The sequence below is a fragment of the Scyliorhinus canicula genome, chromosome 6 (genome assembly GCF_902713615.1).
Source record: "Scyliorhinus canicula chromosome 6, sScyCan1.1, whole genome shotgun sequence".
NCBI lineage: Eukaryota > Metazoa > Chordata > Chondrichthyes > Carcharhiniformes > Scyliorhinidae > Scyliorhinus > Scyliorhinus canicula.
This window is the reverse complement of record NC_052151.1, coordinates 104,435,114-105,481,352: the sequence shown is the minus strand read 5'-3', so window position 1 is coordinate 105,481,352 and position 1,046,239 is coordinate 104,435,114. Positions and strand designations below refer to the sequence as shown.

The window sequence follows — 1,046,239 nt, the reverse complement described above, 5'->3', positions numbered from 1 at the left end:
GGTATTGCTGAAAATCTTAGCAATTTTAGCATATTAAGCTGAGGATTTTCTTAAATACTGAAAATCTGCAGTCATAAAGTGGGACCTATAGGACAATTCTTCAGCCCAAGCTGTATTTTCATACTGAAACATATGCTTCATCACAATAAAGTGCAAATAAAACACTTTAAAAATTTCCTTTTGATAAATAAGACATATTTTCCAATGGAACCTTTTTCATTTGTTAATGGGCAATGAATGTTGCTGGCAAGGTTTATGTAGTAGATGCGTTGATGTTAAGAGAATTGGCAATTAATTCAGATAGCCTTTTGTGTTCTTATTTAAATCAGGTCATAGTGGCTAAGGTGGTTTACCATTGCTTCACTCATGGTTTTCGTCCTCAGAGTTACTTCTATAATGTGGGCTGCAATAAAAACTAGAGAGAACCAACTCTCTTGATGGAGGGTTCACCCGCACCTGTCAGAGTCAAGTATCCCTTGCTGGATATCCATCAAGAATTCAACGCTGATGCTCCAGGTACCATCTTGTCCAGACTTGGGCTTGAACCCAACTCTTCTAACTCCAAGATGGGAAGATTATCACTAAGCTACTCCATCTGGACATAAATACCATGCTGGAGGTCAACCAAATGTTTAAAGGCATTTCAGGACAATCCTAAGAAAATCGGCAGAACCAGTACAGAAAAGCGAGGGAATTTTGTATGTAAGTAAGTTACACCTAACAACAGCAACCACTTGTAGTTATCCAACACTTTAATATAACAAAACACCCCAAGGTGCTTCACAAAAGCAAAATTTTGACACTTCAGTCACAATGGGAAATATGAGGGTAGATGATCAATAACTTGGTTAAAAATGTGAGCTTCATGCAGTGCCTGAAAAGAAGGAAAGCAAAGTAGCAAGATGGACAGGTTAAAGGAGGAAAGTACAGAGATTAGGCCTAGGAGACAGTAGACACAACCACCTATGATAAAGTGATTGATGATGCACAAGGAGCCACAATTCAAGGAGTGCTGATATCTTGGAGGGTTGTGAGTCTGGAGGAGATTAGAGACACGGAAAAAACAAAGCCATGGAATAATTTGAAAACATGAAGAAAAGTTTAGGATATGAATTTTAAAATTGAGGCATGCTTAACCAGGATCTGACCTAGGCGAACAAGTATGGGGCAATGGACGAATGGGATTTAGTGCAAGTTAGTTTATGGGTAGCAGGGGTTTAAATGGCCTTCATTTTATGGAGGATAGAATGTTGGTCAGGAATACATTTGAATAGTCAAATCAAAAGATAAGAAAGGCATGGATGAGGGCTTCAGTAACAGATGAGCTGATCTTGGTGATGTGGTGTTGGAAGCTAATTTCAGGGTCAGATGATACAATAAAATTGTAAACAATTTGGTTCTTCCTCTGACAATTGCCAAGGAGAAGGATGGAATAGGTGGTTAGGGAGCGGACTTTTAGAGTGGATTACGACAATGGCTTTAGTCTTCATAATAGTTAACTGAAGGAAATTTCAGCTCTTCCAGTATTGAATTTTGAATATGTGGTCTGAAAATTTTGAGAGCTGGTGGTTAGGTGTTGTCTACCGACATGTGAAAACTAATGTTGTGTTTTCAGATTATGTCATTGAGGGGTAAAGTGTCAATGAGAAATAGATGTGGTACAAGGATAGATCCTTGCTGGACACCAGAGCTAACAGTGTGGGACTGAGAAGAGAAGCCATTGCAGATAATTATTTGGTAAAATTCAATAAGTAAAATCTGAGCCAGGCAGGTGCATTTACACCCAACTGGATGAAGGTCAAGAATCACTGGAGGAGGGTGGTATGGCCAAAGTTGTCAAAGGGTTGCAGACAAATTGAGAAGGAGGAATAATTTATCTTTGTCACAGAAACATAAGGTGTAATTTGTGACTGATAGAAATTGTTCTGGCATTGTAGCAAGGGCAGAAACCTGATTGGAGGGATTTAAACACAGAGTTCCGGGAAAAATGGGCATGGATTTGGGAGGCAACAACTTGTTGAAAGACCTGCAGAGGATTGGAAGGATTCAAATGGGATAATAGTTTCTAAGGATGGTGGAAACACAGCTTGACTTTTTGAGGAAGGAGGTGATGATGGTAGATTTAAAGGAAAGAGAAATATTATCTGAAAAAAGAGAACCATGAACAATATCAGCTAACATGCAGATCCGGAAGGGAAGTTGGGTGCGCAGGAGTTTAGTGGGAATAGGATCAAGGGGCCAGGACATGGGTCACATATGAACAAGATGAGAGAACATGAGAGGAAATAGGAAAGAAATTGGAGAATGATGCAAGTTTGAGGATAGGGCAGCGAGTTTTTCTGCAAAGTTGCCTTGGAAGACTTGGGGGATGGAGGAAAATGGCATTGGCTGCCAATTAGATGGTCTTAACCTTAGAGATAAAGAAGTCCATGGGCTCCACACCTGTTGTTCGATGTGAAGGTGGAGGAAAAAGAGGTTTAAAAAGACAGTTTGCAATAGAGAAAAGAACCTATGATTATCTTCGCATTCCAGGATGATTTATAATATGAATGGTTTTGGCAGACCCAGTAGTATTTTATGTGGTCCAACCAGACCTGGCAGTAAATGGCTAAACTGTTGTTTGTCATATCCATTCAAATTTGCATCTGTTGGAGCTAATGGAATGGAAGTGAGAACCATACCAGGGGAATGACCAGGATGAGAAAGAGTATGGACTTGTAAAGTCGGCAAGTTCCAGATCAAGTTTCCAATAAAATTCATTTACCTCATTAAACTGTAAAATAGGGCAGTGTAATAGTATGTAAACATGCCTTTCTTTTCTTTCCATTGGATACTGTTGCATTAATGGTGGAGGTGAGGGTACAATGGAGCGGGTCAGTAGCTGCAGAAGTGTCATGGTGAATGGAGGGCCAAAGGCTAGATGGTTGAGATGTGAAAGTGAGCCACTGCCATTTGTGTTTTAATTTTAAGTTTACACCAATTGCACTACTTAAGGAATACTCTTCAAATTGCATGAATTTTTGGACATGCAAATACCAGCTGACATGTTGTAACACTGTCAAAGAAATCGTTTTTCTTAAGAAACTGAGTAGTGTACAAAATGAAGCTGGTAATTGTTTTTGATACGTTTTTTTAAAGACGTTTTTGTGATTTCAAATCAGGTTACTCAGATATGGTGAACTGGATGCTCTTAGTAAAACTATTTAATTTGGTGATAAACCCATTTTCAGCTGAATTAATAAAATTGTACCGAGTTACCACTCATAAACACATCAAGGAATATCTTTCAATGGAAAGAAAAGAAAGGCATGATTTACACTGCCCTATTTTACAGTTTAATGAGGAAAATGAATTTTATTGGAAACTTGATCTGGAACATGCCTAGTGCAATTTCTGGTGCACTTTAGGTGCAACTTTACAATTGCGATCAGAGTGGAAGGTCTCCACCATATGCTAGCCTGAAGCTATAGTGGAGTTCCAACTTTCTATCCTCTGACTCAAAGGTGGAAATGCAGCACTGTGCCAAAGACTCAATCGCAATTCCAGAAGTTCAACTGCTCAATTTTGGGAAGCGTTATTGATATCTAGCAGATGTCTACCATAAATCATCGACCAAGCATACATGACAACTCAACTTTTCTGGCCTCAAAAATCATGGGTGGGATTCTCTATCCCACCAGCAGTGGGATTCTCCATCCCGCCACCCAGCCAATGGAATTTCCCATTGTGGGCAGCCCCACGGCGTCGGGAAATCCCCAGGCAAGGGTGCGCTGTTGGAGCAATGGTGATTCACGACAGTGGAGAATCCAGCCCAATGTTTTTACATACTTATGAGCATACAAATAAGGAGCAGGAGTAGGCTTTCCGGCCCCTCAAGCCTGCTCCGAAATTCAATAAGATCATAGCTGACCTGACCGTAACCTCAACTCCACATTCCTGCCTTCTCCCAAGAATCATTCAACCTTTGCTTATCAAGAATTTACCTACCTCTGCTTCAAAATATTCAAAGACACTTCTTCCACTGCCTTTTGAGGAAGTGAGTTCCAAAGAGGCATGATCCTCTGAGAGAAACGTTTGCCTTATCTCTGTCTTAAATGGGCCACCACCTATTTTTAAACAGTGACCCCTAGTTCTAGATTCTCCCACAAGAGGAAGTATCCTCTTCACGTCCATCTTGTCAAGCCCCATTATGATCTCATATGTTTCAATCAAGTTGCCTCTCACTCTTCTAAACTCCAGCAGATACCAGCCTAGCCTGTCCAACCTTTCTTCATCAGACAACTCACCCATTCCAGGTATTAGCATGATAAATCTTCTCTAAACTGGTTCCAACTCATTTACATCCTTCCTTAAATCAGGAGACCAATACTATTCGGTGTGGCCTCACCAATGCCCCGTGTAACTGTTTTTAAAAAAAATTTAAATATAAATTTAGAGTACCCAATTCTTTTTTTCCAATTAAGGGGCAATTTATCTTGGCCAATTCACCTACTCTGCACATCTTTTTTGGTTGTGGGGGTGAGACCCACGCAGACATGGGGAAATGTGCAAACTCCACACAGACAGTGACCTGGGGCCGGTATCGAATCCAGGTCCTCGGCATCGTGCAGCCCACATGCCCTGCAGCATAATCGCCCTACTTTTGTATTCAATTCCCTTCACAATAAATGATAAACATTCTTTTTTTTTTTTAATGTTTTTATTCAAGATTTTTCATATTGTACAGAACCATGGTAAGCGTAAACACACATCAAAAACAAAAATATATATATATCGGTCGTCGTCCGTTATTTACATCAGTTGTCTTTTGTTATTTACAACAGATACAGCTTCTTGTTATTTTTTCTCCAGTAGGTGTTTATTTCTAGCTAGATCCTCTGCCTCCCTCTCCCTCTTTTCTTCCTGACCCCCTTCTGGTTGTCTGGTGTGACCTCTTCCCTCATCAGCTCTCACGTCCTGTTCCTGTTAGGTTGGCGTGATGCCGTGTATTATGTCATTTGCTGGGCATGGTTGGGCTCCATGCTTCTTTATTCCCCCCATTCCATCCCCTCCTCCCCCTTTTGTTTGTGTTCATTGGAGTACCGTGGATTCCCACTCCCTTCTTCTGGCTTATTGGCTGTTGGCTACAAACAGGTCTTGGAGCAACTGAGTGAATGGCTCCCATGTTTTCTGAAAGCCCTCTTCTGACCCCCAGATGGCAAGTTTAATTTTCTCCATCTGGAGAAATTCCGATAGGTCGGACAGCCAGACTGCAGCTTTGGATGGTGCTTCTGATTACCAGCCGAGCAGGATTCTATGGCGGACGATTCGGGAGGCAAGGACACGGCTCTCCTCCCCATGAAGAGATTTGGCTGTTCTGATACCCCAAAGACTGCCACTCTCAACATGGCTCCACCTATCCTATCATCCTTATCACCTTGGACGTTGCCTCAAAGAAAGCTGTCCAGAACCCGACAAGTCTTGGGCAAGAACAGAACATGTGAGCGTGGTTGGCCAGGCCTCCTTGGCACTGTTCGCATTTGTCCTCCAACTATGGGAACAACCTGCTCATTTGGATTCTATTTAAGCGGGCTCGGTTTACCGTTTTCAACTGCATTAGGCTTAGCCTTGCACATGTGGAGATGGAGTTGACACTATGCAGTGCTTCGCTCCAGAGACCCCACCCTATTTCGAACCTTAGGCCTTCCTCCCGTGTATCCCTTGTTTCGTCCAGAGGTATACCTGCCTTTCCTATTAGTCACCCATACAGGTCGCCACAGGTCCCCCTCCCTAAGATGACCGCATCGAGTAAGTTATATAACAGTGATTGTTGTGGCAGTCGTGGGTACGTTTTTGTTTCCCGATGTAAGAAGTTTTTGACCTGCATGTATCTTAGCTCATTTCATCCCGTCAGCTGGAACTTCTCTGTCAGTTTCTCAAGTGCTGTCAATCTGTTGTCTTTGTAGAAGTCCCTAAGTCCCTAACTGTCAACGTCCCTCCATCTTGTCTCCACCTTTTCTAGGTGACGTCCATTATAGCTGGCGCAAACCTGCAGTTGTTGCAGATGGGGGCTTTAACGGACATTTCAGTTAATCCAAAGTGCTGTCGCAGTTGGTTCCACAAACAGAGTGTTGGAATCACCACTGGGCTCCTTGAGTGTTGTTCGGTGAGGATAGGAGCGCAGCCGTGGCCGTGGCCTGGAGGGAGGTCCCCGTGCAGGAGCCCTTTTCCATTTGCACCCACTTGGCTTCCGGCTCCTTTATCCACCCCTTTACCCTTTCCATAGTTGCAGCCCAGTGGTAATACTGCAAGTTTGGGAGGGCTGAGCCCCCGTGGTTCACATTCTCTGCAGTATCTTTCTGGGGATCCCAGGGTTTCCCCCCCACAACATAAATGCCATGATCAGTTTTTCTAATGATTTGAAGAAGGCATTGGGGATGTAGATCGTAATGGATCTGAACAGGAAGAGGAACCTGATGGGAGGGGTGGATCCTTGGAGGTTCGCGAGGCCGAGGGCCAGGGAGCATTCATTTTTTTCCCATGTGCATAAAACCTATTCCCGGATCGATTTTTTTGTCCTGAGCAGGGGGCTGATTTCGAGGGTGAAGGATGCCGAGTATTCGGCCATAGTCATTTCGGACCATGCCCCGCACTGGGTAGACATTGAGTTGCGGGAGGAGAGGGACCAGCGCCCGCTCTGGCGCTTGGAGGTGGGACTGCTGGCGGATGAGAAGGTGGGCGGGCGGGTTCGGGGGTATATCAAGAGGTACTTCGATGCCAATGATAATGGGGATGTCTGGGTGGGGACGGTTTGGGAAGCATTGAAGGCGGTGATTAGAGGGGAGTTGATTTCCATCTGAGCCTATAGGGAGAGGGGAAAGCAAAGAGAGAGGGAGAGGTTGGTGGGGGAGATGGTGAGGGTGGACAGGAGATACGTGGAGGCTCCGGAGGAGGGACTGTTGGGGGAGCGGCGTAACCTTCAGGCCAAGTTCGACTTACTGACCACCAGAAAGGCGGAAGCTCAGTGGAGGAAGGCACAGGGAGCGGTGTACGAATATGGGGAGAAGGCGAGTAGGATGCTGGCGCATCAGCTACGTAAGCGTGACGCGGCCAGGGAGATTGGTGGAGTGACGGATAGGGGAGGCAATGTGGTGCAAAGGGGGGTGGACATTAATGGGGTCTTCAGGGACTTTTATGGGGAATTGTACTGGTCCGAGCCCCCGGTGGACGGGGGTGGGGGGGGGGGGGGGTGGAGTGGGGGGGGGGGGGGGGGGAGAATGGGGCGCTTTTTGGATAGGCTGAGATTTCCGAAGGTGGAGGAGGGACAGGTGGAGGGGCTGGGGTGCTGATTGAGCTGGTGGAGCTGGTCAAAGGGATAGGCAGCATGCAGTCGGGGAAGGCGCCGGGGCCGGATGGATTTCCGGTCGAATTTTACAAAATGTATGCGGACCTGCTGGGCCCCCTGTTGGTTAGGACCTTTAACGAGGCAAGGGAGGAGGGGGCTTTGCCCCCGACTATGTCACGGGCGCTGATTTCCTTGATCCTTAAATGGGACAAGGACCCCCTACAGTGTGGATCATATAGGCCGATCTCGTTGTTAAATGTAGATGCCAAGCTGTTGGCGAAAATCTTGGCCACAAGGATAGAGGACTGTGTGCGTGGGGGTCATTCATGAGGACCAGACAGGGTTTATGAAGGGAAGGCAGCTGAACACCAATATACATAGGCTTCTGAATGTTATAATGATGCCGGCGTTAGAAAGGGAGGGGGAGATAGTGGTAGCGTTAGACACGGAGAAGGCCTTTGATAGGGTTGAGTGGGGGTACTTGTGGGAGGTGCTGGAAAGGTTTGGGTTCGGGGAGGGGTTTGTCAGTTGGGTGAGGCTGCTATATGAGGCCCCGATGGCGAGCGTAGCCACGAATAGGAGGAGATCGGAGTACTTTCGGTTGTACCGGGGAACGGGGCAGGGGTGTCCCCTGTCCCCGTTGCTCTTTGCGTTGGCAATTGAGCCACTGGCCATGGCGTTGAGGGAGTCGAGGAATTGGAGGGGTCTGGTGCGGGATGGGGAGGAGCACCGAGTGGCACTTTACGCAGATGACTTGTTGCTTTATGTGGCGGACCCAGTGGGGGGAATACCGGAGGTGATGACGATCCTTAGGGAATTTGGGGGCTTTCTGGGTACAAGCTCAACCTGGGTAAGAGTGAGCTGTTCATCGTGCACCCGGGGGATCGGGAGGAGGGGATTGGTAGGCACCCACTGAAAAGGGCAGGGAGGAGCTTTCGGTACCTGGGAGTCCAGGTGGCTAGGAGCTGGGGGGCCCTTCACAAGCTTAACCTCACTAAGCTGGTGGAGCAAATGGAGGAGGAGTTCAAAAGGTGGGACATGTTGCTGCTGTCGCTGGCGGGCAGGGTGCAGTCCGTCAAGATGAGGGTGCTCCCAAAGTTTTTGTTCCTGTTCCAGTGCCTCCCCATCCTTATCCCGAAGGCCTTTTTTTAGGAGGGTCAACAGAAGTATTACGGGATTTGTATGGGACTCCGAGGGTGAGAATGGTGTTTTTGGAGCTGGGTAGGGATAGGGGGTGCTGGCGTTGCCCAACCTCTAAGGGTACTACTGGGCTGCCAACGCAGCGATGGTGCGTAAGTGGGTAATGGACGGGGCAGGGGCAGCATGGAAGAAGATGGAGATGGCGTCCTGCGTGGACACGAGCCTGGAGGCGCTGGTAATGGCGCCGTTGCCGCTCTCTCCAACGAGGTATACCACGAGCCCAGTGGTGGCGGCAACCCACAAAATTTGGGGGCAATGGAGATGGCATATGGGGGAGGTGGGGGGCTCGATGGAGTCCCCGATACGGGGGAACCACCGGTTTGTTCCAGGGAGCATCGGTGGTGGTTTCTGGGCTGGCACAGGGTAGGTATTAGGAGGTTGAGGGACCTGTTGGTGGATGGGTGGTTTGCGAGCCTGGGTGAGTTAGAGGGGAAGTTTGGGCTCCCCCCGGGGAACATGTTTAGGTACATGCAGGTTAGGGCGTTTGCCAGGCGGCAGGTGGAGGTGTTCCCTCTGCTGCCCCCACGTGGGGTACGGGACAGGGTGCTCTCGGGGGTGTGGGTTGGAGGGGGAGGATTTTGGACGTGTACCACGTCATGCAGGAGGTGGATGAGGCCTCGGTGGAGGAGCTGAAGGGTAAATGGGAGGAGGAGCTGGGTGAGGAGATTGAGGAGGGGACATGGGCGGATGCCCTGGAAAGAGTGAATTCCTCCTCTTCCTGTGCGAGGCTCAGCCTCATACAGTTCAAGGTGCTGCGCAGGGCCCACATGACTGGGACGAGGATGAGTAGGTTTTTTGGTGGCGAAGACAGGTGTGCTAGGTGCTCGGGGAGCCCAGCGAACCACGGCCATATGTTCTGGGCATGCCCAGCGCTGGGGGAGTTTTGGAAGGGAGTCGCAAGGACGGTGTCGAGGGTGGCGGGATCCAGGGTCAAGCCAGGCTGGGGACTCGCAATATTTGGGGTTGCAGTGGAACCGGGAGTGCAGGAGGCGAAAGAGGCCGGTGTTCTGGCCTTTGCGTCCCTAGTAGCCCAGCGGAGGATCTTGCTTCAGTGGAAGGATGCGAGGCCCCCAAGCGTGGAGGCCTGGATCAATGATATGGCGGGGTTCATCAAATTGGAGAAGGTTAAATTTGCCCTGTGGGGATCAGTACATGGGTTCTTTAGGCGGTGGCAGCCTTTCCTGGACTTCCTGGCAGAACGGTAGGAAAATAGGCCGGCAGCAGCAGCAACTTGGGGGGGGGGGGGGGGGAGAGGGGGGGGGGAGGGGGGTGTTTGTTTTGGGGGAAGGGAGAAATATGTATATGTGTTTATTGAATATGCCGGGTGTTTCTTCTTCTTTTTCTATTTCTTCTTTTTGTAGTTACTGGGGGGGAGGTTTGGTTTTGGGGGTTAGTGTGTTTTTCTTTTTGTTGTTGGTAATATTGTTTTCTTGTTGTTATTTTCTGTTTTTGATATGTTTTTGAAACTCTCAATAAAAATTATTTTTTTAAAAAAGGAAGAGGAACCTGGGCAGTACATTCATCTTAATCATCTGCACTCTACCTGCCAGGGACATTGGGAGTGTGTCCCACTTCCTCCACCAAACAGGTTCCATTTGTCCATGTCCAGTCATGAGCGATTTGGATTCTCAGGTAGCGAAATTTGTCTTGGACTTATTTAAACTGCAGCCCTTCCTGCTCTGCCACTCCCTTTATGGTTTCACTGGGAAGATCTCACTTTTGCTAGCCCTGGAAGCACTGATTTCCCCACTACAAAGAAGTTTATTCTTGTATACACATTGTGTACGTGGGAGAAGAAGGAGAACTCCTTCTCCCCTGGGTGGGTGAACTGCCATGGGTCCACTGCCCCCATCTGCCTCATGTTCGAAGTCTTCTCCATTTTGGGGTTCGACCTGTCTGTCTGTGTGTCCTGTACACAGTTAAAGTATCCCTGTGTTAAATTGGTGCGTGTCGACGTCGGGGATTTCCGCCATTGTGTTTTTTATAAATTCCATGCCAACCCAGCTGGGCGCTTACACATTCACCACAACTACCGATGCCCCATCCAGGACACTGCTGACCATGACGTACCGTTCCCCTGGGTCCATAACAGTCCTCGTTGAGGTAAACATCGTCCTGTTATTTAACAGTATGGCTGATGGGTACTTCTAGTTTCCACCCCCCCTCCTGCGGGATCCACCTTACCTGGTGGATGCTCCTGCACTTCAGGGATTCCCTTTGTTAGGGGATGTCCAAAATGGCCACGGTCCCCTTTATACCTATCAGGTCAGGCCCTTGTGCTCAGGGGTTTCCCTTTGTCCAGTGGTCACTCAACATGGCCACCAACTGTGTGTACGCCATGGGGTGCGCCCCTGCACTTTGAGGCTTCCCTTTGTTCAGGACCCTCCAAAGTGGTAGCTTGCGGTGCTTTTATGTTCCAAGTCGCCACGTATGGTTTGTTGTCGCCAGTCTTTGCTCCTGTGTTTCCCCTATGGTACTTTCTCCCCCCCCCCCCCCGTTCCTCTCCCCCCCCCCCAGTGTTCCCTTCCCCCTGTTTCTTCCCCTTGTAGTTCCTCTTTTACTGATGAATGCCCCCCCCCCCCCTTTGTCAGGCACTCTCTCCCTTGCGGGAGTTGCGCCATAGCCGCTCTCTCGCTCATGCTTCCTAGTGCTAACTTTCGCGCTAGTAGAGAGGATTAAGCCAAAATGGGAGGAAGAGTTGGGGGAGGATATTGAGGAGGGGTCATGGTGTGAGGTGCTCCAGAGGGTGAATGCGCCAACTTCGTGCGCGAGGTTGGGGCTGATACAGTTGAAGGTGGTGTATAGGGCACACCTCACAAGGGTGAGGATGAGCTGACTTTTTTAGGGGTGGAGGGTGTTTGTGAACGGTGTGGGGGGTGGGGGGCATTGATCACGTTGATATGTTTTGGTCCTATCCAAAGCTGGAGGGTTATTGGAGAGAGGTCTTTAAGATTATCTCAAAGGTGGTGCACGTGAGACTCAAACCCGATCCCCTATAAGCCATATTCAGGGTATCAGATCGGCCGGGGTTGGAAGCGGGTGAGGAGGCAGATGGCTTGGCCTTTGCCTCGCTAATCGCCTGAAGGCGGATTCTGTTGAGGTGGAGGTCGACTTCTCCACCCTGTGCCTCGGCGTGGTGGGGGATCTGCTGGAGTTCTTAATGCTCAAGATAGTAAAGTGTGAGTTGAGGGGGAGGATGGAAGGGTTCTACAACTCATGGGCCTTGTTCAACATGCATTTTCATGAATTGGATGACATCGAACATTAGGGGGGGTTCGGGGTTTTTTTTTTAATATATAAGTTATTGATGATTCTTTTTGTTTATAGGGGCAGCACGGTAACATGGTGGTTAGCATAAATGCTTCACAGCTCCAGGGTCCCAGGTTCGATTCCCGGCTGGGTCACTGTCTGTGTGGAGTCTGCACGTCCTCCCCGTGTGTGCGTGGGTTTCCTCCGGGTGCTCCGGTTTCCTCCCACAGTCCAAAGATGTGCGGGTTAGGTGGATTTGCCAGGCTAAATTGCCCTTAGTGTCCTAAAAAATAAGGTTAATGGGGGTTGTTGGGTTACTGGTCTTGGGTGGATATGTGGGCTTGAGTAGGGTGATCCGTGCTCGGCACAACATCGAGGGCCGAAGGACCTGTTCTGTGCTGTACTGTTCTATGTTTCTATGGTGTTGTGTGTTCAAAATGTTGGGAGCTGTTTGAGGATGGGTGGGATAGGGATTGTTGGCTGGGGGATTGCCATTGTATTCGTTGTTATTGTTGATTATCTGATGTTGTAAGGGGGAGAATAAAGGTATTTATTTTAAAAATACTTTCCCGCTAGTGTGGTGGGCCCCTCCCAAGGTCGGTTATGTATCCACCCATCGCCCACCATCTGTTTTCCTTGCCTGCTGATCTCCTCACACTTTCCTTCATTCTGCTGCCCTTGCTCTTTCCTTCCTCTGTTGCAACTCCCATTCTCAGAAAGCGGCAATGCAGTCCCGCACAAAGTGTCCTTCGAGATAGTTAATTAAATGAATAAATAAAATCTCTTTGGGTGCTCTTTTCATTGCTGTCCCTGTTGCCGTTTCTCCAACCCATTCTCCTGGACCAATTTGTCCACTTGAGCAAGAAGTGCTCCCTGCCCTGAAATGTGACCCAGAGTTTGGCCAGATACAGCATCCCAAATTTTACGCCGCTCTTGTACAGGGCTGCTTTCGCCTTGTTGAACTCTGCCCAGTGCTTGGCCAGGCCAGCCCCAATGTCCTAGTAGATCCTGATCCAGTGACCTTCCTAATTAAAGTTTCTTATCTGTCTTGCGCAGCGCAGGATTCTTTCCCAGTCTTGATACTGGTGCATTTTAGCAATTGTTGCCCTCGGCTGCTCCCCAGCCTTGAGTTTTGGACCAGGCGACCGATGTGCTCTGTCTATTTCTGGTGGATTTGGGAAGCTACCACTTCCCACCAGATTGCTCAGCATTTGGGCCACATAGTCTGTGGGGTCCCTGCCTTCGATCCCCTCCAGCAGGCCCACTATCCGCAGGTTTTGGCGCCTTGATCGGTTTTCCTGATTTTCGATCTTTCCCTTCGGTCTCCACTGTGTCGCGACCAACCTTGTTATCTCCTTCTCCAGGGCGGTGATCCAGTCACTCTGGTCTGTTGAGGCCTTCCCTAGCTCCTTTATGGTGCTCTCCTGGGATTCGAATCACCTCTCCGCCTTGTCCATGTCAACCTGCATGGTCGCCAGGGCTCCACGACCACCACCCTGACCGCCACATGAAAATCGTTTTTTGTCTCCTCTCTGTGTTCTCTCAGTTCCCTTGAGCGAAACATCCTCCAACCACCCGTTGGTGAGGGGGGCTCCTTGTGTGGCAGGTTGGTCCTTCTCGCTCTGGTGTGGCCCGAGATTCGACACCTCATTAACCTCCGGGCCAAGCCACTTGCTCCTCATGGCTTTCCATTTCTTGGGCTGGATTCGCCGATTTTGCAGCAAAGTGCCAACACTGGAGTGGGAACTGTGGAGTTTTGTGATGCCAAAATTGGTGTTGAATCCTCACCGATCCTGTGAGGGGCTAGCAGCCACGCTGGGTAAAACACCCGGCTCCCACAGCAAAAGCAGCTGGAGAATGGCCGGGCCCGTGGCCGCTCAGGTGCACGGCAATGACCTGCAGCGGTCGCGCCTTACAACATTGTGACGACCGTGTGCAGACCGGCCCGGCCAGATAGTGTCCCTCTGGCCACCCCCTGGTCCCTCCAGACCTCACGGACGCCCCCCCCCCTCCGAACAGCAGCACGGCTCCCGGCTGGCTGTGGCAGCGGTGGACACAGTCCGTGGCCACTATGGCGGGTTCCTGATTGTTCAGACCATACGTCCCCCACGCAGTTGGGAACTCGACCCATCGGGGACGGAGCAACGGGGGAGGGCCTTCCGAAGACAATGGCATGCGGCGCGCGTTGCGATGGTGCCATTTCAGAGGGGGCAGTGAATATAAAACTGGTGTCATAACTGCGTCGCCCCCGATTTGGGCATCGGAAGGGATTCTCCGCCCGATCACCGATTACGATATTGGCGTCAGGCAACAGAAAATCCCGGCCCTTGTCTCTTTTCGGCCTCTTGAATTGCTGTTGCTCAGCATCTCTGTTCACATTGGAGTTGGTTGAGGTGTGGGGATACTTTTTTCTCTGTATTAGCGGGCAATTTCGGGTAAAAGAGCCTATTTTTGGGTTCGTAGGAGGAGAGCCACCTGATGTGCGACTACTCAGCACATCCTCATCACTGAAAGATAAACATTCTATTGGCTTTCCTAATTACTTGCTGCACCTGCATTCAAACCTTTCGTGATTTATGTACGAGGATACCCAGATCCCTTTGCATTTCAAAACTCTGCAATCTCTCACCATTTAGGTTAAATGCTTTATTTTTATTCTTCCTGCTAAAATGGACAGTTTCACAATTTCCCACGTTGTACTCCAATTGCCAGATCTTTTCCCACTTACTTATCTTTCTATATCCCTTTGCAGCCACTTATACTCAACACATAAGTCCACCCCCATTTTTAGCCATTACGTGCAATACTTGCAACCTCAATTTTGCTCCCCATAAATGCTGGTTTTAGGAATCAAGCAGCTGTGGTGTGAAGGTGTGCAGGAATTTAAGACACACCCACTCTTTGTGTTGGAACAGGTGACATTTCAAAATGGCCACCACTCACATCGATGCCAGAGTTTCACTTTTATACGCAGCATATAATTCAACCCCTGTTTTTGGAGGGACTTTTCGAGGCTTCAAATGTTTACTTGTAACTGCAATTTGTATCTGATTGTTAGAAAATGCTGCCATTACATCCTCGTTAAGTGACTATGTATTTTGATTTGTCCTATTTTCTCCCTGTAACTCTCAGCTTAACTGTCAAAATTTGGATTGCCCCATTTCTTACATATTTCACAATGATTAGAAGTTGATTTTGGAAGAACAGCTGTTGCTTTTATAATACAAATGGGGAATGCAGTGAAAAAGCAATTACTACAGAGATCTACTTGTGCACAATAAAATATGGGCTCTTCAGAGGGCCTCAATCTGATATTGCTTATAGATGAGGAACAGCAGGAGAGGACAAGCCAAGGTCCAAAAGGAATAATAGAGGAAGGTATATTATCCATCTGTACTTTTTCAGTGTGAATTTCAACCAGCTGCAGCTACTTGCATGGGCCTGGGACATAAACGGCCAAACAAACCTTTCTCTTCTCGCCAACACTAAAGTGATAGTGAAGTAATATGGCTGTTTTAATAGTGCCAATTAACAGGAAAATTATATTGACAGTTTATGTTCTAGTTCTTTCCAAGCACTTATAAGGTTGCAGTAGATCTGAGCCAGTATACCGTTCTCAAAACATGTAGAGGTTACAAAAGTACTCTGAGACCACCTCCTTTACCAAATTCAGCAGGATTATCAGTAGACGAGGTCTAATTAATAGTTCAAGTAACTTTGGGAACAAGGACTGCCAACTCCGGAAAGGAACCACCAGAAAGGGGGGAGTTGGAAATAGCAACTCCAAGGGGGTTCTCCTGCTCGCCAAATGCACATAACACTAGGTTGTTATCACTGTTCTGCCAAAATGACAAGTTCAAAACTTCCTGGAGACATCCACAATCAAAGCACTGACAGATGCTCGATTTTGTCACTGCCCGATCCTGAGACCAAAAGGATGCTCTCATCATCAAAGCAATGACTTCTGAACAGACCACTGGCTCATCCGCTCCTGTTTTCCATCAAACTTCACCAGAAGCAGCGAACGCCGAAGAAACAGCTAAAACAAAAGGGTCACCGTTGAGCGGCTTCAAGAGCCAAGCTTGGTAGTGAACTCACAACAATGTCTACTCCAAAATCTCCAAACTATCCAATGGAATGGGGTGGAAGAAAACTGGAAAGAGCTGAGGACAACCATCATCTCAGGCTGTGAAGAAACCGTTGGCTACAAGACCAAGAAACACCAAGACTGGTTAGATGAGAACAACCGCACTATCATCATCAAAAAGAGGAAAGCTCCCCACACCTGGCAAAATAACATAATTAGCAAGACAAGGAGAAGAGTCCATGAACTATCAAAGAAGAACTAGGGAAATCAAGAACTACTGGTGTACTGAGAAAGCTAAGGTGCTGCAACTCCTCGCTGACAAGCCGGGGCTTCTTCAGCATTATCAAGGCAATATATGGACCCAGTACCCCAGGCCTCAAACTGATGCAAAGTAAGATGGAATCCTCTTGAGAGAGAGAGATAGAGAAAATATTGGCTTTCGATGGCGAGAACACTTCAAAGAATTCCTAAATCATGATACAATCATAGATAAGAACATGTTTGAGCAAATCTCCCAAATCTCCGCCAACGATGATCTTGGGCTCCCACCAAGCGTGGACGAAGTTGAAGCCACCATCAAACACATGAAGAATGGAAAAGCCGCAGGTGTGATGGGATCTCGGGGAAATTTTTGAACTTGGAGGGGGAGCTCACCTATCATCTCCATCAGAAGTTGCTCAAAATCTGGAACAGAGAAGAAATTCCTGCTGGCCTTTGGGATGCCATTACAACCACCATCTTCAAGAAAGGTGACAAAGTAGACAGTGGGAACTACCAAAGAACCTCTTTGCTCTCTATCGCCGGGAATGTCATCACCAGAATCCTCTCCATCTTCCTTCTCCCAGTCTCTGAAGAAATTCTTCTAGAAAACTAGTGTGGCTTCCAACCAAATTGTGGAATAGCAGAAAAGATTTTCACCACTCGACAACTTCAAGAGAACTGCCAGGAGCAACATTAACCACTATACATGGCCTTCATAGATTCGACCAAGGCTTTTAACTCAGTCAATCAGGAAGAGCTTTGGAAGATCCTGTCAAAGGCCGGCTGTCCAGAGAAATTCATCAAGATCCTCGAACTCCTCCATGACAAGGTGTCGGCAACAGTCCTCACCAACAGAAATAAGACAGAAACCTTTGAGGTAAAGACAGATGTCAAGCAGGGATGTATTGTCACCACCACCCTTTCCTCCATCTTCATCGCCACCATCCTTCACCTTGTCAAGAACAAGCTTCCCAGTGGAGTGGGCATCGGATGGATGGAAAACTTGAAACTTCACTGCATGGATGATGACATCACCATCTCCACTCTCTCAGAAGAAAATCTCCAAACCATGCCTGACATCTTCGTGGAAACATGCCGAAGAATCGGTCTCAGCCTCAACCTCTGGAAGACTCAAATCCTTTACCAACCTGCCCAGGGCAACATCCGTTCTCTCCATCAAGATAAACAGAGAAACCTACCAAATGTGGAATATTTCTGATGCCTGGGGAGCCAACTCCTCCAAAGCTGACATTGATAGCAGATCCAACATCGTATCCAATTTGTAAGTGCCTCCTTCAGACGTCTCAGAGCAAGAACCTTTGATGACTGCAACATCCGTTCTGACACCATGATCCTTGTGTACAAGTTGGTCATCCTCTCAACTCTTCTATTCAGCTCAGAAACTTGGACTTCGTACAGACGCCACCCCAAAGGCCCGGAGAGGTACCATCAACATTGTCTGAGACAGATTCTCCACATAAGCTGGGAGGACAGGCGTGCTAACATTTGTGTCCTTGAAGGAGCCAAGAGCACCAGCATCGAGGCTATGGTCATCCAAACCCAATTTCGCTGGGCCGGACATGAGCTAAGGATGTCAAAGCCCTGACTGCCTAAGCAGATCTTCTTGGCCCAGCTCAAGGAAGGCTTCAGAACAAGAGGAGGTTAAAGGAAGTGCTTCAAAGACACCCTGAAGGCTTACCTCAAGAAATGCAACATAGACGTCAACACCTAGGAGACCTACTTAGAGGAGCCTCCTGATTCAAGGGACACAATTCTTCGAGGGCACCCGATGGCAAGAGACCCAGAAAAGGAAGGTCAAAAAAGTCCAGGATCAGGGTCATCTACTACCCAAGGACCCACAAAACCCATGACCAGTAACACGGGTTCCTTAGGTGGACAATCGTACTCGTTAGCAAGGGCTCCAAAGAAAATGGGCGGTATTTTTCACGATATTGGGAAAGGTGGTGTTGAAGCCGCTGACGGCTCTGATGTGCTCACCTCAGTGCTTGATGATCTGGGGAGCCATTTTGAAAGGCTGCCTCAGCACAAAGCAAGCAAACTAGTTCACCCAGGTGCACCCCCTTCAATCCCTTGGCACCTCTCTGGCATGCCTGCCCCCCCCCCCCCAGCACTATCCTGACATCCCTCAGCACTACCCTGGCATCAAGCTAACACTACCCTGACGTTACCCAGGCATCAAGCTGGTGCTACCCAGTCACTATCCGCACACGTACCTGGACACCACCCAAGCATTACCCTTTCCCCCTGAGCTCTACACACACCTGAGCTCCATGGGAGGTCTGCTCGCCAGGTGCATGTCTTCGGAGACCAGTCATGCTTCACGCCATTCTACCATCATGCCACTGTGGATGGATTTTCTTACACGGAGGATGATTCCAGTTTATGGACCTGATAGTGATGTGTTAATTTATTATAATGGTGTTCCCGACATTCAACTGATGGGGGAGGGGACAACCACGTCATGCTTTCACGCCGACATAAAGCGCAACTTTGCACTTCTCACAATACTTTCCACTCCCGTCGCTGAAACCGCCCAACGTGAACGGGACCTAAAAGTTCCAACCTGTGTTTAGCCTGGTTCATGGCAGCTGTGCATTACCTTGAATAAATGATAGGTCATTAAAAGAAATTTTAAGAACTTGAAGTTAACGTTCTTCTGCTACGACTGCTCAGGAGGGCCTTACAATACACCCTCGGGCATGTTTACAGAATACTAAGAGTATGCTGCTCAATGCACAGCCTGCAATCAAAACGTATATGGTCACAAAACTGGAAAAAAAACACAGCAGACAGCAGCATGCTGAAAATGTGCAGGTGGCACCTCCAGCACCAGACCTGGAGGGCAATTTTATTTTGTCAAGTTTTAATTATGAGTACTACAATTAATGCATAGACATGGGGTGGGATTCTCCATCCGGAGCAATGGAGAATCCCGCCAGCAGAAAATCCAGCACATGGACTTTTCAACTGATCATAGAGTCATGAAAGAGGCCCTTCACCCCATCATGCCTATGCCGGCCATCGAGCACATATCCTAATGGTCCGTCTTCTATGCCATGACGCTTCAATTCATAGAATCCCTACAATGCAGAAGGAAGGCCATTCAGCCCATCGAGTCTGCACCAACCCTCTGACAGAAAACCATGTCTAGGCAATTCCCCAGTTCTATCCCCTAAACCCCAACTAACATGTGCATCTTTGGACTGTGGGAGGAAACCGCAGCACCCAGGGGAATCCCAAGTAGACATGGGAAAACCCACAAACATCACACAGACAGTCACCCAAGGTTAGATTTTAACCTGGCTCCCTGGTGATGTGATGCAGCAGTGCTAACCACTGTGCCACCATCCCATCTTTGATGGGGAATTGGGGATTTCCTCAAATACATCCTCATAGATGGGAGTATCACAGTTTAGGAGTTCTTTGAAGTGTTCTCTCCATCGAAGACCAATGTTTTCTCTGTCCTTCAAGAGGGTTCTATCCTTACTCTCCACCAGTTTGAGGCCTAGGGTATTGGGTCCTTATGCTGCCTATCTCAGGATGGATCTTCTGATTTTGCTGAGTTAACCAGTCTGCTAAGTATATCCAATGTGATCATCAGGTTACCTGAATTGTACCTAATCTCGCCTTCATAACCTTGAATCTTTATCAAAATACATTGCAATCTTGGCAATGCACTGGTCAAGGGTTTTCACCAAATCATCTCCAGTGGCTTGCGGTTCGTCTCCACCACAAATCTTTTGCCAAATAGATAAATATGAAAATGATTCCAAACATTGAAGCTAATATTTCCTGCTCGATGTTGGATAGTGTAATGGACAGACATTTTGATGGAAATGCAATTGATTGGCTCTTTTGTACTTTGCATACTCTTAGACCTTTCTGTGACGTCAGAATAACTGTCTCCCTTGGATCATAAAATTGCAATACCAATGCTTTTCATAATGACTGTTTCAGTACTTTGAAGAGATATTGATGGTCCTTTCTCAAATATTCCCTTGGCGATTTTTGAACAAAATTGAGAATGTATGGAGCCGAGAAATTAAAGAGACCTAGACATCTTTAAGGATTGTCCTTATCTTGAGGAGTTTGCATTACTTTAATATCATCTATGGAATAAATAGAACCTAAGAAATTGATCTGCTGTACATTTATGTGGCATTTCAGCCACCAATCCTTCATTATGTGCCACTTGTAATAAATGCAGATTGTAGTTATGTTCTTGCTTTCCTCTTTCAACAATAGCCATCTCATCTGTGATGCAGATGCATCCTGGTATAGTGCATGTAATGCGGCCCATGTGAGCTTGAAAGAGAAAGAGCTTGAAAAAGATGTGAGCTTGAAGGATGGGTAACAGCCCAACATGAAGTTGTTGAAAGCAGTATTGTTCATATGGGGTAGGGAATTCAGTGAGCTTTTGGGACTTCTCTGTGAGATGTACTTACCAGTAACTAGGTTTGGTATCAAGCTTTGAGAAGAAAATTGCATCTGAAAATCTTGAATTTAACTCTTCTAATGCGGGGATGTTGTAAGGGAAACTTTTCAAAGCTTCATTTAAATGCCATGGATCAAGGCAAACTTCCAATAATTCAACCTTCTTTATGACACATGCAGTTCAGCGGCACCAATCTCTGTCCTCTTGTCTCTTCTAATTATCTTGTCTTTCTGTATTGGTGCTGTCTCATGCTCACATCTGGATCTGGAAACATTTATTAATTTTGCTTCAAATTTCCACACCTCTCTCACCTTCACATGGTCCATCTCTGACATTTATCTTCCCTTCCTTGACTTCTCTGTCTCCATTTCTGGTGATAGACTGACCGCCAAAATTCATTACAAGCCCACCGACTCACAAAGCTACCTTGAGTACATTTCCTCACACACCGCTTCCTGTAAGGACTCCATCCCATTCTCATAGTTTCTCCACTTCCTTAATATCTGTTCTGATGCTGGCACATTTGAAAACAGCTCTTCTGACATGTCTGCCTTTTTCCTTAACCGAGGACACCCTCATTGTGGTTGACTGAGGACTCGATTGACTCCAATCCAACTCCTGCACATCCTCCATCACCCCATACCTTGCATCCCCTTCCCACAGCACCTTCCCATGCAATCAAGGAAGGTGCAACATCTGCCATTTTACCTCCTCCCTTCTTACTGTCTGAGGCCCTAACATTCCTTTCAGGTGAAGCAATATTTCAACTTGGTCTACTGTATTTGTTACTCCCAATGTGGTCTCTTCTACATTGAGGAGCCTGTACACATACTGGATGACTTTGCTGAACACCTTTGCTCAGTCCACAGCATAACCCCAACCTTCCTGTCACTTGCCATTTTAGCTCACCATCATGCTCTCATACACATATGTCCAACCTTGGCCAGCTGCAATGTTCCAGTGAAGCCCAAACCAAGCTGGCGGAACAACTCCTCATCTTCTGATTAGGCATTTTACAGCCTTCTGGATGCAACATTGAGTTCAACAACTTCGGACTGTGATCTCTCTCCTCCATCTTGAAGCTTTGTTTGAATCCAAAAAAAACAATTTTTTTTCCCACCCCCTCAGAGCTATTTGCCACTTGTGATTTAGTTTTATTTCATTACGCTTTCACTGACTTTAACAGATTCTGCTATGTTACATTTATGCCACTATTATCACCTTCTATAGTGCTCAACGCTGCCATTAAGACTTCCTTTGTGTTGTGCCCTGAACGTCTTTGTGCAATCTTCCATGGCTCATCCCTTTCACTGACCTTTCACTATTTAGCTCCACCATTCCACCCCCTCTTAAACAGTTTAGAATCTATCACATTTTTCATTTGAGTCAGACAGACTCAAAACATTAACTCTGTTTCTCTCTCCACAGATGCTGCCAGACCTGCTGAGTCCAGCATGTTCTATTTTTATGTCAGATTTACAGCATCCACAGGAGACCCCGTAGACGCAGGGAGAACGTGCAGACTCCGCACAGACAATGACCCAAGCGGGAAGCGAACCTCGGATCCTGACGCTGTGAAGCAACAGTGGTAACCACTGTGCTACCGTGCTGCCCACCATCGCACCTTGATATTCCATGGTATTACTTTCACTGAATCCCTCACCATCAATATCCTGAGGTTGCCATTGATCAGAAACTGAACTGGACTAGCTATATAAATACTGAGGCTATCAGGGCAGGTCAAAGACAAGGGGCGAGATTCTTTGCAAATGCGGAGAATCGTAAAGGCTGCCGTGGGACAGGCCGTGACCCACGGCAGCCTTCACGCCCACTTCCGGGGCCGATTCTCCCCCCCGGGCGGGGCTAGGAGCGCGGCCCAGTGCGACAGGCGGCGCGGCCTAGACGACGGTCGTCAAGGCCGCACGTCAAGCATCACGTCGGCTGACGCAGCCGATGACGTCGGCCGCGCATGTGCAGGTTGGACAACGCCAACCCGCGCATGCGCAGTTGCCGTCTTTTCCCTCAGCCGCCCTGCAAGATGTGGCGGCTTGATCTTGCGGGGCGGCGGAGGGAAAAGAGTGTGTCTATTACGGACGCACGGCCCGCGATCGGTGCGGGTACGGCCGTGCCAATCAGGCCCCCAGATGCCCCAAACGGGCATCTGGCACCCGTTTCACGACGGCAGCGAGCAGGTGTGTTTGCTGCCGTGTTGAAACGGGCGTGAAGGCCCGGCCACTCGGCCCATCGGCCTCGGAGAATCGCCGCTCGCCGTACAAAACGGCGAGCGGCGATTCGTGCCGTGGGTCGGGCGTGGGGGGGAGAATAGCGGGACGGCATCAAAAATGTCGGGAGATCCTCCCGCTATTCTCCCACCCGGCGTGGGGGGCGGAGTATCGCGCCCAAGGAATCCAGCAGCAAGTAACTCAACTCCTGACTCCCCAGAGCCTGTCCATCATTTATAAAACATTAGTCAGGAGTGTAATGGAATACTCTCAACTTACCTGAATGTGTATAGCTCCAACAACACTCAAGAAGCTCGACACCATCCAGGACAAACATTCAAACCCTCCACCACTGATGAACAGTGAGAGCCGTACGTACCATCCACAAGATGCATGCAGGAACATACAAAGGTTCCTTAGACAGCAGCTTCCAAACCCACAGCCACCACCATCTAGAAGGACAGAAGATATCTGGGAGCACCACTGCCTTGAAGCTCCCCCTTAAGTCACTCACCATCCTGACTTGGAAATAGAACATAGAACAGTACAGCACAGAACAGGCCCTTCGGCCCTCAATGTTGTGCCGAGCCATGATCACCCTACTCAAACCCACGTATCCACCCTATACCCGTAACCCAACAACCCCCCCCTTAACCTTACTTTTATTAGGACACTACGGGCAATTTAGCATGGCCAATCCACCTAACCCGCACATCTTTGGACTGTGGGAGGAAACCGGAGCACCCGGAGGAAACCCACGCACACAGGGGGAGGACGTGCAGACTCCACACAGACAGTGACCCAGCCGGGAATCGAACCTGGGACCCTGGAGCTGTGAAGCATTTATGCTAACCACCATGCTACCCTGCTGCCCCGAATATATTGTAATTCCTTCACTGTGGCTTGGCCAAAATCCTGGAACTCCATCCCTAACAGCACAGTGGGTGCACCTAGATCCCAGGGATTGCAGCGATTCAAGAAGGCATTTCACTGCCACCTTCTCAAGGGCAACTAGAGATGGGCAATAATGCTGCCCATCCAGTGATGCCTACATCCTAAAAAAACTCCAAATTCATTCATTATAACCGCAACATTCTCTGGCCTGATTTTTTTTTTTTTTGTTTTCGATTGACTCTCCCTCACTTACTATTGATCCAGACCACACCCTCATCAATCTCAACTAAGCTAACTCTATGCTGGTCCTCTCGATGGACTGTCCCACTCACTGACCTGCGGTATCACCACAAGGTATCCATCTGCTTCCGGGCTTTTTATTTGAGCACTAACTTCACTGTGTCTTCAAATCTTTTTGTCACAGTCAACACGCTGTGTGCTCAACACTCTCCATTGCTGACCAATACATCAAGGTTCTTCTCATGCCGTATAGCATGAGCTCAGGTTGTTCACCATGTTATACATGTACTTAATCTTGCTGCCACTGGTCTGACCACTACTGATCACCATCATGATATTATAATGATATAACACCTTGGGTTTATTCACTGTTCAAGATAAAAGTACCAATTGCTCAGAAGGGATTCGGGAAACATGTTATGCATTCATTTATTAATGCAAGGTACATGAGAACAGTTATTCATAGGTTTAAAGCTTGAAGACAGAGATTTGTGTGCCTGTGTGCTCTGCTCAAAGCAAAAGTGAAACTAAGACACACTTTCCTTCTAGCGATGACGTGATGATATCTGTTAAAGGAATGTTACAATTTTTATATCCTCCCAGATGAGTGCAACTGGGGTGGTCCTTGCATTGTGGGAGTGCGACACGGTGGCCCCATGCATGGCTTCAACTCTTATAAGGATATTACAAAACGAATGGCAGTTTCAAGAGTTCAGATGCTACTTATCCATTCAATTGTAAGTTGTCTATATGGTAATAAGACTCAAAGCATGCGCTGTGGAGTTCGCTATTACTGGATTATGCTAATTATTAGGTCAGATAACAATCTATGTTCAAAAGGACATTAAACAGTAGGTGGGACTTTTGCACCTGTGCTGATATCATTTGCACTCTCAAATGTTTCATGATGCATCCCTACACATTACTCAATGAGTGATAATGACGTTGAAGATGATCAATGCTTTCAAAAGGAAATCGCATGGGCACTTCAGGGAAATAAACCTTCAGGTCTGCGGGGCTAGAACAGTGAAATTGAGCTGACTGGCTTTCTCTACAACATTGTCTTTAAGGACTGACAGGCCTCCCTCTGCACAATCATGATGTTGTGGCTCTATAACCAGATGTTAGCGGCAACCATAAAGTCCCGATGTCAGGATGGCATGACCACAAGGGCGGGTGCAGAAGTCAGAGCACAACCTTCTCAGGGCCGACCAATTAACCATAAGACCATAAGACATAGGAGCAGAATTAGGCCTCCTGCAGCAAAGAGTTCCACAGATTCACCACCCTCTGGCTGAAGAAATTCCTCCTCATCTCTGTTTTAAAGGATCGTCCCTTTAGCCTGAGATGGTGTCCTCTGGTTCTAGTTTTTCCTACAAGTGGAACCATCCTCTCCACGTCCACTCTATCCAGGCCTCGCAGTATCTTGTAAGTTTCAATAAGATCCCCTCTCATTCTTCTAAACGCCAACAAGTACAAACCCAGAGCCCTCAAACGTTCCTCATACGACAAGTTCTTCATTCCAGGGATAATTCTTGTGAAACTCCTCTGGACCCTTTCCAAGGCCAGTACATCCTTCCTTAGATATGGGGCCCAAAACTGCTCACAATAGTTCAAATGGGTTCTGCCTAGAGCCTTATACAGCCTCAGAAGTACCTCCCTGGCCTTGTATTCCAGCCCTCTTGTCATGAATGCTAATATTGCATTGGCCTTCTTAACTGCCGACTGAATCTGTACATTAACCTTAAGAGAATCGTGAACAAGGACTCCCAATTTGCTTTGTGCTTCTGATTTCCTAAGCATTTCCCCATTTCGAAATTAGTCTATGCCTAAATTCCTCCTTCCAAAGTGCATAACTTCACACTTTTCCACATTGTATTTCATTTGCCACTTCAATGCCCACTCTCCTAGCTTGTCCAAGTCATTCTGCAGCCCCCTTGCTTCCTCAATACTACCTGTCCCTCTACAGATCTTTGTATCATCTGCAAACTTAGCACAATGCCTTCAGTACCTTCTTCCAGATCATTAATGTATATTGTGAAAAGTTGTGGTCCCAGCACAGACCCCTGAGGCACACCACTAGTTACCAGCTGCCATCCTGAAAAAGACCCCTTTATCCCCACTGTCTGCTTTCTGCCAGTCAGCCAACTCTCTATTCATGCCAGGATCTTACCCTTAAAGCCATGGGCTTTTAACTTATTTAACAGTCTCCTATGTGGCACCTTGTCAAAGGCCTTCTGGAAATCTAAATAAATCACGTCCACTGGTTCTCCTTTGTCTAACTTCCTTGTTACCTCCTCAAAGAACTCTACAGATTTGTCAGACATTTAAAAAAAAAATTTACAGTACCCAATTATTTTTTTTAAATTAAGGGCAATTTTAGTGTGGCCAATCCACCTAGCTTGCATATTTTTGGGTTGTCGGGGAGAATGTGCAAACCCCACACGGACAGTGACCCAGGGCCGGGATTCAAACCCGGGTCCTCAGCGCCGTAAGCAGCAATGCTAACCACTGTGCCACCGTGCTGCCCAGATTTGTCAGACGTGACCTCCCTTTGACAAAGCCGTGCTGACTCAGTTCTATTTTACCATGCACTTCCAAGTACTTCGCGGTCTCATCTTTAATAACAGACTTTAAAATCTTACCAATGTCCGAAGTCAGGCTAACCAGCCTATAATTTCCCCTCTTCTACAGTGGTATTATATCATCCACTTTCCAGTCCTCTAGGACCCTTCCTGCCTCCAATGATTCCTGAAAGATCATCACTAATGCCTCCACAATTTCCTCACCTATCTCTTTTATGACCCTGGGGTGTAGTCCATCCAGTCCAGGTGACTTATCCACCTTCTGACCTTTCAGTTTCCCCAGAATCCTCTCCTTAGTAATGCTCACTGCACTGACCTCTGCCCCCTGGTTCTCCTGGAGCTCTGGCATCCCACTGGTGTCTTCCACCGTGAAGACCGATGCAAAGTAACTATTCAGTTCTCTGAATAACTGCTGGCAGGTAGAGGAATTGACCAGCTCTGAGGCATGGGAAGCAGGAAGGATGGGCGAGGTCATGGCTTTCACCATATTGAAAGTATTGTCAGTATTACTGTCAAAGGCAAAGGGAATAATGAGGAAGCCCTGGCAATGGCAGAGACAGTGATATTAGCAAAATGGCAGAAGACAGGGGAAGGATCAAGCCTCAGGTTCATTCGTCCTCCACGCTATAAGGGCTCAGAAAGATGTCCTCTTCACTTGGGGTGGCAGGAGGAGACCAGTTTGCCAAACCAAGCAAACATGGATGGAGGTAGCAGAGCAGGTGAACAGCCGGTAGGTGGTCACACATATCTGGCTTTTGGGTTGAAAGAGAACCTGCTGTGTTCAGGCAAGGTGAGTATAGCACACAATAGTAAGCCTGCATCCTTAAATGCGACGAATGATGAATATGAGATTCAAGATTCGAGAAAGCCCGCACATTAGTGGAGATTCCCAGACATCAGCATTGACTGTCAGATGTATGTTAGCCTCTCTGTACAGAACACTCATCAGGTAGAGGAGACACCTGCAAAGACAGTATTCACTGGCCTTATGCAGGAAGAAATCTTGTGGCAACATTATTAACAGGCTGCCGCCAATAAGGAGATGTGGATGTATTTGATGGGCAGGTAACAATTAATATTTATGTGCTTCAGGAAGAGGCTTCTGATCCCGGAGATGGATATTGTTAGCGTGGAGGGATTCGAAGCCCCCAAATTCAGAGATCTGGCTTAGTGACGTGGCTGGGTTTCTCAGACTTGAGAAAATAAAGTTTGCCCTGAGAGGGTTAATGCGAGGGTTCGTCCGGATGTGGCAACCGTTTGTTGACTTCTTTAGACAAAACTAACTGTCAGCAGCGGGGAGTTAGATTATCGTTTAGAGGAGGTGGGTCTTGTGAGGGAGTGAGGCGGTCTTTGCACTATGTTTAGATTTGTATTTGTACTGTTTACTATTATTATTCTAAAATTATAAATGCCTTAATAAAATGTTTTTTAAAAAAGGAAGAGGCTTCAGAGCGTGGAGCCATGGAGACACTGCAGGCAATTACTGATGATCGCAGATGCAACTGGAGGAGTCCAATGCATTCAGGCACAGGAGTCGGTACCCTGGCCAACATTGAACAGATGGCATCTGTGGTGGGAGCCTTGGGTCAAAAGTCACAGCCATGGGTCAATACATCCAAGGCTTCGGGAGCATGGTACGGCCGTAGGCTGAGGCTCAGGACAGGGCAGCCCAGTCACAGGCAGGCATATGCTGGGCTCACATGGACATTATTATGGCGCTCCAGTGTTTGGCCCAGTCACAAAGGGTCATGGCTGAGGGAGTCGAGAACATTAACCGGTCGGTGACTGATGTGGGCCAGTCACAGAGTGACATGACCTAGCCGCAGAGGGACATGACTCATTCACTGAGGGATAAGGTCCAGTCTCTCAACTCCATGGTTGAGGGCATTGAGATCATGTTTGAGACAGGGGCAGGCCTCCTGGACTGGCAGCACCATGCAATGGTGGAACATCTCGGAGTTCACTCCAGCCTCATCTCCGTCCCATGGAGTAGCACGGGGCCATTAAGCATCCCAAGGGAGGAGGAAGTGACGGGGCCTGTGCCAGTGTCACCTGCTGGGGAGGTGCTGGAACACCTTAGCACTTCTGAATCCCCCCACCTGACACCGACACATCTCATGGGACGTAGGCAGAACAGGGTGGCAACCCATCACCTGTGAAACATTGTCCTTCCCAAACATTGAGTGGAAACTCTTTAGATCAAATAGTTTGGATGGGGTAGTGTTTGTGCAGTGTGTCCAGGAAGCTTTTCTAACACAGTATGTAGATTGTCCGACCAGAGGGGAGGCCATATTGGATTTAGTACTTGGTAATGAACCAGGGCAGGTGATAGATTTGTTAGTGGGGGAGCATTTTGGAGGTAGTGACCACAATTTCTGTGACTTTCACTTTAGTAATGGAGAGGGATAGGTGCGAGCAACAGGGCAAGGTTTATAATTGGGGGAAGGGTAAATACAATGCTGTCAGACAAGAATTGAAGTGCAGAAGTTGGGAACATAGGCTGTCAGGGAAGGAAACAAGTGAAATGTGCAATTTATTCAAGCAACAGGTACTGCGTGTCTTTGATATGTATGTCCCTGTCAGGCAGGGAAGAGATGGTCGAGTGAGGGAACCATGGTTGACAAGAGAGGTTGAATGTCTTGTTAAGAGGAAGAAGGAGACTTATGTAAGGCTGAAGAAACAAGGTTCAGACAGGGCGCTGGAGGGATACAAGGTAGCCAGGAGGGAACTGAAGAAAGGGATTTGGAGAGCTAAGAGAGGGCATGAAAAATCTTTGGCGGGTAGGATCAAGGAAAACCCCAAGGCCTTTTACACATATGTGAGAAATATGAGAATGACTAGAGCGAGGGTAGGTCCGATTAAGGACAGTAGCGGGAGATTGTGTATTGAGTCTGAAGAGATAGGAGAGGTCTTGAACAAGTATTTTTCTTCAGTATTTACAAACGAGAGGGGCCATATTGTTGGAGAGGACAGCGTGAAGCAGACTGATAAGCTTGAGGAGATACTTGTCAGGAAGGAAGATGTGTTGCGCGTTTTGAAAAACTTGAGGATAGACAAGTCCCCCGGGCCTGACGGGATATATCCAAGGATTCTATGGGAAGCAAGAAATGAAATTGCAGAGCAGTTGGCAATGATCTTTTCGTCCTCGCTGTCAACAGGGGTTGTACCAGAGGATTGGAGAGTGGCGAATGTCGTGCCCCTGTTCAAAAAAGGGAATAGGGATAACCCTGGGAATTACAGGGCAGTTAGTCTTACTTCGGTGGTAGGTAAAGTAATGGAAAGGGTACTGAGGGATAGGATTTCTGAGCATCTGGAAAGGCATTGCTTGATTAGGGATAGTCAGAACGGATTTGTGAGGGGTAGGTCTTGCCTTACAAGTCTTATTGACTTCTTTGAGGAGGTGACCAAGCATGTGGATGAAGGTAAAGCAGTGGATGTAGTGTACATGGATTTTAGTAAGGCATTTGATAAGGTTCCCCATGGTAGGCTTATGCAGAAAGTAAGGGAGGCATGGGATAGTGGGAAATTTGGCCAGTTGGATAACAAACTGGCTAACCGATAGAAGACAGAGAGTGGTGGTGGATGGCAAATATTCAGCCTGGAGCCCAGTTATCAGTGGCGTACCGCAGGGATCAGTTCTGGGTCCTCTGCTGTTTGTGATTTTCATTAACGACTTGGATGAGGGAGTTGAAGGGTAGGTCAGTAAATTTGCAGATGATACGAAGATTGGTGGAGTTGTGGATAGTGAGGAGGGCTGTTGTCGGCTTCAAAGAGACATAGATAGAATGCAGAGCTGGGCTGAGAAGTGGCAGATGCAGTTCAACCCTGACAAGTGTGAGGTTGTCCATTTTGGAAGGACAAATATGAATGGTAGGGTTCTTGGCAATGTGGAGGAGCAGAGAGATCTTGGGGTCTATGTTCATAGATCTTTGAAAGTTGCCACTCAAGTGGATAGAGCTGTGAAGAAGGCCTATGGTGTGATAGCGTTCATTAGCAGAGGGATTGAATTTAAGAGCCGTGAGGTGATGATGCAGCTGTACAAAACCTTGGTCATGCCACATTTGGAGTACTGTGTGCAGTTCTGGTCACCTCATTTTAGGAAGGATGTGGAAGCTTTGGAAAAGGTGCAAAGGAGATTTACCAGGATGTTGCCTGGAATGGAGAGTAGGTCATACGAGGAAAGGTTGAGGGTGCTAGGCCTTTTCTCATTAGAACGGAGAAGGATGAGGGGTGACTTGATAGAGGTTTATAAGATGATCAGGGGAATAGATAGAGTAGACAGTCAGAGACTTTTTCCCCGGGTGGAACACACCATTACAAGGGGACATAAATTTAAGATAAATGGCGGAAGATATAGCGGGGATGTCAGAGGTAGGTTCTTTACCCAGAGAGTAATGGGGGCATGGAATGCACTGCCTGTGGAAGTAGTTGAGTCGGAAAAGTTAGGGACCTTCAAGCGGCTATTGGATAGGTACTTGGATTAGGGTAGAATAATAGAGTGTAGGTTAACTTCTTAAGGGCAGCACGGTAGCATTGTGGATAGCACAATTGCTTCACAGCTCCAGGGTCCCAAGTTCGATTTCGACTTGGGTCACTGTCTGTGTGGAGTCTGCACATCCTCCCCGTGACTGCGTGGGTTTCCTCCGGGTACTCCGGTTTCCTCCCACAGTCCAAAGATGTGCAGGTTGGGTGGATTGGCCATGAAAAATTGTCCAAAATTCTATGATTAACCTAGGACAAAAGTTCGGCGCAACATCGTGGGCCGAAGGGCCTGTTCTGTGCTGTATTTCTCTATCTATCTATCTAAACCCGAAAGTCAACCAGGCCCACCCAGATCCAGTCCCTCCAGAGGACGGCCACCACTAGGTCAGAGGACGAGATAGGCAGCATGTTGCCTCCACGTTGTATGTTCTGTCTGGGGTCACACCTAGAAGAAGTGGTAGGCCACATAAGATAAGAAAGTTAGACACTGGTTATGTTGGCATGGGTAAAACACATAGGTTAGAGGTAGGAGTCAGGGCAGAATAATGTATATATTCACTATTAAACAGCTTTTCACCAACATTCCAACCTGTTTCAATCCTCTATCTGAAGGGTGTGAGGGGTGGGCTGGAGGTAGATGGTGTGCCAGGTGGTGGGGGTGTGGGAGATGGCTGGTGCTGGAGGGTGGCATGGGGCAAGGCCCCCATGGCAATTGTATGTTCCACCTGGGGTCACCTCAGATGCAGCTGGGAACGGGGTCAGAAATGTGAGGCAAACTTATAGAACAGCTACCCAGTGAGTGACCGACCACCACTCACCATCTCCATAACCCCCCGCCCCAAATGAGGTATGGCCCATGAGATGGAATGGCCATCACACATCCTGGGTCACCCAGGCAGACAGTGGAACGTGATCCTGAATTCAGGAGTCAGACCCTATCAAACGATGAGAAGCACCAGAGCTCATCTCACAGCGAGTCATAATCATCCTCCAAATTGTGGACAGGACCCACTGATGCTGCCTGCCCAGGGCCAGCACCCTGTAGTGATTCTGGTAGGACCCTCAGAGGGGGGAGGTGGAGCTGGGGTGGTGGGCTGGAGGGAAGGGATGAGGGTCAGGGGAGGACATGAGAGTCTATGGGGAAGGGGGTTGGGGGAGAATATTGAGAGTTGGGACAAGATGACAGAGCTGACAGTAGCCAGGCTTCCTCGTATGAAAATCTGGAGGTGATGAGGTTGTCATGTGTGCGGCGGCCCACGTTGGGCAGTGTGTCATACAGCTCGGGTTTCAAACCCTGTTCTTTGCGGCACCCATCCTCTTCCACCATGTCTCCCCCTCTGCTGCACGATGTTGTGCAGGACTCAGTGGGCTACCATGATGTTAGGGACTCTCCTGGGGGTACATTGGAGAGTCCCACTGGAGTGGTCCAGGCATCGGAAGTGCATCTTCAGTGAGCCGATGCACCACTCACTGACGGTTCTGGGTGCTGCATGGGTGTCATTATAGTGGTTCTCCGTGTCAGTCTGCGGCCCCTATACAGGCATCATTGGCCAAGACCTCTTGTTGCCCAAGAGCCAACCGCTCACCTGAGAGGTCACCTTAAAGGTTCCGAGAACCAATAAGTGCGCCAGGATATAGGCATCAGGTGCGTTGCCCGGGTATCGGCACAGATGTGCATGATGTGCAGCTGATGACCGCACTCCAACTGCACATTCAGGGAGTGGAAGCCCTTCCAATTGATGAAGGGCAATCCCGATGAGCTGCTGCTCGGAGTGGGGTATGTGTCCCATCCATGACCCCCTGGACCTGGGGCATGTCAGGCATTTCAGCGATGGCCGAAAATCCTGCTGCCCAGGCAAGCAACCACTTGGAAGCGATGACTGTAAGAAACTCAATTATTTATTATACCTACTATATTACACCTCCTACTCCCTAAAAGGTCTCCCACACATGGCCCACACTTGGGTCAGGGTATTTATGTCCCAGAGGCCTCTGGTTTAAGGGATGGCTCTGCCTCCCTCATCTATGATGTGGAGATGCCGGCGTTGGACTGGGGTAAGCACAGTAAGAAGTCTTACAACACCAGGTTAAAGTCCAACAGGTTTGTTTCAAACACGAGCTTTCGGAGCGCTGCTCCTTCCTCAGGTGAATCAGGCAGCGCTCCGAAAGCTCGTGTTTGAAACAAACCTGTTGGATTTTAACTTGGTGTTGTAAGACTTCTTACTGTCCCTCATCTAGGTAGTTCGTACTCAGGTGAGGCCCAAGGGCCTCTGAGGTTGCAGGACCATTGGCCTTCTGTAGGGTTATAACAGTGATATACTCTGCTGACTGGGTAAATAGAGCATCGAAGACAGCGCAGATGCACCTATGTGCAGACATCTGAGAGAACCCAGACAGGTCCCCACGCTGCACCTGGAATGAACAGAGACATAAAAATTCAGGGAGACTGTCATCTTGATGGCCACTGAGAGCAGCTGTCCTCCTCCATACCCCCATGGCGCCAGGTGCACGGTCTCCCTGGATAATCGGAGTATTTGGCGTCACATACGGTCCGAAGTGTCCTCGAATAGCAGGCGGTGACAGTATAAACGTGGCCTGATGCAGCATCACCTTTGCACCTGCTCCTCGTCCTGTTGCATGGCCAGTTCTCCAGCCTCACCCGCTGGCCCCTGCTCTTCTGAGGCAAGCTCATCTTGTGCAGGGAGCTCCCTGAGCAGGCCCTGTGCCTCCAGCCTCCCTGCATCTACAATGGCAGCTGCGACCAGATAGATAGCGAGAATTCCCTTGCCCGTCCAGATACAACAGGCCACATGGTGACCCTGAGTTGCACTTCAGCTCCACCTTCCACATATCCCCCCTAATCCCATCCCCATTGTCATAATATACACCAGTATATCACGGTGCAGACACACACGGATGGGCACACACAGGGACCAATCAACATGTACAAACATCGCAGCCAATCACCAGTTAGAATACACACACTATAAAGGCAGAGGGCACCATGGTTCCCGCTCATTCTGGGTGCTGCCTCTGAGTGTAACAGGAACTCATTCAGCCCAGCACAGACTCACAACAAGTGCTGAGAGAATCAACTGCTTCGGACAAGGCTTAGGTCTCTAGTTCAAGTTAGCTTTATTTAGACCCACAGTCATTGTGTGTTAGTTAGTTAGAAGTAGTTAATAAAATTGAGTTGAACCTTCATCTGTGTTGGAAGTGTCTGTTCATCTCACAAGCTGACACATCATGATACCTGGAGTTGAGGAATGCTCACACTTCTGAGACCTACCTTTCAGTGATCTGCCTTCCACCAGTCTCGCGCCATCCTACAGAATGGACTCCCTTTGCCCACCGCCGCCTCTCCGCATTGCAGGGAATCTGGGCTCCAACTGGAAACTTTTCAAACAGCGTTTCCAGCTGTACCTCGAAGCCAGGGACCTGGAAGCTGCCTCGGACGCAGGTAAGATTGCTCTCTTCCTCTTCCCAGCCGGTGACCATGCTCTGCACATTTACAACTCGCTCACCTTTGAGGAGGGGGAGGACAAATCGAAATTCAAGACTATAATTCTGAAGTTCGACAGCCACTTTGCGGTCGAGGTCAACGAGAGCTTCGAGAGATACATGTTTCAGCAGCGAACTCAGGGCAAGGACGAGCCTTTCCAGTCCTTTATCACCCACCTCTGCGTCCTTGCGCAGTCCTGCAACTACGGGTCCACCTCTGACTCCATGCTCCGTGACCAGATTGTTTTTGGTGTTGAATCTGAGCCCCGTCACGATGCTCCAGCGTGCGGCAACTGCGGCTCCGCCCACTTAAAGCGGCAATGTCCTGTGAAGTCCCGACGCTGCCTGCAGTCTGGTAAACGAGGCCACTATGCTGCAATGTGCAGATCCTCCATGCCTGCTGTTTTTAGGAGGTCCACCCAGCCCCACAGACGTCAGGGCTATCCAGCCTGCCATCAATGAACCTACTCTACACCTGGATTCCGACTATGCCTGCAATGATCCACAGGTCCCATTCCAAATCGGCGTCATTACTACTAACAGGATATCCCCCAAGCGTGGCATTGAACCCGTCCACATCCACAGCGTCGGCCAGGATGATGAGTGGTGTGCCACCCTTACGGTCAACCGGTCCCCTGTCAGGTTCCGCCTGGACACTGGCGCTTCTGCCAATCTCATCGTGGCATCTGATTTCCGCAAGCTCTGCGTACAGCCTGCTGTCCTGCCATCTGCGTGTAAATTGCTGGACTACAATGGCAATGCCATCACCGCCAGCGGCTCCTGCCGCCTTGAGGTGACACATGGAGCTCACACAGTCATTCTCCCTTTCGAGATTGTTGCTGCCTCAAAAGCCTCCTTGCTTGGTGCGCAGGCATGCAAGCTGCTCCACTTAGTGCAGAGAGTACACTCTCTCTCTTCAAGCGATATGTCTGCATCCCCTGACACAGACTTCAGGGCGCAACTCGACTCCATCATCCAGCAATACCATGATGTTTTCGAAGGCATGGGCACGCTCCCGTACACGTACAAAATCTTACTCAAGCCCAATGCCACGCCTGTCGTTCACGCACCTCGCAGAGTCCCAGCGCCCCTCAGGGACCACCTCAAGCAACAGCTCCAGGACCTCCAGGACCAAGGAGTCATCTCTAGGGTCACAGAACCCACAGACTGGGTAAGCTCCATGGTCTGTGTCAAGAAGAAGGCCGGCGAGCTGCGGATCTGTATTGATCCTAAAGATCTGAATCAGAATATCATGCGGGAGCACTACCCGATTCCGAAACGTGAGGAGTTCACGTCCGAGATGGCCCACGCCAAACTATTCTCTAAACTGGATGCCTCGAAGGGCTTCTGGCAGATCCAACTAGATGAGTCAAGCAGGAAGCTGTGTATGTTTAACACACCCTTTGGCGGGTTCTGCTACAACCGGATGCCATTCGGCATCATCTCTGCGTCCGAAGTTTTCCACCAGATCATGGAGCAGATGATGGAGGGGATCGACGGCGTCCGGGTATACGTCGACGATATTATCGTCTGGTCAACCACCCCGCAGGAACACATCACCCGCCTTCAGCGTGTTTTCAAACGCATCCACGAACACGGCCTCCTCCTCAATCGGGCCAAATGCTCCTTCGGCCAATCAAGTATCAAGTTTCTGGGGGATCCCATCTCCCACCAGGGGGTGCGTCCGGACGAGGACAAGATTGCAGCAATCACGTCCATGAAGACGCCCGAGGACAAGAAAGCGGTCCTCCGGTCCCTGGGTATGGTGAATTTCCTCGGGAAGTTCATCCCGAATCTCGCCTCACACACCACGGCCCTCAGAGACCTGATTCGCAAAACCACAGATTTCCAATGGCTCCCTGCTCACGAGCGTGAATGGCAGGAGCTGAAGGCCAAGCTTTCCATGGCCCCAGTGTTGGCTTTCTTCGACCCGACAAGAGACCAAAATCTCTACTGATGCCAGTCAGTCGGGGATTGGTGCCGTGCTCCTGCAACGAGACGTGGCCTTGTCATGGGCCCTCGTTGCATATGCGTCGTGGGCGATGACTCCAACAGAGCAGCGCTATGCGCAAATCGAGAAAGAGTGTCTTGGCCTTCTCACTGGAGTTGTGAAGTTCCACGACTACGTCTATGGGATTCCGCAGTTCACGGTTGAAACAGACCACCGCCCCTTTGTAAACATTATCAAGAAGGACTACTTCGGACAAGGCTTAGGTCTGTAGTTCAAGTTAGCATTATTTAGACCCACAGTCATTGTGTGTTAGTTAGTTAGAAGTAGTTAATAAAATTGAGTTGAACCTTCATCTGTGTTGGAAGTGCCTGTTCATCCCACAAGCCAACACATCACCCATCCCTCAGCCCCCCCCCCCCCCCAGATATGTTGCCTTCCACACTGCACCGCTGCCCCCATCAGTGAGTGGCACTGAGGAGCTTCTATCCTCACCACCATTCCCTATCAACAGGGGTACCTGTGGCTGCCACAATCCATGATAGTGATAGGCTCTGCGGCCCCTGTCCTGTCTCTGCAATGGGGTCTACTGTGGGCGTCCTGATTGGGTGGGCCCTGTTATCCTTCCATCAGGGTGGCACCTGGTTGTGCGGTGGAGAGGGTCACGGAGTATCACCAATCGGCTCCATGCTTAGAGGCTTGTGTCTGGGTGGGTCCTACAGGTGGGGGTGAGTGAAGGAAGTGAGCATCTGCTGGGAGAGTGATGTGGGTGCTGCGTGTGACACATACATTGTGACTAACTGACCAGGAGCAGGATGGATGGGAGCAGGGGCAGAGTGGGCAGACAGTGCTTGGAGACATATGGTGGTCCTGCGGAGTGGGCTAACCCATAATGACACTGGTAAGGCCTCTGCCCTGAGATGGGTGCCAAAGGCTACGGTGCATGTGTCCTTTGTTTGGGCTGAGCTCTGCTATTCCTGTGCTTTCCCTACAGTGGGGCTGCACTTCTGATGAGTGCACTGAGGAGCGGCAGCACCTAGTGTGCCACTGATTGAGTTTGGCCACACCCATCCCGTTGATGGATCAGCTGGGTTTCCAGAGGGGCAGCCTGGACGGGCTCCCAAATGACATGAGGCTCTGAGAAACGTTAAAGGACACAGTGAGCAATCAGCAGAGTGAGCAGTGAGGGGCCTATAACTTGTCCCAAGTGGATGCATTTACAACAAATACTGCAGCAATGGCAGTCTGAGCCAGGCCACCCCAATCTCAAGGGGGATACCCCGAATCCACGGAACTGCCAGCAAGTCGCTTCTCGCTACTGCCCCCAGCAAGTAGTACATTTTAAAACTTATTTTCAAACTTTACCTACCTTCTCTCTTGTCCTTGTTATGTTCTGGCATTGGTAATATTGTACGCAGAGCATCTAGTTCTTTAACTAGTAAAGTGATTTATTAACAAACATGTGGAAAGATAACTAACGATCTATAATACAGACAGTAATGAATGAATTCAGTGAATCCTCCTGGAGCTATTTCTAGTGCGACTATCCTCTTGTACGACTTACAGCCAACTGGCGGGTGTCTCGAGTCACATCTTTATTGCCACCAGCTGGTTGGCGGCCACATTGCTAACTATATACAAAACTGTGCACAGGCATATCACCACAGCCCTCAGCAGCTATGACACCCAGTCCCTGTTTGTAAATACCTGCAGTAAATCGCACCCTCGTGACTTCTGCCCGAGAGGGGTAGAGGATTGTGAAGGCTGGAAGCATACTAGGTCAAATGTGCTAAAAACATTTAAATCAATATAAATGTCGGCTTTGTAAGCCTCTGCTGGCACCTTGTTACTGCCACCAGTGAGGGTGCTGTTCGAATCAACGCCGGGCACGGTCCTTGACTTTGGCTGGATGCCCGATTCACAACCCGATCAGGGTTTGCTGCGTCGCGAGGCGGGGAATCCTGCCCGCTATCTTTCCCATGGATCCCAGGACTTCCGCAGTTTTCTTCTTAGTTCCTTGAACCCTGGCCTCTTGACTCACAACTTTCTTCAAGATTTTAACTTTGCCAACTTAACTCTAACATACATAAAAAAAGCCCTTTGCAGCTTTAAGACTTCAATTCTAATTATCCAATTTGCCTTATCTGCTGTAGTTGCATGTTCAACAGTTACTTGCTGGATGCTTTTCTCTCTCTGCCTCTGATGCTGAAAGCAGTATTCTGCGAAAGACCGTTCATTTTTTTCTTAAAGCCATTACTTTGACTCAAGTATTGGATTCTAATATGAATCTGGATTTTATTTTTATGGCAAGCCCCAACCCTGGTGGCAATTACTTTGGGCACTTCTGGATTCTTAAAGCAATCCATAGCCTACGACAATTTAGGCAATTCTGGATTGTTACAGCATTTGCCTGTCGACTGGCAATGTCTTATGTCAATTCTAACTTCCTAGCTGGTGTCTTACTACTAACTCCTAACTTTCTCTCCTGGCAAGAGGCCCCTTAGCAGGCGTCCCGAGATGAGTGCTATCCCCGGAAAGTGCAAAGATCCCTCGCAAGTGTCTCATTTTATACCCCTTTTTCTGACAGCTTTTGCAAAGTTCAGCCCCAGTTGTACATCGGTGGCAACACAACTAATAACCTTCTCAAATATTTGCGATTCTTGACCAATGGGAAAAGTGCTTCTGGCTTCCCTCCCATAACCTAAACTTAGTATTTATCCTTTACCTACAATTTTAGCCCTCAGGCTATCTTTCTGGCCAATCAGCATCCAAGTTTGACTTTTATTTACTGGTAATGCTAGACTCACTGGAGCCCAAATGTGCAAACATATCACAGCTATAAGTCCACATGTTCTTTCTTAAATCTATATTACAGTGTTTTGGCATTTAAAGAGATGCCAACTTAAAGATTTCTTAACAACATTCCAGTAATACATATAATTTAAGACTTCATCATCATGCTTATGTATCATACAATTTGATAACTTAAGTCTTATTAATTGTGAAAATGTGCAATGAGATGAAATCTAACAGCTCTCGCAAAAGGTGAGATGGGAAGGAGCACCAGTGGATTACATCAATGCATATTCCATGCTGTAGCATAATGGTCAGTGCACTCAAGAAATGTTTAATAAGGCTTTGGAAGAGCTACTTAATTGAATGGATCTATAATGAAGGCTTATGAAAAATATATCTGTGTTCGGAGTTGTAAATGTCTTTGCATATATCTCATCATGCCTTTCCTGCGGTCCCCCTTATCTTCATTATATTGTGCCTGGTTATTATCCTCCTCCATATCATGACCCTTGGGTGAGTCGTCATGTTCCAGTCCGTCCTCATTGTTCCAAGGTTCCCCCCTCTTGTGTAGTGCGCAATACACAAGTGCAATATTCCACGGGCAGACCGAAGGGATTGATCAGATCTATAAAGACAAATAGCACAGTGGGCGGCACGGTAGCACAGTGGTTAGCACGGTTGCTTTACAGCTCTCGGGTCCCAGACTTGGGTCACTGTCTGTGCGGAGTCTGCACGTTCTCCCCGTGTCTGCGTGGGTTTTCTCCGGGTGCTCCGGTTTCCTCCCACAGTCCAAATATGTGCAGGTTAGGTGGATTGGCCATGCTAAATTGCCCTTAGTGTCCAAAAAGGTTAGGTGGAGGTACTGGGTTACAGGTGGAGGTGTGGACTTAGTGCTCTACCGGCCAGTGCACACTCGATGGGCTGAAAGACCTCCTTCTGCACTGTAGATTCTATGATATTATGTTTCATTATGTTTAGAAACCCCATAGCTTGCTTGATAGCCACTCAGGTTGTCTATGACAGATGTTGTATTTCTCCATTTCAGTTATAGAAACATGAAAATAGTAGGAGGAGGAGGCCATTCGGCCCTTCAAGCCCGCTGCACCAGTCATTATGTTCACGGCCATCATCCAACTCAACAGCCTAATCCCGCATTCCCCCCATATTCTTTGATCCCCTTCAACCTAAGTGCTATAGAACATAGAATTCACAGTGCAGAAGGAGGCCATTCAGCCCATCGAGTCTGCACCGTTTCTTGGAAAGAGCACATTACCCAAGCCCAAACCTCCACCCTATCCCCATAACCCAGTAACCCCTCCCAACACTAAGGACAATTTTGGACACGAAGGACAATTTATCATGGCCAATTCACCTAACCTGCACATCTTTGGACTGTGGGAGGAAACAGGAGTACCCGGAGGAAACCCACGCACACACGGGGAGAACTTGCCGACTCCACACAGACAGTGACCCAAGCCGGAATCGAACCTGGGACCCTGGAGCTGTGAAGCAATTGTGCTAACTGTTTCTTGAAAGTATAGTGTTTTGGCCTTAACTACTTTCTGTGGTAATGAATTCCACTGGCCAGCCACTCCCTGGGTGAAGAAACTCAAACATAATATAACAATTTTTATTATTGTCACGTTAACACTGTAATGATGTTACTGTGAAAAATACCTTAGTCTCTACACTCAGGCACCTGTTCGGGTACACGGAGGGAGAATTCAGAATGCCCAATTCACCTGACAAGCATGTCTTTTGGGACTTAGGAAAAGAAACTGGAGCACCCGGAGGAAACACACGCAGACACGGGGAGAATGTGCAGACTCTGCACAGACAGCGACCCAAGCTGGGAATTGAACCCGGGTCCCTGGCGCTGTGATGAGCAGCCATCTCTTCACTGGGCATAGCTTGTCACCCAATATCCCTTCTCGAAGATGTGTGTGTGGGGTGGGTGGGGGGGTTTCTGAAACTGTTGGGCATCTGGGACTGCCTTAATATATGGTTGTTATGACAGATTTGTGGAACCTTGCTCAAAACTGAAGGATCTGTTACACGTTGAAAAAGTTGGAGTCCCTACCATTTGATGAAAGCCTACTCTTACGAAGCCTTAAAATGGCCACACTCATGGAGTTGATTACAGCCCGCACCTTCATCTTTCTTCATGGTTGAGTAACTTTGACGTGCTCTAACTACAATGTTTATAAACAGCACTGCTTCAAGGAGAGGTAAGCGCTTTCCAATCATGTCGCTTCACACTTGAGTGATGTTGAAGTGCCGAGCTGGGACCTGCTGCAGAGGCAGAGGCAGGAAGGGGGATTGGCGCTACCGAACGTACTGCAACGATTGTGGAGAAGGTGAGGCGGTGATGGGAAGGAAAGGGGTTAGAATGGGTTAGGATAGAGGAAGCGTCATGTCGGGGGTCCAGCCTGAGAGACATGGTGACGGCGACATTACCGCTGGCACCAAGGGGATATACAGAGAGCCTGGTTGTACAGTCCACGATTCAGATGCAGAACAAGCTGAGGAGACATTTTAGGATAGATGGGATGTTGTTGCCAGTGCCGTTATGTGAGAACCACGGGCTTAAGCCGCGTGGGGCGGTGGGGGGGGGGGGGGGGGGGGGGGGGGTAGACGGAATGTACAGGAAGTGGAGAGAGGTGGCGCTGGTGAGGGTGAGGAATTTGTATCTGTGAGAAAAGTCTCAAGAATAGAGGATTTCAGGGAGAGGTTAGAGCTCCCGAAGAGAAGCAAATTTAGGTGAGGGCGCTAGCAGGCAGAACCGATGCCAGTGGGCCGGTGGCAACTTACCTGTGCCACCCAGTGGAGGTCATTTGTCTTTTTTCTGCACTGGACTGAGGTCCTGCTGCTCACATGGCCCAAACTTATAGCCTCCCAGGCAGCATAGGCGGCCTCGTGGCTGATCCTCTGACCCCCTCGGGGGAACAGAGTGTCTGATCTCTCCTCCACAGTGCCCAGAAACCTGGCCAGGTCAGCACCCCCAAAGCACAGAGTAGGTCTACATGGTTGCACGGCTGTTTGCTGACTGAAGGTCAAAAGTCAAAGAGAAAATGCTGCAAAATAACAGCAGATCTGGCAGCATCTGTAGAGAGAGAAAAGAGCAGACCTGCTGGGATTTTTCAGCATTTTCTCTTTGGTTTCAGATTCCAGTATCCACAGTAATTTGTTTTTTTATTGAAAACATTTTATTAAGGCATTTACAATGTTACAATAATAACAGTAAACAGTACAAATACAAATATAAACAGTTCAAAGACTGCCTCCCTCCCTCACAAGTCCCACCTCCTCTAAACGATAATCTAACTCGCCCCACCCCCCTGCTGACGGTTAGTTTTCTCCAAAGAAGTCGACAAATGGCTGCCACCTCTGGATGAACCCTAGCATTGACCCTCTTAGGGCAAACTTTATTTCCTCAAGTCTGAGAAACCCAGCCATGTCACTAAGCCAGATCTCTGAATTCGGGAGCTTTGAGTCCCTCCACGCTAACAATATCCGCCTCCGGGCTACCAAGGAAGCAAAGACCAAGACATCAATCTCTCTCACCCCCTGGACTCCTGGATCTTCCGACACTCCAAAAATCATCACATCGAGTCTGCACCAGCTCTTGGAAAGAGCACCCTACCCAAGGTCAACACTCCACCCTATCCCCATAACCCAGTAACCCCACCCAACACTAAGGGCAATTTTGGACACTAAGGGCAATTTATCATGGACAATCCACCTAACCTGCACATCTTTGGACTGTGGGAGGAAACCGGAGCACCCGGAGGAAACCCACGCATCAACGGGGAGAATGTGCAGACTCCGCACAGACAGTGACCCAAGCCGGAATCGAACCTGGGACCCTGGAGCTGTGAAGCAATTGTGCTATCCACAATGCTACCGTGCTGCCCCAAAATAAAATAAACGGTAACAGATACAAAGTCAATACCCTTAACATCAACAACGATCCCTTCCTCCCACCTTCTCACCATTCTGCTGGCCTTCTCTCCATACTCATATATCACCCCCTCGCCTTCCTCAGCTGAACCACCACCTTCCCCATAGACAACAGACCAAATTCCATCTGCAGCTTCTGCGCTCCTTCAATAACCTTGCCTCTGGGGTCTCCGTGTATCTCCTGTCTACCTGGAGTATTTCCCCAACCAACCGATCTTTCTCTGCTCTCTCCAGCTTCCTCCTGTGGGCCTGCATCGATATTAGCTCCCCTCTAACCACTGCCTTCAGACTTCCCCCTTGTCGTTTATTTCCAGATAGTTCTGGATGGGCACCCTCACATGCCCTCACACCCCTTCGTCTGCTAACAGTCCTATGTCCAATCTCCATTGCGGTCGCTGGCCCCCCTCCTTGCACACTTGTAAATCCACCCAATGTGGGGCATGGACTGTCACAGCAATCGCCGAATGCTTGGTATCTACCACCCCTGCCAGTAGATCCCTGTTCAGAATTTAAAAATCGATCCAGGAGTATACTTTATGTACATGCGAAAAGAAAGAAAACTCTGTCGCTCTTGGCCGACCAAACCTCCATGGGTCTATCCCACCCATCTGCTCCATGAATCCCTTTAGTTCCTTTGCCATTGCTGGCACCCTAGCTTGGGTCAATATCGTATTAAAGTCTGCCCCCCTCATGATCAGCTTGTGTGAATCCAAGTCCGGGATCTTCCCTAACACCCGTCTTATAAACTTTGCATCATCCAAGTTTGGTGCGTAGACATTCACAAGCACCACCGGTGTCCCCTCCAGCTTCTGGCAGACCATGATATACCTGCCCCCCCCATATCGACAACTATTTTCCCACCTCAAATGACACCCGTTTATTAATCTGGATCGTGACCCCCTAGTCTTCGAGTCCAACCCCGAGTGAAATATCTACCTGACCCACCCTTTCCTCAATCTGGTCTGATCTGTTACCCTCAGGTGTATCTCCTGTACCATATCCACGCCCGCCTTCAATCCCCTCAAATGCGAGAATACGCAAGCCCTCTAACGTTCCACGTGATCAGCTTGACCGGGAAGCATCTTGCGCCCCCTACACCCACTCCCCCCCGCCTTGCCGATCAACCATCGCCCTTCTTAGGCCAGCCTCCAGCTCGTGGTCCACATCCTCGCAGGCCTGCCCTTCGGCACTCTCCATCCTCGACCTCCCATTTGTCTCCCAGCAAAAATCCCTCCCCTGTCAGCAGAGCAATTTCCCCCCGCCCTCCCCCCTCATTAATAACAAAACAATTCCAAACCCCTTTAGAAAACTTATTATCTGCTCACCCCCCACTGCGCTTCTGTGAGCTATCCTGCCCAGCTAGCTTGGTAGCTGCCCCCCTTGGCGCCAAACAGCCTCCCCAGTATTGTTCCCCCCTCTCCCGCTCAGACATACATATTCAAAAAACACAGTTCCAACCAAACACAAAGAAAAGACAAAGAGGATCCATCCACCCTTCCCCCACCAGCACCAGGTTAACTTACAAACCTGAGCAACAGCCCAAGAATCAATATAAAAAACATTACACATACAGTTGAAAAGTGTGAATAATTTTAACAAAATCGATACAACATTACCCGTCCCAAGAGTTCAGTGTCCTCAGTCACCTGCCAGCGTTTTTTTTTTAATGAAGTCCATCGTCTCATCCGGCGACTCAAAATAGAGTTCCTGATCTTCAAAAGTGACCCATAAGCGAGCTGAATATAACAGCCCAAACTGCACATTCTTCTTCAAAAGGGCCGGTTTTACTCGGTTGAATCCCGCTCTTCATTTGGCCAGATCTGCAGCCAGGTCCTGGTAGATGCGCAGCTTGCTGTTCTCCCACTAGCAGCTCAGTATCTGCTTGGCCCAAAACTGTTCCTTATCCAGCAACTGGTGCATTCGCACTACCATCGCCCTCGGCGGCTCGTTCACATGCGGTCTCCTTACAAGCATTCTGTGCGCTCTATTCACTTCCAAGGGTCAAGCAAACACCCCAACACCCGTTAATTTCTCAAGCATGCATCTGTTCCCTCGTAGCCCTCAGGGAGGCCAATGATCCTCAAGTTCAGTCAACGGGACCTGTTCTACAGGTCCTCCACCTTCTCCTGTAGCCTTTTCTGCTGATCCCTCACCGGCCCCACCTGTAACTCCAGCTCAGTTATGTGTTCCTCATGTGCGACCACCTTCTCCTCAACCGTCAGGATCGCCCGACCTTGGGCTTCCAGTCCCTGCTCCAGCCGGTCGATAGATGCCTTAATCGGGTCCAGACCTTTCTCCTTTTGCTTGGCGAAACCCTCCTGGATAAATTTCACCAGCTGCTCCATTGACCACTGGGCTGCTGAGCCAGTACCCTGCACCTCCACCATGCTTTTCTGTGCTATGAGTATTACACGTGCAGAGCAGAGCTTCTGATTGGCTGTTCCGGGGAGATTTGCATACGTGCAGTGCGGTCAGCGTAAGTTGAAGGTGCACCTGCATCAGTGACCCGAGGAGTTCGACGGAAGGTGAGCATCCAGCAGAGGGCAGCAGAGCAGAGCTTCTGATTGGCTGTTCCGGGGAGATTTGCATACGTGCAGTGCGGTCAGCGTAAGTTGAAGGTGCACCTGCATCAGTGACCCGAGGAGTTCGACGGAAGGTGAGCATCCAGCAGAGGGCAGCAGAGCAGAGCTTCTGATTGGCTGTTCCGGGGAGATTTGCATACGTGCAGTGCGGTCAGCGTAAGTTGAAGGTGGTTTGTGAAGGGGCTGTTCTCGAGTGACAGAAGAGGAACAGAGCACTTGTCATTGGGGACTCCATAGTTAGAGGAACAGACAGGAGGTTCTGTGGGAACGAAAGAGACTCACGGTTGGTGTGTTGCCTCCCAGGTGCCAGGGTTCGTGATGTCTCTGATCGTGTTTTTGGGATCCTTAAGGGGGAGGGGGAGCAGCCCCAAGTCGTGGTCCACATAGGTACCAATGACATAGGTAGGAAGAGAGATGGGGATTTGAGACAGAAATTCAGGGAGCTAGGGTGGAAGCTGAGAGCTAGAACAAACAGAGTTGTTATCTCTGGGTTGTTACCCGTGCCACGTGCTAGCGAAGTAAGAAATAAGGAGAGAGAGGAGTTGAACACGTGGCTACAGGGATGGTGCAGGAGGGAGGGTTTTGGTTTCCTGGATAATTGGGGCTCATTCTGGGGTAGGTGGGACCTCTACAAACAGGATGGTCTTCACCTGAACCAGAGGGGTACCAATATCCTGGGAGGGAGATTTGCTAGTGCTCTTCGGGGGGGTTTAAACTAATTCAGCAGGGGGATGGGAACCTAAATTGTAGACCCAGTGTACAGGATGTTGAGAGTAGTGAGGTCAGGGATAGGGTTAAAAGTTCGAAAGAGGGCACCGGCAAGCAGGACGCTGGTTTGAAGTGTGTCTACTTCAACGCCAGGAGCATCCGGAATAAGGTGGGTGAGCTTGCAGCATGGGTTGGTACCTGGGATCTCGATGTTGTGGCGATTTCGGAGACATGGGTAGAGCAGGGACAGGAATGGTTGTTGCAGGTTCCAGGATTTAGATGTTTCTGTAAGAACAGAGAAGATGGTAAAAGAGGGGGGGGGGTGTGGCATTGTTAATCAAGGAAAGTATTACGGCGGTAGAAAGGACGCTTGAGGACTCGTCTACTGAGGCAGTATGGGCCGAGGTTAGGAACAGTAGGGGAGAGGTCACCCTGTTGGGAGTTGTCTATAGACCTCCGAATAGTCCCAGAGATGTAGAGGAAAGGATTGCAAAGATGATTCTTGACAGGAGCGAGAGTAACAGGGTAGTTGTTATGGGGGACTTTAACTTTCCAAATATTGACTGGAAATACTATAGTTCGAGTACTATAGATGGGTCAGTTTTTGTGCAGTGTGTGCAGGAGGGTTTTCTGACACAGTATGTAGACAGGCCAACAAGGGGCGAGGCCACATTGGATTTGGTACTGGGTAATGAACCTGGCCAGGTGTTAGATTTAGATGTAGGTGAGCACTTTGGTGATAGTGATCACAACTCGGTTATGTTTACTTTAGCAATGGGCAGGGATAGGTATATACCGCAAGGCAAGAATTATAGCTGGGGGAAAGGCAATTATGATGCTATTCGGCAAGATTTAGGAGGTATAGGATGGGGAAGGAAACTGCAGGGGATGGGTACAATCGAAATGTGGAGCTTTTTCAAGGAACAGCTACTGCGTGTCCTTGATAAGTATGTACCTGTCAGGCAGGGAGGAAGTTGTCGAGCAAGGGAGCCGTGGTTTACTAAGGAAGTTGAAGCACTTGTCAAGAGGAAGAAGAAGGCTTATGTTAGGATGAGACATGAAGGCTCAGTTAGGGCGCTTGAGAGTTACAAGTTAGCCAGGAAGGACCTAAAGGGAGAGTTAAGAAGAGCGAGGAGAGGACACGAAAAGTCGTTGGCGGATAGGATCAAGGAAAACCCTAAGGCTTTCTATAGGTATATCAGGAACAAAAGAATGACTCGAGTAAGATTAGGGCCAATCAAGGATAGTAGTGGAAAGTTGTGTGTGGAATCAGAGGAGATAGGGGAAGCATTAAATGGATATTTTTCGTCAGTGTTTACACTGGAGAAAGACAATGTTGTCGAGGAGAACACTCAGGTTCAGTCGACCAGGCTAGATGGAATTGAGGTTCAAAAGGAGGAGGTGTTAGCAATTTTAGAAAATGTCAAAATAGACAAGTCCCCTGGGCCAGATGGGATTTATCCTAGGATTCTCTGGGAAGCCAGGGAGGAGATTGCTGAGCCTTTGTCCTTGATCTTTATGTCGTCTTTGTCGACAGGAATAGTGCCAGAAGACTGGAGGATAGCAAATGTTGTCCCCTTGTTCAAGAAGGGGAGTAGAGACAACCCTGGTAATTATAGACCTGTGAGCCTTACTTCGGTTGTGGGTAAAATGTTGGAAAAGGTTATAAGAGATAGGGTTTATAATCATCTTGAAAAGAACAAGTTGATTAGCGATACTCAACACGGTTTTGTGAAGGGTAGGTCATGTCTCACAAACCTTATTGAGTTTTTGAGAAGGTGACCAAACAGGTGGATCAGGGTAAAGCTGTTGATGTGGTGTATATGGATTTCAGTAAGGCGTTTGATAAGGTTCCCCACGGTAGGCTATTGCAGAAAATAAGGAAGTATGGAATTGAAGGTGATTTAGCGGTTTGGATCAGTAATTGGCTAGCTGAAAGAAGACAGAGGGTGGTGGTTGATGGCAAATGTTCATCCTGGAGTTCAGTTACTAGTGGTGTACCGCAAGGATCTGTTTGGGGCCACTGCTGTTTGTCATTTTTATAAATGACCTGGAAGAGGGTGTAGAAGGATGGGTTAGTAAATTTGCAGATGACACGAAGGTCGGTGGAGTTGTGGATAGTGCTGAAGGATGTTATAGGATACAGAGGGACATAGATAAGCTGCAGAGCTGGGCTGAGAGGTGGCAGATGGAGTTTAATGCGGAAAAGTGTGAGGTGGTTCACTTTGGAAGGAGTAACAGGAATGCAGAGTACTGGGCTAATGGCAAGATTCTTGGTAGTGTAGATGAACAGAGAGATCTCGGCATCCAGGTACATAAATCCCTGAAAGTTGCCACCCAGGTTAATAGGGCTGTTAAGAAGGCATATGGTGTGCTAGCCTTTATAAGCAGGGGGATTGAGTTTTGGAACCACAAGGTCATGCTGCAGCTGTACATAACTCTGGTGCGGCCACACCTGGAGTACTGCGTGCAGTTCTGGTCACCACATTATAGGAAGGATGTGGAAGCTTTGGAAAGGGTTCAGAGGAGATTTACTAGGATGTTGCCTGGTATGGAGGGAAGGTCTTACAAGGAAAGGCTCAGGGAATTGAGGTTGTTTTCGTTAGAGAGGAGAAGGCTGAGAGGTGACTTAATAGAGACATATAAGATAGTCAGAGGGTTAGATAGGGTGGACAGTGAGAGTCTTTTTCCTCGGATGGTGATGACCAACACGAGGGGACATAGCTTTAAATTGAGGGGTGAGAGATATAGGACAGATGTCAGAGGCAGTTTCTTTACTCAGAGAGTAGTAGGGGTGTGGAACGCCCTGCCTGCAATAGTAGTAGACTCGCCAACTTTAAGGGTATTTAAGTGGTCACTGGATAGACATATGGATGAAAATGGAATAGTGTAGGTCAGATAGGCTTCAGATGGTTTCACAGGTCGGCGCAACATCGAGGGCCGAAGGGCCCGTACTGCGCTGTAGTGTTCTATGTTCTATGTTCTATGTTCTATCTTATCTGCTCGATTTTTCTTTCTTATACCACCACTTCTGGTCCACGTCTCCATATGCTAATGTGGGATTCTTCCTCACTGTCCCACCCACTCCCGATTTTTCAAATAAAATTCAGAAAAAGTCAGGGAAAAAGGTCCAAATGGTCCGTCACGAGTGGGAGCTACCAAATGTGCGACCTCCTACTCCATGGCCGCCACCGGAAGTCCAGTAAAATTTGCTTTTATCCAAAGTTCAAAAGTCCATTGATTTTGGCAGGAAAGGCTGTGAAATTCCACCCATTCATAGAATCATAGAATCATAGAATCATAGAACTTATAGTGCAGAAGGAGGCCATTCAGCCCATCGAGTCTGCACCGGCCCTGAGAATGAGCACCCTACTTAAGCCCATGCCTCCACCCTATCCCCGTACCCAGTAACCCCACCTAACCTTTTTGGACACTAATGGCAATTTATCATGGCCAATCCACCTAACGTGCACAACTTTGGACTGTGGGAGGAAACCGGAGCACCCGGACGAAACCCACGCAGACACGGGGAGAATGTGCAGACTCCACACAGACAGTGACCCAAGCCAGGAATCGAACCAACTGTGAAGCAACTGTGCTAACCACTGTGCTACTGTGGTGCCCGTCCATATGTTCCATCTGATGCTGAGGACAGCAACCAAAACAATTGTCTGCTTTCCCTGTCTATATACATATTTTCATTTCTTTATGCTGTTCTGAGTGCCTCTTTGCAGTGCCTACATACCACAAACTTACTTCGCAGACCGCAGGTGCTCTTTCAGCCTTTTTGTGTACTGGACCCAGGTACTTGGATGGGCCCTGTGGTGAATGTAACTTAGTAATTCACACTGTATTTACCAATACCATTGTAAGCGAGGTAGCGTTATCTGACCATTAGGGGGAGTAGCTCTGGGAATGCTCAGGAGTTTGTACAGGGCTCCACCCTTGGCTCCACCCACAACTCCTCCCCCTAGACTGCTGTATAAATAACCGTGTCCAGAGCCAGCCTGCAGTTCATCGAGAGTTCAACGGGTAACAGGCTGGCTCTGTAGTAAGTAGATTAAAACCACTGTTCATATCTTAAAGCACGTGTCTCGTGAATTGATGGTTCCATCAGGCCCCATGACTGTTAATCTCTACTGGACCTCCATCCAGGCCGTCAAGGTGAGGCACGAGGGCCTCCTGCTGCTCTCCCTTAGAAACAGGACTTCCTACAGTCCCAGATGACCTGGAGGAGAACCTGGAGGGCAGCAATGCTGAACCGTGGACCACTTTTGCCCACAATCACGTAGTTCTCTCTCTGGCATGAGGTGGCAGTAGCTCCAGGGATCCGGGTGGCAGGCGGGGAGCGGGTGGCAGAAGTTTCAGTTCCTATTTCTGTCACAGCCGTCTTGTGCTGCATTTGTGAGAGTTATGTCTTGCCTTGTTTGCAAAAGATCTGATTGGGTTTCATCTCAGACCTAGCCACTATATGATTGCATATTAATTAATCTCTGAGGACCCCACAGTTGCATTTCTCCCAGTCTGTATCGGTTACCTATAAATGAATCTGTGAATTCACCCAATTTTGTCCTCCTCTTACTAAATTTCTGGAGGGCATCCTCATATGAGCTCGAAGCCTCATTGATGACATGTCTTCCAATATCATCTGCTATGGTTCCTACTGCATGAAGTAAAATGTTTACCCAATCCTTCTGATTCTTCTAATGCAAACCTGAAGCTGTTCTGTTTCTGGAGAATCTCCAAATGTCTCAGTGCTGATCCTGCTGTGAGTCTTCAGAGCTTTGGAACGCTTCTGGGTGTGGCAATGTAGGCTCCATGCTTATCCTAAGCTTGGTATCAGTTTGCTGCTGTTGTTTTGCAGATTGTAATTTTAACTCATTGCTGTCACGAATTGCAGGGATTCGTGACTCAATTAACTATTGAGTCACAAATATGCAGGGACTACGCAAACCACGAAAACAATCCCTGAATCCTCCAGCAGAGTGACTTTGCCAGTGCTGTAGTGCATTGCAAAGCACCCTCACAAGAAAGCTCAGTGGCCTGTCAGTACTGACCAATGCTTCCATTGCAACAGACAGGGATACTTTGATATACTGTGCACAGTGGCGGACTGGGTCTAAAAATATTGGTTGCCAGGAGAAAAAGAGGGCCCCACCCACAACTACAATGCTATCATTTAATTTTCATAACGAATAAATAAAATTTTCAAAAAATACATATGGAAAAAAGGGTACAATTAAAATTTTTGTGGAAAAAAGATGTATTTCTTAGTAATTACAGTGTACATGGACTGTACATATTACTGGCAGTAGATACCAAATGTAAATACAGAATGTTATAATTGAATTTTTAATTTATTTTTTTAATTTTTAAGTAATTGGTTGATATTTTTAAATAGTTTACTGCACAATTTACACATTAACAGATAGTTCAAAAGCGCAATAGAGCATTGCATGCAGTCCACTATATTAAGAGCAATCATTTGTGTTCGCTAGATGATTGTGCGAATCTGCCAATAATTGCTTCTGCATCCAATTCATCTAACAATTCCTTTTCAATGGATAGCAACATGTATGATTCCAAATTCTCCTCAGACAGCAAATTTCTTAACCTTGTCTTTATGATCTTTAGCTTTGAAAATGTCCTCTCACATTGGACTTGAGTAACTGATAGTGTGCAGATGACTTTATAAAGTTCATAAAGGTTATCATATGCCTTGTCATGGTGTCTGTTGGATGCCAGAATTTTTAGTACACACGATGGGCAAGTGCTGCAAATTTTACAATTGTTGCAACTGGAATCCATATTCTCACCATCATTAAGCAATAGCTTTAATACATCAAAGTTTGAAACAAAAGAAAACAATTCCAATATTACTTGATCTTTGCTGATTTGTGGAAACAGCTTAATAATACCTTCCAATGCTTCATCTTCAAGGCCCTTCTCTGCAATAGTTTTAAACTTTGCTGGGTCCAAGCAGGACAAATCTTTATACAATTGTTTGTGTTGTACAAAGCGTGATTCTAGTGACTGGACAATGCGATCCATTATTAGGTTAAACACATTTACTCGAAAATCAGCTAGAGAATCTGAGGAATTTCTTTCATCATCAATAAGCTCATCTGCCATTCTTTTCTTCTTCCTCTGCCTCTTAACTGGCAATGCTGTTTCCAACGCATCAATTTCCAATGTTTGATTTTCATCCATATTCATAGATCATAGAATTTACAGTGCAGAAGGAGGCCATTCGGCCCATCGAGTCTGCACCAGCTCTTGGAAAGAGCACCCTACCCAAAATAAAAATGCAATAAAGAAACAAACACAGACAACTGTTTTAGTAATAAAAAGGAATAAGAAAAAAAAGAGAACAGGACACAAATAAGCAGTGCATGAAAAGGAACGAAGCAGGGGAGGTAGTGGAAGGATGTGGAATAGGGGGGCCCGGGTCGGGCATAATTAAGGAAATTCCACGTTTTCAGCAAGAGTGTGTGAATTTAAAGATAAAGTTACAATTCGTGATTTGAGATGGTCGGCAACTTCAAAGGACATCAAGCAGTAGTCTTGGTTCAGCCGGTATCCCCATAACCCAATAACCCCACCCAACACTAAGGGCAATTTTGGACACTAAGGGCAATTTATCATGGCCAATCCACCTAACCTGCACATCTTTGGACTGTGGGAGGAAACCAGAGCACCCGGAGGAAACCCACGCACCCACGGGGAGAATGTGCAGACTCCGCACAGATAGTGACCCAAGCCGGTATTGAACCTGGAACCCTGGAGCTGTGAAGCGATTGTGCTGTCCACAATGCTACCGTGCTGTGAAATCCTGTCATTACATTTATTTACCAATTCCAAAGCCTTGCTGTGAACGTTATCAAATGTTCTTGTCTGTTCCTTCAACTTTGTTGTAGCTGAATCTACCAAACTCCATGCAGTAAACATATCTAAACCACTTGTCTGTAGATAACTTGATAACGGGGTTGTAGTTTCAAATATATACAAGTAAGTAAATGCTGTCAATATGGTTTCAAACTTTAGAAGACTTTGAAGTAAAACATTTGCTTCATGTTTTGTTTTTGCATCAAACTTTTCTGAATCTTGTACCATTGATAAGCATGTCAATAGATTTACGAAAGTACTGGCAGCAGCATCATCAAAACGTCCAAATATAGTTGTTGCTGCATTTGATTTTCCTGACCATCTGGTCTCACCAATTAGCTTTAATTGTTTAATTTTTTCTTGTCCTAGATGTTCTCCAACAACTTCTATCCATACAGCCATTTCTTGTATGATGCTTTCACAAAAGTTGCTATATTCTGGAGCAAATTGAAAAAAGAAACTGCAGGCACACATTTTGTTGTTTCAGTTATCACCAAATTCAAGACATGGGCATAGCACCATATATGAACCATATAGCCACATCAGCAATTTTACTTTGTAAACCATTATACTGGCCATGGTAGCTTGCAGCGCCATCTGTGCTATCAGATAAACATTTTTGGGGGTCAATTTTAAGATGCTGTAATGTTTCAATCAATAGATCAAAAAGTCCCTGTCCTGTACCATCATTACTTGGCACAACTGAAAGTAGTCGCTCACAGATAATACCTTTAAGCACATACCGAATAATAATGCTAAACTGATCGATGGATGAATTATCTTGTGTTTCATCAACCTGAATAGAATAATATTTTGCTTGAAAAACTTCATGACTAATTCTTTCTTGTATCATATTCTTCATAATTTTGATTAACATGTTTATAGTTGTTTTACTCAGGTATGTAACAAGTCCACCACGGCCTTTACTTTGAGCCTTTCCTTGTTGCTCTAATCGTTTGATTCTTTATTTAGACTTGTTTTGCACTGCAGAAACGTGAGCTGCCATAATGGGGTCATATTTTGCCATCAACCGCACTGTAGCTAAAAAATTGCCATGATTCAGAACCTCATTATCTAGAGTGTAGGCCGATTCATTTCTGTGACCTCGAAAAGGAAGTGCTTGCTTGCCTAACATCTTTATGATGTCTATAATCCTCATGACAATACTTCTCTGCTTCAATACTTCTTCTTTCCTTTTAATTAGTGATGCGGCAAAAAAATTATCTAAGGTGCCATCATTAACCACACTGATATATTGCTGAGCATTTCTGACATGTGTTGTTGTCGATTCATGTAAAGTCAAGCTCTGGCTAATACGCCTGTAGTCACTAAAGCCACGTACAAAGGGTGATAGATTACAAGTGTTGGGAAACTCAAAGGCTAAGCAGTATGAACAATATAAGCATCTATTTTCTTTGTTATATGTTAGCCATTTTCTTGGGACTGAGTCATTCATAATTTTCCTCTCATACAAACGAGCATCAACTGGCAGATCATCAAGTGGCTGAAGTGGATGTTCAGCAAAAAACTGTTTTAGCTTTGCTCATGATGGATATTGGAAGATTCCAGTAATTGATCTTTCATTTTCTTGCGTAGGTTCATTTACAGGATGTGCTTCAGAAACCAAGTCATTTATGCTTGAAGGAATATCTGATTCCCTGTCACTAGTTGAAGCTATGTGTTCAGATGTTGCAGCTACAGGCAGTACAGATACCGGAACAAGGAAGCCAGAAAAATATTGGGCCTGGGTTGATTAGTAATGGATGCACTTGTATTTGTCTTTACATTCAAAGTAGCTCTTCACTGTTCTTGTAACTCGCATGTCATTGCATCATCACCATGAGCATTGTTTCTTGCTTCTTGATTATTTGTTGCAGAACTGGATATTGATGTGGATTGTGCTTGTGGTATTATAAACTCTGTAGTAGGCCTGCATCGCTTGGCTGATTCCTTCCTTTCTGCTTCTTTTTGTTCTTTGTGTTTTAGTGACCCAGATTTATGCTTTTTCTTTTCCATGCTGGCAGGGGTAATATTCCTGAAATAAAAACTTAATTAAAAATAGCCCACATTGGGAAAAATGAATATTGATGATTGCAAGAATAACTTGAAGGAACGCCAGATGAACCCCTACTTGATAAAAAATATAAAATAACTTACTTACACTTCAATAGGCTATGTTCATTAGTCAATACTACTGTGGCCTATGCAGCTTCAGAAGAGGAGACAATCCACTGTCCAGTGTTCACACCAGCAAGCAACTGAGACAACTGTTGAAACTTAGAAGTTTGGTCCGACTATAGTAAGACATTAAGAATGGTCCCACGACCAAAGTTAACATGTCCAGTTTGATACCAGTGTAGTGTTACAAGTCGCAACCCTTTGAGTTTACTGATCATGGCTTATCACTTCAATATATTTGACCTCATGATTCACGGTCAAAGGTACCGCTTCTCCTTTTCGGTGACCTCACGACCCTATGTACTGCTTGATATCCTTTCAAGTTGGCAACCATCTCAAATCACGAACTGTAACTTTATCTTTAAATTCACACACTCTTGCTGAAAACGTGGATTTCCAACTATGTCCGACCCGGGTGAACCAGCCCCCCCCCCCCCCCCCCCCCCCACTCCTTTTCACATCCATTTAACACTGCTTCGTTCCTTCATACACTGAGTGATTATTTGTTTGTTTCTTTATTGCATTTTTATTTGGTATTGCTCTTTTTAAAAACAATTATATTTTGTTAAGTTAGAATACAAATCTCAGGAAAGAAGTTGGAGATTTATTTATCTAATTAATTATAATTTTTAAGGGCCCTTCAGAGATTCACGGGCCCCTTCTTGGCTCTCCGGGCCCCGGACCGATGTACCGGCTGAACCAAGACTACTGCTTGATGTCCTTTGAAGTTGCCGACCATCTCAAATCACGAATTGTAACTTTATCTTTAAATTCACACACTCTTGCTGAAAACGTGGAATTTCCTTAATTATGCCCGACCCGGGCCCCCCTATTCCACATCCTTCCACTACCTCCCCTGCTTCGTTCCTTTTCATGCACTGCTTATTTGTGTCCTGTTCTCTTTTTTTTTCTTATTCCTTTTTATTACTAAAACAGTTGTCTGTGTTTGTTTCTTTATTGCATTTTTATTTGATATAGGGGGCCCACTTCATCAGGGGCCCACTTGCCATCGGGCAAGCTGACACCCTGGCCAGTCTGCCACTGAGTCTGTGCAAGTCAAAGCTCAGCACCGTACAAAAGCCCCAATGGTCATCTCCAAGGTCAAGACTAAAGATCTAGATGACACACAGACGTTCTTCTTGATGTACATCAAACAATGCTGTTCTTTGTTTTGGAATGCTGATGTCCTGGTAAATGGTCAACTAACAAATTGTAGATAAGATTCAGGTAGCGGTGTGACAGTCCTGTCAGACAAGGAAACATGGTTCCAAGGCCTTTGGATTCAAATGACAAACACTCTACTGTATGGAACAGGGGAAGTCTGACTCCCAAACCTCTGCATGATCCTTGCACCGCTGAGGTAATGTGTTGAACAAAACTTTGAGCTGGGGTGTGCTGTCCGCAATTAGCATTTCTCTCTCCTGAGAAGAGATGCCTGCATAGCTCTCAAGCTTGTCCAGCTGGCAGAAGGTGTCAAGACTACACAGTCATTAGTCAGTCAGAACAGCTCAGTCTTGAGTCCTCAAGCACTAAAGAATGCTCACAATCTGATTTCACCTGTGTTCTCTTTTTTGTGGAGCAGGTTTGTTCATGATCATTTCAGGTCCTAGAAAGTCCTCGATGGTCAGACGAGCCTGCTGAATATGAAATTTCCTTTGCACCACTGGTGGAAGTGGTGCCAGAGAAGAATCAACAGTCTGAGGAGCCTCTCCCTCTAACTAAGATGATAGTACAATTGGTGAACCCACCGACCACTGTGCACTCACAGTAACTTCGAGGCAGCATACCAAAACCATAAGGGATGCTGGTAGCAGTTATATATCATCAATATGAAGCAGAGCTAAACATGGTATTTAATCTTCTAGCAGCCGCAGGAATCCCCTCAGAACTTCCATGTGGCCTAAATAGAAAAGAAAGAAGAAACAATTCCAGGTAGACTACCATTTTCATCCTTGCTGTAAGAAACAGACAAGAGTAACAAAACCCATACACTGCCAAGCCAGCCAGACCAGCCAAGCATGACTTAACATCAAGCAATGGAGGAAATAGATAAACTGGACCAAAAATGCCAGTATTCAATCTGACAACAAGAACAAGCAACACCACAGCCTACCACTCTCCCAATAGAAAAACAAACCAGATGTGGCAGGATTATACGGCCACCAAACCTCCTGAACTTCGAGCTTCAAGGACTTGAAGCAGAGAGATGGGGTTAATGCTAATTCTGCAATAACAAAATGTTAGAAAGGAATTAATATTGCAGCAGTAAGGTCAATGCACAAGCACTGAAGGCAGTGGTCTGGGGGGAAATTATTTTGTTATAGGTTCTTGCAGATAGGGAAAGGAGGGAGGAACATGACTGTCTAGTGAGCGGGATAGTGGAGGTGGACAGGGAGTATTTGACGGTGCCCACCATGGAGGAATAGGCGAGGAGGAAAAAGTTGCAGGGGCAGCTTGACAGGCTGACAATGGGGAGGGCGGTAGGACCCAACTGCGTAGGTCAAGAGGGGTGCAATATGAGCATGGGGTGAAGGCGAGTCGCATGCTGGCGCACCAGCTGTGGAGGCAGGCCATGTCGAGGGAAATATTGAAGATACGGATTGGGGCTGGGGATGTGATGTTGGAGACTGGGGAAATAAACAAGGAATTTAGGGAGTACTACCAGGGATTGTACGAGGCGGGAAAGGAGGGTGACATGGACAAGCTTGAATTTCCCCAGGTCGAGGAAGCGAAGAGGCAAGTGTTGGAGGAGCCCCTGGGGTTGAGGGAGGTGCTGGATAGTAACAAGGGTATGAAGTCGGGGAAGGCTTGGGGGCCAGATGGGCACCCGACAGAACTTTATAAGGAATTTGCACCACCTCTGTTGGGGGCATTTAATGAAGTGCTGGGGAAGGGGGACCTGCCGGAGATGACGCCACAGGAAATAATCACGCTGATCCCGAAAAAGGGAAAGGACCCAGTGGAATGTGGGTCGGATAGACACATGTCACCATTGAACATGGATGTGAAAGTATTGGCTACGTTGTTGGTGGGAATGGTGGAAGATTGTGTCCCGGGGGTGGTTGCAGAAGATCAAACAGGCTTCGTGAAGGGCAGCAGGCAGCTCATGAGTAATATAAGACGGTTGTTGAATATTGAAATATGGAGAAGGCATTTGATCGGGAGGGGTGGCGGTACTTTTTCATGGTTTTGGGAAGCTTTGGTTTGGGCCAGGATTTGTGGCATAGGTGCGGTTGCTATATATGGCACCTAGGGTGAGTGTGAGGACAAATAACATTAGTTCGCAAAGGTTTGACTGACACAGGGGTACAATGCAGGGGTGCCCGCTGTCACCTTTTGATGGCGATATTTGGGGTTTCAGAGAAGCCGGAGCTCATGGAGAGGAGGAAGGCCGATGTTATGGCCTTCGCCTCTCTGACTACACGGCGGTGAATTTTACTGGAGTGGCGGTCTACATCACCACCGGGGGTAGCGGCTTGGTTGGGTGACTTGAACTACTTCCTGCAGTTCAAGAAGATAAAGTATGAGTTAAAGGGCTCTGCAGAGGGGTTTGAGAAAAGGTGGGGGTGTTTGTGACCGTGTTTGAGGAGCTATGCACCGGGGGTTTGGGTGGGGGGGGGGGGGGGGGGGGGTGTGGAGGGAGTGTGTGAAAAAGGTGAAACAGTTGTACAGACTGTATAGTTGTTGTTTGCACTGGCCATGGAGCCATTGGTGAAGGCTCTCAGGGGGTCGGCAGAGTGACAGGGGATCATGAGGGTACAGCGGGAACACCAGGTGTCATTCTATGCCGATGACTTGTCGCTGTATGTTTTGGATCTGCTGGAGAGTATGGGAAGTATTGTGGGCGTGCTGGGGAGGTTTGGAGGGTTCTCAGGGTACAAACTGAATGTCGGGAAAAACAAGGTTTTCCCGGTGAATGAGCTGGGACTGCGAGCTAATTTCAGGGGGATGCCATTTACGGTAACGAAGGATAGGTTCAGGTATTTGGGGATTCAGGTAGCAAGGGAATGGACAGGGCTCCATAGGTCGAACTTAACAAAGCTGGTGGGGGAGGCCAGGGGGGATTTTAGGAGGTGGACTCACTGCAGTTGAAGTTGGCGGGGAGGGTCCAAGTGGTGAAAATGAATATTCTGTTGAGGTTCTTGCTTATTTTTCAGGCTCTCCCGATCTTTAGACCAAAGACCTTTTTTTCAGAAATTGGGCAGGGTTATTTCAGACTTTGTATGGGCGGGTAAGGGGTCGAGGATGGGGAGGACCCTGTTACAGAAGAAGAGGCAGCAGTTTGCGTTGCTGAATCTACTTCATTAATACTGGGTGGCGAATATGGATAAGGTGTGGCGGTGGTGGGAAGGAGAAGTGGTAGAGTGGGTTAGGATGGAGGAGGAATCTCATAAGGGGTCCAGTTTGAGGGCTATGGTAACAGCAGCGTTGCCAATGGCGCCGAGTAGGTATTCAGAGAGCCCGGTGGTGCAGTCCACGGTGAAGGTTTGGAATCAGTTGAGGAGGCAATTTAGGGTGGAAGGGATGTCGGTGTTAATGTCGCTTTGCGACACTCATGGGTTTGAGCTGGGGGGATGGATAGTGTATACAGGAGGTGGAGGGAAGTGGGGCTGGTCTGTATTTGGAGGAAGGGTTCATAAGTTTGAAGGAGTTAAGGGAAAGGGTAGAGTTACTGAGGGGGAGTGAGTTCAGGTATTTGCAGGTTAGGGACTTTGAATGAAAAGTCTGGAGGGGGTTCCTTAGGTTGTTGGGATACACCCTGCTGGAGCTATTGTTACTTCTGGATGTGGAAGGGGAGGGAATAATTGGGGATATATATGTGGCTGGAGGAACAGGGAGGTGAGTGGGTGGTGAAGATCAAGGAGAAATGGGAAGTGGAATTGGAAGAGGAGATCAATTGGGGAGTATGGAGTAAGACACTGCATAGGGTAAACGGGACCTCCTCCTGTGCAAGGATGAGCCTGATACAGTTTAAGGTGGTGCACAGAATGCATATGACTCGGGCAAGAATGAGTGGGTTCTTTCAGCAGGTAGCAGATGAGTGTGAGAGGTGTGGGCGGGGTCCAGCGAATCACGCGCCCATGTTTTGGGGTTGTGAAAAATTGGGAAGACTCTGAGGGTGAGTGCTCACAATCTTAGCCAGGATAGTGGAGGAGGAGGTGGCGATATTTGGGGTTTCAGAGAAGCCGGAGCTCATGGAGAGGAGGAAGGCCGATGTTATGGCCTTCGCCTCTCTGATTACACGGCAGTGAATTTTACTGGAGTGGCGGTCTACATCACCACCGGGGGTAGCGGCTTGGTTGGGTGACTTGAACTACTTCCTGCAGTTCAAGAAGATAAAGTATGCCGGGTGTGCATTATGGAGTGAGTGTGCACACAGAGGCAGCTCCTGCCTAAGAATGCAGAAAAGAGCTCTTTTTTGGGCAGCATGGGTTGGAATTTCGATGAAAAGGCGTGGGTGAATGTTCAAGGAGTATTTTCCCCCAGGAATAGGATGTTTCTTGGTTATCAGACCCTTAGAAACAGTGCAGGATTTGTCTGAACAGCAACAAACAAAAGCAAGCATGCTAGCGGGGGAAGGGCCAGCTTATACGTCTCAAGCTGACCTGAGGGCCTTTATGAAAGCTGAATTCCAGCAGCAGAGGGAAGAACTGTGAAAAGATCTTACCAAGGCCATTAAAGAAGCGGAGACGGACTTCCGGTAGCGGTGATGCGGAGCTAAGCCGCACGTTCAGTGGCTCCCACTATTTTCGGACTTTGGGGCTCTTTTAAGGGCTCGCAGTGGTGCTGTTTGGGCTTTTCCCTGTGGGGGAACACTCCTTCTCAGATTCTCCACCGGTGGATGGCCTGGACTAGGAGTGGAGCGGTCAGAAAATCGGCTTTGTAGGTGCGGCACCGCAGCTCCCGCTACTTAAGGACTTTTGGGTCGATTTGAGGGCCTCAAGCAGTGCTGTCTCAACGAATCCCGGTGGGGGAAGGTGTCTAGAGGCGCATTCCCCATAATTTATGGTGCGCACCCGGAGTGGGGCAAAGGAAAAAGCTGCAGCAGCTCCCCAAGAAAAGCGGAGGAAGCAGGACAAAATGGCGGCCGGCGGAACACCCAAGGACTGGTGGAAGTGGGCGCAGGAGCAGCAGGCCCCTCTTCTGCGCTGTTTTGCGGAGCTGAAGGCTGAGTTGCTGGACTCCCTGAATGCGACTACCAACAAGCTGCTTGGGACCCAGGCGGCCCAGGAGGCGTCTATTCGGGAATTGCAGCAGCAGGCCGCTGAGAGGGAGGAGGAGGCCGTGGTCCTCGTGGGGAAAGTGGAGTTGCACGAGGCACTTCACAAAAAGTGGCAAGACCGCTTGGAGGAGCTGGACGTTCGCATGAGGCGAAAGAATTTGAGGATCCTGGGCCTGGCGGAGGGGCTGGAGGGGTCGGATCTCCCGTCGTACGTGACCACGATGTTGAGCTCGTTGATGGGAGCGGGGTCCTTCCATTTGCCCCTGGAGCTTGAGGGAGCTCATAGAGTGCTGGCCAGGAGGCCTAAGGCAAATGAACCCCCGCGGGCGGTGCTGGTGCGGTTCCATCGATTTAGTGACCGGGAGTGTGTGCTGCGCTGGGCCAAGAAAGAGAGGAGCAGCAAGTGGGAGAATTCGATAGTGCGAATCTACCAGGACTGGAGTGCGGAGGTGGCAAAGCGGCGGGCCGGGTTCAACCGGACGAAGGCGGTGCTGCATGCCAAGCAGGTCAGATTTGGAATGCTGCAGCCTGCGCGTCTGTGGGTGACATATAAGGACCGGCACCACTACTTCGAGTCCCCGGAGGAGGCGTGGGCCTTTATACAGGCGGAGAAGCTGGACTCGAACTAGGGTCTGGGGACACGCTATGGCCGTTGCTGTTTTTGCTGTTGCTGTTCTTCAATTTTGACACGTGTTTTTTTTATGCTGGTTTTCTTTTTGCTCTGTTTCCGGGTGGGTTTGTCTGTTGGGTATGGGTGTGGGGTAAGTGGGGAACGTTGGGGGCATGTGCTTTATATGTTCTCTTCGGTACGGGGCTGGGGGTTGGGGTGAAACTGGATTTTGAGGAGCTGCGTCAGAAGGGTGGGGTGTGGCAGTGTGAAAGCGCGGGCTTTCCTCTGGTTGTCCGCGCTGCGGGGCAGGGGGGGCGGAGCTGGAGGTGGGGGCGTGGCCTCTACTGGTTTTCTTTCCCGCGCTGAAGCGGTGCCAAGGAGGTGTGGCAAGAGGGGGATGACCCCATGCCGGGAGGAGATGGGTTTTGGCAGGAGCAGCCGGGTCAGCAGAAGTCAGCTGACTCACGGAAGTACCATGGAGGGTGCGTCGCGGCTAGGAGGGGTCCTAGCCTGGGGGGGTGGGGGGGGGATACCGGGTTGCTGCTGGAATGGCCAGGAAGGAGCTGGCATGGGCCGGGGGGGTAGAGGAGAGGTGTTATCGCCATGGGGAACGGGTCAGGCGGGGCGAGCTGGCCTGGGGCGAGCAGTCGATAAGCTATGGCTAGCCGGCGGGGGAGAGGGGCAGGTTGCCCTCTGATCCATCTGATTACCTGGAACGTGAGGGGGCTGAATGGGCCGGTTAAGAGAACTAGGGTAATTTCTCATCTGAAGGGGCTGAAGGCGGACGTGGCTATGCTCCAGGAGACCCATCTGAAGGTGGCGGACCAGGTTCGTCTGAGGAAGGGGTGGGTGGGGCAGGTTTTTCACTCAGGATTGGACGCGAAGAACCGGGGGGTGGCGATTCTGGTGGGGAAGAGGGTGGCGTTCGGGGCGGCTGAGGTGCTGTCGGACAAGGAGGGCAGATATATTATGGTGAAGGGTAGGCTGCAGGGAGAGAAGGTGGTGCTGGTTAATGTATATGCCCCGAATTGGGATGATGCCGGCTTCATGAGGCGCTTGTTGGGCCGCATTCCGGACCTAGAGGCAGGGGGCCTGATCATGGGGGGAGACTTTAACACAGTGCTGGATCCCCCACTGGACCGGTCCAGTTCAAGGACGGGTAGGAGACCGGCGGCGGCCAAAGTACTGAGGGGGTTTATGGACCAGATGGGAGGGGTGGATCCCTGGAGGTTTGGGAGGCCGAGAGCGCGGGAGTATTCCTTTTTCTCCCATGTCCATAGGGTCTATTCCCGAATAGATTTTTTCATCCTGAGCAGGGGATTGATCCCGAAGGTGCAGGATGCAGAGTATTCGGCCATAGCAATTTCAGACCATGCTCCGCACTGGGTTGATCTGGAGATGGGGGAGGCGCGGGACCAGCGCCCGCTCTGGCGCCTGGATGTGGGGCTGCTGGCTGATGAGGAGGTGTGTAGGAGGGTCCGGGGAAGTATTGAGGGGTATCTTGATACCAACGACACGGGGGAGGTCCGGGTGGGGATGGTCTGGGAGGCTCTGAAAGCAGTGATCCGGGGGGAGCTGATCTCCATCTGGGCCCATAGGGAAAGGAGGGAGAGGAAGGAGAGGGAGAGACTGGTGGGGGAGCTCCTGGATGTGGACAGGAGATACGCGGAGGCACCGGAGGAGGGGTTGCTGGGGGAACGGCGTAGTTTGCAGGCCAAATTTGACTTGTTGACCACCAGAAAGGCAGAGACACAGTGGAGGAGGTCGCAGGGCGCGGTATATGAGTATGGGGAGAAGGCGAGCAGGATGTTGGCGCATCAGCTCCGCAGGCGGGATGCGGCTAGGGAAATTGGTGGAGTGACGGATAGGGGTGGGAATGTAATTCAGAAGGGGACAGAAGTAAATGGGGTCTTTAGGGACTTCTACGAGGAACTGTATCGGTCAGAACCTCCGATGGGGAGAGGGGGGATGGAGAGCTTCATGAACAGGCTATGCTTCCCAAGGGTTCAAGAGGAGCTGGTAGACGGGCTGGGGGCGCCGATAGAGTTGGAGGAGCTAGTCAGGGGGATCAGGCAAATGCAGTCAGGTAAGGCGCCGGGACCGGACGGGTTCCCGGTGGAATTTTATAAAAAGTATGCGGATCTGGTGGGCCCCCTGTTGGTGCGAGCCTTCAATGAGGCATGGGAGGGGGGGGCTTTGCCCCTGACGATGTCGCGGGCACTGATCTCTCTGATCCTGAAGCGGGATAAGGACCCCTTGCAGTGTGGATCATACAGGCCTATCTCGCTCCTCAATGTTGACGCTAAGTTGCTGGCGAAGATCCTGGCCACCAGGATAGAGGACTGTGTGCCAGGGGTGATACATGAGGATCAGACAGGATTTGTCAAGGGACGGCAGCTCAACACGAATGTGCGGAGACTGCTAAATGTTATTATGATGCCGGCAGTGGAGGGGGAGGCTGAGATAGTGGTGGCGCTGGATGCGGAGAAAGCATTTGATAGAGTTGAGTGGGGGTACCTGTGGGAGGTGCTGGAGCGGTTCGGATTCGGGGAGGGATTCATCAAATGGGTGAGGCTGCTCTACACGGCTCCGATGGCGAGTGTAGTTACCAATGGAAGGAGATCGGAGTACTTTAGGCTCTACCGTGGGACCAGGCAGGGGTGCCCCCTGTCCCCCTTGCTCTTTGCACTGGCGATTGAACCTTTGGCTATGGCGTTGAGGGAGTCAGGGAGATGGAGGGGTCTGGTGCGGGGTGGGGAGGAACATCGTGTATCGCTGTATGCGGACGACCTGCTGTTGTATGTGGCGGATCCAGAAGGGGGAATGCCGGGGGTGATGGAGCTGTTAGCGGAATTTGGGGGCTTCTCGGGCTATAAGTTAAATTTAGGCAAGAGTGAGGTATTTGTAGTACACCCGGGTGATCAGGAGGAGGGAATCGGGAGACTCCCATTTAAGAGGGCAGTGAAGAGTTTCAGATACCTGGGGGTGCAGGTGGCCAGGAGTTGGGGGACTCTCCATAAGCTTAATTTTACCAGGCTGGTGGAGCAGATGGAAGAGGAATTTAAAAGGTGGGACATGGTGCCGCTATCGTTGGCGGGTAGAGTGCAGTCCGTCAAAATGACGGTTCTCCCGAGGTTCTTGTTCCTTTTTCAGTGTTTGCCCATCTTTATCCCTAGGGCCTTTTTTAGAAGGGTGACTAGCAGCATCGTGAGCTTTGTTTGGGCGCATGGGACCCCGAGGGTGAAGAGGGTCTTCTTGGAGCGGGGTAGAGATGGTGGGGGGCTGGCGTTACCCAATCTCTCGGGGTATTATTGGGTGGCCAATGTGTCGATGGTGCGCAAGTGGGTAATGGAGGGGGAGGGGGCAGCATGGAAACGGATGGAGAGGGCGTCCTGTGGCGATACAAGCCTGGGGGCCCTGGTAACGGCGCCGTGGCCATTCCCTCCTACGAGGTATACCACGAGTCCGGTGGTGGCGGCTACCCTCAAGATTTGGGGGCAGTGGAGGCGACATAGGGGAGAAGTGGGGGGCTCGATGGAGGCTCCGTTAAGGGGGAACCATAGGTTCGTCCCGGGGAACATTGATGGGGGATTTCAGGGTTGGCACAGAGCGGGCATCAGACAGCTGAGGGACCTGTTTATTGATGGGAGGTTTGCGAGCCTGGGGGAGTGGGAGGAGAAATTTGGGCTCCCCCCGGGGAACATGTTCAGGTATCTGCAGGTAAAGGCATTTGCTAGGCGGCAGGTGGAGGGATTCCCTTCGCTTCCCGCGAGGGGGGTGAGCGACAGGGTGCTTTCGGGGGTCTGGGTCGGAGAGGGGAAGATATCTGATATCTACAAGGTTATGCAGGAGGCGGAGGAGGCGTCAGTAGAGGAGCTGAAAACGAAGTGGGAGGGGGAACTGGGGGAACAGATCGAAGACGGGACATGGGCTGATGCCCTGGAGAGGGTTAATTCTTCCTCCTCGTGTGCGCGGCTTAGCCTCATCCAATTCAAGGTGCTGCACCGGGCCCACATGACTGGGACGAGGATGAGTAGGTTCTTTGGGGGTGAGGACAGGTGTGTCAGGTGCTCGGGGAGTCCAGCGAACCACGCCCATATGTTCTGGGCATGCCCGGCACTGGAGGAGTTCTGGAAGGGGGGTGGCGAGGACGGTGTCGAGGGTGGTGGGATCCAGGGTCAAGCCAGGATGGGGACTCGCGATTTTTGGGGTTGGGGTGGAGCCGGGAGTGCAGGAGGCGAAAGAGGCCGGTGTGCTGGCCTTTGCGTCCCTAGTAGCCCGGCGAAGGATCTTGCTACAATGGAAGGATGCGAGGCCCCCAAGCGTGGAGACCTGGATCAATGACATGGCGGGTTTCATTAAGCTAGAGAAGGTCAAATTCGCCCTGAGAGGGTCGGTACAAGGGTTCTTTAGGCGGTGGCAGCCTTTTCTCGACTTTCTGGCTCAACGATAGGGTACGGGGACAGCAGCAGCAGCAACCCGGGGAGGGAAAAGGGGAGGGAAAAGGGGGGGGGGGCCGACAATGACTATGTTTGTTTATTTAATTTTAATATTTTTTAAGTTCTTTTGTTGTTCATTAGGGTTGGGGGGGTGGGGGGATGTGATACATGCGCCGATACGGTCTGGGGGTGTCACAGTTATTATGGGTTATTTTGTTGCATTTCATTGTTTGTCATTATGTTTTATATTTTCTGTAAAAAATTCCAATAAAAATTATATATAAAAAAAAAGAAGATAAAGTATGAGTTAAGGGGCTCTGCAGAGGGATTTGAGAAAAGGTGGGGGGTGTTTGTGACCGTGTTTGAGGAGCTATGCACCGGGGGCTGGGGTGAGGGGGGGGTGGGGGGGTGGAGGGAGTGTGTGAAAAAGGTGAAACAGTTGTACAGACTGTATAGTTGATCACTAGGAAGTATGTTTCTCGGGGCGTTTATTTGCTGTAACCTGTTTTGATACATGTTTGTAATAAAATGCATTAAAAAAACAAGGTTAATGCACAAAAATTTATAATAATGCAAGACTTGGAAGTAAACTTGATGGAGTTTAGGAAGATGAGAGGGGATCTGATTGAGGTGTATAAAATACTAAATGGGATTGTTAAAGTAAGCATAGACCAAGTATTCCCCCTTGTGGGACAATCTAGAATGAGTGTTCTCAGATATAGGTTGAGAAGTGGTAGATTTAGAACTGCGATAAGGAGGAACGACTTCTCGCAGAGGGTGGTGAATGTGTGGAACTCGCTGCTCCATAGTGCGGTGGAATCTGAGTCATTAGAGGGTTTCAAGAAGGAGATAGATATATTTGTTTTTAAAAATGGGTTAAAGTGATATGGACAACAGGTGGATTTGAGACCAGGAAGAGATCAGCCATGATCTGATTGAATGATGGAGCAGGCTCGAAGGGCTGAATTGCCTCCTTCTGCTCCTAATTCCTATGTTCCGATAAACTAAAGTAACTCTATATTAATGGAATAAAGGCTTGGGGGATGGGTAGTAGTGGTGTCCAGTAAATTAATGGTTAACCAAAAGAGAAAATGATGGAAAATCTCAGCAGGTCTGGCAGCATCTGTCGGGAGAGTTTTTTTCTCTCCTTACAGGTGCTGCCAGACTTGTTGAAATTTTACAGCATTTTCTCTTTTGATTTCAGATTCCAGCATCCAATGTAATTTGCTTTCATTTTAAATTCATGGTTAAGTTGGGACTGACTACAGTACCTCCCAAACAGTGTGGTGAGGTGGCATATGACCCAGAGCCAGGGTCAGTTTGGAGGTGGATAGAGATGGGTAAAGAGCTGGACTGGAGTCAGTTTTACACCTGTACCCACCACTGTAAATATGTACATAGTAATGAGTTGTTAATAATGACTTGCTGCTCACATACTCTAGACTATGAAGCTACTTCATGGTGTCTGCAGCAGGATTCTTTAAGCTCAGGATCTTGTTGGGGTTCTTTATGGTTTGCTTGTTACCTGAAGAATATTAAGATAAACTTATTCGTGAAAACCATTCTTGTTTATTTACAGATCTATATACATCTCAGTTCTCCACACAAGGTTGTACTTCTCTTCCCAGCAGATCTGTCTCTTGGTAATGTGACATTGCATCATAGTACATCAATAGTTACATCAGTATCAGGTGCTTTTGATGTTAACCCTTTACTCTTAACAAATATATTTCCTCTGCATGCTGAGTTTCACTTAGATTGTGAACCAGGAGGAATTACTTTGCTTCCAGGTTATTTCAATTACAGGAGTTACTTGGATAAATAAGACTTTTGGAAGAAAGGTTGAGTAATGCACTTACATGTGAACTATGATATGTCTTACTTTTGGCGATAGTTTCATAGAACATAGAACATAGAACAGTACAGCACAGAACAGGCCCTTCGGCCCTCGATGTTGTGCCGAGCAATGATCACCCTACTGAAGCCAACGTATCCACCCTATACCAGTAACCCCCCCAATTAACCTTATTTTTTAGGACACTAAGGGCAATTTATTACGGCCAGTGACCCAGCCGGGAACTGAACCTGGGACCCTGGAGCTGTGAAGCATTTATGCTAACCACCATGCTACCGTGCTGCCCAGAGCATGAATATCTAAGCACTAAGCTCACATCTCTCCCATGTGATTGCCTTATTGAATTTGACAGACGGCTCACACTGCTTTTCTTGATAACATAATCCTGTCACTCTGAAATGATTACCTGTAAAAACGCACTGAAAGGAAAAAGGATGCTATTGACCATGTCTACCACTTTTGGAGGGACCTTTCCTTGACTTAGGCCTAAATGTTTACATGGCAGTGAAATTCAAGGTCACAGATACAAAGGTATCAAACACACACAATTCTTTGTATGTATTGAATAATCTGGGCTTCGGTATTAGGATAAAGATCGTACAAAGCCTGTTTCAGTTTTACTGTTATTAGCCTGAGTGATGAAGCCAAAATATTCAGTTAGTTTGCTCTGCATTGCAAATTTTTTGTATTTGATTTTGAATTTGTGTCAAAATTAATTAAACAGTTCTAAAAATTTTTATTGAATCTAACAATTCTCATCTTGTGATTTTTTTTGGCAGACAGTCCTCCTACAATTACTGATATGTTTGATGACCTTCTATGCTGTATATTACATTACCGGCAGCATGCTCTTTGGAGCATTCAGGTGAGAATTCCTGATGTTATGGGAAAATCAGCACATTAATGTTAAAACTCAGATGTCTTGAAGAATCTGCTTGTCCCTATTTATCATCAAAGATAGCCCAGTTTCCCAATGCTTCACCCACACAGCCATTGTAGGTGTATGAATGTGACATAGAGAGTCAGATGATCTATTTTATCACAAGTGGTATCATACGCAAACTTGACTTCTCCTTCACTGGGCATGCATAAAGATGAACCAGCACCTCTGCAAAAAATGTGAATTAATGGCTTTCCCCTAGCTTTTTTCATCTCTAATATTTATGTACAAATAAGGGGCGGCATTCTCCCCTACCCGGCGTGACAGAGGGTCCCGGCGTAGGGGAGTGGCGCCAACCACTCAGGGGTCACGCCTCCCCAAAGGTGGGGAATTCTCCCCACCTTTGGGGGCCAGCCCCGCGCTGGAGCGGTTAGCACCAGAAGACCGGCGCAAAAAACCGGCGCCCCCGGCAGCGGGGCTGGCCGAAAGGCTTTCGCCGGTATGCGCATGCTCCGGCAGTGACGTTAGCGGCAGCTGGCCGCTGACGTCACTGCCGGCGCATGCGCGATGTGGGGTTCTCTTCCACTTCCGCCATAGCGGAGGCCGTGGCGGCCGCGGAAGAAAATAGTGCACCCAGGGCACTGGCCCGGAGTCTGAGCGGGGGGCCCCGATCGCGGGCCAGGCCACCGTGGGGGCACCCCCCAGGGTTTGATTGCCCCCCCGCCCCCCCCAGGACCCCGGGGGCCTGCTCGCGCCGCTGAGCCCGCCGTTCCAGAGGTGGTTTAAACCTCGGCGGTGGGAGAGGCCTCCCAGCGGCGTGACTTCGGCCCATCCGGGCCAGGGAATCACCGCAGGGACCTCTCCGATCGGAGTGGCGAGATTCCCCCGCCGCCACTTCCCGGGTGGCGGAGAATCTCTGCCACGGCGGGGGCGGGATTTTAGGCGCCCCCAGGCGATTCTCCGACCCTGCTGGGGGTCGGAGAATTTCGCCCTATATACGTAGTTACAGTTCAAGCTAGGAGCTATTTCTATGCTTGTTTCTACACTGGGCTCAGTCCAATGCCAAATTGGCCTCTAGATGTGGGGCATGTGTTCTCTCATATCACTGTGAATGGTATAGTATTCGTATCACATTAATCTTTTATATTCGGTCCTTCGGAGGCGGAGAATCACGGAGACACCGGAGAATACCAGGCTAATGACATGCAAACGGTGTTTATTTTACGTGCGATCCGGAATGCATTGACGCTGTTGTTGAGGCAACTGAGAATTGTGATTTAGTGTCAAATCGGCTCTCGCCGCAATTTCGGCGTCGGAACTGATTCTCTGCCCAATTGCGTTTTCCGATTTCGGTGTTGGCCGTTGGGAATCCTGGCAAGTTTTTGAATTTGTTTTTTTATCAAGAATATGTGGTGGTGTATTTTGGCAATCCCTTAATTTTTGTATGAATTAATTTTACAAATAATCCCACAGCAAGCTCGAGTTAGGATTAACTAAGCAGATCAGTTCATTTTATACATTCAAAACCCATGAAAAGGAGTGTTAGAAATGTCCAACTCCACATTCAACAATAAAGGGAGGGACAGAGCAAAGGTGATTTTACAGCACAAGGAACACAGAGAAAGTTAATTTTTGTTTGTGCAAGTTTCATTGTCCCAAACTCCGTCCAAGGAATGAATCTTTCATATATGTATTCAATGACTGGAGACTGGTGATGTCAAGTATCGTTGATATTGCAAGTTGAAGTAGACACACAATAATGGTGTCAGTTCTGTAGGTGAGAGTACAACATCTTCCAGCAGTCAGGTTAGATGGAGCAGTGGTCCAACCTGGACAAAGTTTGCCTCTGTATGGTTTGCCAGTTGGACATTAAACAGTGGACTGACTACATAGCTCAGAAAGGTAATATTCAACTGCTCAAGAGACCAGAGTCTTGGGCCATGTGACCTTCCTTCTTTATAGTGACTTCCACAAAGGACGTTTATCCACCATCTGGGATTTGGCTTTGTTTTCAGGACTGATAATGTCTCAGTCATTATGCATGAAAGGGGTAGCTGAAGTCTCCAACCATTACTGCCCAATTGTTTTTGCATTCAGAAATGTGCTTACATGTTTGCTCTTAAAATCCCCGCCACTATTTGGGAGTCTGTGGGACACTCCTAGAAATGGGACTGCCCCTTTTTGGGTTGTAGGTGTGAGACCCACGCAGACAGAGGAGAATGTGCAAACTCCACACGGACAGTGACCCGGGCCAGGATTGAACCTGGGATCTCGGTGCCATGAGGCAGCAGTGCAAAGCTGGACACTTTTTAACCTGTCCTTCTTTTGTCGTTCAGAATCACTTGCTAATCTTCCACCTTCTGCCCCCGCCAAAAGCACTAGCAAATCTCCCTGCAAGGATATTCATCCCAGTCTTGTTCAGGTGTCGACCATCCAGCTTATTCTGGTCCCATATTCCCCAGAACTGCTCTCCATGCCTCAGAAATCTGATATCCTCCCTCCTCTACCAGCTTTCCAGCCACAGGTGTTTAATTCCTCAATTCTCCTATTTCTCATTTCTCCTATTTCTATACTCACTAGCACATCGGACTGGGAGTAATCCTGAGGTTACTTCTTTAGAAGTTCTGCTTTCCAATCTCCTTCCTAGCTGCCTAATTTCGGCTTTCCTATCCAAGTCATTGGTACCGACACGGACCACAACTTCGAAATGATCACCCTACACACAAATAAAGACCTGCAGCCGTTCCATGGCATCCTTGACCCTGGCACCAGGGAAGCAACATACCATCCTGGAGTGGCCGCAGAATGTCTCTGTTCCGCTAACTAATGAACCCCTGTCACTACTGCTCTTCCTTTCTTCTTCTTCCCTTCCTTTATAGCAGAGCTGCCTGTGGCGCCACATACCTGGCTCTGAGGAACCAACACCCTCACCAATATACAAAACAGAAAACCAATTGTGAAGTGGACTTGATCCCCAGGGAACTCCTGCACTATCTAACTGGTTGTCTTGGACTATCTGGTGGTCGCCCAATTCCTTTCTTTTGCCACGTCCCTAAGCTGCAGTGAGACCACCTCCCTGGCCATGCTATCCACATAGCTCGCAGACTTGTGAATGCACCACAGTGACTCCAGCCACTGCTCGATCTCTGAAATCCAAAGCTCAACTTTTTGCAACTGAAGATATTTCTTGCACATGGGGGTGCCCATGACACTGGTAGCATTCACAACTTCCCACATATTATAGGACACGCATTCCACATGACTGTGCTGTCCTGTCATGGCTTCAATTTGTTTACCTCATGTTAACTTTATTTCACTTTCATTTACTATTACTATTTTATTTTACCTGACCTCGACTTAACTTAACTATTGTTTGCGTCTCTTACTTAAATTTAAGTATCTACTTCTTTTTGAAAGAATGGCCGGGATTCTCCAATCCCGTGCTCAGACTGAAGTTATGCAAGCTCAGAGTATTTCCATGGCTGCAAGTAGCATTCTGAAAGGTGATTTCAGGTTTTACAGCAGTCCAGTAATCTGTTATCTAACATGTTGCCAGGATTCCTGCAGCATGCCCCGGAAAGCGGCAGTAGCACCTTGGAATATGGCTGCACAACAGGTGATAAATGAGGAATGAAACCCAACATCAGTGGTTTTCAAACTGCGGGTCACAGCCCGTGGGTGGGTGGTGGACGGGTGTCGGGAGGGTCGCTGAGTGATCAGTCACGGTGTTCCCAATTGCAGGAGAATGCCCAACGGCCGTAACCAACTTTTAAATTGAAAATGACAGCCGCGACCGGCTTTTAAATAGAGAATGCTGGCCATAACCGGCTTTTAAATAGAACATGCAATTTTTTGGACAGAAGCAACGGCAGAGAGCACGCGCCGGCACGCACCCTGATGTCACGTGCCTTATATGTCTGTGTTCTTGGCGGAAATCACGGAGGAGAGATTCCTCCATTTTTTTAGCTACAGGACTGCGCAGATCTGAAGATGGATTATTTTAGGCAAAAAAAAACTGAAGTAGGAAACAAAGCATTGTAAATATGATTTCACCTGAGGAAGGAGCAGTGCTCCAAAAGCTAGTGATTCGAAACAAACCTGTTAGGCTTTAACCTGGTGTTGTAAGACTTGTGAGACTGCCCACCCCAGTCCAGTGCCGGCATCTTCACATCATGATTTCTTGAAGTATGGCTTTGTTAATTGTGCCAATGCAAATCAGGATGTAAAGTACATGTTATGTGCAGGGAAGTTCTGGCAAATGAAAGTTTCAAATCCTCAAAATGTCAAAGACATTTGAAGATCTAGCATGGGGAGTTTGACGACAACCTCCTGATTTGTTTCAAAGGATATAGTGAGAAACTGGAAGGGTTACACCAGGGCGGGACAGGGACTGATGTATAGGAAGGTTACTTGGTGGAGCGGTTGGGGAGGGTTTAAGCTAATATGGCAGGGGGATGGGAAACTATGTCAGGATTCAGGGGCAGCATGGTGGCGCAGTGGGTAGCACTGGTGCCTCACGGCGCCAAGGTCCCAGTTTCGATCCCGGTTCTGGGTCACTGTCCGTGTGGCGTTTGCACATTCTCCCCGTGTTTGCGTGAGTTTCGCCCACACAACCCAAAAATGTGCAGGCCAGGTTGATTGGCCATGCTAAATTGCTCCTCAATTGGAAAAAATTAATTGGGTACACTAAAATTTTTAAAAAAGAAAAAAAACACTATGTCAGGATTCAGAGCAAGGGGAATGAAGAACAAAAGAAAAACACAGCAAGAAGAATTTAAAAAAGTGATAAGCAGAGAAATCAAATGCCAGTATCAGAAAATGGCATTGTAAACAAATAGTAAGGACTGGTCAAGGAATTTTAAAAGGGCTCGGAGCATTCGAGATAAAATGGATGAATTAGTTGCACAGATAGATATAAAGCGGTATGATATAATGGGAATTCAGAGACAAGGCAACAAGGTGACGAAGGATGGGAACTAAATATTGATGGCTATTCAGTTGTTAAGATGGACAGAAATAAAGGAAAAGGTGGTGGAGTTGCATTATTGATTAAATAAAATAGTGATACAATATTGAGGCAAGATATTAGCACAGACAATGTGGAATCTGGGTTGAGTCAAGAAACACCTCGCGGCAAAAACATTCAAAGGGATGATGCACAGACCACCAAACTGCAGTGATAATATTCGGGAGAAAATCCGAAAATCAGAGAGGCATGTGTTAAAGGAACATCTGTGATTATGGGTGATGTTAACAGCATCTAGATTGGATGAGTCAAAGTAGTCACAGTACAATAGAGGAGGAATTTCTGGAGTGTGAACGGGATGTTTCTCTGGACTAATACGTTGAGGAACTAACAGGACAACAGGCCATCTTGCATTGGATATTGTGCAATCATAAAGGATTAGTTGGCAATCTAGTTGTGAGAGAACCTTTGGGGATGAGGGACCATAATATGATGGAACTCTTTATCATGGTTGATAGTGTGGAAGTTGAGTCTAACACCAGGGTCCTGAATCACAATAAATGTAACTATGATGGGCTGAGGCATGAGTTGGCTATGATGGACTGGGAAACAATACCGAAAGAAAGGACAGTGGACAGGCAATGGCAGGCATTCAAGGAATGAATGGGTGAACTCCAAAAGTTGTTTATTCCTATTTGATGCAAGAGCACAAAGGGAACCGTGCCCAAACCATGGATAACAAGGGAAATTAGAGATATTATTAGATTCAAAGAATAGTCTTACAAGTTAGCAAGAAAAAGCAGTAGGCCTGAGGATTGGGAACAGTTTAAAATTCAGCAAAGGAAGACCAAGGGATTGAGTAAGAAGGGGAAAATACAATATGAAAGTAAGCTAGCAAAGAACGTATAAAGTGACTGTAAAATTTTCTACAGGTATGTAAAGGGGAAAAGATTAATAAAAACAAATGTCAGAAACGGAGCAATTCATAATGGGGAACAATGAAATTCGTACTTTGCTTCTGTCTTCACATATGAAGACATGAATAATGTACTGGAAGTTCTGAAAAATCAAGATTCTGTTCGGAGCTGAAGGAAATTAGTATTAGTAGGGAAATGGTTTTCAGGAAATTACTGGGTTTGAAGGCGGGTAAATCTCCAGGGCCTGATCATCTTTGTCCCAGACTACTTAAGGAAGTAGCCCTAGAAATAGTAGATCCATTTACAGAGAATTTCCAAAATTGCTTGGATTCTGGAATGGTTCCTACCGATTGGAGGATGGCTAATATAATTCCGCTATTCAAAAAGGGAGATAGAGAGGCTGATTTAGCACAGTGGGCTAAACAGTTGGCTTGTAATGCAGAACAAGTCAGCAGCGTGGATGCAATTCCCGTACCGGCCTCCACGAACAAGCGGTGGAATGTGGCAACTAGGGGCTTTTCTCAGTAATTTCATTGAAGCCTACTTGTGACAAGAAGCGATTATTATTATTATTATTATTATAGAGAGAATTGGAAGTATCAAACAGTGAGCCTAATAACAAAGAACAAAGAACAAAGAAATGTACAGCACAGGAACAGGCCCTTCGGCCCGCCAAGCCTGTGTCGACCATGCTGCCCGTCTAAACTAATATCTTCTACACGTCCTGGGTCCGTATCCCTCTATTCCCATCCTATTCATGTATTTGTCAAGATGCCCCTTAAATGTCACTATTGTTCCTGCTTCCACCACCACCTCCGGCAGCAAGTTCCATGCACCCACTATCCTCTGTGTAAAAAACTTGCCTCGTACATCTCCTCTAAACATTGCCACTTGCACCTTAAACCTATGCCCCCTAGTAATTGACCCCTCTACCCTGGGAAAAAAGCCTCTGACTATCCACTCTGTCTATGTCCCCCATTCCAGTGAGAACAAACCGAGTTTATTCAACCACTCCTCATAGCTAATGCCCTCCATACCAGGTAACATCCTGGTAAATCTCTTCTGCACCCTCTCACATCCTTCTGGTAGTGTAGCAACCAGAATTGAACATTATACTCCTAGTGTGGCCTAACTAAGGCCTAACTAAGGTTCTATACAGCTGCAACATGACTTGCCAATTCTTATACTCAATGCCTCGGCCAATGAAGGCAAACATGCCATATGCCTTCTTGACTACTTTCTCCACCGTGTTGCCCCTTTCAGTGACCTGTGACCTGTGGACCTGTACACCTAGATCTCTCTGACTGTCAATACTCTTGAGGGTTCTGCCGTTCACTGTATATTCCCTATCTGCATTAGACCTTCCGAAATGCATTACCTCACATTTGCCCGGATTAAACTCCATCAGCCAGGGCTCCACCCAAGTCTCGAAATAATTTAAATCCTGCTGTATCCTCTGACAGTCCTCATCGCTATCCGCAATTCCACCAACCTTTGTGTCGTCTGCAAACTTACTAATCAGACCAGTTACATTTTCCTCCAAATCATTTATATACACTACGAACAGCAAAGGTCCCACCTGATACCAGTCTGCCATGAGGGACATTGTCAAAGGCCTTACTGCTGAAGTCCATATAGACAACGTCCACTGCCCTACCTGCATCAATCATTTTAGTGACATCTTCGAAAATCTCTATCAAGTTAGTGAGACACGACCTCCCCTTTACAAAACCGTGCTGCCTCTCGCTAATATGTCCATTTGCTTCCAAATGGGAGTAGATCCTGTCTTGAAGAATTATCTCCAGTAATTTACCTACCACTGATGTAAGGCTCACCGGCCTGTAGTTCCCTGGATATCCTTGCCACCCTTCTTAAACAAAGGAACAACATTGGCTATTCTCCAGTCCTCAGGTACATCACCTGAAGACAGTGAGGACCCAAAGATTTCTGTCAAGGCCTCAGCAATTACCTCTCCAGCCTCCTTCAGTATTCTGGGGTAGATCCCATCAGGCCCTGGGGACTTATCTACCTTAATATTTTTAAAGACGCCCAACACCTCGTCTTTTTGGATCTCAATGTGACCCAGGCTATCTACACACCCTTCTCCAGACTCAACATCCACCAATTCCTTCTCTTTGGTGAATACTGATGCAAAGTCTTTATTTAGTACCTCGCCCATTTCCTCTGGCTCCACACATAGATTCTCTCCCCTGTCCTTCAGTGGGCCAACCCTTTCCCTGGCTACCTCTTGCTTTTTATGTATGTGTAAAAAGCCTTGGGATTTCCCTTAACCCTATTTGCCAATGCATTTTCGTGACCCCTTTTAGCCCTACTGCCTCCTTGCTTAAGTTCCTCCTACTTTCCTTACATTCCACACAGGCTTTGTCTGTTCCCAGCCTTCTAGCCCTGACAAGTGCGTCCTTTTTCCTTTTGACAAGGCCTACAATATCTCTCGTTATCCAAGGTTCCCGAAATTTGCCGTATTTATCCTTCTTCCGCACAGGAACATGCCGGTCCTGAATTCCTTTCAACTGATATTTGAAAGCCTCCCACATGTCAGATGTTGATTTACCCTCAAACATCCCCCCAATCTAGGTTCTTCAGTTCCCGCCTAATATTGTTATAATTAGCCTTCCCCCCAATTTAGCACATTCACCCTAGGACCACTCTTACCCTTGTCCACCAGCACTTTAAAACTTACTGAATTGTGGTCACTGTTCCCGAAATGCTCCCCTACTGAAACTTCTACCACCTGGCTGGGCTCATTCCCCAATACCAATGTCGGTAGTAGGGAAGTTGCTGGAGTCCATTATCAAGAATTTCATAGCACAGCATTTGGAAAGCAGTGGTATGATCAGGCAAAGTTAGCATGGATTTCTGAAAGGGAAATCATGCTTCACATATCTACTCAAATTCTTTGAAGATGTAACTAGTAGAGTTGACAAGGCAGAACCAGTGGATGTGGTTTATTTACACTTTCTGAACGCTTTCAACGAGGTCTCACATTGAAGATTACTATGTAAAGTTAAAGTGCATGGGATTGCGGATAGTGTCATGAGAGGGATAGAAAGTTGGTTCGCAGACAAGAAGCAAAAAGTCGGAATAAATGGGTCTTTTTCCAATTGGCAGTGACTAGTGGGGTACCGCAGGGATCTGTGCTCGGACCCCAATGTTCACATTATATATTAATGATTTTGATGAGGGAACTAAATGTAGTATCTCCAAATTTGCAGATAATACAAATGTTGGTAGGAGGGTGAGCTGTGAGGAGGATGCAGAGATACTTAAGCAGGATTTGGACAGGGCACAAGCATGGCAGACGAAGTATGATGCTGATAAATGTGAGGTTATACACTTTGGTAGCAAAAATAGGAAGGCAGATTATTAATTGATTGGGTGAAAATTGAGAGAGGTGGATACTGAGCAAGACTTCAGTGTCCTTGTGCATCAATCGCTGGAAGTAAGCGTGCAGGTACAGCAGGCAGTAAAGAAGGCAAATGGTATTTTTGCTTTCATAGCGAAAGGATTTGTGTAGAGGAATAGAGATGTTTTACTACAATTGTACAGACATTGGTGAGGCCACATTTGGAGTATTGTGTGCAGTTTTGGTGTCCTCGTCTGGTGAAGGATGTTTTTGCTATGGAGGGAGCGCAGCGAAGGTTTACCAGGATGATTCCTGGGATGGTGTGACTGTCAGATGAATCTAAGTATTTTTCCTTAGATAATTACAGAATTTACAGTGCAGAAGGAGGCCATTCGGGTCTGCCCTGGCCCTTGGAAAGCACTTGATCCAAGCCCACACCTCTGCCCCAACCCCGTAACCCAGCAACCCCACCTAACCTTTTTAGGACACTAAGGGCAATTTAGCATGGACAATCCAACTAACCTACACATCTTTGGACTGTGGGAGGAAACCGGAACACCCGGAGGAAACCCACGCGGACACGGTGAGAACATGCAGACTCTGCACAGACAGTGACCCAAGCCAAGAATCGAACTTGGGACCCTGGAGCTGTGAAGCAACCATACTAACCATGCCGCCATGCCGCCATGAAGAGAGACTGAATTGGTTTGGATTACATTCATTGGAATTTAGAAGAGTGAGGGGGGGACCTTATAGAAACATATAAAATTATAACGAGATTAGACAGGGTAGATTCAGAAGAATGTTCCCGATGGTGGGGAGAGTCCAGATCTCGGCGTCATAGTTTGAAGATAAGGGACGAAGGTGAGGAGACATTTCTTCATCCAGAGAGTGGTGTATCTGTGGAATTCACTACCAGAAAAAGTAGTTGAGGTGAAAACACTGTAATTTCAAGTTGGAACTAGATATAGCTCTTGGGGATAAAGGGATCAAGGGATATGAGGGGAAGGCAGGATCAGGGTATTGAACTCGATGATCAGCCATGATCATAATGAATGCCAGAGCAGGCTCGAAGGGCCGAATGGCCTTCTCTTGCTTCTATTTTCTATGTATGTTTCTAAGTTTGAGAACTTAAATCATCAGCTGAAGTCCTTAGCAGAAATGTAAAACTGAATGACAAAGCAAGTAAGATTGTGAGGAACAAGTCGACTCACCTGTCGCATTAAAGGTTAGTGAAAATGGTGTGTCGAGAAAGTCAGCCGCCGTGGTTCCCAAAGGTTTGTAAAAGTGGGTCCCGGGAGAAAAGTTTGTAAAACACTTCCCGACATGGTTGCCTAGATCCTGGTCTGCCACAGTCAGGAGTCAAATGAAAGTAAAACTGCAGGAAAATGTTAGATCAGCACTTGAAATTTTATTTCCATTATCTTAGTGTCAGCTGGCCATTTAATTCTGACTGCAAAGGATGCAGCACCAGTGTCAGTATGCTCGTCAAGGATTTTAAATCTATTGACTGTCGGTAGGTGTCTCGTAGGTTTACATTTGAGTATCCACCTACTGCTGGAGGGTCATGGTTCAAGAACCGGAGGGGCAGATATCTCACTGACATTAACATAGAAGTAGTTGACATGCTGGCATTATACAAATGAAGAAGTATTAAAGGTTTCTGAATCATCTTTCAGGGTAATCAGATTGACTTTATGATCTTTATGTTTATAAAACAAAAAAAACCTCTGAATTCATATTGAATGTTTACTGTGCTAACCTGTTTAGACTGTGGTGGATGCTTCATTTTTTTTCTTTTAAAAACAATTTACACACAGTTAAAACTATTTAGAAAGATCCAGAGATCGCCGCATTCAAAGCCTATCTCAGCGCTCATTGTGTTGGCTGCCAAGAAGTATTTATGCTGCATTAGATATTTGCTTACTCTGGAGTGAAATTTTGTGATATGATTATCACATTTTTACTTGTTTCAGAAACCAGAACAAAGGTAATTTGTGGTGGCAGATGCAGTTATGTTATTGTATCAGTCAGCCATTGCATTATTGCACACTCTTCTGTATAACATCACAATAAACTCCAATGCATTTCACCATGGCAACCGTAATCCCGGAAAGGAGAGAAAGGTGTCTAGACATATTGTGATGAGGTACAACAAAATGAGTAATCAGTTCAAATCTAAGACTGCTTCACTGGCACTTCCTGCAGCAGGTTTATTATTTTGGCGGTTTCTACAATCATTCGATAAAACACCAACAGGATAATCCAGTTATGCAGCACATGGGTTCACCCATTTGTGATCCGAATGTTCGGAAATGGATTCTATATAGACTTCACTCGCTTACTTTAGTTGGAGACGACAAACAAACTCATAAGTCAGCCTCTGCAACATTCTCATAGCTCTCGTCAAATGATTTAGGCGTGACCCGCTCAAAACCCACGAATAAATCCAACCTGATCTCAGCTTGAGAGCGATATGTGACAATGTGCGAGAAGGAGGTACGAAATGAAAAGTGCTTCGTCTTGAACCACGCTGCGGTGCATACTCCCACAACGCTGTTAGGCAGGAAATTCCAGGATTTTGACTAAATGATGTATGTTCAAGTCAGACTGTGTGAATGGGGGGAATTTAGAGTTGCTGGTATGTTACATTTTGTCCTTTTTGGTGGTGCAGTCTGTGGGTTTGGGAAGTGCTGCTGAAAAACTTTAATAAATTGCTACAGTGAAAGTGCACACTGTCATGTTCTGTAGACTGGCCTGTATGAATGATACACTACAGAACACTTAGTTCTCAACTAGTTAAAATCATTTATTATAAAACAAATGTGTGGTAAAGATAACTGGAGCAAATACATTACAAACTAACTAGTCTAGAGCTACTGCAAAATATGTTGATCCACCAACACGACTTACTCCCAACTACCCGAGGCACAGAGTCACATGGTAGGTTTACACTGCCACCTGCTGGTCAGAGGTCATGTACATTATTACATACAAGATTGCTTATGCATATCATCACATCCTCTTTCCTTTGGAAATGTAGTTATGCTATTTACATTCATGACTTAAATTTTTTGGAGTACAATATGACATACATAAATCATTATAACATTCAACTATTTACAGTCCAACACAAATTCAGTCTCTCAGGATGCCTTGTAGATCTTCTCAGTGGCTGCTAAACTTCTGACGTTACTTAGCTGTGGATGCTGCTCGTTGTTCCTCTTGTATTGTTGTGTCTTATCCTGTTGTTGTGGCTCCGTATGCTGAACTGTATCTTCTTCAGCTGTCTTAGGACTGCTACTCACTTCTTCTGCCGTTTTCTTTACAAAAGATTGTTGAACTTTCAGCAGTGCTCTTATGTTTCTTCTTAAGATTATGCCGTCATCAATAATGATTAGATACAAATTTGGGTCTGCTTTTCACAGTACCTTCGCATATATTGACCATCCATTCCCTTTAGAATCTTCCAGTCTGACTGTGTCATCTGGCTGCAGTGATTGGTGTCTCGCAGATTCAAATCTTTGTGGATTTGCTCTCAAAACTCCTTTGCCTCCGTTCTTGAAAGATCATTTTCCTCTCTAAACTTGGAGTAATGGACTCTTTCAGCTGACCGAACTTAAGCTTCCTCCACCATGTGCAGTTTTTTTAGCTTCCTGCACCGTGCGATGCTGCTCACTCCCCTGTAGTGTGTGCAGTTTTTTACCATTGCTTCAATATCTCGGCCAATAGACTGTGTCTTCGGCTCTTTTCTTGCATTTTTTGCTTCCTGTGTGCCCTTTATGGATTTTGCTTGGAATCACTGAGCTTAATGAGTGCGGAATTACAGTTCTTTGTTTTCAAAGCAAAAGTCCATTTGCATCACTTAACTCTGCTCTTATATTATAGAAGCATGAGTACGAATCTTTAGGCCATCCCTCATGGAGATATGTTCTCACCTTTTGCAAGACTGCGTCTTTGACGATCTCTTCCTTTATTCTGACGGAACCCCTAGAGTTTACCCAGTCTATAAGTTCTTCTATGTGCTTAATTACACCTTAAGCGGTTATCCTTTCTAGCTCAGCCTTTAATTTGTCTTTCAATGGAGCTGGTGCATGTCTTGGCGTGTGTATTACATGCTTTGCATTCTCCTTTAATTGGATTTTATACGTGTAAGGTAAAATGCCAAAGCCTTCATATATCTCAGGAAATTCCTTCAGTATGGAGGTTACTGAGGCATGTGGGCTGGCCGCAGAACTGCCTGCACTATAAAACTGCTTAACTAGCTGAAGTTCCTCACAGGCTTCGACTCCTAGCAGAGATTCATGTTCCGCTGCTACAATGGAAAATATTATAGTGTGAACTCAATTTTTCACATTTACATTGAGTTTGCACGTTCCTAACGTTGTTATTTCATTTGTGTTGTAGTCTCTTAACAATGCTGCTTTGTTCACTACTTGTGGCTTAATTCTCAGCTCTTTTAAATCTGACAAATTGATACCTGTGTCGAAGTTTATTAGAGTGCCATTAATTACTAATGGAACTGATCATTTGTCTTTTGGAGTAGTTGCATCTAATTCACTATTACTGCAAATTGTCAAGAAAGCATTATCATTTGGCATGACTTGACTATTTTTGTCTTCACTAGTAATCATGTCAATAAAGAACAAGTCTTTGAGGCACACTTCATCAACTGTGTTGATAACTATTGTTCGTTCCGCTTTTTTCCTGAAAAGCATTGTGTCACAAAATTATATTTGCTGTTAGAGTTGGGGACATATCTTTCCAAACTCTAGACATTGGTGTGGCAAATGTCGTCTGCCACATCGCGGGCATGAAATGGAGGATCGGGCCGGCTGCTCAAAATGGCTGCCTGCGCTGGGACCACATTTTTTACTCAAGTGTGTCACTACACTAATGTCACTTCTACCTTTACGCCAAAGTGCCGGAGATTATTTTTAAAAAAATATATTTTTATTCTCTTCTTTTTTCACATTTTCTCCCAAATTTACACCCACCAACAATAAACAATAATCGACAACAGATATGTCAATTCCCATAACAATAACAACGATCCCATCCTCCCACCAACCCCCAGACATCAGCCTGCATGTTTACATAAACAAATGACAAAAAGGAATCAGGGATTACCCATAGTCATCCTCAATATACACAGCGCCCCTCCCCCCCCAACCCTCCCACCCATCCCCCCCAAAACTAATGTTCGATGTTATCTAGTTCTTGAAAGTGCAGAATAAATAATGGCCATGACTTGTAGAACCCCTCCGAGCTTCCCCTCAGTTCGAACTTAACCTTCTCAAGGGTCAAGTATTCCAACAGGTCCCCCCGAGACGCCAGGGCACAGGGTGGAGAGGCTGCTCTCCATCCCAGCAGGATCCGCCTTCGGGCGATCAACGAGGCGAAGGCTACGATATCTGCCTCCGCACCCGTTTCCAACCCTGGCTGGTCCGACACCCCGAATATGGCCTCCCGGGGACCCGGGTCCAGCTTCACATGCACCACCTTGGAAATTACCCTAAAAACCTCCTTCCATTATTCCATTACTCCCCTAGCTTTGGACAGGACCAAAACATATGAACGTGATTAGTCCCCCCACCCTCCCCCCACCCCCCTCCGCCCCCCGCCGCAACGCTCACGCACATCTTCTACTCCTTCAAAGAATCGGCTCGTTCTCGCCCTCGTGAGGTGCGTTCTACATACCACCTTGAGCTGTATCAGCCGCAACCTCGCACATGAGGTGGAGGCATTTACTCTCCGGAGAACCTCACACCAGACCCCCTCCTCTATAACCTCTACCAACTCTTCCTCCCACTTTGCTTTGATCCCTTCCAATGGTGCTTTATCCTCTTCCAAATTAGCTCCGTACACCGCTGACATTACCCTCTTCTCCAGTCCCCTTGTCGTCAGCACCTCCTCCAGCAATGGTGTAGGCCAGTTCCTCCGGGAAGCTCTGTATCTCCTCCCTGGCAAAATCCCAAACCTGCATGTATCTAAACATTTCTCCCTGCTCCAGCCCCTACTTTGCTTCCAGCTCCCTCATTCCTGCAAGCCGACCCCAAAGAAACAAATCTTTTAGTGTCTTAATCCCCTTCTCTTCCCATTTCCGAAAATATTCATCCCACCTCCCTGGCTCAAATCTGTGGTTTCCCCGAATAGGCATTTCCCTTGACCCTGCCCCCAACCCGAGATGTTGGCAAAACTGCCTCCAGATTTTCAATGAAGCTATTATTACCGGACTCCCTGAGTATTTCCCTGGAGCTATCGGTAGCGGCGTTGTTGCTAGTGCTTTCAATCCCGACCCCCTGCACAAACTCTCCTCCATTCTGACCCACTGGGAATCAACCCAGCTCCCCACTGGGAATCTGACCCAGCTCCGCACCTTCTCCACATTCGCCGCCCAGTAGTAGTACATCAGGTTTGGGAGACCCAGACCCCTTGCCTGCCTTCCCCTCTGTAGGAGCACCTTTCTTGCTCTGGCCACCTTCCCTCCCCATATGAACGAGGCAATCTCCCTGAAAAAAGACTTTGGCAGGACAGTCGGTAGGCATTGAAAAATAAACAGAAATCGCGGCAACACATTCATTTTAACCGCCTGTACCCAACCCGCCAGTGACAGAGGGAGACCGTCCCACCTTGCCAGGTCGGCTTTCACTCTCCCCACCAAACTAGTGATGTTGTACATGTGGAGCGCCGCCCCCCAACCCCCCCCCCACCCACCCACTCCCGGGAATCCTGCACCCCCAGATACCTAAAGTGAGTCCCTGCCCTACGGAATGGCAGCCCCCCCACCCCTGCCCCCACCCCCTGCCGAGACACCAAAAAATGCTCACTCTTGTCCAGGTTCAGCTTGTACCCCGAGAAAGACCCAAATACCGGCAGTAACTCCAATATTCCTCCTATCGACGCACTTGGTTCCGACACATACAGCAGCAACTCGTTGGCATATACGGACACCCTATGCTCTATCACCCCCCCCCCCCCCCCCCCCACCCCCGCACTATTCCTTTCCTTGGTCCCGAATTTCTTAATGCGATGGCCAATGGCTCAATCGCAAGTGCAAACAGCAGGATGGAAATAGGAAATCCCTGCCTCGTCCCACGGTGGAGAGAAAAGTATCTCGAGCTGATGTTGTTTGTGCGGACACTCGCCTTCGGCTCCTTATATAATAACTTTACCCAGTTCACAAATCTTGGTCCAATCCCAAATGCCGGTCAAATGCCTTCTCGGCATCCAATGCCACAACCACCTCTGTTTCCTTCCCTTCCGCTGGTGCCATCACAACATTCAGAACTCTCCTAGTCCTAATGTTCGAAAACAGCTGCCTCCCTTTCACGAACCCTGTCTGATCCTCATCTATCACCTTCGGGAGGCACCTCTCCAGCCTACCCACCAGTACCTTCGCCAATACTTTTGCATCCACATTCAGAAGTGATATGGGCCTATGCGACCCACACTCCATCGGATCCTTATCTTTTTTTAGCAACAGTGAAATCGATGCCTGCCCCAAAGTTTGCGGCAGCACTTCCTTCCCTATTGCCTCTTCAAACATCCCCACCATCAGGGGTGCCAACTTATCCTTAAATTTTTATAATATTCCACCAAAAACCCATCCGGCCCTGCCTCCTTCCCCAACTGCATCCTCCCAATCGCATCTTTTATCTCCTGCTCAACTATCGCCCCCTCTAATGTAGCCCTGTCCACACCCCCCCCCCCCCCCCCAAGCCTCGGGTACTCCAACCCATCTAGAAATTCCTGCATCTCACGGTCACCCCCAGATGGCTCTGACCTGTACAACCACTCATAAAACTCCTCAAAAACCTTGTTAATCCGCTCCGGAGCCACCACCAACTTTCTTACCCTATCCCTCACCTGAAGAATTTCCCTTGCCGCTGCCTCCCTCCGGAGCTGACCTGCTAACATACTCTCCATGTTCATAAACTGCACCCCTTGCTCTTCTCAGTTGGCGCACCGCCTTCGTGGTGGATAGTCGGTCGAAGCTCGCCTGTAGTTCCTTCCTCTTTTCCAGCTTCGCTGGGTCCCCATTCTCTGCATAACCCCTATCTACCTCCAACATCTAATCTATTACCCTCTGCCGCTCTAACCCCTCCTCTTTGTTCACCCTGGCCTTAAGCGATATTACCTCACCCCTCACCACCACCTTTAGAGCCTCCCAGACGACTGCCTTCAAAATCTTCGTACAGTTGAAACTGACATATTCCTTAATTACATTTTCAATTTTCTCACAGAACACTTGGTTCCCCAAAAGCCCCACATCCAGTTTCCACCCCGGCCTCTGCGCTACACCCTTCGCCAGCACCATATCCACCCAATGTGGAGCGTGACCTGACACAGCAATTGCAGAGTATTCCGACCCCTTGACTCCAGCCAGCAAAGCCTTTCCCACCACAAAAAAGTCAATCCACGAGTATACCTTATGGACTGCTGAAAAAAACGAGTACCCCCATTCCCTCGGGTGCAGAAACCTCCAAGGGTCCACCCCTCCCATTTCAACCATTAGCCCAGCCAATGCCTTCGCCCCACCTGATGGGACCAGCGGCCGCGGCCGTGATCTGTCCAAAAGTGCCGGAGATTCTATGGGCGAGATTCTCCCATATGGGGAGAAATCGTAAGGCTGGCGTCAAATCCGGGCGGCTTTGACGCCAGCCCCCCCCTTCCCGACCGGGAACCGATAGCATCCCGACGCCGTAAACTCCGGCATTGCGGGCTTAACGAATTTCGTTAAGCCCGCTTGCCAGAGTTAGCGCCGGCTGACGCGTCATATGACGTCAGCCGCGCATGCGCGGATTGGAAGACTCCAACCCGCGCATACGCGGATGACGTCATCGCGCATTTGCGCGAAACCCGCGCATGCGCGGGCCGGGATGCCCCTCAGCCGCCCCGCGAATGGATACTGCGGGGCGGCGGAAGGACAAAGAGTGCGCGGGCATCAGGCCCGCTGCCCGCGATCAGTGCCCACCGATCGCGGGCCCATGGCACCCTTGGCACGGCCGTGGTACTGCCGTGCCAATCGGTGCCATGGTTTTAAAAATCGAGAGTTTACGGCCGTTTTTACGAACGGCCAGACCAGGTGTGTTTGCCGTTCGTAAAAACAGCCGTAAAGGGCTGGGAACTCGGCCCATCGATCAGCTGAGAATCGCTGCCGGCCGTAAAAAAACGGCGGCAGCGATTCGTATCGGGAGTCGGGCGTGGGGGGGGGGGGGGGAGAATAGCGGGAGGGCGTCGGAACAGCGTGGCCGTAAAATTTTACGAGCCACGCTATTCTCCGCACCGTCGGGAGTGCGGAGAATCTCGCCCAATGTGTTAATCTGCTTTGCTGCAAGCTCACTCGCGTGATATATTTTGATAGCATCATCAAGTTGAAGCTCATTTTCTCTTAGACGTCTCTTGCGTGTCTTATTGTTAGAGATCCCAAACAGACAATCTGATCGTGTATCATTGACGATTGAAGGGTACTAAAGTTACATGACTGCGCCTTCAACCGCAAGTCAGTAAGAAAACTATCAAATGCCTCGCCCGATTTCTGGTGTGCATGCAAAATACATAGCGCTCAAAGGTTTCAATTTTGTTAGGAGAATTGCTTGAGAACTTCATCGAAGTTCATACAATCATAGAATTTACAGTGCAGAAGGAGGCCATTCGACCCATCAAGTCTGCACCACCCCTTGGAAGGAGCACCCTACCTAATCCCACACCTCCACCTTAACCCCGTAATCCAGTAACACCACCTAACCTTTTTGGACAGTGAGGGGCAATTTAACAAGGCAAATCCACCTAACCTGCACATCTCTGGACTATGGGAGGAAACCGGAGCAGCCAGAGGAAACCCAGGCAGACACGGGGAGAACGTGCAGACTCCGCACAGTGACCCAAGCCGGGAATCAAAACTGGGACCCTGGAGCTATGAAGCAACTGTGTTAACCACTGTGCTGCCGTGCTTGCTATCCATCTCGCTATCGAAAACAAGCATGTCAAAATTTTAATTGCTTGGGGACCTGCTACAGTGAGCAGCAACGCAATACACCTCTCGTCAGACTGTAACTGCAGACCAAGGGCTGCAACATAGAGTATGAACTGCTGCTTGAACACCCACCAATTCTCGTCCACGTCAGTGTCTTTCAAATTTTTTTCCGGGGACCCAATTTTACCAACCGGCCAACCTTCGCGACCCACGCTGGCTGACCGTCGCGGCCCACACCGGCTGACCTTCACAACCCATGCCGGCCAACCTTCATGGCCCACGCCGGCTGACCTTCGCAACCCAGGCTGGCCGACCTTCGCAACCCACGCCGGCCGACCTTCGTGTCCCACCATTTTCTCTTACCTTGTTTGCTGCTGACAAAATGAAGGAATCGCAATGGCGCCCAAAGCATGTGATGGCGATGTTCGGGGGGCGTGACCTGCCCTCTGCTTCCCGTCAGGCTGGAAGATTACATAGAATTTTTTAAAAAATCTTCTGCGTCTCCCATTGCGCAAATTTGCGGGCAACAGTCACAGCAGCCAGCTTTTATATTCAATTTTTATTTATTTTTTGTAAATTGTAACAATGTTGTTGCACGGCACATTTAATCAAAGAGACCAAAGCCCATGTCATCGTCAGATTCTTCCTGTTTCTTCTCTTTCTTTTTCTCTTCAGCAGCAACAGGGGCAGCGGTGGAAACAACTGCTGCAGCAGCTGGAGCACTGCTACCAGCACCAAGGTGCAGATCAGGCTATTGACGCCAATATTAGCCAATGCCTTGGCACACAGACTAGGCCGTAAATGCTCAATGGTCACACCAGCTGTTTTAATCAGGGCATTGAGTTTGTCTTCGGTGACGGTGACCTCGTCGTCGTGCAGGATGAGCGCGGTATAGATACAGGCGAGTTGTGAGATGGAGGCCATGGCGCTGGATCTCTGCGAGTGGGTCCGATGATGCTAGTTTCGGGGTGGGGGGGAGGGTGGGGAGGTGGGGGTGGGGGGGGGGGTGGGGAGGTGGGGGGGAGGGGGCCTTCAAAAAGGCTGTGACCATATCAACAAAATGCGGCCACACTGCGCATGCGTGCCCGCTCATCGGTGCACATGCACAAAACTCTGCACATGCGCACTGATCAGCGAGCACGCACGCGCAGTGCGACCTCATTTTTTTATATGGTCGCGGCCTTTTAGAAGGCTGCGTGCAGCTGGCATTGTTAAAAGCGGGCTGCTGCAGCTGTTGCGCGCGAATGTGCGCAATTGGGAGCACCTCAACGGACGGCTCCACGACCCTCCCAACACACGCCCACAAACCACCCGCGGGGTCGCGACCCCGACATTGAAGATGCCTGGTCTACGTTACCGGTAACCCAAAGCTGTTAAGCTGCCTTGAGACCTTCCATCCTGGGCTTCGCATTTTGACCGTGCGTTGCGTACTAGTTGCGAGCAGCTTACCAGGTTAGTAGAAAAATACTGTTTTCTTATTGTACTTTATTTCTTATTCGTAGTTATCTTTAATTGTTCGGATTGTTGCAGGAGCTCCTTGTTCTTAGTTAACCTTCAATCCTGGTACAATGTCATGCTCTGTAGACTGGCCGGTCTGAATGAAGCATCTAGTTCTTGACTGGTTAAAATAGTTTATTATAAAACAAATGTGTGGTAAAGATAACTGGAATAAATATAATACAAATCACTAACACTAACTAATTATTCTAGAGCTACTGCAAAATACGCCTATCCATCAACACAACTTACTCCCAACTCCATAGGCACAGAGTCACATGGTAGGTTTACACTGCTACCTGCTTGTTGGAGGTTGTGTACATTATTATATGCACGATTGCTTGTGCATATCATCATACACATTGCAACCATGTTATGCTAATAGGGTAGGTAATAGATGCTTAGGTGGTGGATAGGATGCCAAGAATACTGCTGTGTCTTGGATGGTATTGAGCTTCTTGAATGTTGTTGGAGCTGCACTCATCCAGGCCTTGGATTTCGGGAGTCAGACAATACGCCATCTTTCCATAGAAAACCCAGCCTCCGACTTATTTTAAGCAATGCCATTTATGTGGCTGGTCCAGGTTTCTGCTCCTGGTGATTTCTGCATGCTTTTGGTGGTTAAATGCCATGAAATATGAAATGAAAAATGAAATGAAAATCGCTTATTGTCACAAGTAGGCTTTAAATGAAGTTACTGTGAAAAACCTATTCACCACATTCCGGCGCCTGTTCGGAGAGGCTGGTACGGGAATCTAATTATTTAGGGAATTGTAAATGGAACTGAACACTGGAATCACCAGCAAACAGCCTAAGGCTTGAAGTTAAGATGGGGGACAAAGATCATTGCTGAAACATCTAAAGATGGTTGGGCCTAGAATGTCCCGTTGAGGAAATCCTGCACGAATGTCCTGGGGCTGAGATCATTTGCCGTCAACGGCCACAGGCATTTTCCTTTGTGTTAGATATGACTCCAAACACTTTACTAGGGCTCCTTAGTGTCGCATTTGGTGGAATGCTGCTTTGAAATGAAAGGCAATCACACTTGCCTCACATCTAGAGTTCAACTCTTGTGTCCATATTTGGAGTTAGGTTTCTAAGGAGGTCCAAATCCAAATGGGGTACCATCAGAATCCAAACAGAGCATTGGTTAGCAGGTTGTTGCTGACTAAATCTGCACATCTGGCTGAAGATGGTGTCAAACACTTTGGGGTGAATTTTCCACCGGCTGGATTCCCCGTTCCGCCAGCAGCGCACCCAAGCCCGCGACTTTCCTGGCAGCCCATTTGCAAAATGGTAAATCCGATTGGCCGGTGGTGGGAACGGAGAATCTCGCTGCCGGCGAGAGCGCGCTTCCGAGGCACACACGGCTGGGAAGGCCGGAGAATCCACCTCTTTCTGTTTTGCAGTCATGTGCTGGGCTCTGTCACCACTAAGGATGGGGATGTTCATTGAAGTTCCTCCACCTGTTAGTTATTTAATTCTTTAACCTTCATTCGTGCCTGGATGTGGCAGGGCTATTGAGGTTTGAGCTGTTGGTTGTGGGATAATTTAGCTCTGCCAGTATGTTGCCTCCACTGCATGCACTGTATATAGTCCTGGGTTGTAGTTTCATCAGGTTAATATTTTACTTTCAGGTATGTCTGCTGCAACTCCGGCTTGCCCTACTACACTCCTATTTAAACCAGCTCTGGTAATCTAGTTTGATAGTGATGGCAGAGTGAATGGTATGCTGGGTTCTCAGGATGTGATGTGGTGATTGACAGTTCTGTTGCTATGCATGGCTCATGGAGCTTCATGGTCACTTAGTTTTGAGTTGCTACATCCGTTCTTAGTCTATCACACTTAGCATGATGGTAGTACCACATGATGGAATCTTCATTGTAAAGGTGGGACTCTGTCCGCAAGGACTGTGCAGTGATCATTCCTAGAATTCCATTGGGGGCAGATGAATCTGTAACAGGCATAGCGTTAAGGATTAAGTCTCATAGGTTTTCCCTTGTGTTAGTTACCTCTCGACACCTGACAGAAGTGCAGTCTGACAACTTTGTGATTCAAGATCTAATCAGCTCAGTCAGCGATGGTACTACCAATTCACTGTCGGTGACAGAAATTGAAGTCTGTCAGATGAATCACCAACTGGTGCCCTGAATTGCCTATCTCAAGGCAAAATTAGTGTCCAGCCATGGACTGTCAATTGATTGTAAATTATGAGCAGATTTTGTGATCAGCTGCCCAGTTGCTGTTATTTTACAAGCAGAACTGTTCAATTAGACCTGATATATGGTGCAGGGTTTGCAGTGTTTTACCCTGCTTCCATTCAGGCAAGCAGACTTTCTGCAGCCTCGTCATTAATATGATTGTCACATGTTGCCTAGTGTGTAAAGAGTTGTTGAGTTTCTGCAAACGCAGCAGTTAATCCAGCAGTCTACGGGCTGAGCACAACATACTGCGAGGCTGCAGTTATCAAAGGCAACCTGTCCCTCTTGAGGGAAGATGCATTCAACTTACAGCAGCTGTTACATAAGTGTCAGGAAGGCTTTAATGGAAGGAAAAGAACTGGTAATGAAGCAGCAGAAGAGAGAACAGGCTCCGAGGTTCTCAGGTGCTGAAGGCCTCGGTGTTGGAGATGGAAAGGAAGAAAGATCCTGGGCTGGATTCTCTGATCCCCGACTCCAAAATCACGTTCAGCGACAGGGCAGAGAATCCACTATGGAGACAGTGGGGACGGCGCCGCTGTGGCGATGCTCTGCCCTCTGAAAAGCGGAGTACTCTAGGAGTACGTTGCACGCTGTATCCATGGCCTCAGGCCATTGCATGAGGCCCGCCCACGATGCTCCGCCTCCAACTGGCTGAGTTCCCGATGGTGTGGGACACATGTGGTCTCGCTCATTGGGAACTCAGTGTGGCGGCTATGGACTCAGCCCAGCGGTGCAACATGCCGGGGGAGGGTTGATCCGTGGGCAAGGGATTATTCGGGGTTGGGGGCACTGTTGGGGGACAGTCCGGGCGCATGCAGGGTCGTATCGGCAGCTAGAGCTGGGAGCTCTACGCTGCCTGGCTGCTAGCCAACCCCCCTTGCCCGGTGGCCATGTTGGGCCAGTTTTCCTGCCATTTTCACGCCACTGTGGGGACTTAGTCTCCCCAACGGAGAGTCCAACCCCATATTTCCACAGGAGCCAGGAGGCAGTCAATGTGAAAGGAAAGGGAAATGTTTGATGATCTCACACAAGTGATCACGTTCAGCGAATGCACCTTCAAAGAACACCCTCCACTCTTCAACCCACTACACTGCTCACACTGCACAATGTATCACAAGACATCACTCACCATTAGTTTTATTAAATGTTTTTATTCAGGTTTTTTTATACAATACAAAGTAAATAAGTCTGTGTAGACCAGATACAATTTACAAAAGCCAAACATTGGAGATAACCACTGAGATCCTGCCCCCAATATTGGTTCTTTAGAGGATGAGAAGGGAGTTTTAATAATGGGAGATGAGGAAATGGCTGAGGAACTGAACAGGTTTTTTGGGTCGGTCTTCACAGTGGAAGACACAAATAACATGCCAGCGACTGATAGAAATAAGGCTATGACAGGTGAGGACCTTGAGAGGATTGTTATCACTAAGGAGGTAGTGATGGGCAAGCTAATGGGGCTAAAGGTAGACAAGTCTCCTGGCCCTGATGGAATGCATCCCAGAGTGCTAAAAGAGATGGCTAAGGAAATTGCAGATGCACTAATGGTGATTTACCAAAATTCAGTAGACTCTGGGGTGGTCCCGGTGGATTGGAAATTAGCAAACGTGACACCACTGTTTAAAAAAGGAGGTAGGCAGAGAGCAGGAAATTATAGGCCAGTGAGCTTAACTTCGGTAGTAGGGAAGATGCTGGAATCTATCATCAAGGAAGAAATAGTGAGGCATCTGGATAGAAATTGTCCCATTGGGCAGACGCAGCATGGGTTCATAAAGGGCAGGTCGTGCCTAACTAATTTAGTGAAATTTTTTGAGGACATTACCAGTGCAGTAGATAACGGGGAGCCAATGGATGTGGTATATCTGGATTTCTAGAAAGCCTTTGACAAGGTGCCACACAAAAGGTTGCTGCATAAGATAAAGATGCATGGCATTAAGGGTAAAGTAGTAGCATGGATAGAGGATTGGTTAATTAATAGAAAGCAAAGAGTTGGGATTAATGGGTGTTTCTCTGGTTGGCAATCAGTAGCTAGTGGTGTCCCTCAGGGATCCGTGTTGGGCCCACAATTGTTCACAATTTACATAGATGATTTGGAGTTGGGGACCACGGGCAATGTGTCCAAGTTTGCAGATGACACTAAGATGAGTGGTAAAGCGAAAAGTGCAGTGGCTACTGGAAGTCTGCAGAGGGATTTGGATAGGTTAAGTGAATGGGCTAGGGTCTGGCAGATGGAATACAATGTTGACAAATGTGAGGTTATCCATTTTGGTAGGAATAACAGCAAACGGGATTATTATTTAAACGATAAAATATTAAAGCATGCTGCTGTGCAGAGAGACCAGGGTGTGCTAGTGCATGAGTCACAGAAAGTTGGTTTACAGGTGCAACAGGTGATTAAGAAGGCAAATGGAATTTTGTCCTTCATTGCTAGAGGGATGGAGTTTAAGACTAGGGAGGTTATGTTGCAATTGTATAAGTTGTTAGTGAGGCCACACCTGGAGTATTGTGTTCAGTTTTGGTCTCCTTACTTGAGAAAGGACATACTGGCACTGGAGGGTGTGCAGAGGAGATTCACTAGGTTAATCCCAGAGCTGAAGGGGTTGAATTACGAGGAGAGGTTGAGTAGACTGGGACTGTACTAGTTGGAATTTAGAAGGATGAGGGGGATCTTATAGAAACATTTAAAATTATGAAGGGAATAGATAGGATAGATGCGGGCAGGTTGTTTCCACTGGCGGGTGAAAGCAGAACTGGGGGACATAGCCTCAAAATAAGGGGAAATAGATTTAGGACTGAGTTTAGGAGGAACTTCTTCACCCAAAGGGTTGTGAATCTATGGAATTCCTTGCCCAGTGAAGCAGTTGAGGCTCCTTCATTAAATGTTTTTAAGGTAAAGATGGATAGTTTTTTGAAGAAAAAAGGGATTAAGGGTTATGGTGTTCAGGCCGGAAAGTGGAGCTGAGTCCACAAAAGATCAGCCATGATCTCATTGAATGGCGGAGCAGGCTCGAGGGGCCAGATGGCCTACTCCTGCTCCTAGTTCTTATGTTCTTATTAACTACCCCTGTCCTTTTTTATTTACTTTAAAATATTTTGTTGAATTTTTACATGTGTCCACTACATTAGGTGAGCCAGACAGTTCCATATGTACAAATTTGTTACTGTTGCCCCTATTGCTTTGTTAGAGCCCCTCCTCCGTCTCTTCCCTTGTCCCCTGCTGACATTTCCCTGGATTCCTCCCTTGCTGCCCTCGTCCGTCCCTTGTTACTATTTGCCCTGTAAGGTACTATCTTCCCTCACCTTTGGGCATGGCTCCATCCTCACCACAACCTTGGACATCACCTTGAAGCATTGGAGCTCCTGTCCATTCGGTAGCTTCAGTCTTTCTGTCAGCTCGTCCAGGGTTACATTCCTTGCTCGGTCCCCTTACCTTTTCGGCTGTGAATACCCAGTGGTAGTATTGCAATTTCAGGAGTGCCAGGCCACCCTTATTTCTTTGCAGTGTATTTTGGGTGATTCTTTTCCCCTCCCACACAGAAACGCCATAATCATTTGGTCTATCCTTGGAAAAAAGCCTTGGGGATGAAGATCAGTATGGATCGAAACAGAAAGAGGAACCTTGGCAGTACGTTCAACTTGATCATCTGCACTCTCCCTGCTAGGGAAAGCGGGTGTACATCCTATCTCTGTAGGTCCTTTTTAACTGTGTCTGCTGGACTGGTCATATGCCCAGTCATGGGCTATCTGAATCCCCAGGTAGCGGAACTTGCTTCGGGCTGCTTTGAATGGTAGACCCTCAGCTCCATCCCTTACCCCCATTCAGGTTCACCTGGGGTACCTTGCTGCCCAAGGTGAGTTTGTAGCAAGAGAAAGCTCCAAACTCTTCCAGGAGCCTCATGATTTCCTTCAAGCCGTTCCACTGGTCCGAGATGTAGAAGAACAGGTCATTCGTATAGAGTGAGACTCTGTGCTCTCTGCCTCCTCTTCGGATACCGTTCCAACCTTTTGCATCTCATAGCATGATCATCAGGCGTTTGCCAAGGCGAACAGGAGCGGAGACAGCAGGCATCCCTGCCTGGTGCCTCTGTGCAACTGGAAGTATTCAGAGCTGGTGGTGTTGGTCCGAACGCTCACCTTGGGGGCATTGTTTCACCCAAGAGGTGAATCCCATCCCTCGCCCAAACCGCTCCAGTATCTCTATGAGGTACATCCATTCCACTCTGTCGAAGGCCTTTTCTGCATCCAGGGAGACGATCACCTCTGGTGTTCTCTCCCCGGATGAGTTAGCATCACATTTGGCAGCCGTCTGATGTTCGCAGATCGCTATCTACCCTTGACAAAGCCTGTCTAGTCCTCTGCAACCACTTCGGTGCACAGTCTTCCAGTCTCTTGGCCAGGGTGTTCGCGAGTATTTTTGTATCTACGTTAAACAGCTCAATGGGTCTATATTCCACATTCGGTCGGGTCTTTGTCTTTCTTGGGTATCAGCGAAATGGTGGCCTGTGTTAGCGTAGGAGGCAAAGTGCCCCTTGCTAGTGAATCTGCGAAAATACTCGCACATGTGCGGGGCGAGATGTGGTGCAAATTTTTTATAGAAGTCCGCACGGAAACCATTGGTCCCGGCACCTTTCTCAACAGCATGGAATTGTTGCTCCCCATGATCCTTCCCTGTCCTATTGGTGCTTCCAGCTCTCTCCACCTATTGTCCCCCACAACTGACATGTCCAGTCCATCGAGCAACCGCTTCATCCCCAAATCTCCGTCGGGGGGCTCAGAGATATAGGGCGCGATTCTCTGCTCCCCACGCCGGGTGGGAGAATAGCGGGAGGGCCCCCCGACAAATTTCACACACCCCTGGCAACCCCCGCGATTCTCCCCCCCCCCCCCCCCCCCCCCCCCGGCTCGGAAGAATCGGCGCACGCCGTTTTTCACGGCGACCAGCGATTCTCCGACCTGGATGGGCTGAGCGGCCTGCCGTTAACGGCTGTTTCACGACGGTGGCAAACACACCTGGTCGCTGCCGTCGTGAAACGGGAGTGAGAAGCCCGTTTGGGGCTTGTAGGTGGCCTAGCAAGGAAAGAGCACCACGACTGTGCTCGGGAGGGGACAGGCCCGCGATCGGTGCCCACCGATCGTCGGGGCGGCGTCCAAATCGGACGCACTATTTCCCCCCCTCCGCCCTGCAAGATCAAGCCGCCACGCCTTGCGGCCACCCTGCGCATGCATGGCTGACGTCATTAGGCGTGCCGGCCGCGTCATTCTTGGCGCGATGCCCCCGCGGCCGAGAGTTACGGAGCGCCGCTCCTAGCCCCACCGGGAGGGCAGAATAGGGGGCGAGGACTGGCCTCCGAGGCCGTTGTGAACTCGGCTGAGTTCACGACGGCCCTCCCGATTTTTCCCGGGAGCGGAGAATTCCGCCCATATAGTTCCCGATGGAAGGCCTCAAATGCCTGGTTGACCTTTTTTGGTTCAGCTAGCAGTCCGCCTCAGCTCTCCTATACCTGGGCTATTTCCCTCGTGGTTGCCTGCTTTCTCCGCTGCTGTAACAACAGGCGGCTGGCCCTTGCCCTCGTCCAGTAACATGAATGGTACAGGCTTGGAGGGCCGAAGGGCCTGTTCCTCTGTTGTATTGTCCTTTGTCCTTTATCCATCTATCCCACTCAGCCCTTCCTTACTCACAGTCGGGCTTTCTTGGGCAGCATGGTAGCATAGTGGTTAGCACTGTGGCTTCACAGCACCAGGGTCCCAGGTTCAATTCCCTGCTGGGTCACTGTCCGTGCGGAGTCTGTACATTCTTCGTGTCTGCAAAGGTTTCCTCTGGGTGCTTTGGTTTCCCCCCACAGTCCAAAGACATGCAGGTTAGGTAGATTGGCCATGATAAATTAACCTGAGTATCCAAAAAGGTTAGGAAAGGTTATTGGGTTCGGGGGTAGGGTGGAAGTGAGGGCTTAAATGGGTGGGTGCAGACTCGATGGGCCGAATGGCCTCCTTCTGCACTGTATGTTCTGTACATTCTATGTTCTCCCTTGGTGCGTCTCTTGAAGGAAAACTATGTCGGCATTCAAACTTTTTAAATGGACAAAGACTCTGGATCTTTTCACTGGGCCATTAAGTCCCCAACATTCCAGGTGATACTCCTGGTTGGGGGGTTTTTGTTCCCTGTTCCTGTGGGATCAACCATACTTACCTGGTGGGCACGCCCCTGCACTCCGGGACTTCCCTTTGACCTGAGGCCACCCAACATGGCCACCAACTGTGTGCACACAACATGGGTGCGCCCCTGAAATCTGGGGTCTCTCTTTGTATTGGGACCCTCCAAAGTGACTTCTTGCAGCGCCATCTTGTTCCTTCAGCCTTCACCATGATTAGCAGGATTTTCTTCCCCTGCGCCTCCTACTCCCTCCCCAGTCCATTGATTGCCATCTGCATTGCAACCAACGCCTCCGTTACTGCCACCTTGACCGTCACCTGTACTTCCACATTTAGTGCCTCCCTCATCGCTGTCAGTTCCTTCATCAGGAACATCTTCCATCCATCTCCAGGTGGCAGGGGGTGGGGGAGGGGGGCATTGTCGGTCTCCTGCTCTCCGGGGTGGCCAGGGACCCTTTCGCCTCGTTGGTCCGCCCATTCATCCGCACGCTAATCCTGGCCTTTCCCTCCGCTTCAGCCGTTTCTGGACATGGATTGGACAGATTTTGTAAGGAGCGCCCAGGTTTCTTGAAACAATATATAAATAGTCCAATTTAAGAAGGGGCCATATCTGGTGCTGGGAAATGAGCCCGGCCAGGTGATCAAAGTTTCAGTCGGAGATCATTTTGGGAACAGTGATCATAATTCTGTAAATTTTAAATTGCTTATGTACAAGGACAAGAGTGGTCCTCAGGTGAAGGTGTTAGACTGGGGGAAGGCTGATTAAACAGCATTAGGCAGGATCTGGAGCGTGTTGACTGGGCGAGGCTGTTTGAGGGAAAATCAACATCCGGAAAGTGGGAGGCTTTCAAATGTCAGTTGATTAGAATTCAGGACCGGCATGTACCTGAGAGGATGAAGGATAAGGATGGCAAGTACAGGGAACCCTGGATAAAGAGGGATATTATGAACCTTGCCAAAAAGATAAAGGAAGCATTCGTCTAAAAAACTTAGGACAGGTGAAACCCTTGAAGAATATAAGGAAAGTAGGAAGGAACTTAAGGTAAGAGTTAGGTAGGCTAAAAGGGGTCATGAAATGTCATTGGCAAATAGGGTTAAGGAAAATCCTAAGGTGCTTTATACATATATAAAGAGCAAGAGAGTAACCAGAGAAAGGTCTGGTCCATTCAAAGATATTGGAGGGAATCTATGTATGGAACCAGAGGGTGAGATACTAAATGAATACTTTGCCTCAGTATTCACCAAAGAGAAGGAATTAGTGGATGAGGAGTATAGGATAGAGTGTGTAGATATTCTGAGTCATGTTGATATTAATAAAGAGGAGGTGTTGGGCATCTTAAAAATCATTAAAGTAGATAAATCCCCAGAGCCTGATGGGATTTACCCCAGAATACTGAGGGAGGCAAGGGAGGAAATTGCTGGGGCCTTGACCGTAACCTTTGTATCCTCATTGGTTCCAGAGGACTGGAGAGTAGCCAGTGTTGTTCCATTGTTTAAAATGGGCAGCAGGGATAATCCAGGAAATTATAGGCCGGTGAGCTTTACGTCAGTTGGAGGGAAATTATTGGAAAAGGTTCTTAGAGACAGGATTCACTCACATTTGGAAACAAAAGGACTTATTAGTGATGGACAACATGGTTTGTGAAGGGGAGGTCGTGCCTCACTAATTTGATCGAGTTTTTCGGGGAAGTGACAAGGAAAGGCAGTAGATGTTGTATACATGGACTTCAGTAAAGCCTTTGACAAGGTACCTCATGGTAGACTGGCACAAAAAGTGAAGTCACATGGGATCAGAGGAGAGCTGGCAAGTTGGATACAGAACTGGTTTGGGCACAGAAGACAGAGGGCAGCCGTAGAAGGATGCTTTTCTGGATGGAAGGCTGTGACTAGCGGCGTTCCATAGGAATCAGTTCTGGGACCTTTGTTGTTCATAGTGTATATAAATGATTTGGAAGAAAATGTAGCTGGTCTGATTAGTAAGTTTGTAGACGACACAAAAATTGGTGGAGTTGCGGATAGTGAGGAGGATTGTCAGACGATACAGCAGGATATAAACTGGTTGGAGTCTTGGGCGGAGAAATTGCAGATGGAGTTTAATCCGGACAAGTGTGAGATAATGCATTTTGGAAGGTCCAATGCATGTAGGAATTACACAGTAAATAGGAGAACACTGGTGAGTATTGGCAGGAAGAGAGATCTGGGCGTGTATGTCCACTGATCACTGAAAGTGGCAATGCATGTGGATAAGGTGGCCAAGAAGGCATACAGCATACTGGTCTTCATCCTGTCAGTTGTGGACTAACTTCTCCTGTAAGGCATAGAGGGAGCATCGTTAGCCTCATGCATGGTTACTTGTGGGGGAGGGGCTTGGGGGACAAATATACAATAACAGGACTCTCAAACAGAACAATTAAGTATATGAATCACTAAATACATACACAGTTTATGTCGAATTGGGTTGAAGGGACGTGTATATTTGTTCATTGCTAATGACGGGCGTTAATCTATTTCTTCTTTTTTGTATACACGGTGGGGGGGGGAGGGGTTTGTTCTTTCTTTTCTTAGTATTTTTTGTTATTGATATTTTGTGAAAATTTGAATAAAAATTATTTTAAAAAAACAAAAACAAAAAAACAAATTCAGTCTCTCAGGTTTCCAACTGTGTCTTGTTGACCTTCTGAGCATTGGATGAACTTGGACCGTGTTTCATTTTCATTTGTTGTTGATGTTTCTTGTTCTTCTTGAATTTGTGCATTTTGACTTTGTTCTGGCTCTGTATGCTGAAATGTTTCCTTTTCAACTGTCTTAGGAATGCTTACAAAAGGTTGCAGAATCTTCAGCAAAACTCTCCTGTTTCTCCTTAAGACTCTTCCATCATCGGTGATGATTAGATACGAATGAAGACCTGCTTGTTGCAGCACCTTAGCATACTTCACCCATCCGTTCCCATCAGGATCTTCCAGCCTGACTGTGTCATCTTTTTGCAATGGTTGGAATATTCTTGCAGATCTATCATAGTCTCTCTTCTGCCTCTTTTTTGGAAGAATAAGTTTCCTCGCTAATCTTTGATTAACTGATTCTTTCGGTTGTTGGTACTGAAGCTTCCGACACTGTGTACAGTTTACCACCATTACTTGAATATAGCGGTTGATTCCTGGCCAGTAAACTGTATCCTTGGCTCTTTGATCTGCATGAAGATTTTGAAGAATCGTTGACCATAACGATTGTGGAATTACAATCCTTTGTTGTTGAAGCAAAAACCCATTGGCATCACTAATTCTGCCTTTACATTATAATAACTGGAGCAGGAACCTTTAGGTCATCCCTCGTGGAGATATTTTGTCACCTTTTGTAAGACTGTGTCTTTGGTCAGTTCTTCTTTTATCAATCTCGATTTGTCATCAGATATAGAAGGGACTCAGTGACAAAATTCACGTGAACTTAATCATCATCATCCATCTGTTGTATCTCTCCCGTGCCTGTGACTCCAATAGTGCATTGGCTACGACAAGATGCTTGTCTGGTGTGTAGATTGGATCAAAATCATGGGCTGGATTCTCCGCACCCTGAAGCCAAAATTGTGGCCGGCACCGGGGGGGGGGGGGGGGGGGGGGGGATCCGTTTTCCCGCAAGGAATCGGGACCGGCACCGGTTCCAGGATTCTGATGGCCCCGCCGCCTAGGACCTACCGGGGGCCATTGCCAGAGGCCCACTCTGCCACTCTCCACCCCCAACCGGCCGAAGTCCCGACGGCGTAGAACTAATGTGGTCCAGCCGGTCGGGACACTCATGTGGCAGCTGGGGACTCAGTCCACGGAAGTCCTGGTCGGGGAGGGCCGATTGGCGGGCAGGGGGCCCTTATAGTCGACTGGGAAATGTTAATGCGGGCATTGAGGTCCTGGCGCGCGGCCGATTGGGGGGGGGTTTCTTTTTTTGGTCCAGTTTCATGGTCCAAGTCCGCCATGGAGCACGGTACGACCGCTAGTGGCCGCTGCTGTGCACATGTGCGGCCTCCGACCCGGAAGTGCAGGGGCCCGTATCTGCAGCAAAAGCTGCTAGATCCATGCCAGGTTCTTGCTGGCCCCCTGCAGGGCTAGGAATTAGTGTCCTTTCATGCCAGTTTTTCTGGCGTGAAACTCCACCGTTTTGACGCCGGCGTGGGGACATAGTCCCAATAATGGAGAATCCAGCCCCATATCTTTGTAGCTTCACCATCATGCGCTGGTTCCTAGTGGACATCTCGTTCAGATTTCTTCTAACTATCGCTACCAGTGGTCTGTGGTCAGTTGCCACAATAAAAGTTGGTAGGCCATATACATAGTCATGGAACTTAGTAAGACTATTAATTAAACCTAAGCATTCTTTTTCAATTTGAGCATACTTGTGTTCTATTTCAGACATTGACCTGGAAGCATAGGCAACTGGAAACCAATTTTGATCATTGTCTTGTTGCAATAACCCTTAACCCATCTTTAGAAGCATCTGTCGATATTTTCGTCTTCCTGGTAGGGTCAAAAAATGACAGCACTGGCGCTGTAGTCAATACTTCTTATTATGCTTGCCATTCCTGTTCATGTCCAGTAGACCATTGGAATATTGTGACTTACTTGACTGTTTGTCTGAGGTGCGAAGATTTTGCTGTAAGATTAGGAATAACTTTGCCAACAAAATTTATAATTCCTAACATTCTAAGTATACCTTTTTTGTTATTGGGATGTGGCATATTTAAGACTGCCTTTTTTGTTTCTTGATCAGGTTGTATACCTTTTACAGAAAGCTTAGCTCCCAAGAACGTGATATTGCTCATACCAAATTGGCATGTGGCTTTATTCAGCTTTAAACCATTCTTTTGAATGCCCTTCAATTTGAGAAGCCTTTTGTCGTGCTCTTCTCATGCTGATCCCCAGACAATTATGTCATCAACATGCACTCTAACTTCCAGAATTCCTTTTACAATGTGTTCCATTGCCCGATGGAAAATTTCTGATGCATAAATTATACCAAATGGCACCCTGAAGAAACAATATCACCCGAATGGAGTGCTGGAAGTGCACAGCTTTGTGCTCTTCTTATTCAACCTGAGCTGCCAAAAATCTTGTGAAGGGTCTGACTTGATAAAACAGGATGCTCCTGACATCTCACATATGATTTCTTCCCTCTTCGGAATCGAATGGTATTCTCTTTTAATGCTGAGGTTCAGATCTTTGGGGTCCATACAGATTCTTACATCGTTATTTCTCTTCTTAATGCAGACCATAGAATTTACCCAATCTGAGGTTCTTCTATGCGTTTGATTACACCTAAAGCCATCATCCTTTCCAGCTCATTCTTCAGTCTGTCTTTCAATGGAGCTGGTACATGTCTTGGTGCGTGTATTACTGGTCGCACATTCTCTTTTAACTCGATGTGATATGTGTAAGCCGAAGTCATGAAATATCCTAGGAAATTCTTTCAATATGGAATCTACTGATGCATTTTGTCTGTTCACAGCAGAGTCTGCATTGTAAACTGGCTCAACTCGCTCAAGTGCTTCACATGCTTCCACTCCCAGTAGAGATTCATGTGTGAATTTTGTTTTTCACATTTACATCGAACTTGCATGCTCCTAACCTAGCAATTCCATTTCCTTTGTAGTCTTTGAGTAGTACTGCTTTATTTAACACTTGCAGTTTAATTCTCAGCTCATTTAAATCTGACAAACTGATAAGGTTGGTCTTTACTCCCGTGTCATGTTTGAAGTTAATTAATGTATCATTAATTATTAATGTCCATTTGTTTTTTTTAGAGTATTTGCATTTACTGCACTGTTGCTTAAAATCGCCATTAAAATGTTGTCATTTTGTGTGTCTTGACTATCCTTGTCCTCACTAGAAATCATGTTGACGAAGAATGTGTCTCCGAGACTTACTTCATCAGCCATGTTGATTGATTTTGTTTGTTCCGCATTTTTACTGGTAAAGCATTGCTTAGCAAAATGATTTTTACCTCTATATTTGGAGCAGATCTTTCCAAATGCTGGACATTGCCATGGAAAATGTCTATTGCTGCATCACTTGCACAAAATGGAGCTTTTGGCTGGTCGTTTAAAATGGCTGCTGGTGCTGGGACCATGTTTTGAACTCGAGTGCATCACTACACTTAGAATCATAGAATTTACAGTGCAAAAGGAGGCTATTCAGCCCATCGAGTCTACACTGGCCCTTGGAAAGAGGACCGCACTTAAGCCCCACACCACTCGTGAGGACAAAGATAGTCAAGGCATACAAAATGACAACATTTTAATGATGAATTTCCCCTTTATTCCCGTAACCCAGTCTAACCTTTCATTGGTCATGAAGGGCAATTTTTCATGGCAATCCACCTAATCTGCACATCATTGGAGTGTGGGAGGAAAACGGAACACTCAGAGGAAACCCACACAAATACGGGGAGAACGTGCAGACTCCACACAGACAGTGACCCAAGCTGGAATTCGAACCTGGGACCCTGGGGCTGTGATGCAACTGTGCTAACCAATGTGTTACCGTGCTGCTCCTTATGGCGTCAGCTGCCTCTCCTATCTTCGTGCCAAAATGTTTGAGATTCAAACTGCTAATCTGCTGTGCAGCTAGCTCGCTGGCATGACAAATTTTAATAGCATCATCAAGCTGAAGCTCATTTTCTCTTAACAGCCTCTCGCGTACCTTGCCGTCACAAATCCCGAACACGATCTGGTCGCGGATCATCGATGCTTGTAGTGTAGCAAAATTATACAACTGTGCCGATATTCACAAATCGGTCAGAAAATTATCAAATGATTTGCCTGCCTTCAGGGTGCGAGTTCAAAATATGTAGCACTCGAACATCTGGAGTACAATGCTGATCAAGCTGCTTTACAACTTCCTCAAAGTCCTTGCTATCTGCCTCGTTATCGAAAATGAGCGGATTAAATATTTCTATCACTTTTGGACCTGCTACAGTGAGCAACAACGCTATGCAGCTCTCATCATGCTGTGGCTGCAGACTAAGAGCTGTGATGTAGAGAGTGAATTGCTGTCTAAAATAAAGGCCATTTCTCATCGACATTACCAGTGACTCAAAGCTGGTGTTGTGTTTTGAGACCTTCATCTTGGACTTCGAAGTCTAGCAGTGCATTGAGTACAAGTTGCCAGTAGTTCACGAGGCTAGTATAGGATTTTTTTCTTTTTTCATCTTCTTCTTCGGAGTTATCTTTAGTTGTTCAAATCTTCAAAGAATCTCATCTTCTTAGTAGATCTTCAGCCTTGGTACCATGTTATGTTGCACAGACGAATGTCCAGTTCTTGACCAGTTGAAGTGTTTTATTAAAAAATGAATGCATGGTAAAGATAACTATGAGAAATATATTACAGACTACTAATACTGATAAATTATCCTAGAGTTACTGCAAGTATGACTGTCCACTAACACGACTATCTCCCAACTTCGAGATATAGAGTCACGTGGTAGATTTACACTGCCACCTGCTGGTCGGATGTCATTTACATCATTATATACATGACTGCTTATGCATATCATCACATGCACGATCTTGGCTCTAAGACTTAAATGCTAGCCTCGGCTCCTGGCTTTTAGATTTGGGACTAGCCTCACAGGCTGTTAGATCTAAATTGGTTGTTGGGTGTAAACTGTGTCTCTGCTTCTGAGGATGCCTACAATTATATATCATTTGTCTAGACACCTGCATCTCACTACTTTTAAAGTTGCAAATCATTATGCCTTTTGAATGCTGGCTGCTGCTGCCATTAGGCAGATTTCTACCTGTTGCCTGAGAGACCCATGACACCTGTTGCTGGGCAGATCACATCCCAAGATGCCTTGTTACATTTATGTTTACTGCTGTTACTAGGCAGATTTACTGGGAAGACCTGTTGCTGGGCAGATCCAAGTACTGTGTGCAGTTTTGGTCTCCACACTGAAGAAAGGATAAACTTGCGCAGGACTTGGTACAACAAAGATTCGTGAAGTTGGTCCCTGGGATGAAGGGGTTATCTGACGCTGAACGGTTGATTAAATTTGGCTTATATTTTCTGGAGTTAAGAATGAGAGATGATTTCATTGAAGCACATGAAATTTTGAAGGAGTTGATCGGGCTGATGCTGAGAAATTGTTTCTGCTGGTCAGGGGGTCTGATACACAAGCTCAGTCTCAAAGTAAGGGCCAGATCTTTTTGGGCTTAGATGAAGAGACATTACATCACCTCAAATGTTTGTGAATCTTTGGATACTCCATTGTTGAATAAATTTAAGACTGGGAGAAACAGATGATGAACATGGATATGGGGAGTGAGCAGGAAAATGTGTTGAAGCTATGATCATGTTGAATGGTAGAACAGTCTCGATAGGCTGGATGGTCTCCTCCTGATCATATTTCTTGTGTTCTTATTTAGCTATGGCAGATGCGTCATCCAAACACAATGCAACACACTTATTGACATTCTTCCCTCTTGAAGGTCCCGGTTGTATATAACAGCAGGAAGCAGCAGAGAACTGGCAGGGCGCCCCCCACTCACGTATCTCCTGACTCTATTTCGAGAGGCTGTGCTCTGCAGCATGGGGCCAACTGTGATTGAACCTGTTATATTTGCTTTTGCTGGAAGCATTCAGGATGCTTGTGTGTTCCTTTCTTATTCATTGCCTCAAATCCCACTGCTATGGCTTGAAATGAAAGTGGGAGGTAGCGTGGTCATGGACCTTCAGTTTCTAACACATCTCTTTTCCTCATCCTAACCCTTCACTTCTGCGTTTTTGCTTTCAGTTACTCAAGTCCTACCTTTTGATCAATCAGTGCAGTCTCACAGTGAAGGATGAGAGAAACACCAGGCCTCCAGTAGAAAGCATTGTTCTCAAACTTGCAGCCACCAGCTCAGAAACCGGTACGATGTGGCTGAGAAATGGGATTTGCACAATTCAAGGGCAAGCTCTCAGATGTGTTTTGTTGTTGAGTACTTGGGTGAGGTCTTTGATGGGGTAATGTGCAACATAATACTATTGAGAATGATAATCACATCAAGGTGATTGGCACAATGGCACCTCTGCCATAGAACCTAGAGAATCTAACTGCAGGGTATCCTGCAGACCTAGAGCTCATCATTTTGAGGGGGGGGGGGGGAACATGTTAGCACAGTGGTTAGCACTGTTGCTTCACAGCTCCAGGATCCCAGGTTCGATTCCTGGCTTGGGTCACTGTCTGTGTGGAGTCTGCACTTTCTCTCTGTGTCTGCGTGGGTTTCTTCTGGGTGCTCCGGTTTCCTCCAAACATGTGCAGGTTAGGGGGATTAGTCACACTAAATTGCTCCATAGTGTCCAAAAGTTAGGTGGTATTGCTGGGTTACGGGGATAGGGTGGATGTTTGGGCTTAGGTAGAATGATCCTTCAGGGCCCGGTGTAGACTCGATGGGCCGAATGGCTTCCTTCTGCACTGTAAATTCTATGACTAATGACTAAGTGGTGACCAACTCCATGACGGCACTTGTGATGACACCAAAGATGTAGTATTTGCTATCTCAGTTTTCACTGCAGCTCAGGCAGAAGCCAGTCAACATCTCAGTGGAAACTCAGACTGAGTTCATAATATCTATGTTTATTGCTATGCAAGTCCAGGCTTGCTAGTATGAAGACATTATAGTTGTGGATATCAGTGTTCCAAGGTGTTTGCAGGCTCTTACAGCAGTCCAGCAATCTGTGATCCAGTAAATTACTAGGACTTCTGAGCCTTGTCCCTGGAGCAATGATTGTGGTTCCATGGTGCAGGAACCATTGGTGCTTCTCAGCCAGAAACCTTTGTCTGCTGCTGCCTGTTCTGGGAAGGTACAATCTGAAGCCTGGTTCTCCAGAATCAGAGCTGCTCTCAGATGTCTTGAAGTGGACCAAAAATCACGTGTGCAGCCAATGGGTAACTGGGAATTCTGCTAGCCTGGCAGTCACTTAACTGTGAAGTTCCTTCTTATGGCCTTTTCAACCTCCTTGATGCAGTGATATATGACAATCTGTGAAATGTCAAAAATATCAGTTTCTTCTATCTAGAAGAATGTGGTGGCATAGAAATTGAGGGCCTTGATTATCTTCACAGCTGCTGACAGTGCCACTTTCACTCTGCTGTGAGGCTGCAGGTCTGGTTGTCAGAGGATGCACAGTTTGATGGAACACTGACATCTCATACACTGCTCCTGACTGAGGTGGAAATAGGAGAAGTGTGCTATGAAGATCCTTGATGGGTAAGGCATTTGACTGAGGACTCCCTCCGTCCCCTCATTGTGCAGCATCCCCTCCCTATTGCCCTTGATCCATCTCCCTGTAAGAAAGGTATCTGAAACTATAATCCCATTACTGCAGTCAGTATTTCTCCTTACAGGCCTTCCAACTCCTGTGACCTAATTGTCAGAGAGCAGCACTCTTGTGAATCCATAAACTTGTGTCAACTTTTAGGTGGCACGGTGGCACAGTGGTTAGCACTGCTGCCAACAGCACCAAGGACCCGAGTTCAATTCCAGCCTTGTGTGACAATGTGTGGAGTTTGCACTTTCTCCCCATGACTGTGTGCGTTTCCGCCAGGTGCTTCGGTTTCCTCCCACAGTCCAAAGATGTAAAGCTTAGGTCAGTTGGTCATGCTAAAATTGTCCCTTAGTGTCCAAAGTTGTGCAGGTTAGGTGGGGTTATGGGGATAGGGCAGGGGAGTGGGCCTAGTTGGGTGCCCTTTCAGAGGTTCGGTACAGAATGGCCTCCTTCTGCACTGTAGGGATTCTCTGATTCTGCAATAACATAGGGCACAGTAATTCCATACGCTCTGCACTTCACTTAACAGTGTACGGTGATCCCATTAAAAAGTGACAATGGGGTTACTTCATGCACTTAAATGTTAGCTGGGATCAATGAAGTAAGAGGTGCAAAAATGGTATATTAGGTGTCATGATCCATCCCTCTGCATGCTTTGGTGCGTATGTGGTATGATCACACATTGATACCTCTACAGTAACAGTGCACTGTGTGGGCCACACTGCAAGTGGTTGGAAGCGCTCCAGCTGACATTCTTAGAGTTCTGGGCTTCTGTAGCACTAGCACCAGCGAACTCTTGGAGATAAATTTCATGGTTCAGGGTTTTTTGTTTATGCCTCCAATTTTTTTTCTTGGTTCAAAAGGTAAGTAACCTAGAGCAGCAGGGAGGCGCAGTGGCTTAGCCGTGTTGCCTCATGGCACCGAGGTCCCGGGTTCAATCCCGGCTCTGAGTCACTGTCCGTGTGGAGTTTTCACATTCTCCCCATTCGCCCCCACAACCCAAAAGATGTGCAGTGTAGGTGAATTGACCATGCTAAATTGCCCCTTAATTGGAAAAAAATGAATTGGGACTATAAAATTATTATTAAAAAAGGAAGTAACCATTAAGATGGCTTGCATATTGTACACAAGCACTTCTCCCAAAATAGTTTATGAGAATTGCAGCACAGTGATAGATATAATTAAAACAGAAAGGCTCTGATGAAAAATTAACATCTGCATGGGCAGCACGGTGGCGCCGAGGTCCCAGGTTCGATCCCGGCTCTGGGTTACTGTCCATGTGGAGTTTGGGCATTCCCTAGTGTTGGCATGGGTTTCACCCCCAGAACCCAAAGATGTGCAGGGTAGGTGGATTGGCCACGCTAAATTGCCCCTTAATTGGAAAAAATGAATTGAGTACTCTAAATTAGTTTTTAAAAAATTAACATCTGCATGGACATGGGCACTGGATTTTGTGCTTTGTCTCAGCGACATGCACGAAGAAAGGAAAGTCAGACAGAGCTGCAAAGTTTGAATTTTAATGTAATTGTAGTCAGAAAATTCTGAAATTATATCTGCCAGAATTATAATTGTCTCCTTGTTTCAATTCACTTAACACTTACCAAATTTCAGCCCTGAAGGAGGGATATGACACCTGTCACAAGCCTCAAAACCAGACATAATTACACACACAAGTGCACCCGCAGGCAGTGGGGGCACAGCAGCAATGAGGTCTTTCTGATTATAATATATAATAATACTACTTGAGATACGGAAAAGTCAGTGGAAAACAAGGAGCAAAAAGAAAAAATCAGCTCCAGGATCTGCATAAATCTGATGATAACTCTCAATGTACTCAATTGGGCATTTAGAACAAAGAACAATTAATTCTAGACTTCATTCCCATTTGATATCATTGTTGTGCAGAGCTGTTTTGTAAAAATACAACTCCTCACTGTAAGCTATTATTATCATAGAAGCAATGAATTAAAGATGTGTATTAGTCCTAAACATACTACAAGGTGTGAATCACACATTATTCAAATAGTGCTAATTGAAATAATTGTCTGCACAAGACATATGCCAACTACTTTTGTTTGTTGAACACATGCTCCATATACACAATAAAGTTAAAGGTTTGACAAGATTACTGTATCTGGGACAGACTTTCATTTTCCATATTTGTCTGCATTACCCGTGGTTAATGAGGATGAATGCATATTTAGCAAACTGACTCTGTCTCGATATTTTGCATATAATGGGACAACATAAGTCATGAGGGTTTCTATGTTTGTTGTAGTGTATCCTAAGTGAATTCCCCACAGTTTTCCATCCATCAATTTTCATCCGACATACTCCTAGTTGACAAGCCACCTTGAGGGAGAGAGTAATACATTTTATTAAATTTAGAGTGCCCAATTATTTTTTCCAATTAAGGGGCCAATCCACCTACCCTGCACATCTTTGGGTTGTGGGGGCGAAACGGGGAGAATGCGCAAACTCCACACAGACAGTGACCCGGGGCTGAGATCGAATCCGGGTCCTCAACGCTGTAGGCAGCAGTGCTAACCATTACACCACCGTGCCGCCACTGAGAGTAATTTTTATTTAAATTGGCCGTTAGTATTGATTACTAACAATCAAACTGGTAAACTGGCAGCTGGCAATTTGACTAGATAGACAACCACCGGACATTTAAACCAACTGCTTGTTTTGTAATTTTTCTGTTTTCTGATTTTTCAAAGGTTCTGAATAAAAACAGCATTAAATACGGACACCATTTAATAAAAAATTTCATACCACTAAATTTAACTATAATGGACTGAATCTTGCTGGGCTTTAGATATCAATCGCTCAGCACTCTTACACCTCCTCATCCATGCACCACTTCAGGAAGAGTACAGAATGAATTAATGAAGAAATGTTGAAGTTACGGTCTGTAATTCACTGCTCCACCACAGGCTGCACTGTGGACACTCTCCCAGAGTCAGCAGCAACTCAAACAAGGACACTTTTTCCATTCTCAGGTCACGACAAAACACGGCAATAAAAAATTGTCCTGTTCAATCAGATGTAACTGGATTTTTAACTATGGGAAAGTTTAGAAATGTCATTTGATCTGTCGGTGAATTCCCCACAACTATCTAACAACACTTTGCGCTACACAAGTGCTAGGCAATGACCATCTCCTACAAGAGAGGATCTAACCATTGCCCCTTGACAATCAATACCATTACCATCGTTGAAACCCCCACAATCAACATCCTGGGGGTTACCATTGATCAAAAACTGAACTGGGCTTGCCATGTTAATACTGTGGCTATCAGGGCAAATCAAAGGCTAGGAATCATACAGCGAGTAACTCACCTCCTGACCCCCTCAAAGCCTGTTCATCGTCCACAAGGCACAACTCTGGAGTGTAATGGAATACTGTCCACTTGCCAGGATGAGTGCAGCTCCAACAACACTCAAGAAGCTGAACACCATCCAGGACAAAGCAGCCCATTTGATTGCCCCCCTTCTACAAACATTCAAACCCTCCACCGCCGACGACAGTGGCAGCCGTGTGTACAATTTACAAGATGCACCGCAGTAACTCACCAAGGTTCCTTCGACAGCACCTTCCAAACCTACGACCAGTACCATCTGGAAGGACAAGAGCAGCAGATACCAGGGAACCCCACCACCTGGAGGTTCCCCTCCAAGTCACTCACCACCCTGACTTGCAAATATATAGCCATTCCTTCACTCTCGTTGGGGCAACATCATGGAACTCCCTCTCTAACAACACAGTGGATGTACCTACACCTCAAGGACTACTGCGTTCCATGAGTAAGAAGTCTTACAATACCAGGTTAAAGTCCAACAGGTTTGTTTCAAACACAAGCTTTCTTGCAAGCTCCATTCACCTGAGGAAGGAGCTGCGCTCCGAAAGCTCGTGTTTGAAACAAACCTGTTGGACTTTAACCTGGTGTTGTAAGACTTCTTACTGTGCTCACCCCAGTCCAACGCCGGCATCTCCACCTCATGGCGTTCCATGAAGGCAACTCACCACCACCTTCTGAAGGGCAACTAGGGATGGGCAATAAATGCTGGCCTAACCAGCGTCACCCACAGCCCGTAAATTAATTTAAACAACCTGGGGCATGATTAAATGGAAAGGTTTAATGGAAAGTGTGGTAGCGAGCAGCAAGTGCCATGAGCTTCCCGACGCTCGGCCCAGTGTGGCCGTCACCACTATAAAACATTAATTGGACCACTTAAAGAGGCCCCACGGGCTTCACATCACAAATGACTGTCCCGCCAGCTGAGATTCGCTGAGATTCGCTGAGTCCGCGCTCGCCAGCCCCCCACTAACAAGGGAGTGCACCACTTAACAGTTCCTGCACAGTCAACTCCACACAACCCGCAGCCATGCCACCGAGGAGGCAAGCCCCACGATTCAGGGATGCCGACCTGACCAGACTGTTGGACATGGGAGAGGTCAAGTGGATTGCCCTTTTGCCCCCGAGGGTCTTGGAGGGTCAGCCACGCGGCAGCCAGTGCCACCTGGAAAGAAGTGGCAGTGTCCGTCAGCTCGGGGAGCATCACCAGGAGGTGCCGGAAGAAGATGAATAACCTCCACCGGGCCACAGGGGTGGGTTGGCACCGGCGTCCGCCACCTTCCCCCACATGCGTGCGGCAAGCACTGCCCCCATCTGGCACGTTCCATGCCCCGGCCACCAATGTCCAGCAGTGCCGTCCCATACTCTCCATTACCTAAAAGCAGGTGGGGGGGGGGGGGGGGGGTCAACTCAGGCCAATTTAAAAGAGCTACTTGTAACTCACTCCCAGTGAGTTCTCCCAGTGAACCAGAGAACACACAGCCAGAGTGAGACACAGCAAAGAGTGAGTTTGGGTATTTGAAGCTAGGTGGAATGCGAAGCTTGTGGGGGAGGAGGTGCTTTTTAACCCTGGTAAGTGACTGGTAAGTAGTTTTTCTTTTCATTGTCTAGTTTATTTATTTTTTTGTTTCGTTTTTTGGAATTGTAGTTGTATAAGTTAACCAAAGGTTTAAGGCATGGCAGGAGATCCCAGACCTGTGTCATGCTCCTCATGTGCAATGTGGGAGCTCCGGGGCACGACCACTGTTCCTGGCTCCTTCACATGTAAGAAGTGTGTCCAGTTGCAGCTCCTGTTAGACCGCTTGATGGCTCTGGAGCTGCGGATGGACTCACTTTGGAGCATCCGCGATGCTGAGGACATCGTGGATAGCGCGTTTAGAGAGTTGGTCACACCACAGGTGAAAGTTACTGAGGTAGATAGAAAATGGGTGACCAAAAGACAGAGCAAGAGTAGGAAGGCAGTGCAGGTGTCCCCTGCGGTCATCTCCCTGCAATACAGATATACCGCTTTGGATACTGTTGAGGGAGATGGCTCACCAGGGGAAGGCAGCAGCAGCCAGGTTCATGGCACCGTGCCTGGCTCTGCTGCGCAGCAGGACAGGAAGAAAAATGGCAGGGCTATAGTGATAGGGGACTCAATCGTGAGGGGAATAGACAGGCGGTTCTGCGGACACAATCGAGACTCTAGGATGGTATGTTGCCTCCCTGGTGCAAGGGTCAAGGATGTCTCGGAGCGGCTGCAGGACATTCTTGGGGGGGGGGGGGAGAAGGTGAACAGCTAGCTGTTGTGGTGCACATAGGCACCAACGATATAGGTAAAAAACGAGACGTGGTCCTCCAAGCTGAATTCAGGGAGTTAGGAGTTAAAATAAAAAGTAGGACCTCAAAGGTAGTAATCTCAGGATTGCTACCAGTGCCACGAGCTAGTCAGAGTAGGAATGTCAGGATAGATAGGATGAATGCATGGTTCAAGGGATGGTGCAAGAGGGAGGGATTTAAATTCCTGGGGCATTGGAACCGGTTCTGGGGGAGGTGGGACCAGTACAAACCGGACGGTCTGCACCTGGGCAGGACTGGAACCTATGTCCTAGAGGGGGTGTTTGCTAGACCTGTTGGGGAGGGTTTAAACTAATGTGGCAGGGGGATTGGAACCCCTGCAGGAAGTCGGAAGGTAGTAAAACAGGGACAGAAACAAAAGGCAGTAAGGGGGAAAGTGTAAGGCAGAGAAGACATAGTCAAAAATCAAAAAGGAGCACCTCACAGTTGTTTATGCACTGCAGGTGGAGGCAGGAACACCCTGGTGAGACAGCAATTGGAGGTCTGCTGGATCCTAAGCCCCAGCTGGCTCTCAGTCCATCCAGAGCCTCTGGACAGGTTTACTCAGGACGTATGTAGTCAATAGGGTGCAGTTGTGATATTCACAGGGGGAAATCACGACAGTCCATCAGGCCCATAGCTGACTAGTGGAGTCCCAGAGGCTACGGGCGCAGGAGTTGGCACCGGCAATGCATGGCACCGAGGCCAGCACTGCTAGGATAGTGACCGCAGTGGAGAGCCTGGTGCACGACGCAAGCAGCATGAGTGGTGGTGTCCAAGGAGCCGCACAGTCAGTGACGCCCATGGCTAAGGGCCTCGGCAGGATGAACCAGTCATTGGTGGATGAGACCCAGCACCAGGTGGATCTTGCTGAGGTGCTGAGGAGCATATTCCAGACTCAGGTGGGCATTGTGAGACCCTCCAGAGCATTTCCTGGTTGCAGTTACCTACTCCTAGTGGCCATTAAGGTCACTGCAGCCCTGAACCACTAAACCTCAGAATCATTCAAGGGCTCGAGCGGGGATTTCTCTGGCATCTCACAAGCTGCAGCCCACAAGTTCATCCATGAGGTGACGGATGCCCTGACATGGACCAAGCCCAACAAGATGCCCGGGCAGCAAGATTCTTTTCCAATAACAGGATGCCCCAGATCCAAATCGATGACACACATGTCGACTTGCATTCACCGGGCCATCTGGGAGTGCCCAACATCAACAATGAGGGTTGCCATTCCCTGAACTACCAGCTCATGTGCGACCACCACGTGAAGATCATGAATGTGTGCGCACGCTTCCCAGCAAGTGTGTAAGACACCTGCATCCTCTCGGAGGGTTGCCCGCTTTGTGGTGGTCTGCTGTGGTCTCCAAAGCCTGACACAGCAGCGGGGTGACATGCTGGAAGTGGTGGGGGAGTAATATGTCGCCACCTCAAAGGAGGGGAAAGACGAGGATGAGGAGGCGGCAGATCACGAGGGGTTGGAGGACGAGCCACAGAAGCCCCCACAGGACCATCTGGAGGATGAAGTACAGGTGGCAGGGGCGAGCTCCGGCAAGCTCGTAGGGTGAGGGAGGCCTTTATCCTCAACTGCTTCACATAAGACGTGGCCCCGTCCATCTTCCCTTCTTCCCATTCCAACCTTCATGCGTCCCCCCCAACCCTCGGCCTCCCCCCCCCTCCCCCCCAACCCTCGCCCCCCCCCCCCCCCCCACCACCACCAACTCCCACCCTCCCAGGGCAATGGGACTGTGTCGGCACTGTCAGCGGGCAGGGGGCTGATGATAACCCGCTGAGAGCTGAGTGCTGGTGCTCTTCATTCAATCCTATAGTCTGACCCGTGTCCATCTGTTGAGTGCTCACTCACACCCATCACCTGGGGTGAGGGGCTGGAAAGATCCCAGGACTCCCATTACCAGGGATTGGTGCTCGGCTTGCATTGCAAAAGAAAGTGCCAGAGGCGTCATGCTGATCGAGGCCTACAGACTTTAATGGTGTACAGAAGTGTATCCAACTGCCCCATTCTCCTGATTGTACCACCCTGTACCACCCCATTCACCCCACCCGTCTCAGATCCCTCCACCCTTTCCCCTTCACCCCCTACCCCCCATTTCCTTCCCTTACTTCTAACCCTCAGTATCCATCAGTGATCCTCCACATGCTCGGCCTTCCGTGCTCTACTGCTGCATCTGGCTTTGTCCACAGGACGCACATCAGAGAGGTGGAGGCAGCCTCCTGCTTACTATGTCCCGTGGCCTTTGATGCCCCAGGCAAGTGTCCTCTGGGTACTCTGGGGCCAGAGGACTCCAGTGCACCGCACTACCGGGTGCTGACTGTGGAACACGCCGTTGTCAGGGGGTGGAACTCGGAGGTGCTGGTGGCTGCATTCTCCCCTCCTCCCGGTCGGTGCCTATAGGGCTCTAGGGTTCACCTCGGGATGGGATGGAGTCCCGGCTGCCCCTGCATCACCTGGCTCTGTCAACCCTGGCGACTCCTCAATGTCTGCAGCATGGTGTAGACACCCTCGGCCATGCTCCTCAGTGACTGGGACATGCTCTGGAGTGCCCTGGCAACGCCCACTTTGCAATGCCCACCTGTGACTGGGACACGTTCCCCAGTGACCAGGACATGCTCTGCAATGCCTTGGGAATTCCCACCTGGAACTATGACATGCTTCGCAGCGCCTCATCAAGGTCCACAAGTGGTTGATGTCCCCCAGCGAGCGGGACATGCTGCTGAGGCTCTCAGCCATGGCCATCACTGACTGAGCCATGCCTTGTACTCCTCCACTCATGCTGCCGACATTGTACACCAACCTCTCCTCTGCGGTTGCCACCCTGGCAGTGCCATGCATTGCCGGCACCATCTCTTGCACCTATAATGTCTGGGACTCCTTCAATCAGCTATGGACCTGCTGAAGGGTCACTAACATCCCCCTCTGAATTTCTCACTCTATCATCTGCATTAGCTCCAGGCAAGCCTGTGCCAGAGGCTCAACATCTGCCTGGGACCCAGCTGGGCCCTGGGATTCAGCAGACCCCATCTGCTGGTTTGCCTGGGCATTCCTGCTTCCATATGTGTAACTGTGTGGTGCTCACCAGCTTCTGCCCCAGAAGCCTAACCGCAACATTTCCCACTGAGGTACGTGATTCTGCGCTGGTGGAGGGTGGGGTGAGAGCTGCTCCGCGACTATTATGGTTGCATCATCGGAGCTCTCCTCCGAGGTGTTCTCTTGGTAGGCGGGAGCGGGCAACCCGGATTGGCCGCGCCATCGCCTGCAGGTCCTGTGGGAGAATGGACATGTGGTCAGTGGGAGGGATGGGTATGGCATTAACAACTAATGTTTGGCAGGTCATCTGGGTGGGGGCCAGTGCATCCTCATCTCTGCGCTGTACTGGGCAGCGCGGTGATCCAGTGGTTAGCACAGCTGCCTCATGGCGCCGATGTACCAAGTTCAATCCGGACTCTGGGTCTCTGTACCTGAGGAGTTTGCACATTCTCCCTGTGTTTGAGTTGGTTTCACCCCCACAACCCAAAATATGTACAGGGTAGGTGGATTGGCCATGTTAAAATTGCCCCCTTAATTGGAAAAAATTAATTGGCTGCTCTAAATTTTTAAATAAAATTTAAAAAAGAAATCTCTGCGCTGTACACCAACCTCCACGCTGGTCACTGATCAGTCCTCGTCCACCCTCGCAACCTCCAGGGCCTGTTCCTTATAGGGGATAAGGTTCGGATGTCCGGCACCCCTTCACCTATCTGGGCCCTCTCCCGTCTGTTATGGGCTAACTTCTCCTGCGGAGACATGTTGATTACTCTTGTGGGGGGAAGGGGTGTGGGGAGACATGCCATAATGGGGGGGATGGGGGGGGGGAGTGTATGTGGTGTGAGTGGGGGGGAAAGGGGGTCCAGTTCAAACTCACCCGAGCGGCCCGGTGGAGGTCGTTGACCTTCTTACGGCACTGGGTGCCTGCCCTCCTGATCACGCTCCTCGAACTGGCGGCCGCTGCCACTTCCTCCCAGGCGGTGGTGGCTGCCCTGTGTGGCTGACCCTCCTGGACCCGAGGGGGAACAGGGCATCCCGTCTGGCCTCCACTTTGTCCAGCAGCCATCCCAGGTCGGTATCACCAAAAACATGCAGCTGGTCTCCATGGCGGCATGGCTGCAAGCGGAGTGGGGTTGGCTGTGCAGGAGCAGTTTAAGTGCTGCCGTCACTTGTTAGCAGGGGGCTGGCGAGCACGATCCTGGGCGAATCTGCAGGCGAGCCATGATTTGAGGCGGGAATCCCGTGGGGCCTCGTTACGTGGGCCAATTAATATTTTGTAGCGGTGACGCCATCGCCAGGTTGAGTTTAGGGGAATTTGCGGCATTTCCTGCTTGGTACCACACTTGGAAATATTCCCATTAAATCGTGGCCATAAAATGTGACCGCAAATTCTGATGAGATGCCAAATTTTATCACAAGAATATATATAAAAGTGAAGAAACATGAGTGCAATTATACAGAGCACTGCACAGACACCATTTGGTGTATTCGGTTTGAATCAAACCGATTAGAATGGATTGCCATTAAAGCTTTAAAGACTTTTCAGTAGTGACGGTGAAGCCAAAATTTGTTTCATGTGTAATTAAATCTGAAAAACAGAAGGTAGGAAACATGTCTTAATATTTTCTTCTTTACTGTTAAAAATATAATAGAGGGGGCATGTTACTGTATGTCTGTTGTTATGCGGGATTATATCCCTAATCTGTAGTCGGACCACGCTGTTTCTGTTACATATCCGTATATGTTTATGCTCCGGCAACTGTTTTTTAAAATTCTGCAATAAAAATGCTGATTATATTTTATAGGCTTGAAACTTACGATGCTCTGATACCATTCGATTTCAAAACAGGCGCGTCATTCGCAAGCTCAAAGTACATTGGTAAGCAAATATAGAATTAATGAAGTACTGTTGATTATGTATCATAATGCTGTTACAAATGGCTGCTGTGAGGTTTCCTTCGATTGTGAGTGAAGAAGACATTATTAATGGTGGTCATATTAGCACAATATTCTGGTAATGAATGGTAGGACATTTACATATGAATTTCTCACATAATGCATTAACTTTAACTTTGGCTGATAGTATCAAATTGGCTGGGGTACCCCTAACATTGCTCTGACTTCAATTGAAATGAAAAGATTGTTCAGAGGCAGCTAAGTGTTAAAATGATCCCCAGTGAGTTTCTACTTATATCATTGAGAAAAGGCCTTTTGCAGTTGGAGAAAAATAAATCACATTTTTCTTTTGCCTGAGGATATTTCAAAACCCTCTCAGCCAGTTAATTACTTTTAATGTTTAGTCATTGTTAGTTTGTCAGCAAACATGGCAGCAACTGGTGAAACATCAATGGACAGTCACCCAGGCTGTTCTAAAGCCACTCATTAATATCCTTTAGGGAAGGAAATCTGCCATCTTTACCTGGTCTGGCCCATATGTGACTCCAGACCCACAGCAATGTGGTTGACTCTTAACTGCCCCCTGAAATGGCGTTGCGAGTGACTCTGTTCAAGGGGAATTAGGGATGGGCAACAATGCTGGCTTTGTCAGCGACACCCACATCCCATGAAAGAATAAATTTGATACAATCCAATGCCTATATTTTTCATTGTAACTTTCATATCATCTGTTCCTTTGTGAAAGCAGATGCAAAGCACTCATTTAATAATTCAACCATGTCCTCTGCCTTTACATGAAGATGTAAAGACCCCTCTGGGTCAAAAAGTAGATACAACGTTTTCCCTAGCCAGTTTATAGGGGAGAAATTTATTGTGCAATGCAGACCATATCGAATCCCAGGGCTAGACAGTGGGTTTCTTCAAATTATATTAATAAAGTACGGCACTTGGGTGTAACGATGCACTTTCACAGACTTCATTAATGAACACAAAACATATTTAATAATATGAATTATACAGCAGCCTCATGGCTGCAACTTGCTCCCAAAATGTCTCTGGGAAATAGTGCTGCCCACACTGTGATGTAAAGAGACATATGACCTGAGGCAAGAGTCAATTGTGGACTACAGAGAACAGAGTGTAAGTAAGCATAGGGTTAACTCACAGCTTGGGCCACACCCTGTCTCTCTGGACATAGTTATGTAGTTCTAATAAACGTTTAAATATTCAACCATACAAGACTCAATCTCTGTGAGATTAACTGAAGATAGAACATGGTGACAGCTAATGGAAAAAAACAGAATCTCCGAAGCTGCAGCAGAAAACGTAACATTGGAAAACTAAAGAAACAGCATTCTGACCTGTTGAAAGCACCTGAAGTGAAGACATAGAAGAAGATTACCTGAAAGAAGCTACTTTACTGAATTATTATAAGTAGAAAAGCAGAAGAAAATATTCCACTGTGTAGCTGAAGATTGCACAAGATCTCATCGAGGCAACAAAGTTTAGAGTCAAATGACCTAACGGACGTGAGAACAAATCCACTTCTAAGCCACGACTAGTTTAAAAAGATTCAGTGCTGTAAAAAGTAGTTCAAGCAACCGGGTCGGGATTCTCCCCTACCTGGCGGGGCAGGGGACCCGGCGGGATGGAGTGGCGTGAACCACTCCGGCGTCGGGCTGCCCCAAAGGTGGTCGCGCTGGAGTGGTTGCCGCCCCGCCGGCTGGCAGGAAAGGCCTTTGGCGCCACGCCAGCCGGGGCCGAAGGGACTTCGCCGGCTGGCGGACATCCGCGCATGCGCCGGAGCGTCAGCGGCTGCTGACATCATCCCCGCACATGCGCAGGGGAGGGGGGTCACTTCCGCGTCCACCATCGTGAAAGCTATGGCCAATGTGGAAGGAAAAGAGTGCCCCCACGGCACAGGCCCGCCCGCCGATCGGTGGGACCTGATCGCGGGCCAGGCCACCGTGGGGGCACCCCGTGGGGCCAGACCGCCCTGCGACCCCCTCCCCCCAGGACCCCAGAGCCCGCCCGCGCCGCCAGTCCTGCCGGTAAGAGAGGTGTTTTCATTCACGCTGGTGGGAGAGGCATTACAGCAGCACGATTCCCATCCCCGCCGAATCTCTGGTGCCACAGACTTCGGGAGATGGCGGGAGCTGGATTCACGCCGCCCCCCCCAGCGATTCTCCGACCCGGAGAATCCAGCCCCCGGTTTCTGAAAGCAGCGTGGCCATCGTGGGTTCAGAATCGGTGCCATACCACATGGCGGCCGAGCTCGTTGTAAAGGAAAGTAGAAGTAGAAGGTTTAAAAACCTCAACCAAAGCCTGGAATCAACTGCAAAACACCATCCTTCGGTAATGTGGTAGTCGGTATTAGGGGTATTACGGTACCCAGGTTGAGGCTGTAAGACCATTGGTGTGAGAAGTACCTGAGACAGCAAGATCATTGGTGAAGCCTGCCTGCTGGTTCCGCCCTGTAAGGCGGAGTATAAGAGTCTGTGTCTCCCCAGCTGCTGCAATCTGTACCTGCGCTGCTGGGGGAAACATCTAGTCCAATAAAGCCTTCAATTGTAATCCAATCTTGCTTCTGGAGTCATTGATCGAGCATCAATTTATTGGACTAGATTTTAAAGAATGGAGCTCCGAATCAAGCCGGAGAGTCTGCAACTCAGCCCCCACGTGGAAACTCAGGGCAAATTTCAAACACTGGCTGCCGTGCTTCAACGGGTACCTCAGGACGGCCATGACTACACCCACGGAGGACCAGAAGATGCAAGTTCTCCACTCAGGGTGAGCCCAGAGATCTACACCCTCATCAAGGATGCGGACGATTTTGAGGCCGCGATGGCCCTGTTGAAAGGACACTACATTTTCCCACAAGGCGACAAATCCCGGAGGAATTGTTGGATGAATTCTACCGTGCGCTTCTGGTACTAGGTAGGAACTGTGACTGCCCGCATGTTTCAGCCAGCGACCACACAGAACTTTTAATCTGGGACGCATTCGTTGCAGGTATGCTGTCTTCCCAAATCCGTCAGCGGCTGCTGGTGAAAGAGACGCTAGGCTTCAAGGAGGCTCGGGTCCTTGCTAGCTCCCTAGATGTGGCCTCCCGAAACGCCTGCGCATACGTCCCCGACTGCACAGCAGCCCCTTGGGCAATGTGAAACCCACCTGCGGCTGACCCCAATGCATCCCCCATCCCTCCACAAGCTTGTGCTGCGCTGCTACCCCGGGCCCCGCTATTATTCTTGGGGGTAAGCCAAGCACCTCTGGCAGCGCTGCCCGGCCCACTCCTCCATCTGCAAAGGGGTCGGCAAAAAAGGGCCACTTCGTGGCGGTATGCCAGGCCTGGGCGGTCGCCGCCATCTCCGGGGGCAAACCGGGGCCACCACCACAACTCTCTCCACGGGCACTGCCAACTTCGTTTTCCCGAGCCACGTGCGGGCCCCGGGCGCCGCCATCTTGTTCCCCAGGGACCACGTGCGACGCGTGGGTGCCGCCACCTTGCACACCCCCAGCCATGTGCGACCTGTGGGCGCCGCTATCTTGGCTGGAGTCTCAGGACCCCGATTCGGATTACCACACACCGCCTGAGGAAAATCTTCAGCTTTTACCATGACTCGCCTCGGTGACCTTGGACCAGCCTCAGCCCCGAACGCTCTCAACTGCGACGACGACCGTGCTCATCAACGGACACAAAACATCCTGGCTGATCAACTCCGGGAGCACAGAGAGCTTCATGCACCCCAACACGGTAAGGCTCTGTTCTCTTCCCATACACCCAGTTGACCAAAGAATCTCCCTGGCCTCCGGTCTCAATCTGTAGAGATCAAGGGGTTCTGCGTCCTCACGGTCCAGGGAAGGGAATTTAAAAATTTCCGACTCTATGTCCTCCCTCACCTCTGCACTGCCACGCTCCTAGGATTAGACTTCCAATGCACCCTCCAGAGCTTAACCTTTAAATTCGGCGGCCCCATACCCCCCTCACTGTCTGCAGCCTCGCGACCCTCAAGGTCGACCCACCTTCCCTTTTGTGAACCTCACCCCCGATTGCAAACCCATCACCACCAGGAGCAGATGGTACAGTGCCCAGGATCGGACCTTCATTAGGTCGGAAGTCCAGTGGTTACTGAAGGGAGGTATTATTGAGGCTAGCAACAGCCCCGGGTGAGCTCAAGTAGTGGTTGTAAAGACCGGGGAGAAGCACAGGATGGTCATCGATTATAGTCAGACCATCAACAGGTATACGCAGCTCGACGCATACCCTCTCCCCCGCATATCTGATTTGGTCAATCAGATTGCACAATACTAGGTCTTTTCCACGGTGGACCTCAAATCCGCCTACCACCAGCTCCTCATCCGCCCGGACGACCCCAAATACTCTGCATTCGAAGTAGATGGGCAGCTCTACCACTTCCTAAGGGTTCCCTTCGGTGTCACAAATGGAGTCTCGGTCTTCCAACGGGAGATGGACCAAATGGTTGACCGGTACGGTTCGTGGGCGACGTTTCCGTACCTCGACAATGTCACCATCTGCGGCCACGACCCGCAGGACCATGACACCAACCTCCGAAAATTCCTCTATACCGCAAAAATCCTTAATCTCACCTACAACAAGGACAAATGCGTGATTAGCACCGACCGTCTAGCCATCCTCGGCTATGTAGTGCATGATGGAGTTATAGGCCCAGATCCCGAATGCATGCGCCCCCTCATGGAGTTTCCCCCTCCCCCACTGCTCCAAGGCCCTGAAACGCTGCCTGGGATTTGTTTCATATTACGCCCAGTGGGTCCCCAATTATGCGGACAAGGCCCAATCCACTAATCCAATCCACGGTTTTTCCCCTGTCGGCAGAGGCCCGCCTGGCCTTCAGCCGCATAAAAGCGAACATCGCAAAGGCCACGATGCACGCAATCGACGAATCCCTTCCATTCCAAGTCGAGAGCGACACGTCCAGCGTAGTTCTGGCGGCCACCCTCAACCAAGCGGGCAGGCCCGTGGCCTTCTTCTCATGTATCCTCCATGCTTCAGAAATCCGTTATTCCTCCGTTGAAAAGGAGGCCCAGGCCACAGTAGAAGCTGTGTGGCACTGGAGGCATTACCTAGCCGGCAGGAGATTCACGCTCCTCACTGACCAACGATCGGTTGCTTTCATCCACCGACTGCAAAACGTACTTCCTGAACGTGATTGACGAGTACTCCCGGTTCCCATTTGCCATCCCCTGCCACGACATGACCGTAGCCACTGTCATAAAAGCCGTCATACACAGATATAGGGGGTCCTCCTTCATGAAGGATGAACTGCTTCAATTCCTGCTCAGCAAGGGCATTGCCTCGAGCAGGACGACCAGTCATAACCCCCAGGGAAACGGGCAGGGTAGAGAGGGAGAACGGAACGGTCTGGAAGACCGTCCTACTGGCCCTGCGGTCCAGAAATCTCCCAGTCTCCCGCTGGCAGGAGGTCCTCCCCGATGCACTCCACTCCATCCGATCACTGCTGTGTACCACAACAAACGAAACACCTCATGAATGTCTCCTTGTCTTCCCTGGGAAGTCCTCCTCCGGGACCTCGCTCCCAACCTGGCTGGCAGCTCCTGGACCCATCCTGCTCCGCAAACATGTTCGGGCGCACAAGTCAGACCCATTGGCCAAGAGGGTCCACCTACTTCACGCTAACCTTCAATACGCCTACGTGGCGTACCCAGACGGCTAACAGGATACAGTCTCCCTACGGGACCTGGCGTCTGCTGGATCCCCCCCACACCACCTCCCCACCTACCCCACCCTTCCTCCCACCGGCGCACCCCACGGCCGCCCCTTCCCAGGTGGATCAGTTCTCCCACTGGTCTCATCTAGGGGTGATGAAGCTACCGAAGAAACCAAAGTCATGCTCCCGGAGTCACGGATGCCTGAGCCGGCGCCTGCATCACCGCCAAAACTGCGACGTTCACAAAGGACAACCAGGGCCCCCGATTGACTAATTGCTTCATTTTGATATGTACATATAAATAAATACTGTAAATAGTTGTGACATGTAACAAAGCAAAACATTGTACCACCGACGGGTACCACCATAATCTCAACCTCTACCACTGTATAACGCAAACTGCCACCCCAGCCGGACTCTTTTTTTAACAGGGGGTGAATGCGGTAGTCGGTATTAGGGGTATTACGGTACCCAGGTTGAGGCTGTAACACCATTATTGTGGGAGGTACCTGAGGCAGCAATATCATTGGTGAAGCCTGCCTGCTGGTTCCGCCCAGTAAAGCGGAGTATAAGAGTCTGTGTCTCCCCAGCTGCTGCATTCTGTACCTGCGCTGCTGGGGGAAACATCTAATCCAATAAAGCCTTCAATTGTCATCCAATCTCACTTCTGGAGTCATTGATCGAGCATCAGGTATCACAGGGGATGCCCAGAATAGTTGATTGGGTAAATCTCAAGGCTCAGACATGTAACTTTACAACTTTGCAAACGTAGATGATCTGCAATCAAATTGTGTTCAGGATTAGCAATGACAAACTTTGGGAGAGATTTTTGGGGCGAATGACCTCCAGCTCGATGATGCCATTAAATTTGCTATTCCAGCAAGCTACCTGCGCTGCAGATTAGCATTCTAAACCTAAACAATTTTGGCGCGAAGATCGGAGAGGCAACCGCCATTAGTGCAGTGATGCACCTTAAGCAAAATGTGGTTGCAGCAGTGGTGGCCATTTTATACAAGCGATGTGGCAACAAGGAGAAAAAGGAGAGCTTTGCTGAAGGTTCAGCAACCCTTTGTTTTAAAATTGCAGCGTCATATTGAAGGCAATCTAAGAACAACTGTACAAATGCTATCTCAGCATACAGAAACAGAACAAGCTGAAAATGCACAGAATGCAGAAACACAGCAGGAACCACCTTCAACAACAGTTGAAAATCAAGCAAACTCACAAGTTCAACCAATGCTTGACAAGACATAGAAGAAAGCCAGGCAGATTGACTTTGTGATGGACTGTAAACATGTGAATACTCAAAGCATTATGCATATCATGTGTATTGTATAGTATACTGAAATAATATATGTAAATATTTTACATTTCCAAAGGAAAGGGAGATGTGATAATATGCATAAGCAACCATGTAAATAGTAATGTATACAACCTCCAACCAGCAGGTGGCAGTAGAGAACAACCACCTGACTCTGTTATCTCGAGGAGTCTGGAGATTGTCGTCGTAGTGGATAGTCATATTTGTAGCAGCTCTTGGATATTTATTATAGTTAGTAGTTCTTTGATATTTTTCTCATCTTTATCTAACCCACGCAATTATTTAATAATAAACATTTAACTAGTCAAGAACTAGATGTTCTCTTATGCATGATTCCTACCCACCAAGCACCAGAACGTAATTCCAGAGACACAAATAGGCAGTGTACATACTGGGCAGGATCTCACAACTGATTCTGCTGGAGAGAGCTGCATAGGAGAGTCCATGTCAGGACAGAACAGTGCCAATGCATGTTGATCATCAATAATGATGAAAAGCCAATGTGTGTTATATACAGGAATGTACTGGCAAATGAGAGGAGGTTTCAGATTTTGAAAGAGGAGTTTGAGGTTCAGACCACAGAGTCACTTATTAACTTATAGCTGACTCCAAATGAAAATACAATGCTTGTGCACCTGAACTGTGATACCACATTAAAAACATGCCAAAAGCCCATGATTAGCATACCCCAGGAGTATCTATTGCTGAGTTAGTAACAAGCATTTTGTTGCTATTGCCCTTCACAACCGACAAATGGATATTCCATTTTTACAAAAATGAAGACGAAACAAAGGAACTGGCCGAAGTCTGCACCTGATATGTGCATTGCCCTCCCCTGCTGTGAACCTGATTGGAGTGAGATTGTGAGGACCAAGCAGACTCCGCTTTCATATTAGAGCTAAACGAACGTGATGCGTGTTGTGAATGTCGGTCTGCTTGGGTCGCAAACGTCAGCTGGTTGGCAAAAGTGATCTGGAAAATAAGTTTGAAAATACACTGCTACAGCCCCCACCCATCCCACCCCTCATACCCACTGCCCCCTCACCCAGCCACCCATTCTCCATGGCCATTCTGCCAACTCATCCCCTCACCAATTATAATGCTGTCTGTCCATGTTAATTCCAATAATTGTATATAGTGGAAAAATAAGTTTAAAGTTAGCTTTTTATGTCAACCAGATTTGTTTCTAAGACAGTTCAGCAAAAGTGACAAACCCTCCTTGTGCCTTGCCCTCAACCCCGCGCCTTCTCCCACCTGCGCCTTCTCCCACCTGCGCCTTCTCCCACCTGCGCCTTCTCCCACCTGCGCCTTCTCCCACCTGCGCCTTCTCCCACCTGCGCCTTCTCCCACCTGCGCCCCTTACTGCTGTGTCCATTTATACTATTTTGGAGGAAAACAAATTAGATATGTCCATTATTGGTGAGCCAGGGCTTGTTACCTGTCTTTAACAATGTAATTGCTGACACATTGACAGATCTCTGTGGCATAATCAGTTAGCGCGTTTAGCTGTTAACCGGAAGGCTGATGGTTTAACCCACCCATGGACAAACCTTTCCATCTTTTGGGCCAGTTTAGTTCAGTTGGCTGGACAGCTGGTTTGTGATGCAGAGCAAGGCTAACAGCATGGGTTTCCACCCTGACTGAGGTTATTCATGATGGCCTCCTTCCTCAATATTGCCCCTCGCTTGAGGTGTGGTGATCCTCAGGTTAAATCACCACCAGTCAGCTCTCCCCCTCAAAGGGAAAAGCAGCCTATGGTCATCTGGGACTATGGCAACTTACCAGCAAGAAGTCTGGGTCTCTCCAGCCTTTCTAATTAAGATAACCTTTCATATGTTTAATTATTGAAATTGTGAAAAACTCTTGGTTTCTCTTCCTTAAATTTTCTGCTGTGTCGCCATCATGTAAATTTCCTGATTGGTTATCATTGCCCTGTTTTCTGACCTATATTGACTGCTGGTCAGGCACTGTTTCAATTTTTTAATTCTCAACTTTGTTTTCAAATCTCTCCATGTCCTCGCACCTCCCTGTCTCTGTAAACCCCTTCAAGCTCACAACATTCGGAGAATAGCAAATGTGGTACCGCTGTTTAGGAAAGGTAGCAGGGATATTGAGGAAACTGTAGGCTGTTGAGCCTCGTGTCGGTCGTAGGTAAATTATTGGAGAGAATTCTCAGGGACAGGATTCAGACCCATTTGGGAACAAATGGACTCATTAGCGATAAACAGCATAGTTTTGTGAAGGGGAGGTTATGCCTCATTAACTTGATCCAGATTTTTCAGGAGGTGACAAAAATGATTAATATGGGGAGAGCAGTGGATGTTGTTTACATGGACTTCAGTAAAGCCTTTGACAAGAAGCCTCATTGCAGACTGGTACAAAAGATGAAGTCACACAGGGTTAGAGGTGAGGTGGCACGTTGGATACAGAACTGGCTCGGTCACAGAAGTCAGAGGCAGCAGTAGAAGGATGTTTTTCTGAATGGAAAACTGTAACTAGTGGTGGGGCCTCCGTTGTTTGTAGTAAACATAAATGACTTTGAGGAAAATGGAAAATGTAGCTGGTCTGATTAGTATGTTTGCAGATGACACCAGATGAGTGACAGATAGTGTTGAGGGTTGTCAGAGGACACAGAAAGACATAGATAGCTTGGAGAATTGGGCAGAGAAATGGCAAATGGAGTTTAATCCAGACAAATTGAAGTAATGCATTTTGGTAGTCTAACATAGAGGGGAAATATACTGTAAATGGCAAAACTCTTAGGAATATAGAACGTCAGAGAGATCTGGGCGTGCAGGTCCACAGATCTTTTAAAATGGCAACACAAGTGGACAAGGTAATCAAGAAAGCATACAGAATGTTTGTCTTCATTGGACAGGGCATAGAGTATAAAAACTGGCAAATCATGCTACAGTTGTATGGAACCTTGGTGAGACCACACTTAGAATATTGCGCTCAATTCTGGTTGCCACACTACCAGAAGGATGTGGATGTTTTGGAGAAGGACAGAGGATGTTTACCAGGATGTTGCCTACCTTGGAGGGTGTTAGCTATGCACAGAGGCTAAATAGACTCAGACTATTTTCATTAACACGGCGAAGGTTGAGGGGTGACCTGATAGAGGTCTACAAGATTATGAGGGACATGGATTGAATGGATGTGCAGACACCCTTTCCCAGGGTTGAGGGTTCAGTCAGCAGGGTGCATAGTTTTAAGGTCGTGGGGTAAAGTTTAGAGGAGATATGCAAGGCAGAGATTTTACACAGAGGGTGGTGAGTGCCTGGAATGCGCTGCCAGGGGAGGTTGTAGAAGCAGATACATTAACGGCGTGAAAAAGGTATTTTGATAAATACATGGACAGGGTGGGTATAGAGGGATACGGCACAAGGAAATGCTGAGGGTTTTGGCCAAAGGTGGTATCAAGACCGGTACAGTCTTGGAGGGCTGAAGGGCTTGTTCCTGTGCTGTATTGTTCTTTGTTCTTTGCTCCATAATTCTGGATTCTTGTGCATCCCCAATTTAACTACTCCACCATTGATAGCTGTGCCTTCCGTTGTCTAGGACTTCTGGAAATCCCTCCCTGCACCGCTCCACCTTGTTTTCCTCCTTTAAAAGACTCATGAACATCTACTTCATTGATCAAGCTCTTGGCTATCTGAGGGGTCCTTGGGGAGATTGGCTTTCACCCCCCCTCCCCCCCAACTCCCCCTCCCCCTCCTCACCCCCTCCCCCCCTCCCCCCTCCTCCCCCCTCCCCCTCCTCCCCCCTCCCCCTTCCCCCCCTTCCCCTCCCCCCTTCCCCTCCCCCTCCTCCCCCCTTCCCCTTCCTCCCCCCCCTCCCTGCCCTCCCTCCCCCCCTTCCCCCCTCCCCCCTCCTCCCCCTCCCCCCCTCCTCCCCCTCCCCCCTCTCCCCCCCTCCCCTCCCTCCCCTTCCCCCCCTCCCCCCCCCCCCTCTCTCCCCCTCTCCCTCCCTCCCTCCCACACAAACACGGGGAGAATGTGCAAACTCCACAAGGACAGTGACCCAGAGCCGGGATCCGAACCTGGGACCTCGTGCCATGAGGCCGCAGTGCTAACCACTGCGCCACTGTGTGCCCTGGTTTGGCCTCCGACTTAACTGGGAGAGGTTTTGCTGCCACTGGGAAACTGACACAGGGCCTCTCCCACAATTAAGTAAACCTAGCCACCCACCTCTCCCATATCAACAGGTCTCATTAAATCCAGCCCCATATTTCTTCATGCAGCTTGGTGTCATGGGCTCAGTGTCATATTTTATTTTATAATCCTCCTGTGATGTGCCAAGGGATTATGTTAAAGGTGCTATATAATTTAAGTTGTTATTGATTAAGTAACACTGAGAAACTGGGCTGCTTTTTTGCAAGTCTGTAAAATATTCTCAAGAATGTCTTGTTCAACTGAGTACTCTAATAGAATTGAAAGAAAGAAAATGTGTCTGTTTCCAGAAAGTCACATTTTAAAATTAATATAATAACCGATTTTGAGCCTGTTAGAATGTAAATAGGGTGAAAGTGCTGTTAATAATGATTTGGCCAATAGATGTTTGTACCCAATGTGATTTGTGAACTGATTGGGTATGCATGCATTTAACAGACACTCTTTTAACCACATTAAAAGCAGTGCAGTTGCCATGCACCAGAATATTAGTGGAGTTCTTTATCTCTGATTTGCCTGATTTATTTAGACACTGATGAAACCTGTGAAAGAGTCTTCAAAATGCTATCCTAATTTCCTGTTGTCTTAAAAGTACTCTTAACATGCAACAATCTCCTGTTGAATGTATGATAATGCATTATAATATAGGTTGGGGGTCCCTGATTACAAATCCATTTGAAAAGGACTCTTGTCAACCAAAATGCTTTGAGAATCACAACATTAACATGTCAATGAGAAAAACAAGGCTGATTTCCCTCGACTGTACCTGTTCATGGGTACATAACAATGACGTAAAAATAAGTATAAATCTGTAATAGTGGGACTCCAGCTGTATACAACTAACATGAACCTAGGATGAATATTAGGGACAAAAGCTCAATGCTTTTGAATACTCCTTTGTGTACTTTCTGTCATCATTTTATATTTAGACTGATCATAGGTTGTAAAAGCTGAGAAATAATAGTGCACAACATATGACAGTTTTGACAGATGGGTAAACAAACACCTTTAAAACATATACTTCTCAGTATCCTTGGTAATTCTTTGCATCACATGACCTCATCTGAGAAATAGTCAAAAACAAGATAAAATGCAAATCATACAAATAAAAATACTGCACAAATAGCAGTTGCCTGGTAGTACAGAATTTGAGTATTGATGAAAGAAAAGGAAGCTGTTAAAACGTTTCACCAGATCAGGACAGAGACCAGAATGCCAAATTTCAAAGGGAGCAACAGTTTGTTCTGCACAAGAAAAGGGTGCTGATTGTTTAGCAAATCAACTCTGGTTGAGATGTTACCATGGAGAATTCATCAGGAAACTTTAGAGCCCCATGCTCTTGTTTAATTCAAAAACAGCCACAAACCCTGCGCATGCTGTTTCTGCTTGTAAAGAACAGGTCCCTATGTATGAATATATGTAGCTTCTAACAAGTCAAAGGGTGGCATGGTGGCAAGTGGTTAGCATGGCCTTGCAGAGCCAGGGACCTAGGTTCATTCTGGCCTTGGGTCACTGTCTGTGTGACGTTTGCACGTTCTCCCCGTGTTTGCGTGGGTTTCTTCTGGGTGCTCCGGTTTCCTCCCACAGTCCAAACACGTGCAGATTAGGTGGATTGGCCATGATAATTTGCCCTTATCGTCCAGGGATGTGAAGGTTAGGTTACAGGGTGGATTGGGGACAGGGCATGAGTGGGGTGTTCTTTCAAAGGTTCGGATCAGACTCGATGGCCTCCTTCTGCACTGCGGGGTGTCTGTGATTTCCAAGTGTGCCACATTGTCAGCTGACTGATCATTTAAAATTGGTTGTTAGTATAATTCTTAGCATAATTGAGGTTGTTCAGCAAGTGGTGTCCAGTTGCGGAATCACAACGAATGTTAGATAATAGGCACGATTTAATCATCGCGTTGTGCCCAGCAAGGATCTGGGTGCGCAGGTTAAATAGCGGGAAAGGCCAAAACCAAGATTCACGCCAGGCTAATCGGTCTCCTCCTGATGGCAAGTTCCAGATCTCATCCAAGTATGGCGAGCGTATCATTAACCCAAATCAGCATTAATTTCCATCTCATTCGCGAGATTGAAGTTGAATGTGATGACCTCCGAGGAATTAACCACCTCCCCAGCAAGAAATCACACGGGTGTCGTTTAGGATTCCTTTTTGAAAACGTGAAGCTGGTGCAATGGCTGCTGAGGGGAATTGAGGTGGCGAGTAACCATTTCCATATTTTGGCATGCAGTTCAAGGGCACCAGAGCTGCTGCTCCAGTACTCGGGAGGGGTGGGTCATCCCTCAGGGGGGTTGGACTTGGTTGGAGGATGAGGTATTTCAGGCCAGGGGTTTCTCCCGTTGGTTGCTGCAGATGCCTGGCGGCTGCTTCCTTCCTTTTCTGCATCCGGAAAGAAGGACAATTTTTTTCTGAGATGCCTGGGTCCTCGAACACTGGGCTCAGGGGGACGTACAAGTCCAAAGGCAATCCAGTGTGAAGCAAGAAGATGCTGCGGGATCTGGTAGGTGACACTGTCCCAAATGGGCCACCTGATGATGCTCTTGAAGAAATGCTGTTCACAGAGCGCTGAGGCTTTTGTTGCTGGTGTGGTGAATGCTGTATGCAACTGGCAAGTCACCGCGGGTTAAACAAGCTGGAAGTCCAGGATGTTCAGCTGCACCTTGAGAGCCAGTGGAATATGTGGATGCTGGGATTTGGCTCCGGTGAGATTGGGTCGTGTGGGAGGGCCGGCACAGCTGTGGCCCCTGGATGGAGAATGGCACTGATATGTGGAACAAATAATGCATTGGTGGACATATCATTTCTGCACAAAGATCTGGACATGATAACACATTCTCAGGTTAATCCTCTGTTTCTGTTGAGAAGCCTGTGAGGAGTAATACTGTGGGCGGGATTCTCCGTTGCCCGACGGCAACATCGTAATCAGCGATCGAGCGGAGAATCAACTCTGATGGCCAAATCGGGACCGGCGCCAGTTTGACGGCCGGCAGTCATGCTCTGCCCCCTCGGAATTGGCGTGATCACATTGCACGCCATTGCAACGCTGTTGGTGCATCATTGGCTGGCCCTCCCTGATGCTCCGCCCCAGGTAGGCCGCGTTCCCGACCACGTGGGACACGTGGTCTCAGTGGTCGGGAATCCGGAGTGGCGGTTGCGAACTGTGTCCAGCGGGGCCACACTCGGCTGGAATCGGTGCTGCTGGCCAGGGGGTCTTCCGTGAGGGCTGTGGGGACTGGTGGGGAGTGGCCAGGAGGTGGCCTGTGGCGTCGCGGATGGCGGGTTGGGGCTGCGCACAGCCGGCGCGACAGATGCAGGTTGTCAGCTGTGTGCATGCACGGCCCTGGAGCTGCCTATTCTCCAGCCGTTTTCAGCATGGGAGCCGGGTGTTTCACCAGGATCGGCGCCGATGTTTTCATCGTAAACCTCCTGCGAATTCACCGTTCGAGCCGCCACTTAGCCGCTGAAACAGAGAATCTAGCCCTGTGTGTTTGTTTTCTTTTGTGAAAATGAGCTGAAATAGCTTTGTATTGGTACCAATATGGAATGGGGACATTTCCTTGTTGTTTAATGATTAGTGTGATATGTGGAATGTTATGTAGTTGATATTCAAATCTTTGTTTCTGTTGACCGTTTAATAAATAAAATATTCTCAAGTGGTGTTGCAGGTTGTGTTTGCTGTTTTCTGCTGCTTGTGGCTGCAAACCCCTGGAGGCTGATGCTTTCTTCTTTTTCTGTAGCCTGAAAGAAGGACATTTTCTTACCTAAGGTACCTGGAACACTGGGCTCAGTGGGACGTAAGAGTCCAGAAGGCTATCAGGTTTGAAGCAAGAAGATGGGACCTGGGACACGGCATTGATACAAATGAGAAACCTGATGAAGATGTTGAAAAAATGCTTTCGCCAGAGACTTCCGGTGGCGGCCATGGAGTGAGTGGTTGCACAATTGGTGGCATCTGCTCAAGGTGGATTTTTTTGGGTCTTTCCTGCCCGAAGCGCATGGCATTTGTGGGCCAAAGGTAAGGGAATGCCTGGGGAAGGTAATACTCCCCTGGTGTGGCTGGTGGATGGATCTGCAGACAAGGAGTAGAACAACAAAGTTAGAATAAGAAGTTTACACCGCAATAGTCTGTATCGAGGTATCCAATACTGCTGCATGCTATAGAGAATGACTGGGCTTGCAGCGATCCTGCCAAAATTCACTGGCATTCAAAATATTGAAGGTTGTTAGCACTACAGAACTGGAGGTGAACTGAGTGCACAGGGTGCTGAGGAGGAGGCTGCATGCAGGCGAGCCTCCATGGGTGATGGTGCTGCGGTTGCATCACTTTCTGGACAAGGAGAAGATCCTTCAATGGGCGAGGCAGACCAAGAAGTGTACCTGAGATGGGAGTGAGCTGCGGGTGTACCAGAACCTGCATGCAGAGTTGATGAAGAGGAGGGCCCAGTTCCATCGGATTAAGGCCGTCCTCTTTGAAAAGGGGGTGAAGTTTAGGGTATCATACCCGATCCGCCTGTGGATGACTTTCCAGAAAGAAGAGCTTTATTTCGACACACCGGAGAAGGCAACAGAATTTATGAGGGGCAATGGACTGGGAAGAATGTCAGGACATTTGGAGGAGTTTTGTGTGCTTTTTAAAGTGTTTGGTGATCGGTTTTCTGGGGCAGGTCTTTGCGGGGGAGCAGTGAATGTGAGTGTTCCTTTTGTTACTCTTTAGGGGTCAACAGTTGGGATAAGTTGGGGACTTGTGTGGCATTTCATTCCCTACAGCCCACAAGTGCACCCATGAGTTCACAATGCCCTGTATGCCCAGACAGCAGACTGGCTGGGAAGACCAGGCCAGCCATCAGGCTGAGAAACCCAAAGGGGGACACCAGCCACGGCCCGAGGTGTACAGGCACTGTTGGGGTTCGAGGAGATGGCAGACAATATGTGCTGCAGGAGACTCTGTCTCAACAAAGAGACAATGCAACACCTGTGCCATGTCCTCGGGGACTTGTCACTCTGTGGAGGAGGAGGAGGACAACCGCTCCCGTTGGCCGTGAAGGTCACTGGTTCATTCCAGGGCGCAAGCGGGGACTTGTTGGCATTTCACATGCTGCAGTCCACAAGTGCACCCATGAGGTCACAATGCCCTGTACGCCCAGGCAGCAGACTGAATCAAATTAGAGCTGGACCAAGGACACCAAGATGTCCGCCCTTTAAGATTCTCCGTCATCACCGGGATGCTTCAAGTCCTGGAGGTAGTTGATGGCATGCACGGGCATCAGGGAGTGCCCTTCATTAACAGGAAGGTGTTTCACTTACTGAATGTTCAACTCGTGTGTGACCATCGCCTCTGGATCATCCACATGTGTGTACGCTTCCGAGGGGGAGTGCATGAGGACTACATTTTGGGATAATAGGAGATCCCTGGCATCTTCGAGGAGCAACCCAGGATGACTGCTGGCTCTTGGGGGATAAGGGATAACTGCTAAGGTCCTGGCTGATGACACCAATGCGAAGGCCATGGACAGAAGTGGAGACCCAATATAACAAGACCCATGTTACCAGCCGTGTTGACATTGAGCGGTGCTTTGGACTGCTCAAAATGCAATTCCAATGTCTGGTGGTGCACTGCAGTACACTCCGTAGAGGGTTTGCTGCTTTGTGATGGTCTGCTATGCCCTCCACAACCTGGAACACCAGCAGAGCAACATGCTGGAGGATGAGGAGGAGGAGGGACATGCGGGCTTATCTGAGGAGGAGGAGACGGACCAGGAGGAGATGAAGGATGAACTTGGGGAGGGTACTACAGGAGGAGCCAGAGGATGGAGGACAGACTGCGGCGAGGGCCCGGCTTGCCCATTGGACCAGGAACAGCCTCATGCTTACTAGACTCTAATAGGACGGGGCCTTGTCCCTCAGTTCAGGCCCTTCCCCTCCCCCACACATCCCCCTCCTTCCCTCCCATTCCCCTGCCTGACCACCCCCTCTCCTCCCCTTTCCATCCCGACTAACCTGTTCCACCCTCCCAGGACCCTAGGGAGTCGGCACTGACAGCGGATCATTATATAAGGCAGGATCACTCAGCTCTGGTGCGCCTCAGTTTATGTCCAAGTCTGACTCCTACCTTTCTGCTGACAGCGTGCTCATACTCATCCTCTGAACAGGGTCTGCATTGGGGGCGTTTGATCTGGCTCCGCCAGTTCTGACGCCTCCTTTATTGTCTGCAATATGATGTCGACGCCCTCAGCGATAGTCCTCAGTGTCTGGGCCACGCTCTGCAGTGCCCTGGCAATGTCCACCTGTGTATGGGACAAGTCGCTCAGTGACTGGGGCATGATTTCGGGGCCATCAGCCATGGTCATCACAGACTGAGCCATGCCTTGGACACCACTCAAGATGCCGATGTGTCCAGTGGGTGATGGTGGGGGGAGCGGAGAGCAACATGGGGTGCAGGTGCCGCAGGCCCGCTGTAAAGATTAACATGACAGAGGCTTCACATGTATCAGGTGTAACATTTTTAAAATCAGGAACATTTGACATTTCAATTCCCCCTAGCTATAGATCATGCCTCACCCAACTCCCCCCCCCCCCCCCCCACCCCACCCCTCCCCGTGCCCAATCAGTGATCCTCAATTTTTTTGATCTCACATTGTCTACTGGTTTGTCTAGGTGTGTCTCCAGGATGTATATCAAAGGTGGACGCAGCCTGCAGCTTTTCACACCCTGTGGCCTTTGATGCCCTTGGCTGACGTCCTCTAGAGGCCCTGAAGACAGAGTGCCCCGGTCAACTTACTGATTTCACTGACATCACCATGCCTCCCTATTCTGCCCACTGCCAATGAGATTTGTCGCTTCAGGAGGGGGGGCTTCGGAAGAACTGGAGACTGCCATCATCTCCTTTGTGGCAAGCCCTGGGTTGGCCTCCAGTGCTTCCTCCTTCCTGACTTTTCCCATAGGTCGGAGGGGAGCTCCAGAGGCCTCTGCCTCATCAGGCTCTGTCAGTCCTGATGCCTCCTTTTTGTCTGCAATATGGTGTCAACGCCCTCAGCGATGGTCCTCAGTGTCTGGGTCACGCTCTGCAGTGCCCTAGCAATGTCTAACTGAGTATGAGACATGTTGCTCAGTGATTGGGACATGATTTCAGGGCCATCAGCTACGGTCACAGACTGAGCCATGCCTTGGACACCACTCAAGATGCTGACGTCGCATGCCAGGCTTTCCACTGCGTTGGCATTCGTGCCACGCATTGTCGTCATCATCCCCTGTGCCCACAGCATTTGGAACTCCTCTGATCCGCAATTCACTTGCTGGAAAGTCACTGACCTCTCCTGATCTCACAACAATGTCCTGCCATCTACATCAGCTCTGGGATAACCTTGTCCAGAGTCTCGGCATCTGGCTGGGACCCATCTGAGTCCTGGGATAAGCAGACATCTGACTGCTGACTCACTTGGATGAATCAGCAACTGTGTGGTGCTCTTCAGATTGTGCCCCAGAAGCCTGTCCACTAATGTCACCCACTGAGGTGTGTGTCTCTGTGCTGGTAGAATGTGGTGGGTATAGCTGTGGCGCCTCGATGGAGTTTTCCTCGGAGCTCTCCTCCGAGATGGTCTCTTGGTGGCACTAGGGGGGATGATTCCAGACAGCCCAGCCCCATCAGATGGAAATCCTGCGAGAGAATGGACATGTGGTGAGTGAGAGGGAAGGATCATTCTGTCTGACATGAACTACTCACTTGAGACAAATCAACTGGGTTAAGGGGCAGTGGATGCTCACCTCTGTGGCACAAGTCAATCTTGCTGTCGGTGACTGATCTCTTAGAACAAAGAACAATACAGCACAGGAACAGCCCTTCGGCCCTCCAAGCCTGTACCGGTAATGATACCACCCTTGGCCAAAACCCTCAGCACTTCCTACTGCCGAATTCCTCTATACCCATCCTATCCATGTATTTGTCGAGATGCCTTTTGAACGCCGTTAACTTCCACAACCTCCCCTGGCAATGCGATTCAGGCACTCACCACCCTCTGTGTCTTCTCCCTTCACCCTTGAGTGACTTGGAAGTACCCAGCTGTGAAACTAACAGAAAGGAGTATTGCACAGGTGAGTTTTAAAGCAGTGTTTTTTTTAACTGCCGCTGTCTAGACTGTCCTCTACTTCCAGACAAGCGTCTCTCTTCTTGGGGGTTTTCAGGCATGGGTTTCTCTTCAGGGAGGGTCTCTTTAATTATGGGGTCTCTGGGGGTCTCTTCAATTAAGGGGTCTCTTAAATAATGGTGTCTTGCTTCCAGACACGGGTCTCTCTCCTGGGGAATTCTTTAATTAGGGGTCTCTGGGGAGGCCTCTTTAATTAGGAGATCTCTGGTGGAGGGAGGGGGGGCTGAAGTGGGCAGGATTCGCATTGTGGAGAGGTGGGTTGTCCTCCGATGGACTTTGGGGGAAACTCCCTTAAAGGGTTACCCCCCCTTAGCCCACCGCGAGATTCACCGTGTCGGTGAAGACACGCTTGTCAAGACCTGCACCAATTCTCGTCCACGTGATTCCAGGCCCAGAGGATCGGAGAAACATGAGGGGCTGAAGATGGTGTTTGGCCCAGTGATAGGCTGCAAATGGGTCTTAATGACCTCGATCCCGATGCCAGCGGGGGACCGGAGCATCGGGGGTGTCGATCCATTTTATTCTCTGTTACATTGGGAACACTGCTCCCAGCGGCAGAGAATCCAGCCCTTTCTCGCTCTTAATTTTACAACCTACCAATATGTGTCTCTTTATACTCTTGAGCAAACTAAAACAAATGACCAAATTAACTAATGAACAATCCCTTAGTAGGGGACTGCAACAAAAACAGAAAAGAAACTTATCAAAATAAAATAAAATTTTAGGAAGCATCCAGAGTTCAGCAGAAGACCCTGTCAAGGGGCACTGTAACCAAAAAAAACTAAACTTAAAAAAAACTTTAAATAAATTAAAATAATGTTTCCAGGGCTGATGATGCAGCACTTCAGCCCCAACAGCACTCATCAGCCACAGAAGTTCTCAAACATAGAACATAGAACAGTACAGCACAGAACAGGCCCTTCGGCCCTCAATGTTGTGCCGAGCCATGATCACCCTACTCAAACCCACATATCCACCCTATACCCGTAACCCAACAACCCCCCCTTAACCTTACTTTTTGTAGGACACTACGGGCAATTTAGCATGGCCAATCCACCTAACCCGCACATCTTTGGACTGTGGGAGGAAACCGGAGCACCCGGAGGAAACCCACGCACACAGGGGGAGGACGTGCAGACTCCACACAGACAGTGACCCAGCCGGGAATCGAACCTGGGACCCTGGAGCTGTGAAGCATTTATGCTAACCACCATGCTACCCTGCTGCATATTGACGGAAAGTGTCTCTTTATATTTGCATAATTCATTATCAAAGGAGTGGCCAGCCAACCTGTTGACAATTTACCTAAATTTATATAATTAACATGGGTTTCAAACTTTCCTTAGTTTTACTTTATTACACTCGGGGAAGAAAATACATTTTCGCTGCTGCACGCCTGATTAGAAGCTTGTAGTTAAGTTTGCTTTTATTGGTACTTAAATTATTGCGTCATTTTTTCCTGTCTTTCAGTTAACCTGGTCTCAATGGAGATGACTTACTTTGTCAGTGGATTGCTGTTTGCTGGAGTGGTTAAAGATTGGGTATGGGATTATGCCATTACAGTCACTCTTATTCACATTGCAGTCACCTCAACAGGTAAGTAAAATTTACACTCAAATATGTCTCAGTCAGAGGTATTCTGTATCATTTAAATGCTCAAATTATAATTAGGCTTTCTGAAAAGATATCTAATATTGATATAAACAAAACGTCATGGCTCGTACACCATAGGTCTAAACAGAAAAAACATATTGTACCACCACCACTTAAAGAGTGCAAGACGATCTATTTTCAGCAGAATATGCACATTAGAGATGGGAAATGTGATGTATTGAAAATTGAACTGTGCAATACACATGTACCAGCAGAGGGACTCAAAAAGGAGATAAAATAATCCGTGCTTTAACTGCATGTACAATTCTGATTATAAATGCATTTTTCAGAGTCCTATTGTTTCTTTCCAAGAATCTCACAGGAAGTGATCTGACAATGCCAAATTGTCTGACCAAAAGGTCTACGGTTTCTTTATATAAACAATTTTATTGAGGTATTTTTGGCATATAAAACAAAGACATTGTATAGTACCGTACAAAAGGAAAAGCAAATAACACATAGTGCAAACCACGACTCCGTTCGCGCAAGGACCTGCCTAAACCACCCCCTACTCTACACTACCCTAGCCCCCACCTGCTGACGATTAATTCTCCGCGAAGAAGTCAGTAAATGGCTGCCACCTCCGGGCGAACCCCGATAGTGAACCTCTCATGGCAAACTTAACCTTTTCTAGACCGAGAAAGCTCACCATGTCCGATAGCCATGCTTCGGTCTTTGGGGGCTTTGAGTCCCTCCATGCCAACAGTATTCGTCAAAACCCGGGACATGATGTCCATGAATCCTGCCAGTACCCCCTGAGTCTAGGGCACAACCAGAACATGCGCACGTGATTAGCCGGCCACCAGCACATCTGGCACACTTGTCCTCCAGCCCGAAAAATTTACTCATCCGGGCCATCGTCATGTGGGCCCGGTGCATGACCTTAAACTGGATCAGACTGAGCCTGGCACATGATGCAGTCGTATTTACTCTGCCCAGAGCTTCGGCCCAAATACCGTCCTCCCTCCTCTCCCCCCCCCCCCCCCCCCCCCCCTCCGAGCTCCTCTTCCCACTTAAGCTTCAGGTCCTCAGTCTGTGTATCCTCTGCTCCCATTTGTTCTTTGTAAATATCTGAGACTCTACCCTCACCTACCTCTCCCCTAGCAACTACCCTGTCCTTCCTCCGCTTTGGCGGGAGGCGTTGGAAGGACGCCACCAGTCTGCGCACAAAATCCCACACCTGTAAGTATCTAAAGTCATTCCCTCCCGCCAGCCCGAACTTCTCCTCCAACGCCCTCATGCTCAGAAAGCTCCCTTCCAGGAACAGATCACCCACCCTCACCATCCCCGCCCTCTGCCACAGTCGATACCCACCGCCCATGTTCCCCGGGGCAAATCGGTGACTGCCACAGATTGGAGTCTGCACCGATGCTCTCACTTCCCCTATATACCTTCTCCACTGGCCCCAGATCCGCAAAGCCGCCACCACTATAGGGCTGGTGGAGTACTGTGCCGGTGGGAGGGGCAGAGGCACCATAACCAGGGCCACCAAACTGGTGCCCCCGCATGAAGCAGCCTCCATCCCTCCCAGACCGACCCCGTGCTCACCATCCATTTCCTTATCATCGCTATGTTGGCTGCCCAGTAGTAGTTGCTAAAGTTTGGCAATGCCAGCCCCCCCCCCCCCTCCCCTCTGCTCCTTTCGAGCATCACCTTCCTCACCCACAGGGACTTCCCCGCCCAGACAAATCCCAGGATAATTTTATTCAGCCTCTTAAAGATGTATCTCGCGATGAAAATGGGGAGACACTGAAATATGAACAAGAATCTCGGGAGAATTGTCATCTTGACAGTCTGCAACCTCCCCGCTAGTGACAGCGGGAGCGCATCCCAACTCCGAACCTCATCCCTCACTCGTTCCACCAATCGGGACAGGTTGAGCTTATGCAACTTGCCCCAGTCCCGTGCTACCTGGATCCCCAAGTATCTAAAGCTTTCTCCTACCAGCCTGAACGCCAACCCCTTCAGCCTACTCTCCTGCCCCTCGCCTGAATTATGAACAACTCGCTCTTAGCCATGTTCAATTTATATCCTGAAAACCGGCCAAATTACCTCAGGATTTCCATGATGCTGTCCATCCCCGCCATTGGGTCCGATATGTATAACAACAGGTCATCCGCGTACAACGAGACTTTGTGTTCCCCCGGACCAGCCGTTTCCAGTCCTTTGAAGCTCTAGAGCAATTGCCGGCGGCTCTATGGCCAGCGCGAACAGCAGTAGGGAGAGAGGGCGACCCTATCTTGTCCAGCGGTGCAGTCTGAAGTAATCTGATGTTGTCCTGTTCGTCCTTACACTAGCCTCTGGGACCTGGTATAACAGCCTAACCCAGTCAATGAACGCCCCCCTCAAATCCAAACCTTCCCAGCACCTCCCACAGATAGTCCCACTCAACCCGGTCGAAAGCCTTTTCCGCATCCATAGCTATCACTATCTCTGCCTCCTCGCTCTCTGGGGGCATCATGATCACATTAAGCAGCCTTCTTAGATTGGCTGCCAGTTGCCTACCCTTTACGAACCCAGTTTGGTCCTCCGCAATTATGTCCGGTACACAGTCCTCAATTCTAATCGCCAAGATCTTGGCCAGTAACTTAGCGTCTGCGTTGATCAAAGAGATCGGCCTACAAGACCCACAGGCCTCAGGGTCTTTATCCCGTTTCAGAATAAGCAAAATAGTGGCCTGCGACATCGTCGGGGGTAGGACCCCTCTGTCTCTTGCCTCGTTAAAAACCCTGACCAGCACCGGCCCCACTATCTCGGCAAACTTTTTGTTAAACTCCACCGGATACCCATCCGGCCCCTCCCTCCTGAGGAAGGACCAGTGCTCCGAAAGCTAGTGTTTGAAACAAACATGTTGGAATTTACCCTGGTGTTGTAAGACTTCTTACTGTGCTCACCCCAGTCAAACGCTGGCATCTCCACTTCATATTTAGAGGCATAGAATACAAAAACGTGGTAGTCATATCAAATTATTTTAAAACACACGTTAGACCTCAGTATTGCATCAATTTCAAGGCAACACATGTTATGAAGAAAGACAACAGAGACAAGGAAAGATATGGGAAGATAATGGATAACTTGAAATTGTTCTGCTTGAAGTGGAAAGATTGAGGGAAGATTTAATTATAAGGGGTTTGATGGAATAAATAAAAAAGCGTTTCCACTGGCAGGAGAGTCAGTGGATGCAGATTGAAGATAATCGGCAAAAGAATTAGAGGAGTGATGAGAATTTTTTGAGGCAGCACATTGTTCTAATCTGGAATGCATTGTCTGAAAGTCTGGTGGAAGCAGATTCAACAGTAAATTTCAAATGGAATTAAATAAAAATTTCAAAAGGAGACAAATTGCAGAGGTGTGGGGAAAGATCAGGGAGTGAGGCTAATTTGATAACTCTTTGAATGAGCTGGCACAGAGATAGTGGGCCAACTAATTTTAATGATTGAACAATACTAATGAAGCTTACTCTTGTTGTAATGAAGCCTCATTTCATGCCTGAAATTACAGATTGCAAAATGCTGCCACAGTAAAATGACCTCATATCCACCACTGCAAAGGGGCATTGTAACCTCAGGGCTTGCATCTTGACTTCTTTATCTGCTATATCTAATATTAAATTCAAAGGATTAATTCCATGATATGACATTCTAAGCAGAACCTAAAATGCACTCCTTTGGAATGCTGCTCCATATTGCTAGATCAAGCAATCAGCCTGTTCTTTGCTGCTAAACCTGCTGAGTTTTTCCAGCATTTTCTTTTTTTTCCAGAAATATTTTTATTAAGGCATTTGGGAAAACACTAAATACAAACAAACACAAGAGCAAGAACAAAAAGGAGGATCATAATAAATAACTAACCAACACCCCAAACCCCCTCATTCCCTTCGTCCTGTTCTGCCTTCCCCATTTTAACCCCTTTATCCCCTCCCCCAACCCCTGCCTCCTGCAGACACCTCAATTCTCCTTGAAGAAGTTTAGCAAACCCATCCACTGACTCTCTCAAGACAAACTTGATTTTCTCCAACCTTAGGAACTCCACCAGGTCACTCACCCACACCCCTGGTTTCGGTGGCTCTGAGCCCCTCCACTCCAGCAAAATCCATCTCCGGGCTACCAGGGAGGCAAAACCCAGAACTTTGGCCTCTCTCGCCGCCAGACTCCCGGGTCTTCCGACACTCCAAAAATCACCACTTCTGGACTCAGGACCACCTTCACCCTCAGCCCCTGCCAGAACTCCTTCAGTTTTGGACATGCCCAGAACATGTGAACATGGCTCAGGAGCCTCTCTGTGCAGCTCCCAGGCCCGTCCTCCACCCCCTCAAAGAACCTGCTCATCCTCGTTGCCGTCATGTATGCTCCATGAACTACCTTAAACTGGATGAGGCTGTGATGTGGGGATGCTGGCGTTGGACTGGGGTGAGCACAGTAAGAAGTCTTACAACACCAGGTTAAAGTCCAACAGGTTTCTTTCAATTCACTAGCTTTCGAATCACAGCTCCTTCATCAGGTGAGTGGATAAGGCCGAGCCTCGAACGCGATAAGGATGCATTCACTCTCCTCAGAGAATCCTCGCACGACCTGGCCTCCATCCCCCCCCCCCCCCCCCCCCCCAGTTCCTCCTCCCAGTTCCATTTGAATTCCCCTATCCGGGCTCCCTCCCAGTCCAATCTAGGACACCTTACCCTCACTCACTCTTTCCCTCGATAGCACTCTTTCCTGTAATCCCAAGGTGGGAAAAGTGGGAAGGGAAGGCACCAGCTTCCTCACAAAGTCTCGAACCTGTAAGGATCTAAACCCGTTCCCGCTGGGCAGCTCATATACCTCCTCCAAGTCCTCTAAACTCGCAAAGCTGCCTCCCACAAACAGGTCCCCAAATCGCTCGATCCCTGCCTGCCACTAGTCCAGAATCTCGTGTCCAACTCCCCCAGGTGTGAATGTGATTGTCACAAATTGGTGCCCACACCGAGGCACCTTCCAACCTCTGATCTCCGAAACTGTCCCCACACCCCAGAGCCTCCACCACCACTGAGCTCGTGGCGAACTTGACTGGTGAGAACGGCAGAGGCGCCATCAGCAATGCCCCAAACTCACATCCCTACAAGAGGCAGCCTCCATCCGCCACACGCTGACCCCTTCCCCACTACCCACCTCCTTACCGTAGCAATGTTTGCTACCAATAGTAATTCATTATGTTTCGCAAGGCCAATCTCAGCCCCTTCACCCCTGTTCCAACAGCTCCTTCTTAACCGGTGTGTCCCCCCCCTAACCCCACCCCCCCACCCCCCCCCCCCCCCCCACCCCCACCAAAAAAACCCCGATATCAAAGTTTTGGGTTGACGATTAGGAGCTTCTGAAAGACAAATAAGAGCCACGGCAACACTGTCATTTTCACTGTCTGCATCCGCCCCACCAGTGACAGTTGCAGCACATCCCACCTCTTAAAATCACCCCTCATCTGTTCAACTGACCACACCAAATTCAACTTAGCAGCTGCTCCCATCCCTGGGCCACCTGGATACCCAAATATCTGAAGCTCGCCCCCACCACCTTGAACAACAGCTCTCCCAATCTCCTCTGCTGCCCCCTGGCCTCGATCGGGAACACCTGTTTTGCTTATATCCGGAAAACTGGCCAAACTCTTCTAGGATACTCATAATTCTCCCAATACCTCCGAGTCGGTCTGAAATGTAAACCAGCAGGTCATCCACATACAACGAATCCCTGTGCTCAATCCCACCCCCGCACAATCCCTCTCCAGCTCCTCGATGCTCTAAGCACCATTGCCAGTGGCTCTATTGCCAAGATAAAATGCAATGGGGAGAACGGGCACACCTGCCTTGTCCTATGGTGTAGCCTGAAGTACCCCGAGCTCACCCCGATTTGTCTGCACGCTCGCTACAGGCGCCCTATACAACAATCGGACCCAGTCCACAAACCCCTGCGCAAACCCAAATCGTCCTAATACTTCCCACAGATACTCCTACTCCACCCGAACAAAAGCCTTCTCTGCGTCCAACATCGACACCTTGATCCTCCGGAGGCATCGTTATCACATTTAATAATCTCCTAACATTCGCCGGCAATTGCCTCCCCTTTACAAACCCCGTCTAATCTTCCCCTATCACCCCCCGGCACACAGTCCTCAATTCGCGAGGCAAGGATCTTTGGCAGCAACTTAGCATTCACATTTAATAGCGATATCGGCCGATGGGCCCCACACTGCTCTGGATCTTTATCCTTTTTCAGTTTTAGGGATATAGATGCCTGCGATAATATGGGGGGGAGCTCCTCCTTATCCTTCGCCTCATTATATGCCCTCACTTATATGCCCTCACCAGTAAGGGCCCCAGGTGCCCCCCAAACTTCTTAATAAATTCCACAGGGGACCCATATGGGCCTGGGACCTTCCTTGCCTGCATCCTACCCATGCCCTCCATCACCTCTACCAGTTCAATGGGGGCCCTCAACCCCTCCACCAGGTCGTCCTCCACCTTGGGGAACTCCAACCCATCCAGGAACCGCTGCATTCCCTCCCCTACAGCCCGGGCTGTAAAACCTCCTGTAAAACTCCTCGAATGCCCCATTCACCCCACCAGGTCCAGCACCACTTTCCCCACCCTTCACCCTTCCAATCTCCTTCGCCGCTTCCTGCTTCCCGAGCTGGTGGGTCAGCATCCCACTAACCTTCTTCCCGTACTCATACACTGCCCCTCTGGCCCTCCGCAACTTCCCTTTAATCGCCAGCCTGAACTGCATTTGGAGCCTCTGCCTATCCTTCAACAATCCCTCATCCAGGGCCACCGAATACCTCCTGTCCACCAGCCTTGCCATCTCCACTCATTCCTCCTTCTCCCTGTGCGCCTGGATCAATATGAACTCCTCCGAACTACTGCCTTGAGCATTGCAGCCGAGCATGGCAGCCGAGATCTCACACGCTCACACACCTCCTCATCTGCTAACAACCCTGTGTCCAGCATCCACTCCGGGCACTGGGCCCCTGCCCCAGGTCCACTTACAAGTCCATCTAGTGCGGCGCATGGTCCAGCTCTAGTCGACAACCCCTGCTAGCAGTATCTTGCCCACCACAAGAAAATCAATCTGCAAGTACACACTGTGCATGTGGGAGAAGTACAAGAACTCCTTCGCCCTCTGCCTCCCAAACCTCCAGGGGCCCAACCCCCCATGCGCATCATGAACCCTTCATCTCCCTCCACCGCCGACACCCTCCCCGACCTCGGGTTTGATCAGTCCAAACTTGGTTCAATGACCGTGGTAAAGCCCCCCCCATAATTGATTGGTGCGAGTCCAGGTGCGGGATCTTCCCCAGCACCCGCCTCATGAACTCCACAGCATCTCAGTTTAGGGCATAAACATTAACGAAGACCACTAGCATCCCCTCTAGCTCCCCACTCACCGTCACAAACTTACCTCCCGAATCTGCCACAACGTTACCCACCTCCAATGCCACCCGTTTCTTTATCAACACCGCCACCCCCCGCGTCTTCATGTCTAACCCCGAATGAAAGGTTTGCCCTACCCACCTTTTCCTTGGCCTTGTCTGGTCCCTGATCTTCAAGTGTGTTTCTTGCAAAAAGGCCACGTCCGCATTCAAGCTCTTCAAGTACGTGAACACACATGATCAATTGACTGGCCCATTCAGCCCTCTCACATTCCATGTGACCAACCTGAGCCCATGTCACATGACTTTCCAGGCCCATCCTCAGATGCCCACCGTGACGGTGTCCAATCCTTTTCTTGCTGCATCACAGCAACCACACCTTTACCAGCAAACCCACTCTCCCCGTTTCTCCCCTACCCCCTCTCTCCTGAACAAAACAACAATCCCATCCCCCCCATTACACTAACCACCTGGCCACCCCCCACTGCACTGCCATTAACTAGCCTGCCCAGCTAGCCGGGCAGCCCCTGCTCAAGGCGCCTGAGCCTCCTACCCACCCCCACTGATTGCCTTCCGCCCTCTCGCATACCTCCATAACACAAGCAACAATGGAACAAGAAAAAAGGTGCACTCACCCTTGATGCTCCCAAGCATCTGCCACCAAACGCAACAAAATCTCTCCAAGGAGACAAATTCTCCAACAACCAGCAAACGCCAAAAAGACAGAAAAAGCACCCATCTCCTCACACCTCCTCCACACTTCCAAGTCCTCATTCTCGGCCAGTCCATTGTCTCTTAAAAACTCCATCGACTTCTCTGGTGTCCCGAAATAACATTCTCGGCTGTTGAAAGTCATCCAGAGACAGGCCGGGTACAGCTTCCGGAACTTCACCCGCTTTTCGAAGAGGACAGCCTTCACCCAAATGAACCGGCTCTCCTCTTCATCAGGTCGCGCCCAGGTCCTGGTGCACCTGAATTTCGTTCCCTTCCCAAGTGCACCTCCTCGCCTGCCTCGCCATCTCAGCATCTTCTCCTTATTCAGGAATCGGTGGAGATGCACCACCATCACCTTCGCCGGCTTGTGCACCTGCGGCTTCCTCAACAGCACCCTGTGTGCCCGGTCGACCTCCAGAGGCTGGTCAAAGGCCCCCTCCCCTATCAGCTTCTCCAGCATCTTGGCTGCATATGAGCCAGTGTCCGCTCCCTCAATGCCTTTAGGCATCTCCACGATTCTTAGATTTTGTCTCCAGGAGCGTTTCTCCAGGTCCTCCAACTTCTCCTTTAATAATAATAATCTTTATTCAAGTCACAAGTAGGCTTTTATTAACACTGCAATGAAGTTACTGTCAAAATACCCATAGTCGCTACACTGCTGCGCCTGTTCGGGTACACTGAGGGAGAATTCCGAATGTCCAATTCACCTTACAAGCACGTCATTCGGGACTTGTGGGAGGAAACAGAGCACCCAGAGGAAACCCACGCAGACACAGGGAGAACATGCAGACTCCAAACAGACAGTTATCCAAGCCGGGAATCGAACTTGGGTCCTGGTGTTGTGATGTAACTGTGTTAACCACTATGCTATCATGCTACCCAACCGCTTCAGGGTCTCCCGCATCATTCCGAGTTCAGCCACCAACAAGGCAAGCTGCTCCTTGTGCTCCCCATGGTCTCCTATTCCTTCCGAATGGCCTGGCCCTGGGACTCCTGTCTCTGTTCCACAGGATCAATTCCCGCTTTTAATGGTCCCACTACCTTGGCTAGGTTTTCCTGGGCTTCCCTCCTCTGCCAGCTGAACTTCCCATTAACCCCCTTACACACTCACCTTCTTTCCTTTGCTTTTAAAGCAGATTTTTGGACTTTTAAACTCTTTACTTTGCAGAATACTTCAGCTAGTGCTGCAACAACGGGATGTAGTTTCTGCACGGATTCTCTGCACTGCTCCCTGTGAGCTTTCCTGCGCTGAGTTGCATGTGAAAGATCTAAGATGGGTGGGGTGGAGAGTGGGGTTGGGGGGGGGGCTACTGGTTGGAGGGGTGATGATGTGCAATCGCATGGAGGGAGTCCCTCTGGAATCCTGCCCACCTGGTAGCCATGTTATAGTGGGTTGGGCAAGGCATCTGGGGGAACTCATCTTGCCCCAATTAAGGCCCTAAAGCACCAAGGTTTAATTTTTAGGCCGATGGGCAAGAGGGATTTCGGCAGGAAGGGAAGGAGAAGCCTCCATCCTATTCCCCCTTCCAACTGGGGTGCTCTCCCCTTAAGGCCCAGTGACCACTGGACCTTCCTCCCATTTTCCCAGCCTATCCTCTGAGACACCCAATCCTTCCCTACCCTTCCCACCCTAGGGCACCTATCACTGACTTGTACTGGCACTTATTTCCAGGCATCTTCCTGCAGTGCCTCTTCCTGTCACTGCACCGTTGTGCCTGGAGGGAATGGAGAGCCGTCAGCCAATCTGACTGGGACTTCCTCCTGAGTGAGGGTGAAAGTCCTGCCTTACTTGTTAGAATGTGAAATGGCATTGGGGCTGCTGGAGTCGGTGGGAATGTGCCCCTTACTGACGTTTCAGAGCCTCTACCATCCTGAAAATTGATGCCCGAGGGCTGGATTCTTCCGCCCCGCCAGCCGCAAGAATGGTACAAGCGAGACAGCGACAATGGAAAAATCCATTGACCTCAGGCGGGATTCTCCGGTCTCCAGACAAACGAGGCCAGAGATCCCTCCCAGAGTATCTGATCCTGGCCCTTTTATTAAAGTAACCAATTAAAAATGGATGTTCAAAGTAATGGTGCAAATATATTAAGGTTTTATTTAAATTTATTTAGAGTTAATATTGATGAGCCTTTTTGCATGTGGGCAGTTCATAAAAACCTTATGTAAAGACTTTACAAATTGATATATGTCAATTATTTTTTTCAGTTATGGCTGAGTTTCCACTTGTATGGCATTGGTGGTTGGCTCTAGGTAAGATTTTCAATTTTATGTACAAATATTGTTCCAATTATTATATGAAATTAGTAAATGTTTCAATTTGCTTTGTCAACCCTATCTGAAACTGATAATTCTGCATGAATTGGGGGCTGCACTTGGGACTGTCTTTGTCTATTTAATTCAAAAGTACATATTTGCACACATACACTCACACACATTAAGATATTTTCCAATCTGTTATGTTCTTTGTTGTAGCCGTAAGGAGCAAGGATCAGAGGTAGCACACGTCAAGTTTGTATAACATAGTGCAAGGGGTTTATTCACAAGATGCTGCTCAAACAGGGTACCATGGTGAATGCCACAAAAGTCCACGAAATGCTTTCGTTTATGCCTTTGTGAAACATGTGGCATTACACCAGCCAATGGTGTTACTCTGGTACATAACACGTCTCCCTCTTTCCTATTTTTGTGTCCCCAGCACTTTTACTTAACCAAACACTTTAATACAGATCCAACATATTGTGCCATAACTAACATTGTTATATTACAGTTACATATGTACATGAGTAAGAAGATCTCTTGGGTAGACATCTATCTTGTTTTGTCAGAAGACGTTGCTCAGGAACTTTCTTCTTATGTGTACTTGGAGTGCTTTCCTGTACACTCTGTGTTACACCTGGCAAAACCAACTCAGGAACTGCCTCTTGTTGTGTGGATGATGCTGTTGTAAGAGATTCCGTAATTTCGGCAGTTATAGTCCTCAAGTCAGGCATGTCATTGTCTATTCTGTCAGTGGTGAAAACATTTGGTACAGATTCTGTACTCTCACTACATGCAGACAATAATTGGTCAGCGTGCCAACGCCAAATTTGTTCATCGTCAGATTGCACAGTGTATGAAATCGGACCCCTTTTGACTAATACAATTTCTGGGGACCATTTTCTGCCCGAGATGTAATTTTTTTTTCAAAGGACACATTCCCCACGATCAAAGACTCTGCTTTTGGAATGTTGAAACCTTTCTAGCCACTTGTGTCTGATGGTTGTTGCCTGACTATTTCTGACGTTGAAGGAGGAGTCGAAAGGTCAAACTGTGTGCGTGGTTTCCTTTTGAACATCAGTATCTTTGTGTTGTGGAATGTGCAGTTTTTCTGTATGCCATAAGAAAGCTATTGACATGTTTAGGTAGAGAGAATTTATCCCTCAAAACCTTCACTGCATGCAAGATCAATTATACGAAATGTTCAGCTAAGCCGTTGGTAGCTGGATGGTAGGGAACAGATTTGTAACAGCAGTTGCCACAACCCTTCAGGTAGTCTTCGACTTCAACAGATGATCTGTGTACTGTTATCACACACACCTTGTTCAGGTTGCCAGAATCATGCAAATACCTCATCAAGCCTTTCTGTGGGCTGTTCAGTGGCAGTCCAGACTATAAGCAGCAGGTTTCATAGACATTGCAATTTCTACAGCAGATTTTAGAGTTAATGCACCTTCAGTCAGCTCTGACAGTTCGGTTTAAGTGCTGCCCATCCTCATTAGCGGGGCGTTGGTGAGGGCAGTCCCGGAGAATCAGCAGGTGTGCCAGTCATTGTGGTGTGAAGCCCTTGGGGCCTCATTAAGTGGAGCAATTAACATTAGATACCAGTGATGGTTTCGCCGGGTCGGTTGTTGGGAAACTTCTGGTGATTCCTACTTGCCACCATCCTTAAAACAAATTTGGTTAGATTGCACCCTAAGTGTGGGCTAGCCCGGTGAGTAACTCCTGAGAAATGTGACTACGTGCGGATAGATAGCGGTCGGGAACTCGCTGACAGAACCGAGGAGAAACTCCCAGCCAAAACCACCTGAAATGACACTTACAAACCTTTCCGTTAGATCGCGCCCAAGATTTCCATGTCTCCTCCACCTCATCAAATGCGCCCATGGCTCCTATACTTGCCGCCACTTTTGGATTACAGCTCCCTGATGCATGCTACTCAGCCTTCAGCCCGTTGTCCCTGCCGGGGTTTTCTTTCCCTCTGTTTAAAACAAACAAACTCGCGGTAGACTAGCTGTCTCTCCCTGCCCCGCTATCGATTCCTGGGCAATAGGTTGCAGTATTACAGCCCCATCGATTAACGTTCCCATGGCCCGTTTCAGTGCCTCATGTACAGTGTCCGCAGTTCTACCCTCTACACTGGTAAATGTACTGAAAACTTCAATCCCCTGTTTGAAGTGAACCCCCAGAAACTCAATAATGCAGCTGTCCAATAGCTTTCTTTTCTTTGCAAATCCTTTTACTTGCACTGGCGGCTGTTGCAATCGATCATATGATTCGCCAATGACCCGCTAGATACTGCATTTACTTGAGAGTTGAGAATTGCTACAATGATGATTTTGCCTTGGAATTCGATGATATTTCTCCTGACCTCACTCCAGGTGGTGTATGATCCTGGATCTCCGTCGATGATTCCTTCTGGCTCACAAAATAATCGTCAAAAGTTGTTTTCTCCCATTTTTGTTTCATGCCCAGGTCTCGTCGCTAGTTTCTCTTTTGTTATGTTCTTTGTTGTAACCGTAAAGAGAAAGCATCAGAGGTGTCTCATGTCAAGGTCGTATAACATAGTGCAAAGGGTTTATTTACAAGATGCTGCTCAAACAGGTTAAATGGTGAACTCCACAAAAAACCCTCGAAAGACTCCGATGATGACATTGCGTAACACGTGACATTACATCAACCAATGGCGTTAATCTGATACATAACACAACCCCATCACGAAAGTGGTGATTTCTCATTGGACTGAACTCCTGGGACTTTTTGGGTTGACAATAGAGAAATAAATAAATATCTTGTTACCCTGTAGTTCCTCAGCCTATATTCAACCAGTAAGAAGTCTTACAACACCAGGTTAAAGTCCAACAGGTTTGTTTCAAACACGAGCTTTCGGAGCACGGCTCCTTCTTCAGGTGATTCACCTGAAGAAGGAGCCGTGCTCCGAAAGCTCGTGTTTGAAACAAACCTGTTGGACTTTAACCTGGTGTTGTAAGACTTCTTACTGTGCTCACCCCAGTCCAACGCCGGCATCTCCACATCATATATTCAACCAGGTGTTGGAACCTCACAAAAGGGAATATTAACCACTAAAATCTAAAATGACATAACCACCTGTAGACTAATACAGAGGGGAAAGCTTTTATAAAGGCTGCCAATATTTCAAAAGTATATTTTAATTTTTCCAAGAGACAAATAAAAAAATGGATCCTAGTAACGGAGAAGCCCTTACCCTGGATTACAAAGGCAGGTTCGGCTGCATCTGTTGGATGTGAAGAAAGTTGCTCCATTTGAAAATCCTGGCGTTCCTTCTCAGGTATCAACATGCCTGACAGCATGTGACAGCGAGTTCCAATACTGCAGACACTTCCTCCAAAACCGGAGAACAAATGCAGAAGGTAACACTTCTTCAGGAAGCTGCCAAGATATGAATACCAGATAGATACCACAGTGTTGCCAGTTAATCTGTTTCACATTAGTAAATGTGAATGCCAAGCCTGCAAAGAACTTTACAGCTCTGTCATTACTTATCTGGCACACTCATACTCCAGCAGTGCACACATGAAGCCACATCTTACCACTGAAATGCTTGAAACAGTCACATCTTCAAATTAACTGTTCCAATAGAAGCTAACAAAATGATGGTAACACATTTTGGGTTGCAAGAGGCCTTGGGCGCGATTCTCCGCACTCACGCCGGTTCGGAGAATAGCGGGCCGCGCAAATTTTTACGGCGACGCTGGTCCGACGCCCTCCCGCTATTCTCCGAACCCCGCACAAACTACACGTCGGGATTCCCGGCAAAGGCCTCGAACACGCCCCCGACACGACCAGAATCGCTACTTATTGGCCCCCGGCTATTCTCCGGCCCGGACGGGCCGAAGTCCCGACGTCATCACGCAATGTTTTCACGCCGGCCAACACACCTGCTTTTCAAGTTCGTCAACTAGTCGTGCTGGCTGACGAGAGCTTCGAGGAGGTGAGCGCACCGCTCAGTGCACCGCTCAGCGCACCGCTGGAGTCTGGCCACAACGGGGAAGGCATCCCCGAGAACGGGAAGGGGGTCCAGAGCGGGGGGGAGTGGGGGAGACGGAGGGGGGAGTGGGGGAGACGGAGGGTGGAGTGGGGGAGACGGAGGGGGGAGTGGGGGAGACGGAGGGGGACTGGGGGAGACGGGGTGGGGAGTGGGGGAGATGGGGGGGAGTGGGAGTGGGAGTGGGGGGGGGGGTTAGGTAGAGAGTGAGTGAGTGAGCCGTCCAACCCCGGTTACAAAATGTCTGCCAGCATGCCATGGCGTGCCGGTCACAAGGACAAGGCCGCTGTTTGCCCTGTGGCTTACGGCCACAGGCCACTGACGCACCGGTGAAGAGGACGTAGTTAACTGCCCGTTGGATGCAGAAAGTGACCAGGGGTTAGGCTGCCCGCGTGTCAGCAGCGCGACCAGGCCACCGGGACACACAGGTATCCCGTGGCAGGCGGCTGCCGAGGTGTCGACTAACCTCCGTCTAACATGTCCCGTTTCTCTGCCCCCCACCACCCTTCTGTAGGTTAGCACAATGTCTGTGAACAGAACGGCGATGTTCTGCGCAGTGGTTGGGGCCGCTGCACTGCATTTGGAGATGCAGCAGCATCCACAGCCACAACCCGCAGTGGATGCAGGGCCAGCTGCAGCAGCAGAGGGAAGGGCCGAGGAGTTGCCAGTCGTCGAGCAGCATGGGGGGGGGAGGAGGAGGAGGAGGAAGAGGAGACAGTGAGGGTGCAGCCACGGCGCCAGAGGCGACGACCAAGGCCGAGGGTGTACCGTGCCCGGATCTCTTTCCTAACAATGACGGACATCACCTGCAGGAGGAGACTCCGGCTGCGTAGGCAGACAGTGATACATATCTGTCACCTCGTGGCGCACCTCGCCCCACGTGGAGCGGGGGGAGGACACGCGATCCCGGTTGCCATCAAGGTGACGGTCGCTCTTAACTTCTATGCGACCGGCTCCTTCCAGTCTCCGAGCGGGGACCTCTCCGGAATCTCCCAGTCATCGGTCCACAGGTGTATCTGGGATATGACCGACGGCCTCTATGCCATCGCGGACCGCTACATCACCTTTCCCGAGGACCGAGCAAGTCAAGACTCACGAGCTTGTGGATTTGCCAGTGTGGCCGGGATACCGATGGTGCAGGGGGCAATCGATTGTGTTCACGTCCCCATGCGCCCGCCTGCAGGGGACAGGGAGGTGTTCACAAACAGAAGGGGGACATACTCCATGAATATCCAGGTGGTATGCGACCCCCACATGACGTTCATGAACGTCTGCGCAAGGTTCCCAGGGAGTGTGCATGACTCCTACATACTGGCGCAGTCGTACATCCCTGCGATGTTTGAGGGGCGTCCCTCCCGGCTGAGGGGCTGGTTGCTAGGCGACAGGGGTTATCCGTTGAGGTCTTGGCTGATGACGCCTATACAGAGGCCTCAGACCAATGCGGAAACACGATACAACGAGGCCCATGCAGCAACCAGGGGTGTGGTGGAGCGCTGCCTTGGCCTCCTGAAGATGAGATTCAGGTGCCTGGACCGCTCCGGAGGGGCCCTGCAGTACCATCCCGACAGGGTCGCTCGCATTGTTGTGGTCTGCTGTGCGTTGCACAACATCGCGATGCAGAGGGGAGATGACCTGCTGCAGGAGGCGGGGGGAGAAGCCAGTGGCAGTGGTGCCAGCACAGAGGAGGAGGAGGAGGAGGAGGAGGAGGTGGAGAGGGAGGAGGAGGAGGAGGAGGCTGGCGGAGTGGCGGGCGCAGCACGCAGACACGACCCAGGTGCTGGTGATGTCCAGGAGGCGGCACGACGGACCCGGCGAGGACGGCGGGCACGCGACGCCTTGGTGGCAGCACGGTTCACGCGTCGCATGTGACGTCCCCGCTGAACACCAAACCACCACCTGCATCGCTAGTCGTGCAGAGGGTCAACACACAACTGCCACCACCACAGCCCCCCCACCCCCTCTCAGTGTACACTGCTCCACTTAGACATCACCCTTACCACTGGGTCCAGACGTTATGGTACAACGTCGATGGCTGTGTCAGCGGGTGTGATCAGTGCCATGTGGAATGATGACAGCCCGCTCTGCGAAGAGCTGTGAGCTCAGAATCGTTAGAGAGAGTCTGACCCATGGCAATAGCTGAACCATCCACCTTGGTGACCGCTGAGATCGTCACGGACACTCTATCACGTGCCCGCGTGGGCTAGCTGTGGGAGGGGGTGGGGGGGAAGGGACTGCACAACCGGCACCGAAGTTTCACCGCTCGTCAACCCCAGCGACACTCGGTCACCATCACGAATCCTGTGGCTGTGGAACAATCACACGGTATTCCAAGTAAGGTGGAACAGTGCGTTTAATGTGAACAAACATTTACAGGTGCCCTAGCCCCTACAACTAAACTGTGCCCTTCACCCGTGCCAACTTACTCAGTGTCTATCTTTGTTGCCTTACAGGCCCTACCACTACGTCTAAGTGATTCCCCAGATGATACAGCAGGAGTGGAGGAGGACTGCTGCGAATCGCCCCCTTCGACTAGTTTCTCCTTCGGCAAGCATTTCCTGCGGCGACCCATCCTTGATGGGCCAGGCTGCTCTGCGGGCGTCTCGGGTGATGTTGTGCCACCCTGCTCTGCCTGCTGCCCACCCGATGCACCAGGGATGGGACGGGGGGAGGCCGAGAATTCCGGGACGTCCCGTGATGGAGTTAATGGGACGGGCCCCGAAACCTCCTCCTCCCTCGGGGAGCCCGGTGGCCCCCGGGCCTCACATTGGGACAGAGGTGCGAGCGGGGAGGTGCCCCGTCGCGCCACCGACACCTGGCGCTGCCAGTCCTGGAGGCCTGCAACGGTATCCACCAGGATCCAAAGGTTTGCAGAGACGGAGTCCAGGGAGTTAGACATTCCCGCCAGGGACTGTGCGACCTCAACATGTGAGTGCACGACGCCATCCAGCACGTGTGTCAGGCGGTTGATGCTCTCCGCGACTGACTGCTGCGATTGGGCCACGACCTGCTGAGACTCGGCCAAGGCCCACAGCGCGCCGGCAATGTCGTTTTGGCTCTGGCACATTGCTACCTGTGAGAGGGCAACCCTGTCCAGGGCCGAGGATGACGCCTGCACGTGAAGCCCAACGTCTTGCATAACCTGACCCATGGCCGAAACCGTTTCACCCATTGCCTCCACCGCGGATGCCACCCGTGCGGTGTCGGCCTGGGTTGCTGCCATGAGCGGCACCACTCCCTGCTCGTGGACGCGGTTCGACTCCTCTAACAGTGTCTGCAGAGTCTGGAAGACAGCCCTCATCCCATCATTGTGTCCCTGGGTTTCTTGATGCATCGGCTGTGCGGGTGGGTTGAGAAAGTCCAGGAACTCTGAAAACGTCTGGGAGCCAGCTGGATGCTGGGCCTGGCCTGGCCTCCGCCAGTCCGCGCCCTCGGCTGCTCCGACCTCCACCTGCTGTACCTGCTCAGCTGTGATGTGCGACCCAGACTGTGACCCAGGAGCCTCACCACTAATAGGTGAGTGTCTCTGGGATGGTGGATGGAGTGGGAGAAAGCTGTGCCGCAATCTCGAGGTCGTCTTGGGTGGACGCCTCCTCGATGTCATCGGCCCGCTGAGAGGCCGCAGGGCGTTCGCAGGCCATTTCTTTATCTAGCGGTGTCGCCGCCCTCTGGGCGTCCTGCTGTTGGGGAGGATGGGACTCCCCGCTGATCGGGCACCCTCTGTCGTGCGGCCCCGGGTGAGGTGGCGGCAGATGCCTGTGTCCATCTGGAGCCAGACGGCCCTGGTCGTTCGGCATCACGTCCTAGGGAAGAGAATGAAACGAGTTATTTAGAGACGTTCGGCCGGGCGCTGGACGGTCCCAGTGGGCAGAATGTGAAGGGACAGAGGATGGGGGAGGTGTTCCAGTGGGCAGGGTGTGTGAAGGGACAGAGGATGGGGGAGGTGTTCCAGTGGGCAGGGTGTGTGAAGGGACAGAGGATGGGGAGGTATCCCAGTGGGCAGGGTGTGTGAAGGGACAGAGGATGGGGGAGGTATCCCAGTGGGCAGGGTGTGTGAAGGGACAGAGGATGGGGGAGGTATCCCAGTGGGCAGGGTGTGTGAAGGGACAGAGGATGGGGGAGGGGGGTGTTTGTCATGCAGGGTTGTCTCACTTGTTGCAGCTCCGCCAACCTCGCATTGCGCGATCTCCCGAGTAGCAGATCCCCCAACAAGGTCCAGGGCCCTCTGCTCAAAAGTGGTTAGGGGCCGCAGGATGGGCGAACCCCCTCCCGTCTTGTTCCGCTCACAGGTGTTGTGAGCAGTCTTGTCCTGTTGGGGGAGGGTACATAGGTAGATCATTACAATACGGCAGGTATCAGCAGTCCGTTCAGATACTGGTACAGTTTGGGGGTCAAGTTGTCAAAAGACGATTGCATCTCTCCACGGGGGCCAGAGCGCTGGGTCTGTGACAGCTTTGTGAACCACCCTCAACTCACTGTGCCACAATCCCCCTCCACCCCCCGTGCCAGGGGGGGAGGTGGGTGATTAAGTAAAGGGGGGGGAGGGATGGTTGTGACCCGGGGGCACCCTCTTGGCACTTACCCTGGCAGCCCTGGTGAGGTCGTGCATCTTCTTCCGACACTGGTCAGCTGAACGAGGGGTCTGCCCCACAGCACTGACGGCAGCAGCAACCTCACGCCAGGCCTGGCGCACCACGCTGGCAGGGTGGCGATGCCCTCTACGCGGGCAGATGATGCCCCTCCTCTGCTCGATGGAATCGAGCAGCGTCTCCACGTCAGCCTCCACAAATCGCGGGGCTGCTCTCCTCAGCTCCGACATCTTGGCCTACAGTTTCTGTGCTCGCCCACGCCTTTATACGGCATCGAGCGGCGTCACGTGGGCGTGCTCATAGCGTCACCACGTTCCGGCGTCATCGCGCACATGATTGACGTGGCCCCGTTCCTAGCCCATTTACCGGACGTGAATACCTCGGGAAATGGGCCGTGTCGGGCCGTCGCAAAACTCAGCCGTTTTCACGGCCAACTTCGCGATTTTCCGCGGGTGCGGAGAATCGTGCCCCTTGTGCCTGCTGTCAATGACCACTCTACTTTAGAAATGAAACAATTATGTTGAAGTTGGGCAGCCATGTCATGCTGTGATTCATCGTAAATGCAAAAGGAGATGCAAGCCATGTTCCTGCTGATCAATGCACCCACGGACAGCGTATTGATCAGAAAGTCTCTCCTGTTGGATCAGACGGGGGAAGCAAGGATAGCATCTTACATTGATGTTGATTTTCTTGCAGTAACAAAATTCGAAACTGAAAAATAAAAATCACAACAAAACTTGGAAAATAGGGGGAAAAAATCCTGTAGAGTTAAACAACTCATTTGGTAATCTGATTGAACAGAGAAGACCATAAGACACAGGAGCAGAAGCAGGTCATTCAGCCCATTGAATCTGCTCTGTCATTCAATGAAATTATGATATAATCAGATAATCCTCAATTCCACTTTCCTGCCTTATTCCCATATATTCTGCAGTTATTGATTCACAAAAATTAAAAGTCAGATAGTTAATTTTAGTACAATGGCGAAAGCACTTATTTTGGAAATGCCACAACATGGAGCTAACAATTGAAACTTTCTAAATATATAAAGTTGGCCTATATTTAAAAAGGAACAAAATAATGAAGACTCCACTGAGCACCTCCGATGATCATTTAAACAAAATATAATAATTTACAAACATACAAGATAAAGTGTGGTACGAAAGGAGATTTAAGAAAAAAAACTAAAGCATTGAACTGTCAAACTGAAGCAATAAAGATGGTAAAATGCAGCTTACAAGAAATGAAGAAAATAGCTTTGCAGCAAAACCAGTCAAACATACGTACAGGCGTACACATCAAACATGAACTATTGGACTCTACCTGCTATTGCTTGGGTAATGTTGATAATTCTTTTGTGGTGTGTTGGGGGTGGGGAGAGTGGGATCAGAAAGGAGCCTTCACTTGTGCAGCTGATATTAAAAAAGATTGGTAAATTTGGTGAAGTCTATGATTTGATAACTGGATAGAAAAAGCAATAATTATTACTAAAGATCCCTTGCAACATCAAAATCAGTTAGAAGAGCGTGACAGGGAGAGTGTGATTGGGAGAGTGCTCAAGAAGCAAGTAAGGCACAAAGTGTACGTGGTACATACAAGGGTTTTAGTGTTCTTGTACAGACACCACAAAGCCTCACATAGTGGTGGGATTTACAGACCAACCTCCCACATGTTTGCCGGTGGCGGAGGCAGCCGGCTAGCGGATCTGAATGGTCCCGCCGTTGTCAATGGGATTTCCTGTTGACTTCACCCCTCATCACCTGGAAACCTGTGAGCCGGCATGGGACCAGAATTTCCCGCTGGCGTCAACAGCCGGTAAATCCCGCCCTATAAGTTAGAAAAGACAACCCAGGAGTTGAATCAGAAAAAGTAGGGATGGGGCAGGGACTCCTTAAATTTAAAATTTCAATTTTAAAATTTAAATTTTTTCCTTGTCCTTTTCTTAAAATGATTTCCTGTCCCAAAATTTGCATCCAGTGGATGACACTTGGTTTAAGAGCAGCCAAGGAGATTGCAGCAGCTCTATCAATGGGCCCAAGTCTACAACTACAATGTACGGCATGCTGGCATGCAACTTTCCATTTTAAATGTGACTTTAAAAAATGTGACATAAAATGATGCCATATCCAAAAGGATTTGCCTTGGTTTCTTCCCACTGGAGACACTGGGCATGTGGAGTATGCTTGAAGGGGGCCATGCCTGTCCATGCCTCTTTAGCTATTATTTACTGCTAGTCTATCAGACAACTCCCCAGATCTTCCTAAACCCGAGCAACGAAAACATCAAAATCAGCCCTTTGAAATAATATATGTAAGTAGTGAATGAAGCGCAAACAATAAAAGTCAGTATATGTTCTGTTAAAATGATAAATGTTAAAATGATAAATGTTCAATCAGAAGTTTAGTTATAATTTTTTATTTATTTTTACATTGACAGCATAGTGGCACAGTGGTTAGCACTGCTGTCTCACAGCACCAGGGATCCGGGTTCAATTTCGGCGTTGAGTGACTGTCTATGTGGAGTTTGCACTTTCTCTCGTGTCTGCGTGGGTTTCCCCCGGGTGCTCAGGTTTCCTCCCACAGTCCAAGAAAGATGTGCAGGTTAGGTGGATAGGCCATGGTAAATTGTCCCTTGGTGCTCAAAGGTTAGATGGGTTTATGGATTTACATGGGAGTGGGCCTAGGGAGGGTGCTCTTTCAGAAGGTTGGTGCAGACCTGATGGGCCGAGTGACCTCCTTCTGCTCTGTAGGGGTTCTATGATTCTCGAGTGTGTGTGTCACTAGCAAGGCCAGCATTTGTTCCTCATCCCTAATTATCCTTGGATTAAGTGCCTTATAAAGCCTTTCAGCGGGTGATTAAGAATCAACCTGTGGATCTGGAGTCACATATAGGCCATACTGAGTAAGGATAACAACCTCCTTCCCTAAATGGCTTTAATAATAGCTGTTATGGTCATCATTACTGATTTATTACTTGAATTTAGCCTGCACCCGCAGATTACTAGTCCAATGATATTACCATTTAACCACCATCGTCCCTATCTCATAAAAGGAATGGATAAGAGTTGAATAGTACCATCTTGTGGTGTAGATATGCAATGGTTACTGTGAAGCTGTAGTTGTTTTCAATGCATGAATCGCAGACAGATTTTAAAATTGAAATATTTATTTTTGCAAACCATTTTATTTCTGTTCCTTTAAGTTTATTTTAAAATGCTACCATGTTTGCATCAAGTTTTTTTAAAAGAAGTTTTACAATTGAGATGTTCATTGTGTTCGTTAATGAGTGGCTGGAATTCTCCGCTCGTTGTGATTAAATTTTCCCGCACAACAGCACAACACTGTTAGTGGGTTTCATACCGGTGTGGGTGGCTACAATAGGTTATCCCATTGACAGTTAGAGGAAGTGAGAAACACGTGGCTGGCGGGCCTGAAAATACCGCCCAAATCTCTGCCAATGAAGGAGATTTACAATCACATCATAGATGAATCACTAACAAGAACTGCTTGGTTCATTATGTTGATAAAACACAAAGGACAGAATTCTACCATATTGCACAAAGTCCTGTTGTAGGGCAGGTACGTGGAGTTTTTTCCTTTCCGGAGACCAGCAGGAAAACATGGTAAATCTTCTGATCCCATCAATTATGCAACTGCATGTTTTGTGCCATACCATAAGGCAGTGCAGGCCTGATGGCACATAGCCTGCATCTTCTCTAGACACCATATTGAAAAGGTGCCCAACATCACTGACCCACTATTGAAGAAAGAAGATGGACGTGCTGAGAAAGAAGATGGATCTCTAGAAATGATCTGAGGCTGAAAGTTGGAACCCCTCCAGGATACTGAATCTGGATGGTCCACCTGCTCCCCCCCCCCCCCCCCCCCCCCCCCCCCCGCCCCACCCACTTTTGTGGTGTTTCTTATTCCAGGGTTGTCTGCAGCTGCACTCAAAAGGCAGCCCCAGGCATTGTTCAGGCGTGGGTGGTCCGGCCTTCATCTGCACCACACAGGCCTCAAAAGGGTTTCCTGATCCTCCATGGCGGGCATCAGTAGAAGATCCTGCGAGAAATTCAAGCTGACGTAAAATCGTCTTTAAGGTCTCCTGACAAATTCTGCCCCACCCTCCCACGACCATCTGCCATTGAATGGAGGGAGCATGGGAGAATTCCGTCCATAGCCCTAATAACCTAGATGTTGCTTGACTGGGAGCCACTGAAGGTCAGAGAGCACTGAGGTTTGGAGACAGAACTTTGTTGAAGTTAAGATGTAGGCAACAGAATTTTGGTTGACCTCCAGTTTACTGAGGGTACAATGTGGGAGAGCTTCCAGGAGCGTGTTGCAGTAGTTGAGTCAAGAGGCAACAAAAGCATGAATGAATGTTTCATACACAGAGGCAAAGTTGGGTGATTTTACAGAGGTGGAAATAGCAGTCTTAGTGATAGTATAAATATGAGATTGGAAGCTCATGTCGAGGTCACATGTTGCAAACAGTCTGGCTCAATTCCAAACCATTGCCACAGAGACGGATGAATCAGTAGCTATGAAAAAGTGTTGAAGTAGAGGCTGAAATCAATGGTTTTATTCTTCACTATATACAATTGAAAGTAATTTCTAGTCATCCAATACTGGGTGTGGATAATCAATGTCTTAAAGGAGCCAAGTGAGGTACAGCTGTGGAGAGGAATATTCCAGAGCTTAGGGACTTGGCAACTGAAGGCATGGCCACAAATGGATCTGATCATTTAGCAGCAGCGGAGGAGTCAAGAGAAGTGGTGGTGAAGTAGAGATAGGTGTTTGGGTGTTGTCAGGGTACATGTGAAAGCTAACACTGTGTTTTCGGATGATGCCACCGAGGGTCAGCATGTAGATAGAGTCAGGGTGCTTGTGGCTTGGAAAGAGGCCCTTCGGCCCAGCACCTCTGTGTCGGCCATCACACACCTATCTATTCTAATCCCATTTACCAGTATTTGGCCCATAGCCTTGTATGCCATGGCACTACAAGTGCTCATCTAAATGTGAGGGTTTTGATTGATTTGATTTGATTTATTATTGTCACATGTATTAGTATGCAGTGAAAAGTATTGTTTCTTGCATGCTGTACAAACAATGCATTCCATACATAGGGAAGGAAGGAGAGAATGCAGAATATAATGTTACAGTTATAGCAAGATGTAGAGAAAAGATCAACTTAATACGAGGTAGGTCCATTCAAAAGTCTGATGGCAGTAGGGAAGAATCTGTTTTTGAGTGGTTGGTACGTGACCTTAAACTTTGGTATCTTTTTCCTGATGGAAGAAGGTGGAAGAGAGTATGTCCGGGGTGCGTGGGGTCCTTAATTATGCTGGCTGCCTTTCTGAGGCAGCGGGAATTATAGATAGAGTCAATGGATGGGAGGCTGTTTTGCGTGATGGACTGGGCTACATTCACGACCTTTTGTAGTTTCCTGCGGTCTTGGGCAGAGCAGGAACCATACCAAGCTGTGATACAACCAGAAAGAAAACTTTCAACGGTGCATCTGTAAAAGTTGGTGAGAGTCGTAGCTGTCACGCCAAATTTCCTTAGTCTTCTGAGAAAGTAGAGTCGCTGGTATGCTTTTTTAACTGTAGTGTCGGCATGAGGGGACCAGGACAGGTTGTTGGTGATCTGGACACCTAGGTTCCTGGTTCCCGCCTCTATCACCATTTGAGGCACTGAGTTCTAGATTTTCACCACCTTCTGGGTGAGTCAAGGATGACTGGCTTTCCAGCGGGCGGAGTCCTCGCCCCCCCTCCACTCCCTCCCAGAAGAAGGATAGAGTCCCCCTCGTTCTCACATTTCATCTCACCAGCCTCCGTATGCAAAGCATAATCCTCCGCCATTTTCGCCAACTCCAACGTGATGCCACCACCAAACACATCTTCCCTTCACTCCCTCTGTCAGCATTCCGCAGAGACCGTTCCCTCCGAGACAAAATAGTCCACTCCTCCACCATACCCAGTACCTCTCCCATCACCCATGGAACCTTCCCATGTAATCGCAGAAGGTGCAATACCTGCCCCTTTACCTCTTCCATGCTTAACATTCCAGACCCAAAACACTCATTCCAGGTTAAGCAGCGTTTCACTTGCACCTCTTCCAATTTGGTCTCCTGCATTCGCTGCTCCCAATGCGGTCTCCTCTATATCAGAGAGACCAAACGCAGACTGGGTGATCACTTTACTGAGCATCTTCGATCTGTGCCCAGATCTTCCTGTTGCTTGCCATTTTAACAGAAGACCCTGCTCCATATGCCAGTTCTTGGCCTGCTGCAATGTTCCAGTGAAGCGCAATGCAAACTGGAGGAACAACATCTCATCTTCCGGTTAGGCATGCTACAGCCTTCCGGCCTGAACATTGAATTCAACAACTTCAGATGATCAGCCCCACCTCGACCCATTTGTTTTCATTTCATTTTAACTGTCTTTTACCATTTCTTTCTTTCTTAATAGATATTTAATTTCCCCCACACCCCACCCCAATTTTGGGCAGGATTCTCCCCTATCCTGGCGGGGCGGAGGGTCCCGGCGGGATGGAGTGGTGTGAACCACTCCAGCATCGGGCCAACCCAAAGGTGCGGAAGTCTCCGCACCTTTAGAGGCCAAGCCCTAACCTTGAGGTGCTAGGCCCACGCCGGAGTGGTTGGTGCCCCGCCGGCCAGCGGGAACGGCCTTTGGCGCCACGCCAGCCGGGGCCGAAGGGACTTCGCCGGCTGGCAGAAGTCCGCGCATGCGCCGGAGCATCAGCGGCTGCTGATGTCATCCCCGCGCATGCGCAGGGGAGGGGGTCACTTCCGCGTCCGCCATCGTGAAGACTATGGCGAACGCGTAAGGAAAAGAGTGTCCCAACGGCACAGGCCCGCCCGCCGATCGGTGGGCCACGATCGCGGGCCAAGCCACAGTGGGGACACCCCCCCCGGGGCCAGATCGCCCCGTGCCCCCACCAGGACCCCGGAGCCCGCCCCCACCGCCTGGTCCCGCTGGTAAGGTAGGTGATTAGATTCACGCCGGCGGGACCGGCATGGCAGCGGCGGGACTTCGGCCAATTGCGGGCCGGAGAATCGACGGGGGGGGGGGGGCCGCCAACAGGCATGGCATGATTCCCACCCCCGCTGAATCTCTGGTGCTGGAGACTTCGGGAGACGGTGGGGGTGGGATTCACGCCGGCCCCCGGCGATTCTCCGATCCGGCGGGTGGTCGGAGAATCCCACCCCTTATCTACCTTTCCTTCACCTTTCTCGTCTTTGCTTCCCCCTTCTCCTCCCCCCACATCTACAGTTTATCCTCTGATGTTAGTTTCTCTGCTGTTTGGCCTTTCACATCTTTTGTCCTCTCTGGGGGCTGCCATTAGCACTCTTTCCCCTTGGTTTCTGTGGCTATGACTCATCTTTCATTCTCACTCCACAGTATAAATATTTCCCACTCTCTCTGTCTGTTAGCTTTGACAAAGAGTCATCGGACTCGAAACGTTAGCTCTTTTCTCTCCCTACAGATGCTGCCAGACTTGCTGAGATTTTCCAGCATTTTCTCTTTCCTTCCAGTTTAGAATTTATAATCTAAAGACTACAAAGTATTACTGCTATCCTGTTTGGATTAGGAGGGAATACAGTTCATTTTTGGGTGTGCAATCTTAGGAAGTATACACTAGCCTTGGAGACTGATCTATATTCAAAAACTGGATAACTTGGATAATATTTCCTGGAGATGAGGACTTTAAGAGGTGAGCAGTTTAAGGTTATCAATAAAATGAAAGCGACTGCAAAGGGATATAGGGAACAACTGGGGGGAAAAATAGAAACTGCTGAAAACCCTCAGCGGAGGAGAGAGAAGAGATAATGGACAAGTTTTGACTCACTCAACATTCATCCATATGTATCGAGTTTGAGTAAAAATTGGATTCATTGGGCAGGATTTTCCACGACACTCACGCCCCCCCCCCGTCGATTCTCCGGCCCGCAATTGGCCGAAGTCCCGCCGCTGTCATGCCGGTCCCGCCGGCGTGAATCAAACCACCTACCTTACCAGCGGGACCAGGCGGTGGGGGCGGGCTCCGGGGTCCTGGTGGGGGCACGGGGCGATCTGGCCCCGGGGGGGGGGGTGTCCCCACTGTGGCTTTAAAGCGGCAGAGGCGGCCACAATTTGCCAGCAGCGGGATTCTCTGATCCCGCCACTGGCAATGAAGTTTCCCATTCTACCTGCAGCTGGAGTTCACCATCGGCAGGACTGGATGCTGCTGCTAGTGAGAATGGCCGGAAAATTCTGGCCATTGTTTTAGCCTGATGACCTTGTGCCTGTTCCAACAACATAGTAACAATCAATTGGCATGAGTTTATATTGCAATATTAACAAAGAACAAGGAAAAGTAGAGCACAAGAACAGGTCCTTCAAGCCTGTGCCGATCATACCTAAAAACAAAACCTTATGCCCTTACTTGGTCTGTATCCCTCTATTTCCTCCCTATTCACAGACTAACATGTTCTGTTTCTGTTTTCCACTGGCAAAGAAATGTTCCCGTGCCAATTGGAATGTTAGATTCGTCGAGGCAATTTTTTACTTTTGCTGAAGGAAATGATACTGCTATAGTGTTGCTCTTGTAATTGATAACCTATCGCATTTCCAGACAGGCAGAGTCAAGGCAAAAGAGCACTGACTATCTCTCACACAGACAAACTGGGGAGATTTCAGTCAGGGGAAGTTGGGATGTCGCGCAGCCTTGCAACTAGTTGCCAGTCTCTGATAGAGAAGGAATGCCTTAATGGATTAAAGCTATCCAGGCAGGTGGTCATGGCAGTGTGTCACCTCCTTGAGGATGAGCAGAAAAGGTTTCACTGAAGACTGACCTCCTACAGCTCTTGTTATGAGCGCAAGGTTTTACAAGATGGTTATGTTTTTGACTGTATTTTAAATTCAAGGTATAATGGAGTATGGAGCAGGGTTTCATGAGGTCTGCTAATAGTTCTGCCCAACAAGAAATCTCTGGGGCTTGGTTACCATGCAGACCCGGGGCCCAGGTTGAGAATCAAGGTGCAAAATGTTCACTCCTGTAAACAAAGGCACAGATTTTCTGTCTCAAGAACTTTTAGTCAGGAAAAGAAACAGAGTGAGAGAGACAGCGAGAGGTCTCAGATACAAAAGACTGCAGACGGTGTGGTCAGCTTGGGGTGGGGCGGGGGGGGGAGAAGGCTGCTGGTCCTCTGTGAGCTAGAATGTGAAAGGGAGGATAGTCTCAGGTCAAAAAGATGTCTCCCATGGAAACTTAAAGACATTGAATGATTTGTCCTGGTATGGCCAGGAGGAGTAATCGCTGGAGTGGGCCTTACTTCTTATAGTTGATTTGGAAAATTTTCAAAAACTAAGGGAAGCCACCTTACAATGGTCCTGGGACATTAGGACTCATTGAAATGGGGAGAGGTTAACCCATTGTAAATTGGGATTGACTGTGGACTGTTTTTGATGAAGACTGTGATCCTATGAAGGGAGTGCTGTAAAATGTATCTATACAGAGTGGGGTTATAGATTATGTTAAGCCATTAATAAAGGTTATTGTTTCTGGATTGGCTCAACAGCTAAACTTAAGGAAGACAGTAGAAATCCAGATAGCACACAGGTGGGGTTAGCTAGATTTAAATACAATGGAAAAAACTTGAAATGGATGGAGAGGAAAAAGAGCAAATGAAAGAGAAATGTGAACATTTGAATTGGAATTCCAAAGAAAACGTGAATAAGAAAACCTAGTATTTCAAGGAGAACAGAATTAGAGACTGGAACAAGATAAATTAGAAAGGAGTTTTGAACTTGACAAAGAAAGCTAGAAAGGGGCAGCATGGTGGTGCAGTGGTTAGCACTGCTGCCTCACAGTGCGAGGGATTTTGGTTCAATTCCAGCCTCGGGTGACTGTCTGTGTGGTGTTTGAATGTTCTCCCCGTGTCTGCGTGGGTTTCCTCCGGGTGGCTTCAGTTTCTTCCCACTGTTCAAAGATGTACAGGTTAGGTGGTTTGGCCATGCTAAATTGCTGCTTGGTGTTCAAAGATGTACTGGATAGAAGGGGTTAGAGGGATAGGGCAAGTGTATGGGTTGAAGTAGGGTGCTGTTTCAGAGGGTCGGTGTAGCCTCGATAGGCCAAATAGTCTCCTTTTGCACTGAGGGCTTTTATGGATTCTATGGAATTACGCAAACAGGGAGAGGTCTTGTGGCACAATGGATAGCGCCCTGCCTCTGAGTCCCACCCCAGGACTTTATGGCCATGGAAGATGCCTTCATACTGTGGGCAACAGGTTGAGCATCAACCTGCATCAACCTTCTAAGATGTCAATGGTAGGTGGTAAGGGTGGGAAAGACTCCTGTTCAGTTATGCGTGATGCGGAGTGGCCCCCTCAAGCTACAAGTCTCTGGTGATAGGCTAGCGACCTATTCCAGGAAAATCCTCGCTATGCAAATAGATAAAAATCTGCCTTATGCACCATTGGGTGCGAGAAGAGATACAACAACAAGAATAGGGAGTAGCAAGTAAATTGTTGATGTGTCAGATTTAACTCCTGGTTGCGATTTAGCAAGGAATATTCACCTAAATTCAGTGAGAAAGGAGTTGAAAAGTATTCTGTGACATTTAAGAAGATTTTAACAAAGTTACAATGGCCACTGGACTGTTAGATAGTCTTAGTGCAAAGCACATTCATGAGGAAGTGCGCAGTATACATAGACAATCTGGCGATTTGTAGTCAGACATGGAAAGAACATTTGAAGCATCTGATGGAGTTATTAGATCAACTTCAGGAGGCGGATTTGGAGGTAAACCTAGCCAAAAGTGAGTTTTTAAAAGCCCAAGTCACGTTCCTTGGCCATATAATTGGACATGGCCAAATGGTCCCATGGGATGTTAAAACAAAAGTTATTGGGGATTTTCTAATACTCTCAACACGAAGGGAAATAATGAGTTTTCTTAGCATGAGTGGTTTTTTCTGTAAATTTGTGCCGAATTTTAGCAGCATGGTTGCTCCACTGACTGACTTGCTGAAGAAGTGTAGCAAATTTCAGTGGATGGCGGAGTCTCAACAGGCGTTTGACGGCCTGAAGGTTGTGTTAACCACTGCTCCTGTGTTGGCCACTCCAAATTACACAAAGCCATTTAAGGTGGTTATCGATGCGAGTGATGTGGGGGTAGGTGCTGTGCTCTTGCAAGAAGACAATGAAGGACTAGAGCGGCCCATTGGGTATTTTTCAAAAAAATTAAACTATCACCAGAGGAACTATTCAACAATTGAAAAGGAGACTTTGAGCTTGGTGCTGGCTTTGCAACATTTTTACATTTATGTTACCAGGAATTTGTCTGAAACAATTATATACTCTGATCATAATCCATTGATGTTTTCGGAGAAATTCAGAAATAAAAATGCCAGACTGTTTCAATGAAGTTTATTATTTCAGCCATTTCATTTAAAACTTATACATGTGGCAGGACAAGAAAACATGATAGCTGATACATTGTCACAAATGTGATGAAGAGAAGCAGGTTCAATGGTGCAAAACAAAGAGCTAAAATGTGTATTATTGTAAATGTTTGCCAGTTTTGATGTTTTAAAATGCATGTATGTTTATTGTCAAGTGTGAGGAATGTATAAGTGAAAAGGTGAAAAATGAAACCACCTTTGAAGTTGAGGTTTATATTTTTGTTCTTGGGAGAAGGTGGGCTTGGGAGTGTCCCTCTAAGAAAAGGTTTTTGTCTTATTGCATGGTTTCAGTGATGCCATTTTGTGGGTTGTGCTGAGCTGTGGTTGTGAGTTTTGCTTTCGCTTTCAGTTCTGACTGCTAGGAGACAGGGGAAAGAAGTGTTTCAGTATTTTCTCTGATTATTTTAAAAAGCTGTTCCAGTCAAAGCACCTTAGTTATGGGCAACTGAGAATACAGTGTGCCTTTGAAAAAGGGTTTTTTGGTGTAGTGGATTTTGTTTTGAATTGGAACAGTTAAGGTGGGAATTCATTCAGTATTATACATAGATCAGTGTAGCTGTGTGAAATCCTTATGTTTCTAATTGATAAAATATTCTTGCTGTACGTTTATATAAATTTAGATGTTAACCACCTTCTTTGAATAAACCTTGTTTTTGATTAAAGTGTCCAAAAGATCTGTTAAATCAGACCTCAAGTGACGGCTCTTGTGCTCATCCTAGCCAAATTCAACAAAACGTTATCGGTCAGGTGAACTTCATAATGTACTGTGGAGTTTCTAAACCTTAGCGCATAAAATATGTGCTGACTACATCATTGTCTGAGCGAGGGGCCACAAGGACGTGCATATCACCCCCACACCATAACAGGAGCTGGATGAACTACCATCTAATCTGCTCTTTGAGCAACATCAATATAGCCCCAAAGCAGCAACAGCAACAGAAATAATGGAGCTGGAAAATAAAGACTGATACACTCAAAGACCCTGATAAGAGAATCCTATTCAGCAGGCGCCTCACTGCTGACCTAATGACTCCCGGTGACCCAGAGACACTTTTCACAGCAACTGCTCTACCCACAAGACCCACGAGATGTTTGGTCACTTGACCAGGAAACACCATGGCGGGATTCTCCGACCCCCCGCAGAGTCGGAGAATCACCGGTGGGCAGCGTGAAACCCGCCCTGCCGCTCCAACGCCGGCTGCTGAATTCTCTGGCGCCAGTTTTCAGGCATAGACATGGTGCATCCCAGTGGGACCTGGCTTGGAGGGCGACTAGTGGAGTCCTCGGGGGGTGCCGGGAGATCCGGCCCCGGGGGGGCCCCCCACGGTGGCCTGGCCCGCAATAGTGGCCCACCGATCAGCGGGCAGGCCTGTGCCGTGGGGGCACAATTTCCCTCCGCGCCGGCCTCTGTAAGGCTCTGCCATGGCCGGCACAGAGAAGAAACCCCCTGCGCATGCGCAGGAAACACGCTAGCAGTTCTACGCATGCGCCAACTCGTGCCAGCCTATTGTGGCCCTTTGGCGCCAGTTGGCGTGGCGCCAACTCCTCTGGCGACGGCCTAGCCTCCAGAAATGCGGAGGATGCCGCAACTTCCGGGTGGCCCGACGCCGGAGTGGTTCGCGCCGCTCTTGGAGCTGGCATTGGGCCAACCGCTAATTGCGTCAGAATCCCGGCCAAGACTAGTTTGATGAGAACAACCAGGATGTCCATGAGCTGATACAAGCTGATACAGGTGCAAGGCTTTTCTGAACCTGAAACAGCAATCCAATTCAAGCGCAAAGAGCAGCTCAACAGACGGAAGAAAGCTGAGGTTAAGCAAAAAGCCTGTGACCCAAAGAACAGGTGGTTGGTGGAGAAAGCGCAGGAGGTCCAGCAGTTGGTTGACAACATTGGCGCATGAAGTTTATTTAGCGCACTCAAGACCACCTATGCCCTGAGCACCAAATGCTATCCATCAATGCCTGTTCTTGTCCCTATTGTAGGAACCATGAATTCAATTTGAAGTGGTATTGAATTTTGGAGCAAGCAAGGAGATGGATTAAGGGCTTGCTCTGTCCACTCTGCATGTTGGCTTAGTAGCTCTGAGAAATGAAAAACATTTTTTAAAAAAGGGCAGGAAGGCAGTCAGCACCTGCTGGAAGAAGCACTTCGAAGACCTCCTTAACAAAGACTCTGGGCGAAATCTACCGACAGCATCACACTCAAACAAGAGCTGGTAGATGCCAGGTGAAGCCTCCCATCGGCTTCCCAGCAGCCAGTATGCCTCACGAGATCTACTCAGATCTTGCGAGGTGTCGAGATCAGGATCCCACCCAGAATGGGCATGACCAAACCACGCTTGCTGAAATAGGTCCTAAACCTACTAAGGCCTAGTCACCCGGGATCTACCAGCCTCCCAGCATCTAATGGCTTTCCCAGGAGGTCCCCAACCAGGCGTTGTTCAGTACTGGTCCTCACAAACCTGGACCAGACAGAAGAGCACCCAGGGGGTCTCCCCAGCCATCAGAGGCCCCTGGGTTGTCAGGGATAGGGCCTTACTCCTGGAACGTGGGCACCTTGGCACTGCCACGCTGGCACCTTAGCACTGCCACCCTGGCCCTGCCAAGGTGCCCAATGGCACTGCCAACTGGCAGGAGCACTGACAGGGTGCCAGAGTGGCAGTGCAAGGATGCCTACTTGGTACTGGCAAGGATCAGGGCCTGAGGGGGATCATGCCCAAGAAAGGAGAGTGGAGGGGAGGTATGAAGGATCCGAGTTGGGTAAGAAGGGGCCTCTGGGAGTTTTGGGGTAGGTGATAGTGGGGATCCTGCAAGACTGGTATGTGGGGTCCTGAAGAGGGAGGGCCCTCAGGAACCAAATAGCAGAGTGTCCTCACTTAGGTGGGGGTTGTGGGGTAATGCCCATATGTGAGGGGGCAACATTGCCCATGGGCAGTTGGGGGACTTAGCTCACTTGGAGAGATTGTTGCACCCTTTCAAAATGGTGACCTGATCTCTGAGGAGCCGGTCTGGCCAGCAAGTTCAGCTCCCCAGTGATGAAAATAATTCTGTGTGAGCAGGAGATCAGCGATAGCCCTTACAGGCTCTGTGGAAACTTCCCAGGGCCCAAAAAAGTGACTAAGTGTGGTTAGATAGTGGTGAGGAACTCACCGACAGAGCAGGCCGGAAACTCCCAGAAAAACCCACCTCAAATGACAGAGAAACATTTCCATAAAATTGTTCCCTCTGTCTTCAACACAAGTGCCCATAACTCCATCTTATAAGATGTTACCCACCACCATCTCAGCACAACCCCAACCTGACATGAAGTAGAAAACGCCATCTGACAACTAAAGAGCAAGGCATCAGGAGCACATGGAATCCCAGCCGAAGTGCTGAAACATGGTGTAGAAGCACTATTGGTGCAAATACATGCTCTAATTTACCTTACCTGGAAGGAGGAGAACATGCAAGGAGATCTCAGAAGTGTCATAATTATGATTGTGATAACATTGCCAAGGCCAGTCGTCTATCAATGACTCCCTTTATCCACATGGACGTGATGCTAACAGTGGGTGGCCCCAGCTTGGAGCTCTGCTCTGGTGCTCGGCCTTTGCGCGCTGCTTGGCTCGTCTCCCGCCACCGTTCAGCTGTATGCAACCTGCGGCAACTTGGTCAATCCGTTCAACGGCAGCACAACATCTGTTTACACTCCCACAATGGTAAGTACTGGTCGGGAAGTGGTCTGTGACTGGGGTGGATACAGTGAGAGGAAGCCAGGCCAGGTTTGTTGGAATACTGATTAAACAAGGCCAGTCAATAGGGTTGACATGTAAACACTGGAAGGAACCTGCAGTCACCACTCTCTGGAAACCAGGAAGTAAGTGCTTCCGGTGAGAATGGAGCAGGAGGTGACATGGATGTTTGGAGAGTGCAATGCAGTGGAACTAGTAAGAAATAGAGTGACAATTACTTCATCTCCTATAAAGTCGTATTTTGGAAAGTAAAAACAAGATTGTACTTTTTCTATAATAGGTGACATTTCTAAAGAAATGGGAAAATATTTAAACAAAGTTTGTGTGTAAATGTAAGGATGCACATGTTTAACTGAAGTTGTTTTAATTTTTAGCACTAAAAAGTCATAAATTTGGAAAAATTATGGATTTGAAATGAAGTTTCAAAGTAAAAAAAAGAATGCCGGCCGTGACCGGCCTTTAAATGTGAATGATGAGTCTTTCCGCCAGAGGCAGCGGCAGAGAGAAGGTCACACGCCCGGCAGATCAATACTTTGGGTGCACAATCATAGAAGTGAGATTCCTCCTTTTTGTAGCAACCAGCAAGCAACAGGACTGTGTGAAAACTGAAGATGGGTCATTTTGTAATAAGGTAGAGAGGGCCAAAGGTACAAACAGGACAGGATCTCACAACTAAATCTGCTGGGGAGAGCTTCACAGGAGAGTCCACGGTAGGACAAGGCAGTGCTGGTGTCAGCTGTATCCCGAGCTCCAGAGCTGCTGGTGAACAAGCAATTAAGAAGAAACTGAAATTGGGAACAAAGTAGTATAAAGATGATTTCTTTAGGTATGGCTTTAAATGTGCTAGTGCAAATCAGGAAGTACTGAAAAATGAAGTTTAAAATATGCAAATCTTCAAAGGCATTTGAAGACTCAGCATGGTAAGTTCGAGGCCAAACCTCTTGATTTTTTTCGTCAGCTGAAGTCCTGAGCAAAAAAAACAAAAATATAGTATTGAATGATGAAGCAAGAGAGATCCTGAGGACCAAGCACCTGCCGTATTAAAGGTAAGCAATAATGGTGTGTCGCGAAGGTCGGCCGACATGGGTCGTTAATGTCAGCCGACATGGGTCCCAAAGGTCCGCCAGTTGGTAAAAGAGGGTCCCGGGACAATAAAGTTTCAAAAACACTGGTCCACAGAGCAGTAATCCTTGCCTTCCTATTTGGCTCAGACATGCATTATTTACAGTAAGCACCTCAAAAACCTGGAGAAATATCACCAGGGCTGCCTCAACAAGCATATCCACTGGCAGGATAGATGCACGAATGTCAGTGTTCTTGCTCAGGCCGACATCCCCAGCATCAAACATTGACCACACTCGATCAGCCCCGCTGGGTGGGACATAGCATCCGCATGCCTGACATGAGACTCCCAAAACAAGTGCTCTACTCATAGCTTCTGCACAGCAAGCAAGCCCCAGTCGGGCAGAGGAAACCCTTCAAGAATACCCTCAAAGCCTCCTTGAAAAAGTGCAACATCCCTACCGACATCGGGGAATTCCTGCCCTAAGACTGCACAAAGTGGAGGAAAAGTATCCGGAAAGTTTCATCACTGGGAGCTTGCTGAAACCAAGCAGCAACAGCAAAAGGAGTGTGTGGCAACCAGAATACCCCACCCACCCATTCCTCCAACCATCATCTGCCTCACCTGTAACAGAGGCTGTAGGGCACACACTGGATTCCTCAGTCACCTGATTTTTGTGTGAAAGCCAGTCATCCTTGACTCCAAGGGACTGCCTCAGAAGAAGACTGGGCAGAATTTGAGAGGGAAGGTGGCCCCTCATCGAAGAGACACAACCTATGGTAATCTAAAGACTCAAGATTCGTCCAGGTGTGGCGAGGGAAAGGAATAACTGCCCTTAGGAATAAGGCCCTTTAACTGGTACTCATTTTAGGAATTTTCAGTAAATTGAGGGAATAACCTTTAAATGGTCATGGTCATTATGACTCAGCAAAATGAGGAGAAATGAACCCATTGGAACTGGAACCCACAGTGACTGTGGACTCTTTCCTATAACACTTTCTGTGGAGATTGTGCTGTAAAGTATATAAATGCAGCATGAGATTATTGGTTATGTTAAGACGTTAATAATAATAATTGTTTCTGTTGTTTGGGGTTTTAGTTGCCTTCTTAGTAACATATAATCGATGTTAATTTTAGTTTGTTATGATAGGATTCCATTAAATTGGTTCAATGTTATTGATATGTATGGAGATCGATAAACCCTGAATGCCACATCTGCACTCAATTGCACTGGTATCTACTAGGCCTCAGACGTAGTTGGAGGGAGTTGCTGTTTGGTTCAGAGAATCTCACAATACGTGACAAAGATACTGTTTAGGCTTACCTATTTGCATGCTTCTAAATGCAGCATGTCCTCCTCCAACTTGCACAATTTCCTCACAGTTGAGTGAATTATTGATAGTAACCACGTGGCCACTTGATTGCTGTTTGGCAATGCGTGGGGTGCTCCAATCAAAGGTTCTTTTACTGTCTTGTGGTAACATGCAACATAGCATGTTCACTGTTCTATGTTTACACACAAGTCACAAATCCTCTGCTACTCCAATGTTATTGAACTGTTCAGAGGGAGGAGTGCTTTAATTGTTGGACGTTGGATGATATGGGCCACATATTACAACAACGCCTTATGACACCTCAGCACAACACAAACATTTGTATTGAAGAATGATAAAATGAAGCACTTATCATGCAAGCCTAATAGACACTCTTCAGAAAATGAACAGAATTCTGGTGGAAAAGTGTGAGGTACTGCTAATTCTGAAAAATAGGATTATCAATTATAATAATATAACAGTAGAGAGTAATTTCACATTCATGTGTTAAACATTAGCATCAGTAACTATTTGCAAGGTCGCAATGTTGTTACTTTAAAATGTGCGCAGGGTATAATCAGGAAGCTGGTGTAACTATGTACTGGTGAGACAAAGAAAACATGAAATTATATTTTAATGTGACACAAACTGATGATTTTCATTTCAATATCAATAACACAAAACACATTTTACTCACCAGGAAGGGGTGGGGGCACATGCACATGGGGTTATGCCTCAGTAAGACATAGGTCAAGCGAATAGTTGGGAATCTGGTTCAGGTGGGATTCGAGATAGAGGGACAGAGACTCTCCATTTTTCAGCCACCATTGTTTCCTTCCTTGTCTCAAAGCCTTGAAAGTGCAACTTTCTATTACTTCATCTGTATAAACTATCAACAAATTGACTAAATAAATATGGTTGGACAGGGCTTGTGGTTTGCTGTGGCTGCAGCACGTACAATGCACTGCATTCCTGGACAACAATATCTACAGAAAGTGTCTGCAGTTAGGCAACTTTGGCTCAGAGTTACTGAGCTGGAGTCTGAGTTGTGGGCTTTGCAGGGCATCAGGGAGGGGCAGTGTTACCTGGACACTGTTCAGGGGGCAGTCACACCCCTTAGGTTCGACAGAACTTTAGAGTTGATCAATGGTCAGGGAAAGGATAGTCAAGCACGTAAAGAGATCCAGCATGTAGTGACAGGGGAGCCTTGGCCTCTGACATTGTCCAACAGGTTCGATAAGGTGTTTGCTGCCTCTGTCTGTGTGGACTAGAAGGTCGATGAATGGACTAACCATGGCACCATGGTGAAGGAAGCCATTTGAGTGGAGGGAGTGAAGAGGAATGTGGTAGTGATCGGAGACAGTACAGTTAGGGGGTTGGAGGGGGTAGATACTGTTCTCTACAGCCCTGACCAGGAGCTCCAAAAGTTGCGTTGCCTGCCCAGTGCCAGGGTTAAGGACATCTCTCGGCAGCTGAAGGGGAAATTGAAATGGGAAAGGGAGGGCCAATTTATCATGGTCCACATGGAAACCAAAGACATAGGTAGAACTAGGAATGATATGCTAAGAGAATTTGAGGAGTTCGACACACATTAAAACATAGAACATCAAAGGTAATTGTGTTGGACAGGAAGGGACAGAGAGTTTGTACATCAGCAAATAAGGATATTGCAGGGACTAGAAGTAAAATATTGAAATGAAAGGTTCTTTATGTGAATGCATGGCGCATCTCCAATGAGGTAGGTGAACTAACCGCATAATTTGAGGGAAATGATTGAGGTTTAATCATCGTTACAAGTTTATAGTTACAAGGTGATAAACATAAACATAAGAACATAAGAACATAAGAACTAGGAGCAGGAGTAGGCCATCTGGCCCCTCGAGCCTGCTCCGCCATTCAATTAGATCATGGCTGATCTTTTGTGGACTCAGCTCCACTTTCCGGCCCAAACACCATAACCCTTAATCCCTTTATTCTTCAAAAAACTATCTATCTTTGAAGGAAGGAGCCTCAACTGCTTCACTGGGCAAGGAATTCCATAGATTCACAACCCTTTGGGTGAAGAAGTTCCTCCTAAACTCAGTCCTAAATCTACTTCTCCTTATTTTGAGGCTATGCCCCCTAGTTCTGCTGTCACCCGCCAGTGGAAACAACCTGCCCGCATCTATCCTATCTATTCCCTTCATAATTTTAAATGTTTCTATAAGATCCCCCCTCATCCTTCTAAATTCCAACGAGTACAGTCCCAGTCTACTCAACCTCTCCTCATAATCCAACCCCTTCAGCTCTGGGATTAACCTAGTGAATCTCCTCTGCACACCCTCCAGTGCCAGTACGTCCTTTCTCAAGTAAGGAGACCAAAACTGAACACAATACTCCAGGTGTGGCCGCACTAACACCTTATACAATTGCAACATAACCTCCCTAGTCTTAAACTCCATCCCTCTAGCAATGAAGGACAAAATTCCATTTGCCTTCTTAATCACCTGTTGCACTTGTAAACCAACCTTCTGTGACTCATGCACTAGCACACCCAAGTCTCTCTGAACAGCGGCATGCTTTAATATTTTATCGTTTAAATAATAATCCCGTTTGCTGTTATTCCTACCAAAATGGATAACCTCACATTTGTCAAAGGATGGGAAATAAATATTCCAGGGTACACAATGTTTCAGAAGGACAGGCAGAATGACAAGGAGGAGGGGGTAGCCCGATAGTAAAAGTTGAGAATCACAATCGTGAGAAAGGATCTGGTCTCAGAAGACCATGAAGTAGAAATTTGGAATAACCAAAATCAAAAAACACTTGTGGAAATAGTTAAAAGCCCTCGAACAGTAGTTATACCACTGGGCAGAATACTAAACAGGAAATCACTGGAATTTATAGCAAAGGCAATGTACTAATTATGGGAGACTTTAATCTTCATAGACTGGGAGAATCAAATTGGCATGAGCAGTCTCTCGAAGATGCGTTTGGAGAATGTTTCCATGACAGTTTCTTGGAGCAGTGCATTGTGGAACTGACTAGGGATTAAGCTATCTTTGATCTAGTATTGTAATGGAGCAGGGTTAATCACTAATCTTGTGGTAAAAGATCCTCTGAGAAAGACTGATCTTTGAAGTACACATTAAGTTTGAAAATGACATTATTTCAATCTCAAACATGAATCTTGAACAAAACCAGTTAGACAGTTGTGAGGAGAGAACTAACTTAATTGGGCAAATATACTAAAATGCATGGAGGTAAATGAACAATGGGAAACATTTAAAGAAACAATTCAAAACGTTCAACAAAAATACATTCTATTTAAAAACCACCTGAGTGAGAAAGACCCATCCGTGGCTCATTCAGGAAGTTAAGGAAAGTATTATCCCAACTTGGCAGAGGGCTGGTATCCTGAGAGAGGGTACAGTCAGCAGGGGCAGATGCACAGCCAAATTTGGAAGATACAGCAAGTGGGTCAGGAAACCATAGAAGTCATAGGCTAGTTAAGTCACAAGGGAGCTTGGCCAGATTGGACAGTAATTCAAGGAGTCTTATGAACAAGGTAGATGAATCGACGGCACAATTTAAAATGTGGGGGTATGATGTCATTGCTGTCACTGAGACAGAGCTGAGAGAGGGGCAGGATTGACAGTTCAATGTGCCAGGATATAGGAAACAGGCGAGACAGGAAAGGAGGTAAAAGAGGAGGGAGATGTCAGAATTTTGATCAGGGAATCAATTACAACAATAAGGAGGGACAACATCTTAGAAGGCTCTTTAAATGACACCCTTGGTGATGCTGTTCTGTGATCCAGCCATGCTCTCAGTGCTTCAGCAATGTCCACCTGTGTCCTGTCCAGGACACATCCCTCAATGACAGGGACACGCCCTTGAATGCCTCGGCAATGTCTACCTGTGTCTGGGACATGTCCCTCAGCGACTGGGACATGATGTCAAGACCCTTCGCCATGGTCATCACAGACCGAACCACGTCTTGGACACCAGCACTCACTGACGTGGCATGATTGCGCAGTGGTTAGCACTGTGGCTTCACAGCACCCAGGTCCCAGGTTTGATTCCCGGCTTGGGTCACTGCCTATGTGGAGTCTGCACGTTCTCCCCGTGTCTGCGTGTGTTTCTTCTGTGTGCTTCGGTTCCCTCCCACAAGTCCTGAAAGGCATGCATGTTAGGTGAATTGGACATTCTGAATTCTCCCTGTGTACCTGAACAGCCGCCGGAATGTGGCGATGAGGGGCTTTTCACAGTAACCTTATTGCAGTGTTAATGTAAGCCTACTTTTGACAATAAAGATCACTATTATTATAAGACGCTGACCTCATTCTCCAGGCTTTCCACTGCGGTCACCACACAGTATAGGCCTCAGTGCCACGCATTGCCGACATCATTTCCTGTGTCTGTAGCGTCTGAGACTCAATGTACGAATGTCGCTGACACTCCCCTCCTGTATCTCACGGCCATGTCCTATCATCTGCGTCAGCTCTGGGAGAACCTTGTCCAGAGGCCCGCCATCTGACTGGGACCCAGCTGGGTCCCGGTATCCAGCAGCCCTCTGACTGCTGACTCCCTTGGATGTTTCTTCCTCCACCTGATGTGCATCGGCAACATCTGCAACAGTATGGTGCTCATCAGATTGTGCCCAGAAATCTGACCACTAATTAGGTCCATCAAGGTGTTGCATCTCAGCGCTGGTGGAAGGGATGGGTGACAGCTATAATGCCTCAATGGTGGTCTCTGCGGAGCTCTCCTCCGAGGTGTTTTTGGGTGGCAGTAGGGGAGGGGAATGACTCTGGATGGTCCGGTGCCAGCAGATGGAGATCCTGCAGGAGAATGGACATGTGGTCAGTGAGAGGGAAGGATCATTTTGTCTGACATGAACAATTCATTTGAGAAAGGTGATTTGGGTGAAGGAGCAATGTATCCTCACCTCTGCAGTGCAGGCAAACCTCACTGTCGGTGACTGCTCTCTCCTCGGCCAAGCCTGCATTCTCCAGGGTCCGTTCTTCACAGGGGGTGAGAACTCAGATCTCTGGTACTCCGCAAACCATCTTGGCCCTTTCTTGTCTACTGTGGGCCAACTTATCCTGCGGGGACAAAGAGAGTGTACTGTGAGCTACACGCTTGATGGATCAGGTGGGGTCCTAAGCCACACGCTTGATGGATCAGGGAGGGTCATAGCAGGTGACGCATGGGCTCCACAAATGGACATGGAAGAGTTGTGTGGTGGGTGCCAGTGGATGCTGAAGAATAAGCACAAAGAGTGGGTGTGGGGAGGGTGTGAGCTATCAGACAGTGATTTGTTTGAGGGGTGGGGTGGTGTTGGGAATGGTGAGAAGTCTGTGGGGGCTCATTTCTGGAACTGAGTGTTGTTAAGTACGGGCCATGATCTCGCCAGCATAACTGTTGGGAAACATCCCGTCAATCTCGCGCAAAATGGTACTTAGAACTTTTCCTGTTAAATTGTTTCCTATGACTCTGAAAGAAGACTTTCAAAATTGCAAATAAACAATATAAGTCTGAGGATTGGAAGTGCTTTAGCAACCAGCAGAGGGCTACCAAAAGTTGATAAAGGGGGAAAATTTAGAATATGAGAGTAAACTAGCTAGGAGTATAAAAAACAATTGTTAAAGTGTCTACAAGTATATAAAGAGGAAGAGATTGGCTGATGTAAATGTTGGCCCCTTAGAAGCAGGGACAGGAAAGATTTTCAGACGGAATGAGGAAATAAGGAAATAGCAGAGGCATTGAACACATATTTTGGGCAGAATTCTCCAATGATTTTTCTAAGTCTGGTTTAGCACAGTGGACTAAACAGCTGGCTCGTAATGCAGAACAAGGCCAGCAGCACGGGTTCAATTCCTGTACCGGCCTCCCCGAACAGGCACTGGAGTGTGGCGACTAGGGGCTTTTCACAGTAACTGCATTGATGACTACTTGTGACAATAAGCGATGATTATTATTATAATAATCCTGTTCCTGCTGGCTAGAATGACGTGAATTCGCATCTACAATTTCATGCTTTTAGCCTTATTAGTTATGCATATATGAGTATCCCTCCAAATCACCTAGCAGGTCGGGAACTGATTCATCCATCGTTAGCTCGTGGGCTTAAAAGTTCTGGGCGGCTCATATAAACGCAAGTACTATACACTCATATCACTCTCTCCTGTCCACCTGCCTTCATGAGACTGTGCAGGATGTCTGGAACCCAGAGACAAAAGGCTAGCAACCTCAAGAAGAAGTCCGCAGCCCGAATCAATCATCATGATTTGACAATTCTGGTCATGGAGGCATGGCCTCTATCCAGGGGATGGTTCCAGGAACCGCACCAGCTTCAACCGCTTCCCCCGCCCTCACCCCTCTCCCCAGATCTGGAGGCCATTTCCCAGGTGGTCAGCATGACTGACAACCATGCCAGAAACACCACACAGTGCAGGAAGTGGATGGATAATCTCATCCTCTGTGCCAGGGTAAGTTTTCGCTCAATTCCCTCCACCATCAAACTCCCATGATGGCATCGTGTACTCAAATGGTGACTCTCCTCACAGATCTCACACATCCATTTGTGTGGGACACATATCAACACTCATTCTCTCACAGACCCTTTTACATCACCACTATCCCATCAGTCATGTTGCTCAGATTCCAGCCTCTGCTCCTTCTGTGGAGGGCTTACTTCTTTGCATAGACAGATTGTGAAAGGCACTTGTGATCATGCAGGAAATCCTCTCCAGTGCCTATTGCAGAGAACTACCTGAGCAATCCAGCCATCTGAATCGCCTCTTCAGAAGTCCTACAGTCTGCTCTACGATGGAGTAAATGGAGCTGTGAGCAGCGCTCCACGTTTCCTTGACACGAGCCTGAAGGTGAGGCACCAGATTCAGCAGCAAATGTTTAAGCGGATAGCTCACCCCTACAGACATTCGGGTTCCAGCTGTTGTTGGAATACACATTCCTACCCTCCTTCCCAATCCTATCACCCATGCCCCATGTGGACCCCTATCCATGCCATCTGGGATCTGTGTGCAACCCATTCCAATAAACCAGCCTTGGCCCATGAAGCCCCTCTCTGTGGACCCAGGGCTGGTTTTGGAAATGCCAGCCACACAGATAAGTTGCAGTACAAGATTTATTAAGAGAAACCTCAGGTTGGTTCACCCCTGTGTTTGCTACTGATAGACTCAATAGAGCCCATGTGAGGCCAATGTGTGAGACTTTGTGGAGCCCCAGCTCAGGGGAGTGGTGGCTGGAGATGTTTACGGCCACATGTGGGAGATTGAGAGTGTGTATATGGGGTGAGAGATTTTTAGTGTGACTGTTCGTGTGAGCGTGCTAGTGTGTGAGTAAGAGTGTGTGAGTGAGTGTGACTGTGAGAGTGGAAAGGTGAGATTTTCCAGCTGCCCACACCGTCGGGAACATCCAGTCTAGTTGACGGCGCACCCCGCCATGGGTTTTCCAATGGCGTTGGTGGAATAAATGGGAAATCCCATTGGCAGGGGCGGGATCTTCTGGTCCTGCTCATGACCAACGGGAGGCTGCTTCGCACAGCTGAGAGGCAGGCGGAAGGAAGGCCAGAGAATCTCTCCCCGGCAAGTATAGAGAGAGAGTGTGAGTGAGTGCGAGTGATTGAGAGAGTATAACTGAGAGAGTGTGTGACTGAAAGGTAGAGAGTGCGAGTGAGAGAGGGCGAGAGGGAGAGGATGAATGAGAGAAGGCAATTGCAATAGGGAGAGATTGTGAGTGAGAGTGAGTGGGTGTGTGTGAGTGACTAAATTATTTGAGAGATAGTGAGTAAGTGTGAGCCTGCCTTATGCCTGATTTAAGGTTCCCTCACTCACCACACACCAACACTTACACACGCACCCACTCGCATTCTCCCAGCCACACTCACTGACCCTCTCACACGCTGGTCATTTCTTTATTGATGACTCTTTTTTTAAACTTAATCATTTATTGCTCTTGCCTTGCTTTTGCTCAGAAATCATGGGCGGGATTCTCCGTTGGTCGACACCGATATCATAATCGCTGATCGGGCGGAGAATCCCTGTTTACAATCAAATCGGCGGGGGCACCAGTTTTCAGATGCTCCAAAACGGCATCATCGAGGAGTACGCCGCACTCCCGTTGGGACAGCCTCAGGACGTTACCTGAGGGCCCTTCCCCGTTGCTCCGCCCTCGATGGGCCGAGTTCACGACAGCCGGGACACGTGTGATCTCAGTTTTCGTGAACTTAGCGTGGCGGCTGCAGAATGTGTCCAGCACTGCCACAGTCGGGTGGGGGGAGCTGTGCTGCTGGCCGGCGGGGCTTCGGTGAGGGCTGGGGGGACTGGTGGGGGTTGGCCCTGGGGGTGTCCAGGGGGGGGGCACTATCTGGCAGGTTGGGTCTGTGCACAGCCAGCTCCATGTTTTACAGCGCAACCGCTGCAGATCATCGCCGTGCGTATACGCGGCCACAGACCCAGCAATTCTCCAGGCGTTTATATCGGGAATGCCGTCTGTTTTACATGGTCGGAGGACCGGTGCTGGGCCTCGCCAATTTTTTAGTCGTAAAACTCAACACTTCCTCCGAACATAGCCACAAAATCAGAGAATCCAGCCCCATTTCTTTCCTTAAAATCCCAAAATATTTTTTAATTCATTTTTTGATCTGTCAAACCTTGGGATGGATTCTCCACCCTGTGATGCCAGAAATGCAGATCACTGACAATTAATGTTGGTGTCAGTTGCCAAACTGATCAACATGTTTTGGGCCCCGTTGGTGGCGGCAACATGCTCCACATCTCAGGGCAGAGGCTCACAGGTCACACTGTTAGCTAGCCCACTCCGCAGGATCAGCAGCTGTCCCCAAGCTCTGCCCACATACTGTGACCCTACTCCCATGCATCCTGCCCCCAGAATGGTTTCCATGTGGCACTCCCAGAACACAGAGAACACTAGAGCTATGATCCCAACAAGTGCCCATCCCCCTCACCCAGCTCCATCAGTGGGCCCTGCCTGCATGCATGCGACCAAGCATGGGGGCGGTCAGCGGTACACGGTGACCCCCTCCACCCCACAACTTGGTACCACCCTGTCGACAGGTATCACACTGCCAACCCAAGGAGGGCAACCACAATAGACCCCACCGGAGGGGGCAGGACAGGGGCTGCAGAGTGCATCATTGACATGCACTGCGGCAGCCACCGGTACCCGTGCCGACAGTGACGCGTGGTGGGGTTAGGGGTCTCCCCGGGGTCAGTCATCGGAAGGCAAGGAGTTGAGGGAACAGCTGAGGGGTGGGGGGAACATGCGAGGCTGGAGCTGCAGTGCAACCCAGGGCCAGTGTATAGCCTGTTGGACCTGAATGGACACTGGAGTACTCACCTTGCTAACGAATCTGCCCTCTTCCCTCACAGAGAATGGACTTTGGTGTTCAGCCAGGAATGGTTGCCTTCTGCCTGGCCACAGCAGCCCTTGTGGATGCACTGAGGCAGCTTGGAGCAGACTCTGCACAACAGGAGCCTGCCCCAAAGGAGCAGGGGCCAGCCAGTAAGGCCGGAGAGCCGGCCGTCCAACAGGCGGAGAAGGAGGTGTGAGAAAGGGCGTCGGATCAAGCCACGTGTATACCATCGGCACCCATCCTTTGGGACATGCCAGAATGGGCGTGTCGACAAAGACTTTGGCTAACCAGAGAGATCACGTGACACCTGTGCCAGATGCTGGTGCACCTGGAACTGCGGGGCGATGTAGGAGGACACCTACTCCCAGTGACCATCAAGGTGATCGTCACCCTGAACCTTTTTGCCACGGTGTCCTTTCAGGCGCCGAGTGGGGACCTGTATGGGATATCGCAAACATCCGTACACAGGTACATCCGTGCTGCCACAGGTGCCCTATATTACCATGCAGCGGACTATACAATAATAATAATAATCGCTTATTGTCACAAGTAGGTCTCAATGAAGTTTCTGTGAAAAGCCCGTAGTCGCAACATTCCGGCGCCTGTTCGGGGAGGCCGGTACGGGAATTGAACCCGCGCTGCCGGCTTTGTTCTGCATTGCACGCCAGCTGTTTAGCCCACTGTGCTAAACCAGCCCCTGTGGTCTATATACATTTCAAGCCCAGCAGGATGCCCAAGCTGCAGAATTCACTGACATCACTGGAATTCCCGAGGTCCAGGGGTGGTAAATGGGACATATGTCCCCCTCTGGGCACCGGCACATGAGGGGGTGCCCTCCATCAATTGGAAGGGCTCCCACTCCATTAATGTGCAGGTGGTGTGTGACCACCAGCTGTTCATCATGTATGTCTGCAGCCGGTATCCAGGCAGTGTGCACAAAGCATGCATCCTGGAATGCTCGACGGCGCCCGACACTGTCGAGGCGACCCCACGGGTGAGGGGTTGGCTCTTGGACGCACAAGGCTTATCTGCTGCGTTTGTGGTCAATGACGGCTGTCTGGAGGCCCTAGACGAATGTGGAGACCCGCTGTAACGATGTCCATGCAGCAACCAGGTGCGTCATCAAGTGTGCAACAGTGTCCTAAAGGTGCAGTTCAGATGCCTGGATTGCTCCAATATAGCCGTGGTGCCCCATTGCATCCTGCACAACATTGTGCTGCAGAGGGGGGACATGCTGGAGAAGTAACATCAGGCTCAGCTGATGAGGAGGATGTGGAGGGTGGCCAGGATGGATAGGGCATGAGGCTCGGGCAGGCACAGGAGGCCACACATTGTGTGCACCAGGACCGCCGCACATGGTAGTACCTCATCACCTCCCATCGAGGCAGTTCGCATTGTCAGTGAACAGGTGTTTAATTTTAATAGGGCTATATACAATAATTGTGCCCTGGACCCTAACTCTAACTTGTATGCTGCACCCGTGTCAACTTAACTGGTGTCTAACTTTCTGTAATGCTCCTTCTAGGTGGTCACACAGGCAGTACATCAGATGTGGAGGCAGCCTGCTGTGTATCTCGGTCTGCGACCTGGGTTTACTTTGGCAGCCTTCGGGTATTACAAGTGAAGAAGTACCACCCTGTTCTGCCTGCTGCCCATGAGACGTGTCAGTTGGGGTGATTCAGAGCAGCTGCCATGTTCCAGCATCTCCCCTGCGGGCACGGGCCCCATCACCACTCCTCCCCAGGACACTCCTTGGGACAGAGGTGCGGCCAGAGTGAGCTCCGGGGGCTCCACCGTCACCTGACACTGCCAGTCCTGGAGGCCTGCTCTCGACTCAATCAAGGCCTCAATGCATTCAGCCATGGTGCACAGGGGCTGGGCCGCGTCCCTCTGGGATTGTGCCATGTCACTCTGTGACTGGCTCAGGTCAGTCAGTGTGAATGCTCTCAACACCCTCAGCCAAGACACGTTGTGAATTAGACAAGTTCTGGAGCAATGTCCATGTGGGCCTGTTCTGCGCCTCAGCTATCGTCAGCACAGTGTGCCCCAAGCTTCGGACATCATGACCCATGGCCTAGACCCTCGCACCCAAGGCTTCCACTGCAGACACCACCCATTGAGTGTTGGCCTGGGTAGCACGCATTGTTGGCACCACCTCCTGCTCCTGCAGTTGTTTGAACTCCTCCAAATGCACCTGCGGACACTGGAAGGTTGTTGACACCCCCTCCTTTAAACCCTGGCTCTGCATCTGTATCCCCAACATTGATGGGATCGTCCTCTCCAGAAGCGCAAGACCCATCTGACCTGCAGCTAGTCCCTGGGGTTGGGCTGCACTCCAATTATCCTCCCCTCCATCTGATATACCGCTGCACAGGAATTAGGAGCAGAAGTAGGCAATTCAGCCTTTCGAGCCTGCTCTGCTACTCTATCATTTCACGGCTGATCTCTTCCTGGTCTCAAAGTCACCTCCATACCTGTTCCCCATAATCCTTTAACCTGCTTTTTTATCAGAAACTATCTCCCGCTTGAAACCGTTTAATGATTCAGAACTCATCACACAATGCGGAAAGTAGTTCCTAAATTCACCACCCTCTGCAAGAGGAGGTGCCTCATTATCTCAATTTTAAATCTACCACATCTCAACCGATATCTGTGACTTCTTGTTCTAGATTTCCCCACAAGGGGGAACTTTTGGTCTACATTTACTTCATCAATCCTTTCAGTATTTTATATTGCTTGATCAGATCCCCGCTCATCCTTCTAAACTCCAGCGAGTATAAGCCCAAACTATTTAATCTCTCCTCATAAATCAACCTTTTCATTCCCGGAATCAATTTGGTGAACCTCCTCTGTCTCCAATGCCAGTACATCCGTCCTCAAATAAGGAGACCAAAATTGGATACGGTATTCCAAATGTGGTCTCACCAACGCCCGATACAATTGCAACAACACTTCTCTACTTTTATACTCCAGTCCTTTTGCAATAAACACTGACATTCCATTTGCTTTTGTTATTACATTTTTTACCTCCATACAAACTTTCTGCGATTCATGAACAAAGGCACCCAGATCCTTCTGCCCAGATGCATTTTGAATCTGCTTCCATTTAAATAATAATTTGCCTGACTATTTTTTCGGCCAAAATGGATAACCTCCACACTTATCCACATTAAACTCCATCTGCCAAATTTTGGCCCAATCTCCTACTCTATCTATGTCCGTCTGTAAAATCTTTATCTCCTCTTCACTGCCTGCTTTCCCACCTATTTTAGCATCATCCACAAATTTTGCTGTGTTGCACTCTGTCTCTGCTTGCAGATCATTTATATTGACTGTGAACAGTTGCGGTCTGAGGACTGCACCCTGCGGCACCCCATTAATTACAGTTTGCCACCCATTTATCCTGACCCTCTGCTTTCTGTCAGTCAGCCAATCCTCAATCCAATCTAGTATTCTACCCCCAACCCCCTGTGATCGCACCTTCTGGATCAATCTGTTATGTGACACTTTATCAAACGTCTTCTGGAAGTCTAGATATACCAAATCCACAGGTCCCCCATTATCCACCTTGCTTGTTACGTCCTCAAAGAACTCACGCAAATTTATCAATCATGACTTATCTTTGATAAAACCTTGCTGACAATGGTGGATTGTCCAAATGTTCAATTATCTCCTCCTTAATGATTGCTTCCAGAAACTTCCCCACAACAGAGGTCAAGCTAAACAGTCTATATTTTCCTCCTTTTTGCCTCCTTTTTGAATAGGGAATTACATTAGTGTGTTTCCAATCCACAGGGACCGTTCCAGAATCCAGGGAATTTTGAAATATAACCAATGCATCCACTATCTCTGCTGCAACATCCTTTAATCCCTAGGGTGCCTCTGTGTTCCCCATTATTACCTCACCTATATCATCCTCTAAACGGCCAACATTTTCTTTTGCTATTCTCTTTCTCTTTATATACTTATAGAAGCTTTAATCCCTAGGGTGCAGGTCATCAGGTCCCGGAGAATTATCTGCCTTTAGTCCCATTAATTTATTCAATACCTTCTCTCCAGTGATGGTTATTGCACTAAGTTCCTCTGCATTAACTGCAGTTCTCGGAAATTTTTTATTATCCTCTACCGTGAAGACAGAGGCAAAATATTGGTTCAGTGCTTCCGCCATTGCCTCTGTGTTCCCCATTATTACCTCACCTATATCATCCTCTAAAGGGCCAACATTTTCTTTTGCTATTCTCTTTCTCTTTATATACTTATAGAAGCTTTCGGTCAGTGTTTACATTTTCTGCTAGATTCCTTTCATAGTTCATCTTTGCTTTTTTGATTCTATTTTAGTTGCTTTTTACTGACCCCTAAAGTTCTCCCAATCCTCCAGTTTACCACTAGCTTTTGCAGTATGGTGTGCCCTAGTTTTGCCTTTATGTCATCCTTGACTTCCTTGTTTAGCCATGGAATGTTTTTTCTCCCTTTTATAATTCCTCTGCCTCTCAGGAATGTACTTCAATTGAGAGGTATTTAATATCTCCCTGAACATCCGCCATTTCCTTAACTGTCCTATCCTCAATTATTTGTGTTCAGTCTACTTGGGCCAACTCTTCCCTTAGGCCTATATAATTACTTTTGCCCAACACTGAAACTCGAGTGTATCACTCTGTCCTTTCTTACTCAATCTGAATTTGAAACTCCAGCAGGCTGTAATCACGCCTTCCAAGAAGATCCTTAACGACAAGACTATTTATCAACCCTTCTTCGTTACATAATACAAAATCTAAAATAGTCTGCTCCTGGTTGGCTCCATAACATTTGGCTCTAAAAAGCAATCCCTCATGCACTCTATGAAATCTCCCTCGAGGCTACCCTTGCCAATTTGATTAATCCAGTCAATATGCATGGTAAAATCACCCATGACTACCATTGTGCCCTTCTCACAAGCCCTCATTATTTCTTGGTTTATACTATGCACCACTTTGGAAGTATTGCTTGTCGGCCTGTAAATTACTCCTACCAAGGAGATTATTCCCTTTGTTTTTTACTTCCACCCATATTGGGCAGCACGGTAGCACAAGTGGATAGCACTGTGGCTTCACAGCGCCAGGGTCCCAGGTTCGATTCCCCGCTGGGTCATTGTCTGTGCGGAGTCTGCACGTTCTCCCCATGTCTGCATGGGTTTCCTCTGGGTGCTCCGGTTTCCTCCCACAATCCAAAGATGTGCAGGTTTGGTGGATTGGCCATGATATTGCCCTTAGTGACCAAAAAGGTTAGGAGGGGTTATTGGGTTACGGGGATAGGGTGGAAGTGAGGCCTTAAGTGGGTCGGTGCAGACTCCATGGGCCGTATGGCCTCCTTCTGCACTGTATGTTCTATATCGATTTAACATCTTGGTCTTTAGTGCCAATATCATTTCTTAATACAGCCTTGATGTCATCTTTAGCCAATACAGGAACTCCACCTCCTGTTCCAGCCTGTCTATCCTTTCAGAACACTACCTTGGCCCGGTTCTCCTGCAACCATGTGAACTCCACAAAATCATACCTATTTGTCTCTATTTATGCCATCAGCTCGTTGACCTTATTCCGAATACTGCGTGTATTTAAGTACAAGATTTTTAAATATTTCCCACTGATTTGTCTTTCCCTTGCAGGATATTTTTGTGCACTATGCTTTTCACACATTCTGACCTCCTTCATATCTCTGACAATACTCATAACGTCATCCCCAATTTTCATTCTCCCAGTCACCTTACAGTTTAACTTGTTATATTTTCCTACCCCTCCGGAGTTGTTAGACTGGTCCTGCTTGACTGTTCTATTAACCTCTACTTTCTGCTCACATGCTGCTCTGGTACCCATTACCATTATACTTCTTGTAGTTTTACCTCACGAGGGGACATAATTTTAAGGTGATTGGAGGAAGGTATAGGGGAGATATCAGAGGTAGGTTCTTTACACAGAGACTGGTGGGTGTGTGGAATGTACTGCCAGCAGAGGTGGTGGAGTCAGAGTCATTAGGGACATTTAAGCGACTTTTTGACAGGCACATGGACAGCAGTAAATTGAAGGGGTGTAGGTTCGGTTGATTTTAGAGTAGGATAAATGGTCGGCACAATGTTGTGGGCTGAAGGGTCTGTACTGTGCTGTACTGTTCTATGTTCTATGTAACACTGGTCCCAGATTGGTTCAGATGAAGAACGTCCCAACAGTACAGATCCTCCTGTTCCAATACTGATGCCAATACCCCATGAAATGGAACTACTCTTTCCTGCACCACTCCTTTAGCCACGTATTTATTTCCCTAATTTTCTCATCCCTGTGCCAATTCGCATGTTGCTCGGGTAGCAATCCAGAAATTATAACGCTTGAGGACCTGTTCTTTAATTTTGTTCCTCGTTCCTGATAATCCCCAAACACGCCCTCTTTCCTAGTCTTGCCTATGTGTTTGTCCCAATGTGGATCACAACAATTGTATCCTCCCCCTCCCACTCCAATATCCTTTTGAGTCGGTCAGAGATGTCCCTCACCCTAGCACTGGGCAGGTAATATACCATGTGGAACTCTCGTTCCTGCTTACAAAGGATGCTATCTGTACCCTAATTATAGAATCCCCTACAACTACTACTTGTCTTTTTGCTCCACCCGCTTGAATGGCCTCCTGTACCACAGTGCAGTGATCAGCTAGCTCATCCTCCCGACAGTCCTTTTCCTCATCCACAGAGTCAGCAAGTACCTCGTACCTGTTCGACAAGGTAAAGAGCAGAGGCTCTTCCATGCCTGAACTTAGGATCCTTCTATCAGCCCCACCTGCTGTCACACACTCCTGTCCCTGATCACAGGCTAAATTCAAGGTAATTAGCTGAAGGGGCATGACTGCCTCCAGGGACACAGTGTCCAGGCACCACTCCCCCTCACTGATGTGTCACAGCGTATGAAGCTCATAATCCAGTTCATCAACTCTGAGCCACAGTTCCTTGAGCAACCAACACTTACCACAGACGTGGTCAATAGGTACCATAATGGGGTCCACCAGCTCCAACATCATGCAGGAACAACACATCATGTGACCCTCCATCTCTATTTTATTTAATTACTTTTCAATTTTTATTTTTTTAACCTTTTTAAACTTTTTTAATATCCCTCCCTATTACTTAAATCTGAACATAATTTAAACCAGTAATTTAAAATGGATTTTCAAATGTGTACAGATTCCTTATTAGCCAATCAAATCACAGCCTTCCTGTGATGCCACATTTGATGTTTTTTTCCATGTGTGGCATGCATCTCAGATAGTGTCCCAGGAGCCTCTTCACTAAAATGACCGACCGAGGTCGGAGGCTCTGGGTTCAGGTGACAGCAGAGACGAGACGTCGGTGCATCCCTGGACTAGTACTCCGACGTGTTGCGGGGTTGCAGTTGGGGGCGAGGTACACCGGATGGTCTGGCTTCGTCCGCTGGTGATCCTGGAAGATAAAAGACAAGCCACATGGTGAGATACTGGGTAGGCGTGTGTGTGTGTGTGTGTGTGTGTGTGTGTGTGTGGGGGGGGGGGGGGGGGGGGGGGGGGGGGGTTTGACTCATTTGCCATAGGGACATCACAATTCATTGGGGCTCACTTGGTTGTCCCATTCCAATATTTGTCTGAGCGCCTGCATGCTTTCCCATCTCCCCAGCCAGCTGCATCGCCCTCTGCTCTGTGGCAGTGCGGACTCATAGATCCAGCAGGCCCCCTCGGGCCATTTCCTGCTCTTGGCACTTGAGAGACATCTTCTCTTGGGGGGGATAGATAATGCTCATTTAAGAAACTCGGATGCGGGCTGCACAGGGAGTTTGCAACTAATGGCCTGTGTGTGCAGGGAACCCGACCATGGTAGGCGGTATAGGTGTTGATGTGTGGTGCAGAGGTGCGGGGCTGCCGAACACTGGGTTCCCCTGTTTGTATGTGGGAGGAGGGGGCAATCAGATGTGGTGGGGGCAATAAGGGGTGGGGGGGGGGGGGGGGTGGGTGAGGGACTGGGTTGATGCCATGGGGACAGAGTTGGCGACCTAAGGAAGTCATTCAGCTTCTTCTGGCATTGCAAGCTGGTCCTCACAGCAGGGCCCACAGCACTCACCGACTCTTCCACCTCCGCCCAGACCCGGTTGACCTCTGGGGGTGATAGCCTCCTGCCCACCCTGGGAAAAAGGTGCTTTGCCTCTCCTCCACAACATCCAGCAATATGTCCAGCTCCGCATCCGTGAGCCTCGAAGCCACTCTCATCGGTGCCACCTTCCTGGCCTGGCTGGATAGAGAGTGTGTGTGGGGAGTGGAGTGCTTATATGTAGCTCCAGTACCAATCCCAGTCCCAGCAAATCCGATGCCTGCATCAGTTGCAATTGCACTATTTTCATAAAGGCAGTGCTGGCCCATTATCATGTCCTGAATGGCTCCAGGACTGACACCCTAACAGATCCGATTCAGTCCTGGCGTCAACACTTAGTCTCTCAAACGGTGAATCCGGCCCTTTATCTTTCCAAAATGTTCTTATTGGCCCCTTTAGTGAGGATAATATGCAAATGTGCCCTCCCAAGTGAAAACTTTGGACAAGCCTGCAGTAAAGAATGTGGTATCCCTTTTACCCCTTTGCTTCTTAACCTTTCATGCAGCCTAGTCAGCATTCATCTTCCCTCCCCTCAGTCGTCTCTCTGCCTTCCATTATTTGTCATTCTCATCTACCTCCTTGCCCCTCTCCATGCCATCATGCCCCCCCCCCCCCCAACCTGACAGCCCTCTTTGCACAATTCCCCTTGTCTTCATCAGCCTTCCTTCACTTCACACCTCGTCCCAGTTGAACTTCAGTCTGTTAGAGTGGAGGGACCATGAGTTCCTCAGCACAGGACTGTCTATAAAGACCAGCTCGGGATGAAGCTGGAGGACATGAACCGGTCTGCCCCAGCAGAGTGGTGCTCAGTGCAACAGCAGTGGTTCAGAATTATGGCAGATAGGCTATGGATGTTACACACCCCGAAGTCTCGAGTGAACTGAGGTCCAACCTGAGCTCGCCACTCTTTTTCAATCGGGTTTCAGACTGACATATTTCCCGCTGCTTGACGTGAGAAGGCATGAAGGCATGATGAGATTTTAGCAAACAGCTGTTTTAATGAGCATTCAAGAGTTGCAGATGAATGAGAATGGAATTCACGCCATTTGGCAGCGGGACAACCGACACACCATTAACCTACCATTGGGAAAATTTCAAACTGCTCTTACGTCGGCTGATTTCCAACATTTTAGTTTCCGCTGGATTATTCTGTCCCTCCCACCACCATGGGATAGGGAAGTATTCCATCTTTCGTGCCTGTCTTTACAGTAGAACACAAAGGTTTCTTACCAGAAATAGATGGTAAACTAGGGGCTAAAATAAGTGAGTAAATTAATGTCTACAGAGAAAAAGTATTGACGAAACTTGGGGGACTAAAATCTGACAACCTGATGGCCTACACCCTTGGGTTCATAGATAATGGATGTGATACCTATGATTTTCCAAAATTCCTTGATTTCGGAAACGGTCCCATTTCAATGCAAATGCATTGAAAGTTGACAATAGTGTGAGAGAAAATACTGAACTATAGGTCTTGTAGACTAACGTCAATTGTCCGGACAAAAGCAGAAAATACTGGACAATCTCAGCAGGTCTGACAGCATCTGTGGAGAGAGAAGGGAGTTAACGTTTTGAGTCTGGATGACTCTTCATTTCAGATTCCAGCATCCGCAGTAATTTTCTTTTATCAATTGTTGGAAAATTGCTGGAATCTATTATTATGAAGTTTTAACAATGCACTTGAAGTCAACATGGTTTTACTGAGGGGAAATACTGTTTGACAAGTTGATTACATTTTTTTGAGGGTGAAAATAGTAGGGTAGGTAAAGGAGAACCAGTTTATGTAGTATACCTGGATTTCCAAATGGTTTTTGATAAGGTGCCACACACAAGATTAATAGGCAAGATGAGTGGAGTTAGGGGTAGCACTTTATCATGAGCTTTTTCAAGTTAGGAGGCAGTGACTAGTGAAGTGCCACAAGGATCGGTGCTGGGGCCTCAGCTATTTACAATCTAGATTAATGACTTAGATGAAGAGACAGAAAGTAATGAATCAACTTTTGCTGATGATACCAAGCTCGGTGGGTAAATATGCAATAGGAGGACACAAAGGTGCCGCAAATAAATATAGACAATTAAGTATGTGGGGAACAAGATTGCAAATGGAGTATTATGTTTTATGTGGGCAGCGCGTTAGCTCAGTGGTTAGCATGGTGGTTTCACAGTTCCAGGGCCCCAGATTTGATTCCCGGCTTGGGTGATTGTCTGTGAAGAGTCTGCACGTTCTCCCCGTGCCTACGTGGGTTTCCTCCGGGTGCTCCGGTTTCCTCCCATCATCCAAAGATGTGCAGGTTAGGTGGATTGGCCATGATAAATTGCCCTTGGTGTCCGAAAAGGTTAGGTGGGGTTACTGGATTACAGGGATAGGGTGAAGGTGTGGGCTTAGGTAGAGTGATTTTCCAAGGACCAGTGCAGACTCGATGGGCCAAATGTCCTCCTTCTGCACTGTAAATTCTATGATTCTATTCATTGAAGGAATGTGGGCACTGCTTGCTAGACGAGCATTTACTGCCCATACCTAACTACCCTCAAGAATCACAGAATCACAAGGTGATGGTGAGATATCTTCTTTCATCCCTGCCGCCAATGAGCTGTGGGTACACTCAAAGTGCTTTTAGGGAGTGAATTCCAGGATTTTGTCCCAGCGACAGTGAAGGAACAGCAATACATTTCCAAGTCAGGGTGACGAATGGCTTGGAGGGGAACATCCAGGTGGTGGGGTTCCCAAGTATCTGTTGCCCTTGTCCTTCTAAATGGGTTTGGAAGGTACTGTCCAAGGAACCTTGGTGAGTTCCTGCAGTGCATCTTGTAAGAGAGTACACACTGCTGCTATTGTGTGCCGGTGCTGGAAGGAGTGACTTTATGTGCATGGGGTGCCAATCAAGCAGGCTGCTTTGTTTCAAGCATCTTGAGTGTTTTTGGAACTGCACTCATCCAGGCAAGTGAAGGGTTTTTATATCACACTCCTGAATTATTCCTTCTTGACTGTGGACAGGCTTTGGGGAGTCATGAGGTGGGTTACTCGTTGCAGGATTCCTAGTACATTACGTACTCCTGTAGCCAAAGTATTTATATGGCTAGTCGAGTTGAGTTTCTGGTCAATAGTAACACCAAGAATGTTGATAATGGCGGATTCAGTGATGATAATGCCATTGAATGTCAAGGGAAGATGGTTAAGTTCTCTCTTATTGGAGATGGTCATTGCCTGGCACTTGTGTGACATGAATTTCACTTGCCTCTTGTCAGCCAAAGCTTGGATATTGTCCAGGTCTTGCTTCATTTTGACATGGACTGCTTCAGTTTCTGAAGAGTCACAAATGGTTTTGAACATTGTGCATTCATCTGTGCAATCATCTCAGAACATCCTCACCTTTGACCTTATGATGGCATGAAAGTCATTGATGAAGATGGTTGGGCCTAGGACACTATATCCTGAAGATCTCCCACAGCGATGTCCAGGAACTGGATCCCATTGACTCCAACTTTGCTCTGGCTCCTTGATGCCACACTTGGTCAAATGTGACATTGATGTCACATCTAATTCTAATCTAATTCTAATCGGTTCTCTGGAGTTCATATCTTCTGTGGGCAGCACGGTGGCATAGTGGTTAGCATTATGTCTTCACAGTGCCAGGGTCCGAGGTTCGATTCCCCGCTTTGGTCACTGTCCATGCGGAGTCTGCAAGTTCTCCCCGTGTCTGCGAGGGTTTCCTCCGGGCGCTCCGGTTTCCTCCCAAAGTCCAAAGATGTGCAGAGTTAGGTGGATTGGCTATGCTAAATTGCCCCTAGTGTCCAAAAACGGTTAGGTGGCATTACGGGGATAGGTGGAGGCGTGGGCTTAGGTAGGGTGCTCTTTCCAAGGGCTGATGCAGACTCGATAGGCCGAATGTCCTCCTTCTGTACTGTAAATTCTATGATTCTATCCATGTTTGAACGTAGGCTGCAAAGAGATTGAGTGGCCCTGGCGAAATCCAAATTGAACAGGTTATTGGCCGGTTAGCTTCACTTCTGTAGTGGGGATAATGCTTGAATCTATCATCAAGGAAGAAATACCGAAACATCTGGATATAAATTATCTCATTGGGCAGACGCAGCATGGGTTCATGAAAGGCAGGTCATGTTTAACTAATTTACAGGAATTCTTTGAGGACATTACGAGCGCTATGGACAACAGGGAACCGGTGGATGAAATGAAATGAAATGAAAATCGCTTATTGTCACAAGTAGGCTTCAAATGAAGTTACTGTGAAAAGCCCCTAGTCACCACATTCCGGCGCCTGTTCGGGGAGGCTGTTACAGGAATCGAACCGTGCTGCTGGCCTGCCTTGGTCTGCTTTCAAAGCCAGAGATTTAGCCCTGTGCTAAACAGCCCCTGTTGCTAAATAGCCCCTGTGATGTGGTGTATTTGAATTTCCAGAAGGCATTCGAGAATATGCCGCACAAAAGCCTGCATTAGATAAAGGTGCACGGCATTACGGGTAATGCATCAGCATGGTTAGAGGTTTGGTTAACTAACAAAAAGGAAAGAGTGCCTGTTTTTCTGGTTGATGATCAGTGGCTAGTGGTGTTCCTCAGGGATCAGTGTCGGGACAGCAATTGTTTACAATTTACATCGATAATTTGGAGATCGGGACCAAATTTTATGTGTCAAAGTTCCCAGATGACACGAAGATGAGTGGAAGAGCAAAGTGCACAGAGGACACTGAAAGTCTGCAGACAGATGTCGATAGTTTAAGTGAGTGGGCAAGGGTCTGGCAGATGGAGTACAATGTTGGTCAATCCATTTTGGTAGGAATAACAACACAATGGACTATTATTTAAATGGTAAAAATTTGCAGCATGCTGCTGTGCAGAGGGACCTGGGTGTCCTTGTGCATGAATCGCAAAAAGTTGATTTGCAGGTGCAGCAGGTAATTAAGGAGGTTTCCTCTTGCAGGTCCCAAAAGGCTTTCTTGTTGGGTGAATTGGACATTTTGAATTCTCCCTCAGTGTACCCGAACAGGCGCTGGAATGTGGCGGCTGGGAACTTTTCACAGTAACTTCATTGCAGTGTTAATGTAAGCCTATTTGTGACACTAATAAAGATGATAATTATTTTTATTAGGTCTTTCTGAAAAATAGATCAGAAAATACAGCCCGGCAACCTGCGTAATAAAACTAGGCACAGAAGAGCACTTAAAATGCTCTTCTCTGATTTTTCCTGCACCCTAATGGAAACTTCTTTGGCCTCTGGTGCATTCCCATAACAACATGAGAGGTTTGTAATTCACAGGGTGAACGGCTGAGGGCACAAAATCTGCTGTATGATATTCACAGAGGCTCAAACAACATTGTGCTGTAGAATCCTGTTCTGTTTTATTTGGGGTGTTTCTCTGTACATGTACATACTCGTATCTGCAGTTTGTCTTCCTTATGCGATTATATCAGAATGGATTTCCTCTAACCCCCACCTCTTTAGCAGAGCTGAAATCAGTAAATGACAGCTCTCATTATATCTTAAATTTATTACGAAAACCCAGAGTTTTACACTCCACCACTGGCGGGGCTTTAGACAAAGGGGTGCCTGAAATTGAATGGATCTGATTTCCTCCAGGTTCTCGCCTGACCCAGACACACAGACAATGGACAATGGAATGGACAAGGCCTCAGCCGGGAAGCCTGCACTTACCCTAATTGCGGCTCTTAAGTGGCCTGTAATTGGCAATTTAAGGGCCGTTTCTCGCTCAGCTATAATTTTTACACTCGTGGAAGGAATGGACGTCTCTGGAGACAGCCCGAAAGAAAACATAGTTAGATCCTGGGCAGAGAGTGGAGGAGCAGCACCTCCATCAGAAAACCCATCCTGAAGCCAGGTGTGAAATGGCTGTGGGGCATTTGTTAAGTTGCCTTAACATCTGGTGGCCTCTGGATCTCCCTCCACCTCACACCCTGTGCCACATGGCCTCTCCCCTAAGATTCCAATCACCCCTCCCTTGTGCATCCAGGCATTCCCGAGCCTCCCTGCCCTGTTGAACTTACCTGAGTTTCCAGTGCCTGGACTCAGGCTCCATTGTCCTCTTGAACTTCGACTTTTGTCTGCTGCAGGGGCTGGAGAGCCAATGGCCAAACAGATTGCCGCAGCTCTTTAAGGCTGGACTAACACCTGAGTGAAGGTTTGGACGTCCCGTCTGCAGCCAATCGTACAAGCGTGAACTGGCTGAAAGCACTTGGAGCTTTCTTTGGCTGGGATCTATTCTTTGGATGGCTGGAGGTGAGACCCCACCATCCGAAAATTCAGGTGTATGTTTATGCACACTTTCTACTTACACCACTTGACTTCCTCTTGTCATGCTTTATCATACTTTTTGACTCAACATTTTCCTATTAGAGATTCATTTATCAACCCTTAGAAAGCGCAAATTACTTCTGCAACGTGCCAGACTTTTAATTATACTTCCCAATGGTGATGATGATGTAGTACCTGTCTCCTGTTGCCCAACACTCACAGCAGTGGTGACGACTTTCCATTGCTGAAGCTCTCTTCTTGTTGACACATGCATATTCGCATTTCTACTGGAGCAAAAGAAAGCTGGATGTTCCAAACCCCACTTCAAGAAGAACTAGCCCTTCGTCCTTAGAGTTGGCATGCCACAGCATGGAGGAAGGTTAGTGGGGATCGAAGGTGTTAAGTTTAAAAATATTGATCAGTCAAAATTGACTTAATGCTTTACCAGCTGTAGCGGTTTTAAATATTCATTACAGAATATAAAATAGTTCACTCTTAACTATCAAAATCCAGAGTGAAATTAAACAAAATTTCTTAATCTCACAAGTTGTTATGATTTGGAATGCACTGCCCAAAAGGGTGATAGAAGCAGTTTCAACAGTAATTTACAAAAGGAATGGAGAAATCTACAGGACTATTGGAAAAGAGCAGGAAAGCGGAACTAATTGGATAGATCTGTCAAACACAAGCATCGACACAATGGGCCAAATTGTCACCTGTGAGGGCAATTTTATGATTCCTTGAAATCTGGAATTTGGCTAAAATAAAAGGCAGCTTTAAAATTGTATTGTTTTTAAAGTCAAAATATTTTTCTTCGAACTTATTGCTCAAACTATTGCTTCGAACTTATTGCTTGTTATTGCTGTGAAAAAAAATCATTTTTCTACTGAATATGCCAGGAATTCATAGATTTCATACTTACTAAACTTGGTGGTCACCCATCCTTAAATTATTACATTTGCTATGAGGATCAATGGGAGCGCCTTCAACTTTCCACAAAGAAATACAGAGCAAACCTTGTGTGCAAGTCATTCAAGCTAAATCCATTCAAGACTCGGTAAGTTATAACAATGCTTCTATTCAAAAAAGTAGAGCCATTTGACCCTAATTTGGAAGATTGGGCTTAATACATCGAAGACTTGCAGTATTCTTTCAATGCAAACAAAATAGTGGGGGAGGGAGAAGAAGAGGCTAGTGCAGCTAACAGCCTGTGGTGCCCAAACCTACAATTTAATAAGGAGCTTGACTTTTCCAGATGCCCCTTACTCTACAACTTTCAAAGGGCCAGTTGAAATAGCATTATCACCCGACACCCTCAATAATCATGTAGAGCTGTAAGTTCAACTCAACAGCATGAGCCCATGGGGAAGCGATAGCAGTTTTGTGGCAAGATTGAAGGAAACAGCTGAACATTGTAAATTTGGGCCTGCCCTTAATGATATGTTGAGAGACCGTCTAGTGTGTGTGGGGTAAATAATACCGCCATACAGAAAAAACTGCTGGCAGAGGCAGAAATAACCCTAAAGAAGGAGCTAGAAATTGCCCTTCCTATGAAAAGTGCAGCAAAGGGCACGGTGGAGCTTCAAGGTGTGCAAGGCAGCAAGATCCACCAGGTTTGAAGGGAAGCTGCCAGTGGCAGCAGTGTCAAAGATGAGGGTGCAGAATTTGGGAGAAAATCTGAAAAAGGAGGAGAATAAAGATATTTTTTTTAAAAGATGAGGGTGAAGGATTTAACGAGCTAAGAATTGCAGAATCTAAGAAAGTGCTGAGGTATAAGAGATTCAGCCACCAAGCCACGATGTGGGGAAACAACCCCCAGGAAGCTGTGTGTTATGCCTGTGGCAGAAAGGGCCAGCCTGCTGCTAGCAGGGTCATGATTCTGGTTCCAGTGCACAGCAGAGAAAGTAATTCTGAAGGGGGACCAAATTATATGGTTGAATAACATTAAGGTGGGAGAAGTAGCCCCAGTCTCAATCATACTGATGGTCAACAGTCATCCACTCAAACTGAAGATAGACACAGGTGTATCCACCACAGTAGTGGGAGAACAAACCTATCGATAAACACAGGGAGGAGCCAATCCCTAAAATTAGAAAACATTACCGTCAAGCTGGCGATGTACATGGCAGAAGCTATCCAGATCTTGGAACAACAAGCGTCCATGTGTTTTACAGACTGCAATCTGCCCAACTTGCTTAATTGTAGTTATGGGCCAAAGGCCAAGGTTGTTGGGCCGAGATTGGCTTCTGGAAATTAACCTGAATTGGTAAGAAAGTTTTAAGATTAATGAGGGGCGGGGGGCTACATGAAGTCTTCAGAAGGTACCAAGAGGTATTTAGCAAAGGAGTAGGCAAAATCCGAGGCTTGAAAGCCAAACTTCACATGGATCTGGGGCTACACCAAAATTCAGTAGAGTCATTACATGAGGTGGAGACCATACGTAGGAGATTAGAGGATTTGTGTATCATAAAGCACGTGCAATTTGTGGAGTGGGCCACTCCCATTGTATCAGTGGTCAAACTAGATAACAAGTAAGAATATGCAAGGCTCCAAAGTAACAATAAACTGGGCAGTGATATTAGACAGGTACCTTGTGCAGGATTCTCCGATCCCCCCGCCGGGGGCCGGCGTGAATCCCACCCCCGCCGTCTTCCGAAGTCTCCGACCGGTAAAAACCGGCTGGGGGGGAGGGGGCTGGAGGGGGGACTGTGGGGGAGGGGGGGGGGGGTGAGAGCGAGTGCCGGGAGGGGGGGAGAGCGAGTGCCGGGGAGGGGGGGGGAGAGAGTGAGTGCCGGGGAGGGGGGGAGAGTGCCTGGGAGGGAGATGAGAGCGAGTGCCAGGGAGGGGGGAACAGTGCCGGGGATGAGGGGGGGAAGGGAGGTCGTCCGCCTGGCCTGGTGCTATCCTCCACAGTCACGCCCATGCAGCCCATGGCATCTAGCTGCCCGGGGGAGGAAGGGGTGGGTACGGGCAATGATGACATGTCGTCCCCCCCACCCGCAGGCCGTCATGTTTTCTGATCAGCCAGCAATGTTGGCTACCGTGCCGGCAGCCGCTATTCTACATGTTGCCCTGGAGGAGGAAGAGCGTGGCAGAGAGGCAGCGCAGGCTGCCGCAGAGGAGCATGCCGCAGAGGGGCAGGCGGAAGGTGCCCAGGCTGGAGGGCAACCTGCCCGACAAGATGAGGAGGAGGAGGAGGAGGGGGCGCACGAAGAGGCGGAGCAGCACGTGGAGAGGGTGGAGGACGTTGTGGCGCCACGGCGACGGAGAGGCCTGAGGAGGCCCCGTGTGTACCGGCCCTGTTCGTCGTACCAGGACCTCACGGGAATGCAGGAGGAGACTCCGGATGAGCCGGGGAACCATGGCACACATCTGCAACCTGCTGGCACACCTGGCGCCGCGTGGCACTGGGGGAGGTCACCCTCTCCCCGTGTCTGTCAAGGTTACGGTGGCCCTGAACTTTTATGCCACGGGGTCATTCCAGGCACCGAGTGGGGATCTGACCGGCATCTCGCAGACATCGGTGCACCGGTGCATCCGGGCAATGACAGATGCCCTTTATGCCATTGCGGACCGCTACACCCGGTTCCCTGTGGAGCGGGCGAGCCAGGATGCCTGGGCCGTGGGCTTCTCTGCCGTGGCCGGTTTTCCCATGGTCCAGGGTGCGATCGATGGGATGCACGTCGCCGTGCGGCCACCTGCAGATAATAGGGCCATGCTCATGTATAGGAGGGGGACCTATTTCATGAACATCCAGGTGGTCTGAGACCACCGCATGATTATCCTGCACGTCTGCGCCAGGTACCCGGGATGTGTTCATGACTGATACGTGTTGTCGCGGTCTTACATCCCCGGCATGTTCGAGGGACGCCACCCCCGGCTGAGATGCTGGTTGCTGGGCGACAGGGGTTACCCTTTGCAGTTGTGGCTGATGACGCCTTTTCGGAGGCCACAGAGTGACGCGGAGAAACAGCTACAACGATGCCCATGCAGCGGCAAGGTGTGTGATGGAGAGATGCTTTGGGCTGCTGAAGATGCGTTTCAGGTGCCTGGACCTCTGTGGGGGGGCCCTCCAGCACCCGCCAGATAGGGTCGGCCGCATCATTGTGGTCTGCTGTGTCCTGCACAACATAGCCCAGCAGAGGGGCAATGTGCCGCAGGCAGAGGAGGGGGGGAGTGGAGCAGCAGCAGGAAGAGGCGCAGACCTCCCCAGATGAGGGAGAATGGTCAGGGCAGACGGGCTGGACAGACATGGGCGGGTGGCTGCCCACAGTTACCGGCTGGGCCATCGGGCACCGAACAGGCTGATAGCCGCCCGGTTCACTGACTAGGGAGCGTGCGAATCGGCGACTATGGCCACATTCCGCACACCATGGCAACATCCGACCACCCTCACCCTCCTCACCCACCCAGCACCAACACCCTCACCCCTCACCCACCCAGCACCAACACCCTCACCCCCCATCACCCACCCAGCACCAACACCCTCAACCCCCCCCCCTCACCACCCAGCACCACACCTTCACCCCCCCTCACCACCCAGCACCAACACCCTCACCCCCCTCACCCACCCAGCACCAACACCCTCACCCCCCCTCACCCACCCAGCACCAACACCCTCAACCCCCCTCACCCACCCAGCACCAACACCCTCACCCCCTCACCCACCCAGCACCACACCCTCACCCCCCTCACCCACCCAGCACCAACACCCTCACCCCCCCTCACCCACCCAGCACCAACCCCCCTCACCCCCCCCTCACCCACCCAGCACAACACCCTCACCCCCCTCACCCACCCAGCACCAACACCCTAACCCCCCCCACCCACCCAGCACCAACACCCTAACCCCCCCCACCCACCCAGCACCAACACCCTCACCCCCCTCACCCACCCAGCACCAACACCCTCACCCCCCCTCACCCACCCAGCACCAACACCCTCACCCACCCACCCACCCAGCACCAACACCCTAACCCCCCCACCCACCCAGCACCAACACCCTAACCCCCCCCCACCCACCCAGCACCAACACCCTCACCCCCCTCACCCACCCCAGCACCAACACCCTAACCCCCCCCACCCACCCAGCACCAACACCCTCACCCCCCTCACCCACCCAGCACCAACACCCTCACCCCCCTCACCCACCCAGCACCAACACCCTCACCCCCTCACCCACCCAACACTAACACCCTCAACCCCCCCTCACCCACCCAGCACCAACACCCTCACCCCCCTCACCCACCCAGCACCAACACCCTCACCCCCCTCACCCACCCAGCACCAACACCCTAACCCCCCCCCCACCCACCACCAACCACCCCCTCCCCACCCACCACCAACCACCCCCACCCGCATGCTCACCACCCCTCCATTGCACATCCACCTGCGGTACAACGGGCCGGGCTCACACGGTCGCCGGTGGAAGCATGTCTATTGCAGGCCATGGAGGATGATGACAACCCGCCCTGCGATGAGCTCTTGACTCCACATCGTTGGACAATGTCTGACCCATGACCACAGTACAACCATCCACCCGGACCATCCCTGCATGCGGCCGTGACAGTACAGCGCACGGTCCCCTCCTCTGCCTGGGGGGATGGCGAGGGCGACCCGGGTGGAGGGGGGGGCACACTTACCTGGGGCCGATGTAAGACCACCCCTCACACACACACACTGCCCCTCAACGTATATGGCACCCCCGCATACTTCGGACAGAGCACAAAGGCAGCTTCTATAGGTGTGAAAGTGATTTTAATTACAAACTGTCCACACACGTGCCCTAGCCCCTATAACTCGTCTGTGCCTTGCACCCGTACCAACTTATTCAGTGCCTAATTGTTTGGCCTTACGGGCCCTTTGACTACGCCTAGGTGGTTCCCCAGACGGTACAGCAGGACTGGAGCTGGACTCCTGCGATTCCTGCCCTCTGACTCAGGATCCCTATGGCGGCCGTTTCCTGGGGCGGCCCGGCCTAGATGGGCCAGGCTGCGGCTCGGGCGACTGGGATGGCGAGCTGCCAGCCTGTCCTGCCCCCTGCCCGCCAGATGCACCTGGGACGGAAGGGGGGGGGGTCTCAGGTGCCGAGGTGTTCCGGGATCTCCCCTCCAGGGGGACCTGGGACGGGCCCCAGCACCTCCTCCTCCCTCGGGGTGCCCGATGGCCCCCGGGCCTCTACATGGGTCGGGGGTGCGAACGGACCGGCCATCCGATGCCCCCCTACACCTGGCCCTGCCAGTCCTGGAGGCCCGTGCTGGTATCGACAAGGGTCTGCAGCTTTGCAGACATGGAGCTCAGGGAGTTGCCCATCCCTTCCTGTGACCGTGCGATGCCGGCTAGCACATGGGCAATGACGCCGATGCCCTCAGCGATGACCTGCTGAGACTGGGCCATGGCCTGCAGAGACTGAGCCATGGCCTGCTGAGACTGGGCCACGGCATTGAGCGCCTCTGTCATCTGCTGCTGGCTCTAGCTGTTGGCTTCCTGTGAGAAGGAAGCCATGTCCTGGGCCACACACACCGACCTCACGGAACGCCCCAGGCCTCTCATCCTGCTCCCATGTCTGATACCGTCGCACCCATTGCCTCCACCGCGGACGCCACCCGTGCGGTTTCGGCCTGGGTGGCACGTATGACCAGCACCACTCCCAGCCCTCCACCTCCACCTGCGTCTGCAGCCGTTGCAAGCCAGCCATCATCCTCTTCCTTCGTCCCAGGTTTGGTGGCTGCATCGGGTCTGTGGGTGGGTGTGGTAACTCCAGGAATCCGGGACCCGTCTGGGCGGCAGATGTTCGCTTGCGCCAGGATGCCCTCCGACCTCCCGGCCCCTCAGCTGCTCCTACGTCCACCTGCTGTACCGGTTTGGCTGTATTGTGCGCACCAGTGAATGTACCAGGTGAGTGTCTCTGCAATGGTGGAGGGTGTTGGAGAAAGCAGTGGTGTTGTGGCATGCGCCTCGTCCAACTCCGAGTCCATGGTCCCCTGGAGTGGCGCCTCGTCTCCACCCGTCTGCAGTGTGTCACTGTCCTGTCGTCCAGTCTCATGTGTGGCAGTGTCCTGGGTAGGATTGTCCTGGGGAGGGCTATCCTGGGTAGGGGTGTCCTGGGTAGGGCTATCCTGGATACGGGCGTCCTGGGTAGGGCTGTCCTGGGTAGGGCTGTCCTGGGTAGGGGTGTCCTGGGTAGGAGTGTCCTGGGTAGGAGTGTCCTGGGTAGGGGTGTCCTGGGTAGGGGTGTCCTGGGTAGGAGTGTCCTGGGTAGGAGTGTCCTGGGTAGGGCTGTCCTGGGTAGGGGTGTCCTGGGTAGGGGTGTCCTGGGTAGGAGTGTCCTGGGTAGGAGTGTCCTGGGTAGGGGTGTCCTGGGTAGGAGTGTCCTGGGTAGGGGTGTCCTGGGTAGGGGTGTCCTGGGTAGGAGTGTCCTGGGTAGGGGTGTCCTGGGTAGGGGTGTCCTGGGTAGGAGTGTCCTGGGTAGGGGAGTCCTGGGTAGGGGTGTCCTGGGTAGGAGTGTCCTGGGTAGGGGTGTCCTGGATAGGGGTGTCCTGGGTAGGAGTGTCCTGGGTAGGGGAGTCCTGGGTAGGGGTGTCCTGGGTAGGAGTGTCCTGGGTAGATCTGTCCTGGCTCGGCTGCGACGGGGGCCTGTGGCTGCTCCCCTCGTCGCTGGGTGTCACACGCCTGCGTCGCTACACCTGCACGAGACGAGGGCGTCGTCTCCGTGATGCTCTATGTCTCTCCATCTCTCGTGGCCGCCCTGGGTGGGACTGCGGGCGTCGCAGGCCAGAGGTGCCGGGTCTCTCCATCTCTCGTGGCCGACCTGGGGCATCCTACGGGCGGGCGGCATCCGCGGGGACGGGTGTCTCGACGTTTGGTCCTGCAACACACAATACAGCAGCATGGTTAGACACACGGGCGGTGATCGGGGAAAATGGGGGAGTGGGGAGGGGGGATATGGGGGAGAGGGGATATGGGGAATATGGGGGAGGGGGGATATGGGGGATATGGGGGAGGGGGGTATGGGGGTATGGGGGATATGGGGGAGGGGGGATATGGGGAGGGGGGATATGGGGGATATGGGGAGGGGGATATGGGAATATGGGGAATATGGGGGAGGGGGATATGGGGGATATGGGGGAGGGGGGTATGGGGGTATGGGGGATATGGGGGAGGGGGGATATGGGGAGGGGGATATGGGGGATATGGGGGAGGGGGATATGGGAATATGGGGGATATGGGGGAGGGGGATATGGGGAATATGGGGGAGGGGGGATATGGGGGAGGGGGATATGGGGAGGGGGGATATAGGAATATGGGGGATATGGGGGAGGGGGATATGTGGGAGATGGGGAGGGGGTTATGGGGGTGGGGGATATGGGTTGAGGGGATATGGGAGATATGGGGGAGAGGGGATATGGGGGTGGGGGATATGGGGGAGGGGGATACGTAGAGGGGGATATGGGGAAGGGGGATATGGGGGAGGGGGGATATGGGGAGGGGGATATGGGGGAGAGGGGATATGGGGAGAGGGGATATGAGGATGGGGGATATGGGGTAGGGGAGATATGGGGGAGGGGGACATGGGGAGGGGAATATGGGGAGGGGAGATATGGGGAGGGGGATATGGGGGAGGGGGATATGGGGAGGGGGAGATGGGGAGAGGGTTATGGGGGAGGGGGATATGGGTTGAGGGGATATGGGGAGGGGGATATGGGGAGGGGGATATGGGATGGGGATATGGGGGATATGGGGAGGGGGGTTATGGGAGATATGGGGAGAGGGGATATGGGGGATATGGGAAGGGGGATATGGGGAGGGGAATATGGGGATATGGGGGATATGGGGAGGGGGATATGTGGGAGATGGGGAGGGGGTTATGGGGGTGGGGGATATGGGTTGAGGGGATATGGGAGATATGGGGGAGAGGGGATATGGGGGTGGGGGATATGGGGGAGGGGGATACGTAGAGGGGGATATGGGGAAGGGGGATATGGGGGAGGGGGGATATGGGGAGGAGGATATGGGGGAGAGGGGATATGGGGGAGAGGGGATATGAGGATGGGGGATATGGGGTAGCGGAGATATGGGGGAGGGGGACATGGGGAGGGGGATATGGGGGAGGGGAGATATGGGGAGGGCGATATGGGGGAGGGGGATATGGGGAGGGGGGAGATGGGGAGAGGGTTATGGGGGAGGGGATATGGGTTGAGGGGATATGGGGGAGAGGGGATATGGGGAGGGGGATATGGGATGGGGAATATGGGGGATATGGGGAGGGGGGTTATGGGAGATATGGGGAGAGGGGATATGGGGAGGGGAATATGGGGAGGGGGATATGGGGAGGGGGATATGGGAGATATGGGGAGAGGGGATATGGGGGAGGGCGGATATGGGGGAGGGGGAAGGGCTGTGGGTGGCGCACTTGCTGGCGGGCCCCCGACCTCTGCATCGGCAACCTCAGGTCCGCCTGCCAGTTCCAGGGCCCTTTCCTCATGGACGGTGAGTGGTCTCTCATCAGCTGGGCCCCCTCCAATCCTCTGACGCTCCCTGTTGTTGTGTGCATGCTTCTCCTGTGGGGGGCGGGCAGGTGGGTGGCAGGGGTAAAGGGCAACAGTGTTAGACAGGTATATGACTGCACGACAGCGGTTGCATGTATATTGGCAGAGGTGCACAGCACATTAGGGTCAGGTTTGGGTTAGTGTTAGGGTTGGTTGCACCTGGGGGTGTGCCGCACATCTGGGGGGGGGGAGGGGGGGGAACTCACCCTGGCTGCCCTGACGAGGTCGTTCACCTTCTTGTGGCACTGGGTGCCTGCCCTCAGTGTCACAGCCACAGCGCTGACGGCCTCTGCCACCTCCCTCCACAGGCGCTGGCTGAAGCGTGGGGCGACCCTGCGGCCATGTCCGGAGTACAGGGCCTCCCTCCTCTCCTGTACTGCGTCCAGGAACACCTCGATGTCGCGCTTCTGAAACCTCTGGGCTGCGCGGCAGTCGGCCATCTTAGTGGGTCTTCCGGGGGGTGGGGGGGACCGTCTTTTGTGCTGTGATGCCACGCGGCGTAATCAACACCGCGCGGCATCAAGTGACGCGCGTGTCCACGGCTGGTGACGCCGTCATGAATGGCATCACGGCGCTGCTAGCCCATTCGGGCCCGGAGGACTTTGCGACATTTGAGGGGGCCCGATGCCGGAGTGATCCGCGCTGTTTTTGCCGGCGGTTCCTTGCCATCGCGATGGTTTTGGGAGAATCCCGGCCCTTATATCTAAATTAGAGGACTTGTACACAAAGTTGACTGGGGATCTAACATGCACCAAGTTGGAAATGAATCATTCACACCAGCAGCTAGAGCTGGATGACGTTTCCAAGGAGTTTGTCACTAATAATAGACATAAAGCCATGTACCAGTGCACCAGAGTGCCATTTGCAGTCTTTTTCTGTTTGTGCAATTGTTCAATGCATAATGGAGAGCTTATTGCAGTATTTCCCTAAAGAAATTGTCTATTTGAATGATGTGCTAATCATGGGAGCCACAGAAGAAAAACACCTAACTAACCTGAAGGAGGTTTTAAAAGGGTTTCAGAAAGCTAGAGTGAGACTAAAAAGATAGAAGTGTGCTTTTCAGATGAGTGAGATGACGTATTTGGGTTTTAGAGTGGATGCACAAGAATTGTATCTGATGGAAGAGTAGATTAGGGCCATTAAGGAATGATGCATCCGAGCTAAAATCTTTCTTTGGAATGGTAAATTATTATGGGGGATTCATTCCAAACTTGTCTACGATGCTATTACATTTACATGCATATTTTTAAAAACACTAAAGATGGTACTGGAAGGCACAGCAAAAAGAAGCCTTTTGACAAGTGAATCAAACCCAACAATCAACCTGCCTTTAAGTCCACTTGGAACCTTGTAAAAATCATACTCCCTTGTTCAGCACCTCCTTATGGAATTAGAGTTGTTCTTTCACATGAAATGAGTGGCAGGTCAGAAAGATTCATTAGGTATGCTTCAAGAACCTTAACTAATGCAGAGAAGGCATACTCACAGATTGAGAAAGGGTTTGGCCATCATTTTTGGGATTAACAAATTCCACCAATATGTTAATGCATTTTACCGTAATCACTAATCTTAAACTTTTACTAGGGGAACAATTTAATCGGCACGTTGCACCTGGTGCGGATCTGGGTACACCAGTTAAATGGCGAGAGAGGCCAAAAACGAGATTTGTGTCGGGCGCGAATTGATTTGCCATCTAACCTGCCCGCTCCCGATAGAGAGTTCCGGATGGCGCCCACATATGCCAAGCATATAATTGACCCCAATTAGCACCAATTTCTATCTCATTAGTGAAATTGAATGTCACAGCCTCCCGGGAACTAACCGGCTCCCCAGCGAGAAATTACACAGGCATCGTTTAGTAGTCCCTTTTAAAAATGGGAAGTTGGCACAATGGCTGCTGCAGGGAACTGAGGAGATAAGTGGCCATTTCCATTTTCCAGCATGCAGCTCAAGGGCACTGGAGCTGCTACCCGAGTGCTCGGGGGTCAGGGGATACCCAATAGGTTGAACTTGGTCTGGGGGCAGAGGCGTTCCAGGTCGGATGTTGCCCCTGGGGCTGGGGGGAGGGGCTTTTAATCTGTGAGGCCTTAAATCATCTTTAAATATTATGGATACCCAAAACAGGGGCAACTACAGCTGCTGCCTGTCTGTCCTACCAAACATTTCCAGGACAGAGTCAAGCTCTTGGTTATCTGCTGAAGTTCACTTTAACTCCGTTTGACTGTGAGCAGCCTCTAACTGCACAGCTGAAAGCTAATGCTAATAAGGAATTTGCCTTGTAAAGTGTGAGAGTACTTCACAGCTGCAGATTGTGTTTGCTGCTTGCTCCTTTGCTGCTGTCTTTTCTGCTTGTCTGCTGCCTCTTCCCATGGGGCTTGCTTGCAGCTTTCAGGATGAAGGGAAGGAAGAAATGGAATGAAATGAAAATCGCTTATTGTCACGAGTAGGCTTCAATGAAGTTACTGTGAAAAGCCCCTAGTCGCCACATTCCGGCGCCTGTTCGGGGAGGCTGGTACGGGAATTCAACCGTGCTGCTGGCCTGCCTTGGTCTGCTTTAAATGCCAGCGATTTAGCCCAGTGTGCTAAACCAGCCCCAAGAAAGAACTTAGTTGCCTTTCAGTCTCTTATACCTGGAGTGAGGTGAGGGGGAGGATTTTGGCAGGCCTATTACGGGTTAAGGATGCAGGAGGACTTGCTCGAGCAGTCTGGGGATGTTTTTGAAAAGCCTGTTTTGTGTATTGACTGTGTATTTTGTTCTAGACGTGAGTTGCCTGTTAATGCCCCCTGCGTTCCTGTGGCCCGGTCCTCAAGACAGGGTGATGATGGACAATCAGATGCCGATACTGCAGGAGAGGAGGGGCGGTGGCCTGGCTGGACTGTGTTGTGTAGGCCACTTTAATTAACTACCGGTGACATTTTATGTTCAATAGCAATCTGCTCTCGTTATGGGAGCCGTACAGGTCCCTGGTGTTCCTTGGTTTCCTTTTGCACTGTATTTGGTCTATGTTTGTTGGGGGGGCTGTGGAATTGTATGATGGTGCCATGTCACTGCAGATTATCTTGTTGCCAGTTGCAGCGCCTCCTGCCTCTGTGGCCTGGGAGTCGCTGGAAGGCGCTGCCAGTGCTGGAGAGGGGGAGTTGTTGTTGCTCCCTCTCTCTCCTCCACTATGCTCCAGGTCGGTGAGACCTTCCGGTGTTTGCCTTGCAGAGAGGATCTCAATGGTCTTTTTCACCGTTGACAGTGTATTGTTCTTTTGTCTGGCGGTAGTGTGTTTGTGCTGCTGCAACCCTTCTCGCTTCTACGCCTAGACCCTGAAAATTACCAGTGCTGGAGAAGGGGTGAGGTGTTCTCTCTCCTTCCTCCACTGTGCTCCGTATAGGTGTCCTTTTTCCATGGTTAGCGTTGCTTCTTAGCACCTTTCCACCGATGTGGGTCTGCCACTGAGGTCGCAGATTGTGAGTGGAGGTGGGAGGTTATGCGCTGAATCGGCAGCTGCCGGTATTATATTCGTTTGTCTTTTTGTCTCCAATTTGTCATTGGTATGCAGCTGGTCTCCTCGTTATATTCCTGCCTGTTCTGTGTTTTCTTTCAGTGTAAAATGTTCTGTATTTGGTTTGGTTTATAATGTGTCGGACTTGTTCTAGGCTAAACTGTGCTCCTCTTGGGAGGAATAAAATGTTTTTCTCTCTCTCCTCTACCATGCACCATGTTGGAGTGGCCTTTGCCGATGAGCTGGGCTGGTGAACCTTTCCGCTGATGTGGGTTGGGGTGGGGAGGGGTGGGGTGAGTGTGTTCTGGGTGCAAAGTGATTGTGTCCTCATTGCCTTGTCTTCTGTATTTTGATACTGTTAATAAACTAAAACATTTACAGGTTGTATTTGCTGCTTGCTCCCGATGGTGGCTGTAGATACCTGGAGGCTGCTGTTGCTGTTTTCTTCCTTTTCTGTAGCCGGAATGAATGGCAATGTTTTGTCTTCAGTACTATTGGCAGAATATTGTCAAGGCTCAAAGCCTTTGCAGTATCCAGTGCCTTTAGCGTTTCTTGATATCACGTGGAGTGAATCGTATTGGCTAAAGACTGACATCTGTGATGCCGGGGACCTCTGGAGGAGACCAAGATGGTTGCTTCAACCATGTCTTTTGCACAGATGTGCTGGGCTCCTCCATCATTGAGGATGGGGATATTTGTGGGGCCTCCTCCTCCACTGAATTGTTAGTCCACCACTATTCACGGCTGGATGTGGAGATCTGCAGAGCTTAGAACCTATGCGTTTGTTGTGGAATCACTTGGCTCTATCTATTACTTGTTGCTTATACTGTTTGGCACACAAGTAGTCCTGTGTTGTGGCTTCACCAGGTTGACACCTCACTTGACAATTTGCCTTATGTTGCGCCTGGCATTCTCTCCTTCACTCTTCATTAAACCAGGGTTGCCCCCTGTCTTGGTGGTAATGGTAGAGTGGGGGATATGCTGGGCCATGAGGTAGAGATTTGAATGCAGTTCTTCTTTTTTAAATTTAGGGGCAATCTAGCCTGGCCAATCCACCTAACCTGCACATCTTTGGCTTGTGGGGGTGAAAACCCATGCTGACATGGGGAGAATGTGCAAACTCCACACGGACAGTGACCCAGGGCCAGGATTGAAACTGGGTCCTCAGCGCCGTAGGCAGCAGTGCTAACCACTTTTCCACCATGTTGCCCCTGGTTGAATGCAGTTCTGCTGCTACTGATGCCCCATAGCACCTCTTGGATGCCCAGTCTGAGTTGCTAGATCTGTTCAAAGTCTATTCCATATAACACGGTTGTAGTGCCACACAAGATGAAGGGTATCTTTCATGTGAAGACAGGACTTTGCCTCTACAAGGCCTGTGTGGTGGTCACTTCTACTGCTCCTACCATGGACAGATGCATCTGCAGCAGGAAGCTTGGTGAGGATGAGGTCAAGTATGTTCTTCCCTCTTGTTGGTTCCCACACCACCTACTGCAGTGCCAGTCTAACAGCTATGTCCTTTGGGACCCGGCCAGCTCGGTCTTTGGTGGTATTACCAAACCACTCTTGGTGGATATTGAAGTCCCCCACCCAGAGCACATTCTGTGCCCTTACCACCCTCAGTGCTTCCTCCAAGTGGTGTTTAACATGAAGGAGTACTGATTCATCAACCAATGGTGGCTGATACGTGATAATCAGCAGGAGGATTCCTTGTTCATGAGAAGCCATGAGACTTCATGGAATCTAGAATCGATGTTGAGATCTCCCAGCGAAACTCCTTCCCATCTGTATACCACTGTGCCACCACCCCAGGAATAGTGATAGCGGTGCTTGGGACATTGTCTGTAAGGTATGATTCTGCAAGTATGACTATGTTAAGCTGTTATTTGACTCATTTGTGAGCTTCCCAACTTTAGCACAAGCCTCCAGATGTTAGTAAGGAGGACTTTGCAGGGTCGGCATGTCACCCAGACCAGGTAAGGATGGAAAATCTCCATCCCTAAAGGTTATTAGTGAAACAGATGGGTTTTTACAACAATCGACAATGGGTTCATGGTCATCATTCGACTTTTAATTCCAGATTTTTTATTGAGCTTTCAATTCCAACACCTGCCATGGTGGGCTTCAAACCTGGGTCCTCAGATCATCTTGGGCCTCTGGATTACCAATGGTTAATTTTCAAATCTTAATACTGTTGACCATTTAATAAGCAACAAAACCACTCTGCTACTGCCTCCCCATGTAACTGACACATCACCATGGGTTAAACAGACTGGTCGTCAAGGATGTTCAACTGTAACTTGAGCGCCAGTGGAGTATGTGGCTGGCAGGATTTGGTTCCGGTGATATTGGGACATGTGGAAGGGCCTGCACAGCTCCGGTGCCTGGATGGAGAATGGCACTGATACATGGAGCAAGTCACACATTGATGGACAGATTATTTATTCAACTAAGTTCTGGACATGATAACACATCCTCAGGCCTATCCTACGTTTCTGTTGAGGAAACTGTGAGGGGTGATACCGTGTATTGGTTTATTTTTGTGAAAGTGAGCTTACATATTTTTATATTGATACCAATATAGAATGGCAACATTTCCTTGTTGTTTAATGGTTAGTGTGATATGTGGAATGTTATGTCGCGATTTTCAAATCTTAATACTGTTGACCATTTAATAAGCAAAATATTCTCAAGTAGCTGCAGGTTGTGTTTGCTGCTTGCTCCTGCTTGTTTGCTGCAAATGCCTGGAGACTGCTGTTGCTGCTAACCTTCCTTTTCTGTAGCCGAAAAGAAGGACAATTTTTAAAAAAGATATCTGGGTCCTGGAACACCAGGCTCTGGAGGACGTCTGAGTGCAAAAGACAATCTGATTTGAAGCAAGAAGACGCTGCAAGACTTGGTGCGCAACATTGCTCCGATTGGGCCACCTGATGATGTTGTTGAATAAATGCTTTCTCTGATTGCTGATGTTCTTGTTGCTATGTGGTGAGTGTTGCATGTAACTGGCACATCATCATGGGTTAAACACGTTGGAAGTCAAGGATGTTCAATTGCACCTTGAACACCAGTGGAATATGTGGATGCCAGGATTTGGTTCAGTGAGATTGGGTCATATGGGAGGGGCTGCACAGCTAAGGCTTCTGGGAGAATGGCACTGAAACATGGAGCAAGTAACACATTGTTGGACAAATTATTTCTACAACAAGGTTCTGGACATGATAACACATTCTCAGGCTTGTCCTCTGTTTTTATTGTGGCTCCTGCGAGGGTGATACTGTGTGTTTGTTTCTTGTGTGAAAATCAGTTGATATTGCTTTATATGGTACCAGCATGGAATGGTGACGTTTCCTTGTCGTTTAATGGTTAATGTGATATGTGGAATGTTATGTCATTGATTTTCAAATCATTGTTTCTGTTGACCAATTACTAAACAAAAGTATTCTCAAGTGGCTTCCCGTGGGAACACATGCCATGTTTCAGATGATGATTATTTAATCGCATTTTAAACAAACTTTGAAGCCTGAACATATTACCTGAAAGCTACCAGCATCAGCAGCATTGAAGCAGCAGTCATCATGAAGCACCCAAGAGTTGGGCTTCAGCACTATATCCTCACAACCAAAGGGTGAGTGTATGGATAACAGGAGGGCACCTGAGCGCGGTCTCCCTATGTTCCCGGCAGCGGTCTGGGGTGTGGGTGTAAAGGCTCCCGATGTGGCCTGGGATGAGTGTGTAGAGCAAGGTTCTCTAGCACAACTGGCTTAATGGATGCCACTTTGAGAGAAGGCGGGACATGTAAGGGTGGTAGAGGCTTGTGGAATTTGAGGATTTTGGGGTGGAAGCCCTAACTGATTGTCAGTCTCTCTCTTTTTCCAATTGCTCACAGAGACGAAAATGGCTGATGCTGTCGATACAGCAGAGGATGCCCTCACGGTGCTGGAGGCAGCCCAGGTGGCCAGACGCTGGAGAAGGCAGCAGTGTTGCTGCAGGCTGAAGGTGACACTCCTGTGCACAGGGCTGCCACACATCAGGCCAAGGAGGAATCCAGAGGGGGACAGCCCAAAGTGTACAGGTGTCGTTGGTCATTCAAGGAGCTGATGGACATCATGTGCTGCAGGAGAGTCCGTCTCAACAAAGAGATAATGCGGTACCTGTGCCATGTCCTCTTGGATGTGGCATCCGATCGATGAGGAAGACCCACTTCCGGTGGCTGTAAAGGTCACCGCAGCCTTGAACCTTTATGCCACTGGTTGCTTCCATAGCTCGAGCGGGAACTTGTGCAGCATATCATATCAGCAGTCGTGGATGCATCATAGATACGGTGGACATGTTGGAATCCAACCAAAAAACTCGTAAAATTTCTCCCAGAATTAGAACACTACTGTTGGGGCTTAGTTGTAAGCAAAATCCTCTGCTCTCCTCAAAATGTCCACATTTTAAAAATAATTTATTTAATTATTTCTCACAGTGCATCTCGGTTGTCTAACATAATTAATAAGTAGTGCAGCATAAAGAGCAGGGTATTTGCACAGGCACAAAATACAAGCACCTGGAGCTTTATTTCATTGATAGATATATGTTCAGAACTGCCAATGATTTCTACTTCTGGAAGAATGGGGGAATTATTTTCAGTGGTATCTGTGTGTGTAAAAGTTACAAACTGCATCTGCAGGGTAAATGTGTTCAAGCGATATGTGGTTTAGTTCTTAGATTCAAATTGAATAATTTGTTTTGCCCTTCATATTTGACCTTCAATCCAGAGGAATGATAGTAAATCACACCTATCGTATCATGACACAATAACATTTTAATCCTGCTACTTGTCTTCTTTGTAGTTGCTTCCAAGTTGTACTCTTGCCGTTTGGATTTTCATTTGTTGTCTTTCTCCTAATTTCTTTTTCTTAAATTGCACTCCTAATTTTTCGGCTGTTTTAACAATTCTCAGTCGCTTTGTTTTAAATTCTACCCTTAGCTGGTTCCTTTTAACTTCTGATGTTTACTTTCAGCCCCACTCTGTGTTTGTGGATTTCTTTAACTTTTAATCTAACTATTGCTTTGCTATCTATTCTCAATACAGTTTGATTTTGATTTTTATTGACTCTGGTGAATGTCTCTGTTTTCAACCATCTCTCTGCCATTTCCTCTTAGGTTTCGATACCTCTCCTTTTTGTTTTCGATTTCTCCAGTCTGGCATTCTCATTTTCAGTGTATGTAATTTCCCAATTCCACTTCTTTCCCAATTCTTTCCAGGTTCTCTGTCACTCTGTGCACAGAAAATTTGGGGCGTGGTTTCTGCCACCACACTGGCTGGGCGAGACCTGACGGAGCCTTACCGAGGGGGAATCATATGGCAAGGAAGTCCTTAATCTACATTAGCTACATTTAATTAATTTAAATGAAGTTCCCGCCCTTTCGAAGGGTGTGATGAATGGTATCGGTAACTGCTGTAACTGTACCTTGCCTTTAATACATTGGCCCTTTAAGACCGGGCTTGGAACCCTGGGGGACTCCGCCTCTGGCTCCGCCCCCAGGAAACGGTATATAAGGTGATGCTCACTGGGCAGCATGCTGTGACCACACTTATCGGCAGCTGTCCGGTTCTCTGGTAATTAAAGCCTTTGAATTACCAATCTTCTCTCCTGTGTCGTAATTGAGGGTATCTCAAAGGGAGAATCTCATTTTTCAAATATCGCAATATTTCAGGCCTTTGTTGCCATTTTTGCTCACGGCTAATGTGGACTCAAAATCAACCTCCTAAATTTTTATTATTTTCCACTACATTTTCACTCACCATTCTCTTCATCATAATCACCCCAGCTCCCTTTTTCTTGCTTGAACCTCACCATGGAATAGAAGTCATCGAATCCCTACAGTGCGGAAGGAGGCCTTTCAGCCAATCAAGTCTGTACCCACATTCCAAAGGAGCACTCTACCTAGGCCCACACCCCCACACTATCCCCATAATCCAACTAACCTTTTGGACACTAGGAGGCGATTTAACATGGCCGATCCACGTAACCTGCACACCTTTGGACTGTGGGAGGAAACCAGAGCACCCGGAGGAAACCCACACAGACACAGGGAGAATGTGCAGCCTCCACACAGACAGTTACCCAATGTCGGAATTGAACTTTGGTCCCTGGCGCTGTGAAGCAGCAGTGCTAACCACTGTTCCACCGTGCCGCCACTGTGCAAATGATTTGCATTTACTAACTTTAAATTCTTTGAAACCCCTTCAGTTTGTTTCTGAGAATTTTCAACACTTCCTGTCATTCAGGCTTTACCAACCATTTAGCACCATAATCAGCACCATAAAGCAGTGGCTCCCATTTACCAGTATTACATCTGTTTCCTCTCCAAATGTTTCTCACCTATCGATCACATGAGCACTACTCCAAACCCTGCCCTTGAAAACAATGACATATCTGAATCAACGTTTGTACTCTGCCTAATGGAGAAGTTAACGTAAAAATCTTAAATTCTATTAATACATTTAATACATTAGTTTTGTATAAAATATGATGTGCAAATTACTTTCAGTACCTTACATTCAATATAAATAATTCTACAAGATTTTCAATAAGTATATGCCATATTTCAACTTGTCATAACTGGTGTTGCAGTTTTCTGGCCCTTTGTGGTTTTAATTTCCATTCCAATTCTATTCCTACATCTATACATACATTTACATGACAGTTTATATATTTTACATTTTTTCTTGCTTCTAATCCAAGTCTCCACCACTGTACGAAATCTTATTTGCTGTGATATTCAAAATTGAAATTGCTTCCATTGATATCATAGTTCTTTTCAGCGTTTCTTTATTGACTTACACATTTCCATTGAAACACTCTCATCTACTGTCCTTGTCAGATGTTTATCATTTGACTTCCCATATGCAATACTACAACTGATCAACAAGAAATATATGAAAAGTCTCACATCTGCAAGCACACCCTGTCATTTTTTTCCCATTGTCCACATTCATATTCGAAATAATTTAAGTAAACATGTGGCATTAAAATAACACCATTCCACCAGTGAAAATGTTGTAGTGCCGTCGCTGCCAGTCGTGTATATATACAGCACAGTAGGTTTGCATAGGCTCTTACCATTGTAAATAGGCACCTAAGGATTGCAGTGGAAATATATAGAATGAATTAACTTAAAGTGGTAACGTGTGCTGATGGATTTTATTGATGGATGTTAATATAAATGTAAACATGCACAAGGCAGGAATTACAGTTCTTTCTGTTGAGCAAATGTAATGAGAGATTTGGAAAATCTTTTTGCCGTGTCTCTTATACAGATGTACAAACTGCATTATTATTTCACATATAACAGTAGATTTCATTAATACTGACCACACAATTATGAAAATCAAAGCAGAAAGACGACTGACAGGCTAACTAAGCAAACTAATGCGACTGGACATGGAAAACGAGGAAAGGGGAGAAGGGGAAAGGGTGGGAAACGATGGGAAACGATCTGCAGAATGAAAACAAAGACCCAAAGCTGCACAAGCTGGAAGGAGCATGTCTACACTACCTGCAACCATATACTGATGACTAATGGTTCACGTGCAATGAGTATTCACAATATAAGATTTGAGCTTTGTATATCGTGAGATGCCATAACTTAATGCTATTGTGGTGGTATGATTAACATAGCTGCCTGCCATTGGTGCAGAACACCGGCTTACCATTGGCCCTGGTCAGTCATGTGCCTCTCGACCGATTGGTTGAGGCCTGTCATGTGACGGCTCCCCGATTGGTCGAGAGGCTGAGTTAACCCCGCCTCCAGGGCGGGGCATAAATACCCAGTACGCCCGGCAGTCGTCCATTTACTGTAGTCGACCACGGGGCTAACATCTAGCTGATTAAAGCCATACTTTTGTACAGCAACTCATCTCGCGTTCAATTGATGGTACATCAGCTATTTAGGGAAGGAAATCTGCCATTCTTATTTGGTCTGGCCTATATGTGACTCCAGATCTCCAGCAACCTAGTTGGCTCTTAACTGTTCTCTAAAAAGACCTAGCAAATCACTCAGTTCAATAGCAATCAGTTGTGGGCAACAAACACTGATTTTGCCAATGACATCTACAACCTATGAAAGAATAAATAAAACAAATGGTTGCAACAAATAATTAAAACCCCACTGAACCTCAAGCAGATTGGGCAGGATTCTCCGGATTTTGGCGGGTGGGCCGTACCGGCACCAAAGAGTGGCGTGAACCACTCCGGCGTTGGGCCACCTGGAAGGTATGGAATCCTCCGCACCTTCAGGGGCTAGGCCGGCACTGGCGGGGTTGGTGCCTCGCCAACCGGTGCCGAAGGGCCTCCGCCGGCTGGCGCAAGTTGGCACATGCGCGGGAGTGCCAGCATGTTCTGGCGTGATCCCAGCACATGCGCAGGGGGGTTCTTCTCCGTGCCGACCATGGCGGACCGTTACAGTGGCCGGCGCGGAGGGAAAGCGTGCCCCCATGGCACAGGCCCACCCGCAGATCGGTGGGCCCCGACCGTGGGCCAGGCCACCGTGGTGCTCCCCCCCTCCCCCCCGGGGCCAGAACCCCCGCACCCCTCCCCCCCAAGGACTCCACAGGCCACCCGCAGAGCCAGGTCCCGCTGGTAAGTACCTTGTTTGATTTACGCCGGCAGGACTGGTTGAAAACGGGCGGCCACTCAGCCCATCGCGGAGCGATGAATCGCTGGGGGGGGGGAGGGGGGGGGAGCACTGCCAATGGCCCCCGACCGGTGCAACGCGATTCCCACCCCCCGCAGAAAAAACGGCGCCAGAGAAAACGGCAGCCAGCGGCGGGGCGGGATTCACACCGCCCCCCGGCGATTCTCCGGCCTGGCCGGGGTTCGGAGAATCCTGCCCATTGTGTCTAATTATAATGTGAAGAATTTTAATTTGAAGATATGTTTTAAAGTACTGTAGGAAATGTAATCAAATTAATTTTAATTGACGCCAGTTTAAAATACCCATGGGTTTCCTGAGTTTTTGGGTAATTAGAATTTTGTTCCTGCTTATATCATGTTATGGTATAGCTTTGTGAAAGTCTGATCATTTGACAGGGGATCTTAGATTTCTTCATCCAATCAAGGAAATAGATTACCCTGTGTGATTTTCCGGTAAACAAGCTGACAAAAAAATCACTTCATAATTATCGCACATGGGGATAATCTCCTCTCCGTCCAGACTGTTAAATAAAAAGGTTGTTTTGAATGTAGAAATGAGGATGTCTGTCTGCTGGAATAAAAACCTGATTATGTTTCCATGTTTGTCTTGATGCACATGTTCTAAGTCTTCTATTATTTCCATCTAGGCGGTGCTTTGTTAATAATGATCTGTAGTGGACATCTTCTTGTGCATTTTGCATTCCAAGATAACCTCATTTATCCTCTTCTGGATGACTTTTAAACAGAGAAGACACTTTTCACAAGAGCTGCACTGCTGAATCGTTGCTGTGTTTTCCATCTGCAGTTGGACTGGATTGAAACTTCTCACTGAATCACATTTGATTTTTTTGGGACCCTCTCTCTCACATAAAAATGTAGGAGTGAGTTTCTGTTTGAGAGCCAGATCAAAGCATTCAAAATACTTCCTATTCAGAGCCATTGAGATAGATGTACAACTTATCAGCTCAGTATAAACTGGCAACAGGGCCTCCCATCTGTAATAGAAACCAATGCCAATTCTCATTTGAGTTGAAATAAAATGCAATTAATATTGGGCAACTCCTAAAGCAATTGATTGATCCACAATGGCAGTCTTTTGCAGGGTGGTAAGTTGTACAATCTCTTTACTCATTGCTTGATCAGGAATTATTTCTGTGGAGTGTATTGCTGCACTAGATGGCAGTTTATTCCACTCTATTCTAAAAATAAAGTTCTTATTTATCGATTGATCAAAATAGAATTTCTCAGTTTATTACACCATTCTCTGATTTTGTGTGCTAAACATCTTTCTACATCATATCAGCTGCCTTTAATGTTTATCAAAAAAACTGGATTACATTCCTTAACCTTGTGTTTTTTCTTGGACATATACAACAGGCAAGGGTATGCTTAGGCTGTGTCTTGCACTACAGCTGTATGACAATAACTGTTTCCTGACAGGGAATCAAAATCCAACCTGACTAGCAGTTTGTGTTATATTATAAACCCAGAGGAATAGATTAGTTCATGCGTAACAACCACAGTTAACCTATTTATGTTGTCTTGCTTTACAAAAATCACCAGGAGCCATTGAACAAAAGTGAATGGTGTTCAATTTAAAAATATTTGCGTTTTGCTCCAGGTTTATAAGATAATTGAAATGTTGTAAACACTGTAAAGCAATTGTTTGAAAGCTAGTATGTATAACCAAATCACAATACTCTCAAGTTCAAAAGAAAAATCAAGATTTAAAAATAATATCAAATTGTACAGTTATTTACATGTTTACAGAGTGGAATATTGTAATAAAATAACAGTGTGAGAAATAAATCTGACTGTTCAATTCTAGAGTGTGTTATAAATATTAAATTTATCAGATTGTTATGTTGTGGGCTGTCTCGTTAATTTTAGATAAAATGGGGGAATGGTGAAACCATGTGACCAGCTCTGAACTCTGTACAACAGAAATCCAGGGTGGCTTGGTTGCTATGGGGACAGGTTGAGGAAGATGCGAAATTCTCACATCTGTGACATGATAACAGCAATCGTTCTGACTGTGGCCAGACTGGTAGTCTCTGAGTCTCACTATGAGGTGTTAGGAATATTTGGTTTTGTAAATGGTTAAACTTGAATGGAATTCAAGATAGAATGAAGTTGGACATTTCGAGAATAGCTAATTAGCATTGATAACTGAAGAAGAGGCTTTATGGTGATATGCATCACTGTAAATACACAAGGAGTTAATGCAAATACACTACAACTAAATAAACACCAGAGGGAGCACCAGAGACGTCATGACATGCAGACAGACAGCTAATGAACACATAGAACAAGACACGACCAATGGGCAGTCAAGACACCCAGAGCTGACACTACCACAAGGGGGCAACCCATATATAAGGACAGGGCACACATGCTCTGTCTCTTTCCCCAGGTGACACTTAGAGAGAAGGACAGGGACAGATCAAAAGCATCACACCCACCACGTGGCTTAGAGCAGACTGGTTAGTTAGACTGAGTTACTATAGCAAGATTAGCAGGAGAGTCGAACTCATAGATAACTGTGCTGATGGTTCAATAAATGACATTGAACTTACTTCAAAGTCTGGAGTATCTTTTTGTCAAAGCTGCATCGAGTTAGAACATAGAACATACAGTGCAGAAGGAGGCAATTCGGCCCATCGAGTCTGCACCGACCCACTGAAGCCCTCACTTCCACCCTATCGCCTTAACCCAATAACCCCTCCTAACCTTTTTGGTCACTAAGGGCAATTTATCATGGCCAATCCACCTAACCTGCACATCTTTGGACTGTGGGAGGAAACCGGAGCACCCTGATGAAACCCATGCAGACATGGGGAGAACGTGCAGACTCCGCACAGACAGTGACCCAGCGGGGAATCGAACCTGGGACCTTGGCGCTGTGAAGCCACAGTGCTATCCACTTGTGCTATCAGGCAGCCTGTGTTATCCCAGAGTATATAACACATCAAGGCTCATGGGATTCGCATTGCCATGAAGATGGGTTATGTGAAAGAAGAGTCCAAAGCAAGCCAGTGCTGTATTAATTTACAGAATTTATAAGATACCTTTGAAACTTACAGACACAAGTCAGTTTGCAAGAATCTGGGAGACATGGAGCAGGAGATAGAGGCAGTTCGTCCTGTACCTTAGAGAGAAAATGCTGACCCTTTTGTTTGCCACACAGAAGACGTATAGGAGCTCATGCTCAGATTCCAGGGACCAAGTTCATGAGGATTTAAAGAAGACTGGAAGATTTGCATAGCTTTGGCTAGAGGGAATTCATCTTCAGTGTAACTCTCAAAATAGAAGTCAGTTCTGGGATTAGACGTTCTCTGTCTGGGAAAAGCAAAAGGAAGCAAGCCATCAGGAGCAGACAATAGCTTTGGACATGTTTTGGGAGAATGAATAAACAGTGTAACGTTTAACCATAGTGGGAGAGTCATGCCTATAAATTGTCAAAAAAATTGTGTTTAGTCAATGTTACTTCCAGTTTCTTTTCAGTAAAGGCTTAAAACTTGAAACATTTTTGTGTGATCCGCTCAGTCATTTTGAAAGTTATCAGCCTTTACAGAGGTTGTAACAACTGCCTGGTATTAAACTTAAGCAATCCAACTATTTGAGATTTGTATTGCTTGTGTTTCTTCCTTAAAACTGATGGATAACAACTTGATAAATACTGGATGAATATGCTCTTTTGTCATTGGGCATTTTGGGATATAAATATACTTTTCTGTACTCAACCTTTGAGACTAAAAGATCAGGAAAGTTTGTTCTCTGGCTGCAATCCCAAACAACAGCCAATAACACACAATGCACATCACTAACATACATTGCAACATCTTAATTTCATTTGAAGTAAATCCCACTTCAATTGACAAACATACATATGTACCACAGCAAAAGCCTGCCACAACCAAATAATTCAAATCTATGCCTTAAAATTGCATGTTAACTGTCTGATCCATATTTAAGTGTTTTTTAACAGGATCTTTCTTGATTCTCCCTGTCTCCACTGCTCAGAGTTCAGTCCTGAGCATTGGTCGCAGTAACAATTTAATCAACAGGACTTGTGGACTGAAATGCGAGAGTCATAAAACTTGCGTATGTGAGAGGGTTGTTGACTTTGACACACTTCAACATCCTAAGGTTGTGAAAAATGTTGTATAAATAATTAACTGTTATGTATTAAGCATACATTCCTGCTGGTGGAATGTCACATGATCTGTAGTGATGTCAGCAGAGTGTTTGTGCCGGCTTTCCATTCCCCATCTTCAATTATATGAGTAACATCTTCTAAGAAACCTCGCATTGTATTTTTAAGAAATCTAGGCAAGTAGCACCTCTCTTTGTGGCACTTAGAGAATATAACAAAAGAAAAAACTGGAGGTGAGTATTGAGACAAGAAAAAAATTGCTGAAGCACAAAATCTTCGAGGAAAATGGAGATGCACCGTGAGCAGAGGAAACGGTTCTCGGGACCGGATTCGCATATTGATCAAAGGAAAAAAACGCTGATGCAGAAGGTTTAAAGAAATAAAAAAATGAAGCACAACTGTGAGTAAGCAGAACAGCAGTTTCAAAAAGCTGTTTGCTATTTGAAGTGGGTAGATCGGAGGCAGCAGGGGTTGTTCACATGGCAAAGTGAAACAGGCTGCAGGAACGGGGATTCAGAAGTCTTCCGATTCTGTACCAGCTACGACCCAAATTAGACAAACCATCATTCAGGCAAAAGATCATTTTTTATTTTGTATTGTTGGATCAGACGACCTCTTGTTTCATACATTCAGAACAAATGGGCCCTGGGAGTCAGTAACCAAAATGGTGGGAAAAACGGGCGCAATAGATGCCTGGATGAAGACTGTGAATGTTGGAACTCGTAGGAAGAGAGATTTCAACTTTATCTCATAGAAAGTCAACCACCGGAAGACGTAAAGCTTGCAACATTTCTCATTTCGTTAGGGTGTAAAACTTTTATGCTGGTCCAAAACTTAGTTCATCCAGCAAAGCTGGGAGATAAGACTATAATGAATACATGGAGATTTAGAAGAGCATTTCTCACGGCGACTAATTTTAATTGTGAAAAGGTTTCAGTTCCACCGCTGTAGTCAGGAAGATGGTGAAAACATCTTACAATTTATAGTGATCTTATGAAGGTTAGAAAAGTACTACGACTTTGGTACAGCACTAGACGACATCATTCCTGATAGCCTGGTATGGGGGGCTATTGGTATGTGAAACTACTCAGAGGAAGCTGCTTACTGTACAATCTCAAATCTGCTGTGGAAGTTGCCACATCGATGGAGCTAGCAACTAAGGGGGCTGCATAGATAGGAGCTGGAGTGAAGATCCACAAGATGGAGACAACCATAAGCAAGTCCACAAGGGTAAAGCCACAACTGTGGCAAGAAGGGCCATATTGCCAAAGCATGCTGGGCATGGCAAACTTCACCAACACCAAAGGTGTGTAAGAATTCAAGTACATTAGTTGACTCTGCAAGTTAATAGATTAAGTTTAGGACCTCTCAGGAGGCGATGTACCCAAACAACTGCAAGAGCTGAAACTGGGGGACTATTTTGAGCCCCTTCTCTCCATCTCCATGAAAAAGTTCTTGGCAAGGGCTTAAAAGGTAGCACAGTGGTTAGCACTGTTGCTTCACAGCATCAGGGTCCCAGATTCAATTCCCGGCTTGGGTCAAAATGTGATTCTCTCTAGCATGATTGGCTTTTCAAATCTTACCGATGGAGAGAAAGGAGGGTGGGGGGTGTAAATTGGGGTGAGTGGTCGGGTAACTGGACTTTAAGGTGAAGGGATATGCCAGCCATGACTGATGTGGTGGGGGTGGGGGGGGGGGGGGGAGAGGGGTGGAAGGCAATGACTGTTGGGGGGGAGAGAGCCCTGAGATCTTGGAGATGTGGCCTGAGTGCCGCTTGGCTGCAATGCTGGTCGGGGCGACCTTAGAAGATCGTGCCCTGATCTGTTTGAAGCCATTTACCAGCTCTAAGAGGCCCCACTTTGCCAGAATGGTGGCTACACCCACATATGTTTCTTTCTAAGAGCCTCAAGATTCCATGAGAATTCCAAAACCGTTTTTCTTGTCATTTTTTGATAATATTCCAAAGTAGACGACTTGTTGGTGCGGTGCACTCAATAACGTTTCAGGGTATTCCCCAAACTTGATGGTAACTGCGATGATATGGATAAGCAATCATGTAAATAGTAATGTATCTGTCCTCCAACCAGCAGGTGGCAGTGGAGAACTACCACATGACTCTGTACTTCCAGGAGTCGAGAGATAGTTGTGAAAGTAGATATTCATACTTGCAGTAGCTCTAGGATAATTTATTATAGTTAGTAGTTTTTTGATATATTTCTCATAGTTATCTGAACCACCCATTTATTTTTTAATAAACATTTCACTCGTCAAGAACTAGACATTCTATTGTGCATGATTCCTGCCGGCCAAGCACCAGAATGTAACAGTAAACAAGTAAAAATGAAAATGGATATGGACGCAGCTGCATTACTGATACCCAAGACAATTTATAGTCAGAAATGAAAGCATCTGTCATTAATACCATCAAATGTTATCCTAAGGAAGTACACATTAAAAGGATACATTATAGTAAAAGTAGAAGTAAATGGAGAAACAGCAGAGTTGCCTTTTCATGTTGTCTGTGGAAAGTTCCCTGCTTTATTTGGTAGGGCAACATTGGAAAAATCAAACTCAACTGGGGAGTGGTGAATCAACTGGTTTATTCAAAGAATGGCCTGCAACAACTTCTGGAAAAGTATAAAAAGGTGTTTGAAGACTGACTGGGTTCAATGACAGGAGTTGAAATCCAACTCAAAGTTAAACCAAATAGTATACCAAAATGTCTCAAAGCTAGAACTGTACAATACTCCATAAGGCCAAAAGTCAAAGAAGAACTGGAAAGGCTAGTCCAAACAGGAATAATTGAATGATTAGGCAACATCAATAGTTCCATTATTAAAATGCGATGACTGAGTGAGGATATGTGGAGATTTTAAAACAACTATACATCCGGTATTGTATTGTACGCAGATCACTATCCACTGCCGCTGATTGAAGACTCATTTGCTGGACTTTGTGGAGGGCAGTAAGATAGATTCAGTAAGATAGATCAATCATGCACTGTAATTGATAATATGGAAAGATATCTCATTTGAAACATGGAAGTCTGGCAATATCTGGTCTGAGAGAAACATGAGAGAATGTAAGGAAAGATCCCACGAAGGGTTAACAGCAGCTGCAAAGAGCAGGATTGTAAAATGCAGATAGCCTTAGTCAAGCATGCTTAGCAAACACACAGGATTGAAATTAACTATCTTAGTAAGCATCTGGAAAAGCATGGATGAGGGTTTCAGTTGAGCTAGGTGAGAAATGTAAACCTTTCAAGTTATAACCAAGTGGATTTTTAGCATTACGCTAAAAGCAATGATTCACACCTTTATTGAAGTAAAATCAGGAGATAGAAAAGAATAACTAGGGAGGCAAATATATAGGTGTGAAATTCTGCTAACACCAGGTAAATTAAAGAAAATTGGAGACTATCAGTCTACGAGAAACATAATTTAAAGCCAAAATCAAAGTCAAAATTATGAGCTGGGGACACAATTGGAAAATAAAACTATAGAAATGACAGGAACCAAAATTCACATCCCTATTGAAACCAAAGCATTTTTGAATATCACAAAGGAACTTTGAACATCACAAAGGAAATAATGTAATCAGAGACCTGAGAGGTGAGGTCATGTCAAAATGAATACTTAGTCATGTTAGAAAAATTTAGATTAAAGTTACCTAATTCAATCCAAGTGAAATAAAAGTTACTTTACAATAAAGTCATAAAAACTTAATAACTGTTAGAAAGAGAATATAAACCCAGAGACTAGAGCAGGAACTACCAGAATGAGAGGGAGAGAGAGAGATAGAGAGAGAGAGGCAGAGAAGGAACAAGAGAAGAAAGAAGAGTGAGCTTACAGTCAGCTCGGTCATGGGAAAGGTCAAGTAGCCGAGCTAAAACAGCGAATACATCTAAGGAAGACCAGAATTTAAAGAGGAGGCAGAGTCAGCTCAGAGACAGTCAGCAGAGCCAGCTCTCACAGCTCGGTACATGGAAAAGATATGACATAGCAACTGAGCTAACCAGCGAATACATCTAAAGAAGACCAGACTTTAAAGATTGATTGCCAAGGTGGGCCTGAAGGTCCCTTCAACCAACCAGAAGGATCCAGAAGCAAGATCTTTTTACCTTTCTGTAATGACAGTGATTGCAGCTTTTAAAATAAAAAATATAATAATAAAATAACTTAAAAGTTTTAACCTGAAACAGTGGTTCTTCCAAAGTCTACTTTACTTACTTAGCAATGTGGGACCCAGATTCGATGCTACTAAGTGGTAAGTAGATGAAATCTTCTGTGAAGGTATGGGTTATACCGGGGGAGAGCTTGAAAACATAGTTTGATCTGAATAGCACCGACCGAAGCCTGCATAGGAGTCGGGGAGTGAGAATCCCTATTCATCATTTAGAATGTCGGCTCTTTTTGGTATAGGGGGACTGCTAAGAATAGTGGTGAGTTTTCAACAACAGCACATATTTACAAATGAATGTGGCTGCAACATCACAGCCGCTACTCACTATTGTGATGCACAAGGGTCTGTTTCATTGCAGGAGACTTCCATTTGGAACATCTGCTCCTGCTCTTTTTCAGAGGGCCATGAGTCAAATTCTAAGTGGCTAAATGGGGTGCAACGTTCGCTAGATGACATTCTCATCACCAGTTCAAGTGAACAAGAGCACTTGAAGAACTACACTGAAATAGCTACAAAACCATAATATATGTGTTTAAAAGGAAAAGTGTGACTTTTTCAAGAAATCCATAAACTACCTGAGTCACACCATCAATAAAGAAGGCTGGCATAAGGCAGCAAAATAAACAACAGCGATCTTAGAAGCACCATGAGCTCAAAATGTGACACAACTGAGATAGTTTCTGGGATTACTCAATTATTACACTAAATTAGTTCCAAATTTAGCAAAGTGATTGAAATCTTTAAACACATTGGTACATGCCAAACAGGTCTGTCACTGGACAGAAGAATGGCAAAATGTGGATAAAGAGGTGAACTCAAAACAATAACTCACAAAAAATTCTCCCCAAACATTTCTAAGTTAATCTGTGTCGCGTTTTTCGAGGGGTTTCTCGTAGGGTCTGTCGGCGAGTTCCCCACTGCTCGCCAACGACACTTAGTCACTTTTTTGGGCCCTGCCGAGTTTCTCACATAGTGTGATCAGATAGCATATTTACCACATAGAGGCTGCTTCAGCACACTGGGCTAAATAGCTGGCTTTTAAAGCAGACCAAGGCAGGTCAGCAGCACGGTTCAATTCCCGTACCAGCCTCCCCGAACAGGCGCCGGAATGTGGCGACTAGGGGCTTTTCACAGTAACTTCACTGAAGCCTACTTGTGACAATAAGCAATTATTATTGTTATTATTATTATTATTTAACCGAATGTGGTATCAAGGAGTCCTAGAAAAATTGGCATCAATGGGAATCAAAGAAAAGCTCTCCTCTGGTAAGTGTCATACCTGACACAAAGAAAGAGGGTTACTATTGTCAGAGACCAATCATCTCAGCCCCAGGGTATTGCTACAGGACATCCTGGGGGTAGTGTCCCAGGCCAAACATTTTTAGCTGCTTCATCCATAAACTTCCTTCCATCATTAGGTCAGAAGTGGGATGTTCGCTTTGAATAATGATTGCACAATGTTCAGTATCATTCGCAACTCCTCAGATACTGAGGCAGTCCATGTCCATATGCAGATAGACCTGGACAACACTGAGGCTTGGGCTGACTAGTGGCAAGTAACATTTGTGCCACACAAGTGCCAGGTAATAAGCATTTCCGACAAGCAATATCGGTAGGATTACCAGCAACATAATCAGGATTACCAGAAATTTAACTGAACCAGCCGTGCTGGCTACAAAAGCAGGTCAGAGACTGGGAATTCTGCAGTGAGAAACCCACCTCCTGACTCCAAAAAGCCTGTCCACCATCTCTACAAGGCACAAGTCAGTAATGTGATAGAATGCCCTTTACTAGTAACTCCAGCAATCAAGATGCTCATTACCATTGACGGTGAAGCAGCCTGCCTGATTGGAACCCCATCCACTACCTTAGTCATTCACATCTTCCACACCACCACACTGTGCTTCCAGTGTCCACCATTTACAGGATGCACTTTAGGAACTCACCAAAGTTTCTTCAACACACTTTCAAAACCAACGACCGCCAGCCCAGCAGGAGAAAGGCAACAGGCTCATAGGAACGCCATCAGCTGCAATTTCCCCTCCAAGTCATTGGAGCATCCAGACTTGGAATTATATCATTGTTCCTGCACTGTTGCTGTGTCAAAACACCCAGAGCCCTCCACCTTGTAACACTTTGTACACCACACAGACTGCAACCATTCAAGAAGATGCTCACCACCACCAAGGGCAAATCGGTATGTGCAAATAATGCTTTGTCCACAGACAATTTTTTTAAATAAGCCTTCGGTTACAAAATCATCCTTACCTCTTTGCTCTTGCCACTGAGCCAATTCTGGATCCAACTTGGCAGTTGCTTTTAAATCCTATGAGTTTTTAATTTTCTGGCCCGTCTGCACCTACCACCAAGGTGGTACCTTGTCAAAAGCCTTGTTGAAATCCATGTGGGCTGCAGCAGATATGGCAACCTTCCTTGTTATGTCCTCAAAATGAAACAATCAAGTTAGTCAGACATGACCTTCCTTTCAAAATCTTATGTTGACGGTCCTTGAATCATCCATGTCCATTTTCTTCAGAACTTACACCCACCAACAAACAGTAAACGGTAGCGAATACAATGTCAATCCCCTTCTCAACAACAAAGATCCCAACTTCCCACCAACCCCCAAACAACAGCCCGCATGACAACATAAACATCAAATAAAAAAACAAAATGGAATCAGGAATCGCCCATGATCACCATTAATATATATAGTCCACCCCCCCAACCCTCCCCCCACTAATATTCAAGGCCATCCAATCCCCGAAAGTGTACAATAAATGACAACCATGAATTGTAGAACCCCACCCCCCTTCCAGATTCCTCCCCTCTACTTCCTCTGGAAAACACATCACCCAGTATCGGACCCCTCCCCCAAATTTTCACCCCTCCTCGACTCAGCGAAACCTGTTCTACCTGGCTCTGATGGCCGCAGCCCCTCCCCCCACCATACTCCCATTCACTGGCCAGCTTAAATCAGCCAGTGTGGAGGCCCCTGCCCCAGCTTCACTCCCCTCTAATCCCCTCCACCCTACCCGGTCCTAGAAAAACAAAGAAATCCCCTTTAACACATTACTCCAGTGTAAACATGATGCGACCATCAATTCACACGAGACGATGAGTAGAAGTGAACAGTGATTTTAATAAGCTAGATCTGTGACTGCTCTGTACTGAGTTCCGCCTGCAGGCTGCAGATTTATATACCTCCCTCGAGGGGGCGGAGCCCACAAGGACATCAACATAATACAATACAATATAATGCAATACAGTGGTGAATTGTAGCAGCAATACGTTCACCACATTCACCCCCTGTTAAAAAATTGAAGTCCAGTGGGGGTGAAGTGGGCTCACAGATCAAGTCTGTCCGGTGCCTTGATTGTTCGCTGCGATCGCCTGAGGGCACAGGTGTTGAACTCGTCGCTGCGGGCACGGGTGTTCAGCTCGTTGACTCCGGGAGCATGTCATCTGGAGCTTCATTATGGTGGGTCGGCGATGGGGGGGGAGGGGGGTGTGTAGGCGATGTAGTGACGGGGCAGGGGTGGTGTTCGGTGTAGAGGGGGGGGGGGCGTAGGTGATGGTCGCTGGGGAAACAGCGGGTGCCGGATCCCGGAGGGAGACTGTATCTTGTCGGCCGTCGCGGTGCGCCACGTAGGCAACTGAGGGTTGGCATGCAGGAGCTGGACCCTATTGACCAGATGGAAGCGAGACCTCTGAGATGGATTTTCTGGGGAAGACAAATAGACGGTCATGAGGGGTCTCGTTCGTGGCTGTGCAGAGGAGCGACTGAATGGAGTGGAGCGCGTCAGGGAGGACCTCCTGCCAGCGGGAAACCGGGAGATTTCTAGACCTTAGGGCCAGAAGGACGGCCTTCCATACCGTCGTGTTCTCCCTCTCCACCTGTCCGTTCCCCCTGGGGTTGTAGCTGGTAGTCCTGCTCGAGGCAATGCCCTTACCGAGCAGGTACTGATGCAGCTTGTCGCTCATAAACGAGGAGCCCAGGTCACTGTGGACGTAAGTGGGGAAACCGAACAGGGTGAAGATGCTGTGCAGGGCCTTAATGACTGTGGCCGCGGTCATGTCGTGGCATGGGATGGCAAAGGGGAAATGGGAGTACTCGTCAACGTCGTTGAGAAAATACACGTTGCGGTCAGTGGAGGGGACGGGCCCTTTGAAATCGACGCTGAGGCGGTCAAAGGAGCGGGATGCCTTCACCAGGTGGGTCTTGACTGGCCGATCAAAGTGCGGCTTGCACTCCGTGCAGACTCTACTGATCATGGCCCTGACCTCCTCAGTGGAGTAGGGCAGGTTGCGGGCCTTGATGAAGTGGAGAAGCCGGGTGACAGAGGTCATTGTGGATGGCCCGAAGTCAGTCAGCTTGCGCGCTGGCGCATGTGCCGCGGGACAGGGCATTTGGGGGCTCATTGAGCTTCCCAGGACGATACACGATATCGTAATTATAAGTGGAGAATTTGATTCTCCATCTCATGATTTTATCATTCTTGATCTTGCCCCGCTGTATGTTGTTGAACATAAAGGCAACCGACTGTTGGTCGGTGACGAGGGTGAACCTCCCACCAGCCAGGTAGTGCCTCCAATGCCGCACAGTTTCCACAATGGCTTGAGCTTCCTTTTCGACAGAGCAGTGTCGAAACTCGGAGGCGTTGAGGGTACGGGAAAAAAAGGTCACGGGCCTGCCTGCCTGGTTAAGGGTTGCGGCCAGGGCGACCTCTGACTCATCGCTCTCCACCTGGAAGGGGATAGACTCGTCCACCGTGTGAATGGCGGCCTTAGTAATGTTGCCTTGATGCGGCTGAAGGCCAGGCGGGCCTCAGTCGACAGGGGAAAGATGGTGGCTTTGATAAGTGGGCGGACTTTGTCCGCATAGTTGGGGACACACTGGGCATAATATGAAAAGAACCCCAGGCATCCCTTCAGGGCCTTGGGGCAGTGGGGAAGGGGGAGTTGCAGGAGGGGGCGCATACGGTCGGGGTCGGGCCCTAGGACTCCGTTTTCCACGACATAGCCGAGGATGGCTAGTCGGATTGTGTGGAAAACGCATTTCTCCTTGTTGTAGGTGAGATTGAGGGCTTGGGCAGTTTGGAGGGACTTCTGAAGGTTAGCCTCGTGGTCCTGCTGATCATGGCCGCAGATGGTGATGTCATCCAAGTACGAGAATGTGGCCTGCAGCCCGTACTAGTTAACCATTCGGTCCATCGTTCTTTGGAATACCGAGACCCCATTGACGCCGAAGGGGACCCTGAGGAAGTGGAAGAGGCAGCCATCTGCCTCAAAGGCAGTGTAGTGGAAGTCTTCCAGGCGGATCGGGAGCTGGTGGTATGCGGACTTCAGGTCTACCGTGGAGAAAACCCACTAGTGTGCAATCTGATTAACCATGTCCGTTATGAGGAGAAGCGGGTATGCATCGAGTTGCGCATACCGATTTATGGTCTGTCTGTAGTCCACGACCATCCGGTTCTTTTCCCCGGTCCTGACGACCACCACTTGGGCTCTCCAGAGGCTATTACTGGCCTCGATGATCCCCTCCCTCAAGAATCCCTGGTTCTCCAACTTGATAAAAGTTCTGTCCTGGGCACTGTACTGTCTGCTCCTGGTGGAGATGGGTTTACAGTCGGGGGTGAGGTTACCGAAGAGCGAGGGAAGGGTGACCTTAAGGGTCGTGAGCTACATATGGTGACAGGGAGTAGGGGTCCACCGAACTTCAGGATCAGGCTTCTGTGGTTGCACTGGAAATCCAGTCCTAACAAGAGAGGAGCAGAGATGGGGGAGGACATAGAGCTTAAAATCGGCGTACTTGGCGCCCTGTATCGCGAGGTTCATGACACAGTTCCCTCCGGATCTGCACCGAATATGATCCGGATACGAGGGAGATTGTTTGGGATGCGGGAGAAATCTGGAGGGAACAGCGCCTTATCATGTCCGGATGAAGCTCTCCATGCTCCCAGACTCAAACAGACAGGGCGTTTTGTGCCCATTGACCCGGGCGATCACCATGGAGTTCTTGAGGTGCTTGGGCTGTGACTGGTCGAAGGTGACAGCGCCAAGCTGCGGGTAGCCGGCTTGTTCGGTGGTAGCGAGGTGGTCTCAAGGTGGCTGCCCCGTCGGTCGCACGTGTCGGGTAGGGTAAACATGGCGGCCCCCACGGGTAGCACAAGGCGGACGACGCATCAGAAGGGGGCAGTACCGGCAGGCACGCAGCCACGCTGCGGGGTCTGCGGGCCTGAGTCTGAGTTGGGCCTGCGGTTTCGCAACTTTGGGTCGGGCCAAGCAGACTTTGGCCAAATGTCCTTTCTTTCTGCAGTCGCTGTAAGTCGCGTTCCGAGCTGGGCAACGCTGCTTGGGGTGCTGGTTCTGACCGCATAAATAGCAAGGTGGCCCCCGGGTTGGGTGGCCAGCCGCGCGCCACAGGCCTGGGACACCCTCGGGTCGGGTGATGGTCGCGCCTTCAGCGCCCATGAGAAACTCGCGTGGTCGGAGGGGATAGCACTTAGGCTCTGGAAGGCTACCTCTAATGAGGTGGATAGTTTTACCGTTTCTTCTAGATTGTGGGCGCCCTATTCGAGCAGGCGCTGTCTGACGTAGTTGGACCGGACTCCAGCCACCTAGGTGTCCCGGATGGCGAGTTCCATGTGCTGCGAGGCCATGACATCCTTGTAATTGCAGTTTCGAGCGAGTACCCTCAGGTCGCGCAGATATTCCTCCAGCGATTCCCCGGGGTGTTGACGACGTGTGGAGAACACTTCGTTCACCGGCCTCACGTATCGTCTTTTCAGGATCGCGACCGCGTCTGCGTACGTGGTCGCGTCTTCGATTAGTACCGAGTTTCTGTGGCTCACCCGGGCGTGCAGGAGGCTCAGCATCTGTGCCTCGGTGACGGCGGGCGAGGAGGAGGCGGCGAGGTAGGCCTCAAAGCAACGGAGCCAGTGTGAAAAGATCCCTTTGGCTTCAGCTGCCTGTGAATCGAGTTCCAGTCGATCAGGTTTGAGGGCGGCTTCCATTGCGATATCGTAGCTTATTAAATTGATGCGACCATCAATTCACATGAGAGGATGAGGAGAAATGAACAGTGGTTTTAATAAGCTAGATCTGTGCTGCCTGCAACTGCTGTGTACTGAGTGCCGCCTACAGGCTGCAGATCTATATACCTCCCCCGAGGGAGCAGAGCCATAGGCGGAGTCCACAAGGGCATCAACATAATACAATACAATATAATGCAATACAGTGGTGAAAGGTAGCAGCTATACGTTCATCACAAAACACACAAACCCCAAAGAACCATCATTGCAAAAGAAAGTCCCAACTCTTACCTTGTCCAAATAGACAACGTCGACTGATTTAGCACATATACCAACATGCAGTGAAAAAATAAAGCTATATACACTCCTACAAAAGCTCTACCCTCAGTACAAGACCAATCCTCAGTCCCATTTCTCAATTCTGCCCCAGTCCTTCTGTCTTCACAAACACCTCTGCCGCTTCCACCATCTCAAAATAAAAGTCTTTGGGCTTGTAGGTCACCCTCAACTTTGCTGGGTACACTATGCCGCACCGCACCCTGCTGTTATACAGTGTCGTCTTCACTCAGCCGAAGGCCACCTGCCTCCTCGCCAACTCTACAGTAAAGTCCTGGTATATGTGTATACCAGCTCCAGCCCACTGCACCTCCTACTTCTGCTTCGCCCAACGCAGGACTTTCTCCTACACACAGTACCTAGAGAAACAAATAGTCACTGCTCTTATCGGCTCATTTGCCTTTGGTATAGGCCTCCACGTCCTATGAGCCCGATCCAGTTCATACCGAGAGGGATTGTCCCCCTCCACCAACAGCTCCGCCAACAACTTGGCAAAATACTCCGTCGGCCTCGGGCCCTCCACCCCTTCGGGCAGACTCACGATCCTCAGATTTTGCCACCTAGATCTGTTTTCCAAGTCCTCCATTTTGGCTCGCACCCTCCGCAGCTCCTTACCCATCGAGGTGAGTTGATCACTGTGTTGCGACAATGCCTCTCCCACTTCCTTCAATGTCTTACCCTGCAACTGCACTTCGGCCGATCTCTCGATACAGCTGCCCTCACCGGGGCAATCACCTCCTCCACCAGCACCTTCAATGCTGCCACCATATCTCCTTCCTCATTGCTTCCATGTGCTTTGTGAACAGTTTTTCAAGTTCCACGGCCATCGCCTCGGTCATCCTTTCTGCCGTGAGCAGTGCGGCCTCACCCGGCGACCCAGCCTCTGCCTCCCTTCCAGTTCCTGAACCGACCGTTCCACTCGACGGCGAACCTTCATTAGCACCCTTCTTCACGGGCGTTTTCCTTTAGGTTTTGGACATCTTTCTTCCTTATGTCTTCCTGCACTTATTTAACCAAAAATTGCCCCGGGACCGGGCATTAAATTCTAAAAAAATCAAGCCTCAAGCAGGAGCCATCCAATGTGCGACCTCCTCCTACATGCCGCCACCAGAAGTTATCCATGCCCATTTAAAGTGTCTCTTGACACTTTTTCGAATAATTTTTCCCAACACTGAAGTTAGGCTGCTAATCAGTAATTACTCAAGCTATCCCTTCATCCCTTTTTGAAAAATAGGTACACTCTGACCAGTTCTTCAGTCACAACTTAGAGAGTTATAGCTTTGGGCAAAAATCTTCACTCAGGTTTTGCAGGAGTGTACTGTTAATTGCATTCATTTGTGCACAAGCAGTTTTTTAAAAATTGCTGGTCAGTGCTGACGATGATGTAAATGAGGACAATCGGGCATTCAGGACCTTGTAACAATGGGGCAAACAGTGTGGGTGAAAATTTCTACAAAAGCACCTTTTTTTCTGGGAAGCCCTGTGTTGCTAATCTCCTCTGGTACAGCTCGCATGGCATGGCCTCTTCAGAACGACATCCGCTGTGTGTGCCAGTAGTCTATTGTCATGTGAGAGTACCTTTAAGAAATGGGTGTTTATTACCGCAGTGATGTCAGAGAGTGGGTGGAACTGGGCTGTCTGTCAGCTTTTTGCTTTTGTTTTAGGCTGTTTGCTGCAGGGTGTGTTTTAGTTTCGTCTTCAGAACTGGACAGCTGCAGTCACAGCCAGAAGGTGTATTAGAATCTCTCTCTGCAATCTAAAGACTGTAAATCGATCCTGGTGATTTAAAATTAATAACAGTAGTGACTTTAACCTGATGTGCTTCTGGTAAAAGGTGTTTTAAGTCCTATGGATGTTATAAGGAACGCTTTAAGGATTACTTAGTGTTGTATTCTTTGGGGGTTGTATTTGAATTAATGGTTGCTAAGATGTTCACTGTATGTTTTAAAAAGGTTAACTTGAGTTCATAGAATAAACATTGTTTTGCTTTTAAAAAATACTTTTCCATTTCTGCTGTACCATACCTGTCGAGTGGGCTGTGTGCTCCCCATACCACAATCTATTAAAAGTTGTGGGTCAGGTGAACTCCATGATACACTTTGGGGTTCTCTAATACCTGGCCCATAACACTATGAAGGAGCACCTACCCTAATGTTACATAGCCCAACTGGTTGATGAGGCACCAGAATACCTAGTTTAGACCAGAACGTTATGGATCATTTTGAAAATAAGTGCTAAATTACAAAATGGGCTCCACACTAGTGCTATTTAAAGGAACAGGCACCCACACCATAAGTATGGCAATTTATAAGCCCCTCTGCTATTACAAAGTATGGAAACATTCTGGAGGATTAGAGGTGTTCTTGGAATTGCCAGAGAATATTGCTGCAACCTCACAGGGAGGGCTGAGGATTGGATAACCTGCCCAAATAAATGCTGTAATAGGTATGGTGGCCACAGTGATTGTGCCTTTGTGACTTTGTGACAACACAACAGGGAGATAGAGCAAGAGGTTTAAGCTAACATCATCAGCAGCTTGCTTATCAGATTGGATTGTGGGATGAGGGTGTACTGAGTGTTGAGAAGAATTCATAAGGTAAGAACATACCACGGTCCTCAATGTTTTCAGCTATGATGGATGCCACTTGCTCCTTCACAACTGGGCGAATGATCCTAAGAGTCATCTCCATCATAAGTGTCTTTGCCTCCCACTGGTTCTGCCTTGCCACCTTTTTCTGTGAGAGGGTAGAATATCAGTGATTGCATTGCCCTGTCGTTGTGTGATGTGCCTTTCACAGCTGAATAGCTGGAGCCATGTGGAGGCATTGAGGGCTGGGTATGACACTGGCAGTATTTGTAGTCATGTGAAGGCAAGGTGGAGTATCCAGGTTTTAGTCTGAGTGTCAGGGTGTGCTGCCGCGTGAGTGATGAGAATGTGGTGCATTGAACAACGTGAGACGCTGGTGTTGCAGTGTGTAGGAGATGTGATGACACAGCAATCACTTGAATTATATTATTAGACTTCTTGCGGCACTATTTTCAATCCTCCAGCCGAGACTCCTCCCTGGCCACCTGCTTGCATTCCCTACAGAGGTTTCTCAACCTTAAAGGTCCTCTTGCAACCCACCTCCCCCCACCCGGTCTCTCTGCTCTTGCACACTTCCACTACTAATGTCTCCAATGTCATATCCATCCCCCAGAACCTTCCGTCGGCTCTGGTATTCCATTTCCAGATTTAAAGTTCCAGCAACAATGTTAAAAGTACAATGACTGTTCCACTACTCTGTTGAGAGCAAAGTGGAAACCAGCAATGAGGAACCCACTGAGCCCCACATTACAATCACGGTAAAGTAAAGTTGCATAGTCAGCTCTCCCCTTTTTGAGAGACAGAGCTACTGCTGCTGATTTGACGTGTGGATCACCACACCTCAGGCAAGGGATAAGGTTGAAAAGGCAGGGCCTTCATGAATAACCTCAGCCAGTAGGGGAATTAAACCCACACCGTTGGTCTCGCTCTGCATCACAAACCAGCTGTCCACCCAACTGAGGTAAACAATTGACCTGGAAGAAGAACCAAAATAACATGCTGCCCACCACCAGCGGAACTGACATAGTGAGCCCTCCATCCAGAAACAGAGAAGACAAATTTTTGGCCTTATATCTCCATAATCAATTAGAGTTAATGATTGAGAGATAACAGAGAAAGTACAGAGAAGAAGTCTAAATTCAAGTGGGTGAATTTAATGTCAAATTAGACACAGAAAGATAAATTATGGAAAAGATTGGATTGAAAGGGGATAGTGACAGAAAGTAAGTGTAAAAATAAAAATTACAAACTTGGCTCTTTAAATTCTCCTAAAATAATTCACAATGTGAAGAAATTGGACTTTTAATCATTTACTTTCTGGGTAAAGAGAGGTTGCTTGACAATGATCAGCAATTCTCATGTCATTAAGTTTCTGTTAATTACTAGGTCTTGCTCTGGCAAATTTAATGTGCAAATGCAGCACCTCCACGAATCTGATGGAAAAGCATGAGATGTTGTTTTCCCAAAGCTAACGTGGAGGAGTGCGTTTAGTTAGCAACTGGTGCTGATTCACAATTCTTCCTTGCCACCAAGTTGTTAGTTGTCTTTCTCATTAATAACAGTGGGCATCCTTCATTCCTTCAACTAGATATGCGATATTAGGCCCAAGTCTTGACTTTTGGCAGAGGCAGAGAGCTTTTCAAGTCAAAACTTTAACAGAGGCATTAAGGACACAAGTAGCAATTTTAAAAAACATATTTAATTATGTTTATGTAATTTTTAAAAAATGTGTAAATTGTATTGTGGACATTAGTCACCCAACTGATATCTTGAAATCCCAGCAGACTAGAGATGAAAACTAAAACGTTGATTTAAAAATGCACGTCGTTAAAAAAAAACTTTATTAAAGGGGATGTTTTCCAGGAAGTGTTTGATTTGCTTGCAACGCAATGAGGGATTTAATTTTCCCTGGTCAAAACGCTTTGTAAACTTTTCCAGGGGACCACCCTTGGCGGGGGCTCTTGGCGGCCATCCCTGCGAGACTTTTTGCATCTCCGTGTGCAGGAAGCGGCGCCGGGAAGCGCTGGGCCTCTTCCCCCTCATGGGCCTTATCAGATTCGCCTGGTCTGGGGCAAGTCACTGCTCCCCTTTCTGCGTCGCCCAGTTGGTGCTGGCGCTCCGTTGTCGTCCTTCCCGTGCAGAGAGGTTGCTCTCTAACTTGAACTGGGTGTGTTGACAGATGGAAAGAAAATTAAGCTGGGCGTCAGCGGCTGTCATTGCAGGCCATGTAATTCGGAATATTCAACGGGAAAGAGGGAGCACGCCCTGGCTCTGATCAGGAGCACCATGTACAGTTACTGCCATTCTTTAAATTGTGTTTGTGGGTTTAGTATGCACTATTGTATTTTTAGAAAGGATTTCCAGAGGGATTACACTTTGTTATGTTCAGCTCCCTTAGGAAGATAAATATTGTTGCAGGAAAGTGACGAATGTATTGAGCTACCAAGGAGGTTGGAAGAAGGATTCCAAACATGGTCACGATGTGTGCTAAACTGGTACATTGTCTTCACCTCAGGTGAGATTTATTGCTTTCAGAATGTTCGCATAGCCACATTCTCTTTGTTGCATCGCTACTTATTCCCTGCCTTGTTGTCATGATGTTGTTTGGACACTGACAGCACGCGTGTGGTTTGGAAATTTGGATCTGTAACCCAAAGGAACAGGGGACATTCGGCGCTTTGTGAAATGTGAATGATCGACTGCCGATGTTTAGGGACACGGTCCATTTTGCAGCTTCACTGTTTCCTCTACCATCGTTTACCCAGTGTTGCTCTGATTGTTTTCCTGTAAGCTAAGTTGACGTATCAAAACTACATGGGAGAAAGTTACTGGAGGGTATATGTTTATAAAAGGGGGGTTGATAAAATGGGGCACAATGTAGGGTTTGAAACTAATATACCATTGCAAACACATCATTGTGATAGGATTTAACTTGACTGCACGCATTTTGCACCGATCCTTCTATAAGCCATAGTGCCCTTGTATATGGGAATTTCTGAACTGATATGGGATACTTGCCTTTATTAGCTGAGGCATAGTATAAACGGGAAGGGAGATTATGACAGAGCTGTATAAAACAATCGTTAGGCCACAGCTAGAGTATTGTGTGCAGTTCTGGTCACCACACTATAGGAAGGATGTGACTACACTAGAAAGGGCGCAGAGGAGATCCACCGGGTTGGTGCCTGGGCTGAAGGGTTTCGGCTATTAAGAGAGGCTGGTCAGGCTGGGGTTGTTCTCCTTAGAGCAGAGAAGGCTGGGGGACGGGGGTCTGAATGAGGTGTGCAAAGTTATGAAGGACATAGATAGGATGGATAGGGAGGAACTTTTTCCCTTAGTAGAGGGTTAATAATCCTGGGGAGGTGGGGCACAAATTTAAGGTGAGGGGCAGGAGATTTAGAGGGGATTTGAGGCAAAACTTTTCACCCAGAGAGTGGTGGGAATCTGGAACTCACTGCCCATAATGATGGTAGAGGCGGTAACCCTCACAACATTTAAGAAGGATTTAGAGCATATACAGCTATGGACCAAGTGCTGGAGAATGGGATCAGAATAGATAGCTTGATGGCCGGCACAGGCTCGGTGGGATGAAGGGCTTCTTTCTGTGCTGGTGTCTCTTTGACTTTATGATTGTATGTGATATTAAAAGGTTGGAAATCTAAAACGAAAACAGTTAGGCATGCTCAATAGATTGATCAGTAAATAGAAGACAAAAATGAAACAGAGTAGAAATTCCATCTCTTATGCAGCACTTGTACAAAACTCAGAGAGCGGACTGTAGCAGAGGATTGCACACCCTTGACCAACTCCCGGTCAGTGGAACAGCAATAGCACTTGCTTCTGCCATCAGATCAGTCTACACATGAAGTGACTGCAAACTCCATGGTTGGAAAGTTGGTATCAGTCCCCCCCGGGGTTGGCTGTAGTGAGGCCCAGCGCTGCAGTTAAGGATAATAATAATCTTTATTGTCACAAGTAAACTTACATTAACACTGCAATGACGTTACTGTGAAAAGCCCCTGGTTGCCACATTCTGGCGCCTAGGGCAGCACGGTAGCACAAGTGGATAGCACTGTGGCTTCACAGCGCCAGGGTCCCAGGTTCGATTCCCCACTGGGCCACTGTGCGGAGTTTGCACGTTCTCCCCGTGTCTGCGTGAGTTTCCTCCGGGTGCTCCGGTTTCCTCCCACAGCCCAAAGATGTGCAGGTTAGGTGGATTGGCCATGATAAATTGACCTTAGTGACCACAAAAGGTGAGGAGGGATTATTGGGTTTTGGGGATAGGGTGGAATTGAAGGCTTAAATGGGTCGGTGCAGACTCGATGGGCTGAATGGCCTCCTTCTGCACTGTATGTTCTATGTCTATGTTCGGGTACACTGACGGAGAATTCAGAATGTTCAATTCACCTAACAGCACGTCTTTTGGGACTTGTGGGAGGAAACCGGAGCACCCAGAGGATACCCACACAGACACGGGGAGAACGTGCAGAATCCGCACAGACAGTCACCCAAGCCGGGAATCGAACCTGGAACCCTGGCGCTGTGAAGCAACAGTGCTAATCACTGTGTTACCGTGCCATCCACATAGGTGATAACATCAGGCAGGTGTATTACGGCTTCCAGTCAATGCATCGGAAAAGCTGTGGAAACCAGCCTGCTGAACTACAAACGGAAATCAGATTGAAAAATTACATATTTGGAAATGTAAACCCATTTTTCGAAGGCACAATAATTTTGATCAGGACCATTTTCACACATGCATTTTATTCGTTAATGGAATGGTGGTGTCACTGCCTAAGCCAACATTTTTATTGCCCATCTAGAATTGAGACGGTGGTGGCGAGCCAGCTCTTTGCAGTCCATGTGTAGGTTCAGCTGTAGTGCTGTCAGGAATGGAGTTCCAGGATTTTGACCCAGTCAGTTTTGAGGAAGTCAGAAAAAAGAATTGCCGAGCAAAAACTTATAGCTAAGTCCGCACGCATGAGTGCGGCCTCAACCCGGATCTTGGATTCATGTTGCATTACATTCACCCCCCACCATCTGGCCTGGACTTGCAAAATCCTACCAACTGTCCTGCCTTGAGACAATTCACACCTCTGTAACCTGGGATTACGCCTCTCTCTGTATCTGTAAAGATTTGATTACCTGCTAATGCTCGCATTCCAAGCATTGTCCGGCATCTCTGACTTTGTCTATATAAATGTTTCTGGAACATACCTCCATTCACCTGAGGAAGGAGCAGTGCTCCGAAAGCTCATGTTTGAAACAAACCTATTGGACTTTAACCTGGTGTTGTAAGACTTCTTACGATACTTATAAGGTGTATCTTTATTGTGTCGACTATTTAAAGCAAAGTTGACCTTTTTATTTGAGATATCCTCCAACTGCTAATTAGCGTTGATTTCAGTTTGTTACAACAAAAGTTCTAAAAGTGAAATCCTGTCCAATGGTTTCCTTTCTTTTCAAAAAGTTATCAATATCTTCAGGGATTGTAACAATCTATGAATGGCAAGTGCTGAATGTTTTATCATTATTAGCACCACAAAATCGAGTCATTGCCATGAGAATGTAGGTGATTGCCTGTTGCTGTGTTTCGGCTGTGAATCCAAGCCGCGTGCAAAACAGCTCAAAGAATGGCAGTGCCACAACTGTTCTTCACCAGTGGAAGAAAGCTGGTAAATTAAGAGTTATTGAGGAAGAAGTGAATATTTTATCTCCAAAATCAAAAGCAGTGGAATCTTACCAAATAATTTTATAGCGTCAAGTCTCAGACTGAAAACCGGCATGTTGCATTTTACTCCAGAGCTAGAGTGGTGTTTACACTGTAACTCTGGCGGGGTCTGATAGAGCCGGCACACAATACCACAGACGCTCCCCCACACAACCGCGGAAGTATCTCTGGTGTTCCCCGCATTGCTGCCCATTCCTCTGTGCCTACAAGTTCCTCCCTCACTACCCATTGTTCCCCCCCACCAAAAAAAACACAAATGACTGGAACCCCCCCCCAATAAGTATTGCACATGGACCCATCCTGGCAGTGCTCCCTAGCAGAGGTTGGTATTGTGAGGTTGGCACTGCTGGGTTAGCATTTCTAGGTTGCTACTGCCAACTGGCAGTGCCAACATGTGCCAGGGCAGTGTCAGAAGGCAGAACCAAGCGGCAGTGTTCCCAGCCATGTCCTTCTCTCCTTGCCCAGCACTATCCCTTCAACCTAATCCCCTTATTAAAAAGCTGCTGTCAGCTTCACCGACTTGACCTCACATTGACAAGTTATGAATATTTAATGAGGAGTTGAACCAAGTGGCAGGGGGCCCGCTAATCATGGTGAAATTTATTATAATTAATTGAAATGAGTTTCCAGCCCTTTGAGGGCGGAAACCTCATAGCTTTGGGAAAGGCAGGGCTGGATACCGTTTCTGAGGCTAAGTGCGGAGAATCTATGGCATTTTACGTTTAAAAAATCGGCAGCGGCCCCATACCAATCCTGCGACTGGTAAGGGACTAGTAGCCTCACCACGTAAAACACCCAGCTCTCACGATATAAACGGCCAGAGAATGGCTGGGTCCGTAGCCGCGCCTGCACAAGGCGACAACCTGCAGCCGTCATACCATAAAACATGGCGCCAGCTGTGCGTGGGCTCGACCAGCCAAATAGTACCCCCCTGGCCACCCACTAGCCACTTCCTGGCCACCTCCCACCAGTCCCATCAGTGCTCGCGGATGCCCCCACCCCCCCGCCCAGCAGCACAGCTGCCGCCCGACTATAGAACATAGAACAGTACAGCACAGAACAGGCCCTTCGGCCCTCGATGTTGTACCGAACAATGATCACCCCACTTAAACCCACGTAACCTGTATACCCGTAACCCAACAATCCCCCCATTATCCTTACACTACGGGCAATTTAGCATGGCCAATCCACCTAACCCGCACATCTTTGGACTGTGGGAGGAAACCGGAGCACCCGGAGGAAACCCACGCGCACACGGGGAGGACGTGCAGACTCCACACAGACAGTGACCCAGCCGGGAATCGAACCTGGGACCCTGGAGCTGTGAAGCATTGATGCTAACCACCATGCTACCGTGAGGCCCCTATGACTATGGCGGCGCTGGACACAGTCTGCAGCTGCCATGCAGGGTTCCCGACCGCTGAGACCACACGTCAACCGTATGTCGGGAACTTAGCCCATCGGGGGCGGGCCTTCAGATGACGCGGTAAGGCTGTCCCAACAGCATGCGACGCATGACGCGACAATGCATTTTCTTTTTTTTAATAAATTTAGTGTACCCAATTCATTTTTTCCAATTAAGGGGTAATTTAGCGTGGCCAATCGCCCCCACATCTTTGGGTTGTGGGGGCGAAACCCACGCAAACACAGGGAGAATGTGCAAACTCCACACGGACAGTGACCCAGAGCCAGGATCGAACCTGGGACCTCGGCGCCGTGAGGCAGCAGTGCTAACCACTGCACCACCGTGCTGCCCAGACAATGCATTTTCGGTGGTGTCGGAGCATACAAAATCTGCGTCAAACAGGCGCCACCCCCAATTTCGGAGTCAGAAGTGATTCTCCGCCCGATCCCGATTACGAAATTGGCGTCGGGGAAAGTTGAATCTCGTCCAGTCTCTGCAGAGAGAATCACATTTCCTGATTCTCTCCGGATTCTCAGCCTGCGATCACCGTTCTCTCTGACAGCCATCACTGGCTGAAAATCGCTTCATATATATATTTGCTCTTGAGGACTATAATAATGATTTCTAATTTATTTTCAAAAATGTGTTGACTCAAGTGCCATGTGCAGTAATGCACAATTTGTGAAACAACATCTCTATGAATTTGTAAGCTGATGAAAGAATTGCAAAAATAGGTTTGTGAATTGTTGCTCTGTTTTGCCTTACTTCAGTGTACGATTCTCCCATGGCCCAGTTTATCCATTTGGTTACTTTGTGCTGCTCTGTTATGTTTACTGTCTTGTGATCTTCTAAGTTTATAAAGTGGATGGTTTCTGGAAGTGATAAAATCTAATCAGTAATAGTCTCTACCGAATGACAACTCAGTAAGTTACCATAATGTTTTCTCCACAGTTATACTTAGTAAAACAAGGTAATGAGCTTCCTGTCTTCCTAACCCACACCCATTTACAGAGTTGCTTTGTTTAGCACTATTTTCCAAAACTCCAAACAACATGGGAATGCAGGCCTTATTTGTTTATTTGCAAATTGTACTTTTCATAAATTATGTTACATCCAATTCACACATGATCCTAATGTGGACATGATTTTCCATTGCCACTGGATCAAAATTATGAGACCTCGGGCGGGATTCTCCCAGCTCTGGGCCGGGCCGGAGAATCCCGGCAACCGGGCCACGCTGCCCCGACGGCGGCACGTGACGGCACCATTGGCGCCGGTGCGGTTTGCACGGTGCCGGTCGCGGACCTCTCTATGCAGCACCCCCGCCATTCACCGGCACGGATGGGAAGAGCGGCTGTGAAAAAAAAACTGAGTCCTGCTGGCGCCGTTCTAACCTGCTCTGAGCCGGCCAGACCTCAGTGTTGAAGGGTCGGGTGGCGGCCTGTGGGGGGGTCCGACCCCGGGGGGGCCTCCGATGTGGCCTGGCCCATGATCGGGGCCCACCAATCGGTGGGCCGGCCTCTCTAGCTGGGTGCCTCCTTTCCTATGCGTCGGCCCCTGTAGCCCTGCGCTATGTTGCGTCGGGGCCGGCGCGTTGAAGTAGGTCACTGCGCGTTGCCACTGGCGCACAGTTCGCGCCGGGATCGGCAGCTGGAGAATACCGCCCATCATATTTTAGGAGTACCTTCACCATAGAGACTGCAATGGTTCAAAAATATGCCTCACCATCACCTCCTAAAGGAAATAGGGATAGTCAATAAATGCTGGCCTCACCAGCATTTTCCACATCCCAAGAATTTACCATCTTTTGGGAAACAAGGTCAAAGTGTACTTCATTAACAATTAATTACTTTTTAAGTTAATGAGGGGAAAGTTAATCTTGGATGACAGCATAAAATGTACACTAGCAAATTGGCAGCCAGGTTTGAACCTAGCCAATTTTCTTTTCCTTTGACTTCAGTAATAATAGTCAGGAAGAATTTAGAATTGCCGATTATCTACTGATTTATTATCTACTGCTTCATGCCATCACTCAGGACTAACTTCATCCCTAGTGTCTTTTTTAAACTTGTATGATTGCACTTTGCTCTGAACCACAGCTTATTATTGTAACCTTTCAGAACTATCCATGGGGAATATGGTCAAAGGAAGACAAAACATTACATCAGAATTATCCTTCTCTGCCTTTCTGAAGAGAGATGTTACATTGGCTTCTCTTGAATTTAGGGCAGCACGGTAGCACAGTGATTAGCACAGTTGCTTCACAGCTCCAGGGTTTCAGGTTCGATTCTTGGCTTGAGTCACTGTCTGTGTGGAGCCTGCACGTACTCTCCGTGTCTGCGTGGGAATCCTCCGGGTGCTCCAGTTTTCTCCCACAGTCCAAAGATGCGCAGGTTAGGTGGATTGGCCATGATAAATTGCCCTTGGTGTCCAAAACATGTTAACTGGGGTTACGGGGATAGGGTGGAGGTGTGGGGATAGGATGGAGGTGTGGGCTTGGGTAGGGTGCTCTCTCTGGGGCGTATGTAGACTCGATGGACCGAATGGCCTCCTGCACTGTAAATTCTATGATTCTTCTATGATTCTATGAATTGTACTTCATTTTCTTACTCAGAGAGTTGAGAAGTTGAACCAGAACCTTTGCTATCCTCTCTGACTTCTTTCAACAAGCTAAGGTACAAGGCATCAGGGCTGGTGACTTACTCACCTTCAGTTCAACTAAATATTTTAGAGCGCAGAATTTAATAAATGTTTTTTATTGAGTTTTCATATTTTATATCCAACAAATTACAAATTATTAGAGAGAGAGAAAAAAAAACACGCAAAAATTAACATGTATATTTACAGGTAAGCATCTTCGTAATAACAACTGTGGCCGCCCCCTTTAGCCGGCATACATATTTTACATTCCCCAATATGGCCATGGCACATGTTTATAGGCATTTATTTACAGTTTGGTTTTGGGCCTTAACTAGCCATCAAACCCCCATAACAAACCCTTAGGCCCCCCCCCCCCCCCCCCCCCCCCCCCCCCCCCCCCCCCCCGTGAAAGTAAGTTTTGATGGATACCTGATCAAATACAAAAAGGGAAATAGAAAGTATTGAGTGCAGAGAAGGTGAAAAAAATTCCTGATGTGCTGCAGAACATATATCAACTAATATCCTTGAAAAATAGACTTATTTCATTTACAGTGCGAGATTGGGAGAACCGAAGTGGAAATTCCACCAGTATGACTGTATGCACCAACAGTATGACTGTATGCATCAACAGTATGACTGTATGCATCAACAGTATGACTGTATGCACCAACAGTATGACTGTATGCACCAACAGTATGACTGTATGCATCAACAGTATGACTGTATGCACCAACAGTATGACTGTATGCATCAACAGTATGACTGTATGCATCAACAGTATGACTGTATGCATCAACAGTATGACTGTATGCATCAACAGTATGACTGTATGCACCAACAGTATGACTGTATGCAGCAGGTCATTGACTTCAGGAAGCAAAGTACTGTACACATCCCTGTCAGCATCAATGGGGCTGAAGTAGAGATAGTTAGAGATGTCCTAGGGGTACACTTCTCCAAAAATCTGTCCTGGTCCACCCATGTCGACGCTACCACCAAGAAAGCACAACAGTGCCTATACTTCCTCAGGAAACTAAGGAAATTCGGCAAGTCCACATTAACTCTTACCAACTTTCACAGATGCACCATAAAAAGCATCCTATCTGGCTGCATCACCGCCTGGCATGGCAACTGCTCGGCCCAAGATCGCAAGAAACGTCAGAGAGTCGTGAACACAGCCCAGTCCATCACACAAACCTGCCTCCCACCCATTGACTCCATCTACACCTCCCGCTGTCTGGGGAAAGCGGGCAGCATAATCAAAGGCCCTTCCCACCCGGCTTACTCACTCTTCCAACTCCTTCCATCGGGCAGGAGATACAAGTCTGAGAACATGCACAAACAGACTCAAAAACATTTTCTTCCCCGCTGTTACCAGACTCTTAAACGACCCCCTTATGGAGTGACCTGATTGCTTCACCCGATGCCAGTGTTTATCTAGTTACATTGTGTACCTTGTGTGGCCCTATTATATGTTTTCTTTTCTTTTCATGTACTTAATGATCTGTTGAGCTGCTCGCAGAAAAAATACTTTTCACTGTGCCTTGGTACACGTGACAACAAACAAACAAACCAAAAATTAGGTTGTCGACATAGGTAGGATTTAGCATGTGTAGATTTATTTAATCAGGGACTTCCGATGGATACCATGGAGGGACTGGTCGCACATTTGGTGGCTCCCGCTCGTGGTGGACTGTTTGGACCTTTTCCCCGGCTAACGACGGAGCTGAGTGATTGTACAAGGTGCAGGATGGGTGGAAGAAGAGAGTATCCCACCGGTGTATGGATTCATGGAGGTAACAAGGGTCGAAAGGTGGTGTGGAGCCTGCAACACAGGGGAAGATGGTGGAGCATCAGGATCTGAGCTTGCCTGCCCAGTGGTCGACGGATCAGCTAGTGTGGGAGCGGACGGCGGTGCATATGTGGCATGGATGTTTGAGAAGCTGCTGGGTGAAGGAGCGTTTTCTCAGCCCTTGGAGGTGGACCGGGCGCACAGGACACTTATGAGGAAGCCGCAAAGTAATGAGCTGTTGAGGGCGATGGTGTAGCGACTGCACCAATTATTGGATAAGGAACAGATTTTGTGGTGGGCCAGGCAGACGAAGCACTGTACATGGGAAGGCAGCGAGCTGTGTGTCTATCAGGACCTGGGTGTGGAGCTGGCCAAAAAGAGGGCGAGCTTCAACAAGGTGAAGTCAGCCCTCTTTAAGAAGGGGGTGAAGTTTGGCATGTTGTACCCAGTGCATCTGTTGGTAACATACGCAAGCCGGGAACTCTACTTTGTGTCGCCAGAGGAGGCGATGGAATTTATTAGAGACAATGGACTGGCAGGAGAATGAGGACATTGAACTCTGGAGGGGATGTTCCTATCTTGTATTTTGGTTTTCTCTGGGATTGTATGAACCACCTTTGCACTGTACTTGGGGCTGTTGCTCTGTTTTGGGGTTTGGGGTTTGTCCTATAATCTCGTCCTGGGCGATGACAACGATGTGAATTGGGTGATTTTCAAATATGACAGAAACCTTATTGTTCCTCATTCACAAGGCAAAGATTGCGAGGACTTTAAACTTCAATGCACAGCCCCTCCCTTGTCAGCAGACTTCTACCCCCCACCCTCTACCCCCCACTCTATAACTAAATAACAATCCCAACCCCCTTCAACACAGTTACCACCTGCTCATCTCCCACTGCGCTTCTGTGAGCTAACCCGCCCAGCTAGTTGGTAGCCCACGTCCATGGTGCCTAGTGTCCTAACCCCCACTGATTCCCCTCCCCCCCCCCCCCGCTCACCATCATCACAAAGAAAAAGCAATCCATCATCCCCCATCAAAAACAAACAAACCCCAAACCCCACAACAGAGCAACGGCCCCCAAGTACAGTGCAAAGGTGGTTCATACAATGCAGAAGAAAACCAAAATACAAGATAGGAACATCCCCTCTAGAGTTCAATGTCCTCATTCTCCTGCCACTCCATTGTCTCTAATAAATTCGCACTGGAGGTTACATGTAGGACTATTAGCGGAGGAGGTGTGTGTGGGGGTGAGAGAGGCCATTCGGAGATATGTGGAGATAAATGATACGGGGGAAGTCTCGGCAGCTATGGGAGGCATTGAAGGCAGTGGTGAGAGGGGAGTGAATCTCGATATAGGCACACAGGGAAAAGGCGGGGCGGTCAGAGCTGGATAGATTAGTGAAGGAGATTCTCCAAATGGACAGTAGGTACTCGGAGGCCCAGGAGGCAGGGTTTTTGAAGCAGCGGCAGAAGCTGCAGATGGAGTTTGGGTTGCTATCCACAGGGAAGGCAGTTGGGCAGTTGAGAATGGCGAGAGCGGTGGTGTATGAACATGGAGAGAAGGCTAGCAAGATGCTAGCGCACCAGCTAAGGAAATGGGAGGCAGCAAGGGAGATTTGGAAAGTGAAGGATAGAGGGGGGAATACAATCTTGGACAAGATGGGGGTGAACGAGGTGTTTATGGACTTTTAAAGCAGGCTTTACGAGTCGGAACCCTCAACCGGAGAGAGTGCGGACGGTAAAGATGATGGTTCTCCCAAGGTTTTTGTTTGTATTTCAGTGCCTGCCTATTTTTATCCCGAAGGCTTTTTTTAAGAGGGCGAACAAAGTGATCTGTGGGTTTGTATGGGCCGGTAAAATCCCGTGGGTAAAGAAGGTGCCAGTGGAGCGGGTTGAAGGGAGGGGGTGCTGGTCCTTCCGAATTTCAGGAATTACTGCTAGGCGGCGAACATAGCAGTGGTCAGGAAGTGGTTAGTGGGGGAGGGGTCCAGAGGTGGCGATGTTTGGTGTTTGGGAAGAACCGGGTGTCCAGGGGGCGAGAGAGGCTGATGTGTTGGCCTTTGCCTCCCTGGCAGCCCGGATGCGAATCTTATTGGCGTGGAGGGACCAAAATCGGGGGTATAGGTCAGTGGCATGGCTGGGTTTTTCAGGCTTGAGAACATCAAGTTCGCCCTGAGAGGATCGATGCTACAGTTTGCCCGGAGATGGCAGCCGTTTATTGACTTCCTTGAGGAAAATTAAGCTGCCAGCAGATACAAAGGGGTGGGGGGGGGGGGGGGGGGGGGGGGGGGGGGGGTGGTGGAGTTAAGGGAAGGAGCGAGGCGGAGGGGGTTGGTTGAGGTGGGAAATAGTTGGCGGGAAAGGGGAATGGGGGAACTGTGTATGTAAGCCACGTTGGCTGGGTTTGGTTGTTGGGTGTTATTTACTTTTTTGTTTCTCCTCTTGAAAATTGTTGTTAAAATATATGCCTTAATAAGATATATTTTTTTAAAAAGTCTTATTTAATCAATATTGATATATGAAAAATGTATTACATCCATGAAAGCTCTTTCACATACCTATGTCCAAAACTGTTCTACTGTGGAGCCTTCCCCACTGATCTATTCCCCTTTCACCGCACATTTATATTCTAGTCTACCAGGGGTCTGACCACCAATATTTATATAATATTAATCTTTATTTTCACAATTAGGCTTACATTAACACTGCAATGAAGTTACTGTGAAAAGCTCCTAGTCGCCACATTCTGGCGACTGTTTGTGTACACCGAGGGAGAATTCAGTATGTCCAAATTATCTAACAACACGTGCATCTACTTCTATGGAATATTTTTAATTTACCCAATCACAAACTCTGCCTATCCTATTTAATCTAGAGGAAAGAATTTTAAAATAAAACTACATAAAGCTCCAGAATATCTCACTCATTTTATGGCCTGGCAATTGATGTTTATTTATTGTTCTGAAATATTTTCTTAAAAACTTTATATATCTTACAACCTTAGCTAAGGAAATGATGGAAGCAGTTAAAGCAGGTTGCTCAGGTAGGAATCATGACAAACAAGGAAGCAGCACCCCTTGAATAACATGACATCCATGTGCTGTACCTATATATCTGGGAATAACTCATGGGAAAGCCAGTGCTGGCTGCACATTTTTCACTTTCAAACAATCAGCAGTTGAAGGACTGACGGGAATTGAGTGTACCTTTATTTTATTATTTCATGGGATGCGAACATCAATTATAAGACCAGCATTTGTTGTTCATCTCTTTTTCTTTTTTTAAAATAAAATTAGAGTACCCAATTCATTTTTTCGAATTAAGGGGCAACTTAGCGTGGCCAATCAACCTAGCCTGTACATCTTTTGGGTTGTGGAGATGAAACCCAAGAAAACACGGGGAGAATGTGCAAACTCCACACGGACAGTGACCCAGAGCTGGGATTGAACCTGGGACCTTGGCACTGTGAGGCAGCAGGACTAGCCCACTGCGCCACCATGCTGCCCTTATTGTTCATCGCTAATTGCCCTTGAGAAGGTGGTGGTGAGCTGCCTTCTTGAACCCCTGCAGTCCATATAGTGTAGATTCACCCATAGTGCTGTTAGGGAGGGAGTTCCTTCCAAGTGAGGATGGCAAATGTCTTGGAGGAAAACTTGCAAATCATGCAACAGCTGCCCTTGTCCTTCTAATTAATAGAGGTCACGTGTTCAAAAGATGCTATTGAAGAAACCTAGGCGAGTTGCTGAAGTGCATCTTGTACATGGTACTCACTGCTGCCACTGTGCGTAGTGGGAGTGAATGTTTGTGGATGGTGAATAACCACTACTTTGTCAAGAATGGTCTTGAGCTTCTTGAGTATTGTTGAAGCTACACTCAGCTAGGCAAGTGGAGTATATTCCATCACACCCCCGATTTGTGCCTTGTCGATGGTGGAGAGGATTTGGGGAGTCAGGAGGTGAGTTAGTTGCCTCAGAATTCCCAGCCTCTAACTTGCTCTGTTAGCCTCAATGATGTAGTTCAGTTTCTGCTCAATGACAACCCTCAAGATTTTGAAGGTGGGAGATTCAGCAATAGTAATGCCATTGAATGTCATGGGGTGAAGCTTCGATTCTCTCTTGATGAAGATGTTCATTGCCTGGCATTGTGTCGCAAAAATGTTATTTGCCACTTATAAGCCCAAGACTGATTATTGTCTAGGTCTTGCTGCATATGGACATGGATTGCTTCAGTATTTGAGGAATTGCAAATGGTGTTAAACATTGTGCAGCCATAGCAAACATGCCCAACTCTGACCTTATGATGAGGGAAGGTAATTGTTAAAGCAGTGAGGATAATTGAGCCGAGGGCACTACCCTGAGGAACTCCTGCAGTCCTATCCTGGGGCTGAGATGACTGACCTCCAACAACCATAACCACCTTCCTTTGTGTTAGTTATGACTCCAAACCTGAATCAAATTTCTGGCTGGATTGTGTATGTCACCCAGCACACCCACCCGAACTGGCCAGAAGGCTGTTTAGGTATGAAATTCAGCCTCGAAAGGTAACTGGCAACAAAGCGTGCATATTGCATGTCAAATTTATTTCTCGAGGCATTTCAAAGCCTAACCAGTCATCCTTTTAGAGGCTGCTGGAGGTCTATTCCAAAATGTATGTTTTATGATTTTTGTGGGTTCAGCAAGAACAGCAGTGCTCATCCAAGCGGGCAAAATTCTCTAACTTATGCTCCCTATTTTGTATCTCACCCCAACCCATCCACCCATGCTCCAAATCCTAACAGACTTAGCTACCAACCAGCTGTGCATTTTATCCCACTTCTCTCCTTGGGAAACTAGCAAGCTACAGAAGAGTGCCTATGTGGTACCCATAGCCCAAAGTGTCAATTAGCCCAAACCTAAAGATGGTTCAGGGCTCCTAACTGAAATATGGGGCTGGTTCCACAATTGCATTACCAGTATAGTCTGAGATATGGGCAGCACGGTAGCACAGTAGTTAGCGCTGTGACTTCACAGCGCCAGGGTCCCAGGTTCGATTCTCTGCTGTATCACTGTCTGTGCGGAGTCTGCACGTTCTCCCTGTGTCTGCGTGTGTTTCCTCTGGGTGCTCCGGTTTCCTCCCACAAGTCTTGAAAGAAGTGCTGTTAGGTAATTTGGACATTCTGAATTCTCCCTCTGTGTACCCGAACAGACGCCGGAATGTGGCGACTGGGGGATTTTCACAGTAATTTCATTGCAATGTTAATGTCAGCCTACTTATGGCAATAAACATTATAAAGATTATTATATTGTGCAGGATTATGGTTCTCTTTGACACCGTATGGCACAATGTCGGTAGTTCTGCATCACAGAGAGAGGCAAAGTTTGAGGCTGTACTACCCTGTTCTGTCATCTGCACCATTTCTAGATGTAGTGGGTGCACAGAGGGTAGTGGGTGCCTGGAACTCGCTGCCGGAGGAGGTAGTGGAAGCAGGGACAAAAGCGATGTTTAAGAATAGGATGGGAATAGAGGGATATGGACCCCGGAAGTGTGGAAAATTTTAGTTTAGTCGGGCAGCATGGTTGGCGCAGGCTTGGAGGGCTGAAGGGCCTGTTCCTGTGCTGTACTTTTCCTTGTTCTTTGTTCTTTGTACATCTGGCTTTCTGACAACCTGGACCTGGTGTCAAAGATTCCCAAGGGTATTGCTGAGTAAGTGTATCAGGGCCCCAAGAAATGCTTGGTTTCTTTGCAGAAGCAACTTCAAAGACTATTTATGTCAGTTGTTGATCACCCCACATCACTATTTCATGTAAAATTGTGTAAAACCTGACAGGTTTTGGGGTCCTGCTGAGATGTAATGTTAGTCAGACATTTATACTTGCAAATCTATTGTCAGTATTTCCTTCGGGACAAGGACCCAATTTGTCCCCTGTGGTAGTCACCACTGATGTATTATACTGTATATATGGGTTTTACGGTAAGGCCCCTGCACTACAGGTACGGGGGTAGATCCCTGCCTGCTGGCTCTGGCAAATACTTGAATAGGCGGAGTATAAATATGTGTGCTCTCCGTACAGCAGCCATTTTGTCAGCTGCTGTAGGAGGCCACACATCTCTGTGTAATAAAGCCTCGATTACATTCTACTCTTGTCTTGTTGTAATTGATAATGCATCATCCCCTATCAAAACCTGGTCTGCTCACCCCTGATTGTGGTTATAAATATGCAAGTATTGTCAGATACTGCCTGGTGAGCCCAATATCCCTCTGTTGCTCCTTCTCTGTTTATCCAAATGATATCACTCCGGAGCTTTTCCGAATGGGAAACATATTGGACCAGATTTTCACCTTGGAGGCGGGAGATAGGAGTTGGGACATTTCCTAATGTTGTAATCCCACCTCCTGACCTGCAGAGCCTGCCAATGGCAGGGGGTTGAGCTGGGCCTGCCAGCTCTCTCAGCAGGTGAAGATGGAGGCGGACTGATGCTTAGGCAGTCAAGTTGAAGGGCCTGTCTTTGTTCACTGAGGCAATGACCCAGTTCTGGAGATGGGTGTGAGGTCCCCTAATCATCACCCTTCCTTACCCACTTACCCACTCACCCACTATTCAATTTACACCCCAAAAACCAACCAAATTCCCCCAGAATACACTTAATTCCCCCAACGCAGCCCAACAGGTCCGAAATATATAATAGCCGACAATCTGCGTACAACAAAATCGTATGTTCAACTCCCCGCCCCCACCCACTCAATCCCTCGACGCCCTAAGCACCATTGCCAGTGGCTCTATCGCCAAGGCAAAGAGCAGCAGAGAGAGCAGGCACCCCTGACTCGTCCCCATGGTGTAACCAAAAGTATCCAAACTCACTCGGTTCATCCACACACTAGCCACCAACACTTTTTACTGTAACCGGGCACATTCCACAAACACCTGCCCGAACCCGAACCGCCCCAACACCTCAAACAAATGCGGCCACTCAACCAGGTCGAAAGCCTCCCACAATGTGGCAGCTGTGACCTCTCCTGTATCATTCACCTCCACATAGCTCTGAATTGCAGTCCTCAGCCGCCCCTCATCCGCCAACAGCCCCTCATCCAACCCCCATAATGACCTTTGGGTGTCCCCCTGAACCAAATGCAAATCCACTCAGTGTGGCGTGTCGTCAGAGACCACCATTGCCGAATACCCCAAATCAGCCACCCCAGCCTGCAGTGCCTTATCCATGACGAAAAATTCGATCCAGAAATACACCCGGTGCACATGGGAGAAGTATGAAAACTCCTTTGCACTCGGCCTCCTCAAATCTCTATGGGTCCGCCCCCACTCCCATGCATTCCATGAACCCCCTAGGCACTGCTGACCACCTCAACGACTTTGGGTTCGACCGATCCAGGACCATATTAAAATCCCCCCCCCTCCCATAATCAGCTGATGCATATCTAAATCCAGAACCTTCCACAACATATGCCTCATGAAATGCACATCATCCCAATTCGGGGCATACACATTAATCAGGACTACCGGCATCCCCTCCAGCTTCCCACTAACCACCATCTACCTACCCCCCCACCTCAAAGGCCACCCTCTTGTTGGTCAACACAGCCACTCCCCTCGTCTTCATATTCCGCCTCGAGTGAAACACCTGGCCCACCCATCCCTTCCTCAGCCTCTTCTGATCCCTTAACTTCAGAGCACCTCCTGCAGAAACACCACATCATCCTTCAGACTCCTCAGATGCGTGAACACACGCGGCCGTTTAACTGGCCCATTCAACCCTCGCATGTTCCACATGGCCAGCCGGGTCTCCCTACCCCTGCTAATCAGCCATACCCCTTGGGCCAGTCCCCGGCCCATGTAATGCACCCCTCCAGGCCTACCCTCGGATATCCACCGCCATCTCTCCCTTCCCAACTGTGCCACATCAGCCACATCCATGTCAGCAACCCACCTCTTCCAAACAAAAAACCAACCTCATTATTCCCCCCCCCATGCCTTCCTCGTGCCATCTCCCCACTTCACCTCCGTTAGCTAGCCACCCAGCTAGCATGGCGGCCCTCGCCCAAGGCCTGTAACCTCCCTATTCCCCTCCAATCCACAATCCTCCTCCCCTCCCCCAGCCATCAACAAACAAAAAAGAACAAGGAAGACACGATCACCATTGCTGCTCCTCCCATCGAAACCCGCCCAAAATACCCAACCCAAACATTTCACCACAAACTCAAAGCTCTTCTCCAAAGCTCAGTGTCCTCACTCTCCTCCCAGCCCATGGCCTCTCATAAAGTCCATCTCCTCGTCCGGCCAATCAAAATAAAACTATTTTTTCTGATGAGTCACCCACAAGGGCGAGGTACAAAGCGCCAAACGTCACTTTGCAGAGGGCAGCCTTTACCGGGTTGAATCCAGCTGTCCTCTTCGACAGTTCCACACCCAGGTCCTGGCTGACCCGCAGCTCACTCCCTTCCCAGGTTCACATCTTGGTCTGCCTCGTCCACTGCAAAATCTTTTCCTTGTCCAAGAAAGGGTGTAGCCTCACCATCATCCCCCTCGTCGGCTCCCCCATCTGCAGCCTCCTCCTCAGCGTCCTGTGTGCCCGATCCACCTCGAGGGGCCGATCAAACCCTCCCCCATCAACTGCTCCGACATCCTGGCCACATACTTGGTGGCGTCCCCTCCCTCGATACTCTTGGACATCCCGACTACCCTCAAATTCTGTCACCTTGGGCGATTTTCTAGGTCCTCCTACTTCTCTCTCAGCCTCTTCTGGCTGTCCACCACCATCTCCAACTCCACCATTACCGTGGCCATCCGCTCGTCATGCTTCCCCACTGCTTCCTCCACTTTCTGTATTGCCAAGCTCTGAGCCTCCAGCCTCTGCCTGACTTTCTGAATCGCCACCCTGAGCGGCTCCACCACCTTAGGCAGATCCTCCGAGGCCCCCATCCTCTGCTGCTGGAACTTATTATTTAAAAACTCCACCAGCTGCTCCATTGACCACTTGGCTAGCAGCGCTCCACCTTTGCCCTCTGCCATCTTGACCTGCGGTGCACCATCAGAACTGCCGTGCTCCAGCTGCTCTCTCTTTCTCGTAGCACATCTCATCCTCTGGTCCATGCACCAAACTGGCCAGCCGAGTATTACCTTCCCTGGGCACTCAAACACCTTTCGCCCTCAGAAGGACCCCCATACAGGGTGGAGAAGGACCAACAATATCCACCTTCAGCGAGAGCCACCTAATATGCGACCTCTCACTCCATGGCTGCTACTGGATGTCCCACCGGTGAGAGCTATTGGACAATGAGATTGGCTAACAGCTCTCCAACACAGTCAGGCACAGCGCACCAGTTACCAGAAGTGGTACTGCAGCCCTCTGCCTGGAACTACGTCTGAGGACCATTGGAAAGGTACCCGGGGAATCCCAAGGCCTCGGGAGTGGGAGGGTAGGGGGCACCCTGGGGATAGGGAGTGGGATGATCGCAGTGTTGGGTATAGACCGGGGGACACCAAACTCTGAGGGGGCCTTCATATTGAGGTCCCACCACACTCTTGCCACCCAAGGTGAAGACTTTTTTTTCTCTTGTTTCTCACCCTACCCGTACACACCAGCCTAAAATTTTAGGCAGGGCAGGAAAAGGCTCTTAATGGCCATTCAGCGGCCACTTAAGGGCCTCAATATATACATTTCGTTTTCTTTTTTCTATTAAATTTAGAGTACCCAATTATTTTTTTCCAATTAAGGTGCAAGTTAGTGTGCCAATCCACCTACCCTTGGGTTGTGGGGTGAGACCCACCCAGACACAGGGAGAATGTACAAACTCCACACGGACAGTGACCTGGGGCCGGGATCAAACCTGGTCCTTGGCGCCGTGAGGCGGCAGTGCTAACCACTGCGCCACCGTGCCTTAATAAGCAAAAGGGCTATTTTCCAGTCGAGGTCCTGCCTGCCCAATGATGAAATTACATCTGGGTTTGCGCAGGGGGGTTCCTGAGGAGAATCATGTCCAGACCCATCCCCCCGGCACTCTCCCCCGCCCCCCCACCTCAGAACCCACCTTCGGGAGACATGTCACATTCCACCCAATGATTACTCTGCATTAATTGCTGCAGCAAGTAAGCTGGGCCTGAGTGACACTGTACTAAAGAATGGATTGAACTACTTAAATCGCTCAAGCTAGATAATCTGGATCTGTAATCTATTTTAACAGATACACTGCCAGCTATGCGAGACAAAACAAGATACACTTCAGTCATTTTGTTGTCGAGAAGATTGTAGTTGATCTGAAGTCTAAAATCAAAACTTCTTTTAATTGTGCCTTATGTATAAAAAATGTTATTTAATGAGGAATTATTTTATATATGAGGCTCAGATGGCTGATTATTTAATAGGCATGTGTGAATCAGACAGGAGTATGTAGATAGGAACAGGAGTAGGCCATTTAGTACCTTGAGCTTGATCCATCTTTCAATGAGATAATGGCTAACCTGTGATCGAACTCTATATACCCGCCTTTTGCCCATATCTGTTAATACCTCTAGATATCAAAAATCTATGAATCACATTTACCACCGCCCCCCCCTCCCCCCCCGGGAGATTGCATCTCCTTACCTAAGGAAGAACTTGCCATAGAGTATGTGCAGATGGGAGAGAGCACATCCTGAGTGAGACAGTGGGCGGGATTCTCCGTTTCCTGACGCCGATTTTGTAATCACTGATCGGGCAGAGAATCCCTTTTGACGCCGAAATTGGGGGCGGCACCTGTTTGACGCAGGTTGTGTATGCTCCGCCCCCTCCAAAACAGCATCATCGCGTCGCGCGCCCGCACGCCTTTGGGACGGCCTCAGTACGTCACCTGAACACCCTCCCCAATGCTTCGCATCGGGTCTGCGCATGGCAGGCGCCATGTTTTACAGCATGGACATTGCAGACATTGCAGATCATCACTGTGGGGATGCATGGCCTTGGACCGGGCCATTCTCTGGCCGTTTGTATCGTGGGAGGTGGGACTTTTACGCGTCGCGGCTGCTAGCCCCTCAGCGGTTGCAGGATCAGTGAAGGGGCACTACTGATTTTTTTCAATTAAAACGCCACAGATTCTCTGCACTTAGCCTCAGAAATTGAGAATCCAGCCCACTGATTCTCACATTGAGAATTTGGAGTAAAGAGGGAATTTGGTGCAGAGGAGAAGAGCTGCTCTTTTGCTTTTGAATTTAGTCATCAGAAAGTGGCCTTGCCCTTTTACAGGAGTAGAAGTATTTATTTAGTGATTATTTCAGCTGCTGGGCAGAAGGAGCACTCACAAGCTGACCTGTGAGGGAGCAGCAGGGCTTCCCTGAGCATTCCAGACTCCAGACACTGGGCAGCAGGGCTTCCCTGAGCATTCCAGACTCCAGACACTGGGCAGCAGGATGGCCCTGAGCATTCCAGACTCCAGACACTGGGCAGCAGGATGGCCCTGAGCATTCCAGACTCCAGACACTGGGCAGCTGGGTGGCCCTGAGCATTTCAGACTCCAGACACTGGGCAGCTGGGTGGCCCTGAGCATTCCAGACTCCAGACACTGGGCAGCAGGGTGGCCCTGAGCATTCCAGACTCCGGACACTGGGCAGCAGGGTGGACTGGGGCATTCCAGACTCCAGACACTGGGCAGCAGGGTGGACTGGGGCATTCCAGACTCCAGACACTGGGCAGCAGGGTGGCCCTGAGCATTCCAGACTCCAGACACTGGGCAGCAGGGTGGCCCTGAGCATTCCAGACTCCAGACTCCAGACACTGGGCAGCAGGGTGGCCCTGAGCATTCCAGACTCCAGACACTGGGCAGCAGGGTGGCCCTGAGCGTTCCAGACTCCAGAATCCAGACACTCGGCAGCAGGGTGGCCCTGAGCATTCCAGACTCCAGACACTGGGCAGCAGGGTGGCCCTGAGCGTTCCAGACTCCAGAATCCAGACACTCGAAAGTGCCACAACTCAAAGTCCTGACATATTTGAAAAAGTCTCTCCGCACAAGTGTTAGAGCTGATTGGTGGGTAGTGGGTAAGTTGTTTTCTCTACTTTAAAGCTACATCAAGGAAAGGTGAGAATTTTAACCTTTTAAAAAAAGTAATTGAAATAATTTTCTACCTGGCATGAATTTAAGAGGGGACAGACTAATGACCTGTTCCAGGAATAACTAGCTACGGAAACAGACACAAGTTTGCCTTAGTGCCCGACTAGGTTTGGGAAGAGAATTGGAATGGAATCAATTTAACGTAAGAGTTATTTACGGTAAAAGATGACTGGGGAGCTCAATCCCGTGTTTTACACGGTCTGCAGCATGTGGGAATTCTTAGTCACTCCTTGCAGTCTGGATGACCACATGTGCAGGAAGTGCCATTGGTTAGATCGCTTGACAGCCAGATTTCGGAACTTGAATGTCAGCTGAGAACACAGCAGAGCATCCGTGAGGCTGATTGCAGGTTTTTAGATATCGTTACTCTGCAGCTTAAGGGAGTGCCGTCAGAGAGGGACTGGGTGACCATCAATCAGAAGAAGGTGGGGAGACTTGTCGTCAGAAAAACCCCAGAATGCATTTCACTCAGGAGATGGTGCAGGAGGGAAGGCTTTAGTTTCCTGGAAGCAGTTCTGGGGAAGGGTGGACCTGTGTGAGTCGGACAGGTTGCATCTGAACTGGAATGGGCTAGTTCTGTTGCTGGGGAGAAAGGGTGTGGGGTTAAACTAATTTGGCAGGACAATGGGTCACAGTGGGGAAGTACAGTGGGGGTGGGGGGTTGATGCACAGCCAAATATAGAAGAAAAACCAAGTCAGTCTGGAAGGCAGAATGAAGATAGACATGTTAAAGCTCAAGGGAATATGGTGAGAGCTGGATGGCATTTATTTTAATGCAAGGAGTCTTACTGGTAAGGCAGATGAATTGGTTAGTGCATGAGAGTATGATATTATTGCTGTCATAGAGAAATGGTTGACGGAGGGGCAGGACTGGCAGCAGCGCCGGCCCTAGGGTTGCTGGCGTCCCGGGCAAGCTGAACTTCGGCGCCCTTCGGGGGGTGGGGTCGGGTCGGGTCGGGGGGGGGTCGGGTCGGGGGGGGGGGGGTCGGGTCGGGTCGGGGGGGGTCGTCGGGTCCGGGGGGGTCGGGTCGGGGGGGGTCGGGACGGGGGGGGGGCGGGTCGGGGGGGGGTTGGGGTCGGGGGGGGGTTGGGTCGGGTGGGGGGGGGGTCGGGTCGGGGGGACGGGTCGGGTCGGGGGGGGTCGGGTCGGGGGGGGGTTGGGGGCGGGGGGGGGGGGGCGGAGTGACCTGGTATATGATCGGGACTCACCGATCGGCGGGCCGGTCTCTCTGTCGGCTGGTCTCTGACGCCGGTCACGCACTCGTTGATGGCGCCCCCTAGCACATGGCGCCCCGAGCGACTGCCCGAGTTGCCGGTACCTTGAGCCGGCCCTGACTGGCAGCTCAATATTTCAGGGCATCGAATCTTCAGTTGAGACACCGTGGTAGGGGTGGTGGCTGGGGGCAGGATTGGTGTGTAAAAGAGGAGGATTGTTGCATTTTTGATCACAAAGTCAATTACTGCAGTGAGCAGGGATGGTACTTTAGCAGACTCCTCAATTAAAGACATTTCGGTAGAACGTAAGAATAAAAATGGGGGAATCACTTTCCTGGGCGTGTACTACAGGCCCCCAAACATTCAGGAAGAGATAGAAGAACAGACATATGGGCAAATCTCAGAGAAGTGTAAAAAATGATAGGGGAGAGCGAAGAGGGGGCATGAAAAAACAGTGGCGGGAAAAATAAAGGAAAATCCCAATGCGTTTTAAGAGTATATTAAGTGCAAGAGGGTAACCAGGGAAAGAGTTTAATAATAATCTTGGTTGTTCCAAGTCGGCTTACATTAACACAGCAATGAAGTTACTGTGCAAAACCCCTAGTTGCCACATTCCAGCGCCTGTTCGAGTACACAGAGAAGAATTCAGGATGTCCAATTCACCTAACAGCAGGGGCGGGATGCTCCATTTGCCGGCAGCCCAGGGGTTTCCCGACAGCATGGGGCTGCCCCACAATGGGAAAACCCATTGACCAGCCGGCGTAACGGAGCATCCCGCCGGCGTGCTGAACCAGGACATTTGGGAGGAAACCGGAGCACCCGGATGAAATCCACACAGACAAGGGGAGAATGTGCAGACTCTGCATAGACAGTGCCCCCAGCCGGGAATGAACCTGAGACCCTTGCGCTGTGAAGCAACAGTGCTAACCACTGTGCTCCCATACTGCCCACTGCAGGGCCCATTGGGGACCAATGTGGCAATCTGTGTGTGGACTCGGCAGACGTAGGTGAGGTTTCAAATGCATCTGTGTTCAGTATGGAGGAGGCTGATGTAGGAGGTATGGGGCGGGATTCTCCGACCCCCGCCGGGCCGGAGAATCACCGGGGGGGCAGGAATCGCGCCGTGCCGGTCGGGGTTCGTTGGCCGTGGCCCCCCCCCCCCCCCCCCAGCGATTCTCCGCTCCGCGATGGGCCAAGTGGCCACCCGTTTTCGGTCAGTCCCGCCAGCGTAAATCAAACAAGGTCCTTGCGGGACCTGCCTCTGTGGGTGGCCTGCGGAGTCCTCGGGGGGGCGCGGGGGGGGGATCTGCCCCAAGGGGGGCCCCCCACGGTAGCCTGGCCTTCGATCGGGTCCCACCGATCTGCAGGCAGGTCTGTGCCATGGGGGCAATCTTTCCCTCCGCGCTGGCCGCTGTAATGGTCTACCATGGCTGGCGCAGAGAATAAACCCCCTGCGCATGCGCTGGGATCACGCCAGAAGACGGTGGTGCACCCACACATGCGCCAACCCCGCCGGCACCGGCCTAGCCCCACCTTTCGGGCAGCCCGGCGCCGGAGTAGTTCACGCCACTCCTCGGCGCCTGCATGCCCCCCCCCCCCCCCCCCCCCCCCCCCCCCCCCGCCGGATAGCAGAGAATCCCGGTCATGATCTGTAAGTTTGCAGATTACACAAAAATTGGTGGTGCTGTAAATAGTGAGGAAGAATGCCTTGGATACAGGATGATATAGCCGTGCTGGTCAGATGGGCAGAACAGTGGCAAATGGAATTTAACCCTGAAAAGTGTGAGGTGATGTATTTTGGGAAGACTGACAAGGCAAGGGAATACACAATGAATGGTAGAGCTCTAAGAAATACAGAGGACCAGAGGGACCTGGGGTGCGTGTCCATAGGTCCCTGAAGGCAGTAGATAGTTAAGTTGGTTTCAGAAGGCATATGGGATACTTTCCTTTATATTAGCTAAGGCATAGAATATAAGAGGAGGGAGATTATAATGAAGCTGTTATTATAATGAAGGCCACAGCTAGTGTGTTGTGTGTAGTTATGGTTGCCACATTATAGGAATGATATGATTGCACTAGAAAGGGTGCAGAGGAGATTCACCAGGATATTGCCTGGGCTGGAGCGTTGCAGCTATGAAGAAGCTAGGCTGGGGTGAAGCTGACCGAGGTGTATAAAATTATGAAGGATATAGATTTCATAGAATTTATAGTGCAGAAGGAGGCCATTCGGCCCATCGAGTCTGCACCGGCTCTTGGAAAGAGCACCCTACCCAAGGTCAACACCTCCACCCTATCCCAGTAACCCCACCCAACACTAAGGGCAATTTTGGACACTAAGGGCAATTTATCATGGCCAATCCACCTAACCTGCACATCTTTGGACTGTGGGAGGAAACCGGAGCACCCGGACGAAACCCACACACACACTGGGAGGATGTACAGACTCCGCACAGACAGTGACCCAAGCTGGAATCGAACCTGGGACCCTGGAGCTGTGAAGCGATTGTGCGATCCACAATGCTACTGTGCTGCCCCTAAGATAGGGTAGATATGAAGGAGCCTTTCCCATTAGTAGAGGGATCCATAAGCAGGGGGTATAGATTTAAGGTAAGGGGAAGGAGATTTAGAGGGGATTTGAGGAACAACCTTTTCACCCAGAGGGTGGTATTTCAAGAGATGGTTGGCAGCGTTGGTGGGTCAAAATTCCACTGGACCCATTCTCCTGGCACCTTGGTCAAAGGAGGGAACCTCTTCTGTCTCTTTCTTGTGCCTGGTTTCACTTCCTATGTCTCACCTATTTGGAGAGGAAAAAGAATGGCCCCATGAAGTGCTACAGTGCTGAACAATGGCTGTATCATGCTGGGGCACTCTCGCTATTCTGCTGGGACATACATCCCAATGTCCACTGATCAGTGGGCCAAATAGCAAATATCAGATCTTGAAAACCCTCAGGGACATTAACCAATTTGAGCAATCAGTGGCCAGTGGGTAGTTTCCTGGTCCCAAAGCTAAACAAAAGATGTTGTATATTCTGCTTCCTACTACCAATAGGGACAGCATTCTGAGCTTCAGTGAAGACAAAGGCAATGAGCAATTCACAGCCATTTATGAAGTAGAGAGCTGCCTTATATTCAAATTAAACTGCCATTTGCTCCATTCACAGCTTCAGCTGTGGACAATATCACATAATGCTACAACAAATGAGCTTATACATCAGTTGGAAACTGATTTCTGATCCTGTACATAGATCCTTTTTTCATGTGGATAGTCATGAGTTCCAACCCGACAACTCCAAGCCTTCTCAGCTTCTGCTGCAAAGTGGCAAGGTGGCAAAGCCCACACCTATTCTGCACTGTCTGGTTCTTCCCTGCTCTGTGCATCACCCAAAGCCACCTTCTCATCATCTAATTCCCCGATGAGTCACGGGTTGGCAGATGAGAGTGAGAGGGAAAGTAATGCAGGGCATAACATCTGGGAGGTTTCTCTGCAGGAGCATGAAGCAAGCTCCCTCTCCACAGACACCTCTGCAGCCTGCTCACCATACTTACTATTATCATTATAGTTGACAAAGAATAAATGTCTTTCTTGTTGCTCCTCTTCATTATTGTCTTCTTCCTCACTGTCTCCCACTCCACCCCCCATAATAAATCAGTTTTAGACAGTTTAATTGTTTTTTAATGCAATCCAAATTGTTTATAATGAGGATACTCATTAAGAAGTAAGAGACAGCAGCAGACATAGACTGCTATTTTAATGAAGCAGCCAATATTAATTTCTAAGCATTAATGCCACTTAATAATTGATTATGGAAGAAATATAAATGTTGTGATCTTTTCCATTACATTCTATTAATTGTACTTCTTTTGCTTAGCTTGTACTATTCTGTGCTCATTAAACATGATTGATGTTTATAAATAATTTTGATTCACCTTACCTGACATATTTTGATATAGGAACAGATACTTTTCCTAATTTAATCCAATGTCTCATAGTTGAAGGTATGTTATGCTTTCGCTTCACTAACCTTGATATGAAACAGTTATTTCTGTGAAAATAAAATTTTTCCATTCAATTGGATTGAATCTGGAATGCATGGGATTGGTTCTGAATATTTCCAGTGTGGACAATGAACCACTGTTATTAATACAATAATTCAGCTTTTCTTATATAATTGTCAATATCATTAAATCAAACATAAATTCTGCATATTTCATTTCTGTAATGTGAGAAATCTAATGTGACCAATGGATAATGTTAAATGTATCTTTACCAATTAAGGGACAGGAAAGGGTATGAATGCCGTTCCTGGAAAACCTCCCATCATCAGCCCAGCCCAGAAGTGAAAGACAGAACTATCAGCTGTCATGTCTCAGCTGAGTACTGCTGGGAATGCCTTTTTTCTTTAAGTACTGCAATAAAAATGCGTTATAGATAGACTGAAGAGCTGGTTGGTAGTTGGCCTCCTGCTGTTTCTTTGATAGTGAAATGTAAATGTTTTGCCAACTGAAAAAAAGGAAAATGTAAGGTTTTATGTTTGTTTTCACTTAGTCAAATTGGAGTCAAACTATGGGACAAGAAATCTTCAGAGGTTCCTTCACTCCATTGTGTCTACATAGGTGAGGAGAAAAATATGCAAATTGATTCATGTTCTTTAAACTGTTTTAAATTGTGATTGATAAGGATTGTAAGCTCTTAGAGTTTGTGTGCCATAAATAATGGCCAAATCCATAGTGCTCTTCATAATTCTTAATATTTACTAATCACTAACATTTACTCGCACTTGCATAATGTTTGCAATCTGCTGCTGAACTCCTGTATTATTTCGCTCTGTGGCATTGCCATCTTCATGTAAAAGTGCATGGTAAGAGTCTTCTTGTTATTTCTTGATAATCTAGATCACATTGAGGCTAACTATTGTACTCCTAGTGCTATCAAAGATGTACTTAATTAGGGAGACACAGTTTAATACATTAAATACTGACTAAATTCATATTATAAACTGATTGAAACAGAAGTTGTCTCCCAACTGTGAAACCTCAGGTGCATGTGAGTCAGCAGACGTTTTTTTTCACTTTTGGCTAAGCTGGCGATAATGGATTTTGTTACATATAAAATACCTTTGTGTGCAGCATTTAACAATTTCCAAAAATGAAAGATAAATCCAGGTAAGTTTTAGAGAACCGATAAAAAGGAACATAAATTAAAGTGAGATAAAAAAATAACATTGCATGCTGGAAAAAGTCAGTAGCAGGTCTGGCAGCATTTGTGAAGAAAGAAACAGGTAATAGGCTGGATTTCCATTCTCAAAATGTGCAGCAGGAGACTGGAAAATTCCCAGCCTCGGGAGAAACTGTCCAGCTGACTTCCGGTTTCGAGTCCGCACATGCGTACAACGGCGGCCTCCAGCGGCCGCGCCGAGTGCCATGGCGCACTCGGACCGCGGAAGCAGCTGAAAGATGTAGGGCCCCCCGATCGGCAGCGTGCCCGAAGATATGCCCGGCCCAATCTGTCACCCAGCCACCCAGAAGGACCTCCCGGTGTCTGATCCACCAGCCCCCCACCAGGGTGGCCGTGGACTGAGTCTGCAGCCGCCATGCGAGCATCCCGATCGGCAATAGCAGGTTAGTTTCACACTGTCGGTAACTCGGCTGGTCGGGAGCGGAGGATCGATGGTCGGGCCTCTGGCAATGGCCCCCCAGCCGCATGGAGTACTTCATGAAAACGCCAATTCTCGGGTCACAGAGATTCGCCGGACCGACGGCAGGCCCGATTACGGCATGAAATTCGATTCTCCGACCCCACGCCAAACGCGATTTTGATGTGGGGCTGCGGAAAATCCAGCCCCCTATGTCTCATCCATGCCACTTCATGGCTCCCAACCACCTCCAATGGCCCCTTATCCGTACCATCCCAGGTATGCCACCCAAACAACCCCTTTCCTACCTATGTCGTGTCATGCCACATTCATGCCCATTCACCCACTGCAAAGTGCATAGAATGAATGAATGCTGTAATGTTGGTGGGATGTATTAAAAAAAGCTTTTAAGAAGGTCATTCAATGTTAACTTTCCACTTGCTTAAAAAGATCCTTTTTACTACAGCCCCATAAAAATATCAATAACACAACTCTGAAAAGCTGGTCCAACTCCATGAAAATTGTAGAGGACTAGGATATGTTTATCCTTGCAATGGAGCTGGCCAGGTTGGGAGTACAAGACGCAGACTTGCGACCTGGACCCTGCACCCTTAATAGGCACTCCAAAAAAATCAGGAATGGGGTCGGGAACCTGGGATCGGGGCTTACCTGCCATGTTTAAAGGGCTCCTATTCATTCCAACTTGGCAAAAATCCAGTCCAACATTTCAGTTCTGATGAAAAATCTCAGACTTGAAATATTGGACAAGATCTACAGGCCACACTGCGCCCCCATTCTGGTTCTACCTGGCTCACCATGCCTTGTGAGACCTAATGGGATTTCGCGAGACGTTGTGACCTGAATCCCTCCCATTGTAGGTGGAATCTGTATTTGGCAAACCTGCATATTAGAGTGAGACAGCTAATATCAATAAAAGTGACCACCACTCAGTCCTTGTGGAGTCAAAGACCCGCCTTCACATTGAGGTTACCTTCCATCGAGTTGTGTGGGACTGCTAAATGATGGGATAGACTTTGAACAGATCTAGCAACTCAAGACTGGGCGTCCATGAGGTGCTGTGGGCCGTTAGCAGCAGCAGAATTGTATTCAACCACAATCTGCAAACTCATGGTGTGGCATATCCCCCACTTTACCATTATCACAAAGTCAGGGGACCAACCCTGGTTCAATGAAGAGTGCAGGAGAGCATGTCAAGAGCAACATCAGACATATCAAAAAATGAGGTGAAGCTGCACACAGGACTACTTGTGTGCCAAACAGCATAAACAGCAAGTATTAGAAAGAGCTAAGCGTTTCCACAACCAAACGCATTAGATCTAGTCTCTGTAGTCCTGCCACATCCAGCCATGAATGGTGATGGAAAATTCACTGGAGGAGGAGGCTCCACAAATATCCCATCCTCAATAATAGAGGAGCACAGCACATATGCGCAAAAGACAAGGCTGAGGCGTTTGCAACAATCTTCAGCCAGAAGTGCCGAGTGGATGATCCATCTCTGTCTCCTCCGGAGGTCCCCAGAATTACAGATGTCTGTCAACAGCCAATACGATTCACTCCATGTGATATCAATAAATGGTTGAAGGCACTGGATACTGCAAAGGCTATGTGTCTTGACAATATCCCGGCAATAGTACTGAAGACTTATGCTCCAGAACTTGTCGCACCCCTAGCCAAGCTGTTTCAGTACAGCTACAATGCTGGCATCTACCCGGCAATTAGGAAAGTTACCCAGGTGTGTCCTATACACGAGAAACAGGACAAATCCAACCCAACCATTTACTGCCCTATCAGTCTACTCTCCGTCATCAGCAAAGTTACAGAAGGAATCATCAGCAGTGCTATCAAGCGGCACTTACTCAGCAATAACCTGCTTATGGATGCTCAGTTTGGGTTCCGCCAGGGTCACTCAGCTTCTGACCTCATTACAGCCTTGATTCAAACATGGACAAACAAACTGAAAGCCAGAGGCGAGGTGAGAGTCACTGCACTTGACATCAAGGCAGCATTTGACTGAATAAGGCATCAAGGAGCCCGAGCTAAACTGGAGTCAATGGGAATTATGGGGAAAACTCTCTGCTGGTTGGAGTCATACCTGGCACAAAGGAAGATGGTTGTTAAAGTTGGAGTCCAATCATCTTGACACCAGGACATCACTACAGGGATTCCTCAGGCTACTGTCCTCTGCTCAGCTGCTTGATGAATGATCTCACTTCCATCATAAGGTCAGAAGTGGGGAAGTCTGCAGATGACTGCGCAATATTCAGCACCATTTGTGACTCATCAGATAATGTAGCAGTCCATGTCCAAATGGAGCAAGGCCTGGATAATATCCAGACTTGGGCTGTCAAGTGGCAAGTTACATTTGCGCCACACAAATGCCAGGCAATGACCTTCTGCAACAAGAGAGGATCTAACCACCGCCCCTTGATATTCAATGACATCACCATCACTGAATCCCCCCCAATCAAGATCCTAGGGGTTACCATTGATCAGAAACTGAACTGGACCAGCCATATTAATACAGTGACTACCAGGGCAGGTCAAAGGGTAGGAATCCTATGGTGGGTAACTCACTTCCTGACCACCCCCCCCCCCCCCCCCAAAGGCCTGTCCACCATCTACAAGGCACAAGTTGGATTTGTTTGTTTATTGTCACGTGTACCGAGATACAGTGAAAAGTATTTTTCTGCAAGCAGCTCAACAGATCATTAAGTACATGAAAAGTAAAGGAAATAAAAGATAATACATAATAGGGCAACACAAGGTATACAATGTAACTACATAATACCGGCACCGGGTGAAGCATACAGGGTGTAGTGTTAATGAGGTCAGTCCATAAAAGGGTCGTTTAGGAGTCTGGTGACAGTGGGGAAGAAGCTGTTTTTGTGTCTGTTCGTGCATGTTCTCAGACTTTTGTATCTCCTGCCCGATGGAAGAAGTTGGCAGAGTGAGTAAGCCGGGTGGGAGGGATCTTTGATTAGGCTGCCTGCTTTCCCCAGGCAGCAGGAGGTGTAGATGGAGTCAATGGGAGGCAGGTTCGCGTGATGGACTGGGCTGTGTTCACGACTCTCTGAAGTTTCTTGCTGTCTCAGGCCGAGCAGTTGCCATACCAGGCTGTGATGCAGCCCGATAGAAAGCCCATGCTTTCTATGGTGCATCAGTAAAAGTTGGTAAGAGTTAATTTGGACATGCCGAATTTCCTTAGTTTCCTTAGGAAGTCTTGGCGCTGTTGTGCTTTCTTGGTGATAGCATCGACGTGGGGGGACCAGTACAGATTTTTAGAGATGTGTACCCCTAGGAATTTGAAACTGCTAACCATCGCCACCTCGGCTCTGTTGATGCTGACAGGGGTGTGTACTGTACTTTGCTTCCTGAAGTCAATGACCAGCTCTTTAGTTTTGCTGGCATTGAGGGAGAGATTGATGTCGCTGCACTACTCCACTAGCTTCTCAATCTCCCTCCTGTATTCTGACTCGTCGTTATTCGAGATCCGGCCCACTGTGGTCGTATTGTCAGCAAACTTGTAGATGGAGTTGGAACCAAATTTTGCCACGCAATCATGTGTGTACAGGAAGTAGAGTAGGGGGCTAAGTACGCTACCTTGCGGGGCCCCGGTGTTGAGTACTATTGTGGAGGAGGTGTTGTTGTTCGTTCTTACTGATTGTGGTCTGTGGGTTAGAAAGTCAAGGATCCAGTTGCAGAGTGGGGAGCCAAGTCCTAGGTTTTGGAGCTTTGATATGAGCTTGGCTGGGATTATGGTGTTGAAGGCGGAGCTGTAGTCAATAAATAGGAGTCTGATGTAGGAGGCCTCATTGTCGAGATGTTCTAGGGATGACTATAGGGCCAGGGAGATGGTATCTGCTGTGGACCGGTTGTGGCGGTATGCGAATTGCAGTGGATCAAGGCATTCTGGGAGTATGTAGGTGATGTGCTTCATGGCCAACGTCTCAAAGCACTTTATTACAACTGACGTCAGGGCCACCGGACGGTAGTCATTGAGGCACGTTGCCTGATTTTTCTTTGACACCGGTATGATGGTGGTCTTCTTGAAGCAGGTGGGGACATCGGAGCGGAGTAGGACAGGTTAAAGATGTCCGGCAGCTGGTCTGCGCAGGCTCTTAGTGCATGATCAGGGATCCTTCTGGACCTGTCGTCTTCCGAGGGTTCATTTTCAGGAAAACCGATCTGTCTTTGGAAGCTGTGATGGTGGGTATGGGTGAGTTATGGGCTGCTGGGGTACTCAACAGCGGATTGTTGGATTCCTGCTCGAACCCGAGCATAGAATGCATTGAGTTCGGGTAGGGGTGTGCTGCTGCCAGAGATACTGCTCGGCTTCGCTTTGTAGCCCGTTATGTTGTTTAGGCCTTGAAACAACTAGCAACTAACAACGCTAGTCTGTGACTCTAGCTCGGACTGATATTCTCTCTTGCCATCTCGGACAGCTTTCTTGTATAGGTCAGGTTCACCTGACCTGAATGCCTCAGACCTGTCCTTCACTCAGAAGTCATTTTCACGATTGAGCCATGGCTTCCGGTTGGGGAACGTACGTACTGCTTTCTTTGACATACAGTCGTCCACACATTTGCTTATGAAGTCTGTGACAATGGTGGCATACACATTTAAGTTGGCCACTGAGTTCTTAAATAATATGGACCAGTCCACTGTCTCCAAGCTGTCACGTAGGAGCTCTTCTGCCTCCTACGACCAGCATTGCACAACCTTCTTAGCTGGATTCTCCCACTTGAGTTTCTGCTTGTGTGACGGGAGAAGGAGCACAGTCTTATGGTCTGATTTCCCAACGTGCGGTCGGAGGATGGAACGATAGGCACCCTTGATTTTTGAGTAGCAGTGGTCAAGAGTGTTGTCACCCCTGGTGGGACAGGAGATGAAATTTTGCCAGTACACTCTTGAGATTGGCCTTGTTGAAGTCCCCGGCCACGATGAACAAGGCCTCCAGGTGTTCTGTTTTGTAGTTGTTTATAACTGTGTACTGTTCGTCCAGCGCCTTCCTCACTTCTGCCTGGGGTGGGATGTAGATCACTGTGATAATGGCTGAAGTGAACTCACGTGGAAGATAGTATGGGTGGCACTTCACGGTCAGGTATTCCAGGTCCGGAGAGCAGTAGGTCACCAGGGTCGCCACATCCAAGCACTAGGAGGAGTTGATGAGGAGGCACACCCCTCCACTCTTTGCTTTGCTTGATGATGCGGTGAGTCCGCCCGATGAATTGAGAAGCCTTCAGATTGTATGGCACAGTCCAGTGAGGCGGGGTGAGCCATGTCTCTGTGAAACAGAGCACACAGCAGTCTCTTACTTCCCTCTGAGAGGTAAGTCTAGCGTTAAGTTCATCCAGCCTGTTTTCGATTGCTTGTACGTTTGCCAGGAATATGCTGGGGAGAGGAGTCTTGAAACCGCATTGCTTTAGTCTCGCCTTGATGCACTATCAATTATGCAAAGACGATAGTAGGATGTAATCGAGGCTTTATTACACTGAGATGTGTGGCCTCCAACAGCAGCTGACAAAATGGCTGCTGTATGGGGTGCACACATATTTATACTCCGCGTACTGGGCGGAGCCAGCAGGCAGGGATCTACCCCCGTACCTGTAGTACAGGGGCCTTACCGTAAAGCACCTATATCGACATCCTATATATATAGTATATACATGTGGTGACGACCACATTCACCCCCTGTTACAAAATGAGTCCAGTGGGGGTGATGGAGAACTATATACAGAAAATTATGTTTTAAAAGTACAGATAATATTACAAATTCAGGCGGTCATGTGCCTTGATCTGTCGTCGAGAGCGCCGCAGTGCTGGTGGCAACTCCAGCGGCGGCTTAGTCTTCGGTGACTCCGGGAGCATGTCGAAATCCTCTTCATCAGCGGGTGTGGGCAAGGAGAGGATGGATTATCCAGGATCGGGGGCTGCGGTGGGGTATGCCGGGGGAAGGGAGGGTGGCGCCGGGTCGGGTGGAGGGTGTGTGTGGGGAACCAGCTGGTGCCAGGTCCCTGAGGGATACTGTGTCTTGGCGGCCGTCGGGGTACGCTACGTAAGCGTACTGTGGGTTGGCGTAAAGTAGCTGTACCCTCTCAACCAATGGGTCCGCCTTGTGGAGTCGAATGTGTCTACGGAGGAGAATGGGTTCTGGAGCTGCCAGCCATGTTGGGAGCGAAACCCCGGAGGTGGACTTCCGAGGGAAGGCAAAGAGAGGTTCATGGAGGTTTCATTAGTCACAGTGCACAGGAGCGACCGAACGGAGTGAAGTGCGTCGGGAGGACCTCCTGCCAAGCGGGAGGCCGGGACGTTCCTGGACCGTAGGGCCAGCTGGACGGCCCTCCAGACCGTCCCATTCTTCCTCTCCACCTGCCCATTTCCCCTGGGGTTGTAGCTGGTCGTCCTGCTCGAGGCAATGCCCCTATTGAGCAGGTACTGGCACAGCTCATCGCTCATGAATGAGGATCCCCGGTCGCTGTGGACGTAGGCGGGAAAACCGAACAGAGCGAAGATGGTGTTGAGTACTTTGGCAGACGTCATGTCGGGGCATGGGACGGCAAAGGGGAATCGGGAGTATTCATCGACCACACTGAGAAAGTACGTGTTGCAGTTGGTGGAGGGGAGTGGCCTTTTGAAGTTCACGCTGAGGTGTTCAAAGGGGCGGGAGGCCTTCACCAGGCACGTACGGTCTGGCCGGTAGAAGTGCGGTTTACACTTCGTGCAGACCTGGCAGTCTCTGGTGATCGCTCTAACTTCCTCGATGGAGTAGGGCAGGTTGCAAGCCTTGATGAAATGGTAAAACTGGGTGACCCCTGGGTGACAGAGGTTGTCGTGCAGGGTCCGGAGTCGGTCCACTTGTGCGCTGGCACATGTACCTCGGGATAGGGCATCGGGGGGCTCGTTGAACTTACCGGGGTGATACAAAATCTTGTAGTTGTAGGTGGAGAGCTCGATCCTCCACCTCAAGATTTTATCGTTTTTGATCTTGCCCCGCTGTGTGCTATCAAACATGAAGGCAACCGACCGTTGGTCAGTGAGGAGAGTGAATCTCCTGCCGGCCAGGTAATGCCTCCAATGCCACACAGCTTCAACAATGGCTTGGGCCTCTTTTTTGTCAGCTGCTGTAGAAGGCCACACATCTTAGTGTAATAAATTGATGCACTATCAATTACGCAAAGGCGAGAGTAGGATGTAATCGAGGCTTTATTACACTGAGATGTGTGGCCTCCTACAGCATCTGATGAAACGGCTGCTGTACGGGGAGCACACATATTTATACTCCTCCTACTGGGCGGAGCCAGCAGGCAGGGATCTACCCCCGTACCTGTAGTACAGGGGCCTTACCGTAAAGCACCTATATTGACATCCTATATATACAATATATACATCAGTGGTGACTACCACACACCTGCAGACCACTGCGTTTCCCTCGCTTCCTCGGTCGACGGCTGGATGGCTCCAATTTTCCGACAGAGGAAGTCTGAGCTTGTGGAACGTAGGTGTTGACGTCTGGAGGGGGCCAGGGTGCTGGCCCGGACCAGGGCGTTGGTTACGTTTCCGGGGTCACATCTGGCAGGGTCCCAGGTGCAGTTTGTGGTCGTGTGGTTGCTTGGTGGGGAGCATGTTTGCGATCCAGACGGGACCCGGCGTTCTGCGAGCACGGGAATACCTTGCGCCGCGTTCGGGTCCTCGCATGGTGTCTCCGCCATTTTGGGGGTTATGGGTCACGGGCAGGGGCTTCCTGAGGCAGGTTGGGCTGGGTCCCGTGTTCTGTTCCCTTCTTGGGCACTCCTGGGGTCTGGTCTTGGAATAGGCCCGGTCGGGCTTCCACGCGGACTTTTCTTTCCTCCATTTCCAGGTCGGTCGGGTTGCTGCGTGGGCCTCTCCGAGTCGGGTCGCTGGACAGGCCTCTCGGGGTCGAGTTGGGCCGGGTCTCATGGTCGGCGATCGGGTCGTGAGCTCCGGGGACTGGACCGGGCGGTTCAGGGGCTGGCGTCGGTTGTTAGGCCGGGTTGGGTGCTCTGACATCCGGTTCGGGTCCGAATCGAGGTCGGGGCTGCACTTGCAGGTTGGGCCCGATCCACTTCCAGGTTGTGGAGGTCAGGTCGGTCCAGGTCAAAAGGTCTCCACGGTCCTCGGAGGATGTTCAAGCTTATAAGAAAAGTCAGGAGTGTAATGAAATACTCTCAACTTGCCTGGATGAGTGCAGCTCCAACAACACTTAAGAAGCTCAACATCATCCAGGACAAAGCAGCCCACTTGATTGCTACCCTTTCCACAAACATTCAAATCCCACCATCTGGAGATTCCCCTCCATGTCACTCACCACCCTGACTTGGAAATTAATGTACCGTCAATTACCACGAGACAAGAATGGTGGAACAATCGAGGCTTTATTGAACAAGATGTTGTGCCTCCTGTAGCTGGAACTAGAATGGCTGCAGCGCAGGAGAGCATACAGTTTTATACGCTGCCTGCTGGACGGAGCCAGCAGGCAGGGATTTACCATCATACCAGTAATATACGGGCAGCGCCATAATACACAAAGACCAAGACCCCATTAGTGACGCCGAAGGGAACTTGAAGGAAGCGTTAGAGGCGACCATCTGCTTTAAACGCAGTGTATTGGCGGTCCTCCGGGCGGGATGGGGAAGTCTACTGTGGAAAAGACTCGATACTGCGCAATCTGACTGACCATGTCAGATATGCGTGGGAGGGGTTACACGTCGAGTTGCTTGTACCGATTGATGGTCTGACTGTAGTCAATGACCATCCTGTGCTTCTCCCCAGTCTTCACTTCCACTACTTGAGCTCTCCAGGGGCTGTTGCTGGGCTCAATGATCCCCTCCCGCAGAAGCCGTTGGACTCCGACCTGATGAAGGTCCTGTCCTGGGCACTGTACCGTCTGCTCCTAGTGGCGATTGGTTTGCAGTCCAGGGTGAGGTTCGCAAACTGGGGGTGGATCGACCTTGAGAGTCGTGAGGCCACAGACGGCGATGGGGGGGGCGCGGGCAGGGGTCCGCCAAATTTTAAAGTCAGGCTTTGGAGATGGCACTGAAAGTCCAGGCCGAGTAACAGGGCAGCGCAGAGATGGGGGAGGACATAGAGCCAGATGTTGCTGAACTCTACACCTGGATGGTGAGGGTCGCGGTACAGTACCCCCATATTTCAACAGAATGGGATCTGGAGGCCAGCGAGATTTTCTGGGTGACGGGATGTACCGGGAAGGAGCAGTGCCTTACCGTAATGGGGTGGATGAGACTCTCTGTGCTTCCAGAGTCAAAAGAGGCAGGTTGTCTTGTACCCATTGATCTTCACTGTCGTCGTAGTGGTCGCGAGGCTGCGGGGCTGAGACTGATCCAGGGTGATGGAGGCGAGCTGTGGAAGATGCTGGGAGGTCCCGGGCTGATCAGCGGTGGCGGAGGTAGCAGTAGACGGCAAACAGCCAGACGAGCAGGGGTCCCGAGATACGATCCAAAATGGCGCTGAAGATGGTGACGCCCACAGGGCGCACATGGCGGGCGTCATCAAAGATGGCGGCGCCCACAGGCCGCACGAGGCTTGCAGAGGGGAAGATGGCGGCGCCTCTGGGTCGCACGTGGGGGTAGAAATGCCGGGCCTGGAAATAGCGGCGACGGACTGGGCCTGGCAAACGGAAACAAAGTGCCCTTTCTTTCCACACCCATTACAGGTCGCGCTCCGTGCCGGGTAGCGTTGCCTGGGGTGTTTGTTGTGTCCACAAAAATAGCACTTGGGGGCCCCCCCAGAGTTGGCTGGCTGCTGCGTGGTGCAGGCTTGCGGTGAGCTGGAGTCGGCAGCTGGTGGGGCCCACGATGCCCACGAGGGTGCCGTGCGGTCGGGGGCGTAGGACTGCACGTTACGGGAGGCCACGTCTAATGAATTAGCGAGCTGCCTAGTCCCAGCAAGATCGAGCGTACCCCCTTCCAGTAGCCGCTGGCGGACGTACGTAGACTTCATGCCCGTGACATAAGCGTCTCTAATTAAAGGTTCGGTGTGTTGGACTGCCAACACTGCCTGGCAGTCACAGTTCCTACCGAGGATCTGTAGGGCTCGCAAGAAATCATCCAGAGTCTCCCGGGGAGTTGCTGTTTCGTGGCCAGGAGGTGCCTGGCGTACATTTGATTCACTGGTTTAACATAATGACCCTTCAGGAGAGTCATCGCTTCGGAGTAGGTGGGCGCATCCCGGATGAGGGGAAAAATGTCAGGGCTCACTCGTGAGTAGAGGACGCCCATATCCCCTAAATGAATAAATAAAATACGTCTCATTCTAATATGCTCTCGCCTGATCTCTCGAGGCCCTGGGATCTAATCTTTTTGCTTTAGATATCTCAGGCGACACATATGGGGACCAGACAGAACAGCACTTGGGGTGTCTCCTAGGTGATCGGAGGCACCCAGGTGGTCTCTGGGCAGGATAGCACTGCTGATGAACCTTGGCACTACCAGCCTGCCACCCAGGCACTATCAAAGTGCCTAGCTGGCACTGCCAGGGTGCCAGGCTGGCAATTCCAAGGTGCTAGGCCGGGATTTGTCCTACACCGGGGATAGGGCCCTGCTGTGTGTGGTGAGGTGCGGAGGGGCCTGTGCAACCCCTTTTCGGTGAGTTGGGTTTTGGGGGCGGGGTATATAATGGTCGGTCAATCTATCACAGCCTGTTCAGAAATATATCTGCAGAAAATTATTAATTTTATGCCAATTATTTGCTAAATAAGCTGGTTTCATCTGGGATGCACAGCTGCAACAAACTGATTTGGAATTGGCCAAACACACGGTATGACCAGCAGAGGGAGGAAAGGTTCTGACCACCAACCTGAGTTTGAGTTAAAGCTGAAGACTAAACAACAGTAAGCTCTGCATGACTGTTGCTGATCCCAGCAACAGGATATTTTCCCAGCCTGTGTCCTCTTCCAGAGGGACTACCTTTGCATTGGGATTATTTATCCATTGGCCACCTTCTCGATCACTGGAACTTTGCAATGCAACTGCGGCAGCAGCAGCATCTGTTTATTCCCCTGTTTCCATGCCATTATCCGCATGCACTCTTTCCATGTCAGGCAGAAACCTATGTGTATTTCTTCCATTTCCTAGCCCAATTTTCCGATCCTGGCCCTTGCGGAACTTGACATAATGATTTATTTCCCTATTTCTTTGGAACTGGTAACCTAGTGAGTTTTCAGCATTTCCTGTTTGCATTTGAATTTGCATCTTGCTTTTATTTTTTTTCAATTTCCTTGTATGAAAATGTTTTTATTTTCTGGGCTCCTTTCACATTGACTTAATCCCTGGCCTCCCTGAGAGGATCTCAGCGGTAGCACGGTAGAACAAGTGGATAGCACTGTGGCTTCACAGTGCCAGGATCCCAGGTTCGATTCCCGGCTTGAGTCACTTTCTGTGCGAAGTCTGCACTTCTCCCCGTGTCTGCGTGGGTTTCCTTTGGGAGCTCCGGTTTCCTCCCACAGTCCAAAGACGTGCAGGTTAGGTAGATTGGCCAATGCTAAATTGCCCTTCGCGTCCAAAAAATGTTAGGAGGTGTTATTGGGTTGCGGGGATAGGGTGAAAATGAGGGCTGAAGTGTGTCAGTGCAGACTCGATGGGCCGAATGCCCTCCTTCTGCACTGTATGTTCTATGATCTGCAATGGTGCATAACAATTTTATGCTCTTCTGCTAAACAGTTTGCAGATTTTTCAACCCATTGACATCTTCCCTCGGTTAGCGATCACTTCTTTAAACCACCTCACGCTAAAACCTTGATGTTCAATGTTTAATTTTATTAAATTTACAGGCTTCGATATATTTCCAATACTTTGTTTTCTGTCGTTTTACATCGCTCTTTCCCGCCCATGCTTCATTAATCAAATGTAGCTCCACACATTATTTATTTTAAAAATATGGCTGCCATTTCATTATGCTAAAATTGTGATAAGAATTATGCTGTCAAATACTGCACGTGACTAACAGTTTCTGGTGTTTCCAATAACTTTCAAAATGATGTTGAAAACTCACTGTTAAAAATGTTGACACACAATGAGAAGGTACCTCTGATAATCACTCTGAGGAGTACTTTCTTCGCAGTGTTCCTTTTTATTTGAGATTATATTCCGTTTTGAAATGTGCCATTGTGGAACTTTTGAGATGATTTACATGATGGATAAACAAGGCAGACTCAGTGATGTCAGCCAAATGACCCAGAATCTGACCACAGGTTAAATTAACATAATTTGTTGCCCTTGGTGTAACTTGAGCATTTGGGCAGAAGAAATATCCAATTAAAGATCTTAATTTTTGTCCTACCAGTGCCAAGAAACATTTCTTCATCCTAAACATTCAATGTTCTTATAACAGCAATTCTCAACTCTTCACTGGGACATAGAAGGTTAAAGAGGTCACCGTGCCCTGCTTTCAAACAACAATAAGACCTCCTTGGTGTTAGCATTGAGTGAGGCTAAAAATACTTTTGTTCCAGGTGCTGGTACATATTGAGCACTTGGTTGAGTCCCCTGGGTCAAATATATTTGCATTCAGCAGTATATTACAATGTTGAATAGTATTTTCTTCATCAGTGATTAAGCATGTGACACCAGAAAGAGGCTGTTCCAAGTTGGTTAAGTGTATCACACTCGGGTAGGTTTTAGCTTTTGGGCGACCAACTGGCAATATCTGCTAGCCGCCCATCTACCAGCACAGACAGTGAGGAAGAGCAGCTATTTTAAGCCCTTATGCTTATTTAAATAGAAACAATGGGCTGTAGGTCGATCATTAGTTTTGACCGGCAGACATGAGGCAGCTATCTGTACAAGTGGCAGGGTATGGACCAGGGACTTTGAGTCATGGGATGTGACGATACCCAGGACTGCAGCAGCTCAGGTCAATTCTTTGGTGCTCAGATGAGAACGCCTGATCTCCCAATGATATTTTCAAGTTTACCTTTTTGAGATCTTTTGACAGGAGTAGTCCGAATATATATGGTGAATATCAAATGACTCCAAATTGCATATTAAATGCGATCAGCTAAAATCAGGTTGTTTTAGCTACCCAGCAGTGGCCCTTGTTAAAATGGTATTAATCGGCCAATAAGTCTACCAAATGCATTTTGCGGCCTTTCCTGCCATGTGATTGTGTTGCTATATTTATCTGGTTATAAATACAGCGGTCAATATGGTTGCCTTCCTTAATCCTGATTATGTTTGTTCTAGAGTCACCAGGTATCTTTCTATACCGCCACAAGGTTAAACCCGAATGCTGATCAAAGAACCAATGCACCAGTTAGTTAGTTCAAAGTAAATACTATTTATTTACACACACAATAATATCTACTCATGCACAAAATACCATAAACTAAACTATTTCTAACGCTAACGCCTATACTTAACTTAGGGTGCCCACTCAGTCAGAGGAACAATGGACGTTGTTCGGATCTGAGGCTATTGGGTATGAAGAGGTAACAGGAGAACAGCTAAGGTCATCCGTCTGATGGCGAGCGTTGGCCTTGGACTTACTTGCTTCTGGTGTAGCTGGTGGACGGGTCTCTCCACTTCGAGAGCCGAGTCCAAGACAGCGATTCTCTCTCGGGGGCTTCTTCTTATACCCGAAGGTGCTTCGTGCACTTTTGGCGGGCCTTGAACTTGGCCCCAATTAATTGGACCGCATCTTGATCACTGGTATTGATCTCGACCAATAAAGGGGTGGGTGCCCTGATGGCTGGGCATGTCTTTGGTGGCCGTTGGCCTTGCTTTGTTTATGTCTTTCTTTGTTCCTTTGTTCCCGGAGATGGGCCATCAATATGCTAATTGCCTTACAGTTTCAGTCTCGTCTGAGGGCTGTGGTTCCAATACACATCCAGGCTCTGTGCCTGCCTGCTTTCTTACCATTGTCCATAGTTACCTATAGTCTTTGCAAACATCCATTTTGTATTCTGGAAGTGGCCATCCCAGATGGCTACAATTGCCAATTTTGGTGAGTTGAAAACCAACCCCCAAAGTATTTCCCATGGATTTGATTTGTCTCGCAATGACAGAGGAAAAAGAGCAATATAGATTGTAAACAGTGCTGGTCTATCCTAAATATATTATAACACCACCTTTGCATAGCTTGAGCACTCGAATACCAAGGGTTCATATTAGGCTGAAAAAATGGAAACAATTACATTTCTGTCTTCATGTGCGTGTAACAATATGAGCCTCTGGCAGTATGGTTTACAGAGTAAAGCTAAGTTATTCCAACATTCAAAGATAGGAAGAGCCAGGAATACCAATAACACATCGACATCACATTGGGTCTTCAAACCATGAATGTCCCTCACCTAGGTAGAGGGCAGCAAATGTTGTCCCTTTGTTTAAGAAGGGCCGCAGGGAAAAACAGACTGTTGGGCCTAACGTCTGTGGTGGGTAAGTTGTTAGAAGGTATTCTGAGAGATAGGATCTACAAGCATTTAGGGAGGCAAGGACTGATTAAGGACAGTCAGTATGGCTTTGAGTGTGGAAAATCATGGGCGGGATTCTCCGACCCCCCGCCGGGTCGGAGAATCGCCGGGGGGGGGGGGCAGTGTGAATCCCGCTCCCGCTGTCCGCCGAATTCTCCAGCACTGAAGATTCAGCAGGGGCAGGAATCGCGCAGCGCCGGTAGGCGGCCGCTCGCAGCGGCCCCCAGGCGATTCTCCGGCCCGCGATGCGCTGAAGTTCTGCTGGTTCTTTGCCAGTCCCGCCAGTTTAGATTAGACTGGGTCCCTTACCGGCCGGACCTGGCGGCGTGGGCGGGCTGCGGGGTCCTGGGGGGGGGGGGGGGGGGGGGGCGATCTGGCCCTGGGGGTGCCCCCACGGTGTCCTGGCCCGCGATCAGAGCCCACCGATCTGCAGTCGGGCCTGTGCCGTGGGGGCACTCTTTTCCTATGCGTCGGCCGTGTCAGCCTCCGCGACGGCCGACGCGTAAGTGGACCCCCCCCCTGCGCATGCACGGGGATGACATCAGCAGCCGCTGACGCTCCTGCGCATGCACGGACTTGCCCGGCTGGCGGAGTCCTTCGGCCACGGCTGGCGTGGCGCCAAAGGCCTGCCACGCCAGCCGGTGGGGCACAAACCACTCCGGCGCCGGTCTAGCCCCTGAAGGTTTGGAGGGTTCCGCACCTTTGGGGCGGGCTGACGCCGGAGTGGTTCATGCCTCTTCGTCCCGCCGGGACTCCCCCCCCTGCCAGGTACGGGAAAATCCCGCCCCATGTCTCATGAATTTGATTGAGTTTTTTGAAGGGTTACCAAGAAGGGAGATGAGATCTACCTGGACTTTAGTAAGGCCTTTGGCAAGGTACCTCATGGTAGGTTGTTGCATAAGGTCAAATCTCATGGGGTCCAGGATGAGGTAGCCAATCGGATATAAAATTGGCTCGATGACAGAAGACAAAGGGTGGTTGTAGAGGGTTGTTTTTCAAACTGGAGGCCTGTGACTAGTGGTGTCTCGGGGATCAGTGCTGGCTCCACTGTTATTTGTTATTAATATTAATGATTTGGATGAGAATTTAGGAGGCATGGTTCTTAAGTTTGCAGATGACACCAAGATTGGTGGTATAGTGGATAGTGAAGAAGGTTGTCCAGGATTGCAACGGGATTTTGATCAATTGGGCCAGTGGGCCGATGAATGGAAGATGGGGTTTGATTTAGATAAATGTGAGACGATGCATTTTGGTACATCGAATCAGGGCAGGACCTACTCAGTTAATGGTAGGGTGTTGGGGAGAGTTGCAGAGCAAAGAGATCTAGGAGTACAGGTTCACAGTTCCTTGAAAGTGGAGTCACAAGTGGACAAGGTGGTGAAGAAGGCATTCAGCATGGTAGGTTTCATTGATCAGAACATTGAATACAGAAGTTGGGAAGTTTTGCTGAAGTTGTACAAGACATTAGTAAGGCTCACTTGGAATACTGTGTACAGTTTTGCTCACCCTATTCTAGAAAGGATATTATTAAACTAGAAAGAGTGTAGAAAAGATTTACCAGGATGCTGGGGACTTGATGGTTTGAATTATAAGGAGAGGCTGGATAGACTGGGACTTTTTCCCTGGTGCACAGGGGGCTTAGGGGTGACCTTATAGAGGTCTATAAAATAATGAGGGGCATAGATAAGTCAACATCTTTTCCCAAAGATGGCGAGTCTAAAACAAGAGGGCATAGGTTTAAGGCGAGAGGGGGAGAGATACAAAAGGGTCCCGAGGAGGAATTTTTTTACACAGAGGGTGGTGAGGTGAAGATCTGGAACTGGCTGCCAGAGGCAGTGGTAGAGGCAGGTACAATATTGTCTTTTAAAAAGCATTTAGACAGTGAAATGGAAAGATAGGTACAGAGGGGTATGGGCCAAATGGAAGCAATTAGGACTAGCTTAGTGGTTAAAAACTGGGCGGCATGGGCAAGTTGGGCCAAAGAGCCTGTTTTCATGCTGTAAACCTCTATGACTAGGTGCATAAATTATTGCCGACCCAAACATATTATAGCAATCCCACCTCCCGCTCATGGGAACAGATAGGGCAGATACTCTGACACTCTGACACTCTGTTTTATGTTTTGTGTTTAAACAAAGGAGATTACAAGGGGATGAGAGAAGAACTAGCTAAGGTAGACTGGGAGCTAAGACTTTATGGTGGAACAGTTGAGGAACAGTGGAGAACCTTCCAAGCGATTTTTCACAGTGCTCAGCAAAGGTTTATACCAACAAAAAGGAAGGACGGAAGAAAGAGGGAAAATCGACCGTGGATATCTAAGGAAATAAGGGAGAGTATCAAATTGAAGGAAAAAGCATATAAAGTGGCAAAGATTGCTGGGAGATTAGAGGACTGGGAAATCTTTAGGGGGCAACAGAAAGCTACTAAAAAAGCTATAAAGAAGAGTAAGATAGAGTATGAGAGTAAACTTGCTCAGAATATAAATACAGACAGTAAAAGTTTTTACAAATATATAAGACAAAAAAGAGTGGCTAAGGTAAATATTGGTCCTTTAGAGGATGAGAATGGAGTTTTAATAATGGGAAATGAGGAAATGGCTGAGGAACTGAACAGGTTTTTTGGGTCGGTCTTCACAGTGGAAGACACAAATAACATGCCAGCGACTGATAGAAATGAGGCTATGACAGGTGAGGACCTTGAGAGGATTGTTATCACTAAGGAGGGAGTGATGGGCAAGCTAATGGGGCTAAAGGTAGACAAGTCTCCTGGCCCTGATGGAATGCATCCCAGAATGCTAAAAGAGATGGCTAGGGAAATTGCAGATGCACTAGTGATAATTTACCGAAATTCACTAGACTCTGGGGTGGTCCCGGTGGATTGGAAATTAGCAAACGTAACGCCACTGTTTAAAAAAGGAGGTAGGCAGAAAGCAGGAAATTATAGGCCAGTGAGCTTAACTTCGGTAATAGGGAAGATGCTGGAATCTATCATCAAGGAAGAAATAGTGAGGCATCTGGATAGAAATTGTCCCATTGGGCAGACGCAACATGGGTTCGTAAAAGGCAGGTCATGCCTAACTAATTTAGTGGAATTTTTTGAGGACATTACCAGTGCAGTAGATAACGGGGAGCTGATGGATGTGGTATATCTGGATTTCCAGAAAGCCTTTGACAAGATGCCACACAAAAGGTTGCTGCATAAGATAAAGATGCATGGCATTAAGGGTAAAGTAGTAGCATGGATAGAGGATTGGTTAATTAATAGAAAGCAAAGAGTTGGGATAAATGGGTGTTTCTCTGGTTGGCAATCAGTAGCTAGTGGTGTCCCTCAGGAATCTGTGGTGGGCCCACAATTGTTCACAATTTACATAGATGATTTGGAGTTGGGGACCAAGGGCAATGTGTCCAAGTTTGCAGATGACATTAAGATGAGTGGTAAAGCGAAAAGTGCAGAGGACACTGGAAGTCTGCAGAGGGATTTGGATAGGTTAAGTGAATGGGCTCGGGTCTGGCAGATGGAATACAATGTTGACAAATGTGAGGTTATCCATTTGGTAGGAATAACAGCAAACGGGATTATTATTTAAACAATAAAATATTAAAGCATGCCGCTGTTCAGAGAGACTTGGGTGTGCTAGTGCATTTGTCACAGAAGGTTGGTTTACAAGTGCAACAGGTGATTAAGAAGGCAAATGGAATTTTGTCCTTCATTGCTAGAGGGATGGAGTTTAAGACTAGGGAGGTTATGTTGCAATTGTATAAGGTGTTAGTGCGGCCACACCTGGAGTATTGTGTTCAGTTTTGGTCTCCTTACTTGAGAAAGGACGTACTGGCGCTGGAGGGTGTGCAGAGGAGATTCACTAGGTTAATCCCAGAGCTGAAGGGGTTGGATTATGAGGAGAGGTTGAGTAGACTGGGACTGTACTCGTTGGAATTTAGAAGGATGAGGGGGGATCTTATAGAAACATTTAAAATTATGAAGGGAATAGATAGGATAGATGCGGGCAGGTTGTTTCCACTGGCGGGTGACAGCAGAACTAGGGGACATAGCCTCAAAATAAGGGGAAGTAGATTTAGGACTGAGTTTAGGAGGAACTTCTTCACCAAAGGGTTGTGAATCTATGGAATTCCTTGCCCAGTGAAGCAGTTGAGGCTCCTTAATTAAATGTTTTTAAGGTAAAGACAGATAGTTTTTTGAAGAATAAAGGGATTAAGGGTTATGGTGTTCAGGCCGGAAAGTGGAGCTGAGTCCACAAAAGATCAGCCATGATCTAATTGAATGGCGGAGCAGGCTCGAGGGGCCAGATGGCCTACTCCTGCTCCTAGTTCTTATGTTCTTATATCCTTGCATAGAATCATCATGGAGGAGAAGAAGATAAAGTACAGGATGGAGAAAATGAGATTCCAGCACCTTTCACTGCAATGGTTTATCTCATCACTGAATTATTTTCTTTAATCTTTCATGTGATGTGGATGTGGCTGCAAGGCCAGCATTTATTGTCCATCCCTACGTCAAATGTGTTGGGTGCAACACATTTTCAGAAGAGCTCACTAAACGATCTTAGCAGTATAAGATAAAGATTCATTTTAAGATCCTTTGTGATGCAGTCTAACTCGGGCAATCAATAAGATTTTCAGCTTCTGCATTAAAACTTTTGAAATTTGGACTTTTGCGGTCAAAGATCATACCGCAATGACAAAAATGTTGCTTGCTGAATTCTGCCCCACTGTGGATGGTAATGATAGAAAGACAACTGTGATGAATATGTAAACAAATCATTACTTTTTTCTGTTGAATTCCTTTGCTAAACTTTATTAATACATTTTCGTCATGTGGTATGATCTTTGGAAAACTTACAATGTCATCAAAATTAAAAAGTAGTTGCTTCAGCTTTTAAATAAATACTGTTAATTCAAATCAAAATCTATCTTTGCAAAGTAATTTGTGCCAGTTTGGTTCGATTAGGGCAAGTAGCAAACAAAATAGTGTACTCTTTACAGTAAAGGAAGTGTTTATTACGTCAGCTATTTGTCTCATTGTTTGTTAATATGTATACTGTAAATATTGCTTTCTAGTCTAATTTATTACCTTTTATCAAACAGTAAAAGCTGGTGAATGTAAAATGTTTCTGACATGGCATCGGGGCCAAATGTGCAAAATCTGGTAAAGTAAACATTTGTTAAATCAATGTTCAAAGGTGGACTTACATTTTTCAGGGGCTCAACACTCTCCCTATTTGTGGGAGCCACACGTCACGCCTCACCCCCTGGTGACATTGCAGCCCTCCCCCAATGACATGAGCCCCACCTCAATGACATTGAGCCCCGCCTCAATCAGAGAGAGAAATGACTGACACCAAAGATGGCAGTACATTTGACGGAAAAACAACAAGGAAGAAGATGTTGGTTGCTGCCTCTCACTCTCAGCCCTGCATGGCTGGCCTCTGGCTCTGGATGAGTCGCCCCGCTCCGGCTGCTTCCTGATTCACAATGCCGGTGCTTTACTGGGGCTTCTTCGCATCTCCCAACTGCTGCTCTGCTACCCTCTCGTTTCTCACTCAGAGCCTTGACCAATTAGTGTGCTCCTGGCTGGCTGGCTGTTGCAGCTGCTGGCTATCGGGCCTATTGGTCTCTATTTGTTTTGGTTGGTTGCCAACCTGCTATCCTGAGCCCTGGAGGTCAAAGGTCGCACCACTGCTCCCCTTGACATCTGCTGACCGCCATCTCCTTACCTCGCCGAACGTTTTGCAGGCTCGCACCCCAATGTTTGTTTGGCAACCTCACTTTTGCCTCAGGCTGCCCGCCAGACTCAATGCCAGAAACCTGGCTGCTGCCTTGCTCCTTTACTGAATGAAAGTTCAGAAACTTCACTCCAATTCAGGAGATCCATGTCTGAACTGTTCTACATCCCCTTCACCTCTCAACAACTGGGAGACTATTTTCCTACCCTAAAGGGGAGTCCACCAATCAGAGACTGATGTTGTTCTGTATTTCCTGCTGATAGGCTCAAGAAATTCAAATGAGCCTTTCAGCAAATTTAGAGGTACCAAAAATCACCCCTCCATATGGGACTCCCCCATTGGGCTGGGGCCGCGTGCTACAGTGCTGTGTGTTTCATCGTAAGTGCGTCTCTAGAAATGGTCATTTGTTTGTACAGTAGGCAACACGATGCTTATGTATAATCGGAAAACCTCAGGCTGCCTGCTCATCAACATTATTTAGATTGCAGCCCAATGCAAAACATGCTGCTGATGACTGCATGCTCAGAAGGGAGCCCAGGTGTGTGCTTGGCTAGCAAAACAGAGCTGTAGGTGTTAACGGCAATGTGTGGTAGTGCATTCGGGCTAAGCAGCTGCTGGAACAGTGTCATAGAGGGTTGCTTGAAGGAAAAAGATAAAAAATTGACCACCAAGCCAGCGAGAGTTTCTCTGATGTGAAGCTGGTGACATTAACAATAGAGGTGGAAAGGAGAAGCGAGCTGATATTTCAACAGGAGGCCTGGAAGTTCTCAAGACAAACCCTCCTCTGGTTGCTGTGGACATACTGCAGACTTTCAGTAGCAAATAAAGGATATATTAATGAAAGGACTCTCTCAACCGCACTGCCTAAAAGGCCCTGCTCCCAGGGCACCACACAAACTCCCCTCTGGATGGGGTTCATGTAGTTTCGCACAACTGGCCCCAATCTGCTCACATGGCCCATGGAAGGGGCCATGCTACCACGTCCCTTCCCCTTAGGTCCCTTAACACACTACCCCAAACTATGTATAAGAGTTACAATGGTTAACAGGTACCATGAAAATGACTAGGCTACAACCCATCCTTCTAACCAAGGCAAACCTCCAGTGGAATTTCGACCTGTCCTCTCGCTGCTCTGATCGCTGACTCTTCTGGGAGGCCTGACATGCCTCCATTCTCCCTGCCAAATTTGGAAATGCAAGATCCAATCCGGTTCTCAACCGACGGCCCATGAGCAGCTCAACTGGTGTGACCCCTACAGCTGAATGAGGATTGGAGTTGTACAACAACTAAAATTGAAGAGGTTTATCATTGCTTCTTCTAAAGTTTGAGCAACCCTCTCAGCCAGACCGTTCAACACGGGGTTGTAGGGGTCTGACCTTCTGTTTCATATGCCATTTTCTCTCATCCCAAGTGATGGGGTTGCCATTGGCCGAAACAATTGATTTGGGAAGCTCAGCTCAAGGCATCTACAGTGGCCGCCAAGGTAGAGGCCCCATCTCTTGAACTGATAGCCACTTCGAGTGGGCATCTACCAGCACTATGATTAGCTTGCACAGGAACAGACCCGCATAATCGAAATCGACTCTGGTCCATGGGTGAGCAGGCCATTCCCAGGGGTGTACGGTGGCAGAAGCCGGGAAAGATTGCTGCATTTAGCAAAGGTGACACCGTTGTACTAGTTTTTTAATTGGCCACCAGACATAACTGCGGGCCAATATCAACACCTTGTCTGCCCTGGGTGGGCGCTGTGTAACTCTTGAAGGATGGGCCCCCTGGCCTGACGACCACCCGTGATCCCAGCAGAATCGAGCCACCTTCACAGGTCAATTCATCTTGTCGAGTGAAGTAGGGCTTCAGCTGTTCAGAACTCTGGTAACACGAGACTGCATAATTCATTTGTCCTTTAAAAGAAAGATGGCACGGTAGCACAGTGGTTAGCACAGTTGTTTACTCACAGCACCAGGGTCTCAAGTTCGATTTCCGGCTTGGGTCACTGTCTGTGCAGAGTTTGCACGTTCTCCCCGTGTCTGCGTGGGTTTCCTCCGGGTACTCCGGTTTCCTCCCACAGTCCAAAGATGTGCAGGTTAGGTGGATTGGCCATGATAAATTGCCCTGTAATGTCCAAAAGTTAGGTGGGGGTGCTGGGTTACGGGGATAGAGCGGAGGTATGGGCTTAGGTAGGGTGCTCTTTCAGGGGTCGGTGTAGACTTGATGGGCCGAATGGCCTCCTTCTGCATTGGAAAATCTATGATTCTATGAATAGGGGGCAGGATTCTCTATCGGCGATATGGCTTTCAAAACCATCTATGATTTTGTGGGATAAACCGGCCCCTATACCGAAAGGGGACACATCACATATCAGCATGATTAGTTTCCCAGGGTCAAAATGCATCAAGAAGTTTGAGGACTGTTGTGCTTGCTTCACAACTGAGAAAGATTCCTCTTGTGGCTCTTTCCACTGCCACCGCTGATTCTTCCTTAATAACTGGTGTAGTGGTGCCAATGTTGTAGCTAAATTCAAAATAAAGCTTCCATAGTAATGGACCATACCAAGGAATCTTAATGACATATTTGGGTGGAGGGATGTCTCCTCATTTCTTCCAATGGGTGCAACTTTGTCACATCAATGCAAAGTCCTAAGTACGTCACTTCTGAGGCTTTTAAGGTGCATTTTTCACATTTTAGGCAGACCCCTGCGTCACAAAACCTCTTTAATACTTCTTCTCGGCATGTAGGACTGAGTACGGCTGGACTGCAGCCAGGCAAAGCGAACATGTACCGTTTGTTCCAGCTCAGCAGCGGCACGATCATAGACAAGCTCTGCTATGGAGGACTGAGGTAAAAACATCTGTGGGGTGGCACATAGGAGAACACTGATGGGCATGCACATCAAAATATTGTCTGTAGAAATTCAGCCACTAACCATGAGTCACCTTGATTTCCTGCCCCAACAATGTTGTGTTCTTCCAAAAGTACCAAGCAATAAACATTTATAGTCTTTCACACAAAGATTCATATCATTTTCTGAATGGAAATGAGAAATATATTTTCGCCCAAAGTGTGTTTCACTTTTGTGAATACGTACTATGGATGAATATTCAACTGTCAGCTCTGAGCTAAGAAGTTTCATTGCTACAGAACTTTCGAGAGATAACAAAACATAGATTAAACCTTCACTGAAGAAATACTGCACAATCCAGTAAAAACCTCACAGGTAATAAACAGCTGAATCTTTTGTAGTTCAACTTGTAAGCTTCCATTTCAATATCTGCGGGGGAGGAATAGAGTAGCCACTCATTTATTGGCTGATACCCGGCATTAACATAAAACACAAGAGTGGGATTCTCTGTCCCGCTGCACCAGGGGCTGGATTCGCCATTTTGGGGATTATGTCCACACGCCATCATGAAAACTGTGGTCATTTACGCCAGGAAGACTGGCGCCAAAAGGCCATCGATTCACAGCCTTGCAGGAGGCTAGCAGGCAGCTGTCGTGGAGCTCGCAGCTCCAGCTGCCTATACGGCCCTCCGCAGTTTTGGGTTAGAGGCCGCACATGCACATGGTGGCGCCCTTCAGCGGCCTCACCATGCTCGATGGCGGACTCTGCCCGCAGACCTGAACCGCCGAAATAGAGCCCCACATTGGCCGCTCACCAAACCTGGACCGCCCGCACACATAGCCCCCAGTCCCGAATGAGGCCCCCCCCTGCCCTCCGATCGACCCTCCCCCAACTGTGGCGGCCCCGGATTATGTCCGCACCCGCCATGCTGGTATCACGGATGGTGGGACCATGAGTGGTCCATACCGTTGGGAATTTGGCTGGTCGGGAACGGAGAATAGTTGATCGGGCCTCAGGCAATGGCCTGAGGCGGTGGATAATTGGCGCAGTGTATTCCCCGAGTATGCTGTTTGTTGGGGACTGGAGAATCTTGGAACCGGCTCCGGTTCCGGTCCCGGTCCCGATTTCATGCAGGTAACCGGATTCTCCGTTCATTCGCTGAACACGATTTTGGCATTGGGGTGTGGAGAATCCAGCCACTGGTTTCTGGTGCGGCCGCTGTCAGGATTCTCCATTTTGCCAGCTGGTCAATGGGGTTTCCCATTGTGGGGTAGCCCCACACCGTCGGGAAACCCTCGAGCTGCCGTCAAAATGGACAATCCCGACGGCGGAGAATTCAGCCTGAGGTTTTGAGGTAATTTTTTCATGAAACACGCTTTGCAGCTTGAAACTATTAAGAGCTTTTCACCAGCAAAATCTCGAGAGTTTATCAGTTGGTCTTCTGCAATAATGTAAGACCAGCTGCCAATTCACCATCAGCCATTTTACACGACTGCATAAATCACAATTGCCCTCACTGAGTCAAAAATTTACAGGACAGTGATTCTGGCACTGACACTGCTGACCTTAGCAGATTTCGCGAGGTCAACAGAGGTTCTCTTATTGGCGTTCAGTCGGGACACATCTTACATCGCTGTAATGCTGGGAGGCCAAAGTAACAGCCCAGAAGTTCAGACTGGGGAATGGTAGGAATGGAGTTCTGTCTCCAGAAAGATTGGAGCTGTCCAGTGCACCCATTTGTAAAGATTGCTTAACAATAGCCATGCCAAACATGACCCGCCTCTTTGGGAATTCAGCCACAGGATGTTAGGCCCCATATCTTGTGCTCAGTGGTCCAGTGTGCCAAAAATGCTCCACAAGGCTCCTGAGAGTCCAGGAGCTTGTGAATTCCTTGCATTGGAAATCACTGTCCCCATCTGGATTTGCTGAATTGTGGAGCAATTGGAGGACCTGGCAGAGAGGGGGCCATATTTTTACCACTTGCTCCATTCGTGCTGGACCTCAGGTGAGTGCATTCCAAAAGGACCACGCATTATCAGCCTTTGCTTCCTAATGAAATAAACTTTCTCACGTTGGTAGCAGACTGTACCAGAGATATAAGTCACAAGAGGAGTGTCTGGAAGGCTAAGTTCTGCTGAGCCCTATTACCTCCACAGGAGGATAATGGAGTGCTCGAAACAATGGACCCAAAAACAAAAAGGCTGGTTTATGATGAAAGGATCTGATTTGTAGTTTGCCATTTTGCTCTTTCTGCAAATTTGTTATTAGAGTAAGTATGCTGTTTCACAAGAAATGTAATTGCATAGCTTATGCAGCACTCAAGTAGAGTCTAAAATGGAATGATTACCAGATCAGTAACTGCAAAATGGGATTTTAAATTGGATGCAACATTACTGTAATATAGTACTGGTATATGGTTGGGCCACAAAAGAAAAATTGGCCATGAAGGTGCTTTCCAGCCATACTAAGGTCTCCTGCTGAGTTACATCCGGCACTGGGTGCAGTGCTATTGTTCTTGTTGGTAATATTATAGCATTGCTGTTCAACTGAGCGTAACATGAGCGATGTCTGTGACAAGTTTGAGAAAGTATTTACATGGTCGCACTGTTTGTCTTTGCTTCAAGCAGCTGGAAAGGACCCAAGTGAAATCTATTAGAGCAATAGGTGGGAGATGATTAGTGATGGAGTATCAACCCAGTGCCTTAAGACCACCATCACGGTAATGTGCCATGATTCTGAGCTGGAGGCAATAGTAAACAGTGACTTACAATAAATTGTGAATTTTGAGAATGATGAATGAAATTGGCCAATACATACTTAATCAACAGAACAGTACGTACTTGACCTCCACTACCCTTTTGCTTCATGATTGTTTTTGTCCATCTAATGACTTGACATAACTGTTTTGCAGTTTAGTGTTAGTAAGATGAAAGGCATCCTCTGCTGTCCGCAGCAGAAAATTGACTCCTTAGTCCTTGATCCAATTGTCCATCCAGAATATTCTTTCAACCTTAACCTTAACCCAATCAGAATCTTATGTTTACCCTCACATCCATTCCATCGCAAAGGTTGTATACTTGCATTCTGAAATATTAACCATCGCCGTCTCTACTTCATGCCACCATTCTTGTTCAGAAATTGTCACCTCTGGCCTCAACTTTTCCAAGCCCTTTTTTCACCGTCATCCTGGGCTTCACTGTACAGAAATTCTAACTCATTCAGAAGGCTGCCATCCGTAACATTATCCTATTCCTCTTGGGCCTGCCACTTTTCCCTCAGGAAGTGGATTTCCAGCAATTAATAGAAGCCTTTGAGTTTTCGTTCCAATAAATTCAACTGGTAATGACCCAGGAAGTGAAGGTGAAAATCTTCCCCATTGTATCTGCTCTCTGCGTTTGTTCCTCTTCCTCAGCCACTTTCCACAGATAGTAGCAAAGGTGTGTCCTCATGATGAAGAGATTGTGCAGTACAGAGTGGACCATCACAAAACTTGAGATGCATTATGTAAATTATTGCAACTGAACTATAATTAAAGTATCCTAAAGGTCTGCTCAAGCGGTGCTTTATGTATGCTTGCTGCCCATGTGTGCATGGATTGTGCACCAGTTGGCCAGCAGATAGCCTTGTTTTCCTTTTTTTTTGTTATGATTCAAAATGCAGTCAGTACAGTGGGCTGTCCCAGGGTGAAGGCACCAGGATATTGGGCATTGCCCTGCATGATGCACTGAGTATGGTTATACACCAACTGGAAGTTGAGAGAATTGACTTGCTGTTGTGATAAATCACAAAATTGACATACAGTGCCACAAAGCGATAAGCATGCAATCAATGGCATCCTTTACCATGTGGGATGTCCATTATCCTGGTAAAGCCACTTACTTGTTCTGTGTGCTTCTCTCTGGAAAGACAGAATGAAGTGGAGTTCAGAACCCCAGTGATATCCCTTACACAATAGTGAATGGTGCGCTACATGATGTTTTGCATATATATTGCCTGCTCCAGGAAGGAGCCTGACACATACAAATTCCAGGCCACGGTGACCTTCACAGCCATTGGCAATGCCATCCTCGCTCTTCTGAGTTCTGCATGTAACAACTGAAAGTTTTCAGTGAGTACCTCCTTAATGAGGTGGAAATGTTCCACATATGGGGCGCGATTCTCCCAACGGGAGACTAAGTGCGGACGCTGGAGTGAAAATCGGTGTGTTTCACTCCAGCGTCGGAGGCTGTTCCTCGCCCCCTATTCTCCCACCCCCAGGGGGCTAGGAGCGGTGCCGCGTCAATTTCGCGCGCCGGGTCTTGGCACCCGCGTTAAAGCGGCGCCGCCTAAATGACGCGGCCGGAGGCGCTTAAATGACGTCACCCGCGCATGCGCAGGTTGGCCGGCATCAACCCGCGCATGCGCGGTTGCCGTCCTCCGCGTGGGCGCCCCGCAAGACATGGAGGATTGATCTTGTGGGGCGGTGGAGGAAAAAGAGTGCGTCCTTTAGAGACGCCGGCCTGCCGATCGGTGGGCACCGATCGCGGGCCAGACCCCTCCTGAGCAACCCCCTGGTGCTCGATCCTCCCTCCCCCCTCACAGGCCGCACACGCAGCGTTTGTGCGCTGTTCACACCAGCAGCGACCAGGTGTGGTTGGCGCCGGCATGTACCGGTCGGATTGGGCAGGCCGCTCGGCCCATCCGGGCCAGAGAATCGCCGCTCGACTGTTAGAAACGGCGAGCAGCGATTCTCCGAGCGACCTGTCGTAATATCCGGCACGCCGTTTTGGGGGGGGGGGGGGGGGGGGGGGGGGGGAAGAATCGCGTGCGGGTGCCAGGACGGCGTGGTGGGAATCACCCGGCACTCCCGCGATTCTCCCACCCGACGTAAGGTTCAGAGAATCGCGCCCATGGTTCCTCATGGAGATTGAGGCAGCAGAATATCTCCCTGAAACTCCTGAGTGCATATGGCCTTTTTTGGAAAACCTGTCTTCCCTTCCTTCTCTACTATTTGCAACAGCTTGTTCACCCAATGCCCCAATGTATTTTGAACCCTGCTCAAGATGGCACCACTGGCACCAAAGCACCATCACTTGCTGATTGACATCACAGTCAGCCTATTCTCATACTTCGAGTACCATTCCTAGCCCCTGTGCCAATGGCCTACCAAAATGTTATATAGCACAACACACACTAGAAACAGCTGCAGCATAGAAAATATGGGCACTATGCATCCAAATGTTTTGCTCACTTTTTCTACTGTCGGGCTGATTAATATAATAATAATCTTTATTGTCACAAGTAGGCATATATTAACACTTCAATAAGACCATAAGACATAGGAGCAGAATTAGGCCACTTGGCCCATCGAGACTGCTCCGCCATTCAATCATGGCTGACATTTTTCTCATCCCCATTCTCCGGCCTTCTCACCATAACCCCTGATCCCCTTATTAATCAAGAACCTATTTAACTCTGTCTTAAAGATACTCAGTGTGGTGAATTCATACTGTATTGTAACTGCAAACCCATAGCCACTCGCAGCAGGCGGTATAGCCTGCAGGACAGGGTATTTATTAGAGCCGAAGTCCAGCGGCTCCTACACGAGGGGATCATGGAGGTCAGTAACAGCCCCTGGACAGCTCAGGTGGTGGTCGTCAAGACCGGGGAAAAGTTCCGAATGGTGGTTGATCATAACCAAACGATTAACCGGTTCACGCACCTCGATGCGTGCCCCCTCCCCAGGATTGCAGACATGGTCAATCAGATCGCACAGTACCGCATATTCTTCACGGTGGATCTGAAGTCTGCTTACCACCAGCTCCCAATCTGCCCGGAGGACCGCCACTGCACGGCGTTCGAGGCAGACGGCCGCCTCTTCCACTTCCTCCGGGTCCCCTTTGGTGTCACGAATGGGGTCTCAGTGTTCCAACGAACAATGGTGGACCAGTATGGGCTGCAGGCCACGTTTCCGTACTGCGGACATGATCAGCAGGGCCACGACGCCAACCTCCACCGATTTCTCCAAACCGTCCAGAAACTCAATCTCACTTACAATACGGAAAAATGCATTTTCCGCACTACCAGACTAGCCATCCTCGGCTATGTCGTGGAAAACGGAGTCCTGGGCCCTGACCCGGACCGTATTCTTCCCCTCTTACAACTCCCTCCCCCTCATTGTCCCAGAGCCCTCAAGAGGTGCCTGGGATTCGTCTCATATTACGCCCAGTGGGTCCCCCAGTATGCGGACAAAGCCCGCCCACTATTTAACACCACACTCTTCCCACTGTCAGCTGAGGCCCGCCAGGCCTTCAACTGCATTATGGAGGACATCGCCAAAGCCGCCATGCGGGCGGTGGATGAATCCGTCCCCTTTCAGGTGGAGGGCGACGCCTTAGAGGTCGCTGTCGCAGCCACTCTGAATCAGACAGGGAGACAGGTCGCCTTCTTCTCCCGAACCCTCTCCGCTTCGGAACTTCGACACTCCTCAGTCGAAAAGGAAGCTCAAGCCATCGTGGAAGCTATACGACACTGGAGGAACTACCTCGCTGGTAGGAGGTTTACCCTCCACCGACCAAAGACCGGTTGCCTTCATGTTCGACAACTTGCAAAGGGGCAAAATTTAAAATGATAAAATCTTGCGGTGGAGGATCGAACTCTCCACCTATAATTACAATATCATATATCGACCGGGGAAGCCCAACGAGCCCCCAGATGCCCTGTCCCTGCGGCACGTGTGCCAGCGCGCAAGACGACCGCCCGAAAGCTATCCACAATGACCTCTGCCACCCGGGGGTCACCCGGCTCACCCACTACGTCAAAGCCCGAAATCTGCCTTTCTCCGCCGAGGAGGTAAAAGCCATCACCAGGAATTGCCCGATCTGTGCGGAGTGCAAACCGCACTTCTGTAGACTAGCCAAGGCCCACCTGGTAAAGGCTTCCCGGCCCTTTGAATGCTTGAGCATCGATTTCAAAGGGCCACTCCCCTCGACCAATCGAAATGTGTACTTTCTTAACGTCATCGATGAATTCTCCCGCTTCCCCTTTGCCATCCTGTGCCCTGATATGATCTCCCATACAGTCATCAGAGCCCTGCACAGTGTCTTCACCCTGTTCGGTTTTCCCAGCTACGTACACAGTGACAGGGGTTCGTCCTTCATGAGCGACGAGCTGCGTCAGTACTTGCTCGACAAGGGCATCGCCTCGAGCAGGACTACCAGCTACAACCCCAGGGGGAACGGGCAGGTGGAGAGGGAGAACGCGACGGTCTGGAAGACCGTCCTACTGACCCTCTGGTCCAGGAATCCCCCGACCTCCCACTGGCAGGAGGTCCTCCCCGACGCGCTCCATGCTATTAGGTCCCTCTTATGCACCACCACCAACCAGACCCTCACAAACGATTATTTGCTTTCTCTAGGGGCACTACCACGGAGGCTTCACTCCCATCCTGGTTGAGGACACGGGGCCCGGTTCTCCTCCTGAAGCACGTCCGGACACACAAAACAGACCCGCTAGTAGAGAGAATGCTACTGCTTCATTCAAACTCCCAATACGCTTTTATTGAATAACTCGATGGCCGTCAGGACACTGTTTCCCTCCGGGACCTGGCGCCTGCAGGATCCACCACCACCACCATCACCGCCGAGGTACCCCTCACGCTACACCCCGCCCAACCCCCCACGCCCTGCGCCCTTGTGCCGATAGGTTCCCTGCCCACGCTCGGCGCCCCCGCGCCTATAGGTTTCCTGCGCACCGGTCAAGAATGAAGCTCGAGTCCACCCTCATACCCACACCAATTGTCACCACCCAGCCACCTGAAGAGGCTGCAACCCCGGTGCTCCGCCAATCCCAAAGGACGACTCGGCCACCGAACCAGAATTGATTTTTTTACAGGGGGTGAATGTGGTGAATTCATACTGTATTATAATTCACACTGTATTGCATTGCATTGTATTATGTCCTTGTGGGCTCTGTATGTGAGCCGTTGTGCGGCTCTGCCCATAGGGGGAGATGAGGAGCTTGTACTGGGCTCCACCCTTGGCTCTGCCCAAAGCTCCACCCATGGCCCCTCCCACTACTAGAAGTATAAAGTGCTGCAGCCGTGAGCCTGCCCTCAGTTCTTCTGGTCGCCGGCAGGTTCAGTTGTAAGACTATTAAAACCACAGTTTACTTCCAATCGTGTCTCTAGTGAATTGATGGTCACATCACTCAGTGATTTGGCTTCCACAGCAGAGTTCCACAGATTCACCACCCTCTGATTGAAGAAATTCCTCCTCATCTCTGTTTTAAAGGATCGTCCCTTTAGTCTCAGATGGTGTCCTCTGGTTCTAGTTTTTCCGACAAGTGGAAACACCCTCTCCACGTCACTCTATCCAGGCCGCGCAGTATCCTGTAACTTTCAATAAGATCCCCCTCACCCTTCTAAACTCCAACGAGTCCAGACCCAGAGTCCTCAACCGTTCCTCATATGACAAGCTCTTTATTCAAGGGATAATTTTTGTGAACCTCTTCTGGATCCTTTCCAATGCCAGCACATCCTTCCTTAAATACAGTGCCCAGAACTGCTCACAATACTCCAAATAGGATCTGACCAGAGCCTTCTATAGCCTCAGAAGTACATCCCTGGTCTTGTATTCCAGCAGTCGCGACATGAAGGCATTTGCCTTCCTAACTGCTGACTAAACCTGCACGTTAACCTTAAGAGAATCGTGAACAATGACTCCCAAGTCCCTTTGTGCTTCTGATTTCCCCATACAGAAAATAGTCTATGCCTCCATTCCACCTTCCAAAGTGCATAACCTCACACTTTTTCACATTGCATTACATCTGCCACATCATTGTCCACTCTCCCAACCTGTCCAAGTAATTCTGCAGCCCACCTGCTTCCTCAATACTACCAATCCATCTGTTACTGTTACTGTGAAAAGCCCCCAGCACCAAATTCCAGCACCCGTTCGGGTACACAGAGGGAGAATTCAGAATGTCCAAATCACCTAACAGCACGGCTTTTTGGGGCCTGTGGGAGGAAACTGGAGCACCCGGATGAAACCTATGCAGTCACAGGGACAATGTGCAGACTCAGCAGTGACAGTGACCCAAGCCAGGAATCAGACCTGGGACCCTGGTGCTGGAAAGCAACAGGGCTAACCACTGAACTCTCTTGCCCTGTGCATTCTGTGTCTTTCCCAATTATAGTGCCTCCTTTCCATTGGTAAACAAGTGAATGCGTTTCCCTTGGGATTCTGCGAGAAGGGGAGACAAGAGGGAATTAAAAGGAAGTGTAGGGAAACAAAATGGATGTGAGCAGAAACCCATATTTTATAGTTGATATGGATGTGGAAGCACAACCATTTTTTAATGGTTCCCTAAACGCATTAACTAATATATTAAAATAAAAATTTCATCGATTCAGTCACTGTAAAGTTGATCCTTTTATTCAGGACTGATTTTCAGATCACGTTTGATTTTTCTGCATTATTATTTTCAGAATCCTTGCCAGCTTTTAGTTTAATAAATGCTATTCAGATGTTTTTGCTTGTTTTTACAATGGCCATTGAAAACATTTTCCTCAATCATGATTCTCTTTTTTAAAATCCGTGACCAATTATATAGGAGAAGTCCTGAGGAGGACAACTACATAAAGGGAAAACATAGCACATGTACACACAAAAGGGATATCACTTAACAAACATGAAAATAAATTTGGATAAGGTTATTGAGTAGTAGGCATAAAAATTAGGTTGCTAATTATATACTGGAACACACTTAATAATATTTTGGCCTCGTATATCAATGATAAGTCTATAATTGGAATGTTATAGAATGGGGGAGAATTTCTGGCCACTCTTGTCAGTGAGATCTTTCATTCACCCGACGGCGAAATTCCACAGCAGGTTTTCCGGCGGTGAGGGGTGCATTCAATGAGAAATCCTATTGATAGCGGTGGAACGACAAGGTCTGTCGCCAGCAAAGAGTGAGCCACCCTCCGCCACCAAGGGCGCGGAAAATCCCACCCACTGTTTACCATTTCACTTCCAAAATTCTGAGAGAGACAGAAAATTCCTAAAGACAGGCTTGCACTTATATAGTGCTTTGTTTTTATGACCACCAGAGTCTCAAAACACTTTACAAACAATGAAATACTTTTTGGCGCGTGGTTAATGTTGCAATTTAGGAAACCTGGCAGCCAATTTGCGCTCTGTAAACTCCCGTGGGCAGCAACATGATCTGATTTTGTGGTGCTGATTGAGGAATAATTATTAGCAAGAACACTGGGGATAATTATTCTGCTCTTCTTAAAAAAAATAGTGACATGGGAGTGGGATTCTCCGTTGGCCAATGCCAGAATCGGGAAATGTGATGGGACGGAAAATTGATTCTGACACCGAAATCGTGGTGGGCGCCGGTTCCATGACAAATCGCAATGCTCTGGTGCCTCGATAGCAGCGTCAATGTGATCCAGAACGCAGGTACAGTAAACGACATAGGCATAGGTTATTCTCCGGGGCCTCCACCATTCTCCGCATCCACTGGTGGGATTTCCTGACGGTGAGGTTCATTTGTGCTTTTCAAAATTGAGAAACAGGTGCCGTGGCTGATGAGGGAGAGAGAGGAGATAGGACAAGGAGATGCTTTGCCATGGCTGCCAGGCCTGACACTGGCCGGACTGGCTGGGGGTGGGGGATGTTTGCAGCCAGGACGACCCCCCACAGGACTGGGGCAGTGTCCAGGCACGGACCGCCAATGCCGTGGCCTGCAAGGCAGCCATTTTGCCCTGCACCCCACTGAACACTCACCCTGGCGCTTGGTTCTGCAGAGTGACATCAGCTGTATGGGTGCCCCCATCACACCAGCCCTGCACCCCAACCTCCAGCCACCACCCCACCCTCTGCCATTTAACCCCCTTCCCTAGCCGGCCACAAGTCGCCGGCAGCACATCACGCGGCCTGCACAAGTGCAATGCCTACAGTAGCCCCTACAGGAGGGCACTGGATGGGATCCGAGGAGCATACCACTGGAATGGGCAGTGTCACCGACGGTACCCTGGCAGCAGTGGCAGGTGGCAGGACCAGAGGCACCCATGGTGCAGGGATGGGAGGGGAGGACATGCGGGGGCAGAGTCCGCAGTGCCAACCGGGGCCATCGTGTGGCCTGGTGGACATGGTTGGGCACGCGGATACGCACCATGCTAACATGTCGACTTTTCACCCCTGAAGTCAATGGATATTGGAATTCAATCAGCAATTGTGGCCTTCCTCCAGGTCACCGCAGCCCTGGGGGATTCACTGCGGCTGTACAAGCTGGAGCTGCTTGTGGAGGAGGAAGCTGCAGCAGCGGAGTGTGCCCGAGAGGATGCATTATGCTGACTGGGCATATCGAATCTCCATGATTGCACAGATGCACCTGTGCACTGAGCTCTGTGAGATCCCGGACAGGTCCTCACTCTGTGCCTGGAAAAGCCCCGTTGTGTAAAGGTTCAGGGTAACCGTCACCGTGACGCCATCGGGAGCAGGTGTCCTCCTCCATTCCCCCACGATGCCAGGTACGCCATGATCTGGCAGATGTTGCACTGTCCCCTGCTGAGCCGGAGACTTCAATGCCCAGTCCAGCAGGTCCTCGAATGGCGGACGCTGCCGGTACACGCGAGGCCACATGCGGCACCACCTCCTATTCCTCCTCGGCCTTTTGGGGGGCCAGTGAGGCTGCATTGCTGGCCGCCCAAAAGACTGAGGAGGAGGAGGACACCTGCTCCCGATGGCGTCAAGGTGACGGTTACCCTGAACCTTTACACAACGGGGCTTTTCCAGGCATTGAAATGGATCCATTGTGCCAACTGGGCATATCGAATCTCTGTGATTGCACCGTCCACCTAGGTGATCCCTGGATGCGAGCTGGCCATTCCATCACACGGTGCCATCGGATCCCTGGGGTGGCAGTGGTGGGGACGGCGGGGGAACACCGGGGTGGTGAGCACTGGCTGAACTGTGGTCCCTGAGCCAAACCCACCCCCAACGTCCATTTATTCCCCCACCCCCCTGCGCCACCGTGGGGCTAGCCCAGACCAGCCCAGCCCTCACACACATCTGACAGAGCACCGAGGCAGATAGCAACATTATGCACAGGTGTTTAATATAAAAACATGTACACAGATACGTGCCCTAGCCCAGTGTTTTTCAAGTTTTGTTGCCCAGAACCCATTTTTGGTAACCGGCCATCCTTCGAGCCCACACCAACTGACTTTCTTGACCCATGAGCCAACCTTCGCAACACACGTGGCCCGATATTCTCAACCCACCATTTTGACTTACCTTTAATATGACAGGTGAGCCTGCTTGGTCCTCACAATCTCACTTGCTTTGCTATTCAATGTTACATTTCTGATAATGACTTCAGCTATTCAGTTAATATCTCACTACATCCGTTGAAAAAAATCAAGAGGTTTGTCCTTGAACTCGCTGTGCTTACTCTTATAATGTCTTTGAAGATTTTAAACATTCGTTTGCCAGTGCTTCCCTGCATATAACACACATGAACTTTGAATCCTGATTTGCTGTGGCACAATTAATATGCCCATACCTCAAGTAATCATCTTTATGCTGCTTTGTTCCTGTTTTCAGCTCCTGCTTCATGGGTCGTTCACCAGAGGCCCTGAAGTTCACACTGCTGCTGGCAGCTACAAAATGGAGGAGTGTCTCTCACGCCCAGAACACATGACGTCAGTGTACAAGGTGCATTCCCTGCTCTCTGCCACGCTTCAGGCAAGAAGATCCAGCGATTTAAAAAAAAAACAACTGTTCCTGGATCTGCGCGCTGCTGAGGGGTACACATGCGCAGAATGACCGATATTCTGAAAGCCAGTCACCGGCGGCATTTTTAACAGCCGGACATGGCGTCAGGCACTGCTTCCCATAATGGAGAAAGCTGCAGTGCATTGCCGCACTATCGGGAACACCGCGACGCATGGCCCTGCGACCCTCTCAACGCCCGCCCGTGACCCACCCACGTGTCGCGACCCTTGTTTGAAAATGACTGACGTAGCCTCTATCACTAAACTGTGCCCTGCACCCGTGCCAACGTAACTGGTGTCTACTTTTCTGGCCTTTCGCGCCCTAACGCTACTAGGCGGATACCCAGATGGTTCATCAGGAGTAGAAACGGCCTGCTGTGATTCCCACCCTGCGACCTGGGTCCCTTTGGTGGGTGTCTTCTGAGACGACCGGGCCTGGATAAGCTGAACTACTGCTCGGGTCACCACCTTCTGGGTCTGTGCCACATTAATGAGTGACTGCGCCACCTCCCTCTGGTACTGGGCCACCTCCCTTTGTGTCTGCGCCACAGCGGCCAGTGACTGGGCAATGTCGCCGACGCTCTCAGCCATGGCCTACAGTGACTGGGCCACGCTCAGGAGCACCCTGCAATGTCCAGGTGGCTCTGGCACATGGCTGTCTGTGAGGCGGCAGCCGTGTTCTGGGCTCGGCCAGCGCCTGCACTGAATGCCCCAGACCTTGGATGCCACCCATGCGGTGTTGGCCTGGGTAGCACACATGACCCGCACCACCTCCTGCTCCTGCACATGGTTGGTCTCCTCCAACTGCAGCTGCAGGTGCTGGATGTTCGTCGACAATCACTCATGTAGCCCTGGCGCTGCGACTGAATCTCCAAAATTGATGGGACTGTCCGTCCCAGAACTACAAAACCCGCCTGGACGCAGCTAGTCCCTGGGGTTGGCCTGCCCTCCAACCGTCTGGCCCCTCGGGTGTTCCTACCTCCACTTTCTGTCCCATAGCATGTATATGGTGCGCACCAGATAGTGTCTTCACGAAAGTGTCAATTGAGGTGAGTGTCTCTGGGGTGGTGGAGAGTGTTAGAGAGAGCTGTGATTGGAAATCGGTGTCTTCCTCAGACTTGTCCTGAGTCTCGGGTCTGTGGCTTGCATCTGTGTCGGTGCCCTCGCCTCTGCTTGGCTCCAGGGGGTCTGGCTGTGCCTGTGGCTTGGAGAAGGGGACACCAGAAGGGCTGCCACATCACCTGCAGGTTCTGCAAGACACATGACAAGACGCATGATTATACCGTGGGTGGTGGTGGGGAGCAGTGTGGGGGTGGTGTGCGAGTGGAGTGGGGGTGTGTTGTCATGGGGACTACAACTCAATGGGGTCTCATTTCCTCTCCCGATGCTGATCGCTACCCGGCGACTTTCCTTTCTTCCGGCCCACTGATCACGTCCAAGTCTGCTGTGGTGAGGCGCCGAACATCCGGCAGTCCCCCTCCAGTCTTCTCCCACTCCCGGCGGTTATGGGCAGGAACAGAAAACACACAGTGCTAGCCACTCCGACGCATGCAGCCCAGGGGCTGGGTAGCTGATGGTTTCAGTGGCCAGGGCACCTGGCCATGGCAGATGGTATGGGCACTGGCATGTGGTGCAGTGTTGGGTTTCAGATACCCTTCGGGTGGGGGAGTGGGATACGATTAGTGCTGCCTACTCACCCTGGCCTACATGAGGAGGTCCTGCAGTTGCTTACGGTACTGCTGGCCAGTCCGGATTCTGTAGCTCATGGTGCTTACTGCCTCTGCCACCTGCACCCAGGCATGACGAATTGCTGCGGCTGGCAGCCTCCTTCCTAGGCCGAGGTACTGGGTCGCCCGCCTCTCCTCCATGGTGCACAGGAGGGTCTTGAGCTTGCCGTCCGTAAAATGGGGTGTCTCTCCTCGCTGCCATCTTTTTGGCTGGGATGGTGTGTGGGGGGAGTGGTGTGTATATGTGGCTGCAGCTTCTCAGTCTCCTGAGTACCAATCACGAAACCAGTGAATCCCGCACCGTTTCTCATTGGAATCAATTGCATTCCACATGGCGGTAGTGCTAGCCCTTCAATGGTCGCTGAATCAGTTCAGGTGAGGCGCCAGTTTTGCTGTCATAGAACTCTGAGAATCCTGCCCCGGCATCAACACTTAATCGCAGCTAGTCCCTGGGGTTGGCCCGCCTTCCAACCGTCTGGCCCCTCGGGTGTTCCTATCTCCACTTTCTGTCCCATAGCATGTGTGTGGTGCACACCAGATAGTGTCTTCACGAAAGTATCCAATTGAGGTGAGTGTCTCTGGGGTGGTGGAGAGTGTTAGAGAGAGCTGTGATTGGAAATCAGTGTCTTCCTCAGACTTGTCCTGAGTCTCGGGTCTGTGGCTCGCATCTGTGTCGGTGCCCTCACCTCTGCTTGGCTCCAGGGGGTCTGGCTGTGCCTGTGGCTTGGGGAAGGGGACATCAGAAGGGCTGCCACATCACCTGCAGGTTCTGCAAGACACATGACAAGACGCATGATTATACCGTGGGTGGTGGTGTGGGAGCGGTGTGGGGGTGGTGTGGGGGCGATGTGGGGGTGGTGTAGGGCTGGTATGGGAGCGGTGGAATGGAGAGATCCACCGAGGATCTTTTACATCCACCTGAGAAGTTAAATGCGGCCTCTGTTTAATGGCTCATTTGAAAATTGGCACCTTCAATAATGTGACATTGCCTCAGTGCTGCACTGGAGTGTCAGCATTGGTATTTGCACAATGCTGATGTAGATATTCTGATGGACTTATTGATGAAAGGTTACAGAGCTGAAATGTTAACCATGAAACATTAAATTCATCACAAATGCTACATGACCTGCTAGGTTTTTCCAATATTTTCTGTTTTTATTCATAATAAAATAATGTGCAAAACAGGAGGAGCTGTTGCATGATGCCCAGGAAAGAAACGAGTGTAATATGTTTGACATAGACTGAAAGATTAGATTGGACTTTAACTTGACTTGATTTTTTTTCTGCAGATTGAGGGGAGCGTGCAATAAAATAAAACATGGCAGAGTTTCTCCTGCACAGGTTAGGTTGGTGAAGTGGAGATCATCAATCTTTTATACTGGGTTAACAATTTTGATAGATTTTTGTGCAATGTAAAAGAACATTTTTCATGCTATACTTTGTAGAATAGAATCATGGAACAGTTGCAGTTTAGGAAGAAGCTGGCATGCCTGTTAATGTCATATTATGAACTTTCAGTCAATATTTTTTTTAAATTGCACACAAACAAGTTGTTAAAATAGATGTTGCAAATCATGTGATTTTGGCATTTTGTCCACAGACAGTGTCACGTCTTCAGCAAATACCTAATTAAGTACGGGCACAGGTGAGAGTACCTCACAGCGATTTGTGTAATTCACACCTTTCATTATGTAAGGATGGGCCAACATCTAAAGACGATGGAGGTACACTGCCTTGCCCACCCGGCTCTATGCCCATAATCCCATAACCTAACCTACACATCCCTAGACAATAAGGGCCAATTTAGCAAGGACAATCCACTTAACCTGCACATCTTTGGACTATGGGAGGAAACTGGAGCACCCAGAGGAAACCCACATAGATACGAGGAGAACGTGTAAACTCCACACAGACATTCACCCAAGGCCTGAATTGAATCCGGGTCAATGGCACTGTGAGGCAACAGTGCTAACCACTGTGCCATTGTGCCACCCTAAACAGGCCTGCCACATGGGATACTGGAAATCATAAGGCAGAGACTAAATTAACTTCAAGCTGTAAAAATGCATAATCTTTATGTGCATCCAATATTTGTGTGCGTCCCTGAGAGAGACTGAGGCTGTGATCTATCAGCGTCGGCGCACCTGACTTGGGACGGAACAAGGCCGTTAAATCCCATGAGAAGCCTCTTGCGAGACTTAATGACCTTGTTACACCTTGCTTGATCCAAGAAGATCTTGTGAGGCATTGTAATTTGGTGCTGCCAGAGTACCAGGCTGACAGTGCCAAGGTGCAGGTGGCACCTTGCCCACGCTGGGGATTGGATCCAGGCGTGTCCTACCCTTACTAAATGGGGTGTGAGGGCTTAAGGACCTCCTCATTGCTAATTTGGCAAATTGGGGGGTCTGGCCCCCATGATGGGTGGTTCAGTGGGGTCATAATTGTGGGGTCGTTCTCGGCGCTATCAGCATTGGGAAGCACTTGGCTAAACATGCCCAACATGGGACTCTGTTAAATTTCTGTTAAATCATGCCCTCAATGTGTGATGTAGTTCTTTTAAATTGCGCCGGGTGTGTGACGTTCTGTTAAAGCCGGCCTTCATTGTCTTAATTCAGGGTAAGTGTATGAGAATAAATAACCTTATTTATTTTAAACTCGCAAACATTTGTTACTGAATTATTTAATTAGAATACACACTCCAAGTGTAAGTAAAGACACATCTCTTCCGATACAAAATGTACAGATTACCAGAAGAGTGCAGATACATTCTGTCTTGATAGTGGCCATTTGACAACCGTGTCCATGCTCTGTATGAACAATTTATGTAGTCACACTTCGCTGTTCTTACCCCGAAGCCCTGCAGCCTCGTTTCCTCCAGGTGCTCTTCCAGTTCCCTTTTAAAATCCATGATTGAACTTGCTTCCACCACCTTTCAAACAGTGCATTCCACATTGTAACCACTTGTGCAGTCTTTGGTTCTTTTGCACATCACTTTCAACTCTGTGTCCTCTGGTTCTCTGACCATTTTACCATTGGGAACTGCAATCTGACCTCGGAACACTTGATTCTGACAAGAGTGTCCAAAGTGTTCCATTCCAAAGTGCTAAATTACATCACATCTACAGTAACATTCACAAAAAGACAATCCACAAAGACACATCATTAACCCAGAGGTTTTTTTTTCAGTAATTGGGAGATTTCAACTGTGCATGTCAATACATCCCAGTCATATTGTTCAATTAGAGGTTCCTCCAAGCCAGTTCACTATTAGGTAATTTGGACATTCTGAATTCTCCCTCAGTGTACCCGAACAGGCGCTGGAGTGTGGCAACTAAGGGGTTTTCACAGTAACATCATTGCAGTGTTAATGTTAGCTTACTTGTGACAATAATAAAAGATTAGATTAATGAAAACACAGCATATTTTTTTAACACAAGCACACAAAATATGAAACACATAAAAAAGCATAATAATCTTAATGTTTATTGCTGATAGCTTATTTTTAAATGTTTATTTGTGGTTGGGATAACCTTTTTGATATTAGTTTCCTTCACAATTATAAATGTCTTTATTTATAAAAGAGGAAGAAAATGTGCGCCGGTGTTGGAAAGTATCAGGAGATTCAGTAATGACAGAACTAGCCGCGCGCTCGAAGTTCAGTGTCCTTGTTCCATGTTTGGAAGAACAAAGGTTTTTTTCAGACACCAGCCCTACCCTTGTTCAGAACTGCAGGGGCGGAGTTTCAATATGGAAATGATCCACGTTGCCAGGCAAGGAAGGAGTTTTATTACTCTCCTCTACTTTAGGTCGTGTCCAGTTGATCAATAACTAGCAGAAATTATGCCTCACACACTATGGATCCCCTGCCTACCTCTCAGAGTGTAGTTTTGACGGGATATCATTTAAATGATGAGTCCACTGATGTTGCGAACAGCGCCAAGGAGGAAACAGAACTCCCTTCGCCGGGGTAGGAATTTTATTCTTCAGCAATAAGAATTACATTATCTGTTAGTGGCTTCTAAAGAATCTCAGCACTTTGAAACATGCCTGCGCGTTAGTCATATTTCAAATATGTCAGGACGGGGCAAAGGTTTCGGCTGCTGTGGTTAATTACTGTTGATCAATGATGCAAAGCTTTTTTAATACGTTTTCTAGCATTTCAGCATTTGCCCATAAACTGTGAAATTGCATGTTGATACAAACCTGAATACTACTCAGATCGTAGTCCATGTGACGCGTAGTGAACTTCTGTCAAACAGGTCCGTGCTTGTCTTACTGGGCTAGATTGCTGAATTACACTCTGAAGTCTTTGAAGTGAACTACAACTGTGCCAGCTCAAAATTAGTTGGAGTTTCCTTTTGCAGAAAAGATTGCTTAGAAATGAGGAATTTTGTTCGCAAAGCAGAAACTCGTTGACTATTTTTATAAAAAGGCAATTGCAGACAAATTATATATTGTATTCGAAACAGAAATTATGTACTATACGTTACATATTTCTGTACGTTTGCGAGGTATGGGTGTTCAAGTGTGTTTAATATTACTACAGTCACGTGATTACAGATCCCATCCACTTCAGATCTCAGCAGGCTTTATTTTGAGATGCCTCAGCCGATCATGTCAGTCTTTATTTGTTGCCAGTTGTGTGGCTCTTCCAAAAACAAAAAGTCATACTCTGAGTTTACAGCACTCCGGTTGTTGTCGCATTAGGTGCTGGTTTAGCTCACTCAGCTAAATCGCTGGCTTTTAAAGCAGACCAAGCAAGCCAGCAGCACGGTTCGATTCCCGTACCAGCCTCCCCGGACAGGTGCCGTAATGTGGCGACTAGGGGCTTTTCGCAGTAACTTCATTGAAGCCTACTCGTGACAATAAGCGATTTTCATTTCATTTTCATTTTCATTTCTTACCTGTAATGTTCGACTGAATTCTTAAATACCTCCAGTTAAATCTTCGTAATCATTTGTATTGCAAGAAACAAATGCTTGAATTATTGGATCTGTCCCCTGGACAAGTCTTATTGTAAAATGCCCTGGCCGAAACATTCATCTTACAGGAACAAAAGTGCTCCTCCCAGCTCCACAGCATTACTGAAGACTGTTACCTGTGAAATTTCGATGAGGCTTGAGGGCTAATCTTGCTCATGGATTGCAGGCTGATGCCAGTCAATTGCTCTGCCCTTCGGTTGGTTGATAATCCAAAATGAAATTATATTTTTTTCATATACTTATTTGAAATCCAGGTCCTTGAATTCTTAATTGAAAGAGTCAGACAAATTCATTGCTGATCATAATGAGTTGATAAAGGAGAGGAAATAACTGGCTTGCAGACAAAAGGTGACGCCATAGACGGCACAGTGGAGCAGCTGGAGGACTGCATTCCATTGGCAAGGCCCTTTAACCATCTCTGGATCGAGCAATACAAGTAGCAAGACTAGTCAAAAACATTAGTGACATTGGTGTTAGTGTTTTGCAACAGGTCCTTCACCACCTCCAGCAGATAATTACTGCATCGAGCAGGTATACACCTCATGCATTGCGGGGGGTATAATAGCAATCACTTTGGATTCACCTTTCTGAGGTTGCTGTATAGAATTGAGTTAATTGCTGCCAGTTAATCCACCATTCAAAGTGCTTCATTAGCTGTGGAGCACATTGGACACCACGTTATGAAAAGAGATATAGATGCATTCTTTCTAACAAAAAAGCATGATAATGCAGCTGTTGGAAATCCATAATAAAGAAGAAAAGGGGCCGGTTTAGTACAGTGGGCTAAACAGCTGACTTGTAATGCAAAACAAGACCAGCAGCGCGGGTTCAATTCCTGTACCGGCCTCCCTGAGCAGGCGCCGGAATGTGGTGACTAGGGGCTTTTCACAGTAACTTCATTGAAACCTACCTGTGACAATAAGCAATTATTATTAAAATGGTGGAACTATGCAACATGTCTGGCAGCACTTGTAGAGAGAGAAATAGTGGAACATTTCAGCTTGATAATCTTTCTTTCGAAATAGGCTGAGATTTGTATTTGATTTGTATACCCCAGTCCAGGTGACCCATAAAGGCCAAATCAGGACATAGTGCTGATGAAACCTCCTAATTGCTACAGACACCAATGAATGAATCAAACACATAAGTATAACAAATGCTTCTTTATTTAGCGATATCAATAATAATGCAATGAGCACCATCCAAGGTTAAGCATTGAGGATTGTATAAATGGAAATTCAATATCAATTGAACTATTTTAGACATTATGGTAATTTAGGAGCATTACAAGGGGGATACATTTCAATGGGCCTCTCTTGTTTTGCTGCCATAACTTTGGCTGAATCCCATATATGTGCATGAATAGGATTTATGGCAAACCTCTGCCAAAGTTTTGTTCGTGAAACTGGAGAGCCATAAGGAAGTTCTCCTCCAATATTTCGGTTTCAATTGGGTTTTGTTTAACAAAGAGCATGGCATGCATTGTTGAAGTTTAACAATATTAAATTTACAGCAATATTAAATTTACAGCAATATTAAATACATCATTGGTAAGTTTGCAACAGTATTTATTCCTTAGGTAATAATAATAATCTTTATTAATGTCACAAGTCGGCTTACGTTAACACTGCAATGAAGTTACTGTGAAAATCCCCTAGTCACCACACTCCGGCACCTGTTCACGTACACTGAGGGAGAATGCCCAATTCACCTAACAGCACGCCTTTCGGGTCTTGTGGGAAGAAATCCATGCATACACGGGGAGAACGTAAAGACTCCACACAGACAGTGACGCAAGCCAGCAATCGAACCCGAGTCCCTGGCACTGTGAAGTAACAGTGCGAACCACTGTGCTACCATGTATCCCTTTCTCTTTTGTAGTAGTTGGCTATGGTTGGTGGGCAGTATTGTGTGGCAGGAGGGAGCTGGTAGAGAACCTTTGTTTTCCGGATGTTTAGTCTGAGGCCCATTCTCTCATATGCCTCAGTGAATGCGTCAATGAAAATGAAATGAAAATCTCTTATTGTCACAAGTAGGCTTCAATGAAGTTACTGTGAAAAGCCCCTAGTCGCCTCATTCCGGCGCCTGTTCGGGGAGGCTGGTTCGGGAATTGAACCATGCTGCTGGCCTGCCTTCGTCTGCTTTAAAAGCCAGCTATTTAGCACAGTGTGCTAAACCAGCCCTTGTAGCTCGGCCTCTGAATGTGCACACACAGTCTGCGTACTGCAGCTCAATAAGCGAGGTTGGGGTGGTCTTGGTTCTGGCCTGGAGGCGCCGGAGTTTGAACAGGTTCCCGCTTGTAGCTCCACTCCGGCTGCGAGTTTCAGGGTGACGGGGTGGAGTGTTGTTGCAAGGAAGATGGAGAAGAGCTTTGTTGCGACGACGCAGCCCTGTTTTACCTCAGTTTGGATCAGTGGTGGTTCCATTGGTGAGGATCTCGGCTTGCATGTCATTGTGGACCAGGCAGAGAATAGTGATGAATTTCTGCGGGCAGAAATTGAGGAGGATGCTCCACAGTTCCTCACTGTTGACAGAGTCAAAGGCCTTTGCACAATGAAAGAAGGCCATGTACAGAGGTTGATGTTGCTCCCTGAACTTTTCCTGAAGAAATAGATCAAGTCCATTAAGCCTCTTGATGGATGGAGATGTACGGAGATTCAGGGAGGAGCTCTTCAGCCACTGGGAGGAGGCATTGAGGAGTATTCACGCGATGACCTTTCCCGTGGCGGAGAGTAGGGAAATCCCTCTGTAATTTCCATAATTTCCATCAAGATCCACGGTGAGTCCTTGGACAATGTGGACCATTTCCCTTACTTCAGGAGCCTCCTCTCGAAGCGAACAGACATTGACGATGAAATCCAACATCGACTCCAATGCTCCAGTGCAGGCTTCAGACACATGAGGAACAGAGTGTTTGAAGGCCAAGATCTCAAATCCAGCACCAAGCTCATGGTTTACAGAGCAGCCGTGGTCCCCGCCCTCCTGTATGCATCAGAAATATGGACAATGTATAGCAGACACCACAAATCCCCGAAGAGATATCACCAATGCTGCTTCTGCAAAATCCTGAAAATCCACTGGCAGGATAGGCGTACCAATGTGAGCGTCCTCTCCCAGACCAATATCCACAGTATAAAGGCACTGGTCACGTTCCACCAGCTTCGATGGGAGGGCTGCATTGCCCACATGCCCGACACAAGACTCCCAAGGCAAGCGCTCTACTCCGAGCTCCATAATGGCAAGCGATCACTATGAGGCAGAGAAAACGCAATGAGGACACTCTGAAAGCCTCCCTAAATAAATGCAACATCCCCACTGACATGTAGGAGTCACGTGCCTGAGAAAGCACAAGCTGGAGAAAAAGCATCCGCGACGGTTCCAATCACCTCGGGCGGCGTACAGTGGAGCACGCAGAGGCTAATCATAAACAGCGGAAAGAGAGCACAGAATCCACAGCATCCCACCCACCTCAGCAAACACCACCTGACAAACCTTTGGCAGAGTCTGCGGATCCAGGATTGGACTATTCAGCCACCGCAGAACCTACCTCCCCAGAGTGGAAGCAAGTCATCCTCGAGGCTGAGGGACTGCCCAAGTAGAAGAAGAGAAGTTGGCTGATGCAGCATTTGACATTTCATTTGCCCTGGGTTTCATCACTGCCGTGAGTCATCATCCATGACCATTCGCGTACTATAATTGTCTGTACTTTCCCTCTTCCTAAAAGAAAAGCTATTCAATTAATTGTTTGATACAATTTAGGATTTTCTATTTTGCTACATACTTACGCATTTGTATGTTTCAACTTACCCTATAGTCGATGCCATGGAATGAATGATGCCTAAAAATTCTGATTGTAATAGGATTTCCACTGCTAATTTATCAGGATTTGTACAGCACTGGGGGAATCCTTTCCTGCCAATTATCAGAGGTCAGACAACAAAACAAAAATAAAGTAACAATTATTTAATCAACCATAGAATCACAGCAGAACTTTAACATTATACATAGAAATAATTATTTGAGAAGTTTAATTCATAAAATAAATAATGGTTTCTAAGGAAGCTCCGCAATTATATTGGATATATGGCACAGAAACAGCCTATTGGAACAACCAAACCAGAACAGTTTATCACAGTAACTCAGCATTAACCACTTGGTTATTATAAGGTGTAAAAACAGAAAATGCTGGATAAGCTCAGCAGGTCTGGCAGCATCTGTAGAGAGAGAAACAGAGGGCCCGATCTAGCCCCCAAAAAAGCAAAGTCCGTTCTAGGCACATTCTGGGATTAGAGGAGTCGTTCCCAGCACTTTTGGCGGCGAGAATTACCCCACTATCTAAAGGCACTTTGTGCTTTTTTTGGTTGTCCGGAAGGAAGCACCCCTCCCAAAAGACAAACCCTACATCCCAGGAAAAGGTTCTGTGAACCTTCTCGGAACTGCTTCAAATGCAATTGTATCCTTTCTTAAGTAAGGAGGCCAAAACTGTGCACAGTATTCCAGTATTCCAGATGAGATCTAACTAAGACTCTGCACACTTTCCTACTTTTGCACTCGATTCCCCTCGCAATAAACACCAACATTTCAGATACCTTCCTAATCACTTACTGTACCCGCAGACTAACTTTATGTGATTCATGTACCAGACCACTTAGACCTTTCTGTACCTCAATAGTTCCGCAATTTCTCCCCATTCAAATAATACATTAGGTGAGAATCACTGAGGGATATAGATAATTGGTGACCAAAAGACCGGGCTAGAATAGGAAGGCAGTGCAAGTGTCCCCTGCAGTCATCTCCCTGCAAAACAGATACCGCTTTGGATTTCCTCCCTGCAAAACAGTACCGCTTTGGATTTTGGGGAAGGCAGCAGCAGCCAGGTTCATGGCACCGTGGCTGGCTCTGCTGCACAGGAGGGCAGGAAGAAGAATGGCAGGGCTATAGTGATATAGGTGATTCAATTGTAAGGGGAATAGACAGGCGGTTCTGCGGACGCAATTGAGATTCCAGGATGGTATGTTGCCTCCCTGGTGCAAATGTCAAGGATGCCTCGGAGCGGGGGGGGGGGGGGGGGGGGGGGGGGGGGAGGTTGAACAGCCAACTGTTGTGGTGCTTATGGGCACCAACAGTATAGGTAAAGAAATGGGATGAGGTCCTACAAGTTGAATTCAGGGAGCTAGGAGTTAAACTAAAAAGTAGGACATCAAAGGCAGTAATCTCAGGATTGCTACTAGGCAGAGTAGGAATGTCAGGATAGATAGGATGAATGCGTGGCTCGAGAGATGGTGCAAGAGGGAGGGATTCAAATTCCTGGTTAATTGGAACCAGTTCTGGAGGAGGTGGGACCAGTACAAACCAGACAGTCTGCACCTAGACAGGACTGGAACCGATGTCCTAGGGGAGGTGTTTGCTAGTGCTGTTGGGGTGGGTTTAAACTAATGTGGCAGGGGGATGGGAGTAATGCAAGCAGTCGGAGGGGAGTAAAACGGGGACAGAAACAAAAGACAGTAAGGAGGAAAGTGTAAGGCAGAGAAGTCATAGTCAAAAATCAAAAAGGGCCACAGTACAGGGTATAGTGACTGAGGACAGCTCAGTGAATAGGCCCAGTATTACTAAAAGGAATACAACGGGAAGTGGAAACATAAATGGAAAGCGACACAGCAGGTTGTTACATGAGGATGTGGGTTCAACGATAATGAAAATTAGGAGAAAAGTTCAAAGGAAAAATAACTTAAGAGAGGTTACTGATTGAGGTGTTAAGATTCAAACAGAGGTATAAAAGCCAACATAAGGGCACTTTATCTGAATGCTTCGGTAGTAGGGAAGATGCTGGAATCTATCATCAAGCAAGAAATAGCTAGGTATCTAGATGGAAATTATCCCATTGGACAGGGCTAAGTCGCTGGCTTTGAAAGCAGACCAAGCAGGCCAGCAGCACGGTTCGATTCCCGTAACAGCCTCCCTGAACAGGTGCCGGAATGTGGCGACTAGGGGCTTTTCATAGTAACTTCATTTGAAGCCTACTCGTGACATAAGAGATTTTAATTTCATGAGTTCATAAAGGGCAGGTTGTGCCTAACTAATTTAGTGGAATTCTTTGAGGATATTACCAGCGCGGTAGACAACGGGGAGCCAATGGATGTGGTCTATCTAGATTTTCAGAAAGGTTTTGACAAGGTGCCACATAAAAGATAGCTGCATAAGATAAAGATGCATGGTGTGAAGGGTAAAGTAGTAGCATGGATAGAGGATTGGTTAATTCATAGAAAACAAGGAGTGGGCATTAATGGGTGTTTCTCTGGTTGGCAATCAGGAGCTAGTGGTGTCCCTCAGGAATCTGTGGTGGGCCCACAATTGTTCACAATTTACATACATGATTTGAAGTCGGGGATCAAGTACAATGTGTCCAAGTTTGCAGACGACATTAAGATCAGTGGTAAAGCAAAAAGTGCAGAGGATACTGGAAGTCTGCAGAGGGATTTGGATAGTTTAAGTAAATGGGCTAGAGTCTGGCAGATGGAATACAATGTTGACAAATATGAGGTTATCCATTTTGGTTGGAATAACAGCAAAAGGGATTATTATTTAAATGATAAAATATTAAAACATGCTGCTGTGCAGAGGGACCTGGGTGTTCTAGTGCATGAGTTGCAAAAAGTTGGTTCAAAGGTGCAACAGGTGATTAAGAAGGCGAATTGAGTTTTGTCCTTCATTGCTAGAGGGATGGCGTTTAAGACTAGGGAGGTTATGTTGCAACTGTGTAAGGTGTTAGTGATGGTCCACCTGGAGTATTGTGTTCAGTTTTGGCCTCCTTGCCTGAGAAAGGATTTACTGGCACTGGAGGGTGTGCAGAGGAGATTCACTCGGTTAATCCCAGAGTTGAGGGGGTTGGATTACGAGGAGAGGTTGAGTAGACTGGGACTGTACTTGTTGGAATATAGAAGGATGCGGGGGGATCTGAGAGAAACATAAAATTATGAAGGGATTAGATAGGATAGAAATAAAATTGCATCATGCTGGTCAAATGATCAATTCTTTGGATTTGTTTTCTTTCACTTTTTGACTCTAAAATGAAAATTTATACCATAGATTGCTTCATTCAAACAACAAGATAACACCTTTGTGCACAATTTTTATGGAACCTTTACTGCTGTATATACAGAAATAGCAGCACCCACTGAATGTTTAAACTGCACCAGCTGTTTTCTTTAATCTGCATAACACAAAAAAATCCCTTGAAATCAGTGTTACCATAGCAACCACACTGCAAATTCAATGTACAGGTGGAAGCATTTCAAGAAGGCGGCTCACCACCACCTTCTCAAGGGCAATTAAGGATGGGCATTAAATGTTGCTCTTGCCTGTGACTATCAAATTCCATGAACGAATAATAATAAAAAGGCAAACAGGAAGCCACTGGAGGTTAGCCTAATGCAAAAGCTTGGCTTAACATCACTACTTGACATTGCCTGGCCATGTCTGTTTTTGAATAAAATGAATCAATAGTGCATTGCAGATAAAATGCAAGATTAAGTGCTATATTCAGGGCAAACAGGTCTAGAGGGCAGGTGATAACTGGATTAAGGAAGTGGAATGGGGAGGAAAGGAGTGCATATGCGATGGCTGGGAATGTGGAGGTGTGACGAGTAAGACAATGAGGGAACGGGAGGGACGAAGGGTGGGATGATGCAAAACAGAGAGATAGAATAAGGAAAAGATGTAGAGGGGTGGAGAGGAGGGGAAGGTAGAAAGAAATCGGGTGGAGATGAGGAAAAAGATGCGAGTGGCTGCTGAAGAGAAGGTGAATAAAGAGGGGGAGAGATGGGGGAATGCGGAGATAATGATAAGGGAGGGGAGACGGTGAGGGACAGTGGAGATTGGGTGGAGAGGGAAAGAGGAATAGGGACAATATGGTGGGGAGTGGAGACGGAGGGGACAAAGTATGAGTTTGAACTAACTTCAGACTATAGTTACACCCTCAATTCTTTTCAGAGCTTGTGATAGAGACCGGTGGGATGTGTGTGGGGGGGGGGGGGGGGGTGCGGGTGCAGGGGATTTTCCGGTTGATCTCACCAGCAGGATCTTCCGGTTCTGCTGACGGCAATCCCACACCGTGGGTTTCCCGGTGGCAGGGGTGGATTCAATGGGAAATCCCATTGACAGCGGTGGAATCAGAAGATCCCACCACTGGCAGGCCATTTTCCACCAATGAGAAACATGCCACAGTGGCGGACATGAAAATCATCCGGCCGACTCCCAATGGCAAAATCTAGATCTCACCTTAGCTAGGCGAGAAACCAATGATCACTACTTGAGCGCCATTTCCATACTATTAATGGGAGCCACCCCATGTCCAATGGCCTCCCGTTATTCAGCGGCCTCCCCAACAAGTGGTCATGCTGTTCCAATCAGTACTCCTTTTGAAAAACGTGAACCTGACGGAAGGGCTTCTGTGGGGAGCCGAGGAGGTGAGCAACCATTTTGCTCACGGGCAAAGAGCCCAGGGGAGCTGGGCCTCCCACCTCAGTTGGGGGTTGGGGACCCTCGGCTGGTTGGGGCGGGGCACCTTCCGGAGAGGTGGGCCACCATGGGAAGGGGGGTGAGGGGGCCGGCAAGTGATGCGGGGCAAACACTGGCTGCACCACCATGCCAACCCCTGGCTGGTTTAGCTCACTGAGCGAAATCGCTGGCTGTTAAAGTAGACCAAGGCAGGCCAGCAGCACGGTTGAATTCCCGTACCAGCCTCCCCAAACAGGCGCCGGAATGTGGCGACTAGGGGCTTTTCACAGTAACTTCATTGAAGCCTACTCGTGACAATAAGCGATTTTCATTTTCATTTCATTTTTCATAAAGTGTTTCTGTTCTGGCGGCAACCCTAGCCTGTCTGTCCACGGCCCAGCCATAACCCCACCAATTGCCAAGGCCTCTGGCTGTGCAGCTGAAGGCTATTGCAAATAGGGAATTGGCAATCGTGATTTATTGAGCCTTCATTTGCGGCGAGAAGCGCGTGGGACCTTGTTAAGTGGACCAATTAACATTGAATCGTGTTGCCGGCCTCGCTGGGCTGATCGCCAGGAAGCTTGCGGCATTTCCCGCTTGCTACCACACGTAGAAATCATTCCGGAGAATCGTGCCCATCATTAAGCACAATGTTTATGGAGATCTTTATGGACATGACTTCAACGGCATTTTCTGCTTACATTTCATTTCTGCTGGATATGCAGTCTTTTCCCTCTTTTTCTCAGTTGTTCATGCTTCATTATTTTTAGCCAAGCCAACACTTTTTATTGTGATGATCACCCCCTCCCTCCTATTTGCACATTTCTTTGTCCTTTCCATGACTCCATTATCTCACTGATCTATGATATCACCTGTTTTGACTTTGTGTGTTTGCAGGTCGCTTAAAATCTTATTTCCCTCTCCAGTCCCTTGTTTTCCAGAATGACTAAAATGCCTGTTTATTTCTTACCCTTCAATCAGATGAAGGTCGTATGTCCTAAAGATACATTGTTGTTTTCTCCCTCCACATGGTTGAGATCTGCTCTGTATTTTCAGCACATTTTCTTTATTTTTGTTTAACAATGACATCAGGTTATTCATGCTTTCTTCTAACTCAAATAACTCTTAACACTGTTATATTTTCTTGTGTGTCCTTCAGTGAACGAATAGTAACATTTTAGATTATGACGTGGTTTAATGTTTAAGAATTAAATATACATAGCACAACTTATCTTCAAATCACATTTGTTGTATATGCCTGATAACACACCGTAGGCTCTACCTTCAAATTTTCAATAGTGTTATCAGTGGCTTAATGTCAACTGGAAAATAAGAAAGAACTTAAACTTATCATGTTGTCAGGACACCCTAAAGCTCCTTACATCGAATGAATGATTTTGAACAGAATATTACTGTCATAAATGATTTTGAACAGAATATCACTGTTATACAGCAAATGTAGGGTGTGATCTACTGGCCTCGTCGAGCCAGACACAAAAACAAGCAGGCCGGTTGGGTAGTGGGAGAGGACAAAATCAGGAAACACGCTAAGTGGCAATTGGTTTCCGTTCTAACCAGCCTGCTCCCGTTGGCGAGATCAGGATCCTGCCATGGCGGGGCAAGAAACATTAATCACCAATTAAGACCAATCTCCATCTCATAATAGGAAGGACCCCTTATCGAATGGCCTGCCATGATCAAACCGGCTCCCCTGCGAGCAGTCAGAGGGGCATCGTTCAATAAACCTATTTAAAAATGTGAAACTAGCAAACTGGCTGCTGTGGGGGTCATCGGAGGTGAGAAGCCATCTTGGAAATAGGGCAATCGGCCCAGGGGCTGGGGCCACGGCCCCAGTTCTCAAGGGGGCTAGGGTGGTAGAGCCCTCGGGGAGGAGGGGGTGGACCGCCATCGCTGGGGTGGGGGAAGCATCCCTGGGCTGGTAGGGTGAAGGGGCACAGCACTTACAGGTCTGCAATGCTGTCCCCTGGATCATGCATATCCATAACGATGGCAACTCCAGCTGCTACCTGTCCGCCTCAGCAAACACCCTCTTTAAAGAGCCCCGTCCGTGGTAATATCGTGATAGCCACTTTAATCCCCGCTGACTTTGGCGGCCATTGACCCCATAGCCAAAGGCTATTGTTTTGGCAATTCTAGTAATGCAAGCACTTCACAGCTCCCAAGTGGATTCCCGTAGGTAGGCATGCCATGAAACAGGCAAGTGTTATTGCCCAGCATCCCAATCAGGCTATGAGATCTGGACACTTTTGACTGAACACCGGAGGCATCAACACCACAGAGACAGCGGCTAGGCTAGCATCCCAACACCCAGGAGCTGGCCCTCAGCACTGGGGACATCCCCGCAACCAGAGGGGGTGGATGGGTCTGTGGACCAGGGATGGAACCAGTGCCTTGCCAAGGTATCGCTTCCAGCGAGTGTCTGGTGTACTAGGTCTGGGATCCGGTGCCCAGGGGGCCACCGCTGTGGCCGCAAGTGTGTGTGTGTGTGTGTGTGTGTGTGCAGGGCATGTTGAATGGCACCCTGAAGGATGGCAGGGGATATGAGGGTGGGGAAGGCTTGGGGGACCAAGGGTACCGGGGTGGAAACCATAGCTGATTGTCCGTCTCTCACACTCACCAATCCCAGATGTTACAGTATGGATGATATTTTGGAGCTGCGGAAACTGCCCTCGTGGTGGCTTTGGCAGGCCAGGTAGCCGGATGCCGGAGAAGGAGGCAGTAGCAGCGTTAACAGAGACTCGAGGCAGTGGCCCATGAGCAGGGTCCCGCTGCATCGCCTGAGGACATGGCCGCCCATTAGGCCAGTGAGGGACCCAGAGGAGAGGCCAGCGACGGCTTAAGGTGTACAGGCGTCGTTGGTCCTTCGAGCAGATGACAGACAGCGTGTGCCGCAGGAATCTTGACCTCAACAAGGAGATGGTACGGCACCTGTACCATGTCCTTGCTGACATGTAGGAGGAGGATACCCACTCACAATGGCCATCAAGACCACCGCAGTCCTGAGCTTCTACGCCTCAGGATAATTCCAGGGCTCGAGCAGTGACTTGTGCAGCATATCCCAATGAACAGCCCACAAGTACATCCGTGAAGTCACGGATGCCCAGTTTGCCTGGGAGGCTAACTACATAATCTTTGACTTGGACCAAGCCCACCAGGATGCCTGAGCAGCAGGATTCTCTGCCAGTGCTGGGATGCCCCAGGCCCAAAGGGTAATAATAGCACGTATATAGCCTTGCGCGCAACTGGCGGTCCGGCAGCGCCTATCATCAACAGGAAGGGATTCCTGAACATCCAACTTGTGCGCGATCACCACCTCAAGATCATGTATGTGTATGCACGCTTCCCAGGAGTGTGTATGACAGCTAAATCCTGGGGCAGTCAGAAGTCCCCAGCATCTTCGAGGGACACCCCAGGGTGACCAGGTGTTTTTGGGCGATAAGCAGTACCCTCTTGGAACCAGGCTAATGACGCCATTATGGAGACCTGATATAGCAAGGCCTAAGTGGACACCGAGGCTGTCATCGAGGCCCCCCCCTCCCCTCCCGGAGGGTCACCCGCTGGAAGTGTATGAGGAGGAGCCAGAGGGGCTGAAGGATGAGCTTGAGGAGGACCTGTGGGACCAGCCAGAGGCTGGAGGACAGGTGACGGTGGCGAGGGTCCGGCATGCGAGGGACAGGGAGGCCCTCATCCTCGCTTGCTTATCACAGGTGTGGCTTCCTCCATAATCTCTCCATTTCCACCCCTTCCCATCCACCATTTCCCTACCCGTTGCCCCCCCCATGCCTCACACTACCCCCTCCCTCCCCCCACCCCAATTATCCCCCACCCACCCACTCACCCATTAGTTGCCTTCTCCTGCCTCAATCGCCCTGTTCCACCCTCCCAGTGTTGGCACAGTCAGTGGGTCAACATACAAGGCAGGAGGGTGATGATAACTTGCTGTGAGCAGAGCTCTGGTTCTCCTCAATCTGTGCCATAACCGGACTACTGTCTGTCTGCTGAATGCGTGCCCACACCAATGCTGCACCTGATATGTCTTCGGGGTACAGGGGCAGGCCTGGTATGTGGGGGCTGGTGCCAACAGAGGGCGAAGGGCTACCGAGGGAGGGGGTGCATGCTGGCCCATAGTGCGGAATACTGTGACAGAGACTTCACATGTTTTGGGTGTTTATTAACGATGTACAGTCGTGACCCCAGCCCTCCCTAGCCCACAATGATGCTGCCCTCCCTCCCACCCAGTACTCTCTCAGTAATTGTCTATCTGCTTAGCCCTCCGTGCTCTACCGCTACAGGTGTGGCTTCAGGCGCCCTCTGGAGGGCTTGGGGCTGGAGTGCCTCATCCGATTTGGCGGTGGAACATGGCTCGCCATGCCATCCTGTTCTTCATGCTGACCCTGGGACACGCCATTGTTGAGCATGGGGTAGGCAATGGATTGTTGGGGATACTGGTGCCAGATGGCTGATGCCAACTCACACTTGCAGCTCGATGGAGGCCATTGAACATCTTGCAGCAGTGGGTGGTGGTCTTCCTGGTGACATTTCCAGGCTGACACCTGCTGCATGAAAATGTATTTTCTCATGTCTCCATTGCTTCTTTTACCTATTGCCTTAAATCTGTTCCTGTTCTTGATTCTTCCACAAATGGGAATAGTTTTTCCCACCTACTTCCAGAAAATGGAATCTTGACCTTCTCTTCCCCAAGGAAAACAAACCCAACTTCTCCAATCCATCTCCGTAACTCAGGTTCCTCATCCTTGGTGTAATCCTCGTGAATCTTTTCTCACTCTCTCAAAAATATTTTCACATCTTTCCTCAAGTGTGTCACTCAGAATTGAATGGAATACTCCAGTTGAGGCTGAACCAACGCTTTACAAGTTTAACATTACTTCATTTCTTTATGCTTTATATCCCTAGTAATAAAACCAAAGGTACTGTATGCTTTAGTAATCACGCTCTCAATCTGTCCTGTCACCTTCAATGACTTATGCACAAATACACATAGCATTCCCTTTTGAATTGTAACATTTATCTTATATTGGATCTTCGTGGTCTTCCCACCAAAATGAACCACTTCGTCTTTCTCTACATTGAATTTCATCTGCCACTTTTCTGCCCATTCTACCAACCTGTCAATGTCCTGGAAGTTTCACATTATTCTCTTCACAGTGCTTCCAAGTTTTGTATTATCTGCAAGTTTTTGAGCCCTGTACTCCTGAGTGTGGGTCATTAATTGCTAGTCTAGATAATTTTCTGTTCCTTTTCCAATACTGCTATGGGAAAATTTATGCCCACTCAAGCAGGCAGGGTGGACTGTTTTACATTTAATAGGGGTTATTATTTAAATGGCAAAATATTAAAACATGCTGCTGTGCAGAGAGACCTGGGTGTGCTAGTGCATGAGAAACAAAAAGTTGGTTTACAGGTGCAACAGGTGATTAAGAAGGCAAATGGAATGTTGTCCTTCATTGCTAGAGGGATGGAGTTTAAGACTAGGGAGGTTATGCTGCAATTGTATAAGGTGTTAGTGAGGCCACACCTGGAGTATTGTGTTCAGTTATGGTCTCCTTACCTGAGAAAGGACGTACTGACGCTAAAGGGTGTGCAGAGGAGATTCACGAGGTTAATCCCAGAGCTGAAGGGGTTGGATTACGAGGAGAGGTTGAGTAGACTGGGACTGTACTTGTTGGAATTTATAAGGATGAGGGGGGATCTTATAGAAACATATAAAATTATGAAGGTAATAGATAGGATAGATGTGGGCAGGTTGTTTCCACTGGCGGGTGAAAGCAGAACTAGGGGGCATAGCCTCAAAATAAGGGGAAGTAGATTTAGGACTGAGTTTCGGAGGACCCTCTTCACCCAAAGGATTGTGAATCTATGGAATTCCTTGCCCAGTGAAGCAGTTGAGGCTCCTTCATTAAATGTTTTTAAGGTAAAGACAGATAGTTTTTTGAAGAATAAAGGGATTAAGGGTTATGGTGTTGGGCCGGAAAGTGGAGCTGAGTCCACAAAAGATCAGCCATGATTTCATTGAATGGCGGAGCAGGCTTGAGGGGCCAGATGGCCTACTCCTGCTCCTAGTTCTTATGTTCTTATGTTATCAAGAAACAATCGGTCCAACAATGCAGCACTCCCTCATTGTTGCACTGAACCAGCACCTAAGCCAGGGGTGGGCAAACTATGGCCAAAGGTCTTTATGCGGCCCACCAAGATCAAGTCATTAAAAAAAAAATTTTTTTTTTAAAGAAAGTTTTAAAAAATTTTATTTTTATTTTTTATTTTTTTTATTTTAAGGTTAATGGGGGGGGGGGGGCTGTTGGGTTACTGGTATAGGGTGGATACGTTGACTTGAGTAGGGTGATCATTGCTCGGCACAACATGTGTTTCATGTGAAGTTTCTACTTTAAAATATTAATTAATAAAAATTAATTGCTTTTTTTTCTTTAAACTGAGTTACTTTGTTTTTCAAATAAATGTGTTTCATGTAAAGTTTCTACTTTAAAATATTAATTAATAAAAATTAATTGCTTTTTTTTTTCTTTAATAACCTTTATTTTGGCTATTTTAAATATTAATTATTTTACTTAATATACTATGCGGCCCTTTAAAATTGTGAATTTCTGAATGTGGCCCTTGCATGGAAAAGTTTGCCCACCCCTGACCTAAGCTGCATGCCTTTTAAATAGAGCTTGAACTCACAACTGTCTGATTCAGAGGCATGAGTAATACCAATGGAGTTAAACTAATACATAATGTTATCTTAAACTTAAATTAAGTGTTAACAATTAACAGTTAACACCAATTTGTCTGGGATTAACTGAGCAATAACTACTTAAGGTTAGTGGGGCTAAAGACAACAACTGAGTCCATTTAGAGGAGGCAAGTTATCTTAATACCAGTAGCGCTTTTCAATCCTCCAGACCACTGGAGCCATAAATGATGGGGGAACGAGGTTAAAACCGCTGATAGCCGTAAAATAACAGTGAATCATTCCAATGGAGAAAGACTTAACATCACTGACATGATGAGAACTAACAGCGAAGATCATTTTTAAACAACATTGTGGATTTATGCAATGGGGGTAGCATGGGAGCGTAGTGGCTAGCACAGTTGCTTCACAGCTCCAGTGTCCCACATTCAATTTCTGGCTTGGGTCACTGTCTGTGTGGAGTCTGCACGTTCTCCCCGTTTGTGCATGGGTTTCCACTGGGTGCTCCGGTTTCCTCACACAGTCCAAAGATGTGCGGGTTAGGTGGACTGGCTATGCTAAATTGCCTGTAGTGTCCAAAAAGGTTAATTGGGGTTACTGGGTTAAGGGGGATGGGATGGAGGAGGTATGTGCATGAGTGGGGTGCTCTTTCCAAGGGCCGGTGCAGACTCGATGGGCTGAATGGCCTCCTTCTGCACTGTACATTCTATGATTCTATGAGTCGATGAATGCATTTGAAATGATGTTGTAGGGATTTAAGACTGAGACATTTCTATCGTAAAGGTAAGTGCAAAGATGTGCAGATTAGGTGGATTGGCCAAGCTAAATTGCTCCGTAGTCTCCAAAAGCTAGGTGGGGGTACAGGGTTACGGGGATAGGGTGGGGACCTGGCCCCAGGTGGGGTTCTCATTCAGAGGGTCGGTGCAGACTCAATGGGCCAAATGGCCTCCTTCTGCACTGTAGGGATTCTACGATTCTAAGTTGAATAATTTCATATAAATTCTTTAATTTTTATATCTTTATTCTATTATTTACCTCTTTCTACTAATATATCCTCAACTTAGAGGACTAACTAAAGTCTTTTGTTTTAAAGGAGAAACCTGCAGTAATTGTATTGTTCTCTCTTATATCAGTAACTTTTGATGGCTATATATTGGCTGTTCATCATAGAATCATAGAATTTACAATGCAGAAGGAGGCCCATTGAGTCTGCACCAGCCCTTTGAAAGAGCACCCTACCTCCACGCCTATGCCTCCACCTTATCCCCATAACCCAGTAACCCCACCTAACCTTTTTGGACACTAAGGGGCAATTTAGCATGGCTAATCCACCCAAACCTACACATCTTTGGGCTGTGGGGGGAAACCGGAGCACCCGCAGAAAACTCACGGAGACACGAGGAGAAAGTGCAAACTCCATACAGTCACCTGAATTGAACCCTGGACCCTGGAGCTGTGAGGCAACAGTGCTAACCACTGACATCTTCTAATTTTTCATTTCTACCTGTTTGATTGCTATGCTTCCTGTCTGCTTGGATGTGATTATGAATGCACAAGAGCCAACATATGTTTCCCCAGCTGTGCTCAACTAAATTGCATGATATTGTATAACGTTATTTTTCACCATTCCCCCCAGGGTAACTAGATTGCATAGTAACCATGAAATGTTGTATTATCACATAAAAAAGCTGGTAAATTTCTCCAACATAATTGACTATGGGGTGCGGACATCACTGGCAAGGCCAGTATATATTGCCCAACCCTCTTGTCCTTGAGAAGATGTTGGGACTTGCCATCTTGAACTGAGTCTGTGTGGTGAAGGTACACAAACAGTGTTGTTTGGAAGCGAGTTGCAGCATTTTGACTCAATGGCAGTGAAGGAACAGTTATATATTTCCGAGTCAGGATGGTGTGCGACTCGGGGAGGACTTTATTGGTGGCGGTGTTCTAATGCATCCACTGCCCTTGTCCTTCTAGGTGTTAGAGGTTGCGAGTTTGGAAGGTGCTGAAAGAGGCTTGGTGAGTTGCTGCATTGCATCTTTTATATAGTACACATTGCTGACACTGTGTGCCCGTGGTGGAGGGGTAAATGGGAATGAACTGATCCAAACAAGTCAGGAGTATTCCATCACACGCCTAACTTGTGCCTTGTAGGTAGTGGGGAGGAGTGGAAGAGAAAGGGCAAGGCAGTAATGCAGGGCAGCATTATGGGTAATGATAACCAGAGTGTGACAGGAAAGGACAGAATGTACAAACCTGAATACACCAGCAAACAGGGTCAGCGAAGGGAAAAAAAAAAAAATCACAATCAAGGGCTCTTTATCTGAGTGTACTCAGCATTTGGAACAAGATGGATAAATTAATAGCACAAATAGAAGTAAATTAGTTTGATATGATAACTACTACAGAGCCTTGGTTGCAAGGTGACCACAGCTGGGACCTGAATATTCAAATGTATTTGACATTTTGTAAGGACAGGAAGAAAGGAAAAGGAGGTGGGGTAACTCTGTTAATAAAGGATGAGATTAGTATGATCGTGAGAAATTATCTAGAATTCTTTTGGATAGAGATGAGGGGCTGGATTTTCCGCCGTCAGGATGCCCCGTTTTGCCGGCACTCCAGGGGTTTCCCGGCAGTGTGGGGCTGCCCCACAATGGGAAAACCCATTGACCAGCCGGCAAAATGAAGCATCCCGCCGGCGTGCTGAACCAGAAATCTGGGGCGGGATTCTCCGTTTGCGGAAGTGGTGAGACCCGGCGTTTTTTGGAGGATAAGGAGGAGAGAGACAGACCCGGCATTTGGGGGGGGTTCCGGCATTTGGGGGGGGGGGGTTCCGGCATTTGGGGGGGGGGGGTTCCGGCATTTGGGGGTGGGGGGGGGTTCCGGCATTTGGGGGGGGGGGTTCCGGCATTTGGGGGTGGGGGGGGGGGTTCCGGCATTTGGGGGTGGGGGGGGTTCCGGCATTTGGGGGGGGGGACCCGGCGTTGAGGGGGGGGGGGGACCCGGCGTTGGGGGGGGGGGGACCCGGCGTTGAGGGGGGGGGACCCGGCGTTAAGGGGGGGGGGGTTGCGGCGTTGCGAGAGATGGGGGGCGGCGTTGGAGAAGGTAGGGGTGGTGGGGAGGGGGGTAGGGGCGTTGGAGGGAGGTAGGGGTGGTGAGGGGGGGGTGGTTGGGGTAGGGGGCAGCGGCGTACAGAGGGGGGGGGCGACGGTGCGTTGGCCCAGGGCATCCGTAGCCCCCCCTCTCTGCACGCCGCTGCCCCCAAACCCCCCTCCCCCCCCCCGATGCCGCATGCCCCCCCCGATGCCCCCCCGATGCCGCAACCCCCCCGATGGCCCCCCCGATGCCGCAACCCCCCCCCGATGCCCCCCCATGTCCCCCCGATGCCGCAACCCACCCCCGATGCCCCCCCATGTCCCCCCGATGCCGCAACCCACCCCCCGATGCCCCCCCATGCCCCCCCCGATGCCGCAACCCACCCCCCGATGCCGCAACCCACCCCCCGATGCCGCAACCCACCCCCCCCGATGCCGCAACCCCCCGATGGCCGCAACCCAACCCCCCGATGGCCGCAACCCACCCCCCCGATGCCCCCCCCGATGCCACAACCCCCCGATGGCCGCAACCCCCCCCCCCGATGCCGCAACACCCCCCCCCCGATGCCGCAACCCACCCTCCGACACTGAACGGCGTCAACCATCATCAATGGTTGACGCCGTTTTAAAGCAACTGTGATTTTCGCCGACGTGACCCATGGCCACGTCGGCGGGACTTCGGCCCAACCGGGCCGGAGATTTGGGGAATCTAAAAATATAATGAAATCCCGCCGGCGCCAGCTGTTTTCAGAGGCTGCTGGCGGGATTCGCACAACGCCGGTTTTTGGCCGGTGGGAGATTTAAAAACCCTGTGGGAGCGGGAATAACGCCGCTGCCGGCCGATTCTCCGACCCTGCGTGGGGTCGGAGAATCCCGCCCCTGGCGCGGTGGTAGGAGTCATTTACAGGCCCTCTGGCAGAATTAAAACCAAGAAATAATGGTGGCTTGTAAGAAAGGGTTGGCTGTTATTGTGGGTGACTTTCATCTTCATATAGATTGGACAAATTGGCAAAGGTACCCTTTTATGAGTTCTTGAGTGAGTTTCTTAGAACAATAACTTGTGGAAGCAACCAGGGAACATGCTATTTTAGACCTGTTAATGTGTAATGAATTAATGACCTCTGAGTAAAGGATCTTCTCATTAACAATGATCAAAACATGATGGCCGGGATTTTCCTTTCACCACCACTAAGATCAGGAATACCGATCGGGTAACGAATCACGTGGCGGGACAAAATTAGGATTCGCACCGGGGAACAAACAGGTTACGATTTTCTGTGCCCACCCCTGCTGGACATTGCGGGTTTCCTGACAGAGCTATTTTGCATGTCACTAGCGGGCAGGACATACCATTCACAAGCCAGCTGGGATTCAACCCCCCCACTACCCCCATCCGAGAGTCCCACTGCGTGAATTGGTGCAAGTTTTGAGGAGATGGACTTGGCGGCTTGCAGTCCGAGGGGCGGAAAGGTGGCAAGTAACCTCCGAACAATTACCGCCTGGGTGCCAAGGGATCTCTGACCTGGGAGGTGGGAGCCGGGAGGCTCATGCTCGGTTGGCTAGGGGTCTTCCTTGGGATGGGTCTCGTTGGACTGCTCTCCCCATCTTCAGCCATTAAACCCATTAAAAGTTAGTCAGTATATAAAAGTTAACGTTCTCCCATAATAATATCCATGCACCATTTAGACAATCTCTCATTATCTCATAAATACACATCCTAATAATAAAATGCGAGAATCGCCAGGCAGGAATGTTCCCTTCCAGTCGGGGAACAGTTCAGCAGTAAAGGGCATTCAGCCTCTGATCTCCGGGTAAGCGTTCTCCAAGACGGCCTTCAGGACGCCAAGTTCCGCACACATGAGTACGGCCTCAACCAGGACCTTGGACTCATGTCGCATTACATTCACCCCCCACCATCTGGTCTAGGCTTGCAAAATCCTACCAACTGTCCTGGCTTGAGAAAATTCACACCACTTTAACCTTTGATTATCCCTCACTCCAGTCGCTCTGTCTGGTCCTGTAAATACTTAATTACCGACAAAGACTCGCATTCAAAGTATTGTCTTGTATCACTGACTTTGCCTTTATGTATGTTTCTGGAACCCACCTCTTCATTCATCTGAGGAAGGAGCTGCGCTCCGAAAGCTAGTGATTCAAAACAAACCTGTTGGACTTTAACCTGGTGTTGTAAGACATCTTACTGTAATAATAAAGTGAAAGTGTTCCTATTTACAACCATAAACCCTTTAAATAGTAAAGTCAGTATGTAAAAAATAGTTTTCTCATTATAAAGTGAAAGTGATTCCATCTCAACCCCTTTAAAAAGTTTGTCAATAGGCTAAGTGATTGCCGGTTGATAGGATTTCACATTCAGTTTGAGGGTGACAAATATGGGCCAGGTATCTAAAAATGCGACTAAGTGTTGACACCGGCGTAAACACCAGAGCCGCACAATATGGCGGAGCCACACAACGGGCTGGCGCAGATCGTGCGCGCCTGCTGATCGGTGGCCTCCGATCGCGAACCTGCCCGTCATGGAGGTGCCCCCAGAGACTGATCTTCCCGCTCCCCCCACCAGGACAGCCACTGCAGCCACGATGCCAGGTGATACCATACGTGAACCACGCCGGTGGGAACTCGGCTGGTCGACAGCGGAGAATCGCTGCAGAGGCCTCTTTCAATGCCCCACGACCGGCGCCGCGTCGACCGCGCACGCGCAACTGCCGATGATTCTCCAGTCAAGAGAATCGCTTCCCGGTATTGGACCCAATCGCGGGTCTGAGGCCCTATTCTCAGCCCCCACGCCGAGCACCTTTTCGACGCGGAGGCTCGGCCAAACCGGCCATGGTTATGAATCTAGCCTTAAACCTAAAAATTAAGGGGCGGCATGTTGGGCAGTGGTTCGCAGTGGGACTGCAGCGCTGATGACCCTGGTTCGAATCCCGGCCCTGGGTCACTGTCTGTGTGGAGTTTGCACATTCTCCCCATGTCTGCGTAGGTTTCTCCCCCACAACCCAAGATGTGCAAGTTCGGTGGATTGGCCACACTAAATTGTCCCTTAATTGGAAAAAAAATACTTGGGTATTCTAAATTTATTTTTAAAAATCTTAAAAATAAAGGCAAATACAAAAGTATGAAGACAATCTTGGCTGAAGTGGACTGGGAAAATAGGTTAAAAGGTAAGATTGTAGAGAAATGGTGGCAGATGTTTAAGCAGATATTTCATAATTCTCAACAAGAATATATTCCACTGAGAAAGGATCACTCTATGAGTAGGATGCACCATTCATGGCTAAGTAAAGAAGATAAGGACAGCACATTTATGCAAACAATCGTGGTAAATTAGAAACCTTCTAAGGATAATTTTTTAAAAGGGGACAGAAATTGGAATACAAATTAGTATAGAAAACTAACAAGAAACATAAAAGTAAACAGTAAAAACCTCTACACTCACCATCACCTTCTCAATAGCAATTAAGGATGGCCAATAAATATTGGCTCAGCCAGTAGCACCCATATCCCATAAAATATTTTTTTTAAAGTATATAAGAAGGTAAAAGAGTAGCTAAAAAATGTGTTGGCCTCGGGCAGCAGTGTAGTGCTGTGGTTAGCACTGCTGCCTCACGGCGCTGAGGACCTGGGTTCGATCCTGGTCCCGGGTCACTGTCTATGTGGAGTTTGCACATTCCCCCCCTGTCTGAATTCTTCCTCAGTGTACCCGAACAGGCACCAGAATGTAGCGACTAGGGGATTTTCACAGTAACTTCATTACAGGGCTAATGTAAGTTTACTTGTGACACTAATAAAGATTATTATGGTAGAGAAGCACTATTGGTGTAAATACCTCATTTACCTTACCTGAAAGGAGGAAAACATGCCAGGAGGTCTCAAAGACACCGTGATGTGATCATCCTCAAGAAAGGTGAGAGGTCCGACTACAGTAACTCCAGAGGACGTCTGGGTGGCACAGTGGCACCGAGGACCCAGAATCGATCCCGGCACCGGGCCAGTGTCCATGTGGAGTTTACACATTCTACCCATGTCTGCTTGGGTCTCACCCCCACAATCCAAAGATGTGCAGGTTAGGTGGATTGGCCACACTAAATTGCCCCTTAATTGGAAAACATTTTAAAAAAGGAATGTCTTGGATACTGAGGAACTAATAATGGAAAATAAGGGAAAGTTTGAGTTTTTGAACAAATATTTTCCATCAGTCGTCACAGTAAAAACACAAAAAGCACCACAAGACTAGTAGAAATCAAGAGGCAAAAGGAAGGGTTGAGTTTAAAACAACTCTGATCATTGGAGAAAAAGTACTGAGAAAACTAATGAGACTAAAAACTGACAGGTCCCTTGAACGTGATAGCCTGCATTGGTTGTAATCTTCCAACATTCCCTAGCATCTGGAAAGGTCACAGCAACCTAGAAAAGTGCAAGAAAGGAGAGACAGAAAACAGGAAACTATAGACCAGCTTGCCTTACATTTGTCATTGGAAACCATTATCAAGGAAAAAGTAGGAGGACATTTAGAAAATCAGAATACAAGCAACTGGATTCAGCATGGTTTCATGAAAGGGAAATTGCACTTCACAAATTTATTGGAGCTCTTTGAGGATGTAACAAGTAGAGTTGATAAACGAAAATCAGTAGATGTCGTGTATTTAGATTTCCAAAAGGCATTTGATAAGGTGCACCATAAAAGGTTATAATACAATCACCTTCGTATAAGACTGACGTTTAGGAATGCCACCCCCGGGGGAATTCACTGATGCTCCAATGTGGATTAAAGAAGATGATTAGGGGAATAGATAGAGTAGACAGTCAGAGATTTTTTCCCCGGGTGGAACACACCATTACAAGGGGACATAAATTTAAGATAAATGGTAGAAGATATAGAGGGGATGTCAGAGGTAGGTTCTTTACCCAGAGAGTAGTGGGGGCATGGAATGCACTGCCTGTGGTAGTAGTTGAGTCGGAAAAGTTAGGGACCTTCAAGCGGCTATTGGATAGGTACATGGATTAGGGTAGAATAATGGAGTGTAGGTTAACTTCTTAAGGACAGCACGGTAGCATTGTGAATAGCACAATTGCTTCACAGCTCCAGGGTCCCAAGTTCGGTTTCGACTTGGGTCACTGTCTGTGTGGAGTCTGCACATCCTCCACGTGTGTGCGTGGGTTTCCTCCGGGTACTCCGGTTTCCTCCCACAGTCCAAAGATGTGCAGGTTGGGTGGATTGGCCGTGAAAAATTGTCCAAAATTCTATGATTAACCTAGGACAAAAGTTCGGCGCAACATCGTGGGCCGAAGGGCCTGTTCTGTGCTGTATTTCTCTATAAAAAAATAAGAACTCATGGTGTTGGAGGTGATATATTAGAATGGATAGAGAGTTGGCCAACTAGATTTGTCTAAAAATGACTTGCTGACTTGGCAAAGCTACAACACAGAACTAACAATGGAAGTAGCTTAGTGACCCAAGAACCAGCTGATCAGATCAAAGCTTTGCAGGGGTTTTGTGGGACCTCTTCCTCCCAATAGTTCCATTGTCTACCACCATTCACAACTGGGTATGGCAGAACTGTAGAGCTTTGATCTGGGGCGGGATCCTCTGGCCTCATTTGCCCGGCGACCGGAGAATCCCTCCCGAGATCAATGGAGTTCTCCATTTTACGTGGCTTGGCTGTGGCTTTCGTGCGGCAGGTGGGGCAGGAGAATCCAGCCACTGATCTGTTGCTTGTTGAATGGTTCTGTTCATTTAATGATGTATCTGCTGTTTAACAAATATGTGGTCCTATCTTGTAGATTCGCCAGGCTGGCATTTCGTTTTTAGGTATGCCCGGTAAAGCTTCTGTAATGCTGTCTTACATTCTTCATTAACCTGATATGATAGTACTGGTTGAGTGAGGGACATATTGAGGTTTCAGATTATAGTAGATTGCAATTTTTCTACTGCTACTGGATCATTGCTCCTCAAAAGTTCCCAGTTTTAAGCTGTTAAATTAGCATAGAAATAATACCACATAACAAGATGGAGAACATCCTCAGGGAAATACAGATCTTCATCACAAGGACTGTGAGGTGGTCACTCATACCAATACTTTCATTGACATTTGCATCTGCAACAGGACTTTTCTTGTCACGTTGGTCCCTCAACAACTGCCACAGGCACAATCAGACAGATGTGTCCTTTAGGGTCCAATCAGTATTGATGTTATCAAGCAAACCTTGATAATTTACATTGAGGTTTTCCAACCAGAATACATACTGTGCTCTTGATACCCTCAGTGCTTCTTCTAAATGGTACTCAACATGAAGGAGTACTGGTTCATCAGCTGAAGGGGGATGGTAAATGGTAACAGGATGGCAGGAGGTTTGTTTAACCTGATGCTCGGAAGCAAGTGGCCTGTCTTGTTTTTCTTTTCATTTTACATCTTTGTAGCAGGTTAATCCAATTGGTTTGTTCACCATTCCAGAGCGGAGTTTGGATTCAAACATATTGCTGTGGGGTTGGTATCACCCAGTGAAGATGTCAGGTTTTATTCCCTAATGGGTGCTGTTTTTATGACAATTTGATATCTTCATGGTCAGCATTATTGATACTAGATTTTAAACTCAGATTTATTGGGCTGGATTCTCCGATTTGGAGACTATATCCTGACACCAGCATGGGGACTGTGGCGTTTACGACCAATAAAACGACACAGAATGGCCACCAATCCCCCATCTGGTGGGGGGCTAGCAGGCACGCAACTGTGAGGTGGCCGGGGAATTGCCTACAATGGCCTCGCCATGCAGCATGGCGCCGGACTCCCGCGGACCAGGCCTGCCAAATAGGGCACCTCTTTGGCCAAGCTCGCCACCCCTGGACCACTCCCAACCAGTGCCCAAGCCCCTGCCAAAGCCCCCCCTGACCGCGGAATGGCTCTCCCCCAACTGTGCTGGACTCAATCCGCAGCTGCCACGCCGATATCCCGAAAAAAGATAGCATGAGTGACCCACGCCGTTGAGAACGCGGCCCGTCGGGGGCAGAGCATCGGGGGGGGGGGGGGGGGGGGGGGGGGGGTGGAGGGGGGGGGGTGGAGGGGGCGGGCCTCAGGTACGTCCTGAGGCCGTCCATACGTTGTGCAGGCGTACTCCTAGCGTATGCTGTTTTGGAGGGGGCGGAGCATCGCAAAAGAAGCCCCGCCCCCAATTTTGGCGCCAAAATAGATTCTCCGGCCGATCTGAATGCGATTTCGGTGTCAGAGACCGGAGAATCCCACCCATTATTTTTTTTAAATTGACTTCAAATTCCCAAACTGTCACATTAGGATTTAAACTAATGTATAGATTCTAGACCCTTGGGTTATTAGCCCATTAACACAATCACCATTGCACTGTACCTGATAGCATTTTGTACATGGGAGGGGTTTGCTGACGGGCCAACTGTGCAAGTCTTGAGGTCCAATCATTCTTCTCCCAGGGGCCAAGTTGGTCTTGAGTGGTGGTGCAAAATGGACGGCCCACCTTGCCTTTTTCCACTGAAAACCAATTTCACCCCCTATAATTCCGAAGTGGTTGTTACCATGCACCTGCAATGGACTTGTGCAGGTGCCTGGAACACAAGGTATCAGCAAACAAGGCTCCAGGTGGCACAAAGCAGTTCAATATTTAGCTGCCTGGCTGACTGATTCTGCAACATTAGCTGATAACATCTATTTTTCCCTGTAAAAATATGTTAGATTAAAACAAGATGCCAACAGCTGGCATTTTTTCCCCTTTCTGAAAGAAATTAAAAGTCACAGATGATTTTACTTTATTTCTGAACTGCAGTGATGATTATTTGTACTGCATAAACAAACCTTTTATTTTGGCAGTTGAAATTAGAGACGCTGTTATGTGTTCCCAGGTGACCTTGGTAACAATCTGAAAAAGTGTAGGCTCTTTTTCTCAGTAGGTTGTGTGTTGGAGTGTAACCATTAATTATCCCTTGGAAAAGAAATAGCTGAAAAATGAAAGCAATTGGAATGCAACATGAAAACACCTAACCATTGTTTGAACTGGTTAAGTTCCGTTTTTCTGCTTTTGCTTTTCCTGGCCTGCAATTTTCCATCATTGAAGTGAATTGGTTGACAGTCCAGGATTGACATGGATAGAGGTGAAAACCTTTGACCTTATGTCACAGCATTTGTAACACGTATTGCGTGGTGGCAGAAGCGGTCCGCCATTGGTAGGTGACGGGTTCTTCTGGTCAACGGGGTTTCCTGTTTGCACTCTCCGCTGATTTTTGCGGGGGGGGGGGGGGAGGGGCTGGTCATTGTAGACGGGACCAGAAGATCCTGCTGGCAGAAATGGCTGGAAAATCCCGCCCTTGGAGAAAGAAAGAACTTGCAGATATGTCTTTCATGTTTTTAAGATATCCCACAGTACTTTACAATCAATGAACTACTTTGGAAGTACAGTCTCTGCTGTAATTTAGACATGATGTGGAGATGCCGGCGCTGGACTGGGGTGAGCACAGTAAGAAGTCTTACAACTTCTTACAAGGAAAGGATGTCCCGAAGCATGGTACATTGGTGACACCATGCAGACACTGCGACAACGAATGAACAGGCATCGTGCGACAATCACCAGGCAGGAATGTTCCCTTCCAGTCGGGGAACACTTCAGCAGTCAAGGGCATTCAGCCTCTGATCTCCGGGTAAGCGTTCTTCAAGGTGGTCTTCAGGACACGCGACAATGCAGAATCGCTGAGCAGAAACTTATAGCTAAGTTCCGCACGTATGAGTGCGGCCTCAACCGGGATCTTGGATTCATGTCGCATTACATCCACCCCCCACCATCTGTCCTGGACTTGCAAAATCCTACCAACTGTTCGGGCTTGAGACAATTTACACCTCTTTAACCTGTGATTATCCCGCTCTCTGGATCTGTAATGATTTGATTACCTGCAAATGCTCGCATTCCAAACATTGTCTGGCATCTCTGACTTTGTCTATGTAAATGTTTCTGGAACATACCTCTTCATTCACCTGAGGAAGGAGCAGTGCTCCGAAAGCTCGTGTTTGAAACAAACGTGTTGGACTTTAACCTGGTGTTGCAAGACTTCTTACTGTAATTTAGACGTGAGGGATAGACCAGTAGCAGGAAAATCTAATAGTTAGAAAATTACTTTCAACATGGACCGAATTTCTACTTGTATTCCCACCAACATCCAAACTGACAGGGCAAAGTTGGAAAATGAGCTTTGAGATCACGCTGAGAAATGGCGATGAGCTGCTTCCTTCCTTTCGATAAAGACACTACCGCATGAATTGTATTTATTCCACTGCAACATTTAATATCTCTGAACAGAATGCGGGGTGAATTATTTCCATTCAGCCCTCTACCAAAATTGTGTAACTATCTCCCTGAAGTGGGTGCCTACATTTATTTTTTTGTTATAACCCAATGAGACCATGGGGACGACCCGATTAATCTCACCGTGAAACTCGTGGAGTATGAGCTTCTCCGTTGAGGAATGGAGGCCCATCAGCAGGTAGTTAACTCAGGACCTTAAAAGCTGGCCCACGGAGGAGCCAAGCTGCAGAGGCGCTCTGACTGAGACTGGGACCGTACTTGTAATACTTTACTTTTGGTAATAAATCATTCGCCTGACTTTCCTTTTCGGACTACTAAATGGGCGATGAGGATAAGATGGAACTACAGTTGACGCTGCTAACCATTTGGAGCACAAAGGAATAAGGTTTGCACCATTTTGAAAATGCCGCTCTGTGGCAGTCTCGCTGTATTTGATGCGGGTGTCGAGGACTAGACTCAGTATGCGGAGGGGAAGCGCTATATTTTTAAGGCAAACTTTTTCATTGTGGACGATCGCCAGATTGTAATTCTTTTGACCACCTGTGTGGCCCCCACTTTCAGCGTCATAAACAGCCTGACGTACCCAGTGTTCCCAAACTCCCAAGACATTCAAAGAGCTTTTGGCACTACGAACCCAATACATCAGGCTATCGCACCGAGGTACTGATTTAATAGGGCCCAAAGGACCGCAGCGGAGTCTGGTACTGGGTTTTTGCCACCTTTTCGCAAATTGGCAATGTTTTGAAACTGTGGGCACGCCTACCCGAGATGCTACGGAACCACCTTGCATGTGGAGTAAATAATATGATGACCTAGCGGAAATTGCTGGTTGAGCCATTGCTGACCTTAAAAAGACCGATGAGATCTCTCTTTTACGGGACAGCCAGAGTACGGAGTCCAGGAAATTTAGAAGATGACAGGGATGGAGGTGAACAGCATGACCCCCCCCCCCCCCCCCCCCCCCTCTCTCCCTATCCGGTGCATGGCAGCCCCTAGAAGGCAGACCCCTGGAATGTAGCCCTGGACCAAACCAGGATCAGGCCCATTGGTCAAGGGCCACTACAGCCAGGTGGGACCTCGATGGTGGATAATCCAAGACCGTACAGCATTTGGAGCCGGCTAAACCATGGAGATAGGGAGATGCCAGCCCAATCACCCACCTAGAACAACCTGATAATGAGGGATGTATGCAGTTGAATTGCATTGCCGAGCCACGAGTTGCCCCCATTAAGATTATCATCCAGGTGAACGGCCACCCGTTAGATATGGAGGCCATAGGTTCGTAATTAGGAGGCAGACCTTCAAGAGAATCAGGTCTGGCTTTCAATAGTTGAGTTTGTATGACACCGTGACAAGTCTAGCGACCTATAGGGGGGACCCATAGCCAAAGGAGACATAAAGGTGACTCCCTTAACTTATGGGCAGCAGTCCGTTAGGCTGCCATTAATAATAGTAAAGGCCCTGGAATGAGTCTGCTGGCCCATGACTGGCTAGAACACAAGCAGCCGGACTGGCAATTTATCTCTGGATAGTCCACCGAAGGACTTTACAAAGTATTGGGGAAGTACATTGATGTCTCCCAGGAAGGCCTGGGCAAAATTAAGGAAGCTATTGCCTAAATATATGTGGACCCTAAGTACTTCCAGATCCGCCTGGTCCCCTATGCGCTGCTGGCGAAAGTCGAGGACGAACTCAGCCGACTGGAAGGCGCCGGGATCATCTGGCTGGCTTGTTTACTGATTGGACAGTGCTGGTAGCCCCCGGTACTAAAACCTGACAAAAACCAAGCCTGTGTGATGATTATGTGTTGACCATCAACAAGGCCTCCCCCTCTGAACACAAACCCAATGCGGCTGATAGAAGACCTATACATGTTAGCTAGGGGTCATTCCTTTATTAAGCTTGACATAAGCTACGCCTGTCTCCAGCTGGAGCTGGACGCCGATTCCAGGCATTAAGGAACCATTAATACCAACAGGGGCCTCGACAAATACACAAGAATACGGTTTGGAGCATCATTGGTTTGTGCAATTTTTCAGCATGTTTTGGAGAATATCCCAAGAGGGCTACGGTGTGTGGCAGCCTACTTGGACAATGTTCTGGTCACCGGAGCCACAGAAAGTGAGCAACTGGAGGAAATCCTCCGCTAATTTTCTGAGATGAATGCCCGCCTCAAGAGAGGAAAGTGCGTTTCCCACGCAAGGAAGTTACACACTTGGGGTACCCTGTGGATGGGGACAGACTACATCTGGCAGAGTAGAAGGTGCGGGCGATTAGGTAAACCCCTCTCAGGAAATACGACAGAGTTACAGTCTTGTCAATTATTATGGGAAATTTATGCCCAGTGACCATCCTCGCCCCATTGCACACATTGCTGTAGAAGCACCAAGAATGGGTGTGGTGATTGCAGCTGTGCGTAAAGAGGAGCAGACGTCCTCCAGTTCGACCTTCTTCGGAGGGACTTTGGTGGGGAGGTATGTTATAACCCCACAAGACCCACAGGGAAAACCCAATTAATCTCTCTGTGAGCCTTGTGGAGTATGAGCTTCCCCGCTGAGGGGCGGATGCTCATCAGTGGGATAGTTACCCTGGGACCTTAAAAGCCGGCCCAGGAAGGAGCCAAACTACAGAGTACGCCCAACTGGGCCTGTACTTGCAGATACTTTACTTTTGGCCATAATCATTTGTTTGACTTTGCTTTCCGACTCCTCAGTGACTACTAACCTTTTATGATGCTTTTCTTCCCTAGTGTTTGCAATTCAGCCCTTTCCTTGCAACCTACATTCATTGTTTAGCATGGTCTTTCCATTGGGCTTACCAATAATGTCACGTAATTCGAGCAGGAAGTAGCCTTGGCTGAGAAGAAAGGAAAGTACACACTCTTGCATTTCAGTTGTCAGGTACACACTTGGGATTAGCTCAAAAAACCGTGGGTGGGATTCTCCGACCCCTCGCCGGGTTGGAGAATCGCCGGGGCGGGGGGGACGCGGAGTGAATCCCGCTCCTGGCGTCCGCCAAATTCCCCGGCACCAGAGATTCGGCGGGGGTGGGAATCGCGCTGGTCGGTGGCCGCTCGCAGCGCCCCCCGACGATTCTCCGGCCCGCGATGGGCCAAAGTCCCGCTGGATCTTTGCCAGACCCGCCAGCGTAGATTAGGCTAGGTCCCTTACCGGTGGGACCTGGCGGCGTGGGCGGGCTCCGGGGTCCTGGGGGTGGGGGGGGGGGGTTGGGCGGCTGCGATCTTGCGCCGGGGGTGCCCCCACTGTGGCCTGGCCCGCGACCGGGGCCCACCGATCCACAGGCGGGCCTGTGTCGTAGGGGCACTCTTTTCCTAGACGTCGGCCGTGTCAGCCTCTGCGATGGCCGATGCATGCTCCTGTGCATGCGCGGACTCGCACTGGCTGGTGGAGTCCCTTCGGCCCTGGCTGGTATGGCGCCAAAGGCCTTCCACGCCAGTCGGCGGGGCGCAAACCACTCCAGCGCCGGCCTAGCCCCTGAAGGTGCGGAGGATTCCACACCTTTGTGGCGGGCCGCGCTGCTGTGCTTCACGCCACTCCGTCCCGCTGGGACCCCCTGCCCCGACGGGTAGGGGAGAATCCCGGCCCATGTTATCATCATTGCTGTCTGTGCTCCACAATGGAGACCGTAGATATGCCATTTATCGGTGCCTTATCCCTGAAAGTTGCCACCCAGGTTGAGAGGGTTGTTAAGAAGGCGTACGGTGTGTTAGCTTTTATTGGTAGAGGAATTGAGTTTCGGAGCCATGAGGTAATGTTGCAGTTGTACAAAACTCTGGTGCGGCCGCATTTGGAGTATTGTGTGCAGTCCTGCTCGCCACATTATAGGAAGGACGTGGAAGCATTGGAAAGGGTACAGAGGAGATTTACAAGAATGTTGCCTGGTATGGAGGGAAGATCATATGAGGAAAGGCTGAGGGACTTGAGGCTGTTTTCGTTAGAGAGAAGAAGGTTAAGAGGTGACTTAATTGAGGCATACAAGACGATCAGAGGATTAGATAGGGTGGACAGTGAGAGCCTTTTTCCTCGGAAGTGATGTCCAGCACGAGAGGACATAGCTTTAAATTGAGGGGCGATAGATATAGGACAGATGTCAGAGGTAGGTTCTTTACTCAGAGAGTAGTAAGGGCGTGGAATGCCCTGCCTGCAACAGTAGTGGACTCGCCAACACTAAACGCATTCAAATGGTCATTGGATAGGCATATGGACGATAAGGGAATAGTGTAGAGGGACTTTAGAGGGGTTTCACAGGACGGCGCAACATCGTGGGCCGAAGGGCCTGTACTGCGCTGTTATGTTCTATGTTCTATGTTCTGTGTTTAGCTGCAGACAAGCTCTAGCATAAGGTCAGCCCCTGCCTGTAACTGTGAAAGTCACTGCAACATGATTAGCAGCAATAATGATATGACATTCAGCAACATGGACAGTGCCTGTCAAAAAGAGAAAGCTATCTGAATCTATTGTTTTTCCACATGTAAGCACTATATTATATCGTAGGTTACATGTAATAAAGTCAAAATGTTTCAGATCCTGGAAATCTGAAATAAAAGCAGCAAATGCTGGAAATACATCAGAAGATCAGGCGGCATCTATGAGAAGAAACAGACCTCAGGTCAGGGCGACCCTCGATAAGAATGGAGAATATATTCCTTGACACGTTTGTTTCTGGTGTTGAAACAGTACTATGCAGGAAATTTACTGTCACTCTGATTTTAGTTGTTTAAACTTATTTACAACTTGCTCAGTAAGGGCTCCTTGTTGAGGACATTGTCCATAGGTTGTGTGAGATTAACTTAGTTGCTTGTGATGTTGCAAAACTGTAAAATGTGTACTTTACTCAGTTTATCTAAATGAGACCTGGTATACTGCTGCGAGTGGAGTGGAGCCACTGTGTTGTGCAACTTTACCTGTTGCCTCGATTTAATAAACACCTCAAGCTAGCGGCAGACCTGTTGTGGCAGATCTTCTTTCGCCACCCTTACCTGAAATCCTGTGGTTAGGGGCCTTAGCATATGCGCAGGGGGTTATGTCAATTGGGAATCTAGCAGAGGGAGATATGTTGCTGTCTCACATTGCAATATTCAGGATCTTTTTTCCAAGAAATAATTACCGAGCGCTTTAAATAGTTTTAATTTTTCTTTCGAAATTATGTCAGCAAAAATATGCTGTTTGGCAGAATTTGAGTGCTTTTAATTTTTCACCTTTCATTATCTTCCACATTCACCTGCAGTCTTGGTAATATCACTGCTCCACTATTTATTTATCCTGTTACATATTGAGTGGAAAATATCATCCCTCTGAAGTCTTTCACAAGGGGAGTTAAATAATAACATCACATGCCGAACAATGTTTACTATTTCATGAACCCGTAACTCAGTTAGATGAAGGGTGCGATTCTCCCGACTAAGTGCCATTTTGGGAAGGAATCGCAGGGTGAGATGCGCCGGGTGGATGGGCATGATCCAGATCGCTATTCACCCACACTTAGTGCAAAATATGAGCCTCCACATGAAACATGCCATGCCTGAGACAAGTTTAGACAAAGGATCTGGATTGGCGCAGGCTGGGAGGGCCGAAGGGCCTGTTCCTGTGCTGTAATTTTCTTTGTTCTTTGTTCTTTGAATCCCCAGGTGCCTGATGCACCTGACTCAGGGCTCGGCTTCTCACTGATAACAATAGGGGAGAAGCATTTAAATGAACGTCAGCACTCGTTCCCTGTCAAGCCAGGAGGATGGCAGCGCAAGGTCCTGCTCGTTGCTTTCTGGATGCAGACCTGGCTGGGCTTCTGGACACCAGAGAGGAGCTGTGGGGCATCCTATACCTCCAAGGGGATAGGAGACCCAACAGCATGGTGACAAATGCCACCTTGGAGTCAGTAGCAGCTGCAGCTGCAGTTAGTGCAGGCAGCATGACCAGGAGGACTGGCCGTACAATGTAGGAAGAAGACCAATGACCTACAGGCTGCAGGGGTGAGGTTCTTTTATAAATTTAGTGTACCCAATTTATTTTTTCCAATTACGGGGCAATTTAGCGTGGCCAATTCACCTACATTGCACATCTTTGGGTTGTGGGGGCGAAACCCACGCAAACACTGGGAGAATGTGCAAACTCCACACAGACAATGACCCAGAGCCAGGATCGAACCTGGGACCTCGGCGCCGCGAGGCAACAGAACTAACCCACTGCGACACCGTGCTGCCCAAGCAAGGGTGAGTTACCACCTTTCTCCTCCTTGCATCAGTACCACCAGCCACCCTTCACTTCCCAACCCCTCTCTCCTATACGGCACACCCTTCCAGCATCCGACCTCGAAGCTTGTTCCTCAGAGCCCCCCGGCACCCACCATCACAATCCCTTCATGCCTAGGAGCGGCACCCACACATGCCACCTGCTATAGACCCCCAGCGCCATCATGCGGCTCACAATCTCCTCTTCCTGTCCATGCAGGAAAAGATAGCCCATAATAAAAGGAAAAGGGAAAAGAATGGGAATCACAAAATTCCAGAGGTGCAAGTCTTCACCCCCTATGAGGAAATCATGGGGTTGCCCAAGGAGTGAACAGTGACCGCCAGTGAGGTTGACTTGCACCAGAGAAGTGAGAGTCCACTGCATCTTCATCCGTGATGGCTTGATTCAAGTGAATTGTTGATGTGTCAGACAATCATCCTTCCCTTTCACTGAACCCATGTCTATTGCTTTGCGGGATCACTATTGATGAGGCCAGGCCCGGGCCATCTGGGGTCGTACCTCCACTGCCACCCAAAAGAACACCTCAGAGGAGAGTTCCGAGCAGAATACTGACAATGCGCCACAGCTATCATCTGCACATGTACATTTCACCATCACAGAGACAGACAACTCGGTGGGCAAGATTAGCAGACAGGCTTCTGGGTCACTATCTGGTGAGCACGACACAGTTGCTGATGTACATCAGGTGGAGGCAGGAATATCCAAGGCACACAGCAGTCGGAGGTCTGCTGGACCCCAGGACTCAGCTGTGCCCCATCGAGGTGATGTGCCTCTGGACAAGCTTCTCCCTGAGATGCTACAGATGAAATGAAAATGAAAATCGCTTATTGTCACAAGTAGGCTTCAATGAAGTTACTGTGAAAAGCCCCTAGTCGCCACATTCCAGTGCCTGTCCAGGAAGGCTGGTACGGGAATTGAACCGTGCTGCTGGCCTGCTTGGTCTGCTTTAAAAGCCAGCAATTTAGCCGAGTGAGCTAAACCAGCCCCTAATAAGCGGAGCTGTGATATTCAGGAGGGGGTGTCTGCGACATTCCTGCAAATGTATGGCCGTTTGGAAGAGTCCCAAAGGCTTCAGACACAGGAGATAATTCCGGCGTTGCATGATGCCCAGGCCAACGGGACGGGACCTGTGTCGCATATCCCAATCTTCTGCCCACAGTTGCAATCAGGAGGTATTGGATGCTCTGCATGCCCGGGCATGGTCTGGAGAAGGTGGCATGTGTGTGTGCATCGCTTCTGGACATGAAGAGATTATGCTGGTGGGTGCCAGGGGGTTCTGAGGAACAATACGAAGATGATATATGGGGCAGGGTGTGAGATGTCAGCCAGTCTGGGAGGTGGGTAGGGGTGTTTTTTTGGGGGGGGGGGGAATTTGAGGGGTGGCAGATGGAACTGATGCCAGGTGGGAGCTGGTAACTTACCGTTGCAGGTCATGGGAGGTCATTGGTCTTCTTCTGACATTGGACAGCGGACCTCTTGGTCATGCTGCTCACACTGACAGGCGCTGCTACTGCCTCCCAGGCGGCATTGCTAACCCTACTGCTGGTCCTCTGACCCCCCCCCCCCCCCCCGGGGAACAGGATGCCCCACCTCTCGCCCACAGCCTTGTGAGGTAAGAATCCCCAAAGCGAAGAGCAGGTCTGCGCGCTGCCATGCGTGTGGGACTGGGAGTGAGTGGTGAGGGACCGTTTGAAAGCAACTCCCACTTGTTAGCAGTGAGCAGTTAGGCAGTTTAGACACGTCAGGTGTATCAGATGGCGAGGGAGCCAGTAATGTCTTGAATGTCGTGGGGGTTCATTTTTGGCACTAGGTGCTGTTGACATTGAGCTGCAGTCTCGCCAATGCAGCCATCACGGAACTCCTTGCCAAACCCAAAACTGGACTTTAACATTGGTCTGCTAAATCATGCCCTTAATCAGAACCTGAGGAGCTACCAAGCGTTCCTCACATTGAGTAGTCATCACTCTCCTGCCTTGAATATATTTAGATTTAGATTTGGATTTATTGTCACGTGTATCGAGGTACAGTGAAAAATATTGTTCTGCATACAGTCCAGACAGATCATTCCATATATGAAAAACCTGGGACATACGATAGTAGAATGTATTTACTAAAGTAATTACATAGACATAGACATCGGGTGAAGCATACGGAGTGTAGTGCTACAACAGTAGAGAAGATGCGTAGAGAGAACAGTTCAGTCCGTAAGAGGGTCATTCAGGTGTCTGGTAACAGTGGGGAATAAGTCATTTTTGAATTTGTTCGTGCATGTTTGCAGACTTTGTATCTTCTGCTTGATGGAAGAGGTTGGAAGAGAGAATAACTCAGGTGGGAGGAGTCTTTGGTTATGCTGCCCACTTCCCCAAGGCAGCGGGAGATGTAGACAGAATCAATGGATGGGGGGCGGATGCACATGATGGGCTGTGTTCACAACTCTCTGCAGTTTCTTGGGCCGAGCAGTTGCCATACCAGGCTGTGATGCAGCCAGATAGGATGCTTACTATGGTGCATTTGTAAAAATTGGTAAGAGTTAATGTGGATACACCAAATTTCCTTAGTTTCCCGAGGACGTTTAGGGGATGTGGGCTTTCTTGGTCATAGCATCAATGTGGGTGGACCAGGACAGATTGTTGGTGCACACCTAGGAATTTGAAGCTGTCAACCATCTCCACCTCGGAGATGCAGACAGGGGTGTGTACGATACTTTGCTTCTCGCAGTCGATGACCAGCTCCTTAGTTTTGCTGACATTGAGGGAGAGATTATTGTTGTTGCACCATGCCACTAGGTTCTCTATCTCTCTCCTGTACTCTGACTCTGACAGTCGCATATGTATAGGGAGTATAGCACAGGGCTAAGTAAGCAGCCTTGCGGGGCCCCGGTATTGAGGACTATCCTGGAAGAAGTGCCGTTGTTTATCCTTACTGATTGTGGTCTATGGGTCAGGAAGTCGAGGATCCAGTTGCACAGGAAGGAGCCAAGCCCTAGGTTTTGGAATTTGGATGTGAAATTAGCTAGGATTATGGTGCTGTAGGTGGAACTGTAGTCAATGAATAGGAGTCTGACTTAGGAGTCATTGTTGTCGAGGTGCTCCAGGGATGAGTATAGGGCCAAGGTGATAGCATCTGCTATGGACCAGTTGTGACGGTATGCGAATTGCAGTGGATCAAGGCATTCTGGGAGTATGGAGTTGATGTGCCTCATGATAGTGACCCATAAACAGTGCCAACAAGGCCCATTACTCTGGTGGGTGTACCATTGGCACTTGGAGGGGTGACAGTGGGGTATGGGAAGGTGGATCAGGGAGATTGGGGAAGGGACAGTGTGATGGGGTGGAAGTGAGTGTGCAGAGCTGACGGACACACAGCCTCATCTGATGTGAATCTGGAGGTTGTGAGGGCTTTTCTGGTACTCCTAGCCAGTTGGACCCTTCCCACCACCTATCCTCCATCCTTGAGGTCCTCCCCGGGTTTGTACTCCAGCCCCCTCTGGTTCTCCTCCTCAGACAAGACCGCATATTCCTACTCCTCATCCAGCATGTTGCCCCACTGCTGTGCCGACTTGTGGACAGCTTGGCCCTATACTGTGGAGGGCACAGCAGACTACCACTAAGCGGGAGACCCTCTGGGGGTTGTATTGTAAAGCACTGCCAAAACAGTCCAGGCAGCGGAACCCCATTTTCAACAGCCTGATGCACCACACAGTAACAGAATAGTTTGCAGCTTGGGTCTCATTGTGATGGATCTCTGCCCCGGTCTCAGGCCTCCGCACTGGCATCATCAACCATGATCTCAGCAGGTTTTCCTTGTCCCTCATGAGCTACCATGTCATCCTGGGGTGGTCCTCAAAGGCACCAGCGGTGTACGAATGCTCCAGAATGTAGCTGTCATGCACGCTGCCAGCTTAGCCTGCACACATTGCATGATCTTGAGGTGGTGGTCGCATTGGATCTGCACATTCAGGGAGTGGAACCCCTTCCAGTTAATAGAAATATAGAAAAATAGGAGCAGGAGGAGGCCATTTGTCCCAATTCAAGCCTATTTCGCCATTCATTATAATCATGGCTAATCATCCAACTCAATCGCCTAATCCCGCTTTCTCCCATATCCTTTGATCTGCTTCGCCCTAAGTGCTATATCTATCTGCTTTTTAAAACCATACAATGTTTTGGACACAACTACTTCCTGTAGTAACGAATTCCACAGGCTCACCACTCTCTGGGTGAATCTCTGTCCTAAATGGCCTACCCCGTATCCTCTGACTGTGGCCCCTGGTTCTGGACACAGCCACCATGAGGTACATCCTTCCTGCATCAACCGTGGGCAGCACAGTAGCATAGTGGTTAGCACAATTGCTTCACAGCTCCAGGGTCCCAGGTTCAATTCCCGGCTTGGGTCACTGTCTGTACAGAGTCTGCACGTTCTCCCCGTGTGTGCGTGGGTTTCCTCCGGGTGCTCCGGTTTCCTCCCACAATCCAAAGATGTTCAGGTTAGGTGGATTGGACATGCTAAATTGCCCTTAGTGTCCAAAATTGCCCTTAGTGTTGGTGGGGATACTGGGTTATGGGGATAGGGTGAAGGTGTAGACTTGGGTAGGATGCTCTTTCAAAGAGCCGTTGCAGACTCGATGGGCCGAATGGCCTCCTTCTGCACTGTAAATTCTATGAACCCTGTCCAGTCCTGTTAGAACTTTATATGTTCCTATGAGATCCCCCCCATTCTTCTGAACTCGAGCGAGACCAATCCTAACCTAGTCAATCTCTCCTCGTGCGTCAGTCCTGCCATCCCAGGAAACAGTCTCATAAACCTTTGCTGCACTGACTCTATGGCTGGAACATCCTTCCTCAGGTAAGGAGACCATAACTGTGCACAATATTCCAGCTGTGGCCTCACCAAGGCCCTGTATAATTGCAGCAAGCCATCCCTGCTCCTGTACTCGAATCCTCTTGCAATGAAGGCCAGCATACCATTTGCCTTCTTTACTGTCTGCTGCACCTGCCATACTTACCTTCAGCGACTGCTGCATAAGGACACCCAGGTCTCGTTCTACATTCCCCTCTCTTTATGACCATTCAGATAATAGTCTGCCTTCTTGTTTTTCCTACCAAAGTGGATAACCATGCATTTGTCCACATTATCCTGCATCTGCCATTCATTTGCCCACTCACTTAACTTGTCCAAATCACACTGAAGGATTTCTGCATCTTCCTCACAGCTCACCCTCCCACTCATTTTGGTGTTACTTGCAAATTTGTAGATTTAACATTTTGTTCCCTCATCTAAATCATTAATATATATTGTGAATAGCTGGGGTCCTAGCACCGATCCCCGCCGTACCCCACTAGTCACTGCCTGCCAATGTGAAAACGACCCGTTAAACCTGCTTTGTTTCATGTCTGCCAAACAGTTTTCTATCCATCTCAATACACTACCCCAATCCCATGCACTTTAATTTTGCACACTAATCTTTTATGTAGGACATCTACTGGCTCCCCTTCATCAATTCTACTAGTTACATCCTCAAAGAATTCCAGTAGATTTGTCAAGCATGGTTTCCCCTTCATAAATCCATGCTGACTCTTTCAGATCCTGCCACTGTTTTCTAAGTTCTCTGCTATAAAATCTTTGATAATGGATTCTAGAATTTTCCCACTACTGACGTTAGGCTTACTGGTCTACAAAGGGAACTCCTTGATGCCCATGTGCTTGCGGGGCAACCTTCATGCCACAGATGGCCCCCCCAGCGTAGGGCATCCCCAGCATTGGTGATGAATCCTGCAGTCTGAGCATCTTGGGCTTGGTCCAGCTCAAAGATATTGTAGTCGGACGCCCAGGCATACAGAGCATCCATAACCTCTCGGATTCACCTGTCGGCTGACAACTGGGAGATGCCGCCGAAGGTGCCAACGAGGGACAAAGAACAGTTCCTGGTTGAGACCCAGGCTTGGGACCCCGAGATCTTATTGCTGTCATGCCATCACACTCAAAGCACCTGGGCAGCCTGAACTTGCACTGTGACTTTAAGCTTGACGGAGAGTCAGTGTTGCAACCTTCTCCCACCCTTACTCCGACCGCCCCGCATCCTCTCAGAATGCCATCCAGTGAGCCAGTTGTGCTGGGAAGCCTCGCTCTACACATTCGCACCCAGGAACCCCTAGATCCAGACCCCTGCCAGCAAAATTGCCAAAAAGTCATTCTTAAAGGCCCCGCCTGCTCAACCGTGCCCCTTGCCTGAGATGTGGTGATCCTCAGGTGAAATTACCACCAGTTAGCTCTCCCCCTCAAATGCCTATGGTCATCTGGGACTATGGCGACTTTACCTTTAGTTTCCCCTACTTTTTATTGTTTGAGTGTTGGCAGCTGCCTCTTTGGTGCTGATGCTCCTCGAGTTCAGGTACGCTATTCAGGCATCAAAGGTTGCATGACATCCAGTCCACTAATGACCCTTTCAGACAGGCCACCTGATTTTTCAAAGAGGCATTTGAGAGTTCAGGGACCGTCAAGTGTTATCACAACTAATAAGATTAAGGCCTCCTTTGAGATAGCCTTCAGCTGTCAAGCTAGAGGATAGTCCTAGTCAAACGGGAGTGAAACTGAAATGTGAACACCCAAGTACAAAGCTAGACAGAAGGCAGACTGCAACATTGGAACCACAGAACCTGTTGGAACCTCAAGGGGGGTGAATTGGACTTTTGTAAGACAAGCTATACCATGGCTCTGTCCTGTGAGAGTTTGGTAGGACAGGAAGGCTGCAACTATGTTTGGCCCTGTTGTGGGTCTCCACAATATTTAAAGATGGCATGAATGCCTCACATACGAACCCTCCCCTCCCCCCCACAATCCCCCCTGGTCTAGGGACAATCCCCGACCTGGCCCCTCCAGCCCACCAAACAAACCCAGCACCCTTGAAGGGCCTACCCACCCCCCTCCTTCACAACACTGGTGATGTGTTGGGTAGGCTGGGTCTATGTGGACTGCGTTTGATGCAGTGTAGCAAGGGACAGACTTCCAACACTTGATGAGATGCAACACGATTTTATTTAACATCTAACTATTTTACATGTTCAACTGTGGGTTGACACTATGCTGACTTAACTGGAGACCTGAGGCTAGCCTGACCAGACTAACTGACTACCACATGGTGTTTGCACTGGCTATGCTCACGAGCTCTGACTGTCTCAGAGGCTGGATCCCAAGAGAGCGGGAAAACTGGTGCCCTCTGGCTTTATAGTGGTCGTGTCCTGCCTGGTGATTGGCTGCTGTGTTCTGTGTGCTCACTGGTCATCCTGTGTGTCAATCACTGCCTGTCTGCACTCCATTATGTACATGAATGTATATTATGACAAAGTGTAATGACTGAATGCCATAACTTGCATTTTTACCATTCTCTTTAAAAATGGGAAAATACATGAAGGAACGTTTGTGGTGGGGATCTTTGTTATTCCCAGTGTTTAGCTGGAGAAAGTTATAGCTTATGCAAGGCTAGATTTTGCATAAACAGCCTGGCTGCATAGAGGCAGCGAAAACCTGAGAGAGCTTGTGAGAGGTACAAGGTATTATCAGCATAATACATGTGGAAACTGATCTCTCGTGGCTTAATGCCAACTACATAGTCTTATAAACACTACAGTCTGGGATGGGGTGGTGAAAAGTAGTGTTTCCTTATAACAGGCTATGAGACACAGAATGTTACTGTGAGGGAAGGTCTTGGAACCTAAGTGGGCACAATAGTTGGATAAAAGGGCATACATAGGATCAGCAGAGGAAAGCCCTGACAAAGAGCTTCGTCACTCACAGTAAAGAGTACATTTTGTGGAGAAGGCAGCATTCTCAAAACAATAAAGTGACACCAAAAAGAAAGTAATAATAAATAAATCAGAAATAATGTAATATTTTAAACGATAAGTTAACTGTAAGAGATAAATCAGAAGATAATATGGTATTCAACTGACAGCAATCTTTGGCTGCTCCCAGGCACCACTCAGTGGCCTGAGCCTGCAGCTGCAAAGCAGTTCTTTTTCTCCATGCTCTCAAAGTGTTGCAATTAACGTGACAACCCAATGGTTATGTGCCAAAATATATGACAACTGCAATATTGCAAGTCCTACCACAGCATTCTTTATTAGTGTAACATAATTTTTAGGTAAATGTTTGTACTATTATAATAAAATTTCCCATTATGGGGGTTTTCACTGGAATGTGTGGCTAAATTGGTTAACAGCTGGTCTGTGAGGTAGCGTGAGGCCAGAAGTGCGGGTTCAATCCCTGTATCGGCTGAGCTTATTCATGAAGGCCCCACCTTTTTAACAAACAATTTTTAATGAGGTATTTTTGGCATAACAAACAACCACAGTACAAGAGTACAAAGAACAGTAATCAAAAAACGGCCGCCGACATCCGTCCCTCCAAGGCCCACCAATGTAACCCCCCACTCTATACTACCCTAGCCCCCCCCCCCCTGCTGACGATTAATTCCCTGCGAAGAAGTCAATGAATGGTTGCCACCTCCGGGTGATCCCTGACACCGACCCTCTCAAGACGAACTTGATCTTTTCCAGGCCGAGAAAGCTCGTCATGTCGGTTAACCAGGCCTCTGACTTCGGAGGTCTGGTGTCCCTCCAAGCCAGTAATATCCGTTGCCGGGCTACCAATGAGGAAAAGGTCAGATCATCTGCCTCTCCCTCCTCCTGGAGTGGGAAGGATGGTACCTCCCTGCCCAGAAAGTTCCGCACCTGTAGATATCTGAAATCATTCCCTGCTGTCAGCCCAAACTTCTCCTCCAGCACCCTTAAGCTAGGAAAGCTCCCCTCCAGAAACAGGTCCCGCATCTTCTCAATCCCCGCCCTTTGCCATACACGAAATCCCCCAACTAAGCTCCCCGGAGTGAACCGATGTTTGTTGCATATTGGGGACCAAACCGACGCCCTCACTGCACCAACCGATCTCCTCCATTGACCCCAGATCCTCAGGGCCACCACCAACATGGGGCTGGTGGAATATCTCGCCAGGGGGAACGGCAAAGGTGCCGTTATCAGCGCCCCGAAGCTAGTGCCCCTGCATGAGGCCGCTTCCATCCGCTCCCAAGCCACCCCCGTCCCCACCACCCACTTCCTTATCATCGCAATATTGGTTGCCCAGTAATAATTACTAAAATTTGGCAGGGCAAGCCCCCCCCCCCCCCTCCCCCCCATCACCTTTTTTATCCGTGGGGACTTATCCGCCCAAACAAAGCCCAAAATGATTTTGTTGGTCCTCTTAAAAAAAAGATCACGGTATGAAAATCGTGAGGCATTGGAACACAAATAAAAATCTCGGCAGTATCGTCATCTTAACCGTCTGCACCCTCCCCGCCAGTGATAGCGAGAGAGCATCCCATCTCCGAAACTCGCCCCTCATCTGCTCAACCAGCCGGGACAAGTTCAACTTGTGTAACCGGCCCTACTCACGCGCCACTTGTATCCCCAGGTATCTAAAGTTGTCCCTCACTAACCTGAAAGGTAGCTCCCCTAGCTGACCCTCCTGGCCTCTTGCCTGCACTACATACATCTTACTCTTCGTCATATTCAGTTTGTATCCCAAAATCCGACCGAATTCCCCCAGAATCGTCATAATCTCCCTCATCCCTGCCCCTGGATCCGCCACATGTAGGAGTAAATCATCCGCTTACAGCGATACCCTGTGCTCCACCCCCCTCCTCACCAAATCAGTCCTTTCCACCCCTAGAAGCTCTCAGAGCAATTGCCAGTGGCTCTATGACTAGCGCAAACAGCAGCGGGAGAGGGGACATCGAAAGGGAAAATGCTGGAAAATCTCAGCAAGTCTGGCAGCATCTGTAGGGAGAAAAAAGAGCTAACGTTTCGAGTCCGATGACTCTTTGTTTCAGATTCCAGCATCCACAGTAATTTGCTTTTATGGAGAGAGGCCATCCATGTCTTGTCCCCCGGTACAGCCTAAAGTCGACTGAGGTCATCTTGTTTGTCCTTACACTAGCTTCCGGAGCCTGGTACAGCAGCCTGACCCAGTCGATAATGCCCCTGCCAAACCCAAAGGATCCCAACATTTCCCATAAATAGACCCACTCTACCTGGTCAAATGCCTTCTCTGCATCCATGGTTACAACTACCTCCACTTTCCTACCCTCCGGGGACATCATAATTACGTTAAGCAACCTTCTAATATTGGCCACCAACTGCCTACCCTTGACAAATCCTGTTTGGTCCTCCATAATCACCTCCTGCACACAATCTTCAATCCTGGAGGCCAGCAGCTTAGCGTCCACATTGACCAACAAGATCAGCCTGTAGGACCCACACAGCTCCGGGTTTTTGTCCCGCTTCAATATTAGCGAAATAGTGGTCTGTGACATCGTCGGGGGCAGCACCCTTCTATCTATTGGGGCAGCACGGTAGCATTGTGGATAGCACAATTGCTTCACAGCTCCAGGGCCTCAGGGTCGATTCCGGCTTGGGTCACTGTCTGTGCGGAGTCTGCACATCCTCCCCGTCTGTGCGTGGGTTTCCTCCGGGTGCTCCGGTTTCCTCCCACAGTCCAAAGATGTGCAGGTTAGGTGGATTGGGTATGATAAATTGCCCTTAGTGTCCAAAATTGCCCTTAGTGTTGGGTGGGGTTACTGGGTTATGGGGATAGGGAGGAGGTGTTGACCTTGGGTAGGGTGCTCTTTCTGTGAGCCGGTGCAGACTCGATGGGCCGAATGGCCTCCTTCTGCACTGTAAATTCTATGTAAATATCCCTCTCCTCATTAAAAACCTTAACCAGCAACGGCCCTAATATCCCCGAAACTTTCTTGTAAAATTCTGCCGGGAACCCATCCGGCTCCGGAGCTTTGCCCGATTGTATTGCCTTCAAGCCCTCAGAAATTTCTTTGGCCCTAATCGGAGCCCCCAACTCCCCCACCTGCTCCCTGCCCATCCTTGGGAAAGTCAGCGCGTCCAGAAAGCGTTTCATCCCCGAGGGGGGCTCCGAGCGGTAAAGTCCGCTATAAAAATCCCTGAATGCCCTATTTAGCCCAGCCGAATCCCCTACCAGGCTCCCATCCCCGTCGACCACCTTATCGATTCCCCTGGCCACCTCCCTCTTATTCAACTTCTGAACCAGCATTCTGCTGGCCTTCTCCCCATATTCACACAGCGTCCCCCTCGCCTTTCTAAGCTGCTCCACTGCCTTGCCCGTGGACAGTACCCCAAACTCTGCCTGCAGCCTCCGACGCTCCCTTAACAGTTCCACCCCTGGGGTCACCGCATACCTCCTATCCGTAGGATCTCCTTGATCAGTCAGTCCATCTCTGCCCTATCCGTCCTGTCTCTATGAGCTCGGATTGAAATCAACTCCCCTCTCACCACTGCCTTCCGCGCCTCCCAGACCACCGCTACTGAGACTTCCCCTGTGTCATTGACCTGAAGGTAGTCCAGCACACACTTCCTTACTCTCTCACACACCGCCTCATCTGCCAACAGGCCCACGTCCAATCGCCACTGCGGGCGCTGGAAGCTCTCCTCATTGACGTGCAGTTCCACCCAATGTGGGGCATGGTCCGAGATAGTGATGGCCGAGTACCCCATGTCCACCACCCCCGCCAGCAGATCCCTACTCAAAATGAAAAAGTCGATCCGGGAATACACTCTGTGTACATGCGAGTAGAAAGGAAACTCCTTAGCCGTCGGCTGTCTAAGCCTCCATGGGTCGATCCCCCCATCTGCTCCATGAACCCTATCAACTCCTTTGCCATCGCTGGCACCTTCCCCATTCTCGAGCACGACCGATCTAAGCCGCTCCCATCACCAGCTTGTGCGATTCCAAATCCGGTATCTTCCCCAGTACCCTGCTAATGAAATCAACATCGTCCCAGTTTGGCGCATAGACGTTAACCAATACCACCTTCCTCCCCTTCAGCTTACTGCTCACCATGACATAACGCCCCCCCCCCCGTCCGAAACAATACGGCCCGCCTGGAATTGCACCCGCTTATTAATTAAAATCGCCACACCTCTCGTCTTAGTATCCAGCACCGAATGGAAGACCTGACTGACCCAACCGTTTCTCAGCCTAACTCAATCCGCCACTTTCAGGTGTGTCTCTTGCAGCATCACCACGTCTGCCTTCTGAGCCCTCAGAGGTGCGCGAACACATGGACCCTCTTGACAGGCCCATTCAGCGCTCTAACATTCCAGGTGATCAGCCTGGTTGGGGGGCACCATGCCACCCCCCCCCCCCCCCTCCTGCCGATCAGCAATCCCCCTTTCCGGGCCAGCCCCCTGGCCATGTGTCGCGCCACCAATGCCCGCCTCCAGGCAGCCCCCACCCCCGACCTCCTCTCCATCCCCAGACCCAAGTCACTCCCTTGTCAGCAGAATAGCCCCCCCCGGCAGCATCACTCTATAGGGGCCCCACCTTCTTAACCTAGCCCCTAGCCTGAGGTGCAGTGATCCTCAGGTTAAATCACCACCAGTCAGCTCTCCCCGTTTTGGGGAGATTGCAGGGAAAGAGACAGAGGAGAGGAGGCAGAGGAGAGAAGGATTGAGGGGAGGAAAAAGAAAGTAGCGGACAGGAGACTGAGAGGTTGAGGAAAATGGGGATTTTGCATTATCAGGTTCTCACACGTGCAATGAGATAAATGGTCATTTTCTTTCTTGTGGTGTGTCTCAGTCTTATAGGTTTCATTAGCATCATGTGAGTGACTTGCTTCAATTATTGTCTGTGTTAGGAAAACACAAGTAGTTTAAAATAATTCATATGTGTATTGGTAAACATTAGAAATAATGTATAGTTTTAAATGGGCTTAATTTAATGTTTCTGTACCTGAAAGTTAGATTCATACTGGACAAAGATGTTTGTATGTGTTGGGGTTGGTTGAATTCCAGCTGTGTTTCTATTGTGCTCAGAAGGGGCCATGACGTGAAGAATTAATAAAAGGCATAAGGATGCGGGTGTTGTTTAGCAAATGTTTAGTTTAGCTAATTTGATTGTGTTTGAAGATATGTACTGATCAAGGAAGCAGTTCTTACCACTCTGCAAGAAGCGGTTGGTTGAGAAGGCTAGAAAGAGAAGATGCCTCTCAGCTTTTCTAGAAGAAAAGCCATACCATGGAGTAATGGTTAAGAAAACAAGTGCAGAGATCTGAAGAGCAGCTAGCTAAGGAAACCAGAGAACTGAAAATAAGTTTCCAAGAGGTCTAAGATTAAAGGTACTAGAATAGAGCACTGTTCAGTAAAGACAGACAGGGCTGAGAAGAAAGTTGTGTGTCAGAAAGATATCTGAAGTGATTTACAGTTTGTGAGATTTTCCTACAGCCTGTGGAATGTGAGTTGAAGTAACTATGGAAATTGATGGTTGGATCCTGGAGTGTGTGTAATTGCGGTTAAGACAAACAAAGGAAACCTAAAAGGGGGTTTTGTAAACTCCTGGAGTGGATTCAATGTTAGAAGTGGAGCACAATCTTGGATTAAAAGGAGTCATTTGTAAAACCAGGGCTGGATATTTCGGAAGGCAAACCACTAAGGGAAAGCATTATTATGAGAAGATTTCAAAGCGTGTTTTTGGGAGTAATATTGCTTTGGCTGTTGCAGCCATCAGAGGCAGTAAATTAGTTGAAGTGTCACTGAACCATGTGGACCAGGAGGGTCATGGGTTTTTCCATGTCCCATAATGAATGAGCAGAGGGATGATGTGAAGTGTCCTCAGTGTTCTTGGAATAGGGAGGGAAAAATCAGCAAGGATCGACAATCTAGTGGTTCCTGCGGTAAAGTATACTTCTGAATGTTAGGTAAATAAATAATCGGCTCAACTGTAGTGCTCTTGGCTCACTCTGGAAGAATAGAACTTGAGTGAGGTTCTCTGCGACTCCTGGAGGGCATGGAATCAATATAAGTTGCAGGAGCATGATTTCCTCTGGAGCCATGCTGGCATACTGCCAGTGAACTAGACCAAAACAATGGACAGGCATACTCCAAAGTAATTCCAGATGAAAAGTTATACCTTATGATGTATTGCCTGACATTTGTGTCATAGCAATACTGGCCACTAGGAACATTCAAGCAGTTCTGTTGCTCATGGTTGCTATGGCATTGGGGAGGAAGGATTGTATATTAACAGCTTCAAGGTTTGTAATCGGTTGCAAGATGATCAATTCAACTGCCTAAGGCTTGTTATGTTAAATCTCTTATTTTAAAAATCAAAAGATCATTGCCCAAGCTGTTCTGTTCAAATCCCTCCTCAAATCATGACTTGTATGCAGACTGTTAAGGGCTTAAAGAATCTAGTATTTTACTTTGACTTATTTTCTTTTTACATTTTCGCCATTTACTTTTTTTCCTGTTTATTTTTTCTGTTATTCTGTTTCTCCACTTGTACTTGTTGCCCCAAATCAAATGTAATAAGACTCGGCTTTAGTTTATTATAAAAGGACAATATCATATACTTATCATTGCAGTAGACGTCTTCTGCCATAATGAATAACCAGCAGAGAATGGTTTTGGCATGAATCCGGCAATATAGCGTACCACACACTATTTTACCTCAGTTTACTTTACTGTTGTGTTTAATGTTATAGGTAGAAGAGGCCACTCATCAATATTTGTGACTGTATTCATAAAAATGCACAATGAAAATTTGAAATAAAAACAGATAATACTGATTTGTCAGTGTCAGAAAAGAAAAAAGTAATTTGCACTTTACTCCATTTAACAGTAACATCATATGCACAGGCAAAATCTTACCATGTGAATTTGTTTAGATCAAAGCAAAAAACTTTCCTTTATAAGAATGGTTGTATAATAAAATTCCAAACTCAGTTTCTGATTAGATTTGGAAACGGATAACTATATTATCAAACTATTTATTTACATGCGCAGAAAACAGTTTTATAAGACCTTTGGTAAAATTAACCTGAAAATTTTCAGCTAAGCTTTCCTAAAGGTAAATCCAAGGAACAAAAGATATTCTAATAGTGGTGTAATGTGAAGCAGCTCTTTTAAAGACATGTGCTCTTTGCTTTGCAGTCGGAAATGTGGACAGTATAATATGAACCAAGTGCACTCCAGAAACACTATGGGGAAGCCCCAGTATGAACGGTCCTATTCCCAGGATTCCCTGGACGAACTGTCTATGGATGACTACTGGAGTGAAGTGAAACACATCCAAACGACCCAGGAAAATGACCAGGAAGAGCAGGAGGAGGTGGCTGTGAAAGTGCCCGATGGTAGGTGAAATCTATTAAGCTAATTCCTCCAATGTTACTAAACTGAATTAATGGTGAGAAATTACAAAGCTCCGAGGTTCAGAGGAATTGGGGTGCCCAAGTGCATAAATTGCAAAAGGCAAGTATGCAGATACAACAAGTAATTAGGAAAGTACATAGACTGTTACTGTTTATTGCAAAGGGAATTGAATGCAAAAGGAGGCAGTTAATGCTTCAGTTATACAGGGTGTTGGTAAGACTGCATCTGGAATATTGCGTAGAGTATTGGTATCATTATTTCAGGAAGGATGTAAATGCATTGGAAGCAGTTCAGGTTCATTCAGCTGAAACAGAAATGGGCAAATCTTATGAGGAAAGACTGGACAGGCTAGTAGGAGTTTAGAAGAGTGAGAGGCAACTTGATTGAAACATATAAGATCATGAGGGGACCTGACAGCATCCATGTATGGTTTCTCTTGTTGGTGAATCTAGAACTAGGGGTCACTGTTATAAAACGGTTGCCCATTTAAGACAGGGATGTGAAGAATTTTTTTTCTCTTACAGGGTAGCGATTCTTTGGAACTCTCTTCCTCATCAGACAGAGGGCGGGATTCTGCGTTTCAAAGACTATGGGCTGGATTCTCTGTCGGCGGAATCTTCCATTTCGCCAGCAGCGCGCTCACACCCGTGGATATCTTGACAGCATGGGGGTGCCCACAATGGGAAAATGGGAAACCCCATTGGCTGGCTGCCCGGACGGAGAATCCCGCTGCTGGCGGGGGTGCGCCGCACCAGAAAATGGGTGCGGCGGGACAGAGAATCCGCCCTCTGTGCTCCCACCAACGGAGGATTGACACACTGGCACTAGCAGCGTTGCAGAAGTGATATTCTCATACCTTTATTGTGCAAAATTATGCATAATAGTGAGCACGCTGGTCTCCCTGCGTTTACCGGGCTTGGGCCGCCATTTTGAATGGGCACCCTGATCCCAGCGTCCAGAGGCAGACATCCCTCCCGTCCACAATGCAAATGTTGGCCCCCCCCTCGCTGACAAGGGGTGCATCCTCCCACCCCTCATCAAGGAGGGGCATCGTCCCAGCCACTAAGAGGAATAATGGGTCACCCATCCCCACACTACGCACACATTTAAAAAAAATAAATTTAGAGAACCCAATTCATTTTTTCCAATCAAGGGGCAATTTAGCGTGGCCAATCCACCTACCTTGCACCTCTTTGGATTGTTAGGGCGAAACTCACGCAAACACGGGGAGAATGTGCAAATTCCACATAGACAGTGACCCAGAGCCGGGTTCGAACCTGGGACCTCAGCGCCGTGAGGCAGCAGGACTAACCCATTGCGCCACCGTGCTGCCCTACAAATTATGCACACATGAGGGTGACCCAAGACCCCCATCCCTCAAGTTGACCATTATGATTGACAGCTGCTGGTCACTTCAACAATGCTGGGTTAATAGACTTCCACTTTTCTAACCGCAGAGAGGACTTAGTATTGTCGAAGTGACCAGCAGCTGTCAATGAGAAAAAGATTGTTTATAAGCATTGCAGTCAGGATCAATGGAGTGTTCTTTGGATTAATTCAAGCGTGAAGGGAAAGATAAACAAACAAACCCCTGTCTGCTGTATTGGAACCATTAAGCTGCCAATCAAAGGCTAGTTAAAGGTACTGCACTGTGAAATTGATTTAATGCAAAGCATTTCAAAGGTTCTCCGGAGGTTTGTATGACTTTTCAAAGTTGTAGGGCTTTCGAGGAAGGCTCAGGCACTTCAAAAAGAAACAATTTTGAAAGCAAAGGGCTGAGGGAGCAGATGTGAGGAAAGGGAAAGACTCTTGCATCTTCAATTAACTATTTGATCTGCTCATTAGCTGGAAAGCAGAGCATTTCAGAGTGAGAAGGCCACTTGAAAGTTTAAACAGATCAGACAAGGATGCTGATTTTGTACAGAGGGTTGTCTGAGGTCACCATGCAAACAGAGCAGGAAGGGGCAGTCCAGACAAGGGACCCGGGGTCCCTTACCCAAAGCCCAAGTTCACACAACCCCCAGGGTCCTTACGAGACTCTCCCTTTGTGGTCTGGGAGCAGCAGAAGAGCATAGGAGCTAAGGGCTAACCTCCTGGACCCCCTCGGGGTCCATCGCTCCATGACAGCACTTGCCTATACTGCACCAAAGCCCACCTGGTGGCATTCCCGCTGGGGAGGGGGGAGGGGGGGGGGGGCAGGTGGAGGCGGAGATTCCAGCCCATTAATAGCTTTCAAATGAATACTTACGAGCTGTTTGCAATATTGTGCCAGTGCGGCGTGGGAAACCCACTATGGCTGGCGTGGCGGTACTGGACGTCTGCCACCCTGCTCTGATCCTGGCTTTGGGCAACACAGGATTCTCCACCAAATCTGGATTCCCGATCTTAGAGGCAGGTAGCGGAGAATGTGAACGTTTTAAAGATAGGGAGAAATAGGGCTGGATTCTCCGATTTCTACGCCAAAATCTAATTCGGCGATTGGCCGGAGAATCCATTTTTTTCGATGGAATCGGAAGTGGCGCCGAGTTTCAGATGCCCTCAAAAATGGCGGAATCTCTGAGTATGCCGCACACCGTTGGGACAGCCTCAGCATGTTACCTGAGGCCCTCCCCCGATGCTTTGCACCCGATGGACTGACTTCCCAACGGCATGGGGCGTGTGTGCTCACAGTTTCGGTGACCTCGCGTGACGGCTGCAGACTGTGTCCAATGCCGCCACAGTTGGGGGGTGGGAGCCGTTCCGCTGGTCGCCGAGGCTTCGGCGCGGGCTGGGGGGATTGGTAGAGGTGGTCCCGGGGTGGCGAGGGGGGTTACAGGGAAGTACTCTTTGGCAGGACGGGTCCGCGCGCTGCCGGCGCCATGTTGTACAGCACGATCGCTGCAGGTCGCCGCTGTGTACATGCACGGCTACGGACCCAGCAGTTCTTCGTCCATATCTGTAGCTAAACCTGGGGGCTTTACGTTGCGCCGCTCCTAGAACCCCACTAGGTGGAACATCGGTGTGAGTCACCGCCATGTTTCTGGCTGTAAGAGTAGACACATGCTCCAGACATAGCCTCAGAATCGGAGAATCCAGCCCATAGATTCTTGAAATGAAAATCGCTTATTGTCACGAGTAGGCTTCAATGAAGTTACTGTGAAAAGCCCCTAGTCGCCACATTCTGGCGCCTGTCCGGGGAGGCTGGTACGGGAATTGAACCGTGCTGCTGGCCTGCTTGGTCTGCTTTAAAAGCCAGCGATTTAGCCCAGTGAGCTAAACCAGCCCCCTGAGCTAAACCAGCCCCCTTGATTCTTGATAAACAAGGGAGTTAAAGGTTACCAGGGGTAGGGAGGAGTTTACAGTAAGATTAGCCATGATCTTATTGAATGGCGGAGCAGGCTCAAAGAGCCAAGTGGCCTACTCCTGATTTGTATGTATATGGTGCACCATCAATTCACTACAAGGTGATGGGAGCGAGTGAACGTAGGCTTTATTATCCAAGAACATGCCTGCCTGAGACTGCTGTAACAACTGAGCGCCGCCCCCAAGCGGCCGGTCTATATACCGTCTGGGGGGGGGGCGGAGCCGGAGGCGGAGCCCACCAGGTTTCCAGTACAATACATGGAAGGAGATCATATTGCCATTCCCTGGCCATAGGCCACAGTACTATACAGCCAACTTATATTATGGTGAATACATTCACCACATTAACCCCCTATTAAAAAATGAAGTCCAGCTGGGTGAAGTGGGGTCATCATATGTTCAGTCTGTCTGGAGGCCGGATTGTTCTTTTGGACCTCCTCAGCTCTGGCGGTGCAGCGGGTGCAGGCGATGTAGTTGTTGACTCCGAAAGCATCTTGTCTGGAGCTTCGGTCCGGCATGTCAGCGACGGTTGAGGAGTGGTGGTAGGCAGGGGGGTGGTGAGTGGCGGAAGGGGGGGGTGCATGGCGACACAGTAGGCTCGGGACAGGAGCCCGGGGGGGGGGGGGCGCGTAAGGGGTTGGGGGTCGGGGGGGGGCGCGTTGACATGGGAACCAGTAGGGGTCAGATCCTGGAGGGAAACCTTATCTTGCCGTCCGTCGTGGTGCACGACGTAGGCATATTGGGGGTTGGCGTGCAGCAGCTGGACCCTCTCGACCAGGGGGTCGGTCTTGTGGCTCCTCGTATGCTTCCGGAGAAGGACAGGTCCTGGTGTTCTCAGCCAGGATGGAAGCGAGACCCAGGAGATGGACTTCCTGGGGAAGACAAACAAACGGTCGTGAGGTGTTTCGTTCGTGGTTCGTGGCTGTGCAGAGACGATCTAATGGAGTGGAGCACGTCGGGGAGGACCTCCTGCCAGCGGGAACCTGGAGACTTCTAGTCCGAAGGGCAAGAAGGACAGCCTTCCATACCATCACGTTCTCCATCTCCACCTGTCCGTTTCCCTGCGGGTTGTAGCTCATAGTCCTGCTCGAGGCGATGTCCTTACTGAACAGGTACTGACGCAGCTCATCGCTCATGAAAGAGGTGTCCCGGTCACTGTGGACATATGTAGGGAAAGCGGACAGGGTGTAAATGTTGTGCAGTGCCTTTATAACAGCGGCCGAGGTCATGTCGGGACATGTGATAGCGAAGGAGAAGCGGGAGTACTCGTCAATGACAGTCAGGAAGTATATGTTACGGTTAGTGGAAGGGAGGGGCCCTTTGAAGTCGATGCTGAGGCTCTCAAAGGACCGGGAGGCCTTTACCAGGTGGACCTTGTCTGGCCAGTAGAAGTGCGGTTTGCACTCCGCGCAGACTTACCAATTCCTGGTCGTGCCCCTGACCTTCTCGGTGGAGTAGGGCAGGTTGCGGGCCTTAATAAAGTGGGTAAGCCGGGTGACCCCGGGTGGCAGAGGTCATTGTGGATAGCCCAAAGTCGGTCATCTTACGCGCTGGCTCATGTGCCGTGGGACAGGGCATCTGAGGGCTCTTTGAGCTTCCCAGGATGATACTTGATATCGTAAGTATAGGTCGAGAATTCGATTTTCCACCTCAAGATTTTGTCGTTTTTAATTTTGCACCGTTGTGCTTTGTCGAACATGAAGGCTACCGACCATTGCTCGGTGACGAGGGTGAACCTCCTACCGGCTAGGTAGTGCCTCCAGTGCCGCACAGCTTCCACAATTGCTTGCGCTTCCTTCTCGACAGTGGAGTGAAGGATCTCGGAGGCGTGGTGTGTTCTAGAAAAGAAGGCTACTGGCCTGCTCACCTGGTTGAGGGTGGCGGCCAGGGCGACGTCTGATGCATCGCTCTCTACCTGAAAGGGGATGGACTCGTCCACCATGTGCATCGTGGCTTTGGCAATATCTGCTTTGATGCGACTGAAGGCCGCGCGGGCCTCAGCTGTCGAGGGGGGAGTATAGTAGCTTTGATAAGTGGGTGGGCTTTCTCCGCATAGTTGGGGACCCACTGGGCGTAATAGGAGAATAGCCCCAGGCAGCGTTTGAGGGCATTGAGGCTGTGGGGAAGGGGAATTTCTATGAGGGGGCGCATGCAGTCGAGGTCAGGTCCTAGAAGCCCGTTTTCCACGACATAGCTGAAGATGGATAGCCGGGTTGTGCGGAAAACACACTTCTCTTTGCTATATGTGAGGTTGAGGGATTGGGTGGCCTGGAGGAACCTCTGGAGGTTGGGGTTGTGGTCCTGTTAATCATGGCCGCAGATGGAAACATGGTCCAAGTATGGGTATGTAGCTTCAAAATCAGTGTCGTGGCGCTCTTCCGGGTGGATCGGGAGCTGGTGGTAGACAGACTTCAGATCTACCGTGGAGAACACACGGTATTGTGCGATCTGATTGACCATCTCCGCTCTGCGGGGGAGGGGGTACGCATCAAGTTGCGTGAACCGGTTAATGATCTGCCTGTAGTCCACAACCATCCAATTCTTTTCCCCGGACCTGACAACCACCATTTGTGCTCTCCAGGGGCTGTTGCTAGCCTCGATGACCCCCTCCCTTAAGAGTCGCTGGACATCCGACTTGATAAAAGCCATGTATTGTGCACTGGACCGCCTGCTCCTGATGGCGACGGGTTTACAGTCAGGGGTGAGATTTGCAAAGAGGGAAGGTGGGGTGATCTTAAGGGTCAGGAGACTACATACAGTGAGGTGGGGTAGGGGTCCGCCGAATTTTAGGGTCAGGCTTCGGTGGCTGCATTGGAAGTCGAGACAAGCAGTAGAGGGGCGCAGAGGTGAGGGAGGACATACAGTTTAAAATGGGCGTACTCAGCGCCCTGTATCGCGAGGTTCGCAACACAGTACCCCCGGATCTTTGCCAAATGGGATCTGGAGGCAAGCGAGATAGTCTGGGACGCGGGGTAGATGTGGAGGGAGCAGCGCCTCACCGTGTCGGGGTGGACGAAGCTCTCTGTGCTCCCGGAGTCGAAAAGACTGGGGGTCTCGTGACCATTGACCCGGAAGGCCATCATCGAATTCTTCAGATGTTTTGGCCGCGACCGATCGAGGATGACTGCGCCGAGCTGCGGGTAGTCTGCGTGGTCGGAGGTACCAGGGAAGTTTCATCACATGACTTGTAAGACACTGGCGGATTTCCTGAGAAATTGAGTCACAGTGGTTGGCTCTGTTGCCTCACAGCCCCAGGGTCCCGGGTTCAATTCCGGCCAAAGGTGACTGACTGTGTGGAGTTTGCACATTCTCTCCATGTCTGCGTGAGTTTCCTCCAGGTGATCTGGTTTCCTCCCACAGTCCAGAGATGTGCAAATTAGGTGGATTGGCCATGCTAAATTTCCCCTTAGTGTCCAAAAGGATAGGTGGGGATACTGGGTTATGGAGTGGAGGTGCTCTTTCCAAGGGCCAATCCAGATTCGATGGGCCAAATGGCCTCCTTCTGCACTGTAAAGTCTATGAATCTACGAAATGGCTGTAAATGGCAATAAACAATGATCAGCTCAGGCTGAGTGAGCATTGATATGTCCGCCAGTGTCCTACAAGTCATGTGATGAAACTTCCAGGAATATATTTAATTACAGCTGGCACCTCTGGGTGGGACTTTCTGCACAGTACACCACGTGTTTCACAGTGGCGGAGACGAACTGCCATTGCAGGCGGCTGGATCTCCTGTCACTGCGATTTCCTGCTGAATGCAACCCTCGCCACTGCAAAGTCTGGTGTGCCAGTGCCGGTCCCACCAGCGTGAAGTGCTGGAAAATTCCAGCCATGGTTTCAGAATCTAGCCCCAAATTGTAGGGGTGGACTATTTTTTAAAACCGCTTAATTCATAAAAGGTCTTCATTGTCACAGTCTTGCACTCATTTTTTTCCTTTTGCTTCCTGTGTAGAGGGGGAAGTGGAGGCAGAATGGCTGAAGGATGCTGGCCTTTCAGGCCTAGTTAGTGGAGACACGCAGGAGAGCATAACATTACTGTCAACCCTAACCCGTACCCAAGCGGAAGCTGTTCAGAGAAGAGTGGAAACATTTACAATGACAATGAGGAAAAAGAACAAACAACAGTTCCCTGATGTCAGGGACATCTTTAGTCCACAGGTAAGAGGGCACCTTTAGTCGAAAAGAGATCCGTAAATCAGGCTTCTCATTCTCTTGAAGCTTGGATCTCATAAGAACATAAGAACTACGTCCTTTCTCAAGTGAGGAGACCAAAACTGAACACAATACTCCAGGTGTAGCCTCACTAACACCTTATACAATTGCAGCATAACCTCCGTAATCTTAAACTCCATCCCTCTAGCAATGAAGGACAAAATTTCATTTGCCTTCTTAATCACCTGTTGCACCTGTAAACCAACTTTTTGCGACTCATGCACTAGCACACCCAGGACTCTCTGCCCAGCAGCATGTTTTAATATTTTATCATTTAAATAATAATCCCGTTTGCTGTTATTACTACCAAAATGGATAACCTCACATTTGTCAACATTGTATTCCATCTGCCAGACCCTAGCCCATTCACTTAACCTATCCAAATCCCTCTGCAGACTTCCAGTATGCTCTGCACTTTTCACTTTACCACTCATCTTAGTGTCGTCTGCAAACTTGGACACATTGCCCTTGGTCCCCAACTCCAAATCATCTATGTAAATTGTGAACAATTGTGGGCCAAACACTGATCCCTGAAGGACACCACTAGCTACTGATTGAAAACCAGAAAAACGCCCATTAATCCCCACTCTTTGCTTTCTATTAATTAACCAATCCTCTATCCATTCTACTACTTTACCCTTAATGCCATGCATCTTTATCTTATGCAGCAAATTTTTGTGTGGCACCTTGTCAAAGGCTTTCTGGAAATCCAGATATACCACATCCATTGGCTCCCCGTTATCTACTGCACTGGTAATGTCCTCAAAGAATTCCACTAAATTAGTTAGGCACATCCTGCCCTTAATGAACCCATACTACATCTGCCCAACGGGACAATTTCTATCCAGATGCCTCGCTATTTCTTCCTTGATGATAGATTCCAGCATCTTCCCTACTACCGAAGTTAAGCTCACTGGCCTATAATTACCCGCTTTCTGCCTACCTCCTTTTTTAAACATTGGTGTCACATTTGCTAATTTCCAATCAGCCGGGAGCACCCCAGAATCTAGTGAATTTTGGTAAATTATCACTTGTGCATTTGCAATTTCCTTAGCCATCTCTTTTGGCACTCTGGGATGCATTCCATCAGGGCCAGGAGACTTGTCTACCTTTAGCCCCATTAGCTTGCCCATCACTACCTCCTCAGTGATCCTTTCACGGTCCTCACCTGTCATAGCCTCATTTCTATCAGTCACTGGCATGTTATTTTGTGTCTTCCACTGTGAAGACCGACCCAAAAAACCTGTTCAGTTCCTCAGCCATTTCCTCATCTCCCATTATTAAAACTCCCTTCTCATCCTCTAAAGGACCAATATTTACCTTAGCCGCTCTTTATTGTTTTATATATTTGTAGAAACATTTACTATCTATTTTTATATTCTGAACAAGTTTACTCTCATAATCTATCTTACTCTTCTTTATAGCTTTTTTGTAGCTTTCTGTTGCCCTCTAAAGATTTTCCAGTCCTCTAGTCTCCCATTAATCTTTGCCATTTTGTATGCATTTTCCTTCAATTTGATACTCTCCCTTATTTCCTTAGATATCCACGGTCGATTTTCCCTCTTTCTACCGTCTTTCCTTTTTGTTGGTATAAACCTTTGCTGAGCACTGTGAAAAATTGCTTGGAAGGTTCTCCACTGTTCCTCAACTGTTTCACTATAAAGTCTTTGCTCCCAGTCTACCTTAGCTAGTTCTTCTCTCAAGCCATTGTAATCTCCTTTGTTTAAGCACAAAACATGAGTATTTGATTTTACCTTCTCACCTCCATCTGTATTTTAAATTCCACCATATTGTGATCGCTCCTTTCCGAGGGGATCCCTAACTATGAGATCATGAATCAATCCTGTCTCATTACACAGGACACGATGTAGGACCGCTTTTTCCTCATAGGTTCCATTACATACTGTTTAGCTGGTTTAGCTCACCAGGCTAAATCGCTGGCTTTTAAAGCAGACCAAGCAGGCCAGCAGCACGGTCAGATTCCCGTACCAGCCTCCCCGGACAGGCGCTGGAATGTGGCGACTAGGGGCTTTTCACAGTAACTTCATTGAAGCCTACTCGTGACAATAAGCGATTTTCATTTCATTTCATTTCATTTTAGGAAACTATCACGATACATTCTATAAACTCCTTCTCAAGGCTGCCTTGACCGACCTGGTTAAAACAATCGACATGTAGATTAAAATCCCCCATGATAACTGCTGTACCATTTCTGCATGCATCAGTTATTTCTTTGTTTATTGCCTGCCCACCATAATGTTACTATTTGGTGGCCGATAGACTACTCCTATCAGTGACTTTTTCGTCTTACTATTCCTGATTTCCACCCAAATGGATTCAACCTTATCCTCCATAGCACCGATGTCATCCCTTACTATTGCCCAGATGTTATCCTTAGATAACAGAGCTACACCACCTCCCTTACCATCCACTCTGTCCTTCCAAATAGTTTGATACCCTCGGATATTCAACTCCCAGTCGTGACCATCCTTTAGCCATGTTTCAGTAATGGTCAGTAAATCATAGTAATTTACGATGATTTGTGCCATCAACTCCTTTACCTTTTATCCGAATACTACGAGCATTCAGGTAAAGTACACTTATGTTGGCTTTTTTTTACCTCTGTTTTGAATCTTAACACCTCGATCAGTAACCTCTCGGAAGTTATATTTGCTCTTAACTTTTCTCCTAATTTTCCTTGTCGTTGAACCCACATCTTCATGTAACAACCTGCCACGTCACTTACCATTAATGTTTTTACTTCCCGTTTTTATTCCTTTTAGCATTACTGGGCCTATTCACTGAGCTCCCCTCAGTCACTGTATCTTGTACTGTCGCCCTTTTTGATTTTTGACTATGGCTTCTCTGCCTTACACTTTCCTCCTTACTTCCTTTTGCTTCTGTCCCTGTTTTACTCCTTCCAACATCCTGCAGCGGTTCCCATCCCCCTGCCACATTAGTTTAAACCCTCCCCAACAGCTCTAACAAACACCCCCCCCCCCCCCCCCCCCCCCCCATGGACATCGGTTCCAGTCCTGCCCAGGTGCAGACCGTCTGGTTTGTACTAGTCCCACCTCCCCCAGAACCGGTTCCAGTGCCCCAGGAATTTGAATCCCTCCCTCTTGCACCATCTCTCGAGCCACGCATTCATCCTATCTATCCTGACATTCCTACTCTGACTAGCTTGTGGCACTGGCAGCAATCCTGAGATTACTACCTTTGAGGTCCTACTTTTTAGTTTAACTCCTATCCTAAAAAGGGCTTATGGGGTGGAGACTTGCCAATGTTAAGATGGTTCTCCCCATATAATAAGGCTGTGTTCTTCAAACTTTTTTTCTGGGGACCCATTTTTACCAACCGGCCAACCTTCGGGACCCAATTCAGCCGACCTTCAGGACCCAACCGGCTGTCCTTCGCGACCCACGCCGGCTGACCTTTGTGACCCACGCCGGCCGACCTGTGTGACCCACGCCAGCCGACCTGAGCCACCTACCATTTTCTCTTACCTTGTTTGCTGCTGATAAAATGGAGGAAATGGTTTTCGGTCCTTTTGCCCTCGTATACGCTCCTCCATTAGAACCTGTTGGATGAAAGTGAAGCCTTCCGCTGTCTGAAAGTATGGAGTCTCCATCTGTCCAAAGTTCTGCATTTCTTCCGTAAAATTTTATTAAATAAACCACCCCCCCCGCCCGAACTTGTAAAAAAAAAATGAATAAAATAAATGAAAAAAGTAAAGAATAAATTAATAAAATAAATGAATAAAATGAATAACCCCCCCAAAAACTTGTAAAAAAACTAAAGTGATAAAAAATAAATGAATAAAATGAATGAATAAAAAATGGTTACAGAGAAACAGTACACAGGTGAGCATGGAAATACCATTGTGAAAAAGGTAATGCAAGAATGAATATGACTAATCATGATTTGCATTCCTTTTATTCTAATATAGATGGAGACAGGAACATAACACACATAAACTACTTACTTCATTACACCTTTTAAAATTACTCCAGGTAATCAAGGAACAATGAAGTGAAATGATAAATTGTGCATGCCAAATTTTTTCTACATGTTCGCGCCCATTTTAAAGGCCGCTTGCAGCCGACGTTATGAAAAGGCAAAGAATAACCATTGCAGTTAAAGGCACCAGGACTTAAAATATATGCTTGGAATATTAGTTTGTCCTGGGCCCTGAAACTCTATGGGGTTCTCCTGATTTCCTGCTCCAACTTGGAGTAAGCAAGTGGGAGCCTCGCAGATCTCCCAGAGATGCAATGTTATCAATAATTTGCACCATTCCTCTGGGACTTCTGCCAGAATCTCTCCAAAGAGAAATGGGAAGAACACCACCTACGAATTTAAGCAGCGTTATTCCTCTCTAGAGTTCAGAAGAATGAGGAGAGATGAAATTGAGGTATACAAGATGATAAAAGGTGTGGATAAAGTAGACGTGGAGCGGATGCCTCCTCTTGTAGGCCATTCTAGAAGACGAGGTCGTAGTATTAGGATAAGAGCAACAAATTTAAACGGATTTGAGAAGAAACTACTTGTGAATCTGTGGAATTCGCTACCCGAGAGCACGGTGGATGCTGGGACAGTGAGTAAATTTAAGGAGGAGTTAGACAGATTTTTAATTGGTAACGGGTTGAAAGGTTATGGAGAACAGACAGGATGGTGGAGTTAAGGCCAGGATGAGATCAACCATGATCAAATGGTGGAGCAGACTTGATGGGCCAAATGGCCTAATTCTGCCTCTAAATCTTATAGTGACAACAAGAACTTGCATTTGTATGATGCCTTTAATGTGGAAACTTGTCCAAAACATTCAGAAAAAGAAGGGAAATGGAAAATTAAACAGAAGTGAAATAGAATACTAAACAGTGAACATTACAAGCTGCAGGATTTCTTGCAGCAGGGAAATTCAGAGGAGAGAGTCATGGATGGCGTAATCTACATCCTTCTGTTTATTGCCTGGAGTGGACATTCTTTATGGTCTAGTAACCTGCAAAGATGCCAAGGGTAGGTAAACGGAATACGAGCAACAACCTGTACAATGATAAAATTGAACCCTCCTGAATAGAGTTCAACAGAGACGGGTTGTGCACTGGCACAGTGTATTGGGACTGGAATGTACCAAGAGATAAGAATGGATTTTGAGTTTCAGTTTCTCCATACGGCAAGTTCCATTTTTTTTACTATGTCATTCATGGAATCCACAGAGGACATCTGTACCAATATAAAACAATGTAACGGAATCGAAAAACACTTTAAATACATTTGTGCACTCAAAAGTCACACTTTACTGACAGGCAACCATTGCTTCAACATTGCTATTGGTGATGTAAGCAGATGAAAGCTAAATTATTAATCTTGACATTCCTCAGTCAATTATTATAAGTAGAGGATTCAACACATTTCCCGTAAAATGGGTTAACATACTTAAAGTGCTGAATAAGAAATGCCATAAAGAATTTGTTGGCTGATATCACCAAAATTAATTTTTAGACTTAAGATTTTAGTTCAAATAAACCGGGAGGAAAACACACCACTGATGTATATTGTACTTGATGCCACAACACAACACAATGACTGTGACCGAGATCCCCGCCCTTGCGCGGTGTTTCCCACAGGCGGCTCGCCAGTGGCTGCCGTTGGAATTTTCTGTTCCCGCAGAGGTCTGTGCCGTTTTGTATGGCTTGCTCGTCCTGCCACCGGGGAACCCGCTTCAGGGGGAGGTCACCTTCAGTGGAACCAGAAAATCTTGCCAGCAGGAAGGGCCGGAAAATCCCACTCTCCATTTCCTCCTCATTGCCTTTGAGGGTTCTCCATGATTCAGGACACTTGTCTGTTTCTTTATAATCAATCTTAATTCCTTAATACTCCACACACAATTCTAGGTCTAAAGGTCCAACTCAATTTACAAAGTCTAGAATTCTCCGTTCGCCGTGATTTTCTGTTCCTGCCAGCAGTGCATACCCACTGGGGCTTTCCCAGCAGCAGGGTGTGGCTTCATTGGGAAAACTCACTAGCAAGCGGCGGGGAAGAAAGAATCCCTCCGCCAATGAACACCGTGCCGCCGAGAATCACGTATTTTGGGGACCGGAGAATCCAGCCCATAGTCTCAGAACTGCATTTCAAGTGAATCTTGTCAACCTTGATGTAACCTTTGACCCTGAGATGAGCTTCCAAATGAGCATTAAGGCGGCCTATTTCCACCTGTGTAAAACTGCCCAATTCCGCCCTGCCCCAGCTTATCTATTGCTGCAGCCCTCATCTATGCCTCTCACATGTCCAGACTTGACTATTTCCTCGCACCCCTGGCTGGCCTTCCACACTCTCATCTTGGTGCACGTGGCCATCCAAAACTCTGGTGCCTGCGCCCTAACTTGCACCATTTCCCGTTCTCCCATGACCACTGGTTCACTGCCTTACATTGCCCCCTGGTCAAGCAACATCTTGATTATAAATTCCCATCCTTGTTTTCAAATCCCTCCTATCGATCTCTATAATCTCCTCCAACCCCACAACCCTCCTATACAACTGCACTCCTCTAATAGTGGCCTCTTCTGCCTCTCCGATTTTAACTTCCTGCATTGGTGGTCACGCCTTCAACTACTGAGGGTCCGAGCTCTGTAACTCTCTCAACAAATCTCTCCTCCCCCCTACTATTTTTTTTCCTGAAGACACTCCTTAAAGTTTACTTTATTGACCCAACTTTTGGCCATCTAATTCCACCTTATGTGGCCTAGTGCTAAACTTTGCTCTGTGAAGCAACATGGGCTGTTTCATTGTGTTCACAGTGCTAGATAAATACTAGCTGTTGTGGTGAAATGACATCCTGCCTCCAGTGTCCCTTTTAAAACTGTCTCTTGTGCTGTCATTTAAAGTAAACCAGAAAGAGGCCACAAATGGCCACAAATCCCGTAACAGCCTCCCCGAACAGGCGCCGGAATGTGGCGACTAGGGGTGTTTCACAGTAACTTCATTTCAAGCCTACTTGTGGCAATAAGCGATTTTCATTTCATTTTTCATTTCAATATAAAATCAGGCTCCCATTATAGTATCAACCGACAACACAAGATCATCTCTTTTGATTTTTTGCCTTGGGGAAAGGAAAACATGCCTGTCCTTTTTTTATGAATTCAATAAATGTAAAACACAATCTGAACACTGAATATTTAAAGCAACTATCTTTTTCCAACAATAGTTTTTTAAATGCTACATTGGTCCAGAATTTGAAGAATATAAGCATGTGAACAGCACATGCCATTGTGAATGGGCAAGTCGACCAAAAACTTGAACAAAATGCTCCTCTTGTTAGTTTTGTAAAAAATGCATCTCACACATAACCTTACCATTGGAAACATTCTGCCCCAGATTGTCAGTCAGTATTGGTGAAATATCTATTCTGTTAGCCATTGTTCTGGCTTTCGTTTCTATATTCTCAGACTCTTCCCTTGCACATTAGAGGTTGGAGGATTTACAGGCTCATTAACAATCTGCCCAGCTATGATGTGAACATGTAGAGAAGTGTGAGGTGATTCACTTTGGAAAGAATAACAGGAATGCGGACTATTTGGCTAATGGTAAAATTCTTGGTAGTGTGGATGAGCAGAGGGATCTCGGTGTCCATGTACATAGATCCCTGAAAGTTGCCACCCAGGTTGATAGGGTTGTGAAGAAGGCCTATGGTGTGTTGGCCTTTATTGGTAGAGGGATTGAGTTCCGGAGCCATGAGGTCATGTTGCAGCTGTACAAAACTCTGGTACGGCCGCATTTGGAGTATTGCGTACAGTTCTGGTCGCCTCATTATAGGAAGGACGAGGAAGAATAGTCGGGGGAAGGTAGCGGGAGGGGCTACAGGTTCGGTACGGGGGTTCGATGGCTAGCTAAGGCCCAAAACCAAACTAAATAAACATGTTGGGGGGGGGGGGGGGGGGGGGCGCAGTTACTACTACGAAGATGCTTACCTGTAAATATGTATGTTAATTTTTGCGTGTTTGTTTGTTGTTTTTTTTCTTTTTTTTTTTTTTTTTTTTTTTGTTCTTTTTCTCTCCTAACAATTTGTAATTTGTTCAATATAAAATATGAAAACTGAATAAAAACATTTATAAAAAAAAAAAAATTATAGGAAGGACGTGGAAGCTTTGGAATGGATGCAGAGGAGATTTACCAGGATGTTGCCTGGTATGGAGGGAAAATCTTATGAGGAAAGGCTGATGGACTTGAGGTTGTTTTCGTTAGAGAGAAGAAGGTTAAGAGGTGACTTAATAGAGGCATACAAAATGATCAGAGGGTTAGATAGGGTGGATAGTGAGAGCCTTCTCCCGCGGATGGAGGTGGCTAGCATGAGGGGACATAGCCTTAAATTGAGGGGTAATAGATATAGGACAGAGGTCAGAGATAGGTTTTTTACGCAAAGAGTGGTGAGGCCGTGGAATGCCCTACCTGCAACAGTAGTGCACTCGCCAACATTGAGGGCATTTAAAAGTTTATTGGATAAGCATATGGATGATAATGGCATAGTGTAGGTTAGATGGCCTTTAGTTTTTGACTTCCCATGTCGGTGCAACATCGTGGGCCGAAGGGCCTGTACTGCGCTCTATCGTTCTATGTTCTATGTTCTATCTGCTCAACCTTTATGTCAGTAGTTGGTCCTATTTGTTGGGAGAGTTTTCTGAACTCCCACAACCCACATATTGTGGGGCATAATCTATACCCACTAGGCACAAGTTACAAACTGAAGACCAAGCCAGAATTCAGTGCTGCTGCTTACGTCCTCATTAAGCAGGACTTTGGATCCAGCGATATGAATGCTATCACAAAGTCAAAGGTTCCTTTTTTTTGCTCTGGTACTACAATGTTCATATACGTCATTCTTGGGACAAGTTGCAGAGTAGAAACAGGTTACCTTATCATAATCTCTTTTCCTGTGCTGTCCGGCCTAATGGTAGTCAGGTTTCACAGTAAAAGTCACAATACAGCAGCAACTCCTGCTCTTTGCCTCTGAGTTATTGGAAATCATGTAGCCAAACTGAAGTGCAAAAAGCAAATACCACAAGGAGAAATTATAGAACAGATTTTCAAAAAATATTCTTATTTCTGTACTGTAAAAATATGAATGCCTCCAAAATAAATGTAAGTGGAAAGGTTATTTTATGAAAGCAAGGTTATTTACCCTCAGCTGTGTATCCTCCACAAGTGCACACCATTTATTTCTGTCGCAAGAGGGAAGTTTGTAACACTTCATTTTGCATTCTGTTCCTTTCATTATTCTTTATAGCCCAGCTGTTTGAGTTGTCACCTTTCCTCCATTAGTCTTTCAGCTAATGAGGGAATAATATCAGCCATCACTATCACTCTGTGATCACTTGATTGTCGCTGAATTACACAGTTATAGACGGGGACTTTATATTGACTTTCAGGCCTCAAGTTCAAATGAAGCTGAATCTTCAGCTGCTACACGTGATGAAAATGAAAGAGAAGATTCCACTGACAAAATGGAAGGTATGGCATATATTTTAAAGACTATTCTGCTCATATTTACCATTTTGGCTTTTATGCCACTTGTTTTCCATTTACCATCGCTCAACTAGATGAAACAATTCTTGGCTCACATATTCAGTTTTGAGCGACAAGAGTTGACTTTGTACATTATGGGCCATGTTCAGCTCTTGCTATCAGTGGGTACATTTCATTCAATGCCTTGTTTAATTTTTTAATTGCTTATTGAGGCCAAACATTTGTCATGCTTTTAAAAATAAGTTCTGCAATTCCTACAGAAGCATTTTTTTTTCTTTTAACTTTCACCATTCCGAAGTTGAGTTCATGATTTCTAGGTGTGCTGTGACAGATCATGATTTATGCATACCATGCTACCAACATGTACAATTCCTATAAAACGTTGTGATGTGTTCGCTTTTTAAAATATATAATACAGATCAAGTATCCTTTATCTGAAACCCTTGCATTTTGGTATTTAGATATTTCCGGTTTTCGGATCTACAGCATATATGGCAGGCTTATAGGCTAAGCCTGGGCTAGCTATAATCACAATGTTCATATACTTTATTCTTGGGACAAGTTGTAGGGTAGAAACAGGTTACCTTATCATAATTTCTTTCATAGTTTCTCCATTTGCCAAAAATCACTACTTCTTACCTGTTAATACTTATTACACCTGTAATATAACATCACATTGTTTTATTAACATACAAATTAATTGCATAGCTGTTCAGAATAAGTTTAGTTTTTGAATGTGTTCAGTTTTCGGGTGTACGGATAAAGGATATTTAACCTGTAGATTGTTCTTTGATTCCAATGCTGTTTATGTCCCACATTCATAAAGTAGAATTTTGCTGCAGGAGATGTGAAGGAACAGTAAGTAATGAAGTCTATTTCTCAGTTCGGCGAACACTCAGGACAATAACCAGCACCTCTTTTCCTTCCAGTCCAGCTGATTAACCTGCATACCAAGGATGAAGGTGTTCAACAAACAGCTGATATCAATTTAGAAATATCTTACTCTGAGCAAGCTGCAAATATGAAAGAAAAATCAAGCAACATAAATCCCAAAGGAGAGGATGATGCATCTTTGCCTGTAAGTAGGAGGACATTTAGTCCTTTGTGAGTGTGCTAGCTCTTTGAGAGAGATTTCTAATTAGCTCCACAGCACTGCAAAGTTTTCCCCTTCAAATACATATCCAATTCCCATTTGAAAGATTCTGTTAAATTTGCTTCCTCCACCCTTTAAATTAATCATTAGAACTCATTGCACAAGTTTTTTTTCCCTCATATTGCTTCTGATCTTTTGCTAATTCCTTTAAATCTGTGTTCAGTGGTTTCCAACTCTTCTGCCACTGAAACCAGTTTCTCATTATTTACTCTATCAAAATCCTTTATGATTTTAAACACATTTATCAAACCTCCCCTTAAACTTTGCTGCTTCAATGAGAACAACTCCCTACTTCTCCAGTCTGTAGTTAACAGTACCTACAATGTAGGACAAAATGCACAAGATGAAATATTGGGCGCTTGTGATAAAGGGACGGCAACAATTCTGGGTGATTTTAATTGACACATAAATCAGAATGACAATAATAGCTTGGAGGAGGACTTCATAGTATGCTTTTAGAGAATGCATTTAGATATTTTCTTAGAGCATCACATTCTAGAACCAAGCAGAGAGCAGGTAATATTAGACTTGGTATTGTGTAATGCGACCGGATTAATGAATGAACTCAGAGTAAAGCCACCCCTGGGTAGCAGTGACCACAATGTAAATCAGGAGTTGGAAGGGAGAGAAGAGCTTGGTGAATTACAATCACTAGGGAAGCAATACTGAGCAAACCACAGGCTGTCAAGTCTCCGCTTCCTGATCGACTTCATCCTCGGGTCTTAAAAGTGATGGATATTGGAGTTCTTTGAAGGAGTAACATACTCTGTGGATAAAAGGGAGCCTGTAGACATGGCTTTCCAGAAGGTATTTGGTAAGGTGCCGCATCAAATGTTATTGTGGGAAAATAAAAGCTCATGACGTACAAGGTAACATATTAGCAGGGATAGAAGTTTGACTGCCATAAGACAGAGAGTATGCAGAAATGGGTCCCTTTCTGATTTGCAGGATATGCCGAGTGGAGTCCTGCAGGGGTCTGTGCTGAGACCTCAATTGGATGAGGGGAACAAAGTCACGGGAGCTAAATTTGCAAATGAAACAAATATAGATATGACACAGATGGATATAAAAGGGTTGAGTGAGTGGGCAAAAATCAGGCCGATGGAGTATAATGTGGGAAAATGTGAAGTTGTTCACTTTGGCAAGAGAATAAAATGGAGAGAGGCTGTAGAATTCCGAGGTGCAGAGTGATCTAGGTGTTCTGGTGCATGAGTCACGAAATGTTATCACGCAGGTACAGGAGGTCATTAAGAAAGCTAACAGAATGTTATCCTTTACATCAAGAGGAATTGAACATAAACATAAAGACGATACGCTTCAGTTATGCAGGGAATTGGTGAGATCAGGGGCTAGATTCTCCGCCGGCGGGATGCTCTGTTTTGGTTTCCCAATGGCATGGGGCTGCCCCACAATGGGAAACCCCATTGATCAACCGGTGAAATGGAGCATCCACCGGCGGGGTGAAACAGAAATGTTGCACAGCGGGGCGGAGAATCCAGCCCCACATCTCAAACTCTGTGTGCTGTTTTGGTCTCCTTATTCAAGGAAGGATGTAAATGCATTGGAGGCAGTTGAGAAGTTTACAAAACTGATACCTGGAATGAGGGGGTTGTCTTGTGAGGAAAGGTTGGACAGACTGGTCTTGTTTTCACTGGAGTTTAAAAGAGTGAGGGATGGCATGATTGAAGAATATAAGATCCTGAATGGTCTTGACTTGAAGGATGTAGAAAGGAAGTTTCCCTCTGTGGGTAAGTCTAGAATTAGGGGCACTATTTTAAAATTAGGGGTCAACTTCTTTGAGGAGAAAATATTTCCCTCAGAGGGTTGTGCAACTTTGGATTGCTCTGCCTCAGAAGGTGGGGGTCACTGAATATTTTTTAGACGGAGATAGATAGATTCTTGATCGGCAAGGGAATCAAATGTTACCAGGGCCAGATGGGAATCTGGAACTGGAAACACAAACAAATCAGCCGTGATCTTATTGAATGGTGGAGCAGGCTTGAGGGGCTGAATGGCCTACTTCTGTTCCTATTTCATCGATTTGTATTTGCAGTTTCCCACCGCCAAACCTCATTTTGGAGAGCACATCCATCATGTGAGTTTGCAATACTTTGCCAAAGGCTTTCTCCTGGTTCATTTGGTGAGGCAGTTGTTCACCTCCCTATTGCATGCACAGGCAATCATATCTCACGGTAGCGCAAGGCTGTTAAAGATCTTCTTGGTAAGTACAGTGAAAGTCTGATCAGTTTTGTAGTCACATGCAGCTTTGAAATGGGCCCTCAATCTCCGATTTCCTCCCTCTCCCACTCCTGCGTGTAGATGAGGGTAAGGATGCCTTTCCTCATTGATTCTGGCATTATGCCAGCTACAAACATACACTTGCACACTTCCAGCAGGCCTGGAATGATCCAGTCACAGATTTAAAAATAACTCAGTTTTACTAAAGTTCAAAGACCAAATGGCCTTTGTCACTCGTTCGGAGTTGCCAGTTTGTCCTAACTTTCCCATGCGCTGTCATCTTATAAGTCTGTTATAGGGGGCAGGAAAGACAGGGAAGCCATGTTGTCAATGGGCTTGATGTTGCATAGCCGGGCAGAAAAGGATTTGATGATGCTTAGTGTTTCTGGCTACAACAATGTTACCAAGACATCTTCCTTCAGTTTGCTGATCACAAAATGCTCTCCCTCTGTATCCTTTGAAAGAAGAAATGTGAATACGTCTCATTTTGCTCCATGGCTCAGACTCTGGACTCTCACCGTTTGATTGCTGCTCCTACCGTATTTTTCTGAAACACAAAGCAGCTTTGAAATTCTGGCTGGGTCCTCCCAGCCTGGCTTCTCCAGAAATGCAGAGCGTATCTATAGTCCATTGGTGGACTTGCAGCAGAGTAGCTTTGGGGAAAGAATGGAGATATACTCTTTTTATAGTATTAGCTGCCATGTGGTAAGTTTAAATGTTCAGTATGAATGGTAGTGAATGGCCCGAGTGGATGAATGGTTGAGTGAACAGGATGGTGGGGAAGATAATTGGCTAGGTGGGCAGGGTTCCAGATGAGTGAAGTGGTAAGTGGTAGGGTGGAAGGTGGGTTGAGTGGTAGGTGGACAGGGTGGCAGGTGGGTAGGGTGGAAGGTGATTTGGGTGGCAAGTGGGCAGGCTGGTAATGGGGTAGGGTGGCTGATGGGTAGCTGGGTAAGATAGATGAGGTGGGTAACTGAGCAAGTAGGTAGGTGGGTGTTAGGTGGGACGGGGCGAGTCAGGGATTTAGTTGGGAGGGGGGGTATGGAGATTAGTCAGGGGAACGGGGACGGTGGTCGGGAGGGGTAGTCAGGTACAGTTGAGGGAATAGTTAGGAGATCGTGGTAGTCAAGGGGATTTGGGGATAGTTAGGCATCAGGAGGTAGTCAGGGTATTGAGGGGGTGTCAGAGGGACTCACTGTCATTGATTGGAGGTTATATCTGTTGTTACCCAAGAGTTCCGATGAGGATTTTTCTATCTAACATTTCTTGGATAACTCTCCAGGTTACTACATCAGAACTGTCCAAAATCTCTAACTCAGGATTGGAGAATTTTGCGGAGGGTCCAGAGGAGTTTGGGATCGATTCTGGGCAATTCCCTCAGACGATCAGCACATCAGGACATCCATGATTGAGTTGATCCCTCATTTCTTTGAAGCTAGCCCTTTGTTGCGAATCCATTCTTAATATCCAGGCCCCTATATGACAATTAAGCAGATCTCCATATATCATTGCTATATCTCCATAATGAAATAATGACCAAAGTGTTACATTTCCTTATAGATGCTTAAAAAGTGATCTTGGTAAAATTCAAAAGTCCACCCAACATTTATCCTTTAAGGAATACCACCAGAAAACAGATGGTCCAATCATTTATTTTGTTGCTTTTTTTTGTGTGGGATCTTGCTGTGCATTAATTAAATGCTGAAATTTGCTGTATCACAATAATGATCATGCTTGAAAATTATTTCATTGTTGGGGTGGCACGTGGCGCAGTGGTTAGCACTGGGACTACGGCGCTGAGGACCCGGGTTTGAATCCCAGCCCTGGGTCACTGTCCATGTGGAGTTTGCACATTCTCCCTGTGTCTGTGTGGGCTTCACCCCCACAACCCAAAGATGTGCAGGTTAGGTGGATTGGCCATGCTAAATTGCCCCTTAATTGGAAAAAAAAATAATTAGGTATTCTAAATTTATTTTTAGGAAAGTATTTCATTGTTTATGATGCATTTTGGGATGGACTAAGGCTGGGAAAAGTTTCTTTTATTCTTAAGAACTACCGGCTGCCAAAAGAAAAGACAGGAACCACTAAAGCAGGAAATCTCGCACCTCAGGATATGAAGAAAGTCCGGTCATTGGCCCTGATAGAAATGACAGCTCTGTACGATACACTCGGTGTGGACTTCAAACATCATAAAGCAACAAAAGTCAAAATGAGAGGTAAATATTGGTCCTTTAGAGGATGAGAAGGGAGTTTTAATAATGGGAAATGAGGAAATGGCTGAGGAACTGAACAGGTTTTTTGGGTCGGTCTTCACAGTGGAAGACACAAATAACATGCCAGCGACTGATAGAAATGAGGCTATGACAGGTGAGGACCTTGAGAGGATTGTTATCACTAAGAAGGGAGTGATGGGCAAGCTAATGGGGCTAAAGGTAGACAAGTCTCCTGGCCCTGATGGAATGCATCCCAGAGTGCTAAAAGAGATGGCTAGGGAAATTGCAGATGCACTAGTGATAATTTACCGAAATTCACTAGACTCTGGGGTGGTCCCGGTGGATTGGAAATTAGCAAACGTGACGCCACTGTTTAAAAAAGGAGGTAGGCAGAAAGCAGGAAATTATAGGCCAGTGAGTTTAACTTCGGTAATAGGGAAGATGCTGGAATCTATCATCAAGGAAGAAATTGCGAGGCATCTGGATAGAAATTGTCCCATTGGGCAGACGCAGCATGGGTTCGTTAAAGGCAGGTCATGCCTAACTAATTTAGTGGAATTTTTTGAGGACATTACCAGTGCAGTAGATAACGGGGAGCCGATGGATGTGGTATATCTGGATTTCCAGAAAGCCTTTGACAAGGTGCCACACAAAAGGTTGCTGCATAAGATAAAGATGCATGGCATTAAGGGTAAAGTAGTAGCATGGATAGAGGATTGGTTAATTAATAGAAAGCAAAGAGTTGGGATAAATGGGTGTTTCTCTGGTTGGCAATCAGTAGCTAGTGGTGTCCCTCAGGGATCCGTGTTGGGCCCACAATTGTTCACAATTTACATTGATGATTTGGTGTTTGGGACCAAGGGCAATGTGTCCAATTTTGCAGATGACACTAAGATGAGTGGTAAAGCGAAAAGTGCAGAGGATACTGGAAGTCTGCAGAGGGATTTGGATAGGTTAAGTGAATGGGCTCGGGTCTGGCAGATGGAATACAATGTTGACAAATGTGAGGTTATCCATTTTGGTAGGAATAACAGCAAACGGGATTATTATTTAAACGATAAAATATTAAAGCATGCCGCTGTTCAGAGAGACTTGGGTGTGCTAGTGCATGAGTCACAGAAGGTTGGTTTACAAGTGCAACAGGTGATTAAGAAGGCAAATGGAATTTTGTCCTTCATTGCTAGAGGGATGGAGTTTAAGACTAGGGAGGTTATGTTGCAACTGTATAAGGTGTTAGTGCGGCCACACCTGGAGTATTGTGTTCAGTTTTGGTCTCCTTACTTGAGAAAGGACGTACTGGCACTGGAGGGTGTGCAGAGGAGATTCACTAGGTTAATCCCAGAGCTGAAGGGGTTGGATTATGAGGAGAGGTTGAGTAGACTGGGACTGTACTCGTTGGAATTTAGAAGGATGAGGGGGGATCTTGTAGAAACATTTAAAATTATGAAGGGAATAGATAGGATAGATGCGGGCAGGTTGTTTCCACTGGCGGGTGACAGCAGAACTAGGGGGCATAGCCTCAAAATAAGGGGAAGTAGATTTAGGACTGAGTTTAGGAGGAACTTCTTCACCCAAAGGGTTGTGAATCTATGGAATTCCTTGCCCAGTGAAGCAGTTGAGGCTCCTTCATTACATGTTTTTAAGGTAAAGATAGATAGTTTTTTGAAGAATAAAGGGATTAAGGGTTATGGTGTTCGGGCCGGAAAGTGGAGCTGAGTCCACAAAAGATCAGCCATGATCTAATTGAATGGCGGAGCAGGCTCGAGGGGCCAGATGGCCTACTCCTGCTCCTAGTTCTTAATGAGAATACATTATTTTCGAATGTTTAAACATTACTTCCATGTGAGGTTGATATATTTAACTCCTTGTGTATAAACTTTTCATTTATTTTAATTATTCATGAAATTTTAGATTTTCTTCCTCCATGGGGATGGACTTAATTGCATTATTTCCTCTCAGGTTGAACTAACACTGGATTGCATCATGTGTGCTGTGTGTGGGGTTAAGTCAGTCAGGAAAAAGTGCTCTCTGTCGTATACTTTTTCACATTCCACAACCATGTCAAGGATTTACGAGAAATAGCAACAGATGGGATGGCTGATTTACAGTAAAGGCCAAAGTAATAAAATGAATGAACTCTTGTCGCCACAATAAGAAAGGTGTGATCTTCAATCTGGGATCAATTTCAGGGTAACAATTAGAGCCATAGAGTCTTACAGCACAGAAACAGGTGCTTCGACCCACCATGTCTATGCAGACCATCAAATACCAATCTATACTAATCCCATTTACCAGCACTTGGTCCACAGCCGACTATGCTTTGGCGATTTAAGTGCTTGTCCGGATGCTTCTTAAATGTTGCAAGAGTTCCTGCCTCCACCACCTTCTCAGGCAGCATGTTCCATATTTCCCAGTTGAGGCCGTACTTGTGTGTGAAACTTGGCTACAAGTTTCTGCTCGGCGATTCTGCGTTGTCGCGTGTCCTGAAGGCTGCCTTGGAGAACGATTCCCGAAGATTAGAGGCTGAATGCCCTTAACTGCTGAAGTGTTCCCTGACTGGAAGGGAACATTCCTGTCTGGCGATTGTCGTGCATAATTTTGTATATCTTTATCAGTTCCCTTCTCAGCCTCCTCTGCTTCAGGGAAAACAAACCCAACCTATCCAGTCTCTCCTCATAGCTGCAATTTTCCATCCCAGGCAACATCCTGGTGAATCTCCTGCGCACCCCCTCCTGTGCAATCACATTCCGCACGAGGTTATTTTTAAAATCCTAATTCTAGCATAATCTTCAAATATTCTGGCTGCTGAGGTTATGTGACAAGGGCTGGAATTTTCCATTTACGCGGGTGGGGTTTTCTGGTCTGGTACTCTGAAATTAGATCATCTTTAAAGGGCGCCCCAATCAGCAGAGAAGGAAACCCCCCCCCCCCCCCCCACGGATAGGGAGGGCTCCCCAACCACAGCACAAGCAACGGTGCTCTCCCCTCCCCCAAACACCCCCACTATCACAACACAAGTAACAGGGCCTCTCTTCCCCCCCCCCCCCCCCCCCCCCCCCGGCTTCACAGGCATCGTCGGGTTGCCACGTACCACCACAGTCCATAGTCTCAAGGACACTCTTCCCCCCTCCCCCACCATCACAGTCTCAGTGGCACACTCCCCTCCTCATGAGCATCAATCCTTCACAACACACGTAAGGGGAATCCCTCCCATGGGGCTCGAGAGCGCCCACTCCTGGCAGTGCAAACCTGTGCCAGGGTACTACACAGGCATGTCCTTTTCCCCCGGGGACTGTACTTACCTTGGAGCACCCGGCAGGATCCACTTGGCTGTTTGCCATCCGTACATACCTGTTGTAAACTTCCCCGACATGATGTCACATCAAAGAACGATGAGTATTAAATGAAGGGGGTTCATGTGGCAGGGGCTCATTAATTACATTAAAATTCATGCAAATATATTGCAATGAGGTTCTCGCCCTTTGTGGACAAGAACCTAGTTACATCATAGGTGAGGGTTGTGGAAAATTGAGAAACATGATCTTGCCAGCAAGAATCATGTTTCCCGACTCCTGTGAAATGTGCGCCCAGGTCGTCGTTCTTGCTCTTGGCGAACGGGGGTGCAAAACCGCCTCCAAGGCACGTAGTTGTAGGCCCAGAATGAGTCTGAATTTGTATAAGCAATATGGATCATTAGTTTAATGATCAGTCAGGTGCTCATATGCTCGTTTGGAAGCCACATCATGAAATCAATCGCACAGATTCAGTACCTGTTAATAGCTAACCCTTCTCCCTCCCTTTCTTTTCAGTTTAGGACCATTCTGTAATGTGAACAAGTTATTTCTGATCTTAAGTTTTGAACTCACTACATGTTTAAAAAGATAAAATTATTTTTTAATATATAAATTACCATATAAAACATTGCAACGGGATCAGATGTATGGAATTGAGAGAGCAAACGTTGTCCTTCAAAGTTCAGTGAACTCAGGATTTTCAATATGTGCTTTCAGAAATGGGATTGTTCGGAGTTCCACTATCATTGCTATTGGAACAAGATCAGAAAAAAGTACCAGGAACCAAAGTCCCACTCATCATTCAGAAAGTAAGTAGAGAATGCAATATATATTCACCTGACTATTGATAGTAGGATGTTAGGCGCGGCAAAGTAGACAAGGATCAGACGGGGTAAATTCTGCTAATGGACTTTATTAGAGGTCTTGAAATGGCCAGGAGAGCAGGTCTGCCTTAAACTCCGTGTCGGGAGTTAGACAAACCTCATCTCGGCTTACAGACGCGACAGCATAGGTTATATACATTTTAGACGGTCTTATCATTCCTCTTTGCTCCTCCCATTATTCTGTAGCCTGGCCTCTTCCTAACAAGTAATGTTTATTCTAGACCCTCAAGATCTCCATAGTGACACTATGAACCTTAATATCCGAGGAGTCTCCCATGACCTTTAGAATTGGTGATAGGTCACATACCTAGATATTTGCTCGCTGGAGACTCCTTCATCTTATATGGGGGGAATTCATGGCTTCCAATTCCTTCCCTCCCAGAATGGCTAATGGCAGCAGCTTGGATTCTTATGAAAACAAAGAATCAGTCTCTCTCTTATCACCTATCTGGCCATGAGGCCCCAACTAGCTTCTTACTGCAACCCTAAAAAGTTACACTGGATCATTTAACTTTTAATAAAAAGGCTCCTAATTCACAGAATATTTTATGATGACTGTTGTAAAAGATTATAATCCGAATTAAATTTAAAGTTATACAAAGTGTGTCCTTAATATAAGTGTGTATCCATGATTACCATTTATAAAGGTTATACAAAGTGAATTCATAACATAAGTGTGTGGCATTAATCACAGTTTATAATATGACCGTCTACATCACTTCCTACATATGTTTTAGTTAATACATAGTAACATAATAACAATAGCGAAAACTTGTGTCATTACAGGCTAACCATATACTTTTTTAAAAATAAATTTAGAGTACCCAGTTATTGTTTCCAATTAAGGGGCAATTTAACGTGGCCAATCCACCTAACCTGCACATCTTTGGGTTGTTGGGGTGAAACCCATGCAGACCCGGGGAGAATGTGCAAACTCCACACGGACAGTGACCCAGGGCTGGGATTCTAACCCGGGTCCACAGTGCCGTAGTCCCAGTGCTAACACTGCACCATCGTGCTGCTCTCTGCTCAGATTTTTAATGTTACATCAAAGAAAGTCATTTTTGCAACCAAGAAATCAGATCAAGAGCACTACAGTGGCGGCAAAAGGCAGGATAATAGTGTAGTATCTGAAACACTAGGGGCTTAATACTATAAATCATTGGAGGGTGCGGTGTTCATAATACCTCAGTCATTAACTTCGTATTTGAGCTTGGATGTATGACATCAATGCTCAGTGGGACCCTGTGGAAGTTAACACACAGACCTTGCTGGGGAAGTTTCATCTTCCGACAGGCAATTCCCCTGCACCCCAAGACCCTCTGCAAAAGTATCTTGACTCTTAGGGAGAGTTGCAGACATGGGACAGTTCTGATGTACTTTCTGGATAGTTATCCAGGCAATGAGCACAAGAACATCTAGTCTAATCCTTGGATATTTGCACAACTGAACCACCTCCCTGACCTCAATCTAACTTCTGACCATCCCCTCCTACCCCCAACTACACCCTCAACAACCCAACTATTCTCCTGACCCCACCATGCCTCCCTCAACCATACCCTCGACCACCTGATTACCCCCAGACCACCTAGCTAACAGCTAACACCCTGACCATCAGATCACCCTCACCAACCAGATGCGACCGTCTCTAACCACCAAACTTCTCCTGGACCTGACCACTCAACTATCCCCTGACCACCATGATGACCATCAGTAAATTTGCAGATGATATGAAAATTTGTGGGGTGGTAAATAGTGAGGAGGATATAGATAGGCTGGTCAGATGGGCTGATCAGCGGCAAATAGAATTCAAATCAGATAGGTGTGAGATGATGCACTTGGACAGGAAAAACAGGGAATACATACTGAACGGAAGGACCATAGGAAGCACGAAAGATCAGAGGACCTTGGTTTCCAGTACGCCATCCCTTAATGTAACAGGGCAAGTGGTTACAAATACATATGTATACTTTATTAGCCGAGGCATATTGTTTAAGGGCAGGGAGATTATGCTGGAGCTGCATTAAACATTGAATGAGCCACACCTAGAGTATTTTTCTGGAATCCACATCATAAGAGGGATGTGGACTGCATAGCACTGGAAAGGGTGCAGAGGAGATTTACCAAGATGTTGCCTGGGCTGGAGATCAATTACCCAACTATCCCATACCACATTACCCACTTCACCGACCTTATTGGGGAACCGATTTAGCTCAGTGGGCTAGACAGCTGATTCATGATGCAGCGTGGGTTCAAATCCCATACTGGCTGTGGTAATCCATGAAAGTCCTGCCTTCTCAACCTTGCCCCCTGCCTGAGGTGTGGTGATCCTCAGGTTAAATCACCATCGATCAGCTCTCCCCCTCAAAGTAGAAAGCAGTCTATGGTCATCTGGGACTGTGGCAACTTTACCTTTACCCTACTTTACCTTTACCTCCCACTTACCCACTGACGTCACCCATGTACCCACCCTAACAATCATTCATGCACTCATCCATTCACCCATTCACTAACAGTTAAACATACCAAACGGCAGGTGGTACCACAAAAAGAGGGTTGTGCTCTCTCCACCCCTCCATCACCCCTACTCTGCTTTGATGGAGCTCTCTGAGGGATGCTGCACTCCATATTATTGGAAAGGCTGGGCCTGGTAGGTCCCAGAGGAAATGAAGAGCAGCATTGAATCAGGAATTTTTAGATGAAGCGGCAATCTAACAATGTTTGCTGATCCTCGGGAGATCTAGGTCTTTATATATATATGCTTTGTGTATGGGTTATCTAGATAACCCAATTATTCAAAATAGTTGGAACTTCTCTGCAGTTGCCGAGTTGGCTCATCTCTGATTTAGATACTTTAGTTGGTGTGACACCGATTTTCTAACATGAAATTACCAATATTTCTGCAGCTTATTATTCACATAGAGGAGGAAGGGTTGAATACGGAAGGAATTCTACGAATACCTGGACTTGCATCTAGAATTAAGGTATTTTGAGAAGAACTTATATTCATTGGAAGGAAACTACCTGCACATGTACAAACTGAAAATATGTAAATCTGCAGTAGTTTTATTGGAGTGATTGTCTAAATAAGTTATTTAAATTACATCTGCAATGTCAATATATAGCCATCTATGCTGCGTGTGCACAGATCTAAAAAACACTTGAAGGTGATTTTGACACTATTTTCCCAGTGAGAACAGAGCAGGCAGTTGAAATTGCCGTAGAGTATTTTAAATCACAGTTTTTTTGTAAGAAGAGGCATGTAGGGGAGCTCATGGCAAGAGGATATTAAAATGAGAGCCAGAACATTCAGATGTGAAACACGAACGTCGGTGAAAAATCTGGAACAACCTTCTTCAAAAGGCTTTCGGTTCGAGATAAATTGAAATTTGATAGATACTTGTTAAGTGGTGACAAAGACTTCCAGCTGGATTCTCCGTCGGCAGGATTCCCTGTTTCGCCGGCAGTGCCCTCACGCCCATGGAATTCCCGATGGGAAACCCCAATAGCCGGCTGCCAGGACGGACCCATCAGATGGAGTGGCGACAGTGACCACCAGCTCCCCCAATTTTCATGCCTCTGATGAGGCTGCATCTCACAGCCAGCACACAGGACATGGCGGCATGGCTGTCCATGTGCTGCCGACAAGTGAGCCGGGGCCCTCCGGCCTCAGAGCCCCCAGAGGACACTTGGCAGGAGCAGCGAAGGCCACGGGACAGGGTAAGCAGCTGGCTGCCTCCACCTCAGATATGCATCCTGGGGACACACCTAGACATAGTGGTAGAGCTAGGAAGGCAAAGCACATCAGGGATCACTGAGAGCACCGGGTGAGTGTGGGAGGGAATAGGTAGAAGCTGAGGGGGCTGGGGGTGTGCGATTGGGCAGCACCATCGGGAGAGTGGGGAATTGTAGAACACAATAAACACCTTTGTGCACAACTAGTATGTTACTTTCTTCGAACGCTTGGCCCATCACTCCACGCAAACACCCTCTGGCCGTGGACATGTCACTGGAGCTATGTCCCATCCCGAGTGTCCGGGTGTTGGCTGTTGCGTGTATGGTGTTGCCTCCCGCAGTGTTCAAACACAATGTCCAGGCATCAAGGTGTGATTGGGATGCTAGGCAATGACTCCCACATGTTACATGGCCCATCCACCCTTGGGAATTCGCTAAATAATAATAATCTTTATTGTCACAAGTAGGCTTACATTAACACTGCAATGAAGTTACTGTGAAAAGTCCCAAGTCGCCACATTCCGGCGCCTGTTCGGGCCACAGAGGGAGAATTCAGAATGTCCAATTCACCTAACAGCTGGGTTGTGTGAAATGCTCACTTAACCATTATTGCCAATTGCCTGTTAGCAATAGCCTTCAGCCACATAGCCAGAAAGCCTCGGCAGTTGATGGGGTTTATAGGTGGTCGATGGTGCAGATGGGCAGGGACAGGATGGGTACATATGATCCAGGTATTGACATGGTGGTGCCCCAGGCTCTTTGCTACTCACCTCCCCTTCTGCCGCATTCACGTTTTTCAAAAGGAGTACGAGTCGGTGCTAGTGTGACCACTTGCTGGGCAGTGCGCTGAATCAGGCGAGGCCATTGGATATGGGGTGACACTTGTAAATTGTATAGAAATATGGCTTAAGTGGTGATAATTGGTTTCTCGCCACGCGATGGCGAGATCTCGATTTCATTTACGGGAGCAGGCTTGTTGCATCTTAAACTGTTTGGCGGCAGGCGCGGTTCCCGTTTCCTGTCTCTCCCGCTATTCACCAGCCTTGTTTCGCTTGAGCGAGAGCATTTCGAGGGCGGAGAATTGCGCCCCAAATTTCCACGTCAGGATGCTGAGTGACTTGGAGGGGATCACCCGGGTGGTCGTGTTTCCATGCATCTACTTAACTGCCCTTGTCCTTCTAGATGTTGCCGTCATGGATTTGGATGGTGCTGTCTAAGGAGCTGTGATGGGTTTCTGCAGTGCTCCTTGTAGATGGTATACAGTGCCACTACTGTGCATCAGTGGTGGAGGGAGTAAATGGATGGCGTGCCAATCAAGTTGGCTGCATTTTCCTGGATGATGTTGAGCTTCATAAGTGTTGTTTATGCTGCACTCATCCAGCAAGTGGAGATTATTGCATCACACTCTGATATTGGGGGATTCAACAATTGTAATGTCATTGAATGTCAAGGGGAAATGGTTGGATTCTGTCTTGTTGGCAACGATCATTTCATGGAACTTGTGTGGCATGAATGTTACTTGCCACTTGTCAGCCCAAGTCTGGATATTGTCCAGAACCTGAGCATGGACAACTTCAGTATTTCAGGAGTGCGTATGGTACTGAGTATTGTGCAATCATCAGCGAGCATCCTCACTTCTGAACTCATGTTGGAAGGAAGGATATTGATGAAGCAGCTGAAGATGGTTGGTCCTAGAACCCTTCCCTGAGGAGCTCCTGCATTGATGTCCTGTAACTAAGAGAATTGATTTTGAACAATCGCAACCATCTTCCTTTGTGCTTGGCTTGAGTCCAACCAGTGAAGATTTCCATTGACTCCAGTTTTGCCAGGGAGTTTTGTTGAGAGAGATGGAGTGATGAAGATTTTATGCACCTTGGCTTGTGTTGGAAGATTATTGACATGTTTTGTACATTGAACCCAGTCCTGAGGTGATGTTGCTCTCAGCCACCACTGTCCAGCTATAGATTATTTCTGTTCCTGCAGGTACTTGGGGACAGCACCTTCCTGAATGCCTTAACCTCCTCCACAGTGACCTCCATTGAAGCTTGAGAAAGCTGAGGGGAACTCTGCTACTCATTGCTGTGATGATAAATGTGTCCATACTGTTTCAACATAGTCTTTCATAGTCTTTGTTCAAGAGCTCGATGTGCAGATAAGTTTGGCAGGCCCCTTTTCAGATGTGATTAATTGGTCAATCATATTAAAATTAGGGCTGTAATTTCAGTGCTGCTGAAATTCAGAGTGGGACATGTGAGGGTAATCGAGTGAATCAGTCAGGTATACAACAGATCTAACTTGTAAAAACAAACAGATTACCCATATGAAGATAAATCCATAGGGGATGTAAACAACATTACGCATATTAAGTGATATGCAGGACTTTGCTCTCAAATACGGGCAGCATGGTAGCACAGTTGGTAGCACTGTGGCTTCACAGCTCCAGAGTCCCAGGTTCGATTCTCAGCTTGGGTCACTGTCTGTGCGGAGTCTGCACATTCTCCCCGTGTCTGCGTGGGCTTCCTCCGGGTGCTCCAATTTCCTCCCACATTCCAAAGATGTGCAGGCTAGGAGGATTGACAATGCTAAATTGCCCTTAAGTTAAATGGGGTTGCAGGGTTACAGGGATAGGGTGGAGGTGTGGGCTGAAGTAGGGTGCTCTTTCCAAGAGCCGGTGCAGACTCGATGGGCCGAATGGCCTCCTTCTGCACTGCAAATACTATAAAATGTAACATAATGCTGTACTGATGATGTTGTTGAAGGTGATATGTTCATCTTTTCTCTCCCATGTGATTTAAGAGCCTACGTGAAGAACTAGAAACAAAGTTCTATGAAGGAATCATTAACTGGGAAAATGTACGTCAGCATGATGCAGCAAGTATACTAAAGCTCTTTGTAAGAGAACTGCCACATCCACTCGTCACTCTCGAGTACCTTGATGCCTTTCTTGCTGTACAAAGTAAGTTATTAATCTCATGTTTTACTAGCATGCATAATAAAAATGGAAACATAGGGCCCGATTTTTCACATGGAGGCAAGTAGCTTGAGTCAGGAAATATCCCAGCTTGACGCACCTGCCTCAGGACAAAGCACTCAATGCTATCCCCAACTGCTCAAAGCTATTACTGCACACTCAAATCTATTCCTGCATGCTCAAAGCTATTCCTGCATGCTTAAAGCTATTCCTGCATGCTCAAAGCTATTCCTGCATGCTCAAAGCTATTCCTGCATGCTCAAAGCTATTCCTGCATGCTCAAAGCTATTCCTGCATGCGCAAAGCTATTCCTGCATGGTCAAAGCTATTCCTGAATGCTTAAAGCTATCTCCGCATGCTCAAAGCTGTCATGCATGCACAAAGCTTTTCCTGCATGCTCAAAGCTATTTCTGCATGCTCAAAGCAACCCCGCACACTCAAAACTATTCCTTAATGCTCAAATCTATTCCTATGCACTCAAAGCTACCCCCATGTGCTCAAAGCTATTCCTGCATGCTCAAAGCTACCCCTAACAGCTCAAAGCTATTACTGCACACTCAAATCTATTTCTGCACACTCAAAGCTTTCCCTGCAGGCTCAAAGCTATTCCTGTGCACTCAAATCTATTCCTGCATGCTCAAACCTATCCCCGTGTGCTCAAAGCTAACCCCGTGTGCTTAAAGATATCCCTGCATGCTCAAAGATATCCCTGCATGCCCAAAGATATCCCCGTGTGCTCACAGCTATCCCCGCACCCTCAAATCTATCCCCGTGTGTTCAAAGTTATCCATGTGGTCAAAGCTAGCCTGGTGTGCCGAAAGTTATCCTGGTATGTAGAAGCTATCCTGGTGTGCTCAAAGCTATCCCCATGGGCTCAAAGCTATCCTCGTGTGCTTAAAGCTAACCCCATTGTGGATGAGGAGGAAATGAGGCAGCGGGAAATGATGGAGGGGGAGGGGGAAAGGAGAGATTGGAGGGAGAGGGGTAAAGAAGGGGAGGGGGCAAGGATTGGAGAGGGAAGAAATTGGGATTGATTGGAGGGTAAGCGTAACCCTATACACTGCATAAATTATCAGCTGGGACTTATGAAAATTTTCGTTGTAAACAGTCACATTTCATTGTGATCACAGCAGAGCTACAAATTGATGACAATTATATCAGTTGATGACCATCCTTTGAATCGCAAGTATGGTTCTGATTGAAAATGAAAGTTAAATGGTCAATTTTGAGAGAAAATAAAATAAGATGATAGCCTGATGATTACCTGTGAGAGCAAGTGATATCAAATGACGACAAAATGATCGCAATTGAGAGCAGTTAATGGTAAATGAAAGCTGTCGAAAGCAAATGTCAAATGATATGAAAAATTTCAGGTAGGCATACACTTCAGGCTGAGATCATTCCTGGAGCAAAAACCATGTTTGCTTGTCTTATGTACAAAGTTTAAATGGGCCATCCGATTTGCAAATTGTACCTATATACTTCACCATACCTCCACCCACCACGTACTCTCTTCCCTTCCCAGCAAAAATGGGATTTGTCAGAGATGGGGGTCGGCATCTGGATCCTGCCTGTTGATAGAACCTCTCTGACTCTGCAACAATCCAAAACATAAATTCTCATGTGCGCACAATAAAATTGTTTTCTGCACAGAGGTCATTCAAGATTTTAGACTGAAGCTGGAAGAATAATAATATTATTATTTTTTTAAAATAAATTTAGAGTACCCAATTCAATTAATTTTTTCCAATTAAGGGGCAATTTAGCCGGGAGCCGGGATCGAACTGTGAGGCAGCAATGCTAACCACTGCGCCACCGTGCTGCCCGAAGAATAATAGTACTGATCTCCAAATGAGTTCATGTTTATAATTTGTTAGAATATATATATATTTGCGGTAACATGCTGCATCAGCTAGAAAGCGAAAGGGTAAACTCCTGACATAATTTAATAAACAGAAAACACCGCAAAGGTTCCGATGAGAATCTTGTGACTTGAGTTTTCAATAAGCCTAATTCTCTGCTCTCACTCTGGAATGGAACGGTAGTTGCAGGGATATCAGTGCAGAAACATTGGGCCTGATGGTCCATTCATTTATATGGATCTGAAAACATAATTTGCAGGTTGGCAATTTCCCACCTAACAACACCATCAAGCATTCCTCTTTACCAAACACCCAACTGGGGAATCAACTGCATAATGCATGCTTGGCATGAAGATGGGTCCACTGTAAATATATGCATAATATATGGCCTCTAATTAAACTTGAGAGGAAAACACAAAATTGCTCCTTCTCCCAGTACTTGCTTGTGCTTGACTTCCATTTCCTATTTTGTTTATTTCTGTCTTCACTGATTACTCATTTTAACAGGAAGTTCTGAATTTTAACTCCAGGCAGGTTTTGAGTAGTTGCGTAGGAACTGCACCCAAGAAATAATCCCAGGGCTATTTTAACTCCAAGGCCTTATTCTAATAACTCCAGGATTCCTCTGAATGCTGTAGTTGTCAAATAGTAGCTTGTTCTTTGAATTCAAACATCGAAAAACCTTCCTGTGTTGCTAAAAGAAGATTGCCTTGGCCCACAGTTATCCTAAAAAGCCCACTCCACTCTCGCTATCTCCAGCCTTTCCTAGGACTTCCCATCAGACCATACCGGAAGTTGCCCAACATTTATGTTGTTAAGATGAGTGAACTGTATGTGGAGAGGTGACAGGCAGCAAAAGCTCTCATGTAAGATGTTAATGAAGCCCATGGCTGATATTTGGACTGGACTCGGCCTCTTAGTTGAGCGAATGAATTTCAGCCAGCTGATTTATTTGCGTGGAGTTCATCCAAATTTGGTTTGGGGACTTTTAGGTGGGATGCTATTCAATAACCAGGTACAAATATTTGATTAACAGATCTATCAAGTAGAAAGCTTCAGCTACAGGCTCTGAACTTGCTGGTGCTCCTCCTCCCAGACCAAAATAGAGACACACTGAAGGTATGATTCTAATATTAAATATATCTGTATATCTTTTTTTCTTCAAAATTTCATTTTAAAATGTGAATACATTTTATTGCAGAACTTTGGCACAAGTTTCTTATTCAAAGCAAAATAATTTTGGTGAATCATTATTTACATAGCTCTTGTTAACAATAGGTTGGTTTCTCTGTGAGCCACATTTGTGCATTTTGGGAAATCACGGGTGTATATTCTGCATGGGAGGTATACTTTGTGTAACACGCGATGAAGTGTATTGGGGTCATCCCTTAAGATTTTGACACATTTTTTCTGAAAAATTAAATGTAAATAAGATTTACTTGGTCTCCAATTGAGTACCAGATAGTTGAATGGTAGAATTCCCTTCGTCATACTCACAGACATGCATCTCTCTCTCTCAGGCACACATACACATCTCCCTCTTTCATACACCCCACTTTTTCTGACACATTCACCCCTTTTGCACACTCTGAGGCTTGCTCCGGTCCCTGCTCTAACTCCCCATCGCTCTGGCACCCCGTTCTGAGGCCGCACTGGCCCTCGTTCAACCCCTGTTCCGCAGCCTGCTCCAAGGCTCACTCTGGCCCTCCCATTTGGTGGCCCACACTGGCCCTCGTTCCAGCCCCCATTCCGGCACCCGCTCCAGGGCTCATTCTAGCCCTCTGCTCCCCCCGCTGATCCCCTGCTCTTGCCACTGTTCCGCTATCCACTCCAAGGCCCGCTCTTCCCATCACCACAGAAGCTGGCTTCTCTAGCCACTGATTGGACAAGCAGTTCTGCGGCATTTTTTAATGTGCCTGCTCTGCTGTGGACCCATTGGGTTCTGCAGACCCCAGTTTGAGAACCCTTGGGTTAGCATATTGCCTTTCACCTGTAGGATTTCAATTTCAATCGTGCCTGGGGATGAAAGTTTTCCTTTTCTGCTGGTTTCATTTAGAATGAGTTTGGGTGGTAGTATCAACCACGTACGACTCTTATGAATTCAGGTCTAGAGCACCGAATTGCCCATAACTTGTTCAAAGTGTCTACAAGATCCACAGGGCGAAAATAAAATGAGTAAATGCTAGAAATACTCAGCAAGACTGACCTCAACTGTGGGGATAAAAAAGAGTTTAGATCAATGACTTTTCATTAAAATTGTTCTGATGAAAGATCATTGACCTGAAACATGAACACAGGGCTGGAATTTACATGTTCCGGTCAGTTTGTTTGAGAGAGGACTATTAAATGGACATCACCTTCCTCCCTGCCCCTGAACTGTCACCAATTTTAGAGGCAGATCTGGTGGCTTCGTCCTTGGGCACATTGAACTCATTAAGTAGCTAATTAATGGCCACTTAAGTGCCTTGTCCTGCCGCCACCAATATTTTACCCAGGGTAGAGGGTGGCCCATGCCAAGCGGGTACCCTGCAGCTTTAATCAGTTGAGCTAATGTCGTAAAAGAGTGGGACCTCCTTTGGGGGACCCCTTTGCCCATCAGAGGTACACCTCAAGGCTATACCTCCTTCTTAAACCTCCTTCCACTCCCAGTCTTTCAACTTCAGTCCCAGGCGCCTCTCACCACAATCGCTGACCACAATCCACCGATACACCAGACCCAATTTGCCACTCCAGGACTCATCCGCAGAGGGCAGCAGAGCGTCCTGCATGGGAGGAGCCAACGGCAAAGCTCATTGCTGCTGACATTATCCAGAAGACCATGGAGCACAGGATAAACAAAAAGGGACACCTTAAAGATAAATTTATCTTCTGTTGCAACGTTCAGGTGTATTGTTGAAAATGCACACATGAACTACATGGTGAGATTAATGTCTGCTACTCATTGATTTTCTCAAAGTGAAAGCCAGAAAAAGACTTGCATTTATATAGAACCTTCCATGATCTCAGGACATCCCAAAATACTTTACAGCCAATTAAGTATTTATAAAGCGTTGTATTATGGGAAATGCAGCAGCCAATCTATAAGCTTCTACAAACTGCAATTTGTTTTGGTGATGTCGGGTGAGGAATCAATTGGCTAAGGAGCCAAGCATAAATCTTCTGTTCTTCTTTGAACACCCCACTTCTGATGATAAATGGAGCCTCGATTTAATGTTTCATTCAAAGGACAGCATCACTGACAGTGCAGCACTCCTTCAGAACTGCTTCAGAGTGTTGGCCTAGACTTTTGAGTTCAAGGCCGGTCGGCGCGGCGGCAGTCGGGGGCCGTTGAAAGCAGCCCCCGCAGCGATTCTCCGCGGTCGACCGGCTGAGTTCCCACCAAGTTCTGCTGCCGTTATTCACATATGGTGTCATCCGGCGGGAGCTCGGACCCACGGCCACGGTGGCCATCCTGTGGGGGGGGGCAGAGGGATCAGACAACTGGGGGGGAGGGGGGGGGGGAGGCCTCCACGGCGGCCAGGCCCACGATCAGGGGTTACCAATCGGCGGGCGCACGTGATCTGGGGGGGCTTACCTTGTTGCCATGTTGCGCAGCGCCGGTGCGGAAACCGACATCACGCGCATGCCCCGGTGCATAAACGGCCACCACATACACGCGGGGACCCACGCCGGCAGTGCAGGGCTGCGTATCGGCACTGGAACTGTGTGCAGCACTCCAGCGCCATGCTAGCTCCCAGTGGGCCACTGAATCATTGGGCCAAGAGGCTCGTTGACGCCAGCATAAAACACTCCGGTGTTTACGCAGGTGTCAACACTTAGCCGGGATTTTGAGAATCCTGGCCCAAGTCTCTGGAGTGGACTTGAAGCCTGAATCTACTGAGTCTGAAGCTGAAGAAAATTATCAACTCAAACCTTGTTAAAAATAAACCATCATATTTGCACTGGATTTGATTTGGAATTTATGACTAAATCACATTTACCATCGACAAGACTGACAGTAAATTTGTTAACAATTATTTTGAGGAAAATGTTTGACGTTACTGATCAAATTGCTTGTTTACATCACAGATGTAAAATACAAGGCAGAAATCCCTGAGAGCAAAGCTCCTTTAAATAATTTATCCAGAATATATGCAGTCATGTGTTTTTGATTTCTTTCAAAATAACACCTTTTTCTTTTTAAGGTTAGGAATACCATGCAGCCTTTATCATGTAATTAATATTCTTTTCCAGTCATTGCTTGAATTTCTTCAGAGATTGATAGACAACAAGGAGAGCAACAAAATGACACTAAACAACGTTTCCGTCATCATGGCACCCAACCTGTTTATGTTTAAAGGATATTGCACAAAGACACAGTTAGAAATGGCTGCTGGGACAAGCAACATAATGCGCTACTTGATTAAATACCAAGAGTTGCTTTGGACGGTAAGAACAATATCAGGTTTGCAAAACATATCCTTTGAAACTAAACTTTTTGTTATGACTTTGATGTTCCAGTAGGGAGCCTCACCTCAAGGTTATATATTGAGGAGTCTGGCACACTTTGCATAGGTATATGAGATGAAGTGAGAGTTACTGCCCTTGACACCAAGGCCATGTTTGACCGAGTATGGCATCAAAGAACACTAGCAAAACTGGATTCAATGGGAATCAGAGGGAAAACTCTGGCTGAAGACATACCCAGCACAAAGAAAATAGTTGTGGTGGTTGGAGGTCAATCATCTCAGCTCCATCATATCACTGCAAGTCCCAGGTGTCCCAGACCCAACCATCTTCAACTGCTTCATCAATGCCTTTTCTTCCATTCTGTTTTAACCTAAAGTACCCAATTCATTTTTTTTTCCAATTAAGGGGCAATTTAGCATTGGAAATCCACCTATCCTCCACATCTTTGGGTTGTGGGGGGTGAGTGAGACCCACGCAGACAAGGGGATAATGTGCAAAACTCCTCGTGGACAGTGACCCGGGCCGCGATCGAACCTGGGTCCTCGGCGCCGTGAGGCAGTAGTGCTAACCACTGCACCGCCGTGTTGCCCTCTTTCTTGCTCATAAAGTCAGAAATGAGGATGTTCACAGATGACTGCATAATGTTCAGCACCATTCGTGACTCCCCAGATAATGTAGCGGTTCATGTCCAAATGCAACAAGAGCTGGAAATTATCCAAAGTTGGGCTGACGAGTAACATTCATGCCACACAAGTGTCTGGCAATGATCATCTCGAACAAAAGAGAATCTAACCATCGCCCCTTGACATTCAATGGCATTACCATCACTGAATCTTCCACTACCAACATCCTGGGGGTTGCCATTGACCAGAAACTGAATTGGACTAGCCTTGTAAGGATTGTAGCTACCAGAGCAGGTCAAAGACATGGGGCAGGATTCTCTGTCTCCGCAGATGGCCAATGAGGTTTCCCATTCTGCGCACCCCAGGCCTTCGGGAAATTTGCTGGCATGAATGCCCTTCTGGCGAAATGGAGGACCCTGCCGACGGAGAAACTACCCCTAGGAATCCTACGATGTGTAACTCACCTCTTGACCCCCAAAACCCATCCACCATCTACAAGGTACAATTCAGGTGTGAAATTGAATACTCTCCACTTGCCTGAATGAGTGCAGCTCTAACAATGCTCAAGAAGCTTGACAGCAGCCCGTTCAATTGACACCCTTTTAACAACCATTCAATCCCTCCATCACCGACAAACAGCGGCAGTCGTGTGTACCATCTACAAGATGCACTGCAGAAACTCACCAAGCTGAGTTGTGCCTTCCAAACTCACGACCACTACCATCTAGAAGTAAAAGAGCAGCAGGTACCTGGGAACCCTACCACCTGGAATTTCCCCTGAAAGTCACTCACCATCCTGACTTGGAATTATATCGCCGTTCCTTCACTGTCATTGGGTCAAAATCCTGGAATTCCCTCCTTATCAGCATTTTGCGTGGAACTGCAGTAGTTCAAGAATGCAACTCACCACCACCTTATGAAGGGCAACTAGGGATAGGCAATGAATGCTGGCCTAGCCAGCGACACCCATATCTCGTAAACGTGGGCGGCACGGTGGCACAATGGTTAGCACCGCTGCCTCACAGTGCTAGGGACCTGGGTTCAATTCCAGCCTCAGGCAACTGTCTGTGTGGAATTTTCACTTTCTCCCCGTGTCTACATGGGTTTCCTCCGGGTGCTCCGGTTTTTTCCCATAGCCCAGAGATGTGAAGGTTAGGTGGATTGGCCATGTTAAATTGCTCTTTAGTGTCCAAAGGTTTAGGTGGGATTACAGGAATAGGGTAGCGACCTAACCCTAGGTAGGGTGCTCTTTCAGAGGGTCAGTGCAGACTCCATGGGCTGACTGGCCTCCTTCTGCACTGTAGGGATTCTATGATTTTATGAAATATATTTTTCTAAATCTATTTAGAAAATTGTGCACAACACATGGTAGAATTATTATAAAATGCTTCCTCTTCAGCTTGTATAATCTTGCATGAACAAGTGACATCGACCAATAAAAAGTGAGGCCTAGAGTTTTGTTCCTGAGTAAGGAACACCGAGTTAGGCCAACTCCTTGCTCCGCAAAACCAACCCAGCAAAATATTCCCTGGAACTTCCAGTTTATTTGTTCTGGGGGTGGGGTGTGGGGAGATGCAAGGTGTAGTGCGAGACATGGTGGACAACCCTGAACACAGTCCATGGTCAGTACAGGCTGCGGGGGCAGTTCTGAGTGGAAAGGCCCACCTTGATGCTATAGGACTTTGTTCCAGCTTTGAAAGAAAGAGCCCTTTAGCTCATGTGCCTCACATGCCTCATCCCTCCCAAACAATCCCCAGGACCTATCCATGCGAACCCATACCACTTCATGGCCCTCCACCCATGGCCCTTTATAGCCTCTATGCCCACTTACTGGCAACTCATACCAACCCATGCCCCACTCTCCACTCTTACAGCTCCCATACGAATTCACACTGCACCCACACTGGGCAGACCTCAGGATCCATGTTGCGATTAAATACATTTCTTTTTAAAAATAAATTTAGAGTACCCAATTTATTCTTTTTCCAATTAAGGGGCAATTTAGCACGTCCAATCCATCTACCTTGCACATCTTTGTGTTGTGGGGGCAAAACCCACGCAAATACAGGGAGAATGTGCAAACCCCACACAGACAGTGACCCAGAGTCGAGATCGAACCTGGGATCTCAGCGCCGTGAGGCTGCAGTGCTAAGCACTGAACCACAGTGCTGCCAGTAAATACAATTTATAAGACTGTTTGTTGAATTCAGCATTCAAAAACTGAACTCTTATTGATAATAACCTATTGACTCCACTGAATATTCTTCAAATAGTTAACCCCTTATAACAGCATGTTTTCATAGTCCTATTTCAAACATTACAGGAGCAATTGAGCTGAAACAGAATCAGAGTCCGTCAGGGCGGGATTAGTTAGAACCTGGTATCTAATGGCACTCTGTTGCAATTTTGCACACCCCCCGCCCCTCCCCGAGGCCGCACTCATGCACTAACAAGCATAGCCTCAAGTGCAGGAAGAGATCGGGACGCCATTTTTAAATGGAGCCCCAGTCTCTCAAACCCCCCCCCCCCCGACCCCAAGCGACCGCCAGGCCCTCCCCCCCCCCCCCCCTCCAATGTGCCAATTCACCTATAAGGGGGTCCTTGCCCCACCCCCCACCTTACACCTTACAGGGAACCTCCAGGCCTGATCCAGGTGTGGGCAAAATGTCAGCCTGGCACCCTGGCAGTGCCCACTCCAGACTGGCAGTGCCAGACAGGTAATGCTAAGGTGCCACCAACAGTGCCAAGATGACAGCCTGGCCAGAGGCCGCCCACCCAGTGGTCTCCGATCACCTGGAAGACCCCCTCAAGTTCTGCTGCAGCTGGTCCCCATTTCTTGGGGCCAGTATTAATTGCCGCCTGGCTGGCGTCTCCTCGGCGAGGCCAATAGATGCTGGGTGGCCGTTCCATCCGGAGTCAGTACGGTGAAGTGGGATTTAAACTTAACCGTGCAAGACTGTGTCCCACCTCGCGTCTAACATTCTTGGGATGTGAGCAGCACTGGAAAGCTCAACATTTGTTGCCCAAGCCTACTTGCCCTTACGAAGGTGGTGGTAATGAGCTGTATTCTTAAATTGCTGCAGTCCATATGGTGCAGATACACCCACACATCTGTTGAAAGGATGTCCCAGGTTTTTCACCCAGCAATATTAAAGAAATGGCGATATAGTTCCAAGTCAATTTGGTAAATTGCAGGTGAACCTGCAGGTCATGCTATTCCCATGCTTCACCTGCCATTGTCCTTCTAGGTGATAGAGCTTGCAGGTTTGGAAAGTGCTGTTGAAAGAGTTTGGCAAGTTGCTGCAATGCATTTTGTAAATGAAGATCTACACTGCCAGAGGTCGCTAATGGCCGGCGAGACCCCCTTTCCCCCCGAGCTGCCATCATGCCTGGTCCACATTTGTGGAAACCAGTGCAAAACGGCGTTCCGGTTGAGGTCTCGTTGGTGTGGCCATTTACTCCCAGGAACCGGGTGAATAAGGCCTCCGGGTATTTAAATGAGCCTAAATGCTTATTTAGGCTGAGCGAGTTGGGTGATTCGTAATCGGCCCAGTCCCCGCTCTGCGCCACATGCAAAGCATGCACTGTATCACACCCCTGGTGTGTGGTGGAGGAGGGAGCAAAGTTTTAAGGTGGTGAATTGCAGTTGAGACCTTTAAGCTTGGGCTCGGTGGTTCAAGCACTCTACTGCTCAATCTCCAGAAGATTTTAAAATTATGTGACAGCTTTTTTTATGATGTGGAAGACTTGAAGAGTAGGTTTCCACTCAAAGATTCAGGAAGCAATTTCTGAACCAATAATTGTAGGCCCTGGACTTGGCATTCAAGCATATGAAAAGCATGCCTCTTCCTCCCCGAATGTTATATGCACCAAAGAAACTTCCATCCTGCTCATAATTTCTTACAGCAGCAGAAAATACACCATTTAAATTTCCAATGTAATATTGTAATCTCAAGTAATAACTTTACAACCAGATAAGTACATTGAGGAGACATGAATAGAAGGTTATGTTGATAGGTTAGAAGAAGAGGAGTAGGATGAGGCTCATGTAATATTTTGTAACAAACAATTCTGATCCTGTCACATTGATATACATTTTGCTGGATGAACAAGATGATGAAATGATCTGTTAAATTAATGGATTAAATGTTGACAACTGTCAAAGGAAGTCTATAAATGAACATTGCCTTCCAACACCTTTCAGATTCCAAAGTTTATTATGAATCAAGTGCGACAACAAAACATTGAAAACCATAAGAAATTGACCAAGGAAAAGGCTGTGAAAAAGCTCCTAAAAAAGGTGGCATATGATAAAGATAAACATGACCGGAACAAAACTGATAAGAATCTACCCAATGTGAGTAAGCCATACCAGCATTTAGATTTATTCTAAAATAGCTTAACAATGTCATTAATTTTTAATGGCACCCTGATGTGAGTGACAAATGTGCCAAAAGGTGCATGTTAAGCCAGAGGCATTTTCTAAAATGTTACAATATGATATTAGCTGGGCTAAAATTGCTTAATAGGGCCAAAGGAATTTTATTGGGAGGAACCAGAGGAGGCCAACTTTTACTTTCATCCTCCTTCTGGGTCCATAAGCCAGCTGATTTCTGTTCCTTCCCAACAGCGAGCAAGCTGCCACAGAGTAAAGGCTATGCTCCCAGCTGACAAGCTGTCTGCAAATGAGACATGGGCCTCAAAGTGTCTCATGCCTCACTGCTGTAACAGTGCTAGTTAATGCATATATTTTTGCAGCTTTTATATGGAACACACATAGATTCCAATTATTCTTTGGATAAGGATTACCCCCTATAGTCATTGATCTTATCACTTTGATTAATAAGTGCAATCTCTGGAACAAACACATATATGCAATTATCATCTGTCAATGTGTTTCTACAGTCAGTCACTCTTCAGGGTGTAATACGAGTTCAGGCACCATCTCTTTCCAAAGTTTCCATGGCAATTCAACTAACAGAAGAGCTCAAAGCTGGTGATATACTGGCACGTTTCCAGCAATGCCTTAGTCAGAGCAGGTAAGCTGAAACCTCAGATCTACATTCTCTGAAAAGATCTCTATCGCTTACCCATTATTCTACCTTGACATTAAAATTAGCCAATTGCCAGCAGGTTACAGTTTTGACTGTAGTTTATTGCTTGTTATTATTAATTCTACGTCAAAAATAATTTAATTCCATTTTGGAAAAAGAGCAATCATGGAATAAACACTGCACTTTGTTCCCAACAACAGGATTACCGAATCTCCGCATAAAGAGGAAGTTTGCTTATATGAAATTGGAGGAAACATTGGTAAGAATTTACTGTCAGTTGCATCCAGCATGAGGAATCTATATTTAAATTGCAGGAAGGAATTTGCTTTAGTTTTCATTAAGCAATATCAAGTTTGGAATAGAGAAATTTTGCTGCCAGTTTTAGCTTCAGGTCCTGGTAGCAATGGGTAAGATTCATGATGCAGTTTCCTGTACATTTGTGTCAATCTCATTCAAAGGTTCATTGCCTCCGACCAGTGTGGCAACTTCACTTCTCACACTATCTGTCTCTGAGAGAGCACCAATTATTGTTGAAATTTATAAACATGTTCTGAGTACAGGTTTATTAGGTTGGTTAATTTTTTGTGTGCTTTTCTGCCTTGTGATTACTGAGAGAGCTGATTTGTGATGGAGCTGATGGAATTTATATCCTTCACTGTTATCTATAATATGATTGTTTTGAGCTAGATTCAGACAAAAGGTGACAGGAGCGTGCATTGTCCAATCTAATTCGTTGTGTATCTTTCAAAAATACAAACATACTTATGAATTAGGAGTAAGAGTAGGCCATTCAGCCCATCGACCTGCTCTGCCATTCAATAAGATCATGGCTGATCTAATTGTGACCTCTACCCACTAACCCTCGACTCCATTGTTAGTAAAGAAGCTATCTACTTTTCTTTAAAATATTAATTGACTTTGCCTCCACCATGCTCTGGGTGATTCAGGACTCTCTGAAAAAAACATTTCTTCTCATTGCCATCTTAAATTGGAGACTCCTTGGGCGGACTTCTCCACCCCCTGCCGGGTCGGAGAATCGGCAAGGCGACTCGCGAATTGCACCACGCCGCCTCGGTGCTGGGACGCAATTCTTTGCAGTGCGGAGAATCAGCGCCGGCGTGGTCAGCGCCAGTCGGGGTATGCGGCAACTCTCTGGCCCGGGCTGGCGCACCAATTCTCCGGTCCGGATGGGCCGAGCGGCCGTCATCAAAAAGCCAAGTCCCGCCGGCGCCGTTCTAACATCCTCTGAGCCAGCCTGACCTCGGCGTTGAAGGGTCTGGCGGCGGCCTGTGGGGGGGGAGGGGGGTCTGGCCCCGGGGGGGGGGGGGGGGGGGGGGGCCTCCGTAGTGGCCTGGCTCGCGATCGGCCTCCTTTCCTCTGCACCAGCTCCTGTAGCCCTGCACCATTTGGCGTCGGGGCCGGCACGGGAAGAAGGCCACTGCGCATGCGTTAGTTGGTGCAGCCCAATTGTGCATGCGAGGACCCCGCGCCGCCGGGTTCAGGCCGGGAACGACAGCTGGAGCGGCGCAGGCTGCTCCAGCCCCGTCCTACCACCCTGTGGGCCGCAGAATTGGGTCCCGGAAAGGGCGCCGACACCGGCGTAAAACACTCCCATTTTTACTCCGGCGTCGGCACTTAGCCGCCCGATGGGAGAATCCCGCCCGCTAAACTGTGTCCCCTTCCGTAAGTGGAAACATCCTGTTAGGCCCCTTCAGGACCTTGTTCGTTTCAATATGATCACCTCTCATTCCTCTAAACTCTAATGGGTACAGGCCCAACCTGTCCAAACATTCCTTGTAGGATAAACCCTTCATCCCAGGTATCAGTCAAGTGAACCTTCCCTGAACTGCTTCAAATGCATTTATATCCTTTCTTAAAAAAGACGACTAAACACAGTAATCTAGATATGGTCTCAGCAACACACTGTACAGGTGTAGCAAAACATCTCTGATTTTTTATCCTTAAGAACTAACAGTTCTCTGCTTTTATATTTAATTCCCCTTGCAATAAACAACAACATTTTATTTGCCCCTAATCAGTTGCTGTGCCTGCATAATAACATTTCCTGATTCATGGACCAGGACATCCCGATCCCTCTGTGCGTCAGAGTTCTGCAATCTCTTTCCATTTAAATATTATGCAGCTTTTTACCTGTCACGGTGGACAAGTTTTCATCTACCAATTTTTTGTCCTTTCATTTAGCCTCTCTGTGTCCCTTTGCAGACGCCCGATGTCCTCTTCACAATTTACTTTCCTCCTTATCTTTGTGTCGTCAGCAAATTTAGCTACCGTACATTCTGTCATTTCATCCAAGTCATTGTAAACATAAGGAGGCCCCAAGACAGATCAGTGTGGCACTCCACTTGTCTCATCTTGCCAACCTGAAAATGACCTGTTTATGCCGACCCTTGGCCTCCTGTTAGCTAGCCAGTCCTCTAATCCATGTTAATATGTTACCCCCTCCTCAATGAGTTGTTATTTTGTATAGTAACCTTTGATGTGGCACCTTGTCAAATCTATGTACAGCACATCCACAGGTTCCCCTTTATTCATGTTGCTTGTTACTTTCTCAAGGAACTTGTATAAATTAGTCAACATGATTTCCTTTTCACAAAACCATGTTGACTCTGCCTGGTTGCATTGAGATTTTCTAGATGCTCACTATAACCTCCTTAATAATGGATCCCAGCAATTTCCCTACAACCGATGTTAGTTAACCAGCCTGTAGTTCCCTGCTTTGTTCCTCCATATTTTCTGAAATAGAGAAGTCACATTTATTTAGAACCATTGCACCACTACAGTGCAGAAGGAGGCCATTCAGCCCATCAAGTCTGCACCGGCCCTCTAAAAGAGCACCCTACCTAGGCCCACTGCCCAATCCTATCTCTGTAACCCCATTTAACCTGAACATCTTTGGACACATAGGGGCAGTCTACCCAACCTGCACATATTTGGACTGTGGGAGGAAACCGGAGCACCTAAACCCACGTAGACACTGGGTGAACGTGCAAACTCCTCACTAACTCCCAAGGCTGAAATTCAACCTGGGTCCCTCGCACCGTGAGGCAGCAGTGTTAACCAGTATGCCAACATGCCACCCCATTGTTATTTTACAATCTGATGGAACCTTTCTTGATTCTACTATCTGAGCAGACACTTCCTTTAAGACACAAACATGATATCAATCATGACCTGCAGACTTGTCATCTTTTAGTTCCAATAATCATTATACATTTCTCCCTTCCTTTCACCACCCGATTCCCAAATATATCTGAGATGTTATTTGTATCTTCTACAATGAACACCACTGCAAAATATCTGTTCTATTCACCCACTATTTCCTTATTCACCATTATTAATTCCTCATTCTCTGTGTGGTATTATTACACATGGAGGGAATGTAAGGATGAATGGAATGGATACAGACAGCCACTAGAGGAAGCTGACCCTAGAGGTATATAAGAGAGGATACAGAGACTTGTGGGACAGAGTGTTGGAGTAGGTGGTAGGAGCAGTTGCTGAGCGAGGAGTACTGAAGATAGTGAGAGAGCATGAGAGGAGTGAATGAGTTAGTGAGTTAGATGAATATAGTTTATGTGTGTTTAATCAACTGTTAGTTCTTAAGGATGTGTTGAATGCAATTGTAGTGTTAAATAAATAGTTTTGTTACTTTACAAGACTCGTGGTTCTCTGATCAACACTACACATCAAAGCCATCTCAAAGAATTTACAGTGCAGGAGGCCATTCGGCCCATCGAGTCTACACCAGCCCTTGGAAAGAGCACCCTACCTAAGCTCACAACTCCACCTTATCCCCACACCTCCACCATATCCCACAACTCCACTCTATCCCCACACCTCCACCCTAGCCCCATAACCCCAACTAACTTTTTTTGGACACTAAGGGCATTTTAACATAGCCAATCCACCTAACCTGCACATCTTTGGACTGTGGGAGGAAACCGGAGCACCCGGAGCAAACCCACGCATACACAGGGAGAACGTGCAGACTCCGCACAGACAGTGAACAAAGCCGGGAATCAAACCTGGGACCCTGGAGCCGTGAAGCAACTGTGTTAACCACTATGTTACCGTGATGTCCCAATAAATCTGGTTCGAGCAAGGCAGAGAACAACACGTGGTACCAGGTGTTTGTCCCTAAAAAACTAGCATAGGTAGATTCGTGAAGACACCATAAATGGAAAAAATACACGATGATTGATCGAAGCAATCAAGCCTCTACATCTACATCTACATCTACTAGGGGGCCTCACGGTAGCATGGTGGTTAGCATCAATGCTTCACAGCTCCAGGGTCCCAGGTTCGATTCCCGGCTGGGTCACTGTCTGTGTGGAGTCTGCACGTCCTCCCCGTGTGCGCGTGGGTTTTCTCCGGGTGCTCCGGTTTCCTCCCACAGTCCGAAGATGTGCGGGTTAGGTGGATTGGCCATGCTAAATTGCCCGTAGTGTAAGGTTAATGGGGGGATTGTTGGGTTACGGGTATACGGGTTACGTGGGTTTAAGTGGGGTGATCATTGTTCGGCACAACATCGAGGGCCGAAGGGCCTGTTCTGTGCTGTACTGTTCTATGTTCTATGTTCTATCTAAAAGAACATCCAAGAAGCACGATGGAGATTTTGCGGAAACTGGATCATTTCACTACAGACAGTAGAATATATAGAAACTCGGCATTCTTCAAGCAGCAGTTTGAAAATTTTCTGTGTGCTGCTGTGCTTGAAAATGCCTCAGAACGGCAAAACTAGCACTCCTCTTACATTTGGCTGGACCTCTGGCTGTAAAGCTGTATAACATATTGTATCTTGAGAATAAGGATGAGTAAAATCAGTTTCTAATTGCCATGGAGAAATTTGATGAGTATTGTGGGCTTCCAACAGAGTAAAAGCCAAGGAAAAGACGGCCAAAGCAAAAAAATGTAATGCTGGAAGGTTCTGTTAAAATAGCCCATGCGAATACAGCAACTAAAAATGTTGAATCGGGAAAGTGGCATCAAGATTCGCGAGTCTGTTGGAGCTGTGGCGCAGGTCAAAAGTCGGTGCGCTGGGAGTGAAGGCCAGTTTGTGCAAGTGCACCCTGAAGTAAACGCACGAAACAGAGTTTGAAAGCTCCGGACATGTGCGGGACCAGATTGCACATGCGCACATTGAAGAAGACCCGAAAGGAGACCCGCAGTTGGAAAAAGAGCGCACTGGCCGACGATCATTTTTGCGCATGCGCACTGGAAGTGTGCTGGTGATGTCGCTGATATGATGACGTCAGAACGTTGCGGCTCTGCCCCCTTAAAGGGATAGTCCTCAGTAATGGGAAAAAATGTTTTAAAGTGCAGAAAATGGAGTGAACCTCCACCAGCAGCATAAGAACACTTGTGCAGCAGTAGTGACATGACAGTAAACAGCAAGGAAGAAGCAGTTAGTCCACAAAAGGAATAATCTTACACAGACTACACGAAGATCAACAGTGTCCACAGAGAAGAAAAAGGGTTGGAAAACTCAACCAAAGACAGCGAACACGAGCAGTTTGGAGAGGAGTATACCGTTCTGGTAGCGACAGTCACCTGAGATTGCTCCAAAGGATTCAAGTGAAGAATCCAATACGCCTCTCCAATAAAAGATCAGTCAGAGATGGACTGTGAAGCTCAATCTGAATGGCATAGCAACACCATTTAGCATTAATACGAGTGCCGAAGTGAATATGATTTTGCGGAATTCATTGCTGCAAGCAAAAAAGACACCGACCATAGGGATGCACATTGCGCATGTGCAATCTAGGTGTGAACTGATGGACTACAATAGGAACACGGTCATCTCGGAAGGTACATGTTGTCTGTTGGTGAGCCATGGCAACATTGAAATGCCTCTAGGCTTTGAGGTGGTCAACAATGAGCAGATATCAGGAATAGATGGGCAAGCTTGTACAGCATTGGATCTGGTCCAGAGAGTATATCCGACAGGTACAGCGGCAGATCAAGGAGAAAATTGGGAAAGTCTAGCATGTTTATTTGAAGAGCCGGCACAAGAAGATTGGGAGAGTCTAACCACTGTAGGTTACAGCAGAGACACTGATGAGGAATCGGATCATGTCAAGAGGACCAGGAAGGTCAAGACACGTTATTTGCAATTATTGAAGTAGCCACTGCTAGTAGCATTCAAGTTGTACAGGATTATACAAAGGCTGATGTTCGTAGTTCTACAGTGAACAGGTCACAGGAGAGCACAGCAATGATGAACAGCTGACAAGAAGATGAAGACTTCTTGGACAAGTTGGTTCCAGATGTGGAACATGAAGAGTTCGAACATACACTTGAACATCGAACAGGAACTGATGTTACAGAGCTCGATGGTACATCAGAGAATCCTGAGGGATGTATGGTAGACGAGTTGAATCGAGAACGCATCAAGGACCTGATCCTGAGTGCACTGGTTCGGGTTCCACATACATTGCTCAGAGGTACGTCCGTGATACCATTGGGCAATTTGATGACACATGGAACTTGCATGAGAGGAAAGTGTTGGAACGTGCAGTTATGCTTGACAACAAGACAAGGAACTGGAACTGCAGCACAGTGCATGAAACACAACTACCATTCAAAGTAGAACAGGCACATGCTTGTGTTGACAAGGCCAAGTTCAAAACTAATGGCACCAATGTCAGGGAGAACAGGATATTGTTGAAGAAACAACAGCATTCCAATGGTCGGGAAGTGGTGACTCTTGGTATTCAACCAGATACCACACCGGTTGTGAAGGCAAGAAATACAAACTCAACATCACAGGCACAGGAAAAGACCAAATCAGACGATGAACATGGTTCAACCATTCAAACTTTTGACTGATTGGACTGATGCCTTAATAATATGTGACCATTACCGCAGTGAAGACTGAGTGCTTACTCAAGGTTATGGATTGTAAAGTTTGAACAGTTTAAAACGAAAAATTGTTAGCCACTACTCAAACACTTGTAATGCCAAGACAATAATTTTGCTACATTTGTTATTAACGGTCTCCATTTATCTTAAAGATGAGAATTAGAAAGATAGGGGGTTAATAGGTTCCGTAGGCATCGGTACTGCATGTTTGATTAATACTGCACGCTATAAGGATGTAAGAAAAATATCTTAAATGTAATAATCCTTCTATAGAAAAAAGGAGGAATGTGTTATTAGTTAATGAGCTAGTGAGTTAGATACTAGATGAATATAATTTATGTGTGTTTAATCAACTGTTAGTTCTTAAGGTTAAGTGTCAAATGCAATTGTAGTATTAAATAAATAGTTTTGATAGTTTACAAGGCTTGCTGTTCTCTGATCAACACAACACATCAAAGCCATCTGGTGAGAGCAAGGCCGGGAAGAACACACTCTGGAGGACCAATGCGCATCTCGGCAATGCCCCCGGGAACACCAAGCCACCTAGTAAGGTCCCCCTGAGTCCGATCCCTGGCAGTGCCAACCTGGCATCTGGGCACCCTCGCACTGCTACCTTATCACCCCAACAGTGTCCCTGCCAGAGGGAGTGCTAGGGTGCCAACCTGCCCTGCCCCCCACCTCGCTGAGGATCTCTGATGGCCTGGGAGACCGTGGATGCAATTACGTTAATGGAAACCAGTAGTATACAGCACCCTTGGGTGGTCTCCCAGGCCCAGCCGTTAGGTTCAAGTGCTGGGAGAATCCCGTGAACGCATTTTTAAATAGCTCACTTAAATATGCAGTTCTGGATCACCCCCAGTGAGGGCGAGACCAGACCGTGAGGTCTCGCGAGATTTAACGTAATCACGCGAGGCATTTCGAACGTCGTAAATCTCAAGAGAGGCCTCTCCCGACACCAAGATGGGTGTGCCGCTGAATCACACTCAAGATGTTCTAGGCTGCTGTTTGAGGCAAGGGAAGAGATTTCAGGGGCTCTGATTCAATTTTTCAAATCCTCCCTGGCCACAGGAAATGGGACAGAGGACTGAAGGACAGCTCATGTGGTGCCATTGCTCAAAAAGGGAAGGAGGGAAAAAACACATAATTACAGATCAGTGAGTCTCACAACAGTGGTAGGGAAATTATTGGAAACATTTCAGAGGGACATAACTAATCTCCTCTTGGCATTACAAGTGCACACCTAAATACTTAAATCTTATGAGGGTCTCTGCCTCTGCCACCCTTTCAGGCAGCGAGTTCCAGACTCTCACCACCCTCTGGGTGAAAAAGCTTTTCCTCACATCCCCAATGGACCTCCTATCACTTACCTTAAATCTACGCCCCTTGGTCATTGATCCCTCCCCCAAGGGGAAATATGTTTTCCTGTTTACTCTATCTATGCTCCTCATAATTTAATACATCACATTCATATGCCCCCTCAGAATCCACGTAGACAGCCACCCAAGGCTGGAATTGAACCAGAGAACCTGGCGCTGTGAGGCAGCAGTTCTAACCACTGTGTCACCGTGCCACCTGATCTTCTAGGTGATGGATACTGAAACTTTGTCCACCCCTTCTTCTAGATGGTAGATAGTATCTCTGGGCTCTCTTTCCATTTGCTCTTCCAGATGGCGGATTCTGCTTCTGGGCCTCTTTCCACCTGCTCCTCTAGGTGGTGGATACTCTAGGTGGTGGATACTGTCTCTGCGTCCTCTTTCCACCCACTCTTCTAGCTGGTGGATACTGTCTCTGCGTCCTCTTTACACCCACTCTTCGAGATGGTGGATACTGTCTCTGGGTCCTCTTTTCACCAACTCTTCTAGGTGGTGAATACTCTTGGTGATGGATACTGTCTCTGCATTCTCTTTACACCCACTCTTCTAGCTGGTGGATACTGTCTCTGGGTCCTCTTTTCACCTAACCTCCTTGCTGGTGGTTACTGTACCCCACTTTTCACATGCTCTTCTCTGTGGTGGGTACTTGTATATCTGTTCATGAAGAATTATTGTCAGTAACTGATTTCCATGGTTCTCATTGTGCAGTTGGTTGGTGCACTGAAAAAGAAACATTTTGTTACACTCGACCCTAGTAGTTGAAGAAGCAGCCTTGAATATAAATCTGGACACAAAATATTGCCAGTGTGTTTTCGTAGTTTCTAAACCAATCTTATTGGTATAATGCAAGCTGTGGGTGAAATCTCTCTGTCGTGGCAGTAAGAGTAGAAGGAAAAGGAACAAAGTCAATTCAGTTTATCCTCTAGTGAGCTGTCGTCTGCTGGGGCACCATTTGCCACTGGGATAATATAGTACAGATAAAGAAAACATACGGAAAATTGCCATGCCAGTGCTTATCTGAGCAGAATTCTCTTTCAGGAACAATATGAGATTATTCGGAAAACACCACAGCTATTGACTTTTTGATACTGGAAGTAGATTAGAAGTATTTGTGGCTTTAAAATGTAACTAAGGTTATATGTAAGCAATGTCAGTATCAATTTAGCTTTTCAAATAATGTTTTGCTTTTAGGAGAACGCTGCCTGGATGATGATACTTATATGAAAGACCTATACCAACTTAATCCAGATGCAGAGTGGGTTATAAAGCCTCGGTGTCAATGAGGTTCCTTTATTAATAGATGGGCAGCATGATTAGGATATAGTGGATACAACAGGCCCTGTACAGCTAAGGAAGTGACACCAACCACACAGACCCATTATGCCGCTACTGGAATTTTATTACAGGCGACCAGAAGAGAAAACAATGTCGATCAGCAATGTCAAATTCAAGAGCAAAACTGAACTTGAAACAGGGTCAGGTACTGAAAGAGCAAATCCCTGTATTATCATTTTTAAAATTCAGATTTATTGGATTTGTATTCTTTTAAGGATATGAAATTGGAAGAAAGCATGTCATAGTATGATAAGAACATAAAAAAAATCATTCACATCAACAGAAACAAAATTTTGTTGGAAAACAGATTATTTGATGGCAGTGTTCCCTCTAAGCTGCATGCCTGCGTTGCCACACAACAGTCCATCAAGTGCTACACACTTAATTAGTACAACTGTACATATCCTGATGGTTAGATGAGGTTTCCTGCCACTCTAATCCAGCAGTGTAGAACTGATAGACTGGCGTGACGTAAATGAACAGATTAGAGTCAAGCCTGATATGATTAATCAGATATAATTAAAAGCCAAAATTCACTCTTGGCAGTTCCTGGAGCCTGAATCACTGCATTAGTTCTTGAGGCCCACTCTCCGTCTCTCCTGCTCACTAACCATTCTGCTCTCCCTCCAATGGCCACTTCTCTCCCCAACTCCCCTGTTCACTGCCTCCCTACCCAACTCTCCCTCTCATCTCTTTGCTTGCTGCCTTGACCCTTCCGCTCAATATTTCCAGGGGTGAGTGGGAAATAGTGTGTGGGCGTGGGGAAGCAGTCAGCTGAACATAAGTTGAAAGAGTTGTTATTAAGGGTTAGTAAAATAAATTTTGGAACAGTCGATACCACTGATCTTGTAGAACCGTGGAATCCCTACAGCGCAGGAGGCCATTCAGCCCATTGATTATGCACCGACCCTCTGAAGGAGCACCCTACCTAGGCCCACTCCCCTGCTCTACCCCTGTAACATCACGTAACCTGCACGTCTTTGGACACTAAGGGGCAATTTTAGCATGGCGGATCCACCTAATCTGCACGTCTTTGGATTGTGGAAGGAAACCGGAGGAAACCCATGCAGACACGGTGAGAACATTAAAACTCCACACAGTCACCCAAGGCCGGAATTGAACCACCGTGCCACTGTATCACTGTACTGTGCAGTAATCCTGCTTCCACTGGTTTCGTAGAATTATTAAAGGAAGATTGATCCCAAAGATATTCGACACATTAGAAACAGAAGGTCATATCTAGGGAGTTTGTGAAATGTTTTGGAATCCTATCCCAGACTTCCAAATAATAATGCAAAGGTTCTTCTGAGGGTATCTCATGGAACAGTTTAAACAGTGCATATTGCAAACACTATCTCTCCTCAATTCATTTTTGTGTGCTTTGAGAGACTTGATTTACTTACACAGACACTCACGCAGGCACGGGGAGAATGTGCAAACGGCCAGGATCGAACCCGGGTCCTTCGCGCCGTGAGGCAGTCGTGCTAACCACTGCACCACCATACCGCCCCTTGTTTACTTTAAAAATGGTGAATCACTTTATTACTTCACAATTCATTAATTATTCTAAAAAGCTGTAGGGGGAATAAATGTCACTACTTCCCCAAATCTGACCTCAACGGTCGTTCTTCCTCCTGGGATTCCATTCTCTCTTCACTACAACATTGTTTGACCCATCTTCCATGATTTAATTTCCCCCTTCAATATTCACACAATTTTCAGGGATAATGTGACTCTCTGACCTTCCTCCTCCAGTTCACAAGACCCAACCTCTCTGATTACATGTGATGATGTGAAGACATTATTGAGCTCTTTTACTCAGTGTTACAGAAACAGCACACCAATAAGCTCAAGAGGTTGAAGCTGTCTTCCCCGCATTTACTATCAATTCAAAAGGCAAGCCTCCTTAGCTGTTTCTTTTTTCAGCTTGTCAAATTTAACCAAAACATCCTTGTCCTGAACATCACTACCAATTCAACTCTTCTGCCAAACAAATAAAATACAAGCTACAATATAATAACTAAGAAATGCCTTCCATATATGGTAGTATAGTGGTTATGCTATTGAACGTAAAATCAAGATCGCGTGGGTTAAAATGCCATACTGGTAAATTAAGTCTAGTGGTTTGTGGACTAACATATTATCGTTTCAATGGCTGGGGGGGGGGGGGGGGGGGGGGGTGATTCTTTGTTCTTCAACCATACTTATGAGCTGGAATTCTCCAACCCTCGCTGGATTCTCTGGTCCCACCAACAGTGCATTCCGCCCACGGGTTTCCCGGCAGCATGGGGTATCTTCATTGGGAATTCCCATTGACAGCAGTGACAGCAGAGAAAGCTGTCATCAGCCAAAGGCATGCTGGGAAACATGCAGCAGTGAGACCGGAGAATCCTGCTCAGGTTTTTGTTTGTACTGATGGTGCACATCTGTACGATACCCAGATATTAGCACAGAAAACAACATTTGTCAGACACATGGCTGGAAAAATTACAGGGAACATTGCTTAGTAGTATCAGTCAGTCATGTAGCACATTACCAAAACACAAATGAACTCCAAACTTCTCTAAGAACATGTTTGAAAATACCTTACAAGTTATATCACAGACAAATTAGGAGCAATTAGATGAAGAAAATCTCTCATGTAGAGGGAAACTCTTTTGATATAAAATAAAAAATGCTGGAAAAACCCAGCAGCACTGGTGGCATCTGTGAAGAGAGAAAGAGAGTTAATTTTTGGAGTCCTTTGGACTCTTCTTCAGAACTTTGGAAATTCTTTTGACGTTGGTTAGGCCCATTATCATGCATGTTCAATAGCCGAAGGCTAAAGGCAATTGCTGAACTGGGCCTTGGACCTCATCACCATAATTCAAGAAAGCGATGGATATACAAGACTAACTTTATGCACGAGTGAAGCACAACTCGTAACCTGAACTGGCTCGGTTGAATGGCTTGCTTCTCCCCTTGACTTTAGTAAGCCCGCAGGCACCCAATATGGCTTTGTACTTGCTTCCGGCACTTTTATTTCAGAGGTATTAATAGACTTAAAATAAGCAGGTTAATGTCAATTAAATAGCAAAGAAATTTTACATGAACATACCGTGTTAATATTGCAAACAGAAATATGTAGATTTATTTCCATGCAACCTAAAGACGTCAATGCTTTGACTAAAAGTTTGCAGCAAAAATAAATATGATGGAAGTTTTATAAAAGTAGAAACGGGAGACAGATTAAATAAGAATGAAGTAACTCAACTGATTTATCAAAATGATCTCCTGTGCTGCAATACCAATGACATGTAGAATTTAGTAAATATTCTACAATTATTCTCATGGGATGTTTATAACAAAAATAACATGCTTTAAAGAGGCTCCATCATACTGATTCAATGGTACTGCTTTGAAGAGGATTTATATGTGATTTAAAAAAATAAACAAATTATTGAATTGTTTTAGATTTTGCTTTTGTTTAATATGTTCAAAATTAACTGATTGTTTTATACTGTTTTAATACATTTTCAGTTTTCAAACTGTACAGTTACATTTTCTAGTCCTGTAAATAAAAATATATATGATCTATTTGTTGCAATGTTGTTGCATTTGTCATTGAAGGCTTTTAGTAAGAGTGCATTGTATGTGGAGAATCTTTCTATAGATTCTAATGTAATCAACACTGAAACAAACAAATATTTTGTCACATAGCATTGCTACCTTTCAATTTCAACAAGTAGGCAATACAATAATAATGCACCACCCTAACAACATGCACTGTGCATATCGGGATAAAATATTGCATAGTCGATAATATAATAAAATATCCAATATTTAGTCACTAGACATTCATTTTATTTTTAAATTCCTTTTTTACGGGATGTGGGTGTCACTGGCTGGGCCAACATTTAGTGCCCATCCCTAACTTCCCTCCATTTCAGAGGGCATTTGAGAGTCAACCACATTGCTGCGGATCTGAGTCGCATGTAGGGTAAGATTTCCTTCCCTAAAGGAAGGAATAAAGGGCATTAGTGAACGTGATTTTTTTAATGACAATTCATGGTCATCATTAGACTTTTAATTCCAGATTTTTTTAAAAATTCAAATTTCACCATCTGCCGTGGTGCAGTTTGGGCACGGGTCCCCAGATCCTGCCCTCACAGTTGCAGTCTGTGTTTGCATAAGGGAGAAAGTTTCCCTGTCCACTATAATAAAATGCTCAACGTATTCTTTAGACTTGATTTGTCTATTAATAAACAAAGTAAATCTTATTCCTTGTGTCTTTTTTGATATCATTATAATAAACAGTCACTCGGTAGTACACAACTTGATGTTTCTGAAAAGAGAGACATATTGCCGAAACCTTTTGTCTTGACTAATATTACTCATGCAGGAGTAGATTATTATGTTGGTTTGAAATTGGACATTATTACATTTGTGCTTAGGAGCCAGATTTTCTTCACAACCTGTTGCATGTTTTGCCACGGCAGAGGTGGCCCGCCATTGGCCGCTGGTGGGATCTTCTGGTCCTGTCATTGACAAAGGGGTTTCTCGTTGAATGCATCTCTCACTGCCGGATAACCCGCGGCAGGGGTGCGCCGACTGCAGGAGTGGACTATCCCATTGGCATGAACGGCCAGAAAATTGCAGCCTATGAGTGCAAATCTTGGGTAACATGTCTCTCTTTTCTACAATCTCTCTCGTCAGGTACCATGCTCAAAGAGGGTGTCGGCGACTATGATACTCCATGTTCATTGATTATCTTTGTTACATTCATCCAGTTTGCCAGGTTCTTTAGAAAGATTGTTCATTCTCTACCTCAATCACGTTTACTTGCATCAGCATCAGACTTTCTAAATCACGATTTCTTATTACGTGTCCAAGAAATTCCAACTGCCTCTTCCTGATCTTGGTCAGCTGAGTTCTTTTGGCATCAGGGTCTCAGATCTTACTGCCACCTCTTTAATGGTCATGTGACTTGTCCAAGATATCTTCATTATTCCCCTCACAAACACAGCTCTACAGCCTCAATTTTCCTCTGTGGCTGGTATTCCCTGGCTGTTCACACGGGTGGGATTCTCTGGTCCTGCTTGCAGAGCTTTCCCCTCCTGCTGGTTTCCCAGGGGCATGGCGTGGCTTCGATGGGAATTCCCATTGACAGCAGCAGGAGCAGAGAATCCAATAAGCAGTGAGCAGCACCCCATCTTCCACTGCCAAGACACAGCTGGGAGGCTGTACTGTGTCACTGATCATTCAACGTTCACTTTGGTATGTCAAAATTGGTGCGATGGAACATTTTCAGCTTTCTTTTCATGGTTAATTTTGCATTGATGATAGTCTTAGGAATTTTTTGGCGATTCCAATCCTTGGTCTTATTTCTTGATCACACTTTCCGTCCCATGTTCACATACTTCCAGGGTAACAGAATCTGTCTACCTGTTCTTTTGGACACGACTGGACATTTTATTTTCTTACAATTTATTCTCAGTCCTTTCTCCTCGTGTTCACTCAGCACTCTATCCAAAACCTTTTTGGAGTTTCTCTTCAGAGTCGGCAATCAGAACGTCATCATGGGCATATCTTCATAGACTCTCTACAGTATAGAAAGAGGCTATTCGGCCATCGAATCTGTACCGACACTTTGAAAGATCACTCGACCTAGGCCCTATCCCCTACCCTGTAATGTCATCCTAAGGAGCAATTTAGCATGGCCAATCCACCTAACCACATCTTTGGACCGTGGGAAGAAACCAGAGCATCGGAGGAAACCCACACATTGGGAGAAAGTGCAAACTCCACACAGTCGCCCGAGATGGGAATCGAACCCTGGTCCCTGGTGCTATGAGACAGCAGTGCTAACCACTGTGCCACCATGCTGCAGTGAAACCTTCAACTAATAATCCAGGAAGGTCTTCAATCTCTCTAAAAGATATTTTTACTTTTCAACTGAATAAATCTGGGGAGAAAATACTTCCTATCTGACCCTCTTTTAATCTTCACCAAATTAGTTACATCATTCTCAACAGTATCATTATAATAAATAAAGCATTTTCACTGTATAAAGCACAGTAGCACATCCTTGAAATATCCTCTAGGCAACATATTACGTCTGAAATTCAATCACTGTTGCTATGTAGTTAAATACAGAAGCCAATTTGTGCATAGTAAGAACCACAAAGAGCATATTACAGAATGGCTAGATAATCTGTTTCAGTGATGTTGGTTGAGGGATACATTTGTCCGGGACACTGAGGTTCCTGCTGTTTTTCAAATGGGTTCATTTGTATCTGCCTAAGCAGTTGGTTGAGCCTCCATGAAGCTTTCGCAATAGTGATTAAGTTTACCCATTATTGGGCAGCACGGTGGCAGAGTGGTGAGCATTGCTGCCTACAGTGCTGAGGACCCGGGTTCGAATCCCGGCCCTGGGTGGAGTTTGCACATTCTCCCTGTGTCTGCGTGGGCTTCACTACCGCAGCCAAAAGATGTGCATGATAGGTAGATTGGCCACGCTAAATTGTCCCTTAATTGGAAAAAATAATTGGGTACTCGACATTTTTTAAAAAAGTTTACCCATTATTTTTGCCTTTATGTGCCTTTCAATCATATTTATTAATATTTCAATTAGATGACTCCTGAATAATTGAAGGGAGCTACTAAACATGCATTCTGAGCATGTGCAATTTGTAGAATTTCATAGCCTGCAGTACGTTTCTCAACTTGGAAGTGTTGAGGGCGGCGTGGAGTGATATTCGGGGACAACATATTTGGGCAGCACGGTAGCATTGTGGTTAGCACAATTGCTTCACAGCTCCAGGGTCCCAGGTTCGATTCCGACTTGGGTCACTGTCTGTGCGGAGTCTGCACGTTCTCCCCGTGTGTGCGTGGGTTTCCTCCGGGTGCTCCGGTTTCCTCCCACAGTCCAACGGTGTGCAGGTTAGGTGGATTGGCCATGATAAATTGCCATTAGTGTCCAGAATTGCCCTTAATGTTGGGTGGGGTTACTGGGTTATGGGGATAGGGTGGAGGTGTTGACCTCGGGTAGGGTGCTCTTTCCAAGAGCCGGTGCAGACTCAATGGGCTGAGTGGCCTCCTTCTGCACTGTAAATTCTATGATAATCTATCACAAACAAGATATTGCAGCTGAATAACAGTGAATGTAAATTACAATCAATCATATTCATGTTGATGATCCATCAATAATTGTTCTACACCATTTACTTTTAATCCTGTTACTAGGGTGGCTTGTCTTATGGTGACTGAACAGTCAAATTACATTTTAAGCAGATAGACCCTTAGAATTGGAAAGCAATATGACCTCCCTGTATAGTCTTTAACATTCTTTGACATCTAGCATTGCTCACACATCCTGCTTCTGTCACACCTCCTGGTGGAGATCTGAGGAAATATTTGGCCTATGTTCTTTTTCCTGATGTCACCGCACCCACCTTATCTGATCTCTAAGTCATATAAAATGCTCAGGATGCAAAGGTGGCAACATTTGACTATGCAGCCTATTTCAGTCAGAAGGAAATGGCGCTGGATTTGGAAGGAGTGCTGTGGCTTTGAAAGTACTCTGAACAGCCAATTTGCTTTCAGTCATAGGTGCTATATTTGCAGACCTTCATGGGAAACCCGAACAGCCGGAGGAAACCAGTGCAGACATGAGGAGAAGGTGCAAACTCCATACAGAAAGTCACTGAAGGCTGGAATCGAACCTAGGCCCCTGGAGCTGTGAGGCGGAAATGCTAAATACTGTGCCACCGTGCCGCATGAAAATCATAGATCTTCATTTGTGGTAGATCAAGGAGATTTCTGTTAACTAGGAATCTAAACATGACTTCTTGTTATAGGAGTGGAGAAATAACTGATGAAGCCACATGATGTGATCAGGTGCAGAACCTTTCTCTGGAATGTTGCTGCTATGTGACATTCAGTCTGACCATGCCCTATCACTGCTATTTATCAGAGCAATTTTCAATATATAAAGTAAAGCAATCTTTCACAGTACAATGAATTACATTTAATGGAAGTATTGTTTTCTTTAATAAAACATGTTGAAACATCAATGTAGTAAGGAAAATGGAGACATGGAGGTACTCTTGGGGCAGCAGGGAAAAACCTGTCTGGAAAGGGTTAAACTGACATTCTCCAAGAACCGTATCAAATTAGCATAGCACAAGCCAGCATGCTACAGGTAACACATCTTCCACTTCAGCCCCTGGAACTAATAGGAAAGTGATCAGCCTGGCTCCGGCCTGTCTAGGAGAGACATTGTACAGCGAGCTATATGCAAATATCAAGGACATGGAGTAGTTACCACCCCATTACGGACCAATTGTTTCGACACGGTCTTTTGTATTATAAAGCAGGTGGACAAGATAGATCTCTGAAATGATTAGGAGCAATGTATGTAAAACAGTGTATCCGCGTCTTCTAATCGAGAATGATTGTAATCCCTGCCAGTACTGATAATCGGTTGCATGTACTATTTAAATCACTCGTATCAAGTTGAATCATTTTGAATTACTCTAACGAGCTGAAACAGTATAAAGAATTGCGCGAGGGCTTTGTTCAAGTAGTGCGACTTGTACCAAGCTGCAGTTACAGCTGCCGAGTTTAGTTCTCCCGCATGCATGTGGCATTAAAAGACGTTTTGTTAAAGTTTCATACGGTCTGAAGAACTCGACTCATTTAACTCTGCTAACAATTTATATCTACTCAAAATCATAATTAAAATAAAAAGTCAAGATTGACTTGTTACAAAGTCACAGAGTCAGAGTAATAATTTCTTTGAAAACATATACATTAAGCTTTATATAACTTTTGATCAATTTAAATCAAATAAAGAAAAAATAAATAAAATGTTAAATGTGAGATCTCACAGAAACTGTACTAGCCAGATATTCAACACACCCATTATTCAAATTCAGAGGGATAGTAAAAGCAGATAATACATTGGTTGTTTACTGGATGTTTGTTAAAGCAAGTGTTCTGTATTGATCAATATAAGCTATTTTTTTTACCATTCTCAAACTGTGGTGTGGGAGAGGTCAACATTTATGAATGATTAAACATTTCAGATTTGAGATTTGCGAAAGTGTTTTAAAAGGAAAACAGTCATTTAGCAAAAAACTTCTATAATAAGAGAACAAAGAAACTAGCAAATTAATGGCAGTTTCCAAAAAATCAATTTTTATTTGTCTTGAACACATAATGGAAATATATTACTATTCGTATAATGTCTTATAGTGTTGTACAATAGCTGATTTTTTCTCTTTGTCTTTCTTCTGTTTAATTAGTTCTGCCAATCCACGAGTTGTGCGTTCTTTGTTTCTGACTGGGGCCTAGTAAATGGCCCAGTGTGTAACACCCTTATTTGCCTGCGGCCAAAGCAGCCTCACACTCTCATACCATCCATGTCAGCCTTCTGGTTGGTGTTGCACCTGGTTCACAACCATTTCCTCCCGGTTTATTGCTTCACCATTCTCCATTCACCTGAGGAAGGAGCAGTGCTCCGAAAGCTCGTGTTTGAAACAAACCTGTTGGACTTTAACCTGGTGTTGTAAGACTTCTTACATGTGGTGACAGGCAGGCCTCCTGCTGGTTTAATACCAGTGGCAGTGGGATGAGGCATTAATTGGCCAGTCAGTGGTGGGACTGGAAGGCCATCCATGAGTCTTCTCACCTCGGACAGAGGTTAGCACTGCTGCCTCACGGCGGTGAGGAATTTGGTTTGATCCTGGCCTCGGGTCACTGTCCTTGTGGAGTTTGCACATTCTCCCCGTGTCTATGTGGGTCTCGTCTCCACAACCCAAAAAGATGTGCAGAGTAGGTGAATTGGCCACACTAAATTGCCCCTTAATTGGAAATAAATAATTGGGTACTCTAAATTTATAAAAAAATAAAACAAAAAAAAATCCCCAGTGAAGTTAAATTGAGCTAACATTTAGAAGGTATGCATTCGTCCCTACTAAAAGTGGTATTTGAAAGTCCACTATAATTTTTAGAATCCAAAGAATTAGCAGTTACAATGGTCCCAAAGTAGCACTTTTCCACTTTAAAATTCATAATTGTGATGAATGGTTACTATAACCTTAACACCATGTAGGTGATGCCCCTTTAAGACCGGCTTTTGGAACCCTGGGGGACTCCGCCTCCGGCTCCACCCACCAGGGAGCCATATATAAGGTGACGCCCTGTAGGCAGCACTCAGTAAGCACATGTCTCTGTAGCTGGCTAGTTCTCTGCTTATTAAAGCCTTCATTTACCATTCCACACTCTCGTGTCGTTATTGAGGGTACTACAATTTAATAAGCAGAAGAACGTTAGGATAGACGCCAGTCTCAAGCCAGAAAGGCTCAACCTGAAACAACGGACACCGGAGGCCAAAAAATTTTAAGTACTGCCTCCGTTGCTTCAAGGCCTACCTGGAATCCTCAGCAGCTCCCGTTGAAGGGGCTCGCAAGCTGCGCCTACTCCACGCCCAGGTGAGCCATAGAATCTCCGGCATGATCGAGAAGTCGGTGGAGTTGTGGACAGTGCAGAAGGATGTTACAAGTTACAGAGGGACATAGATAAGCTGCAGAGCTGGGCTGACAGGTGGCAAATGGAGTTTAATGCAGAAAAGTGAGAGGTGATTCATTTTGGAAAGAATAACAGGAAGACAGAGTACTGGGCTAATGGTAAGATTCTTGGTAGTGTGGACGAGCAGAGAGATCTCGGTGTCCATGTCCATAGATCCCCGAAAGTTGCTACCTAGATTGAGAGGGTTGTTAAGAAGGCGTACGGTGTGTTAGCTTTTATTGGTAGTGGAATTGAGTTTCGGAGCCATGAGGTCATGTTGCAGTTGTACAAAACTCTGGTGTGGCCGCATTTAGAGTATTGCGTGCAGTTCTGGTTGCCACATTATACGAAGGATGTGGAAGCATTGGAAAGGGTACAGAGGAGATTTACAAGGATGTTTCCTGGTATGGAGGGAAGATCATATGAGGAAAGGCTGAAGGACTTGAGGCTGTTTTCATTAGAGTGAAGAAGATTAAGAGGTGACTTAATTGAGACGTACAAGATGATCAGAGGATTAGATAGGGCGGACATTGAGAGCCTTTTTCCTCGGATGGTGATGTCCAGCACAAGGGGACATAGCTTTAAATTGAGGGGAGATAGATATAGGACAGATGTCAGAGGTAGGTTCTTTACTCAGAGAGTAGTAAGGGCGTGGAATACCCTGCCTGCAACAGTAGTGGACTCGCCAACACTAAACGCATTCAAATGGTCATTGGATAGGCATATGGACGATAAGGGAATAGCGTAGAGGGACTCTAGAGGAGTTTCACAGGACTGCGCAACATCGAGGGCTGAAGGGCCTGTACTGTGCTGTAATGTTCTATGTTCTATGAGAAGGTGACCACTTACAACGAGGCAATCAAGATCCTGCGAAAGCGTTTCGTCAAACCCATAAATGAGGTACATGCACGGCACCTGCTCTCTACCTGCCGGCAGCGCTCAGGGGAAATGCTGGATGAGTACGTGGACCATGCTCGCCAGGAACTGCAACCATCAGGATGTGATAGGGGAAGCCCACATGAACCTGCACGTCCGAGATGCCTTCGTGTCCGGCATCCGTTCAACCTATATCAGGCAGCGACTTCTCGAAAATGGAGCTAAAGACCTTCAGGACACGGTAACACTCGCCACCTCTCTGGAAGTGGTCCGCCACAACCTAGGCATGTGCCCTGCGGGCCCTGCGAGCCCACTTGGACTTCCCCAGACTCAGCCATGCTACGGGCCTGCGCCACGCAGCGACCCGCCCAGACTGGGGGCACACCGTGCTATTTCTGTGGGCAGGGCCAGAATCCACGCCAACGCTGCCCAGCCCGCTCTGCCGTCTGCAGCGACTGCGGAAAGAAGGGGCATTTCACGAGGGTCTGCCTGGCCAGGCCCAAGGCCCGGAAACAAAAAGATTACCAGGCCCGAAAATCGAGCTCACAGGCCCGCAGGCCCCACAACGCGGCTGCGCACCGGCCGGACACGCCCCTTTCTGACGCATCATCGGCTTCGTACGAGTCATGGGGCGGCCATCTTGACGGCAGGCATCTTCTAAACTCGACACGTGCGACCGACGGCGGCAACCATTTTGTGAATCCGACTCGGCTGAGGACTCAGATGACCCGCAACCGGGAGCGATCACCCTCGACCAATCACGGCCAAAGCACCTGCGGAATTCCATGATGCAGGTCCAGATCAACGGGCACGACACTCCCTGCCTCTTCAACTCCGGGAGCACGGAGAGCTTTGTCCATCCAGAAACGGTAAGGCGCTGCTCTTTGCGCACCTATCCTGCTTCCCAAACCATAGCTCTCACCTCCAGGTCCCACTCGGTCCTAACCGAAGGGTATTGTATTGCGAATCTCGCGATCCAGGGCGCCAAATATGCTCGTTTCAAGCCCTATATTTTCCCTCACCTCTGCGCCCCCCCTGCGGCTCGGTCTGGATTTCCAATGCAGCCACCGAAGCCTGACCCTGAACTTCGGCAGACCCTTGAACCCCCTCACTGTATGCAGCCTTGCAACACTGAAAGCTGCACCCTCCTCACTATTCATGAACCTCACCCCCTCACCAGGAGCCGGCGGTACAGTGCCCAAGATATGACTTTTATCAAGTCAGAGGTCCAGTGTTTACCGAAGGAGGGGGGCATTGAGGCTAGCAACAGCTCCTGGACAGCACAAGTGGTGGTAGTACGGCCCGGAGAAAAGAAACGGATGATTGTGGACTACAGCCAAACCATAAACCATTTCACGCAGCTCGATGCGTACCCCCTTCCCCGCATAGCAGAGATGGTCAATCGGATCGCTCAATACCGCGTATTCTCCACTGTCAACCTAAAATCTGCCTACCACCAGCTCCCTATCTGACTGGAAGACCGCCTCTATACTGCTTTCGAAGCAGCCGACCAGCTTTTCCACTTCCTCAGGGTCCCCTTCGGCTTCACAAATGGGGTCTCCGTCTTCCAGATGGCGATGGACCAAATGGTGGACCAGTATGGCCTGCGGGCTACTTACCTGTACTTGGACAATGTCACCATCTGCGGCCATGATCAGCAGGACCATGACGCGAACCTTGAAATGTTGCTCCAGACCTCCCGGGCCCACAACCTGGCCTACAACAAGAAAAAATGCGTTTTCCACACAACCCGACTAGCCATCCTCGGCTACGCCGTGGAAAACGGGGTCCTAGGTCCCAACCCTGACCGCATGCACCCCCTTAAGGAACTCCCCCTCCCCCGTAGCCTCAAGACCCTCAAACGGTGCTTGGGGCTTTTCTCCTATTACACCCAGTTACTCCCCCAATCTGCGGACAAAGCCCGGTCACTCATAAAGACAACGATATTTCCCCTGATGGCTGAGGCCCGGTCGGCCTTCAGTCACATCAAGGTGACATCATCAAGGCCGCTATGCACGTGGTTGACAAAACCATCCCTTTCCTCATGTTTGATAACGCACAACGGGCCAAAATTAAAAATGATAAAATCTTGAGGTGGAGGATCAAACTCCCCACCTACGCGTACGATATTAAGTATCGTCCAGGGGAGCTCAACGAGCCCCCAGATGCCCTGTCCCGCAGCACGTGCGCCAGCACGCCGGAGGATCGCCTGTGGGCTATCCACAATAATCTCTGTCACCCGGGGGTTACCTGGCTCGTCCACTTTATCAAGTCGAGCAAACCACCTTACTCCACCAAGGAGGTCAAGGCCATGACCACGGCTTGCCAGATCTGCGCGGAGTGCAAACCGCACTTCTACCGGCCAGACAAGGCTCGCCTTGTAAAGGCCTCGGGGCCCTTTGAGCGACTAAGCATGGACTTCAAAGGCCCCCTCCCGTCCACCAACCGCAATATCTACTTCCTAACCATCATCGATGAGTTCTCCCGCTTCCCATTCGCCGTCTCCTGACCCGACTTGACCTCGGCCACCGTGATAAAGGCAATGCAGAGCATCTTCACCCGGTTTGGTTTCCCTGCTTATATCTACAGCGACCGGGGTACATCGTTCATGAGCGATGAACTGCGTCAGTATCTGCTGAGCAAGGGCATCACCTCGAGCAGGACTACCAGTTATGACCCGCAGGGAAACGGGCAGGTGGAGAGGGAGAATTCAACAGTTTGGAAGGCTGTCTTTCTGGCCCTACGGTTGAGAAATCTCCCAACCACCCGCTGGCAGGAGGTCCTACCCGATGCCCGCCACTCCATTAGGTCGCTCCTCTGCACGGCCATGAATGAGACCCCACACAATTGTTTGTCTTCCTCAGGAAGTCCGCCTCTGGATTTTGCTTCCACCATGGTTGACGACTCCGGGACCTGTTCTTCTCCGGAGGCATGCGAGGAGCTACAAGACGGAACCCCTGGTCGAGAGGGTCCAACTGCTACATGCGAACCCTCGATATGCCTACGTCGTGCACCCCGACGGAAGGCAAGACACGGTCTCCTTCTGGGATCTGGCACCCACTGGTTCCCCCACTGACACCCCCCCCCCCCCTCGCAGTTCCCCTACGGGATCTGGCACCCCCTGGTTCTCCCACACCGCCAGTAGACACCGACCACCCCCCCCCCAGCGCCTCCCCTCCACACTCCCCACCGGCGCCTGCACCGCTACCCCCAGCCCCAGCTATTCCCTCAGCTATTCCCCCTGTCCCCTAATTCCGACCCGGATGAAAGCTCCGACCACTGTGCTCCCAGATGTACCCTCACCAAAGACATCCGTGTACGCCGCACCACCGCCCGAGCTGAGAAGGTCGATGAGGACGATCAGGCCGCCGAAAATAATAGACATGTAATTCCACTTCACCCCCGATGGACTTTGCTTTTGTTTTTAAACAGGGGGTGAATGTGATGAATGGTTACTGTACCCTTAACTCCATGTAGGTGATGCCCCTTTAAGACCGGGTTTTGGAACCCTGGGGTCTCCACCTCCGGCTCCGCCCACCAGGATGCCGTATATAAGGTGACGCCCTGTAGGCGGCACTCAGTAAGCACAAGTCTCTGTAGCTGGCTAGTTCTCTGCTTATTGAAGCCTTCATTTACCATTCCACACTCTCATGTCGTTATTGAGGGTACTACAATAATGCAGTCAGATGAAGATGACTCTAACATGGTACATTTTGGTCTTTTAAAGACATGGGTTTCTTAAGTATAATAGATAATAGTTCTTGCAAATTCCAACTCTCACCCAAACAGAAGAAGCAATGCTTTCACTTGAAAGAGGCATTTACTGAAGTATTTCTACCATATCTCACACCATTTCACAACATTCTTGCACACAAAAGAAGCAAACTCAATTGAGACTCTACATAATGTAAATACTAAGGGATCATCTGCAAGACAAAATAGTTTAATTTTAATTTTGATGAATAAATGAAAACAGAGAAAATATTTTTAGAGTGATAAGGCTTAGTACAGAGGAAAAAATTGTATTAACGTAACATTTGCATCACCAAAAATATTTCTGCCATGTACAAGATATATAGGCTTATTTTGAATTATATACTTCCATCTTTGTTTCAAACACACCGGTGGACACCATTATGCAGGACAGGTAAGGGGTTGAACTCCCTGGAGCTCAACTGCTTTGCTGAAGTCGATTTCTAGAGTCTGCGTTGCCTTCGTTAGTTTTAGGTTACGTATGCAACCCTTGAAAGGAGTATTAATGGTCAATGCTAACTGCTTCATGTCATCTGAAATGGATTTAAAAACACGTTATTTGGTATGTATGCAAGAAAGACACTGCAGAAAACAACTTGCCATGATTAAGGCAGACAAAAGCAAAGTGAATTTTATGGAAATTTGACAATGAACAATACAAAAATATATGCAAAGTGCTGGAAGCAGGTTAGTCAACTTCTGTGGAGAGAACAGAGAAATTAATATTTCACATTTGGACCCTTCAGCACATCAATCGGCAAGCTGGTGAAATTGTTTGTTATTGTTATTACTCCTTTATTTGCCTTCTTTTCTACTTTAGTAATGTTATGCAGTAGAATACATTAAGGGGAATCTAAATCGCCACTAGCAGTGTTTGAATGACTGATCAATTTGTCTCCCTGTATATAGCATAGTTATTCACCATTAATTATGGGGCATTATACAGATATCTTTAATATAATCTGCCATTAACTTTGATGGCATGAAATACTTGTCAATTCATTAGCCAGAGAGCCTTGTCCAGATCCTCTGGAATTTCCCGATTCAGTCAAAGCAAACATTTGGACATAAAAGCAAACTACTGGGGCTGCTGGAATCTGAAACAAAAACAGTATATGCTGCACAATCTCAGCAGGTCTGACAGCATTTGTGGAGAGAGAACGAGCTAACGAGTCTGGATGACTCTTTGTCAAAGCATTTAGGCATCAACTTGTAAGTTTTTGATGGCTGACTGGCCGCTAATTGCTAAATCTGGGTCATGATCTGCTCAAGTAATCAGTATACCACAATGCAATCCCTTTCATATGAGATAGCCCGTTTTGGCTGTACTACTTGAAGCTATACAACAAGTATTCACCCTATAGTTATGTATAAAAGGAAGATTCATGACTCTATCTAGAGCTGATACAAGAGGTTTGATAACAGTGCCCAGAGATGTATTACAACTTAGTTATGAATTTGTCCTTCTGACGGTACTCCTTAAATATCATAGAATCCCCACAGTGCGGAAGGAGACCATTTGGCCCATCGAGTCTACACCAACCCCCTGAAAGAGCACCCCACCCAGGCCCACTCCCCTGCCCTATGCCCGTAAAACCAGCTAACCTTTTCGACACTAAGGGGCAATTTTGCATGGCCAATCCACCTAAACTGTACATCATTGGGCTTTGGGAGGCCCGTGCAGACACGGGGAGAATGTACAAACTCCACGCAGACAGTCACACGAGGTCGAAATCGAACCTGGGTCCGTGGTGCGGTGAGGCAGCAGTGCTAACCACTATGGCGACCCAGACTAGAAAAGTTATGGTACAGATGAAATCCTGCCCTACATTCAATTAATTTTCTCCCCTTTTTTTTAGTCTAAAAGGCTGTTTTACCAAGCTGACTGCAATTCAAATGACAGGACTTGTACATGTGTGGAAATTGGAAAATTGGAATTTAGATTTAGGCTGAAGTGGAAAGGGACAAGAATACATGAAGATTCAGGCACTTAACCGGCTGTCAGTGGGCCTTCCCCGAGATCAAGGATGAAAAGCCCAATATGCCTGCGAACTGCAAGCTCTTTTGCTCACAGCATCACCAGGGAGACAGTGGCTGCTGTTAGAATCACAGTTCCCAAAGCCCCTGAATTGAACAGCAATCCAAGTCATGGCAGGAAGTGTTTTGTGAGTAGGGAGTCACATAGAAAGGCGAAGGGGCGTCAGCAGCACGGACAGGGTTTCCTGGTGATGCTGTGAGCAAAAGAGCTTGCAAGGACAGGGTTTGGCTCTTGCTTTCCCGGACCCTATGCTTCCACCCCCTCCCCTCCCTACTTGTTTTACTTGTCACACATGCAACATGGTGACAGGCCCACCTTCAGCTGGCTATACCAGTGGCAGTGGGGCAAAGTCCTTAATTGGTCATTTAACGGCCTCAATTGATGATTGAGTGGGAATGGGACCCAGAATGGAAACTAGCTTCAGACCAAATATTGACGGAGGCAGAATGGCAGGTAATGACCTGCATGTTCCACTCCTGCCTAATCCAATACTGTTTCTTTTCTGAAAAAAAGTATGAATCATTTGAAGAATTTAAGTATCTCATAAGGATGACATAAAAACAGAAGCTTAGTTATAGGGCAGGATTTTTTAGTCCCGCCAATGTCGACAGGGTTTTGCATGCCTCTTCCCCTCTGCTGCTTGGGAATGTATTCGATAAAAACCAGAATCCTCCACCACCACCCCATTCCAACCAACCCATGTATTTAAGATTTTGACAAGGGATTCAGGAAGGAATGGGAGGAATAACTTATTTTACCCTGTAACCTGAAACTCAGTTTGATAATAACGCTAGAGTGAGGGATATGCTGGACTATGAAGATACAGATTGCGGTTGTGTACAATTCTGTTGCTGTTGACGGCCCACATTGACCTGGCTTTGAGTTGCTAGATATGTTCAAAATCTATTGTGGTAGTAGTGCCATACAGCAAGATGGAGGGTATTTTCAACGTGAAGACGGGACTTAGTTCCAAAAGGAATGTGCGTGGTCATTCCCATTAATACTTTCATGGAAATCTGCGACAGGTAGATTGGTGAGGACAAGATCAAGTAGTTTTTTTCCCTCTTATTCCTTCACCGTCTGTCTCAGACCTAGTCTAGCAGATATGTCCTTCAGAGTCAGCCAGGTTGTTTATTAGGGGTACTAATAAGTCACTCTTGGTGATGGACATTGAAGTCCTCTACCCAGAGTACATTCTCTGCCCTAGCCACCCTCAGTGCTTCTATATGGATGAGTATTGATTCATAACCTGATTGCATGAGATGCCAAGCCCCCAGATAATACTTAGGAGAACTTTGCAGGGTCAACAAGGCTGGTTTAGCCGTGGTTTTTTTCCAATGAATAGGTCAATGCTAATGCTCGGTTCAGGTTAATTCATAATAGGCTTTGTAGCAGTTTGATACAACTGTATAGTGTTCTGGGTCATTTCAGTGAGCATTTAATAGTCTCATTGCTGTACATCACATGTAGGTCAGACCAGGTAGGGATGGCAAATTTCCTTCCCTAAAGGATATTAGTGAACCAGATGGGTTGTTACGACAATCAGCAATAGTTTCCTGGTCATTGTTACCGAGACCAGCTTTTTAATTCCAGATATATTAATGGTGGGGGTTGAACCCATGTTCCCAGAGCAGGAAATTAGCCTGCGCCTCTGAATCACTGGTCCTGTGATATTACTACTATGACACCACCTTTCCAAGATTTTGTTATGATTATAGTTCTCTTTCAACTTTAATTTTAAACAGAAAAATATGTCTTAACTAAAGACTTTTTTAAAATCTCAAAATAATTATGGATGAGAACAACATTTTGGCCCATTCATCCAGACCCCAGTGCAGTATTCAATCATTTCTGAAATGATCCCTGCATTTTGCCTCTATTGCTTTACCAAGGAGTCCATTTCATGTATTTATTACTATTTGCGTGAAGAATAACATGCTAGTATCAGTCCTAACCTTGGTTAACTTATTTAAAGTGTTTCTTAAATTTGTAGTTTAAAGTAATTTTCTTAATCACTTTTGTGTTACATATCCATGATGAGATCAGTTGCTAATCAGTTTGTGCATACCTGGATACCCTCCAACAAAGATTGGATCATTGGTGTCAGTTGCAGTGGAGGTTACACTTGGGCTTCTGCTCTCTACTTTCTCTCCATCAACTATCAGCTCCAAACGGTATTTAATTTTATTGACCACAACATTGTGCCACTGTCCTTGACACAACCCATTGAAGTGTGGAGGCTCAAAGACAACTGCAAATATGCCAGCTCCATTGTCTACGTAAACAAATATCTGCATTGTAACATGAAAAGAAAAAGAATCAGCAAAGCATTGATGAGATCTTTTTGAAAGTCACGAACATGATGGAATCCATAGAATCCCTACAGTGCAGAAGGAGGCCATTTGACCCATTGAGTTTGCTCTGAACCTCTGAAGAAACACTCAGCCTAGGCCCACTCCCCAAGGCCTATTACCGTAACCCCACCTAACCTGAACATCTAGGTGACACGAAGGGGTAGTTTTTTAGCATGACCAATCCAGCTTTGGACTGTGGGCGGAAACCAGAGCACCAGGGGAAACCCACGCAGACACGGGGAGAACGTGCAAACTCCACACAGACAGTCATCCAAGGCGGGAATTGAACCCAGATTCCTGGCACTGTGAGGTAGCAGTGCTAACCACTGTGCTGCCATGTTGCCGCATCATTTAAAAAAATATTTTGAGTACTTCTGTTGTAATAATTAAACATTCTCCAAAATGTTCCCCAATAGGCGTGGCACGGTAGCTCAGTGGTTAGCATTGTTGCTTCACAGCGCCAGTGTCCCGGGTTCGTTTCGCGGCTTGGGTCACTGTCTGTGAGGAGTCTGCACGTTCTCCCCATATATCTGTGGGTTCCCTCTGGGTGCTCCGGTTTCCTCCCACAATTCCCGAAAGACGTGCTTATTAGGTGAATTGGACATTCTGAATTCTCCCTCAGTGTACCCGAGCAGGTGACTAGGGGATGACTAGTGTGTGACTAGGGGATTTTCACAGTAACTTCATTGCAGTATTAATGTAAGCCTATTTGTGACACTAATAAAGATTATTATAGGTTATGGGGTGCATCAATATAGTCCTCCTTGTCAAAAAACAATGAATCAAAGCACTTTACATTATGATTATAACTTACTTTTCCACCGACTAATTCAATGCCCAGTCCATCCACTCTCTGACTGCTGATTCCCAGTAAAACAGCATCTCTTTGAACAGTCCGGAAATCAAACTCAATTCGCAAATCTGTTCCAACCCTATAACGTGCAACTGAAATGATACAAGAAAACATTCAGTCGTAAGAGAGTCAGCATACTGTAAGGTAGCATGGAGCAATCAATCAAACTAATGCTGCAAACATGTGTATCGTCGACAAATATTCATTGCTGACAAGTGAATAAGCTTCTAAAAGTAGATTGTACACTGAGCTAACTATAAACTGGCATATATAAAAGACACGGAAGCCAAAGCAAAATAAGTTATTCTTAACTTTGGGTTATCAGTGAGGCCATATGGAAAAGGTTTGGGCGAGGTGCTTCAAAAGGACAGTTGTACATTAGAGAGGGGTCAGAAAAGAGCATCAGGATGATGCAGAAATTATGGGGTGCTTTCCTTTTTATTGTACTTCTATCTCAAACTTGGTCACAAATCTCTTTCAGGGACCAGAATTGTTTGTGGAGATGCGGTCCCATCCACTGGCTGAAAGGTCAGAGGTGAGAGTGCCTCCACTGGGACAAGAAACCACACCGTATTTTACAACCCTTAGACCTGAGGTTGTGGCTTCCACCAGTATGTGAGAGACTGTCGCATTTTCAGTAGCTGTCCCACAATGAGATGATTTGCAGTATTTCAGTATTAGAAACACTGGGTGGGGGTTGGTTGTGGTGCGGGAGCGATAATTAACGGGCAGCAGGGTAGCATGGTGGTTAGCATAAATGCTTCACAGCTCCAGGGTCCCAGGTTCGATTCCCGGCTGGGTCACTGTCTGTGTGGAGTCTGCACGTTCTCCCCCTGTGTGCGTGGGTTTCCTCCGGGTGCTCCGGTTTCCTCCCATGTTGCACAGCGCGGCTACTGCAGACCGCCGCCATGCACTTGTGCGGCCACGGACCAGGCAATTCTCTGGCCGTATCCGTAGGTAAAGCCGGGGGCTATACGCTGCGCAGCTGCTAGCCCCACCACCAGACGGAGGTTCGGTGCAGCTTTTGCGCCATTTTTTGTGGCGTAAAGCGCCACTATTCCCACACCGGCGTCAGCACTTAGTCTGCAAATCAGAGAATCCAGCCCTATATTCAGCCCAGTGAGTCCAATATTTGCATCCCACCCAAATCTCCTCCCATCCTTCCTTGCCCAAATCTTGTAGTCCATTCTTCAGCATATGCTTATCCAGCTGCTGCTTAAATGCATCAACATTATTCACCTCAACTATTCCATGTGGTAGTGAGTTTCACATTCTAGTGTGCCTGGATAAAGACATCTATTTTTTTTAAAGATTACTAACTTATATTGATAGTTTCTGGTTTTGCTCATCCCCAAAAGTGGAAACATTTTCATTGTGTCTGCATGATTAAAATCTTTTATAACTTTAAAGACTTTTATTGGTTACTCCTCAGCATTCTTTTTCAAGAAAAAAAAAGTCTTTCTGGCTGAAAGGTCAGAGGTGAGAGTGCCTCCACTGGGACAAGAAACCACACCGTATTTTACAACCCTTAGACCTGAGGTTGTGGCTTCCACCAGTATGTGAGAGACTGTCGCATTTTCAGTAGCTGTCCCACAATGAGATGATTTGCAGTATTTCAGTATTAGAAACACTGGGTGGGGGTTGGTTGTGGTGCGGGAGCGATAATTAACGGGCAGCAGGGTAGCATGGTGGTTAGCATAAATGCTTCACAGCTCCAGGGTCCCAGGTTCGATTCCCGGCTGGGTCACTGTCTGTGTGGAGTCTGCACGTTCTCCCCCTGTGTGCGTGGGTTTCCTCCGGGTGCTCCGGTTTCCTCCCACAGTCCAAAGATGTGCGGGTTAGGTGGATTGGCCATGCTAAATTGCCCGTAGTGTCCTAATAAAAGTAAGGTTAAGGGGGGGGTTGTTGGGTTACGGGTATAGGGTGGATACGTGGGTTTGAGCAGGGTGATCATAGCTCGGCACAACATTGAGGGCCGAAGGGCCTGTTCTGTGCTGTACTGTTCTATGTTCTATGTTCTAATTGGGAGACTTGGGAGGGAACAATCAGAAGTGGACCTTTCCATTGGAATGGGCACATCCGTTGGCACAGGGTGCCAACCAGAGAGTCCCCCGTCCTTAGTCTACAGCCAGGTCACTAGAGTTTACCTAACAGCCTCATCTTGCCTGTGACGTGGACGTCCCCACTGGGGGATTGTTTGGAAGCCTTTATGTGGTCCTTAATTGTACACATTCGGGACCTCGATTGGCTAAAGGGTAGGATGCGGGCTGCCCCACACCTCCAACCTCGCACACCCCACCTCCACCCCAAGGTAAAATTCCAATTCATTCTGGAAGGGAACAGGTATGATGCTATCCACCATGCCACAAGAGGGCTGGTTTAGCTCAGTGGGCTGGACAGCTGGTTTGTGATGCAGAACAAGGCCAGTAGCGCGGGTTCAATTCCCCTACCAGCTGAGAATTCTGAATTCTACCTTTGTGTACCCGAACAGGCGCTGGAATGTAATGACTAGAGGCTTTTCACAGTAACTTTGTTGCAGTGTTAATGTAAGCCTACTTGTGACAATAAAGATTATTTTTAAAAAAAAATCTTACATACGTCTCCTGCCAGTCAACATCTGAACGTGGGTAATGTGGTCCTGGCACAGAAACACTGAAACTTACACAGAATATACAACACAGAAACAGTATGGGCGGGATTCTCCGGTTGCTGATGGCAAAATCGTGTTCGGCCAGAGAATCCCCATTTGCGTCAAAATCTGGGGTGGCGCAGCTTTTGCGATGCGCCACCCTCTCAACAATGGCGTACTCATGGAGTACGCCACACGCTGTATGGACGGCCTCAGGGCATCACCGGAGGCCCTCTCCGCACTCGATAGGCTGGGTTCCCGACAGCGTGGAACACTTATCCTTTTTTTCTCCATGAACCCAGTGTGGCGGCTGCGGACTGAGTCCAGGACCGCCACAATCGGGGGGGGAGGGGAGTGGCCGTTCCGCTGGCAGGGGAGCCGTCGCCTTCATCGGGGGCTAGGGGGGACTGGTGGGGAGTGGTCTGGGGATGGCGAGGCTGGTTACAGAGGGGTGGTTTTTGGTAGGACGGGTCTGCATGCGGCTGGGACCATGTTGCACAGCGCGGCTACTGCAGACCGCCGCCATGCACTTGTGCGGCCACGGACCAGGCAATTCTCTGGCCGTATCCGTAGGTAAAGCCGGGGGCTATACGCTGCGCAGCTGCTAGCCCCACCACCAGACGGAGGTTCGGTGCAGCTTTTGCGCCATTTTTTGTGGCGTAAAGCGCCACTATTCCCACACCGGCGTCAGCACTTAGTCTGCAAATCAGAGAATCCAGCCCTATATTCAGCCCAGTGAGTCCAATATTTGCATCCCACCCAAATCTCCTCCCATCCTTCCTTGCCCAAATCTTGTAGTCCATTCTTCAGCATATGCTTATCCAGCTGCTGCTTAAATGCATCAACATTATTCACCTCAACTATTCCATGTGGTAGTGAGTTTCACATTCTAGTGTGCCTGGATAAAGACATCTATTTTTTTTAAAGATTACTAACTTATATTGATAGTTTCTGGTTTTGCTCATCCCCAAAAGTGGAAACATTTTCATTGTGTCTGCATGATTAAAATCTTTTATAACTTTAAAGACTTTTATTGGTTACTCCTCAGCATTCTTTTTCAAGAAAAAAAAAGTCTTTCTTCATCATGTGTTATCCTTCAGCAATATGTGCCCCTGTATCATGGGCCAAGTTATGGGAATCTTTTATTTTGCCATGTTTAATAGGCACATGTTCCATTACATTGATTTCAGGCACCTCAGTGAATGTTGACTATTCTGGAGCCATGCCCCATTAGCTTTGAAAATATTCAGCTTTCAATAGACTAGAAATTTTGCAATTTCAAGAGCACATTCCAAGGAGAAGGCGAGAAACAAACAATGACCCTCAGGGGAATGTGAAGAAAGAAAGATTTACTATAATCCAGACACTAATTGAAACTTCAGACTCTTGAAGGAAGAGACATTAAAAATGTAAAGTACTGGACAGTGAAACAATGACTGCCACAGACAGGCAGACACAAAACACCATGGAAATACACAATGGGTGAAGTATTTCAAAGCAAGCTACTAGCAATACTGCTGGTTACATAGGCGGTATGAAGAAAGTCTTTAGCAGAGGTAATGAACTGAGGGATTCCCCCTCTCCCTCGCTCCCCCTTTTGAAATAAGAATGTCATGCAGTTTGAGCAGCCATCTCTACCAGAAACCTACTAGAAAATGAAGAGCTTGCAATAACTGCAACATCTTCTTCCACCTGACTGCATCCACGAAACTAGATAACTTACATCAGCCTCAGCATTTAAAATCTATTTCTCAGGGACATGTAACCAAATACTCCGGCCTTTGCGATTCTCTGTTCACGCCGGCAGCACAGTCCAAGTCCACGGGTTTCTCGACTGCTTCAATGGGAAAGCCCATTGACAAGTAGCAGGAGTTGGGAATGCCAGTTAATGGCATCCCGCCGAGAGAAATGTGGCTCGGAGACTGGAGTATGCCGCCCATTACTTCACCTTTTTATTGGACTTCAAGGTGTGTGTCAGCATGTCTGTGTGCCGGCGTGTGTATGTTTGTGTGTGTGGATATGTGTATGTGTGTCAGTGTGTGCGCTTGTCGAATAATTACACAAGGTCCGCATGCTTGAAGTCACCTTTTTATTATTTTTCTTTGGTTTAGTCATTAATAAACTTGCTCTTTCTTTGACTCATGAAACCTTATTTGATTAGCTCCTTATTGTTCACAGCTTAAATAGGTGAATACATTCTGATTTGTAAAAAAGCATATCGTTGTAATAAACAAATATAACCTCGGCTGTGACTATCCAAGGAGGTTAGATAAAGGGGAGTTAATTCACTCCTTCTCACCTGGTCATAACATGTGATTTTGCTTCATTAAACATTATTAGCTACTTGTTCTTTTCAGGAATGGTCAGGAAATTCACAGAGATATGTTGGAAAGCAAATAATGAGATTGTTGAACTCCAAATCCCTCCCCACTCCAAGGAGGTGCCATTATCTTCCTGTACTGCTGCCACCACTTCACTATTAATCCCTGGTACTCAGAGTTTTCACAGAGTAGCATCCTCTTGGTGATGTATGAACAGGGATGACATATATGAATGGTCAGGTTTGACAGACGACGAGGCCGCTGCTCCTGGGTGTGCTGGAGGGACTCTCAGCTATGGAGCAGGAAAGCTGCTTCCCAAACAGAAACTGCTGCACCCTGTCACTATTTGAAGAAGTGAACTGTAGAGGAAACAGATGCTGAAGGAAATCGAAAAATCATAGTCACTTTACACCTGCTGGATGACAACGTGGAGCTGACAAATAAAGGGGAAACAATTATTTCAATTACGTGGTTTATAAGATTTTTATGTCCTGGGACTGTGTCTTTAAGGTAAAACGAAGGGGTCTTATGACAGGTGGCCTGTTCTGAGCCTGCCTGACAGTAAGCTTGGATAGTTTGTGCTAACACTGGGTAGACTGTGAGTCTCCAAAGTGGTGGTATGTTTGAATTTCCGATGGACAATTGCCCTGTTCCCCGACACTCTCAGAAAAAGTATTCAACGCAGAATTAGAGTTGGGGACTTCAGACAATTTTGATTTACTTACCTGAACTGATGCCCAGGAAATGTTAGACTCAAAATCCTAGTCTAACGCTTGGGTAACTGTTCAACTGACACCCTGACCAATGTCCACCTGACTACACAGCGACCCAACCTGACTAGCCCCTATCCCCGACGACCCCCTGACGCCATCCCCCAGGTGACCTGACTAGCCCTCACCATCTAAATCCCCCAATGACCATTCAACTCCTCCTGACCAGATCCGACTGCCCCTGACCCACCTACCCACACACCCTTACCCGCCTCACCACCTGCCACTTTATTGCCCTACCCATGTGTCAACCTGTCCAGATGCCACCTACCACTCTACTCAGCTGCTTCCCTTCCCACCTAGCACCCTACCCAGCTACCAACTATCCAGCTTCCACCCTACCTACTTACATCAGCCATCCTCACTTGACCTCTTTCCTCACCGACCCTGCCCACTCAAACAATTACATATTCACCCATTCATTCACAAATACACTCAACACTCATTCACTAATTCACTGTAAAACTGTTAAGACCTTCCAAAGCTTTTTAATGAGTTAGTGAACACTTCCCAAAATACAGAAGCTACTGTCATAAAAATGGAGAATAGCTTGTCTTCACCCCGGCAATCTTACACTACAGTTTTACGGAAGGCTGCTTGGCATTTCTGAATAAGCCGGGATCGGAAGACTGAGACAGAAATGTAGGGCTCCATTGTGGCACAGAAAAGTAGGAGCAGAGTGGCATTCAGATGGTGATTGCCACACTTCAGAGTCATCATGCCTTTTCGTCTATTCAGCTATTAACTGGAATTTCAAATCTATTTTTAAAAGTTATTTTTCTCTTATGGGGATTATAACACAATTGAATATTGTGTCCAGTTCTGGTCGCCTCATTATAGGAAGGATCTGGTTGCTTTGGAGAGAATGCAGAGGAAATTTACCAGGATGCTGCCTGGGCTGGAGGGCATGTTGTATGAAGAAAGGTTGGGGGAGCTAGGGCTTTTCTCATTGGAGCGAAGAAGGAAGAGAGGTGACTTGATAGAGGTGTACAAGGTGATGAGAGGCATGAAGAGAGTGGATAGCCAGAGACTTTTCCCCAGGGCAGAAATGGCTGTCACAAGGGGACACAATTTTAAGGTGATTGGAGGAAGGTATAGGGGAGATGTCAGAGGTAGGTTCTTTACACAGAGATTGCTGGGTGCTTGGAATGCACTGCCAGCAGAGGTGGTGGAGTCAGAGTCATTAGGGACATTTAAGCAACTCTTGGGCAGGCTCATGGACAGCAGTAAATTGAAGGGGTGTAGGTTAGGTTGATCTTAGATTAGGATAAATGGTCCGAAGTGGGCCAAAGGGCCTGTACTGTGCTGTGTTGTTCTATGTTCTATGAATGTCTTCTGACTGTGTTTCACTGAACTGATTTCAACTAAATATGGTAAACCATTTTGGACAGAGATGAGGAGACATTTCTTCACCCAAAGAGTGCTGAGCCTGTGGAATCCCATACCACAGGAAGTGGTTGAAGCTAAAACTTTGAATATATTCAAGAGGCGGCTGGATATAGCAGTTGGGGAGAATGGGATCAAAGGCTTTAGGAAGAAAGCAGGATTTAGGCTATTGAGTTGCATGATCAGCCATGATCGTGATGAATGGCAGAGCAGGCTCGAAGGGCCAAAAGGCCTCCTCCTGCCCCTATCTTCAATGTATCTATGTATGTATTCTGTAGTTAACATCATGCCTTGGGATATCAGAGATCATGAAAGGTGCAATATAAATGCACATTCTTTCTTTTTTGTTGTTTCTGTTTTCTAGTACTGCTAATGGGTTGGTAATAACATGATCACAACTCATTTACATTAATTTTAATCTCATTAGCAAAATTAAAATTGAATGTAGTGGCCTCCCGGTATTCACATGCCCCCAAGTAGGAAGTCCCACAGGCGCAAATCACTACTGGTCCCTAAAAACGGGGAGCAGGCGCCAGTGAAACTGAAGGGAGCAAGGAGGTGAGTACCCCCTGTACACTTACCTCCAGGGTACCAAGGGGGGTCCTTCAGTGGAGGTGGGGTTCTGGGACCTTGGGCTAGGTTAGGGACGGTGGGACTCAGGTGGAGAGTCTTTCCAGAATGAGGGTCATGAAGCAAGTTTTCCCTCAGTAGCCTTAAAAACTTTTGATGTTACTCCCAGCATATCCCCTTTAACGTTTTCAAGCCTCTGGCCATGCTGACAAGGCTAAAAGCTTTGAACCGCATTAATTACATTTGGTTCACGGTCCATTACCTTCTACAAGCCTCTTGATTGAGAGCTCTAGGCTATTTCAAAGGAGAATATGGTTTGTTTCTATAGCTCTTCACAGTCCATTAACTCTGAGGGACTTGCTCTTTTTAGCGAATGTTGTTTTTACTCTCAATGTTTTCATAGAGGCTTTTTCTTTATTCTGAAGTGCTTCCCAGAAAGATCAGGTTTCGTTTCTAACCACATTTTTTTAAAAGGCTGTACCTTTGTTCTAAAGTGCTTCCTAGAAAGAGCATGTGCTGTTTATAATCGCAGAATTGCATTTTTTTTTGCTGGGGATTCCTCTGATCTTAAATAATTCCTCAAAAGACCAGGTGCTTTGTCTGAATGCTGCCGACCTGGCACTTCCCTGGCAGTTCCCCACTCTGGCAGTGCCAGGTTGCTACTGCCAGGGTGACGCTGCCATGGGACAGGGCCTGAAGGAGGGCGAAGGGGGCTGAAGGAGGGAGGGGCCATTGGCGAACCCATAGAGGGGTGTTGTTCACTTGGGGTGGGGTGGGCCTGCTTGCCAGTGATGGGGGGGCCTTGACAGCAATTGAGGGGTGGTGGGCTGTAGTGTTATCGCAAGGATCTGGCCTGCTTAGCTTTTTCGGGTTTCATGGCGGAATGACCCTGGCTCCAAAAACATTTCTGTTGTTTGCGATCTGGATCACGCTGATCCACCTGACGGAAATCGCACCTTGCCCGGGATTCTCAGACCCTTGCACGGGCCGTTCCGTGCTGGCTGGAGGTGCAGGACCACTCCGGCGCCAACCTAGCCCCCTTGGAAGGGGAGAGTTCCTCACTTTCGGGGGCCATTGACGCCGGAGTGGTTGCTGCCGGTTTTCATGCCGGCGTGGGGACATAGCCCCATTGTTAGAGAATCCCGCCCTTTGTTTCCCACTGGAGACCACACTCGGAAATATTTTGGGAGAATTCCGTCCCGTGTTTTAAGATGATGGTTGGCTAAAATAAGTAAAATTGGTTGATAACAATAAAGCAACTACAAACAATTTCATTGTCAAAATAATCAAATACTTTTTACCTGCTTTTGCAAATCCTGTTCCATCAAAATAATTTCCTCTTTGACTATTCAGGAAACAGGTACCAACATCAAGGCTGGAAGTTGGATTGTTCAGATCAAAAGTTTTGTTGTTCAACTTAAAGTTACGGATGCAAGCATTTATACTGTAGACAACCTGAGTTTTAAAAAATGGGCAAACAGCAGATTAGTGCGAGTATAAATGCAATCACTAAGTTTAGATAGCCACATGCTTTCAAAGTCTTCATTGCTAACTCATCTTTAAACCAGGCTGAAATAGTATTGAAAAGGTCTGACTGCATCAAACTGGGGTCTCTCCGCCCCATTAACTCTGAGGACATGGCTAGATCTATTTTAAGAGATGCCAATGACCAGGTCTGCAAAGCTCCTGCCTGTTTCAAGGACTGGATCTCTTTATGATACAGGAAGTGATTTCCTATAAATTAAATAAGATCGTAATTACCATTTTTGGTTGGAACCTTGTGAAGCCTGTGCAGTAAAAATATAAATATATGAGGCTTTAAAACGAAGGAGTGGAGATAAAATAGACTTGGGATGCAATTTTTAAATTCTGCTTAAATATGAGCATTGTGCTTTGACACAAATAGTAGACAAACCCACACTATTGCTTGAGATGCACATGGGGATTATAGGCCAGCTATTCTAATGTCCATTGTGGGCAAACCTTTTCAGCAGGTGGGCATGTAATGTATGTCAGGTGTCTAGCCTAGCTTCTTCCTGCCTACCCCTGAGCTGACCCCCATAATATCTAAGGTCAATGGGTGCGAAAATCTGCAACCCACCTGCCGTATTTAAATGAATAATTAAAGGTCAATTCGACTCGTTAGCAAGTCAGTTGACTGGGATGACATTATGTGCACACTAATATAATACGGTTCGCACTCGGACAGGAATGGGCAGGCTATTTTTTAATGGCCTAGATGAGAAATGACAGGATAGAAGTGGGGCACATAATTCAGCAGGTGCCCTCTGTGCATCAGGGACACTGCCCCTGCCCAAGATGTCACCCTCCCAACTTCCTTACTCACTGCCTGTCCTACAAAATCCTTCTCCCGCCCCTCTCCCTGGACCCTTGGATTCCTCACCACTCTTAAACCTTAGGACTTACCTTTCTGCATCAGCCATCCCCTTCCTTCATGTTCATTCAATCCCAGCAAGGCCCACTACTGAGCTCTGAATTTGCCAGGACTGCTGGACCTGCAGGTCCAATCGGATTGGTCAGCGTCTCTCGAGGGTGGAATTTTATAGCCACCCACTGAGAGACGAGGATGTTCCAGACTCTGCTATTTTACCCCCTCTCCCTGTGCATTAAATAGAGCAGGGCATATTCTTTCTGGCATGTCGGCTGCCAGCCAAGTTTCATTCTGCGGGTTGAGATATCTAACCTTCCCATAAAACGCAGCCCCAAATTTGAGACTGCATTTCTAAATACAGGATTAATAAAGTGTAGCAAGAATTGGTGTGTTCAACAAATTTCTTAGAGTTTCCTTGAAGAAGTAACTAATTAGAAAGGTATAGAGAACATTTCTCTGATGTTGGTTGGTGACAGATGGAACCTCAATTGAAAACTTTCACGAAGAGAGCAAGGAGAGGGGTTAGGAGAAATTTTGTTACAGAGGGTTGAATGTTGAAGCTTTGCCATGTGGCAAAGCTAAGCTAACATCCAATTGGAGATTTTAACAGGATTAGATATATACTTGAAGCAGAGAGGAGACAGAAATGTTCTGGGTTTGGGTTTTGACTATTATAGAAAAGAGCTAATCAGACAGTGGGCTAAATAACCTCTTTCTTTCCTGAAATTTGAAATGATCCAATCTGACAAAATTGTGCAGTATGTACCACTTTGTCCTTTGACCAAATAAAAAACATAACTACTAATATTTATCTATTTTGATGAGACATTTCACCAAGAGAACTGCTATTTGCTAGATAGAAATGCAATGTCGCAAAGAGGATCTGCAGTCTATTCGCACCAGTATAAAAAATATTCCATTACTTAGTAGTGATATAGCCTCTCTTAATGAGCATCATCCTCTTGTAGAAGGTAAAGAAAAAATAGTTTTGAGTGATATAACTGAAAATAACCTGTTGCTGAAAAAGAAACCATTAAGTCCTGACTGAAGAGCTGCAAGGTCTTTAGGAGTTAAATTCCCAGCATGGATGATTGCAGTGGGAGCTAAGTTCAGACACTTGGGTTTGAAGGTCAGCATGTCTAGCTTAAGCTGTTCTTGATTTTCTGGCAATGAGGGGTGTTGTGAATTCGCATTAAGCCCTCCTCGTCTGATTTGCTAATATACCTTCACATCAAATGAGACTCTGCTGGGAGCTTAACTTCAAAGTTTCAGAAATTCAATTTTATGCACTGTTTACATGACTAATCTTGTTTGCCACTTACACGGCCAATTCTTCTTGTTGTGTAGTTCTTTGGCAATCCTCCGATATAAATCATACCTACGACATCCAGAATATCTGCATTTTTAGGAGTAACTGTAGTTGCCACGTTGAGGCCAATTGTAACTGTTGCTCTCTTCCTATCTCGGACAATTCTGACCTACAAAAAATAAATGCAGATTTATTAAAACATAGAACCATAGAAAGGTTACAGTGCAGGAAGAGACCATTCAGCCCATCGTGTCTGTGACAGGCAAAAAAGAGAAAAAAGAAACTAGTCACTCATTTTAATTGCACTTGCCAGCACCTGGTCCATAGCCTTGCAGGTTACAGCACCTCAGATGCAGATCCAGGCACCTTTCAAATGAGTTGAAAATTTTGGCCTCAATCACCAACTTAGGCAGTGAATTCCAGATGCCCACCACCCTCTGGGCCTCCCTGAACAGGCGCCAGAATGTGGCGACTAAGGGCTTTTCACAGTAACTTCATTGAGGCTACTTGTGACAATAAGCTATTATGATTTTTTTTATTATTATATAATCCTGCTTTCTCCCTATAGCCTTTGATCCTATTTTCCCAAGTGCTATATCTAGCCGCCTCTTGAATATATTCAATGTTTTAGCATCAACTACTTCCTGTGGTAATGAATTCCACAGGCTCACCACTCTTTATTCCTTGCCCAGTGAAGCAGTTGAGGCTCCTTCATTACATGTTTTTAAAGTAAAGATAGATAGTTTTTTGAAGAATAAAGGGATTAAGGGTTATGGTGTTCGGGCCGGAAAGTGGAGCTGAGTCCACAAAAGATCAGCCATGATTTAATTGAATGGCGGAGCAGGCTCGAGGGGCCAGATGGCCTACTCCTGCTCCTAGTTCTTATGTTCTTATGTTCTTATGTTCTTATGTTCTTTGGGTGAAGAAATGTCTCTTCATTCTGTCCGAAATGGTTTACCCGGAATCCTCAGACTGTGACCCCTGGTTCTGGACACAGCCATCATTGGGAGCATCTTCCCTGCATCTACCCTAGTCCTGTTAGAATTTTATAAGTCTCTATGAGATTCCCCTCATTCTTCTGAACTCCAGCGAGAACAATCTTAACCTAGTCAATCTCTCCTCATATGACAGTCCCACCATCCCTGGAATCAGTCTGGTAAACCTTCGCTGCACTCCCTTGAGAGCAAGAACATCCTTCCTCAGAGAAGGAGACCAAAACTGCACACAATATTCTCGATGTGGCCTCACCAAGGCCCTGTATAATTGCAGCAACACATCCCTGCTTCTGTACTCGAAACCTCTCGCAATGAAGGCCAACACACCCATTAGCCTTCTTAACTACCTGCTACACCTGCATGCGTACCTTCAGCGACTGGTGCACAAAAACACCGAGGTCCCGCTGCATACTCCCCTCTCCCAATTTACAACCATTCAGGTAGTAATCTGTCTTCCTGTTTTTGCTTCCAAAGTGAATAACCTTACACTTATCCAAATTATCTGCCATTGATTTGCCCACTCGCCCAACCTGTCCAGATCATGATGTAAGATCCCTGCATCCTCGTCACAGTTCACCTTCCCACCCAACTTGGTATCATCTGCAAACTTCGAGAAGTTACACTTTGTTCCCTCATCCAAATCATTAATATATATTGTGAATAGCTGGGGTCCCAGCACTGATCCCTGTAGCACCCTACTAGTTACTGCCTGCCAATTTGAAAAGGACCCATTAATCCCGACTCTTTGTTTCCTCTCTGCCAACCAGTTTTCTATCCACCTCAATACACGCCCCCAATCTCATGCACTTTAATTTTGCACAATAATCTTTTACGTGGGACTTTGTCAAACACCTTCTGAAAGTCTGATAGGATTAAGAAGGGGAAAATAGAGTATGAGAGTAAGCTTGCGGGGAAATAAAAACTGACTGTAAAAGCCTCTATAGGTGTGTGAAGAGAAAAGAATTGGCGAAGACCAATTGGTCAGAAACAGGGGTATTTATAATGGGAACAAAGTGGCTAACCAGCTAAATACATACTTTGGTTTGTCTTCACAAAGGAGGACACAGATGATGTACTAGAAATGTTGGGGAACACAGGGTTTAGTATTAGTGGTGAAATGCTGTTGGGGAAATTGATGGGGTGAAGGCTGATAAATCCCCAGGGCCTGATAATCTCCATCCCAGAGAGTCCCAGAATTAGTGGACGCATTGGTGGTCAATTTCCAAGATCCTATAGACTATGGAACAGTTTGTATAGATTGGAGGGCAGCTAATGTAACTCCACAATTTAAAAAGGAAGGTAGAGAGGAAATAGGGAATTGTAGACCAGTCAGCCTGATGTCAGTAGTGGGGAACATGCTGGAGTCCATTGTAAAATATTTAATAGCAGAGCACTTAGAAAGCCACGGCAGGATCGGACAGAGTCAGCATGGATTTATGAAAGGTAAATCATGCTTGAATCTATTGGAATGATTTGAGGGTGTAACTAGTAGAGTTGATGAGAGGGAGCCAGTGGATGTGGTTTATTTGGACTTTCAGAAGGCTTTCAACAAGATGTCACATAAGAGTTTAGAATGTAAAATTAAAGTGCATGAGTGTATTGAGATGGATAGAAAATTGGTTGGCAGACAGGAAACAAAGAGTAGGAATGAACAAATATTTCCCGAATGGCAGGCAGTGACTAGTGGGGTACTGCAGGGATTAGAGCTAGCACCCCAACTACTCACAATACATATTAAAGATTTAGATGGTGGAACAAAATGTAATATCTTCAAATTTGAAGATGGCACAAAGCTGCATAGGAGGTGAGTTGTGAGGAGGATGCAGAAATGCTTCAGTATGAGTTCCATTTTGGGTACATTTAGCGGGGTGTTTCTCAGCGGCCACAGCACCAAGGATGACCTGCTATTGAACGGGACTTTTTCATTTTGGCCTTGGCGAGAACATGCTGCCAAGACCACACGTACCTTTCCTGCACTGACCAACTCAGCTCGTCAGTGCAGGAAGGGATCAGGGCACCATTTTTAAATGTCATCCCCCCCCCAACAGTGGCCTGCGGACACCCCCAACACTCCAGCTTACCTTTCAGTGGATCCTTGAGCACCCCCTCACCATGCAGGGATGGTCCGGCTGGAGGATGGTATTGTGGCCATGGGTCAGACATTGTCCAACGATGTAGAGCCCAGAGCTCATCGCAGAGCGGGTTGTCATCATCCTCTATGGCCTACAATAGACACGCTTCCACCAGTGACCGTGTGAGCCCGGCCCGTTGTGCCGCAGCTGGATGTGCAATGGAGGGGTGGTGTGCATGCGGGTGGGGTGGGGGTGGTTGGTGGTGGGGGGGTGGTTGGTGGTGGGTGGGTGGGGGGGTTGAGGGTGTTTGTGTTGGGTGGGTGGGTGGGGGGGGGTGAGGGTGTTGGTGGTGGGTTTGTGGGGGGGGATGAGGGTGTTTGTAGTGGGTGGGTGGGGGGGGGGTGAGGGTGGTCGGCTGGTGTCGTGGTGTGCGGTCTGTGCCCATACTCGGTGATTCCCACCGGGCAGCTATCAGCCTGTCCCGTGCCCGCTGGCCCAGCCGGTAACGGTGGGCAGCCTTCCGTCCATGTCCAGCCCGTCTGTCCTGACCATTGCCACCATCCTCCTCATCTGGGAGGACTGCGCCTCGTCCTGCTGCTCCTCCACTTCCCCTCCTCTGCCTGCGGCACATCGCCCCTCTGCTGGGCTATGTTGTGCAGGACGCAGCAGACCACAATGATGCGGCCGACCCAATTTGGCGGGTACTGGAGGGCTCCTCCAGAGCGGTCCAGGCACCTGAAATGCATTTTTAGGAGCCCAAAGCACCTCTCTATCACACCCCTGGTCGCTGCATGGGCATCTTTGTAGCCGTTCTCCGCATCACTCTGTGGCCTCCGTATAGGCGCCATCAGCCACGACCGCGACGGGTTACCCCTGTCACCCAGCAACCAGCCCCTCAGCCGGTGGGGTGGGGGGGTCCCTCGAACATGCCGGGGAGGTAAGACTGCGCCAATACATATGAATCATGTACACTACCCGGGTACCGGGCGCAGATGTGCAGGATCATCATGCGGTAGTTGCAGACCACCTGGATGATCATGGAATAGGTCCCCTTCCTGTTGGTGAACTCGGCCTGTTATCTGCAGGTGGCCGGACCGTGACGTGCATCCCATTGATCGCGCCCTGGACCATGGGAAACCCGGCCATGGCAGCGAAGCCCGCTGCCCGGGCATCTAGGCTGGCCCGGCCCATAGGGAACTGGATGTAGCGGTCTGCAATGGCATACAGGGCGTCTGTCACTGCCCGGTGCACTGATCCCTGCGACATGCCGGACAGGTCCCCGCTCGGTGCCTGGAATGACCCCGTGGCATAAAAGTTCAGGGCCATCGTAACCTTGACGGACATGGGGAGAGGGTGCCCTCCCCCAGTGCCACGCGGTGCCAGGTGTGCCATCAGGTGGCAGATGTGTGCCACGGTTTCCCGGCTCATCCGGAGTCTCCTCCTGCATGCCTGGTCCGTGAGGTCCCGGTACGACAAGCGGGGCCGGTACACACGGGGCCTCCTCGGGCATCTCCGTCGCCGTAGCGGCACCACCTCCTCCTCCTCCTCCTCCCCCTCCTCCTCCTCGTGCTATCCTCCTCCTCGTTCTGTCGGGCGGGCAGCCCTCCAGCCTGGGCGGCTGCCACCTGCCCCTCTGCAGCACGCTCCACTGCGGCAGCCTCCGCCACCTCCCTGGCACGCTCCTCCTCCTCCTCCCCCAGGGCAACATGTAGAAGTGCGGCTGCCGCCACGGCGGCCAAGATCGCTGGCTGATCAGCAAACCTAACGGTCTGCAGGGGGTGTGGGTGGGGGGTAACTACGACATGTCAGCATTGCCCGTACACCCCCCCCCCTCCCCACTCCCCGCACCCAGGGGCCAGGCAAACGGCCTCCCTCGCCCTCTCCCCTCACCCCGGCACTCTCCCCCCTCCCCGCCACTCGCCCCCTCACCCCTGCACTCTTTCCCCCCTCCCCCCAACTCTCCCCCCTCCCCGGCACTCGCCCCCCCCTCCCCGGCACTCACCCCCCTCCCCGGCACTCCCCCCCCTCCCAGGCACTCTCCCCCCTCCCAGGCAGTCTCCCTCCTCCCAGGCAGTCTCCCTCCTCCCAGGCACTCTCACCCTCCCCGGCACTTGCCCCCTCACCCCGGCACTCTCCCCCTCGGACGGCGCTGGACCTCCAGCTGCTGATCCTGGCCTGAACCCACCCCTGCGGGGTCCACGCATGCGCAGTTGGGCCAGCACCAACTAGCGCTTGTGCAATGGCCTTCTTCCCCATGGCAGCCCTGGCGCCAAATGGCGCAGGGCTACAGGAGCCGGCGCGGACGAAAAGACTCAGAGAGGCCGGCCCGCCGATCTGTGGGCCACCCTTGGATTGGACCCCCACTCCCCTCCCCACAGGCCGCCCCAGACCCCTCAACGCCGAGGTCCCGCCGGCTCAGAGGATGTTAGAACAGCGCGGGTGGGACTCGCCTTTTTGTTAACGGCCGCTTGGCCCATTCGGGCCGGAGAATCAGTGCGCTGGCCTGTGCTGGCCCAGGCGGGAGAGTCGCCGCATACCCTGACCGGCGCCGCGACGACCACGCTGGCGCCGATTCTCCCCACTCCGGAGAATTGCGTCCCGGCGTCGGGGCTGCGTGGCGCGATTCGCGCGGCGCCGCGCCAATTCTCCGACCCGGCGGGGGGTCGGAGAATTCCTCCCATGATATCAGAGAGAGAGGGCGTTAAGGGCTAGGAGAGTACGAGGTAGGGGAATCTTAAGTTGGCTGCCAAGGGCGTCATGTGACCATTGCAACTTCAACACATACTATCGATCTTCCAGAACGTTGCAAAATGGTCATGCTAAAACAGCACTCCTTTGTGGAATTTCACATGTACTTTGAAGCTTACTCCAAACCACAGAAAATCAATTTCTAGACTCAAGTTTCCATGTTGATATAACAAAGGAACGCTCACAATGTCAGTTACCAGAAGTTAAGTGCAAAGTACCACCATTTACCTCTTATTGAATATCAATGGCCTTTGGCCAACTGATTTCAACTGGTTCTGAAAGATCATCTTCTACCTTCGATTGAATATCAATGGTCATTAATCATGTGACTGAAACATTCTCCGATACGGAAATATTTTATCCCGGAACTGAGAGAGACATGGTAAATCTGCAGAACAGCATTGACTATAAAATAGCTATAGAGAAAGACTGTGCCACTTTAAAAGCCTTTGAAAAGCCTCCCCAGCCTGTTTCAAAAGTTCCAAGTTCACTTGTAAAGAAATTGGACCTCTGGATATACAGACCAAACTGCTTGCCTACACAACCTGCTGAATAGTCTTTAGTTCAAAGGAACCATACAATTAATTTGGATCTGATGGTGATGTTTAAATTGACCACTATAATGGGGGGTTTTAACACACACATCCAACTTTTCAAAATAAACTACAGCGATTACAGACAGAAGGAAAGGTAATTGGTGGATTTAATATATCTCTCCTCCCCCCCGCCCATAATAGGAAAGTGAGAGAGATTAGAAGGGATACAGCTTGAAGTCAAATAATATTCTGTCAATTGGGGCTGAAGTGCTAGTGCAGGTTTTCCATTCAGTTAGAGTTGGGCTTGCTATTTGATTTGACATAATTGGGAAGGACAGAGAACATACAGTGCAGAAGGAAGCCATTCGGCCCATCGAGTCTGCACCGACCCACTTAAGCCCTTGTGGTAGTCGGTATTAGGGGTATTACGGTACCCTGGACAATGCTGTAAGACCATTGGTGTGGGAGGTACCTGAGACTGCTGTATCATTGGCGAAGCCTGCCTGCTGGTTCCACCCAGTAAGGCGGAGTATAAGAGTCTGTGTCTCCCCAGCAGCTGCATTCTGTATCTGCGCTGCTGGGGGAAACATCTAGTCCAATAAAGCCTTCAATTGTCGTCCAATCTTGCTTCTGGAGTCATTGATCGAGCATCAGCCCCTCACTTCCACCCTATCCCCATAACCCAATAACCCCTCCTCACCTTTTTGGTCACTAAGGGCAATTTAGCATGGCCAATCCACCTAACCTGCACGTCTTTGGACTGTAAGAGGAAATCGGAGCACCCGGAGGAAACCCACGCAGACACGGGGAGAACGTGCAGACTTCGGACTAGACAGTGACCCAGCAGGGAATCGAACCTGGGACCCTGGCACTGTGAAGTCACAGTGCTATCCACTTGCTACCGTATTGCCCCGAAGGAGACATGTTATGAATATCATCTCAGTGGAGGAGGGATGAAAGAGTGAAAGGGAGTTCTCGTCAGTCAGGCAAGATGTTTGTGGTTACAAAATACTTTTCCATTTCATGGCTAATTCCAAAGGTTAGTTCCTTTATATTTGCTATGTCATGAGATGATGCCATGCAACATTATGCACACAGCATCACCTACAGGTGCCATTCCTTTGCATGTGCAACCACAAAGCATTTTTAAGACATTGGTGTTATATATCATAGAGCCATAGATAAGTGCGGAAAGAGGTCATTCGGCCCATCGGATCTGCATCGACCCTTGGAAAGAATATCCTACCTAGGCCCACGTCCCCATCCTATCCCCGAAACCCTCTAACCTTTTGGACACTAAGGGGAAATTTAGCATGGCCAATCCACCTACCCTGCACATCTTTGGATCGTGGGAGGAAACAGAAGCACCCGGAAGAAACCCACGCATACACGAGGAGAATGTGCAAACTCTACACTCTTATTCATAGAACCCCTACATTGCAGAAGGAGGCCATTAGGCCCTTCAAGTCTGCACCTACCCTTTGAATGAGCACTCTATCCCAGTAACCCCATAACCTAACCTGCACATTCCCGAGACACTAAAGGGCAATTTATCATGTCCTATCCACCTAACCCGCATATCTTTGGACTGTAGGAGGAAACCGGAGCAGCCGGAGGAAACCTACGCAGGCATCAGAAGATCATACAAACTCCACACAGACATTCACCCAAGGCCGGAATTGAACCCGAGTGCTAACCACTATGCCACTATCCTGCCTTGTAATGGAACTCTTGTAATAGACCTCTTGTAATAGACCTCTTGTAATAGACCTCTTGTAATAGAACTCTTGTAATAGACCTCTTGTAATAGAACTCTTGTAATAGAACTCTTGTAATAGAACCCTTGTACCAGAACCCTTGTACCAGAACCCTTGTACCAGAACTCCACTTAATAAAATTAGTAATGGAATTTACTTAGTATTTATTACCTTATGCCATTCACCATCATTTATCTTCTTTTGAACAACTGTATTTGCATTTCCACTTCCAAGGTCATAGCTGAAATGAGCCATTCCATCTATTATCTGAATGGTTGCAAAGTCTGCATGATTAATTCTGGCCATATAAAACACCAGACCAGATTCTGCTTCCGTTTGGATCTCAAACTCAATTATTAGCCTGCAAACAAGTCAAAACCTTTAATCAACGTCCAATAGGTTATCATAAACATAAGTACTAAATACCACACAAGAACTTAATTTTCATGATTGGTTTCATCACACATTTACAATGTAATCTTTAATAACATTTCAGTTAAAAGGCAAGTATGAAAAAGTATCTCCTCAAACTGCTTGTCTCTGAGAATCAGAATTGAACCAATGACTTCAGGTGGTGGCCATGGAGTGAGTGTTCACACATTTGGTGGCTCCCACTCAAGGTGGATGTTTTTGGTCTTCCTCCCCGAAGGGTGTAGTATTTTAGGGCAAAAGGTACAGGAGTGTCCTTTGGTAAGGCTGGACCAGTGGACAAGGAGTGCCGCGAGATAGAATGAGCAGTTGGAGCAGGAGAGTTGTCATGTTGCGCCACAGGTAAAGCTGGCAGAGGGCAAAGGGGGGGGGGGTACACTGCCTGCCCAGTGGTCATTGGAGCAGCTGGTAGAGTGCTTGAAAAACAAGTTCCAGCAGCAGAGGAAAGAGGCAGCGGACGACCTGGCCAAGGTGGTGGAGCCGCTGAGATCTGGGATCGAGTGTGTTGAGCAGAGTCTGGAGTCCCAGACCCTGGTGATCCAGAAAGTGGAGGAGGCGGTGGGGGAGCATGAGGAGCAGGTGGTCAAAGTTGGCGGCGGAGTTGGGAGTGATGCAGGAAAGCCAGAAGAGGCTGAGGGAGAAGGTGGAGGACCTGGAGAACCACTCCAGGAGGCAAAATGTGACGAATATCGGGATATCTGAAGGTATTGAAGGTGCGGAGGCTGCTGTTTATCTGGTGAGTACGATGGAGAAGCTAATGGGGGAGGGGGCCTTGATAGGTCTCTTGAGGTTGACCGAGTGCACAGGGCGCTGAGGAGGAGGCCGCAGGTGGGAGAGCCGTAGTGGCTGCATCGCTTTTTTGATGAGGAAAAGATGTTATGGTGGGTGAGGCAGCCCAAGAAGTGTACCTTGGAAGGGAATGAGTTGCGGGTCTAGCAAGACCTGGGGGCGGAGTTGGTGAAGAGCAGGTACAGGTTCAACCGTATAAAGGCCTTTGTCTTTGAGAAGGGGGTGAAGTTTGGAGTATTATACTCAGCCTGCCTGTGGGTGACTTTCCAGAAACAGGAGCTCTCTTTCGACATGCCAGAAGAGGCAACGGACTTTATGAGGGACAATGGACTGGGAATGAGTGTGAGGACATTGAACGTTGGAGGACTTTTGTATACTTTTTCAAATGTCTTGGGGTGGGTATTCTGAGGCAGGTCTTGGTGGGGGAACAGTGATGGTGAGTGTGCCTTTTGTTACTATTTGTGTGTTGGCAGTTGGATGGTTGAGGGGGGACTGAAAGGAAGAGGAGGTCTTGGGCGGGGGCCATGATGCTAGCTGGCAGGCTAGTAAACGGGAGTGAAATCAGGGGATGTCAGGAGGAAGGTGTGGGGGGAGGGGTTGGTTTGAGAGTGTGGGGGGGGAGGGGAGGGGAGAGGATGGAGGGTTACTGACTAGGGTGTGGCTAGTGTGGTGCCGTTGGGAAGGAATTGATGGCGGTGGACATCTGTGGGTGGGCCTGGAGGAGCGCATGACACAGGCTCTCGGACCGATATGGCTGATGGCAGGGGAAGGGTGCGGGAAGCTCCCCCGACCAGGCAGGTCACGTGGAACGTGAGGGGGTTGAATGGACTGGTTAAATGGTCGTGTGTTCACCCATCTGAGGAGTCTCAAAGTGGACATGGCATTTTTACATGAGACGCACCTGATGTTGGGAGATCAGAAAAGTGCTGAGAAAGGGATAGTTGGGGCAGGTATTTCATTTGGAGCTGGATAAGAAGACGAGGGGTGTGGTGTTGGTCAATCAGAGGGTTGCGCTCGAGGTGGCCAATTTCAGTGGGGCAGGTATGTGATACTGGGAAGCTGGGGAGAATGCTGGTGGTTCTGGTACACGTGTATGCCCTGTATTGGGATGACATGGATTTTATGAGGCGGGTGTTGGGGGAGATTCCTGACTTGGACTTGCGTGGGTTGATTTTGGGGGGTGATTTAAATACGGTTATAGATCTGAGCTTGGACCGGTCAAGTCCCAAGTCATTGAGGGTGTCAGCTGTGATGAGAGAGCTGATGGAGTTCATGGAGACAATGGGGGGAGGGGAAAGACCCATGGAGGTTTGGGAGTCCGAGGGCAGAGGAGTTGTCATACTTCTCCCATGTGCACCAGGTGTACTCCCGATTTAACTTTTTTGTGATGGACAAGGCGCTGCTGGTGAGGGTGAGGGTGGCCGACTCGGGGTGTTCAGTGATTGTGGCTTCCGACCATGCACCGCATTGGGTGGGGTTGTGGGTAATTCAGGGGGAGACTCAACGGCCCCAGTGGATGTGAGGTTGCTGGCAAATGAGGAGATGTGTGAGTGGGTGTGGGCTACCTGGAGTTGAACGACACGAGAGAGGTCACAGTCGGCATGTTATGGGAGGTACTTAAGGCTGTAGTTAGAGGGGAGATGATTTTGATTCCGGTGCACTGGGAGAAGGTGGGGCGGGAGGAGAAGGCAAGGTTGGTGGATGGCAGGGTTTTTGAAGAAGAGGCAGAGGTACCAGCTGGAGTTTGGGCTAGTCTCTACAGGGAAGGCAGTGGGACAGCTGTGGAGTGCCAGTGTATGAGTACAGGGAAAATGTGAGTAGGATTTTGGCCCATCAGTTGAGGAAGCAGGTGGTGAGGGAGATTGGGAGAGTTAGGGAAGATAAGGGTAAGGTAGTGATGGACTTGGAGGGGGTGAATGGAGTGTTTGAGGCTTTTTATATGAGACCGTAAGAATTGGAACCCCCGACCCGAGGCAGGTCCTGGATGGGTTGGAGCTTCTGAAAGTGGAGGAGGGGCTGGTTCACGGCCTGGGGGCCCCAGTTGGGTTGAGGGAGGTGATGGATGGTATGGGGGCAATGCAAGCAGGGAGAACCTGGGGCCGACGGGTTTCCGGTAGAGTTTTATAAATGGTTTGGGGCGGACCTGGGGCCACTGCTGGAGAGGCGAATAATGAAGTGAGGGAGAGGGGGGAACTCCCCCCTGCACTGCCGCAGGCTTCCATCTCCCTGATTTTAAAGAAAGATAAGGCCCCAGGATAGGTTCCCTGCGGCGAGCGAGAACTTGTAAACTACTAATTTAAATTTGTTTTAAGGTGATTAATAATGTTTACCCTCTGATTTGCTGGAGCACTTTACTGTCTCTCCCAGCATGTCAAATTCAAAGATCTCTCGGATAAAGGTGAAAGTGTTGCCATTGATCGGTTATAAAACCTTTAAGTGATTTTTTTTCACAGTCAATTTAATTCCCCTTTAATTTTGACAAGCCTTTGAGCATGCTGAGAAACCTAAAAGCTTTGAACTGCATGATTTTAATTTAATTTCACAGTCCATTAACTTTTACAAGCCTTTTGTTTGACAGGTCCAGACTATTTCAAAGTTTGTTTTTTCAGATCTTCAGTGTCCATTAATTTTGAAGTGCGTCGACGAAGACGGGACATGGGCTGATGTCCTGGAGAGGGTTAATTCTTCCTCCTCGTGTGCGCGGCTTAGCCTCATCCAATTCAAGGTGCTGCACCGGGCCCACATGACTGGGACGAGGATGAGTAGGTTCTTTGGGGGTGAGGACAGGTGTGTCAGGTGCTCGGGGAGTCCAGCGAACCATGCCCATATGTTCTGGGCATGCCCGGCACTGGATGAGTTCTGGAAGGGGGTGGCGAGGACGGTGTCGAGGGTGGTGGGATCCAGGGTCAAGCCAGGATGGGGACTCGCGATTTTTGGGGTTGGGGTGGAGCCGGGAGTGCAGGAGGCGAAAGAGGCCGGTGTGCTGGCCTTTGCGTCCCTAGTAGCCCGGCGAAGGATCTTGCTACAATGGAAGGATGCGAGGCCCCCAAGCGTGGAGACCTGGATCAATGACATGGCGGGTTTCATTAAGCTAGAGAAGGTCAAATTCGCCCTGAGAGGGTCGGTACAAGGGTTCTTTAGGCGGTGGCAGCCTTTTCTCGACTTTCTGGCTCAACGATAGGGTACGGGGACAGCAGCAGCAGCAACCCGGGGAGGGAAAAGGGGAGGGAAAAGGGGGGGGGGGCAACAATGACTATGTTTGTTTATTTAATTTTAATATTTTTAAAGTTCTTTTGTTGTTCATTAGGGTTGGGGGGGTGGGGGGATGTGATACATGCGCCGATACGGTCTGGGGGTGTCACAGTTATTATGGGTTATTTTGTTGCATTTCATTGTTTGTCGTTATGTTTTATATTTTCTGTAAAAAATTCCAATAAAAATTATATAAAAAAAAATTTTGAAGTGCGTCCTATTCTGAGCAGGTGTTCTTTCCAACTGCAGTCTTTTTTTAAAAGAGGCTGTCTATTTGTTCTGAAGAGCTTCCCAGAAAGAACAAATGCCTGTCTAAGTGTTGCCTCTGCACCTGCTTTGAAATAGCCTGGACCTGTCAATGAAGAGACTTGTAAAAGGTACTGGACCATGAAATTAAACAAAAGCAATGTAGTTCAGAGCTTTAAGGCTTCTCAGCATGCCCAGAGGATTGAAAAAGTTAAAGGGGAATGAAATTGACTGTCAAAAAATCACTTCAAAGGTTTCCAACACATCAATGGGAACACCTTTGTCTGACAGATCTTTGAACTTGACAAGCTGGGAGAGACATCAGAAGGTGCCAGGGCCACAGAGGGAAGGGTTTTTAACAACAATATGACATGCTGACAGGCAGTTTAATGATTTTCAAAGCGACAGAGGGAAGAACTGCCACATAACCCCTACACCGGGAAAGAATGCAGACCTGAGCCCCTCCAGCCCAGCCCAAGCCCCTCTGACCCTGGAGATCGCACTCCCTTGCCCCCCGACTTATCGGCACTGTCAAGGGGAGGGGCCCAAAGGGGGAATGGCGTGGACTAAAGGGGGGACTGTTGGGGTGCTGGAGGGTACTGAAGGGAGGGCTGAAGGGTGGACTGAGCGAGGAATTGGGAGGGTGCTGAAGGGGGGGAACCAAGGGTTGGAAATTTAGGGGTGGTGAGAGGGGGGAATTGAGAGGGGGATTGGGGGATTTGAAGGGCGAGGGATGGGGGCGCCAAATGGAAGCTTTGAAGGTGGAAGCATTTGGTGACCCCATACAGGAGTGTCGCTCATTTGCAAGGGGCCCTTGTCAGCGATTTGATTGGGAGGGGGAGGGGAGGGGGGCGTTGCAATGCTCTCATCTTATTCTAAGATCGGGGAACCCTTTAAGACAGTGCCCTGATCTCGGAGGAACGGGACCTGACAGTGAGTTTGAGCCCATCCCTCTCAAGACCAGTACAAAACCCGGCCCTCTCAAAAAATGTTAAAAGTCCCATTGAATCCCACCTGAGCAGCGCTCAGCTTTCCTGTTGCGGGGAGCAAGAGTGAATTTGGGAGAACCGCACCCATATACTTTAAACATCAGCTGGGCACAGTCTAGAAAGAAAAAAACTGTCCAGGAGAATAGCATACCCTGACCAAAGAATCTATTGGTTTATCCTCTGATAATTTCAATGAAAAGAAAGCCAAATTAATTATATTAATGGAGCAGATGCTCCCTGCTAGCTGTCCTTTTCTACAATTGCCCTATGATGCTGAATGCAAAAGCAGAAACAACAACAAAAAATTTTATTTTTCTTATATCAAACAACACCAAAGATAATTAAATATTTCAAATTATGGCAATTCAGCTCAATTCACCAAGATATCATGATAAAGCTATATCTGTAACAAGATATCCAAATAATATACTATGCAGTTTTGAACAAATTTTTTTATTTAATCTAACATTATTATTTATTGTTATGTATCTAACATATTAGTATAGAAACAATTTCTATTTACTTTAAAAACAATTTTCCAAGCATAATAATCAAAAAATAAGAAGTTGAAAAAACTAATTGTGATGTGTTCCTCAATTACATTCAATTCTCTACTTCTTCTTATAGACGATGATCTTCTTGTTCTCTTTGTATTTACCAGTATATTACCATCAGTAATATGTATTAATGTGTTCTATGCCAAGGTAAATATTTTTAAAATGTGAAACATGAAGGGTGTGCTCTGTCTTAACGTGTGAAACAACAGGGGCTGTTTAGCACAAGACTAAATCGCTGGCTTTGAAAGCAGACCAAGCAGGCCAGCAGCATGGTTTGATTCCCGTAACAGCCTTCCCGAACAGGCGCCGGAATGTGGCGACTAGGGGCTTTTCACATTAACTTAATTTGAAGCCTACTCGTGACAATAAGTGATTTTCATTTTCATTTCATTTTTCAACTAGAATAGGCTATCACACAGTTCTTATATTGTATAAAATTTCAATTGTTACCTAGTTTTGACTTTGGTATCATCAAACTCCATGGCAACATGACTATTTCTGGAGAGTCCAAAGTGTTTAGCTCTCCGCAGTGCAACTGGGGGTATATCCACAGCACATGTATTCTACATATAAATCAGCAAAGGTAAAGATTCAAAATGCAGACCACTGAAATGCAGCATCATTAAAATATAAATAGACTGTTGACAAAACATGGAAACCAGCTGAATTTAGTAACATCGTCGGTCAATTCTACAAGTGATCCAATGCTATAACTGAGTAGTATGTTTGAGTATTAAAATATGAAGATCCAATATTATTAAGCTGCAGTGAAACCTCCATTAACCATCTCACATTATTTACGCACCAATATTTCTGCCAGAATTCATCACATGGACAACTTCTTTCAGTTGTATTTCATTCCATTTTCTTGGTAAATAAAGAGATGTAAGGCTCTTTTGTTTCTTTTTGTAAATTATGCTTGTACTATTCTTTTGCCAAGTGTGTTGTATAAAGTTTAGAGTCAAGCATTTACTAATTTCCTTTATCTACTAAGAAGAGACCCCCCCTAAATGATGTACAGTAAAGACAACGTTATTGTTCAAGCAATATCTTTGTCTCTATTGGCATAAGGTATTTTTTGTGATCCTGGTACCAGGGTAATGTACGAGAACACCAATTCATATTTCTATCAGTAGTTTGATTCAAAATGACAAAACCATGTGATAAATTTGAGCTGTGAAAACATCACGCACAATTATTTCAATCAAAAGTGCTGAAGAATCAGGGGCGAAATTCTCCGACCCCCAGCAGGGTCGGAGAATCGCCTGGGGCCGCCGAAAATCCCGCCCCGCCGTGGAAGAGATTCTCCGCCACCCGGGACGTGGCGGTGGCGGGAATCTCGCCACTCCGATCGGAGAGGCCCCTGTGGTGATTCTCCGGCCCGGATGGGCCGAAGTCCCGCCGCTGGGAGGCCTCTCCCGCTGCCGAGGTTTGAACCACCTCTGGAACGGCGGGATCAGCGGCGCGAGCGGGCCCCGGGGTCCTGGGGGGAGGGGGGGGGCGGGGGGCGATCGAACCCCGGGGGGTGCCCCCACGGTGGCCTGGCCCGCGATCGGGGCCCCCCACTCAGACTCCGGGCCAGTGCCCTGTGTGCTCAATTTTCCTCCGCGTCCGCCACGGCCTTCGCCATGGCGGAAGCGAAAGAAAACCCCACATCGCGCAGCATGGGCCTCTCCAATCGGAGTGGCGAGATTCCCGCCACCGCCACTTCCCGGGTGGCGAGAATCTCTGCCACAGCGGGGGCGGGATTTTCGGCGGCCCCAGGCGATTCTCCGACCCTGCTGGGGGTCGGAGAATTTCGCCCCATGTCAGAAACATTGGAATGGCTAGGTGGGGTACTTTTAAGTTGACCTGCAAATGTTATTAAAAAAAAATTATGATTTAAATATTTTCCTTTCCATTACTTTTTAAAAATGATAATTACATTAGTAAAAATGGAGTAGAAGCAAGACTACTCTGTTTTTATTTATTTGTTTTATCACAATTATCGATATAAGCAATGCATCGGCCTGTTTTTAAACCATTACCTCTGGCTAAACTTTCATAAATGATTAGTTTGATGCTAGCAAGAGTGCAGGGCGCCACACTTCAGGATTTCAAGGTCTCAGAGATGGTTTGGATAGAAGTTACTATAATGATAGTAGGGATGTGGGGCTTCAATTATGTGAAAAAACTAGTGAAACTGTTTATCTCCTTAGAGCAGAGAAGGTTAAGGGGAGATACAATGTAATTTAAGTGCATGAAGGGTTTTAATTAAGTAAATAAAGAGAAGTTAGGTGGAATTTTACTGCTTTTGAAAATATTTTTTCATTGGGAACAAATGCAGCGCCCACCTTAGATAGTCTATGGGTCTCACAGGCCTGTGTAATCTTCCCTGAAGCTGTAGACCCATTAGAAGGCCTGCAGCTTTGGAAGGCAGGCACCAACTGGGAGAGGTGTATGCCCCTCAGACAAGAGAGCATGAGGGCATCTCAACAAGAAGGTGCCATCAGAGATGAGCAACAATTTCATGCATGATGAGGGCTGAAGGCAGTAATCTCCTTAAAGCAGAGGAGAGACCTTCTGGAGGAATCATGGTGGCCGTGGCAGTGACCTTGTCTGCCCATGGCCCATTATTAGGGTATGGAGCTGAAGGCTTTGATGTCCAGCTGGCCTGCAGCTGGACACTCACCTCCACAGAGCTTCAGGGTCAGTATTCAGCGGGAGACCGCTCAGATGCTGGGAAGATCCTGAAAAGAGTCTTCTTCATTCCCCATTATTCTCCCAATTGCTAACTATTGGCTACTGCTGCTGGTGAGTGGGTAGCCATTTCTGTTGCCCACTATGGAGGAGGGAATGCACACAAGTTGGTTTTGCCTTTAAATCTACCTCTGTGGGACTAGGAAGATTCTGGCCACTGACAGAAATGTAAGTAACCAGAGATTTAAGGTGAGTGGCAAAATAATCAAAGGAAAGAGAAAGTTTTTTGCACATATAGGGCCAAATTTATTGACCACCTTGGCGGGGGGAGGTGGCTTGCCAGCAGAATCTGCCGGTCCTGCCACTGGTACCGGGATTTCCAGGAAACCTGTGCGCCGACATGGGACTGGAATTTCCCGCCCTCAGTTGCTTTGATTCTCTCTCACTGGGTGTGATGCAGATGAACATATTGAAGTGAGCCATTAGGATCATTCAAATATGTTTGCGCCAGATTCTCCCGAGCTTCAGAACTAATGGTCTCGCCTGGGAGACCTTGCCATGGTGCCGTTTTGCACTGGTCCACTCAAAAATGGACCAGGCATAACGGCACCTGGAGGAGGTGGGGGAGGGGCATCTCCCAGGCCATTGGAGCTTCATGTGGCTGGGGTCTGGGATGAGTGGTACCTTGGCACTCCCACTGTCACCTGGGCACCTTGACACTGCCAGGGTGCCAGGCTGGCAGTGTCTGGATGCCAGGTTCTCCGTGCCAGTGATCAGGCCTGAGAGTACCCTTCCCTTAAAAGGTGGGATGAGGGGGTGGGGCTCAAGGACCCCCGAAGCGGTAAGTTGGGGCAGTGGCGGGGGGCGGGGGGTCCAGAGGCCACGGTGGGAAGCAGAGAGGGGGTTGAAAGATCGGGGCAGTATTTAAAAATGGCCTCCCCAATCCACGGGCCATCTTCCTGGAAATTAGGTAAGCATTCCCGACTGAGGCCAAAAAAACCTGCAGAGTCCCGTTAGATAGCAGGGTCGCTCTCGGTGCTGCTGTCACCCAAAACGGGATTCTGTTGATGCATTATGAAATCTGTTCAAACACAATGACTGGATGACAAAAGGTACCAGAATGGAGCCATGGTCAGTAGCAAGCTTGCTGTTCCGCAGTTCAGCGAGATGCACATCCTAAGAAGCAGTAAATGCAAGTAAAAAATGTTAGCGATCAAAGCAAAGAATAAGATCATATGTCAGCCAATTCCAGTAAAGGATTTTAAAATGCTGTTAATACTGCACATAACAGAAGCCTTATTGATAATAAAAAATTAAATTGAGCTCCATTAGAAAAATACCCTGATGCTCGGCTCTTGTGTTAGTAGCCAAATATATAACTGAAAATGTTGAAAAGGCAAATTATAATGGTCTAAATGAGCTGAATACATTTTCAAATTTGATAATCCATGTTATTATTAACAACAATGGTGAGTTACATAGAAAAGCACAAAGAGCAAAGCAACTCGGCCTAACCAGCCCATGCTGGTGTATGCTCCACTCAAGCTTCTTCCTATCCCTCATCTAACCCTTTTAGCATAATCTTCAATTTGTTTCTTTCTCAAATGCTAATCTAACTACCCTTTAAATGTATCTCATCTACTCCTTGTGTGATGTAATTCAAACAGTTGCCCTTCCATTACAATTGAACTGTTCTGGAGGATCCAGAGAGCCAAGTCAGGGAAGCCACACCAAACCAATTTTGGCAGTTGTAATTACCCCACATTTTACAAAGATAAGCAGCAAAACCAATAAGAAAGGGATGTTAATATACCCAGTGCGTAAGTGAGTCGAGATTGCTATTTTACCAATCTCCTCAAAGTGTTTATGATCCCCTGACAAACCCTGATGGGAGATGGTAATAACTGAGAAAGTAGTTGCCAGTTTGTCCATAAATAATAAAATATTAGGAACCCAAACACATTTCCGCCATTGTCATGCAATAAATGTCCCTAATCAAATTTCGCATCTGCGAAGTAATTTAACTGCTAATAGTTAAATAATATGTTTCATTGGCTATTCATGCTGCATAGATAAAAGAAAAAAGCATACGGTATTTTACCGACATAAATATTTTGGTTTCAACTGATAAACAATAGCAGTATAAAGAGGCAATTTGCAATGACGTAAATAATTTATTAAAATCTGTTAAAAATAGCATTTTGTCTTTTTTTAAAAAATAATTTTTATTGGAATTTTTTACAGAAAATATAAGAACATAACAACAAGTAATAATACGCAACAAACTGCCCCATAGCACCCACAACTCCCCCCAAACCGTAACATCACATGTATCCCACCTCCCCCCCACCCCAACAAGAGAACTTAACCATAAATTAAAATTAAATAAATCAAATTTAAATAAGATAAACAAACATTGTCATCGTCCCCCCCCCCCCGGGTTGCTGCTGCTACTGTCCCAGTTAGCATTTTGTCTTTTGATCTGTGTGAATTTTCAGTTAGTGCCAATAACTAAATCATAAAATATTTGTCATTATAATTGAGAGTTGAGGCTCTGTGTTATCAAGCACTGTGTGATTTATATTATTTATTTCCAGAGTCAAAGCAACATTTATTGAATTTGACCTCCCAATAAGGCATCATTACAGAAGAACCTTAAGATTCTGATGGCAGTCGGGAACCTTGACTTTATTAATGCAATTCTGGAAATTTGTATACAGACTGTGCATGATTTTCAAATCTTTTTGTGGGCTGAGTTCATTTCTACTTGTGACGAATCAAGAATGCATGAATTCATGAGATTACCTGTTACTTTCAAGTATGATCAATCAATTCTCTTTGATTTGGAAGTAGGAATAACTTTCATTAATGCATCACACATTTTATGTTATTTTTGGAAAAATGAAACTTACAGGAGCGGGCGTAGGAATTTTACTCAATTCTGTGATAGGTTTGACTGTGATTTCAACTGTCTCAGGCTCATCAGGAAGTGTCTTTGAAGGTTTTAAGGTTGGACACCTTCCAATGTCTGCATGCTCAAAAGATACTGGTTGAGCAAAGTCCAATGGCCTAAAAGAAAAAAAAAATGGAAGAATAATTGTAGGCTTAATATAAATCGTACTACAGAAATTTGCATGGCATGGAGCTCTCAATTGTATTCTGCTTTACGATTGCAAGCCAATTGTAAAATTGATGCGATTCAGCTGCGGCGGGAGAATAGTGGGCAGGATTCTCCGTTGCCCGACAGCAAAATCGTATTCGACGATCAGGCGGAGAATCTCCGTTTGCGACCGAATCGGGGCTGACGGTGTTTTTCGGATGCTTCACCTCCTCCAATTCGGCATCATCGAGGCGTGCACCGCATTCCGTTGCGACGGTATCAGCACGTAGCCTTGAGGCCCTCTCCCGCCCCCGATGGGCTGTGTTCCTGATCGCGTGGATCGTGTGTGGTCAGAGTTTTCGTAAACCTGGCATGACGGCTGCGGACTGTGTCCAGTGCCGCCACATTCAGGAGGGAGCGGTGCTGCTGGTGGGGGGGGGGGGGGGGGGGGGGGGGGGGAGGATTCGTTGAGGGCTGGGGGGACTGGTGGGGGGTGTCCATGGGGGACACTATTTGGCCGTCTGGGTCCGCGCGTGGCCGGCAGCATGTTGTACAGCGCGGCCGCTGCACGTTGTCGCCATGCACATGTGCGGCCATGGATCTAGCAATTCTCTGGACGTTTATGTTGGGAACACAGGGGCTGGATTCTCTGAGCCCGCGCTGGTTTGGAGAATCACCAGTGACACGGGAAATTCCCACCATGCCGCTCCAATGCTGGGACGCGATTCTCTGGGGCCTGAGAATCGGTGCCAATTGCAGTGGGCGGTCGATACGGCACCTGTCCGGAGCCACTGAAAGAGGCGCCGCGCCGATTTTCCGCGATCGACCAGCTTAATTCCCGCCGAGTACCGCTGGCGTGGTTCCAGCCTGGTACCACACAGTGGGAGCTCAGACTGCGGCCCCAGTGGCCGTCCTGGTGGGGGGGGGATCTGACTCCGGGGTGGCCTTCGCGGCATCCAGGCCTGCACTCGGGGGCTACCGATCGGTGGGCACCGGCGTTCTGGAGGAGCCTACCTCCTTCCACGCGGGCTTGCTGCAGGTCTCCGCTACGTTGCGCAACGCCAGCGTGGAGACAGCCACAACGCGTATGCACCGGTGCGGAGACGGCCACCACGTGCATGCGCCAGCATGGAGACGGCCGTCGCAGCATGCGGGGAACTGCGGCAGCCGTGCAGGGCCGCCTTTCGGCGCAGGAGTAGTGCGCAGCACTCTGGCGTCGTGCTGACCTCCTGAGGACTGCTGAATCACTGGGCCAGGAGGCCCATTGACGCTGGCATACACCACTCTGGTGTTTACGCTAGTGTCAACACTCCCGGCCAGGGAGTTTCAGGTGGCACAGCTGCTAGCTGTGCGGAGCGGAGCAGCGGTGTGGCGGCGCCATCGATTTTTTCATTGTAAAACTCGACTATTCTTCCGAACATAGCCTCAAAAATTGGAGAATGCAGCACAGTGTCACCCACATGGAGAATCCCACCCTTCATGCTTCAGGTCAGTGAATTTTCATCCATACAGTTTGTCAACCTGAAATGTTAACTCTGCCCAATGAGCTGCTAAATCTGCTGAGTATTTGCACTGTAAATTCTATGAAATTCTATGAAAGGTTACCCTAATTGCACAAATTTATCACAAATTTGCCACTATTTTGTGGAATAGTTGATGTCAGGCATGGTTTTATGATGTAATCTAATAATTAAGAACAATTAGTCTCCCTAGTAAGAGAAAAGAGAAGCTATCGTAATAATGAAAATTTTAGACAACAGTTCATTTTACTTATAACACCAATAGTGACTGTGACAAAAACCACCAAAATTAACCTAGAGTCCTGTGAACAAGATTTATACACTGAATATTTTCGGGCTTCAGGGACGATCAATGAGTATATTTAGCTGTTATCTTCAAAAACACAGTCAGAGTTTTCTTCAACATAATCCAATATCCTCACTTCTGACTGGTTTATCAACTGGCCATTAGAAACAGCTTTCAATCGATACAAATTTATAAAGAAGACAAATTAGAAAGACAACTTATTGCAGGAAAAATAAATAATTAATGATGATGGATTAGATATGGGTAGAAATAGATACAAGGCACCCCCCCTCCCCCATTTCTGACAGGGGAGGCAGATTATCATTGGCAGTCCCGCTGATGTCTGTAAAGTGTAAAGTCGCCATAAACCCAGATGATCATAGGCTGCGTTCTCCTTTGAGGGGGAGAGCTGACTGGTGGTGATTTAACCTAATCACCACCATACCTCAGGTGAGGGCAAGCTTGAGAAGGCAGGGCCTTTGTGAATAATCTGATGTCTTCGCCACTGGAAAAACCACTGGGGGTGGGGCACTTTGGCGCGACCGGGAGATCCCGCCAGTGGGAAGGGCCTGAAAATCCCTCCCATAAATTCTAAAGAACAAGAGAAAATAGGGGAAGAGAGCGGAATTAAAAGGGATGAAATTCTTCAGAGTTCTATCACTCATTGGCTGTAACTTTGATGGAATAACTGTGGGAACCATGAAATAGAACAATCACTGTCTACATCTTTTGTGGAATTTCTGCAGCTTTTATGTCACTTTTATGGCAGGTGAGCAAAAAAAAAACAACGTAGCGAATTCAATTCCTAAGTTTTTAAAATGGACCTTTTTTTACAGAATTGCTCTGAAAATCCTGCTGTTCACATTGTAACATTAGCATGTAATTCAGCACCATGTGTGGGTTAAAGCAATGTACTGAGGCCAAATTGGCGAAAGTATATTCAATGGGTAAACAAATTTAACATGAAAACAAACATTTTACAAAGCGAATATCTATATTAATGGGCACAGGAATATCTAAGTCATTCTCCAAAGCAAAATGTGCACGATTCAATTAATTTAAGGATGTTGTTATAAGGGTAGTTTACCAATTGAGTACTTTAAAAGGCATGAGCCCACAGCCTGTGATTTTTCCCTCAATTTTAATAAATGGAAATGTATGGACGGTTGTCCTGATTTCTCAACTCGGTCTTATATTTAATTATGTTCATTTGTAAAATGCACTCTCTGGGTGTGACCGATTGAGAAATAACCCCATTAATTTTTCCCTTTCTCTAAATTTGTATTTTTCTTCAAAGTGAGGAAGCCTTACTTACACTGAATTAATAACTAAGTTCCATATACATCCTTCAAAAGGTGTGATGCTTCTTAACTGGCTGACTTGGAATGAGGCAGGAACACCTCCAACAAATAGCCTTTTAATACTGAGAGGCAGATCATTGGGTAGTCGTTGTCTTTGAGCTCTTTCTTCATTCACCTGCACAATAAGCAACCTGACAGCAAAAAAGATTCTCATGTTATCAGCATATTTAAGAATTAAATAGAGGACAATAGAAATAATTAAAATTCATGCTAAACCATTTGTTCCAATAAAAAATTGTATGTGAAGGGTTATGTTAACTTAGTACAAATGAAAAGGAATATTTCCTCAGGTTTATAAACTTGTTAACTGTCAGAGTAAATCCTTCTTCACAGAAAGCTGCCAAGTTCAGTTTCAGTTGCTACAGCGAGGTCACGTATGTGCACATAAGTCAGGCAGGGTAGTATTGGCGGTGCAAAATAGCCACTTATGAAAGCATTACAGGTACACAGTAGTCTGCCAGGACAGCATTGTGGTACATTGTAGACAGCAGGACATAATTGGGGGTTAATAGTAGTCAGCTGGGGCAGCATTGCAGGTACACTGTAGCAAACTGCGACAACAGTGAGACATATGGCAGTCAGCTGTGGCAGCAATGGGCACAAAGTACTCTGGTGGTTAGTGACCTCAGTATCTCCAGCGTCAGAGAGGTAAGGGAGTTTAAAATCAAATAGGGGTTCTCAATTATGATTCAATGTCCATGCTGAAAACTGCATATGAGCAGTGAAAGCAAGATCTAAGTACTTTCCTCTCATTTTATCCACATACAACACTGATTACACCATACAATTCACTTATATGAAGCAGATTATTTGAGTAGCCTGATAAATTTTAACGGTAGCTTACTGGTTGAAATACTAACTTTTGTTAACAGTGAAGGTATGAATACATACATTGGAATACGAAAATTCAATCTGCTGCATTGTTAAATCATTTACCCTTTAGATCTTTGCAGTCTAACACTATGTTCCTTTCCATCATTGAACACTCCAGATTCTGGTTTGATTGTGACACGCCGATGTTCCCGAGTTCCAGTTGCGATATGTACTTCCAGTCGCCCTCTGTTCAGGAAAACTGCATAGTAGACCTGTTTGTATAAATCATAAAGTTCAAGCACAAACGTACACTACCTGTACAGACTACATTGACAATATTGGCAATGATTCATTGCTTATAACAAAGGGCATTTCAAAATAAGTACGATAAAAGGTTAAGTCCTCCAAAGCATATGATTTACTGATTTTCATGGTTATAGGGATACTACTGGAAGTTAGATGGCTTTGAAAATATTGAATAACCAGCACCAAACCGAAGATGAGAACATTTTAAAATTGTGTACACTTAATGAAATAACATTAATACTTAACATATTTAATATTTCACATGTCTATTATTGGGCAGCATGTAGGACAGTGATTACCACTGTGGCTTCACAGCGTCAGGGTCCCAGGTTTGATTCCCCATTGGGTCACTGTCTGTGCAGAGTCTGCATGTTCTCCCCTTGTCTAATTGGGTTTCCTCCGGGTGCACTGGTTTCCTCCCACAGTCCAAAAACGTGCAGGTTAGGTAGATTGGCCATGCTAAATTGTCCTTTGTGTCCAAAAAGGTTAGGAGGGGTTATTGGGTTACGGGGATAAGGTGGAAGTGAGGGCTTAAGTGGGTCAGTGCAGACTCGATGGGCCAAATGGCCTCCTTCCGAACTTATGTTCTATGTTCTATATTATTTCCATTGCCTCAATATGTAAATATTACCTGCAGAGCATAAAACAAATACTCAAAAGATGCTATAAGTGACCAATACAACAAAATAAATTATAGTAAGCAATACCTGTCCAGTTTGACGCCGTTTCCTCTGGAGTTGAGCTGGAGTTTTTCCACTTCCATAAAGTATCATTCCAGTCTCATTTTTTGTACTGAAGGAAAGAGATATTTCAGTACCTATGTTCAATGAGTGTGGTTGAAGCTCAACAAATCCAGGTTTATGGAAGCTAACAGTGTAGACGTTCTGTCAAGAAAGCATATTGGTGAACATCAAGGAAACTACTGAGGCAACCTCATAAACAGGACCATGTATTCGGTAGTTTTAAGATCCAATATTTTAAAAACAAAGAAAATTGCTAGAAAATATACAATATCATATAGTTTTAGATAACAGACCTCCAATATGCAGCCTTTTGTTAATCCCAGATAATCTGTGCCACTCAACAAATTATATGGTGACTGTGAAATTTCTATATCTCTGAGGCAGCCACCATATTTCTTCAAATTGACTTCAGGCCTGTAACATATAAAAACATTTTGTCAATTTAAGTCTGTCGGGATTTTTCTAAAATTATAAGACATCTCACTGAAATAATGCCCAAGAAATAAAATAAAAACACTGGTGGTAAAAGAGCTATTAATATAATACTAAACGGATAAAAAATATTTCTCCCTACTTCTTTAACCCACTGGGGAAACATTTAAAAGGAGCACTTGGTTACATATAGAAGATTCACTGTTAGAATGAATGAAATTTGATTTAACAGCTCTGCTAATGTGTCTTGAGATTCCTTTGGGATGGGGTGATTACAATTCTTGTGTCAAAATGCATTGCTATTCGTGATTCCTGGTGGAAGGTTGAATGTATTGCAGGAATCCTGTATTTTAATTGGATACTGGGAACATATGTAGGTGACTATTGTTCCATGGCTGGTAAAAACATTCAGCTGTCTCCATTAAATGCTGACTAAGCCTCCTGCTGAGTCAATATGGTACAGTTACTAATTAATCTATTAGGAAGTTCAGGAGAAACGTCTTTATCCAGTGGCGGGTGAAAATCTGGAAAATAGTACCACAAGGAGCAGTTGAGGCAATCGGTGTAGGTTTATTTAATGGAAAGTTTGATAAATAGAAGGTTATGCTGATAGGGTTAAATAGAAAGGGGTTGGAGAAGGATCTTGTTCAGCATAATAACCTGAATGGACTGTTAGGGCTGAATGGCTTGATTCTGCACTGTACATTTAATGTAATTTCCCTCTGAAGAGATCTCTTCTAGTTCTTGTTCATTGTTCTTTTCTGCTATTCGTTGAGGCTAGCTCTCTCCTTCAACCTTCTCTCTAGCAATATCCCTTTATGAGACGTGCTATAATGCAGACCAATTTACAATAATTTCAGATATCTCAGCCAGGATCTACTACAGTCTCCTCATTAGTCAATACAAAAGATAGTTGCTCTACCAAGACCTGAGTAACTGCACGTGCCTCACTATATATTTATTTTGTCTTGTGGAAGGATGTTTCAATGGGGTCATAAGATCAGTCTTCTTATTCTTCTTCTTATTATTATTATTATTGATATCCAAGTAGCCATTCCATCATCCTTGGAATTATATCATTGTTCTTTCATTGTCACTGGGGCAAAATCCTGAAACTCCATCCTTACCAGTTATGTGGGTGTACCTACACCAGATGGACTCCAGCAGTTCAAGGTGGCAGCTCATGATCACCTTTTTAAGGGCATTTAGGGATAGGCAACAAATGTTGGCCTTGCCAGTCATACTCAAATCCCATAAAATAATCAGTTCTTCCTGCCCTTGGAATAATGGTGACATCATGGATTTCTGATGGAAAAAAGAATCCGAGCAACAACCAGGGTAGTGGGCATTAACTTGTGTGATTCTGTTTCTGAGGCCACAGCAGTACATTGAGCAATTGGAACCCTTTTGTGTTCCATAGTGAGTGAGGATCTATGCACACCACCACTAATATTCTGCTTCTTGTTGGGGGAGCTGGCGATGGTGGAAGACAGATGGGAAATGTACAGATCTACTGTCCCTGTTGGCTGGTTTACATGGAGGAGTTAATTAAATCACTGGCCCAGGAAAATAATGCATGTTACTTGCATGACTCCGCCGAGTGATTTGAAAGATATTTCCTGCTGTTGTTTGCAAGAGCTGAGATGCAGGAAAATCCAAGGTAGCTGACGCCTTGACAGACTCTGATGGAGCAATCCTTGAAGTGATTCTAAGTTTTGCTGCAGAAGTTAATGTCTCACAGACTCCTTGATAAACCACATACACCAATTTACAGTCCTCCAGCAAACGGAAACCAATCAGATATCAGGTTTGATGGGTTAACTCACTTAATCCCTCTGATTCCAGTGCCTTCCTGCCATGTCTTGATCTTAGCCTGTTCTTTTGAGAAGGTGAGAAGGACACTTACAACAAAGGCACTAAGGCATGCTCCATTAGAACCTGATCTGTAATTTTAGTTAAAACATTGCGTGGGACAGCAGTGATTGATGGCGTCTTCCCCCTTGCCCAAACCAGATTGTAGGTCAGAAGAGATCCAATAAGGCAAGTGTGAATATATGTTTTTAGGTTCCTTCATGGACCTGAAGGAGCAGAGATGCTCCACCACAGGTGGCCATGCCTTCAGCTGCTTGAAGCTCTCAAAAGCCCTTCTGAACTTCTCTGCCATCCTGTCCTCCTTTAAGATCCACCTTAAAACTTACTTCTTTGACAAAGTTGATAGTCACCTGCTCGAATGTGAAATGAAGTGCAACATTTTGGTAGGAAGAATGAGGAGAGGCTACATAAAATAAAGGAGGGAGTGCAGGTGCAGAGGGACCTGGGGGTATATGCTCACAAACCATTGAAAGAGCCAGGTTAGTGGTTAGTAAGGCATTGAGTACAAAAGCCAGGAAGTTACAGAGAACATTTATAATATATTAATTTGACCTCAACTCTATCCAAATCTGGGAACAACACTTTAATGAGGATGTAAAAACTTTACAGTGTTCCTGGGATAAGGGCTTCAGTTGCATGGACAGAATGGATAGGCGAGGGATGTCCTCCTTAGAGGAGAGAACCTTAAGAGGAGATATGATAGAAGTGTTTAGAATCATGAGAGCTCAGGACAGAGTCGGTATAAGGAGCAGCTCCTACTGGCAGAAAGGTTGACAACCTGAGGACACCGATTTAAGGGGAATGACAAAAGAACCAAAGGTGATATGAGGCCCACCAGTGTGTGGTGTGGATCTCAAATGCACCGTCTTAGCTTTTGCTGGAGACAGGTTCAACTATGACTTGTAAAAGAAAATTGGTGACATATCTGGACAGAGAAACTCTGTAAGGCTACGAAAAAATGAGTAGGGGAGGGGCATCAGCTGAGTTTGCTTGTAGAGAGCCAGCATGGATACAAGGGACTGAATGGTCTCCTTCTGTGCTGCACCCTTTTTATGAAACTCAGATTTTGTTTAGGCCTTTGTTATCAAATTGTACTTGGTAATGTTACTTTGAGCTGCCTTGGGATATTTTCCTCTGGTAAAGTAATTGTTGCTTCTACAAGCCCACACTTAAGCCTTAAAAATCATGGCTGCTGTCTCGGAGTACGATCTTTTTGGGCATATCACGGTACAAACATTTTAGCTGGTAGATGGTAGTGTAGCCACCTGGGTTGGCCACTTCCCGACTTTAAAATGGAGATCCGCTAAGAATGCAGGGAGAAATGGCCAAATGCAGGAAAACAAGCAGGTGCAAAATCTCCTGTATATTAGAACTTGCAGAAACCCAGACAGCACTGAAACTAACAACCATCTACATATTGATGAGCGATCCCTGGGAACAATTGGAAACATTTAAGATAATCGTTCCGGTTGCGGCTATGACCAGCTAAGTCGCACGTTTGGCGGCTCCTGCTACAAAGGTGTTTTCGGGCCGATTGGAGGGCCCCAACGGCGCTGTAAGGACAAATCCCGGTGGGGGAAGGCTCCCTGAGGAGAACCAGACCAACTTTATGGTCGGTACCCGGAGTGGGGTGGTAAAGAAAGCAACAGCAGCTCCCCAAAAAAAGCGGGGGAAGAAGACCAAAATGGCGGCCGGTGGCGCACCCGAGGAATGGAGGAAATGGGCGGAGGAGCAGCAGGCCGCTCTCCTGCGCTTCTTTACGGAGCTGAAAATGGAGCTCTTGGAGTCAATGAATGCGACGACCACCAGGCTGATGGGAGCCCAGGCGACCCAAGAGGCGTCGATTCGGGAGCTGCAGCAGGAGATGACTGTGAGGGAGGAGGAGGCCACGGTCCTCGTGGGAAAGGTAGAGGTGCACGAGGCACTCCACCTGAAATGGCAGAGCCGTTTTGAGGAGCTGGATACCCGAATGAGGCGGAAGAACCTGAGGATCTTGGGCCTGGCAGAAGGCCTGGAGGGATCAGACCTCCCGGGATATGTAGCAGAAATGCTGAGCTCCCTGATGGGGGCAGGGGCCGTCCCTTCGCCCCTGGAGCTGGAAGAGGCCTACAGGGTCATGGCTAGGAAGCCAAGAGCAAATGAGCCCCCGAGGGCGGTGCTGGTGCGGTTCCAGCGACTCAGCGATCGTGAGAGAGTGCTGGAGTGGGCCAAGAGGGAAAGGAGCAGCAAGTGGGAGAATTCGACGGTGAGGGTCTACCAGGACTGGAGTGCGGAGGTGGCTAAGCGGCGGGCCCGGTACAACCGGACGAAGGCGGTGCTACATGCAAAACGGATCAGGTTCGGAATGCTGCAGCCAGCGCGCTTGTGGGTCACCTACAGGAACCAACACCACTATTTTGAGTCCCCAGAGGAGGCGTGGGCCTTTGTACAGGAAGAGAAACTGGACTCGAATTAGACCCAGGGGATACTTGGCGGCCGTAGCCGCTCGGGTACTTTCAGCTGAACAAGCGGTTTTTTTTTTCGGCTGGGTCGGAACTGTGCAACTCTTATTGGAACGGTTTCCTTTTTTTTTCTTCTTTCTTTGTTTGGATCTTGATCTCTTGCTTTGGGTTTTTCTTCTGATGTTTTTTCCCCCCTTTGCCAACTTCCCTTAGTTATTGTTATTGTGGTTATTCATGGCTATTTATGGTTATTTATGCTGTTTGGTAGAGGGCGACTGTTAAGTACATTGTTATTTGTTATCTATCTGTTATTTATAATGTTAAGTTGGGGAGGCGGGACGGGGGGGGAGAGCAGATCGGGGTTATGGGCTCCTAGGGGGGGTTCTTTACAGGCATGGACGGGGACGGGGGTGGAACTGAAGATGGCGGGGTGGGGTGTGGCAGGGCGAAAGCGCGGGCTTTCCTCTGTTTTCCCGCGCGCGGGGCAGAGGAGGGGGGAGGGGAGGAGTGCGGGGCGTGGCTAGCAATGGCGACCTTTCCCGCGTTGGAGCGGGGCCAGGGAGGAGTAGCAAGGGGGGGGAGGCCCCCCCCCCCCCGAGCCGGGGGGAGTCAGAGTGTGGCAGGAGCAGCCGGGTCAGCGTGAACCAGCTGACTTACGGGAGTACGATGGAGGGTACATCGCGGCTAGGAGGGGTCCTAGCCTGGGGGGGGGGGGGGGGGGGGGGGGGGGGAGGGGGGTTAGGGAGGGGCACCGGGTTGCTGCTGGAAAGACCAGAAACGGGAAGTGGAGAACTGGAGAGGTGGGGGGAGGGGGCCATCGCCATGGGGAGCGGGTCAGAAGGGGAGGGTCGACCCGGGGCGAGCAGGGAACAGGACATGGCTAATCGGCAGGGGAAGGGGGCGGGTCGTCCCGCGACCCGGCTGATCACTTGGAACGTGAGGGGGCTGAATGGGCCGGTCAAGAGATCAAGGGTATTCTCACACCTGAAGGGACTGAAGGCTGATGTAGCAATGTTACAGGAGACCCATTTGAAGGTAGTGGACCAGGTTCGCCTGAGAAGGGGGTGGGTGGGACAGGTGTTCCACTCTGGATTGGACGCAAAGAACCGGGGGGTGGCGATTCTGGTGGGAAAGAGGGTGTCGTTCGTGGCGGAGGAGGTGGTGGCGGATAAGGAGGGTAGGTATGTGATGGTGAAGGGTAAGCTGCAGTGGGAGAAAGTGGTGATGGTCAACGTATATGCCCCGAACTGGGATGACGCGGGTTTTATGAGGCGCCTATTGGGCCTCATTCCGGGACTGGAGGCAGGGGGCTTGATCATGGGGGGGGACTTTAACACAGTGCTGGACCCCGGGCTAGACAGATCGAGCTCAAGGACCAATAGGAGGCCGGCAGCGGCAGAAGTGCTGAGGGGGTACATGGAGCAGATGGGAGGAGTAGACCCATGGAGGTTTGGTAGGCCGAGGGCGAGGGAGTATTCCTTTTTCTCCCACGTCCATAGAGTGTACTCCAGAATTGATTTCTTCGTGTTGAGCAGGGGGCTGATCCCGAGGGTACGGGAAGCTGAGTACTCGGCCATTGCGATCTCTGATCATGCACCACATTGGGTGGATGTGGAAATGGGGAGGCGCGGGACCAGCGCCCGCTGTGGCAGCTGGATGTGGGGCTGTTAGCGGACGACGAGGTGTGTAAAAGGGTCCGGAAGAGCATTGAGAGCTATCTGGACTTGAATGACACGGGTGAGGTGCAGGTGGGGATGGTCTGGGAGGCCCTGAAGGCAGTGATCAGGGGAGAGCTGATCTCCATAAGGGCACACAGAGAAAGAAAGGAGAGGCAGGAGAGGGAGAGGCTGGTGGGGGAGCTATTGGAAGTGGATAGGAGATATGCGGAGGCACCAGAGGAGGGGCTGCTGGGAGAACGGCGCAGCCTGCAGGTCAAGTTCGACCTGCTGACCACCAGGAAGGCGGAGACGCAGTGGAGGAGGGCACAGGGCGCGGTCTATGAGTATGGGGAAAAGGCGAGCAGGATGCTGGCACACCAGCTTCGCAAACGAGATGCGGCTAGGGAGATTGGGGGAGTGAAGGAGAGGGGCGGGAAGGTAGTGCAGAAGGGGCAAGAAGTGAATGGGGTCTTTAGGGATTTTTACAAGGAGTTGTATCGGTCTGAGCCGCCGACGAGGAGAGGGGGAATGGAGGACTTCCTAAACAAATTGAGGTTCCCAAGGGTCCAGGAGGGGCTGGTAGAAGGGCTGGGGGCGCCAATAGGGCTAGAGGAGCTAGTCAAGGGAATAGGTCAGATGCAAGCGGGGAAGGCGCCGGGGCCAGATGGGTTCCCGGTGGAATTCTATAAGAAAAATGTGGACTTGGTGGGACCGGTACTGGTACGAGCCTTTAATGAGGCGCGAGAGGGGGGGGTTCTGCCCCCGACAATGTCGCAGGCTCTGATCTCCCTGATATTGAAGCGGGATAAAGACCCCGTGCAGTGCGGGTCCTACAGGCCTATCTCGCTTCTGAACGTGGATGCCAAGTTGCTGGCAAAGATTCTGGCAGCTAGAATAGAGGATTGTGTGCCAGGGGTAATCCATGAGGACCAGACGGGGTTCGTGAAGGGGCGGCAGCTCAACACGAACGTGCGGAGATTGCTGAATGTAATTATGATGCCGGCAGTGGAGGGGGAGGCTGAGATAGTGGTAGCGCTGGACGCGGAGAAGGCATTCAATAGGGTGGAGTGGGAGTACCTGTGGGAGACGTTGGAACGGTTTGGGTTTGGGGAAGGGTTTATTAAGTGGGTGAAGTTGCTCTACTCTGCCCCGACGGCGAGTGTAGTGACAAACGGGAGGAGGTCGGAGTATTTCGGGCTCCACCGAGGGACCAGGCAGGGATGTCCCCTATCCCCCCTACTTTTCGCACTGGCGATTGAACTGTTGGCGATGGCACTGAGGGGTTCAGGGGGGTGGAGAGGACTGACTAGGGGAGGGGAGGAACATCGAGTATCGCTGTATGCGGATGATCTACTGCTGTACGTGGCAAACCCAGAAGGGGGAATGCCGGAGATAATGGAACTATTAGCAGAGTTTGGGGACTTTTCGGGGTACAAACTAAATTTGGGCAAAAGCGAGGTTTTTGTGATACACCCGGGGGACCAGGGAGAGGGTATTGGGAGACTCCCCTTCAAGCGAGCAGGAAAGAGCTTTAGGTACTTAGGGGTGCAGGAGACAAGGAACTGGGGGACCCTCCACAAGTTGAACTTTTCCAGGCTGGTGGAACAGATGGAGGAGGAATTTAAGAGGTGGGACATGGTACCGTTGTCGCTGGCGGGGAGGGTGCAGTCAATCAAAATGACGGTCCTCCCAAGGTTCTTGTTTTTATTTCAGTGCTTGCCCATCTTCCTCCCTAGGGCCTTCTTCAAAAAGGTGACGAGTAGCATCATGAGCTACGTGTGGGCGCATGGCACCCCAAGGGTGAGGAGGGTCTTTTTGGAGCGGAGTAGGGACAGTGGAGGGCTGGCACTACCCAATCTCTCGGGGTACTACTGGGCGGCAAATGTGTCAATGGTGCGCAAGTGGATGATGGAAGGGGAGGGGGCAGCTTGGAAACGAATGGAGAGGGCGTCCTGTGGCAACACAAGCCTGGGGGCACTAGTAACGGCACCATGGCCGCTCCCCCCCACGAGGTACACCACGAGCCCGGTGGTGGCGGCCACCCTCAAGATATGGGGGCAGTGGAGGCGACACAGGGGGGAAATGGGAGGCCTGTTGGCGGCGCCAATAAGAGGGAACCATAGATTTATCCTGGGGAACATCGACGGGGGATTTCAGAGCTGGTACAGGGTGGGCATACGGCAGCTGAAGGACCTGTTTATAGAGGGGAGGTTTGCGAGCCTGGGAGGGCTGGAGGAGAAGTTTGAGCTCCCCCCGGGAAACATGTTCAGATATTTACAAGTGAAGGCATTTGCTAGGCGGCAGGTGGAGGGGTTTCCCCTGCTCCCCAGTAAGGGGGCGAGTGATAGGGTGCTCTCGGGGGTCTGGGTCGGAGGGGGGAAGATATCAGACATCTACAAGATAATGCAGGAGGCGGAAGAAGCATCAGGGGAGGAGCTGAAAGCCAAGTGGGAAGGGGAGCTGGGAGAGCAGATAGAAGACGGGACGTGGGCGGATGCACTGGAGAAGGTCAATTCTTCCTCCTCGTGTGCGAGGCTGAGCCTCATTCAATTTAAGGTGCTGCATAGAGCTCACATGACGGGGACAAGGATGAGCCGGTTCTTTGGGGGTGAGGACAGGTATTGTCAGATGTCTGGGAAGCCCAGCGAACCATGTGCATATGTTCTGGGCATGTCCGGTGCTGGAAGGGTTCTGGAAGGGGGTGGCAAGGACGGTGTCGAAGGTGGTGGGGTCCAGGGTCAAACCAGGATGGGGGCTTGCGATCTTTGGGGTCGGGGTAGAACCGGGGGTACAGGAGGCTAGGGAGGCCGGAATACTGGCCTTTGCGTCCCTAGTGGCTCGACGAAGGATATTAATTCAATGGAAGGACGCGAGGCCTCCAAGCGTTGAAACTTGGATTAACGATATGGCTAGCTATATTCAGCTAGAAAGGATCAAATTTGCCCTGAGAGGGTCGGTACAGGGATTCTCCAGGCGGTGGCAACCTTTCCTTGACTTTTTAGATCAGAGATAGACGTTCGGGGTCGTGGCAGCAGCAACCCGGGGGGGGGGGGGAGAGGGGGGGGGGGGGGGGGGGAGGGGAGCAAGGGTCGTGGGGGGACATGCACGACTGTAACGCGGGCAAGTCTGCTCGCTGCTCATGTCTGAAACTGTAGGCTGCCTTGTTTGTTAAGTTGTTGCCTGGGGGGGGGGGGGGGGGGGAGGACGGGGGCGCGCGAGAGGGCGGGCAAGGGAGGGATATTTGCCTAGAGGGATTGTGTTGTAAATAATTTAAAAATTAGTAGGGGTAAATGTTTGTATGGAAAAACTCTTTCAATAAAAATTATTTAAAAAAAAAAAAACATTTAAGATAATCGAGGCCAAGCCAGACTCCTCGGCGCCAGCAGGAGCCAAGACAAAGGAAGGCCAACGGACATTTAGGAACCGCCCAGCGATCAGGGAACAGCCCCAGTATTGGGGAAATCAAATCAATTGATTGGAACATGGTCCAATCAATTGCAACCAGGTATGGGGTCCGCCCAAAAAGGCGCAAAGCCCCTGGGGACTATAAAATAGAGTCCCCAAGTTCAGTTCGATCTTCTTGGCACTAGGCTCTCAGCGAGGAGAGACCGGCCTAACAGCTTCTTGGCAGCTCTCAAAGAACTCTTGACCGTGACTCACAACTCGGAGAGACTTGCCTAGCAGCTGCAGCAACCAAGTAAGTGCCCAGTCAACGCACGCTACGAGATAGGCGCTCCTAACCATTAGTCCATACCAGCTGGAAGCCTGCAGACTCAGAATCGAACAAAAGGCCATTTGTTCCCCTGACCTGGTGGGCCAGTTTCCAAAGCTAAGTATTGGCCTTTTAGGGTTAGGGATAGTCTAGTGAGTATTTTATGTATGAGTAGTGATTGACTGTGTATATAATAAATGTGTTTTGATTTGAATCTTACTAACTGGTGTATTGAGTTATTGATCAGCACTTGAACTTGAACCTCGTGGAGGTATCATAAAGATACCTGGCGACTCTAGAGCAAAGGTTATAAAACAGAGCAATTAAGTGTAAAGCACACTTTTCAAATTAGCAACAGTAGCCTATGGTTTCCTATACAAGTTTAAATACCTGTCTTTCAAAACCTTTCCCTTTAAAATGAATGTGGACAAGTCCCATGTAGATCATGGATAATTAATCCACTTCCAAATACACCTGTGCTGGGTGATGATGTGCAGTTTGAAAATATCTGAATAGCTTCAGTAGTGAAAACTAAAGAAGACAAAGCAGCAGACAACCTCCTGGGCCAAGACAACAACTAAGCTGATAACTTATTGATAAAGCATATATGCCTCAAGGAGCCTAACAGCCTGTGCCCGTATTAGATGGGCACTGAGTAACACATAACTATTCTGGCAATGCATTGCATTATAGAACCATTAGTTAATTTATATGAAATTTAGGGAATTAATGAAATTAACTCATGTTGGATTGCTGAGTATCCTTGACATGTGGAATTGATGGTTTACGCATTGAGCACAAAGTGAGTCTCAGTGTTCAATACTATGAGTCACATATGTCTGATGCATAGAGATATCACCAATAATTACTGTATGATTAGCCCCTATAGCTTCCCTCAAAATCAGAAATTCACTCATCAGGTGAAGCTCTTGAGTGCTATCTACTGTCCGCATTATGTCCGAACGGCAGCGTGGCCAGCAGATGCCCTTCCAGGATCTACCCAGTTCGCCATGCCTCGCATGGTCTTACGCAATCTTACGTAATGTCGCAATCTGCCCATTATGGGCGGGATCAGTATTTGGCAAATCTGCATATTAGAGTGAGACAGCTAGTCTCACTCAAATATCCGCTCACCTGATCTACCAGGACCCTGGAAGATCAGAAGATCCAGGTGGTTGACCTCTGGGCAGGGTGGCACGTTGATGCTACTCGTGCTACCCAGGCACCTTGGCACTGCCAGGGTGCTAGGCTGACATTTCTGCCATTGCGGGGATCGGATCGGATCTGAAGGTGCCCTGCCCATGTGAGGTGGGGTGTGGGGGACCCTAAGGAGTTGGGGCTTGGGGAGGGGGTTGCTAGATCGGAATGGCATTTAAAAATGTGCCAAATAACTGTGGCCTTAGCGGGGCATTCCCTGCAACAAAGCCCTGATAGAGAGCATACAGCGCTGGGAAACACCTGGCTAAACGCACTTGTCACGGGATTCTATTGCAATTTTGTTAGATCGTGCCCCTTATCTCTGAATGGTCCAATAAACAAACAATTCATTCAAAGTTCTGGAGCAATCTATAAGAAATCAATAATATGCCACACCTCTTTCGTGACACCCAATTCAAAATCATAGCTCACAACGTGCCACCCTTCCAACTGCAGATAATCTTGTCTCAATTTCTGATTTATAGATTATAAACTAAAACTGAAAATACCTGTGTTCTGGAAACATCCTCAGTGCATGATGCTATCCTATTAGAATGGGTCAGCAGATTTTATTAATATTCCATGACTCGATCAAACCTTATTCTTGAACAGCAATGAGTCATTTAAATATAGCACCATCAGCGTTTTGCACAAGCGTACTGCATATTGCAACATATGATTTGCATTGTTTGCCAGAGTGCAGCAGCAATAAGCAGCTTGACTGGCTAGCAGGAGTAAAGCTTGTACCTATTGCATAGAGAATGCAAAATACTACCTTCACAAGACATGAAGAACAGCAAAGTACAATGGAAATAAGCGCCTTTATTTCAAATATTAACACTATGCACTGAAAAAAAACATGCACTGAAATACTCCTTACCTGGCCTTCATACTGGATTTAAAAAGTTCAAAAGGAAAACAAAATTATTATCTTAATATAGTTTATACACAGCTATTAAAATCAAAATCTCTTGAAATATAAACTGGAAATACTCCGCACCATCTGTGAAGGATGAAAGAGAGTTAACGTTTTGGGTCTGTCCCCTTTTATCAGATCTTTCTCCACAGATGCTCCACAGAAATGCTAAGTATTTCTTATATTTTCTGTTTTTAAAAAATTATTTCAGATTTCCAGCTTCTGCAGTATTTTCCTTTTGTATCCTAAAATATGACTAGTTTATTCTATACTGCTTTTGGAAGCAAAGCTTCTCATAATTCTTGTTTTTATACCCCGCAGGGCAAGAGTTATAGCTGGGGGAAGGGCAATTATGATGCCATTAGACATGACTTAGGATGTGTTGGTTGGAGAAGTAGGCTGCAAGGGTTGGGAACACTGGATATGTGGAGCTTGTTCAAGGAACAGCTATTGCATGTTCTTGATAAGTACGTACCAGTCAGGCAGGGAGGAAGGGGTCGAGCGAGGGAACCGTGGTTTACCAAAGAAGTGGAATCTCTTGTTAAGAGGAAGAAGGAGGCCTATGTGAAGATGAGGCATGAAGTTTCAGTTGGGGCGCTTGATAGTTACAAGGAAGTGAGGAAGGATCTAAAGAGAGAGCTGAGACGAGCAAGGAGGGGACATGAGAAGTCTTTGGCAGGTAGGATCAAGGAAAACCCAAAAGCTTTCTATAGGTATGTCAGGAATAAAAGAATGACTAGGGTAAGAGTAGGGCCAGTCAAGGACAGCGGTGGGAAGTTGTGTGTGGAGGCTGAGGAGATAAGCGAGATACTAAATGAATACTTTTCGTCAGTATTCACTCAAGAAAAAGATAATATTGTGGAGGAGAATGCTGAGACCCAGGCTATTAGAATAGATGGCATTGAGGTGCGTAGGGAAGAAGTGTTGGCAATTCTGGACAAGGTGAAAATAGATAAGTCCCCGGGGCCGGATGGGATTTATCCTAGGATTCTCTGGGAAGCCAGGGAAGAGATTGCTGAGCCTTTGGCTTTGATTTTTAGGTCATCATTGGCTACAGGAATAGTGCCAGAGGACTGGAGGATAGCAAATGTGGTCCCTTTGTTCAAGAAGGGGAGTAGAGATAACCCCGGTAACTATAGGCCGGTGAGCCTAACGTCTGTGGTGGGTAAGGTCTTGGAGAGGATTATAAAAGATATGATTTATAATCATCTAGATAGGAATAATATGATTAGGGATAGTCAGCATGGTTTTGTGAAGGGTAGGTCATGCCTCACAAACCTTATCGAGTTCTTTGAGAAGGTGACTGAACAAGTAGACGAGGGTAGAGCAGTTGATGTGGTGTATATGGATTTCAGTAAAGCGTTTGATAAGGTTCCCCACGGTCGTCTATTGCAGAAAATACGGAGGCTGGGGATTGAGGGTGATTTAGAGATGTGGATCAGAAATTGGCTAGTTGAAAGAAGACAGAGAGTGGTAGTTGATGGGAAATGTTCAGAATGGAGTTCAGTTACAAGTGGCGTACCACAAGGATCTGTTCTGGGGCCGTTGCTGTTTGTCATTTTTATAAATGACCTAGAGGAGGGCGCAGAAGGATGGGTGAGCAAATTTGCAGACGACACTAAAGTCGGTGGAGTTGTAGACAGTGCGGAAGGATGTTGCAGGTTACAGAGGGACATAGATAAGCTGCAGAGCTGGGCTGAGAGGTGGCAAATGGAGTTTAATGTGGAGAAGTGTGAGGTGATTCACTTTGTAAAGAATAACAGAAATGCGGAATATTTGGCTAATGGTAAAATTCTTGGTAGTGTGGATGAGCAGAGGGATCTCGGTGTCCATGTACATAGATCCCTGAAAGTTGCCACCCAGGTTGATAGGGTTGTGAAGAAGGCCTATGGTGTGTTGGCCTTTATTGGTAGAGGGATTGAGTTCCGGAGCCATGAGGTCATGTTGCAGTTGTACAAAACTCTAGTACGGCCGCATTTGGAGTATTGCGTACAGTTCTGGTCGCCTCATTATAGGAAGGACGTGGAAGCTTTGGGACGGGTGCAGAGGAGATTTACCAGGATGTTGCCTGGTACGGAGGGAAAATCTTATGAGGAAAGGCTGATGGACTTGAGGTTGTTTTCGTTAGAGAGAAGAAGGTTAAGAGGTGACTTAATAGAGGCATACAAAATGATCAGAGGGTTAGATAGGGTGGACAGCGAGAGCCTTCTCCCGCGGATGGAGGTGGCTAGCACGAGGGGACATAGCCTTAAATTGAGGGGTAATAGATATAGGACAGAGGTCAGAGGTGGGTTTTTTACGCAAAGAGTGGTGAGGCCGTGGAATGCCCTACCTGCAACAGTAGTGAACACGCGAACATTGAGGGCATTTAAAAATTTATTGGATAAGCATATGGATGATAAGGGCATAGTGTAGGTTAGATGGCCTTTAGATTTTTTCCATGTCGGTGCAACATCGAGGGCCGAAGGGCCTGTGCTGCGCTGTATCGTTCTATGTTCTATGTTCTATGTTCTATACAAGATTAATCAATGGTTTATTTTTTGTTCATAAGCTTTCTTAGTAATCAAGCAGAAAAACATAGTTTGGAATCAACATCCTTTTTGTTTTCTTCCTACTCTTGGATTTTGGAGAATATTTTTGCTTTGAGAGTACTATTTTCACTAGACACTGAGCACAAGATTCCTTCACAAATGTGCTCCCATAAACAGCTCAAATTTACCATTGTTTCAAACATTCATTACAGGTGTCTCAGAGAATAAATGTTTTCATTGCAATATGACCAAAGAAACAGCCACTTGACAACATTAAATTCCATGGATTCTTCCAATGTAATTTTGTGGTAAGTTTGATAGTTGTAGACTTAAGCTCTGTGAAAGGTTATTTCTCCAACCTTCTCGATTACTAGAATTTATAATTGGGGAGGAAATGTAAGTAGCACCAATGTCACTTGGATGCTTGAAAAAGCAAAGTACTGCGATGCTGATAATCTGAAATAAAAAGAGAAAATTCTGGAAACATTCAGCAGGTGAGGCAGCGTCTGTGGAAAGGGAAACATCTGGCCAACAGTTTGAATCGATGATCTTTCATGAGGATTGAAGGAAATGATTATGACCAAAGGTTCTCATCCTGAAATGCTAACTCTACATCTTTCTTTCTCTGCAGATGCTGAGTGTTTCCAACATTTTATGCTAGAATCACTAGATTTTGGAGTTAAACTCAAAGAGGTAATTTTACAAGTCGGCAGAGAGTTTCACCTGTTAGGACAGCATGTTGGAAATATGAGCGCACAATTACCGCAAACCTCTTAAAATGCATAGCCATAAAATCTGAGGCAATTTACAATGAAGTTTACGATGTGCACTGCTTGTGAGTAAGGAAGTGATGCAGCAATCAGGAGTGCATACTCATAAAGTTACCCTTGTGTACAAGTTACACACAAAGAAAATGTGCATATATTTGGGGCTGGATTCTCCGCAACCTGACGCCGAAATCGCGTCCGGCGCCAGGCATAGAATCCATTTCCACGCATAGAATCGGGACCTGCCCCGGTGTCCTGTGTCTCCGGGCCCCGAAAAGTGCCGTACCCTCTGAGTACGCCGCACCGCGTATCCTCTACCTTGCTGGAGGCCCGCCCCTCCATTCTCCGTCCCCAACCAGCCGAAGTCCCAACGGCGTGGATCTAACATTGCCCTGCTGCTCGGGATAATAATGGATACTATTTCCACATGGTCGGAGGCGGGCCGATCGGAGGGCTGGGGGAAACCTCATATGGCACCGGGCTAATTTTGGGCAGGCGGTTTGGGTCGGGCACGCGGCCGATCGGGGGCACTATTTGAGAGGTCCAGCTCCGCGGTCTGAGTCCGCCATGGAATGCTATGAATATGTGGTCCTTTCACACCAGTTTTTCTGCCGTGAAAGGCCACAGTTTTTATGACATTGCAAAAATGGAGAATCCAGCCCTTGATTTCTAAGTACACTGACCTGGATTTTTCTCTGTGATGCTGTCATTTCTATATCCAAACAGGTGCCGGAATGTGGCGACTAGGGGCTTTTCACTCTAACTTCATTGCAGTGTAATAATGTAAGCATACTTGTGAGAATAATATTTATTATTTTTATTATTATTATATCCCCAGTATGTTAAAGCTGGTGTTGAGGTGGACTCTTAGCTCATGAAAGATTTATCTCCTTCCCATCTCTGATATTGCCACACTGTTAATTGCATATTAACTGTATTTAATTGTATGCAGATGATGAAAATTAGCTGGGAATTCACCTGTGTTCTTATGAATAGGAATAGCCTGAAACTATAGTGGTTGAGTTAGGAAGTGGATTGGATTTGTTTATTATCACATGTACCGAGGTACAGTAAAAGGTATTTTTCTACGTACAGTCCAGACAGATCATTCCACACATGAAAAAAAAACACAGGGCATACAGAAATACACAATACACATAGACACAGGCATCGGGTGAAACATACAGGAGTGCAGTACTACTCAGTAGAGAAGATGTGTGAAGAGATCAGGTCAGTCCATAAGAGGGTCATTTAGGAGTCTTGTAACAGTGGGGAAGAAGCCGTTTTTGAACCTGTTAGTGCGTGTTCTCAGATTTTTGTATCTCCTACCCGATGGAAGAAGTTGGAAGAGTGAATAAGCTGGGTGGGAGGGGTCTTTGATTATGCTGCCTGCTTTCCCAAGGCAGCAGGAGTTGTAGACAGAGTCAATGGATGAGAGGCGAGGTTAGGTGATAGGCTGGGCTGCATTCTCAAATCGTTGAAGTTTGTTATGGTCCTGGGCTAAGCAGCTGCCATACCAGGCTGTGATACAGCCAGATAGGATGTTTGTAATGTGTATCTCTGTAAATACATTCTACAACAGTGTGTAGAGGTTGGCTCCAGTTTTATTTTTCTCCATCTGGCTTTCTGTCGTATGATGTGGTTGCCTAAAGGTAAAGGTACGGAACTAAAAAAAAGTATTTCAGCCAGAAAATTAAAACCCAATGATCATTGTGGAAAATGGGAGACAGCAAGCGTAAATTATCGGGGTGTGATTACCCGCTGATCTCCTGAGAGTCTGCACCATATTACTAGTGGAAGACTGAAATGCGTTTGCGGACACAGTCTGTCCCTAGCAAAGAGAAGTAAAAATCAAAAGTATTTTGTGTGATGAATGCCCATCAGTTGGATTTTGATAAAGGTTTTGATATTCCTTCAGAGGCTTAAGGTGAAATCTGCATGAAAAATTATTTGTTGAATGTTTATGAAACATGGTTAAAATTTGATAGATTTTGAAAACAGATGATCATTCCATTGAAGATGATATGATGGACCCAAGTAGAAGACTGGGTTCCCTGGCTCAGTACTGGAGTTTAAATTATTGGATTTTGTTGAATTTCCCATGGGCAGACAACTGGCTGTTGGAGACCTTGTTGGACCAGGCATCTGTTGTCTTAAAAATATCTTGGGATACAATCACTTCCTTCAACTTTCATGGAACAAACAAAACATTAAAAAAAAAAAATTTAGAGTACCCAATTCATTTTTTCCAATTAAGGGGCAATTTAGCGTGGCCAATCCACCTACTCTGCACATCTTTGGGTTGTGGGGGTGAAACCCACGCAAACACGAGGAGAATATGCAAACTCCACATGGACAGTGACCCAGAGCCGGGATCGAACCTGGGACCTCGGCGCTGTGAGACCGCAGGGCTAACCCACTGCGCCACCCTGCTGCCCTCAAACGAAACATTTTAAGATGACACCAAGAACAGAAGACTCATGATTGCCAGATTTCAAAATTGTTAAAGGGTTTAACCCCTATCAATTAGTCGATGTGAAAAATCCCACATTGCCTTATGTCCTGTCTAATAGTCACCCTGCTGTAGAAGGGCAAAAAAAGTCCGCAATAGCATTAACTCAACAATCCTATTTAAAATCACTTCTCGGCCATAAGCTCGAGGTCAGGTGTAAAGCCTGGATCTGGTATGTCTCCCTTGTGAGGACCATGAATAGGATTCAATTTGAATTGTTATTTTGAAGCAGGCAAGGAGTTGGATTAGGGGTTTGACCCTGTCCACACTCTGAGCTCTGGCTTTGTAACTCTGATAAAGTAATTTTAAAAAACAATCCTATTTAGAGAGAATGACTCCCATCCCAGTTAATCATACTAGTTCGTCACAGAAAGATAACATTGGTCAGAATTCACCAGCCGATGGGTTTCTCTGAACCCACTGGCAGCGCATCCCCATCCTGGTGGTGTGGGATGGCATCAATGTGCGGAATCCCATTGAAAAGCAGCGGGAGTAGAGAATCCCGCCACCTGTGAATGGTGCGCTGCCGGGAAACACGCGGCTGGGGACAGGAGAATCCAGCTCCAGATCTAATGAAGAGAAAAAACAATTGTAAAGTTTAACTGGGCAGTCACACTGGCTGTGCTAGGAGGCTAGACCAGATGCTAGTTTTGATATTTTGAAGTTAAGCACTTTGCTGAAACACCTGAGTGGGAGGGGTCTTTGATTATGCTGCCTGCTTTCCCAAGGCAGCAGGAGGTGCAGACAGAGTAAATGGGTGAGAATGTATCAAGGACAAATAAAAAAAAAGTAAATAAAAACTGGAAATTGTGTCCTTAAGTTCCCATTCTTAAGTGACCAAAAGAAGATGAAGTGAGTCACGTGTAGCAATATTTCACGTTACTTTTCCTGTATTCTGGTGCAGCTGATTTCATTATGGCCGTGATCTACTGGCAGCTTGGATCCCTCTTCTGGGATCTACCCGGCTTGTCACGCCTCACGAGATCTCACAAGATCACACGAGACGTCGCAATATGACGCTTGTCCATTGCAGAGGGATCACTTTTGAGCAAATCTGCATATTAGTTGGGGAGAGCTAGTCTCACTCTAACATGCATTCCCATAATCTATCCAAGCGGTTAGGATCTAACTCCTTCGCCTTGGAGACCTCGGGTGAGTGCTGTTCAGTGCTGGTATTCACAAATGGGGACCACGTGCAGGACAGGAAGGTGGACACCTTGATCAGGAGAAGGTTTTTGATAGAATATCACACACCTACATGATGGATGAGCTCTCCAAAATGGGGTTTGGGGAGGGAATTCGCAATTGGATCAAACTGGTCTACACAAACATCTATAGCGCAGTCTCAATCAATGGATGGGAATCAGAAAAGTTCCAGATCAAATCTGGAGTCAGGCAGGGCTGCCCACTCTCCTCGGCCTTGTTTGTGTGCTGCATAGAACCTTTTGCTGAGTCCATCAGGAAGGATCTGGGTATAAGAGGAGTGACAATCCCAGGCAGCGGAGGCGTGCAAGTCAAGGCCTCCCTGTACATGGACGACGTCGCCGTCTTCTGTTCGGATCCCAGGTCTGTACGCAGGCTGTTGAATGCCTGTGACCAGTTTGAACTGGCCTCGGGAGCAAGGTTAAACTGCGGCAAGAGCGAGGCCATGTTCTTTGGGAACTGGCCCTTCACTGTCAGGTCAGATTACCTGAAGATGCTGGGGATATGGTTCAGAGCGGCTGAGGCATGGACCAGAAACTGGGAGGAGCGCATTGCCAAGGTAAGACAGAAACTGGGCTGGTGGGAGCAATGCTCCCTTTCCATTGCGGGCAAAACCCTGGTCATCAGGTGTGAGGTACTCTCGGTGTTACTGCACGTAGCGCAGGTCTGGCCCATTACCCGACCCTACGCCGCAGCAGTCACCCGGGCCATCTTCAAATTCATCTGGAGATCCATAATGGACCGTGTCCGAAGGGACACCATGTACAAACCTCTGGATAAAGGAGGGAGGAACGTACCCAATGTCTCCCTCATCCTGATGGCCACCTTTGTGTGCAGCTGCATCAAGCTGTGCGTGGACCCCCGGTATGCAAACACCAAGTGTCACTACATACTGAGGTGAAAGACGCTCTTTGGTCTGCCCATAACTTGCTGATCTTCCAGTGCAAAGAATTGTCCTCGACTGAGTGTTGCAGACTGGCACATTCCAAGGTCCAGGACTACGTGCTGAGGTACGCACTCAAACATGGGGCAGCTGCCACCAAGGCACAATGGGGAAAATCCACTGTGTAAGGTCTTCCAACAAATGTACACCGAGGGGCTGGTAACTGTGTAAAACCCCTCGGTCTGTGTCATTAACACTCCAATGTATAAAAGAAACATGACAATGTAAATATTTAAGAAAGAATTGTAACGTAAAGAGGGATATGTGTGTAATGTCATCCCAATTGAATGGAAGAAAGTCAAGGGAATGTGTAACTTTGATGGAAATGTACAGTCACAATTTGAAATGTTCTGTAATGTTTATTATAGATTTTATGACTAAAGTATATTTTTTGTAAAAACAAAATTCACAAATGGGGACCAGGAACAAAAGCACTTGTCAGAGTCTCCAAGGGGATTGGTGGCCCCCAGGTGCTTGCCCTTTGGGCAAGGTGGCACCCCTCATTGTTGGGGCCACCCAGGTACCTTGGCACTGTTAGTCTGGCACCCTGGTAGAGACCCATAATGAGAGCGTTTAGCCTGGTGTTTTCCGGTGCTCGGAGCGTCAAGAAACATTATGCTATTGAACGGGACTCTGTTCCCATTTGGGTAGTTTCACCTATAAGGACGTTTTCAGTCCCCAGCGCTGCCACATGGTTGCCAGCCTGGCACGGCCAAGGTGCCTAAGTATCACTTCCAGGTGGCAGGGGCACTGCCAGGTTGCCAGGCTGGAAGTGCCAAACTGCAAAGGTGGCATTTTTCCCGGTACAGGAATTGGCCCAGGGGGTGCGGGTCCTGAGGACCATCATGTAGATGAATTGGAGCTTGGGTGATGTTGTTTGGAGGTAGAGTCGGAGGGTTGAGAGATCGGAAGGAGTTCCGGTGAGCAGAGCTCTGCCGTGGAGAAAACGGGACTAAGTGTGGTCTTGTTGTGGAGTTTCCCACCGAGGCCCCAAATCTATCCAAATGGGAAGAGAGACACATTCGATAGCATGGGATTTCTCGGTGCTCCGAGTGCCAGAAAGCACCTAGATAAACACGCTCGTTCTGGGACTCTATTCTATTTGGGTAGATTGCGCCCTATATTTCTTATGGATGAGAATGGGAAGTGTTGCCTTTGGCTTGGGAAGCTAAGAAAATACAAAAGGTTTGTTAAAAGTACCCTGGCTGCAGAAATATGCAGCAGGATTTTCCAAAAGAAATGGCAAAGTCTCTGGTTCTGTTAGAAAACCAGCGTGTTTCTCCCCAGAAATATAGCCAGGTTTTCTGTCCAGATCTCACAACGCTATCAAAGGAAATCATGGGACAAGGTTTGCATCATTACTCTGGCAAGGCGGGGCATGATGTAGCTGGCTCTACAGAGATCATGGTGCCATCTTTAAAGGCACCCTGATCAGCGAGAACATTGAACTCCTCCCAACCCACTGCATGGCCTTGGAGGGCCCCCTCCCCAACAAATTTTGGGACAACCACCCGACCTAACGCATTGAGGTATCTGGGGCACTCTCCTCCACCTTCTTCCCCAACGCACGTTTACCAGCATGTACTTTTCTCCCTCCCCCACTGCACTCAAGGGGAAACCCTCCTCCCTAAAGGAGAAGGGTAACACTCCTGGTACTGCCCCTGGTAGTGCCCAACTCATAGTCCACCTCAGAGCTCCCTGGCATTGCCTATCATGACGCTGGAGGGTGGTGTGTGTGTGTGTGTGTGTGTGTGGGGGGGGGGGGAGGGAAGGACAATACAAAGGGCTGGAAGGTACAGCGTAAAGCTGTTTAATGAGATTTAATTCAATGCTAATTGATTGATATCAGGTTCACACCCGTTCGGGGCATGTACCTGGGCATCACCAGCAGGGGACGGGGAAGATCTCAAACTAAAATCTCACTGCCACAAATCCAGTTATGGCCCTCTCACGAGATTTAACAACCTAATGAGATTTGTGCCTGTAGTGAACGGAACCGAATCTTTGCGCCAATTGGCTCCTTTACAGTGAATATGGAATTCTATTGATTACAGGGTAGGTAATTTAGGCCTTTGATGATGAGAAACTTTTTCATTCTGAGGGCAGTGAACCTGTGGAATTTGCTATATAAGGCTGTGAAGGCCAAGTGAATTAGTATATTTATTTAGGAAGGAAATAGACAGATTCCTAGACTCCACAGGTGTCAAGGCATATGGATGTGCATGGGAGTATGGCGTTGAAATAGAGGATAAGCCATGATCAAATATTGTGGAGCAGGCTCAAAGGCTGAATGGCCTACTCCTATTTTCTATGGGCAGAATTCTTCACCCATTTGAATCCTCTGTTCCCGCCGGCAGCGCCCCGGCCTGTGGGTTTCCCGGTGATGTGGGGTCACTTCAATGGGAAATCCTATTCATCACTGAGAAACACACAGCTGGGGGACTGGAGAATCCCTGTAAGCCCGGTATTTTCTATGTTTCTATATATTCTGGGTATGCACATACTAGTCCAAAATTTAGCAAACAAAACTATTTCCTATTTTAGAAAACAAGAATATGTACGACTCGTCATCAAAAATGTATTACTCTAGAAAGATGTACCTTAAATTTTGTAATATAGGCAAGCCACCAAAATAGATCTTCTCATCAGCTTTCAGATTAAGACCAAAGTTTGTTCCTGGGGAAACTATGACCAGGTTTTCTTCTTCATTATTTATCATATCACGTATGGAAACGTTTGCTGCCAACAAAGAAGGCATTTGATTAATTATCAAATGTAAACGGAAAACTTTTGTGTAGTGAAAATATTACTGTAAAAAGCACACCTTGTTTCAGAATTCTTGATAATGTGAAAGATTTCCACTTCCCATCATTGTGGCGTCTTCTACTGGTGACATTAACTGCACCTGAGCCAAGGTCATAACTCATCTTTATTCGTCCATCAGCCAGTTCAACGCTCATGAAATCTCTCTATTAAAATTTAGCAAGATTTAAAAATAAGCAAAAAATAATCAGTAGATTTCTGCTCAGACGTGAATTGTTTGCCTTCAATTTATTGACAATGCATTTACCAGATCCTTTGTGGCAAGGTACATGAGTAGTGCATCTGATGTAAAAGTCCTGAATTTGAATACAATCGCTGACACATTCGGATTCCAGCGAGTTGGCCGACCAACAGCTGCATAGCCTTCTCCATCAAACTGTACAGTGCCTTCTGTGTCAGTGGGCTGTGGGCTTTGAAAAGGGGGAAACAAAGAATTTTATTCATAACGTTAACATCACTTCATTTCAAAATTTCAGAGATAAAGTCACCTGGGAGTTGTCAAAAGATCGACAATGGTTACGGAAGCCTAAAAATTATTGTTGGTGAATAAGACCCATTTGCATTCATTTACTCCTCCCACTGGCATGCAGACACGAACCTCTATCCCACCAACAGCAACATTTCGGATCGATGCCCACCAATGCCAGATGCCGATTTCTTGATTCTCCGCCACGTCAGGGACTCGCTACTGGCACCAGGCCAGTTCTTTTTTTTTCTGCCATCCTTATTACCCATTATAAACTCTCCTGACTCTGTTCTAATGGACCTACATTTGCTTTGCTAATCTTTTCCTTTTTACATTTCTATAAAAGCTTTTATAGGCCATTTTTATATTTCCCGCCGGTTCACTTTCGTAGTCTTCTTTCCCATTCTAAATATGGTCCTGCTTTGCAGAATTCTAAAGTTCTCACAATCCTCACCTCGGGCTTTTTTGGCACCATTATAGCCTCTTCCTTTGATTTAATACAAACCTCAATTTCTTTTGCTAGAGCTGGTCAGAACACTTCCCTTGCTGGGTTGTTATGCTATGAAGGAATTTATTTTTGTTGTCAACTATGCGAGCAATCCTATGGCCACGCTGCACTCGAAAAGCATCTCGCCGCAGCACAGCGGGGCCATTGAAATTTGGGAGACCCCAATCTTGGGATCATCCCGGCTTGCAATGTCTTGCAAGATTAAACGTGAATCTTGTGGGACGTTGCAATGTGAACACTGGTCACAATGGGTGGGACCACTTTTTAGCAAATCTGCATATTAGAATGACGCAGTAAGCCTCACTCTAATGTGCAGATTCCCGAGTTACCTGAGGCTTTGGGATTCAATACCTTCGCTTCAGAGACCTCGGGCAAGCACCGTTCAGCACTGGCTCCCACAAACAGAAACCAAACAGAACAGCACCCATTGAGATCTTCCAGGGGATTAGAGGCCCCCAGGTGCAAGTCCTTTTGGCAGGATGCTGGCCTGACACTGCTGGTGCCACCTGGGTATGCTGACAGTGCCAGCCTGGCACTGCCACCTAGGTGCCAGCCTGGCACTGCCAAGGTGCCCAGGTGGCACTGCCAGCCGGCATGGACAGTGCCAGGTTGCCACTAACACGGTACCAAACTGGCATTTTTTGAATGCACGTGTTCTTGCTGGGCTTGCCCAGCGTGCGGTGCGGGGACGCCATTGATCTCGATACACTATACAAAACAGGAGTGCGGGGATCCTTCCACCTACTAGATTCTTTTACAATAAGATTATTAATTAGCCAAAAATGATCCAATTGGCTTATTTAAATATTCAGATCTGGATCGCACCCAGGGTCGCTGAATCATGCCCTACATCTTGGGTGGGGGTGGAAGGGATCACAGAAAATTCCAAACCAATTCTCCCACACCAATCTTTCAGTCACACTTTCCTCTCTCTAATCGTATTTACCCTATGCTAATTTGAATGTGGCTCATGAAATAATGCAGAGACCTTTTAAGGTTCTGCTCCTAATTTAGTGCCTAGCTCCTCATATACCCTGGGCTGGATTCTCTGCCGGCGGGACGCTCCATTTTGCTGAAGGTCCGGGGGTTTCCCAACGGCGTGGGGCTGCCCCACAATGGGAAACCCCTTTGGCCAGCCGGCGTAACGGAGCATCCCGCCGGCGGGTAAAACAGAAACGTGGCACGGTGGGGCGGAGAATCCTGCCCCTTATGTAAAAGCTCTTTCCTAGTTCTACCTATATCGTAGGGATCAACAGAGACTACAATTACTGGATCCTCCCCCTCCCACTACCAGTCCCTATCCAGCCCTGAGTAAATATCCTGAACCATGGCAACAGGAAAGCAACACACCCTTCTGGATTCTCAGAGAACAGTACCCACCCCCTGACTATCTTGTCCCCTACTATTATTTCATTCCTTTCAACTCCAACCCACTTGAATGGCTTCCCATACCATGATACCATGGTACAATGGTCATCCACAATACAGCCCCCACTCTTGTCCATACAAGCTGCAAGGACCTCAAACTTGTTGCTCAACTGCACTCCCACCTTCTCAATCCTCTTACCAGCCTGATTCGTAGTCAGCCTATCCTGTCCCTGACCACTAACTAAATCAAGTAATGCTCACCTAAGGGGTTTGATTGCCTTCTGGAAGAAAGTGTCCAGCTAACCTTGCCATTGCTTAATGCGTCGCAATGCCTGTAGCTCTGCCTCCAGCTCTGCCTCCAGCTTAGGTGGCACGGTGGCACAGTGGTTAGCACTGCTGCCTCACAGCACTAGGGACCCATGTTCAATTCCAACCTTGGGGCACTGTCTGTGTGGAGTTTGTACATTCTCCCAGTGCCTTCGTGGGCGCTCCGCTTTTCCTCCAAAAGTCCAAAGATGTATGGGGTACATGGATTGGCCATGATATGTTGCCCCTGGGCAGCACTGGGCATTGCGTCGCAATGCCTGTAGCTCTGCCTTCAGCTCAAGCGGCACGTGGCACAGTGGTTAGCCCTGCTGCCTCACGGCGCCGGGTCACTGTTCGTGTGGAGTTTGCACATTCTCCATGTGTTTGCATGGGTTTCGCCCCCACAACCCAAAAGATGTGCATGCTAGGTGGATTGGCCACACTAAATTACCCCTTAATTGGAAAAATGAATTGGGTTCTCGAAATTTAAAAAAAAAATGCTATGTTGCTCCTTAGTGTCCAGGGATGTGCGAGTTCGGTTTGGGGTTGTAGGGAGAGGGCGGGGTGGGGTGAGTGGGCATGGGTGAAGTGCTCATTTGAAGGGTCAGTGCAGACTCGGTGGGCCAAATGGCCTCCTTCTGCACTGTAGGGATTCTAGGATTCTATTCTATGATTAAATCTTCGTCAATGCTCCTCAAGCTACTGGCATTTAGCACAAATGTGGTTGCTTCAATATGCTACAGGTGTCACATGTCACCAGTCTTGCCCACGTCCAGCAATATTACCTTTATGCTATCGTCTTCTGGTGGGAGAAACTCCTCATCAGAATGCAAAGTCCGAAAATTATCCTTCTTTATCCCAATTCTAAATGGAATAAATTGAACCGATACTTGTCCTGGTCCTATGAAAGTTAGGAGTACCTACCTCACAACACAGCCTTTGCATTCTCCCTGTCTGTCTCTGTAATTCCATAGTCCAATAGGTTTACGATCCAAGGATGTTTCTCCCATACAACCAGAGAAAGTGGTTGTTTTGACCACATCTGATTTCTTAAAGGGTTTGAGAAAAGAAGTGCTATAATTACAATACTGATGCAATTGATTTTATCACTTGTGTTTTATTTTTGCCAGCCTGTAAACTGTGATCCAAGTTACATGCAGAGATATTCTGAATAGGAGAACAATATGTAAGCGCATCCAGCTGATCCATAAGCTAATATTTCCTTGATGATACTAAAAACAAATAGGTGTGGAATCAACTTGAGAACAAAAGCCATGCCCCATCAATAAAACTGTCTTCAAATCAAAGCCTGGCATTGAGATATGTGAAACACATGGTCCTCCAGGTTTAAAAATCTGAATACCTGAAAGCATGAATAAAAACCTGAATACCACTAACATCCACCTATCTTGTATTATATTTAATAGCTTCAAGAGCTTATTATTAAATTCAAGAGGTTTTGTACGCATTTTATATAGCCGAGGTGTCACGTGCAAAGATTTCTTTTAATATGGGATTACGGAGCAGTAGGAATTCAGGATTGCATGAAACACTTCCCTTCATCTTCAGTTTTAAAAAAAATCTTCCTTTGTCTCCTGTGCATTTGATTGGTTGTTGGTGGACCTGCTGCCACACATTCATCAATGCTACTTTGCAAAGTTGGCTATGAGATAGCATAGCAGTGACCTAGAGGTGACTTTAGTTTAATTCTTCCAATGCCTTCCCTCCATTTTACCTTTCCGATGGGGAAATGCCTGACTTCCATTCAATATCATACCACAATAGTACAGGAATGATGTGCACAAACCCTAACAACAGTGTTGCATGAATCAGCACAATCAATAACATTCAAGAGTATTAATTCTTAAAGGCCTGATATAGAATAGTGTCATTTGTGACTCAGTGTTTAGTACTCTTGCATCTGGGTCAGAAGGTGGTGCACTAAATTCCCACTGCAGAGAATTGAGCACAAAATTTAGAGCTGACACTCCAATATAGGACTGAGGGAGTGTCACACTATTGGAGCTGCTGCTTTCAGATGTTAAACCACACCCTGGTGTGTACCCTAGCTGGATGTAAGTGATCCCATGATCCAATTTTGAGGAAGAACAGGTGAGTTTCCCCACTGCCCTGGTTAACATTTATTCCTTAAACGATATCACTATAATGGATTACGAAACCATTTCAAAATTGCGATTTTGAGGATGATGTTGTGCTGTTTGGTTGTCATATCCCTGATGCCTTATAAATGCAATTTCTTCTGCTTCCTTACTGCTCATTGATATAGTTATGTAATTGTGAAAAACATAAAGTTTAAAATAAATATATCAACTGCTTATGAAAAAGATACTTTATATAAATTAATCTTTGATGATATTTCTGCTGTATTATTAATGATAGATCAAAGAACCATGGGCGGGATTCTCCGTTTCTGAGACTAGTGTTGACACTAGTGTTGACAAGTTTGTGGACTTTCACGACAGAAAAACTGGCGCCACACCTGGCCGATTCCGCTACTATTGAGGGGCTAGCACTGGTGGAACACAATTGATTCCAATGAAAAACGGCGCAGGATTTGGCGGGAGTGACTGACAGTCGGGAGGCTGACAAGCTGCAGATGCATATACACATTACACTCCCCACACACACTCATCCGAGGCAACAAGATTGCACTTGTTGTGCTGAAGTGCGGCCATACAGCTGATGGCACCAATGGGGGGGCTGGCCTGGGGGGGGGGGGGGGGGGGACCTATACAGCCCATGGCACTATGTTCAAAGTAGGCTGTTAGCGGTGTGCACAGCTGCATGGCTGCCTTGCCCTGCCCATTCACCCTGCCCCCACAGCCACTTCCTGGCCACTCCCCATTACTCCCCCAGTGTTGGCAGAAGCTCGCTGGTCAGCGGCACAATTGTCAGCAAACTATGGCCATGTTGGACCACCTATCTCTCCCTCACGGCAGTTTCATGATTTTTAAAAGCACAAGTGAACTGTGCCGTCGGGAACTCGGCCCATTGGAGGCAGAGAATCGCGGAGGCCCTGGAAAATACAGGGTTGGGCTGCTAATAATATGCAAACAGTGTTTACTGTACGTGCATTCTGGAATGCATTGACGCTGCTGTCGAGGTGCTGGAGCATTGCGATTTGGCATCAAATCGCCGTCTGCCGCAATTTTGGCGTCGAATCGATTCTCCGCCTAATCGACTTTCCCGACTTTGGCATGGGCTAACGGAGATTCCACCCCATACCTTTGAATAAATGTTATACCACACCTTTACTTCTCCTGTTAGACCACCAACAAACAGGTAAGCTTTTTCATCCACATCAAGAATTGTATAGCCTTCAGGTGATACTGCACTATAGGTGGCTGGCACAATGCTTGCCCTTGGACCATCTAGTGCACGCACGGAAACTGTACCATTTCTTCGAAACCTTTTTTAAAAGAAATGATCAATTACTGTTGTAATTTACAAATTGAGAATTAATTAAAGACTGAACATTGAAAAATAAGATTAAATTTAATTCTAAGTGAATTTTTTTTTTGCGGCAGTCTTCAATAGTCAATGTATATACTCTTTCCAATGTAGGAAGGTGAAGGTAAGAAAATAATTACCGTCATAGCGAAAATGAAAAATAGGCTACAAGAAAATGAAATAGTGAACAATACGAAGAGTAATTTTAACCATCCTATATTTTCTCATGATTTTGCACAGAGACACAGAACATCTGTGGCACAGAAGGATGCCATTTTGGCAATTCCTGTCTGTATTGGCCAAAAAGGAGTTATCCAGCCGGATTGCACTTTCCCGTTCTTGGACCGTGACCCTGAGAGTTACGGCACTTCAAATGTATATCCCAGAGGTGAGGGTTTCCACTTCTACCACTCTTTCAGTTCCTGACCCTGACCGCCCTCTGGTTGAAAAGAATTTCCCCTCAATTCCCAACTAATCCATTTAACTTTAAACCTATTCTCCATGGTTATTGACCTCCCTGTTAATGGAAATAGATTCTTCCTAACTAGGCTCCTCAGAGTTTAATACGCCTCAATTAAATGTCCGCTAAGTTTCCTTGGTTCCAAAGAAAAACAGCTCCAGTCCATCCAATCTTTTCTCATAGCGAATGATTGCAACTCATGGTTACATCCTTGTAAATCTCCTTTGAACCTTCTCTGGAGAAATTTTTAATTCTTCCAATGCACTGTTCTCTGAAAAAGTTAGGTGGAACGGATCCTTGCTAATCCTTAGTTCGGTTTCTTTAACCATGTTTCTTAGATATATGAGAATCTAAGTTTCACCTACATTGTTACAATTATGAGGTTTAGAAGATTATTATATTTTGGGACTGTGCCTTTAAATCCAGGATAAATGTAGGAGTAACCTTGAGTGGTTTGATTGATATAGATCAAAAGAAGACACAGATTGTTTTACTGAAACATGCAAGGTATTTTAGCTTGGGACAATAACCTAAGTACAATCCCAGCGTCTACCATGAGTAGACACTGAAGCCTGAATTTTCACACAGACCGGGATTGTTCCATCTTAAACAAAATGCACCCAGAAGTCGCGTTCCAAAACCTGCACCATTTTGGTGGAGATGGGGGCGCAGAGAGAGAAGAGTGCATGATGGAACATGGCCTCATTGTAGTTTACACATCCATGGTTTATAGAGGAGCTGCCTTCAGTCAAGCTTTCGCTTGCAGGATATCAAAAACATGCCTTGTGAGCTTCAGAACTTACAGAAAAAAGATCTAAAGCTGTAACAGTTCTTTGGAGAGATGGGGCACTCTTTTGGGTAATTCCAGGGACATGTTTTGGAGATGTGCATTGCCCTTTGGGAGTTCAGATGCTCTGTGGCAGAGGCAAAATGCTTTTTACGGATTGTTCAAAGTATCCATGAATGTTTGTAAAAAGAAAGAGTGGACAAACTCATTGGATCTGCTCATTGGAACTATCATGCTGTCAAGGGAACTGTCAAGCTCACTGGAATTGTCAAGTTCAAAAGGGAACTGTAAAGCTGTCAAGGCATTTAAATCTCCTGTCTAAACACTGAGCAATCTTTAGAAAGTGCTTGATATTTCATTCTGCTGACATAGGCAAATGGGTTAGCATTATAGGACTTGTGCTGCATGACTATTTCACAACCTGTTATTATCACAATGGGGAGGCTGTCAGTTCACAGTTTCATTGATAGCTCCAGGTGCATATAAATAACTTGAAATGCTTGTTTTTGGAATGGATTAAGTGGTTGAAAGAAGTTAAATTTCATAGAATCCCTACAATGCCATTCGGTCCATCGAGTTTGCAGCCACATTCCAGAAGAGCAGCCCACCTAGGCCAATCCCCCGCCCTATCCCCATTATCTTGTAACTCAACCTAACCTTTAAATTAAATTAAATGAAATTTAGCATGGCCAATCCACCTGACCTGTTCACCTTTAGCCTGTGGGAGGAAACTGGAGTACCCAGAGGAAATTTATGCAATCACAGGGGAGAAAATGCAAACTCAAGGCCAGAATCAAACCCGGGTCCCTGGAGCTGTGAGGCAGCAGTGCTAACCATTGTGCCACCGTGCCACAATGTTGTGAATCGGTATCATCAACGAGAGTGTTAATTTAAAAAATAACAAATTCGTTAACAGGCACGTTCTCAGAAAGTAATTCAACCCAGAAAAGGGGATCATTATTAGACTTTGGAAGACTAAATTTGAAGAACAAACTTAAAAATCCATATCACGGAGCAGAGTAGATTTTTCAGTAGTGGGATAACAACTAGGGAAACTCACCTTATGGTACTGAAAAATCTGAACCATTTTCAGGGTCGAGCTTCATTTTGAAATTCGTGGCAACCAGGAGAATTTTGGGGGCACTGAAAAGTAGTTTATGTGGTGTGTTCCATTTTAGTGCAGGCCAGAAATACAGGAATTCCTACTTGAAGCCAAACTGCTATTTTCTGAGTAAAGGGAAGGGGTGAGTTCTACAGCACTTTGAGTGTGCTGCAGGCCAGTATTTATGGGGTCAAGAGGAGCACCAAGAGAAATATGAAGGCTCTGCTTGGTCCCATAAACAAATCTGAGAAAGCAGACCTGCTCCCTTACGAGGAGTCTCCAGGAGTAACTCTGAGCAGTGCCAGTTAACCCACTCTACATCCAGAACCTCCAGTACTTGAAAATAAATGGCTGCCTTAGATTTCTGTTTGTTGGCACCAATCCAGCCGGAACAGTGCAGTCAGTTCTGCTTCATGATTTTCAGTATACCACTCTTCCATTCGCACTCAAAAATAGGGATAAAACTGAAGCCATAATTTTCCAAACAACAAAGTGAATTTTCTGTTTTCTTCTAACTGACTGGTTCACATGTACCCATGCGTTTTACCTGTTTAATGTTTGATCTTTCATCAAAATTTCAATCCAAAAAGAAATGTGGATAATTTGCCCCCAATGCGAGGGTTTGTAACACCCAGAAGAAAAAAGCCACTTGGCAGTTTTGGAAAATCCCACACCTCGTTATCTCTGAGGAGCATCAAACAACCACCTGTGCACTGTATGTCCCTACTTCAAAGGGAGCTACACAAATATCATCTGCACTTAACCCAGCTAGCCAGAAAGAAGTGGAGCAGCTGCTAAGGCAAAGGCCCCGCAACCTTCCTTTCAATTCTGAATCGCTGAGATGTTTATTAGTCTTTGAAATCCAGATGCTGGATGCACATCCTTTTTCAAATACCTGGTGGAGAGGTGGGAGTCATGTGACTTGGGCCTCTGGCTTGTGGAACAAATAATATTGCCTTGCTGAACTGCAAAGCTCAGTTATCTAACTAGCAGCCTCACAGACAAGGAACTGTGACCAAGTGACATACCTGGTCCCCACCTTCACTGCTTCTGCTAGAAACTCTGTACCATTGCCGAAAGACTGATTAATCTCTACGTGAGTATCTCACCGTGTGAAGTGAACACCACCGGAAAAGTGAATTATCCAGCATCAATTTTCAACCTAAAGACCTCTGTGAAGGAATATCGCTTTGGACTTTGATTCTGGACTTTAAAACCCATGTGAAACAATTTTTCTTTTCTCTGTGGTCTCTGTACTGCAAATCATTATTTTCTCTGTCCCTCTATTTACTATCTCAATGCGAGCGGGACATTGCAAACTATCTTTTTGTGTTCTCTATGTGTGAAAATAAACTAACCCTTTGAGTTCATCCAATCTGGAGTTTGTTAATAGAAAATTGGATTGCACCAAAATTGGGAGGCTGGTAAATACACTGGGCGCGATTCTCCACTCCCATGCCGGGTGGGAGAATCGCGGGAGGGCCGCTTTGGCAACCCGCGATTCTCCGGCCCAGATGGGCCGAACGGCCTGCCATTCCCAACCGGTTCATGTCGGCGGCAACCACACCTGGTCGCTGCCGGCGTGAACATGGCGCCAGCAGCTGTTTTGTGCCTTGTGGGGGGCAGAGAGGGGAGTGAGCACCACGACCGTGCTCGGGAGGGGACTGGCCCGTGATCGGTGCCCACCGATCGTCAGGCCGGTGTCTCAAAGGGACGCACTCTTTCCCCTCCGCCGCTCCGCGAGATCAAGCCGCCACGTCTTGCGGGGCAGCGGAGGGGAAGACGGCAACCGCGCATGCGCGGGTTTGAGCCGTCATCCGTCGTGATGTCAGCCGTGCATGCGCGGGTTGGAGCCGGCCAACCCGCGCATGCGCTGCTGACGGCATTAGGCGCGCCGCCCGCGTCATTCTCGGCGCTTCGGGCCTTGACGTCACGACAAGCCCCCGCGGCCAAGATTTACGGCACGGCCCTCCTAGCCCCCCGGGGGGAAGGGGGGGAGGGGAGAATAGGGGGCAAGGCGAGGCCTCCGACACCGTCGTGAACCTCTCCGGGTTTCACAACGGCGCGGGCCTTGCGGAGAATTCCGCCCACTATCACTGATAAAGAGGGAAACAAATCAAAACATATTTGTTTCTGGATAGGTGGTGAGAGAAGAAATTAATGCTAATTATATTAATCCCTCTCTGTGACACCAAACCCTCATATATTACAGTTAGAGTGTCATATTACTATACTGGCCAACCAACTTGATATTTAAAGTATGCGAAAGAAAAACAGCTCCAAATAAATTGAAGGGCATATTTATTCTAGCATGCTCTCTTTGAGGGGGAGTTCTTGCCCGCCACGAGTGGAACTAGCAAAAATCTGACTTGAAATGCCATAGATGGGTGTGAATAAAGGAATGCCATTTACATTCGCATTTATAATGATTTTAGCGCCGTATTTGGTCAGGGGAAACAAATGTGTGAAACTTACCGAGAGGCTTCAATTCTGTACCAATATTGGTCATTAATGATCAAGTCTGGATATTCAACACGTCCAACACCAGATCCTACATCCCACAGGAAGTTGACTTTGCCCTTGCGCATCTCAATTGCTAAGAAATCAGTCTGTTGAATAACAGTAAGATGAAAGTTGAAGGCTAATTTAGGAATCACAGTAAAACCTTGATCATTTGAGATTCAAATAAGGTAACATCTGTTAAATGCAAAATCTTCAGACACAGCAATGTCAAATGCTTCTTAAAACATGCACATTAACCACTATAGTATAATTATAGTATGGTTATAATTCAGAGGAAGCCATTCAGCCCTTTGTGCCTGTGCTAGCCCTCTGCAAGGGTCACCAATCTCTATCTCCTGCCTTTCCCCCATAACCTAGCAGATTTTTACTCTTCAGATAAGTATCCAATTATCAAATCTTTTGAAAGCCACATTCGAATCTGCCTCGACCACAATGCTGCTGGTTCAAAGCCAAATCAATGAAAGCATTCAGGCTCTTTGTAACAATCGTTTTGGAAATCTAATTTCATACACATGCCAAAATTAAGTATTTGAGTAGATAATTGATTCATCAATTAATATTCCACATTTCTTTTAACCCATTTGGTTCTGATTTCTCTGCTAAGCTTTAAAGTACATGTATTCACACATGATTGACTGAGTGGTAATACGTGATCTGAGTTAGAAGGTTTTGATGTAGAGCTCCACTTAAGAACATACAGTCCGTGCTGGCAGATCAGTACCATGACGAGGCAGTGTTAGAAGTGCCCTCTTTTACGAGACCAATCTGCGATCTCTGATGGACATAAATGATCGCATGACCTTATTTGAAGAAGACTAGAGAGGCTGACCAACATCTGTCCTTCAGGTAAAATCACCAAAAGCGATTGACAATCATTGATATTTGTGAGACATTGCTAGGCATCAATTGGTTGCCGCATTTTTATACATTGCCATTTTTTTTGTGTGAACCATTTTGGAATGCCCTGAGGATGTGAAAATATTTTCGGCAGTGAGCCATGCTCAAACAGGACAATTGGTTCTGCAAATTTGTGGTACATGCTATGGTTCTGATCACAACTTTTACTCCAGTGGCAGTGCAATGTGGCTGAAGTAGCCTACAGCCTATAGTGTATAATTTCACATAGCTAATATTCTGCAAATTTACTTCAAATACTTTAAACTAAATTTAGGAGAATCCCTGAAATTTCACAGCTCTTATTATTTTTATAATATTCTCTAAATAAAACCTGAAATATGAAAGCTATTCACAAATTGGATATCTAAAAGCTTAAAATGTATTGTGTTATTTGATACCCCAGATGCACTGTAGCAAGCTATTATGTTATGTTATACCTGACTTCTCTTATGGTGTCTGACAGTTCTACTGGAAAAACCACAAATGAATTTTCAAAACTGTGGGGATTTAGATTACAGCTCAGGTGTAGGTAAGAAATTGGTTCAACGGTCTGTAATTTCTATTGGTTAATGTAATAGAAAAATAATTTGTAAATGTAGTGTTCTTTATTTTTGTTTGTTCATGTGGTGTGGGCATTTCTGGCTAGTATTTGTTGCCAATCACTAATTGCCTTTGAGAACGTGGAGGTGAACAAACTTCTTGAATCATCGCAGTCCACGTGCTGCGGAGGGAATGACAGGGTTTTGATCAAGTGACAGTGAAAAAAACGGCAATTAATTTCCAAGTCAGGGTGGTGTGCGGCTTGAAGGAAAACTTGCAAATAGTGACTTTCCCATGTTCCTGCTACCTAGGTATTAGAGGTCGCAGGTTTGGAAGCTGTTGTGAAGGAGCCTTGGTGAGTTGCTGCAGAGGTTCTTGTAGATGGTACACACTTGCAATCATGGACTACCAGTAGTGGAAGGAGTAACTATTTCATGTGGTGAATAGGGTGGTAATCAGGAAGATTGCTTTTCCCAGATGGCATTGAGCTGCACTCATTGAGGCAAGTGGAGAGTATTCCATCACATTTTGTACTTGTGCCTCGTAGGTGGTGGACAGGTGAGTTACTTGCTGTCGGATTCCCAGCCTCGGTCCTGCTCTTGCGACCATGGTTTTGTTGTAGCTGGTCCAATAAAACTGCAGATGCTGTGTGATCAGTAGACTGTTATCATGCAGTTGATAATGAGGTTGGTAGATTGTTACTGTGAGTTTGGCTGACTGGCATTGTGTGGATGATAGAATTGTGATGAGACGGATTGTATTGACAGGCGTACCGGCTTTCACTCCTCCTCTTATCCATTCCTAACAATCTGAACAGAATGTGTCTGCTGATACCAGATGATGTCTTCTTGACAACACAGCACTGGACCCAGGTAGAAAAGTGGAGTTGAGGCAGAAGCTTAGCCATGATTGCATTGAATGGTGCCGGAGGGTCCGAATGGCCTGCACATGCTCTTTTTATTTCAATGTTCTTATGTACCCTGAGCCTCCCATGGTGAATCTATGTTATGTACTCTCAATGATCCATCTCTCCTAAATAAATGGACACCTAAAACTGTTTAACCTGCACAAAACTATGACTTAACATAAGATTTCTCAACTGGGGGCTCTGTACAGTGGTGATCCTAACTTCTCTTGGCACAGTGGCTCCCTGTCTCCATGTTGAAGTAAAGTTAAAATAAATTTAATGCCAGCCATGAAGATACCTGAAGTATCCAGAGGTTAATCTTTCAGACTCAAGTCACCACCGACTGACAAAAGTAGTGTCACTTTAGTCCCTGACCCCAGCTGTGCATAGGACAGGAAACACTGGAAACTGATCAACGGTCAGTGCTTGTGAACTGTCGATAGTTGGCCTCAAACATAAGTACTTCAATTATGCAAACCCAATGATATAAGTATTACGAAAAACACAGCAGTAGGCTTTCATCGAGAGGTTTGCACATTCATTCCAGGTGCTGATGGAATCCTGGTTGAAGGCATTGCAATTTGATTGTTTAGTCAATAGGTGGAGACAAACTCATTTCTAAAGCTGTCACCGTCTCAAAAAAATGAATTCATTGTAAATTGAACCATTTTTAAAATTGTGCAGAATTGTGCAGTTGACTCTTTGCTCTCACACCATATGCCTTTTCCTTTGCTTCAAATATTCATCTAGTTTTCCATTTAAAGATGTAATGATTTTTGGCTCAAGCATTCCCTAATGCATATTCCAACAACCTCCTGCTTGTAGAATTGTCTCCTAACATCTGTCCTCTCCACCAAATGTTGAAAGTTTCAATTGACGACCCCTCAGGACTGACTTCACCACCAAATATAATCCCTTCCTGTTCAACCTACCATAACTTTATAGAACTTTTAAAACCTCTGTTCAATCATTTCTTAGGTTTCTCCTCTGGAAATATCACATGTAAGGTCACAATAGTTTCCAAACTTTGAGCCACATTGGTGAATATATGTGATGTACTCTAAATGATCTTAATATCTCTTGTATAACACACTTAAAATTGTATTAAACTGTACAAAACTGTGGCTTAACCCAGGGGTCTTCAGCTTTGGTCTGCAGCTTCCTTGCCACAGTGGCTATCTGGCCCAATGTTGAAACTAATTTGGAATAAATCTAATGGCAACTAGTATTCAGAGTTTTACCTCCCAGCCTCAAGTCACTTATCGACACTAGCACGGTATCACTTTAGTCCTGACCTCAGCCAGGTAGAGGATGTGAAGAACTGCTGATTAATATCCAGAGGCTCAGGCGACATAAGAACATAGAAAATAGGAACATGAATAGACCAAACAGTCCCTGGATCCTCTTCTGCCATTCAATGGTAGAGGCAGTGCTGATCTTGCACATCTTCTGTCTCAGCTCCAATTTCCTGCCCAGGATCATTGGTCCAGTGCTAGGTTGTCAAGGACACGTCATTAGGTCCCAGCAGACTCAGGTTGTTCGGAATGGACAAGAAGAGAAGTGAAAGCTAGTACGTCTGTCAATACAATCAATCTCATCACAATTCTATCAGACACAAAATGACAGCATACCAAATTCACAGTAGTTATCTACCAACCTCACAGTGACAACCTAATAATCTCACAGTGACAGCTTACCAACGTCAAAGCGACAACCTACCTACCTCACAGAGACAGCCTGACAATGACAACCCACCAATCTCAGTGACTACCCATCAACATAACAGTGACAACTTACCAACCTCACAGTGACAACTTACCAACCTCACAGTGACAACTTACCAACCTCACAGTGATAACTTACCAGCCTCACAGTGACAACTTACCAACCTCACAGTGACAGCCCATCAACCTCACAGTGACAGCCCACCATCCTCACAGTGACAACTTACCAACCTCACACTCACACAGACAACCCACCAACCTCACAGTGACAACCTACCAGCCTCACAGTGACAACTTACCAACCTCACAGTGACAATCCACCAGCCTCACAGTGACAACTTACCAACCTCACAGTGACAACTTACCAACCTCACAGTGTCAACTTACCAACCTCACACAGACAATCCACCAACCTCACAGTCACAACCCACCAACCTCACAGTCACAACCCACCAACCTCACAGTCACAACCCACCAACCTCACAGTGACAACCTACCAGGCTCACAGTGACAACCCACCAACCTCACAGTGACAACCCACCAGCCTCACAGTGACAACCCACCAACCTCACAGTGACAACTTACCAGCCTCACAGTGACAATCCACCAACCTCACAGCGACAACCCACCAGCCTCACAGTGACAACCTACCAGCCTCACAGTGACAACCCACCAACCTCACAGTGACAATCCACCAGCCTCACAGTGACAACCTACCAACCTCACAGCGACAATCCACCAACCTCACAGTGACAATCCACCAGCCTCACAGTGACAACACACCAACCTCACAGTGACAACACACCAACCTCACAGTGACAACCCACCAACCTCACAGTGACAACCCACCTACCTCACCGTGACAACCTACCAACCTCACAGTGACAACCCACCAACCTCACAGTGACAATTGGCCAGCCTCACAGTGACAACCTAACAACCTCACAGTGACAATTGGCCAGCCTCACAGTGACAACCTACCAACCTCACAGCGACAACACACCAACCTCACAGCGACAACCTACCAACCTCACAGTGATAACCCACCAGCCTCACAGCGACAACCTACCAACCTCACAGTGACAACCTACCAACCGCACAGTGACAACTAACCAACCTCACAGTGACAACCCACCAACCTCACAGCAACAACCTACCAACCTCACAGTGACAACCTACCAACCTCACAGTGACAACTAACCAACCTCACAGTGATAACCCACCAGCCTCACAGTGACAACCCACCAACCTCACAGCGACAACCTACCAACCTCACAGTGACAACCTACCAACCTCACAGTGACAACTAACCAACCTCACAGTGACAACTTACCAGCCTCACAGTGACAATCCACCAACCTCACAGCGACAACCCACCAGCCTCACAGTGACAACCCACCAACCTCACAGTGACAACCCACCAACCTCACAGTGACAACCCACCAACCTCACCGTGACAACCTACCAACCTCACAGTGACAACCCACCTACCTCACCGTGACAACCTACCAACCTCACAGTGACAACCCACCAACCTAACAGCGACAACCCACCAGCCTCACAGTGACAACCCACTAACCTCACCGTGACAACCCACCAGCCTCACAGTGACAACCCACTAACCTCACCGTGACAACCCACCAACCTCACAGTGACAACTGACCAACCTTGGTAACAGTTTACCACCGACATAGTAACAGTCTGCTAGTTACACAGAAGCTACGAACGAACCACACAGTAATAGGCTACTAATCTCAAAGTCACAGTGTGACTTTGTGACACAGTGAGAACAGTCCGTGAACATAAACATAACCGAGTCTAGATGAATATTAAGCAGGACATGTATACCGGAGATACCTCGTCAGCAGCGACAAATTTCACATTAGATAAGCAAAATTAAAATGATAAATATCATAGTCATAGAACATACAGTGCAGAAGGAGGCTATTCGTCCCATCAAGTCTGCACTGACCCACTTAAACCTTCACTTCCACCCTACCCTGTAACCCAATTACCCCTCTTAACCTTTTTGGTCACGAAGGGCAATTTATCACGGCCAATCCACGTAACCTGCATGTCTTTGAACTGTGGGAGGAAACCGGAGCACCTGGAGGAAACCCATGCAGACATGGGGAGAACATACAGACTCCACACAGACAGTTACCTAGCAGGGAATCGAACCTGGGGCCTGGCTCTGTGAAGCCACAGTGCTAGCCACTTGTGCTACCGTGGTCCCCATATACCTGCTTAACTGTCTAACTAATTAATTGCGATGGAGTGAAAGTACTTGTGCTGCAGGATTTTTATAATCCTGGAATGGGAACTCTCAGAAACGAAAAGTTTGACAGGGATGATGGTGAATGTGGTCATGGAAGGGGCATTTTGCTGAAAGTGCTTCCACTTCTCACTCATTGCAGCCACCCTCAGCACTCATTCAGTACCTGCAGAGGGATGGGTGAAGCAGTAGGAACCATCATGGGTTCCAAAAGCCAATAGCAACTAAACCATCAAAGGAGGATTTTGAACAGCTACCTTGATCTCTACTAATAGAAAAGGGGTTGCATCAAATAGGCTGAGTGAGAAGATGGTGGAGTGGGCACCCACCATTTATATGTACCCCGCTGCTAGAATCATGCCAGGCAGAGGCACGTAAAAAGCAACCTGGAGTTACTGTTTCACATCAAGGACCTTTCTTCAGAACTGAAGGAAGCTAGAAATGTAGGAGAAAAGGAAGGACAAAAGAGAAGGTCTGTGACAGTTTAGAGGACAGGGCAGAATAACTGACAAAAGATTTCATGGTACAAAAGGCAAAGAAAGTGGTAACTATGTTAGTGAGCAAATAGAAGACATGTCCAGAGTGGGTGTGATGGGCAGGGTGAAATAGCCGTGTCTGAAAATATTGAAAATAAAGGCATAGAAAGTCAGCACATGCAAATGAAACAAAAGAAAGGACAGAATTTATGGTCTAAAATTATTTAACTCAATGTTGAGTCCAGAAGGTTGTAAAGCATCTAATCGAAAGCAGAGATGTCAGGGTGGTGGCAAACACCGAGATGTGGGGTCAAGTTTGCAGAGTGCAAGTCTGCATGGTGGCACAGTGGTTAGCACTGCCTTCTCACTGCGCCGAGATCCTAGGTTTGATCCCGGCTCTTGGTCACTATCTGTGTGGAGTTTGCACATTCTCCCCGTGTTTGCGTGGGTTTCGGTCCCACAACCCAAAGATATGCAGGGTAGGTGGATTGGCCACGCTAAATTGCCTCTTTATTGGAAAAAAAGGAATTGGGTATTCTAAATTTATTAAATAAAAGAATATTTGCGGACTGCGTAGAGGTGTTCCACAAAGCCAACTGCGTAGGCTCACTACACCTGGCCAGGACTCTGGTAATAAAGATCCTATTTAGAAGCAATGCTAAAACTGATGCCCACGCTTCTCCTCTGCCACTGCTGTGAACTATGATCCCATTCCCATAACACCTCAGGCACATGCTCTTCCATCCTGCTAAATCACAGTGTCTCCAAGGGCAACTACCTGAAATTCACAGTTCTGCCACCCCTCCCTATAACTCTGACCACATCATGGCCAAAACGCCAGACATATATTCAATTGAGCTGGCCTTGTCAATCAAAGTCAGGTCATTCTTCATTGGTGTGCAGGGCACTTGGATGGCACCAGTGCTGCTAGGCACTGCACAGAATCGTGCCTAGAAGCCTCAACATTTTGTATAATGTTAACATTTACTTTCAAGGTAATGAAGAAAATAACATAAACATCCAGAGTGAGCTCTAGAGAGGCATACTCACATATTTTGCACTACCAAGATAAAATAGCAGATTCTCAAGCTCCGGCGTCTTCACATTGAGAACAATAGAATTGTAGGTGCCTTTTTTAATGTCGGGACGGTAAGTGCGGATACAATCACCACCAGATGAGACTGATACTTTGATCTAATGTAAGTATAACAATTAGATACTGAATGGAGAGTGGCAAAGTTAACAAAAATACTGAATTTATCTTGTTGATCAAGTTACTCACGGAGTTGGCATGTTTACGGGCCTGATTTATAAGCTCTTTGATGTGAGAGATGTTTTTGCCCAGAGTGTCCTGAAGATTTTTGATAGGTTTGAGTTTATTCAGCAACTTATCTGTCTTTTCTTCCAATTCTTTAACTTTCATATCAGCATCAGAAACTTAAGAAAGAAATATAAATGTGCACCATCTTTCAGAATTAGAACCTTCAAAAATTTTCAAAAATAGAAAATGCTGAACAAACTCCGCAGGTCTGACAGCATCTGTGGAGAGATATCAGAGCTAATGACACGTTAGAGTCTGGATGACTCTTCATCAACGTCAAACGTGAGTTCCATTCTCTCTCCACAGATCATGTCAGATCCGCTGAGATTGTCCAATACTTTTTGTTTTTGTTTCCGATTCCAGCATCCACAGTAATTTTCTTTCATTTTAGGTCACTTAGTACATCTTTTGTAAGAAAAGGGATGACTCCAAATTACTCTAGAATGTCTTCATCGTTTACAAACTTTCCATGGATCTTACCAACTCTCAATCTGCAGGTGAAGGATACCAGTAAGTTCAGAAGATGTCTAAAATCTATTAATATTAACTTAACTAAACTCTCAGAGAAGTTTGCATCCCTGAACTAGACCCACACCAAGGTGAGTACAAAAATAGGTGCAATATTTGTTGAACAATCCCGATCTGAAAAATCTGTCCCTTACCAGCCCTCTTCCACTCATCAGTTCTTTCCAATTCTGTTTGACATACAAACAATTGTATTATTACTATGGTGAGGGCATGGCAAAACATTAAGATTTCTGAGATGCATAGCAACATGAGAAGACATGATCCATTCCCATATTTAATATGAGTTTTTTGGATTGGCTGTGTAATTTCAAAATATCATTGAGTTTTAATGATAGGAAACATGCCAAATAATTGTGATTTTTGTTGCTTTGAGAAACTTTCTGCTTTGTGTATTCAATTTTCTTTGTGTGCTTTATACGTACTGCTTAATGTAAATAACTAAACCAGGAATAAATTACTCTTTAAGATTTCAGTGCGGATTAGAAGTCTGGAGGAATAGAAAATTCTGGTTTTGAAGTATATCTTTATGACCTCAATGATTCTGATCCACATATTAGGATATTGGCCATAGGAGCCAAAGGACTTTGTCATCCATTGCTTTTACTAGACAGAAAATCATACTCTGAATATGATCTACTGGCAGACAACAATCTCTGTTGGCAGCATGAATCCCAAAACTATGTTTGTATGCTTGCATCTTCGCCAGGCTTCCAGAATAGGATGCACACTAGACTGACACTGGACACTATGAGAAAACTGAAGTGATCTGTGAAAATTAAGTTCAAAGCCAGTAATAAAATACTATTCAACTTGCAGACATCAGACAGAGTGTAAAACTGTAGCTGATCGAGCGGAGATTATTAAAAATATCAACCATTTCCTCAACCTAGAAGTTGATGCTACTAACACACAACTGAAGAAGACATAGGGTGCGATCCTCCGGCCACGCTGCGCAGGAAAAGCATCTCCCCGTGGTTCAGCATGGCTGCTCAAAGTCAGGAGACCCCGCTCCCGGGATCTACCCGGCTCTCAATGCCTCGCGCGATTCAAAATAATCTCGTGAGACGTTGGATGGGTAATCTCGCCCACATTGGGCGGGATCACGTTTTAGCAAATCTGCATAATAGAGCAAGCCTTACTTTAATGTGTAAATTCCCAAGGTACCTGAGGCTTTGGGATTCTATCCCTTTGCCTTGGGGACCTCGAGCCAGTGCCGTTTGATACTGGTTCCCACAAACGGGGACCAGACGGACCGACACTCGTGGGGGTCTCCAAGCAGGTCGGATGCCCCCAGCTACATTCCCTTTGGGACGGGTGGTGATCTGGCACTGCTGTTACCACCTCGGTACCCTGGTAGTGCCAGCCTGCCAGGTGGCACTGCCAGCTGGCAGGGGTACTGCCAGGTTGGCACAGCCAAGGTGCCAAGGGGGCATTTTTTGTGCACATGCGATCAGGCCGGAGTTGCCCGCCATGGGTATTGTGGGACTGAGGACCCTCACATGTTGTGTTCGGGATTGGAAGAAGGCCGGGGATTTATTTTTGTATGCCTCGGAGATCAGGGCGCGATTTTTAAATGGCATTCTGATCGCTCGCTGCAACGGGGAGCTCTGGGAGCAGGGCCCCCCATTGTAAAAAATCACCAGACAACTCTACAGTGCCCTCCCATCGTCCACTTGCCACCAGAAAACCCCCACAACACGCACCAGGCCCGGGCCCTCTCCCCCCTGGTTCCAGCATCTCCCACCCCCCCTCCCCCTACTGTACCCCAAGTGACCGACATCCAGCTACGGGGTCGCCGACGGGCTTGTCACTGTCAGCGCCCCACCCCCACCCCATTTCCCTTTCAGGCCCCCTCCTTCAACCCCCACTTTAATGGCCATGCCCCTTTCTGGCCCCTCCCTATGGTACACTGGCAGTGCCAGCAGGTTGGCAATGTCAAAGTGCCAGGGTATCAGGGGGCAGTGCCCTGTTCCAGCCCACTCGGGGGCTCCGATCTTGGTCATCACATCAAATTTTTGTTGATAGAGACGAGTAGTGATTCCCGACGGCCTCACGCCAGCGGAGACAGAGAATCCCGGGATCTGGGTAACTCTGTCTAAATCCCAGATTTGCATATCTGAATACATACTTAAATATGCAAATCAAGTTCATGCCCTTGCTGAGTGTGAACTCGGTGCGTCTGGTGCTGCAGACTGGGAGCATCTGGGCACAAACCCCATTTTGGGCCCTCCTGCTATTCGCCGGGAATAGCGGGATGTGTGCCGGGTGCAAAGCAGGTGGAAATCCGCCCCTTAAACGTAAATAGAATAGCTAATTCGCAATGTTGGTTTGAATATCACTGTTCGTGCACATTTAACTCATTCCTAAATTTTCTTTAAGCATGCAGTATTGCTTATTTTTACACTGTAATGGCCCCAGGTAACTATGAAGTAAAACGACTGACATCCACACTAAATATAATTTCAGCGATGGAGTGGTCTAATCATTCCTGGCCTCTGTGTAAAAATCATTTACATATTCCATTAGTTACTACCTTTCTTTTGTGAAGTACATTGGTGAATTTTTGAATTAATGAACGTGAAAGTAGTCAATAGAAGGAAATTGAACATTTTCTATTTTGCTCACCAGTGGTACTATCAAGTATTTCTAATTAAAATGAGCTGCTGGGTAAAGCTCTTACTATATTGCTGCAACAGCCTGTCCAACATTTGATAGACTAACTCCTCGTTCATTATTACAAGATAGGTAGTTTCTGTACAAGTCCTCCATGTTACGTTTCTGATTGAGACTGTCAGCTTCATGCTGATGTAAGGACAGAATTGTATTTTGGAATTTGCTCAGTGGGAATTAGGTTCAGCTTCTTCAAATTCACTTAAGCTGTCTCAAATTATCAGCCACATTAAGAATTGTACTGGAGGGGAAATTACTTTGATATTCAGAAAACTGTTTTAAGATGTCAGTAAGATGAAGTAGAGGGGAAAAAAAGTAACTATGATAATTGTGCAATTGTACGTCTTTTGATCACACAAAATACAGCAACAGCGCAAACAGCAACTTACTTGTTTTAGCTGGCATGTCAACAGCAGCATTTGCTTTGGCAACATCATCTTTGAGCTTGCTGCAGTTGTCCTGCAATCCAAGTAGATTCTGATTTAAATCTTTTATTTCTGCCAGCACTGCATTCGCTGTGTCATTTGCTTGTTTAGCTTTATCTTTAGCTGCTTGTATCTTTGTGCTTGCATCTATCGTGTGAAAGAAATGTACACATTACTCAATTGCAATTATTCACATTACCTGACAGTATGAAAATAGGTGAGTATTGACTTCACGAGAAAGTTAACATTGAACAGAAAGGAGACATGGTCAAGGTGATTTTTCTGAGTTTGCATTGCCAATGGAAATCCACTGGAGACACAGACCAACATTTTTGAATACTCCTCCCATTGATTTTATGCCCATTTAATAATAATATTAATAATAATGATAATAATAATCTTATTGTCACAAGTAGGCTTCAATGAAGTTACTGGGAAAAGCCCCCAGTAATAAGTTATACCACAGAATCAAAGGGGAAGCTCTGAATAATTTCTGGTTGCAGATGAGACTTGCAAATAATGACAATACAAAGTGACCAACTTTATCCTAAAAAAACGACAAGCACTGTAGAAGCATAAAGATTGACGTATCAGACAAAACCTACCTTTGGGAATGGCGTAGAGCTTTGCAAGGGTGTCATTTAAGGCTTTCAACAAGTTTTTGTTTTTTGCAGCACCATCATTTAGCCTATTTTGTAAGCTATTCAAGTTGTCTCCTTTTTCTGAAAGACAACAATAAAAAATTCAGCGGATGGGATCTATGTCATGGCATAGATTTCTTGAAGTAAATAAAATAGGTGTTTATATATTTTTATCTGCCTGTGTTTCTTTTATATTTGTGAATTATTCAAGCTATGGTTCAGTGAGTCATAGGTCCATGCGACTTAGTGATGAGCCATCTGAATCAGGGCAGTCACCATTTCATGCGTGATCCACGTGTAGTTTGATTATCTCGCCTGCGGTTGAGGTGCTCTGATTGATTTCAATGGCATTTAGCTAAGAAATTGAAAAACCAAAGTGTTCCTACTTCTGATCACCATTCATTAACTTATGCTGCAAAGCATTCAACTCTGGCCATTGAGAAAGGATGGAATTGGGATAGGATAGAATCGAGCTGACTGCACTCTACTGTAGTCAGCCTACAGACAGCCACTGTGTAGACTATCAAATAGTGAGTGGGGTGTTAGAGGGGATGCTGGTAGTGTTAGTCAACATATATGTTTCTAACTAGGCCGATGCGAGGTTTGTAAAGGGCTTATTCGGAGCAATCCCGGGCTTGGATACACACCAACTGATTATGTCCGGAGATTTTAATTGTGTAATGGAGCCGAAGGTGGACAGGTCGAGCCCCAAGTAGATGGGAAGGTCGAGGATGGCGAAGGAGCTGGGAGGGTTTGTGGAGCGCATAGGTATGGTGAAGCTGTGGAGGTTTAGAAACCCTTGGAAGATGAAGTATTCCTTCCTCTCGTATGTGTATAAGATGTATTCTAGAATAAATGTTTTTGTGTTGAGTCGGGCGGTGCCGATGGGGATGGTAGGGGCGGAGTATGTGGAAATTATGATTTTGGACCACACGCCGCATGGGCTGGAGGTGAGGCTTAGTTCGGGCTGGGTGCAAAGGCCCAGGGTGGAGGTTGGATTTTGGATTTCTGGCAAAAAAGGCATTTTGTGAGAAGGTGAGGGTGGCGATGAGGGATTATGTGAAGTTTAATCAGAACGGGGAGGTGTCGGTGGCCTCATTTCGGGAAGCTTTGAAGGCAGTGGTCCAAGGAAGGCTCATAAATATAGGGAGGAGCACAGTTGACTGTTAGATGAGGTAGTTGAGCTAGATAGAAGATACTCGGCAGTCCCCACAAAGGAGTTGCTGGGGGAGAGGAAGAAGTTGCAGGGGCACTTTGATAGGTTGGCGATGGGCAAGGTGGAGGGGACAGCTACAGAGGGAGAGGGGGTGCAGTGTGAGTATGGAGAGAAGGCAAGCCCCCCAGCTGAGGAGGCAGGCTGCGTCTAGGGAAATTTTAACGGTAAGGCCAGAGAAAGGGGACGTGGATTTGGAGCCGGAAAAGGGGGTGCTACAAGACGTTGTATAAGTTCAAGCTGGGTGGAGAGGATGGGGATGTGGGATGGTTTCTGGATGGGTTGGAGATGGGGAAGAGACAGGCATTGGAGGAGCTGTTGGGGCTGAGGGAGGTGATGGATAGTATCAGGGAAATGCATTCGGGGAAGACTCCGGCCCGGATGGTTTTCCGGCAGATTCTATGAGCAGTTTGTGACAGAGTTGGCCCCACCCACCTGTAGGGGACATTCATTGAGGCAATGGAGAGGGGCGGAGTTGCCAGCAATGCTGTGCAGGTGTCAATTTTGCTGACCCCGAAGAAGGGGAAGGACCCACTGGAGTGTGGGTCCTACAGGCCCATCTCTTTGTTGAACATGGATGTGAAGTACTGTTGAAGTTGTTGGCGTGCAGGTTGCAGGGGTTTATGCCAGAGGTGGTCTCTGGGGATCAAACAGGTGATGGGTCGGCAGCTCTCCAGCAACCTGAGAAGGCTGTTGAATGTAGTTATGACCCTGTCAGGGGGTAATTGTATCCATGGATGTGGAGAAGGATTTTGAGTGGGTAGAGTGGAGGTACTTGTTTGAAATTCTGGGTAGGTTTGGCCAAGGTTTGCACCACGGGTGCGCCTTTTCTATGCATCCTGAGTGGCAAGTGTGCGCATAAACAAGATGAGTTTAGGGTACTTCAGGCTACAAGGCAGGGATGCCCGTTGGCACCGTTGTTATTTGCATTGGCGATTGAGCCCTTGCCATTGGCCTTTCTGGGGTTGGCTGAGTGGCGAGGGATTGCGAGGGGGGTGGGGGCACGGAGCACCGGGTGTTGCTATATGCAGACAACATGCTGCTGTTTCTGTTGGACCTGCTGGAGATTATAGGCAGAACACGGGCCTGCTGGAGAGTATAGGCAGATCAAGGGCCTGCTGGAGAGTATCGGCAGAACAAGGGCCTGCTGGAGAGTATAGGCAGATCAAGGGCCTGCTGGAGAGTATAGGCAGATCAAGGGCCTGCTGGAGAATATAGGCAGAACAAGGGCCTGCTGGGGAGTATAAGCAGAACAAGGGCCTGCTGGAGAGTATAGGCAGAACAAGGGCCTGCTGGAGAGTATAGGCAGAACAAGGTGTTGCTCGTTTTACTGGAGTGTATTAACACGCCTCCGTTTAAAGGCCGTGTGCTTAACACTACTATGGCTTTGTGTATGTAATTATGCTCAGGAGTCGCCAGGTGCTGTATTTAGACACCTCACAAGTATATCAAAGTCAGGTTCAAAGTAATAAATCTGTACACCGATTAGTAAGTCCAAACGATTGATATTTATTATGACAAATATAATAAATACACATGCATACGCTAAAGAGACTAACTTACTTCTAATACTAAACAACTAAAATACTTATCTAGACAGGAACAGGCAAGGTCAGGGAGCAAGGCCTTCGTCCCGTTCTTGGTCTGCAACTCTCAGGTACTTAAAGCTGTCAGGATCTAGCAAGGTCTGGATCACGTAGCGATCGTTGTATTGGCACTTACAGTTCGATGGCTGATGGCTCAACGGCTGGTGATGGAACTGGAGTCAGGATGCGATGTAGCAGCAAAGCAGAGCCGGAGCGACAAAACAGACCGAACCATGTGCGGGGTCTACTTTTATAGTCCCTAGAAGTCCGTGCCCCTTCGGGGCGGGCCTTTTACCTGCCATGTATCGATTGGGCCTTTCCCAATCGATATCTTCTAAATCCCCCAATCTGAGGGTCGTTTCTCGATGGGTGGGCTGTCCCTATGGTTCTTTGTGTTGGATACAGTGGTGCCGCTCTGTCTGGGCGTCTACTCAAAAGTATCTATTGATACTTAAATGTTTCTATTGTGCGGGGTCTGGATCTGGATCACCTCATTACTATGTAGATCTTGTTGCCATTTACACCTTTGGCTGAACTCTGCACCTGGCCACAAACTGGTTTCTGTACGTGCAGAATGCTAATTAGTCTCCTGCAAACTGCTTGTCCTTGCTAAGACTGTTTTTCCCTGCAGCCTTAGCAGTTCTCCATTTTGTAGCCCAGTGTCCATCTTAGGTGGCTACAAAGGGCCTGCTGGAGAGTATCGGCAGAAGAAGGGCCTGCTGGAGAGTATAGGCAGAACAAGGGCCTGCTGGAGAGGTTTGGGACCTTCTCTGGTTATCAGCCGCATTTAGGGAAGAGCAAGGTGTTTCCAGAGACGGGGCGGGGCGGGGGCCCTATTCGGAGCCGCTACAGTTTAAGGTAGCAAGAGAATGGTTTAGGTATTTGGGGATTCAGGTAACGCATGAGTGGGTTAGTTAATCAGGTAACGATGCATAGATGGAACTTTTTTTCAATATAAATTTAAAGTACTCAATTATTTTCTTTTCCCAATTGAGGGGCAATTTAATGTGGCCAATCCACGTAAACTGCACATCTTTGGGTTACATAGAATATAGAACATACAGTGCAGAAGGAGATCATTCGGCCCATCGAGTCTGCACCGACCCACTTAAGCCCTCACTTCCACCCTATCCCCGAAACCCAATAAACCCTCCTAACTTTTTTTTGGTCCCTAAGAGCAATTTTATCACGGCCAATCCACCTAGCCTGCACGTATTTGGACTGTGGGAGGAAACCGGAGCACCCGGAGGAAACCCCCGCAGACATGGGGAGAACGTGCAGACTCTGCACAGACAGTGACCCGGCAGGGAATCGAACATGGGACCCTGGCGCTGTGAAGCCACAGTGCTATCCACTTGTGCTGACCTATGTGGGGTGAAACCCATGCAGGCATGGGAGAATGTGCAAACTGCACACGGACAGCGACCCAGGTCCGGGATTCGAACCCAGGACCTCAGCGCCGCAGTCCCAGTGCTAACCACTGCGCCACGTGCTGCCCACACAGGTGGAACCTGACAGCATTAGTGGAGGAGGTCAAGGGGGATCTCAGTAGTTGGGATACCTTGCACTTGATGTTGGCAGGGAAGGTGCAGTGGTAAAGATGAATGTGCTGTCAAGGTTCCGGTTTGTCTTTCAGACCCTCCTGATTTTCTCCCAAAGGCCTTTTTCTGGAGGGTGGAGGCACTGATCTTGGGTTCATATGGGTGGGAACGGTATTGAGGGTGAAGAGGACTCTATTGCAGAAGCAGAGCAGAAAGGGGTTCGGTGCAGTCGACTTTCAGGATATAGAACCAGTTGAAGGAGGCATCTCAAATTGGATAAAATGTTGGTGTTGACACCACTATGTAAAACCAGAGGTTTAAGACCGGGGAGATGGATAGGATGTATGGGACGTGAAGGAAGGCGGGTTAGGGATATGTTCTCAGAGAGGATGTTTGTGGGGCTGGATGAACTGCGGGAGAGGTTTGAGGTGCCGAGGGGCAGTAAGTTTAGGTGTCGCAGGTGCAAGACTTTGTGCAAAAGGAGTAGCCAATGTTCCCAAACTACTGGAGTACATGCTGTTGGAGCAACCGCATCTCCCTGACAATTTGGGGGTGGGTAGGATTGGGGATATATATGGGTGGTTGGGTGAGTAGGCCAAGGCACAGGTAGTGAGGATAAAGTGTAAGTGGGAGGAGGAGTTAGAGAGCGAAATAGGGTGGGGATTCTTGGGGAGGCATTGCGGCAGGTGAACTCAACCTCCTCCTGCGCGAACATGAGCTTGATTCAGTTCACGGTAGTGCACAGGGTACACATGACTCAGACGAAGATGAGTGGGTTCTTCAAGGGAGTGGCTGATGGGTGTGAGAAGTGTGGGCGGGGGCTGGTAAACCTTGCGCACACTTTCTGGGGCTGCGAGAAGCTGGAGAGATTTTGGGAGGCGGTGTTTGGGACATTATCTAGGATAGTGGGGATGGAGATCCTGTTGTGGCGATCTTTGGGCTTTCGGAGTAGTGGAGCTGCTGTAATGGAAAGAGTGCTGCTGTTGTGGTCTTCGCCTCTGATTGCCTGGCGAAGGATCCTCTTGAATTGGAGATCAGATACACCGCTAGGGGACTTCTTCCAGCTGGAGAAGATGAAGTTCAGGTTGAGGGGGTCGGAAGAGGGTTTTGAGGGGCGATGAAGGCCGCTCATGACCTTATTTGAGGAGCTGTTCATCGTGGGGATGGGCGGAGGTTAGGGGGGGAGGGGGATTAAAAGGGATTAACTGTTGACTATGCTTTGATGGACTGTGTATTCTGTTGATGTTGTGTATGTTTGGAATAATATCTTTTCAACAATAAAAGAAACTGCAGGCTGGATATGTTGTGCGGGAATGGTGGGAAATTCCCCCCACCCTGGGGTGTGTTTTCTGGTGTCAGAGGCGGCTCGTCATTGGCTGCCGGTGGGATCTTCTGTTCCCACTGGTTCCACCAGGGAACCAGCCGGGGGAGGTGTCACCATCGATGGGACCGTAAGATCCCACCCATTGTATTTAGCTTCATTAGTTAATCAGGTTGATTCATTAATCAATCAGTTTGATTCTTCTGTCTATAGCGAATGCAGAAAGTTGATAATACGAGATTTTCAGTACCAGTACCACCCTATTAAATGTTACCAGGATATTTGACAAATTTAAGCTTGGCATAGTCAATTCTTAAAAACAACATTAGACAAGAACAAGAAGTGCAAGTAACTTTTATATTATAGACTGCTAGAAGAAATTATGATTGGCATCGTTGAATTGGTAATTTTTACGCAAACATTTCTCTTAACTACAAAACCTATTCCAGTGGGTAAGCCTCTATTTACTATGAAGCAGTGTATATTTAATACTTAGGGCGGGATCTATCAGTCACTTTGCACCCGAAAAGCAGTGCAGCGCAAAGCGGCGGTAGGTGCCGGGAGATCCCATTTTAGGGATTTACCCGGCTCACCTTGCCCCTTGAATCTAATGCAATCTCTTGAGACGTCGCGATGTGAATCCCGTCCATTGTGGCCACAATCGCTGCACTGAGAAGCACCTCAGTGCAGAAAAAAGGGCCAAGCGCGGCCTCGTCGGTGATTTGCCCGCTGAGGTCCTCAATCAACCCGGTTGGGGGTTAGATAGTGTGATGTTTCTCGGCGCTCGGTGTGCCGGGAAACACCCAGCTAGTCTCGAGCCACGGGACTCTGTCCCCATTCGGGTAGATTGCAACCATATTATCTGTAATTGTCGCAAAACTAGGGATTAAACAGAAACTTTTGTCACCCTAACTAGCTGAGTGAGTAAGGAGTAGCATAGAAAGATTGTAGAACTAGAAACAGGCACCATAAAGATTCTTCAAGTGCATCAGTAGTAAAAGAAAACAAAGAAAAACACGAAAAGGCTTTAGCAATGGCCAGCAATCCTGCAATCTCCATACTCATCCCTGGTTGGTTAAAGGCAATGCAATTAAATGTCTGGAAGTGATGGTCAATCACGCACGTGACACCATCACATCATTGTACATCAATTTGCATGCATCCATGTACAGACTGGCAGGGTGCACTCTGCATCAGGCCACAATATGATTGGGAAAGTGCAACAGGGTCAATCAAGGCACATAATATAACATTATAGATCTCCATCCAATTCTCTGATTGGAAATTGGGAATGATTTGTGCTTTAAGAAATGGCCAATTCTGATCAGAAATCTATCCCATTATGTATACAGTTCCAGGGATTTTCTGGAGTGGCTGCAGTGTTGACCTATAGAAAAACCCATTTTTCACACTACTGAAAATGTGTTTTATCCATTCACAGAGCTAAACCAGCACATAATCAAGAAGTTCATCATCCAGTACCAAATCCCAGCTTGACAGTTATTTACTATTATTTATTAATTATTTATTATTTATTTATTTATTATTTATTATTTTTTACTAGTATTTGGCATACAAAATGCTAACCAGTTGTCTTTTCTGTGAAGGAAAACACTGCATAACAAAATGGGCTTCCCAGGCATTTGAATAAACCAGATTTTAACCTCAGGGGTACAGCAACAAAATGTTGTAACAAAATAACATAAATATTCCTTTTCGTAACTGGAGCTTTAAACAGTTCTGTTTTGTTGTCTCGATTAGATACTGAGTCCAAAACTATTAGAGCTTTCAAGCTACACATTTAACTGTTTTTATTACATCTGACGTATTTCGAGTACAGATCCCCATCCCAAAAGCTTACCTTTTACATCTTCTCCCAATCGTTTGGCCTCATTTAACCGTCTAAAGCTTCTTTGCAGGGAACCCTTGGCAGTTTCCTTCAAAGATCCATCTGGACCAGATGCCTGATGAAAGAAGAAGGAAACATGGAAAGTATCTTTACTGAAACAGTGTAATATAGACATGATTATGATTCAGCCAGTCTAACAATATCTCAGGGTGGTTCTGTCAGACCATAATTCTGAGGCACTTGGAAAAAAAATCACTATTTTGAACTATTTGTAAGCATACCATTGAATGGATCACACGAGCAACAGGTATACAGGCAGTGCATAACCCAAATTGATCTCCCTGAGTGTCTATGGGTGTGATTTTACCCTTTTTCTCCGAGAAATCCCTTTTTCTCTTCCCTCTATCACCTTTATTTTCTCTACCCTTGTATATATCTGTGGCTCTCTATGTGTCTATTTCGGTTTTCTTCTCACTCCCATGTCTGCTCCTCATCCACTCCGTCTGAACTTTTAACTTTCCCTGTTCGTTATACTCCTCACTCACTTCACGTGTCTGATCTATCCGTCTGCCCATCCTTCTGGTGATTTGTTTCTCTCCAAACACATCTTTCCCTCTCCTAGTTTGAACTCTCCATGAATTTCTGTTTTACTCTCTCTGGACTGTTCTATTTCCTTGATTGTCTGGGCTGCTCTTCTCTCGCTGCTTAGTAAAACACCTTCTGCATGCTTACATTCAAAAGAGGATTCGGGTGAGCTGTGCAGCAAAGGGCTAATGTTGACAGCAGAAGCAGAGATCAGGAGCTGAAGGCCACAAATCATGGTGGGCTCTAATAATATTGTCCAACACACTTCATTAGTAACATGTGAAAATTCATCTAGATCTTATTTACAATCAGATATAATTCAAACTGGTAAATAACATTAAAGTGTCCATTCGGAATGGAAATTCAGGTCCTCTGCCCACTCAATTTGTCAAACAAAGTCCGGAACCACCATGCCGGGTTCTCGACCACTCAGTCCTGCGTGGTTGGGAACTCAGTCCATTGGGGGCGGAGTGTCGTGGGAGGATGGGTCGACGATGCGCCAACGGCATTGCAATGGTGCGACGCGCGCGATGCAATTACGCATTTCCAAGGGGGGGAAGCATGGCTGACCGGTGTCTAGCCGGCACCTGCCCCGATTTGGGCATCGGGAATTGATTGTCCACCCAATTGCCGATTACGATATCGGTGTCGGGCAACGGAGAATCCTGCCCTTAACCCTTTTTTTAAATAAAACGTGGAGGAACAGTCACAGGACCACTAATTAGTTTCAACAACAAGAAAAAAAGCATTTATTAAACATGCAAAGTTGGATTATTATACAATAGGCATTTACTCCCCCCTTTATCTTGATAATTACACACAGATTAACACAGATTCCAAAGTACATTTTAAGATACAATGGTCTCATTGGCACACAAAGTGTCTTTTAAGCACAAAAAATGTAAGGTCAAATGTATGCATTCCGCTCTGAACCCAAGTAAGTGTCTGTGAATTTCTCCTCATTATTCCCCAGATGATGATCACATGAGTTTCCAAACTCCACTCCCAAATGTACACTTTAAAATCTTCTCATAATAATGCTTTCCCTTCGCAGTTTGCATTCCGAATCCAGACCAGGTTTTCCCAGTGACACTTTTAAACAAAGCATTCGCTGCACTTTTAACAGTGACTACAGTCCAGGATTTCACACCAACCTCTTTAGGATTTGTTTTGACTGCTGTGCAAACTACTCACAATTGCTTCAACTCTTGATTCCCAGACTGTATTAAAATGGCATCTAATGGCATCATATGTTTTACCTTTTACGGCTGCTGCCCCACTATAAATCTGGTTAATGCAATTGTCTCTTTAACTCAGAAAATTTTGTTCACTCTTCCTTGAATTCTTCTGAACAATACCTTGGTTTTTGTTCACTTAACTCCAGATTTCGTGGACACCACTTCATTTTTCTAGTTTCCTTAATTAGTTGTTCTTCAGATCTTTGCAATTGTTTTCATCACCATTACACCACGGTATGATTTTTCTTCCAGCAGAGCTGAGAGATATGTTCCCTCTCTCGCCTTCTAAACCAACTGCTTCTAGCAAAGGTGTGAAAGCTACCTTCTCTCTTACTACATATCTCCAACTGCAATCAAATTAGCTAACTAAAACTCAAAAGCTTATCAAAAGCGAAGCAACACCCACATGCTTATGCCGTTTATTAATTCTTCACTTTGTAGCCCTCTCAAAGCACAATAAAACACAGTGGGAACTGAATCAACCCCCACACATGCACCTTTGTCCAGCATGTATCTAACGATAGGTTTTACTCTTCCAGGCACAGAAATACTATACCTTATTTCTAATGTTTACCAATACAATTAGAAATCCCTTAAAACTACCTTTTGTTTTCCTAACAAGGGGCTGGTTTAGCACACTGGGCTAAATCGCTGGCTTTTAAAGCAGACCAAGGCAGGCCAGCAGCACGGTTCAATTCCCGTACCAGCCTCCCTGAACAGGCGCCGGAATGTGGCGACTAGGGGCTTTTCACATAACTTCATTGAAGCCGACTCGTGACAATAAGCGATTTTCATTCATTGTTTTCATTTTTAACAGCCCACACAGGCTTGATGAGCCAAATGATCTCTCCCCGTCAAATGGCCTCTCCCCATCCTGCATGATTCTATGATCCTCCCGGTGGTTTTACTGTTGACGTTTCTGTCTGTTTCTCATTGATATTGCACCATCCATTCTCCCTATGGATGAATATGCTTCTCACCCCTTTTGACTGTGGCAGATGCTCCTGGTCCTTGCAGTACTCTAAACTAGAGCCCATGTTTCTCCAATAATGCTGGCTGTGTCTTACTTGTTTTTCCAGTAGTTTACGGTAGGAACAGGAGATGGCCATTCAGCCCCCTTGGGCCTCCTCCACCATTCAACGAGATTATGATTGGTCCATGCCTCAATGGTTAAAATTTTACAAACCTTGGAACATGGAGTTCCATTTCTACTGGGCTAATATATCTTATTTGTATTTAAATAATTTAATGAACCTGTCAAGTAACAAACAAATTAGTGATTGTAAAGTGGTACATATTAATACAACGAGGCAATAATGAGAATTCATTTTTAAGAGTCATGAGGCATCCTTTCGCCTTACCAGTCTCACAGCTTGATTGGCAGTATCCTTGGCTTCTTTTGCGACTTTTTCAGCTTCATCAATTTTATCTTTGATATTGGTATAAGCTTTGAAAGCTGCAGTTGCATTAAAGGACAAATTCTTGGCTTCAGCAAGGATGCTGTTCGGTTGGAAAAAGATAAATGTGTAAATAATAGTAACTAATAACAACCACAACTTTGAACATTTTTATACTTGCGAGTATCTTAAGAAGACTTTGAACATTTTCTTTTAAGAGAGGTGTTCCCTCTAATGAATTAATTGTGTCTGATTTGCTTCTTTTTCTTTGCAAGGGAAGACCTCATAATTCTACAATGAAGACAATGGTATACTAGGTGTGCTCCCAGTTGCCACCACCTGTGCCACTCCTCGACAGCTACCTGCAAGTACCTTTCTGGCAGAAACAATCCTGAGATTTGGCTATAACAGAAAGTTCAACAACTGGGAGTTTGAAGAAGTATCATTGAAACTCCATGGTCCTATACATTAATCTCAAGTGCAGAAAATCCTGGAAGGTTATGCTACACAGCAGGTCGATCTGAAAAGAGGAAAGTCAACAAAGACATTTTGGGCAAAAACGCTTTGTTAGAACTTCAATTCTGGTGAAAGGCCTCTTGTTAAGCTGCATTTTCTTCTTTTTCATACTGGTGGACCTATAGAGATTGTTTCCCACTTTCATCCCATTAATAAGGAACCTTGTCTGTTAGCAGGACACATCTTAAACTTGGGTAGAATCTGAACAGGACCTAATTGCTGTCATTTAATCAATGATCAGAAAATCATGTGCAATGCCTATCTGAATTTCTCTTCAGTGCTTCCAGGGGTTAAATCTCCATTGATACCCAAAGTCAGAAAATTATGGCCAGGATCGCCGGCGGGGGTGGGGGTGGTGGGGGGGGGGGGGGGGGGGGGGGGGGTGCGAATCCTGCCACGCTGCTCCGATGCCGGGACTGCGATGCTCCGAACCGGGGAAGAGCTCACCGACGGGGATTGCGCCGCCCGGCCCGCAGAATCGGCAGACCGGGTGCGACGTGCTGTTCCCTAGGTCTGCTGCGAGTCTCCGTCCCGGATGGGCCGAAGTGCCACCAACGTGACCGCAGCTCACGCCAGCGTAAATCAAACATGGTATTTAATGACGTCAACCAGTTGTGCTGGGCCGTGGCTGGGGATGGGGGGGCGCGTTTGGCGGGGACGGAGGCCGGCCAGGGCAGGGGGTGCCAGGCGGTGTCGGGGCTGGTGTCTGGGGAGGGTGGGGGTGGGGTGGGGAGGGTTGAGGCTGATGTCTGGAGAGGGTGGGGGTGGGGTGGGGAGGGTCGGGGTTGATGTCTGGAGAGGGTGGGGGTGGGGTCTGCGGAGGTTGGGGATTGGGAGTGTGTTGTTTTGCGTGGCCAGGTGCCACCTGTCAACAGTGGCGACCATGCAGCCCATGGCACCAGGTTGCGGAGGTGGGTATGTGCAATGATGATATGTCGTCTGCCCCCCCATCTTCTGCAGACCTTTATGTTTGGCAATCACCCACAGATGTTGGCCGCTGTGGCAGGGGCCGCTGTCATTCATGTAGCCCTATGGCAGCTGGAGCATGGGCGTGCCAGGGAGGCGGTGGAAGAGGCCGGAGAGGAGCGCACCGCAGAGGGGCAGGTGGCAGGCGGCCAGGCCAAATGGCTGGACACCCGACAGGATGAGGAGGGGGAGGACGAGGAGGAGGTGGTGCCACGGCAACCGAGGCACCCAATGAGGCCCTGTGTGTACCCGCGCCACACGTCGTACCAGGACATCATAACAGGGCATGCAGGAGGAAACTCTGGATGAGGCTGGAAACCGTCGCCCATATCTGCCACCTGATGGCAAATCTGGCACCGTGTAGGACTGGGGGCTGACACGTAAAGGTAACGGTGGCCCTGAACATTTATGCTACGGGGTCGTTCCAGTCGCCAAGTGGGGACCTCTCCGGCTTGTCCCAGACATCGGTACACCGGTGCATCCGTGCAGTGACGGATGCCCTGTATGACATTGCGAACCGTCACATTTAGTTCCTCATGGAATCATCAATTCACGTGACACGTGCTTTAAGATATGAACAGTGGTTTTAATCTACTTACTACAGAGCCAGCCTGTTACCCGTTGAACTCTCGATGAACTGCAGGCTGGCTCTGGACACGGTTATTTATACAGCAGTCTAGGGGGACGAGTCATGGGCGGAGCCAAGGGTGGAGCCCTGTACAAACTCCTGAGCATTCCCAGAGCTACTCCCCCTAGTGGTCGGATAACGCTACTGCGCTTACAATGGTATTGGTAAATACAGTGTGAATTACTAAGTGACATTCACCACATTCACCCCCTGGAAAAAAATCAAGTCCGGCGGGGGTGGTGGTCTACAAAGTAAGTCTGTCCGGTGGTCGAACTGTCCGCTGTGATCTGCGGAGCGCCGGGGTTGCAGCCTCTTGCGGTGGCTGGATGGGTGTGGTGTGCTGGGGTACAATGGCGGACTCCAGAGAGGGTTGTGTCCGAGCTTCATACTCTTCTGGTTCCACCGGGGACTGGGGGTGCTGGGGGCTGGCCGGCACGGGTGCACGGAACACGTGGAGTGAGCTAGTGGGCTCGGGAGCGCGCGGGGGCAGCAGCATGGGGTGTAGGGTGAGGGGTCCTTCTGTGGGGGTAGAGGGGGCACTGGATCCGGCGGGTGCCAGATCCCGGAGGGATACTGTGTCCTGGCGGCCGTCAGGGAACTCGACGAATGCGTACTGGGGGTTGGAGTGGAACAGGCGCTCCTTCTTAACAAGGGGGTCGGTTTTGTGTGCCCTGACGTGTTTCCTCAGGAGTACCGGGCCCGGTGTCCTCAGCCATGCTGGAAGTGAGACCCCCGTGGTAGCGCCCCTGGAAAAAATGAAGAGCCTCTCATGAGGGGTCTGATTGGTCGCTGTGCATAAGAGGGACCTAATAGCGCGGAGCGCGTCAGGGAGGACTTCCTGCCACTGGGAGACTTGGAGCTTTCTAGATCGGAGGGTCAGTCGGACGGTCTTCCAGACCGTCGCGTTCTCCCTCTCCACCTGCCCATTCCCCCTGGGGTTATAGCTGGTAGTCCTACTCGAGGCAATGCCCTTGTCGAGCAGGTACTGACGCAGCTCGTCGCTCATGAAGGACGAACCCCGGTCGCTGTGTGCGTAGCTGGGGAAACCAAAAAGGGTGAAGATACTATGCAGGGCCCTAATGACTGTGTGGGAGGTCATGTTGGGGTACGGGATAGCAAATGGGAAACGGGAGAACTCATCTACGACGTTTAGAAAGTAAACGTTATTGTTAGTTGAGGGGAGTGGCCCTTTGAAATCAATCGCGAGGCGTTCAAAGGGCCTAGAAGCCTTGACCAGGTGGGCCCTGTCTGGTCTATAGAAGTGCGGTTTGCACTCCGCACAGATCGGGCAGTCCCTGGTGACCGCTTTTACCTCCTCGTTGGAGAAAGGCAGGTTTCGGGCTCTGATGTAGTGGGCGAGCCGGGTGACCCCCGGGTGAGAGGTCATTGTGGATGACTTTCAGTCGGTCAATCTGCGCGCTGGCGCATGTCCCGCGGGATAGGGCATCCGGAGGTACGTTGAGCTCCCCGGGTCGATACTTAATATCGTAATGATAGGTGGAGAGTTCGATCCTCCACCGAAGAATTTTATCATTTTTTTATTTTGCCCCTTTGCGAGTTATCAAACATAAAGGCAACCGATCTTTGGTCGGTGATGAGGGTGAACCTCCTACCTGCGAGGTAGTGCCTCCAGTAAAGAATAGCCTCCACAATGGCTTGTGCTTCTTTCTCGACTGAGGAGTGTCGGAGTTCTGAAGCGGAGAGGGTACGGGAGAAAAATGCGACTGGTCTCCCTGCCTGATTTAGTGTGGCTGCTAGAGCTACTTCTGAGGCGTCGCTCTCAACCTGGGATGGAGTGGATTCATCCTCCGCCCGCATGGCCGCTTTGGAGATGTCCTCCTTGATGAAGTTGAAGGCCTGGCGTGCCTCAGCTGACAGGGGAAATTGTGTGGCCTTAAAGAGTGGGCGGGCTTTGTCCGCATATTGAGGGACCCACTGGGCATAGTAGGAGAAGAAGCCCAAGCACCGTTTGAGGGCCTTGGGGCAATGGAGGAGGGGGAGTTCTAAGACTCCAATTTCCATGACGTAGCCGAGGATGGCCCGTCTGTTTGTGCGGAAAACGCATTTCTCTTTGTTGTAGGTGATGTTTAATTTCTGTGCCGTCTGGAAAAAACGGTGGAGGTTGGCGTCGTGGTCCTGCTGGTCATAGCCGCAGATGGTGACATTGTCCAAGTACGGAAACGTGGCCCGCAGCCTGTACTGGTCCACCATTCGGTCCATTGCTCGTTGGAACATCGAGACCCCATTAGTAACGCCGAAGGGGACCCGGAGGAAATGGAAGAGGCGGCCATCGGCTTCAAATGCCATGTAGTGGTGGTCCTCCGGGCGGATTGGGATATCTTAAGAACAGTCCAGATCGATCATGGAATTGGCCCTCAAGCCTGGATGCCTGGAACTCGACCCACAGGATGTAGAGGCAAAAGAAATCTTCTCCCACTGGCTGCGGTGCTTTAAGGCCTACCTGGCAGAAGCGAGCACAGCCGAAACGACAGAGGAACAGAAGTTAAGTCTACTGCACGCGAGGGTGAGCCACAGAATCTCTACGCAACTAAACTCGGCCGGTTCATATACTGCAGCGCTAGCGGTACTCGATAAGATATATGTAAGGCCCATTAACGAAGTTTACGCACGCCATGTGTTCACGATTCGCCGCCAGCGGCCTACAGAATCACTCGCCGAATTTTTAAGGGAACTCAATAATTTGTCAAATTACTGTAATTATCAAGCGGTTACCGCGGCTGAACATAGAGAATTTGCTGTACGCGATGTTTTTGTAGCGGGCCTCAAGTCTAATTATGTGCGCCAACGACTGCTGGAAAAGGGGGCCCAAGACTTAGAATCAACTGTGGAAGCTGCTACCATGATGGAGGTCTCCTTCAGCAGCCTTAACTTGTTCCCCGCAGACCCCGCGACCCAATCATGGCCCCCCGACCAGCGACTCCCCCAGGCCTGTGCTACGCGGCCGCCCACCAACCATGCTGCCCCAGCCAGCCACTATGCTGCTCCAGCCAGCCACTATGCTGCTCCAGCCTGCCATTTCTGTGGCCAGAACCAGCACCCGCAGCAGCACTGCCCAGCCCGCAACGCGACCTGCAGCAGCTGTGGGCGAAAAGGCCATTACGCAAGAGTGTGCCTCGCTAAAAGGGCCCCAGCTTCCAACTCCCCAGCGGCACAAAGTAATCTCTCCCCACACCCGCAGGCCCGAAACGCTGCGGCCTATGCCCCAACTCCGCCCCCTCCCGCCACGTGCGATCCATGGGGTCTGCCATCTTGGTAAACCTCCACCATGCGGCCGGCCACGTGCGACTCATGGGGGCCGCCATCTTGGACGCCATCTTCCTCGCCGCCCGCCACGTGCAATCCACGGGCCTGACCTGCATCTCTACGCCTAAGAGTACGACTACGAACTCAGAGGGCAGTCATCATGGGGCCACTCCAGCACAGCTGATCGAGCCGCCAACTACCCGCAACTCAGCGCAGTCACTCTGGACCAATCACGCCCGAAGCATCTGCGAAATTTGATGGCAGAGGTCCAAATTAACGGGTACAAAACGCCATGCCTCTTCGACTCCGGGAGCACTGAGAGCTTCATACATCCAGACCTGGTAAGACGCTGTTCGCTCCCACTTTTCCCCGTGCGGCAAACTATCTCGCTCGCTTCAGGCTCCCATTCGGTCCAGATCCAGGGACGCACCGCCGCGACACTCACAATCCGAGGTGCTAGCTACTCAAAATTCCAACTCTATGTTTTGCCCGATCTCTGCGCGCCACTCTTATTAGGCCTAGACTTTCAATGTAACCTTAAGAGCCTCACCCTCAGCTTCGGCGGGCCCCTGCCCCCACTCACTATCTGCAGCCTCGCTACGCTGCGAATCACCCCCCCATCCTCTCTTCGCCAATCTCACAAAGGACTGTAAACCCGTAGCCACTAGTAGCAGGCGATACAGCCTGCAGGATAGGGTATTTATCAGAACAGTGGTCCGAAGGCTTCTCAGTGAGGGGATTATAGAGGCCAGCAATAGTCCCTGTAAAGCTCCCAATCCGCCCGGAGGACCGCCACTACACGGCATTCGAGGCCGATGGCCCTGGTCTCCCGCTGGCACAAGGTCCTCCCTGACGTGCTCCCCTCCATTCGGTCGCTCCTGTGCACCACTACTAATGAGACCCATCATGAATATGTGTTTGCCTTCCCGAGGAAGTCCACCTCCGGGGTCTCGCTCCCAACATGGCTGACAGTTCCTGGACCCGTTCTCCTCCGGAAGCATGTGCGGAGCCATAAATCTGATCCCTTGGTTGAGAAAATCCACCTCCTCCATGCAAACTCACAGTACGCGTACGTGGCACACCCCGACGGGCGACAGGACACAGTCTCCCTCCGGGACCTGCCACCCACAACCCCCGACCTGATGTCGCTTCTCCCCCCTCCGGTTGCCTCATTCACCCCTGCGCCGCCCACCCTCCCACCAGCGAACCTCACCGCAGCCCCCACCCCAGCAGTATCCGTCCCCTCACTGGATCCACTAAGGCGTGACGAAGAAGAGGACAACACGCTCCTGGAGTCGCAGGTGGCTGCATCGGCGCTCACATCACCACCAGGACTGAGGCGATCGCAGCGGAGGATCAAAGCCCCCGACAGATTCAATCTGTAACATTGTTCTTTCACCCCTGCCGGATATTTTTTTAAACAGGGGTGAATGTGGTAAACACCACTGTTAACACAATACATGTATTACGGTACTGCCGCTGTATTACAGGTACCACTGTAAATCCCAGCCTGCTGGCTCCTCCCAGCAGGTGACGTATAAAAGTGTATGCTCCCCTGCGCTGCTCCCATTCTGGTTGCAGCTGTAGGAGGCACAACATCTTGTGTAATAAAGCCTCGATTGTTTCACCATTCTCGTCTCGTGGTAATTGACATCACAAGCATCTCCGACCTCCTGGAGGCATTTGGCGTCAATAATTGGACATTGAGCTCACCTTCTGCCCAATCAGCACATTTACTTTTTAAAATAGTGACGCGTTAGTGGTGCAGTACAAGCACGCGGTTCAGACCGTGAATTCATTTGGATGTTTCAAAATCCTGCTCTATTTCTCTGACTTGCTTTCCTATGTTAAAGGAGATCAATGTTCTCGTTAACCTACCCATCCAGGATTCCAGATGAATCGTTAAGTACTGCTGCATGGTCCTCTGCACGAAGGACCAGTTCTGGAAGTTTCTCATCATGAATGCCAGCTGCAAGGACATCAATTTTGTTTTTTAGCTCTGAAATTGGTAGTTCCAATTGCTTTTGCCTTTCTAGTTCCTGTAAACCAATAGAGAAACATGCTTAAAATAAACAATAAACAAGTAGCTGTCAGTTTACACACTGTTTTTCTACATGTAGGAAACATCCAGATAGATTTCACCAGGAAAATCAAATGAAAATTTGCAATGCTAACTACAACACGAGTAAAATACTCGAGGCTTTATGGGATCCCAAGAAAAGTGGTTAAATTACTGAACTAGTAATCCAGAGGCCCGGATTAACTACTCAGCAAAACAAGTTAAAATTTGACGATGGCTATGGGGTACTTAAATTTAGTTAATTAAATGAATCTGGAATAATAAATTTACATCAGTAAAGGTGACGGTACAATGGCCAAATTGTTGTAAAACCCCATCTGGTTCACTATAGGTTTTTCGAGAAAGAAATCCGCCATCCATCCCTGATCCGCCCTCTATGTGACTCCAGATCCACAGCAGTGTGATTAACTGTTCCCTTTGAAATGACCCAACAAGTCACTCAGTTCTCAAGAAGGCTGCTACCTTCTCAAGAGCAATTACAGAATGGCACTGACTGCAGTCCTTTCCAGCGATGCACACATCTCACAAATGCATAAAATAAGGCCAACAGTAGGCATATGCATACTTTTTATAATATAAATTTAGTGTACCAAATTCATTTTTTTCCAATTAAGAGGCAATTTAGCGTGTTCAATCCACCTACCTCGCACATAAGAACATAAGAACATAAGAACTAGGAGCAGGAGTAGGCCATCTGGCCCCTCGAGCCTGCTCCGCCATTCAATTAGATCATGGCTGATCTTTTGTGGACTCAGCTCCACTTTCCGGCCCGAACACCATAACCCTTAATCCCTTTATTCTTCAAAAAACTATCTATCTTTACCTTAAAAACATGTAATGAAGGAGCCTCAACTGCTTCACTGGGCAAGGAATTCCATAGATTCACAACCCTTTGGGTGAAGAAGTTCCTCCTAAACTCAGTCCTAAATCTACTTCCCCTTATTTTGAGGCTATGTCCCCTAGTTCTGCTGTCACCCGCCAGTGGAAACAACCTGCCCGCATCTATCCTATCTATTCCCTTCAAAATTTTAAATGTTTCTATAAGATCCCCCCTCATCCTTCTAAATTCCAATGAGTACAGTCCCAGTCTACTCAACCTCTCCTCATAATCCAACCCCTTCAGCTCTGGGATTAACCTAGTGAATCTCCTCTGCACACCCTCCAGCGCCAGTACGTCCTTTCTCAAGTAAGGAGACCAAAACTGAACACAATACTCCAGGTGTGGCCGCACTAACACCTTATACAATTGCAACATAACCTCCCTAGTCTTAAACTCCATCCCTCTAGCAATGAAGGACAAAATTCCATTTGCCTTCTTAATCACCTGTTGCACTTGTAAACCAACCTTCTGTGACTCATGCACTAGCACACCCAAGTCTCTCTGAACAGCGGCATGCTTTAATATTTTATCGTTTAAATAATAATCCCGTTTGCTGTTATTCCTACCAAAATGGATAACCTCACATTTGTCAACATTGTATTCCATCTGCCAGACCCGAGCCCATTCACTTAACCTATCCAAATCCCTCTGCAGACTTCCAGTATCCTCTGCACTTTTCGCTTTACCACTCATCTTAGTGTCATCTGCAAACTTGGACACATTGCCCTTGGTCCCCAACTCCAAATCATCTATGTAAATTGTGAACAATTGTGGGCCCAACACGGATCCCTGAGGGACACCACTAGCTACTGATTGCCAACCAGAGAAACACCCATTTATCCCAACTCTTTGCTTTCTATTAATTAACCAATCCTCTATCCATGCTACTACTTTACCCTTAATGCCATGCATCTTTATCTTATGCAGCAACCTTTTGTGTGGCACCTTGTCAAAGGCTTTCTGGAAATCCAGATATACCACATCCATCGGCTCCCCGTTATCTACTGCACTGGTAATGTCCTCAAAAAATTCCACTAAATTAATTAGGCATGACCTACCTTTTACGAACCCATGCTGCGTCTGCCCAATGGGACAATTTCTATCCAGATGCCTCGCAATTTCTTCCTTAATGATAGATTCCAGCATCTTCCCTACTACCGAAGTTAAGCTCACTGGCCTATAATTTCCTGCTTTCTGCCTACCTCCTTTTTTAAACAGTGGCGTCACGTTTGCTAATTTCCAATCCACCGGGACCACCCCAGAGTCTAGTGAATTTCGGTAAATTATCACTAGTGCACCTGCAATTTCCCTAGCCATCTCTTTTAGCACTCTGGGATGCATTCCATCAGGGCCAGGAGACTTGTCTACCTTTAGCCCCATTGGCTTGCCCATCACTCCCTCCTTAGTGATAACAATCCTCTCAAGGTCCTCACCTGTCATAGCCTCATTTCTATCAGTCGCTGGCATGTTATTTGTGTCTTCCATGTGAAGACCAACCCAAAAAACCTGTTCAGTTCCTCAGCCATTTCCTCATCTCCCATTATTAAAACTCCCTTCTCATCCTCTAAAGGACCAATATTTACCTTAGCCACTCTTTTTTGTCTTATATATTTGTAAAAGCTTTTACTGTCTGTTTTTTTATTCTGAGCAAGTTTACTCTCATACTCTATCTTACTCTTCTTTATAGCTTTTTTAGTAGCTTTCTGTTGCCCCCTAAAGATTTCCCAGTCCTCTAATCTCCCAGCAATCTTTAGCCACTTTATATGCTTTTTCCTTCAGTTTGATACTCTCCCTTATTTCCTTAGATATCCACGGTCGAGTTTCCCTCTTTCTTCTGTCCTTCCTTTTTATTGGTATAAACCTTTGCTAAGCACTGTGAAAAATCGCTTGGAAGGTTCTCCACTGTTCCTCAACTGTTCCACCATAAAGTCTTAGCTCCCAGTCTACCTTAGCTAGTTCTTCTCTCATCCCCTTGTAATCTCCTTTGTTTAAACACAAAACACTAGTATTTGATTTTACTTTCTCACTCTCCATCTGTATTTTAAATTCCACCATATTGTGATCGCTCCTTCCGAGAGGATCCCTAAATATAAGTCATGAATCAATCCTGTCTCATTACACAGGACAAGATCTAGGACCGCTTGTTCCCTCGTAGGTTCCATTACATACTGTTCTAGGAAACTATCGCGGATACATTCTATAAACTCCTCCTCAAGGTTGCCTTGACCGACCTGGTTAAACCAATCGACATGTAGATTAAAATCCCCCATGATAACTGCTGTACCATTTCTACATGCATCAGTTATTTCTTTGTTTATTGCCTGCCCCACCATATCGTTACTATTTGGTGGCCGATAGACTACTCCTATCAGTGACTTTTTCGCCTTACTATTCCTGATTTCCACCCAAATGGATTCAACCTTATCCTCCATAGCACCGATGTCATCCCTTACTATTGCCCGGATGTCATCCTTAAATAACAGAGCAACACCACCTCCCTTACCATCCACTCTGTCCTTCCGAATAGTTTGATACCCTCGGATATTTAACTCCCAGTCGTGACCATCCTTTAACCATGTTTCAGTAATGGCCACTAAATCATAGTCATTTACGATGATTTGTGCCATCAACTCATTTACTTTATTCCGAATACTACGAGCATTCAGGTAAAGTACACTTATGTTGGTTTTTTTACCTCCTTTGTGAATCTTTGGGTTGTGGGGGCGAAACCCACGCAAACACAGGGAGAATGTGCAAACTCCACATGGACAGTGACCCAGAGCCGGGATCAAACCTGGGACTTCGGCGCTGTGAGGCAGCAGGGCTAACCCACTGAGCCACCGTGCTGCCTGTATATGCATATTTTACTGACTTAAAAAGTGTGTACTATCAGCTTTCCTAAAGCTGCTTCAGAAGAGTCAAAGTAAATCTTTTGTGTCTCTGGATCCAAATATAAATCACTTTCTTTTTTCAAAGAAAATATTTCATTGAGGCTTTTATAATTTTAACAATTTTAAACATCGGGTTTGAACAAGAACAAAACAATATAACCAACACATACCTCCAGTGACAAACCCCAGCCAACATGTCTTACACAAACATTACTACCTTCCCCAACCCCCTTCCACTGGCTCTCTTGCCCTTACTCGCCCCCCCTTGCCTCCCTTCCCTCCACACCCCCCCCAACCGCACCAGCTGCCAGCTCTGGGCAAACTCCTACAGCGATCCCCTTTAAGGCAAATTAAATTTTCTCGAGTCTGAGAAATCCCAACCTGTCACTGACCCATACCCCTGACTTCGGTAGTTCCGAGTCCCTCCAGCTGAGTAAGATCTGTCTCCGGGCCACCAGGGAGGCAAAGGCCAGGACATCGGTCTCTCTCACCTCCTTGGCTCCCGGATCTTCCGACACACCAAAGATTGCCACCTCTGGATTCGGCACCACCCTCAGCTTTAATACTGCTGACATGACATCAGCAAACCCCTGTCAGAAACCCCTCAGCCTTGGACATGCCCAAAACAAATCGACGTGGTTCGCAGGACCCCCCACACAGCGCCCATACCTATCCACCACCCCCTCAAAGAACCTGTTCATCATGGCCACCGTCTTGTGCACCCTATGGACCGAGTTAAATTGTATCAGGCTGAGCCTGGCACACGATGAGGATGCATTGACTCGTCTCAGGGCCACCTCCCATAATCCGGCCTCCAATTCCCCACACAGCTCTTCTTCCCACTTTCTTTTCACCTCCCCTATCGGGACTCCCTCCATTCCATCAGTTCCTTGTAGATCTCTGAAACCTTCCCCTCTCCTACTCCTGTTCTCGACACCACCTTATCCTGTAGCCCCAGGTGTGGCAGGTATGGGAAGGTCAAAACCTGCCTCCGCACAAAATCCCTCACTTGCAGATACCGGAACCCATTCCCACCTGGTAACTCAACCTCTTCGTCCAGCTCCTCTAAGCTCGGGAAGCCCATATCAATAAAAAGAACTCCAAATCTCTCGATCCCCGGCCGCTTCCACCTCCGGAACCCCAATCCTGCCCCCGGAGTGAACAGGTGATTACCACATAATGGTGCCCACACCGATGCCCCCTCCAACCCCATGTGCTGCCTCCACTGTCCTCACACCCTCAGGGCTGCCACTACTACCGGGCTTGTAGAGTACCTGATGGCGAGAACAGCAGAGATGCTGTTAACAGTGGCCCCAAACTCGTGTCTTTACATGTGGCCCCCTCCACCCGCTCCCACACTGACCCCTCCCCCCAATACCCACTTCCTGACCGTCGCAATATTCGCCGCCCAATAATGATTTATAAAATTCTGAAGAGCCAGCCCCCACCCCATCACGCTCCCATCCAGCAGCACCTTCTTCACCTGCGGGGTTTTAACCCCCCAGACAAATTGCAAGATCACCGCATTTACCTTTTTAAAGTGTGCCTTGGGTATAAAAATTGGAAGGCTCTGGAAGACAAAAAAAATCTCGGGAGCACTGCCATCTTCACTGTCTGTACCCGCCCCGTCAATGAGAACGGGAGCACGTCCCACCTCCGAAAGTCCTCCCTCATCTGTCTACCAACCAACCCAGAATCAGTTAATGCAGCTGCTCCCACTCCCACACCACCTGGATACCCAAATACCGAAAGCTCTCCCCCACCACCCTGAACGGCATCTCCCCCAATCTCTTCTCCTGTCCCCTCACCTGAATCACAAAGACCTCACTCTTCCCTGTTTCAATTTATACCCTGAAAACCAACCAAATTCTTCGAATAGTCCCATAATCCCTCCAATCCCCCCCCCCCCCCCCCCCCCCCCCCCCCCCGGTCCTCTAGATTCTCCTTGCATTTCTGGGTGAACCTCTCGTTCAGGAAGCCCACCAGCTGCTCTGGTGACCATTGAGCCAGCAAGACTGCTCCCTGATCCTCCGCCATCCCCACGTGCATCGCAGGCACTGCACCACCTTTTGCAGTCTGTTCCCCTCTTTTGCGACCGCTTCTGGCTCTCAGCTCCATACACCAGTGGGTCATTCTCTTCTGCTAACTCTCTTGCACCTTTTGGCATCCTCACATCCACCCGTTAACCAGGGAAAAGGTCCGAAAAAAACATCACAAGCGGGAGCCACCAAATGTGCGACCACTCACACCATGGCTGCCACCGGAAGTCATATAAATCACTTTCATACATGGTATGAACATACCTTCATTGTTTACATTTGGAAATAGAAATCCCTTCACATATTTACCACAAATTAGATCCCAGCAAAGGGGAATTGTATGTGGCCGGAATATTTATGAAACAGTCTGCACCAGTTTTTTAAAGTTATTCTTTGTTACTGTGTTTTTGGTTTAGAACTGCAAATTAGAGGGAACTTGAAGCAGGTATTTTGTGAAATGAGTGAAGAATGATTCAGTCAAGCTGGTACACATTAATCCAAGGCTTTGAGTCATAATTATCATGGATGAAATTATCCAATATTATATTGCAAGTCATTAATCTTATCAACTGATAGGATTGCGAGATGGTGAGAAACCTCTGGATATTATCCCCTAAATTGTTGATGTTGTGCACATGTGATAACCATGCGCTGCCACTCTACAGCTGAGTTCCATTTATCATTATTAATTATCTTTTTTTTTTACTTACATCTAAACCCAAAGCAATTTCTTCCAAAAGTCGTTTGGCTTCAGCGACAAGGTTGTGACCTTCATTAAGTACATCTTCTGTATCCTTTTTACCAGCTTCAACCGCCTGCCTTCTTTTCTGAATTCAAAAAATAAAAAAGAAGTAATCAGCTCTGACTGTGTGAGCAAATAATTTCATTTTTTAATATGAATTTCAGTGCAGTAGAATATCGTAGAATCCATGGAGTGCAGAAGGAGGGCATTCAGCCCATCCAGTCTGTGCTGGCCCTTGGAAAGAGCACCCTACCTAGGCCCATGCCGCCGCCCTAACCCCATAGCCCTGTAATCCCATGGACAACAAGGGGCAATTTATCATGCCCAATCCACCTAATTTACACATTTTTGAATTGTGGGAGAAAACCCACACAGACACATGAAGAAAACGTGAAAACTCCACACAGTCATCTGAGGCCAGAATTGAACCCGGGTCCCTGGCGCTCTGAGGCAGCAGTATTAACCACTGTGCCACCATGCCGTTCTATTACACATGGAACCAGTAACTACTGCAGCTGGAAAGCAGCACTTTGAATTAAAAATGTGGCAGTGCCATTCGCCTAACTCTTCAGTCTATCAGAACACAAATAAATGATGTTCCATATCTAGTAGGATGGGCTGAATTGTCTGAACGGGTCTAACGTTTAACCTTCACTGGTATAAAAAAGAAGGTACATCTAAAATTATTTTCCTGCATTTTCAGTTTTGAAAAGAAGATGAAATTGTTTTACTGTTCCAGAGAAGTGTGCTGGAAATCTATGGGCATATGTTTAAAGTTCTTGTCAAGCTCAAGACAAGTGCTACATTCAAACCCGACACCATTAGCAAATGTTGCAGCAATTTCTGAACTGCCAAGACATTCTTCCTGTTACTTCAGTAAGAAGTCTTACAACACCAGGTTAAAGCCCAACAGGTTTGTTTCAAACACTAGCTTTCAGAGCACTGCTCCTTCCTCAGGTGAATGAAGAGGTATGTTCCAGAAACAGATATATATATATATAGACAAATTCAAAGATGCCAGACAATGCTTAGATGGCGAGCATTTGCAGGTAATTAAGTCTTTACAGATCCAGAGATAGGGGTAACCCCAGGTTAAAGAGGTGTGAATTATCTCAAGCCAGGACAGTTGGTAGGATTTTGCAAGCCCTGGCCAGATGATGGGAGATGAATATAATGCGACATGAATCCCAGGTCCCGGTTGAGGCCGCACTCATGTGTGCGGAACTTGGCTATAAATTTCTGCTCGGCGATTCTGCGTTGTCACGCGCCCTGAAAGCCGCCTTGGAGAATGCTTAACCGGAGATCAGAGGCTGAATGTCCTTGACTGCTGAAGTGTTCCCCGACTGGAAGTGAACATTCCTGCCTGGTGATTGTCGCACGATGTCTGTTCATTCGTTGCAGCGCCTGCATGGTCTCGCCAATGTACCACACTCCGGGACATCCTTTCCTGCCGAGTATGAGGTAGACAACGTTGGCCGAGTTCGCATGAGTATGTACCGGGTACCTTGTGGGTGGTCATCTCACATGTAATGGTGGTATCCATGTTGATGATCTGGCATGTCTTGCAGAGATTGCTCTGGCAGGGCTGTGTGGTGTCGTGGTCGCTGTTCTGAAGGCTGGATAGTTTGCTGCAACCAATGGTTTGTTTGAGGTTGCGCGATTGTTTGAAGGCAAGTAGTGGGGATGTGGGGATGACCTTGGCAAGATGTTCACCTTCACCGATGACGTGTTGAAGGCTGTGAAGAAGCTTACTCCATCAGACATTTAGAAAAATAATGCTTTCTTTCCCCCAAAACTGAGATATACTGATTGCCATAATGGCAGTAAATCAATGACAGGACAGCAGAAATGATGCCATATATACACCGCACTCTTCTATTTTAAAGAGCCAATGGCTTCAAGTCAAATTGACCTAAAGTCCTTCAAACTCTGCTTCTTACGACTGGATTGTATAAGATTGTATACTCTAAGGAATGAAATTCCAGTGAAACTGAACTTCCCACCCCTTTGTGTCCACTCTAGTGCTGAACCATTTTTCAGGCATAAAACTATTTGCATCCCGCTGGATTATTCCTGAGGGATTCCTGCAATCAAGCGTGAACCTACCAGTGCCAACAAGGAAACTTTAACCGTGCTGAACCGGGGACAAGTGTGAAACTGGAGCCCAGTTAAATAATTTTTTTTTTAAAAAATAATTTTTATTCAAGTTTTTCAGCAACAAATTTTCTCCCCACAGTTAAAATAAACAAGGTGTGGTTCTACACCGAAACAAGAAAAGAACTACCCCCAAAACAAAATAATAAATAATAACAAACAACAATACAAGAAAGAAGAAAATAAGACCACCGCCGCAAAAACAAACCCTCTTAACCAGCCCCGAACCCACCCCCCACCCCCGGTTGCTGCTGAGACTGACCACTCTCTACCCCTTTGCCAGGAAATCGAGAACATGAGAACATAAGAACTAGGAGCAGGAGTAGGCCATCTGGCCCCTTGATCCTACTCCGCCATTCAATGAGATCATGGCTGATCTTTTGTGGACTCAACTCCACTTTCCGGCCCGAACACCATAACTCTTAATCCCTTTATTCTTCAAAAAACTATCTATCTTTACCTTAAAAACATTTAATGAAGGAGCCTCAACTGCTTCACTGGGCAAGGAATTCCATAGATTCACAACCCTTTGGGTGAAGAAGTTCCTCCTAAACTCAGTCCTAAATCTACTTCCCCTTATTTTGAGGCTATGTCCCCTAGTTCTGCTTTCACCCGCCAGTGGAATCAACCTGCCCCCATCTATCCTATCTATTCCCGTCATAATTTTATATGTTTCTATAAGATCCCCCCTCATCCTTCTAAATTCCAACGAGTACAGTCCCAGTCTACTCAACCTCTCCTCGTAATCCAACCCCTTCAGCTCTGGGATTAACCTAGTGAATCTCCTCTGCACACCCTCCAGTGCCAGTACGTCCTTTCTCAAGTAAGGAGACCAAAACTGAACACAGTACTCCAGTTGTGACCTCCCTAACACCTTATACAATTGCAGCATAACCTCCCTAGTCTTAAACTCCATCCCTCTAGCAATGAAGGACAAAATTCCATTTGCCTTCTTAATCACCTGTTGCACCTGTAAACCAACTTTCTGTGACTCATGCACTAGCACACCCAGGTCTCTCTGCACAGCAGCATGCGTTAATATTTTATCGTTTAAATAATAATCCCGTTTGCTGTTATTCCTACCAAAATGGATAACCTCACATTTGTCAACACTGTATTCCATCTGCCAGACCCTAGCCCATTCACTTAACCTATCCAAGTCCCTTCCAGTATCCTCTGCACTTTTCGCTTTGCCACTCATCTTAGTGTCATCTGCAAACTTGGACACATTGCCCTTGGTCCCCAACTCCAAATTATTTATGTAAATTGTGAACAATTGTGGGCCCAACACGGATCCCTGAGGGACGTGACGTAGCTACTGATTGCCAACCAGAGAAACACCCATTAATCCCCACTCTTTGCTTTCTATTAATTAACCAATCCTCTATCCATGCTACTACTTTACCCTTAATGCCATGCATCTTTATCTTATGCAGACCCTATGCAGAATTTGTAAAGGCCCTTCACACAGAAAGGGCTGCCACCGCCGAAAGAACCCCTGTACCAACCCCCTCAGGGCAAACTTAACCTTTTCCAGCTTGATGACCCCAGCCATGTCGCTGATCCGCTGATCCAGGCCTCCGAACTCGGGGGGAGGGGGGGGGGGATATCCCTCCACTGTAACAGAATCCTGCACCGGGCTACTAGAGGCGCAAAGGACAGAATGCCGGCCTCTCTCGCCTCCTGCACTCCCGGCTCCGAAGCTACCCCAAAGATCGCGAGCCCCCAGCCCGGCCTGACCCTAGACCCAACCACTTCCGACAAAGTCCCCGCCACCCCCTTCCAAAACCTCTCCAAGGACGGACAAGCCCAGAACATATGGGTGTGGTTCGCCGGGCCTCCCGAACATCTCCCGCACCTGTCTTCCCCTCCAAAGAACCGGCTCAAACTGGCCCCTGTCATGTGTGCCCTATGCAGCACCCTCAGCTGAATTAAGCTGAGCCGTGCGCAAGAAGAGGAGGAGTTCACCCTACCCAGGGCATCCAACCACATTCCATCCTCAATCTCTTCCCCTAGCTCTTCCTCCCACTTTGCTTTGAGCTCCTCTAGTGAGGCCTCCTCCTCCTCCTGCATCAACTGATAAATTGCCGAGATCTTCCCCTCACCGAGCCACGTCCTCGAGAGCACCCTATCTTACACCCCCCTTGGCGGCAGCCGCGGAAACACCACCACCTGCCGCTTAACAAATGCCCTGATCTGCATATACTTGAAGGCGTTCCCAGGGGGGAGGTTCCACTTCCCCACCAGCTCCTCCAGAGTCGCGAACTTCCCATCCAGGAAGAGGTCCCCAAACTGTCTGATGCCTGCCCTGTGCCAACTCCCAAATCCACCATCCATTCTCCCCGGTGCAAAATGGTGATTGCCCCGTATCGGGGCCCACACTGAGGCCTTCACTTCCCCCCTATGCCGCCTCCACTGCCCCCAGATTTTGAGGGACGCCACCACCATCGGACTCGTGGAGTAATTTGCTTGGTGAGTGGAAGTGGGGCCGTCACCAAAGCCTCCAGACTCGTACCCACACAGGACGCCACCTCCAATCTCTTCCATGCGTCACCCTCCCCCTCCATCACCCACCTGCGAATCATCGCCACGTTCGCCGCCCCATAATATCCACACAGGTTGGGCAATGCCAAACCCCCTACCTCCCTTCTTCGCTCCAAGAATACCCTCCTTACTCTCGGGGCCTTCCGCGCCCACACAAACCCAAGAATAGACTTATTCACCCTTTTGAAAAAAGTCTTCGGGATCAATATGGGGAGGCACTGGAAAAGAAACAAAAACCTCGGGAGCACCGTCATCTTAATCGACTGGACCCTGCCCGCCAACGAGAGCGGCAGCGCGTCCCACCTCCTGAACTCTTCCTCCATCTGCTCCACCAGCCTTGAAAAGTTAAGCCTGTGAAGGGCCCCCCAGGTCCTAGCGATCTGGACCCCAAGATATCTAAAGCTCCTCTCAGCCCTCTTCAACGGGAGCTCACCTATCTCCCTCTCCTGATCCCCCGGGTGCAGGACAAACAGCTCACTTTACCCCACATTGAGCTTATAGCCCGAATAGTCCCCAAACTCCTCAGTATCTTCAGCACCTCTGGCATCCCCTCAGCCGGATCCGCGACGTACAGCAGTAGATCATCTGCGTACAACGACAGTCAGTGTTCCTCCCCCTCGCCCCGCACAATCCCCCTCCAACTCTTCGAATCCCTCAGCGCCATGGCTAGGGGCTCAATCGCTAATGCGAAGAGCAGGGGAGACAAGGGGCACCCCTGCCTCGTCCCCCTGGAAAGCCGAAAGTCCTCCGACCTCCTCCCATTCGTCACCACACTCGCCACCGGGGAGCTGTACAGCAACCTCACCCAGCTGATGAACCCCTCACCAAACCCAAACCTCTGCAACACTTCCCACAGGTAACTCCACTCCACCCTATCAAAAGCTGTCTCCGCATCCATTGATGTTACTATTTCTGCCTGCCCAGCTGCCGGCGCCATCAGCATAACATTAAGAAGACGCCGTACGTTGGCATTCAGTTGCCTCCCCTTTACAAATCCCGTTTGGATGGATAACCGTCGGGACTACATCTTCCACCCTTCTGGACAGCACCTTTGCCAACAACTTTACATCCACATTAAGGAGCGAAATCGGCCTGTAAGACCCACACTGAAGGGGGTCTTTGTCCCGCTTCAGGATCAAAGAAATAATTGCCCTGGACATCGTCGGGGGCAGAGCCCCCCCCCTCACTTGCCTCATTCAGGGTCCTCACAAGCAGCGGGCCCAGCAGATCCGAAAGCTTCTTGTAAAATTCCACCGGTCCCGGCGCTTTCCCCGTCTGCATACTTCCCATCGCCTCCATCAGCTCCTCCAACTTGATTGGGGCCCCCAGACCCTCCACCCGCTCATCCTCTACTCTTGGGAACTCCAGCTATCCAGAAAGTGGTCCATCCCTCCTGCCTCCCTAGGGGGCACCGCCTGGTACAGCCCCTCATAAAAAGATCTGAACACCCCATTGATGCCCTTGCCACCCTGCACCAAGTTCCCTCCTGCATCTGTGACTCCCCCTATCTCTCTCGCTGCCTCCCGTTTCCGGAGCTGGTGGGCCAACATCCGACTTGCCTTCTCCCCGTACTCATACACCGCCCCCTGCGCCCTCCTCCACTGCGCCTCCGCCTTACGGGTGGTCAGTATGTCAAACTCCGCTTGGAGATTGCGCCGCTTCTTCAAAAGCCCCTCCTCCGGGGTATCCAAATATCTCCTATCCACCCTTACCATTTCCTCCACCAGCCTCTCCCTCTCGACCCTGTCCGCCCTCTCCCTGTGCGCCCGAATGGATATCAGCTACCCCCTGACTACTACCTTCAGCGCTTCCCAAACCACCCCAACTTGCACCTCCCCGTTGTCGTTGGCTTCCAGATACCCCTCTATACACCTACGGATCCGCCCGCACACTTCCTCCTCTGACAAAAGCCCCACATCTAACCTCCATAGTGGGCGCTGATCCTTCCCCTCCCCCAGCTCCAGATCCACCAAATGTGGAACATGGTCAGATATGGCTATCGCCGAATACTCTGCCCCCACCACTCTCGGGATTAGCACCCTACTAAGAACAAAAAAGTAAATCCGGGAGTAAGCCTTGTGAACGTGGGAGAAAAAGGAGAACTCCCTACTTCAAGAACCTCCAAGGGTCCACCCCTCCCATCTGATCCATGAACCCCCTCAGCACCGAGGCCGCAGCCGGCCTCCTGCCCGTCCTAGACTTCGAGCGATCCAGAGCCGGATCCAGCACCGTGTTAAAGTCCCCACCCAGGATCAAACCCCCGTCTCCAGGTCTGGGATCAGGCCCAGCATTCGCTGCATGAAGCCCGCATCGTCCCAGTTGGGGGCGTACACAATGACCAGGACCACCCGCTCCCCCTGAAGTCTACCACTCACCATTACATATCTACCTGCACTGTCTGCCCACCACATTGGACGCAACGAACGACAAGCTCTTACCGACCAAGATTGCCACCCCTCGGTTCTTTGCATCGAGCCCCGAGTGAAACACCTGTCCCCACCAGCCTTTTCTTACCCTCAACTTATCCGTAACCCTGAGATGTGTCACCTGGAGCATAGCCACATCCGCCCCCAGCCCCATCAAGTGAGCCAAGACCCGGGACCGCTTCACCGGACCATTCAGCCCCCGCACGTTCCATGTGACCAGCCGAATCTGGGGGTCTTCCCCCTCCCTCTGCGGCGATCAGCCATAGCTCTCCCTCAACTCACCACGTGCCCAGGGAACCCCCAAGAACCCCCTAAGCCCATTCCCCACGGTGGCAGACCCCCCCTCCCAACCCCCCCCCACCTTCACCAGCCATTTCCTTACAGCCCCTGCAGCAGCAACCCGGTACCCCCCCCTTCTTCCTCCCCCACAGGCCCCCCCCCCCCCCGCCCAAGCTGCGTTACCCCAAACATTATATTTCCGTAAGTCAGCCGACTCCTGCTGACCCCGGATACTCCCGCCAAACCAACGACCCCCCCCCCCTCCTTCCCCCCCCCCCCCCCCCCCCCCCCGATGCAACACAACCACCAATACCCCCCTCCCAGTGCCGGCCCCGCCCCCAATTCCTCCGGCACGGGAAGAAAGCCCACGCTTCCATCCCGAACCCAGCCCCCCAACCCAACATGCGGGAAAGAGACGGGCACATGACCCAATGGGACCTCAAACTGCTCCCCAACCCCCCACCAGTGGTAAAAGAACTAAAAAGTACCACGGTAGATAAATAACAGCCCAAAAAGACGAAAAATCAGAACACCAAAAAGGCAACATCAAACATCAAACACAGCCAATATAAGCGAAAAGATACCAAGGAGGACAGAGCCTCCAAACAATGTACATCTTTCCCCAGCCCCCCAGTCCTCAGTTCGAGTCCAATTTCTCTGCCTGGACAAAAGCCCAGGCCTCCGCCGGAGAGTCAAAATAGAGCTGCTAGTCCTTGTAAGTGACCCAGAGGCGAGCCGGTTGTAACAGGCCAAACTTCACCCCATTCCTGTGAAGCACTCCTTTCGCTCGATTGAAGCCAGCCCTTCTCTTCGCCACTTCCGCGCTCCAGTTCTGATACATCCTAATGTCCGCATTTTCCCACCTTCTGCTCCTTTCCTTCTTCGCCCATCTCAATACGCACTCACGGTCGACCAAGCGGTGAAAGCGGACCAGCACCGCCCTGGGCGGCTCGCTTGGCCTGGGCTTCCGCAGCAGCACTCGATGGGCACCCTCCAACTCCAGGGGTCCCCGAAATGACCCCACACCCATCAGTGAGTTCTGCATCAGGACCACGTAGGCCCCCAAATCCGAACCTTCCAGCCCCACCGGGAGGCCCAAAATCCGCAGGTTCTTCCGGCGGGAGCTGTTCTCTATTTCCTTCATCCTTGCCAACCATTTCTTATGAAGTGCCTCGTGCGACTCCACCTTCACTGCCAGGCCCAAGAGTTCGTCCTCATTCTCCAAAGCCTTTTGCTGCAGCTTTCGAATCTCCGCAGCCTGAGCCGTCTGAGTCGCCATGAGCTTGTCCAGCGAGGCCTTAAATGGCTCCAAGATCTCAGCTTTTAGCTCCCTGAAGGAGCGCTGAAGCAGCTCCTGCCGCTCCCGCGCCCACTGCTGCCACACTGCCAGTTCCCTACCTGCCGCCATCTTGTTTTAAAAGAGCCCGAAAGTCCGCAAAATAGCTGGAGTTTCCGAACATGCAGCTTAGCTCCGCATCGCCGCAACCGGAACCCAGTTAAAGAATTTGACACCTTCAATTAGAAAACAATTAGAAAGGGAGCATAATGTAAGTGGGGAAATAGAAGCCTAAATGAATCAATATGTAGCAAAATAGTCACAACAGAAACTTCTTTTAATGTAGAAACCGTCCAAAGACACTTTATGGGAGCTGGAAAAATAAAAGCTCTGAATACCAAGCCATGGAGACTAAGAATAAATGATTAAAACCATGATTGACGTTATAATAATAGAGAAGATAATTAAAGGGAGAGAGGAAATTACAGAGATGGAAGGAGTTTAAGAAGGGATAGAACCATGGTGGTTAAAAAAATAGTTTACCTCCAATGCAGTCATATTTTTTTGATTAACAGCAGACAGGCGATTAGTCTCTTTGATTTTTTCTCGTGCTTCTTTCAATAGCTCCTCGGCTTCATTAAATTTGTCTTTGTAATCAGTTAGTTTGTTCATGACCTCATCCTTGAGCCCTCGAGTGGTCTTATGGGGATCGCCAAACATCTTTTTCACCTTCTCCAAAAGTGCGCTGGCAGCACTGAAGTCCAAAAGCATTAAGATATTATTACAATGAAGAAAGGTTAGAACTTTATGGCATAAATAAATAAGGGGGAGTGGAAAATTGGCTGGTTGGATTGAAGTTCAGTATTAACCACATCTTTTCAGTTCCAAAGTTATCCCGTTACAGAACAACTAGCAGCTTCGCAAATCACAAGATAATGATAGTTCACCTTAATTCATTCACCCAATGTACTCTGCAATTCCCCTCGTTACTACATCTAATATTTCTTAAAGAATTCCAAGCTTTTCAAATCCACTATTTTATGCAGAAGTTCATTCCAAGTGTCAATTGTTCATCAGATGAAGAATTATTCATTGTAATGTTAAATCGATTTTTACTAGATTGTATTGAGTCCCTATTTAAAATATAAATAAAGTAATATTCCAAATTTGTCTATCCTACACTTGTAATACATCACGGACAGAAAGCCTACCTCTCTGTACTGAAAAGATTAAGGACGGGATTTTCCGCGCAGCTTACGTTGTGTTTGGCTGGAGGCCGGGGGCGCGATTCTCCTAAATGGAGGCAGAGTGTTCGCGCTGTCGTGAATGCAATGGCGTGAAACAGGCATGGGGACTACCGATTCTGGCCCCCACAGTGAGCCAGCATGGCGCTGGAACGGTTCACGCCGCTCCAGCCTCCCTTCCAAGCGCCAAATGGGCACCGCGCCAACCCGCATATGCACAGTTGGGCCGCGCCAACCCGCATATGCACAGTTGGGCCGCGCCAACCCGCATATGCACAGTTGGGCCGCGCCAACCCGCACATGCGCAGGGGACTTCCTCAGTGCGCCAGCCCCGACGCAACAAGGCGCGGGGTTTCAGGGCCCGGCCGCATAAAAAAATAGTGCCAGGGCTGGAGAGGCCTGCCCGCCGATTGACCCCATCAGAGCCCCCCCCCCCCCAAACCCGGTGAAGGAGTGCTTTTCCCCGCCCCACAAGCTGCCCCCCCGACCCTTCGCGCAGAGTACCCGCTGGCAGCGATCAGGCGCGAATGGCGCCGGCGTGACTCTGCCGTTTCCACGCAGCCACTCGGCCTATTAAGGCCGGAGAATCGGCGGCCCGGCCACGGTTAGCGGCCCGCAACCGGCGCCACACCAAACGTGCCAGCGCAAATGCCGCCGATTCTCCGCTCCTCGGAGAATCGCCTGCCGGTGTCTGACCGGCGGCACAGGAAAAAATGGTACGAACGGTGATTCTCCCATACGTAGCGGCATGGGAGAATCACGCCCCCCATCTTCTGATCCCACCGTTAACAATGAGATTTCCCGTTGAATGTATCTATCGCCACCCAGAAACCTGCAGAGGCAGTGCACCACCGCCGGTGCGCAACCAGAAGATCTCACTAGCGTGAATGCTGGAAAATTCTGGCCCAGGTTTTTCCAGACACCATCTCTTGGCACTCGGGGAAAATTTTATCTTTTTGGTGGCTGAGTGGTAGAATGCATCAGTCGCTCTTCTGTGTCAGGAGATAAATGGCCAAAGCCATATTGAGGTTAAGACCTAATTTAAATAGAAACGGTAAGCTGTGGTATCGGAGGGCATTCTTAATGCAGCTTGCCGGATTCAAGAAGTTTAGCCAACAATAGGGTAATTATGGGAGAGGGTGGAGATGGAGCACAGGGGGAAAGGATGCACACTGCGGCAAGAGTAAAGTCTGGACTCTTACCCCTCCTGACGTCACAGGAGCACTTCTGCTCTAGCACATGTAAAATTGATCAGAGAGAACATTAATGTTTTGGAAAGTACAAAATATGTTTTCTTCACTGTATCATGTAGAATTGAACCTTCAGAGAGTCTGCAAGCAGAAGCTGAGGAGATAAGAGAAGCTATGGTGCGCATGCACTTCTAATTCTGGCCTATCTTTGGCTGTTTCTCATCCCAAGAACCTCACACAGGTGATGAGGATGAAGAAAAATAAGAAGGCATGAATTGTTTTGTAGATTTTGTCTACTCTGCTGAGAAAATAGCATTTCCAGTTGCAGGAAATTGCAAACTTAGAGAAACACTGGGTGTTCCAAAGGCACACAAGCTCGGGTCAAACAAAGAGGGAAGGTTTTAGGAAGACGTTTCATCACTACTGCTGATGAAAATGGCATTGTATATGCCCAATCTACCGCCTTTTGCAGTACATTCTATGTTGGTAAATGTGACTGTGACGTTTTGAAGGAGAAATGGCAAGATTTGCTATCACAGAAGACAAAAGGATAAATGCATTGCTCCTCCACCACATTCGTGAAGAATTAGAAGACATTTTTGAAACATTCACATTGAGAAAAATGACTTTCACTCCGCTACAAAGGCTCTAAAGTCCTACTTCACACGAAAGAGAATCACAGGATGGGATTTAACATTTTAAAAAATAAATTTAGATTAAATTACCCAATTTAATTTTCCAATTAAGGGGCAATTTAGTGTGGCCAATCCACCTACTCTGCACATTTTTGGGTTGTGGGGGCGAAACCCACGCAGTCATGGGGAGAATGTGCAACCTCCACACGGACAGTGACCCAGAGCCGGGATCAAACCTGGAACCTCAGCGCCGTGAGCCAGCTGTGCTAACCACTAGGCCACCGTGCTGCCCTAGGAGGGGATTTAACTTAATGGGAACATAATTCCATAGCGAGCGCATTTAGCCGCGTGATTCCTGGCGCTCGCTGAGAAACACCCTATAAAACACTGAGTGGGGGCCTCAGCGGGGAAGGTGAGGTCGATGTCGGACATAGGCCCATTTTGTGCACTGCGAGCAGAACTCCTCAGTGTAGAGAGAGATCCAGATGCCATTTTTAAATGCGTCCTGATCTCTGGAGCTCCCGAAGCAACACCCCAAGCCCCAAAGCACTATGAGAGGTTCCCCCATTCCCAGCCCCCCCCCCCCCCCCTCACAAGACCCACACAGGGCACCCCCAGCTGAATCACCACTGTACAAAATGTCTGCTTGGCACCTTGGCAATGCCCCTGCCAGCTGGCTGTGCCACCTGGGCACCTTGGCAATGCCCCTGCCAGCTGGCTGTGCCACCTGGGCACCTTGGCAGTGCCAGTGTGCTAGTCTGGCAGTGACAGTGTTCCAGGGTGCCAGTGTGTCCAGGTGGCACCAGCAGTGCCAGGGTGCCACCCTGTCCTAAGGGCATGCCTCTGGGGGCTTATGATTCACTGTGAGACCCCAACAAGCGCTGTAACATCTGGTCCCCATTTGTGGAGACCCTGGGCGGAATTCTCCTGTACCCGGCAGGGAAGTTGGTCCCGGCGGGACGGAGTGGCATGAACTGGGGGCTAGGCTGGCGCCGGAGTGATTTGCACCCTGCCAGCTGGCGTGGAAGGCCTTTGGCACCACGCCAGCTGGCTGGCGCAAGTCCGCGCATGCGCGGGAGCATCAGCGGCTGCTGACGTCATCCCCGCGCATGCGTGGGTGGGTGCCATCACGGAGGCTGACACAGCCGACGCGTAGGAAAAGAGTGCCCCGCGGCACAGGCCCACCCACGATCGTAGGTGTGGCCAATGTGGGGGCACCCCCCCAGGGCCAGATCACCCCACGCCCCCAGGACCCCAGAGCCCACCTACGCCACAAGGTATAGTCTAACCTACGCCAGCGGGTCTGGCAAATAAAATCTACGAGGCGAAGAAGATAGATCCCAACACCTCGGGAATCTGCACATTAAAGTGAGACTAGCTGTCTCTCGCTCTAATATGCAGATTTGCTAAAAAGGGATCCCACCCACAATGGGTAGGATTTACATTGCAACATCTCGCAAGATCACATTAGAGCTGGCGAGGTGTTGTGAGCCAGGTAGATCCCGGGAGCAGGGTCTCCTGGCTTCTATCAGCCATGCTGCAATGGAGGGAGCTGCCTTTCAGGTGCAGCATGGCTGGAAAACTGCGCCCACAATATATGAAACAAAGATCTAAGGACACACGAAGCAAGAAGCAAAGAGACAACTGAGCAGTATTGCACGTGCTTGAGGCAATTTGCAACCAAATGTGACCTTAGTAAAGTTGAACAGGTCAAAATAGAAATAAAAACACAAATCAGCAAAGGTTGTCTCTCCAGCCAACTGTGCCAGCAAGCACTGGAAATGAAATAGAAAACTGTCAAAACTGCTGGAGCTGGCAAGATCACTATTGCTGTCAGAGTCTCAAGCTACTGAAATTGAAAAATATCCAAATTCAAATCCTGTGAACACTGTACATCACTCACGTGCCAAGAAACTGCCTCCAAAGCAACAAAAGCAGACTTACAGAGATGTGACTTGTTCAAACAATGCTTCCATTGTGCTAGTGCTCACCTCGCCGGACAAATGTCCTGCTACTGGTAAACAGTGCAAAGCCTGTGGAAAGCCTACACACTTTGTTTGCGTTTGTTGCTCACCAGAATAATCAAATTCTAAGACTGATGCCACACATATTCAAGTGTGCCATAAAAACAGGGTGAGAGAATGTAGCCAAGTAGAGGCAGATGACCCTGATCATAATTTTGTGCTCGCTTTTAAAAGTAGCAACCGGCCATGTGTGACAGTAACTACTGGCTGCTCGGGTGTAGGTTCTCTCACAGATACAAGAGCATCAGTCAATGCCATAGGAGTCAAAACATTCAACAAACTTCTGGATTGTCCCTTTCTCTGGAATTTTCCCTTGCAACAGTGACAAATCTTTGAAAATTCTCAGGATTTTTGAAACGCCAATCTTATTCAAAGATTGAAGGCTTTATTTAATGTCATATCTGGTGACTACGACAGGCTTATTTGTTTTCATACAGCAACAGATCTGCATGATTGCCATCACAAACTTGACTCCTACGCATACCAATAAAATTCTTGAATTGCGTGGTGACTGGATCACTGGTATCGGCAAACTGAAAGGTGTTATATGCAAGTCACATGTAGAATGTAGATCCCACTGTGCCTCCAGTGTATCAACGGTTCATATTAGAAGCAGACACGTCAACATTAGTGAGAAAGTTGGAGATGAACCTACCCCTTGGGTTTCATCTGTAAAAGTCATCAAAAACCCAGGAGCGAGAACCAGATTAGAATCTCTTTTGATGTACAGACACCAAATCAAGCAATACAATGAGAAAGATACAACATTGAAAATTGATAATATAGAGAAAGTGCAAGGTGCTAAGCAGTTCGGTAAACTTGACCTCTATGCAGGACACAATCAACTCGAGCTTGCTGAAGTATCCAGCTTTCTTACAATATTCTGCACTCACGTTAGAGTTTTTCATTACAAGAGGCTCAACCCGGGAGTCAATTTAGCAGCCGAGGTTATTTCAGCACGCTATTCAGTCTGCACTTCAAGGACTTGAAAGCCTACAGGACATCAGTAATGACACCCTTTTCTATAGTGACACTGAGCGACACTCAAGACATGGTTATATTAATGCCTACAATGTCATATAATCTCACCTTGAACAAAGACATATGCTTGTTCAATTAAGGAAGAATCAAGTTCTTCAGTCCTGTGTTAAGTGTATCACATAATCGATGGAAATTTCAAGCCATTGCATATGTTGCAGATCCTACAAAAGTGCAGAAAAAAGTGCAAAAGTCTGCGAGGGTTCATCACGTATTCTAGCTGCTTCATTCCTGATGTCGCCATGACATCTGCCTCTGCAGTTTGACAAAAGAGACTACTAAGTGGGAATTGACTAGAGCACCTAAACAAGCTGGACAACAGTTCTTTGGAAGGTGTACAAATGTCTACTTTGACCGTGAGATAGTCATGGGTGCAAACCCGAATGGCCCCGGTGCAGTTCTCATGCAAAAAGGCAGAGAATTCATCAATTGTTGTGATGGCAAGCCGATTGCTAACACCCATAGAGCACTGTTATCTGCAAACAGAGATAGAGGCACTCTCAATCACATGGGGTATCTTATACTTTCATTTCTATTGATATGGAAGCAATTTTAAAGTCACAACTGATCATAGACCTCTTATTCAACAATCAATACACTGTAACAAACCATTCACTCGAATATAGCATTGGATACTCAAATTAAAAGAGTACCATGTTGAGGATCAGCCAGGCAAGCTCAACCCAGCAGACTGTTGAACACGATCTTAACTAAGTAAACCTAAATTTAATAACAATGTTGCTAAAACTAGTTGACAGCAAAGCGGCAACAAAACAAGGTGAGGAGTTACAAGTATGCCAGACTGTTGTGGAATCACAAAACTGGAAAGCTATGATTGAAAGAATGTCTACAAATAAAGTTGTTCACATACTACAAAGTCGTCACAATGTTCAAAATGAGATCACTGTTATAACAACTCTGATCTCGTCTTACTCAACCACTGCATTTTCATTCCACAACCATTGAAGAAATATGCTGTTGATACAGCACATGAAGGTCACTAAGGAATTTCAAAACCAAGCAACTCCTTAGGGAATAGGTATGATTCCCAGCAATTGACTGCAAAGTTGAACGCAAAATAAATCAATGTTTGCCATGTCAAGCAACCACAATGTCAAATCTTCATCACTGGCGACCACAGCAAACTCCCAATCATGAAAATTATTATGTCTACTTCAACAAATGCAGTAATCCCAAAGCTTGAACAGATTCTCACCTTGTTTGGAATTCCTCAAAAAGTGAGAAATTACAGTGTACCCCTATTCACCAGTGATGAGTTCAGTAAATTTGAGCACTATCCAGGTTTCACTCATCAAAAAATCACACACCATTGTCCAAGAGTTAATGGAGAAGTCGAGAGAATGATGAGTATCTTGAATAAAATGTTGGATTTGGTGAGTACCTTGGTGAGTACCTTGAATAAAGCCTCAGCTGAGAGCAAGTCATGGAATCAAAAGCTGCATCATTTTCTTCACAGAAGGGTTACAGAGTGATTCCTCACTTGACTTAAGATACTCCAGCTTTAGCACATCTGACGTGCACATATCTCCTTGACTACTCCATGGATGGTCAACATGAATGCGAACGTGATCATGAACAGAAGGATGGCATGAGAGCAAATGCAGAGCACCTCACTAAAGCCATGAGATAAAGTGATTGTGAAATGTGATGGTCATGTTGGAAATGAAATAACCCCCTGTGACATCCAACCGACACAAAGGAGAAACAATCACTGTTAAGCGCAGTTCACAAATTGTCACACATAATATGTTATTCTTCAAAGCACTTCAAAGGTGGGGGGGGGGCAAGAAGTGAAATGCTGTTTTGAAAAGTGAAAAATATATATTTTGTTCACTTTAAGTTATAATGCAGAATTGTACCAACAGAAGGAGTCTGAAGGCAGGAGCAGGGATAATTGAAGACATTATGCTCCAACACTTTTAATTCTGGATGTTATAGATATTTCATAGAATTTACAGTGCAGAAGGAGGCCATTCGGCCCATCGAGTCTGCACCGGATCCTGGAAAGAGCACCCTACCCAAGGTTAACACCTCCACCCTATCCCCATAACCCAATAACCCCACCCAACACTAAGGGCAATTTTGGACACTAAGGGCAATTTATCAATGCCAATCCACCTAACGCACATCTTTGGACTGTAGGAGGAAACCGGAGCACCCGGAGGAAACCCACGCACACACGGGGAGGATGTGCAGACTCCGCACAGACAGTGACCCAGGCCGGAATCGAACCTGGGACACTGGAGCTGTTAAGCGATTGTGCTATCCACAATGCTACCGTGCTGCCCCTTTGCTGTTCCTAGCTCTTTCTACTCCCAAGAACCTCACAAGTATAATCTATTCAGTTCTATTGTAGAAAGGCAATCAATATCTTCTGCACAACATATGACTACTAAAAAAGGCAGACTGAAGCACTCAGCAGTCAAGAGTATCAGCATTCAGGATGCAGTGAACCTACTGATCCCATTTTGAGATCATGTTAATTACAATTTACCCAAGTTAAAATCAGTCCTTGAAACAAGTCACGTGACACTTTCCTCTGAACTGTTTCAAGTGTTTGAATTACTTTCTTTGTTTCTTCGCAAATCACAATTACACACAATGCTTAAGTGCTGTTTAACTCCTTTGGCTCTACTGCCCTCTCCTATACAAATTTGATTATTTTGTAATGAGGTACTGAATTTAAGCATTGATCCAAATTAGGAATAGTTGTTAGAGCTGTGGGCAATATGATCAAAACTCTCCCTATGGTGATATAACTCCTCAACAAGCACACGTTGATTTTTAAAAATATTTTAGCTCGTTTTGTTTTACTAATTCCCAAGATTCAACCTAAATGCCTCACAACTTTGAGTTTAACAAGTAGAGCTTCAGGTGAGATTATGGCAAATACTTTTTGAAGAACTTTGTTATCCACTCAAAAAAATCTAGAATTCACAGACTGCAATGAACTAATGTTTATTGTGGTTTACTAGATTATTCTCATATATTCTTCACATTTTCCGATGATAACTGACTTTACAATGAACTGAAGTTGAAATTAACGCATTTGTAGTTATCTGTATCTACATTGTCCCTTTTTTCCTTCCTTTTCCAATCTATTAATAACTCACTTATTTCTCCCTGGCAACTCTCAGCTAAACTCTCAGGTAAATTCCATTTTTTCCTCAGGATAGAGCTCAACCATCCAAAAGCTTGTCTTGGACTTCCATCACCCCAGTTAGATAGCATGTTTCTCTTTTTAAAAAATCCTTTCCATGGAGTGTTTGCATCGCTGGCAAGGCCAGCATTTGTTGCCCACCCTGAAACTACAGTGAGGCTTGCTGGGCAATTAAAGAGGGGCAATGAAGAGTCAACACTTAATGTTGGTCTGGAGTCACATGATAGCCAAATTCCATCAGCTGCCATGGTGGGATTTAAATACACATTCCCAGAGCATGATTACGTTATTCACAGAAAAACTGGCAAGCTCATTGTTTATTTTATGGTTCACACCTTTTCCAGGACTGTCCTCTTGCTGTTGTGGCACTGAAAAGAATTTCTTGTTATATTCTGCATCAACTGCTTCGTTTTTTTTCTATGTCCCTTTGGACCCTCTGTTCACCTGTTCAATATATTTTTGTCTGTTCTTTATTCGTCCCAATAAGTGAAGGGATGTATTAGTGTTTTGAAAAGTGAAAAATATATACTTCCTCTTTCTCACTCTGGGATTTACAATTTGCCATCACAATTTTACGTAAATCAATGTACTAACTGATTATTGTATTGTTGGTTGAAATCTAAATTTTAAAATTCGTGTTTTGAGCTTCTATTGAAGAAATTACTAAACGGTGAACTGAGATTGCAGTTTGTGAAGAATACAGTGACTCAAACTACGTACTCAAGTTCATCTTCAGCCATTTCCTCGTGTTTATCGAATGATTTCCCACGCATCTCTGCCATCATCTTTTCAACATCCTTCTGCATGTGCTGCAGATTTTTCTCTGTAACCCCATCTTTGATTCGAAGTGTTTCATTTAATTTTTTAGTTTTTTCTTTTAAATCTGGAAAAAAAACAAATAAAAGGAGCCAACTTTTAAATATAAAATTTCAATACAGTGTAAGGCCTTCATTTATATAACATTTTAGTACAATGTCTTTCAGAAATTTAGAAAGTATTTCACCCAAATGAATAGTTTTAGAAAGCTGTTAATATCAGTCCCATTTTTGCAAACACAGCAGTTTATTTGTTTTTAGCATTAACTGAATGAAAAATACAAGATACCTCCACACTCTTCTTGAATCATGACACGCACATTTTAATTTGTCTGCACCACCAGAATAAACAAATTGGACTTCATCAACTCATGAGAAACACAACCCCTCCAACATGAGCGGCACAGTAGCAGAACGGTTAGCACTGTTGCTTCACAGCTCCAGGGTCACAAATTTGATTCCCGGCATGGGTTACTGTCTGTGCGGAGTCTGCACGTTCTCCCCGTGTCTGCGAGGGTTTCCTCCGGGTGCTCCAGTTTCTTCCCACAGTCCAAAGATGTGCAGGCGAGGTGGATTGGTCATGCTAAATTGCCCTTAATGCTCAAAAAGGTTAGGTGGGGTTACTGGGTTACGGGGATACGGTGGAGAAGCGGGCTCAAATTGGGTGCTCTTTCCAAGGGCCGGTGCAGACTCGATGGGCCGAATGGCACTGTAAATTCTATGATTTCTATGAACATTGAGTACTCCCTAAGTACCTACACTACTACAATGTCTAGGTTGCCACATTTATTTGAGCACACAATTTTCTACGATTAGTTAGCAATTGAGACAAGTTACCACAGCAGGGACAATTTCACAAGTTTTGTGAGCTCAGATAGGAGCATACCAAAATTTTCATGTAGGCTCCCATGATATTTTATTGATCGATTTTATTGGATAGGAAATTATGGGGCATACATGCCTGTATTCCTGATATTCACGTCCACTGAGCCAATACTTCCACAGAGAGCAATATTTCATCAATCTGACATTGATATTTTTGTTTACGTCTAAAAGCACAGTGGCACTGAGTTTAAACTTCTTGATTACTATCTGATTTGATAATAAAATACTGTTTACTGATTTTGCGTTTTAATCTTAAGGCTGTGTGAATCTCAAATCTGAAGCCTCAATTAGACAGAATGTTAACGATCCTCATACTGCTGCTGAATGAGGCTTCATCAAATGCACACAATTGATATTGAAATAAATTGCTTTTTCCTGATTGTTTATTGACACGTGTGGGCTTCCTTTCTGATAACGTACCTATATAATTTGCTGTAAGAAACGTGGTGATATCAGCTGGAAAAGTGCCACCACTGCATATATATGTACCTAGGCTTGTCATTCCTCAAAAAAGATACTTCAAATTAAGTCAAGATTTTGCATCAAGATCTGGCTTGTGGAAAAGGGTCAAAATCGCACCCTGTCTCATGCAACCCCCAGCTTTTATAAAATGGTCTTGGAGACATAAATGCAGGGCAGAAAAGACTGAAAATGAAATGTATAATGGCTGATAGACATGAAAGAGAAAACCGGTGATGATGGTGATAAATGTAAAACTAAACCTAATCTATTAATTGACTACAGAAATAAATAAGCCTGGGAATAGTAGCCTGGAGTGTGAATAAGACTTGGAAAATCCAATAATACTAAGATCACTGAATATTTTTGACAGGTGAAGCCAGATTTTCATGGAAGAGGTCGTGAGGCTGAGGATGAAAACCTCCCAACACAGACACCCATAACCGATTAAAAGGCTCGTATCTGCTATACTTTTGTTCTGGGAGACGGAGGTGTGATTAATTTTGACCCACTGCAGCTGGAAGCAGATCAGAGGTGGCCAAAGAGACATCTGAGTGCTGAGCAGGGCTCATCAAAAGACCACCTTGGTTCTGGTATTTAAGCCTATTAAGCCCTCCAGCCCTCACTGCCCCTCACCTCCAACACCACTCATCTTTCCAGCCAATCCCATGTCCCTACACACCCCCATATGCCCACCGAAAAAAAACTACTGCTCTTACAATCTTATCAAAGTATCATACTCAGCCATACCCAACCTCTTCTATACCCCTATTATATCCCTCAATTCCTGTCTATTTCCCCAGGCCCTTTCATATCACTATGCTCCCACGTATCCTCACTGATTCCATCCGTCAGTCTTGGAGCTCAGCCATGCATTCATAGTGAGGCCATCTGGAGAAGGTGTCTGGTCATCTTTTTTTATGCTGTTGTCAGATGGGCTCATTTTGAATTATTGGCTGAGCTCTTAGATTCACTCATGGTATCAGCCCAGCAGGAAGTTTGTTTATATATCTAGAGAACAGTGTTTGATTGGCTGACATGTTTATGAAGATATAATTATTTTTTTGATGTAACATTTCAGTGTCTGCATGTTTATTTGGACAAGATTAACATGTTTTAAGTGGAGTAAAACTTCTGTCATTTGAATGGCTGAGTATGATACCTGATGAGATTGTAAGAGCAGTAATTTTTTAAAAATACATATTTTTGGGTGTATTATGAGAATTTCAAACACCATATTGTTATTATATGGTCATTAGTTCTGCAGACAGGGTGAATGGGCATGGGGATTGTGGGAGGGAGGTGGGGAAGCATGGAAGGGATTTGGGACTAATGGAAAACATTTGGAAAGGACATGAGGAGTATGGAGTATTGTAGGAGTAGTGGTATTGTCACTGGAATAGTAATCCAGAGACCCAGGGCAAGATCTGGGGACCCAGGTTCAAATCCTGCCATGGCAGAAGGTGAAATTTGAATTTAATTCAATAAAAGAAATTTGGAATGATGGCCGTGAAACCATTGTCGATTGTCATAAAAACCCACCTGGTTAACTAATGTCCTTTAGGGAAGGGAATTGTGCTATCCTTACCTTGTCTAGCCTACATGTGACTCCAGGTCGACAGCAATGAGGCTGACTCTCATATGCTCTCTGAAAAGGCCAGCGGATGGGAAAATTAAGGACATTTTAAACCTCCCTGCCAAAAGGTTCTTAAATCCAGATTACGGTCCATGACTCCTCTGAGGAGCTAGGAACTGGAAGTCTTCGAGAAGATGGACTAACTCCATTTACAAATCACTAGCTTTCGGTGCACTCCGAAAGCTATTGATATGAAACAAACCTGTTGGACTTTAACCTGGTGTTGTAACATTTCTTACTGTGCTCACCTCAGTCCAACACCGGCATTTCCACATCATAACTCCATGTAAGTTGTGGGCATGATACGAGATGCCTACACCCACAATGGAGCCAACCAGGCTGAAAGTGCAGGATATGGGCAGCATGGTAGCACAAGTGGATAGCACTGTGGCTTCACAGCGCCAGGGTCCCAGGTTCAATTCCCCGCTGGGTCACTGCATGTGAGTCTGCATGTTCTCCCCGTATCTGCGTGGGTTTCCTCCGGGTGCACCGGTTTCCTCCCAGTCCAAAGACGTGCAGCTTAGGTGGATTGGCCATGATAAATTGCCCTTCGTGACCAAAAAGGTTAGGAGGGGTCATTGGGTACCGGGACAGGGTGGAAGTGAGGGCTTAAGTGGGTTGGTGCAGACTCGATGGGCCGAATGGCCTCCTTCAGCACTGTATGTTCTATGTTCTATGATATGGGCTGGATATTTGTGCCCTGTCTGCTGTCAGCAAAAATTGCCATGGGAATGGGGTGGGAATCCCAGAATCCTGCGTGCCATTTTAAGTGCCTCCGGAGTTGATTGCACAGAAAATCCAGGCTGTAAGTATGTATCATGTCATATGAAATGAAAACACTATCAAAATTCAGAGTCACAGCAAGTCATATTTGAGCATAACTGTAAAAAAAAACTAATTATCTTTATATAAATGCAGTAAGGTATACCTTGAGACGACAGCACAGTATATCCGATAGATTTTTCCAAATCCATTGCTCGTTTATGAGTTTTCTCAGTGTCCTTATCAGTTTGCTCACCATCTGCTGAAACTTTTGTTGTCTAATTTTTATATAAAAACAGCTCAGTTAAAATGATTTGGCCAACAAAAGATACGTAATAATTAGAAGCAAAGATGCTTTAGTTTACTTTTAAACTCTTGAAAATATTACAACAGTAATTTTAGCTCTATTACTATACATTTGTTTTTTGCTTTTATTTATTAAAGGTATTTTGTCATTTATAAAAAAATGTTTACTAATGCAACAAATAAATATTTATTGATTATATAAATGTTTTATCAGAAAAGGCGAAAGTAGTAAAGCTCTAAATCAATTATAGGAAACCTCAGCTAGTGAATGGGCCACATGAGTGACCCTCATTCATCTCAGATTGAAATTGGGCACGTTCACTAACCATGACGCTATGAATAAGATTAAATACATTTAATACATGCCAAATATTTCATAACAAATTAGAGAAAATGATTAATCATTTATGTATGAATAGAACTGTAATCAACTTCAAATGGTAAAATCAAACAAAATATTTACACTTCAGATAGAGAGGGAGCACATTTAGATTTAGATTTATTGTCATGTGTACTGAGGTATAGTGAAAAAAATTGTTTTGCATACAGTCCAGACAGGTCGTTCCATCGATGAAAAACATAGGACATACAATAAATACAAACTGTAAATACAAATACATCAGGTGAAGCATACATAGTGTAGTGCTACAACAATAGAGAAGATGCGTAGAGAAATCAGTTCAGTCCTTAAGAGGGTCATTCAGGAGTCTGGTAACAGTCGGGAAGAAGCTGTTTTTGAATCTGCCATGCATGTTCTGGCTCTCACAGTCAATGTTGTGTGCAATCAACCTGCACTTCCCTTTACTTGACCTTGCTTTATGTGCATATCACTTCAGTCATATCAGTAGGAAAAATAAGTACAAAAACGAAAATCAGCAGAATGTGACAATCCTGCACATGGATAACAGTCAACAAAATGGCTTGTAGGCCATACTCAAAACCCAGATGGGTCGCATGTGGCCCCTAAGTCCTCTCAATGTAGCCGTCAGGTGTTGCGAAACAGAAATTTTAAGCATTCATTCATATTTTGATGTTAATTCCGCATCACTGTATCTGTCCCTTACCCTGTTCAGTAACTCATCCATCTCTGTGATTAAAGTATCCAAGTTACTATCAGCCAGCTGTAGAAGTCTTTCTGGTGCTCGCTGAGGTGACATTAGGTACTGCAGATATATGAACAAATGCATTAATTACAAGAGGCATTCAGAGTAAGCACATATGAAAGATTAATGAACACTTCGTATTTTCCAGTTGAACTCGCATTTACTGCACAACACACCAAAGTTATCAAACATAAAGGATCATGCCAGCTATGATGAATAGCATAATCTTTTATACATTGTAGTGGCATAATCCAAGAAAAATAACATGGAAACTCAACCAAACTATAAATATTATGCTCAGAAGTCAATGCAAACGGAAATCTGGAGAGAGCTAGCTGAATCTGTTACACCTTAACATTCAGAGACAAAATCACACCGATGACTTCCATGACAAATGCAATAGTACTGCAGCAGTTCTTTTAAGGCTGTTTGCTGATTTCAGGAAGTCTGACTTTTCTAACACAATGATACCCAGAAAAAGTGGGAAGGCTGGCCATTCACTAAAGAGAATTGGGATGTAGGAGAAGGTGCAACAGAGGAATGTGGAAATTTGGCAGTTAATGAGAAGTATGTGCAGTAGATTCTTAAGTGTATAAAAGTCATTTCCAGGCATCGCAACGAGATAGGTTTTTCTTTCAAATTCTTAAATTCACTCAGTGGTCAATATGCAGCATATTTGCCCAAGAGTAATACCGCCTTGTATTGGCTTGCTTTTGTATGAGCAGCAATTTGTTGCATTCCCCATGTTAACACAAATCCCCTCTCTCTGTGCATGGAACTATATAGCTGGGATCAGGGAAGAGAAAAAGCTAGCTGATTGCGCGAGCACCCATCAAGCACTCCATAGTGCATAGACACAAGGACAGAAATATTCAGTTTTGAGAAATAAGATAGAGAGGGTCAAGATGTAGCACCTGGTATGACACCCAGCACCACTCAGGAGAAGCAGGCGAAGGTAAAGACAGACAAGCAACATTAAGAGGGAGTGAGGGAAGGTGGCAGGGAGGGTTGTGGTCTACAGCCATCATTCCGACTACCTGCTCATTAAAATAGTGTTGGCAGCATCTAGATATTAAAGCAATAAAGCCTTTCCTATTCATATGTCAGTGTTTTACTTTTTGAGGCCTTGGTAATAATATGTATGTCAATAAATTGGGCAAGATGTACATCATTAATAAGGCTTCATACTTTAAAATGCCATATGGCAAAAGTGCTGTTGCCTCTTTTGTGGCAAAAGCAAGAAAATGAGTGCTCTCGCAAACAAAACATCTGTGGCCTGTTTGATGTGGTGGTGGACTGAATTCTGATTAAAGTGGCAATGTCACCAGTGGCGTCTGGGGAGAATCTTGGAGTTTAGAAGTCCTAGGTTACAGTGTTAACCCACAAAGCAATAAGCAGAGTTGGCTCTATGCAGGTATGGCATCTATATTTTGGTGGGATTCTCTCATGGCAGATTGGTGGAGCCCCCCCAAAAAAGATGCAATTTGTTAAATAGCATAATTTACTCTATTTCTCTGGCGTTCTGTCAATTTCCCATCGAAGTAGCAACAGGTGATTGGGGAAATACCTTGAAAATTGTCCATAGGTCAGACTTCTGTAGGTGGCAAAAGTGTCAGGTGAGGGCATGTCTTCACAGACATGATTAAAGAGATATATCAGGGCTACAATACAGAGTCTGGGCCAAAATGCTGAGGATACCAGATTGCTGAGGCACAGGTTTATGTGCCTTTTCTATTCTTTGCCTGGTTTCCTCTTTCTTTTCCAGATTCATGACAGTTATTGGAAAGACTCAGTGAGATGTTCATTCTTGGCAATCTGGATAGAGCTGAAGTTACAAGTTTGTGGATGAAACAATACTGTAGATGGAAGTTTGTGCAAGAAAAGCCAAATGTTACAAAAATTAGTGGAAACAGTGGGCACAAAAACCTACTGCACAATCAATAACTTAGAAATAAACATATAAATCACTTCCAGCAGAAAACAGTATTCTCAAAACCACTCAGTCCTAATTTTAAGTTCATTAGATGAAGCCTTCAACTGCCAAAAATAAACTGGTGAGCAAAACACCTAGAATTAAATTATGAGAAAATATCAGGAATTCATTGTGGTGTGTAACTTAAAGCAATTTACATTAATATCTGTGCTATGACAACAATCAGATGTAGAAATAACTAAAACTTAACTACCCGTATCCTATCTCGCATTATCCAACAGTTCTGTCCTCACAAATCAACAGTAGCTTCCAATTACCTCAGCTTTCAAAATTCCCATTCTTGTGTTTAAATCCAGCGTAGACTGGTTGGGCTGAATTCCCTGTTTATGTGCTGGATAGCTGACGTATGTTCCATGTAAAACTTTTCATAACCTCACCTCACACTATTTCTGTAAAGTCTTCCACCCCTGTAGCCCATGTTCAAAATATCTCTGTTCCTCTTGACTCAGGGGTCTTATATATCTCCTCTTCCCCTCACTCCATTATCGGCAGTTCTATCTTTAGTTACTGCGGTCCCATACTCTGAAATGACTTCCCTAAATTGATCCACTTCTTTCCTCCATTAACATCCTCCTTAAAACCTATCTCTTTGACCAAATATTTGGACATCCTTATTATTATCTTCTCCTTTGGCTCAACGTGCATTTTATTAGCTGATGTGCAGTGGGATGTTTGCCTCATGTTAAATGTGTTCTATGAATACATGCTATTGTTAATGATTCATATTTGACATTGCCTTTACACGTGTTTTGTCAGCTCACCATACAGGAGGTTAAAGAAGTCCATTGCAAATATTTATTTCAAATGACAAGTGGGTACTATTGTTACACCTTGGGTTGTGCTATTGTGCGGTTAGATATTAGGCATAAAATGCTTAGATTGATTGTGGAAGTGACCAGAACTGTTATGCCTGAGAAAATGTGCAATGCAAGACCTTTAAACTTTAACAGTGTGTGTAAATTACCCTTGGCAAAAGTTAAAGTAATCTTTATTGTCACAAGTAGGCTTACATCAACATTGCAATGAGGTTACTGTGAAAAGCCCCTAGTCGCCACATTCCGTCACCTGTTTGGGTAGACAGAGGGAGAATTCAGAATGTCCAAATGACCTCACAGCACGTCTTTCGGGACTTGTGGGAAGAAGCTGGAGACTCCGGAGGAAACCCACGCAGACACAGGGAGAACGCAGACTCCACACAGACAGTGACCCAAGCAGGGAATCAAGCCTGGGACCCTGGCGCTGTAAAGCAATAGTGCTAACCACTGTGCTACCATGCTGCTATTATACAATTTTACAATTGGAGCAATTTTTAAAATTGAGGTTTCCGATAAATAATCTGAATTGTCAACAGCACATCTTGCAAAACTAAACCACACTTTGTTCACGCCTTTTAGATCATCATGGTCAGAAGGTTGTGGACATAACCCAAATGAATTTTTATCATTTTCAGTAAGATCAGTGCTAATTTATTAAGGAGAACACTGCAGTGCTGGAGAGAGAGGATGTTCCAGAGAGGTCAAGGACAGTATCTATTTGGTGAGAGCAAAAGAACAAAAAAGGTGCAAACACATCGATCTGAACATTTTGAGAAGATAATAATTGGCAACAAAAACTGAAACTGAACAATGGACTCTAAAGAAGAGATAGCTAGGATACAGTCAAGATATATTTCCATGAATGTAAAGGTAAGGTAAACAAATCCAGACTCCAGATTCAAAAGAGATAGAGATTAAAATGAAGAAGAGAAAGTGTGTTTATGACAATTGTCAGGTGGATAATACAATGGAGAACCAAGCTGAAAATAGAAGCTTCAAAGGGGAAGTGAAAAAGCAAATGAAATAAGAGAAGCAAAGAGAATAGGAAAAGGGACCAGCAATGAACATAAAAGGAATCCCACAGTTTTCTATAGGCATATTAACAGGAAGAGGGTGGTAAAAGGAGTGGGGTTGATTAGAGACCAAAAACGGCAGCATGCAGGGGGCATAGCTGAGATATTAAATTATTACTTTGCCAAGGAAGATTATACTGCCTAGATCATGATGAAAGACAAGATAGTCTAGACATTTAAAGGATTTAAAATTGATACGGAGCTGGTACTATTAGGCTGCCTGTACTTGATGAGTTGATAAGGCACCAGGACCGAGTGACATGTATCCAAGGATACTGAGAGACGTGAGAGTGGAAAATACAGAGTCACTAGTCATCATTTTCCAGTCTTTCTTAGACTCAGATGTGTTGCCAGGGACTAGAGAGTTGCAAATGTTGCACCCTTTCTCAAAAAAGATAAGCCTAGAAGCTGTAGGTCAGTCAGTTAAACTTCAGTGGATGGCAAGCTTATGAACAGAATAATTTGGGACAAAATTAATAATCACTTGGGCAAATGTGGATTAATTAAAGAAAGCCAGCTCCGGGTGGTTAGGGAAAATTGTGTTCAATTAACTTCCTGGAGTTTCTTGAGGTAACAGAGAGATTTAATTATTTTTTTTTTAAGATTCATTTATGAGATGTGGGTGTCACTAGTTGGCCAGCATTTATTGCCCATCCCCAGTTGCCCTTCAGAAGAAGGTGATGGTGAGTTGCGTTCTTGAACCACTGCACTCCCTAAGGTGTAGGTGCGCCCACGGTACTAGTAGGAAGAGAATTTCAGGATTTTGACCCAGTGACAGTGAAGGAACAGCGATATATTTCCAAGTCAGGGTGGTGAGTGACTTGGAGAGGAAGAATCTCCAGGTGGTGAGGTCTCCAGGTATCTGCTCTTGTCCTTCTAGATGGTAGTGATCGTGGGTTTGGAAGGTGCTGTCTGAGGAACCGTGCTGAGTTACTGCAGTGCATCTTGTAGATGGTACACAAGGCTGCCACTGTTCGTCGGTGGTGGATGGTTTGAACATTTGTGGAAGGGGGGGCAATCAAGTGGGCTGCTTTTTCGTGGGTGCCGTCGAGCTTCTTGAGTGTTGTTGGAGTTGCACTCATCCAGGCAAGTGGAGAGTTTGATGAGAGCAATACTGTTGATGTGTTGCATGTAGACTTCTAATTGGAATTTGATATAGTGTTGCATAACAGACATGTGAGCAAAGTTATGGCTCATGGAATAAAAGAGACAGTAGCAATCTGGGTATAGAATTAGCTGAGGGACTGGAAATAGAGAATGGTGGTTAATGGCTTTTCGGACTGGGGAAGATTTATGGTAGAGTTCCGTAGTGATTAGTTTTGGGATTCTTGATCTTACTGACATATATTAATAACTTAGATCTTAGGGTACAGGGCACAATTTCAAAATTTGGTGATAATACAAAGCTTGGGGGTATTGTGAATTGTGAGGAGAATAGGCAGAACGTCAAAAGGGTGGATATAAGTTGGTTGAACGTGCAGAGAAATAGCAGATGAAATTCAATGCAGAAAATTGTGAAGTAATTGATTTAGGTAGTGTTATGCATCTGGGAATACAATCTTGCTGGATCACATCACATCTGAGTAATGATGTTAGTAGAGTGTTTGCGTGGGCTTTGAGCAGATCATCACCTTGATTATATGAGCAGCACCCTTAAGAAACCTCTCATTGTGTTTTACAAGAATCCAGAATGTGGACATCTCCAAACCTTTTTCTTTTGCAGCAACAAAGAATACAATAGGAGAGAAAACTGCCGATGAAGATTGTGGCAGAAAGATTGTTGGAAAAAAGATTTTCGTTGACAAATTGTGGGTTAATGGAAGATTCTCGGGACAGACTTGCACACAAACAGATGTCAGGCGAAGCAGTCACATCAATGTGAAGATTAACCAAAGATTTTCAACAGAAACTGTGAGTAAGAAAACCAACAGCTAGGAAGACTTGCTTGTGTTATAGTGAGTTGGGTCTGGGCTGCAGGAACTGCACATGTGGTAAAGCTACATCGGCTGTTGGGAATTGGGATTTGAAGTCTGCCAACGCTGCATGGGCCACTATATGGGAGAACATTTGAAATATCCAGACAAAACAGTTGCTTATTCAAGGGATTGGTTGTGCCAAACCTTTGAACACAGTCAGAAGGGAGGAAGTGTAGCCCCTCAGAGCCGGAATCCAAAAATGGTGAGAAAAATGGGTTCCATGGATGCTTTTGATGAGGATTCTGAAACATGGAATTCGTATGAAGAAAAATTCCACTTATTTTTAACAGCTAATCAGATCTGGAGGACTCAAAGTTCTCAACATTTTTCAGCTTAGTTAACCGTAAAACATTTATGCTGCTGTTCCAGAATCTTGTTTACCCAGCAAAACCAGGGGACACAAGTCCTTCAGTGAATTCATGAAAAGTTTAGAGGTACATTTCTCTCCTAAACCATTATTGATTGCTGAAAGGCTCCAATTCCACAACCATAGTCAGGAAGAAGGTGCAGCCATTTTACAGTTTGTAGCGCCTTTAAGAAGATTAGCTAGTGAATTTGGTACAACACTTGACGATACTCTTCAAGACAGGCTGGTTTGTGGACTACACAGTGAAACTATTCAGAGGAAGCTGCTTATTGTAAGTAATTTAACACTGAAAGCTGCTGTAGAAGGGGGGCACAGTAGTAGAGAGGTTATCACAGTTGCTTCACAGCTCCAGGGTCCCATGTTCGATTCCCGGCTGATTCACTGTCTGTGCGGAGTTTGCACTTTCTCCCCGTGCCTGCGTGGGTTTCCTCTGGGTGCTCTGGTATTCTCCCACAATCCAAAGATGTGCAGGTTAGGTGGATTGGCCATGCTAAATTGCCCCTAGTGTCCAAAAAGGTTGGGTGGGGTTACTGGGTTACGGGATAGGGTGGAGGTGTGGGCTTAGGTAGGGTGCTCTTTCCAAGGGCCGGTGCAGACTCGATGGGCTGAATGGCCTCCCTCTGCACTGTAAGTTCTACGAGTTCGAGGAGTATAAGTTTCCACATCTATGGAGCTTGCAATGAGAGAAGTATCACAGCTAGGGGCTGGAGTGAAGATCCACAAAACGGATACCTCAAGGAACAGGGCTGTAAAATTGCAAACATGTCACCATTGCATAGAGGTTGGACACTCAGTGGAGGAATGCTGGAGTAAATTGAATGCATTCAAGAACTGTGACAAGAAGTGCCATATTGCTGAGGCATGTTGGGCTCAGAAAACATCTTCAACACCAACGAAGTGCAAGAAGAAGAACACAAGTAAACAGTCTAGTTTAGTGGATGAAGCTCAAGATCACTCAAAGAACAGTGAAACTGATCTACTGCAAGAGCTAAAGCCAGGTGATTTGTCAATACAGGATAATCAACATTTTTGGGCATATCCAAAACCTGAAGATCATGAAATTAAAACAAAAGTGGATACAGGCTCAGCAGTACTGCTAATACCTGAGACAATTCATCACCAAAGGCTGAGGCATCCTATTGCACGTAGGATGAGCATGGAGACAATAATAAAATAAAGGGAGTGCAGGAGCAGACGGACTTGCCTGTATGTGTGTATACGCCATTGAAGATGTTGGATAGGTTGGGAGAACAATTGATACAGCATCCAATATCCTTTATTAATAGGGGAAGAGGGTACAAGAGAAAGGAGGTAATGCGAAACTTGTATAAAACACTGGATACCACACTTTAGGAAGGATGTGGAGGCATCAGAGAAAATGCAGAAAAGATTTGTGAGAGTGGTTTCAGGTGTGTGAAACTTAAGGTATGCAAATAGGTTGGAGAAATTGGGACTGTTTTCCTTGGTGAAGAGAAGGTTCAGAGGTGATTTGATAGAGGTGTTCAAAATTCTGAGGGTTCCAGACAGAGTAGATGGGGAAACAGTGTTCCCACTGGTGGAAGGATCGAGAATGAGAGGGCACAGATTTAAGGTAATTAGCTAAGGTGGTAATGGAGGCATGAAGAAAAACGTTTTCATTCAGCGGGTTGTGGTGATCTGGAATGCGCTTCCTGATAAATGCGGTGGGGGCGGTTTCAATCAAGGCGGAATTTGGAATTATCCACAAACAAAGGATGCGCAGGGTTTCAGGGAGAAGTCAGGGAAATGACACTCGGTGAATTTCTCATGTGGAAAACCGGTGCAGATATGATGGGCTGAATGGTCTCCATTTGTGCTATAATCATCCTTTGATTCTGTGATTCAGTTTATATTTCTCTTTCAGTTTTTAATAAATTCACCATCCTGTCACTCTGTCCTACAAAAAGTAAATTGTTGTGAAATTGAAATCATTATTCAGCTCTAAAACTATTCACGATTTGGTTACATAAATAGAAGAAAAATGCTGACTTTTGTACTGATGTGCTACAATCAAAGTACATTAAAAACATTAAATCAATATTTTCAATACAATTATTTTCCTTGTCTTAGTTATTCTTTCCCTAATTTAGTTAGCATATCCTGAAAGACTAATTTGAAACAGAAATCTGTACTTGCCTTCAATTCTTGAGATACATTTTCATATCTGTAAAGCACCTTATAAGGAGGAGGGAAGGGTCCTGAGAGATTCAGCCTTGTAATCAGTTGATTAAGGTGTTCAAGGTCATTCAGCAGAAGTCCAGTGCATTCATCATCACAGGCTAATGTAAGATTTATTTAACATCAATACATTAAATTAGAAGCAACCATATAAAAGTTTGAAGCAATCTATCTTTTCCACATTGATATATTTATATGTTTACATGACAAAATTTTACTATATTTCAGGAGACAATAAATGATTGCAATAAAGTTTTACAATTAACATAGATCTCATCCTTGAAAATATTTTAATGCATAAGCTAGATATTACAGTTCGTCATTGTCGCAATGTATTTGTATGATATTTTTCAAACTCTTATATTAATTAATGCTTTAACTCAGTTAGTTATTTGATTTACTTTATATTGGCCAATGGAGTGTGTGACAATATAGACATGGCAGTGAAATACTTTGTCAATCATATGTTCTATCCTTTCCACATTGTCTGCAGCATAACGCTTCATTCTCATTACTTAAATGGTAATTTTCTATTCTTCATCCACTGAAATATGACTACAATCAGTACTACAGATGTTTGTGGAGAAAGCAATATGAAAATATTTTCATTAAAAAACCATGGAATAACTAAAGGGTGGGCCAGAAATTTAGCAGACCTGACCAGCATTAAGCTTAAATTCATTCCCACTTTTCTTTACTAATCTTGATTTGCTCCCAACCACATTTAGTGTTTAGCTTGAAATCATGGCTTCTTGGCTTTGAATTACCTCTCAAAATGTATTCACTCAGATACTTTCAGCATTAAACTTCGCCTGCCACTTATCTGCCGTTCTCCCATTCTGCCATGTCAGTTGAAATCTCATGTCGTGCTCCTGGCAATTTATTTGTTGCTCCTCAATAAGAATTTTCCTTGCTTTTTTCCTCTGACTCTTTCTACCTCTATTGGTTACCAGTCCTTCTGTTTCCCTTTCTCCTAACTTGTAGTGTGACGACCGTTCAGCACTATGTTCTGTGAACTTTTCTTCCTCCTGAATATATATGAGAATATTGTGACAATTACTTTTTTGTTCAATTAAGGGGCAATTTAGCGTGGCCAATCCACCTACCCTGCACATCTTTGGGTTGTGGGGGTGAGACCCATGCAGACAGAGGGAGTATATGTAAACTCCACATGGACAACAGTGACCCGGGGCTGGGATCGAACCCGGGTCCTCGGCTCCGTGAGGCAGCAGTGCTAACCACTCCACCACCATCCCGCCCTCATTGCGACAATTACAAACTTTCTTCATGAATACCATGATGATTCTACAAAAAAGTTTTTTTTTTACCTTTATATAAACTGAAAACCAAACGTCTGTTATACCAGTCTAGAAATAATTGATGTTATCATGGGAACATCACCACATTCCAAGGCTGACAACTGGCACAAGTTTGTTAGTGTGAAAATATAAAATCCGATGTTAAAATATAACACACATTTCAAAACAAATCAAAAGCCACAATTTTAAACGCATGACCCAACTCAACAACAAAACTCCATGCATATATTTCTAGTTTTTGTAACCTCTCTCCTGCCTTACTCCACTTTTATCAAAATAATTGCATTTCTGTCAAGCAGTATATTGAGAAATGTTTGAAGGGAAATTCAAGATCTCACAATTATAGTTGATGCTAGTGTGATTCGTAAAATCGTCATTCACCCTATTTAGTCGGACCACCAACTCTTTCTAAGCTTGAAAAATGGTCCCATTGCTCAGTTGCAGGATCAGTACATTTAATTTTACATCCAGAAAGTCTCATATATTTAAGAAATTTAATTTTGTCACTTAGTTTGTAAACATAAAGCTCTCATGCCATCAGCAATTTTCCGACAAAGATAGGAAGTGACTGCAGCTTATTAGGAACAAACCACTTAAAGCAAAGGTCAGCCCATTATTTCAAGCATTGACAAGTTTTTTTTGTGCTTTATCACGTACAGATCATTAGTGGCACCAAGAATTGATTGTTCAACTACCCCATGGTTAAAACCTGTCAAAATATATAATTAGCTCAACATGTGGAAGTCAGTGTGCCTAACATAATAATAAAATTCAGATCTCCTTGCGGTGGTGGATTCTTGAAATAATCATGGGTTTTGGTATTAAATATATCATTAATTATGGCAGCAAAGGACACATTCACAAAAAGAAGTACTGAACAGTTGTAATGAACTGGTAATAGACAAAAAAGTTTATTTGGTAAGGTTGGTGACTAAGAACTTAGTACGTTCCCCTTACTGCTATTTTAAAAGAAATTAACCACAAATTAGAAGTCTGTCCTTCTTAAGAAAATATATTATTAATAAGGCTTTTCAAAATTCAAAGGGAAGTTAACCACATGTCAATACCTCCGTGAAACTAACGGATGGAGTAATGCTTGCCAAAGTATTACTGAAATATATAGAAGCTGTTGAAGCTTTTCATCTTGCACTCATCAGGACAGACACAAAATTGCTAAATTTCAAAGGGAACAACAAATTATATTGCCTCAGTAAATGGGTGCTGATTGATTGGTAAGCTATGTATGATTACTCCAGAATTTTCCGTTGCGAATGTACCAGGGAAGTATTGTCCCTCATGCTTTTGATTGTTAAAAAAAGGTGCATTGTCTGGACATATTCCTTTTGTTTGTAGAGCTCAGTTTCTAGCATATGAATATATGTAGCTTCTAGCAAGTGTAAGTGAATGGCATTGCAAACCCAACTGATTATCTTAAATTGGCTGTTAGTATAATTCCTATTGCACTTGGGATTGTGCAGTAACTGCTGCTGAATTAAGGAATCACGTGAAATGTTTGACATGATGGGCGCAATTCACTGGAAATATTTCCAAGTCCAGTTTCGGGCATGTTTGGAGGGGTGTTTCTCAGCGCCTGCAGTGCTGAGAATGACACTGCTATTCAACGGCACTTAACCATTTCTTTGAGCCTTGGGGAGTTTATCGCTGCTGAGGCCACACATAGAAAGATTTCCTGCACTGGAGTGCTGAGCTCACCAGCAGGATCAGCTCTTTTGAGATCAGGGTGCCATTTTGAAATCTCTACACCCTCCCCCCTTTCAAGACCCTCCCACTTTCATGTCCCCCTTCACCCCTGAAACTTTCTTTGGCTCCCTCAGGCCCCCCACCCCCTTTTCATGGGCATGAGCTCCCCAGTCTCTGACCCTTGGCAGTGCCAAACTGACACCTGGGCACCTTGGCACTCTCAGCCTGGCACCCAGGCAGTGCCCCAGCTCCCCGGCAGGGCCATATTGGCATGGTCAGTGTGCCTGGATGGCACTGTCAGGATGGTAGTGCCAACGTACTCGAGTGCCAGGGGGAGTACTGAGACCCAACCACCCGGTCGGGTTCTAATGGTCTGCAAGACCCAGAGATGCCAGCACGCCTGGTCCACAATTGTGGAAACCAGTGCTAAACAGCGTCCCTTGAGGCTTCACAGGTGTGGCTGTTGACACCCGAGCGGTGGGTGAATACGATGGCCGATATCGAAGTGAGCCTCATGGCTCATTTAAGTATTATTATCTGGCTCATGCCCAGCGAGGATGTGATTCAGATTGCGCTGAGCGCTGCGAATCGGGTGACTCGCACGGGTTTTGGCAATGGTGCTGAGCCCAATTTGGGGATCTCCAACAATTCACCCATCAAGCCCGGCTCTGGGAAAATCGCGCTCTATATTCTGAGTTTTGCAAGTACAGGTTGGTTGTGCACAGTCAGTATTCTGTGTATTGTGAACTGTCGAATGGATGTGTTGTTTGATGTGATCTATCACTCAGTGGGACAGATGGCCTCTGCACCTGACATTGCACCGGCACTAAAATTCATTCACCATATTACTCACTTGTGCGATCGGCAAACTAATTCAATAAATAAAAAAGGAGGAAGAACAGCTACATGGTGCATTCACCAACATCTCAAGCAATCATAGGTGGCTTCCCAACTAATCGGCACCCCATTCCTTATACAGTATAAATTATTGTTTGGCATGTTTGCATTGCCCTAATGAGAGCATGATGAAAAGCTTTGACAGCATGTCTTTTTTCCAGTAATACTCAAGTGTTGTACTACCAAACAACTTCTTGTTTACCAAATTGTTAATCATTTATCAAATATTATTGTACCAGCAATTTTCAATCTCATGGCTTCAAAACCCATCACAGCTTTACAGCTGGTTTTATATTCAGCTTTCGTAGTACTATCTGTGCAAGCCTCAGCCTTTCACCGAGATTTCTCAAAGGGGAAATCAACACTTGTTATCATTTACTTCCCAATTAACTAACTCAACTTCATAGCTTTCCAGAAGATGAAGTCTAAAATAAAGTCCGATGTAAATCATTTCTACAGATTCAGTACGTAATCATAAAAGACTGAGTTTAGTCATCATTTGTGTAGATTTTTGAAAATACAGCTCCCTTTATTTTGTTTGCACAAAATGAAAGTCAAATGAAGAGCTTCTCAAAGTTAGCACTATTCTTTTGTACTGGAAGTTTATGAATCTGCTACCATTTCTATTTCTGGAACAACATTTTGGGAAGATAGATACTTCATTCTTTAACCTGATGAAAACCATCTATCTGAATGCACAGTAGAAACCTATGAGGAAACAAACTGAGGATTAAAGCCATTCTCAGTAAAGAATTGCATTCAACAAGCAAGACTCTGTGGTAGATTTGGAAGATTGTGGCAGATCTGCTAAACAATGCAGAATTCTAAGTATACTAAGGGAGTGATTTACCGGACACATCCCACCGGAATCGGGATGGGACGTGATCTGTAGATCCTAGGAGCAACCTCTCCCGGAATTTCAGAGAGTCGTTACACCTTGTGAGAGCTAACCAGATCTAGATCCCTCTCACAATGGGCGGTGGCCAGACTCGCACAGTTAAATGAACTTAAAAGTCTATTTAACTACGTCTATGCCACATCGAACAACCACCCTTTATTTACCTGCCTTGCCGAGGAGACCCCAGTCGGACGCCATTTAGCACTGATCCCCACAAACGGATCAGGTGAAACGACACTTGGGGGGAAGGAACGTCTCCCAGGCAATCGGTAGCCCCTGGGTGGTCAACCTCTGGCCAGGGTGGCACCGTGGCACTGCTGATGCCATCTGAGAACCTGAGCACTTCCATCCTTAAACCATGACAGTGCCCCCTGGCATTGCCAGGGTGACCAGGTAGCACTGCCAGGGTTCCCGGCTGGCAGTGCCAAGGTGCCAGGCTGACATTTTCCACGCACTGGGAATTGGCCCCAGGGGTGCTCTACCCACGTGAGGTGGTGTGGGGAGCCCAAGTACCCCCTTATAGGAGGGTTGGGCCATGGGGGGGGGGGATCCGGAGGTTGCGTCAATGGTGCGGGAGGTCAAGTGATCGAGCCGCCATCTAGAAATGGTGCCCCGGTCTCTTCCTGCACCGGTGAGTGGAGCTTCTCAGTGCAGGGACTGCGGCAGTGTGGCCCCAGAGGGACGTTCCCCGTGGGGGGGGGGGGGGGGGGGGGGGGGGGGGGATTACTGGGTTCACCCGAAGTTTGCAAAATTCAGAATCTAGTTTGTTGTGAATGGTTTCAACAGCATCAGTATCAAACCAGAAATGACTGAAGTTGGAGGCTATTTGAAAAATCACCGGCCTGTATTTATAGCAAACCTTCCGAAATGATGAATCCATAGCTGTATGGTTTATGAAGTCCAGTCATTTGAAACTGTTACGTTAGAGAAAATGTAAATGCAGACAAGTCAGCGCACACGATTTTAATAATAGTTGATGTGAGGATACGTACAAATACATTTCGTGCCCACACGAACATGCCACTCCGTGCAGCTATCACAGTTCCAGCCCTTCATTCCTGGTTTGCAATTACACTGACCAGTGGCTTTGTCACATGGTACAGGTAATGAACCAATTGGATCACACTCACATTGTATACAAGAGCTTCCTTCAATTCTTGGATTACCATAGTAACCAGATAAACACCTAAAAATGACAAAATCAGAATTTTCAAAACAGTAATATTCAAATGCATTTGATAAATGTAAACCGTAAACTCAGACATTTTGGGAGACATTTTTTGGAAATAAATCCTGGAACCCACTCTGATCCAGTCCCATATTCTTCAATCATATGTATTTAGATACTGCACATGACTACCCCACCATTTCTAGTGCTGGTACATGCCTGCTCGCACACATGCCCACCTGCAACATAAGGCAGCCTGCACTCCCAGGAAAACAAGTTTAAAAACTATTTAATCGTCGTTGCTTTCTCAATGGGCCAGATTCTGCAAACCAAGTGGTCTCTTTGTGATTGAGTTATGGACCAGGGTTTAGAGAACCCCAAATTATGTCATGGAGTTCACCTGACCCACGACTTTTACTAGATTGAGGTATGGGGAGCATACGGCAGAAATCAAAAAGTATTTTTTTAAAGCAAAACAATGGTTATTCTATGAACTCAACTTAACTTTTTTAAAACATAGTGAACATCTTAGCAACCATCAATTCAAATACAGCCCCAAAAGAATACAACACTATGTAATCTTTAAACTTTCCTTTTCACATCCATAAGAAATAAAAAAAACTTTTAACAGAAGCACATCAGGTTTAAATTCACTACTGAGAACAGTTATCACTCTGAATTCACCAAATGATCAAGAAATAGTCTTTACATGGCAGAGAGAACAACAGTACACATTCTTTGGCTGGCTGCAGCTCCGACATTGAAACCAAACCAAAAAAGACACAGACACACCCAAGCTTTTCTCAAAGTGAAACTAAAAAGCGGAGCCAGAGCTCAGTTCCACCCACACTCTGACATCTTAAAGTGACATTCTCATGACAATTGAACGATTTCAGGAAACTAGCCTGTTACATATTTAAATCCCCAAGGTCTTTAGGAACATTGGATTTAAGAAATGTACCAATATCCTTAGTTTTCAGAATTGCAATGTACAAATAATGAGTAGGTTGTATGACATAGCATCCTTATTTCTGTTTTATCACATCACATCATATCAATCTAATTTCTACCTACTCTTGCCCAAACGATGCAACCCTTCTGCCTTCAGACTCCCCCTAATCTCTGGGTCACCATATATACATTGATTTTTTTATATTAAAAAAAAATCTTCGGCATGAAATGTTTCAGAAAATATGCAGAATGCTTCGGAATTATTTTTGTTTTCATAGTTATTTAATAATCCTTATAATTAACAAATCAATCCTGGAATTATTATATGACATGTATATGATTGAAATGACATTTTACCTGTCACAGTACTGTCCCTCATATCCCTCTTGACATGCATCACAGCGATAAGCATTATGTCCTTCCATAACACAAGTCGGACTAAAGCTAAAAATAATTAAATACAAAAGTTCAACTAAAGCTAAATTGATAGCAAATTAATTGAAAATTATTGTGCATTCATTTTCAATAATGGCAATAAATGTCAGGTCGCAATGATATTAAAATAAAACTAATTACTTGATGCAAGAACACAGTTTTCCTTGAGGGGCTGGGCTGGAAAGCGAGGTTAATTCGTTGCACTGCAGAAAGAATCTGACCTCTTATGATACCATATCTAAATTGCAACATGGGTCAACATTCAGTTCATCCAGAAAACAAGCGAACAGTTTTGTCAGGCAGGTGCCATGCCTGACTCCTGCAACAAAAAGTCTTAAGAGACACAGCTGCCAGGACTGTCTCTGCAGTTTTGTTAAACTTTTGGTCCTCACTGAAACATGGAGTAATTTTAATCACAGATAATGAGAAAGTTAAACACCACAATGAAAAATGAAAAGAGATACTCCAGAGAAATGTCCATTGGCTCAGAAACAAAAATTAGGGGCAAAGGAGCAGAGATAAACAATTCTTTCTTGAGTTCGGGAAAGGAGGGGGTGGCAATGCGAAGCCTGTACCAACGCAAAGAAAACTCCATCACTAAAATGCAGATGAGGTGAGAGGAATTTATTCTGATCTTCTGCTCCATTTTGTTTCTGATAATCTATCAATCATCGTTCAACAAATCTCAAATAAAGGTACTCCTGATCACTTAGTTGGCTGAGCCTGTGGTAAAAGGTAAACAGATCTCAGTTCATTCCCTAGACCATGTTGAGCCTGGTCTCACCTCGAGCCACTGTACAGGCACAGTTACTCAACTTTATTTTTTAAAAAATATCTTTATTGAACATTTTTACACTAACAGTACCCAACCCCCCCCCCCCCCCCCCCCCACCCCCACCCCGCCAACCGCCAAGCCGCAACCAGTTCTCCAAAGTGAAAAATAAACAACTCCCATCTCTGGTGGAACCCCGCATCTGCCCCTCTCAGGGCACATTTTACCCTTTCCAAGGCAAAGAATTCCAACAGGACCCCAGCCAGGGGAGGACCTTACCGCCACCCTAATAGGGTCCACCTGAGAATGATCAATGATGCAAAAGCTAAGGTGCCTGTCCCCTCTCCCGTCTGCAACCCGGCAGGTCCTACATCCCGAATATGGCCTTTGGGGACCTGGCTCCAATTCTATATGCAGAACCTCGGACGTGGTGCAAAGAAACGACTCCCGATATCTCCCCAACTTTGGGCAGGACCAGAATATATGGGCAGCACGGTGGCATTGTGGATAGCACAATTGCTTCACAGCTCCAGGGTCCCAGGCTCAATTCCGGCTTGGGTCACTGTCTGTGCGGAGTCTGCACATCCTCCCCGTGTGTGCGTGGGTTTCCTCCGGGTGCTCCGGTTTCCTGCCACAGTCCAATGATGTGCAGGTTAGGTGGATTGGCCATGCTAAATTGCCCTTAGTGTTCAAAATTGCCCTTAGTGTTGGGTGGGGTTACTGGGTTATGGGGATAGGGTGGAGGTGTTGATCTTGGGCAAGGTGCTCTTTACAAGAGCCGGTGCAGACTCGATGGGCCGAATGATCTCCTTCGGCACCTTAAATTCTATGAATCTATGAATATGGACACGCTTGGCTGGGCTCCTCCCACAGGGCTCACAACTATCTTCCACCCCCTCAAATAGCCAGCTCATCCTTTGTTAAATGTGCCCTATATACCACTTTTAGTCAAATCAATTCCAACCTCGCACACGAGGGAGAGGCTTTGACTCTTTGCAGCACTTTGCACCATAATCCTCCTTCCAGGCCCATCGCCAGCTCTTCCTCCCACTTGTCCTTAATCCCTTCCATAGACTTCTTATCCTTCTCCATAACTCCATAGGGTTTATAATCATCTTGAAAAGAACAAGTTGATTAGCGATACTCAACACGGTTTTGTGAAGGGTAGGTCATGTCTCACAAACCTTATTGAGTTTTTTGAGAAGGTGACCAAACAGGTGGATCAGGGTAAAGCTGTTGATGTGGTGTATATGGATTTCAGTAAGGCGTTTGATAAGGTTCCCACGGTAGGCTATTGCAGAAAATAAGGAAGTATGGAATTGAAGGTGATTTAGCGGTTTGGATCAGTAATTGGCTAGCTGAAAGAAGACAGAGGGTGGTGGTTGATGGCAAATGTTCATCCTGGAGTTCAGTTACTAGTGGTGTACCGCAAGGATCTGTTTTGGGGCCCCTGCTGTTTGTCATTTTTATAAAGACCTGGAAGAGGGTGTAGAAGGATGGGTTAGTAAATTTGAAGATGACACGAAGGTCGGTGGAGTTGTGGATAGTGCTGAAGGATGTTATAAGATACAGAGGGACATAGATAAGCTGCAGAGCTGGGCTGAGAGGTGGCAGATGGAGTTTAATGCGGAAAAGTGTGAGGTGGTTCACTTTGGAAGGAGTAACAGGAATGCAGAGCACTGGGCTAATGGCAAGATTCTTGGTAGTGTAGATGAACAGAGAGATCTCGGCATCCAGGTACATAAATCCCTGACAGTTGCCACCCATGTTAATAGGGCTGTTAAGAAGGCATATGGTGTGCTAGCCTTTATAAGCAGGGGGATTGAGTTTCAGAACCACAAGGTCATGCTGCAGCTGTACATAACTCTGGTGCGGCCGCACCTGGAGTACTGCGTGCAGTTCTGGTCACCACATTATAGGAAGGATGTGGAAGCTTTGGAAAGGGTTCAGAGGAGATTTACTAGGATGTTGCCTGGTATGGAGGGAAGGTCTTACGAGGAAAGGCTCAGGGAATTGAAGTTGTTTTCGTTAGAGAGGAGAAGGCTGAGAGGTGACTTAATAGAAACATATAAGATAGTCAGAGGGTTAGATAGGGTGGACAGTGAGAGTCTTTTTCCTCGGATGGTGATGACCAACACGAGGGGACATAGCTTTAAATTGAGGGGTGATAGATATAGGACAGATGTCAGAGGCAGTTTCTTTACTCAGAGAGTAGTAGGGGTGTGGAACGCCCTGCCTGCAATAGTAGTAGACTCGCCAACTTTAAGGGCATTTAAGTGGTCACTGGATAGACATATGGATGAAAATGGAATAGTGTAGGTCAGATAGGCTTCAGATGGTTTCACAGGTCGGCGCAACATCGAGGGCTGAAGGGCCCGTACTGCGCTGTAGTGTTCTATGTTCTATGTTCTATAACCCTGCCATTAATCGCTGAGAAAACCTCACTCTCGAAAACCTCCCACCCCCCCCCCCCCCTCGACAGTACTTCCAGCAAGGAGGGCGGTGCCACCGGGAAACTCGGAAAAGTCTTTCTTGTGAAATTTGGCACCTGCATATACCTAAAGCCTTCCTCACCCTGCTGCCCATAAGCCACCCCCAAGTCCTCTAAACTTGCAAATCTCCCGTCCAGAAACAGATCCTTCATCTCTTTCACGTCTTTCTTTTCCATCCCCGGGACCTCGCATTCATTCTCCCTGGCTCAAATCCATGATTTCCTCTTATCGGTATCGCCCTCAACCCCTTCCCCAACTAGACGTGCTGTTGAAATTTCCCCCAGATCCTCAGCGTGGCTACTACTACTGGGTTCCCAGAATACTTCCCTGGGGCTAGAGGCAGCGGTCTAATTGCTAGCACCCGCCACCCCGACCCTCGAGAGAATCCCACCTCCATCCGCACCCACAAAGCTTCCAACTCTGTCCTCCATTTCCGCACTGTCTCCACATTCGTCGGCCAGTAATAGTGCAACAGATTCAGAAGAACCAAGCCCCCCCCCCCCCCCCGAGTGCCACCCACTTTGGAGCACCACCTTCCTTAACCTTGCCACCTTCACCACCTACACAAACGATGAGTCCAGCCTTTCCACCCCTCGAAAAAATGCCTTTGGCAAAAAGACTGGCAGACACTGGAACAACAACAGAAACTGTGGCAAAATATTCATTTTGACAGCCTGCACCCCAAGGCCAAGAACTCCAACAGTTTTGACTGCCTGCACCCAGCCAGCCAATGATAAAGGAAGTCTATCCCACCTCCCCAGACCCTCCATCACCTTCCTTACCAGACACGTGATGTGTAGCTTACGGACCAGCGAGCAGTCCCGCGCTACCTGCACCTCAAATAGCTAAAGTGAGTTGTCGCCACCCTAAATGGCAATCCTTGCACTCCCGCCCCTGCACCCGAAAGAGACTCAACAAAACACTCACATTTTCCTGAATTTAATTTGTACTCCGAAACGCTCCAAATTTCCCTAGCAACTCCATTATGTCCCTCACCGAAGAGCCCTGGACGGAGATGTACAGCAGTAAGTCATTTGTGTAAAGAGACATGCTTTGCTCCATCCACCACCCCCCTCACTATCCCCTCCATAAGCCCGAATCCCTCAGCACAATCGTTTAGAGCTCAATCGCCAATGTGAATAGGGCAGACATGGGTCATCCCTGTCTCGTTCCCTGGAATAGAGGAAAGTACTCTGACTAAATCTCATTTGGCTGTACACAAGCTGTCAGATCCTTATATAGCAACTTTGCCCAAGCCACTAACTTAGGCCCAATCCAAAATTTCTCCAGTACTGCAAAAGGTACCCCCACTCCATTCTGTCACATGATTTCTCCGCATCCAAGGCCAGAAGGCCATAAGACATATGAGCAGAATTAGGCCACTTGGCCCATCGAGTCTGCTCCGCCATTCAATCATGGCTGATATTTTTCTCATCCCCATTCTCCTGCCTTCTCCCCATAACCCCCGATTCCCTTATTAATCAAGAACCTATCTATCTTTGTCTTAAAGACACTCAGTGAATTGGCCTCCACAGCCTTCTGCAGCAAAGAGTTCCACAGATTCACCACCCTCTAGCTGAAAAAATTAATCCTCATCTCTGTTTTAAAGGATCGCCCCTTTAATCTGAGATGGTGTCCTCTAGTTCTAGTTTTTCCTACAAGTGGAAACATCGTCTCCACGTCCACTCTACCCAGGCCTCGCAGTATCTTGTACTTTTCAATAAGATCCCCTCTCATCCTTCTAAACTCCAACGAGTACAGACCCAGAGCCCTCAAACGTTCCTCATACGACAAGTTCTTCATTCCAGGGATAATTCTTGTGAATCTCCTCTGGACCCTTTCCAAGGCCAGCACATACTTCCTTAGATATGGGGCCCAAAATTGCTCACAATACTCCAAATGGGGTCTGACCAGAACCTTATACAGCCTCAGAAGTACATCCCTGGTCTTGTATTCTAGCCCTCTTAACATGAATGCTAACACTGCATTTGCCTTCTTAACTGCCGACTGAACCTGCACATTAACCTTAAGAGAATCATAAACAAGGACTCCCAAGTCCCTTCGTGCACCTGCTTTCCGAAGCATTTCCCCATTTAGAAAATAGTCTATGCCAAGATTCCTCCTTCCAAAGTGCATAACCTCACATTTTTCCACATTGTATTTCATTTGCCACTTCATTGCCCACTCTCCTAGCTTGTCCCAATCCTTCTGCAGCCCCCCTTGCTTCCTCAATACTAACTGTACCTCTACAGATCTTTGTATCATCTGCGAACTTAGCAACAGTGCCTTCAGTACCTTCTTCCAGATCATTAATGTATATTGTAAAAAGTTGTGGTCCTAGCACAGACCCCTGAGGAACACCATTAGTCACCGGCTGCCATCCTGAAAAAGACCCAGTTATCCCACTCTTTGCCTTCTCCCAGTCAGCCAATCCCTTTATCATTGGCTGGCTGGGTGCAGGCAGTCAAAACTGTAGGAGTCTTGGCCTTGGGGTGCAGGGTGTCAAAACGAATATTTTGCCACAGTTTCTGTTGTTGTTCCAGTGTCTGCCAGTCTTTTTGCCAAAGGCATTTTTTCGAGGGGTGGAAAGGCTGGACTCATCGTTTGTGTAGGTAGTGTAGGTAGCTAATCCTCTGTCCATGCCAGATTCTTACCCTTAACACCATGGGCGTTTAATTTATTTAAGTCTCCGATGCGGCACCTTGTCAAAGGCCTTCTGGAAATCTAAATAAATCACGTCCTTTGTTTAACTTGCTTGTTATCTCCTCAAAGAACTCTAACAGGTTTGTCAAACACGACCTCCCTTTGTCAAAGGCCGTGCTGACTCAGTCCTATTTTACCATGCACTTCCAGTGCTTCACGATCTCATCTTTAATAAATGACTCTAAAATCTTACCAATGACCGAAGTCAGGCTAACGAGCCTATAATTTCCCGTCTTCTGCCTCCCTCCCTTCTTAAACAGTGGTGTTACATTAGCCACCTTCCAGTCCTCTGGGACCCTGCTTGCCACCAGTGATTCCTGAAAGATCATCACTAATGCCTCCACAATTTCCTCAGCTATCTCTTTTAGGACCCTGGGGTGTAGTCCATCCAGTCCAGGTGACTTATCCACCTTCAGACCTTTCAGTCTCCCCAGAACCTTCTACTTAGTAATGGTTACTGCACTCACCTCTGCCCCCTGGTTTTCCTGGAGCTCAGGCATGCCACTGGTGTGTTCCACCGAGAAGACTGATGCAAAGTAACTATTCAGTTCATCTGCCACTTCTTTGTTTCATATTATTACTTCTCCAGCCACATTTTCTAGTGGGCCAATGTCTATTTTTGCCTCTCTCTTACGTTTTATATATTGAGAAAATCTCTTCCATTCTTCTTTTATATTACTAGCTAGCTTGCACTCGTACTTCATCTTCACCCCCCTTTATTGCTTTTTTAGTTATCCTATGCTCGCTTTTAAAGGCTTCCCAATCCTCTGGTTTCTCAGGCCACCACCACCTCCAACTCCCTCCCTTCTACGGTGCACCACATTGGGCAGCCGCACATTCAGCGACAGCTGCCTATCTTTGATGAATGCCTGTCTGATCCTCCCCCACCACCTACGGAAGACACCCCTCCAGTCTCACCTTCAGTACCTTCGCCAATATCTTAGAATCCACATTCAGTGGACAAATAAGCCTACACGACCTACACTCCACCAGGTCCTTATCTTTTTTCAGTAACAACAAAATAGTCTCAAGTAATCCCCCCCTTCGACATCGCATCCTCAAACATTGCCACCATCAGCAGCACCAACTTGTCCTTAAACCTTCTATTAAACTCCACCAGGAACCCATCCGGTCCTGGCGCCTTACCTGACTGCATCTTCCCTATAATTACCTTCGCTTCCTCCAAACCTAACGGCTCCTCTAACTCTGCCCTTTCAACCTCCCCCATCTCTAGCCACTCCAGATGCTCCAAAAACTCCCTCATCCCCGACTCATCCTCCGGTGGCTTATATAACCCCCTATAATAATCCTCAAACACCCTGTTCACCGGCTCTGGGGCCACCACCACCCCTTCAGTTCCATCCCTAATCTGCACAATCCCCCTCGCCGCTGCCTGCCACTGGAGCTGGCCCACCAACAATCGACGTGCCTTCTCACCATACTCATACACAACCCCTGCCATGCTCGTCTGAACTGCAGAGCCGCCCTGCCCAATGACAGGTCAACTTCGCCTGCAACTCTTTCCTCCTCACCAATAGCCCCGGCTCCAAATCCTCTGTGTATCTTCCATCCACCTTCAAAATGTCCTCTATCAGCCGCTGCTGCTCCTCCCACACTTCCCTATGCACCTTCACCTTAAATATGATGACCTCACCCCTCACTACCAACTTCAATGTCTCGCAAACCACTGGCGATGGGACCTCCCCTTTCAATTAAACTCCACATACGCCTCCCTCACCCTCCCAATCTTAACGTAAATGTTTGGGTCCGCCAGCAAGCCCACATCCAGCCTCCACACCGGTCTCTAGGCCGGATCCCTCTGCAAGGCCTCAGCCACCCATGATATCCACCGTGTAATCTGATATCCCAATCACCGAGTGCTCCGCCTTCTTTACCTCCACCAGCAACCCCTTCCCTGTCACAAAAAATCGATCCTTGAACACACGTTGTGCGTTGGCGAAAAAAGGGAATATTTCCTGTCTCGTGGATGCCGATCTGCCCCTCCCATCTCCCTCATAAACCGCTCTAACACTTTCCCCCACTCATTGAGGGGGGCCAGTGAGTGCGCAGAGACCTATCCATCCTCACGTCCAGCGCCTTATTCCAATTTCCCCCCCCCCCCCATTATCTGCTGGTGAGTATCCAGGTTCAGTATGGCTAGGAACATCCTCCTCACAAACCCAGCGTCATCCCAGTTGGGACATACACACAGACCAACACCACTAACCTCCACTCCAGAGCATCCGTCATGTACCCACCACCTTCTCCATTTTGAACCTCACCCGCTTACCCACCAGTATTGCCACCACCTCGAGCCCTACTATCGAAGCCAGAAATGAACACCTGGCTCACCCAGCCTTTCCTCAGCCTCACCTTGTCCTTTACCCTCAGATGGGTCTCCTGCAACAGCACGGCATCCAATTTCAGCTGCGTGAAAGCGCGCGCTCTCTTCACCGGTCTCCCTAACCCTTGTACGTTCCATACCACCACTGGCTGGTGGTTTCTCATATGCACCGCCCCCCCCCCCCGTCCCCCACCCCCCCGTCCCCCACCCTACCCCACCCTTCCTACTGCCATGACCATCCTTCCAGGCTCTGCCTCCTAGGCAGGACACTTCCCCGGCCCTACTTACTGCTATCCTCTCCTTCCCCTTCCCAGCAGCCCCTTTGTCACTTCCTGTTGAAAACATCTCACCCAATATCGGTCCCATTCCCCCACCATTCACACGTCCCGGGCCCATCAAACCCTTCCCATACAAGCTCCAACAGCCGCGGCGGTGAACCACACTTCCGTTTACTAGACTAGCCAACATTGTATTTGCAGTGCCATGGCCCCTGCCAGAGGCCGCTTCCCACATCAAAAACTAAACCACACCAATCTCAATGTCCCCTTCCCCTCTAATCCCCATTACATCAAAACAAAACCCAAACAAAGTTATGCATAACACCCATACACGAAAAATATTCCAACTCAGAAAAAACAGAGATAGAACTCAGACGAAACTGCCAAAAGCCTAAATTCAGTCCAATCCCAGGCCTTCTGCCTTCACAAATGCCTCCGCCACCATCTCAAAATAATAGTCTCTGCCATTAAACGTGACCTTCAGCTTCGCCGGGTAGACCACACCAAACCGCTCGTTGCACATATACAGCACTGCCTTAGCCTGTCTGAAGGCCGCTTGCCTCCTTGCCAGCTCCGTTATCAAGTCCTGGTTTATGCGTATACCCTTGCATTTCCACTCCACCTCGGATCTCTGCTTCGCCCACCTCAGCACTACCTCCTTCACCTGAACATTATGGGAATTGATGATCACTGCAATGGGTGGCTCATTCATCCTTCATTTCGGCCGGAGCAACCGGTGGGCCCTATCCAACACCTACTGGGAGGGGTCCTATCCCTGCCCCATCAGCTTGCCATAATATTGGCAAAGTATTCTGTAGACTTCTGGCTCTCCAACCCTTCAGGCACACCCAGGATGCTCAGGTTATGCCTATGCAACCTGTTCTCCAGGTCTTCTACCTTGGCTCTCAGCCCTGTTAATTACTGCTTCCCTCATCCACCGAGGTGAAATGGTCACTATGCCATCAAAAGGCCTCCTCTATCCCTTTCATTTTCTTCCCTGCTCCCACACCGTCGTCAAAGTTCTCATCAGCTCCTCTCTCACCAGCGCGAGACTCTCTCCCACTCACGCCTTAAGCCATCATCATCATATAATGTTTTTTGAAATGTTTTGAAAACAGCCATTCAAACTCCCCAGCCATCACCTCCGTCATCTTCTTCACCGTGATGGGCGCAGCCCCACCCAGTGGGATGTCTCCCGCCATCTTTCCTTCTGCTGCACCCCGGTCGGCGGTGGACTTTCGCTCGCTGGTTTCTGACATTCTATAAATGTCCTAGACCTCCCACAGCTCCTCACGAACAAATCTTCACCAAAAACTAGACTTAAAAAGGCCATAAAAGACAGCTCTGGCAGGAACCACCGAACCTGTAACCTCCACCTACATGCCACAACTGGAAGCCTGACAATTACTAAACTTATTACCCGCAGGTTTAGAGGGAACGATTGACCAGGTTGCAGTCGCTCATTGCTATTTTATGCTTTGTTTTCCAATTGATCAAGTGAAGTAAGGTAAGAATCAGTGCTCCTTGCAATTGAACAGCCTGTTGTGTAGGAACAAACATGAAGACGGATCACTTGGGAGAGGTACTGGAAAATGACCAGCAAGGTTAAAATGCATGAGAGCAAAACATCAACACCTTGAGAAGAGATATGGGGAGAAGAAAATGGGGGAAAATATCTAATGACATGCACAATGTGATTTTTTTTTGAGTAAGAAAATGTTTTTAAACAAGTGGCAAGAATGGCTTCTGAAGGTCACAGAATAATTTAGATGAGTTTATGTGGGGGATTCCCCATTCCACCCCCCCCCCCCCCCCCCCCCCCCCCCAGTGTGTTTGTCGGCAAGGGGGCTTCACCGTATATTTTGCTGGCGAAAACGGCTGGAAAGTTCCAAAATTATTAAATTCAATATTCATGTGGAACTTCCAAAGATGTTCTCCAACTGGAGTTTAGCAGAACCTTCTAGAAGAATGGTGTAAATTTCTATAAACAACCACTTCATTGTTGTTCTGATATCTCAAGACATGATGAGTGACCATGAGGACCCTACAAACATTCAGACCCATTTTGTTAATTGGCAATTAAACTTGCCAAAGGCATCTGAAACATTTCAATCCTAGAATCTTACTTGTTACTGGAAATCTGAAGAGGACAAGCACAAGGACGGCAGTCATTTGGAGATCCTCTTACTGTCCCATAGTACCCAGGAGCACACACTTCACAACGTACACCAGCTGTATTGTCCCGACAATTCTGGTGGATGGAAAAAGATTCTCTTTAGTAAAAATATGCGTCCTTATTATAAACTGCATTAGTTGATATTTATAAATCTAAGCATTTCAAGTCATATTATTTCAGTCAAAAAGACAATACTTCAGAAAGCATATTATCCAGATGTTTTGAACGGAATCTGTCCAAGTATTTCACACAAAGCCATTTGACGAAGTCTCTTTTGACGAAAAACATTTGGAATTTCTCTTCGCAGCCAATATCAAGACTGCGTTCATATTAGCAAGCTCAGTGCCCAACATTCTTCCTGTCCCTAATCATTTATTTTATCTCATGATTTATTAGTTTGTAGAAAAGGACTGTCAGCGGCCAAGTACACAAAATCTGGCTTCATAACTTTGAGTTACACAAACAGAGGCAGAGTATTTTGTTTCTGAAAAATAACTGTTTTGTAATTATAGTTATGTGATCTCTCATTTCAGCAATATATGACTGAAAGAATTGAGCTCTAAGAGCTGTCATTCTTCTTTTTGGGGAAAAAAACATTTTCTATTGTTGCAAAATTGCTTTTTGTCCAACGATTGTTGGTTTGAAAAGATGCATTAGATATCATTTCTTTGTTGGCAGTAAACCAATAATCTCTTTCTACTAGAAAATTATTCACAATGGCCCAGATATTCCTAGAGTGTGCCCTGCTAGATTAGTTTGTGCACAAGTAAGTTTTAACACTTTTTTTGCCAATAAAGTTGCTGGAATTGCAAGCTCATAATGGCTTCGCGTGAACAGCAAGTCATCAGGGCCTTTGGTAAACGATGGGATAAACAGTGCAGCTCCTTTACCATGATTAAAGGATTGAGAAATAAACAAGGTCGGTAAGTTAGCGATTGTGGATTCAATGTTGCATCAGAAAAATAAATTAATCGCGAGGGCAATATCCAAGGTGCTTAACACACAGGTGGTGCCGAGTCCAGAGATAGCGATATTTGGAGTATCAGAAGACCCGGGAGTTCAGGGGGCGAAAGAGGCCGTTCGTCTTGGCCTTTGGCTTCCTAGTAGCCCGGAGACGGATTTTATTAATGTGGAGGGAATCAAAGCCCCCGAGTGTCTTGTTATGCTCTTGGCGTAGCATAAGCGGCTACCTTGATGTGCGCTCTGACAAAGGAAGGTTCAGACGTGGAGATAACTTCAACACGTTTATTGAACTATTTACAATTATCCTATTCGGGTTTGCCACTACTGTTAATCCTTTTATAGCTACTCAGACTGACAAACCAATCTTCTACAATCCACGTGGTGGGTGTGATGTTGAATCAACCCTGTGTCTGAACTCACTGAGTGTCTCCACTGGAAAGAGGAAGATCATGTGTGCTGTGTCCTTTATATATGGGTTGGTGTCACCTCTGTTTATCGTGAATGCCCATTGGTCGTGTCCTATCTAACTGACCTACTGGTTGAGTGTCTGTGTGTCATGTCTCTGGTGCTCCCTCTAGTGTCTAGCTAGTTTATTTGTACTTACGTTAACCCCTTGTTGGTCTACAGTGATGCATATCACTACATCCCCCCTTTTTTCATGTTACATATTTTCTGTACACTTAAAGAAAATTGAACAAAAAACAGGTAGATAAGCGATGCTCTGTACAAGTCACGATAACAGTGATCACTAAACAATAAGTCCAAATCATATGTGTGACTCAGAAACCCATCAATTATCATGGTCTTTCCTGTTTGGTTGGTGAGTTGGCGATGTTGATGGCGGCATGTCCTTGTGAACGCCATCAGTGTCCCTGTGCATAAGGAATCAAGAAGTGGTCAAATCACTTTGTTGCCTGATTTGGAGTCTTTTTTTCTTCCGATGCTTGTGATAGCGATGTTGGATGGCATCTCTCCTGAAAGCCATATTGCCTGTTGGTAGTGCAGCCCACGTGAATTGGGAAGATGCATCGTCCTGCCATGGTATGTCACTGTACTGAGCTGAGCAGTAACAGTGTCCCTCATGGGCAGAGTTGTACCATGTCGTACCAGTCGTAGTTCCATTGGTGCAGTCTTTGTTGTGCTTGCTGTCGACGATGTTGCCTTTGGTACGCGTCGTGTCGTTGTCTTTGATATGGTTGTCATAGGTTGTGATGTTGTGTTAGATGGTTCTGTTATTGTGTTCACTGCGCTGAAGGACCACACTCTATGGATAAAACGAGTCCTTCACACAGTTACTCGTGTCAGCGTGCTTTGTGGCATCTGCTGTTTTCTTTAGCGTGCCGTAACTGAGTTTGCGGCGCTCACCGTCTGGAGTCATGTCCGGCTTACTTGAATCAGATTTGGCTTGTGGTTGCTCCCCATCTGGAGTCTGGTCTGTTTGACCTGAGTCAGTGTTGGTTTGTCGATGCTCCCCATCAGGAGTCTGGTCTGTTTGACCTGAGTCAGTTTTGGTTTGTCGATGCTCCCCATCAGCAGTCTGGTCTGTTTGACCTGAGTCAGTTTTGGTTTGTCGATGCTCCCCATCTGGAGTCATAGCAGGTACACTGGAGTCAGCTGAGATTTCTTGCTGCTCCACATCTGGACAGTAAGAAGTCTTACAACACCAGGTTAAAGTCCAACAGGTTTGTTTCAAACACGAGCTTTCGGAGCACGGCTCCTTCTTCAGGTGAATGGCTCCTTCTTCACCTGAAGAAGGAGCCGTGCTCCGAAAGCTCGTGTTTGAAACAAACCTGTTGGACTTTAACCTGGTGTTGTAAGACTTCTTACTGTGCTCACCCCAGTCCAACGCCGGCATCTCCACATCATGGCTACCACATCTGGAGTCATTGCAGGTTCACTTGATTCAGCTGAGGTTTCTTGATGCTCTATGACAAGAGTCAAAACATTCATGAATGCATTTGCTTGTGGAGAGGCTCGAACGAATGACGTTTGAAGTAACGTGGTGTCACCGGAGTCACCGGTAGTCTCACTGTGATCGTCGAGTGCCTCTGTACACACTAGCTGAGGTCTGTCACATTGCACATCTTGTATGGGAAGTGGGATGCTGTCGTCACTTGTCTCACATACAGTGGATAGAGCCTCAGTAGCTTCTTGTTGTTCACTTGGGCTGGGTAGACTGTCAGAGTCTTCTTCTGGTGGCTCAAACAATGTGGGTAGACTGTCATAGTCGCTTTGTTGTTCACTTGAGCTAGGTAGACTGTCAGAGTCTTCTTCTTGTGGCTTAAACAATGTGGGTGGACTGTCATAGTCGTCTTGCTGTTCACTGGAGAGTGGTAGACTGTCATAGTCTTCTTGCTGTGCACTTGACATGGCAAACTGTCATTCTTTCTGTTGTTCACTTGAGCATGGCACACAAGCATCGTCTGCTGCTGGTTGCTCAGAGGAGGTTGCTAGACCCTCATGGTCTTGTTCATGCAGGGACCGCGCTTTGGAGTCTTGCATTGCTTCTATCGTGGAGGCTGTCCACGAGCTCTCTGTGGAGGCTTGTGTCACTCAAGTCACTTCTTGTGCGGAGACGTGCAGTTGCCTCGCTGTTGAGTCTTTCATCGCTTCCTGTGTAAAGGCTGGGACCCTTTGTGGTGCGTGGACCACTCTCTGTGTGGAGTCAGGAACCCTTTGCGGTGCGTGGACTACTCTGTGTGGCAGCAGGCCGCTCTCTGTGGGCTTGTACCGCTCTTTGTCTCTTGGTTTCAGGCCGCAGCATAATCCTGCACTCACGAGTCGGGATGTCATATATGCTGGGCTGAAGATCCTCAAATCCGAAGAACACATCCACATCTGAGTCGGATTCAGTACTGGGGTCACCATCGCTAATGAAAAAACCTTTGTCTGAGTCGTAGTCTTCTAGGACCATATCATCACTGTTTGTGGCGGAGCTGGCATTGGGCTCGTGATGTCCAAAGAAGGAATAAAGGTGGGAGTCGTAGTATTCAAGGACTGTATCATCTCTTTGGGCGGTGCTACCTGCTTGTTGCAGGGTTCTGCGGAGGTTACTTTCAGCTATTGGTTGAATTTCAGGCATTGTGCTGTCATTCCAGGTGAAAAAATCTTGTTTTACGGCTTTAAGATTTTTTTTTCGTGTTTTGGGCCATTTCCTCTTTAAGGGGGTGTGGTCCGGGGCCTCTGACATCACGAAGCGTGTGACGTCGGTCGTAGGAAGGGATTGGGCATGCCCAGATCTTTGTTCCTTTACTTGGGGCCTTTTTCTCCACTGCGCATGTGCAGCACCTTTACCAAGATGGCTACAATTCAAACCTGCAGATTTCTGCTGCAAGCCTACCTCGTGGTGAGTTTTGGTGCTTCTTTTACCTTTTTCTCTTGTATTCTCATCGCAGAATTCTTGGAATTTGTCCAGGACTGCTTGGAAATCGCTCTTGTTTTGCAGCTCTGAGTATTTGAAAGTCTGGAAGATTTCAGCTGCTACTGGACCCGCGATGGTGAGTAGAAGCTTTATTTTCTCTGCATCCGCCACGCCATCTTGGTTGGACGCTACCAGGTAGATCTCGAATCTCTGCCAGAACCAACGGCAGTTTATACTGAGATTGCCTTGGTACATGAGCTGATTCGGAACCGGAATCCCGAATATCGTCTTGCCTGGCTGTTGTTGCTGGTTGTCACTGCTTGCTGAGTTGTAACTATATGGATTGAAATGGTTACTCAACTGGTACCATGTCTTGTTATCCTCTTGGCGTAGCATAAGCGGCTACCTTGATGTGCACTCTGACAAAGGAAGGTTCAGACGTGGAGATAACTTCAACACGTTTATTGAACTATTTACAATTCTCCTACTCGGGTTTGCCACTACTGTTAATCCTTCTATAGCTACTCAGACTGACAAACCAATCTGCTACAATCCACGTGGTGGGTGTGATGTTGAATCAACCCTGTGTCTGAACTCACTGAGTGTCTCCACTGGAAAGAGAAAGATCATGTGTGCTGTGTCCTTTATATATGGGTTGGTGTAATGCTGCCCTGTGGTAGTGTCACCTCTGTGTGTATCGTGAATGTCCATTGGTCGTGTCCTATCTAACCGACCTATTGGTTGAGTGTCTGTGTGTCATGTCTCCGGTGCTCCCTCTAGAGTCTAACTGGTTTATGTGTACTTACATTAACCCCTTGTGTGTCTACAGTGATGCATATCACCACACTGAGTGTAGAGACTTGGGTTACCGACATGGCTGGGTTTCTCAGCCTCGAGAAAATAAAGTTTGCCTTAAGAGGGTCTACGCTAGAGTTCTCTCGGAGGTGGCAGCCGTTCGTCGACTTTCTCGGGGAAAATTAAAATGGCAGTCGCAGCAGCAATCCGTAGGGGGGGTCGGGGGTGGTTGGGGTGGGGTGAATGCTTCATTGGGATGGTGTGGGAAGACGGAATCGTGTGGAGTAATGTCTATTTAATTGTTATTTTATATTCTCTATTTGCACTATGTTAATGTTCACTCTAGTTTGTTTTGTTATTATTGTTACTACCTTTTTATTATGAAAAATTCTGCAAAACCTTAATAAAAATATTTTTTAAAAAATAAATAAATAAATGAAAAGAGGGAAAGGAAGATTGGAAAGAGAAATAAGAGACACAAAGGCAAATTTTAAAATATTTTTAAAATTCGATAATAGAAATCTCGTAAAACAATTAACAAACTAAAGAAATGAGATTTAATGTTAATAATTGTTCACTTTCTCAGCCAATGAGATTGATTGGCAGCCATGAATAAATAAAAAAATCTTCAGCTACCAACCCACAAGCTTAAGACTTGGTTCAAAACTTTTTCGGGTTGATATCTTATGCTAAGCTTCAAAGCGCTCTTCAAAACTTACAACTTTATTTCCTGCTGTTGATCACGGCTATAACCTTTTCTTTAAAAAGCAAATTACTGCAGATGCTGGAATCTGAAACGAAAGAGAAAATGCTGGAAAATCCCAGCAAGTCTGGCAACATCTGTAGGGAGAGAAAAGAGCTAATGTTTCGAGTCTGATGACTCTTTGTCAAAGCCTTTTTTTAATTCCCTACTCATTCCCCACTGACATCTTTGGTAAAATGTCTTGCGATATTCAATTATGAGCGGTGGTATATGAATATATGTTTCGTATTTATATTTCCCATTTAGGTTTTCTCCAGGCCACATACCATTTTCAGTTGAGCGCTCTCCATGAAAAATGTATGGGGCATCATAAGTGTTACCAAGTGTCCCACCAGTGATACCAACACAGAGTGAGCATCTTAAGCCCTCCACAATGATCTGCCCCTCTCTGGGGCCTGCCTGACAGGCCTGGTTGGGCAGGTTCCACTCACCTTCTTCTTAGGTCGCCTTCACTGTTTGCTGTTTAGCACAGGGCTAATTTTCTGGCTTTGAAAGCAGGCCAGCAGCACGGTTCGATTCCCGTACCAGCCTCCCCGAACAGGCGCCAGAATGTGGCGACTAGGGGCTTTTCACAGTAACTTAATTTGAAGCCTACTCGTGACAATAAGGGATTTTCATTTTGTTTTCATTCCTGGCTTTCTACAACATCAGTAGGGTCCTCTGCTCCTAGTGGAGCTGCTTCCAGATTGGCTGGCAGCTTTTAGAGGAAAAGCCTTTACCTTTTAAGGCCTGGAGTTCCCAGAAATGGTGATTGCTGGGTTGCCTGCGGCTTTTTGGGGCCCACGGCTGGGGCCGCCACCATGGCCAGTAAATTCAGACCATATATGTCAGGATGGTATGTGATTTGGAGGACAACTTAGAGAGAGGATGTTTGCATGATATTGTTACACTTGTCATTCTCAGTGCTTGAAATCAAAGGGCTGGGAGCTGCTGTAACAGAAAATTTGGTGAATGGCATCCAGTCCATCTTGTAGACAATATAGTGTACCAGTGGTGACTGGATGGATGCTGAGTCAACTATTAGAACTGCTGAACAACAACTTTCACTGACCTGAACGATTATGGGATGATTAAATGTTGTCCTGTCTGAGCATATGAGTATTCCATCACACTTCCGATTTGTACCTTGTGAAGAGGCCAGGAGATGAGCGAGTTATTGCAGAGTGCCCAGTCTCCGCTCTGTTATCACTGATATGGCTAGTCCTTTAAAATTAGTCTCAAGGTGTCTGTAGCAAGCAACCTAACTGTATTTACTGGTCAGGGGAGGTAATAGAGGCTGGCATGACCTGGCTCTTCTATGACATGAACATTGCCTGTCGAGTACTATTGGAGCTAAATTCAGTCAGATTTTAGAAGAGGAGAGAAACCATGCCATATCGTGCAGAATAAGGCTCTTTCACTTTTAAGCTTTAGTTTTTTTAAATTAAAGCACAAAATCTGGTGTTGAATCTCCAATAATGTAAGCCTTTTCCCTTTTTACAACAGTGATAATGTATGGAAAACAGAACTCCTTGCTGGAAATTAGCTTCTTCAGTTTTTTTGAGCAAATAATAAGAAACTATTTAGTACCTGACATATGGAGGTCTTCTGGTCACAGATGTCACTATGGCCGTTGCACTGACATTGTACACAGCTCCACATCACTGGTCTAGGCCCCCTGATTGTTGATCTCAATGGTGTTCTGTAATAACCTGGGACACAATCCTGAAGTAGAAAGAAAAAATAAGTCATTGTTAGATTTGATCAATTTCATGTTTATTTTAATGGCATTTTTATTGAAGTTTTCACATTTTTACAAATATTGCATCAAAACAAAAGAAAAATAGAGAAAACATCAGTATCAATGCAAAACAGGGACAGATCATAACAGAAGTCATTACAAACATAGGAACAAACAAGACCGGATGAGTCAGGGATAATATCCCCAGTGTGTTCCCTCCACGGATACAAGATTCGTCTGCACCAGCAGCACAAAGTTATGGGCGGCACAGAGCACAGTGTTGCTTTACATTGCCAGGGACCCGGTTTCCATTCCCAGCTTGGGTCACTGTCTGTACGGAGTCTACACATTCTCCCCGCATCTGCGTGGGTTTCCTCAGGATGCTCCAGTTTCCTCCCACATTGACATCACATTGACACCCACAATGCAGTTCGGATCCAGGACAGAGCAGAGAAACCATCCCATATCATGCAGTCTGCCTGGGCCTAAAAGAAAAAGCATGGATGCTCTGAATCTAAATTAAGAGAAAAGGTAAGAAAAAACCCCAAAACTGGGGGGGGGCCTTTTGCGATCACGGCGAGAACAAACTAACCTGACCAACTCCAAACCTTCACCCCACACTCCTTTCCAATCATCTTCCTTCTAAGCAAGATGGGGAGGAGACAACAAAAAGCACCCTCCTCCATCTACAACAAAGACTGTCAGACAATATAAGGTCCAAATATATTTAGGATAAAGGCTGTGCACAAATCCCGCATTCAACATTACACTTGATATGACATAAACTTATAAAATCAGGATAATCAATGGCAATGGCCAGACTATTCACTTCCCTGTAAATGGTAAAAACTGACAATATCAAGCAGACAACAACATGATCAACAGGGAGCAAAGTTCAGGATAATAACCGAGAAGCAGAAATGCAAGGCAGTCCTCAGGATAAAGACTTTGTCTCCGGCACAAGAAGAAAGTCAAAATCAAAGTGAGGCAGGATCATGATCAATGAGCACTCTTCAGGATCTCTCAAGCATTCCAACGACTGAATCATGGGACACCACTACTTCCACCATACCAGGCGGTCAACAACCTAAACCTGCACCATGCACCCCAAAATCAAAAATCTGATCTGCAGGTAGACATTTTTATTGGGTTCGTCAAGCCTGGAAATCTGTCGATTCAGCAAGCCTGACCTGGAGACGACAATTCAAGCCTCAGGAACAGCATGTATCGCTTCCAACAAGGAGTGTCTTCAAATAAATCCTCAGCCATTACGGGCGTTGTGTTTTGTCACCTGCAGCCAGTTGAGGTGAGTAAATTGGATTCAGCGATGTCCTATTGCTCTGCATTGGACTGGGCACTGATTGCCATCCTCCTGGCAGCCCACAGCATCTGTTCTCACCACAGCTGGAGCCGCACTTCGCCTACAGTCAGTTCCAAAGAACAAAAAACAATACAGCACAGGAACAGGCCTTCGGCCCTCCAAGCCTGTACTGTTCCATCCTTCCTCTGTGCAGTTCCTCCTCCACCTGAGGCTCCAGAAACACAGGGTGGACCAAACCAATTTTATTTGCAGTGGTTCAATATAGGGGAGAACCTTTCACCTCTGACTGAATGGTGCTTACCCTGGTCTTGACAGAGCTCACCCTGGTCTTGATGGAGATCATCCTGATGTTGGTTTCAGATTCGCTTTCAACCTCCCCTCAGTGATCCTTGCCCTCCCCTCAGTCGCACTTCAACTTCATGCTTCTTAGTTTCCTCTTCCCTCTTCCAAACAATTCTCGCTAACTGTCCACTTCGAAGACTGACATGCCTGCTTGACTTCCACATTAACCAGCCATAAAAATGAAGACCGATGAATCCCATGCCCCGTGAACATAATCAATAAATTAGCAATTAATCGCTGAACGTTGTGGTTTAACGAGTATGCATTGCAGGCAAGCATAATATAGTTAACTTTCTTCAACATGCCGTTGACTTTGCCATTCAGCTTCCCCACCCCATTGGGATAACTCGGCACTTCTACCCCCCCCCCCCCCCCCGCCCCCCCCCCCCCCCCCCCCGCCCCACATCAGAGACTTGACACTGTTCTTCTTGCGCTATTCAAAGGTTCCACTCCTATTCTCCCCCCTTTCTTGGCGAACATTAAATGCACCTGAAGTATTTGTCTGAGGGTTGATCATTTTAAATGAGTACCCAGCTTAACCACTGATAAAACAAATGGGATACTCAGCATCAATTAAAAATATGCAATACATTTCTCATGTATTTGTCAGCTAATAAAAAAATATATCAGAAAAATGTGCTGGAGGAAACATAACTAATAATTTTAAAGCTGGTTCGTATCACCACCAATAATATTTCACGCCATTAAAATCCAATAAGACAGTATCAATCATAATTCCAAACAGCCATCTAAGTCAATAATATTTGGTGCCACACAATTGTCTTTTCTGAAAACAAAATTTGACAAATATGTTCTGGTTAATTCATGTCATTCTCAGACAATTTAAGTAACTTTTCCTTACTCTACAAACTTGTTTTTGTAACAAGTATAAATTCAAATCATTGTTCTAAACTAATAGCATCAATTTACCTTGAAATTATTATTTGTTGGAACAAACTCTCAGCATGCTGAGTGAATAACGATGAACACAGTGTTATATTTTGAAAGCCTCTCATCATCTAACTTTGGAGGTGATTGGTTTGGTATGCATTTATATAAGTGCCATTCTTATTTAGTAAACTGTCTTAAGCATGAATCATTGTCCAACTGGTTCTACTCTAACTGCACATAATGTATGAATATAACTAGGAACATAGAATATAATACTGCTTCTAAGACTGACAGATATTTGAATTTCACATCGCTAATAAAAAAATCAAAATGACAAAACAATTCATTTCCAGATAATTCCCTCAGCCTCTGAGTAATATTGGTTGTGAAACAAATTCACATGCCTGCAGCAGAGCTTTTGGGTTTTGATGTGTAAAAAATGCTTCTCTAAATTATTTTTAGAAAATGGTAGACAGCTTATTGTCACCATGATTCCAGTTCACTGCTAGAAAGCTTCAGACTAATTTCCTCATAGAAGGCATCATGACCACAATATCAACGTCAACCTACTCCCGACATAAAAACTTCTTCACCCAGTGTATTCTTTCCAGACTCTTATCACATAATTATCTGTTCACGTATATTATTTGTTTCACTTATCTCTACAAATGTTTATTTTTAGGTCACCCTTTGTTTCATTCCACCACGGGCTCTAAGGACCATTGATATTACCTGGCATGACAAACCGGAATAACCTTCTGGGCAAAAGCACTGTTCAATCTGTTGGGCATGTTCAGCCAGGAAGTAACGATCACTGGCTTCTGCCACTTCCATAGATATCTCAGAGATCCTGGATTGACAATCGAAAGAAAAAAATAAATTTGGTAAACTTCTTGAAACATCCTATTGCGCCTTTAAATTGAAACTTCCTCTCTATTTTGCTTTTCACAGTCATTAATATGTGTATGTTTAGTCAGATTGCACATTTATGGCAAGCACACAAGCAGTTGGAGCTGCAGCTCATCATTCTCCATCAAATCGGCCACGCTGAACTTTAGTAGCAATGTTTTACAATCACTGCTTTCCCCGAATACGTGCTGGGTGAAATTCTGCTCCTGCAACTCAAAGTCAAGTGTGAGGAAAAAAAAAGTCACTTTCGTTCCTTAATGGAATGCCACGATTAGAATAATAATTCCATTCATGATTGGTATGACTTGTAGCAATTTATTGAAACAGCAGAATCATCTTAATGGGTAAACATTTTTGAGAAATGAAATGGTCCCCTTAATCTGATCGATTATACTAAAATCTTGGCAACACATGGATAATTACTGAGAGTCTGAACAAAGAAACACTCCCAATAAATGAAGCGAAAAAATGTCTTCAGAACTGCATCACAAAAGGTATCTGATCAAGTGAATCATGCTGCTGGAGCACTGCTATCACCAGCGTGATACAGTCAAATTTCAGATGGCAAATGTCCCTGTTGCAAATATACAGGCAGCAATTGGGAGGAACAGGAATAGGCCTTTTAGCCCCTCAAGTTAATTGCACTATTCAGTGAGGACATCATGGCTGGTCTGCAACCTAGCTACATATAAATGGGAAGGATTTTCCAGTCCCATCCACCGTAGGGATCATCCAGTCATGCAGAAACCCAATGGATTTATGGCTGTGACTGCAAATCCCCCATGGTGGGTCATGTCTCAATGGGCCCAGCCAAATGGTTTTGCTTTTTTTTTCCCGCACTTTGTTTTAAAATCCTATTTTTCAATGTATGTTTTTGTCCGAGCGTGCTTGCAACCCCTAATCACCACACAAGTCAAGTTTTCCTAATTTACAACTTCTCAAATAACGTCAACTGCCCGCCAACATGGGTTGGCTGGCCAAATCAGACAAGTGATTGGGGAGAATTCTGAACTCAGGTTTTAGAAAGTCAAATGTAAAATGAAAACTGTATATGCAGAATTAGAATTTCCCGAACTAGCATTCTAATTTCTTATGTTGGCTTCTGTGCATACCTGGTTTGTCTCATGAAAGTCCCATAAGATGCCTTGATGAGGATGGAGTCGATGTCATACAGCACATCCATGAAGTCTTTGCGAGAAACAGGTCTGCCATCTGGTGAATTGTCATATTTCCAATCATGCTGAAAAAAAAGTATTTTGAAGATCATTCACAGAAAATTATTTTGTTTGCCCCCACCTCCTCCCTCGGCTCCCAGTAGTCTATAACTATTTGAAAAAATGAGCAATTTTGAATAAAGGTATTGGCCACGATCTACCAGCTGCGCCGCATCCAAACGGGAGCACAACATGGCTGGTTGATGCCGGAAACAGCCAGTACGCCTCAAGAGATCGACCCAGGGCTCGCAAGGCATTGTGATAAGGATTTCACCCACAATGGGCGGGACCAAACATTGCATGCCTAAGTCGGTTTGAAACCCACTTAGGCATGCTCACCCGGGATCTGTCAGGTTCCCGGCATCTACCAACCTCCCCAGGGGGACCCCAGCCGGGCGTCGTTCACTACTGGTCCACACAAATTAGGCAGAATGGCACTCGGGAAGAAATGGGGGGCCTTTCGAGCCATTAGAGGCCCCTGGGTGGTCAGAGACAAGGCAGGGTGGCTCCCCCTTGAACCTGGTTACCTTGGCACTGCCAGGCAGGTACTGCAAAACTGGCAGGGGTGCCACCAGGGGACCCAGGTGGCACTGCTAAAGGTCAGAGATGTAGGGAGGCCATGCCCATGAAAGGAGGTTGGAGCGGGGGTGGGGGGGTATGAAGGGTGAAGGGTGTGCAGGGACTGTATGAATTGGCCACCAGAAGGCTGGGGAGGGGGTGAAATGCGGGGTCCTGGAAGGGGGAGTGGGAAGGCCCAAAAAGGGCTGCCCACAACAGCTGTCATTGCTTGCAGCAATGTGGTGCAATGCCCATGTCTGTGGGGGGTGATATTTCCTATGGATGGGGGAATATGGTGTACTCACAAGCCCATTTAGAGTTCAGGACACCCTTTCAAAATGGTGACCAGATCTCCGAGGAGCAGGTCTGGCCAGAGAGTTCAGCTCCCCAGCGATAAAAATAATTCTAAGGGCGAGATTTTTAGGCAGCACCTGCCCGGCGACCAGAAATTGTGGCCCGGGGTCAGCAGACCATTAAATGGTTCCTGCCCTGTATGTGGTGATCAAGTGGTGGGCACGGTAAAAACAAATAGGCCCAAGTGTGGGCCAGACTGGTGAGAAACTCTCCAGGGCCCCAAAAAAATGGGCCCGATTCTCCTCCAAAATTACAAAGTTAATTTCTTGCGATCTTTCAAAGAGTTTCCCTCTGGCTCTACTGGCGAGTTCCTCAAAGCTATTCAATGACACTTAGTCACCGTTTTGGGCCCTGGGGAGTGTCTCACCGGTTTAGCCCCCACTTAAAATTGTATTTAGCTTTGTGGAACTGAACTCCGAGATCGGGCCACCATTTTGAAAGGGTTCCCCGATCACGAAGTGAGCTTGTGGGCCCCAACCTCCTACCCCTGGGTAATGTCACCCCCCCCCAGACACATCGATCTACTCCACACCCCCCAAGTGAGGACACCCTGCTATGTGGTCCCTCCCATTCCCCCTTACAGCACCCTTTTCCCCATCCATCACACACCTAACTTCCCAGAGGCCCCTACGTACCTGCCCTGCACTCCCCCACCCTTCAAACCCACCCGTCTACCCTCATTTCATGGGCATGGCCCCCTTTGCCCCCTGACCCTAGACACTGCCACCCTGGCACCCAGACAATGCTTCTGCTGGCTTCACAGTGTCATCCGAGCAGCTTGACAGTGCCAGGGGGCAGTGCCAAGGTGCCATCTGGACAGTGCCAAGGTGCCCACGTTCCAGAGGGAGGGCCAGGGGACCATCCTGCACTTCCCCTGACCACATTGAGGTTTCCATGGCCCGGGAGACCTCCCCCCTCCCCCCCCCCCCCGGTACCGTTCTGCGTGGTCCATGTTTTGTGGACCAGCACTGATTGGCACCCGGCTGCAGTCTTGCTGGGGAGGCCGAGGAATCACGGGAGGCCACTGGATCCTGCGCAGCTAGGTGTGAATAGATTTACGACCTACTTCCGTGCGCCTATTTGGGACACGGTTCCGACTCCGACATCTCCGACTTCGGAGAACCCCGGGAGGCGCGGAGCCTATCGGGAAGCTCGCTGGAGGCCTCTCCTGGCATTCTCCACCCGCATTGCGCTCAAGCGAGAGCCCAACACGGCTGGAGATTCGCACTCAATGACTAAGTGTGGATAGATAGCGGTAGGAAACCTGTCGACAGAACCGGGCACAACTGCCAACAAAACCCACCTCAAATGACACTTAGAAACTTTTCCGTTAGATCTCGCCTATTCTAATTGGCATTTCCACATTAAAAGGTAAATATTGGTTAATTTATTAACCCCACACTGCCAGTGATGAATGGTGCTTGAAAGACAAGTGAATCAGAGATACCCTGTAGTACAATGGCTTCCACTAGGTAAACAGCATCAATAAATGCACCCTATAATCTGTGATTAAATGTTATTATTTCACAGGTGTGAAGGGTAATTTCACAGATCAGTGAAATGATTCACAAAGAAATATAAAATTGTACCAGTGTACTGTGGTAAATTAGCCATTCATGCTCTGATTGAATGGTGAATTTCAAATGCAATAAGAATTCATGAACCATGGGTTGGAACTGCAATGCTGCACTGTCAAATTCCATTATTGAGAATTGATGTCAACCATGAAAATGTAAGATTCTGCTTCTAGCATGAGGTATGTTTGATAGAAGCATAAGGCAAATTCCACAGCTCTGGTGTGGTGGAGACTGGGCTGTAAAATGCAGCAAGCCATTCAAAAGTCCATTGACTTCAACAAGTCCATTAAACATCGCCACTGTAAAACTCCACCCATAATTGGGTATGGAGGGAAATCAATTGACTTTAATTACGTGAAAGCCAAGAATGCAACATGTTAATCATTTTGCCTGATGCATCAATCTGCATTCCACATCACAGCAACAGTAATTGAGTCTTCTAATTTCAGGACCTTTAAACCAAGATTCAGTCTGATTCTTCCCATGGTTCAGGCTGTGCATTAATGTTCCAAGTCACTAGTTGAGGGAGAATATGGAGTTTACTTATTTATTCATTTAATTAATGACTATATAGCATAAGTTTGCTGTGTTTTCCAATATAACTACTGTCAGTGTGCTTTGAGATGATTCATTGTAATAAGGCACTGGGCAGGGATTTCACTTTTTTTTTGCATTGAGTGCTGGCTGAGGTGATCAGGCTCATGTGTGGTTCGCAGGCTGCCCAACTGGCTTTTCTCGCCACATTATGCAGCACACTGTGCATAGAAAATGCAGGCATGGTCCACACAGACAGGCCGATGGGGCGGGGCTACAAAAAGCTGGCAATACCGGGAGTCCTATGATCGTAAATACAAAAAGGACCCCCCCCCCCCCCCCCCCCCCCCCCACCTGTGTCCCTGCAGAAGAAGTTGGCCCGCCACCAACAGGAGAGGGCCCAGAGGGGAGTGCCGGACATGAGAGTCCTCATTCCCTATGAGGAATGGGCACTGGATGTCGCGGGGGGTGACCACCGTAGAGGTCGGCGCATAGCGCAGAGGTGAGGATCCACCTGTCCTCACCCAGATGAACTGTCTGACATGAGTTGTTGATGCCATACAGACTGACCCATACCTCACACTGACATGTTAACTCTCCCGCAGGACCTGCAGCGGATGCCAGGGTGGACCCCCCACACCACCTCGCAAGAGAACGCATTGGAGAAGAGTACCAAGGATGCCAATATTTTTGCTGCACAGCTGTCAACCCCTCCCTCCACCAGCGTAGAGACATACACTCGGTGGTCAATGGTAATGGTCAGGTTTCTGGGGCACAATCTGGTGAGCACCACAGTTGTTGATGTACATCAGGTGGCAGCTGGTATGCCCAGGTGAGACAGCAGTCGAAGATCTGCTGGATCCCTGTCAGATGCTAAACCTGTGGAACAGGTTTACCCGGAGCTAATGCAGATGGTAGGGTGAGATTCAGAAGAAGATATCAATGACACTCAGCAGGTCCATAGCTGATTGGAAGAGTCCCAGTGGCTACAGGCGCAGGAGATGGAGCCGATAATGGCACCAAGGCCAACATTACTCGGGTGGCAACCACAATGGAGAGTCTGATGTACGACTTCTGCAGCATGAGCGGAGATGTCCAAGGCATGGCTCAGTCGGTGACGGCCATGGCTGATGGCCTTGACAGCATGTCCCAGTCGCTGAGATATGTCACCCAGTACCAGGCTGACCTTGCTGAGGCGCTGCGGGACATGCCCCAGTTTCAGATGGGAATAGCCGAGGCGCTGCGGAGCATGTCCCATAGTCAGGTGGGCATAGCCGAGGCATTGTGGAGCTTTTCCCAGTCACTGTGGAGCATAGCTGAGGGCGTCGACACTGTGCTGCAGACAATGGGGAGCCACCAGGGCTGGCAGAGCCAGGTGACGCATGAGCAGCCGGGGCCCGATCCAACTATCCCTCCATCCTGAAGTGAACCCTGGGGCTCCAAGGGCACTCACTGAGTGTGAAAGGAGTGGCAACAGTGACCACCAACTCCACCCTGACAATGACGTGTACACAGGGTATTTAAGAGCCAATCACATTGCTGTGGAGTCACATGTCGGCCAGACCAGGTAAGGATGTCAGAATTCCTTCCCTGAAGGACATTAGTGATCTTATTGGGTAGAATTGATTATTTCTGAGCATTACTCCTACCGGAACAATAAAACACATTTTCATCTGGCCACTGTTTGTAAAATAATTGGTTGTTGGGATACAATAATCATTTATGCCTATTACCAGACATTCTTACAGACATAAGAGGGGGGCACATTTTGGCACCAGAAATAGATGTGATGGGGTTAGATCAGAGGTTAAATTTAAAATATTTCAAACCTGATCCCTACTATCTCTGGGGTTAATAGAGACCAAGGGATTGAAAGCCAACACAATACCAGGAGGTGTGTTGGTAATATAAGATATTTTAATGAGATGGGAAGTCTGTACCTTAAGTTATTCTGAAGGTTTTACAATGGCTGGTTGGACCAGGAGAACCAGAGGTGCTATAACCCAGCTATCCCATCCCGAGCTCCCACCACCTCAATCAAACATGCTTCCTGTTCAAAATCCCCAGGGCTGGGGATTGGACGTACCTGCTCCTGCCGCTTATTCTAGAGTCCTGTCTGCCTGACTGACTGACATCCCGCCGAGGGGCTTGTCAAAGATAAAAGATATAGGCTGAGGAGTTAAAACTTCACGGTATGCTTCAGTCAGAAACTCCACCCACCACCTGTCCCAACCTATGTAACCTGTTCTTGTTAATATCTTGGCCAAACAATGGTTCAGATAATATGTACTTTATTAGCAACTTAATTAGCATTTATTAGCAACAAATGAATATGTTTTTTCCATTTGCACAACTTGACATTAACAATACTTACCTCAGTGAGTTCTACCTCATGTCTGGTTAGCTGTCCAATTTGAGGTGCAGATACATGTCTCACAATAGTCATCTCTCTTGTGGGCCCACCTCTCATAATAATTTGAGGCTCGTAGGTAGATTGGCCCACTTCTTCTCTGGCTTCAAAGTAAATTGCATATCTCAGCTTGCCACCATAGGCTTTGAGCTATGAAACAAAACAAGGCATAATTACAGGTATATTTAATACATTGCTTTGACCTTTCAAGCACAAAATACACTTTGTAAAGCACTCAAAATGGCAGAAAGCTAGACAGCCATCTGGGAGGACCAGGAAATTGAGGTAGAACCTGGTTATCCCAGAATCCTGTGATGCACTATCAATTACGACGAGACGAGAGTAGAGAGTAATTGAGGCTTTAGTACACAGAGATGTGTAGCCTCCTGCAGTTGCTGCCGAAATGGCTGTAGCTCGGAGAGCACGTACATTTATACTTCACCTACTGGGCGGAGCCAGCAGGCAGGGATCTACCCCCATACCTGTAGTATGGGGACCTTACCGTAATACCCTCATATGCAGTACATAATACAACAGTGGTGATTACCACATTCACCCCCTGTTAAAAAAAGTCTAGCGGAGGTGGTGGAAACTATTCACATACAGGATGTTGGAAACGATTTACAAACAGGTTGGTAAAAATTTTTTGACAGAGTCTACAAATTTAGACGGTCGGGCGCCTTGATCCGCTGTTGCGAGTGCCGCAGGTGCGGTGTTGATGCCGGCGTTGGTTCGGTCGTCGGTGACTCCGGGAGCGTGTCGACTCATCTTCATCAACAGGTGGAACCAAGGGTAGGGTGGAACGCCCTGGAGAGGGGGCTGTGGCGGGGTGCGCCGGGGGAAGTGAGGGTGGTGCCGGGGTAGAGGGGATGGTGTGCGGGGACCCGGCTGGTGCCAGGTCCCAAAGGGAGACTGTGTTTTGGTGGCCATTGGGGTATGCTACGTTGGCGCACTGGGGTTCACGTGGAGTAGCTGTACCCTCTCAACCAACGGGTCCGCCTTGTGTAGCCGCACGTGCTTACGGAGGAGAACGGGTCCTGGATCTGCCAGCCATGTCGGGAGCGAAGCCCCGGAGGTGGGCTTCCTAGGGAAGGCAGACAGACGTTCATGGGGAGTCTCGTTAGTCACGGTACACAGGAGCAACCGAATGGAGTGAAGGGCGTCGGGGAGGACCTCCTGCCAGCGGGAGGCCGGGATATTTCTGGACTGTAGGACCAGCTGGACGGCCTTCCAGACCGTCCCATTCTCCCGCTCCACCTGCCCGTTTCCCTGGGGGTTGTAGCTGGTCGTCCTGCTCAAGGCAATGCCCCTGTTGAGCAGGTACTGGCGCAGCTCATCGCTCATAAATGAGGACCCCAGTTGCTGTGAACGTAGGCAGGGAAACCGAACAGAGCGAAGATGGTGTTAAGGGCTTTGATGATGATGGTGGAAGACGTCATGTCGGGGCATGGGATGGCGAAGGGCAATCTCGAGAACTCGTCGACCACATTGAGAAAGTACGTGTTGCGGTCGGTGGAGGGGAGGGGCCGTTTGAAGTCCACGCTTCGTTCAAAGGGGCGGGAGGCCTTCACCAGGCGCGCATGGTCTGGCTGGTAGAGGTGCAGTTTGCACTGCGCACAGACCAGGCAGTCTCTGGTGATAGCCCTGACGTCCTTGATGGAGTAGGGCAGATTGTGGACCTTTATGAAGTGATAAAAGCGGGTGACCCCTGGGTGACAGAGATCGTCGTGCAGGGTGCGGAGTCGGTCCACTTGTGCGCTGGCACATGTACCTCGAGATAGGGCATCAGGGGGTTCATTGAGCTTATCGGGGCTATACAAAATCGCGTAATTGTAGGTGGACAGCTCGATCCTCCACCTCAAGGGGCGAAATTCTCCGACTCCACGCAGGGTCGGAGAATGGCCTGGGGCCGCCGAAAGTCCCGCCCCCGCCGTGGCAGAAATTCTCCGCCACCCGGGAACTGGCGGGGGCGGGAATTGCGCCACATCGAGCGGCGAAAGGCCTCTCCCACCGCCGAGGTTTGAACCACCTCTGGTGGCGGCAGGATCGGCGGCGCGAGTGGGCCACCGGGATCCTGGGGGGGGCACGGGGTGATCGGACCCCGGGGGGTGCCCCCACGGTGGCCAGGCCCGCAATTGGGGCCCACCGATCGGCCGGCGGGCTAGTGCTGTGGGGGCACTCTTTCTTTTCCGCCGCCGCCACGGCCTACACCATGGCGGAGGCGGAAGAGAATCCCCCAGCGCTCATGCGCCAGTGGTGACGTCAGCGGCAGTCACTGGCGCATGCGCGAATCGACGAAGGCCTTTTGGCCAGCCCCGGTGCTGGGCGGCAAGCGTCAAAGGCCGCTGGTGCCGGTTTTGGCCCCAGTCGGCGAGGTGCCAACTGCTCCAGCGTGGGCCTGGCCCCCAAAGGTGCGGAGAATTCCACACCTTTGGGGAGGCCCGACGCAGGAGTGGTTGGCGCCACTCCGCTACGCCGGGACCCCCCGCCGGATAGGGGCGAATCCCACCCAAGATTTTATCATTTTTGATCTTACCCCGCTGTGTGTTGTTAAACACAAAGTCAACCGACCGTTGGTCAGTGAGGAGAGTGAATCTCCTGCTGGCCAGGTAATGCCTCCAATGCCGCGCAGCTTCTACGATGGCCTGGGCCTCCTTTTCGACAGAGGAGTGCCGAATTTCGGAGGCATGGAGGGTGCAGGAAAAGAATGCCACGGGCCTGCCTGCCTGGTTGAGGGTGGTGGCCAGAGCATCTGATGCATCGCTCTCGACTTGGAATGGTAACATCTCGTCGACCGTGTGCATCGCGGCCGTGGCGATGTCAGCCTTGATACGGTTGGAAGGCCTGTTGAGCCTTGGCGTCAGTGGGAAAGCGGTGGATTGAATGAGTGGGCGGGCCTTGTCCGCATAGTTTGGGACCAATGGGCGTAGTACGCAAAGAACCCCAGGCATCGTTTGAGGGCCTTGGGGCAGTGGGGGAGGGGGAGTTCCATGATGGGGCGCATGTGATTGATGTCCGGCCCTATAACTCCATTCTGGACCACACAGCCGAGGATGGCTAATCGGTCCGTGCTGAACACGCACTTCTCCTTGTTGTAGGTTACGTTAAGGCTTTTGGCGGTGTGGAGGAATTTGGAAAGGTTAGTGTCATGGTCCTGCTGGTCGTGGCGACAGATGGTGACGTTGTCCAGGTACTGGAAGGTGGCCCGCAGTCCATACCTGTCAACCATTCGGTCCATCTCCCGTTGGAAGACCGAGACCACATTAGTGACGCCAAAGGGAACCCTAAGGAAATGGTAAAGGCGGCCGTCCGCTTCAAATGCAATGTACTGGCGGTCCACCTTGCTGGGGGGAGCTGGTGGTAGGCAGATTTCAGGTCCACTGTCGAGAAGACCCGGTACTGTGCAATCTGATTGACCATATCAGATATGCGGGGGAGGGAGTACGCGTCGAGCTGCGTGTACCAATTGATGGTCTGACTGTAGTCAATGACCATCCTGTTTTTCTCCCCAGATTTTACCACTCCCACTTGGGCTCTCCAGGGGCTGTTGCTGGCCTCGATAATACCTTACCGTAGCAGCTGCTGGACCTCAGATCTGATGAAGGTCCTGTCCTGGGCACTGTACCGTCTGCTCCCGGTGGGGAACGGTTTGCATCCGGGGTGAGGTTCGCAAACAGGGAGGATGAGTCGACCTTAAGGATCGCGAAGCCCCATACAGTAAGGGGTGGTAAGGGCCTGCCAAATTTCAAGGTTATACTCTGGAAGTTGCACTGGAAGTCCAGGCCGAGTAGCAGGGCAGCGCAGAGTTGGGGAGGACGTAGAGGCGGAAGCCACTGAACTCTACGCCCTGGATGGTGAGGATGGCAGTGCAGTAACCCCCCCCCCCCCTCCCCCACCGATCGCCACAGAGTGGGAGCTGGAGGGCCGGAGGACAGGGGGATTCTCTGGTTGGTGGGGTGTACCATGAGGGAGCAGCACCTTACCGTATCAGGGTGGATGAAGCTCTCAGTGCTCCAGGAGTCCAGAAGGCAGGAAACCTTGTGCCCGTCGAACTTCACTGTCGTCGACGCGGTCGCGAGGTTGTGCGGTCGTGTGTGGTTGCGGAGACCAGGCGTGGCTGGTCGGCGGCGGTTGCAGACGATGAGGGGCCCGACGAGGTGTCCGACAAGCAGGAATCCTGAGGCAGTCAAGATGTCGGCGCCCACGAGCCGCACGTGTCCTGGGGCAGTCAAGATGTCGGCGCCCACAGGCTGCACTTGTGAGGCGAGTAAGATGGCGACGTCCACGGGCCGCACGTTTGTGAGGGTAGCATGATGGCGGCGCCCACGGGCCGCACGTGGTTTGCGGGGAGGAAGATGGCGGTGCCCGGGGGTTGCACATGGGGGCCGCCGGGGCAACGGTGGCGACGAGCGGCTCTGGCACACAGCAGCAAAATGTCCTTTCTTACCGCAGCCCTTGCAGAGCGCGCTCCGTGCCGGGCAGCGTTGTCAGGGGTGCTTTGTCTGTCCGCAGAAGTAGCACTTGGTTCCCCCGGGGTTGTGTGGTTGCCGTGCGGCACAGGCCTGTGGTTGGCTGAGGGCGGTCGCTGACGGGGTGCACGGTAGAGCGTTCGCTGGCGGGATCCACGATGTCCAGGAGGGGTGGGCTGCGCGGTTGGGGCATACGCTTGAATATTGCGGGAGGCGACCGTGAGCGAGAGCGTTAGTTTCTTGGTCGCCGCGAGGTCGAGGGGAGCCCCTTCTAAGAGTCTCAGGCGGATGTAGGCCGACTCTATGCCTGTAACAAACGGGTCTCTGAGTAGCAAGTCCGAACGTTCAGCGGCCGAGACGGCCTGGCAATCGCAGTCTCTCACTAGGAGTTGCAGGGCACGCCAGAAATCCTCTACAGACTCACCGGGGAGTTGATGCCGCGTGGCAAGGAGGTGCCTGGCATAGATCTTGTTGGTCTGCTGTGTGTAGTTCTCCTTCAGTTGCGCCATGGCCTCAGCGTATGTTGGCATGTCCCGGATGAGGGGGAAGATGTCCGAGCTCAGGCGCGTGTCGAGGATCTGGAGCTTCTGTGCCTCTGAGGGTGGGTCAGTTGCAGATCCTTTGTGTGCCTTGAAGTAGGCTAGCAGGATGTGATTACCACATCCTGTCCCATTTATAGAACCCCTTCAAACCCTGGCTGCAGGAGCTATGGGAGGATTTCTGTCCAATCCCCTATGTCGAGTGGTATATTTGGGGGAGTTTAATGGTTTTCCAGGAATTCTGTCTCAATGGAACTAACCATCTATTGAGTTGAAAGCAAAACCTCGTTAAATCTTTGGATTTCAAATTTCAACAAATCACTTCTGGAGAAAACTATGATGCTGTGGCACTGTGGATTTTCTCGGGCTTTCTTTCTTCAGCCCAAACCGCCTTGAAGATGCAGGCTGCACACTCACAGGAAGAGTAATGTAGATATAATCGAAAAATTAAATATATTTAAATCATTATTCAATTAACTGAAGAGGTTTCGCAGGTGTGAAGTTTCTACCCTGGTGAGCATTGCTGCTCATTTCAACTTGCCCTTGAGGAGGTGTTGGTGAGCTGCCATCTTGAACCGCTGCAGTCTGGTTGTGTCGGTACACTCACAGTGCCGTTAGGAAGAACGTTTCATGTTTTTGGCCCAGTGACAGTGAAGGAACGCTAATACATTCCCAAATGAAGGTGGTGTATGGCTTGGAGGGAACTAGCATGGAACTTGCAAAGTGCTGTCAAAGGAGCCTTGGTGAGTTGCTGCAGTTTATCTTGTAGATGTTACACACTGCTGCCACTGTGCGCTGGCGATGGAGGAAGTGAGTATTTAATGCAGTGGGTTGGATGCTGATCAAACAGGTTGTTTTGACCCAGATCATGTTGAGATTCCTGTTGTTGAGGCTGTATTCATTCAGGCAAGCCAAAAGTATGCTCACACACTTGGTTTGTGCCTTGTAGATGGAGAACAAGAGGTAAGTTACTCGTAACAGAATTCTGACTTGATTTTGTAATCACAGCATTTAGCAATGGTAACACCAAGGAAGTTGATCGTGGGTGATTCAGCGATGGTAATGTCATTGAATGTCCAGGAGATCTGCTTAGAGTGTCTCTTGTTGGAGATGGTCATTGCCAAGCATTTATGTGGTACAAATGTTACTTTCAACTTATCAGCACAAGCCTAAATTTGGCAAGTCTTACTGCACTTGGACACGGATTGCTTCAATATCTGAGGAGTTATGAATGGTACTGGGCATTGTGCAACCATCAGCGAACATCCCCAATTCTGACTTTATGATGGAGGTAACGTCTTTGATGAAGCAGCTGAAGATGGTTGGGACTAGGATATTGCACTAAGGAACTCGAGTAGTGATGGCCCGGGGCTGAGGTGATAACCTTGGACAAGAGAATTGAGATGGAGGGCTTTCATGATTTTAGCCTGCTTTCCTGAAGGTGGCAGGGTTTTAGATATGCAGATTGGTTTACAATGGTGCAATCGGAAGCCAACATCCACTAACCATTGGCCTGAACAGGGAAGACATTGCAGATCTCCTGCAAAGTGAATCATAGAATTCTAGAATCCCTACAGTGCAGAAAGAGGTAATTCAGCCCATCGGGTCTGCACTAGCCCTCTGAAAGAACACCATCCGAGGCCCACTGAGGCCCCATCCCTGTAACGCCACACAACTCTGTGGGAGGAAACCAGAGCTCCCGGAGGAAACCCACACAGCCACGGGGAGAATGTACAAACTCCACCCAGACAGGTACCCAAGGTCAGAATTCAATCCAAGTCCCTGACGCTATGCAATGATAGAGCATCCAGAACCATCTGGGGTAGAGAATTCCAAAGATTCACAGCCGTTTGGGTGAATAAATTTCCCCTCATTCAGTCCAAAATGATTGGTCCCTTATACTGAGACTGGGCGCAACTTAACGGAAAAATCTCTTAAGTGCCATTTTGGGCGCAATTGGTGGGGTTTACTCGAGGGCCGAGTTGGCAAGATCGCGGCCATAGTTAACGACACTTAGTTCCAAAAATGAGCCCTCAGAAGCTTCTCACCATTTGATTCGCCAGACACATACCTCAGTATCTCACCCTTGTTAGCAGGGAGCTGCCAGACACAAATCAGCTGGAGGGGCTATTAAGTGCCATAAAATACAGGCCGCAATCTCGCCAGCTTGGCTGTCGGGAAACACCTGAGCGCCTGAAATGACACTTAAAACTTTTCCCATTAAATCGCACCCATCATCTCTCCAGAGAGTATACGTCAGCCTTTCATCATGAGACAACTTTCTCATCCGCCAGAGACAACCGTAATGAATTCTCATTGTACTGCCAAGAGAACCTTTTAAAAAAAATATTTTATTCACAAATTTTTCAATAACATCTTTACGTCCATTTACATTCAAAGGCTAACGATAAGCCCCACAAAACCCCCAAAAAACAACCAATCCTTTATACCTCCCCCTCTTCCTCCCCCCCAGTAACCAACTCATTGAAATAGGAAATAAATGGCTGCTACCTCAGGGAGAACATTTCAGATGGCCCTCTCTTTACATATTGATGTTTTCCAAGTAGAAAAACTCCATCGGGTGGTTTAATCATGCATTGGGCTGGCTGAAGACTTCCAACCAAACAGAACTCGCCTTCAGGCTATTAAGGAAGTTCAGGTAAGAGTATTCATCTTTGTTCCTGCCTGCAACTCTGGTAAATCTGAAATCCCAAAAATAGCTACCAATAGTTCCAAATCAACTGCAAGAATTCTCAACTTGCTGCTGAAGAAGGAGATCCAAAAGCCCAGCAGAGGACCAGAACATTTGTCTGATGCCAGTCCCCCTGAGCACCACTCACACCTATCCGCTATATCTGCAAAAACCCACTCATTCATGCCCTAGTCAGATGTGCCCGATGCACCACCTGGAATTGATTCAGGCTGAGGCTAGCGTAAGACGAGGGAGAGTTGACTCTCTATAGAACCGTGCTCCACTCCCCTCCCTCAAACCCCTGGCCCAATTATTCCTCCCAATTCCTTTTAATCTTGTTCAACAGGATCTGCTCCATTGACACCAGCCGACCATAGATATCCAACACCCTCCCCTCACCTACATTAACCACCAATAGAACTCTGTCTATCAAAAAGGGTGGGGGAGGGCCAAACCCAGGAGAGTTTCCTGTACAAAACCTTTCGCACCTGATAGTACCAAAACTGGTTAACTCTTGGAAGTTCATACTTCGTCAGCCACCCCTCTAAACTAGTGAACGTACCAACTTCAAACAAGTCACCAAACCGCTCTAACTCCTCCTCCCTCCAAGCCCCAAAGGACGAACCCAAAACCACCAGCACAAAACGATGGATTCCACAAATTGGGGCCAGCACCAACAGAGCACCCATCTAAACTGTTCCCATATTTTCGTGGTAACCACCACCATCGGATTGGCAGTCCATTTCATCAGAGAAAACGGAAGGGGAGGTGTGATCAATGCTGTCAAAATGGTGCTTTTATGGTTGTTCCTCTCCATGTGCCCCTACATGGAATCCGTCTATCTATACAACCCCAGCATCTTTTCAATGTTCGCCGCCCAGTAGTATTATAACAGCTTGAGTAATGCTCGGGGCCCCCTGACTACCTATCTCTTTGTGAAAAACCCCTATGGACCCCTGAGGTCCTTCCTGCCCAAATAAAAGACATGATCATCTCATTGATTCCTACAAAGAAAGATTCAGAAAGAAAACTAGGAGGCACTGAAGCAAAAATAGGAAACTTAGGAGGATACTCATATTGACCGACTGAACCTTCCCCATCAAAGTCAGCAGGAGGTCATCCCATCTCTTTCGATCATCCTTCACCACTTTCACCAGGTTCCCAAAATTTAGCTTCTGTAGTGAGTCCCAGTCATGGGTCACATGAACTCCCAGATAACGAAAACCAGATCTGGCCAAGCGAAAAGGCAACTTTCCCTGATCGGATCACCCCTACCTGGGAGATTCGCTGGGAAGTACTGGCTTTTACTCAGGTTCAGTTCATACCCCGAGAAGGAACCAAACCTCTCAAATAGTTTCATTATCTCCGCTGCACTAGAGACAGGATCTGTCACATACAGCAACAGATAATCCGCATAATAATGGCACCCCATGCTACCTCCCTCCTCTCCCTATCCTGCTCCACTTAATGGCCTCAATGCTATGGCCAGAGGGTCAATTGCCAAGGCAAACAATAATGGGGACAGTTGACAACCCGTTTTGTGCCTCTCCTCAGTATTTGACACTTGTATTGACACTTGCGGTGGCCCATATAAAACAGCCAGATCCAAGGTCTAAATCTAGGCCCAAAGCCAAACCTCCCCAAGACCTTTAAATATATGCCACCATACCACCTGTAGCCCCCACTCCACCCTATCAAACACGTTCTCCGCATCTAGTGAGATAATCACCTATATTTCAGGGTATGGAGAGGGGACAAAACTGCATTAAGCAGCCTCCGAACATTGGCTGACAACTGACTTCCCTTACCAAACCCTGTCTGCTTCTCTGGTATGACCCCTGTGAGGAAGTGTTCAATGCACACAGCCAAGACCTTCGACAACAGCTGTGCATCAATAATGAAATGGGGCAATACACCCCACACTCTGTCAGATCCTCACCCTTCAAGGAGATCATCGCCTGCATCAATGAGGCTGGCAACATCATAGAATCCTCAAATATCTCAAGCACCACTGGGGCCAGCAACCTGGCAAACCTTTTATAAAATTGACCTGCAAATCTGTCCAACCCCGACACCTTCCCCGACTGCATTAAACCCATACCCTCCATAACCTATTTCAAAGTCAGAGGAGTCTCCAATTTTTTCATTTTCTCCTGTTCCACCACCGGAATAGTCAAATCTTCCAAAACTCTAAAATTGGGGACCCATTCTCCGGGGGCTCCAACTCGTAAAGGTTCCCATAAAATGCCTCAAATGCCTCATTAGCCTTGGCTGGAGCAGAAACCAGTCCACTCCCTGCGTCCCTAACCTGCACAATTTCCCGAGAGGCTACTTGTCCTCAACCGGTACGCCAACAAGGTTCTAGCCTTTTCGCCATGCTCATAAAAAGCCCCCTTTGAACGTCGAAATAGGCGCACTGCCCTACCTATTGACAGCAGCCCAAACTGCAACTGTAGCTTTTTCCTATTCGCCAGCAATTCCGGTGTCTGATCGAGTATTGAGTCGCGTCCAAGATGGCATCCGCCAACCTCTGCCTCCCCACCCTTTCACTCTTCTCCTTGTGTGCCTTAAAAGAAAAATCTCCCCTCTAACAACTTCCTTCAACAATTGCTGTTAAATCTCAAACGCTCCTCAATTGCGGAGGAGACCCGCTTTATCTTGATGGCTGTGGAATCGCACGCGGGTGCCTCTACATGTGCGACCGCTCCATTACAGGCCGCACTGGGAGCCCTGCCAGGAGAATCGAAACAGTTATGATTTGTTTTAATATTTTTTAATTTAGCCCTTTTCTGACTGATGGTTTTGATCACAAAAATTGCTTGAGCTTTGTCTGAATGTAAATTAAATTCATTTTGGGCCAAAGCTATGTTTTGTGAAGAAAGAAGGCATTTAAAAAAATTCCCCACTTTGATTATGTTTTGGCAGCGAACGTCTGAATTTGAAATGCTGTTCAGAGCAACAATGAATCGCAATCTCAATATTCATATCTAGAAGGAGACCAGACATAATTGAGTAATTCAGGAATTCACTTGAATTCACCATTAGCTTTTTGAATACCCTTAATAAGGTCATTTGACCCTTGCATTGCATTGGTCCTGAATATTTTCTGCAAAACTACTGAATCTTTTTTCACGTTATGGGCGGCACGGTAGTACAGTGGTTAACGCTGTTGCTTCATAGTTCCAGGGTCCCATGTTCAATTCCCTGCTTGGGTCACTGTCTGTGCAGAGTCTGCACATTCTCCCCATGTCTGTGTGAGTTTCCTTTGGGTGCTCCGATTTCATCTCACACGTCCTGAAAGACGTGCTGTTAGGTAATTTGGACATTCTGAATTCTCCCTGTGAACCTGAACAGACGCCGGAATGTGGCGACTCGGAGTTTTTCATGATAACTTCATTGAAGTGACAATAAAGATTATTGAAATATTACTTTGCCATCCTAAACAGATAATGACAGTCAGTTTTCCCAGAATACTTTGTAAAAGACAACATTGCTCACATTTCATTACATGGATATCACATAAAAAATACAGAATTATAAGCGCTGATGACTTCGGTAATAAAACACACAATATTTGCGATCCAACATATGAGACTATGGTAGAGACTGCAATAATGATTTGTACCTGAAGAGGGCACTTTAAAGCAAATGTTTAGAAATGGTCGAGATTATTGCCCGGAAGCAAGTTGTGTACTGGGTATCAGTTGTGAGCTCAGGAAATCTAGAAGAATGGGCCAAATGTACTGCAGAATTTAACTGTAGGCTGCAGGGTTGCTTTAAATATTTTTCCATGAGTTTTCCACCTACAGGCAGCCTAATAGGTAGACAGGAGGACCTCTGGCTGGTAAATATGTTTCACAAGGCTGAAACCTATGAGAGAAGATTATTAGGGGAATGGGAGAGGATATAGAAGGTGGGGCTCCCAATTTTGGGGATGGGTCCAATGGTGGGCGAGGTAGCAGGTGGTTGCAGCAGATGGTGGCTATGGAAGGAAGGCAGTCAGATTGCAGAAATGATGGGGTGAGGGCAAGATTTACTGGATTTCTTGCTGAGCCTGGGGAAAATGTTCCTGCTCCTCCTGGCCCACATGCTGTAAAGACATTTATTTTGTGCATTCAGCTCTTCACACTTTCTTTAAGTTGCCAGTTTTCCAGAAATCCGGGTGGGCCGACTGCCTGTGGGTAAAACTAAATTGACTGTTGAAATGAAGACACAGGGCTTCTGACCCAGAGGTGGAGACGCTAACACTGCACCATAATATTACCCACCCCTTCAATACAGCTTGTAAATAGTGCACCGAACATCCACAGCTTTGTAATAGACACTTATCACTCCCAGAAGTGCATCTCTTACCACCATATCAGGAAGTCTACCGTAACTCCATTGGTCCAATCTAACTGTCTCATTTATTGAAATAGTCAATGATTTTCATCAGTCAGTTTAGTAAGTAACTGTAATTTATGTTATCAGTTTAATATGAAGTTGAGAAGATAATTAATTACCTTTTCCCCCTCAAACTGCTCTGGAAGTTTCCAGTAAAAAGGTTCATAAAGAAGATGCTTGATCACTGCGTCTACATTAGCGACTATCTCTGGATGCTGATGAAAAACACCGCTGGTTGTTTTCCTGTTGTTGAATTTATTTACTATTTCCAGTACAGTCTGATCAGGATTAAGCATCAGCTTCAAGAGAAAAACAAAGCTGTCATTAGATGCAGCAAGAATGTAAAATTCCAGTTAAAGCACAACTGTCATTAGGAATAATTTGAAAACATACAGCAAACGTGTGCTCCCGACAATAACTGAACAATTCTAGGGGCAGAATTCACCGCACCCCCCCCCCCCCCCCCCCCTACCCTTGTGTTTCTGGCCAGTGGGAGGTGGCCTGCCATTCCCTGACAGCGGGATTCTCTAGTCCCCTTGCTGTCAATGGGAATTCCTATTGAAGCCGCCCCACGCCGGGAAACACACAGAAGGGGGGGGGGGAGGGGCGGGGGGGGTGAATGTAACTCCGTAATTCACACTGTATTGTATATACATGAGACCATGCATTTGTAAGCGCAGTTGCGTTGCCCGACCTCTAGGGGGAGTAGCGCTGGAAATGCTTAGGAGTTTGTACAGGGCTCCACCCTTGGCTCCGCCCATGACTCCTCCCCCTGGACTGCTGTATAAATACCAATGCTCAGAGCCAGTCGTTCAGTTCATCGAGAGTTCAACGCGGAACAGGCTGGCTCTGTTGTAAGTAGATTAAAACCACTGTTCATATCTTAAAGCACGCATCTAGGGAATTGATGGTTCCATCAGTGGGCTGCACGGCCAGTGGGACCAGAAAACCCACTGCCAGCGATTCCGGACAATTCAACACTCTACTCAAACAAAACAAATCTTGCTGGATCTTTTTTCCATTAAATGAAAACTGAAGGATAGTTTCATGAAGGTTCAAACAACAAAGCATCGTGTTAAGATGGTGCAGCAGGTGCTAATGTATTGAGCTGAGATTTCACACAGTCACATCTCCCGGTAAAGTCAGTTAGAACATAGAAATAGGAGCAGGAGTAAACTATGCAGCCCCTCGAGAATGCTCTGCTATTGAATGAAGTCATGGCAGATCCGTCTCTGCGCGGGCACACACCATTGTGCAAATACCCAACTCTCTCCACCTGACGCAATCTGTATCATGCCCTCAACGGGGCGTGATCCAGATCAGCACATTTTAAATGAGCCATTAGGTTAATTTAAATACACAGATGCCGCTTGCACATGGTGCCCACGATTCAACAGCCGGGCCTACAAGACCTCAACCATGCGCCAATTGGCACTGGTTTCCACAACGTGGACCAGGTGTGACAGCACCTCGGGAGGCCATTTCGTCAGGGACAGGACAGGGTAGTACCACTCCCCCTGGCTCAGGCACCTTGGCACTGCCACCTTGGAGCTGCCAGAGTGCCCAGGTGGCACTGAAAGGGTGTCAGGGGCACTGCCAGTGTGTCAGGCTTGCAGTGTCAAGTTAGTATCACCAGGGACAGGCCTGGGTTGAGGCTTTCCCATTAGTCGCAGGGTGAGGGAATGTTCCAGGGGCTTCAAGGTGGTTGGGGGTGTAAGAGGGGTCCATAAAGTGGGGTGAGGGGGGAGGGGGCGAATGTGGCCTGAAAGGTGGGTGTAAGGATTGGTGCTGCCAGTCAAAATGGCTAAATTGATTAAACTGACTAAATTGCAACCTCAGCGATGAAGAACTCCCCAAGTCCCAAAAGAAGGGTGAATAGCGGGGTGAATCTTGGCACTGCAGCAGCTGATAAAACACCCTGTCAAACTCGCCCAAAACGTAGTTTTAAGTCCGCTGAACCGCGGCCCATTCTTTGAGAGATCAAAAATGTATTTATTGAAGCCTTGATTGTATTCAGTGATGGAGCATCTACCAACTCAGTGTCATCTGGAGTAGCTGGTGAACAAATTCAAAGCATATCACCACACAGAAGGGGAATTGGCAGATTGTCACTATCATTTGCTCTTGTAAATCTCTAATTACCAGTTACAACACTTGGAGGGAATGGTGCATCGAAGACCCTAAGAAGTGGGAAACAGTGACATTTTAAAAAAGAATACCATCCTTTCAAGATCTTGTACCATAAGCAGAGATGTACAAAATTTTCAACGCTGTCTTCAATTCATAAAGCACAATTAAAATGTTAAGATCAATTATGTTACTGTGCAAAGCTGAAACCAACTTAAAGATCTTTATCCGCAAATATATTTCCATTTAAATTAAATATGCAAACTCAAGTTTCAATTGCTCAGCTACAATTACGATAGCAATCTTTGAAATCGTTCTGGGATTCTTTTGGCACTTGATAGATGAATACAAAATGAATAGCAATACACAGGAGAGAGTTACAGTTACAGTAAATAACTGCTTTAGTCCTTACTGAGATACAAAGCTGCTCAGAAGTGTTTCATCAAATGTGAAAATAATTAGTGGTTCACTTACTCTCCTGCGGATTAGCCCCTTTGCCTCAGTACATTGTGTAGTCACACCTGAGCAGTAACAGCTACTGCATCCATGAGGATTGCTTGAATAGAGTGCAAAAGATCCGGTCTTGCACCTGTCACAACTAATTCCCTCCACGTTCACCTGCAAAAGTATGATTGGTTGCTTGAGAAATCAACATATTGATTAAATTGTTATTAAAAAACATTGTTTTAGAAAATATCCTTGCATGCAGTTAAATGGGATACACGGGTCAGAAACAAGCTAATCAGCCTAACCAATCTAACCCAGTTTATGCTTCACTCAAGTCTCCTCCCATCTTGCCTTATCTAAATCTATCAGTGTAACCCTGCATTGCCTTCCCCCTCACAAGATTCCCCTCAGGAGTGGCTGTACATAGTTGCACAATGGTTAGCACCACTGTCTCACAGCTCTAGAGACCTGGGTTCAATTCCGGCAACGGGTTACTGTTGGTGTGGAGTTTGTACGTTCTCCCATGTCCGGGTGGGATTCCTCCAGGGTGCTCCAGTTTCGTCCCACAGTCCAAAGATGTGCAGGTTAGGTGAATTGGCCATGATCAATTGCCCCTTAGTGTCCAAAAGGTTAGTTTAGCTTGGGTGGGGTTATTGGGGATAGGATGGCAGACTGACCCTAGGTAGGGTACACTTTCAGATGGTCAGTGCTGATTCGATGGACTGAATGGCCCCCATCTGCATTGCGGTGTTTCTATGATATGCTTGTCTAGCCTCTGATACTATTCGCTTCAACCACTCTGATGTGTGGGGTAAGCTGGGTCTATGTGAACTACGTTTGATGCAGTGTAGAGAGAGACAGGCTTCCAACACTTGATGAGATGTAACACGATTTTATTGAACAACTAACTATAATACATGCTTAACTGTGGGTTGACACTATGCTGACTTGACTGAAGACCTGAGGCTAACCTGACCAGACTAACTGACTACCACATGGTGTTTGCACTGGCTATGTTCACGAGCTCTGACTGTCTCAGAGGCTGGATCCCAAGAGAGCGGGAAAACTGGTGCCCTCTGGCTTTATAGTGGTTGTGTCCTGCCTGGTGATTGGCTGCTGTGTTCTGTGTGCTCACTGGTCATCCTGTGTGTCAATCACTGCCTGTCTGCACTCCATCATATACCTGGATGTATATTATGACACACTCCACGTCTGACCATTGGAAAGTTTCTTTGTGGGTTGTAAGCGAGCAAAGGTATTTACTTAATGTCTGTGCTCAAGTGCTGATTGTGACGAAACTATTCTGGCAGAATGCCTCGAGTTCAAGACAACAAAGGGTTAGTTTTCATTGAGTCAAAAGCCCACTGAGGCAAAAAATATAAAACTATTTTTAAATGTTAGAAGGTTAAACCCATGTTCAACCTTAATAGGTTCTTGATTAATAAGGGAATCAAGGGTTATGAGAAGGCAGGAAAATGGGGTGAGAAACATACCAGCCATGATTGAATTGTCGATCAGATTTGACGGGCCGAATGGGCTAATTCTGTTCCTATGTCTTACGGTCTTATAATCTACTCACACAGATACGCAAGCATGATGAATTACAAGCTATGGAGTAGAACATTACTTTCTTTATGAAATTGAAGCTCAATGCAAATTGGAAAAATGCAGAGGGTGGAAATCTCCCATTCTGAGGCTAAGTGTGGTGGCGGGCAGCTCCAACGGCACCTGTCTCACCGAGCAGAATGGCAGATCCCACAACAGATGGGGTGCTTGGAACCTCACTAATTATGCAGAGGTGAGTTTCCCTCCATTTATACTGGCGGGCCAGCAGCTGATTCGTCCGCCTGCCCTCAGCTGGTAGGTTCAAAGGAAATAGCACCATATTTAAAGAGCAATCCAACACACATATATCACTCTCTCTAGCCCATCTGTCTTCACCAGAATGTGCAGGATGTCAGAAACCCAGAGGGAATGGCTCATAACCATAAGAAAAAGTGTGTTCTTCGATTCAACCACCCTCCCCCCAGACACATCACTGCGAGGTGCCCAAGCCCCACTTAGATCTCTACTCACTGCCTCTGGAGTTTTCAACCATCCCCTTCCAGTAAAGAATGAGGTCTCCCTTTGATCCCCTTGTTTGTGAGCTTTTCATACAGCTATGTCATGGTCCAGCTTTCCTCTCTTTAGTTCTTCAAGCACCCCTTTGTCCCTCTGCCTGCCATCATGAACCCTCACCCTACCCCCTCCTTGAACTGCCTCTTTCCATATTGCCCCCCCTTCTCATCTCCCACTCCATTCCTTTGTTGTGGTGCCTGCATGAGTCCCACAGCACAGTGCTGTCCAGATAGACACCATTGTGTGGCGCCAGGGTGGAAAGAGACCCCTGTACTCCCCAAATCCAGTCACACTGCTGAATTGAGATAGTGACACAGGAAGGTCCATAGGTCCAGCAACATGGTGCTGTCCATGAAGACCAGCTTGGCAGGGAGAAGGAGGGCAGGAACCGGTCTGCCCTGGCAGAGTGGTGAACAGCGCATCAGGAGCAGCACAGCACTGTGGCAGAAAGGATTTGTTGCACTCATCTCAAAATCTCTGGCGAAATTGCACTGTCTTAAGCAATCGCGTTTGACATGATATCCCGTTGGCACAATGCTAGATTGGAAGGTCTGACGGGACAACAGCGGGTAGCTGTTTTAATAAGCATTCATGAGATGTAAATTAATGCAAATTGCATTTGTGCCAACTGCCAGTGGGGTCACCGCCCCGCCATTAATCCACTCTTGGGAGAATTGCAATGTAATTTTACACCAGCAGGTTTCTGACTTTTTGGCTCTCACCAGAGACGGCGTGCCCACCTACACAAATCCGTCGCGGGCAGGTTGAGATGATTCTGCCCACAGAGCTCAATGTTTACAAGTCCTTTGCTCATCCCTGTTGCTGAAACAGAAGCTTTTCATGGTGGCCTTGATAATTAGGTGGAGTTGAAACTCATATAGAGTGAAATGTTTGTAGGCAGTGAGTGTGATTTTGCACCCTGTGCACAGAAAATCTTTTTGCTGTCACAATGCCAGCTTCACAGAGTACGAAGTGCCCTTTTTAAAGGGTGCCCCGATCTACCCTGAACGAATACTCCACCCCCCCGCCTAAGGAATACAGGAAACCCATCTCAGCGCACACCAGGGTAACCCCCCCCCCCCCCTTACATACACACCGGGGAAATCCTCTCCACACAAGCACAAGATTGACACTGCTAGCTAGCACTGCCAAAGGGGCACTGCAAGGTTGGCATTGCCAGGATGCAGAGTCCAGGGCCTTTATTCCAGAGCACATCCTCTCTCCCCCGGTGGCTATACTTACCTTTATAGCCATGGCATGTTCGCCTCGACTGATTCACATTTTACAAAAGCAGTTTTAAACCTCGCCAATGTGGTGTCACGTCGCAAAGGGGGAATTCTTTATGTTGGGGGAGCATGTGGCAAGGAAATTCTTTAACTGTATCCCTATGTAATTATAAACGTCCCATCCTTTCTGGGCAAGAACCTCATTACGTCTCTGATGAGGGGTGGGGAAAATCAGAAAATGAGATCTCACCGGCAAGAATTTAGTTTTCCAATTCTCATGAGATTTTAGACTTATGTTGCTATTTACATTCATAAGACCTTGAGACCTTAAGACATAGGAGCAGAATTAGGCCACTCGGCCTATCGAGTCTCCTCCGCAATTCAATCATGGCTGATATTTTCTCATCACCATTCTCCTGCCTTCTCCCCATAACCCCTGATCCCCTTATTAATCAAGAACCTATCCATCTCTGTCTTAAAGACACTCAGTGATTTGGCCTCCACAGCCTTCTACGGTAAAGAGTTCCACAGATTCACCACCCTCTGGCTGAAGAAATTCCTCCTCATCTCAGATTTAATGGATCGTCCCTTTAGTCTGAGATGATATCCTCTAATTCTATTTTTTCCTAGAAGTGGAAACATCCTCTGCACGTCCACTCTATCCAGGCCTCGCTATATTCTGTAAGTTTCATGGGGAATATTGGCGCAAAGTCACCCCCAATCTCTTTTTAAACCATAATCTATAGTTTCCAAAAATGTCTTTCAGTTAAAATTTCTGTTGCTGCAGGACTTTGAACTGGAATAAAGGCCCTTGACTTGAGGGAGAAGAGAAAAGGTAGAATATTACTGCCCCACTTGGAGGTGTTCCAGTCTACTGTTTCTGCAGATTGCATGCTATATTAAAAGTGATTCATAGAATGGTTACTCCAGTCACAGGACCCCTCTCCCCATATGATTTTAGAAGGTGACTTGAGAAGGCTTAGTTGATTTCGGAACCATCTGTGGCTTTTGCTTCATAGCGGAGGTGATTAGACTATAATGTCCCATCCATTAACTACTGAAAATCTAGTATCCATCTTGATGAGATAGGAGAACACCTTTCCATGTAGCTATTGTCTTGGTAGACTTTATATCTCCACAAGGTAGCCGTATAGATATGTAAATGTAGGTTTAGTACCGTTTTCATTGAATCCTTTAGAAAAAGTTCTTGATATCAGCATGTGCGACATTACACAGATGAGCATTGTGGCATGTCAGAATTGAAATTTGCATGGGAAGCTTCCAGAAACTGGTCAACTTGCAATGCCAGATGTCAGGTGATTTGTGGCAGCTATCTTAAAATGTGCATTTTCCTGCTTTTAAAAATGTACTTTTCCAATAGTTCAAAAAGTGTGTTCAGTTGATTAAACTGTAAATCAGATTGATATCCCTCATGCACAAGTCACATCATTGTGACAAGATAATTTTATGACGTTGCATTATCAGAGGAAAACCCCATCAATGATGCTCTGAGCATAATTTTCCAACCATCTAGAATAATAATTAGAATGCTATAGCCAGACCAAAGCAGAATTGCCAATCTGTGCTCTCAAAAGAAAAGGTTATAAGCCAGAAAGTCAATCGATGAACATTTGTGAATTGAAAAATGTCACATAGAAATTTGAAACTATTGATCTGTCATCAATAGGATGATGATTGCACCTGTTGGTAGCAACATGTATGTAAACACCACCCCCTGCGTGTTTTGGTTGGGCATACATCTCAATGAGCAAGTCGACAAATACAGTTTGTCTCTCATACTTTAAATCAATTTTCCTGCCAGCCGTTCATTCAGCATCAATGCGGAAGCCACATGTTTTCAATTTGGTTAAAACCTTCACATTTTACAAATTCAGGATGGTACGTGGTGAAGAGTCGCTCAATTTGTAATTATTGGTTCAAATCAATTCCAAAAGTACGAGTACTAATCTGTCCTAAATCAGATCAGCCATTCTTGGGATTATTCACAAACCCATATCAAGGTAAAGTGCAGAAACACACCAGTGATACAAATAAAAAAAGTACAGTGAAATACAAATGGATGGAACAATCACAAGGAAAGTGTCACAACAAGCTGACAGAATTCTGAAAGCTTTTAGTAAAGTTGCAGAGGCATTTGAACTGATTGGCAGCATTTACGAATTCTGAATGAGCAGGGAATTAGGCAGTAATAGATGAAGGGAAAAAGAGGATGTGGTGCACATTCACAGAAGGTATCCTTCCAACAGATGGCATAACTCTGTAGCTTGGTCAGGCATGAGTCTGCAGAGAAATGACAGAGCAGCCTAGCACTGCTTGATGAGCTACTGAAATAGAAGCGGTGCTACATAAGGTGGTTGTGAAGAGGGTCAACTTCTGTGCCATTTCACAAGAGCATCCCCATAAGTCTGAACTGCAACAGAAAGAGGTAGAAGTAGGCTTGATTTGACCACACTATGCATATGTTTGCAGCAGTTGTCCTTACAATCAGCGGCCTAGCTTCACAACAAGCTTTTTGTTTATTGACAGGTAGCTCCTTGTTCTTCTGTCTTCTGTCAATCATTCTCTCCATACGAGATATCTTACCCATATTTATAGGCACTTCCTTGACCATCCTATCCATATGAGCATTCTACATCCATCTTCTTGCTCACAAAGACCACTTCCTTGTGTCCTTTATCAACCACATTCATCTACCTCCTTCTGACGAAACTTCAATAACTGCATTCACTTGAAATAAACTTTCTCCCAGGTCAATTACAATTGCACTTTCAAAGTGCCAAAAGTCTAACCTTTGGCTCTCCATATACGATGGTACTTCTGCAATTATCAATCTGGTGAACTGTTATGTGAGAGAGATAGTAGGAAATTGAGTCCAAAATAAGACCCCAATGTAGCAGGCAACTACTGAGGGAAAATGCTGCTAGCACGGAGACAGAGGGATACGCCCATACCTGGCCGAGTTACTTTCTCTCCATCAGGCTTAAACTCGTTAGTGGGATGCCCCCGATACATTGTTCTTCAAGACACTCCTGTCTAACCAGCTATTAGCATCTTACAGAGTCTGATGGCCTCTTTATCCATCAATGGGAGATTAAGTGCATATCAATAGCATGGCTCTGTTATCTTGTTTAAATGGGAGTGGGCCGTCAAACAGATAAGATAACGATGATAGGTTCAAGTCTGAAAACCCTTGAGCACCTTTGTTTGAGGGGCCGGGTGGAGGAGAGTGTGTGTGAGAGAGAGAGAGAGAGTGAGAGAGAGAGAGAGAGAATCCTGTTTTGAACAGGTAGGGGAAAAGGCTTTGCAAATCATCCAAAAGAGGTCATGAGAGGTGCCACCAAGGCAGACTTTGGAAAAAGGTTCTGAATGTATGTCCCTAACATGGAAAACTGCATGTAATCTACGACCGTTAGGCTTGAAGTTTAAGAGTTTAAATATTGTTTTCTTTTCTTTTGTTTTAATAAAATAACCAAGCCCTTATCAGTGATAGGCAGCGTGGTTTTGTGCAGGGAAGGTCATGTCTTACAAACCTAATAGAATTCTTTGAGGAAGTGACAAAGTTAATTGATGAGGGAAGGGCTGCAGATGTCGTATACATGGACTTTAGTAAGGCGTTTGATAAGGTTTCCCATGGCAGGTTGATGGAAAAAGTGAAGTCGTATGGGGTTCAGGGTGTACTAGCTAGTTGGATAAAGAACTGGCTGGGCAACAGGAGACAGAGAGTAGTGGTGGAAGGGAGTGTCTCAAAATGGAGAATGGTGACTAGTGGTGTTCCACAGGGATCCGTGCTCGGACCACTGTTGTTTGTGATCTACATAAATGACCTGGAGGAAGGTATAGGTGGTCTGATTAGCAAGTTTGCAGATGATACGAAGATTGGTGGAGTTGCAGATAGCGAGGAGGACTGTCAGAGAATACAACAAAATATAGATAGATTGGAGAGTTGGGCAGAGAAATGGCAGATGGAGTTCAATCCAGGCAAATGCGAGGTGATGCATTTTGGAAGATCAAATTCAAGAGCGGACTATATGGTAAATGGAAGGGTCTTGGGGAAAATTGATGTGCAGAGAGATCTGGGAGTTCAGGTCCATTGTACCCTGGAGGTGGCAACGCAGGTTGATAGAGTGGTCAAGAAGGTATACAGCATGCTTGCTTTCATCGGACGGGGTATTGAGTACAAGAGTTGGCAGGTCATGTTACAGTTGTATAGGACTTTGGTTCGGCCACATTTGGAATACTGCGTGCAGTTCTGGTCGCCACATTACCAGAAGGATGTGGATGCCTTGGAGAGGGTGCAGAGGAGGTTCACCAGGATGTTGCCTGGTATGGAGGGTGCTAGCTATGAAGAAAGGTTGAGTAGATTAGGATTGTTTTCGTTGGAAAGACAGAGGTTGAGGGGGGACCTGATTGAGGTCTACAAAATTATGAGAGGTATGGACAGGGTGGACAGCAACAAGCTTTTCCCAAGAGTGGGGGTGTCAGTTACAAGGGGTCACGATTTCAAGGTGAGAGGGGGAAAGTTTAAGGGAGATGTGCGTGGAAAGTTTTTTACGCAGAGGGTGGTGGGTGCCTGGAACGCTTTACCAGCGGAGGTGGTAGAGGCGGGCACGATAGCATGATTTAAGAAGCATCTAGACAGGTATATGAATGGGCGGGAACAGAGGGAAGTAGACCTTGGAAAATAGGAGACAGATTTAGATAGAGGATCTGGATCGGCGCAGGCTGGGAGGGCCGAAGGGCCTGTTCCTGTGCTGTAATTTTCTTTGTTCTTTGTTCTTATATTATCACTCCTGGAACGAATCGATCTTTCCGTACTGCCTTAAAACTTTAAAACGTTATAGTCGTGGTCCAGTCTCTTAGCCACTGTGGAGAGCTGACCAGGCATCCGTAACACAACTGTTCACCTTTCATGCTCCAGTAACACCTTTTTTCAACCTGACGGTTCCCTTTCACAATGATCATATATTCACTCCTTCAACTACAAATAAATGCAAATTATTTTGTTCTTACATGACCTCATTGTCTTAGTTTGTTACCTAAAATTCACTGAGGACTCTAATGACACTGCCTTGGACAGAATATGTCCTGATGTAGAAGGCTGTCCTATACTGTAGAGACTTGCAAAAAAAATCTTTACTGTTACGTATGTTACTACCTCACTGTAAGGATAATTGAAGTCACTCATTGTGAAATCACCTGGGTTTCATGCATTTTTCCCCAATTTGTCTATATGCCTCTTTACCTCTTCTCCGTTCTTTGGTGGTCTTACACATACCCCAGTTGAATTATTCCTTACTTCTTATTTTGAAATTCTAACAAGATTCAGTTTTTGCACGGTATATTTATAGAGAAAAAGCAAGAAACCAGTATTGCATAGATAGAGTTACCATGGCAAGCAAAATGGTGGCATCAAATTTGTGAGTTAATTGGTCATGTCCTTTTGCCGAGCGCTTGCCATGTGCAGCATGCTAATGCAGGCGAGTGAGAAGTTTGGTCATTTTAATCCTTGAGCCTCCTGTCCATATACAAGGATAGATTCCTGCTCAAACACGGCAGCAATGGTGAGCAGGTGGGTGGGTAGGAATCACATTTTGGGCGTTAGGAGCTACCGAGAGGGGCTTTATGGAGTTGTTTTCTGGCACAATGCAAATAAATCACTTGGGGAGAGGAATGAGGGGAGGAATCCCAGGGGAGTTGCAAGATGGCACAGTGGTTAGCACTGCTGCTTCACAGCTCCAGGGATCCGGGTTCAATTCTGGCCTCAGGTGACTGTCTGTGTGGAGTTTGCACTTTTTCCCCTTGTCTGCATGCGTTTCCTCCGGGTGTTCCGGTTTCCTCCCACTGTCCAAAGATATGCAGGTGTGATGGGTTGGCCATGACAAATTGCCCCTTAAGTGTCCAAAAGATTATGTGGGTTACTGGGTTACGGGAATAGGGTGGAAGTGTGGGCTTCGGTAGGGTGCTCTTTCCAAGGGTCAATGCAGACTCGATGGGCCGAATGGCCTCCTTCTGCACTGTAAAATCTATGATTCTATAAGGTTTCCTTATTTGACCCAGAAAAGCAAACCTGTTTCTCCTGACACTAAAGAAAATGATTCTAACCTTGCTGGATATCTTCTGACCATGGCTACATCTGGTTACAAATTATCCAGGTGCATTTGGCACCGTGTATGACCCCCGTTACCGCAGTTCAAAGGGCATCGGGGTCCAAGTGCCTTTTACCATCGGTAACTTTTGAATATTTACAAGGACTGTGGCAAATGTGTTCCATGCCTGCTGAAACCCAGCAGTTATTATAAATTTTGAATCTATGCTTTGGACCTTTGTTTCCTTTGTTATATTTTTACTCATTTGTTTTTCTTTGTGATAAAAGTACGTGGGCTTTAAAAAAAAACCAAAATAAACCTGAAGATTGTCAATGAGTTTCATTTAAACAATATTTTTACCAATCAAATACTTATTGAGCATAACAAGGTCCCATCCATTACAAAAGATAGACTCACCTTACAGTTACACTGTCCATTATATTCTGCACATGAACAAATTGCTGCTTCATCACAGGTTTGGCTCTCTGTCCCTGCCAAACCACAGTCACAGTGTCTGCACTGTGGATAATTCCAGTAACCTGCTCTGCATCGGTCACATTTTTCCCCTGTGTATCCTGGACGGCAGAAGCAGCAACCTGTTACATCGTCACACTGAAGGTTTAACGAGCCCACAATAGTACAGTTACAGGGCTAAAAAAAAGAAAAAGAAAACAAATATGTATAAATCTGCTAAATTTTGACCAAATGCTTATTGAATGTAAACCTACAACATTATGAAATACCCAAGTTAAGAATCAAACAAAAGAACTGAACTGACATCGCTGTCCCAATTGTTATAAATAGCTAGTTCATGGTTCATAGTAATATTTTTGAGATAATATTTAGCTCTGGGAAGATTAAAGTTTAACTTTAGAAAATGGGATTAATGCACCTTGAAGACTATTACACTGAAAAGGTTGGGGCCATGTTGATTTAAGGGATGGCCAGCTAGGAAGGAAAGATGATAAACAGCGGGTGAGCTTACTTAGCTGGAGATTTAAAGATGAGAGCCAAAATGTTGCTGTCCTGCCAGTAAGCTTAAGAAAGATCTAAAGTTTCAATTTATCTTTGTATTTGCTGGGCGATTGACCAGTCTGCAACGGGGTAAAATGCCATATCAAAAATGTGTTGTTATTAACAGACTCCAGGCAGCAAAGATGTTGTGTTAGCTGACTTTGAGTAGTTGTGGCTTAGGAGAAGTTCTCGGAGCCATTTGATAGCTCTGCACAGTTAGAGCTCAGGAAAAGTCCTGGGAATCTGAGAAGGTGGCAGAAGGTCTCTGACTCCATATTGGAATGGGTTAGCTCTGAGAAGAAGCCCTAGGAATCATTTATAGCTTGGTGTAGCTGGGGAGATTGAAGCTTGATAAATCCAGTGGCAGTGCCAGGTCAGTGAATCTAGGCTGTAAAAGAGCTGAAATTGCATCAGTTAGTGGAGGCTGGAGTGCAGACTTGGAAATCCAGGGGAATGGAGTCTTGGGAGATGGGATTAATTTGCTAGGAGGTGCGCAGTGATTGAGGCATTCTGATCTGGAGCATATTCCCTTAGATTCCAAGAATTTATCAATCTCTTCTATTTCTTCAAATCTCCTCAAAAAGGAATTTTGATTGGGAAACTCACTAATGTGCAAAATTGTTCTGGGAATTAAAAGAACAAGAATTATTCACAAAAAGACTCAAAAGAACATATATGCCTGGAGAAGGAAAAGCAGGCAAAAATAGGAAAAGTAGGTTAGATGGCCTCAAAACTGCTCAGTTAACTTTCTTTTTTTTTTGAAGTTTTTTATTTAACACAAATTTGTAACAGTTACAGAGCGAAAAATGGCCCTGTGCAAAGAGCCTTAACATAGTGAAAACGAACAGTGGGAAAGAATAAACATGTTAATAAGTGTTGAAGCCAAAGATCCTTCCATAAGGCACTTTCCCTGCCAGCTCTGTTTGCCCATGCCACACGTGTTCAACTAAACTAACGTGGCCCTAACCCTCTTCCCCCTCCCCGCCCCCCTCCGCCTGGTCTCCCCTACTCCCCCAGGCCTGACCTGCCAGGTCAGCCCTGCGCTTGGCCCTAGCCCGCCCCGCCCCCCCTCCGATCTCCCTGGTGCCCCCTGACCTACGCTAGTCACACTGACCCCTGCCCTTGGCGCCTACCTGTCTCCCGTCCCAGCGCTCAGGCCCTCCCCCCACACGCCAGGGACCCATTAACCTAATTGTATCCCACCGTGCCCTTTCAAGTCCCGTGACTAGCCCCTAGCCCATCCCCCTATCAGAGGCCCCGATCTCGCGCCAAAAGGTACCAAGCACAGGCCCCCCCCCCCCATTGCAATCCCCCAAAGGACCCTAAACAGTGCGCCCTCCAGCCCCCACTCTCTGTCCAGGCTGAAAACAATCTTGGATAAAACATTACAGTACAGGATAGTTTAACAAACCGCCGCCACACAAAATGTCTGAGAGCCCCGAGTCCTTTAGTTCCAGTCCAGCTTCTTCTTTTAGTAAAAGTCCTAATCAGAGCAATTTTAAGTTAACAGGCCGCCGCCACTGTACAGCACTGAAAGAACTAAGTGCCCATTAGTTCAAGTCCAGCTTCTTGTCTTTAATAAAGGTCCAAACCTGTTCTGGTGTCTCAAAGTAGTAGTGGAGTTCCTCAAACGTAACCCAAAGCTTTGCAGGATATAGCATTCCAAACCTCACCTCCTTTTTGTAGAGGGCTGCCTTTACCTTGATGAATCCTGCACGCCTCTTGGCCAGCTCCGTTCCCAAGTCCTGGTAAATGCGCACCTCGCAGTTCTCCCATCTGCTGCTCCTCTCCGCCTTGGCCCATCGCAGCACACGTTCCCTGTCAGCAAGCCGATGAAAGCGGACCACCAAGGCCCTCGGTCGGTCGCCCGTCCTGGGCTTCCTTGCGGGGGCTCTATGTGCCCCATCCAACTCCAGGGGTTGAGGGAAGGCCTCCGGTCCCATCAGCGCCTCAAGCATACCCGTCACGTATGCGCCCACATCCGACCCCTCGCAGCCCTCGGGGAGGCCAACGATTCGTAAATTCTGCCTCCTGGCTCTGTTCCCCAGCTCTTCAAGCTGCTCCTGCATCCTCCTCTGACGGGCGTTCAGCTCCTCCACCTCGTGCTCCAGCTCCGTTACCGTGCCCTCCTGACTGGAGAGCTTCGCCTCGACCTCCCTGAGCGCCTTCCCTTGGGCCGCCTGTGTCTCGACCATTCGGTCCATCACCGCTCTCATCGGGTCCAGCGTGTCCCTCCTCAGCTCGGCGAAGCAGTTCTTGAAAAACTCCATCTGCTCCTCCCTTGGCCAGTGAGCCTCCGCTCCCCGGTCCCCGCCGTCCGCCATGCTTGGCCGCCCGGCCTGGGTTCCCCGCTGCTCCCGCTTCGATCCTTGCCGCTCCACTCGACCGCTTCTGGTCCAGCTGCCCATACCCCGGGAAGAAAGCCTCTTCCCTATCGTCTCCTCCACCGATTCAGGCTGCCAGGTCCCTAAAAAGTCCGTTGACAAAGGTCCGTTTGCCCATCTCGGGCGGGAGCGATCCGACCTGTGACCTGCCTCCTCGAGGGCGCCACCGGAAGTCCCCAGTTAACTTTCTTTAAAGTCCTACGCTATCTTCATACCTATTGGCCACGCAAAATGGTGTACATTCAGCATATGAACTGCAAGCAAGATACTGTGGTAGTTTAACAGGATTCTCATGTCAAGAAAATATATTGTTATATGTATTATAATGTGGCATCGGTCCTTGACTCCATGTCTGTCAGTCTGTTGGCAATTTTGAAGTATTAATGTTATAACTATCCACACACTCAATGCCATAGCTATTAGGCTGCAGTATTGTTTGATAAGAAAGATGAACGGGAGAGAGGTAATTAATGCAATGGCTTTGTGATTACCACATGACCATACACAACAGTGATATTCCCTGCCCCTGACCTGGGGATCATAGACTTCACCCTATTTATATGGCTGGTATTTGCACCAGTTGGAGTGCAACTCAAATGTTCACCGCAGGAGGATCTGCAGTGTGGTGTTAATGGCCAGGCTGTGTGGACCTTCCCTCCACCATGAAAGTCCAGTATGGGACTGCTGTAAAATAATTCTCGGCAGGACATCAGACCAGAAGCCCAGTCGACAGCTTACCCTCCTTGACTCCATTTCAGGCATTCCGTTTCAGGAGGTCAGAATGTCTCTTCTCACTCACCATAGCAGCCTACTGCTTACACCTTAATAATGAATGTGCGACAATCTCCAGCACATTGGGGCCTGCTCATGCAGTCTGAGTAATTTGCTTTGTTTGGGGGTGAGTCGAGGCTCTACTTTCAAACAAGGTTTATGGGAAGTTCCATGCTCGTGTCTCAGAAAAGTTTGCAGAGTTACAGCACGTCCCCAATAAAAAACTAAAGCAACTTATTTTCCCAGGTTTATTCTCAGCTGTTGAGGTGCATGACCCCTCAAGTATTTGATTTTTGACACTCTATTTGATTTTTTTTCCCACTATTTTGGAATCTGTAATGAACAAGGAGATTGCATTTTCATTTAATCTAAAAGGACATGTGACATTTCTTCATTTTTATTGAAAACAGCTTTGTATTTGACAGTTAGGAATGAATTATATTGCTTCTTAGTAAGTTCCTTCTCCCAAGAACAGTTTTAATTTAAAAAGTTTAATTAATTTTCTGGGTTTTTTTTAAAAAGAAAAAAAGCCCAATAATGAACAGGAGGTTCAAAATCTATTCCAGGAAGCACTGTGGGAAGCAAATTCAAAACTGTCCATCTCTGTCCTCCCTCTCCTGCTCAATTTGGCATTCATTCCCATCTTTGAAATGAGCAACATCTCTTTCTCCTCTCATACAAGTTGACTCTCAACCTTAGCCATCATGTACACGCATCCTGTTCATGCAAGCACTCTCTACCCTGCTCCCCACACTCTTCATGATCACTCTCTCCATCAGACTCCACCCACCAATTCCCATCAGCCTACTCCTTGTTGCTCTCCACGTCAGTTAAAGTTTTCACTTTCTTCCTTATGTTCTTGCTCACAAAGTTCATGCCGAAATTCTCCTTCTTCTCCAGCGAAATCACAGAGATGTGTAAGAACTATGGAGTGGTGATACTGGGGGACTTTAATTACCCAAATATCAATTGAGGTAATGTTAGAATAAAGGTTAGGGAGGGGGGAGTAATTTCTGAAATGTGTGCAAGAGACCATCTTTGACCAGCATGTTCTTGGTCCAACTAGGAAGGAAGCATTACTGGATCTGGTTCTGGAAAATGAGGTGGGCCAGAGAGACCAAGTGGCTGTGGGGGAATCAATTAGCTCAGAGTGATCAATGTACCATAAACCTTAGATTAATAATGGAGAAGAGCAAGAAACAAATTGAAGTAAAACTTCTAAAGTAGAAAAGGGCTAACTTCAATGGGATGACAATGGATTAGGCCAAGACAGAATTGAACCAAAAATTGGCAAGAAATGCTGGAACAGAACAATGGCTGATCTTTCATGGAAGAGATCTTTCAGGTACATGTTATGAATCGCTGTAGAACGATATAAATAAACAATTTTAAAGTGAGTCAGGTGTTGGCCCAAAAACAGGTTCCCCGCTGGTCATGAAACCCATGGTGAGTCTCCCAATCTGCCCCAATGAGTTTCCCGGTTACCCCAACAAAGGTCCCACGCAGACACAGTGGAACATGTAAATAGTTCATTAGAGCCATTTCGAAGTGATTTATTGACAGGATGCCTGATTCATCTGCCTCTTGGAATGCTCTAGCCTCTCCCCCCCCCCCCCCCCCCCCCCCCCTCCCTCCCTCCCCCAGCCACGGTTCCTACTGGCATGAATTACTGAACATACTGGAAGCTCTTGAGCTCTAGAAAAATTAGATGCTCCTCTGAGTTAATGGATCCCTGCAGAGCTATATAAATAAACAATCTTAATCCTCCCTTTAAAACTGCCTGATCTGTCAATCAGAAAGTTGGTAAAAGCTGATCCGTGAAATTGAATGTAAACAATGCAGTTCAAGTTTTTAAGCTTCTAAGCTTGGAGAGAGGCTTCAATACTATAAAGGACAATGAAATTGACTGCAAAATAACACTTCCAAGGTTTCCATCACATTGAAGGGAAGATTTTTACATTCATCTCACATATCTTTGAACTTGGCATAGTGACATATGGTTTAGGGGTACGATGGAGACACTTCTTTTATCACAGAACTGTATTTTTGAGATACTGACAGACTGTTTAATGGATTTAAAGGCTGTAGATGAGAAAAACAGCCAAAGGACCCTATCCCAGGAAACAACCCTGACCTAAGACCCTCCGGCCCAGCACAAGACCTCCTGAACTCACCTCCCATGAAGTACCCTCCCCCCTTGGTACCCTGGAGGCAATTGTCGGGAGGGTACTCATCCCTTGCCACCCTTTGCTCTGCATGGTGCAGAGTTGGCACTGCCAAGGGGTGGGTCTGAAGGGAGGAAATCAGGGGTGGTGGGGGTGGAGTCGCTGAAGGAGGGGATGGGGTCTGCAGCAGCATTATGAGATCTGGGCTCTGTCAGCGAGTGGGGCCTGTCAGAGAGATTAGGTTCCGCCCTCTCATTTCCAGTGAAAATCCCAGTATGCCAATGAATGGCACTGAAAACCCGATTGAGGGTAAATTTGTTTCCAAGTGCTATTAAAGTGCACATTGGGGTCCATCCTAGCACCAATGGGACTCACTCCGGTTAACTCCGATCAAGATAATCGCGTCCTTCACAAGAAGAAGTGCAGGAAAGTTATAGTAACTACTGGTTAGCTAGTTTCACATCAGTAATGAGTAAGGTTCAGAAACAATAATCGGGAAAAAGATTAACAGACACTTGGACAGGTTTGAGTTAATTCAGGAGAGCCAGTATGGGTTTATGAAAGGTTTGACGAATCTAATTGAATTGTTTTGATGAGTAGAGAAGGTTGATGAAGGGAATGCAATGGATGTTGTCTGTATGGTTTTCAGAAAACATTTGACAAAATACCATATAAAAGGATGGGAAACAAAATCCACACACATGGAATAGGAGAGTCAATGTCAGCTTGGATAAAAAATTAGCTCAAGAACAGACAAACTTTGGCCACGGTAAATGGTTGTCTTTTTCAGAATGGAGGATAGTAGACAGTACTTTCGGATCAATATTACGATCCCTGGTTTTTTGATGTATATATAAATGACTTGAATATTGCGATAGAGTAAAATTTCAAATTTGCTGTTGATAGCAAACTCGGAGGTGCGGCAAACAGTGAAGTTTAACAGTTTAGCAAATCTAACCATCAGGTTATCGTCAGGCTAGTAGAATGAATAGAGAAAAGACAGATGGAATTTAATACATGAAGTGTAAGGTATACACAGACAGAAGGTATAGGGGGCGGGATTCTTTGAGCCCGCGCCGGGTTGGAGAATTGCCGGGTGGGGCACGCGAATCTCGCCACGCCACTCCGACGCCGTGCCGGCGATTCTTGCGGCGTCGGTCAGGGACCACTGAAAGCGGCCCTGCGGTGATTCTCCACGCTCGACGGGCCGAGTGCCCGCCGAGTCCCATCGTCGTTGTTCGCATGTGGCCCTACCCGGCGGGACCTGGCCGTTATGGCTGTGGGGGCCGTCCTGGTGGGGGGGGGGGGGGGGGGGGAGGGGGAGCCAGCTCCGGGAGGGGGCCTCCACAGTGGCCAGGCCCACGATCGGTGGGCGTTCTCATTCTGGGGAGAGGCCTATGTTCCTTTCACGCCGGGCCCCTGCAGGACTTCACCATATGCCTGCGGTCCAGCGCGGAGACGGCTGTGGTGCGCATATGCAGACCTGTGCTGGCTGTGGCACGCATGCGCGGACCCGCGCCTGCTGTGTAGGGCCGGCTTTAGCTGCCGTGCTAGTACCCCGAGGAGGGGGAGAATGGCTGGGCCTGGAGGCCCGTTGATACCAGTGTCGCTTGCACCGGTTTTGACGCCAATATCAACATTCTCCAAAATCCCGGCTAGGGAGACGCACTATAAACTTTCTGGCACAAAACTGAGAATGCAAAGAGACTGAGGGCCCCGAGATCGATGTGCACCCTTCAGGTGGCAAGATGTATTGTGGGAATAGTTAGAAATTAAATAAAGAATTGCTTGAGCTTTAAGACCTTGACTCCAGGGGTAGGAACTACAAATAGCCATCTGTTTCAGCTTGGGCACTCTTTCTCAAATCATGGTCTTAACAAATAGATCAGCACCCTCTCCAGTTACGAGTACAAACAAAATTCAGCTGAAAAGAAACCTTTTCAAAAGGTCTCAAAGAAAATTTGAACATAATAAAAACGTATCTCCACATGAAGCACGCCAATGCTAGTCCACCAGGCACCATAAATATATTTTACTCAGCACACATTACAGAATTGTAACATTCTATTCATTCAATCATGATTTCATTAAATGGCAGAGAAGGCTGGATATGACCAAGACCGGCTTCTCCTTCTTTTCTTCTGTTATTTTTTATTATATTATTTTACACACAACTTAATAATTAACTATTAAACTGTTCTTGAATTCTTAGAGCTAAAAATAACGATGTAATCATAAAACCACTTCAAACTCCTCTAGTTTTGTCTCAACTACATCACTTCAGTCGAGCGTGATACATTTCCAAGTGCCAGGGAGAACAGTTTTATCTTCACTACTCAAATGCAAAAATTGTTGAGCCATGTTTTGATTTGTATAGGTTACAGTCTTGGTTATGTGTTAAGGCATAATCGCACATAGAAATTTAGATTGATAAGTAATTTGTAGAAACATCGCACTTTACAATATTGTTACAGCCCCTAGATCTAATATTGTCACATGTGTGCTCTTCCTTGAACTTTGGAGACTATTAGTAGTGTAGTACTGTCAGATAAGTTGATACACCAGGGAAGAGTTTAATGTCAAAACTTAGAAGAGCTTTACTATGGAATTGTAATGCACATATTCATGCTCATAATCCTCCACCAAGTGAGCACCACTTATACCTGTCATACTCACCAAATATCATGCACAGACTGGAAACATGAGGAAGGAAAATTCATCTAGGAACTCAAAATATTTGTCAATTGAACTATCAGAGGAGAGGAGGTCTGAGGTCCATCCTCTCAGCTGGAAAGTTTGTGCAGAATCCCAAGAAAGGAGAAATAGACACTTCAATACTTTAAAATCAAAATCTCCCAATTTTTCTGCCTACAAACTATATTTTTTTCACAATCCATGTTGCCTAAATAAAGAAATGAAGGGGATTGTAATTTTTAGTTTGGCACGATCCTCATGCACATATTCATCAAATCATTCTGACAGTTAAAAATGTATTCAGCGATAAACTTACCTGACATCCACTGACAAAGTTATGACCCCAGAAATTTGCAGCACATTTGTCACATTTTTCGCCCACTGTATTTGGAGGGCAGACACACTGTCCAGTTTCTGAATCACAGTGATTGCCAACATGGGTACATTTACATCCTTTGTAGAGAAATGAAAAAATAAATAAGCAATCTGATACTGTCAAAAGAAAACAATTCCGCTTTCCTCCTCCCATTGACAACTTTGCTGCCAAGCATTTAAGAACCATTTTGACACTTCCATTTACACATAAATGAATTACCTTAAAATGTCAAATCTTTGAGGCAATGATTATTTTGTCACAATTGATGAGTCACTCATATTTACGAGGAGAAAATAACAAACCATAAAATGAAAAATATTATGGATTTGGAACGAATTTGTAATAATTCAAGAACTTTTTCACAATATCCTTGAAGTAATGATGTTATCGCATGAAGAACATTAAGCACACTCTCACAGTTTGCATTGCTAATAGCTGGTAATAGCACAGAAGCTGACCCAAAGCAAAATAAATCTTACAACACAGCATTGAAACAGTATGTAATAAATTTGAAAGCAGATACAGAGAATTGATTTGTAGCAATAATCTAATCTTGGGGTTGACATGCCAGTTAGAGAGCATATTGTGCTATATTGACTTACAATGTAATCTGAAACCTTCTAATACTGGGGCAGACCTATATTAATCTCTCTGTATCATGTATAAAGCTTTTCAATCATCCTAAATTTCCTATGAAGTGCAACAGTGGATGCAAGTTATTAATATAATTTTGTACCTCAATGCTCAATGCCTGCTCTTCGTATATGCAATGCCATAGAGTCAGTGATCTTAAAATTATATTGTGGGTTAATTGAGTTCAAATGTTTAACATATCCATCTAAAATTCCTCTCTTAGAAAAAGCATTAACCCGTTTAAACTAAAGGAGCTAATGCCTGTGCATTACTGGAACAACGAATTACAAGTGCTTTAAGCATTTTTGTTTTAAGCTATTATCTTGCAGCCGTATTTAATTCTTTCTCTCTAACCTTTCCTTGGTTGGGGCATTACATATAGATAAATAACATAGAGTGTGAATTAACGGAAATATTTCAGTGTTATTTTGGGCACGATTGGAGGGGAGTTTCCCGGCGGCCGCATCGGTGAGATCGTGGCCCATATTTAACGGTGTTTACTGCCAGAAATGAGTCCCCATGAGCTTCTCGCCATTAATGGTTGTCTCACCATCTGATTTGTCACTCGCTCCTCAGCATCTCACCGCTAACAAGGGGGAACTGATTTTAAATGTATCACTCACTCCAGTGAACACACAAGTGAGGCAGTGTGGAGACCAGCTCCTTGCTTTGGGGATTCAGACCTGGCCAGGCTTCTCAGTGCCATCGAGGCGACATGGGACATCAAATTCCCCCGAGCGGTTCGGAGGAGCAAAAGCAGGGTCACCAATATTGCATGGGAGGCAGTGGCTGTCATTGTGGGCAGCATGACAAGGAGGACCACCATACAATGTTGGAAGAAGACCAACGACCACCACCAAGCTGTAAGGAAAAGTTACCACTTCGCCCCGGCATCATTTCCGCCTGCCACTCCTAGAATTCCGAACTGCTCCCCCTACACCCGCCCCTTTCCCCACCACCCCACAAATCACTACTGACACCTCACACCCTCCCCACATCCGATCTTTATCGTTAAGCCTTAGAAGCCCCTGGAACCAGTGCAACCCCTTCATGGCCAGGTCCGGTGTCCACACATGCTGTCTGCTATAGAACTCCCTGACCCATCAAGCATGCAGCTTACAGTGCCCTCTCTTTGACCCCACAGGTGAAGATAACCCATAACAAGCAGTAAAGGGCCAAGTCTCGCGCGCGCACGCGCGCGCGGGGGGGGGGGGGGGGGGGGGAGTAACAGAAACCCAAGCCCTCATCCCCTATGAATTTGACCCTGGAAATCGCAGGCTTGTCCGAGGAGAGAGCAGTCACAGACAGTGAGGTGGCCTGCACCACAGAGGTGAGGAGGATCTGCCCCCTCACATAGGCAACCCTTCTCAAGTGAGTTGGTCATGTCAGACAAAATGATTCTTCCCTCTGGCGGGCGGAGCAGAACCACTCAGGTGGAGATCCTGCAAGACAATGGACATGTGGTCAATGCTGGCCCATCTCCCCCACCTCTGCTATCACCCCTTCCACTCCCCTTGTCCTCACTTTTCTTCCCATCAGCCTCTGCATTCAAAGGATCATCCTCCGCCAGTTCTACCAACTGCAACATGATGCCACCACAAAACACATCTTCCCCTCACTCCGCCTGTCAGCATCCTGCAGAGCCCCATTCCCTCCGAGATACCCCAAACCACTCCTCCATCACCCCCAACACCTTGGCCTTCCCATGGCACCTTCCCATGCAATTGCAGTAGGTGCAACACCTGCCCCGTTATCTCCTTCGTGCTCACCATCTAAGGGCCCAAACACTCTTTTCAGGTGAGGCAGCGCATCACCTGCACCTCCGTAAATCTTGTCTATTGCATTCTCTGCTCCCAATGCAGTCTACTCTACATTGGAGAGACTAAACACAGACTGGGTGAACGCTTTAAAGGACACTTTTGGTCCTTTCGCAAGCAGGACCCACACCTTCCTGTCACTTGCCACTTCAACACACCATCCTGCTCTCAGGTCTACAAGTCCATCCTTGGCCTTCTGCAATGTTCCAGTGAGGCCTAACGCAAACTGCAGGAACAGCACCTCATCTTCTGATTAGGCACATTACATCCTTCGGATTTAATATTGGGTTGAACAACTTAAGACTGTGAACTCTCCCCTCCACCTTCACCCCATTTTTATTTCGATCAATTTATTTTCATTTCATCCATTGATTCATTTTTCCACACCCTTTTTCATATACATACCCTGTTCACTGTTCTGTGTTGACTTTGCACATTCTCCCCATGTCTCTGTGAGTCTCACCCCACAACCTAAAGATATGCAGGATAGGTAGATTGGCCACGCTAAATTACCCCTTAATGTTCCATTTTTTCATCCCACTTTCCACCTTTGTTTTGCCTTTACCACCGTCACCCTTCCCCCCAACCCAACTCCCCTCAGGTTGTTCTGTTCAGGTTGTCCTTTGACACACTGGGTGGCATGGGAGCACAGTGGTTAGCACTGCTGCCTCACAGCTTCAGGGCCCCGGGTTTAATTCTAGCCTCGAGTGACTGTGGAGTTTGCTTCTCCGGGTACTCTGGCTTCCTCCCACAGTCCAAAGATGTTCAGGTTAGGTGGATTGATCATGCTAAATTGCCCTTAGTGTCCAAAAGGTTAGGTTGGGTTCCTGGGTTACGGGGTTAGGATGGAGGCATGAGCTTATGTCGGGTGCTCTTTCCAAGAGCTGGTGCAGACCTTATGGGCCGATAGCCTCCTTCTGCACTGGGTACTGTAAACTATTTTTAAAAATGAAAGCAGAATGTCATTTAATTGTCTGGAATATCTGTGATGCTTCTTCAGATTTCTTACCACAGGCGCGATTCTCCAAAATGGAGACTAAGTGTTCGCGCCTTCGTGAACACCTTCGCGTTTCACAGCGATGCGAAATGGGCGCGGGGACTACCGATTCTGGCCCCTACAGGGGGCCAGCACAGCGCTGAAGCGGTTCATGCCGCTCCAGCCTCCCTTCCCGGCGCCAAATGGCGCTGCGCCAACCCGCGCATGGCGCGGGGGTTCTGGGGCCTGAAGAGGAACAAAGTAAGACTAGGGGGGGGGGGGGGGAAGGGGGGCAGGGGGGGAGAGGTCGGCCCGCTGATCGGTGAGCCCCGATCGCGGGCCAGACCCCATTGGAGGCCCCTCCCGGTGAAGGAGTGCTTTTCCCCACCCACAGGCCGCTCCCCGACCCTTCGCGCAGAGTTCCCGCCGGCAGCCACCAGGGGTGAATGGCGCCGGCGGGACTCTACCGTTTCTGCGCGGCCGGAGAACCGGCAACCTGGCCGTGGACAACGGCCTGCGACCGGCGCCGTGGCAAACACGCCGGCGGAAATGGCGCCGATTCTCCGCAACTCGGAGAATAGCGCACCGGCATCAGGGCGGCGTGACGCGGTTGCGGCGATTCTCCGGCCCGGCGCGGGGCTGGGAGAATCGCGCTCCACATCTTTGACATAATAGTGCTTAGTTTCAATAACTAATTACCAGCAGCTGCAAAGTGCGTAACATTCAAATCTACTACAATGTTAATGAATTTATGTATCTCTGAAAAGAATAAATTAAATGAATTCACGTACTATCACAGCCGCCTTCTTGGAAGTTGTAGAAGCCGAGAGCACATCTATCACATTTCTGCCCCGCCACTCCAGGCTGACATTTGCATTGGCCTTTGGTATCACAATCAAATGACTTTGATCCAAAGGAATTGCAATTGCAAGGAACGCAGCCCCTTGAAGAATGCAGATAAGTTCCACTCTATAAAATACGAGGAAATAGTTGTCAAAAATCAACATTAATAGAGCCACAATATAGAACAATAGGTTACTGCAGGGAAAAGCCGCATTAACCAATGAAAGAAATCACAATTAAGTCGCAAATGTCTGGATTCAAAATGCAATGAAACTAATTTTTTTTAGAATCATGTATTTGCTTATACCAAGGGAGAAATCGAAACTTATAATGCTGGATTTTACGGTTGATATTAGCAGATAAAGAATTAATATGTTTGACAATTTTTTGCCCACTGCTTTAACTAAACTGTCCTATTTACTTATAATCCTGCAATGATATACTCAAAACTAGTTCAATTTTTAAGTCAATATGATTGAGTTTCACTTTTGGTAAGTGAAATAAATAATTTAAACTATGTTTAAAAGCATAGGTAAGCTCATCTCCCATGTCACTGCTCATGGTGAATCAAAGAAAACAATATTTAATAAGTATATGAGTATTACATAATGCACAGAGCAGTATATTCTGCTCCGGAGATCATGGCTACACGGTGTGACCCCATCAATTATTGGTAACTAAACATTGAATTAGATCAAAGTTTCACTGTTGTTCAGGTAATTTATTAAAGAGTGATTGGTAAGGTAAATCAGAGGTTATAAACATGCTGGTTCCTGCGCACTGTTTTTTCAATTGCTCAGGGACTTTTCCTGTACTTCCTAAACGACTGCTTTATTTGCTTTACAATATTAAAATTTGACGTAGGATTCTGTTGCAGAAAGAAATGAAAGAAAGACTTGCACTAATATAAAGCTTTTCACCACCACTGAATGTCTCAAAGCACCTTACAGTCAAAGAAGTACTTTTCAAAGTGTTGTCAATGTAGTAATCTGGAAATGTGGGAAATAATTTGCGCTCAGCGAATCTCCAGAAAAAGCCATGTTAGAATGGCGAGATAATTACCAGCAATTTAATTTCATTTCATAATAGGCGGAATTCTCCCAATCCCCTGCCGGCATGTTCGATGGCGGGCATGGGGAAGAACATGGCAGGAACTCCAGAAATCAGTTTCACATCCGCCTGAATTTACAGCAGGATCTTCCACTGGAGGCTTTAGAGAGGGTGCAGAAGAGATTTACCAAGATGGTGCCTGGTATGGAGGGCATTAGCTATGAGGAGCGGTTGAATAAACTCGGTTTGTTCTCACTGGAACAACGGAGGTTGAGGGGCGACCTGATAGAGGTCTACAAAATTATGAGGGGCATAGACAGAGTGGATAGTCAGAGGTTTTTCCCCAGGGTAGAGGGGTCAATTACTAGGGGGCATAGGTTTAAGGTGCGAGAGGCAAGGTTTAGAGGAAATGTACGAGGCAAGTTTTTTTACACAGAGGGTAGTGGGTGCCTAGAACTCGCTGCCAGAGGAGGTGGTGGAAGCAGGGACGATAGTGACATTTAAGGGGCATCTTGACAAATACATGAATAGGATGGGAATAGAGGGATCCGGACCCAGGAAGTGTAGAAGAATTTAGTTTAGACGGGCAGCATGGTCGGCACGGGTTTGGAGGGCCAAAGGGCCTGTTCCTATGCTGTACTTTTCTTTGTTCTTGTTCTTGGTGCCTGCCAAGGCAGATCAGAAAGCCTGTTGGAGGTCAACATGAACCTCATTCACATCCTGAAAGGCCCCCCCCCACCACCTATCACCAAATTCTCCACACTGCTGGTGGGAAAATACATGCAACACGCTCAAAACAACGTGATGTGCGGATGTCAGGACTCACCTGAGCAATGCCTGAGGCTGGCTCCAGCGTCCAGGATGGAGGCTGCTCACAACCTCGGAACACCACAGCAGTGGATAGGGGAAGCATATGTAGATCAACCTTCCAGAGTTATTGGAGGGGATCCAACTTCCAGCTCTGGACTGTTTCTGGAGATCCATCTTCATTCTCATTAGGCCCACCTTCGGTCTCCTGGAGATCCGTCTTTATTTTCAGGAGGTCTACCTTCTTTCTTCAATAGTAGGTCAGTGATGGTGAGGCACGTTTTCAACGTGGCACCTGGACATGATTGTAGACATCACAGCATCCAGGCCTGCCCCGTCACTGAATATGACTAAAACACCCGGATGCATAATTAATGACATCGGGAAAGGAAGATTTTCCACCGGCCACCCCCGCCACGGCACTTTGTCTCAAAATAGGAGAATTCTGCCCCAATATGTCTTTTGTGTTTGTTGAGTGAAGTAGAAATATTGGTCGGGACACCAGAGATAGCTCCGCAGCTCTTCTTTTAAATTATGTCGTGGGAATTTTTACATTTATCCGGACAGGCAGATGGGGCCTCAGTTTAAGACCACATCCAAAGATGGCACCTGTAACGATACAATGCTGTCTGACGCTGGAAGGCTATCCTTAATGTTTGTGCATGAGCCCTAACGCAGGTCATGAGCATAGAACCTTGAAGTTTAGAGGCAAAATGTGCAACCAACTAAGTCACAGCTGACAAGAATACATTCACACAAAGAACTATTTTTTTAAATCATAGGACTAACAATTCAGCCATGGTATTCCTTAAGGCAAGTTGTGTGAAGTGCTTTTGTCCTGAGAATAGAAGTGTTGCATAACCGTTCAATTATCCTGCTATTATGGTGAAGCTTTGTCTGTTTATGGCTGTAAGCCCTAACTACTATTAAGAAATCACTGGGCAAGATTGTTCAAAGTTAAAACTGCTGTTCACCACATCCGTCACAGCTTGGCTACATTTATCTTTTGTTTAGTGTGGTAGATAAGGTGACTTCAATATTCTTTGTTCTTGGAAAGTTTTTGGGTGCATTCTAAATGACTGCCTTTGTGACATGAAAATTTGAATTACGTATTAGGGTTGACGCATTAGCCATAGCATTTATGTGCACGCGTTGCAAGCATATACTATCCCACAGCATAGTGCGCAGGTGCGGAATTTAATGCAGCCCTTAAGAGTGCACAGGGGTGGGGGGAGTCATTGAGAGAGGAAACCAGAGAGGGAAGTGCCATCACCTTCCAGTCTCTCTGCAACTCAAATCGGGGATGGAGAAGGTCAAGGACGGCCTTCCTGCCGTGAGGCCAAATATATATCGGCAGTTTCCACTGGAAACGTAATACAAGTTCGGCGAGCGGCCGGAAAATCCACGCTGGCGCCGAAATCGGGGGTGGTGCCGCTTTGGGATACTCTGCCCTCTCCAAAACGGCGTACTCCAGGAGTATGCCGCACGCTGTATGGACGGCTTCAGGATGTTGCCTGAGGCCCTCCCCCCGATGGGCCGAGTTCCCGACGGCATGGGTCTCTCTTGCCATTTTTTGTCGGGAACTCGGCGTGGCGGCTGCGGACTGAATCCAGCTCCGCCACAGTGGGGGGATGGCCGATCCGCAGGCAGGGGTTGCTTTGGCAGGGGCTGGGGGCACTGGTGGGGGTGGTCTGGGAGTGGCAAGCCTGACCACAAGGGGGCACTATGTGGCAAGCCGGGTCCACACGCGGCTGGCGCCATGTTGCACGGCGCGGTCGCTGCAGGCCGCCAGTGTGCCCATGCTCGGCCACGGACTCGGCAATTCTCCAGCCATATTGGCAGCTAGAGCCTGGTGCTGTACATTGCGTGCCTGCTAACACCCACCAGACGGGGGATCGGTGGCCGTTTTGCGCCACTGATCATAGGCCGGCGTCAGCACTTAGTCTCAGAATCGAAGAATGCAGCCCTACGTTCTGCAGATATGCACAGGTAGAAAAACAGTTTTATTCATACATAATACAGAGAATGTTGAAAATACACAACAAATCATTCACAATCTGAATAAGTCACGTCCAGCTATGCATTTCCAGTATGTTCTACTTTTATTTCCATTTTACAGCTTTAAAAAAAAATTTTCAAAACAGCTTTGAAAACAGCTTTTTACAAAGTGGCAGCTTGTGAGAGCGATTAGTAAACTGAATTTTAAAAATAATCTTCTGCCTTTGTACTCTGGCAGCGAACCTGGGAGATGGGAGTGAAATCAGACTTTGGGGTGCAACTTTATATAAATTTCTAACCATTAAAAAATGATTGTAAAATCATACAAAAATTATTTGCAACAATAACTACTTGGAGAAAACTGCCAAAATACAACAGCAGCACAAAGGCTGAGCAATGACAAATGAAAAGATGTGTGATTAAAACAAGTGAGGGTATTATGTGTTAGTGTCTGAGCACTGAGAGTCAGTTTAACAATAATGTACTTGCGATGCTGCTGTGACAATGGTGAGCATAATTTGTTGTAGTTTCAATAATGTTAAGTGTCTTCTTCTCAGATAGTCCCTTGGAATGGAGACTGACTTTCTTCCACTCTTGTTCAATGGATTCTGAGATGGCTGATCAGTAAAATGCGCGATCTGCAGACTGCCACATGGGGTGCAGGTGGTGCTTGGATGGTTGAGTAGGCGAGTTGATGGGAAATTTGTGCACTCTCTTCAACATCTCAATTTCCAATCTACGTGTTCCATCAGACGTCTCACAAGATATTTGGTGCTTTTTCAAATGAATCTTCCCATTTTCGTCAGTCACAAGCCAGGGGCTCCCATGAATCAGTGGGGATGTTTGATCTCTTCAGGTAATCTATGAGGACATCTCTGAAGCACCCTTCTTCTCAAGGACAATTAGGGATGGGCAAAAGACTATGCTCCAGCCAGCAGCGCCCACATCCAATTAAAAATAAATTTTAAAATTAGAATTCATTCTTCAGCTCATATTTTCGGCAGAAGTATGGCTCCAACCCCAGTCGAAAAGTGAAGGGGGCAAACATGGCTCCACTAAGTCAGGCCGCCCTGCAGCGATTTAACATCCATCAGGCCATTAATAGACTTAGGGTTGAAGTCTCACTGCTGTAAGCAATTGGCCAGTCAGGTTATCAACAGTTCTCTAACCTCAGCCGCACAGCTGCTGGGGCTGTCGACAGTCTCCAATGACAATAGTCGATGGAGCTGGATGAAAAGGTAAATTAGTCTCTCCTGCTGGGCCAGTCTGGAAGGCTCTACTGCCAGATGTCGGATCAGGCTTGGGAGGGTATTGGAGCGGGTGCAACAGCTGTTGCAGGCGAGCATTGTGGGGGGCGGCCTTTAATTGGGCTCAGGGTGCCAAAACAGTAGTGAACCCCCTCCCTCACAGCCCACAAAATGGTCTCCTAGTCTGCTATATGACATTGATACCCCTACATGAAGTAAAATACCAGTGGTGGGCAGAGGGATTTAAATAGTTATAAATTGACCATTTAAAGGCCCTAATTGTCCCAAGACCATACAAGCTACCCGATACCTCTTCCATTGCAGGTGAGATATCAGCAGAGGCACGTGGGTGATCTCCACAATGGTGTCACCATGACATCTGATTTTTAGACCCACCCCCCTGCCCTGCCAGCCCACTCCCAAGGCCATAAAATCTCACCCTTTGAATTCTCTTACATTATCATTCAGCGAATTGAGTAATCACTGTTCAAGCTGAATATTGGGTTTACATTTTAGACACAATATTTAATGCTCAGATTAAATAGATTTAGGGTAAAGGGTAATTAAGTTTACAAATTAATGGAATGAATTTACTTGTAATGTCATAATTCTGGAAATGTATGTGACTCATTTGAGACGATACAAATTTGGGCTGGGATTCTCCGACCCCCCCCCCCCCCCCCCGCGCCACGCCGCTGGGTCGGAGAATTCCTGGGGGGAGGCGCGAATCCCGCCCCGCCGCTGGTTGCCCTAATCTCCTGCACCATTTTTCAGGCGGCAGCGGGATTCCTGCCACGCCGGTCGGGGGCCATTGACAGCCCCCCCCACCAGCGATTCTCCGGGCCCCGATGGGCCAAGCAGTCGTCCAGTTTTGGCCAGTCCCACCGGCATGAATTACTCACCTCACGCAGAGCGGGACCTGGCAGGTGAGTGTGCGGGGGCGGGGGGTTCCAACCCCGGGGGCCCCCACAATGCCCTGGCCCACGATCGGGGCCCACCGATCTGCAGACGGGCTTGTTCCGTGGGGGTATTCTTTGCTCCACGCCGGGCCCCTGTAGGGGTCCGCCATATTACCCGGGGGCCGGCGCAGCATGCGCGGAAATGCGCCGGCCCTTTGGCGCCGGCTGGAGCAGGAGGGACGACTCCGGTGGCAACCCAGCCCCCGAGAAAGTTGAGAATTCCGCACCTTGGGGAGCCGTTGACGCCGGAGTCGTTCGCGCCAGTTTTCCCGCCGACGTGGGGACATAGCCCCATTTTCAGAGAATCCCGCCGATGATGTTGCATTTATGCAATTTAGGAAATAAGTGAAGCATGTTTTGAAACATGCATAGTATTAACAATCTTCACATCATACTTGAAATATGCCTGATAGTAATGGCAAACATTCTAGATTTAACTGAAAGGATTAATAAATAAAATGAAGTAATTTGATTGGCATTTCATTATAATAATTTTAACTCTGTATTAGGAGTTCTCCATACTAACTCAATTCACACCATGCAGAATTAATAGTTTTCAAACTTGCAATCAGCAAAAATATTCATTTTTTTCAGTTGCTTCTCCAAATAAAAAAGCATGCACCAATGATCTAAAATTTATTCATTTCAATGCTTGTGCCTCTTTTTATAGAGTCATACAAAACATGGATTGGGTAGATTATTTGTAGCTCGTAAAATCACTTTTACTGAGGAAATAATATCTTAAGTGGCTCTTTTATCATTAAAAGCAGTAATTTCTGGATCAGATCCAACACATACAATTCCAGATTGTGCACAATGCAAAACAAAGGATGAGCTCTGAACAACGTACTTAATAATTCATAAAATTCTTTTATCACCAGATTTTATTCTGTGACAGATACCTTCACGTCAGCAGAGTTTTGACTGTGAAGCACATTTATAATCTATTGCCACGCTAGTTATTCACTCTGGTGATGCTAAATAAGAATACTTGCAAATGTAGATTTTGGCAGATGAAGCACTTCCAAATTCATGAATTATCCCATAATAATTGTCAAGAAAAGTAGCCTAATGCCAATTCTAGTTAGTTCTATAATTCTTGGCTGGAGTGCTCTTTCAGAGGGTCGTTGCAGGCTCGATGGGCTGAATGTCCTCCTTCTGCACTGTAGGGATTCTATGATTTTCAGTTAAGGCATACAATAAGTGAGCTGAACACAGGCGCCATCCGCCACTTGTCACCATTCAGGCAAGAGTTGGCATTTTTCTGAGTCAGCACCTTGCTCGTTATTGGCGGGCAGGAAATCAGCCAGGTCTCAGATTGGCTGTCAGGTCAGGGCATGTAAGAACAGGAGACAAATCCAGGGAAGATTAAGGCTTGTGCTGCTCTTTCTGCCTAGGAAAAAAAAAACATTCCTCAGCTATTTTCTGAAGGCGCTCTAGCGCTCTCTTTCAGGACCGTACCCAAGATTGAGGCGACCGGAATGCAACCATAAACCTTGTGGCAAGAGATATAACGCTATTTTACAGGTCAATTATACCTGGAGGAAGCTACAAATGTCAGTCGTTTTGTGGAAGAAGGTTGTCTCAGATCAGGAATGGTCAAATCACTGCTCAATATTACTCTGTCACATCAGCTATGTTTTGACTGGACGTTACAACGAGCTCACTATTTACTGGTTGCTTTGACACTAAAAATTTGGGCTTTCCCCTTACAGGGAGAAGAATTATTTTCCTTTAAACTCTTTTGAACTGAAGTGCTTATGTCCCTCCTCAGAATAATCTCTTTTATTAATGACGGTATTTATTCTGTGATTTGACACTGAAAACTATTTTTCTTACTTGAGCTCTCATTATCTGATGTTTGGTAATGGTACTATCAAAAATCATTTTCGAGTTATAGTCCGAGAGTGCAGAAGAGGCCTTTGGTCCATTGATTCTGCACTGAACAAGTAATTAAATCTACACTAATCCCACTTTCCAGCTTTTATCCCAAAGCCTTGAATGTTATGACATTTTAAGTGCTCATCCGGCTACTTTTTAAATGTTGTGTGTTTCCCGCCTCTACTACATTCCCAGGCAGCACATTCCAGACTTCCACAATCCTCTGAGTGAAAAAAACCTTTCCTCAAATTCCCTCAAAACTTCCTGCCCCTTACCTTAACATCATGCCACTTCATTATTGACCCTTCAACTCAGGAAACAGCTGCTTCCTACCCACCCTGTCGATACCCCTCATAATCTTTTACACTTTAATCAGGTCCCCCTCAGCTTTCGCTACTCTGAAGAAAACAACCTGAGCCAATTCAGCCTCTCTTCATAACTCAAATGCTCCATCCCAGCAACATCCTGGTGAATCTCTTCTCCAGTGCAATCACATCCTTCCTATTGTGAGGCACCCAGAACTGCACATAGTACTCCAGCTGTGGCCTAACCAAAGTTTTGTACAGCTCCAACATAACATCCCTGCTTTTATAATCTGTGCCACGACTGATAAAGGCAAATGTTCTGCATGCCTTCTTAACTAACCTATCCTGCCGTCTTGAACAATCTGTGGACAAGCATCCCAAGTTCCTCTGAGCTTCGTAGTGTCCTGCCATTCATTGTGTACCTTGTCTTGTTACTCCTTCCAAAGTGTATCACCTCACACTTTTCAGGGTTAAATTCCATCTGCCACTTATGTGCCCATCTAACCAATCGTCTATATCTTCCTGCAACCTAAGACCTTCTTTCTCATTATTAGCCACCCTACTAATCCTTACATCATCCGCAAACTTACTAATCATCCCCCCCCCAACATTCTCATCTGTATTGTTTATATGTATCACCAACATTAAGGGACCTAGCACTGATCCTTGTGGTATTCCATTGAACAGCAGCCTCCAGTCACACAAATAGCCTTGTACCAACATCCTCTGTCTCCTATCACTAAGCCAGTTTTGGATCCAACTTGCTAAGCTACCCTGGATTCCATGTGCTTTTATCTTTATCATTCTCCCATGTTGGACCTTATCAAAGGGTTTGGTGAAATCCATATAAACTACATCAACTGCATTACCCTCACTACACACCCGATCACCTCCTCAGAAAATTCAATCAAATTTGTTAGACGTGGGGCAAAAGAGGTGGTGTCAATTTATTAATTAAGGAGTCAGTTACTGCAGTAAGGAAGAATGATACCTTGGAAGGATCTTCAAATCAGTCTTTGTGGGTAGAGCGGCTGTGAACAAAAAGCCGAGCCCTGCCCGCGCCATTCTAACCTGCTCTGAGCCAGCATGACCTCGGTGTTGAAGGGTCGGGTGGCAGCCTGTGGGGGTGGAAGGGGGTCCGATGTGGCCTGGCCCACGATCGGGGTCTACCGATTGGTGGGCCGGCCTCTCTAGCTAGGGGCCTCCTTTCCTATGCGCCGGCCCCTGTAGCCCTGCGCAATGTTGCGTTGGGGCCTGCGCATTGAAGGAGGCCACAGCGCACGTTAGCACTGGCGCCACTGCGCATGCGCGGATTCCGCAGTGCACAGTTCGCGCCGGGATCGGCAGCTGGAGCGGCGCGAACCGCTCCAGCGTAGTGCTGGCCCCCTGTAGGGGCCAGAATTAGTCCTGACAGCGGCCCATTCACGCCGTCGTAAAACGCGACGGCGTTTATGACGGCGTGGATACTCTGCCGTGGGATTAGAGAATCCCGCCCGTGACCTCTATATATTTGCTCCATTTTTGCCTGCTGACTATTTGGGGCCTATAATACACTCCCAGCAATGTGATTGCCTATTTTTATTCATACGCTCTACCCACAAAGACTGATTTGAAGACCCTTCCAAGGTATCATTCCTCCTTACTGCAGTAACTGACTCCTTAATTAATAAATTGACACCACCTCCTCTTTTGCACTTTCCCTATCTTACCTGAAAATTCTACACTCTGGAATGATAGTAATTTTAGGACCATTTGTTAGAGCTTTCATTTATTTAGACCCTTGATCTAAAATATAGCCATCAATAAGCAGGAAATTACTGAAAAATGGGAATTGGGCAATTTGCATGAATCATTTCATATTGCACTGCTGCTTTATATTTAGTGATATAAAAGAACTGAAATGCAAATATATTTCGAAGCTAAAACATTGAAAATTTTCATCACAATGTCTGCTTTGTGTGATCTGTTGTGTTCACCAGAACATGAAGCGAAATGGTTTTACTCTTTCAGTCAGAGCCAACATCAGGTTGAGTACAAGCTGTTACAGAATAAACCTCAACCTTCTGTGCCCAATTATAGAGCAGTACCCAACCCCAAAAAGCAATGCCTTGCAGCACCAGGTAAGCATTTTGCCTTGAAATAGTAGCCCACCTTGCACCATAAGTGTTACAAATTTATGCCAAATCTTGGGCAGTGTTCTGATTAGTGTCTTGCTTAACAAAAATGATCTTAAGCCTGCCCAAGTTTGTTTATGTTGTAATCTGTAAAAACAGAACCGCAGAATCCCTAAAGCGCAGAAGGAAGTCATCTGACCCACTGAAAGAGTACCCAGCTAGGCCCACTCCCCCCGCCCTATCCCCATAACTCTGCCTAGACCACATACCTTCGGACACTATGGGACAATTTTAACATGGCCAATCCACCTGGCTTGTAGATCTTTGGACTGTGGGAAGTCCGGAGCACCTGGAGGAAACCCACGCAAACACTGGGAGAATGTGTAAACTCCACACAAACAATCGCCCAAGGCGGGAATTGAACCGAGGTCCCCTGGCACTAAGGTAGCAGTGCTAACCACTGTGCCACATCAGATTAATTTGGATTTATATCCAGCTCTGAAATCATTAACATTGTATTGCTCTATAAATTTGTGCAACAGCAGAAGTTAAAAAAATGTGATACATGTTTCTCAAAAGGGGAATGCAATCATTTCTCTTAATCCACACAATTATGAAGGAAGACACAGCACGCAGGCACAATGCACTTTTACCCCTCTGGCAGAGGTTGTGGCAGGTTTGTATGCACCACGTGGACAACCACCAATGCCTGATGCCCACCACCGGCGACGTTGGCTTTGGACAGGTTTTGCCATCTCTGAACCCGCATCATACTGCTGCTGTTCATAGAGCTGCCTGCTGAGAGCACACTGTTTCCCCAAGAAGCCTGGCTTACAGATACAGTGCCCTGTTTTGTCACACCGGAGTGACATGGAACCGATGGGACTGCACAGACATGGCACGCAGTCCTTCCTTTCATGATCCCACCAGCAGTTAGGCTTTACAGCCCACAGGATATAAAAGAAAACACAAAAATAACAGCACGAACATAAGAGCAAATAGATATGAATACATTTTCAATCCTGACCCAAGCTACAGTGCTATGATAAGCTCTCATTATTAGAGAATAAAGTTGAACAGCATTTCAAACAGACTTAAAATTATTCAAGATGCAGGTATTGAAGGAAATCCTCGGTCCTGATGTTTTCCATTGATTTCTCCCTCATTTGTTTTAGTCACACAGACTAAAGAAAGAACTTACATTTCTGACCTCAGGACATCCCAAAAAACTTCACAGCCAATTAAATGTAGTCACTGTTATGATATAGCGAATGTACCACAACCCATCCTTGATAAAAGTGTGTGAACCGCTTTTGGGAATGTTGCTCTGAAATGGATACTAAAGGCTGTGAGAGTAGCATGGGTTTGCACACTGTCTGACATACTTTCTTCCTTAAAAATAAGGGGTTACTCATTTGAGGAGATGAAGAGAATTTTTTTCTCTCAGATGGTCGTGAGTCTTTGGAACACTCTTCCTCAAAAGGCAGTAGATGCAAAGACTTTGCATATTTTGAAGGCAGAGCGAGATAAACCCTTGATTATCAAGGGGTGGAAGGTTATCAGTAGGCAGGGTTGAGATTACAAGCAGATCATTGAATACATGATCTCATTGAATGGCGCAGCAGGTTCGAGGAGCTCTGTGGCCTAAACCTGCTCAATATTAGTGCGTTCGTATGGGTGTTAATGACCAGTCTATTCATGATGTTTGAGCAGCAACTACACTTGGCTCTCACATCAGAGGCACTGAGCTCACAAAGCTGAACAGGCTTTAGCATTCCACTTTGTGCCAAACGTCCACCTGATATGCGAAAGTTGCTTTGTCACCATGTTTTAATTGTCTATGAATTAGATGTTTAACTGTATTCAGGTGATGGCTGGTAATTGAGTCCTACTTGAGACTCAAGTAGAAGTAGGGATGTCTTAATGCAGTTATTCAAGGCCGTGGCGAGACCATACATGGAGTACTGTGCACAGTTTTGGTCTCCCTACCTAGGAAAGGACATACTTGCCCCAGAGGGAGTGTAGCAGAGGTTCACTCGGCTGATAACCAGAGTTGGCAGGACTGTCCTATGAGGAGAGATTAGTTTCACAGGGCTTGTATTCACGGGGGTTTAGAAGGATGAGAGGAGATCTGAAACATCTAAAATTCTAACAGGGCTGGACAGACCAGATGCAGGGAGGATGTTTTCCCTGGCTGGGGAATCTAGAACCGGGGATACACTCTCAGGTTACAGGGTAGACCGTTTAGGACTGAGGTGAGGAAAGATTTATTCATTCAAGAGGGTATGAACCTGTGGAATTATCTACCATAGAAGGCTGGGGTGATTATGTCACTGAATGAATTCAAAAAAGAGATATTTGTTTAGATTTTAATGACATCAAGGCATATGGGGAGAAAGCGGGAATATAACATTGAGATAGAGGATAAGCCAAGGTCATATTGAAGGACAGAGCAGACTCTAAGGGCTGAATGGTCTACTCATGCTCCTAAATTCTATGTTTCTATGCTGCTACATATGGGAATCGATTGAAAGAAGTGTTGTTGGTTGACAATGTGTGTCTTTATAAATAAAGGCTTGTAAGTCCAGCTCTCAGTCCTATCTTTCACTGCTTGGTTATTTGTGTTGCAACACTATGGGTCACTGATATATACCACTTTGTCATTCTTCCCCCAGTTACTTGCTATTTTGGAGTGGGTTTATTAAGTGAAGCCCGCAAGTCAAATTTATATTCTGCATGCTGTGTTCCCTCCATTTCATACAGTCACCCCTTGCCCAAGTACCTCTTTGCTCATGGCTGTCATAGAGTCATAGATGTTTACAGCATGGAAACAGGCCCTTTGGCCCAGCCGCTCAGTTTCTATCACTAAGCTAGTCCCACTTGCCATAATTTGGCCCATAACCCTCTATACTCACCCTGCCCATGGAACTGTTTAACTGTTTTTTTAAAGGAAAAAATTGTACCCGTCTCTACCACTAACTCTGGCAGCTCGTTCCAGATGCTCACCACCCTCTGTGTGAAGAAATTTCCCCTCTCATCTCTTTTGTATATCTCCCCTCTCACCTTAAACCTATATCTTCTAGTTCTAGATTCCTCTATCTTTGGGGGGAAAAATGTTGACTATCTACCTTATCTATGCCCCTCATTATTTTATAGACTTAGTGCATAGACTGTGTAAGTTACTATGAGGCCCAAGGAAACCAGGACATTGTTTTGGCCCGCCTTCAGTTGGTTAACAGCTGCAAGAACTTGATTAACCCATCCACAAACTCAAGACTCAGAATATCATGCACTACACAGTAGAATCACTTACTAAACATCTTAGTAAGCTCCTCTTACGTTTTGTGTGAGTTCAGCTATGAGGGGCACAGACAGTGGGATAGCGAAACTTCCTCTGACGGACTCTTCATTTCAGCACTACTGTTGCAAAACTGAGATCAGCCAATGTTCCATAAGGATGTGAGAAAATGAGGGGAATAATATTCATTACACAGCTGCAATTGTACAACTCATGGAAGCAGGCTCCACGGAAACATTGGCCAGAAATCAAGTTGTCTGGCTGCCATCTTAGCTGCTTGAGACCACAAGGTGTGGCAAGACCATAACAGGGAAGAAAAGCACTCTTCTATTCCAAACAATTTGATTTCTAGAAGAGACCTTGAAGTCAGGTGTCCTCTAACATATATGAAGTTTAACACGTTGAAGGGTAAATTCAATAGTCCCTTGCTCCTAGTGGGGAGCAGCGCTCAAAGAAAATGAAAGACAATTAGGATTACAATGGTGTTGCCCTGACACTGAGATAGCTCCTGTTGAACATGTCAGAATGTGCAGCTGAATATACATCACTTACAAACCAAAGCCACTACCTTTTCCTTCCAAAGTCAAGTTTTATTCATGAACTTGAAATTTCAGTCTCCAATTCATTACAAGCTATCAGAAAAATGTCAGGATATTTAATGTTTGAAAAATGTCTTCCCATTAAAGATTAAAAAACTTCAAAATTAGCTTTCTAAGTCAAAAAATGTTATTTTAACATAAGATTGTAACAAAGGAACTGATTGCCTAATCAGTTCATATTGATTTATACTTAATGCTGAACCATTTATCATTGCTACCCACCATACACTAACCTGACTGGGGTATAGGGTTAGTTGGGGGCCAATGCGAGGACATTTTGGGATTCCAGCTGGCCTGGAAGAAGTGGGGAATGGTTTGCTGGGCTACGCAGGGATACAAGACAGTTTTCCAGCATGCTAAAAGAGCTGTGAAGAAAGTAAAAACTGAAAACAAAACTGACCTGCTCGTTGGAAGTTCCACAATTCACAAGATTAATGTGCCTTTTTCTGCTGGAAGAACAGGCCAGCAAACCATGATGTAGATGATCCAGGTTAGCACTGTGGGAACTCCTGGCCTGAGGAGACCCACCCTCTCCAATGCATTGATTTTTCAAAAAGAAAATGCAAGATTTATTTTTTTCCAATCCCCCTGGAAAATCCCAGGCAGTACAGGGACTGATATATCTGTTAGGCAGTAGCAATGGGGGATATTCTTCCTGTTTCTTTTATTTTACTCTTGGAGGTGGACATATCCCCTACCTCACTCTCAATACACAATATGATAGTTATGAGAAGCTGTCAAAAATGTGTTTATAAATGTTTCAATATCAAGAATTTTTTTAACAATACCTACCAAACAATGATCACACCGTCTTCCTGCAACATTGTGTTTGCACTGGCATTGTCCAGTCTGCTTGTCACAGAGCTCCGCAATGGATCCATTAACATGGCATTCACAGGCTTGAGAAAAACAAAATCAATATTATTACACTTCTATTAGAGATCATGTGCACAGGCAGTTCCGATTGTCGGGATACAATCTGTATTTTAAAAAGCTATGCATATAAAAAACTAGCTGAAATTGTGACTTTAGAGATGATTTTGTGTGAAGTGCACATCAGGCAGGTGATGGACGGGGCAAGCGGGGCCTAGCCTGAAGTAGTCAGACTGACATTTTAATTGTGGCATGGGCTGATTGATATCAGCTTGTAGAACTGCAAAGTTAAACCAATTTGGAGGGCAGGAAATCTAATGGGCCAATTACTACATAAAGGCATTGAGCAGCATGTTAAAGAGATGCTTTTCATAATGTTCAAGTTTGGCCAGCAAAAGTAAACAGCAATAGGCAAAATTAATTTGAATATGACACTCAGGATCTTTTATGCAGTAATGAAGATGCTGACTGAACAAGTAACTTGGAGGAGGGAGGCGCATTCGCCAAAGACCGATGTGAAGTTAAGAACTATGGAAAAAAGTAACAAATGGTAGGAATCTGTATAATTTTTAATTTGTTGCCTGTCCCAGACTCTGGGCTTCAAAGGGTAGAACATAACTTCAGTCCTGGAAAGGCAGATTTTAGAAGTGCAGTTGCATTGAACCTTCACTCATCAAGAAAGCAGTAGTTGAAAAAGCCATGGACAGCACAGTAGCACAGCGGGTAACAGTTGCTTCACAGCACCAGGGTCCCAGGTTCAATTTCCAGCTTGGGTCACTGTCTGTGTGGAGTCTGCATGTTCTCCCTGTGTCTGCATGGGTTTCCTCTGGGTGCTCCAGTTTCCTCCCACAGTCCAAAGATGTGCAGGTTAGGTGGACTGGCCATATTAAATTGCCCTTAATGTTCAAAAAAGGGTGGGTTGGGTTACTGGGTTCCGGGGATGGGGTGGAGGTGTGGGCTTGGGTGGGGTGCTCTTTCCAAGGGCCGGTGCAGACTCGATGGGCCGAATAGCCTCCTTCTGCTCTGTAAATTCTATGATTCTATGACTCATTGTTTGGTCAAAGGTCTTATCATTCCAGGGATTGGCTGCAGAAGCCATTGATTCCCAAACTATTTAGTGGCCGGTATGCTCCAGCCAAGATGTCAGATTGTTATGGTTGGAGACAAAGTATGTGGGCTATGGTGTCAAATATAATCATTTATATTTTCCATTAATGACACTTTACCTTGAGATATTGTGGTATAGAAACATCTAAAGGTACACCTTCAATGTAGTTCAAATTCATGAATGCTCCCTGGTTAACATCACAGTGCTAATACGTAACTTGTGGCAAATATTAGATAAGGCTGTAGTGCAAATGTGTCACTGGGAATTAATTTCTTTTTAATGTGCCTCTCTATGTAAATTAAATATCTAAACCAAGTGTGGAACATTCGAATGTCCCAGCGCAACTAGTGTTAAACATATGTCAAAGTAGCACTCAGTTTCCATTCACTTACAAGATATAACGATATGTTGAAGGACTTTAAAATCTTTTTCTACCTGTCAGCCTCAATTTTAAATTGCCAGGACCATCCAACCATACTTACTAAATTTATTTTTGAGAAAATGGATGGAAAAGATAGTTTACTGGTAAATATAATAGACTTTGAAAAAATAAAAAATGTATATAATACAGTAATTATGCACAATGCAAAAATTATTTCCGAACACTTCTATCCCAATAAATCAACCTGGTTAGATGTTTAGGCTTGTATGTTTTTGAACAGATTTTTAGGCAGCTATTGCTTTTCGTACTCTCTCATTTTGACAATGCAGTCGGGTACTTGTAGCCTTCCATTTTTAATACTTAAAATGGTACATTCTAGATAAAGAAAAAACTCAAAGAACAAAGATAGGTACAGCACAGGAACAGGCCCTTCGGCCCTCCAAACCTGCACCGACCTTGCTGCCCGACTAAACTAATATCTTCTACACTTCCTGGGTCCGTATCCCTCTATTCCCATCCTATTCATGTATTTGTCAAGATGCCCCTTAAATGTCACTATCGTCCCTGCTTCCACCACCTCCTCCGGCAGCGAGTTTCAGGCACTCACTACCCTCTGTGTAAAAAAACTTGCCTTGTACATCTCCTCTAAACCTTGCCCCTCGCACCTTGAACCTATGCCCCCTAGTAATTGACCCCTCTACCTTGGAGAAAAGCCTCTGACTATCCACTCTGTCTATGCCCCTCATAATTTTGTAGACCTCTATCACATCGCCCCTCAACCTCCGTCGTTCCAGTGAGAACAAACCGAGTTTATTCAACCGCTCCTCATAGCTAATGCTCTCCATACCAGGTAACATCCTGCTAAATCTCTTCTGCACCCTCTCTAAAGCCTCCACATCCTTCTGGTAGTGTGGCGACCAGAACTGAACACTATACTCCAAGTGTGGCCGAACTAAGGTTCTAGACAGCAGCAACATGACTTGCCAATTCTTATACTCAATGCCCCAGCCAATGAAGGCAAGCATGCCGTATGCCTTCTTGACTATTTTCACCACCTGTGTTGCCCCTTTTAGTGACCTGTAGACCTGTACACCTAGATCTCTCTGACTTTCAATACTCTTGAGGGTTCTACCATTCACTGTATATTCCCGACCTGCATTAGACCTTCCAAAATGCATTACCTCACATTTGTCCGGATTAAACTCCATCTGCCATCTCTCCGCCCAAGTCTCCAAATGGTCTAAATCCTGCTGTATCCTCTGACAGTCCTCATTGCTGTCTGCAATTCCACCAATCTTTGTGTCGTCTGCAAACTTCCTAATCAGACCAGTTACATTTTCCTCCAAATCATTCATATATACTATGAAAAGAAAAGGTCCCAGCACTGATCCCTGCGGAACACCACTAGTCACATCCCTCCAATTAGAAAAGCACCCTTCCATTGCTACTCTCTGCTTTCTATGACCTAGCCAGTTCTGTATCCAGCTTGCCAGCTCACCCCTGATCCCGTGTGACCGTCTACCATGAGGGACCTTATCAAAGGCCTTACTGAAGTCCATATAGACAACATCCACTGCCCTACCTGCATCAATCACCTTTGTGACCTCTTCAAAACACTCTATCAAGTTAGTGAGACACGACCCCCCCTTCACAAAACCATGCTGCCTCTTGCTAATACGTCCATTTGCTTTTAAATGGGAGTAGATCATGTCTCTAAGAATTCTCTCCAGTAATTTCCCTACCACTGATGTAAGGCTCACCAGCCTGTAGTTCCCTGAATTATCCTTGCTACCCTTCTTAAACAAGGGAACAACATTGGCTATTCTCCAGTCCTCCGGGACATCACCTGTAGACAGTGAGGATCCAAAGATTTCTGTCAAGGCCTCAGCAATTTCCTCTCTAGCCTCCTTCATTATTCTGGGGTCGATCCCATCAGGCCTTGGGGACTTATCTAGCTTAATATTTTTCAAGTCGCCCAACACCTTGTCTTTTTGGATCTCAATGTGACCCAGGCTATCTACACACCCTTCTCCAGACCCAACATCCACCATTTCCTTCTCTTTTGTGAATACTGATGCAAAGTATTAATTTAGTACCTCGCCCATTTCTTCTGGCTCCACACATAGATTCCCTTGCCTATCCTCAGTGGGCCAAGCCTTTCCCTGGCTACCCTCTTGCTTTTTATGTACGTGTAAAAAGCCTTGGGATTTTCCTTAATCCTATTTGCCAATGACTTTTCGTGACCCCCTTCTAGCCCTCCTGACTCTTTGCTTAAGTTCCTTCCTACTTTCCTTATATTCCACACAGGCTTCGTCTGTTCCCAGCCTTCTAGCCCTGACAAATGCCTCCTTTTTCTTTTTGACAAGGCCTACAATATCTCTCGTTATCCAAGGTTCCTGAAATTTGCCGTATTTATCCTTCCTCCGCACAGGAACATGCTGGTCCTGAATTCCTTTCAACTGACATTTGAAAGCCTCCCACATGTTAGATGTTGATTTACCCTCAAACATTCACCCCCAATCTCGGTTTTTCAGTTCCCGCCTAATATTGTTATAATTAGCCTTCCCCCAGTTTAGCACATTCACCTTAGGACCACTCTTATCCTTGTCCACCAGCACTTTAAAACTTACTGAATTGTGGTCACTGTTCCCGAAATGCTCCCTTACTGAAACTTCTACCACCTGACCGTGTCTGCGTGGGTTTCCTCCGGGCGCTCCGCTTTCCTCCCACATTCCAAAGATGTGTGGGTTAGGTGGATTGGCCATGCTAAATTGCCTTTAGTGTCCAAAAAAATGTTAAGTGGGGGTTACTGGGCTACGGGAATAGGGTAGGTACATGGGCTTCAGTTAGGGTGCTATTTCTGAGGACCAGTGCAGACTTGATGCGCTGAATTGCCTCCTTCTGCACAGTAAATTCTATGATTCTATGATAAACTCCACCCAATCTCTTAACCGATAAAGTTAGAAGGTTTTCAAAACATTGAAGTACTTGCATTTCTGGAGCACGTTATTCTATCCTGGGATTTCCCAAAGTGCTTTACACCCAATCATTTATGAAATGCATTCATTATTATCGTGTACACAAATAAATGCAAAGATTTACCTTCAATTATGGTCACCATTATTTTTCAAAGTGCGCAATAAAAAATGCATGGACCATTGCTTGCTTTGGTGCTGTCAACCTATGTTTACCTATGAGTCTGAAGATGTTAACTGGTTTATTCAAAGAGAAGTAAGGCATGCTGGAAGCAAAGTTCAAATGACTCCTGTGCACTCAGACTTATTTTCTCTCTTTTCCAATAACCTAAGTTTCTTCCAGCTCATGTTTGCTATACTTGACAGAATAATATCATCAAAAGGAGACATGGGGCAATTTTCATAGCATTTTTAATGTTCGTATTCCTACTGTAATTAAAAATATAATGAAGAAATGTTCTTTCAAACAGCTGTGGATCCTGCTGAGATTTGAATACAATGGAGTTTTAGACAGTAGAAGCACAGCAAAAGGACAGAAAATGAGTAATTTGGTTGCTGTTGTTTGGTTTCTTTTGTAGATTTTTTCTGCAATTGACAGCTCTTTGAATTCTCCAACAATAGAGGGAAGGGCACATACAATATATCAGAAAGACTATGTTCTCGAAGTTAAAGACAGCTATGAAAATATAACACAAACAATGGTGAAAGAACAGATGAATCCCACTGTTCGTATTAAAGCATGCTGGTTTATCAGCATACAATATACAAAAGCTTCAGTGCAGTGGCATACTTTATATTGATTTTTTTCTATTACTGTGCCAGAGGGAACCTATCTCATCCAAATGCATGCTTATTAAAGGTACCAATAGCCAGCACAGATCCTGTATGTTTTGATGCTGAATCATTTCAAAGATTGGCCAGCTGCGTTGACTTGTTGTTGCAGCAGCATTATCATTTGATGATGACAGGCAAATAGACCAGAGCACCAACGCCCACATGTTCAGGATAGTTTTAATCCATTTGTAGCAGGCCATGACAGCTGACAGGGGACTGAACATGACCTGGACTGGGTCCAAGCTTTATTACCAATTTTAGTGACAACAGTGGAGTCCGAGGTTAGTGGATCAAGAGAAACTAGTTTTATTGCCAAGTAATAATTTGTACAATAGTCTTCAGACCCCAGCTCGGAGGTATCCCAAGTCTGGCTGACTTTTATATCAATGTCTAACCCTGTCCATGGGCTCCTTGCCCTCCAGCGGGTCAGCTTGTACTCAATGAAACTCACGGGGAAACTAATTGCTCTCGTCTGTAGGTCTCATGTGAGTTACATCACCACTAATTCTCCATAATCTCATTAACACTTTCATACAAATATCATGTCAATTATTCTCTGAGGGACTTTTGATCCTGCCTCCAGTTAATGAGAAGTTACTTTACAGTTTTCTATATAACACTCATCATTTGACTTCAAAGTAATGTATTGTATATGAATTAGTTTGAGAATGTGTTTGAGACCCACGATAAGCTGCATTATAATTGTGATTGTTTCACTTTTAAATTTAAAAAATGGCAAATGGATCCGGGAACCATTACAAAAGAGGTAGTACTTATCGAAGTACCAGCTATCTACCGAGGACCTATTTCTATCAGAGTAAAAGAGGTGTATCAGCTGAAAGTCAAGCGATTTTGACACACAATGAAATGAAAATGAAAATCGCTTATTGTCACAAGTAGGCTTCAACTGAAGTTACTGTGAACAGCCCCTAGTCGCCACATTCTGGCGCCTGTTTGGGGAGGCTGTTACGGGAATCAAACCGTGCTGCTGGCCTGCCTTCAAAGCCAGCGATTTAGCCCTGTGCTAAATAGGGCCATTACATTGCTTACTGTCACGAGTAGGCTTCAATGAAGTTACTGTGAAAAGCCCCTAGTCGCCACATTCTGGCGCCTGTCCGGGGAGGCTGTTACGGGAATCGAACCGTGCTGCTGGCCTGCTTGGTCTGCTTTCACAGCCAGCGATTTAGCCCAGTGTGCCCCAGCCCATAGGAATGCCTTTTAAAATAGAGCTAGACGCATCATCTGTACTGTGGACAGAAATGCTTTGTGCTGACGGAAGAAGTCAGCACAATAAGTGATTCAGAATAAGTGATTCTTGGGATGCGATTCAGCGGACTCAAGTAAAAGTCCGCTGAAAGGTGCATTTTTTTTTCAAACATTTTCCATTTTTCCAGAACACCTAAACAACACAACACTCCAAATCACAAACCCCCACCACCCCCGCCATATATAAAAAAAACAAAAAACTAACCCCCCCAACTCTCTCCCCCCTTCCCATGTGCCCCATCCCCAGCAACCAATGGTGACCAGCTCTTTGAAGTACAAGATAAACGGCTGCCCTCTTTGGTAGAACTCCTCAATTGCTCCCCTCACAGTGTAATTGGCTTTCTCGAGGTATAGATACTCCATCAGATCCTCCAGCCACACTGAGGCACTAGATGGAGAAGCTAGCCTCCATCCTCTCTGCAATTGCCTTTGAGCAATCAGAGGGGCGAGGGAGAGGACATCAGCCTCTCTCCCTGTCTGCTGCGCCGGCAAGTCTGACACTCCAAACATGGCCACTAAGGGACAGGGCTCTAGTTTAATTTTCAGAATCGCCGACATGGTGCAAAACAAGGAAGCACAGAATGCCGCAAGCTCAGAACACACCCGGAACACGTGCACATGTGGCGGGTTTAGCACAGTGGGCTAAATAGCTGGCTTGCAATGCAGAACAATGCCAGCAGCGTGGGTTCAATTCCCGTATCGGCCTCCCTGAACACCGGAATGAGGCGACTAGGGGCTTTTCACTGTAACTTCCATTTTCCATCTGCCCAAAAGGATCATCAATCATTTTAATTTTTAAGGAGCAAAGGCCAACTCAAGAATGAAACACACTTACATCGGCAATTTCTGGCCACTACAGCATCTCCAAAGAAGCCTTCAGCACATTGATCACAGAACTGACCAGAGATTCCCTCAATACAGCGTAGACACCCTCCTGTCAAAGAATTGCAACTTCCAGGTACTGACAGATCAAGGTTACCATTGCACTGGCAGGGCTGGCATAAGCCACCTGGTTTACTAGGTCGTCCAAAGAATCCTTCGGAACACCTGGTTAACAAAAACAAAATTCAGAATTAAATCTCAGAATAATTATTATATTGCTTTACCTAGTAACAATATTTAAACTGCAGATATTCCGAGAATCTCAAATCAACTGGTTTTAAGGGACTCGTGGATAGAAGCATAATTTAATTTTACATCAGTTTGATATCAGTTTTGAATTACAACAATAATCAGAGAATTAAATACGGTGGTTTGAATTTTTGCTCCCAAGTCCAGGAGCGCAGAGTCAGGAAAATAACAAACAAAGAACAAAGAAAAGTACAGCACAGGAACAGGCCCTTCGGCCCTCTAAGCCTGTGCCGACCATGCTGCCCGTCTAAACTAAAATCTTCTACACTTCCTGGGTCCTTATCCCTCTACTCCCATCCTATTCATGTATTTGTCAAGATGCCCCTTAAATGTCACTATCGTCCCTGCTTCCACCACCTCCTCCGGCAGTGAGTTCCAGGCACCCACTATCCTCTGTGTAAAAAAATGTGCCTCGTAGATCTACTCTAAACCTTGCCCCTTGCACCTTAAACCTATGCCCCCTAGTAATTGACCCCTCTACCCTGGGGAAAAAGCCTCTGACTATCCACTCTGTCTATGCCCCTCATAATTTTGTAGACCTCTATCAGGTCGCACCTCAACCTCCGTCATTCCAGTGAGAACAAACCACGTTTATTCAACCGCCCCTCATAGCTAATGCCCTCCATACCAGACAACATTCTGGTAAATCTCTTCTCCACCCTCTCTAAATCCTCCACATCCTTCTGGTAGTGTGACGACCAGAATTGAACACCATGCTCCAAGTGTGGCTGAACTAAGGTTCTATACAATTGCAACATGACTTGCCAATTTCTATACTCAATGCCCCAGCCAATGAAGGCAAGCATGCCGTATGCCTTCTTGACTACTTTCTCCACCTGTGTTGCCCCTTTCAGTGACCTGTGGACCTGTACACCTAGATCTCTCTGACTTTCAATAATCCTTAGGGTTCTACCATTCACTGTATATTCCCGACCTGCATTAGACCTTCTAAAATGCATTAACTCACATTTGTCCGGATTAAACTCCATCTGCCATCTCTCCGCCCAAGTCTCCAAACAATCTAAATCCTGTTGTATCTTCTGACAGTCCTCATAGCTATCTGCAATTCCACCAATATTTGTGTCATCTGCAAATTTACTAATCAGACCAGTTACATTTTCCTCCAAATCATTTATATATACTACAAACAGCAAAGGTCCCAGCACTGATCCCTGCGGAACACTACTAGTCACAGCCCTCCAACTAGAAGAGCACCCTTCCATTGTTACTCTCTGCCTTCTATGACCTAGGCAGTTCTGTATCCATCTTGCCAGCTCACCCCTGATCCCGTGTGACTTCACCTTTTGTACCAGTCTACCATGAAGGACCTTGTCAAAGGCCTTGCTGAAATCCATTTGGACAACATCCACTGCCCTACCTGCATCAATCATCTTTGTGACCTCTTCGAAAAACTCTATCAAGTTAGTGAGACACGACCTCCCCTTCACAAAACCATGTTGCCTCTCACTAATCCGTCCATTTGCTTCCAAATTGGGATAGATCCTGTCTCGAAGAATTCTCTCCAGTAATTTCCCTACCACTGGCGTAAGGCTCAAGAAAATACTCTTGTCCACAAACCTGACGAGGGAGGACGTGCCCCGAACAGTCAGATTTTTTTTTACGGGATTGAGGTGTGCGGATGTTAACAGGAGTCAAGCACGCTGCTCCCAGAAAGCTTTCAGAGACAGCCACAAGGGCTTCCGCATGCTGAGGAGGGCTGTGTGAAAGGCCCGCCTCAATGCTTTGGAACATTATTGCAGCTGGAAGTAAAATAATCAAATACAAAACAGCCCTCTAGCCTTCACCCCTCACATTTCCTCATCCACCCACTCGTTCTCCATGCCTTTGTCATGATATGCAAACATGTAGCTAATGAACACATATAAAAGGACATGACCAATGAGCAGTCAGGATACTCAGGGGTGGTATCTCACTATAAAAGGGATGAGGCACTCACACCCCTCCTCTTTCCACAGACCAACATCTACAGAGTGAGACAGGTTGTATCCCCAGCATAACAACCCAGCACATGGCTTAGAGTAAGGCTGGTTCAGTTAGACTGAGTTACTACAGTTAGATTAGCAGAGAGTCGAACTCATTGAGAACTGTGCTAATAGTTCAATAAAACACATTGAACTCACTTCAAAGTCTGGAGCATCTTTTACTCAAAACTACATCAAGTGGCATCTTTTGCTCAAAACTGCATCAAGTGGCAACTTGTGTTATTCCAAACTACATAACACAACAGCCTTATCCATGCCACTTAATGCGCACAATCCTCCCTCCTCCCCTTGGCCCCTTATATCCTCCATGCCAACTTATGCCTTTCTATTCATTCCCCATTGCTCTATTTAGACCATTTGCCAACTTAGTGCAAACTCATGCCAACCCATGTCTCCACCCACCACTCTTTGCCCGCACACCCTCCATGTCAACTCATCCAGTACCATTCACCTGAGGAAGGAGCAGTGCTCCGAAAGCCAGTGTTTGAATCAAACATGTTGGACTTTAACCTGTTGTTGTGAGACTTCTTATTGTGCTCATCCAGTATCTGCCATGGACAGACCTCAGGGCCCATGCTGAGATTAAATAAAGTAAAGTTGTAAGTGTCTATTGATGGTTTCACTATTTAAAAAAAAAACACTCACAATCATAAAAACCAATTCAACACATTTAATCTCTTATAAAACAAAAAATTGTATTCATAGTCCTACATCAAAGACTATCACTACTTGAAGTTGTCAACCTATCTGTGAACTGACAGGCATCCCACTGTGATAATGATAGGTTTTGGAATCAGTCATGTAGCAGAACTCTTACAATGATAACAGACAAAGTGAAATAGCAACACTGATTTTTTTATTTAAAGTAAAGACCAGGAGATTTAAATGCCCGAACAACTTGACAGTTTCCCTGGAAGCTTGACAGTTGCAATAAGAATGACAGTACTAATGAATTTATCCACTTTTACACACATTCATGTCCACTTTAAACAATCTCCAAGCACATTTGACCTCTCCCGAAGGACATCGTACATCTCCCAGTGGTAACCTTAGACCTATACAAAAGGGAACCCTGCCTCTCCAAATAGCTCCGACAGCTTTGCAGCTTCTCCTGAAAAGTCATGTTTTGGACATCCCAGTGGTTAAAATTTGATCTGTTTAAAGGTAGCTGTGCTTTACCATATGCAACTGCCTCTATGAACCATGGATGCGGTTCCCTCCCTAACAAAATTTGTGGGTGCCAGGTTCAGAGGCGGGACCTCTGGAATTGGGGCTTCAGTGTCTTAAGTCAATTACAATTGCTCAAATGAATTGAGAGAGTTGTGTAAAAGGAATTTGCAGTTTCGATCAGCTACAGACTACTCCGTGTACAAGTCTGTTGTCACAAGTTTTACAGAATTTATTAAGTTAATTGAATTTGTAATACTTAAAGGCAGTGGATCATAGAATTTACAGTGCAGAAGTAGGCCATTCGGCCCATGGAGTCTGCACCGGCCTTGGAAAGAGCACCCTACCTAAGCCCACACCTCCACCCTATCCCCGCAGCCCAGTAACCCTACTGGTTTTAAGGGACTCATGGACCCAGCACTGTAGCATTGTGGATAGCACAATTTCTTCACAGCTCCAGGGTCCCAGGTTCGATTCCGACTTGGGTCATTATCTGTGCGGAGTCTGCACATCCTCCCCGTGTGTGCGTGGGTTTCCACCGGGTGCTCCGGTTTCCTCCCACAGTCCAAAGATATGCAGGTTAGGTGGATTGGCCATGATAAATTGCCCTTAGTGTCCAAAATTGCCCTTAGTGTTGGGTGGGGTTACTGGGTTATGGGGATAGGGTGGAGGTGTTGACCTTGGGTAGGATGCTCTTTCCAAGAGCCGGTGCAGACTTGATGGGCTGAATGGCCTCCTTCTGCACTGTAAATTCTATGATCTATGATTAACCTTTTTGGGCACTAAGGGCAATTTAGCATGGCCAATCCACCTAACATGCATATCTTTGGACTGTGGGAGGAAACCGGAGCACCCGGAAGAAACCCACAAAGACACGGGGAGAACGTGCGGACTCCGCACAGACAGTAACCCAAGCCGGGAATCGAAACTGGAACCCTTGAGCTGTGAAGCAACTGTGCTTTTTTTAACACATGTTTTTTATTGGGTTTTTGAACAAAGTATATTTACTGTTATGTACACAGGATAAGAGACATATATTTTAATTTACATGTCGATTGGTTTAACCAAGTCGGTCAAGGCAACCTTGAGGAGGAGTTTATAGAATGTATCCGCGATAGTTTCCTAGAACAGTATGTAATGGAACCTACGAGGGAACAAGCAGTCCTAGATCTTGTCCTGTGTAATGAGACAGGATTGATTCATGATCTTATAGTTAGGGATCCTCTCGGAAGGAGCGATCACAATATGGTGGAATTTAAAATACAGATGGAGAGTGAGAAAGTAAAATCAAATACTCGTGTTTTGTGTTTAAACAAAGAAGATTACAATGGGATGAGAGAAGAACTAGCTAAGGTAGACTGGGAGCAAAAACTTTATGGTGGAACAGTTGAGGAACAGTGGAGAACCTTCCAAGCGATTTTTCACAGTGCTCAGCAAAGGTTTATACCAACAAAAAGGAAGGACGGTAGAAAGAGGGGAAAATCGACCGTGGATATCTAAGGAAATAAGGGAGAGTATCAAATTGAAGGAAAAAGCATATAAAGTGGCAAAGATTGCTGGGGGACTAGAGGACTAGGAAATCTTTAGGGGGCAACAGAAAGCTACTAAAAAAGCTATAAAGAAGAGGAAGGTAGATTATGAGAGTAAACTTGCTCAGAATATAAAAACAGACAGCAAAAGTTTTTACAAATATATAAAACAAAAAAGAGTGGCTAAGGTAAATATTGGTCCTTTTAGAGGATTAGAAGGGAGTTTTAATAATGGGAGATGAGGAAATGGCTGAGGAACTGAACAGGTTTTTTGGGTCGGTCTTCACAGTGCAAGACACAAATAACATGCCAGTGACTGATGGAAATGAGGCTATGACAGGTGAGGACCTTGAGAGGATTGTTATCACTAAGGAGGTAGTGATGGGCAAGCTAATGGGGCTAAAGATAGACACGTCTCCTGGCCCTGATGGAATGCATCCCAGAGTGCTAAAAGAAATGGCTAGGGAAATTGCAGATGCACTAATGATGATTTACCAAAATTCACTAGACTCTGGGGTGGTCCCTGTGGATTGGAAATTAGCAAACGTGACACCACTGTTTAAAAAAGGAGGTAGGGAGAGAGCAGGAAATTATAGGGCAGTGAGCTTAACTTCAGTAGTAGGGAAGATGCTGGAATCTATCATCAAGGAAGAAATAGCGAGGCATCTGGATAGAAATTGTCCCATTGGGCAGACGCAGCATGAGTTCATAAAGGGCAGGTCGTGCCTAACTAATTTAGTAGAATTTTTTGAGGACATTACCAGTGCAGTAGATAATGGGGAGCCAATGGATGTGGTATATCTGGATTTCCAGAAAGCCTTTGACAAGGTGCCACACAAAAGATTGCTGCATAAAATAAAGATGCATGGCATTAAGGGCAAAGTAGTAGCATGGATAGAGGATTGGTTAATTAATAGAAAGCAAAGAGTGGGGATTAATGGGTGTTTCTCTGGTTGGCAATCAGTAGTTAGTGGTGTCCCTCAGGGATCCGTGTTGGGCCCACAATTGTTCACAATTTACATAGATGATTTGGAGTTGGGGACCAAGGGCAATGTGTCCAAGTTTGCAGATGACACTAAGATGAATGGTAAAGCGAAATGTGCAGATGATACTGGAAGTCTGCAGAGGGATTTGGATAGGTTAAGTGAATGGGCTAGGGTCTGGCAGGTGGAATACAATGTTGACAAATGTGAGGTTATCCATTTTGGTAGGAATAACAGCAAACGGGATTATTATTTAAACGATAAAATATTAAAGCATGCCGCTGTGCAGAGAGACCTGGGTGTGCTCGTGCATGAGTCACAGAAAGTTGGTTTACAGGTGCAACAGGTGATTAAGAAGGCAAATGGAATTTTGTCCTTCATTGCTAGAGGGATGGAGTTTAAGACTAGGGAGGTTTTGTTGCAATTGTATATGGTGTTAGTGAGGCCACACCTGGAGTATTGTGTTCAGTTTTGGTCTCCTTACTTGAGAAAGGACATACTGGCACTGGAGGGTGTGCAGAGGAGATTCACTAGGTTAATCCCAGAGCTGAAGGGGTTGGATTATGAGGAGAGGTTGAGTAGACTGGGACTGTACTCGTTGGAATTTAGAAGGATGAGGGGGGGATCTTATAGAAACATTTAAAATTATGAAGGGAATAGATAGGATAGATGCGGGCAGGTTGTTTCCACTGGTGGGTGAAAGCAGAACTAGGGGACATAGCCTCAAAATAAGGGGAAGTAGATTTAGAACTGAGTTTAGGAGGAACTTCTTCACCCAAAGGGTTGTGAATCTATGGAATTCCTTGCCCAGTGAAGCAGTTGAGGCTCCTTCATTAAATGTTTTTAAGGTAAAGATAGATAGTTTTTTGAAGAATAAAGGGATTAAGGGTTATGGTGTTCGGGCCGGAAAGTGGAGCTGAGTCCACAAAAGATCAGCCATGATCTCATTGAATGGCGGAGCAGGCTCGAGGGGCCAGATGGCCTACTCCTGCTCCTAGTTCTTATGTTCTTATGACCTCACATGTGTCCTGTAATCAAGCCATAAAATTTAACAGCGAGTTTCCTTCAACATTTGTCTGGTAGGAAAACCATGAAATGTAATCTTACTTTGGCCTAATAAGGCAATCTGGTACACTTTATTTGTCAAGTAGGAGTGTACCTAAAGAATAAGGCTCATATAGTATGATGCTAGTGCTTTACATGTTCTTTTTTATGTATTTTATTCCAAAATTTGTCAAAATGTACAAAAACATAACTAATCCAGCAGTCTCCCCAACTCATTTTTACAATCTGTACAAGGTTTCCCCTCTCTCCCCATCTACAGCCCCCCCACAATGAACAATTCCTTGAACATGGCCAGGAACAATTCCCACCGTGCCTCAAAGCCCGCCGCAGAACCACGCAATTCAAACTTAATTTTCTACAACCAGAGGAAGTAGTACAGGACCCTGAGCAACACCACCATCCCTGGTGGCGTAGTCAACCAACATTCCAGCAAAATTCTTTGCCAGGCAGAAATCGCCGCCATCGGGTCTGGCCCGGCCTCCACCCCCACAATCTTTCCTAGTGTCCCGACCACTCCCGCCCAGTATCTCTCTAACTTCTCACATCCCCAGAACATATGCTCGTGGTTTGCTGGTCCTCGCCCACACTTCTCACATTCGTCTCTCGCCCCTGGTAGAACTCACTCATCCTCACACGAGTCATGTGCACCCTGTGTACCACCTTAAACTGTATCAAATTAATTCTTGCACACAAGGTCGAATTCACCCAATGCAATGCCTCACTCCACACCCCAATATTCCCTCCCCCAACTCCTCCTCCAATTTCTCATTGATCTTCACCACTTGCGTATCCTCCTGCTCTCCCAGTCACCCATATGTGTCCCCAATCCTCCCCTTCCATATCCGGAAGCAGTAACCGTTCCAAAAGGGCATATTTCGGCAGCCTGAGAAACCCGTTCCACACTTTCCATGGAAAGTCCCTCACTTGTAAATACCTAAACGTACTTCCCTTTGGGAGCTCTACCCTCTCCCGCAGCTCCTCTAGGCTTGTGAATCTCTCTTGCTGATACAAATCCCTCGCCCTCACCAGCCCCATCTCTCTCCACCCCCTGCACATACTATCTGTCTCCCCCAGCTTAAACCCGTGGTTCTCACGCAACGGTGTTAACACCGACATTCCCTCTGTCCTAAAATGTCTCCTCAGCTTTATTGTGAACTGTACAACCGGACTCTCAATATATCTCCTCAGTGTCATTAGCAGCGCCATCATCACCATGTCCCTCAGGCTGGACCCCCTACTGGACTCTTCCTCCATCCTCACCCATTCCGAACCCTCTCCTTCCCACCACCGCCTCATTTTCTCCACATTTACTGCCCAATAGTAATGCAGCAGGTTCGGTAACGCCAACCCCCCCTTCTCAACCCCCCACCCTCCCCCCACTTCTGCCTCTGTAGCAGGGCCCTCATCACCCTTGGCACCTTCCCGCTCGTACAAACTCTGAACTGACTGCGTCCAACTTCTGAAAAAAGGCCTATGAAATAGAAATCAGGAGCATCTGGAATATAAATAGGAACCTTGGCAGGGTATTCATTTTCACCACTTGAACCCTCCCCGCCAGCTGCAGGTGCAGTGTATTCCACCTCCTAAATGCCGACCTTATCTCCTCCTCCAACTTGGTTACGTTCCACTTTTGCAATGTCGCCCACTCCCCTGTCACCTGGATCCCCAAATACCTAAACCTGTCCCTGGCTACCCTAACTGGCAACACCTCTAAATTAGTTCCCTGACCCATTTACCGGGAACACCTTACTTTTCCCCATGTTCAACTTGTAATCCGAAAAAGTCCCAAACCTCTCTAATAGGCTCATAATCCTTCCCATACTCTCCATTGGGATCGACAGTATATTAGCAGGATATCCGTGTACAGTGATACCCAGTGCTCCCTACTCCCCTGCCACTTCTGACCCCTTAAGGGCCATCGGGAAGGTCCCTATCGTAAGTGCAAACAGCAGTGTGATAGCGGACACCCTGCCTCGTTCCCATATGCAACCCAAAACTCTAAGTTTATCTCATTGGTCTGTACGCTCGCCACTGGGGTCACGTACAGCAGACGCACCCATGCCTTGGCCCAAATCCAAACCTTCCCAGGACTTCAAACAGGCACCACCACATCACCTAATCAAAAGCCTTTTCCATGTCCATAGACACCACTACCTCCAGTGGCCATCCTCTCAAAAGGATCATGATCACTTTCAGGAATCGCCTTCTATTACTCGAGAGGTGCCTGCCCTTCACAAAGCCCATTTGATCCTCTGCAACCACCCCCGAACGCAGTATTTAACACTGATATGGGCCTGCACGATCCTCATTCTAACGGGTCCTTCCCTTTATTTGGTATTAGCATAATCCTCACCTGTATCATTGTCTCCGGCAACTCACCCTTCTCCAGTGCCTCGATAAATGCCCCCAGCAGGTATCGTGCCAGTTCCACCGGAAACTCCTTATAAACTTCTGCTGGGTAACCATCCGGCCCCGGGGCCTTCTCCGACTTCATCCCTTTACGCTTTCCATTACTTCCCTCAGCCCGAGTGGCTCCTCTAGCGCCTGCCTCCTCTCCTCATCCAGCCTTGGGAATTCCAACCCATCAAGGAACCGCCCCATATCCCCATCCTCAACCGTGGATCCGCCCTGTACAGTTCCTCATAATATTCCCTGAACGCCTCATTTACCATCCCTGGCTCCGACACTAATCTGTCCGTACCTTCAAGATTTATCTGGACGTGGCCTGCCTCCATAGCTCATGGGCGAGCATGCAACTTGCCTTTTCTCCATATTCTTACTGCACCCCTCTCTGCCTCCGTAGATGCCCAACTGTCCGTCCCATCATCAATCTGTCAAACTGCCCCTGAAACTTCTTTCCCTTCGAGGTTCGAATCCCTTGGGGGTCCTCTAATACCCCCTGTCCACCTCGACTATCTCGCCCAATAATCATTCGTACTCCTCTCTCGTGCACCATGAACGAGATAATCTCCCCTGAACCACCACATTCTCTGCCCCCCAGAATATGGCTGCCAATACCTCAGTGCCTTACATGTTGAATTAATTGATGAATACACTTGGATTTCTAGACAAATGCTTATAACTCAACTAAAACTAATTCCTAAGCATGGATATCTTTACAAATCCACACAAATATTAATCCCGTACACTCAGCAATCCAGGGAAATTTACCTGGTTGGAGAGGGGAAAGGGATACATAATGTTAACAAGGTATTGGTTATTGGTACTCAGTGGGATGCAATATATGGGATGATCCAGTGAAGGTATGAATACAATTCTGATGTGCTAAGTGGCTATTTAGGAAATGCTAGCCTCTGATTGAATAGTGTACAGACGCTAATCTCATGGCTCTTGTTCTGAATAGAGAGATATTAAATGAGATCACAACAACATGAAGGCACTGAGGATAATCTCTGAGAACATCTTTTTTTATATAAATTTAGAGTACCCAATTATTTTTCTCCAATTAAGGGGCAAATTAGCGTGGCCAATCCACCTAGCCTGCACATCTTTGGGTTGTGGAGGTGAAACCCACGTAGACATGGGGAGAATGTGCAAACTCTACACGGACAGTGACCCAGGGCCGGGATTCGAACCCGGGTCCTCAGCGCCGCAGTCCAGGTGCTAACCACTGCACCACATGCCGTCCCCGATCTCTGAGAACATGAGGCAATTGGTAAAGTCTACGATAGAGTGCAATGCAATCCTTTGTGCCACCATCTTCCATGGAATGCCCTTTTGACTGAATGGCTGTGCCAGGAACATTTAGTATATTAAGGAAGTTAAAGAATGGTCAGTGCCTCCAATGTGGTGGATGTAATGGCCTTTGGAGATTGCATAGATTGGAATAAGAATAGCAATGTTGGAAACACTTGGAAGGTCAGGAGAACGTATGGATGGAGAAAGCTTTCCGCAGCATCAAACAACATGAGGTGGTCTCTCAGATTGTTAGGTCACCATCGAGCTGACGTTCCAAGTTCACTGAAACAATCGTGCTAATCAACTGGATACAGAAGCCAATACTAAAAACATGAAAGAGTCTACCTACACTGCTGTTATCCTTCATGAATGAACATGGATGAGCCTTCCAGCCTTCCTGTTCATATATCACTTACAACCCCAACGGGATGGCCAGCTGAGTCTCAAAACACTCAAAACATTCATACTTAGCAGTCAGCCATCATTGCCTCTCCTGTCTTGAGGACAATCCATCGTAGGAAAGCCAAGAGGAATCACACTATTCGCAATTCGGGATAGCAGTGAAATAAAGAGTTGCTATTGAAGCATCATGGGTGGTTTCTGAAAGTAGGGTTGTAGCACAATGAAAATGTGGGTACATCATTTTCCATCACATTCCCACCAACCTGCAGGAGGTCATGACTTTTGCAGATGACCCAAACGTCACTGGAAACAGGACTGAACTTTGCCATCCAGTAGAACAATGTGTTATTATATCACTGTTGAAATTTTGAAGAACCAATGGGTGAAGTGCGTGCAAAGCATGGAGTAGGTAGCCTAAACAGCACCTCACACCGATGATGGTTGTTAGCTGCTGAATATTTCGTTCCCCTTCAAGCTATAGCTATAGGGATCCTGTTTGCCAACATGTGGCCCACAAATTCCTCGAACAAGGAAATACAACAGCAATTTAGCTTAATTTACAAGTAATTGCATGAACCATCCAAATTGTTCACTTACTTGACTATAATCAATATCCAATCACAACTAATCGACCTGATTACTTCATTGGCTTCCCACAGCAGTTTTTAACCTATTACAGAAAGACTACGATTGCAAAATTATAATACCCAATAGTTAACAAGGCACGTACACATAGCTATACTGTCAGCAAACATACATCTGTGCTCTTGAATGTCTGGAAAGCAGTGATTTATGGATATATAGCCCCATTGTGGTATCAGAATTATAAAAAAATGTATTAAGGCATTTGTATATACATTAAACACAAACCTACACAAGAGTAAGAACAAGTAGAAACCTCATTGTAAATAAATAACTACCTGAATGTCCCAACCTCCCTCTGTTTCCCTCCTCCTGCCCTGCCTCCCCATTTTAACCCCTTTATACCCCCCACTCCTGCAGCCACCTCTCCTTGAAGAAGTCGATGAACTTCCATCTCCGGGTAAATTCATCAACTGACCCCCTCAAGGCAAACTTAATTTTCTCCAACATTAGGAATTCTGCCAGGTCGCTCACCCACTCCCCCAGCTTTGGTGTCTCAGAGACCCTTCACCCCAGCAAAATCCATCTCTGGGCTACCAGGGAGGCAAAGGCCAAAAAGTTGGTCTCTCTCGCCCCCTGGACCTCTGAGTCTTCCGACACTCCAAATATCGCTACTTCTGGACTCGGGGTCACCATCACCTTCAGGACCTTCAACATAACGTCCGTGAACTCCTGCCAGAACCCTTCAGTTTTGGACATGGCCTAAACATGTGAACATGGCTCATGGGCCTTCCCATGCACCGCCTAGTGTCAACCCACAGTTAAGCATGTCATATAGTTAGATGTTAAATAAAATTGTGTTGCATCTAATCAAGTGTTGGAAGCCTGTCTCTCTCAACACTGCATCAAACGCAGTCCACATAGACCCAGCTTACCCAACACACTAATAGATTCTTTACTCAGAGAGTGGTTAGGGTGTGGAATGGACTGCCTGCTGTGATAGTGGGGTCGGACACTTTAGGAACTTTCAAGCGGTTATTGGATAGGCACATGGGAGCACACCAGAATGACAGGGAGCGAGATAGCTTGATCTTGGTTTCGGACAATGCTCGGCACAACATCGAGGGCCGAAGGGCCTGTTCTGTGCTGTACTGTTCTATGTTCACACCGGTCTTCCGCCCCTCAAAAAACCTGCTCATCCTGGCCATAGTCATATGCGCTCTATGAACAACCTTAAACTGGGTAAGGCTGAGCCTTGCACATGTCGAAGATGCATTCACATTCTTCAGAGCCTCCTCCCACAACCCAGCCTCCATTTCCCCACTCCCAGTTCCTCCTACCACTTTCGCTTAACTTCTCCTATTGGGTCTCCCTCCCAGTCCATTAACGTCTTGTAAATCTCGGACAGCTTACCCTCAGTCATCCTTCCTTCGATATCACCTTTATCCTGTAATCCCAGGGGTTGAAAATCAGGAAAGGACGGCACAAGCTTCCTCACATAATCCCGTATTGTAAGTATCGGAACTCGTTCCCACTGGGCAGATCATATATCCCCTCCAATTCTTATAAGCTTGAAAAGCTGCCCACCACAAACAGGTCCCCAAACCGCTTGGTCCATGCCCTTCGCCACCCCCGAAGTCAGATGTCAATGTTAGCCATCGATTTTAGGTGGCTTATGAGCCCCATCTTAGCCTTGCAGACTCTCCCACAGTCAGTTGTTGGCTAGTGGAGGTTGTGGTGGATTCTTTTTTTTATAAATTTAGAGTACCTAACTCAATTTTTCCAATTAAGGGGCAATTTAGCATGGCCAATCCACCTACCCTGCACATCTTTGGGTTGTGGGGGTGAAACCCACGCAAACAATGGGAGAATGTGCAAAACGCGGATAATGGCCCAGGGCCGGGATCAAACCTGGGACCTCGGTGCCTTGAGGCAGCAATGCTAACCACTCTGCCACCGTGCTGCCTGGTTGTGGTGGATTGTTGGCTCATGTACCTGCCCTCTCTTTTCCTTTCTCTTATTGTTCTCTCTCAGTAATGGATCTGATTTTGAGCATGATTGGGCATTGACTTCTCATGTGATGACATTAATAGAGGTGATCTTCATGGAGACTTTATGGCTCATGATTCTTGAAAGCTCAAGTGCATAATTAAACAATGGCTGAGCAAGCACATTGGATTCAGTGGTGTACCTCCTCATCAATGTCAGCTTTTTAGAATAAATATCTTCCAAGATATGGGAAATGAGGCTCATTTTCCAACACTTCACCATGAAATGTGAATGAGTAATTTAAGGCATTTAAGTTGATTCAGTTGGTGTGGGTTGGTAGGGCACATATGGTCTTCCTGGTGTTCAGGGCACCTTGATGCCACATCAAATGTCAATCAAATGCTGCCTTGATGTCATTGACAGTAACTCTCATCTCACTTCTTGTGTTCAGGTCTTTTGTCCATATTTGAATCAAGGCTCTAATGAGGTCAGGAGCCAAATTGTATTAGTCTTCAGGTATTTGCTGATTAAGAGCCGCTTGATAGCCCTGTCAACTATACCTCCCATCACTAATGGGCATGTGTAGCCTGATGGGACAGTAAGTGTATAGGATGGATTTATCCTGTTTTACTTTGGAGACAGAGAATACCTGGGCAGCTTACGACATCTTTGAATTGATGCTTGTCTTGTCCTTGTGTTGGAACAGCTTGGCTAAGAATATGGCTACTGCTGGAACACAAGTCTTCAGTTTTACTGTCGGAATGTTAACTATTGCCTTTTAAGTATCTAGTGCCTTCAGCCAATTCTTGTTAAAGGTGCAGTGAATCAAACTAGTTGGACATCTGTGGTGTGTAATGCAGGTGACCTCCAGGGCAGGCCGAAATGGATGATCCACTCAGAACTTCTGGTTGAAGATGGTTGCAAATGCTTCAGCCCTATATTTTGCAATGATATGCCAGGCTCCATCATCATTGAGGATTCTGGTATTTGTGGAGATTCCTTCTCTGGTTAGTTGTTTAATTGCCCACCATCTTTCATGGCTGAATCTGACAGGATTGCAGAGCTTTTATCTGATCCATTGGTTGTGGGATCGCTTAGCTCTGGTCATCACATCTGCTTCCACTGTTTAGCACACAATTAATAATGTAGTGTCACCAGGTTGACATCTCATCTTTAGATACGCGTGTTGCTACTCCTGGCACTCTTCACTGAACCAGAGTTGATGATAATGGTAGAGTGGGGATATGCTCGGCCATGAGGTTGAAAACTGTGGTTGAAAACAATTCTGCTGTTGATGATGGCCCACAGCATCTCATGGATGACCAGATTTGAGTTTCCATATCTGTTTGAAATCTATCCATTCAGCAAAGTGTGGTGCCACACAAAATTGAGGATATCCTCAATGTGAAGGTGGGGCCTCATCTCCGCAATGACTGTGTGGTGGTCACTGCCATCAATACTTTCAGATGTGCGGCAGGTAGATCTGTGAGGACAAGACCAAGCAGGTTTTTCGCTATTATTGATTCCCCCAACATCTCCTGCCCATCCAGTCGAGCAGATGTGTACTCCAGGACTCAGCCATCTCAGTCAACAGCAATATTATCAAACCATTTTAGTGATGGACATTGAAGTCCCCCATCCAGTGTACACCAGATATTTACAGACAACAGAAATGTTATTGAAGCTTCACTATGCTCTGCTCAAACACATTTCAAGTGGCAGCATGGTTATCACTATAGACCTCGGCAGCATGGTGACGCAGTGGTTAGCACTGTGCGTCACGGTGCTGAGAACCGAGGTTCAATCCCGGTTCCGGGTCACTTTCCATGTGGAGTTTGCACATCCTTCCTGTGCCTGTGTGGGTCTCACTCCCACAACCCAAAGATATGCAGGGTAGGTAGATTGGCCACTCTAAATTGTCCCTTAATTAGACAATGAAAAAACAAATCATTATAGGCCTGTTATACATGGGTGACTAGGTTTTGCACTGGAGTCTTGAACCAAATGATCAGTGGACAGCACTTGCTCCACAGTAGCCACTGATTTCTCATGGTGGCTCAAATGCTAATGGCACAGTAGACTGCCGCAGAATAAAGCGGTCATTAATTTTTCATTAGAGAGAAGAAGGTTAAGAGGTGACTTAATTGAGGCATACAAGATGATCAGAGGATTAGATAGGGTGGACATTGAGAGCCTTTTTCCTCGGATGGTGATGTCCAGCATGAGGGGACATAGCTTTAAATTGAGGGGAGATAGATATAGGACAGATGTCAGAGGTAGGTTCTTTACTCAGAGAGTAGTAAGGGCGTGGAATGCCCTGCCTGCAACAGTAGTGGACTCGCCAACACTAAACGTATTCAAATGGTCATTGGATAGGCATATGGGCGATAAGGGAATAGTGTAGAGGGAATATAGAGGGGTTTCACAGGACGGCGCAACATCGAGGGCCGAAGGGCCTGTACTGCGCTGTAATGTTCTATGTTCTAATATTCCCAGTATACAAACATTGACCTGCATGATGCACTGAATATGGCTGCACACCAGCTGAACACTGAGGAAGTGGAATCCCTTTCAGTTGCAGCCAAATGTACATAGAGCACCTGCAAGGCGGAGTACACAGTCAACAGCATCTTGTATCCCACGGTAAAAGCCTGCTATTCTGGTGAACCTGCATGCTCACTCTGCCTGCTTCTCTCTGGCAAGAGTAAATCAAATATTTTCAACTCTTTTTGCATCGAGAACTTTCATGATCTTCCTCACACAACAGAGCAGAGCAAAAAGGTAGATGTTGGAAATATTGCCTGCTCCAGTCGAGAAGGAGTCCAACCAAAAAGATTCCTGTTCACCTTCGCAGCCTCTGGTAGGGCAAACTCATTGTAAGATTTTGATAATACTACTAATTATAGACTCATAGAATTTACAGTACAGAAGGAGGCCATTCGGCCCATCGGGTCTGCACCGGCTCTTGGAAAGAGCACCCTACCCAAGCCCACACCTCCACCCTATCCCCATAATCCAGTAACTCCACCTAACACTGAGGGCAATTTTGGACACTAAGGGCAATTTATCATGGCCAATCCACCTAACCTGCACATTTTTGGACTGTGGGAGGAAACCGGAGGAAACCCACGCAGACACGGGGAGGATGTGCAGACTCCGCACAGACAGTGACCCAAGCCGGGAATCGAACTGGGACCTTGGAGCTGCGAAACAACAGTGCTAGCCACTATGCTACCATGCTGCCTGAAGTAACGTGTATGCACCTTTTCAACGGTTCAGTTTGAATTTGTGCTAGTCAGACAATTAACAGTCAAGACTCTGTGGACAGAATGGGAGCTGTCTGTGAGGAACTGGACCTGATGCCCGAAATGGCTTTAAAGGTGCCAAGCCCAAGTACACGGAATTGCTTTTGTTTTAATTACACTCTGATGAGCCATCAATTGAATGCGATACAAGTTGCTGTACAGAAGTTAGGCTTTAATAAGCTAGAACTTAGCCCTGCGGTCGACTACAATAAATGGACGACCGCCAGGCGTTCTGACTATTTATACCTCGGTATGGAGGCGTGGTTAACTCAGCCTCTCGACCAATCAGAGAGCCGTCACATGACTGGTCTCAACCAATCGGTCGAGAGGCACATGACCGACCAGGGCCAATGGTACCCGGTGTTCTGCACCAATGGCAGACAGCTATGCAAATCATACCACCACACACTCCATGCAATTGAGGGCTATTTTGCCAGTTTTAAAGAACTAAGCAAAAGGTTTGTATTCAGCAGTATGACACCTTTATCATTGAACAAGAGCCATGTATTTTAACAGATTTCAGTGAACTAAATGCCTTAATCTATGAATCATGCCTGTAGGCCAGAACATTTATATTTAAAAGGACATTTTTTCTTGACATTAAGGTAGGAATCATTACTTTTATTATCTTTTATTTGTGGGAATTGGGTAATGTAATGGAACGAATTGTTTACAGTAAGGTGTACTATTAACTGAGAACATAACATTGTTTGTACAACTGCTCTGCATCTACAAGGTTGTTCACAATGGAATGTAACTCCTTGGCTCGGGGAGTAAGAGGTGGATGTTTCGTCATCAGTCTACATTACTCAAGTTATAAAGGTGGCATAACAGCCTCACCCTCAGCCAATGAAAGGGTTAATTTGGATTATTTCCTAATAAGGTTGAGGATCAGTCACAATTAATGATAAAAGTTAGGAAATCAGAGTTTTCATTGGCACCCTTTACCATTGCTTCTCTGGTATAATTCTTCTGAGGTACAGTTCAGTGTATCATTACATAAGAGACAGAAGAAGACATTGCCAGTGTGAGCAGAATTTGAGAAGCTTAAGAGCCCTGAGGGATAGCACTACTTTCATTACGTATATGTAACATATTGTTTAATACATTCTACTTCATTCATAAATAGATTATTTCATACCTTATTAGGTCAGGCACAACTGAGGACCCCATTGTTATAAGTTAAGAAATCAGAACACAGACATTCCAGGTGAAAGGGTGTACTTCAAAACTCCCAAAATTTACATCGCCTTACTATGAGACTGGAGTTTGAGTTGTGACAGAGCACCTCCTTGGTGAATGGAGGCATTGTATGCACACCGATCCTTGCTGTGACTAAGATAGGAGAAATCACACTCTTGGTTGATAGGATCTCCTGCTGAGAGCCCTCTTGCTACTGTTCTCTTCTCGAGCAGCTTATCATCCTTTGTGTCACATTTGTTCATTCTTCCTGTCATACTGCAAGCCAAGGGGGATAGAAACCAATCCACCCTCGACTCATGAACAGAGCTTTTGTAGTCAGAACAAGGTCTTCACCAGGAGCTTCACCATTCAATGATGGCTTATGCAAATTTAAATATTAACACAGACCTCAAAATACACCAGCAGTCAGTAGAAATGATTCAGCATCTAACCTGGAGATAATTAGCAATTGTTTCTTTATTCATCCATGGGATGTGGGCATTGTCATAACATCCACTCATGTATATCATGAGATGCAGAAAGGCAATGATTGACACACAGGATAACCAATGAACACACACGACACAGAACAACCAATCACCAGACAGGACACCACCACTATAAAGCTCACAGGGCATTAAGGCTCTCCTCTCTCACAGGACATGGCTAGGGAGATAGTCGGAAAAAAGTCGACAGTGTTCCATTGGCTTCCCGCACATCAAGCGGAGTGGCTTGAGCTGAAGGCAAAGCTCACCACATCCCCAGTACTAGCATTCTTTGACCCAACCAAGATATCCACAGATGCAAGCCAGGACAGCATTGGGGTGGTGCTCCTCCAGGGCCATGACTCCAACCGAACAACAGTATGCCCAGATCGAAAAGGAGTGCTTGGATCTCCTGACAGGAATAGTCAAGTTTCATGACTACGTATACGGCCTGCTAAGGTTCACGGTGGAAACAGACCACAGGCCCTTAGTCCATATAATCCAAAAGGATTTGAATGACATGCCACCTAGGCTGCAGCAAATTCTTCTTTGTCTCCACCGATATGACTTTGAACTCGTCTACACACCGGGTAAGGAGCTGATCGTCGCGGATGCCCTATCCCGATCCGTCACCACGCCGTGTGAACAGGGCGACTTAATTTGCCACATTGAAGCACAGATGCAGTTGTGTGCCAGCAACCTCCCAGCCACTGATGAACGAGTTATACAAATACGTGAAGAAACTGCCAAAGATCCCCTACTGCAGCGCGTGATGAAGCACCTCGCCCATGGCTGGCAAAAGGGGCAGTGCCTCCAGTTCTTCAACGTTAAGGACGAGCTGACGGTTGTTGAGGGGATCCTTCTTAAACTAGATAGAATTGTCATTCCCCAAAGCATGCAAAACATGGTGCTCAGACAGATTCATGAGGGTCACCTGGGGGTCGAGAAATGTCGACGCAGAGCTCGGCAGGCAGTTTACTGGCCTGGCATCAGCCAGAACATTGCCAACACAGTCCTCAACTGCACAACATGCCAGAAGTTTCAACCAGCTCAGCCCAAGGAAATGCTGCAACAGCACGAGATCGTGACCTATCCGTGGTCCAAGGTGGGGATAGACCTCTTTCACGTCAATGGGCGTGATTACGTGCTCCTGGTCGACTACTTCTCCAGCTACCGGGAAGTGGTGAAGCTGTCGGACCTCACGTCCAAGTCCATCATCAAAGCCTGCAAAGAGACGTTTGCCAGGCATGGGATACGACTCATGGTAACGAGAGACAATGGTCCATGTTTCTACAGCTAAGAGTGGTCCGACGTTGCATGATCCTACCACTTTAGTCAAAGCACATCCAGTCCCCATTACCCGGAATCAAACGGGAAGGCCGACAAGGGGGTCCATATTGCCAAGCAGTTGCTGTGCAAGGCTGCAGACTCAGCCTCAGATTTCAACCTGGCATAAAGGCAACCCCTCTGTCAACTCGTTTGTCTCCGGCGCAGTTGCTCATGAACGCAACCTGAGGACGACTGTTCCAGGCATCCAGGTTCCAGACCTTGACCACCTCACGGTGCTGCAGAAGGTGCAGCGATCCAGGGACCAGCAAAAGATCACGTATGATGCTCATGCTACGGATCTGCCTGCGCTGGCTCCAGACGATGTTGCTCGCGTTCAGCTGCCTGAGGGAGGTTGGTCAGCCCCAGCTGTTGTCGTCATACAGGCTGCTCCCAGGTCTTTCATTGTCCAGATGGCTGATGGCTCCATGTTACGGCACAACAGGTGGGTGCTGCGTAAAGTTCCCTACCCATCACCCGACCACACTTCTCCGCATGTCACCATGCCTCCTCCGGACGTCTTGCATCATGAGGCCACAGATCTGGCAGCGATCCCACCTGTCCACAAGGCCACCGAGATGGCAGCCATCCCGCCTGTCCAGGTGTCAGTCCCCTCCTCCACCTCTGCGGCGATCGACAAGAATTCGTCGCCCATCACAAAGACTGAATCTATAGACTTAAATCTTGGAAATTTTGTTCAGTCTGCTCTGTATCTGCATGATAGACACCTTCCCATGTACATATGTTCATTCATTCCCCACTTGTACATAGTTATGCATGCATATACAGCCACGTTCCAAAATTTATTTTAAAAGGGTGAGAAGTCATAATATCCACTCGTGTATATCATGAGATGCGGACAGGCAGTGATTGACACACAGAATAACCAATGAACACACACAACACAGAACAACCAATCACCAGACAGGCCACCACCACTATAAAGCCTACAGGGCATTAAGGCTCTCTCTCTCTCACAGGCTAGAGAGATAGTCACAGTGCACAGGCTAATGAGCATCATCACCATGTGGTAGAGAGCTGGTCTGGTCAAGCCAGTTGGAGGTTATCAGTTAGGATAATAGAGTGTCAATCAACAGCAGATTATGTACAGCAATCAGCAGGTTCAATAATACAGTGTTGGGCCATCTCCTGTGTTGAAAGCCTGTTTCTTGTTTTACTGCACCCAGTTGCAGTCGTGTTAGGCCAACACAGATAACACATCAAGCATCACTGGCTAGGCCAATATTTATTGCCCATCCATTATTGCTCTTGAGAAGGTTGTGGTGAGCTGCCTTCTTGAACCACTGCAGTCCATGTGATGTAGCTACACCCACAGTGCTGGTCTGGAGGGAGTTCCAGGATTTTGACCCAATAACAATGAAGAAATAGCGATATATTTCCAAGTCAGGATGACTTGGAATGGAACTTCCAGCTAATGGTGTTCCCACATGTTTACTGCCCTTGCCCCTCGATATGGTAGTGGTCTTGTGTTTGGAAGGTGCTATCCAATGAACCTTGATGAGTTCCTGCAGGGCATATTGTAGATGCCATTGTGCGTCAGTTGTGGAAGGAATGAATAAAGGTGGCGGATGGGGCGTCAATGAAGCGATTGCGTAAAGCTTCCTGAGTATTCTTGGAGTTGCACTCATCGAGGCAAGTGGAGAGTATTGCATCACACTTCTGACTTGTCCCTTGTAGATGGTGGACAAGCTTTGGGGACACATAAGGTGAGTTACTCGCCAAAGGATTCCTACCCTTCTGACCTGCTCTTGTAGCCATAGTATTTATGTGGCTAGTCCAGTTCAGTTTTTGGTCAGTGGTAGCCCCCAGAATGCTAATGGTGGGGCAATTGAACAATGGTGATGCTATAGAATATCAAGGGATGATTGTTCCATTCTCCCTTTTTGGAGATGACCATTGCCCGGAACTTGCCAATATTGATTGCACTTGTCAGCCCAAACCTGTATGTTGTTCAGGTCTTGTTGCATTTGGACACAGACTACGAGTGGTGTTGAACACTGCACAATTATCAGCAAGCATCCCCACTTCTGACCTTATGATGGAAGGAAGGTCACTGATGAAGCACTAAAGATGGTTAGGCCTAGGGAAGTGTTCTGCTTTAAATAATCACTGTAAATAACACTGGTGAAGTGTCGTTCCAGCTGCTGAACTCGTGTTCAGCTGTGCAAGGTTAAGAATAGGGTGTTAATTGGACCATTAAAGGTTAAAAAAAATGCATCACAGGCAACAAATCAGAATCACAAGCTGCATACTCTGTTTACTTCCAATCTATACCAAAATGGACTCCAGCACAGCTGGCACCAGCACAGCACATATGCCAGTTTGCTATTGAGCCAGCACTTGTGTGTGTTCATTGGTTATCCTGTGTGTCAATCACTGCCTGTCTGCATCTCATGAGATACATGAGTGGATATTATGACTTCTCACCCTTTTAAAATAAATTTTGGAACGTGGCTGTATATGCATGCATAACTATGTACAAGTGGGGAATGAATGAACATATGTACATGAGAAGGTGTCTATCGTGCAGATACAGAGCAAACTGAACAAAATTTCCAAGATTTAAGTCTATAGATTCAGTCTTTGTGATGGGCGACGAATTCTTGTCGACTGCCGCAGAGGTGGAAGGGGGGACAACGGCACCTGGACAGGCGGGATGGCTGCCATCTCGGTGGCCTTGTGGACAGGTGGGATCGTTACCAGATTGGTGGCCTGGTGGTGCAAGACGTCCGGAGGAGGCTTCATGACATGAGGAGAAGTGCGGTCGGGTGATGGGTAGGGAACTTTACGCAGCACCCACCTGTTGTGCCGTATGATGGAGCCATCAGCCATCTGGACAATGAAAGACCTGGGAGCAGCCTGTATGACGACAACAGCTGGGGCTGACCAACCTCCCTCAGGCAGCTGAACGCGAAAATCCATGTGCTACACAACCTAATTTTGTGGCATTGTAACCCGGTTAATGTCCCCTCTAAATAATGACGTCCAGCAAGGCATACAGACCATTCAATAAATATAGATTTACCCATGATTTCAGTCTATTTTTCACTTTCCAAAGCTGGACTAACTGGGCTGGATTCTTCCAAAATGGAACTATGTCCCCACGCCGGCGTTAAAACACTGGCGTTTCACTCCCCGGTTTCCAATAAAAAAGATTAGTTGATTCACTCACCTGCAGGGGGCTAGCAGGGACCCTGAGTGATTCACAGAGCTTTAGCTGTGGATACGGGCCCCCCCTACATCCGGTCTGAAGTTCGCGCATGCGCACAGCGGCGGCCTCCAGTGGCCACGCCGAGCACTATGGCGAACTCAGACCGCAAGCTCCAAAATGTAGGCCCCCCCCGATCGGCTGCGCGCCCGAAGATCCGTCCAGCCCGATCTGTCCCCTGGCCGCCATATGCCCCCCCCCCCGGGCCTGGAGCCCGATCCCCCCACCCTCACCAGGACCCACATACTGAGTCCGCAGCCGCCACGCGAGGTTCCAGAATGGCAATAGGTGGTTAGAACCACGCCGTCGGGAACTCAGCTGGCTGGGTGCAGAGAATTGCTCGATAGGCCTCTGGCAATGGCCCCCCAGCCAAGTGGAGTACTCCACAAACACGGCGATTCTCGGGTCCCGGAGAATCACTGGACCGGCACTGGGCTCAATTTTTGCATGAAAGTTGATTCTCCGACCCCTCCGCGCCAAACGTGATTTCGGTGCGTGGCTGTGGAGAATCCAGCCCACTATCTTTTCTTCCTTTATAATGCATAATCAACTACTTGGGAGATGTCAAAAAAAAGAACATTTGAGGCGATCAATGGCCGTTTTTCTGACCATGAGAAGTAACAGTTACATCTTTTATATAATTGACAGTATATGGATCAGAAAATTTGATTTGTGGCCGTGCATGAATTAGTTAAAAGGAACTGAGTCAATGGTGAACCATTTTTTCTCAGTTCAAACTTCCCTACATTCTTGTACTGAATATCATACAAATTCCTGCATCTCCTCAGCAATCAGCGCAACTGGAAAATTAAGTAGTTAACTCAAGTGGAAATGCAGCCTCCATCGGACATGAGAGGAGTAAGAGCAAAAGAGCTTCTTCAACGGAAAGAGAGGCATCTCTTTTCTGGTTATTAAAGTGTTAACTGAAACAAAAGTGGAATGTCTCAAACTAGATCCCAGTAGATGTGACTGTATAACATTAATTTGTAGCAATTAATCAATCTCATGCTCACATATTCCTCCTTGAGCTTTTGTCATGTCCTTTTGTATCAAAATGATGGAATATTTGAATCCAATATAGTTCTGATGTGAATTAAAATAGAAGCAAAATACTACAGCAGAACGATGCTAGAAATCTGAATTAAAAACAGAAAATTCTGGAAACACACAGGTCAAACAATATCCAGGCTTGGGAAGCAAAGTGGCAAGTAACATTCGCGCTTCACAAGTGCGAGGCAATTAGTATGTCCAACAAGAGAGAATTGAACCATTACTCCTTGACATTCAATGTGGCCCAGTGTATTGTCACTGGACAGAGGCCCAGGGTAATCCTTCATCGGCCAGGGCATTGAGCTATGTGGTGAGGAGTTGTACATGCAGTGGCTCCCGCCAGGGTACTTTGATTCCTGCTATTTTGCCCGATTGATGGACGACCTTTTGGGGGAAATCTGTTTAGTTTCATGGGATAGGGTCCCCTCATAAAAGTAATCTCTAGCAAGGCAAAGGTCGGGCGGGCAAGGGATCATTGTCAGACTCAGAGGCGATTCGAGCCTCAGTGGAGGGGGAGCATGGCAGAGGCTTCTCTGTGGTTGTCGGAGACGTTAGTTTAGTCGACCACGAAGGGAGTCCACACCGAGTTGCATAAAGAAATAAAGTTTTATTACAATAAAGTTTTAATACAATAACTACTATTTCCAAGGTATGAAAGACCCCACCCGGGTTTTTCCTTTTCTGTCGGTACCCAAACTGGCCGACTTTAAACAGGCATTTGTCTATACATAGTTTAGGGTTCCCTGCCCCCCTTAAAGGAGGAGCACGTATTCAGTGAAGCTCATGGGAAGTTTAGTCATTGCCAATTTGTAAGTCCCATGTGGGTTATGACACCCCTCCACACCAAAGTCCGAAGAATCCAGCTCGGGCCATACCCTTTCACTACAATTAGTGGGAGGCGCACTGACTGCGGTCCATAAACCGCTGGAGTCAAGGTGATCCCTGCAATGTCCAGCAGCTGGCCGGTCTAAGTGACTAATCGGGCCTCAGTGTCTCTAAAATCCAAATGTCCCATTTCTTAATGTAGTTGAAGGTCTGGCTCCCTATAATGGAAATTACAGGCCAGTATCAAACTCCATATCCAGGAGGTATCCGTTCACCTACACAGCAATTTTGATGGGCGCAACCCAAGGTGCCGACACCTAATTGAGCTGTAATCAATCCTCTTCCTCTGGTTCATCCAGATGGAAAGTACTGGCCCTCGATAGGCATCTACGTCTGCCAGACACCAGGACCTCTGACCGGCCTGTGGCTTGCGCTCACGTCAGGACCTATGCCATAAGTCTGGTTCACCCTCTGCAGATTCAGTGGAGGTATCCCATTACAACAACCCGGTCTTCAACCAACGGACCAGGCCTGCATGGTGCGCGGCCCAGGGCAGGGTACCGCCCTTGAATGGAAATCAATCGCTGAAAGGGGGCATGCCCGAAGGTGTTCACTTCCATTCCTTGGATTTACTGCACACCTCGTTCGGCAATTTTCCGTTATAGGGAAATTTGCACAGCTTGCTGCAGGCTTAAGGATGGTTGGGCCAACAATTTTTTTGAGTGGCCAGATTATTGACGCCGCAGGCCAAGCGGTCGCGCAGCAGTTCTGACAAGGACATACCATATTTTTAGAATTTGGCTATCTTTTGTAATCTCAAAAAAACCCGGTGATGGACTCAAAGAACAAAGCAAAGCAAAGCACAGGAATAGGCCGTTCAGTCCTCCAAGCCTGCGTTCACCATGGTGCCCATCAAACCTAAAACCTTCCAGACATCTGGGGCCCATATCCCTCTAATCCCATGCTATTCATGGATTTGTCAAGATGCTCCTTAACGGTCACTATCATATTTGCTTTCACCATCTCTCCCAGCAGCGAGTTCCAGGCACCCATTACCCACTGTCTAAAACACTTCCCTCGCATATCTCCACTAAACTTTGCCCCTCGCACCTTAAACCTATGCCTCCAAGTAATTGACTCTTCCACCCTGGGAAAAAGCTTCTGACTATCCACTCTGTCCATGCCCCTCATAATTTTGTAGACTTCTATTAGGTCGCCCCTCAACCTCCTTCGTTCCAGTGAGAACAAATCGAGTTTATCCAACCTCTCCTCATAGCTAATGCCCTTCATACCAAGCAACTTTCTGGTAAACCTCTTCTGTACCTTCTTCGAAGCCTCAACACTCCCTCTGGTAGTGCGGCGACCAGAATTGAACACTATATTCCAAGTCTGGCCTAACTAAGGTTCTGTACAGCTTCAGCACGACTTGCCAATTTTAATACTCAATGCCCTAGCCGATGAAGGCAAGCATGCGGTCTTGACTACCTTCTCCACCTGCATTGTCACTTTCAGTGACCTGTGAACCTGTACATCCAGATCCCTCTGCCTGTCAATACTGTTAAGGGTTCTGCCATTTACTGTATATTTCCCACCTGTATTAGGCCTTCCAAAATGCATTACCTCTCATTCGTCAGGATTAAAGTCCATCTGCCTTCTCTTCACCCTCATCAAAGTATCTAACCGATCTATATCCTGCTGTATCTGACAGTCATCGTCACTATCCACAATTCCATCAACCTTTGTGTCATCTGCAAACTTACTAATCAGACCGGTTACATTTTCCTCTAAATCATTGTATACAACAAACAGCAAAGGTCCCAGCACTGATCCCTGTGGAACACCACTAGTCACAGCCCTCTATTCAGAAAGGCACCCTTCCACTGCTACCCTCTGTCTTCTATGACCGAGCCAGTTCAGTAACCATCTTGGTAACTCACCTCTGATCCCGTGAGACTTCACCTTCTGTACCAGTCTGCCATGAGGGACCTTGTCAAATATCTTACTGAAGTCTCCAAGTAGACAACATCCACTGCCTTTCGTTCATCAATCATCTTTGTTACTTCCTCTAAAAACTCGATCAAGATAGTGAGACACAACCTCCCCGTCACTAAACCATGCTACCTCTTCATTCGCTTCCAAATGGGAGTAAATCCTCTCGAAGTATCCTCTACAATAATTTCCCTAACACCGACGTAAGGCTCACCGGCCTGTAATTCCCTGGAATATCCTTGCTACCCTTCTTAAACAAAGAAACAACATAAGCTATTCTCCAGACCTCTGGGGTGTTACATGTAGCCAATGAGGATACAAAGATTTCTGTCAAGGCCCCAGCACTTTCCTCCCTTGCATCCCTCAGTATTCTGGAATAGATCCCATCAGGCCTTGGGCACTTATTTACCTTACTGTTTTTCAAGACGCCAACATCACCTCCTTTTTGATCTCAATGTGACCTAGACTATCTACAAACCCTTCCCCAGACTCATCGTCCATGAAATCCTTCTCTTCGGTGAATACTAATGCAAAGTATTCATTCAGTACCTTGCTCATTTCCTCTGGTTCCAAACATAGATTCCCTCCCCTGTCCTTGATTGTGCTAACCCTTTCCCTGGCTACCCTCTTGCTCTTTATATATGTGCAAAACCCCTTGGAATTTTCCTTAATCCTGTTTGCCAATGACTTTTAATGATCCCTTTTAGCCCTCCTGACGCCTTACTTAAGTTCCTTCCTACTTTCCTTATATTCTTCACAGGCTTTGACTGTTCCCAGCCTTCTAACCCTTACAAATGCTTCCTTTTTTATGGACCAGACTCACAATATCCCTCGTTAGCCAAGGTTCCCAAAACTTGCCATACTTATCCTTCTCCCTCACAGGAACATGCCGGTCCTGAATTCCTATCGACTGACATTTGAAAGCCTCCCACATGCCAGATGTTGATTTATCCTCCACCATCATCCCCCAATCTAGATTCTTCAGTTCCTGCCAAATATTGTTACACTTAGCCTTCCCCCAATTTAGCACCTTCACCCGAGGACAACTCTTGGGCTGGATTCTCCATTTCAGCGGCTAAGTGCCGGTTCAAATGGAGAATTTGTGGGCGCTTTACAACGTCAAAATCGGCGCTGAACCCTCAAATATTGTAGGACCGGTGAGGAGTTAGCAGTGGTCCGGGTGAAACTCCCGACTCCCATGCCGAAAACGGCCGGAGAATGGCCGGGTCCCTGACTGTGCATGTGCACGGCGACGACCTGCAACACTTGCGCCATACATGGCACCGCCCGAGCGTGGACCAGACCCACAAAATGCAAGCCCACAGGCAACTCCCCCCAGCCCCCGTGGATGCCCCCACCCCTGGCCAGCGGCACGGATCTAGACCGCGTATGGCAGCGCTGGACACTGCCGGCAGCCGCCACACCAGGTTCCCAACCATATGTCAACCGTGTCCTCCCACAGTATCATTGTGATACTCTCCATAACCAGCAGTGCAACTCCTCACCCCTTTTACAACCCTCTCTATCCCGCCTGAGACATCAAAATCCTGGAACTTTTAACTGCCAATCCTCCCTCAACCAAGTCTCTGGAATGGCAACAACATTATAGTTCCAAGTAATCCAGGCTCTACGTTCATCTGCCTTACCTGGGCTGATCGTGCTGGGTTAAAATGTTGCCCCGGTAGTGTCACTAGTTGCTTGAAAGTATGAATATCAAGCGCCGCAGGATAGGTGAGGCTCCATACCACACCGTTGGTATGTGCGCCACAGGTAGTTAAAAAAATGTCTGTCTGCCAACCATTCTCCATGATACTATTAGCCATGAAAAATTAGTGCATTCTTTCCAAATGCTGAGTCCAGTCCTCCACGCTGGCGTCAATCACATCTAATTTTCCGAAAAGCAGCAGTAAAGAGTCCGACTTGTATCCAGCCGTAAGTGAGGTGGCTTGGCCAGCAGAGTTGCAGCATCGACAGAAAATCATCATTTTAATAGACCACAAAGGGAGTTGCATGAAGAAATAAAGTTTATGACAATAAGTTACTATTTACAAGGTGTGAAATATCCCAGCCAGGTCTCTTCTTTTTTGTCGGTGCCCAAACAGGCCAACTTTATTTTAAAATTAAAAAATATATATATTTAGAATACCCAATTCTTTTTATTTCTGTTAAGGGGCAATTTAGCTTTGCCAATTCACCTACTTTGCACATCTTTGGGTTGTGGGGGAAAACCAGGGTCACAAGACACTAATCCGAGGCCGGGATCGAACCAGGATCCGCAGTTCTGTAAGGTAGCAGTGCTAACCACTGCATCACCGTGCCACCACTGGCCGACTTTACAGGAGTTTAGCTAAACATGGATTAGTGATCCTGCCCCCTTTGGCGGGGGAACTCTTATTCAGTGAGGCTCACGGGCAGTTAATCATTGCCACTTCGTAAGTACCTTGCGAGTTATGACAGTTAGTGAGCTTCTTGATGGATGAAGTTAAGAAGCAGGGCAGGCAGTCACCAGAGGTGATTATTTTGATGGATACTGAGAAAGCTTTTGATAGGGTTGAGTGGGGTACCTCTTTGAAATCCTTGGAAGGTTTGGCTTTGGGCCAAACTTCATATCATGAATTAGGCTTTTGTAAAGGGTCCCTACTGCAAGTGTGTGGATTAATGCTCTGAGCTTGGGCTATTTTCAACTGAATAGGAGTACAAGGCAGGGGTGACTACTGTCCCTGCTTTTGTCTGTCTTCGCAATTGAGCCACTGACTATTGCATTGAGTTTGTCCACCAGATGGAGGGGATAGAGCATGTGGGGAGGGAGCAATTTGTGTCCTTATATGTGGATGATTTGTTGTTATATTTGCCTGTGGAATTCATTACCACAGGAAGTAGTTGATGCTAAAACATTGAATATATTCAAGAGGCGGCTGGATATAGCACTTGGGGAGAATGGGATCAAAGATTATGGGGAGAAAGCAGGATCAGGCTACTGAGTTGGATGATCAGCCATGATCATGATGAATGGTGGAGCAGGCTCGAAGGGCCAAAAGGCCTCCTCCTGCTCCTATCTTCTATGTATCTATGTATATCACAGACCCACTCTCGAATGTGCAGAAGAGAATGAAGCTGTTCAGGAGTTCGGGCTCCTTTGTCAGGGTATGAGCTGAATCTGGGCAAAAGTGAATATTTTCCAGTGAATCTCAGAGGGAGGGAGCTGATCTGGGGTGGTTGCTGTTTTTCTAGGCCCGGACAAGCTTCTGTTTTCTGGGAATCCGGATGGCCCATTATTGGCCTTCGCTCCATAAATGTAACTTTGCTAGCCTCATGAATGGGTTGAAGGCCGACTTGCAAAAGGTGGGACGCCCTCCCTCCGACCTTAGTACAGACAGTGACGATCAATATTTTCTGAGGTTTCTGTTTTTTTTCCAGTGTCTCCCAATCTTTCTTCCCAAAGCTTTCTTTTGCAGCCTCAATAAATTGATATCTACTTTGTTCGGGCTGGTAAAACCCCACAGGTGCAAAGGACGTATCTGCAGAGGGAAAGGCAGTCGGGGGTGTTGGCACCAACTAACTTCTTATGTTACTATTGGGCAGCAAATATTTATAAGGTGCGGATGGAGGGGGTTTCGCGCATAGGGTCACCTGAGGGCCCTGGTTACTGCCCCACTCCCATTTTCCCCTGCTAGGTTGACATTGAGCCTGGTGGTGAGCCACATTGAGGACTTGGAACCAGTTTAGGCAGCATTTTAAAATAGGCTCCATGCCTATGTTGCCTCTGTTTTCAGGAGCTATAGGTTTGTGACATCTGGATTGGATTCATCATTTAGAGCGTGGGAGAGAGATAGTGTGTGGAGAAGTTTAGGGGCATGTTTCTTGATGGTAGGTTCACTGGTCGAGACAAGTTTTTAGAGAAGTTCCAGCTCCCGAGAGGAAACGTTTTCAGGTTCGCAACTTTTAACTTAAGGAGCTTTCTTCATTTCCCCAGGCACCGTCACCATCGCTCTTGATCAGATTCTTGTCCTTGGCTGGGTTGGGACAGGGTAAGATTTTGGATATTATGGGCAGATTTTGTTGATGAACCAGGCTTCGGTGCGAGAAGGGGAAATGGGGGGGGGGGGGGGGGGGGTGCAAAGGGTTTTGTTTGTGACGGGGAGAGTGGAGTGAGGCTCTTCACAGGGTCAGCCTCACCTCATGTGCTAGGCTAAGCCTGATCCAGCTCAAGGTGGTGCACAGGGTATACCTCACCAGGGCTTATAAGAGTGGGTTCTTCTCCGGGGTGGAGGATAGGTATGAGCGATGCTCAAGAGGACCGGCAAATCATACGCACATATTTTGATCTTGCCCCAAGCTTCTTAACTTCTGGGTCTTGTTTTTTGACACTACGTCGGGGTATTTAGGTGTACATTGTCGATTGTTGTCAAAAGCCATCTGGTTCACTAATGTCCTTTAGGGAAGGAAATGTGTCATCCTCACCTGGTCTGGCCTACATGTGACTCGAGATCCACAGCAATATGGTTGACTCTTGAATGCCTTCTGAAATGATCACGCAGTTCAGGGCAGCTGGTGATGGGTAATAAATGCTGTCCTGCCGGTGATTCCCAGATCTCATTAATTAATTTTTAAAGATGCACAAACACTCACTCCATGAACCACCAGTGCACAGTGGCAGCCTGTATATCGTCTACAGGTTGCACTACAGGAACTCACCCAAGGTCCTTAGACACCGCTTCCCAAACCCACAACTGCTACCATTTAGAAGGAAAACGGATAAATGTGAACACCACCACCTGGAAGTTTCTCTCCATGCACTCACCATCCTGACCTGGAAATATATTGTAGTTCCTTCACTGCCACTGGGTCAAAATCTTGGTATCTCCTTTGTAACAGACTGTGGGTATGCCTACACCACATGGACTGCAGAGGTTCAAGAAAGCTTCTCACCGTCGTCTTCTCAAGAAAAATTAGGGATGAGCAATAAATGCTGACCTAGCCAGTGATGCCCACATCCAATTAATAAAAAGGAATTGCTTCTTTGCATAGATGCCGCTTGATCTCCTGAGTGTTTTCTAGTTGTTCTGTTTTTATTTCTGATAGACATTAATGCTTTTTTTAAAATAAATTTAGAGTACCCAATTATTTTTTCCAATTAAGGGGCAATTTAGCGTGGCCAATCCACCTAACCTGCACATCTTTGGGTTGTGGGGGCGAAACCCCCACGCAGACACGGGGAGAATGTGCAAACTCCTCACGGACAGTGACCCAGGGCCGAGATTCGAACCCAGGTCCTCAGCGCCTTAGGCAGCAATGCTAACCACTGTGCCACCGTGCTGCCCCAGACATTAATGCTTTAAGGCCTACCCAATCCCAACCAAGTTAACAGTTCCTTGTAGAAATAACTGCAAAACTAGGACAGAGCTACAGCAGAGAGGTTGCTCTGCTACTCTCTTCTAGCTTGAACAGGAGCTTCATATTTTTCATTACCAGAGAGAGAAATGGGGTGGGACTCAGTTTGATTGATTGGATGGGGGCCAATGAATTGGCCCAAAAGGCTGTTCTGTGCCCAATGGTGACAGATGGTGATTGGATCCTGTCCCAGTAGAATGGTTCGCAGAGTCCCACTGAGCTCAGTTTGACTCCTAGAAGCACGGTAGCATGGTGGTTAGCATAAATGCTTCACAGCTCCAGGGTCCCAGGTTCGGTTCCCGGCTGGGTCACTGTCTGTGCGGAGTCTGCACGTCCTCCCCGTGTGTGCGTGGGTTTCCTCCGGGTGCTCCGGTTTCCTCCCACAGTCCAAAGATGTGCGGTTTAGCCATGCTAAATTGCCCGTAGTGTCCTAAAAAGTAAGGTTAAGGGGGGGGGTGGGGTTGTTGGGTTACGGGTATAGGGTGGATACGAGGGTTTGAGTAGGGTGATCATTGCTCGGCACAACATTGAGGGCCGAAGGGCCTGTTCTGTGCTGTACTGTTCTATGTTCTAAGCACGGGGACAAGGACATTCTCCCTTCTCCCCCCCCCCCCCCCCCACCACTGTGATTGCTACAGAAAAGCTGTGAGTGCTGTATTTCTGAAGCTGCAGGGAACCTGAATGAATGAATCTACAGCAAAACCATTACAGCTCCAAACAAAGACCGGGACACCCTCAGTCTCTCTCTCCAAAAAGGCTGTGAGTGCTATAATTTCTGAAACCACAGAGGCCTGAACGAGTAAAGCCTCAGACTGAAAGTAGAGTGTGAAGAGGAGTAAGGTGCTGGAAAGAACCATCTGAAACAAAGACTCTTTTTCCCTTTTGCTTTGAATGTTTACCCCTTTCTTCCTCTCTGTACTTGTCTGTCATGTGTGTATGCATGTATAAAGGGTGGTGGTGGTGGTGGGGGGGGGGGGGGGGGGTGGTAAGTTAAAGTGGTGAATTAGGAATTAGATAACAGTTAACCAGTTGTATTTGCTGCATATTTCATTGCAGTTCTTGTTATTAATATAAAGTAATTGTGTTTATATTTACAAACCCAGTGATTGTCATTATTGGGCAAGCTCAAGTGGGGCTGGAATTGACCATGCACTATCCCAGGGTGTCATTACAGCCATGCTATTAAAGCCTTTAGTTTACTTTTCAACACGTTTCTTCATTATTTACAAGTATTGCTAAACAAAATAAGCTGCGGTGAACAAGGTTGGGAAAATGAAACATTCCTGGACTGTTCACACAGGGCCATGTGCATTAAAAGAGAATCAATTGTAGAAGGATAACATCCCAAGGAATAAGCATGCACTGGAGTTTTGTGCTTGCCATCTGGTATCATGTCCAAAAGCACAGTAACTATATTCTCCAGATGTTTGAGCAAGGTGCAGTGCTTGGAGAATGCAGGTGAAATGCTAAACCTGCCCTTGTCAAATTCGCAGTCAAAATGGGAAATTCCTCAAATTGCACCTGCGCATCACCTGTCCTGGTTCTCCCACAATCGTTAAAGGCTGCCAAAGTCAAAAAGAAAATCATATTTAATCAGAGGTTTAAGAAGTGTCCAAGTGCATCAGGCAGCATCCCTGTGTCTGAAAGGCTTTCCTTCACTATGCCTTCTCACACTGTTGTGCATGTTTTCTTCTGTGAGTAATGATTTGCAAGTGAGCAGAGGAGTATATTATGGAAGGTATTTTTGTCTTGTGCTGCAACTGTGTCATGAGGGGGTGTTATGGTTCAGTAGGTGGTTCCTCCATCTGAGACAGAAGCTTTAGGTTCATATCCCACAACTTGTTGACCTCGAAAGAAGCACTTATGACGCAGTTCAAACAGGTTGATAATCAGCCTGCAAAAGTTTCCAACATTTTCCCACTTTTCCCCAAAGAGAAGAAAAGTGTGCAAAACAAACAATTCTGTCATGCAGCTTTTGCTGAATCAAACAGCACTGCAAATGGAACAATTTAAGTAGGGTGCAGGAACATGGAGAGAGCAGGAGGGTCTTGTATGCAAATCTTTCTAGCTGCCAGAACATGTTGAGAAGGCTGTTCATAAAATAAACTGTTTCTTACCTTATGTGTAAGTCAAGAGAACAAAAGAAAGGAAGTTATGATAAACCATTATAAATATTTGGTTTGACTTCAGCTTGAGTGTTGTATTCAATTCTGAACACCACACTTCAGGAAGGATGTCAAGGCATGAGAGAGGGTGAAGAGATTTTCCAGATTTTTACCAGGGAAGAGGATAATTCATTCATATAGATAGGTTAGAAGAAAGCGAGATTAGTCGAGTTTAAAGCAGAGGAGATTAAGGGAAGAATTAATAAAGGTGTTCTAAATTGAGAGGGGTTTTAATAAGAGTGTTTAGAGGTAACTGTTACCACTGCCACTGGTAGAAGAGTCAATGACCAAAGGACACAGATTTAACATAACCGGCAAAAAAAAACAGGGGGCTGATAATTTTTTATTTTATTTTTTAAAATTTTACTATGATGATCATCCAGAACGCACTACATGTAGGAAGCAGATTTAACATTAGCTTAGAAAAGGGAACTTTCACTTGAAAATGAAATAGATTGCACGGCTGCAAGAAAAGAGCTGCAGAGTGGGACTGTTTGGATAGGTCTTTGATAAGTTGGCACAATGACCTGATTGGTCTCGACGTTCTGTGCTGTACGATTCTATGAAAAACGGGTAAATGCGGTGTGACAGCTTTACAGATTATTTGTCTGTTGGTGAGACAAATGACCATTTAGATGGAGCCCATGCTTTGTATGGAATGTCACTGTCCACCTGGAACACTGCATTCAACCTGTCAGCTTTTCTAATCTTTCACCTGAGATTTTACATCTTCCTTTGCGGTACTCGCTGGGGTAATATCTCTTAACAATTCACGATTTAATGAGAACATATTTGTTGTCTCCCTCTCAATGAAGCTGCCCATGTTGTTGCTCCCATCAGCCTCTAGCAAAAGAAAGACAGGCAATGTCAAGCAGCAGCAGTCCAGGATCTGGTGAAGTGTTTTTTTGTCATACACACTGAGCTTATTGAAAAAAGGAGAAGGATTTGCATCCAAATTTGGTGAGGCCAGTCCTCCCAAACTGTGTACCGTGCACCATATCCAGTCTAACATTGGGTTTGTCAGTCTGACAAAATCAAGGTTTATATCTGACCCATGCTCCAGCAGTTGTCAAAGGCATAATGCTCAGACTAGGTACAAACTATAAAGATATCCTCAACTTAATGAACACAAATTTGCCCAAATTACATACATTTTTCAAAAATAAATAGTGCAAAATAAACACTATTACTCTCAGCAACAGTTTGGGGCTCCCACACAACATGATGACATGTATTTGTCACATCACGTATTTGTAAATTGTCACAGCCACAGATGGTTAGACATGCCCTAGTTGAATGAAAATTAACAATTAATTTCATCAATAATGAAATAGGTAATTAGAGGCTGACATTCCATCACTAATTATATATTTAGTTCTCATTTTAGAAGTGTTTTGCTAAATTGTGCAGAGCTGTGGCTTGCATAACAAGTACTGATACATATAAAATATTTAATTTTCAGAAGAAATATTGAGCAGCGAATCGTTTTGTTCTACTGATTAGTTATTCCAAAAAGCTCAACATGATCTGGGATAATGCAGTCTGCTTGATGGGCATTCCATCTACCACCTTTGCTCCCAAGGGTGACACGTTGATGCAGTGATTAGCACTGCTGCTTCATGGCGCTGAGGACCTGGGTTCCAGCCCGACCCCAGGTCACTGTCCGTGTGGAGTTTGCACATTCTTCCCATGTCTGCATGGATCTCACCCCACAACCCAAAAATATGTGCAGGTTGTTGGATTGGTCATGCTAAATTGCCCATTAATAGAAAAATTTTAAAAATATTTGCTCTCTGCATCAGTAGCCACACCACAGCTACACTGTGTACATCTACAAGATATGTTGCCGCAATTCCCCAAGGTTTCTTCAGCAGCACCTCTCAAAGGCAGCAGGAGCATTGAAACACCTTTACTTCCAAGTCACACACCATACTGGCTTGGAAATGTATCATTGTTCCTTCGTTGAGTCAAAATCCTGGAACTCCCTTACAGCGCTGTGGTTGCATCTACGCCACAAGGACTGCAGCAGTTCAAGGTGACAGCTCACCACCACCTTCTCAAGGATAATGAGGGATGGGCAACAAATGTAACAAAGAACCTGCTTGCACCTTTGTAAAACTGTCTGCTTTGTCAGCCTTTCTCCTGCTAAAACATTATTTTATTTCTGCAAACCCATGCGATCCTCTGCCTTCCTCCACTCCTTTAAGACTCTCCTTAAAACCGATCTCTGTAAGCTTTCAGATGCCAATCCTAAAATCGTTCTTTGGTTAAGCATGTATTTTTTCCTTAGGCCTATATAAAATGCCTTGGGATGTTTTCTTTGTTAGTACTACAATATAAATTGAAGTTGCTGAGTTAATAGTACTTTGATGGCAAGTTAAGAAAAAAATATAGAAAAATATAGGCACAATGTCTCAAAACTGGCAACATTGGGGATGAAACCATGACAGATTTCAGATCTTGGGGTCAGGAAGTTCATGCCATGGGTGGTTTGGGTCAGCCAAAATCGAGTGGGGTCAAGGGTTCCCTCGAGCATGGAAATATATCAGCATCCAATTGGCAATGGGGGTAACTAGCCAGGATCCACATCAGCCGAAATATTAGGCATTGGACTGGTACTGAAATCAAAAAGCGTGATCCTTTGATTGTTTGTAACAGGACAGTACAGACCATATTCAAATAGCTCACATTTGCTTGCGCCTACGCTTTGCTAGAAACAACATCATTCACATGCAGAACCTGCTCTCTGCAAACAAAAGGGATGTGTTCAAATCTTCCAACATTTTTGAACTACCCAGGAGCTTGAAACTTAGAAATACATTGTTGCTCCTTCACAGCTGACGGGTCAAAATCCTGGAACTTCCTTCCTAACAGGACTGTGGGTGTAGCTACACCAAATGCACTGCAGCAATTCAAGATGTCAACTCACCACCTCGTTCTCAAGGGCAACTAGAGACGGGCAAGAAAAATATTGTTGCCAGAGACACTCACATGCAATGAATGAACAAAATAATAGGCCTGGAAGGAAATAGGATTTAGCAGAATGCTACCTGGACTCCAAAGGTTAAATTACGAGGAGTATATGTATGTCTGGAAATTAGAATATTAAGGGATGACCAAAGCATGGAAGATATTGAGGGAAACGGATAGGGTAGACAGAAGGTTACCATTTCAGCTGGATGGGGAATCTGGGATCAGGGGGCATAGTCTTAAAATTAGAGCCTGACATTTCAGGAACAAAATTGGTAAACACTTCTGCATATAAAAGGCTGAATTTAATTCCCACAGTGAGGGTCTTGACAGCAGACACTCAAGTGGCTGCCATCACTAAACAAAAAAATTCTGATTGGTGATGACAATCACGTGGTGACTGGCCAATTAACATCAGGGCAGCGTGGAGTCCATCTAATCCTTTTGGGGGCAAAGAGGCCTCAACATGCTGAGGTTTGCAATTGGAAATGTGGGATGGTTTTCCACATGGGGAGGGATTTCCCATTGCTATGTATTAGCACTAGCTGTCTGATGATGCATTATGCGTCTGAATGTCTATTTTTGGCAGCCCCTTCAATGTCCCATTGACATATAGTCGAGGCATCTGCAGGTCCCGATTATGGGCCAATAGAATGCCAGCAGCTTTTACACCATGAAATCTTTTAATTAATTTCTTCTGCCCTCCATCCTATAACAGACCTCCCTTTACTTATTTTGAATATAATTTAAATATACTTCATTTCAAGGAAAATATAAGATACCAGAATCAGAATCCAAAACCATTTTGCAACCACTGTCCTTTCTTATTTTGGAACAGGGGAGGATGGACAGAGTCTGGTCTCAAATGGAGTTTATCTGTAACTATCAAATAACAGACCAAAATATGATTCAACTATGAATAGACCTCAATATGTTTCAATTAGCTTATCACACTTCACACAAGCTACATTTAATATTCATGAAAAACTCAATTATTTTTAAGCTTATTTCATATTTGCTTCTTTTGTTTTTATCTTTATTGCTGACACCTGTATGCTCCTATTTGTGGCATCATTGCTCCATTGCTTCTAAAATAATGTGTACTGCAGACAGTAGCTCCCCACTGAGTAGTGTGAGGAGTCTGACAGAAATAGCTCTCAGCTACAGTGACATATAATGACAGGTGCCTCTCCCGACTGTAAAACTTGCAGACATTCCCAATATAACATGGTTTCCTTGACATGACTACCAGTATATCAAAGCTTACCCTTTAAATGAATCATCACCTAATATGGTGTGAACTTTCCAGTTCTGCAATCGCTTGTGCTGTGTTTTTGCATTTCTGGGGTGCAAAAAATGCTCGAAAGTCAACAAATTATTAACTATTTTGGATCCCATTTTATTTTTACTGAGATCAAAAAGTCAGTGAACTGAAAACACTGACATTTCACTTCAATAATTTTCGACAGGTGCAGAAAACCCTGACTGTTTATTTGGTGAAACACTTCATGGGGCAGCCTATGTTCACACTGTTTTATAAAAGCATAAGTCTACCTTTAAAAAGATTTGAGTGGAATTGACCTTACATTTTCTTAACATGTCAGACTGAAGTGTTCAAAAAGTTAATCTTGAGTAATTCTATTCAAGAATACTTTGAAAGTTCAATTTTCTACACCATACATAACCAGGTTTATCTATGCGCTGTTCTCAATCACCCTGAAAATATAAAGGGTGGTTTCTGGCTTTTGACTTGATCACTTTCAGGTAAAATGCAAACTTGTGTGACAGATGCCTTCAAAATACTTTAAGAAGGATTTTGTTTTCAGTTTGCAGTAGACAACTTGTTCGCCATTTCATATCAAATTATTTTGAAAATGATGTGCTATTACTACAATTAAATAATGATTACAATTACAAGACTTGAGAAAAACGAAGTACAGAATTTGGGATATTGGTTACTTAAAATACACTTTATAAACAAAGTGAAGATAAGCAAATATTGTTTGTGAGCAAAGTGAAAGATTGCTTCTGGTCTATGCAAAACGTTAAATCACAAACAACATTTCTGCGACAAACTTTCCTTTAAACTTCCTTCCACCAGCGAGTCTCTTAAAAGCTCCCAGTACTTGTGGGATTAAATTTAAACGACTGGAAATTTTCTTACCTGTCACACCGAGATCCTGCATATCCAGGAGGACATCGGTCACATATTATCTCTCCTCTAGCATCCAGGTGACAGGTTGGACTAAAACTATGTTGTTTATGTTGTTCAGACACAGACACAAAAAGAGAAAACAATAAAAACTGTATTAGCTGCATAGCCAAGTACTCTTTACTAAAATCATCACTGTGGAACAGACATGAACTGCTTTTCTTTTCCGGCACCAAAGATAGAACAGGGATCTAATTCCAACTAACAGTTTCTGGAATGACTATTGGACGTTTCAGCCGACACTGTGTATAGTAACAGGATGGCGCCATCTCAATGGCATTTCAGCCTGAAATTCCCTGTCACATACAACTCTGTACTATTAAAAAAAGGAATGTACAGCTGCTTTCCTGTGTCTCTGAGGTCTTGGAAATACATTGGGCTGGATTCTCCCAAAATGAGACTATGCCCCCATGCCGGTGTAAAAACGGTGGAGTTTAACTCCAGAAATTCCTGACAAAACATTGAACAAATTCAATGCTCTGAAAGGTCGAGCAGGAATCCGGAGTGAAACACGCAGCTTTTGCGGCAGATATGGGCCTCCCACACTTCCTGTTCGTAGTCCGCGCATGCGCATGGCGGCACCCTCCAGCGACCGTGCTAAGCTCCATGGCTGACTCGGACCGCGGAGCCACACAGAGAAAAGAGACCCACCCCACAATCAGCCACGCGCCTGAGCCTGAAACCGAGCAGATTTAATCCCCGGCCGCCTATAAGGCACCCCCCCCCCACCCCTGATCAGGGCAGCCGCAGACTGAGTCTGATGCCGCCATGCCAGCATGCCGACTGGCAACAGATGGTTACTTCCACGGCATCAGGAACTCGGCCAGTCGGGAGCGGAGGATTGCTGGGTGGGCCTCTGGCAATGGCCCCCCGGCCAGCGCGGCGTACTCCGTGGTCACACTGGTTTTCGGGGCCCAGAGAATCGCCAAACCGATTGAAGTATGAAAGTGGATTCTCCGCCCCTGCGCCGCCCGCAATTAGGGCGCAGGGCTGTGGAAAATCCAGCCCATTGTATGTGTTTGTAATCACAGAACTCTAGCTTAATTAACTACTAAGATTAACAATTGTTTATTTTGTTAAAAGATATTTCCCAGTTTTGCCAGCAGTGAGTTTTGTGACAGGCGGGAGCAGAAAATTCAGAGAGAGGCCAAAAGTTGGAATCCTGCTGGGAAAGGGGGGGTGGGGGGGGGGGGGGGGGGGGGGGGGGGGGAGAATCAATTCAGAATTTACCCCCTTACCACTTTCAGGGCAACCTGATGGTGGGTCGAGTTTCCTGCTGATCTATGGCGCAAACACCATTTCTATGCGTTATCCTTTCACAAATGCTCATTATAATCGCTACTCACCAGAATTATTGTTTCCCCTTCCAATTAAGTGATGCACCAGCGAAAAATGAGATCAATCCAAATTTCATTCATATAAGTGACATGGAGCTGCCCACACTCATATCGCACAGGGCTTTAAGGCATGTGCAACTTTCAAAGGCGACCTTCAACAGCGCTGCTCTGATTTTTCACTAATACCAATGTGATGGGTTGACAGCTTGTACGGTTGGTCTGTTTATGCTGGGTGCCTCCATAGTCCTGGAGGATAGCACTCAGGGTGTACTGCGGGCCTCAGGCGAGGCTGAACTCCGAAAAAAAGACCAGCATTGCCATCGGGGTGGGGGAGGGGCGGATGTCAAAGACATGAGGGACCATGGTGGGGTTGGATGGTGTGAGGACGATGGAAAGCAGAGGGGAGACCGAGGATAGGGAAGCTGGAGTCTGATTTGGAAGACTGGTTCACAGGCACCGATTGGGTGGATAGAAACCGAAATGTATGATAGGTAGGGATGCACACAGACTCTGGAATAGTAGGAGGTGGTTCTGGGTGGCGGTCGGGTAGCAAAATAGAGATGGGATGCACAGACTCTCATAGGAAGGTGGTTGATTGGGAGGGCGGGGGGGGTGGGGGGTGTAAAGAAGATTGTCGCGAGCAATCATGTGGGGACCAAAGAGCTCATCGAAAAATTGTAATTCTCTGGTTTAGGCCAAGAGGTTGACGTGAGATATTAAAGGCAGGTCTGGAGACTTATATACCTCATACATAGAAGGGTGAGAGATCAAAGGCAGTGCTGGGGCTTCCCAAGACACGCTACAGAGCTGTGCATGGCATGCTCATCGTACTCCCACTTCAGGGAGTGGCAGAGCTTGTGTGCTCAATTGGGATCAGGGCTTTCAGTGTTTCTAGAATTGCAAATAATGTAACATTGATTATGATACACATGAAGTACATGTAATATATTTTTTTTCACAGACCACCTACAGTATTTGCACGGATCACTCCCACAGGTTGGTAACCACTGGTCTGAGCCCAGCTTTATAAAATTATATTCTGAAAGTTTTGCTACTGCATTGGCATTAAAATCCCACGACTGTCTAAAACTCTGTCAAAATCATAAATCCGTATCCTTTAGAAGGGTCATTAGACTTGAAACAGTGACTCTATTTCTTTCTCCACAGATGCTGCCAGATCTGCTGAATTTCTCCAGTATTTACTGTTTTATTTCAGATATAAACATCCGCCCGCCGTGTTTTGCTTTTAATTAAATGAGTATCCTGTGAGGTGCTTCTTTAAGAGGGTACTGAATGAAACTTATTTTTTCTTGCATGAAATGCAGCAAGTACATGTCGGAACTGGAGCCATGAGTCTTGACTTTGTCAGGCTTTGTTCAATACTCAATACCAATTAGATTTTTAAAAAATTAAGACTGTCTGTACTTTTTAAATAAGTGATTCATTGTCTATGTGCTTGTCAGGTTGGGAATGTGAATGGTATTAAGATGGGGACAGGGAATAATGAATCAGGCAACAACAAAGAAAGCATTAAAGCATCCTCTGAGAGTTTTAATCACTTTGGAAAATAGATTTTTTTTTTTTAAATCTCCCCAAAAAGTAGTTGCCATATTTACACTGCAGGGAGCTGTGTGATACCCAGCCTATATAGTTTTCCTCATTTTGCATCTTCAAATACTTCAGCACAATTAGATTATGTGGCAATTTAGGAGATTATCAAAATAGATAAAAGTTTAATTATATTTTTCTGGCACTTGATATTGTTATTTATATATATATTTGCCTGAACCTATTGTATGAAAAAAATTATTTTGCATCAAACTATGATTCTCAGCTAGGTTACAAAGACAGTATCCATTATTGCTTCTCAGAAGTGAAAGCCCGGAATTGAATAGAGGCACGGGAAAGAAGCTGAGTGGAATGCAATGAAGGCGAACAATAAAAAGAAGACAAATGAAATCCGATCGAAGAGCAGAACTTCTTGGAGGTGGGCATTTCCGGGGGAGAATGGGAAGCGAATTATGACAAAAGTAGAACACTGCAAATGCTGAAAATTTGTAACCAGTCCAAAGACGTGCAAGTGAGATGGATTGGCCATGCTAAATCGCCTCTTGGTGTCCAAAAATGTAGGTGGGGTTATGGGGGCCTGGACCTATGTAGTGTGCTCATTCAGAGGGTCAGTGCAGACTGATGAGCTCCTTCTGCACTGTAGTGATTCTATGATTCTATGAAATGAAAACAGAAAATGCTGGGAGTTAACATTTCAGGCCGATGATGTTTCATCAGAAGCAATTTGTATTTTGTTCTGATAATGAGATATTAGTAACTTGTCCAGAAATGGGGTCCAAGATGCAGCAGGCAATTTAGGAGTTAAACAAACTGAGGGAAAGAGTGCTAGCAGTAGATTGAGAGGGATACGCCCACAACCTGAGTTACCTTGGCCCATTCAAACTTAACTTCGTTAGTAGGAATACACAGGATGCTCCGGTTCAGCAGGATGATATACTTTCGATCCATTGTCATTCATGCCAAAATTGTTTGAACAGCCATTGTCCCATCACACAATCTGATTACCTATTTGTCTGTTAATGGAAGGTTAGTTGCATATAAATGGCATAGTTTGGTTCTTTTGTTTAAACGGGGGTGGGCAATCAGCGAAAATAATGATAATAGTTCAAGTTTGGAAACCCCAGAGAACATTTGTTGAAGGGGCTGGGTGGGGCTTAGAGAGAAAGAGAGGGGAAATGCTGTTTTGAACAGTTACAGAAAAGGCTTTGAAAATTGACCAGGGAGGTCATTAAATTTGCTAAGAGGCTGAACCAGATGTCATAACTTTTCTGTGGTGCAGAAAAATTTGTTCCAAAAGTCAAAATATAGAAACAGGGTTTGATTATTTTATAAACAAACTTTATTAAAACAAAAGAAAAGAAAACAAGATTTAAACTTTTACTTCAGCTCTAACACTAACAAAACACATGCGGTTGCTTAACCTTAACACCATATTTCCCATTAAACAACACTTTACATGAACATGCAGCTCTCATTCCACTTACATAAAATGGAAAAGGCAATAATTGAAGCTAATTTTCTTCTGTTAGGGACATTTGTTCGAAACCCTTTTTCCAAAGCCTGTCTCGGTGGCAACTTTCATGATATCTCTGGTCGATTTCCAAAGGCTTCTCTCTTTTACTTTCAAAACAGTATTTCCCCTCTTTCTCTCTCTCTAAGCTCCTCCAGCCCTTCAAACAAAGGTTCTCTAGTTTCCAGACGTGGACCTATTATTGATATCTTTGCTGATTGCCCACTCTTGTTTATACAAAAGAACGGAGCTATGCCATTTGATATGTAACTAACCTTCCATTGATGGACAAATAGGTACTCAGATGAGCTAATGGTTGTTCAGGGAAGGCTATCCCAAATGACAATGGATCTTAAGTCGATTATTCTGGCTGGATCTAGGCATCCTGTGTGTTCCCACTAACAAGGTTACATTTTAATGAGACAAGATAACTCGGGTGTATCACTCTGACTTTGCTGCCAGCAGTCTTTTCTCTTAGTTTGTTTAACCCCTAAATTGCCTGCTACATCTTGGATCCCATTTCTGAACCCAAATTCCTAATGAATTCCTCCCCCCCCCCCACCCCTCCCTGCACCCACAACCCAATGACCAGTCACCTTTGTCCTGGGATCCAGTGACAATCCTAGGCCTCAGGTGGGTGCAGTCCCAGCAGCAGCCATTGCCCACCTGGTGGCTCTCCTATTCAAAAGAACTGCCAGATAAGGCCTACCGACCGCAGGTCATGTGGAACAAGATGTGAAGTCCTCCCGAAAAGATATGGAACCAGAATCCCCATTGCCTCCATAAGCTTCCACCTTTAATATGTTAAGTTAATTTCCTAATTCTACAAATACAGATGAATTCACATCTTACTTACTTATTTGTAGAAATTAGTAATGGGCAACTGCAGGGATGACAATCACTGGCCGTTCCACGAGTTGGGTCTCCATAAAAGCCAGGCCAACATTTAGCACAAAATGGGCCAGTGGTATCATGTTGGCAATTCTAGAATAAATAATATTTCTTTACGAACATTCTTGATCAAAGACAATTTTTTTTTGTGTTTCAGCAAATTACTTTCAATTCGATTATACATAGATGAGTTATCAGCACAACAAACTGTCACTCCATGGTGTCCTTTGCTACTAAATTACTTTTTTCTGAATGAACACATTAATTCTGACATCTCAGCTTCATTAGCTACCTTAGAAGTAACTTCATTGTCTCTCTCCAAAGATAACAAGCTGACACCATTTCAGAGTTTGTTATAATTTAACATAGAAGCCTGGAGATTACTGTGCACAATGTAATTATGAAAATATTTAATATATTTGCATCAATTTCTTTGTATGCTATTTCGATGGAAGCATCAACCCATTTAAAATAACCATATTAATGTCACTGTCAAAATAGCGAAGAAAGAATTTGATATGAGCATCTTTTGATCCTCAGAAAACTCCAATGATTGCCTGATACAAAGGATACACTTACTAAATATTGGTTTGAGAGTAGAAACACTGACTTTTTCATCCTCTCACTGGGCGATCAGTACTCAGACACAATTATATTTAGAGCCAGCTACAAGGATGTATGTAAAAGCCTTCCAGTCACCCTGCTGTAAGGCATCAGGCCTACACTGAACATAAAACATAGAACATACAGTGCAAAAGGAGGCCATTTGACCCATCGTGTCTGCACTGACCCACTTAAGCCCCCATTTCCACACATCCCTGTAACCCATAACCCCTTCGAACCTTTTTGGTCACTAAGGGCAATTTATCATGGCCAACCTTCGGACTGTGGGAGGAAACTGGAGCACCCGGAGGAAACCCATGCAGACACGGGGAGAACGTGCAGACTCTGCACAGACAGTGACCCAGCAGGGAATCGAACCTGGGACCCTGGCGCTGTGAAGCCACAGTGCTAGCCACTTGTGCTACCGTGCTGCCCAGTTGCAGCAAACCTGAGATTTGGATCTCAGCAAAGCTGAGCCAACAAGTCTCCAATCATACCATCATATGGATAGGGGCTGGTTTAGCTCACCAGGCTAAATCGCTGGCTTTTAAAGCAGACCAAGCAGGCCAGCAGCACGGTTCAATTCCCGTACCAGCCTCCCCGGACAGGTGCTGGAATGTGGCGACTAGGGGCTTTTCACAGTAACTTAATTGAAGCCTACTCGTGACAATAAGCGATTTTCATTTTTTTTTCATAGTGCTAACTATCTTACACATGCTTTTGAATACTGATTAGACAATTAGCTGAAAATGCACAGCGATTTAATTTACAATTTCAGGCAACTTCCAAGTAATGAAAAACATTCCAACAAGCATAACAATTTCAAATTTGAATGAAATTAGACACATTTTTTCTCAGACTTCAAAGCACTCATTTTGGTTTCCTATCATTTGTGCTGCAGGTTGCATCTTTTACTTTCTCATAAGGATACAGAGCACATCATATTGCATTAAAATGTGTAGGTTGATTAATATTATCAAAATCTTCCATAAATGTGTGACCTATGTGCAGTCATTTATGTGGCATGTCCTTCATTAATTAGAGGTAACCTGTGGCATAAAGATATAACACTCCCTTAAGAGAGGAACAAATTGTATTACCAATTATTACAATAAAGAAAGCACCATAATATTATAGCTAATTTCATCATCCAAACCACACAAGTTGCAATCCATGAAGCACTATTTAAATAATAAAATGTTAAAAGTTGTGTTAAGCGTCATGCCTTGTCAGACAGGATACAAAACAAACTAGGCGAAATTCTCCGACTCTCGACGCCACAAACGTGAACCGCAATCGGGCGGGGAATCGGGCATCCGGGTAAAATCAAGGTCCGCGCCCTGCAACGATTCGGGAGACATGCTCCCGTCCCTGGCTGGTGGCATTAATGAGATTTGTGCCTCTCTCCAGCAGCGGCATGCAAAACTGGTACATGCATTCATTTAAACATGATTAGCGCATTGAAGTTGTGCCGGCAAGGTTTACTGCTCGTATTTACAAACTTGGACTGGTGACCATGGCTACTGAGGGGGAGAGAGAAGGTAAGCAAAATTTGAAAAAATGTGAAAATTGTACCGCTTGCAGGCTGCCAGGGCCTGGGAAGTAGTGGGGGAGCAATTTGCTGACAGTTCCGTGGATTTGAGGTACCCCCTCAGGATCGGGTGGCCTTCCTCAGACTGCCATTGCTGCAGTATTTGTTTTAAATGCACCCATTTGGTACAAGTTACAGGCCCTTGGCTGCTCACTCTGCTGACTGTTCACAGTGTCCTGTAAATGTTCACAGAGCCTCAGGAAGCCCACCCAGGTCAACCCTCTAGAAACCCCCAGACCCAGCTGACCCATCACCGAGATGGATGTTTTTGACTACAGTGCAGACGTCTGGAATTGGTGTGCAGTGGGTCCATGGTGCTTTTTTGGAGACAGTAATGACTTGGAAAATGAGCACTGGGCCAATGTTTTGTTGCCGGCCTCACTTGCACGTATATTTGTTTGGAGAGGTACATGGCCTTATGTATCCGGCGATACCGGATGTGATGTTATCTGTCCATTTTATTCAGTTCGTGGTGCGATGTGTTGGTCAGAAGTCCATCTATCGTTATTCTGCAATGCTGGGGCGGGACTCTTCGGAAACCGGCGGGGCGGGCAACTCCAGGCGTGAAGGAGTGGCGTGAACCACTCCGGCGTTGGGCCACCTCAAAGGTGCGGAAACCTCCGCATCTTCAGAGGTTAGGCTGGCTCTGGAGTGGTTTGCGCCGTGCCGGCTGGCACGGAAGGGCCTCCGCCGGCCGGTGCAAGTTGGTGCATGCACAGGAGCGTCATCATCCCAGCGCATGCGCAGGGGGGTTTCATCTCTACGCCGGCCATGGCGGACCATTACACCAGCCGGCGCGGAGGAATAGAGTGCCCCTGCGGCACGTTCCCGCCTGCGGATCGGTGGGTCTCGATCACGGGCCTGGCCACCATGGGGGCACCCCCAGGGGCCAGGTATCCCCGCGCAACCCCCCACTCCCGAGAACCCTGGAGACTGCCCGCGGAGCCAGGTCCCGCCGCTAAGTAGCTGTCGTAACATACGCCGGCGGGACTGGCTGAAAACGGGCAGCAACTCGGCCCATTGCGGGCCGGAGAATCGTCGAGGCAGCCGTTACCAACGGCCCCTGGCCGGCACGGGGAAATTCCCGCCTCCGCCAAATCCCAGTGCCGGAGAATTCGGCAGCCGGCGGGGGCAGGATTCACACCACCCCCTGGCAATTCTCTGACCCGGCGGGGTGTCGGAGAAGCCCGCCCCTGGTTCGGTGTGGCGGAGTGGACTTCTGGGGAGTACATTAGTCCGTTGTCAAGTTTTTTGATGGATTTTAAGATCATTGCGGAGTTGTGAGTGTGGTGTTCTGTTGACTGCAATGTTCCGTGACCGATGAGTCTGCAGGGTACATGACTGTCATATTGCATCCCAAGGCTGATAGTTGTGATGCGACTGCGGGTGTTTTTGGCTGGCGCCGCTGAAGGATTCTGCGCTTCTGTTGAAGCAGGCAATTTGTGCACAAATGCGGTGACCCTCGTGTTGTGGGTATTGAAGAGAATTCCTGTCCGACTGCTCAGCCTGTAGCAGACACCATTGCTGTAGAGTTATCTGGCACGTTCCACACGGGCGACCCTGGGCCGGAGTGCGCTGGACCATGCTTTTTTTTTATTACTGCAACAGAGTTTTATCTGGTTCTGAAAGGAGTACAGGAAGCATTTCAGGGCAACAGCTCCTTGGCATTTCAATGTGTGACATAGATCTGATCTTCCACGCTAACACTGTTGGGAGAGCTCAGGATGTTGGGTGGAACATTGTCGGGCCCTCTCCCCGCGTGGTCCCAGTGAGATTTGCAAAGAACGCCGCAGCGATTCACGCCTTTGTGTGGTGCGTTAGATGCCAAGTGGCACGTCGTCCAAGGTTTGTCTGTTGGCAACTTCCCTCCCGTGTGTGACCTGGGCCAGACGTAATTGCTGGCTGGGTAGATGCTGTCAACTCCTGCCCGTCCATTATATGGTTTCCAGCTGCAACTGGGACACTTTCTTTTCCTTCCCTGTCTTCTGACCGCCGCAGATGCTATGCAGGTTTGGTCCTCGGGTGTTTCTTTCAACTTTTTGATTTTGTCGACTCCTCCTCACCGTCATCCTTCATAGGTTTTCGGGGGGGGGGGGGGGGGGGGGGGGGAAGAGTGTAATAACCTGCACGCGACACATCCAATTGAGGATGATTGTTTATGTTTGTTTCCCTGCGCTCATTGGGAGTGCAAGAGGTAGCTTCCAAGCACTGGAATAAAACGTCAGCCAGTGAGGCTGACGGAAAGGAGAGAGAACCTGGAAATCTGTAGCCTGGCCTCATGTATATAATGTTGTGTTAATAAATGCCTCTGCAACTCGCCATGGACTCCCCATGCCTTTATAAAAGTCTCGATGCCCTCAACCATGGAGCACAGAGACTGGGTCATGTCCCTCTGTGACTGGCCCGGGTCAGTCAACATTGGCTGACAATGTTCTCGATGTCTTCAGCCATGACCCTTTGTGGCTGGGCCAAACTCTGGAGTGCCACAGCAATGCCAATGTGGGCCCGGTACATGACTGCCTGCGACTGGGCTCCCCTGTACCGAGACTCAGCCATCAACGGCATAATGTGCCCCAAGCCTTTTTGACCCAAGCACATTCAGTGTTGGCCTTGGTACCATGGATTGTTGGCACCGTCTATGGAATTCCTTGCCCAGTGAAGCAGTTGAGGCTCCTTCATTAAATGTTTTTAAGATAAAGATAGATGGCTTTTTGAAGAATAAAGGCATTAAGAGTGTCAGGACGGAAAGTGGAGCTGAGTCCACAAAAGATCAGCCGTGATCTTGTTGAATGGCAGAGCAGGCTCAAGGGGCCAGATGGTCTCCACCTGCTCCTAGTTCTTATGTTCTTATGTTCTCCTACAGCCAAAGGCAGTTTGACTCCTTCAACTGCACCTACAGGCACTGCAAAGTTGCAGACACCATCTCCTGTAGATCATGGCTCTGCGCCTACATCTCCATCAGTGATGGGATCATACTTTCCAGAAGTGCAATCCATCTCCAGACTACAGCTGGTTCCTGGGATTGGGCAACGGTCCACTCTCTTGGGAATTCTTACCTCCGCCTAAGGTACTGGAGCCTGTGTGACATAATCACCAGATGGTGACCCAGGAGCCTCTTCACTAAAATGCCTCACCGAAATGATCGTCTCTGCAATGATGGTCAGGTGAACGCAGTGCTGAGTGGTCAGTGTCATCCCCAGATTGATCCCAAGGGATGAGCTGAGGTTGTGGCTGGGGGAGGCGGGCCAGCATGGTCTGCTGGTGATCAGACAGATGGTGAGATAGTCGGAAGGAGAGGTCTCAGGAGAAGAGCGACTCACGTGCTATAGAGGCATCATTTTGCATAAGGGCTCAATTGTTTGTCACATGCCAACCTCCAGCTCGGAGATAGCCATCTCCTGGACCATCCCGGGCAATGCCATCACCCCCTGCTCGGCAGAGGTGAGAGCCCAGAGGTCCCAATTGTCCTCTCTCCTCTTCTCCCATTCTCTTCAGTTATTTTCCGAAGGAACACATAAAGGACATGCTGAGACACATGGAGGCAAGTTACACGGGATCTGCAGCTGGTGGCATGTATGCGCAAGCCACCTGGACAAGAGGTGTTGGGGTTTGGTGCAGGGTGGGGTGTGAGGGAAATGTAGGCAGGTGATTGGCCTCTGTGGAAGTGGGGGTGTGATGTGAGGGACAGAAGTGATGATCGGGGCACAGAGAAGATGACTCACCCAAGCTGCCTAATGGAGGTTGTTCATCTTCTTGCGGTGTAGCGTGCCAGTCCGTCTGGTGAGGGTCACCGTGCTGAGAGCCTCAGATACCTCTACTCAAGCCCAGTTGATGGCCATGGATGGTAGCCTCCTGCCCACCCTGGGGAAGAGGGTGTCCTGCCTCTCCTCCACCGCATCCAACACTCGGTCAGTCTCCACTTCTGCAAAGCATGGTGCTTCTCTTCATGCAGCCATCTTTGTAGCTGAAATGTGTAGGGAGTGGAGTGCTTATAAGCAGCTCCAGCATGTCAAGCTCTCCAGCACCAATTCTTGCCCCAGCGAATCCGACACTGGTGGGAATGGGAATTGTTCTTCGATTCACATGGGCAGTGTACTGGCCCATTAGCATGTCCTGAATTGCTCTATAAATAGCACCCCCACGGGAATGCGAACCACATGCAATTCAGTCCCGGCGTCAACATTTACAGTAGGATTCTCTGATCCCCCAGCCTTGTATTTCTCAGCAGCTATTCGCTGGCTGTGGGATTCTATTGTGACCACCCAACACAAGGGTGGCAGGGTGGCATAGTGGTTAGCAGCACTGCATCATGGTGCTGAGGACCCAGGTTCAATCCCGGCTCCTGTCCGTGTGCAGTTGCACATTCTCCCCGTGTCTGCGTGGTCTGTACACCCACAACCCAAGAGATGTTGTGGAGATGCCGGCGTTGGACTGGGATGGGCACAGTAAGAAGTCTTACAGCACCAGGTTAAAGTCCAACAGGTTTGTTTCAAACACTAGCTTTCGGAGCACTGCTCCTTCCTCAGGTGAATGGAGAGATATGTTCCAGAAACATATATATAGTCAAAGTCAAAGATGCCAGACAATGCTTGGAATGCAAACATTTGCGGGTAATCAAATCTTTACAGATACAGAGATAGGGGTGATCCCAGGTTAAAGAGGTGTGAATTTTCTCAAGCCAGGACAGTTGGTAGGATTTTGCAAGTCCAGGCCAGATGGTGAGGGATGAATGTAATGCGACATGAATCCAAGATCCCGGTTGAGGCCGCACTCATGCGTGCGGAACTTAGCTATAAGTTTTTGCTCGGCAATTCTGCGTTGTCGCGTGTCCTGAAGACAGTCTTGGAGAACGCCTACCCGGAGATCAGAGGCTGAATGCCCTTGACTGCTGAAGTGTTCCCAGACTGGAAGGGAACATTCCTGCCTGGTGATTGTCGCACGATGCCCGTTCATTCGTTGTCGCAGCGTCTGCATGGTCTCGCCTATGTACCACGCTTCAGGACATCCTTTCCTGCAGCGTATGAGGTAGACAACATTGGCCGAGTCGCACGAGTATGTACCACTACCTGGTAGGTGGTGTTCTCATGTGTAATGGTGGTATCCATGTCGGTGATCTGGCATGTCTTGCAGAGATTGCCCTCGCAGGGTTGTGTGGTGTTGTGGTCGTTATTCTGAAGGCTGGGTAGTTTTCTGCAAACAATGGTTTGTTTGAGGTTGCGCGGTTGTTTGAAGGCAAGTAGTGGGGGTGTGGGGATGTCTTTGGCAAGATGATCATCTTCATCGATGATGTGTTGATGGCTGCGAAGAAGATGTTGTAGTTTCTCCGCTCCAGGAAAATACTGGACGACGAAGGGTACTCTGTCGGTTGTGTCCCGTGTTTGTCTTCTGACGAGGTTGGTGCGTTTGTTTGCTGTCGATCTGGAACTGTCGATCGATGAGTCGAGCGCCATATCCCGTTCGTACGAGGGCATCTTTCAGCATCTGTAGATGTCTGTTACGCTCCTCCTCGTCTGAGCAGATCCTGTGTATACGGAGGGCTTGTCTGTGGGCTTGCGGTAAAGCGAAGTGCTGAGGTGACCGTCCTTGATGGAGATGAGTGTGTCCAAGAATGCAACTGATTTTGGAGAGTAGTCCATGGTGAGTCTGATGGTGGGATGGAACTTATTGATGTCATCGTGTAGTCGTTTCAGTGATTCTTCACCGTGGGTCCAAAGGTGGTGCCGAGTCCCAGAGGTGGTGATTTTCAGAGTGTTGGAAGATCCGGGAGACCAGGGGCTGAGAGAGGCTGACATCTTGGCCTTTACCTCCTCGGTAGTCGGAGACGGATATTGTTAGCTAGGAGGGATTCGAAGCTCCCGAATTCAGAGATCTGGCTCAGTGACGTGGCTGGGTTTCTCAGACTTGAGAAAATAAAGTTCGCCCTGAGAGGGTTAATGCGAGGGTTCGTCCGGAGGTGGCAACCCTTTGTTGACTTCTTTAGACAAAACTAATTGTCAGCAGGGGGGGGGGGGGGGGGGGGGGGGTGGAGTTAGATTATCGTTTAGAGGAGGTGGGTCTTGTGAGGGAGTGAGGCCGGAGGTGGCAGCCGTTTGCCGACTTTTTTGGAGAAAACTGTCAGCAGAGGTGGTGTGGGGGGTTTAGGTTGTTGTTTAGAGGAGGTGGGACTTGCGAGGGAAGGAGGCCATCTTTGAACTATGTCTATGTTTGTATTTGTACTGTTTACTGTTATTATTATAAAATTATAAATGCCTGAATAAAATGTTTTTCAAAATTAAAATACCGAACATCACTGAGAAACCCACAGGCGAGTGTGCGCTTCTGGGGGTAAAGTGAATCACTGCAGCTGGAGAATTCTGGCCTGAGTCTCCCAAACTGAGAATTTCGCCCATTGTCTTTGAATTAATGATAATAGTAAACGTGGCATATGGTATGCAAGGCACAGATGTGTTCAGAATAAAGGAAAGAAAATCAGTTGGATGCAAGTTCATCCTCATTGTTATGGATCTGATGTCAGTACATTTGGGATTATGTACAGAGCCACTGACAAACTCAAGTTCAAAGTTCCACTAATTTGATTAGTGTGAATAACAAAATATTTTAATATTTAGCTAAGAAAAATATTCATACTTGCTAATTTGATCAAAAATGCAATTTAAATAAATTCTTCTTGGTGTGCAGAGATGGAATCAAATGCAAATTTTGAAAAATCTCGTCTGAAGATTCATTATAATGCCATAGTCTTAGTGTAATATTTATGTATAATTCTAGTATGCTATAAACTTCGAAAAATGTTAGTGACGTCAAAACAACTTTATCCTGATTCCTCTGATAGCTCAGTGAAAAGCTGAGCTTATCCCATGAGTTTGCTAACCTCAGCCATTGTAGCGGGCGAAGGCATCGCAGTTCCTTTATTAGGGAGAGGAAATGTGACAACGGTTCACATACTTTTTGGAATCCTTATGCTATGTGCACATTTGTGAATGTTGGGTGAAGTGCAATGATTTTGATTGTGCATGTTGCCATTCCACGTAATTGAAATCATGAAATGAAAACAGACTACTTGTATGTGCACTTCAGGGCAGGTTTGAGTGGGGAACCAAGTGGGGCAGTCGGGTAAACCTCATTATGTAATCTTGGCGGGCAGCCCAGGCAGATATTATAATACGAGACCATCTGCTCCCCAGAGGAACATTGTTTGATTGACAGCTCAGGATCTCTATCTCTGCGGTCAATTTCAAAATGTTTATTTACATAAGTTAAGTTGTGTAAAGGATTTTTGGTTTTTCAAACTTCAAAGGGCCTGGATGACTTACACTTTTACTGGACTTTTTTTCCAATTGGAGAAACTTCTCAAGGAATTACCTTTTTTCCCCCCCAAGGGTTTATTTTTCCTACTTTATTTTACACCATAAAAGCCCACAGATTTTAGAAGGTGTACAGTAGGTCAATGGAGATGCATTGTTATAGCTTGGTATAGAGAAGTTAAAAGGGAATATAGAGGATGGATGGAAGGGCAGAACTTGGTATACGGAAATATGAGAGGCCATGGGATGGGCAGAAGAACAATATTTGACATAGGGGGTGCGAGGGGACAAAGAGGGGTGGGTGGAAAGGCAGAATTTGCCAATGGGGCATGAGTGGGACCTTCTGAACTTGCCTTATAAGAAGTCACTTCATGCAGACTTGAGTTCACAACTCTTCTAATGGAATGAACCACAACTCTTTAAAAACCTCGCTCGACTCTATGAGAATTGCAGACAGGTAGGAGGTGCCTATCTCTGCAATGGAGGTGGCCATTTTGACTGTTGCCAGCCGCACCCTTTAAAGGCACTCCTAAAAATCACACAGCCCAGGAATGGGAGCAGGAATCCTGGAATTGGGGCCCAACAGGGTTCCACAGTCAATGCGACTTGGTGAAAATCCAGGCCTGGGTTTTACAGCAGCAGCCCCCATTGCACGCCCACCTCTCACCCACCCCCTTAGCAGTGAAAAGCAGTTGGGAGGCCCAGTGATCCATGTCCAATTAAGGTCCCAAAATGGTCAATTAATGAGCCTCCTGTTGCTGCCACTAGTATTTAACCACTGATAGGAAAGGCTTGTTCCACACATCCAGTCCAGTGGCTTTAATTGCATGTTTTGGAGGCAGGCAAGGGAAAAGTGCAACCTTACGGCATCACCATGCATCTCAACAGCCCCCCGCCCACCATCCTACCCCTCCATCTGTGGGGTTTTCCTTCCCCCTCTAGCCCTCACCCAGCCAGCTTGGCCCCAGCGGGACCCCAAATTTACCTGAAATCTAATCCCTAGTTTCCTCAGGGATTGCATGCAATTCCAGTGGTGGCCATCTGACCCGGGGCACTGCTGGGGTTAGAGAACTGCAGCCACTTGATTTACCAGCAGAACTCAGAGTTGGGACTTCTTCCCAAATCGTGGCACAATGTTGATTAAGTGGATGAGAAGCAAGCCAATCACAGGCAGGGCCACCCCGATGTTTGCTGCGGGACAGGGCACCAATTCCCAGAGAACAATTCAGCCCGGGACGACACTTTTCCCCAGTTCAGTGTGATATTCACAGTCAAGACTCAGAAGTTTTTCTTGACATATCAAACACATTCTGCACTTCATTAGTTCAGAGTTCCCAACTGATTATTTATTTAGATTATAATAACCAAGTAAACGGGTTTGCATATTTCCCCAGGCCTGATTTGGATTTGAATTTGTTTATTGTCACGTGTACCGAGTACAGTGAAAAGTATTGTTCTGCATACAGCTCAGATTATTTCGTACATGGAAAGAAAATACAGAGACACAGGCATCGGGTGAAGCATACAGGGGTGTAGTACTACTCAGTAGAGAAGATGTGTGAAGAGATCAGATCAGTCCATAAGAGGATGGTTTAGAAATCTGGTAACAGTGGGGAAGAACCTGTTTTTGAGTCTGTTTGTGCGTGTTCTCAGACTTTTGTATCTACTGCCCGATGGAAGAAGTTGGAAGAGTGAGTAAGCAGTGTGGAGGGGTCTTTGATTATGCTGCCCATTTTCCCAAGACAATGGGAGGTGTAGACAAAGTCTATGGATATAATCAGCTACATGCTGATTTTTCACTAATCCCTCAAGTCTTCAAAATCATCTATTCAAATTACTCAGTAACATATTTTATTCATTTGTGATTGAGCTGGTTTAAATGGCTTGCTCCAAAACTCCTTAAATTGCTCACCCTAAAGTCAAAGATCCCATGATCCAAATCATATGGTTCAAGGATGAATACTTCCATTGATGTTTTAACTACAGTTCCACAATCATCTGCATAGCAAAATTTATTTATTGTGGCAGAGGTTTGTGGTAGTCACCACTGATTGTATAATAGAGGTAATACGATAAGGCTCCTGTACTACAGGTGCGGTGGTAGATCCCTGCCTGCTGGCTCCGCCCAGTTGGTGGAGTATAAATGTGTGTGCACACCGTGCTGCTCCCATTCTGGTAGCAGCTGCAGGAGGCCACACATCTCTGCTTAATAAAGCCTCGATTACCCTCTACTCTCGTGTCGTCGTAATTGATAGTCCATCAAGGTTTAAACTGGAGTGCTGAGACAGAGATCCGGGGTGCGATTCAGCGACCCCATTGTGACCAACGGGCAGCTAATGTGGAACTAGACGCAATGGGTAAATCGTGTGAGAGCCCCAAATTAGGTTCTGAGCCAGACTCCGGGTCAATCACAAGTCACCCGATTCACGCGCCCAGCGCAATCTGGATCTCACTCTCACTGGGTGAGATCTGGATCTGCATATCTAAATGAGCATATTTAAATTCACCCTACGTCCAGGGCTCAACGGCCTTGTCTGTGAAACTGCGCCAGGGTGCCATTTAGTACTGGTCACACAAACGTGGACCAGCGTAATGGTACCTAGGGGGTTTTGCAAGCCATTTAAGATCCCCGGGTGGTCGGGGACAGGCAGAGTGGTGCCCTGCCACTCCTCTGGCACTTGGGCACATTGGCACTGCCAGGCTGGCAGTGCAGTGGTACCCAAGTGCCAGAATGGTACTGGCAGGGGACGAGTCCTGGGGCCTTGCTAATTAGCAGGGGTGCGCCGGGGGTGGTGGGGGGGGGGGGGGGGGGGGGGAGAGAGAGGGGGGGGCATACAGGGGTATCACCAAGGTTGGTGGGTGTAAGTAGGGGGGGCAATAAAGCAGAGAGGCTTGAAGCAGGGGTGGAGGGGATAGATCGGGCTGCCAATCAAAATGGTGTCCCAATCTGTGAGCAGCCGTTCCTGCTGGAAATGACTCTAAGTGTGGCCTTGGCAAAGAGAAACACCCCAAAATAGCTGAGGGATTCAGGCATTGATTCTTATCTTGAACATCTGGTGGCTCCTAAAACTATGAGTTTGTTAGCCAGGATGCTTGATCTCATCAAACACACCAGCAACAACAATAGCCTGGGACCCGAAAGAGGTTGGGTGCGCAAGGGAGTTCCTGCAGCACACCCTCAACCTCATCCTTTTCCTTTGTTTCATTATCAGAAGCTTTAATCAGGGATTTGCTGGCCACATAGAAACTATCCACTGGAGGAATCATGATGAAGTTAAGGCGATAAGTGATGAGCAATAAATGCAGATGTTTGGGGCCACTGCTTTATGATACTCTAAGGCTGTATAAATTACTAGGTCAACCCACCAGTGAAGCGTGCAAAGCCAATTCATTATGATGCTGATTTTTATACAACTTTTAAACATATACAAAACCAAAGACCTCCTTTACTGCATACACTGATTAAAAGAGAATTTCCCTGTTATATGTTGTTTGACTGCATTCGATATTCTACTGTCACATTTTCAGAGTTAAAAGCAGATGTTTTGAACATCAAGATGGAAAATATATAAAACAAGGAAAATGAGAGTATCATGATAGCAGAAGATGAGATTTCCCATTAAGTAAGTTGTTTTTTTGGTAACATGAGGCATTAAATGACTCCAACAACAAATATCATGAGAAACAGATGGTGCGATCAACATTTCCACTCAAGTAGGCTTGTGAATGGTGCAGCTGTATTTCAGAATAAAAAATATCACCCCAAATATTACACAAGTCATAGACATATAATCCAGACAGATATATTCTCATCCACCAGACGGATAAATATATTGTATTAATTAACACTTACCAGACATTCCCCAGTAACATCATCACAATAGTTAGAATGGCCATGACAAACACAAGGTACACAGATTCCTCCATAGAGGGTGCCATTTACTCGTCTGTATCCAGGTGCACAGGACTGTCAAAAGGAAAATATCTATTATTTAGTGAAGGAACATTTTCACTGGTACAAAATATGCTTCTTGTATTTGAATAGATTTCATGACATGTGAAGTCTAATTTTTTTTTAACCTTGTCCTCTTTCATTTATGATAATACAGAATAGAATTGTAAGATATGAATCTGAATTTTGTGTTGATTAAGGTGAGGAATGCTGGTGAGTAAGATCGGGTATACCAATAAATAAATACAGGGCAAAGCTTCCTCTGTGTTACTTTGATGACAATGGATCAGATTTTTATGATAATCAGCAAAGGAACATGTGCTGGTTCGAGACAAACACTGGAGGCTTCCAGGGGTTTATTGATGAAAGGAAAAGGCAGTTAAGTAACAGGCACAGAACACAACACAACAGATCTTAACACTATGGCTCCGTGGTCCACACTGCCTGGGGTACTGCTCCCAGTGCCCCAAGCAAACTCCCCATTGGATAGGGTTTGTATGCTTCAAGAACTCAGTGGCCAACTTAAACGAATATGCCACCATCGTCAAAGACTTCATCAGTAAATACGTAGAAGGTTGTGTGACAAAGAAGGTAGTGCATATGTTCCCCAACTGGAAACCATGGTTTAATCGGGAGATTCATTCCCTACTGAAGTCCAGGTCTGAGGTGTTCAAGACAGGCAACCCTGACCAATATAAGAAATCTAGGTACGACATCTGCAAAGCCATCAGAGATTCCAATTGACAATACCAGACTTAGCTGGAGTCACAGTCTAATCACATGGACTCTCACAGATTGTGGCAAGGCTTAAACAACATAACGGGCTACAAGGAAAGGCAGAGTAGAATCTCTGGCAGCAGTGCACCCATCCCCGATGAACCCAATGCATTCTGTGCTTGTTTCGAGTAGGAAATCAACGAACTGTTGTCAAATGCCCCAACAGCCTTGGACACACCCACACTTACATCTCCATCACAGCGTCAGAAGTCAGATATATATTCTAGAAAGTGAACCAACGGAAAGCAACAGTTCCTGACGGAGTCCCTGGTAGTGCGCTCAGATCCTGCATGGACCAACTGGCGAGTGTGTTCGTGGACATCTTCAACCTCTCACTACTCCGTTCCGAAGTTCCCACCTGCTTCAAGTTGACCACCAGCTTACCGGTTGCTGAGCACAAACAGTAAGGGTAAACTATGACAGCTCCACCTCGCTAGTCCTCAATAATCAGTGAACAACAAGGCTACATACTTAGCCCCCTACTATACTCCCTATACACATACGATTGCGTGGCAAAATTCAGCTCCAACTCCATCTCTCCATCTACAGGTTTGCTGATGCCAAGGAAGAACCAGGCAACGTGTCTCAATGACTACTGTCCGGTGGCCTTAACATTTATCATTATGAAGCGCTTTGAGAAGTTGGACATGAGACACATCAACTCCATACTCCCAGAATGCCTTGATGCACTGAAATTTGCATACCGCCACATCCGGTCCACAGCTGACTCTACTCCATGGCCCTACACTCATTCCTGGAGCATCTCGAGAACAATGCCTTCTACGTAAGACTCCTATTCATTGACTACAGCTCTGCCATCAATACCATAATCCCAGCCAAGCTCATATTCAAACTCCAAAACCTAGGATGTGGCTCCTCACTCTGCAACTGGGTCCTTGACTTCCTGACACATAAGCCACAAACAGTAGGGTAAACAAAGGCACCTCTCTTTCCCACCCCCCCCCCCCCGCAATTATTTCTCTAGAATCAAAAACTTTTACTCATCACCAATGTGGTGGCTCGACACATACACTGGAGCTTCCAGTAGTTAACAAAGGGGTTTATTGATGAAAGGCAAAGGCAGTTAAGTAACAAGCACTGAACATTACACAACATGTCTTAACATTTCGGCTCCTTGGTCTGCACTGCCCGGGGTCCTGCACTCAGGGCCCCAAGCAAACACTCCATTGGCCGGGGTGTGCGTGCTCCCATGCGATTAATCCCAACTGGTCATGTGGTCCCCTTAAAGGGGCCGCATTACAACAAAACGGTGAGTTGTTTTTCCAGATGAGCTATCTTGTACCCATTATTGAAAGATGTCAAACTTCTAATGCTACATAAACTTGATTACATTTTACAATTCTCACCAATAATACTGTGAAGACAATGTCTGATGATTCAATTTGACTGCAAATATACTCCTGTATGGCTACCCTGAACTAAGACATGTCAAATGAAATAATAAATTCTTCCATGTGTAGCAACATAGTTAATTGCTTCTCGTGTAATAAAGAAACACAACCCACTGCAGCTGGTACATGCAGAAAACAAATCACGATTGGCCCTGTTTCTCTTAGCAAATCAGAAGCTTTGAAAGTACTGTAAAAAAAAATGTTCTTTCAATAACGGAATGAGATATTACCAAACGCTTGGAGTGAAAAATAAGTAGCTGCATCAACATGTGAGCTGAATAAGCTAAGTTTGTCTATGAAGGTACAGGCAATAGTAAACCTTTTCTTTGCTTTCTCACACAGGGGTTAACTGTACCATCACAATGTCAAGGCATTTTCTAGAACCATAGTATCTGGCAAAGGATAAATTAAAACAGACATTATTAATCTTATGGAGGTGAAATGACATTCTGTGTCAGAGCTAATACATATACTAAAGGCAGGAATTTAACGGGGTGTGGGATTTGGGCAAGTGTCAAAAATGCCCAATATTTGCCACGTCAGGTGTAGACGATATTAAGCCACGGACCTCATCAATGTGCCTTCCCAAAAGGTTGGTGAATAAGAATAGGTGTGTGGCTGGTCAGAGTGCGCCAACTTACTCATGCGAGTTCTACTCCTCCTCTGTCATTCCTTTTGTTCAGAATTGATCTATACTTCAGCTCCATTTATCTGCTTTCGATCTAGAGACTTTAGTAGCCTTACCTAGTAAAAATCTCTCTGTGCTGAAAAGCTCAATTTTCTCAACATCCACAATCATTTGGAGAAAAATTTCAAGATGACAATCCTATGTGGAAAAACTGAGCTCTGATGGCTGCTCAGTCACATTCTGCCACATTCATGTCATTATGAATGGTCTGGTTCTCATTTTAAGATTGTTCCACTTTGATCTGGATTCCCACAAGAGGAGATAGCTTCTTTTCATCGACTCTATCAAATCCTTTAGTCAACTAAATAATTCCTCCCCCTTCTAAATCTGAGGGAATACAAATCAAGTTTATTCAACCTGCCCTCAATTTAATTCTTTAAGCCCTGGTATCTCCCTGGTGAATCTGGGCAGTGTCTCTTCTGAGTCCACTTTAACCTCAGCCTAAAGCTGAGCGCAGTACTCCTGATGAGCTCTGATTTCATTTCATTCATTTCATTAAGACCTTGTTCAATTGAAATACCAGTTCCACAAAATGAAAATACTACGACTGCTGATGCTGGAAATCTGATATAAAAACAGGAAATGTTGGAAACAACCAGCAGATCTGGCAGCATCTGAGGAGAGAGAAACAGAGTTAATGTTTCTGGCCAATGATCAACCTGAAACATTGGCCAGAATTCTCTGGTCCTTGGGATTCTCTTTTCCTGCTGGCAGAACACATCCGCCCACGGGTTTCCCAGTGGTGTGGGGTGGCTTCGATAGGAAATCCCATTGATAAGCAGTGGGAAGATAGAATATTGCCGCCAGCGAACCGCGCGCCACCGAGAAGCACGCGGCGGGGAGAACAGCGAATCCAACCTATTAACTATGTTCCTCCCTCCACAGATGCTGCCAGACTTGCTGCATATTTCCAGCATGTTCTGTTTTTATTCATATCATTATGAAATATGTGCTCCAGTCTCCTGGAGTTACTGGTCATAATTTGTGTATCTGGGAACAAAATCCCTGGGAATCAAAATTCCTATGTTCCTCCAGAGATCCTCGTCATTCGCCATATTCCCAAAAAATTGCAGTTTGTCTTTCTAGGTTACAAACATGTTTAATTTTTTGTGGCCTCTTGCAACTTCGTTCTGCCATCTATGCAATCTACACAGCCTCCAAGTACAGGGTGGATGAAATTTAATGCGGACAAGTGCAAAGTACAGTTTTAGGCAAGGTAAAATAAGAAACATATGGATTACATGAATGACGTTGAGACAACTCAAAATGAAGCTATAGTAACGACAGCTTAAAATTAAGTATAGTCTAAGGAGATTCCACCTTCTGATCAATGGAGGGCAGCAAAGAAGTAAAAGAACTTCAATTTTTATAACATCTGCCACATCCACCGGACATCCTGAAGCACACATAGGTATTACAGCATTCCAAATAATGTCTTGTCATGTGAAGCTGTCATGGCCAGCATTCTATGGTTTACTTTTGCGCCTGTGAGTGTCCACACCAAGGAACTGGAAGCATTCAATGTGTAACCCTCTTTCGTTAAACTTAAGAATCTGGACCTCACAGGGTCTGTCAACAAATATACTTTGTAACTCAGCAGCAGTATCTCATGGAACCAATTAACATTGTGTCAAGCAGAGAATACAGTTTGGGAGCATTCTGAGACATGCAAGACCCACAGCGAGGCCACACGAGTTACAGATTGACCTGGAACAATAACAACTTGCATTTATACGGTTGCTCCTATATCGCAAAATGTCCCAAGACTCTTAGGTGGAGGGCGAGAATTCTGAGCCTAGGGCCTCAGGCAGCTGAAGGCACAGTGCTGAGAGTGGATGCACAAGAGCCCAGAACTGGATAACTGCAGACATATTGGAGGGTTGTGGGGCTGGAGGAGATCTCAAGAAAGGGAAGCTTGAGACCATGAAAAGATTTGAAAATAAGGATGAAAATTTTTAAATTTAAATATTGTCAGACCAGGGACCAGGTCATAGCGGGAGTCAATAGTGGTGGTGGGGTGGGGTGGGGGGTTGGAGGGGTGGGGCAAAAAGCAGAGGGAATACAGAATTTGGGGATTCTTCTGGACACTGTATTCAACGAGAATTTGGGCGTGGAGGTGAAAAGGCCCTGTAGGTTTTTCCAACTATTTAATTCATCCTTGCTGATGGATGTTGGAAGTTGTGAACTGATTTATCTGCTTATCATTTTGCCATATTGATGACAAAAGATGAGACTTTGGAGACTTGAGAAATTTACTGACAGCAAAATCTTGACTCTGCGATTGTTACTTACTTCACAAGATGTGCCAGTGTACTCAGGGGAGCAGCGACAAATCTCAACGCTTGTAGCTGTCTGTTGGCCTAATGAATTTGGATTAGCCGTCTGGAGTATAACAGAGTTCAACCTGTTCAGGCAAAGACAGAACAAAAATATATCCTCTTCATAAAACATAATTAAATTTAAATCCATTCGAGTAATCACAGACGAGAATTTCTAATTACATTTCTGCCCAGTGGATTTGTTGTGAGTTAATTGTCATGAAACAGTTCAGAAACTGGGTCTTCCAGCAACTTCTGTTTTAATTAGAAATAGTGGCATTGTCAGAAGGGCACCTTTGCTGAGAACATACACCGTTGCTTTCAGTGCAACTTACAACTTATCAAGCTTATGGAATCATATGGAGCAGGTCATTCAGCCCGTTACGCCTTTGCTTGTTCTTTGAAAGAGCATCTGTGCTTCATGCCATCATGGCCTGCTCCTACTTTTCACACCGTAAGTTACTTATCTTCAAGTACCTCTCCCAACTCCTCTTTAAAATTGTCTCAAAATGGTCCAAATATGTTAAGATCTTTCAAAGCATCACTGCTGTATGAATGTGTTAGAGGTGAAAATATTCACATGAAGGCCTGAGGATGAGTAAAGAAGCAGTTCATTATATCAGAATTCTGGGAGAAAGGCCTGGGGCTCCGCAGCCTTTCTGCCAGCATGCTTTCTCACTTGAGCTAAGGCTCACACGAGTTAATATACAGATTCAAGGGGCGTAATTAGTTGTATTCTCCTTTACATACAATCATTCAACTATATTTGGGTCACAATTCATTCCATGCAGTCAATCAATTTTCTTAGCATCCCAGTTATCACATATATGGTTAAAGTGGGTGTTGTCTTACCCGCCCCTAACTTCATACAGAAGTCATTCAAAACTAACACAAGGATATGTCCTGTCTACAGCTGGGCACCTTGATCTATTATGGACACACTGCATTCCTTGTTCTGTGAAGCTGTTATCAGCAGCTGTTGAGATACTCCCTAGAAGTATCCACGCTTGGTTATCATGAGGTAGTTTATATAGTTTGTAACTATCGTTCAGGAAAATGGCTAGTTCGGCCATTTTGTGTCTTTAGTATTGCTTTAATAGCTAACAGCCATTTGTGTCCTTTCTGATATTAACAAGCATTGTGTATACACTATCTATTTCTACAAATTGCCTCTTCTACACAGGCATCTAAGCCAACGAGTACCTTTTGTCTCATCAGAACTATTCAAAAGTAATATAGGAGCACAAATGTAATTACAGAGCCACCTATAATTTATATCATAGTCCAGTATCAGAAAATGTCCCCCAACAAATGCAACTACTATTTCATGGAACATCGCAGCTCTATTCTCACAATTTTTATTTCCAGGTTAAAGTAATTAAAATAAATTTAATTTTCAGATAACAATTTATCCAAAGCACAGACAGCAGGTCTAATAGCATAGCACTTGAAGTGGAAAATCTAATGAAATTTGTCTAATTAATAAAATGAAAACCAATTTATATCGCACCTCTCACATCCTCAGGAAATCCAAAAGTGACTCACAGCTAATGAATGAAATGGGTAAAATTGGGGAAGTGGGGAGGACAACAGTGAAAAGAATTTAAAATGAAAGGAAATGGGTGAGAGTCTCTATTTGGTTGGCTGTTTTCTCCCTCTAGAGGTCAATTGCATGTGATTTGTGCTCCCAGATCAGGAAGCGATTCACTATCCTTCGCCATGCAAGGGATGAGGGATTCCTGCTATTAGGCTGCCATTTTGAGCAGGCGGCCAGTTAGTGAGATCCCATGGTTGCAACCTACCCCCCCCCCCCCCCATTGTATATCAGCCCCCCACCCCCACGGATTTTCTGGCTCTCTGACCTTCCCTCAAGTGCGGGGGTGACCCGACCCATCCCCCCAGAGACCCCTTAAAGAGAAGGGCCTCCCCCACAGAGACCCCCTAAGAGTTCATTGCTGTCAATTTCCAGCTGAGCACTTTAAAATCACACAAGCATGAAGGGGATTGGAATGCACTTAACTCTCTTTGAAGTGGTTGACGTTTGTAAACATTGTGGTGAGAGCACTTCAAAGTCACTCAACCATGAAGGAAGATGAATGAAGCAAGGCTCACAGCTGTGTGTATGTGTGGAGGCTGTCAATCAGCCCAGTGAGGGAAATTGATGAATGGCTTGCAGCTCAAGGGTCTGAAAGATTTAAACACAGGCCACTGCTTTCTCTCTCCAGGAATTGACACGTGGCCGTCCTCTGTCTGAGCCAGCAGGTAAGTGCTACAACACTAATATTTTCACTGCCTTTGTCTGGACTGCTCTCTAGCTTCCTGGCAGCAACCTCTTTTCTGGGGGGGGGGGGGTGGGGGGGGCTTCCTGACAGAGATCTCTATTCTGGGGGTCTGTGAGGGGTCTCCTTATTTAGGGGGTCTCTGTGGAGGTTTCCCTAATTAGGAGGGTCTCTTTATCTAGGGCAGGGGTGGGCAAACTACGGCCCGCGGGCCGCATGCGGCCCGCCAAAGGTATTTCTGCGGCCCACCAAGTCATTAAAAAAAAAAAAATAAATTTTTTTTTTTAAATTTTTTTTTTTTTTTTTTTAATTTTTTTTTAAAGGTTAATGGATGGGGGGGCTGTTGGGTTACTTACTGGTATAGGGTGGATACGTTGACTTGAGTAGGGTGATCATTGCTTGGCACAACGTCGAGGGCCGAAGGGCCTGTTCTGTGCTGTACTGTTCTATGTTCTATATGAGGCGCCCACAATCATAACCGGGTGAAGTAATTATTTTACTTAATATACTATGCGGCCCTTTGTGAATTGTGAATTTCTGAATGTGGCCCTTGCACGGAAAAGTTTGCCCACCCCTGATCTAGGAAGTCTCAGCTGGAATTGTGGGGGTTCTGTTGGGGTGGAGTGGACATGTCTTGCATTTTGACGGCGGAGACTGGCCCTCAGATAGACATTCACATAGACAACCTTGGCTAACAGCAAGGTCCACCACGTCAGGCCCTCGCTGGGAAATACTTGTAGTGATTCCTGGCCAAGATGATGCCTGGCCTCCATCCTCCCGCTGGCCCATGGGTGCAAACCACAACCCCGCCATCAGCAAAAGGGGGGGCCCAAGCAGCGCCGATCCTGTTTTTTCCCCAACACATGATCTTCCGCTGCATTGGGAACTCCACTACCAGTGGTGGGTTGCGGAGAATTTCACCCAATGTAAAGTCCTGCATATTACATAGAACATAGTACAAATAGTGCAGAAAGAGGCCAATCAGCCCATCCGGTCAGCACCGACCCACTTAAGCCTTCACTTCCGCCCTATCCCCTGAACGCAATAACCCCTCCTAACCTTTTTGGACACGAAGGGGCAATTTAGCATGGCCAATAGACCTAACCTGCACGTCTTTGGGCTGTGGGAGGAAACCCACAAAGACACAGGAACAACGTGCAGAATCCACACAGACAGTGACCCAGCGGGGAATCAAACCTGGGACCTTGGCACTGTGAAGCCACAGTGCTAACCACTATGCTACAATGCTGCCCTTATCAGAGTATCATTAGGTTGAGAGTGTCCCAGGCATGAAGGCAAATCAGGATCATATCATCCTTGTATGATGGTGTCACCTTAATTGGAAAATCAGCAGTCTGCAGCAGCCATGCCACTGAAGAAGCCCTCTTGGGCAAGATTGAAAATTAAAAATTTTAATAGTCATTGAAAAATGGCACCCTGATATTTTCATTACCACAACACAGCCTCCAGACCCCCAATGCCCCAACTTATCTGTTGGGGCATCCTTGATTCCCCCACCGCATCCCACCTTATAAGGGCAGGGCAATCCTGTGCCTGATCACAATGTGGGCAAAATGCCACCTTGGTTCTGCCAGCCTGGCACCCTGGCAGTGCTGACTGGATACTCTGGCAGTGCCACGTTGGCATCCAGGTAGCACTGCCAGGGTGCCAATCTGGCAGTGTCAAGGTGCCCGAGTGGCATTAACAGTGCCAGGGTGCCACCCTGCCCAGAGCCCAACTTCCTGGGGTCTCCGATCACCTGGGACTGTGCCAGTGCCATTCTGTCTGGTCCCCACCTATGGAGATCAGTGCTAAATGACGCCTGGCTTGTTAGATCCCGGAGGTTGGTTAATTCTGGCGGAGACACATCTAACTACACACTTAAATGCAAATTTAGGTGGCCCATTATGGGTGGGATCCAGATCGCGATGTCTCACAAGATTCCGTTAGATTTCGTAAGGCATGGCAAGCAGGGTAAATCCTACGAGTGGCCTCTTGCAAGATTTACCGGCCAGGTCGCAACCCGAGTCGTTAGAACCCGCCCAAAACCTCTCACCATGTATTAAAAATCTCCATTTCACTGATAAGAAAAATATATTCTGACATGTAAAAAATGTATTCTGACATGTTAAGAATAAGTTGTAATATTTGCAATTCTATGAATTTGTGAATAAGTCAGAATCTATATCAAAGAGACAATTTGTTATTCCAACTTCTTGAACTGGCATACATTCTCAAATGAATGGAACACTAACTGTGCTGGAATAGATTAACAGTTGAAACTCAGCCAAGCATTCATAATCAACATTGTTCTCCAAACAATAGATTATTAGCTGGGAAGAAAAGAAGAGCAGGTGCTCATTTCAATTTAAACCAGAGTGCCAGTCAATCAATGTACGTGTTTAGGTGGTTAGATCATTTTCATGTGAAGATGTTACTCTGTGTCAAAACCAGGATGAAATGGTATGGAACCAGTTCTTTAAAGATTCAATCAAAGCTATTTAAATCGCAGTAACAAAATATGACAGCACAAGTTGACATGATATTCTGTAACATTTTTAATTGCATTATGGTGCTTTCTCCTTTGGAAAAGCACTGAAATGCATGTGAAAATATGTACAAATCTGGTAAATGTAAGGGCCAACTTACTTTTAAAGGATAGATCTCCATGATGAATCACTGCATTAAAAACACATCTGTATTGCAATGAAGCCCTTAACACTGATACTTGAAAGCTTGAAAACACTTTATACTTACCTTTCAGGATGTCCCTGGCTCATCATCAGCCGTTCCATTTTCTTCACAAACTATCAAACCTGCTGTGCTTTTGATGGACTTTTGAAACCCCAAAGCACAATGTTAATCGGGTAGAAATCCAATTTTCAGTCCTTTTTTAAAATGGAGAACCTGACCTCAGCGAGGGTATGTGTATGCTAGGCAGTCCTGATTTTCAAAAAAGCCAGAGGAAAAGAGCGAGCGACCGAGAATGCAGAGGAAAACCGGATTTCCTCCAAAGAAAAAAACAAATGCAGCCATTTAAGCATACCATACCTTTCTGCACCCAGATGAAAATTCAGTGCTCGCTATCTAAAATATTTTTATGCAGCATTTTTAGTTCCTGCCGCTTTGTCAGGGCAAAAGATTTCCTGTGGAATTTCTAAGTTTGCAGTCAGGTGTGTCGAAGTAATTGACCCCTTGACAAGATTTGTTTGTGAATCGATTGTTACTTTGTTATCAAAATGGAAACTTTTAAGACAGAGCTGCCTCCCTTTGGTGGTGTCAGTTACAGAGAACGTTCATGCATCCTGGAGCAGTTTTACTGTAAATTGTAGGAATGGAGGTGCATTACTTTAAACCAGCCTGAGGGTTGTTTTTAAACTATGAGCACAGGAATCCACACTACATCTGGGAAAATCGTATTATAGCCTGCAGCATAATGACTTCACAACCGTCCACTGTGAACACCCAACCCCCATTGCTTATAATAGAGGCACTTTGTGACACTCCCTGCATTTGACATCATCAGATTGAGGTTAGTTTGTACAGGTGAAGACCTGAATTTGAGATTCATCATTTCAACAGGCAAATTACAGAAACATCAGAAATAGATTCTTGTTTCTGAAAAGCAGTAATAGTTTAAGTAACACACTCTCTCTAGACTTTCTCTTGCTTTTTAAATAATTCACCAACTCTGAAATGCAGGGGCAGCACAGTGGCACAGTGGTTAGCATTGCTGCCTACGGCGCTGAGGACCCGGGTTCGAATCCCGGCTCTGGGTCACTGTCCGTGAGAAGTTTGCACATTCTCCACGTGTCTGCGTGGGTTTCACCCCCGCAACCCAAAAGATGTGCAGGGTAGGTGGATTGGCCACGCTAAATTGGCCCTTAATTGGAAAAACAATTGGGTATTTTAAATTTATTTTAAAAAACTCTGAAATGCATGACTAAGAGTGTACCGGCACAGCATGGTTAGTTATTTACTTCAGACAAATTTCTTCAACGTAACTCAAAAATAATGGCAAATTAACTGTCGCACATTTCACAGCACTCCTCCTTGTGGCACAAGCAAATCATATATGACTTCTTCATAAGTGGATTCATCAGTGGAAAATGTGATTCTTTCAGCCAATAACTGGAGAAAATTAATATTGTGCTTTTATTTGTAATGGGCAAGTAAAGAAATTAGGGGCAGCAGGGTAGCATGGTGGTTAGCATAAATGCTTCACAGCTCCAGGGTCCCAGGTTCGATTCCCGGCTGGGTCACTGTCTGTGTGGAGTCTGCACGTCCTCCCCCTGTGTGCGTGGGTTTCCTCCGGGTGCTCCGGTTTCCTCCCACAGTCCAAAGATGTGCAGGTTAGGTGGACTGGCCATGCTAAATTGCCCGTAGTGTCCTAATAAAAGTAAGGTTAAGGGGGGGTTGTTGGGTTACGGGTATAGGGTGGATACGTGGGTTTGAGTAGGGTGATCATGGCTCGGCACAACATTGAGGGCCGAAGGGCCTGTTCTGTGCTGTGCTGTACTGTTCTATGTTCTATGTTCTATAAATCAAAAACAAAGCAACTCGTCTGTCATTTCAATTTTGGTAAACTATCTCCTGAGTGAGTATTCCCAATTAGCAAATGAATAATAGGAAATGGTATAATTGGCTGTCCGTTATGGATGTTATTGGGTTCAGCATATCACAATCCATACATATGCTTACAATCACATAAAGAGAGGAGTTGAAGAAAATTTTGCTATTTTCTTTTAGTGCATGAGGCCAGTAGCTTGTCACAGGGACAATCTCCTCTAACCTGTATACTGCAGGATATTTAAAGGGTGAGATTTTCCAGCCCCGCCTGTCGCCAGGATCGTCTGATCACCCCAAAAGTCAATGATCTTTTGGCTGGACCACTGCAAGCCCTCCAACAGGGCTGGAACATTCCAGCCCAAATATAGAGCAAAAGAGCAATGGTTAACTGAACGATTCTCATTGGCAGTCAAGTCTTCGCTCTTTCTATATCCGTGCCAACATAAAATTCAATTATTAAATGTTTCAGTTAATAGACCCAAGTACAACAAGAGGGCTGAGGTCTTGAATTTCAATAAACATATTATCTTCTGTAAATGCAAAGAAAATCTACTGCAATAATTTTTACCTATAGATGGCAGTCTGGTCGTAGCTATAGGTGGCCCTTATTAGAAGACGTGTAATGTTTGCCAAAACAGTCATGAAGTCCTTCCTGCTTACAGGTGACAGTGTGGGATGTATCACAAAGTTCTCTGGTCGTAAAACTATCATTTTGGTTTGCTTTGACAATGGATCAAGCGTAATTCCTTCGACAGCATTAGTTATGAGAATGCCATTACCCTAACAAACAAAGAGAAAGACAAGAGTTAGCATATCACAAAATCTGCCAGAAAATGTTGCCCTAATCCAATTCTTTGCTTAAAATATTTTTGCTATTGACCTGAAAGGTATATATTATACCTGGCTTGGTAATCCAGCAAAACCTCCCTTGATAACAGAACACCAACTTGTACTTATCTAGCAACTTTAATCCAGAAAAATGTCCCATTGTGCTTCAACAATGAATATTTAGAAGGTAGTTCATCATAGTGTGTGTTTTAAGGAGGCGTTAAAGGGAAGGAGATGGAAATTAAGAGGTGGAGGGGTTTGGGTGGGAATTCCAGGGTGTGAAGCTGAGAAGGGACAGTCTGAAGGGAAGGGCGGATATTGTCATGTGAGTGTCACTTTAAGAAAGGTTTCATCTGTTACCAAGTGACTTGTAGCACATTGGGCTGTGGCTGTCAGGTGAGAGGATTTTTTTAGGGTTTCAGTTGCAACTTGACTGCTTTGGACTATAGAAGGAGAAATAAGTGTTTTTCCCTGTTTTGATTTTAAAAGCTATTCCAGTAAAAAGCCCATTGGTTCTGGTGAACGGCCTTGGTAACTTTAAAGATATAGTTGATTTCCAGAAGGAGTCTGAATCTGCTGGCCAGTCCCATTCAAGTGAGAATACAGTGTGCTGGGACACACCCTTGAAAATGGGCTTTGGTTTATGTATTTTTGTAGATTACTGTAGCTGTGTGGTGTCTTTTATGTTTGTAATTGATAAAAGTTCTTGCTGTGTTTATATATATATATATATATGTTAACTACATTCTTAGAATAAACCCAGTTTTGATTAAAATGTCCAGGAAGTCTGATGAATCACACCTGCAGTTTTGTGCTCATCCTTGCCAAATTCAACAGAAAGGTTGTAGGTCAGGTGAACTTCATAATACACTTTGGAGTTCTAAGCCCTGGCCCATAACAAAATACAAAAGGTCAGAGTCAGAGAAACAGAATTCTGGATGGAGGGCTGGAGGTTGCCAAGATATACTGCAGCATGGGCATAGCGGTTCAAATATGAGGATCACCGAAGTTCATAGAAACCCTACAGTGTCATTTGGCCCATCGTGTCTGGATCGACTCTCTGAAAAGCACCCTACCTAGGCCCACTCCCCCGCAAATCCACCTAACCGTTGGACACTAAGGCAATTTAGCATGACCACTCCACCTAACCTCCAAATCTTTGGACTGTGGGAGGAAACTGGCGCATCCAGAGGAAACCAACACAAACACAGGGAGAACGTGCAAACTCCACACAGGGCTGGAATTGAACCTGAGTCCCTGGCACTGTGAGGTAGCAGTGCTAAAATGGGAATTTTAAATCTGAGATGCTGAGGGACCAGGAGATAATGCAAGCCAGCAAGGAGAGTGTACAAGCTAGGATAAAGACAACATAGTTTTAGGTGGGTTGTACTTTATGAAGGATATACAATAGGAAGTTGAACCCAAATTGTCCACACTCAGCTTATCCATCCTGGTTGAGCAGCTTTCCCAAAGCGTGGCAATCATGCAACCCCATCATCCTTCTGGACACATTTTCCTGCAGCCTGCTCTGATTCCACTCTGAGACTCCGACTATCATGCCATCTGACATCTATTGCATTCAAGGCAAGTTTTTGAATTTACTAATTTATTCTTAATCAACAATATATTGTAGAAAACATTCAGTTATGTCTGGTTGAGCAATGGGAACTAATTTTATAAAATTCATTCTCGGGGTGTAAATATTGTTGATAAAGTCAGCATTATTTCCATCCTCAGTTGGCCTGAGAAGGTAGGGTGAAGAGCACCAACTACGCTGCCTAAAAGGTCTTGATCAAAATCCCAGTTTTATCTCAATGACCAGCTTTATATGCAAAGATGGCACACCACATTCTGCGTGCAGATGTTTTATTTACCAATACTTCTTAAAATATCTACTCTCTTATGCTTCCAGTTTGCTGCTGCTTGCATTCAGTTCAGGTTCTGTTTCTCTGAACACCACTGGCTTGATTAATGTTGCACAGAACAGTGAAGAGGCAACAGACACACATAATCAAAAACGAACAATTGAACAAACATCATTTCCCCCTTGTAAACTAAAGGAGGGAGTTCTTGTGGCACAGTGTGTTGTGTCCCAGAAGGGGCAGACTCCAGACCAAGGATGTTGTGTTCTTAATGTGGCCAAACAGAGTGAGCATCGACTTGTAGATCACTCCAACATTCACCATTAGCAGACAGTAATTCTCCGGCTGAGCCCGCCAGGCGACTGGGAATTCCTGCCCGAGGTCCTGCCCTTTATATTGTCCGCGTTCCGCCCGTGGCGATCTTGCAGCAGGTGGGGCAGAAGAATCCAGCCCTAAGAATGGGAGCGATTCCTGGTCAGCCAAGTGATGGAAAGAAATTGAAGTCACTACCCATAACTCTAGGTTACAACATGCATGTAAAAGTGAACGTTGCCACAATGATTTGGACTCCTTGGGGTGCAGATTGGCTCAGTTGGCTGGGTGGCCAGTGTGCATTAGATTGGTGTCAACAACATGGGTTCAATTCCTGTTCCAATTGGGGTGGATTGCTCCACCCATCCCATCCACAGTAGAGATCGTGGCGCTCTGGTTCAGATCTGCCTTTTGGGCAGCCAAATCAAGGAGCTGAAACTAAAGGACCTTATTTTAAATCAAAGCATTAAAAGCTACAAACATATGTCGAGTCATTTCTTAAAGAGTTCAGTGTGTCTGTTTTCTCCAGGTACAAAAATAGTCTTTGAGATACAAAGGTCACTGATGACATCGCTGAGATCTATGATCTATGAATTGTGTTTCTGTGTCATCAGCTCGACGAGACAAATGATCAACACCGCAGTCGCAAAGGAAATGTCAAAATCTCCTGCCCTATTTACTTTCAAGTTCACGTCCCACTTTGTTTTGGCACCCAACAAATAAATGTTGATTGTTGCTGGCAGAATTGCTTTTCTGATGTCTTCTGTTCTTGATTGAAATAAATGTTGGTACTAAGCGATTTTGAGTTGATCTTGAGAGAGATGGTCCGAGTTTGTTGTCACAATTTGGCCTTTGGATGCAAACCCAATCTCCAACTTTAAATTGTGATTCCTTTCGCTCGTTTGCTTGTCAAAGTAAACTTTTACTTGACCTTGTGCTTTGCGATTTCTTCTGAATTCGGCCTGACACTTTCATTGGATAATGGTTAGGACTCCAGAATGGTTGGCACCGTCACTGTGCAAAAGTCACTTCTAACCATAGGTCCTGCCAGTGTCAGGATCAATATGTGCAAAGTAGGGTATGAATGGATAGTTCAGAGATATTCGCTTCCAAAATACTAATGCTCAGACTGTCCTTTATCACACTGCTGAATTATTCAATACCACCATTCAATTGTGGGCTGTATTGTGATGTCAAATGATGGTGAATTCTGCAGCTTGCAGGAACTCCGTGAACTGACTGAAAACAAACAGTGGTCCATTGTCTGTTGTGATATTCTCTGGCAAACTCCATTTTGTAAACAACTTGTCTGGAATGTCAATGAATAAAATGGTGGGAATGGAATTTGTTGCAAGCTATTTTCTTTTTTCAAAATATTTTTATTCAAGGCTTTTTACATATATACACAAAAATATGCAAGGACCTAAGCAGCAACCTGACCAAAAACTATGGGCTGGATTCTCCGCCCCTCCGCACCATATTTCTGCCCCGACCCGCCGGCGGGATTCTCCATTACGCTGGCCGGCCAATGGGGTTTCCCGTTGTGGGGCAGCCCCACACTGTCGGGAAACCCCCTGAGCGCCGGCATAATGGAGCATCCCGCCGGCGGAGAATCCTGCCCCATAAATCTCCAACCCCCCGATACCAACACCCCACCATATCCCGCCTTCACAATTTACCCCCTTATTCCTCCCCCAATCTCCAACTCCCCCTGCCCGCTAACCTCTCAACCCTCCTTGAATAAATTAATGAATGGTTTCCACCTCTGGGTGACGCCTCTGCTGACACCCACAACGCAAACTTGACCCTCTCCAACCACTAGAATTCTGCTTGGTCTCTCACCCATACCCCACTTTCCGAATTCCGCCAACATACCAAAATCTGTCTCCGGGCGATCAGGGAAGTAAAGGTCAATGCATCGGCCCCTCGCCCCACCTGGAGTCCAGCATCTTCTGACACACCAAATGACACCACCTCCAGATTCATGGCCACCCCACACCCAGACCCTTGGACGTAACAACAGAGAACCCCTGCCAGAACCCTTCAGTTTTGGACATGCCCAAACATGTGGACGTGATTCATGCAAACCCCTCCACCTGCATACCGCCCACAACTGTCTTCCAGGTCCACAAAGAACCGTCTCATCCTTATCATTGTCATGCGAGCCCTATACATCACCTTAAACTGCATGAGGCTCAACCTCGCTAACGACGAGGGTGCATTCACCGTCCTCAAGGCCTCTAACCATGTCTCAGCCGCACGTCCCCTCCCAGCTCCTCTTCCCATTTGCGCTTAATCTCCTCTGTCGCGGGGCCTCTCTCTCCATCAATTCCTTTTAAATATCCGTCAGCCTTCCCTCCCCTAGATCGTCCTCCGACAAGAACTTGTCCTGCAACACCGGAGATGGCGGCCCCAGAAAGAACGGCACAACTCTCTCACGGAATCTCTCATCTGCAGTTCTCCACGGGCAACTCATACAATTCTTCCAACTCCTCCAGCCCCGTGAACTTGCCTCCAAGAACAAATCCCTAAAGTACTCTATCCCTACCTGTCACCAGCCCCAGAATCTTGTATCCAGTCCCGCTGGCACAAACTTATGGTTGTCACATCTTGGCATAATGACATGCCCTCCAGCCCAAAATGCTGCTGACACTGGCTACACACCGACAACACCGTGGAGCTCCTTGACCCCCTAAGTGCCATTGCCAACGGCTCTATCACCAAGGCGAACAGCAACAGGTGGGCACCCCTGGTTCATCCCACAATGTAACCTGAAGTACCACAAACTTATCTGGTTCATCCAAACTCTCGCCACCTGTGGCCTGTATAACAGCCAAACTCAATCCACAAACCCGTGCTCAAACCCGAACCACCCCAGCAAATAAGCCCGCTCCATTCAATCAAGGACCTTCTCCGTGTCTATTGCCACCACGTTCTCCCTGTGGCTGCGTCAGTTTCCTCCAGGTGCAATGGTTTCCTCCCACAAGTCCCGAAAGACGTGCTGTTAGGTAATTTGGACATTCTGAATTCTCCCTCTGTGTACCTGAACAGGCGCCGGTGTGTGGCAACTAGGGGCTTGTCACAGCAACTTCATTGCAGTGTTAATGTAGGTCTACATCTAACAATAATAGATTAGAATTATGATTATTACTTCGACCTCCTGCCTCTCAGAAGGCATCATAATTACATTAAGCAGCCTGCGCACATTCGCCGACAACTGCCTCTCCTTCACAAATCCCGTCTGGTCCTCCCCTATCACCCTCGGCACACAGTCTTCAATTCGCGATGCCACAACCTTCGCACCAACGTTCAGCGGCGATTTTAGGTGGTACGACCCACACTGCTCAGGGCCCTTGGGCGGAATTCGCCGCAGGGGGCCGAATTCGTGAAGGCCGTCGTGAACTCGGCCGAGACTCACGACAGCCTCGGAGCCCACTCCCCGCACCTAATTCACCCCCACCTGGGGGACTAGGAGCGGGCCTCCGTCTTTCCCGGCCGTGACCTCGTCGCACCGAGAATATGAAGTCATCCGCGCATGCGCGGGTTGCCGGTTCCAATCCGCGCATGCGCGGATGACTTCATCGCGCAGATGGCACGAACCCGCGCATGTGCGGTGCCGTCTTTCTCCACCACCGCCCGGCAAGACATGCCGGTTTGATCTTGCAGGGCGGCGGAGGGGAAAGAGTGCATCCTTTGTGGACGCTGGCCCGACGATCGGTGGGCACCGATCGCGGGCCTGTCCTCTCCCGAGCACAGTCGCGGTGCTCCCGTCTAAATCGGGCCCCTAGATGCCCCAAACGGGCATCTGGCGCCCGTTTCACGAATGCAGCGACCAGGTGTGGTTGCTGCCGTGGTGAAACGGGTGTGAAGGGCCGGCCGCTTGGCCCATCGGGCTCGGAGAATTGCCATTCGCCGTGAAAAATGGCGAGCGCCAATTTTTCCGAGCCGGGGGGGAGAATCACTGGTGGCACCAGGGGGGCGTAAAAAATGTAGGGATGCCCTCCCACGCCGCGTGGGGAGCGGAGAATTCCGCCCCTTATCTTTCATTAAGATCAGGAAGATAGACATCTGCAACAAAGTAAGGGTAAACTCACCCCTATCCCTTGCCTCATTGCACATCCTCAGTAATAACGGTCCCAGCTCCTCACCAAACTTCTGATAAAACTCTACTGGGAACCCGTCCGGCCCTGGAGCCTTCCCTGCCTGCATCGCACCCAGGTCGTCCAACACCTCCCACAACCAAAACAGGGCCCCCAGCCCTTGCACCTTCTCCACCTAAGGGCACTCCAACCCGTTCAGGAACCGCTGCATCCCCTCCTCCCCAGCCGGAGGCTCCGACTCTTACAGCGTCCTATAGAAGGCCTCAAATGCCCCAGTCACTGCTGTTGGGTCCGTCACCACTCTACCCCTCTCATCCCTCACCCTACCAATCTCCCTACCCGTTTCCTCAGCTGATGGGTCAGCCTCCTGCTCGCCTTTCCCACTCATACACTACCCCTCTGGCCCTCAGAAAGCCGATGTAGACTTGATAGGCTGAATGGCCTCCATCTGCACTGTAAATTCTATGATTCTATGAAAGGAGCCTCTTCCTCCCCTTTAACAACCCCTGCTCCGACGTCACCAGTACCTCCCATCCACCCTCAGAATCTACTCTACTAACCTCGCCCCTTCCTCACATTCCACCCTCTCCCTATGCGCCTAGAATGAAATAAATTCCCCCCTAATTACCGTCTTAAGTGCCTCCCACAGCATGCCGGCTGTGACTTCAAGACGCTGAACTTCACCTCATTCTTGTAGACGGCAGCCTTTATCCAATTGTACCCGGCCTTCCACTTGGCTAGCTCTGCACCCAGGTCCTGGTAAATCCACAGCTCACTCCCCTCCCAGGTACATTTCTTGGTCTGCCTCACCCACCTCAGGATCTTTTCTTTATCCAGGAACCAGACTCACCACTATCGCATTTGGCGGTTCCCGCCCTGTCGCCTCCTCCTCAGCGCTCTGAGTGTTCAGTCCACCTTGAGAGACCAGTCAAGGGCCCCCTCCTCCATCAGCTTCTCCAGAATGCTCGCCACAAACTTGGCAGCCTCCGCTCCTTCAATGTCTTCAGGTGTCCCCAACAACTCTCAAAATCTGCCTCCTGGAGTGGTTCTCGAGGTCCCCCAGCTTCTCTCTCAGCATCTTCTGGTTGCTCATCACCATTACCATGCCCTACCCCAGTGAGTTCAGTCAATCCACGTGCTCCACCACCAACTACTCCACTTTGTGGATCGCCAGGCCCTGAGCCTCCTGTCTTTGCTCCACTCGCTCAGTCACCACCCTAACCACTTTGGCGAAATCCTCTAAGACCTCTTTCCTCTGCTGCTGGAATTTGCCATTTAAAAACTCCACCAGCTGCTCCATCGACCACTGGGTGGGCAGCGCTGTCCCCTTGCCTTCCGCCATCTTCAGCTGTGTCACACCACAAAAGCTTTCCTGTTCCAGCTGCTCTTTCTTTCATGTGGCACTTCTCGTCCGCTGATCCGTACACTGTCGTCACCAGAGGAGTATTATCTTCTCTGCGCACTTGTACAAATACCTCAAATACCACAACATTCGGGTGTGGAAGGACCGAAAAAATCCACCTTGAGCGGGAGCCAAAAATGTGCGACCACTTACTCCATGGCCAGCACTGGAAGTCCATTGTAGCGATTTTTAGCCATATAATGTGCAGATCATGAACAACAAGCAGAAGACAGTGATGGCTAGCAGCTATTTACACTTTTCCCAAATATCTACATCTGAGTTGATGGCATGGTTTCGTTGACCAAGGGGCCACCTGTAATGGTGCAGGACACAAACAGATTTTGGACTGAGTGTACACGGTACCCAGTTTCTAATGAACTCTTCCATGCTGCAATCTATTGCTGGCCTTCAGACTTTTTCACAATCAAATTTATCGAAACAACACCTTCACGCACAAGGTGCAATACATGCTGCTATTGGCCACACGCTTGTTAGGTCAATGGGGGGGGTGTCTATATATGTGGGCACTGCACCTAGACATAAAGGGGTTGTGCTGGTGGGTGCCAGTGGATTCTGAAGAGCATGAAGATCAGGGGTGAAATTCTCCCCTACCCGGCGGGGCGGGGGGTCCCGGCGTAACAGAGTAGCGCCAACCACTCCGGCGTCGGGCCTCAACAAAAGTGCGGAATTCTCCGCACCTTTAGGGGCTAGGCCCGCGCTGGAGTGGCTCCGGCTTCGCCGATGCCGCCAAAACTGGCGGCAATGGCCTTTGGCGCAACGCCGCCCGGCGTCGGGACTGGCCGAAACCTTCACTGGTCCGCGCATGCACCGGAGCGTCAGCGGCCGCTGATGCCACCACCGGCCCATGCGCGGTGGAGCAGGTCTCTTCCGCCTCTGTCATGGTGGAGGCCGTGGCGGCAGAAAAAGTGTACCCCCACGGCACTGGTCCGCCCGCCGATCGGCCCTGATCGCGGGCCAGGCCACCGTGGGGGCACCCCGGGGATCTGATCGACCCGCATCCCACCAGGACCCCGGGGTCCCGCTTGCGCCGCCAATCCCAATGGCACAGAGGTGGTTTAAACCACATCGGCGGGATTGGCCTGTCAGCGGCGGGACTTCGGCCCATCACGGGCCGGAGAATCGCCGTGGGGGGCACGCAGCTCGGCATGGGGGGCACGCCGATCGGCGGGCCGTGATTCCCGCTCCCGCCGATTCCCGGGTGGCAGAGAATTCCGGCCACGGCGGGGGCGGAATTTATGCCGGCCCCGGGCGATTCCCCGACCCTGCGGGGGGTCGGCGAATTCCGCCCCAGATGTCGAAGGGTGCCAGTGATTTGTGGGGGTGGTGGGGACTGAGAATTTGAGGGGGGGGGGTGGGTACATGGAACTGATGACAGGAGAGAGGTGGCAACTTACCCTTTCAGCTCGGTAGAGGTCGTTGGTCTTCTTCTGACATTGGACGCTGGTTCTTTTGGTCATGCTGCCCGAACTGATAGCAGCTGTCACTGTCTCCCAGTGGTATTGGTGACCCTGCTGCTAGTCCTCTGACCCCCTCGGAAGAACAGGATGTCCCGTCTTGCATCAACAGTGTTGTGCGGCCTTGTGAGGTCCCCATCCCCAATGTGAGGAGCCGGTCTGCAAGCTGCCATGCTGTGTATTGACTGGGAGTGAATGGTGAGGGAGCGTTTAAATGCAGTGTCCTCTTAGCAGCAAGACGCTGAGACACGAGTCAGGTCAATCAGATGGTGAGACAGCCAGTAATGGAAGGAAACTCGTGGGGGCACATTTCCGGCACTAAGTGCCATTAAACAAGGGCGCAATCTTGCCAACCCGGCCATTGAGAAATTCGCTGCCAATCGTGCCCAAAAAGGCACTTAAAAATGTTTCCTTTAAATCTATTAAACCGTTCCTTGAAAGTAGTATAAAGATATCTCTCTCTCAAAGAACATCTCTGTAAAGCAAGTACTCCTATTTGCCATTGGTAGTTAAAGTGGATTGAGAGCTGAGGTGCTCTTTCCCCTTATTGAAGTGGGAATAAAGATAGCAGTTGTATTAGAACATAAGAACATAAGAACTAGGAGCAGGTGGAGGCCATCTTGCCCCTCGAGCCTGCTCCGCCATTCTTTTGTGGACTCAGCTCCACTTTCTGGCCCGAACACCATAACCCTTAATCCCTTTATTCTTCAAAAAACTATCTATCTTTATCTTAAAAACATTTAAAGAAGGAGCCTCCACTGTTTCACTGGGCAAGGAATTCCATAGATTCACAAGCCTTTGGGTGAAGAAGTTCCTCCTAAACTCAGTCCTAAATCTACTTCCCCTTATTTTGAGGCTATGTTCTGCTTTCACCCGCCAGTGGAAACAACCTGCCCGCATCTATCCTATCTATTCCCTTCATTATTTCATGTTTCTATTAGATCCCCCCTTATCCTTCTAAATTCCAACAAGTACAGTCCAAGTCTACTCAACCTCTCCTCGTAATCCAACCCCTTCAGATCTGGGATTAACCTAGTGAATCTCCTCTGCACGCCCTCCAGTGCCAGTACGTCCTTTCTCAAGTAAGGAGACCAAAACTGAACACAAGACTCCAGGTGTGGCCTCACTAACACCTTATACAATTGCAGCATAACCTCCCTAGTCTTAAACCCCATCCCTCTAGCAATGAAGGACAAAATTCAATTTGCCTTCTTAATCACCTGTTGCACCTGTAAACCAACTTTTTGCGACTCATGCACTAGCACACCCAGGTCTCTCTGCAAGCAGCATGTTTTAATATTTTATCATTCAGTAATTATCCCGTTTGCTGTTATTCCCACCAAAATGGATAACCTGACATTTGTCAATATTGTATTCCATCTGCCAGACCCTAGCCCATTCACTTAGCCTATCCAAATCCCTCTGAAGACTTCCAGTATCCTCTGTACTTTTCACTTTACCGCTAATCTTAGTGTCGTCTGCAAACTTGGACACATTGCCCTGGGTCCCCAACTCCAAATCATCTATGTAAATTGTGAACAATTGTGGGCCCAACACGGATCCCTGAGGGACAGGACTAGCTACTGATTGCCAACCAGAGAAACACCCATTAATCCCAACTCTTAGCTTTCTATTAATTAACCAATCCTCTATCCATGCTACTACTTTACCCTTAATGCCATGCATCTTTATCTTATGCAGCAACCTTTTGTGTGGCACCTTGTCAAAGGCTTTCTGGAAATCCAGATATACCACATCTATTGGCTCCCCGTTATCTACTGCACTGGTAATGTCCTCAGAAAATTCCACTAAATTAGTTAGGCACGACCTGCCCTTTATGAACCCATGCTGCGTCTGCCCAATGGGACAATTTCTATCCAGATGCCTCGCTATTTCTTCCTTGACGATAGATTCCGGCATCTTCCCTACCACCGAAGTTAAGCTCACTGGCCTATAATTACCCGCTCTCTGCCTACCTCCTTTTTTAAACAGTGGTGTCACGTTTGCTGATTTCCAATCCACCGGCACCACCCCAGAGTCAAGTGAGTTTTGGTAAATTATCACTACTGCATTTGCAATTTCCCGAGCCATATCCTTTAGCACTCTGGGATGCATTCCATTAGGGCCAGGAGACTTGTATACCTTTAGCCCCATTAGCTTGCCCATCACTACCTCCTTAGTGATAACAATCCTCTCAAGGTCCTCACCCGTCATAGCCTCATTTCTATCAGTCACTGGCATGTTATTTGTGTCTTCCACTGTGAAGATCGACCCAAGAAACCTGTTCAGTTCCTCAGCCATTTCCTCATCTCCCATTATTAAAACTCCCTTCTCATCCTCTGAAGGACCAATATTTACCTTAGCCACTCTTTTTTGTTTTATATATTTGGAGAAACTTTTACTAACTGTTTCTATATTCTGAGCAAGTTTACTCTCATAAGCTATCTTACTCTTCTTTATAGCTTTTTTAGTAGCTTTCTGTTGCCCCCTAAAGATTTCTCAGTCCTCTAGTCTCCCACTTATCTTTGCCACTTTGTATGCTTTTTCCTTCAATTTGATACTCTCCCTTATTTCCTTAGATATCCACGGTCGATTTTCCCTCTTTCTACCGTCCTTCCTTTTTATTGGTAGAAACCTTTGCTGAGCACTGTGAAAAATCGCTTGGAAGGTTCTCCACTGTTCCTCAATTGTTCCACCATGAAGTCTTTGCTCCCAGTCTACCTTAGTTAGCTTTTCTCTCATCCCATTGTAATCTCCTTTGTTTAAGCACAAAACACGAGTATTTGATTTTACCTTCTCACCCTACATCTGTATTTTAAATTCCACCATGTTGTGATCGCTCCTTCCGATAGGATCCCTAACTATGAGATCATGAATCAATCCTGTCTCATTACACAGGACAAGATCTAGGACCGCTTGTTCCCTCGTACGTTCCATTACATACTGTTCTAGGAAACTATCTGTAAACTTCTCCTCAAGGCTGTCTTGAACAACCTGGTTAAACCAATTGACATGTAGATTAAAATCCCCCATGATAACTGCTGTACCATTTCTACATGCATCCATTATTTCTTTGTTTATTGCCAGCCTCACCATAATATTACTATTTGCTGGCCTATAGGCTACTCCTATCAGTGACCTTTTCGCCTTACTATTTCTGATTTCCACCCAAATGGGTTCAACCTTATCCTCCATAGCACCGATGTCATCCCTTACTATTGCCCGAATGTCATCCTTAAATAACAGAGCAACACCACCTCCCTTACCATCCACTCTGTCCTTCTAAATAGTTTGATACACTCGCATATTTAACTCCCAGTCATGACCATGCTTTAACCATGTTTCAGTAATGGCCACTAAATCATAGTCATTCATGATGATTTGCGCCATCAACTCATTTACCTTATTCCGAATACTACGAGCATTTAGGTAAAGTACACTTATGTTGGCTTTTTTACCTATGTTTTGAATCTTAACACTCGATCAGTAACCTCTCCTAAGTTATATTTCCTCTTAACTTTTCTCCTAATTTTTCTTGTCGTTGAACCCATATCTTCATGTAACGACCTGCCGAGTTGTTTACCATTAATGTTTTTACTTCCCGTTTTATTCCTTTTAGTATTACTGGGCCTATTCACTGAGCTCCCCTCAGTTACTGTACCTTGTACTGCCGCCCTTTTTGATTTTTGATGTGGCTTCTCTGCCTTACACTTTCCCCCTTACTTCCTTTTGCTTCTGTCCCTGTTTTACTACCTTCGAACTTCCTGCATCGGTTCCCAACCCCTTGTCACATTAGTTTAAACCCTCCACATTAGTTTAAGCTCTAGGAACCCCCCCCCCCCCCCCCCCCCCCCCAGGATTCGGTTCCAGTCCTGCCCAGGTACAGACCGTCCGGTTTGTACTGGTCCCACCTCCCCCAGAACCGGTTCCAATGCCCCAGGAATTTGATTCCCTCCCTCTTGCACCATCGCTTGAGCCACACATTCATCCTATCTATCCTGACATCCATACTCTGATTAGCTTGTGGCACTGGTAGCAATCCCGAGATTACTACCTTTGAGGTTCTACTTTTTAGTTTAACTCCTAACTCCCTGAATTCAGCTTGTAGGACCTTGTTCCGTTTTTTACCTATATCGTTGGTGCCTATGTGCACCACGACAGCTGGCTGTTCACCCTCCCCTGCCCCCCACAGAATGTCACACAGCCGCTCTGAGACATCCTTGACCCTTGCACCAGGGAGGCAACATAGCATCCTGGAGTGTCGATTTCATTTGCAGAACCGCCTATCTATTCCCCTTACGATTGAGTCCCCTATCACTATAGCCCTGCCATTCTTCTTCCTGCCCTGCTGCGCAGCAGAGCCAGCCACGGTGCCATGAACCTTGCTGTTGCTGCATTCCCCTGGTGAGCCATCTCCCCCAACAGTATCCAAAGTGGTATATCTGTTTTGCCCAGGGTTTAGACTGCAGGGGACACCTGCACTGCCTTCCTGCTCTTGCTCTGTCTTTTGGTCACCTATTTTCTATCTACCTCAGTAACATTCACCTGCGGTGTGATCAACTCACTAAACATGCTATCCACAACGTCCTCAGAAACGCGGATGCTCCAAAGTGAGTCCATCCGCAGCTCCAGAGCCTTCCAGCGGTCTAACAGAAGTTGCAACTGAACACACTTCTTGCACGTGAAGGAGCCAGGGACAGTGGATGTGTCCCTGAGCTCCCACATCGCACACGAGGAGCATGACACAGGTCTGGGATCTCCTGCCATGTCTTCAACCTTCGGTAAACTTATACAACTACAATTCAAAAAACGAAAGAAAAAATAAATAAATTATACAATGAAAAGAAAAACTACTTACCAGGAGTGAAAAGCACCTCCACCCCGCCGAGCTTCAAATTCCCACCCATCTTTGAATTCCCAAACTCACTCTTGGGTGTGCCTCACTCTGGTTGTGTCTTCTCTGGCTCACTAGGAGAACTCACCAAGGGTCTCAGATGCTCCCTGGTTCTCTCCCTTTCCTGATTACCTCACTGCATCAAATTACCAAGTTCCAACTTCCCACTCTGGATGTGCCTCACTCCGGCTGTGTCTCCTCGACTTGCATTGAGTAGTATTGTTTACCAGGTAATTCTAGGTTATTCTCTGGTGCGATGTTAAAGATTTTAATACTGTGTTAGTGATAAAGTTTTGTTCTAATCTACCATATCCCTAATTCGTCATGTAATTACTTCTGGAACGAGATATCCTTTCCTCACAGTCTTACAAAATTAAAATTAAATATATTCTAGGTTCCAGAGTGGAGTAAAGCGTACATGTGAAAATGTCAAAGCTATTACTGCAATTCTGACCCCATCTAACATGAAAGAGTTAGCATCCTTCCTTGGTACGACAAACATTCATCACAAATTATTTCCTAAATATGCAGAGATGGTGGAGTATTTCTAAAAGCTACTATGCACAATGGAAATGGCCCCTGCTAGCTGTGCTCTGATGTGAATGAGAGAATGCATGAATACTTTTCTTACTTCCTATTCTTCCTTTATAAGACCACATACAAAAACGAAATAGAATTCATTTTTTCCTCCAAGCGCAGGAGAACTGTTGGGCAACTGAGACATCACTGCGTTTGATGTAATATCAAATGTACAATGGGCGTGATTTAACTGAAACTTTAAAGAAATTCTGGCTGTATGTCTTCAGAAGCTGTTTTGCAGCTTGTTTGAGCTCCCCCTTGTTCTCAGCCAAGTCTACAATGCTTTAAAGTGAATTTATTTTAACTGAACTGCAATGTGTGCAAACTGTTTGATGTTTGGGCACAGCTTTATTCATGAACTGCTTTCTCAAAATGCCTGTTTCCTTATTTCCACCCAGCAATGACGATGGGCACGGTTATCCTTCCCTGGCGCGGCGTGGCCCCGGCATTCTCCATCGCGCCAGCAGGCCAAAGGGGTTTCCCATTGTGGACATCCCCAAGCCATCGGGAAATCCCCGGGCTGCTGGTGCAACGGAGAATCCCGACAGCGGAGAATCCAGCCCATAATCTCACCAAGCTGAAATATAATTAACGTCACAGGGAATCCCATTAATCAAAACAAAATTTCATTAACCCAAGCCTTTTACGATGGTTAAATGCACTCCTGACTCCCAACTTTTCAAACTAGGATTTATTTTGAAAAACCCAACTGCAGCAGTCCAACACACTCTAATCCAGGCTTTTAACGCTTACTGCAACATATAGCAATAATACAGTGGGGGGGGATTCTGTGATCCTGAGGCTAAGTGTTGACGCCGTCATAAACACCGTCGCGTTTCTTGATGGCGTCAACATGGCCTCAGGAGCATTAATTCTGAACACTACAGGGGGCCAGCACGGCACTGGAGCTCCAGCTGCCGATCCCGGCATCAGATGGGCGCTGCTGGGTCCGAGCATGCGCAGTGGGACCGGCTCCAACGCGCGCATGCGCAGTGGGACCGGCGCGATTGCACACGCATGCGCGGTGGCTCCCTTCTCCATGCCGGCCCCGACGCAACATGGAGTAGGGCTACAGGGCTGGCGCAGAATAAAAGAGGCCCCCAGACTGAGAGGCTGGCCCTCCAATCGGTAGGCCCTGATCGTGGGACAGGCCACAGTGGAGGCCCCCTCAGTGTCGGATCCCCCTCCCCCTACACCAGGCAACCCCTGGATGCATCCACGCCGGCGGCGGCAGGACTTGGCTTTTTTCGCGTGGCTGTTCAGCCCATTGCGGGCCGGGAACCGCCGGGGGGGGGGGGGGGGGCTGTAGAACAGCCCCCGACCGCGCCAGTGCCAATGGCGCTGATTTTCTGCTCTCCAGCGAATCGGCAGACCGGCGTGGCGTGATTCGCACCCGTCCCGGCGATTCTCTGGCCCAGCCCCTCTGAATCCCGCCCAATATGTCTGAAATTCATCACACACCATTGTATCAAATGTATATATAGCTTATATGAGTTGCTCGAATATTTACTGGCCTTTTGCTCATAGCTAATGTACGAGTATTACCTTCTTGCAGGTTGCTGCTGTATACAGGATGTCCATTGTCATAGTAAGCACAAGGTAAGTCTTATACCCGAAAATCCATTGATCCCACAGTTTGGATGGTGAGTAAAGGAAAGGTGCTGGAGCCATAAAATTCAAACTTATCTCAATCTTCATCGGCAACTGTTTATGTTTTGTGCCTTGGAGATATGCAGAGATGACACACAATGTTCTGTGTGCTGGACGTTTATTTGCAAATGCTCTTTAAAATGCCAGCTCTCTCAAGCTGCTGCTTGCATTCTGTTTAGTTTCTGTTTCTCTAACCACACCACAAGCTTGAATAATAGCACAGAGAAAAAGAAAGTGGCAAAAGACACACAAATACAAACACCAAACAATTGAATACTACACTTCCATCAAGAGAATGGGGCACGTTTTAGTTTGCTTGTAAAATCTGGATGAGCACATCAAGAAGTAAATATTGTAAATTCAGCATGTTTTCTTTCTCTATATATGTTGAATTACTCTTTTAGAGAAATATGAATAATCATAACAGGGTAACAATCACATAATTACAGAAAGGAATAACTTGCTTTTATCTCGCCCTTTCGCATCTTGGGACATCCCAATATGTTTTGCACACTTCAGTGCATGTCCCTATAACTGTTTCTTCAGTATTTGTTAAGAGATAAACATTGGTCAGGACATTGGGAGAGAGACCCTATCTTCTTCCAATAGTGCTACGGCATCTTAGAAAGCTAACATGAATAAAAGCATGTAAATAAGATTGAATGTTGCTTTGACATGGCTTTGTCACTTGGACGTACAATATGACATTGTCACTTGAAAAGGAGGGAGTATTTAAAAAATGTGGCCTGGACAATTTACAACATGTTTGCCATCGTGAGAGACTAGGGAGAGAAATCTGTAAAATAAGCAAGTTTATTATCTCATCCAAAAGATGGCACCTCCAACAATACACATCCAAGCACTCCTGTACTGCACTGAATTGATAGCAGCTTAGGTTCTCAACTCCCCAACAGGAGGCTTCTGACTTGGAGATGAGAGTGTTAAATTCACATTTACTTTTCATTATGGTTAATGAAGAGAGGCCAATATGTCTCAGTGTGAATGGGTCAATACCTCGTATATATGAATATTGATTCAAGGCTGGGATAGTCGAAATGAGCTCCGATCATGATTGAAGAATGATTTTATGAGGAAATAAAATAAGGATTTTTACATGTCCTCAACTACAAATGAAATTAATTGCAAATTATAGCTTCCCTAAAGTTTCTGAAATATTTATTTCACACACGTTTGTAATAAGTACTTGATAATAACTGATCCACTTTTTCTTTGCGTAATTTAACAATAAATAAGATTTTATAAAAAAGAATCAGTCTCTAATTTGGAAAATACAAACAAAGTGAATTATAAACACCAACCTCAAAGAAGATTTGAGACTTTTGATTGTGTGACAGCTGTCCTGTGGAGTCAGCAGAGATGATGAAAATCAATTTCCCTCCATGTGCTGTCAGCTGGAGTCAGAGAAGAACAATAATATATCTTTAGAAAGTTCTCTCTTGTACTGATTAAAACATGCACTTGAGATAGTCTCATAGGCCATTTCAAAATCTGAAAATAAAATCCATGTTAACCTTTAAATTACTGTCATTTTTCTTATGTCAGTCGCAAGAAGCATTTACATATACAGCTATAACTTCGCTAAATTATGTGCGATTTAATGATACCGCGTATTGTTATAAAGCAGATAGTGTAAAGATCTTGAACTGAACTATGTGAACTAATGTGCCTTATGATAACTTTGACAGCACCATCATTAACAAGACTTCACCATCATATTGTAATTTCTGAATTATCAACAAATATTTTACACATGGGACATGGCTTTTAGACAAGTTATCAATTTGAAGATTACTAATACTCTATTTAATAATAGATGTTCAGTTGATGTTTTTGGTTAACAAAGGTAATCATTTCATTATGCCAAACTGAAAACAAAAATCATCTATCTCTGACTAAATGCAAACAAAAGGATGGGGAAGTATACATTAACAAGCCACAGCCATGAAATATGAAAGATAACTTCCACCTCACCACCCCCCATCCCAGCCTACCCAACACACATGCACATGCACTGACACACACATGGGCACACACACATCCCCTGCTGTGTTACTTCTTATCTTGTTTAAAAAGAAGTTGAGTAAATTATATGATTTGAAAAAAAAAAGCTCAAGGATAACACAAGTAGGTACAGGTAAAGAAGATAGAATTCTGCATTGAAATGTGATTGTCACTAGGACACATATCATTTTTCCTTCCATATGGCTAGATGGATGGGGTGGTAGAGAAGCGAAAGTATTGAGCATTGGAACCAGACAATTGACAGAGGAGTGGCCGTGGTTAAAGAAAATGGGAGTGGGGGGGGGGGGGGGATTTGTAGAAGAAGCATAAGTCAGAGCAGCAGAGAGTTTGGGGAATAGTGGAAGAAAAGCTATTAAAGATATGGGGTGATTTTGTGGATTTGAATGAGAATTTTAACTTTTAGATGCTGATGGACTGGGAACAAATGTATGACAGTAAGATTAAGGGTGATGGATGAACGAGATTCTGTGGGTCAGGCTGTGGTCAGCTATGTTGGATTAGATTGGATTGGATTTGTTTATTGTCACGTGTACCGAGGTACAGTGAAAAGTATTTTTCTGCAAGCAGCTCAACAGATCATTCAGTACATGGGAAGAAAAGGGAATTGAACAGAATTCAAGAAAATACATGAGAATACATAATAGGGCAACACAAGATATACAATGTAACTACATAAGCATTGGCATCGGATGAAGCAGACAGGGTGTAGTGTTAATGAGGACAGTCCATAAAAGGGTCATTTAGGAGTCTGGTGACAGTGGGGAAGAAGCTGTTTTTGAGTCTGTTCGTCCGTGTTCTCAGACTTCTGAATCTCCTGCCCGATGGAAGAAGTTGGAAAAGTGAGTAAGCCGGGTGGGAGGGATCCTTGATTATGCTGCCTGCTTTCCCCCGGCAGCGGGAGGTGTAGATGGAATCAATGGATGGGAGGCAGGTTCGTGTGATGGACTGGGCGGTATTCACGACTCTCTGAAGTTCCTTGCGGTCCTGGGCCGAGCAGTTGCCATATCAGGCTGTGATGCAGCCCGAGAGGATGCTCTCTATAGTGCATCTGTAAAAGTTGGTAAGGGTTAATGTGGACATGCCAAATTTCCTTAGTTTCCTGAGGAAGTAAAGGCGCTGTTGTGCTTTCTTGGTGATAGCGTCGACATGAGTGGACCAGGATAGATTTTTGGTGATGTGCACCCTTTTGGTGCATCATTTTGGTCATGTTTTGGATGAGCTGAAGTTTTGGCAGGGTGAAGGATGGTAGGGCATCCAGCAAGTCCAGAGGTAACAAAGGCATGCATCAGCATTTCAGGAGCATGTGGACTGGGCTGGGAGTGGTAATGGGCTGTCTTTGTGATGAAGTCAGAAACTTACTTTGGGGGTAATGGTTTGGAAAATCTTTGAGTAGCTCGGGTGAACCTAACCTGAGTTGGTAACCTGGGATGGGGTTGGATTCAGTAAAAGGTGGGAGAAGTCGAGATGGTGACTTCAGCCTTTCCAATGTTTAACTAGAGGAAAAAGCAACATATTCAAAGCTGGACAATCAACCTGACACCACAGAGGCAGCAAATAGGTAGAGCTTGTGGGTGGCCTCCATCTTGGACTCTGGAGGTAGCCCCAGGCATTGTTCAGATGAGTCCCAACCAGGTAGCCTAGCAACAATCATTATAAAGGATCAAACATGAAGTCTGAGCATGTGGACAAGGTAGCAAAAGGAAGTACTGCAGTGAGGATGCCTTAAGGAGAGGATTTAAAAAATAGAGAATATTGCCACAAAGTTAAATTCAATGCAGTATTGTACATAAAACACAATTTCTACTTACTAATGTATGAGATAAATTAGCTTAAAACCATCAAATATGTCCTCTGGGAAAATTACATTATGATTTATGGCAATGTTAAATGTTAATCATGAGCCAAAATTTTTTATCTACTTTATCTGAAATAGGAAATGTCAAAGTGGACATTATCAGGTCACCCATTTCACTTGCATAATTCTGCAGTGTAAAACAAAACGTTAAAGTCTGTGCATTCTTAGTTGGGAGATGACTACAAGATTTTATCAGGATGTTGATGCAGCAAGATAGAAAATTATAAGGCAAACTGGAAATTAAATTCTTAATGAAAAATTCCAAAGAAAATATGTTTTTCCAAGCATTGTAAACTTCCACAAACAGGATGCAGGCAGGCAACACAACTATTAATATCTTTGTTGAGTTACCATGGTTGACAATTCAATTAGTTGTTTAGTCTTTACTACTTATTGTTATGAAAAGCAATTAAATTACAAGCATTTCCATTAGTCTAGAAAGGAAGCATGAAATTCCTTACATTCATCATTTTATAAGTATTTATTTTTGTTGACTTAATTTTCAATACGTTCGTTACAAAAGACTGACAACGGTGATACATAAGACAAAATACTTATAACATAAATTCATGCAAGAAATTGGAAGTGAAGGCAGCACAGTGGCTCAGTGGTTAGCATTGCTGCCTCACGACGCCAAGGTCCCAGGTTCAATCCCGGCTCTGGTTCACTGTCTGTGTGGAGTTTGCACATTCTCCCCGTGTTTGCGTGGGTTTCACCCCCCACAACCCAAAGATGTGCAGGTTAGGTGGATTGGCCACGCTAAATTGCCCCATCATTGAAAAAAAAATGAATTGGATACTCTAAATTTATTTTTAAAAAGAAATTGGAAGTGTAATGCATCCGATGGGTGGCACGGCAGTACAGTGGTTAGCACTGTTGCTTCACAGCGCCAGGGTCCCAGGATCGATTCACGGCTTGGGTCACTGTCCATGCGGACTCTGTACGTTCTCCCCATGTCTGCGTGTGTTTCCTCCAGGTCCTGCGATTTCCTCACACAAGTCCTGAAAGACGTGAGGTGAATTGGACATTCTGAATTCTCCCTCAGTGTACCCGAACAGGCGCCGGAGTGTGGCGACTCGGGGATTTTCACAGTAACATCATTGCAGTGTTAATGTAAGCCTACTTGTGACAATAATAAAGATTATTATTATTACAAATCACTGTTTTACTGCCTTTTATTCAGTAGCCAGAAGAATGTGAAGAAAGTGGCCATTATAGCTTTGTGGACCTTTCAGCCTCAATTGCATTTTCCTCCCCCAGGGATAGATGCATGCCCATTCCAAGGGCCATTTCTGAGCTGGAGAAGCCAGGACTGGACATCCCAGTCCTCAATCCAGAACTACAGGTGAGCTGAAGTCCAGTCCTGGACACCCCTGCCACTGGCACTGCTAGGATAACAATACTGGCAACTAGTCAATTTGGCCAGCAGCTCTCTGCATTGGGACTTCTTCCCAGGTGTGGGGTGGAAGTCCAGTCCCAAGCAAATTAATACTTTTTGGAACGTTGAATGGCCGTCAGTCTATCGTGGTCAGCAGGGATGCGTTCCCAACTGCATCTTCACGAGTCGGGACAGAAAATAAGTGCAAAGACTGTGGCTCCGCCAGGAGTCAAGTAGACAGTGAGGATAACACAAGAGCTCCTTCGAGGAAAGCAAATGGTGACACAGTCTTTAACAATGCCTCTCTGCAGGTTCTCTTCCAGACTGCATCAAATAGGCCGGGGCTTCTCTTCCCAAAGGATATCAAAAGGAGACCCTCCTGACAAAGGAAATCTGGACAGAGATAGCAGTGGAGGTCAGCAGCTGTGGGTATCATACTCCAAACCCTGCCCTGTCCTGGGTTCAATGCTGCAAACAGCTCAATAATCTCTTCCACCACCAATGCTCATTACCTGGGACGAGCTCAACGTAACAGTTGCAAGGTGAGAAGGGTACGAGTTGCCTGGAGTCTCTTACTGCTCCCTTCATTGGTGCTTGTATTTGGCAATGCAGGTTGGAGTGCTACAAGGGAGGGGAATGACCAGCCAAGCATTGGGAAGGTGGAATACAGGCACCAACCACCTGATGATGCATGACTGTATCTGGACATCAGGTGGTAATCTATCTTTGTTTACCAGCTCCAAACCCTGAGAGATGGTGCATGAGGGAGACATTTGTGCTCCTTCATTATAGGCCAGAGGGAGGCCAGCGCCCGTGTTGTGCAAACTCAGAATTTTTCCTCCTCCTGCCTACAGAAGAAGAAGACCCATAATGATAAGGAGAGAGCCAAGACCAGTGGGGAAATGGCTGACATTCACATGCTGGCACCTAGCGAGGGTGAAGCCATCAAGCTGGCAGGTAAACAGATGGAGATTCAGAACAGGAAAGAATGGGAGTATCCAAACTCTTTGTGTTCTCTCGTGCAGGTTTCTACATTCCAGAAGGTTGGTTGAATACTGAGGCAGGGCCCTGCAGCCCATGTCTGAGGAGGAGGGGGCCTTCGACCATAAGACACAGGAGCAGAATGAGGCCACTCAGCCCATCGAGTCTGCTCCGCCATTCAATCATGCAGTATCACCCTCATTCATTCCCATGCACCCTCTATGGGCGCAGATACTCTCACATCAGTGATTCTGCACTCCTGATTAGGTTCAGGTTCACAAGCTGGTGACCACAGCCCAGCTATACCCAAGGCCACTGACAATCGGAGAACTGTGGGAGGGCAGGCCAATGCCTCTGGAGTCGGCCATACTGACCCTGTTGGAGATGCAACAGCTAGCATAGCATAGCCAGAGTACCCATGCACAGATGTGTGCACATGGCTGCCCCCATTGAGAATTATTCATCAGATAACTGCGGCACCAGCAGTCGTCACCTTCTTCTCTTTCAACATATCCATTAATTACATGGAAACAGATTCAGAAAGAACATTAAAGCACTTATATCTATCTAGTCTGCTGGTCTGCCCAAATAGGAGAAGCCCAGGGCCTGCATGGTAAAGATGTGAGCATTTATAAGAGAGGCTCTTACTGAATTTTATTAATCTTTCTGTCAGCCCATCGATTGACCTTTGAGCCGTCTCTGCTTTTTCATTTTGTGCTTCTACAAGATGCTCCCCATTGACTCTCCCATGGGAGCTTGACCTTCAATCCAAATGAACAGAGGAGTGCAGTGAGAAAGGAAACCAGCAGAACAAGGAAAACAAACTTTCAAGCTGTGCCTAGAAATTGGCGAAAGGGATAAAATCCTGCAGTTATTAAAGCTGGAGTCAGTTAAAAGGAAGATTCCGTGCAGGAAATAGCCAAGGCTTGTAAGTTATAAGCAGCAGCTTGCAGCTGCAATTGACTTCAGTAGAAATGTCAAATGGTTAACCCCATTTGCCTGATATAGGGTGCTACTTGTGACACTACTTGTGTGCAAATGATGGAGGCTGTATGTACAGACAAAACGTCCTTTTACAGGACAGCAGGACTTAAGTTCAGTTTCAACTCAGTAGCCAATCAGAAGCTCAGTGAACTCTCCTTTAGGTTTCTGTGCAAATAATGTTTAGTGACATGATTTGTTGGGAGTTACTTTGGAAAGGGACACTTTTCACTTTTCAAGTGGATTGCATTAAATATTTTCAGTCAGGTAAAAGTAAATGTCTGTATCTATCCATGCAGACATGCCACACACAGCTGTCATTCTCGTCAATCTAAAGATGATAGCTAATGTTCTAGGTTTGAGTGAAACCACTGGAGTGTGTATTCAGCTAGAATCTTGAAAGATAGGTTATTTATCATCATAATAGTCTCTTACTGATAATAGGTCACTACTCATCCAGGAGACAGTATATATTTTAGATATATACATACATAATTGCTGTGGTCTTATTCACTAAGAATTGGTTTGCTCTCAATCAATGCACTTACAATTTTAAGCTAATTTATAAACTTTAACAAAAGTTTATATGGCATATGACTGTGAATGAAAAATCAATACTTTCATATAAGAATAGCAATACTTGCAAACAAATTCCTTGCTCCTTTGTGAAGTATCATCCAAAGAGCAAATCATTAATGCTGCAGTGCTATCCCCACATGAATAGAGTTAATTTTTATTTTTGATTATAAACCATCATGCTGTATGATTTAATGACACACAGTTAAGTAGCCAATATATCATTTTTTAATACAATAATGTGAAAATATAGATGCTCAAATGCGTTACACTTTTTCTGGGGAAAAAAAACATTAAATTATTAATGTGACTCGGAAAAGTAAATGACGTGTAAACTAGATAACATTACTTGATATAATACGTTCAATAAATGGCTAATTAGTTGTTATTGCCATAATAATTAGAACATGAAAATGTTATTGGCTTAGTTATCTGGGAAAATCTTTCAAATTTTTTGTGATGTTTTCCACATACTCATTTCCATTTCCAGATCAATGCATTGCGGACACATTGAAATTAAAATCATGGATTCACTATTGACTTTTCACCATGGATTTATTGGACAGATTTTACAATGAGGTTAAACCATTTTACAGAATATCTTCTCATTTATGCCATGCATCTGTTTCTAGCATGTAAAAGATCTTAATCGTCAGGCATTTAGTTTAAATACTGAAGTATGAACAGGACTATCCTAAATGACAGACCCCAAATTTTGTGCACAAGAGAACACTCTGCTGCGAAACTATTGCTTTGCAGTGCCGAATATAATTATTGCTGATAAGAGAGATATGTTGCCAGAGATTTTGTCTGGGATCCATCAGGAACAAATGCAAGAATGCCAAATTTCAGATGATCATACAATCTATAATACAAGAGAAAAGGCAGCTGATTTATGGGCAAGCCGACTCTGAGTTGATTTACACGGCAGCTTGGGGAGCCCAGAGTATCCTCTTGCTTTCCCAATAGCAAAGCCTCAGCCAATCAGGGTCAACTTGCCAAACAACAGCCTTTTCTCCTGTACTATAAATTGTCGTGATTGTTTGAAATTTAGCATTCTTGTGTTTGTCCTAATGAGTGCGACATGAAAAGCTTTGAAAACATGTCTCCCTTTTCAGCAATATTTTGATTACAATTAATATAATATAAATTAAGCATCCAGAGATGTAAGGTAATTTCAATTATATTGGTAAAGAATACAGTAATGTTACAGGAAATATATTTTAGATACGTCACCATTTAATTTCTTTCCCACTGGAGTTTGGATTAAATAGGATTTTATACAAATAGTGATGTTCATTTTTTGCCTGCAATGCTTTTCTCAATGAGAATCTGATATTGAGCTTTGTCAAAGAATCAGAACATCGACAAAGGAATAGTAGGCAGGTTAGGCTGTCGTGCTAGCTATTGTTATCATAAGATCATAAGACATAGGAGCAGGAGTAGGCCATTTTGACCTTGAGCCTGCTCTGCCATTCAATATGATTATGGATCATCTGCTCTCTTGCCTATCCCCCATAACTTGATTCACTTCTCAATCAAAAATCTCCACATCTCAGGCTTAAATATATTTACTGACCCAGACTCCAATGGTCTCTGTGGAAAATAATTCCAAAGACAAATAACCCTTTGAGAGAAGAAATTTCTTCTCATCTCTGTCCTAAATGGAAGACCCCATGGGTGTAATTCTGTGCCCCCTCTTGTGGCGTGTTTGGAGGTGGGAAAGGTATTTAATTAGGTGGGATGGCAACATGGCTGAACCTCACCGTTTTCCCACCTCTATCAGAATTAACTCAGGGATAGGAAAGCCCATGGTCAGGCCACCTGCCCTACTGCCATTGACGCCTGTAAGTTGATAATTAATGACCAATTAATGTTTCGTCCCTTGGTGGATGGTGCTGTCGACATGAGGCATGATGAAGTGTGTGCGATCTCTCAAGGGGTATCATTCATTTAAAGGCACGAAGTGCCTGATCAAGGAACATGATAATTGGAAGAGGGACGAGCCCACTGAGAGCCACCCTTGCTGCAACCTACCCAAATCCATCTCCCTGTGACCCCGACACCACACAAAAACCCCAACTGCCATTAGTTACCTATGGCTTGGGTCACTCCTTAATTTTGGACCTCTATTAGGTGAGGTCCCAGCAGTAGCTATGGTCTCTCCATTAGTGTTGCTGAAGCTGCCAACCTCTGAGTGGCCACAAGCTTTCGGTAGGCAGCACCTCCGCACAGGGTGTCCATGATCTCAGGAAAGAGCCGCTGTTGGCTACTTAAGTGTCTGAGTAGCAGTAGGTCTTCCCAAAGGAGGCAATGCAGGTCTCACATCAGCTCTCCAGCCAGCAGGTGAGACCCCATAAAGCCATAAAATCCAGCCATAGAATCATAGAATTCCTACAGTGAAGAATGAGACCATTCAGCCCTTCAAGTCTGCATCAAACCTCTGACAAAGCACCCTAACCATAGCCCACTCCCCACCCTATTCCCGTAAGCCTACCTAACCTACATATCCCTGGACACTAAGGGGTAATTTAGCATGACCAATTAACCTAACATGCATATCTTTGGACTGTGGGAGGAAACCGGAGTACCCGGAGGAATCCTATGGAGACATGGATTCTGGATTTGTTTGTCATGTGTACCGAGGTACAGTGAAAGTATTGTTCTGCGTACAGTTCAGACAGATCATTCCATACATGAAAAAAACATAGGGCAAACATAGACAATGTAAATACATGATGTAAATACATAGACACTGGCATTGTGTGAAGCATACAGGAGTATAGTACTACTCAGTAGAGAAGACGTGTGAAGAGATCAGATCAGTCCATGAGCGGGTGGTTTAGGAGTCTGGCAAGAGTGGGGAAGAAGCTGATTTTAATCTGCTCCTGCGTGTTCTCAGACTTTTCGCAGACATGGAAACTCCATGGAAACTCGCAAACTCCATACAGTCACCAAAGACAGGAGTTGAACCTGGGTCTGTAGTGCTGGGAGGCAGCAGTGCAAACCACTTGCTGCCCTTTTTAAAAATTGTGTCCGCTAATTCTAGATTCACCCACAAGAGGAAACATCCTCTCAGCATCCACCCTGTTAAGCACCCTCAGAATCTTAGGTGTTCTGATGAAGTAACCTCTCAATCTTCTGAACATTACTGACCTCCCTTGACTAAAGAAATACAGAATGCCAACATTGACTCTTACCAACTTTTACTGATGCACCATAGAAAGCTTCCTATCTGGCTGTATCACAGCCCGGTATGGCAGCTGCTTGGCCCAAGACCATAAGAAACTTCAGAGAGTCGTGAACACAGCGCAGTTCATCAGGCGATCCCACCTCCCATCCATTGACTCTATCGACACCTCCCGCTGCCTTGGGAAAGCGGGCAGCATAATCAAAGACCCCTTCCACCTGGCTTATTCACTCTTCCAACTTCTTCCATCGGGCAGGAAATACAAAAGTCTGAGAACACGGACTAACAGATTTAAAATTAGTTTCTTCCCCGCTGTTACTGGACTCCTAAATGACCCTCTTATGGACTGACCTGATCTCTTCACAAATCTAGTACTACACTCCTGTATGCTTCACCCGATACCTGTGTCCATGTATTTACATTGTATATTTTATGTTTGCCCTATGTATTTTCTTTTCATGTACAGAATGATCTGTCTGAGCTGTACGCAGAACAATACCTTTCACTGTTCCTCGGTAGATGTGACAATAAGCAAGTCCAAATCCAAACATCAAGGCAGCATTTGGCCAATTGTGGTATCATGGAGCCCAAGAAAAAGTTGAGTCAATGGGAATCAAGGGAAAATCGCTTCCCTGGTTGGAACCATACCTGGCACAAAGGATAATGGTTCTGGTTGTTTGAGTTAATCATCGCAGTCCCAGAGCATCACTGCAGGAGCTCCTCAGGGTAGTGTCCTAGACCAAACTATCTTCAGTTGCTTCATCAATGACCTTCCCTCCCAAAAGATTAGAAGAGGGGATGTTCAGCGATGATTGCACAGTGTTCAGCACTATTGTGCCTCCTCAGATACTGAAGCAGTCCATGCCCATGTGGAGAGCATTCAGGCTTGTGCTGATAAGTGGCAAGTAAGTGTGCCACACAGGTGCCAGGCAATGTTCATTTCCAACAAAAGAGTCTTAAATCATCTCCCCTTGACATTCAATAATATCACTATCACTGTGTCCTCCATTATCAACATCCTGGGGGTTTACAATTAACCAGAAACTGAACTGGACCAGCCACATAAATACAGTGGCTGCAACAGCAGGTCAGAGGTTGGAATTCTGCAGACAGTAATCCACCTCTGGCTCCCCAAAGCCTGCCCACTATCTACAAGGCACAAGTCAGGAGAGTGATAGAGTCACTTGCCCCACTTTTAGTCTGTCAAGCAAGCGTGATTGGCAGGACCAGAAGTGGATGTGAAATCCTGCGATCAGTTCCCTACATCAATTTTATCATGGCAGGTCAATTAACTGCTGGATAGCATGAAACGCACACTGAATCAGGTTCAGCGCTGCTGGTGAGTGCGGCTACCAAGACCAATAAGGGTGTGCGCAGGGGTTTAGATGGAAGGCTGGTAGTCAGTGTTCAAGAGTGTCAGGGAGCTGTTCTGAAAATCTAATCGTTTGACTCATTACTTCCGTTGCTGAGCTGTTACTGTCTGCAGGATTTCATCCGCACCCACAATCCATCCCAGCAGGATTGAAGTGCTCGGAGCCAATCGCCTCCCCCCCCCCCCCTCCCCCCCCTCCTCCCCCCTCCTCCTCCTCCGCCCCCCCCCCCCCCTCCCCCCCCCCCACCCCCGCTCAAATTTCCAATGAGTGCCTGTGGATTTTGCTGGAGGCAGTGTCCAATGAGATATCATGCTGCTGAGAGACAATAAGACGAGATCACCTCGTGTGACAAAGAAGGCCAAGTTGGAGGTGACAGGTCAGTGGGCATGACGTCGTATGTAAGGCCTGGGCAAAGTGGAGAAAAAGGTTGAATGGCCTTCTGTGCTCTGCTCGGATGAGTACTGAATCCAGTTGAGGTTTTGGTGAGATGTCTTTGTGGATGGCAGCTCTTGTTGGTGTTCATGGGTGTGTAATGCAGAGTGTAAAGTGGCACATCATCTGTTACGATGGACAATATCTGGCATAAACACAAGGATGAGGTACAGCAATCTGATGGGCATCTGATCCTGCATCATTGGTGGGGAGGTTGGGATTTTCTGGCATGTAGAATGGGATTAATGAAAGCATTTTTGTCCTTACAGGAGAAGAGGAGTCACAATTCACAGGAGCGAGGATGGATGGGTGTGGGGTCTCAAATCTTCTTGTATTAAGTCAGGCAGTGGGGCAAGCACTGGAGATAGTCTGTGAACATGGAGCCAGGTAACTGTCATGGAGAGGCAGGGGTCCCGGTGAGGGCAAGAGCCCAGTGGACAGGGAAGAGCTTGATGGAGGATATGAGAGATGTAGGGCAACGGTTGTAAGACTGACACATGAGATCCAGTTATCCCCATTGCCGGTCCATTCAGAGGTCTTTGCTCAGCTAGATATCCATTCTGAGAGGTCAGAAATCAGAATGCATAAACTCTGACTTCATAATCTTTTTCCGTACTGACAGTTTTCTTTCTCTCCCAGTCGGGACATTAACATGACCCCACTAGGACCATGATGATTCTTCCTTAACCTCGGAGGATGACGAGCAGCCAGATGCACCCGCACCACATCCTCCCTTTGCACCATGCACCAGCACAGAGACAGGCACGTTGGTGGGCATATGCAAATTTGAGCAGATGGTAAAGCACAGTGATGAAGGCAAGTCACACTCGCCTGGTGAGTTGGCAGAGGCAGAGAATCCCTAGGGTGTCAGAGGTTGGATGACTGCTAGAGTACATGACAATGCTGAACCCAAGTCAGATAATGAGCTTCTGGAGTCATCCATCAGGCAGCAGATGCAGGATGTCCAGCAGGATGCACATGAAGATCTGTCAAGAGTTCCTGGAGGGGCTGCGGGCCATAGTCTCAGTGTTTGAGGAATTCCATTGAAAGAGTGGTAACCCTCATGAAGAGGCTGCTCCAGGAACCCAAGCAAGAATTTCTGGGATGATTAATTGTTCTTCGGTCCTATAATGGTGCATGTCTATCTCTGCCATTTTTTTCTAAGAATCCTTCCCGTTATTTCCATTGTTCTCATTTATTTTATTTTATTTTTTATTATTTTTGGTCCTTGGACCCATGATCAGACTGTGATTTTAATCAGAATGTGACTTTAAGCAGAAGACACAAGCTGAAGTGGCCTGCTTGTCAGGATGTTGCATTCCAGGTTTTGTATGTTGGAAAGGAGAAACCAGATGCTTCGCCGTCATGTGGATCTTAGGAACCAGCTTTGGAGAAATTTGCTTCTATTGGTTGGCTGGAAAACAGTGGGTTGGCCAGGGACAGTCTTCTGCCTGACAACAGTCACAGATTCACAGAATAATATAGTGCCGAAGAAGCCCTTCGGCCCATCGAGTCTGCACCAATGCATGAAAAGCACCTAATTTGGCGACCTAATCCCAGTTGCCAGTACTTGGCCCAAAGTCTTGAATGTTATGACGTGCCAAGTATGTTATATTCTTGTTCAGAGACAATTAGTGAGTCGGCGTACTAAAGAACATTTAGTTCAAGACTGGTTAATTTGATTACAGTATAATAAACTGTGGGTAGGAAACTAATGCTATAAAACTGGAACTAATACAAACCCTGCTGACCACACAGGTTTCTCCTCAAGATTCTGCCCCAGGATACAGTGTCACGTGCTACTACTTGTCTGACACCTACTGGTTGGAGGCTATACATATTTACACTTACAATTGTTAATGCATATCACTACATCCTCATTCTTTGAGATTTCAAAGAAAACATATAATACATTATTTTAGTAAATATTACATGTGACATGCATAACGGGCAGCACGGTAGCATTGTGGATAGCACAATCGCTTCAAAGCTCCAGGGTCCCAGGTTCGATTCCGGCTTGGGTCACTGTCTGTGCGGAGTCTGTACATCCTCCCCGTGTGTGCGTGGGTTTCCTCCGGGTGCTCCGGTTTCCTCCCACAGTCACAAAGATGTGCAGGTTAGGTGGATTGGCCATGATAAATTGCCCTTAGTGTCCAAAATTGCCCTTAGTGTTGGGTGGGGTTGCTGGGTTGTGGGGATAGGGTGGAGGTGTTGACCTTGGGTAGGGTGCGCTTTCAAAGAGCCGGTGCAGACTCGATGGGCCGAATGGCCTTCTTCTGCACTGTAAATTCTATAATATCTATGATAACAAGGTGACCTTCATGAATCTTTTGTAGCAACACCTTGCGCAGAGACTGTAGATTCTCTCAGTAACAAACCATTTGCTACACTTAGCTCTGATCCTGTGTGATGATATTTAGAAAATGAACCTTTCAGCCATCCATGTTGACATTGTGTACAACCATTTGTAATACTTCAGCCTTCTGTTTCTTAAACAATCAGTTTTGACTTTGCACCCGACACTGGTAGTGTTTCCGTAATCATGTTGACATGAAGCTGCAGCGGTCGATGATCCGTTCACTAGCCCCTTTTACCATTTATGCGTAACAACATTCAGATTCTCTTATAGATCTTGAAGCATCACGACGTGTTTCCAATCACGACCATTTTCTTGTTGCACCAATACTGCACCTAGACCATCCTTCGCTACATCTGTTGAAATCTTGGTATTTTTTGTTGGATTGAAAAATGTTAATACCGGTGTGGTCGTTAGAGCTTTCTTTAGTCTTAACCATTCTTGCTCATGTTGTTCAGTCCAAGTGAAGTTGTTCACTTTCTTCACTTTCTAAGAAATGCTGGGTGGAATTCTCCACAACGCCCGACGCCATCGTGAAACCCGGAGTGTTTCATGACGGCGTCGGAGGCCGCTCCTCGTCCCCCTACTCTTCCCCCCCCCCCCCCCGGCTAGGAGCGGCGTTCCGTAAATCCCGGCGCGCCAAGAATGACGCGGCCGGCAGCGTCTAATGACGTCAGCCGCGCATGCGCAGATTGGCCGACGTCAACCCGCGCATGCGCGGTTGCCATCTTCTCCTCCGCTGCCCCGCAAGACATGGCGGCTTGATCTTGCGGGGCGGCGGAGGGGAAAGAGTGCGTCCCTTGGAGACGCCGACCCAACGATCGGTGGGCACTGATCGCGGGCCAGTCCCCTCCCGAGCACGGCCATGGTGTTTGCTCCCTTCTCCGCCCCCCACAAGCCACAAACTCACCTTTGGCGCCATGTTCACGCCGGCAGCGACCAGGTGTGGTTGCCGCCTGCGAGAACAGGTCGGGAACGGCAGGCCGCTCGGCCCATCCGGGCTGGAGAATCGCGGGTCACCATGAAAAATGGTGACCCGTGATTCTCCGAGCAGCGTGTCGCAAGACACGACACGCCATTTTGGGGGGGTGGGAGAATCGCAGGGGGTGCCAGAGCGGCCCTCCCTCGATTCTCCCACCCGGCGTGGGAGCGTAGAATCGCGCCCGCTGTCTTTGCTGAGAGATTTGCTATGACCTTTCCAATGAAGTTGATCATGCCCTGTACTCTTAGTGCTCGCTCTTTATCTGTAGGTCGAGACATATTTATGATGGCTCATATCTTCATGTCATCAGGCTCTATTCCTTGAACAGATAATCTGCCTCCCAGGTTCGTTTTTTTTCCTTTACACCAAACTGACATTTAACCTTATTGAGTGATTGCCCATTTCTTCTAATATTTTGTGGTACCCTAATTAACCTGTCTTTGGGTTCCTCTTGGGTGGAACCCCAAATTATGATGTTATCGATGTATACTCACTGATGCGACCATCAATTCGCTCAAAGGCATGTGTCGAAGTAAACAGTGGTTTTAATCAACTTACAACTTTGCCTGCCTGCGACCGGTACAATACTGAAGGTGGTCCTGCAGGTCTGCTGCTCTTATACTTCCTCTAAAGGGCGGAGCCATGGGCGGAGCCCGTACATGTTCCAACATCTCCCCCTTTGGGTGAAGCCACACAGTGGCCCATAGATGGAGCCCACAGGTTTAATAACATAGTATAACGCAATACAGTATACTGGTGAATTAACAGTACTTATACATTCACCACATTCACCGCCTGTAAAGAAATTAAGTCCGGTGGGGGTGACGGGTTCACAAATTCAGTCGTTCCGGCGCCCGGATCGTACGTTGCGACCGCCAAAGCACCGGGGGCAGCTCTTCCGAAGCTTCATTCCTGCGGACTGGTGTGCCAGGTGGAAGGGAGCCCGGGAACCAAATAGGTGTGGGAGCACAGGACATGGGGGGTTGGGCAGGGTATAGTGTGGGGGGTACATTAGTGGTAGTGGTGGAGGAGCCTGCGGGCGTCAGGTCTCGGCGGGAGATGGTATCCTGCCGGCCATCGGGGTGTTCAACGTATGCATAATGTGGGTTCGAGTGCAGGAGCTGGACCCTCTCTACCAGGGGGCCGGTCTTATGGGTCCGAACATGTTTCCGGAGGAGGACAGGACCTGGTGTCATCAGCCAGGACAGAAGCGAGGCCCCTGTGGTAGCTCTCCTACGGCAGACAAACAATGACGAGCCCCTGTCACTGTGGACATAATTGGAGAAACCAAGCAAGGTGAAGGCACTGTGCAGGGCTCTGATAACAGTGGGGGGGGTCATATTGGGGCATGGGATGGCAAATGGGAAACGGGAGAACTCGTCTATAATGTTGAGAAAATAGGTATTGTGATTATATGAGGGGAGGGGCCCTTTGAAATCAATACTGAGGCGAACAAAGGGCCGGGATGCCTTTACCAGGTGAGCCTTATCTGGTCGATAGAAGTGCGGTTTACACTCCGCGCATATTTGGCAGTCCCTGGTTACAGCTCTGACCTCCTCGGTGGAGAAGGGCAGGTTGCGGGCCTTGATGTAATGGGCGAGTCGGGTGACCCCCCGGGTGACAGAGGTCGTCGTGGATAGCCCGTAGTCGGTCATCTTGCGCGCTGGCGCATGTGCCGTGGGACAGGGCATCTGGGGGCTCATTGAGCTTCCCAGGACGATATACTATATCGTAATTAAAGGTGGCGAGTTCGATCCTCCACCTCAAGATCTTATCATTCTTGATCTTGCCCTAGCTGCGTATTATCAAACATGAAGGCAACCGATGGTTGGTCGGTGACGAGGGTAACCTCCTACCAGCGAGGTAGTGCCTCCAGTGCCGCACGGCTTCCACGATGGCTTGGGCTTCTTTTTTGACCAAGGAGTGTCGAAGTTCAGAGGTGGTGAGGGTGCGTGAAAAGAACGCTACCGGCCTGCCTGCTTGGTTAAGGGTGGCGGCGAGAGCGACCTCTGAAGGGTCGCTCTCCACCTGGAAGGGGACAGACTCGTGCACCGCACACATGGCGGCTTTGGCGATGTCCGCCTTGATGTAGTTGAAGGCCTGCCGAGCCTCGGCTGCCAGTGGGAAAAGGGTGGCCTTAAATAGTGGCCGGGCTCTGTCCGCATACTGGGGGACCCACTGGGCGTAATAGGAACAAAATCCATTATTGAGGGCCTTGGGACAGTGAAGGAGGGGGAGTTGTAGGAGGTGGCGCATACGGTCAGTGTTGGGCCCTAGGACCCCGTTTTCCATGCCGTAGCCAAGGATGGCTAGCCTGGTTGTGCGGAAAACACATTTCTCCTTGTTATAAGTGAGGTTAAGTTTTTGGGTGGTTTGGAGAAATCGGTGGAGATTGGCGTCGTGGTCCTGCTGATCATGGCCGCAGATGGTGACATTGTCCGAATACGGAAATGTGGCCCGCAGCCCGTACTGGTCCACTATTCGGTCCATCGCTCGTTGGAACATCGAAACCCCGTTCGTGACGCCAAAGGGGACCCGGAGGAAATGAAAAAGGCGGCCGTCTGCCTCAAACACCGTGTAGTGGCGGTCCTCCAGGCGGATTGGGAGCTGGTGGTATGCAGACTTCAGATCCACCGTGGAGACCACACGGTAGTGCGCAATCTGATTCACCATGTCTGCAATCCGGGGAAGAGGGTACACATCAAGTTGCGTAAACCGGTTAATGGTCTTGCTGTAATCAACCACCATCCGGAACTTTTCCCCGGTCTTGACCACCACCACCTGAGCTCTCCAGGGGCTATTGCTGGCCTCTATGACTCCTTCCCGCAAGAGACGCTGGACCTCAGACCTAATAAACGCCCTGTCCTGCATACTATACCTCCTGCTTCGAGTGGCTACTGGCTTGCAGTCCACGGTGAGGTTAGCGAAGAGGGGAGGAGGGTGGACTTTTAGGGTTGCAAGGCTGCATTTGGTGAGCGGGGACAGGGGTCCGCCAAAATTAAGTGTTAGGCTCCTGAGATGGCACTGAAAGTCGAGTCCTAAAAGGAGAGGGGCGCAGAGGTCTGGGAGCACATACAATTGAAAATTATTATACTCGGCGCCCTGTATCGCTATGGTTGCAGTTGTGCACCCTTGGATTTGTACTGAGTGTGACCCAGAGGCGAGGGAGATTGTTTGTTGCATCGGGAATATTGGGAGCGAGCAGCGTCTTACCAGATCCGGGTGAATAAAACTCCCGGTGCTCCCGGAGTTGAACAGACAAGGTGTCTCGTACTCGTTAACCCGGACGGCCATCATGGAACTCCTGAGGTGCTTGGGTCGCGACTGGTCCAAGGTGACTGCACTGAGTTGAGGGTAATCGCCGATGATATCGGTGGTGCTGGGGCGGCCCCGCGATGACTGTCCGTGCAGGTCGTACGCGTCGAGTGGCGTAGCAGATGGTGACCAAGATGGCAGCCCCCGTTGATCAAGCATGGCGGGCGGTTAGGAAGATGGCACCAAAGATGGCGGTCCCCATGGATCGCACGTGGCTGGCCCCGTGGGGGAGGGTGGCCAAGATGGCGGCCCCCATGAGTCGCACGTGTTGTGCGGAGTTGGAGTCGGCAGGCACGCTGCCACATTACGGGGTCTGTGGGCCTGAGAGTCGGTGGATCGGGTCTGTGAGTTCGAGTGTTTAGGCTTGGCCAGGCAGACCTTGGCGAAGTGTCCTTTTCGCCCGCAGCTTCTGCAGTTCGCGTTGTGGGCTGAGCAGTGTTGCCGGGGGTGTTGTGGCTGGCCGCAAAAATAGCAAGGTAGCCACCCATGATGAGCAGGCGGCCACGTGGCACAGGCCTCGGATAGTCTCTGGTCGGGGGCCCACAAGGGAGTCACGTGGCCGGGAACGCAGTGAGACTCTGAAAAGCGACCTCCAGCGAGGTCACCAGTTTTACCGTGTCCCCCAGGTCCTGGGCCTCTTTTTCGAGCACATATTTCGATCTGACCCCGCAACGTAAACGTCTCGGACGGCGAGCTCCATGTGCTGAGTGGCCGTAACGGCCTGATAGTTACAGTTGCGCGCGAGGGCTTTGAGGTTGCGCAGATATTCATCTAGCGACTACCCGGGGCGTTGGCGGTGAGTGGTGAAGATATGTCGCGCGTAGACCTCGTTCACAGGCCGCACGTAGATACGTTCGAGTATTGCGAGGGCCTCTGTATAGGAGGTGGCTTCGGCAAGCTGGGCAGAAATGTGATGGCTCACCCGTGCATGGAGGAGACTCAATTTCTGTTCATCCATGACGGATGATGTCGACGACGTGGCAAGGTAGGCCTTGAAACACTGAAGCCAATGTGAAAAAATTTATTTCGCCTCCGCGGCCTGTGGATCGAGCTCCAGTCTGTCAGGTTCGAGGGCTGACTCCATAGTATTTCTTTAAGTTGATTAAATTGATGCGACCATCAATTCACTCGAAGACACGTGTCGAAGTAAATAGTGGTTTTAATCAACTTACAACTTTGCCTGCCTGCGACCGGTACAATACTGAAGGCGGTCCCGCAGGTCTGCTGCTCTTACACTTCCTCTAAAGGGCGGAGCCCGTACATGCTCCAACATCTTCCCCTTTGGGTGAAGCCACACAGTGGCCCATAAATGGAGCCCACAGGGTTAATAACATAGTATAACGTAATACAGTATACTGGTGAATTAACAGTATTTATACATTCACCACACTCACACACCCTGAATGCCTTCAATAATATGTTCCATCGATCTGTGGAATATTTCTGACATGAGATTATGCCAAAGGGCATACGAAGAAAGCAATATCTGCCAAATGGAGTACTGAATGTACAGTAAGCTGAAGAGAAAATGCTGGAAAATCTCAGCAGGTCTGGCAGCATCCGTAAGGAGAGAAAAGAGCTAATGTTTCGAATCCAGATGACCCTTTGTAAAAGCAGTAATTTGCTTTTATCCAGTGTTTAACTCACTGCCACTTCTCTTCCAGGAATGCCTACCGTGAAGAAGTACTGCTCTTCTCTCTGATTCTCTCCTCAGCGATGTTGCCAGACCTGCTGAGATTTTCCAGCATTTTCTCTTTTGGTTTCAGATTCCAGCATCTGCAGTAATTTGCTTTTATTGAATGGACACTACTTGCTACTTTCTTCATCTAGCTTGAGCTGCCAGAATCCTTGCGAAGCATCAGGTTTGCTGAAATATTTCGCATCAGACATCTCACTTGTGACCTCTTTTTTTAGGTATCAGATAGTGTTCCTTTTTATATTCGCATTTAAATCTTTGGGATCCATACAAATTCGAAGATCAATGTTTCCTTTTTTCTAACCCAAAGCATCAAATTGACCCAATCTGTCAGCTCTTCAATCTTTTTCATAATGCCAAGATGTTTCATCCTGCCTAATTCTGTCTTTATATGATCACTTAATGGTGTCAGAACGCTTCTCGGAGCATGTATCACCGGTTGAGCACCCTTTTTCAATTGAATCTTGTAAGTGTAAGTAAAAACCTGGAATATTTCTGGAAAAGCCTGCACAATGGACTCCACTGATCCACTGTGTGTGCTCAGTGCACTGTAGGTGCTATACACTCTTCTCAGCAGCTCCAATACTACACACGCTTCATCACCTTCATCGCTCACGACCTTTAGCAACTGTTAAGGATGTTCGTTTGTTATACTGGAATAGTGACAATGGACAATTCCGTAAGGATTCTGGCAGCTCAAGCTAGTTGAAGAAAGTAGCAAGTACTGTACATTCACTAAAAGCAAATTACTGTGGATGCTGGAATCTGAAACCAAAAGAGGAAATGCTGGAAAATATCAGTCGGTCTGGCAGCATCTGTAAGGAGAGAATCGGAGAGAAGAGCAGTACTTCTTCACGGTAGGCATTCCTGGAAGAGAAGTGGCAGTAAGTTAAACACTGGATATTTTTTACTTGTACGTCCAAATCACACATTCCCAATATGTCAAATTTCTGACCATTATGGTCCTTCAACAAGATTCTCGGTTTTAATTGCAGTCTTGATATCACCGATGCTTATGAGGTTTGCTCTTACTCCTGTACCTAACTTCACGGTGATGAAGGATCGATTTATCAACAAAGCAACTATCCATTTGGCCATTGTCAACATTCGAGTATAACGTTTAGCACTTTTTGTTCTTTGAGACACCATTTTATTCTTTTTGGCTGTGTTTGCCCTGCCTTCATTCGAGACTACATCAACAAAAAATGTGCCTTCCAAATTAATGTCATCCATTGTATTAATTGACATATTCCCAGAACGCCTTAATCCACTGCAATTCGTATACCGCCGCAACTGGTCCACAAGATGCCACCTCCCTGGCCCTACAGACATCCCTAGAGCATCTTGGCAACAAGGACTCCTACATCAGACTTGCTGAGATTTTCCAGCATTTTCCCTTTTGTTTGTCCTACATCAGACTCCTATTTATTGACTACAGCTCCGCCTTCAACACTATAATCCCTGCCAAGCTCATATCAAAGCTCCAAAACATAGGACTTGGCCCCTCACTCTGCAACTGGATCCTCGACTTTCTGACCCACAGACCACAATCAGCAAGAATAAACAACAACACCTCCTCCACAATCGTCCTCAATACGGGGGCCCCTCAAGGCTGCATACTTAGCCCCCTTTTTTACTCCCTATCCACATATGACTGCCTGACAAAATGCGATTCCAACACCATCTAGAAGTTTGCTGACGATAGGACCATAGTGGGCCGGATCTGAAATAACGACGAGTCAGAATACAGAAGGGAAATTGAGAACCTAGTGGAGCTGTGCAGCGACAGCAATCTATCCCTCAATGCCAGCAAAACTAAAGAGCTGGTAACTGACTTCAGGAAGCAAAGCACTCTCCATCCCCCTGTCAGCATCAGGGGCCGAGGTGAAGATGGTTAACAGCTTCAAATTCCTACGGGTACACATCACTAAAATTCTGTCCTGGTCCACCCACGTCGAGGTTAGAACCAAGACAGCACAACAGGAAACTAAACAAATTCGGCATGTCCACATTACTCTTACCAACTTTTACAGATGCACCATAGAAAGCATCCTATCGGGCTGCATCACAGCCTGGTATGGCAACTGCTCGGCCCAAGACCGCAAGAAACATCAGAGAGTCGTGAACACAGTCCAGTCCATCACACAAACCTGCCACCCATCCATTGATTCCATCTACACCTCCCGCTGCCTGGGGAAAGCGGGTAGCATAATCAAAGACTCCTCCCACCCGGCTTACTCACTCTTCCAACTTCTTCCATCGGGCAGGAGATACAAAAGTCTGAGAACACGCACGAACAGACTCAAAAACAGCTTCATCCCCGCTGTTACCAGACTCCTAAACCCCTGTGTGCTTCACCCGATGCCGGTGTCTATGTCATTACATTGTGTATCTTGTGTTGCCCTATTATATATTTTCTTTTCTTTTCATGTACTTAATGATCGGTTGAGTTGCACGCAGAAAAATACTTTTCACTGTACCTCGGTACACGTGACAATAAAAAAATCCAATCCAATCTAATCCAATCCATGAACAAATCCACAAATGTTCATTCTTCCTCGGAAACATACAAATCACAGCCTGTCAAGATTTCAGTCATACTGCATAAAGAAAGCCATGCCAAGGTAATTATCAGCCACCATACCTGATTTGCCATATCTGCTACGCTTCCACCAACCACACATGCAGTAGTGTTGCCCGTAACCTGCTAAAGACTATGGAGAACTGCCTTAACAGCAGACAATCAAATGCAGAGCTATAATCCTACATTATCAGTTGTTTACCTGAATTACAAAAACTGCTCAAATATCCCAAAGCTCTAATCAAAAGGTTGAATTGCTGAGAAGTGTGTATTTAACATATTGCAATTAGAGCAACATTCCCCCCCATTTTGTTTTGAAGTGCACAGGTGATTTAAGTCTTTAATTTGTTTTGCATAGGTGCATACACACACACGCAAACGCATAAACTTAGTAAGCCAATTTGTGTGCAGTCTATGCAGGTTTTACGGCTTAGCTTGCAGTGAAAATTATGTTAGAATTGTTTGGATAACCACAGATTTCAAGGAAGTTCCAGAGAGTGGAGATTTAAAGGTCAGTACAGTCAGACTGTCACAGTAACCTTGACTGAGCCCTACCACACTGAATTAATCAAATAATATTCACAATGCCACCTTTAGAAGAAATATTATTTAAAAGTTGCAGCAAATCAACAATTTAAATTTATTTCATTGAACGTCTTGAAAATTAGATACCTTGTGGCCCAAATATGCACTTGGCGCGCTCCAATAATATGGGCGTGATAAAATCCTGCTGCCTTCATATTCATTAATGTTCACCTTCAGTAGCCCATCCAAGGTCTCCTGCTTGGGCACAATTTTTGAAATTCCTTGCAAATCGGTGAGGAACCAATCAAACATGTTAGTCACCTAAAAAGCAAATGTTGAGAGAACAAAGCATTATTTATCAAGATCGAATTCTTCTAGCCATCTCACTTCCAGCATGCATTTTACTCCTGCTTCCACTTTCTATATATGGGGGAGGGGGGGGGGGGGCTGTTAGAGGTGGGATCAGGGTATTGATCTTGATGATCAGCCATTATCATAATGAATGGCGGAGCAGGCCACCTCCTCTGCTTCTATTTTCTATGTTTTTTTATGAAAGACACATGATAAAAATGAGTCCACTCATAATAAAAAGCTATGGAATACAGATGATGAAATATTAAATTAAAAGCCAGAAATCTTGGTAAACACAGAAGGTCTGGCAACATCTGTGGAGAAGAGAAATAGAGTTAACGTTTCAAGTCGGTGTGACTCTTCTTCAGAACTAAAGTGATGGGTTTTATACTGTTTAAGAGAGGGAGCGGAGCAGGGGAGCAAAGCAGAAGGTCGGGATAGATGGGAACTCAGGAGAGATTTGACAATGATGTGATGAACACAAGGATTGTTAATGATAGTATTAAAGATTAAGGAAGGTGCGAATAATGGCCAAAAGGTCAGATAGCAGAGTGTGTTAAGGGTATCAAGAACATGGATCAATGTTCTCTGAATGCAAAGCCTAAGAACAAATTATTGTCAGGCTCTGTGGAAGGACTGTGTTGGAAGAAAAAATTAAAAATAAAATGATCAAAATGGAGGAGAGAGTTCACGGTCCAAAGTTGTTGAACTCAGAATGTTAAGTCTATAAGGCTGTAAAATGCCCAATCAGAAGATGAGGTACTAGTCCTTCAGTTTGTGTTGGGCTTTACTGGAACATTGCAGCAGGTCCAGGGACAAAAATGTGAGCATGAGAGCTGGATGGTGAATTGAAATGGCAAGCAACAGGGAGGTCAGCATCATGCTTGCAAACTGAGCCAAGGTGCTTTTCAGCCTTCTGGGCATAACAATGAGTTCAACAACTTCAGACCATAAACTCTGTCCTCCACTTTTGACCTTTGTTTTATTTTTCTTAGTAAGAAGTCTTACAACACCGGGTTAAAGTCCAACATGTTTGTTTCAAACACTAGCTTTCAGAGCACTGCTCCTTCCTCAGGTGAATCAGCAGGATTCAGATTCACCTGAGGAAGGAGCAGTGCTCCGAAAGCTAGTGTTGGACTTTAACCTGGTGTTGTAAGACTTCTTACTGTGCTCACCCCAGTCCAACGCCAGCATCTCCACATCATGGTTATTTTTCTTAGGTTTTTTTTCCAAACCCCCTCTCCCACATGGCCAGTGTGTAACTTGTTTTTATGTTTTGCTTTCACAGAGCACTGAGCCTTGCTCTGTCATTGGTACACTCTGCTGTCTGACCTTGAGACCATTAGCACCTTCCTCAGTCTTTAACATCATCATTAACACTCCCTTAGTCTTGTCTCATGACATTGGGACGGAGACCATGTAAAGGTCCGTTGACTTCGGGTGGGAGTTTCTGGTCACCTGGCAGGCACAGCCGAAAAATTCTGCCCTAAGTGTCATTTGAGGAAGAAGCCTCCTGGGAATTCAAGGCATCCTATGTCTTAATTCGCAAGGTAAGAAGTCTTACAACACCAGGTTAAAGTCCAACAGGTTTGTTTCAAACACGAGCTTTCGGAGCACGGCTCCTTCTTCAGGTGAATGGAGCCGTGCTCCGAAAGCTCGTGTTTGAAACAAACCTGTTGGACTTTAACCTGGTGTTGTAAGACTTCTTACTGTGCTCACCCCAGTCCAACGCCGGCATCTCCACATCATTAATTCGCAAGGACAGGAGAGAAATCAAATGTTATTTTTAACCAGGTGAATTTTAGATCATGTTTTCAACTGACATATTCTCTTAAATTCATTTATGAGAGATGGGCTTCGCTGGCTAGGCAAGCATTAATTGCCTATCGTTAATTGTCCTTAAGGAGGTTGTAGTGAGCTGCCTTCTTAAACTTCTGCGGTTCATATCTGTGTATTACATGTCCATATACTGCATGTCAAATTCCATGTACTCTCGTCAATGCTGTACATTGAGGATTCTCGTTACGAGTGAGTTTGTCAATCTGAGCTCTGAGCCGAGGGAAGGAAGGAAAAGTAATGCAGATTCAGGTGACTGAGCAGGAATTAGCATTGATAAATGTTGAGTTTCCGATTGGGTTCACTCAATTTGCAGGAGTTAATTGGACAAACCCAGTTGGAAAAGTGGTCCGGTTCTCAAGCATGTTTCACAGATATGAGCAGAGAGAGAAGATTAAAGTGGTACTTCTCCAAGATCAATTACTGCCAGCCATATAAATTAAGAAACCTTTGTCACACGACCTATAATTTTCCATGAATTTAGTGAATGGAAAGTTAATAAGGTGCATGGTTGGTGAACAAGCTCTCTGCCTTTAGTGTAAACTGAAAAAAAAATCCCCTCCAGCAGTAAACTATAAACATTCAACAAAGGTTATTTGCCACTTGATATCTCTTACCTTATTGTAGGTCCATTGAGAGGCTTCACATTCACTGCATACACCTGAACAGAAGCACTGGTCACAGCCATAGTAGTTCTCTAACTGCAAGTTGAAGAATCCTGTTTTGCAGTGGTCACAATTTTGTCCTTCAACATTGGCCTGGAAATTGCATCAAACAGAAAATATATTAACGCTTATGATTAATTTACAAATGTTTTAATGTAACGGAAGGTGTACATCGTTCCACAAAAAATGAGACAATTCCATCTAAGATCATTGCGTTTGTTTCCAAAAAAATCACAGTATAACATAAGTGACACTAGAAAATTTTGAATTGTTACTTATATTACACTACAAATATTAAATTGATGGTGAGATATGGGGCGGGAATCTCCAACCCACCTGCCGGCTGCCAAATTCTCCGGCACCGGGGATTTGGCAGGGGCAGGATTCGCGCTGCGCCGGTAGGAGGCTGTTGGCAGCCACCCCCCCCCCTCAGCGATTCTCTGGCCCACGATGGGCCAAGTGGCTCCCCTTTTTCGGCGGGTCCTGTCGGCGTATGTTACGACAGGTACTTGCCAGCGGGACCTGGCTCCGCGGGCAGCCTCCGGGTCCTCGGGGGGGCAAGGGGGAATCTGGCCCCGGGGGGTGCCCCCATGGTGGCCTGGCCCACGAGCGGGCATGTGCCATGAGTGCACACTATTCTTCCGCGCCGGCCGGTGTAACGGTCTGCGATGGCCGGCGCGGAGATGAACCCCCCTGTGCATGCGCTGGGATAACGGCAGCACACGCTAACGCTCCCGCGCAAGCGGCACCTCGCGCCTGCTGGCGGAGGCCCTTCGGCGCCAGTTGGCGTGGGGCCAAGCCCCTTTCCCCCCAGCTGGCGCAGCGCAAACCACTCCGGCGCAGGCCTAGCCCCTGAATGTGCGGAGGATTCCACACCTTCAGGGTGGCCTGACGTCGGAGTGGTTCATGCCACTCCTTCGCGCCAGAGTTGCCCGTCCCGTCGGTTTCCCAAGAATCCTGCCCGAGATTGTTGGAGAAGGGCTTATACTTGCAGAATTTTGGCTATTGCGTGAATTTAACAAACACCTGCACAGTTGGCTTGTGACATTAACTAAATTACCCATTGCTTAAAGCTCATCGGATCCAACACTAGAAGCCTCCAACAAATTATTTAAATTCTTGAGCAATCACTGAAGTGGGGCACACAATAATATGCTGAACACACTCCATGGATGGAATCGTATGTCTTATCCTGTATAAGAATGGATTGATGGTTAAGTTAATGAGACCATTTAATGATATAAGTGTGTCATCAAGGGTCAGATGACCAAAAGGCTCCAAGGGACAAGGCGCAGAACAGACTGGATCTTAGGAACCATGGGCTGGATTCATCGCCGGCGGGATGCTCCATTGTGCCGGCAGCCCGGGGGTTTCCCGTCGGCATGGGCCTGCCCCACAATGGGAAACTCCATTGACTCGTCGGCGTAACGGAGCATCCCGCAGGCAGGGTGAAACAGAAATGTGGCGGGGCGGAGAATCCAGCCCCATGTACCTATGTAATCTTGAAAATAGTTTAAATAAATAGTTAAACCTCCATGAAATATGATGGCAGCACTAGAGGCCACAATTTAAGAAACTGAGGTTGATAACCCACGGGTAAAGACCACGACCAGATCCACTTCACAACAACAAATATCAAAACGGAAAAGTACTCTGGTGGGCGAGCAGTGAGACACGCAAGTTGTCTACAGCTACTGAACATCCACTATCCTTTACACAGCCTATTTAACACAATGAGGGTCTTCAACAAGGAGAATCATGGGAGCTCTGGAAAAGACAGTTCAAACATTACTCAATAGCTTTTGATTTACTCGGGAAAACTCAGAAATATCAAGTCTGTACACTTGCATATGCAGTGGGGGCCATAATTGATGATGTCTTGGCACATCAACGAAACCTCATCATTGTGTGTCAAGGTTATAGGGGCCTTCGATAAGTACTTCAGCCCTCAGAAGAATCTAGCTTCAAAAAGAGAAAAATTCAACCAGAGGTTGGGTGAATCAATTGATTTCTTAAATGATTTGTATCAATAGGCTAGTACTTGTGGTTGATGCACGATCAATTACACAAAGACGAGAGTTGGATGCAATCGAGGGTTTATCACACTAAGATGTGTGGCCTCCTACAGCAGCTGGCGAAATGGCTGCTGTATAGGGAGCACACGTATGTATACTCTGCTTACTGGGCAGAGCCAGCAAGCATGGAACTACCCCCACACCTGTAGTACAGGGCCTTACCACAAAACACCAACACCGACATCTTCTATGTACAATATATACATCAGTGGTGACTACAACATTCACCCCCTGTTAAAAAATTCAGTCCGGCGGGGATGGTGGAAAACTATATACAGAAATATGTGTTTTAAAAGCATAGGTAATATTACAAATTCAGGCGGTCCGGAGCCTGGATCTGTCGTTGAAAGCGCCACAGTGCTGGCGGCGATTTCGGCGTCAGTTTGGTTTTCGGTGACTCCTGGAGCGTGTTGAAATCCTCTTCATCCCCGGGTGTGAGCAGGGGGAGGACGGGTTGTCCTGGAGCTGGGGCTCCGGTGGGGTGCGCCGGGGGAGGGGAGGGTGGCGCCGGGTGGAGGGTGTGTGTGTGGAACCAGCTGGTGCCAGGCCCCTGAGGGAGACTGTGTCTTGGCGGCCATCGGGCACGCTACGTAGGCGTACTGCGGGTTGGCGTGAAGTAACTGTACCCTCTGAACCAACGGGTCTGCCTTGTGGAATCGAATGTGTCTACAGAGGAGAACGGGTCCTGGAGTTGCCAGCCATGTCGGCAGCGAAACCCCGGAGGTGGAATTCCTGGGGAAGGCAAAGAGACGTTCATGGGGGGTTTCATTAGTCGCGGTGCACAGGAGCGACCAAATGGAATGAAGGGCGTCGGGAAAGACCTCCTGCCAGCGGGAGGCCAGGAGATTTATGGACCGTCGGGCCAGTTGGACGGCCTTCCAGACCGTCCCATTCTCCTGCTCCACTAGCCTGTTTCCCCGGGGGTTGTAGCTGGTCGTCCTGCTCAAGGCAATGCCCCTGTTGAGCAGGAACTGGCGCAGCTCATCGCTAATGAATGAGGATCCCCATTCGCTGTGGACGTAGGCGGGGAAGCCCGCTAAATGCGTGCAAAATGGCCGCCTTCATCCGGGTTTAGGCCCTGGAGCGATTTGATGACTTGGACCCATTCTGCCTCGTGGGGAGCTTGCCACGCCGTTTCAGCCGCCTGGATGTGGGAATGCCTCGTGATGGCGTGCTCGTGGAACAGGCAGGCCTCAATGGCAGTTGACAGGGTGAGCTGCTTGACCTTAAGAAGCTGCTGGCGTAGGGGGTCCAACTGAATACCGAAAACGATCTGGTCGCGTATCATGGAGTCAGAGGTGGACCCGTAGTTGCAGGACTGCCTAAGGACACGGAGGTGGGTGATAAAGGACTGGAAAGGTTCGTCCTTACCCTGTAAGCGCTGCTGAAAGATGTAGCGCTCGAAGCTTTCGTTCACCTCAACATCGCAGTGGCTGTCAAACTTTAGGAGGACCGTCTTGAACTTAGATTTATCTTCCCCATCGGCGAAGGTGAGAGAATTAAAGATGTGGATGGCGTGGACCCCGGCTGTGGAGAGGAAGAGAGCAATCTTCTGTGCATCTGAAGCAGCTTCCAGGTCCATTGCCTCAAGGTATAGCTGGAATCGCTGTTTGAAGATCTTCCAGTTGGACCCCAGATTGCCGGTAATGCGGAGCGGCGGCGGGCGGACACTGTCCATGTTGCAGGATGGCTGTAGACTAGTGGAAGACTGATCACTGGCAGGTAGCAGGGAGGAAGTTCTAACATCCCTCAACTACTGGTACCATGATGTGTTGGGCACTCTGGATCCGTGAAACACATACAGGCCACCAACACTGAAGATAGTTCAACACTATTTTATTAACTCTTATAAATTGCTAAACATACTATTACTGTGGGTTTACACAATGCTAGATTAACTAGAGACCTGTGCCTGTCCTAACCAGTTGAATCACTCAGCACGTGGTGAGAGTCTGTACTGTAACTGATAAGCTCTTGTGCTTCTGAGAGGCTACATCCTGAATGAGCAGGAAAAGTGATGCCCTCTGTCTTTATAGTGAGTGTGTTCTAACTGGTGATTGGCTGCGGTGTTTGTGCATGTTGATTGGTCCTATTGTATATCCATCAGTGTGTGTGTCTGCACCATGATATACTGGTGTATGTTATGACAATCCTGACACAGCGAAATAAAGCCATTCAAAGAAAGGTGCACCCACTATCATCTGTTGACAGTCTGGTGAAGTTGTCCAAGAGTACCCTTTTTACTAAGCTGGATTCCAACAGTGGGTTCTGGCAGATTCTCCTAGACCAAGAATCAAGGGTGTTGACCACCTTTATCAATCCATTTTTCAGTTTTGTTTAACCGATATTGCTTTGGCATATTCTCTGCACCAGATATAGTAGTGGGTCAGATTTCAAACAATGACGAGACAGAGTACAGGAATGAGATAGAGAATCTGGTGAACTGGTGCGACGGCAATAATCTCTCCCTCAATGTCAACAAAACAAAGGAGATTGTATTCGACTTCAGGGAACGAAGTAGAAAGGGTCGAGAGCTTCAAGTTTTTATGTGTCCAGATCACCAACTACCTGTCCTGGTCCCCCCATGCTGACACTACAGTTAAGAAAGCTCACCAATGACTACTTTCTCAGAAGATTAAGGAAATTTGGCATGTCACCTATGACTCTCACCAACTTCCACAGATGCACGATAGAAAGCATTCTTGCTGGTTGTATCACAGCTTGGTATGGATCCTGCTCTGCCCAAGACCACAGGAAACTACAAAAGAGCGTGAATGTAGCCCAATCCATCACGCAAACCAGCCTCCCATCCATTGACTCTGTCTATAATTCTATAATTCCCGCTGCCTCAGAAAGGCAGCCAGCATAATTAAGAACCCCACACACCCCGGACATACTCTCTTCCACTTCTTCCGTCAGGAAAAAGATACCAAAGCTTGAGGTCACGTACCAAGAACAGCTTCTTCCCTACTGCCATCAGACTTTTGAATGGACCTACCTCGTATTGATCTTTTCTCTACACCTTGCTATAACTGTAACATTATATTCTGCAGTCTCTCCTTCCTTCCCTATGTATGGTATGCATTGTTTGTACAGCATGCAAGAAACAATACTTTTCACTGTTTACTAATACATGTGAAAATAATAAATCAAATCAAATCAAATCAATGCACTATGTCCAACATCCTCCAAGGAAAAGATGAATGATTTGCTTAACCTTGGTTTCACTGAGAATAATATGACCATACAGTTCAGGAAGTTCTATAAGCGCTTGAACAAGCAGACCTCACTGATAAGTATAAATTTGGGAAGACCACCATTAGACATTTTAAATCATATCATCTGCCATAAAGGGATGATCCTCAAAAGACCAAGGCAATTAGAGTTTCCACAGTCCAAGAGTCTTGCTGATATACCCTAATTTGAAGGCATAGACAATCAGATGAGGAAATTCATTCCACACCTGTCCACCATCAATGGACCACTAAGAGATGTCCTGAGAGTCCTATGGAGTTGAGCCTTAGACAGGATTAAAGAACTGTTTGTCTCTTTCAACGTGCTGGCACATTATGTCGCAAAGCTGTCAACAATAGTAGCAGCGCTACCAGGGATCTTATGAGGCGGACCTGGGAGGAGAGGAGGGGAAATGGGCTGGTTTCTGGACAAGCTGGAATTTCCCCAAGTGGAGGAGGCAAAGAGGCAGGTGTTGGAGGAGCCCCTGGGGCTGAGAGAGGTGCTGGATAGTATCAGGGGTATGAAGTCGGGGAAGGCCCATAGGCTGGATGGGTACCCAGCGGAATTCTATAAGGAATTTGAAACACACCTGGCACCACATCTGTTGGGGGCATTTAATGAAGCACTGGAGAAGGGGGAATTGCCGGAGACCATGACGCAGGGGGTAATCATACTAATTCCGAAAAAGGGGAAGGACCCGGTGAAAATGGGTCGTCTAGGTCCATATCACTATACAACACAGATGTGAAAGTACTGGCTCAGTTGTTGGCGGGGAGGATGGAGGATTGTGTCCCCGGGGTGGTGGCAGAAGATCAAACAGGCTTTGTGAAGCAGGCAGCTCACGAGTAACAGAAGACAGCTGTTGAATGTGGTGATGAATCCGTCGGGGGCTCCGGTACCGGAAGTGGTTGTGTCCATGGACGCAGAGAAGGCATTTCATCGGTGGAGCGGCGGTACTTGTTCGAGGTTTTGGGAAGGTTTGGGTTTGGGCCGAGATTTGTGGCATGGGTACTGTTGCTGTATGTGGCACCAAGGTGAGGGTGAGGACGAATTATATGAGCTCACAAAGCTTTGACTTACACAGGGGTACGAGGCAGGGGTCCTGCTGTCACTGCTGCTGTTTGCGCTGGCCATAGAGCCATTGGTGATGGCTCTCAGGGGGTCAGCAGAGTGACAGGGGATTATGAGAGGTCAGAGGGAGCATCGGGTTTCACTCTATGCCGATTACCTCTTGCTGTATGTTTTAGATCCGCTAGAGAGTATGGGAAGGATTATGGGCCTGCTGGGGAGGTTTGGACAGTTCTCAGGGTACAAGATGAACGTAGGGAAAAGCAAGCTATTCCTGGTGAATGAGCAGGGACAGCGGGCTAATTTAGGGGGATGCCATTTACAGTAGCGAGGGATAGGTTTAGGTATTTGGGGATTCAGGTAGCGAGGGAATGTACGGGGCTCCATAAATGAGCTCGTGGAGGAGGCTAGGGATGATCTTAAGAGGTGGGATACACTGCATTTAACGCTAGCAGTGAGGGGTCCAAGTGGTGAAAATTAATATTCTGCTGAGGTTCTTGTTTATCTTTCAAGCTCTCCCGATCTTTGTAACAAAAGGCCTTTTTTCAGAAAGTGGACACAATCAATTCTGACTTTGTATGGGTGGGGAAGATGCCGAGGGAGAACTCTGCTACAGAGGCAGAGGCAGCAGGGGGATTGGCATTGCCGAACTTGCTTCATTATTATTGGGCGGCGAATGTGGACAAGGCACGACAGTGGTGGGAAGGAGATGGGGTAGAGTGGGTTAAGATGGAGGAGGAAATTTGTAAGGGGTATAGTTTGAGGACTGTGGTGATGGCAGCATTGCCAATGGCTCCAAGCAGGTATTTAAGGAGCCCAGTGGTGTGGTCCACAGTGAAGATATGGAATCAGTTGAGGAGGAATTTTAGGGTGGAATGGATGTCGGTGCTAATGCCGCTGTATGAGAATCATGAGTTTGAGCCGGGGGGGGGGGGGGGGGGGGGGGGGGGGGGGGGGGGGTGGATAGTGTATCCAGGAGGTGGAGGGAAGTGGGGCTGGTCAAGGTAAGGGATCTGTATTTGGAGTAAGGGATCGCAAGTCTGGAGGAGCTAAGGTAGAGGGCAGAGCTGCTGAGGGGTAGTGATTTCAGGTATCTGCAGGTTAGGGACTTTGCTCGAAGGTCTGCAGGGGGATCCCTAGGTTGCCGGGATACACCCTGCTGGAGCGACTGCTGCTCCCGGATGTCGAAGGGAAAGATTGGGGATATATACAAGTGGCTGGGGGAGCAGGGAGGCGAGTGGGTGGTGAAGATCAAGGAGAAATGGGAAGCGGAGTTGGGAGGGGAGATCAATTGGGGAGCATGGAGTGAGGCACTGCGTAGGGTAAATGGGACCTCCTCATGTGCAAGGATGAGCCAGATACAGTTTAAGATGGTGCACAAGGTGCATATGACTCAGGCGAGAATGAGTGGGTTCTTTCATGTGGTAGCAGGTGAGTGTGAGGGTTGTGGGCGGAGGCCAGCGAATCACGCGCATATGTTTTGGGGTTGTGAAAAATTGTGAAGATTCTGGGCGGGAGTGTTCACGATCTTAGCCAGGATAGTGGAGGAGGAGGATGTGGACCCGGATCCTATGGTGGCGATATTTGGGGTCTCAGAGAAGCCGGAACTCATGGAGAGGGGTGGGACGGGGGGGTAGGACGGGGGGGGGGGGGGGGTGGGACGGGGTAGGCCGATGCCATGGCCTTGGCCTCTCTGATTGCACGACGGCGAATTTTACTGGAGTGACGGTCAGCATCGCCACCGGGGGTAGCAGCATGGTTGGGTGACCTGTATGACTTCCTGCAGTTATAGAAGATAAAGCATGAGTTAAGGGGCTCAGCGGGGGAGTTCGATAAAGGTGGGGATGTTTGTGAATGTGTTTGAGGGGCTGTTCGTTACGGGGGAAGGGGGGCGAAAAAGGGGAAAATCTGTACAGACTGTATAGTTGATTGTTGGGAAGTATGTTTCCCAGGATCTTTGTTCGCTGTAATCCGTTTTGATACATGCTTGTAATAAAATACATTTATAAAAAATCAATAGTAGCGGCTGCTATGCCAGCAGCAGGGCTTGGAGCTGTTTTGCTGCAGATCCAGAGGATGGCAGGAGAAAACTAGTTCAGACTCCACAGAATCCCAACAATGCAGAAGGAGACCACTGGGTCTATCGAGTCTGCACCAACCCTCCGAAAGAGCACCTACCGAGGACCACTCCCCCGACCCCACCCCATAACCCCACACATTGATCATAGCCACCTAACCTGCATATCTTTGGACACTGAGGGGGGAATTTTCGTATGGCCAATCCACCATATCATTGTTCTGTGGAAGGAAACCAGAGCATCCGGAGGAAACCCATATTGACACGGAGAAAATGTCACACAGTCACCCAAATCCAGAATCAAACCCAGATCCCTAGCACTGTGAGGCAGCAGTACTAACCATTGTGCTGCCGTGCCAGCCAAGATTCTCTATCATTACCAAACCTGAAAGAATTTATGCAATAATTGAAAGAAGTACTGGCAGCGACATGAGCCTGTGATAAGTTCTGATTACTTAATGGGCTTGCAATTCAGGATTGATGTGGACCATAAACTTCTGGTCATTCCCCTCAACTCTAAAGCAATTGCTACGGCCCCAGCAAGAATACAGCATTTCCCGCTAAGACATGCACTCTGACTCTGCAATGGAGTACATGCTATGGAAAAGTCCGATCACAGCTGAAACACTGTCGCGTGCTCCAGTCAACCAGGTTAAGGGCATCATTTGACACTCATCTGAGGTGGAAGCATACTCCTCATCAATTCCATATTCCCTATGGGCCCCTGCAAGCAAACCCTAGGAGATCAGAGACACCCAGCTGAAGGCCACAGAATGCAGACAAGTCCGAATAAACTGTTGAGAAGGTTAGCCTGAATATGTCCCAAGCAATCAGGCGTTAAGACAATACGATGAAGAGCAAAGAGTTTTCACGCTTTTCAATGGATTCCTTATCTTTAATGAAAGGCTCAAAATTGCGGGACCGAGAAAATTCAGCATTGAAACCTCAAGCTTTATGTTACTTTGGAACACTTATGCTATTATAGGCAAAAAAGTATGAACCTCCTAAATTCCTTCCACCCTACTTTTATCCATCTCCCCCCACACTCTGATGTGTTGGCTTGTGTAGGCTGGAGAGATGAACAGACACTTCCAACACAGATGAAGGTTCAACTCAATTTTATTTACTACTTCTAACTAACTAACACACGATGACTGTGGGTCTAAATAATGCTAACTTGAACTAGAGACCTAAGCTTTGTCCGAACCAGTTGATTCTCTCAGCACTTGTTGTGAGTCTGTGCTGGGCTGGATGAGTTCTTGTTACACTCAGAGGCAGCACCCAGAATGAGCGGGAACCGTGGTGCCCTCTGCCTTTATAGTGTGTGTATTCTAACTGGTGATTGGCTGCGGTGTTTGTACATGTTTATTGGTCCCTGTGTGTGTCCATCTGTGTGAGTCTGCACCGTGATATATTGGTATATATTATGACACACTCCTGTTAGATAATTGGATTATTTCTATCTTTCTTTAATTCTAATTTTTTGCATCTTTAATCGTTCTCATGGGCAAGATATAACTCTCTGTTTCTTCAAGATGATCTTAACTTTGAGAAGGAAGGTATCTTTTACTAACATGCCTCAGATAACAGAACAAGAAATTTTGTTTGTTAATCACTTATAATCATTGAACCTATCCTTTGCCTCAGGCTGCACCTTGGCAAATACTGTATCACATTTTCAAAATTTATTTTAAGCTTAAAACGGTGAAACAAATTTATTTGAGATGAGCAAGTAAACAATAACAAATTTAAGAGCAATATGCCCTTCAACTTGCCTTTTTGAACAGACAAACTAACAAAAATATTGGAAATCTAGGAACTAAGCTCATACTTTTGAAATCATTTTGTCTTTTTTTTTCTAATCTCTCCAGGCTCGGAAAACCCTCTTCAATGAAGAGATCACCAAATCACTCAATCACTGCCCACTGCCACCTCCTAAAGCCCCCAACAAGCCCTCCTGGAGCGAACTGGTGATTGTCACAGATCGGTGACCACACCAACACCCACTCCAGTCTCATGTGCTGCCTCCATTGCCCCCACACCTTCAGGGCTGCCACCACCACTGGGCTTGTGGAGTGGCGAGCCATCGACAATGGCAGAGGTGTCGTTACCAAAGCCTCCAAACTCGTACCCTTACAGATGCCGCCTCCACTCGCTCCCACATCGACCCCTCCCCACTACCCACTCTCTAACCATCGATATATTCGCCGCCCAGTAATAATCAAATTCGGAAGGGCCACGCCCCCACCCCACGCCCTCATTCTGGAAGGATCTTCTTCACCCTTGGGGCCTTAACAGCCCAAACAATACCGAGATCACCGCATTCATCTTGCTGAAAAATGCCTTGGGGATAAAAATTGGAAGACATTGAAACAAACATAGCAATCTTGGGAGGACTGTCACCTTCACAGTCTGTAACCTCTCCGCCAATGACAGCGAGAGCATGTACCACCTGCGGAAGTCCCCTTTCATTTGCTCAACCGCACTGCCCAAATTTAACTTATGGAGCTGACCCCAGTCCCTTGCCACCTGAATCCCCAGGTACCTAAAACTCCTTCCCACCACTTTAAACGTTAACTCCCTCAGTCTCCTCTCCTGCCCCCGTGCCTAGATCTGCAAACACCACACTCTTACCCATGTTTAATTTGTAGCCCGAGAACCAACCAAATTCCTCCAATATCTCCATGATCCCAGTGATTCCCCCCCAACCGGTCTGCTATGTAAAGGAGCAAGTCGTCCGCGTAGAGTGAAACGCTATGCTCTACCCCTCCTCTCACTATCCCCACCAACTGTTCGATGACCTAAGCACCATTGCCAAGAGCTCTATGGCCAGGGCAAACAGTAGTGGGGAGAGTGGACACCCCTGTCTCATCCCCCTACATAAACTAAAATATTCTGCCCAGACCCGGTTGGTCCATACATTCGCCAAAGTGCCTGATATAACAGCCAGACCGAGTCAACAAATCCCTGTCCGAGCCCAAACCTTCCCAGGACAATCCACAAGTACTTCCACTCTACCCGATCAAAGGCCTTTTCTGCATCCATGGCTACCATCACCTCAACCTCGCTAGCATCATTTTCACATTTAAGAGCTGTCTCATGTTGGACATCTGGTGATGTTCCTTCACAAATCCCATCTGGTCCTCCCCTATCACTTCCGGGACAAAATCCTCTATGCGCGTGGCCAAGATCTTTGCCAACAATTTTGCATCCACATTTAAAAGAGAGATCCGCCTATACAATCCACAGCTCTCTGGATCCTTATCCCGCTTCAGAATAAGGGAAATCGATGCCTGCGATAATGTTGGGGGGAGCACTCCCAGCTCCTTGGATTCATTATAAGCCTTTACCAGGAGCGGCCCAGAAGCCCGGAAAACATTTTTTACTCCTCATTAATCCTTACATTTTATTAACATTCAACTCTTAATGATTTGGTGGATAGTACATACTTTTCTCATGTTCAACTGAAGAGAAACAAAAACACATTTTGATACAGTAAACATTGTAAATAAATTAATGTTTTATCCCAATTAATCTATAATTCTATGGAATGCCAATTAAAGCAGTGATTTTAGTTATGGATAAACAGGATGCTACCTTGCAAGTGCATGGTCCAATGCACGGATCAACATTCAAGCTGCCATCAATTCTACAGCGACATGGAATGCAATTAGGATAGCCAGCGAAACCAAATGCACATTTGTCACATTTATCTCCACCATAACCAGTCTTGCAGTGGCAGGACCCAGGAAGCAGACCTAGAATGATAATGAGAACTTGCTGTATTAAAATCCAAGCACTTCACAGTGTTGCTGAACAGAAATGTGATATATGTTTCATAAAGACATTACCTCCTTCAATGTGTTTGATATCCTTAATACATTTTTTATACAGGGACCCAATTATATTGCACAAGCAAGGTGCACATGGATTTGGTTCAAAAGGGGAAACCTGGAAAAAAAAGTGAAAGAAAACGTTTCACAAAAAAAAATGAAGTCTTTATTTTTTCCATAATATTATGCAATATGATTTGTGTGATTTGTACTTTGTACCACAGTGCCAATTTTGACTGTTCTAGCACCCAATTAGCTGAACGAAAAGGTTTTGGAGGAAGTGGTATTTACTTGCAATGGATGAGAGTTGGCAGCTGCCACATTTCATATTTGATCCTCTTGGTTACAATGGAATACCTGGAAACCTGGCACCTTCTTTTGGGGCCTCACGGTAGCATGGTGGTTAGCATCAATGCTTCACAGCTCCAGGGTCCCAGGTTCGATTCCCGGCTGGGTCACTGTCTGTGTGGAGTCTGCACGTCCTCCCCGTGTGCGCATGGGTTTCCTCCGGGTGCTCCGGTTTCCTCCCACAGTCCAAAGATGTGCGGGTTAGGTGGATTGGCCATGCTAAATTGCCCGTAGTGTAAGGTTAATGGGGGGATTGTTGGGTTACGGGCATACGGGTTATGTGGGTTTAAGTGGGGTGATCATTGTTCGGCACAACATCGAGGGCCGAAGGGCCTGTTCTGTGCTGTACTGTTCTATGTTCTATGTTCTCAGTAAATTTGTACTGTTATTCAGGCAGGCATGTGGCAGGTAATCGGGGACACCTGTTCCATCGTATCGTCTCTGGCATTTATGCCACACTGTATTCTCCTGTCATTTTCAGAGGTTGAGAGAAGCACCAATCTTTTTATTTTTCAATCATGGGGTGTGGGCATCATTGGCAAGGTCAGCATTTAAGAACCATCCATAACAAGTGAGTGCTTTGCTGGACCATTTCAACGGCCAGCTAACAATCAGCCACATTGTTGTGGGTCTCAAGACATATTCCTAAATTTGCTTCTCTACAGGATATCAGCGAACTAGGTGGACTTTTAATATCAATTTAATAATTTTGTCACCATCACTACAGATTGTTAGTGTATCATTCCTGGTTGATATAATTAACGGAATTAAAATGCTCGGTGAATAGTCCAGGGGCCGGATTCTCCGACCCCTCGCCGGGCCGGAGATTCGCCGGGAGGCGGCGTGATTCCCGCCCCCGACGGCTGCCGAATTCTCCGGCACAGGGGTTTTGGCAAGGGCAGGAATTGCGCCGCGCAGTCTGCGGCCGCCGATAGCGGTCCCTTCCGGCGATTCTCCAGCTCGCGATGGGCCGAGTGGCCACCCGTTTTAGACCGTTCCCCCTGACGTAAATTAGACCTGGTACTTACCGGCGGAATCTGGCTCTGCGGGCGGCCTCTGGGGTCCTCGGGGAGGCGCAGGGGAATCTGGGCCCGGCGGGTGCCCCCACGGTGGCCTGGCCCGTGATTGGGGCCCATCGATCCACGAGCGGGCCTGTGCCTTGGAGGCACTCTTTCCCTCCACACCGGCTGCTGTGGACCTCCGCCATGGCCAGTGCGGAGACGAACCCCCCTGCGCAGGCGCTGGGATGGCGCCAGCTTACGCTGGCGCTCCCGCACACGCGCCAATTTGCGCCGGCCGGCGGAGGCCCTTCGGCGCCAGTTGCAGCGGCGCCAAGCCCCTTCCGCGGCGGTTGGTGTGGCACCAACCCTGCTGGTGGCGGCCTAGCCCCCCTCCGCACCTTCCGGGCGGCCCGACGGCAGAGTGGTGCATGCTACTCCTCGGCGCCGGGACCGCCCACCCCATCAGGTAGGGGAGAATCCCGACCCAGGTCACTGTTGGAGGTAGTATATTGGCATGGATAGAGAATTGGCTAATGGACAGGTAACAACAAGTGGGGAAATAAGGGGCCCTTTTTCAGGTTGGCGACCTCGCAGCATGATAGCATAGTGGTTAGCACAGTTGCTTCACAGCTTCAGAGTCCCAGGTTCGATTCCCGGTTTGGGTCACTGTCTGTGTGGAGTCTGCACGTTCTCCACGTGTGTGCGTGGGTTTCCTCCGGGTGCTCCGGTTTCCTCCCACAGTCCAAAGCCATTCAGGTTAGGTTGATTGGCCATTCTAAATTGCACTTAATGTCCAAAATAGGTTAGGTGGGATTACTGGGTTACGGGGATAAAGGACGAATAGGGTGGAGGCGTGGGTCTTAAGTAGGTTGCTCTTTCCAAGGGCTGGTGTAGATTCGATGGGCTGAATGACCTCCTTCTGTACTGTAAATTCTATGATTCTATGTATCAGTGGGGTTCCAGAGTTATCAGTGCTGGGACCACAACTGTTTACAATATATATTAATGACTTGGAGGAAGTATGTACTGTAGCCAAATTTGCAGACAACACAAAAATAGATGGAAAAGCAAGTTACGAGAAAGATACAAACAGTTTGTTCAGAGCAATTGATAGGTTAAGTATGTGAGCAAAATGTCGGCAAATGGAGTGTAAAGTGGGAAATGTGAGTTGTTCATTTTGGAAGGGAGAACAATTAAACAGAATATTATTTAAATGGAGAATAACTGCAGAAAGCTGCAACATAAAGGGACTTGGGGGAACTTGTGCATAAAACACAGAAAACTAGCCCACAGGTGCAGCACGTAATTAGGCAGGCTAATGGAATGTTGCCCCTTATTTCAGGAGGTTGGACTACAAGAGCAGGGAAGTCTTGCTGTAACTGGAAAAGGTACTTGTGAGACCACATCTGGAGCACTGTGAGCAGTTTTCGGAAATATATTATTTAATTGGAGGCGGTTCAGAGAATATAGAATATATAACATGTAGTGCAGGAGACCATTCGGCCCATCGAGTCTGCACCGACCTGCTTAAGCCCTCACTTCCATCCTATCCCCATAACCCAATAACTCCTCCTAACCTTCTTGGACACGAAGGGCAAATTAGCGTGGCCAATCCACCTAACCAGCACATCTTTGAACTGTGGGAGGAAACCGGAGCACCCGGAGGAAACCCATACAGACACGAGGGCGGGAAACCCATGCAGACACGAGGGCGTGATTTTCCAACACCCCCCCCCCCCCCCCCCACCCCCTGGGTGGGGGGGGGGGGGGGTGAATCCCAACCGCCGCTCCGACGCCAGCTGCAGTATTCTCTGGCGCCACTTTCCGGGCGGCGGCGGGGATCACGCCAAGCCAGTCACCGGGCTGTTGGTAGCGGCTCCCCCGGCAATTCTCTGGGCCTCAATGGGCCGAGCAGCCGTTGTTTTCTCGCCATTCCGGCTGGCGTGAATTGGACATGGTCCCACATGGTGGGACCTGGCTGGTGCGGTCCTCGGGGGGATCTGGCCCACAGTGGCCTGGCCCATGATCGTAGCCCACTGATCTGCGGGCGGGCCTGTGTCATGGGGGCACTCCTTCCTTCTGCGCCGGCCCCTGTAGGGCTCCACCATGGCCGGCGCGGAGATGACACCGCCCTGTACATGCGCTAGAATACGCCAGTCAGTCTGCGCATGCACAGAACCACACATGCGGTTCTGCGTATGCGCTAACACGCGCCGGCCCTTTGACGCAGGCTGGCACAGAGCCAACTCGTCCGTCACCGGCCTAGCCCCCAGAAGTGCGGAGGATTCCGCAACTTCAGGTTGGCCTGACGCCGGAGTGGTTCGCGCCGTTCTTTAAGTCGGCGTCGGGCCATCGCGGGGTGGGGTGGGGTGGGGGGGGGGGGGTGGTGGGGTGGGGAGTGTGTGGGGAGGTCGGAAGAATGAGCGAGTGGGGTACCTCTCAGTGATACTCCTACCCTTCCGGATTCCGGACCCTTTGTTCATACACTCAGTGCTTGACAATGAAGGACCCCAAAGCCCCCACCCTTGGAAGCCGAAAGCAACTATGACAAGGTTTGCTCTGAGGGTTAGCAGGCTAATGGTTGAATACCAAGGGTGACATAATGAGGCCCTTAAATAAACATTAATTTCCTGTTTAAGTGCCGTTATTAGTTTGTGGGTGGGAAAGTTCTCCATGAGCATTCCTGCTTTAAGCTGAATTGAGGCAGAGGCACTCAGGCCCGACCCAGCACCCTCGCAGCTGATTAAATACTCCCCACTTTCAAACTTCCTTCGGTGTAGGGCATTAAATTCCAACCCCAACCCCAACCACAAATAACTAGCATCTGGTGAAAGGGATGGATGGCTAGGAAGAAATGAGGAATGGAGTTTTACTCAAATGAGTAAAGTTTGCAAAGCTTCACATTGCTGTCCATTGATTTCAAAGCACAAAATATTGTGAGTCGTGTGCCCATAATTTCTTGACATGCACTGGATGTGGCAAGTCCATTGAGCCACTTATATGCGGTCTTGTGTGTTACCTCTAATTTAAAATACGGAAAAGTTAACATAAATGAAGTTTTTAACCCAGTCCCGTATTTTTGTTGAGAACAAACAAAACAAAAGCTTGAACAACCGGAAAAACCCACCTAATAAATGTTTATGTTCCTATCTACATCTATTTATATAAATAAAATATTATGACAAATGGATAACCACTTTTGTTAGTTTGCATGTTAGTTTTGCATCTATTTGTAGGTGGGGCACCTATCCTGGGCACCTACCCAGGATTTCCTGGGTAGCCTTCCACGGGCACCATAGTGTTGCTATGGAAAATTGTTTTAAATGTACCTGAAACATTATCCATGTAGGAATTGTCAGATTTGAGGGGAAACAAGCAAACGGGAAAAAAAAATCTTTGTTACTGTACCCATTCCGGTCTGAAGTATTCATCAATGCAGGTCTCACAATTTATCCCAGTTGTATTGTGAGCACAGCCAATACATACACCACCACCAATATACTCTCCTTGTATATTTAAACTCTGGCTCCTGTTTGCTACATTCTGATCATAGTAGCAATCTTTAGCTTGTCCATGGCAATTGCATTCTGAAATTATAAACGTTGCTTTAGTAAGACAAAATAATGTCACAAAATTATGGAATTTTTATACAATACTTTCCCTTGGATCATTAATTCTTTTTCAAAAGCACTTCTCACATAACAGCAGAAATGCTCTATTTTCACAATTTGGCTAGTTGTGCTATTGGTCCAGTCACTAGGATGTGCAGAAAGGTGGCATCAGTTTCTGGTCTTCCTGCCCACCCCATCTTGAGAAAAATGATGGCAGCTGGTGACAGTGCACCCACCAGAGGTCCAGGAACATTGTGGGCTCACATATCAAAGGCAAGTCAAGAGCAGATGGTGATCACAGGATGAGAGATGTGGGAGAAGAATGGCAGGGGTTTCGGAGGCAAGGGCAGAGGGTGGCTTTCAGCTGCCAACCCATGCCCAATGTCAGGTCCGTCGATCGGTCACAGGCAGGATTTCCTGGTAGCCTTCCACGGGCACAAGAAAGCCTTGCTACCTCCATTTGATTCATTAATTGTTAAGTGGCTCAGAGAAAGTAGATGTCCATTGGCTTATTAATTGACCTCCTGCTGCTGGTGGCCAGGGTTCCTGTGTCAGCCCTTTCCGCCCTCCATCATTTTCTTTTTTCCTTTGTTTTATAAATCTTTTTATTGGCATTTCCCATATTTATAAGCAGTTGTATATATATACACACATCACATTTATCTCGCCCGCGCTAATTTCCTTTATTATACAGAGAGGTTTAGTTTGTCCTTCGTTTAACTGACCCTATGTGCATTTCATTTCCCTCTGGATCGGTCTATGGTTCCTCCCCCACCCCCCACCCCCCGCCCCACCCCCCGGGTTGCGCCAAGAGGTCAGCGAGCCAGTCTGCAGCTTTGGGTGGTGATGTCGATCGCCAGCCGAGGAGGATTCTCCGGTGTTCGATTAGCGAAGCAAAAGCGAGGGCATTGGCCCCCTTCCCCATGTGTAACTCTGGCTGCTCCGATACCCCGAAGATTGCCACTATTGGGCATGGCTTCACCCTCACCCCCACAACCTTGGACAATGCTTCAGAAAAGGCTGTCCAGAACCCAGCAAGTTTAGGGCAAGCCCAAAACATGTGGGTGTGGTTGGCCGGGCCCCTCTGGCACCGCTCACATTTGTCCTCCACCTCCGGGAAGAAACTGCTCATTCGGGTTCTGGTCAGGTGCGCTCTGTGCACCACTTTGAGCTGCATCAGGCTTAGCCTTGCGCAGGAGGAAGTGGAGTTCACCCTGCTCAGTGCTTCGCTCCAGAGTCCCCATCCTACCTCTGTCCCCAGTTTGTCCCCCCATTTATGTCTGGTCTCGTCTAGTGGAGTCCGGGCTCTGTCCAGTAGCTGTCAATATATTTTCCCATGTTGCTTGTGCCTATCAGGTCCTCTAGTAGTGTGGTTTCTGGGGCCCCGGCGTATCCTACCGTCTCTTTGCGGAGGAAGTGTTTTATTTGGAGGTGTCTCATTTCCTGTCCTTTTACTAGCCTCCACTTCTTTGTCAGTTCGTCTAGAGTTACCAGTCTGTGCCCTACGTAGAAGTCCCCGACCGTCAATATGCCCCCGTCATGCCTCCATCTTTTGAAGGTTGTATCCAGCATGGCTGGGGAGAATCTGTGATTCCCGCATATGGGAGCCATAGGGGACATTTTGGCTATCCCAAAGTGTTGTCCCAGCTGGGTCCACGTTCCCAGCATGGCTGCTACAATTGGGCTCGTTTGGTATCTTGTTGAAGAGGTTGGGAGTGCTACTGTGGCCAGGGCCTGGAGGGTTGTTCCTTTACGGGGTGTCTTCTCCATTTGTACCCAATCTGTGTCGGGTTCATGTACCCATCCCCTCACTCTTTCTGCCGTTGCTGCCCAGTGGTTGTATTTTAGGTTTGGCAGAACCAGGCCCTCTGTCTGTTTGGGAATTCTCGGGTTCTTCCCCCCCCCCCCCCCCCCCCCCCCCCCCCACACACACACACACACACAAACAGAAACGCCATGATTAGACTGTCTACGTTTTGGAAAAAGGCCTTGGAGATGAAGATCGGAATGGATCTAAACAGGAAGAGGAATCTTGGCAGTATGTTCACCTTGATTGTCTGCACTCTCCCCGACAGGGAGTGGGAGTTAGCCCCACCTTTGAAGGTCTCTTCTAACTTCCTCCACCAGGCTGGTCAGGTTCCACGTGGATCTGTTTCCGGTCTCTGGCTATCTGGATCCCCAGGTAGCGGTATCTGTTCTTGGCCGTTTAGAACGGGAGCCCCTCCAGCTCTGCCCTTCCCCCGTTAAGGTTCACTGGGAATACCTCACTCTTGCCCAGGTTAAGTTTGTAGCCTGAGAAGGTTCCAAACTCTTTCAGTATTTGCAGTATTGCCTTCAGTCCCTCCTTGGCTTTGAGACATAGAGGAGCAGGTCATCTGCAGAGTGAGATTCTGTGCTCTCTGTCTCCTCTATGGATTCCCTCCAGCTTTTCGCGTCCTGCAGGGCATCGCCAGGGGTTCGATCACTAGCGCAAACAAGAGTGGGGACAGGGGGAAGCCCTGTCTTGTTCCTCTCTGTAGCTGGAAGTATTCAGAGCTGGTGGTGTTAGTTCGGACACTCGGCTTGGGAGCGTTGTACAGGAATCTCACCCAGGCGGTGAATCCCGCTCCTAGCCCAAACCGTTCCAGTACCTCAAGGAGGTATTTCCATTCGACTCTGTAAAAAGCCTTTTCTGCATCCAGGGAGATGATCACCTCTGGTGCTCTCTCCCAGGAGGCGGTCATTATTACGTTCAGCAGCCACCTGATGTTTGCTGTGAACTGCCTACCCTTGGCAAAGCTCGTTTGGTCCTCTGCAACCACCTCTGGTACACAGTCCTCCAGCCTTTTGGCCAGGACCTTTGCGAATATTTTCGCATCCACGTTCAGCAGTGAAATGGGTCTGTATGATCCACATTCCATCAGGTCTTTATCTTTTTTGGCTATCAGTGAAATTGTGGACTGCACTAGCATGGGGGGCAGGGTGCCCCTTGCCAGTGAGTCCGCAAACATGTCCCTTAAGTGTGGGGTCAGGACTGGTGCGAATTTTTCGTAGAAGTCCCCCGGGAACCCCGTCGGGTCCCGGTGTCTTCCCCACCTGCATGGAGCTGATGCTCTCCATGATTTCTCCCAGGTCTATTGGTGCTTCCAGCTCCCCCGTCTGTCTTCCCCCAAAACTGGTAGTTCCAGTCCGACGGGGAACTGTTTCATCCCCGCGCCCCCGTTGGGGGGCTCGGAGGTGTACAGTCCCTGGTAGAAGGTCTCAAATGCCCGATTGACCTCCTTTGGTTCTGTTACCAGTCTGCCTCTGCTACCCTTCGCCTGCGCTATTTCCCTTGTGGCTGCCTGCTTTCTCAGCTGGTGAGCCAATAGGCGGCCAGCCTTGTCTCCGTGTTCGTAGAAGGTCCCCGTGTCTGGTGGAGTTGGTACACTGCTTTCTTAGTGGTTATCAGGTTAAAGTCCATTTGCAGCTTTTTTCTCTCCCCAGCAGCTCTACAGTCGGGGACTCGGAGTATTTTCTGTTCGCTTCCAGGATGGAGTCCACCAGTTGTTGCCGGCCACCCTCTCTTCCCTATCTCTGCTTGCCTGGTAGGCTATGATCTCTCCTCTAATCATGGCCTTCAATGCCTCCCAGAACTTGGAGAGTGAGACCTCCCTGTTTTGGTTGTGCCCTCCATCTTAATTGGAAGAGGTTTTACTATTGCAGAGACCAGTGAAGGGCCTCTCCCACAATTAAATGGGCCTGGCCACCATATTTCCCACTATAACAGGCTGAATCAAATGCAGTTACTGAAAGAAAAGACCTTTTGAGCCATCTTAATTCATCCATCCGGGGAAAGATAAAAGCCAAAATATGATATGTTTCTGAAATGATTCTTGAATTTTCACTCCTCCACTCAATCTAGAATTCCATTCCATGTTTTCATCACGCATTATATAGAAAAACTGTTCCCGATAGCAGCTCTAAATTTGTCTTTGATGAGTTTGAGACTATCTCCCTTTAACCCTCCTCTCAAAATTGAATTTATACTAGCATTCTGGATTTACAGTTTACATTACTTAACTATTTTTTGTCTATTTCTGAAAGATCACTTCTGAATTCTCCCCTTTCTAGGCCTAAGTGCTCACCTTAAATCAGCCTCACGGTTTTTCCCTGCGCTGCCTCCTGTATTTGAATGTCTCTTTTTGGGATCAAGACTTATCTGTTCCTTTACTGCATCTATCTGCCTTGGATCCATTTAGAACCTTATTTTGGATATTATTTATGGGGAAAAGAAAATTTTCACAGCATTTTAAATGATTAATTTACATTTTCTTTATAATTCTTACTTATTACATTCAACTGAGTGATCACTTGTGATTAGTTACTTTCATAAATCCTTAGTAATTTTTCAATAGTGATTTTGTACTTGCTTTCCTTATTTTTGATTCAAGCCAGCCCTACCTTTTTAATTCTATTTGCTGATTTTTACTTTTGATTGATTCAATACAATGCAGAAAATATTGAAGACTAAAGTGTAATAGCAAAGTGTAACAGGAAAATAATGATGATAGGTAATTAATGCAAGTAACAGAAAATAAGCGCAAAAGCGAAAGTATGCACCAGGTGCAAGATCTTTATTATGTAGAGGATATGTGATGCCATTAATATTATTTATATTCCTGTTAATTTTGAACTCTGCATGCATATACTTTTCCCGAGTCGCAAAGCAGGCCATTTTCTTTGGAGATCACCAGAAGTTAAACCAAGTGCTGGGAAAGGTATTAACACAATTGTTCATGGCCCAAATGTTGCTGCCAAAATAACAGTGTGGGCTAATGATGCTCACTATGTATAAACTAGGGTGAGAAGCAAGTAAGCAGTTAATATCCAAGAATTCATGCTGAACTGCAGCGCTAAGTGATTAGCTTTGTGAAACAGCATTTCAATGTTTAACCACTAAAATGTGGAGCCCAATACCTTCAAGTTGTATTTGTTATTAGAGATTTTAAAATACAAATTTTGCTTTGTCTACTTCACAAAAAAAATTGTTTTTTCTTCCTGTCTGTCTCTCTCTAGCCAATCTTTCTTTCCCTTTCTTTATCTATCTTTCTGTACTTTGTGACATTGCATTTACCTGCTCTAATTTAAACTTCCCTCTTTTTGTATGACACCATGGGCTAGTGCGCGGACAATTCCAGTCCCACCGGCCCCAGAGTTCCAAAACAAGTGAATTAACCATTAATTTGTATATAGTTTCTGAGAGGTAGTTGCAGTATTGTCACTGGACTAATAATCCAGAGGCCTAGGGTTATGATCTGGAGACCCGAGTTTGAATCCCACAAGGACAGATGGTGGAAACTGAATCTAATAAAAATCTGGGATTAAAAGTTGAATGATGTCCATGAAACCATTGTCAATTGTCGTAAAAACCCATCTGGTTCACTACTGTACTTTACCCATCTTTAGGTAATTTAGGTACTTTAGGTAAGGCAATCTGTCATCATTAGCTGTCTGTCTTACATGTGACTCCAGACCCAAGCAATGTGCTTGACTCTTAAATGCCCTCAGGGATGGGCAATAAATGCTGGCCTGACCAGTGATGCCTACATCCCATGAACACATTTTTAAAAAGATCTTTGGCCCTTGACTGCTCCAATGACTTCCAAGCATCAGAATTGTAAGTGAAACACAACGGGCGCGATTCTCCGCTCCCCACGCGGGTGGGAGAATCGCGGGAGGGCTCCCCGACTAATTTCATGACCCCCTGGCACCCCCCGCGATTCTCCCACCCCCCGCTCGGAAGAATCGCCGCTCGCCGTTTTTCACGCCGACCGGTGATTCTCCGACCTGGATGGGCCGAGCGGCCTGCCGTTCGCGACCGTTTCACGACGGCGGCAACCACACCTGGTCGCTGCCGTCGTGAAATTGCCGTGAGATGCCCGGTTTGGGGCTTGTAGGGGGCCTGGTGGGGAATGAGCATCACGACTGTGCTCGGGAGGGGTCAGGCCCATGATCGGTGTCCACCGATCGTCGGGCCAACATCTCAATCGGACGCACTATTTCCCCTCCGCCGCCCCGCAAGATCAAGCCGCCACGTCTTGCGGGGCGGCTGAGGGGAAGACGGCCACCGCGCATGCGCGGGTTCGAGCTGTCAGCCGTCCTGATGTCAGCCGCGCATGCGCGGGTTGGAGCCGGCCAACCTGCCTATCCGCGGCTGATGTCACATAGGCGCCGCCGTCGCGTCATTTTTGGCGCAAGCGTCAAGGCCCGGCGACCGAGAATAACAGAGCACTGCTCCTAGCCCCCCGGGTGGGGGTGAATTCGGTGAGAGGAGCGGGCTCCGAGGCCGTCGTGAAACTCGGCCGAGTTTCACGATGGCCTTCATGATTTTTCCCGGGAGCGGAGAATCACGTCCAACAACTATTTATTTATAACAAAAATATAGATAAGACATGCTATAATTATAACAGAATATCGGCCAGCTTCTATACTACTCTCCCCCTTTTACCGTCCCATCCTCTACCCTAACACACACAAGACAGACACACACAGAGGGAGGGGTTGGGGTAAAAATAACAAGAATTAAAATATTAAATGAAAGATGAGTGTCCTTGCTTCCAATGTCAAGGTCATTGAAGTGCAGTCCTCGCAGGATGCGGAATGAACCATCGGTTGGATCGCTAATGAGGATCTTCTGGCAGTAGCACTCAGTCAGAAACCCCAGCTGCAGAGTTTCATTTGGGGAAGACACTTTTAATTTTATTACCCTGGGCCTTTCTCAAAAGAACAGCCTCAGGCCTGTGTAATTCTTATTTGCTTCCAACTCCACCTAAATGACCAACAGCCATTATTCTGAGACAAGAACAGAATTCCCCACACAAGATTTTTAAAAGGTTTTTAAGCTGCGGACCCTGCTTTCAGCTGGGGGCTTGTCTGGATGTCTTTAAAATTTTCTTTGTCTCCCCTCAAACCTTTGAGAGCTGTCTCAGCCTGAATTTTACTCTTATTTGATTTGCATTCTCACTACAATGTCCTCCAGCAGTGCTGAGGAGAAATGTGTTTCCAATCAGGGAGAAAGAAACTACAAGAGCCTCCTTCAGCTTGGAGCTCAAAACTGAACTAAAACCTGAAAACACAGTCTCACAGAGGAAGAAACATTCCAGAGTGGTCAGCACCAATCAGCATCGAGTATCAGCTAAGTCGCGGCAATGTAAAATAGCTCATTGGCCAACAGCCAAGACTATCAAGATGAGTCATCACTGATGTCAGATCAAACAGCACATGCTGCTGTAGATTCCTTTTTAAAAAAAATTAAAGGTGAAGCCTATCTTAAAGGCATAGGTTCTATTCATTGTCCAGGTACAAAAATTAAAATAGCAGAATAACAAAAGTTAAAAGGAAAAAACAAAGGACAGTCAGGGATTAATAGGGGGATCGTGAGACTTCGTTGTTCTTTTGTTTCATTCTTAATTTTTCAAATTAATCGGTTAAAAAGATATCCACTTAGTTGCCCCATTCACTCCATAGTGCCATACCATGTGCCATTTGCCAGCTCCATATGCCATGTTTCCTTTGCTGAAACATTATCAGCTTGCAATTGCAGAAAATTTCCATACAAACAAATTTAAAGCTTAAATGTAAGGACAAATCTAACTAATGGATGACCCATTAGATGCCGTGACACAACAAACCTGGGTCAAAATGTGTCCTTCTTTGGTATATCTTCACAACAGAACAATTGCCATGTCACCGGGAGGGATGTTTAATTTTGGTTTACCGTTCCCTACAATTTTTGATGAATATTGTGCACAATACCACTTCGAAAAGAAGTGTGGAATAAATTTTTTCGAGAATAGACCTGAGTTGATGCCCCAGAGGCAGTCATCAGCATGGCCCAATAACCCCACAAGTCACAGAGCGCCTGCCCTGGGGGAAATCAACAAAAGTCTGTGTCAAACAAGTTTCTTCCCCCAAGTATTCTGGCATTTCATAAAAATAAATTGTTAGTATGTGGCTTATGACCCTTTCGATAATTTACTTTTGAGCAGCATGTACAGTAGACACAGCAGTTTATTCGAATGCAGCATAAACAACACTGTTAACAAGGTACAATTAATCAACATTAAACTAACATTGGTATTTATATGGTTCTCAACAAACCTCACATCCACTGTTATGTTTAAATGAATCTGGCAGTCCTTTTCCAAATGCTGGATCAATTTGTAGAATTATGTTTGTTTATTTACTTACGTTCACATATCGTTCTGCTATAAAATGTTCCAGCTGCCCATGGTTTCTGATGGAATCCTGGACAGCAACGGTCACAACTTTCTCCACAGGTGTTGTGCTCACATTTGCAGCTGAATTTCTGCCAGATGAACAGAATTAAATAAAATGAAATTTACTAGAGTTATTTATTAACTTAAATAGGAACCAGTTATCTCATGACCACAGCCAGTACTTTGTTGCTTTGCATAAAATGTAATTATACACACTTTCTACAAAAAACATAGAACGTATCAAGAAATAGATGAGTTAGGACAAACAGTCCCTTGAGCCTGCTCCACATTCAATGAGATTGCGATCCGAGACCTCAAATCCACTTTCCCACCCAATTCCCAAATCTCTTGATTTCCTTACAAGTCCAAATACCTATCGTTCTCAGTCTTGCATGTATTCAATAAGAGTGTCCACACCCCTCAGGGGTACAGAATACTTGACACAAAAATCTCTCAGTGAAGAAATATCTCCTCACCTCCATTTGAAATATTCAGCCTCTTGTCCTAAGATTATGCCCTGCAGCACTAAATTCCCCAACCAAGGGCAACAACTTTTCAGCATCTATCCGATCAATCCCTCTCAAAATCTTATATGTTTCAATGAGATTACCTTCATTCTTCTAAACTGAAGAGTATAGGCTCAATCTATACAACCACTCCTCAGAGGACAACTTTCTCATACCAGCAATCAATCCAGTGGACAATATTCTTGCCTCATCCCTCTTCAGGCAATTTGTCCTCCACTCACCCTCTGTTCATTCTCCCATTCATGCTGCAGGCCAAGGGGGAATAGAAGGTGTGAAGCCCATGAAAAGGAGCAAGTGGTCTGAGTAGAGCCCTTGAAATCAGATCCAAAACTTTATGTGCAAAGGCATTAATTTAAGCTTCAGCAGCTTTAAATACCAATAGAAACCACCAAACTAACTCAATAACAGCCAGAAGAAATCAAATTGAAATTTATTGGTGATCTCTCACTGCTGATGAATGTATGGCCAGCTGTACGAATTTAAGTGGGGACATTAGCTTGAGCATTCAATCTAAAATTGCACCACTGGCATCAAATCAGTGTTACACACTGACTGATGTCAACATGGGCCTACTCTGCATGCTTCCAATACATGGTTCCAGAATCTGCTCTAACATCAAAAATGTGCGCACATGCCACAGATGCCACTTGGTATGAAGAAACAGCCAGATTGCTATTCTCAGGCACTTCAGTAGCTGCCGACAGGATGTGCCATGACCAAGGACACTGGGGGCTGAAATCCTGCACCCCCGGGAGCTGCCAGCCATTCAGATGCTGGTTGCTCTTTTGCTCACAGCATCTACAGTGAGGCGGTGGCTGCTGCAAAAACGACAGCCACCAGAGGTCCAGAATTGAGGAGCAACCCAGGCCAGAGGTTAGTCAAGGCGCAGGAATGTCACAGCTGTGTGTCACGGGGAGGGGGTAAGGGGCTTGGCAACAAAGGCAGGGGTGTTGACTTTCAGCAGGACCCCCCCATTTCCAATGTCAGGTCCCTCGACCAGGCACTGAGTCCCTTTACCAGCCCTTTCCATAAACATAGAACATAGAACATAGAACAGTACAGCACAGAACAGGCCCTTCGGCCCTCAATGTTGTGCCGAGCCATGATCACCCTACTCAAACCCACCTATCCACCCTATACCCGTAACCCAACAACCCCCTACTTAACCTTACTTTTATTAGGACACTACGGGCAATTTATCATGGCCAATCCACCTAACCCGCACATCTTTGGACTGTGGGAGGAAACCGGAGCACCCGGAGGAAACCCACGCACACACGGGGAGGACGTGCAGACTCCACACAGACAGTGACCCAGCCGGGAATCGAACCTGGGACCCTGGAGCTGTGAAGCATTTATGCTAACCACCATGCTACCCTGCTGCCCCAAACCTCCACCCAATGCTCTATACTCCCCTATCCCGCCCTGGAAACCACAAGCAGACAGCACGGTTTTGCTAGTAGTGCATGGTGACAGACCCACCCACAGCTGGGTTATTGCCAGTCGTACAAGACCACTAAGGGGCTTATTTGTTCCTATGAATGCACCACGATTGCAGGATGGTACGTTATTTCCATGGTATCAGGGTCAAGAGTATCAACGAGTGGCTGCAAAGCATTCCTAAGGGGGAGGGTGAACAGCCAGAGATTGTGGTTCACATTTGTGCCAATAGCAAATATAGGAAGAAGGATGAGATCTTGAACGTAGAGGAAGGTACGTAAGACGTCAAAACATAGGGCCTCCGAGGTAGGAATCTCTGGGTTACTACCAGTACCACACACATTTTCTCTTCTATTTCCCTTGAACTATTTGGAGGTCTAGAGCACTATATTTCAAAGTTTTTTCCCCAGGATTCACTTTTGCCAACCAGCGACCTTCAGGACCCACACCGGCCAACCTTCAAGACACACCATTTTCACTTACCTCTAATGCAACAGGTCCTATATAATTGCAGTAAAACATTTTTATTCTTATACTCCAACCCTTTGTAATAAAAGCTATCACACCAGCTACTTGCCCAGCTGCTTGCTAGATCTGGATGTTAACTTTCTGTAATTCTTGTACAAGGACATCCAGGTCTTTTTGAATACCAATATTTTTCAGTCTCTCATCATTTAAAACATATCCTTTCTCTTTTTTCTTCAGAAAGTACAACTCCAAACAGTCACCCAAGGCCAAAATTGAATCCAGATCCCTGGCGCTTTGAGTTAGCAGCACAAACCACTGTACCACCATGCCTCCCCATCATTTAAAAAATATATTTTGGGTACTTCTGATGCAATAATTAAACATTCCCCACAATGATCCCTAATAGCTGTGGTACGGTAACACAGTGGTTAGTACTGTTGCTTCACAGCACCAGGGACCCGGGTTTGATTCCCGGCTTGGGGCACTGTCTGTGGGGAGTCTGCATGTTCTCCAGGTATCTGTATCAGTTTCCTCAGGGTGATCCGATTTCCTTCTACATGTCCCAAAATAATCTTTATTAGTGCCACAAGTAGACTTACATTAACACTGTAATGAAGTTACTGTGAACACCTCCGAGTCGCCATTCTACAGTGCCTGTTCGGGTACACAGATGGAGAATTCAGAATATCCAATTCACCTAACAAACACGTCTTTCGGGATTGTGGGAGGAAACCAGAGCACACAGAGGAAACCCACGCTGACACGGGGAGAACACACGGATAGTGACCCAAGCCACGAATCAAACCCGGGACCCTGGCACTGTGAGGCAACAGTACTAACCAATGTGCTACCGTGCCACCCATTGCACAACCATGGATCAAAAATCATGTAGAAATAAGAGAATCAACAGGAACTACCCTTACACTGTATGCATGATCAATCCAAAACCCTCTGTAGTCTCTTTGCATCCAGCTCACAGCTTACTTTCTCACCCAGGGGATTATTAGCAAATTTATGTACATTTCACTCAATCCCCTCAGCTAAATCATTGACACAGATTGTAAATAACAGATAAATAATCACTCCGCTTGCAATACCTGGCTTATTGCAGCTTGCCAACCCCCCCCCAAAAAACCATTAATTCTTAACCTTTCTCTCTGTACATTAACCAATCATTCATCCATTCTAAAGAATTATCCCGACACCCATGAATGTTAATTTTGTGCAGCAACGTCTTGTGTGACACAAGAATGCCTTTTGAAAATCCAAATACACTACATTCATTTCTCTACCTTAGTTACAAGTTTAAAAATCTTTCAACAGATTTACATAATTTCCCTTTCAATGCCTTGTTACTATGTACCTAATAATAGATTTGAGCATTTGCTCAGATACAGATATCAGGCTAACTGGACTGAAGTTCCTTGTTCTCATTCCATCCTTTCTTGTTTCTTGTTATGTGTGCCACCTTGTATTCCACAAATCATCCAAAAATCTAGGAATGTTAGAAGATCAAAACCAATGCATCCAATTAGTTGCTTGGAGGAATGAATGTATGCCTGATAAAGGTGATCTGCGAGTCACAGATACCTTTTGGCTGGTCCACCATGAGTGGGATTTACAACACTTGTTCTTATCTTTCTGAGTAAGAGATAAAGTGCATGTCAATTCTCTACATTGCTTCTTTAAAAATAAATATACATACATTTGTTACTAAATCGAGAGGGCAAGCATTTGCGTGTCCGTAGCAGATACACATCCCTCCAACAGAAATGTCTTTCAGAGAGTAGTAATACTAAAAAGGAAAAGGAACAAGCATTAGAAACTTCAAAAAGTGTATAATATTATTCTACCTTACTTACTCTGGATGTGGTCATTGAAATGAGAATCTCAAACATAGGGGCTGCCTTTTTAAACCTAGTTCATTGTCCCAACCAGGACATACAGTTAGGATCCTAACCTTCAATGCTAACAGGAGAAGCCACAAACTGGAAACAGTGCTTCACACACAATCAATAATCCCATTCTCAAACATTGGCTGGCAATGAAAAAATAAGAAAATTAGCACTCATGTCACTATTTGGTGAAGATGAAGTAAGCCTTTCGAAAATAAATAGCCATTTATATTGTATACCAATAATCAAACTGATTTTACAAAAAGTAAATGTTGATTTTAAAGCTATTATCATTGCAATTATGAACTAACAACTAGCAATATTAAAATGGTTACCCAAGATGAACATTTCCAATGAAATTTGTTATTGTAATTGTTAATCATATCCACTTCACTGCTATATACTATTAGTAACGTGGATAAGACACAATCTGTCATCCAGAGCTATATGCAGATTTTAATAAATTTATATCCCAGTTGTCCTGCAGCTTTGTATTACATCAAGCATAACTACACTTTTGCAAGTTTAAGCATTGTTTCACATTATTTTAGTTCTGTATCAGTTGCAGCACAACTTTAATAATTTTTTAAAAATTGTTCTTGTGATATGGGCAAGATGGGCATAAGCACAGGTCTTGCCCATCCCTAGTTTCCTGAGGGCAATCAGGGTCACAAGTAGGTTCAATAGGATTTCAGGCTATTAGTGAATCAATTGTATTTTTTTCACAACAAATTCATTGACTTTCATGGTCATTTTCTAGTGCTAACCAATCTATTGTCAGCTTTATTTAATTCAAATTCACAATTTGGAATGGCAAGATTTAAACTCAGCCTTTGGATTCAGTACCATAATCACTATACTGCTGTTGAGTGTTGCGCACAGTTCAATAGGTCTTGTTAAGGAATTTGTAGTCTTAGGTAGTTCATCAGCAAATATTTATTCACTACAAGAAATTCTACACATAAGTACTGTAAAGGTCCATGCATGTCTCCATGCTGGTTTCTACACATGGCTCTGTCCAACACTACACTGATCCCGAGATGGGGGTCATGTGTTCTCTTATATCAATCTGTGAGTAGTATTGCACTCAATCCTTTTGGTAACCCTTTACTGTCTAGACCCTTATACATACACTATACATTATCTTCCCAATAAAATAAACTTACAAGTTAAGATATGAAATGGATTGCATATTAAAAGTTTAATTAAATATCATTTTAATAAGGTTTATTAAAGTCAAAGGAATGAAAAAATTAGAGCTCTCAAAATATAATCTATCATAGATCATTATTGAAAGTAATATAACTCAAGATTGACATTTTTTAAAATAAAAGGCAAAGCATCTCACCCTTCTTGTAACAATAGGGTCAATATCCTTTGCATCGTTGTAAGCTAATGTCATGAGGTCAGCATTAAGGGTCCTAATTCTCTCAAGCCTCAGACGAATGTAACGAGTCGAGGTGAACTCCAGCAAAGTTGAGGATGGATCTTCAGCACTCGGCCTTCCATTAATAAGGGAAGTGTGAATCTGAATCCAACATAGGGCAATATCATGAGTAAGTACTTAACTTCATGTTCACAAGTATGTCAGAAGAATTCACGTTCATCAAATGTGTCCTTGATTCTCTAAACATCTATTGATACAATGATATTACAGAATGAGAGCATCACAGTAAGAACTGTAATATACTGTTTGTTGAATTCTAACTGCTTAAATGACTGAGCCAAACAATCCATACTTCAAAGAAATTGCCCATATTTCATCCTACACCATAGAAATACTTCACTTACAAAATTGTGTAACTGGTAATTTTCTAAATATTAATGCACAAATCATATCTGACCATTGTGTTGTAATAACAGCTCTTTAATACACAAACAATTGCACAGTGGTTCACAGATGGTTGAAGTAATTATATGTCTGGAACTGAAGACATTATTTATTTGGATTACTTCTTTCACTTATCTTGAACAAGGGAGTTAATTTTAAAGTAATGAAGCTTCAGCAAATATTTTTCCAGTCTACTGTGAGCAGCCAGAAATATTTCTAATTTCCAAATGCTAAACAAAAGACTTGATCGGGTTACAAATGTATTTTGTTTCCTCTCTACTGCAGATATTTTTGTGTTACAACCACTATATCAACATAATATGCTTCCAGATGTTGTTTTCATAAGGTTACTCAATAGCTCGCAGTTATGCAGCCATCCCAGCTGGTTGATTACCATATTCGGAAGTGACTACTTAGGCAAAGCAGGGGGACCAGCTGATTACCTTTCTCAGAATGGGCTCACAGCTTGATTGAATCTGCCACTCTGTTTCAATTTCTGCTAATATTTCCTACGCCACTAAGTTTGCCTTTTTGAATTTGACAGGAGGGAAAGTTTGAAAATGATTGCCCTTGGCACTGTTCCTGATCAACAGAATGTCGGAACAGCAATGAAACAAAGTTGTCCTTTCACAACGGTTCTTGTGGAGAAAACTTATTTTTCGGGATCAAAAACAGCAAACACCCGCTTTCTGACATATTTTCCTGTCAGACCAAATTTCAAAGGGAGAGGAGGTGAGGCTCAAAGGAATTATTGATATTTTAGAATCATGGCAGAAATGCAGCAAATCTGAACATTTCTAAATCCTTTAAAATAGCCAGAATCGGGGATCATTGTCGAGAAGCTCATCTTCATCTACGTGAGTTGATCTTGCTGATTGTCAGAGCGCAGTGCATTTCATAAAATCGCACCGATTCTGTGTACGGTACAACACATTAATTCTTCCAATATCTGCTGTGCTTCAGGCTAACCTGCATGCACGAGCACTGATCGAGGAAAATATCCCCTCATATTTGACGGTCCATGAGTTACAAAGTATTATATTTTTGCCCTTCTCTTCAAAGTTCTTTGTGCAATGTTTCATCATATGGATGCCACTTTTCTTCAGCAGTACTTCCATTAAAATTTGAAATATAATTGTCGGGCAGAGTCCAGCCTGTATCAAACTCAGGACCACCTGTATTCCAAATGGCCCGAAAGAGGCCCTTCAGCCCATCGTAACTGTGCCAGCCATCAAGTGCCTATCTATTCTCTTCCCATTTCCAGAACTTGTACGCAGCTTTGTATGCTATGGCATTTCAACTGCTCATCTAAATGTTAAATGTTGTGAGGGTTCCCGCCTCTACACCCTTCCAGGCAGTGAGTTCCAGATTTCCACCACCCTCTGGATGAAAAGGATTTCCTCAAATCCCCTCTAAACTTTGATGCACTATCAATTCCGCAAAGAGGAGAGTAGGATGTAATCGAGGCTTTATTACACTGAGATGTGGCCTCCTACAGCAGCTGACGAAATGGCTGCTGTATGGGGAGCACACATATTTATACTCCGCCAACTGGGCGGAGCCTGCAGGCAGGGATGTTCCCCTGTACCTGTAGTACAGGGGCCTGACCGTAAAGCACCTATATCAACATCCTACATATACAATATATACATCAGTGGTGACTACCACATTCACCCCCTGTTACAAAATGAGTCCAGCGGGGGTGATGGAGAACTATATACAGAAAGTTGTGTTTTAAAAGTACAGATAATATTACAAATTCAGGCGGTCCTGTGCCTTGATCTGTCGTCGAGAGCGCCGCAGTGCTGGTGGCAACTCCAGCGGCGGCTTGGTCTTCGGTGACTCCGGGAGTGTGTCGAAATCCTCTTCATCTCCGGGTGTGAGCAAGGGGAGGACGGATTGTCCAGGAGCGTGGGCTGCGGTGGGGTGCGCCGGGGTAAGGGAGAGTGGCGCCAGGGCAGAGGGGGGGATGTGTGTGTGGAACCATCTGGTGCCAGGTCCCTGAGGGAGATTGTGTCTTGGCGGCCATCGGGGTACGCTACGTAAGCGTACTGCGGGTTGGTGTGAAGTAGCTGAACTCTCTCAACCAACGGGTCTGCCTTGTGGAGTTGAACGTGTCTACAGAGGAAAATGGGTCCTGGAGCTGCCAGCCATGTCGGGAGCGAAACCCCGGAGGTGGACTTCCCAGGGAAGGCAAAGAGACGTTCATGGGGTGTTTCATTAATCGCGGTGCACAGGAGCGACCGAATGGAGTGAAGTGCGTTGGGGAGGACCTCCTGCCAGCGGGAGGCCAGGAGATTTCTGGACCGTAGGGCCAGCAGGACGGCCTTCCAGACCGTCCATTCTCCCTCTCCACCTGCCCGTTTCCCCTGGGGTTGTAGCTGGTCGTCCTGCTCGAGGCAATGCCCCTGTTGAGCAGGTACTGGTGCAGCTCATCGCTTATGAATGAGGATCCACGGTCGCTGTGGACATAGATGGGGAAAAGCAAACAGAGCGAAGATGGTGTTGAGGGCTTTGAGGACGGTGGCAGACATTATGTCGGGGCATGGGACAGCAAAGGGGAATCGGGAATATTCATCGACCACACTGAGAAAGTACGTGTTGTGGTCGGTGGTGAGGAGGGGCCCTTTGAAGTCCACGCTGAGGCGTTCAAAGGGGGGAGAGGCCTTCATCAGGCGCGCACGGTCTGGCCGGTAGAAGTGCGGTTTACACTGCGCGCAGACCTGGCAGTCTCTGGTGATCGGCCCTGACTTCCTCGATGGAGTAGGGCAGGTTGCGGGCCTTGATGAAATGGTAAAAATGTGTGACCCCTGGGTGACAGAGGCACATGTACCTCGGGGGTCTCGCTGAGCTTACCGGGGCGATACAAAATCTCGTAATTGTGGGTGGAGAGCTCGATCTTCCACCTCAAGATTTATTGTTTTTGATCTTTCCCCACTGTGTGTTGTTAAACATGAAGGCAACCGACCGTTGGTCAGTGATGAGAGTGAATCTCCTGCCAGCCAGGTAATGTCTCCAATGCCGCACAGCTTCAACAATGGCTTGGGCTTCTTTTTTGACGGAGGAATGCCGATTTATGGAGGCATATAGGGTGTGGGAAAAGAATGCCATGGGACTGCCTGCCTGGTTGACGGTGGCGGCCAGAGTGACGTCTGCTGCATCGCTCTCGACTTGTAATGGTAACGTCTCGTCAACTGCGTGCATCACGGCCTTGGCGATGTCGGCCTTGATACAGTTGAAGGCCTGGGGAGCCTCGGCCGTCAGAGGAAAAACAGTGGATTGAATGAGTGGGTGGGCCTTGTCCGCATAGTTTGGGACCCACTGGGCGTAATACGAAAAGAACCCTAGGCATTGTTTGAGGGCCTTGGGGCAGTGGGGGAGAAGGAGTTCCATGAAGGGGCGCATGCGATCGGGGTCGGGCCCCAGAACTCCGTTCTGGACCACATAGCCGAGGATGGCTAAGCGGTTCGTGCTGAACACACACTTCTCCTTGTTATACGTGAGGTTGAGGAGAGTGGTGATGTGGAGAAATTTGGCAAGTTTGGCATCATGGTCCTGCTGGTCGGGGCCGCAGATGGTGACATTGTCCACGTACGGGAAAGTGGCCCGCAGTCCGTACCCGTCAACCATTCGATCCATCTCCCATTGGAAGACCGAGACCCCATTGGTGACACCAAAGCGGACCCTAAGAAAGTGGTAAAGGCGGCCGTCTGCTTCGAACGCAGAGTATGGACGGTCCGCCTTGCTGATGGGGAGCTGGTGGTAGGCAGATTTCAGGTCAACAGTTGAGAAGACCCGGTACTGTGCAATCTGATTGACCATATCAGATATGCATGGGAGGGGGTGCACGTCGACTTGCGTGTACTGATTGATGGTCTGACTGTAGTCAATGACCATCCTGTTTTTCTCCCCAGTTTTGACCACTACCACTTGGGCTCTCCAGGGGTTGTTGCTGGCCTCGATGATGCCTTCCCGAAGCAGCCACTGGACTTCGGACCTGATGAAGGTTCTGTCCTGGGCGGTGTACCGTCTGGTCCTGGTGGCGATGGGTTTGCAATCCGGGGTAAGGTTTGCAAAAAGGGAAGGCGGGTTGACCTTAAGGGTCGTGAGGCCGCAGACAGTAAGGGGTCTGCCGAATTTCAGGGTTAGGCTCTGGAGGTTGCATTGGAGGTCCAGGCCGAGTAGCAAGGCAGCGCAGAGATTGGGGAGGATGTAGAGGCAGAAGCCGCTGAATTCCACGCCCTGGACAGTGAGGGTGGGATCCCCCCGGACAATGAGTACCCCCGGATCTACCCCCGTACCTGTAGTAGAGGAGCATTACCGTAAAGCACCTATATCAACATCCAATATATACAATATATACATCAGTGGTGACTACCACAAACCTTCTGCTCCCTGCCTTGAATCTATGCCCCTGGTTATTTACCCCCCTACTAAGGGGGCAAGTTTCTTCTTATCTATCCTATCAATGTCCCTCATAATTTGTTCACCTTGATCATGTCCCCCCTTAGCCTTCTCTGCTCTAAGGAAAACAACCCCAGCCTAACAAGCCTCTTTTCATAACGGAAATGCACCAGCCCAGGCAATATCCTGGCAAATCCCCTTTGGATGCATTCTAGCACAACCACATCCTTCCTAAAATCCTGAACTCGTGAGGGAAGCCACACCGTTGTATGCGGCTACACCTTTAAAAAGACAGTGATACCTAAAGGATGAGGATTCCAGAGGACGGCAATTTCAATTTCCAATCCGTAGTTTGGACCTAATGTATGACTGTCAAAACGGCAGGCCAAAAGTAAATACATTTTAAAGCAGGTGGGGCTGAGGTTCTATTTCTTTCTTACAATGGCACCAGCTGAACACATATACCATGTGATATGTGGTCTCTTCTGCTGGGGGTAATGCACAGGGGATCAAAAATCTGTTTCCCCTGGCCCTACCCTCTGATCCTTAAATATCTAGAGGGTTGGCAGTGGAACGTGCTGGTGGGTACATCCTGCCCCTAACTCTGCCATACTGTCCCCTGAGTATTTTCTGTGTTATATTTCCTGAGTTTCTCTGCAGCACCTTTTTCATTTTGTGCATTATTTCCATTCACCTGCGAGTTGAGTCCATGATGTTACCGTTCAACACAACAAAATTATTTATTATACATTTTTCAGTCCATGCATTAGTAATATCAGGTCAAACTGCAGAGATACAATGTTAGGTGCAAGTCAATACCTGCATGACTCAATTCTGTTTACATTTACTTTAAATGACAGTATTTTTTACAAGCAATATCAGAACTGTGTAGCTTAACTTCCAGCCTTACCTCACCATTTTCCAAGGGTTGAATCTTTGAGTAGAAGGAGGTGCAAATAATTTCATCATCTGATGTGTACGTTGGGTTACCTGACCGAGGCACAATGTTGTAACGAGTAAGGCATTCTGTATCGGTTATAGCGTAGTACTGCCATGGTTTGTAAGTGATTCCATCAATTGAACGCTCTAAAATCCAGTTCCCAGGACGTGGAGAATTAGCTGCCTTTATTATAACATATGCAATCTGGAACACCTATAAAATATGCATGCTCAAGTTAGTGTCAAATTTCTAGTAATAATCAGTCAATATAATTTAAAAATTGTTTCTCATTTGTAAAACTGAATATTTTCATGCAGTTTTCTTTTTAAAAAAACCTGAATCTACTTCACAGATAGTTTTAGTTGGAATCATTTTAATCAGACATTTCCATGCAGAAATATTTCTATAAAGATATTCAAATCTCCGTGACATAATTTCTGACACATGACAAATTCGGAGGCCAGTCTGCAGTTAATGGTATGGAATTTACAGAAATCACCCCTGCCACCCCCTCCCTCTTCCCCAACACCACCCCTCACCAGGCATGTTTCCAGCGGGGGGATTTAAGCCCACTACGTTCGTGGCTACCCCCCGAGCTGTCCCCCATAACACAGTAGGCAGGTAGGTAGGTGCTGAAATCAGTATCCCGCCCACCATTTTTACATAAATAATTATTGGCCATTGAGCTTGTTACCAAGCTAATTGATACCCTTGCCATCAAATGGTTGGCGTGGGTAAGCAGACAGGCATGTTCAGGCCATTTATTTTAAGGAAACTGTTTAAAAGTTGGGAAGGAAGGGGATACATCCTGTGTGCATCGGGGCAACTCTCCCCCAAGATGATACCTCCCCTTTGTTCCTCACTGCCTGGCCTTTAAAACCTTCCATCCCTCCCCATCACCTTAGGTTCCCAGAGCCCTCCTCATCCAATAGCATCTCGTAGTGTCCATGCCCTCTTTGTCTGTGGGCCTCCTTGCAGTCCCGGCAGCACTCCCTACTAGCTTTTGACACTGCTGGGCTTGCTAGAGCTCCTGGCCAATCAGATTGGCTGGCAGTTCTCAAGGACAGGACATCCCCCCACTAAAGGGCGGAAGTCCAACTCTCTATTCATTTAGCCCACCCCAGCTCACTACGGTTGTTGAGACGGCTTCTCTCAGGTGCATCAGCTACGAGTCAACTCTTGCTGTGGGCGGGCGGGAAACAATATGTTCTTCTTCCCTGTGAAATACAGTATAATATTTGTGTCATGACACCCTGGGCTTGGTAAATTCCAGTCCCACATGACCTGGAGTGACAATACAGGTAAAATTAGATTTTATTTAAAATACCTGAAGTCCTTGGTTGAGTGCAAGAAACAACAATTACAAGATTTGTAATTTTAAAACACAAGTAACCTTATGTACATTTTTATAATTAAATGGGCAGAAAATGTAACTATCTACTACCTCTACTCACACACACACTCAAGCAACACCGAGGAAAGGGTGGTGGAAAGGGAAAGAAAAAAAATTACACTGGAATAACTTCCAGTCAATGTTTAGATACTTCTTCCTTCTATGCTCAAGATGTTTTTTTCTGAAAACGTCTGATTTCTCGATAGATTCAACATCATTTCAGGTTTACAGCAAAATGTGCCAGGCATTCATTGCTTGCAGAACAATAGAGCAGGTCTTTCACTTCAGCAAGCGAGAGAGAGAGAGAGAAAGCATTTATTTCACTTCCAAGGTCGAAACACTTCTACTCAGTTCTCTCAGAAAGCACTACACAGGAACCAATCACTGACTGTTGTCATGCAGAACACAGTATCTGGCCAACCCACCAGTTTCCAGTTGACCAACTGAACCAATTCCCTCCAAAGCTGGTTCCTAAGATCCACTTGGTGACAAAGAATCTGGCTTCTTCTCTCCAAAATACAAAACCTGGGAACACAGTGACCCGGCAAGTAGGTTGTTTCAACTGAGTCGTCTGCTTAAAGACACATCCTGATTCTGAGTCCACGGACCAAAATAATAAAATAAAATAAGAAAGGAATGGGAACAAAGAAAATAAACAGGAAGGATTCTAGCAGTTTGCCCACGTCAAATCACTCTCCAAATACTCATGACTGTACCAGATAGACTTCCAGTGTTCACACAGCCCAATTTCAAATGTATGAACTGTTTAACAATTTAATCTTCATTTTATTGTGCATTACAGCTTTATTGATGATCACTAATATTGAGCATTCTATGAATGTTGACTGTTGATGTGAACCAGTACAGATTGCAGTGTGATTATAAACTGCATAGAGAGAAAGTCATTTGACGACTGTTAACCTAAGATTGTCACACAAATACCTGACACTCAACACCGGCGATGCTCAAATCCCATGAATGAGTAAATGTCGTGATTACCTACAGCTGAATTTGTCTGAAAATGCCAACTTAAAACCAGAATGTTATGACATACTGTCACCACCAAATAAGAATACAACTGTAATATGTACAATATTTACAAGGTGATTGAAATTCCTAATACAGTCATCACCACTACTAGTGGACATGATTTACTTGCTGCATGTGTAATGGTCAGTTAAAACACACCACAAAACTGGCCATGTCTCCAGATCTAATTGAGCCTGTCTGCATCTTTTCACCTTAAAATAATAATAATATTTATTGTCCCAAGTCGACTTATATAAACATTGCAATGAAGTTATTATGAAAAGCCCCGAGTCGCCACATTCCACCACCTGTTCGGGTACACAGAGGGAGAATTCAGACTGTCCAAATTACCTAATAACATGTCTTTCGGGACTTGTAGGAGGAAACTGGAGCACACAGAGGAAACCCACGCAGACACAGGGAGACCGTGCAAACTCCGTACAGATAGGGACCCAAGCCAGGAATCGAACCTGGGACCCTGGCGATGTGAAGCCATAGTGCATGATTTTTGGTGGGGGGAGGTGGCCCTCCAGCGGTATCTACCATTCCCGCCACTGTCACTGGGATTTCCCGGTGCAGACTCGATGGGCCGAATGGCCTCCTTCTGCACTGTAAATTCTACCCCAAAGGATGACCAGTGGTTGTCCATCACTAAAATACAGGTTTGTTGAAACATCATACTACATGACTGACTTGACTTGACACCCTCCAAGTACATCAAAAAATACCGACCTCATGGTATAATTGTAGCTCTATTCATCCACTGCTTCCTGAAATTTGCTTGAGATACAAATAACTTTGCTGTTGCCTTCGCAAAATCTTTAATTTCAGAAAATATACATTGCATTTCTCCCTTCTTTTATGCATTGCAATTTCTCCCTTCTTTTTAGAATAAAAATATTGTACAATAGCAGGAACTTTCTGTCTACATGCCATATGTTGTATCCTGAAAGACTGCCAACCACCAAGTGAATTAACAAATAAACAGTTTATTGAGGTAAATAATATTTACAGAGTGACATAAAGCTATCATACTCCACAACTCCAAACTCCTTGGGTGGAATTCTCCCCCTCCCCCCCCCCCCCCCCCCCCATGCCGGGTGGGAGAATTGCCAGGGTGCCGCGCGAGTCCCACCACGCTGCCCAGGCACCCGCACGCGATTCTCCCCCCCCCCCCCCCCAAACCAGCGCGGCGAGAATCACGGCTGGCAGCTCGGAGAATCGCCGCTCGCCGTTTGCAAAAGGCAAGCGGCAATTCTCCAGCCCGGATGGGCCGGGCAGCTGCCCCAACACGACAGGTTCCCGTCGGCGCCATCCACACCTAGTCGTTGTCGGCGGGAACTGCGCAGGAACACTGGGGGGGGGGGTTCCTGTACCGGGGGGTGGGCCTCCGATGGGGTCTGGCCCGTGATCGGTGCCAACCAATCGGCGGGCCGGCCTCTCTAAGGGAGGACCTCCTTTCCTCCGCCGCCCCGCAAGACCCATCCGCCATCTTCTTGCGGGGCGGCCTCGGGGAGGACGGCAACTGCGCATGCACGAGTTGCCGGCGGCCAACCCGCACAAGCACAGGCGACATCATTTACGCGCTGCCGGCCGCGTCATTTATGAGGCGCTAAGGCCCAGCGCGCATAAAATGCACGATGCCTCACCTAGCCCCCCCGGGAGCAGGAGAATAGGGGGCCGGGAGCGGGAGAATAGGGGGCTGGGAGCGGGCTCCGACGCCGGAGTGAAACACTCCGGTTGTCACTCCAGCGTTGGCACTTGGACGCCCGTTGGGAGAATTGCGCCCCTTATTGCCAGGGGAACCCATGGTCAAACCCGTGCTCTGATCCAATTGGCTCTGTGGGTCACATGACACTCTGAGTACTGCCCCTTCAAGAGGCACGCTTCAGCATCCCTCCCTCTTTACATTCCTGATTAACACATTACAATAACATTGGAACTATTTACAATATTATACAACAAATGGATCTTAGCACAGTCCCTTATAAGGTAAGCACGTCAAGGGACTTCCTGATCCTTTGGGAGCATCGTAATTCATTAATGGCTGCTCCCACAGTGAAGATAACTCAGTTTGAACCTCTATTTGACTCTCAATTTGCGAAGGTACATTGGTGCAGATAATTTTGCCAATTCCTCCTTGAACATTACTGGGTTCTTCCTCAGGGTAGCTTGCTGCAGTATTACTTTCATCTATAGCAATATCGCTGCCATGGTATTAGGGGCAGGCTACCCCACTGGTTCAGTGTGCAGTTCTCTCCTTATCAAACAGTCCAGATGTTTCTTTACCCGTTTTCCTTGGACATCTGGGCAGCCCGATTGCATAGTGGTTAGCACTGTTGCTTCACAGCTCCAGGGTCCCAGGTTCGATTCCTGGCTTGGGTCACTGTCTGTGTGGAGTCTACACATTCTCCCGTGTCTGCGTGGGTTTCCTCTGGGTTTCTTCTCACAATCCCGAAAGACGTTCTGTTAGATGAATTGGACATCTGAATTCTCCCTCTGTTTACCTGAATAGGCGCCAGAATGTGGCGACTAGGGGATTTTCACAGTAACTTCATTGCAGTGTTAATGTATGCCTACTTGTGACAATAAAGATTATTAATATCTCAAATGACACTGGACCTGTTCTGGTCACGACTGTTCCAGGGACCCAATTTGGACCAGCACCAAAATTCTTTATGTATACCTAGTCGCCACCTCAAGCGTTCTGGCAGGTTTTCTCGAGCCATGGTGACTCTTCTGTGCGTTCTGCTTTACCTCCACCCTCCCTATCAAATTCAAAAATATCACATCGAACTGTATTCGAGCTGTAGGGGCTGGTTTAGCTCACAAGGCTAAATCGCTGGCTTATAAAGCAGACCAAGCAGGCCAGCAGCACGGTTCGATTCCCGTACCAGCCTCCCCGGACAGGCGCCGGAATGTGGCGACTAGGGGCTTTTCACAGTAACTTCATTGAAGCCTACTCGTGACAATAAGCGATTTTCATTTCATTCATTTTCATTATTCTAATGCATATGCCCATTAGCGACTCGGCGGGTGTAACACCTAATAATAATAGCTTATTGTCACAAGTAGGCTTCAATGAAGTTACTGTGAAAAACCCCTAGTCGCCACATTCCGGCGCCTGTTCGGGGAGGCCAGTACGGGAATTGAACCTGCGCTTCTCGCATTGTTCTGCATTACGGGTGAGATGAGGTGTTGTTCTATAGGTGAGCAGGAAATTGGCCAGTCTCGTTTGTAGAGAGGCTGATGACTGTTTGGACAGCCAATCTATTTGAAATACGGTGGTGAAGAGCTGTCCAAATATGTTGAACGCTGTTGGTTCGAATGAAATTTTGGAACACTTCATGAGCAAAAGCAGTCCCATTATCTGAGACCAACATCTTGGGTAACCTGTGGGTGGTGAATGTCTGTCGCAATTTTTCTGCTGTTGCTCATAAGGCCGTGGATTTAATTTTGTGCATGAAGTGAGCATCTATGATGAGCAAGAACTGGAGCCCATGACCTATACACGGATGACAGGATCGCAACACTGGACAAACTGACAGAGAAATTTCGGATAGCTGGGGGGAACGAGCTACGGTACCTGCAGCTCAAAAACTTCCTACGAAAGGAGACAAGGACGTACCCACAACCGCCACGACAGACACTACTGGAAGACCTACTGGACGCAAGTATCCTAGAGAAAGGGAACTGTAGCGACATGTATGACCGACTGGTAGAAAGGGACGACACCGTACTGGACGCAACAAGAAGGAAATGGAAGGACGACCTGGGGATGGAGATAGGGTGGGGACTCTGGAGCGAAGCACTGCATAGGGTCAACTCCACCTCCACGTGTGCAAGGCTCAGCCTGACGCAACTAAAAGTGGTACATAGAGCCCACTTAACGAGAAACCGTATGAGTAGGTTCTTCCCGGAGGTGGAGGACAGATGTGAACGGTGCCAAAGAGGCCCGGCCAACCACGCCCACATGTTCTGGTCTTGCCCCAGACTTGTGGAGTACTGGACAGCCTTCTTCGAGGCTATGTCCATAGTGGTGGGGGTGAGGGTGGAGCCATGCCCGATAGTGGCGGTCTTCGGGGTTTCAGACCATCCAGATCTATTCCTGGGGAGGAGGGCGGACGCCCTTGCCTTTGCCTCCCTGATCGCCCGCCGTAGAATCCTGTTTGGCTGGCGGTCAGCAGCACCGCCCAGAGCTGCAGACTGGCTGGCCGACCTCTCGGAATCTCTCCAAATGGAGAAAATAAAATTCGCCATCCGAGGGTCGGACGACGGCTTCCACAGAACGTGGGAGCCATTCATGCAACTGTTCCGGGACCTGTTTGTGGCCAACGTACAAGAGGAAGAATAGTCAGGTGGCCAAGAATCAGGGGAAAATGGAAAATGGACGGGAATCGGGGGAAGGTAGCCGGGGGGGGGGGGGGCTACGGGTTCGTCCTGGGTCACCACACATAACTGCATGCGAGCACTTTAATTTTTGTCATCCCAGGGTGGGCACAATGTAGCTCTTGCAATAATAGCTGTCTAGTGGGAGAGGGAATGACCACCCTTGCTGCCCATAATAATATGCTGTCTTCACAAGTTAACATAGAGTCGTAACTGCTCAGACCTGTTGGTGTCATGCCAGCCATGGACAACCAGGGGCGGGATTCTCCGAGCCTCCACATTGAAATCGCAATCAGCGTGGGGGCGGAGAATGGCCGTTGATGCCAAAATCCAGCGCGACGCCGCTCCAGTGATAGAGGCCCCCGCGGTGATTCTCCAAGTTTAAGTGGCCGAATTCCTGACGGCGTGAGTCTCTCATGGTCCCACACGTCGGGAACTCGGCGTGGCAGCTGTGGACTCAGTCCGTGGCCTCCCTGCTGGGGGGCAGGGGGGTCCTTCACAGGGGGGGGGGGGGGGGCCTCACAGATGGCCAGGCTAGCGATTGGGGGCCACCGATCCGCGGGTGCGCGTGATTTCGGGGGGGGGCTCTCGTTTTGGGGCCGGTCCGCAGTGTGGGTCCGCCATGTCGCGCGGGCAGCCGACGCAGGCCACCGCCGTGCGCATGCCGGACCCCAGTCAGGAAGTGGAGGGCCCCGTATCAGCAGCCGGAGTTGCGAGGAGTACGCCAGGGCCCTGCTAGCCCCCTTCGGGTAGGAGAATCATTCTGGGCTTTCTTCAGGAAAATTGAGAGTGAAACTCCCGCGTTTTGAAGCTGGAGTGGGGACATAGCCCCATTATTGGAGAATCCCGCCCAAGATGTTTGACTAGAGATAAGGGGCGGCATTCTCCCCTACCCGGCGTGACGGAGGGTGCGGCGTAGGGGAGTAGCGCCAACCACTCAGGGGTCGGGCCTCCCCAAAGGTGGGGAATTCTCCCCACCTTTGGGGGCCAGCCCCGCGCCGGAGTGGTTTGCACCAGAAGACTGGCGCAAAAAACCGGCGCCCCCGGCAGCGGGGCTGGCCGAAAGGCTTTCGCCGGTCGGCGCATGCGCCGGCAGTGACGTCAGCGGCAGCTGGCCGCTGACGTCACTGCCGGCGCATGCGCGATGTGGGGTTCTCTTCCGCTTCTGCCATAGTGAAGGCCGTACGGATGCGGAAGAAAATAGTGCACCCAGGGCATTGGCCCGGAGTCTGAGCGGGGGGCCCCGATCGCGGGCCAGGCCACCGTGGGGGCACCCCCCGGGGTTCGATCGCCCCCCGCCCCCCCAGGAGCCCGGGGGCCTGCTCGAGCCGCTGATCCCGCCGTTCCAGAGGTGGTTCAAACCTCGGCGGCGGGAGAGGCCTCCCAGCGGCAGGACTTCGGACCATTCAGGCCGGAGAATCACCGCAGGGGCCTCTCCGATCGGAGTGGCGAGATTCCGCCGCCGCCACTTCCCGGGTGGCGGAGAATCTCTGCCACGGCGGGGGCGGGATTTTAGGCGGCCCCAGGCGATTCTCCGACCCTGCTGGGGGTCGGAGAATTTTTCCCAAGATGCGGTCTTTTTGAGTCCCAAACCAGACCTGTCATGCCGTTACAGCCAATGTACTGAGAAAGTTTAAAGCAAGAACAATCTCCTGTGGCACTGGTGGAGGTGGTATACTTTTGAATAGGGGAAGGCGGCTTAAAGCATTGGATTGGATTCGATTTGTTTATTGTCACGTGTACCGAGGTACAATGAAAAGTATTTTTCTGCAAGCAGCTCAACAGATCATTCAGTACATGGAAGAAAGGGGAATTAAACAAAATTCAAGAAAATACAATAAAATATATGAGAATACATAATAGGGCAACACAAGATATAGCATTTGGTGTTCAAAATGTGTGTTCCAGGCCTATGTAGAAATGTACATTCATAGGCTGCCAACAATAGAGCCCAGCATTGAGCACCTACTGAAGGTATAGGGGGAGCCGTCTTCTCATCCATAAAAAAGCCCAACCGAGTTTATGGTTGGTGACTACTATGGACTGTCGGCCATAAACCTATTTGCAACTTTATCACTCCAAAGATTATGGCTAGTCCCTCTTTTTCGATTTGTGAGTAAGGGTGTTCAGCATCAGTCAGACTCCTCAAGACATAGGCAACAGGTCTTTCTGCCCATATTCCATCTTGTGCACTAAAGCTTCTCTGATTCCATAAAGGCATGCGTAAGAATGATCTCTTTTGAGGCGTTAAAATGAACCAAGAGTCTTGCTGACTACTAAACTAGTTTGGCCTGTTCAAAGGCCTCCTTCCAATGCTCTCTCCAATATCACCCTGGTGCTTCTTGAGTAGTGTGTGTAGGGGTGTCAACATTGGTGAAAGATTAGGAATAAATTTGCCATAATAATTCACCTTTCCTAAAAAGGATGTAAATTTTGATGTATGTTTGGGAGCTGGTGCTTAATTGCTTTTATCTTCTCCTCCATAGGGTGCAGCCCTTTGGCATCTACCCTAAATCCTAAGTACTTCACTTCCTGAATTTGGAACGTACATTTTTCCCTTCTCAGCCTTACTCCGACCTTCTTGAATCTTTTTAAATCTTCTTCAGTGCTCCTCTTCAGACGCTTCTGTTAGCCGTACATCATCTAGATAGACAACCAGATAGGTCTTGCAGTAAGCTTTCCATTGGATTAAGATTAGACAAAGCTTCTAGAGAATTTGTTTCTATAAATACCGAGTCCTATGCCAGTGTACTCAGCTGCTTTGTCTCAAAAGTCTTCTTTATTAATTTTGAAGATTTCTAACCAATTTAATCTAATACGACAAAGCCATTCTTAGCCCATCAGACTTCCACCACATCCCACCCCACCCCCGCCACTATTAACAGAGACAGTTGAGCTGACTTATGCCAATAGCTCGTGGGCGCTTTGGTTGTTCCCAGCTTCTATAGTAGACATGGCTAGCCTGGTCGTGCTTCTTAACTTCTGGGGCTGGTAATGATTAATTTGCTCACCAACAACTGTAGCAGCAGCATCCATGTCCACCTCCATTCTAAGTGGCTGACTTTTTACCATTAGCACAATTGTAATTGGGCCACCTTGCCCACTTTAATGTTGTTGAAACTGTGGGCGGGATTCTCTCATTCACTCTTCATAGCAGAGTGTCCACGCCGTCGTAAATGCCATCGCGAACTGGGCTCCACGGGTTCCGCGCATGCGTGGTGGTGCCGGCGTCAACGTGCACATGCGCAGTGGTGCCGGCGCCAACCCGCGCATGCGAGTGGCCTCCTTCAATGCGCCGTCCCCGACGCAACATGGTGCAGGACTTCATCGGCCGGCGCATAGGAAAGGAAGCCCTAGCCAGAGAGGCTGGCCGACTAATCGGTGGGCCCCAATCACGGGCCAGGCCTCATCGGAGGCCCCCCCACGGTCGGCACACCCCTCCCTGCCTACCCGCCCACCCCCCCCCCCCCCCCCCCCCCCAGGCCGCCACCCAACCCTTCCATGCTGAGTTACTGTCGGCTGAGAGCAGGTGTGGACTCAGCGTTTCCACGACGGTCTCTCGGCCCATCCCGGCCCGAGAATCAGCAGGTCGGCCACAGAGAGCGGCTCGCAACCAGTGCCGCGCCAAACACGCCGGTGCCAATGGCACCAATTCTCCACTCTGCTGAAAGAAATCTTCCCTGTATACTTCAAATCCGTTTTCACGGTTATGCTCAACACTGTGTACTGGAGTCAGATTTTTTTGTTGGCCCACTGTAGGCTCTGCCTAGTCTTGCAATTCCTCCTAAAGCACCCTTCCTATTGCAGCGCAACATGTAGCTTCGGTGAATTTACATCTGTCCTTGGGGAGCATTCCCAGACCAGCAGCATTCTTCATAGCCCCTGGTCTGTGGACCAAATTCTCTGTATCTCTGCACTCTCTTTTGCTTCAAGCCTCTTTTCTCATTACTTTCATCGCCTGGTGTCATGACAGCCAGCAGCTTTCTGCCAAACCTGGTGGACCTTTCCTGCCTGCAAGCTCTGCAGTCCCATCGCCCACCTTTCAGCACTTTCCATATACCGGGCAACATCTAATGCTTTCTTTCAGATAATCTCTGCCTCTGCTAACAATTTATTTTATATGGCCGTGTCGTTAACTCGACAGACTAGCCTGTCTCTCAACATGTCATTGAGTGCAGTCCTGAATTCGCAATGCTCAGCCATTTGTTTTAGGCGCTCCATGAATGCAGCCATCAACTACCCTGGACTTTTGCCACCAGTTAAATTTGTCACGTTGCATTATCATCAAGGGCTTCAGGTGATAATATCCTTTGATTAATTCCACAGCTCTTCAAAGGTTTTGGACTTGGGAACATCTATAGAAATCAGACTCACATTCAGATTATAGTTGGAGACCCGCAAGCTGTTAATAGGATTACCAGCTGCTCCCGCCCCCCCCGCCACCGATTTTGTTGGCCATAAAGAAATAACACAGGCATTCAACATATAACACCCACTGCTGCATGTTTGGGTTTAAGGCTAGGTTTTCCAAAAAAGAAAGTTTTGACACTCACAGATTACTGAACATGTTTTCTGCAAAGGGTAACCTTTCATACGAGGTCTACTCTCCCAATTTCTGTACCAGTAGAAGGCACTCTAATAGAACCTCGTCCCCAAAATGTAGTATGTCGAAAGACTGGCAATCACCAAGTAGGTTAATGAGTAAAATAGTTTATTAAGGCAAATAATTATTCGCAGAGAGTGTGATAAGGCTACCTTATTCCACGACTACAGGCTCCTAACTAACCGTAAAACCTGTGCTCAGCACCAGGATTCGAACGCTCTGGCCTGATTGACTCTTTGTTCTTTCCAAAAGACTGAACAAAATGTACGTTGAGTTCTCAGAGTTTTATTTTCAGGCAAGTTCTGATTAAAGGTTATTGTCCTAAAGCATTGGCTTGTTAAGAGTGGGATAGGAAGCAGTAATGCAAAATATCGGAGGGAGTGCAGTGTATAACAAACTCCCTGTGGGCATCTGGGGAAGCGCTGCTGGTACCACACTGTGTGGCTTATGGAGGATGACCTCCACCTCCTGCCAGCTGTCCCTGCCTGCCCTCCCTCCTGCCACTTGCAACGGCTGTAGCTACTCCCTGGCAACACCCTCACTAACCTCACAAACAATTATATCCCCAGCACTCCTCCCCCTCACCAGCGTCTGCCTGGCTGGTCCCAGCAAACGTTGACCCCACTTCTCTTGTCCCTGAATCTCTAAGCTGAGTGCAATTCCAATAGTGGCCATTGCTACAATACGCCAACAGCTCATGGAGGTGGGTTTCACTCCTAAAAGGCCTGGAGCCCCAACCCGCACCTCACCAGCTGTCTGATGGGCATTGAATCTGGGCAAAAAACCTCCCTTAAGTAGATGAGGCAGATTTGCCTCTGACCTTCTAGCCCACTGTCAGGGGTGCAGCTGCCTTGATAAAACCTCAATCACAAATTCTGTTTCCCTCTATATAGAAACTATCTGACCTGCTGAGCATTTTCAGCATCTTTGGTTAAAATATCTAACTTCCGGCATCTGCAGTATTTTGCGTTTGTATAAGTGATAACATTTAGTAAGTTGATTAACAATTGTGCTTTTCCGTGCTAAAATGTCACAGACCTCAGTGATTAGCAGTACCTGCTATGTGTTGAAGTTTGAAAAAGAGAACTCCAATTGCAATTGAGTGTGGATTACTTCTTTTACCCACTCACTCATTTATTTAAAAACCACTCTTCATTCTTTGAGTCTTAAGGAATTTGTTTAATATAAAAACCCATAACCTGCTCAAATGATTAAGATTTGAAAGTTCTCTAACTTAATTTGTTGATGAAAATCTGTGTTTATCAAAGGCTACTCAAATTGGCAAGTTCCTAATATTGTACGAAAGGGTCATTATTCTACCTCTATGCATGCCAGGAGAGCAATAAATTTAGAGAAGGCAAAATCAGAGGCTCGAGTGTGTAATTTCGCAATATATGCTCTGCATGTGTGCTGGGAGTGCAGAAGGAGGTAATTTATCCATGAATGCTTCAAGGCAAGAACTAATGAGGTGGAACACAGGGGACTGTAAAAGCAGCTGCAAACTGGTGAGAGGAATGATGGGATCACTATTAGAAGATGGTGTGTGACAGTCCAAAACAAGTCAATTCCATGTTTCTGTCCTGTTTTCCTGGGCTCCCTTCCATCACATAGCTGCCAGATCCCATAATATCTGAAAAATGACAAACTCTTCCCCGATGCTCCAATACCCCTCCACATTTCTGTTGGATCCCATCACTCCCCTTGCAGTTCTCCAAATCTGCAGCGCACGCAACACACAACACACACACACATACGTGGCACAAACTTTGTCGACAGTGTGTCATTCCCAATTGTGTAACCAAAAGTATGTGCCACTTCCACACTCTCTTTTTGCCATTTTCCACGTGATTACAATTCTAGAACCTCATGTTAAAATCAGGAGGCTGTGTATCACTGCCTGGATGCTCCAGCACGGGAGAGTGAGCTTCTTCAGAGCTTCATCCAAAGAGCCCATCAGATCCGATGTCTGGCCGCTGAAGCAGACCAGCCCCAAGGTTCAGTGATGCCTCCCTGCAAATCCTCCTTCAGGCCATCAGGGAAAGGCAGAAAGCAATCTTTCCTGTAGATGGCATCAGAAACCCGCCCCCTCCCCCACCCTCCGACTGAACAAGGTGGCAGAGGAGATGAGCAACAATGGGATAATGAACAGAACCTGAGTCCATTGTAGGAAAGAGCTCAATGACCTACTCTGATCCGCCAGGGTAAGTGCCAGTGTCACATCTTTAATAGGAGTCTCTCATGTCATCAACAATTATGTACATCTGAGAGTGGGCAGCAAGGCCAGCAGACTGAATGCGTGATCAGCCTTTGTGTCTCAGGGCAATTGAGGCCAAAGTGTCTGGAAGCTTGCCTTAAATGTGTGCACTTGCAACGTTTAAATGGCAGTCCAGCAGGTGTGATGGGGATGTATATAGGCAATTCAGTATCAATTTCCAAGTCTCTAACTGCACTTTGTCATGCAGGATAAGCAGACCCACAATTCCAATGAGAGTAGATGGACTGGAGAAGGCCGCTGGCCACATCGAGGAACGAAGAAGCCAATACCCAGAGGTTACACCAGCATCTTCTTCATCATCCATCTCCATTAGCATAGCTACACCCATAAGGTCCACAGATAGTCTGCATGTATAGGGAAAACAATCTGGTAAACACACCATAGAAACGTCCCAGCAGCTGAGGGAGGATGGAACTGTCAGATCCCCAGAAAATCAGAGGACTGCTGGGGATCAGGCCCCTGCTGATGACAGGCCCTATGGCTGTGATGATAAGAAGTCTGCTGGACATGCAGCAGAAGCTAGGGGAAAACATGTCAGAGCTGCCAGGACACCATGAGTTCTGCCAAGTCTCATGCATTTGAGCACATGCCTTTATTCATGGAGAGGATTTTAGCTGCCAAGGAGAGTCAGGTCGAGCATTAGATCCATATGTGCTCTACCCTGCATTCCATCACTCTAACCACGGACTCGGTGCAAGAGTGGTGAGGCTGCTGGACATTCCTCCATGGGCCCCCTTTCCTCTCAGCAAGACAGGGAGGTATTATTGCACATGCAGATAGAGGAGGAGCATGTGTGAACTCTCAGGTCCCTCCCAGGACGTGTGGCTCTCCTCATCCCTCCACTCATTGATCAATAGCTCCAGTATGTGAGGTATGGGAACATTCCTGCACCACGACAAGAAACCCCAGTAGGCTGGCCCACAAGGCATTCCAGAGCCCTCCACCTTATCATTGCAATCCAACGCTACAGGTCATGACACTCAGCACATTGCCTCCACCTCAGCTGTAGATTTACATGTTGCAAGATGTGGGGAAAAGTGGAAAAAGTGTGATCACCAAGATTGCAAGGGTGATTTATCCAGCTGTTTGTCACTTGTAGAACTATGCACAATATAATGGCTAGAGGTTTTTACCATTGTTTTAAGTGGGCGGCAAATCGCTTTTACATTTGTAGGATTTCCCCATTTGATTGTCTCCCCCTGCCCCCACCACCCCTCCCCACCAATGGCATAATGGGGTCCTCACCATCAAAAGTCAGGAACCCTTCTATCATATATTTAAATATCATAGCGGGCTTCACCGCTCTATTATCCCCCACATACGGAATTACTCCATCAAGTTAGCGGGGTTTACAACAGATCTCTACCAATGGGGACCTGGCGAACAGTTCCTGTCAGGGGCGCACAGGTAGCTCTCCATGGGGTGGTGGGGGTATTGAGGCAATACCCGGGCAATGCTGAGTCAGGGGGTATCTATTGGGAGGTGAGAGTTCTGTGGAGGGGGGGCTTCCTGCCTCTGTTGTGGGGGGGTGGGTTGGCGGGTTCCCATGTCTGTGGGGTGGGGGGGGGGGGGGGGGGTTCGCTCCTGTGTCTGTGGGAGTTCCCACCTCTAACACACCTTCAGTTAGTAACTTCTAGATTCCCAACACCCTCTGAGTGAAAAAATATTTCCTCAAATCCCCTCTAAATCTTCTGCACTTTATCTTAAATCTAAACCCTCTGGTTATTGACCCCTCTACTAAGGGGAGAAGTTTCTTCCTGCTTATCCTACCTTTGTCCCTCAAGATGTTGTCGCAATACCTGAGTGTAATAGATCCTAGGGATGGACTCTTTGAGCCAATGTGCTTGGTGAATTTGGTTGTAGTTGACTGATGCACGCCATCTTTAGATAATCAGGAACTTGCTGCCACAAGATTTGCAGGTGCTGTTGGCTTAATCGAGAGGGCAGGATTTCATTGAAAATCGAACCTGGGACCCTGGCATTGTGAAGTCACAGTGCTATCCACTTGTGCTACCGTGCTTCCCCGACACATTTCTCTGGCACATTGCTTGCCAGTTTCCCCCCCCCCCCCCCCGCCCAAAAAGGTCGAGCAGCACTCATCAGTCTACCCAAGCCACCTCACAACAATGGCACCGAGGAGACCGGCTCCAAGATTCGGGGATGCAGCTCTGGGGAGGTTACTATGCACAGAAGAGATGTCCTGTTCCCCCGAGGGTCTCGGTGGGTCAGCCACAAGGCAGACAGTACTGCCTAGGAAGGTGGCGACAGCTGTGAGCACCGGGAGTGTGACCATGTGACCTGGTCTCCAGTGCCGGAAAAAGGTCAACGACCCACACCAGGCAGCATGAGTAAGTAGATACTGGTGCACCCCCCCCCCCCCCCCCCCCCCCGAGACTTTTCCTTTTTTTAATAAATGTATTTTATTTCAACAAACAGGCTACAACATATAAACACCCTGGGAAACATACTTCCCAGCAATCAACTAGACAGGCTGTACATATTTTCCCCCTTTTTCACCCTCCTGACCTCCCTCTCTCCCCCTGTGACGAACAGCTCCTCAAACACGGTCACAAACAAACGGATTGGGACCCCTTTCGGCTAACGTAGGCCACTCCCAGATGGCCCAGTGAGCGCAGGGAAACATGCGTGGCATCTATTACCCCCTGGACGATGGCGGAGAAACCTGCTGCCCGGGCATCTTGCTTGGCTTGGCCCACGTCAAAGTTGCTGTAGTTTTACGCCCGGGCAAACAGCGCATCCTTGACCTGTCGGATACATCTGTGGATTGTGAGCAGACAGGTCCCCGCTCAAACCCTGGAATGATCCTGAGGCGTAAAGGTTCAGTGCGGCGGTGACGTTGATGACCACCGAGAGTGGGAGTCCTCCTCCTCCATGAGGTGCCAGGTCCGTGAGGGTATGGCACAGGCGCCGCACACTCTCCTTGTTGAGGTGGTGCCTCCTATGGCACGCACTGTCCGTCATCTGTTCGAATGACCAGAGACGCCTGTACACTCTGGGTCGTCGCAGGCATCCTCCTCTGGGGCCCTCCCTGGCCTGATGGGTGGCCAGGTCCTCAGGGTGCTGAGCGGGGTCCGGCACATGGGCCGCTGCCTCGAGCGTCTGCAGACGCTGCTGCTGCCGCTTTCTCTGGTGTCTGGCTGCCTGGCCTAGCAGCAGCACCACTGGGGCAAGTTCAGGGTCGGAAATCCCTGCCATAGCATTCAATATCTGTAAGGCATTGGGAGAGGGTGTTAGACTGACAAACAGTGGTGGCTTCCACCCTGGGACCCTCCATTCGCCCACTGATCCCACCCCCCCACCAGGGTGCCTATGCACTCCCAGCCGTAGCACCACTCACCAGGTCCCAAATCCTATATCCTGGACACCCGCTCATAACGCAACCTGGACTGGGCACTGATTCACTCCCCATGGCACTCACCCACCCTCCGGCCATGGACATGGCCCCCGGAGCTGTTTCCCATCCCCTGGCTGTTTGGATCTCAGCTCTTGCATGTGTGGTGTTGCCTCCCGCAGTGTTTGGCCCCGTGTTCAGGCATAAAGGTCAGATTGGGATGCTAGACAATTACTCCCACATGTCACATGATCCACCCATCCATGAGAATCCACCTGGGTAGAGTGAAGTTCTCACAACCACGATTGCCAATTCTCCATCAGTAATAGCCTCCGCAGCATGGCCAGAAGCCTCAGCAGTCGATGGGCATTATGGGTGGTCAGTGGGGCAGACGTGCAGGGACTAGAGTTCCCCCCAGACTGGATACACACGATCAAGGGGTTGGCATAGTGGTGCCGCATGTGGTTGTCCCCCCAAGTGCCGCCCCCCACCCTCTCATGACGGTCCACCCCTGCGGAGGGTCCCCTAACCCCAGTCAAGCATTCCACATCCTCACCAAGCACAAGAGCAGCAAGGGCTAGTTGCCTGTGAGCAAAGATGGCTACCCACCTCCTCAGCTCCCCACAGAAGCCCATCCCGAGGTTCACGTTTTTAAAAAGGGGACTAATTGCCGCCAGCGTGACCACTTGCTGGGGAGGCCAATGAGTGATGGGAGGTCATTGGATATGGGGTGGGAACGATCAATTGTATGGATATAGGATTTAAGTGGTGATAATTGGTTTCTCACCATGCTATGGCGAGATCCCGATTTGTCCCAAACTGTTTGGCACCTGACGCGGTTCCCGTTCTTGGCGTCTCCTGCTATTTACCGGCCTTGTTTTGCTCAAGCAAGACCGCAATGAGGCCTGAGAATCATACCCTTTATCTCTGCATTTCAACCCGTCAGGAAATCAAAATTTCGCATACCATTTTTCCCACTCCTGCTATCTCCACAAGATACTCCCACAGAATTCTCAATACAAATTCACAACACTCAGCCTCGGGTGAAAATGCCAATTGAAGCTCAGTGTAAAGAAAGAAGGGCAGATCCACATGCAAGAATGTGTTCCCAGATGATTCCAAAATTAAGTAATGACATTAATGAGTAAATTAATTGATTTTGTTTCAGAAATGCATGCAAATGGACTGGAGTAGGCCATTCAACTGCTCAAACTTGGAACACTATTCAATGAGATCTTGCTTAGAACCATAGAAATGTTATAGCATAGACAGGCCGTTCAGCTCATCAGCCAAAAAAGAGAGCGTCAATGATCCTCCCATTCTAATCCACCTTTATGTGCAGCTCCCAGTAACTTTTAAATGAGTTGACGGTTTCTACCTCAACCATCAATCTGGGCAGTAAATTCTAAACACCCACTCTGGGTGAAATGTTTTTTCCTAGTATCCCCTCTAATCCTTCTACCAACCACCTGCAATCTGTGTCTCCTGATAAACAACCTCTCCACTCGGGTGGGTGGGGGGGGGGGGGCACACCTGTTCCGCTCTATCCAGGCCTCTCATAATTTTGAACACCTTGATCAAATCACCCCTCAGCCTCCTCTGGTCTAAGGAAAACAACCTTAGCCTAATTTCCCACATAGCTGTAATTTTCCACCTCTTGCAACATTCTTGTAAATCCCCTCTGCATTCTCTCCAGAGCAAATGTCCTTCTTGTAAAGTGATGTTCAGAGCTGTATACAAAATTCCAGCTGTGGCCTAACCAGCATTTTATACAGTTCCAGTATTACATCCCTGGTTTTATATACTACACTCATGCAATGAGGAAAACATTCAACTTGCCTTCTTTACCACCTTATCCATCTGTCTTACCACTTGCAGGGACCTGTGGACATGCACTCCAAGGTCTCCCACTTCCTCAATCCCTCTCAACAACCTCCCATTTACTGAATAATCTCCAGTTTTATTTGCCTTCCCAAAATCTATTACCTCATAATTCATCGAGACTGAATTCCATTTGCCACTTTTCCATTCGACCAAACCATTGTTATGGGCCAGGGTTTAGAGAACCCCAAAGTGCATCATGGCATTCACCTGACCAACAACTTTTAATAGATTGTGGTTATGGGGAACACATGGGCCTACCTTATATGTGTGATGTAACAGAGATTTACAGTGCTTTTAAATAAAACAATGTTTATTTATGAAACCAGTTAACACTTTATAAACCCACAGTAAACATCTTAACAACTATCAACACCAATAAATCACCAAAGAACACAGTACTCGATAGATAAGCCTTAATAAATTCCCAAACAACATTCGGAAGATAAAAGACCTTTTTTGACACAGAGATCAGGTTTAAATTCACTATTGAGAGCAGCCAGCACTTTGAAATCAAATTGATTTGAAGACAGTCTTTAGTTTGCAGAGCGAGATCCTCAGACAGCTCCTTGCTTTGCCTGCAGCTATCCAGCTCTCAAACCAAAACTAACCACACCCTGTAGCAAACAGCTTTAAACAAAAGTAAAACAGACAGACAGCCCAGCTCCACTCACTCTCTGATATCACTGCAGCTCTCTAATAAACACCCATTTCTTCAAGGTACATCCAGTACAGCTATTTTTATAAACACCCATTTCTTAAACACCCATTTCTTAAACACCCATTTCTTAAAGGTACTCTCACATGACACCTCTCTCCAAGAAAAAAAAATAAACCATCAACTTCAAGATAGTTTCATTTCTCACCTTTTCACTTTCCTTTAAGAAATATGGACAATGAACATACATTTTTTTAAAACAAAACAAAACACGCAAACATTTAATAATAACAGTCCATTTTTCTTCTTTTTCCTCCAACTGGAACTCCTTCTTGATTGACAGTCTCTCTCGTTTTCTTTTTCCCTGATCTGTATCTCCCGTTCCCTTTGTTTTTGTTTTGCTATTCTTTCTTTTTCTCTTTCTTCTTTCTCTTTCGTATTTAAGCTGCTTTAATTCTTTCTCATGTTTTATTTGTTCAATTTGTAACAGAATTTTTGCCATTTCCAATGAGTCACACTGTATCTGAGGCAATTTTAAATGCTTAACCACCGTTATAATTACCTCACCTTTTCACATTTTGTCAGGTAATGTTAACTGCAATGTTTTTGCCAACTCTAAAAGCCTGTTTTTAGTCTCTGTCTGTAAGATACTGCGTGTGACCGTCTCCACCCCCAGAAACTTCAGCGCCTCTGAAAGAGCCATTGTCCACAGCACACTCCCTACTTAAACTGGAATACCACACCTGAAAAGCACCCACAATATGCTCACCCCTCACTGTCTTTAAGTTCACTCAGCCAATCCAATAGATAGACTTTTATCCCAGACGAGCCCTCAATTTATTATGGGCCATGGTTCAGAGAACCCCAAAGTGTATCATGGCATTCACCTGACCCACAACTGTTAATAGATTGTGGTTATGGGGAGCACACAAGCCTACCTTATAGGTGTGATGTAACAGAGATTTACAGTGCTTTTAAAATAAAACAATGTTTATTTATGAAACCAGTTAACACTTTATAAACCCACAGTAAACATCTTAACAACTATCAACACCAATAAATCCCCAAAGAATACAGTACTCGATAGATAACGGTTAATAAATTCCCAAACAACATCCAGAATACAAAAGACCCTTTTTAACACAGAGATCAGGTTTAAATTCACTATTGAGAACACTTTGAAATCATCCAATTGATTTGGAGACAGTCTTTACTTTGCAGAGAGATCCTTATACAGCTCCTTGCTTTGCCTGCAGCTATCCAGCTCTCAAAATGAAACTAACCAAACCTTGTAGCAAACAGCCTAAAGTGAAAGAAAAGCAGACAGACAGCCCAGCTCCACCCACTCTCTGACATCACTGGATCTCTCTAATAAACGCCCATTTCTTAAAAGTGATGAAAAAAGATGAAAGATGAAAATCGCTTATTGTCACAAATACGCTTCAAATGAAGTTACTGTGAAAAGCCCCTAATCGCCACATTCCGGCGCCTGTTCGGGGAGGCTGGTACGGGAATTGAACCGTGCTAATGGCCTGCCTTGGTCTGCTTTAAAATCCAGTGATTTAGCCCTATGCTGAACCAGCCCCTACATCCAATACAGCTATTTTTATAAACACCCACTTCTCACGTGACACCATTGATATAATTTTGGAGTCCACAGCTATTCTCTTCACTATCAATTAGAAGGTTTATTTTTGTGTCATCTGCCAATCCCAATTCCCAATCATGTCTCCCATATTTAAGTCCAAATAAGCCACAAACAACAGGGGACCCAACACTAAGCCCTGCGTAATGCCACTGGAAACCACTTTCCATTCGTTAAAACATCAGTCCTCATTAAACTTTGAAACATGCCACGAAGCCAATTTTGGATCAAACCCGCCATGTTCCCCTGTATCCCATGGGCTTTTACTTTCTGATCAATGTGCCATGTGGGACCTTGTCAAATGCCTCACTAAAATCCATGTAAACCATATCCACTACATTACCCTCATCAATCCTCCTCGTTACTCCTTCAAAAAAACTCTTCATGCATTGAAACACAACTTTCCCTGTATCTTAATTCCATTCAGCTGTCAGTATTCCACATCTACTGTATCTAATTACAGATGGCTGAACCACCAGCCTTTGCAAAATAAAAAGTTTCACATCTTCTCTGGTCTTGCTCTAATTTTAAAGTTATCCCCCTTGACCTAGACCACTGCATCTGCAGAGTTTAGCTCGATCTGCCACATCAATTTCTCTCAAAATCCTAAAAACAAATCTAATCAACCTACCAGGGGAGGCGGTGGCATAGTGGTATTGTCGCTGGATTAGTAAACCAGAGACCCAGAGTAATGTCTCCAGACCCACAGCAAAGTGGTTGACTCTTAACTGCCCCCTCAAGGGCAATTAGGGATGAGCAATAAATGTTGGCACAGCCTGCGATGCTCACGTCCCATGAACAAATACATGTTTTTTAAAATCCTCCATATTCCAGGGAATATAATTGGTTCATATAATTGCTCCTTACAATCTAAATACTGGTCCCTTGATAGCATTTTGGTGAATTTATGTTGCACAGCGATACATCCTATCTGAGGTGCGGTGGCCCAGAACTGTTTCCGGTACTCCAAATATGGTCGACACGTGGGAATTTAAATAGCTGATGAAAAACCTGCTCCCTTTATTTTCTATCTCTTTCTATATATATAAAGATGCACATACCTAATTACATTTCAATGATGTAAGTACACACACTCCCAATTCTATTTGACCCTCCACTGTTCTTAGCTTTTCACCATTTAAATAATACAAAACTCTATCCTTTTGTGGCAAACAAATGATTACATGACTTACTATATCACCAATAGTTGTGGCATCAGAGATCTTGAAGATTTGGCTCTCTACAATATTATTAATAAATAGTTAGTTGATGCACCAACAGAGATCCTTGTGGACCATTACTAAGTTCATTTCAATTCACATGCATACCCAATATTCCTACTCCTAGACTTCCACTGCCCAAACAAAGTCTGAACTAGGTCAACAATTTTCTGTCAATTCCATGGGCTTTCATTTGACCTATTTAACTCATTTTTGGAACTTTATAAAATGCTTTCTAGAAGTCCATATGTACTACATTTATCCACATTCCCTTGGATACCACTTGAGTTCCCTCCTGTAAATATCTGGTGGGTTCATTAGAATTAGTCTACCTTTTCAAGTCCATGTTGGCTCTCTTTAATCAGTACAAAATGATCTAGTAATGTGTCTGTCATGTTGCAAATTTTATTCATACTTATATATTGAAATTGATTATAGAAATTCAATTTATTTCAGCAATTTTACTGGATAGTGTTATGCTGTTCTAATTCATAAATTCTAAATATGAAAGCAGGTTAGCAGGAATATAGGGAAAATGGTGGTCCAGTAGTAATGTCACTGGTCTAGTCATCCAGCGGCGTCCGACAGCGCAGAAAGAGGCCATTTGGACCATCAAGTCTGCACTGATCTTCTGAAAGAGCACCCCACCTCGGCCCATTCACCCACCCTATCCCCATAACCCCACTGAACCTGCATACCTTTGGAGGCTAAGGAGCAATTTAGCAGTCAATTCATCTAACCTGCATATCTTTGGACTGTGGGAGGAAACCCGGAGCACCCAACAGGGGTTTAATGTGCAAACTCCACACAATTGAACCTGGGTCCCTGGTGCTGTGGGGCAGCAATGCTAACCATCGTGCCATAATGCTCTGGGGACATGGGTTGAAATCCTCCCACAGCAGCTGGTGGAATTTGAATGCAATTAACAATTCTGGAATTGTAATCTGGCCCATGACAGGTATCATCAATTGTTATAAAATCCCATCTGGTTCATGATGTCCTTTAGGGAAGGAAATCTGGCATGGTAACTCCAGATCCATCGCAATATGTTTCACTCTTACCTGCTCTCAGGCATGTTCAAGGGCAATGAAGGATGGCCAATAAATGCTGGCATTGGCAGCATGTATTCTCTTAAATATTTTTTAAAAATGAATATGTGCTCATTATTGGGAAATTAAGTTACTTTTTCATTCAGTTTTAATAAGGTACAATATAAATTCACTTTTTAAGTTTTGGGCATATGGTGCTTTGTTCTATGAAGTTTGATTCTTTCTCATGTGTAACATCTTTAAAAGACATGGTAAATCTGAAACATGAAAGTAAAATTATTTTATTTATATCAACAGAAAGCATTGAAAATGTAAATGAATGTTATCATGTGCGATGGACAAGAATCAAGATACCTGTATAGTAGAGAAAAGGTCTTAAATTATTCCTTCGTGATTTTGAGATGCTCCACAGTACAGCAAAAACATTCAGTTCTATCCAATATTCTTTATAAGAACATAAGAACTAGGAGCAGGAGTAGGCCATCTGGCCCCTCGAGCCTGCTCCGCCATTCAATGAGATCATGGCTGATCTTTTGTGGACTCAACTCCACTTTCCGACCTGAACACCATAACCCTTAATCCCTTTATTCTTCAAAAAAAAATCTATCTTTATCTTAAAAACATTTAATGAAGGAGCCTCTACTGCTTCACTGGGCAAGGAATTCCATAGATTCACAACTCTTTGGGTGAAGAAGTTCCTCCTAAACTCAGTCCTAAATCTACTTCCCCTTATTTTGAGGCTATGTCCCCTAGTTCTTCTTTCACCCGCCAGTGGAAACAACCTGCCCGCATCTGTCCTATCTATTCCCTTCATAATTTTATATGTTTCTATAAGATCCCCCCTCATCCTTCTAAATTCCAATGAGTACAGTCCCAGTCTACTCAACCTCTCCTCGTAATGCAACCCCTTCAGCTCTGGGATTAACCTAGTGAATCTCCTCTGCACACCCTCCAGCGCCAATATGTCCTTTCTCAAGTAAGGAGACCAAAACTGAACACAATACTGCAGGTGTGGCCTCACTAACACCTTATACAATTGCAGCATAACCTCCCTAGTCTTAAACTCCATCCCTCTAGCAATGAAGGACAAAATTCCATTTGCCTTCTTATTCACCTGTTGCACCTGTAAACCAACTTTTTGCGACTCATGCACGAGCACACCCAGGTCTCTCTGCACAGCAGCATGCTTTAATATTTTATCATTTAAATAATAATCCCGGTTGCTGTTATTCCTACCAAAATGGATAACCTCACATTTAACGAATTACACTTTTATTTAGATTATTGCCATGTGCTTTAAGATCACTGACCTCTCATGCATCTCCCATTCCCGTGGGGGCCCAGTTCTTTAGCCATCTCTCCCTTAGGGCTCTGGAATAGCATCTCTAAACCTCTTCGTCTCTCTCCTCTAAGGCCATACCATTCCTTTTTAACCAAACTTTTAGTCACCCTTCTAATATCTCCATCTTTCATTCGCTATCAACTGTTGTCTGATTACACTCCCATGACATGAGTGGAATGTTTTACTGTGCTAAAGATTCTACATAAATGCAGTCCTTTTCATGGCTGGCTTGAGAAAATTGCACATATTTATATCAGTTAAGTGGCTAATTTGCATCTTGAGAAATGTTGAAGGATTATTACTGCAGATGTGTTGAATTGATTGCATTTTCTCACTTCCATTAATGAAATTGCTTCTCAGGAATGATATTTTAAAACCATGGTAATGGATTTCCTTATTGTTTCAGGCATATTAGTGGTGCTGAATAAGCTTGGGAGAATATTCCCTTGTAAAAAGTGCCAGGGTGGAGCAATTACTGGCACTTCAACACCTATCCTTTTGGGAACCAGCTTCACCAACTTTCCGGTGCTTCGGAGAGGCAATCCATAATGCACCAACAGATTTTCATCACAGCTGCCCATCCTGGTCTTTCACCATTATTGCACTCAGGTTATGGTGCACCCCAGGTATATGAAGTACCCCACATCACCTGTTAACTTTCTGTTCACAGGCATCTGGCATTTCCTCTGACTGCATTTCAGAGGTTCAGAGCACAAACATATTTTTAGATTTCTCCCTGCCTCCCCCCACCCCACTCCCCTGTCCCATCAAATCCTATCAATAATTAGAGGCATCATAAGGTTGATGTGGCATTTCTTCTGGCATTTTCTCGGGTCTTTTCGAGGTGCCATTCGGGGACCAGTATGACGGGTTATGGCTGGCTCATCATGCTTGTTCGAAGCATCTGATGGCAAGGGAAGCATGTATAACATACTTCCTTGATTGCCCTGCTTCGGATGTTGAATTTCCTATGACACTGTTCTGTAGCCTTGGGGAATGAGAGATGCAATCATTACCAGGGCCACTTCTTTCCAGGGGTGGGGGCTGACTTAAGGGCACCCACGCTTGTTTCTCCTCCCCCCCTCCGAGAAATCTTTGGGAATTTCAATGAGTGGCATAGTGCACCTTCATCTTTGACTCATGTCATATCCTGATGTCCTCTGAACACAGATATCACTGGAACATTGAAAATTATATAGAAATATAATAACAGTATTGGTAAGAAAGGCAAGGAATTAATTTGAGAGGGAACCCTGAGAGAGCAATGCTCCTGCTTTAGCTACTTGATTCAGGGTTTTGCAGAGCCCTGCAGGCTGAACAGTACATTGAAAAGTTATGTCAGTTCAGTTGCTTGCACCAGATTCTTCCAATAAGCCAGTAGCCAATGCAGCAATTTGTTTTAAAAGTGCAACAGAGGTGTAAATCACGTCATGGAAATTCTGGATCCATACATTTGTAAGATTTCACCAGCATGTTGTAAATTTGAACTTAAAATGGGCAATAGATTCCTTTCAACAAAGGACAATAAGACATGTTAGCAGTGGATGGGTCGTGTTTGAACTTTGCATTCTTGGAAGTGAACCTCCTCCCCTGTGACTACATATCAGAAATTCCAGTGTGTATTAAATAATGGTCAGAAAATTATGTAAAGTCTGTGCCTGAATTTCAAGTATGTACTTAAAGTGGGCAAGATGCCCAGTGCATATTTGGAAAATTATCTGAATTTAAATGATCTTCTGCAAAGTACAACAATTGAAGAACAACGGTTGTATCCTGAGGGAGAATGGCAACCAATAAAAGGTATGTTTCATATTTATTATTTTAAAAATACAGCTCCATATCTGGGAAATGTTGGGTTTTGGTAACAATGAGTTATGTTCTAGTGAACTAATTCTAAAAAACTAAATTCTAATAATTAGAAATCATCTAACCTTCTCTGCATGTCAAGAAACAGATTAATATTTCTGGGTTTTTTTGTATTTTCATAATTAAAAAATTTTTTTTAGAGTACCCAATTATTTGTTTCCCAATTAAGGAGCAATTTAGTGTGGACAATCCACCCACCCTGCACATCTTTGGGGTGTGGGGATGAGACCCACGCAGACCCAGGGAGAATGTGCAAACTCCACACGGACGGTGACCCGGGGCCGGGATCGAACCTGGGACCTCGGCGCCGTGAGTCAGCAGTGCTAGCCACTGTGCCACCTGGTGTATTTTCATCATAATATAACTTTTCACATTAGCAATTGCATCGTGTTTAGTGAGAAATTTCTATTTCCTGTTCGGTGGTAGTTGTGACTTCATAATATCATTGTTTCACAGACAGGGACATGTATTATATGACTTATTTAGTCAGAATTCAATTTTATTGTTTATATTGTGCAATATAGTGTGATTGCAAATGTCACACTTAATCGTTGCTGATTTAAGCAACTGGCAGGTTTGCAACACACTGATGCATCAAAATGTTCAACTACAAAGTAGCAATAATGTCGATTAGCATCTGTTATTCCCCACATAGCAAGTTTCCAGTCTTGATTCATCATTGAGGGAGAAACCCCTGGAAAGAGAAAAGTTCTTGCCAGCTGGAACAAAGGAATTTCAAGGAGCAATTCAACTTCATCAAGCTTCTAATGACCAATAAAAGAACAACCCCGCCTGAGGGCTGGCAGCAAATCACTTGTCAGGCATGGTGTCCTGGTGGACTATAAAGATGAGAGGAAACTGCTTTGAAGCACAAATAGTGGAAAATTTCCAATTTCAAAGATTGGGATTCTGGCACCCAACAGACATAATTACCAACCAAATTTTCATGCAGATAACTATTGCTATCTTTATAAACGAGTAAAATTATTAAATCAAGGGAGCAATTCTCCCAAAAAATGACTAAGGGCGCAATCTTCCTGAAAGATTTCCATGTGTGCTAGCGAGTGGGAATTGTCCCGAATTTCCTGGCGCTTGACCCAGCGAGGCCAGCCACACTATTCAACGTTAATCGGTCCACTTATCGAGGCGTTAGGAGCTTCTTGCCCTGAATTCTGGCTCACCAGCTGATTCGCCGGGACAGTGCTCGCCAGCCCACCGCTAACAACGTCGAGCAGCAGTCAAGCTGCACTTGCTCAGCCAACCAAAGCCAGCTCGCAACAATGACACCAAGGAGACCAGCCCCAAGATTCGGGGATGCCACAAGGCAGCCAGTGCTGCCTGGGATGAGATGGACACAGCAGTCAGCTCGGACAGGGTAACCAGGAGGACTGGCCTCCAGTGTCTGAAGAAGGTCAACGACCTACACCGGGCAGCACGAGTGAGTAGACACGAATGCCCCCCACCCCACCAAAGAGAGTATCCCCCCAGGCGATCCCCAACCTCCCTCCATCCCCCTCCCCCTTCAGTACTCCCTCCATCCACCCCTTCAACCCTCCCTCCACCCCAATCTTCCCGTCACCAACTGTGAACCACAAGTCTGGCTAATGATGCCCTCTCTGTGCCCCCTCAGGACAAACTATCCCGCAATCACTGGGAGAGGACCCAGACTGTTGGTGGGGTACCGGACCTAAGAATCCTCACCACCTTTGAGGAGCGGGCCCTGTAGGTACCCAGTGTGCCTGAGAACCGGGCTGTCACCAACGCAGAGGCTGGCGGATGCCGCAGAAGTGATGAACCACCAGCTCCACCCGGAGGACCTGATTGCCTTACTGACCTACCCATCCCTCCCACTGACCACACGTCCATTCCCCTGCAGGTCCAGCAGGGCCGGCCCATCCCGGGCGAACACTTTGGAGGACAGCTCTGAGATTCAACTGTTATAGTCGCCCCACCCTCCAACAGCACAGATCACAGATCTTGGTGGGAAATGTTAGTGGACAGTCTTCTGGGGCACAATCTGGTGAGCACCACACAGCTGCTGATGCACATCAGGTGGAGGCAGGAATGCCCAGGCGAGACATCAGTCAGAAGTCTGCTGGATCCCAGGACCCAGCTGATACCAGCCAGATGCTAAGCCTGTGGTACAGAGGTACCTGGAGCTGAAGGAGACAATAGAGACCAACCTGGACGTTCAGAGGGAGAAACAGCGTTACTCCAGCATGTCCATTGCCAATTGGAGGAGTCCCAGAGGCGATGGGCACAGGAGATGGCACGGGCAATGAGAGGCACCAAGGCCAACACTGCTAGGGTGGCAACCGCAGTGGAGAGCCTGGTGCACGACGTCGGCACCATTAGTAAAGTTTTCCAATGCATCGCGCAGTCGGTGACAGCCATTGCCGAGGGTCACAGCAGTATGTTTGCCTCACTGGAGGATGTCACTCAGGACCAGACTGACCTTGATGAGATTCTGCGGATTATGTCCCGATCTCAGATGGGAATGGCCGAGGTGCTGCGGAGGTTGTCCCAGTCACAAGTGGGCATTGCTGAGTCACTGCAGAGGATGGCCCAATCACTGAGGAGCATCACTGAGGATGTCGACACGATGGTACAGACCACGGGGAACCGCCAGGGCTGGCAGAGCCAGATGATGCAGGGGCAGCTGGGACTCGAACCAGCTGACTCTTCATCCCAATGTGAACCCCAGGACCCTATGGTCACCAACCGGGAAGAGGGGGCGCTGTGCCAACCCAGACCGATCGCATGGGTTGGTGACGGTGGCCACCAGCTCTCCCGTGTTCCACCCCTCTGATAAGGCCACATCTCGCGGTCAGCACATGGGACAGGGCGACACGGCTGTGCATGTGCCATCGACAAGTGAGCCGGTGCCCTCTGGCCCCAGAGCCCCAGGAGGACACCCGCAAAGGGTATCGAAAATCACGGGACGAGGCAAGCAGCTGGCTGCCTCCACCTCAGATGTGCGTCCTGGGGACACACGTAGATATAGTGGTTGAGCTAGGTGGGCAAAGCACATTGAATATCAATGTGAAGGCACTAGCGGGAGGGGGCACTGGGTAGAGGGCAACGGGGTATATGGGGGGGGCGGGGTGGGTAGGGGTCAGAGTGTGGTGGCGTTGGGGGGGCACCATCAGAAGATTAGGTAAACATATTGAACAATAAACACCCTTGTGCACAACCAGTAGGAAGCCTCTGTCCCTTTCTTTCACAATGCATCACTGTGGTAGTCACCACTGATTGTATAATAGAGGTAATATGGTAAAGCTCCTGTACTACAGGTACAGGGTAGATCCCTGCCTGCTGGCTCCGCCCAGTATGCGGAGTATAAATGTGTGTGCACACCGAGCTGCTCCCATTCTGGTAGCAGCTGCAAGAGGCCACACATCTCTGCTTAATTAAGCCTCGATTACCCTCTACTCTCATCTCGTCGTAATTGATAGTGCATCAATTTATTAAGCAGAGATATTACAGCGATGGAACTACGCATCAAGCCAGATCACCTGCAGCTGCACCCTCAAGCAGCCAACATCACATCGGCTTTCGACCACTGGCTGGCTTGCTTCGAAAGCTACCTCAGATCATCGACTGAACAACCCTCGGATACACAGAAGCTCCAGATCCTGTACTCACGGATGAGCTCCGATATTTTTCCCCTTATCCTGGATGCATTCACTTACCCTGAAGCTATGGAGCTTCTGAAAGGACATTATATCCCGCCAATCAACAAACTCTATGCCAGGCACCTCCTGTCCACGAGGCAGCAATTCGCCGATGAGTCATTAGACAATTTCTGGCGTGCCCTGCACATCCTGGCGAGGAACTGCGAATGCCAGGCAGTTTCGGCCGTGGAACATACTGAACTCTTAATCAGGGATGCTTTCGTTACGGGCATGGAGTCGACGAACTCACGAGTGGTAGCCTCCCGTAAAGTACAATCGTACGCCCCCGACCGCACGCCGCCCTTGTGGACATCGTGGGCCCCACCAGCGGCCGCATCCAGCCAACACCTAGCCTGCGCCGCGCGGCAGCCAGCCAACCCTGGGGGGCCCAAATGCTATTTCTGCAGACAGACAAATCACCCCCCGGCAGCGCTGCCTGGCGCGGAGTGCAATCTGCAAGACCTGCGGAAAGAAGGGACACTTCGCTGCTGTGTGCCAGGCCCGGACGATCGCTGCTGTATCTAGGCCCAGCGTTCCTGCACCACCCACATGCGGCCCGTGGGCACTGCCCTTTTCGTCCCCACAGACCACATGCAGCCTGTGGCGCTGCTATCTTTAACGCCGTCTGCCATGTGCGCCCCGTGGGTACCGCCATCTTCGGCGCCATTGTGGACACAGCCTCAGGACCCCTGCTTCATCTGGCCGTTCATTGCCTGCCACCGCCGCCGACCAACACCAACACCAACACCAGCCGCAACTCGCCTCCATCACGCTCGGCCAGTCCCGGCCCCACAACCTCGCTCCCGCGACGATGACGGTGAAAGGCGATGGGCACAAGACATCCTGCCTTCTTGACTACGGGAGCACGGAAAGCTTCATCCACCCCTCTGCGGTAAGGCGCTGCTCCCTCGCGGTACACCCCATTACCCAGAAAATCTCCCTGGCCTCCGGATCCCATTCCGTTGAAATCCGGGGGTGCTGCATTGCCACCCTCACCGTCCAGGGTGTAGAGTTCAGCAATGTCCGACTCTACGTCCACCCCAACCTCTGCGCTGCCCTGTTATTCGGCCTGGACTTCCAGTGCAACCTCCAAAGCCTTACTCTAAAATTCAGCGGACCCCTACCACGCCTCACCGTATGCGGCCTCACGACCCTTAAGGTCGACCCACCTTCCCTGTTTGCAAACCTCACTCCGGGTAGCAAACCCGTTGGAACCAGGAGCAGATGGTACAGTGCCCAGGACAGGACCTTCATCAGGTCGGAGGTCCAGCGGCTGCTGCGGGAAGGCATCATTGAGGCCAGCAACAGCCCCTGGAGAGCCCAAATGGTAGTATTAAAGACTGGGGAGAAACACAGGATGGTCATTTACTACAGTCAGACCATCAATCGGGACACGCAGCTTGACGCGTACCCCCTCCCATGCATATCTGATAGGGTCAATCAGATTGCACAGTACCGGGTCTTCTCGACAGTGGAACTGAAATCTCCCTACCACCAGCTCCCCATCCGCAAGGCAGTCTGCAAATACACTGCGTTCGAAGCAGACGGCTCCCTTTACCATTTCCTTCGGGTTCCCTTCGGCGTCACTAATGGGGTCGAGATCTTCCAACATGAGATGGACTGAATGGTTGACCGGTACGGGCTGCGGGCCACCTTCCCGTACCTAGATAGCATCACCATCTGCGGCCACGACCAGCAGGACCACAACGCTAACCTTCTCAAATTTCTCCACACTGCCAAACTCCTTAACCTCACGTACAATAAGGAGAGGTGCGTGTTCCGCACCAACCGCTTAGCCATCCTTGGCTATGTTGTGGAAAATGGAGTTCTAGGGCCCGACCCTGACCGCATTCGCCCCCTCATGGAACTCCCCCTTCCCCAAGGCCCTGAAACGATGCCTGGGGTTTTTTTCCTGTTATGCCCAGTGGTTCCCTAACTATGCGGACAAGGCCCGCCCACTTATCCACTCCACAGTTTTCCCCCTGACGGCTGAGACCTGCCAGGCCTTCAACCGTATCAAGGCAGACATCGCCAAGGCCACGATGCACGCGGTCGATGAGACCTTCCCCTTTCACGTCGAGAGCGATGCATTGGACGTCGCTCTGGCCGCCACCCTCAACCAGGCAGGCAGACCCGTGGCATTATTTTCCCGCACCCTCCATGCTTCCGAAATTCAGCACTCCTCTGTCGAAAAGGAGGCCCAAGCCATCGTGGAAGCTGTGCGGCATTGGAGGCATTACATGGCCGGCAGAAGATTCACTCTCCTCACTGACCAACGGTCAGTTGCCTTCATTTTTAATAATGCGCAGCGAGGCAAGATCAAAAATGATAAAATCTTAAGGTGGAGGATCGAGCTCTCCACCCACAATTATGAGATTTTGTATCACCCCGGGAAGCTCAACGAGCCCCCCGATGCCCTATCCCGAGGTACATGTGCCAGCGCACAAGTGGACCGACTCCGGGCCCTACACGATGGTCTCTGTCATCCAGGGGTCACCCGGTTATTTCACTTCATAAAGGCCCGCAACCTGCCCTACTCCATTGCGGACGTCAGAGCTATCACCAGAGACTGCCAGGTCTGTGCGGAGTGCAAGCCGCACTTCTACCAGCCAGACCGAGAGCACCTGGTGAAGGCCTCCCACCCCTTTGAACGCCCCAGCGTGGACTTCAAAGGGCCCCTCCCCTCCACCGACCGAAACACGTACTTTCTGAACGTGGTCGATGAATACTCCCGATACCCCTTCGCCATCCCATGCCCCGATATGACGTCTGCCATGGTCATCAAAGCACTCAACAGCATCTTCGCCCTGTTCGCTTTCCCCGCTTACGTCCACAACGACCGGGGATCCTCCTTTATGAGTGATGAGCTGCGTCAGTTCCTGCTCAGCAAGGGCATTGCCTTGAGCAGGACGACCAGCTACAACTCCCGGGGAAGGCCGTCCTGCTGGTCCTGCGGTCTAAAAATCTCCCGGTCTCCCGCTGGCAGGAGGTCCACCCCGACGTGCTCCACTCCATTTGATCGCTACTCTGCACTGCAACTAATGAAACCCCCCATGAACGTCTCCTTGCCTTCCCCAGAAAGTCCACCTCAGGAGTTTAGCTCCCAACGTGGCTGGCAGCTCCTGGACCCGTCGTCCTCCGCAAACACGTGCGGCTCCACAAGGCAGACCTGTTGGTCGAAAGGGTACAACTACTGCACGTGAACCCGCAGTGCGCCTATGTGGCGTACCCCGATGGGCGCTAGGATACAGCCTTCCTCAGCGACTTGGCACCAGCTGATCCCCACCCACAGCCCAACACCCGACACCCCCCCTCCGATTGCCCCGGTGCCACCCACCCTCCCACCAGCGCACCTCACTACAACCCCGCCCCAGGATGATCCATCCTCCCACTAGTTCCACCCAGGGATGAAGATGAGGACAACACGCTCCCAGAGTAACAGGCTACCAAGTCGGCACCTGCATCACCACAGGGACCGAGGTGCTCACAATGGAGGATCAAGGCACCCGATGGGCTGAATTTGTAAATTTTTACCAGACTGTAAACTTAAAATTTTCACAAACCTGTAAATTTTTTCCACCACCCCCGCTGGACTCCTTCTTAACAGGGGGTGAATGTGGTAGTCACCATTGATTGTATAATAGAGGTAATACGGTAAGGGTCGTGTACTACAGGTGCGGTGGTAGATCCCTGCCTCCTGGCTCCGCCCAGTATGCGGAGTATAAATATGTGTGCATACCGAGCTGCTCCCATTCTGGTAGCAGCTGCAGGATGCCACACGTCTCTGCTTAATAAAGCCTAGAATACCCTCTACTCTCGTCTCGTCGTAATTGATAGTGCATCAATCACCACGTGATTGGTGTGAGCGGGCACTCAGCAGACAGGCAGGGGTCAGACTATGGCACAGATTGAGGCGCACCGGTGCTCGGCTCTCTGCGGATTAGCATCAACCCCCTGCCCTTGACAGTGACCTACTGACAAGGCCGACATAGTCCCGGCACCCTCTAGTGATGTGACACATACCCTGAGATGGTGGGAAATGGGGTGATGGGTGGGTAAGGATGCGATGATGGACCAGTCCATGTCCTAGGTGAATCGGGCCAGTATGAGGGCCTTCATGGCCCTCCAGGCTTGCCGGACCCTCACCACCGCCGCCTGTCCTGCAGCCTCCGGCTGAGCCACAGGTTACTCCTCGGCCTTTTTACCAGAAAGCCCCTGCTGGTTAGGCTCCTCATTATCTTCCTCGTCCCCATCCCCCTCCACCTCCTCCTCCGAGGTGGTCAAATGTTCCTCATCACCAACGTCCAGCACGTTGCCCCGCTATGTGCGAGGTTGTGGAGGATACAAAGCGGGCGACCCTCCGGGTGATGTACGCTAGTGCGTAGAGCAGTGGAGGCATCGGAACCGCATCTTGAGGGAGTCTGATGCAGCACTCAATGACAGTCCAAGTGGCTGAATGGGTCTCGGTGTACCGGGTCTCTGCTTCAGCTTCCGGCATTCGTACCGCTGTCATTAGCCAGGTCCTCAGTCGATATCCCTTATCCCCCAAGAGCTGACCACCCATCCTGGGGTGCTCCTCAAACAGGGCAGGATTGACAGACTGCCCCAGGATGTAGCTGTCATGCACACTCCCCGGGAAGCGTGCATATACATGCATTACCTTCATCTGGTGGCCACACACGAGCTGTTTGTTCAGGGACTGGAACCCCTAGGGCACCCCCAGATGGCCCAGTGAGCGCAGGACAACATGGGTGGCATTTATTACCCCCCTGGATCCCGGCGAAACCTGCTGCATGGGCATCCTATTGGCTCTGGTCCTCATCAAAAACAATGTAGTCCTCCTCCCAGGCAGACAGGGCATTCATGACCTTCTGGATGCACCTGTGGGCTGTGTCCTGGAAGATACCAAATAGGTCCCCACTCGAGCCCTGGAATGATCCCGTGGCATAAAAGTTTAGGGCTGCAGTGGCCTTGACAGCCACCGGGAGTGGGTCCTCCTCCATAGCGTGCTAAGTCTGCAAGGATGTAGCACAGGTTCCGCACTGTCTCCTTGTTCAAACGGAGCTTCCTGCGGCACCCGCTGTCCATCATTTGTTCGAATGACCAGCGGCGCTTGTACACACTGGGCCATTGCGAGACTCCCCCCTCTGGGTCCCTTCCTAGCCTGGCGGGATCCAGCACATGGGCCGGTGCCTCAAGCATCTGCAGATGCTGCTGCTGCCACCTTCTCCGATGTCTGGCCACATCGCGTAGCACCAGCATCACTAGGGCAACGTCTGCGTCCAACATCCCTGTCATAGCGTTCAATATCCATAAGGCATTGGCAGAGGGTGTGAGACCGACAAACAGTAGTGGATCCCACCCCAGGATTCTCCATTTCTCCCATTGATCCCCCCTCCACTACCCTACCCGGAATGCCCTCCGCATGTCCTCCAGGTTGCAGTGGGCCCCAGACCCTGTAACCCGGACACCCACTCACAACATCACCTGGACCAAAGGTGGCCCCCTCCCCATGGCACTTACCAACCTCCGGCCATGGACATGTCGCTGGAGCTGTGTTCCATCGCCTGGGTGTTCAGATGTTGGTTGCTGCGTGTGTGGTGTCTTCAGGCACAGTGTCCAGGCATCGCAGTCTGATTAGGATACTAGGTAATGACTCCAACCTGCTACATGGCCTGCCCACCCACAGGAATACACTTGGCATTTGTGAAGTGCTCACGTAACCACGATTGCTAATTCCCTATAATAGTCTTCAGCTGCACGACCAGAGGCATCGGCAGTTGGTGGGGGTTATGGGTGGTCGGTGGGGCAGACAGGCAGGGACAAAGTTTGCCCCCAGAACAGTTACACACAATCCAGGAGTTGGCATGATGGTGCAGTGAGCTGTTGCTTCCAGTTGCCCCCCCCCCCCCACCCCACCCCACCTTCCCATGGCACGATCAATTGCAGAAAACACTCAGATTAGTACAACTGTGGCTTTATTACAGTCAGATGCGTGGTCTCCTACTGCAACTGACGAAATGGCAGATCAGAGGAGGACACGCATATTTATATGGCTCCGTGTGGGCGGAGCTAGCCGGCAGGGGCTACCAGCGAACCTGTAGTGCAGGTCCTACCCTAAATCCCCTAATACAGATGCACACAGTGGTTCACCACATTCACCCCCTGTTAAAAATGAGTCCAGCGGGGGTGGCGTGGAACGATATACAATGTTGCTAATAATTTACAGTGGGGAGGGAAACAAATGTCCATTTTGACGGTCCGGTGCCCGTCAGAGGTTCAGTCGATCCGGTGCTTTGATAGTTCGCTGGGAGCGACGTAACGGTGGCGGCGATGTCGGTGCTGGCAGTGCTGGTGTCGTCGATGTTGGTACTGCCGGTGTTGGTGCTGGCCAGTAGTCGGATGACCCCGGGAGCGTGCCGAAATCTTCATCGCCCTCTTGCGTGGGCAGGGGAAGGAGGGATGGACCTGGTGGGGTTAATTTTGGGAGCACCGGGGGAGGGGAGGGCGGCACGTGGGTGGGGGAGTGTGTTGGAGCCAGGTCCCTGAGGGTGACCGTTTCTTGGCGGCCGTCAGGGAACTCCACGTATGGATACTTGGGGATGGCGTGGAGCAAGTGTACCCTGTCCACCAAGGGGTCCGCCTTGTGGAGTCGGACGTGCCTGCGGAGCAGGACCAGTCCTGGAGCTGCGAGCCAGTCGGGAGCGACACCCCGGATGTGGACTTCCTAGTGAAGGTAAAAACACGTTCATGGGGTGTGTTATTTGTGGCGGTATGTATGCACAGTAGTGACCGGATGGAGTGGAGTGCATCAGGGAGGACCTCCTGCCAGCGAGAGGCTGGGAAGTTCCTGGACTATAAGGCCAGCTGGGCGGCCCTCCAAACCGTCCCGTTCTCCCTCTCTACCTGCTCGTTTCCCCTGTCACTGTGGATGTAGGCGGGGAATCCGAACAGAGCGAAGATTGTGTTGAGGGCCTTGATGACGGTGGCAGACGTCATATCGGGGCATGGGATGGCAAAGGGGAATCTGGAGAACTCATCAACCACACTGAGGGTATATGTGTTGCGGTCGGTGGAGGGGAGGGGCCCTTTGAAATCCACACTGAGGCGTTCATAGGGGCGGGAGGCTTTCACCAGGCGCGCGCGGTCTGGCCGGTAGAAGTGCGGCTTGCACTCCGCACAGACCTGGCAGTCTCTGGTGACTGTCCGTACGTCCTCGGCGGAGTAGGGCAGATTGCGGGCTTTGACGAGGTGGTACAGTCGTGTGACCCCCGGGTGACAAAGGCTGTCGTGTAGGGCCCGGAGTTGGTCTACTTGTGCGCTGGCACATGTACCTCGGGAAAGGGCGTCTGGGTGCTCGTTGAGTTTGCCGGAGCGATATAAAATCTCGTAATTATGGGTGGAGAGCTCGATTCTCCACCGCGAGGGGGAATTGAGTGGACTGTATGAGTGGGCGGACCTTGTCCGCATAGTTTGGGACCCACTGGGCGTAGTAGGAGAAGAACCCCATGCAGCGTTTGAGGACTTTGAGGCTGTGGAGGAGGGGAAGTTCCATGAGGAGGCGCATGCTGTCGGGATTGGGCCCCAGAACTCCGTTTTGGACTACATAGCCAAGGATGGCTAGGCGGGTCGTGCGGAACACACACTTCTTGTTGTACATAAGGTGGAGGAGAGTGGCGGTGCGGAGGAATTTAGCGAGGTTAGCGTCATGGTCCTGCTGGTTATGGCCGCAGATGGTGACATTATCTAAGTACGGAAAGGTGGCCCGCAAACCGTACCAGTCGACCATTCGGTCCATCTCCCTTTGGAAGACCAAGACCCCGTTAGTGACGCCGAAGGGAACCCTAAGAAAGTGATAGAGCCGACCATCCGCCTCGAAGGCAGTGTATGGACGGTCCGATTTACGAACAGGGAGCTGGTGGTAGATGGATTTCAGGTCAATTGTCGAGAAGACCCGGTACTGCGCAATCTGTTTGGCCATCTCAGATATGCGTGGGAGGAGGTATACGTCAAGCTGCGTGTACAGATTGATGGTCTGGCTGTAGTCCATGACCATTCTGTGTTTCTCCCCCGTTTTTACTACTACCACTTGAGCTCTCCAGGGGCAATTGCTGGCCTCGATGATACACTCCCGAAGCAGCTGCTAGACTTCGGACCTGATGAAGGTCTTGTCCTGGGTGCTGTACCGTCTGCTCCTGGTGGTGACGGGCTTGCAATCCGCAGTTAGATTGGCAAAGAGGGAGGGGGTTCAACCTTGAGGGTCGCGAGGCCGCAAATGGTGAGTGGCGGTAGGGGCCCGCCAAATTTGAGGGTGAGGCTCTGGAGGTTGCACTGGAAATCCAGGCCCAGCAATAGTCCAGTGCAGAGGTTGGGGAGGACGTAGAGGCGGAAACCGCTGAATTCTACGCCCTGGACAGTGAGAGTGACCGTGCAGAACCCTCGGATGGGGATAGAGTGGGATCCGGAGGCCAGGGAGATCCGTGATTGGCGGCGTGGACCGCGAGGGAGCAGCGCCTTACTGTGTCTGGGTGTATGAAGCTTTCGGTGCTCCTGGAGACCAGCAGGCAAGAGGTCACGTGGCCGTTGATTTTCACCATCGTCGAAGAGGTGGGCAGGTTGTGAGGACGAGATTGATCCAGTGCCATCGAGGCGAGCTGCGGGTGGTCGTCCGAGGTTTCAGATGGAGAGCGTCGGCGACCTAGATCTGGCATTCCAGCCCCGTGGGGGAGACAAGATGGCTGCGTCCGGAGGTCCTGTTGGGAACAAAATGGCGGCGCCCATGGAGCGCATGTTGCAGGGGCGGGGCAAGATGGCGGCACCCATGGGCCACAAGTGGACTGAGGGGGGGAGATGGCGGCGCCCACTGGCCGCACCTGGCCCTGGGAGGAGAAGATGGCGGCACCCACTGGCCGCACATGGACCTGGGAGGAGAAGATGGCAGCGCCCACTGGACGGACGTGGCCCCGGGAGGGGAGGGTGGTGGATCCCATTGTGCGATCGGCCGGAGGAAGGGGGCGATTGCGGGCACGGTAGCGACGACTGCGCGGGCCTGGCACACAGCTGCAAAGTGGCCCTTTTTATCGCAGGACTTGCAAGTGGTGGCACGGACCGGGCAGCATTGGCGGGGGTGCTTCTGCTTAGAAGTAGCAGCGGGTTGGCGGGCGGCGCAGGCGTATTGACTAGGCAGGGCCCCAGCCGGGGAGCTCATTTGCAGGGTCCAGGAGGGGTAGGAAGGGTGGGCCGCATGGCGAGCGGGGTAGGCCTGGACATTACGAGCTGCGACCGTCATGGAGAGCACTAAGGTTTTTGTCTCCGCTAGGTCGAGCGTGGCCCCTTCCAGCAGTCGTTGTCGGATGGGGTCCGATGCAATCCCCGTTACGAACGCGTCGTGCATGAGGAGATTAGAATGTTCGGTGGCCGTAACGGCCTGACAGTCACAGTCCTGTACGAGTGGGATTAGAAGTCTTCGATAGACTCACCAGGGAGTTGAGAGCAAGTGGCGAATACATGCCTGGCGAAGATCATGTTCGCTTTCTGGGTGTAGTTCTCTTTTAGGAGTGTCATCACTTCCGCGTAATTCGGGGCATCCTGGATCAACGGGAACACGTTGGAGCTCAACCTGGAGTGTAAAACCTGAATCTTCTGAGCTTCCGTTGGCATGGGGTTCGCAGCATTGATGTAAGTCTCAAAACAAGCTAGCCAGTGATTAAAGTCCTTTCTGGCGTTGGGCGAGTGCGGATCCAGCTGCGGGCGATCTGGTTTGATTCTGATATCAATTTCTTAGAAAATCTGACTGTAATAAATTGATGCACGATCAATTGCACAAAAGACTCAGATTGGTACAACTGTGGCTTTATTACAGTCAGATGCGTGGCCTCCTACTGCAGCTGGCGAAATGGCAGATCAGAGGAGGACACGCATATTTATATGGCTCCTTGTGGGCGGAGCTAGCCGGCAGGGGCTTCAGGCGAACCTGTAGTGCAGGTCCTACCTTACATCCCCTAATACAGGTGCACACAGTGGTTCACCACAGCCCACACCTGTGGAAGTTCCCCCCACCCCCAGTCGAGGGTATCCCATCCCCACCGAGCACAGGGGCAGCAAGCCTAGCGCCCGGTCTCTTTGCCTGTGAGCAAAAATGGCTACTCACCTCCTCAGCTCTTCACAGAAGCCCTTCCGTCAGGTTCATGTTTTTAAAAAGCTGTATAAATAGGTGGGCACCTACTGCGGATGCTGATGAATGACAGGATGCCATTGGATGACGGGTGGCTCTCGATAATTGTATTGAAATGGGGCTTATGTGGTGATAATTGGTTTCTCGCCACACTACGGCGAGATCCCGATTTCGCCTACACGAGCAGGGCGGTTGCATTGCAAACTGTTTGGCGCCTGTTTTTTTGTCTCTCCCACTATTCACCGGCCTCGTTACCTTTGGCTGCGAGTGTAATGAGGCTGTGAAGATCGCGCCCCAAGCGTCATTCTGGGCGCGTTTCGCGGGTGATTCTTGTCAAGGTGCTTGGGTGCGATCCAGATCTGTTTCCACCCACACTTAGTCATTTTTCTTTGGAGCTTGAGGAGTTTCTCACTGAAAAATCACACACTTGGGGAGAACTAAAGACACCTGCACGACCAGATCCTTAGAGACCAGGGCACCATTTTTAAAGAGCTCTAAATCTCAAAGTGAGGTTGAGGGTCCCCCACACACCCACCCACAGACATCATGACTCCCCGCAGACCTGGGCAACATCCCCAGCCCTCTATCCTGAGGGGCAACTTTCCTCCCCTCTACCATCTCTAAAGGTCTTTGAGACGCTCCACACACCACCCAGACATGAGGAGGAGCTGGTCCCACAGCCATCCATCCTTGTAGGCATTGGTGAGAGTTCCCCACTGCAGGGCCGCTGATGGCCTCCTCACCTTTAAACTCCCTCCCTCCCCTTCATAACATGTGCCCTTTATAACCCCCTCTCTTTCATGGAAAGTCTCGGGTCCCACTCCTTGGCAGTGCCAATCTGGCACCTGGACACTGCCCCTGGCATGGCTAGGGTGCCAGGAACTGCCTTGCCCATGACAATCCAGGGGCACCAATGGTCTCTGAGCCCCCTGGTGTGACCGTTGTGTCTCGTTTCCGTTCTAGTTTCTGGGGGCCAGTACTAATTCGCACTGGAATGAGGAAACAGGCTGTGCATATTTAAATTATATTTAAATGGCTTATTTAAATATGGTTAACTGGATCATGGCCAGCAAGGATATGATCCAGATCTCGTTGGGTCCCGTGGGTGAGGTGTTCGTCGCTCATTTCTGGCCACTTCCGCTATGCACCCGACAAAACAGGATCAGTGCCGGGCGCAAAGCGATGGGAAAATCTCGTCCCAAGTTTTACTTATTCCCATGACATCAATGATTTTTCATCTGCTTACATTGCACCGTAAATGTTTTATTTTGATTCTCTAAACCTTACCCTTGTGGCAGTTGGCCTCGAAAGAAGTTTTAGTTAAAAATACGCTTCTAACATTGCATAAAAGGAGTGAGGTGAAAAGTGAATGACAGTAAATGTTGGCACATGCTGTCAATACAGAAGTGATTTATTCTTAAGTTGACGAGCAATTTTCTTAACCTTCACCTCTATTATATCTTGTCAGCTGGAAAAATCTGTCAGTTGCCTATCAATTTCCACATGCTTACTGTATATATTTTCAACTTTTGTCTTAAAAGCAAGAGAAGTGTGATGAGTGCATTCAGCTTTCTACACTGCTCTTTATTTTCCATTATGTCTTTAGAAACCTATTTGAAATGAAATCAGAAGTTATATCACTCCATGCAACTGGCTGGGTTTCATTCATAGACAGTTAATGTGATAGTAAGCGCATTCATAATTCTTTTTCTAAATCATCAAGATTGATCAATAAATGGACCACAAGTTAATACTCAGCCATATTGAGGTTTAAGGCATAGCCTTTGCTCTCAATATCAATATCAAGATGGCCCAAGAATCCTCAACTAAGTGAGAAAAAATAAGTACAGCAGCCCTGCTACTGATAGCTATCCAGTTTTAACAATATATGTAGATGATTAGTAGGGGGTTGAGATTCCCAGCACATTACTTTTAGCACATTAGTTAACATACTTCTATCAAATTCATGTTCATGTTACTTAAGCAGTGAGTCTCCACGATTTAATATGGTATGAAGGCATGAAACATTGCACTGGATGCTCACCCCCGTATCAGTGTGTTTGAAGTGGGTTCTCATGAAATGCCTGCTTGCCACCTTCCCGCTGCTGACCATCTCCCATTTTACATCGGGTGATAGGGGCATCCACAATTGAGCCTACTGAAGCCCAATTATTGGCCATTTAAGTGCCTCATCGTTTCCCCATGGCTAATTTATCCCCCCCCCCCCCCCCCCCCCCCCGGACACATTAGCCCTCATCTTTAATCTCCCAAATCTGTCCGTTCCCCACCCCCCCCCCCCCCCCCCCCGCCCTCTCTTGGGTGGACTTCCAACTGAGGAGTTCGACAGAAGGTGAGCATCCAGCAGAGGGCAGCAGAGCAGAGCTTCTGATTGGCTGTTCCGGGGAGATTTGCATACGTGCAGTGCGGTCAGCGTAAGTTGAAGGTGCACCTGCATTAGTGACCCGAGGAGTTCGACGGAAGGTGAGCATCCAGCAGAGGGCAGCAGAGCAGAGCTTCTGATTGGCTGTTCCGGGGAGATTTGCATACGTGCAGTGCGGTCAGCGTAAGTTGAAGGTGGTTTGTGAAGGGGCTGTTCTCGAGTGACAGCTTTACCCGAAACACTACTTACGTAGTGTCTCCCACCCATCCTCCTCCTCTAACCAAAAAAAAAAAAGCTCTGTCCGTTGGATTGCTAAACTAACAAGCTTTTTATTTTTATTTTTTTGTTTTTCAGTTGTTGGGAAGTTTGTCCAGTGGGAATGGAGGCTAGGGCAGTTGAATGTTCCTCCTGCAGAATGTGGGAGGAAAGGGTCACCTCTAGTGTCCCTTCTGACTACATCTGCGGGAAGTGCACCCAACTCCAGCTCCTCGAGAGCCGCATTAGGGACCTGGAGCTGGAGCTGGATGAACTTCGGATCATTCGGGAGGCGGAGGAGGTTATTGAGAGGAGTTATAGGGAGGTAGTCACACCTCAGGTAAAAGAAGAAAGTAGATGGGTTACCGTCAGGGGAGGGAGAGGGAACCGGCAGGCAGTGCAGGGATCCCCTGTGGTCGTTCCCCTCTATAACAAGTATACCGTTTTGAATACTGTTGCGGGGGACGACTTACCAGGGGTAAGCAATAGGGCGCAGGTCTCTGGCACAGAGTCTGTCCCTGTTGCTCAGACGGGAAGGGAGAAGAGGAACAGAGCACTTGTCATTGGGGACTCCATAGTTAGAGGAACAGACAGGAGGTTCTGTGGGAACGAAAGAGACTCACGGTTGGTATGTTGCCTCCCAGGTGCCAGGGTTCGTGATGTCTCTGATCGTGTTTTTGGGATCCTTAAGGGGGAGGGGGAGCAGCCCCAAGTCGTGGTCCACATAGGTACCAACGACATAGGTAGGAAGAGAGATGGGGATTTGAGACAGAAATTCAGGGAGCTAGGGTGGAAGCTGAGAGCTAGAACAAACAGAGTTGTTATCTCAGGGTTGTTACCCGTGCCACGTGCTAGCGAAGTGAGAAATAAGGAGAGAGAGGAGTTGAACACGTGGCTACAGGGATGGTGCAGGAGGGAGGGTTTTGGTTTCCTGGATAATTGGGGCTCATTCTGGGGTAGGTGGGACCTCTACAAACAGGATGGTCTTCACCTGAACCAGAGGGGTACCAATATCCTGGGGGGGAGATTTGCTAGTGCTCTTCGGGGGGGTTTAAACTAATTCAGCAGGGGGATGGGAACCTAAATTGTAGTCCCAGTGTACAGGATGTTGAGAGTAGTGAGGTCAGGGATAGGGTTAAAAGTTCGAAAGAGGGCACCGGCAAGCAGGACGCTGGTTTGAAGTGTGTCTACTTCAACGCCAGGAGCATCCGGAATAAGGTGGGTGAGCTTGCAGCATGGGTTGGTACCTGGGATCTCGATGTTGTGGCGATTTCGGAGACATGGGTAGAGCAGGGACAGGAATGGTTGTTGCAGGTTCCAGGATTTAGATGTTTCTGTAAGAACAGAGAAGATGGTAAAAGAGGGGGGGGTGTGGCATTGTTAATCAAGGAAAGTATTACGGCGGTAGAAAGGACGCTTGAGGACTCGTCTACTGAGGCAGTATGGGCCGAGGTTAGGAACAGTAGAGGCGAGGTCACCCTGTTGGGAGTTGTCTATAGACCTCCAAATAGTCCCAGAGATGTCGAGGAAAGGATTGCAAAGATGATTCTTGACAGGAGCGAGAGTAACAGGGTAGTTGTTATGGGGGACTTTAACTTTCCAAATATTGACTGGAAATACTATAGTTCGAGTACTATAGATGGGTCAGTTTTTGTGCAGTGTGTGCAGGAGGGTTTTCTGACACAGTATGTAGACAGACCAACAAGGGGCGAGGCCACATTGGATTTGGTACTGGGTAATGAACCCGGCCAGGTGTTAGATTTAGATGTAGGTGAGCACTTTGGTGATAGTGATCACAACTCGGTTATGTTTACTTTAGCAATGGGCAGGGATAGGTATATACCGCAAGGCAAGAATTATAGCTGGGGGAAAGGCAATTATGATGCTATTCGGCAAGATTTAGGAGGTATAGGATGGGGGAGGAAACTGCAGGGGATGGGTACAATCGAAATGTGGAGCTTTTTCAAGGAACAGCTACTGCGTGTCCTTGATAAGTATGTACCTGTCAGGCAGGGAGGAAGTTGTCGAGCAAGGGAGCCGTGGTTTACTAAGGAAGTTGAAGCACTTGTCAAGAGGAAGAAGAAGGCTTATGTTAGGATGAGACATGAAGGCTCAGTTAGGGCACTTGAGAGTTACAAGTTAGCCAGGAAGGAACTAAAGGGAGAGTTAAGAAGAGCGAGGAGAGGACACGAAAAGTCGTTGGCGGATAGGATCAAGGAAAACCCTAAGGCTTTCTATAGGTATATCAGGAACAAAAGAATGACTCGAGTAAGATTAGGGCCAATCAAGGATAGTAGTGGAAAGTTGTGTGTGGAATCAGAGGAGATAGGGGAAGCATTAAATGGATATTTTTCGTCAGTGTTTACACTGGAGAAAGACAATGTTGTCGAGGAGAACACTCAGGTTCAGTCGACCAGGCTAGATGGAATTGAGGTTCAAAAGGAGGAGGTGTTAGCAATTTTAGAAAATGTCAAAATAGATAAGTCCCCTGGACCAGATGGGATTTATCCTAGGATTCTCTGGGAAGCCAGGGAGGAGATTGCAGAGCCTTTGTCCTTGATATTTATGTCGTCTTTGTCGACAGGAATAGTGCCGGAAGACTGGAGGATAGCAAATGTTGTCCCCTTGTTCAAGAAGGGGAGTAGAGACAACCCTGGTAATTATAGACCTGTGAGCCTTACTTCGGTTGTGGGTAAAATGTTGGAAAAGGTTATAAGAGATAGGGTTTATAATCATCTTGAAAAGAACAAGTTGATTAGCGATACGCAACACGGTTTTGTGAAGGGTAGGTCATGTCTCACAAACCTTATTGAGTTTTTTGAGAAGGTGACCAAACAGGTGGATCAGGGTAAAGCTGTTGATGTGGTGTATATGGATTTCAGTAAGGCGTTTGATAAGGTTCCCCACGGTAGGCTATTGCAGAAAATAAGGAAGTATGGAATTGAAGGTGATTTAGCGGTTTGGATCAGTAATTGGCTAGCTGAAAGAAGACAGAGGGTGGTGGTTGATGGCAAATGTTCATCCTGGAGTTCAGTTACTAGTGGTGTACCGCAAGGATCTGTTTTGGGGCCACTGCTGTTTGTCATTTTTATAAATGACCTGGAAGAGGGTGTAGAAGGATGGGTTAGTAAATTTGCAGATGACACGAAGGTCGGTGGAGTTGTGGATAGTGCTGAAGGATGTTATAGGATACAGAGGGACATAGATAAGCTGCAGAGCTGGGCTGAGAGGTGGCAGATGGAGTTTAATGCGGAAAAGTGTGAGGTGGTTCACTTTGGAAGGAGTAACAGGAATGCAGAGTACTGGGCTAATGGCAAGATTCTTGGTAGTGTAGATGAACAGAGAGATCTCGGCATCCAGGTACATAAATCCTTGAAAGTTGTCACCCAGGTTAATAGGGCTGTTAAGAAGGCATATGGTGTGCTAGCCTTTATAAGCAGGGGGATTGAGTTTCGGAACCACAGGGTCATGCTGCAGCTGTACATAACTCTGGTGCGGCCACACCTGGAGTACTGCGTGCAGTTCTGGTCACCACATTATAGGAAGGATGTGGAAGCTTTGGAAAGGGTTCAGAGGAGATTTACTAGGATGTTGCCTGGTATGGAGGGAAGGTCTTACGAGGAAAGGCTCAGGGAATTGAGGTTGTTTTCGTTAGAGAGGAGAAGGCTGAGAGGTGACTTAATAGAGACATATAAGATAGTCAGAGGGTTAGATAGGGTGGACAGTGAGAGTCTTTTTCCTCGGATGGTGATGACCAACACGAGGGGACATAGCTTTAAATTGAGGGGTGAGAGATATAGGACAGATGTCAGAGGCAGTTTCTTTACTCAGAGAGTAGTAGGGGTGTGGAACGCCCTGCCTGCAACAGTAGTAGACTCGCCAACTTTAAGGGCATTTAAGTGGTCACTGGATAGACATATGGATGAAAATGGAATAGTGTAGGTCAGATAGGCTTCAGATGGTTTCACAGGTCGGCGCAACATCGAGGGCCGAAGGGCCCGTACTGCGCTGTAGTGTTCTATGTTCTATGTTCTATGTTCTATGATTTTCAGCAGGAGTGGCGGGGAACACGTCACCCCATAAAATCCAACCCAAAGTGTTTAGGACAACACTGAGAAGAATTTTAGCCTCCAAATGAAACCAGGATGGGGTTCAAGTCAAATAAACAGTTAGAAATCTGTACTCAAAAATCAGGTCATTCTTAAGAAATGGATTCCAATTCTCTACCCACGCAAAGGGCAGCATGGTGGCCTAGTGGTTAGCACAACCGCCTCACGGCGCTGAGGTCCCAGGTTCGATCCCGGCTCTGGGTCACTGTCCGTGAGGAGTTTGCACATTCTCCCCGTGTCTGCATGGGTTTTGCCCCCACAACCCAAAAATGTGCAGAGAAGGTGGATTGGCCACGCTAAATTGCCCCTTAATTGGAAAAAATAATTGGGTAATCTAAATTTTAAAAAAAAATAAAAAATTCTCTACCCACACATAATGTTGCACTAAAGCAGACTTTCATCTCTGTTTCCGTAGCTAGTAATTCCTGGAACAGGTCGCCATGGCTTATAACTTGAGGGGCGCCACGTCACAGCAAAGTGTGGCTGACCAGGAGTCCCTTCCACCATTGGTGTGTTGAGAGGATTTGCAGGTTTCAATACTCAATGTTTTACATTATGAAGGCACCCAAGGAATGGATACTATGACAAAATACCAGGGAGGCTACTAACCACCATAACCAAGAATGGGTCATGAATAACATGAATCACAACAATATGAATACGAGAATAACATGGTAAACACAAAAGGTTTACATCAACATGTTTATGATAATAACTCAAATAATTCAACTTTCATTTGCACCGATAAGATTATTGGCTAGAAGTAGGATCAAGGAAAACCCAAAAGCTTTCTATAGGTATGTCAGGAATAAAAGAATGACTAGGGTAAGAGTAGGGCCAGTCAAGGACAGTGGTGGGAAGTTGTGTGTGGAGGCTGAGGAGATAAGCGAGATACTAAATGAATACTTTTCGTCAGTATTCACTCAAGAAAAAGATAATATTATGGAGGAGAATGCTGAGACCCAGGCTATTAGAATAGATGGCATTGAGGTGCGTAGGGAAGAAGTGTTGGCAATTCTGGACAAGGTGAAAATAGATAAGTCCCCGGGGCCGGATGGGATTTATCCTAGGATTCTCTGGGAAGCCAGGGAAGAGATTGCTGAGCCTTTGGCTTTGATTTTTAGGTCATCATTGGCTACAGGAATAGTGCCAGAGGACTGGAGGATAGCAAATGTGGTCCCTTTGTTCAAGAAGGGGAGTAGAGATAACCCCGGTAACTATAGGCCGGTGAGCCTAACGTCTGTGGTGGGTAAGGTCTTGGAGAGGATTATAAAAGATACGATTTATAATCATCTAGATAGGAATAATATGATTAGGGATAGTCAGCATGGTTTTGTGAAGGGTAGGTCATGCCTCACAAACCTTATCGAGTTCTTTGAGAAAGTGACTGAACAGGTAGACGAGGGTAGAGCAGTTGATGTGGTGTATATGGATTTCAGTAAAGCGTTTGATAAGGTTCCCCACGGTCGGCTATTGCAGAAAATACGGAGGCTGGGGATTGAGGGTGATTTAGAGATGTGGATCAGAAATTGGCTAGTTGAAAGAAGACAGAGAGTGGTAGTTGATGGGAAATGTTCAGAATGGAGTTCAGTTACGAGTGGCGTACCACAAGGATCTGTTCTGGGGCCGTTGCTGTTTGTCATTTTTATAAATGACCTAGAGGAGGACGCAGAAGGATGGGTGAGTAAATTTGCAGACGACACTAAAGTCGGTGGAGTTGTAGACAGTGCGGAAGGATGTTGCAGGTTACAGAGGGACATAGATAAGCTGCAGAGCTGGGCTGAGAGGTGGCAAATGGAGTTTAATGTGGAGAAGTGTGAGGTGATTCACTTTGGAAAGAATAACAGGAATGCGGAATATTTGGCTAATGGTAAAATTCTTGGTAGTGTGGATGAGCAGAGGGATCTCGGTGTCCATGTACATAGATCCCTGAAAGTTGCCACCCAGGTTGATAGGGTTGTGAAGAAGGCCTATGGTGTGTTGGCCTTTATTGGTAGAGGGATTGAGTTCCGGAGCCATGAGGTCATGTTGCAGTTGTACAAAACTCTAGTACGGCCGCATTTGGAGTATTGCGTACAGTTCTGGTCGCCTCATTATAGGAAGGACGTGGAAGCTTTGGAACGGGTGCAGAGGAGATTTACCAGGATGTTGCCTGGTATGGAGGGAAGATCTTATGAGGAAAGGCTGATGGACTTGAGGTTGTTTTCGTTAGAGAGAAGAAGGTTAAGAGGTGACTTAATAGAGGCATACAAAATGATCAGAGGGTTAGATAGGGTGGACAGCGAGAGCCTTCTCCCGCGGATGGAGGTGGCTAGCACGAGGGGACATAGCCTTAAATTGAGGGGTAATAGATATAGGACAGAGGTCAGAGGTGGGTTTTTTACGCAAAGAGTGGTGAGGCCGTGGATTGCCCTACCTGCAACAGTAGTGAACTCGCCAACATTGAGGGCATTTAAAAATTTATTGGATAAGCATATGGATGATAAGGGCATAGTGTAGGTTAGATGGCCTTTAGTTTTTTTTTCCATGTCGGTGCAACATCGAGGGCCGAAGGGCCTGTACTGCGCTGTATCGTTCTATGTTCTATGTTCTATGTTTCCTCAAAGCCGTTCCCACTCCACCGAAACATTGCCAGGAGTATGGTGAAAAACCAACTTACCAACCTAGTTACAACAATTAAGTGGTCCCATCTCCGAGGCCATTCCTGGCCACTATCCTTGCAGCAGATTAGCATCAAAACAGGTGTTGCCAGCTTTTGAGTCTTTCTTTAAATTGATGCTTAAAAATGTTTAAAGACTATTTACTTCTATGCTCAGCAGACCCCTAAATAACAGTCAAGTCAATTAAGCACAAATGCTCACTACACTTGAAAAATAGCCCTTGGGCAAAGTGTCAGGAACTGCAGTAATCATGGGCCTGTGCCCCATAACAAATTACTGCCTTCAGAAGAGAAGCAAAGAAAAAAAGCAGTCGGAAACTTAGAAGGGAAATTATAAAATATAAATTTTGACCTTTGTTTAATTCATGTTGAGTGTCCATATGAAATGAAAACCATCTAGAACACCTACACAGGGTGTAATACATCAATTTTTCAAGGAAGTCTCAATCTTTCTTGTTGACAAATACAATTTACAACCTATAAATTTGCACCACTAGGAATAAATAGGCTTATTCTAAAGAATATAAGTTTTCATGTTAGTAGAAATTATGAGTTCTTTTCTATTTTTACACTACAACTGAATGAAAATCATAATAAGCTGTCATCTGAGCACCATCATAGGACATATTCCTGTTCAAGATATCATTTTTGTCAGGCACGTTGGGTGGCTTCTTTCTCGTGTTCTTATGTTTTATTCCTCTATTTATCTGTTACAAGTACCGATACGGGAATCTTTTCACCTCTTCCCACAAGCTCAATTCAAAACACAAGCAATTACTTGTTGTCAATTCATTTGTGCATCACTTCCACTCTTGCTGTTATCGTTTTGTTTCATCTAACTTCTTAATTTTCATCTAAGCTGTGGCGATGGCTAATTTTTGCTCTTCCTAATCAGTTTCCACAAGAGTGTATTTGTACACATTAAGCCGACACTTGCACATCAAGTTGAAGTGGCTTTGGGTAGAAATCGACATGACTTCTGGCAGCGGCCATGTTCTGATCGGTCGCACACAGGGTGGCTCCTGCGTGGAGGTGATGGTGTTTGGAATTTTTCGCCCATTCGAGGGGTGATTTTTGGTGTCAAATTGCGCGGAGAGAGGTGGATGGTGGATTCTACCCCCCCACCCGTCGGATGACAATGGACTGCCAGACTCAGCAGAAGGCGGTGACAGCCCCATCCCAGGAGTTGGAGGAGCATCGTGCAGCATCAGTGGGAAAGATGGCGGAGGGAGATGAGTCATCGTCGATGGCCACATCGCAGATGGAGTAGCTTATGAGCTTCATTAAAGATGAGTTTTGACATTAGCACAAGGACATTCAGGGAGACTGGTCGAGAGCAATTGAGGGAGTGGTAGCATTTCTTGGTGGGTTTCTGGAGCGAATGGAATACCTGGAGGTACAGGGTGCGACAATAAAATAAGTGGAGAAGACGACCTCAGACCAGAGTGACCGAATCGTCTCCTTGGAAGCAGATATGTCGATGTTGGGGGAAATGTGTTAAGGTGCTGTGGGCGAGGGTCAACGACCAGGCAGTAGAATTTGCGCTTCATGAGTTTGCTGGAGGGAGGGGAGGGAATGAGTGCCACCAGCTACGTGATGAGGATGTTTGAGCAGCTGCTGGAGGAGAAGGTATTTGGGAGGGCTCCCAAAGTGGATCGGGCCCACTGGTCCCTGAGACAGAAGCAGAGGGCGGGGGAGCCACCCTGGGCTGTGATTGTGCGTATGCACAAGTTTCAAGATAAAGAGAAGATTCTGAGGTGGGCCAAGGCAACTTGAGACTGTAGCTGGGAAGGGAGTCGGGTCCGGATATAATCAAGACATTGGGGCTGACCTGTTCAAGAGGTGGGCAGATGTTCAACAGGGCTAACGCAGCACTCTATCGGAGCAGGGTTCGGTTTGGGGTGTTGCACTCGGCCAGGTTGTGGGTAACATTCGAGGGCAAGGAACATTTTCAGACACCAAAAGTGGTCAATGGCTTTGTCCAAGAGCACAAGTTGGGGGAGAGGTAGGGTTGGGATACTTTGTAAGGTTCGCAGTTTGTCGGGGGCATGTTTACTGATGTAATAATTTTGTATCTAAGTGTGTTGTTTTTGTTTATGTGCACTTTCTAATGTTAGGGTTTGGCCAATATCTTGGAAGGTGTGTCAGGTGGGGGGGGAGAGCATGAGGGGTCAAAGAGGAGAGTGGAGGGAGTAAATGGAGTGGGGGGATAGGTGTGCTGGAGGTGAGGTTGTTTGTTTGGGTCTCCATGCAGGGGCCATCACGATAGCGAGGTGTGCTGCAGTTGGGAGCCACTGGGGGAGGGGGTTAGGTCAATGACGCAGTTGTTTTTCAAGGTAGACCAAGGGGAAGAGGGAGGTGTGGCCATTTTGGGTGGCACAAGTAGTTTGGAGCGGGAAAGGTAGATGGACCATAGGCTAGGGATGATGGCAGACCTTAGCAGAAGGAGGGAAAGGGGAGTGGAAGCCCCCGGTGGTTGCCTGGAATGTCCAGGGGCTAAATGGGCAGGTTTAAAGGTCAAGAGTATTTGTGCATTTAAAAAGTCTAAAGGCAGAGGTGGTTTTCCTGAAGGAAATGCATTTATAGATAAAGGACTAAACGCGACTGAGGAGAATGTGGGTTCAGTAAACGTTCCACTCGGGGGTTTGAATCAGTCAAGGGTGTTGTGACCCTGTTCAGTAAAAAGGTAACTTTTGAAGTGTCACGGGTGGTGCAGGGCCTGGGGGTCGGTTTGTCATGGAGAGTGGGCTATTGATGATTCTGGTCAATGTGTACCCACCCAATTGGGGCAATGAAATGAAATGAATGAAATGAAAATCGCTTATTGTCACGAGTAGGCTTCAATGAAGTTACTGTGAAAAGCCCCTAGTCGCCACATTCCGGCGCCTGTCCGGGGAGGCTGGTACGGGAAGCACAAGTCGATGGTTAGGGCAGTTAGGGGTATTTACGGGACAGATGGGAGGGATTGATCCATGGAGATTGAGGCACCCAGGGGAAGAGACCGGAATGGGGATTTTATTTGGGATTACTCGCAGTGATAAGGTGTGATTGGCCACAAAGAATTACGTGAAATGTAATCAGAATTGGGAGGTCTCAGCAGCCATGTTCTGGGTGGCAATGAAGAAGGTGGTTGGGGGAAGGCACCGGTGCCAGATGGTTTCCCGGACAAGTTTTACAAAATGTTTTGGAGGAATTGGCCCGGCAACTTCTGAGTGTGTTTAAGGAGACACTGGAGAGGGGAGATTTGCTGGCTACAATTGTCACAGGCCTTGAATTCTTTAATTCCTAAACATAAGAATCTGTTGGCCCATGTTGTTGCTAAATATGGATGTGAAGAGATTGGCCAAGGTGCTGGCAAGGCGATTGGAGAGATGTGTGCTGGAGGTGGTATCAGAAGATCAGACAGGGTCCATGAAGGAGCAGCAGCTGTTGAGCACCGTTAGGAGGCTATTGAATGTGGTCATGACCCCATCATGCAGCAGGATGCCGGAGATGATAGTGTCAATGGACGAGGAGAAGGCTTTTGACTGAGTTGCGTGACGGTACTTGTTCAAAGTTTGGGTTTGGGCCGACATTTGTGGCGTGAGTACATATACTCTATGCATCCCCATGACAAGTGTGTGAATGAATGGGTTGGGCTCGAAGTACTTTAGGCTGCACAGGAAAACGTGGCAAGAGTGCCCTTTGTCACCCCTATTGTAATTGGCGATAAAGCCTTTGGTCATTGAACTCCGTGCATCGAGGGAAAAGAGGGGGAAGGTGTATAGGGTGTTGTTGTACACCTATGACTTATTGTTAAAGGTGGCAGACCCATTGGAGAGTATGGGAAGAATTATAACATTAATGGATAAATTTGGGGGCCTTCTCGAAAAGATCAAGGGCAGCTGGGAAGAAGAGTTGGGGACCAAGCTAGGGTGGGGGGTATGGAGTGAGATATTGCGGAGTCCTCATGTTCAAGGATCAGTCTCATGGGAAGCGATGTTTAAGGCTCTAATAGAGATAGTGGGGTTCCAAGTAGGGTCGTGCCCCTTTGTGATGGGGTGGCGTGGGGGTTTCTAAGGGCATAAATGTTACAAACTGTGTAAGGACTGTGTTTGTGGGTGGTTTTTGTAACCCAACTTCGTTTGAGTTTAGAATAAAAATGTAATTTAAAAAAAAGGAGAAATAAACGCAAAAATTGTATTATAAAACTCGAGAGTCGGATCCCAATCTGACTCCCAAATGCCGTATTTTACAGTACCAACTTTTTTCTCCTGTACGCTGCTTTGACTTATTTAACATTTTGAGTCGATTTTAGATGTTGACGTGCCTTATGAATAAATCCAAGCAAACACAATGCCTCATACCAAAATATCTGCAGTCACATCACGTCATTCCTTCACGGCTGTGTTCAAGCTGGAAGTCGTGAAATATGGAGAAGAAAATGACGGGGACATGGCTACTCATCGCAAAGATGGAGTCGGCGAGAAAAATGTTGGAGTGATGCAAGGTGAAGCATGTGTTGCATATATTAAATTCTAAAAGAATGGATGTCATATCCACTTTCTCCTTATATTAAAATTATAGAGATGGGAATGGAGATCTGTGACAATTCAGTATTTTTTTGACTTATTTTCTGCAGAACTCAGTTGGAAAAAGATATACTCTGCTTTTAAAATAATACACATTGTGAACTATATGAAAGGGCAACAAAAATATTTACTTCCCCAGAGGCTACATAATAAACTATTTATTAATTTTTCTGGATGATCAGGAATCATCTTTCATTCAGTGGATTGAGAAACACTTGGAGCTGGATTCTCTGATCGCCAATGCCGAAATTGCGTTCGGCGATCAGCCGGAGAATCCACTTTTACGTTGGAATCGGGGAAAGTGCCGTTTTTCCGATGCTCAGCCATCTCAAAAATGGCGTATTCGAGGAGTATGCCGCACCCGAGGCCCTCCCCCGATGCTCCGCCCTCGATGGGCCGAGTCCCCAACGGCGGGGCCCCACTACTCTTCTGTAGATTTCTCCACAAGTAATTCTTTCCTGTCTACTGTGGCCAGATCCTGCCTTATTTTACTAAAATCCGCTCTTCCCCAATCCACAACCTTTTTTTTCAACTTGTCCATTTCTTTGACAATAACAAACTTAAATTGTATCACGTTGTGGTCACCAAATGAAGGAAAAGTGGAGCAAAGCAACGGAGGAATTAGTGGAGTGCAGAAAGTGCAGGGTGGAGTTAAAGAAAGTTATTAGGAGAGCAAAGAGGAGATAAGAGAAAGCTCTGGTTGGTAAAAGTATGAAAAATCCCAAGATGTTCTTTAACTATATCAATGGGAAGAGGATAACCAGGGAACCAGGGAAAGAGTAGGACCCAATAGGGGCCAACAGGGAAATCTGTGGGTGGAGCCAGAGGACAATGGTACAATGTTGAACAAGTACTTCACATCTGTCTTCACCCAAGTGAATGAGCAAATTGTCATAGGGAGTAACAAGTTATTGGAAATGTTGGCAGGCTTAAAGGGTGGACAAATCTCCAGGTCTGGGTGAATTGTGTCCCAGGATGCTGTGGGAAGCGAGGGAGGAGATTGTAGGAGCTCGGATTCAAATTTTTAATTCCTCTCTGGCCTCGGAGAGGTGCCAGAGGACTGGAGAATAACTAATGTGGTTCCACTATTTAAGAAAGGTTGTAAAGATAAGCCAGGGAACTATAAAGCAGTGAGTCAGTGGCAGGGAAACTATTGGAGAAAAGTCTGAAGGAGAGAATCTATCTCCACTTCTTTTTAAAAAATAATCTTTATTATCACAAGTAGTCTTTGTGGTAAACCACTGTGAGTATTATATCTATTGTGGTAAACTATTACTGTACTACATGTATTGTGGTAAACCACTGCCTGATGGCTCTGCCTGTGACTCCTCCCCTCAGGCTCGGTATAAAGGTGGATGACCTCTGGCCCTGTCCCAGTTCGGGATCAGTGGCCAGTAGGCTTTCTGTTTAGCTTATTAAAGCCACAGTTTTGTTCACTACTCGTTTTGTGTTAAGTGATGGCAGATCAATTTAATAAGCTAAACTTTTAAGATAAATTCATCACTCAAGCCTGATCGCCTGGAGCTGGACCCACAAGCAGCCAATGCTGCCCCGAAATTCTAGCACTGGCTAAGCTGCTTCTAAGCTTACCTCGGATCCTCCACCGACCATGTCACCGACCTCCAAAAGCTTCAAATACTCAACGCACGGGTGAGCCCGCAAGTTTTCCTTCTTATGAGAGATGCCCCCTCGTATACGGAGGCGATAATGCTGCTGAAGGGACAGTACATAAAGGCAGTAAACGAAGTGTAGGCCAGGCGCCTCCTTGCCATGAGGCAACAGCACCCCGGAGGATCACAAGACAAAATCCTGCGTGCCTTGCGGGTACTCGGGTGGAACTGTGCTTGCCAGGCGGTATCAGCTGTCCAACACACGGAGCTGCTGATCAGGGACGCCTATGTCGCGGGGAATAGATCCAATTACATCCGCCAGCGCTTGCTAGAAGGGGGTACAGCTTTCAAACTCACTCGAAGTGGCTTTCCAGAACATGGAGGCCTACACCTCTGACCACGCGGCACCCTCGTGGACGTCGTGGACATCGCCATCATCCGACTCGAGTGCGGCGCAAGCCTGTGCCACACAGCAGTCCGCTAACTCCAGAAGCCCAAAATGCTACTTTTGAAGCCAGGGTAAGCACCCCAGACAACGCTGCCCTGCGCGGAACGTGATTTGCAACGGGTGTGAGAGGAAGGGCCACTTCACCAAAGTCTGCCAGGCCCGACCTATCCCTAAAGTTCCTAGGCCCAGCAGCGCTGCCTGTCGGGACCCTCCCCTATCTGCCGCGCCACCCATCATGTGCGACCCGTGGGCACCGCCATCTCCGCTGTCATCCACCATGTGCAACCCGTGGGGGCCGCCATCTTTGACGCCACCTTCGATGCCACCCGCGACCCATGGAGGCCTCCATTTTGGAACCACTCCGCCGCCTCCCGGAACACCTGCTCACCCGGTCATACGCTGGCCACCGCTACCTCCGACCGGCCCACCCACCACCCTCCGAAGTTTGTCTTCATTACACTCGACCAGTCTCGACCTCATCATCTCACGAAATCCACGATGGCCGTCCGGATCAACGGGCACGAGATGGCCTGCCTCTTCGACTCCGGGAGCACAGACAGCTTTATCCACCCAGATACGGTAAGGCGTTGCTCCCTCCCAATTTTACCCACGACCCAGAAAAACTCTCTGGCTTCCAGATCACATTCCGTAGAAATCCAGGGGTACTGTGTCGCGACCCTTTCAGTACAGGGTGTAGAGTACACTAACTTTAAGCTCAATGTCCTCCCCCACCTCTGCGCTCCTAATTACTGGGGCTCAACTTTCAGTGCCACATCCACAGCCTTACCTTAAAATTCGGTGGACCCCTGCCCCCCTCACCATCTGTAGCCTCGTGACCCTTAAGGCCGCCCCACCCTCGCTCTTCGCTAACCTCACCCCAGACTGTAAGCCACGAGGAGCAGACAATACAGTGCCGGGACAAGGCCTTTATCAGGTCGGAGGTCCAGCGACTCCTATGAGAGGCAATCATTGAGGCTACCAGCCCCTGGAGAGCCCAAGTGGTGGTCGTCAAGACTGGGGAGAAGCACCTGATGGTCATCGACTACAGACAGATGATCAGCCGGTACACGCAGCTCTCTGCGTACCCCCTCCTCCACATATCTGACATGGTCAATCAGATTTCACAGTATCGTCTTCTCCACAGTTGACTTGAAGTCAGCATACCACCAGCTCCCTATACACCCAGAGGACCGCCAATACATTGTCTTCGAGTTCCCTTCGGCGTCACCAATGGGGTCTCGGTCTTCCAGCGAGAAATGGAATGAATGGTTGACCAGTACGGGCTGCGGGTCACGTTCCCGTACCTAGATAATATCACCATCTACGGCCATGACCAGCAGGACCATGACACTAATCTCCAACATTTCCTCCACACCGCTAAGCTCCATAAAGCTCCTTAACCTCACATACAATATGGAGAAATGCCTTTTCCGCACAACCCGCCTAGCCATCCTTGGCTACATTGTGGAAAATGGAGTCCTAGGGCCCAACCCCGACCGCATGCGCCCCTCCTGGAACTTCCCCTCCCCCACTGCCACAAGACCCTGAAGAGATACCTGGGGTTCTTCTCTTATTATGCCCAGTGGGTCCCCAATTATGTGGACAACGGCCATTCACTCATTAAATCCACATTTTTCCCCTGACGGCTGATGGCTGCCTGGCCTTCAACCGCATCAAGGCAGATATTGCCAAAGCGCGTTGCACGCTGTGGATTCCATTCCGTTCCAGGTGGAGAGCGATGCGTCAGACTTTGCCCTGGCTGCTACCCTCAAACAGGCGGGCAGGCCCGTGTCTCTCTTCTCCTGTATCCTTCATGCTTCCGAAATTCGGCACTCCTCCGTCGAAAAGGAAGCCCAAGCCATTGTGGAAGCTGTACGACATTGGCGGCATTACCTGGCCGGCAGGCGATTCATTCTCCTCACTGAACCAATGGTGGTTAACATTCATGTTTAATAATACACAGCGAGGCAAGATCAAGAATGACAAGATTCTGAGGTGGAGGATCGAACTCTCCACCTACAATTACAATATCTTGTACCGACCTGGGAAGCTCAATGAGCCCCCAGATGCCCTAGTCCGCAGTACATGTGCCAGCGCACAAGTAGACTGACTTCGAGCCCTCCACAATGACCTCTATCGCCCGGGGGTCACCCGTTTTTTTTCATTTTATCAAGGCTTGCAACCTGCCTTACTCCATCGAGGAGGTCAGGACCATGACCAGGAACTGCCAGGTCTGCGCGGAATGCCAACCGCACTTCTCTCGGCCAAACAGAGCACACCTGGTAAAGGCCTCCCGCCCCTTTGAGTGCCTCAGCATCGACTTCAAAGGGCCCCTCCCCCCCACTGTCCGTAACGTGTACTTCCTCAACGTTGTTCACGAGTACTCACGATTCCCCTTTTCCATCCCATGCCTGACATGAACTCTGCCAGTCACCAAGGCCCTGCACAGTCTCTTCACCTTGTTCCCACCTACATCCATAATGATCAGGATTCCTCCTTCATGAGCGATGAGTTGCGTCAGTTCCTGCTTAGCAAGGGCATCACCTCAAGAAGGACGACCAGCTACAACCCCCGGAGAAACGGATAGGTGGAGAGGGAGAACGCAACGGTCTGGAAGGCCGTCCTTCTGGTCCTACGGTCTAGAAGCCTCCCAGTCTCCCGTTGGCAGGAGGTCCTTCCCGATGATCTCCACTCCTTCCACCAATGAGACCCCTCACGCACGTATGTTTGCCTTCCCTGGGCAGTCCACCTCAGGGGTCTCGCTCCCATCCTGGCTGACTGTCCCAAGGCCCGTCCTCCTCCAGAAGCATGCGAGGAGTCATAAATCAGATCCCCTTGTCGAGAAGGTCCTGCTCCTCCATGCCAACCCACAATATGCCTACGCAGCACATCAGAAAGGCGGCAGGACACAGTCTCCCTCTGGGATTTGGCACCTGCTGGTTCCCCAGCGACCATCACCACCACCCCCAACCCTACACTGTCTCCCTCCACCACTACCCGGCTACTCCATGATTTGGCACCCGCAGGCCCATTGGCGACCATCACCACCACCTCCGCCCCTACACCACCCCCCCTCCACCGACTCAACTACTGGGCGAAGAAGAAGACAACACGCTCCCGGACGAGCAGTTCTCGACACCAGTGCACACGCCACAGCCGGGACTGAGGCGATCACAGCGGAATGTCAAAGCCCCCGACAGACTTGACCTTTAAGTCCACTTCATCCCCGCTAGACTCTTTTTTAACAGGGGTGAATGTGGTAAACCACTGTTAGTGTATTATATGTATTGTGGTAAACTGTTACTGTACTACATGTATGTACTGCCTGATGGCTCCGCCTGTGACTTCTCCCCTCGGGCTCGGTATTATGATGGCTGACCTCCGGCCCTGCCCCAGTTCGGGATCAGTGTCCAGGAGGCTTTCTGTTTAGCTTAATAAAGCCACAGTTTTGTTCGCTACTCGTCTTGTGTTAATTGATGGCACATCAGGCTTACATTAACACTGCAATGAAGTTACTGTGAAAAGCCCCTAGTCGCCACATTCCGGCACCTGTTTGGGTACACGGAGCATGAATTCAGAATGTCCAATTCACCCAAAAACGCGTCTTTTGGGACTTGTGGGAGGGAAACCGGAGCACCCGGAGGAGACCCATGCAGACACAGGGAGAACGTGCAGACTCCACGCAGACTGTGGCCCAAGCCAGAAATCGAACCTGGGACCCTGGAGATGTGAAGCAACAGTGCTAATCACTGTGCTACCGAGTCGTCCACCTTGGAGAAGCAAGGTTTGATCAGGAATAGTCAGCATGACTTTGTCAGAGGGAGGTCATGCCTAACAAATTTGATTGACCTTTTTGAGCATGTGACCAGGTGTGTAGATGAGTGTAATGTAGTTGATGTATTTTACATGGATTTCAGCAAAGTCTTTGACAAGGTCCCACATGGGAGACTTATAAAGGCAAATTCACATGGGATACAGGGGATTGATAAGGTGGATTCAAAATTAGCTTAGCTATAGGAGACAGAGAGTGATGACAGAAGGCTGCTTTAGTGACTGGAAACCAGTATTCACTGGCATACCACAGGGATCTGTGCTGTTTCCCCTACTGTTTGTCATTTATATATGTGTCATAGATGACTGTTTCTATTGAGACCGTGATTGAATTGTTCATTTTAGAGAACACAGTATCAGCCACTTATTCAAATGAAAGTGTGATTTGTGGCAAAAAAGTGGAGGATTATTGAGGCTGGATTTTAAAGGGGTAGCATCCCTACTTACCACTCCCCCAATCCCAATGTAACAGTTAGAAACGAGCCTGCATTCCACTTGACCTGTTCTCCTGGAGTCAGGGAAGGAAAGTCTCAACTCCAATAGATTGACCAGAGAAGCTCTCTGGTCCCAGCAGTATGAAAGGGTTCAGTGGCCATTGCTGAGGCTGCAGCCAGTCTTGAAGAAGGTATGGACGATGGAGCTCAGACTGTGAACTAAGTTGGTGGTAATTCTGTGGGAGGGTAAGGGCCACTGAGGTGGGGAAATGCAGGGGTGGGAATAAATGGGATGGGTAACTTTGATGAGCACATGAGACACCCTCGCCTTTGACTGGCAACCAGCCTGAACAGTGCAACATGCCAGGTTGCACGGTTGGCTTGGGCCTCTCATATCAGATGTAAAATCGCGGCGGCAGCAAGAGCCCTTAAGTGCTCACTACATGGCCTTGGTTGCCCCACCAGCATGCAGGCCTCCTGACACCTTGCTCACCATTGGTGAGGTTAGAGCAGGGGCGGGTGGGTTGGCACTAGAATGGTGCTCATGGCATCGTTCCTAATTTTACAACCCCTGATCTGACATCCTAGGACTGGAGAACCGACCCCTCAATACCTACACTGCAACTGGGAATTCCATACCAGAAGTTCTGAAAAAGTCAACTGCGGGAAGCATCGTCTCTTCTGTACCATCTCTCTGTAAAGTTGAGATTTGTAACTCTGCAAGCTCTCCTCTGTGGACGCCCAGCAGTTGAAATCCCACATGATTCTTCCACCTGTTACTGTTGCTTCACTCTTTCTATGCAGAATGGGAACAGAAAATATGGCAATTTCCCTCCAAAAAATAAAGTTGCTGGTATTCCATTAAACTTTGTGGACGCTGTCTAGCTACAACCAGCAGTAAACAAGTGTTTGTTTTTTTAGCTGAAGATGAATGAACTAACAGCAAGGTAATTGTGAAAAATGTTGGCAGAAATCTACATAAGAGTAACACCTCTCACACTGCAGTGCTCACTATTTGTCGGCAGGTTGTGGAAGCGGCAGTGCTGATTGGCACGAAAATAGCTGTCAGGTCCTGAAAAACGACAAAGGATTCTCATTTAAATATATTTATTTGGTCACTGCCAGTTTTCAGATGGAGAACTGGCCATTTGAGGCTTACCTAAAAGCTATAATCGACTGACTTCCAATGGCAAGTCACCAAAAATGGGGCACAAGAGTAAAATCATTCCCTGAACATATTGTGCTGCATACTCAGCCCGGGAAATGCATGGATACATGCTGGGCTAAGTGTTGCTAATGTGCTATGTGAAGACCAAAGGGCCTGCTTTCCAGATGTCAGTAATTTTCATGTTGGCTTAGTGTGAGATAGAAAATAGTGTCCTTGATATTACAGTTGCTTAACCCACCTTAATGCGACATTGCACTTTCTAACCTGGGGTTGACGGCAGTGATGAGCACAAACCACAACTGAATAAAAACATCAAACTGGGGCTCGATTTACCAGCCGCGTCCCCCCGGATTCCCGACGGTTGTTACACCTTGCGAGGTCTGATTAGGTGGTTAGATGGGCAAGTCTCGCACAGTTAAGTGCATTTAAAAGCCCACTTAACCATGCTGATGCCAGACCTGTCACCCGGCATCTAACAGCCTCACCAAGGAGACCCCAGCTAGCCGCCATTTAGCACTGGTCCCCACAAACAGGGACCAGACGGAATGGCACTTGGAGGGGGGGGGGGGGGGTCTCCCAGTCAATCAGATGTCCCAGATGGTCGGCCTCTGGGCAGGGTGGCACCCTGGCACTGCTGGTGCCACCCAGGCACCCTGGCAGTGTCATCTACCCAATCCTGCCCAGAACGGACTCTGATTTTCTTTAGTTGGATCTCACCCCTAGTCTATTATTGAGGGAAAGGCTGAATTAACTTAGCTTACGCAACTCTATAATTTCTCTATATTGTGAATTCCTTGCACCTAATTGATCACTAACTGCTGAAATATGATGACTTGCATTTATTTCGAGTATTTAACATTTTAAAAATGTACCTGAATGTTTAATAAGGACAACATCAATTACAGCATTTTTGACACCGAGTGTGGTGAATGTATAAATACTGTTAATTCACCAGTATACCGTATTACATTATACTATGTTATTAAACCTGTGGGCTCCATCTATGGGCCATTGTGTGGCTTCACCCACGGGGGGAGATGTTGGAGCATGTACGGGCTCCGCCCATGGCTCCATCCTTTAGAGGAAGTAGAGGGACTGCCTTCAGTGTTGTACCAGTTGCAGGCAGGCAAAGTTGTAAGTTGATTAAAACCACTGTTGACTTCGACACAAGTCTTCGAGTGAATTGATGGTCGCATCACTGAGCAAAAAAGATATTAGGTCATGTGACCAGAGTTGGCCAGTTTTAAGGGGCATCTTAAAAGAAAAGAGGAAGAGAGATGGAGAGGCCGTGAGGGAGTGCAAAAGCTTACATGGCTGCAGTAGGTACAGAATTAGAGAGCGGGAAAACATGGATTTGGATTTTTAAATTGAGGTGCTGTTATCATAGAAATTACAGTGCAGAAGGAGGCCATTCAGCCCACCGAGTCTGCACCTGCTCTTGGAAAGAGCACCCTACCCAAGGTCAACAACGCCACCCTATCCCCACAACCCAGTAACCCCACCCAACACTAAGGGCAATTTTGGACACTAAGGGCAATTTATCATGGCCAATCCACCTAACTTGCACATCTTTGGACTGTGGGAGGAAACCGAAGCACCCGGAGGAAACCCACGCACACACGGGGAGGATGTGCAGACTCCGCACAGACAGTGACCCGAGCCGGAATCGAACCTGGGACCCTGGAGCTGTGAAGCGATTGCGCTATCCACAATGCTACCGTGCTGCCTGAATTGGAAACTAATGTAGGACACCAAGCACAGGGGAAATGAGGTGACTGGGACTTGGAGCAAATTAAGATGCAGGCAGCAGAGTTTTGGATGAGCATATACTTATAGAAGGTGGAACATACAAAGCCAGGAAAGCATTGGAATTATTGTCAAATCCAAGGTCACAATTGAAGGCTGCACCAGCAAATGAGCTGAGGGGGGGGCAAAATTGGGTGTTGTTAAGGACTTAGAAGTAAGAAGTTTTCATGATTAAGTGAATGTGATTGTAAGGTCAGTTTGGGGTCAAGGTGAGGCAGCAGTGCTAACCACTGCACCACTGTGCCACCTGATTTGTGCCTTATGGATGGTGGACAGGTTTTGGGGAGCCCTGAAATAAATTACTCTCCACAGAAATCCCAGTTTGTCACCTGCTCTTGTATTTATATGGCTAGCCCAGCTCAGTTTTTGATCACTGATAATTCCCAGGATGTTGAGAGTGAAGGATTCAGCAATGGTAATGCAATGTGAATGTCAAGGGGTGAAGGTTAGATTGAAATGAAAATGAAAATCGCTTATTGTCACAAGTAGGCTTCAAATTAAGTTACTGTGAAAAGCCCCTAGTCGCCACATTCCACCGCCTGTTCAGGGAGGCTGGTATGGGAATTGGACCGTGCTCTGGCCTGCCTTGGGTTTTAGCCCAGTGTGCTCAACCAGCCCCTGTTCTCTCTTGTTGGAGATAATGATCGCCTGGCACTTGTGTGCCGCGAATGTTACTTGCCACTTGTCAGCCTAAATCTGGACATTGTCCAGGTCCCATTAGTGGCCAGCGCTCCCGGCTATGGATCTGAGACTGAAGAGCCACTGGCATTTCACTAGGACAACAGCTCCTAGAGGTGGAATTCGACTAAGAGCTCCGACAACCAGCCATTTAACTAGCGGATGGCCATTGAATTGAATCAAAGCTTATGAAAAAGGCTGCAATAGGGTTTCCCCGGCTTTCCAGCTGTGTCTGCCAAATTCACCCATTAACTTTATTTTTCTCTCCAAAGAGCCTGCAGACCTATCAGAATATTGACAAAACTTTGTTTTTTTTTCAAATTTCCAACATCTGCTGTACTGTGCTTTGTATTAATTACAAATTAGTCTGTATAATCTACCCTTTATCTTGGCTTTCAAATATAAATACCGCATATAATTGATGATCATGTTAGTTAAAAAACTGTGGATGCTGGAAATCAGATAAAAACAGGAAGTGTTGTAAAAACTCAGCAGGTCTGATAGCATCTGTGGAGAGAGAAACAGAGTTAACATTCCCAGTCCAATGTGACTTCTTCAGAGCTGAAGAGGTATAGGGATGTTTTTATTTAGTTTAAAAAGGGGTGTTAGGATAGGGTGGAACAGAAGGGAAGGTCGCAGTTAGGTTAGAGGATGGGGGAAGATTAAAGAACAAGGATTCCATGGAACAAAAGGCAAAGGGAATGGTAATGGTTGCAGTGAAGAAATAAAGATCCAGAGTAGGTGTTGACAGCCAAATAAATGTTAGCCTAGTCTGAAGTTTAAAAAAAAGATACACACTGGCACTTGGCAAAAGAAGAGTCAAAGTGAAGGACAAGCATTCACAATCTGACGTTGCTGAACTCAATGTTGAGTCCAGAAGGCTGGAAATTGCCTCATGATAAGATGACATGCTGTTCCTCTGTGATGACATGCATAAGCAACCATGTTTTCGTGACAGACAAGACCTCCAACCAATAGGTGGCAGTAGAGAACAACCACGTGACAGTGTTTTGCTTGCTGCTTTTGCCTAAGTGGAAACAATAGCAAGAAGTGTGGGGGTGGGTTACCTTGGGGAGTCTAGGGGTAGTCTTCGTAGTGGATAGTCACAATTTGCAGTAGCTCTTAGGTAATTTACAATAGTAGTTTTTGATAATATTCTTATGGTTATCTAACCCACATAATTGTTGAACAGTAAAACTTTAACTAGTCATGAACCATACATTCTATAGTACACTTATTCCTACCAGTCAAGCACCAGAGCACCTCCAGCTGCACCAGAACATTGTTGCAGGCCAAGGACAGAAATACGAAGAGAGCAAGATAGCGAACTGAAATGACAAGCAGCCGAAGGTTATCACGCTATCATGTCAATTACCTGTTTTAAGTCTAGAGTGATGTTCACATAATGGTATATCATTCCATTTTGAATGCTGGGGCTTTGCCACCATCTGTTTGTGCCATCAATCGCATTTGTTATTGAATGTCGTTCTGTAAAGGAAAATGGGATGAAACTCAAAAATAGTATAAAATATCAGTTTAAAAAACGACTTATTTTATATATGGCCTTGTAAAGATTATTAAAACGTCATGAACAGGTGCAGAAATTAATCAAAGGTCAAAGAAATTCTGGAATTTGTATCTAATAAGTAGAAATTATGCTACAACCAAATAAACCCTGCTCCAGGCACACCTGCAATAGAACCAGATGTTACCAACATATTGCCCTTGGAGGGAGTGCTGCTTATATTTCCCAAAATGATACCTGGACTCCAAGGATTAAGGAAATATTAAACAAATTAGAGTTGAATTTTCTACAATGTAGAAGATTTTTTAAAAATATATTTTTATTCTCCATTTTCACATTTTCTTCAGAATTTACACCCCACCAACAAATAGTAAACAATAAAGAATACAATATCAATCCCCTTATCAACAACAACGATCCCATCCTCCCACCAACCCCCAAACAACGGCTGAATGACAATATAAGCATCAAATAAAACAAACCCTCCCAAGGTGGGAAAAAAGGAAAAAAGAAAAAGGAATCAGGAATCGCCTATGGTCACCATTGACATATACGGTCCACCCCCAACTGCCCCCCTAATATTCAATGCCATCCAATCCCAGAAAGAATACCGTGAATGACACCCATGAATTGTAGACACCACCCCCTCCCCCACTACCCCTCCCAGACTCCTCCCCTCCACTTCCTCTTGTAAACTCCTCCCCCCAACCTCGGTTCCTTCCCCTAACTTTTCACCCCGGCTAGATTCACCGAAACCTGTTCTACCCCGGCTCCGATGGCAGCATCCCCTCCCCCCCACCTCACTCCCGTTCATTGGCCGGCTTAAACCGGCCAGAGTGGAGGCCCCCACCCGGGTCTCCTTCCCCCTTGCCCGGTCCCAGGAAAACCAAGAAATCCCCTTCAGCACACAACCCCAGCATACACACCCAAGCCTCAAAGAACCATCATTGCAAATGAAAGTCCCATCTCTTCCCTTGTCCAAATATATACAGCGTCGACTCATTTCGTACATACACCAACACGCAGTGAAAATAATAACGTTACATGAGGCTACATCGGTACATGACCATTTCTCAATTCTGCCACAGTCCTTCTGCCTTTGCGAACTCCTCCACTGCTTCCGCCGTCCCAAAATAAAAGTCCTTGGATTTGTAGGTCACCCTCAACTTAGCTGGATATACTATGCCGCACTGCACCTTGCTGATGTACAGTGCCTTCTTCACCCGGCTGAATAAAGCCCGTCTCCTCACCAGCTCCACCGTAAAGTCCTGGTATATGTGTATACCAGCTACAGCCACTGCATTAATCGCTTCTGCTTTGCCCAGCACAGGACTTTCTCCTTCACGCTATACCTACGGAAACACAGAGTTACTACTCTTGACGGCTCACTCGCCTTTCGTACAGGCCTCCACGACCGATGAGCCCATCCAGTTCCTATCAGGAGGGATCATCCCACTCCCCTAATAGCTTCGCCAACATCGTGGCAAAATATTCCATCGGCCTCAGGCCTTCCACTCCTTCGGGCAGACCCACAATCCTCAGATTCTGTTGCCTGGATCTGTTCACCAGGTCTTCCATTTTGGCTCGCAGACACTTGTTGGTCTCTATCACCCTCCGCAGTTCCTTCCCCATCGAGGTGAGTTGATCACTGTGTTGCGATAATACCTCTTCCACTTCCTTCAATGTCTCACCCTGCTCCCGCTTGATACCGCTGCCCTCACCGGGGCAATCGCCTCTTCCACCGACACTTTCAATTAGCCCCCATCTCCTTCTTCGTCGCTTCCATGTGTTTTATAAACTGTTTTTCAAGTTCTACAACCATCACCTTGGTCATTTCTTCTGCTGTGAGCAATGCGGCCTCCCCTGGTGCTCCAGCCTTCCCTTTCCTTACAGTTCCTGTGCTGACCTTTTCATTCACCCTTTTTTCACGGCCGTTTTTCTCCCAAACCTGGGCCATTTCTCCTCCCTGTGCAATCTTACAGCCTTTTCAGCCTCCGTTGCCCCCGAGACCGGGCGTTAAAACTCCGAAATTTCTATTCCCGAGCGGGAGCCCTCCAGTGTGTGGCTGCCTCCCGCCCGTCGTCACCGGAAGTCCCTACAATGTATAAGATTAGCAGTGATTTAATCAAAAGCTTTCAAGACATTAACCACAACAGATAAGGGTGATCTGGAGAAACTATTTCCACGGATCGAGGAATCTAGGGTGAGTGGGCTAAGAAATTAAAGCCAAATATTTTAGGAGTGAAATGAGAAAATACTTCAACACCCAAAATGATAACGTAAATTTGGAATTCTCTTCTACAAATAGCATTTGATACTGCTTCAATTGTTGATTTTCAATCTGAGATTGACAGATATTTGTTAACTAAATGTATGATAACAATAATAATCTTTTTATTAGTGTCACAAGTTGGCTTACATTTACACGGCAATAAAGTTACTGCAAAATAAGTGATACCAGACAAAGGCTGATTTATGGAGCTAGGTCACTGAATGACCTCACTGAATGGCAGAAGAGGCTCATGAGGCAAAATGGCCTACCCTGGTTCCTATGTTACAAACAGAGAGATGACGAAGAAAAATAATCCTGAGGGAGAGGATCCGGAGGAAACCTATAAGTGATATATTGTGAGATTGGCAGGAGAAGCCATTACTAGAGATGTTCTGGTTACAATTAGATAAGTAGGGTTGAAACCAAGCAAGGGCAGTGTCATGGAGCTGAACAATAGAGGACAGGTGTTTGCAGAGGATTCTGAGATTGCAGATCGCAAAGAGGGAAAGGTTAAGGCCTAATGTATCACGTCCACACTCACAGGGAATATCATTCATGATTTTTGACGGGGCCATTTTGCGTGTTGGACTATGGAAACCTGAAAAGGAAGCTTTTACAATGGAACCTAGTAAATTAATAAAATTACTTTTTGTCATTGTAAAATTGGATTTGCATTATCGCAGACAGCTTTTCGGTTAGAAATGGTATCACCATGTCTAAAGTTGGGTAAATTGATAATATCATATAAATGTGCTGGTTACCACCAGGTACGTTCAAGAAGTGAATGAAAAAGGATCTGTTTGCTGACACTTTTCTTTGGAAGTTTCCTACAAACAGACAAGACGACAGTGCAGCCAGAAGCTCTTTAAAACAGAGAGAAAAAAATGGAAACTCAAGTGCTTGTATTACAAAGAGGAAACACATGCTACTGTGATCCAAAATACCATAATCAAAATTAAACCATCAGATATAATTAAATGCAACATCGCTGAATCATTTGCAGATCCAGTTTTGTAATATGGGTCAATTTTAGATTTTGAACCTCTAAAATAGTTGTAAAATAATAGTTCATTAAAATATCCAAACTAAGTGATTAAAGTTTAGCGGTCTCTTGAAGAAGAAAAAAAGCTAACTTCCGACTCTTCAGCCAAATCTCCATGTAAAAGTTAAAGAGCAAGCATAGTCTCCCTCCCTTCCAAATAATTACAGAAGACACCATAAGTACATTCAACAGGAAAAATTCCAGACAGTAATAATTTAAAAATAAACAATTCCTTAACGTCTGTCTCTATGAAGAATCTGTCACATACCCTTTGGATTTCTACTTTTCAAGTCGCAGACTCTGCACTGTGGGTTCCTAAATGGTCGTCCAGGAACATGTTCTACCAGTTTACAATACATTTCAGGCCCATCTTGACCACAGGTGGCATTGGTACTGATTTCAGCCATGGTAGCAAGATTTAACACAGCTGGAAACAACCCTGAAAAGAACAAAAACAATTGCGTTAAAATGCAGCTTCTCAGGACTGACTTTTCATTCACTACAACTGAAGGGGAAATTTCAAAGATAAGCAATACTCCCTTCATAACATTACACATTTTGTTACCATATTGCTTCTGCTTCAAAGGATTAGATACAATATGCAGAAAATTGTTAAGCATTTTAGATATCATCTTTTACACTTTTAAGATGTGTGGTATTGAACAGTTATTTTTTATATACTTGCTTTGCACATGAATATATATTTGGGGAATTTTCTGGGCCCGACCCCATGGCATTCGTCAAGGGAGGGATGGAAAGTTTGACGAACCATTTAAAGGTCCGTTGACCTCAGGTGGGAGTTTTCAGACTTGGGACTGACACGACGGGTAAATCTCACGCATTGTTTCTATTTCTTCTTGATTACAGTTGTGTTAGCAAGCTATGTTTTGTAATATTTCATGCCAATACTGCTTTCTGAAATATTCCATAGGGGCGGATTTTTCAAGGGGAATGATTACCTGCCCCCCACCCACCCGACCAAAATGTCCGCCTGCACTGCACCAGCCAGAAATCTGGCTGCCCCACAGTGATAAAATGCTGGGGAAGAAGGGGGTAGTGTCGGCGGTGTACGGAGCTATTTTGGAAGAGGAGAAGGCACCACTGGAAGGGATCAAAGCAAAGTGGGAGGAAGAATTGGGAGAGGATATGGAGGACGGGTTCTGGTGTGAGGTGCACCGGAGAGTGAACGCCTCCACCTTGTGCACGAGGTTGGGGCTGATACAGCTGAAGGTGGTATACAGAGCACACCTCACGAGGGCGAGGATGAGCCGATTCCTTGAAGGAGTAGAAGTTGTGTGTGAACGTTGCAGGGGGGTGACCCGCTTATCATGTTCATATGTTTTGGTCCTGTCCAAAGCTGGAGGATTACTGGAAGGAGGTTTTTAGGGTAGTTTCGAAAGTGGTGCACCTGAAACAGGATCCGGGCTTTCGGGAGGCCATATTCGGGGTGTCGGGCCAGCCAGGATTGGAAACGGGTGCAGAGGCAGATGTTGTAGCCTTCGCCTCGTTGATCGCCCAAAGGCGGATCCTGATAGGTTGGAGAGCGACCTCTCCACCCTGTGCCCTGGCGTGGCAGGGGGACCTGTTGGAATTCTTGACTCTTGAGAAGGTTAAGTTTGAATTGAGGGGAAGGATGGAGGGGTTCTACAATTCATGGGCATTATTCATTATGCACTTTCAAAACTGGATAACATCGAACATTAGTTGGGGGGTGGGTGGGAGGGTTGGGGGAGGGGGCTGTGTGTGTTAATGGTGACTATGGGTGAATTCTGATTCCTTTTTGTTATTTGTTTATGTTAACCTGCGGGCTAATGTTTGGGGGTTGGTGGGAGGATGGGATTGTTGTTATTGGTATGAGGATTGACATATTTGTTACTGATTATTATTTACTGTTGGTGGGTGTACATTTGGGAGAAAATGTGAAAAAGGAGAATAAAAATATTTATAAAAATGCTGGGAACAGCCTTAGAGTCGAAGTTGGTCTTCTGCCACCATCTCGCAGGAAGTCCCATCCTGCAAAGCTGCTGGCCAATCTGACTGGCTGGTAGATCTGTAGTTCCAGTAGCACCAGAATCGAGTGATGGTCACTGCTGGGTGCAGTAGAAGGATCTGGCTTAATGTGGGACTGAGTACTGTCGCACCTACTCGAAGGCACATAACCTAAACCCAGGGTCAGTGTGTTGGCAAGAGACATGGTAAGACCAAGGATGGAGATAGCTCCTTGTCTGCAGCCTTTACTGTACAGTTGTACATAGTTACATGTGGTTAATGAAGACTTGCTATTAATATAAAGAAGTCTATGAAGCTATCTTTAACATAAACATCCTGTAGCCAAAACCACCCCAACAACAGGCAGTCGACGAAGATGAGGAAATGATGGAAATCAAATTTCTGGGAAGTCAAGGATTTTTGCGGGACAAGCTTGACACACTCATGCAAGAGGGCCAGAGAGCATGCGACTGGAGGGCTGTGGAGGCTGGGGGAAGGATACAGGGTGGGATATGATCTCGGAGGTGGAGGTTGAGTGTCCCCAATGGGCTCTGGGAACTCCCAAAGGCGGCATTCCACCCGTGCTCCCTGCATGGTGAAAGCTGCCAGGGTGCTCGGCTTGTCTTCACCTTCCCCCACCGCGACAGTATTTTAGCAGAGGTGGAACGAGGCATGTAAGTGACCATGAATAGGCCCAAGGGCAGATAGACTGCTGCCTTTGCCTGGGCAGGAAGGCAGCCATCCCCCACCACCCGCCTTCAAATATGCCGGCAGGGCTTCATAAAATTGACCCCATAGAATATGTAAAATCATCACTACTTATATTGTTTGATAATTATTCTCACTAAATTACACGGATATTTAAATATATCTAGAAATAAAATAGATTATTGGATTTATTTTTTGTTTGCAAGCATTCTGTATAACCTAACGAAAATAAATGCTCTGCATTTTGTGAGCACTCCAGTTTCACGCTTTGAAGGGGGGCAAACAAGTGACTTGTTTTTTGCATTGAGAGCCAAGTCCAAACTGGCAGCACTGAATGAGAATTGGGAATGTAATGTTGGTACTACGGCTGTTTTGTGCTTGTGCCAGGAATAATGGCATCACCTCAAATATAGCAGATGTTGTTTCTATTGGTGTAGCAAGTCGGAAATTTCGGCCAATATGTTTTTCACAGTTTTGGAATCCATTGCCAGCTGCATGTACTGTGCCTCAGACATTCGAAACATGATTAGTCGGAGCTCGCAGCACTAACAGAAATGTGCTTTCAGGAAAGGCCAACAATTAAGAAATTTACTTGGAAAATTAACCGTTGCTGACCGCGGCAACTTTGATCAGGATTTTAAAACAATTTGGGGATTACAGATCAGCGAGGATGTGATATACTTGCTACCCATCAGTGGGGGAGGATGTAATTTATCAGATGTTCCTGAAAAAAATTAGCATTCATATTCTGTCCTGTTTATTCAAAACAAAACCGCACTTGGAAGAAAGAACTTGCATTTATTTAGCATTTCACATTTTCAGATTGTTCCAAAACATTTCACAAACAATGAACTCAGCTTGATGTATAATCATGGTTATAAAATAGGCAACGACAACAGCTAACTGACACACAGCAAGATCCCATAACCAGCAAGATAAATAACAAGTTACTCCATTCTTGGACGATATTTTGGAGGATAAATGCGAGGACTCCTCTCCTAGAATTCCTCAAACAGTGGACTTTTAGGTTTGTGCGTGGCTGATTTAGTCAAGTATGTGCGCACGTTAAATTGTTTTGTGCTGCAGATGCGCCCACTTAGAGGGTCCAACCTGTGCAGTCTCTGCATTAACCGCTGGCTGGCTAGAGGGTCGTGCGCCCATAAACCTAAAGGGAACATTATTCCTTTGGGATCTTTTACATGCAGTTAACAGGTGGACAGGACCTCAGTTTAACATTGCATCCAATTCAGTATTCCCACATTCGTACATTGGAAAGCCAGCCAAGATTATGTTCTCAAGCTCCTGGAGTGCAGTTTGAACCCATGACCTTCCAGTGCTACTAGAAACTAGATGGACTCAACAAAGCAGACAAATTTGAAAATAAACCCAACGCCCTCAAAATAAATGATCTATTTACTGCAGAATTATCTAAAGAATTAATAAAACATTGCGCAAAATGTCTTGTTAATTTGTTGTGCTGAAAATAAATAATAAGTTTCTTCCCAGAATACATTTATTTATTCATTGAAATCGGAAGGTAAATTTAAAATGTAGCAACATAACAAAGATGTTACTTTTCCAGATAGTAACACTGATCGAGGTTCTTTCTTCTTCGTTCAAATGCATTTCAATTTCCACAAGATATATTTCAAATTTTAAGTCTAACCAGAATACACAAAACAGTTGGAAACCAAGATGGGACCCAGACCTCATAGTGACACAGTGGCTAGCACTGCTGCCTCACAGCATCAGGGACCCAGGTTCAATTCCAGTCTTGGGTGATTATCTGTATGGAGTTTGCACATTAGAACATAGAACATAGAACAGTACAGCACTGAACAGGCCCTTCGGCCCTCGATGTTGTGCCGAGCAATGATCACCCTACTCAAACCCACGTATCCACCCTATACCCGTAACCCAACAACTCCCCCCCCCCCCCCCCCTCCTTAACCTTACTTTTGTAGGACACTATGGGCAATTTAACATGGCCAATCCACCTAACCCGCACATCTTTGGACTGTGGGAGGAAACCGGAGCACCCGGAGGAAACCCACGCACACACGGGGAGGACGTGAAGACTCCGCACAGACAGTGACCCAGGCGGGAACCGAACCTGGAACCCTGGAGCTGTGAAGCATTTACGCTTCTCCCAGTGTCTGCGTGGGTTTCCTCCGAGTGCTCCGATTTCCTCCCATAGTCGAAAGATGTGCTAGTTAGGTGGATTGGCCATGCTAAAATTGCTCCTTGGTGTCCAAATATACAGGCTTGGTGGGGTAATGAGGATAGAGCAGGGAAGGGGGACAAGGTGGGGTGCTCTTTCAAAGGGTTGGTGCAGAGGGTTGGTGCGATGGAAAATTAACATTCTGACCTAATGCAAAAGAATCCAAGGCACAATAATTCCTGTAATTGGGAGGAAACTTGATGGAGTCCTTGTGGTACAGATGCCTGGCAATGGTCTGGTGAGGAGATTTCCCTGACTCTCCAAGCTTTGCATCTCAGCACTTACACAGAGAATCACACCAAGGGAAGTTCAAAGCTACAGTGTGATTTTCTTCCAAATTCAGCAACAAATCCAGAAAGAATTGCATTTTGCATTCGTAAAAAGGACAAAAGAAAGTTGTCCATCATCTTAATAATGTAGCTGAACAAAATGTAGCTGACTTTAAGCCTAGCAAAGTGTTTGAAAAAAGGACGGAATCTTCTCTTCCCATCATGCATTCCATGGGCGAGAAAGTCAAAGTGACTCCTTCCAAAGTGATGACTGCCACTATTCAGCTTGTGTTCACTGCCCTTGAGTCACAATGGAAAGACTAACCACTTGAATCCTTCTTAGACAGGTCCATTCCCCCAATATGATGGAGGTTTGCAGTCACAGCTTGGCTGCCAATCACCTGCATGCCCTTTGTAGGTATGCCCCTCTGTCCAGTTCGTCCTTCCCTAATTCTGCCTGGAGCAAATGGTAGCTCTCCAGCATGTTGGGATCTCATCATAAAAACGAGGCCAGATCTGCTTCATTCGGCCTTCAGCAAATAGTGGAGAATAGTAAAATTATACGGCTCTCTCACAGTCTCCACATGCTCATTAGGCTTTCCTTTTGGTTGTCCAGTTGTGATGTCCTTGGACTTCACCCACCTGAGAAGATCCTGCCTCATCTGAATGTTTTGTACTTTTTTAAATGTATTTTATTCCAAACATATTCAAAAATACTAAAACATAAATAATCTGGGGAACATTCTCCCCAACTCACAATTTTACAGCCTGTACAGGTTTTTCCCCTTTTTCGCACCCTCCCCCCACCCCCCCTTCCCCTGCGACGAACAATTCCTCAAACATGGTCGCAAATAATCCCCACCGTGTCTCAAAGCCCTCCGCTGAATCCCTCAATTCAAACGTAATCTTCTCCAACCGGAGAACGTCGTACAGGTCCCCTAGACAGGCTGTCACTCCGGCAGCATCGACCGCCATTCCTGCAAAATTCTTCACCAGGCAACCGGAGAGGCATAGGCCACGGCATCAGCCTTCCTCCCTCCATCAGCTCCGGCATTTCCAGTACTCCAGAATCGTCATCGGGTCTGGCCCAACCTCTACCTCCACAATCTTTGCTAGCATCGCGAACACTCCGGCCCAGTCTAAGTTCACCCCCACCCCCTCCCACAAAAACACATGTGCGTGGTTTGCTGGTCCTCGGCCACACTTCTCACATTCGTCTGCCACCCCTGGAAGAACCCACTCATCCTCGCCCAAGTCATCTGTACCCTGTGAATGAACTTAAACTATATCAAACTCATCCTTGCATGCGAGGAGGTCGAATTCACCCTACAGAGCCCGCAGTCTCACCCCACACTCCACATCCTACCTCACCTCAACTCCTCCTCTCATTTCTCCTTGAGCTTCACCACTTGTGCTCCCCTATACTCCCCCAGTCACCTGTATATGTCCCCAATCCTACCCTCCCCTTCCACTTCTGGAAGCAGCAATTGTTCCAGAAGGGCTTATTTCGGCAGCCTGGGAAACCTTTTCCACACCTTCTGTGCGGTTCCTTAGTTGTATATACCTAAATTCACTTCACTTCAGGAGCTCTACCCTCCCACGCAGCTCTTCCAGACTTGCGAACCTCTCCTCCAAATATAAATCCCAACCCTAACTCTCTCCACCTCCTGTATATACCATCCATCTCCCCTGGTTTGAACCTGTGGTTCTCACATCGACATCCTAAAGTGTCTCCTCAGCAAGTTCCACACCCTCATCATGGACGGTACAAACGGCATCTCAATATATTTCCTCGATGCCAGCAGTAACGCCACCGTCACCACGGCCCTCAGGCTGGACCACCTACAGGATTCTTCCCACATCTTAACCCATTCTAACCCCTCTCCTTCCCACCACCGCCTCACTTTCTCCACATGCGCTGCCCAATAGTAGTTTGCTGCTTAGGTTCGGTAACACCAACCCCTCTTTCTGCCTCTACCACTGTAGCTGACCCATCTTCCTGCCCATATAAACTCTGAAATCGCTGGGTCCAGCTTCTGGAAAAAGGCCTTTGGAATAAAAATCGGGAGTATCTGAAATATGAATAAGAACGTTGACAGGACATTCATTTTCACACTTGGACCCTCACTGCCAATGTCGTATCCCACCTCCTAAAGTCCTCCTTTATCTCCTCCACCAACTTTGTTAAGTTCCATTTGTGCAATGTCTCCCACTCCCCCATCACCTGGATCACCAGATTCCTAAATCTATCCCTGACTATGTTAAATGGCAACACTCCTAAATTAGCTCCCTGATCCGCCTCATTCACCGGGAACACCTCACTTTTTCTCACGTTCAATTTAAAATTTGAGAAAAGCCCGAACCTTTCTAATCAGCTCATAATTCTCCCCATACTCTCTAGCAATGTTTTGTACTTAGACATCGAGGGCTTTGCCTTGGTCTGGAACTGGTTCTGTCTCAGGTTGAAGCATGTTTCATTTCAAATGGTCTCCATAATCGTTTGGTCTCTCCTGTCACACACCAGCCACCCTTTACCCTGGACCCACTCACTGTTAATCTGCCCATGCATCTCTAACTGCTGAGCTCACCCCAGTCACCAGTCTTATGCCAACCCTTATCCTCCCAATTCCCACAATCCTCATCATCACGCTTGTCCTCCTCAATGCCCCCCCAACCACCGGCCCCCACCCTCCCCGGACGAGAACGATACCTGTCACACCTGAAGGCTGACCAGCTTTCACCTGATTGCTTCCAATTTACTCCTCCTACAGAGACTGTTGACTCATTGTGGTAGTCACCACTCTTGTATTATATGCTGCATACAAGGGTATTATGGTAAGGCCCCTGTACTACAGGTACGGGGGTAGATCCCTGCCTGCTGGCTCCACCCAGTCGGCAGAGTATAAATGTGTGTGCACACTGAGCTGCAGCCATTTCGGCAGCAGCTGCTGGAGGCTCCACATCTCTGCGTAAAAAAGCCTCGATTACTCTCTACTCTTGTCTCATCGTAATTGATAGTGCATCAATTTATTACGCAGAGATTTTAAAACGATGGATCTCCGCATCAAGCCTGATTGCCTGCAGCTGCACCCTCAAGCAGACAACACCAAGTCAGCCTTCGCACATTGGCTAGCCTGCTTCAAGGCATACATTGGATCTGCGACAGAACCACCCTCAGGAGGCACAGAAGCTCCAGATCCTCTACACGCGGCTGAGCTCGGATATCTTCCCACTCATCTGGGTCGTGCCGACATACGCTGAGGCCATGGCGCTATTGAAGGAGAATTTCACTCAGCAGACCAACAAGATCTACGTTAGGCACCTCCACCTCCGTCAGTGGCCTCCCCCAGCCAACCACAGGCCTGCACCGCGTGGCAACCACACAACCGCGGGGGACCCAAGTGCTACTTCTGCGGACAGTCAAAACTTCCTCGGCAACCCTGCCCGGCACGGAGCGTGCTCTGCAAGGCCTGTGGTAAGAAAGGACATTTTGCTGCTGTGTGCCAGGCCCGCTCGGTCGTCGCTGTTGCCCGGGCACCCCACATGTGCGACCCACAGGCGCCGCCAACTTCCTCGCCGCAGACCTCGTGCGGCCTGTGGGTGCCGCCATCTTGCTCCCCTCACAACACGTACGGCCCGTGGGTGCCGCTATCTTACTGGCCATCCTGCTCACCTCACACGTGCGGCCCGTGGGCGCCGTCGTCTTGCCCACCTCAGGGCACATGCGGCCCGTGGGCACCGTCATCTTCCCCGCCTCAGGATCCCTGCTCGTTGGACATTTCATCAGGCTGCTCATCGCCTACAACCGCCACCGAACAGCCACGTCTGGTTCCGTCACGATTGACCAGACATGACTGCACAACCTCACGACCGCATCAACGACGGTGAAAATCGATGGGCACAAGGTTTCCTGCCTTCTGGACTCCAGGAGCACTGAGAGCTTCATCCACCCCGACACAGTAAGGCGCTGCTCCCTCACGGTCCACCAACCAGAGAATCTCCCTCGCCTCCGGATCCCACTCAGTGGCGATCCGGGGGGTACTGCACAGCCACCCTCGCCATCCAGGGCGTAGAGTTCAGGGGCTTCCGCCTCTACGCCCTCCCCAACCTCTGCGCTGCCCTGCTACTCGGCCTGGACTTCCAGTGCAACCTCCAGAGCCTAACCTTGAAATTTGGCGGGCCCCCACCACTCCTTACTGTATGCTGCCTCATGACCCTTAAGGTCGACCCACCTTCCCTCGTTACAAACCTCACCCTGGATTGCAAACCCGTCGCCACCAGGAGCAGACAGTACAGTGCCCAGGACAGGACCTTCATCAAGTCTGAGGTCCAGCGGCTGCTGCGGGAAGGTATTATCGAGGCCAACAACTGCCCCTGGAGAGCCCAAGTGGTCGTGGTAAAAACTGGGGAGAAAAACAGGATGGTCATTGACTACAGTCAGACCATCAATCGGAACACACAGCTCGACGCATACCCCCTCACTCGCATATCCGATATGGTCAATCAGATTGCACAGTACCGGGTCTTCTCGACAGTGGACCTGAAATCTGCCTACCACCAGCTCCCCATTCGCATGATGGACCGCCAGTACACTGCGTTTCAGGCGGACGGCTACCTTTACCATTTCCTTTGGGTTCCCTTCGGCGTTACTAACGGGGTCCCGGATTTCCAACGGCAGATGGACTGAATGGTTGACCGGTACGGACTGCGGGCCACTTTCCCGTACCTGGACAATGTCACCATCTGCGCCCACGATCAGCAGGGCCATGACGCTAACCTTTCCAAATTCCTCCACACCGCCAAACTCCTTAACCTAACCTACAACAAGGAGAAGTGTGTGTTCCGCACGGACCGATGAGCCATCCTCGGCTATGTGCTCCAGAACAGAGATCTCGGGCCCGACCCCGATCGCATGCGCCCCCTCATGGAACTCCCTCTTCCCCACTGACCCAAGGCCCTCAAAGGATGCCTGGGGTTCTTTGCGTACTACGCCCAGTGGGTCCCAAACTATGCGGGCAAGGCCCGCCCACTCATTCACTCCACCATTTTCCCACTGATGGCCGAGGCTCACCAGACCTTCAACCGTATCAAGGCCGACATCGCCAAGGCCGCGATGCACGCGGTCAACGCGACGTTACCCTTCCAAGTCGAGAGCGATGCATCAGACGTTGCTCTGGCCGCCACCCTCAACCAGGCAGGCAGGCCCATGGCATTCTTTTCCCGCACCCTCCATGCCTCTGAAATTCGGCACTCCTCTGTCAAAAAGGAGGCCCAAGCCATCGTAGAAGCTGTGCGATATTGGAGGCATTACCTGGCCGGCAGGAGATTCACTCTCCTCACTGACCAACTGTCAGTTGTCTTCATGTTCAATAACACACAGCAGGGCAAGATCAAAAATGATAAAATCTTGAGGTGGAAGATCGAGTTTTCCACCCACAATTACGAGAGTTTGAATCGCCCCGGAAAGCTCATTGGGCCCCCCGATGCCCTATACCAAGACACATGTGGCAGCGCACAAGTGGACTGACTCCAACACCCTTCACTCCATTCGGTCAGTCCTGTGTACTGCGACTAACGAAATTCCCCATGAATGTCTCTTTGCCTTCCCCAGGAAGTACACCTCCAGGGTTTCGCTCCCAACATGGCTGGCAGCTCCAGGACCCGTTCTCCTCCGTAAGCACGTGTAGCAACACAAGGTGGACCCATTGGTTGAGAGGGTACAGCTACTCCACGCAAACCCGCAGTACGCCTATGTAGCATTCCCCGACAGCCACCAAGAAACTGTCTCCCTCCAGGACCTGGCATCAGCTGCGTCCCCGCACAACCCCCAACCTGCCCCGGCACCATCCTCCCTTCCCCGGTGCACCCCGCCACAGCCCCCGCTCCAGAATGATCTACCGTCCTCTTGGTCCCACCCATGGATGAAGATGAGGCCGACACTCTCCCGGAGTCACCGACGACCGAACCGACGCCTGCACGAACACCACACCTGTGGCGCCCGCAACAACGGATCAAGACGCCCGACCGTCAAAATTTGTAGACTCTTTCTATATATTTTTTTAACAACTTGTATGTAAATAGTTTCCACCACACCTACTGGAATCTTTTTTTAAACAGGGGGTGAATCTGGTAGTCATCACTGTTGTATTATATACTGCATACGAGGGTATTACGGTAAGGTCCCTGTACTACAGGTGTGGGGTAGATCCCTGCCTGCTGGCTCCGCCCAGTAGGCGGAGTATAAATGTGTGGGCTCTCTGAGCTGCAGCCATTTTGGCAGCAGCTACAGGAGGCTCCACATCTCTGTGTAATAAAGCCTCGATTACTCTCTACTCTCGTCTTGCCATAATTGATAGTGCATCACTCATATCGCCAGCACCCTAGTTCTCCCCTCAGGATTCCAACAATCTCTCCCTGGAAGAACTCTGCCACCACCGCCTCCCCCCCCCCCCCCCCCCCCCCCCCCCGCCCCGCCCGATTCCTACCCGTACCTTCCTTCCTACTCCTTCCCCTTCATGCTTTCTTTCCCCCTCACTCCATCTGGACAACAACCCTCCTCCCCAACCTTGACCTTCTGCTCCTCTGGACCTCCCGCCCCTCCCCTCCCCGTCCCTTTTGTGTCTTGCTCCCTCCCGTACCTCTCCCTCTTTGCTTCCTCCGGATCTCTCTCCCTCATGCAACCAGCTTCTATTCCAAAGCGAGTGCTTTAAAATTCTCCTTCAGCGGCTGCACAACACCAGTTGGATTACAGAACAGCATAAATTACCACTGGCGGGCAGGAGGTTTTACGAAGGTGCATGATTCTGTTCCGAAGTGCTTTTAATGAGCGGGCATGAGATGAAAGATGTTCACTGAGAGGCTCGGCCTGCCATGAACGTCGGATGGGAATAACCCTGACCTGGTTCCCAATTTTGAGAAACCAATTTTTTTCTCCTCACCATATCGTGAGCCACCACAAATCCCGCCGATGTTGGGAGGGGTCGATTCCACCCAATGTGTGGGGCTGGAAAGAGTGAAATATGTTTCATCTGCACTGTGCTGTAGGGAAGCAACAACCACAAAAAAGGTAAACCTTGACAAGAGGAGAAAGAGTTACCACCTGCAGCCCATGATTTAGAGTGCCTACCCAATACCATCTGTTCAAGGTAATTCAGCAAAGTCTTTCGCTTCAACACCTCGGAAATGGTGGCAAAATTGAGATAACTGTCCCACAGACTAGCTAAACAACAGCTGGACATAGTCATGCTCACAAAATTATACTGATAATTCAAAGTCCCAGGCTCCTTGTTCATCTCTGAATATGTTGTGTCACTCAAACCTATCAAAGGCACAATGGTACACAATACAGTCAGAGGACAGTCACAGTCAAGAGTCCCCATTATTGATTCTGGATCCCACAAGGTTTCTTGACTTCAGATAACATATGGTCAACAATGGGCCCTGCCCACCATCTTCGACAGCTGTTGAATCAGCACTCCTCCACATTGAACACCACTTGGAAAGTAAAAAGGATAGTAAGGTGAACAGAATGTGTTTCAGGTGGGGGATTCCAATGACTATTACCAAAAATAGCTCGACGTTACCAACACTGGCCAAGCTTTTCATGTTACAGCTACCACACTGTGCTTGAGAAGAGTAGCTCACCAACTTGCTCATCATTAAAGAATTGCGAAGAGTGACTATTGTATCGTCGTTGTGGAGGGCATGTCCCAATTTAAGATTAAAGACAGTCTCCATCATAGTTTGTGGCAATATCATTGTGCCAAGTAACATGTGCCAGCAGCTCAAAACTAAGCATCTACAAGGTGCTGTGGTCCATCACAATAAAAATTTTATATCATGACAATTTTTAACATGATGACCGACATAACTCAATGAGGAGCATATAAGAGCCGCAGTAGTTATTTGAAACATATGTTGCTCTTCTCAGTATCGATAAATGATCTCAATTTTAATAATAATAATCTTCATTATTGTCACATTAACACTGCAATGAAGTTACTGTGAAAATCCACTGGTCGCCACACTCCAGCGCCTGTTCGAGTACACTGAGGGAGAATTTAAAATGTCCAATTCACCTAACAGCTCCTCTTTCGAGACTTGTAGGAGGAAACCGGAATGCCCGGAGGAAATCCATGCAGACACGGGGAGACCATGTAGACTCCGCAGACAGTGATCCAAGCCGGGAATCAAACCTGGGACTCTGGCGCTGTGAAGCAGCAGTGCTAACCACTGTGCTACCATGCCGCCCAACAGGGATACAATATTGAAATGTGCCTGTGATACAAAAATAGAACCACAGAATAGGATTGTTGAATGATTACAGCACAGGAGATCATTCAACTTGATTATTATTATTATCCCTGGTTTAGCTAAGGTTTAGCTCAGTGGGCTGGTTTAGCTCAGTTGGCGAGACAGCTGGTTTGTGGGCTAAATGCTGGTTTAGCTCAGTGGGCTAGACAGCTGGTTTGTAATGCAGACAAGGCCAGCAGCATGGCTTCAATTCCCATACCGGCTGCGAATTCGGAATTCATGTGCCCGAACATGAATGTGGCGACTGGGGGCTTTTCACAGTAAGTTTATTGCAGTGTTAATGTAAGCCTACTGGTGCCAATAAAAAAGATTATTTATTTTCAATTTTAATTTTTTTCCCATTGTGCAAATGCGGGCTCTCTGCAAGAGCAATTTTGCTCGTCTTACATCTTCCCCCCATAGCTCTGCATTTTTTTTTTCCTTCGGGTGCTATTCTAATTGAAAGAAACAATTGAATCGACTTCCACCACCCCCTCAGGCAGTGCATTCCAGATTACATGACTCGCTTTGCAAAAAGCCTTTCCCTCACATTGCCTTTGATTATTTTGCCAATTGCTTTCAATCGCCGCCTTCAGGTTCTTGATGCTTGCTCCAAAAGGAACAGTTACTCTCTTTTTACTCTGTCCGTGTCCCTCATGAATTTGAACATCACCATCAGATCTCCTCTTAAACCTTCTTCTCTCAAGAGAAGAACATGAGCCTCTGCAATTTACCTACTGCCCCTAACTGAGGTTCCTAATCCCTTGAAACATTCTTGTGAATCCTATCCTGACCACTCTGAAGGCTTCACATCCTTCCTAAAAGCTGCTCTCAAGAGTAAGTAAGGAATGAATTATTCTATGATTGTCTCTGCCATGACTGGAGAAATGACTGCGCTCTTTGCTGCATCTGCCCACAGCAATGTAACGGAGATTAAGCCTCGAGTGATGGGAGGTTGCATTTTGGTGCAACAATATCAGTACAGCTGGTCATGTAGATAGTTAGAACATTGAACATAGAACAGTACAGCACAGAACAGGCCCTTCGGCCCTCGATGTTGTGCCAAGCATTGTCCGAAACCAAGATCAAGCTATCCCACTCCGTCATTCTGGTGTGCTCCATGTGCCTATCCAATAACCGCTTGAAAGATCCTAAAGTGTCCGACTCCACTATCACAGCAGGCAGTCCATTCCACACCCTAACCACTCTCTGAGTAAAGAACCTACGTCGGACATCCCTCCTATATCTCCCACCCTGAATCTTACGTTGTTTTCTAAAATAAAACTTCTGATTTTAATAACTTCTGATAATAATCCTCCAGTACACTATATTTTGAATCATTAACACAAAATTAACAGTTATACCTTGCATTTTCAAGATAAGTACTAAAAACATCAGAAGAATGTTGTTTTTAATGTCAGAGAAAAATATAATTCCTGTTGAGAACCCATTCATGATTCAGACAATATGGTGTTTAGACAAGACAGACTACACACACATTTAATTGAGAAATTGCTTTTTCTGGTTTTCAGCTGATGCAAGTTATTTTCTTTGGAAGTGGTTAAAGAAAAATGAAGAATATTCTTTGATCAAAATCTGTTTTAAATTTTAGTAGCATGAAGTGTGGGAAGATCATGGCTAAAGAACATAAAGAAAATAAAATGTTGTGCCGGAAATCTTTCCCAGCTGTGTACTGAGGGCTCTGTTTTTCAGCTCCGGATGTCAAACAAAAAGGTTCAAATTACTTCATAATTTTTCAAAATAACTTAAACTTTGGTCAAATGAAAACTTGACCAGGTAGAGTGCAGTTAAAAGAAATAGAAAGGGGTACAACATTACTGCTTTCAATTACAGTCGGGATTTTTTTTAATGATTGTAAGGAAATAACATACAGCTATTCCATATAAACATTGGCTGTAGCCAAAGGGAAGAGTCTACCCTGCAGTGCCAAGACTGCAGTTAACATTTGTTTTGAAATATCTTTAAACATTTTTTTAAAAAAAGGAACTCCCACTTGTCCTCTTCAACACATCCTTACACTCTACTTTCTGCAGCTTGAGGAAACTATTGCCCAGTGCAAACAATCTACATCCTAGGTAAAAAAAATCTGGGGCGGAATTTTCCGTTCCTGAGGCTAAGTGCCAGCGCCAAAGGAGAATTGACAGGTGATGCATGATGGGAGAAACGGCACGAACCCCTCACCAATTCCGGTACCGGTGAGGGGCTAGCACAGGCTCCACGTGAAACACCCGCGTAATATGGCAAACGGCCGGAGAATCTCTGGGTCCCGGGCCGCGCATGCGCAGGACTGACGGGCTGCATCGGTCACGCCGGAAAACATGGCGCCGGCCGTGCTGGAACCCTAACCCGCCACCCCGACATCACAGCCCACCCTATGGCCACCTCCCATCACTCCCCCCAGGCCTAGCAGCAACCCCTCGGCCAGCAGCATGGCTCCCAGTCGAGTGTGGCGGCGCTGAACACTGTATTCATCTTGGCCCATAGGGGGCGGAGCATCGCTGATGATGCACCAATGGCCTTACGACTGCGCATGGCCCTATGACTCGGATTTGGAGGGGACGGAGCATCGCCAACCACTGTCAAACCAGCACCTGCTCCGAATCTGGCTTCGGAAGCTATTCTCCGCCCAATCGCCGAACACGATTGTGGCGTCGGGCTACAGACAATCCCGCCTCTGGCATTTAATTCATATTCCTTGAATTGCTGTTTCACTGTCACATGTTGTTAATGGGCATAAATTATTATCTTTTGTTTTCATTTGCTCATAATAAAGGTGCAGTATTCCAGAATTGAAAAGATAAGAAAAATGCCAATGAGAGGTGACTAATTTTGAAAAGCTCATCAGCAAATCTCATCAATAAAATAATAGTAGTAATAAATCGCTCAAAATTGGAAGAAAAACATCATCAGCCAGTTATTCTTCTAAATTAAAATTTTAGGGCACAGAGATTGAATCTGTAGCATTGGTGGAGATGGTGCAACAGAGGCTGCTAGCCCTCTGAGTGGGGTAAGCTGTGCCTCCAGCTGTTTCCAACATGGGGTCCTATGCTGGGAATGGTGCTCATCAGGAGACTCCCAAAGGTGTGGTCAGGATATCAAACAGTCTACCAGCTGATTTGATACTTTATTTGCAAAATTGGACCACACAGGTCTATTCAATATTATTGTTCATCACTCACTAAAGAACAAGCATTCAGCTGGGACCAGTACTAACATTATTTAAAGGACTAAATATCTAATTTACAGGCACGTTAATGTAGAATAACTTTGATGATAGTAAAGTCTCAGGAAGTACTCTGGGGGTGCTTTTGGTCATGTGGATTTGACAGGGAATGTTGCTGCACTCTCAGCGAGGGAAGAGAATTTGGTGATCTGTGCATAATGAGGCTGCACCAGGTGAAGGAAGCTGCAACTGCAGTGCCTCTGGGTTGGCACCAAAATAGGGAGAAGGAGCAAAGGCTATATGGACAGGGGAAGGTCAGGCCGATGCCATCTCCTGAGTTGGAGCCGGATTCTTCCATGCTCCTTGAAAGCCAGAGCACACCGTCTGCTAGGCCAGCTGTAATGCATTCATATGTTACGAGCATCCTAGTGCACAATGATATCATTAAACATATCGGGGCGGGATTCTCCCCTGCCCAGCGAGGTGGGGGGTCCCGGCGAGACGGAGTGGCGTGAACAGGTTCGATTCCGGCTTGGGTCACTGTCTGTGTGGAGTCTGCACATCCTCCCCGTGTGTGCGTGGGTTTCCTCCGGGTGCTCCGGTTTCCTCCCACAGTCCAAAGATGTGCAGGTTAGGTGGATTGGCCATGATAAATTGCCCTTAGTGTCCAAAATCGCCCTTAGTGTTGGGTGGGGTTACTGGGTTATGGGGATAGGGTAGAGGTGTTGACCTTGGGTAGGGTGCTCTTTCCAGGAGCCGGTGCAGACTCGATGGGCCGAATGGCCTCCTTCTGCACTGTAAATTCTATGTTATAATCTATGAACCACTCCGGCGTCGTGCCGCCCCAAAGGTGCGGAATCCTCCGCACCTTCAGGGGCTAGGCCCGCCCTGAAGCAGTTTGCGCCCAGCCGGCCAGCGGGAAAGGGGCTTGGCACCACGCCAACCAGCGCCGAAGGGCCTTCGCCGGCCGGCGCGAGTTGGTACATGCGCGGGGGCGTCATTCCCGCGCATGTGCAGAAGAATTCGCTTCCGCACCGGGAATGGCAGACCAGTAAAGCCTCTGGTGCGAAAGGATAGAGTGCCACAACGGCAAAGGCCCGCCTGCGGATTGGTGGGCCCTGACCGCGGGCCAGGCCACCGTGGGGGCATCTCCTGAGGCCAGATCCCCCTACGCTCCCCCAAGAACTCTGGAGGCCGCCCGCTCCGCCAGGTCCCGCCGGTAAGGGACCTATCCAATTTACGCCGGCGGGACTGGCAAAGAACGGGCGGGACTTCGGCTCATCACGGGCCTAAGAATTCGGGGAGCCCCGGGGCCCATTGAGGCGCGCCGGTCCCCACCATTCTCCGAGGCGGACGGCGCGACTCACACCGGGCCGATTTTTGGGGGGTGGGAGAATTTGGAGGACGGCAGGGGCGGGATTCACGCCCACCTCCAGCGATTCTCCGACCCGGCGGGGGGTCGGAGAATCCCGCCCATGATCTGGTCACCTTGGTGTCTGTTTCTGTTTCCAAGTTCCTCTCAATATTTGACAGAAATCTGACAGATGTTGGCAATACAATGGGATTAAACTACAAAAGTTTTCACAGTAAAGGTCAGTAGAGACCATGATAAACAAAATAATCCCCACCTGCTAGGTTGAAGATGATTTTTGACTAATTATCCTGAGCCTCACTGTTTCTGAGAGCAGGTGGCTGCACTAAATTGAGTAGGAGTCCAAATGCCGCATTTTCAGTGTAGAGTTGGAGATCATGAGTCGTGTCATTTCTCAAGTCATATTTCTGCTTGCTGTATAACCCGAAACACACATGATTTTTTTTCCCCTTGGGATGTTGGGTTTAGGTTGGAGTTGGTGCTGTCGTCTCCCAGAGCACATCCAAGATGAGAACAGAGGTGGGCAGCTGCCGATGCCAGCAGGATGGAAGGCCCACCTTCACTTATTGGGACATCGGCCAATATCTATTTGTAATTGATCGGCTTCCTAGTCCTTGCCCTCACTCCCTTCATCCTCACCCCCCAAACCATCATTTATCCTCATATCCCAATGACCCCCCCCCCCCCCCCCCCCCCCCAGGCTACCCCATACCACCTCCATGCCTCCATCCTCCATAATGACTCACCCAGTATTCATTATGGACTCATGAGCCCTATAATAACAGTGGCAAAATAAACAATCATCTATTGAAACACACTTGAAATAAAGTTCATTTTCGGAGCTCATGAAACTTGTCAATTCAGCATAGTCAGTCAAACACCAACTGAAAAAAATTGTCTCATTATAAAACATGAACAAAAATATAAATCCTATTAACTGTTCATAAAACTGTCAATCAAATAAATCCCACAGATTCCTGGACAGATGTGTCAACAACCTCTAATGTGCTGAGCCCATTAGTGAGCATTAGAATTCAGCCAAGCATTAATAATGACACTCCATTGCATAGCTGTACAAACAAACCCTCCAGAACCCAATATGCCAAATGATTTTCAATGAATGGACTTCCAATCAAAGAAGACAGGCATCTGTTCAGATTTTTTAATGTCTGAACTTTAAATCAATGTACAAATCTCTGTTCAGGGTCTAGATGATACAGTGACATCTGATTCTTTATAGTCCTAAGGTCATAAGAACATTTTATCTACTGAAGGGAATACTCTAAGTAATCTGAATACGCATACAATGTTGGTAATTTTAATGGTCACTTCCCTTTGAAGAAGAGAGTCCTTATGATCAATCATTTCATTAAAACATACTTAAAATATCATACAGCATATGATGGCATTTGAAGTTGGCAAGATCTTTTACACCGACTTGTCCAAAGCTTCCCAACTCCACAACAGCCTTCCCCCAAGATTCATGAACTGTCAAACCTAATGTGTTTCACACAGGCTTCAGATAGGCATCTGCCTCACTGAAGATCTCAAACTCAGGGAAAATTGAGACAGCCATTTAAAAGGCTGAAACTTGCTGTCACTTGGTGTGAGTGTCAGCTCATAATCAATCATTTTTCCCATGCTGATCAAAATGGTGGCCATCAGGAATTGGCTGGGAAATTTTAATTTGCAGTTCCCCCATCCTCCATTTTTGGCATGGACCGGTGCTCCATTACCGTGGGCACGGAATAATTCATAAAGTGGCAAAACGAGAAGTATCAGGGTCTCCCCGATGTCCCTCCAGGTATCCGTTTCCCTCGAGGCACCAAGTCGGGACCCTCGGGCACCCAAAGGAAGGAGCAGCAGCAGCTGGACACCTCTGGATCACCTACTCTGGACTCTCAAGAGGTTGTATGCTCCATCCAAATCCCTTCGACCTGTGACCCCTTCACCCTTGTCCTATGTCCCCACAAAGAGAGAAGCTGGTCCAATGGTGGAAAGCCAAAGTAAGCCAGGGCCCTACTGGCCTCAGTTCTCCAGAATATGGGTCACCCAAGTCATCAAGGACAACAGAGCAGGAAACTCCATAGGCTGCCTCCACTCATGCTGCAGATGTTACGGCAGCACTTAGAAGTAGTAGTAAGTCAGGTAAAATCACAAGTGGTTGATCACAAGTGGTTGCATGGGTGAACAGCATCACTGTATTATCATTAAATATATTCACCGTCACAAAATAATGTCTACTGTTGTCTTTCAGCACCATGATACACCCTTTGCGGAGCCTTCCCCCAAACATTCCCACTCCTCCCCCACATCTCTATCACTCGCAATTCAGCTGCACACAGACACACCATGGGTGATTCTGGAAGAACAACAGGGGTTTTCACAGCTTTGTGTAAACACTCCCCACGCACACAGATCCTCCAACCATCACACCCATCAGCCTGTGCTGAGCTTTTCCAGTGTTGCCTGCTGGGGTTCTCTTCCAGTTCTGCATCTGAACTGACCAGAAGCCCTGTGCACCCATCCCGTGCAGCACCGGTGTCCATCCCAAAGAAGGCTCCGCTCACTTTCACTTTTGGAGATGATGGCCGTCATCTGCTCTTTTTGTCAGCTTCTCCCTTATTTCTCTTCAACCAATCACCCATGTCCTTTGCCTCATCACTGTCGGCTCCCTTGACATTATGTTCCATCTCCCCACCATTATCTTACAGCCCGGCCCCTTCTCCTTCAGGAATGTCTCGGTGAACATGCACGTTCCCTACCTGCCTGAACACCCCACCCCATCTGCATTGGCCTCCCCGACCACCTTGATCCTCGCCACCCTTTCTACCAATACCACTGTATCCTCACTCACTCACATGACTGGCCCTCTCTACTCTCTCTCATGCTCACCATTTCATCCTGCCACATCCATCCTCAGTTCACTTCCTAGGTGGCAGTAGTGGACTCCACAAACTTCTTCCTTGCATGCTCCCCTGGATATTCCTACCCCCTTCCTGCTTCAACCTTCCAAACTGCACACCATGTTAATCCAGACATGTTCTGGAGCAGTGTTTTCCTACTGGCATAATGGAGAATCAGGTGTGGAGGGAAGATTCTTGTCGGGCTTCCATTTGCATCCTATTAATGGGATGCAAATTGGTTTCATGTCGGCCTCCAGCAGGATTGCCAATCCGCCATGGTGGGCAGTATCAGAAGATCCTGCTGTAGATTCATGCAGATGTGAAACCAACTTTTGGACCTTCTGCTAAATTCTCCCCCATGCCCTCTCTCCTCCCTCCTCCCAACACCCAACAACCGCCATTGGCACCACCACAAGGGGCATGGGAGAATTCCGGCCGATGTTACAGACAGCCACAGTAAAGCATTCACTGGGTCTCGGTACTTTTGAAAATGGGACAATACGGCTGTTCCCAAGTGGGTACATTGGAAGGCGAGACACATATGAGAAAGCTCAAGTGCCATTCAATTGTCAACAGACACATGTGAACACCATCACTGGAATTTCCCCTCCAAACCGCTCACTGCCCTGACTTGGAAATGTTTGCCTTCATTGTCGTTTAGTCAAAGTCCCGGACCTCCCTCTTTATCATCACTGTGCTTGCAACTACACCACATAGACTGCAGCAGTTCAAAAAGGCAGCTCACCACCACAATCTCAAGGACAATTAAGGATGGGCAATAAATGCTGGCCGAGCCAGTGACACCCACATCTTATGAATGAATAAAACATAACTCATATTTTGAATGAATGTACTTGTCCTTCAGACCAAAGAATACATTAGAACTCAAAAGTGGAAGTGAAACGGTCCAGATTCAGAATCAGGCAACTCCTGAACACAGGATAGTAATTTTGCTAACCAAGATTGGCCCTGAAGTGAATGGCATGTGAATGAATCTTCTTGATCCCAACAAAGCAGAAGATGTGTCTTGTAAGATAACGATCACTAAGTTGAAAAAACACTCAGCCACAAGAGATAGAAGAAAACTACAAATTTGGAAACAGAAAAATCGTGAATTAGTGAAATATATTGAGACATTGAAGAATTAATTATTTTGCTACTTTGATATCTTATTACACTGTGTATCATAAGACAGATATGTGTCTGGATGAATGAACCAGTTGAAATTACACAATATCTTATGTTTGTGGTATGCTTAGCTCTTATAAAGCATGGCTTTCCAATTTAGTCATGCATTTCTCAAAAGAATACTTTTGAGATGAAGAGGAGGAAGATTGAAAAATGGAAGAAGGCAAGATTGGAGGCTCTTCAAAACTAAAATCATCTATTCTCACATACAAACGCTCACTTAGCAGACAAATTAAGAAGTCCTTGTTTGGATATTCCTGTAATACAAGTGAAGCAACTTGCATTGGAAAGTTAGCAGCCAGCTGCCTGATTGAGGGAATTCTGTTGCACTGTTTGCTGAGCAGATACAGTGCACCTTCAATATATTATTCAGGTCTATCTAGTAGGAAGATTAGTAGTAAAGTTGGCCCCTTTTAAAATTCTTTCATGGGATGTGGTGTCACTGGCAAGGCCAGCATTTCTGCCCACCCGAATTGCCCTGAAACTCAGTGGCTTGCTAAGCCATTTCCAAAGGCAGATAAGAGTCAACCACATTGCTGTGGGTCTAGAGTCATGGGCAGGCCAGACCAGTTAAGGATGGTAGATTTCCTTTCCAAAGGGGCATCATGAACCAGATGGGCTTTTACAACAATCAAGATATTTAATGTCACCGTGTCTCAAATGACCATCTGCTGGTTTCCCCTTTGAGGGGGAGAGCTGATTGGTGGTGGTTTAACTTGAGGATCACCATACCTCAGGTGAGGGGCAAGGTTAAGTGAGCGAGCCTTCATGAATAATCTCAGAAGTATGGGAACTGAACCAATGCCTTGTTCTGCATCACAAACCAGCTGTCCAATCAATGAGCTCACAATCAATGCCCCCAGCAACAATCAATGGCAGTTGTCATGGTCACCATTACAGAGGCTAGCTTTCAATTCCAGATTGATTAATTTAGGGATTTGAACTCATGTTTCCAGGGGGTTGGTCAGGACCTCTGGCTGACTCCTCCAGCAACATTAGCACTATCCCACCATTCCCCAGGGACTGGGATTGCATACACGAGCATAATAAAATTCACAGCTCTTAAATTAGATTATTTATTTAATGTCAAAAAGCTGTTTAAATATAACAAGAGTAGTCAAGAGCAAAAAATTCAGTTTTGTCACAAGTCCATATGAATAAGAAAGCATGTGTCGGGATCTTCCACAGCTCTCCCCCCCCCCCCCCCCCCCCCCCATTCTCCTCGGCATGTTTTCAGGCAACATTGACAGCTGGCCATTGGCTGCCAGCGAGATCCTTTGGTCCCGCGGAGGTCTGTGGTGTTTAGTGTGGTTCGCCCTACTGCTGGAGAACCGGCCTCTGGTGGAACTGGAAGATCTGTCGACAAGAAGGGCTGGAAAATCCTGCCATGTGATAGTTTTAACATGGAAAGATCATGTGGGGACTCAATTTTCTGACCCTTCCATGTCAAAATCACAACAGACAGGATTGTGACACCTGTTATAATTTCCTCTACAAAGTACACCAACAAATTTAAAAAGTTGTAGTGGCCCTTATTACATATGAACCAGCCTTGCTCAGGTTATAATGAAAATCTAAATAGCAAAGATGTTTGTCCAATTGCTTTGTTTCGTGAAGTTTCAATGGTAATTCTGTATACCAGAACCATACTGAGCAAATGGGGATGACAAACTGCAGCCACCTACAAGCTCACCATGACAACAAAAGTGCCCAGCAGCTTCTAAGCTACCTACATGATACAGGCCTTGTCATGTTCTATAGACTGGCCAAAGTGAATGATACAGAACAGCTAGTTTAATTAATTTATTACGGACCAACTGCATGATAAGATAACTAGGATGAATAAAATAATAAACTACTAACACTAATTAACTATTGTAAAGTTACTGCAAAATACATCTATCCTCCAGCACGACCGACTCCCAACTCCGGACTACAGGGTCAAGAGGTGGGTTTACACTGCCACCTAGTGGTCGGAGGTCATGCATAATGTACTATGTACAAACTTCCTTTATGCTTATCATCCCACAACCCATTCTTATGCTTTAAAATTATGCTCCATCTCTGAATAATGTTTGCATTATTCTGACAATGAAATCAGATTCCAAATGAGAAGATATTTCAACTTAATTGAAACAAAATTGTGATAAATATGCACATAGAGCGCCAATTACGCTCTGTGCAAATCAAGTTTCTGCAATCTTCTGTGCTAGTTTTAGTTGTGCTAGAAGCCAGTCCTGCCAACAGAACCCATCCTGCCCTGGGATCAAATTATTCGCCATTGCAAGTTGCTAGTGATTGCACCCATGTACAGAACTACATAGAAGCTTGTAATAAATGTTTTTATTGGGTTTTTGAACAAAGTATATTTACCGATATGTACACAGAATAAGAAATATATATAAATATACATATATAGAAGAGAAGGGCACACCCAAACATACCAAAAAAAAGGAATAATAAAAAATAAAATAAAAAATTTAATAGAATAACTGGTAGGGTATTGTGCACCAGCTCAACAGCAGCAACTCTATACAACTTGCAAAATTATTTACAACACATAAATGGGCGACTGTTTGTGGAGGGAGAGGGGATTGGAGACTGGGGAGGTAAATATACATTTGGATGCCGGAGAAACAATTACAGTGGGCAATACTCGAATGGGTTTGGTGTTGTCACTTGCTTCTCCCAGAGGGATCTCGCTGCCATTGTTGTCTCGCGTTCACAGTTTCTCCTGTTTTTCGCCTGTATTCTCCTTGTTCTCTGTTCCTGGAGATGCCAAGTTTGCTACCGTTTCCCTTGCCCTCCTTCCGGCTGTCATTTCCTTGCCTCCCCCCCCCCCCCCCCCCCCCACCCCCCCACACTTCCCTGGTTCTCAAATCTAGTTCCCTATCCCTTCCCTGTCCCCCCCCCTCCTGTGGTTCACCTTTCTTTCCTCTTAGGTTTAGCTATCCCGTATGTTTCCCCCCCCCCCCCCCCCACCCCTTCCTGGTCTATCTCTCCCTCTCATGCTTTGGCGACTTTCCCCTGATTCTTGGCCACCCGGCTATTCTTCTGCTTGTTCGTTGGCCACAAACAGATCCCGGAACAATTACGTGAATGGCTCCCACGTTCTGTGGAAGCCGTCATCTGACCCTCGGATGGCGTATTTGATTTTCTCCATTTGGAGAGATTCCGAGAGGTCGGACAGCCAGTCTGCAGCTCTGGGCGGTGCTGCTGACTGCCAGCTGAACAGGATTCTACGGCGGCGATCAGGGAGGCAAAGGCAAGGGCATCCACCCTCCTCCCCAGGAATAGATCTGGCTGGTCTGAAACCCCGAAGACCGCCACTTTCGGGCATGGCTCCACCCTCATCCCCACTACTTTGGGCATTGCCTCGAAGAAGGCTGTCCAGTACCCCGCAAGTCTGGGGCAAGACCAGAACACAGAACATATGGGCGTGGTTGGCCGGGCCTCCTTGACACCGTTCACATCTATCCTCCACCTCCGGGAAAAACCTACTCATACGGGTTCTTGTTAAGTGGGCTCTAGGTACCACTTTTAGCTGCGTCAGGCTGAGCCTTACACATGTGGAGGTGGAGTTGACCCTATGCAGTGCTTCGCTCCACAGTCTCCACCCTATTTCAATCACCAGGTCCTCCTCCCATTTCTTTCTTGGTGCGTCCAGTACGGTGTCGGCCCTCTCTACCAGTCAGTCATACATGTCACTACAGTTCCCTTTATCTAGTATGCTTGCTTCCAGTAACTCTTCCAGTAATGTCTCTTGTGGCAGTTGTGGGTACGTCCTTGTCTCCTTTCGTAGGAAGTTTTTGAGTTGTAGATACCTTAGTTCGTTCCCCCTGGCTAACTGGAATTTCTCTGTCAGTTCATCCAGTGTTGCGATCCTGCCGTCCGTGTATAGGTCCCTGACTGTCAGTGTCCCTCCGCCCTGCCCCCACCTTTTGAAGGTGGCGCCATTCAGTGCTGGTGTGAACCTATGGTTGTTGCAGATGTGATCTTTGTCCAACATTTTGGTCAGGCCAAATTGCTGCTGTAAATGGTTCCAGGACTGGAGGGTGGCTATCACCACCGAGCTGCTGGAGTGTTTTTTGGGTGGGGATGGGAGTGCTGCCGTGGCGAGGGCCCGGAGGGAGGTCCTCACGTAGGAGGCCTCCTCCGCGCGCACCCACTCGGCTTCTGGCTCCTTGATCCATCCCCTTATTTGCTCGGCCGTCGCCACCCAGTGGTAGAATTGTAGGTTTGGGATTTTGTTTTTTCTAGGACCTTCTTTGGTATCCTCGCATTCTTCCCCCCCGATATGAACGTCATGATTAGTTTGTCCAGTGCTTTGAAAAAGGCCTTGGGGATGTAGATCGGAATGGATCTGAGTAAGAAGAGGTACCTGGGCAGTACGTTCAGTTTGATTGTCTGGTGTCAGCACAAGGCTAATGATGACGTTTCAAAAGCTGTCAAACTTTTTTTCCAAATAGACCTACTGCTGTACTCAAGGAAACTGTATATAATATAATATACTGTTTTTAAAATCAGGTTACTCATGAGTAATGGAATAGACAATGGGCGGGATTCTCCGTTGCCCAATGCCGATATCGTAATCGGCGACTGGGTGGAGATTCGATTCCGATGTGTGACGCCGGTCAGCCATGCTCCGCCCCCTCGGAAATGGCATTGTCGCGTCGTGCGCTGCGCGCCGTGCCATTAGCCAGCCCCGATGGGCTGAGTTCCCGATGGCACGGGGCACATGTGGTTTCAGCCATGCGGGAACCCGGCGTGACGGCTGTGCACTGTGTCCAGACTGCCACACTCAGCCAGGATCCGTGCCGCTGGCTGGAGGGTCTTCTGCAAGGGCTGAGGGGACTGGTGGGGGATGGCCAGCGAGTGTGCTGTGGGGTTGTTGATGGCGGGTCGGGTCCGTTCATGGCCGGTGTCATGTTGTACGGCGCAGCTGCTGCAGGTCGTCAGCTGTGCGCATGCATGGCCAGTGACCGAGACATTCTCCGAACGTTTTCAGCGTGGGAGCCTGGAGTTTATCCCGGCGCCGCTGCAAGCCCCTCACTTGTCTCGCAATTAGTGAGGGTTTCACGCAGATATTTTGGTCAGAAAAATCCACACGTGATCCGTTGGCGCCAACATTTAGTCGTTGAAAGGGAGAATCCAGCCCAACATATATTTTTGATGACTAATCCAATTTCAATGTATTAAATTACTGTTCTTAAAAATAGCCAGAACTACTTTGAAAAGAAAACACTACTTTATAAAATGCTCCCCAATTATGACTTGTGGCAAATTTTAATTTCTGTGATATGAAAATTAGTTTGAGTATTTTCATAGAATTTCATAGAATTTACAGTGCGGAATGAGGTTATTCAGCCCATCTAGTCTACACCGGCCCTTACAAAGAGCACCCTATTCAAGCCCACGTCTCTACCCTATCCCCGTAACCCAGTAACCCCCACTTAACCTTTTTGGACACCAAGGGCAATTTAGCATGGCCAATTCACCTAACCCGCACATCTTTGGACTGTGGGAGGAAACTGGAGTACCCAAAGGAAACCCATGCACACACGGGGAGAACATGCAGACTTCGCACAGACAGTGGCACAAGCCAGGAATCGAACCTGGGACCCTGGAACTGTGAAGCAACTGTGCTAACCACTATGCTACCATGCTGTCCATATAGAAACTGAAGGAAAAGGAAAACCCATCTCATAGCTCGCACATTTTAGAAATGAAAACTGGAAATGCTGGAAAGACTCAGCAGGTGTATCGAGAGAAACAGAGTTAACATAGAACATAGAAAAATACAGCACAGAACAGGCCCTTCAGCCCACAATGTTGTGCCGAACTTTTGTCCTAGATTCGGAACAAATTAATCTACACCCCATCATTCTACCGTAATCCATGTACCTATCCAATAGCCGCTTGAAGGTCCCGAATGTTTCCGACTCAACTACTTCCACAGGCAGTGCATTCCATGCCCCCACAACTCTCTACCTCTGACATCCCCCCTATATCTTCCACCATTCACCTTAAATGTATGTCCCATTGTAATAGTTTGTTCCACCCGGGGAAAACGTCTCTGACTGTCTACTCTATCTATTCTCCTGATCATCTTATAAACCTCTATCAAGTCGCCCCTCATCCTTAGAACATAGAACATTACAACGGAGTACAGGCCCTTCGGCCCTCGCTGTTGCGCCGACCTGTGAAACCACTCTAAAGCCCATCTACACTATTCCCTTATCATCCATATTTTTATCCAATGACGGTTTTGTGAAGGGTAGGTCGTGCCTCACAAACCTTATTGAGTTCTTTAAGAAGGTGACTAAACAGGTGGACGAGGGTAAAGCAGTTGATGTGGTGTATATGAATTTCAGTAAAGCGTTTGATAAGGTTCCCCATGGTAGGCTACTGCAGAAAATATGGAGGCATGGGATTCAGGGTGATTTTGCAGTTTGGATCCGAAATTGGCTCGCTGGAAGAAGACAAAGGGTGGTGGTTGATGGGAAATGTTCAGCCTGGAGTTCAGTTACTAGTGGTGTACCACAAGGATCTGTTTTGGTGCCACTGCTGTTTGTTATTTTTAGAAATGACCTGGAGGAGGGCGTAGAAGGATGGGTGAGTAAATTTGCAGATGACACTAAAGTCGGTGGAGTTGTATTAATGAAAATCACAAACAGCAGAGGACCCAGAACTGATCCCTGTGGTACGCCACTGGTAACTGGGCTCCAGGCTGAATATTTGCCATCCATCACCACTCTCTGACTTCTATCGGTTAGCCAGTTCGTTATCCAACTGGCCAATTTCACACTATCCCATGCCTCTTACTTTCTGCATAAGCCTAGCATGGGTAAACTTATCAAATGCCTTACTAAAATCCATGTACACCACATCCACTGCTTTACCTTCATCCACGTGCTTGGCCACCTCCTCAAAGAATTCAATAAGACTTGTGAGGCAAGACCTACCACTCACAAATCCGTGCTTGGTCACCTCCTCAAAGAATTCAATAAGACTTGTGAGGCAAGACCTACCCCGCACAAATCCATGCTGACTAACATTTTGAGTCTGTACGACTCTTCTTCAGAGTTGGAAATATGGACTTGAAACATTGAGTGGGATTTACCGGCTGGTCATGCTGGTGGGGTATTCTGCTCCCACACCAGTGCACGGGTGTCCCAGCTACGAGGGGTGCATTCATCAGGAAATCCCGCTGGTGGGCCGCCTCCCCCAGCATGTTCTGTTTTTATTTCAGATTTCCATTTGCAGCAATTTGCTTTTAACACACTTTAGAATTCAGTTAGTGCCCAGATTACCGATTAAACCCAAAGGTGAAACGTTTGGGCCCGAATGTTACATGGGGGGTGGTTATGATCTCCATCCCCCAGTATAAAAGTTTGGGGAAAGCCTTTAATGGGCACAGAGAACCCAAACAGGACCCCCTGACCCTGCCCCAGGAAGAATCCCAGCTGCAGCATGAGGAGGCTCTTAATTGGACATCAATTTGTCATTTAAGAGCCTCAATTGGCCTACAGGCATGCAGCCCATCCAACTCTGCTGAGGGTAAAATACCAGCAGGCAGGGGCAGTAGCAGGTAGGCGACAGACACCAGGTGCTATACCGTGGTATCCTATTTTATGCCTCCCCCACCCTCAGGAGCTACAAAATCAGACCCTTGGTAAGTATATTTAACTGCCATATTGCTGGGATTTCACGTACAAACTGATCACCTGTTTGAGGTCTTTTTATACTAGGGTTACACAGTGGTTAGCACTGCTGACTCACTGCGCCAGGGACCGGGTTCGATTTCAGCTTTGGGTGATCACCTGTGTGGAGTTTGCTCTTTCTCTCTGTGCTCTGGTTTCCTCCCACAGTCCAAAGGTGTGCAGGTTAGTTGGATTTGCCATGCCAAATTGGGCCTTAGTGTCCAAAGATGTGCAGGTTAGGTGGGGTTAAGGGGTTACAGGGATAGGGTGGAAGGAACGAGCCTAGGTCGGGTGCTCTGCCACCGGATTGGTGCAGACCTGACGGGGCGAATGGCCTCCTTCTGCACTGTAGGAATTCTATACCAATTATGAGGATATTCCTCCTACTGCATACTGTTGTCAAAATAATGATCCAGTTATTAGAGCTGAGATTACGCTCTTGCTGGTCCCCTTGTGCTTGGAACGTGAAGCTAAAACATTCTACTCTAAGGGAAACCATCAGAAAGATTAGAATTGCAGGTTCATTCAAAATGATGCTGGCAGAAATATCTTGGCTTCACACATGAAATAATTTTTTTAAACATTATACATTGCGGGTTCCCACCAGACTTGATAGATATAGAAGCCATGTTTATTAATTCAATTCCACAAGGCACACTGTTAATGTGGTACTAATGCGGCCATAAAACACAGATTTATGAGATCAGCATCACATTTACAGATTGATGTGTGTAACGGAATTAGTCAATGGGATGAACTATAACTCTGAGCAATAATCAAGGGGAAATTTCAACATGCGCTTAAATGTTGCTATTTATTTATGGGAAGTAAGGTAAATTTTTTAAAAATATATAATGACTGCACATACCCTCCAGCCTGCATTTAGACTTTATATTCAATCATGTTCCCACATCAAAGGGAGCTGTAATCTGCCTTAGCAACTGCCCATGAATGCAAAACCTCTACCGAATAGACCTTGCTCAATGAGCTTTGGCAGGCCAAGCCTGCCTGATTAGACCCTTGTGAATAAATTCATCCACTAAATTCATCAGTGTGTTTGGAATCATGACCAGAGGAGGCTAATTTCACGTATAACATCCTGAGTGGTATATTTTCCATGCGGAAAAATAATTAGGAGGGAAACAAATCAAATCTGCAACGCAGTATTAAATAACAGTTTTGCCAACTGCTGCTATATTCCATGCACCTTTTCCGGAGACAGGCATTACATACGTCAGTATAGACCCTTACAGCTGTAATGGAAAAAAAAACAGGAATAAATAACTTCACAAATATTGCTTGTTGCACTATAGGAGATCTGAAGAAAGCTCTATTCAAAGGTTGAAGCCCCTGGAGAAAATACTGAGAGACCTTGAGCAGCTCATGAGTTTAAAACATTTGTAACTATGAAACTTTGTTCAAGAGGTATTCTGGAATGGATTCCAATCCGTTATTTTTTTGATGCTGCAAACTATCCCCCCTCACCACAACACATGTTTTTTCCCCCGTTCCTTTCTCCACTCCCCTCCTGAGGAAGCAGACCACCTTGGATATACTGAGTGGTGCTGGCAACTCTCTGAATCCCACCCAAGTTACCGTTCTTCATTGGCGCACTGTGACTGCTGAGTGTCAGTAGGTGACTGAATCGTGGATTATCACAAATCAGCATAAATGTTCTCGTATGGCTATCCAATCCGGAAATTCCATGAGTATCAGAAACCTAACTGATCTTCTTCCACAGCCGAAGGGCATTGCAGTCAACTCCAGGTGCTGTTGCGACTGAGTTAGAAAACTCAGCAGAAATGATAGATCTACCCTGGGATTTTCCTGTTCTCCATTACTCTCCACGCCACAGGGCAGTATAGTTATTCACAATGCCATCAGGGAAGTTATAAAAAACATCAGGAGCTCTGTTCAGCAGCAGATTTACTGTCAATTGAGTTAGTGTCTTCCACGTTCTGTTGCTACTTTGCAAACATGTGAGATATATGTGTCCATGTTATGAACATATGAGCACTGGCTGATAGGGAAAGACTCTCTGGTACATTCAGCCTGCCCACATTATAGACAAGAGTGGTCACTCGATGACTTAATGACGCAACTACTTAAGACCAGCATTTTAAAAGTGGGGGTCACGACTCGCGGGTGGGTCGCGGGCGGGTGTCAGGAGGGTCGCAGAGCCAGCCATCGCCGCATTCCCGATGGCGTGAATTCACACGCAACAGCCGCAGCAGCCAGCTTATACCAATGCCGGCAGCGAGCGGCTTTGAAAATGGCAGCCACGAGATGGAGTTGGGGAAGAGGCAGAGGGAAGGCGGTGAGGGAGTGGAAATGGAGGAGGGTGTGATTTGAGGATGAGGGAGCCCCCCCGCTGCGGCCCTGGGGAGGAGTGGGACGGGTGTTTGAGTGAAGCGGTATGGAGTGAACCACCCTCCCCCCCCCTCCTCCCCCCGCCCATGGCTCTCTTAGTGTTAGCGGACGGGGCGGCGAGCGGGTGGTACAGTCTGTGGATCTCTCAAAATGGCGGCGGCAGGGGCAGCGCGAGCGGAGTTGGAGGCCATCAGCAGGATGTGGGCTGAGGCCCGGACTCTTCCACACGGTGCCCGGCTCCCAGTTCGACGGCGGGGTCATTCTTGCTGCTGAAATGCTGAGCTCTTACGGATCGATGGCGCGATTCCGTAACATCTTCAGGCTGATGAAGGTGAACAACATCACAATATTAGGAGCATCGTGTGACTATGCAGATTACCAGTACCTGAACCAGGCCATTGAGCAGTTGACGATTGATGAACTACTGGGGGATGGGCACAGCTAGAGTCCGAAAGTTATCCATTCCTGGCTGACCAGAGTCATGTACAATATGAGGAGTAAGATGAACCCTCTGTGGAACATCGTCATCATTGGTGGAATGAACAATGGCGAGAGTTTCCGAGGTTACGTGGATAAGCTGGGAGTCGCCTACGAGTCTGCGATGGTGGCAATGGGCTTCGGAGCCGACCTGGCGTAGCCCCTGATGAGAGAAGTTGCTAAAAGGCAGGCGCAGATTTCGAAAGATGAGTCACGCCAGCTGATCGAGCGCTGCCTGAAGGTCCTGTACTACCGGGACATACGCTCCTACGACAGGTATTAGATAGAGGTTGTGACAGCGGCTGGTGTGGAGATTATGGGACCTTTGTCTACAGAAACCAACTGGGAAATAGTGCATCTGATCAGTGGGTTCAAATAGAAGAAGTGTGTATTTACAGAACAGCTGATCGATGGACAGGAGCAGAAACGTTCTCTCCGCGATCGCTGAAGTCTGCCGATGTATCCTGCAGATGTTTCATTGTGTTTCCTGTGATGGGCAGGTCTATAATCGCTGAGGAAAATAAAATACTGTTTTTAAAAAAAAAGAAAATTGCAGCCACGACCAGCTAACGAAATACGGGCGCACTGCGCATACGTGTCCGCTCATCAGTGCGCATGCGACCCAGGAGTGTTGGGACCTGATCCCAGGGTCAAAGTGCAATCACGGCTGCTGACTGCATGGTGATCACTGATTATGAACAAGGCTATGACTTCGATGTGTTTTGCATCCCTAAACATTACTGTAATGATCTGGAGAGAGTATATATTCCTCATGGTTTAATCATGGAAAGAACTGAACATTTGGTAAGGGATATAATGAAAGCCATGGGAAATCATCGCATCGTCGCCCACTATGTACTATGTGCTGTCCTTTTAGACTATATCAAAGCATTGTATCGAAATAGTGACCAGTCAGTGGACTTCGTCCGTTTGAAGAGTTACTGTAATAATCAGTCAACAGGGGAGCTACCCAGAGTTTACAAACTGAGGTACGAAATCCACGCACTCCTCCTGTGAACCTGATTGGAGTGAGATCATGAGGACGAAGCAGGCTCACCTATCACTTTTGGCCAGCATGGCTGGCAGGTTGGTAAAAATGGGTCCCTGGAAACAAAGTTTGAAACACAATAACTTAAGAGGTTCTGTGATAGAAAAGCGGGAGTACTCCCCAGGGCATGGGCAGAATACAAACATGCATTATCTGCTCAGCTAGTGAATAAACTATTGTTTGTTCAAAGTCCTGGGTCGCCAGTCTTTGGCAACCCGCACTTTTTGAAAAAATATTTTATTGGAGGTATTTTCAAATATATACAGATCAGAAGCGAGCAAAAACAGCAACAGTAAACCAGAATAATTAATATTATTCCCCCGTACAGCCCCTTCCACCTCCTCTTTTTACACCCAGGACCCCTCCCAAAATCCAAACGAAACACAAACGTGCTACTGTTCCTTAAAGAAGTCAATTAATCGCCTCTGCCTTGTGGAGGACCCCTCCTCCGCCCTTCTTATGACGAACTTGATTTTTTTCAAGGTGGAAGAATTCTACCATGTCTCTCACGCATTACCTCCCTTTCAGCGGCTGAGACCCGCCAGCACAGCAAGATCCGCTTCCGGACTGTCAGGGAGGCAAAGGCTGCCACATCAGCCTTTCTCCCACCTGCATGCCTGGATCCTCCGACACTCAAACACCCATTTATCTCTGGCTCCGTTACCAGCTTGCACCCCCTCCCCTGTACCACTCTGTCCAATCACCCTCACTGCCGCCTGCCTCCTCAGCTGATGCACAAGCATCCTGCCCAGATTTGTACACTGTCCTTCTGGCCTTGCGCAGTTGTCCCACCACCTCCTACGTTGACACTAGCCTAAATTCCATTTGGAGCTTCTGCCTCTCCTTCAGCAGCACTTCTTCTGGTGCCACAGAGTATCTCTGGTCCACCGGCAGAATGGCCTCCACCAGCCGCGGTCTCTCTGCCCGCTCCTCCCTCACTTTATACGCCCTAATCAAAATAAACTCCCCTCTTACAAATGCCTTCAATACTTCCCACAATGTAGCCGGAAAGATCTTCCACATCTTAATATGCTTCACATAGTCCTGAATAGCCACTCCTATCTTCCCACAGACCTCCTTTTTGGCAAATAACCACACATCCAAACTCCACTGCAGCCTCTGGGAGCTCGCCCCTGCCACCCGCAAGTCCACCCAGTGTGGCGTGTGGTCAGACATCATCATCGCCGAATACTCGGTCCCAACCACCCCGGCCAGCAGTGCCTTGTCCAGGACAAAAAAATCAATCCGGGCATACCCCTGTGGACATGCAAAAGGAACAAAAATTCCTTTGCCCTCGGCCTCTCAAACCACTAATAGTCCACCACCCTCATTAGCTCCATAAACCCCAACAACTCCTTTGCATTACCGAAGCCCTCATAGATCTGGGGAATGACTGGTCCAGCCTAGGATCCAGCACTGTACTAAATTCCCCCTCATGATCAGCCGCCACGCATCCAGGCCCAGGATCTTTGCCAGGACTCGCCTCATAAACTCCACATCATCTTAATTTGGGTTATAAATGTTCACCAGCGCCACAAGCATCCCCTGCAGTCCCGCTCTCCATCACAAATGTACCCTACGGTCCACCACTATGCTCCCTAGCACAAAGCCTACCCTCTTTTTAACCAGCACTGCCACCCCCTCATCTTCATATTCAGCTAGAATGAAACACTTGTCCCACCCATCCCTTCCTCAGCCTAGCCTGATCCACCACCTTCAAATAATTCTCTCGCAAAAACACGTTGGCCTTCAAACTCCTCAAATGCGCAACCACGGGCGACCTATTTACTGGGCCATTTAATCCCTAAACATTCCATGAAATCAGCCGCGTCAGGGGGTCCCGGTCTCTGTCCCCTCCTGCCATATCATGACTTTAACCAGCTCCCCCAGATCCACACCTATGCCCCCCAGGGCCTCCCCAAGATGTCCGCCGCCATTACTCCTTTAAACACCAAGTCGGTCCAAGTCAGCAACTCCCCCATGCCTCCGCTGCCATCCCTAACAGAGGAAGAGAGAAAGAAAACTAGATCCCCTCCCCACCCCCAACGACAGATCTATCCCGCACTTCATTCAAGTTAACTAGTCTATCCGTAAACATGGTGGCTCCCACTCAAAGCAGCTGCCTTCCCCCAACATCACCCCCCCCCCCACCCCTTCCCCCACCGTTCCTCGTAACTGCTCCTCCACATTTCCACTAATACCCACTTTCCCAATAACCCACATAATACTGAATATGATACAATATTAAACCCAGCTGATCTGGACCAGTGTTCCAGCAGAAAGGATAAGTAGGGTGATCACAAGGACTTTAAATGGAGGGGAAGGGAAGCATGAAACTACAAAAAGTATAATGGTTAATGGGAACCAGAGCAGCAGGTCAGCATGTGAGCTGAAAGTAGAGATTAATAGAATGATCAGCAGGACCAGTCTAACGACCTCAGAGGAGTAGGAAAATGTAACAAATTGAAATGTATGGTGACTGGGGGAGTGAAAGTTGGGCGTGACGTTATGAGTATTATCAGAGATTAATGAAGGAGGTCAGAATGTATAATAATTTTTATTGCCACAAGTAGGCTGACATTAACACTGTAATGAAGTTACTGTGAATAGCCCCTCGTCGCCACATTCCAGTGCCTATTCGGTGACACAGAGGAAGAATTCAGAATGTCCAAATTACCTAACAGCGGAACTTTCGAGACTTGTAGGAGGAAACCGGAGCACCCGGAGGAAAACCACGCAGATACGGGAAGAACGTGCAGACTCCGCAAAGAATCGAACATGGGACCCTGGCGCTGTGAAGCAATAGTGTTAACCACAGTGCTACTGTGCCGCCCATATAAATCATTTTACAACATATAAACAAAACATAACTATTTATGTAGGGTGAGACATGGATTGAGCTATTGTAGCTGGTGGATAGCCCATCACCCCCCTGTACAGAAGAAACACGAAGGGCAGTTGTAGACTAGTTTGTTATTTAGTTTTGAAACCTTGTGTTTGGTTTAATCATACATCCCTGTGTGGTTGTGCCAGTTGGCTGTGCGCCAGATGTTCTCAGGCTAGTGTTCTGCTACCGTGCCCCCCTTGCCCCTGCTTACCTACTTGTCCCAACCAACCACCATCACCACCCTTACAATTGCTACCGATGCATCCTGACCCCCCCCCCCCCCCCCCCCCCCCGCCCCCCACCCCACCCTACCGGCTCCCTCGGCCCCCCGTTACTCTAATCATCTGCTCCCACCACACACCCTCAGTTCACTACCTAGGAGGCAGTCATTAACTCCACAATCCCCACCCTCGCAGTGTTGGCCTCATTGTGGCACAGTAGCACAGTGGTTAGCACTGCACAGCACCAGTGTCCCAGGTTCGATTGCCAGCTTGGGTCACTGTCTGTGCGGAGTCTGCACTTTCTCCCTGTATCTGTCTGCGTGGGTTTCCTCCGGGTGCTCCGGTTTCCTCCCATAAGTCCCGAAAGATGTGCTGTTAGGTGAATTGAACAATCTGAATTCTCCCTCTGTGTACCCGAACAGGCACTGGAATGTGGCAACTAGGGGCTTTTCACAGTCACTTCATTGCAGTCTTAATGTAAACCTACTTGTGACATTAGTGATTAGTATTATTATTATATAAAATTAATGTTCGCGCGGTACCAACAGTTGCCCTAACTTAAATGGATAAAATGTAGACCGAATGGTTACGTGATAACACGGTTACGTAACAGGCCATGTGACGGAAGTGCCGGCCTTCTCCTTGGAGCACAAGCAGAGTACAAGTGTGGAGTAGCTGTTCAGCTAGTGAATAAACCATTGTTTGTTGCAAGTTCTTCATCACCAATGTTTGGGAACGCAGCATATCTGCACACACAATTGCAAAACTGAGACCTGAATAAAACAAAAACCAGATTCAAGCAAATACAGGCCATCACGCGGGGGGCGGGGGTGATATAAATCTGGGAAATTTCATTCCTCCCCAACTCTGCAGTTTCAACTAGAAAAAGTCACCAACCCAGAAAAAAGTCTAGTTCTAACTTGAGGAATTCGGCAAGTCTGTCTACTGCTCATCCTATACCAGAGGCTTACTATACTAGAGAGAAAGACCACTTCCCTGATGTCTAAGCTAGATTTGACTTTATGCAACTTTAAATTGAGAAATTGTGAGTCCTGGTCATAGCTAACCTATCCAGAGCCTGCGTCTGTGCAGACAGAAATGTAGGAAGCAAAATGACTGCAAAATAAAAAGAACTGTCGTCAGCTACAAATATCACGAGTGAAACATTTCGTTCTCCAAGCTCAGAAAGACCCAGCTCAGTTGATCTTGCCAAACCATAGAATTTACAGATTAATTTACAATGAGAGATTTGCCAATTTAAAAGTTGGAAACTTGGAACCGCGGTGTGATTGGTTCTCGTATCGTAGAATCATCGAATTTACAGTGCAGGAAGAGGTCATTTGGCCGATCGAGTCTGCACCAGCCCTTGGAAAGAGCACCCCACCTAAGCCCACACGTTCAACCCAAACCTGCAACCCAGTAACCCCACCTAAACGTTTTGGACACTCAGGGCAATTTAGCATGATCAATCCACCTAACCTGCACATCTTTGGACTGTGGGAGGAAACCCATGCACACACGGGGAGAAAGTGCAATCTCCGCACAGACAATGACCCAAGCTGGGAATCGAACCTGCGACCCTGGAGCTGTGAAGCAACTGTGCAAACCACTGTGCTACCATGCCCCCTTTCTTATAGTTAAAGTGAAACGTTCAGTGGGAGAGAATTTGTTGTCGCATTGAAAGTGAGTTTAAAGGTGTTCACATTATTTATGCATAAATGGTACAACAACTTTATGCTAGGCACAGATTCTTAGTTAAATGTCAATATCCCCCACTCACGGTACCAAAGACCTGGTTTCGATCCCGGCCCCGGGACACTGTCCATGTGGAGTTTGCATATTTGCCAAGGTCTGCATGGGTCTCACCCCCACAACCCAAAGATTAGTGCGGCACAGTAGCTCAGTGGTTAGCACTGTTGCTTCACAGCGCAGGGTCCCAGATTCGATTCCGGCTTGGGTTACTGTCTGTGTGGAGTCTGCATGTTCTCCCGTGCCTGCATGGGATTCCTTCGGGTGCTCCAGTTTCCTCCCACAAGTCCCAAAAAACATGCTTGTTAAGTGAATTCGACAATCTGAATTCTCCCTCTGTGTACCCGAACAGGCAACAGAGTGTGGCAACTAGGTGCTTTTCACAGTAACTGCATTGCAGTGTTAATGTAAGCCTACTTGTGACAATAATAAAGATTATCATGATTATTATATGCAGGGTAGGTGGATTGGCCACGCTAAATTGCCCCTTCATTAGAATTGTTTTTGAAAAAAAAGAGAAAATAAAAGTTGTTTAAAATTATTTCACAGTGCACCTCACCACAATCATGAAGCTGTTGTATTTGGTACCCAAAGTGGAACCAAACCCACCACTGATTATGAGGGTTAGTAAATTGTAGCATAACTATTCTTTTAATGCTGTGATCATTGTCACTTACTGCCAATCAACATGAACTCTGGCACATGTGGAGTATAATTTCTTCAGGTTTTGGACTTTTCAGAAAAGGTTTTAATTTACAGTTTAAAAATTCTTACATTTTCCTTTTTATCGCTCTCTCTCTCTCAATCAAGTCTTTCACCATCTATTTCTCTACCTGTACCTTATTTGACATTGAATTTCCTTCCTCCAATTCGCACTCCTTCTCAGTCCTCATATTTATTTCCCAATGCGATACTCTCAGTCGTTAAGGTGATACTTTCCTTGGTTACCCAATTCATTCAGGTCCAAAATGCCGTTTCCCTTTCTGTGCCATTATCAGCTTGCACTTTCAGCAAATTTGTGGGCAAAAACCTTTGATCTGAAAGGTTCAGGGGAATGTCTAACTAATGACGGATGCTATTATGTGTCCGACGGCCAAGTCAGACCCTTGGGGCAATTCAGGGTAAGGGTCAAAAGGAATATTAAAATAGGGGGGGGGGGGCGAGGGAGTGAAGAGGAGATGGAGGATTGAGTCATTGGAGTAGGAAATTGATTTTGCAGTGGAAAACCTGCACAAAGGGCTTCAGCCCACCGTGCTGTCAAAACAGTTACTTGTGCTATTATATGATAAACATATGCTGAAAATGGAATACAAAGTTCTCTTGCAGTGCAAGTTTGAATCCATTCTCTAATTTTTGTGAAAGGTTATTTCACACTTTAAACTCATGTCTCCCTTTTCTCTAATACCAGCAATGTAGGAAAATGTAGCTAATTATGCTTAAACCATAACATTTATAAACTTGCAATCATAGATTTAGTATAATAAGATTTGTCTGTTCATCAATTCACCAAGTCTCATATCTGCATGTCCTGATGTACAACAAAAACTAATATTTCCTTTTGGACACATCATATGCATCTCTAAATAATGCACTCGACATACTTAAATGGAACTAACAGTTAAACGATTATCGAACAGAGGAAAGGAGGGAAACAAACACTATCTTTTACTTTCCTTTATTAAACTAACAAAAGTATGAAAAATAACCATTCCTTTGTTCGAATTGGACATATTTTAACTTGGAGGAGGAAAATGCATTTGGGAATATTAGGGAGGGGTGGTTAAGATCTACTACACTTCTCAGATACCATCCGGAAAACCATTAACAAGTCTGCGATTATATCTGTCTACAATCAGGAATGTTTCCTTCAATCTTGACATCGAGTCATACTGTGAGTCATCAGGTTGTAATTTTGGTTTATATAATAATTTAATGCTTCCGTTGGCAATAAATTGCAGACAGTACTGTGATAAGTAGAAGGTCACAGGAAACTCCTGCTGTGCAGAAAATCTATCCACAAACAAATTTCTCTTCTAATCCAGTTTCATTGGTGGTCTACTTTGTGAATACATTTTGCTTTTGGACCTCAGTCAGAAGCTGCCAAAAAAATTCCAGAAACAGTTTTTGAGACTTCAATACAAATTCAAGTAACAGAAATAAAATGGGCCTCTAGGTCTAAACAAGCTCAGCTCCACACTCTCGGCTGGGCCCCAACAGACATCCATCCAATTCACTGTCCACCACAACCTGATGTCAGACCTACCTGATATCTGCTCTCAAGCTGCTGTCCCACCCAACAGGTTAATCTTGTTGGCTATTAGGCAGGAAACCAATTCAAAAAGTTTAAAAGGTGTCCAGACAAAATATTTACTGGAATGTTATGGGAAGGCTTTCCTTCTTTTCCATGCTTTCCTGCCCTAAAATCCTTTTCTCTCAATGACTGCCTGCACCTGAGCATTTTTTCATTTCATTCTTGGGATGAGGGAGTCACTGGAAAAGACAGCATTTCTTGATCATCCTAATTTATTTTATTTTATTCATTCATAAGATATGGGCATCACTGGCTCGACCAACATTTATTACCTATCCCTAATTTCCCTTGAGCAGTGTTCTACCTTCTTGAATCTCTGCAACACACATGTTGCAGCTATACGCACATTGCTATTAAGGGTTTCCAGGAATACGACCCAGCGACAGTGAAAGAACAGCGATAAGTCAGGATGGTGAGTGATATGGTAGGGAACATGCAAGTAGTGATGTTCCCATGTATCTGCTGCCCTTATCCTTCTTGGTAGTAGCAGTTGCCGGTTTGGAAGGTGCTGTTGAAGGAGCCTTGGTGAGTTGCTACAGTCCATCGTGTAGATGATACACACAGCTGATGTGGCGGATTTAGCTCAGTTGATAGACAGATGGTTCGTAATGCTGAGCGAGGCCTACAGCGCAGGTTCAATTCCCGTATCACCTGAGGTTATTCATGAAGGCTCCATCTTCTCAACCTCACCTTGTGGTGATTCTCAGGTTAAATCACCATCAGTCAGCTCTCCCCCTCAAAGGAGAACACAGCCTGTGGTCATCTGAGACCATGGCGACTTTACCTTACACACTGCTACTGTGCATCTGTAATGGAGGGACTAGATGTGGGAAGTGGTTGATGGGATGCAAATCAAGCGGCCTGCTTTGTTTAGATGGTGTTGAGCTTATTGAGTGCTGTCAGAGCTGCACTCATCCAGGCAAGTGGAGGACATTCCTGACTTGTGCCTTGTGGACAGGATTTGTGAAGTCAAGCGGCGAGTTTCTCACCACAAAATCCGCAGCCTCTGACCTGCTCTCATAGCCACAGTATTCATATGGCTAGTCCAGTTCCACTTCTGGTCACTGGTAACCCCAAGGTTGTTGATAGTGGGGCATTCATTGATGGTAATGCCATTGAATGTCAAGGGGAGATGGTTAGGTTCTCTCTTGTTGCAGATGGCCATTGCCTGCCACTTGTGTGCTGTGAATATTACCGGTCTGAATACTGTCCAGGTCTTGCTGCATATGGATATTGAAGATCTCACTCAGAGTAAATTGTGTGCCTTAGCTGTCCTCAGTTCATACTTCAACTGCTGTTCAACATGGAGGAGTACCAATTCATCAGTTGATGGTCGTTGGTAACCAGCAGGAGGTTTCCTTGCCCATGTTTGACCTCATGGCAGGAGACTTCAGTGGGTGCAGAGTCAATGTTGAGGATTCCCACTGCAACTCCCTGTCAACTGTACACCACTACGCTGCTGTCGGTGAGACAAGACATACCCATAGGATGGTGATGGTGTCTGGGACATTGTGATGTATAATCCCGTGATTATGGCTATGTCAGGCTGATGCTTGACTAATCTGTTGGACAGCTCTCCCAATCCTGGTACACACTCTTTATGTTAGTATGTTAGGTGGTCCATCCAGTTTAATTTCTTTTAGACTTTGCAGCGAATTACTCGTGAAATTAAAGTACAACCATAATGCCGTTAGGTTGGTAGTCCAAGGATTTTGACCCAGTGATGTTGAAGGATCTGCAATATATTCCGAAATTGGAATGTTCAATGCTTTGGAGAAGAACTGGCAGTTGGCAGTGTTGCCATGAGCTTGTTGCCCTTTTCCTTCCAGGCATTAGAGGTGACGGGTTTGGGTGACGCTGCTAAGGAACCCGACAGTTAGAATCAGGTGAATTCATAATGGCAACAAAGAGATGGCAGACCAATTGAACAATTACTTTGGATCTGTCTTCACTAAGGAGGACACAACCAACCTTCCAGAAATATTAGGGGACAGAGGGTAGCCTGATAGAGGAACTGAAGGAAATCTTTATTAGTCAGGAAATTATATGAGATAAATTGATGGGATTAAAATCCGATAAGAACAAAGAACAAAGAAAATTACAGCACAGGAACAGGCCCTTCGGCCCTCCCAGCCTGCGCCGATCCAGATCCTTTATCTAAACCTGTTGCCTATTTTCCAAGGTCTACTTCTCTCTGTTCCCCACCCTTTCATATACCTGTCCAGATGCATCTTAAATGATGCTACCATGCCCGCCTCTACCACCTCCGCTGGCAAAGCATTCCAGGCACCCACCACCCTCTGCGTAAAAAACTTTCCACGCACATCTCCCTTAAACTTTCCCCCTCTCACCTTGAAATCGTGACCCCTTGTAATTGACACCCCCACTCTTGGAAAAAGCTTGTTGCTATCCACCCTGTCCATACCTCTCATAATTTTGTAGACCTCAATCAGGTCTCCCCTCAACCTCCGGCTTTTCCAATGAAAACAATCCTAATCTACTCAACCTTTCTTCATAACTAGCACCCTCCATACCAGGCAACATCCTGGTGAACCTCCTCTGCACCCTCTCTAAAGCATCCACATCCTTCTGGTAATGTGGCGACCAGAATTGCATGCAGTATTCCAAATGTGACCTAACCAAAGTCCGATACAACTGTAACATGACCTGCCGACTCTTGTACTCAATACCCCGTCCGATGAAGGCAAGCATGCTGTATGCCTTCTTGACCACTCTATCGACCTGCGTTGCCACCTTCAGGGTACAATGGACCTGAACTCCCAGATCTCTCTGTACATCAATTTTCCCCATGACTCTTCCATTGACCATATAGTCCACTCTTGAGTTAGATCTTCCAAAATGCATCACCTCGCATTTGCCTGGATTGAACTCCATCTGCCATTTCGTTGCCCAACTCTCCAATCTATCTATATTTTGCTGTATTCTCTGACAGTCCGCCTCGCTATCTGCAACTCCACCAATCTTAGTATCATCGGCAAACTTGCTCATCAGACCACTTATACCTTCGTCCAGATCATTTATGTAGATCACAAACAACAGTGGTCCAAGCACGGATCCCTGTGGAACACCACTAGTCACCTTTCTCCATTTTGAGACACTCCCTTTCACCACTACTCTCTGTCTCCTGTTGCCCAGCCAGTTCTTTATCCATCTAGCTAGTACACCCTGAACCCCATACGACTTCACTTTTTCCATCAACCTGCCATGGGAAACTTTATCAAACGCCTTACTGAAGTCCATGTATATAGCATCTCCAGCCCTTCTCTCATCAATTAATTTTGTCACGTCCTCAAATAATTCTATTAGGTTTGTAAGATATGACCTTCCCTGCACAAAACCATGATGCCTATCACTGATAAGTCTATTTTCTTCCAAATGTGAATAGATTCTATCCCTCAGTATCTTCTCCAACAGTTTGCCTACTACTGACGTCAAGCTCACAGGTCTATAATTCCCTGGAATATCTCTGCTACCCTTCTTAAACAAAGGGACAACATTAGCAATTCTCCAGTCCTCCGGGACCTCACCCATGCTCAAGGATGCTGCAAAGATATCTGTTAAGGCCCCAGCTATTTCCTCTCTCACTTCCCTCAGTAACCTGGGATAGATCCCATCCGGTCCTGGGGACTTGTCCACCTTAATTCCTTTTAGAATACCCAAAACCACCCCCTTCCTTATGCCGATATGGCCTAGAGTATTTAAACATGCATCCCTAGCCTCAACATCCATCATGTCCCTGTCCTTGGTGAATACCGATGCAAAGTACTCATTAAGAAGCTCACTCATTTCCTCTGACTCCACGCATAAATTCCCTCTTTTGTCTTTGAGTGGGCCAATCCTTTCTCTAGTTACCCTCTTGCTCCATACGAATAAAAGGCTTTGGGATTTTCCTTAACCCTGTTAGCCAAAGATATTTCATGACCCCTTTTAGCCCTCTTTATTGCGCGTTTGAGATTTGTCCTACTTTCCCGATATTCCTCCAAAGCTTCATCAGTTTTGAGTCGCCTCGATCTTATGTATGCTTCCTTTTTCATTTTAACTAGTCTCACAATTCCACCCGTCATCCATGGTTCCCTAATCTTGCCATTTCTATCTCTCATTTTCCCAGGAACATGTCTGTCCTGCACTCTAATCAACCTTTCCTTAAAAGACTCCCACATTTCAAATGTGGATTTACCCTTAAACAGCTGCTCCCAATCCACATTCCCGAGCTCCTGCCGAATTTTGTTATAGTTGGCCTTTCCCCAATTTAGCACTCTTCCTTTAGAACCACTCTCGTCTTTGTCCATGACTATTCTAAAACTTATGGAATTGTGATCGCTATTCCCAAAGTAATCGCCGACTGAAACGTCAACCACCTGGCCGGGATCATTCCCCAATACCAGGTCCAGTATGGCCCCTTCCTGAGTTGGACTATTTACATACTGCTCTAAAAAAACTCTCCTGGATGCTCCTTACAAATTCTGCTCCATCTATGCCTCCAACACTACATGAGTCCCATTCAATGTTGGGGAAGTTAAAATCTCCCATCACAGTCACCCTATTGCTCCTATATTGTTCTATAATCTGTCTACATATTTGTACCTCTACTTCACGCTCGCTTTTGGGAGGCCTGTAGTAAAGTCTCAACAATGTTACTGCACCCTTTCTATTTCATAGCTCTATCCATATTGCCTCAGTGCTCAAATCCTCCATCGTGCCCTCCTTAATCACAGCTGTGATATCATCTGTAACCAGTAATGCAACTCCTGCACCCCTTTTACCTCCCTCCCTATCCCTCTTGAATCATCTATACCCTGGGCTATTTAGTTGCCAGTCTTGCCCATCCCTCAACCAAGTCTCAGTAATACCAATAACATCATATTCCCAGGTACTAATCCAAGCCCTAAATTCATCCATAAATCCCCAAGGCCTGATATTCTGTACTTAAGAAAGTGGCCCTAGAAATAGTGGACGCATTGTTGATCATTTTCCAGCATTCTATAGACTCTGGAAGAGTCCCAATGGATTGGAGGGTAGTGAATGTAACCCTACTTTTAAAAAAGGAGGGAGAGAGAAAACGGGGAATTATAGACCGGTTAGCTTGCCTGGTGGTGGAGAAAATGTTGGAGTCAATTTTTAAAGATGAAATAACTGAGCATTTGGAAAGTGGGGACAGGATCAGTCCAAGCCAGCATGGATTCACTAAAGGGAAATCATGCTCATCAAATCTTGTGAGGATGTGACCAGTAGAGTGGACCAGCGGATGTTGTGTATCTGGATTTTCAAAAGGCTTTTGACAAGGTCCGACACAAGAGATTAGTGAGCAAAATTAAAGCTCGTGGTATTGGGGTAATGTATTGACGTGGATAGAGAACTGGTTGGCAGACAGGAAGCGGAGAGTGGTCCTTTTCAGAGTGACAGGCAGTGACTAGTCGGGTACCGCAGGGTTCATTGTGGGGCCCCAGCTGTTCACAATATGCATGAATTATTTGGACAAAGGAATTGCATGCAATATCACCAAATTTGCAGACAATACTAAGCTGGGTGGCAGTGTGTGCTGTGAGGAAGATGCAAAGAGGCTGCAGGCTGACTTAAATACACTGGCTGAGTGGGCAAATACTTGGCAAATGCAGTATAATATGGGTAAATGAGAGGTTATCCACTTTGGTGGCAAAAACAGGAAGGCAGATTATTATCTGAATGGGGGCAGTTTAGGACAAGGGGAAGTGGAACGAGACCTGGGTATCATGGTGGAACAATCGTTGAAGGTTGGTATGCAGGTATAGCAGGCGTTGAGGAAAGTTAAAGGCATGCTGGCCTTCATAGCCAGAGGATTTGAGTAGAGGGGTAGGGATGGCTTACTGCAGTTATACAGGGCCTTGATGAGGCCATACCTTATTGTGTGCAGTTTAGGTCTCATAGTTTGAGGAAGGACATTGTTGCTATTGAGAGTATCCAGTGAAGGTTCACCAGACTACTTCCCGGGATGGCAGGACTGACATATGAAGGAAGACTGGATCGACTGAGCATCCTCCTCACAGCACACACTGCCACCCAGCTTAGTGTCATCTGCAAATTTGGAAATACTGCATGCAATTCCTTCATCCAAATCATTCATGTATATTGTGAACAGCAGGGATCCCAGCACTGAACCCTGCGGTACCCAACTAGTCACTGCCTGTCACTCTCTACTTCCTGTCTGCCAATCAGATCTCATAGAACCATATAGATTCCTGATGGGACTGGACAGGCTAGATGTGGGTAGAATGTTCCCGATGTCGGGGACGTTCAGAACTAGGCGTCACAGCCTCAGAATAAGGGGTAAGCCATTCAGGGCTGAGATGAGGAAGAACGTCTTCTCTCAGAGAGTTGTGAACTAACTTGATAGAGTTTTTCGAAGTGGTCACAAACATGATTGATGCAGGTAGGGCAGTGGATGTTGTCTATATGGACTTCAGTAAGGTCTTTGACAAGGTCCCTCATGGCAGACTGGTACAAAAGGTGAAGTCACACGGGATCAGGGGTAAGCTGGCAAGATGGCTACAGAACTGCCTAGGTCATAGAAGGCAGAGAGTAGCAATGGAAGGGTGCTTTTCTGATTGGAGGGCTGTGACTTGTGGTGTTCCGCAGGGATCAGTGCTGGGATCTTTGCTGTTCGTAGTATATATAAATGATTTGGAAGAAATTGTAACTGGTCTGATTAGTAACGTTTGGTGGAATTGCGGAGAGCAATGAGGACTGTCAGGGGATACAGCAGGATTTAGATTGTTTGGAGACTTGGGCGGAGAGATGGCAGATGGTGTTTAATCCAGATAAATGTGAGGTAATGCATTTTGGAAGGTCCAATACAGGTAGGGAATATACAGTGAATGGTAGAACCCTCAAGAGTATTGACTGTCAGAGAGATCTAGGTGTACAGGTCCACAGGTCACTGAAAGGGGCAACACAGGTGGAGAAAGTAGTCAAGAAGGCATACGGCATGCTTTCATTCATTGGCCGGGGCATTGAGTATAAAAATTGGCAGGTCATGTTGCAGATGTATAGAACCTTAGTCAGGCCACACTTGGAGTATGGTGTTCAATTCTGGTCGCCACACTACCAGAGGATGTGGAGGCTTTAGAGAGGCTACAGAAGAGATTTACCAGGATGTTGCCTGGTATGGAGGGCATTAGTTGTGAGTAGAGGCTGAATAAACTTGGCTTGTTCTGACTAGAACGAAGGAGGATGAGGGGCGACCTGATAGAGGTCTACAAAATTATGAGGGGCACAGACAGAGTGGATAGTCAGAGACTTTTTCCCAGGGTAGAGGAGTCAATTACTCGGGGGCATAGGTTTAAGGTGCGAGGGGCAAGGTTTAGAGTAGATGTACGAGGGTAGTGGGTGCCTGGAACTCGCTGTCGGAGGAGGTGGTGAAAGCAGGGACGATAGTGACATTTAAGGGGCATCTTGATAAATACATGAATATAGAACATAGAACATAGAACATTACAGCGCAGTACAGGCCCTTTGGCCCTCGATGTTGCACCGACCTGTGAAACCAATCTAAAGCCCATCTACACTATTCCATTATCATCCATATGTTTATCCAATGACCATTTTAATGCCCTTAATGTTGGAGAGTCCACTACTGTTGCAGAGGATGGGATTAGAGGGATACGGGCCCCGGAAGTGCAGAAGATTTTAGTTTCGACTGGCAGCATGGTCGGCACAAGCTTGGAGGGCCGAAGGTCCTGTTCCTGTGCTGTACTTTTCTTTATTCTTTGAACTTTTGGAATTCTCTAAAATAAAAAGCTGTTTTAGCCAGGTCGTTGGATATATTCAAGAGGGAGCTGGACATGACCCTTGTGGCTAAAGGGATCAAGGCTATGGAGAGTTAGCGGGAGTGGGATACTGAATTTGCATGATCAACCTCATTGAATGGTGGTGCAGGCTAAAAGGGCCGAATAGTCTACTCCTGCACCTATTTTTCTAAGGCTTGACAAGGTGCTGCAGTACATCTTGTAGGTGGTGCATACTGCAACCACGGTGTGCTATGGTGGAGGGATTATAAGGTGGTGGATGGGGTTCCAATCAAGTGTTTCCCCTGGAAAGTTTTGAACTTCTTAGGTTTTAGTCAGGCTTCATTCATCCAGTAAAGTGGTGAATAATTATGTATGTCTTATGTGTGCGTGGGTGTGCGGGTGGTGGGAGGTTTTCAGGAGTCAGGACACTGGATGCCAAATAAATAGTTGTTAGACTTGTTTTTGTTGGAGAATGACATTGTGTGGCACTTGTGTCGCATGAATATTATTGCCATTTATTAGCGCACGCATGAAATATTGTTCAGATGTTGCTGCGTGAGGGCACACACTGTTTCATTATCTAAGGTGTTGCAAAGATACATGAATAAAAGAGCAGGACCATGATTCGAGTCTGATCCACAATTCAGCACAATCATGGCTAATTTCCACTTTTTTGCCTTCTCCCCATATCACCTGAATCCCCAAATGACCAAAAATATGTCTATCTTAGCCTTAAATATATTCAATATTAGGGCATCACAACACTCTTAGGTACAGAATTCCTATGATTCACAATCCTCTGACTGAAGAAGTTCTCCTCATCACAGAAAAAAAGGATCAACCGTTACCGCTGAAACTGTGCCCTTGTTTTCTACACTCTCCAGCCAGGAGAAACAACCTTTCTGTATCTACCCTTTCAAAATCTTGTATATTTCAATGATATCACCTGCTATGTTTTGAAATCCAGAGAGTATAGGCTCAAGTTACTCCGTTTCTGATCATAGGACAACCCTCTTATCCAGAAACCAGCCTTTGAACATTTGCTGTATTGCTTTTGAGGTGGTACCTTATTCCTTAGTCAGAGGAGAGGTGGTGGCATAGTGGTATTGTCACTGGACTAGTAAACCAGAAACCCAGGGTAATGCTCTAGGGACCTGGGTTCAAATCCCGCCACTGCAGATGGTGAAATTTGAATTCAATAAAAATCTGGAATTTAAAAAAAAGTCTAATGATGACCATGAAACCATTGTCGATTGTCGTAAAAACCCATCTGGTCCACTAATGTCCTTTTGGGAAGGAAATCTGCCGTCCTTACCTGGTCTGGCTTACATGTGACTCCAAACCCTCAGCAATGCGATTGATTCTTAACTGGCCCCTCAAGGGCAATTAGGAATAGGCAATGAATGCTGGCCCAGCCGGTGACGCCCACGTCCCGTGAATAAAAAAAAGTCATATTCAACTTGTAATATTAACTTAGTTTCTCTCTCTACAGATGCCGCCAGAGCATCTGACTAGGTTTTTATTTCAGATTTTCAGCATCCGCAGTATTTTGCCTTTAATTTCAAACATAGGTAGACAGGTGCATATTCAATTAAGGGCGCCAGGAACCCAGGTTCGATTCCCGGCTTGGGTCACTGTCTGTGCAGAGTCTGCATGTTCTCCCCATGTCTGCGGGGGTTTTCTCCAGGTGCTCTGGTTTCCTCCCACAGTCAATAGATGTGCAGGTTAAGTGAATTGGCCATGCTAAATTGCCCATAGTTTCCAAAGGTTAGGTGGGGTTGCGGCGAGAGGGTGGGGATGTAGGCTTAAGTAGGATGCTCTTTCGGGGGTTTGTGTAGACTCGATGGGCTGAATGGCCTCCTGCTGCACTGTAAATTCTATGATTTAATCCCTGATCTCTGTTGAATCAGTTAAGCAAATTCAGGAACAACAGTTGGGGGTCTTATATTTAATCTTAACTATATTAGGAAAGGTTTGACTGGAGCCAGGGTTCTTGATTGTTGTACAGCAATTTTTGCTGAACATGTAAAGACTTCAGAAACAGCCTTGGCTTGAATGCCTGGAGATTAAATAACTTCTAAATAACGTAGGGGATCTCCTTGGGTCAAGTAATCTGCAACAGAAAATGTTGAAATTTATTGCAGAAGGCATTTATTTATGATTCAGATGAATACCTATTGGTCGAATGTTGTGGATAAATTTGAGTCTTCTCTATGTCCATCGAATAATTTTAGGTAGGACTGAACTTTCCATTAATTATACGAGCTCATTGGCAATTTAATTACTTCAGGCATGTAAAATAAGCATCAAGATGAACAGCAGTGGTTGGCTATTTGGATTTCAGAAATCAGAACAGGAAAATAATGACCAGCTCCCATTTTGATTATTAGGTGTTACAATTAAGATTACGAACACTTTCTCTGCAGAACTGATATGTTTCAAACACTATCGACACCCTGAATATTAAGAAATTGCTATTCATCTTCATCTCAAATAGGAAATCCTTTATTTTCAAACTGTGCCTCCTAGTTCTAGATTCCTGCACGAGGATAAAGCATCCTCTCAGCATTTACAAGCCCCTTCTGAATCTTTTGTTTCAATAAGACCACCTCTTATTTTTCTAAACTTCAGTGAGTTGGGGCCTAAGCTGCTCAACCTTTCCTCATAAGACAAACAGCGAACCTTTTAGGTGCACCTCTCTTTAAGGTGGCAAAACCTACGCCAATTGTGCCATTCAGGCACTTAATAGATCACAAGTTGACTACACCCAGCACCAAGGGCAGAAGCACTACCTGTTGAGAGCTGCTAGCCAATCAGAAACTGGCAGCTCTTCTCCACTCAGCAGCATTACCGGGGAGGCAATGGAGGTCACTATTGCACAACCCACCTAAGCCTCGAATCAAGGCACAGATGAGTGTTGCAGATAAGTGTGGCAGGGTGATGGTCACAGGGGAGGGAGTGGATAGGACAGGAGGCTGTGCAAGGTCCTTCTCATCACAAATTTAATTGGGGTGGAGATGGGAATGTGACAGTCCCTACTCAATTAAGTACCCTCCTGTCACCAAACCAGCCATGGAGAAAACACAAGATTCCACCCACAGTTCCATCTTTAAAGGCCATGGGCGCGAACAATGAGCTCGTTCACGCTGCTCCAGCCTCCCTTCCCGGCGCTAAATGGGGGCCGCGCCAACCAGCGCATGCGCAGTTGGGCTGCGCCAACCCGTGCATGCATATGTGGGCCCCGCCAACCCACGCATGCACATTTGGGCTGTGCCAACCCATGCATGCGCATTTGGGCCACGCCAACCCGTACATGCGCATTTGGGCCATGCCAACCCACGCATGCGCATTTGTGCCACGCCAACCCGTGCATGCGCATTTGGGCCACGCCAACCCGCACATGCGCATTTGGGCCACGCCAACCTGTGCATGCGCATTTGGGCCACGCCAACCCACGCATGCGCATTTTGGCCGCGCCAACCCGCACATGTGTGGGGGACCTTCTCAGCGCGCCGGCCCCGACGCAACATGGCGTAGGGGTTCAGGAGCCGGCCACGCAATAAAGTAGGGCCGGGGCTGGAGAGGCCAGCCCGCCGATCGGTGGGCCCCGATCGCGGGCCAGTCCCCCCACCCCCCCACCGGTGAAGGAGCGCTTTTCCCGGGCCACAGGTCGCCCCTCTCCAACCCTTCGCGCAGAGTTCCCGCTGGAAGCTACCAGGTGTGAACGGCGCCGGTGGGACTCTGCTGTTTCCGCATGGCCTCTCGGCCCATCAAGGCCAGAGAATCGGTGGCCCTGCCGAAGACAACTGCCCGCAAACGGCGCCGCGCAACGCAAACGCCACAGATTCTCCGCTCCTCGGAGAATCGCCTGCTGACGCCCGATCGGCGCCTCGGGAAAAAATGGCGCATACGGCGCGACATGGGAGAATCGCGCCCGATATAGCTCCAACTTTGAATTTCAACCCAAATGAATAGTTGTAGATGAAGTGAGCAGCTTTCAAGAGTGATCGCCTACATCCCACAATGACAACAGCTGAGCCTGGAGATTTTGATATGGCCAGGCCAATCTTACAAGAGGGACCCTTTCTGAGCAACAATTACTGGTACAAGTACGGGGGGGGGGGGGGGGGGGGGGTCGTGGCGAGAGGCATGTTGCAGGTGACAGCCCAGGTAGAAGAGTTCACAAGTAACATGTGCAAAACTTTCCATGACAGGTCTACACTGCAAACCACTATGTGAACCATCTCATTTCCCTGGTTAGTTAGATCTTCCCCTGAAACTTTGGCTGGCCACTTCTCTCTACGCAACATGCACATGTCCCGACTGATTTTATCTGTGAAATCAGTGAAATAATGGGTTTGCATTTATTCCATTTCCATGTACATCTGCAAGACAATGGCCCTCAGGCCAGTCAGTGTTTCTCCCATGGATATTTGACTGCTGCTACAGAGGCGCAAGATTTGACACAGACAGAATTATATTTTCTGGCTTCAATAGGTTTAGATAGAGATAGAGAAATACAGCACAGAACAGGCTTTGGGGATCATTGAGGGAATGTTGAGACATGGATTCATTGATCCCAGATTTTCGATATGCTGTCACGCTGCTCAGTAATTATGAACATTGAATACTGCATGATAGATATGCATAGTTTGCGCCATGTGTTTTATTTAAAATGCATGCTAACCATATGAACAATTTACAAGCCTGGCAGATGTTTCATGAGATTACCGCCATTCCATTGCTATTAAGGAAAGGAAAGTTCAAAATTATTTGGGTACAGATCATCTTTACCACTTGGTGCTAACCATTACGTGGGAAGAGCACAGAAAGGATATTGTAGCAGGGATAAAACTTCTCTTAATGAACAAATGGAATTTTCTTCAACAGCCAGTCTATAAATATTTACAGTAAAACCGAAACTCTGGGGAATTTCTTTTTAAAAAAATCTACTTTAATAAGTACAGGTAAACATGCTGGGAAAATGAATGTAGAATCCATAACACATTGACCGTGACCTTATAATTGGATCTGATGTCACTCTGCAATAAACTATATATTTTTTGTCATTCTTACCAGCTCAGTTAAGCGTTGTTGAATATTTCAAGTTGTATTATCAAATCTGCACTCATGGCGCCTCGAGTTTTCGATTCATACAATGATTTTGGTAATTGCTATGCAAAAGCAAGTCCTTGTTTATTTCTGAATAAATTAAACCCATTATTTCAATGATTGCACAGATAAAATCAGCAGGGACCAATATGCACCATTATTTCTATGTTGTACAGAGAGAAGCGGTCAACCACAGTTGCAGGGAAAGACAAAAGTAATCAGGGAAATGAGATGGCAGCAGGCATGACTGCCAGATTCAGACACATTTTTCACAACTGTTCAGGCACGATTACAGATCGTAGAACTAACTCTCCTTTACTCCGTAGTTGATGCATCAGTGCCATTTGGGCTATCTCTTTATCATCATTCCAACTATCACCTGCTTTCAGATAATAGCAGCAGAAATAATCAGCCTAATTTGAAAATATTGAGAGAGTGGTTGAGGAAGTAGAATTTGCCATACACAAGTATACAACATCCCAATCTTATTTTTAAAACCATTCCTAATCCAATATGGTGTAGCATTATGCAAAAGGGTCAAAATGGCAACGTGACTCCAAAGAACAATTTGGCAAAGAGGACAATTCTGTAAAATTGTATTCCTCTCTTCCTCCCTTGCACTTAGGCCAATATTCCTGTGCATTCAGGAAAATGTAGCCTGCGCACTTCCATGAGTCATAAATAGCACACCCAACCCATGTGCTATTCCCAAATCATTTATGTCTTTTCACAGCGGGGTCAGGTTTGCAGTGCAGTTTGTAAGTCGCGAACCAGCATGGGAGAAGTGTTGGTGCAAAGGAGACCATTTAAACAGCCTGCCCATTCGCCAACACAGTATCAAAGCTCCCAAAAGTAATTAAGAGTACCCTAAAACTCACCCCCACTACTCCATGCCAGCCCATGCCTCTCAGATCAATAAAACCATCTCCATGTGCTCTGTGTATCTTTCATGTCCCCTCAGATCACCAATGCCACCTGTGTTCCCATGTGTCCTTCATGCGCCTTCAGCTCACCCATGCCACCTCCATGTCCCCCATATAATTTCCATAGCCACTCACCCAGCATTGTGTACATTCCTCAGATTCCATGAAATGACAATGTAAAATATTTTATATGCCTTGGGGGAGAAAATAAACCTCTCACCGTCTAATGAAAGCATGACATCGATACAATTTCTATCAATGTCTGACAAAAAAGATATTCTACTCAGTGGAAACAAACTTGAAATGAGTGTCATCCTATTAGCTTGTGTCAACAAACAATAAACTAAATCAAAGGGACAATCTGTTATTAGAACTTCTTGGAACTGTCATTAATTCTCAGACCAATGCAACACGTACTATGCCAAAACCCATTAGTACTTGAAATTCAGCTAAGCATTCAGAATGGCCACAGCCTTCCAAACAATAGACCGCCACCCTTCCCCTTTCTTCCGCCTTTCTCATCTTTTCTGAATACCTTGTAACAGCCAGTCCGGCTCTTCTTCTTTGTGCCACTCTGTTAGAGCCACAACATCATTTCCACCTAGCAATCTGCATTTAGACTCATAGACTCAGAGAATTTGCAGTGCAGAAGGAGGCCATTCGGCCCATCGAGTCTGCACCGGCTCTTGGAAAGAGCACCCTACCCAAGCTCAACACCGCCACCCTATCCCCATACCACAGTAACACCATCCAATACAAAGGGCAGTTTTGGACACTAAGGGCAATTTATCAGGGCCAATCCACCTAACCTCCACATCTTTGGACTGTGGGAGGAAACCGGAGCACCCGGAGGAAACCCACACACACACGGGGGGGATGTGCAGACTCCGCACAGACAGTGACCCAGCCGGGAATCGAACCTGGGACCCTGGAGCTGTGAAGCAGTTGTGCTATCCACAATGCTACCGTGCTGCCCCTCTGTGTGCCTGTAACTCACTAATTTTATTTACCGCATTCTGTGCATTCACATACATGCATAGTAACCCTGATTTAAACTCAATTTATTCTTCCTTACTCTGGTCACACCTAATAACCTAAAATGACCCATTCATGTGTCTCCCACTATTCTGTGCACCTTAGTATTCCTCTCTGATATTACCTCCTGATTCCCACACCCCTGCCAAGTTACTTAAACATATCATGGATCTTTTACATTCTTTGGAGAGGAAAAACAACGAGAGAAATCTAACTGAAAAATGTTTACATTCCTTTGCGGCGTATTTTACAGGGAGTTTCCCGTTGGCTCTGCCGGCGAGTTCCCCACTGCTATCAAACCACAATTAGTCAGGTTTTTGGACCCTGCAGTGTTTCTCACTGGTTTCACCCACACTTACGGTAGGATTTACTGGCTATTCACTTTGGCGGACAATTCCAGTCCCGTGGGACGCACGGGTTTCCCGGTGACAAGGGGTGCTGTTACTGAGAAATCTCATTTACAATGGTAGGGTCGGTAGATCACGCTGGCCGGCCGCCTCCGCTGCCGAAACACCTGCGGCCGAGTGGTCGGTAATTCCCGCCCTTAGAATTTTCCTCCGCGCTGAGGAGCTGAACTCAGAGATCGGGCCGCCATTTTGAAAGGGTGCTGTGATCTCTTAAGTGAGCTTGTGGGTCCCCCACACCCCCACCCATGGGCAATGTCACCCCCTACACACACATGGGCACTACCCATACCCCTCCCCTCAAGTGAGGACACATGAGGACATGTGAGGTTCCTGGAGCCCCCTCACTCCCCCTTACAGGCTTCCCACTCCACAACCCAACCTTCACACCCCCAACCTTCCAGAGGCCGCTACGTACATTCCCGACATCTTCCCACCCTTTAAACCTCCTTTCACCCTCCTTTCATGGGCTTTGCCCCCTCTCACTGCTACCCTGGCACCTGGGCACCCTTGCACTGCCATCCTGCAAGTGCTCCTGCCAGCTTGGCAGTGCCACCCGGGCACCTTGGCAGTGTCAGGGTGGCATTGCCAACATGCCAGCTGGGCAGTGTCAAACTGTCCACGTTCCAGGGGGAGGGCTATTGAGGCACCCTGTAATATCTCTGGCCACCCAGAGGTCTCCGATAGCCTGAGGGACTCCGTGTACCATTCCGCCTGGTCCATGCTTGTGTGGACCAGTACTGAACAATGCCCGGCTGCAGGCTCACTGGGGAAGGTGGTAGATCCTGAGAGACCAGTAGATCCCGGGTAAGCTCGCTTACTTTGGCGCTCACCATTTAGTGACGCCCTTTTTGGGCACAATTCTGATTCCGACACCTTGCTGGACCTGGGTGTATCCTGCGAGATGTAAAGGCTGCCAAGAAGCCCATGGGAGGCCTCTCCCAGGATCTACTGGCTGTGCAGCGCTCGAGCAAGTGTGCAACACGGCTGACAGATCGCGCCCAACATCTCAGTTTAGCATTGCATCCAGGAATCAGCGCTGCCTCAGTTTTTCACCAAAGCATCAGCCTAAATTTTGTTCCCAACCATATGGAGTGGGATTAGATCCCATGCCCATTTGACTCAAAAGTAAGACTGCTACCACTAGAACGTTGAACATACAATGCAGAAGGAGGCGATTCAGCCCATAGTGTCTGCACCGACCCACTTAAGCCCTCACGTCCACCCTATTCCCGCACCCCAATCACCCTATTTAACCTTTTTGGACACTAAGGGTAATTTAGCATGGTCAATCCACCTAACCCGCACATCTTTGGACTGTTGGAGGAAACCAGAGCACCCGGAAGAAACCCACGCCGACATGGGGAGAACATGCAGACTCCCCACAGACAGTGACCCAGCAGGGAATCAAAAGTGGGACCCTGGCGCTGTGAAGCCACAGTGTTATCCACTTGTGCTACCGTGCTGCCCACTAAGCCAAGGCAGACACCCAAAAATAAATATAAACAGAACACTGTAGATTTCAGCAGTGTTTAGGTACATTCAGACAGGAAAGGTTTTCCTATATTAACTTATAACCAGGGAATAAGTTTAGGTTTGTATGTGTTGATATATAAATTTAATTTACTCTGTCCATTAACTATACATAACATCCCAAATTGTTCAGAAATTTGTTGTTATGAAACTCAAGAAAAATGTCAAAATTCTGAAGCATATGTCAATGTTACACCAAGGTCCACACATATTAACTGAGTACAAAATAATTTACAAAGACTGTATTCACATTCAATGACAGGAACAGGCCATCAACAATAATTAATGCAATTATGCAAGTACTCAAAAATGTTGCATATTTTCACCACCGAAAGTAACATGTCACCAGGGAAAACTTTTGTAGGTTTCATTGATGTGGAAAGCATAAATTCATCATAAATGTAACCACACGGGGGCCAATGATACAATGGCGGATGCCCTTGCAAAATCAGATGAGGAGGCATGAGGCCTATAGTGCAAGGCACTCAGCACATCCAATGCCAGCATAAAGTGGGCTGGGAACCAATACAGTACTCATGTTATTCTTAAGGGCCATTATGTGTTATTTTAATGAATGAATGCTTCATGAAGCACTTTAAATGTTTTCTTGGCATATCCGCCATACAACTCCCATTTAGAATGGCCACTAAAGGGGCCTTTAATTTTTTTTTAAGGACTAATTTGGTACTATCAATCCTAGCGGAACATCAATGCACCACTCAGTAATGCCTGCATCTTTTCCCATTCTCCTTTTTATATCACACCTCCCATCCTTCCCATCCCCTCATGTTCCATTCTTCCTATCCTCTTGCAGGTTCCATTCTACCGCACTCATAAGTCCCATTTTACCCCCCTCTCACATGTCTCTCTTCTCATGTGCCATTCTAACTCTTCACATGCATTCCATTCCATCTCTACTCGCATATCTCCCATTCAAACCTTCCGCTCACTGCTCACTGCTTACAATTTTCTTCTACCCACACATCCAATTCTACTCTTTATATCTATCCCATTCTACCTATCCTTATACATCCCCACATCTTGAGGTATTTTGCCTCTCCCAAAACATGAGTACACATTTTTGTACTCATGAGGGTAAGATGAAATACAAAAGGAGCAGAAAAGATACACTTGGCTTGGAATTTAAAGATATTTTAAAATTCATTCACCATTCCATTGAAATGAAACTCAAGTAATTGTTTTCTCATCCATTATCCTTGAAAATTAATTTAACCTGCAGTTTCCAGGTTAGTATGCATGGATCACATATGTGCTTCCCATATATATTTTTTGTTGACAAATTTGGAGTACCCAATTATTTTTTCCAATTAAGGGGCAATTTAGCCAACTCATCTACCTTACACATCTTTTTGGATTGCGGGGACGAGACCCACTGAGACACAGGGAGAATGTGCAAACTCCACACTGATAATAATCTTTATTATTGTCATAAGTAGGCTTCCATTAACACTGCAATGACGTTACTGTGAAAAGCCCCTAGTTGCCACATTCCGGCGCTTGTTCGGGTACACGGAGGAAGAATTCAGAATATCCAAATTATCTAACAGCACGTCTTTTGGGACTTGTGGGAAGAAACCGGAGCACCCGGAGGAAACCCACGCAGACACAGGGAGAATGTGCAGAATCAGCACAAACAGTGACACAAGCCGGGAATCGAACCTGGTACCCTGAAGCAACAGTGCTAACCACTGTGCTACCATGCTGCACACGGACAATGACCTCGGGCTGGGATCGAAACCAGGCCGTTGGCGCCGTGAGGCAGCATTGCTAACCATTGCGCCACCGTGCTGCCCTATTTGCTCCCTATGCATGACCAAAAGCCAAAACTGCATAAGAAACCTGTCAGTTATAAAGTATCAGGCGATCACCGAGTTTAAAATCCATTGATCAACTTCAGCCAAGGCTCTGTCTGTTAATGTAGCCATAACGGCCATGCATACTAGGTTTGGAGGGTGGGGAACATAACTGACAGGGGGGGGGGGGGGGGGGGGGGGGGATGAGAGACCCTCCCGTCTGAAGGGTAACATGGAACGTGTGGCAAATGGATGGATGGGTGAAGCGAGCAAGAGTTTTCTCGCATTAAAGAACTTGGCAGCTGTTGGGCTACTGTTCCAGGAGACATGAAGGTTGATGTTGAGGTTGAAGGGCCAGGTGAAGCTTTGGAAGGGCTGGGTGAGTCAGGTGTTACAGTCAGGCCTTGATTGCTTGGGAGGGGGGGGGGGGGGGGGGGGGGGGGGGGGCGGGGGGGGGGGGAAGGAGAGGAGGAGTGATGCTGGTGGGTAAGATAGTGAGGTTTCAGATGGACAAAGTGCAGGTAGACCAGGGGAGAAGATACGTTATAATGTGGGTGCTTTGGAAGGTGAGGTTGGTGGTGTTGGTCAGTGCATATGCCCCAAAATGGGATGATGTAGGGCTTATGAAGATAATGGTGGCTGCCATTCCGAATTTGGATATGCATCAGTTAATTTTGGGTGGGGCAAGTACAGTGTTGAATCGAAGGTGGATTGGTCTAGACACACTGGGGGGAGGTGTTGGCTGCGTTTGTAAAGGAGATGGGGGGAGCAGATTTACGGTGGTTTTTGCATCCAGGGGTAGGGAGAATTGCTTCTTTTCGGCATTGCATAATGTGTACTCAAGGATTGTCTTCTTTATTATGGGGAGGTTGTTGTTGTCGAAGGTGGGAAAAGCAGAATACTCGGTGACTGTTATTTTAGATCATTCTCTGCATTTGGTGGATGTGATCCTGTGAAAGGGGCCTGCACAAAGGCCAGCGTGGAAGTTGGATGTGGGGCTGCTGGCGGATCTGAACTTTTGTGTAAAGATGGGGAAGGTGATTATGGACTGTGTGGGTTCAATAGGTAGTCACCGGCCATATCATGCACATATGTTCTGGTCCTGCCCAAAGTTGGAGAAATTTTGGAGGTAGTTTTTCAGCACCATGTCGGCTATCCTGGACATGGATTTGGAGCCCCGTCCCCTGGTGGCCTTATCTGGGGTCTCGAACTTGCGGGAGCTGCAGACAGGGGTGGAGGCAGATGTTCGCCTTGCTGGGTGCTCGCAGGCAGGTCCTGTTAGGGTGGAGGTCAGCTTCTCCGTCCTGTGCCTCAGTATGGCTGGGGGATTCTTGATGGAGTTCCTGTACTTGGAGAAGGTTAAGCTCATTTTTTAAAAAAAATTATATAATCTTTAGAGTACCCAATTATTTTTTTTCCAAATTATGGGGTAATTCAGTGTGGCCCATCCACCTATCCTGCAAATCTTTTTATGCTGTGGGTGTGAGACCCATGCAGTCATGGGGAGAATGTGTAATCTCCACATGGCAGACTCCCAGGGCTGGGATTGAACCGGGTGCTCAGGGCCACGAGGCACCAGTGCTAACCACTGCGCCACCATGCTGCCCCAGGTTAACTTCATTTTGAGGGGGAATGGGTGAGGGGTTCCACAAGAGATGGTGTCTGTTTATGTTACACTTTTAAAGAGTTGATTACCATCAGCTGCTAAGGGGGGGGGGGGGGGGGGGGGGGGGGGCGTTTGTTTTGAGTTAAGGGGTGTTGGAGGATTGAGGTGGGGGGGGGGGGAGTTGTTTTTTTGCTGTTTTATCTTGTGTTGTATATTGAAAATGTTAAAAATGGGATAAAATATATATATTTTTTAAATGCATACTGGGTTTGGTTCATTAGATGCTGTGGTCCATTTTGAGGCACACAGCTCCAGATTGAGTCCTGGGACCATGAGGAACTTCTGAATGGGGTGTGATTAATGTCGGAATTTCAGATATCTTTTATTATAGGTACTTGGCCGTAAGGGTTAAAAGCCTTGCTTATTGTATGTATCACTGCTGCAGTAGCACTTTTAAAAATCCTGGTTTAAAAGGCAACTAATATTTTTGGGAGCCAGAGGTGCAAATAAGGCATCGTAAAAACCTTGTGGAGTTTTGTTTGCATTAAGGGAGTTTCCTTTGGAGTTGATGAGATTTCAGTTTGGTCAGATTATGTAATGAATGGGTAGAGTGAAGGGACCAGGCATTTTTCAGAAAAGGAGTTTGGTTGGGTTTTAGATTGGGATGTGAGCATAGGTCAAGTGGCTGCTCTCACTGCAGGTTTGACAGCAGACAGATCAGAAGCAGAATTTGCCTGTGCACAGGATAGGCAGTTTTAACAGTGAGTTGAGACAGACAGGAATTTTGCAGTTGGTTCTGGAGAAGGCAAAACATGAAGCCAGTTTCTGAAAACTTGAACAAGAAATCCTGCCTTGTTCTGACAAGATTCAGGTCTCTGACAACAGTCTGAGTATCCAGACATCTCTGTACAGTAGTGCTAACTGTATTTGAAAGTGGATTGAAAGCGGAGATGGTTTTGTTGTTTGAGTGAGAATAAAGATAGCAGTTAAGGGTCATTGTGCCACAGTATTTATTAACATTCTTTAAGTGGTAATTGTAAGCTCATTTTCATCAGTGATGTTAAAGATATTTTATTGCTGTGTTGGTAATAATACTTGTTTTAATATATCATATCCCTATTTTGCGTGAACCCACTCATGGAGTGAGATATTCTTTCCTCAACAAAATTAAAATAAACTATTGGGGTTTCTGTCCAGTGTCCAAGCCACTGTTGGGGTCTAGTTCGAGATCATGGGCGTTTCATAGTAACTTAATTGCAGTAAGCCTACTTTTGACAATAAAGATTATTTATTTATTTATTATAACATGGGACACTCTCTAATCGGACTGTAGTTGAGTGCAGACAGCCAGGTTCTCAGCAGGGCCCCTCACTTGCATTTGGTTCAAGCCGGGGGGGCTTTCCCCTTACAGTCCAACCAGTTACAGGGAACCTTTCCCAGGCCTCCCCTCCTCCCATGGGTAACGTCTCCATAGTCCCACATGACCATTGGCTCCTTTCTCCTTTGAGGGGGAGAGCTGACTCGTGGTCATTTAACCTGACGGTCACCACACCTTAGGCGAGGGGCAAGGCTGAGAAGGCGGGTCTTCTTGAATACCCTCTGCCGGTATCATAAACCAGCTGTCCAGCACTGAGCTAAACACCACAGATAAAGTTCTACAGGTCTGCCATTAAACACACATTCAACAGGATACAGTTTATAGTCACCCAGATGAAACATGCAGACCATTCCAAATCAAATTGACACAATCAAGATGGGCTGCAAACATTGGCAAGGATGTATTTGTAACACCTGCACTAATTGAGGCCTTGTGCTACTGCTCTGAAGGTGGGAAAGAGGCTTGGAATGGTCCAAAAGAAAAGTGTTTTTTCTCATTTGGATCCTAATAGAGCACCGTTTTCAGCTTATCAATCTTCTCTAGGGTTGGTCACATTTTTTTGTTAAAGGTTTGGGTCCTTTCACTATATCCTCAGTAGGACATAAGTTAGCTGGTGGTTATTCGGTTCAAGTCCTGTATGCACCTAATGAGCAAAATGCTAAAAGAACCTGGGAACTCATGCCCTTGATACAAGTAGATACATGGAAGAGCTGTAATTCTGCCCTCAAAAGGAAAATTGCTGCAGCTATCAAGACAAAATCCTTGTAGAACTGAGATGGACCGTGTAATAAAACCAACATACTCTGGATACAAGGGGCGGGATTCTCCATTCCGCCGCTCCAGTTTTTTCGTGTCAATACTGTGGCAAAATCCCGCCAGCAGCGGGATTCTCTGTCCCGCCAGCCGGCTAATGGGATTTCCCATTGTGAGCAGCCCCACGCAGTCGGGAAATCCCCGGGCGTGTGTGCGCTACTGGCACAACAGAGAATCCCGCCAGCGGTGAATCTAGCCCAGGGGATCTGAATTAAAAACAGAATGCTGAAAATACTCAGCAGTTGTGGGAACATATGTGAAGAGAGATGGACCAGAGTTCAAGTTTTGAGTCAAACAGTACTGTTGTTCAGAAACAACTCTGGTGAGACCAACCAGTATTTTGAGCCTATACGAACATTAAATGGACGTAAACCTGTGCAGCAGTTCTCAATATATCGCACAGTCTTGTCCTTGTAATAATTTCATGATGTGGCTACTCCCTAATGATATGCAGCAAGTTATACAAAGACTTCCGACACTTAACTATTCTTGACCTGTCTGCGTCTTAAAACATTTGAATGCATGCAGCCTGGAAGCAGTCCGAGTGTCATGGAGATTCCCACTGGGAGCTGTTGGGTCAGCAGCAACAGTTCAGCTACACCATAACTTTAAAAATGATTAATTTTCTTGTTGTCCCAGTGGACATTTTTCTGAAATCCAAAGTGGAAAAACACCATCAACACTATAACACATATGAACATTGTGAAAATTAATCGGGATGTGTGGTAATGGGTGAAGAATTAAAATGAAGTCACTTTACAATAATTAGTAAATTAAATTTCACAAAGATAATTTCAGATAAGTTAAATGTTTAATGGTACTGGCTCAGCGGATGCGCAGGTTAAATGTCATGTTCAAACTGGCGGATTTACAGAGGTTTGTCAATTTTTGGTCTAACTGCAATAACATTTTTTACATTAACCACTTTGGAACATTGTTCCTCTGTAGATTCAATTTGTATTTGATTCGCTTTCCCTTCCATATTTTAAAAGAAAACTTCATTTCCATGTGCTCATACATACGCTAACAAATGGTCACAAACCTCAAAGTAAAGTTAATTCATGCAAAGAAACAAATTCCACTTCCGGTTGCGGCCATGTCCGACTAGGTCACGCACACGGCAGCTCCCGCCGGGATCAGACGCTGGAGAGATTCCCCTCACTGCTGTATGGAGGGAACCAGGTGTGGGGCCGTCAAGAGAGCAATTGCAGGGAAGCAAGCTGAACGGGTCTGGGAAGGCAAAATGGCAGCCGGCGCGGACCAAGCAGCGTGGGCCCAGTGGTCGAGAGAGCAGCAAGAGTTCCTGCGAAGCTGCTTCACAGAGCTGAAGCTAGAGATGCTGGCCCCCATGAAAAGGATGGTGGAGGTTCAGAAGGTACAGGAGCAGGCAATCAAAGAGGTAGAGAGAAAGATATCTGACAATGAGGATGAGATCCTGGGCCTGGTGGTCAGGGGGCGCATGAGGCCCTGCACAAGAGATGGTAGGAGAGACTGGATGACCTCGAGTATAGGTCTAGGAGTCAAAACCTGCGGATCCTGGGCCTCCCTGAAGGTGCGGAGGGGGCGGACGCGAGCACGTATGTGACTGCAATGCTGGTGACGCTGATGGGCACGGGGGCCTTTCCGCAGCCCTTGGAACGGGACGGGGTGCACAGAGTCCTCGCGAGGAAGCCTAGGGTGAACAAACCACCAAGGGCTTGGTGATAAGGTTCCACCGCTTCACAGACATGGAGCGTGTCTTGCGCTGGGCAATAAGGAGCGGAGCAGAAAGTGGGAGAACTGCGAGATTCACATACACCAGGACCTGGGAGCTGAACTGGCTCAGAGGCGTGCGGGATTCAACCGGGCTAAGGCGGTCCTCCACAACAAAGGGGTGAAGTTCGGACTGCTGCATTCGGCGAGGCTCTGGGTAACGTACCAGGATAGGCACTACTTTGATGTGCCGGACGAGGCGTGGACATTTATTAAGCATGAAAAGCTGGACTCGAACTAACAGGAGAGCTGCACATGGGTGAAGCGCCCTGAGGGGGATGTGTAACCGGGTGTTGGCCTGATGTAAGATTGGTAGTAGAATTTAAGCTGTCCGCTTTTGTTCTTTTGGGTTTTTTTTTCCTAAAGGGCGTGGTAACGCCCGGGTTGTGCTTCTCGTTTTATGGGAAGAATGTGGATGATGCTTGCTCTCTTACCCTGTGGGAGAGGGGAGGTTGAGGGCCCCAAGAGAAGACTACAGCAAGATTGGGGATAAAGGCGGGAGCGGCTGGGGTCAGCATGGGTCAGCTGACTTACGGAAGCGTAATGAGGGGGAAATCGGTGCTGAGCGGGTGCTTGGCAGGGAGGATTGGGATTGGAGGGGGGGGGGAGGGATGGGGCGCTGCTTTGCTGACTGAAGGGAAGCCAACTTTTGGGTACGGATGGAGAGTCGGGTTGGGGGCCTCCAGCGGGAGGGCTGGAGCGAGCGGGGGGTGCGGGCACGTGGCTGGCCGAAAAATGGAGATGGCTAGTGGGGGGGGGGGGGGGGGGGGGGGGTCGTCAACCGCCCGTCCAGGCTGATCATGTGGAATGTGAGGGGTCTGAACGAGCCGGTCAAGAGGGCCCGCGTGTTCTCGCACTTAAAGGGATTAAAGGCTGACGTGGCCATGCTATAGGAGGCGCACTTAAAACTCGCTGACCAAACGAGGTTAAGGAGGGGGTGGGTGGGCCAGGTGTTCTATTTGGGGCTGGACTTGAAGACCAGAGGAGTTGGCAATTCCAGTTAGTAAACGGGTGGCATTCGAGGCAGGGAGTATTGTGGCGGACAAGGGGGGCAGGTACATAATGGTGAGTGGCAAGCTGCAGGGGGTCTGGGTGGTGTTAGTGAACGTCTATGTCCCGAACAGGGATGACATGGAATTCATGAGGTGCATGCCAGGTAAATCCCGAACTTGCAGTCAAGTAATTTGATTATGGCGGGGGGGGGGGACACGACTTCAATACAGTCCTGGATCCAACATTGGAGCGGTCTAAGTTCAGGTCGGGAAAGAGACCGGCGGCAGCCAGGGCCCTGAGGGAGTTCATCGACCAGATGGGAGGTGTGGACCCATGGAGATTCATGGGGCCAAGGGCGAAGGAGTTCTCCTTTTTCTCCCACGTTCAGAAGTGTACTCTCGGATTGACTTTTTTGCGTTGAGCAGGGCGCTAATCCCGAGGGTGGAGGGGGTCAAGTATTCAGCCATTGCGGTCTCAGACCATGCCCCGCACTGGATGGACCTGCGACTGGGGGCGGAGGGAGGGCAGCACCCTCTCTGGAGTCTAGATGTGCAACTGATAGCGGATGAAGAGGTGTGTGGGCAGATAAGGAGGAGCATCCAAAACTATGTGACAACAAACGACACAGGGGAGGTAACAACAACAACGGTCTGGGAGGCTATGAAGGCAGTTATTAGAGGGGAGATGATTTCTATTAGGTCCCATAGAGAGAAGAGGGAGAGGGTGGAGAGGGAGAGGCTGGTGGGAGAGATACTCAGAGTTGATAGGAAGTATGTAGAGGGGAGGGTATGTAGAGGGTATGTAGAGGCACGGTAGCATTGTGGATAGCACAATCGCTTCACAGCTCCAGGGTCCCAGGTTCGATTCCGGCTTGGGTCACTGTCTGTGCGGAGTCTGCACATCCTCCCCGTGTGTGCGTGGGTTTCCTCCGGGTGCTCCGGTTTCCTCCCACAGTCCAAAGATGTGCAGGTCAGGTGGATTGGCCATGATAAATTGCCCTTAGTGTTGGGTGGGGTTACTGGGTTATGGGGATAGGGTGGAGGTGTTAACCTTGGGTAGGGTGCTCTTTCCAGGAGCCGGTGCAGACTCGATGGGCCGAATGGCCTCCTTCTGCACTGTAAATTCTATGTAATCTATGTGGAGACCCCCAAGGAGCGGTTGCTAAAGGAGTGCTGGGGACTGCAGGCGACGTTCGATCTGCTGACCACTGGGAAGGCGGAGGTGCAGCTGAGGAAGGTGAAAGCGGCAGTCTACGAGTATGGGGAGAAAGCAAGTAGGATGCTGGCGTACCAACTTCGCAGGAGAGAGGCGGCCAGGGAGATTGGGGGAGTTAGGGATAAGACAGGAAACACAGTCTTGGGCCCAGAGAAGATCAACAAAGTCTTCAAGGAGTTTTATTGTAAACTGGACGAATCAGAGCCCCCAGTGGGAGGGGCAGGGATGAAGCACTTTATGGACCAATTGAGGTTCCCAAGGGTGGACGAAGAGCTGGTTGAGGGACTGGGGGCCCCGATTGAGGTAGAGGAGATAGTTAAGGGCCTAGAAAGTATGCAGTCGGGCAAGGCCCCAGGTCCAGACGGCTTCCCTGTAGACTTCTACAATAAATTCTCGGACTCCTGAGCCCACTCCTGCTAAGAACCTTCAACGAGGCAAAGGAGAGAGAAACCCTCCCCCCCCGACGATGTAGCAGGCTTTGATCTCGCTCATTTTGAAGACGGAGAAGGATCCGCTTCAATGTGGGTCCTACAGGCCGATATCCCTCCTGAACGTGGATGCCAAACTGCTGGCTAAAATTCTGGCTACTAGAACAGAGGACTGTGTCCCGGGAGTGACTGATGAGGATCAGACAGGTTTCGTCAAGGGCAGGCAATTGAACACAAATGTGAGGAGGCTCCTAAACATTATCATGATGCCCTCAGAAGGAGGGGACGCAGAAGTAGTGACTGCAATGGATGCAGAGAAAGCCTTTGACCGGGTTAAATGGGAGTACCTGTGGGAAGTGTTAAGTAGGTTTGGATTCGTGAGGGATCAATAGGGTGGGTCAAGCTACTGTCTCAGGCCCCCGTAGCAAGTGTATCCATGAACCGGCTGAGGTCGGAGTATTTTAGGCTGCACCGAGGGATGAGGCAGGGGTGCCCCCTAGCCCCGCTACTATTTGCCCTGGCAATTGAGCCGTTGGCTCTAACGCTGAGGACTTCAAGAAACTGGAGGGGGCTGATCCGCGGAGGGGAGGAGCACCGGGTTTCGCACTACGCAGACGACCTGCTATTTTATATCTCGGACCAGATAGAGGAGACGGGGGAGGTCATGCGGATCCCAAGGGACTTTGGGAGCTTCTCGGGATACAAGTTGAACATGGGGAAAAGTGAGCTATTTGTAATCCACGCTAGGGGTCAGGAGGAGAGACTGGGGAGCTCCCGCTCAAGATGGTGGAGAGGAGCTTTCGTTACTTCGGTATACAGGTGGCTAGGAACTGGGATGCCATATACAGGCTCAATTTATCTCGGATTGTAGAGCAGATGGAGGGAGACTTTAAAAGGTGGGACATGCTTCCACTTTCCCTGGCGGGAAGGGGGGTGAAGACAGTAAAAATGACGGTCCTCCCCAGATTCCTGTTCATTGTCCAGTGTCTTCCCATCTTCATCCCCAGATCCTTCTTCAAGCGGGTGAACAGGATTATCACGGGATTTGTGTGGGCAAGAAAGACCCCGCGAGTTAAAAGATTGTTTTTGGAGCGCAGTTGGGTGGGGGGAGGGTTGGCGCTTCCAAATTTCTGTAGCTACTACTGGGCGGCTAATGTGGCCATGATTAGGAAGTGGGTAATGGAGGAGGGGTCAGGGTGGAGGCGGCTAGAGGAGGCGTCCTGCAAAGGCATCAACCTAGAGGCACTAGTAACGGCACCTCTGCCGTTCGTGCCGGCACGATACACCACAAGCCCGGTGGTGACGGCGGCACTGAGGGTCTGGGGTCAGTGGAGAAGGCACAGGAAGGAGGAGGGGGCCTCAGTTTGGACCCCGATATGGAACAATCATAGATTTGCTCCGGGCAAGATAGATGGGGGGTTTCAAAGCTGGCACAGGGCAGGCATTAGAAGGATGGGAGACCTGTTCATAGATGGGACTTTCCCTAGCTTGAAGGTGCTGGAGGAGAAATTCAGCCTGCCCCCTGGAAATGCCTTCAGATACCTCCAAGTCCGCGACTTTCTCAAAAAACAGGTGGGGACATTTGCGTTGCTATCCCCTCATAGGATACAGGACAGAGTGGTGTCTGGCATCTGGGTAGGAGAGGGGAAGAAATGCAGGAGACGGAGGAAGCCCCAGTGAAGGAACTGAAGGGCAAGTGCGAGGAGGAGCTGGATGAGGGCCTGTGGGCTGATGCCCTAGGCAGGGTAAATTCCTCCTCATCATGTGCCAGGCTCAGCTTAATCCAGTTTGAGGTGGTACATTGGGCACACATGACGACGGCGATAATGAGCAAGTTCTTTGGGGTAGAGGACAGCTGTGCGAGATGTTCAGGGAATCCAGTGAACCATGTCCATATGTTCTGGGCATGCCCGGCGCTTAAAGAATCCTGGCAGGGCTTTGCGAGGGCCATGTCCAGGATTCTGGACACGCGGGGTGAAGCCGAGTCCAACAATAGCGATCTTTTGGGTGTCAGAGGATCCGGGAGTGCAGGAAGCGAAAGAGGTTGAGGTGCTGGCCTTTGCCTCCCTGGTAGCCCGGAGACGGATCTTGTTAATGTGGAGAGACTCGAAACCCCCGAGTGTGGAGGCCTGGGTTAGTGACATGGTTGGGTTCCTCAGCAAGGAGCGAATAAAGTTTGCCTTAAGAGGTTCCTTGCTGGGGTTCTTCCGGTGGTGGCAACCGTTCCTTGACTTTCTAGGAGAGCGTTTAAAATGTCAGCAGCAGCAGCAATCTGGGGGGGGGGGGGGGGGGGGGGGGTGCTTCGGTGGGGTACTGTTTACTTAATGTCTATTCTCTGCTTGTATAAACAGCCACCTAGTTTTGTTAAATATTTTCCTTTTATTTTTCTGTTATTGGTTCTGTAAAAATTCTGTTTGAAAAAAGCTTTAATAAACACGAATTTAATAAAAAAGAAGCAAATACCAGCGCAACTCTTACAGGCACTAGTCAATGTTATAACAAGAGTCACTGCACAGATGCAGTGGGTCAGCCAAGAGGCTGAAGTAAATTGCACCCTCTGGAGATAGTTCAGTACATTCTGTTCTACTTCCTTTATGTTCTTTGTTTTCTCTCCAAGGACTTCTATATTCTTCTTCATATGTTTGAGACAATAAAAATAGGGACATTTAACCTTTGTAAACAAGACCAAAGTTAAAACAGCATAAAATAGAATTAAATATTACCAAGTATATAAATTTCTAATATTAAGAACTAAGCACAGGGTTTGCAAGTCTCGCTTATTTAATGTCAAACAAAGGATCAATTCCCATAACATCAAGAAAAACTATCAGGCTGCTGTTGATTCTGTGAATGCCTGATCGTCAAGATTTTGTACAGCTGCATCATATAAATGAGCACCTGGAATTCAATCTGGTTTCTTCAGTGGAGGATTGGCAGAAATCCTGGAGAAACAATGTAAATGGCTCAATATGGCGATGTCATTTCTCAAGGTGTTCTGCTGATCTTCCTCCAAAGTAGAGGCAGGTGATTGAGAAAACTCCAGTGACATTCAGGAGCATCATGTTCAAGTTCCATGTGAGTTTTTTCCACTTGCATGTGGAGCACTGATTCATCAGAGGGAGCAGAGCATGTTGTATCCATCAGCTCCCAAAGGACACCAACACTAATTTTGTTGCAGAATATCTGTTTAGGTGGATAATAGACAGTCTTTTTCACTGAAGGAAGTCCTAAGTTCTTCTCAATATGGTGGAACTCGAGTAGAAAGAGAAGACCTTCAGAAATCAATGGAAGAGCAACTTTAAAAGGAAAATGCTATTTCTTTGATACACTAGGAGAGGTTTATCAAAAAACACAAGTTGGATACGGTGTAATTGAGTTTTTGATTCTGTTGACAGGCGTATTGAACTGCTGCACTGCTGGGGGTTCCATGGTTGTTCTTGTATTTTCTACTTCTGGTTAAATTTTTATGGTTTTTGTTCAGATTTGGGGTTTAGCTCGACATGGGGCTCAGTTTGTTGTGATCATCCCACAACCCAAAGATGTGCATGGTAGGTGAAATGACCATGCTAAATTACTTAATTGGAAACAAATAATTGGGTACTCTAATTTTTTTTTTAAAAAAGCTTTGTTGTGATCATATCTAGCAACCTTTCGGAGCACAAGGTTTATGGGGTTTCGGTATTTTGATTCCCGTAACCACTTTTGTTATCTCCAGTCGGGAACATTCCTGCTAACCTCAGAATTAGCTAACTGGAGTGGTTTTCAAGGATTGGCTGCAGCTCTTTTTAGATCATGAGCCTAGAGTTCTTGTTCTGCTTTGGTTTGTTGGAAGCAGATTTTGCTATTCTGTCTTTGCCTTGCCTCTGTTTCTTTTTGCCTTTGGGTGTGTCTGTAGATTTCTCTTTGTCCTGTCTTATGATTTGGTTGAGTGGCCATCTTGTGTGGGCCTGTTTGCTGTCCCTTTTATAACCTCTCTTCGTGAAAATGGCTGGATTGAGGGGGGTGGCAGGAGACCCCCCAATTCTTGTGGTCACCTCGGGGTTTGAATAGCCCAGTAAAAAGATCAAGAGTATTTGTTCACCTTAAGAGCTTAAACTCCGATGTGGTGTTTCTGTAGGAGACCCATTTGCGGGTCAGAGGCCAGATCGGGCAGCGAAAGGGGTGGGTAGGGCAAGTCTTTTATTTGGGTTCTGATGGTAGGGCCAGGGGTGCGGCAATATTAATTACTAAAAGGATTCCGTTTTCTGCCTATAAAATTTTGGCAGACCCTAACAGCAGACATGTTATTGTCTGTGGTTCTCTGATGGGCACCCCAATGATCATGTTTAATACTTACACCCCAAACTAAAATGATACAAATTTTATTAACATCCTGCTGGCCTCCCTCTCCAATGAGCATCAGCTCATTTTGGGCGGCGATCTAAACTGTGTATTGGACCATAGATTGGATCATTCAAAGCCCAAGGGCAGGATTCTCCGTCTTGCTAGCCAGCTAATGGGGTTTCCCATTGTGTGCAGCCCCACGCTGTTCGAAACATAGAACACAGAACAGTACAGCACAGTACAGGCCCTTCAGCCCACAACGTTGTGCTGACCATTTATCCTAATCTAAGATCAACCTAACGTACACCCCTTCAATTTACTGCTGTCCATGTGCCTGTCCAAGAGTCACTTAAATGTCCCTAATGATTCTGACCACCACCTCTGCTGGCAGTGCATTCCATGCACCCACCAATCTCTGTAAATAACCTACCTCTGACATCTCCCCTATACAGTAGTCCCCCGTTATAATGCGGGTGTTGGGGTCCAAGACAGCCACCCGCGTTGCATCCGAGCCACGGATATCCACGATGGGGGTTTTTTGGCTCTGCAACTTTTTTTTTGGACCGGAAGCATTGGATAAAACCTTCGATCAGAGTTCTGATAAGAACTTACTTTAGTTGACTGCAGAATTATTACATTATGCTACCATAAGTTAAATATAAGTTAAAGTAAGAAAGTAGCACTTCTAAATTTATTTAAAATCTATGCATGCGCTTCCCATTGTGAGTCTACGGGGGGCGGGGGGAGAGATCAGACCCCCGTAGACTCACAATGGGAAGCACATGCATAGATTTTTAAATAAATTTAGAAGTGCTACTTTCTTACTTTAACTTATATTTAACTTATGGTAGCATAATGTAATAATTCTGCAGTCAACTAAAGTAAGTTCTTATCAGAACTCTGATCGAAGGTTTTATCCAATGCTTCCGGTCCAAAAAAAAAGTTGCAGAGCCAATATGCAGCAGTGGCTGCAGGTTTCATTGCTATAATAAACTGACAACATCAATTTCTCCTGGTCCTTGAAACTATATGAATAGAATCTGCATAACCCACCACCTAGTTCCCTTAGTTCATATTAGGAAACTCACAGAAACTTACCAGGAACGCTGCTCCTCTCTCACTGAATCTCCCTCCAATCAGCCGGCAGTGTCAATTTCAGCGGCCGGCTCACTTTGATCCGGAGAGGGAAGCTGACAGTTGGGGTCCATAAGCCCCCCCGCCGTATATCGCGAACCGCGGTATTGTGGAGCGCGGTATAACGGGGGACTACTGTACCTTCCTCCAATCACCTTAAAGTGATGTCCCCCTCGTGACAGCCATTTCTGCCCTGGGGAAACGTCTCTGGCTATCCACTCTATCCATGCCTCTCATCACCTTGTACATCTCTATCAAGTCACCTCTCTTCCTTCTTCGCGCACCCTCAACCTTTCTTCATGAGACATGCCCTCCAGTCCAGGCAGCATCCTGTAAATCTCCTCTGACCCTCTTCAAAGATTCCACATCCTTCCTGGACACAATATTCCAACTGTGGTCTAACTACCGTTTTATAAAGCTGCAGCAAAAACCTCGCGGCTCTTCAACTCAATCCCCCTGTTAATGAAAGCCAACACACCATGCACCTTCTCAACAACTCTATCAACCTGGGTGGCAATTTTGAGGAATCTATGTACGTGGACCCCAAGATCCCTCTGCTCCCCCACACTTGCAAGAATCCTGCCTTTAACTCTGTATTCAGCATTCAAATTCAACCTTCCAAAATGAATCACTTCACATTTATCTAGGTTGAACTCCATCTGCCATTTCTCAGCCCAGCTCTGCATCCTGTCAATGTCCTGTTGTAACCTGCAACAGCCCTCGACACTATCTACAACTCCACCAACCTTTGTGTTACTCACCCACCTTTCCACTTCCTCATTCAAGTCATTTATAAAAACCACAAAGAGCAGAGGTCACAGAACAGATCCCTGCAGGATACCACTGGTCACCGACCTCCAGGTGGCATACTTTCCACCCACTACCACTCGCTGTCTTCTTTCAGCCAGCCAATTCTGAATGCAGACAGCCAAATTGTATCCCATGCCCCCTAACTTTCTGAATGAGCCTACCATGGCGACCCTTGTCAAATGCCTTACTGAAATCCATATACACTACATCCACTGCCTGACCTTCATCAATGTATCTTGTCGCATCCTCAAAGAATTCAATGCGGCTTGTGAGGCATGACCTGCACCTCACAAAGCCATACTGACTATATTTAATCAAACTATGTTTTTCTAAATAATCATAAATCCTATCTCTCAGAATCCTTGCCAATATTTTGCTCACCACAGACATAATACTGACTGGCCTGTAATTCCCAGGGATTTCTCTTTTCTCTTTCTTGAACAGGGGAACAACATTCGCCTCCCTCCAATCATCCGGTACTACTCCAGTGGAGAGTGAAGATGCAAAGATCATTGGCAATAGCGCAGCGATCTCCTCCCTTGCTTCCCATAGTAACCTTGGGTGTACTGTTATGGGCCAAGGTTAGAGAACCCCAAAGTGTATCATGGAGTTCACCTGACCCACAACTTTTACTAGATTGTGGTATGGGGAGCACATGGCCCACTCTACAGGTATGGTACAGCAGAAATAGAAAAGTATTTTTTAAAGCAAAACAATGTTTATTCTATGAACTAAGTTAACCTTTTTAAAACATACAGTGAACATCTTAGCAACCATTAATTAAAATAAAACCCCAAAGAATACCACACTAAGTAATTCTTACTTTCCTTTTAACATCCATAAGACTTAAAACAAAACCTTTCAACAGAAGCACATCAGGTTAAAGTAACTACTGAGAGCAGTTATTAGTTTTAAATCACCAAAGGATCGATTTACATTCTTTAGATTACAGAGAAAGACTCTAATAAACCTCCTGGCTGTGACTGCAGCTATCCAGCTCTGAAAACGAAAGTAAAACTCACCCTGCAGCAAACAGCCGATAACAAAAGTAAAAAGCTGACAGACAGCCCAGCTCCACCCACTCTCTGACATCACTACGGTAATAGGGCAGCACGGTGGCGCAGTGGGTTAGCCCTGCAGCCTCACGGCGCCGAGGTCCCAGGTTCGATCCCGGCTCTGGGTCACTGTCTGTGTGGAGTTTGCACATTCTCCCCGTGTTTGCGTGGGTTTCACCCCCACAACCCAAAGATGTGCAGGGTAGGTGGATTGGCCACGCTAAATTGCCCCTTAATTGGAAAAAATGAATTGGATACTCTAAATTTATAAAAAAATTTAAAAAAAATTTAAAAATCAAAAAAAAAATCACTGCGGTAATAAACACCCATTTCTTAAAGGTACTCTCACTACAGATACTTATATACACACCCATTTATAAACACCCATTTCTTAAAGGTACTCTCACATGATAGTACCCCGTCAGGCCCAGCGGACTTATCTATCCTGATGTTTTTCAAAATTTCCAGCACATCCTCCTTCTTAATATCAACCTGTTTGAGTCTATTAACCTGGTTCACACTGTTCCCATGAGCAACAAGGTCCATCTCTCTCGTGAATACTGAAGCAAAACATTCATTTAGGGCCTCCCTCATCTCCTCAGACTCTATGCACAAGTTCCCTCCACTATCCCTGATCGGCCGTACTCTCACTCTGACATCCTCTTATTTTTCCCATTAGTGTAAAATGCCTTGGGGTTTTCCCTAATCCTTCCCACGAGGGCTTTTTCACACCCCCTTCTAGCTGTCCTAAGTCCATTGTTGAGTTCCTTCCTGGCTACCTTGTAATCCTCCAGAGCCGTGCCAGATCCTTGCTTCCTCAATGTTACGTAAGCTTCCTTCTTCCTCGACTAGAAGCTCCACTTCTCTTGTCATCCAAGGCTCCTTCACCTTACTATTCCTTCCTCGTCTCAGTGGGACAGAACTATCCAGCATTCGCAGCAAGTGCTCCTTAAACAACCCCCACATTACTGTTGTGCATTTCCCCAAGAACAACTGTTCCCACTTCATGCTCCTCAGCTCCTGTCTCATAGCAGTATAATTTCCCTTCCCCCAATTAAATACCTCCCATACCGTCTGTTCCTATCCCTCTCCATGAAGGAGTTGTGGTCACTGTTGCCGAAATGCTCTCCAGCTGAGACATCTGACACCTGGCCTGATTCGTTGCCAAACACCAAATCCAATATGGCCTCCCTCCTAGTCGGCTTATCCACACATTGAGTCAGAAATCCTTCCTGTACACACCTGACAAAATCTGCTCCATCCAAACTATTTGCAGTAAGGAGGCTCCTGTCAATATTAGGGAGGTTGAAGTCACCCGTGACAACAACTGTTACTTCTGCACCTTTCCAAGATCTGCCGCCCAATCTGTTCCTTCATCTCTCTGCTGTTATTGGGGGGTCTATAGAAAACTCGCAATAAAGTGACTGCTCCTTCCTGACTTCCACCCATACTGACTCAGTAGACAAACCCTCCTCGACTACCTCCTTTTCTGCAGCTGTGATGCACTCCCTAATCAGGGCCGGTGCTAGGAATTGCGGGCCCAATTAGAAAAGTGATGGCGGGGCCCCTACTCTACAAAAGTAAAAATTTATGTATGTTTATATTTCGTGTAGTATGCTCGTCTTTAACCAAAAAAAAACGTTAAATGCTTGATATACTAAAATTTTGAAACTTACTTACCCGGACGGAAGGATTTGGCGGCGCAGGGCTGAAGGATTTGTCGACGGTAATGCGGTGCGTTCCCCAAAAGTAAAAACTACCCTATAGTTCCTCTTAGAATACAGAAAAGGCTTCAAACGGTAACTCTGTCGCCGTTGGCGCGGGGCCCCCTTAAGGTGCGGGGCCCAATTTGATGAAATTGGTCAAATAGGCTTAAAACCGGACCTGTCCCTAATTAACAGTGCCACTTTCCCTCTTCTATTATCTCCCTCCCTATTCTTCTTAAAACATCTAAACCCCGGAACATCTAACAACCATCCCTGTGAAATCCATGTCTCCGTAATGTCTACAACATCGTAGTTCCAAGGACTGATCCATGCTCTCAGTTCATCTCCCTTATTCCTGACACTCCTTGAATTGAAACAGACACACTTTAACCCATTCCACTGAGTGCAACATTGCCCCATCAACTGTCTATTCTTCCTCTCAGACTTGTTGCATACTATTTCTGCCTGTTCAGCAGCTACCCTATCCTCTGATCCATAGCTCTGGTTCCCATCCCCCTGCCAAACTAGTTTAAACCCTCCCGAAGAGCTCTCATAAATCTCCCGCCCAGGATATTGGTGCACCTCCAGTTTAGGTGCAATCCGTCCTTCATGTACAAGTCCCACCTTCCCCAGAAGGTATCCCAATGATCCACATGTACATAGATAGACATAGAACAGTACAGCACAGAACAGGCCCTTCGGCCCTCGATGTTGTGCCGAGCCATGATCACCCTACTCAAACACACGTAACCACCCTATACCCGTAACCCAATAACCCCCCCTTAACCTTACTTTTTAGAACACTATGGGCAATTTAGCATGGCCAATCCACCTAACCCGCACATCTTTGGACTGTGGGAGGAAACCGGAGCACCCGGAGGAAACCCACGCACACACAGGGAGGACGTGCAGACTCCGCACAGACAGTGACCCAGCCGGGAATCGAACCTGGGACCCTGGAGCTGTGAAGCATTTATGCTAACCACCATGCTACCGTGCTGCCCTGTCTGAAGCCTTCTCTCCTGCACCAGACCTGTAGCCACGTATTCAACCACGGAGAATCCCAAAAGCGTAAAATCCAGCCCCAAATCTCTTACTCCATCGGGGTGGCCAAGGCTTTGTTATCTTTCATGGAGCAGATGGGGGGATGGGGGTAGATCCTTGGCGCTCCTTGCACCCAGACGATACAGACTTTTTGTTTTTTTCGCATGTGCCCAGGTATATTCTTGCTCTTGGCAAGCTCTTGCTCTTGCCCTTGCATGAACAATTGCTCTTGCTCATGTATTTGCTTTGTTTTGCCCCTCGTTCCGCACTGTAACTAATTGCTGTTTGTCGATGTACCATTTGTCAATGTACTCTGTTGATTATTCTTTTGTCTACTATGTACATACTGTGTACGTTCCCTCGGATGCAGAAAAATAGTTTTCACTGTACTTCGGTACATGTGAAAATAAATCAAATCAAACCAAATCAAATATTCACGGATTGATTTTTTTTGTGGCAGATCAGTCTCTCCTCCCTTTGGGCTGAGTACTCAGCGAATTGTTATCTTGGACCATACCCCACTCTTTGTCAGTTTGCCATTGGAGTTTGGCCCCTCCCAATGTCCACCATGGAGGTTAGACACAACGCTATTAGCAGATAAGAAATTTTGTGAGAGAATGTCCACTGCCATAGGGGACTATATAAAATGTAATAAAACTGAGTCAATATCACCTTCCATATTGTGAGAGACCCTTAACGTCATCCTTGGGGGGGGGGGATAAAGTGCATTTGGTGAGGACAGCGAGGGTGGAGCAGCAGAGGGTTGGTGGAATCCATTCTTCAGATGGACCACCTGTACTGACTTGACCCTACCCCGGAGCTGCTGGAAAATAGGAAAAAGCTGCAAACACAATTCGAACTATTGTCAACTGGCAGGGCGACAAGCCAGTTGTGATGTTCAACGGGCATGTTTTACGAATATGGGGACAAGGTCAGTCCTCTTTTGGCTCACCAGTTTAAACGGCAAGTGGCCTCACGGGAGATCTAATAAATATGCAACTCGAGCGGTAACCTTGTTTCTGCCCCTTGTGATTATATTTGATTGTTTCGCGTGGTTTTAATATGAAAAAATGTAATAAACATTTTTTTTTAAAAGCTCGACATCATCCAGGACAAAGCAGCCCGTTTGATTGGCACCCCTTCAACAAGTATTCACTCCCTCCAGCACCAATGCACACTGGCATTAGTGTGTCTATTTACAAGATGCTCTGCAGTAACTCACCAAGGTTCGTTCCTTCGACAACACCTTCCAAACCCATGACCATTGCAATTTACAAGCCCAAGGGCAGCAGACACATCCACTTTGCATCCTGACTTGGAATTATATCACCATTCCTTCACTGTGGGCTGGGTCAATCCTGGAACTCCATCTCTTACAGCACTGTGTGTACCTACATGGACTGCAGTGATGCAAGTTGGCATCTCAACACCACCTTCTGCAGGGAAATTAGGGATGGGCAATAAATGCTGGTCTAGCCAGTGCGTCCTCATTCCATGAATGATTAAAAAAAGGTCCAGCATTCGCAGTATGTTCTTCAGGACTCAGCCAGCTCGGTTCGCAATGGTGCTACCAAGCCGCTCTTGGTGATGAACAATGGTGTTTCCCATTCCGTGACGGAGCCACCTGCAGTACGTTTCCCAAGCGGTGCTCATCGTGAAGGAGTATGCATTCAACAGCTGAGGGGGGACAGGGCTGATATGCGGTAATTAATAGGAGGTTTCCTTGCCCATTTTTGACTGATGCCATGAGCTCCAGACTCAATGCTGAGGACTCTGAGGGCGACTACCTCCTGACTATATACCACAGTGCTGTCACCTCTGCTGGGTCTGTCCCGCTGGTGGGAGAGGACAGAGCCAGGGAAGGTGATGGTCGTGTTTGAGACATTGGCTAGTAGGCAAGAATCTGCGAGTATGACTGTGCCAGGGTGTTTCCCGACTAGCCCATGCGACATTTCTCCCAATTTTTGCAGAGACTCTCAGATATTAGTCTGAAGGATGGTGCCGTCATGGTATTGTCACTGATTGAGGAATCCAGAGACGACTGGAGGAAATTAAATACAAATAATAAATGCTGGAATATTACATCTCGTTGCAGTAATGTTGACCATGAAGCTATCATTTTATGTTCTAAAAACCCAGCTGCTCCACCAGCTTTAGGGAAGTTAAAATACCTGTCTCAAGGGCATTTACCAGTGATATTGCCAATAATTTAAACTAGAATTGCAGGGAGGTTGGGAAATTAAGCTGGAAGATGCAAGTGAGGGAAACAAAGATAGAAATGACAGGAAGCAAAAGCAGAAGCAAGAGGAAACAAGAGCGAGCAGCAAATAGAATCATCGTATTAAAAAACGTGTAAAAATGTTATACGGACAAGTCTAAAGGCATTGGGCGGGATTCTCTGATCCTGAGGCTAAGTGTTGATGCCGTCGTAAACGCCGTCGCCTTTTACAACGGCGTCAACAGGCCCCCGGAGCAGCAATTCTGAGCCCTACAGGTGGCTAGCACGGCAGTGGAGCGACCCACTCCGCTCCAGCTGCCGACACCGGCCTCAAATGGGCGCCGCTGGTCTGCGCCCGGCACGACTGCGCGCATGCGCACTGCGTCCGGCGCGATTGCGCGGCAGTGGCTTCCTTCTCCACGCCGGCCCCGACGCAACATGGCGTAGGGCCACAGGGGTCGGCACGGAGTGAAAGAGGCACCCAGCCCGAGAGGCTGGCCCGCTGATTGGTAGGCCCCGATCGCGGGGTTGGACCCCCCTTCCCTCCCAGCAGGCCGTCCCCAAAAGGATGCACGCCGAGGACCCGTCGGGTAAGACCCCACGTGGATGGCGCTGGCAGGGCTTGGGATTTTTTAGCGGCCACTCAGCCCATCCCGGGCAGAGAATCGCCGGGGGAGCCACGTGGAGCGGCCCCCGACCGGCGCCGCGCCCTGATCCTCCGCTCACCGGAGAATCGGCAGATCGACGTCGGGACGGCGTCATACGATTCGTGCTCGGACCTGCGATTCTCCGATTCGCAATAAGAGGAGAGAATCCCATCCATTGTATATGAATGCATAGAACATTCGCAAAAAGATTGACAAACTATCAGCGCAAAAGATGGCATTAAACAGCAATTAGAGATGCATGTAACAACGGTGCTACAGTAATTATGGATGACTTTAATCTACATAGATATTCGACAAACCAACAATTATCAACAATGCTGTGGCAGATGAATTCCTGGAGTGTGTACGAGATGGTTATTTTTGACCTTTATTGAAGAACCAGCTAGGGAACATGTTATTCTAGATTTGACATTATACAATGAGAACTAGTTAATGAATAATCTTGTTGCGCAGTGTCCTTTAGAGAACAGTGACCATAATATGATAGAATTCTTCATTGGGATGGAAAGTGAAGAAGTCTGATCTGAAAGGAGGGTCTTAAATCTAAACAAAGGAAACGATAAAGCTATAAGGTGTGAGTTGGCTGAGATCAACTGGAGAACGTCATTAAATGGCGCGACAGTGGCTAGGCAATGATTCATATTTAAGGAATAAATATACGCATTGCAATAGTTATACATTCCTTTATAGTGCAAAAACATAAGAACAAAAGAGGCCCAACCATGCCTTACAAAATAAACTAAGGAAAGTGTAGGTCCAAAGTCATAGAAAGTTGCTAGAAAAAATAGCTTGAGGATTGGGAGAGGTTTAGATTTCAGCAAAGGAGGACAAAGAGATTAAGAGGGGATAAATAGAGTATGACGATAAACGTGCAAGTAACAAAAAAGTTGATTGTAAAAGATTCTATCAGTATAAAAAGAGACGGTCATTTAGAGAAGACAAATGTACCAGGTTCACGATTGCTGAGACCACACGTGATCCGTGCCCACATGTTTTTGAAGCTGCAGGGACTGGAGAATTACGGGAGACCAAACCACAGGGCGGCCGACCCACTAAATAGATGCAAATGGACCACTGTGACCCTAGTCATTAGGTTCAGAGCATCCTGTTCAGATTGCCGCTTGGTGCCGATCTTGCCCCAACACCCTATTCTGTGTCCCATCAGGGAGCATATTCCGGGCTTCCCAGGATGAAGAATACTGCCCGTTGTTTCCCCTGCCAAGGGGTCTAGAACAGGGGTTCACAGTCTCAGGATACAGGTGGACCATTTAGGATTGTGATGAGGAGAAACCTCTTCACTCACAGGGTGGTGAACCTGTAGAATTCTCTACCACAGAAGGCTGTGCCGTCCAAATCACTTGAATGTATTTAAGAAGGAAATAAATGGATTTCTAGACTCTGAAGGCATCAAAGAGTATGGGGAGAACCCCGAAGTATGGTGTTGAAATAGAGAATCAGCCATGATCAATGATTTAATGGTGGAGCAAGCTGAAAGGGCTGAATGGCCTTCTCCTGTTCCTATTTTCTATGGCAGGAAATCTGGCCTGCATGTGGCTCTAAATGTACAGCAATGTTTTATTTCTTCATTCTTTCTTGGGAGGTGAGCATTGTTGGAAAAGCCAGAATCCTATTGTAATTGCCCTTGAACTGAGTGGCTCTCCTAGTTCATTTCTCAGGGCATTTTGCAGAACAATCCAGCAGCGCGGGTTCAATTCCCATACCGCCCTCCCTGAACAGGCGCCAGAATATGGCACTAGGGGATTTTCACAGTAACCTCATTGAAGCCTACTTGTGACAATAAGTGATTATTAATTAATTAATTAAGAGTCAACCACATTGCTGTGGATTTGGAATCACATGTAGACTATACCAGGTAAGGATGGCAGATTTCCACCCTAAAGGATATTGGTGAACCAGATGTGTTTTTGCAACAATTGATGAATAGTTTCTTTCACTGGGACTAACGTTCAATTCCAGCTTTTGTGGTTAACACTGCTGCCTCACACCGGCCTTGGGTGACCGACTGTGTGGAGTTTGCGCGTTCTCCCCGTGTCTGAGTAGGGTTCCTCCGTTTACTCCGATTTCTTCCCACAGTCCAAAGATGTGCAGGTTTGGTGTATTGGCCACGCTAAATTGTCCCTTAGTGTCCAAAGATATACAGGTGAGGCAAGGTTACAGGGATAGGGAGGGGTGTGTGCCTAGGTAGGGTGCTCTTTCAGAAGGTTGGTGCAGACTCGATGGGCCGAATGGCCTCCTTCTGCAGTGCAGGGATTCTACTGTTCTTTGGTTCTATTAACTAGGAGAACCATTCAGCTGAAGGGTAATTAGGGATGGGCAAGTAATGTTGGCCTTTTCAACAATGGTCATGTCCTACAAAAGAATAAAAATAATTTACAGGGTTGACAGGGCTGGGTGCGCTAATATAACAATCCTCTCTTTACTCTGTGCTGGTCGTAAAAGGCTGCCACGTCTTTTCCAAATTTCTGCCAACTTGACCAACATGAGGCACAGACCCTTCAAATAACTGGAATGATGGCAATGGAGAGTATGGTCAAACAGAGCCTGGTAGTTTCATGCAGTCTAATGGGGAGCATTTTCAATTCAGCTTCCCTTTCTTTTTTACACTTAGGGAGTAACAGGCTGGTACATCTGCAGCACTGCTGCAAGGAACTGTAAGTCTTGCTACTCTGTACACAGCCATGGAAAGATCACTCCACATGGACACAATTCCTGAACCCCTTCCTCAAAAGATTGATCCTAGAGCCCTGAATCTCCTTCCAGAGCCTAGTAACTTCTGCTCCACATGCTTCCCACAAGATTTTGTTATCCCTACCGCAACTAGTCCTATTATTTCCATGCTTCAAAAATTTCTCCTCGCATTATAATTTCAAATTAGTGACTTCTCACCACTGTCAACAAAATAAGAGGAACATTTTTTTCCTAATTACCTTATTGAAACCTAGCATTTTAAAAACCGTAGCTGATTATGCATCAGCTCATTCATGCTTCAGTTGGCAAGGTCTGTATATTTCAAATCTTTCCCTGTAACTATTTTTCTTTTAAACCCCCTGCATTACAATCTGAAATATTTACTGATTTTATTTCAGATGTCCATCAGTTGCAATGTCACAAACATTCAGCAGGTTAATTGCGAGGAAAAAAACAATGGTTGGGATTTTCAAAGGGACATGGGGCAGGACCCAGTGCAAGCTGGTTTTGAAAATTGTGGACATCACCCAACCCCAATGCCTCTGGGACAGTTTTAAATTTCAAAGGCCTGGCTGGATGAGGCGGGGGGGGGGGGGGGGGGGGGGGATGTGGAACGGGTAACCTGCTCATCACCCATTGCCAGGCCTCTAAACACCTTGAAGAATTTGTTAAGGGGTGCGAATGTGGCGATGTTCATTTCAACGTTTATTTTGGTCAACTCAAACATTCTGTTGTCCAACTATCAGGTTCATTTCGGGGCCATTTGAAATGTTATTGTTGTTTGTTAAAAATGGAAATAAGATGGGCCAACCAGCAATGGGCAGCACCATCATGGTTGCCGCCTGCCTTTGCTGGTGGGTTCAAGCAGGTGGCTCCTGCACTAGGTGCCGCTAATTGGGAACCAAGCTCACAGCTTGACCAATTGAACTATTGCATGTTAAAAACAACATTGTAATAGCCGTGCAGCTTGGGCGTAGGGTTGGGTTGCAAAAGTCATCTGAGTGTCTGGTGCTCGACACCATCCCGCAACATGCTACCCGCCACCATCTCAGTGCAACCCCAGCTCGCCTTGAGGTCAAAAAAGCGGCCCAACAACTGAAAAACAACAAGGCCTCTGGCACAGATGAAATCCCCGCAGGAGTAATTAAATACGATGGCGATGCACTCTTGACAAGAATCCACAACCTCATCACCATTGACTGGGAAAAGGAGCACATACCGGATGATGTCAGAGAGATGCCTTAATTGTGACCATCTTCAAGAAAGGAGACAGGTTCGATTGCGGAAATTACAGAGGGAATTCCCTACTTTCTGCCACTGGAAAGGTCATCGTGAAAAGACTCTTCAACCGCCTCTTCCCTGTGGCTGAAGAGCTCTTCCCGGAGTCTCAGTGCGGCCTACCAAGAGCACAATGGATAATGATCTTCAGCGCGCAACAAATCCACGAAAAGTGCAGGGGGCAGTTTCAATCTCTGGACAGGGCCTGCTTCGATCTTGTGAAGGCCTTGACTATGTCAACCATGAGGGACTGTGGAGCATCCTCTTCAAATTTGGCTGCCCGCAGAAATTCATCACCCTCATCCACCTGCTCCACGATGACATGCAAGCCGTGATCTTCACCAACGGAACTACCACAGACCCAAAATGTGTGCAAACAGGGGTCAAACAGGGCTGCATTTTCACACCAGCGCTCTTCTCCATCTTCCTTGCAGCAACATTCCACCCTGCCACCCTGAAGCTCCCCGCTGAAGTGGAGCTACCCTACCAGCCAAGCGGGAAACTGTTCAACCTACAAAATCTCCAGGCCGAAACCAAGACCATCCCAACCTCTGACATTGAGCTGCAGTACGCAGACAATGCCTGTGTGTGTGTGTGTGTGTGCACATTCAGAGGCTGAGCTACAAACCATGATCAGTGTCTGTGGCCTATTCAAATCATGGGGGTGGGCTCAGCAAAAAATTGAACCAGGTCAATCCTCTGAGCTACAGACCAAATACTCCATGTGAATTAGGTCACCACAGCCCAATTCTTCGCAGAGTCTGCATATCAGGCCTAAATGGTCTTCTGCTTTAACTAATCCCAGGAAATGAATAAGCATTAGATAAACAAAGCTACTTATTCAAATTTCTCAGCTTATTACAAGTTTTACTCAGAAAATTAGTTGATGATTTGCTTTTTTGGCTCGAATATTAGATTTCTAGGATGGTTGGTTGTAGTGCCTGCACCAAGCTTTTGTACAACTTTCCTGATGTACCAAGCATCTATTAATACAATGCATTATGAAGACGTGGCAATTTGTACCTTCAAAATGTCAACTTATGACAAGCTATAGAGCACAGAAGATGACAAAGCAAAGTTTTTTAAAATTAAAAAGAATTCTACAATTATACTTTTTATTTGGATAATTTTTAACAGTGCATTTTCAAACATATTGGAAATCCCAGCACATGTTTGAGATGATTATCTGTTCATTTAAAACAGTCCGTTTCAAACCCAGGGTTATGACTGCAGGTGGGTCGCAGGTGGGTGTAGGGAGGGCCATGCGTCGCGGTGTTCCCAATTGTGGGACCATGTGTTGGCGTTCCCAATTGTGGGAAGAAGTGCACAACAGCCCGACCGGCTTTCGGAATGCCGACCGTTCTATGCATCCCTCAGACCAGTGAGGCATAATGCCTCCTCCGGATGTCAGCGCGCTGACCCAGGGGCAGATTTCTTTTTAAATCGCTCTCTGGAGTGGCGGCAGAGAGCAGGTCACACTGAAGTCACATGCTCTGGGGGAAAGAGAGATTCCTCCATTTTGCAGCTGCCCGCAGTGCAGGTGTTTCTGGTGAACAACCCATAAAGAAGATACTGAAAACAGGAACAAAGCAGCATAAAGATGATTACTTGAGGTACGGGTATATTAATTGTGCCACTGCAAATCAGAATTCAAAGTTCATAGATCATACAGTGCAGAAGGAGGCCATTCAGCCCATCGCGTCTGCACCGACCCACTTAAGCCCTCACTTCCACCCTATCCCCATAACCCAATAACCCCTCCTAACCTTTTCGGTCACTAAGGACAATTTATCAAAGCCAATCCATCTAACCTGCACGTCTTTGGACTGTGGGAAGAAACCGGAGCACCCGGAGGAAACCCACGCAGACTCCGCACAGACAGTGACCCAGCAGGGAATCGAACCTGGGACCCTGGCGCTGTGAAGCCACCGTGCTATACACTTGTGCTACCATCTGCCCAGCTTTTCATGTGTGTTATATGCAGTGAAGCACTGGCAAAAATCTTCAAAACTTCAAAGACATTTGAAGACTCAGCATGGCGAGTTCGAGGACAAACTTCTTTATTTTTTCAACGGATGCAGTGAGAACGCAACTCATCAGCTGAAGTCATTATCAGAAATGTAATACTGAATAACAAACAAGTGAGACCATGAGGACCAAGCAGGCTCACCTGTCACATTAAAGGTAAGTGAAAATGGTGAGACACGAAGTTCGGCCAGCGTGGGTCGCGAAAGTCGGCTGGCATGGGTCCCGAAAGATGGCCGCTTGGTTAAAATGGGTCCCGGGCAAAAAAGTTTGAAATGCACAGATTTAAAATACTGGTGAGAAAATCATGTACAGCATGCACATAAATTTCCATTCTGCACTTTCCACAAAAATGAGAAATTACTCCCACGCATAATGCAATTTTGTTCATAAAAGTTTGCAAGTTCATATAGTTAGGCAGTTGGCTGAGTTACTGACACAACTGTGTGTAATTAGAGAATATTGTACCATTACTCAGGCTAGTTGGTCAATGAGTAGTAAAAGGCTGTGCTCATGGACTTGCTCAGCAGAGTACTCAGGGGACTCTCGTAACATGATGTCCAATGGTTATTGAGACTATAAGGCTGGAAAAGGATGGATAAACATCTGGCCTTAGAGCATTTATGAGGAAGGGGGGGAGTCTCTGAAGAGTATGAATGATGCACAATTATAAAAAGGATTGAGACAGCTGCTTGCGTGTCCAGCTCCTGGGTTAATCCAGATGCTGCTTGTTTGAACTGTACTTAATGACATTTCCTCCCAATTTCTGAGGTTTGGGGAAGGAGAAAGTAGAGAAACAGCTCTGCATCAGAATAACAATTTATATCTTTTGATTCCGATAAAACCACGCTCACCTGAAGAGCCACAGGAGGTTCACTATTTCTGAGCAACAGTCACCATCTTATTGTTTGGAGATGAATACAAGAAATGAAGATAATAATTAAAATGTGTACAAGAAGTAGCATGAGAACATAGAAAATAAGATAGGGACATCATTTGTTGGCTATTCAGTCCCTTGAGCCAATTCTGTCACTGAATTAAATCATGACTAAGGTGAAGCTCCCACAACTTTAATAAAAGAAAGAGCTGAAGCGAGTGAAGTCTGTGCAAGCTGTAGGTTTATGTATTGTTTTCAACTTATCCAATATTTAGCTAGGGGAATGGAAATGCCAAATGTTCACAATTAAAACATGTCACACCTCTTACATGTGAAGCTTCTGTCACATTAATCTTCACAGCGGGCCTGTCCACAACACCATCCTATTTTGCCCTCCACTCCGCTGCCCCCCACTCCCCAGCACTGTGGTCCAAGATCAAATGCTCACAATGTAGGCCCCATTCAGAGGATCGGAGTGAGCACGCACTGAGCGGAAAGACAGGAGTCAGACTTTGCAGAAACGGAGGGACACCAGAGCTTTCCTCACAGCAAGTTATCATCAATCTCCTGTCTTGTATATTGGCCCGCTGACAGCGCCGATGTTACACCCGGGTGTTCCAGTTTCCTCCCACAGTCCAAGGATGTGCAGGTTAGGTGGATTGGCTATGCTAAATAGCCCTTAGTGTCCAAAAAAGGTTAGGTGGGGTTATGGGGATAGGGTGGAGGTGTGGGGATAGGGTGAAGATGGGGTGCTCTGTCCAGGGGCTGGTGTGGACCCAATGGCCTCCTTCTACACTGTAAATTCTATGAATCAATGATTTTTTAAAAACAAATTTTATTCTCTTTTTTGACATTTTCTGCCAAATTTACACCCAACAATAAACAATAATCATATAGTGGATTGACATGTAATGTCAATCCCCATATCAATAACAACGATCCCATCCTCCCACCAAACCCCAAACATTAGCCCGCATGTTAACATAAACAAATGACAAAAAGGAATCAGGAATCATTCATAGTTACCATTAACACATACAGTCCTTCTCCCCCCTACCCTCCCAGCCCCCAGCCCCACTAATGTTCGATGTGATCCAATTCTCCAAAGTGAATAATGAATAACGCCCATGAATTGTAGAACCCCTCCATCCTTTCCCTCAGTATGAATTTGACCTTTTCAAGAGTCAAGAATTCCAGCAGGTCCCCCCGCCACGACTTCAATCTCGCTCATGGGATTGAAATGAATGCAAATAAGAGTAAATGATATACTTTCAAGTTTCGGGCATGATCTGGAACTCACCATCGGGAGTGGGCCGGCTGAATTGCAAACTGATACACGCCCAGTGCGAATCTCGATTTTGGCCTTTCCTGATATTTAGCCGTTGAGTTCAGATCTGCGTTGGGCGCAACTCTGCGGTTGAATCTCGTCCACTGTGTGTATAGTCATTATTGCAGTTAAGTGTACTGTTGTGGTGTATGTAGTCTGCCTTGTTATGTCATGTGAGAGTACCTTTTAAGAAATGGGGGTTTATCGAACAGCTGTAGGGGGTGTACCTTTAAGAAATGGGTATTTATTAGAGAGCTGCAGTGATGTCAGAGAGTGGGTGAAGCTGGGCTGTCTGTCTGCTTTACTTTCATTTTAGGCTGTTTGCTACAGGGTGTAGTTAGTTTTGTTTTGAGAGCTCGATAGCTGCAGGCAAAGCAAGGAGCTGTATAAGGATCTCTCTGCAAAGTAAAGACTGTCTCCAAATCAATTGGGTGATTTCAAAGTCCTGACTGCTCTCAATAGTGAATTTAAACCTGATCTCTGTGTCAAAAAGGGTCTTTTGTCTTCCGGATGTTGTTTGGGAATTTATTCAGCGTTATCTATCGAGTGTATTCTTTGGGGATTTATTGGTGTTGATAGTTCTTAAGATGTTTACTGGGGGTTTATAAAGTGTTAACTGGTTTCATAAATAAACATTGTTTTAATTTAAAAGTACTGGAGATTTCTGTTTGCCTCACACCTGCAGAGTAGGCCCGTGTGCTCCCCAGAACCACAATCTATTCTAAGTTGTGGGTCAGGTGAACTCCATGATACACTTTGGGGTTCTCTAAACCCTGGCCCATAACAGTTATGTGTTCCTTTAAGTTAATAAACATTTTTTAGTAACTGATTACAACAAAACGGGACTAATTTGCTCTGGTTTGCCTATCTTTCCTCATGTTATACTAAATTGAAAATATACACACTAAGAACCGGCGTTTCCAAGTTACCCTTCTGGGTTTCGGGATAGCCTCACATCAGCATGGATCATAACACAAGGCCACATGCAATTGGATGCAATATCGGTAGCCAGATGATATCACAGATTGCTGTGACTGTCTCTCTCAACAGCAAAAATATTCCAAAGCACTGATCATCTGGAAGCTAAACAGCTTGTCTGGCAAACTATTAGCGTGAAACTGCTTTCTCCTCAGTCTGCCACTGCTGCTGCCTCCTCTCCACACACCCTGGCAGTGCAGCAAGTCCTTCAACCTCCTTGACTGCAGGGTGCACCAGTCCCTGGTCAGCTGCCCTCCTTTTTCTCCTTCTCCTCACCTTCTGGATATAGAATGTACAGTGCAGAAGGAGGTGATTTGGCCCATCGAGTCTGCACCGGCTCCCAGAAAGAGCACCCCACCCAAGCCCACGCCTCCACCACATCCCCATAACCCAGCAACCCCACCCAACACTAAGGGCAATTTTGGACACTAAGGGCAATTTATCATGGCCAACCCATCTAATCTGCACATCTTTGGACTGTGGGAGGAAACCGGAGCACCCGGAGGAAACCCACGCACACACAGGGAGAACGTGCAGACTCCACACAGACAGTGCCCCAGGGAATCGAACCTGGGACCCTAGAGCTGTGAAGCAATTGTGCTACCGTGCTGCCTAGTTCTGCTAACTGAATGATAAGCCTCCCACTGTATGTATGATTCCCATGGGAACGGTGGTGATCAGCACAATTGATATTCTGAAAAATGTTGTTTGAGCTCCTGATTGATCCCTTCCCACAGGAAAATCCCAAATGCAGTGTTAAAATGAATGAAAAGCCCAATTACCAGAACAGCAATCTCTCCCAGCCCTGTTCTGGTGATAATCCCACTTACAGCCTTTACACACTTTGCAACACTCCCTGATATAAACCATAACTCCCAGTTACTGCTTGCATCCCTCGCATCCACTGCTTGTTAACTTTTTTTTTTAAATGGAGCCTCCTTCCATAATATGGCAGACTGGCGTTTTTGACATTAGGTTCCTCGTTCATGGGTACAGAGCCTGATTGAGGGACTTAGCATCAGGAGGTGAAGGCAGTTGCTGAAAACACAAACCCTGCCTTGCATCCGGCACAGGCCCCACCTCTAACACCACCACCTCGCCAGTGAATTCCATCCCATCCAATCAAGCGGTGATCCCTGGTGAATTGCTCAAAGCATTAGCAGCAGCAACCATTGCTCCTGGCGGCATTGCTGACAACAGAGAACTGTCGGTCTCTGATTGGCCAACAGCTCTTGGGGAGGGTATTTACATCCTCCTGCGGCCTTGATCGCGTGGGAGGCCAGACACTATCCAGTTAAGTGCTTGGCTGCACTTCAAAAGGTCTTAGAAGCAAAATTCTAGAGATCTTCACTTCTACAAACTTGTGGTGTATATCAAGGTTCTAGATATATTGGTGGATTGAAACATAAGAAAATATCTCCCATCGGCCAAGCTGCTCACAAGTTCTTGAAAAAGACTGAGACTGCAGCAGATGTGTGACATTTTTCTGAAATTTATGCAAGAGCTGGGCTTCTGGGAATTTACTGTTGCATCAACATGGGAGTAAACTGAACATGCCGTGGAAGCTTAACCCAAATGCAGGCATCTCTTCACTCAGCAGCTGCTGTGTTGGGCCATTGAACTCAATCAGCTACTTCCAACAAGACCAAGTTATGTAGTGGATAAGCGATGGCTTTAACGATGGGTCCGTAAAGGAGAGTGTATTCTAAGCAGCCACCTAAAGTGCTGGATTGCCCAGTAGTAACATTGTAGTTCTCAAAGTGAATCCTGTTTACTATTTCTTGAACCATAATCACTTAAGTAGTGTCATACAGGTATGCAGCACCCAAATTTAAATTTCCAAAACAAATGGTGAAGTAACCTTTTAGCATTTAAATAAAATGTAAGCAATTTAAATTAGTCAGATTGAAGGATATTCAATGACTTTTGATTTTGCACTTGAAGTGCCTCAATCCTGGATTTCAGGCATGTATAAAGTGTTGATGATATGATCTGCATACTCGTCTGCCATTGGGCCAGAACGTCGGCTTACCATTGGCCCTGGTCGGTCATGTGCCTCTCGACCGATTGGCCGAGAGGCTGAGTTAACCACGCCTCTATCAACGAGGTATAAATGCTCAGAAGCCTGACGATCGTCCCTTTCCACTGTAGACGATCGCCAGGCTGTGTTCTAGTTAATTAAAGCCTGACATTGGTAAATCACTCGCCTCGCGTGCAATCGATGGTGCATCATAAAGTAATTTTTATATTACTCATTCTGAACATTTAAACAAAACGACTTGCATTTATATAGTACCCGTCATGGTCTCAATTCATCCAAAAGCACTTAAAGCCAATGATGTACATTGTGAAAGCGGTTGCAGAGAATCACAGCAGTGAAATTGTCCGCAAGGTCCCACGAACAGCAATGTGATCATAACCAGATCATCTGTTTTTCAGGTTTTGAACAAAGGCTAGATATCGGCCAGCACACCGGAAAATCTCTACTGCTCTTCAATTAGTGCCACAGAATCCTTAACGTCTCCCTGCGAAGGCAAACAGGACCCCAGTTTGACATCTCATCCAAAAAAACTGCAACTCCAACAGTGCAGCACTCGCTCAGTCCTGCACTGGAATATCTGTTACAGGGTACATTTTAACGTGGTTTTTGGGGTGATTTCAACAACCACACTTCATTACAGCAGACCGTTTTAACAAGACTATTTTCCTGTGTTGGGAGATTAAAGTGGAGTTTCATAAATCACTGGTATTAAAAAGCAAAGGTATGATGATTCAATGATGAACCATATAGTTGGCACTGCATGTCTCTATCTTAAATCCATATTTAGTGAAGTGATCTCAGCCAGCACCAGTGTAATTGATCAATGTCCTTGGGGTGGGGAGGGAAAGAATCAGATTTGGTTCACACTAATATTCACTATTTAATTCCCCATAGTAGAATATGCCTGTGCATATGGATATCAGAATTGACTGTGAGGCACTATGACTTAGTTTGACTGTGATGGAAGGGGTCCTCAACAGTGCTATCAAACAGCATTTACTCAGCAATAACCTGTTCGCTGATGCTCAGTTTGGTTTCCGCCAGGGTCACTCCGCTTCTGACAGCATTACAGCCTTTGTTCAAACATAGGCAAAAGAGCTCAACTCCAGAAGCAAGGTGAGAGTGACTGCCCTTGACATCAAGGTGGCATTTGATATCGAATGGCATCAAGGAGCCCCAGCAAAACTGGAGAGGCAATGGTTGGAGTGTGCTCTCTGCATTCTTCATCCATTGAACCATTGCATTTGACATCTAACAGTGGTCCTAATAGGAACCACTGCAGACTGCTGCAGTTGTTTTTTCAGAGGTCCACAGAACAGCAGCCCAATGCTTTTCCCTGATGGGCCCTTCAGGAGTTTGCACAGTTAACTGACTTGGTCAATAAGGTCCAGCCATCATGGGTCTCTCTCTGACTGTTGTGATAGACAATACCAACCAACATCCTGCCCAATGACTGCAGCCAACTGAAACCTGCCGTCCTGCATCCTATACCCCAAAGTAACGTTGGAATTTAATATCTCCTGGCAACAAGTTTGGAGATAGTGAGGTGGGGACCCCACTGCCTTCCCACCTCTGCCCGAGTAAGTCCAGGGCAGGACGTCTTATGTAAGGCCTGCCCACCAAATTTCTAATTGAGGCAATTAATGACATTAAACCAGTGGCAGACAGATCAGTCGCTTTGAGTGAAGTCCAAAAAGAAAACCCTCTTGCAATTGCCCGTTTGCTTATAGGCTTCAAGCGGGTCCCTCATTCACAGTTGCCTGATTGAAAGCTTGATTGATAGATCTAGCATTGGGGAAAGAGCTGGGATGGACTAAAGGCAATTTCCTGCCCTTGTCTCCGACCTCTCATCCATAACTTGCACCCTGCTCTCCCTCACTATCGGTCGGGGTTCCTTATTGATCCAGGGTCTTTGGAAGGTGAATTAACGACAGCTACCATCACTTCCAGAGGGGCTGGCAGCAATGGAAAGCTGCCAAACTCTGGTTGGCTGGCAACTCTCAGGAGGGATTTCCAACCCAGTGGTCCTTAATCTAAGGGAAGGCTCAAGCTGGACAATTAAGTACCAGGGTCTGATTTAGCACAATCTAGGGGCTGGTTTAGCACAATGGGCTAAACAGTTGGCTTGTAATGCAGAACAATGCCAGCAGTGCGGGTTCAATTCCCGTACCGGCCTCCCCGAACAGGCGCCGGAAAGTGGTGACTAGGAGCTTTTCACAATAACTTCATTGAAGCCTACTTGTGACAATAAGCTATTATTATTACCTGATGGGCATGTATACTGACATACCTTGACCAATGGTGGCAACATGGGTTCCTGCCAGTTCTGCAGTCAAGAGGGAGGCCCTCCATCACAAACATTAAATTCTGCCCCTAGACAACTATTCAACCATCTAACCACCTGCGCTAAAAGCCATCTGACATTATGCAATTTGTCAGAAAATAAATCAAAGTGGGACAAGATTTTTTTCGATATCATGCAGCACATTAGCCTCACAATGTGGGACCATAAATCTTAGATGTCAGCCAGAAGAACTGGACCAGAGCAATCTGATGAGGCAGCGGTCGTTTGGTCATTAGCCTAGCACATTTACAATATATTTACAGACTCTTAATTCTCAAAGACGAAAACAATTTTTAATAAGCAATGCTAGCACAACACATTGGAATATAAATCCATTCACCCAAAGTCGGATGAAGATTTATTCTCACTATCCACCTTAAATTTGGATTCTAATCTAATTTGTGCCAACAAGATTGAGAAGGCTATTCCAATGATATATGGGATCCTTGCTTTATAAATGGAGGTATACACTATAAAAGCAAGGAAGTTAGCCTGACCTTTTAACAAACATTATTAAGCCCCAGCTGGAGTAGTATGTTCAATTTTGACCATCATGCTTTAGGAAGGATGTCAGGTCCTTAGAGAGGATTTTTTTGAAATTCACTCATGGGATATTGTTGGTCACTGATAAGGCCAACATTTATTTCCCAACCCTAATTACCTTTGGGAAGGTACTCGTTTGCCAATTTCTTGAACGTTCACACTTTGTGTGGTGTGGGTTAATCCTCAGTGCTGTTAGGTAAGGGGTTCCAGGATTTGGATCCAACAATGGTGAAGGAACAGCAATGTAGGGCATGATTCTCCAGCCTGGTTACACTCTCACTCAAGTGAAACGATGCTGGTGAATAGCAGGAGAAGCCAAAAATGAGAAGCGTGCCAGGCTACAAACATGCGATGCAACCGTCCCACTCCCGTAGGTGAAATCGGGATCTCACCGTAGCGTGGCAAGAAACCAAATATCACCACTTAAACCCTATTTCTATACAATTAACGAGAGCCACCCCATATCCAACAGCCTCCCGTCATTCAGCGGCCTCCCCAGCAAGTGGTGATGCTGGCGTCGATTAGTACTCCTTTTGAAAAATGTGAACCTGACGGCAGTGCTTCAGTGGGGAGCCGAGGAGGTGAGTAGCCATCTTTGCTCACAGGCAAAGAGCCCGGGGGTGCTGGGATTGCCACCCCAGTGCTCGATGGGGGTTGGGAGACCCTCAGCTGGGGCTGTGGAACCCTCCACTGGAATGGGCTGCCATGGGAGGATGGGAGGGGTTGGGGGGGCTGGAGGCGCTGGGGGATGCAATTGAGAGCAACCCTATGTGGCACCACCATGCCAACCTCTGGATCATGTGAACCAGTTCCGGGGGTAACCCTTGTCCCTGTCCATCTGCCCCACTGACCATCCTTAACCCCTGTTGGCTGCCGAGGCTGCTGGTCGTGTGTCTGAAGGCTATTGCTTATAAGGAAATGGAAATCGTGGTTAAGTGAGCACTTCACACATCCCAAGTGGATTCCCATGCGTAGGTGGGGCATGTAGCATGTGGGAGCCATTGTCTTGCATCCCAGTCACACCTTGCTGCCAGGACAGTGTGCTTGAACACTGCGTAAGGTAACACCACACATGCAGCAACCAACATCCAAACACCCATGGGATGGGACACAACTCCTGGGACATTTCCATGGCCAGAGGATGGGGGAGTGCCACAGGAAGGGGGAGATGCTTGGCGAGATGGTCCAAGGGTTCCGGGGTTGGCCTGCATTGAGGAATAAAGTGACAGAGGCATCATACTGGTTGTGCACAAGGGTATTTATTGCATGTAACATTTGTCCACTCTCCCGATGGCGCCGCTCCCCGCTCCTACCCCTCACCTCCTACCTACCACCCCCCCCCCCCCCCCCCCCCCCCCGGTGCCCTCAGTGATCCTCAAAGTGCTTGGCCCTCCTAGCTCTACCACTATGTAAAGGTGTGTCCCTAGGATGCACATCAGAGGTGAAGGCATCCAGCTGTTTACCACTTCCCATGGCCTTCGTTGCTCCAGTGCCATAGTGTGAAGCTTAGAGGTACGTTGATGGTGCTCCCATGGATCTGGTGCCATTGTTCTTTTAGATATAGAGATCATGGGTTTGGAAGGGGCTGTGAAGGAGCTGTGAAGGAGCCTTCGTGAGTTGCTGCATTGGATACTATAGGTCAGTGGCTCCCAATCTGTGGTCTGCAATACTACTGCCGTTGCTCCGTGAGGAAAAATGTAATAGAATTACGTGTACCTTGTATGTACCATAATCGATGTTACATTATTATCCACAATGTAATTTTCATCACAAATATCTGTGCAATTTAATTTGCAAAGTATTTCATAAACCAGTAGGAATAACTGCATATTTAACAGGCTTTGATATAGGTTTGACTCACTTCAGACATAGGCGATGTAAAAAAGAATGTTTAAAATTGTTTGCGTACGTTGTGGTCTGCAAAAGCCTGAGATGACGATCTATGGTCCACATGAAGGAGACCGCTGCCGTAGGTAGTGCACAATGCTGCTGCAGTGTGCCAGCGGTAGAGGGAGTGAATGTTTATAGTGGTGGATGGGATGTTGATCAAGCGGACTGCTTGTTCTGGATGGTGCTGGGCTTCTTGAGTGTTGTTGGAACTGCACACATCCAGGCAAGTGGCAAGTATTCCTTCACACTCCTGACTTGTATGTTCTAGATAGGGGGAAGGGCTTTGGACAGTCAAGTGGTGAGTACAAAATACCCAGAGCTGAATTTTTAGGATGCTGGGGGCTTGGCCAATCTCATCTGCAGAGTCGACAGGGAACCCAACTCTGACATGCCCACTGCCACTTCACACATTTAGCGAGCGTTGGTTGGTAGATGACAGGAGTTCTGTTCTCACTTTGGTGGACGTTGCGCATTGGAGGGCTGCCAGCCAATCAATCCCACCAGGTTCAGCGCTGCAGGGGCCGGAAGGACTAAGTGCAGGAAGCCGGAAGAAAGGTCAGTGGCAAGGGTTTTGGAGAAAGGAAGGTTGGAGATGCCTGGGCGCAGTTTTGAGGAGAGTGTTTAAGGTCCTAGGGGATATTTTAGGGAAGGAGAGAGAACCGGAGATCTCTGGGCCTTAAGAGAAGGGTGCCCCAGTCAGAAGGAAGCTTATGGTGGGGTGCCACCACCCCACCCACCTCCAAGGCCCCTCCCTGCCCACCCACACTATAGGTTTGGTGTTTGTTTCGCCCCCCCCGATCTGTAATTTGCCAGCCGGCCAGAAAATGAAGGCTGGGTGTGAAAAGATCCTTAAATAGCAATTAAGTGGCCTATTGCAAGCCTTAGGGCAAGGGTAAACTCTCCATCCTGCTCCCATCTATCCCCACCCCCACCCTCTCCCCACCCCACCATACAATTCTTTCCAGTCTGGTGTCTGGGAGGGAATCCCACATGACCTAAATCCCTGGTGCTGCTCTGTGGGCTGAGTCCGCCATGTCGCACGGGGTGTTTGCAGCAGGCCGCTGCAGTGCGCGTATGCGCGGACTCCCAACCGCAAAGTGTAGGGCCCTGTATCCGCAGCCAGAGCTGTGGGAAGCACTCCGGGACCCTGCCAGCCTCTTGCAAATTGGAGAATCCTTAAGAAAGTCCAGAGTGAAACGCCCGTGTTTTGATGCTGGCGTGGGGCCCCATTATTGGATAATCCCACCCTGTGAGTCCTGCTAAGATTGTCCAGTATTTTCTGTTTTTGTTTCAGATTCCAGCATCCACAGTAATTTGCTTTTATCCTACAACATGTCCTGGGGCTGAGATACTGACCAACAACTCCAAGAAGGGATTTGTTATAGATGGTCAAAATCATGAAAGATTTGATAGAATACTTAAGTAGAAATTGTTTTACTGTGGTGGAAGCATCTGTAACCAAAGAACCCAGATTTAAAGTTGACAGAAGCACCAAAGATGACATTTTGGGGCAGCACGGTAGCATAGTCGTGAGCACAGTTGCTTCACAGCTCCAGGGTCCCAGGTTCGATGCTCGGCTTGGGTCACTGTCTGTGTGGAGTCTGCACGTTATCCCCATGTCTGCGTGGGTTTCCTCCAGGTGTTCCAGTTTCCTCCCACAGTCCAAAGATGTGGTGGTTAGATGGAGTGGCCATGCTAAATTGCCCTTAGAGTCCAAAAAGGTTAAGTGGGGTTACAGGGTTACGGGGATAGAGTAGAGAAGAGGGTGCTCTTTGTAAGGGCTGGTGCAGACTCAATGAGCCTAATGGCCTCCTTCTGCACTGTAAATTCTAATCTGGTTACAGTGACTGAAATGTCATGGAAGCAGATTCAATAATAACTTTAAAAAGAGAATTAATACACCTTGGGGAAAAAACTGCAGGATAATGAGGAAATTTTATCGGGCGCCTCTAAATGGATGAGCTTGAATTTCAATCCAAGGTGAAGAATACGAAACCTGGATTATTCCTGGGTCCCGAGCCCATGTGTCAGCAGCAGTAAACCGATGAAATTTTGAAAGGCAAAGGGCTTGGTCAGGGGCCCAATTAGTAGCATTCACTGGCCATGGTCTTCAGAAGGGACCTAGTAACTGAAAGCCTTTTGAAAAGGTGAACACACCCATTGCCGGGCTTGCCATTTCCTGGTGCAATGGAGCCTCAGTGGTCACAAAGGGATGGCGCAGGAAACCGCAGGTAGCACGATGATTTTCAGATATCTCCCTTGAGCCTTTAACAGATACAGGAGATATAAGACGTTTCAAAGTTTCTTGATAATTTGGTGTTTATGAACCTTCTCTGCCTTTGTGGTGAATTATACTGTATTGTAATTCACACTGTATTGTATTGCATTATATTATGTCCTTGTGGGCTCTGTCTGTGAGCCGTTGCGTGGTCAGCCCACAGTGGGAGATGAGGAGCTTGTACAGGGCTCCACCCTTGGCTCCACCCATGGCTCCGCCCATCGCTCCTCCCACTACCGGAAGTATAAAGTGCTGCAGCCGTAAGCCTGCTCTCAGTTCCTCCGGTTGCAGGCAGGCTCTGTTGTAAGACTATTAAAACCACAGTTTACTTCCAATCGTGTGTCTGGTGAATTGATGGTCACATCAATTTAATAGTCTTAGAAAACTTGAAGAAAACTACTATGGAATCAGCCCTCAAACCTGACTGACTATAACTCGACTCGCAGGCTGCAGAGGCGAAGGAAATCTTCCGACACTGGCTTTGATGTTTCAAGGCCTACCTGGCTGAATCAAGCACGTCCGAGACTACAGCGAAGCAGAAACTCAGCCTACTGCACGCACGGGTGAGCCATCGTATCTCTACGCAACTCAATTGTACCATCTCATATACTGAGGCTCTAGCCATGCTCGACTGACTGTACATGCGGCCGATTAATGAGGTCTACGCACGGCACATTTTCACTACCCGCCACCAGCACCCCGCAGAGTCGCTGGAAGACTTTCTGTGCGATTTAAAAGCCCTTGCTCGGGACTGCAATTTTCAGGCTGTAACGGCCTCCCAGCATATGGAACTCGCTGTCCGTGATGTATACGTTGCAGGGCACAGGTCCAACTATGTGTGCCAGCGATTGCTTGAAAAAGGGGCCCAGAACTTGGAGGACACCGTAGAGTTACCCACGACTATGGAGGTCGCGTTCCGCAGTTTGAACTCATTCCCCGCGGACCAAGTGACCCTATCGTGGGCCCCGACCAGCGACTGCCCCAGGCCTGCGCCGCGCGGCCACCCACCCACTTTGGAGCGCCAGCGTGCCATTTTTGTGGCCAGCCCCAACACCCACAGCAGCACTGCCCGGCCCGACACTATGCCCGAGTATGCCTGGCCAAATCGAAAACTCCAAACTCCCCCGCAGTCCAGAGCACTCGCCTCCCAAACTCACAGGCCCACAGGCCCCGTAATGCTGCAGCGTGTCTGCCGACTCCGCCTCCACCCGACATGTGCGACTCATGGGGGCCGCCATCTTGGCAACCCTCCTCCACGCGGCCGGCCACGTGCGAGTCATGAGGGCCGCCATCTTGGAGGCCATCTTCTCCAGCACCTGCCGTGTGCGATCAACGGGGGCTGCCATCTTGGCCATCAACCGAACCGAACCTCGACGAATACGATCTCAGCGGACAGTCATCACGGGGCCACTCCAGCACAGCTGATCGAGCCGCCAATGACCCACACCACAACGCAGTCACGTTGGACCAGTCCCATCTGAAGCACGGACAGTCATCATGGGGCCACTCCAGCACAGCTGATCGAGCCGCCGACTACCCGCAACTCAACGCAGTCACATTGGACCAGTTGCATCCGAAGCACCTCCAGAGCTCGATGATGACCGTTAAAATGAACAGGTACAGGACACCGTGCCTCTTCGACTCTGGGAGCAACGAGAGCTTTGTACACCCTGACCTGGTAAGACGCTATTCGCTCCCTATCTTCCCTGCACGGCAAACTATCTCCCTCGCACTCAGCTTCGGCGGACCCCTACCTCCACTCACTATCTGCAGTCTAGCGACACTAAAAATGTACCCCCTCCACTCTTCGCTAATCTCACTGCAAACTGCAAGCCTGTAGCCACTCGCAGCAGGCGGTATAGCCTGCATGACAGGATATTTATTAGAGCCAAAGTCCAGCGCTCCTACACGAGGGAATCATAGAGGCCAGTAACAGCCGCTGGAGAGCTCAGCTGGTGGTCGTCAAGACCGGGGAAAAGTTCTGAATGGTGGTTGATTATAGCCAAACCATTAACCAGTTCACGCACCTCAATGCGTACTCCCTCCCCAAGATTGCAGACATGGTTAATCAGATCGGCCAGTACCGCATATTCTCCACGGTGGATCAGAAGTCTGCTTACCACCAGCTCCCAATCCGCCCGGAGGACCGCCACTACACGGCATTCGAGGCAGATGGCTGCCTCTTCCATTTCCTCCGGGTCCCCTTTGGCGACACGAATGGGGTCTCGGTGTTCCAACGAACAATAGACCGAATGGTGGACCACTACGGGCTGTGGACCACTACGGGCTGTGGACCACGTTTCCGTACTTGGACAATGTCACCATCTGCGGCCATGATCAGCAGGACCACAACGCCAACCTCCACCGATTTCTCCAAACCGCCCAGAATCTCAACCTCACCTATAATACGGAGAAATGTCTTTTCCGCATTAGCAGACTAGTCATCCTCGGCTATGTCATGGAAAATGGAGTCCTGGGCCCCGACCCGGACAGTATGCGCCCCCTCTTACAACTCCCTCTCCCTCATTGTCCCAGGGCCCTCAAGAGGTGCCTGGGATTTTTCTCTTATTATGCCCAGTGGGTCCCTCAGTATGCGGACAAAGCCCGTCCACTGCCCGATCTCCGGTTTGCGGAGTGCAAACCGCACTTCTATAGACCAGACAAGGCCCACCTGGTAAAGGCATCCCGGCCCTTTGAATGCCTGAGCATCGATTTCATCGGGCCACTCCCCTCGACCAATCGAAATGTGTACTTCTTGAACGTCATCGATGAGTTCTCCCGCTCCCACTTTGCCATCCCGTGCCACGATATGACCTCCCACACAGTCATCAGAGCCCTGCACAGTGTCTTCACCCTGTTCGGTTTCCCCAGCTACGTACACAGCGACAGGGGTTCGTCCTTCATGAGCGACGAGCTGCGTCAGTACCTGCTCGACAAGGGCATCGCCTCGAGCAGGACTACCAGCTATAACCCCAGGGGGAACGGGCAGGTGGAGAGGGAGAACGCGACAGTCTGTAAGACCGTCCTACTGACCCTCCGGTCCAGGAATCTCCAGACCTCCCACTGGCAGGAGGTCCTCCCCGACACGCTCCATGCTATTAGGTCCCCCCTGTGCACCGCCACCAACCAGACCCATCACAAACGACTATTTGTTTTCCCTAGGGGCACTACCACGGGGGCTTCACTCCCATCCTGGTTGAGGACACCGGGCCAGGTTCTCCTCCAGAAGCACGTCCGGACACACAAAACAAAACCGCTAGTAGAGAGAATGCTACTACTTCATTCAAATCCCCAATACGCCTTCATTGAATACCCCGACGGCCGTCAGGACACCGTTTCCCTCCGGGACCTAGCGCCTGCAGGATCCAACTCCACCACCACCACCGCCGAGGTACCCCTCACACTACACCCTACCCAACCCCCCACGCCCTGCGCCCCCGCGCCTATAGGTTCCCTGTCCATGCTCGGTGCCCCCGCACCTGTAGGTTTCCTCCCCCCCCCCCCCCCCCCCCCGTCGCCCGACGCACCGGTCAGGTATGAAGCTTGGACCGAAACACCCCCGGAGTCCGCCCGCATACCCACACCAATCGTCACCACCCAGCCCCGCGAAGAGGCTGCAACCCCGGTGCTCCACCGATCCCAAAGGACGACTTGGCCACCGGACCGGCTCAACCTGCAGACCCGTCACCCCCGCCGGACTTGAGTTTTTTTACAGGGGGTGAATGTGGTGAATTATACTGTATTGTAATTCACACTGTATTGCATTCCATTACATTATGTCCTTGTGGGCTCTGTATGTGAGTCGTTGCGCGGCTCTGTCCATAGGGGGGGATGAGCTTGTACAGGGCTCCACCCTTAGCTCCGCCCATGGCCCCTCCCACTACCGGAAGTGTAAAGTGCTGCAGCCGTAAGCCTGCTCTCAGTTCCTCTGGTCGCAGGCAGGCTCTGTTGTAAGACTATTAAAACCACAGTTTACTTCCAATCGCGTGTCTAGTGAATTGATGGTCACATCAGCCTTATCTTTTTCCGGGATCACATTTGCAACTGTCAGCAGCCTGTAACAATGGCATTACTAATTACAATAGATATTGAAATTAAGGGATACTCTTCTTGCAAGCTCGTCGACTAAATTTCAATACAGATTGTTAGTGCCACATAATCATCCTATTTTACATCACTGTGCAAAAAAATATCTTCCTGAGGGGTATTAAAAACTGTTTAATAATTGAAACTAATCTTCAGTATCCCAGGCTAAGGGTGGAAATAATTGACGACGGTTGCTGCTACTGACTGCTGTCCAGTAAACTACTGTGAGAAAAATAACTGGACTGTGTATGTCAGCTTTGGGCTCAGCTACATCTCAGAGCAAAAGGCTGCACTGGCCTTTGTAAGGTCACATGGTGAAAACGTCCTCTTTGATTAGATGTTTCACAGCCAGTAACCATGGTGCATGGCCACATGAACCAACACATTCAGCACAGAAATAAAACCAGACTAACGGTGGAAATTGATGTGTTGGGCAGGCTGGGTCGATGTGGACTGCACTTGAGACAGTGTAGCGAGAGACAGACCTCCACTTGATAAGATGCAACACGATTTTATTTAACGTCTTAACTATAATACATGTTCAACTGTGGGTTAACACTATGCTGACTTGACTGGAGACCTGACACTAGCCTGACCAGACTTACTAGCTATCACGTGGTGTTTGCACTGGCTAGCTCACAAACTCTGACTGTCTCAGAGGCTGGATCCCGAGAGAGCGGGAAACCTGGTGCCCTCTGGCTTTAGTGTCCTCTGGTGGTAGTGTCCTGTCTAGTGATTGTTCTGTGTGCTGACTGGGCATCCTGTGTGTCAATCACTGCCTGTCTGCACTCCATTATATACATAGATGTATATTATGACAGAAATAAGAAAATAAAGGTTTATTTCTGAGAGGAAGCCAGCAACATTTAAATGAATGAACATGTGCTGAACTACACTGTCACTCAAAATGTACAGAACATTAAACATGTTTAAGCTGGATTTCCAGAGTTGGCTGATGCCCTTAAAGTTAAAGAACTTGTTATAGAAATAATGAGTTATTTAAAATTAAACAAATTCATGAACTGATTGGAGTTCCAAAAACAATTCTGAACTTTATTAAAGATAATACCAAGACTTTGCTCTGGAGCTTTTGTTTCTTTTCTCTGTTCATTTCTTTAGGCATTTTCTCCCAAAATCTAGATGCTTCCTCACGCTATTACTTAACAAATAAGACTCAAGTCTCCTGTTTCTAGGTTATACCCAGCAGTTTACAGGCAAATCCGTTTTCCGGCCTTAGGTTCCGATACTGGGAGTTTCAATGTTGGTCCAGTCACCAAAATTTCATTTATTTTATTCAGCTCCAAATGGGCATTTCTACTTGCCTAGAGCAAATGGCTCTCCGTCACCCGCACCATCCCACCCTCCCTCCCTCCCCCCGCAACTGACATTGCAGCAGATGTTTACATTTGCAACTTTATAAGAGCAGAGCCAGGTTAGCGTTCATAACCAAGTACATAAGGTAAAGTACTTCAATGGAGCATTGCAAAAATAACATATGTTTGTCTTTATTTCAGCCAAATAGATTCATTTTCTCAGAAATCTTTTCCTCATTTCATTCCTTGCCAGATAAAATATTCTATACTCAAGAAGAATGGCAAAATTGCGAAATGTTAAAATAAATTTTAAAAACTGATTGTTTGTTGGACATGACAGATTTGGCGCACTCCGCCTATCACTGGAACCAAAGGTGCAGGAGGTGGTTGGAGTAGCTTACCGCACTTTGTTGGCTGGTGGGACCCAGGGCTGCATTTTGCTGGCAGCAGCCGATTAAGTGGTTACAATCAGGGCTGCTGTTCCTATTGATGATGGTGGTTCACCCGCAAGATCTGTCAGACCTCAATGAGGGCCAGTAGTCACAACCAACAGTGATGGCCACTATTAGGGTTGCACTTGAAAGAATGAGGATGCATCAATGGGTGATATCCTCAAAGTACACTAAATGGAGTCTGGGGGGGCAGGAGTCAATCAAACAGGACTTGTGGCAGGGAGTTGGTTCAGGGGTTGCAGGGCCATGCTGCTGAAAGAATGTGATGCCCACAGGGACGTTCACCACTGCTGAGGTTCCTTTCGTGGCCCAAAGAAGGTCGAAAATGTAGGCCCTGACCCTCAGATCCCAGCTGCCGAGATTTATTTGGTGATCTTCCCATGTGAACGAAGGTCACCCTGTCGCTGGTAAAAGTGACTGGAGATAGAAAGAGGCCTATTATTGGTGACTTGAATGACTCATTCTGGCTCCAGGTGTGTGATTTTCTTTGAAGTAAACAGTAAGATTCAGTAAAAATCAGAACTGCTGCACGTGTTGTTAAAACATGGATTCCCTTATTCTCCTTCTCCATTCCATCTGTTGGTATATGGGTATGTTGGCCGTAATTGAACAAAATGCACAAAGCAATTTTCAATATGCTACCAGGTGGGCAGGTCATCTGCCATATTTCCCATAGCTAGCAAATCTGCTTGGCAGCAGGAAGACAAGGGGCACACCACCAGATACCGGTCAATGCCATTTTGCCAGCCTTTTCTCCTCAGCTCTGGCACAAATAAACTTTAATGGATGAAAAATCATAGGCAGCACATCCAGTCGGGAAGGCCCCTGCTGTCAGTCTTTACTCTGAAAACTGTCCCTATCATGTATCATTTTAAAATCAATTTATTTGTCCAGAAGCAGCCAGTACCATAGTGTTTATCGTTGTTGTCACTTTAAGACACCTGGCACTTTGAAGAAAAGACATCATTTGAATTCATCGGTAAATTCTCTGCTGAACCTCAGTAATTGCTGTACATTCAAAACTAAGAAATCTGTAGGGGTCATGTGCACTGGCACTTCATCCTATTCCTGTGTTCATCATCACCATCACCTTGCTGCATTCAGTTCCAGGTGCACATGCAGGGTTTGTGGATTATACACTACAGCAACACAAACCTAATTATAACTCGAATTAAATGTTTAGTGTAAAATGTTTGACTGAAAATTCAAAGTCTGCATTTTGTTTTTGCGACTCTGCACCCTTACCATCAGCTCAGTAATCAGCAATGAGAAATACAGGAAGTCCATAATCTACCGTGGGTGCACTAAATCAGTGATAAGCAAGTTGCCTCTAATTTTATTGTCAAACAAGTGTAACTTTGATTTGATTTATTGTCACGTGTACCGAGCTACAGTGAAAAGTATCATTCTGTGTACAGTCCAGACAGATTGTTCCATAGATGAAAAAAAATAGGACTGACATAAATACACAATGTAAATACGTAGACACAGGCATCGGGTGAAGCATACAGAGTGTAGTACTAGTCGGTAGAGAAGATGTGTGAAGGGATCAGATCAGTCCATAATAGGGTCATTCAGGAGGTTGGTAACAGCAGGGAAGAAGCTGTTTTTGAACCTGTTAGTGTGTGTTCTCAGACTTTTGTATCTCCTGCCCAATGGAAGAGGTTGGAAGAGACAATAAGCTGGGTGGAATGGGTCTTTGATTATGCTGCCTGCATTCCCAAGGCAGCAGAAGGTGTAGACAGAGTGAATGGATGGGAGGTGGGTTTGTATGATGGACTGGGCTGTGTTCACGATTCTCTGCAGTTTCTTATGGTCTTGGGCAGAGCAGTTGCCATACCAGGCTGTGATGCAGCCAGATAGGATGCTTTTTATGGTGCATCAGTAAAAATTGATGAGTCAATGTGGACATGCCTAATTTCCTTAGTTTCCTGAGGAGGTATAGGAGCTGTTGTGCTTTCTTGGTCGTGGTGTCATCGTGGATGGACCAGAACAGATTGTTCGTGATGTGCACACCTAAGAATTTGAAGCTGTCAACCATTTCCACCTCGGCACCATTAATGCAGACAGGAGTGTGTACGATACTTTGCTTCCTGAAGTCAATGACCAGCTCCTTAGTTTTGCAGACATTGAGGGAGAGATTGTTTTTCGTACACCATGCCACAAGGTTCTCTATCTCCCGCTTGTACTTTGACTTATTGCTGTTCAAGATCCGATCCACTCCGGTCATGTCATCAGCAAACTTGTATATGGAGTTGGAACCAAATTTTGCCACCACAGTCATGTGTCTGCAGGGAGTATAGTAGGGGGCTAAGTATGTAGCCCTACGGGGCCCTGGCTTTGAGGACTATCATGTAGGAGGTCTATTTATCCTTACTGATTGTGGTCTATGGGTCAGCAAGTCGAGGATCCAATAGCAGAGGGAAGAGCCAGGTCCTATGAGCTTGACTGGGATTCTTGTGTTGAAGGCGGAGGTGTAGTCAATGAATAAGATTCTGACACAGGAGTCATAAGACATACAGTGCAAGCAGAAGGTGGCCTTCAGCCCATCGAGGCTGCACCAACCCACTTAAGCCCTCATTTCCAGCCTATTGGCTTAACCCAATAACCCCTCCTAACCTTTTTGGGCACTAAGGGTAATTTAGCATAGCCAATCCACCTCACCTGCACGTCTGTACGAGGAAGCCGGACTACCCGAAGGAATCGAACGCAGACACAGGGAGAACTTGCAGAGTACAGACAGTGACCCAGCGGGGAATCGAACCTGGGACCCTGATGCAGTGAAGCCACAGTGCTAACCACTGTGCTACCGTGCTGCCCGAAGTGCTAACCACCGTACTACCATCCTTGTTGTCGAGATGCTCCAGGGATGAGCGTAGGTCCAGGGAGATGGCGTCTGCTGTGGACATGTTGTGGTGGGATGCGGAATGCAGGGGATCAAGGCATCCTGGGAGGATGGAGTTGACGTGTCTCATGACCAATCTCTCAAAGCACTTCATAATGACCAATGTCACGACCACCGGATGGTAGTCGTTGAGGCATGTTGCCTGGTTCATCTTTGACAGAAAATCCCGCCCAAGGTATTTCAAAATATAAATTCGATTGACAATGTTCCAAAAGCTTGTCCACATTCATATTGTAGCCTGCCAGTAAAAATGTCTATCAGCAAAAACATCTGGGGGGGAAAAAAAGCACCTTCTATTGAAAAATAGCCCAAAATGTATTGCAAAGTGTGTGATCATAATTATGTATCCTGCTGGAATATTAATTTTCATTTAATAGAGCTGAAAACAACGAAACAGTTAACGCCTGTTAATTCCAGTCAGGTCAAATTTAACTTTCTATACACCAACTTGACTTTTGAAAGTATCAAAATATTTTTGAAATGGCGTAACATACCATGGATTCTGGAAATCTGAAATAAAATAAAAAATGCTGGAAATATTTTGTTTCTCTCTTCAATGCAGCTGTTGAGTATTTCCAGCATTTCTGCCTTTCTTCTTTGTTTATTCAACAATATTCATGGTTTTGGACTCCTCAATTCCATTTTGTTGCCTTTATCATTTGAAATGCACATATATTTGCATATCTTATGAAAAAAGATGTTCATATTTGAAAAGCTAAATAGGCCCATCAGGAACTTAAGGAATAAGGAAATTTTAACAATATTTGCATTTAGCACATGTACAAAAACTCCAGCAACATCTGGATAATCATTCAAACATACTGAAAAGTGTATTATCTCATTGTCATCTGGTGGATTTGTTATTCCAGGACTTGTACTACAAGATATAATCCAATTTTAAAATTAGCCAATAGTTAAGTCATTCTACTCACTAAATCGAATTACAAAATATTTTCCATGCCTAGTACAACGCTTGTGCGTTATTTCGCAATAACTGTTCCACAGATTAATTCTCAAGGGTAGACATCTGCCGATTTTTTTTTAAAAAGCATTTATGGGATGTGGATGTTGCTGGTTAGGCCAGCATTTATCTGCCATCCCAAGTTGCTCTTCAAAAGGTAGTGGTGAGCTACCTTCTTGAACCGCTACAGTCCTTGAGGTGTAGGTACACTCACTATGCTGTTAGGGAGGGAATTCCAGGACATTGCCCAACAACAGTGAAGGAATGACAATATATTTCCAAGTCAGGGTGATGAGTGACTTGGAGGAGAACTTCCAGGTTATTCCAAAGCTATTCCAAAGGAAAATGTTTGTCAAAGCTGAGTTGGAAGAACTCAACCAGAATTACAGCCAGGCACAATAGCATGCAGAAAATGTACTCAAGATGTCACTGCCTTAAAAGACTCTTCGATGAAACCAATACATGGCCATAAAAAAACACGAGGAGTTAAAAAAAGATGTTGACTACAACTTTGAAAAAGCAATGTTGGATCCATCAGGAACAAAAAACAATGCACTGAAGCACAACACGAGTTGGCAAGATGTCAACGAGAAAATAAGCAGTTGAAAGAACAGCTATTGGTTATTCAAGATCAAATATAAAAAGAGTACAAACCATCAGCAGCATGAAGAAATTAACACAAGAATAGAGAACGAGTAGAACAAAGTCAAGGAGACTCTTTTGAATTGCAAGAAAACTCAAGACAAAGCAGTTGAGCTTCGCAAAGAAAAGGAAAGCAAGATCAAAAAGGCTGCTGATATTTGGATGAACCATCAGCTGAAGCAAGTCTAAACTTTTCAAACCTCATTTGCAATTATTTCCAATTGACTATGTCAATTGCTATTTCCAACATTCAAACTCATACAATAAATTGACTGCTTGATGCAACACTGAAGCTTCAAAACCAGAATGTTCTTTTTTGTTCCTCATCTATGTCAAGTTAATCTTTCTCAATGGGCAAGCTGTCATTCTGCTTAGCTTCTGCTCAGCCCCAGGCAAGGGGAAAAAATAGGCCCTTGCTTCTTGCTATTATTGAGCAACCTCTGCTCGAAATGCATGTGTTCATGTGAGATATTGTTATGACCTGAATGACTGAATAATTCAGGAACATTCTTTGGCCAAGGTTGCAAAAGGGCAGCAAAATAGCAAGCTCTTTTCATTGCCTTGAATAAACTATAAGCAAGCATACAGAAAGATAGGGGGAATATTGCGTGGAAGAAATTGCGAACAGATTTGTGTACCATGGCAATGTTATATCCTTACTGCACTATAATCGCAATGCTCCTATGAGATGCTTAGCAAGTAGCAGTCTGTGTCAGCAAAACCACCAAGTTTCGGTGTAACAATTATTAAAAGCAATATTATATATTTAAAATGTCTGGATTGTAGAGCATTGGATAGCGAGATGTGGATTTAGTTAGATGATGGAAAGTATTTGCTGATATTTAAAAAGAAAGGGTGCGATTTTCCCACTTGAAGCCCATTAGAACTTCCGGGTGGTCGGGAGCCAGGATGTGCACAGTCCTGGCACTGCCAACCTGCCACTACCAATATGGCATACCCTGGCAATGCCAACCAGGCATTCTGGCCGTGCCCAGGTGTCTGGTTGGCACTGTCAGGGTGCCAAAGGGCAAGGCCTGAGGAGGCCATGCCCACAAAAGGGACTTCAGCGATCCCATGGAGGGGTATGCTCACTTGGGAGGGGGGCGGTGTGATGCCCCAATGCCGACGAGGATGGATAGGTATGGGGTCAGGTCACTCTTCTGCTTGGGTGGTGATGCGGAGAGGAGGGGGAGGGGAGAGGAGGGGGGGGGGGGAAGGTGTCAGGCGGTCTTTTTTGAGATGGAGGCCAGTTGCCCCACCAGGGTTCAAGATTGGGGATTTCCCATGTGTGCTGGGGGGGGGGGGGGGGGGGGGGGGGGGGGGGGGGGGATCACAATGTCCATGGGTGAGGATAACTAAATGTGGGTGAGTACAGATCTGGATCGCACCCAAGCACCCGGCAGGAATTGCCCCAATAACTGCCCAAAATGACACTTAGTAATTTTGGGGGAGAATTGTGCCCAAAGATTTGTATTAAATTGTTTGCACAACTTCATTGGTAGCACACCCTTTAGGAGCTGTAAAAAACAAGAGTGATGGAGGTAATGTTTTTATGTTTTTTCAGCAAAAAAAGACCAGCTGCTCTACTGCTCAAAACATCAAGCTCAAAATTGTGACAAACTATTAGAAGAGGAAAGGTTTTGGTACAATCTATCAACCGGATCTCTCAACAACACACAGGACATCAAATGATTAGTCAATTACAGACAGTATGACGAGCTGGCTTGTAAGCAAACTCTGTGCAATTTGGTTCTTTCTGAATTTAGAAAATGACCTCTTGATGAATTTACAGATGTGACAAGCATCAAGGAATGATGGTCCAAAAAGTCTAACTTTTCAAATTGGGATTTGAAGAAACGGAAGTCAGATGTACTTACAGAACCATTAAATCAACATATTTATGTGTCTGCCCACCCAGTGAGTAGCCCACATACGGAGGCAATTTTGCCTTCTCAATTACAAGTACAAATTTGTAAAAGTTACTGCGAAGAAAAAAGGCATTTGACACAAGTGGAGCCAGTATTTAATCAACACAAATAAATAACTCCAGTCACATTTACTCAACCTGTTCAAAGAAATATGACACTGAATTATTCAACTCCACAAAAATATTTTTACTGCTTGAATATAGCAGAACAATTGAAACTTAAGTGTGCTGTAGCTTCAAAGGGCTATGTAGAAGTATAGTGTCAGTGGGCAGAATTTAACAAGTGTGGTGGAGATCTAGCATCTGCTAACAAACCTGTGGCACCTCCACTGACCCGATTTCCCGGAGCCCCAAAGGAATCATCCATCCCCCCCCCCACCCTCCTCTCTCCCCCCCTCCTCTCTCCCCCCCCCTCCTCTCTCCCCCCCTCCTCTCTCCCCCCTCCTCTCTCCCCCCCTCCTCTCTCCCCCCTCCTCTCTCCCCCTCCTCTCCCCCTCCTCTCCCCCCCCTCCTCTCTTCCCCCCCTCCTCTCTCTCCCCCCTCCTCTCTCTCCCCCCTCCTCTCTCCCCCCCTCCTCTCTCCCCCTCCTCTCTCCCCCCCCCTCCTCTCTCCCCCCCTCCTCTCTCCCCCCTCCTCTCTCCCCCCCCTCCTCTCTCCCCCCCCCTCCTCTCTCCCCCCTCCTCTCTCCCCCCTCCTCTCTCCCCCCCTCCTCTCTCCCCCCTCCTCTCTTCCCCCCCTCCTCTCTTCCCCCCCCTCCTCTTCCCCACCCCCCTCCTCTTCCCCACCCCCCTCCTCTTCCCCACCCCCCCTCCTCTTCCCCACCCCCCTCCTCTTCCCCACCCCCCTCCTCTCTCCCCCTCCTCAATCCCACCCCATCTCCTTCATGACAATCCCTGCTTGCTGTTGGTTAAATACCACAGGCGCCAACGAGATGAGGCTCTTAAGTGGGCATTAACAGCCCATTGAGGGTCTCAATTAGCCACACACCCTTCTGCCTGATCAAATGGCTGCCCCTGCTCAGAACATGTCTCAGGAGCTGGACATGAAATTCCATCCCTACAGTCAGAAGAATACAGAAGAAGGAGTCCAATTTGTGTGGCTGGTTTCCCGTGGAGCAATCCAATCAGTCCATTACCCCTCTTTATTCACATAGCTCCACAGGTTTATCTCACTCAACTGCCCATTTCAATTTACTTTTGAAATCATTTGTCATCTCTGTTTTCACCACCCTCGTGTGCAGCAAGTTCCAAATCATTGGCGCTCACTACATTAAAAGGTTCTTCCACCCATCCCCCCATAAGTGACTTTTGGAATACTTGTGAAGACAAAGCAAAGCAGAGGCCAGCAGACAAGCAGTAATGGTGCACAATGGGCATGCATCTATCCAATTAAATGGTGTGTCTTGGACCATTGAACATTGTAATGAGTACTTACAAGCGAATAAGATGTGGTTTCCAGGATGTCGAGAAACATTCCTCGGAAATGCCACATTCTTTGGAAACCCTAATCCCAAAAAACTATTTCACTAGAATGAGGCCTGATGATGTGATAAACCACAATCTTCCCTATCAAAATGCTTTATAATGTTAATGAAATATGCATGAACCCAGAATGCAAGATTGTTGCAATATGCGGGAAGGTACATTCAAAAGTGAGAGGGACTTGGAGCAATCAATGTTATTGATGTGACTTTTTGTCAGTTTTAAAGAAACGTGTTTTAACAGCAGCAGCAATGCACAGAATAAAAGCTCCTCAGAAAATATGTTTAATAAGGGGATCAGATTAACTAGAATGGGATGATGAAGCTAAAGGAATTTAAGAAAGAGCAGCAACTCTTTTAAGGTGCAACAACATTAGTGAAGTTCAGGCATTATGGGAACAACATTTGTAAGTAAAGTGTTGATTCAACTTAAGGGGAAAGGCAACATGTTTGAAAGTTATCGATGGTAAACAGCATCTCTAAATTAAAAGCAAACTACGGTGGATGCTGGAATCTGAAACAAAAACAGAAAATACTGGACAATCTCAGCAGGTCTGACGGCATCTGTGGAGAGAGAAGAGTGCTAACGTTTCGAGTCTGGATGACTCTTTGTCAATGCTGGCTCTCTCAGTGCCAATTTAACTTGGGGGAAACAGGGTACTACTGATAATTTCAAGTTTATCAATATTACAATAAGCCACTCAAAAGGGTTGTGAGCCATGACCATTTTCTCCAACTTAGAGTTAGCATAATATGTGGGAAAGTACAGTGCTACCCACGTACAAAACCCAGTTTCTCCAACCTAATCTTCCAGCTAAAATCCTGTATCCTGAAACCATTCTGCTAAATGTCCTCAGTATCCTCTCTAGGGCCCTAATTCATTTCCTGAAGTGTGATGATTAGAGGTGAAATCAACACTCTAGTTTCAGCCTAACCAAAGCTTTCTAATCCCCATATATGTAGGTGCAGCATAATCTTCCTGTTTTTGTAATAAATGCCTCTAGATATGAAACCCAAGATCCCATCTATTTTCTAACTGCTCTCTCAATATGTCCTGCTACTTTCAACCTGTAGGTCCTTCTGGCCCTGTACACTTTGTAGAACTGTGCCATTTAGTCCAGATAATCTCACGCTATACCTTCTCCTGTAGGGTATCACCTCATATTTATCTGTATTAAATTCTATTTACCACTTGTCTGCCCATTCTGCTAGCCTATCTATGTCCTTTTGCAGTGGATGGGTATAATCCTCCCCGTCAGCCACGGCTCCAATTTAGGTATCATCGCCAAATTCTGAAAATTATAGTCTGCGTTCTGTGGTACTGGAAACAGGCTGATGAGACACATAGGCCAGGAACAGAAAATTCCACAAGACCCTGGATGAATTAATACTGGCTGGTTGCAAGAGCACTTCAGTCAACACATAAACTCGTTATTGCTATGTAGACTTTGTGATTACCCACTTGTGTTTAGACAAAAGAACAAGGCCGTGCTATGATATGTAACGGATTTCCAGACATAAGTGATCAACTTTCAGCTGAACAACGGACAGACAAAAGAAGCCATCAGACTCCTTAATGGGCTAACAGCTGGTCAGACAGGGGTGTTTCAGAAAGCGATGGATCTTGATTGAATCACCCTGGATGAACAGGAGTATCCTGTTTATTCCCATTAATGGGTTTAGGTTGGATGGAACAATAAAACTCAGGCCAGTTATGGGCTTATGACTCAATGCTAGCAGACCAGTATAAAGGAAGGAACATCGGAACAGATCTTCAGTGATAACTTGGGAGTCCCCGAGGCTTAACCACCGTAAGAAGGGACCCTGGGTTTCGAAGCCCAGGGAAGACATCCAGATCGAGTGATTATAGCCTGGCTAGCCTCCTTCACTAAGTGCGGGTAATACCTAGAGCTCAGCTGTGAGTCTGAGTCATATTTTGTACAAGTGAGAGAATGGCATCTAAAATTGCGCTGAACCGTGAGCCTGTTTTTTCCTTTGTTCATCTTGCAAATACGGGCACCTGAGTAAAACATTTGAATAATAAACTGGTCGAGTATCTTAGATTTTACATATGCAACAGTGGTCCCGGGGATAACCTTGAGCTGAAATGCATTTGTTTTCAACAACACTGAACCCTATCCTTAACCATTAAATACAGAAAATAAAACTCCAAGTAGTTTGTGTCTAAGCTCTACTAAAGAACACCATCTTAAATGACCCCATGCACATGACATATTAACAATGGCTCTATAGTAACCAAGGTTGCAGTACTTGTGGGACATAAATATAGATGCAGGTAATATTTAGACATCGTCTAAATACTGTGCAACATTAGAGGTTTGTCTATTAATAAGCTGTAAGTTGTTAAGGGTACATGGTTAAGTGTAATGCACACTACATCATATTTTAGAACAAATGCATCTGCTTTCAGAAACCTGTAAGAAGGTTAATCTGCTTGTCAAAAATAGTGCAATCTGAGGATCGAACAACAAGCTCCTTGTGTATGCTAGAAACTGTCATTTTACACGTGCAGCCAAATTTGTCCTTTTTTGGGGGAAAAGGAACTCAAAAGCATTACAAGTCAAGGTCAAGTGTAATCCAAAATACATTTTTTTTTTCAACATAGAATGCATGAATCAACAGAATTGAATTTTACATAAGTATATCAGTTTCTTACCACTCCTTGTGCCATCTACGAATAAAATGTACAACTTCACTATTTTCTCAGCAGATCCCATTTAGATATGCGCTAAGACTAGATCAGATAACCCCTAGATACTCAAGAATACTCAAAGATTCACAAAATAGTAGTCATCACCTACATAGTTCATAGCATAGTGATTAAAAGAGCCATCTTATGTTACTGGAAGATGAGCAGCCACAAGGTGTGGCTCAAAAGGATAAGAAGGAGGAAGAGGATGTCAAAGAGCTAATAGAAAGCTCAATCACCACTGTAGGAAGCTGAACATATGGAAGATTCACTTTCTGAGCAGCACTTTTCTCCAAGTCTGCTGTTACCTTCAATTGGATATCTTCATATAAACAGACATGTGTTAGTGATAATATTTATGTGGAAGTTTTTAATTCCAAATGTAAACAGTAGCTATGAAGTCATGATTTGCTGCATCTTTACTGAAAAGAGTAGTAAAACCATTACATTTGACACGTGTCTATGGTATTCCTGTAATAGCTATCTGTCCTTTGGCATGCAGGCATCCTGAGAATGCACTGCAAATCTCCTTATAATTCGACTAGCCACTTAGCTTGATGCATAGTGCAGTGGTTATAACTAATAATCTAGAAGCCTGGAATGAGAGTTCAAATCACATGATCTTTTGAAAAATTTGTTTTTTAAAAAAGTTTAAAATTCTCAATATTAATAAATGTGTCCAAGGAGCTGTGGAATTATCGTGGAAGACCACATGTTACAGCCAATCTGACCTATATGCAATTCCAGTTTTGTAAATACAATTCGATGCCGTCTCACAATATCTACCATAATCTGCCTTGCACTGAACATTTGGGTTTATACTTGTAATCATCCTGTTTTTTATCCCACAGAAATTGGAAATTTCATATGTGGCTGTTTATTTTTCAGGTTTTCACACGGTTTCCAATTGCCTACTCAGTTGTGTGTCACATTTAATTCACCTAATGCACTCAGCTCACCAGAGGGTGCACAAAATTCAGTTCATGTATTTCTGCTGCTTTACAAAAAAAGGGGGGCATAAAGTTTAGTATTTTTTTATTCTTTTATGCGATGTGGATGTCGCTGGTAAGATCAACATTTTATTCTCATGCCTAAATGCCCTTGAACCAAGTGACTTACTCGGCTATTTCATAGGGCAGTTAATTAAGAGTCAACCACATTACTGATGGCATGGAATTAGATATTGGTCAGACCAGCTAAGAACAGCAGATTTCCTTTCCAAAAGGACATCAGTGAATCAGATGGGTTTTTACAACAAAACAGTGATAGTTTCATGGCACCGTTATTGAGACTAGCTTTCAATTCCAGATTTAATTGTTCAAATTTGAATTCCACTAGCTGTCCTGGTGGTGTTTCTTTTATTCATTCATGGGATGTGGTGTCACTGGCCAGGCCAACACTTGTGTTCCTCCCTAAATGCCCTCGGGAAGATGGTGGTGTGCTGTCCTCTTGAACTGCTGCAGTCCATGCTTTGTCAGAACACCCACAGTGCTGTTTGGAAGCAAGTTCCAGAATTTTGATCCAGAGACAAAGGGACAAAGATACAGTTCCAAATCAGGGTTGCGTGTAGCTGGTGTTCCCATGCATCTGCTGCCCTCCTGGTGGAGGTCACAGATTTGGAAGGTGCTATCAAATGAGCCATGCTGAGTTTCTGCTGTGTATCTTCCACGTGGTACACACTGGTGCTGCTGCATTGGTGGTGGAGGGTGTGAATGTCTAAGGTGAATGTCGGGCTTCTTAGAGTGTTGTTGAAGCTACATTCATCGAGGCAAATGGAGAGTATTCCATGACACTCCTGACTTATGCCTTGTAAAAGGTGGGCAGGATATGCAGAGTCAAAAGGGGAGCTATTCTTCATGATGTTTCCAGACTCTGGCATCCACCGTATTCATATATCTAGTCCAGTTCAGTTTCTGGTCGATGGTAGCCCCCAGGATGTTGATAGTGGGAAATTTAGTGACGGTAACGCCATTGAATGTCAAGGGGAGATGGCTTGGTATGCTCTTGTTGGAGATTATCATCGCCTGGTACTTGTGTGGCACTAATCAACCCACATCTGAATATTGTCCAGGTCTTGCTGCACATGGAGTTGGACTCCTATAGTATCTGAGGAGTGGTGAATGGTGCTCAATATTTTGCAATTATCTGAAGAAGTCCCCACTTCTGACCTTGTGAGGAAAGCAAGACCATTGACGAAGCAACTGAAGATGGTTGGGCCTAAGACACTATCCTGAGGAACTCCGAGAGTGATGTCCTAGGACTGAAATGACTGATCTCCAACAACCATATTCACCTTCATTTGTGCTAAGTATGACTCCAACCAGTGGAGAGTTACCCTACAATTTCCATTGACTTCAGTTTTTCCTTGGGTTTCTTGATGCTATACTCAGTCAAACGTCTTGATTACAGAGGCAATCATTCTCACCTCCCCACTTGAGTTCAGGGGCGGAATTCTCCGCTCCCGGGAAAAATCGGGAGGGCCGTCGTGTACTCGGCCGAGTTTCACGACGGCCTCGGAGGCTGCTTCTCGCCACCTATTCTCACCTCCCGGCTGGGCTAGGAGCGGCGCTCCGCAACTCTCGGCCACTGGGCGGCGCGCCAAGAGTGACGCGACGGCGGCGCCTATGTGACGTCAGCCGTGCATGCGCAGGTTGGCCGGCTCCAACCCGCGTATGCGCGGCTGAAGTCACGACGCTGACAGCCCGAACCCGTGCATGCGCGGTGGCCGTCTTTCCCCTCAGCCGCCCCGCAAGACGTGGCGGCTTGATCTTGCGCGGTGGCGGAGGGGAAAGCGGCGATTCTTCCGAGGGGGTGGGGGGGGGGAGAGAGAATCGCGGGGGGCACCAGGGGGCATGAAATTTGTCGGTGGGCCCTCCCGCGATTCTCCCACATGGCGTGGGGAGAGGAGAATCACGCCCCAGCTCTTTTATCCATTTTTGGACTAAGGCTGTAATGAAGTCAGGAGCTGAGTAGCCTGGATGAACCAAATTCAGTGAGCAGGCTATTATCGAGTAACTGCTGCTTGATAAAACTGTCAATGACACTTTCCATTACCTTGCTGATGATCAAGGGTAGAATGCTGGGGTGCAAATTGACCAGGTTAGATCTGTTGTGCATTTTGTGGACAGAACGGAGCGTGGCAATTTTTCACATTGCCAGGTAGATGCCAGTGTTGTGGCTGTACAGTTTGGTTAGGAGTGTGGCTAGTTTGAACTCATGTCCAAAGAGCACTAGCCTGAGCCCCTGTATTACTGGTCTAGTGGCATCACCACTATGGCAACATCTCCCCATGTGTTTATTAGCACACTGCTGTCCACTTTTGCAATCTGTCAAAAACGACGTTCACCAACATTTGTTTTCCCTAGGTGTGATGATTTTTTTTAAAATGGTGCTTGAGATGTGGGTGATGCGAAGAAGGTAAGTGTAATGACCTCCAATTAGCATTATTGGTTGGCCAATTGGAGTATGAGCTCCCTCAATGATAGCTCATTGAGGGGGCCCATATAAGCACCTGTGTAGGCTTTGTGATCCAGTCTTAAGTTGACTGGACTGCTAGCAGCACTGTTTGTAGCTGTTCTTGTATATAATTATTGGCAATAAATATTGGTGTGGTGACAGGACTCCTGCCTCCTGTGGATTATTACAGTAAGACTTATTGTTTATCTCTTGCTGTCAGAGGGGTAGTGATGCAGTTTTGTTTGGACAACTTCCACAATGATGTAAGGTACAGAATTCCAGAATATTGCCCCAGTAACGGCAAAGGAACCCTGGTACATGTCCAAGTCAAAACAATGGAGCAGATGCTATTCCCATGGCACTCTGCTTTTGTTCTTCTAAGTAGTGGAGGTGGGTGTTGCCTCGTTGACTTGCTCGAAACCATTTTCTCCAATATTGAAACAATATTTTAAAAATTATAATATGCCTTCATATTTGAAAGAAATTCATGTACAAATGCAGAAAATATAAACCAATCTGTTAAGTGTGTAGAAAGGTAACATAACTCATTGCAAGAAAGGCGGTCAGCGCAGTGGTTAGCACTGCTGCCTCACGGCACCAAGGTCCAGGTTTGACCCCGGCTCTGGGTCATTGACTGTGTGGAGTTTTCACATTCTCCCCGTGTCCGCATGGGTTTTGCCCCTCCAATCCAAAGATGTGCAGGCTTGGTGGATTGGCCACATTAAATTGCCCCTTAAATGGGTACTCTAAATTTATTAAAAAGAAAGAATGACTTGCACATATATATCTCCTTTCATGTCCTCTGAATGCCCAAGTGCTACACAGCCAATTAATTAGTATTGAAATATAGTCTGCTGTTGTGTAGGCAAGCACACTCCCAATATAAACACAGTCAGATCACACAAGCACCACTGAGATGGATAACCAGTTAATTTGCCTTGTGATGTTAGTTGAAGGATGAAGGATATCCAAGACATTTGGTAGCATCCCAATAGTTCAGCTAAGATTTGAAAGTGGATTGTTTGGCATTTAATTCACAAGATATTGCATCCTCAACATAAAATTACAGTTCAGTCTAAATTTTGCAGTGGACTTGAACCCAGTCTTCTGATGTAGAGGCATGGATGGCACGACTGCATCAGATAGAGGCTAAGGCTGATTAGAATTATAGAATCTAAATCAGTCGAGGCGATTTGAGACTCTAGTGGGTCGCAACAAGATACTTTCATTTCTGTGATGGATTCCAGCTGTCAGAGGGAGAAGATATTAATCCTATTTACTGTAGGGGTCTGAAGTGAATGAGTTTAGAGGTTTCAATCTAGTTCTCAGTGGGTGTCAGTTTACTATGCAAAGCTACTCATAATTCAGACCTGTCTCATTCCAAGAAATACAAGGATGGTTGTTGTGATAAAAGAACAATTTGTACTGCTAAAATAAGATAACGGCAAGGTACATACTTTGGAATAAATCAAAAGCTTTATTCTGAATCTGCCTGAGGTGCAATCTAATATCTGCTCAATATCAGAACCAGCACTGTTGCATCTCATATACATGAATTCAGATATATTACAAAAATAATTATAATTAAATAATATTTAATACAGCGCTCAGAAAATATTGTGACCTATTAGAACAAAGAAAAGTACAGCACAGGAACAGGCCCTTCGGCCCTCCAAGCCTGCACCGCCCATGCTTCCCTTCTAAACTAAAATCTTCCACACTTCCTGGGTCCGTATCCGTCTATTCCCATCATATTTATGCATTTGTCAAGATGCCGCTTAAACGTCACTAGCGTTCCTGCTTCCCCACCACCTCCTCCGGCAGCGAGTTCCAGGCATCCACTACCCTCTGTATAAAAAATATTATACAGATAATAATCTCCTCTAAACCTTGTCCCTCGCACCTTAAACCTATGCCCCCTAGTAATTGACCCTTCTACCCTGGGAAAACATCTCTGGCTATCCATTCTGTCTATGCCCCTCATAATTTTGTAGACCTCTATCAGGTCGCCCCTCAACCTTCTTCGTTCCAGTGAGAACAAACCAAGTTTATTCAACCTCTCCTCATAGCTAATGCCCTCCATACCAGGCAACATCCTGGTAAATCTCTTCTGCACCCTCTCTATAGCCTCCACATCCTTCTGGTAGTGTGGCGAACAGAATTGAACACTATACTCCAAGTGTGGCCTAACTAAGGTTCTATACAGCTGCAACATGACTTGCCAATTTTCATACTCAATGCCCTGGCCAATGAAGGCAAGCATGCCGTATGTCTTTTTGACTACCTTCTCCACCTGTGTTGCCCCTTTCAGTGACCTGTGGACCTTTTCACCTCGATCTCTCGGACTTTCAATAATCTTTAGGGTTCTACCATTCACTGTATATTCCCTACCTGTATTAGACCTTCCAACATGCATCACCTCACATTTGTCCGAATTAAACTCCATCTGCTATCTCGCCGCCCAAGTCTCCAAACAATCTAAATCCTGCTGTATCCTCTGACAGTCCTCATCGCTATCCGCAATTCCACCAACCTTTGTGTCGTCCAGAAACTTATTAAACAGACCAGTTACATTTTTCTCCAAATCATTTATATATACTACGAACAGCAAAGGTCCCAGCACTGATCCCTGAGGAATACCACTAGTCACATCCCTCCAATCAGAAAAGCACCCTTCCATTGCTACTCTCTGCCTTCTATGACCTAGCCAGTTCTGTACCCATCTTGCCAGCTCACCCCTGATCCCGTGTGACTTCACCTTTTGTACCAGTCTGCCATGAGGGACCTTGTCAAAGGCCTTACTGAAGTCCATATCGACAACATCCACTGCCCTACCTGCATTACTCATTTTTGTGACCTCCTCGAAAAACTCTATCATGTTAGTGAGACACGACCTCCCCTTCACAAAACCGTGCTGCCTCTCACTAATACGTCCATTTGCTTCCAAATGGGAGTAGATCCTGTCTCGAAGAATTCTCTCCAGTAATTTCCCTACCACTGACGTAAGGCTCACCGGCCTATAGTTCCCTGGATTGTCCTTGCTCCCTTTCTTAAACAAAGGAACAAAATTGGCTATTCTCCAGTCCTCCGGGACATCTCCTGAAGACAGAGAGGATCCAAAGATTTCTGTCAAGGCCTCAGCAATTTCCACTCTTGCCTCCTTCAGTATTCTGGGGTTAATCCCATAAGGTCCTGGGGACTTATCCATCTTAATATTTTTCAAGACACCCAACACCTCATCTTTTTGCATTTCAATGTGACACAGGCTATCTACACACCCTTCGCCAGACTCAACATCCACCAATTCCTTCCTTTTGGTGAATACTGATGCAAAGTATTAATTTAGTACCTCGCACATTTCCTCTGGCTCCACACATAGATTCCTTCCCCTGTCCTTCAGTGGGCCAACCCTTTCCCTGGCTACCCTCTTGTTTTTTATGTACGTGTAAAAAGCCTTGGGATTTTCCTTAATCCTATTTGCCAATGACATTTCGTGACCCCTTTTACTCCTTGCTTAAGTTCCTTCCTACTTTCATTATATTCCACACAGGCTTCGTCTGTTCCCAGCCTTCAAGCCCTGACAAATGCCTCCTTTTTCTTTTTGACGATGCCTATAATATCCCTCGTTATCAAAGGATCGCAAAATTTGCCATATTTATCCTTCTTCCTCACATGAACATGCCGGTCCTGAATTCCTTTCAACTGACATTTGAAAGCCTTCCTCATGTCAGATGTTGATTTACCCTCAAACATCCGTCCCTAATCTAGGTTCTTCAGTTCCCGCCTGATGTTTTTATAATTAGCCTTCCCCCAATTTAGCACATTCACCCTAGGACCACTCTTATCCTTGACCACCAGCACTTTAAAACTTACTGAATTGTGGTCACTGTTCCCGAAATGCTCCCCTACTGAAACTTCTACCACCTGGCCAGGCTCATTCCCCAACTCCAGGTCCAGTACAGCCCATTCCCGAGTTGGACTATCTACATATTTTTTAAGAAGCCCTCCTGGATGCTCCTTACAAACTCTGCTCCATCCAAGCCCCTAGCACTGAGTCCCAGTCAATATTGGGGAATTTAAAGTCTCCCATCACAACAACCATGTTGCTTTTACTACTTTCCAAAATCTGTCTACTTATCTGCTCCTCTATCTCCCGCTGGCTGTTCGGTGGCCTGCATTGTGACTGCACCCTTCTTATTCCAGATCTCTACCCATATCGCCTCACTGCCCTCTGAGCTGTGATATTCTCCCTAACCAGTAGCACAACTCCTCCGCCCCTTTTACATCCCCCTCTACCCCACCTGAAACATCTAAATCCTGGAATGTTTAGCTGCCAATCCTGTCCTTCCCTCAACCAGGTCTCTGAAATGGCAACAACATCATAGTTCCAAGTACTAATCCAAGCTCTAAGTTCATCTGCCTTACCTGTTATACTTTTTGCATTAAAACATATGCACTTCAGGCCACCAGTCCCACTGTTTTCAGCAACATCTCCATGTCTGCTCCCCCTCAGAGCCATACTGGCCCTATTTCCTACTTCTCCCTCAATCTTTTCACTTTCTGACCTATTGCTCCGAAATCCACCTCCCACCATACTAGTTTAAACCCTCCCGTGTGACACTAGCAAACCTCGCGGCCAGGATATTTATGCCTCTCCAGTTTACATGCAACCCTTCCTTCTTATACAAGTCACACCTGCCCCAGAAGAGCTCCCAGTGGTCCAGATAACCGAAACCCACCCTCCAACACCAGCTGTTTAGCCACGTATTTAGCTGCTCCTATTTCTAGCCTCACTGGCACGTGGCACAGGGAGTAATCCCAAGATTATAACCCTAGAGGTCCTGTCTTTTAACTTTCTGCCGAGCTCCCTGAACTCCTGCTGCAGGACCTCATCCCCGTTCCTGCCTATGCCATTAGTACCATGACCTCTGCCTGTTTGCCCTTCCCCTTCAGGGTGCCCGCTACCCGTTCTGAGACATCCTGGACTCTGGCACCAGGGAGGCAACAGACCATCCTGGAGTCTCTTTCACGCCCACAGAAGCACCTATCTGTGCCCCTGACTATAGAGTCCCCTATGACTATTGCTTTACTGCGCTTTGACCCTCCCTGCTGAACAGAGCCAGCCGTGGTGCCACTGCTCTGGCTGCTGCTGTTTTCCCCCGCTAGGCTATTCCCTCCGACAGTATCCAAAGGGGCATACCTGTTCTAGAGGGGGACAACCACAGGGGATTCCTGCACTGACTGCCTGTCCCTTCTGGTGGTCACCCATTTCTCTGCCTGCACCTTGGGTGTGACCACATTTATATAACTGCTATCTATGACGCTTTCCGCCACCTGCATGCTCCTAAGTGCATCCAACTGCTGCTCCAATCGAACCATGCGGTCTGTGAGGAGCTCCAGTTGGGTGCACTTTCTCAGATGAAGGCATACAGATGCTGGAAGCCTTCCGGCCCTCCCACATCTCACAGTCAGAGCACTGCATCCCTCTAATTGACAGTGCATTAATTAATTAGTAAATTAAATTTAAAATATGTAAAAAAAAAGTTACTGTTGACTATCTGTTTCCTAGCACTAGATTTCTACTATAAATGTAAAAGCTAAATACAGTACTCTCCGATCTCTGCCTTAGATACCCCTCTAAATTATGATTAAGTAATTAATTAGTGTAACAATGTTTAATTTTTAAATTTAGAGCAGATTCCCTATCAGTCAATCAGGTCATAGCTTTCCTGTGACGTCACTTTTCAGTCCCCCCCCCCCCCCCCCCCCCCCCAGTCGGATCACTCAGAATAGCAGAATATCTATCACTTACCTGTTCCCAAGCTGCTCCCCAGCTCTCTCTCTCTCGCTACCGAAAATGAAGGCTGCTGGAACCTGGGGGTAAGATTTTATATCACCTACCTTCCCACGGTGCTCCCTAGTTTTCTCCCTGCTTCCTGGAATGCACTCTGGATCCCACCCTGCTGATTACCAGTTACAAAGCCAAATAAAGGAAATAGAACAAAAAGGGAAACAGCACCTCCTCCCACTCCGAGCCGAATTATTACATTGCCCAAATTACCAAATTCCAATTCCCACTCTCGCTGTGTCTCACTCACTCAGGCTGTGTCTCCTTCACCTGCACAAAGCTCAGTGTCTGATTGGCCGAAGCTGCCCCCAACCTAATTGCTGAGAGGCAGTTATCTATCAATCACCTGAGGCCTGTTTAGTGGCACAAGGGTGTACATTGTATTCTGCTGTTTGAAGCTTTAATAGTGCGACTCATGTTGTTTACCTAAAGACAGACAGAAAGCTTCAAACAGCAGAATACAATGTACACCCTTGTGCCACTAAACAGGCCTCAGGTGATTGATAGATAACTGCCTCTCAGCAATTAGGTTGGGGGCAGCTTCAGCCAATCAGACACTGAGCTAGACACTGACCTTTTAACTGAAAAACTGTTTTGAAGATTTGAATTCACCACTTACCTCTTTAATTACCACACTGCCCCAAATTAACACTCGAGCACCCTTGTAGCAGCACTTAAATGCAAAATTGTATATCCAAATTTTGAAATTTGAAAAAATAAATGTGACACTGATGTTGATGTGCAAGATCTACTGACCGGGTTGTACCCAAAGTGTGCAATGCAGCCGGTAGATGCCAGAAGAGGCCTCCTGTGGGCTTCCTGACAGCTAGTACACCTCTCGAGAACTACCCAGGTCTCGTGAGGCGTCATGATCAGGATCCCACCCACAATGGGCGGGACAAAGCCCTGTATGCCTAAGTAGGTTTAAAACCCACTTAGGCATGCTGACCTGGGAGCTATCCGGCTCCCAGCATCTCCTAGCCTCCCCAAGCAGTCACCAGCCGGGCTCCGTTCAGTACTGGTCCACACAAACTTTGGACCAGGCGGGGTCTCCCGGGTCATCTGAATCCCCGGGGTTGTTCAGGGACAGGCAGGGTGGCTCATGGCCCTCGTTGAATGTGGGCATGTTGGCGTTGCCACACTGGCACTGTCAAGGTGGCTGAATGGCACTAAGGCAGCAGGAACACTGCCAGGGTGACACTGACAATGTGCCCAGGTGTCAGGACCTGAGAGGAGGCCATGCTCATGAAAGGAGGGCAGAGGGGGGTGTGAAGGGTGGGGGTCCTGGACCGGGGGAGGGGGGGGGAGAGCTGGAAAAGGGGGATCATCAATCATCCCATAGCTGGGTGTCAGCACTTGGGGAAGGTGGGGGGCTCATCTGTGTGGGCTGTGTCATTGCCCATGGGTGAGGTTGTGGGGATCCACATGTCCACTTAGAAATTGGGGAACCCTTTCAAAATGGTGACCCAATATCTGAGGAGCGGGTCTGGCCAGCGAGTTCAGCTCCCCAATGATGAAAACAATTCTAAGGGCTTGACGAGGGAGAAACTCTCCATGGCCCAAAAAAGTGACCGTGTGGTTAGACAGCGGTGGGAACTCACCGACAGAGCTGGGTGAAATTCACAGGAAAATCCACCACAAATGACACTTCAGAAACTTTTCTGTTAGATCGCACCCTGTTTTTTCATAAACATCTTCAGTGGTCCAGAAAGACTGTTTTGATCATATGTGGACCTGAAAAAGCATGTGATGAATTACTAGCATCTAGACACTTTATACAAGATTGATTTGCTCTTTAATGACTTAAAATATTTTTCAATTATTTAGAAACACTCCCAGTGGAACAGCTAAGCTGCAGATTCTCTGATATGCTAGAAGCTCCTGGGGATGGGCAACTATTCTGAACAGTGATGGCCGGCCCGTCAACAGCCAATGAATTGTTCTCGGTCCCACAGGCCACTGAAGCAGGGCGGGTCAGTCGGCAGGACCCATGGCACAATGATTGAATCAACCTTCTAGTTCTCTCTCGACAGACACTGACAGATTTGCTCAATGTCTCCAGCATCTGGTTTTAATGCCTTAAATGGACAGTTTGCTCTACTCCTCACCTGTAAGTTAAAAGTCAATTAAACGCTTTATTTTATGGGGAAGCGTTGACCATTTCCTATAGTCCTTCACATGTTCATTGACACGTCTTGTGCCCGATACATCATTGTGGAATCTCTCCCAGCTCCCACCTATCGCTGATCTTCTACTTTGCTCGACCAGTCCTATGCAGCATAGTGCAGCATAAAATCAATCACATTACTCCCTCTCTTTAGCTCCCAAAAATCAAGACAGACTCAAAATGTCAACTCTGTTTCTCTCTTCACAGATGCTGCCAGACCTACTTGAGGTTTTCCAGCATTTTTCTGTTTTTATTTCAGATTTCCAGTCAGCGGCGTGCAGAGCTCTGGTGATGCCCGGGGCCAATCTTGATTGTATGCCCCAAAGACTCAAGTATAAGGCCTAATATACTGAGAAATATTATGAGAAAGGAAAACATTTTGAATATATAAACACAGATGAAACATGAAATAAACGCTTTATTCGATTTTAATATTAATCAATCAAATTTATTAAGTTATTTTCTCCAAATGATACCTCCTGTCACAAAACACCTGAACTACTTCACTTTTTACATCAGCTGTGAGAATTTTTTTTTCAATGCTTATTAAAGCCAGGTTGGTCAGTCGCTCCTGTGACATAGAAGACCTCAGATATGTTTTTATTAATTTCAGTTTAGAAAATGACCTTTCACAGCTTGCGACTGAAAATGCAATTGTAAGCAGTAATCTGTATGAAACACACAGCGTCAGAAAGACATCCCTCCCATACTGCAGTAAAGACTCCAGAGCATCTTTAGGATCAGGGGGAACTCTATTCCCTCCAGCTCGAAGGAGCATCACAAAATCAATAATTTTGTCATATAACTGAATTGCAACCACATCATTGTCATAATAATTTGCAAAGTCTGAACATTCCTTTTTTAATTTCTCTCTTTCTTGTTCATCTTCAATCACTACTGAATTCAAGTTCAGAAGAAAAGAAAATCGGTCACTGAGTCTTTGAAGACGGACACTGCGGTCTTCAATTTCAGTTTTTAATCTGTTCACAATCTCTACCATTACTCTATTCATTTCTTCTTGTGCCATCAGTCCACTATCTCTTGCTGACTCTCCAGGCATTCTTCTTCTTCTCCTTGTTCGTGCAATTGGTATTCCCCAATTTTCACAATATTCATTGGCTAAATCTATTGCATTGTGGATAATTTCGTCATTCTTCAAATTCAAGATATGAATAAGTCCTCTCAGATCACAAGAAGCTTCATGGAACTCCATTTTCGGATCCTGCAAACGTTTTGAAACTTTCTCCACTGATGATAAAACTGAGTACCAAAAATTTAATAAAGCTATAAACGGGAACTGTTGAATAGAGTTAAGTAGCGATCCTGCATCAGATTTAGTTTCCCTTGAAAATTCTCCTTCCAGCAGGTGTTGAAGGCTTGCAATAACGTTGTCACACTCTTCGTGGATTACTTGCACAGCATCATGGCTGGAACTCCATCTTGTGTCACACTGTCTTTTCACAGTCCGAGTGACAAATGATTTTAACACTTCCCAACGAGAAGTAGATGAAGAAAAAAAAGTAAAGAGTTTTTCTAGAATGCCAAAAAATGTAACAACAACAGGTTGCACCTCACTTGCATGGACACAGGCCAAATTGAGGCTGTGGTTCTCGCAGTTCACAAACACAGCTTTTGGGTTAACTTCAAGAATTTTTTGTTGAACACCTCCTCTCACTCCAACCATAACTGCTGCGTTATCATATGCTTGACCACGACAGTCATTCATGGAAATTTTGTCTTCTTACAATTTTTCCTGAATTTTATTTACCAGGCTGACTGCATCTTTCTTGTTGACTTGAAAAAATCCCAGAAATGTCTCCTTTATTTCTACTTTTCTGTTTTCATCAATATGAACATAACGCAGAATTTCAGAAACCTGATCTTCATGGGCAATATCTGGAGTTGAATCCAGCATTATGCTAAAATATTTTGCGTCCTTAATTTCGGAAATTATATTTTTCTTGACAGTTTCACCAAGAAGATTGATTATTTCGTTTTGAATTCTGTTGGACAAATAGGTGACACTTTTTGGTTTCTCTTTCCCTCTCTGCAAGTGTTTTGCTAAGATGTCATCATATTTTGCCAAAAGTCTGATTGTTGCTAGAAAGTTTCCTGTATTTTCACTGACTGTCTCCCCTGGCTCTGATAACCCAGATATTCCTTCTCCTCGATGTCCACGATAGGCCAGGTTCTGTTTTGCCAGAAAAGATATAACCTCGACAATCCGTTCAGTTATAGCTTTCCATCTTTTCTTTTCAGCAGACATTTGCTGTTGAAGTTCAGCATCTATCGTAGTTGAATGATGGAGTCGAACTACAAGGTTCAGGTATTCCCTCATGTGAGCTCTATGAGAAGGGCTTTTCTCATGGTCAGGTATTGTTGGATTTAATTTTCTCCAAGTGGAGAAACCGTCTTCCTTTCCAAAGTTTGACACAGACGACAAATGCTCCTTTGAAAACAAAAAGCAAACAAAACAGTAGCATGCTTTCCGATATGGAGAGTATAACAACCATTTTCTCTCCACAATTTCTCCATTTGTGGAAACTTTATCAAACCACTGTTTGGAAAATGATCTCCCATCCTTCTCAGCAAATGGACCACTTTTATTCTGATATCTTTCAGGGCCATGTTGTAATATTGTCATCTTCAAATGATCTGGAATCGGTTTCTTCAAACAGCCAAAATCGCTTCTTTGCAAAGATATGCAAATATCTTCTTTATTTTCTTCACATGGATCATCATCCTGACAACGAGACTGAGGAGAGAGAGTATTATGTTCTGACCGAGCTGAATCTGTATCAGAAAAATCCTTCTCTGCACCCACATCATCTTTTACTTCTCCAGGTTCTCCTACTTCTTCTTTACTTCTTTTTATCCATGCATCTAATGCCCCTCTTTGATGGGACTCTTCTTCGACTCTGGCCCTCTTTTTTTTCCTGTTCTGTGCTCCACTCGGTTGTACACAAAATACTCGTAACATTTCATTTTCTATCTCAAAAACCGTAAGACGCATGAGAAAATGGGAAGAAAATGGTAAACAATCGGTCAGTTGCAGACGGATAAACCATATTTCATTTCTTTGTTCCTTCGTATCAAATTATTTCACACTGATTCTCCACTGATAATTTTGTGCAATTTATATCATAGATTTGCAAATTAGTGGTATCTGTATTCGAATATTAGCATGTTAAGGAATAAATGTCTCCTATTCCGAGATTAAATGCCATAGCAGTCCTCTGATCATCCAGGCTTCACTCTTACTACATCCCACATAAATATTTCATTAAATATCGCCAAAAAACCTATAACAACTGTAGTTGCACCTGTTCTAGAGCTATTCACTGACCTGAGTAGGTAAAAGAACTAATCTAGATGCACAAAAAGCTGAAGAAAAGACGAGTTATGACTCGAGGAAACGCAGGAACGAACAGCCACGTCTGCTTGTTGCTTTTGATGGTTGCTGAAATTTTAAAATTACTATCTTATTTCCTTCTCTGGGGCAGCACGGTGGCCTAGTGGTTAGCACAACCACCTCACGGAACTGAGGTCCCAGGTTCGATCCCGGCTCTGGGTCAATGTCCGTGTGGAGTTTGCACATTCTCCCCGTGTCTGCGTTGGTTTCGCCCCCACAACCCAAAAAATGTGCAGAGTAGGTGGATTGGCCACGCTAAATTGCCCCTTAATTGAAAAAAATAATTGGGTAATCTAAATTTAAAAAAAAAATTTAAAAATAAAAATTTTTTTTTTTAAAAAAAATTTTTTTTTTTCCTTCTCTGATTGGATGCCCCCATCCAATGGATGCCCGGGGCCAATGCACCGTCGGCCCCCCCCTCTGCACGCCACTGTTTCCAGTACCCACAGTATTTTGCTTTTATCCTTCCAGAGCAAGTTTAAAATAGACTTGTTCAATTCAATTTCACAACTTAGCTTGGTGAGATTCAATTCAGCCTACTTTATCACCATTGCCATTGCATAATGAGGAAAGACTACTGGAGCATGGACTTTTCAGCATAGAAATACAACGAGGTGATTTTGTAGAGATAAATGAGTGTAATAGTCTGCATGGGGCCTGTAGGGTGAGAATGATTATCTTCTCCATGGCCACTGCAGAATACGAGTTCCCCTGCTGTGGCTGAGGGATCTTTATTAACCTCTGTACAAAAAATCAGCCAGTAAGGCACCAATCAAAATGGAACCCGGTAGGGATCTAACGGGCTGTGTATATATTGTGTTCTATGTTACTCGGTGAAGACGCCCCTGTCCCTATTAAAATGAGGTTGCTAAAAATTGAGAAAACGTTAACTCGAATAAAATGTAGCACAACCAACGTGCATGGACTTGAACTAGTAAAAGATAATTTGCGGATATCAGCTTCACAGAAAGAGTGGGAAATAAATTTCCAAGCTCATGAATAGTGGAAAAGCTCTCAATTAATTTATGAAATAACTAGATATTACAATGGGGTTTGGATCTCTCGGAATAGATAAATTAAGTTGAGCCAAATGACATTTCTCATCTTCTAGTTATCTTGTGAACCTCAATGTTATATTTCCATTCAGTTTCACAAACTCTAAATTTGCTTTATCACCCTGGATTCAATGCACTTAAAAGTCAGATAACTAACCTTCAAGGTTAAGTTGCATGGATGGTCTTACATTGTTTCAGTTTTGATCGACTTAAATAGTAGTCTCTTTGTGAAACTTGAATATAACAATTCCAGTTTCACCAACACCATATGCACATAGCCATGTGTATTGGCACAGCCTCCAGAAATCACTCACTGTCACCCAAAATTCAAATGCTATTCTTGGATTCCTATTGAGAGATAGAGTCTCACACTTCTCAAATCTCACAGGGCTTAAAATATTTGCTTACTGGCCAAATGTCAGAAGTTACCCATTTAATACATACCAGTATAAATCATTGCATTTATATACACATGTGAGCAATCTTTTCTGTGTTGTGTTTGTGCATACATGTGTTGTAATTTCTATCAAGAGGTGTGCCTCATCTCTAAAAATATCCTCAGACAAACTGTAAAAATGTCAAGAGTATTAATAAAGAAGTAAATTATTTTTTCTCGGAGTTAGGGGACGCACAGAGAGGAGACTACAGAATAAGACATTGACAGAGTGTGTAGTTGGGAATTTGGTTTACATGGTAAGTTCGGGTAACTTTGTTCTCAAGTTTGAATTTAGATGAAGAGTCAGGCTCTGATATAGAACTTGCAGCCACAAAGTGAGCAAAATAGCTTTGTTAAACAGTGAGGTGCCTGACTGAGACAGTTATCTATCAAATATGTCAATCAGTTGAAATTAGTTGGATCATTAGGTGTTAAGTACTGTAGGTAAGCTAGCTAGTGACTCATTTGAGGCTCAATAGAAGAAGACAGATTTTTCAAACCTCACAGAGTAAGGGGATGCAAGACGAGGACACTGCGCCAGAGAGAGATGTAAACAAAGTTCATCATTGGGAATTTGGTTCCTGTGGGAATTGTTGCAGAGGGGGGAAAAAGAGGTGCCTTTTTCCCCAGTTCCTTACCTCCCTCCAGTAGTTGGTGAATCTTCTTCCTTTCTCCCCAAGATAGCTATTAGTTCATCCAATAAATGTGGTGCTAACTCCATTGCAATCTCCTTATAGAACTCCGCCAGATAGCCGCCCGCCCTGGGCCTTCCCCCAACTTCACCCCTCTTATGCTTTCCATCGCCTCTCTCAACCCTAATGCCTCCAGTAGCACCTGCCTCCTCTCCTCATCCAGCCATGGGAATTCCATCTGGTCCAAAAACTGCTCCATATCCCTTCCTCACCCCCGATCGACCCTGAACAGTTTCTCATAATACTCCCTGACTGTATAATTTATCCTCCCCAGCTCCAACACTACCTCCCTCTTTCAACACTACCTCCCTCTTCCCTGTCTGTACTCTCAGGATTTCTCTGGATGTGACCTGCCTCCATTGCTAATGGGCTAGTATCCGGATTGCCTTCTCTCCATATTCATATTGCACCCCCTCACCCTCCATAGCTGCCCAACAGCACCTTGAGCGAGATAATCTCCCCCCGAACCATGCCTTCAATGTCTTCCAGATACTGTCCTTTTATAATCCTCACAGAGACGCACCTAACCATCGGGTTCCATCACCGATATGACCATCACTGTCCAGTTCGAAAATTATATTGGTCCAATGATCCCCAAGTTCCCCATGTGGTTCAACTCCACATCTCCCTTTGCACACAAGGCGTATGGATTGGGTGGGGCAACATAGCCTGGCTGGGCCATGGGGTCAACACTTCTTCAGGATACAGCCCCCCTGATGGTCCCCAAACATTCCTGGAATACAGTCGGAAATCTGGCCAGTATGCCTTCGGGCCAGTCTAAGCAAAGGTGCCAAAGCCAGTTGCACCCCAACTGGTTTGTGCCACTCCCATGTGTAACGACCAATGGTAGATTGGCTGACTGGCAGCCTTATTCAATCATGCCCACAATTGCGAGAGGCTCTCCCGTGTAGGTCACTAGCCTTGCGTTGGTATCCTGATGAGTCAGTGAACCAATTACAGTTCGTATACGGTTAAAGGTGTGACGACTAATTTAGTCGGCGGACAAGGAAGCCCTCTTGTCGGGTTCCATGCAGGTCGTGTAGCTGTTCACCTGGAGCAAGCAATTTGGATGGCCGCAATCGTCAGTGCCACTACGTAATGTAGTTGTTGGTACCATTTGTCATCGTCCTCCATGTAGTGGGCCCTGTCACTAACAGGGCGGTCACCCGGGTGGTGCCGTGGGTGTGTGTCTCTTCGTGGGGTCTTGTGTGTCCCGGATCTCTGCGTCCCGCTGCAACCACTGCAGGCCGGTAATCATACTCCTGATCCTCCTGGTCAGGAGAAACATTTTGGCGGTGATCCCGGGGTCCTATTCCCACATTTCACCCTTTGCCTGTAGGTGTCCCAGTGCTGGGGAATGGGTTCTTCGGTCCTAACGGGAGTGCACGGGTTTTGGTACCCTAAACTGGGAAGCACCATCCCCTGGAGTTCTTCGGCTCCTTCTTCAGCACTTTACCTGGATACCGCAATTTCCACTTCTAAATGAGCCTCGGCTAGCAGTTTCCTTTGCGTGGCTACATCGCACATCCCACATATTAAGCGGTCGCATAAAGCTTCGACCAGGATTGGGATGAACTCAGAGGTCTCAGCAAGTTTCCGGAGATGGGCCAGAAATTCACTGATAAGTTCGCCTTGGGCCTGTGTGGAAACGAAAACAGCGCACTATCAGCAGAGGCTTCAGGTCAAAGTGCTCGCTCACCAAGGCTACCAGGGAGTTGAATGAGGTGTTTGGAGGGTCCAGGTGGGTTAGGCTTTTATTAATGCTGTATGTGGCCCCCCCAACATGATGTCAGTAAGGTAACAGTCTGCCGCTCGTCGCCAATAATCACATTAGTACGGAAGAAGTACTGCATCTTCATGATGTACTGTCCCCAGCCATCCGTACCTGCATTGAATTGCTCCAACTTACCGATATGCGGCATGGTGATGGGGTCTGATGAGGCCGAGATGGGGTAGACCAGGCGCGTAGCAATTAGTGCCGATGGCAGCTCCCTTGAATCCTACTCTCATCGCCAGTGTTAGATCCGAGGTAGGCAGCCATACATAAACGGTCATTTGTAAAAGCACAAAGAGGTTTATTGATTGTTACAGTCGAACACCACTACTCCCCAGAGGGCCTCCTCACTCAACCTGTAACCAGGTTGGGGTTTTTATACCGGAGGGGCTACTCCTGTTAAGGGGAAGCCCTGCCCCATTACTGGGGAAGTTTGAATTCTCCAGAGGGTACAGGGAATCTAATGGTGTGCCCTGGGGTTATAACAGTAACCAAATAAATGTTGATTATGGAGGTAAACCCTGAATTACATAGAGACATACTGAATTTATAAGTAAAACCTGTTGGTTTAAAAATGGGCATACAAGTCAAACATGGCTGCGGATGTTAATTCATTTAGTCTGGCTGAATTGCTGGTGGGGGATGAAAATGAATGAAATGAATGAAAATGAAAAATGAAAGAAAATTGCTTATTGTCACGAGTAGGCTTCATTGAAGTTACTGTGAAAAGCCCCGAGTCACCACATTCCGGCGCCTGTCTGGGGTGGCTGGTATGGGAATTGAACCGTGCTGCTGGCCTGCCTTGGTCTGCTTTAAAAGCCAGCTATTTAGCCCTGTGCTAAACCAGCCACTGCTGCTAAGGCAGAGACGCTAAGGCAGTGACAATGGAGCTGCACCCTGTTTCCAAACAAATACACATCAAAGGCACGAAAGCCAGACAGAAACTAACAGCCATCTTCTGTGGAGATAATGGGAGTGGATTATAATCTCATCAGGAATTATATTTTGTGAGCAATGTTCCAGTCTAATCTGTGGATTTTTTGCCTTGCAGGAATATACAAAATCTGGGATAAAAGCCAAGTGCAAAACTTGGTCAACACCATAGTGTTGGGTGTGTCTGTGTGTGACACTAGAGGAAAGACAGCAGCAGACCACTGCAAAATTTTTGTTGCAGGTAACTCTCCGATAGTTGACACAAGTCCACACAGCCACAGCTGAAAAAGAGATGATACACTATCAATTACGACGAGACGAGAGTAGAGTGTAATCGATGCTTTATTACGCAGAGATGTGTAGCCTCCCACAGCTGCTGCCGAAATGGGCGGAGCCAGCAGGCAGGGATCTACCCCTGAATTAACATCCGCAGCCATGTTTGACTTGTATGCCCATTTTTAAACCAACAGGTCTTACTGTACTACAGGGCCTTACCGTAATATACCTCATAAGCGGTACATACAATACAATACAACAGTGGTGACTACCACATTCACCCCCCTGTTAAGAAAAAGAGTCCGGCGGGGGTGGTGGAATGCTATTTACATGTAGGCATTTGAAATTTTAGGAACAGTTCATAAATCCAGACGATCGGGAGCCTTGATCCGTCGTTGCGAGCGTCGCAGTCTCAGTGGTGATTCAGGCATCGGTTCGGTCGTCGGTGACTCCGGGAGCGTGTCGACCTCATCTTCATCTCCGGGTGGGAACCAAGGGGAGGACGGATCGTCCTGGAGCAGGGGCTGTGGCAGGGTGCGCTGGGGGGAGGGAGGGAGGCGCCAGGGCAGAGGGGCGGGGTGTGTGTGAGGACCTAGCTGGTGCCAGGTCCCTGAGGGAGACCTTGTCTTGGCGGCCGTCGGGGTACGCCACGTAGGCGTACGGCGGGTTCGCGTGAAGAAACTGTAACCTCTCAACCAACGGGTCCGCCTTGTGGAGCTGCACGTGCTTGTGGAGGAGAACAGGTCCTGGAACTGCCTGCCACGTTGGGAGCGAAATCCCGGAGGTGGACTTCCTGGGGAAGGCAAAGAGACGTTCATGGGGACTTTCGTTAGTCACTGTGCAAAGGAGCGACCAAATGGAGTGGAGGGTGTCAGGGATGACCTCCTGCCAGCAGGAGGCCAGGAGATTTCTGGACCATAGGACCATAGTCCGCCTTGCGGATAGGGAGCTGGTGGTAGGCAGATTTCAGGTCTACTGTCGAGAAGACCTGATACTGTGCAATCTGATTTCCATATCAGACATGCATGGGAGGGGGTACGCGTCAAGTTGCGTGGACCAATTGATGGTCTGACTGTAGTCAACGACCATCCTGTTTTTCTCCCCAGTTTTCCTAACTACCACTTGGGCTCTCCAGGGGCTGTTGTTGGCCTCGATGATATCTTCCCGCAGCAGCCGTTGGACCTCAGACCTGATGAAGGTCCTGTCCTGGGCGCTGTACCATCTGCTCCTGGTGGCGACGGGTTTGCAATCTGAAGTGAGGTTTGCAAATGGGGAAGGCACATCGACCTTGTGGGTCATGAGGCTGCAGACAGTGAGGGGTGATAGGGCCCGCCAAATTTCAGGGTTAGGCTCTGGAGGTTGCACTGGAAGTCCAGGCCGAGTAGCAAGGCAGCGCAGAGGTTGGGGAGGACGTAGAGGCGGAAACCACTGAACTCTACGCTCTGGATGGTGAGGGTAGTGGTACAATACCCCGGATCACCACAGAGTGGGATCCAGAGGCCAGGGTGATCTTTTGGTTAATGGGGTGTACCGCAAGGGAGCAGACCCTTACCGTATCAGGGTGGATGAAGCTCTCGGTGCTCCCAGAGTCCAGAAGGCAGGATATCTCATGGCTGTCGACCTGTACTGTCGTCGACGAGGTCGCGAGGTTGTGTGGTCGGGACTGGTCGATCGTGATGGAGGCGAGACGCGGCTGATCGGCGGCGGTTGCAGGCGATGATCGGCCAGATGAGTTGCCCGACGCGCAGGGGTCCTGAGGCGGGGAAGATTCCGGCACCCACGGGGCGCACGTGGCGGGCTGCGGTAAAGATGGTGGCGCCCACAGGCCGCACATGTCACGAGGGGGGCACGATGGAGGCGCCCACGGGCCGCACATGTTGTGAGGCGAGCAAGATGGCGGTGCCAACGGGCCGCAAGTGGTCTAAGGTGAAGAAGACGGCGACGCCCACGGAACGCACATTGGGGCTGCAGGAACAATAACGGCGATGGAGCGGGCCTGGCACACAGCAGCGAAATGTCATTTCTTCCCGCAGTCCTTGCAGAGCGCGTTCCGAGCGGGCAGTGCTTCCGGGGGTGTTTTGTCTGTCCGCAGAAGTAATACTTGGGTCCCCTGGGGTTGGTTGGCTGCCACACGGCGCAGGCCTGGGGTTGGCTGGGGGCAGCCGCTGGTGGGGTCAACGATGTACAGGATGGGTGGGCTGAGCGATCGGGGGCATGTGCCTGAACATTGCGGGAGGCGACCGTGAGTGAAATCGCCAGCTTCTTGGTCGCCCCGAGGTTGAGGTAGCCCCTTCTAAGAGGCGCTGGCGGATGTAATTGGACGAACGCATCTCGAATTAAAAGTTCAGAATGTTCAATGGCCGAAACAGCCTGGCAATCACAGTCTCTCACCAGGGCGAGCAGGGCACGCCAGAAATCTTCCACAGACTCACAGGGAGTTGATGCCGCGTGGAGACGAGGTGCCTGGCGTAGAGCTTGTTGGTTTGCTGAGCGTAATTCTCCTTCAGTAGCGCCATGACCTCTGCGTAGGTCGGCGTGCCCCGGATGAGGGGAAAGATGTCGGAGCTCAGCCGCGTGTAAAGGGTGGTTCAGTCGCAGATCCAATGTATGCCTCGAAGCAGGCTAGCCAATGTGCGAAGGTCAACTTGGCATTGTCTGCTTGAGGGTACAGCTGCAGGCGATCAGGCTTGATGCGGAGTTCCATCGTTTTGAAATCTCTGTGTAATAAATTGATGCACTATCAATTACGACGAGACGAGAGTAGAGTGTAAACGAGGCTTTATTACGCCGAAATGGTTGCAGCTCGGAGAGGCCACACATTTATACTCCGCCTGCTGGGCGGAGTCAGCAGGCAGGGATCTACCCCCGTACCTGCACTACAGGGGCTTACCGTAATATACCTCATATGCGGTAAATACAATACAATACAACAGTGGTGACTACCACAAGAGACAGGGTAGCTTCTTGGCTAAACAACAGAAGAATGGAATCTCGAAACCAATATTTACGTTCTGGAGTCAGTGGTACAGGAATAGCAGCCACAAAGTTCTACATCTATTGCTCACGGACAAATCTCAAGTAGTACATCCTATACAATGAAGGGAGGTGGTGGCATAGTTGTAATGTCACCGGACTAGTAATTCAGAGGGAAAGGTTAATCCTCTGGGGACAGTTCAAATCCCATCATGGCAGCTTGTGGAATTCAAATTCAATAAATCTGGAATTAAAAGCTAGTCTAATCACAAAATCATGGTCATAAATCCTAGACTTACAGAAATGTGGTTGAATCTTAAATGCCCTCTGAAATGCCTTGGCAAGCCACTCAGTTGTGTAAAATCGCGACAATGTCTGAAAGAATTAAATCTGGCAGCACCAACCTAGACAATGGAGACAGCAAGGGCACACCAAATCCCATCAGCCTTGAAGGCTTCCTTATCTGAGGGCTTGTGACATGTTTAGGAGAGCTGCACCATCAATAGTCAAGCAACAGCCTGACATAGTCATACTGATGGAATCATACTTTATAGACAATACATGTAGCTGGGTACATCCACCCAGGGAAGAATAAGCCTGGTGAGTGATTCTCTCACCCACATGGACCGGGATTCTGCGATATCGCGGCCAAGTGTTGACGCCGGCGTCAAAACCGGCGCGAGCGACGCCGGCATCAACGGGCCTACAGGCCCAGTAATTCTCTTGTTCTTCAGTGGCTAGAATGGCGCCAAAGTGCTGTGTGCTGCTCCGGTGTCGAAAGCCGGCTCTGCACGGCCGGCGCAGGTCCGCGCATGCGTGCAATGGTTGTCTCCGCGCTGGTGCATACCCGTGGTTGCCGTCTCCGCGCCAGTCCTGCACAACATGGTGGAGCCCCACAGGGGCCCGACGCAGAGGAACATAGGCCCCCCCACCCCCGGAATGAGCGCGCCCACCGATTGGTAGCCCTCGATTGTTGCCCTGGCCACCGTGGAGCCCCGGCCACCGTGGAGGCCCCCGTCTCCAGAGTCAGATCCCCCTGTCCCCCATGAGGATGGCCCCCCCCCAGCCAGAACACCGAGGTCCCATCAGGTGGGACCATTTGTAAACCGACTCGGCGGGCACTCGGCCTGTCAAGCGCAGAGAATCGTCGTGGGAGCCGCTTTCAACGCCCCCCGACCGATGCCGCGGCGACCGCGTGAGCGCGATTGCCGCCAATTCTCCGGTCGCCGAAGAAACGGTGGCACGTCATCAGAGTGGCATGGTGGGATTCTCGCACCTCCCCTGCACATTCTCAGACCCTGCACGGGCTTGGAGAATCTCGGCCAAGATGTCTGCTTGAGATTGAATGGTCACATCTTGGCCAGCCACCATGCTCACATATCCATGAAATCCCTACAGTACAAATGACCTGCCAAAAGAGCAACCTACTTAGGCCCATTCCCCAGCCCTAAAACTTTAGCCCCACTAAGGGCAATGTTCTTTTAGCATGGCCAGTACACCTAACTTGCTCATCTCTGGACTGTGGGAGAAAACTGGAGCAGGTAGAGGAAACCCATGTAGACACAGACAAAATTTGCAAACTCCACACAGACAGTCATTCGAAGCTTAAATTGAACCAAATTCTCTGAAACTACGAGGAGTGCTAACCACCATGCCACCCATGTTATGTGATATTGCTGTGGCGCAGATGTGAAAACAAGCCTGCTCAATGTGGTGAGATCATGTGGGAATCCATGCATCTGAAGTTCCAGATGGGAGTTCCTTGGTAGAGAGTATGTTTCACCCTGAATTCATGCAACTATTGTATCACTAGAATATCCTTTGAATCCATGAGATGAAGAAATAGAACATATTTACAAAAGTGCAAAGTATACACAATGAGTGAATACTCGTGCCACCAACGTGCATTCAAATTTTTTAATTTTCCTTATTCTACCACTTATTTAGATGCAGTTGCAACATCTGCAGCACAGTTTGAGGCAGCCTGCAGCCTGCCAATTCTGCCCAGTTACCTGTCATGAGGCCTGAGGCCGATAGGGCCCTGGCCTGCTAAAGGTCTCCTGCTCTGGGGCAGGTGCCCCCTCCTCAGTCGAACATGTTGGAGATAGTGGGCCACTGGGAAATAGGAAATGGTGTAGCAGGTCACCCTCGGAGTGTCTTGGGTGAATGCCGCAAGATGCCTGGCTGATGTTCCAGCTCCCTGTGGTTGGTTGTGGGCCCCTCCCAAACTCTTATGGGAAAAGGCATGTGGAGGAAGGTTGAGGTGCCCCATACCCCTCACCAAATTACTGTTGGATCCGACCCATGGCTCGAGTGATGGAACACAAGTAGAGTGCAAATCCAGCACAAACTGCCAGACCTGGTCTCCAAAGTAGCCACCACCCTTCCTATGGAGATTTCAATGCGCTTGCATGCCGAAGCCATGATATATGCACTCATGCAGCAATAGATCACCATAAAAGCTCCTGTAGAGGCTGTGAGGTCAAGAAGAAATCAACCATGCATCTAAAGGCAGACTCCACCATAGCATGCAAAGGTTAATTAAAAGCCCTGATCAAAAAGCTCAATCAAAGATCCTAGTGACAAATTGAGAAAGTGTGAGCAAACTTTTTTTTAAAGTTTCTAAACAAGCCGCAGTAACCAGGCTGCATTGCGAGGCAAGTCATTTTTCAGTGCGCAGCTGGAAGCATGCTGTGGTCCGGGCCCAGAGTCAGCGACTGGCCCACCACGTGTTGAAGTAAAATAGGATAACCCATGACATCCGGCCATGAAAGGGAATTTATTGATAGCAAAAAGTACAATGGCAAGGAGAGGAATAAAAGGATGAAGCATTGAACCTCAAACAAATGAGCACCAAATACTGCAGCTTCCACTGAATAACAAGCAAGTTATAACAAAAAGACCCAAGTTGAGACTATTCAAGGTTGGAAAGAGCTCGATCAGGAAGAGTTGTGAAACCTACTATCAAACATGTGGAGTCAGGATCTTGCAGGGAGAAGGGGGTGACAAGTAAATATAAATGTAAATATATTGTGATAAAGACTTGAGGCGAGGTGTAGTGTTAGGATGTTCAAACTGAAAGGGTTAATGAAGGACTAGGGAAACAGTATGACACACATGATGATGTAAAAGGAGGTACATGCCTAGTTGTCTGGGTGCAGTCTGAAAGTAAATGGCTCATGGCTTGGGCTGAAAAAGTTTAACATCAGTTATATTTCTGCAAAGTTATGTTCTACAATAAATACTCTAAGTTCAGACTCTAAGCTCCTGACCTCTTCCTTCGCCAACCATACCAACATACAAATTTTATGTTGAACGTGTATCAAGCATTAGTGTAGCCTGAGGTTGAGTATTGCATCCAGTGCTGGATGTGAAGGCTTTGGAGAGAGAACACAAAGATTCAAGAAAATGCTTCAAAGTATGAGGAACTTCAGTTATGCGCATGGATTGGAGAAGTTAGGACTGTTTTTCTTGAGAAGAGAAGGCTGAGACGAGATCTAATAGTGGGATTCAAAGTCATGAGGGGTCTGGACATAGATGGTGGGGTGGGGGAAACTGTTTCCACTCATGAAAGGATTCAGAACAAGTGAGCACAGATTTTAAGTAATTGGAAAAAGAAACAAAGTAATAGAGAAAAAAAACATTTTCACGCAGTGTGGTTAAGGTCTGAAATACACTGTCTCAGGAGATAGTGGAGGCAGCCTCAATCATGGCATTGAATTAGACCACTATTTGGAAAAGGAACATCATGCAGGTTTATGAGAAACAGGAAGGAAAATGGCACTGAGTGAAATGCTCATTTAGAGAGCTGGTGCAGACATGATGGGTTGAATGGCCTCCCAATTCTGTGATCCTTTTTAACTCTATTTAATTAAGATAGTAATTGCATTTTGAACATGTACAAAGAGAAAAAAACAAGTGGGCTATTTGTATATATCATATGGACTAGCCATGTTACTACTGTGGTTACCAGGGCAGGTCAAAGGCTAGGAATCCGACAGCGTGTAACTCACCTCCTGACACCCCCCCCCCCCCCCCCCCCCCCCCCCCCCCCCCCCCGCAAAAGCTTGTCCACCATCTACAAGGCACATGTCTGGAGTGCAATGGAACACTCTCCACTTGTCTGGATGAGTGCAGCTCCAACATCACTCAAGAAGCTCCACACCATCCAGTACAAAGCAGCCCGCTTGATTGCTCCCCCTTCCACAATCATTCAAACCCTCCACCGCCAATGAACAGTGGCAGCCTTATCTGTCATCTACTAAGTTGCACTGCAGGAACTCACAAAGGTTTCTTAGCCAGCACCTTCCAAATCAATGATCACTACCATCTAGAAGGACAAGAGCAGCAGATACCTGGGAACCTCACCACTTGGAGGTTCCCCTCCAAGTCACTCACCACCCTGACTTGGAAATATATTGCCTTTCCTCACTGTCGTGGAAAAATCCTGGAACTCCCTTGCTAACAGCACAGTGGGTGTACCTACACCGCAAGGGCTGCAGCGGTTCAAGAAGGTGACTCACCACCACCTCCTGAAGGGCAACTAGGGATGGACAATAATTGCTGGCCTAACCATCGACGCCCACATCTCATAACTTAATTTTTAAACATATATAGTAATGCTCCCTTTTGATATTGAAGACATTCTGAAATATTTCATCAAATAATTTGTATCAATGTTGATTTTTGGTCATCTCATGTTCAGGTATCAATGCTATGCACATTTTGAACTAACTAGTAATTAAAATTACTTCATGCAAAACTTATACACGACCGGAAATAATTAATATTTTAAAAATCCTTGTAAAGAAGAAAATCAGTGCTGAATGTGGTCAGAATTTTTCATTTTCAAAAATTGTTCTTGGGTGAGCATCACTGGCAAGCCAGCATTCATTGTCTCACCCTAGTCGTAACTGAGAAGTTGATGGATCATCTTGTTGAGCCGTTGCATCCCGTGTAGATTCTTTGTAACAATTTAACACATGTTGAAGGACAGTCTCGTCAATCAGGTTGGTCTGGGACCTCCAGACTGGTTAAGGATGGCAGGTTTAAACTTCCTCTCGGGCATTAGTGAATGAGTTGGGATTTGCTGACAATCCAACAGTTTTATGGTCATGGTCATTGATCCCAATGATTTTCTAAAATTGAAATTCTCAACTTGTCATGGAAGGACTTGAATTTGTGTTCCCTGGATTAGTACTGCAGTAACATAATTACTCACTGTACATACCCATTAGAACTAACAAAACTAATTTCCCCAAAGAATGCTGTGTCAAATAGTGGTGTCTCTATTAATTTACCCAATTTAATCTCGCCAACGTTTTGCCCTGCCACAGAAGTCAATTATACAAATCTCTGGAATAATTTACATGCTACAGTATATCTGTAATTGTTGCTTTCTTTTATTTTTAAATTTAGTGTACCCAATCATTTTTCCAATTAAGGGGCAATTTAGCGTGGCCAATCCACCTAGCTTGCACGTTTTTGGGTTGTGGGGGCGAAACCCACGCAGACACGGGGAGAATGTGCAAACTCCACACGGACAGTGACCCAGAGCCGGGATCGAACCTGGGACCTCAGCGCCGTGAAGCGGTTGTGCTAACCACTAGGCCACCGTGCTGCCCAATTGTTGCTTTCTTAGCTAAACTTTCATTAACTACGAGAATATCAACGGTGGTTTCTAAATTCTTAATACTTTTAAGTTATACATTTGAAAATCTCTATTGATTTGCAACATTTTATAAATTCTGTCGCATTAAAAAGATGAAATACCCAAATATAAAGTTTCACTTGTTCAGAACACCACAATAGGTGAAATTTGTCTTTTTTGTTAAATTACAGAATTCACTATTGATTTTGAGCATTCCAATTTCCAACAATCAAGTAGATCGGTCAATGAGCACATTAGCAAATGTACTAATTATCAAAGAACTAGAAGATTAATACCTTAATCTTCAATACCCTTACATTTTAATTACCATATTCACCACGTTAATATTTAATTTCTCAAATAAATTCAAGTCTGGAAATTAGCTTACTGTTCGATTGCAACCGGATATAACTTCAACCACAAGTAAACGAGAAATTTTCATTTTTGTTGTTGTTTTGTGATTTTCTTACTTCATTACCAGAGCTTTCATTCAGTTTAGCTGCAAACTTTCCTCTCTCTGTCTTCATTACTGAAGCCCCATTGTTTCAATGGACTATTCCAAACTGCCTCCACAGCGGTGTCTTTAAGTATGTATTCTCCACGAAGTTAGATTTGAAACATGATTACACTGTACTGTTTCGGTGCTTGTCATGTAATACATAGCACTTGAATATTTCTGAGGCTGATACAAATGTGAAAAGTTTGACACTGCAGTTGCTGCTAATGAAGTGCTCAGTAGTAATAGTTCACTAAAAGTAGTTGTCAACTTTCACTTACCTCTCTGCTGACCGCTGCTGCAATGCCAACATAGCAGTGCAGTGACTTCAAACACAAGTAAACGAGAAGTTTTCATTTTTGTTGTTGTTTTGTGATTTTCTTACTTCATTACCAGAGCTTTCATTCAGTTTAGCTGCAAACTTTCCTCTCTCTGTCTTCAGTGAGTTGAAGTGACACTGAGGGGCTGCTGCTTCTTGCGCGGCTCTCACTCCCGCAGCACAGACATGCGCAAGCGCCCCCTGGCGCCCAAGACAGGGAGTGCGCCAATGCGATCAGTGAATCAGTCCTGGGAATGAGTCCAACTCTTGAGCAAAATGCACGAGCATAACAGATAGATGCTGAAGGTGCTGGATTATTGACAACAAAGCCGAGCATCACTTTCCCACAAAAAATGTGCACTTCTTACTAGCTGAATTTCCTGTCTCCAGTATTTAATTGTGCCTTAATGAGAGACTTTGGTTTTTTGAATGTATTTTGATGTTCACGAACACCTCAATTTTTGGTGCCCTGCGAACTTCGTTGAAACAGGCTCTGGGGGGTGGAAATGGTCATCAGTGCTCGGACGTGTATAACAGGATTGTGGGTCTCTTAAGGCACTGGAGAAGAATGGCCCGGGTGTTAATAGTTTGTACTTGGGGGTAGCAGCATTTGAGTCTGTGAGCTTGTGGGGTGGGGCAAAACTGGTGCCGGAAATGGGAGTGGAATGCCACTAAAAAATCTACAATGATCAAGTTGTTCAATGGGTTGTCTTGGGAGATCAATGTGGGAAGTGAAATATCATCATAAACTGTACAGAGACTACTGGAAACAAGACCAGGGAAATTTCAAACACGTATTAACTACACACAGGAATAGATAAACACAACGCTCCTTCCAGAATGACCTCTTTCTACAATCCAGGACACAAGATCTGACATTCCTGATAATATGTTCTTTTCTAAATGATAGGTAATTCTGTCTCTCAAAATTGATTCAAATAATCAATGGATCAGTGTGGAGCAGCAAAAGAAAGGGAATTGTATCACTGCTCATACACAGAGTTACAGTTAGAAAAGTAGGCAGAGGATTGTCCTTTTCCAGCATGGAAGTTAACTGGCAGGTGGGATTTCTTAAAATATTCCCAACCAAGGGCTGGAAGCCTGAATGATATAAAATAAATACTTCTGATTTCCATAATTGGCAAAGTCAATTTATGTTTAATAAACCATAAATTTACATATTTCTTTCCAATAATCGATTATGCTGTTACTAGGAGAACATTTTTTATGGTGTACTGAGAAGTAATTATTTCCTAATAATGGCAGAGAATAGTAATTGATAAAATTAAGAACCCTTTCCTTTGAAAAAACTGCAATATAAGATTTTTAAATATTGGAAAATATACCCAATGGAACTGTCAAAAATCAGAAGTTTGGGCTGTTGGAACATATGCCCAGATCCCCTTAAAAGCAATAAATCCATTTGCAAGACGCCTACCTCCAACAGGTTTAGAACATTTATTAGTCAATTGAAAATCACACTGAAAGTTGTTATATTTGCCTCACAAATTCCACATGTGTATTCCGTTTAAGGCTTTCATTCACACAGGTGAAGGAATGTTGGGTGTACATATTAAGGTAGTAGTAACATGGTAATGTTTTTGCCAACAAAAGACCATTGGTCAAACTAGCTGACTGTTCCAAATCACCCCTCAGTGTCCTCACCAGGAACCTGAACCAAATTGTCCTGCATCTCGCCTTCTTGCAGGAATTCACAGAGTCATTAGAATTACTAAACAAAAAAAGCCTGGGCTGCATTTTGTTTACCTTCTACTATTCAGGTAGTTGCATGCTCCAACAAATGGAATTAATGACTAATCACGTTAATCAATCTTCATCAATTATTCTACAAGAGACACAGATAACGTAAAACCAATCAATGATAGATGATTTTGGGAAGCAGGTGCTCAAAATACCCTGGGCGGGATTCTCCGTTGCCTGACACCGAAATTGGGAACGGCGATCGGGTGATGTATGGCTCTCAACGCCGAAATCGCAGGAGGCGCTGGTTTGATGCCGGGTCGCGGTGCTCTGCCCGCTCCAAATCGGTGTCATCGAGATGCACACCACGCGCAGTCGCAACCGTGTCTGAATATCATTATCGGAGCCCACCCGCGATGCTCCACCTCTGATGTACCGAGTTCCCGATGGCGCAGGCCACGTGGTCTCAGCGGCCGTGAGCCGATCATGCCGACTGCGGAGAGAGAGCATGCGGACAGTGTCCAGCATCGCCATACTCTGACGAAAGCCGTCCCACTGGCCGGGGGACTTCTGCCAGGACTGGAGGGAGTATTGGGGGTTGACCAGGAGGTGGGCTATGGGGTAGGGGTGGACGGGTACGTGGTCCAGAACAACCAACGCCATCCTTTCTGGCGTGATCGGTGCATGTGTGGGGGTTGTAGGCGGACACACGGCTCCAGCTTGTCAGCCCTGCACATGTCCAGCACAGACCCAGCGAATCTCCCACCATTTTCCACGCGTCCAGCCGTTGTTTCACGTGGCGCTGATGCTAGCCCCTCACTGGTAGCGGAATCGGTGCGGGTGGGTGCCAATTACTCCGTCATGGAACACCAAAAATCATCTGCAGGAACAGAAAATCCAGCCCTCTATTTCTTTGAAACAGACAAAAGTCACCATATTTCTTATAACTCATGTCCTCTAAAGCCCACCAGTAGCAACATGGCTCAAAGAGTAACTGGCCACGAGAGATAGGTAAGTTTTGAAACTTTGCTTGTCAGTGAGGTTCTTGTGGATCAGGAGGAGCAGGAGTCCTCCTCCTAGGTTCTTCAAAGAGCCCTTGGACTTTCCTGATTTGTTCAGTTCCCAGTTCTGACATACCCCCGTTTACATTGAATGGAAACCTCAGCATTCTCTAATTATTACAAAGAGGAAACTGCAAACTGCCTTTTCAACCGAAAGCCGAGGGAATCCCCTTCAATTTCCATGCGTCTGCGCTGTCATCATGCTTCCATCCAAAATATCTGATCTGCATTTTAAATAAACAATGCTTTCTGTTTCCCTGCCTCCAGAGGCAATCTGCTTCATAGATTGCCAAAATCATCACATTGATATTTACACAGGGTGCAGCAGAGCCTGGTAGTGGGTGACAAAACTGTCATGGACAGAAACATGAAGGCTGTGCTGATATGAATGGCCGTGTCTCATTTGAACAAATACAGAGTCCTGCTAGATTGACCATTCAGTTTGCAGGTGGGAGTGGAAATTTGGTGGTAGGGGACTGCAGTGAAGACCCATGGGAATTGGAGGGGATTCCCATGGCTTTTGGTTGAAAGGGCGGGCTGCAGTTTCCTCTCTGTAATAGATCAGAAAGTGCTACGGTTTCCCTTCAATGTACAAGGGGATATGTCAGAGCTGGGAACTGTCAAAGATCAGGGATGTCCAAGTCTCTTTGAAGAACCTCGGAGGCCGACTCCTGGTCCACAAGAAGCTCAAAGACAAACTTACCTGTCTCTCATAATTAATAATGATCTTTATTAGTGTCACAAGTAGGTTTACATTAATACTTCTCTTCTATATATGTATATATATATACGTCTCTTATCCTGTGTACATAATGGTAAATATACTTTGTTCAAAAACCCAATTAAAAACATTTATTAAAAAATGGTTTACATTAATACTGCAATGAAGTTACTGTGCAAATACCCTAGTCGCAGCCATGTTGCTACTGTTGGCTGTAGAGGACATGAAATATGTCTCCAATGGTCTGAGAATTATGTTGTGATGCAAATTACATAATTGGATCTTGACTTAAATCTTAAGTAGGCTTCTGTCTGCTTTCTCAGGCCCAAATCATCACTGTCAATTTGACAGCAGCCAGGATCTTAGCAGCTGGGAGGCAGAATTCTGATTTTTAGGGATTTAACCCCATTCCAACCATTTCTTGACCATTGGCTTGGGAGCGATGGGGTCAAAATCAAGGCCATTATTGGCAGGAATGTATTTTGAATTTACCCCTCCTGTCCCTCTTCAAGAGCAGGGCTTGTCTTTTAATTCTACTATTCTGGGCAAAAGGGATCCACCTGTCATGATCTATATTATCTAATCCTTTTAGAATTTTTAAAACAGCATTCACTCCCACTTCTGAACCTTATCTTCTCCTATTTCCCCCCCCCCACACACAATGCAAAATTCATAAACAACCCATTACCTTCCAGCCATACAGAATAGAGGCCACTGGAGAAACCTGCTCATGATGCCTGCAGATTTTTAACCTTTTTTTGTATTGAGCAGTTTCCGAACAAAGAAGTCGAATTTGCGACAATATTTGTCCCTTTATCCCAGTGCCAGTGGCTGCCTCCAGGGCAGTTTCAGATTTACAGCTCCTGTGCAATGACAGGTTCATGCTAATGAAGGAAGTTCCCCCTGAACGTGCATAATTTGGCACACAGACTGAAGTTCCCAGAAGATGGATCTGAGCACATTTCAGGATCAAAGGCCCAATGGGGTTTCAGGCCCCCTGCATTCAGAGGATGAAATACAAAGTACTTTATTGTCAAATATTTCCTTCCTAAAAATAATTGCTTGGATATTGCTGTTAGCGTGTGAAAAAGTTGCTCAGTCAATTTCTAACTTGAAATGCTTCACATAACAATGATTTGCCGCTCCTTCCAATTTTGCACATACCCAGCATACAATGTTATGGAATAACCTTAGATGGGTCAGTTTTCAAATGTTATCTCAATTGTCCAACCGCAAATCGCGTATGTCAACAAAACACAAGTGTTTCCTCTGAGACCAGCCGTTATGAGGCACTTATATACATAAACTGCATAATTCTCACAATGTGAAAAGCTGCATAAATTATTTTCACAATACTGTGGGCCTAGCTAACAGGGAAATTGAACAGGATATTAATGCTAATGAAGGAGGTAAGGTAAGTAGTGAGTGCACAGGAGCATTAAAGGCTAAAGCCATTTATCATTGAGCACAATTTATACATAATAAATGTTATGCTCTTCCTTTCTTTGCATAAGCTGATTTTTAATGGTGCAAATGTACTTAAGGCACTCTTGGAAAAGATCCTATTCACCCCTGTAGGAAGATTATAAAGTGCTGTGGCCTGATGGAATGGTGATGTAAAATTTGGAAGAAATCATGCTGTCTCTTGAGTAGGACCATTTTGTGCCTATCATTACAATTGGAAATTTAACATGTGCAGACTGCATATCAAATTAATAGGAAATGCTGGGTGGATACGGTGGTGGTCAGGGGGGAAGGGGGGGCAGGGGGGTGGCATGGGGAGCTCCCGATGCCTGGAGTTCCTGTATGCCCAGCCTC

The 1,046,239-nt window shown here is 47.0% G+C and overlaps 4 protein-coding genes across 15 annotated transcripts; 3 read left to right on the top strand and 1 right to left on the bottom strand.

The window, feature by feature from the left end:
• Window positions 1-69,055: 69,055 nt before the first annotated feature.
• On the top strand, window positions 69,056-224,458 carry tmem244 (transmembrane protein 244). Of its 3 annotated transcripts, none has more exons than XM_038799809.1 (6): window positions 69,056-69,216; window positions 69,465-69,550; window positions 119,455-119,528; window positions 140,362-140,487; window positions 150,859-150,903; window positions 223,246-224,458. In XM_038799809.1, the coding sequence occupies exons 1-6, from the start codon at window positions 69,184-69,186 to the stop codon at window positions 223,338-223,340; spliced, it is 459 nt and encodes a 152-aa protein (XP_038655737.1). In that variant the 5' UTR covers window positions 69,056-69,183; the 3' UTR covers window positions 223,341-224,458. The 3 variants fall into 3 exon arrangements, with proteins under 3 accessions (XP_038655737.1, XP_038655735.1, XP_038655736.1); XM_038799807.1 differs by lacking the exon at window positions 223,246-224,458 and adding an exon at window positions 217,801-219,453; XM_038799808.1 differs by lacking the exons at window positions 69,056-69,216; window positions 69,465-69,550; window positions 223,246-224,458 and adding exons at window positions 108,483-108,873; window positions 217,801-219,459.
• Window positions 224,459-242,879: 18,421 nt separating this feature from the next.
• arhgap18 (Rho GTPase activating protein 18) lies at window positions 242,880-426,852 on the top strand. Of its 6 annotated transcripts, XM_038799803.1 has the most exons (16): window positions 242,880-243,408; window positions 270,299-270,366; window positions 362,838-363,037; window positions 370,351-370,556; window positions 380,036-380,117; window positions 381,062-381,210; window positions 385,574-385,739; window positions 389,747-389,838; window positions 392,820-392,897; window positions 396,445-396,604; window positions 399,518-399,600; window positions 402,715-402,909; window positions 407,758-407,910; window positions 408,459-408,592; window positions 408,808-408,866; window positions 425,782-426,852. In XM_038799803.1, exons 2-16 carry the CDS (start codon window positions 270,317-270,319, stop codon window positions 425,883-425,885), a joined length of 1,911 nt encoding a protein of 636 aa, XP_038655731.1. In that variant the 5' UTR covers window positions 242,880-243,408; window positions 270,299-270,316; the 3' UTR covers window positions 425,886-426,852. The 6 variants fall into 6 exon arrangements, with proteins under 6 accessions (XP_038655731.1, XP_038655732.1, XP_038655730.1 ...); XM_038799804.1 differs by lacking the exon at window positions 270,299-270,366; XM_038799802.1 differs by lacking the exons at window positions 242,880-243,408; window positions 270,299-270,366 and adding an exon at window positions 312,685-312,888 and having other exon boundaries at window positions 385,634-385,739.
• A 6,694-nt stretch (window positions 426,853-433,546) lies between these two features.
• Window positions 433,547-1,041,067, bottom strand: lama2 (laminin, alpha 2). Of its 5 annotated transcripts, XM_038799795.1 has the most exons (66): window positions 1,040,901-1,041,067; window positions 896,311-896,481; window positions 892,579-892,691; window positions 826,675-826,917; window positions 820,878-821,057; window positions 819,340-819,429; window positions 815,171-815,288; window positions 806,757-806,935; window positions 802,018-802,117; window positions 801,764-801,924; window positions 789,665-789,805; window positions 787,008-787,181; window positions 763,916-764,008; window positions 746,063-746,274; window positions 738,621-738,732; window positions 733,353-733,466; window positions 719,967-720,094; window positions 714,647-714,733; window positions 674,851-675,062; window positions 667,370-667,476; window positions 663,334-663,618; window positions 652,268-652,445; window positions 647,991-648,127; window positions 639,064-639,297; window positions 629,223-629,366; window positions 626,741-626,920; window positions 614,503-614,688; window positions 609,004-609,131; window positions 607,715-607,832; window positions 604,278-604,412; window positions 596,777-596,901; window positions 585,984-586,070; window positions 584,500-584,693; window positions 578,651-578,793; window positions 570,234-570,332; window positions 569,030-569,141; window positions 565,027-565,189; window positions 555,538-555,748; window positions 546,284-546,400; window positions 539,562-539,722; window positions 532,274-532,412; window positions 529,102-529,204; window positions 521,544-521,660; window positions 520,903-521,085; window positions 517,277-517,431; window positions 517,045-517,188; window positions 509,128-509,261; window positions 504,103-504,262; window positions 501,757-501,881; window positions 498,432-498,594; window positions 498,186-498,330; window positions 497,962-498,100; window positions 487,370-487,381; window positions 475,471-475,591; window positions 475,142-475,318; window positions 474,252-474,400; window positions 473,270-473,446; window positions 469,961-470,117; window positions 468,165-468,224; window positions 464,820-464,932; window positions 458,279-458,468; window positions 450,013-450,168; window positions 447,600-447,753; window positions 438,584-438,714; window positions 437,484-437,706; window positions 433,547-433,910 (listed from the first exon to the last, which is right to left on the bottom strand). In XM_038799795.1, exons 1-66 carry the CDS (start codon window positions 1,040,974-1,040,976, stop codon window positions 433,759-433,761), a joined length of 9,627 nt encoding a protein of 3,208 aa, XP_038655723.1. In that variant the 5' UTR covers window positions 1,040,977-1,041,067; the 3' UTR covers window positions 433,547-433,758. The 5 variants fall into 5 exon arrangements, with proteins under 5 accessions (XP_038655723.1, XP_038655724.1, XP_038655725.1 ...); XM_038799796.1 differs by lacking the exon at window positions 663,334-663,618; XM_038799797.1 differs by lacking the exon at window positions 663,334-663,618 and having other exon boundaries at window positions 584,638-584,693.
• psmb4 (proteasome 20S subunit beta 4) lies at window positions 917,832-929,100 on the top strand. Its single transcript, XM_038798851.1, is given in 2 exon segments — window positions 917,832-917,927; window positions 928,408-929,100. Coding segments are annotated over 2 exon segments (789 nt in total).
• Window positions 1,041,068-1,046,239: the final 5,172 nt, after the last annotated feature.

Coding starts and splice junctions, on each gene's coding strand:
- tmem244 (XM_038799807.1), top strand. CDS start 69,184: ATGGCAGTGAAATTCAAGGTCACAGATACAAAG. Junction 69,217..69,464: donor TCAAGGTCACAGATACAAAG/GTATCAAACACA, acceptor TTTTTTTGGCAG/ACAGTCCTCCTACAATTACT. Junction 119,529..140,361: donor CGCAAGCTCAAAGTACATTG/GTAAGCAAATAT, acceptor CCTGTCTTTCAG/TTAACCTGGTCTCAATGGAG.
- arhgap18 (XM_038799800.1), top strand. CDS start 312,776: ATGGATCCCCTGCCTACCTCTCAGAGTGTAGTTTTGACGGGATATCAT. Junction 385,740..389,746: donor AACAAAAGTCAAAATGAGAG/GTAAATATTGGT, acceptor ATGTGCTTTCAG/AAATGGGATTGTTCGGAGTT. Junction 402,910..407,757: donor ACCAAGAGTTGCTTTGGACG/GTAAGAACAATA, acceptor AACACCTTTCAG/ATTCCAAAGTTTATTATGAA.
- lama2 (XM_038799795.1), bottom strand. CDS start 1,040,976: ATGAAAACTTCTCGTTTACTTGTGTTTGAAGTCACTGCACTGCTATGT. Junction 733,467..738,620: donor ACACTGGCACATCTTGTGAA/GTAAGTAACAAT, acceptor TCCTTTTGACAG/TCCTGTGCACCTGGATACAG. Junction 498,331..498,431: donor ACCTTGCCACAAAGGATCTG/GTAAATGCATTG, acceptor AAATTTTAATAG/AGAGATTTCATGAGCGTTGA.